General features: G+C 37.4%; 6 protein-coding genes, 1 long non-coding RNA gene and 1 pseudogene across 10 annotated transcripts; 6 read left to right on the forward strand and 2 right to left on the reverse strand.

Moving 5' to 3' along the window:
• Nucleotides 1-21711: 21711 nt before the first annotated feature.
• ARRDC3 (arrestin domain containing 3) lies at nucleotides 21712-36289 on the forward strand. 2 transcript variants are annotated; one of them, XM_060009162.1, is made up of 8 exons: nucleotides 21712-22227; nucleotides 26161-26242; nucleotides 28393-28540; nucleotides 29614-29716; nucleotides 30066-30322; nucleotides 30652-30814; nucleotides 31083-31237; nucleotides 33341-36289. In XM_060009162.1, the coding sequence occupies exons 1-8, from the start codon at nucleotides 21948-21950 to the stop codon at nucleotides 33395-33397; spliced, it is 1245 nt and encodes a 414-aa protein (XP_059865145.1). In that variant the 5' UTR covers nucleotides 21712-21947; the 3' UTR covers nucleotides 33398-36289. The 2 variants fall into 2 exon arrangements, with proteins under 2 accessions (XP_059865145.1, XP_059865144.1); XM_060009161.1 differs by lacking the exon at nucleotides 33341-36289 and having other exon boundaries at nucleotides 31083-33300.
• Nucleotides 36290-196760: 160471 nt separating this feature from the next.
• Nucleotides 196761-762523, reverse strand: ADGRV1 (adhesion G protein-coupled receptor V1). The gene is made up of 90 exons (XM_060009164.1): nucleotides 762438-762523; nucleotides 721951-722135; nucleotides 719570-719719; nucleotides 718386-718481; nucleotides 715534-715638; nucleotides 714016-714129; nucleotides 711176-711741; nucleotides 710532-710802; nucleotides 709833-710162; nucleotides 703283-703459; nucleotides 700852-701075; nucleotides 696078-696204; nucleotides 694903-695088; nucleotides 693967-694147; nucleotides 693082-693245; nucleotides 691647-691770; nucleotides 690350-690616; nucleotides 680061-680187; nucleotides 679194-679411; nucleotides 677934-678677; nucleotides 675121-675494; nucleotides 659321-659497; nucleotides 655605-655785; nucleotides 654418-654620; nucleotides 646693-646822; nucleotides 643975-644055; nucleotides 642426-642565; nucleotides 638104-638713; nucleotides 634534-634749; nucleotides 632867-633082; nucleotides 631916-632160; nucleotides 630470-630651; nucleotides 628834-629645; nucleotides 626351-626560; nucleotides 618112-618242; nucleotides 616947-617046; nucleotides 616126-616305; nucleotides 615327-615490; nucleotides 611687-611780; nucleotides 608490-608568; nucleotides 608247-608385; nucleotides 607460-607601; nucleotides 606172-606434; nucleotides 603884-604059; nucleotides 602949-603073; nucleotides 600122-600279; nucleotides 599885-600031; nucleotides 599443-599550; nucleotides 596108-596372; nucleotides 595238-595360; nucleotides 589283-589505; nucleotides 588746-588950; nucleotides 583648-583794; nucleotides 581168-581423; nucleotides 579285-579487; nucleotides 578040-578216; nucleotides 577488-577670; nucleotides 575180-575359; nucleotides 571884-572048; nucleotides 568753-568870; nucleotides 566764-566887; nucleotides 559306-559444; nucleotides 558948-559133; nucleotides 558448-558680; nucleotides 556131-556279; nucleotides 554111-554312; nucleotides 553370-553589; nucleotides 551074-551313; nucleotides 549321-549470; nucleotides 542607-543080; nucleotides 539477-539620; nucleotides 536868-537042; nucleotides 536075-536210; nucleotides 533569-534605; nucleotides 529903-530020; nucleotides 528876-529047; nucleotides 523544-523786; nucleotides 519181-519588; nucleotides 503892-504076; nucleotides 498615-498864; nucleotides 497949-498088; nucleotides 496260-496420; nucleotides 488895-488995; nucleotides 368937-369053; nucleotides 358725-358903; nucleotides 283570-283727; nucleotides 256915-257036; nucleotides 209325-209516; nucleotides 206760-206937; nucleotides 196761-197214 (listed from the first exon to the last, which is right to left on the reverse strand). The coding sequence occupies exons 1-90, from the start codon at nucleotides 762457-762459 to the stop codon at nucleotides 197096-197098; spliced, it is 18858 nt and encodes a 6285-aa protein (XP_059865147.1). The 5' UTR covers nucleotides 762460-762523; the 3' UTR covers nucleotides 196761-197095.
• On the forward strand, nucleotides 292153-393276 carry LOC132423430 (uncharacterized). The gene is made up of 3 exons (XR_009518991.1): nucleotides 292153-292169; nucleotides 333846-333974; nucleotides 393221-393276. It is a non-coding gene; the product is annotated as an uncharacterized lncRNA (long non-coding RNA).
• A 28438-nt stretch (nucleotides 762524-790961) lies between the features above and the next one.
• LYSMD3 (LysM domain containing 3) lies at nucleotides 790962-803961 on the forward strand. Its single transcript, XM_060009163.1, has 3 exons — nucleotides 790962-791211; nucleotides 795183-795448; nucleotides 799910-803961. The coding sequence occupies exons 2-3, from the start codon at nucleotides 795194-795196 to the stop codon at nucleotides 800573-800575; spliced, it is 921 nt and encodes a 306-aa protein (XP_059865146.1). The 5' UTR covers nucleotides 790962-791211; nucleotides 795183-795193; the 3' UTR covers nucleotides 800576-803961.
• Nucleotides 803962-805857: 1896 nt separating this feature from the next.
• POLR3G (RNA polymerase III subunit G) lies at nucleotides 805858-845941 on the reverse strand. Of its 2 annotated transcripts, none has more exons than XM_060009165.1 (8): nucleotides 845845-845941; nucleotides 838139-838260; nucleotides 835765-835894; nucleotides 823561-823617; nucleotides 820919-820969; nucleotides 815238-815320; nucleotides 811177-811323; nucleotides 805858-807224 (listed from the first exon to the last, which is right to left on the reverse strand). In XM_060009165.1, exons 2-8 carry the CDS (start codon nucleotides 838253-838255, stop codon nucleotides 807138-807140), a joined length of 672 nt encoding a protein of 223 aa, XP_059865148.1. In that variant the 5' UTR covers nucleotides 838256-838260; nucleotides 845845-845941; the 3' UTR covers nucleotides 805858-807137. The 2 variants fall into 2 exon arrangements, with proteins under 2 accessions (XP_059865148.1, XP_059865149.1); XM_060009166.1 differs by having other exon boundaries at nucleotides 845802-845886.
• A 165-nt stretch (nucleotides 845942-846106) lies between these two features.
• On the forward strand, nucleotides 846107-857204 carry MBLAC2 (metallo-beta-lactamase domain containing 2). Its single transcript, XM_060009168.1, has 2 exons — nucleotides 846107-847025; nucleotides 853509-857204. Exons 1-2 carry the CDS (start codon nucleotides 846572-846574, stop codon nucleotides 853892-853894), a joined length of 840 nt encoding a protein of 279 aa, XP_059865151.1. The 5' UTR covers nucleotides 846107-846571; the 3' UTR covers nucleotides 853895-857204.
• A 5601-nt stretch (nucleotides 857205-862805) lies between these two features.
• On the forward strand, nucleotides 862806-864811 carry LOC132422442 (phosphatidylinositide phosphatase SAC2-like; annotated as a pseudogene).
• Nucleotides 864812-900109: 35298 nt separating this feature from the next.
• On the forward strand, nucleotides 900110-917006 carry CETN3 (centrin 3). Of its 2 annotated transcripts, none has more exons than XM_060009169.1 (5): nucleotides 900110-900243; nucleotides 902071-902206; nucleotides 903791-903905; nucleotides 910059-910250; nucleotides 915607-917003. In XM_060009169.1, exons 1-5 carry the CDS (start codon nucleotides 900227-900229, stop codon nucleotides 915648-915650), a joined length of 504 nt encoding a protein of 167 aa, XP_059865152.1. In that variant the 5' UTR covers nucleotides 900110-900226; the 3' UTR covers nucleotides 915651-917003. The 2 variants fall into 2 exon arrangements, with proteins under 2 accessions (XP_059865152.1, XP_059865153.1); XM_060009170.1 differs by lacking the exon at nucleotides 900110-900243 and adding an exon at nucleotides 900265-900332 and having other exon boundaries at nucleotides 915607-917006.
• Nucleotides 917007-1153433: the final 236427 nt, after the last annotated feature.

Genomic DNA, 1153433 nt, shown 5'->3' on the forward strand with positions numbered 1-1153433 from the left:
ACTGCTGAACAATAATTGACAGGAAGACACTGGAATTCACTGAAAAAGATACCCCACATCCAAAGACAAAGGAGAAGCCACAATGAGATGGTAGGAGGGGCACAATCACAATAAAATCAAATCCCAAAACCTCTGGGTGGGTGACTCACAAACTGGAGAACAATTATACCACAGAAGTCCACCCAGTGGAGTGAAGGTTCTGAGCCCCATGTCAGGCTTCTCAACCTGGGGGTCCGGCAACAGGAGGAGGAATTCCCAGAGAATCAGACTTTCAGAATTTGATTGCAGGACTTTGACAGGACTGGGGGAAACAAGACTCCACTCTTGGAGGGCACACACAAAGTAGCGTGTGCATCAGGACCCAGGGGGAAGGAGCAGTGACCCCACAGATTGAACCAGACCAACCTGCTAGTGTTGGAGGGTCTCCTGCAGAGGCAGTGGTTGGCTGTGGCTCACCTTGGGGACAAGGACACTGGCATCATAAGTTCTGGGAAGTACTCCTTGGTGTGATCCTCCCATAGTCCACGATTAGCCCCACCAAAGAGCCTGTAGGCTCCAGTAATGGGTCGCCTCAGGCCAAACAACCAACAGGGAGGGAACCCAGCCCCACCAATCAGCAGACAAGTGGATTAAAGTTTTACTGAGCTCTGCCCACCAGAGCAACAGCCAGCTCTACCCCCACCAGTCCCTCCCATCAGGAAGCTTGCACAAGCCTCTCAGATAGCCTCATCCACCAGAGGGTAGACAGTAGAAGCAAGAAGAACTACAATTCTGCAGCCTGTAGAACAAAAACCACATTCACAGATAGACAGACAAAATGAAAAGGCAGAGGACTATGTACCAGATGAAGGAACAAGATAAAACCCCAGAAAAACAACTAAGTGAAGTGGAGATAGGCAACCTTCAGAAAAAGAATTCAGAATAATGATAGTGAAGATGATCCAGGACCTCGGAAAAAGAATGGAGGCAAAACAAAGACAGAGAAGATGCAAGAAATGTTTAACAAAGACCTAGAAGAATTAAAGAACAAACAAACAGAGATGAACAGTACAATAACTGAAATGAAAAATACACTAGAAGGAATCAATAGCAGAATAACTGAGGCAGAAGAACGGATAAGTGACCTGGAAGACAGAATGGTGGAATTCACTGCCATGGAAGAGAATAAAGAAAAAAGAATGAAAGGAAAAGAAAAAAACCCAGGAGACCTCCGGATCAACATTTAATGTACCAACATTCACAGTATAGGGGTCTCAGAAGGAGAAGAGAGAGAGAAAGGACCCAAGAAAATATTTTAAAAGATTATAGTCGAAAACTTCCCTAACGTGGGAAAGGAAATAGCCACCCAAGTCCAAGGAGCACAGAGAGTCCCAGGCAGGATAAACCCAAGGAGAAACACACCAAGGCACATAGTAATCAAATTGACAAAAATTAAAGACAAAGAAAAATTATTAAAAGCAACAAGGGAAAAATGACAAATAACATACAAGGGAACACCCATAAGGTTAACAGCTGATTTCTCAGCAGAAACTCTACAAGCCAGAGGGGAGTGGCACGATACATGTAAAGTGATGAAAGGAAGAACCTACAACCAAGATTACTCTACCCGGCAGGGATTTCATTCAGATTCGACAGAGAAATCAAAAGCTTTACAGACAAGCAAAAGCTAAGAGAATTCAGCACCACCAAATCACCTCTACAACAAATGCTAAAGGAACGTCTCTAAGTGGAAAACACAAGAGAAGAAAAGGACCTACAAAAACAAACCCCAAACAATTCAGAAAATGGTAATAAGAACATACATATCAAAAATTACCTTAAATGTGAATGGATTAAATGCTCCAGCCAAAAGATACAGGCTTGTTGAATGGACACAAAAACAAGACCCATATATATGCTGTCTACAAGAGACCCACTTCAGACCTAGGGACACATACAGACTGAAAGTGAGGGGACGGAAAAAGCTATTCCATGCAAATGGAAATCAAAAGAAAGCTGGAGTAGCAATACTCAAATCAGATAAAATACATATTAAAATAAAGAATGTTACAAGAGACAAGGAAGAACACTACATAATGATCAAGGGATCAATCCAAGAAGAAGATATAACAATTATAAATATATATGCACCAAACACAGGAGCACCTCAACACATAAGGCAAATGCTAACAGCTATAAAAGAGGAAATCAACAGTAACACAATAATAGTGGGGGACTTTAACACCTCACTTACACCAATGGACAGATTATCCAGACAGAAAATTAATAAGGAAACAGAAGCTTTAAATGACACAAAAGACCAGATAGATTTAACTGATATTTACAGGACATCCCATCCAAAAACAGCAGATTACCCTTTCTTCTCAAGTGCACATGGAACATTCTCCAGGATAGAACACATCTTGGGTCACAAATCAAGCCTTGGTAAATTTAAGAAAACTGGGAATTCCCTGGTGGCGCAGTGGTTGAGAGTCCACCTGCCAATGCAGGGGACACGGGTTCGTGCCCCAGTCCGGGAACATCCCACATGCCACGGAGCGGCTGGGCCCATGAGCCATGGCCGCTGATCCTGCGCGTCCAGATCCTGTGCTATGCAATGGGAGAGGCCACAACAGTGAGAGCCCACGTACCACAAAAAAAAAAAAAAAGATTTAATGAAATTGAAATCATATCAAGCATCTTTTCTGATCACAATGCTATGAGATTAGAAATAAATTACAGGGAAAAAAAAGAAAAAACACAAACACATGGAGGCTAAATAATACATTACTAAATAACCAAGAGATCACTGAAAAATTCAAATAGGAAATCAAAAAATACTTAAAGACAAATGACAACAAAAACACGACGGTCCAAAACCTATGAGATGCAGCAGAAGCAGTTCTAAGAGGGAAGTTTATAGCAATACAACCCTACTTCACAAGATAATAAAAATCTCAAATAAACAATCTAAACGTACACCTAAAGGAACTAGAGAAAGAAGAACAAACAAAACCCAAAGTTAGTAGATGGAAAGAAATCATAAAGATCAGTGCAGAAATAAATGAAATAGAAACAAAGAAAACAATAGAAAATATCAATAAAACTAAAAGCTGGTTCTTTGAGAAGATAAAATTGATAAACCTTTAGCCAGACTCATCAAGAAAAAGAGGGAGAGGACTCAAATCAAAAAAATTAGAAATGAAAAAGGAGAAGTTACAACAGACAACACAGAAATACAAATCATCCTAAGAGACTACTACAAGCAACTCTATGCCAATAAAATGGACAACCTGGAAGAAATGTACCAATTCTTAGAAAAGTATAACCTTCCAAACTGAACCAGGAAGAAACAGAAAGTATGAACAGACCAATCACAAGTAATGAAATTGAAACTGTGATTAAAAACCTTCCAGCAGGGGCTTCACTGGTGGTGCAGTGGTTGAGAGTCCGCCTGCTGATGCAGGGGACACGGGTTCGTGCCCTGGTCCGGGAAGATCCCACATGCCGCGGAGCGGCTGGGCCCGTGAGCCATGGCCGCTGAGCCTGTGCGTCTGGAGCCTGTGCTCCACAATGGGAGAGGCCGCAACAGTGAGAGGCCCACGTACCCCCCCCCAAAAAAAAAACCTTCCAGCAAACAGAAGTCCAGGACCAGACGGTTTCACAGGTGAATTCTATCAAACATTTAGAGAAGAGCTAACACCCATCCTTCTCAAACTCTTGCATAAAATTGCAGAGGAAGAAACACTCCCAAACTCATTCTACGAGGCCACCATCACCCTGATACCAAAACCAGACAAAGATACTACAAAAAAAGAAAATTACAGACCAATATCACTGATGAATATAGATGCAAAAATCCTCAACAATATACTAGCAAACAGAATCCAACAACACATTAAAAGGATCATATACTGTGATCAAGTGGGAGTTATCCCAGGGATGCAAGGATTCTTCAGTATACACAAATCAATCAATGCGATACACCATATTAACAAGTTGAAGAATAAAAGCCATATGATCATCTCAATAGATGCAGAAAAAGCTTTTGACAAAATTCAACACCCATTTATGATAAAAACTCTCCAGAAAGTGGGCATACAGGGAACCTACCTCAACATAATAAAGGCCATATACGGCAAACCCACAGCAAACATCATTCTCAATGGTGAAAAATGGAAAGCATTTCCTCTAAAATCAGGAACAAGACAAGGATGTCCACTTTTGCCACTATTATTCAACATAGTTTTGGAAGTCCTAGCCATGGCAATCAGAGAAGGAAAAAAAAGGAAAAGAATACAAATTGGAAAAGAAGAAGTAAAACTGTCACTGTTTGCAGGTGACATGATACACTACCTAGAAAAACCTAAAGATGCCACCAGAAAACTACTAGAGCTAATCAATGAATCTGGTAAATTTGCAGGATACAAAATTAATGCACAGATATATCTTGCATTTCTATACACTAACAACGAAAGATCAGAAAGTGAAATTAAGGAAACAATCCCATTCACCACTGCAACAAAAAGAATAAAATACCTAGGAATAAACCTACCTAGGGAGACAAAAGACCTGTACTCAGAAAACTATAAGACACTGATGAAAGAAATCAAAGGTGACACAAACAGATGGAGAGATACCTGGAGAGATACCTTCTTGGATTGGAAGACTCAGTATTGTGAAAATGACTATACTACCCAAAGCAATCTACAGATTCAATGCAATCCCTAGCAAATTACCAATGGCATTTTTTACAGAACTAGAACAAAACATCTTAAAATTTGTATGGAGACACAAAATAACCCACATATCCAAAGTAATCTTGAGGGGAAAAAAAAAAAACGGAGCTGGGGGAATCAGACTCCCTGACTTCAGACTATACCAGAAAGCTACAGTAATCAAGACAGTACGGTGCTGGCACAAAAACAGACATATAGATCAATGGAACAGGATAGAAAGCTCGTGCAGCTCAATAGTCAAAAAACAAACAACCCAATCCCAAAATGGGCAGAAGACCTAAATAGACATCTCTCCAAAGAAGACCTACAGATGGCCAAGAGGCACATGAAAAGCTCCTCACATCACTAATTATTAGAGAAATGCAAATCAAAACTACAATGAGGTAATCACCTCACACTGGTTAGAATGGGTATCATCAGAAAATCTACAAACAACAATTGCTGGGGAGATGTGGAGAAAAGGGAACCCTCTTGCACTGTTGGTGGGAATGTAAATTGATACAGCCACTATGGAGAACAGTATGGAGGGTCCTTAAAAAACTAAAAATATAATTACCATATGACCCAGCAATCCCACTATATACCCAGAGAAAACCATAATTCAATAAACACATGCACCGCAATGTTCACTGCAGCACTATTTACAATAGCCAGGTCATGGAAGCAACCTAAAGCCCATTGACAGATGAATGGATAAAGAAGATGTGGTACATATATACAATGGAATATTACTCAGCCATAAAAAGGCACGAAATTGGGTCATTTGTGGAGATGTGGATGGACCCAGAGACTGTCATACAGAGTGAAGTAAGTCAGAAAGTGAAAAACACATATCTTTTATTAGCGGATATATGTGGAATCTGGAAAAATGGTATAGATGAACCGGTTTGCAAGGCAGAAATAGAGACACAGATGTAGAGAACAAATGTATGGACACCGAGTGGGGAAAGCAGGGGGGGAGTGGGGGGGTGGGATGAATTGGGATTGACATATATCATATAATTGACACTAATATGTATAAAATAGATAACTAATAAGAGTCTGCTGTAGAAATAAATAAAATTTGAAAGTAGAAAAAAAAGGCTTCTCCAACCACTGGGGCCAAAAACCTCCTGAAGGACTAACTCAGAACCACCTCTGCTCCTCCCAACCAACATCTCAGTCCTAGGTCAGCCGAAAGGTATTTCCCGTCAACCCTCCAGAAGCCAAGGGAGCATGGAGTTTCAATGGAAAACAGAAAGTGAGTACTGGCAAAGAGGGAAGGTTGACAGCCTGCTACCTGGCTGAAGACTTGCAGAGTTAGGTACCTAGAGACCAACCTGATGCCTGCCTTCAAAGTGCAGTGAGCCCCGTGGGAGAGTCTGGGGGAGAATTTGACTTGTGTCCTTTGGAATTTGGGAACATATGTGAACACCAAGAATTGTGCCTGCTTCTTTTCTGGAGATTTTGAAGGAAGAGGACTTACTGTCTGAGCCCAGGAAAGTGGAACAAAAAGAGACCATGTTATAGGGAACTTAAGAAGAAGGTGAGAAAACCTCCAATCCATTCCAGGTCTCCTCGTCTTTCAGAGGGTACAGACGAGAACTACCATATTTGACACCATATGAAGGAATATAAAGAAGAGAGGAGAAATGGTTGGGATGTGGACCAAAGGCAAGACTACAGGAAGACATGGGTGCCCCCTCTGCAGGTGACCCAAGGTGAAGCTAAACAACTCTAAAAATTGCACAAAGTTATGAGGAGACCACCACATCCTCAAAGAATACCAGCAGCAACAGAATCATGTAGTCTTGTGGGGAGGGGCACTCTTCATCTCCAGTAAGCAACCCCTGCCATCTCTCATATTCCTCCTCCCCAACAAAGGAGTTAGATGCTAGTAGAGGGAATTGAGAGGATTACATTTGAATCAGATTTGAGATTGGATTTTTACACTGGAGTGAAATTAGTCTGGTTCTGCTTTGTTTTTTTAATAACTGAAAGTGATGAGAAAGTTGTGGAATGTACCCAAGAAATTGTCTTGGGAGATTCTATATAGCACTATCGGGAATTGTGATTGGGGAAAAATAAAAACATTACTGTGTTAATATGCACAATGTAGAGTCTACTCAATAAACTGTTTGCATGAAAATGTTGACTTCTGAAAGCAAGCTGGGAGGGGTTGTTTTAGGGGGGAAAGGAGGTTACGCATTGTCTCAAAAATAATGAATAAAAAGAACAAAGATAAAAAAGAAGTCAATTCTTTTTTTTTTTTTTTAAAGTCAATTCTTAAATGTAGGGTTTATGGAAGGAGATTTTAAAAGAATAAAAAATCATATAAATTTATTTTATCATATAAGTTGAAGACACATACTTACTTATGTCTTTTCCAAAAGGAGACATTTTTAGTAAAACCAACTTTGGATTTGTATTGACTTTAAAGTTTTCAATGCACTGCTTTGTACTTTAACTTATGAGCAAGAGACCAAACTCTCATTATGCACTTTCCTATCCACAGTACACCTGACAGACCTGAACCACAGAAAATGTTCAAGCCATGACTTTCAAATCAATCTATCACCTTCTACCCAGTTCTCCCCTTTGCTGTCATATCTTGGTCATTGTTACACAGTCACAAAAGACTTGGGGAAAAGGAGATATCTTTAATTATTTTTACTATGTACATTTATTATTTTTGTGATTAAGAAAAATAAAAGTAAAAAAAACAAGGATTAGTATTTTATTCATCATCTTCCCTTCTGTATCAAATCATGCTTTATCCTGCGTAAATTCAATACCACACATGCAATCTACTAGTGCTGAACATCTTTTGTTTTTGCCGGCATAGCATCCATTCTCCTCCTTCTCTTAACAGCACCTTTGTTTTCTTTTGAGGAACTACCCCTCTCCCATTTCAGGCAGTCTTGGTAGAACCCTCAACCACCTAGCTGACCCAAGCAAAGCCATGAAACTTTAACCTTTCCCTCAGTATTTGAATCCTGAGCAGTAACATAAGAATAAATGATGATAGAGCAGATTCATCCCCATAGTGATCATCTGAAGAGGCTTCCTAAAACCTCTAACACCAAAGCTGCATGCTTCCTGTATCTTTGAGGCATGATTGTTCAGCCTGATTTTAAATTCTGTGAGTTACTCAATATACATATAATAAATCCTTTCCCTTCCCACCTCTACACACATACCTTTAAGTTAGACAGAGTTGGTTTCTTACTGTTTGGGACCAAATCACACAAGGACCTTGGGATAGGCATGACCCATCTACTGTCCCTATTCCAGAACCCTCCTTTCTTTCCTTACTTTTCTAACAGTTTAAAGAACTATTCATTTCAGGATAAAGAAGATGTGGTAATATATATACAATGGACTATTACTCAGGCATAAAAAAGAATGAAATAATGCCATTTGCAGCAACATGGATGGGCCTAGAGATTATCATACCAAGTGAAGTAAGTCAAACAGAGAAAGACAAATATCATATGATATCGCTTGTATGTGGAATCTAAAATGATGATACAAATGAACTTATTTACAAAACAGAAATAGACTCACAGACACAGAAAATACACTTATGGTTACCAAAGGGAAAAGAGAGGGAGGGATAAATTAAAAGAGCTTTGGATTAAAATATACACACTATTGTATATAAAATAGATAACCAACAAGGACATACTTGTTGCACAGGGAACTATACTCAGTATCTTGTAATCACATATAATGGAAAAGAATCTAAATATACATAATTATATATATAATTGAATCACTTTGCTGTACACCTGAAACTAACACAGCATTGTAAATCAACTACACTTCAATAAATTTTTTACAAAAGAACTATTTTACAAAAGAACTATTCAACATTCAATATTCATTTCCTTCATGTCAACCTCTCTCTAGCCAATATCCTCAACTTACTTGCACCATGTCTTTCTATTTAACTGTTTCCCTGATAAAAACTGCCTTCTCCACTCCTAGTGCTGGGACTGCTGGAGAAAATACTGCAACCGTTTGGGTTAGTGTCTTCACTCATTTTCAGTTTCTATTTTCAGTTAGATTTTCCATGCCACACAGAAATCTTCCTGTGTTTTTGCTCATTTCACTTCTCATTTTCCACAGTGATTTTAGAACCTTCTCCACTCTCCTCAAATCTCCAAGTAAATGACTCCTTCTCAAGAATGTCCATACAGAGAAAGTAAAAGCCATAGGATGGAAATTTACTCCTCTCCCAGGCAGGAAACTCTCAAACAAACCTGTATTAAACCCATTCTTCCCTCCTGGTCTCTGCTGGAGTGGGAACATGGTCTTTTCTCATACTTAAAACTAATCCTTATGATTATGCTCTTAGATCCCATTCTTTTCTACCTTCTGAGAGAAGCAGCTTTATCAATTATCTCTGTCTCTTCTATTGATATATCTTTAAACTTACCCTCCAGATGGGCATCTTATAAAAAAACAATTCTTTCCTGAATGAGTCACCTTTTAGCTACTGCCCTTTCTCTTCTCATTCACAACTAAATTAAAGTAGTTGTATATCTGCCCTGCTTGTGGAAGGAAGGGCCCAGGAAGAAGAAACAATGGCAGCATGAGAGTCAGAGCCCACCTGGTACAGGGTGAAGACAGCATCACAGAAAGGTCAGTCCAGTGTGGAGAGGCCCAGCCTGAGTAGGGTGAGGATACATCCATGTAGAGGGTCAGTCTGATGTGGATAACAGAGCCCACACAGGAGAAAAGTGCATCTATATGGGAGAAGGGATGGCAGTGGAAAGGAGAGATTGATTACATACAGGGAGATTGGCTAAACAAGTAAATCTAATAAGGCCAAAGGGAGCCAGGTTTCTCAGCATCAAAAAAGGGGGTAGGGCTTCCCTGGGGGCGCAGTGGTTGAGAGTCCACCTGCTGATGCAGGGGACACGAGTTCGTGCCCCGGTCCTGGAAGATCCCACATGCCGCAGATCGGCTGGGCCCATGAGCCATGGCCACTGAGCCTGCGCGTCTGGAGCCTGTGCTCCGCAACGGGAGGGGCCACAACAGTGAGAGGCCCGCGTACCGCAAAAAAAAAAAAAAGGGGGGGGTAACATATATGTAAAGGAAGAAAATTAGAAGAAACTCTGAGGTACTAGATTAGAACTAATGGTATCAGTGTACATTCATGGCCAGATAGATAGATATAATGCAAAGGTGTATACATACATTCATATATACATGCATATATGTCCTAGCTCTCTTCACTGAGCCTTCAAGCACCGTACTCCAAAAGCAAAGAGCACACCTAGTGCCCAGATCCTGTCTTCTAAATATTATTCGCCACTAAAAAGACTCAGGTCTAAAATGGCTGATTCCAGGGCTAGGGTAGGGAAAGTACAAGATAAACTTGTTAATATCTTGTACCAGAAAGAAAGAAAGTAGTCAAAAAGTGATGGAAACATGTCAAGAGACACACAAGCTACCTGGAAGGGGTTTCCTGTAGCTAAATTGGGCACAATTTGAACATCAAGATAAATAATGATAGCAATAAATTAAGGCCCAATAGTACTACAAATAAATAAATGAGTATACTGAAAGTTTGATTAGGAATGATATACTTGCAGTCTCAAAGAACTTCCCTGCAAAATACTTACTAGTTACCAAAAAAAAAAAAAACTTCATTGTTAAGAATCTTGACAGACACATCCTTAATCAAGTGACCATTAGTAATGGGACAAATCAAAATTGTATGTCATCTAATAGGGTTCAATGAGAAGAAAACATCATCACTTTCGAGGTATTCCTGTCAAAATCTAATAATTTAGCTTTCTTCAGCTGAGCCAGAGAACACAGTGACTATTTCCTCAACTCTCTCAAGAATGCTTCATAACTAATACTGTTTTAGGTGTACTGAGAGAAGTTAATTTTTTCATACAATAGATGCTTTAGGATGTTAGGGTTTCATTCCCTTCCAGAACCCAGGCTGGAAAAGGCCCAGAGGTATAGTCCATAAAACAACTGATCTGTAATCTTCAAAATGTCAAGGTCATTAAAAACCAGGAAAGATTGTTTTGCTGCTCCCAACTGAAGGAGACTAAAGAGGCATGATAACTATATGCAGCAGGTGATTCTGAACTGTATCCTTTTGCTCTAAGGGATAGTATTAAGACAACAAACTTGATTGGGATTTGTGGAGTAGATGGTAGTCATGTATAATGTCAATGACCTGATTTCCACGGTTGTGTTATGTTTATGTAGGCAAATGTCCTTATTTATAGGAATACACAGTAAAGTATTCAGGGGTAGTGGAGCAGCATACTGGCAAATTACTTCCAAATGGTTCAGGAAAAAAAGTCTTTGTACTTTTTTATGCCTGGAAATTTTCTATCAATTTTTAATTGTTTCAGAATTATAAAAATCAAAAAAATTTTAAATGAACAAATATGAAACTGAACAAATACAAATTCACTATCATCCTCACTCCTTCTCATGTTCCTCATCTCAGTGAATTCCTGGTTTGCCCAAACAGGTTTTGTTCATTTCTGTTGTACCAACACAGACATTATTGGCCTCCTTTTCACTCTCAAGTGTCCCAACCAGGACAATCATAATATAAATGTTCTCACTGTAAGGTTCTGAAAATCTGGCCTCTGTTTACTTCTCTAGCTTGATCATTAAGCACTCCCCCAATTTCCCTCTCCTCGCTAGTGAATCTCAACTCTTTTGGGAAAGCTCTGCCTGAACACTGGATCAGGCTTCACTATATTTGCTAGATGCTCCCTAATGCTATACTAATCCTACTAGTAACTCTGTCTATTGCATACATATCTCTATTGTAACTATTTGTTTATATTCCCTCTTAAACTGCATTTCTGTACAGATAACTCTGCCACTCAGGGTGTGACCTTGAACAAGTTACTCAACCTTTCTAAGCCTCAATTTCCTCATCTGTAAAACAAGGATAACTGTATTGTTGTTAAGATCAAATGATATAAAGCGCATGAAGAGCTTAGCCCACCACCTTCATCATTTTATGTTTTAAGAATTATGTAAATAGTCAAACGTATTTTTTCTCTCTAGAGCTCCTTAGCTGTCTTCTTTTCATACCTAATCTTTTTATGTACCCTATTTATCAAGCAAGTAAAGATTGTTTCTTCTTAACACAAATATCACAAGTTTCTATGATAGAGTTTTTTTTTTTTTTTTTTTAATTTTGGCTGCGTTGGGTCTTCTTTGCTGCATGCAGGCTAGAGTTCTTTTTAATTTTATTTACTTTTTTAAAGAAAACACATGTTCTTACAGAAAGTTATCTTCTGGGAAATAATACCAGAAACTATTAGCTCTGCTCAGGCAATGGGATATTTCTTTCCTTCCTTTCTAGTGAATAAACACATGTAAGTCCCCACGGCAAATTCTACATATATATAGTATAGCAAATATAGTGTGTGTGTGTGTGTGTGTGTGTGTGTGTATATACACAAATATATAAATATATATATAAGAAAATACACTTTTAACATATTACAAAACAATGAGTGCCAAATATATAAATTTGTGGAAAACAATGTTTTCAATCACTTAAAGAGTTGTTTATTAATAACTAAACATTGTTTTGGGAAAGAAAGTCCTCTTGTAAAAAAGAATAACAATTCAACAGTAACAATTAATGAGTCCTACATTGACAGACTGGACATTGAATATAATATATTTAAAGCTCTTTGGAGTCTCATAATTGTGAAGAAAAATATGTGGGTATTTTGAAGCTCTCTACCTTATATTGTGTTTCGTCTTCCAGAAGTGAAAATTCAGAATTACATGATTGTATATTTCTACTCACTGACTACACTTTCTCTAAATTTAACTATCATTGTTTTATCTTTGTTAATTATATGATTTAATCATAGATCCCCTTTGCTTAGTAAAGCATATAAATACACTAACCACATCCCTAAAGCTTTTCTTTTCATTATTAAAGAAAAAGTAATTCATATTTTCAGAGTTAAATTTATACAAACAAATTTAATCCACAGTATTAACCATTGCTCATGCTTTGTGATATCTTGAAAGCATCTAGAATGTTACATCTCAAGTCATAAATGCATAAAAATCTGCTTCTCCACAGCAAAACTTGCACTATTTTCCACCTAATTGTTTCATTATTTTTAAAAATAAAAACATACTTAAAAATATAGGTGACCCTTGAGCAACATGGGTTTGAACTGCATGGATATGGGGATTTTTTTCCACTAAATACATACTAGAGTACTAGGCTATCCAAGGTTGCCTAGGGTTGGTTGAATCAGAGGTTGCAGGACCTTGGATTCGGAGGAACCTGGGAAATGGAGGGCTGACTATAAAGTTATACACGGATTATATGCACAGGGGAGGGGGAAGGTTGGTGCCTATAACCCTCAAGTTGGTCAAGAGTCAACAATGTATGTAGTCATTTTAAAATAATATATATTTTTAATGACCAGGGTTTCACATACCAGACTGATGAATTTACCAAACGTATGAATGAAGAAGTGTTTGTCTTCAGAAATGTTTTTAGTGATTTTATTTCTAAGAGAGATATCACCGATACATAATCTAAATATATGTAGCAAATAAAATATTACATAATTGAAATCTTTGAAATAAACCCTATTACCTACTTGCAAATCTGTTCAGAATACTTTATTAAATGTCAGCTGTGAAACACTGTTAAAATACAGATAAACAATATTACAAGTTTCATTTAACTTCCCAAATTCTTACAGTCTTGTATTTTGCTCTCTGCTGTGGCACACAACTGGATTTTTCCTAAGTAATCAAAAGCAGCCTGGAAGACTCTTTGTTCATCAGTTGTAAACAATATACCAAATGTAATATAAGTAGAAAAATGCCCAAAGAGGATATATGAATTTTAATATGATTATTACTTTATAACCATAAAACTTTAGCAAATAGTAATCCTTATTTGCTTTAACTAGTATTGGATAATACATCATGATGGTGACCTTGTGGCAATCGGCATACTTTTATAAAATGATGGTTTGAAACTTAAATCTTATTTTTAATTCTTCAGTCTCATGTGGTCCTCTGGGAAAACTTCCCATAAGATTCTACAATCTTACAGGGGCTTCCCTGGTGGCGCAGTGGTTGAGAGTCCGCCTGCCAGTGCAGGGGACACGGGTTCGAGCCCTGGTCTGGGAAGATCCCACATGCCGTGGAGCAAATAAGCCCGTGAGCCATAACTGCTGAGCCTGAGTGCCACGACTACTTGAGGCCCGCGCACTCAGAGCCTGCGCTCCGCAACGGGAGAAGCCACGGCAATGAGAGGCCCGCGCACCTCAACGAGGAGTGGCCCCCGCTCACCGCAACTGGAGAAAAGCCCGTGCGCAGCGGCGAAGACCCAACACAGCCAAAAATAAATAAATATAATAAATAAATTTAAATAAATAAGTAAAAATCAAGCTGTAAATTTACAATTTGTGCACTTTACTATGTGTATGTTAAAAAAAAAGATTCTACAATCTTACAATGGAAAATTGCTTAAAGGTAACACTCCATTATCAATATATCACATATCAATGAATACTTATTGAGCGTGTATTATTTGCCAGGCACTACGCTAAGTGCTGGAAATATAAAAATGATTAACGCTTGAGCACTAGATAAGATATGGAGACTGCCCTTGAGAGGCTTGGAGTATTATGCAAGAGGCAATTAATGTACAAACTATATAAAAGATTGTTAAGGAACAGGGTCTTAAAAGGTGCTGTGTACAAAGAAGAGAAATATATAATCCAAACTAGGGGAGGAAAGGATGGTTACAGGAGCCTTCTTGGAGGAGTTATTAACAAATAAGCCTACTGACTTGCTTGCAGTATGGCCTAATGATTTAAGAGCACAGGTTCAAATCCTAGCACCACCTTTTACCAACTGTATACGTTTGGACAACTTACTTCATCATCCCAAGCTTGTTTCCTTGTTTACAAAATGGATATAATAGTATTCACTTCATTGGGCTGTTAAGAGGACTAAATAAGATAAGAGTAGAAACACCAAATAAGAGTAGAAAGCACAATGGCTGCTGTAAGATATGCTAGTATTCTGATTGTTATAATGATGATCTCTTTCTCACATACACACCCCACTCAGTGAACCTGGTAGTTTCTGGACTTCTTGGCCAATGTATGCATGTGCCACACAGCTATAAAAGAAAAAACTGCTCCATCCTCACCCCCATCTTCTGTTATCATCCAGGCTTCCCAGTCCCCTGAAAAGTCTGCTTGACTTGCTGTCATTACCAGACATGCCTGCGCCATGCCCATTCGTTGAACGTGAGTCTGACCACAGAGGCATCTCTGGACTACCTGTCCACCACCACTCTCCTCTCATCCTTCACTGTCCCCCATATCCACCAGGAGACAGATCTCTTGGCTTTCAGCCCCACACTAGTCTCTGATGGGTCTTTCTTACCAGTGTTTTGGTGATTTTTATGCATTTCACTTAATCAGCTTTGCCCTCTAACTATTGGCCACCACTGTCTCCAAGCCAGTGGCCAACATTTCATTTCATTTGGAGTTACCATCATTGCAGAGACAGAAAAAAAAAAAAAAAAAAAAAAAAATATATATATATATATATATATATGATTAGAACAAAATCATCAAGCTTTGTGAGGTTGAGAAAAGCTAGTGCTAGAAAAAGAATAACATTTGGGTCTTTTGTTCTTTCCTACTTTATCCTCTTTAGGATCATGACTCTATTTTACAATCCAGTGTTTGCCTGCAATAATCTCCCACTGGCTAGTTTTCTATCAAGTGACCCTTTCTGAAAGGTTTTCTCCCTCCTATTCATTTGCAGAAAGACCTATGGGAGGGGCAGGGCTCAACTCAATTTCTTCTTACACATTCACCTTTCTGAGGGCTTTTACCAAGTTTCACCAAAACAGATTCAAATGATAGCAATAAATAATAATAATAATAAATGACAAATTAAAGTTAAAAGATGTTTCCCTATTCAAGTGGCTCACTGGTAGAACTAAGTGTTCCTTATTTCTAGGAGTGCAAAAGATATGATTTGGACATTATAAGTATTGGGTAAAAGGGCATCTACTCTAGCTTCCAAATTCTGTTTTTAACACATACCTTACAAAATTGTTTTGGCTTTATCTAAGCACTACTCCCACTTTCTAAAAACCAAGACACACTGTATTATTTTAATTTGTAAATTATTCATGATTTAATTCTGTTCTTCACTTTGGATACTTTGCTTTATACATCTTCACGACAGCATGTGTACCTCCCTGCCAACAAAATCCTTCATATATGTTTCAAAGTCCAAAATATTAAAGCATTAAATTTCTTTCAATCAGATTCTCTGCAGCAAAATAATTTGAAACTCTTACATGACCACAAAATGTTATAGCAAATTGAGGAAGAAAATTTTAGTTGCCTCATGTTTCCACTGAAATGTATTAAGAAGTTTATACAAGAACTACAAAGATGTTTATGTTACAAAAACGACAAATATAAAGCTAATTGCTGATGATCCACATATGAATTTACTATGTCATAGACTGAAACTGTGATTTTAAGGTTTAGCTATCACCTAACCTGTTCCATAATCCTGAAACAAGGTCATTTGAAATTCGTAAAATTCTGGAGACAGTGAGTCCTCAGCAAACTTTTAAACTTAAATTGCCCCTCCTCCTTACAGCTTTTCACATGAAACACTTCCTTCATCATAGCTACTTCTTCAGTGTGGTAGCAAGTAAAATTCCCCAACAACAGAAATGAAAGTAACATGAAAACTGAGCTGATTACAGATGGGTGAGGAGCAAGAATTCTCTCTTACAATTTTTAAATTACGATATTAATAATAATTAACCACAATAAATAAAACTAACCTTAGATGGCAGACCTTTGTAAAATGCTTCCATTAAACAGTATTGAAAAGGTAGTGGCAGTGAGTAACAAGTTTTGGGTTTTTTAAATCATTCATAATGATCCTCAACATCAAAAGAAAAAATGTAGATGACTGGAAGGGTAAAATTCTCCAAGTAAGATATTGAACATGAAATTCCAGTTAGCCAAATATGAGTTTTATGTAAAAAACTGAGAACTCGTTCCTTTCAATTATACTTTGCCACTAAAACCCAATATCCATCAGAAAATATGAGTTATTATAATTAGAATTCTTTTACCCTCATTACATAATGCTGTGCCTGGTCAAAAATCATAAAATAGTTCAGAAAAGATATTTAGCATTTCTGATCCTTCTTGTAGGCCTGATGCCACTTTGAGCCTGGATGAATAAAGTTTTTCAACTCATCTAACTTAGCAGGGCCTAAGTGTTACAAATTAATTAAAGAGACTATACCTTTGGAGCTACTAATCAAATCTGTTGTCAAAATAGCCTACTGGACTCAACAACGAGAAAACAAACAACCCGATTAAAAAATGGGCAGAGGGTCTGAATAGACATTATTCCGAAGAAGACATACAGATGGCCAACAGGCAGATAATTTCCTAATTATCAGGAAACGCAAACAAAAACCACAATGAGATCTCACCTCACGCCTGTTAGCATGGCTACTATCAAAGAGACAAGAAATGACAAATGTTGGAGAGAATGCAAAGAAAAAGGAACCCTCATACTTTGTTGGTGGAACTGTAAATTGGTGCAGCCACAGTGGAAACCAGTAGGGAGATTCCTCAAAAAATTAAGAACTACCATATGACCCAGCTATTCCATGTCTGTGTATTTACTCGAAGCACACGGAACCACTAATTTGAAAAGATACGTGCACCCTCATATTCACTGCAGAATTGTTTATAATTGCCAAAATATGGATACAACTTAAGTGTCCATAGATGGATGAATGGATAAAGGTGCGTTATATATACAAAGCGGATTATTACTTGGTTATAAAAAGAGAAGGAAATCCTGCCATCCGCAACGACATGAATGGACCCGGACAGCATTATGCTAAGTGAAATAAGTCAAATGGAGAAAGACAAATACCTTATGATTTCACTCATATGTGGAATCTAAAAAGACAAAACAAGTGAACAAACAAAATAAAATAAAAATAAACTCATAGATACAGAGATCAGCTTAGTGGTTACCAGAGGGAAAGGGGGTTTGGAGGGTGGGTGAAAATGGGGAAGGGGATGGTGGTGAATGGCAGTTAGACTTGTGGTAGTGATCACTTTGTCGTGTGTACAGGTGTCAAATTATAATGCTATATACCTAAAGCTTATGTAATTTTTTTAAAGTTTAAAAAGTGTACTTGATAAGAAGCACTATCATTGCTTAACTGGTAATGCTTTTCTTTCTTAGTTGTACATCTAGATGGAAATGTACCAAAATGTTGACAGTGGCATCTCCGGGTGAATAGTAGAATTACGAATGATTTTATATTAAATCGAAAATCAAAAATAAGAAGATTAAATGGCATTCACATAACACATACCACACTATTTAACGATGGAAAACAGAAACCAAATTTGGTACTGAATTTTATCACAAAATCCACAAGACATTAAAACATGTATTAAGTACAAAGAATGTAACAAACATATATAAAATTAACATAAAAAACAAATCTTACTCATTTTGCTAATACTATGTATAGCAAATCTTACCTCTAATCTCCACATCAAAGTCAAATTTGCTGCATCTTGAAGATGTTAGAGTTGAGCCAGAGTTGCAAAATCTTGAAAGGCAGAGTTAAGACTTAAAAAACAAACAAACAAAACCTCCCTTAGTTCTACAGCACTCAAGCCTGTCAGGTGTTAGTTAAAATAAGGAGTAAGCATGGATTTCATATTTTTCCTTAAGAAATAGGTTTCGACTGCTGATACAGTTTTTCTTACAACCACAAAGCAAAACTTTCAGTTGAGATGGATTGTTGGGTTTTTTTTAATGATACTGAGCATTTTGATATAATGTGAAAAACTCCAGACTTGGCAGTAATTTTGACACATTGCCTCAGTATTATATACCGTGATAGCAATTATCATTTGTCTGTTTTTGACAGAGTTCTTGAGATTGAGTTTAAACCTTTATACAGTAAGGTGGAACAGCCATGGAGTTTAAAATCCAAGAAACAAATACCATAAGAAGAGCTTCCCATATAAGTTCTGAAGCAGCTATAAAAAGGGGAGGGAACTGGTTACTCTGCCTAGTCAGAGTTTTATTCAGTTGTGCCAGAAGGAGGGAGACAACACAGCCGTGGGATACTGTTCTGGGCACAGAAAGCAGCTTGTAACTGCATGTTGGCAAGGGGGAGACAGGCTAACAAAGGGGACAGAAGATGTACTTGACAGTAGAGAGGGTTAGCAGATGAGTAGGAGGAGATGGCATATGAGACGTAGGCTGGGGTGTGGTAGGAAAGAGCCTTGGTGGTAAAGATGAACAGCTTCAATTTCACGCAAAATACAATAAAGGCCCAGTAAAGCAAGTCCAGAAGCCGCAAATAATGGCTACAGTACAGCATTTCAAGCTGTTTACAGGGTAGATATTTAGATAAGGAGTCTTGAAAAGGGGAGGTTATAAAAGTCATGAGAGAAAACATTCAAAACTTAGTCCAAGTGTTTTCATGGAAATGAAAACACAAGCAGGGATTTAGAGGTGCCAGAGTTGGTTGTTTGTTTCTGATGTTTTCATAGTTTGAATAAATAGGAGGAGGAAAACAAAATGAAGCAAGTAAACTCAAGTTTAGGTGTTTAAGAAATAGTCACATGACTGAATCCAAAGAGAAGAAAGGTGATAATTAGGGTAAGTGAGAAGGATCTTAAGTAAAAATTATAGGGGATAAGAATTTCTTGGCAACTTGTCAGTTACTAAAGTGTTTAGGAAGACATTGTAAAAAAAAAAAGAGAAGTAGAAAAATAAATAATGATAATGATTTATAATATCCTAAAGGGTTCAAACAGAAGGAATAATGTAATAGAGTGACAGGGTTGAATCATTTAATGTGCTTAAACAATTTTCCAAACTACGAGTAAATCTCAAGTTTTTGGTTAAATGGAATTCTAGTTTGATTTAAACAGCTGATTCTTATTTTTTCAAAAATAAGTTATATTCCGACTGGAGAGATTTTACTAAAAATTCTGAAGAATTCAGCAATTGTTCACTAGCCCTTAATAATTTAAAACAGCTTTGGTAATAAAGGCATCATTGTGAACTGTGCTTTTAAATCCACACCCAAAGTTGTTTGAATGGTTAGTATATTTGACCTTAACGCTAACACTTTAACAAATTTACCACTAGGTGGCGAAAAAAACGCAAATAGTATCTGTTAACAAAGCTAGTACAAGATCCCAAGTACTTGAACAACTAAAATAGCCACCAGGTGTCATCCAAGAGAGGGAAAAAAAAAAAAAAAAGACTATTCTCCCCACTCAAATACAAAAATTCAGTTTTAAGCACAACCATCTAAGCTCTATCAGAGGTAAATACCCTGTCCATTAACTGTCTAAATAGTTTGCATATTTATACGCTATATAATTTATACAATGCTCTTGACTCCAAGATACTGCCTTTCAACTAAAACCCAACTAAGTAAAATTTAATTTCTTTAAAAAAAGCAACAAAAAAACCAGCAAGACCAATGAACGAGCTCAATGTATTGTGACTCATAGTTTCAACCTATCCAAATACACTGCACAAAAGAACCTAAAACGGCTTAGACACAGACAGCCAAGAATCTTCCAAAGTGTATTTGGTTATGTATATATACTTCCAGATTCATATTCTTTTTCCCTATATTTCTCTCCTATAAGCAATTTCATTGATTACAAAAAAATCTAGATAATTATGCTGTTATGCCTTGAATCCCGGTGTGATTTTACAAAAGCACTGAAATTTGTTACCAAAACGTTCACAGTAAAGAGACAAATGTACCTGTCCTTAAGAAAGATGTATAATGAGAATTATGTTGAACAGTCCAAAGCTGAAAATTAAAATTAAAGCTTTACAGAATTAAGTCCTATTTATATAACAAACCATGCTTTTTAAAAAAACATTCTGCACTTCACTAACTTCTAACAAAGATTTTTCAACGCTGTTGTAAACATTATGTCAGCTAAAACACTATGTCATGCTGCCTTTTATAAGGTGATACTTTTTTAGGCCGAATCCTATTCTTAATCCTCTGGACACAGGAGTTGTAATCATGTCATACCCTGCAAATCTAGCGGTAGGTGGTGTCTCAAAAAAGGACGTTTTCTTCCTTCTAGGAAGTGGTCAAACCTTGTTTTTCCCTCGCAACTTGATTGTTTTTCGTTGCTATCGAATTAAGAGATGGAAGAGAAAGCAGTTCAGGAGAAAGCAAAATATACTGATTAAACTATACTTGCTTCTCTTCCTTGCTCCTTATAGTATTCTCTTTTAAGGTCTCGACCTGACCTCGACTGGGCTCATTTCCACCCTGCCTACAAAGCACTGGTTTTAAAAAGAAAAAATTCCAAGCCAAGAATGCTCTTGTCTATGAACATTATCTCTTCTCTGGTTTTTATTACATTTTCTTTTGAAATTCGTTAGATTATGTTCAACAACCAGCCCTTGCCCAACCGGTTTCTCCCCTTCCCCCATCTCTCTACACACATCACTTTTTCCTCCTCCCATCAGGGCAGTGGGCAAAACACTGCAGTGCTGGGAACGCACGTTTCGGGCCGGTCACTCAGCAGTTTATTCTCACTTGTCTTTGCAAACAGCTCCCCACCCAACCTTGTCCCCCAGTTCCCTCCCTCGGCCATTATCTTTCTACTAGACTGCTCAGTAAGGGACTCCAGCTTGCACGTCGAGGGTTTACGGTAGCCTGCCTACCAATAGGAGCCTACAATGAAGAGAAGTCAGGTTCAGCCTCCCGGCAGCCCCAGTGTCTTCTTCCCCTGGCTGTACACCTACTGTACCCGCGAGCGAGCCGGGCGCGGGGCGGGAGGGGGCGCGCAGGGAGGGCGGACAGCAGCCGCGGCGTGCGCATGCGCACTGGGGTTGTTTTTCACAAAGCTGCTCTTAAAGTGAGCTGGCAGCTTCCAGCCGCCCGTCTTTGTAAGGAGACCACTGAGACTAGCAGGATCGCGGAGCAGCAGCCTGTGTGCTGCCCTGAGTTTTTAAGAAATCTCAATGAACTATTTGTAAAGAATCACTGATCCTGCCTGCAAGCTCTTTGCACGGCAAAGACATCGATCAGTGTTAAGTGAAGATCACATTTTATATGTGATCTTGACTTTTTTGTCTTACATTATATTTTTTATAGATTTTGTTATAAACATGGTGCTGGGAAAGGTAAAGAGTTTGACAATAAGCTTTGACTGTCTTAATGACAGCAATGTCCCTGTGTATTCTAGTGGGGATACAGTCTCAGGAAGGGTGAATTTAGAAGTTACTGGGGAAATCAGAGTAAAATCTCTTAAAATTCATGCAAGAGGACATGCGAAAGTACGCTGGACCGAATCGAGAAACGCCGGCTCCAATACTGCCTATACACAGAATTACACTGAAGAAGTAGAATATTTCAACCATAAAGACATCTTAATTGGACACGAAAGAGGTAAGTTTTTTACATTATTCAGAAATTATTAGACCTGTTTTCTTTGGCAAAGTACCTTTTAAATTTTCCTGAATTAATATAATCCTACTCCTACCATAACGTATAGCTGTTTGATAAAGGTTGGAAAGGTGGAAGATTTGAATTCTCCTTGACATTCATCGTGTGTTAAGCCGTAATGCATGCAGGCATCTGCAAAGTGACTGCAAACTGCACTTATTCCACTACCTCTATACCCGGCTTGGTCTGTGCCATACACACTTGCAATCCATTTCCACCTTACGTATAAATTCTGCTTATGTGCGATTCAGTAATTTTACTAATATGTTTTCAAATGAATTGCTAAAAGCTGCAATCCAATATTAGGTTTTTCCCTTGTACTCTGCAACCTTAGATCTTAAAAACTAAGCTTCAGTGAAGAAATGGAGTAACATTTTTAAGTGGGTTAATAGGTGTATTTCATTTTTAATATTGACACGCAAAAGACTTAAGAGAATTGATCGTTGTTCTTTGATAATGGGTTTCTGTGGTTTATTTTGACATATGGTATCAACACCCCACGTGTTTTTTCCTATTCTTTCCAGTTCCTTTAGAAATTTACATCAAGCATTCTCTATTTTAAAGGACAGCACCTATCATTATGATATGTTTAAAGTCAGTTTTAGAAGCCATTTAGGGTCAGAAATTTTCTTTTCCAAGCATCATGCCTAACTTTGGAACGTGCATTCAATGAAACCCGTGCCAGTCAAATGGAATTGAAAAGTATTCGGCTCGTTGGATATGATTTTTGGTTAGAAACTGGAGATGAAGGGTTGTCAAAGGGAGAAGGGGTCCTGAGATTTCAAATCTATTGTTTAAATGGTTACATTGTGGAAATATAGCAGACTCTAAGCTTGTTTTTCTAAGTTTCCACCCTTTGTTAGAAGCGGTTCAATCCTGTTTCGGACCAGTTCTGGGGGGTGGTGAGGAGGGGCGCTTGTTCTGCTCTCAGCAGATTGGTTACACGCGTCAGGTGGTGGCGATGACTTAATTCCTAGCCCAAGAAGAATATAGTGTTAAAACTGGTTATGTAATTTTGTCCTTCTCCTTTTTAATGCAGTATTTAACTCGAATGTTGATGACTTTTCAGAGTAGAGCACATTTTTACCTCCATTTTTAATTAAAAACTACACATCCACGAGGAAGTGCTAATTGAACTAAGGCAAATGTAGAAACGTAGGGTGCTTTGAGTTACAGCATGAATGCATTATTTTTAAAATATTAAGATGAAATCAATCTTTAATTGGATTTTCAGTTACACATAGGTAATTTGCATCCTGAAATAATTTTTAGTTAACCTCTCTAAGCAGTGACAGTGATAAGAAATGCAACTGCCTAATGACAGTCCTGGTATTTGTTGAACAGGACACACAAGTTTGTATTTGATCCTTCCTGGACTGGCAGCTTTTTATAAGATGAGTGAGAAGAAACAAAGGTTTTTAAGGAGTTGAGGTTTGCAGTGGGGTAAAAGTACAATAACGACTTATGGGGACAATTTCATTAATTGCGCCACGATTTCATAGTAAAGAACACTACGTGCCCCGCACCCCCACGAGACACCCCTCAACCCCTGCAAGCTAGAACGAGCTTCGCTTGGAATAGTTTCAATGACTTAAAACTGGGACCTCTCAAACTAGCCTGGTAACTGAGACCCCGCCCCGGGCGGCCGGCGATAGGCGGAGCCGGGTTTGTTAGCCTGTTGCTAAGGCGATGCCAGGCTCTGATTGGATTGGGCGCGAGCGGGTGGGGAGAGTGGGCTCGCCGGCTGGGGCGAGGCTTGGAACCGGCGTGCGCCGGTAAAGGTTCCTCCTGAGCTGCGGCCCCCGCCCCTACTCGCATCCCTGCCCGGGCTTCTGGAGGCGCGCGGGGCTCATATCACATACCGTTCTGTTGCCCCTCACCTGGGCCCGCTTGCAGCACCGAAAGGAGCGTCTATAGGTTTCAACAGAGTGGAGAGGAGAAGCTTCCGCCGGCCTTACAGGTGCCGGATGGCCCTGGGCGCAACTTTTTAGCTGCCAGTTCTATTCACGGAGAAATTGGGTGGGCAGCGTTAGCAGGACCCCATTTTCCACGTTTTCGGGTGGAAGTTGTCAGGCAGCTTCTGTAAGCGCTTGTCTTAGCTGAAACAGCGTGTTTCCCTTTCTATGCAGTCAGTAGACTGGCTACCTTGATGTGACCCGAGTGGGGAGAGAGCGCCAAGACTGGCCGGGACGGGGAAGGAAAAGTGACACTAACATTGAAAGCGGGGTGAGGTGGGGGCTTCGGCGAGTATTCCTTGCCCACTTGTCATTGTTTCTTCGGGGCTCTTGCACCCCGCGCACCATTCCCCGCCGCCGTCACCGCAACTGTAAAGGTGTCGGGGTGGCCCGAGCCAGATCGAACCGGTCACCGGCCGGGGCGTGTAAAGCGGAAGCGCCGCAGCGTGCTCGCCCCGCCCCACGTCAGCAGGCTAGGCTGCGCGGCCGCGAGCGCGAGCGCCGTGCGACATATGCCGTATGTATAGCGGGGCGCGCGGGCGGCGGCGGCGGCGGCGGCGGCGGCGGCGCGCGGGCGGGCCGGCTGGGATCTGCTCGCGCCGGTTTAGGCCGGTCCTCTCCTGCTCCGGTCTAGTTCTTGATTGACAGCCCGGCACTTGTTTACCACGGCGCGGCCGCCGCCGCTCGCCTCGATGAGACTGCTGAGCTGGCACAAAAAAGGGAGCGAGACGGGGAGAAAGGGAGAGGGAGACAAACTTTGGGCGCTGTCGGGGGGAGCGATTTTAAATGGCCCCCAGCTCGTCAGCGGGATTTCCGTGCTGAAATACCTTAGAGAGGATTTGCACGGAGGGAGAAGAAAATACTACTGAGATAGAAGGGAGTCTTGGTGATTTTTTTTGAATACAAGTTTCCACATATAGGCGCTTTTTTCCTTTTCTCCTGTGGTGGAAGGGAAGCATCACGGTTTTTGTGTGAATTCATTACTTTGGTGAGGGAAAGTTAAATGATAATACCCGTTTCTCTTAGTCTCCTGGTTAATGATAAGGGTTTCTACACCGAGAAAACTGCGCTAGTAGACGTTTATGTAATTAAATTACCCGGTCGGAACGCTTTAGAAAATCATTTTAAGAATCCAGAACACCCTCCCACATTTCGTTATATTTGTTTTGGAGATAAACCTATTTGAGCAAAAGAAATTGGTTGTAAAATAAAGTCATCCCGTTTTTTCTAGCAATGGGAAACAAACCTAGTCTTCATTTTTCAAGGATGTGTGACAGTTGTTTCCCATTAAGCAGGCACCTTTTAAATCTAAGGTATATTTTATATATATGCGAAATTTTAGCTGTTGCTAGGACAGACTGAGATTGTCATAATTTTAGGTTCAATAAGAATTTTTATTTTTAGCTATGAAACTGACATTAAAATCACTGTTCCTTTTTTTTTAATTCCAACATCTATTTGACAGAGTTTTCTAATGGTTTTAGAGCTTTAACATTCACATCTTCTGCATCAAAACTGACATATTTTAAAAGGCTTACATGAACAGTTTTCATTTTATATATAGTCTATTTAAGTAAGTGGATGAAGAGAAAGGTAACATCTTAGTATGAGATTTGAAATCTGGATCTTTTGTTGAGCCTGTATTGTCACACATAGATGCTTTACAGTTTAGGTTGTTTTCCATTGAAAAACCAACTATGGGGTATAAGTATTAATTATCCCCATTCTACAGATGAAGCAACTGAAGACAGGACTTTTATTTTACCCAGAGGAAGTGATGAAGTTGGAATTAGAACTCAGATCTCTCACACTCTAAAGTTTGTGGCCTTAATTACTATGTGAGCATCTTTAAAGTTCTGCCACCAGGAAGAGAGTGTAAAGGTTTAACAAGTTTTTTGTTTTCTTTTTCTGTTTGTTTTAGATGATGATAATTCCGAAGAAGGCTTCAACACTATTCATTCAGGAAGGCATGAATATGCGTTCAGCTTCGAGCTTCCACAGACGTAAGTATTTTGTAACAGGCATTTTTCATAAACATCCATTCTTTTCAAATGAAACATTCTAAATTTAAATATTTTTAGTTTAAAAAAAAAAAACCCTTTTCATTACTGAAACTTGCTAGAGGAAAACATATACTCAGAAAAGAAGCTATTTTTTTAATCTAGAGTGGCAATATTATAGAAAGCAAAGCTCAATTCTTAGTATGCTGTCTCAAGTTTTATATGGTTTTTAAAACTTGAATAGTATTTCATTTAAAGTGAGTGAATTGGAAGGTGCCAGTAAAATAGTAAGCATTTAATACTTAGTTTATCATCAGCATTAGCAGAAAAGGTAGAACATAACAAGTCTCTCATTTAGTAGTTTATAAAAATTCAGTGATCATTTCTCTACTGATGGTACCCAACAGCAGTAAGCTAAGAAAGTCAAAATAATTAAGAATATCCTCACTTTAGAAGTGATGTGTTTTTTCTGTTATGAATTCATTAGCTTCTGTGCAAAGAGCTATTGAGAAGGTCACTCGAGATATTATGACCTGTACTTAAAAGGAAACATCCGTCAGAGATACCTTAATATAAGGCTTGGAATCTAGTATGAAAGGAAGAAGGAAAGTAGTGTGTTCTTTTTTTTTTCTTTTTTGCGGTACGCGGGCCTCTCACTGTTGTGGCCTCTCCCGTTGCGGAGCACAGGCTCTGGACGTGCAGGCTCAGTGGCCATGGCTCACGGGCCCAGCCGCTTCACGGCATGTGGGATCCTCCCGGACCGGGGCACGAACCCGTGTCCCCTGCATCGGCAGGCGGACTCTCAACCACTGCGCCACCAGGGAAGCCTGTGTATATTGTTAATGTAATAATAAATCATTAGAGGAAATTATACAAAGAGTAATTTTTGAAAAAAATGCCTTAACAGATATTAAAACATGCAAAGTGGCACTTGTACTGTTTGCTCTGAAAGGTAAACTTGCATTACATAAGAACGTCAAGTGCCAAATGTACATAATTCTGTATTTTTTTAAATTCTAGTACTTGTTATATATGGATAGAGTTCATAAAGGGTATTTTTCAGAGTATCCTGTGTATCATATTGCTTAAGAACATGATTTTTAATATAATGCCCTAATTACTTTCTGAGAGAAATATTTTAAGTCTGAATACAATAGGACTAATACATTTGGGCCTGAATATTTTCAAAGCATGGAAGTAATTTAATATATTTTTTAAAAATTCTATCTATAAACCAGTCATTTAAAGTAAACTCTAGAAGACTAGCATAGATCCTGCGTTTTATTTCTCTGCTATACAAGTTAATGCAGAAGTCTAAAATACAAAACAAAAACACCACTATTCCTCATAAAAAGCACTCTACCTTGTAAATAAATGAACCTTGTGCATTTTTCTAATGAAATTATGAAAAAGAGACTAAATTCACTAAAATAAAATCTTCCACAAGTAATAAAATCTGGAAGAGTTGAAAAAGAATTATGATTCTCTTGATACAGGTCAACAGAAAAAATTCTTTTTCTTTTTAAGTCTATAGTATAGTTAGAAAGCATGGCCAAAAAGAGTTAGAACATAAGTAAACTGGGAAATGTAAAAGCATTTTTTTAGAGCTTCAGTGGATTTAATGAAATGTGAAAAACTTTTGAAACTATAACGACTATTCCAGGCCTTTTCTAAATCTTAGTTAGTTACTATAATAAGAGATAATAATAATTCTTAGTTAATGAAAAATGGAACGCCATAGGGAGTCGTTTGGTCTGAGTGTTTAACCAGTGTCCAGAATATCTCAATAGAAATAGTTAAACCATTCTTAACTTTATTTTTAAACTAAAGTCTTGACCTTTTCAAGAATTGTTCATTTCCAGACTTTCGTAATTTTGCCACCAGCATTAAAAGTAGCCTCTTCTTAGTTTAAAGAGATTGTATTCTTCTGGCTTTTTTAACCAAATTTCTGTAATATTTAACAACTTTGTGTTATTATTTGGAAACAGAAGGTTTTTTTCCCCAGTGACTTATCCCTTTGGAAATGTAAATTATGCCTTTGATAACTCATTGATGTATAAACTTACAATATATTAACACTTCTATGATGAGCTACTGTATAAATATTAAAAAGAGGTGTAAGATTAATATATTGACCTTTATATTCTGCACAGACCACTTGCTACCTCATTCGAAGGCCGACATGGCAGTGTGCGCTATTGGGTGAAAGCCGAATTGCACAGGCCTTGGCTTCTACCAGTAAAATTAAAGAAGGAATTTACAGTCTTTGAGCATATAGATATCAACACTCCTTCATTACTGGTAAGAACTAAACTGAATTCTTCATTTTTTGTTTTTGGCATATAAATATTAAAGAATAATCACCTAAACTACATACACATTCTTTATAATTTTTAAATAGTAACTTCATTTTTGAATTAAATAAATACCACTTTCAAAAAAATAGTTAAGAGCACAGAAATTAATGCAGGATATGCTCACATTTTCTGATACTGTAATAACTTTAAGTAAATTTTTAAAGTAAGACCAGTATTTGGTATGAAATATCTTCCTCAGAAGGTAACAGCAATAACAAAAGAATAGATCTGTTCCCTAAATAATTTTAGTGGAAAAAGAAGAGTAGTATCAATTATTATTATAACAATATCACTTAACTTGAAAATATAATAATCTAAAATTTGTATTATTTATTGCATTATTCCAATATAGGGATAGTTGTCAAATGATGGGGAGATAATTATTTTCATGAAAAAACTTAAATTCTATTTTAAAGGAAATCTTTTTTAATTGTATTTTTTCACAAGATTCAAATTTGATTTCAAAAACTTTACTTGGTTTAAACAAATAATAACATCTTTAAGCAAGTAAAATTAATCTTAAAAATGAGCAGTTTTCTTTTTTTATGTATTGAGTTTTACAGTCTCAGAGAAAGATGTTATCATTTGGGATTATAACCAAGTTGCTTTCCAAACTGCTTTTTTTTTTTTTTTTTTTTTAAAGGCAGTTTAAATGGAATGTGGAAAGGGTTTTTTTTTTTTTTTTCTGTTTTTTTGGTTGTTTTTTAATTATTGTGTATGTAAATAGCCTGGGCTAAAACTATGTTTATGAAATATGGTGTTAAACCCTGTACCCTTTTTTCTTTAATTGAATGGAAACTTGTATAAAGACAAAAATACTAATATATATATAAAGATAAAAGTACTAATATAAATCAGAAGCCCATTGGTTAGTGGAAAAGTATATTTGGATACTGAAAAGAAAACAACACTACTTTTAATGTTAAATTCTTCAAGAATTTAAGATTGTATTTTAAAACATTCTATTACTGTCTCAATTCATACATTGATCATTTTCTATAAATTTATTTCTTACAGTCACCCCAAGCAGGCACAAAAGAAAAGACTCTCTGTTGCTGGTTCTGTACCTCAGGCCCAATATCCTTAAGTGCCAAAATTGAAAGGAAGGGCTATACGCCAGGTATGTATGAGGTGGATTCCCACAAAAAATGATCTTTCTTCACTTAGCTCTTGTGTATAAATTTACATTATTTCTACTAAATGAAGACATGATACAGTATTCTTTGGTAAAATATCATAAATTGTGCTTATCCAGTTTCCTTTTATAAATTGGAATGTAGTCTTCTTTTTTAAATTGCTACTGTAAATGTGTTTATTTTTATAACTATAAGTTATTTGCCACTCTTAGGATAGCTTTTTATCCATGTAGTTCATTGAACTTTCAGACTTTAGCCTGAGAGTCTACATTTGTTTTGGGGTTGGTTGGTTGGTTGGTTTTTAACAGTAGATATATTTTTTTTTTCCTGTAGGTGAATCAATTCAGATATTTGCTGAGATTGAGAACTGCTCCTCCCGAATGGTGGTGCCAAAGGCAGCCATTTACCAAACACAGGCCTTCTATGCCAAAGGGAAAATGAAGGAAGTTAAACAGCTCGTGGCTAACTTGCGTGGGGAATCCTTATCATCTGGAAAGACAGAGACGTGGAATGGCAAGTTGCTGAAAATTCCACCAGTTTCTCCCTCTATCCTCGACTGTAGTATAATCCGTGTGGAATATTCACTAATGGTATGTATAGATTTAAGGGTTTGGGGTGGGGTTTTTTTAGGTTTTAAAGTCGTAAGGGTATCATTTTGTCTTATCCAGGATTTGATTTTTTTTAATTCCATGTGTGATATATATAATTATATGTAATTCTTTATATAGTTTGGAATATAATTACTAATTTTACCTGAGGTAAATGTACACGATGGAGAAACTTTTCAAGTATATCATATGTATATAAATTAAAAAATGAAGTAAATGAGAGCCTCAAATAACATTAGATTGGGTTATTCATTTTTTTAGAGGAAATAGTACTTGGCATTCTAAACCTAACATCTCCTTTCATTGTTTAGGTATACGTGGATATTCCTGGAGCTATGGATTTATTTCTTAATTTGCCACTTGTCATTGGTACCATTCCTCTACATCCATTTGGTAGCAGAACCTCAAGTGTAAGCAGTCAGTGTAGCATGAATATGAACTGGCTTGGTTTATCCCTACCTGAAAGACCTGAAGGTAATAATTTGATAATGCATATCTAAGCTTAATCTATTATTTTCAAGAACATAATTTTGCTTCTGATATTTTATGATTAGTTTGTCTATACTTGAAGAGAGAAGATGTGCCCCTAATGTTAGGTTTAAAATGTATATCCCCCTAGTTGTGATCACAAGACAGATTATTATTATGTTACCTTGACAGTCCTTTTTAATACCTTCTATTCTGTGTATTTTGACATGCATAAGAACGTGCTGTTCGAATTGCGTGTATCTTTTTCCTTCAGCACCACCCAGCTATGCAGAAGTGGTAACAGAGGAACAAAGGCGGAATAATCTTGCACCAGTGAGTGCTTGTGATGACTTTGAGAGAGCGCTTCAGGGACCACTGTTTGCATATATTCAGGAGTTTCGTTTCTTGCCTCCACCTCTTTATTCAGAGGTAAGCATCAAACCCTCAAGTACAAAATGGGCTGTGACTCTCTTAGTAAACAGTATTGCAGACTTTTTAAAAACACAGCTAGGTTTTGATTATCATAAGAGAAAAACAAATAATTTTGAACAACAGATTAAAAGTTAGATCATAAAGTTGTCACTATTTACTAAGTTTGACCCAGAGGTAGGACTGGTCTCTTATATTATTGGGGAAATAAAGATAATGATCTGACCTCATACTTCCAAAATGCCAGTTAAAGGAATAAATCATCTTTTAAAGCATCTATAGAACTGGCATTTTACAGTCATTGATTAAATAGCTAGAATTTATCTTATCATCCTTTTCCAATTTAATATTCATATTTTAATATTCTCAGTCATAAGGGAAAATAACATATGTAATAACATCTTAAACAGCATTCCTGTACTCTTAGATTATTTTTATTCATCTCAAGTAACTAAGCACTTACATGAATAAAACATGGCCCTTGGGAGAAGCGTACAGACTGGTGAGAAAAACAAACTTAGAAGCAAAATATTACCTAACAATGTAATAGTAATGCACAGTTCATTTGAGGAGCAGCTTGCTGGGTCTTGAGAATCAGGAGGGGCTTCCCTAAGAAGGTGATTGTTAAACTGATTCTTGAAGAGTAAGTATTCTCAAAATGTAGAATGTTCCAGGCAGGAAGAAAAATATGTGCAAAGGAAAGGAGGTAGGGAGCAATCCAGCAATGTCGGGATACTAAAGAATATATATATACATAATAACACATTGTAGGGACTTTAGAGTTGGCCTTGATACCAATGTTAATACCAAACGATTTTGTAAATCACTAGCATCAGCTTTTTCTTTTTGGTTGCTGTAGTTTAGATAGCTATTTTACAGTGAAATATTACTCCCAAGAAAGACATAAAAGGATTGTTTCACTCTTCAACGAATTGCTTTTATTTTTTTTCCCCTTAATACCATGACTAGAAGAGTTAATTTTCCTTTGGATATGATTAATATGAAATCCACTTTATTCATTTATTATAGGATGTTCAGAATCTGTTCTGTTCTCTGCAGATTCTTGATTGGACATAATTTTTCTATCCCACTATTTCAATTCATAAAATTATTAGATGCTAAAAATGTCCTCCCACTTTTTAGAAACATTGTCACTACATTTTTATTCTGACGTTTCTGTCTTGCTTATTAAGTCCCTCATTTGTGATTTGATCTGACAGGCATTTTAAAAGAATGGCAATCTAAGTATCCACTTTTAAGCAATTTGTCATAAAATCTACCTCCTTCTTTTAAAATGAACTAAAGATAATTAAGAGAATTCAAAACTTTTAAAACCCTATATTGGTTCACGGTGTGATTTAATTATTTTACATCTAGCCACATAGAGGGGGCAAAGTATTGTAAATGGGTCTTGTCCAAAAGATCTTTCAGTAAAAGAAATGTATTAAACCCAACAGTTTGCCTTCCTGTGCCCATTCTCTTTGTACCTGAGAAGCAACTAAAATATGTTCACTTCTATTAAGTGTATGTGCATATGAAAGTCTCTACAGAAAGAGGCAAGGTGGGAAGCCTCTAGAGCATTTTGGGTTCACCATTCCTATTTCTTGATATACACTGTATTCCTAGGCCCTCCCTAGGGCTTTACACCCATGAGTTATTACCTCACGTAAGCACCAAGAACTTTGTTTACACAACTACATTCTTCCCAAAGCTCGGGAAAAGATGAGTTGACTTTTTTGTAACAGGATGAAATGGATACTTTACAGAAGAAAATCACCGCTATGAAAATGTTGGCCAATTGTGTATTTGAGTCTTAAGTATGACTAAGTGCTGAGTAAAACTCCATTCTCTGATAGAATGTTACCTTTAGCTTTTGTCAAATAAAACTATTCCAGCATACCTTTCTAAATTTAATTGTTAATCTAGTGATTGAATAGCAAGTACTTTATAGATGATACTAATACCCTTTCTTCCCCATACAAACTCTGTACTTTCTGATTACATTTCTCAACCAGTACTCAGAATATTAGTGTATTTGCTGCATTCTTACTAAACCTTATCAATTAACTTTGGTTTGGGTTTTTTTTTCTCTTTTCTTTCTAGATTGATCCAAATCCTGATCAGTCAGCAGATGATAGACCATCCTGCCCGTCTCGTTGAAGGAATACTTGATTAAATCAAGTTGATGTGGGTTCCGAACTGTATCTCTTCCCTTCCCGGCTGAGGACAGAGAAGTATCTTGGAGACATGTTTTCAGAGGAAGTGGAATTACTTTTGCCCAGAAAAATGGCGAATACATGAAACAACCAGTGATCATGCTTTAGAAGCCTACAGCAACGTCCTGGGACTGCTCCAACATGCTTGAAGATCTAAGCTTTTTTCCTTTAAAACTGGCACATACTAAGAGCAGTCTTCTTAGCCTATGGTCATACGTGTCAAGACACCATGTTGTAAAGAGGGATGATTTCCTTCTTTTGATTTGAAAATTTGCACATGCTCAATGCTTACATTGTGCGGTTCCATGTCACTACAGCTTTTTTTTTTCCATTTATGCCAGACTCTTGATACTCTTTTAAAACTTGTTTGCAGTGAGCACAACAAGGAACAAAAGAAAGCTTTGAAAAAAACTTTAACATGAAAAAAACGCACTGACATTTTTTTTTTTTAATTTAATATAGCCTGGACTTTACCTGCGTATGCACATGCTCAGAATTGTCCTACTAGGCTGACCATGTATCACCTCTTCAGCTTGGATCCTATTGTGGATTTATTTACAAACATCAAATGCCTTCAAGCCAATCCTTCTTGCTGTATGTTTTGCAGCCTACTGTAGTAGATACGCAACAGATATGTGGGAAAAGAGATAAGAGGAGGAAGCTAATAAGAGACTGTCAAGATTGTATACCTTCTTGGTTTCTTTTAAGAATTTGTTGCCTTTCTACTATTACAGCAAAGCAGCATTTTGTTACTGACTGCCTAAAATCACTTAATCTCAGGTGAACGCATCACTTGCCAAACTGTTGGAATGCTATTTGTGTTTTGTTGCACTGTTGAGTTTTTTTGTTTGTTTGTTTGGTTGGCTTTTTGAAGAGGGAAATTTGGAAAAGGGACATACACAAAAGTGATAACCCACCCGCATTGCCTTTTTATCATTACATATGAGAAGAAACTAGCAGAGCTAAGAATGGAGTAAAGAGAGGCAGTATGGCAGGCACCAGCAAAGAGTTAAGGGCTGTTGCTCTTTAAAATTATTGTTATTTTTTATTATTATTTTAAAAGTATGGAAGTTTTCCAGTCACTGGAAAGGAGGAGAAAGTGCATTTATTTTTATACAGAGTTACATAATTACCTCCAAAACACATATGTTGGAAATCGTTTTTGCTGGTGCAGAGTATTTTCATGAGCAGGAATATATATGTTCAGGTTATGATTAGAGAGCTCAATTTATACATTTCCTATCCTGCTCAAGCTTGACAGAGCTTGAAAACCCAAGTTTATTCTAAAAGTGTATAACTTCAAAATTACAAATACTAGAATATGTGCTGGAATAATAACTTTTATATTTTTGTGGTTCTTTTAATGAAAGTATTTTCTTCCATTACCTAAAGAAGATTTTGCTAAGCATGAGAAATCATACACTTTGAGTATATATAGTTATGAAGAACGATCACATCAGTAAATTATAGCTTATATTAAAGATAATTTACAGTTGGCTCATAAATATACCAGCATTCATGAAGACACTTATAACTGCATTTTCCAAGGTACCAAGTTGTACTGATTGTCTTATTCTAGAAGGAATTCAGCTCTGATGTATCTTAATGAAAATCAGCATCTCTGGTGTTGCAACATATGCGTGAAATGGGTCTTAACATCTATCCTGCCATTTAATCCCACAGTTAATAAAGTGGCTGAAAATAATAGTAACTCTGGCTTGGTGCTTGACCTGGTTAAATACTGTCTTAAAGCTTCATACAAAACAAATAGGCTTTTCCATAAGTGGCCTTTAAGAAAACATGGAAGACAATTCATGTTTGAAAAATGCTGACAGGGTGAAGAAAGCCCATGTAAAAATGAATCGCGTTTTAAGTGATTCGGTTAAAGGGTTTGGGCTCCCATAGCAAACTAATACTAGATAATAAGGAAATGGGGGTGAAATATTTTTTTATTGTTGTTAAATCATTTTGTGAATGTCCCCCTCAAAAGAAGCTAATGGAATATTTGGCATAAAGGGCATTTGGTGGTTTTATTTTTGTTGGGGCGGGGGGTGGGGGGATTGTCAGAAAATCCCTTTTCTCTTCTTATGTCTAACTGACTAGGGAACAATTATTGATATGCATAGCATTGGAATACTTATCACCATGTACTCTTTTAAATAACACATGAGGAAAGAATGACCAATATTCTGATAATTGGCACTGGGTTACAAAATGTGATAAAGTTTCAAATATATAAAACTTTATCAAATAAAGTTTTATTTTCCCCATTAAAGTATTCCCTTACTTTCTTACTTAGAGGCATTACTCTTTCTAAATATTGGTCAATTCTTGATATAAGATGTGAGGTTCACAGGTGTACTCCGGTATTCAAGATAGATTCCTGATTTTTCAATTAGGAAAAGTAAAATCCAAAACGTTAGCAAAACGAAGTGCAATATTAAATGTTTGCTTTATAGATTATATTCTGTGGCTGTTTGTAATTTCTCTCTTTTTTTCTTTTTTATTTGGTGCTGAATATGTCCTTGTAGGCTGTTTTAAGAAAACAATATGTGGGAAATGATTTAATTTTTCCTATTGCTCTTCCTTGTGGAAAATAAAAGTGTTTTCGGTTTTTTTCCTTTTTGTAAACTTGTTTGGAGATTTATTTGAATCTGATCATATCAGTAACTCATCATACGTGCAAACACAATTAAGACTACAATTAGGGAGTTCCCTGGTAGTCTAGTGGTTAGGATTCAGTGCTTTCACTGCCATGGCCTGGGTTCAATTCCTGGTCAGGGAACTGAGATCCCGCAAGCCACACAGCATGACCAAAAATTTTAAAAAAATAAAATGAAGACTACAATTAAACTCTTAAGCCATTCTGGGTAAGAATTGTTTCTAGCTCTCTGCTAAAGAAAATTACTGAAGGCTTACAGGAATTTTTAGTACAAATTATCGTTTTCCTTAATGATTCATTAAGCTATGGATTTTTTTAATAAAATTTAAAAGTTAGAAAAAAGATATATAAATTTCCATCTTATATATGAACCAAACTTAACCAGGTATAGTTTCAGGTACTAATTCCTTCTCTCTGTGATGTGTCCAAGTTTCTAATATTTTAAGAGCACATAAATTTAAAAGTTGTATTAATCTAATCTTAAAACAATTTTTCTAAATTTTAAAATGTCCTTTTTCTCAAAGAATGTCTGAATTTTATAGTGATTTGTAACATTAAGAAGTACGTTTGGAATCACATTTAGAAGTTATCTTCTTTCAGTGTTTATACATTCACGGATGAACTATCAAGTTGTATATGTGCCTTAGTATATGATTCTCCACTCTTCTCAAATGTATACACACATGGAAAAAACTGTGTTACAAAGAGACATTTAGAGACAGACATTTATATTGTATTTTATAGAAATACTATACTATCATCCTTGTTAACAGCAATCTACATAATATCTTAATACGATAAGAAAATAAAAATGAGTAGAAGAAGAGGAATCATAGCATGAGAAGGGGAGACCTAGATTCTGGGTTCTATGGCTTTAGATGTAGCCTTGAACAAGATATGTGAATTTTGATTTCTTCATCTGCAAAGTGGAAAAGTAGCTATCCAAAGTCCTTTTCGTGACTGCAGATATGAGGTTATAATACATATTTAGGTAAAGAAATAATGCTCTGTCAATTATTAAAACATTGGAAATTAACCATGCTGCTTCTAAATTTGCATTTGAATACTTTTAGACAGTTCAGTACATGTCTCATTATATAAAAGACAGTTATCTGGGTCTAATTTTTGCCTTATATCACCTATACTCATCAAACTCCCTTTGTCATTAATTATAATTTATTGAATGGCCAACATTGGTATATTTATCAGGACTTTTGATTGTAAACAGAGGGAGAAACTCAGACTAGCTTAAGTAAAATGTATTAAATAGTAATTCCAGGGATGAAATATATTAAGCACATTTGGATCCAGAAATCCAAATAATCCTCTGGGGACACCCTCATCTCTCATCTCCATTCACTTACCCTTTTTCATATTAGCATTATTTTTTCCTATCAGCCTATTCTTTCATGTTTGATGGGTCAGAAAAGATGACCTCAGCGTTTATAGCTCACAGAAGAAATACTATCTCAAGTCCCCAAATCACTTGTTAGGGAAAATCCTGGTTGGCCAATACCTGAGTCATGTTTCATGCTACCTAGAATGGATTTCCCAATAGACAGAGTTCTGTTTCCAGAAGAAGGAAGAAAAGAGATCACTATATTCTTACTATTCAAGTGCTGTCCAAACCAGCAGCAATGGCATCACCTGAGAGCTCATTAGAAGAGGAAAATATCAAGATCTATCACAGAATATTGACCCAAAACACCTGTTTACATGATTCCCAGGTGATTTGTACAATAAGTACAGCAATGTTTGAGAAACTGCAGCACACCAAACAAACGTTATGAGACGAAAACAATAGGCAGCTGTTTTCATGAATCCCAAGGTTTAACAGAGCTGAGGATTTGGGCCACTTAATATGTGAAAAATAACCATGCCATTTTAAATCCCAAGGCATATTTACGGCTTGATATTTTTGAGATAGAACTTTGTAACTACTGAGATGGTGGCAATTTTTTTTCTTTATTTTTTAAAATTTATTTATTTTTGGCTGCATTGGGTCTTCACTGCTGTGCGCGGGCTTTCTCTAGTTGCAGCGAGCAGGGGGCTACTCTTCGTTGTGGTGTGCGGGCTTCTCATCGCAGGGGATTCTCTTCGTTGCAGAGCACGGGCTCTAGGCACACAGGCTTCAACAGTTGTGGCATGCGGGCTTCAGTAGTTGTGGCACACAGGCTCAATAGTTGTGGCTCGCGGGCTCTAGACCGCAGGCTCAGTAGTTGTGGCTCACGGGCTTAGTTGCTCCGTGGCATGTGGGATCTTCCTGGACCAGGGATCGAACCCATGTCCCCTGCATTGGCAGGCAGATTCTTAACCACTGCACCACTAGGGAAGTCCCTGGTGGCAATTATTATACCTTTGGAACTCCCATGTCAACAATCGGCATTTCTCAAAACTTCCATGACTGAATAACGAAATTTGCCTTTTCATTTCTTGATATCAAATCAAGACAGAGGGGAAATACATTTTTCAATTCATGAGAAAAGAATTATTGATATAAGAAATTTTATTTTTACTTTTTTTTTTTTTTGACTTTTGAGGAATGTAAGTCTGCAATATTCTGAAGAAAAAAATTTTAAGGAAATAACCCAGAGATGTGGTAAACACATGAATGTGGAAAGATCACCTCAAATCTAAGACAACTAGTAGTTTAAAAATCCAAAAGCACATGCCCAACTGGAAATGGAACCAGTATCACTGTCTTTGACTGTTGAACAGCACAAAGGTAAACATAAAAGGAGAAGATTTTTTTTTTCAAACTAGCTTCACAAATAACCAACTTAGACAAATAATGTCAAGGTAATATATAGAGCCAAAAAGCAATAGTTTATAGCATTTATATGTTAAAAGTGTATAGTCTAGGGACTTCCCTGGTGGTCCAGTGGGTAAGACTGCGCTCCCAATGCCGGGGGCTGGTGTTCAATCCCTGGTCGGGAAACTAGATCCCACATGCATGCCACAGCTAAGAGTCCACATGCCGCAACTAAGAAATCCGCATGCCGCAACTAAGAAGTTCACATACCGCAACAAAGATACTGCGTGCCACCACTAACACCCGACACAGCCTAAATAAATATTAATAGGGCTTCCCTGGTGGCGCAGTGGTTGGGAGTCCGCCTGCCGATGCAGGGGACGCGGGTTCATGCCCCGGTCCGGGAGGATCCCGCATGCTGCGGAGCGGCTGGGCCCGTGAGCCATGGCCGCTGAGCCTGCGCGTCCGGAGCCTGTGCTCCGCAGCGGGAGAGGCCACAGCAGTGAGAGGCCCGCGTACCGCAAGGAAAATAAATAAATATTTATAAATAAATAAAAATAAATATATTTTTTAAAATTAGTTTTTAAATAAATAAATTTATAAAAAAAAAAAAAAAGAGGGACTTCCCTGGTGGCGCAGTGGTTAAGAATCCGCCTGCCAATGCAGGGCACACAGGTTCAATCCCTGGTCCGGGAAGATCCCACATGCCACGAAGCAGCTAAGCCCGCGCGCCACAGCTACTGAGCCTGCACTCTAGAGCCCATGAGCCACAACTACTGAAGCCTGCGTGCTCTAGGGCCTGTGCTCCAGAGCCCGTGCTCCACAGCAAGAGAAGCCACCACAATGGGAAGCCCGCACACCATAACGAAGAGTAGCCCGTCTCGCCACAACTAGACAAAGCCTGCGCGCAGCAACGAAGACCCAATGCAGCCAAAAATAAATAAAATAAATAAATAAATTTATAAAAAATTAGTTTTAAAAAATCATCCCTTTAAAAAAAAAGTGTATAGTCTAATGTGATTCAAGAAAACAAATATGTATGACACCTATATTAAGAACTTCTGATACATCATAGCTAATTCTAACTGGAAATGGATTTTTGCTAGTTCTAAATTCAAGACTTACATATGCTTTCAACATTAATTTCCAATCTAAACAAAATAATTATTACCTCTGGCACTAGTAAGTCTCTGGGAACACTAATAAAGTTAAAATAATGAGTTAGAACATCACTTTGTATAACTTAGAGGTCTGTTTACCAGTTACACAGAACAGTCTTAACAGTGAACAGAAGGTTGCGAAAAATTAAAATATACTGCCCTAATTTTTAACCTTATAAGATGATGTTACTTTTGCCTTGTAGGCAACTTGTAGGTCTAACAGTGATGATACAACTAGTGAAAATCAAAGTATTACACTGTTATTACTTTAGATGATAAGAATTTTTGTCTAAAGCAAAAGCTATCTGATTCTTACTGAGTATAGGAATTTGGATTTATTAGGTCAATTTTGTCACATGAATTAGTAGCTTAAACAATGATAGAAATGCAAAAAAATGTTAGAATAAGCAGTCAGTTTCTGCCTTTTTAAAAAAAAAAAAATCAATATTTCCATCTTCTAGTACAAGGCCCACTTTGATAATCTAGACATCTTGATAGGTCTGAAACCCAAAAAGTAGTACTCAAGATGTTTAGAATATTAGGAAAATAATAGGAAACTCAAATACAGCACATGGATCTTGCAAACAAAACAGTATGCCAGCAGCCTATAAAAACATACCCAGAACCTACAACAAAATCACACAGGCATTCTCCAAACTGTCAATTCCAAAATTACAAAAGCAGCGCTGGTGGTATAGTGGTAAGCATAGCTGCCTTCCAAAATTACAAAAGCAGAGGAGAAAATGTTCCTTCCCCTTCACTATTCCTCCTCCCATTTGGAAAGCCAATTCTACAAAACCCTTGCGAAGAAACAGCCATAGGAGTACATGCTGTGTAGGGAAGCAGTAGACAAATGCCTCAGGCTGGTGAGTTTTTTTGAGTGCCTTGAGCAGACTGATCTGAAAAAGCCAAATAAATTGCCTCGTTACATTGCCGTGTGTATTCGTTTCCTGCAGCTGCTTTAACAAAGTACCACAAACCAGGAGACTTAACCGAAATTATTTGCTCACAGTTCTGGAGGCTAGAAGTACAAAATCACAGCAGGGCCAAGTTCCATCTGAAGCCTGGAGAGGAAAATCTTTCCTTGCCTGGTAGCGGGTGTCAGTCTTTGGCCTCCCTTGGCTTGTAGATGCATCACTGGAATCTCTGCCACTGTAATCTAATGACCATCTTCTCTCTGTGTATCTCCGTCTCTTCATGTGGCATTCTCTCTGACTCTCTCTTCTCATTAGGACACAGTCATATTGGATTAAGGACCCACCCTGCTCCAGTATGACCTTATTATACTAACTATTACATCTACAAGAACGGTTTTCCAAATAAGATCACATTCTGAGATGTTGGGGATCAGAGCTTCAACATATCTTTTTGGGAGATGCAATTCAACTCATACCATCTTCCTTCCATTCAAAAATGAAACCATAATAACAATGCAGTATTTATAAGGAAAAGCTACCACTTTTTTTTTTTTTTTTTCCTGATACTGTGGTAGGCAACCACTCATCTGGGAGATAAGAAACCTAAGTTCTGGTCCAGAGACACAAAGTAGCTGAATGAACTTGAACAAGTCATTTGAGTTTTCTGGGGCCCCCATTTCCTGTTTCCTCATTTAAGAAACAAAAGTCTTTTGGGGCCCTTCCAACAATACCTTTCTACTTGGGTTACCTGATATAATGGAGTGAAAATACCTAGCCTTGCGTTCAGGCTCTGGTGTTCAAGATTTTATAATTATTACAAAATTTATAATTTCCATATACTTAAACCAATACTGTAGCTTAAAACTTATACAATTGAATTTCACTCTCAAAAATAATTTGTAGTAGTATGTAGGCCAATACTTTACTTCAAAACAGTAAAACTCACCATTTTCGTTTAAAGCTAGCCCAGGATATCATCGAATAGCCACTGTGTTTTAGAAAGCAGACTGCGTCAGGAATTGAGAATCCTAGATCCTAGTCCTCTAACTAGCTAGCTGATCATAGTACACACATCAGTAAACTCTCATGACCTCAGTTTCTTCATTCTCCAACAGTAAAAGTGAAACTTTTCCATGACTTCTGCAATTTTTTCTAGACATACCTCTTTCTTATTCAGTGGGTATGAAACGCAGGTGAGACCCTGCTTTCAGAGTACCACATAATCAAACTGTGTGATTTGGGATGGGTTCGATTATTAAGGCAAAAGTCTCTTTCTTACTAGTTACCTAGATTCTAGGTAACTAGAATCTTCCCAATTCCAGCACAACGATGTGTGTTTTTACCTAGCATTGAGCAATTTTTTTTTTTTGCATTGAGCAATTTTAATACGTATTCCTAATGCTAAGATAGGGATATCATTTTTTAAATTTTAGGATATGACTATTAAATAAGAAATATATTTGGTTTTATAAGATTTATGACAGCAAACATTAATTCATAGAAAGAGCCATTGAGTCCTCGTTGGTATAAGAGTCAGAAGAGAGTAAAACTCCCCGAGAAGATTTGGCTAGTACTCAGGAGCAGCTTCAAGGCCACCTGCCTGCTTATTTACGGTGAAGACACTGGTGACCCCGGCTTCCCTAAAAGGAGGGAGGAAGATGATAAGTCGAAACATTCCTTCTAAGGGAAACTGAATATTTCTCTGTTCACCTTAATGTAGATTACTTCAAAGATAATCTCCAATTTAGTGTTAACAGGAGATTCTTTCAAGAGGAAAAATTAACCTGGGACATTTCCATTTGGGACAATGTTACTATGGTACAAAGTAGAAAAACCTGGAAAAAGGCAGTATAAAATTTGAGCTACAATGCCCGCTTATTACACAGCGAAATTTCCTTCCAAAATACCCTTGGCTCGGTGCTAATGGAATACAGCATAATAGAGTTTTGTTACCTTAGAGCATTATCTACACCGTTCTATGTCTCTTTGACAGTTAGCTTTCTTGATTCACTAAAGGAGAAGAAAATTGCTCCAATTCAAGGAAAATCTATTAACTCCTTTCATTCTCTAAGGTACTATTCTTCTGTATGCCGAAGCACTAGCTTACAAAAGAACATCATAGAAATCAAAAATCTCTGACCAGGTAGAGCCTGGAGTACATATTCCTAAATTAGGGGAAAGATTGTATGTCTGTCTGCCTTAATCTTCTTTTTCCTAAGCCTGTGTAGAATGATTTGTGAAGTGTAGAAACGGCACATGTGTGTTTTTCTTTGGCCTGTCTTGTAAATACCATCCTACGAAGCTCCTACAATGTGTCAGGTACTGTTCAAGGTCTCTTTATGTATATTTTCTTAATCATCCTTCCAGCCACTTTCAAAGATAATTATTACATGTAGTATTTTTTAGTTGGGGAAACCATTTTAAAGAAAGTTTGAGCAACTGTCTCAATCCACACACCTGTCACGTTAAAGACCAGTGATTCACATCCAGGATTGTCTGGATTTAAAGCCCTGGCATTTTGCTATAACACTACGTATATAATTAATTAACCCCTTATCTGAACCAAGGCTTTGTCTTCAGAAAGCTCCCAGTTAGAATTTATCCTCACCAGGAGCCCTGAAGAACTAGACACTAGAAGGGTGAATGTTGCATGTAGGAAGGCAGAAGTGGTTGGAGGATCTAAATGCTGGGTGCAGGTGTAGGCAGTCCTGAGCTCCTAGGGGAGGAATAGGAAGTTTAAGGGCAGACTACTACACACTGTCTTCACGGAGGGAACCAGAGCCTGACTGTCGGCAGCAGCTACTAGTACAGGAGAAAAGTCAGTGAGAGCGGAACTGCCAGGGGGAGAGACCACAGTAGGCCCAGGAGACAGGACCTGATTCCAAGGGGAAAACTACGTCACAGTGCAGTGCCGCACTGTCCCAGGCTCCCTGCCCGCTGGGAGTGCCTCAGTGAATGTACCTGGACTAGTCTGACAGTCAGATGACTCCTTTGAAAACTGAGCTAATTAATCCCTTCATGTGATGGCAGAACTCATCATTTCTTCAGCTAATTTCGAAAATGAATTTCATTTCATTCAGCTAATCATTTCTTCAGTGCAGGAGTAATAAATAATAAATAGTGCTCAGAACACTCAGTTCAATGGAGGTGGGAAAGCTGCTTGACTTCGAAACATCCCTGATGCCCACTAGGCATTTTGGATTTTAAACTTCTAACATTCACTCATTCAATCATCAAGCCAACCAACAAATATTCATTTTGTGTAGCACTAAGTGCTGTGTAGGTCCTGAGAAAAATCAGAACTAAGTCCATTGAATTTTCTATAGTTTTACACCACTACGTCATTTGCTATTGCTAGATTTTTCAGGGTAATGATGATGGCTAATAGCTCTTTGCTTTCCATACATCTCTCTACATATTTTCTCAAAGAAACCTTTCATTTCCCTAGCTTCAATTATCAACTCTATGATAATGATTCAAATAACCATTATCTGTGGTCTCCATTATCTACTTTTTCTTATCTCTTTGCTCTTAATCTCAAAGACATTAAAGATATTTTACTTAGTAAATTCTTCAGTTCCTAAAAACTGATATTTCTCACTGATGTGTATAAAATTGATGACTAATAAGAACCTGCTGTATAAAAAAATAAATTAAATAAAATGAAAAAAATTAAAAGAAAACAAACCAAAAAACCCTGATATTTCTAAAATGAAGTCATCTTTCCCCAGGTAGCTAACCACCACCACTCCCCTACCCTCCCTTTTTCTGGAATTTCTGATCTCTCTTAAAAGAACTACTCTCCTCACTCATTTACTCCATGCTTCAATTACTGAGGTTTTCTGCAGGCCAGTCAGTTATGAAGTTTTCTCGGTCTTCTCGGTAAGACCAAGAAGGTCTTCATGGTGAGACGTCGGGAAGGTCCCTGTCCCTGTCCCTCCACTCACATTGCTACCCTCCTGGTCTAGGTTTTCATCGTGTCACACACTTCTTTCTTCCTTCTACCCATTTTAAAATCCCAGCTTATGCTTCAACTCCTTCATAAAGTTTTCTGGACTGTTCCAAACACTCATTGATCTCTGCTCCTCTGGAGTTCCCTCAGCATTTATTCTAGTTTGTGATTTACTGCTCTTACCTCCCCAATGAGTATTTCACCCCACCCCATTCCCAGCTTTCTCAATGCCTATTCCAGCCTGGTCCAGGACAGATGCTCAAAAAATACAAGGCAATGGTTAATGTCTGGGCACTGCTATGGACTGAATGTGCCCCGCCCTCTCCAATCCATCTGTTGAAGCTCTAACACCCAATGTCATTATCTGAAGATACGGTCTTCAGAAGGGAATTAAGGATAAATGAAGTCCTAAGGGCCGGGCTCTGTTCTGATGAGTCTCTGGTCTTTTAAAGATGAGAGATCTCTCCCTGTGTCTCTCCCTTTCTCTCTCTCCTTCTCTCTCTCTCTCTCTCTCTCCCTCCTGCCCCCTTTCTCTCTCTCTCTGTACTATGTGAGGACACAGCAAAAAGGCAGTCTTCTGCAAACCCGGAAGAAAGCTCTCGCCAAAACCCAGCCATGCTGGCACCCTGATCTTAGACTTCCCAACATCCAGAACTGTGAGAAAAAAATTTCTGTTGTTTAAGTCACCCAGTCTATCTTATTTTGCTACCCAACACCTTTTAGCCACACGGTATGAATAAACTAATAAAAAGTAAGCCTTGGTCAGCTTAGTCTTGTTACATTGACCACAGTGAATCCTTCAAGGATAAGTAAATGATCCAATACCAACTAGAGGGATATAACAAGAATTTTGTGAGAATTTTTGGGAAAATTCCTTGCTCTCAACAAAGAATTGTCAGAACAGCTATTCTTTCTTCACATTAAGTTGTTGTGTGTGGAATTACTTTGACTGTTTATTTACTGTGTGGGAAGGTAGGCTAAAAATGAAGCAGACCCAGAGAGAGGGGCAGAGCTGAGAGAGAGAAGAGAAGTAGAGCTGGAGCCTTGATCAGATGACACCTGAATCTTGACCTCCCCCTGTACTTTTTAGTTCTGTGAGCTAATAAATTTCCTTCATTGTCAGTGTGAGCTTGGCCTTCAAATACTTGCAACCAGAAATATCTTTCTTATAGAAAGGAGAGCTAAACCCATTACAATTGGGAAATTATTATTCACAGGAGAAAATTCAGACCTCACTTTGTATCTCAATCTGACCCAATTCATCCCCCAAATGCTTTGTAAGGACATTTGTCCTAACCCTCCAATACTGTATCTCTGTGAGTGCTGGCCCATCCCAGAGCCTGAGGCACTTTACTGAGTACACTAGATAGAAATTACATAAATTTGTCCTCTCAGAACAAACTAAAGTCTCTGATAAAATAAACAGAACAACGGAATGAACAATTGAAGAAGCAAAGCAGGGGCATATATTAGAAGAACCGAAACTCCATGAAGAAGAATTGAGAAATAATTGTAAAACCACTGAGAAAAGTCTGGGTCCCGCTTTCTTAGCAGAAGAATGGGAGTCAGCAGTGTAAAAACTGTGGAAGCCAATTGCAAACACAAGAGGTCCAGAGCCATATATTTTTGTCATGGTTGCAATAATACACTCTAACTAAACTCTGTTGCTGATTCATGGGTCAGACGCCTAATTTTTAAAAAAATAATAATAATTTAAAAAAATGAAGTCCAAAGAGGACCTAACGACTGCAGATTAAGATCTACGAAGGAAAGTTTAAAACTGGAATAATGTAGCTCAGAGATCACAAAAATCAAATGCCACCAGTGACCAGGCAGGTATTGCACATGAGTGAACTGTGAGCAGCGGGGAGTGCAGAGGGCTGAGGATTAGTGCTCTGTTCAAAGTGCACAGGGGCTACTTAGCTCTAGAACTTTGTTGCCCTATAGAAATGTTACCCTTGTGTTGTCGGATTTTCCATTTTTTTCAAGAGAAGCTGAAAATGTGTGTATATGGAGTGTGTGCGTGTGTGTCTGTAAAAGTAACTAATCAGAAAAAGAAAATCAGTGTTCATTCCAAAGAAAGGAAAGAGGGGGGGAAAAGAAAGAGGGGAAAAAAGAAAGTCAGTGAGCCATTTCTCTAAGTTATCCTTTAGAGAGGTCATCTTCAAGGAGCCTGAGGGGCAGATCATCTGAGCATGATTTTCAAACTATTCTCACATCTCCTCTCCCCCACACCTGAGAGTAGCCCTCCAGGTATCATTAGGCAGAAAATGGCCAGCCCCAGAACAAGGCCTCTTGACCTCCAAAGTGCAAATGAGAGTCACCTGGGGATCCTGTTAAAATGTAGATTCTGACTTGAGCCTGGTCTAGGGCGGAGACTGAGAGTCGCATTTCTAAGGAGTTCCCAGATGTTGCAAAACTGCTGGTTCACACTTTAGAGTAGGTTTTTCCAACTTTTTTGACCACAGTCTAAAATAAGAAATAAATTTTACTTGGCAACCTAGAACATATACAAAACAGACATATAATTGAAACAGAGACAAAAGTTATTTTATGGAGTGTACCTTTATATTTTTATCCAGTTCCATTATTTTATTTAGCCTATTGTATTTTTTTAATTTTGATCATTACTCATTAAAGAGTTTTTTTGACCCACTAATAAGTGATGATACAAAGCTTGAAAAATACTTCCACTAAATTTGTATTCAAACCCCTTATATTACACTTTTTCAAATGTATCTTTCCATCTCTTCAAAGAACAAAACAAGAAGACCAAAAAAACCCGTAAATGTTGCTGGAGGAATGTAGATCAGCAGAGATGATAGTAATAGCTAACAGGGGTTGAGCATTTCTATTTTTTAGGAGTATGGTCAAGCACATGTGCTGTCGGACAAGACTGCAGGATTCTAATACCAGCAAAGCCACTTAAAAGCTGTGAAACTTGGGCAAGTTACTTAACTTCTCTGTTTCCACATCTGTAAAACAGATATAACAGTAATACAAATGCCTCATGGGGCTCTTGTGAGGATTGCTGTATATATAAATCTGAATATGTGTAGGACAACGTATTGCACACAACACGTGTCATAGAAGTGTTTGTCATTGTCATTATTATTACTAAGTACTTCGTAGGAGTCGTATCACTTAGCTTTCTAATAATCCCATGGGATAGTATAGCAGAACTGTCAGGTGGTCCAGTTTACACCTGTTCCCACCTACTTCTTTGTTGACAGAATTCCAATCTACTCGGGGCATCCATTCCTTACAAGTGATTCAGGAGTGAATTCTAGTTGGTAAGGTGATCACAATAAACCCTCCTCCCTTGCCAGTGATGGGTTAAAGAAGAGCATGTGATTCATCTCTGACCAGTGAACCAAGAGGCATCTGGGAAATGTTTCCTCTCCCTTAAAGTAAAACAGAAGAAAGAAACATCCTATCTTCTTGCACTGTGTGGTTGTTATGTCTAGATGTGATGCCAGAAACTGCAGCATTCATTTGGCAACCATGAGGGAAGCCAAAGAGAACAAAGTGAAAGGCATGCACGTGGACGCAGGTAGGTACGGTTACCCTCTCCACTGTGAAAGGGGAAGGTGTGGGATCAAGCAAGTATAGGAAATTTCCAAAAGTCACACTAAGGAAGCCACCTATTCTTTATCCACTATGCTACCATAGCCTCATCTTTAAAAAATACATAATAATTTTCTTTAAACACCCTGAAGTTATGAACTGACACATTTGGAAAACATTTCCAGAATCAGTTGTCCATCTCAAGACCATTAAGGTGGGTTAAGATGATCATTTGTTGGGAGTAGGTAGGTTGTGATCTTGTTAATACGCACAGCATGTACATATTTACTTTGTGCCACACTCTGCCACTTGGTACATGTTTATTACTTTGCAATTATTCTCTTCTTATTACACGTCTATGGATTAGTTTTTCTCTAACTGGGCTGTCGATTTCATAATTATTCTGATAAACAATCTTAATCCAAGGTGTTATTGACTAATAATAGATTAACATATCCCTATTTTCAGACTGTTGATGTTCTTAACATGCATCTTCCCTAAAAGAATTTAAATACTCTGCAATTTCAGAGACTCTATCAGGGATATAAGAGATACTTAGCAGGCAAGGTGACCACTTTGATCCCTAAAATTAGCACCCCTCAAGGAGCTGCCTTGGACTCTGAGTTCTACATTTCTCTTCCAAAACCTAGCAGGCATAATATTCTTCATGGCAAACTCTCTTATTACTTCAGTGAACACAGGCATACCTAAATAAAAAAGCATTACAGAGACAGGATGTTTAACATTTACTAAGTCATTTTACAGACTCACAACAACTTCATTTAGGTTTTTAAATCAATATTTTGATTTTAAGAAACACACTGTTGGGCTTCCCTGGTGGCGCAGTGGTTGAGAATCTGCCTGCAAATGCAGGGGACATGGGTTTGAGCCCTGGTCCTGGAAGATCCCACATGCCACGGAGCAACTAAGCCCGTGCGCCACAACTACTGAGCCTGCACTCTAGAGCCCGCGAGCCACAACTACTGAGCCCGTGTGCCACAACTACTGAAGCCCGCGAGCTCTAGGGCCTGTGCTCCACAACAAGAGAAGCCACTGCAATGAGAAGCCCACGCACCGCAATGAAGAGTAGCCCCCCGTTCGCCGCAACTAGAGAAAGCCCGTGCAGCAACAAAGACTCAACGCAGCCAGAAACAATAAATAAATAAAATAAAATAATAAAATAAATAAATTTATTTTTAAAACATTAGGGGCTTCCCTGGTGGCGCAGTGGTTGAGAGTCCGCCTGCTGATGCAGGGGACACGGGTTCGTGCCCCGGTCCAGGAAGATCCCACATGCCACGGAGCGGCTGGGCCCGTGAGCCATGGCCGCTGAGTCTGCGCGTCCGAAGCCTGTGCTCCGCAACGGGAGAGGCCACAACAGTGAGAGGCCCGCGTACCTCAAAAAAAAATTAAAAAATAAAAAAAAATAAAGAAAAGAAGAAACACACTTTTATTTCACATTTTAGAGTCTTTGAAATTGGATAGTATCTTGCAATTTTTATTGGCCAAGCAGGAACTGTGATGCAGTTGCCATTGACTGTGCACAGACTTTTAGTTATTTCTGATGGCAAGACTGGAAAAGTTCTAAACTCATGTCATTTTAGGCCCACTTGAGTTGTGCTTATTGTCTAAAACCTTTCTGTTGATGTCTTTTGGTAAGATGAAAAAAGCTACAGCATAAAAACTTGTAAACAGGTGTCAGAAGCTTGGGGGGAAGATGTATAATGACAACAGTAAAGCAGTCTTTTTGAAAATGCTGCATCAACATCCACAGGCATTGATAAATCTGATTCAAAAGTGAATCTGAAGGGACTTCCCTGGTGGCGCAGTGGCTAAGAATCTGCCTGCCAATGCTGGGGACAAAGGTTTGAGCCCTGGTCCGGGAAGATCCCACGTGCTGTGGAGCAACTAAGCCCATGCACTACAACTTCTGAGACTGCTCTCTAGAGCCCGTAAGCCACAAATACTGAGCCCACGTGCCACAACTACTGAAGCCTGCGTGTCTAGAGCCCATGATCCGCAACAAGAGAAGCCACTGCAATGAGAAGCCCACGCACCGCACCAGAGAGTAGTCCCCGCTCGCCATAACTAGAGAAAGCCCATGCACAGCAACGAAGACCCAATGCAGCCAAAAATAAATTTTTTTAAAAAAATGAATCTGAAAGGCTGACTCCAAAAAACTTTAGGAATACCTTAACTAATTATCTGGCTTCTATTTTCCTTTTTCTGTTTACAAGAGTAAAATATGACAAAAATCTATATCTAAGTCTAAAAGAACTCTTTAAACTACAAAAATAATAATTCTAAGTGATAAAAAGATTTCAGTTTAATTGGCATCATTTTTTTCCTTTCTTAATGAAACCTAAAATTATGATGCATCTTCACATCAATGACATCTTGAAGTCTTTGAATATGATATTATTCATAGAAGAACAAACAGAATCAGAAAAGCTAAATGATTTACACACACATACATACATGCACACACATGCACACAGTTTCCGCAGGACTAGAAGACGGGTCTTTCCTCTACACTGCAATATTTTGCCTCTCCTTTGGTGAGACGCTGAGCATGAAGCAGATTCCTTAAGGTTTCCTCTAATCCAAGGATTCAGTTTGGAGACAGTACTTGCCACGTGTGGAATGTTATGTGTATTTTTTCTCTAAGACCCAGTGCCGGTGAAATGTAAAATGACATAGCAAGGATGATGCTTTCTTTTAATGTACATCACTGTGAAGGAAGAACTTGATTGTCCAGATTGTAGGCAGGGACTGCAGTCATGTGAGACATAGACTGTATATGTTAAGGGGAAAGCCACATTGTACACACATGCTCTGCTGCTATCACATGTATGTTACCCCAGCAAGAGCATGTCAGCCCCTGGAGAAAATGACAAGCTTTTGCTAGGCTGACGTGCAAAACACATAGTGCAAAATGTTCTGAGGATCTCTAGATTATGTTTCAGAGTTTAGCTTCAGGGATCAAGGATGTGAAGGAGTGATCAAAATCTTCCCAAATTTAAAATCTGAAAGTGCCTAAAGGGAATTCTAGTTTGATCCCACAGTGTTTGTAAGCTCAGATTCTTATAAGCTCCTGCTGGACCACAAGTAAACATTTTCTTTGAAAGAAAAATACATCCTGGGAGAGAAGCTGGAAACCATAAAGGAGCTCCTGGACCGCGTGATGGTGCCGAAGTGCTCGGGGTTTAAGAAAGAGGTCTATCAAGGATTATACTTTGTAATCTACGTTCAGAATGCAGTGCTTTAAATTGAAAACAATAAATCTTTCTAAACTTCAGTTATCCGCCAGTAATGATTTGGAAACTGAAGCACAGATCATTCCGTTGAGCAGATCTGTGGAAGGGAAAGGACAAAATCCAAGAGAATTTTTCCTGCCGTGAGGCCTGTGAGAGCCGTCTGCCAAGTGGACAGTTTTTTGGCTGTGCTACTTCGGGAGAGGGCGAGGTAGGAGGCAGGGAGAAAGGAAAACCTTATGCACCATAAAAATCCTAACAGGTCCACTCTGAGTCAGACCAAAGATATTAAAATCCTTACACTGATCGAATGTTACTATTGTTAAAGCAAATTATGAACTATTTAAAAAACTATTTTGGGGCTAGATGTTTTCTCTCAATGCAATCTCAACAGCTAGTCAAATGTAGAGATTTTCAGATAGTAAGTAATGTATTCAACACAATTTTTTGCCAGTCCTCAGTTAGAAAGTGTTAGGTGTAATCTCCAAATGCCCTTCAGCCTGAACTATTTTTAGTGTGAATCTAAAACATCCAGGCCCTATGTTCAAGAAGGGGAAATAATCAGCAGCAGCAAAAATTCTTCTAAGTTACTGTCTGTATCTGTGTTTACAAAGTACCCACTTCCTCTTAAGGAAGTGTTACGTAAATAATCAGGAGCACATCTCAGTCATTCTTGGACATTATGTCGGAGGTGAAAGAAGAAAACCTTGAGCACTAAATTCTTATAAAAGTTAGGCAAAACAAGTTTTTTGGTAATTTTTCTCCTACAGTAATAGAAGGCATATAGAAAATTTAGTTTGAAAAACCAAACATAAAATATGATAATAGACAAAACCCCTTTTCCAAATCACTTTCCTTTTTTCCTTATTATTTGCGCAAACTGAAATGTTATTGTAGAATACTTCCAAACACATTCAGGTCTGCTGTGACTTTCATCTCAATTATTTTCAGAGAAGCCAGTTTGAAAATTCGTAACATTTCTGAGATAATTCCAAATAAAAAAATAGTTACGTTCATATAGACCAGCGGTTTGCAACAGGGACAATTGTGCCTCCTCCCACCCCTAACCCTTACCATACCCTAGGGGAAATTTGGCAAAGTCTAGATTCATTTTTGGCTGTCAAAACTGGGGGAGAGGGGCTTCCCTGGTGGTGCAGTGGTTGACAGTCCGCCTGTTGATGCAGGGGACACGGGTTCATGCCCCGGTCCAGGAGGATCCCACATGCCGCGGAGCGGCTAGGCCTGTAGGCCATGGCCGCTGAGCCTGTGCGTCCGGAGCATGTGCTCCGCAACGGGAGAGGCCACAACAGTGAGAGGCCCGCGTACCGCAAAAAAAAAAAAAAACTGGGGGAGAGGAGGAGGTGCTACTGGCATCTAGTAGGCAGAGGTCAGGGAAGCTGCTAAACATCCTACAATGCACAGCACAGCCCCTTAACAGAATTGGCCCACCCCAAATGTAGAGAGTACTGAGGTTGCCTAACCTTGACATGACACATCTTTGTTTCTCTTTATTTGAACTTTGTGATGTGCCACAGGGCCCATGGGACAGAATTTAGCGCACAAGGAGCGAAAACAATTTAACACACACCCTTTCCGCCATGTGCACTGCCTGTACCTTAGACCATTCCACCATACGTTCTTGCACGGACTACTCCCGTAGCCTTCCCACTGGCCTCCCTGTTTCTACTTCTGCTCCCCCCTATTCCAGTCTTCCCCAGAGCAGCCAGAATGGCTTAAATGATGGGGGGTTCCCTTGCTGTAGACCCTACTGAGGTCAATGTCCTATGAGACCCTGCAGGAGCTCCCTCCTGCCCCCTCTCTCCTCAACACACACGGGCCTGCTAGTTGCTCCCATCACCTTGATCCCTTGCACCTCAGAGCCTTCCAGTTTTGCACACACCCCTCTTAATTCCTTCTTACCTTTCAGATCTAATCTCAATTCGAGGAAGCCTTCCTTAATCCATCTTCACTAGATAAAGTCAATCTGCTATAAACTCTCATAGCCCCCTGTACTTTTTCCTTAATACTCTACCTAACTGCATTATACACTCGTGTAAACCAGCTCTGCTAGTTGACCGTAAGTCTGTGACTGCAGAGTCACTTTGCCCATGGTTTCCTCTCCAAGGTCCAGCATGGTACCTGATATAGTAGCTCAGTTATACAACTGAATGAACGAATCCCAGGTTTTGCCTTCTAAGAGTTAATGTAACTGATGGTGATTGGAATAAATGTCTTTATCAGCATACTACTATGTATTGGCTTGCAGTGATAGTTTAGATGGGAAGAAAGTATTAAACTGCTTTGTGTGATGAAATAAGAATTAGAAGATTTGGAGGTGGGGGAGGTGACTTGAGAGAGGAGAGACCTGGGGGCACAAAAGTATGTTCAGGAGACACTGAAATTCTCTGTGACAGGGACTAACTGCCAGACTTTTGGAGAGTTCTGGTAATGATTTTGAAGTTGTTTCCTATACCGTACAGCTCTGTAACATTTAATTATTAACATGAATTCCAGTAAACACTTTTCACTCTCAACCTTGTATTAGTGGTGCGCTGTGAAATGGGAGTATAATCCAGGCTGTGTCCAATGTTGGGAACAGGATGTAAAAAAGACATCAGAGAGGGGAGTAGCCTGAGATCTCAGCAGATAACAGAAAATTGGAGTAGACTGATGAGAAAGGTACGCCCCTCGAGGGCTACTGAAGATATTGAGATAGATGCTGGGTTTTCCCCATATTTATATAAAGGGCTTGAGTCAATCTTACTTTAATATTAGAGGTCTAGTTGCTCCCAAGCAGGTGACACCTGGGCACTGGCATCTGTGCTACATAACAATGTGGAATGAATAAAGGAAGGGTGAAGCTAGATGATATCTAAGGTCTCTTTTTCAAACATTTCCCCTCTTTATTCTTTCTAACATTAAAGGCTGAAGCATGAATCTGAGAATAATTGCTTTTGGTTTTAACATTTGAATGTGTATACATTTTCTCTGGCATGTCCAAGTATTATTTCTTTTGTTCCTTGAATTCTCATCTCACAAATTGGCAAATGGAAATCATACTTACCCTTTATTCTGAAGTTCCCAGAAAGGTTTACAACTTCCTAACTAAAAGTCACCAATGACTCATTATGGAAAGAAATGGGAAAAACCAACTCCAATGAAGTGTGGGAATAAGAGATGCAACTTCTTCACAGCTAGTATTTAAATTGTTCTGTTTTTAAGTGCTTTCATATATCAATTCATTGAATTGCATCAACTCTGTGAGGTAGGTACTGTCATTATCCCCATTTCACAGAAAAAATATTTGAGGCACAGAAATGTTAAGTAACTTGCTCCAGGTTACACAGCTAGTAAGTGGTGAGCCAAGATTAGAACCTAGGCAGTCAGCCTCCAGAGGTTACACATTTAACCAATGTAGGCTTTTGAATACGGTACATTGCTAGGCAAAACACAGGATGACATCTCAGTTAATGCCACCTCTGTCCTTCTTTTGCTTAATCCAGAGAAACATCCTTGAATTCTGTCTTTCTCTTACATCCCACTTCAATTTGTCAGAAAACTTCAAAATATACCCAGATTCCAACTGCTTCTCACCATCTTCACTACCACCATCCTGGTCTAAATCACTGCCTTCTCCCCACTGGATTACTGCTCTAACCTCCCAAATATTTTCTAGGCTTGCCCTCTAACAGGCTGCTTTCAACACGGTAGTCAAGAGTGATCCTTTAAAACCAAAAGTCAGATCAAGTCACTTCTCGGCTCATAACCATTCGGTGGCTTCCTAATCCATTCAGAGTGAAAGCCAAGCTTGTTACAATGGCCTACAAGGCCACATACGCTCTGCTCTGCTCTTCCTCCCTCTTTGGAGGGACCTCGTCCCCTCCCACGTACACAGCCACCCTGCCACACCGGACTACTTGTTCCTCCTGTCCTCGAATATCCCACACAGGCTCTCTGTCTTAGGGCTTTAGCACTGGCCAGTCCCTCTACCCAAAATTCTGCATGGTCATTTTTCTCACTTCCTACAAGTCTTTTTTTTTTTTTTTTTTTTTGCGGTACGTGGGCCTCTCACTGTTGTGGCCTCTCCCGTTGCGGAGCACAGGCTCCGGACACGCAGGATCAGCGGCTCCATGGTATGTGGGATCCTCCCGGACCGGGGCACGAACCCGTGTCTCCTGCATCGGCAGGCGGACTCTCAACCACTGCGCCACCAGGGAAGCCCCCTACAAGTCTTTATTCAAATAATAAGCCTACACTGAAAACCCTAATTAAAATTATAAACTACTACTCTCCCTGGACCTGCTGAACCCCAACTCTCTCTTTCACTCTCTGTTTTCCCATGGCTCTTACCACTTTCTAATATAATATCTAATTTACTACTTACTTATTGTTTGTCTTCGCTACCAGAATTTAAGCTTGTCAACATTAATGTATCTTAAATGCCATACAGATTTGTTGAATGAATGAAGGAAAGAGTAAGTGGTCATAGTTAGTGGCCCTAAAGAATGAGTACAGCTGGTTTTTAAAGTCAATAATTTGTCTATGGAAGTATGTGAAATATATTACTATTGAGTGCATCCGTTTTTGGCATGCAGACATAAGTGTTTGGAATTTTAGGACTTAAATTTTTTCCCCATGAATCAGCAACATTAAAATATAAATTTAGAAGCAATGAATGTTACAGCTTTAATCATGAAATTCCACGTTCCAGCAAAAAATCCAAATACCCTCTTCCTATTCACCTTATAGGCCCCCAAAAGGAATGGGAACAGTTATAAAAAAAAAAAATTATACATGAGCACTGTTTTTCAGAACCCTTCATCCTCTCAGTCTGTTCAGCATATCCTTGTAAGTTTTCCTCTCCCAGAGAATCACTCCATTTGTGCGTTATATCCTCGAGATAATGCATAGGAACATATTCAGGTGAGTGGTGAGGGCTCTATCAGCAGGCGTCACAGCTCCTCCAAGCTGGATGCCCATCCCATCAGCACCCAGTGTGGTCCAGGACAATCTCATCTGGGTTCCCGGTGCTCCAACTACTCCTACTAATTTAGAATCCAAGAGGTGGGGCTGGGCATTTGTGTTTTAGTTTGGTCTAGTGTGATACTTAAATCCCACTGATGTTTAAGAACCACCATCTTGGCCTAGACTTTTCCTGACCTTTCTCCCAGGTACAAATTTGCCCTTCCCTCTTCTCACTTCCTTGTGCCCAATTCTCTGTCAAAACTAATCTTCTGAGAGATGTTGAGGCAATAATTATGGATAATGTTTTAGTGTGCTAGTTCCCAAGATTTCCTTTCCATAATTGCATTCAATACTTTGATGCAAACTAGTAACCAATGCCACGACTGTGTAAACTCGCAGGCTCAGAAGGGGAGAGAATTTATGACAACAGCTCTCTTATTCAAGGCATTTCTTTCTCTCTAATGTTCTGCCCTGGTGCAGGTTTGACTGAGGGGAAGGATGCTTCTCTCTGTAAGAAATAATCTTTCTTCTTTCCAAAATGTCTTTTCATTTAAGTCATATATTTGGAAATAAAAACTATTTTCTTGTACACTATGTTTATGCTTTATTTTTCCAGCTACCAGGTTGACAAGACAAAACCAGGGAAACCCTAGTTAGAGTGACATAAATTAAATTTGGCCTTGATCCTTAATATTTGCTGGGTTATATCAAATATTGATATAGGTAGGTACTTCTGGTATTTATAAGAATAAAGTTATTCTGAGAATTCCAGTAGTCTTGTTTGTGTAGAAGTCCACTAAATAGCAGGTGCTTTTTAAAGCCAGACTCGAATAGAGATATAGTTGATTCTCATTATTCTTGGTAGTTACGTTCTATAAAGTCACCACAAACACTGAATTAGTGAACATTGAAACATTGCTCTTAGGGGAGACACAGGGTTAGGTTCTACAAGACTTTGGTCACAATATTTTTATCAATTGATCAATATATAACTATGTTTACATGTTTTTCTGCTTAAATACAACTTAATAATAATGTCATGGTCATCAGCACTATAATTCATGCCTGATTGAAGCTTATCTAACACATGTATTTTGTCTGTAAGATACATCACAGCCTTCTTGCTCTTAGGAATAGCACTACTGCACAATGCTTGGTGGCCAGCATAAACACTGATATCGTCAACAAAAAGCACAAAAATGGGAAAACATGGCTAAACAGATCACATAAAGGACATTTGTTTACACTGTGAGAGCTGAAACAAGAAGACATAAGGGGGGCTTCCCTGGTGGCGCAGTGGTTGAGAATCTGCCTGCTAATGCAGAGGACACGGGTTCGAGCCCTGGTCTGAGAGGATCCCACATGCCGCGGAGCAACTAGGCCTGTGAGCCACAACTACTGAGCCTGCGCGTCTGGAGCCTGTGCTCCGCACCAAGAGAAGCCGCGATAGTGAGAGGCCCGGGCACCGCGATGAAGAGTGGCCCCCGCTTGCCACAGCTAGAGAAAGCCCTCGCATAGAAACAAAGACCCAACACAACAAAAATAAATAAATAAATAAATAGACAAATAAATAAATAAATAAATAAGAAGACATAAGGTCACCTTGTTTGACTTCAGCTGGGAACATGCATTTCAGGTAACAATTTGTTCACTGCTCTCTCCATGCACATATCTGCAAACAACTGTAGATACCACAAGTATTGATTTTAGGGTTACAAATAAATTGTAGCAAGTAGACAAATTCGTAAATATAGACTCCAAGAATAATAAGGATTGAGCATATTTTCAAAATAAAACACTAATAATGATAATATAGTTACCACTTATTGAGGGCTTGCATTTTACCAAGCACAGTCATTAAATCACTTAATTCTTAACCCAAGTATATACCTGAAGAATTTGGGCTTTAGAAAGATTATTAATTTTCTCAAGATCATAGCACTCTAAATATCAAAGTGAGATTCAAGAATTCAAAATTTATTTCAGACAACTTAAATATTCTTTCAAAACATACAAGGGGTTTATTTGATTTTTTTCTTTTTTTTTTTTTACATTTAAAACCTTAATTCAAACATCATTAGTTTGAAGTTAATAGACTTTAATAGACATTACTTTATATCAATGGGAAAACCAAAGCACAAAGACATTAAGTTACTAACCAGTCTCACAAATTCAATTTTTAAGAACAGCAGTTTCAACATCCAATGGCACAGCCCAGTCATAATGACAATCATACTCTGTGGATACAAACAGGATAGCAGTTCTACTAAAATAAGTGGCATGCCATTTAAGTGTGCATTTGCCAAACTATTCCTATTCCTAACATCTTATTAAATGAGACTGGGTAATGCTTTTCCTTCAGAGGATATCTGAAGGATCATTGTAATCACAGCAGAACATAAGCTTCACAAGGTAGCACTTTTACTATATAAAACTACTGGATAAGCGAGTATTGGTTTTTGTTTGTTTGTTTTATACAGCAGGTTTTTATTAGTCATCAATTTTATACATATCAGTGTATATGTGTCAATCCCAATCGCCCAATTCATCACACCACCCCCCTGGACAGCTTTCCCCCCTTGGTGTCCATACATTTGTTCTCTACATCTGTGCCTCAATTTCTGTCCTGCAACACGGTTCATCTCTACCATTTTTCTAGATTCCACATATATGCATTAATATACGATACTTGTTTTTCTCTTTCTGACTTACTTCACTCTGTATGACAGTCTCTAGATCCATCCACGTCTCAACAAATAACCCAATTTCGTTCCTTTTTATGGCTGAGTAATATTCCATTGTATATATGTACCACTTCTTTATCCATTCATCTGTTGATGGGCATTTAGGTTGCTCCCATGACCTGGATATTGTAAATAGTGCTTCAGTGATCATTGGGGTGCATGTATCCTTTTGCATTATGGTTTTCTCTGGGTATATGCCCAGTAGTCGGATTGCTGGATCATAAGGTAATTCTATATTTAGTTTTTTAAGGAACCTCCATACTGTTCTCCATAGTGGCTGTATCAATTTACATTCCCACCAACAGTGCAAGAGGGTTCCCTTTTCTCCACACCCTCTCCAGCATTTGTTGTTTGTAGATTTTCTGATGATGCCCATTCTAACTTGTGTGAGGTGATACCTCATTGAAGTTTTGATTTGCATTTCTCTAATAATTAGTGATGTTGGGCAGCTTCTCATGTGCTTTTTGGCCATGTGTATGTCTTCTTTGGAGAAATGTCTGTTTAGGTCTTCTGCCCATTTTTGGATTGGGTTGTTTGTGTTTTTAATATTGAGCTGCATGAGCTGTTTATATATTTTGGAGATTAATCTTTTGTCCATTGATTCGTTCACAAATATTTTCTCCCATTCTGAGGGTTGTCCTTTCGTCTTGTTTATGGTTTCCTTTGCTGGGCAAAAGCTTTCAAGTTTCTTTAGTACCATTTGTTTGTTTTTATTATTATTTCCCTTACTCTAGGAGGTGGATCAAAAAAGATCTTGCTGTGATTTATGTCAAAGAGTGTTCTTCCTATGTTTTCCTCTGAGAGTTTTATAGTGTCCAGTCTTACATTTAGGTCTCTAATCCATTTTGAGTTTTTTTTTTTTTTTTTTTGCGGTACGCGGGCCTCTCACTGTTGTGGCCTTTCCCATTGTCGAGCACAGGCTCTGGACGCGCAGGCTCAGCAGCCATGGGTCACGGGCCTAGACGCTCCGCGGCATGTGGGATCTTCCCGGACCTGTGTCCCCTGCATGGGCACGTGGACTTTCAAACACTGTGCCACCAGGGAAGCCCTTGAGTTTATTTTTGTGTATGCTGTTAGGGAGCGTTCTAATGTCATTCTTTTACATGAACTGTCCAGTTTTCACAGCACCACTTATTGAAGAGACTGTCTTTTCTCCATTGTGTATCCTTGCCTCCTTTGTCATAGATGAGTTGACCATAGGTGTGTGGGTTTATCTCTGGGCTTTCTATCTTGTTCCATTGATCTATGTTTCTGTTTTTGTGCCAGTACCATATTGTCTTGATTACTGTAGCTTTGTAGTGTAGCCTGAAGTCAGGGAGTCAGATTCCTCCAGCTCCGTTTTTTTCCCTCAAAACTGCTTTGGCTATTTGGGGTCTTTTCTGTCTCCATACAAATTTTAAGATTTTTTGTTCTAGTTCCATAAAAAATGCCATTGGTAATTTGATAGGGATTGCATTGAATCTGTAGATTGCTTTGGGTAGTATAGTCATTTTCACAATATTGAGTCTTCCAATCCAAGAACATGGTATATCTCTCGATCTGTTTGTATCATCTTTAATTTCTTTCATCAATGTCATATAGTTTTCTGCACACAGGTCTTTTGTCTCCCTAGGTAGGTTTATTCCTAGGTATATTATTCTTTTTGTTGTAATGGTAAATGGGAGTGTTTCCTTAATTTCTCTTTCAGATTCTTCATCATTAGTGTATAGGAATGCAAGAAATTTCTGTGCATTAATTTTGTATCCTGCAACTTTACCAAATTCATTGATTAGCTCTAGTAGTTTTCTGGTGGCATCTTTAGGATTTTTTATGTATAGTATCATGCCATCTGCAAACAGTGACAGTTTTACTTCTTCTTTCCCAATTTGTATTCCTTTTATTTCTTTTTCTTCTCTGATTGCCATGGCTAGGACTTCCAAAACTATGTTGAATAATAGTGGTGAGAGTGGACATTCTTGTCTTTTTCCTGATCTTAGAGGAAATGCTTTCAGTTTTTCATCACTGAGAATGATGTTTGCTGTGGGTTTGTCATATATGGCCTTTATTATGTTGAGGTAGGTTCTCCCTATGCCCACCTTCTGGAGAGTTTTTATCATAAATGGGTGTTGAATTTTGTCAAAAGCTTTTTCGGCATCTATTGAGATGATCATATGGTTTTCTTCTTCAATTTGTTAATATGGTGTATCACATTGACTGATTTGCATATAGTGAAGAATCCTTGCATCCCTGGGATAAATCCCACTTGATCATGGTGTATGACCCTTTTAATGTGTTGTTGGATTCTGCTTGTTAGTATTTTGTTGAGGATTTTTGCATCCAAATTCATCAGTGATATTGGTCTGTAATTTTCTTTTTTTGTAGTACCTTTGTCTGGTTTTGGTATCAGGGTGATGGTGGCCTCATAGAATGAGTTTGGGAGTGTTCCTTCCTCTGCAATTTTTTGGAAGAGTTTGAGAAGGATGGGTGACAGATGTTCTCTAAATGTTTGACACAATTCACCTGTGAAGCCATCTGGTCCTGGATTTTTGTTTGTTGGAAGAGTTTTAATCACAGTTTCAATTTCATTACTTGTGATTGGTCTGTTCATATTTTCTGTTCCTTCCTGGTTCAGTCTTGGAAGGTTATACCTTTCTAAGAATTTGTCCATTTCTTCCAGATTGTCCATTTTATTGGCATAGAGTTGCTTGTAGTAGTCTCTTAGGATGCTTTGTATTTCTGTGGTGTCTGTTGTAACTTCTCCTTTTTCATTTCTAATTTTTTTGATTTGAGTCCTCTCCCTCTTTTTCTTGATGAGTCTGGCTAATGGTTTATCAATTTTGTTTATCTTCTCAAAGAACCATCTTTTAGTTTTATTGATCTTTGCTATTGTTTCCTTTGTTTCTATTTCATTTATTTCTGCACTGATCTTTATGATTTCTTTCCTTCTGCTAACTTTGGATTTTGTTTGTTCTTTCTCTAATTCCTTTAGGTGTAAGGTTAGATTGTTTATTGGAGATTTTTCTTGCTGCTTGAGGTAGACTTGTATAGCTATAGACTTCAGTCTTAGAACTGCTTTAGCTGCATCCCATAGGTTTTGGATCGTTGTGTTTTCATTGTCATATGTCTCTAGGTATTTTTTGTTTCCTCTTTGATTTCTTCAGTGATCTGTTGGTTATCTAGTAACGTATTGTTTAGCCTACATGTTTTTGTGTTATGTTTTTTTTCCCTGTAATTCATTTCTAATCTCATAGCGTTGTGGTCAGAAAAGATGCTTGATATGATTTCAATTTTCTTAAATTTACAGAGGCTTGATTTGTGACCCAAAATGTGATCTATCCTGAAGAATGTTCCGTGTGCATTTGAGAAGAAAGTGTAATCTTCTGTTTTTGGATGAAATGTCCTATAAATATCAATTAAATCTATCTGGTCTATTGTGTCATTTAAAGCTTCTGTTTCCTTATTAATTTTCTGTTTGGATGATCTGTCCATTGGTGTAAGTGAGGTGTTAAAGTCCCCCACTATTATTGTGTTACTGTCAATTTCCTCTTTTAGAGCTGTTAGCAGTTGCCTTATGTATTGACGTGCTCCTATGTTGGGCGCATATATATTTATAATTGTTATATCTTCTTCTTGGATTGATCCCTTGATCACTATGTAGTGTCCTTCCTTGTCTCTTGCAACATTCTTTATTTTAAAGTCTATTTTATCTGATATGAGTATTGCTACTCCAGCTTTCTTTTGATTCCATTTGCATGGAATAGCTTTTTCCATCCCCTCACCTTCAGTCTGTATGTGTCCCTAGGTCTGAAATAGGTCTCTTGTAGACAGCATTTATATGGGTCTTGTTTTTGTACCCATTCAGCGAGCCTGTGTCTTTTGGTTGGAGCATTTAATCCATTCACATTTAAGGTAATTATCGATATGTATGTTCCTATTACCATTTTCTGAATTTTGGGGGGTTTGTTTTTGTAGGTCCTTTTCTTCTCTTGTGTTTCCCACTTAGAGAAGTTCCTTTAGCATTTGTCGTATAGCTGGTTTGGTGGTGCTGAATTCTCTTAGCTTTTGCTTGTCTGTAAAGCTTTTGATTTGTCCATCGAATCTGAATGAGATCCTTGCAGGGTCGAGTAATCTTGGTTGTAGGTTCTTCACTTTCATCACTTTAAGTATATCATGCCACTCCCTTCTGGCTTGTAGAGTTTCTGTTGAGAAATCAGCTGTTAACCTTATGGGAGTTCCCTTGTATATTATTTGTTGTTTTTCCCTTGCTGCTTTCAATAATTTTTCTTTGTCTTTAATTTTTGCCAATTTGATTACTATGTGTCTCAGTGTGTTTCTCCTTGGTTTTATGCTGTATGGGACTCTCTGTGTTTACTGGACTTGGGTGGCTATATTCTTTCCCCTGTTAGGGAAGTTTTCGACTATAATCTCTTCAAATATTTTCTCGGGTCCTTTCTCTCTCTCTTCTCCTTCTGGGACCCCTATAATGCGAATGTTGTTGCGTTTAATGTTGTCCCAGAGGTCTCTTAGGCTGTCTTCATTTCTTTTCATTCTTTTTTCTTTATTCTTTTCCACAGCAGTGAATTCCACCATTCTGTCTTCCAGGTCACCTATCCGTACTTCTGCCTCAGTTATTCTGCGATTCATTCCTTCTAGTGTAGTTTGCATTTCAGTTATTGTATTGTTCTTCTCTGTTTGTTTTTTCTTTAATTCTTCTAGGTCTTTGTTAAACATTTCTTGCATCCTTTCGATCTTTGCCTCCATTCTTTTTCCGAGGTCCTGGATCATCTTCACTATCATTATTCTGAATTCTTTTTCTGGAATGTTGTCTATCTCCACTTCATTTATTTGTTTTTTGGGGGTTTTATCTTGGTCCTTCATCTGGTACATAGCCCTGTGTCTTTTCATCTTGTCTATCTTTCTGTGAATGTGGTTTTTGTTCCACAGGCAGGATTGTAGTTCTTCCTGCTTCTGCTGTCTGCCCTCTGGTGGATTAGGCTATCTAAGAGGCTTGTGCAAGTTTCCTGATGGGAAGGACTGGTGGTGGGTAGAGCTGGCTGTTGCTCTGGTGGGCAGAGCTCAGTAAAACTTTAATCCACTTGACTCCAGAGTATTGTTAATGAAATCTTTCATTAATTGTTTCAGATCTAATAGACATGAGGAATCTCCATGTCACTCCCACAGCACTTTGCACTGATCTTAATTTTACCACATATTACATGGAATCATAATTATATGCTCACATATCTGACTGTCTTATTACAATATGAGATCCTCAATGGCTAGGACCCAATTTTCCTCACTTTTGCATTTTCTAGAACAGTGCTTAACTCATAGTACTGCTCAGTGAAACTTATTGAGTGAGTTTCAGAATGGAAGGATGGATGAATGGATGAATGACTGACCGTGAGGTTTGCATATTACCATATTTGAGGTCTTGAAGAGTGAGACTGGGTCGAATGTTTTTTGTTTTCATTTTGTTCACACATTTAACACATTTCTTGAGCACTGCTATGTGCTGGCCACTGTACTAGGCATAGGTGTAACTCAGTACAAAAGATTTAAAAGGTCCCTGTCTTAATAAAACTTAATATTTTAGTATTTTTAGTGGACAGGAGGACACTAAATGACTTCATTTACATAAGCATGCAAATTACTTCAAATAGCAAATAATGTAATAGAGATAGAAAAATTAAAAAAAAAAAATGGGATCTTGTGGGTGGAGTGACTGCACTAGACGTGAGGAGACTCCCTGAGTGGGTGACATTTGAATCAAGACCAGAATGATAATGGAGAATTGTACAAACTCAGCCCAGAAGAAACACATCTTCCTTCTGCTCATATTTCACTGGGCTAGCACTGGTCACATGGCCTCAACTGACTACAAGTGAGCTGGGAAGTAGAGTCTCCTATGAGCCCAAGAAGGAGGGGAAGAGGATCATGGTGAACCCGTAGTATCTACCCAGTGGCTCAAAGAAAAGGGAATGGCTAAATGATAACTTACCTGTTTGCAAATGTAATCAGTGTTTAGTACTTAGTGTGGCTTAAAAAAACCAGAAGAACAATTGTTCCAGGCAAAGGGAGCAGCAAGTGGTTGGCATAGTAAAGGAACAGGGAAGAGCCCAGGGCATGGCTGGGACACGGTGAATGAGAAGCAACATGATAGGACATGAGGAGTTAGAGGATGTAGCACAGGAAGGCCAAGCAAGGGGTATGGATTTTTACTTTAAATGCAATGGGATGCCTTTGGTTTTAAGAAGAGTCAGGTAATCTGACTTAAATTTGTAAAATATCTCTTTGGCTATTGGGTGCTGAATAGATTTAGGTGGGGGTTGGGGGAGAGTATAAAGGTGGGAAGACAGTCAGGAGGCTCTGCACTAGTGACAGAGGATGGTAACTAGGCCTGTGGGAAAGGAACAAAGGAGATGAAAGGTAGATCTTTATTTAGAATAGAAAGGACTTTGTGGTAGATTGGATGTGAGGAAGTGGAAAATAGAGAAATCCTTCCCCGGTAAATAGTGCTGGATACTCGTTTTTCTTCCCATCCTTATTTCCATCTATAAACGTGAAGATGCCAGGATATATGCTGTACTATGTTCTTCACTGCAAAATTTTATGAACTGTATGAAATAACGCAGATGAGACCAATTTTTTAAAGGAATTATTATTATTATTATTGAAACATGAGACCAATTTTTAATTTGAAAACAAAATAGACTTACTAGTCCTGGTCAAGCCAATAGTCATCTTTTAAAAAATAGAGATTATTTTTGAGTTTGGATTTTAGAATATATCTTATAATTCAGGGTGCACAACCGCAGAATGTGAACTTGTATTGAAAGTTTTCTAGAAGTTAGTTTATGACTGCCTGATGTGGTCCAAGTATTAGTACAACAATTGAATTTTATAAACCTCTGCATTTGTTGTCAATGCCAATCACACGCTACAAATGCAGATTCTTAACTCACAATAATCATCGGTGGCTTTGTAATTACACTGCAAGAGCAACGTGCCTAACCTTTTTATAGAAATGCTAACTCCAGCATTCTATCCTTTTACTTTCTCTATAGAAACACAGAAGTTATTTTTATAACATTTTTAAAAACATTCACATCTTAACGAATGGAGATGTAGGGAAAAATGAAATTTAAGCATTAGCTCTTCAGATATATTGAGGTTTACATGTGTGTTATGTTCCAAACAAAGTTGACGTGCAACAGAATGGGTTGTTTGCTGTGTAAGCCACCAATATACGAGACTAGACTGCAGTAGAGATATGGAACTACCTGTTGATTTTGTTGTGTAACATGACCAGATGTGTTTAAAATACAACAGAAGCTGAGCCACATCTTCCATGAGGCTGAGCACCAGTGAGAAGGAGCTGTATGCTGTGGTCAGAAGACAAGGCTCACAATAAGAGGCTGCTTGCAATATTTTATCTCTTTTTCCATATTTTAAAAGGGGATTCTCAGTGCCAGTTCTATCTACATACATTTTCCTGAATCACATTATACACTACTTTCTTAGGTGTGGAAATGGTCCCAGGAAGCTTGAGCGGGCCCCGATCTGATCCAGAGACCTGTGAACCTGTCTTGCCCTTTGCTTGTGAGAGACAGGCTGGTTCTGTGAGTGAGCAGGACTCATTCGGCTGGAGAGACAGACAACTCCCGGGGTTGCCTAGCCTGTACGGAGGAGACTAGACTGCTTTCAATAACACTGCCCATGGGAGAAAAGAAATTTTTTTTTTTAATTTAAAATAGTGAGGATGTAAGGCGATTTACCAAGATGAAAGATACAGTGGAGAGAGAAATGGAGTGCCAACATCGATGAGGAGAGGAACATTAGGGAAAGGGGATATTCCAGGTTTTGAGGGTTTGGTTTTGTTTTGGTTTGGTTTGGTGTTTTTGAGAAATGATTTTGTAACTTTTGGCATCGGGGGGCGGATTTTATATCTTCCTCTTTTTTAGATTTGGAATGTGTCTTTCCATGAGGTAAGGAGGAGTTACTGTAAATACATATGTCTATTTCTCCTCTTTCTGCTAAGAAAATTGCCGTTAAACACGCTGCTGCTACTCCCTTATTTTGCACCAAGTAAATGTTTAAATATTTTAAAATAAACATGTTTCAGCTGACTGCTGGGTGAGATTCATTACAGCCAGAAGGAACTCAGTGGAACTGTTCAAGGAGATCTGGTTAGTATCACCATGATTTATGCCTGTGGTGGAAATTGCACTAATATTTACACAAAGGGCATGGTTTGGGGGCAATGGTAAGACCCGACTGAAGTGGGAATTTGCACAGTCAATGCTTACTAATGAAAATAGCTACAGTTCAGTGCTCTTTCCAAAAGCATAATTAGGCCCTTCAAATGACATGTTATTTTCACATTTTTACTCTTAAGCTGCAAACTTTTTCTTGCCATCCTCTGCCTGCATTGAGATTACTCCTTTGCAAAAACAATTAAGCAAAATAATACTAGGCTACAGGATAACTTCTAAAAAATGTATTTTGGCTTTTTTTTTTTTTTAATTTATTTATTATGGCTGCATCAGGTCTTTGTTGTGGTGCACGGGCTCTACATCGCATGCAGGCTTCTCTCTAGTTGTGGCACAATGGCTTAGTTGCCCCATGCCATGTGGGATCTTAGTTTCCCAACCAGGGATCAAACCCACATCCCCTGCATTGGAAGGCGGATTCTTAACCACTGGACCACCAGGGAAGTCCCAATTTTGGCTATTCTTTGATAAGATTTACCAATGGAAAAAAGTCATGATTTTCTTGATTAGTTATATATATTTTTAAATGATCTATGAGTTATCTTTATAGTGTCTGAGTAGCATTGTAAAACTGCATTTCTTGGCACTGTGAACACTTAAATGAGTTCCACGTGGGTGGAGAAGAAATTTCAGACCAAAAATTACACTGAAAATACAGTTCTGCTGAAGTCCTGTGGGTTTCCTCATTTAAGTGACGAGTGAGCCAGTGGGAAATCTCTGACACTGAGTTTGCCAGGTTTTCACTTTTTCTTTATTCTTTCTTTCCCAGTTCAACGGTTTTCTAATTTGTTTCTAAAGCAGAACACCCTAGAAGTCAAGGTGCTCTTCGTGCCACGTGACGAAATACAGATATATTTATTCTGATTTAGTACAAAAAGACTGAACTATGTATCTCTCTCTAGAGACAGATCTCTACAGAGATATATAAAAAGTTATGCATTTATTTTGTTTTTCAAGATTATTCAGTGTTGGTGTTGTAAATAGCATTCTCTTGATCTTATATTTATAAATACAACAAGGCTGTTTCTTGGTTTCCAATTAGGGCTGCTTCCATCTTTTCCTGTTAGTTCCTGTTTGTTACTTGTTCACTCACTTTTGTACCCAGCAAATAAGATGGAATAGCTGATGTTTTAAGAAAAATTTATGAGAGAAAAATCTAAAATTTCTAAGATTCTATCTATTTTGAGATTTTTCTGAGTTGGGAAAATTCCATTTTTTGATTTTAGCACTGAAGACATTAGTCCAGCAATAATAGATTTGCGCATAGCTTGAGAACTGTTCCTCTAATTTTAAATTGAGACTGCATTACATCTAATTGCTGCTCAGAAGGTAGAGACAAGGTATTAATATAGGCCAAGGTTAACTAGAAGGCATCTATGGGCAGCTTCCTTTTTTTTTGTTTAATCTTTATTGAGTGCTTAACTATGTACCAGGCACTGATTTAAACACTTTATGTGTATGAATATTAGAAGCATATAATATCATCCCTTCATTTATTAATACACATATACTAAGTGCCTGGCACTATTTTTTGCCCTGGGGGTAGAACATGAACAAAACAAAGTCCCTGCTCTGCTACAGTTTATAACTCTCATCAGGAGTACAACTCTGTGTTTAAATCTCTGCTTCACCTCTTACAAACTCTGTGACCTTGAGCAGATTATGTAATCTCTCTGTGCCTAAACTGCTTTATCTGTAAAGTGCAGAGAATAACAGTTCCTACCTTAGAAGGCTGATATGAAGTGATATGGTATGATATTAATGAGTCAATAGTTATAAAATAAAACTGGGTATGGAAAAGAGAGAAAGACTAGAAACAGATATGGGGGGGGGGTTGTTCATGTTATACAAGTGGTTGGTTGAGAAAAGCCTCACTGTGACGAGGACATTTGAACAGATACCTGACAGAAGTGAGAGCCCAGATCACATGGCCATCTAGGGGAGGAAGGGTCTGGGTGGAGGGAACAGCAAAGGACAGAGGAGGAGGTGTGCGCTATATGTTCGGAGAACAGAAAGGAAGCCAACACAACCAAGAAAGGGAGTATGGTGGGAGATGAGGACAGAAGGAAGCAAGGACCGTGATCAGGAAGAGACTTGTAGGCTATGATGAGAACTTTCTATTTTAATTAGAACTTTATTCTGAATAAAGCGAAAGGCCTCAGGAAGAGATCCCCAGTAAGCTGCCTCCCCCTTCCCCACCCAGTTTTTAAATAATTGGTGAAATAAAGCAAGGGATTTTTATCTGATTCTCCTTTTTTTCCCCCTCTCTAATGTATCACAAGCAGCAGAACAGTATCTGGCATAGAGTAGGATCTCAACAAATATTTGATGAGTGAATGAAAGAAGAAACTCTGTTTTTAAGTAAAGATGGAAACCAACACGTCAGCTTTATTACTGATAGAGGTGCAGCTGTTAGATGCTGCTTTGGGTTAGTTAGCCAAGTGGACTTACTAATATTGAATCCCAGTATTGGGCAGAAAGAACCAATGATCAGTGCATCGACTGAAAGGGGCAGAAGTGAAACCATGCCACTCAGATTGGGACTTGAACCCACAGTCTTTTAACTGAGGTAACACACCTGATCTCAGGACTTAATGAAGCTCAGGTTCTTGATGTCTCCTCACAGAAAGAATTCAGTGAGAGACAAAGTGATAGGTAAGAAGTGGATTTATTTAGAGAGAAACACACTCCACAGACAGAGTGTGGGCCATCTCAGAAGGTGAGAGTGACACCAGGGTATGGGGCTGTCAGTTTTTATAGCAGTGGGTAATTTCATAGGCTAATGAGTGGGAGGAGTATTCCAGCTATTTTGGGAAAGGGGTGGGGATTTCCAGAAACTGGGCCACCACCCACTTTTTGACCTTTATGATTGGCCTTGGAATACTGTCATGGTGCCTGTGGGTATGTCATTTAGCTTGCTGATGTGTTACAATGAGTGTATACTGAGGCTTAAGGTCTAGTGGAAGTGGACTTGTCCTCCTTCTTGGACCTATTAGGTTCTAATCAGTTTATGTCGTGACCTCGGGCTGTCATTCTTTTAAAGAATGTGCCCTGCCCCCTTCCCTCCTGTTTCAGAAGCAGCCTGAGGAAGAGTTATGTGATGCCAGAGCAGAGGAGAGAGCCTAAGGGGATGAAGTACCAGGACTGGTTTATCAGCCCGGACTTATCAGATAAGTCAGTCCGTCTTCCCAGGAGCAGAGTGTCTAGAGACGGAAGCCAGGAGTGTGCTTAGTAATACTTCCTCCTTATGGAAACCAGGAGAGGAGAAAAAGTAGATCCTCAAATGACTGAGATAAACACACATTCGAGGATCTGGAACAGGGAAGGACACTTTCTGATTTACATTTTTGAGGATTCCTTCTATTTGCCCCTCCAGATCCACTCTTCACTCTCCTCCTCTGGCTGGGTGGTAAGGGGGGCATCAAAGAGCTCAGGCTGGGCGAGGTCTGAGTATTCCCCTTTCTGGATTCTGGTAACCGCTTCCTGTGCTCTGAGATACCACATCATTCCTTTCTGATTTCCCTGTCCTTACCTTTGTAAATTGTTCCTTTATTAAACCTTTCAAATTAGTTTGTTGAGTGTCATCTGTTTCCTACTAAGACCCTGATATCATTGAGATATAGTCGCCCTGGCTGTTTTGTAGGGAAAAGATTACTTGGCTGGGGGGGAAGGGTGCTGGAGGAGGCTATAAAAGCAGATCAGTTAGAAGTCGATGGCGACAATCCAGGTGAGAGAGGTTGGTGCTGGGCACCACAGTAGTAACAACAGATGTAGTGGGAAACGGTCAGAGTCCGGAATTCATTGAATGTAAATAGAACCAACAGGACTTGCTGATGCATTAATTACGGGCACTAAGAAAAAAGTGCCAGAAAAGACTCCTCATTTTATAAATCTGTGGAACAAAATGGTGCTATTTAGAGGCCTGACAGAAAGGGAATTGACTGTGGTTTTTTTCAGAGGTGGGAAGATACCCTCCAAGAATTTTCAAGATTGCTTTAGCAAGAGTTTTCCTATTGGTAGTGTTCATCTCAAAATTGGAATTCTTAGAATCTGTCCTGGGGCCTTCTGCAGTTTCTCCAATCATCTCTAGACTGTTGCAGATATTTCCACCCAAGGGAATGAATTTTAACCCATTTTAATTAAAAAAGCAAACCTGCACACATGTCACACAGCCTTTCTGGAAAAAGGAGGAAAAGGAATATTTTAAGCCAAATTACCAAGGGATGTTGCCATTGCAAAACCTAAATTTCTGAACACTGAATCTTCTCACTTAGAAACACTGGCCATACAATCTTCTGACTACTACTGTCTACATATGCTGAGCAAATATGCATGGTATATTCAATAATACCTCAATAACATACAGCTGCGTGCGTGTGTATGATGAAGCAAAAATTGAAAAGATAAAAACCAAATTGCTAAGATTATGGGTAATTTTTAATTTTCTGCTTATACTTGTCCACATTCAAAGATTTCTGAGTTAATCAGGTATTAGTTTTAGAAACAGTTTCTATTTTGATATCGCACCCTTAGACTGGGCTTACTCGGCCATCTATCTAAAAATAGTGATCCCTCCCTCCTGCCCTACTTTCACACGAATGCCTACGCAAAACACTTTACCCTTCTTTACAGCATATATCACAGATATATCATATATATATCATATATTATATATATCATATATAAGCCTGAACTTATATTATTTGCTTATTGTTCAATCCCATCAATAAAATTTAAGCTCTCTGAGACAAGTCCTTGCCTGACTTGTTTATTCTTCCGGTGCCTAGAACCAAAGCTGGCCATGAGGAAGAGGCTCAAAAAATTCTATTAATTCACACACACACACACTTTTATTTCAAAGGTATGTGATGGCAAAGATTGTCATGGTGATTTTAAAAAATCTACACCATGTGTAGAAATAGAAATTGACTCAAAATTTCTAAGGAGAAATTTTACCATATATTAAAAAATAAACAAGAAAAATCATGACTTTTGATTCAGAAACTCCACTTGTAGGGCTTAATAGAAGATTCATATATTTATTTACAAAAGTGTCTTTGCAGCATCTCTGTAATAGCATGGAAAATAAGGAGGCTTGCATAGCACAGGGAGACCTAAGGGGTGGGATAGGGAGGGTGGGAGGGAGACTCAAGAGGGAGGAGATATGAGGATATATATATATATGTATAGCTGATTCACTTTGTTATAAAGCAGAAGCTAACACACCATTGTAAAGCAATTATACTCCAATAAAGATGTTAAAAAATAATAATAATAAAATAAAATAAAATACCCTATATTTGATTCAAAAAAAAAATAAGGAGCCTTGGTTAGATATATTATGAAGAAGCCATAAAATATTAAATCATTATAGCAATTAAATTGCTGTAGAAAGAGGTATATTATATATTATTAAATTTTAAAAGTAGGTAACAAAGTAGCATGCTCAGTCTAATTCCTTACACATGGAAAAACTTTGGGAATTCCAGAATATTAACTGCAGTTATCTCTGGGTTGTGAGAGTATAGACATTTCAGAGTTTCTTTTGTGTGCTTATCTACACATTTTTAAATGTCTACAATAAACTATTGAAACAAAGTATTGCTTCATTTTATTTCATTTTTCAATAGTGTTAAAAATTATTATAAGCAATCCAGAACGGATTTCCTAAGGACTCGTAACTACAGCATATCTCAAAGTGGAAAAATGAAATTTTCAAGTGAGTTGGAATCACAAAAATGTCTGAATATTTTCTCTCTCTATTTCTGTTATCCAATATTTATCTCAAGTGGAACACATTTCTCTCTGGTCTCCAAAAGGGATTTGTAGAATTACCACCATCTGCCAACAGAAATTATTATTACAAACAATAATTAGGCTGACATTGAAAACCCTGGGGGGTAAATACAAAACCAATTCACCATTATCCTTGAGTGGAATCTGCGGAGGTTAGTGAAGACGTCCTCTGTCAAATTCAAATCAAATAAATGGTAGTAAGCACCCTGCCTATGCTGGACCCACAGAACTAAGCCCTAAGAAACACAGAACGTGTGTTGCAAAGTGCTTGCTGTTCTTGTGCAGTGACTATTCTTGTGCAGCCGAGAACCTTCTCATCAGGAAGGCTGTTTTGAGTATGTGGGAAGGATGGTGCTAGAGATGAAGAGTGGAGTTGTGGATGGTGTGTGTTACTTCCTTAATCTGAGCCAAGGGTTGCAAAAATGTGATTTGAAAGTTGACTCAGTCCTGCAGGTATTTTAAACACTTAGAGCGCTTAAAAATAAAGGCTTGAAATCTTATTTAGTTCTTTTCAGGCATAGCACTTTGCAGCTAGTCCAATTCTAAAGTTTAATTTATGTGCTCCTATAGGTATAGTTTTTTGTTTGGTTTGGTTTGGTTTTTAGGTATAGTTTTTGATCCTTGTATCTGAGCTATTCTTGGATCCCTACTTGAAAAGTGACTAGCATCTGTCAAACAAAAAATCCAGAGAACACAGTTCTCTCTGACCAATATGAATAATGCTAACTTCCACAATTCTCAGGAAATAACTACTAGGTAGGATTTCCTCCCAGGCCTCTTTCTTAAAGCTTTGTCTTGCTCCTGTTTATCTGCCAGCGACAAAAACAAAGAAACAAAAAGTAGCAAGCCAGTGTTAAAGGAAAACAACAAACCAAACACTGTGAGGGTCTATGGTGCTGGGAAGCAGGGGCAGATCAGTTTCTGCAGGATCTCGATTGCCAGGAGATGGGATTTTGTCTTTACCCTGAAGATAATCAGAGGTCCTTGATAAGGAGATAGAATAAAAAAAAAATTTCGGAATCCGTTGATAAGAGTTCATTTGAAATAGGGATATACTTGGTGCATGAGATCAGGCCTGTCAAATAGTTTCTGTCAGTCTCCAGATTAGTAATGGGTGACTTGGCATCCAGGCGGATGGGCTGGCGAGAAAGGAGCTATATCAGAGACTGACCGCCACAGACACCCGGGGCAATGTGATTTGTCAATTACAGGAGGAGGAAGCCTGAGAGTGTCCCATCGCGGCTGCTGAGCCATCCTACTCTGTTAGCTATTTGAACAGAAGCCTCCAGCAGACATACAATCAACACTCCACGCAGACAATGCCCAGACCTCCAGAAACCGTGTCCACCCTGGATTGCCCACGACAAGGACAATTTCCAAAAACAGTTTCCATCCTCTTTTCCCAGTATTGTCACGCTAGGGCGTTCTGACTTCTGGCTCCTTTCCTCAAAATGAGCCTATCCAGCCGATCCTCCAATGGGACCTTGGCCCCAGAGGCCACCAATTCCTGTTTCAAGTTTTTTCATAGTCTTTCTAATATTTCTGTCAAGTCAGCAGACATTGGTTGAGCACTTGTTATGGGTCGGGCACTGACCTACAGGTAAGGGCTGGTCAAAGGATAAACGAGACATATTCCTTGCCTTTAGAGGCTAAAGTGGAAGAGACAGGTAACCAGGTAACAACAATTTATGGAGTGATGGCTCCAAGATAGGTAAGTACAAGATGATATTTTGGGGAAAGAGGAAGGTACCACTACTCTTCTTTAAAACCTATCACCCTCTGTGTGTGGCTCTCTGGGAGGAATTGAAGGGATGTGGGAGACATCAAAGCAATGTGGGAGGATGGACGTTTTAGAAGGGCTTTTCAAATCTGAGTGTATTTGCATTTCCACCTGTCTGCCAGCCATCACCGTGTTTGACCTGGGCCCTCACGGCTGCTCTGTCTGGCTGTGAGTACTGTTGATTCTTTTCCTTGCCCATCCTCTAGGTGCTCCCTTTAGTGTGTCAGATGAGGACTCTCTTCACATTTGGCTCTCATCTATCAGCCATGACTGTCCAGAAAGCTTTGGCTTTCAAGCCTGCTTCCTGGCTGGGCTTCTGCACCACTACATTAAGGATACTGTTTGGTATCACATGTGCTACAGGTGCTGTTGATGAAAGTGCTAAAGTTGCTGGATATGACTGACGTCTTTGGGAAGGACGGGACTGCGTGCCCATGCAGTTGTTGCGTCCAAATGCTGTCCTTACCTCCCAACAGAAAGGTACTGTAAATAAAGGGAAAGGGCACTACCTTATTTTAAACACCAAATATGAACTAGGAGCTGTCCTAGGCACTATGTAAAAGACTTATTTAGTTCTCACAGCAATAGTGTCTGTATGTCAGAATCCCATTTTATAGATTGAGAAACTGTGGCTCAGAGAGGTCAAGAGGCTTACCCAAGGTCACACAGTTTTACAGTTTTTTGTTGAGCTTGAATCTGAACACAGGACTATGTGACTTTGACTCTTGTATTCTTTAAACTACTGGAAGAGTTCACAGAAAGAGCTGTGGAATATTAATATGGCAATAAAATTTCTGATTCCAGTCTGATTATCAGTCTTCTCAGAGTGATATAAATACAGGATGTATAGCGCAAGTTTCTGAATCTTTGCTCTGAAACATGAAAACAATTGGAATAAATTGGAGTAGAAGGAAGCAAAGAACATAGAGTAAAATCTAATTCATCAGATGAAAATATGGATAAATATGTTTATGTTCGCAGAACTTTTAATATTGAAGAATGAAAGACCCACTGGGAAAAAGATGAGGGGAAAATCTGTCTGTTTTTATGACTTGTTGATATCTATGGGGTTTTTCCTTAAGCCTCAAAACAATTTACAACATTGCCAACAGCATTCAGTACATTCAGAACAGGATCATTTCACCCACAGCTGAACTAGGGCCATGCTTGGGACAGCACTGAGAACAGCCTTCCAGCAGACATGCCAGGGAGTAATCCAGGGTCAGTGAGTGAAGTGGAGAGCAGGGCCATTTAAAGCAACACGGTTTATGTAAGTGTGATCTAATTGCTTCCACTGGAAATGGGTCATATTTGAGTCAAGAGAACCAGGAGCCTTAATGACCCCAGTGAAATCAGATTATGGCTTTTCTTTCCATCTCCTCAGAGACTATGGCCCTCTGATGAAATAATAATGCTTCAATTCATTATAATCTGTGAGGTTTCCCACTCCCTTCCTGCTTCCTTGTAGTTGACTTTTTTGTTGTTGTTTTTTTTTGGTTTTTTCTTTTCAGTTAAACACATTAAACTAAACGGGATATATCATATGACAGACTGTGATAAATTGACTACTGGGAATAGGGAAAAAAATATGGGATAAAGAAATAGGTCTTTCTCGCCTCTCACAGCTGTGATTCAGTTCTGACTCAAAAGGAAGTGTGCCACCTACTGAATCACGGAAACCACTTCCTGTAGCTGTTTGGTTTATTCTGGAGGGGCATCAGGCCAAGTACTGCCCTGCCCTGACCCTGACTGGCTCTACAGAGCCCAGGCGTTTACAACTTGAGGTGGTTTGGCCTCAGACTCTGAGAACACTGCATATTAAATTACAAGTGTTTCATTTCCTAGCAAGGAGTCTTCAGCAACATAAAAACGAACATGTGTTATTTGCAAACCAAGTGTGTCATTACTCAACCTGCATATCCTTACCACTTCATAGGGTATGTATTCTGGATGACCACTCTCAAGATCTGAATGTACACTAGTTCTGTTTTTCCTGAGGGCAACTTGAACAGTCTGTAGGGTGTCTTTACCCAGATGAAGTGGCAAGATTGCCTTGCAATGAAGCAACACTAGACTTGTATTCATTCAATGTATTTTTGAGCACGTGCTCATTGCCAGGTATTGTCCTGGGCAGGTGTAGAGGATACAGTGGCAAACAGTCCAGCTCCTGACCTCATGGTGCTGATACTCTATGCTCTACGGAATTTATACTCTCCCCTCTAGAGGCAGGGGCTGTGCTTTGTATACCATTAAAAGGAACATCAACTAAAGGAAAACTGTTGTTTCCTCTCTACCCACAGAACATTTCTGACAGCAAGATGTGTGGGTTTTTCCACACCAAGAAATTCTCCAATTCTTGGCAAATACTGAGTATCCTACTCTTTAACTCAATTCTGACACTAAATGCCTGGAGTTAGCACAGACCCTTCAGGTTAAGGGCTCAGTCCCATAAGACTAGCCTCAACTTCAAACAGCAAGTCCCAGTTATCACCTGTACTTATGACTAAGTGGCTCTAGCAAGCATTCCCACGATCCCCTCCTCAGGTTTGATAAGTTGCCAGAATGGCTCACAGAACTCAGAAAAAAACACATATGTTCACCAGTTTATTATAAAGGATACAACTCAGGAACAGCCAGATGGGAGAGTTACACGGGACAAGGTTGGAGCGGGGTGGAGGGGTGAGCAGTGGAGCTTGCGTGTCCTCTGTGGACACATCACCCTGTTAGTACCTTGACTTGTTCACCAACCTAGTACCTCTCCAAACGCCTAGTTTAGGATATTTATGGAGACTCCATTATGTAGGCATGATTGATTAAATCCATCTCCAGCCCTCTCCCTGCCCTGGAGGTCAGGGAGTGGGGCTGAAAGTTCCAACCCTCTAATCACATGCTTGGATCCACTGGCAGCCAGCCCCCATTTTCCAAGCGTTACCTTATTATCATAAAATCAAGTATGGTTGAAAGGAGCTTACCATGAATAGCAAAAGATGTTCCTATCACCACGATCACTCAGGAAATTCCAAGAGTTTTAGGAGCTCTGTGCCAGAAACCAGGGATGAAGACCAAAATACATATTTCTTGTTATATCACAATCACGCAGTCTCAGCATCTAGCACTGGGCCTTACATGAAGGAGCCTCTTCAATACTTGTTTGTGGAATAAATATATGAAAGGAGAAAGAAAGAAGAAAAGAAATAAGGAAGGAAGAGAGGGAGGAGGGAAAAAAAATCATCTCAGTATTATTTTTTGCTGTATTTGGAAGATGAAAGCATCAGTTAATTTTTTTTTTTCTTCTGTAATGAGAATTTCAAATAGACTACAGGTTTCTGCACTTAGGTGGATCTGGAGAGTCTATAGTGCCTCAGGACACTCGCAGCCTCTTAACCAGGGGCCTTCTGGAATCGAGGAGGCCCATTCTGAGATTAGGTCAACACTTAAAGTCCTGAGAATCCCCTCTGAGAGTAAAAGGCTCTTTGTTCCTCTCCTCAGAATGGGTCAGAATCCCTAATGGTAGAAAATCTATCATTTCTCTGATGGTCCATGCCCAACAGATGTGTCAAAGAATGGCTGCAAATCTGTGTAACATTAAGAAATAATTTACCCACCTCATAAAAGAGTTGTGAGAATTCAATGAAACAATGTTTAGAATGGTGCCTGGCACACAATAGGCTCCTTGTACACAGACGCCATCACAACTGCAACTTCTCTTATTATCATTATGATCACTACTTCTACTACTATTACTTAGGTTGCCCGTATAAAGCCAGCAGTTTTTCTAGGGTATGACCAGTGGTCTTATGTTTAATGATAGAATTCTATGGTTCAGTGTGTCTCATCCTTTCTTTCTCTTTTTTGGCTTCACTGCACCAGGGATCGAACCCGTGCCCGCTGCAGTGAAATCACGGAGTCCTAATCACTGGATGGCCAGGGAGTTACCTCTCTCATCCTTTCTAAATCCATATTCTTCTCTGAACAATCATAAAAACTCAAAATTGACCTCCAGTTGAAAATCCCAGTCAAGAAGATATTGTCTGGGTTACTTACAATGTTCAATTTATGAGAGCAATATTTTTTCTCAAACATAAAATTATAATATTGAATTTTTCTAAATTACATGTAACTCAAATATAGTAGCGTTAAAAGATAAACAGAGGCATATTAAAAAGATTTAAAGAATTTATTTGAGCAAAGATTGAACTAAATGGGGCAGTGCCAAACCAGAAATGGTTAGGAGCTCTCCACCAACAGGAGCCAGGGGAAAGAGTTTTATAGAAAAGAGGTGGAAGAAAGCAAGGAAATTATTGGCTATAGATTAAGTGGTTGCCTAATTTGGAAAAGCCTGGTTTGCTGTTTGTGACTGGGTGTCCTTAGGTTTTGATTTCTTAACCTTGAGCCATTTACAGGCTTATGTTTTGGTTTGTTTACTAGGCTGCTAAAGCATTAGAACCACCTCAGACTAACAACCTCCTAATTTAATTAAGGTAGTTTGTTTTGCCCCTGCCCTAAGGTCTATTCTCTGCACATTTGACCTAAAAGAAGAGGAAGGGGAAAAAAAGAAGAAAAAGAAGAGGAGGAGAAGTAAGAAAAGATACAAAGGGGGAAAAAAACATCCCCAGCAAAAATACTGAAGAGAAAGGGAGGTTTTATTGGAGTTTTCTTAAGTATTGCTGAGGCATTTGTACTGTACCTCACACCACAAAGATAATGAATACCTTGTTGAAACCTTGAACAGTTTTTCTCAGAATTTCTCTTTCTATAGAAATCCCTTGAGGACACGGGGAGGTAGCAGGGTAAGCTGGAACGAAGTGAGAGAGTGGCATGGACTTATATATACTACCAAATGTAAAATAGGGTAAGCCTGAACAAAGTGAGAGAGTGGCATGGACATATATACACTACCAAATGTAAAACAGATAGCTAGTGGGAAGCAGCCCCATAGCACAGGGAGATCAGCTCGGTGCTTTGTGACCGCCTGGAGGGGTGGGATAGGGAGGGTGGGAGGGAGACACAAGAGAGAGGAGATATGGGGATATATGTATATGTATAGCTGATTCACTTTGTTATAAAGCAGAAACTAACACACCATTGTAAAGCAATTATACTACAATAAAGATGTTAAAAAAAAAAAAGAAATCCCAACATCTCCCTTCATATAGGTTCTTCCTTACCTGGATGACAATTTTCTTCCCCTGTTTCCTCCAAATTATCCCAGTTTGCCCCTCTGTTTTCACAAAGATCAGTTTAACCTCCTCTCAGCCTCCCTGTCATGTCATTTGGCTCACAAAGGACAGGAAGTTAGATCCCAAGTGAAGTTTTCCCAAAATCAAGACATTATAGTAGACAACAATTATTACAGCAATCATAGCAAGCAAATAAATTAGTTCACAAAAGAGTCTCAGAAGCCCAACAATAATTTAAACCCTCATTCCCACGTACAGTTTTGCTACTGGTTTTGTTCTGTTCACAGGTGTATCCTAAGTGCCTATAAGAACACCTGGCATAAATATGTATTGAATAAATAAATTAGTTTGAGAGTTAACATTTGAAGTAAAACAAAATATCATTAGTTCACCTTTTCTATTTTTTTTTCTCTTAATGTGTGTGAGACAAGTTGTCACACATGCATCCATACGAAAGCATACAATTTTCTGTCATTAATTTTTTATTATGTCACTTTAGGTCAAATGTTACAGAAAATTATACTGAACTCTTGACCAATCTATCTATTGTTTCCATTGGAATATTGGCCCAGCTAAGAAATAACATCAAGGAAAAATTATTTTTTGGCAGAAAAATGTCCTCTCTAAACTCCTGTGTGTTTTGTTTTGATTTTTCCTTAGTGACTGGAGGTCAGTTTCAATCCACTAAAGCACAGATTCCAAATTTTCAATCTGGTTTTCTTGAGTACAGACCGAGGGCCAAGAATGAGGCAATGAGACAACATCACTACCAAGGCAGACACAGACACAGAGTCCAGGGCATGTTCTGGTGACTTGCAAGCTTCTCCCCTCTGAAATTTACTCTCAAAATCATACACTTTAATTTCAAATGGATCTATTCTCTCTCTCTCTAGCCCATTCTTATGAAATTTTTTGTCTAATACCCTGGTCAGGGTATTCCAGACCCTAAAAGATATCATAATGGAATCATCTATTGACTAAAGGTAGTGTGTCCTCTACTTATCCTTTCTTGCTTCCTTTTAAAACTTGGATTTTAACATGCTTGGGAGTGAATCAATGAATATAAATGTAATTATTGAAGAAACAATTTTGTTTTAGCCCAATAAAAAAGGAACTAAAATTTTTTGGCAGCCCCAGAAGAATCACATGTTATTAAACATGTGATGTAGAGGAGGGGCAGGGCCCTAAAGGAAAGAGTGGCATGCCCGACAGCCAAAGGAACAGACGTCCCCTATAAGTAATATGAGTGCCAGGTTTGGATGAGAACCATCTCTGCTATGAGACTGGGGACAGTTCACTTAATATGAGCCTTAGTTTCTTCAGCTATGACTAAAGTATTGATATACTTGATTCATTGTATAGCTTTCCTTACTAAAGTAAAGTTAACTGTGTCTGTTGTTTCATGAGCTGTCAATTCTCAGAATAATCTTTTCCTGTTCCAGCCACATTCTCTATCATTGACAGAGATATTCACCTGGTTATTTTGGCTTCTCTAATCCTGCTGGTGAGAACACCTCCAAGGGAGCTTTTGGTCAGCAGTTGACCATGGCATTTAAGGTCACTTGTGCTCTTGGCAGAGAAAGAGAATTCGAAAGGAAACCAGGGTCCAACCACCAATAATATACACTTTTAAAAATCTGGACCTAGTAACTTCCCTGATAATGATATTTAGCTCATATTTGTTATGTCCTTATTAAGGCCAAGGTTTTGTTTTTGTTTTTAATGCATCACCTCATTTAATTCTTATAGTAATCCTTTGAGATAGGGTATCAGGGTGTTTGACTATAAGTGACAGGAAATAAAAAACAACAACCTCCAACTGACTTAAACAGTAAGGGCATTTGTTGGCTCACATGACTGGTAGTCTAAAGAGAGGGCAGCTTCGGGAATGGTTTATGGATCCAGTAGCTTCACATTGTCACCAGCTCCCCAGGTTCTCTCTCTGCCCTGACATCCAGTGTTGGATTCCTCCTAGCACCAATTCCCCTCTGTAGGATGGCCATCAACAGGAAACCTGGGGACTTCCCTGGTGGTCCAGTGATTAAGACTCTATGCTTCCAAGGCAGGGGGCACTGGTTCGATCCCTGGTCAGCGAACTAAGATCCCACATGCCGGGAGGTATGGAAAACAAACAAAACAAAACAAAACAGGAAATCTGCTTCCTTATTTATATCTAGCAAACGTGAGGTAGTGCCCGCGCAAACAATGAAAAAATTGCTTTCTCCTCCTCACGATCTGCCTAACTAGTCAGCTGCTTAGCTCTGAAACAGTAGCTATTGTGGATGGAAGTCAGGGGAAGGAGGAATATTATCGTATAATTAACTCATCTTCCTGAATCCAATTATCCTGATTGATTTGGATGATTTAGAATTTATTCCTGGAGGTGGGGAGATTCTCTGAACCACATTGCCTAGTACACAATGGAAGAGGAATAGAGCAGATTTGGGGGAGCCAACTACAATGTGCATTACAAGTAAATACTGCTAATTCCCAATTTACAGATGAGAAAATTGAGGCATAGAGGAGGAAGGTTAAGTAATTTGCCCAAGATCATAATTGAATCTTAAAAGTCTATCTCCATTCTAACCATTAAATTATCTTCCGTGTGCATTTCTTGAAAGCTTATGACGTATAGGAAGAATTAAGGGAAAGACCACAGCACTAGGCATCAAGAGATGAGATTACAATCTTGCCCTCCTCCCCCCCACCCCATTACTAGCTGTGTAACTTCTTTGAAAATGAGGATTATAATGCCTACTTACTGAAATAGTAGCAAATATTCGAATAGAAACAATGCAGAAGAGTGGCATTACTTGGGAATTTGTTTGAAATGTAAATTCTCTGCCCTACCCGAGACCCACTTAATCAGAAGCTCTGGGGGTGGAGTCCAGCAAAAAAAACTTTAACAAGCTCTGCAGGTGATTCTGATGGTTGCTAAAATTTGAGAACTGCTGGTCTAACACATTGCCTGGTGCCTAAGCTTTTATTTCTCGTTATTGTTCCAAAGACAATGAGTATATTGTCTTCTATCTCCAAGAGTTCACAATCTAGGGAAAGACAGAGTTCTTTATTAAGTTCTTTAATCAGGACCATACTGTTTGACAAATGTTCTAATACAGGTTTAATTTGCTTTTTTTAAAAATTTATTTTATTTTTTACATCTTTATTGGAGTATAATTGCTTTACAATGGTGTGTTAGTTTCTGCTTTATAACAAAGTGAATCAGTTATACATATACATATGTTCCCATATCTCTTCCCTCTTGCGTCTCCCTCCCTCCCACCCTCCCTATCCCACCCCTCCAGGTCGTCACAAAGCACCGAGCTGATCTCCCTGTGCTATGCAGCTGCTTCCCACTAGCTAGCTATTTTACGTTTGGTAGTATATATATGTCCATGCCTCTCTCTCGCTTTGTCACAGCTTACCCTTCCCCCTCCCCATATCCTCAAGTCCATTCTCTAGCAGGTCTGTGTCTTTATTCCTGTCTTACCCCTAGGTTCTTCATGACATTTTTTTTTCTTAAATTCCATATATATGTGTTAGCATACGGTATTTGTCTTTCTCTTTCTGACTTACTTCACTCTGTATGACAGACTCTAGGTCTATCCACCTCATTACAAATAGCTCAATTTCGTTTCTTTTTATGGCTGAGTAATATTCCATTGTATATTAATTTGCTTTGAAAGCTCTTAAGGGGTTGAATTTATTTCTAACAAGATGAATCTCAGAAGGCTTTATAGAATAGATTAGAAATGGAAAAGGGGAAAATAGCTATGAACTAAAAGCAGCAGAGATAAACTTCTAGTAGTTACAGCAAAGTTCTATCTAGACAGTTAATTTAAAATACAGTTGACCCCTGAACAATGCAAGAGTGAGGGGCGCTGACCCTCTGTGCAAAGATCCAGGTATAACTTACATCTGGCCCTCTAGAAACTTAGTCCCGCATCCTCAGATTCAACCAGTCCAGGATTGTGCAGTACTGTGGTGTTTATTATTGAAAAAATCCACGCATAAGTGATCCCTCACAGTTCAAATCTGTGTTGTTCGAGGGTCAACTCTATAACAATGCAAACTATCAATCATAGTAGGGGAATAACAACCCATCAGAAGTCAGAAGATGAGGATTTTAGTCCTGATGTTACACTTAGCAGCTGGCCCTTAATGTGCTATTTCATAAAGAAGGAAAGAGGTTGGATCCTCGGTTCTTACCTAGGAGAAAATAAGGTGCGGACAGGGCATGTGTAGACTTAAAGATTCCACAGGGGAGTGTGGACACAGCCTGGTTAAGAAGCGCTAGACTCAATGGTCTCTAATCCATGGCTGTGTATTAAAGAATTATTGAATATAAAGTTAATACGTTAAGGTAGAAGCATGTAAATGCCATTAAAAATCTATAAGCCAGACTCTGCTTTTTGTTGTTCCTGTAGTTTGCTTAACATCTCTGAAAGTGCTTTAGTACCTGAATACCCAATTAATCAAAGGGAAACATCGGTATTAGGTACCAACTAAAATGTCACCTTCCCTGCGTGGATCGCAAAGTCCTTGGCAATCACTTCCATACCAGACTAGTGAGTATTGTTGTTCTCATTTTCCAGATGGATAAACAGAGGATAAAGGCCTTGTCATGTGTCACACATTTCATGCACCAAATGAAACACAATGGATATCAGTCTTCTCATCCCTTCAACAATAAAGAGCTGTTAAGCTCTTGCCGTCAACAAGAACTTCTGGAAAGATTACACTGGCTGAAAAGGCATATATATGAATGACATCCACAAATAGGAGGAAAATCAAGTTAAAGCTGAGTGTCTACTCTCACTGACTCAGCAAAAGAGACAGAAGAAATGTAAAGTTTTAGCAAAGAAAGGTCTGAAAGAAAATAAATATAGCTGATTATTAAGTGCTATTTTTACACAGTAAAACAAGGGCAAAATTACTCTTTAAGTAGTAATTCTTAACTCTTGATTAATTGAGTCATTCATTTATTCATTCAACAAATACTTATTGATTGCCTTTTACGTGCCAAGTACTAATCTCTGTATTGGAAATGTAACAATGATCAAAAGCAGATGATAATAATAACAGCTAATGAGCAAGTACTAATAATATATCAATAAATAATAATAATAGTTTGCTGAATAAAATGTCAGAACTCAGTGTGAACTAACATTCTTTTGGGGGCTGCATCCGTTGACTATAAGACAGCTAATCTACTTTGAAATTCTCCAGGTTTAGGGCCCTCTATCAGAAGCAGCTGTTGTTGGGCCTGCCTCTTGCTGGTGATGCGTCTACCAATGAGAACGGACTTACGCTCACTGTCCTTGGAGAGGCAACTGGAACTGAGTATTGTGACTTTTTTTACTGTGATTTTTTAAAATTACTAGAACCAGCTCTTCTAACTTTACTTCTTTGTTTCCTACTTACTCAAATACTGGAAGAGATATATAAAATAAAAGCCATCTTAACATTGTTTTAGCACAAAACACCTGTGTCCTTTCAACTGTGCTTGAGATAGAATAAAGCACATGCATATTTGAGATTAACTTTTTTTTAAATTAATTAATTAATTAATTTTCTGCCACACTGGGTCTTCATTTCTGCACACGGGCTTTCTCTAGTTGCGGCGAGAGGGGGCTACTCTTCGTTGCGGTGCGCGGGCTTCTCATTGCAGTGGCTTCTCTTGTTGCAGAGCACGGGCTCTAGGCCCATGGGCTTCAGTAGTTGTGGCTCGCGGGCTCTAGAGCGCAGGCTCAGTAGTTGCGGCACACGGGCTTTGTTGCCTGCGGCATGTGGGATCTTTCCGGACCAAGGCTCGAACCTGTGTCCCCTGCATTGGCAGGCAGATTCCTAACCACTGCCACCGGGGAAATCCTTTGAGATTAACTTTCAATGGTAAATTCATTCTATATATGGTTTTTAAGAGTAAATGCTTTGGGGGCTTTAAAAATCTCTTCATCTTTTTAAATGTCAGTTTACTCACACTGATGATGCTTTCAGATGTTAGGAAATCTTTTGAGACAGAAAGTGGGAATAAAGTGATGCAATATTTCTGAGTGTCATGTAATTTCACAATTTGTTTTTCCATCTGTTTGGACTTCCAAAAAGGAAGATTCTCATACGTCAACAAGCTCGTGAATTGAAGCTTAAAATGTTATAAACAAAGCCCCAGAGTTTTAATTATATGAATATATATAATCATGTTCTTTAATGGGATGCTGGCTTGCATTAATGTTCAGTCTCCTGAGAAACATTAATTTTTCTCTGACAAATTTACTAGCTTGTTTCATCTGAACACATGAACCATAAACAATGAACCATAAACATGAACCATAAACAATGCCTAACAAGAAAACTCTGTCTTCTCCAAGGTCAAAATTGGAACAAGTAGAGGGAATTCAGTTTTCCTTACTTGACATTCTTCATCATTCTTGTAGTCAGTATTCTCATAAAGAATGCAAACCTCTTATAGTTAGTACAAAGATACAACAAATTTCCAGAGCTAATATATACAGTGATGAAATTGGAAATATGTAAAAAATGGTTATTAACTTCTTCCATTTCCATATTTAAAGTTTGAATTCTCTGCTCTCATCGTTGTGACAAAGCCAATGTAACTGTAAACAAGCAAACACATTCTTGTTTTCTCATGTTCTACTACTCCAAGCACCTATGAGAATTTTTGCTGGTACGTAAGCTGTTAACCTACTCATGCTTTCCAAGGTTCTATGTGTTTTTCCAACCTCTGTTGAGCATTTCTTGTATAGTAGAGATGGCTCAGTGATAACAGGTAAGTGAGGAGGAAAGAAAAAAAAATAAAGTTTCGAAATGGCATTAAGAATAGCAGCAATAAAACATAATTGCCTGGGAATCAGAGCCTTGGAGGCAGGTTGGTCAAATAAAATGCATCATATTTGTTTTGGAGTCAGGAGACGGTTGGAATTTGTCTTTATTGAGCATTTATTTGGTAAACTTTAGTCAAAGTTTCGTGACTCGATTTTCAAAATAAAGCAAAAAGAACATGAAGATATGAATTAATTTTTAAAAATAAAGTTGCCAATTAAAGTGGCACAAATAGATTATATGGAAATAAAATGCAAATTAAGTGTATTATTGCCAGAACCAGAAACAAGGCTTTAAGAAATCTTCATTATTATAATTGCAGAATCCTTCACTGCATATTCTTTCAATATTCTTAGATTTTTCTCATCTTTACTATACCACATTGTATTAATGGGTACCACAACCATGTTTATTTAGTTTAGTTGAGTCACAGTCAACTTTTCCAAAGAGATTAAGAATTATCCTCCCATACAGCTGTGGCCTGATCAGAGCATTTTAAGTCCCATGCATTTTTAACACTTCCATGTAAAAAAACAAAAACAAAAACACCACTACACTAGAATTGCAATGATGATATGATGAATCATATCAGTAGCAACTTATATGAAGTTTTAAACTTGTTAGAGCAGATATGGTAGTAAAAATAAAATTCCACCTCCCCTAAAACTCTTCTAGTCCCTAAGGCCGTCATTTTAAAATAAATGCCATATGAATTTCTTCCACATCTTGCTAGTGTAAGAGTATTAATACACTTTACAAAGTGCGTAACTCATTAGCAGGTAGTAACTCAAGCAAAGGAAGCAATCTGGCTGGATCAGTGATTTGTCAGCAAGACCTGAATCAAAGGAGGTTGGTCTCTAGTGTATCCTCTTGGTCCAGAAAGTGGGAGGCGGTGGTCCAATGAGCCAGGAATTGCCTGGCAGCATCAACATCCTGGCTGTTGCTCAGGGTAGGTTGCATTTTTTGGCTCTCACTCCTGAACTGGAAAGTTCAAGTGTGAAAACCAGGACTGAAGCTTCTTCTCTGCTGGAGCCAGGACACCCCCAGTTCAGCCAGAAGTTAGTTTGAGGGTGGAGTGGCCCAACATTCCAGGAGTGGCACATGTCAGCAGGAGGTGTGCCAGGGCTGTGTCCCAACTGCAGAGCTGGGCATGCCACACATCCTTCACTTCATTAATATACTGAATTTCTGGGCGACTGGGCAGAGATGCTGTTGAGACAGAGTCAAGATGTGACTTATGTGCTGAGTCTATTATCTCAGCCTTGGGAGGCATGTTTTGGAGAAGAGTCAGGCTGTAGCCTGTAGATTTCAGCCCACCTGTCTACATCATGTACCTGAAAGTTTCTCCTGGACCCTTTTGTTTCATCATTCTTAAGAGTAAAGTGTTCATGTTTCTCCCTTGCTCCTTTTGTATAACCAAATGCTTCTACAACACCAGTTCCCAGAGCTGACTCTGCATTTGAAGGAAGGAAACATCTTCTAACCTCCCCCTCTGGCATGACCTATTCCCTTATAATGCTGGCACTGATGTTCTCTTTCGTAAAATATACATATTAAACCATTACTAGGGGACTTCCCTGGTGGCGCAATGGTTAAGAATCTGCCTGCCAATGCAGGGACACAGGTTTGATCCCTGGTCTGGGAAGATCCCACGTGCCATGGAGCAACTAAGCCCATGAGCCACAACTACTGAGCCTGCGCTCTAGAGCCTACAAGCCACAACTACTGAGCCCACGTGCCACAACTACTGAAGCCTGCATGCCAAGAGAAGCCACCGCAACGAGAAGCCCGTGCACCGCAACAAATAGTCCCCTCTCGCCGCAACTAGAGAAAGCCCACGCGTAGCAACAAAGACCCAATGCAGCCAAAAATAATAATAATAATAAATAAATTAATTAATTAAAAAAGACAGTTATTGAATTGCGTTAATGGGTATAGTGGTGTCCATTGCATTATAAAAAAGATTACTAGACTGTACTTATGGGGAAAAAAGTCAGAATAGCCCAGAGTATATAAATTGAAGGTAGAAGTCCACCTTTCTGCCCTTCTGTACCCTCCAGTGTCTTGGTGTTTTCCTAGACTTTTCTCTAAATACATGCAAATATATACATATGTGTGTGTGTATATGTATGTGTGTATATATATATATATATATATATGTAGGTGATTCTATGAGTTTGTGATTTTGGGGGCTTATTTTTACAAAAATGGGCTCTCAATGTTCACTTTATCTGCTAAAATGTGTGTGGACAACAAGTGGAAGAGACTCAGGTGCAATTTGCCTTCCTCCCCTCCCTCTCAGGCTTGCCCCATGAGCTGGTTCTGGGTGACCTCATGACAAAGGAGAGCTCTCTGGTGTAGCATCCAGGATCTGGCCGTGCAGCAGAGGTATGTCCAATGGCACAAAGAACATCTGGTTTTCAAATACAAGTCATGCAGCCAAGTGTCAGGTACTTGTGTTTCAGGGCCCGACACAGGCCAGCATCAGACCGACTTTAACCAGCCAGGAGGGAACATGCGAATGAATCCGTGATATGTGATTCAGCTGAAAATGTCAATGATTTGAATGCAGTGAAATTGGAATGAAACTTCCCAGTGGCTAAAATTTTATGGCTCACTTTTGCACGGCTCTTAGCACAAAAGGCAATTATGATGTATGTGCAAAATGGTAGCCTGACTAGTTCTCACACACACAAATATAGTGCTTATCACACATCTTAACTGCTTTTCTGCTAAGGAAAGTGAAACCGCAGATCATAAAAGTGTGGCATCATTCATTTAATTAACAGGTAACATATCCTGAATACTGTTGAAAAATGACTAAAAGACACACGTTTATAGGGAAAGTTGAGGTTAAGACACTGATGTCATAGAAGACAATTATAAAGTATTGTTCACACTCACAAAATACATATCTCTGTACAGAAATTTTATGAGTTACTGTTTAGAGATAAAGTTTAAGGTTTTTAGTTTTTGCATTTCTCTTGTTTGCCCACATCGACCTGTAAGTTAGGGGAAAATATTGCCTCATAAAGCAGGAAGATACAGACTAGAGTAAAAAAGTAAATTAAAGTACTCAGTAGCTTTTATGAATTTTCAGATAGATAGAATTATCTTGAAAGCCAACATTTACAAAAGAATAAAGGGTGTTTTAAGTTCCATAAGGCTTAGAGCCTGAAGGAGCCAGAGCCCCACAGAGTTTCTATGTAAGACATAAAGTGGGTAAAATGGCTAGTGTCCTTATCATTAAGATAGGAGATAGGGCTTCCCTGGTGGCGCAGTGTTTGAGAGTCCGCCTGCTGATGCAGGGGACATGGGTTCATGCCCCGGTCCGGGAAGATCCCACACGCTGCGGAGCGCCTAGGCCCATGAGCCATGGCCACTGAGCCTGCGCGTCCGGAGCCTGTGCTCCGCAACAGGAGAGGCCACAACAGTGAGAGTCTCGTGTACCGCAAGAAAAAAAAGAAAAGATAGGAGATATATGTTCCTCCAGCTTGAAGGGGTGAGAAATTCAAAGGGAGACCTAGTTAGTGCCTAGGTCCCTGAGAGGGGGCAGTAGAAGCCACATACAGACTTAGGAAGACTGGAGATGGAGAATGTGGGAAATCTTGCCTCTATTTGTAGAGTATGCCCAGAGGAGACTCCAGACATTTCAGAGAACTGTCACATCCAGCAAGGCAACAGAGTGGATGAGGGAGGGTCTGGGTGGTCAGAACTGAGGCGAGTCTCACCCCACACGGGGCAGGAAAGGACCCACCAGATCCCCCAGTTCTCAAGAGCACTGGGGTGGCTGAGAATAGCCAGGGGACCCAAAGGAGCCTGGGGTGGGATGAGGAGGATACAGAATGCTGGACATGACATCTGCAGTATATGGACTGTAAGCATCAGCAGCAGAGGCCAGCGGGGCCAAGCAGATTGGGTTCGCCATCAACCAAGGCCAGCAGGAACAGAGAATGATGGAAGACCAAGGGCCCCATTCCCGTCAGATGTCAGGATGATGTATATGCTTTACTCTCCTCTCTTCAGTATCTCATCCCCAGAAAAGGGGATAGGAAAGATAGAGAAAGAGTAATCTTGAGTTCAGTGAGAATTACTCAATAGAAAATGAGTTTTGAATTAGCAAAATGCAGTTTTCCACTGGCAGTGGAAGTAGGGCTAGGCTAAGATTAATGATAGAGAAATAAAACTACATGCTGTTACCATGGCTGTTAGCCTTCAGCTCTAACCCTCCCTCTTCCTCCAGGGAAAAATGTAGGCTGTGGAGAAGCATTATCCTTGTCTTACAGGAAACCACCAGAAATGAAAAACAAGAGTCCACCAGAACTGGTTGAACCAAGTAGGCCCAAGATGGCAGAAGACCTGACCTCCAGTTGACCTTGACCTCATAATAGACTCACTGTAATATATTAGCATGCCATACAACACACCCACCAGTGCCATGATAGTTAATTGCCATGGCAACAGCCAGAAGAGCCCTACAAGGACTGTTAAGTCATGAATATTTCTCTCTTTACTCAGTTCCCTCCCTATTACCTGGACCCTCCTATGTATATGGTGTCTCAGCCCAAGTGGGGTTGAGAAGTTGATTTGCAAACTAAGTCCTCCTTCTCCATTCTCTGGCCATTGAATAAAGCTTGTACTGTTTCAGTCTCAGCAACGGTTTCCTTATTGGCTGTGTGAATCTGAACAGAGAAAGAACCTTCCCAGCTGAGGCAGGGGGCTTCTGTCAGGCTAGGGCCCAAGGGGGGCGTCTATACGACCAATTCAGTAACAATGCTATACCTGAGTCTGTGTTTGGAATTTCATGCCCAGTGAAATATATATGCCCAGTCATAATATCATAGACCCTAGTGGCAAACAAATAGCTGGATAACATTGGGCAAATTTTTTGATCCAAGATTCTGCTTCTGTAAAACTAGGAATAATAGCGTCTTCTAGGCTTATTGTGAGGATTAAATGAGATATAGATGTTACCCTAAGATCTGGCATATGGTAAGCCCAGAGTAAATGTTATTTGTCGTGATCATGACAATAATTATCATTGTACATTTGCTCATTTTGACTGAGTATGAACTTTTGATTGGTAGGATTTAATTACCTGTTGTACACATAGCATTGCACATCCAGCTACCAAGATTGTAAATGCTTAGAGGTGAAGGGACGTTCATGCACGCGTCTTTAGTGACAGTATGTAATGTGCACCCCCTTTTACATGTTGGTTTATTGTTTAATTCCGTGAGTTTGTTCTGAAGGAGGGATATGTGCCTCTAGATTTGGGGACGTTTGAGGTAAAATTCCTTTTGAGCCAAGATAAAAATCTAAATTTTAAACAAGGAAAGTCTGTTTCCAGCTCCACCCCCTTCCCATCCCCCCCCCATCACTTAGGTGGAAGTACGGTGGGTGGTCCAAAGGTTCACATTTGGTTTCCTCTTTGCCAAACTCATCAGAGGCACAGTGCCCTTGAATTTCACCCCAGCACACACTTAAGAGCACTGCTTTGTTCCTGGCATCCTGAAGGCTCCTTTAGGACATTCAGTCATATTGTGGTTTTATTAATGTATTGCCCTTATATAGTAACCAGGTATTTACTATACTTCAACATTTTTGATGTGGCAGCAATATCCATGCCTCTGGGCTTCCTTCTGATTTGAGAAACTTCACCCGACAAAGCATTCAAGATGCCTCACCACACCTCTGGCCTAAACACCCTACACCTCTTATTCAAGAGTGGGTGGGCAATCCTAGTTTCACCCCCTAAGGCTATCAAAGTACAAAGTCTGCAGGAATTGCCATGTCCTCAGGTAATAAAACAACAGCCGCAGGGGCCAGTAGTCTGTATTTGGCTTTGCTTGATCTCTGGGTGGCCTCAAAGCTTTCAATCTCTTGACTTAGTTAATTTATCTACAAAGGGAGGATAATGATATCATGCCAGTTTGCCTCAAAAGGGTATTATGTAAAACTAAAGATTGCACTGTCGCAGGACAAAGCACTATGCAAATGCTGTGATTATCATTAACCAGCACTGGTTAATGGTGAATTCGTTTACTGTTTACTACAGCCATTCCCTATATTAATGTAAAGTGTGGATAACAGCATTTTCAATGTGGGTCTCTAGATTTTATTCAAGATAGACATAGAACTCATTTGGGCCTCTGAGTCTTTCTCCTAGATTCTGAAACAAAACAAAACCAACCTTTTCCATTAGAAAGGAGGTTCTGTCCCACAAAGTCTGAAGTTTAGAGGCAAAGTCTTGGCCATATGAAAGAGGACAAATGCAAGTGGCCAGATGTCAGCTGAATTAGGGCCTGCCCTCACACACAGATCTTTCATTTCATCTGATTATATTGTTGAAAAGAAAATATGTATATAGACTAACATTTGGGAAGTGCTTTAATAAGCGGAACTGTGCTTTCTGACAATTATTAATAAGAATAAACGTTCCTTGCCATATACATATGTTATTCAAGCTACCCAGAAGTTCGTCTTTAGAACTCATCTGGAAATGTTGGTGAATCATTCTCCAGTCATACTTATAAATACACGTTATGTACACTTGTAGCAAAAACACACACAAAGTTGCAAATGATCATTTTTAACTCTAAGGGCAACGCTCTGACGTTTGAAGCCATGGGAGAGTCTGTTTTTTCACTATTACTTAAGTTTCCTCAGGGTCTGTCGAATTGCTGAGGAGACTCAAAACAAGCCCTGGTCTACTGGGATGAATGCCAGCTTTATGCTTTGGTCTGGCTGTGGAAAATCCCAGGGTAGCTCTAGGAATAACTTGCTTGGGACACGTGATTAAGATCATCACTGTCATCATCCTTCTAGTGTTGATCTCTCCCTTCAAAATTGTTTCTTTCTCACAGAGGGCTCTCCAGAAGGTCTTTGTCACCTTAATGCTGCCCTCATTGACTTCAGACCTGAGAAACCAGAAGGCCTGAGATGCTGAGTGGGGCCCAGGCTTGCTTGGCTTCACAGAGCACCCAGCAAGGTCATTTCAGGGGACTTATTCAAAGGACAGAACGTGATCAAGGACAGACCTGTTAGGCCCTAGAATTCCTCTCTTACTTTGTTTCCTAAAGTAGATTACAAATTCCTGCAGGTGGCGGGGGGGCGGGGGGGGGGTCCATGCTTTTCTTTTATGTATTTCATGGGCTACACCCTGAGAGATTCTCCTTCCCTGAGGAAAAGTGGGTTCTGGGGTGATCCACATCATAGTTTGAACTTAGGGCAGGGAACCACGTTTATTCTTCCTTGGAGATAGAGATGACATAAACTAGGTCATTCCTTGTCGACATGATTAAGAGGGAATATAATTTATACTCTACTCTTCTCAACAAACTGCCCGCAGAGGCTGTCTCCTATACTATAGTGATGACTGCCACCCCTCACACTCCAGGGTGTTCCCACAGTTACTTACTGGAATCTATCAGTTACTTGCCTTTTCATTGACTTTGACATAGAACTGGTGAAGCATAGAGGTATTTTGTAAACTAGAAGATAAACTCATTTATTTATTCAACAAACACAATCGACTATGTTCGTTGTTGAATTATATTCAATACCAGTATATTCATTGAAATAGGTTAAAACTACCCCCCATTCTGAATACTCATTGATAAAATTGATACCTGAAGCATGTTATAAAGGAAAGAGAGCTGGTGTTGGAATCCAGGCCTACCTCTACCAGTTCTTGGATGTGAAGTTCTGAGTAAAATATCTAACTTTTCTCAGTCTCTATAAAAATGAAGAGTGTAGAAATGAGGCAGCATAGCATTATGATGAAGATCTCAGCCTTTGCAGTTGGACAGGCCAGGATTCCAATTCAAATATATTCTGCTGCTTATTACCTGAGTACTCTTGGGCAACCTACTTAAACTTCCTATTTCTTAGTTTCCCAGTCTGTGAAAATGAGAATAGTACCGTCTCACCTCACAAAGTTGCTTTTACAAGAATCAAGTAAAAGCATGTCTAAAGTGCTTACTTCAGTATCTGGCTCATAACAATAGACAGTAAACTATGGTTTAAAAAAAAGAAATCCTAAAAGAGCTTTTGGGGTCACAAGGTGTAAACTCCTTCTTGTTTAAAATGAGAAATGGAGGCCCAGAAGTAAAGGATCCCACTTAAGGTGACTGAGCCCACATGTTTGTGATGTATATTCCCAAACATTCTATGAGTTCTATGATCTGGACAGACTACTATCTCTTTGTGACCTAATCTATTTACCAAATATATGGACTCTTAGCCTGGGTGATCACCAAGTTTCCATCCATGTAAAAATGCCAGTGATTGCATTGCTACTGAGCCCCTCCTATGTTCAAAACATGCTGCTGATACTGTGGGTGCTATAATGGGTGTATGAGAATCTGTCTCTGGTCTTAAGAGGGTTTAAAGTTCAGTTGGAGAGACATTTATATAGACATTTATGAGACATGTAAACCTTTGGTATAGCCATATGACAAGGCCAAAGTTCAAGTGTCAAGCGGATTGGACATGGACAGCAAGATCCATTTGACCTGGCTGTTAGTGATGGCTTCATAGAGAAAATAGGACTTTACCTGTGCATGAATATTGAGCTGGATTTGAATACACAGATTAAAAGGGGAGAGGAGAGGAGAGGGGAAGGTATTATGTGCCTTGCAACTTTATGTGCCTGGACAAAAGTACAGAGGTAGAGACAAAACACCATTAAGGGTGGGGTATTCACTTAAGCGTTCACTTGGTCATTCCTTATGTGGAACTTAGTGCTCTAGTGGCAGTGGGAGTTTTCACAAGTGTGTATGCGTGTGTACGTATGAGCACACATTTCAGAACTCTCAACTTTAAATACTGGCGGGGAAACAACACCAAGAACTTGGTGACTCCCCAAGTGCTCAGTACCCAGAAAAGCAGAGGTCATCTTTGATTCCTCATGCTCCTGGCTCTCACTCTAATCTATCAGCTCATTCTGGCTCTCCTCCCTCCAGCATATATCTCAGATTCCTCCACTTCTCTCTATTTCCACTGCCCCAATATCAGCCTTCACTAGCCATTGTTGTACCAATGCTAAAGGAACCCCCATTCCATTCCTGCTCCCTGCGATGCATTTTCCACAGGGCAGTCTTCTGACGATGTAAATCACGTCATGGAACCCTCTGCTAAAACCTTTCAACCAGCTGCCAATTTTACTGAGCATATAATCCAGAATGTTTACTATGGCCTTCAAGGCTCTGCAGAATCTGGCCTCTCAAACCTAACGTCATGTTACTCATCCCCTCACTTGCAGTTCTTTGAACAAAGTGCTTTCAGGCTCAAGGTCTTTGTCTTTGTGATCCCTGTGCCCTCTGCCTGAGCTGTTATTCCCCCTGCTTTATGCAACCCTTCTTACCCTTCAAGCTTCAGCTTAAATGTCACCTCCTCTGAGAGTTCTTCTTTGATCTAACTATATAAATAATTTCCTTCTGGGATTCTACATGGCAGCCTATGAATTTTCCTTTTTAGCACTTATCAATTTTTTGAGAATTCTGGATACTTACTGAATTTGTTAGTTTCTTAACTTTTAAAATGTTTGTTCTCCCTACCAGAACATAACCTCGACGATTAGGTCTTGTCTGTCTTGTTCATTTTTCAGTCTCCAGGATCTATACTGAAGATTGCAGAGAATACTCAATGGATTAGCAAAAGGAAATAAATGGAAAACTATTATAGAGAGTAACTATCATAAAATGCAGTTGCTTTCGTGACCATGTTCACCTCTTGATTCTGTAAATGTGAGACTACAATCATGTACAAAACAGTTGCTTTATTTGGGAGGGAGGTAATTATAAAAGAAATATTTATTTTATTATTTCAAGAGAATGACTTTTACGTCTTATAGGTGGGGGGCTCAGAGCTGCTTGGAGATTGGCTGCTAATCTCCATTAATAGCTAAGCTCATTACTTTATACGTGGGAAGAACTAAATTTCTGTCTCTGCAAAATAATGAAGAATCGCATGTCAAGAGAGTTGATCTATAATTTAAAGGGCAAATGTTATATTCTCTTTGCCTAGGGACTGCCATTCTACACTGCCAACTTGTTCTCTCTGAGGACAGAAGAAAAGGGCTCTTGCTTGGCTATTCTGCATCACCTTTCTGGCCAACTGATGACTGTAGGCATTCTCTTTCAGCTCTCCTTTCATAATCAAAGAACATCAAACACTCACCCAGCTGTTTTACAATCTTACCCAAATATCTTGCCTAAGGTCAGTTTGTGATGTATATTCCCAAAGCCTTTATTAGTTCTGTGATCTGGACAAAATACTACCTCTTTGTGACCTAATCTATAGTTTAATCAAGTTCAATAACAATGACAGCAGGATGCAAGCATTCATTTACTGAAGGAATTTGTTTGTTTTTAATGTGCCTAGCATTGTGCTAAATCTTTTACAGGCATCATCTCTTTTAATCCTGTCTAACAAGCCCATGAAATAGTGATTTTAATCTCCATTTCACAGAGAAGGAAACAGGTTTAGTGAAGCCAAGTAAGTAGCCCAAGTTCGCACTGTTATAACGTGAACTTGGGTTTCAAACTGAAGTCTGTATGACTCCATAAAGTGCCAAGATAGTATCAATATTGATAAGGTAGTAAGAAAGAATCAGAACCATGCACAGTTTTTTAAACAAATGATGTACAGAGGATCCCCTACCTACAATGGTTCAAATTATGATTTTTTGACTTTACAATGGTGAGAAAGTGATACACATTCAGTAGAAATGGTACTTGGAATTTTGATCTTTTCCCGAGCTCATGAGCTATGAGGTGTAGACTCCCCATGACAATGGCAGAGGCAGTGAGTAGTAACCCCCAGTGAGCCACACGATCACGAGGGTGAACAACCAACACACTTACGACCATTCTGTTCTTTGCCTTCAGTATTCAATACATTACATGAGATATTCACCACTTTATTATAAAATAGATTTTGCCCAACTGTAGGCTAATGTAAGTGTTCTGAGCATGTTTAAAGTAGGCTGGGCTGAACTATGATGTTCAGTAGGTTAGGTATCGTAAATGCATTTTTGATTTATGTTATTTTCAACTTACAATGGGTTTTTTGGGATATAAGCGCATTGTAAGTTGAGGAAGATCTGTATATGCTTAGTTAAAATTTTAGATATTTTATACGAGAATAACATGCTTTTTTAAAAGCCTTGCACACAAGTATATCTCTGGTTATGAACAGTTCAAGTATAATAGATTCTACTTCTGGTTGAAACTACTCATTTTGCTTTTCTGGGCTCTCATATCTTCATGTTTCCTTATTATTTTTTCAGTTTGGTGGCTTTTCCCTCCTTTTAAAAAATTGGATAGTCATGCTTCTCTGTAACCTTGGTGAGTCAGTTCAACCTCTAATTACTTCAGTCTCCTTCCCTGCAGGAAAGGCTGTCAAAATACAAAAACACTCCAATGTTTTGCATCATCTTGCACGCACACAGGGATAAGGAGGGATATAATTCTCCCAAAGAAGCAAAACAACTGGCAACAGCCAGTACAACAACTTCTAAAGATCCAGTCTGACTCTGTCTTGAAAATCAGCCTCAAACTGCCCTTAAATAATAATTACCCCATCTGCATCAGGACTATCTCATTGACTAGCCACTCAATGACATAATACCTGCTATCAACTTTCAGCACAAATGCAATCACTGCCATATTTTGTAAGGCCAACAAAGTATCATCTGTACCTCAGGACAGTGGGATATAATAGGATACACAAAGACACGGCTCCCCGTTCTTTGGTAACCTCACATCAAATCGCTGCCAAACACGTCTCCAGTCTTCAAAATAATTTAGTTATTAGAAAGGTGATTGGACAAACCAGCAAAGATTTTTTTTCACTAACAAAAAGCAAATCAGAACAGAGTTAGTCTTTTTCTCCAGTTACCCAGCATTCAAAGCTCTAACTGTAGTCACATTGTAATAATTTTAGACCCCAAAGCAGTGTGACCATTTGATGCATAATTTTCAACACATGTTTTATTAATCCATTCTTCCTGAGCTTCATTTAAAATACTGGAAACTATAAAAAGATCAGTGTGTTACTCCCCTGCCAGGAAAAAAAAAAAAAAAAGAAAAGAAATGAAAAAAAACTAAACACGAAAAAAGCCAGAGCAACTGGAATCTCCGTCTTGAGGAAACACATGGGATTGAAGCATCCGCCGGAGCTCTGTCACCGACTGTCATCTGTGACTCTTCGGTGCTGAAGTCTAGATGTCACCAGGCTGGGACGAGAAGGCGTGCGTGCAGGCGAGTGAGTGTGTGACGGCGGGGGTCCGGGATGGGGACCTGGGGGCAAACGGCTCGGGGAGGGTTTTCCAGGAAGCCCGGAGCTCGGCTGCGCGAGCGGCTGCGCGTCGGGCTGGGGCGCCTTGGCCGGCACGTAGCGCCCGGCGTGACTCAGCGCTGACTCACCGCACCCGCTGCCGGTGGATTTCCCGGTCCGCGCGCTCAGCCACTTCTCGAAGACGCCTGCTCCCCCGTCCTTTCCTGCACGCGGACCAGTCCTGGCGCTTTCAACAGAGCGGGACAGATTTTTATAGCTTTTGAATCCCGACCAAGCAGGGAATTAACTGGCTTTGTTGTCTTTGACTTTAAGAGCTCCATAGTCCACTGATGAAATTCTTTCAAAGGCTTGTTGGAACAAATCCCTAACGTCGTCCTTCCACAGTGACTTAGAGATGACCTCCACTCAGATTTTTGCTTCAGGCGCACCGAGCTCGCGTCTTATTTTGTCCCACATTTGGGGAGGTTATCTTTTCAATACGTCTGATAACTAGCCTTGGCTCAAACCCACAACTGTGGTGACGCAAATCAGGTTGGAACTTGGCATTATGTGTGGGCCTTGAGTGGCTTACTGTAAAAACCAGGGAACACTTCATAAAGACGTCCTTATCTGCCATCTCGCTTGTTGATTAGATGCCATGCTCATTTTCAGTCTGTCACTACCCTTTGCAAGGTCCTGGGATAGATTTAGATTGTTAACAGCCAGATTCTTGAGCAGTCATGTTCATTTCTTCCTCTGCAGGGTTCAGCACAGAGGGCAATAACAAGGCAGTATTTCTCCAGCTGTAGCCCACCGGCCACCTGTATGGAGAGTGCCAGCGGTACATGGCCAAAAGGCATGTTCTTAGACCCCACTTCGAAGTGCCGACTCAGAATGTCCTGGGCTGGGGCCTGGAAATCAGCCCATATGGAATTCCAATGTACACTTAGGTTTGTAAACTACTAGGCAGAGGATGAGGGTATGAGATATTATTCTGTGAAGACTAGGAGAAATCTTTATAATCAAGAACACTCTGTTCTAAAATTGATATTGAAGTTCTGATGCCAGGTAATCATATTTCTAAAATTAGTTATATATATAATACTGTGTTTGCTTTAACTGTGTATTAATATAGGCAGATTTTTTTTCTTTTTAATTAGAAATTCAGGTATAGAATAAAATGAAGTACCTATTGAGTAAATTTTCTTATTTCGGACCAGTATTTCCCAAACCTGACTTTGCAACAGAATTACCCACAGAGCCTTAAAACATTCTAATCCCTGGGCCAGACTCTAGGCCTAAAGAACCACTATCTGAAGGTGAAGTCCAAGAACAGGCAGTTTGAAAAGCTCTGAAAGTTAGTCTCTGTTCCTTTGCAAAAGGCGACTATTCCCAAATACAATAGAAATGTCATTAACTGCAGGGTGGTTGGCCTGTGTTGTTCTATGGTGTTCACTCATCTCTCAGTCTGCACTGTTTGCTTTTTTTTTTTTAATTATTATTTATTTATTTGGTTGCACTGGGTCTTAGTTGCGGCAGGCGGGCTCCTTAGTTGGGGCACGTGGGCTCCTCAGTTGTGGCAGGCAGCCTCCTTAGTTGTGGCATGCGAACTCTTAGTTGCAGCATGCATGTGGGATCTAGTTCCCTGACCAGGGATCAAACCTGGGCCCCCTGCATAGGGAGTGCGGAGTCTTATCTCCTGTGCCACCAGGGAAGTCCCCTGCACTGTTTGCTTTTGAAATCACCATTTTAAAAATAAAGTTAAAAGTGACCACATAAAGTATCAACTTATTGTTATATTGGTAAATTCACTTCTTCAGAAAGCAAGTTTGAAATATTTGTATTCTAAATCTTTGGAGGGGAGCGGGTGGGGAGAATGGTGGATGATTGGAGAATAATCTGAGAGTTGATTTTGAAATTTTTCTTATTCTTTTTCTTTGGATATTCTATTTACTCATTTTCTTTTTGTCTCACTGGATAGATTTTTCACTTCATCATTGTTAGCATTGTGTCAAAAAGCTTAGATCTGACACACACCTGACAGAGGCATCTCCATGCTGACTTTCTTATATAGCCTTGCTTTTCCAAGTGAGGTTTCTGGACCAGCAGCATGTACATTACCCGGGAACTTATAAGAAATGCAGACTCTCAGGTCCCACCTAGAACTACTGACTTAGAATCAACACTTTAGTAAGATCCTCAAGCAATTTGTATGCATATTAAAATTTGGGAGGTGCTGTCTTACAGTAATGGTAAGAGTTATAATCTGGGGCTGGTGGAAGAAAAGAGAAGAGACAGAAGTGGGGTATATTTGTTTCCTAGGGCTGCTGTAACAAAGTACCATAAACTAAGTGGTTTATAACAATAGATATTTATTCTTCCACAGTTCTGGAGGCCAGAAGTCAAAATCAAGGTATCATCAGGGCCATGCTTTCCCTGAGACTGAGTAGAATCCTTCTTAGCTTCTAGTGATAGTCATGGTGGATCCTTGGTATTCCTTGGCTTATAGCTGCATCATTCCTATCTTTGCCCCTGTCATAACATGGCATTCTTCCTGTGTGTCTCTCTCTGTCTTCTTATAAGGATATCAGTCATATTGGATGATGGCCCATCCTAATGAACTCATGCTAAATTGATTACATCTCCAAAGACTCTATTTCCAAATAAGGTCATACACAGGTATCAGGGGTTAGGGCTTCACCATATCTCTTTGGGGGACACAATTCAACCCACGACAGGAAGATGTGGAAATTCCATTTTCAATAAGTAAAATGCATTATGTGAAAAATAACATTAAAAATAATTATTGTTTTAAAATAACCTGATCACATTTTATAAAATAATTATAAACTATTCTCTCCCATTGGCTGTTATTTCACACTTTTATCTTGTATTCTCTCAGCTGGATAATGAACTCTTTCCAAAACCAACTTTCTTTGCCACCCTTTCTACATGATGCTGAGTTCATAGTAAGAACTTAGTAGTTATTAATTATGATAATCAAGCTATGAGATACTATTGGACAAATATACAAAATCTCACATGTTTTAATCTATTAATGGTACAGGGTAAGAGAAAATTCTACCACAAAGATTAGTTTGACCATAAAAATTAAGCCCTAAAATAAAGGAAAAAAAATACTTACAGCTAAAACTATAACCACATTGATGGGCAAACTGAAAATACCTTACGACCAGGGCAAGAAAATGAAGGGAATCCTTATAACCGCAGGAAAGGATAAGAATAGGACCAGAGAGGCAGCTGCAAGAGAATGACGTCTTTTAAGAGCCCTTGACAGTTTGTAGCGGGCACCTGATTTTGTTTGCTCATCATGCATTTTCCCTCTTTCCTTTGAGAAAGCTCTCGTCATCCACTCCAACATTTTTGTGCCGGACTGTCAACCGCAGGGTTTCCCTTCCCCCTTCCTCCCAAGGCTAAAACACATGACTGTTTACTTTCTGAATCTGAATCTGGGTGAGTTTCAAAACTGTAGAAGTGGTTGAAGCTGAGTCATTTCAGTGGTAGTGCTCAAAGACACCAACCAGGTCTTTTTGTTTGTTTGTTCGTTTCAGCATGGAGAATACCAGAGTAACCCTAGTCACAGTCTTCCCAAGTCCCAATTGTTTAACTCTTCCTTTTATTCTGAGAGCTACTCAGTATCTTTCCAAATATTAATTTATTTAAAAATGTAAAATTTCAATGTTTATTTTTAACTTACTCTTTTCAGTTCATTATTTTCTATTATTTCATTACAATTTATTACCAACTATTTTTTAATGGGGCCAAGAGTTAGCTCCAGCTGGTTTCTATTGCTTACAACCAAAGGAACATAACTACCATGAATATATTGATGCGGAGAACACATATTGCCTACAGCCGCCATACTAAGACAACCTGAAATAGTCGTCTGCATTCATGATGAACAAAATATGCACTCTTGAAATGTAATGAAGCTCTTTTCAGCTTATTTCAGTTGATTTTTTCAGCTATCATTATTGTCCTGTGTTTCAAGCTGAATCATTCTTCCCTCTGGACCATCCAAATTGCCAATGGGTGCAAAAGGGAGAATCACTCTTGTTATGCTACTTGTGGACACCAATAATCTTCTTTATGTTGCCTCCAGCTCCTCACTGTGGTTTTCATGATATTTGCAGTATTAAGGAGATTAAAGAAGAGTACTCCAAAGTTTCTAATTAGAGCTCTTTACTAGGGGCTAACTGGCAAAATAGAAACAGAGTCCCTGTTATGCCAGATTAAATGTGATCTTTTCTTTGCAAGCTTCATATTGGCCAATACTAAATAAATGTGTGTCTTTTGAGTTCTACAGATTAAATTTTATTTCATCAAGGTACATCAGCTTCTCAGAATCCTTAAGTCTTTACTCTTACTAATCTCTCCCACCACATGCTTGTATCAATAGTTGCATGGTGGATATGGTTTCATTTGGCTGGAGTAGGGAGTTTATAGGGAGAATAAGCCACCAAGGTAGCTGTTTTGAAATTATAGTGAATCATGAATATCATGGAGAGGTACGTAAACATAATTCTTTAATGGTTTTTGATCAAGATAGTGACATTTACTGAGTACATATTATATGCCTGGAACTACATTATCCATTGATTTCCTGCTTATGATAGGTGGATTTCGCGCTCTTACACCACCTATGACTTTATGTAAAATATTTAAGACTCAAAAAATTTTTTTTATCAATGACAGACAATATGAATATTTACTTTGTTAGAAGAGGGTATATGCTCCCCATTCTTTACCTTTCTCTTCTTTCTGTTAAATTCTGTCATCTGTATATTTCCTTTTATCTTATTGAGATTGATAACATTTATATACTTGTTCTGAGGTTTGTCTATAGATTGGACACAACTAAAAAAAATTCTTAAACAGCATTTTCATTATATTATGACTATATGACTAGTTACAGCAGAGAAAATAGTGTAGTATGATTACATATCCTTTTCTACAGTCTCTTGTTTTTCCTAAAGTTTCTTATTGTCTTGCCCTTTTACTTTTTTCTTCCATTATCTCCCATAATTTTTTTTAAAAATTGTCAAACATACTACCTGGTCTGTGGAAACCTCTTTTTCTAGGACATTTCCAGCCTCCGGTCCCCCTTCAGCCTCTGAACTGATTGCTCTCTAGGCCTGGTGCACAGCTATCCCTCTGAGACTCCTGTGCATTGTAGCAGTAGGTTACAGCCACTGTTTGCTGGATCTCATATCTTTGTTCCTTAACTTACTCCCTTCACTCTCAAATATCTTTTAAAGAGAGAATGCTTGGGAGATACATGTACTAATTCTTGCATATTTGAAAATGTTTCTATTCTGCCTTTACATCTAATTGATATTTAAGCTGGCTATAGAATTCTTGGTTGAAGATAACTTTTCTTCAAAAAGCTTGAGAGCACTACTTTATTTTCTTGTAATAATATTGCAGATGAGAAATCATATGAAAGCCAGAATCTCAATCCTTTTTTTCTCTTCTCCAACCTTTGAATCTCTTTTTATTCTTAACTTTCTGTAAGTTCATGGAGTTTGTAGGCATTTTCTCATTTATTCTATTTATCATTTAGTAAAAACTTTTAGTCTGAGGACTCATGGCTCCCTTCAGTTCTTTAAATAATTCCTGTTTCTATTTTCTCTGATGTTTCTTTATGAAACTGTTATTATTTAGATCTTGGATCTGGATGAACTCTCTATTTTTGTTATAACTTTCTTCTATCTTATGTTTTCTTGATTTTTTTCTATTTTCATGCATTTACTTAATTTTATCTTTTAATCCTTCCAATTATGTTTTCACTTTGGCAAATATACTTTCAGTTTCTGAGAACTTTTACTTAGTGTCTGATTGTTCTTTTATTATAACATCCTATCTGCTCGAATTTCTCTGATAAACTTATTAGAGTTTTTTTTTTTTTAAGAGTTCTTTGTTCCCTGAATTATTTATGTTTACTTATGCTGGGTTTTCTATTGATGCATTTCTTTCATTTTGCAGGTTTTCTTCTAATGTCTAGGAATCGTTGATTGTGTTTTTGTATTATGAAAAGCACCAGAAATACATCAATTTAGGATACATAAGCCCCTAGGTCCTCAAATTCCAAAATGATCTTATTTTAGGGCATCGAGAATCAAGTTTGCTACTAGCTGTCATAGTTCTCCCAGGCAATGTTTGTTTTCAATGCCCCTAGATGAAAATCTTCAGTTTTTGCTTTTTGTTTTGGATTAGCACAAATGCCTGATGGTTACATGTTTTGAGCTAGATGGCTGGAAGTAGGGAAATGGGGAACATTGTTCATTCACTGTTCTCCACAGGACTTTCACTTTCTCTCGATGTTTTTGTCCCACTTTTCACTGTTATCCTTTCTTACATCTCTCAGTCTCTAAGAAGAGAGACTGTTTGGGTGGTACAAATAGGCAGCTTTCTGCATTTTCCTAGAAACTCTCAAAAAGTACAGATTCCTGGGCTCGACCTAGGGATCCTGATTCAGCACATCTGGGATGGGTCTAGATATCTGTATTTTTTTTAATACCTTCCCTGGCTCATGCACACATTCAGTTTCCGGCACTACCAAGAAGTTACTAGTTTCCTGAGGAGGAGGTAACTATATAAGATAAAGCAGATGTAGGAGGCTCAGGACTGGGCAAATGACTGGGTACAGAAAGAACAAAGAGGAAGGAATCAAAACTGTCTACTAGGTTTTAAGCCTGAGTTGACTCCCAGAGTGATAGTGCCATTAGCATAAAAAGGAAAGTGATCAGAGGGGTAGGTTTTACTTTCTTCCTGATTTTTACATCCAGATATTGTACTAAGTGCCACTCCCACAAAATATTACTAAAGTGCTCTTTTTGTAGAAAGATTACTAATAAGAATGATGTTAGATACAATAGAATGATGAATAAATAGATGTGTAAATACATTTTCAGGCTGGAGAACTAGTATTTATATGCACAAACAAAACAATCTATTCACTTTAAACAACTTACAAAGGTAATTAAAAAGCATATATAGAGCATTCTAAAACTAAACGTGAGTAATCTACTGGTGGGAAGTTCCTGCTTTCCTTTCAATCAAGTGTCTTAATTTTGCAAATGTAAAAGAGCAACATTCAAATATACAATAACTCTTATACTTACTACATTTGAACACAAATGCAAAGAAAAAAAATCAACCAAAACCCACAACAGTATCTACAGCTATTTATGTCTTATATCCTTACTAAAATATTGCTATTCACACATTTCAATTTCTATTAATAGAACAGCCTGATGACTCATTTTGTACACTGACAGTCTAATGAGGATGTTTAGATATGTAATACCTATGATGACCATTAATAGCTCCTTTGCATTAAAACACATTTTTGGGGAAATAGTTCTAGGAAAATACTGATTTTTTTTCTTTTTAAAAATTCAGGTATAATTTACATGCAGTAATTTTTACCCTTTTTAGTGCACAGTTCTGTGAGATCTGACGAATGCATACAGACACACAGCCACCATCACAGTCAAAATACAGAACAATTTCATTATTCCTCAAAGTCTCCTCCAACTCATTTAAAGTCAAGTCCTACCTTCCCCCAACCTTCAGCAGTGAGTGATCTGTTTTTTTCTACATATAGTTCAAGATTGGTGCCAGTGGAAAAAAGTAATCTGAAATACAGATCTCAGGCCTGACATGATGAAAATCTAATGCCACAGCTATTGTCTCTCACAACTGTCACTCATCATGTTTTAATTTCACAGTTTTGATTTAATCTTTTCTAAATACGGCACTAGATAAGTACAGAACAAGATAACAAGAATTCCCAGCAAAGGAGCCAGGTTGGTATTAGCACTATCCCCCTTTCGCCACCTCCCCAACCTTTTGGGTTTTATTCTTTGTGACATTGCATCTCCAGGACACTGCTTTGTATGTTCACAAGGACCAGAGCTTCTGTACTAGCTCAGAAGCTTAACAGGAATCACAGCTTTGATTTCAGGGTGACTTCTTCACTTTTCTTATCATGCCAACTAGGATGCTTTTACCAGCCATCTTAAGTTGTAATGCACAGTGAAATTGTATTTGAAAAAAAGAATAAACATTTTCAATGATGTACTCTCATATCCCCCCCTTTTCTAAGATATATAGTTAAAAATACTGTTTTCAGCCATGGATTATATTCTTTTTCTTCTCATGAAGCCTCCTTTAAAAAATAAACCCTATATTGAGTTAGAGTTTACATACAATAAAATGCACCCATACTGTGTGTACCATCTTGACAAATGTATATACTTGAGTAAACCATCACTACAAATAAGAGCATCTCCCCTTTCAAAGCCTTCCTAATACACTTTTCAGTCAATCCTACCTCCACTCCCAATCTCAGGCAATTGATCTGCATTCTAACATGATAGATTAGTTTTACTTTTTCCAGAATTTCCTACAAACAGCATGTATTCTTTTGGGTCTGGCTTATTTACTTAGCATAAATTTATGGAGATTTGTCAGTGTTGTTGCATGTATCTGTAACTTGTTCTTTCTTTTCCCCTCTGAGAAGTATTCCATTTTATGGATATACCATTTGTTTATCCATTTGCTTGTTGAGGGACATTTGGGTTGTATCCATTTGGGGGCTGTTATGAGTAGAGCCACTATGGACCTTTGTGTATAATTCTCTGTGTAATATTCCTTTTTCCTGGGCAAAGTTCTAAGAGCAAATGGCTGAGTTGTATGATTAGTACCCATTTAAGCTTTTAAGAAACTACAACCTGTTTTCTAGAGTGATTGCATCATTTTACATTCCCACAAGTAATATATGAGAATTCAAGTAGCTTCGTATCCTCAGCGCCACTTGGCTTTCTCAACTTTTTAAAATTTTAGCCATTCCAGTGGGTTTATAGAGCTGTCTCATTGTGATTTTAATTTGCAGTTTTCTGAAGACCAAGGACATCAAACAATTTTTTCATGTGCTTATTGGCCCTTTGGATAGCTTCTTTAATAAAATGTCTGTTCAAATCTTTTGCCGATATTGTTTTGGATTGTTATTTTCTTACTGAGTTGTGAAAGTTCTTCATATATTCGGAAAACCAGTCCTTTATCAGATATATGTATTACAGATATTTTTCCTACCTTTTGGCTTGTCATTTCATTTTTTTTTTTTTTTTTTTCTTCTGTACGCGGGCCTCTCACTGTTGTGGCCTCTCCCGTTGCGGAGCACAGGCTCCGGACGCGCAGGCCCAGCGGCCATGGCTCACGGGCCCAGCCGCTCCGCGGCATGTGGGATCCTCCCAGACCGGGGCACGAACCCGTGTCCCCTGCATTGGCAGGCGGACTCTCAACCACTGCGCCACCAGGGAAGCCCCATTTCATTTTTTTAATGGTGTCTTTCAAGGAGCAAAAGTTTTTAATTTTGAGAAAGTCCAATTTATCAATTTCATTCTTTTATGACTTGTATGCTTTATGCCCTAAGAAAGCATTGCCTATCCCAAGTTTGCCATCAACATTTATGCTTTACTCAAGAAGTTTTATGATTTTAGCTCTTATATTTAAGTCTCTGATCAATATCCAGTTATATATATATATATATATATATATATATATATATATATATTTTTTTTTTTTTTTTTTTTTTTTTGCGGTATGCGGGCCTCTCACTGTTGTGGCCTCTCCCGTTGCAGAGCACAGACTCCAGATGTGCAGGCCCAGCGGCCATGGCTCACCGGTCTAGCCGCTCCACGCCATGTGGGATCTTCCCGGACTGGGGCATGAACCCGCGTCCCCCGCATCGGCAGGCGGACCTTCAACCACTGCACCACCAGGGAAGCCCTCCAGTTATATTTTTGTTTACAGTATAAAGTACGTGTTGAGGTTCATTTCAAGTAGTATTTGATTAAAAGATAAACTTTGTTGAAAATCAATTAACAATATCGTTTGAGCCAATTTTTTAAAATTTACTGTTGATTATATTGAAATATATGTGTATGGAATGGAATCATGGAATCATATATACTGATTCCAGTAACAGACTGCCTGAACTCCTCTAGCTTTATAGTAAATGTTGAGATCAGTCAATAGAAGTCTTGAAATTTTATGCTTCTTCAACAAAAGTGTTCTCTAGGTTGTTTGCAACCTCATGTAAACTTAAAAGTTGACTTTAAGTTTCTACAAAAAGCCTGCTGAGCTATTGATTAAGATTGCATTAATTCATTTGAGGAGAATTTCCATCTTAACAATATTGAGTCTACTAATCTATGAATCCAGTATATCTTTCTATTTATCTAAGTCTTTTAAAACTTCTTTCATTAGTATCTTGAAATTTTTAATGTACAGGTATTACACATATTTTGTTAATTTTATCCCTAAGTATTTCATGTTTTTCTGTGCTGTTGTGAATATAATTTTTCTTTAATTTCACTTCCAGAGGATAATGACTAGCATGTAGAAATGCAATTGCTTTTTTATATTGACCTTGTATTCTATAACTTTGCTAAATTCACTTGTTACAGTAGTTTATTTGTGGATTCCTTTTAATTTTCTATTTCTATAATCATGTTATTTGTGAGTAAGTACAGCGTTACTTCTTCCTTCCCAATCTTGTCTTTTACTTCTTTTCCTTGCCTTGTTGCAAAGGCTAGGCCCTCTAGTCAAGGTTGAATATATGTGGTGAAAGCAGACATCCTTGCATTTTTCCTAGTCTTTGTGGGGAAATACTCAGTATTTCAATATGAAGTATGATGTTACCTGTAGGTTTTTTATAGTTGCCCTTCATTAGACTGAGGATACTCCTTTCTTTTCTATTTGCTGAGAGTTTTACTATAAGTGGATATTGAATTTTGTCAAATGCCTTTTTGGCATCTACTGAAGCTAGCACATTGTCCTTGGCCTATGGAACTTACATTCTAATGGAGAAAATCAGATTATAAACTAATAAATAAATATATAATATATTCATTGAGAATAAGTGCTATAGAGAGATGTAAAAAAGGCCTAGATGATACATTGTTATTTGCAGAAGATGGTTAAAAAAAATGCTTTCTAGACATTTGAGTGAAGACCTGGAGGAAGTGAAGGAGAATACCATGAAAATATCTCGGGGAACAGCATTCAGATGGCAAAGAAAACAGCATGTACAAAAGAGCTTGGTGTGTTTGAGGAATATCAGGGAGGCCAAGGGGGCTGCAGTGGAGTGAGAGAGGAGAACAGGAAATGAGGTCAGAAAGGTAGGAAGCCCAGCTCATGAAGGGCTTTTAGGCGAATGAACTTCGGAATGAATGAAATAGGAAGTCATTTTAGGATTTTGAACATTAAAAAGATACAATGTGTCTTGTATTTTAGAAGGATCACTCTGATATGGGAAATAAATTATAGGAGGCAAGGGTTGATGTAGGTAGACCAGTTAGGAGGTTATTACAATTGCCCAGATGAAAGACTGGACCAGTATGGTAGCAGTGAAGCTGAAGAGAAGTAGTGGGGCTCTGGACATATTCTGAAGTCAGAGCTGACAATATACCCAATGGATTGGAAGTATTCTGTAAAGAGGAGCCAAACTCAGATCAATTTAACTCCAAACCTATACTTTCTCTAAGTATAGGAAAAAAATCTGTTTAAAGAAGAAAAAGGGAGAAAAAACCCACACAGTTGGTATGCTTAAAAACTGTAAGAAACTAAGTTGAAACTCATGGTCACTGGTGAATCCAAACCATTTTAATCACCCCAAATATTTTCAATCTAAATGGCTCATGGTGTCTGCCTAAAGTAAATTCAATGTTACGAAAAAATGTAATATACAGGTTGTATGTCGATTTATGAATGCTTTAGAGTTCTGAGCATATAAAAATACTTAAAGTTTGGAAAATAACTAATAATAGAGTAAAATGAGAATCATAGCAATCCTACAAAATATGAGAAGAAAAACTATTAGTCCTACTATTCTATAGGTTATAAATTTAAAAACGAGATAAATATATGGCCAAATCTAATGAGTCAGAGACTAGGATCAGAGTCTACTGATTCGAATTCTAGCTCAGTTATACTCTTTGATCAATTGCTGACTCCTGCTCAGGGCTGCCTATCATTTCTGCCAATTTTAATGAAGGATATCAAATATCAATATCTTTAATACCCATGACATATGTCCTGAAACCTCAATAGATGACTATGAGAAGATTCTACATGTTAGCTCATTTAGTAAGATCCACAAAATGACAGCTCAGTGAAGTACAAAGAACTTGGACAAACCAATTTCTAGGAAAACTATGATCTGTATCAGTAACCCTAAGTATTTTAAAACATCTAATGCTACTACAATTGTGTAGATTTATTTTGCAATGGCAAAATATGTCCAAATATGTGTGTGTTGCCGGTAGTGGAGTGAGGGGGATGTTTAGAAATCCACACAGAAAGAACATTTGCAAACACATTTAAACAAAGCAGGGTTGAGAACTGTAATTTTTACTTCTTTGATGCTGAGCATGCATTTCCCCTAAAATAAAAAATTAAAAATTAAAAAAGAGAGGGCTGTAGAATTTATCTGTACCAAAGCAATTGGGATGTGTGGATTCTTTTATTCCATTGTAAATATTTTGCATATGTTTAGAGCAAGCACCAGTAATTAGTCCATAATTGTAACCTGTCACTCTTAAACACAAGAGCTGTGTATATTTGGAAAGATTAAGGATAACTAGGTTAAGTAATTCTCGGAGCCTTGTTTATCAAAGCAAAGATGGCTAGCAAGACTCTTATTGTTTACTTGATATGATATAAACATATTTTATTAAATAGTGAAGACTACATAGTTTAAAATTTTATAAAGAAAGCTTTTTACCTAATTTTGGGGAAAATTAAAGGAGAACATTTCTTTCCAAGGCTGAATTTTTTTTTTTTCTTGGCCACGCCACACAGCATGCGGGATCTTAGTTCCCCAAGCAGGGATTGAAACTGCGCATCCTGCAGTGGGAGCACAGTCTTAACCAATGGACCGCCAGGGAAGTCCCTAAGGCTGAAATTTTAACCTTCTTTATATTACCTAATAATGTGCCACATACAATTTGATACTTGATCATTTTTTTCTGTAATCAATCATGACTCATTACATCAATACACACACATATATTTTAGTATTAAAACGGATTTTCTTGGTTATTTCTTGAAACTATTCAGGAGGTAGTATTTCTATTTTACAGACAGAGGTATAATTATTTAAATGTGGTACAACAAGCTAAAAATCACACAAACAGTAGAATGAGTACCAGAACATGATTCACTAATTTTAGATTTACAGATCAGTGAGCCCCAAATATCTCTGTTTCTGGGCTGTTCTTTTGGCAAAGATGTTTGCTGAATCTGCTGATGGAGAGATTACAAATGCACATTCTACACTGGTGTATATTGAGAGTGGAATAAATTGTTAGTGGGAAGGATCTCCTCTTCCAAATAAAATGCAGGCTTCTAAGAACAAGCAAAATTGGGATTCATGTAATTCTGGAATATCAGAATAGGCAGAATAAATAAAATAATAAGCAAAGTTTCTTAGTGACTTTTCTAAGCTTTGTGTTGATTTAACATCAAATTCATTTTGCTAAACAACTTTGGAAAACTTACTAACCAGTAGAAATGTGAATTATAGCTCTTCCTCAATGAAGTAACAAATTAACATTGCCCAGGTAGTAAATTTCAATAAAATCCATTTAAAATTGGAAAAGATAAGCCCTTTTGGAAACTGCTTATTCAGCCAACAAGGGCATTGAACATCTATTTTATGTCCATCAGTGGTTTAGAGTGATGAAGAAATATGAGAGATAAAATGAAATTGTTTTTGCCCTCAAAGGATTTATAATCTAGTTAGTTCTTAGTGACGATTTTGCTTCAGATTGGTAGATAAAAGCTTTAGGTGCTTCTTGATACCCTTCTTTAGAGAACCAAATTTTGTCAGAATCACAGGACTCCTTCAGACAATACCATGGAATAAATAACCAATATTGAAAACATTTGCTTCAAACAAGGTTCTTATTTTATTCAGTGAGTAAAGATTCCACATACCTGTCTGAAATATCTCAGTGTGGAACAAGCCTTGACCAGCCAGGTGGCTTATGTGAACTTCTTCACCCTTAGAAAGAAAAAAACATTGAGTAATATTGGTTCTGCTATCTGGTGCTGGCCAGGAACACATGAGACAATGTGCAATTGTACACCAAGGACTCCAATGTCACTAACAAAGATTCCCAAAACATCAAAGAGGAAAGCTTTTAAGTTTTAGGAAAACAGCTTAAAAATAAAATTTGACTAACTATACAATCTTATTGGACATTCTGCCCAATCATCTCTCCTAATCCCTACATAGTCCAAAATGCTTCCTCTTGTTCTTTAGAAGGAAAAAAAATAATCATTTTTTGGTTCCAAACTTTTGGTAAAAATTACCTAGAGACTGGTAAAGGTTTAATCTGTTAGATTTCTTATATGTCATCCTGACTCATGATCATTATGCTGAATATCAATTGCACTTCAATAATCATTTATTGTCCAAGTTCGAGGTACAATTCACTGTGCTAGACATGGAAAGAAACACAAACATTAACCTATATTTGATGTCCAGATGCTTACCATCTAGCAGAGATAATCCCATAAATTCTATAAAGTTGAATTTATACTAAGATGTACCTGAAAACTGCACTTTTGAATATGTTATTGTCAAACTAAATAGACTAATATTACTTTTATCATTAAAAATTGAATGAGGACTGAAGGGAAAACAGTTTTTAGAGCTTGCTCATTGTTTATATGCCATAAAAAAATTATATATATGTTTAAGTATATATATATATATACACACAGATATTTTGGTGAAAACGGATTTGAAAATATTCTCTTATGTTAGTGAAACAATCTCCTATTGAATTCAAAATATGGAGGAAATTATGTATAGAATAAATCAGTTTTAGGGCTTCCCTGGTGGCGCAGTGGTTGAGAATCTGCCTGCCAATGCAGGGGACACAGGTTCGAGCCCTGGTCTGGGAAGATCCCACATGCCACGGAGCAACTGGGCCCGTGAGCCACAATTACTGAGCCTGCGCGTCTGGAGCCTGTGCTCCGCAACAAGAGAGGCCACGATAGTGAGAGGCCTGCACATCGCGATGAAGAGTGGCCCCCGCTTGCCGCAACTAGAGAAAGCCCTCACACAGAAACAAAGACCCAACACAGCCATAAAATAAATTAATTAATTTAAAAAAAAGAATAAATCAGTTTTAGGACCTAGAAAATGAGAGGGGAACTTTTTCTGAGTCAATTTAGGAAATTCATAAACTGCTATAAAAGTTAATAATACTCAATAAAATTTTGGTGGCCAAATAGGAGTTTCCATGATTTGCCTAAATCTGCTCAATCTAAACCATTTAAAAGATATCTATCTTCAGATATTTTATATAAACCTAATATCTATAGTTTTAGGGTGCTTGCTATAAGAGCTAAAATGATGAAAAATTGAGATTAGACTTCTAGATAATGGACCAAATATATGTACTTGTGTTTGCTTCCTTTCTATAATATCATCAAAATGATAGAGAGTGATTTAAAAAGAACAAACCCATAAAGACAAAGAGGATGGAAGAGGAGTCAATACAAGAAAATTCTAGAAACTGAGAAGCAGACTCAGAAGTGGTAACTGCCTATTAAAACTTTAGAAAGCAACTGTGGGGAAAGTCAAGAAGCAAATTAATTTACATTTCAGATTTTCTGAGGGCTCAAAATTATTGGCACTAGGTGATTTTGAACTGTGTTAAATGTGAGGCTATAAACAGGAGAATGGGTTGAATGTCAGTGGGATGCAGTTGGACACTTCCCCCCACAGAGCTCTCTCCCTATCTGTAAAATGGACCACTTGAGCGTTCCTAATTAGTACAGAAGATCACAGGTTTATTCTAAAGAGGAGTTTTGAAAAGAAGGACACTAGGCAAAATCGAAGTTACTGGTACCTTGCTAAGAAGTAGAATTAAGTGAACTTTAACATATGGAATTCTAAGAACACCCATCTTGTCTTCTCACACTTGGTTCCTAAAGTGCTCGCTTCCACCCACTACTTCCTAGGCCTAGGAATGGAAAAGTCACCTCTGGGGAATCTGATCAGCCCTAGGATCCTGACATCAGGGTTCCTTCAATGACATGAGTCACCCAAATCACCCACCAAAAGCAAAGCCCCCCTCAGCATACTGCACCCAGAAGTGCTCAGAGCTTCCCATCAGCTTTCTAGTCCCCCCACTCTTAGAAAACCAGAGGTCACTCAATATTTGAGGGGAGCCTCTGTGTGAAAGACAAAGATGGAAACAATCAGATAAAAGCAGCATTGAAGAGATGAACATAGGCAAGGGAAGAAATCGAAAATACTGCCTTTCGTATCCCAGATCGACAAGAGGTAGTATGGTAGCCATAAATTAGAACAGGGTGACTGACTATCTATCTATCATCTATCTAACTATTTATCTACCTTCCTATCTATCTATCATCTATCTCATCTCTAAGGAGAACAAATAAAGAGCTCCTAAAAATTCAAATTATGAGAGTAGAAATTTAAAACAAAAATAATAAAAGGGTTGAAATATAAAGAGATAAGTTGAGGACATCTCTCTGAAAGTGGAGGAAAAAGACAATGAGAGGATAAGAAGGAAGAAATGATTTTGAAATCAGAGGACTACAGACCATCCAGGAGGTCCAATATCTGAGTAACAGAAATTTAAGAAACAGAAGTAAGAGAAAATGGCTAGAAGAAAATAATCAAATAAGTAAATCAAGAACATTTTGCAGAAATGAAAGATTTGAATTCCCCCATTAAAAGGGATTACCAAGTACACACAACAAAGATTACTAAATCTTCCAGTGGTTTTTCTGGGGGGGATGGGGGGTAATTTTTTGCCATATTCCAGTATAATGTGCTTATATTGCTGCTTCTTGATTTTGCAGCTTTAGGTATTATCTATTGACTCCCTAACGTGATAGATGTAGATTTAGTGTTGTTTCACCGTTACCCCCTTCATCTGTCTCTCTCTTCTCACCCTCAAATCCACCTAATATAATTATATTGCAATTCTGGTTAAATCAATATTCAATATTTACATTATTATGACTATGTACAAGCTATTCACAGCTGATCCCTGTAGCATTTTATAATTTCTTTTCTTCTTTCCTGCATAATCTTTTGTTTTCCTTAGAGTCGGTCTTTGTCTTGTTTCTTCATTTGTGAAATTGGGAAGTTTGTGGTTTGACCTACTTCAGATACAGAGATTCAGACATTGTCATTAAGAAACGATGTCACTCCTTTGATCTGCTCTGTTTTCTTCTGAGTTACCTTCGTTCTCAGGCAGGCAATCCCAGCAAACATACTCTAAGCAGCTCCAGACTTATATGCTAATGGTTTAGAAACCTCAGCAGATAAAGGGAGGTTTTTTTCTCAGTAGCTCCAGTGAGGGAAGCAATCTCTTGCCCAAGAGGATGTGCTATTCTTTTTGTTTTCTTGAGTCAACACTTTAGCCAGTGGTGATGTCAGTTTTATCTGAGCCTCATGGATTGAGAATGAGCAGAGTCTGGTCAGACAAAAAAAAGATAATAGGCTTGGAAAATTTTTAATGCATTTTGTATTTGCATCTATAACTATAGTATAACTCAAACTCAAAAAAGTCTTAGGATTGCACAGGCCAGAAAGGACAAGAGTTCATTTAATATTTTCCTCTGATGTAATCAGGATCATAACCAAATTATTCCAGATTTACCACCAAAATTCACTAATGTTAAGCTCTCTATAATTGATGCCTTCAGGTTAAGGAAGTATTATATAAGTTTTTGAGTTTAAACAGCATTATAATTTTAGAGTTTATTCAGGAATATTGTACTAATAGTCAAAGAGCAGAAATTGCTATATAATTTAAAATTAAGACAATATGAATTTATGACAAATTTTAGTACTACCAACATGTTTATATGCAGTTTACTTGATCTTTTTTTTTTTTTTTTTTCTTTTTTTATTTTTTTTGCGGTACACGAGCCTTTCACTGTTGTGGCCTCTCTTGTTGCAGAGCACAGGCTCCGGACGCGCAGGCTCAGTGGCCATGGCTCACGGGCCCAGCCGCTCTGCGGCACGTGGGATCTTCCCAGACCGGGGCACGAACCCGTGTCCCCTTCATCGGCAGGTGGACTCTCAACCACTGTGCCACCAGGGAAGCCCCTGCTTGATCTTTTAAATGTTGTATTTAATATTATTTTTGATGAGTATTGTGACCTACACAACCTGTTATGAGGCAACCGTTGGCTATAGGAAATTTAGTATTTCGGCTATCCTACTGCTCTGTAAGACTTCAGCCAAACAATTCCTGTTTGGTAGAAATAATTGCAATTTTGGTTTCCAAGGAGGTAAGGCCATCTTCATTTATTCCCTCTTTTTTGGTAATATATTTTTTTAGCAAACCAAAAGTCCTTAGCTGTCCTTCAACTACCTTGCACTGTAAGAAGTAAAGAGTATTGATTGGGGAAAACCCCCAAAATTCCATGCTAACAAAATTATTTCAAAAGTAATGAACAGTGCCGTAGTTCAGAGAGACCCTTTTAGTACTGATGTATACCAATCTTTAGTGTTGTCGTATTTATATTTGTCTTAGTATTATTTTATTGTCTCTCTGCAATATGACTATGTTTACATCTAAGCTTACAAGTCAAAATACTCATTATGCATTTATTTAACAATGTTAGAGAACTATGATGACCACTTTTAGTTTATGACAATACAACTCTGCCATTTGCAAATAGTGATAATAACAATAGCTAACATTAATCCTCACAAAACCCCTACAAGTCAGACACTGTTATTATTCCCAGTATACTGATGAGGATACTGAAAAAGAGGATAGACACTTACTAAGAAATTTATGACTAAGTGGTTAGAACCCAGCTAGTCTACACAAGGTAAAAACTGTACGAACATAATGACAGCATTGCATGGATCATGACAGCCTGCCTATTTCTAGTGTAGAATACGGGAAGAAGAAAGACTCCAACATGAATTTTGAATGGCATATGCAAAAAGCCAAGAGTCAATAAGTTGATAGAAGAGGTCATGTTGTGGTTTGTAAGTGGAATAGACTACTCATTGAGTCCACTGCTTAGGATTACACCTATAAAAATGGTAAAGATAAGGTAGTAAGGATCAGAGCCCACCATGAAGAAGAGTCTTTTTATAATTCGGGACAGAGAGAACGTTCTTTTGGTGTGCTGTCACTCATTCTCTCACTCTTTCTCCACACCATCTCCCCTCGAAACCTTTATTCTTTGAAAAAAATTTTTTTAATATTTTATCATAATATCTATTAAGTATACAAAAAGTACAGAGAATACCATAACACACATATACATACCCATCATTCAACTCCATCAAGTTCTTAAATTTTGCTTAACATTTTGTTTTAACATTAACATTACTTGTTCATTTTTAAAAATTATTCTTTTAAACTATGTGCTAGATTAGACAGTTTAAATAGTATATTTAAACTGACTTAAAGAGTAATAAAATGACTACTCATGTACTCTCCAGCAAGTTTAAAAGATAAAACATTACTCCTATCTTAGAAACCCCTGTGTTTCCCTCTCCAATGCTGATAGTTTGACAGAGTATAGAATTCTAGGTTGGAAAGAATTTTACCTCAGGATTTTGAAGGCACTGTTCCATTGCCTTCTGGCTTCCAGTGTTGCTGTTCAGACACCTGATGCCATTCTGATTCTTTATCCTTTGTATGTAACCTGCTTTTTGCTCTCTGTGGAAGCTCTTTGTCTGCAGTGTTTTGAAATTTCACAACAATGTCTCAGTGTGGCTTTATTTTTATCCATGTGCTGAGCAGTCTTTGAACCCTTCCACTCTGGAAATTCATGAACTTCTGCTCCATGAAATGTTATTAGATTACTTTTTTGACGATTACCTATGTTCCCTGCTCTTAATTTAAATTTTGGATGTGATGGGCTGGTGTCCTAACTTTTTAAACATTTTCTCTCATTTTTTTTTTTTTTTTATCTCTTTGCCTTTTTGCTGTACTTTCTGGGACATTTTCTTAATTCTATCTTTAAGCCCTTCTAATTTCTTTCTATCATGTTTATAATTTCCAATGGCTCCTATGAGATAATAGAAAAATATATGTATTGGTCTCTGCCCCTGGTTCCTGGCACAGAGCTCCTAAAACCCTTGTAATTTCCTACGTGATAAGAGCACTAGGAGCATCTCTTGTTCTAATGAGGTGACTCTAGGAAAGACAAAGCCATGATTAGAAGCTTTAGAGTTTTCAGCCCTGTCCCCCACTTCCCTAGAGAGGGCAAAGAGGCTGAAAATGGAGTTAATAATTGATCATGCCTACGTAAAGAAGCCTCCATAAAAATCCCAGTAGTAAGGGGTTCAGAGAACTTCTAGGTTGGTGAACACATCCACACCAGGAGGGTAATGTACCCCAAACTCCATGGGAACAGAAGCTCCTGCTCTCGGACGCTCCCAGACCTCACCCTGTGTATCTCTTCGTATGGCTGTTCATCTGTATCCTTTATCATATCCTTTCATAAACTGGTAAACATAAGTTAGTGTTCCCCTGAGTTCAGTGAGCTGCTCTAGTGAAATGATCAAGCCTGAAGAGGGGGTCATGGGAACCTTCAATTTGTAGACAAACTGGACAGAAGTTGTGGGTAACCTGGGAACCTACTACTTGTGATTGGCATCTGAAGTGGGGTGGGAGCAGTCTTGTGGGACTGAGCCTTTAACATGTGGCATCTGACACTATCTCCAGGTAGAATTAATTTATAAAGTAGGACACCCAGTTGAAGTCATGGAGAATTGCTTGATGTGGGGAAAAACCTCCATGCATTTGGTGACCAGAATGTCAGAAGTGAAGTGTTCTATGTGAGTAGTAAAGGAGAGACACAGAAGGGAAAAATGGGGTGATTTTTCTTATACAGTGCCTTTTCCTCATCTGTTCTTTCACTAAAGTCTCAGATGCTTTTATGGCTACACTATCTTATTTATTTCTCTGAATATATAAATAACTTGAAAAATATTTTTCTCCTCTTTGTGTGGTCTCTATTTTCTTGGAAATGTTTTCTGTTTCTTTGTTTTGGTGACTCTTTCTCACATTCTTCAGTATCTTATAGTGATCCTTGTCCTAAGAATGGGGCATTAAAAATGTGTTCAGAGTTCCATATTCATGTCTTGGACTTATTGACTGTGAGCTTATTTTAAGATGTTTTGGCTAAACAATTTTATTGGGGAATCTCTGACATCTTGCCTATCAGTGTTTTTATGAGAGCTGGAAGGTTCCCCAGAAGAGATTCTTCCTTTCTCCTCCCTTGCCTGTAAAACCTGACTGCTAACGTTTCAGAGTCAGGAGGATGGTGGGGGATGGTGGTATCTCAATAGCCAGTTTGTAAACATTTCATTTAATCCCTCTGTTTTCAGGGTGGTAGCCAGTTCTGTCCTCAGCTGTGCCCTGAGCCCTCCAGTCTAGAAACACTCTGTTCTATCCTTTCAGGGGATAAACCTCCAGTGTTCTGCTGGGGTAGGAAAACAACAACCCCCTGGCTACAAAGAGCTGCAAGCCTCTGGGTAGCTAGGTCCTCCTTTTTTAGGCCTAACTTTACTCCCACTTCCAAAATGATCAGATACTAGCAATGCTGAGATATCAGTGAGTTTGGGGTATATACTGGATTGCTCTTTTTACTTTCTCTACTGTCATTTTAGAGTAGGAAGCTTCTTGAGTTCTGCTAAATTCATCTAGTTTTCTGAGTCCTATTTAGACTCCCCCCCCCCTTTTTTTTTTGTTCTTGGTGTTCTGTAATTTAAATACAAGTTTAGGTGTAGATTTCATTTGTCTTGCTTGGGGTTCCTTATGTTCCTGAATGTGAAGATTTGTATCTTTTCTCAATCCTAGCATATTCTCATTTACATCTTTAAAAATTATCTTCTACTAACAGTTTTAATGTACACAAAGCTGTGCACAATTCTGGGCAATTTCTTTAAAGTAACAAGCTAGCCCACTAATTCACCCTTCAGCTCTGTCTATAAACGGCTTTAAACTGAATGTGGAGCTTCTATTTTAATTATTATATAATTTCTAGAATCTATTTAGTTCTTCTAAAAATAATTACTTTAAATACATTAAACATGCTTATTATCTCATATTCTATAGCCTATAATATCAGCATCTTCAGCCTTTGCAGTTTTGATTCTGCTGTGGTGATGCCATTTTGTTTTCTTCTTCTTGTTTCTCCTGTTCAGAGTGGCCTCTTGTGTTATATGTTTTGAGATTTCTCATTTTGTACTCCTGTTCCTTGGAAATGTATCTGTAAGTACTCTTTGAGACCTGGATTTGAACCCCCTACATTTCCTTCTATCAGTGCTACCTGGGAACATTGTCAGCCTAGGACCACTTTGATGTAAATTTTTAGGTTGGGCATTTTGAGTGACACTGAGTATAAAGTTTGACCTAAACTCAGGTTGAGGGCTAGCTTGAGGTTAAATATTGTCAAGGAAGAATTCCCACCCTCATCCAGAGTTAAGATCAAGAGAGTCAAGTTTCTTTCTTTCTTTTTTTTCCTTGTGGAGTGTTTTAATAATGACTTTTTACTTAGGTAATAGTAATGAGTGCTAATTATAGAAATTTGGACAGCCTAGAAAAACTAGAATAAAAAATTTATCCATAGACTTACCACATAAAGATAACATTGGTAATCATTGCTATCTTTCATTTGTCCCATTAATATTTATTTTTGTAATAAGTGTGCTTTAAAAAAATTTTTTTAATTTATTTTTATTTATTTATTTATTTATTTTATACAGCAGGTTAAGAGAGGCAAGTTTCTTTATTATTTTCTTTTTTCTTAGTTGTCTTATTGAGGGGAACAAATTTTAATTGTCGGAGGAGTGTCTCATAAAAGAATTTCTATATTGAATGGATCCTATCTCTTGTACTAAACCATTAAATCTGAAGTTCTAGACTCTTTAGAATTAGTAGATCACAGTCTGCCATGCACTGCCCCGCCCCACCCAAGAGCTGAGGAAATTAACAAACTTCCTGGTCTATATCACAGCTCTGTTCCATGGTTCATATTACTGTGAATCAGATCACATGAGTTATAAGGGAAGAAAGATGATCTCTAACCTTAACCAGATTTATCTCAAAAAGAGATAAAAAACACATCTAAGTGCATACACAAATATACAAAGAACATATTTAAATTTAAGTATACGAGTATTATTAAGCATAAAGGAGGGAAAGACGGAGGCGACTGGTGGGGGAAGGAAATCTATGACGTGAGCTGAACATACAGAGGCAACTGTGACAGTGTACCCAGCCTGGCTGTCTTCATTTACCCCTCAGCTGCATGCTGACAAAATATTCACTCCCTCTGGCAGCTGGAACATTTTTAGCAGTCTTGGAGTCCAGACATGCACACGTTTAGATCCTCAATTCTGTTCCTGATTGACAGTCCCTAAAATGAAAATCTCTGGAAATCTGGTCATTTATGAGTCTAATGTCTTATCAGAAAGAATTAAAAAGCAAAGCATATTGGTCCTTTTTTCCAGCCGATGTTATTCAACTGCATTCTTCTATCACACAGCCTTGAGATTTTATGGTGCTAAGCATGGACTTTTCCATTAACTCTAATGTTAATCTCTTTCTCAATGACCTCAAATGGTGGGGAAGAGCATCACAATCTTTGGAGGCATAGTGGTGGAGTTAGCTACTTGTAGGGAAACAATTTTATCTATAGAGGAGTTGGATTATTAGAGGGAAAAAAGGGCATTTATTTTTTGTTTTTCTTCCTTTTGCCTGACACAAGTTAGCAGAGTAGCCCAAGTTTGTAGGTGTGGATCTCTCGACCACTGTACTTTACATGCCCCACAAAACCTCCCAATCTCTCTTCCCATTCTCCTTCCCAGTACACTTTTCCATCTTCCATTCCAATTCTAGTGTGTGCATATGACTTAATAAGCTGAGTCTGTAATTTCCATGAAAATACAAAAGGCCAAGTGTAAGTAAGACACATATGGCAAACAAGGTAAGAAGAATTCTACTCGACATCATACAAGAAAAAATATAATGTAAGAAGGGGGAACCCTCAAAACATCAACATTTAAGAAGGTAAAAGGAGAAAAGCATTCAAAGGAGATTTCATAATATATCCATAAAATCTGGAGGAAGGCTCTAGTAATAGGTTCTGAAATAAATGCTGTTTCCAACAAGTGTTATAAAATGCTTTGAATTTGTAGTTAAAAACAATCTGCACTTCAGTTCTAACTCATCACACATCACGAGTGTGTACGTGTGTAAATGGGAATAAAAATTCTAGAATCACTGGAGCAAACATTTCTAAAGTGAAAAGTATTAGTATTAAGCTCAGTCTCCTTTGAGATAAGACCAATAAGAGTTTTAAGCTAGTGATTTTGACAGGAAATTTTAGCTAGTTTGTGAGAAAAACACTTAAATTTTGGAGGGGTGATAGGCCAATAAAATTAAATGAAAAAATTTTCCATTTTCAGATAATTTTGTAGGACATGTATAGATGGAAATTATCAAATGAATTAATGTCTGTCTAAAAATGTAATGGAAAACAAAAATACTGTGTTTTCGTCTACTTCCAATTCATAGTTCAAGTAATTAGTAGTTGAAATAAAAATATCTCATATATTTCTACTAAGTGTGATACTGATTAACAAATATTTTCTGAACAGTTTCTTCACTTCCAGCTCAGCACAAGCAACATTCTGCATGTATGTGTTGCTTGTGTTTGCATGTTACTATCAGTGATACTTGTGCAAAGGCCACTGTCAACTATATACTCTCTCCCAGGCATGTAGACAGACTGCAAATGGAAGGTCATGCATATCTGTGCAGTGACAAAAAATTGTGTGTTTGTGTGATTTCATGTGTAATTTATAAGCATGAGGTAGAACTTAATGTATTGTGTAATATTTCGAAAGTTTAAAGTGTTGCTATTTCTAAATTCAGTTTGCTGGAATTGTCAAAATACTTGTTATTGGAGACTGCATAAAATTTCAAAATAGCTCCTTTTGAGTTATCTTCAAGAAAAACACACTTTTCTCCTTCAACAATGAAAGTAACCCAACATCATTGTAATTAAATATTATGTTTATAATACTTTTTATGTTAATCATGAGCTGGCCAGCTGATGGTGAACTGGCTAGTATTTCTGTGTGAGGATGCCAAGAACAAAATTTCATAAGGCCTTTACCTCTCAATGAAAAATAATAGTTTTTTTTTTTTTTATCAAGAATGTATTTGGGGGTATTTGAAGATCAGGAATTTGTAATTCAAATAAATCTTTAGTTCTTTCTTTTGAGATGTAAAATTATCATTAATAATCATTATTATTGATACTAAAAAAGACTGTATCTTGGGCAGTTGTCTGGTTTATAAACTAGATACCAGATCCGAATATCTTATGCCCAACCTTCTCAACTACAACCCCCAAAGCTGCCTGAAACAGTTAAACAAAAATTTTCACAGGTCAAATTCTGTGTACCTTCCAGTGCGATATAAAGAGGTGTGTTATGTCCATGGTGTGTTAGAGCTGGTGCAAACTGACTCTTGAGAACCAATGTGGGTGTTTTCTAACCCCACATTCAGTGACATCATACTGATAGTTCGAATCAGCCCTGGCAAGAGGAGTTATACCACAGAATGGGAAAACACTATAAATCCGGTCTTCTTACCCTGGAGTATCAGCTGTTAAACACTGACCTGCATATCACTATTTAGGGGGAAAAAAGAAAAGAAAACATGGATGTGGTTTTAGTTGTAAGAAGGCAATGGAATTTGGAACTGGAGTTTAGAATGACTAGTCAGATTTAGAATTGGAGTATATTCAAAATGTCATGTACTTGAAGAATATTTTCAGTACTGTGAGATCAATTAGTTTTGGAAAATTTGGAAGCAGCTACTCGGAATTTTAAGTTATGGGAAGTTCTGAGGAATCTAGTATGTTTGTAAAAGGGATGTGCAATGTAATTAAATGAGTATCTTATCAAGCACCTTGGTTCTGGTCTGCTGCAGGTTATCCTGATTTGAAACAAAACTAGTCTTCCCTAGAACCTCAGCCAAACCTGATGTGGAGGACCAGAAGTCCTTCAAATGTAGGGTGTAGGTTGGTGTACACTGGAAAGTAAATGCATACTCATTGGCAGGGGCCAGGTAATTATATTCTTCACTTTGTAGAGCCAACAGAAGTCAGCTTTCACTTCAGAGCAATGAAAACAGACAAAGTTCTAAGATGTTATAATTTAACTCCGGTTGAGTTTCACAGTGGAAATTCATGAAGAAAGACTCATTCTTATAGTTATCATAGCTCAATTTCAATATGTAATTTGATTGATTATATATAAAATATAGAACCAGTTATTTTGAATATAATATGAACCCAGCTATCAAAAATATTTATAAGTAATAAACAGATGTATATTCAAGTATGTGAAGCCACCGTGATTTCCAGATAATTAGGCCTATTCTTGTAATTACTGTTCTATTATTAATCACCATGCTGTATCTCCTTTCCTGGATTATTTTTTCTCCATGCATTTATCACACTACATAGTTTTCTGACTGTTCTTATACTATGTATTTCCATCCACTAGAATGTGCAGGCTTATGCAGGCAAGGGCCTTTTCTGTTTGCTCATTACTTTATTGCCACTGCTATGTTCTTTTACCAACTGGCACATGATAGATAATGAATATTTGCTGAATAAGTAGATGAAATAATTAACACAGAGATTGATGAAGAAATTTCAATGATTAAAAACTTTCAGGATTCTACTCTATTTGAGATTCCACAGCAACCATTAAAATCAGAAATAGAAAAGATACACAAATAAACCCAGCATAAAAATGTTGCTCACTTGCACCTAGCTTACTAAACACTGAAAGTATGTTTCAGATGTCACATCTCAACTTAGTACAAATAACTAAACTGGGTCTTTGTCGCTGCGCGTCAGGCTTTCTCTAGTTGCAGCAAACGGGCTACTCTTTGTTGCAGTGCGTGGGCTTCTCATTGAGGTGGCTTCTCTTGTTGCAGAACACGGGCTCTAGGCACGCAGGCTTCAGTAGTTGTGGCACACAGTCTCAGTAGTTGCAGCACGCGGGCCCCAGAGCGCATGGGCTTCAGTAGTTGTGGTGCATGGGCTCAGCAGTTGCAGCTCGTGGACTCTAGAATGTGGGCTCGGTAGTTGTGGCGCACCGACTTAGTTGCCTCACATCATGTGGTATCTTCCTGGACCAGGGATAGAACCCGTGTCCCCTGCATTGACAGGAGGATTCTTAACCACTGGACCACCAGGGAAGTCCTAATTAACCTTGTTTTAAAGAACAAACTCAGTCATCCCTAAAAGTCCCAGAGATCAGACACTTTTCAACAATGAAATGAAATAAGATGATTTTCCTTCCTTATGTTGGAGATCCATATTCTCATTGAGAGTTTTTTTAAAAAATATTTAAAGGTGGTCTTAGGGAAATTTATTCCCATGTAGATATGCTGTCATTTTCAACAACTTTCCCTATTTACTTATTCTTACCATTATTATATTATAAAGGAAATGTGAAAAATCATTTTAGATCCACTGTAGAAACAGATTAAAATTGATAACTAACTAGCAGACATGGGTTGGATAGTGGGAAGATAGCCAACCCATATGAATTCAGATTATCCAGATTTACAAGATATGTAAATCCATTAGAAAATAGCCTATTTTTTTCGCTTGGCTTTGATTATATAAAGCTAGTAGAAAAAAAAAAGCCATACTTCTATCTCTTTCTTATATGATACTTAAAAAATTGAGTTATCTGTGTGTCTGTAGGGCTTAAATTGCTGAATGGTTAACAAAAAGTCTCCATCTGATAGTCTGTGAGTTCCTTGGAGGGCAACGGCTTTGTCATCCTTAACACCTAGCATGGATCTGAGACCATAATCAGTTCTCAATAAATATTTATGGAATGAACTTTGCATAACTGATTTAATAATGAAATATCATTGCAACTAGGCCTATAACTTTGAATTCAGAGCTGGACCCGGTACTTTGGTCCCTACAACCCATTTTCTTCATGCATCTCACTTTATGCTTTGCTTGCCCTATGAGAGAAATGTAGAATCTGGAGCCAAAAAGGAAATAGAAATGTACAAAATAGCATTTTTAATACAGGAGTCCATGTGACCTTTAAGAAGAGTCCAAGCTCTATTGGCTGAAAAGTTTTCTGTGGGCAAAGCATTTTCCCAAGGTCAGGAGAGTTCAAAGAACACAGCAAACTTTGAGGAACATGCCAATGAATTTTGTAAAAGTTGTTTTTTGGTGTGTGTGAAGACACAGGGCTTGGCTGGTCATTCTGATCTCCAGATGGTCACAGGATGCAGCCAGTAATGACCATGGAACATCCTGAAACATTATTAGTTTAGTCAAGCAACATAGTCTCATTTGTTTGCTTGTAAGAGAGAATTTGTCAGAGATCTTGACTCTGTTCTTTATCATTCCTACCACCATGCCAGACTAAGTAACCATTGTTTTTCAGCTGAATTATTGTAATGACTTACTAACTGGTTGCCTCTTTAATAATCTTGCTTCCCTGAAGTCTATTCACACTTTAGTCTTAGAGATCATTTTAAAACCTAATTTGGATCTAAACAAGAGACTGAAAAGTTTTGCCTCCCATTGCAGTTAAGATAGAATGCAAAAATTTTGCCATAACCTATAAGACCCTGCTTGATTAGGACCCTCCTTCTTCAATTGTTTCTCCAGCCACTGTCCCTTTGACTCCAGGCACTTGGAGCTCTTGTGGTTCTTCCTTATCTTAAGGCTTTCCCCTGTGCTTTTCCCTCTCCCTGGAATATGCTTCTCATTCACAATTTAGTGCTGCATGTACTATTCTAGACATCTCTTTAAGGGTCAGGAGGCAGTGGTTAGTTTTACTGGGCCAGGCTGGTAATGCTTCATGACAGAGTGATTCTCAAACTTGAAGATGAATAAGCTTTCCTAGTCAGACATGTGGGACAAAAGTGTAATTTCAGCAGAGGGAACAGAATAGATAAAATACAGATGGCAAGAAACCTTCTGACATAGAAATATCACTGACATTTGTTAAAATAAGAAAAATAGACTGAGGATTAAGTTTTGAGAGATAGAATGATCTCTGCTTTGGACATGTTGAGTTTGATTTATCTGAGACTGCAGGATAGAGATTGATAGAGATAGGCAACTGGGTATGTGGGGAAGATTATGGGATGGATACATAAAAGGCAGGGAAGGATATAGAGATCTAGGAGTTATCAGCACATACAATTTCCTAGGAAAATTTGCAGAGTAATAAAAAAGAAATGCCAACATTTAAATATCAGGCATCAGTAAAGAAGATAAAGAAGTGGTCAGAGAAACTGTCTCTGGAGACAAGGGAGATGAGGGTTTCAAAAAGGAATTGGTCCACTTCTTACCACAGAAACACAGAAGATAATTTAATTAAGGTGAAGACTAAAAGGACACAGGGATTTAGAAATAGGAAAGTCTTTGATGAGTTTTACCAGGAAAATATGAGAAACTGAGCCACACGGAAAGTAGCTGGAGATTGAGGAGGAACTGGGATATACAGAAGTGGAGCCAAAACAGATTCAGATGTAGAAAACAATTTATGGTTACAAGAGAGGAAAGGGGTGGGTGGAGGGATAAATTAGGAGTTTGGGGTTAACAGATATACACTACTATATATAAAATAAATAAACAACAAAGACCTACTGTATAGCACTGGGAGCTACTATATTCAATATCTTGTAAAAACCTATAATGGAAAAGAATCTGAAAAAGAATATATATATATATATATATATATATATATATATCTGAGTCACTTTGCTATACACCTTAAACTAACACAGCATTATAAATCAACTATACTTCAATTAAAAAAAAAAAAGAAATGTAGACAGAGATTGAAGACCATTCTTTTGTGGAGCTGGGCTGTGAAGGGTAGAGGAACAGGGCAGCCAGCTATGAAGTGGGTACAAAGTTGAGGAAGAGTGTTTTAATTATATTTTTTATAGTAGTGAGACTAAATCTGTTTTACAGGGGAAAGAAGTGTGATACTAAAATACAGTTTTTGAGGAAATAATTTATGAAACAAAATATTGCAAGAGAGAGTAGGGGATCTACTTTTTTTTTTTTTGCAGTACACGGGCCTCTCACTGTTGTGGCCTCTCCTGTTGCAGAGCACAGGCTCCGGACGCGCAGGCTCAGCGACCATGGCTCACGGGCCTAGCTGCTCCGTGGCATGTGGGATCTTCCCGGACCGGGGCACGAAACCGCGTCCCCTGCATCAGCAGGCGGACTCTCAACCACTGCGCCACCAGGGAAGCCCGGGGATCTACTTTTGAATCAAGAAGAATTACCTTTTAGTGCAGGAACAAACTCTTGAGATGGGAAAAAAAGGTGAAATGAGTCATGGGCTCCTTACACATCTGTTAGCTGCAATTCTCCTCAGTGGGGTAGGAGATGTGGTCACTGCTAAGAGGCCAGAGGATGTGAAAGTAGCAACTTGATCTCAGTAACTTTACAGATATATCTCATGGTGCTAAGCCATAATGGTATTATATATAAATGGTTATGAGGACTTGACCCACACATAAAAATAAAATATTCAAGGCTGTGACATTGCTGCAGACATGTCTCTCTTGGACCAGAAATAGGGATGCAAGGCCAGAGGAGGAGGTTCCAAGATCAAGGATGTGAAAGTAGCTGGGACAGAAGGTGAGATCCCCTCTGAATGTGCACATCAGACTGTCATAGAGACTGATTCTTTTTTGGTGTAGGCCTTGACACCACCTTCTTTTTGCCATTAGAGTGCATTTAGGAATCACTACAATTTGAGGCATTGTCTGATAATGCTTGACTGTACTCAAATTTGAACTTTTAAATGTTTTTAAACAACTGCTTAATTTTGAGAGGAATGAGAAGTTTGAGGGGAGGGGTGATGTATGGAATTTTCTATCATCAAAATAAATAGCTAGGCAGTTCCTATTGTTCTCAATAGAAATAACAAGCAAAACACTTAAAAAATATATATATATATATTCATTCAATGTTTTTAGCATATGTTTGATAGGTACGTTTAGATTATAGCTGTGGATGATTCTTTTTTTGTGGCCTCTCCCGTTGCGGAGCACAGGGTCTGGACGCACAGGCCCAGCAGCCATGGCTCACGGGACCAGCCGCTCCGCGGCATGTGGGATCCCCCTGGACCGGGGCATGAACCCGTGTCCCCTGCATCGGCAGGCGGACTCCCAACCACTGCACCACCAGGGAAGCCCCGATTCTTTACTTCATGTATTTGTGAATATAATTATCTCCTACTTTTTAGTGGTACTAAAATTTTCTTCAGTGAAATATGATTTTCTATTCTCAGTTTTTGTTCCTTTGCCTTTTTGTTTTCTTGCCTCTAACTTTTTGCCTTGCCTGTGTTATCCTGCTGAGTTAATAGCCTCTGGACACCAAGTAAGCACCGGATAAATACCTGCTGATTCACTGACCCAAGTTCTGTGAGGATGCTTCGGTCACAGGGTCAAAGCAGGAAAATGATGTTGCCAATTTAAACCTGGCTTCCTGGTTGCTTCAAGCCACCCATTCCTGGCTAAGCAGGGTGTGTGAGCAAACTATCTTGCAGCATTGCTCATAGTGGCAGTGCTACTGCTGTTAGGAGAATTTACTAAAGTACAGAAATCTCTAGCTGGGTTTTTTTTTTGTCTCCAGCTGCTAATCTTAATTACACTCTCAACCTGAAAGTATCACAGATACATGCTATTTGGGTTTTTTTCCTTTTTTTTTTTTTTTTTTTTTACTATAGCTTCATTATCAAAAACAAAAATTTTGGGGATGAGATGAGTGGGTTAAAGCTATAACCACAGGTTAAGAAATTGTTCAAGGCAACTATATTTGAACACCTATTTTTCTTTTTTAAAATTTGTTTTATTGAAGTATAGTTGATTTACAATGTGTTAATTTCTGCTGTACAGCAAAGTGATTCAGTTATACACACACACACACACACACACACACACACACACACACACATATATATATACATATATATAGTCTTTTCCATTATGGTTTATTACAGGATATTGAATATAGTTCCCTGTGCTCTACAGTAGGACCTTGTTGCTTATCCATTCTATATATAATAGTTTGCGTCTGCTAACCCCAAACACCCAATTCACCCCTCCTCTACCTCCCCTCCCCTTTAGCAACCACAAGTCTGTTCTCTATGTCTGTCTGTTTCATAGGTAAGTTCATTCATTTTACACCTATTTTTAATAGTCCCTTAAACATAATTTTTTAGGTGTTTCTATCATAAATAGTACACCAAGGGCTTTTCCCTTCTATGGATTTCTGATGAAGTCATGCTATGCATTACTCTGCAGTGTTACATTTTTAGCACAATGCTTGACTTAAAATGTTATTGATTTTTCCTAGAAAGTTTTCATTACTCTGTTTAACATGTAGTTTTTAAAACTTTGCCTGTTGTTTCATGTGCAAAAGTTTTTTTTTTTTTTGGACTATGCATGGCTTTTTAAAACCAATATCTGGAAGGCTAGAATTTTCAATAGGAATATGTACATTCCTATAATACAGTAGTATACAAGACAGGCTACATTCTTGCCCTGATGGAGTTTATCTTCCAGTGGGGGAGATACTTTAGGAAAACAAGTAAAATGATAAATAAACAATTTTAGGTGGGGATTAGCATTACAAAGAAGAATAGAACAGAGTGAGAGGATAAAATGATGGAGCATGAGTGAAAATGGGAGTTGCTGTTTTAGATGAGGTGGTCAGAGAAGATCTTTGTGAAGAGAAGATTTTACACGGAGACCAAGTGAGGAACTGAGACATTAGAGGGCCTGAGGAAGTTGACTCAAGCAGAGGGGAAGCAAGTGCACAGCCCATGAGATGGGACTGAACTGGGCATGGTGTGTTTAAGGAACATCGAGAGGGCCAGTGTGCCTGGTGCTAAGTCAATGCAGGAGAAGCTGGTCACAGACAAGTTAGGATAATGTTGGCCTCCTTTAGTAACACTGAGAATTCTGGATTTTGTTCTTCATGTAAAAGTGGGGAGTCGTATTAGTGAGCTGGGGCTGCCATAACAACATACTACAAACTGGATGGCTTAAACAACAGAGATTTAGTTTCTGACAGATCTGGAAGCTGGAAGTTTGAGTTCAGGGTGCCAGCATGGTTGCTTTCTGGTGAGGACTCTCTTCCTGGCTTGCAGACAGCCCCCTTCTCACTGTGTCCTCACATGGCCTTTCCTCCATATGTGCTTGCATGGGGGAGGGAGAGTCAGCATGTGAGCGAGCTCTGGTATCTTTCTTAGTTTTCCAGCTTTATTGAGATATAATTGACATAAAACATTTTGTGGGTTCAAGGTGTACAACATGATGATTTGATGCACTTATACATTGCAAAATAATACCACAATTGGATTAGTTAACACCTCCATCACATCACATAATTACCTTTTTTTTGTGGTGAGAACATTTAAGATCTCTCTTAGCAATTTTCAAGTGTATAATACAGTATTGTTAATTAGAGTCATTGTGTTATACATTAGATTCCTAGAATTTATTCATTTTCTAATGGGAAGGTAGTAACATTTGACTAACATCACCCCGCTTTCCCCACCCCCCCAGCCCCTGGCAACCACCATTCTACTCTCTGTTTAGGTGAGCTTGGCTTTTTCAGATTCCAGATATAAGTGCGATCATCTAGTATTTGTCTTTCTTTTTCTGGCTTATTTCACTTAGCATAATGCCTTCAAGTTCTATCCATGTTGTTGAAAATAGCAGGATTTCCTTCTTTCTCATAGCTGAATAATATTTCATTGTGTGTGTGTGTGTGTGTGTGTGTGTGTGTGTGTGTATATATATATATAATCTTCTTTGTCCATCTGTTGATGAACATATAAGTTGTTTCCAGACCGTGGCTATTGTGAATAATGTTGCAGTGAACATGGGGGTGCAGATGTCTCTTCGAGATCATATTTTCATTTCTTTTGGATAAATACCCAGAAGTGGAATTGCTGGATCATTGTTGATAGCTCTATTTTCAATTTTCTGAGGAACCTCCACACTGTTTTCCATAGTGGCTGTACAAATTTACATTCCCACCAATAGTGCACAAGTGTTCCCTTTTCTTTACATCCTCACCAATACTTGTGATTTCTTGTCTTTTTGATAATGGCCATTCTAATAGATGTGAGGTGATATCTCATTGGGGTTTTGATTTGCATTTCCCTGACGATTTGTGATATTCAGCACCTCTTCATGTACCTATTGGCCATTTATGTACCTTCTTTGGAAAAATATCTATTCAGATCTTTTGCCCATTTTTTAATTGGATTGTTTGTTTTTTTGTTACTACATTATATGAGTTCCGTATATATCTTGGATACTAACCCCTTATCAAATAGATAATTTGCAAATATTTTCTCCCATTCTGTAGGTTGCTTTTTCATTCTGTTGATTATTTCTTTTGCTGTACAGAGCTTTTGGTCTGATGTAGATCCATTTATTTATTTTTGCTTTTGTTGCCTGTGATTTTGGTGTCATATCCAAAAAATCAAGATGAATGTAAAGGAGCTTTCTTTTCCCATTTTCTTCTTCAGGTTTTACAATTTCTGGTCTTACATTTAAGTCTTTAATCCATTTTGAGTTAATATTTGTGACTGGTGTAAGATGGAGTCCAATTTTATTCTTTTGCATTTGATTATCCAGTTTTCCCAACACCATTTGTTGAAAAGACTATCTTTTGCCCAATGAGTATTCTTGGCACTCTTGTCAAATATTAGTTGACGGTACATGCATGGGTTTATTTCTGGGCTCTTGATTCTATTCTATTGATCTCTGTGTCTATTTTAATGCCAGTACCACACTGTTTTGATTTCTATAGCATTGCAATATAGTTGGGATCAGGAAGTGTGATGCCTCCAGCTTTGTTCTTTCCTAGGATGGCTTTGGCTATTTGGGATCTTTTGTGGTTCCATATAGGTTTTAGAATTATTTTTCCTATTTCTGTGAAAAATGACATTGAAATTTTGACAGGGATTGCATTGAATCTCTAGATGGCTTTGAGTAAACATTTTAACAATATTAATTCTTGAATTAATTAATATTAATTAATATTAATATTAATCCATGAATATGGGATATCTTTCCATTTGTTTGTGCGTTCTTCAATTTCTTTCATCAAAGTCTTACAGTTTTTAGTGTACAGATCTTTTACCTCCTTGGTTAAACTTATTCCTAATTTTTTTTGTAAATGCTATTGTAAATGGGATTGTTTTATTTCATTTTCAGATATTTTATTGTTAGTGATATCTCTTTTTATAAAGACACTAATCACATTGGAGCAGGGCCTCCATCCTTCTGACTTCAGTTAAATTTAATTACCCTTTAGAGGCCCCATCTATGGTATGGCCACACTGTGTAAGGCTTTAGCATATGAATTTGGAGGTGGGGACACAAACATTCAGGCCATAACAGGAATAATATGATCTGACTTAACTTTTAAAAATATCATATTGGCTCCTGTGTGCTAAATAGACCACATGGGGGAAAGAGTGAAAACAGAAAGACTAGTTATAAGTCTAAGGCAATGGTCCAGGTAAGAGATGATAAAGGCTCTGAACAGTATGACAGTGGTGGAAATTGGGATGATATGTAGATTCAGATTATATTTTGAAAGCAGAGCTGTAGAAACTTGCTAGATGTGGGTGGATAAAACAATGAGAAGAAGCAAGGAAGAAAAAGATCATGGTTTGGGGCCTGAGCATGAGGGAGCATGGTGGTATCATAACCTAAGATAAACAGGACTAGGGGAGGAAAGGCAGAAAAATCAAGAGTTATATTTTAAACATGTTAAGATTGAGGTGCATATTAGACAGTCATTTGGTGACTTGGAATAAGCAGTTAGATGAATATTCAATTTGTGGAATGTTGATTCATAACCAACTTTCATAAAAGCATCTATTTCAGGAAGGTTACTTATGACTTAGTTATAAGCACTTGAAATTAACTGTTGTTGAATTAAGCAGTTATGGTAGCATATTGGGTACCTCACGGCATTATTGGGAGGGCTGAAGAACCAGAATTTGGCATAATTAATCAAGAAAATCTCCCCCAAACACCCAAAACCAGAACTGGCCCTGGGAAGAAAACTGCTAAGTACATTTTAGGATGATATTGCCCCCAGCTGGGCTTGAACTACCAACATTTCAGTTTCCATACTGTCTGGAGACCAGCCAACCTCCTGGTGGCCTGTTGAATATATTGGACTCCTTCCATAATGAAGAGCACAATTATTTGGGAATAAATGATTAGATGATTATTTTATGTTTGTATTTGCTTTTCCTGCCCATTCTGCCAGAATCACCATTCATAGATTTAGTGTATGTATTCTCCATCATGAAACACCATACAACATAACTTCCCATCAAGAAACTTACGGTGAAAGAAGTAAGAAAATGGACTAGTGTTTACAGTACTACTGGCTTTACCATGTATTCCCGTTATCCAGCAGCAGTTGACCTTACAGAATTTTGGAACAGCACAGGAAATACTCAGTTCTTATGTTAGCTTGGAAGTTGGGGTGCTAGTATATATGGTATACTATATACCATAGTATACATATGGTATGTGCTCTGAACCAGGAAACATTTATGGCACTGATGCTTCCACAGCCAGAATACATGAATCAGGTAAGCAAGGGGCAAAAGTGGAAGTGACACCTCCCACAAATTCACCTAATGGCTCATTCACAAAAATTTTGCATCCTATTCCAGTCCCTTTAGGCTCCATGGGTTTAGGGGTCTTAGTAGGCTAGGGGAGGCTGCTGCCATGAATCAAGTAAAGACTGGTTTAACTGAATTGGAAGCTGAGATTGCCACTTTTCTATTTCTGATTCTGAAACCACAGGATGAATAGTCAAAAAGAGGATTACGGTATGACAGGAATGATTGATCCTAGCTATAATGGGGAAACAGTGCTGCTATTACAAAATGGGATCACAAAGGTGTTAATGGAAACCCAGTGATCTTCTGAGGTGCCTTCTAATACTGCCATTTCCAGTGTTAAAAGTTAAAGGGGAGGGGGAAGGGTAAGCTGGGACGAAGTGAGAGAGTGGTATGGACATGTAAATGTAAAATAGATAGCTAGTGGGAAGCAGCCACATAGCACAGGGAGATCAGCTCAGGGCTTTGTGTCCACCTAGAGGGGTGGGATATGGGGAGGGTGGGAGGGAAACGCAAGAGGGAGGAGATATGGGGATATATGTGTACATATGGCTGATTCACTTTGTTATAAAGCAGAAACTAACACACCATTGTACAGCAATTATACTCCAATAAAGATGTAAAGAAAAAAAAAAAGTTAAAGGAAATCCACAACAACCCAATAGGGGAAAGATGGTCCAGGGGCCCCTTTTCTCAGGGATTAAGGTATAGGTAAACTCTTGGGTAAAACCCATACCCATAAGGTATGGGTAAGGGCAAAAGAAACATGAAATTGATGATAGAGGAGGCAAGCCAACAACATAAATACAGCACCAACGATGAGTTGCAGAAATAAGGATTGCATCTATGCATATATTCTTTCAGGTGTGTATTTATATATCTTATCAGGTTTTCCTACATTTTCTCTCCATTTCTCCTGAGATTTATGTAGTGTATTTTACTGGTGGTTAGCTTAAATATTAGTAGATATTTTATAGAATATTGAGACAAGACCATGGCATAACTCCAGAAGAATTGGACATCTTCCAGAAAGCCTGTATTTCAATTTGGATAAGACTTCAGCTCGTTCCCTTTATATGGGGAAAAGTAGTTACTTTAGGCTAAGTGCAAGAGAAGGCGTAAATTGATATTGGGCTGCAAAAGGTTTGACTTATAGAGGACATTTGTGATTCATGTGGCTATATAGCAACCAAGCCCCTTTCTATATTTGGGGAATTCTCCACTTAGGAGTATTAGAGTGGGGCAAAGAGTCTATTGCTATAGAAGCTGAGAATGTTAGATACTTAGCAATTTCCCTTAAAGATAGAACACTACTGTGAGACTTAAATTCATAGCTGGACTTTGACCAAGTAGTTAGTAATGCAAGAAACCAAGAATAGGAGGCTTTTTTCTGTGTGTTTGTGACCGTGTCAATGACAGCAATAATTTCCTTACGAAAAACAAGACTGAGATTTAGTTTGGAGGTTTTCCTTCGGATTCTTAGCCTGAAATTGGGCTCCCTAGCCCTCCCAGTGTGTCTGTAAACTAGTCAATGTCCTTTTAATAAATTCCTTTTCTACTTAACTCTAGCTGGAATTGTTAGAAATCAAGAGTCCCAACTAATATATCATCTGTTGAGGTACTTTCCAACATTTTGTCAACCTTATGAATCACTTTTTAAAAATACCTTCAAAACAATCCCTTTTAAAAAAATCTGTTTTAAAAAGTCAGTCACAGACCTCATATTTTTAAGTATTTTAATATTAAGCAAAATGTATTTATTAAGTCTGTGCAACTTTTGCTCAGATGAAATTACACCATTCATCAGTTTAAAAATCCTAAAAATAAGATATATGCCTTCATCACTACTTTTAGATTGAGGATCACCAGGTTGAGATAATGTACACACTATGCAACAAAGCCTCATTAGTTCAAATTAAACAGGAGGAAGGACTTTCCATGTCAATGTAAAAATACCAATTTTTAAAGTAATGAACTTTTATAATTTCCAAGTATTTACAATAAGTAACTACATCTAAATACCATCAAAGCATTACTAGAGATGATAGAAATCTACTAGAAATTACTAGAAATCTGCCAAGCTAGATTTATAGAATACATGACCATACAATCAAGTTTTGTTGAGCGGGACCTGTATTTTTCAGTATTCTTTCTGTTTCAAATAATAGAAACTCAATTCAACTGGCTTAAATTTTAAAAGGGAACGTGTTTGGCATACAGAACTGAAAAATCCAGTTAGTCTGGCTTCAGGCATCGCTGGATATAGGGGCTAAACATCACTAGAACTCAAGTCTACTCTCCCCATTGTTGGGCTATACTTTCCTCTGTATTGGTTTCATTCCTGGGCAAGCCCTCCCCTACTGCTCGCAAGTTGGCTGCCAGAAGTTCTGGGTCTACATCGTTTTCTTCCAGCAATCTTTTCAAAAAAAATTTCTTTTCCCCAATAGTTTTTTAAAAAGTCCTAGGTCTGACACAGATTTACCCAACATGATCCATGTGCCATTTTTCGCCAAGGATATGGAGGACACTGAATGCCTGTATTGGGATCACATTCCCATTGCTAGAACCCTAGGATGACTTCAGCTCTATCAAACCTCAAACCTCGTAGAAGTGGAGAAGTTGTTCAGCAAAGAATATTGGGATGCTACTACCAGAAGAAGAAGGAATGGGATGCTGACCAGGCAGAAATAACAGCCATTTCACTAGAGGACCTTGGATTCTAAGAACCACCTGGAGCATCAGGCTCCTCTCTAACACCACTGACTGTTACTCAGCTTCCACTTGTACACTCCTTGTGTTGATACACCTTTTTTCTCATTTGGCAATCCATTCTGTTGCCAATAAGTGATAAAGTTCTTCCTTATAACGAATTAAAATTTGCTTCCTTGGACTTTGAAACCATCAATCTATCTACGCTCTGCTCTCTGGAGTATAGCATTTGCCCCTTCCTACTTTAAAATGACGTTCTTGGGCTTCCCTGGTGGCGCAGTGGTTGAGAATCTGCCTGCTAATGCAGGGGACACAGGTTCGAGCCCTGGTCTGGGAGGATCCCACATGCCGCGGAGCAACTAGGCCCATGAGCCACAACTACTGAGCCTGTGCGTCTGGAGCCTGTGCTCCGCACCAAGAGAGGCCGCGATAGTGAGAGGCCCGCGCACGGTGATGAAGAGTGGCCCCCACTTGCCACAACTAGAGAAAGCCCTCGCACAGAAATGAAGACCCAACACAGCAAAAATAAATAAAATAATTAATAAACTCCTACCCCCAACATCTAAAAAAAAAATGATGTTCTTTCAAGTGTAAGAGGTCAGATACGATGCAAATCATGCTTCCCACCCAGTATTGTTTCCTCAGCCATTTCTCAAATGACACATTTTCTACTACCTTCATTGTCTTGGACACTTTTCCTCAAGACATTTTCTTATTTCTCTACGTTCCTTTTACTAGGGTATCAAAAATATGCTCCTATAAAAGAATGCTTTGGGAAAGGATAAATGAAACAACAAGAAAACAAGATTACACCATGAAATACAGACTGTCATTTTGTTAAATGGGGCCCATCTTTCTACAAGCAGTCCAGTTGGGTTAGGATACCAATCCTTGGACTTAGACATAAAGTGGCTGCAATAGGCCACTTTATATTTTGTCTTGACTAGAGTGACCATAGTCTGCATTGCCTAGGACAGCCCCAGTTATGCCTTCTGGGGTAGTGTAATTATGATTGGTGCCCTTTTCACTTTCAGAATCTCATGTTGGTCACCCTAGTCTTGAACCACTACCTATCACTGATGTGACAGGTTATTCCACAGGCACAGGTGCACTAGGCTGTGAGCTACTTGAGGGACTATGTTATATTTGACCTTGTATTCCTAGAGCTTAGCTCAGTTCCAGGATATAGTAGATATTTAAATACATGCTTATTGAATAAGGGGGTGGATAAATCTAATCATATTGTTTTTAGCTTAAACACAAAACTTTGCACTTGCCCTTAAAAATACACATATAACTGGCAGATGCATGCTTTAAAACAAGTGATATGTTTTGATATGTTTAAGTGCTTAAAAATAGTTCGCTACATATTTTTCAAAATAGCCTAAATATTTCATAGATAATGCCATAGAGAGTGAACAATGGCCAAATAAATGAAATTTAATTAGTAAAAACTTAACTACTAGAGTATCCATGTGCCCAGGACAGAGTTTCACAGATAGTAAATATTAAATAAATATTGCTGGAATCAAGACTAACTTCAAAAATATTTAACTATCACATATATAGATTATGATGGTAAAGTAAAGACTGAAAAAGTGAATTCAATAGATTTGGTTTTAGATATATATGAGCTCAGTTTAAAACAGTGCAGAAGTACAGAACTGGCAAAACATTGGTTAAAATAAAATGCTTAGAGAAAGTAGCAATGTAGACTGTCAGAATTGTCACTCAAAGAATGATAGAGACCACCTAGTTTAATCTACTCTTTTTGCAAAGGAGAAAACTTGATCACAAAGAATAGACTTCTTGTTCAAGGCCACGTGGTTAGTTTCTAGCAGAAATAGATAAAGAAAGCAGGTTTCAAGCTGGAAAAGTACAGGGTTTTTACTTTCGTTTAATGGGATCTTCTGTGTTAATGGAGTTAAACAGGAAAATATTTTAGAAATCTCTATTATTTTGTATTTAAAGAAGGAATATTGATCAGCTGATTGATATTTCAATGATCTTACTTTCGTGTATAGCTACAGGAGCATTCTAAATATAAAGGGGCCACACTCCAATCATGAGGTTTCCCTATAATACTTGTAGAGGGAATGCAGATTGAGTGAGCTATATGTAGGGTGACCAGATAATTTATCACCCAAATGGAAACATTTTTGAGAATGAGAGAGGGTGCTATCAATAATTATGCTTGAACAATAGGCATAAACCAGGACTGCCCTAGGTAAACCAGGATGTATTGTCACCATAGACAAATGTGTACTTGTTTCATAGTTAATTGCTTTTTATTAGGGAGCTGTGGACAAGAATTCTGAAAATGGAAGTTGCGAGTAGGGGCTTTGTTGTATTTGCTGTATTAAGAATATACCTTAGGGCTTCCCCGGTGGCACAGTGGTAAAGAATCCGCCTGCCAGTGCAGAGGACACCGGTTTGAGCCCTGGTCCGGGAAGATCCCACATGCCGTGGAGCAACTAAGCCTGTGCGCCACAACTACTGAGCCTGTGCTCTAGAGCCCGCGAGCCACAACTACTGAGCCTGCGTGCTGCAACTACTGAAGCCCGTGCACGTAGAGCCCGTGCTCCGCAACAAGAGAAGCCACTGCAATGAGAAACCCGTGCTCCACAACAAAGAGCAGCCCCTGCTCACCGCAACTAGAGAAAGCCCGCGCATAGCAACAAAGACCCAATGCAGCCAAAAGTAAATAATAAATAAAATAATTAATTAATTTTAAAAAAAGAATATATCTTAAATAATAAATGAGTTTCTGGATTTGGATTTAGTCCAAGCAAATTACACATCTAGAGTTACATATCCAGAAATTATACATTTGCTATATCATTTGGGAGCATCAAAGTTAGTAAATAACATGAATCATCTCTCAAATAGGTTGGGAAAATTACAAGTTCTTTTGAGACACCTCAACCCCTCTCCAATATCATTACTAATCATGAAAGCGATGCAAATGTTTTAATTTTGTTATTAACTTGGGTCACATTCCATTGTGGAATGATGTAAGAGTTTTAACCAAGCATAGAATAGTAATGAGCAATTTGGGAGATCCAGTTCTAAAACCTTGCCTTTGGTCACACAACTAGCACTTAGAATCTAAAAACATGGAACCTTTTGATTTGCAAGGTTAATCGTACACCTGTTTACTTTTGGCATATTTTCTAAGAGGTTAAACTGTAAAAGCAAAGAGTAAGTTATGGTCCACTTGTCCAAGAAAAAAAATAAGCCTATGAGTCTTGTAGTATTTTTCCTAGCTCATTGAATTATACAAGCTTGGCCCTCATATCTCTCCTCCACAAGCAGTAGAGGGCTCTTGACTTTTGCTTGTAGCCGGTGGTTTCCAGCTTGGCTACACATTAGAATTACCTGGAGGGCTTCTTAGAAATACTGAGGCACAGGCCACACCTCAGGCCAATGAAATGATCAGCTCTGGTAGCAGAACCGCGGCACCAGTATTTTTAACACTACAGATAATTCCAGTGTGCAGGCAAAGTTGAGAAACACTACTGCAGACCCAGCTCCATCCCTAGCTCTGGAATCATTTAAGGGGTGATTTGAGGAGTGCTAGCACAGTGCTCTGAGGAGTCTGGAGAAGTCAAACTCAAGTTACAAAGCTAGTTTGACTTACTAGTTCCAGTAACTGATTTCCTAGATTTGCAAGTGGAAGTAAGAAAAAGAGGGATAATTAGCTTTAGACTGTAGTAGGCTTTATTTTTAAACCTGGGATCAGAGACTTAAATTAGCTGTAAGGCTTTGGACATGTTACTTATTCTCACTGAGCCTCAGCTTCCCCATCTGTAAAAGGACCAATAACACCTGTTGCTGATCTGCTACAATTGCTTGCCTTGTTAATGAAACCAAACCTCTTCTCCTGTTTAACCTAGCTTTGGAAGCTTCTATTCCTAAAATATCTAGAGTCCTGTCTTGATCATCTGATATTCTAGGACTTAGCCTCTGCCTTCTTTGTATGGATGCTTTCTCAATGACTATCTCTCCTTGACACCAGCTTGAGGTTCGGATTTTGCTGCCTGCTGACAGATTATCCTGATCTTATTTTTCCATGCACATATACATTTGTGTGCTGCCCCTTCTACATTTCTTGTTTCTGGGCTCGTGCCACTCAACCACTGGCACATTCCAGAACTACTTTCTGGATATCACTGATACCTGTTGCCTCTAAGTACACGTATTTGGCACCAAGTTCCACCGCCCAACTAGACTTCTTCTTAGTACCTCTGATTGGGTATCACCACAAATACTGCCTCGATCTTAGGGAATATATTGGATTTATTCATTAAATCAGTATTTGTCGAGCATTTGCCAAATCAAATCACTTTGGCTCTGCACTCACAGTTTACAGAATCGTGGGGGAAGATGGACAACAGAAGGTGTAATAAGTACAGGGGCAGGGACAGTTGTAGGCCTTGATCATCCCTATATCCTCTTTTCTCATCAAAGCTTAACACTTTTACATTTGTTTATGTCACAAAATAGGATCGTTGTTTAAAAAATTATTTTAAATTCTTGTGGGGGGAGAATGGCAAGGAAAATGGTTATTGGCTATATTAAGTTATGTTGGATTCTCATGTTTTGCTCTACACGATCGGGATGATTTAGATTTTTTTTTTTTTTTTTTTTTTTTCCTGGCCGCACCACGCAGCATGCAGAACTTCCCTGACCCGGGATCGGACCTGCGCCCCCTGCAGTGCGATCACACCGTCTTAATCACTGGTCCACCAGGGGGAAGTCCAAGGATTAATTTTGTTTTGATACATTTTCAAAGTTCATTTCCTACTCCTTGACATAGTGCAAGCACACACTCAATTCTAATTCTGCGATCATCTTCGTGAATGTAAAGCAAACTCCATACTTCTCCTTAGAAATAATTTAGTATGCGTGCAGATAAGGTATCCTTTGGCTCTCTAAAAACCAATCTGGCTTCATTTGTCAGTTTCTATAAAGAACTTACAGGTATGTGTGCAAACAGGTCTAAAAGAGAAAAGGAATTTGATGGCTTTTCCAGCAATAGACATTATGGAGCAATCAGCGAGAATGTTATCTAAGCTACCCTTTGACTATTTTCCCTTGCCTGTGCTTATCAGTCCTGACTCCCCTCTGTGCCTTCTTAATTATCTTTCTTTATATTTTCTGTGGCTGCCAGCAACTTTATATCACATACCAGAGGAATGAAAATGACTGATTCTACCAGAGGCAATTGAGAAGTTATATATGGCTCACAGGAGTGATGGTGATGATGATGATGATGACTGTTGTTATCTTAGTATTTTACAGAATTCAGAAGTGATTGGCTGCCTCCTGACCACTCTACTCATGCCCATTTAACCTTGAAGTTGTCCAGTTTGCTTTGTGGTGATCAGGGCTGGCTTAGCAAAAATTACAAAGGAGAAAAAGGTTAGGTTTAGTAAATCTGTCTCCACTACTATATATCTAGTCTCCTTGTGTTGGTTTCCTAGGGTGCCCTCTGCTGGGCTCCAACCAGGAGTTCTAATTCTGGGCAATAGCCCATGAAACCCATGGCTCAACACTCATTAAAAACTTACCACTTTATGTCATATGTCATCGGAATCTTAGATTTGTTTTCCAAGCTGACAATTAATCCAGGTAAATTAACCCATGTCAATGAGTAATGTATTTTATTGTATAAATGGGAAAAAAAACAACGCCCCTCCCAGATCACTTAAGTATATGTTTCCACAGTGACCTCATGGAGATAACACTTCAACTTAGAGTCTAATTTATTGGTGATTAATGGTGGGACTAGAGGCCAGGCATATGAAGAAGGCTATGTTCTGAGAAATCAAATTAAACTGTGCGGGCAGCTGTGCACTCCAGCTATCTATATGGCCAACCCTCACAGAGGTAATTTTTAATCTGCTAAGCAGGAAAAGATTGAACAACTTTGTTTACTTTTAATTTTTATGAAGAATACCTCTTTTAGAGGGTATTATCTAAATACTAATAATAGGTAAGTATGTGGCATTGTTTGGTGGATTAGTTTGTCCATAAAGATGTGTATAGGGTGTACATTCACTGGCATGACCTCTGTTGCCCTATGTACTTTCTTGTCTACTGAAATCAGTTGGGCAATCCCCGTCTGCAAGCACATTTCCCAAGAACCGGTTAGAGCCAGTCTTCGTAAGAGGAACCTATTATGAAACCAGCTCCAGAGGATATTTACTTCGTTGAAGATCTACTGAAAGATACACTTGCCTGAAAATGAAATTGCTTTCTTTTGGCTCCCACCCAGCCCCTTGAAAACCAGAGAACCTTGGGGCTCAATTAGAATTAGATAGAGAGGGGAGATGACAGCTGGACTTGATGTGCTTTTTTAAACTTTCTCATTGTTTAAGCTGGTATTCTCATAACTGTTGAATGCATGTGTTTCATGAAGATCAGCTAAATCCATAACACATTATCAAACTAATAATGTGCCTGAGATTGGGAACCTGGAAAACATAGCTCAAATTTTTTGAAGGCTTACCTTTTTTTTAAAAGTTTAATGTGAAAGTTGTATCTTTCTCTTTAACCTATCCGTGTTTAAGACAAAAATAACGTGTAGGTTGCTTTCAGGTAAGTTATTAAATCTTCAGTTAAATAAATGTTCCAGTAAGAAACATCACTATTAACCTGTGGCTCCTATGATCTAAAATTGTGTATCCCCAGGATTATATGTATTCAAATTTGAGAAGCACAAACTTAGAAGAATAGTGAGGGAGAGGATCTAGTCAGGGAAGAATGGGTATTAATGATTAATCTGTTGGTAAGGAGGATTAGCCCTCTGCTGTGGATGACATTCACAGGGGAACAGTGGCTTTTGATGATAAGATCTAGTACATAGTTGTAGGAGACAGGGATGTTAAGAGTATCTAGATAGCACTGGAGTTGAAGAGACAATAAAGTCAAAATACAGAGTCATAAAGATGGATGGGGAAGAGGCAGAAATGTGATTAAACCAGTGCACATTTCCTAGATTCCTTATAGACCTACGGCAATTGCAGCTGTACGAAGTCAATGGCATGGCAAATAAATAAAGGAGAAAATCCTGCATGTTAATTTTTGCATGATAGCATCTGAAATATTAAAGTACATATCTTTTTAATCTTCAAAGTGCTATATAGTTTTTGTCACTAGTGTTTTATATTTATTATCTGGAATACATTTGTTCCAGAAGTTAATTTGTCTATAGGTTTTTTGAAACTCAGAGCATGGTTTCCAATACAAAAAATCTTATTAACAGTGAGTTTTTCACGCCAGTCCCCAAAGTATTCAGCACATAGGATATCTGGAATAGATGAGGGGTAAGGGCCTGAGTATCTGTATTTTTTTTTTTTTTTTTTTTGTAAACACACTTTGATGCAAGTGATCTGAACAATACTGTGAGAAACACTGTTATAAAAGGGTGAAGACCCTTGTGATAAGGGCAGGAGACTGAGGACATTGGCTGAGAGCCCAAGACAGGGTTACCAGGGGGTGTAGAAATATATTAAGTCGACTGCCTTCCCTACTATGATATCCAACAAGAGTAGTTACTTTGGCAATTAGGCGAAAACTGATGGAACCATGGGTGGACACATGACCTAAGGTAAGTCAACCAGATACTTTAACTTAAGAGTTTGCAAATGGGGACAGATACACCAGTTAACCCCTGCTCGTTACCTGAAATGAAGAGATTTCCAGGGGCTACAAGGGGGCCAGTCATTTCAATGGAATGGACCAGCAGGGGGCCAGCATCCATGGAAAAAGAATGAGAGACACAGAGAGAGAGAAGAGATGAGGAACCATGCGTTGTGGGTGGGGAAGGAGAGGGAGAAAAAGTAGACAAGGGAGAGAGAAAGAGCGAAAACAAACAAATAAAAAAAATAGAGGGAGAGAGTTTTCCTTGAAACCTGTCAATTTGTTGCTGTAGATGCCAGTCCCTCCTGTGGTCTGGGTTTTCTGTGAAATATCTTTTGTGTCCTTCCAGTTAATTCCTCTTTTTCACTTAAGCTAATTTAAATGTGCTCCTGATGACAGGACAACAAGGTTTTGGGAGAAGAGAAGACAAAATTGTATCTTATTCTCTCTGCTGCCTCCTCCATCTCACTTTTCTTTCTCCCTTTCCTCTTTCTCCAGCTCCTTGATTCTTTTGATGCTCTTCCTTTCCTACTATTAACATTCTTCTGTTCTCCCTTTCAAAGAGCAAGAGGACCTTTTTTCCTTTTCCCACCTCTGTTCTTCTACAAGTATTGACTCTTTCTGCCCTAAATAGAAATAAATGGCCAGGATGGAGAGGAAAAGAGCAGAGGGACATTCCTAGGACCACTCGGGCACAAATGAGAAAGTGACTGCTTATACTAAAATATAATACGTGGAGTATATTTATTTAAAATAGCCCATTTGTTAAGTACACTGAATTTAAGAAGCAGTTTCAGGCTGGCTTGACAGTCTTTATATGTAGCAACTGAAAATGCTTGTTACTATCTTTGAAATTTAACCTTTTGTAATGTTTGACTTGATGAAACACTTCTCTGGCTCAATCAGCTTCAGTGGCACTAACTGGTCTTTAAAAATTAGATGCTCTTCATTGAACTGAGAGAAAAAGAATTGCAGATGAGGAATAAAGGTCTAGATTTGTTATTAACTTGAAATATAATAGGTCATCTATAAGATTTATGACTTTAGATCATGAAAATCCTCACTATGCTGTGAGGGAGGGCTGAGCTAAAAATGCCCCAGTCACAATTCCCCTGGGTCTCAATTTTCTCATTTTATAAAGTGTGAAATCCTTTCTTCAAACAAAGCCACAAATAGGTACTTTGTGGATATGATGAAGATAGACTGCCCCAGGTCCAGTCGGGGTGGGTTGGGCTGACAAGGCCAGGACCCTCTTCCCCTGGCTCCCTTCCCAATGCCCCACTACTCTACCCATGCCCCACCCCCCCATCTACCTCCAGTCCTTGGGACTCCCATGGACTCTGACAGTTCTGCTGAGCACACCTGGAAATTCCCCAGACCAGATAACCTCCACAATTGCTTCAAGCTCATTAATTCTACAATTCTGTGAGGTCTTTAATGAAAACCCTACAGAAGAAGAGAAAATATGTCTTTTGTTCCAGTTAGTGTTTGTCAAGGCTCTTTGATGACTGTGATATGTATGATTTAAAGGACCAGATGATGTGGGAAATCAGGTTTTTATTGAAGCTGTTATTTTAATTGCTAGATATCAGTTAGTATATGTGTTTGTTGAAAAGAGAAGATTCCTCATGTATTTTCATTTAGATGGAACTTCAGGGGAATAAAATGTACTCATAAAGAACAGTTGATATTGACTTTCCAGTCAAAGCAAAGTACTCTACCTTGGTTTCCAAATATGTCTCTTCTAAGAGCTCAGTATCAGTTGTTGGGAAGGTGGGAAGGTAGTTTTTTTTTTTTTTTTTTTTGGTCATAGAATTATTTTATTTGTAGTCTTAAGATCCATAAGCATTAAAATAATACAAATTTTCTCTGGTAATTCAAAATTATAAAATTTGAATAAGGGCTAAACTCACATTTTCTTGTACTGACTAGCCCTTTTCTTCTTAAATGCTTGAATTAATCCAAGCTACAGATCCATCATCAGAAATGATTCATTGTACTACATAAAAAAAAGAGTGCTTTATATCAGGTCTTCAGTATGTTTTATGCCTCTCTGACCAATTTGAAATTTGTACCAGACTTACAATGGGCATTTAGAGGTTTAATTAGTTCTGTTTCAAAGGAAGAAAGTAATCTGGGAAGGTTAATTCTTAGTATTGTTGTTGCAAGTGGGGCTTGTGCACTTGGTGTCAGGGTTGCCTTCCATCTCATCGTCCCTCTTCAGCTAGTAAGGTCCTTTGGAATCACAGTTTGCTCTTTAACAGAAAAGAGTCTAATCCAGATGGGGAGATTCTTTTTAAGTGTTATGTCAAGGTAAGGATAAATTGGGAGGCTAACACATCTGAACTTCACAAATATTACTGTTATCAGTTGAACTATGTCCTTCAAAAATTCACAGGATGAAGTCCTAACACCCAGTACCTCAGAGTGTGACCTTATTTGGAGATAGGGTCATTGGCTGCAGATGTAATTAGTTAAGATGAGGTTATATTGGAGTAGGGTGGGTCCTGATTAAAAGAGGAAATCTGGACAAAGGCATGCAGGGAGAATGGCATGCTAAGATGAAGGCAGAGATCAGGGTGATATAGCAGAGGCCAAAGAATGCCAGCAAATCACCAGAGCTAGAGAAGAGGCATGGAACAGATTCTCCCTCACAGCCCTCAGAAGGAAGTGTTACCAAGGCTGTAGCCCCAGAATCATACTCCTGCCCCTCCCTCGAATAGAAACCAATCACTCTTATCTAAGTTTCAGAAGGAGGCTGCAAAGAGAAAAAAACAAGGACTGGTTAGAACCAGCTAGGTCCAAGATGGAGGAAGATTTGACTTCCAGTAGACCTTGAGCCTCATTGTACGCTCATTGTAATACATTAGCATGCTGAAAGACACACCCACCAGCACCATGACAATTGACTGTTGCCATTACAACAACCAGAAAAGCCCATACAAGGACTGAAAAGGAGAGTTGCCATGAGTTCCAGGTCCAAACCACACCCCTGTTCTCATGAATATTCCTCCCACTCTTTCCAATTCTCTCTCTTTTACCTGGTCCCTCCTATGTATTTGGTGCCTCTACCTGAATTGGGTTGGGAAGTTGATTTGCAGCGAACAAGCTTCCACTTCTTCATTCTTTAGCTGTTGAACAAAGCTCATGCTGTTCTAGTCTCAGCATCATTACTGGCTGTGTGAATCCAATTGGAAAAAGAACCTCCCTGGCCTATAAAGGGGGTCTTGGCCCAGGCTAGGACCCCAGCGTGGGTCCAGTTGACCAATTTGGTAACAGAACCAATACTGCCAACATCTTAATCTCACACTTCTAACCTCCAGAACTGTGCGACAATTTTTTGTTTGCTTTCTTTAGGCCACTCACTTTGTTATGGCAGTGCCAGCAAATGAATACAACTACCATTACTGTTAATTTTCTAGAGGGGATTTCTTTTTTTTTAATTTTATTTATTTGTTTATTTATTTTTGGCTGTGTTGGGTCTTCGTTGCTGCACGCAGGCTTTCTCTAGTTGCGGCGAGCAGGGGCTACTCTTCGTTGCAGTGTGCGGGCTTCTCATTGCAGTGGCTTCTCTCGTTGTGGAGCATGGGCTCTAGGCACGCGGGCGTCAGTAGTTGCGGCACGTGGGCTCAGTAGTTGTGGCTCACGGGCTCTAGAGCACAGGCTCAGTAGTTGTGGCACATGAGCTTAGTTGCTCCGCGGCATGCGGGATCTTCCCGGGCCCGGGATCGAACTTGTGTCCCCTGCATTGGCAGGCGGATTCTCAACCACTGTGCCACTGGGGAAGCCCCAGAGGGGATTTCTTAAATGTCATTTCAGTAACATTTTCATGACTTTTGCTATAGTACACATCACCAGTATTGTTTATTTTACATTTTCCTTTAAAAAAATATTTTGTTTTGGTTTTCTTTTTTAGGTAATTGGATAGAAGAAGACTTTTAAGTGGACTTGTGGTCTAAGTGTTCTTAAAAAACCATTAGAGGTACTGAGTTAAAATATAATAAATATCCTTTAAAATGCACAATTGACTTCTTAGGGAAATAAGAGAAATTTCCAGGATTCAAAAAGAACTTGTGAATCCATTCACTGTTTTCTATTTCCCCTGCATGCCTCTTTCAAGCCACCACCATCTTTCACTCTGGACCACTGTAAAAGGTCCTAACTCCCCTAATGACTCTTGCTTCCTCCAAACCACTCTCCTAGTTGCAGCCAGAATGAGGTAAATTTTTAAAATTTAATTTTCAAAATACAAACACAATCAATTAACTTCCTCGTTTAAATCCTTTCTATGATCTGCCACAGCTATTAGGATAAAGACAAAAATCTTCTCATGTCCCCTGCCAACCCCTTTAGCATAGCCAGATTCCAGTTATACTGGTTATCTCTGCATCTCCAAGCAAAGAGGTTCCTCTGCTTGAAACATACCCCACTTTGCTCTCTCCTGCCCCACCTTTCTTAATTAATTCCAGCTCATCCTTCAGAGCTCTGCTCAATGACACTTCATTTAAAGGCTTTCTCTGATCCTCCCAAACCAAGAGAGTCTCCATGATTATATTCTATCAATTTTCTGTACTTCTTCCTAGCATGTCACAATTCCAATTAAACAAATAATTAAGGATTTCATTGTTTCATATACGTCTCTCCTTCCAAAATTTAAGCTCCATGAAGGGAGGGACTGTTTCTATCTTGTTCTGTATAATATTAACCTGTACCAAGCATGGTATCTTCCATAGGTGATTAAAAGTATGTTGAGTGAATGACCTATATGTACCCAAGCGTAGAATTGATATTAATTTCTCTCCACCTCACTCCTTATATTCCACCCACTAAACATTTTAAGAGTAACATTAGCCTGTCACAGCTTTTCTTTTAGCCTTTCTTATAATGCCTACATAAAGAAGTTTTACTCCACACTCCCTGACAAAATTTCATCACTCTTCTGCAATTTGAAAGAAATATCCAGGGCGATATACTTCACATACTCCTAATTGTGGCCAGGGACCTATTATTTTAAGCTCTTATTATGAGTGAATATCAGTTGAAATATAGAAGTAAATTTAATTATTTAGGTTTTTCTCTGGCTAGTGGTTGTGGCTGATATAATTGATTTTACCTTTACCTGAAGCAAGTGTGGTTGTAACTGAAATATTAATTTTTGCATTATAAGCAGATTGTGTGTGTGTGTGTGTGTATGTGTGTGACCAGCTTCCCAATGTAGCAAAGCCTAATTTACTAAGGATTTCCTTTGCCTATAGTCCTCTTATTTTATCAATTCAGATATAAGACTTGAGATCTTTAAAACTGGAGATAATGGAAAAAAGAATCCTATAGAAACTGAATCTGAATGGCTGTAAAATGCTCTGGAATTAAATAAGCCATTCTCGTGTTTAACAATTACAATTAATGAAAAAGACATTCTTCGGCATTTAAATAACCCATTTTCTCAATGTTATAGTTTTTTCTTTGTGAAAGTGAGAATCAAGTAACCTCTGTCTTGTGAGGTTGTTTGCAATTCAGCGTTCTTGGAGACTTTAAAAAAAAAATTTATTTGGTTGCACCGGGTCTTAGTCGAGGCTCATGGGCTCCTTAGTTGTGGCATGCAAACTCTTGGTTGTGGCATGCGAACTCTTGGTTGTGGCATGCATGTGGGATCTAGTTCCCTGACCCGGGATTGAACCCGGGCCCCCTGCACTGGGAGTGCAGAGTCTTAACCACTGGACCACCAGGTAAGTCCTCTTGGACACTCTTTCATGCTAAATTATTTGCCCACAAATTAGCATCAGCAGCCAGATGAGTGCAGAATTGTTTTTAATACATATGAGCTTAAGTGTATAAGATAGTCAACAAAGGGCCAGGCCCTGAATTTAAAGCTTTATATCCATCATCTCATCTTACTTTCACACAAACTATTTGCAAGGCAGTGGGTCATTTTATTATACCCTCATTATCCTCATTTCCTGAAGCTTGGAGAGATTAAGTAACTTCCCCAATGTCACACATTTAGTATATGTTAGGTTCAGGAAGTAAACTCAGTTTATTTGATTCCAAAGCCCCATCTTTAAACCATTACGCTTTAGTGCTTTTACATGAAAAGCTCTATATTGCCTAGTATTCAGATACATAGGACTTATAACCATGACACTTTCAGATGAATTCAATTTTATACTTATTAGGATTACATTGTTTATGCCAGAACTGGGAGAAGAACTCAGGTGTCCTGATTTCCATACCAATTATTTTCCCATTAGATTACGCTTCTTCCAATTATACAGCTTATCCATGTACATTTTAGTTGAGACATAAACTAGAGCAATATTACTGGGCTCTATGCCTAAAGAGATTATATATACCAAAAAGAATTCCTGAGTTAAAGTTTGATGTCTTTGTCTTATATATTTAATTGTCATTCACATGGTTAACAGGAGGCAGATTTTTTTTTTTTTTTTTGCGGTACACGGGCCTCTCACTGTTGTGGCCTCTCCCGCTGCAGAGCACAGGCTCCAGACGCGCAGGCTCAGCGGCCATGGCTCATGTGCCCAGCCATTCCACGGCATGTGGGATCTTCCCGGACCGGGGCACAAACTCATGTCCCCTGCATCGGCAGGCGGACTCTCAACCACTGCACCACCAGGGAAGCCCAGGAAGCTGATTTTTAAAAGTGCTCCTGTCTAAAACCCTGACCATGATCTTGAAAAAAGACATCTTCTGCGACTAAGATCTCAACCTCAGAACTTTAGACCAACCGAAGTATCAGCACTCTCTTCATTTTTTCCTCCTCTCTCTCATGCAAGAGACAAAACTGCTAGTGAGAAGAAAATCACACAGAAATTCTACCCTAGTTCATTATGCCTAACTTTTCTGCTCTTATTGCACACGGTAGAAGCAAGCAGAAGAAAGAATCATTATACAGCACCAACAGAGTGAATTCCTATTCCAGATTTTATTTTTAATCTGAAAACTTACTTCTTTTTCTACAATTAAAAAAAAGATAAATATGTCCCTACCTGGCATTTCCAAAGATCCACAGATCAGATGTTACTTGAGATTTATATATCATGACCTTCTTTCAGCAAATCTCATATAACCTGCACATTTTAAAAATTACCAAAGGTATTATCTCTTGTTAGAAATCCTAGTTATACCTCCCAAACTCTTCAACAACCAAGAAACAAAGCTTGGTGGTGGAATGATTAAGTATAATATTTGAAGTACTTTTATTAGACTGATAACTTTTAGGAACACAATGAATTTTTTTCTCGGGCTATTTTATTCCATGAATAACAATCCAGAACTTTTCATTGTTCCACAGATACCTATTTTCCAATTGCTTAGTAATCTCTTCTTGTTCTTCTCTGAATCTTTCCAGATTCTCCATGGGCTTCTATTTATGGATTATTGTACTTGTTTGCTCAGGGCTGAGAACTGGAAGCTGTATTACCTTCCAATCACTCACCCATTCAACTTCTACTGTCAGGCTTATGCCAGACACTGGTGATAGAGATAAAAAGTAGTGTCTAACTCCAGCAGAGACTGGATGACTGTTACTCAAGTCATTTGCTCTTCTTCCAGTGTGCACAGCTAGACCACTTTTCCCAGCCCCTCTAATTAGGTGTGGCCGTGCGCCCAAGCCCAGTGGCTTGTGGGCGCTAGTCAAGTGTGATGCTAGCAGGCCTGATCCGTAGCACTTCCTTCCCCTTTCTCAAAGTAAATATGTATCGAAACTGGATGAGCCACAAGATAGAACTTAAGACCCTGACTCCTGCTTGGAGAAGAGCCACCTGACAATTAGCAACATCTGTTTTGGACTTCTTATGGGCAAGAAATAAACGTCTATTGCATTAAACTTCTTAGATGTAAGAGTTTATCTCCTACAATAACTAGCCGTGCCCTAATTAATACACTGCACCCCAAACCAAACAGGATGATAGATTAAAAAAAACCCACTATATAGTACAGTGCTCTGATAGTGGTAAAACATGCTCTGATCCAAGAACAGAGGATGGCCTGGGGAGTCAGGGGCAGAGGAGATAACATCTGAACTGAATTTTGAAGGCTGAGTAAATGTCAGGCAAGCTAAGTATGGAAGAAGTGTTCAAGACAGACTTGTATGTACAAAGTCCCCCAGGCAAGAAAGAGTAATGTCAAAGGACTAAAAGACATTTGGGATGGGTTAAATGCTGACTTACTTTAAGGAGAATGGTGAGACAGGAGCCTAGAAGGGTAAAGTGGAGCTAGCTAATGAGAGAGGAATAGACATCTGACAGGCAAAGAACAGATGGGAAGACAACATTCTGGGCAGAGAAAACAGAAAGTACAAAGCCCAGAGTTATTAAACAGCATAGTGATCTCTAGAGATTTAAACACAAATTAGCAGAGATGGAGTGAGGTAGGAGTGGAAAATAAGGTCGGTAAGAAATTGAGACGGGAGTGGAAGATAAGACCATCTAAGGAGTTTTCAGCAGGGAAGTAATGGAACTTATGTTCACCTTACAAATATTCCTCTGGCAGGGAGTCATGTGGAAAACACTGGTGTTCAGGAAGACTTTCAATAAGGCGGTGTTTTGTTTTTTTTTTCCCCTATCAAAAATGTTATTGAGATGAGCTTTCCCATTGAATTTTACCTTATCATTTGATAAGAAATAATAGTTTTGGTGCTCGTGGATCACCATGGGGATCATCATGCACTGGATTAGGAAAGAGTGGAAGTGAGGGGACAATTTAGGAGGCTACCAGTATTGTTCAGAACTCTGGTGGTGAGAGTCTGAGCTCAGGTGGAGTCAAAGGAAAGAGAGAAGAGGAGAAGAACTCGAGATGCAGATTAAACAACTTAAGGAGGGACCTTAGGTGGAAGCAAGTATCGAAGATGACTGAAGTTCTCGATTTTGAATGAACAGGGAGATGGCAATGCTATTCACCCAAGAAGGGCCCAAGACATAGGAAAAGAAAAATTGGGGGGACAGAACATTTGATTTTTGGAAAACTGATCCTGAGGTATCCAAGGGGAAATGTTGAGCTTTTATTTGGAAAGAAATACAGGCTCAGGCTCGCAAAGATCAGGGAAGTGGGGGATAAATTGCAGAGGGTCATCAGTATATAGAAGTCCCTGTAGAAGCCTGCATGAAAGCAAGAGAGATTGTCCACGGTGAGCAGAAAGAAAGGAGAGCCAAATATGGAGGCTTAGGAGCCACTTACATTTCAGCATCCAACTAAGTAAAAGGAGAGACTAAAGGAGAAGGAGGAAAGCAGCTGTGAAGCAAGCCTTCGAGTTCAGAGCAAGGCTGTCATGGCAAGCCGTCAGGCGCTTGAAATGCCACAACAGGAAGGACCAGAGGCTTCCATGCTTACTAATACAAAGCCCTTGGAGACCTTTTGGGGAAAAAATTTCTTAGAATGGAGGAAAGCCAATTATGGTGACTGAGAGGGAAGTATAGATATGGAAGCATCCGATATCACTATTCTTTCTAGAAATTTTGCAAAATGGCTGGAGATTGAAAGCAATCTATGATAAAGATGAAAAAGCCTGGGGATAAGGGCAAACTCTTAAATGAGCCATGAGGTACATGTGAGGCCTCTTTCCATTACTCAGAATCATTCTGGCAGCTTCCAGTACTTTGGCTCTGAAATGAAACCATTTCTCGTGAAGGTTCTACAGAGAAAGTCCCTTCTGTACTAACCATTCTGTGCTCTTCAGAGCCAGTGGGACCTCTGGCATAAAACTGAAAGGGGGGAGACGTCACCATAGACAGAGCTGTAAACTCAACATATGCATTAAATGTTGATTTATTGGATATACCTGACTCATCTGAAAAGAAGCATAATATCAAAAGTTTGCAGTTAAATTAGCTTAGTGAGGCAAAATTAATGTTGAAAGGATTGTTTTAGAGGCTATAGCACAGTGTTTTTTTGTTGTTGCTGTTTTGTTGTTTTGGTTTTCTTTAATTCTCTAAAATCCCAAAAGACGTGTATCTGAAGTACAAACCAAGTGCATTTTATTTGCTTTTTTATCTTGTGAATTAATGGCAGAGAATAGAAGCCATTTCTCATGGGAAAAACAATTCTTTTTTAGACTATCTGTGGATCCATGTTGCTTCATTCCTACTTTTCAACTGGTTCTCTAAGAATTTTTTATTATAATTCATAATTTAAAGAAAATAAAATATTTTGTATTTCAATGCCACTAATTTTGTGTCATTTTAGTCAAGTCAATAAAAAAACCCTTTTCTCTTTTGTTTCTACTTCTCTAACGCTTATAATAAGTTACTGCTACTTATCTGCTGTGCTAGACAGTTAATAAGATAGTTTTATTCTAGTTTTGAATGCTACATAGAACAGAGGTGACAAATCTAGAGTCAAAGAAGTCAAGTTTGAGTCCCAGCTCTACCTTACACTAAATGTGCATAGCTTCCCTATCTGTACCATAGGAAGGATAAATACATGTCCTTTTTGGACGATTGTGAGACATGTGTGAAGAAGGTCCATACAAATATAGACTTCTAAGAAACTAGTGGGATAGTATCCTTATTAAATAGGAAATAACATCATTTCTACAGATAATATCTATTTCATTAGGTAAACAGCAAAAATCACCCAGCAAAGAGAAGTGAGCTTTAAGAAAATGTCCTTTGAAGTTTGCCACAGGGATTGCTGCTATCTGGGCAAATGTAAGGAAAGTAAGATTTGGACAAATAGTCTCTATCCTTCAGTGAAATATTGACGCAGTTGAGAATTTAAAGCCCAAAGATAGAAAATGGACACACTGACCCAAAATTAAGTGTCTTTGTGGCTTGGCATTTTATATCTTTATGTGGATATATTTTACATAAACAAAAATTTAACTTTCAGTTTGCCTTTATTTCTTCTTTTTTCATATAAATTTAACACTTGACTCGATTACACCAGCTGCCCTAGAGCTCATTTAAACTTTGATCTTTAAACAGTGTATATGCTTCCTCTCACCTATTTTTTATCTACTTATTATGTTTCTTCTTTTGCTGCCTGGAATACTGTGTTTTTATTTTCTCAGAAGGCAATGCAACATCTGTGCTGTAAGCAACCTGATATCTATTATAGAGTCTTAATGAACATTTTTTGATTGGTTTTATTTGCTCTGTTAGAAATGTTCACATTTGACTCAGTTAAATAATGATTCTGATTATTATAATAAAAAATAAGAATAGTACATAGGGCATCTCTCCAGGTTTATATGTTTAGGGACAATCTTTTCTTGAACTAAAGTGAGCTCATACTGACACACACTCTCAATATTGGGCTTTCCTGAACTTGTTTCGTTTTTTGTTTTATTTGGGACTGTACCTTAGATTATACCTGAAGATTCCTCAGATAAGTCCAACCCACATTGGCCTTCCCATACTTTGAAATTTTTCCTAAGAACCATTGTTATCTGTTTTATCTGTTAATTGTTTTATCCTTGTCTCTCACATAATCTCACTGAATATAGCTTTTTCTATTTTCTTTTTTTTTTTTTGGGTGTTTCCCACAACTTTCACCTCACTGCTTTGTACATATAGTCAGCAATACATAATGTGCTTAACCGTAAGCATTTACCTGTTTTCCTGCCCACTAGTGCAAGCCTTAAGATTACTACTACTTGATCAGAATGGCCAAACTGCAAGGTACAGAGCCTGGATACTAATTCAATGAGGCAGCCAGAAGACTATTTCAGTCAGGATTACCAATGCTGGCAGGTTTAACACCGACTCCTAAAATCTCAGTGGTTTAATATAACAAAGAATTTCTCCCTCACTTTCTGGTCTGATACAGATCTGGTGGCTTCCACCATTGTAGTCTCACAATTGTACCAGTGCCTCCAAAGGGGAAGGCAGGGAAGAGCTGGAGGGATGGGGATATTAAGGAGCCAGGCCTGGAAGTGACTGTGTTCCTCTGCCCTTATCCTATGTGTAGAGCTAGCCACATGGCCCAGATCTACTGTCAGGGAGCCTGGGAAATGTGGAAAGCACATGGATATTTGTTGAGTACTGTAATCGCTAGGCCAAACTGTGATTTTCTTTTTTTTTAACTAAAACTGAGAAAAACCTTGGCAACTTTGCCACTGCAGCTCCTTTAAGACTCAGGAACATTAGGAAAGGTCACATTCTGTGACCTGGAAGACAGAATGGTGGAATTCACTGCTGCAGAACAGAATAAAGAATGAAAAGAAATGAAGACAGCCTAAGAGACCTCTGGGACAAAATTCAACACAACATTTGCATTATAGGGGTCCCAGAAGGAGAAGAGAGAGAGAAAGGACCCAAGAAAATATCTGAAGAGATTATAGTCGAAAACTTCCCTAACATGGGAAAGGAAATAGCCACCCAAGTCCAGGAAGCACAGGGAGTCCCAGGCAGGATAAACACGAGAAATACACTGAGACACATGGTAATCAAACTGGCAAAAATTAAAGACAAAGAAAAATTATTGAAAGCAGCAAGGGAAAAATGACAAATAACATACAAGGGGACTCCCATAAGGTCAACAGCTGATTTCTCAGCAGAAACTCTACAAGCCAGAAGGGAGTGGCATGACATATTTAAAGTGATGAAAGGGAAGAACCTACAACCAAGATTACTCTACCCGGCAAGGATCTCATTCACATTTGACAGAGAGATCAAAAGCTTTACAGACAAGCAAAAGCTAAAAGAATTCAGCACCAACACACCAGCTCTACAACAAATGCTAAAGGAACTTCTCTAAGTAGGAAAAACAAGAGAAGAAAAGGACCTACAAAAACAAACCCAAAACAATTAAGAAAATGGTAACAGGAACATACATATCAATACCTTAAACGTGAATGGATTAAATGCTCCAACCAAAAGACACAGGCTCACTGAATGGGTAAAAAAATAAGACCAATATATATGCTGTCTACAAGAGACCCACTTCAAACCTAGGGACACAAACAGACTGAAAGTGAGGGGATGGAAAAAGATATTCCATGCAAATGGAAGTCAAAAGGAAGCTGGAGTAGCAATACTTATATCAGATAAAACAGACTTTAAATAAAGAATGTTACAAGAGACAAGGAAGGACACTACATAATGATCAAGGGCTCAATCCAAGAAGAAGATATAACAATTATAAATATATAAGCACCCAACACAGGAGCACCTCAATACATAAGGCAATTGCTAACAGCTCTAAAAGAGGAAATCAACAGTCACACAATAATAGTGGGGAACTTTAACACCTCACTTACACCAATGGACAGATCATCCAAACAGAAAATTAATAAGGAAACACAAGCTTTAAATGACACAATAGACCAGATAGATTTAATTGATATTTATAGGACATTCCATCCAAAAGCAGCAGATTACACTTTCTTCTCAAGTGCACACAGAACATTCTCCAAGATAGATCACATCTTGGGTCACATATCAAGCCTCAGTAAATTTAAGAAAATTGAAATCATATCAAGCATCTTTTCTGACCACAACACTATGAGATTAGAAATGAATTATAGGGGAAAAAACGTAAAAAACACAAACACATGGAGGCCAAACAATACATTACTAAATAACCAAGAGATCACTGAAGAAATCAAAGAGGAAATCAAAAAGTACCTAGAGACAGGGCTTCCCTGGTGGTGGGGTGGTTAAGAATCCTCCTGCCAATGCAGGGGACAGGGGTTTGAGCCCTGGTCCGGGAAGATGCCAAATGTTGCGGAGTAACTAAGCCCGTGTGCCACGACTACTGAGCCTGCACTCTAGAGCCCACAAGCCACAACTACTGAAGCCTGCACACCTAGAGCCCGTGTTCTGCAACAAGAGAAGCCACCGCAATGAGAAGCCTGCACACCGCAACCAGAGAAAGCCCGCGTACAGCAACGAAGAGCCAACGCAGCCAAAAAAAAAACATTAATTAAAAAAAAATACCTAGAGAAAAATGACAATGAAAACACGACGATCCAAAACCTATGGGATGCAGCAAAAGTAGTTCTAAGAGGGAAGTTTATAGTGATACAATCCTACCTCAAGAAACAACAAACGTCTCAAATAAACAACCTAACCTTGCACCTAAAGGAACTAGAGAAAGAAGAACAAACAAAACCCAAAGTTAGCAGAAGGAAAGAAATCATAAAAATCAGAGCAGAAATAAATGAAATAGAAACAAAGAGGACAATGGCAAAGATCAATAAAACGAAAACCTGGTTCTTTGAGAAGATAAACAAAATTGATAAACCATTAGCCAGACTCATCAAGAAAAAGAGGGAGAGGATTCAAATCAATAAAATTAGAAATGAAAAAGAAGTTACAACAGACACCACAGAAATACAAAGCATCTAAGAGACTACAAGCAACTCTATGCCAATAAAATGGACAACCCGGAAGAAATGGACAAATTCTTAGAAAGGTATAACCTTCCAAGACTGAACCAGGAAGAAATAGAAAATATGAACAGACAAATCACAAGTAATGAAATTGAAACTGTGATTAAAAATCTTCCAACAAACAAAAGTCCAGGACCAGATGGCTTCACAGGTGAATGCTAACAAACATTTAGAGAAGAGCTAAAACCCATCCTTCTCAAACTCATCCCAAAATTGCAGAGGAAGGAACACTCCCAAACTCATTCTATGAGGCCACCATCATTCTGATACCAAAACCAGACAAAGATACTATAAAAAAAAGAAAAATACAGACCAATATCACTGATGAATATAGATGCAAAAATCCTCAACAAAATACTAGCAAACAGAATCCAACAACACATTAAAAGGATCATACACCATGATCAAGTGGGATTTATCCCAGGGATGCAAGGATTCTTCAGTATACATAAATCAATCAATGTGATACACCATATTAACAAACTGAAGGAGAAAAACCATGTGATCATCTCAATAGATGCCGAAAAAGCTTTTGACAAAATTCAACACCCATTTATGATAAAAACTCTCCAGAAAGAGGGCATAGGGAGAACCTACCTCAACATAATAAAGGCCATATATGACAAACCCACAGGAAACATCATTCTCAATGGTGAAAAACTGAAAGCATTTCCTCTAAGATCAGGAACAAGACAAGGATGTCCACTCTCACCACTATTATTCAACATAGTTTTGGAAGTCCTAGCCATGGCAATCAGAGAAGAAAAAGAAATACAAATTGGAAAAGAAGAAGTAAAACTGTCACTGTTTCCAGATGACATGATACTATACATAGAGAATCCTGAAGATGCCACCAGACAACTACTAGAGCTAATCAATGAATTTGGTAAAGTTGCGGGATACAAAATTAATGCACAGAAATCTCTTGCATTCCTATACACTAAAGATGAAGAATTTGAAAGAGAAATTAAGGAAACACTCCCATTTACCATTGCAACAAAAAGAATAAAATACCTAGGAGTAAACCTACCTAGGGAGACAAAAGACCTGTATGCAGAAAACTATAAGACAGTGATGAAAGAAATTAAAGATGATACCAACAGATGGAGAGATATACTATGTTCTTGGATTGGAAGAATCAATATTGTGAAAATGACTATACTACCCAAAGCAATCTGCAGATTCAATGCAATCATTATCAAATTACCAATGGCATTTTTTACATAACTAGAACCAAAAATCTTAAAATTTGTATGGAGACATAAAAGACCCTGAATAGCCAAAGCAGTCTTGAGGGAAAAAGACCGAGCAGGAGGAATCAGACTCCCTGACTTCAGACTATACTACAAAGCTACAGTAATCAAGACAATATTGTACTGGCACAAAAACAGAATTATAGATCAATGAAACAGGATAGAAAGACCAGAGATAAAACCACCCACCTATGGCCAACTAATCTATGACAAAGGAGGCAAGGATACACAATGGAGAAAAGACAGTCTCTTCAATAAGTGGTGCTGGGAAAACTGGACAGCTACATGTAAAAGAATGAAATTAGAACACTCCCTAACACCATACACAAAAATAAACTCAAAGTGGATTAGAGACCTAAATGTAAGACCAGACACTATAAAACTCTTCGAGGAAAACATAGGAAGAACACTCTTTGACATAAATCACAGCAAGATCTTTTTTGATCCACCTCCTAGATTAATGGAAATAAAAACAAAAATAAACAAATGGGACCTAATGAAACTTCAAAGCTTTTGCACAGCAAAGGAAACTACAAACAGGAGGAAAAGACAACCCTCAGAATGGGAGAAAATATTTGCAAACAAATCAACGGACAAAGGATTAATCTCTAAAATATATAAACAGCTCATGCAACTCAATATTAAAAAAACAAACAACCCAATCCAAAAATGGGCAGAAGACCTGAAGAGACATTTCTCTAAAGAAAACATACAGATGGCCAAGAAGCACATGAAAAGCTGCTCAACATCACTAATTATTAGAGAAATGCAAATCAAAACTACAATGAGGTATCACCTCATACTGGTCAGAATGGCCATCACCAAAAATGTATGAACAATAAATGCTGGAGAGGGTGTGGAGAGAAGGGAACCCTCTTGTACTGTTGATGGGAATGTAAATTGATACAGTCACTATGGAGAACAGTATGGAGGTTCCTTAAAAAACTAAAAATAGAATTACCATATGACCCAGAAATCCCACTACTTGGCATAGATCCAGAGAAAACCATAATTCAAAAAGACGAATGCACCCCATTTTTCATTGCAGCACTATTTACAATAGCCAGGTCATGGAAACAACCTAAATGCCCATTGACAGAGGAATGGATAAAGAAGATGTGGTACATATATACATTGGAATATTACTCAGCCATAAAAAGGAATGAACTTGAGTCATTTGTAGTGACCTGGATGGATCTAGAGACTGTCATACAGAGTGAAGTACGTCAGAAAGAGAAAAACAAATATCGTATATTAACGCATATATGTGGAACCTGGAAAAATGGTACAGATGAACCGGTTTGCAGGGCAGAAATTGAGACACAGATGTAGAGAACAAACGTATGGACACCAAGGGGGGAAAGTGGTGGGGGGCGATGAATTGGGAGACTGGGACTGACATATATACAGTAATATGTATAAAATGGATAACTAATAAGAACCTGCTGTATAAAATAACAAATAAAATTCAAAAAAAAAGGAAAGGTCACTTCCATCTCCATAGGTTTCCTGAGCAAAAGCTATGGGAGATTGCTTCCATGTCTTGGCTATTGTAAGTAGTGCTGCAATGAACACTGGGGTGCATGTGTCTTTTTGAATTATGGTTTTCTCCAGATATAGGCCCAGGAGTGGGATTGCTGGATCATATGTTAGCCCTTTTTTTAAGGAACCTCCATACTGTTCTGCATAGTGGCTGTACCAATTTACATTCACAACAGTGTAGGCAACCTAAATGTCTATCAACAAATGAATGGGTAAAGAAGATGTGGCATATATATATATATATATATATATATATATATATATACACACACACAATAGAATATTACTCAACTATGTAAAAGAATGAAATAATGCCACTTGTAGCAACATGGATGGACTTAGAGATTATCATACTAAGTGAAGTAAGCCGAAGACAAATATCATATAATACTGCTTATATGTGGAATCTTAAAAAAAAAAAAATTAAAAAAAAAGATAAAAATGAACTTATTTACAAAACAGAAATAGACCCACAGACATAGAAAACAAACTTATGGTTACCAAAGGGGAAAGGGAGGGGAGAGATAAATTAGAAGTTTGGGATTAACATTTACATACTACTACATATAAAATAACCAACAAGGAACTGTATAGCACAGAGAACTATACTCAGTATTTTTGTAATAACCTATAAGGGAAAAGAATCTGAAAAAGAATATATATACCTATATATATCTATATATAGATATATGTGAATCATTGTTGCTGTGCACTTGAAACTCACACAACACTCTAAATCAACCATACTTCAATTAAAAAAAACACTCAAATTAAAAAAAAAAGTTGCAGGAGATAACAGAGACACAGTGGGGCGGGGATGCATTCATGGGTGATGACTATGTAGATCTCATCTAGGGCTCTGTGTTTTAGGGCTCCTTCAGGCTTTTCAGAGATTGCACTAGGAGAGCAAAGGCTGGGGTAGAATCCTAGGTTTGGGGCTACTTGTAGGCTTCTCAGCTATCCCAGACCTACGATCAGTTAGCCCATGAATCTAGGCTGCATGTTTGAAAACCTCTCATTCTTGAGCTCAGAGGGTCGCTTTGATGCAGCCCTGGGAAACTGATTAGAAATCAGTTGTCATTCACTTAATATTGCAAGGGTAGGATGCTTTTCTTCATTAATCTGAACTGAGAAATAAGACTGGACAGATTCAAACATCTGACAAAAAATGAGGTTTTTTTTTTTTTTTTTTTTGCAGGCCTCTGTGCTCCTCAGAAGGAAAAATAAATACTGAATGAACTGTGAAACTGGTATCCTAGAAATAGTCTAGAATTAGTAATATTAGGAATAGTGTAGAATAGTAATATATAATAGTAATAGATATATAATAGTAATATATCTGTGCCTCACTACAGCCTCATTACAGCCTGTTGCCCAAAGTATGGCCACAAAATTGGACAGGATAAGTCAGCCTATCTGCAATTTTGCTTCGTTGGGAAATTTAAATAATTTAAAGTTAACTGATTTGATTTTCAGTTGGATTTAAACCCACTGTTACATAGTCCAGCACAGGGACAGGCAGCTGGCACAGGTCTGTGCAATCGCTCTCCAGGCAGAAATAATCATCACAATATTACCTCTCGCTCACAGCAGGTGTCTCCAAGGAGCTCCAGCACCAGAATTCTGTTTAGCAGGTAGAAATACAGCCCTTTAATATGCTCAGTGCATTGAGAAACAATTGAAACATAACCATAATGATGGTAATCGTTTTATGACATGGCTATTACATTATCTCCATTGTTGTAATGGGGTATCATTGGCTACCATTCATCCGTAGATTTGTGTGGTTCACAGTGATCTAATAAATTGCAGCAGATGGCGTTTTGAGTCTCCTCGGAGAACTGACTGATCCTACAACCTGTGGAACTGCTCTCTTTACATTTAAGTCTTGGTCTTTCTCAGAGACCGAAAATGAATATGACAGGGAAACTGACAGAAGGAAAACTAGCTGCCAGAGTGTAGAAGCTGTTCTTTTTTTTTTTTTCTTCTGTGGTACGTGGGCCTCTCACTGTTGTGGCCTCTCCCGTTGCGGAGCACAGGCTCTGGACACGCAGGCTCAGCGGCCATGGCTCACGGGCCCAGCTGCTCCGCAGCATGTGGGATCTTCCCGGACCGGGGCACGAACCCGTGTCGCCTGCATCGGCAGGCGGACTCTCAACCACTGCGCCACAAGGAAAGCCCAGAAGCCGTTCTTTTGTCTGTACTGTTCAGGAGCTGAATCTTATTCCAAACCATAGTAACTTCCTTCCCATGCCAAGCACACTCACGACTTTTGTTTGTTCACACTGGAAATTAGAACTCTGCACAGTACCTAGATTAGCTAACTCAGTAAGGGAATATTTCTGGACCCTACCACACCCCACAGGTCATTTTTCACTTTCTGCTTGGTTCTGTCAGTCTGCTCAGACTGCCATAACAAATACCATAGACTGGTTGGCTTAAACAACAGGAGTTTATTTTCTCACAGTTCTGGAGGCTGAAGTCTACGATCAGGGTGTCAGCATGACCAGGGTTCCTGATGAGGGCCCTTGCCCTGGCTTGCGGATGGCTGCCTTCCAGCTGTGTCTTCACAAGGCAGAGGGAGAGACACAAAGCAAGCTCTCCAGTGTCTATTCTTATAAGGTATCTAATTCCTATTCTTAGTTCTCCTAAGGGCCCTACTCTCATGACCTCATCCAAATCTAATTACCTCCCAAAGGCCAATCTCCAAATACTATCACATTGGGGGTTAGGGCTTCAACATGCTAATTTGGGGCAGGACACAACTCAGCGCAAACCACTAACATAATACATGAATAGGAGTATTCTACTAGTTTTCCTGATGGATCTTCCTCTTCCTCACTAGACCCTATAATCTATTCTCAGAGACAGATTTTTGAAAAATATAGATCGGATAACATCACTCCCCTGTTCAAAATCCTCCAATGACTTCCAATCACACTTAGAAACCATTGTTCAGTGGATTACAAATTTCCATATGATTCAGACCCTCTTCCTTCGTCCAGTTTCTTGTTGTTCACCTCACTCCGGCCACACCAAGTCTCTTGCCACTCCTCAGACACACCTACTCACTTCTCCTTCAGGGACTCTGCGATTGCTGGCTCCTTGCTCTGGAGCACACTTTTCCACATCTTTGAATGGCTTGTTTCCCATCTTCATCTTTACCTTCTTAATTGTCACCTTGAGGCACTCCTCTTTCTCTAGTTCTCTCTAACTGTATATTCTGGTTACTATAAGCACTGTGCCTTCAAAGGACTTCATATATGAAATTTTGCTTTTGTTTTGTTTCTCTTTATATCCTCAGTGACTAGAACAGTGCCTGGCATATAGTAGGTACTAAGTTAGCATTTATTACCAAAACTGAAATACGATGCACATGCCAATGTCTTACACGTACGTTGTCCCCCTTGACTCTTTCATAGACATCTCAAAGTGAAAGTTTCCAAATTGATTAATCTATCCCGTGAAATGTATGTCTTCTCCCATGCTCCCCTTCATATAGTGTTTCAAACAAAATCTGGGAGTCACCTTTCATTTCCCCTTCTTCCTTGCCTCCCTACATCCAGTCAATAAGCAATCTTCTTATTCTATCTCCGAAACACATCATGACTCTGTCCTCTTTGGTCCATTTTTACCACTGCTGTCCTTAATGCCATCATCTCTGGCCTGGAGCACAGCTTCTTAACAACAGATCTTCCCACTTTTAGTCTTGGCACACCTTTCCAACTATTTTCTAAGCAGTAGCCAGAGTGATGCTGGGTATTTCATCACAGTAGTGAACGGGTATTGGATTCCACTATGTGTTACTCTATTGGCACTTGAAGATGAATAAACTCAACATGGGTTTGGGCTCCCCTGGAGATTAAAAATGCAAATCTGTTCATGTAACTACTCTATAAAAGTCCTTAAAGATTAGTTCTCATTGCCCTTAGAATAAAGGACAATATTCTTACCTGGCCACCAGGCCCTGTGTGGTCTGGCTACTTCTACAGTTTCAGCTTGTAGAGCTCTCCTTCAACCTCTCTGCGTTCTGACTGCAATAGCCTCACAGCCCTTTGAAACTTCCACCTGCCTCTCCCTTCAGAGTTTTCATATAGGATCCTCCCAGTCTGGGGAAAATTCACTCTTGTCCTGAGTAACTGCCGCTTCTTTTAGGCCTTGACTAAAATATCACTCTTCAAAGATGCCTCCCGTGAAACACCTCATCAAAACTGAGTCTCCCTGGGCTTCCCTGATGGCGCAGTGGTTGAGAGTCCGCCTGCCGATGCTGAGGACACGGGGTCGTGCCCTGGTTCGGGAAGATCCCACATGCCGCGGAGCGGCTAGGCCCCTGAGCCATGGCCGCTGAGCCTGTGCGTCCGGAGCCTGTGCTCCGCAACGGGAGAGGCCACAGCAGTGAGAGGCCCGCGTACCGCAAACAAACAAACAAACAAAACAAACCAAAAAAAAAACTGAGTCTCCCTAATGCATTCTCTTTACAGCACTTACATTTAATTTTATCATGGTTGGTAATTACAGATTTATCTGTAACTGCCCAAGAGCTGCATCTGCCGTGAGATTGTAAACTCTATGAATTGTAAACTCTATGGTCTATTACTTTTTAACATATCTCCATATCTTCAAGGGCTGAGTTGAGTACCAGGCACACAGTGGGCAATCATTAAGTATTTATTATTGTAGCCAAAATAAATGGAACCCTCTCCCTCACCCCAAAAAGTACCCTTCGGGCTTTTATCTCTGGTCCCTTGAATGGCTTAAAGTAAAATCCAATAACAGGTTACTACAAAATGTACAATACGCCAAGTAACTGAGAAAAGGGAAGGGTGTTTCAACCATGGCTTTCATTGAAATTGTTTCGTTTTTGGTTCAAGAAAACTTTCCTGTAAATAGTGTGAAAGAATCATGTTTTCTGGTAAGGAACTTACCTGCATTTAGTAATTATTTGTCATCAATTGTGCATTTGCAAAGCACACCCTTTTAGATCTATTCCTTATGATAAACTGCCGGTTTATTAAGGGAGGTGTTGGGATTTCATTATCAAAGTGAAATGCTGCTACACAAAGTGTGAGCAAACATGTTCTATCCAGTGATTCAGTTCTTCTTTGCCAAAACTACTTTGCCATATTTAACATAGGGCTTTGACATAGATTTTTAAAGCCCAAAATACTATTTTGTTTTAACAACAACAATTATTATTACTACCACCACAAAAGGCCGCATGTCTAAATCCAGGTGTTTTTAATCAAAATAAAAAGATAAAGTAGCCAACCATAATAGAAGGCTATTCTGGGACCAAGTCTCAGGCAATTGGTTATAACTGATTGCATCAGGTTGAAAGTCAAAACCAAGAAGGTATCTTAATCTGGGTAGGCAATCTACACAGGGCTCATGGGCTAATAATGATTTTATATACTCAAATGGCTGAAAAGCACAAAAGAAAATATTTTGTGATATGTAAAAATTAGTATGAAATACAAATTTCAAACACCGATGCCCATTCATTTCTTGTCAATGTCTTCTTTCACATTATAATGGCAGGGTTAAGTAGCTGCAACAGAAACTTTCAAATTTTTGAAATTTGAGGACTGTAATCCTCAGTAATATATTTTATTTATTTATTTTGGGCTGCATTGGGTCGTCGTTGCTGTGCGCAGGCTTTCTCTAGTTGCAGCGAGTGGGGGCTACTCTTCGTTGCGGTGCATAGGCTTCTCATTGCAGTGGCTTCTCTTGTTGTGGAGCACGGGCTCTAGGTGTGCGGGCTTCAGTGGCTCGCAGGCTCTAGAGCGCAGGCTCAGTAGTTGTGGCTCGCGGGCTCTAGAGTGCAGGCTCAGTAGTTGTGGCTCGCAGGCTCTGGAGCGCAGGCTCAAGAGCTGTGGTGCACGGGCTTAGTTGCTCCGTGGCATGTGGGATCTTCCCGGACCAGGGCTTGAACCCGCGTCCCCTGCATTGGCAGGGGGATTCTTAACCACGGCGCCACTAGGGAAGCCGCCTCAGTAATATATTTTACACTGAGAGCTATATATTGACACAGACACACAGCTGAAAAGTTTCACAAAACAACCTTTACACTAAGAATTGAGCAGCACACAGTAGAACACATTATATTTCACTTAAACAGTATTTCTAATGTTATTTCTGATTCTGACCCACTAATGATTGCTACTCATAGTTTGAGAGACATTAATTTATCTGTTTTATCAATCCTGGTTGCATAATAAATCACTTAGGAAGTTCTTTGAGAGCTACTAGGCTCCACTCCAGAGCAGTCGAATCAAAATCTCTGGGTACCTGGGTATTAGTCTCAAAAAAGAGCAAACAAACAGCCCTCTCAGGGTGATCTTATTGAGGAGCCCAAGTTGAGAACTAATCCCTTTGCTACTCAAAGCCTGGCCACCTAAAGACATTTCTCCAAAGAAAATATACAGACTGCCAACAAACACATGAAAGAATGCTCAACATCACTAATCATTAGAGGAATGCAAATCAAAACTTCAATGAGATATCATCTCACACCAGTCAGAATGGCCATCATCAAAAAATCTAGAAACAATAAATGCTGGAGAGGGTGTGGAGAAAAGGGAACACTCTTGCACTGCTGGTGGGAATGTGAATTGGTACAGCCACTATGGAGAACAGTATGGAGGTTCCTTAAAAAACTACAAATAGAATTACCGTATGCCCCAGCAATCCCACTACTGGGCATATACCCTGAGAAAACCATAATTCAAAAAGAGTCATGTACCAAAATGTTCATTGCAGCTCTATTTACAATAGCCCGGAGATGGAAACAACCTAAGTGTCCATCATTGGATGAATGGATAAAGAAGATGTGGCACATATATACAATGGAATATTACTCAGCCATAAAAAGAAACGAAATTGAGCTATTTGTAATGAGGTGGATAGACCTAGAGTCTGTCATACAGAGTGAAGTAAGTCAGAAAGAGAAAGACAAATACTGTATGCTAACACATATATATGGAATTTAAGAAAAAAAATGTCATGAAGAACCTAGGGGTAAGACAGGAATAAATACACAGACCTACTAGAGAATGGACTTGAGGATATGGGGAGGGGGAAGCGTAAGCTGTGACAAAGCGAGAGAGAGGCATGGACATATATACACTACCAAAGGTAAAATAGATAGCTAGTGGGAAGCAGCCGCATAGCACAGGGAGATCAGCTCGGTGCTTTGTGACCGCCTGGAGGGGTGGGATAGGGAGGGTGGGAGGGAGGGAGAGGCAAGAGGGAAGAGTTATGGGAACATATGTATATGTATAACTGATTCACTTTGTTATGAAGCAGAAACTAACACACCATTGTAAAGCAATTATACTCCAATAAAGATGTTAAAAAAAAAAAAAACAAAAAAAGCCTGGCCTTCAGAACAGCAGCATCAGCACTTGGGAGTTTGTTAGAAATGCAGAGTCTCAGACCCCAACCCAGACCTACTGAATCTACGTTACAGGATCCTCAGATAATTTACACGCACACTGAAGTGTCAGAAGCACTCACGTAAACCCAGAAAATGTTTGATTAAGCACTGCAGCATTAGGTTATACTCTCCTCGTTGCTGTGGAAAAGACAATTAACATATTTGCCTCTGGTTAGTATTTGATTTGAACCAGCAAGGGCAAATGTGAAATGGCAAAGAATAAGATGTATCCAGAAAGAAAAACTGTTTCAGGGGTGGGAGTTTCTACCCGCAGGAGGCCATCCAAGTCTAAAACAGGGGAGTCTGGGAGCTGGATTCCAAGAACATAACAAGAGTGACTTTGATGTACCAAACCCAGCCAGACATCTAAACTGGATCCAAGTGTGTTCTAACCCTGCCTGCCTCTCTCCTGCTACTGCAGTGGGACCCATGACACAGCTTTCTCTAATCTCAACCTCTGCACCTGGGCCAGAATCAGACTGATTTCTAGGAATTGGAGTATTGGCTCTGCTACCATCTTTTTTTTTTTTTTTTTTTTTCCCGGTACGCGGGCCTCTCACTGTTGCGGCCTCTCCCGTTGTGGAGCACAGGCTCCGGACGCACAGGCCCAGCGGCCATGGCTCACGGGCCTAGCCGCTCCGTGGCATGTGGGATCTTCCTGGACCGGGGCACAAACCCGTGTTCCCTGCATCGGCAGGCGGCCTCTCAACCACTGCGCCACCAGGGAAGCCCTACCATCTATTTGATCAGAAACATCCATGTTTTAGAAACCAAGCTCTCTGGTGCATCCCAGTGAGATCAAAGGCAGAGTTTCTGAGTTCTCTCTGGTTGCTGAATATGAGGCTTCCCAGGGACACAGGGAGTCACAGCGGAGCCATGGAGGGGTGAGGTCTCCAGCAACCTACACAAACTCCTTGGCAAATGGAACCTTGGACGGCAAGTTTTCCTGCTGTAATTTCCTCAGGCCTCTTCTACAGTTTAAACTATTTGTGTTCTCATAGCATTTCCAAATGCTGGTTTTACCCTCCACTAACCTGAGCGATTCTGTTTGGTGCTGTTGGTAACTTTTTAAGTTCTGGCAAGAGACAACATTCAGTTTAGGTTTTTGCTTTGTTTTGTTCTGTTTTGAGTGGAGGGAGAAGATGTGAGTGGAGATACTGGATTTAGAAGCAGGCATTGATAGAAATTCGATCAAGTAACAAAAGAACTAGATACGAGTATTAGAATCTATCTCTTTTTCCTTCATAGCTCCCTTCCAAGACAAATAATATACAAACGATAAGAAAACAAACAAAAACCAGATCTAATTTAAAATGACCACATATGAACCTCTCTGGAGAAGTTTATACAACTTCCCTTGGATGTTTTTGCCCTCAGTCCCACTGGTGGGAGTGTGCAATTCCCAGGGCAGTGGTTCTCAAAGTATTGGTGCCAGGAGAATCCACTTCACCTGGAAACTTGATAGAAATGCACCATTTTGGGCGTCTTCCTAGACCTGCTGAATCTGAAGCTCTGGGGCCCAGGTCCAGCCCTCCAGGTGATTGCAGGCATGCTAAAATTTGAGGACCTCTGTTCCAGGGAACAACTGAATTCACACCAGCTATAATTTAAACTGGTCTCAAACACAGGTTGACCTTTTTGGAAAAGAGCAACTTGCTAACGCAAACTACTTTTGGAAAAAAGTTGAATTTGTGAAAGCCATTCTTATTCTAAGCATAGATAGATTAAGATCAACTTTTTATGGTCACCAAAGCACTTTTCCAATAAGAGCTTAAAGTTGTATAAACATTGCCAAACCTTGTTAACCCTCAGAGTCACCTCCTGGGTTGGTCATCTTTTGTTGAAGATTATGTACTCTGATGGACATGAATCTGTCAGAAGGAAGAGAACAAGCTGCTCTCACTTTGCAGTTGAATTTTAACTCCAGTCAATCAACTAGGTAAATTAACATCTATTTGGAAAGGATTAAAATACCTCCAAACAAGGAGGAGTTCACCAGTCAAGATTTAGTTAGCAGAAGGAAACCTGTTCCCACAACTAGTGCTTTAGAAGCCAAAAGATAAGCGAATCTGCATACAAATACAAAGACACAGGCAGTGTCCAAGATATGTTCGTCCAGTGAACCATAAAATATGGCCTAGCATGAATTTCTGAACAAAGTGAAGACAGAAAGTTCCTGCCCAATCCTTTGGGACAGCAGTATTTCCTAAAGGAGACCAAGCCCAACATCGACATAGGCTCTAAGTAGAAATATCTTGAGATTACACTCTGTGTATGAAGGGTTGCTAAACAACAACAAAGGGATAAGAGGCAAATGATTTTCCATTTAGAAAGATTTAAGAAACCAAGGTTAAATTTTGAGTAATGTGTTTTTAAAAAACAACCTACAGGTTTTAGTGGAAAGCAGGAAAAGTAAATTCCAAGTGGTGAGAATTTCTTTCTTCCTGTAATTTACATACCATGCATTCATTCATCAGTCTGTCATTTGTTCATTCCTTCCCTTGTCCTCTTCACACTTTGAGCTCTCCTTGCCTAAGGGATTGAGAATCATCATTGGTGGTAAGTATTCTGACTTCTTATTGACAACCAAAGAAACACAAAAGGTTTGGTTATTTACAAGTTGTGTGATATTGAACAAGTTATTTAAGTTCTCAAGGGCCTGTTATTTCTGCAACAAAATTATCATAGTTCTTTTATATGGTTCTTGTTAGACATCCCATAAGTCCTACCAACAGGATTTCCTCATAATGAAGTAAAATATTGTACAGAAGTCCAGCAAACATTCATTTGGGTATTTAGTTTTGCTTTGCAAACAATATCAATATATCAAGTATCTTGGTTTATTCTAGATATCCTTTAAATTCAAAACATCCAAAGAGGAGTTATTCCCCCACCCAGCAAAACCTCTACTCTTCAGTAAGAACCTAAATGGTTTAGTAACTAAACTTTGATGTGGGAAATACATTTATCATTTCCGTCTTTTTCTCTCTCTCTCTCAAAAAAAAAAGCAGCCTGTAAAACAGTATGAAAATGGTGCAGTCATTTTGGAAAATAGTTTGGAGATATCTAAAAATTTTAAACATAGAGTTATTATATGACCAAGCATTTCTGCTCCTAGGTATATACCCAAGGGAATTGAAGACATAGTCACAAAAAACTGGTACACGCATTCACAGCAGCATTATTCCCAATAGCCAAAAGGTAGAAACAATCCAAATGTCTAATAACTACTGGATGGATAAGTAAAAAGTGGTATATCCATACAACGAAATTTTATTCAGCCAAAAAAGGAATGAAGTACTGATACATGCTACTCATGGATAAACCTTGAACACATTATGCTGAGTGAAAAAGTCAGTCACAAAAGTCCACATATTGTATGATTCCATTTATATGAAATGTCCAGAATAAGCAAAGAGACACAAAGTAGATTAGTGGCTTCCAAGGTCTGGGGGAGTGACTGCTAATAGGTACAAGAGTTTATTTTTGGAGTGATGAAAATGTTTTAAAATTGATTACGATCATAGCTGAACAACTCTGTGAATTGTACATTTTAAAAGGGTAAATGTTATGTTACAAATTTTATGCTAAGGTAAATTATATCTTTAAAAAAAGGCTAAGAAATGAAACATTGTATGTGATATGACTCAAAATTTTTGAAAAAAATAGTCTATGCATGGAATAAAGATTGAAAGGAAATTTACCAGAAAACAAACAAACAAAAAACCTCTACTCTTTTATCAATGTTTACCAGTTTATCAGTGTCGATTAATTACTATTAATCAAGCTAATCATATCTAGTGCCCTCTTTACAACCTGACAAATCCATGGAACATCACAATCCTACTATTTCTCCCTTTGTAACATTTTCCTTACTGCCAACCCCTTCCATTTGCCTCATCCTCTTGTGTCTGGACTATTGCAATAGTCAGTTACATCATTTTCCTGCTTTCAGTATCTTTTTCTAGTCAATCTAGTCTTGATAGTATAGTGGATGATCAAACAACCTTCAGCACTACTTGCAGAGGTTTGACTCACCTCCACCTTTTTATAGTTACATGAACTTGGACAAGTTATTTCAATAAAAATAGATCCTATTTTTTCACCTGGAAAATGGGTATTATAAAAGTATCTACTTTACATATATTGTTTTGAAAATTCAGTGATATAATCAATATAAAATACTTACTGTGCTCAGTTCAGAGCAAGCACTATGTAAATGTTATTTTATTCACTGCACAATCTTTCTAAAGCATATTTTATCATGTCATCGCTTGCTCAAAAAAATCCAAATAGGGCTTCCCTGGTGGCGCAGTGGTTGGGAGTCCGCCTGCCGATGCAGGGGACACGGGTTCGTGCCACGTTCTGGGAAGATCCCACAGGCCACGGAGCGGCTAGGTCCATGAGCCATGGCCGCTGAGCCTGCGCGTCCGGAGCCTGTGCTCCGCAACGGGAGAGGCCACAACAGTGAGAGGCGTACCACACACACACAAAAAAAATCCAGAATAGCTTCCCAATACCAACAAGTTAGATTCTAGAATGTTCATAAATAACTGATAATTTTATTGTAAAACAGGTATTCCAGAAATCCCTTAGAGTAGTGCCCTTACCTTAAGCAACTGTGTCAACTAATGCAAAAATGGAAACTAATATTTCGATGCTAATACAGGGGAGAAAAATCGGTAAATTAAAAACACCTCATAATGCAACCTGGAGGACCCATGTGCTAGGAATTCTCTCCATTTCTTGCAGGTACCATGTCATTTTTGCCCCTAACTAGCCATTGCTTAAACCTCTGAATTTACCAGTTCTAAGCCCCCCTGCTTTCACACCCTCTGTCACAACCCTGTGATTGTTTTTTTGTGCTCTACCTAGTTCCAAAGAATTTGAGAAAGCTTACAAAAATATGTACAGCAGGAGAAAAAATACATAGCACACTGTTAAATAAAATTAAATTGGAAATGTAGCCAAATAAGCCCTCTTAAAATCTAGGATGTTCAAACTGATTTTCCCTGTATGTTTGTCTGACCTAGGCCCAATAGAATGTATGTATCTGTCTACCAATTTACCTGCGTATCTGTCTCTATATTTCTACATCTACATCTATATATAAACTAGGCAGGCAAGTGACCCATGGGGCGGGGGCTGGAGAATTAGTTTATAACATTTGATGACCAGTAAATTGCTGATATACTCAGGTACTCAAAGTTCCTCCCAAAGGTAAGTCCATTGCTCTACTAAATACTGGAGCATTTTAGGGAAAACCTGACACTTTACTTCCAAAATAAACTTTGAATTTGTTCAAAATAAAACTAAAATCTTTGAATAAATGTTGAAATCAGGGGAAGGACTTCAAGTATTTTAAAATAATCTTCTGAAGGGTTCATAGAAACTTATGTATGTGGGAAACCTACAGCTCAGTTTCACAGAAGTAAATTATACGATGAACAGATTAGTGGAGACTTAGAATGTAGGATTATTTTTCAAGAAATTAGAACACATCCACTTCTCAGTATAAAAAAGAAAGTGAAGATCCTTGCCACACTCTACTGTAATAAAAATATTATTAGAAACAGAGAAAAACTGTTTTAAATATTCACTGATGGGTGGGTTGACCACATGTCCTATTTTGCCTGGGGCAGTCCAGGTTTATATCTGTTGTCCTGGTGTGATTGTTATTAGTGGTCTCTCTTGATCTTAAGTATCTTGCTTTAAATGATAAATTTTATATTCACTCTATAAAAGTAAATATGTTTTATATATATTACTTTTATTATTATACATTTTATATGTTGACTGATTAAAATGCTTATTTGCCCGATTAGCAGAGCTCTAACTGAAACTACCTGCTTGAGTTGGAAACAAATCAGTTTACCTTTCTAAATGGGTGTTGCTTCTAGGAGCTGTGAGGGCTTCCCAAGTTTGTATTATATATAATGATAAAAATTCTGTGAGCATCTGGAAATTCCAGAGCCTGGTAGGAATTACCATTTGGTTCTTTCCATTGATAAAGCACCTCTAAAAGACCTCTGGGAAGGCCTGGGACTGCTGGCAGGAGTGCAGGGCTGCTGGGAACAGGTAGCTAAACAAAAGTCCCCTTGAGGTAGGGATTAAGGGGAGTGTATTAATCTCATGCCAGTGCCCTTCACAGATCCTAGAGACATCAATATATTGAAAGGTCACAAGCTGACTGTAAAGATTAATTAAACCCTTAGGTTCATTCTCAAAATCCAGTTTCTCAATTTTCCATAAAAATAAGTCTTTCCAAGTCTTTGTAACTTTAAGATCTCTCCTGTTCATGAGCTATGTAGAAAATCAGTGGAGGGGCTTCCCTCGTGGCGCAGTGGTTAAGAATCCACCTGCCAGTGCAGGGTACACGGATTTGAGCCCAGGTCCGGGAAGATCCCACATGCCGTGCAGCTACTAAGCCTGCATGCCACAACTACTGAGCCTGTGTGCCACAACTACTGAAGCCAGGGCACCACAACTACTGAAGCCCACAAGCCTATAGCCCGTGCTCCGCAACAAGAGAAGCCACCGCAGTGAGAAGCCCGTGCACCGCAACAAAGCGCAGTCTCCGCTCGCCGCAACTAGAGAAAACCCATGTGCAGCAACGAATACCCAACGCAGCCAGCCAAAAATAAAATAAATAAATTTATAAAAAAAAAAATCAGACGGCTTCCGGAAAGATGGCGGAAGAGTAAGACGCGAAGATCACCTTCCTCCCCACAGATACACCAGAAATACATCTACACGTGGAACAACTCCTACAGAACACCTACTGAACGCTGGCAGAAGACCTCAGACCTCCCAAAAGGCAAGAAACCCCCCACGTACCTGGGTAGGGCAAAAGAAAAAAGAATAAACATAGACAAAAGGGTAGGGACAGTACCTGCACCAGTGGGAGGGAGCTGTGAAGGAGGAAAGGTTTTCACACACTAGGAAGCACCTTCGCGAGCGGAGACTGTGGGTGGCGGAAGGGGAAAGCTTCGGAGCCGCGGAGGAGAGCACAGCAACAGGGTGTGGAGGGCAAAGCAGAGAGATTCCCGCACAGAGGATCAGGGCCGACCGGCACTCACCTGCCCGAGAGGCTTGTCTGCTCACCCGCTGGGGCGGGTGGGGCTGGTAGTTGAGGCTCGGCTTCGGTTGGAGCGCCGGGAGAGGACTGGGGTTGGCGGCGTGAACACAGCCTGCAGGGGTCTAGTGCACCGCGGCTAGCCGGGAAGGAGTCCGGGAAAATTCTGGACCTGCCGAAGAGGCAAGAGACTTTTTCTTCCCTCTTTGTTTCCTGGTGCGCGAGGAGAGGGGATTAAGAGCGCTGTATAAAGGAGCTCCAGAGGCGGCCGCGAGCCGCGGCTAAAAGCGCGCACCCCAGAGACGGGCATGAGACGCTAAGGCTGCTGCTGCCGCCACCAAGAAGCCTGTGTGCGAGCACAGGTCACTATCCACACCCCGCTTCTGGGGAGCCTGTGCAGCCCGCCACTGCCAGGGTCCCGGGATCCAGGGACAACTCCCCCGAGAAAACGCACGGCGCGCCTCAGGCTGGTGCAACGTCACGCTGGCCTACGCCACCGCAGGCCCGCCCCGCACTCCGTGCCCCTCCCTCCCCCAGGCCTGAGTGAGCCAGAGCCCCCGAGTTAGCGGCTCCTTTAACCCCGTCCTGTCTGAGCGAAGAACAGACACCCTCCGGGGACCTACACGCAGAGGCGGGGCCAAATCCAAAGCTGAACCCCTGGGAGCTGTGAGAACAAAGAAGAGAAAGGAAAATCTCTCCCAGCAGCCTCAGAAGCAGCGGATTAAAGCTCCACAATCAACTTGATGTACCCTGCATCTGTGGAATACATGAATAGAAAACGAGTCATCCCAAATTGAGGAGGTGGACTTTGAGAGCAAGATTTATGATTTTCTCCCCTTTTTCTCTTTTTGTGAGTGTGTATGTGTATGCTTCTGTGTGAGATTTTGTCTGTATAGCTTTGCTTCCACCATTTTTCCTAGGGTTCTATCCGTCCGTTTTTTTCTTAATAATTATTTTTTTATTTTAATAACTTTATTATATTTTATCTTAGTTTATTTTATTTTACTTATCTTCTTTCTTTCTTTTTTCCTTCCTTCCCTCCTTCCTTCCTTCCTTCCCTCCTCCCTCCCTCCCTCCCTCCCTCCTTTCTTTCTTTCTGCTTGTACTAATTCTTTCTTTCTACTTTTTCTCCCTTTTATTCTGAGCCCTGTGGATGAAAGGCTCTTGGTGCTGCAGCCAGGAGTCAGTGCTGTGCCTCTGAGGTGGGAGAACCAACTTCAGGACACTTGTCCACAAGAGACCTCCCAGCTCCACATAATATCAAATGGCGAAAATCTCCCAGAGATCTCCATCTCAACACCAGCACCCAGCTTCACTCAACGACCAGCAAGCTACAGTGCTGGACATCCTATGCCAAACAACTAGCAAGACAGGAACACAACCCCACCCATTAGCAGAGAGGCTGCCTAAAATCATAATAAGTCCACAGACACCCCAAAACACACCACCAGACGTGGACCTGCCCACTAGAAAGACAAGATCCAGCCTCATCCACCAGAACACAGGCACTAGTCCCCTCCACTAGGAAGCCTACACAACCCACTGAACCAACCTTAGCCACTGGGGACAGACACCAAACACAACGGGAACTACGAACCTGCAGCCTGCAAAAAGGAGACCCCAAACACAGTAAGATAAGCAAAATGAGAAGACAGAAAAACACACAGCAGATGAAGGAGCAAGATAAAAACCCACCAGACCTAACAAATGAGAGGAAATAGGCAGTCTACCTGAAAAAGAATTCAGAATAATGATAGTAAAGATGACCCAAAATCTTGGAAATACAATGGACTAAATGCAAGAAATATTTAACAAGGACCTAGAAGAACTAAAGATGAAACAAACAACGATGAACAACACAATAAATGAAATTAAAAATACTCTAGATGGGATCAATAGCAGAATAACTGAGGCAGAAGAACAGGTAAGTGACCTGGAAGATAAAATAGTGGAAATAACTACTGCAGAGCAGAATAAAGAAAAAAGAATGAAAAGAACTGAGGACAGTCTCAGAGACCTCTGGGACAACATTAAATGCACCAACATTTGAATTATAGGGGTTCCAGAAGAAGAAGATAAAAAGAAAGGGACTGAGAAAATATTTGAAGAGATTATAGTTGAAAACTTCCCTGATATGGGAAAGGAAATAGTTAAACAAGTCCAGGAAGCACAGAGAGTCCCATACAGGATAAATCCAAGGAGAAATACGCCAAGACACATATTAATCAAACTGTCAAAAATTAAACACAAAGAAAACATATTAAAAGCAGCAAGGGAAAAACAACAAATAACACACAAGGGAATCCCCATAAGGTTAACAGCTGATCTTTCAGCAGAAACTCTGCAAGCCAGAAGGGAGTGGCAGGACATATTTAAAGTGATGAAGGAGAAAAGCCTGCAACCAAGATTACTCTACCCAGCAAGGATCTCTTTCAGATTTGATGGAGAAATTAAAACCTTTACAGACAAGCAAAAGCTGAGAGAGTTCAGCACCACCAAACCAGCTTTACAACAAATGCTAAAGGATCTTCTCTAGGCAAGAAACACAAGGAGAAGGAAAAGACCTACAATAACAAACCCAAAACAATTAAGAAAATGGGAATAGGAACATACATATCGATAACTACCTTAAATGTAAATGGACTAAATGCTCCCACCAAAAGACACAGACTGGCTGAATGGATACAAAAACAAGCCTTTAATTGTTGTGTCATATGAAAAGGACTGCTGTACAGTAGAACCAGAAGATGATATACACATCACAGTCTTTGTGCATTGAGTGCCCTAAAGCTAAACAATTCAGAGCCTGTGTGGCAACACAAAATAGTGGATCAGATAGAGACAGAGACAGAAGACAGAGACAGACAGATGGATAGGTAGATGGATGAGCCATTCCTTGGGAATCTTCGTCGTGGTTGTGAGTTGTCTGAGGAGGCCAATGATGCAACTAGTACATTAACCTGGCTCTTTAAGTAGCTCATTGAGATTGTGTGTAATGTGCTACTAAAGCTGACAGCTAATCAGCCAGATTAATAAACAATTTTAGTTAAGGTGTTGATTCATCATTGTGCAAGCTTACTTTTCCAGCCTTTAATGCTAACATTGTTCTTGCCCTTGTTTATTACTGTATATTGTGTTTTTTCTTGAACTGTACCAGCAGTGCACCTTTAACCCCCATTTGTATGAAATGACCCAGCCCCAAATTTGATTGAATCAGAGGTTGAAACCCTGATTCAAACTGCAACAACCTGAGATTCATTTGCAGGAATTAAGAATTGGGACTTGATTGAGATACTTTCTTTTTTTTAATTTATTTATTATTTATTTTTGGCTGTGTTGGGTCTTCGTTTCTGTGAGAGGGCTTTCTCTAGTTGCGGCGAGCGGGGGCCACTCTTCATCGCAGTTCGCGGGCCTCTCACTATCGCGGCCTCTCGTTTCGGAGCACAGGCTCCAGACGCGCAGGCTCAGTAGTTGTGGCTCACGGGCCTAGTTGCTCCGCGGCATGTGGGATCCTCCCAGACCAGGGCTCGAACCCGTGTCCCCTGCATTGGCAGGCGGATTCTTAACCACTGCGCCACCAGGGAAGCCCGAGGTACTTTCCTAAACGGAGGATAGGTTGGTATATTTTGTCAGCCACATTTTCTCTCATAGCTACCCAGGAAGCACAGAAATCTAGTCTGAAGGGAGACAGAGGGGTAGAGAAAAGAGTTCCATACCATGACCAGTAATTTTATAATAAATTGTCAATTTCCTGTTATCACAGAAGCTGGTTATATGTGGATCTTTCTGCAACCAAAAGAATCTATCACACTATTCATGATTTTACAGTTCAGACTTATTAACAATAAGAATGACTCGAACTTTGTCTCTGGCATATTATAATAAGGTCCCAAGAGCAAAGCATCTATTCTCTTGCGCTTTAAATGATTTTCTTTTTCCCAAATTGAATAACTTCCCAGAGAAATGGCACAAATGAAAGAATTTATAAACATCTGCCTAGCTCATGTTATTGGTTATTTGTGTAAAAATTTGTCTTATTACTCACACAAGCTTGTTTTTTTACCCTTTGGAAAAGAATAATCTATGATTTCCTGTACGTAAAAGAGCCAGGGAAAATTTTTTATTCTGATCTAAGTTGTTTCTTCACTTTTAATTATAATACCTACTATTGCCCCAATCAGCCAAGAAAAATCTGACCTGGTGTAAAGCTTTAGAATAATTTTGATCAAAAAAAAGTTTCAATAGCAACAAGTCAATCTAAATCAGAAGGACTGTTATACTCCCTTAAGTTATTCAAGAGATACAGATAAAGAAGTTAATAAGATAAACCTAAACAAAGTTTGAAAAACTATAAAATGCCTTATAAAGAAAAGTCAAATTTGACTTATTATAAAGTCAAATAGGAACATTTTAATTTTATTGTATATGATTAATTTAATGGATACAAGCAAAGGCTAGGAAATCCCTTAGTACCTCCCTCTATTTATTTTTCCAGCAGTGTTTGTATGATTTTGAATTCCAGAAGAGCTGTGAGGTCTTTTCATCATGGTTTTTTTTTTTTTGTTTCCGGGGAAGAAAAATATCTGGTTTAGTAGTGACGTCTGGTGTAAGAGATTGTATTTCAGAATATTTCAACTCATCTTTGGGTCATTGACCTCAGGTCTGAAAATTGCAAGATGTTTCCTCATGTAGCTTGTTCTTTGGAGCACTTCTCTTTCATAACTCTAGTTTCTACCCCCAGGCATTCTATTCTGGCACTGAGGATTTACCTTTTCATCTCAGGGAATTTTGAAGGATTGTAGACCTGTATCAGAGTATCAAGTAATATTGTGTTAATCTTTTATGAAAAACTCTAAGTTCTTACTTCAGCTTCTCTCTTCTCTAGAATTTTCATCATAGCCATTTTTATTGTTTCTTATTCTTAGTATTAATAGTTTCCTATGGTGGCTGGTGATGATTCTACTGGCTTATTTCTCCATCATTTTTTTGTTCTTTACAAACACTGAAAGGATAAACACAAACTGAGGCAAGGATATTAGCTTTGGAAGTGTTTGATTCTTACCTGGAAATTGAAGTACAGTGGTGAGGGTTGGCAGGAAGGAATTTACTGGGATTGTGGGACGAATAGCTATGGGTGAGTTAAAATGATAGTGCCAGAGAGGTAAGACAGAGAAGGCAACAGGGTGGCTTGGATGGTAAGAGGAGGGTGTGCATAAAACATGTCCCAGATAAGGGTTGGTCACCTGAGATGGTGTGATTATGGAAAGAATTGAGTGGTATAGGCTCTTGGTGTTTACCTAGATACACTCCTTCATGGTGCACAGTTCAACATATTTCCTGGCCCCTCTTGTACTCAGTCATGTGACTGAGCTCTGGCCAATGAACTTGTAGTTCTGATCACAACATATCCCATGAAGATTTCTACTCTCTCTCTCTTTCCCAGGCCACTCTGCTAAAAATGAAGGATTCTGAGGGTCTGAAAGATGATGCTACCACAAGATAGAAGGAGCTGGGTCTCCTAAGTCATTGTTTGGAGGGGAGGAATATTGAATTTTGCAAAACAAGAAATAAACTTAAGCCACTGAAAGTTGCTATTTGTTTCTTACAATAGCTAACATTAATTATCCTGATTAACATAGTATCTCTTTGGTTATGATATTGTCTTTGATGTTGTCACAGTAAGAGAATAAAAGAAAGAATAAAGAAGCCGAAAAATATTACTCAGAGAGAGAATATTCAAGGGGAGGGGGGTGGGTTGAAGAGCAGGAGAAAACAGATGGCATCGGGCATGGAGGGCCTCCCTAGATAGAAAACACTTTGTGGATGTACTGATCTAATTTTAGAACTGAGCAGGACACCTCTCAATGGACCTCAATTTGTATAAAAGTAGACTGACTTATTTTTGACAACTATAATTAAAAGAATATCTATTTCATACAACTGTAAATGAAGCACAATCTATTAAGTTTATTTAAAAATATAAGATAGGAAAAAATCAAAGAACTATAAAGTTCTTTAATATAGAAAAAGATTTTTTAAAACAATACTGAGTTATGCTACATGTATTTCAAAATAGGAGAGGCTGGAAGCTGTGAGCTTGCTGAGTAGAGGGTGCTGTGAGGATGGGAACTGTATGAGGAGAAGGTGTGGATTGCATGCAGTTAGATATGAAGCATGCTGGGCCTGGGAGTCCAGAGAAAGTGGCAGAAGAGGACCCGTTTTTCCCTTTGCTTTTTAGTACTTAAATACAGTGACTTAAAAGTCAGTTTCTGTGCAACAAAAGAAATATTTAGTGATCAGATTTGGAGCAGTTATTTGAAATTTCCAAACATCTGAAGGGTAAAAAATTAGAGCTAACAGTTTCTTTAAAATATAGAAGTTTTTTTTTTTTTTTTTCTGAAACATATAAAAAATCCAAACATCTAAAATAATACCCCAAATGTTCACTCTTCGGTGAATAACCACCAAATATATGTCATTATCTTTAAAGTATGCTAACATTGTGGCACGCACTGATTGGGATAAAAGCACTCCTTTGTTCCGTCTATAAACTGCCAGTGACAGACCTTTCCTGTGGGTTGGAGCTTCCCTTTTCTTTTCCCCCTTGCTTTCCACACACAAATTCAAGATTTCCTTAGGCTGAGAGGGAAGTCTAAGAGCTTATGAGTAGAGCTCCCCAAGACTCTAGCGCCCATGGCTCCAGTGGTCCCGAGGCTCATGGTGGTCACTGTGAGTCAATCACTGAGGTCTCCTAATATCATCTACGGAGCAGATTATAAAAGCAGGTAATTTCCTCCAGGAACAGGGTGTTCAAGGTCCTCACCTCAGTCTAAAAATCTCACCAGCCAGGGGTAGGGGTGGGTGGTGGAGAGAGAAATAGGTAGAGCACAGAAGATTTTTAAGGCAGTGAAAATACTATGTATGAGTTAATAATGATGGATTACATCATTATATATTTATCCAAACCCAGAGAATTACAACATCAAGAGTGAACTGTAAGGTAAACTTTGGATATTGGATGATTATGATGTGTCAGCGTAGGTTCCTCAGTCCTAACAAAGTACCATTCTGGGGAGTGATGTTGATAATAGGGGAGACTATGCAAGTATCAGGGCAGGAGGTATATGGGGAATCTCTGTCCCTTCCTCTCAATTTTATTGTAAACCTAAAACTGCTTTTAAAAAGATCTCACTAGCTATAATTGTTTCACTAGAAATTGAGCAAAAAAAAAGAGGTGTCTTAAATACCACCTGTGCTAAATTCAGGGCTAAAATAATTTCGAAAAAGCTATATACTTTCTCTGATTTCAAAGATAATACGTGTTCTTTGTAGAAAACTTGAAAAATACACGAAAACCTAAGAAAAAATGGAAAATCTCCGAACACTATTAACTTGTTTTATATATATATGTATGCTGTGTGTCTGTGAAGATGTGTGTAAATATATACTTACATTGTAAGTGTAATATATAAATGTATATGTTATATATTTATATACATATAATATGGAAATATATTTTTATATTTGCATATATGTAAATATGTAGAATTTTACTGTATATAACTTTGTTAGCTATAAACTTTGGTTGTATTATAAAAGTTGTCTTATTCATTTTTTTTTAAATAAATAAATTTATTTATTTATTTATTTTGGCTGTGTTTGGTCTTCGTTGCTGCGTGGCGGGCTTCTCTAGTTGTGGTGAGCGGGGGCTACTCTTCGTTGCGGTGCGCGGGCTTCTCATTGCAGTGGCTTTTCTTGTGGCAGAGCAAGGGCTCTAGGCGCATGGGCTTCATTAGTTGTGGCACATTGGCTCCATAGTTGTGGCTCATGGGCTCTAGAATGCAGGGTCAGCAGTTGTGGCGCACAGGCCTAGTTGCTCTGCGGCATGTGGGATCTTCCCGGACCAGGGATCAAACCCGTGTCCCCTGCATTGGCAGGCAGATTCTTAACCACTGTGCCACCAGGGAAGTCCTATTCATTCATATTTTTAAGACACTCTAAAAATATTCTCTCTCAAGTGACTTCACAAGAGCTTTCTTCCTACATTTATTTCACTGTCCATAAAATTTGTACCGTAGAAGGGCACGTATCATGTGTAAATTTCTAATCTTACCCCTGTTACATTTTTCTTTAAAACAAATGATGGTCTCTTCTTTGAAATGAAGCTTTAGAGTTATTAGAGAAAACTGAACTACAGCTCATCAATGTCATCGAAAGAAAGCTTATAAAATCTTTTATTATGTGTACTTCTTCGCATGCCATGAACATACGTACTGCCAAGGTGGTCATTGTAGAAGCCATATTTTAAAAAGCCTACCTATTTGGGAAATTCATTTGGGAATGAATTTAATAGTTTGCACCATTGTCTATGATTCTTTTACAGTTCCTGAAGGGTCAATTACTGCCTGAGGGGAATCAGGGTTCTCCCTGTTTTTCCCATAATAAAAATGATAAACGATAAACCATTTTAATGGTTTCCTATTTTATTGGAAACCTTGGCACTGTCAAAATCTATTTATAAAGAATGCTCACATAAGTCACTTGTAAATATGTGATGACATGCTGAGCTTAATTTTTACTTTGCCTTGAAGCAGGCAGAGTGTGAGCAATTCCCCACTCTGCTTCACATTACACAGTTTAGTCCTAAAACAGTAACCAACTATTGTGTATTCCAAAAGCCATACAGGGCCTTGGTTTCTAAGATTGTACCATATGACAACTGGAATCGAGTTGATGAAATGCATGAAATTTATTATATATCCGATTGGCATTTTTCCACTCTGAAGGTCTAAGTCTTCAGCAACTATGCTTTGGAGGTGTGGATGCAAAGAGAAGTACAAATCACTGAAATTAAAAGGCTTGTCATCTTTAGAGAGTTTCTAGCTTGTGGTCTCAGTGTTATTTATTGCGATCTAAGTCCTGCAAAGAATGGCTGTTCTCCAAGGACAGCAAAACAAATAGCTAAAGTGCTGGAAAGTGAAGGAATCTTTTAATTCCAAATGGACAACCCTGTATTCTAGAGATAATATTTGAGCAAAATACAAAATCCACTGAACTTTGCCTATAAACATCTGTTGATTGGATGAGATAGGAGTATATAATCTCAAGTACGGTACCATGAAGCCAAGAAAAGTAAGCAGTTGTATGTGTTTTAATAGAAAATATAAGCTACTCTCTTGTAGAAATGAAGCAGCAGGCTAAATCCAATAGAATTTTAGAAAATTTTGGGCGTTTGCAAAGAGAGCTTTTCAGAGTAATCAGTGAATAATTCTGTTTCTAAGCTCACCTTTAAGTAAAATAGGCAGACATTAATCTGCCATTTTCCAACACAAATCTTTTGTGTTCCAAATTTGTCAGATATTTTATAGTGCTTTTGTCTTTTACTCCTTGACTTCAATAATTGTATTGCAAAATAAATCCAATTTACCTTGTCTTTAAGATGATGTTGGGGGTAGGAGTTTATTAATTAATTAATTAATTTTTGCTGTGTCGGGTCTTCGTTTCTGTGCGAGGGCTTTCTCTAGTTGTGGCAAGTGGGGGCCACTCTTCATCGCGGTGCGCGGGCCTCTCACTATCGCGGCCTCTTTCGTTGCGGAGCGCAGGCTCCACACGCGCAGGCTCAGTAGTTGTGGCTCACGGGCCTAGTTGCTCCGCGGCATGTGGGATCCTCCCAGACCAGGGCTTGAACCCGTGTCCCCTGCATTAGCAGGCAAATTCTCAACCACTGTGCCACCAGGGAAGCCCTACCTTGTCTTTAAAGCATGTTCAATTCCTACTTTATTTCTAATAACTGCATCTACTTGTGACCCTTCAAAAAATAAATTTCTCCACCTGTTGGGATTCATTCCTTTTATTGTTTGCTCTATTATGAAAATCCAGTATATGTTCTATACATTTTTCTTTAGTTGTAGAGTATACAATTGGTCATATTTATTTGTATAAGTTCCTTTCAAGTCCAAGAAAGTAATTTCCTTATAGGGTTTCCTAGCTATTAACAAGCATAGTCTACTAGTCTGAATGTCATAAGGAAACTGATCACTGTTTAAATAAAATAAATCATTATTAAACTATGAATAATTGTTTGGACTTGCTAATTTGTTAACCCCTAACAACTACCTCAGAGAACCTAAAGGGAGGAGGAGGAAGAAAGGAGGGGAGGAGAGGGGAGGGGAGGGGAGGAGAGTATCCCAAAACCTCCTGAGCTGAGGAGAGAGCAAAGAGGTTCATCCCATCTCGCCTCTTGTCTCTATCTTATATCAAAATAATTCACCCACATACAGAAAAATCTTGCCTGTCTTTACCAAAAACACAACTTGCATTGAGAACACTTACAGTTAAGTGTCTTTCTGCCTCATCTACGCTGAAAACATAGTTTGTTGGTGAAAATCCTAGAAGGTGGAAAACACCAACTGCTTTTCACTTCCCTAAAGGCAGTAATGGAGTGGAGGTATTTATGAAATGAGTTTCTAAAAATCCAGTGTGGATTACATACCCCATATTTCAACACTCAGTGGGGAGGATATAGGTGGGAACGGTGAAAGGAAAAAAAATTACCTGGTATTTCCAGCTACAAAGTGGAAGTGATGTGAGGTGAGAAGAACATGCTGACCGTTTTGGTCCTTTACTTGTTCTGAGCACGATCAGCACACAAAAGTGGGCCTTTCTGGCTCTCAAATATCCCCAAGCACCTGAGGCACAAATGCAGGTGCCTGCATTGGGGCAGCTGAGGTTGGGAGGGGAGAGATTCTCGTTCTGGGCTGCAGATCTCCAACGTCAATCTGTTCTCTGGGGACAGAAGACCTTCCTTGCTGTGAAGAAGTTAGTGTGATTGAATACTGTAACAGTGCCTCTAATGCAGTAGCTAATCCAATCTAAGGGTCAACATCTCTGTGTTAAGGAGTAAACTGCAATATTTTAGAGCTGCTATCAGCCTTAAACAAACCCTAACGATAAGATAAAAACACAAATAGAAACATTTTCTATTGCTCTGCTCTCCCTGTCTGGCTGTCTAGCCTCTAATGCATGCTTTTGTACTTGAGCCTACAGCTCATCTCCAGCAGATGAATCATGATCAGGTGGTGACTTAGGCTCTCAGGAGAACTGGCTGAACATCACCCATCTCCATTTTTTGTCTTTTTTCTCTTTTCTTTTTGATGAGCAAGCAGGTGCACTTCATCTTAATATAAGCTAAACTTTTATCAGAATCCTTATTTTTTTTCCTTTTAAAAAAAATTGAAGTCTAGTTGATTTCCAATGCTGTGCCAATGTCTGCTGTAAAGCAAAGCGACTCAGTTATACACATGGAGACATTCTTTTTTCATATTCTTTTCCATTGACTATAGTTCCCTTGCTATACATTAGAACCTTGTTGTTTATCCATCAGAATCCTTATTTATAATCAAACTTTCTCATATGGAGTGAAAAATGTGATATACTTTATTTAAATGCATGATTTTATTTATTTTATTTATTTATTTTAATGTTTGGGTTTTTTAAAATAAATTTATTTATTTATTTTTGCCCGCATTGGGTCTTCGTTGCGGTGCGTGGGCTTCTCATTGTGGTGGCTTCTCTTGTTGCGGAGCACGGGCTCTAGGTGCGCAGGCTTCAGTAGTTGTGGCGCACGGGCTTTGTTGCTCCATGGCATGTGGGATCTTCCCAGACCAGGGCTCGAACCCGTGTCCCCTGCATTGGCAGGCGGATTCTTAACCACTGCGCCACCAGGGAAGTCCAAAATACATGATTTTTATATAAATTTTAAGAAATTGTTTCTCATATAAAATAAGTGTGCCAGTATGAGGAAAAGGGGAAACGGTAAATAGGAAGACAAAGGGTAAAGATCCAAAACCTTCTTTACTATGTGAGCAGTCTTACAAGCTAAGACAAAAAGAGAGATTTTGTAGAATTAAACAAATGTTTTTTCTCTCTTTCAAAATATTTTATACAGTTCTAATTTACAGAGTTTTAAAATACTTGGACCAAAGATAAATTCAAATAAAATCTGTTCATCTTTCTGTTCATCCTTCCAATCTGGCAATTCTGTTATATAGTCTATAGCATCTACACAGGCAAACTGTGATTTTTGAGCAATTTATCAACTATTTTTGGCTGACTTTAAAATGTTTATTTAAAAAATTACTTGTTTTCTTCAAACATATTTTTGTCCTTTGCCAGAAAGAAAGTCTACTTTCCACAGATCAGTCTTTATCTTGGATAATGACAAGAAACAATGACTTTTGACTCATAATCTTTTGGGTTGTCTTGAGAAATCACGAAGTGGTTGAATATGGGAAGGTCTTGACTCTTATTCATAATCAGTTCTTAACAGCATGGGGTAAAGGCATGCTCAGTTATGAAGATGATAGTGTGTTCTTCTGAACCTTGGACACTAACAATTAATCTGGTAGACACTGACTTCTTAGCTTCAGAGTACAATTAGTCTTATTCCCTTGGCTCACTAAGATTAGAAATTATATGTTATCTAGGTTTGAGTGTTACAATGCAGACCGTTATTTCAAATATATTTAGTACGGGCGTAATGAATCAACCATGAAATGACACATATATACTTCTTTGACTTCCTACTGTGGAACCAATTAAGTATGAGAAAGATTGTAGATTATAACCCTTTGGTTACAAAATATTCATGCATATGTAATTTCCCACACAAAGCCCTTATGACTAACAGGTCATGGAATAACAATGAGATATGAAGAGTAAACATCACCTCTTGTTGTCTGTTTACTTTTGGTTTGGCCTCCTCCTTGCCTAGTAAGCCTTAAAAAAACTATCCTAGTTTGAAACTTGTTATATAGACTACTGCCAAAATGAAAATGACAAGTTTTTCATAGTCTTCAGTGGTTTTCAAGACTCCTTGGATGACTAGGAAGCAGCATGAATTACATATATATAATTCAACAAATTATAGCTTTGGAAATGAAAGCTGTTGGTAACGTGAAGATGATACGGCATCTGATTTGTGCAATAACTGCCATTCATTTGGATTCTTAAAGGCAAAACATCTGTAACTAAAACTATAAAAGATCAAGAAAAATTATTCTCTAATTAGCTATCCGAATAGGGTAATTATTTTTCAGTTGAACAAGTTCTTACTGGTCATCAATTTTGTTCCAGGCATTGTGCTAGGTGCTCAGGATACCAAAACGAGTAAGACGTAGTTCCTGCTCTTCAGGAGCTTACAGGCAAATGTGCGTTTCTCTTTTGGGGCTCTGCAGATGTCATTAGGGGTTCTGTGACAGGTTAACTAGGAGTTCCAGAAGAGACTGGAAAACATTTAAAAAAATTGTTTGAACTTCCTTCTCCATGCAATGCTAGCACTTGCAGTGAAGAACAGTGAGCAAGCAGTCCTGCTAACAATTTGAAAAATTGTTTATTTTATTGTGGTAAGAACACTGAACGTGAGGTCTACCCTTCTTACAAAACTTTAAATGTACAATACAGTGTTGTTGCCTATAGGTACAATATTGAAGAACAGATCTCTAGAGCTTATTCATCTTGCCTAACTGAAGCTTTATGTCTGTTTACTAGTAACTCCCCATTTCTCCCTGCCCTCAGCCCCAGGCAACAACCATTCCACACTCTGATTCTGTGAATTTGACTATTTTAGATACCTTATAAGTGGAATCGTGCAGTATTTTATTTTATTTTTTTTTGGCAGTACGCGGGCCTCTCACTGTTGTGGCCTCTCCCGTTGCGGAGCACAGGCTTCGGACGCGCAGGCTCAGCGGCCATGGCTCACGGGCCCAGCCGCTCTGCGGCATGTGGGATCCTACCGGACCGAGGCACAAACCCATGTCCCCTGCATCGGCAGGCAGACTCCCAACCACTGCACGACCAGGGAAGCCCTCCCAGAATTCTTTTATTCGTTTTTCAATCTCTCTTTCTTTTCCTCCTTTCCCTCCCTCCCTTCCTTCCTTTTTCTTTTCTGTTTCTCTCTCTCATGAGCATACACCCTTACCTTTGAAATAAATATAATCAAATAAGTGATACTGAAATGATTTGCATTGCCTCTTCCCTTCATTCTTATTATAAAACAAATGGTATCAATACATTCTTAAATTTTAAAAAAATATCAAATCTGTGATTTTGCTCAGACTCCTAAAGGCTAGTCACAGGGAAGAACATAGTTTACTCTGCTTAAGTTGGAATCCTTTTATCTGTTAGAAAACAGTGAGTACTTATCTTTTCTCACAGGACTAACATACCATTTCATGCCCTGCAAATGCTAACAGCTTCCTTGAGCTGAGTCTTTCTAGGGACTTCAGCACTAACCCTGGTGCTCACAGCACTGCCTAAGCTATTGGGCCCCATTGCTGAGTCCCTGGCAGGGGCAGGCTGGGCACTGAACTGAAGCATCCCATAGTGCTCCCAAGGACCATGGCAACAGTGTTTGATAACTGCATCCCACTGTCATAGATGATGGGCAACAAAGTTATTCTCCATTTGCTTCTTTTCCTGAAACCATGTAAGTTACTTAAGTAAAAGATGTTTATTAACCATAATTGTTAAACTCTTTTATCTCCAGTGTAGTAATTTTTAATTAAGAGGGTTGCCAAACTTGTCAGGGTGATTTGAATAGTTACAGACCACAACAGAAGTAAAGTTTCTTCCCCCTCAGGGCTATTATTTCTTAAAAATACTGTGCATGTATTCATTGTATGTGCTAGTATGTGTTATAGTTTAATAAAGCATCTGGGGCTTTCTAGATTTTTGCAAAGGTGAGTTTGGTTTTCTATTATGATGTTGAAATTATTTTTATGAGTGAAAAGTTTAGGTACGTGAGATGTATTGAATAACAACATCAATGTACCAACTAAATCTTACCAATAAGAATATCATTCACCTTTATTTCACTAGTCAATTAGACTAAAAGAGATTCAAGATAATGGAAGAGTTCCAAGCCTCAGTCACTTGGTCCATTCTTTAAATATGTTACTTATAGGCAATGTGGTCCTTTGACTTACATCCTGCTAGAGCAGTACTGGGGAACTGAGTCCATGCCATTAACAATTAAAAACCACATGAAACACAGAATTTCCCATGTTGCTTTCTCTGTTCCTATCAAGGTCAGGCTGTCTAGAGGAGATCCACTCTGCCACCCAGCTGCTTTGAAAACTCAACATTACCTACCGATCTGATTGAGACCTACCCTCAAACGATCTACCCAGAGTACTTAAGGCTAAACTCAAGGTGGATCTTAAGTGCTGGTAAACACAAGGCTAAGTTGTTTGGGAGCTATATTCCTGAATGGCATTTTCTTTTTCCAGCCATACCCCCACTGCGTATTTAAACTTCTCTGGTCAGATTTAGGAACCATGGAAAGTATTAATTAAACCCTAAAACACCTCAAGAGATTGAAAGCCAACACAAAGATACAGTTCCAGGGTGGAATTCGTTCTGTGTTTTGCTTACTATGATTTTCATTTGCCTAGGCTCCCGTCTTGGTTGGAATTCTGTGGGCTCTACTGCTGCTCCATACCTCAAATGCATACCTGTCTGCACTTGCATCCAAATTAGGAAAATCCTTCTTTTTTGCCTTAACATTTTTAAAAAAAAAAAAAAAAAAAAAAAAAGTTGAGAAAAAAACTAAAGCAACAAGAAAAACAAATTTTAAATAGTTACAAAAGTGCAGAAGCAGAGACATTTCCCAAAGAAATATTAGGTGTCTACTGACAGAGGGAAGGAAATGTCAAAGAGATGGGATGAATACACAGTTTCTGTCTGAGGGTGATAAAAATGTTTTGGAAATAGAGGTAATGATTATACAACATTGTGAGTATAATTAATATCACTGAATTTAAAAACTACATTTAAAGATGGCTAAAATGGCAAATTTGGTGTTACACATATTTTACAACAATTAAAAAAACCCAATATGAGAACCTACTGTATAGCACAGGGAACTCTACTTAATCCTCTGTGGTGACCTAAATGGGAAGGAAATTTTAAAAAAGAGGGGATATATGTATACGTATAACTCATTCACTTTGCTGTACAGCAGAAACTAACACAACATTGTAAAGCAACTATACTCCAATAAAAATTAATTGTAAAACCCCCCAATAATCAAATATAATCAAATACCACTAAATTGCACATTTTAAATGGGTGAGTTGTATTGCATGTGAATTCTATCTTAATAAAGCTATTTTAAAAATGTCATGGAGAGGGGCTTCCCTGGTGGCGCAGTGGTTGAGAGTCCGCCTGCCGATGCTGGAGAAACGGGCTTGTGCCCCGGTCTGGGAAGATCCCACATGCCCCGGGACGGCTGGGCCCGTGAGCCATGGCCGCTGAGCCTGCGCGTCCGGAGCCTATGCTCTGCAACGGGAGAGGCCACAACAGTGAGAGGCCCGCGTACCGGAAAAAAAAAAAAAAAAAAAAAGTCATGGAGAAAGGGAGCATAAAACCTCCTGAAAAACAAAGATCACAAGGTGTTTTAGTTCTAGTCTTCGAGTTTTCATTTTTAAGACTTTGGTTTGATCTGCTTCCTCCTACCTGGTACTATCCTTCCCTGGCTGATGTCCCATCTCACTCTACATTGAGAGGAAACCGGATGGCAAAATATTGCTGCTGTTGGAATATGAAGCTTATTTGTTTTAGCACTGCGGCTTCTAGAAATCTTGCCCTTTCCTTCTAATGTTTAAAGAATCATGCTGATCAGTGGCAGGAGTTTCTTTTGATTCTTTATCAAGATGGCGTTTGGGATAACAATAGAAATTCAGTAAGCTGAAATAAGAAAGGTGTCTGTGATTGGTCATGTTTTTGGCCAGATTTTCCCAAATTCTGACAACACGTAGAAATGAAAATAGCTACTGACAATTGTCTTTGTTAGAGAATTCATTATGGTGTAGTTATAATCCATTTAGGCACTTCAAAAATGCTGATAATAACTTTACCTTAAGTGACAAATAGGAATCGAGGAATCTGCAAAAAAAAGTTATAGTAATTATGACTCATGGATTCCACACCATGAAATCTCACATTTCTGTAATCATTATCTTAGCCTCAAATTCATTAAAACCTATTAACAATTTTAAAATGCTTATTACCAATTTCAAAATTTTCATGTTAAATTTTTATTTTACAATCAATTCCATCAATTGCTTCTTATTTTGGAAGAGACTACAGTACAATGCTGTAGGTTGAGAGAGACACTAACTTATTTGTCATGTAACGTAAATTCAATCTTATTAGCACCATTTCTAAACTTCCTAAAAAGGATTATAACTCTGCCAATGATGCTGCCTTTGTCTTTTAGGCTGTTTGATTTTGTTGTGCAGCTTCTGTTTCCTACCTAAAAAGTCACTGATCAAAGCTTAATATACGAGGAGATGGAAGTAGGGGAGGACCAACAGGAAGAAGAAAGGAGAGTCATTTTATAATTCATCAAGATCAGTAATGCCACCTTATTTTATAAAAAATAAAGCCATGCTTCACAGTGATGATAGAACACTTGGGTGTTTTAATTATGGTTTTAAGTGAAATGATTAACAGAACAAAATTTTCCCTTAGGCAGATTTTCAAATTTTTTCTTGAAATGACTACTGATTTTCCCCCAAATACTTAGGAATTCAAAAATAAAAGGTCAAAAAGGCTTTCTTAGAACAAACTTGTTCTGTTCTTAATGATTCCTCTGGAACCATAGTCAATGAAATCATCTTGAACATAATAGGGTTTGTTCTAGGACAGACTTGCTGATTTCTCATTCCAAGACAAAGACTGAAAAATCCAAACCAAGAAATATTTCTCCCAAACAAACTCTGCACTGTTTGGATGATCCTCTTCTTAGCTGTACTAAAATGCTTGATGGAGTTATTTTTAACCGGGAACAGAACATTCATTCTGGAAAATGTTCAGATCCCTAATTTCTTTTTTAATTTTTTTTGTTTTTTGTGGTACGTGGGCCTCTCACTTCTGTGGCCTCTCCCGTTGCGGAGCACAGGATCCGGACATGCAGGCTCAGCGGCCATGGCTCACGGGCCCAGCCGCTCCGCGGCATGTGGGATCTTCCCGGACCGGGGCACGAACCCGTGTCCCCTGCATCGGCAGGCGGACTCTCAACCACTGCGCCACCAGGGAAGCCCCAGATCCCTAATTTTATAATGAGCAGAAATACATACTTTTGATGAAAGACTATGTAAACTACAGTACTCCGTCGACACTCAGGTACAAAATCAACAGACAATACATTTTACAGTTTTTAGGAATGAAGGTGAAGTCTTAAATCTGGATCACCTGTATCAATGCGGGAAGAAATGGGGTGCTGGACATCATCTAGATAGAGTTTGTTTCTTTGCTCAGGCACAGTATTTCCTCATAAATAATGAGCCTGGGTCATGCCAAATGGATTCTATGGTTTTTATTGATTGTTATTACTTTTATTAAACAATGTTAGCCATGTAGCATCATTAAAAAACAACTAATACTCTTGGAATATGTACATTCTATTAACTGAGATGCCAATCCTATTAACTGATACAAATCAATCCAGTCTTTCATTATAGCAGTTAATTTTCAGATTGCACAAAGATAAGTAATTTATATTCCAAACACAACAATCACCTCTGGGTTAGTCATCCAGTACAATTCACAGAGTCCTATTATACGGCTGCATGTACTTAGAAAGTTTTAGCACAGAGCCAATACAAACAGGGAAGTACCCTCATTCTAATGGTTACTGAGGTGCTAGAGGTGGGTGTCGGCGATGGGGATCCTTCTGAGTTCTACGATCTGGGAGTCAGTCAAGGTGCCTCCCTCCTGGCTGCCTTGACCAGATTCATTATCACTGACACTGATACCAGCTCCTGCAATAGAAAAAGAATAAACACAAAACGCCCAACTATTAGTCCAGCAAATTAACGGTCAAGTTACAGTAAGTCAACACACGTTTACTTCTATTATATTAGTAAAAAGTGAGCTATACATTTAGAATAAATATTATTAATACCTAGCAATTATAAAACTGTATTTTAAATTCCTTTTGGTAGTTTTTATAAGTACAAATTAATTTCTAAAGACATGAATTTGGCTTCTCAATCTTTTTTTCTGTTTCTACATGGCTGACAGGTATAACTTACTCCAAAGAATAGCATTTCTTAATGGGGGGATTACTAAAATAAAAAAGATCAGGCAAGTTGTTAGAATTTTTCAGCAGGGGGGTAGGATTTGCTGTTAGAAAACATATAACCTCCAACCCTACATGTACCAAACCTAGTAAGTCCTTCAGCTGAGACTCAGTGTGGCAGGCATCCGAGAAGAAAACTGTGCACTGACAACACCTGGTATCATATCAGTGCCCAGAAGACACTGGCTCTCAATGACTCAGATCTGCTCCTAAGATAAAAATAATTATGTAACACAGTGCCAAAACAGATCCGCACAAGAATCCCACAAAGCTAGCTGTTAACTGAAGATAGCGCCTGGAGTCTCTGTTTTGAGGACGCTCCACTGTTTACTACTTTTTTCACAACTCAGAATAATTCAGAAAACTTGACACTATGTTAGACTAACACCTTGTTGTTTTCTTCTGTAATGTGCAGAGGAACACATAAACACACACACACACACACACTCTCTCTCTCATGCACACACACACACACACACACACACACAAACACACACGGACTAGGTATGTGGTCACAGGGTGTGCTGTTGGCTGAATCACCAGAGATTACAGTTCCCAGCCCCACCCCCTCTGCTGGGCACAAGACTGCAAACAAGAAGGGAAGTGAAAAACCAGTTGCCTGGGCAGCTGAGACTTCCCTATCTGTCTGACATGTAGGAAAGGCAATTCTGCAGTTAGTAGCTATGGGAAGATAGTGGATTAGCTTCTTCTTAACCTGTTCGGAGATGGAAGCACGAGCCCACTAATGACCTTTTTCTAGCCAAACCCTCCCTCTTTTGGGTCTCTGTCCTTCCCACCCTCTCTCTGTTAAAGGCTGCTGCTGAAACCCCATTTCCTGGCTTTGTTTCTCTGACACTGCACTGGCCCATCTCATCCACTCATCCACTGACCTGTTGACTCTTTATTTCTTTCCTTTTTTAAATAAATTTATTTATTTATTTTTGGTTGCGTTGGGTCTTCGTTGCTGCGCACAGGCTTCCTCTAGTTGTGGCGAGCGGGGGCTACTCTTCCTTGTGGTGCTCGGGCTTCGCATTGCAGTGGCTTCTCTTGTTGTGGACCACAGGCTCTAGGTGTGTGGGCTTCAGTAGTTGTGGCACGTGGGCTCAGTAGTTGTGGCTCACGGGCTCTAGAGTGCAGGCTCAGTAGTTGTGGCTCGTGGGCTCTAGAGTGCAGGCTCAGTAGTTGTGGCACATGGGTTTAGCTGCTCCGCGGCATGTGGGATCTTCATGGACCAGGGCTCGAACCCGTGTCCCCTACATTGGCAGGTGGATTCTTAACCACTGCGCCACCAGGGAAGTCCTCTGTTGACCCTTTCCAAAGCTATTCTGCTTTCTTTTGCATCTCCTCCTGCGGTCTGACCTCTGGAGGGCTTGTCTTCAGCCCAGCTTCAAGGCACGATCCACCTGATTCTTGCCTGCTCTCTAGCCTAATGTCTCACTAGAGCTGCTGGTCACTCCCTTTCCCCACCGTGTTATTATTCAAGCATTTCTGCCTAGGATGCTCTTTCCCTGCCCCCTCAATGCTTTAGCTTGGCTGCTTCCACTCTTCCTATAAATTATCAACTCAGGTAGTATCCCCTCTGCTACCCTTGGAAACATGATGATTCTCTTTTAAAATTTCAGATTCTCCCATTGGATTATGTCTCTTAGCTAATAGGACAGTGCCCAGCACACTGTGAGTGTTCAGTAAATGTTTGCTCAGTGTATTAATAAATTATGCTCTGCATCCTAGTTCTTGAAAATTCCTCTTCCATTTGTATTGCCTGTTCTGTTCCTCTGATCCATTCTGCATTCCACTGCCTTCTCAAGAACAAACATTAGTTCCTATTGTCAACTGCGTCAGCCTGGAACCCTCTGCCTTGCCTTTCAAGATACTCCTAACCCGGCTGGACCTCACCAGATAGACATATTCCAACTTTTGCCCATTGGAGAGCTTTCTCAAAGTGATTTCTCTTGACTGGTCCTGCAGTGCCATGTAAATCCAGCCTGAGCGTCTTCCTACCTATCCGTCAAGGCCCATTTCCACACCCTTTCACAAATACTTCTTTCACTATTCCTTCAAGCAGGGAGCTGGAGGATGCAATATTTGAAAAGAAATGTCCTAGTTTATACCTGAAAAAATTATTAATCCCATCCCTTTTACTCTCTTGAATTGTCCTGGTATGGATGATAAATTGTAGGGTACCTCTATATATAATGTACATGTAAGTCATGAAGCAAAACATGGCAAACACCTGTGAACTCTTTCCTCAATTAAGAACTAGCATATTACCAATGACAATGTATATTCAAAAATTTAGTTAGTTGCCATGATTTAAAAATGAATACATTTAAAATAAAAAATCAGATTTGGGGTTTCTCTTTAAAAAGCAGAAGACAAGGCAACACTGGGCCTGTATTTCTGGATTATATAAAACAACAACCACCAAAACATGGACCAGGTACTACCTTTTGGTATGCCGCTGTTTTTTATCAGCTCTCTTGAATCAGTTATGGTGTTTGACCCTACATGTGAGTAACATTTGAGTTTGCCACACTGCCTTTGAAGGACAAAGGGCCCATGTTTCTCTGCCAGGGAAGCAGAGGAACTGTCTGACTTAGAAGAACCTCCAAGTGGACCAGTGACACATTGCCATTTTATAAAGAGAAGGTGACTGAGGCCCTGAGGCCTATAGCAGCTTAGATCTCGGTGAGTAACAGAGTTGCCCAATATGGGGTCAACTACAGAGAAACAGAGAGGACCCCAGCATTAGCACCAGGGAAGAGTGGGGTTTAATGAACAAATGAGCACCGACTTCCTCTGATTTCAAGGTTGGCCTGCTCTAAATGCCACTAGGAATGCATAAGCACCTGCCCAGCATGGAGACAAAGCACACTAGAAGTTCTGAACTAAGAGCCTGCTGAGCAGACTGTGAGGGACGAAGCACACTGGGCTGGAAGGTTCAATGTGGGGTGCAGCTTTACAAGCGACTGGGTGTCACCAGCTTGTTCAGTAGCCCAGAGCCCTGGAAGATGTCAGCAAGTTCTAGATACAGCCTCCCCTGAGTCACCACATCTGTATGATCCACCTCGTCCTCCTTTTCAATTTCCTCGCAGTTGACATAAATGCACAATACCCAAATCCTAATCCCTTGCTGAGACTCAGAAAGGACACATTCTACATACAAGTATAACACGGCAGAACTGGGAACACAGCCCAGGTTTCTTGTCTCTTTGTAATTCATTCAATGGTCTAGGAAGGTATTTGGCAGTAAGTATCCTGATTTTCTGCAAGGTATTTTCATGCTTAAATTTTAAGCCAAAAATTCACGAAAAATCCAGCAACTGTGATTAACAGTTAACTCTCCCCCTTGGTAGACTGAACGGGCAATGTCAAAGGAACTACAAGTAATAATTCACATTCATCTAGAATCTCTCCTTTCCTCAACATTTCAAACATGCTTTAATTAGGAAAGCATGATTATTAGTCCTGTTTTACAGACATAGGGACTGAATGGGGATCAGAGGTGTTCACTGAGTTGCCCACGTCACACAGCAGGGAAGTCACAGAATGAAGATATCCAACCGGACTTCTTTTCTTTTTAAATTTTTTTAAAAAAATTTTCTTTGTTTGCCTGTGTTGGGTCCTAGTTGAGGCATGTGGGGTCTTCGCTGAGGCGTGTGGGATCTTTTGTTGTGTGGGCTCTTCCTTATGGTGCGTGGGCTCCTCTGTAGTTGTGGTGTGCGGGTTTTCTCTCTGTAGTTGTGGCATGTGGGTTTTCTCTTTGTAGTTGTGGTGTGTGGGTTTTCTCTCTGTAGTTGTGGTGTGAGCTCCAGGGCGTGTGGGCTCTGTAGTCTGTGGCATGTGGGCTCTAGTTGAAGCGCGAGCTCAGTAGTTGTGACACGTGGGCTTAATTGCCCCGCGGCATGTGGGATCTTAGTTCCCTGACCAGGGATCGAACCCGTGTTCGATGGCAGATTCTTTACCACTGGACCACCAGGGAAGTCCCCCAACTGGACTTCTGACCCCAGACGTAGGGTGTTGTCTTTTACATCCTACAGCCTCTTATGGGGGCAGCTCTATTCGTGTGACTTCTTTGTCCCACAGGTTTCACGTGTTCATATTTGTCTATAGAATAAATTTCAAACTCCTTGGCACACATTCAAGCACGAACCTCCCTCACTCAATAGTTATGGTGCAGTGAACACCCAGGTGTTACACAACACATTATGAATAGTTAAAACTGTTTTTAAACATAACAACAAATCGAACCCAACAAATAATTTATACCACATACTGAATTTAAATTCTGCCAGACACTGCGGTAGAATTTTCACATAGACAATCTCCAAACTTCATGAAAACTTACAATAAGAACACTTATTTGATGGGCTTCCCTGGTGGCACAGTGGTTAGGAATCCACCTGCCAATGCAGGGGACACGGGTTCGAGCCCTGGTCCGGGAAGGTCCCACATGCTGCAGAGCAACTAAGCCCATGCACCACAACTACTGAGCCTGCATGCCACAACTACTGAAGCCTGCGCTCCTCGAGCCTGTGCTCCGCAAACAAGAGAAGACACTGCAATGAGAAGCCCACACACTGCAAGGAATAGTAGACCCCGCTCGCCCCAACTAGAGAAAGCCTGCGTGCAGCAACAAAGACCCAATGCAGCCAAAAATAAATAAATAAAATAAATAAAATTTTTAAAAAAGAACATTTGATAAATGAGGAAACTGAAAGGTTGAGTTCCTTACTGAAAGTCACACAGGTAGTTGACTGCAGAGCTAGGATTCCAACACAGAGCTCTCTGAACCCTCTTTGAGCCCATTCTTATTTTCTATGGCCTTTTAAAATGCGGACGTGATACAAAGGTCATACTCCTTCAATCTTCTTCTGAGGAAAAAAAAAAATCAAAATCTTTCCAAATTTGGGCTTCCCTGGTGGCACAGTGGTTAGGAATCCGTTTGCCAATGCAGGGGGCACAGGTTCGAGTGCTGGTCCAGGAGGATCTCACATGCCACAGAGCAACTAAGCCCGTGCACCACAGCTGCTGAGCCTGCGCTCTAGAGCCCACGAGCTACAACTACTGAGCCCACGTGCCACAACAAGAGAAGCCACTGCAGTGAGAAGCCTGTGTACTGCAACGAAGAGTAGTCCCCACTCGCTACAACTACAGAAAGCCCGTGCACAGCAATGAAGACCCAACGCAGCCAAAAATAAAAAAAACAAAACAAAAAAACAAACAAAACGTTTCCAGTAGGGAAACGTTTACCATGACTTTAGTGTCATTGGTCTGAGGTAAAATAAGGAAGTTAAGGGACTAAGGATGATGGAGAATCAGATTAGTCCCTCTGGGAGAAGCCCCTGTGGAAAAACACCCTGTTTCTAAGCCCAACAGGCTCCCAGTTTGACATTTTCTAGAGTCTTGTCAGCTTTGGATCAACATAAAAATGCCATGATTTAAAAATGAATACATTTAAAATAAAAAATCATTTTTATTACATTAAAATAAAAAAAACACTTCTTGTTAGGGATGTAAATAGAATACATGCCCCTCCATCCTGGACTCACACTCTGTGTAGGCTGAATCTGTTCTAGTTAGCTCTCTACCTTCTCCTCTTTCCTAAATGGAGGCTGTCCCAGGGTGACTGTTCTCATTCTCCCACAGTCCTGGTTGGGGACACTGATGATACATTGGAAAGTTCTATTAAAATAACTAATAATAACCATGGCATCACTAGTCTAGAACTGAGTGTCTCATTTGCCTGTGGAGAGGCTGATGCATTTCAAGAACAACTAATTGAAAGATATGATGTCCTCTTTTTAGAGTGAAATGTGAATTTCTCATAGAAAGATAATTTATTTTAAAAATGAAAAAAGGTCAAGTGTTTTCCTTTGTGTCCTTTTTTTTTGCTTTAAGGAATTCAATATGGCTAAAATTCAAATGGAAAAACAAGTCCATGAGTGGCTTTGGGACAAGGGCTTCTATTTTATACCAATTAAATGAATTTCAAACATAAAATATATTACATTAGGATAAAATTCTGTGTTGGGAGTAGAATGGTAATACAAGTTCAAAGAGAAAAGAGCATAGTGTAAAATCCCCAAATGTAAAAGAAAAGCTTTCTTGTACATATTTAAAATAAAATGAATAGCAGTGGGTATCAAATTGCTCTGGTACTTAGGCCCTTAAACCCTAAAATTTATAATAGAAATGACATTGTTTGATTCTATTTAAACTTATGAAAACCTTTGGATGTTTATTTAGATATATGCAAAGGGTAATATAACTTTTCAAAGTTGTTTAGGGGTTCAGATGAAAAAGACTTGGAAGTCCCACTGTTCCCAGTAGTTGACTTGGAGTGGCCCGCAGTTAAGGTGGACCTGAGATAGGTCAAGGTTTGCAAACTCAAACATCACAGGTGCCAGGGAGGCTCACGTAAATCATTGACACAGGTCGTCTGGTGGGCACTGGACAAACTAAAGAGCTCATGTCCTGTCTAAAGGGGCAGCCATTACTCAGCTCCAATCAAGCAGTGTTGTGTTAGATTTTAAGCACTCTATTGGTAGATTTTTTTTAAAAAACATATTCTGGATTTTTACAGGATATCTCTGAATTTTAAAATTTTGCCACAAAAAATTGTTAAAGTGCAATGAAGGTCAAATAAAACTCCCTGTTGGTCCACATCTGGCCTATGTATCAATTGTGAATTCCACTGTGGATGGAGTGGCAGGTGGACTGCTCCTTTGATTTGACCATATTGTATGATGGAAAGCATCTAGGGGGTGGAACTTGATTATTATCGTACCTTTTCTAAAAATAGAGGGGGCCAGTGTTAGAGACTGCTATTGTGGTCTTTTAAAGTATTTACTTCCTAAAGAGTTTAGTGAACTCTAAGGAATGCTAAACTCAGTCTATAAGTAAGTAAGTCATTCCATACATTCCGGAATGGAAGGCATTTAGTACTTGTTATATATATATAGGACCCAGATCTAATTTAATTACGTCGCAAGAATTCATTTTATGCTTCCAGTGCTGTAACATCAACTCACTGCATTGCAGTGCTGGGGACATAATCTACCCTGGGAACTATTTGTAATCTGAAAGCCCCCTTTCAGTCCTAGCTCGAATGGGCATTCTATACAGTTGTTCCTTCCTCCTTCATGAAACTCTTCTCTCCAGTTTTCATGCTGACCATGCTACAGTGTCCTCTGTGGGACCCTCTTCTATTTACGCTTAAACGTAGGTATCATCTCAGATGTTCTTCTTGTTCCTTTTCCTTTCTCGTGTTTTCCCTTCTTCCCTCTCCCTCCCTCACTTCTTTTCTTCTCATCTCTTAGCTTCCACTCTTCCAGACTAAATTTATTCATCCCCATAGCTTCAAATGTAATCTCTGCATGATGCCTTTCAGACCATTACTTCCAACCCCGATCCCTCGCCAAAGATCCCAACTTGACTCCTGAAGAGCCACCAGGCAGAATGATCAAATTATCCAAGTCTGAACTCATCAGTTTCCCCTTGAAAACAAATAAACAAGCAAATGCTCTATGTATGATCCCTCAGTCACCTAGGTGAGAAGCAGGAGCCTTTGGTGACTGTCCTCTCAGTGTTTCCTCAGCATTCTTCTTGTCCTTTTTCTTTCCACTCACCAGATTTGAGGTCTAAACCTTATTCCCTGGGACCATGGTAAACACCTCTCAGCCTTTCTGATTTTGCTTCTAAATTTATTCTTCAGACTTCCCTAAGAGTTATTTTGCCTCAAAACCAGTGGGAACATGTTGTGCCTCTCCTCAAAAACCTCGATGGCTCACTGAGTTCTATAAAAATCCCATCCCTTAGCATGGCATCTGAAGAGCATTTTAATATTATGCAGGGTATCAGGAAGTCTTCTGCTCCCCCAAATGAATCTATCACTAAATGTATTCTGGAAGCCCCAAGTTAAATTAAGTGAAGTGGTTTTCTTTACTCTAGGACTTTTTAGAGCTGCTAAAATGCTCAAGTGAGTTGTGAATCTCTGCAGTTTCCCAAATATACTTGGTCAGGGGATCCTTTCACCAAGGATGTCTAGGAATATCCCAAGGAGGGTGCTTGCTGAAACCCAGTGGAGGAACTACAGTAACTTATTAACAATGTAGGTAAACTACTTTCTGGGCTTTTCTCCTGCTGCCTGGCTTTACTCACCCTCCCTCCCAGCCACACTGCATGCTTCTTCTCCCCAAGCAGGTCATGCACCTGCAGCCCTGGGCTTTGGCTAATTCTATTCCCTCAGTCTGCAATGCTTTTCTTCCACTCTTTACTTACTTAAGCTCTATATATCTTCAAGAATCAGCTGAGCAGGTTTTTAAAAACATTTCCTTGAATTCTCAATAATTAATAACTCTTTCCACTACTTATTTTACTCTTCTTTATGTCATGTTTATCTAATGTCTACTCCTCCAAGCAAACTCTAAGTTTCATTTTTCTTTCACTCATTCATGAAATGAATTCATTCATTCATTCTCCAACAACATCTACAAAAGGTTTACCAACTGCCAAGCACTGATCTGACATGGGAATATATATATAGTAGCATGCACTTTTGAATAACTATTTCAATAGGTTCATCTGAGCACGGACACATCTTCTTGCATGTTTGTACATCTAGAAATGAAAAAGTTCACTGAACTTTTTCTAACAGTGACAGTTCAACATTTTTCTGAGGGAAAAAAGAAAAGAAAAAAGTTGCATATTTGATTTGAAAACAACTCTCCATTGGGGTCACAGGTTGAGTGGAGTTGAACGTATAGGAAGAGCCAATGAAATACTATATATATGATGGCACTTTGAAAACTGTAGAACTATATGAGGCCCATTATGTTGCCTTTGAAAGTTTCTGCTCCAAAGATACTCCATAAGAAATTCTCTTTGGTAGGTCAGAGGCAACACTCTCTCAGGGAGATCACTACCAGATTCTTATGACTCAGCAGTATCTTGGTGTTCTAGCAAGATTCCAGTGCAGAGAGAGTTACATCTGGTTAGAGTATTCCTTTTTCTTAAAAGCAAATTGTCAATTATTTTTAGGTTGTCTCATATTTGGTGCCAAGAACAAAATATCCTAGAATTCGGCTGGGATTAGGAATGGGTCATGAGAATTGGGATGTGGTACGGGTGACTGATTGTACTTTTGCAACTTCATGGGAAGAAGATACAAATTGTAGCATAGCGAGAGTGCCTACTTCCAAGGGGGTCTGTGGGTTCACATACCAGTTTTTAATGCAAATATCAAGTCATCAAACTCCTGCGACTCCTCATCGGCTATTAGTGACCCCTGGCCATATCCTCCAGAGGAAGGGAACGTGGCGCCATTCTGTGGGCTTGGCTTTAAGTCAGGGCTGGCCTGGCTGGCTTGTCGGAAGGATGCTCTCTCCCAGTCAGGTGGCACCTTTTTGGGTGGGGGTTGGGAGAAAAGGAAACCATAATATGAATACATACATACTTACCCTGAAATCTGTATGAGCTATTTATCTCTGCATCTCATTACAAAGACTAAGTGAAAGGGCCGCTGAACTGTTTAGAATTGACCTTTCATTTTACCTTTGTTCCTTAGAAAAGTATGTCTCTCCATGAGACAGTCTAATCTGGTGATGCTAAACAATTTCTCTACGAGGATTACTTGTAGATTTCTAAGCTGTCATGCGTGGAAGAAGAAAATTATTTTTTAACCCAATCAGTACGTTAAATTTTTTCATAGAATATGTGCAAACAAAGCTGTTAAAAATATAAGAACTGGAGAACCCTCCTAAATCTTTAAGATACAACATATAATTTTAAGTATAGTAGCTATCTATGAGGATATACTGAATTGAAAAGAAAAGCTCTTTGATAGAATGCTAAAGTCCTCCTTTTTAAAAATTAAATGATTAAAAAGATAATTCTATCTTGAAATGAGTAAATGTATTTGCTTCCCTTGTGGTTACTGGTAAACACCCCTTAATCTTTCCTTTCCTAATGCTTTCCCTTCTCTGCGTGGCTTTCTGGAATGTCTCTGCCAGTGCCTCATTGACAGCTGGATCAAGGCCAATTCTAAGCCGCTGAGGAATGCAGAGCACACTTTAGGGTATGCCACTGCGCTCCACTCCCAGTGAACATTTAAGTAGTGGCTCAGGCCAGGAACTGAACTGTCACAGCTGCTGCCTCCCAATATAAGGTTCTCTGAGACACTGCGGGGATGCCTTGCACTGAGAAAAATGATTTGAGTGCTGGAGAAATAAATCTGAGAGAACATGAAACATTAAAGGATTTTACGAAGAAGTGGAACATCTGGACTACCACTGTTCAACACAGTGATGGTTCAATACAGTTCAGTATAGCACTGTGATGCCACAAATGTTTTAGACATTTGTTCTCCATTATGGTAGCTACCAGATATATGTGGCTATGGAACACTAGAATGTGGCCAGGGTGACTGATGAAGTGAATTTTTTTTTTTTTTGCGGTACATGGGCCTCTCACTGTCGTGGCCTCTCCCGTTACGGAGCACAGGCTCCGGACGCGCAGGCTCAGCGGCCATGCCTCACAGGCCCAGCCGCTCCGCGGCATGTGGGATCTTCCCGGACCAGGGCACGAACCCGTGTCCCCTGCATCGGCAGGCGGACTCTCAACCACTGCGCCACCAGGGAAGCCCTGATGAAGTGAATTTTTATTGTTATTTAATTGTGGCTAGTTTAAATTTAAACAGACATACATGGCTAATGGCTAATGTATAGTCTCGATCTAGACAAATGCTAAACTGGGTAGCCAAGTAAAGAGACAAAAACCATTATTTTAAAGATTTACTCCCACACTGCTGATGTTAAAAATATCTGTTTCTATTGTTATCACCTGGGATGTGAAAATAATTCAGTTTTAAGAGCTTATGGGATATAGAAATGGTGCTAGATTGCTGAACCCTTTAGGGTACTAAACACATATCAAGATTTTTAAATATGGTATTTTATTTGTGATCACTTACCTTAATTTTCGCCTGACATGAATAAAGTTACTTTCTAAATTAACACGGAAGACAAAAAAAATATCACTGAGCAGGTAGATTATCTATTTACCTACTTAACTATGTATAAACTGTTTTCTTTTCAGACATATGCACTTTGATTTCCTGCCATTTTTCAGGATGCAAACACAAATACTGTTCCCCTTGGCTCCTTCATACAGAGACACTAACATGGGCTGTGTAAGGAATGGTAGGCAAGCACAACTCAGGCACTGCAGAAATTGTCAGGGACCTGTTTACCATCTCTTCCTGGACAAATGTCTTCAGGTATGTTTCAAAATACAAGCAGTGGTACCAATGCTATGGGTGGCACTACTGAGAGGTTGGTGGCAATGTGATTTAGACACAAGAAGCCAAAATGACGTGGAGGGAGAACATTGGGAGGTTTATTTTTTTGTTGGGATTGAAGTAGTGGATTGGCATGAGTAAAGGAAGAGAGCTGTGAAAATATTTTCAGGAAGAAACAGTATTTGAAAAACCATTTCTGAAGCAGATTCAGTCACTGCCGTAACCAATTAGGAAGCTTTTGAAGAAAGAGCTCTGATTTCCCGGTACAAACTGCTGGTTAATAGAGCTCACAAAGCAAGGAGGAAAAAGAATTAGATAACAGACATGATACCATGGTGAGCACAGCAAATACCAGAGATCAGAGAATGTCAGTAGGAAAAGGATTTGAAAGTTACATGGCACCACTTAACTTGTACTCCATAAAATGGAAAGGTTGTATATCAAAGAGTGAGAGAGAGAAACAGAGAAGGAGAAAGGGCAAGGGCAGGCACCTCCTCCATAGCGCTGATCAGATTCTGGGTAGACTTGCTGATCTCCCCTCCAACAGGAGGCATTCCACTCCCGGGTGTGAAGAAGGCTGTGCTGGGTCCCGGGTGCCCATTCATTTCCACTGTGTAACTGGCCTTCATAGGGCAACACGTCTGGTTGTGCAGAATGAAATAAACCACAAAAACGTACAGTCCCTGCAAAAGAAGAGAACACTAGCATATTAAAGGAAGTCCTGCTACCATAGCTAAAGAATAAACATGATTGTAAGCATAGCTGATTTTCTACAAGTGTTCTCCAAATGCTACCCAAAGCTGGGAATGACAGAACATGTTCGAAGTCTACCAACAGGCCCCTGTAAATTTCTGAATGTCACAAAAGTTCTTCAGTGTCATTTGAGAAAACTGCTCTCTCACTTAGAAGTCTTTTTTTTTTTTTCTTGGTTAGAACATCAGTAACTGAATCCAGCTCTACGAATACATGAAAACAGAATTGCAGAAGTATATCTGATTAGCTGTGTACATTTTGTTTTAGAGGGCAAACCTCTTGCCTTCTGAAAAGTTACTATCTTTTCCCACCTATCTCACTTAATCTCATTTTTTTTCCTTAGCAAAATGGGGAGTAATGCTCCAGCCACCTTGGCGACTCAGGGAAGGGCAGCACTAATTAAGCCTTCTAATTCTGTTTAAATATCTCACCTACTTATCTCAGTTGGAAATAAAATCGCTGGGTAGGGACTCAATATGGATTGCTTAATATTTAGCATGCCTTGCTTCTCAGTAAACGTTACATGAGAATGACAAAGCTATCTTGTGCATTCTTAAACATCTGCAGGCCCTTTAAATTCTTTTGCAATCTAGTCAAACTCTTGACAATTGCTCTGCTTCCGTCACAGAGAGCAACTCACATTTTACAGTTGTGTTCCAGACACTGCCTACACTGGCTTTCCTTCATGATTTCTACAAGGGATCTACTGTATACTTCTAATGGTGCTTCTACAAAGCTTGGTAATTTTGACCTTTACACTCAGCCAATAAAATATGTTAAATTGTGACTTTTGTGTCTGTTAATCCTGGTGTTTAAGTTTTGGAAGCAAATAAGAATCTCCTTAATTACTAAAATTTTTAAATTAATCCACAAAAATGAAAGCAAGACACTCAGCTTGTTAAAGAAAAAAAGGAGTTAATGTCAAGATCTTCATAAAACACAAATAAGTATGGTCATTTTTTTTTAAGTTTGCATTCTCCCGTATCTCCTAATATTTCTGGCAGTGTAGAAGCAGTAAAGCAAACAATATTGTGGGCTTAAAACTTGTATCTGCTGGTATAAATAGTAAAAAGTCTATTAGAAAATCCTCAAGGCACAAGAATTACAACTAACTTTTAATGTAAAATGAAATTAGAGGACAGTCTGCAAGGTAGGAATGCTAGCATTTGATCTCTGTTGCCATTTCTGGAATACTGTTATAAATTAGGCCTTTCTCCTCTTTCTACTGGAATGACCCCTTCCTGAGTTGGCTTCCAGTCTATGTAATTAACAAATATGTTTTAAAATCAGTGGTTTACCTGCTAAAAATATTTTAAAATGTAACCATTTACATTTAAAATGTAACCATGATATAAAATTAGTAACAGAAACATTCATTTCCTTTTGAATTGGGCTCGTTTTGGTTTTTTGGAAACAACATTAATATTCTAAATTATGTAGGGTAAGTGAATTACTTTCACATGCAAATGATGTCATGTACATTAGCAGAAACAAATCTTCCTGAAAACATACACATCCAAAATTTTTCTTGTACAAGTAATTTTTCACATGGGTATGACCTAATTATATTGGCCACAGACAAAACAGGAAAAAAATTAAACTGTCAGCCTTAAAAACTGTGAGAATGTCACCGATTTATTTCAGGATTTCTCTTAGCGTTACTAAGTGATAGGGTAAAAGCTGGATCAGGAAAAAAAAAAAGTCCTAAAAATCCATCTCCAAGGATCCATTTGTTAAAACAGCACTTCTCTCTTGTTTGTTTTTATATCTAGTCTTTTGTGTTTCAGAGAAGGAACTGTCTGCTGAAAACAACTTGCATGTGAAAACTGCATGTTTTTTTTTTCCTTAAAAGCATATTTACATATATAGTAAATATTCTGAATCTTTTAGATGTGTGCCAGGAAACATAAACACTGTTAAAATGGAAAGAAAAGAATGTTTAAACGCAGATTGTATGACATTTGCCTGTGCCCAGCCCAGGCTGGGCGAATATAGAAAAAGGACCTTCATTATCCAAAGTACTCAGCTGTGGAGGTTTCTGACCTCACAGTAAAAACAAGTCCCTACTCCAAACGCTGTATATTAAATCTCAGGCTCTCCTTTGTATGATGTTCCGTGAAAGAATTTTAAGAGAGAATCTAGAATCTCAATTATTCAATCCAATCTGCAGACCACCCCTATGTGCACTGCCAGATAATGAGATGCAAGGATAGAACATTGCCTGCTACTCCCAAGTTGCTCACAACGACAATATCCTACAAAATAATAGGTTAACTGTTCCAGAAGCAGGACGTATATAATTCATCTGTCCTTCCTTTTCCTTATTTAGTGAAAGCTTACAGAGAAGGAAGTTCTTTCTGTGCATTGCTGTTTTGATTATTTTGTTGGGTCTCCTACTTACAATGATGAAAAATGCTTTCAAAAGTCTTTAGTTAGATTGTATCTGGATTGGCCAACCTTGGATTCCTTTTGATTCAGGAATTTAAACCTATTAGCAGAGACACAAACGAGACCAAAATGATCTAAAGGAGTTAATAAATACTCTTAACATCTGAAGGAGCCAATAAGTACAGAAGATTTTGGCTGCCTATCTCAAAAATTTATGTTGGTTCCATATGAGGTGCGAAAGAATCAACATTGCCCTTTGCCAAATTTACCCGAGAAGTGATGGCAGAGGAGAAGTGGGTAAAATGGGAAGCTGATTAAGCTGCCTATCTCTGAAGGAAGTGAAGTCTCAGGGCTTCATACTGATCTGACTATCCCCTCTGAGGACTAAGATACAGCCCTTAAGTAAGAATAGTTAAGCTTCTCAGGACTTGTAAAAAGATCTCAGAGGAGGGTTAAACCAGGTATCAAACTGTAACTAAAGGCACAGTCTTAGGCAGCAGTCTTTTTTGTCTCTGCCTCTCCCATCCCATAATTTCTTCAGGTTACAGAAAAGTGGTTAAACTATCAAATGCACTAAATGAACCCATTTAACAGCTGCCCAGGCTCATTCCTTTACTTTTATGTCTCTAAATAAAGTGAAATATTAGTTCATTATTTTGTCTGCATTCTGAATGCTGGCCTGCATGCACAGCCAGTTGGAGCTAGTGTGACAGAACAGTGAGCATGGACACACCCACACAGCAAGAGCTCTCAGCAATCCTGACCTGATGTGTTCAGCAACCTGACATATTGACTCCACATGGCCTCTATTTCTAGTATTTATTTTAGATTCTGGCAAAGAGTTATTATATGTGATAAAAATATGCTGGTGATAGTGTCTCACTAGCCATTAAAACACAAAGAATTGAATCAGTCTAGATATTAAAATATAACCGATAAAAAGCGCTGAAAACCATTTGCACCAGCTTGGTTATGTGAATCTCTTTGATGTTTGGATTCCACACAAGTTAAACGAAAAAAACCTTCTTGACCATATTTCCACATGTGATTCTGTACTGAAACGTAATGAAAACATTCCGTTTTTAAAACAAATTGTGATGGGCGATGAAAAGTGGATACTGTACGGCAATGTGGAACGGAAGAGACTGTGGGGCAAGGGAAGTGAACCACCACCAACCACACCAAAGGCTGTTCTTCATCCAAAGAAGGTGATGTTGTGTATATGGTGGGATTGGAAGGGAGTTCTCTATTATGAGCTCCTTCCGGGAAGACCAAATGATTAATTCCAAAAAGTACCACTCCCAATTAGACCAACTGAAAGCGGCACCTGACGAAAAGCGTCCAGAATTAGTTAACAGAAAACGCATAATCTTCCAACAGGATAACGCAAGACCGCATGTTTCTTTGATGACCAGGCAAAAACTGTTACAGCTTGGCTGGGAAGTTCTGATTCATTTGCCGTATTCACCAGACATTGCACCTTCGGATTTCCATTTATTTCGGTCTTTACAAAATTCTCTTAAAGGAAAAAATTTCCATTCCCTGGAAGACTGTAAAAGGCACCTGGAACAGTTCTTTGCTCAAAAAGATAAAAAGTTTTGGGAGGATGGAATTATGAAGTTGCCTGAAAAATGGCAGAAGGTAGTAGAACAAAAGAGTGCATACATTGTTCAATAAAGTTCTTGGTGAAAATGAAAAATGTGTCTTTTATTTTTACTTAAAAAAACCAAAGGCACTTTTTGGCCCACCCAATATATTATAGCAACTATAATATGGTCACATTATTTAAATTTTATTTATAATTAGGCATCCAATCATATTTAGTATGTCTAGAAAGATGCCTGAAATGATGTTCACTTAATGTTGTTATTTTTACTTTAAAATAGTCAATAGTCTTTGAGACAAAATGACATACATATGTATAAAGTAGGAATGATTTGTTAAATGATCTTGTATATTTAATGACCTACTCTTTCTGGTGTTCTCCACTAATTTCCATATAATTGGATTTCTCTTATATCATTTCCCTTTCCCTTCAACCTGCATAAGTTCTCTTTAGGATTTCTTAAAGCTCAGATGTTTTGAAAATAATTCTTTCAGCTTTTGCCTGAAAATGTCTTTACTGCACCTTCCTGTTAGAGGGATATTTTCACCGGACATAGATTTCTAGGTTAACAGGTTTTGTTTTCTCATTTGTTATAGGACTTTAAAGACGTCATTCCATTGTCTTCTGGTTTCCAGAGTTTCTGATGAGAATGGTATTAATTTTTATCATTATTTTCTTGAATACAATGTTCCCTTCACATCCCCAAGCTGCCCTCATGATTTCCTACTCAGATTTTCAAGAGTTTGACTATGATATGCCTAGGCATATTTTTCTTTGCTTGGGATTCTCTAAGCTGTTTGGATCTGTGGTTTGTACTAACAAATTTGGAAAATTCCTGGCCATCATTATAGTCACCTAATAGTTATGAGGATTACTTATGGATGAAGTTTGAAGTGACTTTAAAAGTTTTTAATCTTTTTATTATTTGTTTCAATTCTTTATAATAAATATTTATCATTTTTCCAAAAATAATAATGATTAAAAAAAAGTCTAAGCAAATTTGTCAGTATATTAGTAATAAAGGGAACATGGACACAGGGACCATTTATTAATGCTGCTTTTCTTTTCTATGTTTTTAAAACTTTGTAGCACAAAGATATTAAAATAATAGGAATATTGTTTTTGGAGACCCAGGGAAAATGTATAATTTCAAAATCTCCAGGTATATGTTAATTCTGTTATGAAAAATAGTTAAGAAATAGGCAGTGTAATCCTACAAATGGCCTAATCAAAACCACCTATCTTTTGGATAGCCTAAGAAAGAGCACAAAACAATGTAGGAGAAAGGACTTAGAGGAATGAAATCTTCATTAAAATTAGGCTTTTTTTTTTTCCAACTCAAAGATTACAAATTTGGGATTACAAAAAGAATATCTTTCATTAAATTGTAACCTCCTAGAAAGCAAGAGATTATGTCCAGTTAGCTCACAGTTGTATTTTTTAGTTTATAGCATGGTCCCTGGCACACAGGAGGAGCTTAAGAAATATCTGTTAAATAAGAAATTCTGGTGTTTAAGTTTCATCAGTGGGAGAGAGTACGATGGAGTGGGGACAGGCAAGTGTTCGTTTTAGTCCTCTAATTTTCTCACTATAGTTAGGTAATTTGGTAGTTGCTCAATAAAATTTTGTTTTGGCTCAGTCTTTGTGTTTTATACATTACATGTGCCAAGACTCTCTTATGGGAGAGTGAAGCATCCACTCTTGGCTGGGTCTCTGCTCTTCTGGGTCTGTGACCCTCTGGTGGTAGGCTTGTTTGGTGCTGAATCCCCAGGTGACTTCCTGGCTGTCTCTGCCTTCTCTGCTGGGACTGGGTTTGCATAATGCTGCTGCTTTTTCTTGTGACTACTTCTCCTTACAGGGCTTCACAGCTTCTGCTTTTGTTCTCCCTTGGTAGACACCCCTGTGAAGTCTCTGTGATTTCTTGTTTTTGGCTTCACACAGCTCTTGGGCTGCTGACCTACTGCTGTTTTGCATCACCAGTGACTAAGCAGCAAAGACTGGATGTCATGCCAATGACAGAATTGAAAAGACAAATGCAGTATATGCATTTGTACATTTTTTTAGGTGTGAGAAAAGGAGGAATTTCATTTCTCATCGCTTCATATTTTTTGAACTGCTCTTATTTTTCACAGTTTAAGTTGCTTTTGTTAATGTTCTTATTTACAGTAAGAATCTTCAATCTAACACGTGCATTAAATATACAGAGAAAGGAAACAAGTGAGTCATCTTGATGGCCATTGGTTATCAGTGCAATTGTAACATTTAGAACTCTCTGGGAACAATTATCACCCAACTGCTCTTAAAAATACTTGGATGGGATCAGTAATTACCTAGTGTTCACCATGGGTTATGTCAAGTTCTTCTAAAATTTCTTATTAACTTAAGGGACACGATTTATTCAGAACAAGGAGAGTCAACAGAAGTTCAGTTAACTTAGTCTGCTGGCTTCAGACATGTCTGTGACTGAAATATCTGGGTAGCAGGGCTTCACTTTCAAGGTTGGGGCTTCGAAAGACGTCTATTCTAAATATTGTTAAGTCCTAGGAGCAACAATTCTATGTGTTCTTTTTATCATCAATATCCAGAGCATAGACAAGATATTTTTTCTTTTATACAACTGAAGTTTCTATCTGCAATTTAAGAACATATTTCTGTGTGTGTCACTTATGGACAGGAGAAACATTTGGTCAGTCTTTTTTGAGATTAATACTCATGAATCAAAAGACAATTATTAGGTTATGCCTAAGCAATTTCATCTCCAGATGGTATGGTCCCTTTTCCTTCAGCTTTTCTTCTTGAAACTTGTTCTACAGGACTTCATCACAGAGACTCTCAATGTTCTTTATGCTTCTGTTAAGTTTCAAAGCATGGAGTGCTAATCAATCATGATACTACTTATCAGGAGCCAGACTATTTTTGACAAGATAGAAGGAACTGAAAATTAAGGTTTTTTTTTTTTTTTAAGTTACAACAACACAAACCCCTGATCCCACCAACACCCTGCTTTGAGAGTTCCTAGATAAGAAAATTTTCAGAAGTACAAATTGAGTTGGTGGTAGGATTGAGGGGCAGAGAAGGCTGGAAGTGGTCATGACAGTACTGGGATGGAACTAAATAATGGAGAAGAGGTTTGGAATCTGAGGATAATTTTTTTTAAAGGTTTTAATAAAAAGTGGAGAAGGGATTCAAGTTGGATTAAGCTTTGAATGTGAAAAATGTTTTTAACTTAAATGACAAAAATGCTAAATTGTACCATGACTATTTATTTAAATATTGTTATATTTATAAGTACTTAAAAAATAATTTGAACCATTTTTGGTTTACTCTGAGAAATCTCTGCCACAGGCACTGGAAATACCTAGAGTCTGCAGAATAATATTAATAATAATAATAACAACGACAATAATAAAATAAAGTGAGCCGTTTCCTGGTCCTCTGGGGTGGTTTTCCTATGCAGAAGAGATTATTCAAAAGTTTACTATTTGTTTTGTCTAACAGTAAAAAGTCTGCAGCATGTCCAACAAACTATGGTGATGGGTCAAATCGGCCCACTGCCAATTTGTACATTTATAGCAAATCACCAAGATGTACACTTTAAATATCTTACAATTTCATTTGTCAATTATACCTCAATAAAGCTGAAAAAAAAAACCCATAATAATAAAAAGGACAAACTACTGATACACATAACAATATGAATGAATCTCAAAGTCAGTATGCTGGGTAAAAAAAAGCCAAACATAGGGCTTCCCTGGTGGCACAGTGGTTGAGAGTCCGCCTGCCGATGCAAGGGACACGGGTTTGTGCCCCGGTCTGGGAAGATCCCACATGCCGCGGAGCGGCTGGGCCCGTAAGCCATGGCCGCTGGGCCTGCGCGTCCGGAGCCTGTACTCTGCAACGGAAGAGGCCACAACAGGGAGAGGCCCGCGTACGGCAAAAAAAAAAAAAAAAAAAAAAAAAAAGCCAGACATAAAGGAGTACCCACTGTATGATTCTATTTATACAAAGTTCTAGAAACTACAAATTAATATACAGTGACAGAAAGCAGATCAGTATTTGCCTGGCTATGGAAGCAAAGGGAGGGATGTTCTGCAAGGGGGCCTGGGGAATCTTTTGGGGGTGATGGAAATGTCCTGTATCTTGACTGTGGTTTCATAAGTGTGTAACCACCTGTTTTTTTTTAAAAGCTGAAGAACAAACTAGAGTTTTGAATTTGTTGTTTTAATAAAGTGAACACTAATCTTTTAAACTAAGGGTCAGCAGACGTTTTTCTTGAAGGGAGTCACATAGTAAATATTTTAGACTTAGCAGGGCATATGGTCTCTGTCGAAACTACACTGAAATTTGAATTTCATACAATTTTCACATGTCACAAAATATCATTCTCCTCTCTATTTTTTCCAGCATTTAAAAATGAAAAAACCATTCTTAACCCTATAAGGACTTTTTAACATAGTTTTGGTCAGCATCCTTAAATTGCTTTTTCTAAAGGCCTTAAAAATTTAGCATTCAGGTATCTGTTAACAACTCCATGGATTAATCTTGTTTGTGCAGTGACAGGAGACCAAAGAATAATGTTGATGATGATGAAAAGGGAAAATTAAATGACCCAGTGACAATAAAAATAAGAGAGGAGAAGTGATCATTTTGCTGTGGAAACTAAATTACATACCATCCATGCTGAAGTGAAAATAAGATTATTGTAAGTACTAGACAGGAGATCAGGAGAGAAGGCAAGGTTAGAGACATAAGTGTGCAAATAGCTGTGCAGTGGTAAAAGCTGAAGCCATATGGTATATAATTTTTTTAAGGAAGACACTATGTAGAGGAAAATGCTGAGTGCTCAGGATTCGGCACAGCTGGAGAACACGAACAGGAAGAGGAACAAGTGAAGTAAACAAGGAACGACCGACTGGTCAGGCAGGTCAGATGAGAGAACAGCCACAGCTCACTATATCAGGGACCCCAAGAGAACTGTTCCAGGAGAGCGAGGTGGTCCACATCAGCACAAACAGACATTAAGAAGAAGCGAAAGGAGGCATTTCTTCACTGCAGATGTAACTGATATCTTTGGGAAAAACACAACCAGATCATTCCCTAACCTAAGGGTAGCTTTTCCTTGATAGCACTATACATTATATATTGCAGTCTACTGTCACCCCCATCCAGAGAGCAATGAGAAGAGACTGAAATACATAATACACAGAGTTGTCGAGAAAAAGGTACCCTTAGGCTACGGAATGATCTGACACACGACATGAGATCAGCCAGTTTGATAACTACATGCTGACACTGGATGGGGGGTTTTCCTCCTTCCTCCTCATCTACTTCATTCATTATTATTCTTAGAGCAAAAGACTATATAGCACAGAGTTTAATTCCTTTAAACTACAAACTTCAGGCATTCCATCTGAAGATACTCAATGAACATTGAGTATTTCACATTTTCTACGATGGGTGTGCCTGCCTGCCAATATTAAGTCAACTCTGATACCAAGGCCCCTTTGGGAAATGCCCAATTTTTGTACTTTTGACTTATTCCTGTCCCACAGGTTGCTGAAGGCGGACAGTCAGCCAATGACATGTAACTACTGGGCTTCTACATCTTTTATATCACTTTTGAAAGGAAAAAAATCTAGTAAGCTTCTAAGAAATTATTCATTTCATTATAACATGGTTAATCAAATATCAAAGGTGATCTAAATGGCCTTGTTTTAGAAACATTCTTGATGAGTCAATTCCAAAATAAGGATACAGTCCATAGAGACTTTTATAGAAATGTGGAACTCAACATCCTATGATTTGCTGTACTGAAACTCACAGGTTATAAATCATGCACTGAGGAGAAAGAGATTTCTTATAACTGGCAAAACTGGCAAATTCTGAGACATCTCACCAGCAGACAGAAACTCTGAGTTACCACACTTCTGGGAATCTTTGCCTTTATAGATTTGAGATAATATAGCATGTAAACGGATATCAATAATAATTCTAGATATTAAGAACCAGATTACATATTATCAAAATATTATTTGTTATTATTTTCAAATACTCTTTTCTGATGATTAATGAGCTACTTAATAGGGAGAAATCATTTAGTATCTTTTTATTGCAATTTTCTAGTCAGTGAAACAAGGACACTAAGATAGCTCTAGGAATGCTCTACGGAATAATTAATTTACTAACAAAGCTCTAAAAATGTATGGATATTTTAATTTTAAAGAGCAAAAATTTAAAGCAGCCCAAGTTCAATTGTTAACATTTATTGCAGAAGGGGGAAGAAGAAAGAAAAGAAAATACAGAGAAGTCAACCCCCCTGCACCCCAAATTTATACCAGATCTTAACACTCAGAAATACCACTCTATCTTGTCTATGACCTTTCTTAAAACTACAATTTCTAGAGAGGGTTTATTTTCCCCACGCTGTTAATTATGTAAGGACACATTTTTATATGTAAGCATTTTTTGGGGAAAGAGAGCTGAAGGTTGGATTTACAATTGGGCGATAGCTGAAGAAACCTCAGATCTCGGTTTGCCTGGAATAGTCCCGGTTCGCTTGGGATTCCTGGTTTAGCCTGCTGTCTCAGCATTTTTATTAACATCACCCCCTTTCACTCAAGTGTCAATGACAGTGAATTATATGGCAATTTAGTAGGGCTAGATAGGGCTCAAGAAGGATCCTGCATTGTGGAAGAAATCCTATTTGAAACAACAGAGCTATTGAGTATATCCTAATAAAAATCCAGATTCTAACCAGCCCTCTTTACGTAAGGATGGTCTGCAATTTAAATTCTCTCCTAACGATCTTCAATTCATTCATTAATACATAATAGCTGAGTGTCCACCAAGAAGTGCACTTAGGTTCCACACAGGCAGTGGACAGACAGGCTCAGTGCTTTCTCGAGTATTTCATGCCCAGTCTCATGGTTCAATGCTTGGAGCTCCACCAGGAGCTCCTCTGCTTCCTAAATCTCAGATCGCTGCCTGAGGGGGAAATAAGTGAAGTGGAAGATGGGTCCAGTGACTGGCCTTACCTAAATTTGGGGATACTCTTCCAAATATTTTATCTTTCTTACTCAAAATAATGTTGTATACTATTCTTTGAAAAGTTTTTGAGGGTCTAGTATAGGAAAATTCTGTGATTCGTAAAATAATATAAAAGATGTGGTATCTGTTTCAAAGAGTTTACACTAGAGTTAAAAATATGAGGCATATAAATTAATTAAGTCCTGTGGCCTAAAATGCTTCCTATGATGCAGGTCCACACTCCCAAACTTCTTTCACAACAGAAATTTTCAACTTTGTGATAGTCGGTAAGTTTAAAATGTGGGCATGTATTATCTCTTGTGATGAATGTCAAAGGAAAAAAAGATTTCGTTTCATGTATTGATTCCATAGCCAATATTTCAGAACACAATTTATATATATGTTATACTGGTAGTAAAAGAAAAATTTTTTAGTTAGTGCCTCTTTTAATGACCATGACCTTAAGTCAATCAATTAACTTTTCTTTTTTTTTTAAAAAAAGAACACTTTACATGGACATATATACACTACCAAATGTAAGGTAGGTAGATAGTGGGAAGCAGCTGCATAGCACAGGGAGATCAGCTCAGTGCTTTGTGACCGCCTGGAGGGGTGGGATAGGGAGGGTGGGAGGGAGGGAGACGCAAGAGGGAAGAGATATGGGGACATATGTATATGTATAACCGATTCACTTTGTTATAAAGCAGAAACTAACACACCATTGTAAAGCAATTATACCCCAATAAAGATGTTAAAAAAAAAAAGAACACTTTAAACAGAGCATTTCTCTTCCTTAGACCAAAACAAGTATACCAATCAGCAAAGTGTGTATTATATTGTTTTATATTTGGAGTCCAAGAACACTATGTATTATCTTCTACTCTTTTAGGAAGTAGAGTGTTTAATTCTTACGATTGATAATTTAACAAAAACTTGAAATAAGGATTTTATTCTAGCCCTAAACTTAATTTTCTTGACTGGTTATAATCATTCTCTTGTGGAGAATGGGATTTAAAGTCATATATCTTAGAATTTAATGTGTAATAGGTAGTATTAGTAAATAAGTATAATTATATACCAATTAGTATAATTAGTATATGTTGCTTTGCTATTTGCTAAATACTGTTATATTGAGTTATATTTTATATGAACCTCAGTTTCTTCATCTATAAAATGGGAATCAATAACTTTTACTTCCATGGATTATTATAAGGCTCAGATAAAAGAAATGCAAGGTATATTTGTAAACTGTAAATCTGCTTTATAAATATAAGGTGATATTGTTTTTATGCTAAAAGGATTTGCACAAAGTTAGTCTCATCCTTAACCTGGTTGGTTTATTCCTTTGTGTAGCACATTCCTACCAGTTGAGGTGGCCCGCCACAAGGTCGTGTTCCGAGAGATAATGTCACACTATAAAGCCAAGCAGGCTCTTGGTGGTTGAACATTTTACATGGCTAAGAACCACTTCTTTCCCAGAACTGGTAGAGAATACAAACCGTGGTGCTGTTCTGCCTTAGTGTGATTACAGATACAAGTCTTGACCATCTTTCTTAAGGCATGGGCATCAGTTTCTTCACTGATACGGTTTATTCTTTATTGAGTCATTTCACAAAAATGTGAAGGTAGTGGTGAGGTGTTAATGCTTCAGTGGTTCCCAGTACCTTCAGAGTATACAATTTGTAACTTGGCTAATAAAGACTTCCGCGGTTTGGTCCTGTCTGTCACCATTCCCTGCCTCAGACTCCACACTCCGGGCAAAATGAACCACCAGGAACTTTCAATTCCTCCAAATGTGCTGCACTTTTTCTCAGCTTTGCCCTGTGGACTTGCTGTTCTCTCTGCTCCCTCCTCCTCCTCTAGCCTGGCTAAGGCTTTAAGTAAGTATCAGCTTCCTCCAGGACACTGAGATGCTTCTTTGGCCACCCCACCACTCCATTCTGGGTTAGGTAACCCAACACTCTGTCCCACACCCTGGGCATCACTGCCATAAGCACAGCACAGCACCCTGTGAAGACCAAGTTCTTCATAGATCTTTGTTGAGTGGGTGAGTGAATATATGAAGTCCCCCGCCAAATCTGTATTATCTGGGTCCTTGAAAAATAAGGGCAAGAAAAACCAGGATCCCACTACGAACAGCATTGATGCCTTAAGGGCTTACTCTTAACTAAGAAATGGGTATAGCTGTACCATCTATGCCATTTCTTTACTACACCTTCCCAGAAATTCTAGAAGACAAACTGGGGTGCTCTCTTTGGCAGCCGCTCTCATGACTCAGATCCCAAGTGAGTAGGGGGTATGAGGGTATGTAATCACAAATTTTTATAGGCTATTAAGTTGGAACAAAAACCACCTATAGTGGGAGAGGATGAAAGGCATGTTATGGGAAAGGCAATAAAAGCTGAACCCCGTGCGTGTGTGTGTGTGTGTGTGTGTGTGTGTGTGTGTGTGTGTTTGTGTGTGTGTGTTTAAAACCCTTGGGAGTATATGTGAAAGCATGATACATTTTACTATTTTGTTGGTTTAAAAATACTTTTAATTTAAGTATATGAAGCAATAGCTGTGTCTAAAATGAAGCTTTGCTAAAATTAAGGAACTAAACTCCAAACACCAAATTTTGTACTTTATGTACTTCTGCAAATCTTTCAATGCAGAAAGGGGTTTGTACCTTGACTTTAAATTTTACCACCCTTATAAAAGAATGCGTATTTTGCAACATTATTCTAACCTAGGTTGTAATCTTTAGAACAAATGAAAATGTGGGGAATTCCCTTGCAATCCAGTGATTAGGACTCAGAGATTTCACTGCTGTGAAACCAGGGTTCAATCCCTGGTTGGGGAACCAAGATCCCGCAAGCCGTGCGGCGTGGCCAAAAGAAAAAAAGTCTTATAAACAAATGAAAATGTGGGACTTACAAGACAAAGAAATGAAATCCCATATTCTCTGAAAAAATAATCTAAAAATTATAAGAAAGCATTCTAAGTTTGTATAAGGAAATGTTTGTACAGTCAATAAAAACAATCTAAAAATATTTATTTACGTGTTATCGGTGAAAAATAATGAATCTATGTATTCTACCACATGGCAAAAGGATGACTGAGGTCCTTTATATTATTTGTCAATAATAACAAAATTTGGACACAGAGAAGCATCAGGCCATGCCTTGACAATACGTTACATGGGGTAAAACAGATTGCTGTAGGCTTGCCTATTTTTCTTTCCCTCGGGAATTTTGGACACATATCTCTGCAGGTTACATATTGTTTCCTCGTTCCTACATATTTTATGCATAGATTTGAAGTTAACAGGCTTGAGATATTGGTAGTTGGGTCTTTTCCATTTTATTCAATCTTTAATATAGAAAGCTGAAGTCAGTGGCATCCTGAGCATTTACCTTTTGTTTTTTTAAAAAATTGTAGCTACATTTTAAAGAAAGGAGCAAGCACCCTCTTGGTGCTATAAACAGAGTTACTGCCTGTGATATTGTGATAAGAAATATATGTTTGGTCTTCACCCTCATTTCTGGCACAGAGTTCTTAAAACCCTTGGACATTTTTGTAGCGAGGGGAGTGATAAAGGTGTCTTTCGTTAGGTTAATGAAGTGACTTTTGGAAAGCACCTAAGACGGGGGCTGGATGCCAATGGTGCCATTTCAGTCCCACCCCCTGACCTCCAAGGAGGGGAGAGGAGCTGGTGGTTGAATCAGTTGCTAACGCCCAGTGATTTAAACAATCATGCCTATGTAATGAAGTCTCCATAAAAACCCCAAAGGACCTGGTTGGGAGAGTTTCTGGGTTGGCAAACACACTGAGATTCAGGGAGAATGGTGCACCTGGAGAAGGAACAGAAGCTCCTCACCCTTTCCCTACACCGTGCCCTTGTATCTCTTCCATCTGGCTGTCGCCGAGGTACATCCTTTAACGATAAACCAATAATCTAGTAAGTAAATGTTTCTTTGAGTTTTGCTCTAGCAAATTAATTGAACCTGAGGCGGGGGCCTTGGGAATCTGGTTTATAGGCAGTCAAAAGTACAGGTAGGGCTTCCCTGGTGGCACAGTAGTTGAGATGCAGGGGAAACGGGTTCGTGCCCCGGTCCGGGAAGATCCCACATGCCGCGGAGCGGCTGGGTCCGTGAGCCATGGCCGCTGAGCCTGCGCGTCCAGAGCCTGTGCTCCGCAGTGGGACAGGCCACAGCAGTGAGAGGCCCGTGTACCACGAAAAAAAAAAAAAAAAAAGAAGTACAGGTAAAAATCTGGGCTTGCAACTACATCTGAAGTTGGGGGGAGGTGCCGAGATGGGCAGTCTTATAATACTGAACGCTTAACCTGTGGAATCTCATGCTATCTCCAGGTAGATAGTGTCAGAATTGAGTTGAATGGTAGGACATCCAACTGGTGTCCTGAGAATTGCTAGTTGGTGGTGTGGGGAAAACACTCTCCCAAACACATTGGAATCTGGCCTCAGAACACCTATTACTGCCTAATTGATAGCAAGTATGTATCTTTAATTAGCTGTGTGGTGGAGCTGACCTCTGTACAAGAACCTGATCAAAGAAGTGCTGTAGTAAAAACATACTTGTTTACTGTAGTAGCAAATCAGACAAGGTTAGTGGGGATTCTCAGAAGCATAAGATACAAGAATCAGCACAAAAAAGAGGAAAGGTAATCTCTATCTTATCGCATTCTGTGTGTGCCACGCACTGTATTAGGGGCTTTGCAAACATTGTCATTCAAACCTTTTAACAATGCTATGAAGCCTTCCTTCAGAGGGATTCAGTAACTTCCTCAAGTACACAGTTCTCCTTAGCAGGCTCGGAAACCGAGGTGTGAAGCGGCTGGAAGCACAGGAGTTTGTGCTTCCCTTATATTGGAGCAGTGAAGTAATTGGAGGTGATGGCAAAGTCCCGGTGGCGTCAGGTTGCATGAGTGGGGCCGGAGCGCACCAAGAGCTGTGTAGGGTGGATCACCTACGCATACTGAGGTCCCCAGGAGGGCCTGGGACACCTGGGAGGACACTTTCTCTCACCTCCTCCCCACTCCCAATCCAATTCATCAGCAAGTTCAGTCAATTTTACCTCCAAAACATTCCTTGAACCTTGGACTTCTTTCCAAATCCACTGCTCATATGCTGGTCAAAGTAACCAGAATCTCACACCTTCCTCATGGCAAGAATCTCTGTATCAACCTGCCCCTACTCACTTCCCTTCCTCTCCTACAATAATTAATTCTCCGTAAAAGAAAATGTCACTTGACTCCTTATAACCCTTTAAGGCTTACCACTATTTTTAAGATAAAGGCCCCAGTCCCACCATGTTTTATAAGCCTCTGCATGACCTGGATTCTATCCACTTTTCCAAGCTCATCGTCACCACCCAGTCTGCATTCATCACATCCAGCTACACTAGTCTGATTTCAAATGCCCCACCTCAGGGCCTTTGCATAGTCCTTTTTTCAATCATTCCATGAGTGTGTATTACACAGGTAGAACGGCCAGGCACAGCTCTAAGTGCTGCTCCCTCTGGAAAACTCTTCTAAAACACATAATCCCTCCTGGGCCTGGTGCCACTTTACTCAAACCTCTGACCTCACTTCCTTAGGAATCCCCCAGATAAGACGACGTTCTTCTGTTTTTGCTTTCTTTCTGTTTACACTTTCCTTAATAGCACCCTGCACTGTTCTCTTGTAGAACTTATCACGATTTTTAACAATGTCTGTGTGATTATCTTATCAAAATATGCCTCCTACAGGAGAAGCAGCCTCTGTGGTTTTATGCATTCTTTTTAAGACCATTTCTGTTTGCCCTCAGAACCAGATGTAGTGGCCAACTTAATAAATACCTTTGAATGAATAAATGATGAGGGAAGCTACCTGTTGAACTCTTTTCAGTTACAACCTAAAATATGATTTGGAAATGTGTTACTGATGAAGGTAATAAAACTCAAATTTATCAGAAACTCCAGAGGACCTTATAATTAAAGACACATTAATCGAAAGTGTAGACAGTTAAAATAAGTTTAACGGTTTGTTCTATAAAGACAAAACTTCTAGGAAATCAATGACAGGTGATCACTTAGGTAGCCAGTGAGAGGCGAGAATCTGCCAGAGATTCTCCATCACTAACCAGTGACCCAGACCCTTTATTTCTTGATGTCCTTTCCATTTTTAAATTTAGAAATTTACCAGTCCCCCCAACCCAAAGTGGAGACAAGGTGCTTTAGCAGACTACTTTAGCTTAATGGAAGTATTATTTTTGGGCTTTTTTTCCTGTTTAATTTTTTTTTTTTTTTTTTTTTGCGGTATGCAGGCCTCTCACTGTTGTGGCCTCTCCCGTTGCGGAGCACAGGCTCCGGACACGCAGGCTCAGCAGCCATGGCGCACGGGCCCAGCCGCTCCGCAGCATGTGGGATCTTCCCAGACCGGGACACGAACCCGTGTCCCCTGCATCGGCAGGCGGACTCTCAACCACTGCGCCACCAGGGAAGCCCGTCCTGTTTAATTTTATAGTCACTAAAGAATTTCAACCATCTCTTGGTCCAACTTCTGACTACTCATTTCACTCTAAAATCAGGGAGATAGCAGGGGCCGTGAAAAGTACACAGATCTCTAACCAGGAGACCTGGATTCTCGTCTCAGCTCTGTCAACAAATAGTGCCGAAAACCTAGGGTCCCAGTTTCTTATGTGCAAAACCAAAGTGTTCTGTAGACCGGATTTTATATGAATCTTTCTAGAATGAAAAGTTTGATTTTTTTTTTTTTCTATCATTGCAGAACATAACATAGTTGCAGATATTCTGTCTTCTCTTAGGGCTTATCACAAAGAAGGTTTGAATCTACGAATTTACTTTCTGTAGACAACTGGTCTATTTCCCAGCCATACACAAATCTCATTGTAAATTAATACATCATGAATACTTGAGTAGTGAATCAGCTTTCTGGAGCCTTGTTAAGTGTGAGTTTTTGAGCCTGCAAAGTTAAGGATCAAACTCTGATCTATGGTGTCCTGAAAGATAAAGGCAGTTTCTACAATATATTGATACTTGAGAAAAAGCAAGTAATTCCTCATCCTACATATCATAAAAATACTAGTGAATCCAATCACAGCAAGTCATGATAGAATTCATAGGAAGGGAAGAAGTCTACCTTCTTTCCAAAGTGCTTTCTCATTTAGCCTGGCTCATGGCCTGCATGACTGAGAGTGGTAATAGGGGAAGATTAAGAACCAGATCTTTAATAGTGATTTTTGCTCTTCTTGTTACGTAGATCCGCATTTTATGTGTCAGAGAAGAAAGAGCATCTCTAGTAAATGTCAACCATATTTGTTTATAAAGAAAGGAAATGAATTTCAGAGTTAGTTCTAACCCATAAATAAAATAGCAAAACATTCTGCATATATCTGTCTAAATAATTTTGATCTTAAAACACCGACAGTAGTCTGCATCAATTTCTTAGTCCAGAGAAAATTAAATACTTTAAACTCAGGCTTTTCCTGTTTCAGGCTGATTACTGTTTTTCTTCATCTATACTATAACTTTTGGTTTTCATTACAGAAGTCTTGCTTTATTTTTTTAACATTAAAGAATCCTTGCCTCATTGTTTTTATAATAATCCTCTAGGAACTTAAACAGAAGTTTTATTTCCCAGTAAATCCTCTCAGATTTGCCTAGGACTGACCAATGTTGATGATTTGAGTACTAAGTACTGGGAATACAGGATAGACCATTCTGGAATCAGTGTGGTCCTTATCAGTTCACTGCAAGAACAGCAGAATGGGCCTTCCTGTCTTTACTAGTTTTTCCCCTGTGTGTGTGTGTGTGTGTGTGTGTGTGTGTGTGTGTGTGTGTGTGTGGATGGTGGGTTGGGGGGTGGTAGAGAGCCATTTAAATTTAGGACACACCAGTATAAGTCAACATGTTGGAAAGGTACAGTAAACCTTTCATTATTCTTAGCATTCATTCAAGTATTCATTAATTCATGGATCCATTCATTCATTTAATATTTACTGGGCATAGGCATTGTTAGAGCTTGGAACCAAGAGATGAAACACATAACACTTGTCTTCAAGTGGCCAGCAGGTGAGTGAGAGAAAAACAAAAGTAATGATATTATAGCATATGAATCAGGAAAGATAATCATATTGTAGGAACTCAGAGGAAATACAACAAAAAGTGGTTGGGGGCAAGCAGAGAAGACCCCTTGTAAGACTTGACTCCTAAGTGAGTTTTTTTAAAAAAACAATTAGGAAGCCAGGCAGCAGGCAGGAGGAAGGAGGAAGGGGCAGTAGAAGAAGGTACCCAAGAGGACCAGACAACATGTTCATGCTCAAGCAAGCAGTGGAGAAGAGCAGTGAAGCTTCAGATATCAGACTGAACCACATCTTCATGTAGCATATTACTTTCAGTGTACAACTAAAGGGAATCACAGATGGTTACTAAAGGGGCATTATTGTTCCAGTGAGTACACTGCAAACCCCAAATGAATCCTGTTGATTGTTCAAAATTATAGTACCAAGAAGTCTGATTAGATTTTAAACTATATTGTGGAGTGTTGCTTTGCGGGGGGCCTGAGGAATTCTGAAGACTTGTAAAGCTACTACACTTCCAGTGAGTGCAAGAATCAGAGTGACTTTAGGAAAGGCTTAACAAAGTTGTTTAGCTGGTGAATCAACGGCAAGACAGTCTGTTGATTTTGAAAACAGCCCAAATTTGTATTATGAAAATAGAAAAAACTTGAAATGGTGCAGGCCAAGTGCTGGTGTCACCTATGAAGTTAGCTTCCTAATTTCTTACCCAGGATTCAAGCTGTCAGAAAGTCTTACTTTGGCTTTGTCTACTGTGTGACTACATGGACTATTTATCCAGCTGAGGAGAGATTTTTCTGAGACATAAACTGTTTAGTAGTCCCTTTTGTAATAAATCAAATCTCTAAGAAGATTATTATTAGTTAACAAGCTAAGTCTCAATGCTTTATAGGATGCCTGCAGAGTAAGTTCAAGGGATAATAACAGCCCTGACGGGATGGGCTTCCCTACTGTGATGGCTGGCTCACCTCTGGCCTGAGGCAGTTTATAAAAACCGTCAAACCATAATAGCTACAGCAAAGTGCAAAAGTGTACTCTGTCCAGGTTATTGGGAAGTCCAATGAGATGACCCCATGTATAACCTGGTTACTGTAATTCTGGAAATAAGTGACAGTAATCCACAAGATGGACACATGACTCTTCTTTAAGGTTGCATGCCTGCCTTCAGATGTTGGAAAATCAAAAACTTGGTTTTATGAAAAAAAGAAAAAAAAACAAACTTGGTAATATGGGTATATTGCTTATTGCCTCTGTGAGAGAGACAACTGTTCAAACAGGCATTTCTCCTGTTGCTTCCACACACCTTCCCTGCAGAAGTGGCCCATAAACGACAGAGCCAAGTCACATAACAAATCCTGTTTCCAGTTGAATGCTGCAAACATAGAGTAAGTCACATCTTGTAATTCTTCCACCGTGAAAACGTACAAGAAGCAAAGCAACTTTTCAAAGCATAGCAAAATCAACATTTGCTCCATGACTTAATGAATTTGGCACGTGGAAAATATGCACTTCCAGTAAACTTAGTGAGTTAGCTGAGGCACCGACTTCACCTTCCTGGTTGGTTAAGGCCACCCGACTGCCCTGGGAGGCTACTCTTACTCTTACTCCTAACCCCACCACTAAGTCTATGATTTGAGGCAAAGCATGTAACCTTTAGCTATTAAAATAGCTCTTAACTGGAACAATGCTGCTGTTCCAGCTGTCACACAGCTCTTAAGGCCAATGTTTGATAATTAAATATGTTATTTTAATATAAATATTTTGGTGGTACATGTTGGAAAACTATGAAGCATGTAAATAATTCGAAAAGGTCAGCTTGGGATGAGGTGCTAAAACTTGTGAGTCATTTCAAGAGACTTCCCTAAATTGAGGAGATTTGTGGGAGGGAAGTGGAGACACTGGAAATTTCAAATAAGAGATTTAGTTCGACAAGAATTTACTGAGGACCTTCTGCCAGCCCTCTAATTAGGCATTCTGGGCAGTACAAAAGAAGTGGGAGAGTGGGTCTTCAGGGAACTGGTTGGGGAACACCTCCAGGGGGTGTAGGATGTACCAAGTGAGTGAAAATACAGAATACGATGTGGAGCGATCAGGAGATTATGGTAAACTAGGGAGGAACAGAAGATTTCAGGGAAATGGACGTTTAAAGCTGGATCCTTAAGAAAGGTAAGATTTGGGAAAAAATTTTAAAGGGGAACACAATTACACATGAACGTAACAGCGTGGTTGAAGGCAAGGAGATGGGAATGAAATAAAACCCCTCTGTATCGTAAACGACCATAACTGCTGTATTTGCTCATTCCAGCCAGTATGCCCTAGCAACAGTGCTTTTCATGCTTCGGTGACCTGGTTACCATGAAAAGCTCTAGCACAAAATGTATTTACTCAAAATAAATCTGGAGAATTATTTAAGGCCGTGCAACTCTTCTCTTCCTCTCTTCTTTTTTCCTTTTTTTTTTCCCCAATAGTAAAACTACCTTTACTGAGTGTTTACTTATGTGCCAAGTGCTGGGCTAAGCACTTTATGTGTATTATTTCATTTACTGGGACTTAGGGATGGCACTGTAACTGGAATTCAAACTTGGGTCTGATTCCAAATCCCTAACTCTTTGTTGTAATCTATCAAGGCTAGTGTTGCCCGGATTCTCTCTGGACCTTAGGGATTTTCAATGCATTCAGGTTTTTCACCCTACTAATGCTGTGCTGTGCTGCTACAGATTACAGCTTTCACTGTATCTTCTAACTACACTCCTGATCCATGCAGAGAAGCAAAGGAAAGCCTACTTTTGGGGCAAATGGTATTACATAACATGACCCACCCAGGGTGAAAGATATGTACTTTTAATGACCAGTGTTCACGGATCACGTCAGCAGCCCACAGTTTAAAATGCCTGGGAAGCAACACACTCAGGGAGCGGCAATGGTCGCTCTTCTCTCCCTGCATAGATTCAGGGGAAGCAAGTCTTGAGAGCTGACAATACCTCAACAGGAAGTAGAGAGAAAAGCAGTGCGTGACTCCCCTTCTTCTACTCTGTTGATTTTATCTTGGTCACTCTGAGGTCTGCACTGCCCGCAGCAAAACTGCTGAAACCCTGTCTCTGAGGGACCATCTCAGTCCCAGAGACTTTTCAACTTCACATCTGAAGTGAAACTTAATTTTAATATTAAATAATTAAAATATTTCTTTTGATGTTCATTATAAAAACTCATACAAATTCAAATATAAGAGAGTATTATGGAAAACTTTAGAGTCATATATTTTTATGTAATTTCCCTGAACTAAACCAATCTAAAATTTTTCTTCCTGTTTTTCGGGAATGCCGAAGTCTGTTATGAAGAGATATTTTTGAGGAAAACTCCATTTTACAGAAAGTTTGCTTTTGTCCCATCTGTTACCTTTTCTGTCCTTCATTAAGTTAACTTCAGGTGTCTGTACTAGAGAGAGAACGTTTTCTCCACAGCTGTGGTAAAGTCACCACTGGCACTCTTCAATCTCCAGATCTAGTATTTTAGTCCTACTTTGCCTCACATTGCACCTATCTTGATAAGTGATGTGAAGCAAATAAGTTTTAACTTCCTTTTGATGCAGCAATACTAGATTGGCCTAAGGTGAAACTGAAACTTTACATAATGAACCTAACATTTACCCTACTTACTTGGGAGAGAAAAACAAGACAAACATTTTTAAAAATTAATTTTGTGGTGCCTTTGGATGGATGAACTCAAAATACACCAGAATTAATGCAATGGGAAATTTTACGATAAAGGCCAAAAAAAATAGATGAAAAGAGCTAGTCTAAGAGACACTTTGTGATACTAATAATGTAATGGAACTCACTAATGGCTACTCAGAAATAATACAAACAGGGACTTCCCTGGTGGTGCAGTAGTTAAGAATCTGCCTGCCAACACGGGGGACATGGGTTCGAGCCCTGGTCCGCGAAGATCCCACATGCCGCGGAGCAACTAAGCCCGTGTGCCGCAACTACTGAGCCTGCGCTCTAGAACCCGCGAGCCACAACTACTGAAGCCCTCATGCCTAGAGCCCGTGCTCCGCAACAAGAGAAGCTACCGCGATGAGAAGCCTGCGCACCGCGACGAAGAGTAGCTCCCACTCGCTGCAACTAGAAAAAGCCCGCGCACAGCAACGAAGACCCAACTCAGCCCCAAAATAAATAAATAAATGAATAAATAAATTAGAAATAATACAAACAAAAACTTCTAGTCAGGAAAAAATTTTAAAAATAAATAGACAAGGAAGTAAAAGCAACTGAAGCTGGACTCTGAGATCTTCCCTTGTTTCCTTTTAGATGTGGTCATCACTTGCCTTCTCAATGAGCATCCCCGACCATTAATTTAAAACTGCAGCCCACTTGCCTGACCCTCACTCTCCTGAACTTGGCATTTATCACCTTCTAACACGCTACCTAATTTCCTTATTAAGTTTATTTGTATTATCTATCCATCCCCCACCCCAACTCCCCACCCCCAAGTGCAAGTTTTTCAAGGGTAGGCATTTTTGTCTGTTTTGTTAATTGATTTATCCTAAGTACATATAACAGTTCTTGAAACAGAGTAAATTAATTAATTAGTCAATCAATTAATTAAAATTAACCATCTTCTAGTGCTAACTACAGAAAATTCATAGTCCAGGAACAGAGAAGCAATTATTACAAGTCAATTCAGCAAATGAGATTTGTAAAACAGGAGGTAACATTGAGAATAACAGTAAAAACAAAAAAGATGAACATTTATTGAATGCTTACTAGGTACTACCACTCTGAAATGCTTTACATATATCGTCTCATGTAATCCTCACAGCAGCACTGTGAGATCAGTACCATTTATCATGCTCACTCTACAGATGAGGAGACCAAGGCACAGGGATGTTAAGTAACTCATCTTAAATCACAGGACTAGCAAATGGTGAGCTGGGATTTGAACCCAGGAAGTGTGGTGGAGAGCTTGTGCCTGCTATCTGCACACGCTGGAAGGTGGACAACTGAGGTACATGGGTTTTAGGAGGTTGTTTCTCTCTGGCAATAGGAGAAATGGGAGGAGGGCTGGGCGGGGGGGTCCCTTTCTAAGATGCCAATATTCTGGCAAGAGGCACACCTGAGACTGGCACCTTGAAACTGTCATCGGGGTTTAAGTAACACTGAACCACACTCAACAAAAAAGCACAATTAGGGGGTAGGGGGTAGACGGGGCAGGAGAAGGAAAACGACATGGGAAGCTGAGTGGGGAGATACTAAAGATAAACTTTTGCATACTCTGCCTTGAAAATGTTACCAGTATGTGTTCTGTCACTGATCTCAATGATAGTTTCCTGACCTGTATTTTGCCAGACTACTTTCAGCCATTGTTACAGGATCAGAAGAGGCAATTCAATAGAAATTTATGGCTTCTCACTGTTAAATAATGCTATTTTATTATCTTCACTTTTTTTTTCCCCCCAAAAGAGGTTATGAGGTGGCAGTGCACCATGATCAGATCAAACATTGCTAATAAATAAAAATGGTAATTTGGAAATAACCTAGAACAGATAGTATTTTCTCTTTTTCTAGCCCTGTGTGTGTGTGTGTGTGTGTGTGTGTGTGTGTGTGCTCGGTTGTTCATCATCAATTATAAACAGGAGACGACCTCTCTGCTTGAGAAGCAAGTCCCTGGTTAGCATTTGGTAACTGCCTATGCAATGTATTCAGTAATAGACTTTATCTCCACAACTATATTCTGTTCAAGAACAACAAAGGGTAGAAAAGCGTAAGGGAAAAATTATGACAAAACGCACCCACACCACATGATAATATATATTCCACATGTATGTACACACAGAGTAATCATAAACAACTTTTCCTGTCAAACTAGTTTTCTCCTTGCTTTTTCAGTGAAAGGCCCAGAAAGAAGAGGAAAGTAATATAAAGTCATTAACTTTATTGCAATCTAGTTCCTCTTGTTTCAGAGCCAGGAAAACATTTTTAGATTTAATTTTACTGGTAAATAAAACACTTCTGAAGTTCAATAACAAGTGAATGGTCCAAGTTTCATTTTTTCCCCTCTCTTTAAGTCATACTGACCTTTATAGAAGCACAAGAACAACATCTGACATTTTGTGGAAAATAAAGAAACATAATTTAGCAATTTTTAGCCAATAGCCACATGCTACAGAGCTTTAGAGTTGCTCAACACTTTCCAGACACAAACGTCTCACAAACATGCTTCATATTCTTCTTAAAATCACAAGTAAATAAACAAAATTTTAATTAGATAAGCTTGCTTCACATACTTGACTGATGTCAGCCTCGCCTCTCTGGGAAAAAAAAATCAATTAAAAAGAAACAAAGGAACAAATACAAGACACAGATGACACCGTCTCAAATGCTGAGCTGCATTTTTGAAGTGCGGCTGGATAAAGCCAAAACTGCAGGTCCTGACTCACTTAATTAGACTTCTGGCCCAACTCTCACACACCATAAAGAAGCGTAAAGAAGAAATACACCCATGAGCCCAGGGACTGACATTTCTTTTGCCTTGTCCCACGTCTCATCTGCTCACATGCCCCAGTCCTCCACCTGGAACAAAAATCGTCTGTTGTCTCCATCCCAGCCACTGGACCACTGGCACTGCCTCTATTTTTGGTGAAAATTTCCAATAGCCTGGTGGATGGAGGGGCACATTCAAGGAACACGTAAGGAAGCAGCACAGAGCATGGTTACTGAGCTCCTTTACTTTTGATTTTCATGGCCTGTTTTTAGCTCCAGTTGAGGAATAGGAATGAGTACCATTCCCTGACACTCCCCATTCCATCGCCCCTTTATCTCCTCCGTCTCCCACAGCATCTCATTCCCGTATGCTCGGACATAACTGCAGGTTGCCAAGCACAGCTGAGGAGGTCCTGGCCCGACTTGCCAGGCGTATGCTTTTCCCCATCTATCAAGGATAACTGGATTTGCGCCTGCTCTCGGGCTGTAGATCTGAGCAAGGTTGAACCACGTGTCTCGCAGTCATCCAGAAGGGCCAGCCTCTTCCCCTTCCCCTCTCGGATCAGCCACGGACTGGAGGTCACTTGAGGGGATGGACCATCCTGTGGCCACCCTGGGACTTGGGGCTCGTTCCAGACTATGTTCAGAAAAGGGGTCCAAGAATTCTTAAAACAACTCTGATTTTTTAAAAAATGTCTGGTATAAAAAAAAATGTGTAAATGACAGCGAAGCCGGGAAAGAGTTTCTTGTCCCTGATCCACATGGACCACGAGGGAAGAAGCCCTTCCATGAGTGCCTCCTAGGTAAAGCCAGAGGCCACACCCTGGCAGCTGAGCATCGCCTGCTAACACGCTGTGATTGGCCTGTACACTATTTCAAGGTTGCCTTTACATTAGTTGCCAACATTAACAAGTTAGGAGCTTGCACATCAAAATCTGGTTCCTGGCTTCTCTAGAAAAATCATACGATTGGGCTGACAGCAGCACTGCTTCCTGTCTAGTAAACGCTTAGCTGGAGCCAAGTAGCTGCTGCCCCTTTAGACAATGCACGCTGCCTCTTGACCGCAGGCCCGGCCTGTCTGCTCTCAGGCCTTGGAGCGTGGGAGTGTGTGCAGCTGCTCGAGAAAGCAGCCGAAGTTCCTAAGAGAGGACCTGGTGGAAGCGCTAGGCTGTTGTCAGCAGATATTTGGCAATTTGCCTGGTACTTTCTCTAACCTCTTCCTTCCCCTTTCTACCTGCCTCGGAGCTGCCCTGAAGCTGCATGCGGGCATTTACTAGTAAGAACCATATTCCTCTGCCAAAGGGTCAGAAGTTCAAGAAAGGCCCAAATTCCTCCCCTCTCTGATGGCCTTGTGTCTGTGAATCGAATTGCTTTGGCAGGAAAAGACTTATTAGTGAGGAAGACAGATAACTCGTATAACTGAGCCAACTATTTGTCGATAAAAAGATGTAACGTCATGCTAAGGGAGAGAGTGCTAAGGGCTAAAGGGGAAATGTGTGTGTGTGTGTGTGTGTGTGTGTGTGTGTGTGTGTGTGTGATTTTATTTTATTTCTTAATGTGGGCCCCAAATTGGAATGCAAAGTTGATAAACGTAAGGCCTGATGTCCGAAGTCAAGATAAGGGCACTCAAATAGTTTCTTTGCTTCAACCTGAAACTGTGGAGATTACGTTTAGACTCCGTATTCAGGACAGCTGCCAGTTCTCTCCTTAGAAAACAGCAGAGGCTAGCTTCTGGTGAAACGCAGCGTGAAACCTGCTGCAGGGCTAGGTGATAAGTTGGTAACACAGAGGCAAAAGACAATTGGGGTGATTTTCAAAGTGCTTCAGGGCCTGCAGCTGTAAGACGCCCGTTGACTGCACAGCAGTGAGGCAGCTACAGTTCTTTCTTTCACACAGCTCTGAAAACACAAGCAATCAACTCTGGGCTGACTTGGGGAATCCAGTTGCCTGCCTATGATTCCTCACAGCACCGGCCATCATTAACTGCTACTAGGAATGTGCACTGGCTTTCTGAAATCGCGCACATCTGGATGTTTTATTCCGTCTTTTCACCCTTCCTGAACTGGGAAATTCAGCATGTCTCCTAAAACAAACAAACAAACAATGCCTTGCAGAACACTATTAGGTGGATTTCTTGGCTTTGTGTTTTCAGGGCAGAGATGGGTCCTTGTGTGCGGAAGCCTTGCTGTCTCAGACGATAACACACATAATTATCTTGAGGATTACTGACGGAACCCCGAATGTGTGAGAATGATCAAGACAGATTAAAAAACAAGGAGAACAGATGCAATCAAAAACAGATGTTGAAAGGGAAAGAAAAATGATAACAAAGTCCAGCTGATGGAATAGAGACTGAGATAAGAAGAGAAAAAAGAGAACGGCCAGTGGTTTTAGATGGATACCAACAGTGCGAAGTTCAGGTGCCATTCTCCGTGCCTTAAGGTTGGGATGAGGTTCTTTCACAGCAGTGCCCCTTGGTGCACTGTCCAAAACTGTAAGTGCTTTCTGGATTCAATTCAGCAGGTTCTCAGCACTATCGGGAGGGCTGGGATTGTGAGATGCATGGAAGATTTACAAATCATGGCCCCTGATCTCAAGATTACACTCTGGATCACAATTTTATTTTATGCATTTACGTTTTATTTATTTATAATAAATTTCTTTCATGCTGCTTGGAGCTCATGCTGAGGCAGTGACAGTGGGAGGAGCAAGGGCATCCGTGGTTATGGTTCTGTGTTCCAGCAAAATAAACACCCTGGTGGCTGTCTTTGAACTTGCCTTTATAGATGGAATGCAAAAGAACTGAATTAAATATTTACAGTGGTTAAGGTATTTACAAAAGAATGATTTTTTTAAAGAAGTTTTTAAAAAAGGTCTTGAAACTGTTCTAATAGATAACAATGTGGCGAAAAGACTTTGCTCATGCCACCTCCCCACTCCCACTCCAGGGCCTTTTCAATGCTCTTTTTTTTTTTTTTTTTTGCGGTACGCGGGCCTCTCACTGTTGTGGCCTTGCGGAGCACAGGCTCCGGACGCGCAGGCTCAGCGGCCACGGCTCACGGGCTTATCCGCTCCGCGGCATGTGGGATCTTCCCGGACTGGGACACGAACCCGTGTCCCCTGCATCGGCAGGCGGACTCTCAACCACTGAGCCACCAGGGAAGCCCTCAATGCTATTTCTTTTTATTCTCCTACATAAGCGTCATTCCAGTTAGATGAAGATGACCATGTTCTTTCCCATCTTGTGCCTTTGACTGATCCATTTCTTCTATCTGAAGACCCTGAAGAGACTTTCTTCTCCTCCAAACTCATCCAAATTTGGAATCCTTTGCAGCCCAGCTCTAGGACCACATCTTTCATGAAGTCATCTCTGCCTTTTCTAGACCTTTCAGCGAACTTCTCTAATTATTATTATTGTTGCTAAGAATAATTACGAATAAGACTAGATCACAACCATCACAGTAAGAGTAACTAATATTTCTGAGCAGTCTTTCAACTCCACAAACTTGACCATGGTTCACATATATTATGTTTTCATATTATTCAATCTTCAGGTAGGTACTATTATCATCTCCATTTTTCAGAAGAGAGAAACTGAGGCTTAGAGAAGTGAAGTACATTTCCCAGTGACACCTAGTAAGTGATAGAGCATTCTTGTCAGTATCATCAATTTAGCATTTAACTATGAATATTTGTGTCTCTTGAGCTGCTATTTGTTACTGTCATTAAACTATTTTATTTTATTTATTCTTTAAAATAAAGTTATTTATTTAATTTTTGGCCGCGTTGGGTTTTCGTCGCTATGTGTGGGCTTTCTCTAGTTGCGGTGAGCAGGGGCTACTCTTCGTTGCGGTGTGCGGGCTTCTCATTGCGGTGGCTTTTCTTCTTGTGGAGCATGGGCTCTAGACACGTGGGCTTCAGTAGTTGTGGCTCGTGGGCTCTAGAGCGCAGGCTCAGTAGTTGTGTTGTAAAGGCTTAGTTGCTCCGAGGCATGTGGGATCTTCCCAGACCAGGGCTCGAACTCATGTCCCCTGCATTGGCAGGCGGATTCTTAACCACTGCACCACCAGGGAAGCCCCATTAAACTATTTTAAATGCACTGTTTGGGAAAGGGGTTTTAGTATGAAACAAAACTGGGGTTTCAAATACAAAAGGTACTCTTCTGTTAATCTTGTGATTGCTCTTCAGGGTTCTGGGAGACTTAGGAGATACCTGAGATTGAGCAAAGAGAAGCGTGGAAAGCACCTATGAGTGAAGAAAGGGCAGTGACAGCACAGAAGAACACTGGGATGTCATCTGGGACCAGTGGTTGTTTGCTGGAAACCCGGGTTCAGTTCCCAGACCAACCCCTCATTGGTCAGTTACCCTAGAGCTCATCTTACTCTCTGAGGTCTCGGTTTTCCAACTGAAACAAAAGAATAGCTGAAAACATGTACTTGCACAAGTTATAAAAAGAACGAATGGAAAAAGCAATGTCTCTAAAACTTTTCTGATTCCTCACACAGAGCATCAGTCATTTTTATAAAGTTTTGGAAAAGAATCTTTAAGTTCCAGAGCTAGGCAAGATATTATTTGATTCTATTTGTCTCATAGATGAAGAAATTCTGCTCTCATGACTTGGTCAGTGCCACACAATTAGCTAGTGACATATCTGTGCTTCCTAATTCTTAGTTCAAAGCTTTCTTCATGGGTTATCACAGCCCATAAGTACAACCTATTGTATATGCAAGTCTATACATGTCTTTTTGTACTTGGGCGATATAGTAATACATTTGTAATTGATTTCTTTTTATGATGGTGTTCTTCAAAGACTATTTTGGCCCCAAATGAAAATAAAGAGGAAAAGGAGAAATTTTAGAAAGAAAACTTAGTGACTTAGCAAGTCAACCTCTCCAGCCTTGGCTTCTTCATCCATAAGGTAAAGTAGTTGATGCAAGATTACTAAATCAGGGGACTTCCCTGGTGGCACAGTGGTTAAGAATCCGCCTGCCAATGAAGGGGCCACAGGTTCGAGCCCTGGTCCGGGAATATCCCACATGCCACAGAGCAAGTAAGCCCGTGTGCCACAACTGCTGAGCCTGTGCTCTACAGCCTGCGAGCCACAACTAATGAGCCCATGTGCCACAACTACTGAAGCCCGCGTGCCTAGAGCCTGTGCTCTGCAACAAGAGAAGCCACCGCAATGAGAAGCCCGCACACCGCAACGAAGAGTAGCCCCTGCTCACCGTAACTAGAGAAAGCCCATGCACAGCAATGAAGATCCAATGCAGCCTAAAATAAATAAATAAATACATAAATAAATAAATAAGATTACTAAGTCAGTGAGAATCTGATAGAATGATAAAACTACTTTTGGTGCCCAAGAATTACCCAAGTTGTCATAGTGAAAGGAGCAAAAAATGCAATATATGTAATAGGAGATAATAATCCAGAGGAGCAGAAAACAAAGAAGGTTAGGCAGGGGCAGGTGACTGTTTTAAGCAGAAGAAGGGAATTATAAACAGTATGGATACCAATGGAGAAAAGGGCAGAATCTCTCAGAATTATGGTTGTATACAATGAGAAGGAGAGGTCTGCAGAAGAAGAGTAATGTGTAAAAGAAAGAACAAGCTGGAATGAATCCTACAGGTGTGTGGGGTAATAGTGGCAACCAGACAGGATTCTCAGAAAATTCACAGTGGCAGGTAGAGGGGGAGCACAGCTATAACTATAGCACGACAGAACAAGTCTCTTTCCCTCAAGTCAGTAAAGGGAGGCAGGAGAAAGGAACAGAGTAGTGAGCGTCAAGGTCAGGGGTGTATAGGATTTTGTTAATTCACACCAATTAATGAACCCATTTGGTGATTCAAACAAAGCCAGATTTCAAACAGATTTTATATATGGTTTCAATTCACTTTTGCATTAAAAATGTGCATTCCATGCTTGAGAGAGAAGAGCACATGATGAAATTAAGTATCAAGGACTAGCGAAATGTGGTTTTGTTTTGGTAGAGATGACCTTTCTGTTTCTCTGACTCTACTTTTCCGAATAAAATGTTTGATTTATATGGTTTAGAGGTATAGAAAAACACTGTGGACTCTGTCCAAAGACGAAAGTACTAAATTATAGTGTACTAAGAGAACATACCAGTTACAAAACACTGTGGATTTTATCATTTATACGTAAGTAACATACTGAAGCATGGACGAAGAGGACGAAATAAGAATTTTACAAGCACATCGTAATAAAACCTACAACAATTGGGGTGATAAACACAGCAAGTCCACAAAATTTGCAGCAATGATTTGAAGGTACCCATTCTTCAAGATAACTCTTGCACTGGCAGTACACATCTATATTATTCTAGGTTAATGTTTTTCAGGTAATTTAATTTTGAAGTGGAGCTCATGAGTGAAGAACAGAGCAGAGGTTCTCGTATAGAACCTGTATTCAACTAGTGTAGTCAACAGGAACTTGTCACTCTCTCTTTACCTGTAGTATATTATTTCATTTTACTGAAGACTGTACACACATAAAGTCACACTGGCACTGATGAGAGACATCCAAACACTTTACCTGAGGCCAGTATGCATTTAGAAATAAAAAATATTTTCTTGGATGTTTCTTTAAAATATTGAGACTAGTCTAGAAGTAACCAAATTTGCAAATGGACAAAATTCAAGTAGATGTGAAAAACTTTTGCAGATTTTTTTTCTATAATGGCTACTTAATTGGCTTCTTTGGAAGAAAGCAAACCTTTAAAATATGATGAATGAGATAATCTGAATAAAAGAAAAGCAAAAGGCTATCGCAGAAAGTTAAATTTCTCAAAAGTATCTCATAGGAATGTGATGTTGAAAAGTGTCCATGGGGATGACAACTTTTCTTAAATTTGTTTCAAGCATGTACATTTTTAAAAGACCCAGAGAAATATAAATGCGTTATTAATAGGAAAATTATTATAAATAAATCTATTACTAATACAATATTATTATGAGAAAATTAAAAAGAAGCAGATTCCTCACAGACTCAGAAACACCTAACTAAGTTTTCACACTTGGGATGAGAAGTGAAAAGGGAGGCATCCCTGTACAGTCTCCCCTTTATTTATTTATTCATTTTTTTGCGGTACGTGGGCCTCTCACTGCTGTGGCCTCTCCCGCTGCGGAGCATAGGCTCTGGACGCGCAGGCTCAGCGGCCATGGCTCACGGGCCCAGCTGCTCTGCGGCATGTGGGATCCTCCCAGACCGGGGCACGAACCTGTGTCCCCTGCATCGGCAGGCGGACCCTCAACCACTGCGCCATCAGGGAAGCCCTCCCCTTTATTTTTATAGCGATTCTTCATGAAAAGTGGATAACTTAAAAGCATATCATCTGTAATTCGGTAACATTTACAACTATTGCAAAATTCATTTAGTAAGACTATACCCTGTCCAACTCATTGTAATAGCTCTGGTTACCCCATGAACTGTTAGACTTTAAAGGGGAAAAGTATTCGAGGGTTTTCTGATAAAAAAAACAATCATGGATAAATTTATTCAATTTTAATTTGCCTATCACTCTTCATTGAAAAAAGAAAAAAAAAATTCCTTTGAAAAACTTCCTTTTAGCAAGTGATCAGGTCACTAATACAGCTCTAGTAATCAGGTTATACAGTTCTAGTAATCTTTTTTCCTGCACTCTTTCACTTAAGATTCTCCAACTCTTGCTAGTGCTGGGGATGGAGGTGGGCACTCAGTGATGAAACAAGAAATCTTCAGTGCAAAGTGCTGCGACCACATCAGCAGACAAGAGACTGCCTAAACCCTCAAAGAGGAGAGAAAGCAGAGAAGCCAAAGGGAGACAATGGCTTCTCAAGCATCAATTCCCTGACTTCATTTTAAGAGACCCAAGCACATCTGGGACAATCGCTCCTTGGATTGAATACAGCCAGTGAATCTAAAGTTTCCATTCCTTTTTTTGCAATTCCATCATTTCAGATGGCTTGTCTAGCCCTAGTTAGTGCTAAGTTTACTATGTCTTTGTCTTCACTGTAAATATCAAGTAAGTGGAGAAAAATAAAGCCAGAGACTTATCATGTTTTCCTAGAAGAATGTTAACTGTACTGTGCTTTTGCTGCCATGTTTAAACTTAGTTGATATTCATTGAAAAGTAATGTGTTAGGGATTTCAGAAAACAGTGGAGTTCATAGATAAGAGTCTTACCAGAGGTTTGGGAAACCACTCCATCTGGCCTATTCAGCTCAAGGCATATGGTTTTTGGATCTCCTTTAAGGATCATCCTCCTAGATGCTTGGAGCCTGGGTCATGTAATCCAACACTTGATTTCTTCTAGCCCTGTCTTAGTCTCTAATTGTGTCCCATATGTAAGTTTTTTCCTACCCAGTAAGGTCTATATGATATTTAAAAAGACAGACTAGGCAATTGGTCCAGATGGAAGGCAGTTCAGCTGCAGCAGCAGTTAAGAGCTTGGGCTTTGAGAGTGGCAGAGACAATGAGAGATGGGAAGAGAAAGCAAGGGATCTGTTAAGGAAGCCATAGACATACCACCAACATCACATGTGTTTTTAGAGCTCTTCCTGCCTCTGAAGGTAGGGATCATGTTTTTTTTTTTTTTTTTCCCCCCGGTACGCAGGCCTCTCACTGCCGTGGCCCCTCCCGCTGCGGAGCAATAGGCTCCGGATGCGCAGGCTCAGGGGCCATGGCCCACGGGCGCAGCCGCTCTGCGGCATGTGGGATCCTCCCAGACCGGGGCATGAACCCGTGTCCCCTGCATTGGCAGGAGGACTCTCAACCACTTTGCCACCAGGGAAGCCCCCTTTTTTTTTTTTTTTTAATGTCTGTTTCAGCTTTCTCAGTGTTTACAAGTGTCCTAAGTAAGTCACAGGAACCTGACTTGCTAACTTAACTTGATGCTCAAGGTCACTTCTATTAAGACTGCCTAAATTACAGAACTAGGGAAATGAAGGATGGCAGATAACTTGTGGGCAGCATATTCACTGTGGAACTTCTGTTTAATCTGGAATCTGCTGTGTACGATACTGCTGCCCCACAGATCCCTCAATGAAGATCTTCAACTAAGCCAAAAAGACACTGTTCTTTGGGAGAATGTGACTTTATAGTGAACATCAACGTTAAAATAGACAAACATTTGTTGAAATGCATTAATTTTTATAAGTGAAAGATAACAAAACAATAATTCATATGTTAACTATGCTTATTGATTCATTTTAATTCATCTTGTCTCTTTATGCATTTTAATTTAGCAAAATTTTTAATTCAACAAGCATTTGTTGAAAGCTACTATAAGCACAGCCTTCTGCTAAGGTACTGTGGAATAAGGAAATAATAAGAGGTTCTACAGTCTTGCAGCATTGCAGAGCCTAGTGGGGGAACTGATCATAGTTTATAGAATGCCAGCTCATAAGTAACTGGGTGTGTGACCGAACCTAAATTACTTAACTTCTCTAAGACTCTGTTTCTCTGTATTTTTTTTTTTTTTTGCGGTACGCGGGCCTCTCACTGTTGTGGCCTCTCCCATTGCGGAGCACAGGCTCCGGACGCGCAGGCTCAGCGGCCATGGCTCACGGGCCCAGCTGCTCTGCGGCATGTGGGATCTTGCCGGACCTGGGCACGAACCCGTGTCCCCTGCATTGGCAGGCGGACTCTCAACCACTGCACCACCAGGGAAACCCTGTTTCTCTGTATTTAAAATGGCAAATATAATAGTCTCTACCTTGCAGGGTTGTTGTAAGGATTAAATGAAATAAATACAATTCCACATAATAAGCACTTAATAAATATTAGTTACTATTGTTGTGATTTTTATTATAAATATATATTGAGCAGAGAGGCATGGAGATGTGTGGTCTAACATATACATATACAAACACATTCTAGATTAATGTTTTTGAATGGATGAATATAAAATTTCCAGTGTTATGATATTGGCTCAAACAATAAGGTAAAATACATGTAATTTACCATATTACCACTTTATAGTGAGAGTTTCCAAGGCTGACAGAGAATCTGAAGTGTTTATAGTTATACTCATAACTAACATTTTGGAACAAAGGACACCCTATAACTAACAGATGTCATATTTACATCACATTTATATAGTATCTATATACTGGGGTCGTAGCTAAATAAGATCATTGAGATGACAGCTTAGTGAATGTGGCCTGTGACATCAGCAGGGTTCTGAAAAGACCGAATAATCAGCAATTAGAGAAACACTGCTAACTGATTTCAGTGGTACGCTCTGAAGATCTGAAGCTCAGAGGTTTCATTTGTGTGGAAATAATCTTAAATGCGTAGGCAATTATGGTGTCACGTGAGGGAAAGAAGAAAGGCAGTTACTACACACCTATTACATGCTAGAAATCTAAAAATATTTTTTGCTTGATGTCCACAGATGCCTTACAAAGTAAATTGTAGTATTCCCATTTTGGAAAAATTAAATAATTTGCCTAAGACCACAAAGCTGAAAATCTGTAGGACAGTATCTGTATTCCAAAATACGTTTACCTCACTATTTCATGGTATTTCTCAAGCTAACGAGAATGTTATTTAAATATTTGCAGAGGAAAACAGTAACATGGAATTGATTTATTCTGAAGGATGAAGAGAGAACTTCCTGGATCCATCTAGCTAAAATGATTTTTTAAAAAATTTCAGTTTATATTTGAATTCATGCCATTAAAACTTTTTTCAGTAGGAGTTTAGTTGGCATTTTTTAAAATCCATATTCTGAGAAGGCCGACCTGTTTCCTAGAGCAGTAACCTTTCAAAATACGCACCTTTAGCTGCTCCTCTGCATTGTTTGTCTGTTTGTCTTATTGGTGTATTTTAGTTTTGTGAAATAGGTATGAGGTTATTCTATAGCCAGAAAATCCTTTTTGAATCTCAGTCTTCAACTGATGGATTATAAATTCTAAGACCTTACTCAGTTTTTATTTTTCAAAATACTATATATATAATATATATAATATATATATATATTATATATATATACTATATATATGTTTTGGTGATATAGAAGACATAAAGTACACCTCATCAGTTGACCTTAAGAAGCTGCATGTATAGGCTTCCTCATCAGTGTTCCCAGGAGCACCATCAGCCCAGTGCATATGTTTTAAGAGGTATCCACTGGATATCTGATGAACTGCAGTGACTCTAAATATCTTCATTTATTAATGTGCATTCTGTTTATATTAAACATTTATTAGATACTTGTTGAAATAAATTTGAGACTTTGGTTTCTGGCTCTGATAGAGTTTATATCAGATTAACTCTAATTGATTACAATTCTACAAGCTGGAGAATACACTTTCAGATACACATAGACAATAACAAAACAACAAATACAGTAACAAAACAGCAGAGGGAAGGCATCCAAACAGCTAGTATCTGAGGGACCAAGACCCTAGAGAGAAGCAAAACTCATTGCGTGGGGAGCCCTATATTCACTGCTTTTTTTTTTTTCTTCAGGGAGTTTTCCAATTCAAAGTGAGATGCCCAGAGGCTGAACAGAAAGTTGTAGCTGGGACTTGCAGCGATCTGACTAAGTTGGGGAGACAAAAAATAGAGTTCAAATCTACTAAAGCAACCAGGACTTGAGGGGCCAAGGCTCCAAAGAGAAAGGGAATGGTAAAGGCATTTGCCACTTCTCAAGCTGCATGGGGCTGAAAGGCTAAGAAACTAAGCAGAAAGCAGCTGCTCAGAGGCTCAAAAGCTAAGCAGAGAATTCAGTCGGCTCACAGTACCAGGGAATGAAACAACGGAGTCCAGAGACTGAGAGGAAGAGGAGTTCCAGGAAACACGACAGGCTGTCAGCTGAGTCACCTGGGTCCCCTGAACAAACTTTTAGTTTGCCCCAAGAGAGGGGGCAAAACATAACTAGAGTAACCATCGCAATGCCTGAAACCCAGTTTCTGCTGGACCGAAGAGGTGATCAGCCCGTATTCTCTTTTGGCTTCCAAAAGAAAATTAAATCCTCTTCAGAGAAAGAAATTTGAACTTTTTATATGGGAGTTGCACACTGACTGCCACCTATGAGAATTTACCTGCCAAAGCTTTTGTTTGGCCCACACAATGTTTGCTTTTCTCATCTGCATGCTTTGGGGAGGAGGCTCTACTGTCTGGTTCTTCTACAGTCCCCACCAATCCCTGCAGTCTCACAATAAACCTATTTTGCCCCCACAAGTTACTTACCTGAAACTGAAGGCATGTGCTACACATTTAAAAGCAGATGAGTGATGACAACAACCTATGTTGTAAGCCAAGCACTGTGAGTGTAATCGCAAGGGACTGCATGAGGCGAATACCCAAGAGGGGATGAGACCATTCAGGGGGAGAACCAGTGGCTGAAGAGAGGATTTAAAGACTGAGCTCCGACAGACATGGAGAACAGGCTTGTGGCTGTCAAGGGGGAGGGGGACTGAGGGAGGGATGGAGTGGGAGTTTGGGGTTAGCGGATGCAAACTAGTATATATTGAATGGATAAACAACAAGGTCCTATGGTGTAGCACAGGGAGCTATATTCAATATCCTATGATAAACCACAATGGAAAAGAATATTTTTTAAAAAAGAATGTATATATGTATAACTGAATCACTTTGCTATACAGCAGAAATTAACACAATACTGTAAATCAACTATGCTTCAATAAAAAAAAAAAGACTGAGGGGCTTCCCTGGTGGCGCAGTGGTTGGGAGTCCGCCTGCTGATGCAGGGGACACGGGTTCATAACCTGGTCTGGAAGGATCCCACATGCCGTGGAGCAGCTGGGCCCGTGAGCCATGGCCACTGAGCCTGCGCGTCCGGAGCCTGTGCTCCGCAACGGGAGAGGCCACAACAGTGAGAGGCCCGCGTACCGCAAAAAAAAAAAAAAAAAAGACTGAGCTTACAAACTTCCTCTCTTTGGCTTCTCATTTGCCTTCATGTAGCTTCTGACAAACATTTCTTTTGTCCATTTATTCATTTATAGAACTTTGTATTTGTAAAACATGTAGTTTACCAATTATATTTTATACATATATTTTTATATAATACTTAGGACAAAACTGAGAGCAAGAATTAGCATCTCTCTCTGGAAAGTAGGTAACTAAAGCTCAGAGATGTCAAGTCATTTGGTAGAATAGAGGTTGCACGACACTTAATTGTATGCTTCTTCTACTATACCTAAACAGCTCAATATTAAAGAATGTTATCATAAAAGATGCATATAAATGTATTTACCAAAAAAATGTATTCTCCCCACCCCAATGTCTGAGTAATACATGAGATAAAAACAAAATTTTAGACCCTGGAAAAATTATAAATTAACACCAAGACAAAGAATCTGAATGACTGAGTAAAAACTGGCTCAAACGTTAACTGCTTTCTTCTCCCAAAACTGTTTTAACAAGGGGAGGTATGTGTCTCGCTTACTCTAATTCTTGTAGGTTTGATAATTCAGAATCAGAGCGTGCTAAATCCTTTCACAGGTAAAGTAAAGGCTCACAAAGCCCAAGAAGCCGTGTTACACGGTTAAAATGCAAAACATGCAGTCATAGAGGGCACAGGAAAAAACTTTGAAATGGAAAAACCACTGAGTAAGAAACTAACATATGATTAGGGCAGGAGAAATGGGGTACCTGTTTTGCAAGGATGCAGCCAGGTGTCAAAACGTAGTCTATTCACTCCCATCACTTCTAAACCTGTATTTGTAGAAGACATTCACTGGCAGATCAGATCCCGACATTTGTATTTAGAGAACCCAGCACAAACAAAAGTAAAAACCCTGCAGTCTGTCTTAAGAGCCCTGCTTGGCCAATCAACAGGTTAATGAGAAGGTAACGCTATCATTCATTGTCAAATGGAGTAAGAAGTTTATTACATGAAAACTCAAAGATATTTCATCAGCCCAGATGCTACTGAACACTGAACAGAGTTGCATGACCTAATCAAGACAATTTAAATACAGCTACTTGTCTTAGCTTCTGTATATTTATTTGTAAAGTTACAGAAATATTCTGGGACGTTCTGAAGAGCTAGCTTCTGTATATTTATTTGTAAAGTTACAGAAATGTTCTGGGACGTTCTGAAGAGCACACGAGGCATTCATTAGTTTCTGAATTTCACTCTACAAAACAAGTGTAGTAATTTTTTTCCACTGAACTTGACATGGTTCTGGGACAAATCAATGATAGAATCCCAACCTCCTCTGGCTTCTACATGTTTATTCCAGGGTTTTCTGGGAACACTGGTTTTCCACTCTTCATGTGCTAGTCTCCAATGGAAACAAAGTGACATTTCTTATTACTGCTGGCCCTTGGAAAGCAATGGCAAAGGGAGTGCCTTGAAACAATTAGTCCTCTGTAACTGATTATTTAACAATGCATATTTCCCAAGAGCTGTTTATCCTCAAAAGGAAGCAGCCAAGACTAAATAGGTACTGTATCTATGTAGACACCTGCACTGAAGCCCTCTGGATGCGAAACGGGGATTCTCACAGAAGAAAATTAATGGAGGATTATTTTCTTTTCTATTCCATTTGCAATGAACCCTGTACCTTTCCGTGAGCAAGGAAACATATTCCATTTCTCATGATACCTCAAGGACTATTTTTATTGGGAAAATCTCTTCATGAAAGATGGATTTCGTTTTAAAGCTGAAATTCAACATAGAACAACAAGAGAGACATGGAAAGCAAGGAAGGAAGAGAGGAAAGAAGGTAGAAAGAGAGGGAAGGAAGGAAGAAGGGAGAGAAAGAAAGAAGGAGGATAAAGAAAAGAAACACTATTTTTTAGTAGAAGAAAAATGCTTTATGTGTTCAAGGCACTCTAGTGGCCACTAAAAAACAATAATTTTTTAAAATGTAGGAGAAACTGTTCCCACCTTTAAGTCACTTATTTCCCTAGCGATTTAGCTGTTAAAGATGCGGGGCTAGGAATGAAAATGATTTTAACTAGCTGACCTTAAATTTGAATACAGGCTATATATTTTTAGCTACAAATTCCATGTTGTAACTCCCTTCTCTGAAATAGGGAATGATTCAAAAACTGCCAGGGAACATCTCGAGACCAGATGCTCACATAAACGAACAAGTACAAGTCAGTTACAGGGAGACAGTCAAATAAGATTCTGAAGAATGTGGTCTCATAACTCACATACTGAGAAATGTCATATCCCCATACTACGTAAAGTTCCGCTCCCTTGCCAACTTATGCATTCCAAGAAGAATGCATTTCAGCTTTTGGAAAGGTTCTTCTCTGTATATGAATCTTCTCCAGAACTTATTTTTCAGCATCTCCAAGAAGCTCATGCCTCTTTACTGCCGGCTACCCTCATTATCTTACCTGGGATTCCCTACATGTAAGAAGATTGTCAGTTAGTGAAATTTTGACGTAGTCAATGTGCGAGCCCTAGAGAAACCTGAAATAAATGCTGTATGTAAGTCTGAAGCTGAGTGGTTAGGTTAAAAATAGAAATGTATTTTAGAACATAGTTAAGCTAGGAGCGATGCACAAAACGTTTAGAGTGTGGCATAGGCACTGACCCATCAGACTGCAGGTCTAGTGCTGGAGCAGGGTCCTGGCGCTCCCTGTCTAGCCAACATTAGCCTTTTAGCTGCTAGAGGTCTGTGGTGCTTCTAGCTTAAATAGCTAGAAGTCTGGGACACTTGCAGGGGGTTTAGACAGTACCTATTTCAATATTATGATGACTGATAGGGTTCTACTAGTGACTACCAGCTGAGTATCAAACTTAGTGATTATTTTCTTTAATTGTTACACAAATGTGGATATAACTTGGACTAAACATTTTAAGAAAGTTGTCATCTGTAAGTTTTAGCATAAATCTACTTAGAAATGACAAACTCAACTTTTTTTTTTAAAAAAAAATAGTGGTTATTGAGTTAATGGATGAGAAAATTAAGAAAAATAATGTAGTCCCTTATGACTTTTCTGTGGACAATACAGAGACATTTGGTTATATGATGGATCCCAAGGATATTCATAATAAACCTATGTCACATTGATTAAGTTTCCTAGTAGTCTGACAATAGCTGCCCTGGGCCTTGTCCAAACATATCGATGAACAAGAAAATTTAGAAAATATATATAATGGACACCTGTTACTTTGGTCTGCCTAGCATTGTTACCATTCTATTGGTAAGAGATTCTTTTCTTCTGGTGGGAATTCCATTCCATGTGGTTTTTGTGAGATCAACTCATCTTTCCACTGTTAGCGTCTGCTCATGACCCAGGCCTGGCCAGAGTACCTGCCACCCTGTGACTGGTTTCTGGATAATGGGTGATTCAAAGTGAGGGTAATTTAAGTCCTTCACAGGATTTTCCCTGCTGGGGCTGGAAAGCCGGTAGGAATTAAGACTGGTGGTGGCTACCATGCTCAGCGCACTCAGAAAGCCCATTTAGCAAAAAACAAGATAGAGCCCCGAGGCCTTTGGGATTTGGGATTGCTAAGCAAGTATGTACAGAACTACTTTTTTCTTTTTGGAAATTTTAGAGTCCCTCTTTTGATACAAAAGAAAGCGCAATGGAAATCAGGATTTGTTCACCTCACGTCCACACATCAAGTGCATCATGGGGAAGTGGAAAAACAGCAGATACCATAAACATGCTGACATGCTAGCAAGCAACTCCTAGAATTAAAAAAAAAACAACCCAGGAAATAAACTCAGAGGACATTTCCCCCTTTATTCTCTATGTTCTGCTTACTCGATACTCAACAGTTTAAATTTTTTTAAACAGTCAAGAAGATGTAAATAACATGCCTAAATCAATAAAAAATTGAATTAAAGTTCAGTTCTTGAGGAAAAAATGTCTTAGAGTTCAAGGAAGAAGCAATAAAAATAACAGTAGACATATTTAGAATGATAACTTTTTTTACATCACTTTTGCATTTGCATCCATCATGCTTTAGAAAGTATTTCATATACATTTTCTTAAAATGCTCAAACATATTAAAAGTTTGGTAGCTCAACCCTGAATCTTCAGAAAGTGATCAAGAAATTTCTGATAATATTTCAAATGATCAAGATTTTCTTTTTTAAATTGTACCCAATAATAAATATCAAATATCAGAATATTATAAAAATATAACTTTCATCTGTCAGTTTCAGAGCACCTATGGCATAATAATAATCTGAATTAAAAAGTGAGGCAGTAATCACCTCTGAGCAAAATATAAAAGCCAAGCGTAAGATATATAGTACACTTTTCCGGTCACAGGTGTTGACAAAAGCCAATAAGAAAATACAAAAGTCAGGGACTCCCCTGGTGGTCCAGTGAGTAAGACTCCGTGTTCCTAATGTAGGGGGCCTGGGTTCGATCTCTGGTTGGGGAACTAGATCCTGCATGCATGCGGCAACTAAGAGTTTGCATGCCGCAACTAAGAGTCCACATGCCACAACTAAGAGTCCTCATGCCGCAACTAAAAGATCCCACATGCTGCAACTAAAGATCCCGCATGCCGCAACTAAGACCCAGAGCAGCCTAAATAAATAAATTAATTAATTTTAAAAAAGCATGGAATCATGGAAATGCCCAAGTTGAAGACATGAAGTAGTTTATAAATTAAATGAACTTTAATAAACCCTAGAGAAACCATATTTTCCAAGTGTTTCTTAACAGGCATTCCTTTTAGGACTGACTCACTGAGCACTGGTGCTAGGAATATGCCAGTGCACCAGATACCAGGCAACAGTGATACAAAAAGTCATTGCTTCAATGGTGCCGCACAGATGGAATTAAGCTCATTAAACATGAGTTTGAAATATTTTTAGTTTTTACTTATACTTAGCTTGTTTTCAGTTCCTCAAAGAAAGAGATCATAACAATTCCTTTTTTATCTTCCTGTGAAACATAGTTTAATCCTCAACAATCCTCCTTTATTACCAAACCTCTAACCTCCATAAGAGCTCAATAAACCTTTCTCTTGTGTGTGGTTTGATAGGTTACAATGGCTACCATTTCAATCGTAAGGCTTAATTTATTTAATTACTGCTGAATTACAATTACAGATTTCAGGTGTCCAACCCGAATCCCACCAATTTCTCTCTAAGCAGTCATTTCTTTACCATCTTCCAACCCACTGTAATTTATTATTTACTTTCTGCTTAGAAACTGCTCCTTACCTTTTACTATTTTTACCACAAGCTTTTAATCCATTCCTCTCAACAAATGTTCTTGCTTTGTGCCTTTCAGAGATAAGAGAGAGCATTACATACAAACCCCAACTTTCCAGACTTTCAGCTCCAGAAGAGTTTTTCGTGTACACCTATCCTTCCTTCTTTCCTGAGCCTCAGTGAAAGAAACATGTCTAATTCCTCCCTCAGACAGGCCGTCTGTCTCTTCTGTTTTCCTGCCCTGTCCATGATCTTGCCAAGGCAATGAGCCTTTCCTCCAGTTGTCAGTTTCTTCTTCTCTGTTGGTTCTTTTCACAAGGAAAGAAAACCAAACCCCCAAGTTTCCTTTGAACCAACCAACCTTCCTTCCTAAGCTATTATTGCTTTCTCCATTAAACTTCTTGAATAAAACAAACAAAAAAAACTGCTCTTTAACTGTGAGTTACTGTACAATTGCTTTATGTTCATTATGCCATTTAATTAAATCACACTGTAATCCTAAATGGTATTTATTCCCGTTTCACAGATGAAGAAAGTAGAACTGGGTAAACATCTGTGACTCAGCTGAAGTCAACCAGATAGTAGGCTGGTGGAGTTATGATCACACTTACTTTAACCAATGGTTCTCAAGCTGTGGTCTCTAGAGCAGCTGTATCAGCATCTCCTGGAACTTGTTAGAAATGCAAATTCTCAGGTCCCACCCTGATCTACTGTATCAGAAGCTCTGGGTGTGGGACCTACAATCTGTGTTTTAGCAAGCCCTTCACGAGATTCTGATGACACTACAGTGCGGGGACCAGTGCACTAGACCACAATGCCCTTCTGTTCTCAATCTATTTAACTTCTCTGCTACACTTGACAGAGTTAGGTGTTTTCTTTTGAAGCCTTCTTTTCTACCAGAAACTCCAAACTACTATATCTTGATTCTCTTTCACTAACAATCTCTTTCACTAGCCTTCCTGCTAAAACATTGGTTAGCTTTACCAATGTCTCCCAAATCTCACCAACTCACCAACTTTGCTGCATGTTCCCTAGGACCTTCTCTTGTTGTAATCTCCATGTTGACCAAAGGAGTCAGTGCCCAGCCATTCACCACAGCCAGCATCTCTAGGTGACGTTGCTCTCTTGCCCCCTACATTCCTACATTTAATTGGCTAACCAAATTTCGTCAATATTTATCTCTAGAATATTCTCAAACCTGTCACCTATCTCTGTCTCCAGGTGCACTCCCAAACATTATAGGCTGGAATATGATAACAGCCTTCCTGCCTGGAGCTGCTCTTCTTTTCAATACCATCCTAAACATTTCCAGTTATCCTTCTAAAAAGCAGGTATAAGCATGTCATTCCCATTCAGAATTTAAAAATTAAAAAAAAAACCCTAACAAAATTTAAAAAACTAATCAGAATAAAACAAACAAAACACCCAACTTTTATGGCTTCCCTTTACCTAAAGGCTGAAGTTTAACATCCTATTCTGAGCATGGTAACATGGTGATTAAGCCAACCTAGCCTTCTGTCTCCTCTCCCACCACTAACTGCAAAACCTTTCTTCCTCCCCCAAACCTTTGGTAAATGTAGGCAAGATTAATCACGTTTCTTTTTTGCAGCCTAGGCTAACACTGTATTCTGTGCCTGAAATACCCATCTCTAACTATCTACTCATCACTTATTTAATAAACATTAAATATGACACAAACTCAGGGGCAGGTAAAATGAACAAATTGAATATATCGAGTATAATGAGGTAACGTGCCCCATCTAAAGAGGGCAGCATCTACTCAAGACTTGAAAATTGCTGCCATGCAAATACTGCCATTAGAGAAAAGCCAGACATTCAGGTTTTCATGTGAAATTTCTCAATTTAAAAATTGAGCAAATATTTATTTATTTTTCACATCTTTATTGGAATATAAATGCTTTACAATGGTGTGTTAGTTTCTGCTGTATAACAAAGTGAATCAGCTATACATATATATATGTCCCCATATCTACTCTCCCTTGAGCATCCCTTCCACTGCTCTAGGTGGTCACAAAGCACCGAGCTGATCTCCCTGTGCTATGCAGCAGCTTCCCACTGGCTATCTATTTCACATTTGGTAGTGTATATATGTCAGTGCTATTCTCTCACTTCATCCCAGCTTCCCCTTCCCCCCATCCCCGGTGCTCTCATGTCTGTTCTCTACACGTCTGCGTCTTTATGCCTGCCCTGCCACTAGGTTCATCAGTACCGCTTTCTAAAATTCCATATATATGCGTTAGCATACGGTATTTGTTTTTCTCTTTTGGACTTACTTCACTCTGTATATTAAAAAAATCTAAAACCCTGCTCTGTGTACCATTGTGTGTCCACCAAATAAAACACATCTACAGGCTGTCAGTGTGGACTTTGGTGTTAGTTCTGCTAGGCCTAGGTATTCAAAGGTGACCAAGACAGGGCCTCTGACCTGAGTGGCTCACCTTTGGTGTCCAGCTCAAACACTAGCACAGGCAGGAGTAAACAAGTCCTCTACTCTGCTCTCATAACACTTTGTTTACATGGCACCTGCCAGAGTATACCCTTACAGCTAATTGTTTGCTTACTCCCTGAATCATCAGATCCTAGAGAAGCAGTGCTGTCATCTTCACCCTAGTAATGGTAGCACTGGCACACTGTGCTAGTAGCTGGTACTCAATTATAACTCTATTGGGAGGTGTCTATATATCAACTTGTATCAACTTCATTCCAAATATTTAAGCCACTTTGTATTTTTCCCTCCCTAAATCGATATTATGTTTTGATTAGGCACCATGCTGTTAGATATGATCTCACTAATGAATCTGTCTCCTACAAAGCAAACCTAAATATGTTTTGAGTCATGTTTCAGTTTTATGCTGTAATCCTAATATTTTTCCTACAGAGGTTTCTTGTAAGACGGTGGTCCAAACAAGGGCTGTTTACAGATATCCTTGGCAAATTCAATAAATTGTTTTAGTCTAGGACACATCTTTTCACTTTGAAAAATAAGAAAAAATGTGTTCATTTGTTCAGTTTGCTAATTTCAGGGTACAACTTTTTTTCCATTTAACAAAAGCACTAAAAAAGTCAGCTTTAACTTTTGTTACAGTTATATAATTCCTGGTTACGCTATCCAAACATTCTCACAAAGCTAATTTAAGCTAGGCATTGCCAGACTTGGAGGATGTCAATCAGTTTTCAGTGAACCAAAACACTAAGCACCAGACTCAAGAGGGAATTGCTTGACCATCACTGTTATTTTACTCTCAGTTGATCTAATTTCTAGACACAGACCCACCCCAAATATGTGCATATGCCCTAGATGGCTGCCATCTGTGAAGTTTATAAACATCAATCCTATTGAAAAAGAAACATGTTTTTGTAGCTACTTAGGTGTTGTCAAAATGAAGGAGGGTAAATATTTTATGTCTTCCCTATTTGTATAACCAGCAGTTAGAGGGTCCAGCCATATTTCAGGTGTTAAAAAATTTTAACATAATCTTTGTCATTTTATTCTAAAACTCTGCGTGATGTTTTTGTGCATACGAATTCACCTACATGTGGACACTTGATTTCTTTACGTTGAAACTCCCTGCCTCGTGTTTATGTGTGCTGTAACCAAACTGTAAGGCTTACCTGCAGACTGTTGAAAATGACAAAGAGGACCAGCATCCAGAAGTGTCTGTAAGCCATGTGCAGGCCTCCCCAAAGCCATGTCATTGAAATCAGGGCAAAGAGATACAAAACCAGTGGAATTTCTAGACACCATAAAATAAAAAGAAAAGAAAAAGAATTTTTGAACTTCAGAATACTGCATAATCATACATATACACAAAATTATTTTTAGCTACTTTCTGGAGATACTCTCTATGTCTAAGCACTCATTTTGAAAGAACAACCTTGGAAATACCATTCTTACAACAGAGAAGAGAAGGCAATGGTAACGTTGCTGAGTCCACCTTCCTTCTGTTTTGCTGGTAGGCAGGGGACTGAAGAAGGATGAGAACTGTTCCTCTCCTAGACTACCACCTGCTGGACTGTTCAGGAACTGCCACCAACAACTGGGGAGATGCAATCACATTTCAATCCCAGGGAAGACCGGGTATATAAATCTCCTTAAAAGAGCTCTCTACCAGAAAATGGTAGGCAGCAGTGTGCTCTCAAAATTACTGTAGTCCAGTCTGACATTTTAAAACTTAAGTGATATAACTTGTTTGTATGTAATGGAAAAATACATATTTATCTCTTTTTCTGAGTGGACACCAAACGTCACAGCTATGGTTAAGAGCAAAGATGAAGTGAAGGATTCACTACTGACAACACTAAGCTTATTCTACCCATCATTTTATTGTGCAATTTGTTTTAATAGTTTCCAGAACAGATTTCTTCAGGGCCAAAGGACTTCATTACCCTTTCTACTTATTTTTGATATTTGGGATTTAGAATAACAATCTTAAAGAAGGGTTATTAATATTTAAATGGCAAGCTATAGAATATTTGGAAACTGAATCAGATCTTAGCAGCTGCACATAAACACATTTTCAAGCTACTGAAAGACATCAGGAAGGACCACACATCACTGACAACTCTCATGACAGACCTCAAAGTCCATATATATTCAACATCAATTAATGCCTAAAATCTACATACATTGTAGAAATCTGAACAGTTATTTACAATTTTAGCAAATTAAAAATCTTATTTTATTTTGAAACAATCTCAAACTTATAGAAGGGTTGCAAGTACAGTATGACAAGAAAGTTTTGTTTTTCCCTGAACCATTTGAAAGTTGCCAACCTGATCCCCCATCACCTTCTGAACATTGTAATGTATATTTTCTACAAAGACATTCTCCTACATTAACACAATACAACCATCAAATGAGAAAATTAACACTGATATGTTACAACTATCCTCAGATCCCACTCAAGATCAGTCGATTATTCCAGTAATTTCCTTTGTAGCAGAAGAATCCAGTTGACTTTTCTGTAGTCTCCTTTAATCTGAAATGGCTCCTTTAACAGTATGGAGGTTCCTTAAAAAACTAAAAATAGAACTACCATACAACCCAGCAATCCCACTACTGGGCATATACCCTGAGAAAACCACAATTCAAAAGGAGTCATGTACCACAATGTTCACTGCAGCTCTATTTACAACAGCCAGGACTTGGAAGCAACCTAAGTGTCCATCGGCAGATGAATGGATAAAGAAGATGTGGCACATATATACAATGGAATATTACTCAGCCATAAAAAGAAACGAAATTGAGTTATTTGTAGTGAGGTGGATGGACCTAGAGTCTGTCATACAGAGTGAAGTAAGTCAGAAAGAGAAAAACAAATACCGTATGCTAACACATATATATGGAATGTAAAAAAAAAGGTCATGAAGAACCTTGGGGCAACTAGGGGCAAGACAGGAATAAAGATGCAGACCTACTAGAGAATGTCCTCAAGGACATGGGGAGGGGGAAGGGTAAGCTGGGACAAAGTGAGAGAGTGGTAGTGTATATATGGACATATATACACTACCAAATGTAAAATAGGTAGTGGGAAGCAGTCGCATAGCACAGGGAGATCAGCTTGGTGCTTTGTGACCCAAGGGTGGGATAGGGAGGGTGGGAGGGAGGGAGATACAAGAGGGAAGAGATATGGGGATATATGTACATGTATAACTGATTCACTTTGTTATATAGCAGAAACTAACACACCATTGTAAAGCAATTATACTCCAATAAAAATGTTTAAAAAATAAATAAATAAAAATAAAATGGCTCCTTTGAGTGTCGTTGGCTTTTGTGACTCTGGCATGTTTGAAGATTACCAGCCAGTTTGTCTTGTAGAGTGCCCTTAAATTTGAGTTTGATATTTTCCTATGATTTAGATTATAAGCTTTGCCAGAAATCACAGAAGTGATCCTGGGTTCTTTTCATAACATTCTATTGGATGGCACAAGATTTCTATTTGTCCCATTATCTAGGAGGCTCATTTTGGTCATTTGATTAAGGTAGTGGCTGCATGAATTCTCCATCGTAAAGTTAGTCTTTTTCCTTTTGTAATTAGTATGTATCTTGCATGACATTACTTTGAAACTAGGTAACTATCCTTTCACTTATCAAATATCTGATTTATGCGTTTACTTATTTTTATAATATGGATTCATATATTCTCAACGTAATGGGTTATCATCTATTACTACCATTTATTTTGATGCTCAAATTGTCCTAAGTCTGATTAGTGGGAACCCCTTGAAGATGGTTTCTGTGACTTCTGTTATGTCCTCATCATTCTGCTTTGGCCCAACAAGATGTTTCAAGCTCATCTTGTACTTTCCCTGCCCCAGTCCTGGCTTCCTTTAGGGTAGAATGGCGTTCAGAAACCAAGATCTGGGGCTGGGTATGGTCATTGCTATTGGGGCGCTGCTGCTCCTACGTCCTCTCAGTAGACAGAGCTGGGGAATACCTGTCTGCACACATCTGTACACACACTCATTTCCATCTAGATTTCTATATCTATCTCTGTACAATGAAAATCATAGTATACCAATATTTCCAATTCCAATCCAATGCCACAAGGTTAATTGGAATTGTATCTTTTTCTGTATTTGTAACTTCCTTCTCTGTTGGCAAGAAATGTATTTCTCATTATTCTTAAAATATTTACCTATTTGATCAACTCTATTGATTGTAACCAGTCTCCCACTGCTGTTGTCCCTGCCTTGCACAGATGGCCTCCCAAATCCACTCAGGTTCTTAGGAGCCCCGTGAGTACACTTCACCCTTCACACGGATGCCCCCTCACAATGATTGGCTTGTGACACTCCATGCTTGACACCTTCCACTGGATGCATACCTGGCTCTGTCAAACTAATGGTTTTAAGACGGAATTGTTCTGGAAGGGAAAAGAAAGGAAAGAAAGAAAGGAAGAGGGAACCTGAGCATGTTTTTTTTTTTTTGAGAAGAAAAAAGGCTTTCGAAGGACACCATACTGATATCTTGTCAGATATCCCCTTTTTAGAAAAATGTCAATTGTCTAAGTTATTACAACTGCACAGAGAAAATAAGAATAATATAAGACACAGTTTCTGCAGATGAATAGTTCCTGTGTCATCGATGCCTTACCACAGGACAGGAGCAAATATATTAAGATTTATTTAATTTTTTTAAAAAACATCATTTTTGTTTAATGAAATCATACAATTTGATAAAGGGCCAGAAGGCTCTTATTTTACTTCTGACAAGATACCTTAATACTTAGGAAATTGCCTAAGCTATGCTCGTGAAAGTTTTCAGAGATTAGGTATTAGTCTGGCAATTGCATCCTTTGCTCTCACTGTGCAAGGACAAAATTCTATTTATGTCTCTGTGTACAGTGTAAAAGGACATGCATATTTTGCATGAACAGCTAGGAACCAAATTTTCAAAATTTGGCCCGCATGTTCCTGCGAGTGCCTAGAGCCAGACAAGTGCTGTGTTGCTGAAAAGCTCCCTGCGGAAGCCAGAAGAGCATACCGGGGCTGACTAGGAACACCCATGCTTTTCTGGAACTCTGCAGAAAAGTGTGGTAGTTTGGCAACCCAGATCAGAAACTGCAAGGAAAGAAAGCCAGTCATAAATAACTCAGTATACTGCACAACAGACCCCAGGCTGGTTTTCCAGCAGTGCAACACTAACGAAGACATGATTTCAGATGGAAGAAACATATCCAGAGGTACATCCGGATTTTGTGGGCCTGAACTTTTATAAAATTTGGAAAGCCTTCTTTAAAAAATAAGAATTTCAAAAGCATAATTAGGTAGAAGATCTTGGAAGAGGTCCATGCAAGTAACAGGCCCTAAAACGTATGCCTCATCAGCTTTATGGTGAACCTAAAGGAGGTACCTTTCACCTCTGGGGCCTAGAGTAACAATGACCAAAGGGAGAAGGGGTGTGAGAGTGGGTGATGGTGATGAAAGTGGGGAGGAGCATGTTGTTGTTTAAAAGCTACTATGAATTCCACTTGGCAAATTGAAAATTAATGTTCTTTTAATGAAAATCATTTAGTTATATATTTCCTAAGCTGATACTTCACGTTTGGTGAAATACTAGTAACTTTTCTGTTGCCTATATAAGTCACTGCTTACTGAAGCAGGCATTTATGATAGGTAATGTTAGAAATATATGTTTAGGAGTGAATTAGTTAATAGAAAACAGAATCATTTCGATGTTCCCGATAAAAGGGAACCCTAAAAACACAGTATTGGACCCATGGAATAAGGGTATCTATATAAAGACTGTGCTATCCAGAATATACAAGGAACCCCTCGAAGTCAACAAAAAATAAACAACCCAATTCAAAAATGGGCAATGGACTTGAACAGACATTTCTCTCCCAAGAAGATATACAAATGGCCATTGAGCACAGGCAAAGATGACCAACATCACTAGTCACTAGGGAAATGCAAATCAAACCCACAATGAGATATTATTTGTACCCACTAGGATAGCTATTGTCAAAAAACGAGAAAGTTACAAATGTTGGCAAAGATGTGGAGAAATTGGAACCCTTGTGCCTTGCTGGTAAGAATGTAAAATGGTGCGGCTCCTGTGGAAAATGGTTTGGTGGTACCTCAAAAAGTTAAACACAGAATTACCACATAATCTAGAAATTTCACTTCTAGGTATATGCTCAAAATAATTAAAACCAGGGACTCAGAGACTTGTACATCAATGTTCATGGCAGCATCATTCACAGTATCCCAAAGGTGGAAACAACCCAAAATGTCCCTCAACAGATGAAAGGATAAACAAAATACAATGTACACATACAATGGAATATTGCTCAGCCTTAAAAAGGAATGAAATTCTGACATATGCTACAACGTGGATAAACCTTGAAAACATTATGTTAAGTAAAATAAGCCAGACACAAAAGGACGAATATTGTATGATTCCACTTACATGAGGTGCCTAGAATAGGCAAATTCAGAGGCAGAAAGTAGAATAGAGGTTACCAGGAGCTGGGAGGGGGAAAAGAGGGAGTTATTGCTTAATGGGTACAGAGTTTATGTTTGGGATGATGAAAAAGTTCTGAAAATAGATGGTGGCGATGGTTGCACAACACTGTGAATGCATTTACTGCCACTGAATTGTACACTTAAAAATAGTTAAAATGGTAAATTTTGTGTTATGCATATTTTACTACATGCTAAAAAAGAGAGGCTTGTGTCAAGATGAAGTTCCACAATGAGGGAGAAAACAATCCTCAAAGTACTTAAAATACTTACATTAGCAAGAGTCACTCATGTGATAAACAAAGTAATCTGAAAAGGTTTTAGTGAAAGAAATTACTTGTGGAAAGTATCAAAAAAAAAAAAAGCCCGACAAGTGGATTTGTTATTTAGTACTACTATCATTAGTAAAGTCTACTTATGGGAGTCAGTAGATTCCATAAGATCTCTTTACTTTTTAGTGGAAAATATGATTTCAATGAATTGCCATTTGTAAAGGAAGTATGGTTCTATATTATGTCTTTTCTTTGTAATTGCAGTCTTGGCTTTATTGCTATGCACCAGTGACAACAATAATGGCTTTATTATGGAAATCACACCTCATTTACATGAAGCTGAAATTTATTCTGTGTTTACAATCTTCTAAAGTACTTGTTTTAATTTTACCTCACTGATCTTCTGATTCTAACAATTTGGATGTGCTACTAAAACAAACTCATCAACGTAAAACAAGGAACACAACTGTGAAATAATGTGGAGCTAAGATATTTATGGGTCTATTTCCAACAATAATCATGCATTATTTTTAAATTAGAAAAAAAAGGTAATCAAAAAAAGGCATCAAAAGGTCTTATTTCTAAAATATGGGCCTTTATTCTGAAATGAGCAGATACTTGAAGGTCAAGAAGTTTCATTGATCTGATCCATTTCCTGGTGAGAAAATATTAAATGTGCTCTTGAGCTTTCTTAACAAGGGTTAATACACAATGTATAGTCACCCACCTGTATTCTCAGCAAATAAACCTAATGTTGTAGAAGAGAACAAGGCACATATTTCACAGAACTGCCAAATCAGTATTAGGATACTGTGGCTGGAACAGATAACAACAAACTTATGGACTGGATTTGTAAATTGTTCAAAGAAACACTCCATACTTCATCTGGGTAGTTTGCATTCCTAACCTTTGGTCACTAGTCCTATACCTGGTTCTAGTTTTAAGAGTTTCCTTCTTGCCTCAGTACTTCAACACGTTCCCAAAAGAGCTCTTGAGAACCATCTGGGCAACAGGGAACCCACTCTGAGTCCTGTGGCGCTGGTGTCCAGACACAGCTGCAAACGTTTGTTGCAGCAGGCTAGACTGTGTGTATGTCACCTGGATGATGTGCCAGGCTCTTCACTTTATTTAGCCATCCTTATCAAACTCATAATCTCTAGTGTCACCTGCTTTCAATGAGCATTTTAGGCCAACAATATCCAAATATGCATCTCCATCTCTCCTGAGTTCTAGACCTCCAGGTCTGGAGATCCTCAAAGCATCTCAAATTCAGTTCATTCAAAGCTAAATTTGCTATCCTTCCTCTCAAACTGTCTCTTCCTTCTGAGTACAGGTACCACCCTCCAAATGCATTTACCCCATGACTCATTTTTCCTCATACACTGCACCAAATGGGGGGGAGGGGGAGAGAACCACGCACAGAAAGCAGTCAGCACAGAGCCTGGCACAAAGCACGTGCTTAAAGAGCCTTACCTCCTGTCATCTTCACCCTCATCCCATCATCCTCACCCTCATCACCACCATGACTTTAGTCAAGTTAGAGAAACAGCATATGGCTATAGATAGCCTTCTCTTGCATCTTTAAAAGGCCAAAAAATCATGTAATAAACACGTTTAACTTTTTTGTACCTGGATTTCCCAAACTTATTTGGTGTTAGAACACTTATGTTTATCCTGATGTAATATGATGATCACATAGAGAGGAGGGTTGCTTTCAATGTGCAGACTCTTAAGTTCCAACACATCCAAACTGTCACTGAAAACTTCCTGACCAACCTATTTAACATGGACCTCTCCGTATCCTCTATTCCCCTCTGTCTCTCTTTGATACTTTCTATTATATTCTATTTTTATTCTACTCTACTCTATTCTATTCTACTTTACTCTCTCCAATCCCCTCCCATCCCCTCCCATCCCATCCCGTTTCATCCCACTCCACTTTAAAATGCTGGCAATGAGACCCACCAATGTATTGTGACCCACAATGTGTAAAACTCTGCTCTAAAAGGTCATTTAAGTAGCTAGTAGGATATCTCAGACACAAGGTAGATAGAGTAAATGTAACTATCGTGGGAGGCCTACAGCCACCATGTTCGGACATGGATTTACCCTGACCCTTCCGGCTATACGAAGGAGGCAAGCCTAATTTGGAGGGATCTGTACAGGTGACACATTAGATCTGCAGGCAGAACAGAGAGTCAATACTGGCCTAGAGTATATTTTCCAGGGGTAAAGAGGAGGAATGTGAGCAAATTCTCAGAGGAGTCTCAAGACCGCTGGGACCCTAAATAGCGGTACTTTGTCAATGGCTGACTTGAGGCTCTCCTGGATGCTAAAGACAGTTCAGTGTCAGGCCTACTTTGAGGGTGATTTATTGGGATTGAAACAAAATGGCAAAAGCCTAGAATTATGGTCTCGCCTTGCAAAAACTATGTATAATTTTCAATTTGCAGGCTATAATTTTGAATCCAAGGAGAATAATCAACTTAGATGAGACCTACCCACATGGACCTTGCACGCACTGTTATTAGAGTAATACCATTTGAACTGTGTACTTCAAAGTTGCCAGAGAATATCCTACTGACGGGGATCAGATAGTTCTGTGATTCTTAAGGAAAAGGTTAAGTGATCTGTTTTCTTCTTGTGAGGGAAAATGTCTTGAAACTATGGGAAGGAGAATTACCATTTGGTTTCATAGCCAACATAGTAATTTTCTACACACTTCAGAAATGTTTCATACAATCACATTATGACAAACGTTTTTAGAAGATCAGAGTTCTAAAACAACCATGAAGTCAGCCAACCAACAATCGAAGACTGGCTTAACTTAGCTTCCTAACTACATTTCCAGTTAATTAGCCATTAAGGAGTTCAGAACAGTCATCTCCAGGCATGCTCAGGCACCTAACAGCAATTCCCAACACACTCTGCTTTTGTAACACAATGAAAACACACAATGCATCTTTCAACCTGCTATATCTATATTTTAAGTCTTACTAGATGGTCCCATAATTTGGGGAATCAGGTTGCTATGTATTTGGCCATGACTAGCCAGTTATGTTTTAAAGATAGTTTGATAGTACATCACAGAGCAGTCATTACCATTTAATAGGCTCAAATTCAACACTGAAGTCTCGAATCAATTCTGACACAATGTCTCAGAAAAATTAACACTAAAAATAACTCTATATGTTCAAGAAAATATTTTTACAGTGTGTTAAGTATGTCAGTTCCCAGAACTGTTTCCTGGTAGAGACCCTCAATCTGGATAAATGCCAGCTGACCTCAACGCGTTATTTCCTTTCTTTAATTGGGCTCTGTAGCCCTCACATTACAAAACTGTAACACCAATTTAAAATTTTAGTTTATTTTAATTTCCTTTGCCATGTCACTATCCTAAAAAGTCTAATTGAATGAAATCTTTCGGTTCCTCTCTGTCAATGGGATTAATTGCATCTCTTCTCCCAAAAGATATTCTGGTATCAGATTATCAGGGCATTGTCTTGTCATAAAAATAATGTTATGTATTTCTCAAAAGCTTTGGGGATATTACTTACCCTCTGTTGTTAAATAACTACATCTGCAAATACAGAAAACTAGTATCAAACCCATATAGAGAGCTGTTTTCGGGAATATACAAGAACAGACCATAAAGTGGTATAATACCTGTGTTATATAAAAGCTTATTGTTAACCATTAAATAATGGCACAGAAACAGTTGTGCCAGGAAGGTCTATGCATATGGGAATGAACTAATATTTTATTGCTCATTCTTAGGAACAACCTTGGATCAAGCCCTTACAGAGAAAAGAAAGAAACCTTTGTGCTAAGAAAGAAAGGTAATCCCCAGATTGAATGGCATGTGTATGATCTAGGGAGAAGGAAGCTGTCCAAAAAAACATCTACATTGACAATATTTCTATATTAATGATCAAAGTAATTTTATCGAAGTGATTTGGACCCAATGATAAACTTTAAAATTTTCTTTCTGTATTTGTTTGTCAATGTCATGTGTAGACCTTAAAATCTGTAAGATTTTAATTCCAACTCTTTCTCCTCTTTCATGTGGAATTAAAATTGTTAATGGTTACACTGTTTCACAAGTGTTAGATGTTAGTAGCAAATATAAGGTAGATACTAGAGCTTATTTTTGCCTCAGGCTCAAAATTATGTTTCCACTCCTTCCTTCCTCCTTCCCTTCTTCCTTCCTCCCTTCCTTCCTTCCTTCCTTCCCCTCTTCCTCCCTCCCTCCCTTCCTTGCTTCCCAAGCCCCCAACATAGAGCTATTTTTACTATTCAATTCCATCTTTAATAGGTTAGACAGATCCTGCTATATTTTTCATTTATTTGTTTCTGTCCTGTTTTTTTTTTTAAACCAGGTGAAGTTTATTCTGTTACAAAGTTTGTGAGCCACATTTGTAAAAAACAATTTTTTTTCACGGTGGCAAAGCAGCTTTACTATAACCATAGATTAAGTGTTTATTTGCAAAGACTCTGGCATTAGTGGGAAAATGATAGAGAGAGGGAGATCACCATACTTCTTGGAAACCATAAAATTAAATGAGTGTAAGTATCAACTATTGTTCATTTCAATTACTTGTTAATTTACAACCACATGGATTTATACTGTCTTTATAAAACTGCACAATAGAGCTTCAAATTGCTCTTCAATACTTTTAGTGTTTCCTATGACCCAATTTCTACTTCTTTCTTGAAGTTGATGTATTCTAATTATAAATCACATCATTTGCTTTCCTGAAGGTTATTTATACTAAGTTTTCTAATTTCCTTCTGTTAAATTCAATTAAAAGAAAAAGATCTGTTTTGAATATGGGCAGTCAGTCAAATAAACTTTTTTAAAAAGCACACACTGGGACTTCACTGGTGGCCCAGTGGTTAAGAATCTGCCTGCCAATGCAGGGGACACGGGTCCCAGCCCTGGTCTCGGAAGATCCCACATGCTGCAGAGCAACTAAGCCCATGTGCCACAACTACTGAAGCCTGTGCGCCTAGGGCCCCTGCTCTGCAACAAAGAGAAGCCACCTCAATGAGAAGCCTGTGTACCACAGCGAAGAGTAGCCCCCGCTCGCTGCAACTCGAAAGCCTGCGTGCAGCAACAAGGACCCAACGCGTGCAAAATAAATAAATACATAAATAAATAAATGAAAAATAAAAAGCATGCGCTGAGGTTGACTGAGTGGGATTTATTCATCAAAAGGCAGAATACTATAGTGGTTATGAGCATGGACTCTGGAGCCAGATTACTTAAGGGCCATTTACTAGCTGTGTGACCTTGGTGAGTTACTTGACTGCTCTGATGCACAATTTCCTCAACTGTACAATGAGAATAACACTAGTACCTCCTAAATACAGAATACTGAATTCAGTTAGGATTTAATGGTTAAAATGCAGAACACTTAGAACAGTTTTATATAAACTTTGGCTATTGCTTATTATTCAAGAAATATATATTTATTTAAGATTCAAAAATGTATTTGATAAAATGTGACAGGTAAAAGGATGAATTACGTATGGGTCTTCTTTTAAATATTATATATATATAAAAAATATATATCCACTATCATAAAAGGTAGAAGATCAATATTAGAAAAGAGGGATAAAGTTATACAAAAATTCAGGGAAAGCAGCAGTTACTTACCATTGATGGTATCAGAGAGGTCACTGGCATTTCAACTGGGACTTAAAGATGAGCCATATTTGAACATGTGGACTTTGAACTCAAGGTAGTGGAAAGAGAGGCAAAAAGGCAAATGCATAAATTAGTGTAAAATATCCCTTTTGATTGGCGTGAAAGGTCCATGAAGGTAAATAGTGAGAAGAATATTTGTAGCATGAGGTCATGAAGGGATCTTGAGGACCAGGTTAAGCAGTACAGAATTATTTTACAGGAAATGGAGAGACATTTAAAATTTCTGAGAAGATGTGTGGCCCAATCAAAACAGAAATTTCCTTAATCTCACAGGAAAGTAAACAGATTGGTGGAGAGAGTGCTGGTGGCAGGGATTCCAGTTAGGTAACTGTTGCAGTGCTCAACGTGAGACATACTGAAGGCCTGGGGCAGTGGCGGAGGAGGGACTCCCACAATGGAAAGAAGGGGATGGACACAAAAATATTATAGAGAATCTAAAGGTGAAGTACCCCCAAATCAGAAAACAGTGAGAAACTTTAAAAATTATACAGATATTGGGACTTCATCTCTGGAGGTTCCAATTCACTGAGCCTTTAGAGAGACTCATCAAACAATCATTTGTGAAAGTGTGATCTTGATGATCAGTTTTGACAACTACTGACCTGAAAGTCTAGGAGTGTGGAGTAAAAGAAATTACACTGGCATCAAAATTAGGAAAATGAGAAAAGGATTAAGAGGAAGAAGAGAAGGAAGAGGGAGAAAGAGTAACACAGAGATCAGAGCAATTGGGGTAGGCAAGTTGTTGACAAGTTTTGTACATTCTGAGGACAAGATATTATTCCCAGGAAGAGGACAGAAAAGAAGATGGGAAGACAAGTTGAGCTCAAGTTGACAGGTTTGAAAATAACTACTGTGATGTGAAAAAGGCAAAGGCAATCCCTGGAAAACACATACACTCCAGAGTTATGAGTCACAAAAAGAGTGAGTCATGGCCTGGGATTTAACAGGAAAATAAAAAAGAAGAGAGCATCATGAAAACCAAGGGAGATAGACTATTCAAGGAAAGGAAGTTATCGATTTACGCAGACAAGTTTAAGGATAAGGACAGAAAAGTGGTCAGTAGATTTGGTGTCCAAGGTTATAGGTGTTGAATGGAAGAGAATAAGCAAGATACTCTCAAGGCTTAGCAGTGAACATAAGGTGATGAGTATAGATAGCTCATAACGACTACTCTACAAGAAGTTTGTTGGTGAAGGAGACAGGCAAGGAGGTAACTTGATAAAGCAGCAGCATTATGAGTAAGTTCTTTCAGGCACTGAAAAGTGACGCATGTTTTTAGATGGAGAGGAAAGACCCAGAATAGAGAGATGTTTAAGATGTAAGGCAATTGTGGAAAATTTAATGAAACAAGTTCCAAAAAAGGAAAAAGAGATGGAGAGCACAATTGGGAGGGTTGGCTTTGGTGAGAATGAGTTATTTACTCCCTTCCTAAAATGGAAGGAAAAATGGCACAGAAGGGAGGAAAAAAAAAAAAGAATTGATCAGATAATATAAGGAAAGTTGAGTGAGTGATCATCAGGTTGTTTTCACATCTTATATAGAGAGTGAGAATAGAAGGTATTAAGCATAAGACTTACGGGCAATCTGTTTCAAAGATTACCAAAGAATCAATTAAAAATAATCCAAAGGATTACTGAGAAGCAGAGATGGCTCAGCTAAGATTACTTAGACTAAATTTGTATCTATTACACAGTAGCATTAATTGGCTGGTAAAAAGAAGAGAAGTACGTGACATAGACTGGAATGGTGATTGGCAAAATTGCTTAAGGAGAGAGCCAAGTTGGTGAGGAAATCAAGGGAGCTAATGAAAATATCCTTGGATGTTCAATCACAAGGTCAAAGAGAGGGCGGTCACGTGAAGATGAAGACCAGTAGGAGTGAGGAACTGGGAGAAGAGGGCAGGGAGAGATATGAAGAGGGAAACGTTGACCCAGGAAGGGAGGATATCATGAGAAATGGTAATCACGGTAATATGAATAGGGAAAGGGTGGTGTAAGCAAAATGCAAAAATTTAAAAATAGGGAAAGTTATTAAGCAGGGACATCATGACCTTGAAGCAAGTGCAAGATGGAACAAAAATATTTTGACATCCTGTTAGTTGGAAGGAGTAGCCTCTTACAACTGGTTGTAGGGAAAGCGATTGGTTTACGAGGCCACCATTTTGGTTATGAGAAGGCAACTGAGTCCTTTTATAAAAGGATCAGATCAAGTTTGTTACTGCCTTTCTGGCCCAACGAAATTCAAACTTCACCTTTGATATGGATGTCCTTTTCTTCCAAAAGGAAACAACTTATTATAAAGATGTCCTTTTTCACTATTCAACTTTCTCAGTTTTATAATGCATAAACTATTAAGTATACCATTGTGATCACAGATGTGCCAACTATACATTTTTAAAGAAATTTATGATGCAATTGCTGATTCCCCAGATTACTTGTCCCCACTGCCTATTTCCCTAGACCTATCAACGCTATTTTCCTTTATTTCTGGATCTTCCCTTTAATTCTGTACCAGTTGATTTATTAAAGTGTGATCAAACAAACTATTATTTTGTGGCTATGTATTCTTTAAAGAATTGTATAGGCACTGAATAATTGAAAGTGTCTCTAAATAATGAGAATGGTAATAAATAATACATGAAAAAAGTTGCAAATCACAAATGGAATTTACACCTTAGAACTTGGGATTTGCCTGATTACAGAGAACCATGGAGTATCACAAGATCACAATGTTGACACCAACTGAGGTGGCTCACAGACCAGGTTGAGTGGGAATATAGTGTTTTCAATGCCATAAATATTCCAAGATAAAACAGGCTTGAAAAACTCATTTTTCTACTCTTCAGTAGAGTTTTATAATACATTCTTTGGCAATGGTCTAAATACAAATTTGAGAGACATGTTAAAAAAATCAGAAATTGTATTTTCATTAGCTAAGAGATGAATGGAAGACTTCAGTCACCCGTTAAAAAACTGAATGTGCTCTTAGATGAAAGTAATAAATATGAATAACTGTTTCACCTAATTTTCAAAAGAGTAGAAAGTAATGCCTCACTGTAATTTTTTCAAGATAACTAAAAAAAGGATTTAAGGGGGGAAAAGTCCTTTGAAAGAGTGGAGTATGCCAGGAAAGTTAAAATGTAAACTTTTAATTAACTTGGGAAAAAACTGCCAAGGAAATATTTGGGAAACTCAGCCTATGCATAAAAATTATAAACAATGGGGAAAGTTTCACTGACCCTCTGGGTCAAGCTGAGGCATGGCAATGGTATTCGCATGGCAATGGTAAGCCTATGTCAATAAGAGATGAAGGGCAAAGAGTTTGCAGTGAATCTGAGCAGCAATGCCACTGTGATGCTCTTAGACACTGGCTTTAAATGTATATCATACTGACCACATCTTCCACTAACATTCTACTGAAGCCTGTTCATGATGGGTATCAAGAAATTAATTTCAATTCCATTCCTTCTCCTCCCCAACCACCATAAATGATGAACTCAGCAAGTGAGAGTGAATTCAGTTATGTTGTTTAAGTCCAGACTTATCAGACATCATGTCACTTTTAGGCAACAGCACTAGTTCAGTATGGCTGTGCATATGGAGAGTTTATGCAGGGAAGTATTGGAATTTTCCTTTTATCCTACAGTTTAAGGATTGCTATTGTCTTTGTTTGTTTTTCTGCCATGCCTCACAGCATGTGGGATCCTCTTTCCCTGACCGACCAGGGATTGAACATGTGTTCCCTGCACTGGAAGCACAGAGTTCTAACCACTGGAGGGCCAGAGAAGTCCCTAAGGATCGCTACTGGATGAATTAATGATGTGATCAATTTCACCTTTTAGATGTTCAATGTGGAATGGGGACAGACAAGAATCAAGGAATATCAGTTTAAGAGAGTTGTGAGATGATGGAGGATATAACCCAGGTGCTATGAACTGAATTGAGTCCCCCCCCCAACCCCCCGCCACCAAATTCATATGTTGAAGCCCCACCCCTCAATGTGATGGTATTTGGAAATAGGGACTTAAGGAGTTAAGTCATGAGGGTAGAGCCCTCGTGATGGGATTAGTGTCCTTGTAAGGAGAGACATGAGACATTTCTCTTTCTCCCTTTCTCTTCCTCATTCTCTTTCTCTCCCTCTCTCCCCCATGTAAGAACATAGCAAGAAGATGATTGTCTGCAAGCCAGGAAGAGGGCCCTCATCGGGAACTGAATTGGCCAGCACCCAGATTATGGGACTTCTCAGCCTCCAGAACTGTGAGGTATATATTTTAATTGTTTAAACCACCCAGTCTATGGCATTTTGTTATGGCAGCTCGAGCTGATTAATACATCAGGCATAATCATGAAGAAAGGAAGAGAGAGGCATATCTGAGAGACATTTAGTAAGTATACAGGACAAAGTCTGAGTATATTCTGCACCAATTACATATTGAAAGAGTTGTTATGCTAACAAAAATACCAAAGCCTACTGACTGCTTACTGTGTTTCAGAGAGTGGGCTAAAGACTTTATATGAATTGACATTTAATACTTTAATCCTTCAAACAGTGCTATAAAGTTATATATTATTATTATGCCTGCACTACATATGAGAATAGTGAGGAAAACTAGGCATGTTTCAGTACCATAAAGAGAGGGGGCAGTCTTTCTTGGAAATAAGATGAAGAAATAATTTGCTAGCCTGGATCACTTCAAATTCTTTCTCAGGAATAAAATCGAACAATTCCTTTTATGGAATTAGAGCTCTCTAGGTTTAATTTAATGTTTACATGTTATTTTTCTCAATGAAAGTTTTGATAAAAAAATGGTAAACTGTGAAGCATTGGTGTTGGCCAGAGTCACCTGTGGTTCTAATCCAACTGCACAATTTAACGGCTTTGCAAATCTGGACACCTTCCTAAGCCTTTCATTTCCTTCATTTTCTTGTCTCACTATAGGAATAGAAATGCCTATTTCACAAGATTCTTGTAAAAATTGAGATAATATATACGAAATGCTTAGCCCGGTGTCTGGCATACGGTGATTGGTAGAGGTGATGAGGATAATGATGATTGCCACCAGGGCCCAAGTCCTTTCACAGCTGTCACTTACATGTCTTCTACTCTCTCTCCCAAACCTACCACATCCATGCTCTATGCCCGCTGCCCACCTAGAAAACAAATGTAAATTGAATTTAACAGTTTAGTACTGAAATAGTCTGAAGAGAGAACCATCCTTGTCTCATCAGTTTTAACAGACTAGGTAAAAGGCAGTCACTGAGGTATAGACATTCAGGAAACTTGAGTTTTAGAAAGATCCAGCTCTGCCACAAATTACTAGTCCATTTTCTTCATTGGTTACATGTGTAAATCAGGAGTTCAAACAGAAATTCAAGCTTTCTCTCAACTCTCTGATTTTATTTTTTACTTTTTATCTTGAGGTTCCAAGCCTTAGGAAACTAATTCCTGATGCTATTGTTCTAGGAGTTTTTAATGAGCAATGTCAAATCCCCAATGTTTTCAAAAACAATAATGAAAAAAACCAACACACACTGAATGACTACACATCATCTTTCAGGCTCAAAGATTTCTGATTTGAATCTTTGAAGACTGAGGTCATAGATACAATTCTAAGCAGAGGATGAGCATGCATAATGTTTTTAAAAATATTCTGGATTTTCCCCAGCACTATTGACAAAATGTGGGAAGACTAAACTGTGCTCACAAAGATTTTTTTAAGCTCAAGTGGAAGAGATTGTTCATTGTGTAGTGGGGAGCTCTGGGGTTTTCCTTAGGTCCCTAGGCATTGTTTTTTATTTTCTTTTCAGCAATGGAACTGGGAGTAGACTGCAAACAAGCAGCTTACTGCCAAGGACATGTGAAACCTGTTATATTGGTCATTCTGGATCTGATTCAAGTACATACTGTTGTTAGGTAAGATTACTTTTACTTTGCTTTAGTGGAAGCCTTAATTTTGGTTTAGGGAAAAAAAATCATATTGTGTTTTTCCATTTATATTTATAAACCATGTAAAATTTAAAATGATAATGACACACTTAGAATTCTGTAATATGTATTTGAAATGACAAGCAATAAAAACTAAAATAAAACAGCACAATAAAATCAGAATGAAAATAAAATTAAAAATGACAATGACATACTTAGAATTTTGATATGAGAATAATAAGGATACTAGAACCAGAGTGTTTCAGCTATTGATTGCTACATAATAAACCACCACAAAACTTGGTGGCTTAAAATAATTTACAATCTGTGCTGGGCGGTTTTCTGCTCTGTGTGGTGTCTACTCGGGCTGGAACCTACAGGAAGGCTTTTTACTCCCATGTCTGGAATCAGACGCCTGAAACAACTGGAGGCTGGTCAAATATGCCTATTCACATGGCCACTCCATATGACTAGCCTGGAGTTTCTAACATCATGGTGGTCTCAGAGTAACTGGACTTCTTACACTGTGACTGGCTTCCAAGAGAAAGGAAGCTGAAACTGCTAGTCCTCTTAAAGGTTAGACCCATTATGGGGCAGTATCACTTCGCAAGTCCAAAGAGTTAAAGGGAGGGGAAATAGACTCCACTGTTGTATGTGAGGAGAAGCACACATGTAAAGGGAGGGAAATAATTGATGGCGGCCCTCTTTGGAGAACACAACACAGAGTGTACTGCATTTACTAGGAGCTATTTCCTTTTCTTCTTTTTCCTTTGGCTTATATGAGTTTCTCTGAACTCTTTTTGAAATTTCTAAGATGTCAGGAGAAGAAAAGTTACTCAACCTTAAGATGAAAGGGATGATACTTCATAATATTCATTAGAGCAAGTTTCCAATGATTTTCATAATAGCGATGGAATCTTGATTTACATTAGTATTGTTGTTCTGTAAATATGAAGACATGGAGACTCAGAAGAAGTGGAAGCATTCATCCTCAAATATATTACCAAGCACAGAAGTGGCCATTATTGTACGGGGAGATTCCAAATACCTCAGATTCATGTTATGCATGGCTAGCTGGATCAAGCCACCTTTACATTTTTTATATATCATATTGAAACATATGCATGGGATTTTTATAAGAAAGGGATTTGTAATCTGCTTCCTCTTTTTATTCAAATTAATTTTCCTTCCCTGATCCATGAATCACTCCTCACATAAGAACTGGCTGAAGAATCAGAAAAGTCAGTAAATTCTAATGAGCCTAAAAGGAGAGACAAGCTTATCATTGCCAGAGATCAAAACCAAACCCTAAAATTACAGGCTTTGTTTAAAATGCTCTTTGAGACACTGAAGTTTAGTTCAGGGAACATACCTTTATCCTGACTCATTCTCACTGCACACTCACTTCACTGAAGGAGGAGGAGGCCAGTAAATTTCACTAGGAGCCACCGACCTTCGAAAATGTGGTTCATAGCAGTCGAGCAGCAAAAAGGGCACAGAAGGAAGCAAAGCTGACATCGCTGTCCCAGCCACGCTCAGAAAGGGAGGGACTGACAGTGGCTGTCTTTGGAGACTACAGCACAGAGTGTATTTGATTTACTAGCAGCTCTTCCTCTGTTCCCCCTTTCCTTTGGATTTCAGTGGAAATTTGAGTCTGAAATTAACGGATGTCAGGAGTGAAGAAGTCACTCAAAATATAGAGTATAAAGGGGTTGATACTGAGCAGACATAACCAACACACAAGTGTTGATGTAAAATTGCTCCTGTTGTCAGGCACATCTAATCTGCACCAGAGTGAACAGTCTAGAGAACAGTTCTATAGAAATATGGAAGATTCCAGCCCAAACAAAATGACTGATATAAGCTCTTCAGTTATTCAAACAGGGCTGATGCTGGTGTTAACTAATCACATCTGTTTACCAAACCTAAAACTCTAAGGTAAATAAATAACCATAATCATCCTAGCTACTAAAAACAGAAAACAGCTTGGCTATAAGGAAACTATAAATTGACCTTTCCTTCTCATAATGCATCGTACTCATTGTTAAAGGTAATTTATAAATAAACAAAAAACTCTTGACAAGGTTTGACCAAAAATACTCAAAATTTAACATAATTTGGAAAATTAGGAAACTGTGCTTCTGTAATAAAAGGGGATTTACTTTCAACTCTTGATTTATTATTTGAGAATATATTTCTCATGCTACTATCTAATACAGTTAAGCCTTGAACAATGCAAAGGTTAGGGGTGCCAAACCTCCTCACAATCAAAAATCCACATATAACTTTACAGTTATATATATACTAATATATATATATTTTCTGCATCTGAGGATTCAACCAACGGTGGATGGTATAGTACTGTAGTACGTATCTATTGAAAAAATCTGCATATAAGTGCATAGTTCAAATCAGTGCTGTTCAACGGTCAACTGTAATATCTGAAAATACTCATCCAATTAAAAAAATGCAGGGGACTTCCCTGGTGGCACAGTGGTTACGAATCTGCCTGCCAATGCAGGGGACACGGGTTCGATCCCTGGTCTGGGAAGATCCCACATGCCGTGGAGCAACTAAGCCCATCTGCCATAACTACTGAGCCTGTGCTCTAGAGCCCGAGAACCACAACTAATGAGCCCGCGTGCCACAACTACTGAAGCCCATGTGCCTAGAGCCTGTGCTCCACAACAAAAGAAGCCACCACAATGAGAAGGCTGTGCACTGCAACGAAGAGTAGCCCCCGCCCACCGCAACTAGAGAAAGCCTGCGCGCAGCAACGAAGACCCAACACAGCCAAAAATAAATAAATTAATTTAAAATAAATTAAAATAAATTTTAAAAAATGCAGGGCAAAATAAAACTAAACTATAAACCATCTCAGCTGCCATAGGAAAAAGGGCTATTTTGCATGTTTGGAATTGTAGAGAACTAAGCCAGATCTGCTTGAGACTACAGTCTTCCCTCTGTATCCATTGGGGATTAGTTCCAGGACCCTGCAAGATACCAAAATCCAAGGATGCTCAAAGTCCCTTATATAAAATGGCATACTATTTGCATATAACCTATGCACATCCCCTGGAATACTTAAAATAATACCTAATACAACGTAAATAGTTGTAAACACAATGTAAATGCTATGTAAATAGTTGCTGGTGTGTGGCAAATTCAAGATTTGCTTTTTGGAACTTTCTGGAATTTTTTTTCCCCAAATATTTTCCGACCCATGGCTGGTTGAATTTGCAAATGCAGAACCTGGTGATACAGAGGGCCAACTGTAATTGGAACTGCCCTCCTTCTCAGATACCACGTACACACGGGGTATAAAAAGTGCAGGAATCTCAGAGGAAAGAAGAGAAGAGGCCTGGTACCAGTCTGTGTTGCATCTGAAGCTTTGGCTTTTAGAGAACATAGTGGCAACTGCTTGCACTGTGGACTCAAACTCCTGAGTGGGGTTTGTGCCAATTATTCTAACAATAAAGAATATTAGAAGCAAAGAAAGGGTACTTACTATCCAGTTTTCAAAAATACAGATGTGGGAACTTTACTAATATAGTAGACTTTTCAGCATTCCCCTACCCCTCTCCCCCAATTTTTAAACAAGGTAGATATTTATGGGTAGTTATGTTAATTTCTTTAATTCTAGAAAATTCTCAACATTACCTCTTCAAATATTGATTACTCTCCATTCCTTGTATTCTTTTCTCCTGGCAATGTATTCTCATACTTCTTAGCTCTGTTTTCATATTTTCTCTTTTTTTGTATCTTTCACATGAATTCCTTAATCCTAGCTTCGGATTCTAATTAATTAATTCTCTCTTCTCTGTGTCTCATCTATATTTTATCTCAAATATAAAGATATTTAAAACTTTCGACTAGTGTTATTTTTCACTGTCAAGATTATTGAAATTTTTTCAGTTTCATATTGGTCTCTTTTAATTTTATTTGCTTATATCTTTTTTTTTTTTTTTTTTTAATGTTTAAGTGCTTTGAATGGATACATCTTCCTTTATGTCAGGGGTCAATGGTCAACCATTTTCTGTACAGGGCCAGATATTAAATGTTAGGTTTTTCAGGCCACATGGTTTTTGTTGCAAGCAGCCATAGAATATATGTAAACAAATGGGTGTGGCTGGGTGTCAAGAAAAACCTTTACTTACAAAAACAGGTCACTGCAGCTACTTTGGAAAACAGTTTGGCAGTTCCTCAAAATGTTAAACATCGAGCTACTGTATGACGCAGAAATTCCAATTCTAGGCATATACCCGAGAGAAACGAAAACACATGTTAATACAAAAACTTATATATAAATGACCATAGGAATGTTTTTCATAATAGCCAAAAGGTGAAAACAACCCAAATGTCCATCAACTGATGAATAGGAAAGCAAAATGTAGTATGTTCACACAATGCAATATTATTTGGCAATAAAAAGAACTATGTACTGATACATGATATAAAATATGGATGAACTCTGAAACCACTATGTTAAGTGAAAGAAGCCAGACTTAATAAAAGACCACCTATTCTATAGTTCCATTATATGATATGTCCAGAATAGACAAATCTATAGAGACAGAAAATTGATTAGCAGTTACCTAGGCTTCAGGGAAGTGGAGAATGGGGAGTGACTGCTAACAGGTATGGGGTTTCTTTTTGGGGATGATGCAAGTATTCTAAAATTAGATTATGGCGATAGTTACACAACTATATAAATATAATAAAGACCAATGAACTGTACAATTTAAACAGATGAACTTTATGGGATGTAAACTATATCTCAATGAAGCTGTTAAAAAAATAAATAGATAAAATGAGGAAACAGGTAAGTGGCTGGCAGGGCCATAGTTTGATGATTCCTACTTTATATTTTTGAGGAACCTAAATAACTTGAGAAAGTTATTTATAGTTTATTCTATTTTTATATTTTTTTCTATGTTAAATTCATCTCTTTGCTGATTTTAAGGGCTATCTTTGTTAGTTTTCCTCCAATGTTTGGGACTTTTATATTGCAGCTAATCTTGAGTAGAAAGCATTTGCTTCCTTGCTTGTTCTCTCTCTCTCTCTCTCTCTCTCTCTCTCTCTCACTCACTCTCTGTCTTTCTCTCTGGCTACCTTTTTCTGTCTAATGGTTTTGTGGTGGCCTCCACTTAACCCTTCTGTCCAAAAAGGACTAGTTTGGTGTCATGGGTCTTCTGTCCCCATAATGACATATACATATGAATATGGCAGATAAACTCTGTGAACTCTAGAGATTTTGGCCCAGGAACTTGGTGAGATGCTTCCTCTGCTTTCTCTTTGGGCTCCCAGATCCCTCAGCCAAAGCCCAAGCTACTATGGCAGCTCTTTTTCAGGTTCCTTTCCTACAGGTCCTACTGCTCCAGTCTACCGGCCTTGGGTGAGACCTTTAATTCCCAACTTACCACCACAGCAGTTGAGATACTCCTGCATTCACAGGCTTGTGGACCCAGAAAACATCAGGTCCTTGACAGTAGCCCAGCTTATACTTTGTGCTTCTGCTCTTTCTGATCCACAATTCATCTTCTTTTTAATTTTCTCTTGTTATATCTTGTCATTAACTGCTATGTATATGGAGCAGGGAAATGGGCAAAACATGAATTTACAGTCCTTCTGGACTGGATATTTTTCAGGTCAATGAAATGGAATTCTAGTAGACAGATTCAAAGAGAGTATCAAATGCTCCTTGGTAGAGTAGATTGACATTTTTTTTTTCTTGAACATTTGAATTCGAGGTATGTGGCATATGTTCAGATGGAAGAGAGTTAAAGGAGGTTTCAAATAAAATGTAAGATATCAGCTTAGAGGTCAAAGCTGAACACATAGTTTTGGGAATCAGAGAAGTCAAGGCAAAAATGATAGTCCTAATAATAACTTTTAAAGGGATACCTACAAACAGATCAATGAGATAAATTCTATAATTTCTACTTCTGATGATATGACAGATTCCTTTTCTTCTTAAAGCTATATTTAGCTTTGGGATCCATTCCCATAATCATAAGATTTTATGGTGCATTGATGATTATTAATTTATTCATTTAGTCAACAAATATTAATTATGCTCCTGCTATCTACTGAGCACTCTACCAGGCTCTGGTGATACAGAGATGAATAATAAATGGTCCTTACCCTCAAGGAATTCATAATTTATTAAGGAAATCAGCCACACACACCAAAACAAGTCACCATTTAATTCTGAAATAAATGCTAAGTGCTGTAATGGCTGTAGGAACAAAGTGCTTTAAAAGCATAGAAGAAGGAATGAGTAATGCTTATTTGGTGTGGCTCTGTAAAGAGGGAATTCCAAAGGCGTCACAGAAGAGGTAGCATGTTGGGAGCTTCCAAGATTTCTATAAAAGAGTGAGCAGTATCTTGCTGGAAGGGCTTCCTAGGGATTAACTTGTGTTTGTTCAGCACACTTCTTTTACTTAGATTATGGGTTTCTTTAGGACAGCTTTGGGGAGATAATGAAGATTATGGAAGGGTAATAAGCACCTTCCACCTCTCTTTCATCCACATTTTCTCACATTACTTACTAAACACATGAGTTTTATCAACTGATGATGAGGAGTTCATAGAGGGCGCCTTACATGAGCAAAGATGACAGTATCAGGCAATTTTAAGGATGAGTAAGAGTAGGGGCTTCCCTGGTGGCACAGTGGTTGAGAACCCACCTGCCAGTGCAGGAGACATGGGTTCAAGCCCTGGTCTGGGAAGATCCCACATGCCGTGGAGCAACTAAGCCCGTGCGCCACAACTAGGGAGCCTGCAATCTAGAGCCCACGAGCCACAACTAGTGAGCCCGCGTGCTGCAACTACTGAGCCCGCATGCCTAGAGCCCATGCTCCACAACAAGAGAAGCCTGTGCACTGCAACGAAGAGTAGCACCCACTCGTTGCAACTAGAGAAAGCCTGTACACAGTAGTGAAGACCCAACACAGTCAAAAATAAATAAATAAATAAATAAAATTTATTAAAAAAAAAGAACGAGTAAGAGGAGTAAATTGATGGCATGGTCAGAATGCAGGCTGAATGGTAACTAACTTGGGGACGAAAAGATGGCCCAGGGGTGGACTTATAGAGACTCTTGTGTTATAAAAAGACTGAACTTTCTTCTGGGCAATGAGAGAGACTTCGAATGACTGTAAAGCTAGAGAGTGAGGGGAGCCACTTTGTTGAAATATAGACATCTGAGAAAATGATACTGGAGAAGAACTAGAACTAGTGACCTATCAGGAAAACACTGTAAGAGTCCAAGTGAGATAATGACTATTAGATTGAGTGGGAATAGGGGAATCAGAACTGCCATAATTGTTTTTATTTGAAAAGCTACAATAAGAGCAATGCTTCTATTAATATTTCATTGCAAGAGAGGTTTCGCTAGTTGAGATAGAAGTGTGCTAGGGCTTTTAGCATTATGTTCAATGCTTGAGGGCTGTTTTTCAGATAATCAGAGCATTGTTTATCTACTGTATCCATGATGGATCATATCCAAAAAGGCACAGGGGTGATTCAGGCATGAAAGGACTAACTCGTTAGGTTAGGCCCTTATGATGTTATCATTATTGAAAACATGCAAACATTGGCACTTTTACATAATATACAGAACAAAATAAATCTGGTTATTTGGGGAAAGAAACAAACTTTTCCTTCGAAAGAGAATATGCATTTTAATAAAATGAATCTTAAGTTGAATAAAAGCAGAGCTTCTAGATAAATTCTATATCCCGTGAAAAAGGTGGATTTCTACATTGAATGTTGCTTTTTTAACTGAAGAATCTAAGATTAATCATAACCTTAAATAATATTTCTGCCCACATAATAATTGCATGCTAAATGAGACAGAAGAGGGAAGAGTTGGCTAGATACAACTATCTACAAACTACCCCACAGACTAATATAAAAGAGTCCCTTCTTTTTGTTTTGTTTTTTGTTTTGTTTTGTTTTGTTTTTGCAGTACGTGGGCCTCTCACTGCTGGGGCCTCTCCCGTTGCGGAGCACAGGCTCTGGACGTGCAGGCTCAGCGGCCATGGCTCACGCGCCCCGCCGCTCCGCGGCATGTGGGATCTTCCCGGACCGGGGCACGAACCCGTGTCCCCTGAATCGGCAGGCGGACTCTCAACCACTGTGCCACCAGGGAAGCCCAAGAGTCCCTTCTTTTTACACAACAAGGAAAATCGTTTTGCATCTTCCCTTACACAGTTTAGGAACTACAGGCTTTTCTTATATTAGAATGAATCCTTTTATTAGCCTATAAATGACAATATCTATTGAGTCTCTAATAATGTATTAGACATTATTATATTATGTATTCTAGGGACTTCATATATGGTATCTTGCTTAAACTCTGAAAAGCACTTAAAAAGTGAAGAACTTCTCCATTCATTTGGCTTTCAAAAGCTTAGAAAAGACTAGTCTTCCTCTTGGCCCAAGTGGGATTCCCCCACCCCCAGCTCATTAGATTCTCCCTAATATCACTCAAACCATTTTAGAGTGACTTTTCTGTATGAAGGTGTTTGGTTATTGTTCCTTAAAAAAATTCCTAAGAGACGCTAATCTAACAACAGAAAAAGAAACACATCATAAAAACCTGTGTTAAGTATGATTCAAAGGGAAAAAATGAGCTGTAGTGAAAGCCAATTTGAGCTGGAAAGACTGTACTCTTAAGTAACCAGACATGTGTAGCCACTTATGAAGCTGTCTGGTCACATATGTTTTTAAACATTTGTCAGCACAGTCAGAACTCCACATGCAAAATACAGCACTCCCAAGCATTATGGAGGTTTGTGAAGAAGTCTCAGAATCTGAAAGAAATGAACAGATTTCACAAGTTGAACACAGGTTGTTACTGCTTGAGTTGAAGAACACTTGGGGAAGCAGCTCCCAAAGGCTGTGAGTCACTTACTTGAATATTAATATCTCAGGGACAAAACTGGCATCAGAATAAAACCTACAGAGCCCTGAAGAAAGAGAGATGTCAGGAAGTCCCAAGGAGTGGGAGAAATTGGAGAACTATAATTTAACTTATGGCTTCAGAGCTGAAAGCTAAGTCAAACCTCACTCCTTTTCTTTCTTTCTTCTTTTTTTTTTTTTGCGGTACACGGGCCTCTCACTGCTGTGGCCTCTCCCATTGCGGAGCACAGGCTCCGGACGCACAGGCTCAGCGGCCATGGCTCACGGGCCCAGCCTCTCCGAGGCATGTGGGATCTTCCCGGACCGGGGCACGAACCCGTGTCCCCTGCATTGGCAGGCGGACTCTCAACCACTGCGCCACCAGGGAAGCCCTCACTCCTTTTCTTGATAAAGAATATTCAGTGACCTTTTCCCTCTATTAAAAGTCCCCATCTTAAAATACAAATACAGTTTCTTTCAAACCTGCAGCATTTGTTCTTCCTCTGAAGACATCATCATATGCTTTCCACTGTGGCTTCACCTGGTAGGCATGGATGAACACCACAAATACTACCACGAGGCACATTAACGGAACAAGAGCTGCACTGAACAGAGCTGCATAGATGTTTGGGATGAAACACCTGGAAGAGACAAGAGAAGAGATTACTCAGCTTCAACACAAACATTTCTAAATGCACCATGCATTACATCACCGCTTTATACTAGCTCTTTGTATCTAAATGTTGGCAAAAGCAGCTTTCTGGCTTGCCAAATTGGAGCTCTGTTTGAGTAGAGGCTACATGACTAAATCTAACCCACTGCTTCACAAAGTAGGTTCCATGGAACATGCATATCCTGAGGTGCTCAGAAAACTTCAAAAAAGGTTACGGCCAAACAAATTTCAGAGATGCATATTTGCTTTTCCAGCTCTGTCTTCTTCGTCTAATGAGACCACGGTTTCACTAGGGACCACATGAGGGAAGGTAATTGTTTTCTTTTATCTTTTAAATTTTTTTATTGAAGTATAGTTGTTATACAATATTATGTAAGTTACAGATGTACGATACAGTGATTCACAATTTTTAAAGATTATACTCCAATTATAGTTGTTATAAAATATTGGCTATATTCCCTGTGTTGTACAATATTCTCTTGTAGCTTACGTTATACCTAATAGTGTAACCTCTTAGTTCCTACCTCTTTTATACCTAATAGTTCTACCCCTATGTTGCCTTTCCCCTTTCCCTCTCCCCACTGGTAACCACTAGTTTGAAGAAGGTATTGTTTAAAGGCAAATTTGAGGATTCCCAGGGCTCAACTCTGTAATTTCCACAATTTTGTTCTCTGCTTGGATGACAGTTTTGTCATTCCTAAGCTGTACATTTCCCTAGAGCCATTCATTCTCTTGAATATGATGCCAATTTTCCATTTAGAAGCTATACTGCATAACTGTACCCATTATTACTGGAGTTTATTTAGATCAATGAGGTTTAAGGTAAACTTAACATCATTTATATATTTTGGTAATACTGAAATTCCACGGAAAAAGGTTTTAGAGATGTAATTGGAAGATTTTACTCACGGGTTATAAAAATCATCTTGTTCACATAAAATCTTTCACAAAAAAATCTCCAAATGGAGGACTGTTAAATAGGTTCTCAGTATCTAAAATTGTGCTTCTGAGGTATTCTTATAGAGGACACACCTCCTACAACTTATAATGGCAATAATACTTTACAAGAAATCTTAATAGTAGAGAATGTCTCTTGTGAAATATTTTCCCCAACTTCGCCATTTTTTAATACATAATATCTGCAAACCTAGATTGCAATATAGCCAAAAATAATGGATGCTGATAACGCAAGGAAAAAAATATAACTTATTAAGAAGAAAACCTCAAAATCCAAACTATAGGTAATCAGGGGAAACACCCATTCTTGCAACTTGGGAAATCAGTCCCTTTGATTTATGTTAAAAAGAGATACGTTATTAAAGACTTTACTCAGATATTATTTCTAATTAATATGATCTGCTAAATGTATTCCTCAAGTAAACAAGACACATTTCAAGAGATATTTCAACACACATTCTGCATCTACAAAGAGATGTCAGAATGATGAATTTTCTGGCTTTTAGAATTTAATTTGGACAGCATAAAGCCTGAATCCTTTCCTGTACACTCATTTGTATGCCATAAGACCCACATCTTCCAGGTAAAAGGTATGTGATTAAATAAAACAGGCAAACACTAATGGCTTTGATCTTGAATATATTTCTGCACTAAAAATAGGGGTCATGTTGGCTACTTGTTTTTATGTACATTGGCTTTAAATGATTTCTTTTTTTTAAAATTTAATTTAATTTAATTTTTTTAACATCTTTATTGGGGTATAATTGCTTTACAGTGGTGTGTTAGTTTCTGCTTTATAACAAAGTGAATCAGTTATACATATACATATGTTCCCATATCTTTTCCCTCTTGCGTCTCCCTCCCTCCCACCCTCCCTATCCCACCCCTCCAGGCGGTCACAAAGCACTGAGCTGATCTCCCTGTGCTATGCGGCTGCTTCCCACTAGCTATCTACCTTACGTTTGGTAGTGTATATATGTCCATGCCTCTCTCTCGCTTTGTCACAGCTCACCCTTCCCCCTCCCCATATCCTCAAGTCCATTCTCTAGTAAGTTTGTGTCTTTATTCCTGTCTTACCCCTAGGTTCTTCATGACACTTTTTTTTCTTAAATTCCATATATATGTGTTAGCATACGGTATTTGTCTTTCTCTTTCTGACTTACTTCACTCTGTATGACAGACTCTAGGTCTATCCACCTCATTACAAATAGCTCAATTTCGTTTCTTTTTATGGCTGAGTAATATTCCATTGTATATATGTGCCACATCTTCTTTATCCATTCATCTGATGATGGGCACTTAGGTTGTTTCCATCTCCAGGCTATTGTAAATAGAGCTGCAATGAACATTTTGGTACATGACTCTCTTTGAATTATGGTTTTCTCAGGGTATATGACCAGTAGTGGGATTGCTGGGGCATATGGTAGTTCTATTTATAGTTTTTTAAGGAACCTCCATACTGTTCTCCATAGTGGCTGTACCAATTCACATTCCCACCAGCAGTGCAGGAGTGTTCCCTTTTCTCCACACCCTCTCCAGCATTTATTGTTTCTAGATTTTTTGATGATGGCCATTCTGACTGGTGTGAGATGATATCTCATTGTAGTTTTGATTTCCATTTCTCTAATGATTAATGATGTTGAGCATTCTTTCATGTGTTTGTTGGCAATCTGTATATCTTCTTTGGAGAAATGTCTGTTTAGGTCTTCTGCCCATTTTTGGATTGGGTTGTTTGTTTTTTTGTTATTGAGCTGATTTGTTTTCACCTGAATTGTGGATTCACTGCCACAGGCTGGCTTAAAGCAGGTTAGACAAACACAGACACTGACAAAGGAAGTCACATGGGCTTCAGTGTTTTATTTTTTATCTTGAAAAATGTCATCACAAGTCAATTTCAGGCTGTAAAATGGGGATAATTATCGAATCTACTGTGAGCTGTTTTAGGATAATAAACATTTTGTACACAGTGCTATGGCGTATAGCTTTGGCTCTCCAACATCTACACTTGCCGGTGGCTGGCCATGTTTGGTTCTCATCTCTATCTGAAGTGCTTTCCTGAAAACTTTCCTTTATTATAGAGGAAAACATTTGAAAGGAGGACTTCAATGAATGCCGTGCGATCCTGGTCAAAAAATAAATTGGGCAAAGTGGACCTCTGGGAGGTTAGAAGTAACCAGGCATGTGTGCAGTGGCTTTGGGAAGAGGGGGAGAATTCCCAAAGTGTCACAGCTCTTCACAATCTCATTTGCAATTCTCCCTGTTTGTACAGTGACTTGGCCATGTTGGGCCATTCTTTCAGAGAAAGGGGCAGGAAAATTATCTAATCCTGAAGCAACCCTTTTCCCCTCTGTTTCTTCAGAGCCCTACAAATCGTGGCCTCTCATTAGCATCAGGCTGGTGAGAGTGCCCTAAGTTTGTCCTGGTCAGCGTGGGGCCAGATCATGAATGAGGAGGGCTTGGGCCCCCAGCGCGCCTGCCTTGTCTGCAGCCCCTTCTGCCTTCCTCTCCTGCGCAGGTACTACAGTCCGGCAGGGGCTTCCCTCGCCCACTCCTGTCCAGCTGTGACTCCATCCCAGTCTCCCTCCAACAAACTCTCTGCCTTGCGTACCACCCCTCTTAGGGGTTAGGGGGTCAGACAACTCTCCTGCAACAAACACTAACAATTGCAAATGAGACAGGGCTGAAAGGGTAAACCCACAAGCGCAGGCCGCAGTCAGGGCCCCTACTCATGTGACCTGGGCCATGGAATGCAGGTGGAGCTGGCTATGTCATTCTACATTCTATCTTATATACTAACACTTCCTTGTTTTAAATTCTCATTGAACTTTTCCTTTAAAGCTAATACGTATTCTAAGTTTCTGATCAATCTTTTCTGAATGGAATTTCTACTGATGTAGAATAAAACTTGCGACATACATTTAAAAGTTCCCAAGATAAATGAACTGTACCCTACCCTCAAAGGAAAAAAAAGCCTCACTAACCAGAATTTTCTTTAGTCCAACTGACTAAGATGTACAGTACATCCAGGTAGTCTGAAGATTAGATCACATGAAAGTGATGTGGGGAGTTAGGAAACTGAATATCATGTTCAAAACAGTTTTTGAAGTAAGGCTGGGAACAAATTCTTGGAAAAACAATGTAATGTAAGAAACAAGCAGACTGAATACTATGCATACACAGGGCTGTGGAAGCAGCTGATTAACCTGCTGGCAACTATTGCTTCAAGGACAGCTGTGGCAGTTACCAGAAAATGAGACAAAGGCCATGTGGATTTGCTGTCTTAAAAACGGCGAGGAAAGTTGTTCCTTGTAATTACTAGCTCAACCAGCTTCAAAGCATTCTGGCGACCCTTCTCTCTTTTGGTGTTAAATATTCTTTTGGGTTCTTGTAATCACATGACTAACTTTTGCTGTTCCCTTTTAAAGTTTCATGGGTAAATTTCCTTTCTTATTATAACCCTCAGACAATCCTACTTTATTTCAAAATCTTGCCAGGACTTCATCTTTTTCTCTATTTTAAGCCAGATGAAATAAGTAGATGTTGTTTCACTATCTTCAGTTTTTCCTCTTCAAGTCTACCCTGGAGCATTCACAACGCCTTATGTCACTTTCTCATTTATTTATTTATTTTAAAATATATATTTATTTATTTATTTTGGCTGCATTGGGCCTTCATTGCTGTGCGTGTGCTTTCTCTAGTTGTGGCAAGCAGGGGCTACTCTTCGCTGTGGTGCGTGGGCTTCTCATGGCAGTGGCTCCTCTTGTAGTGGAATATGGGCTCTAGCCACGCAGGCTTCAGTAGCTGTGGCACACAGGCTCAGTAGCTGTGGCGCACGGGCTTAGTTGCCCCATGGCATGTGGGATCTTCCTGGACCAGGGCTCGAACCCGTGTCCCGTGCATTGGCAGGCAGATTCTTAACCACTGTGCCACCAGGGAAGCCCCTCACTTTCTCATTTAGTAAGATTATTATTACCCCCTCACCCCACCACTCCCAGGTAGTTCTTTATACTTATTGAAGTGTTTCTACTTGTATTACCCAACTTGATTAAAAAAAATTATGTGGGTGGTATACGGTATTTCAGTTTTTTTAATTCTTGTATGAAATCAGCATAAGGCGGGGCTCAGAAGCAAAGAGTCCAGGAGAGACAAAAGCTTCACTTACAACTGCTAAAAATATTGGAAGAGATGCTGGGAACTCCCTGTACGTGAAACTGTAATTTGAGTCCATTTAAATTATATTTTAGAGAACAAGTTGACCCTGGCGCACTGGAGGACATGAAGCAATCCAGGCAGCAGACATGTGCGTTACATCTGGGTTACATAGGTAATGAAAAAGGAACTAGGTAATGAAAGAATAACAGATGTTTGTTTCTAAGGTCTTTATAAGTACTTCTCCTCAACAAGACAATGATGATAGTTATGACTCATAGGTTCATATGCCAACCTCCCCCAGGAGGGGAGATTTCTTTAATGATGGCACCTATGTCACAGTTACATTTGCCGCTGCAACCAGCTTTTTCTTTTCCACATGGAAGCTCATAGTGATGCCCTACTTTATATGGGAAAAAAAGAGATGGTCTGTCAGTTTTATTCCAGAAATTTTAAAATGTATGATGGATCAAGAATTGTCCACTTATTGCAAACTGAGTTCTACTTTGTGTAGAAAGTACAATACATCGATGTACTGGCCCTATTAGTTGAAGAATACAGATGTTATTCATTATGTAGATGCTTATAAATAATATCTAAGCCAATACTTATGAGTTCAATATTCCTTTCCTTGCCCGCTCAATTTACTTTCTTTCCAAAGATGATGCTATTATTTAACACACACTTTTAGTTCACCTGTGAATTTATGTATGTATGTATGTATGCATGTATTTCTGTGTATATGTGTGCATTTCCTGTCCCATTCAAAATGACTGGAGGTTTCGAGAGAGCCCTTTAAGCACATTCATTTTTTTCTCAGGAATAAATTTATGAAGACATTGGAGTGAAGAGAAAATAACTGTTTAACGAGCTGCAAGTTAGGAAAACAAATTCTTCTAGAAGTCCTTCTGTTGTACTGCACACAACTGAATTCTAAAATTCATCTTCCTTTAAACTCTAAACAAGAACAATATTAAGACTAAATTGCAGATAAGCCCTACAAAGTGAAATCTCATATTAGGATAATGTATGGACTTAGAGAAGAAGAGGAAGAGCAAAGTATTTTCTTAAACTGAATTAGCTAGTAATGAAAACAACCTTAAATATTACTACTACTGTTTCTACTTCTTCTACCACTACTAACAGTATTAGCAGTGATCATTTACTGTGTGCCAGGCATGAAACTCAATCCCTACATGTATTATCACACATAAATATCACAACAGTCCCCTTAGCCTCATCGTACATATGGAAAAATGACACAAAGTATATGAGGTCAAATGCTATAGCATAAATAGGCTCATTCTGCTACCCCTACAGTTCTAAAATTATTTCACAATTCTAGCAAAGACATATTAGAGTTAGTAGGACAGTGTTTCCTTGAGGACTTGGACTGTAATTTTTTTTAGTATTTCTCCTAGTCCTTTGCATAATCAGACCCTTAAGAAATGTTTATTTATTTCACTGATTTTTAGCAGTCTTTGAAACCACTCACTTTTTTAAAAAGTAGGCATAGAAAATCCTGTATTTCCTGTGTGCTTAGTTTACTCAAAATCCAAGCAACATTTGAATATCTACCACGTATCAGGTACGGTGCTGGCCATGGAAGGGCAGATGAAGATGCCTAAGGCACGGTCCTTCCCATCAAGAAGATCATAGTTACAATAAGTCAATCTAATCTTCTATTCAAAGCATTGTTAATTCATCAGCATCATCAACACTACCTGGGAGTTTGCTATACATGCAGAATCTCACACTCCATGACAGAGTTCCTGAAACTACATTTTAACAAGATCCCTACGTGTTTCATGTGCACATTGAAAAGTTGGAGAAGCACTCTTCTAGCGCACTCATGAGGCATAAAGTAGCTTAAACTAATTAACAAAATTAACTAATCTTTACATCTATTTGGCAGTGAAGCCAAGTGTAACCCCAAAAGGAGAATTAGGCCCAGAGATTTTGCAGCACATGGTGGTCACAGCAGCCTGAAGAACCAGAGAGGGAAAAGCAGCAGGAAGCAAAAGGGATAGAGAAGCAGAGATGTGCCATATTTAGAAGTCTGGCAATTAGCTCCTGTCACATTTAGAAGCCTGTGATTCGCAACCTGAACATGCTCGTTACAGAAAAGGAGAGAGAGAAAGCAAATAAAGTGAGAGAGGACACAAGCGATCTGCAGACCGGTGGAACAAAACAAGAAGGGGAGTGCTGGGCTGTGACAGGTGTGGATGGCAGGTAAATAATCAGCTGCATCTAAACAACCCTTGAAGGAATAAGGATTCTGATAGTTGTGGGCACAATAGACATGTTCCATAACTGCTGACACTGCTCAAGGGTTCTGGAAGAGCCTGTGTTCCATATACCTCTATCCTCACATCCCACCCACAGATCACCCAAATACAGGTGACTACCTCTGAGATGGATACCTGACCCAAAGACAGACATTCTTCTGGCTTGCCTCTGATTTATAACTTGGTGACTCTGCTCTAAACGTTGAGCTGAGCGAATCAGTTTTTTGGTCTTGAGAATTTCACATGGATAATTGCCAGTTAGTAGTGGGCACCAGAACCATTCTAAGTTCAGGGCAAACAGCCATCTTGGAGTAAACATACAACAAATATCAAGTATAAATGGATAGAAAAATGGCGGGGGGAGGCAAGGGTTGGGAGGGGCATTGCGATGTTCACCACAACAAGAAGTGAGGCTCTGTGGTCCCTAAGAGATGAAGAGTGTGGTCTGGTCTTCAGCATTTTAATTCCAGGTCCTCTGAGGTCCAACTACACCTCATTTCCTGCCAATATCACTGCCATGTCTACCAGTTTTAGAGCTCAAATCTACTCCATGGTTATCATTGCTATCTACTTCTATGCACTGACAAGTGATCAAAGAATAAGAATCAGTCTCACCTTTTAGTATTTACAATGTATCCACATGCTTATATTAGTTGAAAAGATTGAGCTAAGAAAAATGTGGACATATCCAAGCAATACTGTTTCATCTACTTCAAAAGGAGCAGATATTTTGATTCACTGAATATTAAACTGCCTACAATTTTGAAGTAGTCAGATATACTACATACACTAAAATGCAGCCTTGTATTGTTCATAATTAGCTCATTAAAAACTTCAAGTATTAACAGCGTAGAAAGAATAGATAAAAAACAGTCTGAAAATCATGATACCCCCAAATGACCTTTTCTTTTTGTTCTTTTTCCAAGAAACTCAAGTCTGAGCAGTCTGTCCCCTTAACAACTTGATGATACTGTTGAAATTGGTCCAGTGGACAGTGATTGTCAACTGCGCTCCAGGTAGGTTCCAGTGAATCAAGCCCCTTCAGAATTTAATCAGAATAAGGTCTGACTCGTTACTTTTTGCATGTACTAATGCTCTATGTCCTCATAAAACAAAATTGATAGGTACTGGAAAATGTCATTGTCCTCCTTAATCTCTTGCTTACCAAGCCTCTGAATGGATGGCTAAAAAGTGTTTTTCTGACTAATCCTATCACCTTCTTGTATCTGAAAAGGTGATAGAGGTGACCATGGGAATACAAGATTAAAGTCCAAGAAATATTTATCTTTTTGCACCCCCTATCTTCATTCACAATTGTACTTATGGACAACGATACTCAGAAAATACTCATTAACTGTAGTATCATACACCAGCTCTAACAACCACCCAGTATGAACATATTAAGGGTGTTTAGATACCTTAAAACAGATCTTTGACGTGCTAACCCATTGCTCTGAAGACCAACATCCTTAAATATTTGTTCAATAAAAAATTCACATCAGATTGAACTGGACTCAGCAACAGAGTGAGGAAAGCAGGAAAGCAGATTCAGGTGAGGTAATCCCTCATCACACAGGCAGGATGAAGTATCCATACTTTCTGATCTTAGATTGATGTTGAAGATACAATTTTTTATTTTTTGTGCTTTGAATCTGTGATTTCAATAAACTCAAAACATTAAGGGATAGTTTAGAAGAAGTTAGGGGCTATGTTTCATGAGAGCATAAATATTCTCTCCTTTTCCTGATTAAGACTCTGTAGACTTTGGAGTACTGCTCCCTCCACAAACAGTCTTAGAACACACTTGTAGTGTTTCATTTAGAGCCCATGGAAATTATGAGAAAGGTAGAAGTGCATGTCTACGCATGTCTATGTCACTGTGGCCACTCTATTAATGATATAGGTGTTTCAAGTGGCAAAAAATCCTGAGAGCAATGGTACTCATTTTTCAAAAGGGCAAAATCACTTGGTAGAAGGATAATCTAACTTTTAATCAACTATATACTACTGAACAGTAGCCACATTACACTGTCCTGAAGATTAGGCCCACAGATTTCTCTGGCTTTATGTGAAAGTTGCAGATACTCCAAGAAAAAATGCCTAGAGCATTCCCTGTAGGAGTGAATGCTCAGTCATACCCACATCTTGTATCATTTATACTCACATTAACATTTATAACACATTGCAATAAGTAATGTTCCTAAATATTGACTTAAAATCACTAAGAAATTGTTAATTGAAGTTAGTCATACCCTGTTTAAAATACACTATACACTTCCTTGTGCTTTCTGTAAAATTTTAATCCTGGAAACAACAGTGTTAACTTTTAACTATTGAGAGAACAGGATAATGTTAAGTAGATGAGGTGATAACGTCAATTATTTCAAGGTCATTATGTCAAGTTGTAGAAAACATAGTTATGTCTCAACTCCAATACTCTGTTGCTGAGTTCAATTCAATCTGATGTGAATTTTTTATTGAACAAATATTTTAGGATGTTGGTCTTCAGAGAAATGGGTTAGCACATCAAAGACATGTTTTAAGATAGCTAAACACCCTTAATATGTTCATACTGGGTGGTTGTTACAGCTGGCCTATGATACTACAATTAATGGATATTTATTGAGTATTTTTATACCTCCTGCATTGTTACAGTTACAGCTGGAAACTTAGCAAATGTGAAAGGCATAACTTCTTCCCTGAAGGGTCTTGGGGCAAGAGACGTACAATATAACAATGAGAGAACATTGTAAAATCCCATAATACACTGCCAACATGTGAGGGATATCTAATAAATGCTTAAATGGTTAAGAAATACAGGCCAAAATATCTGGGGGAAAGGAGATAGAGTTTATGGATTAATTTCAGAAAAGGAAAGTAAAACTGGAAGCAAATGGAGGCCAAAATTCTGTCCACTCTATGGGGAATCCCCAGCTTTGATGGGAAATGACACATTTCACTTTCCTTGAAGTTTTGAAATCTTAAGGATTAGATCATACAGATGTAGAAGCAATATGTGAAAGTCCGAAGTTGGAAAGTCTTACACTAGATACCAGATACATAGATATAAAATGATTTCCTTTATGATTTATGTAAAGAATTTTCTCAAAAGAAAATGATGTTGCTATTGACAATTTATGTGCGGGAAGAAGGACAGAGTAGGAAAAAGTTTCTTACTGGATCAGGATAATACTGCCTACAAAAAAAAGAGTGTACTGTTAAGAATGAAGGCTCTGGAAGCAGACTGTCTTGAGTCAATCCTAGGTATACCTTTTACTGACTCTGTCACCTGAGCCAGTATTGAGCTTCTCTATACCTCAGTTTCCTAAAAAATAAAATGGAGTGAACAACAGCATCTGCCTCATAAGAGCAGAGTGAGAACTGAATGTAAAGCTCTTGGATGGGAGCCTAGAACACTGTAGGTGCTCAATAAAGATATTTACAATGATTATATATATATCATCTATTACTAAGCCCCAAATCCTCTTATGTCTATACAAGACTTGGCTGTATTTGAATAAAACGAAGATACCAAATAGTACAGAGGGAAGTGTGAACACCTAGCACCTTTTTTATCTGTTAGGGAAAAGTGCTGAATGGTACGAGTTTAATGATAGAAAAGTCTTTAAACTGGGGTAGTCAGGGAAGACTTCATGGAAGACGTGGGATTTGATAATCAGCTTTTTCCCTCTGGAATTCCTTGCCAATCAGCAGATACTTCGTGTGATTTAGTCATGCAAATAAGATGATCTGCCTTTGTCCACAGAGGCTCTGCAAGAGGGGAAAGAGGAAAACTTTCCCTTTGCAGCTTTTCCACATGACTCATCTGTGTTTCTGCAAAACTAGTTGTTGAAACTTGGTTCCAACTTGAAAAGTCAAGGTAATTATGGGTCGGTCATTCAAAAAGAGGTAGGTAACCCTCAAGGAAGTCCAACATAACATTATTGCACTGCCACAGGCTGACAAACCGGCCTGGTCCAGAAGTGTCAGCAGCAGGAGACAGAGCTGGGTTCAGGGGCTTCTCTAGGCATTTGAACAGATGGTTTCTTACCTGCTGTCCTCTAAGGAGAAGGCAAACAGTTCTGGAGGGAAAAGGCCAATTAGCTGATGGTTCTAGAAGAGGGAGAGTTTCAAGCCACTCGGAAGCCCACAGTCTGGATTGGGTGACTGCTGAAGGACGCCCAATGTTGACTATCAGAAAGCAAGGCATTGTGAACGTCCCATCAACCTGACCCGTCCACCAGAAAGATAACTGTACCTCCTCCTTTCACGAAGGCATTTTTTCTTCATGGAATCTTAAAACTAGAAGAAATAATAAAGGTCATTCCACCCTCCCTCTAGCTGTATGGGTGAAGAACCCAAGAACCAAGGACTTCTGAGGCCTGCCCAGAACCTGACTGTCTAAACTCCTAAGTCAGTGTTCCAAATGAGGGTCCAAAGCATAAGTCAGACTCAAGAAAAATAACCCCAATGTTTTCAGGGGCCATATTCTGCAAATAATCTAAAAATTCCTTTTTTAGGAAGTGTCCCCAGTGTTTTATTTTACCTTGCATATGAATTCCCAGGGGCTAGGGGACTACTAAATAAATCATAGAATGAAACAATAAACATGCATATTTCTGAATATAATACTCAATAGCAGTGACCCAAGCAGCTTAGACCTTACTTATCCCTCTCATGAAAGTTTTTAATGACACCACATATTAAGTTTTTGCAACATATAAATTCATATAAAAGACTAAATTTCATTTAGTTAGAGATATAGCAAAGATATGAAAAAAGGCCAGTGAATCCATAGATATGAAGAAAGGGCAGTGAATGGCACTCTGTCATTCATAAGCTCCCCTCCCACTGAGGAACTTCCCACCCTCCAAAAAAAAATTGGCTTCAGTTGAATTAATACTTTATCCTAAGGAATTTATTTTTGACAACAGGATGTTCCTGTTATTTTCAAGTCCTGTAGTTTCAACAACAGGATTTCAGGGCAGTGAAATGAAATGGGAACAGCAGAGTAATATTAATTTCTGAGCATAATCATGAATGTATGAGGAAAACCCAAGTAGTCTAAAACCTGTCTTTAAAAAAGCCTATCTCCTTCATGAATTTTCTGAATTTCTTTTAATTAAAAAATATCATGATCTGACATGCAGTAAAGATTTTTTGTTTTGGCTAAAATTCTTAACTTTTTCATTGTAGCCAAACTTCTTAAATGTAGAGCTGGGCCAGCTAAAGTCTTGAAAAACTTGCCTTCATGATGGTATACTAGTGTATTCTCTTCTTTATTTCTTATTCTTTCGCCTTCATGATGGTATACTAGTGTATTCTCTTCTTTATTTCTTATTCTCTCTTTCTTCAAATGAAAGTTCCATGTGCCACAAAATGGAAATAATTTAAAAAACATGCTGAAAATGCAAGAGTGTGATATACATGCTGTCTGGGAGGGTATCATGTATTTTTATGATAAAATCTTACCAAATGTCAAGACTGTTCTTGACCAAATGTCAAGGCCTATTACTCAGGTGTGTGGAGAGAGGAGTCAGGAGATATCATCTCCTCTAAATCAAACACTTGCTTGAAGATTCTGCTGCCTGTTATCACTAAAAACAGAGACTAATCTAACTGGCTTTGATTATGGGTGAAAATGCATCAAAACCCACTACTGTCTGGGACATTCTAAATGGAAGACAGGAAGAATATGATGATTTCACAAAACAGGGAGTGAGAAAGTGAAGTGCTTACAGATGTGGACTCTGAATCAGATGGGCCTGGCTTTGAACCTCGGCTGCTACTTAATAGCTGTGTGACTATGGGCAAGTGAAGTTACCTCTCTGAGCTTCAGTATCCTTGTTTATAAAATATGAATAAAATCTATTTTTTTCATAAATGTGCTGTGAGAATGAAATTAGATTAACTTGATTAAAGTGCTTAGCACAATGCCTAGCATGTGGTAAAGACTCCATAAAGGACAGCCGTTACCATTCACTTTAGCATGTGAATTGGTTACATTACTTTGCTGAAACACTGTAATGTGAACTTGTGAATAGAAATTATATGTGGCATTTAACTATACTCAGATTGTTTCATGTATTTGGTTAATATCACTGACTTTTTTGTTATAGCAAGCTTATCCACAAAGTCATCATCACCTCTAACCCAAGGTCCAACACCATTTCTCAGAAGAGCAAGCATTTCCTTTAACACCCATAGCAGTGACTTGAATCAAAAAATTAAAAATAGTGCTACCATATAACCCAGCAAGAATTCCACTTCTGGGTATTTATCCCAAGAAAATGAAAACAGTAATTCAAAAAGATATATTCACCCCAAAGTTCACTGAAGCATTATTTACAATAGCTAAGATATGGAAGCAACCTAAGTATCCATCAACAGATGAACGGATAAAGAAGATGTGGTGTACACACACACACACACACACACACACACACACACACACACACACACACAATGGAATATTACTCAGCTATAAAGAAGAAATCTTGCCATTTATGACAACATGAATGGACCCAGAGGGTATTATGTTAAAAGAAATAAGACAGAGAAAGACAAATACCATATGATTTTACTTATATAGGGAATCTAAAAAACAAAACAAACGAACAAACATAGTAAAACAGAAACAGACTCATAGAAACAAAGAACAAGCTGGTAGATGCCAGGAAGGGGGAGTGGCTGGGTGAAGTAGGGGAAGGGGATTAAATGGGACAAACTTCAGTTATAAAATATCAATAAACAAGTCACAAGGATGCAATGTACAGCATAGGAAATATAGGCAATAGTATTGTAATAACTTTGTATGGTAGCAGATGGCTATTACAGTTATTGTGATCATTTTGTAATGTATAAAAATATTGAATTACTATGCAGTATTCCTGAAACTAATATATAGTGTGAGTCAATTATAAAAAAATTAAACTTTTTAAATTAATTTAAAAAAATGTTAAAGCTCTGGGTCAATATTTAGTCATTTGAAAGCTAAGACAGACGTGAAATCTTTAAAAAATGTATGTTTAAATCTTCAATTGGTACTGTTGAGGTAACCCAAAATTGTTTGCACTAAATCCTAGGTTTAAAACCACAGAAAGGTCAGGTGTGGTGAAGTCTTCATATTGCGATATAGATTGCCTAACTGCTTAGGGATGTGTGTCCCTATGGTTGCTGTTTTGAAGGGTAAAGGAACACATGCCATCACAGTGGTCTCCTTTGTTATGACTAAGCTGTTATTTTCACAGCTATGTTACTGTCCTTGGAAGACATTTTCTTTGGCAGCTGAGGCAACTTTGTAAATAAGCTGCCTATCATGTTATTTCAATACCTGGGTAATAGTAAATAGCATTTTCAGGGTGTTTTTTCCCCCACTTTCCTCCTCAGCAAAGAGGTACTGGACCCTCTTTATGCTTCCTTATTATTCCTATAAAATACGAAAGTTTAACTAATGTTCTTAAAATTGTTTTAAGTAGTTTATAAAGACATATAATCTAGATAATATAAAATAAAAATGAGAGAAACGAGGCAAATAAAAAATAAACTAAGACTGCATCAGGAGTGGGGTATCAAAATACTATTGGCTAAAAATCAGCTATACATTCATTCCAGTGTGCTTTTTCCAGCAGATGTTTCAGAGACATGCGCACGTGTGTGCACACGCACACACGCACACACACACACACAGTAGTTCAAGAGAAGTACAACTCTTTCCAATACGAGAGCAACATGGTTACTGTGTCATACAATGGTCAATGTTCTTGCTACATGTTACAATGTTCATGTTACATGACTGCTATTCATTCATTCAACATACACCTACTAAGCAAAAACTATGTGCATTCTATTTGCCAAGCTATTCATCAGTGATGAATAATACATGCCTCTTGACCTGGAGAAGATCAGAGTCTACAGTGGAGGAGAGTGCCAAATTTTACTGCAACGCGTTAAATGTGACAGCACAGCCACCTGGAGGGTGGCGGGAGCTCAAAGGAAGGTGTGAGTTATTGTGTGCAAGGGGAGTTGAAATCATATTTGCCAAGAAAGAAAAGAGATGAGAATCGAGAAGGACATTTGTTACTTAAGTCACCTGACAGGAAAATGATTTGGACAGTCTTGGGAGAGCCATACTCCCTTTCCCGGACAATGGCAAAGAAAAGGCAATGCTCAGAAACTTCTCAGCTTTGTTTCCTGTTGCTTCAGGAATCATCTGTGCTCTTAAAAAGGAAGCATGGTCTGAGATTTTCAGGAAGATAACATAATTATGATTAATCTTTGTTCCTCTGGGGCTATAAAACTTTCAAGGACAAGGATTTGTGTATAGACCCTGATTTGGGGCATATGCAGGGACCAAAATTAATAACTACATAGAATTAAAACAGAGGCTTGATTGGTCCAAAGATACAAGGACTGTGTATTTTACTAATTTTAGAAAAAAGGCCCAGAGTAAAAGAGAGACATGTCATTTCACAACCCCTCCAATACAGTTTGTGTGAAGGATAATTATGGAAGAAAGTTCAAGAGAACTGCCATATAAGAATTTCAAAAGAAGCCCAGACAATCCAGAAATCACAGCAGCCTCAGGAAGGAAGCAGTTACTGAACCAATGCTCTCTTCTTAGGACCCTTCAACCCAATGGACATGACCAGATGTTATCCATAAGATCAAAGCTGAGCGGAGGGGGCTTGGGAAGTGGAGTAGAGGCATAATTCACCACCCCTTGAAACATTCCACTTTTGTTAGCTGAAAACGAATCCAAACTTAACAACTGAAGAATGTACTAATATTGGATAAAAAGTAGCAAACTGAAGAACACTGAAGAAGCAATATTTCTGGAGGGAGAAGAGGCCTTTGATACTGCTTTCCCCCCCTCCATATCTTTTCAAGGTAAATTTGTCCTTGATTGCTAAATAAAAATTTTTCCTAAGCTATAACTGGAATCTGACATAGACATCTTTAACAAGTCACAAGATATTTAAAATGCTAGGTCTAAAAGCTAGACTCTCCTGATAGCCTGAAAGAAGTGTCACCATCAGCATGTAAAGCATCTATCTTGTAAAGAAATACGGCAGAGCTTCTCCTGTATGTCAATGCTTTCAACAAGAACAGAGTATAAAACACTACAGTCCACCTAATAAATGCAATTACTATGCAATTTTGAAAAGTTAGATTCTAAGATGCATCTTTTTGAGGAGAAAGGATCAAGAAAATAAAGAGGCTATCAGCCTATCACACACACTAATATCAGATGTCTAATGCTTTGTAACTCCCTTTCTTTAATCCTTGTAAAATCTCACTGCAGAGGTCCTGATGTTAATATTTGCATTTGCTTAGAGTCCTAAGTGGAGCACTGTCTCTGGCCTTCCTTGATACTAACTTAAAAAAAAGAAAAGCAAAGCCAACAAATTCGTTCAGTAGTTTAAGTGTCATCTTTATCAAATGAACAGTGCCAAGACACCAGTCAAATAAAGATCATGAGTAGTTCTGTCTATGGTTTGGTAAAATGTTTAGGATACTATTTCGTCTTTTATAAGAGGGAAGCTTGTATAAACCAAACATAAAGCAAATTGCTAATGAAAATCATAATGAGCTTCTCATCATTATAAAAAAGTCATTCACTATAAAAATGAGGATGCTGAATATAATTTTCAGAAGTCAAATTTATTTGAAACATGCATTTAATCAGTATCAATATTTAAGGGCTGACGTTCATACACTTAAAGTCAGGTCTGGCATTTCTGGGTGCCACATCAGTCCTTTCAGGGTTTTTGGATTCCATCTCCTCCTGTATTAGGTACTTTTGCACACAACCTTTAGTTTAATCCTCAGGACAAATCCGTAAGACTAGCAGTGTTTTCTCCATTTTTTTCATTTAGTGAGTACTTACTGAGCACCTATTAAATTCCAGAGACTATTCAAGGCTCCAGGACTAGAGCAGTGAATAACCACAACAAAAAGTCCTTGCCCTTCTGGAGCTTACTTTCTAGTGGATACTGCTTTTTCTTAATTCTTTGTAATCAACCTTGTCCTGAGCTAAGTTATTAGAAAGAAATTAAAAAGTAAAAACTTCCTCTTAGACCACAACTGGAATCTGACATGGATACCTGAGAGAAAGAAAATATGAAAAAAACTCATTCAAATAAATAAATAGATACTACATCCGATGGTGATAATGCCATGACGGAAAATAAAATAGGAAAAGGTCACTAGGAAGTTCTGGGAATTACTAATACTACATGAAAGAGTCAGAGAGATATATCTCAACTGAGATATGAGATTTTTCTATAAACAAATCAGTGAACTGAATGTCTCTTTCAAACAACAGGAAAAGATAGTAATATTCCAGTATTATTACCAACATGTTGTTGTCCTGAACAAATTAATGCTAAGTCTTGAAAAGGCAGAATATCACCCAATGAACACCTTACTCTACTGGAAAAAAATCCTATCACTTTATTTCTAAAACATAAAGATCCTCATTGTCACCATATGTACCCAAATGGGTATGGTTAATTATTTTTCTAATTCTTATCAGGAGGATCTGGAGGAGGACATCTGGAATTCTCCCTGACAGGCCAGCACGTGACCCATGTCAGTAAAATAGTTGCACTGACTACCTGATAAGTCTACAGATTTATATGAGGCATTTCGAGACCTCATACACTGTATTGTTTTTCTCACTTACCGTCAGTTTATATCTTTTGCCTGAAGCATTCTCCCTTCAGAAATGATCAGAAGACACTGGTGATTCGAACCTTAAATTTGCCTGAGGGTGACATTTTTTTCTATCTTATTAGCATCCAATTCATTTGATTATAGTCATCCCATAAATCCCAGTATTTGCCTGAGCACAAGCTATCCAGTAAATACTTTAAATAATAGTATTTGTTACAAGTCTGCATTAAGACATAGGGCAACGAGTGTCCATATGTGGCCATTTGATGAAGTATGCATGTATTTACCTAGTTATTTAATTTAGTTCATTTTGGACTAATTGTGATTATTTTGTGCTTTAGAGAATTCTGCTAGAAAGATCCATGTATCTATAGAAATGTACTCTAATGTAAATATCCTTTGAACACAAAGTCTTCATTTATTCTGTCATCAAATATTTGTTAAGCACCTACTATATATATATTTCTATATATATATATATATATATATACATACACCAGACACCATTCTAGACTCAAGGGATATAACATTACACAAAAATCCTTACTGAGATTACATTCTTTTTGAAGAAACAAAGAGTTAGAAAGATGAGATAAATATAATATATAATATTGGGTGGTGATCAAAGCTATAATAAACTAAAGTAGCGAATAGAGATAGAGAATGAAAAAGATGGTCAGGAAAGGTTTCCCTGAGGCGTGATAGTTGAAGTGAAAGAGCATGCCATAAGAGGCTTCCCTGGTGGTGCAGTGGTTAAGAATCCGCCTATCAATGCAGGGGACATGGGTTCGATCCCTGGTCTGGGAAGATCCCACATGCTGCGGAGCAAGGAAGCCCATGCACCGCTACTACTGAGCCTGCGCTCTAGAGCCCGTGAGACACAACTACTGAAGCCCGCGCTCCTAGACCCCATGCGCTGCAATAAGAGAAGCCACCGCAATGAGAAGCCCACGCATGGCAACGAAGAGTAGCCCCTGCTCGCTGCAACTAGAGAAAGCCCACGTGCGGCAATGAAAACCCAATGCAGCCAAAAATAAATAATACATTAAAAAAAAAGTTAAAAAAAAAAAGAGCATGCCATGGGAGTATCTGAACGAAGAACATTCCAGACAGAAGGAACACCAAGTGCAAAGGTTTTGAGACAGGAACAGCTGTAAAAATATGTAATGCATAAGTTTTATTTACTAAATGCTAGGCACTCTTCTCAGTAGTAGAAGGGTAGAATGAGTGGAATAACATTTAATCCTTAAGAGGTAGTACTAGTATTATCATCTCCATTCTACAAATGGGGGAATCAAGGCACAGAGAGGTTAAATAACTTGTTCCAGGTTAACTCTAAGAGGAGGCAGAATCAGAGTCTGAACCCAAGCAGTTGGTCTACCTCCAGAGTCCCTTCTCTAACCACTGCACCACATTCCCTGTCTCAACAAGGGGGCTCTGGGGGTTGGGCACTGAGTGAAGTCTCCTTAAAAAGTTGTAGCAAGAACTTCCAGAGCTTCAAAGAGTATTGCTATCAAGATGTAAGATACTGGCTTTAATTTAAAAACTTAAGATTTATCAGCTTGAACCAACATAATACTTAATATAACTATATCTGGAATAGAAATTCCTCTAAAAGAATAATGAACACAGATGGAATTTTGTCCAGGCTAGGGACAACTCTACTGTATTAGAGTCAAAAACACTCCATAGGCTTACTTCTTTGATTACATCTGAAATAATGAAGCAGAGATGAAACTTCGGTGCTTCCTCTCAAAAGAGTTACATCTGGTTTTCCCAGATGGTGAACAGGAAATTGCAGATAAACATTGGACTGTGGATAAAACAACCATAGAAAGCTCAGCCTGTTGCTGAGCACACATTAATAAAAATGCTTGGGGGTTACTATTGGCTCAAACTATAGCTTGTTTGTTCTCTTGGGAAGGAAAAAAAAAAAGCCAGAAATCAAGTTTTAAGGATCTCAATAAAGAGTTGGAATGAAACAGTGAATGCTTTCAGCACTAGGAATCCCACGTTAAAAAAAAAAAAAAAATCAGGCTGCCTTCTAGGGTGCCTCCCATTTATGGATGTACAAGCAAAAGTTTATTAAAGCTCTGACATACATAACGTTAGAAATGCATAAAGGAAACAGGAAAGGGATTGTTTGCTAATGTGTAGGGTATTATTTTTTAAAGTCTGCTGTATTTTCTAATGCTGACATTTTATTCAGATTAAATTATCCTGATTTAATAGATAGCTCTCTGCACTATGATTGGCTAAAAACCAAAATGCATCATGCCGAAGCAGCGTAACATTTGCTTTAATGTCCAAGGTGGTAGACGTGTCTTGTGAAGTCCAAATGGACAGCTCTGGCCCAGCTGTGAATGAAATAAAACAGTTTTCTTTGTGGCTGTAAGAAAGGTGTTATTTTTCAATATACCAACTGTACTGTGATGCTTAATATAACCCATTGTCACTTAGGTGGCTCCCAACAGCACGATTACTGAATTACTTTATTATTCAAAATAAAAGCTATTGTCTATAGCAAAGCACAATCTTTTCATAATGCGTTAACTACTGAACTGATTTCAGAAAAGTTTAGGCAGAGCTTGGGGAGATCTTTGAACTGAATGAGCATGTTTTCCTGGGCCAGTGGTGTAATCAGATTGAAGGTAAATCGGTAAAATTGACTAAGAACCTCAAGTTTAAATGCAGTTAAATAACTTCCTCATTTCTTTGTTTTTGTTTTTTTGCGGTACGCGGGCCCCTCACTGCTGTGGCCTCTCCTGCTGCGGAGCACAGGCTCCGGACATGCAGGCTCAGCAGCCACAGCCCACGGGCCCACCTCCTGGACTGGGGCACGAACCCGTGCCCCCTGCATCGGCAGGCGGACTCCCAACCATTGCGCCACCAGGGAAGCCCAACTTCCTTATTTCTTTATCCTTAAAACCACCTTCTAACGGAGACCTAATTTTAAATACACAATTCTCAGGACTTCCTTGGTGGTCCAGTGGTTAAGACTCTGTGCTTCTACTGCAAGAGGCGTGGGTTCAATCCCTGGTCCGGGAACTAAGATCCCACCTGCTGCTTGGTGTGCACCAACCCCCCCCCCCCCAAAAAAAGAAAAAAAAGAACCACAATTCTCAAATCTAAGATGTTTCTAAGAGAAAGGAAAACATATTAAGCCTGTATTTATCTGCATGTGTGGAATTTGTTTTCAGAGCATTGCGAAAAAGAAAATTACAAATCAATCTCAAGATGGTATTAAGGTATGGATTATATTAACCAATTGGAATGAATCTTTCAATGAAGAAAGAGCCTGTGAAAACTTTCCTCTGACTTCAGGAAATTTTCAGATTTTAAGCAGGTTCTAGTCCAGGTTCTGTCGTAAAGAGGTTATTTCACATTGGGCAATCATTTAACATAGTTAGGCCTCAATCTCATTATCACGTAAATAATGAGATGATTATAGAAGGAGAGGTTAGGTAGAAGATGGGCCTTCAGTTTCTTTCTGTAACCCAAATTCTATCACTCAATTCCATTTTAACCTGGATTCAATATTAAATCTATTTATAAAGGTGCTATGAACATGTGCTTTTTATTTAGTATAATTTATGATATTAATAAGTGCCATCTTTCATAATTATTGTTAAAATGAACTCTTAGTTGATGACAATAATAGAGGGAGACTATGGACCAGAGGATCCAAAATTGCAAATAATTAGAAATTATATCGTTTCACATTGCCATTAATCTTTCACTTGGATTAACAGCATATCGTGCTTCTATTCACTGAAAACACAGCAGCTAGAAAATTGGCAGTCTAGGCATCTGTTGTGCATGATGACAACACCAGCATAAATATAATATTTATTTGGCAGATCCACAAAACAGATTCCATACACAGATAATTAAGAATTGAGTATATTATACAAATTAGCATCGACACACATTTACTCAGCAAATATTTTAGGGTCTATTATGCTCCAGCCCCTGAGATGCAAATTTGCAAAACACATGATTCCTGCCCTCATGAAGCCTATATTCATCTAACTCTTCACTCTGACTCTGAACAGCACAGGGTCCTCACCAATCAAACATATAAGAAGGAACAGCTGTTTTAAAACATTTCAGAAAGGCTTCTGATTCATTCCAATGCTTTATTAACTCTTAGCTAAAAATTTTTCTATCTCAAATCCAAATGTTTCATGCTTTTTTTTTTTTTTAAAGAAGATGCTGGAGGTAGGAGTTTATTAATTAATTAATTTATTTTTGCTGTGTTGGGTCTTCGTTTCTGTGTGAGGGCTTTCTCCAGTTGTGGCAAGCGGGGGCCACTCTTCATCGCGGTGCATGGGCCTCTCACTATCGTGGCCTCTCCCGTTGCGGAGCACAGGCTCCAGATGCACAGGCTCATCAGTGTGGCTCACGGGCTCAGCTACTCCGTGGCATGTGGGATCCTCCCAGACCAGGGCTCGAACCCATGTCCCATGCATTAGCAGGCAGACTCTCAACCACTGCGCCACCAGGGAAGCCCCATGCTTCTTCTCAAACTTCTTGTATTGTTTTTTTTTAATCTTGAGTACAGATGCATTATTTTCTGAATTAAAACTATATATATATAAAAGTATTCAATTTCTCTTTTACTGGTGCAATATTTTTACATATTTATTTATCTCAAAAGGCTTTGTTTTGCATAGACAAAGCACTACATTCATATTATTGATTTTTAAATTTCATTTTCTACCCACTACACATCTTCGTAAAACTCTTCTGAATCTTTTCCAATTTGTTTTCAGTCTATTTTTTTAGTTGAAGAGTACCAGCTTAGATACAAGCATCTCATTTAAGGGTAGTAAAATAGTAAAACTAAATCATCATTCCCATATTCTATACATAGTTTTTTTTTTTTAAATAAATTTATTTATTTATTTTTGGCTGCGTTGGGTCTTCGTTGTTGCATGCAGGCTTTCTCTTGTTGCGGAGCACGGGCTCTAGGTGTGCGGGCTTCAGTAGCTGTGGGTCGTGGGCTCTGGAGCGCAGGCTCAGTAGTTGTGGCGCTTGGGCTTAGCTGCTCCGTGACATGTGGGATCGATCCCGGACCAGGGATTGAACCCACGTCCCCTGCATTGGCAGGCGGATTCTTAACCACTGCACCATCAGGGAAGTCCTATACATAGTTTGTATTCATCCTTGTACTTTCTTGACTTTAAAACTTTGGCACCTACTGATTCACATGCAACACAATATATAGTCTTTTCATCTTTTTATTTATATTATCGCATAATTACCTCCTCTTCATCTTACATTTATATACTTTGTTTTAACCTTTCAGGTCTGTAATTCTGCTTTTGGCCTTATTGAAATCATTCAGTGATGTTTCAGCACTTTTCCTATTTTCCTACCTGAAATGACATCTATTGTTCGTTAGTTTGCATGCCCATCCATCACGTCTTCCTCATGTTCTGGGATCACATCCCCCATTCTTGTGGAGAGGAGATCACATATAACACTGGTTAAGCTGATCAAGGCAAACAGGTGACTTCAGTTGGACAGTAAGTGCTTCATCCTTTGGCCACACTGATTGGTTCAGAGATAGGTACATGACTCAAATGGTCTTCCCTGTTTTCATGGTGGGTAAACAATACAGTTTTCCATTGGGAAACCAGAAGGACCACATAGGCTAGGAGCTGCCAGTGGCCTCTTTTCCTGCCTCATGGAGAAAGCCTGCCAATAATGAAAGTAACAAAGGAATCCAGAGGTGAGTCATGGAGTGAGACAGAACCCTGATGACTTCTTCTGTATTCATAGCTGCTGAATCCTACTCTGCTCTGAAGGATTTTACATACATGTGCTGTATGTTTTCTTATGCTACTTTGAATTGAATTTTTGTCAATTACATTTTAAATACTCCAAGAATACGCTTCTAGGAGTTCCTAAATGCTAAGAAATAATTTACACATTGTGAACATCAGGCTCAATACATATTTGATATAGTTGCTTATCTACTATATATTCAGTATATCTGAGCAGTAAGACAATATGAGAAAAGGACATAAACCTCAGAATTAACATGCTGGGAATTTAGGGAGCATTAATGATGGCATTATACCCTAATTTTAATTGTAGGAGTTTGGAAGGGATCATACTGGTAGGAAAATTTGAGGCATTATTTTTTACCAACTGATAGCATAAGGGTCTTCTTTCTTCAATGAACTTAAGCAAAAAAGCACTATATTTTGAGGTTAAGAGGTATATGCAATATCTCAATTCCCTACAGCTCATCTTTCATCCGCACCAAAGTTAGTTCTTAGAGCCCTGGAGAGAATCAGGTTCCTTATGTGTATATATCTAAAATGCTTGCTGTCACTGAAATAGAAATGAATTTATGAGATAAATCCTCAAGAGGCTAGTTAATTCTTTCTAGGCACTCTGCCTGTGCAGTTGCCCATGCCAGAAATCTGAGAATCATCCATGACTTTATTTTTCTCTCTCTAAATCAAATCAATCACCCAGGCCTGACAACTATACTGTACTTTATAAATATTTCTTGAATCCATTCATTTCTTTTCATCTACATTGCCACTGTCTATAGACCAGATCACTATCACCTCCTGCTTGGCTTATGGAAATAAACTTTCAATTCCACTGTCTGCATTCACTATTCCCCTACAACCTGTTTCTTATACAACAATGGTTGTGAGAGGGAAGCTTTTAAAAACGCAAACATAGGGCTTCCCTGGTGGCGCAGTGGTTGAGAGTCTGCTTGTCGATGCAGGGGACACGGGTTCGTGCCCTGGTCCGGGAGGATTCCACATGCCGCGGAGCGGCTGGGCCCGTGAGCCATGGCCCGCTGGGCTGCGTGTCCGGAGCCTGTGCTCCGCAACGGGAGAGGCCACAACAGTGAGAGGCCCGCGTACCGCAAAAAGAAACAACAACAAAAAACCCCCAAAAAACCCACAAACATAATAATGGCACTCTCTCTCTTAACCCTTCAGTGACTTTGCACTGTCATCTGGATCAAGTCCAAAATCCAATCTAGCCCCTGTTTATTTTATTCTGATCTAATAATCCTGGGCTTCTTGTAGTTCCTCCAATAACCTAGGCTTCCTTCATCCAGTAGGAATAGGATCTTCCTTCTACCTAGAACACTGTACGCCCTACTCTTAACCTGATGATTCCTACTACTCTGTTAGGCCTTGTTTTCAACTGTCACTTCCTCAGTGACACCTTCTTTGACATCATGAACTAGATCAAGGCCCCCCAATATATAATTTCATAATTTAATTTTCTCTGGTAGAATTTATCCAAATAGCAATTAATCATTTTAAGGCCTATCTGTTTAAAACCTGTAAGCTTCCTGAAGGCAAACACTATGTGTATCTTGTTCCTTTCATATTCCTCCTATTATAATGAAGAGATCATTGTTTATCTATCCATATAACTAACTTTAATTCCCCTCCCCCAAAGAACATATGACAATACCTTTCTCCCCTGACTTGATGGGATAAATGCTGGGAGACAGTTCTCCATGGGTCTCTCTCTTTCTGGATGGCTTGCAAACAGAGGCACTGACAGCTTTTGTTCTGGACTATCTTTTGAAGAATGTACGGACAGCTTTGGAAGGTAGAGGTACTGCTTCCTTGTGGAGCAGAAGGCGGATTTAGTTACTGTCTGGTATAATAAATATTTGTCCTTCCTGTGCAAAGATCATATAGGTTTGCTTGCAGCCCATTATAAAAGATTGAGGTTTCCTAAACTTGAGGGTCTTCAGCTGGGATGCAAATCCATTCTGTGCACAGCATCCACCTAGGTTGCCCTGCATTGCCCCTGTGCATCTTGGGGCAGGGGGCAGTGGGCAGGGGAAGGGGAATTGCTATAAGGAGCTGAACTGCTGGCTGTGTCAGGAGTATTAAAGTTGTTTTGTCTCTGACCCAGAATTCTCATATCTGCCAGTATCCAGGAGCTGTGGCAGGCTAGGAAGGAAGGTAAACTTGTAGATCCTGAGATCATCTATTCTTTGTAATGCTTAACATTAAAAACAATGCTGGGCTTCCCTGGTGGTGCAGTGGTTGAGAGTTTGCCTGCCGATGCAGGGGACGTGGGTTCGAACCCCGGTCGGGGAGGATCCCACATGCCGTGGAGCGGCTGGGCCCGTGAGCCATTGCCGCTGAGCCTGCGCATCCGGAGCCTGTGCTCCGCAACGGGAGAGGCCACAACAGTGAGAGGCCCACATACCGCAAAAACAAACAAACAAACAAACAAAAAACAATGCTAAAACTTCTTTTGGCATCTGATTTCCTACTAGAAACTCTTATTTATTTATTTTTTATATCTTTATTGGAGTATAATTGCGTTACAATGTTGTGTTAGTTTCTGCTGTACAACAAAGTAAATCAGCTATATGTATACATATATCCCCACTACTAGAAACTCTTAAGCCATGATTTTTTTTTATTGAAGTATAGTAGATTTACAATATCATGTTGGTTTTAGGTGTACAGCATAGTGATTCAATATTTTTTCAGATTATACTCCATTATAGGTTATTACAAGATAATGGGTATAATTCCCTGTGCTATATACACTATACCCTATCCTTTTTGCTTTTCTATTTTATGTATAGTAGTTTGTTAAGCCCATACCCCTAATTTGTCCCTCCCCCCTTCCCTCTGTAACCACAAGTTTGTTTTCTATATCCGTGAGTCTGTTTCTGTTCTGCATATAGATTCATCTGTATTATTTTTTAGATTCCACATATAAGTGATATCATGTAGTATTTATCTTTCTCTGACTTATTTCACTGAGCATAATATTTTCTATGTCCATCCATGTTGCTGCAAACGGCAGTATTTCATTCTTCTTTATGCCTGAGTAACATTCCATTGTAAATGTATATCACATCTTCTAAATCCAATAGTCTGTTGATGGTCACTTGGGTTGCTTCCATGTCTTGGCTATTGTAAACAGGGCTGCTATGAACATTGGGGTGCATGTATCTTTTCGAATTAGTGCTTTTGTTTTTTCCAGATATATACCCAGCAGTGAAATTGCTGGATCATATGGTAGTTCTATTTTTAGTTTTTTAAGGTGCTGCCATACTGTTTTCCATAGTGGCTGCACCAATTTACATTTTCACCAACAGTGTATGAGCGTTCCCTTTTCTCCACATCCTCCCCAACGTTTGCTATTTGTAGACTTTTTGATGACAGCCATTCTGACAGGTGTGAGGTGATACCTCACTGTGGTTTTGATTTGCATTTCTCTAATAATTAGCAATACTGAACATCTTTTCATGCCATTCTGACAGGTGTGAGGTGACACCTCACTGTGGTTTTGATTTGCATTTCTCTAATAATTAGCAATATTGAACATCTTTTCATGTGCTTGTTAGCCATCTGCATGTCTTCTTTGGAGAAATGTCTATTTAGATCTTCTGTCCATTTTTTGATTGGTTTGTCTGTTTTATTGTGTTGAGTTGTATGAACTGTTTGTATAGTTCGGAAATTAAGCCCTTGTCAGTTGCATCATTTGCAAATATTTTCTTCCATTTTATAGGTTGTCTTTTCATTTTGTCGACTGTTTTCTTTGCTGTACAAAAGCTTTTAAGTTTAATTAGATTCCATTTGTTTATTTTTGCTTTTATTTCTTTTGCCTTAGGAGACTGATCTAAGAAAATATTTAAGCCATGAATACTTAAGCTGAGGTACCAGGATGGGCTTCATGGGAATAAAGAATCCAATATATAAGCACTACTGTTTTAACAGAGTTCTTGAAAAGAGTAAACTGCTTTTTATTATATTATCCAAAAGGCCAGAAAAAATGTTAAGAACAATTTAAGGGTGTATGCCTTATCTCCTTATGAATATTTTATATTTATTTATGATATACTAGAATAGGTTGAAAAACAGCAATGTTTTCATTAAGTATGTTTTAAATGTCAGATATCTGTGATACTTAATCTAAAAATCCCAATTGGTCAACCTTCTTTATATCATATTTTTGTTCTTAAGTACTTGAAATAATGTGTGTGGTGTGAATATGTGAATCTTAGCTTATGTGGTGCCTGGCATTGTTCTAAGAGCTTTACGTGTATTAACTCATTTATTACTTACAGCATCCATATAAGGTAGGTACTATTATTATTGTTATTATTATTATTGGATGTTACAGATGAGAAAATTGAAGAGCAAAGAGGTTAAATCACTTGTCCAAAGTCACACAGCTAGTAAGTGACGGAAGACTTGAAACTAGACAGGGAGATACATGAATTTATATATGACCTTCACACATAAGCTATATTAGATTTTCAATTTGATTAAAAATTCAAGATCTTTTGGATTCCTTTTGCTGTTACATATTGGCCTATGTGTGCTACTTGATTTGATTTAACTAAGTTGGGCTAGTTAATAATATAACTATGAAATAAGAGCTAACCAATCACATTCTTGAAAATTACATTCTTATAATTTTTATTATTTGACAAAATCAAAGTTGGCTGAAGCATTTCAGAAAATTGAGATTAAGCAAAAATGATTCTAAAACATATGTTGAGGAAGAAAAAAATCTGATTTCAAAATGTGATAAACAGAATTCTTCTTATGGATCTAATTTAGTTAGCAACACTTCTTAATAGGCCATTGGGAGGTAAATGCATGGGCCTCAAGAGAAAGAAAAGGTGAGACCAAGGGAAGATTGATTTGCTCTTCAAAGAAGGTGAGAAAAAATTGGTTCCTTTCCAGGGGCAGCCAAGTGGGAGGTAGTGGAAGCTTAGGACATAAAAGAGGGTGGAGGATAGAGAAGATATGAAAGCTGGATGATGGAAGAAGGACCAGGCTGGAAGATAGAGCCACAGAGAAAGTCTCTATGTTGCAGAAGACAGGAGAATAATTAAAAGTAGGGATCTCAAGCAAGATGTCCATTATACTGTTTTGTCTCCTCTTTACCCTGACTTATGCTTGTAGAATTTGGCAGGGCACAAAAAAGTAAAAGAAGTCTATGTTTTCTGTCTTTATCGATAAGAGAAAGAGAGAAGAAAATTCATGAAAGAAGCTAGATGCAGAGTAGAGAGGGAATACAAGAAATGCAGGAATCCAAGCACAAGTGTTCATGGAGATACAGGTGAGGACACTGCACTCCTCACCTCTCCTGTGATGGGGAATCGGGTCAAGTTCTCAAATCCATTAAATGGAAGGGTGACCGCGGGAGGATGGAATACTTGATAAGTAAAAGTTCTAAAAGGATCCTTTTTTAAAAACAAAACAGATTAATTGATGTTAATAATGTCACCCTTCTTGAATCTCTCTTCAGATGTTCAGTAAACCTTGCTTCAGTGCAGTAATCTATGAATTTTTGTGTTAATTCTTCTATGAGTTTCGTGGTAGTCAGATTTTAACCTGCTTAAAGTTTGCATCCAGGTCTTATTGGATTGAAATGTTATGTGTTTGTATTTAGACTGACCTTGACTGGTTTTTACAAGCCTCAGAAAAATGTGTGGGTAACCTCCTAGCCTACCCTGGCCTCGGTCTTCCAGCTGCAGTTTGGAAGATTTAGAGAAAGCAATCACTGTTCCCATGTTCTTAGAAGCACTCAACCAAACATTAAAAGTTAAAAAATTTTTAAATTTTGGTATTCATATATAAAAACAAGTTATCACAAAACAGCAGCTGGTTGAGAATTTCTACATACTGAATTTTATTTTCCTTATATAAAGGAATTAAAATATTTGGTGACCCAAAAGAAGAAAAAAAAACTTTAAATGAACAATGTATTTGAACAGTGAACAATGTATTAGAAATATGAAACAATATCACTAATATTCTGAATATCAATTTAAAGTAAAAATGTTGAAGTGGACTTTAAGTCAATATGGTTGACTATACTGAACTCCCCTCTACTCCAAATAAATTACTTTAAAAATAAACAAGATAAAATAAGGAAATAAATAAGAATACTAAAAATGTAAACATATAGTCTAACTGAACATATAACACAACAAATCCTTACATGCCAAAATTAAAGCCACACATTGGTCAATGGGGGCTGCAAGTCCTGTGACACAGAGCAATCAGAACCAGGGAGGTCTGGGTTTAATGCCTGTGCGGAGGTGGCAGGGCTTTGCCTGCAAGCTGTAGAACTGAGTTACATGCAGAAATCTAGGACCCGTGAATGGCTGCCAAGATCATGAAAGGGGAACCAGAAAAAAATCTTTGCTCACTGCCCTGAAGAAGTGGAAAACAGTTACCAGCCAGAAATTTGAACTCCAACCCCTACCCTATGTATTTAGATGTGGCATCCAAATTCACATACTCATATAATCAGGAATATCAAGCTGAGAAATTAAGATAAAATTGGTTTGGAACATGTTAATTGTATAGGACCCATTAAAGTGCACAGAGAATTCCTGTAGAAAGCAACCCTTGTCTAGCTAAACTTAAACTAAAAAAAATCATACACCACACAAGGAAATAAAGGTCCTTGTATCATTCAATAAAATGTTAAAGACATTATTAACTTTAAAAATTTTGCTAAGTATATATATTCAAAAACTACACAAACCTGTAAGTAAAAATTGAATTGCTTAATTAAACCAATGAAAGAACAGCAAAAAGAAAAGCTAACAGAAAGCTCAGATTCACAAAAAACACAAAATGAGTTAGTAGAAATAACTCAAAGTTTACCAACAATCACAGTAAATGTATTAAACCCACTAGCTAATAAAGCTTAGATTTGATTTAAGCAAATACAGATACATGCCACATGAGATTTACCTAAAAATCATACCCATAAAGTTTAAAGTAAAAGGTCAGGAAATGCCACAGTAAAATAGAAAACTGGGATAGTAATACTAATACAAAACCAAACAGAGGAGAAAGCTTATAAGCATTGATAGAGATACAAAGATATATTATTTAATGATAAAAAGAACAATTCCTCCCTGGAAGATATAACAATTTGAAACCTATATGCACCTAACAAGATAGTCTTGAAATACATAATGCAAACACTGATATAAGGTAAAATCAACAAATCTACAATCTAATTGGGAAATTTCATTCTTTTCAGAAACTGATAGATCAAGTTGACAAAAACAAAAAAGTTAGAAAAACAATGAAAGAATAAACTATATAATTAGGGATTTGGCTAAATACAATGTTTAATTATAATTAGTAGAACAAAATAGTTAAGAAGAAAGGGTGGTTAATTATTCAACTAAAGAAAGTAGAAGGAAGACAATAATAAAGATATCAGCCAACACTGCTAAAATAGAAATGAATAAACAAAAACAGCAGAGAGAGATGATTCCAAGTTTACCTCTGCAGTCCCACTGCTTCCACCTTGGGCTAAGTGGTCATTATCTCTTGTCTCTATCATTGCAATAGCCTCTTAACTTCACCCTGCTTCCTTTACATTTGAAATCAGATCCTGTCATTCCCACCAGAGCTGTCTCAGTGTAATCACTCAGACCCAGAGTGATTACACTTACCTATTTCCCTAACTTCTCCTTTCCTCTTTCTCTCAGTCACTCTACTTGGGCCACACTGGTCTCTTTTCAATCTCCAGTCATACCAAGAATGCTCCTGCCTTAGGGCCTTTGCACTGGCTGTTCCCTCTACTAGGAATTTCTTCCCAGGTACACACATGGCTAACTTCCCCACCCCCTTTAAATCTGTTCAATTCTTGTCTTCTCAGTGACACCTCCCCTATCCACCTTCTTTAAAATTGCAACCCACATGCCCCCTCATACCCTATAGCACTTCTGATCCTGCTTACCCTGCTCCACTTTTTTCCATAGCTTTTCTTAAGATATTTCATATAATTAATTATATTTTACATTTGTTTTTCATCTCTGCCTCATAAACTCCACAGGAGCAGGGATGCACGATCTGTTTATTTTTCACTGCTCTCTTTTTATCCCCAACCTAATCACTTAGAACCGAGTCTGGCATACAGTAGTTATTCAGTGGAGTTTACTAGTCACCTTAATGAAGCATAATTGTTTAAAAAGCTACTTCTTTGAAAAGACACGAACAATCATTGGCATTTCTGGTCATTAAAAAGAAAGAAAGCCAAAAAACACGTTAAAAATGAAAAGGGGGATATAACTTTAGGTATTAGAAAATAATATCAAGTACTTTATGTCAAAAAATTTGAATACTTAGGTGAAATAAACTTTTCTAGAAAAAAAGTTCTAAAGTGACTCAATAAAAATAGAAAACATGAATAGACTAAAAATTATTAAAGAAATTAGAAACTAAAAACTCACCCCATATTTTCAGGTCATTAAGGTTTTACAGGTGAGTGTTAAATAAACTTTTATGAAATTGATAACTCCATCTTATACAAATAATATTACAAAATAGAAAGTTCTCCACCTCATTTTTTGATGCTACCATAACCTGGGTATCAAAGGGCCAGAAATATATGAGAAGGATCATAATAAACCAATCTTGCTTATGAAGATGCATGCAAAAAATCTAAATTAAATATTAGTAATTTGAATCCAAGAGTGGACCAAAACAAAGTAGGGTTTATCCAAGGATTTCAAAGATAGCTTAACATAAGGATATCTATAAATATAATTTATCATGCACAGATTATAGAATATCATGCAGCAATTAAAAGAGTATGATCTTGGTACAGGGATAAGCAAAAGGAACAGAAGAAAGAGTCTACCCACATGCGAAGGGGAATTTTAGTATAAGACAAATAAATGGGGGAAGAATAAATTACTCAATAAATGGTATTGAGACAATTGGTGGCTATTTTTAAAAAAATAAATCCCTACTTGACACCACTCACAAAAATACATTCCAGATAAATAAAATATCTAAATGTAAAAAGTAAGACTTCAAATATCTTAGAAGACAACATAAAAGATTATTAATGGTATCAGGCTAGATTTTTTTCTTAAGCAAAGTACATGTTAAAGGAAAATATTGTTTAATGTGACTACATCAACTTGAATATTCACTAGATACACAGAATTAAAAAGACAAGGGACAGACTGGAAGCAGATATTTAAGACAAATTATTATCATGAAAAAAAGTTATTCAAACTCCTAAAAATCAATTAGAAAAGGATAAACTATCTATTGGAAAAATGGGCAATTATTTGAAAGGACCAGTTACCAAGTGTCGGCAGAGCTATGGGGATATGCTCATATACGTCTGGTGGGGTATAAATGGCTGCAACCATCTTCAAGAGCAATTTGTCAATTTCCGCTAGTGTTTGAGATGTGCCTCCATTCATTTCTCAGTCCCTGAGAAATTTTTGTTTATTTTCTGCATATGCACATTTTTGCATATGCAAATGTGTTCACTGAACCATTATTTATAACAACAAAAAATTAGGGAAAATCTACATGTCTATCTATTGATAGTTAACAAATTGGAGAAATAAATCATAGTCTATTTATACCTTGGCATATAGGAGAATAGTTTAAATAGGTAAACTAAAGATATATGTACCACGTTGGAATAACCTCTAAAACATTGCACTGATTAAACAACCAAATGGCAGAAGGATAGGTAGATTTAAATAAATCAATACTCAATGTAGCTCATGAACAGTATAAAAACATGGATAGGGCTTCCCTGGTCGTGCAGTGGTTAAGAATCCGTCTGTCAATTCAGGGGACACGGGTTCGAGTCCTGGTCTGGGAAGATCCCACATGCCGCGGAGCAACTAAGTCCATGTGCCACAACTACTGAGCCTGCGCTCTAGAACCTGCATGCCACAACTACTGAAGCCTGTGCACCTAGAGCCCGTGCTCCACAACAAGAGAAGCCACTGCAATGAGGAGCCTGTGCACCGCCACGGAGAGTAGCCCCTGCTCACCGCAACTAGAGAAAGCTCGCGTGCAGCAATGAGGACCCAACACAGCCAAAAATAAAAAAGCAAAACAAAACAAAACATGGGTAGAGGACTTCCCTGGTGGCGCAGTGGTTAAGAATCCACCTGCCAATGGAGGGCACACGGGTTTCAGCCCTGGTCCAGGAAGATCCCACATTCCAAGGAGCAACTAAGCCCGTGCGCTACAACTACTGAGCCTGCACTGTAGAGCCCGCGTGCCACAACTTCTGAAGCCTGCGCGCCTAGAGCCCGTGCTCCGCAACAAGAGAAGCTACCGCAATGAGAAGCCTGCGCACCGCAACGAAGAGTAGTCCCTGCTCGCTGCAACTAGAGAAAGCCTGCACGCAGCAACAAAGACCCAACGCAGGCAAAAAATAAATAAATTTATAAAAAAAACAAACAAACATTGGTAGAAAAGATATACAGTAACCTTCATACTATAGAGGATAGAAAGGGAAGTTGAACTGTACCTATGTAGTATGCCTTTAAAAAAGAAAGCTAAGAAAAAAAGTCTAACATTTTCACTTGTTGGACTTTGGTTCAGTCATGTTCAATGAGTCTGGTAAGTCTGGGACAGGCTGTATTTAAAGAGTCTTGTCCTGGATGGTAGAGATGTCTTAACACTGGGGCAGGGCAAGGCATCACCAGATGATTAGGATGTCTCTAGTGTGTTAGATTCCGGCCATGTTTAAATGGGCCTTATTGCTGGGAGAATCGGCTTAGGAGCAGGATGTCAGTTGGGTCAGACAGACAAAGCGCAAAATAAAAGGATACCAAAACCAACCTTAAGAATATCAAAGACAGCTTAAATTCTTTTGAAAATACAGCCACAAGTAAATAAGCAAGCAGTCAAGATGGAATGGTGAAGCAGACCTCGGTAAATTAATTTTCTGGCACAAACCCGGCCTGTAACCCAGGCCAGCCGTGGCTCTGTTTGAAACTCTAGGTTCTATGGGGTCAGGCCCTCTATCTAGGTTTATGTAGATAACTGGGTACGAGGGTGAAGAGGAATTTTGGTAGGAATGGATTTTGGTAGGAATCCTTCCCTACACCATGATCCAGACAGCCTCAGAACAGATTCAAGAGCAGGGATGTATAACTCTTCTTTACTCATAAATCTGTCTTTCTACTCTTTTTACAAGAAACAAAAACAGAAAAGCTGAAATTCAGCCATTCATTGGTTTAAAGAATTCAAAACAAAACAAACCACTGGACCTGAATAGCAAATGGTCTCTAGTGTCTTCTAGTACACAAAGCCCGTTATTTAAGAAATCCCGATTTAGAAAACAAATACCATTAACAACAAAAGAAAGTCTACTGGCCTGGTAAAGCGTAGAAACCAGCAGGCTCTTAAAAAAAGTTCATTGTAAGATTCAGTATTTACACCACCAACAATAGTGTCAATAAGTTAGACTTACTATTGTACAACGCAGGAAAAGAGCAATGTTCCTTGTTTATCTTTGGCTGCTGTTTACTTTTCGCTCTGCTGTGGGAAAGAGAACTCAAACAATGCTAAGCTTTTCCTTAATGAGATCCCGATTAGACAGTCTGGACGAAGGTATAAAGCACAGTACACCAAAGCAGTAGAGCAAAATTAAAATCTTTGTCACCCCCTCCCCTGCAAGCACAACTGTCAAGTCACTCCAGTTTATCCTCGGCCAAGAGCTGAGCCTTCTCATTTCAATGACCTCCCTCTTGTCACTGACTGCCTGTCCCAATTAACCCAATAACCTTCTGATGCCCTTTCTCATGCCGTTCCTATATCTTTCCATATTCTGGGGTGGCCTTGCCTTGATCCCAAACAAGGAAACACACACACTGTATCTCAACTTCTCAGCATTACATCAAAGTAGGCACTGTAAAGAACGTGAGAGATTTAACCTATATGTTTTTAACCTAGGTTCTATGATGAGGTTTAGGAGCCAAGAACACCACTGAATTTATGCCTGCACGTTTCTCAAAAGAGAGAGTTCTGAGCTTTCATTAGATTATCAAAGAGGTTAGCAACCATTACTTAGTCCATTAATTATTTTATGGATTGGAAAATGAATAACTGAGAGATTGTTCCTTTCCTCCAGTCAGGCAGCTCGTTAATGGCAGGGAGGACTGATTTCTAGTCCCGTGGACTTTTGGTCCTATCCTCATCACACTATAAGAGCTGAGGTTAACTTGTCTTCATGAAAACATTCATTCTTACTGATAGACGAGGTATTTGACTAAGGCTTTCTGTGTTCCCATCTCCCACCTGCCAGGTCTCTTTGGCATGCCTCTAAAATCCAGTCGCAGCACAGATGGCTGTGTCACCTATGAGTTCAGGAATGTTCATGTTCAAAGTGCTATTAAACCTCCCTAAGAGCTTCAACATTGAACACATTCCTTCTATTAACTGAAATCCAAGGAGGCACCAATCCAAAGTCATCCCTAGTTAATAGCATATACTTATTTTCCTACTACTTCTCAGTATCGAGCTCAGAGATTTAATCTTGACATTTTCCATTTTTCAAGACTTGTGTTCCAACATAGGGAAAGGGAATCGCACCAAGATAGAAAAATATATATAATGTAATAATTAAATTGCAGGCTTTTAAAATAGTAGTTTGGTTAATGTTTCCAAAGCAACACAGTGGTCAAATACTCTTTGACTGCTTTATTTTTAATTATTTTAATTAAGCTTAAATTAATGCACAGAAATCTCTTGCATTCCTATACACTAACAACAAAAGATCAGAAAGAGAAATTAAGGAAACAATCCCATTTACCACTGCAACAAAAAGAATAAAATATCTAGGAATAAACCTACCTAAGGAGACAAAAGACCTGTACTCAGAAAACTATAAAACACTGATGAAAGAAATCAAAGATGACATAAATAGGTGGAGAAATTACCATGTTCTTGGATTGGAAGAATCAATATTGTGAAAATGACTATACTACCCAAAGCAATCTACAGATTCAATGCAGTCCCTATCAAATTACCAACGGCTTTCTTCACAGAATTAGAACAAAAAAGTTTACAATTCGTATGGAAACACAAAAGACCCTGAATAGCCAAAGCAGTCTTGAGAAAGAAAAATGGAGCTGGAGGAATCAGGCTCTCTGACTTCAAACTATATTACAAAGCTACAGTAATCAAGACAGTATGGTACTGGCACAAAAACAGAAATATAGATCAATGGTACAGGATGGAAAGCCCAGAGATAAACCCACACACATATGGTCACCTAATTTATGACAAAGAAGGCAAGAACATAAAATGGAGAAAAGACAGCCTCTTCAATAAATGGTGGTGGGGAAACTGGACAGCTAGCTACATGTAAAAGAATGAAATTAGAATACTCTCTAACACCACACACAAAAATAAACTCAAAATGGATTCAAGACCTAAATGTAAGACCGGACACTATAAAACTCTCAGAGGAAAACAAAGGAAAGACACTCTTTGACATAAACCACAGCAAGATCTTTTTTGACCCCCCTCCTAGAGTAATGAAAATAAAAACAAGAATAAACAAATGGGACCTAGTTAAACTTAAAAGCTTTTGCTTTTAAGCAAAGGAAACCATAAACAAGACGAAAAGACAACCCTCAGAATGGGAGAAAATATTTGCAAACTAAGCAACAGACAAAGGATTAATCTCCAAAATATACAAACAGCTCATGGAACTCAATATCAAAAAAAAACCAAAGAGTCCAATTAAAAAAATAGGTGGAAGAACTAAATAGACATTTCACCAAAGAAGACATACAGATGGCCAAGAGGCACATGAAAAGATGCTCAACATCACTAATTATTAGAGAAATGCAAATCAAAATTACAATGAGGTATGACCTCACACTGGTCAGAATGGCAATCATCAAAAAATCTACTAACAATAAATGCTGGAGAGGGTGTGGAGAAAAGGGAACCCTCTTGCACTGTTGGTGGGAATGTAAATTGATACAGCCACTGTGGAGAACAATATGAAGGTTCCTTAGAAAACTAAATACAGAACTACCATATGACCCAGCAATCCCACTAATGGGCATATACCCTGAGAAAACCATAATTCAAAAGGACACATGTACCCCAATGTTTACTGCAGCACTATTTACAATAGCCAGGACATGGAAACAACCTAAATGTCCAACGACATTTGGACATTTAAATGGATAAAGAAGATGTGGTACATATATACGATGGAATATTACTCAGCCATAGAAAGGAACAAAACTGGGTCATTTGTAGAGATGTGGATGGACCTAGAGTCTGTCATACAGAGTGAAGTAAGCCAGAAAGAGAAAAACAAATGTTGTATATTAACACATATATGTGGAATCTAGAAAAATGGTACAGATGAACCTATTTGCAGGGCAGGAATACAGACGGGGACATGTGGACACAGAGGGGGAAGGGGAGGGTGGGATGAATTGGTAGATCAGGATCGACATACATACACTACCATGTGTAAAACAGATAGCTAGTGGGAACATGCTATAAAGCACAGAAGCTCAGCTAGGTGCTCTGTGATGACCTAGATGGGTGGGATGAGGGGTGGGGTGGGAGGGAGGTCCAAGAGGGAGGGGATACAGGTATACATATAGCTGTTTCACTTCATTGTACTTCAGAAACTAACACAACATTATAAAGCAATTATACTCCAATAAAAGAAAGTAAAAGGCATTGTTGTATGCCCTGCTCCAATGAAATACTTTACATTTCATTTGTTGGCATCATACTGATTCTGCTTTAAAGCATTTGCAAATATTTAATCTTGTCTGTAAGTCACAGAAGTTTCCTAAAAGTTAGCAGAATGGTAGGCTAGGGGTTTAAAGCACTGACCTGGGAGCAGGTTCACATCCCAGCTAAGCTACTTGTTAGCTGAGTGACTTGTACAAGTTTTACGTCATTACTTTGTGCCTCAGTATTCTCATTTCTAAAATGGACATGATAATAATAGTATGTACTTCATAGCAGCACTTTGTAGTAAGCATTCAATCGGTATTTATTATTATTGTTAGATGGCATTTTTTGGGTTATCATCTCATCAATATAATGTACCTGATTCTTCAAATTTGTCATCTCTGCCTTATTGAGAATTGAGGTGCTTTCATGTGTTGAAGCTCAACTGCTGAGCTTTTCTACGTACTATGCCTTATTTTTTACCAGTATATCCAGAGTTCCTGGGCCAACCACAGTGGGATAAGAGCACTAAAACAGTGTTCTTTCCATTCCCTGTTTGGGCTATCAGTGGAGGTACCGGCATAAATGCAGTGGCCGTTCATGGAAACAAAAATTAAGAGTTTGTGTGGTGTCTTTTCACTGCTTCTGACTGGTGATGGCTGTGGTTTACAGGCTGAATGTTGTGGCAGAAGGGAGGGGAAGAGTACACCACTGGCTCTGTCTTTTGCCTGTGGCAGTCCATTGAGAGATCAGCAGAAATAAACCTTATTTATCTCAGAGCTTGCCTTTCCTCAAGGTCTCTCACAACCGAAAAGATCCTACATTTTCAAAAGTAATTATATCCATTGTTCCAACTCTGTCCACAAAGGTCAATCATTTTATCCTAAATTAATCCCAAGTTCTCTTAAAGGTATTTGTGCATCCATTTAGATAATTGGTATTAAAATGCTTAATCGTCAGGCTTAGGTAAGACACGCCTCAAAATCTTCCTTCTGCCCTTGGGCAACTTTATTGTTTTACAATAACGCTAGCTCCTGATTTTGTCCCTGACGAATTGTGGGATTTTTATGTAAGTTAGCTAAGTTCTGCATGGGGGAGGAGGTGGGGGACTGTGAATGGGAGAAAGAGTAAATGGAAAAACAGAACAGAGAACCAAGGGGATGCTAGAGAGAAGGGAGGGAGAATTATGCAGAATAGCGATATGTTACTCAGTGTGTAGTAGGTCTCCTACTTGCATGGATTGGGAATGTTCTCGAGGTCACTGGGGTTGGTCAGAGAACGTTGTTATAGGCATTCAACTTTCCTAGTCTAATGAGAGCTCAAAAAGCTGCAGTTTATAACTCAGAAGTAGCAATGGAAACTTTAAAGCCTTTTATCTTGGCACAATTCCCAGGGAAGTCGATGTGGAGACCCACTGGCTACCAACACCATTCTGTGCAATTTGACGCTTTTCATTTGGTAGAATTTTGTTGCCAAGGCTATTGCATCAAGTTACTGAAATCTCAGTGGATGCAAACTGTCTCTGTCACTTAGCCTGGCGTGGAATTTAAAGGGCATGCTTTCTCCTTAAATGAAAGATTTCACCTCTTTAGCCCGTTATGCAATAAGCAGCATTCTAAACCCTACAGGAATGCTCATGCTTTAGTTTGTGTCTATGAGAACAAACTGATTTTTTTTTTAACCAAAAAGTAAAAGTTTTAGTGGAAACTAGTTGCCCTCATTATGAAATATGCACATATTCAGAGGCATATTCTAGGGATTAGGAATTTAATTTTACATCTTTTAATCATTTTGTATAGTTGTTCAGTCTGTTAATATGTGTGTGTAACTGAGCACTGCTCTTAGTTAAATCCCAGGAGAGAAACAAATCGCTGCTGATTTATAGAGGATGCAAACAAAGGTTTAATGTTTTCAAACCCTAAATGTTGGCAGAGTAAAAAGAGCACTTCATAGAGCATTACCTTCGGGTTTATTAATCTACAAAAATAATTCAGGCAATAGAGAGATTGCTTCCCTTTCTAAAACAGGATATTACGAACATGAATTTCCTTTCTTCATCTTGAGTGAAAATGCTCAAACCTTCAATTTCATTGCCATTCTTCTGTCTCAAAATCATCACACAGTAAATAAGGCTAGGAATACCATGGAGGAAATGGCTAAGATCACCAAGAGAACAAACAGCTGAGACAAAGCAATGCTACGTGGTTGGGCATCCAGAGATGAGGAATTCAACTCTGGCTGCATATTTAAATCAGCAGGGGAGTTTTTAGAACCTACTCACATCTGGGCCCTAGGCCTTAGGTGCAGAAACTGGTTTAGTACTAGTTTCAAAAAGTGATTCTAATGTATAGTCAAGGTTGAAAACCACTGGTCTATAGTATGAAAACCATGAAGGGATAAACTTTAATGTGTGAAGTTCTAGTATGGGTAGTTACTAGTTGCTATATATTAATTATTACATTTACTTTCTAAAAATAAACAAAAATAATATTTTAAAAGCATTTAAGTAACACTCTGTGTTTTTCATCCCATCTCTGTCAGTATAAACACTTGCATTTTCAAAAAAGGAAATGTAGCTCTAACAGCCTTGCTCAGGGCTCCAGGGGGAAGCTTTGCTAGGACTCTGGGTTCCCTGTCCCCTAAGCTACCCCTGCATCTTGGGGGTGGCCTAGGATCCTTTTGAGATTATGATAGAAAACATAGGTGTGGATATGATTTATTTTTGAACCTGATACCAGAAAGCATTTCCAAATATCTTTCACCCACTATTCTTGGGCAACTAAACCTGCAACAGTTCAGGAAAATTAACAATTCTCTAACTCAAAAACCAAACAAAAGAAAGGGAGAGGAAACATACACCTTTTAATTTGAAAATATAGCAACAATTGTTATTTCTGGTGTCAGGTCCTTGTTTTCCATTCCATTCCCACTGCATCTCTAAGTAAGGTCTTTATCATCTCACCTTTACCACTTCTTTAGACTATCACACTTTTCCCCTGGGCTCTGATATCCCACCCTTAATTCAGCCTGTGAACATCTGCAGATTAATCTTAATGCTCTGAGTATGTAGTGCTTGTATTAAAGTCATAGTTTAACTACATGTTACAGTGTTTTAGTCATAAGACTGTTTTTAACATTTAAACACTGGCCTTATTAACTGTAAAACTGTAATATGTAAGTTTGCTTATAAGTAAGCGTTTCTGTTTAAGCATCGATCCCCTTTTAAAATTATGAGATCTTAAATTCACCTGCAGGATCTTCAATAGGGAAAAAGAAATCACTTCTAATTTAACTGCACAGAAAGGAAGTAAGACCTGAGACAACAGGGAGCTTAAAAATGACAGAAATAATCATAGGATCTCAAATTTCCTTTCAAAGGTCCCAGGATTTCACACCTAAATTTAGGAATTGTTAGCTCTTTTGTCTTCTTTAAATGTAACATCTTAAAACAGCAATACAGAAAGCTGTAGGCTAAAAGTGTAACTTGTAAACCTACTGGAACAAATTTAGTCCTCACATTAAGGGAAACTAACTTGCTGTATTCATCTCCCCAAAATTGTATCTCTACCAGTAATCAAGCTTATCTGTGACCCAATTCTAGCTGCTCATAAATGGGGGTGGGGTTCCGCAAACCCCGCAGTTGGAGACACTTGAAGGATTTATGAGCCTATAAATGGATGTTAGCCATTTCAAGAAAACAGAGGCCAAGCTAAACTCTTAGCTGTCTTTATTTAGCCTCGATTACAGGCATTACACAAATAAGAACCCAAATGTATTCAGGACTTAGAAAATTGCTTAGAGGCTTTCCTTTCCATAAATCTTAAAGCACAGGGGGTACTCTATGTTGAGCATCTGAATCAAATCTTTCAGTCAGATTTCTTTTTCCTGCTGCCTATTTTCATGGCAGGAAAAAAAAAGAAATTCTTAGAAGTCATAGAAAATTTTTATAGCTCAACTATTCAACTCTCTCTGATGGTAATCTTAGTGGTTCTTCACGCCTGAGCTCCATGGACATTCTATAAGCAGTTGGATGTAACTAAGCTTAAGTCTAGCTTTAGCAGAAATGTTTACTTGGTTATAAATTCTACTCATAAAGATCTGTTATCACAGAACTGAGACTGCATTGATACACACAGTGGATTGTTGAATTGGACACATAAGGCTACAAGACAGACAATGATTATGCTATTTTAACTAGTTCAAAATGGAATTGTTTTGAAGGTGGTGATTACCTTATGAACCATTCCACCATTTTTTTTTTTTAATTTCAAAGTGTTTTGCATTGCGTGCTATACAACTGCTTGCACAACTTTACAATCTGTCACTGTATTCCCATCCTCAGTTGCCATCGTGCTAACTGAAGAGGACACTAATAATCATGCTGCCCTATTCTCACGGGTAGGCAATCATTAAAAAAATGATCCTCACTGGCTCCCTCCCTGGATGTACGATACCCTGGCTCATATGAAGCACCTAAATCTGAATTCCGAGTGTTGCAGTTGCTCCAGGTGCAGATACTATTATGCTCTCTACCTAGACACTACCCTTCTTTTAAAATAAAATTCAGAACTGCTGCAGGATTTTCTGAAAAACCAGGGCAAGGGTCACCATGGGCCTGTGCCACACAGATGTAATGATTTGGTGGTAGAACCACACTATATCTACCTGCTGCCAGCCTTTGTCAAGAGCCAGTGTGATTTACACTTACCTTGGTTTAGCACTTCCTTGGTAGAGATTCACATAAAAGCTGATGAGATGGCACAGGATTATTTCATACAGGAAATGTGGAAGATAAGCAGTCTCTAACCTGGTTCTCTGTGTGGGCTTAATTAGGTCTCTGATTCTTTCATGGGCACAGAAATTATCAGTCTCAGCTTTGATTTCCTCACCTAATATAAATAAAGTTGAGTTTATTAAACCATTTGATCTACTTCCAGCCACTCAAATTGGATTTTATGTGCTTAACTGCGTAATTACAACGTTGTGAGGAAATCGAGAGAAAAATAATACCACCAAGGGAAAGACAGTAGCCCTTGGTTAGAAATCAAGTCATATCTTACTTACTGATGAATGAAACTGACAAACTTATGCCATTCTGCATTATAGCCCCCCAAAATCAGTTGTGACAGTGGTAATTGACATTCTTAAAACAAGATAAAAATCAGGTTAGATAAAATAAAATATTTTCTTCTTGCAATTCTAAGTCCCAACAATAAAGTAACTGACAGAAAATAATTGCCCTTAGGGATCCAAATCATTGATTTGTGTCTCTTTCTGATATGGAAATATATGCTCTAAATTTACATTAAAATTTGAAAAAATATAAAAAGGACTTAAAAGAGAAAAAGCATGCTTTTTCTTTTTGCATACTAGTAAACGGGATAAGTTTGAAAGAATTCAAAGTTAAACATTACATATTTCAAAATACATGACATTCAATGAAAATATTTTATTTGAATTGTGATACAAGCAGCGCAAGAACTTATACGCAGTCAGTACCTTTTAAATAATATTTCAGAAATTTAGATGGCAAGGCAATGGCATTCAGTAGGTTTAATGTCCTTTAAGATGTCTCCTACTGGTTCATTCTCTTCCCAGTGTCTCAATTTCTCTCAAGCCCTTATGCTTGCCAACTGAAATTCCTCAGCCTTGCAGCCTTCCACATGAACAATGGCAGAGGGTCTTCCACACATGCTTTGCTTTGTCTCACAGTCTACAATGCCAGAATGGATTTCAGGCAACAGCATGATGGAAAGAATACACACTCAGTCCAGAGTCAAAGTCCTGACACTGTCATTTCCTACTTACATAACTTGGCACAATTTACGAAAGGTCCTCAAGCTCCAGTCTACCCGAAAATTTAGGAAAACGATACCTCATCTATTATGAGACTCAAGTGGGATAATGTACATGAAAATAGTTTCTAAAACGGAAAGTCACATACAAATGGAAGCTGTCTGGAAAGTTCTTTTTTCTGTGATCCACTGATTAGGTAATGCAGGCCAGTGCCTATGTCAGCACTAAGAAAGTCACATAGTTTAGAGGGCTGAGAATGGAACTGGACACATGTTGGATTCCTAGTCTCACTCCTTAGGATCAAGGCCAGCTTCCAAAAGCATATACCCATGGCAGCCCGATAAGAATGACTACTGGGACCTGCCCAGAAATAATATAAACCAGCAAATATTACACAGATGTAGCATCATATGCAATCTATGGGGAAGAAACCACAGTCATTGTGCCATAACTATAAGCCACGAAGAAATTACATTTAAAAACATCATCGTATTTTCTTTAAATTTTTCTTAAACATGACCGTTTTTGATCACCAAGGCCTAGCTAAGCCCAACTTATTTGATGAGAATTTTAAAGTTCCAGCTGCTCAAATGATAATTATACAACGAGGAAGTATTGGAGACCTGGGAGTGGGAGAGATGCAGAGAGTAGGAAATAGTTAGACAAATGAATAAGGAAATTCTCTGAGAAAGAAGAACTGGACCTCTCTCCATACATATTTAAATAGTTATGCAAATCTAAAGAGTTAATATGTGAAGAACTAAAAATATTCATTAAAAAAATGTGCTTGGATGATGGTATTTTCACCAACAGCCATTTTATTTGGATGACATCTACCACAAAGAATCCTGGGTGTTTTATAATTAAAAATAAATAACAAAGCAGTTTCCTAATCATTAGACTCCTATGAAAAAAGTGAAGATCTAATGCCATCATTTCGAATTTTTCCCCAGAGAATGAGAAAAAAACTAAGTGAATTAATGACACAGCAATGGTCAAGCTACCACATCTATTACCATTAGACAAGTGTACTAAAGGGCAATCTTAAATTGGTTTCATTTTACACTAAACTGTAACATGCTTGCTTATTCAACAGTTTAAGGGAAGAAGAGATTATTAAAAGTATTCTATCTAAGAATGGTCATCTATACTAGATCAAATTAGACCGCAATCTCATAGAAGAGTGGGGATCAAAAAGTCCACTGCTATTTCCCTTATATTTCCTAACCCTAGGATTAATTTCCTGTAGATTTTTACATATTATTACTTATGATGTACCTATGTAATAGACACAGTTGCTAGTTGCCTGCCCAGCATTTATTCCTCCTTCTTCTGGTCATAGCACTTCAGAATTTCCTTTGAAATCCGTGTGATTTGGTCATGGCTTACCTCACTCTTCCTTGCTCTAAGAATGGACCTATGACCTGGCCAATTGATGTCACCTACTCCCCTGTCCACGGGGACAAGCTCAGAGCTGGACACTGACTCTATGAAGCCAATGAGACTCATATTTAGGACTTCTGCTAGAACTGTTTTTATTTTTTAAATTAATTTATTTACTTATTTTTGGCTGGGTTGGGTCTTCGTTGCTGCGCACGGGCTTTCTCTACTTGTGGCGAGCAGGGGCTACTCTGCTGCGGTGAGTGGGCTTCTCATTGCTGTGGCTTCTACTTGTTGTGGAGCACAGGCTCTAGGCACGCGGGCTTCACTTAGTTGTGGCATGCAGGCTCAGTAGTTGTGGCTCACGGGCTCTAGAGCACCGGCTCAGTAGCTGTGGTGCATGCGCTTAGTTGCTCTGCAGCATGTGAGATCTTCCCGGACCAGGGCTTGAACCCATGTCCTCTGCATTGGCAGGCAGATTCTTAACCACTGTGCCACCAGGGAAGCCCTAGAACTCTTGAAAAGAAAAATCTCTTTCATCTATATTGGTAGGATGAGAGTCTGAAGCCACCAGCTATCATGTTGCCACCATAAGGGAAGCATCTCGCAGTGATAAATGACTGAAAGACTGATCGCTATGACATGAGCTCCACCCCCGGATGGTGAAAGTCACAGTGCTATGACATCTTGAACCCCTGGATTCAGCAATGCCTGAAGCCACTCATTCACAGCACATCAATTAACATACATAATCTTTAAGGCTTATGCCCTGCCAGTTTGCACTGGGTTTCTGCAAACTTTTTTGTATTAGCATGAATTCTGAGTAATATAATCTTGCTTCATAAAATGTGGGGATTTTTATTGAATCGGCATCAATGTACTTTAGAAAACTGCTTTTGAAAGGAGTATCAATTGGACTATTGCAAAAAAGGATTTCAGACTCACTTCTTAATTTATTTGCATGAATATACAGTACATTTTTTCTATTAGCTGATTTAAAGCAAACATAAGATGCAAGACTTACAGTGTCTGTTACTTTTTAGAAGGGCAAAAGTTGCCTTTCACACCTAAGAACCCAAAACAAACACTGTTTGAGGTCAAGATGTTGAGTAACATAAATCTCAACTTTTCTATCAACACCTCTCTGAAGAGGCTCTGCCAAAACCTCTGTCCTACAAGCTAGTAAATCTCCCATATCAAGTTTACTTACGGCATCTCTCATGGAATCTACATCCAGGTCCTGGGACAGCAGACGGAACTGCTCGAGAAATGCAGCTGGCTGCCAGAGCTGCCTGGAGCTTCAATTAACTCCAAGTAGTTAAGGGCAGGGAGAGCTGGCAGAGTATGAAATTGCATTCCAGAAAGCCCACCTGGGACTTCCTGCAGGACACCAGCTCTTAAAACAGACACGGTCAGAAGGGGCAGGAGATGGCTCAGAGGCTTGCAGAAAAGGTTTTCCTTTCCCTTTCGGGACCAGATTCTTTATTGGGTCTCTGGAGGTTGCTTTCTTTCTCTAAACAAATATGGGAAACCCAGCATGTACTTGGCAAAAACTGGGTGGGGCTGATTATGAACAGTTTCAATAAGATAAATTTGTTTTACATTGTCTTTCAGTGTATGACATATATTCTCTACTTTTGAACATGTAATTATTATAATTTTATTTCTATTAACCAGTTAGTTACATTGACTGACAGGAAAAGATTCTTTTGCTTCTAGGTCCCTAGCTTTCAAACTTCAATTTGCATTAGAATCCTTCAAGGACTTGTTCAAAGTACAGACTCCCAGGGCCTATCCCAGACCTGTGGAATCTGAATCACTGTAGGCAGAGCCTAGAAATCTGAATTTTCAGGTGATGCAAATCACCTGAGAACCACACACTGAGAAACATTATCCTGGGGGGAAATTCACATCCAAGGGCACACAGTCATTTGTCCTTTGCATTCATTCCTACTTTGTAAATGCAACAGCAATTTACATCGCTGGTGCCATATCTTCAACTTGATGCTTTTAGCATAAAATCTTATTTATCAAGAGCTACAGAGTTAATAATTTGAGTAGAATATTGCTCTGACTACTTATTTTGTCTGCTATCACCCCCAGTATTCATGCCATGGGAGGATAAAGTGTTCCTGACTCACAGCTGAAGTGGCAGCGCAATATAAACAAACAGCTTCAGTTCTCCTTCAGGTGACAAAGCAAGACATTTCATAGACTCCCGTGGATCCACTGATACATTTTAATTTGAAAAGTTAACATTTTGAGGGGCGCTTATTTTTTCCTCTCATTTTAAACGCAGAATTATAGGAAAGTGCCTGGTGTTTTACACTTTACATTAGAACACGTTCTGCCAGTTGTGGTCTAAATGCAGTTTACATGGTTTGGTAGCTCATCAATCACCACTGCAAGAGAGAACATCTCTTAATGAGGAAAAATATGTATGTAAAATTGAAAATTTAGCAAGAGCATATAGAACAAGGCTCTTCATGAGCCACATATATACGTTTTGAAAGCCACACCTAAAGTAAGGCATGTTTGAAATACGTATTAATTCTTATAGGCTGTTAGGTACCACTGAATGCAATGGGACAATAGTTTCATAAATGGTTCTTCCATTGGAACTCCTCAAATTATAGCCTAAACATCTCTAGGTTTTACAATCATGTGACAGTCTTGAGTGACAACAGAGTCTTCTTCTCTGCTCTCTTTTCTCTTTATCCTCCCCTTTTCATCCCCATACCCTCTCTCTCTTTTTACTATCACTGGGAATAATGTCAGAGACTACTTTCAATACCATACCTCCAATATCTATGAGAGTGCATGGCACATAAAAATGATTAATAAATACTCCTTGAATGAAGGAACAAGTGAATGAATAAATGAATTAAATGGCTTTTTCCCCCTTTGGTCACATTATCTTTTATTCCATCTTAACTTTACTCAGTCTCTGTACTCAAGGTGGAGTGGGTGAGAGTAATCTCTCATTCTTACCATTTGCCACAGGACACCTAAAATCCATCAACCTTGCCCTTGGCAAGCTTATGGGATTGATGTCTGCGTTCTCAATGGATGATCCCGAAGGATAGAGAGGTTTTTATGGAATACCGGCCAGCATTTCCCCTCCCTCCAAAGTCCCAAGGGTTTCTTTTCTTTAATTAGGAGTCAGCTTAAGGAAATTCAGATAGAAAAAGAGGCCAAGAAAGAGACCAGGGTCCTAAGTCTGGATCCGTGGAGGTGGGAATTTGTCTCTGCATTTGTGTGTGAAACTTGCAGGGGCTGGGAGCTGAGGCAGTGACTAGACTCCATGAGAGAAAGAACCCTCTAGATTCTGGTAATTTCTGAAGAACTCCCCACCACACAGTGCCTGGGTCCAAACAGATAATCCGTAAATCTTTGCTGAATGAATAGAAGGCAAAGTATGGCCCAAATCAGTCAATTAAAGGTTGATTAAAAATTACAAACAAGGCTTCCCTGGTGGCGCAGTGGTTGAGAGTCCGCCTGCCGATGCAGGGGACGTGGGTTCATGCCCAGGTCCGGGAGGATCCCACATGCCGCGGAGCGCCTGGGCCCCTGAGCCATGGCCGCTGAGCCTGCGTGTCCGGAGCCTGTGCTCCACAACGGGAGAGGCCACAATAGTGAGAGGCCCATGTACCGCAAAAAAAAAAAAAAAAACTACAAACATGTATATTTGAGCGTCTCAATTTTAAGCATATTTTAATCATCTGCGAATATACTTTATCACTAATCCTTTGTCAGACAGGGAGAAATTATTTCTTGTTTGCCGTGGAAAACATCCCCATCAGCACACTACTTGACACACAGTAGATGAGTAAGTTAATAAGGAGAGAAAAAGCTACATAAATTATACAAGAAAACATGTGATAAGTGCCATAAGAGTGTTTAAATAAATAGAAAGGTATTCACAGAAGAGACTGCCTATAATGAAAATGAAGCAAGCCTTCTAGAAAGTCATGGAATTTAACCCCAAAGTATATATAAGATTTTAACAGACAAGTAGGAAAGGAAAACTGAAGGAGATTTATTAAAACAAATGGTATAAGCAAATGGGTGGAGAAAGGAAAGAGTAAGTTGTTCGAAGGAGAATAAAAAAGTATCCCAACTAGACTGGAACAAATGGAATGTCTAACAGTTACAGACCAAGCTGAAAAGGTGTCCAAGGATACTGAAAGTCAGGCAAAGGGAAATCAAATTTTATTTAGGCCTTAGTAGGAAACCAGTCACTAGAAGAATGGCAACAGGAGAAGGCAGACCAACCCAGCCCCAGTGGAAAGAGAGACTGAAGGCGACCAGCAAGCTATTGAGGTTGATTTTATTTCAATATTTCAGGTCATGGATTTAAGTGGTAGTAGCGGGAATGGAAAGAAAGGTCGAATGTGAGATGTGCTGCGAAGGAAGATCAAAAAGAAGGGGAGATTGTATTTGACGTGAAGAATGGAGGAGGGGAATGGAGTCAAGGTAAGTTCAGATACCTGGGAGAATTCTCAGAATTGAAGGAGATCATGGCTCATTTCCCAGGCAGGAAAGTGTTTCAGTTTAAATGGATAGATCAGCTAATTGCTACTATTTTCAAAGGAATGCCGTCTGAAGGTAATAAAGTAGCTCTATTACATGGGAAACCATGTCTTCTTAGCACCACTTTTTTTTCTTACCTTACTAAATCTGCACAGTAAAAGCCTTTGTGAAAGGAAAGCATAAACCATATTATTAACAGATAAATTGACAATGATACAGGGATAGTAAGAGGAAGAATACAGAAATTTAAAATTCGTCACTTTCTAGTTTTATAGATGAGAAATGCTGTATATGTACACAACATGCTAATATACTAATACATATAAAGGGTCCATGAAAGTAAATATTTTGAAGTTAATAGTGTTCTAAATGAATGAGGAAAAATGTGGAGTGAAATCTTCTAGGATACAGTGTTTTTTGCCACTTAGTAAGGCGATATGACTAAATGAGGAAACTGGAAGAAAGGGAAATGGATACAGAACTATGTAAAGAAGCTGAATCTGAGAAATCAGAAAAGAACTAGAAATGACACATTCATAATTATAAAAATGTTCAAATTAAAATTTTCTTCCTCTGGAAACAAAATAAATAGTAACAAAACTTTGTGAAGCCTCCAATATGAATGTAAGAGAGAGTTAGTTGCCAAGTTTTCCGTTCTATGAAGCTTTAAGGTGCCATAAGTTTTTAGCCTTAAACATTATTATTATGAAAGTAATACAGCAAGTCTGTGATAAACACAATCAGAAGACTCCAAGGCAGAAAGTAAAGGCCTCCTGACCCCTTTCCCCATCTCCTTCCCTAGAGAAAACAACTGTTAGTGGTTTCCTGTACACTGTTACAGATTTGTTCTATGCATACTAACATTTGTAATATAAATTGAATTCAATAATATATGTTGCTATCTCTTTCCAAGAAATCATTCATTTATCAAATAGTAATTCTGCACTATGCTGAGAATCTAAAGTCAAAAAGTGTCTGGATTTTATTTTCAGGGAATTTACTATCAGGAAAGAGAGAGAAGTTAATTATTATAATACAGAACTTAGTAGTATGAGAATCATTACTTTGTCTAATGCATATTGAATATTTCAAAAACTTCAGAAAATGTTTAGAAATTAAAATTAACATATTTGAGTGAAAGGTGATTTCTAGGATGCAAATCTAGATTTTCAGAAAGTTTCTAATGCAAATAGTACAAGAGTTAGCCAGGCATTTTCAGATAAGTCAGGCAAAGTTTCTTTATATTACAGAGTGACTATCACTTAAGGTGTTCATTCTCCAGTGGTTTTAATTACTGAAAACATCTTTGACCTAAAAATTGTCATTTTACTTTTGCCCCATCAAAAATCCATTGAACAACTGTGAACACTGATTTCTCTATTTCCAAATATTTTAGGGCTCGGAGGAAAACAAAACTTCACTTACTATTCATAACTATGCCTGTACAAGGGCAAACAAGAGTCAATGAAAAGTGCCTCAGAGATCATCTGATCTCTGAGAACAAGACTGGTGTTTTAACTCAGGCTTTGTGTTCAGTCAAGCATTGCCCCTTCTTTTAGAAGATGGACAGATGTATGCTCATATTTAGGTGGTTCTTTGATCCACCCTAGGAACTGCGTATGTAACTACCGCTTCTCGGAAACTCTGAATGAGATCATTATTCATTACTTAGAAAGCCCATGTGTCATGCTGCATTTAGCTTTTATACATTCCCATTCATTTTGTTCCCCTACTAACATCTACTTCCTACCCCATCCAGCTTTCAGTAACTCACATTAAAAGACTATTTTGTTTGTGACCTACCATAGACAAATTTTTGTGAATGAGATGCTAAGACAATGGCAGTATTACTTAGGGTGACCCTGATCCAGTCAGTGTCCCTTTGTTTCTGTAACACCTTAATGGAACTCAGAAATAAAAGCAACTTTCAGTGTTTTAGAGACACATGAAATGCATAATTATAATTCACATAACTACCCTTAAATTACTGATACATATTTAAATATATGGCCTTAATTTTCTGATGCTTCTAGTCTCTCTTCCTCCTTGACTCCAAATACCTGAAGGGCTATGATAGAGTGTTGTCAAATCCACCCAATTTAGTGACATAGGCATTATACCACAACTTAATAAACACATATTATATAACTTTAGTTCATGACATGACTGACTTGCCACTCTTTTGCCATTACAAAATGGAAAAAAAAAAACTTAAATGGAATTCTTTTTATTAAAATCATACTCAAAAGTTACAGCTTTAACAAAAGAAAATTTGTAATTATTTTTCATTATTTGGCTCTAATTATCTGTCACAGACAGACATTTATGACAAAGCAAACATCACAGGTATGAACACTTGGAATAAAAAAAAGCATTCTGAAATCTCCCAGGAGTATATTATTTCATGTCAAGGGAAATCAGCAGTAAGTCATTCTGGGGACTTGCCAGGACTGTATGGTTCTCCTCGTCTTGTTTCACTTCTGTCCAACAGAACCAGGAGGTACAATCTGAGGACATGTGGCCTGATTATGATGCTGGGCTAGTAAAACCTTATCAGAGGAAATACTGACAGCTCTGGATACCACATCTATTCTCTCCATCATTTCCTTGATGAAAGATCATTTTGCAGAGATCCTAAAAGTAGAAGGTCATAGTTGCTTCCTTTCACCTCATATCTACATGAAGGGGAAAGTCACACTTGGAGGAACCTTAGGAAATAGTCAATAGTCTTTTCCTTAGTCTGTGATTCACCGCTATGGACTACATATTTTGAAGACTTTTATGAATTGAAGAGATAGCAAGTCACATACAAATGCAACAGATTATGAGGCTAACATCAGTTATCAACTTGGGGGAGGTATTAGCGTCCCTACTCCACTACCAACATGATTTTTTAATAGAATCCCCTGAAAATGACTGTTATGATTTGTCAACACTTGCTTCTAAGGAACTACAAACAGTGTTGTGCTAAGGTTGGCTTGTACAAGCTCATGAGAAGTGATTGCTAAATTTTCAAGAATTTTGTGAACCAGCTGTTAAACAGACCCATTATTAAAAATGAAATTATACAGACTTACAGTTAATTATATTAAAGCAAAGGTAATAAATACTCAAAACTCACCATTTTCTAATTATTTTACTTCATTTTATTATTACCCATGCATCTATTATATTCATGTGGTGGAAATGTCATATAATGGTGTGCTATTATGCATCCCTTTCCACCTCTGTTTTCAAGGATGGCACACTGATAGCTTGAACCCAGCCATAGTGGGAGCATTTACAACATGGAAGCTAACTAATGCTACAATCAGTTGTGCCCTGCTCCCATGAGCCACTTGTTAAACATTTACCAGCACAATACTGGCAGGGTGGGTTCCAGGATTACAAAGAAGAATAAGACCCTGCCTTCATAGAAATTATGACCTAATTGGGAGACAGGTAAATATCTAACTATAAGATTGTCTTGTAAGTGACAAAATAGGGGTTAAAGGTGTTACAGGAAAAGAAAGAGATGTAATTAATTTTGCTTGAGGTGTTCTTAGAAGATCGCATAGAGTAAACAACCTTTGACTACACCTTAAACATTGAGTAAAAATTCACTAGCAGAGAAGAAGGGAAATGCTCTTCCAAAAAAAGAACAAAGGGTAAAGGATGAAATGCCCTGGCATGTTTTGGAAAGGGCTAATAATTGAATATGTTGAGGGCAGTGAGACTTTCCCACTCAGAGCCATTAATGGCAAAGAATGAATGGGTTATTCGGGTGATCTGAAACTGCAGCTTGAAAAGGCTCACTACTAAGAGATATTTCTTTAATTTCATCTATTTTGCCTTTAAAATTCATCAAAAATTTCCATCATCCCTATGTATTGATATTTACACTTGGGATAGGGTTTGCCTTCTTCATCTTTTTTTCCACCTTGACCTCTCCACTAGGAGGGAAAAGGTCTTTCAACACATCAAGTATTTAAAGGCATGAGGGAAAATCAATATTATGAAGGGAAATATTCGTATTTCTTGTATATGCTATGCTCTGAGGGTGTAAGCACCCATTAATAATCTCCCAGGATGGAGAGAAAAATGGGCAAAGATGCAGTAGCAAGATGGAGCAGGGCCAATGAGATAGAAAAGGAAGTAGAGAGATCAAGGAGGGAAAGCTTCTTGGAATGATTCTAAGCACTGAAAGCTACACTGTAAAGATATGTTTTCGAACTGTCCCCTAGACTCCAAATATGTATATGATCAGGTATCAGCAGACTTTCCTTCTTATAACGAACCACCGTTGGATGTACCAGGAAGCTAACGAAGCTTAAGCTTAAACTCTAGGACTACTCACTTGCATAAACCCTTTTCAAGGGCCTGGGAATGGCCCTAGCAGTATGTTCACCTGGTTATGAGTTTTTGTAAAATTTATGAAACTAAGATATTTTAATTGCAGTCAGTTAAGCCTGCTGTCTTTTCAATCCCAACTCTCCTTCTGTCACATTACCTCTTGCATTAGGTGATACTGGAATGATTGATAATTTGGGATGTGGCTAAGGGGAAGTTCAGATGGGAGTAAATTTCGCTGGAATGTGTGGGATATATTCATGCGGCATAGAGTCACTTCCATTTATGAAGTTACTGTTAGACATCATCCATGGTACCACTTCGCTGGGCATCAGTGGTGGGGACACGCAGGGTCAGAGGTTATACAGAAATATGAAAATGTGCAAATGAGTGCAGCCTTAGAAGAGAATGGTGGAGGAACAAGGTTTAGAATGTATATACTCAGAAGTTGGCCTGTAGAAAATGCCTCCAATTATGATTAGACCCCTTTTCTCTTCTGTCAGAATATATCTAATGAATAAAATGATAAATACTCTATATACTTTTTTTTTTTTTTTTACTAAGACTTGATTTTTTAAAAACGGTTTTAGGTTCACAGCAAAATTGAGGGGAAGGTACTAAGAGTCCCCATTTATCTCCTACCCTTACACACTCATAGCTTCATTATCACCATTCCCCATAGTTGTGGTACATGGGTTATAACTGATGAACCTACACTGACACATCATAATCACCCAAAGTCGATAGTTTACATTACAGCTCACTCTTGGTGTTGTACATTCTATGGGTTTGGACAAATGTATAATGATGTTTCCATCATTATAATATAATACAGAATAACCCCTGGCAATCACTGATCTTTTCAGTCTCTCCACAGTTTGCCTGGAATCTGGATCAGCCCCTGTAAGGCCCTGTGCCTGTATTCCCACTCAAATGTCAGAGAGCATAATATTATGTCTAGTATAAAAATAATATTTTAATTTATGTACCAACTAAACTATTTTATGTTTACCCTAGATATTTAGAAACTTCAGGAAGGTAAGCCACGTCTATTCTGAGGCTCTGTCTACGACTCTGGGGCATTCTACAAGTACTCTAGTTTGAAAAGTATAGAATCAGGGCTTAGCATACACAAGTGGATATGAACGGCTGAGAAAAGCATAGGCGTTAATGGTGCTGCTTGCTGTTTATAGGAGTTTGAATTTTTTTTTCCAGAGAGTTGCCGAAGCGTTTTAAGCAGAACTTGTTTTAGAATAACTCTGGTGATAGTACAAGGAAAGAATTAAAATGGGGAGTAAATAATAAAATAACTGACTTTGAAGCTATTGCAACAGACTTTGTTCAAGACTATGAGGACCCGAATTAGACCTATGAAAGAGAACAGGACAGGAGGGAACAGGTTTCAAGTGCTATCAAAAGGATCAACAGCTCTGTGACTAACAGGATGTGGAAAGTAGGTGAGAGGAAGCTGCCAAAGATGACTCAATTTTCTTGCTTGAGTACCTAGAGGAATAATACGGCTGATAATAAGTTGGAGAATGCAGCATAAGCAGATTTTCACAACATACGTAATAATGGCAAACAAATTAGAATTGTTGCCTTAAAAAGTTTTGTACACTTTTCAAATAGATTGGTTAAAATACTGTCAAATTTCTCCTTTATGATTATCTTGGGCTGTCTTCTCCCCTTTGGAGAAGTCAATTTTGGGGTTATCAGTTATATCCTTGTTGATATTTTAGCAACAAATAGAATCTTAAAGCAAATCAAGTTAACCAAATATATTTATTGAGTATTTATTGAGCATTTACTCTAAAACCAGAACAGATAAGCTATAAAGTTTAAAATAAATTCTGAAAAAGCATACACAGTATGCTCTTTTAGTGGAGGATTAAATGTAGTATGTTACGTTTAAAAGCAATTAAAAAATACAGATCAGCATTTCAGGTTTATAAAAGAGAATCAAATTATAAACCATTGCGTGTAGAAGAACTTTAATGGTCATTTAATTAGCTTTCAATCAAAGCTTGACTCTCCCCGTCTCCCTTTTTGTTATGTCAGTCCTTCACACATTTAAAGAAAGCTGTATTGTGTCCCCTAAGACTTTTCCTTTATAACAAGGCCCCGCTTCTATTCATAAACCCCTACATAATGTCATTTGACATCCTCCTAACCATCATGGCCATTCTCCTCCTGACAGCCTATTGTTTTTTGCATGTCTCTCTACCTTCAGAATTCAAAACAAGTAATTAAATCAATACCCGTTAGATACATTTATTTAAGCAAGCATAAGACAACTCTATCATATCCAATCCATATTTTACCATCTTATCCTTAAAAAAATATCATAGGAAAATATGTCACAGATTACAATATTTATAGGATTCTCTTGATATACTGATATACCCCTTATAAAGGAAATTGGTCTAAGAGTATATGTTATCTTTTAGTTTATCACCACTTTCTTTTTTCTAAGTGCTCCTAAGGAATCAATTTAAGAAGATATTTTGGGAACTTTTTTCAGGACCAGGAAGATTGAGAATCCAATGTATGAAACTGGGGACAATATTTGCTTATTCTCCATTTGTTCCCTAACTGTCCTGCATTCCTCAGTGTCAGTTCAGCAAATTCTCTCATATTTGAATATTATCATTAATGCAGGAAGAGAAATGTGAAGTTATTTAGAACACTTAGGTGCTCTCATAAACAGTTCACCTCTTTGAGATTTCAAGTCTTTTACCAGCAGCCTTCTTTTTCCTTCCCTCTAGAGACTCTTTCTACTTAACAGAGAAAGGTAAAGCAAAATCTACCTTAATCATGTTTTCTTTTTCTAATATTAAATGCCTTCCTATAGTAGACATTTTCCTCACTCTTTAGTGTATCTTTAATCTGAACAATAACTTTAAATGGCCCCTCCTTCCCTTCAGTTGTCATTTTATCATTTTTTTTAGCAAGCCTCACGTCACTTGAGGTTTAAGCTTCCCTTTTTCTTATATTAGCCATTCTTTTTCTATTAATGATATATTCCTATTTTCTTTCACTATGCCTGTCCTTGTTTCATTTGAGCCCACCAGAAAGAATACATATACCCTATTGATTCTATGACTATCTTTCCCTTTTTTGTCTTTAAAATTATTTCAACCATTTCATTTGAATTTAATTTTTAAACTTTCTCCTCTAGTACTGTTTCCTTTTACAGTCTCTGGTCGTGAAATATTAATATTGTCTAATTTTTATCTGAGTGTTTTAAAATTGAACTTCCTAAATTTTAGTGTGAACACATATCTAATTATGTTCAAGCTTTCCCTCTGTTTATCAAGGGCTCCATTTGGCAAAGGTTGATAGCTGCTGGATCTTATTGTTTCTATTTCTCGAATTGAACGAATTATGTCAAGTTTGCCTCACTGCTTCCTCTACCTTCTGAGAAATTGTCAGATATTCAAATAAAATATCATTAGTTACTCTGTTTTAAGCAGAATAGGATTTCCAGTGTGCATGTGAGAGAGCAGCTATGGACCTATGGATAATCAAACCCACTGGGTTTAATCCCGGCTGTGCTACCCATAATTTTTCTGACTTTCCACCTCTTTGCACCTTAATTTCTCATGAAGAAACAAGTTACCTAAAAATTCCCATGGCATTCATTTAGCTAATAACAGCCAGGATCTCTATCACTAGAAAGCTAGGCAGCTCACAGAAATTTCCTTGTGAGGTAGCCAGAGTTCTTTTCCTCCTGCCAGCAGTCTACTCATCCAATTGATACTAATGACCTTTAGCCACTGTTTCCAAGCCTGCAGTTCACCAAATCCATAGGAGCAGTAGGAGTAAGGGGACTGTGTTGGGCATGGTACTCTGAGAGGTATGGTTCCTAGGAAAGATGTATTTCACAGGTACAGAGACAGGAAAAACCCTGGCAGCAACGTCTGTTGGGGTCTAACATTTTTCACGTATTTTATCGGTTTGAAGTGTCAGACAACTAGGCTATGCAGGCAGATGAAAACGCCACTTCTATCCTATAGACCTGCAGCAGAGGTATGCTATACATTATTGTTAATTGGGCTATTATTATGTACATAGACGTTAAATCAACCTTGATATTTAAAAAGAAGATTCTAACTAAGAACAAAGCGAACAGAGCTAACCATCACAGCTTCATGTATTGGACAACAGACGGCTCCATGGAAATCTCATTCTGGGATGAGTAAATAATTTGTGAAAAATCAACATGGGATACATGAGAAGAAACAGTGAAACCCCCAAAATAAAATAGTAAAAAGATACTGATTTTGAAAATTATTAAGGTGCCAGAAAAAATTTTTTTCTAACTGCTTAGAACTTAAATAGAATATAAGAAGGCAAAGCCTAAGGAAAAGCAGCAAAATAAGGCCCAGACAAATGTGGTCCGAAGGAACTGTCAAAGAAGCAAAAGAAATGGGAAAAAAATGTGTAACAACTGAAATCTGCATTGGAAGCAGGGGTAAGCAGAATAGCAATGCAGAAACTCAGCTGACTAACAGAGCAGACAAACTTGAGAAGCTGTGGCAGGATGCATGGGAAAAAGTCAAAGAGCTGAAAACGATTAAGTGTGATTATTATGATCACAGAAGACAAGGTATAGTGATAAGTACTCATAATACTTTGTTATCTCTGATTCTAGAACAATGGGAAAATAGCAAAGAAAATGTATATGATTGAAAAACTCAATGAAGCAGAACACGCTATGTCTGTGGAGTTAAGAGCCCAAGTACCAGACACATTTAAAGGAAAAAATAGCTATAACTATATACATTCAGTCCCAATTTTTACATTATAGAAATAAAATGTTAAAGATCTACAAGCATCCAAGAAGGTAAAGAATAAATTAACCTGAATGGAAAAACAGTATCAGGCTAATCTCTGTAACACGAAATGCCAGACAATAATAATATATTATTTCCTGAGTTCTGATGTGAAAAATAATATCCAGCAAAAATAATAAATTATTTAAGAGCGTAAGAAATAAAAAACACAGTATGCAACTGAATTAGCAAAAAGTAGAAAATGTTTGAGAGAAACAAAACACAAAGGGAAAAGAAATTAGGGAGAATATAATGCAGATACGGGAGATACAAAGATCCAATAAATTAACTGGCATTCAGGAAATAAAGAACCTCCCTAAATGGAAGGGAATAGAAAGGCATTAAAGGTGTAATTGAAGAAAAATTTTCTGAAATTAAGGAAGAAATAAATCTTCATGCTGAAAGAACACAAAACTTTTCTAAGCATACAAATAATAAGCCAAGAACAATGCAGGAAAAGGTAGATAGGTTTTACTACAATTTAAAAACGTGGATCACAAATTGTGACAAATATTTCACCAAATACTACAAAGGATAATGTCTTTAATAGGGACAAAGCTCTCGCAAATCTATAAAAAAAAAAAATAGAAAAACAACATGAACAATTTATAAGAGAAGTACAAATGGCCGAATAAATATATGATTGTATTCAAACTCCCTGGTCTCATGAAAGAAATAGCAATAGAAACAATAATAAATCACTGCATGTGATGGTTAATTTTATTTGTCAACCTGACTGGACCATGGGATGCTCAGATATTTGGTCAAACATTATTCTGCCTGTGTTTGTGAAGGTGTTTTTGGATGAGATTAACATTTAAATTGGTAGATAAACTGAATAAAGTAGATTGCTCTTCCTAATGGGAATTGTTCCTACTTCATGGTCTTTGAACTGGGACATTGGCTTTTTTCCTGCCTTCAGACTCCAACTGAAACATTGCCTCTTCTAAGGCCCCAAGCCTGCCAGCCTCTGGACTGGAATTACACGATTGTTTCTCGCAGGTCTCCAACTTGCTGACTTTCCCTGCAGATTTTGGTAATTGCTAGCCTCCGTAATCTCATGAACCAACTCCTTACAATAAACTTGTGTCTGTCTATCTATCTATCTATCTATCTATCTATCTAACTATCTACCTCCTTACCTACCTACCTACATCCTATTGGATCCATTTCTCTGGACAACCCTAACACACTGCATTTACCTGTCAAAACCATAAAGCTCACAATCAAGCCTAGCACTGCTGTTGGGAGACCGGTACTCTCCAGAAACATCATTAAGACTAAATTTTGAACCTTTCTGGATGACAGTTTGGCAATATTTCTAAAAATTTCATAGTTTTAATCCAGTAATTTCATTTCAGGAAATCTGTGACGTAGAAATGTGACACAGCACACACACTGCAGACCTTTTATATTAAAAATGAGGAAAGGGAAGAACTTAAATGTCCAATGCTGGGGAATGGTAAACACACTATGATAAAGTCCATCTTGAGACAGATATTGTGATGTCATTAAAAAAATGTGGAGGTATACCCAATGGCATGGGAAATTCTAATGATATGACATTAAGTGAAATAAGGAGGAGATAAAACTGTGTGACCTCAATTTTACATAATAAAAATCTATAAATCTAGATATAAACAGAAGTACTAATATTTGAATGATGGGAATATATCTGACTTTTATTTTTTAAATTATATTTTCTAAGTTTTCCATAATTTCTAAAACAATGATTAATTTTATAATTAAAAAAATATTATTTTAAGAAAAAAAAAAAGCAAGCAGATTCCTTGCTCCTGAAAAGCCACAAAGTAGAAAATATAACCCCCAAATCAACTGTCAGAAAATCTTTTTGAGCCAGGAATGGTTTTCTTAAGTCACTAAATATCCTGTTGGACAAACTGTTTATATTTGTGGGCATTTCCTTTTCCATTAGAGACTTCAACAAAACTTCCCCTATAAATAACTGATTTATTTCCTGAACTAATACACAATTGACCATTTGTGGTTGTACGAGGTTTCTTAGATTTCCAAATGAGAGTTTTTGATATATTGCAAAATACCTTGTAATGCAGAGCATCTGAAAATGAAAGCTGATCAATTTTTTCATTTCATCTGTAAAATTTTTAAAGAAAATAAGCAAGATGAAATGCAATTCACAAGCATCTCTCATTACAACTCCACCTCCTGCAGTTTTACAATTACCTCTTTCCTAATGCTTTATTCAGCTTGATATTTCAAATGCCTAAGTTCTTAGCACTCTGCATTAAAACATAATCATTATTCTTCCTGATTCTGCCTCTAGTTAATAAATTAGGATGAACACAGACTGAGATTCTTGTGGCAACACGTTTTCACCATTTTGACCCTGAGTAAATCACTTTAAATGCTCTCAATGTGTTAACTGTACCATTATTGTACTTGGAAAATTTAATTAGCACATAAAACATTTAAACTAATTCTCTGAAATAATCTGATATCACACAAAAGCTTATCTCATACATTAAAATGTAAATTTTCCCTACAAATGGATAGGAGAAAGATGTGTTAATAGAGAAATAAAAATTCAAGGGAGACAAAAGCTAATAGCCCTAATATAGTGCACCTCACCTCCAAAAAAAGTGAAAAAGAAAACAAGGAAACACTACTCTTCAAATTATTGGAAAACATGAACAATCAGAAAAATTAATGGAGGAAGATGAACAAGCAAGTCACAAAATAGATAAAAATGGTAAATAAGTGTATGCAATGATATATAAATGAGACGTGTACTTAGGATGATGTCTGATACATAATAAATGATGTTATTAAAACATATATATAAAAACATATATCTGTATATACATATAAAACATACCTATCTATATATGTATATATGTGTATATATAAACATATATGTCTATATATACATATAAAACATACCTATCTATATATGTATATATATATATAAACATATATGTCTATGTGTGTATGTGTATATCTATCTATCTATATATCTACCTACCTACCTACCTACCTCACGTTGGCAAACACTGAAAAAAAACTTACAATGCCCAGAGTTGTCAAGAACATGGAGCAACAGGTTCTGTCATATTTTGTGATTTGAGTGTAAATAGATATGTCCATTTTAGAAAACGCTTTGGTAATATCTTTTAAAGTAAATAATTATATATGTCTTCTTTGAATGAGCCATTCCACTGCTCAAAATTCATCCTATGGCAAACAATAACACAAGTATACAAGTATATAGGGATATTCATTACAATGTTCTAAAGAAAAACTGGAAATAGTCCAAAAGTCTACCAATAGAAGTTTGGTGAAATAAATATAATAGAACATTACAGTACAAAATGTGATTGATATATACGGATATAGAAAATTGTCCCATAAATGAAAAGTAGATTGCAAAACAGAATATATCCTGTTTTCATTGTGAGTGCGTATTTATGTAGGTATGAGCGTGTGCATATACATATATTAGAATATACAAAGAAAAGGTAGAAAAATACATACCAAATACCTTTAATATGAAGTTATAGTTGAAGTTACATATTATTATAATATTGTTATAAGTATTGAGACTTGGAAAAAGCTATTACTAATACTACTGAAGTAATCACAAATAAAAATATTTATATGACACTACTGTCCGAAAATAATATTAGAATAAATCTAGTTGTTTCTGGATATGGAAGGATTCAGTTCCTCATCTTTCAACATAAATGAAGCTTATGTTCTCTTATTTTTTACAACTTGTGGCCTTACCAAAAAGGACTCCCTGGAACTAAATGGATACTTAATCTTTCACTTCAGATTGTACTTACATTCAGATAAACTATAAAAATACCAGCTATGGACGGAATGTTTGTGTTCCTCCTCTCCCCAAATGCATATGTTGAAACTCTAACCCCCAATGTGATATATTTGGAGATGGCAGCTTTGGGAAATAATTTCTGTTAGATTAGGTCATAGGGTGGAGCCTTGTGATGAGACTAATGCTCTGAGATAAGAGGAAGCACAGGATCTCTCTCTGCATGCACCAAGGAAGGCCATGTGAGGACAAGACCAGCTAGAGGGCCCTCACCAAGAACCTGACCTTGCTGTCACTCTGATCTGGATTTCCAGCCTCCAGAACTGTGAGAAATAAATGTTTGTTGTTTAAGTCACCCAGCAGTCAATGGTATTCTGTTATATCAACCTAAACCAAATGAGATAGTATCATAGAAGATTGCAAACTTTAGAGGCATTTTATTCTCATTTATGACAAACACAAAAGAAAGCAAAATAAACCAAAGTCCTGACTTTGGTTGATAAAAGCTTCTGAGTTTCAGAAATATTAAAGAGTGTATTATTTGTAATCCTAATGTCAAAGATGCAAAAGAAAATGATAGAAATAATTTAAATAATAGTTTCAGAATAACTGGAGGTAGTAAAATGATAAGCTGCCCTTCAGGAATTCATAGGGTCAATAATGTTTAGCCAGGCTTGTCTGACAGATTACATGTAATTATTACTTCACGTGTGACACACATTCACAGACCCATCACAAGGCTGTCTTGAACTGACCCCCCCCACCCCCGTGCCAGGTACTGCACATGCATTTTCTCTACATGCATTATCTCACTCAATCCACATCACAATCCTATGACACACAGGTTTTATTATACCTATTCCACAGATGGGGAACAGCAAACTCTCAGAGAGTAACCGGCTCAGGGTCACAGAGCTAGAACATAGGAGAGCCAGCAGTTGACGTCTTGTCTATCTACCTCCAAAGCCTCTGCTCTTTCCACTGTGTTCCGATCAAGAAAAATTTTACAGCCACCTCCCTACACAGAGTGAGTACAGTGAACTGGCTAAAGTACACTTTTTTTAAGTCCCTACATTTCAGTACCTGGGTGTGCCAAATATTAAGGACACTTACTTAAGAGTTGGATGCCTGTGTACTAGAAATAAGAGTCAGAGTTGCATCTGGCCATGGGTGCTTATTTGTAAGTGTCAACCAGCTAGAGTGACTAAATACATATTCTTTTTACTGATAATGCTATTTGGTGATGCTATCTCCTTTACATAGAAGGATATTACAGGTGGATTTTAAATGAGTATTAAAAAATGTGTAATTTTTACTCAAATATAGGACATGGTAGAATTGGTTTTTTGGTTATCCTATATAGTATTCAATGAATGCTTATGGAAAGAAGGAGTAAGGAGGTAATCTATCTATGAATTTGTACAGTAATTAAAATGACTCAGGTCATTTAACTTAGAATATTAAATTGATCACAGATAATTCTCATCTTTTGTCTTCTAACGGCAACTTCTCTTACTTGACTAAGAAAACTTATTTTGCTTGTGTATCTTAAGTAATACACCACATCATGGGGACACAGGTACAGAATACAAAAACCCTTGTAATTATTATTCAAATTAAACTGAATAATGGCAAAGGTATGCTAGACACATTTTAAGGCTATTATATGCCTTCTCTTCATTATCCACAGATACAAGCAATTAATAAAGAACTCTGTCATGCTGTCTGACATTAGCCAAACTAGGTCACTATGGTGACACCATTTGTGGAGAACAGAATTTTATGTTTGTGGGTATATCATAAAGAAGTGATGAGGATTTTCAGTCCTCCATGCAGATGAATTTGAAAACCTACACACAATGGATAAAATCGTAGTTTAATACAGACTATCAAAATTGTTCCCATTTGATTTAGAAAGCTTAAACAGACCAATTTCTACAGAGAACTAGAAAAAGTTATTGAGGGACAACTCCACAAAAAGAAACAGGCCCAGATGATTTCACAGGGGAATTCTACCAAACCTTTTGAGACCAGACTGTCTCATGCACTGTTAAAAGGAAGAAAAACTTCCTAAGTCCTTTTATAAAGCAAGTAAAACACTGTTACCTAAACCAAATAAAGGCAGTCCAAAGGGGAAAAAAAACTATAAACCAACATCATTCATGAATAGTGATACAATAATACTAAGTGAAATATAAATAAAGAGAATCCAACTCCATATTAAGAAATAATACATCGGCTCGGTGCTTTGTGACCGCCTGGAGGGGTGGGATAGGGAGGGTGGGAGGGAGGGAGACGCAAGAGGGAAGAGATATGGGAACATATGTATAACTGATTCACTTTGTTATAAAGTAGAAACTAACACACCATTGTAAAGCAATTATACCCCAATAAAGGTGTTAAAAAAAAAAAAAAGAAATAATACAATGACCAAGAGGGGTTTCTTCTAGGAATGGTAGGTATGCTCTATCTAATAATATCATACATCACATTAATATATTGAGGTACATTAATAAAATCATATGCTTGTCTCCAAAGATGGAGAAAATTGGTGAAATGTGAAGAAGGTTTGCCATTTAGTTAATAGTGTTTTATCATAGTTAATTTCCTGGTTTTGATCACTGTACTATGGTTATATAAGTATGTATATATATGTCCTTGAGTGAAGGATATATGTGAACTCTGGCAATTTTTTCAACTTTTCTGTGTTTAAAATTCTTTCCAAAATAAAATGTAAGAGAAGAAGATGGATATAGATGGATAGACAGAACAAGTTTAGAGGAGAGCTACTAAGATAGTGAAAAGATGCAAAACCATGCTATATGTGGAAATATTTGAACAAATAAGAAATGTTTAGCCTGGAAACAAAATAACAGTGACAAACTGAAGGATTATTTAATTGAAATGTTTAGGGTTTTTTCTGGTGTGAATCCAGCAATTAGATTTTGAGCCAGAATCTAAAAGATTTCTACTCTATGTGGAAAGTCCTGGGAGGAAATACATGCTTTCTCATAGAGGAGTTCAAATATAAAGTGAATGAACATTTGTCAGGGATTGCTGTAAAGATTACCCAAGGATTGTAAAGGAGACTGGATCCAATGCTTTATAAAGTTCTTTTTCACCTAGATTCCATCTTGCATGTGAAGAAGAGGATCCAGGGACTTAAGAGAAGTCATGAGGGGTGTAAGTCAAAGCATCAGTTGGAATTTTTCTCGGAGAGATACAGCAGTAGTCAGAAAAGCTGAGGCTGGTGCTAGGAGAGCTAAAGCTAACATAAGCTAAGAGAATGAGGTAAGGGTAGTAGAATGAGTTGTATAATCAGTAGCTATAAAAGGTCATATAAACTGAGTATGTTTACAGTAAGAAGTTCAAGAAGCTAACAAGTCTTTGAACAGGGTTTTGAATCATGATATGCCTTTGAGGACATGCCTGGAAGTTTTCCAACCCTTTGATTCTATGATTCTAAGACTTTGTGGAGAAGCATACTCTCAATATTTTTTTATTTGGAGTTCTGAATAAATGGAAAATGCAAGTCGAAAGCTGCTATTTCTATTCATGTATTTGTGCGTGTGTGTGTGTGTGTACACACCCGTGTGCAATAACATACCACCCACCTGAGAAAATCCTTGAAGAGATCCTGACAACATCTCTCTTCCATAGATTTACTGCAATTTTCTCTAATCCTCAGACGATAGGTAAATAGGCTCCCTGTATTTATAAATATTTTTCATGATTCTCTTTTTAAGTAATTCAATGAAAATAAAGACTCTCATATGATATCATACTTCCCATACAGAGCTGTATCTCCTACTTAGTTCTAATTCAGAATACACAGATTTGTCCTCTACGTTAACAACATTTCTCCTAATATAGTTAGCAAAATTAGATTGTTTTCAGAGGATTGAGTTATTTATAAAACAAGTAATTCAGTTCAGGAGCAGGAAAATCAGAATAGGTTATAATTAAGATTTGTTAAGAGTATCTAAAATAAAACATGATGCCAAAATATTAAGAAACTAAAATACTGAAAAACTAAAAAACTGTAATAAATTTTTAAATTAAGTTATGCATTTTTTCATCATGAGCAAACAAATTCTTAGCTTAAATAGAAGAGAATTCACTTAGGCCTTAGCACATAATAGTTATTCAGTAAGCAATTTGCTGATTTTTTCTTTAAAGTTGAATTCATATGACCTAGCAAGAAAGAGAAAAAAGCAACTGTTTTGGAAGTACAAAATAACCTATCATTTTTGTTATGTCATTTTTACTGTTACTGACATTTATTAATATGTCAGGGTCTTACAGCTCAGAGGTAGGAATATGGAGATAAGTAAGTCTTCACTCTCCTCCCCTCTGTATGACATGACTCTGCCACTCATTCTCAATTACTCTATCCTTCCATAGTCACGTAACTGTGACCCCAGATTAACAGCATATTATCTATTTAGGGACAATGTCTCAGGGCCATATTCCCTTGGCTTCTACCCTGGCTCTTGACCCTTCTGTATTCTCTTTCCTCTGCATTTGGCATGATAAAGCTAGGGATTTTTCTTCAGATTGTTCCTTTTCCTAGAGCAGTTGAGAAGCCAACCCAAGAAAAATCGGTGGCTACTTCCAAAGACACTAAATATACACCACGCAATAGAGACTACCTCTAGGTACTCTCAACAGAGTTACTTCTGGTAACCAATGGAAATCAATTAAGGACAGACTTCATTTACTTTGGCTTTACTTTAGTTAAACACTGTTCAATTATACGATAAAAAAGAAAGCTAGAAGAATTTCTAGCACAATTTTCAAAAAGTGATGAAAATGTCTTTAAAATTTTTTAAAGGTATAGGAAGCCTTCTTTTGTTAACTTTGAGTATAGTACAGTTTTTCATAGTTTCATAGCATTAACCGGCTCAGTGACAAAGAAGCGGTAACAAGTCTATATTGGGTGTTCTACTTCATAGACAAAAGTAAATTTAAAATTTTATAGGCTCTTTAAAACCTTTCTCTAAATCATGTTGTGTGATTTAAATCTAGATTCAAAAATCCATTACTCTTGGTAAATTAGAATTTTATCTATTATATATGTATAAGAAGATTTTTTTCTCATAAGATATGACATGCCTCATGCAGTATTTAAAATGTTGAGACATTAGTATCATTTGGTGACTTCCAGGTATTTTAGATACAATTCGCTAACCATATTACTGTGTAAGATTTTATTAGGTATATATTATAGAGAAATCATGAAAGTTTTCTCTAAACCCACATTTGTGTAAACTTGCCTTGGTTGTTAAGGCTTTTCTTTTTTCCAGTTCAGATATTTCCATCAAGGGGTAAATTAAGCCCCACATTCTTCATAAATTTATTATTTTTACCATATATTCTGTAATTAATCACTGACCTCCAGGATGAATTTCAATTTACATAGCTAACTTACTCAAGTATTCATAATATAGTATGATTGGCACAATCATAGGATTTATGACGGGTTCTGAGTCTACCAAGGTTATATATAAGAGGTAGTGTTTTAATCTGAAAATAGACACTTTAAAGAGTTGATATTTAAGTTGATGTTTAGAGGAAAAATAGGTATTTTTTTGGCAGATATAAAGAAAGAAAAGTATTTGAGACATAGAAGATATAGTTAAAGGTATATGCATAGGAGACCATGGGAAATATCAAGTGATTCAGTTACAAAGGATAACTGGAAAGGATGGGTGGGAAGGATGCTAAAAAAAGCTTGTTCAATAGTTTAGAGTCAAACCGTGGACAACCTAACAATCCATGACCTTGATGGTAATGAAAAGCACCTCCTGGGTTTTAAGCATCAGAGTGATATGGTTATTTCCATTTTTCAAAATTTAGTGAATGGACTGTAAAAGGAAGAAATTAGAGATAAGAACACAAGTTAAGAGGCAACCCAACAGACAAGACAAAGATGACACAAATGAACTGAAGAGATGGTGATGAAATAAGAGATGAAAATGAGAAAGTAGTAGGAAGACATTTAGGAGTTAGACTAGGAAACAATTTGTGATTAATAGGATGTGAAATGTAAGGGGAAAATAGTAGAAAAACTCTCAAGTTCACAACATGGGTACCTAGGTAGATGGTGGACTTTTCCTAGGGAATGTAGGTCAAAGCACACATTTAAGAGATTATTATTTATTTATTTATTTTTGCGGTACGCGGGCCTCTCACTGTGCTCCGGACACGCAGGCTCAGCGGCCATGGCTCACGGGCCTAGCCGCTCCACGGCATGTGGGATCTTCCCAGACCGGGGCACAAACCCGTGTCCTCTGCATCGGCAGGCGGACTCTCAACCACTGCGCCACCAGGGAAGCCCTAAGAGATTAATTTTAAACCTGTTAAATATAAGATAGCTGCATGTCATTCTGGTAAAGATGTTTATTGGACTTCTGAATAAATAATAGAAGTCCCTAAACAAACTCAACTTACAGAGATCTTCTCTGAAAAACACATTATAATAAAACTGTCAAAAATCAAAGACAAAGAAAGCATCTTAAAAGCAGTAAGAGAAAAAACTTGTAACTTACAAGGAAACCTTCATAATGCCATCAGTGGATTTCTCATCAGAGACCTTAGAGGTATCCCAGAAGAGAGTGGGATGATATATTCAAAGCACTGAAAGAAAAACCTACCAACCAACAATACCCTACTTGGCAAAGCTGTCCTTAAGAAATTAAGGAGAAATAAAGACTGAAGGAATTCATTACCACTAGCCCCACCTTACAAGAAAAACTGAAAGGAGTTCCTCAAGCTGAAATGAAAGGATACTAGTCACATGAAAACATATAAAAATATACAATACATGTAAAGGTAAGCATGTAGTCAAATTCAGAATATTCTGATACAGTAGTTAGGTAGTGTGTTCACCAGTTAACTCTACTAAAAAAGTTGAAGGACAGAAGTATTAAAAATAACTATAGCTACATTAATTTGTTAATAAATACACAATATAAAAAGAGGTAAATTGTGACCCAAAAAAGAAAAGGGGAGGAGTAAAAGAGCAGTTTTTGTATGCAGATGAAGTTAAGTTGACCAATAAAATAGATTGTTACGTCAATAAGATATTTTATGTAAGCCTCATGGTAACCACAAAGCAAAAAACTTTCAGTAGACACACAAAAGATAGAAGGGAATCAAAGCATATCACCATGGAAAAGCACCGATTCAAAAAGGAAAATAGCAAGAGAGGAAAAAGGAAGAAAGGAACAATAAAATAGGCAAAAAAACAATTAATAAGATGTATTAGTAAGTCCTTATCGATAATTACTCTAAATGTAAATATATTAAATTCTTCAATATAAAGGCATAGAATGGCTGGGTAGATTTTTTTTAAAAAAGGGTCCAATATATGCTACCTATAAGAGATTTACTTCAGCTTTATGGACACATATGGGCTCAAAAAGAAGGGATGAGAAAAGATATTCCATCAAGTGGAACTGAAAGCGAGCAGGGGTAGCTATACTTACATCATACAAATAGACTTTAACTCAAATGGTGTAGCAAGAGATGAAGAAGGCCATTATATAATGATAAAGGGTCAACTTATCAAGAGGATATAATAATCATAAATATATACGTACCCAACATCAGAGAACCCAAATATACTAAGCAAATACTAACCAATCTGAAGGGAGAAGTAGACGAGAATACAATAATAGTAGGGGACTTCAACATCCCACTTTTAACAATGGATATATCACCCAGTCAAACAGTCAATAAGAAAATGTTGGACTTGAGCTATTCTTTAGACCAAATGGACCTAAAAGACATATAGAACATGCCATCCAACAGCAACAGAATATACATTCCTCTCAAGTGCACACAGAACATTCTCTAGGAGAGATCATATATTAGGCCACAAAAAAGTTTTAACAAATCTTAAAAGACTGAAATCATATCAAGTATCTTTTCCAACCACAATAGTATGAAACTAGAAATCAATTACAGGAAGAAAACTGGAAAATTCACGAATATGTGGAAATTAAACAATACACTCCTAAACAACCAATGGGTCAAAGAAGGAATCAAAAGGGAAATAAAAAAAATCTTGAAACAAACAAAAATGGAACACAATATACCAAAACTTATACCAAAACTTATGGGATGCAGCAAAAGCAGTTCTAAGATGAAGTCTGTAGTGATAAAAGCCTACATGACGAAAAAAGAAAGATCTCAAACAACCTAACTCTACACCTCAAGGAACTAGGAAAAGAAAAAACTAAGCCCAAAGTTAGCAGAAGGAAGGAAATAATAAAGATTATATACTTTCGGTGGGAACGTAAATTGTTACAACCACTACAGAAAACAGTATGGAGGTTCCTCAAAAAGTTAAAAATAGAACTATCATATCCAGGAAATGAAATCAGGATCTTGAAGAGATATTTGCACCCCCATGTTCACACCAGCATTATTCACAATAGCCAAGATATAGAAACAACCTAAGTGTCTGTCTATGAATGAATGCATAAAGATGTGAGATATATATTGCAATATATACAATACACTACAATATTATTCAGCCACAAGAAAGAAGGAAAGCCTGCCATGTGCAACAACATGGATAGACCTTGTGGGCATTATGCTAAGTGAAGTACTTTAGACAAAGAAAGATAGATATTATATAATCTCACTTATATGAGGAATCTTAAAAAAGCTGCACTCATAGAAACAGAGATTAGAATGGTGGTTGCCATGACCTGAGGATGGGGAAAGTGGGGAGATATTGGTCAAAAGGCACAAATTTCTAGCATAAGACAAATAAGTTCTGGGGATCCAACGTACAGCATGGTGACTATAACAATAATATATTACATACTTGCAAGTTGCTAAGAGAAGAAATCTTAAATGTTCTTAACCACACACACACACACACACACACACACACACACACACACACACACACAAGGTAATTATGTGAGGTGATGGAGGTGTTAACTAACCTTATTGTTGTAATTAGTTCACAATAGATGTGGGTATCAAAGCATCACACCTTAAACTTACAAAATTATATATGTGAGTCATATCTCAATAAAGCTGGGGAAAATTTTTAAAATAAACAAAATAAATACATAGTACATGGCACATAGTAAGCAAAGCAAATAAAATAAATAAGATAAATAGAATAAAGAAAAAGTCAGATAAAATCCAAAAGTAAATCAAGAAGATAAGTCTAGAAATTGAAATGAAATTTAAAATAAATGCACAATAGAGTATATCAAGAAGTCAAAAGCTGAATTTGGGAAAAAACAGTACTATTCATAAACACCCCAGCAAGACTGATGAGGAGAGGAAAAAATAGTGAAAGAAGACACTAATTGTCAATATCAAGAACGAAAAAAGGTTCATTACTACAGATCTCTTACAAACACTAAAAAATTTGAATAGTTAGATGGAATGGAAACATTCCTAGAAAAAAAGACAATTTATCAAATTGACACAGAAAGAACTGCATATGGAAAATATGAATAGTTCTATATGTTTACAAGAAAATGAATCTGTAATTAAAAGTCTTCCTACAAGGAAAACCTGAGGCCTAGTTGGCTTCATGTGTGACTTCTTCCAAAATAATAAAGAAGAAATATCACTAAACTTGCAAACTTTTTCAGCTAATAGGAAAAGAGCAATAACTTCCTGGTTTTACGAAATTATCATAATTTTGGTTCCAAAAGTTGGCAAAAACATTGTAAATATAACAACTTGAGCATATTAATACATTAGAGATCTACTTAAAGAAAATTCCTCACTAAAAAGGAAGTTTTATTACTGAAAACAACCACTGCACAACAGATGTCCAGTTATTTTACAACCACAAATCCTACCATCTCCAGAGAAAAGGCATGTTTTTGAATGATGATATAAGTATACAATATTTTACAAAAATAACACAGTAATTTATTCTTACATTGAGATTAAAGTAATATTAAAAATACAGAATTTCTTAAAAACTGGAATAAATTCACATGAACATTCTATGTGAATGAAGAAGAAAAGTAACCTATACTACTTACAAAGGTTAGTCACTTTTGGTTGAATAAGGCTATAATTTTAAGATTGGGTAAAGGTTAATGTATTTTACATTGCATTTATTATAGTTGAGCTGGTAATAAAGAACTTTCTGCAAAAGCCTCAGAAGGCAAATATTTTAAGAGTCAGTTGATTTGGACATTCTTGTATAACAGTTTATTTCTCTCTTAAAAATCCTTTTAGAAGCATCAAGAGGGAGTTTCTTCTAGCTAACATCACTTTCATCGGGTGATACACACCCATTTATCCAGACTGGGTGTGTATACATGTGATGCTAAAACTGCTGCCAAATAACCCCGATCTTGCCAGGGAGCTCATGAAAGAGATGGCTACTGGCCACCAGGACTTGTCTCATGGTTACTTTGTACTTGACAAAGAAAGATGCAGAACTTTCTGAAATTAATCCTGGCAGCCCAAGGTTTAAATTAATGCCAGGAGTAGTAATATGTCATAATATAACTGTGAAAAGACACAACCATTCCCTTCTAGAAGATCAGGCTTTTAGAATTTTATATCAACAAAATAGAATACTATATTTCAATACTATTGTTGTAATGCTATAAATTAATCAGTATGAGGGAATCTTACTGAATTGCAATAAAAAGACTAAATTATTATATATGGTATCTCAATGGGTGTGTGTGTATTACATAGCTCATCTCCTTTGGTTTAATGTGGTATGGGATATTAGTCTGCGATTGCCCACGTGTGAAGTGTATCTGCATACGTCAATAACAAGTGTTGATTAAGTATATAATGGATGATCATAATTGATCAGAGGCAATAATAATATGAAAATGACTTCTGCTTATATAGTACTTTTACTTTAAAAGATTCTTTACATCTATTAACTAATTTTTATCTTCACAATAACCTGTGAGATAATTAGGTAATACTGTCTTCATAAGATTGTGACTAGGCTATTCTTTCTTATTTAGAAATGTTACTTTTTCCTCTAAATCCTCATTACACCAAGGGAGTTGATTAAGCTTTATTACCCAAAGTTGTCTTTTTTTTTTTAATGTGGAGTCAATAAAAGGGGCTGAGTGGTCCTCAAAGCTGTAAGATACCAGATTCAGGATTAAGGCGTGCATATATATGTGTGTATAAAGATCCGTTAGATTTCAAGACTACAGTGTACTTTAATAAGAATCTATCAGAAGGACCCAGCTGACCTTGCCTCCTTCCCATATACTTTTGCAGACACTCTCCATTCACTCTGATTTGGTATTTAGGGATTTTATGAATGATGGTGCCTGCCGTGCTCCCCATCCACCTGCCCCAAATATCAGACTCCTTAGATAACATGCCACACTCAAAATTTGTCACTGATTCTATTCTTCACCAAAATTTTCATAGTTCTCTGATTTCACTAGGTATTTCTGTTTGCCCCAATCTAACAAACTAAATTATGGTAAAGTATAAATTGCTGTGAACTGTTTGATACACCAATTCACCTGAGAAAACTGCACCTATCAAAGGGACTGGAGAGGCAATAGTTTCTTATTTATAGAGATAATTAGAGATTTAGAAGGTGTGGCAGGAAGGCAAAGGTCTTCATGGTGCTCCTTCAGTCAGACCCCTTAGTCAACTGCTCCCACCTTCTACCAGTAAAGCTGCCTGGATACAGAAAGGCTGAGGAGGCAGTGTGCTCTGCCTGGATGTACTTACAGGTCACCGTGGATGAGTCCATAGATCTGCGACATGCTCTGATGATAGACTCCTCTCAAAATAACTATGAGGAGAATCACCACAAAAGCTGGAAGTCCCCAACTCAGAAGAAAAAACAGCAGATACCGCCTTTCTGTGTGTTCATCATTCATCACCAGCACGTACCAGAAATTCACAGACTACGGAAAGAAGCAGAACATAAGATGAACAGGCTCTGGTCTAGTGGCACAGGAAACACACTCACCTGGCTTAGGCATAAAGAGTGACAACAGATCAACAAAGGGCCAGGCTCTACTCAATAACTATAGTTTTGATTTGATTTTTTAAGTCAGTTCACACATTCATTTTTTTCATATACCCGAGAAATTCAGGGTATCTCAAAAGTCCGAAAACATTAGTAAATACTTAGTTTATTTACTGTACTTTATATTTTGCTTAATTTGTTTTGATTATGACGATTTGACTCAGTCATAATCGTCTGTGATTGTTCTGTCAATGTCTTTGAAGAAACACACAGATACTCAAACTTACTTTCTATATGAACAGCTTCATGATGATAATGAAGTAAATAGCCCTATGTCCCAGACTTTTAAACAATGTTTACTTATTGAGGGTTTATCACGTGGTAGAGTCAGACACTTGTTCCAGGGAATGGGGATATAGTTGTGACAACAGCCCCAGTCTCAGTCCCAAGTGGGAGACAGACAAGTAAACAGAAAATGTTTGCACAGAGAAAAATGTACTGTGATGGGGTAGGCTTTGCGGCCATTCTCCTTTCTCAATTTACACTCTCTCTTTTTCATTCATTCGCTTGATAAATGCTTATTGAGTGCTTACTGCATTTCAAAGGCCCGTCTAGGCACTGGGGCTATAACAGTAACAGAGGTGGTAGGGGTATTTACCTTCTTGAATCTTACTTTCCAAACAAATGGGAAGAAATCATTAAGGAAAACATTTAAATTTATATCATCCTTTATATGTTATTTCTTATTTTCTTAAGATAAAAATATAAAAGGGGGCTTCCCTGGTGGCGCAGTGGTTGAGAGTCCGCCTGCCGATGCAGGGGACACGGGTTTGTGCCCCGGTCCTGGAAGATCCCACATGCCGCGGAGCGGCTGGGCCCGTGAGCCATGGCCGCTGAGCCTGCGCGTCCAGAGCCTGTGCTCCGCAACGGGAGAGGCCACAACAGTGAGAGGCCCGCGTAACGCAAAAAAAAAAAAAAAAAAAAAAAAAAAAAATATATATATATACATATATATATATATATATATATATATACATATATATATAAAAGGGACAAGTGTATATAAAGAGTGAGGGGGATGAAGGGATATATTAGATAAATAGAAGAAGGAATCCGAGGCCTGGAAATGTTACTGTTGGCCCCAAATCACACCTAGCGTGTATATAAGCCAAATCTAGAACTTATATATTCTGCCTTCTAGTGTTCTTTTCCCATGAGATCACTTATGTTTAATTATCTTTTATTACAGAAACAACATTGAAAGGCATATCATATATATTTCACACATGATGCTTATCCACTAGATAAACCCCCTTCTCAATTTCATATTGTGAAGTGTGAGTACAGATTAATCATATATGTATATTTTTATACATTAGTGACAACAATCCCAGAGCAAGTGACAACAATCTCAGTTTCTTCATGTGTACAACAAAGCTATTACAAAGATTACATAAGACACTACATATAAAGTGCTAAGCACATAGTCAGCACTAAAAAATGTGACCACCTCACTTAAATCTCCTATTAGGATGTCGGACAGTGTGAAAAACAAAAGATAAATAGAGACCAAAAGTAAGCAGTGATACAATGGAAACTCTTCTATGTGAAAAACAACATGCCTAATGTTCCTAGGAAGGCTTTCAGATAGTTTACTGAGGCTTCCAGGTAAGATTCTATCTGAACCAAAGTAGCCTTGAAGGATTAGTATTGATTGGCCTAAACCAGGAAAGGATAAAAATGTTTGGTTACTTGAAGATTTTTGTCTCTGAATTTTATTTCCTGTCAGCACTCCATATCTTTATGTACATCTGCATCTATCTGAAATTATGGAGGATGTTTTGAGTTGCTGCTTATGTAAATTTGTTCTAACTCCTTTTTAAAAATTATTAGGTCCAAGAGGCTTTTTTCCTCCTTTCTATTATTAGTGTAGGGACATGACTCAAATAGGTGGGACTGTATCAAGTGTCTGATGCTGGAGTGGTCAATACTGCCTGTTAAGAGAATGAAAATTCATGCAAAGTAAGGATGATTAACCCATTTCCAAAATAAAAGTACGGATTATTTATTTTAAATCGATGTTGTATGTATCCTTATAACATGGTAACTCAGTGGTGCAGTCGGTGGAAGAATCAGGAAGGAGCTCACAGATTGGTAAATGACTTGTAAGTTGATTCATCATGATAAAGATTGGGGCATTTCCAAAATGTCCACTTTTACACTTTTTAGAATCACTGAACGTTTCAGCAACCGTCTGACCTTTACCACAGCCTCAGATAAGACTGAGACAAATGTAACTGCTTGTTAGATGTACACACACAATGCTTCTGCTCTAAAGAGCTCAAGGTACAGGGTCACTGATTCTTGAATACTCAGTTAAGCAAATCAAGCTCCAAATGTCATAAGCTTTTGTTAATTAAAAAAAAAAAATCTCTTTCCTTCTCAAAAGAATCCAATCATTGAGGTATACTCTAGGGACAGTATTTACCACTATATGACTTTTTTTTTTTTTTTGCTAAAGAATGGAAACACTATGTAATGAAACAACATCTAACTATTCTGGAAATACCATATGGCCTAAACCTAAGACTTGTGTTGACTAACTCACTTCAAGTTTTACTTGAAATTTAAAATATTTTAATATAGTATGTATGGTAGGTATATTTTGGGATGTATGCCTAGGCCATCAGCACTCTTCTCTGAACCCTGTCTCCCTCCTTACCTTCCCCCACCCCCTGCCAACATATGCAGGGTGGGCTCACGACCCTGTTCCTCTGCCCACAGCTGTGGATCTGGCGACAAAGCCTGACCCAGGCTGAACCAATCATCTCTCATTGAGTTCCCTGAAATTTTGTGATAGTTAAGCTGGTCAGCTGAGAAAAGAAAACATATGAACTTTAGTGGTAGGAGTAGCCAAAGGCACAGTGAAGAGAGAAAGTGTGTTTGTAGAGAAGAAGAAGGGACAAAGCCTTCCATTCCTGCTCACAGCTCCTTGAGGTCCAACTGTACTTACAGAACTTGGGTTCAATGAGTTAGCCTATATGCTTATTATTCCTTTTATGATTTGAAAGTTTGCTTGGATTAACTTAGTTTTTCTTCATTGTTCTAAAAACATTGAGGCATATATTGCTCCTCTGAAGCACTTGGGTTAAAAGCTCCAGTACTGCATTCTCCACAATAAGGTGGGAGTGGAACATTTGAGATACATTCCTTTCCCTGTAATCGTGGTTCCTCCTTTGTAATCGAAGGTTAGAGTATCAAGAGACCATTATCTTTGCTTAATATTTTTATGTTGCCAGATATATAGCATATGTGCCTCAGTATCTGTGTTTATCCAATGTTAGAACTAAAAGAATTATGAAAATTCAGTATAAGTTAAAGGTGTCACTCTCACCAACATGCTTCATACTGACTGAGCACAGCTTACCACACCTACATATTTATCGCTAAAGACTAAATGTGAATCGAAATTTCAGTACCTAGGTCTTCAGTTACATTTCTATCTCTAGGCTTTAAACACTTTGTTAGAACCCTCTTATGGACCATCTCAAGACATCTTATTTAGAGATAAGGAAGCTGAGGCAGCGAGAGAAAAACATAGCTTTTTCATATTTGGGTTAGTTATAGAACAAAGCATCTTGTGAAGACTAAGGTTAAGATTTATTTCCATAGAAGGTCACACAAATGCTGACAATATTATTGTTTCCATGAGAGCTTATTTTTTTGTCCTCATTTTCCCGCACTCATTGTATGTGCCAGTGGAGATGTATTTTCCTGGTTCAAGTATGGAGATAACCCATTCTCTCTCCCTCTCCACTTTTTGCCAGCACTAAATGAGAACTTATAAAGGGCTTAATCAGAATAGAAATGGCTGAAACATATCTGTGAGCTATGGTAGATTAATGTTTGTATACCTTGTAGTACCTAGTAAAATGCTCTGCATACAATCTTTATTGAGAAGTATCAAATAAACGAAGATGTACACAATTTCAATATTTAAGTTTTCATTGAATTTAATAACAATTTCATAATTTGGTTTAGTTGTTGAGTTTATTTATTTATATACTACCTTCTCAGAAAGAATTGTAGAATTGATTTGATTGAACTCCTAATGAAGGGGGTCAATGTTAAACTGGTGGAAACTTGCAAATGTTAAATACAACAGTTTAAGAGAATAAGAATGGAATCAGTATTTACTAATTGGTTAATAAATGTAGACCCCACATTAAGCTATATCTCATTTAATAAAGACAACTGCTCTCCTAAGTTTTATTATTATTATTATTAATACAGGAGGAAACTGAAGACAGGAGAAGCGTATTTCTCAGAATTGGGAATTGAGGCTGTTAGAATTTAAACTGATTCTGATTAAGATGCAAACCAACCAAATGAATTACCCAGATACAATTTAGTTCAAATATAGATAGGAATAAACTAAAAGATGGTGTGTCTATAAGCATATTTACTTACGTTCGTATACGTACATGTCTATTTATTTTTAGAGTAACATTTTCAGTGATTACCGCTACTATCTTCCAAGCGTCTGCACAGGAAAATTGAAGCTATACTGCGTTAACTGTTTGATGGTAATAAGTCATAAATGCTTTCCTATGCTCCATAAACACAGATTCATTAGTTTGCTCATATAATATATGCTAATATAATACATATTATATTTGTAAAATATAAAGGAGAAATGCCTTTTCTTTTTTTAAGTTAAAATAGGCTGCTTGAATCCCATACATTTTCATGATGTGTGGAATAAGATTGGAATCTAGCCTGTTGTTTAATATTTGGTTATTAATTGTGTCACCAGAAACCATGCACTGATATATAGCATCAAGTTCAGTCAGAGATCACGGATGCTATTAATTCTGTCATCACCATACGTTCTTAGTCATTCATTTCAGAGGAGAGTCTAAGAAATGTTACCATGTGTCCTTGTTCCAGTTATCCTCCCTTTTAACAATTTTTACAAGGCTTTGTGAGGATTGGAGAATTCAGTATTTCCTGGATATATCATTTTTATCTTGATAATTACCAGTCTGTTTTCCTTATGAATGCTCAAGTACAACTGTGAAATGATTTCTAACTTTATTCTACCATTTAAGAAATATGTTCTTCAAGTAAGCTTTAGTTTCAAAATAAAATGTTATAGTTTTGAGTAAGCTGTGTCCCTTGGCATGAAATGAACAGACTGCAAGGACAATCCAGGCTTGGATACTGATCATAACTGAAGCAGATTATTATATAATTTAACTTGGTGACAGGAAACGATCATAAAACTGGGCCAAATGAATATACAGGCAAAATTAAGTTTCTATTTACCTATATTAAATACTAATATCTCAAATAATTTACTTGTGATTTATTTCCTGCATGAATTCACACATGGTCTGGCAATCCATCTGGCAGCATGTTTCACGTAGATGTTAAGAACAAAGACATTAGTTCTAGGGATTTATTCTATGGATATTCTGTAAATAGACAAATATTCAGAGTGTAAGGATGTTCGAAGAAACATTGTTTATAATAGCAAAAATAACTGGAAATAACCAGCATTTCATTAATAGGAATCAGAAAAAAAATTATGGAATAACCATATTATAGAAGAGAAAAAAAAGTATATCAGTATGGGGTAAACTTATATATATATATTTATATATATATATATATATACACACTATAAACATATATACACTATATACACACAAACACACACATGTGCTTCTTTATATATTTATAAATATTTATATACTTGTGGAATATATCTGGAGGCATACACAGGAAACCATTAACAGTGTTTAACTTTGGGAGTAGGGTTGAGGGTAGAGCAGAGAGAGTGGAGAGCATATGAAAGAGGGAGAAATAGATGTACTTTTCATTTAATATTTCTCTATAGTGTTTGATTATGTTTTGTACAATTAGTATATGCTATTTCTAAAATGAAAGCCAATCAAAACAGAAAAAAGAAACAAAAGTTAGAACAATAACTAGGAAAATAGAGCAAAAGTACCATGAGAGCTTAAATTCTCACTGTCAATTTTTCTTAGAGTAGACATAACCCTGCTGTTTCAGTAATTTCCGAGTGATCTTACATGAAGAGCAAACAGAAGGCTAACTCAATTTCCATGGGCAAAAAGGAATTTGTGAGTTGTATACTTCTAAAAAAATATGCAAAATAATTTGTTACTCTATTCCCATCATGCACAGTGTGACTTCCCTGTCAAAGAAAGGGGAAGCCTAAAGAAACACTCAGGAAAGGGGACGTCTAAAGAAACAGTAAAGGCCACCAGCTCTGGTCTGGAGCCTGCTATGAGCCACACGTGCACTTCAGTAAAGAGGTTAGAGGTTATCAGCTTGCTAAGGCTTTTCAGCTCATGTCTGCCTCACACTGTCAGCCCTCTCGTTCTCCTATATCAAGCTAATTCTCTTTTGCCAAAAAAAAAAAAAAAAAGTGTAAATTATACTGGAAAAACAGAGTATTTCAACATGTTTCAAAATCTAAGAATTATTAGTCTACATATTTGCTTAGCCGATAATATGGGTAAATTCGTATGGAGTGTGCAGTCTGTACCAGGAATCATTCCAAGCTCTTTCCATGTATTCATTCATTTTGTCTTTTTACAATCCTCAAAGAGAGGTATTGTTATTACAAATCTAATCATTCAATAAGAAAATCTAGGCTCAGAGAAGTTATGTAACATGTTTACCAACAAAATTGCTCTTTACCTACTCTAAAATAGAATCCCTTTTTACTACAATGTATTAAAAGTATGATGTAAAAGTAAAATAACTTTTCAAGATAAATTCATTTAAATGTATTTATTCTAAGATTGAAGATATAATACAGATCAAAATAAATAATTCTTGCATGCTTAGCTCAATGATTAAAAGTTAGTGATTAACTTTTCATCATAAGCTATGCACACATACATATATCAATTTCTCTCCTACATTGCTAGAAATACAAAGTAGAATTATTGAAATGTTAATATTCTTTCAATTTTTTCAACTGTTTGACTAACAAGATTGGATTAACAGTAGTCTTATCTTTTAAATAATGTTTTAAAAATGAATTCTCATTAAAAAAAAAAGATTTTAGCAGACAGTATTTTATAAACAGGAAAACACAGGTTAGTAAAGGCGACAACCTCTGACCACAAAGTAACTCATTAGAAGTAACCTACCTAGAATCAGAAGTTATTGAATTTTTCCCTTGTGGTCACACCACAAACCATGAAAGTGTGTGGTGTACCATCTGAAACACATTAAACTTCACTGGTACTTTAAATAGTTTTCCTAAACCATCAGCCATACAGAAATCTAATTAGTTTACTAAATGTGCATCAGCCACAATCATATTTACTCAAAACTGGAAGAAGACATACAGAATACAGCAATCTCTATTAAGCTGGATGAAATTTTATATGCCATCCCCTAAAGCAGGAAATCTGTCTACAACATATTTGAAAGTTGGTCATTTCCCCCATTTTGAACATATTTCAGTGATTGGACGTTCTCTACTTTTAGACATAGCTTTTTCAACTTTGAAATTCTTACTGACTATAAAAGTTCTTAACGTGATTCAAAATTTGCTTCCCTAATTTTTGACCCATTTGTTCTGGTTCTTCCAGATGAAGCTATATAGTCCATTCTTTCTTTCCTGTAGCAGCCCTCCCAGTATCCGTAGACAGCCATCACATCTCACTAAGTTCTTTCCAGGTTAGTTGTCTCCAGCTGCCTCCAAGTTTCTTATAGGACTGTCTTCCAACTTCTCATTGGCTGGTTAATATTCCTGCTGAAAGTGGTTACAGGGAGCCAGGGTTGTCTGACTATTGTAGATTATAATTTAAACATGGCTCCCCCAGCTGCCTTCATACTGTTATTAATGTAACCCAGGTCTGTGTTGTTTTTGTAGTTACCGTAGTTGCTATGGTTTAAGTAATCTGGTCACACATTTGATTGCTACTGAGTTTGGGTTAAATTAAAATTTCAAGTTGTTTACATTAACCCCCATCAGATTATGCCTCTTGCACTCTCATTTTCAAGCTGTCGCAGTACAGGTTTTCTATATTTGTTCTACCTGTACTCTTAACACAGGCAGCTTGCTGTTTTAGCTTGTTTCAGCTCTGTATCATTGCATACCTGATAAGACAGCTCCCTGTGTTTTCATCCAGATCATTCATCAAGAACTGAATAGGTCAGGGACATGGACAAAGACCTTCAGCAAACCACTATGGACCTCAGTTCAGGAAGATAAATGACAACATACACAGGGCACACATAAAAAGTTCAACTTAGATAAACTACTAAAGGGAGTCAGAGAATCTTGCAAATGCTATTGTAATTTCAGCAAGTATTTATTTTATGTTGTATGGTTTAGATTTATTTTTTAATTGTTTGGTGGGGGACTGGAGAACACCATAAATTTTCCATAATTAGAGCTGCTCAAAGAGCTATAAGACAATAATTCTATGAGGTAGGAATTATTATCTCCATATGCAGATTTAGAAACAAACCTTGGAGAGAGTCAATAACTTGATTAAGGTTACAAAGATAATAACAGAGCCAGAATTCAAACCCAGATGCAGGCCTCCAATTGTTCCAAGTAGTTCTATTAACTAAACAGTTCAGTTTTCTTCTGCTTCAGAGACAACTATAATATGATACTTGGGAAAAGATCCCTTCCTTGAATCTGTATGGTATTCTCTACTAATAGTATCACCTCACCTTCCTCCAATATTGCCAGATGGTAGACATCCCACATCCTTCTTATTCAACAAGAGAAAAGAATATGCAAGAGCCTGAATGCATCTGTTTACATAGTATACTTCACCTGCGTACTCAGAAACACATATGAAACTATTTCTATCACGTGAAAGATGGAACAATACCACCATGCAGAAATCACTTTCGAAGGCAGCATCTTAGTTGAGCTATTGAATTAGTGAAATTAATAGTGCTTAAGTGGATCCAACTCTCACATCACCTTCTTTATCAAGCAAATCAGCATTAGACAATAGAGAGAATTTGGGACTTTAGTCAGAAAAGGAGAGTTCAAATCTCTCCCCAGCCCTTACTATTTCCTCAGGAGAGTATGCTAGATCTCTTTGGGTTTCACTCTGTACTCTCTCCCAAAGTGATCTCTTCCAAAGCAATGGCTCCATTTTCCAACTCTAAGTCAGTAATTGTCTAATGTATTTCTCTAGCATGGACCTCTGTTCTGGGATTTAGCTCTGCATATTCCACTTCTCCCTGAGTCTCCATTGGAGATCTCACAAGAACTTCACACTCAGCATGTCCTTAAAAATAACCCATCATCTTCTCCCAGTCTCCAGGGATCATTATTTTAGTTCAAGGCACCACTATCTACCCATTCATTCATGCCAGAAACTTGGGTGACATCCTCGGTTCCACCTTCTGCGTTCTTTATAACCAATCTCTACATCCTATAGTTCTAGTTTAAAAAAACAATTCTTAGAAGCTGTTCACTTCCCTTTGTCTCTTCTGCTCCCTTTGGTTCACACCACCACGTTCTTTCCCCTGAATACAGCTAAAGCTACTTAATTGGCTCCCACGTCAACTCTTTGCTGAACTCAATTCACTACAAACAGGGAGTTCCTTCTAAAATCCAAATCTCATCATGTCACTCTCTTGCTTAAAAATAATTCTATGACTTCTCATAGAAAAAAAGTTAAAATTTCTTACTGTGCCTTATAGGGCCTCATCTCCTACCATTCTCTTATTTCCAACTCTATTAGATTTCTTTTCATTTCCTCAAATTCACTACACTTTCTAATGTTGTACAGCTTATAAGGTTTCTCTTGCATTGATCTCCTGGGAATGCAGTGACGGATATATGGAATTACTTCCATTTCAGTATAAAGAATATCAGATATAAAGGCCACTCCATCCAGACACATTGGAAAGCTGAAGGGGGCAGAGGGAGGAAAGGAGGTACCAACCTGGATGAGCATCCAGCTAAACTGGCAAAGATACAGGTAATGTATGACAGCAGCCACGGCTGAACAGCTCTCCTCCGTGAGTTGGGGACTTGCATATGCAGATGCCAGAAATACAATCTGTAAGAAACAAATACTTTTATTTTAAAATCATGTTAAAGTCATTCAAGAATATTAAGAAAATAAAACATTTTCTTATCTGAATCGACGATTCAATGACTCAAAGGGAAAAGAATTTGATTTGTTGCCCAAAATGAGATGACTAAGTCACTCTAAAAATGGCAATACATGGATTTTTATGTTTATAAGAAACAATGAATTATATGAAATTATGCTACACACTGCATCGGACTGTCAAGAGGAAATTCTCAAAGTAAACTCTGTTCTTACAGATGGACAAAAATCATATGAAATACATTTATTTTAGTTAAGTACAAAAGAGAAAATAGAGTGGAAATACCATTCCTTGTGTAAGTCAAAGCTAATAGGAGAGAAAAGAAAGAGAAGAAAAAATGCTCTGAGGCTACCATCATCTGCATCCTCTGGTCAGGAAGTACACATATAACAAAATAGACTTAAAATAAATGTAAAATTTCAAACCCTATGGTTACCCTAATTCTTGGATTTTTATTTCGACTACCCTCAAGTCTTTCTTCAAAAGTAACCTTCACAATGGGACCTTTCTTGACCAAACTATTTAAAATTACACCCTCTTTTCTTCTCTCCTTCCCACATATGTGATCTCCCTACTCTACCTTTCTGTTTCTTTTTTAAACAGTGCTTGTCATTTTCTAACATGCTCTGTCATTTGTTTATTTCTTATGTTTCTTGGTCATTGTTAGTGTCACCCACTAGAATGTAATCCCTATGAAGGCAGGATCACTTAATGTTTTACTCACTGGTATACCCCACACTCACACAGCCCAGTGTCTGGAACACAGTAGGTACTCTCAAAGTCTCTATTGGAGGTACTCAATAAATACTTGTTGAATAAATGGATAAATAAATGCAGTGAAACACTCCTGTGATTTCTATCTATCATTTTCTCTACTATATGACTACTATGTCAAATTTTATAATGGAAAGTATAGATGGCAAGGGAAAATTTGGAGCAATAATAGTGGACTGTAACCTCTCAAGGAATAAATTCCCTTCCTCTTTCAGACACAGACCAAGTCTTTTTAACTTAATGTTTTAATAAACTACCACTATGCCTGGAATATGCCTGAAATGTTCAATAAATAATTGTTGAAAGAAAGAATGATTGATTCCAAAACAACAGAGGGGTGCTGTAAGGAGAAAAGTAGCTGACTTAGGCCTCAAAATCTCTCAACTTCTAAAAAGGAAATGCAAATGTCATTAATGTTTCTTGGATTTTAAAAAATGAATACTGTGCTCAAAATCAAATCAGAATATTGTTTTTATTTTCAAATGAAATATACCCCTCCCCAAACCTTTTATTTCAAAGGTGTGTACGTTAAATCGTCTTGAAAATTTCTGCCCAGGAGTGTTCCCAGGATGGCATCATTGTGGCGAATGTCAGGATCTGGGATAAGAACTTGCATGCTCCCAGCATCTCTATTTCATGGGGAAAAACTTACCTTAACCAGTCTCCTTAGTCAATTACAGAAGAACCAAAATGCTAATTAATAAATTCACAATAATACATATCTCATGCCACGCTGACTTCCCTCTTGGTAATTATTTATTGAGTACTTCCTGTACCAAGTATAGAAGAAAAGGAAACCTTTTCCGTTTTTTTTTTTCTTTTTCAAGCTATGGACTCTAAACAAGTCAGTTTACCCTTCTGGGACTAATTCCCTCATTAGTAGGAGGAGGAAGTTGGAAAAAATAAACTCTAAAGTCTCTTTCTACTCCAAAATTCCAGGATTATTTTTTAAATGAGAAGTATTCCTGACTCAACTTTTTGTTTATTTTAACTCTAGTTTTGGAGTATTTGTAACACACAATTTAAAAAAAAAAAAAGCAGACACTAGAAATGTATGTCTGGTTATATCCTAACAATCTGGTACAAATTAGCTCCCTGGAAAAAGTAAAGCCAACAAATTTGCCTTTCCAGAATGTATCACAAATAGCTTTTGAATTATTAGAGCTTATTTTAAAAACACGCCTAGATTTCCCTAGATTTTAGCTTCAAACTTCTGAATTGTAATATATTATAGGTCATACATTTAAACTTCCTAAATTTCACAAAAATTCATTGAACACCTTCACCAAAACACTAACAATGAACACTAAACAACTGAAAACTATGCCTTAAAAGACCTTAGAAACACAGAACTGTGAGATTCAGCCAAACAAAAAAATCCAAAAAACAAAAAGAATAATTTTAACATTTTATGCTTTTTATTTGCACAAAGTGGCATCTTTTCATAAAGTCTTTATATGTGTACTTATAATAAATTTGAGCCTCTCTAATTCAGATTCTATAATATGGATTGTGTTGAATTTATTTCCTAGTTTTGTACGAATCAACCTGAATGGTTTGCTACGTAAAACAATAGTGTAATCCAAACTGTAATTGAATGTGTTTAGTTTTAACTATGAAACTATTTATAAATGGTATGCTAATTTAAATAACTCTTATTCTTTTCAATATTTTTTCTTTGAAGCAAATTAGTACAAGTTATTGCTTAAAACTATATTTATTTCCAGAATACAGTTTTAACATCCAAAATTCCATTTTTAAGATATGGCTTCTTCATATTTTATTACGTTTTAATCTCTTTTTCTAAATCATAAGACCAGTTACATACCTACTTTTGTAAACTATGAACATTCTTCCAGAATGTTCTCTAAAATATGAGAAATGCTTCTCTCTGTATGGGAGAAGGCTGGTAAGCAAGACAAGGCTGAGCTCTCAATACACATTACTACAACAGGGATGAGCTAAGAATACTTGGAGAACCAGAGATTATGTGTCATGGGGCCTATCTAAAATTAAACTGAATTAAAATATAAATTAAATGGTTAAAGTAAAATAAAATAAGATCTCCTAGCATATTTAGTTCACATGTTCTTAAGGTACATAACCAAGGAAGAGAGGAAGTTTTACCGTTGCTTTTTTACTCAAACACCTAGAGATGATCAGGAAAAAGGTTATTTTCAGTCAGTTCTCTGGATACACTAAGTTGAACACCATAACAGAAAGCAAGGAATTTTTCAATGGTTCTCAGTCATTCATGTGTTGATTCATTCAGTAAGCAAGTGTTGGCATACCTACTATCTACAGAGCATTATGCCACCTATGCAAGATGAAGAATGTTATGGTGGAAAATTGTGTACCATGTACCAGCATGGTGCTACATGTTTTCTTGGTTTTTTTTGTTGTCCATGTGTGTGCGTGCAGACGCGCCACATATTAATGATGTGAAGTCATTATTGTTTTATCCCAATTTAATTAAAGATGAAAGAAGGTCTGATAGGGGAACTAACTTGTTCAAGGGTCACTGAACAAATTTTAAAGTGGGATTCAAATCCTGGTGTTCTGATTTGAGAGGCCAGCGTTCTTTCTAGAACATCACACTGCTGCCCACCAAGCTACATCCAGCGTGAGCCCTGTCTCAAAGTGCCGAAATTCTGGTTCATTGTTTCTCAATCTTTTTTAACCCATGGGCCACCACAGGTTCACAATGGCAATAGAACATAATGCCCGTGGCAAATATAATACTACTCTTAATTCTACATTGATATAATATATGTACGTCTTAACCAAAAAAAAAAATATATATATATTTCCAGAAGAGAGTATCTGATATATTTTGATAACAACTTGTAAAATTCTTTCTTCTTCTGGTTGATTAGAGCTCTACTATAATAACCAAGGGAGGAAATACCTAATTTTTTTTTCATTTAAAATATATACAGGGCAGGGCTTCCCTGGTGGCTCAGTGGTTGAGAGTCCACCTGCCAATGCAGGGGACATGGGTTCGTGCCCCGGTCTGGGAAGATCTCACATGCTGCGGAGTGGCTAGGCCTGTGAGCCATGGCCGCTGAACCTGCGCGTCTGGAGCCTGTGCTCCGCAATGGGAGAAGCCAAAACAGTGAGAAGCCCACGCACCGAAAAAAAAAAAAAAAATGTATATATATATATACATATATATATATATATGTATATGGGGCAGAGTTAGCGTCTCTCCACAACTAGGGTGCGAGCCGGCCGCTGGTGGGGTACCCTGACACCCAAGGAGACGGGAGGAACCCCCAAGTGAACCAATAGGATGTGGGGGGACTGAGGTGGGGAGAAGAAGTGGAAGCCAGACAGGATCAGCATCCCTGAGGCCGGGGAGATCAGGAGAGGCAGGCATGTGGAGCCATCCAGAAGAGGGAGAGGAGTGGAGGGCAATCGCCCCGCCCACTCGGGCCCAGGGAGCCTGCTGAATTCCCAGGCTGGTACACCCCCTCCAAAGTCCTGTGCAGGCCATGTGGGTCTTGGGGGCATAAGAGGGAGACCAAGAGAGATCAGGAGAAGCAGGCGGGAGGGGCCCACCCAGAGGAGCGGAAGAGGAGCAGAAGGCGTTTCCCCCATCCACTTGGGCCCAGAGAGCCTGTTGAGCTCCCAGGCCAGTCCCCTGCCCTCCAAGACCCCCCACTGCGCCCAGCCGCATTGGTCCTGGGGGCATGGGAAGGAGGCCAAGGGGAGAACAGGAGAGGCAGGTGGAAGAGGCCCTCTGGACTGGAGGGTCAGGAACAGAGAGGAGGGCATTTGCCCCACCCAGTTGAGCCCAGGAAGCCTGCTGGGCTCCCAGGTGAAGTCTCCCACCCTCTGAGACCAGGGGTGAGGGGCAAGCCTGGGCTCCTTCTGTTCCATTGAGCCTAAGCCCCACCCCTCACAGCCCCCAGGGCCTCTTCCAGCCCTGTGGGTCCGAAGCATAGGCCCTGCCCAGGCCCAAACCTCACCCTTGCTTAGGCCCCACCCTCCACAGCCAAGGGCCCCCCCCCCAATTTTTTTTCTTTTCCCTCCTCCTCTTTTTTTACTATTGTGATACTGTTATACCTTCCAGTTGTTGATTCATCTATAGTTTTACTTTTATATTCTTTCTAACATACCTGTTAGTTTCCTAGTCTAATATATTTTTTTAACTTTGTTATTGTTCTTTTTTTCTTTTTCCACCCCATGTGGCTTACAGGATCTTGGTTCATGAGCCAGGGGTCAGGCGGGGTGGTAGCTCCAAGTTTGAACCACTAGACTAACAGAGAACCTCAGACCCCACGGAATATTCATTGGAGGGAGGTCTCATGGAGGTCCTCATCTCAGCATGAAGACCCAGGTCTACCCAACAGGCTACAAACTCCAGTGTTGGAAGCCTCAGGCCAAACAACCAGTAAGACAGGAACACAATCACACTCATAAAAAAAAAAAAAAAAGACACGACAAAAAATTATGTCACAGATGAAGGAGAAGGAGCAAGTTAAAAACCTACAAGAACAAATAACTGAAGATGAAATAGGCAGTCTACCTGAAAAAGAATTCAGAGTAATGGCAGTAAAGATGATCCAGAATCTCAGAAATAGATGGAGGCACGAATTGAGAAAATACAAGAAATGTTTAACAATGATCTAGAAGAACTAAAGAACAAACAAACAGAGATGAACAACACAATAACTGAAATGAAAAATACATTAGAAGGAATCAATAGCAGAATAACTCAGGCAAAAGAACGAATAAGTGAGCTGGAAGACAAAATGCTGGAAGTAACTGCTAAGGAGCAGAATAAAGAAAAAAGAATGAAAAGAATTGAAGACAATCTCAGAGACCTCTGGGACAACACTAAATGCACCAACATTCAAATTACAGGGGTCCCAGAAGAAGAAGAGAAAAAGAAGGGGTCTGAGAAAATATTTGAAGAGATTATAGTCGAAAACATCCCTAACATGGGAAAGGAAATAGTCACTCAAGTCCAAGAAGCACAGAGAGTCCCATACAGGATAAACCCTAGGAAAAACACACCACGACACATATTAATCAAACCAACAAAAATTAAATTCAAAGAAAAAATATTAAAAGCAGCAAGGGAAAAACAAAAAATAATATACCAAGGAATCCCCATAAGGTTATCAGCTGATTTTTCAGCAGAAACTCTGCAGGCCAGAAGCGAGAGGCAGGATATACTTCAAGTGATGAAGAGAAAAACCTACATCCAAGATTACTCTACCCAGCAAGGATCTCATTCAGATTCGATGGAGAAATCGAAAGCTTTTCAGACAAGCAAAAGCTAAGAGAATTCCGCACCACCAAACGAGCTTTACAACAAATGCTAAAGAAAACTCTCTAGGCGGGAAACACAAGAGAAGAAAAGACCCACAAAAACTAACCCCCCAAAATTAAGAAAATGGTAATAGGAACATACATATTGACAATAACCTTGAATGTAAATAGATTAAATGCCCCAACCAAAAGACACAGACTGGCTGAATGGATACAAAAACAACACCCATATATATGCTGTCTACAAGAGACCCACTTCAGACCTAGGGACATATACAGACTGAAAGTGAGGGAATGGAAAACGATATTTTCCATGCAAATGGAAATCAAAAAAAGCTGGAGTAGCAATACTTATATTAGATAAAAATAGACTTTAAAATAAAGAATGTTACAAGAGACAAGGAAGGACACTACATAATGATCAAGGGATCAATCCAAGAAGATATAACAATTATAAATGTTTATGCACCCAACATAGGAGCACCTCAATACATAAGGCAAATGCTAACAACCACGAAAGGAGAACTCGACAGTAACACAGTAATAGTAAGGGACTTTAACACCCCACTTTCATCAATGGACAGATCATCCAAAATGAAAATAAATAAGGAAACACAAGCTTTAAATGACACAATAGACCAGATAGACTTAATTGACATTTACAGGACATTCTACCCGAAAGTGGCAGAATACACTTTCTTCTCAAGTGCACATGGAACATTTTTCAGGATAGATCACATCTTGGATCACAAATCAAGCCTTGGAAAATTTAAGAAAACTGATATTGTATCAAATACCTTTTTTGACCACAACACTATGAGATTGGAAATTAACTGCAGGAAAATAACTGTAAAAAACACAAATACATGGAGGCTAAACAGTGCACTACTAAATAACCAAGAGATCACTGAAGAAATCAAAGAATAAAAAATATATAGAAACAAATGACAACGAAAACAGGATGACCCAAAACCTATAAGATGCAGCAAAAGCAGTTCTGAGGGAAGTTTATAGCAATTCAATCTCACAACAAGAAACAAGAAAAATCTCAAATAAACAATGCAACCCTACACTTAAAACAAGTAGAGAAAGAAGAACAAAGAAAACCCAAAGTCAGGAGAAGGAAAGAAATCAGAAAGATCAGAGCAGAAATAAATGAAATAGAAACAAAGACAACAATAGCAAAGATCAATAAAACTAAAAGCTGGTTCTTTGAGAACATAAACAAAATTGATAAAGCTTTAGCCAGACTCATCAAGAAAAATAGGGAGAAGGCTCAAATCAATAAAATTAGAAATTAAAGTGGAGAAATCACAACTGACACCACAGAAATACAAAGGATTATAAGAGACTATTAGAAACAACTATATGCCAATAAAATGGACAACCATGAAGAAATGGACAAATTCTTGGAAAGGTACAATTTTCCAAGACTGAACCAGGAAGACTTAGAAAATATTAACAGACCTATCACAAGTAATGAAATTGAAATCTTATTTAAAAATCTTCCAACAAACAAAGGTCCAGAACCAGATGGCTTCACAGGCGAATTCTATCAAACATTTAGAGAACAGCTAACACCGATCCTTCTCAAACTCTTCCAAACAATTGCAGAGGGAAAAACACTCCCAAATTCATTCTAGGAAGCCACCATCACCCTGATACCAAAACCAGAAAATGATGTCACAAAAAAAGAAAATTATAGACCAATATCACTGATGAACATAGATGCAAAACTCCTGAAAAAAACACTAGCAAACAGAATCCAACAACACATTAAAAGGATCACACACCATGATCAAGTGGGATTTATCCCAGGGATGCAAGGTTTCTTCAATATACACAAATCAATCAATGTGATACACCACATTAACAAATTAAGGAAAAAAAACACATATGATCATCTCAACAGATGCAGGAAAAGCTTTTGACAAAATTCAACACCATTTATGATAAAAACTCTCCAGAAAATGAACAGAGAGGGAACCTACCTCAACATAATAAAGACCATATATGACAAACCCAGAGCAAGCATCATACTCAATGGTGAAAAACTGAAAGCACTTCCACTAAGATCAGGAACAAGACAAGGATGTCCAATCTCACCACTCCTATTCAACATAGTTTTGGAAGTCCTAGCCACGGCAATCAGAGAAGAAAAAGAAATAAAAGGGATACAAGTTGGAAAAGAAGAAGTAAAACTGTCACTGTTTGCTGATGACATGATACTATACATAAAAAATCCTAAAGATGACACCAGAAAACTACAAGAACTAATCAATGAATTTGGTAAGGTTGCAGGATACAAAATTAATGCACAGAAATCTCTGGCATTCCCATACACCAACAACAAAAGCTCAGAAAGAGAAATTAAGGAAACAATCCTATTTACCATTGCAACAAAAAGAATAAAATACCTAGGAATAAACCTGCCTAAGGAGGTGAAAGACTTGTACTAAGAAAACTATAAAACACTGATGAAAGAAATCAAAGATGACATAAACAGATGGAGAAATATACCATGTTCTTGGATGGGAAGAATTAATATTGTAAAAATGACGATACTACCCAAAGCAATCTACAGATTCAATGCAATCCCTATCAAACTACCAATGGTATTCTCCACAGAATTAGAACAAAAAATTTTACAATTCGTATTGAAACACAAAAGACCACAAATAGCCAACAAAATCTTGAGAAAGAAAAATGGAGTTGGAGGAATCAGGCTCCCTGATATCAAACTATACCACGAAGCTACAGTAATCAAAACAGTATGGTCTGGCACAAAAACAGAAATATAGATCAATGGTACAGGGCAGAATGCCCAGAGATAAACCCACACACCTATGGTCACCTAATTTACGACAAAGGAGGCAAGGACATACAATGGAGAAAAGACAGCCTGTTCAATAAGTGGTGGTGGGAAAACTGGACAGCTACATGTAAAAGAATGAAATTAGAACACTACCAAACACCATACACAAAAATAAACTCCAAATGGATTAAAGACCTAAATGTAAGACCAGACACTGTAAAACTCTTAGAGGAAAACATAGGAAAAACACTGTTTGACATAAACCACAGCAAGATCTTTTTTGACCCACCTCCTAGAAAAATGGAAATAAAAACAAAATAAACAAATGGAACTTAATTAAACTTAAAAGCTTTTGCACAGCAAAGGAAACCATAAACAAGAAAAAAAGACAAGCCTCAGAATGGGATAAAATATTTGCAAATGAAACAACAAAGGATTAATCTCCAAAATATACAAACAGCTCATGGAACTCAATATCAAAAAGACAAACAATCCAATTAAAAAATGGGCAGAAGATCTAAATAGACATTTCACCAAGGAAGACATACAGATGGCCAAGAGGCACATGAAAAGATGCTCAACATCACTAATTATTAGAGAAATGCAAATCAAAACTACAATGAGGTATCACCTCATGCTGGTCAGAATGGCCATTATCAAAAAAGCTAGAAACAATAAATACTGGAAAGCGTGTGGTGAAAAGGGAACCCTCCTGCACTGTTGGTGGGAATGTAAATTGATACAGCCACAATGGAAAACAGTATGTAGGTTCCTTAAAAAACTGAAAATAGAACTACTGTATGACCCAGCAATCTCATTACTGGGCATATATCTTGAGAAAACCATAATTCAAAAAGAGACATGTAGCACAATATTCACTGCAGCACTATTTACAATAGCCAGAACATGGAACCAACCTAAATGTCCATCGGCAGATGAATGGATAAAGAAGACGTGGCACATATATACAATGCAATATTACTCAGCCATAAAAAGAAACAAAACTGAGTTATTTGTAGTGAGGTGGATGGACCTAGAGTCTGTCATACAGAGTGAAGTAAGTCAGAAAGAGAAAAACAAATACTGTATGCTAACGCATACATATGGAATAAAAAAAAAAAACGGTACTGATGAACGTAGTTGCAGGGCAGGAATAAAGATGTAGACATAGAGAATGGACCTGAGGACACGGGATGGGAGGGGGAATATGGGGCGAAGTGAGAGTAGCATCAACACATGTACACTACCGAACATAAAATAGTTAGCTAGTGGGAAGCAGCGGCATAGCACAGGGAGATCAGCTCCGTGCTTTGCGATGACGTAGAGGGGTGGGATAGGGAGGATGGGAGGGAGCCTCAAGAGGGAGGGGATATGGGGACATATGTATGCATATGGCTGATTCACTTTGGTGTACAACAGAAGCTAACACAGTATTGTGAAGCAGTTATGCTCCAATAAAGATCTATTAAAAAATTTTATACACAAGAGACAACATTATATACTATTTACTGCTGGACAAAACTGTAATAAAGATAAAAAAACATAAAAAAATATAGCACATGTCTTTTCTTACTTGGGCTAAATAATAACAAATAATAAAAACTGGTTTTCCTATAAACCTCAATTCTCAGTACTTCTTAATATACACTCCCCACCCCTCCTCCACATTTTACTATGGACATTCTCACTCCTCTCTCTATGAAATGCTCTTCTCTCTACTCTCCATCTTACCCAAAACCTACTCAGTTTTTACAGGAGCAGTTCAAATTCCGCCTGCCTACTCTGATCATGACAGACTCCTAGACTTCCCTATTTTTTAGAGTGTTAACAGCACGTGTTGTCGAGTATTTATAATGGGCCAAATGTTGTCCTTTCTAATAGGAGAGTGCGTATGGGTGAAGCCAGACACACATGTTGCAATAAAATGTAACAGGTGTTGTAATAGAATATGGGGTAAAATATCAGGGGAATGCAAAGTCAAGACTGAGTAGTTCTGCTTGTGGAAGTCAAAGAAATATTCAAAGAAACAGAATTGCAGTGGCTTTGTCTACAAGTCCCATCTGCCCCACCTTCTCTTCCTAAGCTTACCTTCCACAGGACCCTGCATACTCCAAACCTGCTACTCTAACTGCATTGACTGCCATTCCCTAAAACACGTTCCATCATCTCTCAATGCTTTGCCTTTGTTCTTTGTCTTCTGTGTTGCTAGAATTGTTTCTCATCTTTCTCTGTTGAAAGTCCATTTTTCAAGGTGTGGTTGAAATGTCAACTCTGTCATGAATATACGGCTATTGCTTTCAACCATAAATAACTCTTCCTTCCTCTGAATTTTTAAAACAGGATTTTATTAACATAAGGATTGATTTTCCTACCCAGTTCTCCCAACTCTTATACAAAAATCAGCCTTAATCTCTTGGAAAACTGTCAACTCCTTAAAGGCAACAATTCAATCATATTCTCTAGTATTATTATTTTGAAATACATTTTTTTAAGAAGGAAAACATAGCAAGTATTCAGTATCCCATACAGACCCTATCATGATTTTGAGCATAGTAAGTGCTATTTTAAAAAGTTTTATTGAAGTATGATTGACAGACAATACATAATGGCACATATTTGAAGTGTATGATTTTGACACATAGATACTCCCGTGAAACCATCCTCACAAGGAAGATAATTAATGTATACCTCATCCCCAAATCTTCATCATGACCTTTGCAGCACCGCCCCCCTCCACACCACCACCACTCCTCACTTCCCCAGACAACCTGTTTTCTGTCACTACACATTAGTTTCATTTACTAGAATTGCATGCAAATGGAATCATAGGTACTTTTTTCTCTAGTTTATTTCGTTTAGTATAATTATTTTGAAATTCATCCAAAATAATGTATCAATGGTTCATTCTCTTTTTATTGTTGAATAGTGTTCTAATTACATATCCTTTCACCTGCTGATGTGTATTTGGGTTGTTTCCAGTTTTGGGCTTTTACAAAGAAAGCTGCTATGAACGTACAAGTCTTTGTATGGACATATGCTTTCATTTATTTTGAGTAAATACCTAGGAGAGGAATGGCTGGATCATATGGTAAGTGTGTATTTAATATTTTAAGAAACTGATCAATTATTTTCCCAAAGTGGCTGTAATATTTTACATTCCCATGAGAAATGTATGTATCCAGTTATTCCACATTCTCACTAAAACTTGTAATGGTTAGCTTTTAAATTTTTAGCCTTTCTAATAGGTACACAGAAGTTCCTCAGTGTGGTTTTAATTTGCATTTTCCTAATCAGCAATGATGTTGATCATTTTTTCATGTGTTTATTTGCAATCCATATCTCTTCTTTGAAGAAATTCCCACTTAACTCTTTTGCCCACTTTTAAAGTTGGTTTGTTTTTCTGTGATTGAGTTTTATGAGTACTTTCTACATTTATGATAAAAGTCTTTCATCAGATACTTGTTTGAAAATATTTTCTCCAAGTCTGTGACTTGTGTTCTCATTCTCTAAACACTGTCTTTTGAAAAACAACTTTTTAACATGGATGAAACCCAATTACGAATTGTGTCATACATTTTTGACCTTTTATAGATTATACTTTTGTTATCATATCTAAGGAAAATTTGCCGAATTCAAATTCACAAAGGTTTTCTCATATGTTTCCTAGAAGTTTTACAGTTTTTGGTTTTAAAATTAGGTCTTTGATTAATTTTGAGCTATTCTGAATACAACACAAAGTATGGTCCAAAGTTTTTTGTTCTGCAGGTGGATAACCACTTTTTTCAGTGTAATTTTTTTGAAACACTACCCTTTCTCTACTGAATTATCTTTGCATATTTTCCTATATACATGGGGATCCATTTCTAAACTCTCTAATCTTTTCCATTCATCAGTTTGTCTACGTTTACACAATACTACGTCATCTTGATTACTGTAGCTGTAGTTCTTGAAAACAGGTAGTACTAGACTCTAGTTTCTTCTTTGTCTAAGTTGTTTGGGTTATTACAAGTCATTTGCATTCCATACGAATTTTATTTTTTTATTTTATTTTATTTTTTTGCGGTACGCGGGCCTCTCACTGCCGTGGCCTCTCCCGCTGCGGAGCACAGGCTCCGGACACGCAGGCTCAGTGGCCATGGCTCACGGGCCCAGCCGCTCCACGGCATGTGGGATCCTCCCGGACTGGGGCAGGAACCCGCGTCCCCTGCATCGGCAGGCGGACTCTCAACCACTGTGCCACCAGGGAAGCCCCTCCATATGAATTTTAGAACCAGGTTATTCAATTGCTACAAAAAAGTCCTGCTGGGGTTCTGATTGGGACTGTGTTGAATCTCAACCTGGGGAGAATTGACATGTTAACAATATTGACTCTTGAGGCTCATGAACATTTTATCCTTCCATTTATTTAGGTCTTTTCTAATTTCTCTCAGGAGTGTTCCGTAATTTTCTATGCACACGTCCTTCATATATTTTAAAAAATATTCATCCCTCAGTATTTTATATTTTGCTGTTATTATAAATGGTATTTCATTAAGCTTTAATTTCTGATTGTTCATTGCTAGTATATTGACTATACATATGAATTAATTTTGTATATTAATTTTATATATTGTATTGATTGTAAGTATTGATTGCATATTGATTCTGTATATATATTCTGCAAACTTATAGAACACACTTAACTAGTTTGAATAGTTCTTCTGTAGAAAACATTATATTTTCTACATAAAGGATCTCTGAATAAAGGAAATTTTACTTATTTTTTAAAATCAGAATGGCTTTAAGTTCTTTTTCTTGCCTTACTATACTCACTGGATATAGACAGATGAATAGATAGATAGACAGGTAGATAGATACAAATACAGATACAGTGTATATATACACACAAAGGTGGTGAAAATGAACATCCTTGTTTTACTTCTCATCTTAAGGCTAAACATTTGGTTTTTCACCATAAGTATTTTTATGAGCTGAACTGTGTCCTCCCAAAATGCATATGTCCAAGTACCAAAGTCCAGTATCTCAGAATGTAATTATATTCAAATATGATGTCATTAAAGAGGTAATTAAGTTAAAATGAGGTCTTGAGGGTGGGACCTAACCCAATATGAATGGTGTCCTTATAAGAAGTGAAAATTTTGGATACAGCAATCCAGACATACAGAGGAAAAAAATCATATAAAGACAAAGGAGAAAGATGAACATCTAAAAAGCAAGAAAAGAGGGGTCAAAATGAAATCAACCTTGCCAATACCTTGATCTCAGACTTCAGACTCTAGAACTGTGAGAGAATAAATTTCTGCTATTTAAACCATCTGGTCTGTGATTTTGTAATGGAAGCCCCAATAAATTAAAACAAGTATGAGGTTAGCTATGTTTTTTTTTTCTGTAGATGCCCTTATCAGGTTGAGAAAGTTCCCCCTTCTATTCCTCCTTTGTTGGGAGTTTTTATCAGGAATAGATGTTGAATTTTGACAAAGCTATTTCTCTATTGAGATATTGAAAAATATCACTCTATTTTTGTTTGTTAATGATAAATTACATTGATTGAGACTTGAATATTAGACCAACCTTGCATTACTCGGATAGTTATCACTTTACTGTGATGTATTATCCTTTTGATTTGCTAAAATTGTATTAAGAATGTCTGTATCAATGTTCATAAGGAACATTGGTTGATAGTTTTCTTTTCTTGTAATATCTTTGTTTCATTTTGTTATCAGGATAACATTGGCTTCAGAGAGTAAGCTGGGAATCATTTCCTCCTTTTAAATTTTCTTAAAGAATTTGTGTAGAATTGGTATTTTTTCTTCCTTAAATTTTTGAGAAAATTTACCAGTAAAACCACCTTTGGACTATAATTTTCTTTGTGGGAAGATTTTTAAATATAAATTCAACTTCTTTAATAGACATAGAGATATTCAGGCAATCTATTTCTTCTTGAATGAATTTTGGTAATTTGTGTCTTTTAAAAAAATTGTCTGTTTCACCACAACTGGCAAATCTATTGATGTAAAGTCATGTATGATATTTCCTTATTATCTTTTTAAGATCTTTCCTGTAGTGATGTCATTTCTCTCTTTCCTCATATTGGTAATTTGGATCTACTTTCTTTTATTCCCCGATCATTCTGGCTAAAGGTTGATACTTTTATTGATCTTCTTAAAGAACTGGATCTTGGTTTCACTGATTTTCCATATTGTTTTCCTTCTTTCTATTTCAGTAATTCTCTTTATCATTTATTTATTATTTATTTTGAGTTTAAAAATTGTTTTTCGTTTTATGCAATCATATATTTCTTAATATAGGCATTTAGTTCTTTAAATTTCCTCTTAATACTGCTTTAACAGAATCTTTCAAATTTTTTTATATCATGTGTTCATTTTCATTCAGTTCAAAATACTCTGAAATTTTCATACTGATTTCTTTTCTGACCTATGAATTATTTTAAAGTAAGCTATTTAGTTTCCAAATATTTGAGGATGTTCCATCAATCTTTCTGTTGTTGATTTCTAATTTAATTCCATTGTAGTCACAGGACATGTTCTGTATGACTTTAATCATTTTAAATTTACTAGCCTATATTCCACGTGCACTTGATAAAAATGTATATTCTACTGTTGCTGGGCTAACTGTTCTTTAAATCACAATTAGGTCAAGTTGTATGATAACATTTTAAAGATATTCTATATTCTTACTGATTTTCTGGGTCTTTTTCTTTCAGTTATTAAAGAGAGGTCTTTAAATTACCAACTGTAATTGTGAATTTGTCATTTTTTCCTTGTAATTCTATCAGTTTTACATGGTATATTTGGAAGCTTTGTTATTAAGTATGTGAATATTTAGAATTACTATATCCTCTCAACAAACTGACCCTTTTATTATTATGGAATAAACTTCTTTCTCTCTTATATTATTCTTTGCTCTGATATCTACTTTGATGTTAATACAGTCAATCCAATTTTTTTCCATCTTTTTACTTTTAACCTAAATATATGTGGCTTTACATTTGAAGGATGCTTCTTGCAGGCAACATATAGCTGTGCCCTGCTTTTTATTCATTTTGAAAAATCTCCATTTAAACAGCATATTTAAGACCACTTGCATTTAATGTGATTTTGTGGGCTAAAGTTAAAATCTATCATCTCGTTATTTGATTTTTAGTTGTCACATCTGTGAAAATTATCTGGTGATAATTTTAGCTTTAATATATGTGAAAACATCTTTACTTTGAAAGATATTTTGGTTAACAGGTTTTTTTCTCCTTCAGTACTTAAGCATGGTTTCTACTATCTCCTCACTTACATGATTTCTGACAAGAAATCTGCTGTATGAAATTATTTCTTTTTTGTAATTTTTGTTGCTTTTAATATTTTCTCTTTATCACTGGTTTTAAGCAATTTGATCATGATGTGCCTTGATACAGTTTCTTTATGTTTCTTCTGTTTGTGATTCATTGCAGTTCTTTCAACTTCTTGAATCTGTAGGTTTACACTTTCAACAAATTTGAAAATTTGTAAATCATTATTTTTTCTTTTTCTTTCTTTTTTTTTTTGTGGTACACGGGCCTCTCACTGTTGCGGCCTCTCTCGTTGCGGAGCAGTCTCCGGACGCGCAGGCTAAGCGGCCATGGCTCACAGGCCTAGCCGCTCCACGGCATGTGGGATCTTCCCGGAACAGGGCATGAACCCGTGTCCCCTGCATCGGCAGGCAGACTCTCAACCACTGCACCACCAGGGAAGCCCTAAATCATTATTTTTTCAAATGCTTTTCCCCAAGTCCTCTGCATATCTCCGGAGTTCTTTTTTATAGTTTTTTCTTCTCCAGTACTCTGTCCTGCAAACTCTAGCTGCCTTGGTTTCCCAAGACTCTCATCTTGTCTCCTTAACTCTGTGGGTCTGGGAGGAGTGACCAAGATGATGGAGTAGGAAGACCCTGAGCTCACCTCATCCCATGGGCACACCAAAATTACAACAATCTACACAGTTACTATTGATGAGAAAGGCTAGAAGACTAGCAGAAAAGATCTACAACTAAAGATAGGAAGAAGGAACAACATCGAGATGGGAAGGAGGGGCGGAGCTGCATACTCTCAGGTGGGCAACACACATGGAAGAGAATAATTACAATTGCAGAGGTTCTCCCCAAGGAGCAAGGGGTCTAAGCCCCACACAGGGCTCCTCAGCCCAGGGGGTCCTGCACTGGGAAGAAAGACCTCAGAATGTTTGGTTCTGAAGGCCAGCAGTGCTTAATTTTAAGAGTCCCAGAGGGCCGTAGTAAATAGAGACTTCACTACTAAAGGGTGCACACAAAATCTCACATGCCCTGGGAGACAGGGTAGAAGGAATAATTTGAAAGGATCCTGAGTCAGACACACCTGCTGATCTTGAAGAGCCTCCCAGAGAAGCAGGAGCAACTGAAATTCACCCTGGAGACATAGACACTTGTGGCAGCTCCTTCTGGGAGTTTGTTCTACCATGTGAACACTGGTTCTGGCAAGCATCATTTTGCAAACCTCACTCCAGCTTATTAGCACAGGGACCCAGCCCCGCCAAACCAGGACCTGGCTCTGTCCACCAGAGGGCCCAGGAACCAGCCCTGCACACCAGTGGGCTGACAGAAACTCTGGGACCCTTCAGGCTCTGAAGCCAGAGAGCCTGGAATTCAGCTCCACCAACCAGTGAGCTGACACTAGCCCTGAGACCCCCTAGGCCACAGCCCAACCTACCAGCAACACAAAAGTAGCTGCAAGACCCCCTGGCCTTGCAGCCAGAGAACCTAGGACATGGCCCACACACCAGCAGGCCAACATCAGCTCTGGGATATCTTGGGCTCCTCAGCTAGCTGCCCTGATATCTGGCCCCACCCACCATCAGGCAGACACCAGCTCTGGGACCCCCAGGGCTCTGTAGCCAGAGACTCTGGTACCTGGCTTTGCCCACCAGCCAGATGGCACGAGCCCCAGGACCCCATGGGGCTCTGCAGTCTCTTCATGACCCGGCCCCACCCACCAGTGGCTGGAAGCCTCCTCACAAGGCAGGGCCTGGCAACGAAATGGACAGGGCCAGCCACACTGACCAGGCTACCCACAGTAGGCAGCCCACCACAACAGAAGAACCCACACATCCCAAACAGGGGGCACCATTAATGCATACATCTCTGGTGACCAGAGGTGAATGTGTTTCTAGGACACATAGGACATCTCCTACAAAAGGCCACTTCTCTGAGATCAGGAAATGAAACAATCCTACCAAATACACAGAAATAAAAACGGCAAGTCACACAATATAGGGTGACATAGAAACACGTTCCAAATGAAGAAACAAGATAAAACTCCAGAAGAAAAACTAAGTAGAATGGAGATAAGCAATCCACCCGATAATGAGTTGAAGACAATCATCATAAAGATGCTTAAAGAACGAGCAAGAAGATTGGAGGAACAGAGTGAAAAGTTATTAGTTCTTTTAAAAAGTTAGAAAACGTAAATAAAATAGAACCAAACAGAGATGAAGAATTCAATAATAGGTATAAAAAATACACTAGAAGGAATCAAAACGTTAGATGATACAGAGGAATGGGTCAATGAGTTGGAAGACAGAGTAGTGGAAATCACTGAAGCTGAACAGAAAAAAGGAATTAAAAAAATAAGGACAGTTTGGGACATCAAGTGTACTAACATTAGGATTACAGGGGTCCCAGAAGGAGGAGAACGAGAAAGAGGCAGAGAATATATTTGAAGACATAACAGTTGAAAACTTCCCTAACCTAGGAAGGACATCCACGTCCAGGAAGCACAAAGAGACTCAAACAGGATCAAGATAAAAGCAACCCACCAAGACACCTTGTAATTAAAATGGTAAAAATTAAAGATAAAGAGAGGATTTCAGAAGCAGCAAGGGAAAAGCAACAAGTTACAAACAGCTGAACTCCCATAATGCTATAAGCTGACTCCTCAGCAGAAACTCTGAAGGTCAAAAGTGAGTGCCATGATATATTTAAAAAGGTGAAAGGGAAAAGTCTACAACCAAGAATATTGTACCTGGCAAGGCTTTCATTCAGATTTGATGGAAAGATCAGAAGTTTTACAGACAAGCAAAAGCTAAAAGAATTCAGTACCAGCAAACCAGCTTTACAAGAGAGGTTAAAGAAACTTCTCTATGAGGAAAAGACAAGGCCACTACTAGAAACATGAAAATAACAAAAGAGAAAGTTTCTTCATTAAAAACATATATACAGTATAGGTAGTAAATCAACCATGTATAAGGATAGTAGGAAGGATAAAGACAAAACTGTAAACTCATGTGTATCCATAGTAAGTAGTTAATAAATACAAAAAACAAAAAGATGATAAATATGATGTCAAAAACAGTAAAAATGGGTAGGGGGAGTAAAAATGTAGGGTTGTTAAAATGCATTTGAACTTACGAGATCAGCAACTTAATCAAATATATATAGTATACTATATATACTATATACTCACTTTTATCTAATCGTAACACTAAAGTAATCATCAAATCACAAGGGAAGAGATCAAAAGAAGAAGAAAGGAACAAAAAAGAACCCCTGACAATTAATAAAATGGTGGTAAGTACCTATCAATAATTAATTTAAGTGTAAATGGACTAAATGTTCCACTCAAAAAGCACAGCGTGGGTGAACAGATATGAAAATAAGACCCATCTATATGCTGTCTACAAGAGACTCACTTCAGATCTAAAGACACCACAGACTGAAAGTGAGGAGATGCAAAAAGGTATTAATGCAAATGGAAATGCAAATAAAGCCAAGGTAGCAATACTTATATCAGACAAAATAGACTTTAAAACAAAGACTGTAACAAGAGAAAAAGGACATTACATAATGATCAAGGGATCAATCCAAGAAGATATAACTATTATAAATATATATGTACTCAACATAGGATCACCTAAATACATAAAGCAAATATTAACAGACATAAAGGGAGAAATTGACAGTAACACAATAATAGTAGGGGACTTTAACACCTCACTTACATCAATGGAAAGACCATCCAGTCAGAAAATCAATAAGGAAACACTAGACTTAAATAACACATTAGACCAAATGAACTTAGTAGATATATACATAGAACATTCCATCAAAAAGCAGCAGAATACAGATTCTTTTCAAGTGCACATGCAACATTCTCCAGGACAGATCACATGCTAGACCACAGAGCAAGGGTCAGTGAATTTAAGAATACTGAAATTATATCAAGCGTCTTTTCCAACCACAATGCTTTGAGACTAGAAATCAACTACAAGAAAAAAAACGCTGCAAAAACCACGAACACATGGAGGCTACACAGTATGCTACTAAACAACCAAGGATCACTAGAGAAATAAAAAATTACCAGAGATAAATGAAAAAAATCCACAACAATCCAAAATCTAAGGGATGCAGCAAAAGCAGTTCTAAGAGGGAAGTTTATGGTGATACAAGCCTATCTTAGGAAACAAGAAAAAAATCTCAAATAAACAACCTTAAACCTAAAGGAACTAGAAAAAGAAGAACAAACAAGACCCAAAGTTAGTAGAAGGAAAGAAATCATAAACATCAGGGCAGAAATAAATAGAGACTACAAAAACAAAAGAAAAGATCAATGAAACTAAGAACTCATTCTTTGAAAAGATAAACAAAATTAATAAACCTATAGCCAGACTCATCAAGAAAAACAGAGGGCCCAAATCAATAAAATCAGAAAAAAGGAGAAGTTACAACTGACAGCACAGAAATACAAAGGAAAATAAGAGATTACTATAAACAACTATACACCAATAAAATAGCCTACAAGAAATGGACAAATTCCTAGAAATGTTCAATCTCTCAAGAGTGAACTAGGAAGAAAATGAAAATATGAACATACCACTTACCAATAACAAAACTCAATTAGTGATAAAAATACTCCCAACAAACAAAAGTTTAGGAACAGATGGCTTCATAGGTGAATTCTAGCAAACATTTAGAGAAGAGTTAATACCTATCTTTCTAAAACTATTCCAAAAAACTTCAGAGAAAGGAATGCTTCTCAACTTACTGGAATGCATTACTCTGATACCAAAACCAGACAAAGATATCACACAAAAAAAGAGAAAATTACAGGTCAGTATCATTGATGAATATAGACGCAAATATCCTCAACAAAATACAATATATTAAAAGGATTACACACCATGATCAAGTGGAATTTATCCCAAGGATGCAAGGATGAATCAATATTTGCAAATAAATCAATGTGATATATCATATTAACAAACTGAAGAACAGAAAACATATGATCATCTCAATAGATGCAGGAAAAGCTTTTGATAAAATTCAACATCTATGTATGATAAAAAACCTCTCAACAAATTGGTTTCGAGGGACTACACCTTAACATAATAAAGGCTATACATGACAAGCCCACAGCTAACATCATACTCAAGGGTGAAAAGCTGAAAGCATTTCCTCCAAGATCAGGAACAAGACGAGTATGCCCACTCTTACCACTTTTATTCAACACAGTATTGGATGTCCTAGATACAACAGTCAGACAAGAAAAAGAAATGAAAGGAATCCAAATTGGAAAGGAAGATGTAAAACTGTCACTGTTTACAGATGACATGATGCTATAACATAGAAAATCCTAAAGATGCCACCATAAAATAGAATTCAACAATGAATTCAGTAAAGTTGCAGGACACAAAATTAAAATACAGAAATCTATTGCATTTCTATACATAGCAACTAACTATCAGAAAGAGAAATTAAGAAAACAGTCCCTTTTACAATTGCATCAAAAAGAATAAAATGCCTAGGAACAAATATAAATAAGGAGGTAAAAGACCTGAAATTGAAAATGACACAAACAGATGGAAAGATATACCATGTTCATGGATTGGAAGAATTATTATTGTTAAAATGACCATACTATTCAAGGCAATCTACAGATTCAAATGCAATCCCTATCAAAATACCCATAGCATTTTCCACAAAACTAGAACAAATAATTCTAAAATTTGTATGGAATCATAAAAGACCCGAACAGCCAAAACAATCTTGACAAACAAGAACAAAGTTGGAGGCATCACATGCCTTGATTTCAAACTACACTACAAAGCTACAATCATCAAAACAGCACAGTACTAGCACAAAAACAGACACAAAAATGGATGGCCCAGAATAGAGAGCCCAGAAATGAACCCACACTTACACAGACAATGAATCTATGACAGAGGAGGCAAGAATATACATGGGGAAAATACAGCCTCTTCAATAAATGGCATTGGGAAAACTTGACAGCTATGTACAAAAGAATCAAACTGGACTACTCTCTCACACTATGCACAAAAATAAATTCAAAAGGATTAAAGACATAAATATCAGACCTGAAACCATAAAACTTCTAGAGAAGAACATAGGCAAGCTCTTTGACACTGGTCTCAGTCATATATTTTTGGATGTGTCTCCTCATTTGTAAGGGAAACAAAAGCAAAAATAAACAAATGAGACTACATCAAACTAAAAAGCTTTTGCACAGTGAAGGAAACTATGAACAAAATGAAAAGGCCACCTACTAAATGGGAGAAAATATCCGCAAATTATACATCCAATAAGGTGTTAATAACCAAAATATACAAAGAACTCATACAACTCAACATCAAAAAAAAAACAAACAACCTGACTGAAAAATAGGTAGAGGATCTGAAAAGACATTTTGCCAAAGAAGACATATAGATAGCCAACAGGCACATGAAAAGATGTTAAACATCATTAATCATCAGGGACATGCAAATCAAAACCACAATGAGATATCACCTCACACCTGTCAGAATGGCTATCAGAAAGACCACAAATAACAAATGTTGGCAAGTATGTGGAGAAAAAGGAACCCCTGGGCACTGTTAGTGGGAATGCAAGTATGGAAGCTCCTCAAAAAATTAAAAATAGAATCACCAAATGATCCAGCAATTCCACTCCTGGGTATTTATCCAAAGAAAACAAAAACACTAATTTGAAAAGATATATGCAGCCCTCTGTTCACTGCAGCATTATTTACAATAGCTAAGATATGGAAGCAACCTAAGTGCCCATCAATAGATGGATGGATAAAGATGTGATATATATTGGAATATTACTCAGCCATAAGAAAGAATGAAATCTTGCCATTTGCAACAACATGAATAGACCTAGAGGACGTTAGGCTGAGTGAAATAAGTCAGAGGAAGACAAATATTGTATTATTTCACTTGTGTGTGGAATGTAAAAAAAAAACAAATGAACAAACATAAACAGAACTATAGATACAGAGAACAAACAGGAGGTTGCTGGAGGGGAGTGGGTGGAGGAAAGAAGTAGGTTATGGAGATTAAGAGGTTGCAAAATAAATAAGTTACATGTATGAAATGTACAGTGTGGGGAATATAGTCAATAAAAATGTAATATATTTTATGGTGACATCAGAACTAGATTTCTCATGGTGACCATTTTTGAAATGCACAGAAATACTGAATCACTGTGTTTTGTAACAGGAACTAACATAGCGTTGTAGGTCAATTATATTTCAAAAACAAGCAAACTTATAGAAAAAGAGATCAGATTTGTAGTTATCAGAAGCATGTGGTGGGCAGATGAGGAACTGGATGAAGGCAGTCAAAAGGTACCAACTTCCAATTATAGGATAAGTACTAGGGATGCAATGTACAACATGGTAAATATAATTAACAGTGCTTTATGTTATGTGTGAAAATTGTTAAAAGACTAAATCTGAAGAGTGCTTACCACAAAAAAAGGCAAGGGTTTACCTCATATATTACATTATATTATATCATATATCATATATCTTATATTTATTTATCTCTATGTTGACTGAGGTGCTGGAAATATCTTTTGTGAATCTAGCTGCTGATTACACAAATGTGTGTGTATATGTACATATATACGTGTGTGTGTGTGTGTGTGTGTGTGTGTGTGTATATATATATATATATATATATATATAAAACTTCATCAAACTATATGCTAAAAAAGTTCTGTGAGTCTGCTGGACTCCACCTGGGTTCCTCCTCCTTCTGCCACAGGCTGGAAACTCTCATAAGGCAGTATTTCAGGACAATTGTTAAGCTCACTTTCTTTCCCACACCTCAGGAATCACTATACTTCACTGCTTGATCTCCAGTCTCTTGAAAATTGTTACTTCAGTTTTTTAATTTAAAATATTAAAATATTTTTTATTTGTTTCAGATTCGAGGGTAAATCTGATCCCTGTCATTTCATCTTAGCTTGAGGCAGAATCCAGTAGGTATTCAAGGTATTGGATCTTGTTATTAGTACACTTTTTTTTTAATTAAAATTTTTCTGTTGTTATGGTGCTCTGTCTTAAGCTCAACTAAAAAGCACTGAAATCTAGATTATCAATATAATCTCTTTTGTGAATTTTTATAGCTCACTTTTTCTAACATACTCAGCTTCTCTTGACCACAAAAAGTTTTACACTCTCTTCTTTCAAAGTTAGCTGGTAAGTAAGCTATTTTACACATTAGTTTCAATGACAAAAAACAAGATATTTTAAGTTTAAAAAAAAATCACAAAATGCTGAGCTCTGAATTATCTCGGTTACTTGTAAATCATTTATGTCTGCAAAATACTTATTCATGGAGAATTGTGTATAACTTTAATCTGATGCTAGAGACAAAGAGACCTCTGCATGCTGCTGATGCACTGGCCACAGTGGCAATGCCAAGTGTGTCATCACAAGTGTAATGACATTTCCATGACACTAATGCATTCTGTGGTAACAGACTCCCTTTTGTTTAACTTTTTATCAGCATTACCTGTGCAATTTTAAAAATTATTTGAAAAAACATTTAAAATTGTCTGAAGAACTTTAACACAGTATTAAACATAAAATATCAAGAGAACTTAGTGATAATCCTTAATTCCTTATGCAGTAGTATAGAAGCCAGAAGTGGAAAAGTAACTCTGAGGAAAGGTTATCAATTTTTTTTTTTTCCTGCTTGACTGTGCCCAAAAGAGGTTGCCAGGAGGATGTTCCTAAGAACACAGCACTTGGAATAATGTCTTAATTTCTTATATCTTTTCTTCATTACCTTGTGATCACACAGTATGTTTGCGACTATTTTTTTTTCTGGGCTAGCGTATTTTTCACTTGTATTTCTACCCTAACCCTTAAGAGAGTGCTTAAGTGTCAGGAATGTTCTGTCAATACCAAATCTTAATTTTCACTATTATTAAAAATATCTGACTTAACATTCTAATTATTTTCACCGATTTCACACAGCTATTATTGTCGTACATTGGCTAGAAGACTTTAAACATTCTTGAATAGCTTTCTTATGGTCTTCATGTCAAGGAATACAAAATCTATTATGTTCCCTTTCACGACTTTCTCCCTTCCTTTCTTCCCTCCTCCCAACCTCCTCCCTCCCTCCCTCCCTCCCTCTCTTCCTTCCGTCTCAAACAAATCCCAACTCCCTGTACTTTATACTTACTTTGACTATTATATAAAATGCATGGAATCAAAGACCCTTGAATGATAAAGTAAATATGGCTGTGAATGCCTAGGTGTGTCAGGAAGGTGTTTTATGCAAGTTTCTGGCAACTACTGAATGTCACAAACTGGTCTCAACAGGTTTTTATAATTATTACTTTTTTATAGCTGTCATAGTGAAAATACAATAAAAAAATGAATCAACATATTTATAGTTTTCACATGGCACATTCTGTACATGTCCTGTCTTCAGTGTATCCTCGTTCCTAACTGCTGTAAATAACACAGATCTCCTACTCATGCTGCATGGTACTGTCAGAACACAAGTAAATCAGTAGCTCTTAGTCAGAAGCAGATGGAGATTGGGAGTGTTCACTCAAACTGTAGACACAGTCAGATTATCTGTTTAGGTATATGACTTAAAAAAAGTTGGTCTATAAAATGTTGTTAATTATCATTAAAAAATAAAAACCTTATGGCTTGTCTATAAACATCTTAATTTTGTTCCTAGCTCATCTTTGGTAAAGTAGATTGCTTGGGACATATGCCACCGAGAGAAAAAGACATTTTAAAAGGCCATCTTGTCAAAGACACCAGAATTTCCAAAAAATCTAACACTCTCTTAGTCCCCATTTCTGATTTTTTGAGTTATTTTATTGTGTTTTTACTTCTTTGTTTTTCTTTAAAGAGTAATCTCTCTGAGAAACATATCTTTAGGAGTCATTCATTAACACCAAGACCAGTCTTTTTTATCTGGCACATAGCCAAAGAAGTAAAAACTTATTTTTAATGGTAATAATAATAATTTCCATTTAATGAATGGCTATTATGTGCCAGGTACTATGCTAAATGTCCTACAAGATATTATTTCATCCTATTCCTAAATAATCCAGGCAACTTAGAGATCATTGCTTCCATTTTATAGAGGAGAACACTGAGGCTTTATAAAAGTTTTAAAAAACTTTTTAGGATTTTACATAGTTTGTGGGTATCTAATATATTGTTATCTTTAAAAATCAATGTCAGATTAACAGTTACCCCAATATTTGTTTAAATATATGAAGTACTTTTTGTTTACTATTGATAATTATTTGATCAATCCACTGGCATAGTTAAAATTAAATAAGCATGGCAGAAATTTAATTCACAATTAGGAAAACTAAACACATTTTTAAAGACCTTTAAAGAAAGAAGCTTTTATCTTTCATCTAGATTTTTAAGGAATAAAAAAACAAAATATGGGTTCGCCAAAAAGTTTGTTCGGGTAACATCTTACAGAAAAAGCCAAACAAACTTTTTGGCCAACCAAATACATTTTCTACAACCAGTACCATACTCTTTCTTTCTTTCTTTCTTTTTTAATTGGGGTATAGTTGTTTTACAACGTTGTGTTAGTTTCTACTGTACAGCTAACTGAAGTTCTTATGTTACTCTTTGCACCATTTCCCCTTTTAGAATTATGCAAGAAAATTATAACAATTATTACAAAGGAAAGGCATACATTATTTTCATGGTTAATTAGTTTCAATTCATACTTTTACTTCAAATCAAATCAAATAGCTAAACTTCTATACACAACTTTTTAAACTTTTCACTTGAATTGCTATTCTTCAAATGCAGGGCAAGTTGCATTGACCTTATCCGTAATTTCACAGAGGTCATTAGATTCATTAGTAGCAAAATAGATGCATCTGCAGGGTCTAGAGCAACAACAGCATATCTGGAAAGTGACATGACTGAATCAATTCTGGTGAGGGATATGTATTATTTAGAAAAAGACAGCTCAAATAAATGAAGCCTGCTCTACGTGTAGAACATGTGGCCCTCTGGAAGAAACAGGATACCTGTGATACAGAGTGAGGGCTCCTGAGGTATTATAGCAGTTTGTAATCGCATTAGTCAGCCCACAAGAACTAAAGCATCTAATCATCTGCTCATAAGGAAACTGAGAAGTTGAGTATTATATGAACAAGCCATGTTCTTTTATCAGACAACATAAATCTATGATGAAAACAAAAACTAAGATTACACATTTTATTCAAATCAGAAGAATAAGTGTGTATACCTAGATTTCTCCACTGTACCATTAATCCAGCAAGGTTGTGCTCTGGACACTGCAAGTAACAAAGCTCATTGCCTGATGGGATGAAGGAAAGGGCCAGAATTGTAGAATTTAGGCTGGCCTATTTTAGTATTTCCAGTTCATAAAAATCTTTGGAAAAAAGTGAAGCCACGAATGCAAATTTCATCTGTGTTGTCATGAGAATCTGCTAAAGACATTTAATATTTGAAATTAAAGGGCAAGTTAAAATTAATTTCAAAAAATTGAAGTTAAAGAGAGTCTCAAATTGGAACGTTGATGAACAGCTAGCAACTAAAGACTCCAGTTATTTCCAATCGGTAAATAACATGTTAGTTAATAAAATCATATTTTAAAGAAATAGAGGATACTATGGTATAAATGAAGTCACATTTCCTACGAGTTTCTCAGATTTTTCTCAGTTTGCATTGTGTTTTAATTTTGCATAATTGTTCTTAAAGTAGAAACATCAGGATGTTTAGCAATTGTCGAGAGTCTTCATTATTTGAGTAGGTCAGTTAATGCAAAACCAAAACCAAAACCTGCACTAAAAATAAACTAGTTCCTCCAAGAAGACCCAATATTCCTGGGTCTAGAAGTGAGTACATAAACCTCAGAACTGTCTGAAACTATTCAGTATTATGGGGACATTGGGCAATGTTTTTTTTTTTTTAATATTTTTTTAATTACTTAATTTATTTATTTTTGGCTGTCTTGGGTCTTCGTTTCTGTGCGAGGACTTTCTCTAGTTGCGGCAAGCGGGGGCCACTCTTCATCACGGTGCGCGGGCCTCTCACTATCGTGGCCTCTCTAGTTGCGGAGCACAGGCTCCAGACGCGCAGGCTCAGTAGTTGTGGCTCACGGGCCCAGTTGCTCCGCGGCATGTGGGATCCTCCCAGACCAGGGCTCGAACCCGTGTCCGCTGCATTGGCAGGCAGATTCTCAACCACGGCGCCACCAGGGAAGCCCCAGGGCAATGGTTTTTTTTTTAAATTTAATTTTATTTTTGGCTGCGTTGGTCTTCAGTGCTGTGCGCGGGCTTTCTCTAGTTGCGGCGAGTGGGGCTACTCTCCGTTGCGGTGCGTGGGCTTCTCATTGTTGTGGCTTCTCTTGTTGTGGAACACGGGCTCTAGGTGCACAGGCTTCAGTAGTTGTGGTGCACAGGCTTAGCTGCTCCGCGGCATGTGGGATCTTCCCGGCCAGGGATCAAACCTGTGTCCCCTGCATTGGTAGGCATATCCTTAACCACTGCGCCACCAGGGAAGTCCCTGGGCAATGTTTTGACTCAAACAGGGAGGAAAGTAATCAACACTTATTGGGTTTCTCAGGTGTGGTGGGCTTTCTGTGGTTTCTGTAGATAGGTTATTTCATTTTAATCTTCGTAACAGTCCTATTAGGTTATTACCCTTGTGTGATAGCTAAGGAAACAGAAACTCAAAGGCTTTACAGCTAACCAATGACAGAATTTGGATTGGACTTATCTGACCACTAACTCAATGCTCTTTTTGCCATTCTCTGCTGCTTTTATGCTGTTTCAATGATAACTGCTAAAATTCAGGCAAGGACTGCCATTAGTTCTTTGAATGTGGAGACAGAATTGAGATTTGCTGCATGGCTTTAAAGAACATTTCTGTTAATACCAGTGTTCTCATATACTTGGTCAAAGCTAATGACTCTCACAAGTGCTTCAACCTGTTCTTTTCAATGAATAAATTTTATTAAACTGTTTTAAATTTATATTAATACTAAAATTTATATCTTGAACTGATAAACTAGGTGACATAATTATCAACATAAAATCCAAGTGCTTCTCTTTTACAATTTTTAAAAATGAAGAATTCCTTCTATAGACCATTCAGCAGCATAAAGGAAATAACACAAAAGAGGGCTATGTATAAGAAAACAGGGCGAGTCAACATAAACAGGTCAAGATCTACATAAAAGTTTACTCCTGTATCTAAATGGTAGGCATTTGAGGGGATATTTTGGTATTATCCTCTTATTATTATCCAAACAGAGAATTCGTGCCCCAAAGAAGAAAATCTTATTCTCCTGAGAGGGTTAAAAAAATACTATTTGAAATAAGACAAGGACTTAGGGAAGATGAATTGTACTTGATCATATTATACATGTTGGGTATCTACAGATCAGCCTTATAGCAGCTTCAGGTATCCAGGATGATTCAAACTTCAAAGTTGTTCACCTTCCCACATATCCCAATCTTTCCCATGGTCGCACCCTGAGGCACAAATGAGATTTAACACAATGACCACCCTTGGACAGAAAGTTGTAAGAAAAATAAAAAGGGCTCAGAGAGAATAAATGGTAGCCCATGATTGATCACAAGGAAAAGAGCATGCCAACTGCCTAATGATGTCCATAAACAGTCAGCTGTGTGGAACTAAAGTGAGGATTCTCTGGAGAAGTGGCAGAAACCAAAAGAAAACCAGAGAGAAAACACTGAGGTGGAGGGGTGGCAGCAGGACAGAGGTTAGAAGTGGAGCACTATTTTGGCAGCAAAGTCAGCACTAAAATAGAGAGAGAGAATTTTTAAAGATTCAGTGTAGACTATGGGCAACTATCACTTTTTTGTATAATGGAATTTTGGATGTGCATAAAAAATTTTCATTAATTTTAAGCCTGCATAGAAATTTCCACCTTTCATCTTTAGAGAAAATTTCTACTTTAATAATGACAATTGAGCTTTATCTATATTGCCATTGATTGGCATGAGAGTACTACAGCAAATAATCCATTGTGTGGAAAAATTAATATATCTTTATATACAGCATAATATATATCCTTAAAAATAGCTCCAACTCCATGTAATTGGATTTAATAAATTCTCAGCTCAGATTTAAGCACTTTGAGGGCAGCAGGGCTCATGTCTTGTTTATTGAGGTAACCCTAATACTTAGTACACTGGCTAAGATCTAGTGAGAATTTATAAATACTTGTTGAATATTTATTATTTAATTTAAAGAAATATTTATTATTTAAAGCAATAATTTAGAGAGTGTCATACAGAGTGAAGTCAGAAAGAGAAGAGCAAATATCATATAATAACACATATATGTGGAATCTAGAAAAATGGTACAGATGATCTTATTTGCAAAGCAGAAATAGAGACATAGATGTAGAGAACAAACTTATGGATACCAAGGCGGAAAGGGGAAGGAGAAATTGGGAGACTGGGATTGACACATATACATTACTGATACTATGTATAAAATAGACAACTGATGGGAACATACTGTATAGCACAGGGAACTCTACCTAATGCACTGTGGTGACCTAAAGGGGAGTGAAGTCCAAAAGAGAGGGGATATCTGTATGTGTATGGCTGATTCATTTTGTTGTGCAGTGAAGGCTAACACAACATTGTAAAGCAACCATACCCTAATAAAAATTAATAATAAAATAAAATATTATTTAATTTTAAAATATTTGTTGAATTTATTTCATGTAGGATATCAACTCATTTGGAAATGTTGACAAATCTGTGATTTAGAAATTAAATTTGAATTGGAGACCTATTCATTTGATTGCTTGCACCATTTAAAGTTATTTGGTTTTTTTTTTCTAAATATTAACTGTGTCAATTTACTCACAGTCCTTGTTTCCAATAAAACAGAAATTGCATTAACTTAAGTAAAATGCTAATTTTTACGAGTAAGCAGTGACTAAAATAAAATAGAATTTAGTAGGCTTATGAGATAAGTAATGATAAATGGTACTAAATTTAAAACTTAAGATTTCAAGGAAATGTTTAAAATCATACAGTCTATTTTCAAGGATCCACAGTAATTGATGAAATTTTATTCATTCTTTCCTCAATAAAGTAGGAGGAACAGGCATCTTCAAAATTTTGTGTCACTTTAAAAAGAATCCATAATTCTGCCTTGTTTCTGACTCATTGAAAAACTAGCAGTCTCATTACCTCTCTACAACCCAATCCAACTAGTTCTTACCTAGCAGGCAGAGAATAACTAGCATTGAGGTGGGCTCTATGGAAGAGATTAAAGATCAGAAGAAACGTTACTTAGTTGGGAACAGTGGATCATCTAGAAGCTAAGATGAGCCGATTTATATCAAGGCTGGGTCACACACCAGATGCCCTCCCTCCTACTGTTTTTATGTCTTAACCACAAACTTTATAAAGGGTTTATTCTTTGTTCTGCAAAGTAGGAATAAGGATATAAAAGAAGACTGAGGCTTATTTCTGTTGATGGCAGTAAAATGAAATAGCATTAATGTTTTATTCAATTAGCCTCTCATCTATAGAAAGAGAGATACAGATAAGAGAACATTATTTATAAAGTGATTATTTATGATTATGGAATTAATGCAAGATATATACTCAGGTATAACCTCTCCCTACAATGCTCCACACTAAAATTTTGATCCTCTCCATCAAAAGTACTCCTACTACTCCAGTGTTCTGTGTCCTAGTCAATGGCTCCACCATTCAACCAGTTACTCAAGACCTTGACTCCTTTTATTTTTCATCCTGTGCAATTAATTCTCAAATTCTATCAGCTATACTTTTCAAGTACCTCTGGAATATGTCAATCCTTCCCCGTGCTTCTATTATTATCTTTCACCTGGACTACTTCCTCTCCATGGTGAACAGGGTGGTGTAATTACCTTAATGTACAGGAATATATACACTCTATACCTCTCTCTCTCTCTTTCTCTCCATATAATATATTCAATTTGATCCAGGAGATAAAAACAGTTTAAAATGAAGCATGAAACTTTTAAATCTATGCATTACTATATTTTTCATTGAGATAACTACCACAATTATGAATTGATTGCCAGCTCTCCTATATTCAGAAACATCTGATTGTTAAGATACTGATAGGAATTATGGACCAGCCATTGTACAAAGTCCATGTTTAACAATGCATTATTCTGGAAATGGTTAATCAAGCATGAGTGAAGTCATCCTTCCTTTGTCAAAGAAACTCCACATCAGAGCACCGTGTACTTTACTGAGTCACTTTCAAACAGTCAGTGGAACACAATCCATTTTAAAATTAAGAGGGTTGGGCTGGATGCAAGCGAACATACCTTACCATACTGCTCTAAAATACCACGATTTTTTCCCTTCATTTTCTGACTTATATAAAAGCATCTCAGCATACTTGGGTCAGACTCTAAACCAAATCTAGCCATCATGTGCACGGGCATCTTGTTATGCAAAGAACCCCTAGAGTTTCCCTGTAACAGGGAAAGGCATGTCCCATCTCTTTTCTACACCTGTGCTCATAACCAAATCCCTCTTCTGGTAACCTATTCTGGGACTCTGCTCTTCCATTTATTACCTCTACCATCTGAGCCCAATTAATTTTTAAATTCATTAAAAGAAATTCATGTACATGGTTAAAAGAAATTCATGTACATGGTTTTAAGAGAAAAATTGTTTTAGAAGGTTCATAACAGACCAGCTGCTCTCTAAGGCCTGCTGTGCAGCTATCATCCTGAGATTTCCCTTGCATTCTGGATTCCATATTTCCCTCTGTTTCCCTCCTTCTTTTAGTGAAGCACATCTCTAGTAGCTATGTGAGAGTACACAGAGATCATTTTTTGAGGTCTTGTATGACTGAAAATGTTTTACTTTCAGTAAATTTATTCTTTCAGTAATTTATTCAATTTACTCAATTGAATACTAATTTAGCTGGGAAAGTAGCAGTGATACAGAAACAATTTACTGTCAGAATTCTAAAGTTACTAATTTTTTGTCCTCCAGCATTGCTGTTAAGAAGTCTGACACCATTCCGATCCCCGATGTGCGACACTGGGCGTGGGGTTCTCTGGAAACTTTTACAGCTTTTTTTTATTACAGTGTTCTAAAATGTCATGATGATTATGTGCCTTGTCTGGTTTTGTTTGCTAAGCATTTGAAGGGCTTTTATGAATCACAGTCTTCAATTCTGGGAATTTTTTATTATTTCTTTGATAATTTCCTCCCCTCTATTTTCTCTTTTCATACTTTCTAGATCTACTATTATCCAGATATTGGACCTTCTGGCCTGATTCCTTCTTTCTTTCTTCTTTAAAAAATATATTCCCTTTATTTACTACCTCCTTGTTCCCCATCCAGCTCATGAGGATACCGTAAGAAAAATGTTCATTTCAAATTTTTAAAATTAAAGTCTACCTTACATACAGTTGATCTCAGGAATTTTTAATTGCAATTAGATAAAATTTTACATCTATATATACCCACAAACCACCACCAAGATCAAGATATAGAACACTTCTAACATCTTATAAGATTCACTTGTGACCCTTCCCTGTCAGTACCCTGCAGCTTTAAGGAAATCACCATATTCACCTGTATTACCATCAGTTAGTTTTGCCTGTTCTTGAACTATAGTACGTACTATTTCATGTCTGGTTTATTTCTCTTAACAAATGTCTGTGAGATTCATCCATGTTGTTGTATGTAATACTATTTCACTCCATTTTTAATTGTTGTGTAGTATACCACTGAGTGAATACACCAAAATATATCCATTCTACTTCCTATGGACATTTGGGTTATTTACAATTTGGGAATACTATGAATAAAGCTACAATTAATATCTTACAGACTTGTCTTCTATGGCATATTTATCTTGGGTATATATTTAAAAGTAAAATTGATGGGTTGTAGGATAGGCATGTGATTTATATGTTTAGCAGAAATCCCCACTGGCAACACCTGGAATTGTATGTTTGTTTTTTTCTTAATTTTAGTCATTCTGGTTGATGAACAGTTGTATATCGTTCTGGTTCACTTTCATTTTCAACCTTCTTTAATCTAGGTTCCATAGTCACCAAGTAGCCACCAAAACTACTTTTCAGTCCTCATCCAACTTGATCTGTTTGATATTTTATGTTATTGGCATGCCTTCCTTTGCACTTGCTTGCTCCTAAATTTCTTCCTTATATAACATTAAGATTTCATTCTTCTGAATCAGAGTCCTGGATTCAAATTTTAATATTATCATCAGCTAACAGCGATGTCAGGGAAGTTATTCAACTTTCCGAACTTCAGTATCTACATCTTTAAAATTATATTTATCTTGTGGGGTTGTTGTGAAGAATAAGTTATAACACATTTAGCATATCTCAAACTTTTCTATTCATGTACCTCTTTTGGAGAAGAATATGCATGTCTGACTCTTCTTGGGAAGTCTGGGGCTGTATCCTTGACAAAGACTTCTTTTGTGTGTGTGTCATACTTAATCCTAAATACTATGTGAATTTACATGTTGCTTAATATCATCATGCTTATTTAACTTTAGCTACATATTAATTTTATTATGCTGTAAAATAACATTGATAACTGACGATGTAGGAAGATAGGACAGACATATGGGTTCTCATTCACCCTGCAACACTGTCCTCCTTATCTGGGGGATAAATATACCTGTGACAAGAATAGACTACCATGACCTTCTCCATGCTGTTTCAGAACCTGCATTCTCTTCCTCCTACCTCTATTAAATATTGATATTTTAGGCCTCCTTAGAATACTAAAGAAAAAGAAAGAAAGAAGAAAAATCTGTCCTTTGAATAGGAAGAAATTCAGTTCGTTGGCCAGGTAAGGCCTAGTACCGTTTTGCTTAGGAATTTTAGAATTGCATTTTTAAAAATAAAAGGGGAGCTTGTGCTAGTTTGAATAGTGTCACCTCAAAATTCAGATCTACCTGGAGCCTCAGAAATTGACTTTATTTGGAAGCAGGGTCTTAGTTTAGATGAGGTCATACTAGCTTAGAGTGGGCCCTAAATCCAATGACTGGTATCCTGATAAGAAGGCCATATAGGGACTTCCCTGGTGGTTCACTGGGTAAGACTCCATGCTCCCAAAGCAGGGGGCCCAGTTTCGATCCCTGGTCGGGGAACTAGATCCCATATGCATGCTGCAACTAAGAGTCCGCATGCTGCAACTAAGAGTCTGCATGCCACAACGAAGAAGTCCGCGTGCTGCAACTAAGACCTGGCGTAGCCTAAATAAATAAATAATAAAATAATAAAAAATATTAAAAAAAAACCATATGAAGACAAATAGACACACATAGGGAAGAAGTCCATGTGATGATACAGGCAGAAACTGGAGTAGTGCAGCTATAAGCCAGGGAATGCCAAGGATCGCTGGAAATCAACAAAAACTATGAAGAGGCAAGGAAGGATTCTTCCCTAGAGCTTTTAGAGGGGAAACGGTCCTGCTGACACTGTGATTTCAGATTTCTAGCCTCCAAGTTGTGGTACTTTGCTACAGCAGCCCTAGGAAACGAATACAGGCTCCACTTTAGATGGGAAGGTCATGGGAGGCCTCTCTGAAGAAATGACATTTTAGCTGTCATCTTAAAGACAAGAAAGTGGCAGTCAGGTAAAGGTAAGAGACGCTTTGCAGGCCAAGGAAACACAGCATGTGCCATGGCCCCAGGATGGAGAAGAGTCTGGCCCCAGGATGGAGAAGAGTCTGTCAGGTTCAGTAAGCTGAATGATTTGTCCAAGGTCATAAAGCCAGGAAGAGAAGAACTGAGACTTGGTTCCAAGACTTCTAATTCAAAGACCAGGGCTTAAAGCTTTCCTACTACATCCCAGATCTCAGAACATCCTCAGAACAACCAACCACCCAGCCAACTCACCCACCCACTCACCCCTCGCTGTTCAATGTTATTGGTAATTAAAAGTGAAGTATGGCTAGAGGCAGGCAGTGCAGATATTGCTGACAAAGGACATTTTTATGAGGGACAGGAAAAGGCTAGTATTAAAGAGGTACTCTATAATTTTCCCTCCAGGCCAAGGCATCCTCAAGAAACACACAAGAAAACTAGCTTAATCAGACTCCAAGTCTTGGTGATTATTTGTAGCTCCTGGTTGGAGAGGGGCAGAAAAGGCTTCCTGGAGGCTGTAGCTCTCTCCTATTCAAAACCACCTAGAGGCAACCATTGTGAAACCTTCCTGAAATATTCATCACGTTCTCTGGCCTGATGAAAAAGCTGCAAGGCTCACCTTTTCCTACACAAATTGTAGCTGTAGTGTCATAGGCTGAAATCAGCTTCCAGGTAGGTCTTGTTTGATCTGCTTATTGTTTTAAAAATCCGGATATTTGGGGCTTCCCTGGTGGCGCAGTGGTTGAGAGTCTGCCTGCCGGTGCAGGGGACACGGGTTCGTGCCCCGGTCCGGGAGGACCCCACATGCGGTGGAGTGGCTGGGCCCATGAGCCATGGCTGCTGAGCCTGCGCATCCGGAGCCTGTGCTCCGCAACGGGAGAGGCCACAGCAGTGAGAGGCCCGCGTACTGCAAAAAAAAAAAAAAAAAAAAAAAAAAAAAAAAATCCGGATACTTCACACAACAGTTCAGATACTCAATTTTTCTTAAAAAGTCAGAAGTCGTTGCCATAGGGAATGATTGGTCTGAGTTGGAAAATGGCTTTCACTTAGGGCATGCAGTTATGGGTTACCACAGTCCCTAGAGACTCACTTAAATAGCTTTTCTGGTCTCTTGCAGGCACTTGGGTTTGTGAGCCTTGCTCCGTAAAGATTAACTTTACAATCTCCAACCTGACCCCACTTTATCTGTACACTTAAACTTCTCACTAGTCTCAAACTCAGAACCTACTATTAACTCTGAGAAATTCCTCAACTCTTCTGTAAATACTTCATATTCATTTCTCCTCCTCATCTCTCTTTTAGTCAAATCTACCCTCTGCCAGGGAACAACGTAAGTTATGGCATCTTCTCCAAATATACCTGGCCCACTATTTTTCTAGAACTAACTCCTTATTGTGTCTGCTACTTAGAGTTTTCTTAACTGAATGCTGACTGGCATTGCTAGTTAATTGTCAAGTACATGTATTTAAGCTAAAGATTATATAGGATCATCATGAATATCTTTGCTATCATCTTAGCACTTAACACTTATAATACTCGTGGTTAGTTCCATAAACTGCTTGATGACTGAATGGTGTTAGTGACTTGGCTAGTTAATAATTCTAATTATTCACACTTTGGATTAGATTAGCTAGGCTTTTGGCTTCACCCTCTTACTTCTAGACAATTCCTTATTTGATGGGCATCTATCAAAGAGTGGGGAGAATAAAAAGAAGGGTATGGTTTTCTCGTGACTGCTCTAACATAAGGCTTTATGAGGAGAAAGATTGAAATCGATGGATAAAATAAGATAATTAGATTACCTAGGATTTTTGTGATCACAATTACCATGGAAAAATAAAAATCAATTTCATCATCATATTTTAGCTTCCAAAATCGTTTTAACACTATGACCTCATCCTGGATGGCTTCTACGAAATGCAATGTCAAGTTAGCTATGGGTTTTATTTCATATGCACCTGAATTTAGACCACCCTTGATCTGCATGAGAGTCTGCTCTGAAGTCACATCTTTAAATTCCTAAGATATGTGCGTGGCTGAGAATAGGGGTTAGACCGTTCTCCGAGTTCTGTCTCTTGTATTTTCAGTTGGGGGACCATGCTGGCAGTGACTCCTAGAGTGGAAACCGTCTAGCAGGTTTTAAATGGTTTTGGATTGTTGCCTAGTAGTAGTAAAACCAAAATTAATGAGACAGAACTGATTTGAGAATAATGAGTTTGAAATATACCAGAAGCCCCATAGCCACACTCTTGCCCACTCAATTTAACTCATTCCTAAAGGTCATTCTCATTTTAAAAAATAGCTATGTGTATTACACATTTTCACAAGACTGATCATTTACCATCAACCAATTTCATTTCCTTAAAATCTTCTGTGACTTTAATCCTCACAGAAGGTTATAAGTGATTTCCTGTCTGTTGATTGACGGCAAATGGGCGTCTCTGATGCACAGTCTACAACATTGCAATTAGACATCGTCTGAAGTGAAGTTTCATTTGCTTTGCATGGTGACGTCTGCTTTTACAACATTTAAAAGAAGTGCTTTTACTTAGCACAGCCTGCTTAGGAATTCTCTAGAAGCAGGTTCTATTTATATTTTGCTTTTGTTTTTTTTTCTCAGGAAATGTTCAAAATTAAGGATTCCCTTTTATCAGTATTCATATTCTGCTCTAAACAGGATGGGGAGACAAGGGCAAATCCTGGGGGGGGGGAAATATAGACAGCTCTGCTCTAGCACAAACAGCTATTTCTGTGTTTCTTTCACAGAAGAATAAGAAGTTTGTGAGAACATGATGCCCGTAACCACACATTTAAATGAGAGCTTCTAAATGGCCTTCACAGCGAACCTTGAAACGAGCCCAGGCTGAATGAATGTAATTCCCCTTCTGCGCCTTCCTCCTCTCTGCGGGTCCCACCTCAGCTCTCCCTGTCATTACCAACTAGTGCCGGTTCAAACTGGCTGGCTCCAGTCTTTGCATCATCCTTCCTCTCTTTCTCTGGGCTTTTGTTTGAGTTAGAACAGAGCATGGCTTTTTGCTTCCATGTAGCCTGTGCAATTAACCACCAAACTGAAACACCTCATTAAATAACCTATTAATGTCTTAATTAGCTGAAAAGATAATATTAATCTAAAGCAAATATAACTGCATCTTTACTGTTTATTATCAGACATATTTGTATTTCCTCTATTCTCCTGATTCTGTATAAGTCATTCAGTATAATTATTGTTTGGTTGCTTATAAAGTCCTACAGAAATATTTATATAAAGAATTTGAAAAGAATCCAAGGAAAATTCATTCAAATATCCTAACTTTTTCTGTTTTTCCACTGGACAGACAGGAAGAGTAAACAGAACAGTCCTGAATCATCCAACAAAGGGAAAACGGAAAAATGTCACTGATACAGTGGCATTATTTTAAGCAATGCACTGGTTTTAGAATCAATTATTTGAAGCACAGAATATGTGTCCATTCTGTAACAATACCTGTGGGAAGCAAACTCTGGCAAAGCAATTTCTGGTTTTGGAATAAGAATACGTCTCTTTTTTTTTTTAAACATCTTTATCGGAGTATAATCGCTTTACAATGGTGTGTTAGTTGCTGCTGTATAACAAAGTGAATCAGCTATACATATACATATATCCCCATATCCCCTCCCACTTGCACCTCCCTCCCACCCACCCTATCCCACCACTCTAGGTGGTCCCAAAGTACAAAGCTGATCTCCCTGTGCTATGTGGCTGCTTCCCACTAGCTATCTATTTTACATTTGGTAGTGTATATATGTCCACGCCACTCTCTCACTTTGTCCCAGCTTCCCCTCCCTCTCCCTGTATGTCATTATCAAAATTCAAAGGAAATAAAAGCAAGTTAAAGCATAGAAACAGTCTGCTCTGAGAGCAGAGATAAATGAAATAGAAACAAAGAAAACAATAGCAAAGATCAATAAAACTAAAAGATGGTTCTTTGAGAAGATAAACAAAATTGATAAACCATTAGCCTGACTCATCAAGAAAAAGAGGGAGAGGACTCAAATCAATAAAATTAGAAACGAAAAAGGAGAAGTTACAACAGACACCGCAGAAATACAAAGCATCCTAAGAGACTACTACAAGCAACTCTATGCCAATAAAATGGACAACCTGGAAGAAATGGACAAATTCTTCGAAAGGTACAACCTTCCAAGACTGAACCAGGAAGAAACAGAAAATATGAACAGACCAATCGCAATTAATGAAATTGAAACTGTGATTAAAAATCTTCCAACAAACAAAAGTCCAGGACCAGACGGCTTCACAGGTTAATTCTATCAAACATTTAGAGAAGAGGTAACACCCATCCTTCTCAAACTCTTCCAAAAAATTGCAGAGGAACGAACACACCCAAACTCATTCTATGAGGCCATCATCACCCTGATGCCCAAATGAGACAAACATACTACAAAAAAAGAAAATTACAGACCAATATCACTGATGAATTTAGATGCAAAAATCCTCAACAAAATACTAGCAAACAGAATCCAACAACACATTAAAAGTATCATACACCATGATCAAGTGGGATTTATCCCAGGCATGCAAGGATTCTTCAATATACACAAATCAATCAATGTGATACACCATATAAACAAACTGAAGAAGAAAAACCATATGATCATTTCAATAGATGCAGAAAAAGCTTTTGACAAAATTCAACACCCATTTATGATAAAAACTCTCCAGAAAGTGGGCATGGAGGGAACCTACCTCAACATAATAAAGGCCATATATGACAAACCCACAGCAAACATCATTCTCAATGGTGAAAAACTGAAAGCATTTCCTCTAAGATCAGGAACAAGACAAGGATCTCCACTCTCACCACTATTATTCAACATAGTTTTGGAAGTCCTAGCCACGGCAATCAGAGAAGAAGAAGAAATAAAAGGAATACAAATTGGAAAAGAAGAAGTAAAACTGTCACTGTTTACAGACAACATGATAGTATACATAGAGAATCTTAAAGATGCTGCCAGAAAACTACTGGAGCTAATCAATGAATTTGGTAAAGTTGCAGGATACAAAATTAATGCACAGAAATCTCTTGCATTCCTATACACTAATGATGAAAAATCTGAAAGAGAAATTACGGAAACACTCCCATTTACCACTGCAACAAAAAGAATAAAATACTTAAGAATAAACCTACCAAGGGAGACAAAAGACCTGTATGCAGAAAACTATAAAGAAATTAAAGATGATACCAACAGATGGAGAGATATACCATGATCTTGGACAGGAAGAATCAATATTGTGAAAATGACTATACTACCCAAAGCAATCTACAGATTCAATGCAATCCCTATCAAACTACCAATGGCATTTTTTATGGAATTAGGACAAATCATCTTAAAATTTGTATGGAGATACAAAAGACCCCGAATAGCCAAAGCAGTTTTGAGGGAAAAACACCGAGCAGGAGGAATCAGACTCCCTGACTTCAGACTATACTACCAAGCTACAGTAATCAAGACAATATGGTACTGGCACAAAAACAGAAACATAGATCAATGGAACAAGATAGAAAGCCCAGAGATAAACCCACGCACCTATGGTCAACTAATCTATGACAAGGAGGCAAAGATATACAATGGAGAAAAGACAGTCTCTTCAATAAGTGGTGCTGGGAAAACTGGACAGCTACATGTAAAAGAATGGCATCGGAACACTCCCTAACACCATACAGAAAAATAAACTCAAAATGGATTAGAGACCTAAATGTAAGACCAGACACTATAAAACTCTTAGAGGAAAACATAGGAAGAACACTCTTTGACATAAATCACAGCAAGATCTTTTTTGATACACCTCCTAGAGTAATGGAAATAAAAACAAAAATAAACAAATAGGACCTAATGAAACTTCAAAGCTTTTGCACAGCAAAGGAAACTATAAACAATAGTAAAAGACAACCCTCAGAATGGGAGAAAATATATGCCAACAAATCAGCGGACAAAGGATTAATCTCCAAAATATATAAACAGCTCATGCAGCTCAATATTAAAGAAACAAACAACCCAATCCAAAAATGGACAGAAGACCTAAATAGACATTTCTCCAAAGAAGACATACAGATGGCCAAGAAGCACATGAAAAGCTCCTCAACATCACGAATTATTAGAGAAATGTAAATCAAAAGTACAATGAGGTATCACCTCACACCAATTAGAATGGGCACCATCAGAAAATCTACAAACAACAAATGCTGGAGAGGGTGTGGAGAAAAGGGAACCCTCTTGCACTGTTGGTGTGGAATGTAAATTGATACAGCCACTATGGAGAACAGTATGGTGGTTCCTTAAAAACTAAAAATAGAATTACCATATGACCCAGCAATCCCACTACTGGGCATATATCCAGAGAAAACCATAATTCAAAAAGACACATGCACCCCAATGTTCACTGCAGCACTATTTACAATACCCAGGTCATGGAAGCAACCTAAATGCCCATCCACAGACAAACGGATAAAGAAGTTGTGATACATATATACAATGGAATATTACTCAGCCATAAAAAGGAACGAAATTGAGTCATTTGTTGAGACGTGGATGGATCTAGAGACTGTCATACAGAGTGAAGTAAGTCAGAAAGAGAAAAACAAATATATATTAACGCATGTATGTGGAACCTAGAAAAATGGTACAGATGAACCTGTTTGCAGGGCAGAAGTTGAGACACAGATGCAGAGAACAAACGTATGGACACCAAGGGGAGAAAACTGTGGTGGGGTGGGGATGGTGGTATGCTGAATTGGGCAATTAGGATTGACATGTATACACTGATGTGTATAAAATTGATGACTAATAAGAACCTGCAGTATAAAAAAACAAACAAACAAAAAAACAACTAATACTAAACTTTCTTTGGGTTATTTGTATGGAAATATGTTAAAATAAATGTTTCAGACATTACATGAAATTTCTAAAAATCTTATATGTTCTGGTATAATGTTATAAGTCATAATTCTAGCTATTACTTTAAAATGTGTATCTCAGAAATAACTAAATTTCTTGTCAACTGCATTATTATGAACCTTCATCAAATCTTTAACCATGGTCATTTTTAAGTCTTTCGTCATTTACAGACAGTTCTGGGTGTACTCTGATGCTTTCACAAAAATGTTCCTATAAAACGGTTTCATCTTCAAGGAATTCATGGAAAAGACTCTGACAAGTACAGGTTTCTGGTAACTGACTACACTGCTGAACTGAATGAATAAGCATTTTCAGAACTCTAATGGAAAAGTGATGAATTCATAAAAGTGCTAACAAAAGATCAAGATGAAAAAAAATTACATGGGACTGAGTGAACTGATGAGGATGATTATAATTTTTGTGACTTTCTGTTTGAATAATTAAAAAAAAAGAAATAGTCTGTTCTGATAAAATAAAAATTTGCATTATTTATAACACCAAACATCTGCCACCCCATATTAACTGCAGTTCCCCTTCTAGTGCTGAGGATTCATACGCCAGCCTGTTGTGAGTGGAGTTCTGGCCTCAGGCTCCTGTATCTCTGGGCCTGTTGTGGCTGTGCATGGGCACTATGGGAAGATGAGGAGGCACAGAGGAACAGTAAGGACACTGTGACAGGGTCGGTGACTTTCAGTCAAGGTTCCAGAGCCCCTCAGATGCTAACATACACTTGACAGATCTAATGGGATCTACCACACTAACCAGCTGAGGGAATTGAACTTGGCCTAACAGCAGGCGTCACACGCTGGAAAGTGAACTTTTGCCTGCACGTGTGTTTTGTTTGGCCAGTACAGTGTTTTTAATAATCTGAATGTGAATGCCCCTAGGCAGCGCCTGTACTCCTCGGGTCCCCACTGTCACCATTCCCCATTGCCTTATATTTGTCTTCATTCACGTAACTGGCCCCTGAAGGCCTTAAACTTTGTGACCTCACTTCAGAAACTGAGTCCTACGCCCCAGCATCTCCACTGACCACATTCTAAAGCCAGCCTCCAAGGTCCTGACACATATTTTCCTCTCTATTTCAGGAATTTCATCTCAGAAGCAAATTCACTGTGACAACAGACACGACCATATATACATAATCCTACACTGTCTGTCCCCAGTGTACACGTTTACAATTCAACAGAGCTTTGTACTGAAACTTAGCCAGTTCACCTGTGTAGCGTCCCTTTGCCAGCAATGGACAAACTTGGAATAAGAAGTAACATCATCGAAATCATGGATGACTCATAAATTCAGAGTAAATGCCAAACTAAACTTGGCTTTTTGAATTACCTTGCATTCTTAGAGAAAACTAAAAATTGATACAAATAATGTATTTTCCCTTTGTGAAATTGTTTGAATGCAGAGTGTGCTTCCGTATGTCACAAAATAAGAGCAGCTCATATTTTGGATAAGACAGGATCAGATTTATATCCACGTCCAAAGGACCGTCGGCGGAGGGTGGTAGATTTTTAGCCTATTTTACATTCCTTGTCTGAAATAACTGCAGTTCTTCTGCTGTTCTGCTAGTCTGCAATAAATGCTAGGAGCTATTTACAGGAACAGGTCTTAAGAGAACAAAGTCAACAATGGTGTTTTGAAGGCCTAAGGAGAATCAGAATATCAAGTTGCATGCTTGGGAAATATGTTATTTCTGAACTCCATGAAGAGGTGAAGTGAGGTGAGGTGAGGTGAGGTGAGGTAAGAATGACAGGATCTCCTGGCTGTATGGGGAAATTCTAAAATGACATCAGTGCTGAAGGATAAGATAAATGTGTCCAGTCACTCTTAAGCTCTCCAAGAAAAGATTATTGTCTTTTTTTTTTCATGAGGCTATACAGAAATGGTCTAATTTACAGAGCTTTTGTAAGTATTATATGAAGTTAGGATGAGAAAGTACTTAAAAATCTAGAAATCACTATTCAAAATATTAGGTATTATGATTATTAAACAAACAAACAAAAAAAACAGAAAGGAAAAGCTATTCTTCTAACTGTAGAGCACAGTATCTAAATTTCCACTGAAAAGTTGTTTATCAATTCCAAATATTATTCCCAGGTGAACAAGAAAATTTTTTCTCTCTAAATTATTATTTTTTTCCACATGTACTTTCATACTACTTTATATCCTTGTCCTTTAAAGCATTTCATTCACAGTAACATTAATCCACAATATCTCTATAAGGCAGGAAGAAATTCAAATTGCAGGGAAAGTAAACAGTGAGCCTAGACAGGAATCCACATTTCCTGACCTTCAGTTTAGTGTTCCATCTGTTAGGCCCTGGTATTTGAATAATGAACTCAAATTAACCTAATCGTCATTGCTCAAAAATTCGTTAATCACAGCAGCAAATCTGAACAAAATGAGTAAGTCAATGAAAACTAATAAATACCCTAAAATTGCTTTTAAGTGTCATTCCCCACACAGCTAACTAATTAATGAGAGAAACTCTAATCCACATCTTGTACCTCATTAAAAATGGGACCCTTCTTTGACTACTATGTTTTAAAACATAATACCAAGGCTTAAACTGACAATACATTTTTCTTTCATCGTCTTAGTTTAACTTTGTTTTTCAAGCTAGAAGATTTCAATGTGGTTTTCTAAAAGGGGCACGTTTAATTTTTAGACAAACAAAATATATTATCTATCTTTTCCTGGATTACCTTTAAGTCCATAACTTCCGTAACTATAGCATTGGAATAACTGATAGTCTTCTACCACTGTAGATTTACAATAGAAAATATATAGAAAGACACAAGCATGTACAGATTTGGGTAGTTATTTCTTTTGTCAGTGTTCTAGGCATGTGACAAGAAGAGTCAATTGAGTTCCTCTAGATATAGCACCTGCGTAGAAAGATAATAAAAGTAAACCTAGAAGCACCAACTGCACTTCTCTTACCAATACAGTACATAATAACCAATCCCAGAATTATAACTTTCCTCAGTGTTTAGTGATTAATAAAAATGCTGCTTGATCAAAGCTATTATTAACAATAAGCTAGAATGTAAGCTCCAAGAAGTTAGAGACTTTATATGATTTGTCTGCTGTCATATGCCCATATTTTATGCACAGAACAGTACCTGGCACATAATAGGCACTCAATAAAATATTTGTTGAGTGAAAAATATTAGGGAATTAAGCAGAGGCTCTGGCTGAGGAAGCAGAGTAATATTATCCAGAGTAGATCACAAAAAGCTTTAATAGAAGTGTTCAGTAGGGAAGCCTTTAATAAAATAATACCTCTTTTGACAGTGAAACATTGTGAGCCTTGCTGTTATACTTTCCCTCCAAAAAGCATACTCTTCAATACTTATGGTAGTGTATTAAATTTGGCAACAAATTACAAGTCAAAACCAAGCAGTTCTAAAATTGAGTCAATCTAAATAAGAAACACTTCAAGGCAATGAAAGTGAATTTTTCAGAGCAATGAATTCTACAACTAGAATGAAAACCAGTAAATAAAAAAGTTACTTTTGCCTTAACTGTCATTAAAAATTACTGAATGACAACTCAAAATTATTTCTTTATTTCTTCCTCTTGCTCCAACAAGCTGTTCGGGACTTCCAATTCAAGATGCACAATAGCGTCACAGAGGAAAGTCCACTTTAAATACAGACCAACAATGGAGTTTTTTTTAAAAAAGGGTGGGAAGAGTAAAAATTACAGTCAAGGTCAAATATAATCGACTATTTTAGTGAACTGGAAATGGAACAAAAATCAAGGAACTGGACAGGTGCTGAAGTAGTGATCTTGTTGGGCTATGGGTCTGGAAGTATGCTGAGACATCAGAAATTTCAGCTCCTGTGGGATAAAGAGAAACTAAAATGTTTCACAGGAGATGGGGGACTGCACGTGGCATGTGTTGACGCCTCTCTAGCTCAACTTCCTGAAAACAGACTGAAACAGTTTCTGTCAACTGTCGCCTGTGTTAGTGTTTTATGAAGCTGTAAGACTGGGTAAGTGAAAACACCAATACAGCCTCCTGACCAGAAACTGAGCCAAGTCATCATTTGGCTCCAAGATTAGACTGACCATATCCCCCGTACTACTTTGTTATTGTAAGTCTGAGTTCCAGAATGGGGGCTCTAAATTTTGGGTGGAAGCCACTGCAGTACTATTAGACGTGAAGAGATGATAGAGGAAGGGAAAAAGAGGAGGAGAAAGAAAACAAAAAACCTGCTGCTCAAAATGAGTCTGCCAACCAGTATTTCAAAACACATGAATAAATCTAATGAAAATAAAGACAATCAATAAAATCAGCTATTTGAATATAAATGTGCTCCAGATGAAATTAATTTCATGAAACAATCTGACAAAGATCTTAAGAGAGTAGGTTAACAATGGCCAGAATTAGTGCAGACAAAATTATCAATAAAAATAACAAGAGTCTACAAAATATACACAGAAATGAAATATGAATAGGTAAATGTGAAAAAATATAAACCTTGACATTTAAAAATACAGTTATTAAAATTAAAAGATGCAATAAATGGGATAATTTTAGGCTGGGATCAAAGAGTGAATTAATGAAAGGGTAGTAAATACTGAAAAACTCACCCAAAATGCAGCACAGAAAGACAAGGTTAAAAATTATGAAAGAATAGGTAAGATACTGGAAAGTATCCTAATATATCCTCCAGAAAAAGAGAATTGAAAAAGAAATTTGTGATAAGGCAATTGCTTAGAATTTTTCAGAATTAATGAAAAACATGTCATTACTTGATATGCACTTCAAGTATAAGTAGAATAAATAAGGATAAATATAGACCTAAACATATTGTAATAAAACAGCGAACATTAAAAACTACCCGAGGGAGTAAAATACAAATTATTTACGTTAGAATGACAGATAGGCAGCAACAGATGTCAAGAAACAATGAAGCAATATTTGCAAGGTGCCAAGGAAATACAACTCTTAACCTAAAATTTCATACTGACCCAAACAGTTATTCAAGAACTGAGGGAAAAATAAATATAATTTAGACACAAAAAGACTGAAATACTTGGCACCAACATACTTACCAAAAGACTTATTAAAGTATATTCTTCTGGAACAAGAAAATTAAACTCATCAGGAAGGTATAATATAGAAGAAACAAAGATAAACACAGCAAGTGTTTCGGCCACAGCAAAAATGGGCCAAAATTTTTATCTATGTACTAAACAAATGATAATAATTCTTGTTGAAAAAATCTATAAACAAAACATTGATGACTTGTTTCAATTAGAAAGAGGACAAAAATAATAAATATAGATACTGTTAACATTTTCACAATTAAATATACATGTTAAAATTTATGAGGAAACATTAATACAATCCACAATTTCTAAATTATCAAAAAAAAATAAGAGGCTGAAGAAGGCACCATCAGTTCACCAGAAGATAGGGAAAGAGAAAAATTAAGAAGAAAAGAAAAAAAAGATGATCAACAGAAAACAAAAAATAATGTAGACGTCATCCAGTGTATCAGTAATCACAATAAATGTACATAGACTAAACTGACTTATTAAGAGAGAGAATACTTGAATTTATTTAAAAAAAATCAAGCTATTAATTGTTTACAAGAATCTAAAACAAAAACACACTAAAGGCTGAAAATAAAATATGAAATACACTTAAAACAAGAACAAGACACTACCTTAGCAATAAGAAAATTGGACAAAATATAATTTAAAAGAAAAAAAGCATTAAAAGGATAAAAGGATATTTGTAATAGAAAAAACTATCAAAATACATGAAAAATATCAATGTAATCTTAAAACATATTTGGCAAAACTTGACAGAATTCAAAGGAGATAGTGAGAAATACCCAATCAAAATAAAAGATTCAAAACACTTTTATCAGATACTGATAGATCAAGCAGATAAAATAATAGCAAGGACAGAAAAGGTGTGAACAAACAAAAAGTTTGACAAGTTAACAGAAAATATTGATAAAAACTACTATGTACAAGATTCCCACTAAAATCTCAAAAAAAGTTTTTCAAAATGATGTCATTCACACTATGCTTTTGACCCAATATTACTAAATTAGGGCTCAGCAGGAAAATAAAAATAAAATATTTAAAACCTTTTTAAAAATGTGCTCTCTTGCACCTAAAGCAATTAGAGAAAGAAGAACAAAAAAAAACCCAAAGTTAGCAGAAGGAAAGAAATCATAAAGATAGATGAGAAATAAATGAAAAAGAAATGAGGGAAACGATAGCAAAGATCAATAAAACTAAAAGCTGGTTCTTTGAGAAGATAAACAAAATTGATAAACCATTAGCCAGACTCATCAAGAAAAAAAGGGAGAAGACTCAAATCAATAGAATTACAAATGAAAAAGGAGAAGTAACAACTGACACTGCAGAAATTACAAAAGATCATGAGAGATTACTACAAGCAACTCTAGGCCAATAAAATGGACAACCTGGAAGAAATGGACAAATTCTTAGAAATGGACAACCTGCCAAGACTGAATCAGGAAGAAATAGAAAATACGAACAGACCAATCACAAGCACTGAAATTGAAACTGTGATTAAATATCTTCCAACAAACAAAAGCCCAGGACCAGATGGCTTCACAGGTGAATTCTATCAAACATTTAGAGAAGAGCTAACACCTATCCTTCTCAAACTCTTCCAAAATATAGCAGAGGGAGGAACACTCCCAAACTCATTCTACGAGGCCACCATCACCCTGATACCAAAACCAGACAAGGATGTCACAAAGAAAACTACAGGCCAAAATCACTGATGAACATAGATGCAAAAATCCTCAACAAAATACTAGCAAACAGAATCCAACAGCACAGTAAAAGGATCATACACCATGATCAAGTGGGGTTTATTCCAGGAATGCAAGGACTCTTTAATATACGCAAATCAATCAACGTGATACACCATATTAACAAATTGAAGGAGAAAAACCATATGATCATCTCAATAGATGCAGAAAAAGCTTTTGACAAAATTCAACACCCATTTATGATAAAAATCCTGCAGAAAGTAGGCATAGAGGGAACTTTCCTCAACATAATAAAGGCCATATATGACAAGCCCACAGCCAACATTGTCCTCAATGGTGAAAAACTGAAAGCATTTCCACTAAGATCAGGAACAAGACAAGGTTGCCCACTCTCACCACTCTTATTCAACACAGTTTTGGAAGTTTTAGCCACAGCAATCAGAGAAGAAAAGGAAATAAAAGGAATCCAAATCGGGAAAGAAGAAGTAAAGCTGTCACTGTTTGCAGATGACATGATACTATACATAGGGAATCCTAAAGATGCCACCAGAAAACTACTAGAGCTAATCAATGAATTTGGTAAAGTAGCAGGATACAAAATTAATGCACAGAAATCTCTGGCATTCCTAAATACTAATGATGAAAAATCTGAAAGTGAAATCAAGAAAACACTCCCATTTACCACTGCAACAAAAAGAATAAAATATCTAGGAATAAACCTACCTAAGGAGACAAAAGACCTGTATGCAGAAAATTATAAGACACTGATGAAAGAAATTAAAGATGATACAAATAGATGGAGAGATATACTATGTTCTTGGATTGGAAGAATCAATATTGCAAAAATGACTATACTACCCAAAGCAATCTGCAGATTCAATGCAATCCCTATCAAACTACCACTGGCATTTTTCACAGAACTAGAACAAAAAATTTCACAATTTGTATGGAAACACGAAAGACCTCGAATAGCCAAAGCAATCTTGAGAACGAAAAACGGAGCTGGAGGAATAGACTCCTTGACTTCGGACTATACTACAAAGCTACAGTAATCAAGACAGTATGGTACTGGCACAAAAACAGAAAGATAGATCAATGGAACAGGATAGAAAGCCCAGAGATAAACCCATGCACATATGGTCACCTTATCTTTGATAAAGGAGGCAGGAATGTACAGTGGAGAAAGGACAGCCTCTTCAATAAGTGGTGCTGGGAAAACTGGACAGGTACATGTAAAAGTATGAAATTAGATCACTCCCTAACACCATACACAAAAATAAGCTCAAAATGGATCAAAGACCTAAATGTAAGGTCAGAAACTATCAAAGTCTTAGAGGAAAACATAGGCAGAACACTCTATGACATAAATCACAGCAAGATCCTTTTTGACCCACCTCCTAGAGAAATGGGAATAAAAACAAAAAAAAACAAATGGGACCTAATGAAACTTCAAAGCTTTTGCACAGCAAAGGAAACCATAAACAAGACCAAAAGACAACCCTCAGAATGCGAGAAAATATTTGCAAATGAAGCAACTGACAAAGGATTAATCTCCAAAATTTATAAGCAGCTCAATAACAAAAAAACAAACAACCCAATCCAAAAATGGGCATAAGACCTAAATAGACATTTCTCCAAAGAAGATATACAGACTGCCAACAAACACATGAAAGAATGCTCAACTTCATTAATCATTAGAGAAATGCAAATCAAAACTACAATGAGATATCATCTCACACCAGTCAGAATGGCCATCGTCAAAAAATCTAGAAACAATAAATGCTGGAGAGGGTGTGGAGAAAAGGGAACACTCTTGCACTGCTGGTGGGAATGTGAATTGGTACAGCCACTATGGAGAATAGTATGGAGGTTCCTTAAAAAACTACAAATACAACTACTATGTGACCCAGCAATCCCACTACTGGGCGTATACCCTGAGAAAACCATAATTCAAAAAGAGTCTTGTACCAAAATGTTCATTGCAGCTCTATTTACAATAGCCTGGAGATGGAAACAACCTAAGTGTCCATCATCCGATGAATGGATAAAGAAGATGTGGCACATATATACAATGGAATATTACTCAGCCATAAAAAGAAACGAAATTGAGTTATCTGTAATGAGGTGGATGGACCTAGAGTCTGTCATACAGAGTGAAGTAAGTCAGAAAGAGAAAGACAAATACCGTATGCTAACACATATATATGGAATTTAAGGGAAAAAAATGTCATGAAGATCCTAGGGGTAAAGACAGGAATAAAGACACAGACTTACTAGAGAATGGACTTGAGGATATGGGGAGGGGGAAGGGTAAGCTGTGACAAAGCGAGAGAATGGCATGGACATATATACACTACCAAAGGTAAAATAGATAGCTAGTAGGAAGCAGCCGCATAGCCCAGGGAAATCAGCTCGGTGCTTTGTGACCACCTAGAGGGGTGGGATAGGGAGGGTGGGAGGGAGGGAGAGGCAAGAGGGAAGAGATATGGGAACATATGTATATGTATAACTGATTCACTTTGTTATAAAGCAGAAACTAACACACCATTGTAAACCAATTATACTCCAATAAAGGTGTAAAAAAAAAAAAAAAGGGAGAGAGAGGGGTGTGAGAGTAAACTGGGCAGTGGAGTCAGATTATTCAGGGGATGATGGAAGCCCTTAGGGCTTTATCGAGCAGGTAGGGTAGTAACTTGAACAAACACAACTTCAAAAGATTTGTGAAAATCTTTTAAGGATTTAAGATAGCTTTTCTTTAACCAGAAAATTGTATCAACCAGAAAATCCCATCATCCAAACATTGGATTTGTAATGGATTCTTTACTACAGAATTCATAGTTTTTTTTACCACATAATAATGTTGAGATTTTGAAGATCACATGGAGGGGTCCTAAAAACATTAAAAAAAAAAAAGTGCTCTCAAACTAATTAAAGAAGTTAAAATGAAAATCACAAAATATTTAGAACTAAATGAAGGTACCAAATTATATTGTAAAGCTGCTACAGTGACACTGAAAGCTAAATTTATAGCCTTAATTGCACTTATTTACAAAACAAAACTAAAAAGGGATAATTTAATTCAAAAGCTAAAGATTTAAATGTAAATAAATTAGGTAGAAAAATAAATAATAAAAAAACTTACTGGAAAAAAGCAGAGACAGTAACCAAAACCATAACCTTGTTCTTTGAAAATATAAATAAAATAGATAAACCTAGAGAAAGGCTTATCAAGAAAGAGGCACAAATAAACAATACTGGGTATGAAAAGGGGAAGATGTTTATAGGTAAATTGATAGCACTTTAAAAATCATACCGAGATACAAAAATTCATAAAGTAACAAATTTGAAAGGTATAGATGTAAATACAGATTTAGAAAACTACAATTTAAGCTGGAAATAAACAGATAATAAAATAATTAATAATCCAGTAACAATTAACCAAATGTGATCCACAATCCATAATATCCTGGCCCAGAAGAAATCAAAAGGGTTGTTTGGAAGAACACTGTCTTCTGGTCACTGTCTTTCTCTACAACTTACAGCGATGATTCAGAAAGTTTAGGGTACAAAAGAATCACCTTGGAAATTTATTACAAACTATCAATCTTCATCATGGGAGATTCTAAATCAAAAATTCTGTAACACCTGCATTTTAAACAACCATTCCTAGTAACCCTGATAGAGTCGGCCCTCCAGCCACCTTGTGAGAAACACTGCTTTAAGACATAAGACATTTGGACATCTATCTATAAAAGCTCAATATATCTTCCTAATTGTGGTGAACACATACCATAGGTGTGTGTATAGGGGTAAAGGTATAAATTCTGTGGTGCCTACAGAATTAGTAACTAAAAACAATAACAAAAGAACTATTAGAAAATCACATGCCCATGTTTTCCTGTTGAACATACAGACTATGAATTTCCAGAAGTTTCAAGAGCATAATCAATCTCTCCTCTCTATATAAGACAGCAAAACTTGCCCAGATAAGTTACAGCTACTCCCCTCAGTCCACTGCTAGCAGTTAGGGCCCAGGGGTTACAGAAATTGGGAGTGAGTGTTATAAGGAGATGCAAAATCCCAGTACTACTCACCCTTGAAGGGTGGTGCTTATAACTACACACTCTGAGGGAGCAGAAGTGAAGACCTTAGTCTCCAACTCTAGAGCAGCTGAGTGGCAGACATCTCGGGGATGCCAGCCAGCATGTTATTGCCAATGGATCACCGCAGAGGACCAGACTGATGTCCCTGCCTTCCTTCCCCTGATGGCTTACAATTATTAGAGTCCCCAAGAACCTAAGTACAGCCACAGGAAAAAAGCCAAGGGAGATCAGAATTGCCAGATTAAGTTTCCACCTCCGCCCCAAGCAGAATGGGGCTCAATTCAGCTATGATCAAATAGAGTCATATTCCTTACATATCTGTGTGGGTGAACTGAGATTCACACCCTCGACATACCAGGCAGAAGGACCCTAAATAAAACAGAAGGATTGGAGAGCCGGGCATTTACAGGAAATAGCAATAAGTTTGGCATTGCTTAAACAGTGGGTAAAGGAAACGGAACACCGAAGACTTTCAAACGTTGGATTCAAAAGTTCTGATTTTATGCTAAGTTACAGGGAACCATCACAGGTTTGGGAATTGGGAGCATGCAGGCAAAGAAACACATTCTCAGAACTGTGTTGAGAAACACAATTCATGGTAAAATGTATTTGATGGAGAAGACAGGAGACTGAGAGAACACTAAGTTGACTGATTCTTGCAATAATCAAAGATATGATTTTGACTGGGTGAAATATATATACAATATATATGTGTGTGTGCACGTGTACCTGCATATAAAACTCAACAGATGACCTTCTACATGAATCAGTCCCACAAAGTCTTGGCCAAATTAACCCAGCATGTTCTGTCATTTAATCCTCAAAACAAGTTGATACATAGGTCTCGTTATCTCCCAGTAACAGGAGGAAACAGCCTCGACAAAGTTAAGGAACTTCCTCACGTTCACGGAGAACCATTATCTCTTGCCTAGACCACTGCAAAACGATTTAAACTAGTTTTCATACTTTCATCCCAGCCCCTTCTGAGATTCACCTCAGAAGTTAGAGTGACCCTCTGAAAAGTTACGTCAGATCAGCCCATTCTTCTGCACAAATCCCACCCGTGACATCCCGTCTACTAGGCCCTCTCACATCTCTCTGACTTCCTCTGCTACCACTCTCCTCCACACTCCAGGCCCAGGCTCTCTGACTCTTCCTAAAATAAACCACAGGACTGCTTGCTTTTCCTTTTATCCAGAATGTTATATGCATGACTTTCTTTCTCATTTCCTTCAGATCTCTTCTCAAATAATACCTTTTCAGTGAGACCCTTCTGGCCTCTCTGTATAAAGTAGCTTAGCTTCTACTACTCTCAACCTTTTACAAGTGCTTAACCCTTTTTTGTTGCAACCTGGAATGTACCCTTGTCCCTTGTCACCACCACTACCAAATACAAACACAGGTAAAGGGATTTTGTCCTTATGATTGCTGCTCTAAACCAAGTCAGGAACAGGACCTGACACAGTCCGCACTCAATAAATGAATGAATACCTGGAGCCAGGCCTCTAACTCTGATATAACAAATTTGAAAAATCATGCTTTTTAAGTAAACCAACCAATTTCAATTTGAAATGCATTTTAAATGTTCAGTTACAATCTTTGATAATAGAAATCTGAAACTATCTAAAAATTCAATAACTGCATTAATTACTATCTCTAAAACTCAGAGTGTGATTTTTTTTTCGGACATCACTAATAACTCTAGTTTAATTTTATATGCATCCTTATCACAAGGGGCCTGCCTATATCAGTCTATGACCAGCAGTAATAAGACTGACCTTCACAAGCCACTAAGAAAATGTTCTCTATGGTCTGGTCATTCTAAACTGTATTTATGTTTGTGTATATATACTACACACCAATCTTACAGTCTCTGACGATTTTTTGAACCTGAAAGCTCTTTCTAACGCAAATCAATGTTTAGTTTTTGTAACATTGCATGCTATTGTGGCTTAATATCCTCAACTCTTCACAACTGAGATAAACTTAGAGATCTATATGTTTTTACCTAAGAGAAAAAAATACTGGGGAGAGAATCACTATTTTAAAGGTATTAATAGAACTTTTAGTGAACATGTGCTAACAAATAGATTGTGTTTTTCTAAAAAATTAAATATCTCTGTCCAAAAACTAGCACCTAGAAAAACAGGCACCAACCAAAACATTTGGCAGTCTTTGTTATTGTTGCTTTAACAACAATAAAAAGACCTGTCTCCACTAGCAAATAGAGACTGCGTGCAAACATCTTTCGTTTAGAAACAGAAACAGAAAAGGTGAATAAATACCCACAAGGTTTATTGGGGAAGTTTTCCAGGCGCTTCGAAAAATAGAGTTTGGAAAGACCGCCTCCTAGCGGGTAGACTTGTTCAATGTAGAAGTGACAAGATGGAAAAGTACCTTTCACGTGAAAATGAAATGGGATATTTGGGAAATCATACCAATAAAGAAAAAACAACTTACAGCCTTGCAAACTCATTTCCTAGCAAGTCACCACTTCCTTGAATTCTCTCACCTGTTAAAATGATTACATACAGATTTATCTACGAGGAAAATAATCTAAACTGTCCAGCAATGCTTGAGAAATCCTTTCTAGCAAGTGGAAAATTTATAACAATTTGTGTGGTGAAGGAAAACAAAACCAAGTGAGTAAAGTGAAAACCTAAAGCCAGAGTTCTTTATGGTTCTTGCTGTTCTAACTTGGTACCTCTGCTCCTATGGACCACTTATTTTATGACCACTAAATATTCAATTAAGTGTTAAGATTTCAGGTGCTCAAATTTAGATCAGCAGTAAATTGCCAGTGATTTTTCTCAGTCAATATATAGCAAAGGTTTTCAAGCATATGCCTGCCCAGGAATAGTTATTTCATGTCTGCCCACCAGGTAGGAAACATACCTAATTATGAATTAATCAAAGAAGAAGGAATGGACAAATTATTAAAATATTTCTCTTAAGAAACTGTGTTATCAATTGCATGTTGTTGAATGGTCTCTACTTTCCATATTTCAATTTAATCATTGTATAAAATTTTGCTCAAAAGCACTGATAATACCAAAAAGTTATTCTTAGCATTTGTGATTTTAAAAGACTTACTAATTTCTAAATAGAACTGTATTACTCTTAGGAAATTAAACATTTTTGCCTAATGAAATTCATCGATTTAGGCAGCAATATAAGAACTGAACTAAAAAAAAAAGACACTTGTTTTACAGAAGCTCCATTAAGTTAGCTAGCTATATTCTTGGATAAATGACGAACTTTTGGATAATTGATTCCTTTCATATCACCCCTCTACTCTAAATCTGCACTGTCTCCCCATCGACGGTAAAATACAAGCTTCTTGGATACACGGACCTTCACGACTAGCTCTTGCTTACCAGTCTAGTTTCATCTCCCACTTTGGCCTAATTTTACTTTACACTCACTCCAGTCATCTTAAACTGAACTTTGATCTTCTTTCTCCATCAACACATGACAAATTCTGTCAGAGCTGCCTGCTTTTACCAAGGCTACTCTCTCTACCTGGACACACTGCAGCCAGTAGCTCCTCTTCCCCTCTCCTCTGCTTCACCTATCAAAAGTCTACTAAGCTAATTTTTCAGTGATCAGCTGGGATGTCATCTATTCCAAGTTACCTTGGGATCAATGAAGTAGCCGTCTCTCTGAGCTCTCATGGCACCTGTTCTTAAGTCATATTCTAGCACTGATACCCTGTAGTAAACCAATCTGTTTAGGGTTCTCCTTCTCAAAGTCAGGTTTTGTTTATCCCTAGCCCCCCGCAACATGCACTGCCCATAGTGGGTTCTCTGCAAGTGTTCATTGAGTTGAATAATCCATATTATATAGGGTCTCACATCATGAGAGAAACTTCTTCAAAACCCAGGAAAATTGTTATTAAACTTGAAACTACAATATATCCTCTTTTCCATTAAATGGAGTCATTTATAAAACTGCAAGACCGGACTTCCCTGGTGGCACAGTGGTTAAGAATCCACCTGCCAATGCAGGGGACACGGGTTGGAGCCATGGTCCGGGAAGATCCCACGTGCCATGGAGCAACGAAGCCCGTGTGGCCATGACTACTAAGCCTGCCCTCTAGAGCCCGCGAGCCACAACTACTGAAGCCCGCGTGCATAGGGCCCGTGCTCCGCAACAAGAGAAGCCCTCATAATGGGAAACCCGTGCACCGCAACAAAGGGTAGCCCCCGCTTGCAACAACTAGAGAAAGACCCCGCGCAGCAACAAAGACCCAACGCAGCCAAAAATAAATAAATAAAAATTTTAAAAAAAGAGTGCAAGACCAAGCTGATGAGGACAATAAAAATTAACATGTGAGCAAAGGAGAATTATATTACCCACTCAGAAATGTGGACTCATGTAAATCTAAAAATAATTCTCTAACATTTAAAAATTTGGCTAACACCAACATTTGGCCACTTTTTTGGGGGTAAGAAACTTAAACACACATGCATAAAACAATATTATTGCATTTAGACAAATTCATACATTAAATACTGAGTTATAAAAATCTGCATACAAAACTACCAGACAATAAAAAGGCATTACCACTTGGTTATTATGAATTGTGTAGAAGACTGTGTACGAATGTTCCTGGACAAATAAGCCCATAATGAAAACAATTTTTTAAGTTGGCATACTCCTTCACTATATTTGTTTTTTTTTCAGTTTGCCAAAAGGACCTTTGTTAAATTTTGTTAGACCAACACTGAAAGTAAATATTGGCATCAAGTGTATCTAATGAGAAAGTTGCACCTCACGTCCTATAGCTCAGGAAGCTGTCGAATCAAGAATCACACCATGATCTGTCCTTAAACCAGTACTGTTACGAAACATGTTTTTTTTCCAAAGAATTTTAGGTAAATCATATTAAAGAAAACAGAAACAAACAACAAAAGAAATCTTAACAGGTCAGTCCATTCAATGGAAAACCAAAACCCATGGCCGAATTTAATGCATACTTAAATATAGACTGGCCACCTTAAATTCCTCTATTTTAAAGCAGAACATGGATGAACAAATAAGCTAAAATATAAACATAAATACAAATCTTCCTTGATTGTAGCCCATAGTTATCACCCTACTTTCCTTAACAAAATGTTTCTGTACAGAAAAAAATACTCATGTGTCTATATATTAGTCAACAACTTAAATATACTCAGAGCAGTATAATCCACATTGGACCAACTCATGACCAAAACCTATTTAGAGAAGATCTGCCTAATCATAAATAGCAAAATTAAAAAAGAAAAATACTAACAGTACCTTTCAACTTCCAAGTTGTGTGTGTGTATACACATACATATATATATACATATATATATTCTAGTATATTTTTAAATTCTAGATTATGCTTCCCTTACTCTTTAAAAAAAGCAATTCCTTTTAAATTGAATTCATAGGAAATCTGTAACTTGTGATGGAATTTTATAGTACATATTAAATTAGAGGTGATTATCTTTTATATACAATATATTAAATCTTACCCTAACATTTGTGTATGAAAATATCCTTTTAGCTAATGGATCCCTTATAAGCATAGCAAACATTATGAGCATAACCTGCAATTTATTCTATCCAATTTATGTGACACATACATGTAATGCTCACAAGTTTAAAAGGACATGGTCTGGGTGGGGCAAAATATGCTTCTATTTCTCATGGAGATAAACAGCTTGGTTGGTTTAGTGTTGAAAACACCCAAATTCCAAGCATAATTTCTTATGACAACATATTTCCAGAGAAGACAAGATGAAATACAAACCTGGTCACTCAGTATAAATGTACTGAACAGCCACTATGTAACAGATGCTCTGTAGAAGTTTTTGAGGACTCCAAATCGAACAAGATACAGTTCCTGTCAATGCATCAAGAACCAAATATATAGATACTATTTCTAAAGCCTGAGCACCAGCAGTATCAGATCACATGGGTGCTAGTTACAAATGCAGGTACTGTCAGTTATAGGGTCCTAGGAACAAAACCAATGGAAGAGGAGGGTCCAACCAAAGGAGATGAGTAGGGGGAGTGAATGAGCAAATAGAAAACAGTGTCAAAGAAGTTTAAAAAAGCAAAAGAGAGGACAAATCTCATAAAACAATGTCAAGTAAAAAATACAAAAATAGGTGCTAAATAACACACACACACTTTCATATCATTTACATAAAGGTTAAAACATAAAAATGTGACATATGACATACTGAGGTAGGAGTACACACATACTCAGTAAAAGTATAAAAAATGTATGAGAATGATAAATACCAAATTTTGGTATAATGGTTACACTTCTGTCTGGGCAGGGAGGAAATTACCATCAGGGAAGAACACACAGGGACTTTGAACTCTGTTGATAATATTTTATTTATCAAACTGGTAGGGGGCACATGAATGCTCACATTTTTTTTTTTTTTTTGGTGCGGTATGCGGGCCTCTCACTGCTATGGCCTCTCCCGTTGCGGAGCACAGGCTCCGGACGCACCAGGCTCAGCGGCCATGGCTTACGGGCCCAGCCACTCCACGGCATGTGGGATCTTCCCGGACTGGGGCACGAACCCATGTCCCCTGCATTGGCAGGCGGACTCTCAACCACTGTGCCACCAGGGAAGCCCAATGCTCACATTTTTAATAGTTTATATGCTTTATAATAAAATTTTGAAACTAATTAAAAGGGTGAAAAAAAAGTTTCACAAAGTAGGATGTTGTAAACAGTTTCAAAGATGAGAAATGGAAAAACAATTGAATTTGGCAGACAGCAGTTTGTTAATGACATTTATAAGAAAAATTTTAGTAAGTACAGAAGAACTTGAGTTAGATTTTTTTTTAGTTAATGGAGTAGAATTCCATGTTTAAATTTTAAACATTAGCTGCACTGTTTCTGTTGAGCTTTTCAGTTTAAAGGAAATTAAATAATTATTTTATGACAAAAAAAATGAATTTTGTTTCTTCAGTAATTAGAGAAAAAAATACTAACAAGATTATAACTTCAATTCATCTAACAAAACATAAATTTCTGATTAGCTTAGCTCATTATAGGAATAAACAATAAAGTGTTAATCATTCTCCATTAGCATATTAAAAATAAATCCCATATCTGATAAAATTATATAAATTCTAGGAGGCAGCAGAATTTAGAATAATGGAAAGTAAAACCTGACTCTGAAGGGAAAAAAAATATCTTTTTTATTCAAGTTGTTTTATACAAATAACTTTCAAGAGTACTGCAAAATAATCCTCTTTCAAAACATTTTTCCTATTTATTCTAGCAATGATGATCTCAAGCTATTGTCTGTATTTCCTCTAACGGAACTAAGCTCAAAGCTTAAACTAAATCTCACCTGAATCGCAGATAAGTACATTAAGTAATTGTAGTATATTTTATCAAGGTAAGAGATTACTTTCAAGGAAGAACTTTAATTTTTCAAACTTCAGTTGTTTTTCTTCTTATTTAAAATTACAATCACTATAAGATTCTGGTAAAATAAAAGAAAGTGAACTTCTAATTTGAATCTGTAGTACAAGAATTTTATATATACGAACTACATTTCCCAACATTATTTTCTCTTATCGACTTCTTTTTGAAATTTCTAATTCCATCTAAATACCATCCCTACAATCATTAGAATAAATTGCTGTTATGACTGGACAAGATTTTCTATTTCACTACTATTTGTGAATATAGAGACACTGTAGAGAAGTATATAAGAGATGAGATAGGAACAAGAGTGTAGACTTGGGCAAAAAGGAAATGATTGGACCAGATGAGTTCCTTGGTCCTTTATGATTCCGTCATTCTAAATACAGGTGAGAGGAAGGATGCTATTAGTAGCTGGAAAATATTAAAAACTAGAAAAAGAGGTTTGGGTTTGATATTTGGGGTAGTGGGTAGTTCACAATGCTTTATGTGTAGTCAGAAAACCGAGGGATGATCTTTAGTAGGCAAATTAAAACAACAAAAAAAAACTTTTAGAGAAACTTAGCCCAAACTCCATGTTTGATTAATGAGCTTTCTGCCAGCTTTAAAAGATAAACATGAAATATTATGGTCCTTGAAGGCTACTTCCTCAAAGCCCTATGCTGCTACAAAGCGCCCAAGCAAAGGTTTATGCATTATAATCGACCCAGAAAGAAAAAGTTCTTATGCTTGTAAAAGTCAATGTGTAATAATATCTGGAATCAATCAAATAAAATGCTGAAGGGGATGGAAGAGGTGCTGCAGTGACTACCTGACAAAGTCAGTCTTTAAGATTCAAGAGGAGAAGGCTGAGAGGAGACAGAATCGACTATACAGTCACAAATATGGAAAGAATAAGCACAAATAGAAACTGGGAACTAGAAGGTATCAGTAAAGCCTAAAGGATTCACTTTAAAATAAACACTACTTTTTTTTTTTGGCCACACTGCGCAGCATGTGGGGATCTTAGTTCCCCGACCAGGGATGGAACCCAGTCCCCCGCAGTGGAAGTGCCAGGTAAGTCCCCAATACTACTTTTTTTTTTTTTTTAAGATCAAAGATGGTAAACTTTTAGAGAAGCTTGTGTTACGGCACAAAAAAGTGGTTATAGAAAAAAACAGATCTATAGCAATTAATGGAGTACAGCAATAAGGAGCAGTGACTATGTTGGGAAACGTGCCTTGTTTCCTAAGGCTGACAAAATGGGTTGGGATGAGTACTTTTAGACACAATATATATCCCTAAATCCCTATCAGAGAAAGGCACATTAGGCAGGATGGTCCAGTGTAGGACCTGGGGGCAGACTGATTAAGTCTCTGAGTGATGAACACCGAATTCCTAAACTAAGGAAAGACATAGTTAAAGGATTATTTGAGAAGATCCTGGTGGATGGTATATGTATATGTTCCACTAACTAAGAAGTGAAGAGAGGGAAGCCTTGGCTGTAGTGATATTAGAAGTGGAAATGTAAAAGAACGGTTTAAATAATCATTGTGGAGTGAAAAATACCAGGGATAAAGAGCCTACATGTACCAGAAACTGTATAAAAAATTTATATACAGATATCTCATTTAACACTTGTTATATACATTTTTAAGAACAAAAAACCAGGGCACAGAGACATTAAGTAACTTAGCTGTCCAAAGTTACAAAAACAGTAAATAGTGGGGCTGGATTTCAAAATCGGAAATAGCTACATTCAAAATCTAGTCTTTCCACACTAATCTTTGTACCTACCTCTCCTACTGAACTTGGTGACTCACAGACATGGAAGATGCAAGAGATAAAATCACTGAAAATAGCCTCAAGATTTAAACTTAGTGATGTGAATGTTAATAAAAGAGAACTAGCGTCTGGGAAATAGAAGTTTAGATCATTTCTCTCTGGATCTGGGCCTTCATTTACTCTAGCAGATGTGGCTTGTCATAAAACCACTGCAGGATTCCTGAAAGTCAAGGAATGCTTCTGGAGGATGATTAGAGCCAGAGCTGGTCCAAAACTCTGGGACTACTTCCTATAGGAATTAGCACCTTCTATAGCCACCAGACTGGAATGATCTAGCACCCAAATCACAGCATCTGTGAGAGCCAAACAGTCTCAGAAAGTCCACTTAGATGTTTGATTGCAGGGATTAGAAGGATAGACTCTAGGATCTGATAGGCCTCAGTCAAATTCCAGCTTCTGCTCTTACTGGTTGTATAACCTTGAACTGGGTGTTTATTCTCTCCATGCTGTTTCCTCATCTAAAAAAGGAAACCGTGAAATACATCTCCCTAACAGCTATGATAAAGACGAAATAAAATAAGGCAGAGAAAGTACTCAGTATAGTACTGTACAAATGCTCCTTTAACAAAAATGATGATGATGATAAAAATGATAGAGGACGAGGAGGGGGAAGAAGAGGAGTCCAATTCAAAGGTTCAGAGATATTCTCTTTACATCTGCTTTTCTATGTATTTGTTAGCCAATAACCTTCTTTCTACTCGGAAGCATGCTTTCTATAGTCAAGGGGTAATAAACAACATAAGATGAGACGCTCTACATGGTTTTTCTTTTAAGGAAAGAAGTTTGGTCTCTCAATTAAAGAGATTATTGGGTTTGAAACTTACTTCTTCAGCAGTGTGTCAGATTTAGAGCTTAATATAAACCTTAAGAATGTGAAGCGGATTTCACCTGTTCATTTTGTTTTGATTTACCACAATCTTGTTTGCTTATTTTGAGTATTCCAACTGCTAACACATGGCTAGCATAAGTCACGGTAGTTAATTTTCATCCATTCTTGGTTGCTGTAGGTAATTTGCATTTATAAATTTTTTTGTTGGTAATGATTTAGAAAGTCACTTTTAAATTAGAATAACATACCTGTATCTATCTTTACAGACACATATTACGTACATCCCCCTACTCGTAGGGAACTGCCCATGGCTCTATTTGTAAATGTAGCTATTTGCAGCATTTTTCCCCTCTTCTCATTTTTGGAGTCCCCAAAATAATGAAGATTTAACATGTGTTTAGTAAATGATAATTCCCAATTCCAGGAAATTTGTGGTGAAACAAGCACTCACTGCTGATAGTATTGTGATTGCTACATCCCTTATGAAAGCAATGTGGCAACCATGAAAAGCAAGGTTTGTTCATTCTCTTTGATTTGGTCTGGAAATGATCCAACAGAAATCAAATGATACTGCACCATTGTTTTCTACTGGCTTACACGTGAAACACTCGACGTTGTAAGAACGATTTTAAGAAATTATGATATATACATATATGGACATTTTAATGAAACATTTGAAGACTATGAAGAAGCACTGAAAGTATTTGCTATAACATTAAGTAAAATAGCATATATATAAATAAAATATAAAATAATATATACACTGTAGTGAAAACTATGTAAAACATTGGTTCTTTACCGGGCTGCACATGAGACCACCTGCAGAGATTCCTAAATATTTAAATGCCAAGGCTCTATCACAAAAGGATCCTAATCAATTGATCTATTGATGGTGGAACTGTTGAAAATCTACATTTCTTTTAGATTTTATTTAGTGTAATGATGTTATCAATTTCAAAATACCTTCATACTTTTAAATGTTATTAAATCACATAGTTGATTTAAATGTTATTAAATCACCTTAATTGTTGCCACTTCAAATTAAATAAAAATTGTTATCTTAAATCTATGTTTTCAAAAATTGCCATTGCCTTATTAAATATAATCCTTACTTTCAATGAACTCACTAGAATGGGATTCCAGAAGCAATCCCATAAAAATATTACAAAGTGGCTACACTGAATACTTAGTGGGGAAGCCAAAAGCATCCCACATCCCAATATCCCCTCCACATCTCTCCAAGCTCTGGTGTTAGTCCACATTCAGAGAAAACCTCCTGGCAACACTGCAAGGAGGTCAAGATTCCTGGCCCACACTCACCTAAACAACAACCTGTCAACTCCAAATATAGGAGCATCAGAAACATTCAAGGGCTTGAAAGTATGAACAAATGATGCTGTTAAGGAGGGCCAGAAGACTTATTATTGGAGTCTGAATGTTTACACGTATAAATTATGAAATGCTGAACTGTTAATTACATGTATATTTACGAGTAAAATCAACCAATCTACTCTTCTGAAGTGATTTTGGTAATTTTTCTGCCTAAGGATGAAGCATGCCCACGTAGTACACTTACACGGGCAAAGCCAGTGATTACGAGGCTGGGCTCCTCCTCCCCAGAGCATCCCAGTGGGAGGGGGAGGGTCCACAGGCCAGCCAACAGTCCCTGGTGGGCAGCGCATTGATTAATAGTGGCTAATTTTAGAATTCGATGTGTATTTTTTACTTTGTTCCCACCCCTTTTCTACCAATCTCACAGCATTCATTTTTGCAGAGTGCTTTTGCATTCCTAGAAGAGTTTAGCCTTCAGACACAATGAAAAAAACAAACAAACAAGGTCATGGACTTTATCATGCTCAGTTCATGTGGCTCTTCCCCAGATTTCTGATCAAAGGTCACAGAGATTAATAAGTAATATTAAGTCAGAGAATTAAACAACCACTGAATTCTTAAGCCAAACTCCACACTCAACACAAATTTAAAAATAATATTTTAACGTCAATGTCCGTTTAAACCAGAATATTATTTTAAATTATTTATTTCTTGTTTAAAAATGATAATACCCTATAACAAATAATTTTTTAAAAGTTATCCTACACTACATTTGAAGACATTATATTTTCTAAGATTACTTTAAGATTACAGTCTTGATAATTAGTCTTTTCTAGGTAATAATTCCCACCAATTAATAACAATGAATATTAAAAAAAAGTTTAACTATGTTTAAATTTCTCAAAGTTAAAAGAAAAACAAAGAAAGCAAAAGAAAAAATTATAAACATCACAACTTATCTGGAAGCAACCTAAGTATCCACCATCAGATGAATGGATAAAGAAGATGTGGTATGTGTATACAACAGAATATTACTCAGCCATAAAAAGAAAAAAAAATATCACCATTTGCAGCAACATGGTTGGACCTAGAGATTACCATATTAAGTGAAGTTAAATCAGACAGAGAAAGACAAACAGATGATATCACTTATATGTGGAATCTAAAAAATAATACAAATGAATTTATGTACAAAACAGAAATAGACTCACAGACATAGAAAACAAATTTATGGTTACCAAAGAGGGGGGTGATAAATTAGGAGTATGGGATTAACAGATACACACCATTATATATAAAATAAACAATAAGAATTTACTATATAGCACAAGGAACTGTATTCAATATCTTTTAATAACCTATAAGAGAAAAGAATCCAAAAAAGAATATATATATAAATATATACATATATACATATAATATGCTTTTTAAAAAAATTCCCAAGGTTTTATTTAGTTATTTTGCATTGCCACTGCAAAATGACAGCCTTTGGAGAATTTTTATGCATAATATACACTGAATGTTTTTACAAGAATAAATCACAAAACAGTAGTGGCCTATGGGGTCCAACTCATTATTGTATAGTTAGGAGAAATATCAGATCATTTTGCATTCTTCAGGATATCAGCAACGGACATTGCCTCTACTTATTAATTATGATTGGTGTCAGTTTTGTTAGCCAAGGCAGAGAAGTAAGGAGAGAGACAAGGACTCCAGGAGCCAGCACAGGATGGTGAGTGTGGCAAACAGCAATATATACAAACATATATATACATAAAATATGTAACTGAAAAAGAATCACAACATCCAGTTTTGAAGAGAGCATGCAGGCAGAGACTATAAACTCTCCTTGTCCATAAATATTCCAACAGTTACTTAGAGAATTTGTCTTTTACGAGATCTTGAAGGTAATTAAAATATCATGATACTATGACTACTGTTAAATTAGAAAAGGTTTCTTGGAAAACAGGCTGTTTTTGTTTTTATTGTTGTTAATAAATACACGTATCTGGCAGATTTAAAGCTCTGTGTAAAGATTGTTAACCACTTGACCTATAAACTTAATGAAAAGAATCTAGCAGCTTCTGGTAAATGAAAACCAATGAGAAATGGGGGAAATATCTCCTTTATTAAAGGTTAATTATTAGATAAAATAATCATATTTACAAAATTTTTTCTTATATAATTTTTAGTAATACACTTGTACAATTATGCTTCACTATGTATAATATCCAAATTCGTTAGTCTGGAATTAAGGACCAAAGAGTTTATCACCACTTAATAGTGGTGTGACCTTAAACAAGCTGAATAAACTCTCTGAGCCTCAGGTTTATCATTCTTTAAATAGGGACAATAAGAGAAGCTCACTGAAAGATTTGTTGTGATTGAATGATATGGTCTCCAGGAAAGCTTTAGCACAGTGGCTGGCACAGAGTCAAGCCTCCCTCAATAAAGTTATGTTGTTATTCAGCTAAGCCTGGATCCACTACCTTAGTCCCACCCACTACCACACATACCTAACAAAGGATTAGATTTTCACTGTCAGGGTAACTGTGCTAAGAGGGTCTTATCAAAACTTTAAAATCTGTGCCATGTGACAAAACAGTATAGCATGATAATTCACCTGCAAAGATTTATGACGCTGAAGCAGGACAAAAGTATCACACATCTATGAACAACTAATTCTAAATATTTTCAAATAAAATGAACACGACAGTGACTTTGGGTTGGCTTGGTTTTCCCTGTGGACACTCACATAGAACTCATTTTAGAATGAGGTTCTACAGAAAGGAAGCTGACCCTTTGTGATATATTTAGAAAACTACTCTGCAACGGGAAGACATGCATGAATTGTGACAATGGGGCTTACAAGGCACACAGCTGAAAAACTCTGAATGAAGGATACCTAGGTTTCCATATCAAATTTACATTTCTTGCAATTGAGAAAAAAAACTTGACATTTCTTAAAATTTTAATATAATCAGTACTCTTCTAAAGTTATTTTACAATTCTGTATCAGTCATTAAATCCAAAACTATTTTTATTTTCTTATTTTTTAAATTAATTAATTTATTTTTGGCTGCGTTGGGTCTTCGTTGCTGTGCGTGGGCTTTCTCTAGTTGCGGCGAGCGGGGGCTACTCTTCATTGCGGTGCGCGGCTTCTCATTTCAGTGGCTTCTCTTGTTGCAGAGTACGGGCTCTGGGAGCGCGGGCTTCAGTAGTTGTAGTGCGTGGGCTCAGCAGTTGTGGCTCGTGGGCTCTAGAGCGCAGGCTCAGTAGTTGTGGCGCACGGGCTTAGTTGCTCTGCGGCATGTGGGATCTTCCCGGGCCAGGGCTCAAACCTGTGTCCCCTGCATTGGCAGGCAGATTCTTAACCACTGGGCCACCAGGGAAGTCCCCCCAAAACTAATTTTTAAATGCTACCACTTTCAGAAGTAAAACTTCTATTAGACCTAATTAGGTAACTTCTACCAAACCATAAAAATAAGAAATTTCATTAAGAAAATGGCAAACATTGATATAACAGGATAATTGCAGTAAAAAGTCTACAAATTCAGGCTTATGCTTTAGGTTAGGAGTGAAATCCACGAAAGTGCTAATTCTCTGATGGCTAGTGTAAGTGCTGCTACCATGTGAGATAGCACTTCATTCCAAGGGTGGACCCAGATCAATGCAGAGCACTGCTTCCACCGTGCCCTCAGTATTAACTCATTGAGAAGGCACTTGACCTTCATTTCTGCACACAGTTTGCCTGGGGCGCAAATTGCCCGGCAAAACCACCAACTCCTGGTTAAGTGCAGCACATAATTTTTACAGTGAGCCTTTTAATGATCAGAAATCTATGTGTATTTTATTAACACAGAATAAGGTTAAGAGAAGTGATGGGACGCAGAGGTCTGGGCATGAGCTCTGGAGCCTAGCTACATCCTAAGCCATTTAATGGATGTTTAACCTCAGGAAAGTTAAATACTTTGTGCCTCAATATCTTCATCTGTAAAATGGCAGTAAGTACCTAGGATAATTGTGAGGATTACATAAGTTGATATATATATATATATATATATATATATATATATATATATGTATATATATATATGTATGTATGTACAAAGGGACTAGAACAGTGCCTAATAAAGCATTAAAATGTGTTTCTAATAATACAATTGTGAATATTCCAGTTCTCTTCTTCAAAGGTAGGAATGGTCATCCTTTGATTTTAGGATTTGCTTCTGAACAATTTTTCTTATTCAATTCAATCTAGAAAATAGTTTTTCAAGACCTACTATGTTTATCTAGTCTTACTTTTCATACAGTATGAAAAGGAGTGTTACGGAGAATGAAAATATGTTTCACGTTGAAACTTCAAAGTCCCAAATTTCTACTCTACAGCAGTAAGCATGGACAATATAGGTTGAATAACTGGACTTAAATAACTTTGAGCAAAAGTTGATGCCGGCAGACGGTCAAGAGAAATGTTTGGTACTGTCATTTAAAATCATAAAGGCCACTGGGGCTACAAGTCTACTCAGGTCCTCCCATTCAGCTGCTTCTCTTCTTCCTTTCCCTTCCCCCTTCCTTCATTACAAGGAGACCTGGTATCAGCTTTCTGCTTTTCATCACTGGTCTTTTTGAGAAGTTAATTATCTCCTTAAACACCTCTGTTAAACAAGGTTCTCTCCTCTCCACAAACATGATGATAATAACAACACCTTTTATTTATAAGGTACTTACCATGTATTAGGCACCTTGTGAGGGTGTTTATATGCTTTCTTTTTTTTTAATTTTTATTTTATGCTCCTAACAACTCCCTGAGATTGGCCCCATTAAGTCAGCTGCCCACAGCAGGCATTTAAGAATTGGCAGAGCCAAGATGTGAACCCAGGTAGTTGCACTGCAGACTCAATGTTCTAATCATTATGGGGCTGCTCCCACAGGAGACTTTGCAATTGTTCTCCTATGTATAGTGTATCCTCAACCTGAGCTATAGGAAGACACTTTTTGTGGGACCTGAGACAGTTCCCATTTTAATTAACTTCCTGAGAGGACAAGGGGAAAAAAGTCCATGATACCATTTCTGATTCAAAAATTGTGTATTCTTTTGGAGATGCAGAAAGCTAAGAAGGCAGAAGGCAGAAGCCAAAATAAATACATAAATAAAGGGAGGAAATATTATATATCTAATATTTCTTATTTGAAATTCAGCTGTAATAATATTAAAACCACTAATATAACAAATGAGAAGTTTCAAGGTCAACTTTTGTGTGATTCATTTTATGTTTTATATTAATAAAAATTACCAAAAGCTAAAATAAACTTTATTCTCCTTCTAGATAAGCCAGTATGTAAAATAATATTATAGACCGATTTTTTAGTTTCTATGGAAATATTGAGAGAACAGATCCAAATCACACCTTTTAATAGATTTTGAATAAACAAAGGTTAACTGATCAGAGATTCAGCACATGAGGTCTGGATGAGAATGTCTGGATCAAGAGACAAACTGATCCTTCCTAATGTTTACAGAATACAAAAGAGTTCAAAAGGTAAATGCCAAGTTGTCTGTCTGAAAGAGTCACATATTGTCAATACATGAAAGAACTGACCTAAGTTAAAAATAGAATTCTCATTATGCTGCCTACCTCCTTTTCCTGAAGAACTTCACTTAAAAATAGAGCCACACTGATTTTACAGCCATCATTACTTTCCCTGGTAAAACCATTATCAAATATGTTTAAGATGCTATAGTTCTCTATTAAGACTTCTTCACCATGTTTCTTTGTAGAACAGACAGAAAACACATTAACTAGAACTCTATTTTTCTATTTTAAATAAGATTTGGCCACTACTTAGTTAACATAAGGACCATCTCAGACTAGGTTAACATTATCCTTCTTTCTCTTGTTAGTTGCAAAGTTCAAATATCTGACCAAAATTTTAGTAGGAAATAGAAATGCTGACAAAAGAACTTGCCATCACCACTGTCAAAAAATTAATTCCGGGCTTCCCTGATGGTGCAGTGGTTGAGAGTCCCCCTGCCGATGCAGGGGACACGGGTTCGTGCCCCGGTCCAGGAAGATCCCACATGCTGCGGAGCGGCTGGGCCCGTGAGCCATGGCTGCTGAGCCTGCGCATCCGGAGCCTGTGCTCCGCAACGGGAGAGGCCACAGCAGTGAGAGGCCCGCGTACCGCAAAAAAAAAAAAAAAAATTAATTCCCATAAAAAACCAGATTTTTAGTCAGTAATCAGTTTATTGCTATTAAAGATTAAAGTAAAATTGTGAAATTATATACATATGTGTCTTTAAAAAGATTCCAAGAACCTGAAGACTCATGATCACATGTCAAAGCTGATCAATCTATCTATTATCATCATCATCTATCTATCCATCCACATATATCCTCTTCCACAAAAATTAATTAGTTCACATTAAGCCTATACTGAGTATTCAGGAAAATGATACACAATTTAATTTTCCAAGAGAACTAAATTCTTTTGGGTTATGATTTCAAATGAGAACCTAACGATTCAATAAATGGTATATTCTCTTTTCAACCTCTTCAGAATAAACTTCAGGAAAGTCTAAATTCATCTTGTCACTCCCATATTGAAACCACCCCTCTCTGGGAGAACCTGTGGGTCTCCAAACATTTTCAATCAGCTGACCACAAAATAACCCCAATCACTAAAAAAATGTTTGGTCATATACTCAAAACATGACTATTATTTACGTATAATATATATGCATCTATTCTCAGAATTAAATACATACATTACTAAACGTGGGGAAAAGTGGACATTTTAAAGGTTGAGTATAAAAATGAAGTAAACACTATTTTTAAATGATAATATCACACTCACAGTGCTTACTATCTCAAAACAGAATATACACTTAGGATGAGGTTCTTCTTCCAAGATACTGGTATATATCTACTTTTGTAATAGTCTACTTGGAAATTATCTATTTCCGTTGGTGGGGTTTCTGTGACACCTGACTAAAATACCATTGATTTTTTGCTCTAAGTGTAGTTAAGGAAGGGTCTGTATTAGGAGTATGAGTATCAGGAGTATTAGGAGTACTAGGAGTATAAGTATCAGCTTCAACATGTGACTGCATCATGAGTAGTAGCTTCAGTCTGCAGTAGTAGCTTCAGTCTTTAGTAGTCAGTGCTTCTTAAATGTCTCTTCAGTCTTCAGGCAAGAACCTTTTTAAGGCTCTTGATCACTTTGTGAGTGCTATTTTGGTTAAAGCTAGAAACACAATCTGTATATCTAGGCACATATAAACTGCAATACCCCAAAAAAGCTGTAAGTGAATAAACACATAAGGTCCCCACTGTCAACCCTTCTAGGTTGTTGAGTTTAGACTGCTCCCTCCAGAAAACTGTTACCACAATTGATACATGATTATCTAGTATACAGAGTAACTTGGGCCATTCTATAATTTAAATATTTGTATTTTTGATTTATTTTTATTTTAAATATTTTAATTTTGTATTTATCTTGTACTTTAATTATACTCATTAAAAATTTTAAAGATAAAAATACATTGAAGTAATCACTATAATAATATCTTTCCACACCCCAATGGATCATTCTGCATATTTTTCAGGTGCCAACACCCCACTTTGAAGACCGCTGACATAGAAATGTAAAATTCAACCTGTCTTGAAAGTTCCTTCACAGCCCAAATTTAACCTTTTTTCTTTCAGTATTTCCACAAATATTTTTCAGTATTCCCACAAATGAATCTTTCATGGCAAGCAAGCTGGTTGTTACAATAGAAAAAGAAACTGCACAGAAAACTGAGATTACAACAGTCTCTGGTTGGAAATGTAGTCTATGCAGTATGTCAGCAACTAGATAGATAGTAAGCTAACTATACTAACAAGCCAAGGGTCTGAGTGAGAACAGCAAGTCAGAAACCTCAGCCAGTCAGAAATTAGACCACACACGTCAGAGGAGCTCAGGTACCAAATGCAGAAAAGAAATCAAGCAGGCAGATGAGAACCTCAAGTCACAATGGCAAAGCTTCGGGGATGGTCAAAAGGTCGAGGAGTCAGGAATCAGGAGATCCACTTTAACTAGCACAGGGGCTGGTGAAAGGACAAGGAAACAGATGCAAGACCCAAGCAACAAAGCAATTTGATACTGAAGCAATTCTGTTATGGCCAGGAAGTTTCTTACACGTTTCCTACTGGATCCTTTCCCAGAACTTGGCTAGTGTGACCCTGTGCAGATGTGAGTGTATGGAGGAAAAGATGGAATAAGGAGGAGGGATCAAGGGAATATTCTCCATAGCCTGTACCTTTGCTATGATGCTCCCATCCTCCTGGAGTATTTGCCTCTCCTATTCATCCTTAAAATCACATACAAATCTTACCTGCTCTCTTAGTCCTTCTTTAACCATCTCAACATACCACTCTATGAATTCCTACAGCAATTATTTTATCCTCTGAGCATTTTGATACTACTCTGTGAAGCCTTGCACTTTTTTCTTGTTCCATGTGTCAGCATTCCCAAAGAGATTGCAAACAAGTGGTGAGCTATGAATTCACGGTACACTTTGACTTTTAGTAGTCAGTGCTTCTTAAATGTCTGAGTTCTTTGAATACTGTGATATCACTCTTTACTCACATAAATGCAGAGAAGGGCATGCACACACTATTTAATATATAATTATACAAGATCAGGTAATTTACCTAGTTTACCTGAGATAATTATAACAAAATTCTACCACTGAATTCAAAGTAAAGGTTATTTAGCAAATTTAAAAAAAAAAAGGCTTCTGTACCAAAATACAATAGATATAGATTTCTTCACTTCTGTGAAATATGAAAGATTAGAATAGGAAATATTAGACACTAGTCATTAAATCATTGATTACTATCCATTCAGGGAAAGATTACCATAACATTCACTTATTAATTTATTGACAAATTCCATAAACCTCCACAATATCCCTGCTATTGAATACTTTGAAGACACTGGGATAGATGCTAGGTGAAAAGAGGGGTACAGAGATGAATAAAGCATCATCTCAGCCTTAGAAAAACCTAGACAATACGAAATATTTCAAGTCCACCTAATCAAGCCCAGAAAGGCTGTCCAGCCATTTGATATTGGGCATGAAGAATGAGTGGTAACTCACTAGATAAAGAAAGGGGAGAAGCTGCACGTGGCAGCACAATCCACAGGGGCAAAGATATGAGACCACCAGAGTATGTGTGTGGGGCACGAGGGGTATGTGAGAAAGAGAAGGGATGGAATGTGAGACTGAAGCATAGCTTGGTGTCGAAGCATACACTGTGTTAAGGAGTTTAGGTTTCATCTTGGCGGCCCTGATGAGCCATGGCTAATTTTAAGTAGTAAATCAGTAGATTTCATCTGGGTTGGTAAACAAAAATTAAAATTTATTGATTTAAGTGATTAATTTCAAACTGTTACTAAGATAATATGAGAGTCAGAAGTGATACATAACGTTCAGGCTTATTCTTTTGTTTCCAAGTTAGCTATTTTTTTTTAAAAGCCAGCTGATTTCCAAACTATCTTTGAAAATAATTCAAAACATACACACTTTTAGGTTGAAAGAGAAATGTCCACAGTGACAGCATTTAATGTATTAATAATGACATGCCTAATAATTTGCTAATTAATTTAATTTAGACTATTTTCTAGTTGCATTTTCTAGACGTATCTTAACTTTGAAAAAATTAAGTCCTACCTGGACTATCATCTGGGAATCATGAACCACAGCAGAAGTCACTTGCTGAAAGGTCTGGTGGGCTACATGAGCATCTTCACACATGGAGATATGGATGAAGCAATTTATATATATATATAAATATATATAATTTATTTACCCATTTATATATATGGAGTATTACAAAACTACTATTTTATTATTTGAGTTATTCATGTCCCAATGGATCATTAGTCTACCAATTCTGCCCTTTTTATATTAAAAAATGGAAACCAAAAAGACCCCCCCCCCCCAAAAAACAAAAAACCCTGATCTGCTTGCCTCTCAGTTTAGGGTACATTCTAATTTCTTTGTAAAGCATATCTGACAATAATCCATAGTCCACAGTATATTCCAAACAAAGTATCACTATTCCAAAATAACAGTGAAAGTTACTCAAGTAAAAGAAAGTACTGCTATTATTTAAACTTATATTAAAAGTTTAAGAAAAAGAGTTTAAAAGAAATTAAAATTAGTTTAAAAGAAAGCTAACATAATTGTCCCATTTCAAAGAGATAAACATTACTCAATATTTTTAAAAAATAAACTTTGGTGTGTATTATAAAATAAACTTTATGTTTATAAAATAAACATAAGGAATTTATCTCCACCTGAAATCATGCACGATATTATAATTTCGTGGAAATATTTTGGGGTAATGACTTTCAAATGAATACAGGAAGAATGTTATTAAAAAGAACAAAGATTAGGAAATATACTCTCGCGCATAACCCTGCAGTGGGGAAGGGAACAGTCTCTTATGATCTAATAGGATTTTTCCATTCTTAACTTGGTTAATCTTAGACACAAAGCAAATAAATCATTCTTGGTTTCTAAAAGTCCATGGTGAGTCTCAAAGGAAATTAATTCCCTTTGCTAACCATGGTTCATAAAAACATATTATTAAAGTGAACTCAATAAAAAAATCTAGATTTATTACTAAAATGAGGTGTCATCTTTTTTTTTTTTTATAAAACAAGAGATTTTTCCATCCCTTTCCAAACAGTTTCTAACACAAAAGTGGCTTTCCAGTATTGGGAAATATAGGGTGAATGTGCAGATTAGCAAAGATATGAGGTTGGCATAATGGAGAGTATAGTAAACTCAGTGTGGTGAAGAGAACAGCCCTTGAAACCTGACAGCACAGAGCTGCCTTCTGAAAAACCCACATGTATCATCACTTAATATGTTGGGAGGGAAAGAGCCTGACTACTGGCAAAAGTGTGATTAAAATTCTTACCAAACACTGTCACTACAGTGGAATCAAAATATTATCATCACTTAAAACACATTTATTTAAAACCAAATTACACAAGTATAAGGCAGGAAGTGCCCTCTAGGTATTACAAACCAAAGACAGACACTTACACAAATGCACATATATTGAAACACAGAATTAAACTTGCAGAGCAAGTATATGAACGGAAAATGAGGCATTAGTATTTCTCTGTTACAGGTAGTGCGCACTGCAGCAAGGAGGCAACATATGTAACTGGGTCGAGGACAGAAAAGCTATGGAAATTCTTCCTCCCAACTGAATAAACTATGTGGAAATAGTCTGGTCTCTGGTCAATCAGAAGAGCTTGATGAAAGAGCAAGGATTTCAAAATCTGTTAGAAAGTTCACAGAACAGGTACAATCAGCAAGCTTCCAGAGGTGGGTGGTGACAGAAGTGATGAGAAGCAACTGAGTCATGGAGTATGGCTCAAAGTTGATTTCTCATAGGAAGGAGGAGCTTGGATAACTGGTGTGATGAAGAAAAGGAATCAATTAGATTAAATGACTCAAACCAGGGGTTTTCCTGAACTCCTCGTTTCCCCTTACACACATCTATCTCATCCAGTAAATTTACTATTTACCAATAGTAAATCCTATTGGTTTTACCTTCAAAGTATAGTGCAAACCCGAAACCTCTTCTCCCTACTATGGATCCCCTAGCTCAAGCCATCACTATCTTTCACCTGGACTCTTGCAAAGGCCTAACTGTTCTCTTTGTTTTCACTCTTCCCCATCATCCACTATTCACCACGGTCTATACCCCACCCGGCAGCCAAAACTTTATAGTGACTTTGCATCACACTGTTTATCATAAGCGACTGGACCTTACATTATCTGGACCCTACTTCTCCATTTAAATTCACCCTCTTCCATTCTCTGCCCTGCTTTCACCAGCCAAGACATATTGGACTTCCTGCTGGTACTCAATTCAAAATCCCAGTTAACTGCTGTTTCATGCAGCACTAAAACCTGACCATGTACAGAATTGTTTAATCATGTGTCCTCTCTTAGCTAGGAGAATTTGCTATTGAATTGAATTGTACAAATCTACATCTGGAAATAACAGCAGTGGTGACTTACCTGATTACAGAACAAATAAAGCAGTACAGTACAGGCATTTTCAAATTTATCTTTAAGATAAGAACAATAAGCAGAAAGACACACAGAAATGGCCTATGGGTGAATATGTTCCTTGTAAGCATGAGATATGTTCACCAATACTGCATGCATGGGAGCAAACAGGAGAGAGATAGTAAGAAAAGAGAGACAGGAAGAGAGGTGTAGCATAGGTGCCAAAATGTGCCGTACATACTATGTGGGGCTGGGATAAGGGGAGGAGATAGGGCTCTAGTCTTAATCCCTAAGATTCCAGAGTCAGCAGGCAGTGACTGTTACATACACTTTTCCACCATGCCTAGGGGTTGTGGCCGAGTAAGAAAGCATCCCAGCATCTTTGCATCCTTTTCTAACATGCTTAGTACAGAATGCACTTTTCCATAGAAACCATGCTGTGAGATGGCGAGGCTTCCCAAACAGACCACAGAATCCTATTAAATCCATTATACTGCTGGGACAGTGCACATTTTTAATAAGGAAGACACTGACCTCAACTGAACACCAATTAAATACTAAAGTGTTGAGCTCTACACTTTAATAACTCATTGAAAAATTGATTTTATAACCTTAATATATATGTATTTATATGTCACAGCCATATTATGGTTTTAAATTATCTTTTTGGGAGCAAGCAAAGGAGTCTAAATACGAATTTTAAAAAATTAGTTGCATCCTGAACACCTACGTATAAGTAAGGTAAACTGCTAAAATGCACAGCAACTATTCAATACAAATCAGAGGTTGATAACTGTATACGTAGTCTGAACAAAAGTCAAATGGGTTCACGTTCATTCCCAAGGGGAGGGCTTGCAAAGGTTTGAAAGGTTTGAAGGCAATGGAGGTGGGGCTGGGGGTATCATATCACACAAGAATGGCAGCTGACTCTCCCAGTTTTGGTCCAGATGAATACTGGATTGTATTCATTTCTTCCATTGGCCCAAAGCTGGCCAGAATCTTTGAAAAACACACCTAAACAGGTGAGGTCAGGACTAAGATGAATCCAACTGCCTTGAAATATTCCACATTTATGAGTACTCACCAATTAACCTGTTAAAAGGACTCAGGGCTGTGCTGTTCACCATGAAACCAAGTGACAACCACATTTCCTACTTGCGCCTAGTGGCCAGAGAGAATCCTGACTGGGAACCATTCAAGTTCCTGATTTGGAGAACGTCTAATGCCCTAGTTACAAAGTGAATGAACTTTGCAAACCTGAGATTACTGAATCTCCTGAGGAAAAAGGCAGTAAAATCTTTAAGAACTGTGGGGGAACTTGTTGAGGGAGAAATTAAGCCCTGTACAGCATAATAAAATTCTACAGGATATAAAATGGTGCTGGACAGAAGGGAAAAAAAAAAAACCTTGAACGCAAATTTCTCAGAACTTAACAGTAACTTATTCTGGGTTGTGGCAATACAAAAGACATTTTATTCTTTGTAATTTTTTTGTACGTTTTAATTCTTCAAAAAAAAAAAGTGCTGCCTGGTGGAAATCTATGCCTTTAACTCTTTGGTTCCAACGCTTCTTTTCCTTTTAAGACAAGGATCACGAACTCAAATGCCTATAAGGCCCAGCAGCTAATATAAGGGAGTGAGGCCTGCAAGATGGGAATTGTGTCAAACCAGTGAGCATAATCCCATGTCAAGAGGCAGCTGTTCCTCAGTGCCAGGACACAGCTGCTGCAGAGAAATGCAGGTAGTGGAGTTGCCAGATTAAAAATTTTTTTGACACTGGAAATCTGGATGTTTGTTGAAATTTCCTGGTTTTTAAATCTTGGCAAATGATTTAAATTATAAAAAACAAAACACATAGCTCTCTTAGGGGCCAAAAAACTTAAGTGATTTTCGAGGGTGATTTTGCCCTTCAAGTATGAGATACATATTTGTTTACTTGCTTTGTATACAAATCCATATCCGCATTAAAGTCTGAGAAGCACAGTTCTAAATCAAAGAAAAGAACAACAGTAGTCTATATGCAGACTAAAAGAACTATTAAATCCCTATCTAAATGGAGACATCCCTATCTAACAGTAGACATTTCTAAAGTATTACTTTCTGCTAGTAAAATTGATTTCATTCTGCTTATCATTAAGTTTCTATCACATGTTAACAGAATGAACAAGATTAGTGGAGTGATCGAAAATGAGGGCCAGGTGGTAAAATTTACTAAAATAGTAAATGAAAGAAGTACGTATGTTTCTTATATTGTGCATCCAACATGAAATTTGGGGTGAGAAAAAGTGCAAGGACAAGGTAAGTCAAAGAAAGGAAACCAGAGGGATCAATCAGGACAAATCCACAGTAAGAACTCCCTCTCCTAAAGAACCAGTGGCAAAGGGTGTCACGCTTGGTGGACAGAAGACAAATTGGTGAGGTCCATTAGATGGTGAGGGAACGTTAACTGCCCCAAATTCTATCAGACTGAGATGCAAGAAGCTCACACTTGATTCCAGACTGTTCAGGTGAGGTGGAATAGATGGGGAAACAGTGGGGGAGGAGTGGGAAGAAGGAAGAGTGAGAGTCTAGAAGATGTAGTGGACAGGCGTACCAGGCCTGGGGAAACCTGAAAGTCCATTCAAAGAAAGAAGAAAAACCAAAGGTATCTGGAGTGTAAAGATTTGTGGCAGGGTACAAAGAAAGAGGGTGAAATGAGGCAGAGAGAGGAAGGTCCAAATTCATATACTAGATGCGTGCTGAGGTCAAGGACAGCGAGGAAGCACAGTGGCCTGAAGTTGGACCCTGGGAAACAGGAAGAGGCAGACTAATAACAGGTTTCCGATTCAGCCAAGTTTTTCCAACTTTGTTGCTTTTGGCCAGGTAAGGGATGTTTACCTATGAAGGGTCAAGATAGAAGAGAGAACACAACCACAGAGAGGTATGTGGGGTGATCTGTTCCCCAAGTAGACTGGAGGCCAGAAATACTGTCCCACTGGTCTGGACAGAGCGGAGACCCAGGACAGAGCAGTGCATCTTCCTTCACCGTGGGTGAACGAGGCCAGTGAGTGTGCCATATGAGATATTTCTGCTAAAACCCAAGAGCCAGCTAGTTCAACTGTTTCATTGGCTTTGCAAACAGGATATTATCAGGAAACTATTTAAAGAAAGAGTTAAAAAAAAGTTTTGTAGAAGCTAGTAATTTTTTTTTATATCATGTGATCCTTGGACTTTATGTTTGCATAAGAGAGAAAGGCAGCAGCAGAGTCCATTCTAATCTTTAACCATAACTGACTTCCAAGAATCAGTAACACCATCCCCAGTTCCTTTGATTCAGTTACTTTCAACCAGTTACCAGCATTTAAATTTATTCAAGCATGCCTGAAAGTGAGACACATTGAAAACGCTAACCTACATTTTTATTCAGAAGGAAGGTACTTCAGTATAACAAACCCTAATGATGACATTTTGCTACGAAAGTGAGAATACACTGATGACTCAAGACTGACTAAGCAAACCAAACCTTGGAATTTGTGTGTTTATGAAGCTTTAAAAACTAATTTCTATGACCAGTTTGAAATGCAGAGCTAAATTAAAATATATCAACCATTTAAGGCAATGAAATGACCACTGAAGACCCCAAAAAAGTGACTGAATTGCTGGATCCCTAATTCTTGGCCCAAGCATACTGATTAAAGTCATAAGAGACCCTTGTGTTCTGGTTATGAACAGAAAGTGTTATCCATTATTTTGTCTTTGTCTGCAAAGGAGCTTCAGCACTTAGGCACTTCACCGTCTACACCCTATGTTGGTTTGCTCACCAAGATCACACCATAATGAAAGCTACATGTAGACCTGGCAGTTCCCTCTTCTGCATTTAATTCTGCTTTGTGCTGGTGCAGTAAAAAGGAGTTCATGACAAGGTTATTTTTTAAGTTTTCTTCCTTGAGAAATCATAGTGCTTACTTTTTCATTCACATGGGATATATATTTTATAATATTAGTTTCACTTCTAATACATGTATATTGAAACCATAAGAATAAAACACAGCAGTCAGGGACCAAACACACTGAATAGGTATCAGCTGCCGGATATATTAGCTACAACAATACAAATTGTTTTCTACTGAATTCTTAATAAATCCTGATGTTTATATAAATGAGTAACAAATAATTTCACTGTAACAGCCTATTTGTTTTCAAATTTAATCACCTCAGGCTAAACTCACAAGCTCAAGAAACAAAGAGATAAATTTCTTTCCATAGACTTTGAAATATCTCAGAAAGAAACTGCAGATCTACTGCATTTAAACTAATTTATGATAGTTTTTAAAAAGTATATGGTCCAACAATTTATATTTTCAACTGCAGTAAAGTCCGCTTAGCTTGACCATTTGATTGTCAGCTGTGTCAGAGGCTGGGGTTCAAGGAGTTATTTGTCACTCCACAGGCACTCCTGAGTCTAGACAGATCAGAGTACATCTCATTCTAATGAGTCACAGATCTATAGATGAAACAACTTTCAGCACAAAATTAATAGAAAAATGCATGTTCAATTAAAGCAAAGTGTGGATACTACCTTCTTTTTGATATGTCCCTCCTGACTGCTTGCTTACAAGTGTCTGGGATGATCTTGGCTATACGCTCACTCCATGTTATATAGTACATCTCCCAAGCTGGAGATATCGGCAAAATAAAAATTATTTCAACCCTAAATAGCCAAAATAATGACATTATTATCAGCTAGCCCTCTAACCTAAAATTTGCTGAAAAAGAGGCAGATAACCTATGCATTTACTGAACTGAGAAAAAAGAAAACAAATGTTAAGCTTTAAAGATATGTCCTACCAAGGCCCCGCCAACCTCCTGACCACATTTTCTAAGACTTCCCATCTTGTTCACTAACCAAGTGCTACACTGCCATTTCTACTGCTCAAGTATGCCAACCTTGTTCTAGTTTCTGGGCCTTTCTTTGCATTTGCTGTTTTTTCTGCCAAGAATGCTCTTGCCCCAGTCTCTGCACTTCCTCTCAGTTCACGCGTCACCTCTACAGTGATAATGTCTTCTCTGACCCCACCTCCCTCCAACTGATTTTCACCCTAACACTTACCAGTATGTAAAGTGTGTTTATTTACCTCTTTACGTCTGTCTCAAATGTTATGATACTTACACACAAAAAGTAGAGACCTTGCCCTTTTTTGTTCACCACAGTGAACAAACTAAGAACCACTCAGTTCTTAAGAATAAACCCCGATGTTTATATAATGAGTATACAAATAATTCACTGTAATATCAGATTTGTTTTTAAATTTAATCACTTCAGGCTAAACTCACAATTTCAGGAAAGAACAAGATAAATTTCTTTCCAATGACTTTGAAATATCTCAGAAAGAAACTGCAGATCTACTGCATTTAAACTAATTTATGATAGTTTTTTAAAAGTAAATTATATTATTAGAAACTAATATTATAAAATATATATCCCATGTGAATGAAAAATTCACCACTATGAACCTTGCCTGGCCCTTATTAGAAACTTGATAAGTAATGAGTGATTAAAATTGATCTAATAAAAGCATTTTAAGGACCAAATTTTGGAAATAAGACACTGTTCCTTAATACTGACATTTAATCAAAATCTACCTTGAAGAAATTCAAGGTAAAGAATGAATCAGGTTCCACATTCATTCTTGGAAATGATACTCAGTGCCCTATGCTCTGCCGTGTGCTGGGCTTGGTGCATCTATGCCAACACTCAGGGAACCTGCTGGAGTCTGAGAAACCAGTCTGCCTTGCAGAGTCTGTGACCGCTGAGCTCCGAACAAAGTAATAAAATATCAGTGAAATAAAGAATTGCCCTGGGAATAGAATAGTCAAGACGTATTAGTCTACTCAGTTTTGTCAGTTAGTCAACAAATTCAGTCTCCCTCCTACCCTTACCACCCAACAAGTGAGTCTTCAAGTTACCAAGCAAAATGGTCTTCCCTGGTGGCGCAGTGGTTGAGAGTCGGCCTGCCGATGCAGGGGACACGGGTTTGCGCCCCGGTCCGGGAAGATCCCACATGCTGCAGAGCGGCTAGGCCCGTGAGCCATGGTCGCTGAGCCTGCGCGTCCGGAGCCTGTGCTCCGCAGCGGGAGAGGTCTCAACAGTGAGAGGCCCGCGTACCGCAAAAAAAAAAAAAAAGTTACTAAGCGAAGGCAAGCTATTTTACCTACTCATTTCAGATGCTGCTTTGTTTTAGGGTGCAGTTAAATTACATCAAGTTGTGCAGGTATTCCTGATGTTTATAAAGTGGTCAGTAGGAGCGGAGGATAAGGAAATGGAACAGGGGTATGGAAAGAATGGTGAAATTGAATACAGACCTAGGAGTTTGAAGGAGGTCTGAGAATGATGAAAACCTTTGCCAAAACTTAAGCCTTAGAACTCACTGCTTCTTCCTTGGGAGCAGCATGAGCTATAGGGTGGGGCAAAATGATTTTACTGCCAGATTTTTTGATGCTGTGCTCCATTTAGTTTCATTGTTTGCATTTGGGGGCCTATTTTGAGTCACATACTCTATTACTGTTAATATGTGAGAACATCTATTAATATTTTGAGTCTTTATTAGAGTTTAACTGTAAGCTATAATTTAACTTTAGATGATCTTTTAAAAGTATGCTGAATTTCTAAGTGGGGCATATTTTTACACTCAAATCCTCCTCTTTATTTCTCCCTATACCAGTTTTCAAAGCAACGCTAAGAAGGAATTTTAAATGTATCTACACCTAAAATATAGGAGATACATTGAAAAGTGTGAACAACACAATAACAGTCCTCAAAATGAACAACTTTTTGCTACAGTAGTGTTTGGGAAAAATAAATATTGAATTAGCTAATGTTTCTAATTTAATATTAATCCTTCTGAGTAAAACTACAAATAATAGAATCAGATTCTTTCATAACATGCTGCAGGTTTAATCAACAGAAAGGGACAAAATACACCAGATTAAAAAGTTCTTGAAATAGAGAGGATATTTAAAGGAAATGCAACATTGTTATTTTCAATGGCTATTAGTAAACTGTTAAATAAATATGTGCTTTTAAAAATTATTATTCAAGACGTTGTAAGACTGTTATGTAATCAGCCAATAAATATTAGGCAAATGGACCCTGCTAAAGTGGATTTTGTGGGCTGAATACACACGAGCCTTGAAATGTGCTCAACAGACAAGCAATGGGAGCAAGTGGGTTTATGTGATTTGTTTCCTTACATCGGCAATAACATTTAACCTATTTTAATGATGTTATCTAAAACAGAAGTCATTCTAAAATGAAGAAGACTAGTACTTTTATAAGATGTCCAAGTATAATAACTGATAGTTAATTCTTGTAACTTATATTCAATAAAACATTTAAAATAGAATATTCTATAGGATATTTTATTATTTAATCACGCCATAATCATCCTGTATTGTGAAGAAGCTGAAGATTTTCCCTTTTCTGATCCTATTACGTTCCAAATATATTTTCCATATTTTTTAATAAAGTGAATGTTATCATTTTAATTTACTGTTTATACTTTTATAATTAAGATTTTACTGTAAGTAACTGGTTATCTTGTAGTAACATGTACATACTAAATTTTCTTAATCAGTGATATTTAGAATATTGCTATCACTTAATTATTGGTTATCTATGGGAAGGTGATTTCATATAAAGGCTATTTTAAGACAGTATCTTTCAGTTTGTGTTACATGACAGTGCATGACTACCTCTGTACACACACCTATTGCTAACTACTCTTTGAGATACTAAGAAAACCAATGCCTTCCACCCAAAAGTAAGAAAAGTACAAAAGTATGTCCAATCAAAAAGAGGGTCTGAATCTCAAACACATCATGACCTGGCTTGACAATAAAACCTAACTGATTTCTCTTTTAAAAATTATAAAATATTGAAAATGACAAATAATGTAAACTATAACCAGCTACTCATCACCCAGATATAACTTAAATTTTTTCCAAATTTTCTTGAAATTTTTGTTGTTTAAAATGTTCAGATACATTTAAGTCTTATTCTTTCATTCCATTCCTGCTCCTTCCTCCTAGAGGTAAAAAGTGATCTTCCTTACATTTTAATTTCATCTGCTTGTATCCAGCATTATACATGTTGTTTTGAACAAAGAACGAACAAAGAATATTACTTGGCAATTCCCAGAAAGGCCAATTAGAAAAGATTTTCAACTTCACTCTTCCTCAAGAAATGTAAATTAAAATAACAGAGAAATATCCTGTCACCTATCAGACTGAAAGTGTTGGTGAAGATGAGGAAAAACAGGAACTTACACACCGCAAGCAGAAGTGTCAGTTGGTACAATGTCTTTAGAGAACAACTTAATAATTTTCAAGCAAAACTGAAAATATTCCTATGCTATGGCCCAGAAATTACCCTTCTAGGCATTTACTCATGAGAAAGTGTCACCTTAGACCTCAGAAGGCATGTAAAAGAACCACGTTAATAAATGTTATAGCTAAGACTTGTACAGAGCCTTTTATGTGCCAGGCACTGTTCTAAGTCCTTCCTATGTTTTCACTCTATTACCCTCATAACATGCCTTCCTCAGAGGAAATATACCACATTTTACCGATGAGTACACTGAGGCACAGAGGTTTATGACTTGCCAAAGTCGCATAACTAGTAGTGGTGGGACCACAAACCCAAGCAATCTAGTTCTGGAGTCTGTTAATCACTATGTATGGGTCACTGAAGTACCACATGGAAGAGTGAAAGGGTTGAAATCATCCAAGAGCCCATCAGAGAGGAAGGAACAAACACCTGGCAGTACATTCACATGGAGCAGAAGAGACCATCCAGTAAGATGCAAAAGCCAGACTGCACACAGTAGCTTGCATACATGCCAACAGCCTGGCATGGAGGGAAAAGGCAAGGTGCAAAATGATTTGTACTGCACGACACCGTGTTTATGATTTATTACCAATAGCTAAAGAAGCTAAAGCACTCTTAGGCTATACATATTAATAAAAATACAGAATCAAGAGCAAAAAAAGGGCTCCTTTTCTTGCCCTTGGGTTAAGGACTGATAACACCTCAAAAAAAATGTGTCAGTTCCGGGAACTGCAAGATTGACTAACTAGATTGGGTTTTGGAGTGAGCAGCTGGCATGGTGAAGGATTTTGTAGCTGTTTGGAGCAGGCACGTAAAGTCTTTCAAGTAATTAAAGAAATCTGCTTATGTGCAAGGAAGGAAAATGTTCTCTATCATCTCTCCATAGGCTTCTCATCAAATGCGTGGGCACATAATTATCTTAAGGCTTATATTCTTGATTTATGACAATTATCTTCATACAAAACTCAAAAACCTTAACAGTATAACAACTTCACTAAGCTTTAACACACAGTAGACATGGTTTTCACAAATACATGGAAATGTTTTTACATACCAAATTGCATACAAAAAGTATTCATAGAAAACCATATAATAAAAAAGAAATCTGGTTACTTTTACATGACCAAAATAGATGAACAAATGATGACAAAATAAAATGTAATAGTTTTCATATTGTATAGTCTGAGAAGATAGGCCTATCAAGGAATTTCCCTCCTACTGAAATAGACTCTTAACAAAAAAGTATTTGCTTTAAGAAGATATACTTAAGGGAGATTCTAGCTCTGAAAACAATGATCTGTACAAGGTCATAACATGGAGCTCTTCTCCCTCACTCCCCAAATGAGACTTCTCTGCATAATGAACAAGGAAGGCCTGTCAAGAGATCACAATGTTGATGGCAGTTCATCTAGACCATCAGCCTCCACAGAGCAGTTCCATACTCTCTATGGAACAGCAGTAATATTAAAAAAAAAAAAAAAAAAAAAAGGTTTCTACGGAGAAAAGACCAACCTAATAAAGACAAATCTTTGAAAGATCAAGAAGTTAAAGTAAGCAGTGACACACATGGCTAAAATGTTAGTTTTCATGGAAACTTAATGGACAAATAAGTGGGGCTATATTTAATGTTAATTATTCTTAATCTTAGCCGTTGAAAAAATGTTTTAGGTTTAGGTGTGGCAACTTCTTTTGAAAAACTTGTTGGCACTCCAGTGTACACCTTGCTATGATTTCTTTCCAACATTGGACACACCTTGTTCAAAAGACAAATGACTCATAAGAGGCCACAATCCAAGATGTGATATTCAGCATTTAACTCACTGGTGATACCCCAGATGTAGCCACAGCTTCTGTTGTGAGAAAAAGAGTAGATGGGATTAGAAACTATGGTTTCTCTGTTTCACCTGAATCAGTTGTAAAAGAATAGTAAAAATACAGCTTAAGGTCAGATAAGGTAATAAGGAGAAAGGCCACAATGGGGGGCGGTTGTGAAAGTGTGCCAACATCAATAAATGTTACTCAATGTTTGTACCACTTAACAAAAATAAGCCAAGCATAGAAGGTGAAAATGGCTAGATAAGAAAGAAGAAAACTAATGTAAGAGTTGACTAGGCTAATCTGTACTACTATGATTAAAAACACCAAGTAACTGACACGTGATATCCAACATCAAATACTTTATTATCTATGAAAAAAGGCCAACTAGAGTCATTTCTTCCTCCAAAGTCCATAAGCATATTTGTGCATGTTTTAATATATCAGTCCAATTGTTCTCAAGTTTTTTGTGTATATAATTTGAACAGCTACAAGAAGTTGCTAATATATACAGGCATACCTCAGAGATATTGCAAGTTCAGTTCCAGAATACTGCAATAAGAGTCACATGACTTTTTTTTTGGTTTTCCAGCATCTATCAAAGTTATGTTTACACTACACTATAGTCTACTAAGTGTGCAATTATGTAATTTTTAGCATTATGTCTAAAAAAAACTGAACCTTCAGTAAGTCATAAAACTGAACCTTCAGTAAGTCATAATCTTTTTGCAATAGTAACATCAAAATGACTGGTCACAGATCACAATAACAAATATAACAATGAAAATGTTTGAAATACTGCAAGAATTACCAAAATGTGACACAGAGACATGAAGTGAGCAAATGCTGTTTGAGAAAAACTGCCAATAGCCTTGCTCAATGCAGGGTTGCCACAACCTTCAATTTTTAAAAAAATGCAGTAGCTGCAAAGAAAAATAAAGTGAAGCACAGTAAAATGAGATATGTCTAAGAAGATACTGTACTTTTCTTTTTTTCTTTTTGTACAAATTGAAGGTTTGTGGCAAACCTGCATTGTCAGATGGTGGTTAGCATTTTTAGCAATAAAGTATTTCTGATTAATCTATGTACGTTGGTTGTTTAGACATAATGCTATTACATACTTCATAGACCACAGTGTAGTGTAAACATAGCTTTTATATGCACTGAGAAGCCAAAAAATTTGTGTGACTCGCTTTATTGTGATATTCACTTTTATTTGGGTGCTCTGGAACCAAACCTGCAATATCTCTGAGGTATGCCTATATGTGGAGATCAGTTTTCTCCTAAAGTTCATTATTCCTTCTATAGGGAAAAAAAATGATTTTAATGCTATCCAGTTCCACTAGTCAAAATAAAAGTGATGCAATAGATCTCACGTATACTGAACTTGGATAGTGTAATAATCCCTCATGTATATATAATTTTAACAGAACCCCAGGGACAAGATAATATGCAAAATGGTAAAATTTCAGGCACAAAAATCAAGAGTAAAAGAATACTTTTTAGTTATTTTTGCTTTTATAACCTCCCTGAAGTTGGAGTATGCAGGCAGATGGTCATTTTCTACCTGTATTTAAGGTCAAGCCTGTATTTGTTCTTTTTCCACATAAATGAAAAAAATGAGTTACTGTGTCTGGAACGCTGTATGTGAAAAAAAAGTAGCACAAGAATCTTACTGTGAATTATACAAATAAAGGAAGTTAAGTGTTGGCTAGTTAATCCTGTTAAATATTTACACCTAAACTACATAAAAGCATGATAGATGACAGATAACACAGAGTTGAATTATTACAACTCCACATTAGGTTTTAGTCTGTAGGTATCCACTTTCAATATGAAATCAATATTTTTTAAAAATCTCACCCAGATTCTATTCCCCAGCTAACATTTCTTGGGCCTACATTAAATACAAACAAATAAAGCCTAAACCTTAATTAATTAATTTAATAAATGTGCACTGAATGTTTATTATTAGCCGGGCACTGTTCTAGGTACTGAATGTACAGTAGTGATGAACACAGCCATAGTTCTTGCCCTCATGGAGTATACAGTCTCATGAGAGAAAGAGCAATGAATAAATAACCACAACATGCTTAGCATTATAGAGGGAAGGAAAAATGAACTGAGAGAATATCATGTGCTGAGGATGAGAGAGAATTAAACAGAGTGAAGCAGAGTGATGAGAAAGGCCTCCTTAAAAAGGTAACATTCAACCTGATCCCTGAAGTGAGTGAAGGAATCTGCAATGTGAAGAGCCAGGGATCAAGAAAAAGAGCATTTCAGGAAGAGGCCACCATACCCACAGAGGTTCCAAGACAGGGAACCAAGAAAGGCCAGTGTGGCTGGAGCCCAGTGAACAAGGGGCAGAGTGATGGAGGTGGGGGCTGACTGATGAGGCAGACTGAGCTGGCTGTGTACTATCTTACCAGCCACAGTAAGATGTCTGAGTTGGATCTGAAGAGCAGCAGGGAGTCATTAAAGATTTTCAATAGAGGATACACATGACATTTTTAAAAGATGACACTGGCTCCTCAAGAGACAACAAATTGGAAGGGAGCCAGAGGTGAAGTAGGCAGACCAATTAGAAGCCAATTTCAGTAGTCACATAAGTTTGGGTGGTGGGTTGCACAGAAGGTACTGGATAGATCTGTAAAAAAGTAGATGAAGTCATGGCATAATTTGGAGGCAGAATCAATGGAACCTGCTGATAGATCAGATACTGTGGGTGATGCAGAAGAAGGAATGAATAATGCTCTTGAGAAACTCAAGAGACCCCAGGTGCCTGAGATCCGGCCCTCCCCACCAGAGAACCCAGGACCCAGTCCCACTGGCCAGTGGGCCAACATTAGCCCTGGGAACTCCTGGGCCCTGCAGCCTGCCGAGCAGGGACCTGGCCTGCCCACCAGCAGGCCAACAGCAGCACAGGACCCCCAGCCCCACAGACAGCTATCCTGTGACCCAGCCATGCCCACCAGCAGGATGGAACCAGGACTGGGACTCCCCAGGCCAAGCAGCTAATGGTGCCAGGTTCCAGCCCCACCCTGCAGGAGCTGGCAGCCTCCCCACCAGGTAGGGCCTGGCTACCAACTGGACTGGGGGCCAGTCACACCTACCAGCATGCCCACAGTAGTCAGCCCCACCACAGCAGAAGGGCCCATGCAGCTCACATAGAGGGCACCCCTAGAGCACATAGCTCTGGTGACCAGAGCAGAGTGTGCTTCTGGAGCCCATAAGGACATCTCCTACATAAAGCCACTTCTCCAAGATCAGGAACTGTAACTACCTACCTAATACATAGAAATAAGAACAGGGAATTTGGCAAAATGAGCTGACAGAGGAATGTGTTCCAAACAAAGAAACAAGATAAAGCCACAGAAAAAGAACTAAGTGAAGTGGTGATAAGGAATCTACCTGATAAGGAGTTCAGGGTAATGATCATGAAGATGCTCAAATAACTTGGGAGAAGAATGGATGAACCACAGTGAGAAGTTTAACAAAGAGTTAGAAAATATGAAGAAGAACCAAATAGAGATGAATACAACTGAAATGAAAAATGAACTAGAAGAAATAGTAGATTAGATGGTACAGAGGATCAAATTAGCCAACTGGGAGACAGAGTAGTAGAAATCAGTCAAGCTGAACTGAAAAAAATAAAAATAAATTTTAAAAAATGAGGACCATTTAAGCAGCCTCTGAGACAACATCAAGCATACTCATATTCTTATTATAGGGTCCCAGAAGGAAAAGAGAGAAAACAAAGGGGGCAGAGAACATATCTGAAGACATAATAGCTGAAACCATCCCTAACCTGGAAAAGAACACAGATATCCAGGTCCAGAAAGCACAGAGTCTCAAACAAGATCAACCTTAAGAGGTCCACCCCAAGACACATTGTAATTAAAATGGCAAAAATTAAAGATAAAGAGAGAATATCAAAAGAAGCAAGGGAAAGGCAATAAGTTATGCACAAGGAACTCCTAAAAGGGTATCAGCTGACTTTTCAAAAGAAACTCTGCAGGCCAGAAGGGAGTGGCATAATACATTTAAAGTGATGAAATGGAAAAATCTACAATCAAGAATACTCTGCCTGGGAAGGCTTTCATTCAGACTTGATGGAGAGATTAGAAGTTTTATAGATAAGCAAAATCTAAAAGAGTGCAACACTACAAAACAGGCTTTATAAGAAATGTTAGACAGACTTCTCTAAGCAGAAAAGACAAAGCCACAACTTGAAACACAAAAATTACAAAAGGAAAACTCTCATTGGTAAAGGAAAATATAGAGTGAAGTAAATCAACCACTTATAATGCTAGTAAGAAGACTAAAAGATAAAATTAGTAAAATCATCTATATTCACAATAAATATTTAAGGAATACACAAAACAAAAAATGTGAAGTATTATGTCAAAAACATTAAATATAACAGAAGGACAGGTAAAAATACAGAGTTCTTTAACAGCATTTGAATGTAAGAAATGAAAAACTTCAAATAATCACATATACATATATAGATTGCTATATATAAAGCTCATGGTAACCACAAACCAAAAATCTATAACAGATACACAAACAAAAAAGAGAAAGGAATCCAAACATAACACTAAAGTAGTCATCAAATAACAAGGGAAGAGAGCAAAAGATGAAGGAAGGAACAATAAAGAAGTATAAAAACAACCTCAAAACAATCAACAAATGGCAATAAGTACATACCTATCAATAGTTAGTTCAAATGGAAATTGACTAAATGATCCAATCAAAAGACAGAGAGTGGCTGAGTTGGCATGAAAACAAGACCTGTATATATGTTATGCTTCCTACAAAGGACTCACTTCAGGTCTAAAAACACACACAAACTCAAAGTGAGGGGATGGAAAAATATGTTCCACACAAATTGAAATGAAAAAAAAGCCAGGGTAGCAGTACTTATATCAGAGAAAACAGACTTTAAACAAAGATTGTAACAAGAAACAAAGGACATTACATAATGATAAAGGGACTGATCCAACAAGAAGATATAACAATTGTAAATATATATGCACACAACATAGGAACACCTAAATGCATAAAACAAATATTAACAAACAGAAAGGGAGAACTTGACAGTAATATAAGAAGAGTAGGGGACTTTAACACCCCACTTACCTCAATGGACAGATCCTCCAGAAAGAAAATCAGTAAGAAAACACTGGACTTAAATGATACATTAGACTCGATGGATTTAATATATATATATAAAACATTCCATCCAAAAGTAGCAGAATACACATTCTTTTCAAGTGCACATCTATCCAGGATAGATCACATGCTAGACCACAATACAAGCCTCAGTCAATTTAAGAAAATGAAATCATATCAAGCATCTTCTCCAACCACAATGCTATGAGACTAGAAATCAACTACAAGAAATAGCTGCAAAAAACACACAAATGTGGAAGCTAAACAATATGCTACTGAACAACCGATAAGTCACTGAAGGAATCAACTAAGAAATCATATAACACCTGTAGACAAACGAAAACAAAAGCACAACAATCCAAAACCTATGGGACATAGTAAGAGCAGTTCTAAGAAGGAAGTTTACAGCGATACAAGCCTATTCTGAAATAAACAACCTAACCTTACACCTAAAGGAACTAGAAAAAGAACAAATAAAACCCAAAGTTAGTAGAAGGAAAGAAATAATAGTTTATTTAATAATAAAGCAGAGCAGAAATAAATATAGTTTAAAAAATAGAAAAGATCAGTGAAACTAAGAGGTGCTTTTTAAAAATGTAAGCAAAATTGATTAACCTTTTGCCAAACTCATCAAGTAAAAAAGAGAGAGGGCCCATATAAGTAAAATCAGAAATGAAGGGCTTCCCAGGTGGCGCAGTGGTTGAGAGTCCACCTGCCGATGCAGTGGACATGGGTTTGTGCCCCGGTCCGGGAAGATCCCACATGCCACGGAGCGGCTGGGCCCGTGAGCCATGGCTGCTGAGCCTGCGCGTCTGGAGCCTGTGCTCTGCAACGGGAGAGGCCACAACAGTGAGAGGCCTGCATACCGCAAAAAAAAAAAAAGAAATGAAAAAGAAGGTACAACTGACACCACAGAAATACAAAGAGTCAAAAGAGATTACTACAAACAGTTATACACTAATAAAATGGACAACCTAGAGCAAATGGACAAATTCCTAGAAATGTACAATCTCCCAAGACTGAATCAGCAAGAAATAGAAAATATGAACAGACTAATAAACAGGAATGAAATTGAATCAATAATTTAACAACTCTTGACAAACAAAAGACCAGGACCAGATACTTCAGAGGTGAATTCTACCAAATATTTAAAAAAGAGTAAACACCTATCCTTCTCAAAATATGCTAAACAACTGCAAAGGAAGAAATGCTTTTGAACTCATTCCATGAAGCCAGTATTACTCTGATACCAAAACCAGACAAAATTACCACACACAAAAAATTACAGGCCAATATCACTGATAAATACAGATGCAAAAATCCCCAATAGAACCTTAGCAAACCAAATCCAACGATATATTAAAAGATCATACACCATGATCAAGTGGGATTTATCCCAGGGATGCAAGGATGGTTCAATATCCACAAGTCAATCAATGTGATACACCACATTAACAAACTGAAGAACAAAAATCATATGATCATCTCAGTAGATGCAGAAAAAGCTTTTGACAAAATTCAACATTCATTCACAATGAAAATTCTCCACAAAGTGGTTACAGAGGTAACATACTTAAACATAATAAAGGCCATATATGATAAGTTCACAGCTAACATCATACTTAATGGTGAAAAGCTGAAAGCACTTTCAGCTCTGAGATCAGGAACAAGACAGGGATGCCCACTCCTGCCATTTTAATTCAACATAGTATTGCAAGTCCTGGCCACAGCAGTCAGACAAGAAAAAAAATAAAAGGAATCCAAATTGGAAAGGAATAAGTAAACCTGTCACTATTTGAGATGACATGACAGTATACAGAGAAAATCCTAAAGACACCACCAAAAAACTTTTAGAACTTATCAATGAATTCAGTAAAGTTGCAGGATACAAAATTAATATAGAGAAATCTGTTGCATTTCTATACACTAAAAACAAACTATCAGAATAAGAAATTAAAACAATCCCTTTTACAACTGCATCAAAAAGAATGAAATACATAGGAGTAAATCTAAGGAGGTAAAAGACCTGTACTCAAAACGCTATAAGACAATGATGAAAGAAATTAAAGATAACACAAACACATGGAAAGAGATACCATGCTCATGGTTTGGAAAAACTGATATTGTTAAAATGACCATACTACCCAAAGCAATCTAAAGATTCAGTGAAATCCCTATCAAAATACCAATGGCATTTTTTGCAGAACTAGAACAAATAATTCTGAAATTTGTTTGGAAATAAAAAAAAAAACCAAATAGCCAAAAAAGTCATGAGAAAGAAGAACAAAGCTGGAGGTATCATGCTCCCTGATTTCAAACTATACTACAAAGCTATGGTCATCAAAACAGCACAGTACTGGCACAAAACAGAAACACAGATTAATGGAACAGAATAAAGAGACCAAAAGTGAATCCACACTTACATGGACAATTAATCAATGACAAAGGAGGCAAGAATATACAATGGGGAAAGGACAGCCTCTTCCATAAATGGTGTTGATAAAGCTGGACAACTACCTGCAAAAGAATCAAATAGACTACTCTCTCACATGATATAAAAAAATAAACTCAATCATTAGAGAAATGCAAATCAAAACTACAATGAGATATCATCTCACACCAGTCAGAATGGCCATCATCAAAAAACCTACAAACAATAAAGGCTGGAGAGCGTGTGGAGAAAAGGGAACCCTTTTGCACTGTTGGTGGGAATGTAAACTGATACAGCCACTATGGAGAACAGTATGCAGTCTCCTTAAAAAACTAAAAACAGAAATACCATATGACCCAGCAATCCCACTACTAGGCATATACCCTGAGAAAACTATAATTCAAAAAGAGTCATGTACCACAATGTTCACTGCAGCTCTATTTACAATAACCAGGACATGGAAGCAACCTAAGTGTCCATCGACAGATGAATGGATAAAGAAGATATGGCACATATATACAATGGAATATTACTCAGCCATAAAAAGAAATGAAATTGAGTTATTTGTAGTGAGGTGGATGGACCTAGAGTCTGTCATACAGAGTGAAATAAGTCAGAAAGAGAAAAACAAATACCGTATGCTAACACATATATATGGAATCTAAAAAAACAAAAAGGTCATGAAGAACATAGGGGCAGGACAGGAATAAAGACGCAGACCTACTAGAGAATGGGCTTGAGGACATGGGGAGGGGGAAGTGTAAGCCGGGACAAAGTGAGTGAGTGGCATGGACATACATACACTACCAAGTGTAAAACTGATAGCTAGTGGGAAGCAGCCGCATAGCACAGGGAGATCAGCTCAGTGCTCTGTGACCACCTAGAGGGGTGGGATAGGGAGGGTGGGAGGGAGGGGGACACAAGAGGAAAGAGATATAGGGATATATGTATATGTACAGCTGATTCACTTTGGTATAAAGCAGAAACTAACACACCATTGTAAAGCAATTATACTCCAATGAAGATGTTTAAAAAATAAACTCACAATGGATTAAAGACTTAAATGTGGGACCCAAATCTACAAAACTTCTGTAAGAAAACAGGCAGTATGCTCTTTGACATCAGTCTTAGCAACATTTTTTTGGATCTGCCTTCTCAGACATGGAAAACAAAAGCAAAAATAAACAAATAGACTGTATCAAGCTGAAAAGCTTTTGCACAGCAAAAGAAAACTATCAACAAAATGAAAAGGCTAACTACTGAATGGTAGAAGATATTTGCAAATGATATATTCAATAAGTGGTTACTGTCCAAATATGCAAAGATCTCATACAACTCAACAACAACAAAAACAACCCATTTAAAAATGGGTAGAGGACCTGAATAGACATTTTTCTAAAGAAGACATACAGATGTCCAATGGGCACATGAAAAGATGCTCAGCATCACTAATCATTAGGGACGTGCAAACAATACCACTGTTAGATATCACGTCGCACCTGTCAGAATGGCAATTATCAAAAAGACCACAAATAACATATGTTGGCGAGGATTCCCACTGTTGGTGGGAATGCAAGTTGGTGTAGGCACTGTGGTAAACAGTATGGAAGTTCCAAAAAAAGATTAAAAATACAACTACCATATGATCTAGCAATTCCACTCCTGGGCATTTATCTGAGGAAGAGGAAAACACTAATTAGAAAAGATATATGCACCCCTATGTTCACTGCAGCATTATTTACAATAGCCAAGATATGGATGTAACCTAAGTGTCCATCAACAGATGAATGGATAAAGAAGATGTGGTATATACATACAATGGAATATTACTTAGCCATAAAAAAGAATGAAATCTTGCCTTTGGCAACAATCTGATGGATCTAGAGGGTATTACGATAAGTGAAATAAGTCAGACAAAAACAAAGACTGTAAGATTTCACTTGTATGTGGAATATAAAAAACAAAACAAATGAACAATCATAACAAAACATAAACAGAGTCATAGATACAGAGAACAAACAGGAGGTTGTTAGAGGGAAGGGTAGGTGGGATGGGGAAGAAAGAAATAGGTGAGGGAGATTAAGAGGTACAAACTTCCAGTTACAAAATAAATGAGTGACAGGTATGTAGTGTAGTGAGAATATAGTCAATAATTATGTAATATCTTTGTATAGTGACAGATGGTAACTTGACTTACTGTGGTGATCTTTTTGAAATGTATAGAAATATCAAATCACTATATTGTACACCAGGAACTGCCATACTGTTCTAGGTCAATTATTCTTCAAAAACCAACCAACCAACCAACAAAAAAACTCATAGGAAAAGAGATCCGATTTGTGGTTACCAGAGGTGGGAGTAGGGGGAATAAGATGAAGGCAGTCAAAAGGTGCAAACTTGGGACCTCCCTGGTGGTCCAGTGGTTAAGACTCTGCGCTTCCAATGCAGAAGGCGCAGGTTTGATCCCTGGTAAGGGAACTAAGATCCCACTTGCTATGCAGCCAAAAAAATTAAAAAAAAAAAAAAGGGTGCAAACTTCCAGTTATAAGATAAATAAGTACAAGAAATGTAATGTACAACATGATTAATACAATTAAAATTGCTGTATGTTATATATGAAAGTAATTAAGTGAGTAAATTCTGAGAGTTCTCATCACAAGGAAAAATTTTTTTCTATCTTTTGTGTCTATATGAAATGATGGATGTTCACTAAACTTGCTGTGCTAATCATTTCATGAAGTCAAATCATTTTGCTATACACCTTCAATTTATACAGTGCTGTAAGTCAATTATGTCTCAATAAAACTGGAAGAAAAAATAAAATAAAAACAACAGGATACATTTCATAAAGCATGTAGATAAAAATGATAAAAGGAATAGACTGGTTGTCTAGAGTTCTGGCTCTCAAACTAGAGGCAATTGTGGTCTCCAGGAGACATCTGATAATGCCTGAAGACTTTTTTAGTTATCACAGTTGGGTGGCAGGGTGCTACTGGCATTTAGTGGGTAGGGGCCAGGGATGGTGCTAAACATTCTACGATGCACAGGATAGTCCTTCACAACTAATTTTCTGGCCCAAATGTCAATAGTGCAGAGGTTGGGAAATCTTAGTTTAGGTCCATAAAACCTTTATAAAAACCACTTAGTTAATACCAGTGACATTAAAGTGAATGAAAAGTATTTTTATTCTAGGAGTGTGATTGCTAGGTTGACAAAGGACAAGTATTTCTCCCAGTTATATCTGGAAGCTGTGAAAGGGAACTATGTATCATAAAAAGGACCAGTTGGTAAGGAAATCATTAATTAAAATGAAATGTTCAAAGTACTAACTAGGGATTTGCAGACCAGCATTTTCTATATAACTCAATATTGGACTTTATACTTATTGAAATAATATGAAAAAGAGGGGAAAAAAGCCAGATAGCTATTTAAGAATCAACACATATTTGCTGCCTCTTTTCTTCAAGGCCTGAAATACCATGCAGCTAGTCTAGAAGACAAAGCAAGATATGGCCTTCTTTCTGGTACCCAAAGATGAATATGTAATTTTTAGTATAATATCTCTATTACTAAAAATCTATTAGGGTTCATCCGAAAATATTTTAGAAAGAATCATGATTCTTTAAAATCATATTGTTGAACAAACAAAATGAATTCAGAGATAATTAAGGCAAACAGTAGTGTTAGGGACATATCCACTAACCTCTGAAGGCTCTCTGAACCTTCAAAGTGGAGATGGAATTTTTTCTTACTGCACTGCTATTTTCATAGAAATATTACTACCAAAATAAATCTAATTTACATATCTCTAATTACAAATAGAATAATATATAATATGGTCACAGACATTTTTTAAAGTAAGACTTTTTAATTCAACATGATTTTAAGGACATTGATAGAATCTTTAGAATTTTCAAATCACTATTCGTACACAGTAAAAATTATTTGTTATATATTTAGGTACTTATTGATTAAAAACACCTGTGTATTTTTGGATGTTGTCTCTCATTTTCCATGAACTTGATCCATATATACAAGTTTCTTTAGAAAAAGGAAAGGCATTTATTTTCTAGATGTGAAATGCAAACACAGTGAGCAGTTGATCATGTCTAAACAGGAAGGTAAGTGGTGAGTGTGTCCAAAGGCCTGTCTGGGCACAGGTGGTGTTTTCCCAAGCAGAACAATAGCTTTCTTGAAAACTTTAAATGACAAATAACACAGAAGTTTTTAAAAGTCTGTCGCGAAAAATATATATACAGTTATATGTGTAATAGAAAAAAAAATAGGCTTTGAAATGAGCCAGATACAAGTTATATTCACAGCTTCCTCAGTTACTTAGGCAGGTGACTGTGGGTAAGTCTGTCTCCACACCTGTAAAATGGGGATTTCAAAAAGATAAAATACCTGTTTCTCAACACAGTATTCAATATTATTTCCTATCCTCACCTCCAAAATGAATGAGAAAGACACACAAAGAAGCACTGAAGAGCTTTGTAAAACTGCTTCCAGAAATGAGAAGAATATTCTTTTAAAATAATTACATTAAATCAAATTCAATTTTAAAATCCAGAAATAGCTTTCTGTGTGGAAGCAAACATATTAATGGAAAAGCTAATTGTTTTACGCCTGTGAGAAAATCTGCAATTTTCTCCCAAAGATGAATTTTAGAAGTTTTTCCATTGACTTAATTCTCAGTAAAAGTTAGCTTATAGTCAAATGTTAAAGATGAAATCCCCCCCAAATTTTATTCTTGTTATCTCTTCTTTCCAATCACTAATCATTTTCCAGATTTTGTTTTCCACAATTTGCATTAATACCGCAGGGACATCTGTGAAATACTACAAATTTTGAGCATCCTTCACACACAATACCCAATCTTTGTCCTTTACTGTGACCCACTGGCCAAGGTCCACCTCTCTTGAGCATGTTCAATGACATGAATTTTTTGGAAAAATACAAGATTAAAAAAAAAAAAACTTTCTAAGACTTTTAATGAAGGTTTGTGATGAGACAAGTCTATTAAATGGTACCACATTTAATGAGTACCTAAATAATATTATTAACACCCCAATAATTAGACCCCTTTGCCACATACACACAAAATGTCAAAGTAACAGGGTCATAATTTCCGGCAACACTAGTTATGGGTGCTCTGGTCTTAACTATTTTTTATTCTTTCTCCTTAACTTGATTAAGCCAGAAATAATGAGCAAATGTGAACCCTTCCTGGAACGCATCGTTTAATTTCTTTTTAAAAATTGCACAGGTGGAATCCAGCAGTTTCTTGGCAATGGACTGAGGTAGGATCCAAGAAATACAAAATATTCCATCAATTATCAACTAGGGATGAAATGTACAACAAAATTCTTCACATTGGTATTCACCCTCAGAGTCTGATTTGGCTAAAAAGCAGCTCCAAACATCATCCAGCTATGAAGAAAAGGATGCATCACCAAGCAGATAGAGTTTAAGTTTCCCCAAAGAGTGATAGCAGGGGATGTCAGAACTCTAAGTGGCCAAGCAGAGCCATGGGGTTTATAGAGCAGTCATTGATCAGAAAAGGTCCTTGCTAAACTCTGTCTACTGCTCAGTGCAAGCTCACTTATAAGGGTAAGAGACTACAAAGCAATGGGAAATTTGAGATTACTACCATATCGTAACACAGCAACAACAGTCTCCAGAAAACTGACATATTGGGATGGTGGCTGCCGCTGCTGAGAGCTAAGAAACTGTTGGTGTGAAGTCAGTAACTCCATATGCCCAAAGAAGCTGAGCTGAGAGGCAGCTCCGGGACCTTCTGACCATGTCAGTTCTCTGACCAACACCTTCCAATGTCTGGAAAATCGAGCTTTCAAGGTCTCCCATAAGCTAATCTGGATCTGCCTTTCCAAGCTTTTCCCTCGACACCCTCATTCAAAGACCCAAGGTGTCACTGATGCTGCTTCCTTTACTCAAAATGCTTTCTTCCCACTGAAAGTCACCTTCTAACTCTGACTATTCCAATTTCATCTATCTGGCTAAAGCCTTCAGTAATTTCCAAGAAAAGGGAAAAGTACTGCTCTATATGACACACATTCATGTACTTGTGACATATATGTGCATATACAGGTTTTGGGGTAGTTTAGTGGATAAAAGAGAATCAGACACACGCATGGGTTAAAATCTTAGTCCTGCTTCATAGTTGTGGTATCTTGGGCAAATTTAATTGTATTTTGTGAGCCTTCAACTAAGTCTCGGCTATAAAGTGAAGATGATAATGCCTACTGAGAGCACTATTTTGAGAACAGAATGAAGTAGCCATACTTAAAAGTCTCTGGATTATACCAGGAGCTCAAAAAGAATATTATTAACAATGCCATTGCCTCCCTAAAAGTTATATAAATGAAATGGAAAAAATCCTGAGCACAGACTCTTTTTTTTTTTTTGTGGTACGCGGGCTTCTCACTGCTGTGGCCTCTCCCATTGCGGAGCACAGGCTCCGGACGCGCAGGCTCAGCGGCCATGGCTCACGGGCCCAGACGCTCTGCAGCATGTGGGATCTTCCCGGACCGGGGCACGAACCCGTGTCCCCTGCATCGGCAGGTGGGCTCTCAACCACTGCGCCACCAGGGAATACCTAAACACAGACTCTTAAAAGAATTTATTTTAACAGAATTAAATTTAAAATTAAATATATGTCACTTACCATTTAGGAAAATGAAGGGAAAAAAGCAAACAAATCAAAGCAGCACAATGAAAAATAAAATTGAAACTTCAAGAAACAAGGCTAAACCTTGAAAGGAATTGGGGGAAAGGCCACACTTCCTTTGATGAGGGGAATCGGATCTTCCACAATCAAAAGATCCATGTTGGGGGCTTCCCTGGTGGCGCAGTGGTTGAGAGTCCGCCTGCTGATGCAGGGGACACGGGTTCGTGCCCTGGTCCGGGAGGATCCCACATGCCGCGAAGAGGCTGGGCCCGTGAGCCATGGCCGCTGAGCCTGCGCGTCCGGAGCCTGTGCTCCGCAATGGGAGAGGCCACAGCGGTGAGAGGCCCACGTACCGGGGGAAAAAAAAAATGTGCACATGTATCGCCCTTCAGATGCATATGTGAAGTGGGCCTACTTGTGAGTGTAAGACCCATCTTTCCTGTCGCTCTCAAAATGATTTCTGGAAAGATAGTGGGGGCAGGGAATCTTGGGTTCCACTCCTGCGTTGTGAACTGTGGAAGTGAATTCGGAGTCCTCACCCTGCTTTTGCTGGTGGGTGCTCCCTTCCCCTCCTCCTGCTTGCAGACTGGGAGAACAGCAGCAAAAGCCTCCTTTCAAACAAGTCTGAGTCTGTGACCTTATTTCTACAACACTTTCCCCAAGTCATTCTCCCCTTGAAAGCTGAAGTAGGCTTATTCCAGGGAAAGAATTACTCACATGCAACTGGTCAATGGTTTCTTTTCCCATTTATTCCAGTCTGTCCACCAAAAGAGATGTAACAAACAAATGTGGTTAGAGTCCTTACCCTCAAGTAAATTATCATCTCTAAGTAGCAAGAAGTATAAATGTGCAGCAACAAAGAATGTGTGACAGCTACACCACATTCATGTAGCTGATTTCATGCTCTCCTTATTTTCTTTTACTCCGTATCTGTATAAGTGGGCCCAGTACTTCTTAGATTACAGTCTTCTTGAGGACATGACTGTGACTACTTTGGTGTTTGCTAGTCAGTTTGATTATTTGTTTAGTCTCATGCAGAATTTACAAATGACTATAAAGATAAGAGGTATTTATTAAAAGTATGTCTTTGACTTTTTGTAGTTACCCCCGAAGAAGTAGTAAGAAGGTGCCCTTCAGAATGAGATCCTAATTATCGTTTAGGACTGTCTGCTAAGTACATCTTTTAGATTTATACAAAGCAGTATTCCAAGGGTGCTCTAAACCACTTCCTTCTAAATTTCATGTTACACCGAAGTGGTAAACAATCTTTTCTTCAAGTTGTTTCCTCTCTCATGGCCACCACTGACGCAGACATCAGCTGGAAGAGAGGCCGCCCAGGATTAGGCAGGGTGCGTTATATGTAACTTGTCAGCTACTTGTAAACCCTGAAGAGAGTAAGTCAAACGTCAGGGATTGATTGTGAAACTGAATTGCTTCCTCTTTTCTAGTTTCTCACAAAACAATTTGAATTCAGCTTCCCCTCTCCCTAACAGCAGCCACTTCTGACGGAAGTCTATTCTCTCAGACTAGCTTCTATTTAGGAAAAAATTGCTTATATTGTTGTTCTCAAGCCTGTTGATAACTTTACACATGCTGAATTTTAAACAACACCACAAATACTTTCCTGTGGTATTTTCACTGCATTTCTCTATGCTCTGAATTCTATCTTTACCTCAAGAATATGAATTCAATAGGAAATTCACAAAGGGTAGTATCACAGAAAATATACACAGGATATATTTCCTACTGTTATACAGTTGGAGTTATCACAATTTCACTGTAGCTTTTTTTCTGGAATTTTGTCCCTAGGGCTTACTTAAAAGGGCATATAAAATGTAGTGGTGTATTAATATTTTTAAATAAGTTTAAATATTGTAATATATATGACTATATTGATTTAGGCCTTTATGGGTCTTTAACATATGATTGCAGATTATATTTGAAATAACATTGAAAAATACTTTATACCTGATCAGCTTTTTCCTATTTCTTCACCAAAGCTAACAACAAAGAGTTCATTAGAATTGTTCTGAGGAATTATTCTTTAAAATATGAAATAGCTTTTTATCTCCATGCATAATGAATGCTTCGATTTCTAAAACATATTACCTCATGCATTAATAAACGACCAAAAAAAACCCATCTGAACTTCTACTGACACTTTACAGAATAGAGACTTCTGATTTTTTTATGAGCTGTGGTATAGAATTGGATATGTTAGCCTTTTCAGGTTAGACCAGTTAACACACTTCTAAGAAAAATGCTCATGAGACACAAAAATATATCTGTGGCCTCCAAATTTTTATCCTAGAAAAACCTATAAGAAATTCTCATTTCCTGTTTCTTCCCCAAATATCAGTTCTGCTCAGGTCTGGAGACTACTCTCCAGCTCTTCCAGGTCTGCAGCAGAAGTAATTCTCCTTCTGTCACCATCAACCCTTAACCAGCGGAAACATCCCAAAAGCCCTGCGAAATAAACAGAATATAATCCAATGCAGAGCAATCCTGCCAGACACTGCCCATTCCTCTGCCTTTACTAAAGTCTGTATTTTAATTATATGTAGAGTCTACCTGGTAAAGACTTCTCATCTTTCAAGACAGCTTTAGCACTCTCACTGCTATAAAGATTTTCCTGACGCCACCCCTCATCCTGGATAGAATTAAAAACTCCCCTATTTTTGGTTCCCACTGTATGCTGTACAGACTGCCTATCACACTCTATTGCATTCATTTATTTACATGTTTATCCCCTTTGCAGTAGACTATAAATGCACCAGGGTCTAAACTATGTTTTATTTATCTTTATGTCTGCAGTTACTACCAAAGAGCTTGATACATTATATATGACAATAATATTTGCAGAATGGGAACAATGAATGGTGGTTGCATATACAAGAAGATAAATTTAAATTGGGTTTCCACAAAAACTTCACAAAAGGTCTTTTTGTTACCTACAGAATAAATATATTTTTCTGCTGCTCTGATTTAGACTCAAACACAAGGTAATAGACAGACCTCCCTGTCCTCATTTGACTTGTCTACATTCACACAAGAGCCTTCAATAATTACCCTGACAAACATTTTCAAGAGCAATCCCTAATCCTAAGAGTTGAAAGTTGCTCAAGTAAGGACTGTTTATACAATATAAGACCATTTTTTATGGAGTTTCACAAGCAGCTAGTGAGTTAACAATAGTAATGACCATGACCTGAGCTAACTCCAGCACTCCAGCTACTCTGTCTTCCTGGGGTTAATCTCTTAAACTCCTCTGGCCTTTGTACCTCTGTGGAGTGAAGAAACTGTGTAAGCAATACCTACACGCCTCTATTTATATAATTTAACATGCTTATATTGCCCTTCTAAAACAAATATTTATTGAACACTTTTCTAGGCAGATTCAAAGAGGCAAAGAAACTTAACCAATACTTTTACTTTTTTAATTAAAGATTTCCAAGGTACAAAACCATACTCCTTAAAGGCAAAGTCTCTAATTTTTTACAATATTTTTTTGGGGGAAGGAATGGGGTTTTGTGACTGTTTTGTCTCATTAACTCACTTGTAATACCAGGCATTGTAATGAATGCTTTACTCATAAGTTCAAAGGCTTTGGGGATGTTGTATTAGATATATACAATAAGCTCAGAAACTAACATTGGTTTCATCATGACGCTAACCAAGGCAGGATTGTTCATTATGTGTAGACATATTACAGTATGTTGGGGTATGTCATCCCAGCCCTAATTCCAACACACTACCAATATGACAACCTTGTTACTTGTATCCTTATTTTTAACGGCCCATTTTAATTACTTTGGCACTACAGACATTTACTAGTTAACTATTTATCAGAAGTAGCTATTATAATTAGTTATTATCTATCTTGAGTGTCTACACTCAATCTTAGCACAAAACGTTGTTCCTATGGGATACAGAAATTTTACTGTGGAATATTGAAAAACTTCTTCTGTGTACTCCAGTGGCGGGTCTCTCATCTCTAACGTTGCTTCTCAATAAGAAGTTAATGAAGCTACTTTATGAGCCAGTTCTCTATCCTGACACAATGTCCCCAAGCTCCAGAAAACCTTCACATTTGCTATCCAACTCACTTGCACAAGCATCCACCCAAACTCAGGAAGCTGGTTTCAAGAAGTCTCCCTCTCCCCTCGAGTTTCCTCTCCCCTCTCCCTGCCCCATTCTGAGCCGTCATGTCTGCTTCTATGGAATTCTGAAGGAAGGCGACCCAGGTAACAGAGGCTGTGGAAGGAGGGAGGATTTTCTTGAAGTTCCCCACCAGACATCGAAATGTGTTTTACATGAAGAAAAATGACTAATAGAACCCACAATAGCTAGATTAAGAGTTAAAGGGCTTTAGTGGCTGGCTTGGGATCTTAACTTCTCTTTATAACTACTTTTGGGGGAAAAGCTAATTGTGAATTGAACACATTTAAATTATAAACCAAAATTTATACTACAATTTATTTATAAGTTGTAGATCACTACAACATTACAATTCTTTAAGAATATGAATAACCTTTTTTTTTTAATTCTGACTTTTTTTAAGGAATTGAGAATACAGGAAGTTTATTTTCATGAGAAAATGGTGATAGATTAGTTTTTTGGGTTTTTTTTTTTGGCCGTATGCGGGCCTCTCACTGTTGTGGCCTCTCCCGTTGCGGAGCACAGGCTCCGGATGCGCAGGCTCAGTGGCCATGGCTCACGGGCCCAGCCGCTCTGCGGCATGTGGGATCTTCCCGGACCGGGGCACGAACCCGTGTCCCCTGATCGGCAGGCGGACTCTCCACCACTGCACCACCAGGGAAGCCCGATAGGTTAGTTTTAAATTGAAGATGTTCATTAGGAGCAAGCCTGCAATTTCTTTCACCTCACTGTTTGTTCTGTTATTCTAACTAGTTTTTATTGGAAATCTAGTACGTGTCAAAAAGTTTTTTATGAGTGCTAGAAACACAGCAATGAGCAAGACAGGGGAGTCCTGATCTAATGGAGTTTACGTTCTAGGAGAAGGGGAGTAGGGAGCGAGGAAGGGGAATGAATACAACAAATGAACAAGAGGATTCATATACCGATATACGATATAAAGCAAACATAATGAGGATGCGATATTGTGGGGCGGGAGAGCTACTCAGGGAGGCTGTTCTGAGGTGATACTATGGTTGCTGAGTGTGAATGAAGGATGGATGAATGAATACATGAATGAGCAAAGCACTAGTATAGAACTTTCCAGGCTTAGAGACTAACTGGAACCCAAGACCCAAGACAAGAAGGAGGTGGCATGTTTAAGGCCCTGAAAAGAGTCCACTGTCACTGGTGCTGGGTGAACAGGTGGAGATGGGAGGAGGAGAGATCAATGTAGGCAGGCGTGATCCTCATGGTCTGTTGGATGCAGGTCAGAAGTTTCTCTTTTAGTGCAGTAGGAAGTCACTGAAGGATTTTAGGTGGGAGAGTGACTTGAGCTGATTTAGTCTTGCAAAGGACTACTGTGGCTGCTGAGAAGAGAATAGATTATAAAGAAAGGGGCCAAAGCAAAACCATGGGTAATAATTTGGACACTACTATAAAAGAGAGATGGCTTAGATGAGTATGATAAAGGTAAAGATTGACAGAAAAGGATACAATTGAGATATCCTCTGGAAGAAGAGAGATAAAATGCATTTAATTTCCAAATATGGTTAATCCTATACATATTTTTCAAAGGGGATATCCATACTAAAATAGTTTTAAAACATGCAAAAATTGAGAATATCAATTCAGAAGCTGACTTTCATTTAACTTTGATTTCTGTATTCCAGAAGGATCAAGGGCATAGATTGGGTTGGGGTGTGGCTTAGAGGTGAGGTCTGGGGTTGCTGTGGAATTTCTCCGTTTCCAGGCCCATAAAATCATTTGCACATGCCATCTTCTACATGTGAAACCTGGCCAGGAAATGCACTTGGTTGTTGATATGTGACATGTAACTTTTTCAACTTGGCAATAACATTCACGCTTACAACAAAAACATAGTGCCTGAAACCAAGTTCCTCCTCATCCCTGGCAGAACACAAAGTACACGTTCCCAGGAGATGGGATCCAAATGGGGCTCTGCCAGAAAGGTGGTTCTGGACTCACACAACTAACAAGCCGATAGAAAACGCTACTTTACTTGTATAACTGCTGTTATTTTGGCCCTCTTATACACCTTTTGGCATAGTATATGATGTAAAAAAAGAATAGTCGCTTTGCTCAGGAACTTAAAGTTCAGTTAGGCAGATAGGCAATTAAGTGTAAGACACTGTAGGTAAAGCAAGAAGCTAAAACTCAGGCACAGCTTCCTGGGACTTACAGATGTATATGGAAACATAAAAACCAATTTTGTGAGGGCCAGTCATTGAAAAGAGCCACAAAAGGAAGCAAGATGTTGAGGAGCTAAAAAGATTAAAGAGAGGCCTACTAACATGATTACTCTAGTAGCAAATGTTAACTATACTTCAATAAAGCTACAAAAATAAAACTGATTGTGGAAATGGGTACACAACTCGGTGAATACACTAAAAGCCACTGAATTGTACACTTTCAATGGCTGCAATGTATGGCATGTGAATTCAATCTCAACAAGGCTTTTTTTTCTTTTTTTTTTTTAAGCTGTCTGCAGGAGACCATGCTGTTATGCTCCATGGAAGTGGAGGGGAAAGGCACCATTGAAGGGTTCTGAGGTGTCTTTCTCAGACAGAGATGGGGCATTGGGCCTGGGCAAGTAATGTAACCTTTTGGGGTCTCAGATTTTTCATGTGCAATGCAGAGGCAATCATAATAATACTGACGGTCTCACAGGGTGTCGTAAGGATTACATGGAATTACGCAGATCAAGGGCTTACGGTAGTCCTTAGCTGTACTGTTTCGTTAAATAGTGTCCCTTTGTTAAAAATATGCCTATTCCCAATAGGAATAAAACCAAAAATAAGTAAATGGGATGTAATCAAACCTACAAGCTTCTGTACAGCAAAGGAAACCATAAACAAAATGAAAAGACAACGTAAGGACTGGGAGAAAATATTTGCAAATGATGCGACCAACAAGGGTTTAATTTCCAAAATATACAAATGGCTTATATAACTCAAAAACAAAACAACAAAAAAAAAACCCAATCAAAAAATGGGCAGAAGATCTAAATAAACATTTCTCCAAAGAAGACATACATATGGCCAATAGGCACATGAAAAGATGCTCATCATCACTATTATTAGAGAAATGCAATTCAAAACTACAAAGAGGTACCACCTCACAACAGTCAGAATGGCCATTATTTAAAAAGTCTAAAAATAATAAACGTTGGAGACAGTATGGAGAAAAGGGAACCCTCTTACACGGTTGGTGGGAACGTAAACTGATGCAGCCATTATGGAAAACAGCATGGAGGTTCCTCGAAAAAAACTAAAAACAGAGTTGCCATATGATCCAGCAATCCCACTCCTGGGCATATGCCCAGACAAAACTATAATTGGAAAAGATGTATGCACCCCTATGTTCATAGCAGCACTATTTACAATAGACAAAACAAGGAAACAACCTAAATGTCCACTGAAAGATGAATGGATAAAGAAGATATGGGGTGTGTGTGTGTGTGTGTGTATCTATCTACCTATCTAGATAGATACACACACACACACACACACACACACACACACACATACTGGAATATTACTCAGCCATAGAAAAGAATGAAATAATGCCACCTTCAGCAACATGGATGAACTTAGAGATTACCATACTAAGCAAAATAAGTCAGAAGGAGAAAGACAAATACCATATGGTATCACCTATATGGGGGATCTAAAATACGGCACAAATTAACACATCTACATCCTCACAGACACAGAGGACAGATGTGTGGCTGTCAGGGGGTGGCGGGGGAGGGAAGGATTGGGGGTTTGGGATTAGCAGATGCAAACTACTATATATAGCATGGATAAACAAGAAGGTCCTACTGTATAGCACAGGGAACTATATTCAATATCCTGTGATAAATATTATTCAGCCATAAAAAGAAACGAAATGGAGTTATTGGTAGTGAAGTGGATGGACCTAGAGACTGTCATACAGAGTGAAGTAAGTCAGAAAGAGAAAAACAAATACCGTATGCTAACACATATATATGGAATCTAAAAAAAAAAATGGTTCTGAAGAACGTAGGGGCAGGACAGGAATAAAGATGCAGACGTAGAGAATGGACTTGAGGACACGGGGAGGGGGAAGGGTAAGCTGGGACGAAGTGAGAGAGTGGCATGGACTTATATATACTACCAAATGTAAAAAAGGTGGCTAGTGGGAAGCAGCCGCATAGCACAGGGAGATCAGCTCCGTGCTTTGTGACCACCTGGAGGGGTGGGATAGGGAGGGTGGGAGGGAGATGCAAGAGGGAGGAGATGTGGGGATATATGTATATGTATAGCTGATTCACTGTGTTATAAAGCAGAAACTAACACACCATTGAAAAGCAATTATACTCCAATAAAGATGTTAAAATAAAAATATCCTGTGATAAACCATAATGGAAAAGAATATGAAAAAGAATATATGTATAACTGAGTCACTCTGCTGTACAGCAGAAATTAACACAACATTGTAAATCAACTATACTTCTATAAATTTTTTTTTAAATACCTATTGCAAATTTCAAATGTACACACATCCACATTCCCAAGGTCAAACCATATACACACAGACACACATGCAGTTTTTTTTTTCAAATATCTATCTATATCTCTACCGTTCTTAAGGTTCTAACAATGCAACACAAGCAATAAAGACACAACACTTAGAAGATACTTAAGATTAGGAGGAAAAAATCACATTTGAAAAATATAAACAAAGCAAAAATTAATAGTGTCTAAAGATAATGCAGACCAACAATAAAAACCCTTCTGGGAGAGTACAGTGAGAGGTGTGATAATAGGCATGATAGAGCCAATTATTTAAAAACAGTGGGGCTGAAGAAACTTTCACCTCCCTTGCTGTTGATTTAAGAAAACCTCCGGAAGAGAAAAGCAGGCTCAGCTCTCCAGAGGGCATTAGGAAGCGTTGGACTCAGAGCAGAACCCAACGGGCCTCTGCAGTGTTGTGTGGCAGCAGGAATCATCCTTACCCTCCGCCTTTGCCCCTCGTTTGTTCCCTAGGCCTTGTGTTTTAAGATTTTTGAACATGACCTATTATCCTCTTAACAACTCTGCAAGGCAGGCATTCTTATTATTTTTTTTTATTTTTTTTTTGCTGTACGCGGGCCTCTCACTGCTGTGGCCTCTCCCGTTGCGGAGCACAGGCTCCGGACGCGCAGGCTCAGCGGCCATGCCTCACGGGCCCAGCCCCTCCACGGCATGTGGGATCTTCCCGGACCGGGGCACGAACCCATGTCCCCTGCATCGGCAGGCGGACCCCCAACCACTGCGCCACCAGGGAAGCCCAGGCATTCTTATTATTTTTCCAATGATTTTCCGATTGCAGCTCAGAGATATTCCGCCATTTGGTCCTCTAATTCCAAAAATGGGACTCTTCCTCCTACATTCCATATTTGTTACTTAAAGTTCTTTAGAGCTATCATTAAACTTTCATAAAAACATTTTTTCTCAGATGCTGATTTTCCTTACTTAGGGAGATCAAAAGAAGACTTTTAAAAGTCAAGGATAGTTTATATTTTTGAGGCTGTAACAGAAGATTCCAAACTGGTATTTTCTGGTAAAGTCTGGATTTGCTTCACAATTTTTCCTAGTAACAAAAGCCATGTTGCAAACATGATAATGTCACTGTAGCCTCATTCAGAATATTACTCACTCTTTCTGTTGCTTTGCTACTTCAGCACTTGGGAAAGTTTGAATTTCCCAGTAGTGTGACCATGATACTATTTTTGTATCTTCAGCGTCCACTTATTTTCAATTTAGTGAATCTACGGTTGAGCTGAATTTTGAAAGCTTGCTGGAAAAAAGGAGCTGGATTTTATTATTAAAAGATTTTAAGAATAAAAAATTTTGATATATAAATATGTTCTTAAGAAGAAAGCAAACATGAAACTTATTATTTCTTCAAGTTTTCCTCCATTTAAATACCAATATCATCTTAATCCCTCAAAGCACATACTTGTGAATAGCATAATATTAATATTTTTGGTTGTAGAATGGATTATAACATTATTTGATAAACACTAGCTACAGATTTACTTCATGACTGATTGCAAGTTTACGTGAAATTCAATAATAATAATACCAAAAATGTAAGGTCATCAAAGAAAATTTGGATTCAAGAAATGCAGGGAAAAAACGAGCTCAAACTAGAGCTTTAATTGTCTCCTAGGTATAACATGATTAGGTTAGGCACACGAGCAGGAAGTTACTTGTCTTAGGCATAAAAAATGTCAAAGTAATCAAAAAGTATAAATAAAAACATGGATCACAGAGAAATTTACCAATTCCTATTACCCTTTCATCAAACTGCTAAAGAAAGTTCTATTTCAAGAAAATAAAAATACCAATGTGGGAGGGGGAGTGGGATGGGAGAAGAGGAGACCTACCCCTTTGGTGGGTGGTAGCTGGTAGCCCCAGGGTCCAGCTTCCCTTCAGCGAGCTTTTTATATCAGAGGCGCCAGAGCTGTTCCCGCTTCTTGTGCCCCAACAGGTCCCTTCTTTCACCGCCAAGCTTCTCTCAGGTGTGGTCTGAAACAACCCTTCCATTTCCTCCCGATCGACTGAACTCCCTAACCTTTTGTGTCTTATTTTCATCATCTCTCACCAAGGTTTCCAGTGACTTTGTTCTTGCCAAACTGGAGGACTAATCTCCCACTGATGCTAAATCCTTCCATTTGAAACATCTTTTCCTTCCTTGGCCTCAGAAACTTTAACTATGCTTTAGTTAGCTGCTTCTAACGATCCTTCTCATTCCACACAGCACAGTGTCTTAAAACACACAGATTTTGGAAGCAGATGGACTTGAGTTCAGACCCTTCCAGCTGCCACATTCTAGCTCTGAAGGTTAGGGCAGGTAACTGAACTTCTTAGTCCCATTCTTTCCATTTGTAAAATAGGGATGATAAAAGTACCCACCTCATCTGGTTGTTACAAGGAGTGAATAAAGCAATACATGTAAATGTTTTACGGCACAGTTCAGTGCCATAAAGGCAAGCCCTTGTGACATTAGTTACATGTATTCTATAATCAGGTTCTCTCCTCAACCTGTCCCAAAGAACTATTTTATAGTGTCAACACTTGTTTATGTAGCTAACATTGAAATCACTAGCTTAAATGTGCTATGAGAACTCTAAATTCCTAATGCCCAAAATTGCATGTATCCTTCTCCATCTATTAAAACTTCTGGCCTTTTCTATTTAAGTCAAATGACTTAAATAAGAAAAGGCTATCTATCTCTTTGGTGATAGGGTAAATCTCATTAATTCACGATTTATGAGGCAGTATACGTAGTGGTTAAAGGGTGCTTACGCTCAATTTCCAGTTCTGTAACGTATCGCTACGTGACCTAGGACAAATAACTTAAAACTCTTTGTGCCTCGGTTTCCTCAGTTGTAAAATAGGAAGAGTACTAGTGCCAACCTCATATAATGCTTAGTAGGTATTATATTAATGTTTATTAACACGTTTATTAAATAAAATAAAATTTACAGTGTGACCTTTGTATTGATTTAAATAGAAAACTAAAACAGTAATACTTTCATAGCACAAAACAGGGTGTTTTTTATTAGTTCCTCTTCTTTCCTTTGAATTCTCATTGCCACTACCACTGTCCACTGCCACTGGTTACGTGACCCAAGGTAACCAGATGATGGTAGAAGCTCCCCACCCTGCCTCTCTAAACCCATCTCCAGGCATTCTTCTATTTTAATCCATTTTTTATTTAAACCCTAATTGCCAGATCAATCCTTTGGAACAATCCTTTCACACTGTGCCCTTTCGGACTACTCCATCGGTGACTCCCACCAATTCTCAGACAATATACAACGACCTCACCTTCGATGGCTTATCTAGTTCCCTATGCCAGGGGCAGGTCTTACCTAAGTGGAATTCCCAGGGTCACTAAACCCTTCAGGTCTTTATTCTTGTTCTTTTCCCCTGCCTAGAATGTGCCACATCCTATTTCTTCAAATCTTATCCATCTTTCAACAACCAAGTCTGATTCCACTTGCTCTGTGGAGCCTTTTCAAGCTAAGGCCCTCACCCACAGCTTATGCAATACTACCTAGTATCCTAGAGAAGAGGAGACTTTCTTCTACATACAACTTGGTTCTCACCATAAGGTTCATTTTCAGACTGTTATCTACATGCTTCATGTGTATATATCTTGCCTGGTATTTCCCGTTGCACAATCTCAATACTGTGCATATGGTAGATGAGGTGGAAGCAGATGAGTTCATAGATTAATGATGATCCTGATGGGGGATAAGTAGGGTTTGTTCAATTTTTTTTTTTGCTTTAATTTCACTGCTGGATCATTGAATGGGCATTCATAGTCATGAATAGTGATACTATTTTGGCCACATTAATAAGCATACCTAAACTAGAATCAAATAGTTTAATAAGTTCAACTCAAATGTATATTCATATCTGTGTGCAGAATGCTCTTTATTCATGTTCGCCAAATTAATGTCTATGTGAAGGAAAGGTACAGTTAAATACCTAACAATTTTTTGTATAAAAAATAAAAGCCTTACATACTCAATACTATTGAAGTGGAGGAGCTTACAAGCTCTTTATAGGAAAGACATGGTGGTGGAGGTGCTGGTTACACCTTCTTTCTAGTGGTTTACGTCCACGTACAATACCGAGAAGTTCTGCAAGTGTGAAATGCTATGAGAAAGACCAAAATAAAAGTCTGGTCTGCACTCTCAGTCCTACATTAGTTCCCATGTCTGAGGATCTTTTCTTAGTAACCCAGGAGGAAGAAAAGAAAGCCAGAAGGAAACGGTAGCCGAAGTTTTCCCTTCAGGATGGAAAGATAAATGTTTGTAAGCGGTTTCAAGACAATGACACTTTAAATGAAGTAAAAATTTAATTAATGGAATTTCTTACAGAAATTATTTTTAGAGTAAAGAAAATAGGTTAGTACTATGGGTTTAGTAATAATAATAATAGTAATAATAAAAACAATAACAGCAACAGCAGCAACAACAACCAGAAATGTATCTGGGTCCTAACAGAGCTAACCTCATCTCTCAACTAGTGGGATCCAGAAACCCACCCAAATTTAATGATTTAGTATCTGAATTTTAACAAGATGCCTACATCCAACTTTAGGAAACACTTTCCTAATCCATTTACATCTACACGAACAAATGATCATAAATGTTTCACTGAATAATGATCCTTCGTGCTTCCCAATCCTCAAAACAAGGTCCAATTTTTATTCTTGTACTCAAACTCTTAAATTCCTTTTTCTTAAATAACAAAAGCAGAAATAACAAAGGATACCCTGCTTAACAAGCAATTAACTAAAACTTCCAGCCAATGAAAAATCTGTTCTGAGTAATGAACATTTTACAATTTCTGTCTGACTCTGCTTCAATCCAAAAAGATATGCCTATAAGATACATGTTTTCAGACCCTACACACACAATGACTTTCCTGAGCTGACAGACTCAACACAACACAAGCTGCCAGGAGAGAAACCAGACCCTGGAGTAGCCATAAGGAATCAGTACTGAAGAGGTCACAGTTGGCTTCTGGCTTTCTTCACGTACAGCCAATGATTCTGCATCTCAAAAGTGCTAGATACTCAAAGCTAAAATAACATAATAACATAAATTGAAGATTAAAGCAGAATCTATTGGCAGGAGTATCTACACAGAATCCTACCCGGGAAACAAAATGACATTTCAAGACGACATCCCAAAGCATTACAGAATGAGGAAACTGGACAAGTCACTTACAGTCCAACTTTTTGCTAAATTCCAGAGAACTGTCCTCTGAATTTTAAGGTGATTTCCTTGTCCCTTCTTATGGAGAGGGCCTATGGAAGCTAAAACTCCCATACATCCAGCGGCTACCCAAAATTCATATTTAAGTATTTCAAATTCTCAGATATTCGGTGTCATCTGAATTCAGAGAGTATTTTTACATACATTTTTTTCTAGACTAATTTGCTCTTCAGTTTCAGAAAAAGGTGCTTAAGCCATGCAAACAAAAAACAGAGAAAACAAACAAACAAACAAACGTTTCCCTCTGGTTAAGTTTATTAATCAGAGTAAATGCAGTTCTATCTTATCATCTTTCTATGAGGAAACTTCTGTTCTTTTTTTAGATTTGGAGAATTGCTTTTACTGACAGAACCCCCAGAACTGAGAACCCTGAACTGCAAACTTGTCCTTTGTCCTAGTTGTTTACCAGCCTTATCAGGGCACACATGGGCTGGCAATGTGATTCTAAGATAAAAATTCCTAAGATATAATTAGATGTTTTTCCAAGAAATATCACCAATGCCATGAAAATTTGTTTGCTCTCTTCTCCTTCATATTTAAAGATAATGATCTCACAATTTCTTGCCATTTAATCATTTTCTTTTAGATGAGTGAGAAACATTAACTTGGCACTGAAGAAAAATACATACTTTTTTTTTTTTTTTTTTTTTTTTTTTGCGGTACGCGGGCCTCTCACTGTTGTGGCCTCTCCCGTTGCGGAGCACAGGCTCCGGACGCGCAGGCTCAGAGGCCATGGCTCACGGGCCCAGCCGCTCCGCGGCACGTGGGATCCTCCCGGATCAGGGCACGAAACCGTGCTCCCTGCATCGGCAGGCGGACTCTCAACCACTGCGCCACCAGGGAAGCCCCGAAAAATACATACTTTTAAAGTAAACAATACTGAAAACACAGATCTTATCTTAAAACTTCTGCGACATTTAAACATACTTTTCTCCAACAACACACTTCTTAAAGCTTATACAACATAAATATAATGAAAATAATGTTATACCCCTGAATTTAACTATAAATGATAAATGACAGAAAGATATAGTCCAAGCTAGTGATGCACAAGCTTTCTTACCGTGCCTTTCAGACTCATTAGTTCAATTCTGAACAAAGGGGATAAAAAGAGAAAGGTAGAAAATCACAAATGCACGTTTGCTAAGTTGCAGAATACTCTCTAGCCCAGTGCAAGAAGTGCTGTGAAAACATCTTAAGTTCTCTACTGAACTCCATCTTTGCTAGAGACTAAAAACCGGTTTTGCAAAAAAAAAAAAAAAAATCTTTTACTGCCACCTGCTGGTAATTTATAGTCAGTGGTTCTCAAAGATGCTTGAACGACACAAATTCTAGATTAAAGCAGAATCTTTTGTCTTTTAAAGGAAGAACATTAGATACAATATATGTTTCGAGAAACACAGACTATCACATTTTCCTGATGCTGATTGCTTCCCTCACTGACACACTGCCCTAAAAGGAAGTCAGAGGCCATTACATTTTTATTCTTCCCCTTTCCACAAAAGCCATTCGACTTAGTCCTAGGCCAGCAATAAAGATTTAAAACCAAATGGTCTTGGCAGACCTGTCTACAGAGTATTCACAACTCAAACACTTGAGGTCAGCTAGAGAAATTTTACTCTTTTAGCCAAAGACCCACAGGCCAAACTGTATTTTTTAAGACTTCTCTACAGGAAACTTAAACTGTAAGAATGTGAACATATAGTTGATGGAGGATCCCAAATGAGAGGTCCAAGACTGGAACTGGAATCCTCCCACTGGCAAGATTCTGTAACTGGAGATATAAACGTGATTTTAAAATTCATAAATGAAAGGATAGGCTCAAGTTCCTGCAGTCAGCTTCATTCCTTTTTTTTGGAGAGTCTAAGAATTTTTCAAAGGCTTTGCTAAAAGGTTTTAAAGGAGAAAACTATTCTCTTTAATTTAGAGAGTATTTTTAAAAATCAAAGTAGATAGGTAAAACATTTTGAGGAAACAGTACTTTCTATCCACAACCTATCAACAATTCTTCCTGCCAAAAATAAACTACGGAAGTTCTTTTTTAGTTACGTCACATGACAAGTCATACATTGTAGGATTTTTCATGCCACGTTGCTTTATCTATTCTAAAAATATACTGAATAACATGGATTTGACTATTTTCTCCAAAATTAATGTTAAGTATAATGTGAATCTGAAGGCAGTGTCCCAAGATATAAATCCTGTCTTTTTTTTACATCCCTAGACATGAGCAAATTTGTCTGCTAGGACACTGAAGAGTTGTCTGTAATTCTATGGTTCTATAATTAAGACTTGTACAAATTCTGCTGCCAAAAAATCACCAGAGTGGGTGGTGAATACAGCCAAGTAAACTCTAATTATGGAAGGTGGGTTTTCTAAGATCTTAAATACAAGAAGCAAAGGCAAGATCAGACAACTAAGATAGCTACCAAGGCAATATAAATAGTCTTGTCAAACTCAATGTAAGCCCCCCTTTGTTAACAGCTGTTACCTCTCATAGTTCATAGGTACTTTAAAAGCACAATCTGGGATCTTCTACTTAGAATTCAGCACTTCATTGTTCCCTAAAAAATAGAGTTATGAAATTTACTCATGTCATTTTCACTCCTGGGACCAAAAAAGGCAAGAGAAGTCCAGTGTCCCAGATAATCTTCCATTTTATATTTCAGCTCCTCCTCTAGTATTATTTTTAAAGGTTCTGTTTGGAGTTCAATAGAATGCCATTAGCATTCTAAAATGTGTGCAACTCCTAAGTGTAGGGACAGCACAATAAATTTACGTAAACTGAACACATGCATACACCAGCACACAATCAGGCACCAGCATTTTCTGCACTTCAGAAGTGCACCCACCTACCCAGAAATGAGGAAATTTTATAAAACAATATTACAAAGTTTTCTCAATAATAACATTATATAGTGTATTCTTCCGGTTGAAACTGTAATTACAGTCTTTAAGTAGAAGTGATTATGCTTTTTCCTGTTTGCTTATATAGATGTCTATGCCCATCTTACTCCTAATCAACAAACTGCATGAATTTCTCATTTGAGCCCACTCCAAATATCACCTCCTCTGTGAAGACTTCCCTTACCTTCGCAGAAATATTAAGTCCTCAACTATATTTACAAATAGTCTGTGTTGACACTAATTACACTGCATTAGAGTTATTTGTATGCACATCTACTGTTCCAGACTGTGAATGTCTTATGGACAGAAAAGGCATTTAATTTCATCTTTTTGATCTGCCTTCCGGGCTTTAAACTGTGTGCTTTAAAATGCATGCTAATGAATGACTCAATGCTTTTCACACTATTTCTTCTGCCATAGAAACGGTTTTTCAAAAAAGAATGTTCTACCAAACTGTATTCTATAATATTAAATGAAGCAAAATATATTATCCAGATGTCTTAAAGTATATATCATTTTGGGCTTCCCTGGTGGCGCAGTGGTTAAGAATCCGCCTGCCAATGAAGGGGACACGGGTTCAAGCCCTAGTCCGGGAAGATCCCACATGCCACGGAGCAACTAAACTCATGCACTACAACTACTGAGCCTGTGCTCTAGAGCCCGCAAGCCAGAACTACTGAGCCCCCGTGCCACAACTACTGAAGCCCGCACACCTAGAGCCCGTGCTCCACAACAAGAGAAGCCACCGCAACGAGAAGCTGCACAGGGCAACGAAGAGTAGTCCCTGCTCATCGCAACTAGAGAAAGCCTGCGCACAGCAACAAAGACCCAATGCAGCCAAATATAAATAAATAAATAAATAAATAATATATATCATTTTAATGCCCTCCATATAAAGGATCTGTAACAGAGCATATTTTATTCAGATTAAATTAAAATGTGCTCATTTTAACATATATACACATTAGTAATACATATATTGACAATATGATGCTTCACGATAAGCAGCAGTTATTTTCTTGTAAGCGGCGACACTAAGGTATTTCTCTGTAGAAAGTTCACAAAAGACACTTTTTAGACCTGATACTCTCATTTCCTCTTACTGCTCTCCTTCCCCAGCCTCCTCCACTACAATTTAAACAAGCTTATTTCAACTAAATTGAGATTAAACTTTACTTATACTCAAGGATCACAGAAGAAGAAACATGAACATCACATGAAAGTGGGAAATCCCAGCGCTCTCCTACCTGTGTACCTAAGCTGGCTGCCATCATGTGAGTCAGAAGTTTAGCTGCAAACATGGAATACTTGGCACAGAAGATATGGGAAAGAACAGCCAGGCAGAGACCTGTAGAAACAAAAAAAGCGCATGTGTGGTTTTACAATCCATGAATAAACAGAAGCATGGTAAAATCTCTGGAAAAGGTAAGCACATAAGGCCGCATAGCGCAACATCTCAGGGAACATTCATGTTCCAATTTTAATCCAGTCCACTTGACAAGACATATAAAATCCTCACACTTATTAAGCCCAAGGGTAACTTTAAATTTCAAATATCTACTTGCTTATTTCCCTACTAAAAGGAAAGCACAAATTAAGCAGATTAATAATTTAGACAAGTTTTACTGTTTAAGAAAAGAATCAAATTCCAATCTAATTTTCCATGATCAGGTGGCTTGCTAAATAGAGATATTTAGGGAGGTGAATAGGATTTTTCAGGCATAAAATTGTGAATGGTGCTACCAAAACTCAGGTTTGGTAATTACCCCTTTTTGTCTACTAGAAATAATTATGTAATTACAACAGTGGTGATTATGAATTTTTAAAGCAACCTTATGCTCCTGGGTGCCAAAACCAGGAACAAAATGTGTTCTTTCTCACTGAGATGATTTTTAACCTAAACATCTACATTTCCAAGTAGTGTGAAGAACATTATTCTTATTTTCTTTAAATCTACTTGAATTCACCTACCTATACTACTTCAAGGGGAAGATCAGAATCTCAGGACTAACGCATAAATCTTTTATCTTGCAATTTGTATAAATTTCTTTTAATGTTAGGTTTTAAATGTAGAATGTATATATATTTTAAAAATATTTCCTGCCTTTTAAAATTTAAATGTGCTGCACAAAGTAATCTATTTGCTTTATCACTTAAGCCTTTTACTCCACTCTCATCCTCAGTAGGGTTATTTTGTCTAAGAAGTGTTGAAACGTAACAACTGGCTTGTGTATGCTGCTTTGCCCTGTACTCTGCATGCATTAGCTCATTCATCAACGCCTCCGTGGCAAGCAAGAGACGCTGCATTTGTTTAACATTTTGTTTCTTCATTATCTTTTCTGAAGCCATGGAACAAACTTCTCAAGTACGTACACCACACGTTGGCATAAGTGGACTGGGCATCTGCAAAATGCGCACATGGGGTCTGTGACTAATTGTCAGCACAGAAATGCCTCTCAGAAATCCTTCTGGGAAAAGCTTTCAATATGTTTAGGTTCGCGTTAGGTAGACAAAGTTCCACACAGGAAGTGAGGCTTTGCATTAGCCAAGGCTTTCAGCCTAGAAATTTGGCCAAGAAATCAGGAGTAATCCACTTTTAGGAAGGCTGCCATGAGGTGTTCTGGAACAGGTGCGCAGGTCCTGGGGCTGCCTGCCCAATCCTCCCACACAGGTACACAGTGTAGCCAGAAACTGCATTGTTACTTAGGTAGCTTATAAACGATTTAAGCTGTTGCTCCAAACTCACAAATGTACACTTTGAACTTCCTGTGATGGTCAGAGTCACCTTCAACTGAAGGTTCAGGTTGAGTGTGACAGTGTGTGTATATGAGTGTGTGTGTGGAGGGGGTCTGTGTGTGTTACCACACTGACTTAAAAGCAGGGCCTTGGAAGTCTCATTTCATTGCCGGCCACATGATCACAAATATGTGCTTTACTGTGAGTTTACTGTGGTGGATGGTAACAATATGAGGCAAGGGGATTAGGGCTGGGCAAAGGAGAAATACTCCTGAGCCAGCTGTTTCTTTCTAGTTCACAAGAAGAACTTATTCACAGCCTTTTCCCCTAACTTGGTAATTCTCCACTATACTCCCATTTCATGATATAAATTTAGTACAGTTAAACTTGACCAGATCAGTAATATTTAATTAAGTCTATTAAGCTTCAATTAAAATGCTAGCATGACACCTGGTGGCAGTCCAGGATTCAAAGCCAGTGGCAGGAGAATGGGCTAGGTTCTATTAGCCTGTAAGTGTAATGTATGATGATTATCTAGATGCATTTTTTATTTAGGAGAAAAGAATGCGGCTAAAAAAACCTCAAGCAGCCTAGCCTCAACTGGCCTTGGGAGAGATACTGAATAGATTTAAAGAAATAAATACTTCAATTACCAAGTTCCTAAACATTATATGCTAAGTATTTATCTTTTATTTTCTTATCTGATATTGAAGAGCTGTATTCATCAAACATAATTTAAATTTACAAGTCAGTTTTTTAAAAATTGTAACTTTTTTTTGGTTTACATTCCCTTAATATGTAAATCACAGGGTACAAAAAGGTATAATTATAAATAGAAATTTTTTTAAATAAAGTGTAACAATTCCAGGTATTACCTAAAGGTATACTCTAAACAGGTTTGTAAAAACTGATTCCTTGGCAATTATGTAGAAAAACAAGTTGCTGATTGAATAATTTTCATTTGCTTTTTCCCCTAGCACTATGTAGGTTACAGAATCCGTTGGAAAAAGGCAATTAATCAGTTTACTAACACAAATAACTTTTCTATATGATTAGACAGTAAGATGGAAGATAAATTACCCTTAACAAAATAATAACATTGATAATCTTTGATTTAGATAAGAAAAACTCTAAAGAACCGCTGGATTCTTTTGCTATTACCAAAGTGGACCAAAGATCTTATCTATCTATACAATATTCGAATGTTTGTATGTGTATATACATATGTACTGTTTGTATAGGAATATAGATATCCAGTAAATAACTACTGTTTGGCATCACTTACAAACGGGACATACTGTCCAAATCACTGAAGTTTATCCCTCCACAAGCCAAACATTAACACTTTTTCCCAGGAAAATCTCTTTAAAATATTTATAAATTTTGTATTGCTTTACTTATGTATCTCTGTCTTCTCTACAGATCAATCTAAAACCCAAATGATCACTGGATTATTAAATCAGTTATTCGCTTGTTAGCTTAGGTTTTTTTCTCTTCTCCCACCTAATGATAGCTGTAACTGTCACCTTTTTTACTTTTTGTTGCTCATCTCTATTGATTCCCATATTCCTGCAACTCTCCCTTCAGCGTGATGCCTCTTGATTACAGCTAATAAGCTAAGGACAGGAAAACAAAGTTGTCAATCCTGAAAAGTTTTCTAGGGTGAACAAAAGTCAATACGAAACACCTTAGAGTACACAAGTTCTGTGTATTAGAGGGAAGGGTTTACTCCAGAGGGAAGAGGTTGCCAGGAGACCAGCCTCTGGGTGACCTATGAAGTTCAATACAGTAGCCACTAGCCACATGTGGCTATTTAAATGTTAATTAATTAAAATTAAATAGCATTAAACATTCAGGCTCCAATTGTACCAGCCATATTTCAAGGACTCAATAACCAGATGTAGCCAGTAGCCACCACACTGAAGAGGGCAGAACATTTCCATCATCGAAGAAAGATCTACTGAAAAATGCTGTGTTAAACTGTCCCAAGACTGTTTATGAAGGGTCACAGAACACAATTCTGGTCAAAGAGATGTGCAGGAAAACGCTCTGGGTGGTTTTCAGGAAAGTTTTCATTGCTCTTAAAACTGAATCCAGATAAGTGCTTTTCCCTTGGCAAGCCTAGGCAGAGTTGTGGGATGCTTAGAGCTGCTGCAGCCAGCTCAAGACCACGAAGGGGCAAGGCAGAGAAAATAAAATAAAACCTTTGAGAGAGCAAAACAGACAAATGTGAAGAGGCTGGGCCCCTGATGATGCCATTGGGGTGCTGAACTAATCAACCCTGAAACTAAATTCTGCTTATTTAAGATATTTGATTTGCTTTCTGTCACTTGCAATCAGGGCCATCCTAAACAATACATGTTATTATCGATACATAGCTAGAGAAATCCAACATTTTTATGCCATGTCAGAATTAGACTAAGCTCTCTGACTTCTATCACCTGCAGTAACCCCTTAAAACTGCTTTTTTTTAAGTTCTGACATTTTTTCGATTCTTCTTGTCAATAACTCCCCATTAGATAGAATGAAACTGTTTTGATAATTATAATGGCTATCTTAGGACAACGATTACTGTGAATATGAACTTAGTATCTTTAGAAGAATCTGACACAGAAATTGAGTAAATATCTCTTATATTTAAAAATAATTAAAAATGAATGGGTGGCACCTGATAGTTTTTTTTTCCGCTAGAAAAACCATTAGACTATCAGCTTGTAAAATATAAAAGCACAACTAGAATATTCTTTTTTTTTTTTAGAATAGTCTTGCAGTTTAATAAACCTGAACAAAAGAATAAGCATGCTTCAAAGTATTCTGGATTGGGCTGATTTACTTATCCTGTAAGTCTTAGTATTTAGCAATTTATAGACAATTATCTCCTGTTACTTACTGTAAACAATGACATTGTGTTGGCACTTACATACTTAGTAATCTATAGAGTAAATAAAACTATTCATCATTTAAAAGGGAAAGCTTTAGTTTGACTAATGTATTAAAGCATTTCTCCATCATAAGAGAACAAAAAAGAACAAATGTGAGGTCTCAGCTTAAAAGCACTTCAAAACAGGAGACTCACCCACCTACAAGTACATCAAACATGACCTAGTTCATGTATTGATGTTAAAAACGAAGTGGATTATGGAACGTTACAGCGTCTCATTAAGTTCATAAGGCCATATGGATTGTACTCCAGAGTCAAAATTAGGATGATTTTAACCCAATGTCTACCTCTGATAGATCAACATCAACAGAGTTATGGGAAGCAGAGCAGGTTTCTTTGATATTATTCTCCGAATAGTAATAGTACCTCAAACCATGCTTAGGTTCCTCAATAACTATAAAATTATGGCATTATCATCTAAAGTTATTGTAAGTTGTGATTCTTCCAAATCACCTTTGAGGTGAGTCCCATAACGTTACACTGCTGTGCAGTTATTTACTCATCCTTTCTATCTTTTTTTAGCTTCAAGGGATAACTTTAATTTCTTGGAATTTGATAAACTGGTTTACAATTTTAAAAGTCACAGGTATATAGCCTAGTCTTTCACCTTTCTAAATGGAGGATTATTAACTTCTTGGCCTACATGCCCATTTCATACACTTGGATCATTTTAGTTGTTCTGCTCTAGTAAAGTAACCAGAACTGTAAACTAGAATTGGAACAGATACACTGTGATCTATCCTGATTGTTTTTAGAAAGGGTTTAATTTCTGTCTACTTGTATGTTACCGCATTTCATGAAAAGAGTTTGTCAGATTGCTTCCAAATTCAGAGGGATATTTGGTGTGGCCTGACCTAAATTAGAGAATGTGTATGTAAGATATATAAAAGTCTCTTGCCTCGTTCCTGGGGGCCCTCAGAGTGATAGAATGTCATCCTCCCCAGAAGCTGAAACTGAGCACAAAGATAGGACTTTATGTCTCCTGATCCACAGAACGTGCAATCCATGTTACAATATGTCATGGACAGAGGGGAAAAAAACCAATAATTTCAAATATGAGTCCAAGTCAAAAGTAATAAATGTAGATATTAATATTTGGGTGTTGGTTCTCAAATACATGAGTAAATCTATGCAGCCTTTTCAAGAGTTAGTTGCAAAAATGCATATTTATTAACAATCCTCTCAGGAAATATCTTACAGTCCTGCTAGTCTTCTAAAAAAAACCAAGGTAACATTCTCTCTTTAGTTTTTAAAACTCTTTGCTTTGATGTTTAGTATTTAGAACAAGCAAAGGATTTTGTGGGTTATATTAGCACTTAGATTTATGTCTCTATGGAAATACATGAAATGATATCTAAATAGATTTTATTTCAGGATTTTACCTTTTGGCTCTATTTCATCAGTCTATGAAATTTCTGTAAATAGATTGCATCAAAGTAAAATAGGATGTCTCCATCTGATTTTGGAACTCTGTGTACCTAGAAGAATCTATTAAGCAAGAAACATCATTCTTATGGAAGATGCTATTAAGAATAAGAAATTATTAACTTTTGCTACTGAATCTAAGTTAGGTTTAGAATTAAGATACATTAAGGAAAATGTATAACTTTATAAAATGAAATTATAATGAAAATATTTTAACTAGGACACAGAACATTAAATTATAGTAGAAAGATTTAACAACCAGGACAAAGAAGAATAATTAACTACATGCTTCTACCTCCACAAAATTTTCCTAATAGATAAAGATTGCTAGGGGACTGTTTGCACACCAAGTAAAAGACATAAATTCAATGATAATCACATTTACACACAAAATATCATGAAAGCAGAATGTCTGACTTAGTATATCTACCACCCTGTTAACACAATTTAAGCATTTTTTTTTTTTTTTTTGCAGTACGCGGGCCTCTCACATGTTGCGGCCTCTCCCGTTGCGGAGCACAGGCTCCGGATGCGCAGGCTCAGCGGCCATGGCTCATGGGCCTAGCCGCTCCGCGGCATGTGGGATCCTCCAGGACCGGGGCATGAAACCGTGTCCCCTGCATCGGCAGGCGGACTCCCAACCACTGCGCCACCAGGGAAGCCCTAACACAATTTAAAATCATATATTGTGGGTATGGAAATGGAGGTATTAGGCCCAGGTCTCACAACTAGCCAATGGCAGGACCAGGATTTGAACCCAGGCCATCTGGCTTCAGAGTTACCCTATACCCAGTCCTCTATGTAGCATGTTGTTCACAGAAGCTGCTGTACGTCTGTAAAAGATGACTCAGGGCACAGAATGGATGAGGGTGGGGACAGAAATATAGTGTAAGGAATTCTCAGACTCCCAACCACAAAATCAAAACAGCAAATGAGAATAATTCTATAGTTATTCAAAGCTAAGTTATAGGTAAATAGTTTGACAGACATTAACACAACTCAAGTTCCTATTCCTGCCAGAAATGGGACCTAGATGTAGAAGGTGAAAGACAATTTCTTTTTTAACACAGTGGTTAAGCCATATTTAGAGCTTCTAGACTGCAGAATACAAATCAACCCAAGGGATAGGTTTATTTTCTAATGAAAATACAAAATGCTTTGTTTATATTATCTCACACAATCCTGATATTCCACTGCAGAATCTGCCTTCTAAATCACAGCACTATCAACTATACCCTTTCTTACTATCTAGCTTCTATCCCACACTGTACTTTATATTACAGATGAGTTGGAACTATGTCTTGTTCTTTCCTTTCCCTCAGTACAAAGTTGGTCCTCCATAAACAACTGCTGTATGAATTAATGAACAAGACCATGGGAAAGTTTATTTTCTCCTTGTGTTGACGAATTACAGTATGCCCACATCTTGCATATATAAAAAGACTCCGGGAAAATGGGTTTTATTCTCATCGATATTTTAAATTGTTGACTCAAAAATACTGTAACTCACCTGAGATACATATAAATCCAGAAGAGAAAAAAGCTTCGTTGTATGAAGACAAGTTGTCAGTCTGGGCATAGACTGCATACACGGACATGTATGAACAGGCACATTCCACGTAGTTTGAAGTGTCCTCAATCACTTTGCAAAACTGACTGTCAGACAACCAGCTAGGGCAAAAACACAATCGTCACTACTCCTCTTTCATCAATACTTTAGGCGTTGAGATGGCTTTTAAAGAAAAAATAACTTACTGAAGCTAAGTATTCTTTACTCAAGACGTAAGCAGACCACATTTTCAAGAAGAAACATTGGAGGGAACACCTTGTCCAAGACGTGACACAAAGATCCCACAGATACTTCAAGAAGCAGCCTAAATACTAACTAAACCTGCAGAAGCATTCCCAATACCAAAGAAGCTGGTCCTCTCAAAAGAGCAGTATCAGTCCCTACCTAATCTAAAGCAAACACACTCAAGGTGTTCAACAGAAAGTACTCTTCCCTAGCATTCAAGAATACCAAAAGGTCAACATAGCCATCAAATGTGCAGTGTTCACCCTTCCTCATTTTTCACAACTCCTTTATTTTGAGCCACATAAATTACTTACATGCTTTTCTAAGTTTCCTAGCTCAGCCTTTTTGGATTTTGAGCCAGTTGTATTATGTAAATGTTTCGCAGGGTTCTTTCAGGTGTTTCCTTCTATAAGGTTTGGCTTTTACCACAATAACTGTCATGATTATAGCAAATACAGTGTCACATTCCATGCCTTCCGAGCATCCCTCAGTGACTACCGACTGAGCCTCTTCCCTTCCAGTGCCTCTTGATCCCTTTACTTTTCTAAGGACATAAAACTTCTTAATTCCAACTGCAGATTCAAGCTTGAAACATTCAGTATTAATTATATATTGAGGATTGTAGAGTGTATTAGGTTTAAGATGTGTCCTCGGACATTAGGAATTTCAATGGAAAATTATTTTCTCACAACGAGACTAAGGAGAGTTTTGGTGTTTGAAGGACAGTTGGTTACCCAACTAAGCTGTTGAACCCTCTTTAGAACTTTAGTTGGTGTGGCTGTAAGTCAGTAACAAACAGAACCTAGTGACTGATTTGAACCCTAAACCTTCTAAGCCAGCAATGCCTGACCCTGCAGCCCTGGTTGAGCTCCCAGAGAGAGAACTGCTCAGAAACATGTCTTAGGCCAAGGAGAGTTAAAGAAAGAATCATGCCCTTCTTCTCATTCTTGTGCATGGCTTTAATCCCAAAATGTACTCCAAGTCATATGTGGACTAGAATTATAAATCCCTACTACTCCCTCTAAACATAGAGCAGCAGATCCAGAACCACAAGCCCAGATGGAAGGGGTCAAAAGAAATTCCTTCCCTGCTCAATAAATTAACCAATAACCACAGGGAGGTTATCTGAATTGAGTAGAACTCACACTATGTCCCGTGAAAGTAGTAATAATAAAGGAGTACATAATGTGTTAAACACATATTTAAATTGTTTGGTTGCGTTTGCCACCTGCACAAGGCTAGACCATTTCCTATGCTGCTTTGTCTCATTTAGTGTAGAGGTTATTCTCCAATCTAAAATCTCACCTGAGACCTCTATGTTCAGTACAAAAAAAAACACTGGGCTTAATGATACTGGAATGGGGAAGGAACAAATTCTGATTTTAAAGCATTATTAACAAGTACCTTGCAGCAGCCTGATTCCAAAGGAGACACAGAGATGTCTGGGGAACAATTCTAGGCTCAGCAGCATAAATCCTGTAGAGAATCTCATTGTTGTTGGTCAGGGGTTGTGAACTCTGGCCTTTCACACTCAAAGATAATACCTACAATGCCAAAAAGAATAGAAAATGTAATGATTTTTTCAAATTAATGTCATGACTGAATCTCCCATTCTGAACTTCGCTTCATTTTTCCAGTCATTTTAGTTACTTGCTTACTGTCACTATTATTCATAGCTTATGAATGCAGGCTGTCTGGTTGGTTTTCCACTGCAAACATTCTACCTCTACTCCAGCTGCTGAGCAGTCTCCAGCTGACAGACTTTATTGTCAGACTTCATCACAAGCGGGATATACAATACAATATAGCATTAGAGAAAGCTATGGTTTTTTTTTCACTTTCTCCACTTATATATATATTTTTTACTTAATAAAACATGAAGGAAATATTTCCAACTATTTTTGAGACTAAACATTCTACAACTAGCTCATAAAGATAGGACATGTTTCGTAATTAGCTCACCATGTCTAGCATTTACCACAAATGTGATCAAGTGAATGTATCCTGAGGAATATGTTTGCTAAGGAAAAATCAGATTCTAACCACATAATTCTTTAAATGATAGATTACCTTATTTTTCAGGGCATGAAGATTAGTTCCAGTTATAAACCACTGCTGGCTGCTATACTCTGTAAACTGGACTAATTCACATATACTTTCCCCGGCCATTATTTCTGCATCCGGAACATCCAATAACCTCTCTGGAATTCGAATATAATCACCTTCTTTTCCTTCAAACTTGTGCCCATTGATTTGCTGAGGGTACCAGTGAAGAGCCAGTATGGACAAATACGGGCAACTGTCAAGGATGGTTTTGCTTCTATGACAGAAAAGCAAAGGTTCTGCTAAAATGGCATGCATTTGCATATGTATTTGCAAATATTTGTTAAATTTTTTTAACATATTTGTTAAAAACATATTTGTTAAAATTCATCACCTTGGAGCTCCTTCCTTTATGTATAACCATGACACTACCTACCCAGGAGCAGTAAAGAGAATGTGCTTTCAGTTCTTTTACGGTGAATTGTTAGGATTTTCTGCACAGAACTTTCTGCATCCTCTTGCCTGATCCCCCTTATAACCTAAAACATGGGCTTTTGCAAGCTGTTTCACAGATATCAGATCTGTGGTTATAAAATGTACTTTTCTGTATTAGTCACATCAGCATTGGTGGAATAGGTTGAGGAAAGGATGCACCACTAAACTGAAACTCTGCTTTATATTCAAGAATATCATAAAACTTATATACCTAGAGCCATGTTTTCATCAAGTTTACCTCACCCCTTTCTAAGCCATCAGAGCATTTCCAATTTAACCATATTATCTGATAAAAGAAACAGCCCTGAGCAGGGATCTTTATCCATTTAACAACTGTTTTCAACATTCCCTAGGCACGAGATCCTGTGCTCAGTGAAATTGCTTCCAAACCTCAGCGTGTGTTGAAATCACCTTGAAGCTTGTTTTAAAACACAGATTTCTAGATCACATCCCACTCTTACTAAATCAGAAACCTTGCCTGGGGGAGGCTAGAGTTTCTACGAATCTGTATTTTTTAACCAGTCCTCCAAAAAATCTGATACATTTTTTCTGTGGATCTATCATGTTTGCAAACAATGAAGAGACACAAAGGTGAATCGTACCCGAAACCTGCCTCAAAAAGAATAGAGAATATATTAGGATAAAAATCATGCATTAAGTTTTAAAAGTTACATGGGCCACAAGAGATGCTGAGTATATATAAATGTATCATGGATACAAATACCTCGTCAAGGCCCCTAACCTGGGAAATGGAGTTGAGAATTTTAAACAGAAGATTTGAAAAAGAAAAGAAAGGGTAAGGGCTAACTTTTTCCTCTAGCTATATACTCTCTTTTAAAAAAATCTTTAACTACCACATTTGAATTGGTACCTTTAAAATCTATCTTTAGTCCAGCCATTCATCCAGGCTCTAGACCCCTGTGTCCAAGACTCCTATTAAAACAGTTCAATCCATATAGGCCATCTGCACCTCCACAACAGCTTATAAAAAGCTCATCTCTTCATCTTCCCATCTAGCTTCCTACATCTTCACTGGTGACTCAGAGCTAAAAAGCTGCCACTGTCGACCTCCCCACCCCTGACCAGGTACAATGTGACTGAGACCAGTGAACCTACGCCCTACCCACCCACCCTGGAATCTTCTGATATTTAACCCATCAGTGCTATCAGGGACCCCATTACGTTGGCATTCTCAGACGAACACAACAGGTACAGTGACTCTACCCAACGTTGACACAAGTGTGTCAAATCCGTGGCCCCTTAAGAGGGCCTGACGACAACTACACTCTCCCTGACACTTTAACCTCCTATATCCATGCTCTTCCAATGCACTTACTTTGATCAATCCCCAAATCTGCTTTACACCTAGGTTTAAATGAGGGGGAAAAACCCACATTAACATGTAGATTGGCACCACTACAAATCCACAATGACCGACTTCAGTCAGACCCTCAATGCCACTTGACATTGTTTTTACTTGGCTTCCAAATGATTGTTCTAGATACCATCATTCTCCTCAATATCCCTGCTCTATTCCCAAACCCTTCACTCCCAGTAGATGCCCCTGAATACTGCTTAAGACAATGTATAAATAATGCATATTAGAATGGTCAACATCTTTAGAGTTCCCTGAGTTTAAAAAAACTCATCTTTAACATAGTCCTCAGCACGATCGCTCTAAAATCCTAAATCGGATTCCTACACACACATACACACACCCTACCTAACGTATTCTATATTCAATATTTAAAGGTTGATGATCTCCCCAAGTGATGATTTCCCCAAATGTGCCATGCTTGCTCCTCTTGCCTGACTGCCATTATACATGCGAAACAGCAAGCCTGCAGGGACGATGCACATGGCCCAAAACATACTGATTCCTTTATTCATTCTATTCACTCATTATACCATAACCACTGAGAATCTACCATGTACCAGACACTGTTCTAGGCCCTGAGAACACATTAGGCAACAAGACAGAAAAAGCCACTCCTTTTGTGCATCTTATACCCTTTTGAGTTCTCACCAGGCCTTTGAGAGCAAAGATGGAATCAACATTCACAGCAGGGTAGATGGTTCACGTCTACCACTATCTCAACATCCTGGTGATCTTGCATAAATATGGAAAAACAAAGAGAAAGGACTGAGACTATACAAAGCTATGAACTATCTGACTTCACCGAACAACACTTTTAATCAGACATGTCCCGCTAAATAACAATAATTGCTTTTTAAATAACATAGTACTCTGTGAAAATTGGAGGGAAATATCAACTTCCAACCATGTTCTATTATGAGCTATTTTTACGTTAAGTCAAACAGAATTAAAACATGATTCAGGTCTTTGTACTACAATGATCCAATTTACCTTATGAATGTAATTTATCAATAAAACACCAGAACTGGAGAATATTAACATATAGTTACAAAATTAACTATATAGTTAATACACAAACCACATTTTACTTTTTCCTTTTCCTCTTACTTGCTCTCTGCCCTGAAACTCCAGCCATGAAACAACATTTCTGAAGTTCAGCAATATGTTCTAAAACAAAAGACTCTGAAGTTCAACAACATTCAGAGAACTGCCTCCAAATGGATGAAATTGAACCAAAACTCCAGGGAGAAACACAATTAACAGTATATTAAAGTATGTCTAAAAGTTGATATGGATCAACAGAACAGAATAGAGAGCCCAGAAATAAACATACACACCTATGGTCAATTAATCTTAAACAAAGGAGGCAAGAATATACAATGGAAAAAAGACAGTCTCTTCAGCAAGTGGTGTTGGGAAAGTTGGACACACACTTCATGTAAATCAGTGAAGTTAGAACACACCTTCACACCATACACAAAAACTCACAATGGCTTAAAGACTTAAACATAAGACATGACACCATAAAACTCCTAGAAGAAAAGCATAGGAAAAACATTCTCTGACATAACTCATACCAATGTTTTCTTAGGTCAGTCTCCCAAGGCAATAGAAACAAAAGCAAAAATACGTAAATGGTACCTAATCAAACTTACAAGCTCCTGTGCAACAAAGGAAACCATAAACAAAACGAAAAGATAACCTACAGACTGGAAGAAAATATTTGCAAATAATGTAGCTGACAATGGCTTAATCTCCAAAATATACAAACAGCTCATACAACTCAACAACAAAAAAACAAAAACCCAATCAAAAAATGGGCAGAAGATCTAAATAGACACTTTTCCAAAGAAGACATACAGATGGCCAACAGGCACGTGAAAAGATGCTCAACATGGCTAATTATTAGAGAAATGCAAATCAAAACTACAATGAGGTACTACCTCACACCAGTCAGAAGAGCCATCTTAAAAAACCTACAAATAACAAATGCTGGAGAGGGTGTGGAGAAAAGGGAACCCTCCTACACTCTTGGTGGGAATGTAAGTTGGTGCAGCCACTATGGAAAACAAAATGGAGCTTCCTCAAAAAGCTAAAAATAGAGTTGCCACATGATCCAGCAATCCCACTCCTGGGCATATATCCAGACAAAACTATAATTCAAAAAGATATATGCACTCTTATGTTCATAGTAGCACCATTCACAATAGCCAAGAGATGGAAACAACCTGAATGTCCTTCAACAGAGGAATGGATAAAGAAGATGTGGTATATATATACAATGGAATACTACATAGAAACAAAAGGAATGAAATAATGCCATTTGCAGCAACATGGATGGACCTAGAAATTATCATACTAAGTGAAGTAAGTCAGAAAGAAAAATAACATACGATATCACTTATATGTGGAATCTAAAATATGACACAAATGAACCTATCTACAAAACAGAAACAGATTCACAGACATAGAGAACAGACAAAGGTTGCCAAGGGTAGGGGGACGGATTGTTTGGGGTTAGCAGATGCAAACTATTATATATAGAATGGATAAACAACAAGGTCCGACTGTATAGAGCAGAGAACTATATTCAATATCCTGTGATAAATCATAATGGAAAAGAATATAAAAAAGAATGTATATATATTATAACTAAATCACTTTGCTATACAGCAGAAGCTAACACAACGTTGTAAATAAACTACAAGTCAATTTAAAAAAACTTTTTTTAAAAAGGAGTGAAATTCTGACACATGCTACAACATGGATGAACCTTGAAGACACGCTAAGCAAAGTACACCAGACACAAAGGACAAATATTGTATGATTCCACTTATGAGGTGCCTAGAATAGGCAAATTCATAGAGACTGAAAAGTAGAATAGAGGTTACCAGGGCTGGGGGAAGGGAGGAAAGAGGAGTTACTGCTTAATGGGTAAAGATTTTCAATTTGAGAAGATGACAGTTCTGGAGATGCAAGTGGTGATGGTGGCAACAGTGTGAATATACTAAATGCCACTGATCTGTACACCTAAAAACAGTTTACATGGTAAATTTCATCTTATGTGTATTTTACCACAATAAAAAATATGGCCTAAAATATGTCTAAAAGTTGGAATCATCTTACTTTTTTTTCCATTCAGAAATGTATCTTCTACTCATTATATAAATATGAGTAAGCAATAACACATTTTTATTTTTAAAAGAACCTTCAAAACAAGAGGAATATATAACTGACAGTATAAGTTAATTTCTCTTGATGTAGTTTCTATGTTTTCTTCAAATAATTAACTTAATTTGCCCATTAGGTACAATGTATTGATTGTATAATCCTGAGTTACATCAGTTAAACATCAATTTGCACTGCATATTACTTTGTAAACTGTGAAGGAATACATATAAGGTACTGCTATTATATTAAATGATACTTACTTTTCACCAAGAGAGCCACAAGTAACATCAGTCAGTAGAGAAAAGGCAAAATTCTCTGTCACTTCAGTAAAGTGACTGAATCCCCTAGTGTCCTTGCGTTTTGGGTTAACAAGAGCACAAAGAATCTCATAGAAAAGATTTCGGCTTTCAATGCTTAATGCTTGCTTCTTTCCTTCAACAGTTATCTGGAAAAAAATCCAAGTATGAAAATATATGTTCAAAAATAAACTGCTTAAATGATATATATGGTATAACTTGTTCTTTATTACCAGTTACTAACATTAACAAAAATGAAGATGAACCTATGAAGAATTTAAGAGAAGTCAGCATCAAAATCATATTTCAAATGCATCTGTACTTTAAAAAGCAATAAATAATCATTTTATAAAGAAAAGGCATAATCACCAAAATATCTTCTACTTAATATCTAGATAAAGCCCCAAACAGTTGCATTGGTCACTTAATTTTAACTACAATAATTAACATCACGAGTCAAATTAATCTCACTTTTACACCTACCCCAAGATTCTGTTTTCTTTCGACCAACAACTAAGGAAATAGACACAAGAATATATGTCTATAATAGAACAAAATTTATTCTTATCTGTTTTTTATTGGACAGAAGCCACCACGTATCACTAAATTTCTCAAACATCAAAGGGGAAAATCCTTTTCCAACCAAGAGTAGTCAAGAGCTCCTGATACTCTTGCCTTTATTGGTAAGTATGAGCCTTCCTACCTGAACGGACTGGGTTATTTGTTGTTTGAGGGACAAGGAGAGTAAGAGGAAAATAGCCTTCATGATTTAATTTTTACCCCTCACGTGAATGATGGGGGACACATTTTTACTGTCAGAGTAAGCATGGGTGTGAAGCCACTGACTTGTTATTCCACTACACTCTTAGATACCTGAGGAGTCCCTATTAATTCTTCAAAATCCAAATTAGTCATCACTTTTTCTGTGATTTCTACCCTATGCCCCAGCTGCTGGCATACATGATTACACTCTGTAAGTTGCACATACTTTTACTAATGAACTTACGACAATGTTGAAATGATTTTTCTGTTACTGCTATTAGTTGAGCTCACTGAGAAAGTGGCTCAATATTCTCTATATATTTTTTAATAACTTTGTAATCTATAGAGTGCCGAGATGATGGCTGAACTCAAGATTTAAGTTTATAAGAGTAACCATCTTAAAGACAATTAGGAATAATGGAGAATAATACACAGGGTAAAGATAAAAGGTACAAAATGAAATTTAACAAGGTAAAAACTACAATGGGGAGATAGGGAACAGCCCATTGGTTACTAAAACGATCAAACTGAATATGTTAAATGAAAAATAAGCTCAAGAAACACTCCCAGAACTCAGAGAAAATATTACAGACAAATGGGACAAACCTGTAAGATACAACAAGCATATAAAATATTAGGTAAAAGAAAAAAGCAACATAGATCCTTGATAAGCTAAAGAAATACGTCTAAAATGCAGAGTTTGCTTTCTTCCAGAGAAAATTAGGAAAAGAAACAACACCAGATGTATTTGGGTGATTTTTAAATATAATTTCAAGAGTTTTTAAAAAAATCTTACCAGAAATCAGACAGGAAAAAAATTACTAACAGAGAAATAAAAATTCAGTCTGACATCAGACTTTTTTTGCTAATGAAATGACAGAAGCCAACAGAGCAACATAAGCAGTTTCAAGATTTTAAGGCTGTGATCCAAGAATTCTAGAGCCACTCAAACATTCATACATATTCAAGGGTAAGAGAAAGTTTCTTTCAGCAAAGCACACAAAAAATAAAACAAGGAGGGAGACCTTCAAGATGGCAGAGGAGTAAGATGTGGAGACCACCTTTCTCCCCACAAATACATCAAAACTACATCTACATGTGGAACAACTCCTATAAGAAACCGACTGAACGCTTGCAGAAGACCTCAGACTTCCCAAAAGATGCCCTCAGGCGACCTACACGCAGAGACGGGGCCAAATCCAAAGCTGAACCCCAGGAGCTGTGCGAACAAAAAAGAGAAAGGGAAATCTCTCCCAGCAGCCTCAGGAGCAGTGGATTAAATCTCCACAATCAACCTGATGTACCTGCATCTGTGGAATACCTGAATAGACAACGAATCATCCCAAGTTGAGGTGGTGGACTTTGGGAGCAACTGTAGACTTGGGGTTTACTTTCTGCATCTAATTTGTTTCTGGTTTTATGTTTAACTTAGCTTAGTATTTAGAGTTTATTATCATTAATAGATTTGTTTATTGATTGGTTGCTCTATTCCTTTTTCTCTTTTTTATATATAGATTTCTTTTTCCTTTTTCTTTTTTTGTGAGTGTGTATGTATATACTTTTTGTGTCATTTTGTCTACATAGCTTTGCTTTTGGCATTTGTCCTAGGGTTCTGTCTGTCCGTTTTTTGTTTGTTTTTTTTAATACAGTATTCAGTGCTTCTCATCACTGGTGGATTGGTTTTTTTGTTCAGTTGCTATCTTCTTTCTTTCTTTCTTTTTTCTTTTCTTTTATTACTTTCCAATTATTTGATTTTTAATAATTTTCTTCTTTAATTTTAATAACTTTACTTCCTTTTTTTTTATTCTCCCTCCTTCCTTCCTTCCTTCCTTCCTTCCTTCCTTCTTTTCTCCCTTTTCTTCTGAGCCATGTGGCTGACAGGGTCTTGGTGCTCTGGCTGGGTGTCAGGCCTGTGGCTCTGACGTGGGAGAGCCAAGTTCAGGACATTGGTCCACCAGAGACCTCCCAGCTCCATGTAATATCAAGTGGCAAAAGCTCTCCCAGAGATCTCCATGTCAATGCTAAGACCCAGCTCCACTCAACAACCAGCAAACTACAGTGCTGGACACCCTATGCCAAACAACTAGCAAGAGAGGGACACAACCGCACCCATTAGCAGAGAGGCTACCTAATATCATAATAAGGTCACAGACACCCCAAAACACACCACAGGACACGGTCCTGCCCACCAGAAAGACATGATCCAACTTCATCCACCAGAATACAGGCACCAGTCCCCTCCACCAGGAAGCCCACACAACTCACAGAACCAACCTCACCCACTGGGGGCAGACACCAAAAACAACATGAACTACAAAACTGCAGGCTGCGAAAAGGAGACCCAAACACAGTAAGTTAAGCATAATGAGAAGAGAGAGACACACACAGCAGGTGAAGCAGCAAGGTAAAAACCCACCACACCAAACAAATGAAGAGGAAATAGGCAGTCTACCTGAAAAAGAATTCAGAGTAATGATAGTAAAGATGATCCAAAATCTTGGAAATAGAATGGAGAAAATACAAGAAACGTTTAACAAGGACCTAGAAGAACGAAAGAGCAAACAAACAGAGATGAACACCACAATAAATGAAATTTAAAATTCTCTACAAGGAGTCAATAGCAAAATAACTGAGGCAGAAGAATGGATAACTGACCTGGAAGATAAAATAGTAGAAATAACTACGGCAGAGCATAAAAAAGAAAAAAGAATGAAAAGAACTGAGGACAGTCTTAGAGACCTCTGGGAAAACATTAAACGCACCAACATTAGAATTACAGGGGTACCAGAAGAAGAAGAGAAAAAGAAAGGGACTGAGAAAATATTTGAAGAGATTATAGTTGAAAACTTCCCTAATATGGGAAAGGAAATAATCAACTCCAGGAAGTGCAGAGAGTCCCATACAGGATAAATCCAAGGAGAAACACGCCAGACATATATATATATATATATATATATATATTTTGCGGTATGTGGGCCTCTCACTGTTGTGGCCTCTCCTGTTGTGGAGCGCAGGCTCAGCAGCCATGGCTCACGGGCCTAGCCACTCCATGGCATATGGGATCTTCCTGGACCAGGGCACGAACCCGTGTCCCCTGCGTTGGCAGGTGGACTCTCAACCACTGCGCCACCAGGGAAGCCCCAAGACATATGTTAATCAAACCATCAAAAATTACATACAAAGAAAAAATATTAAAAGCAAAAAGGGAAAAACAACAAATAACATACAAGGGAATCCCCATAAGGTTAACAGCTGATCTTTCAGCAGACACTCTGCAAGCCAGAAGGGAGTGGCAAGACATATTTAAAGTGATAAAAGGGAAAAACCTATAACCAAGACTAGTCTACCCAGCAAGGATCTCATTCAGATTCGACAGAGAAATTAAAACCTTTACAGACAAGCAAAACCTAAGAGAATTCAGCACCACCAAACCATCATTACAACAAATGCTAAAGGAACTTCTCTAGGCAGGAAACACAAGAGAAGGAAAAGACCTACAATAACAAACCCAAAACAATTAAGAAAATGGTAATAGGAACATACATATTGATAATTACCTGAAATGTAAATGGATTAAATGCTCCCACCAAGACACAGACTGGCTGAATGGGTACAAAAACAAGACCTGTATATATGCTGTCTACAAGAGACCCACTTCAGAACTAGACACATACAGACTGAAAGTGAGGGGATGGAAAAACATATTCCATTCAAATGAAAATGAAAAGAAAGCTGGAGTAGCAATTTTCATACCAGAAAAAATAGACTTTAAAATAGAGACTATTACAAGAGACAAAGAAGGAAATTACATAATGATCGGGGGTCAATCAAAGAAGAAGATAAAACAATTGTAAATGTTTATGAACCCAACATAGGAGAACCTAAATACATTAGGCAAATGCTAACAGCCGTAAAAGAGGAAATCGACAATAACACAATCATAGTAGGGGACTTTAACACCCCACTTTCACCAATGAACAGATCATCCAAAATGAAAATAAATAAGGAAACACAAGCTTTAAATGACACATTAAACAAGATAGAATTAATTGATATTAATAGGACATTCCATTCAAAACCAACAGAATACACTTTCTTCTCAAGTGCTCATGGAACTTTCTGCAGGATAGATCATATCGTGGGTCACAAATCAAGCCTTGGTAAATCAGAGAAAATAGAAATCATATCAAATATCTTTTCTGACCACAATGCTATGAGACTAGATATCAATTATAGGAAAAAATCTGTAAAAAATACAAACACGGGCTTCCCTGGTGGCGCAGTGGTTGAGAGTCCGCCTGCTGATGCAGGGGATAAGAGTTCGTGCCCCGGTCTGGGACGATCCCACATACCGTGGAGCGGAATGGCCCGTGAGCCATGGCTGCTGAACCTGCACGTCTGGAGCTGTGCTCCGCAATGGGAGAGGCCACAACAGTGAGAGGCCCACGTACCGCAGGAAAAAAAAAAAAAAAAAAGCAAAAAAGAAAAATACAAACACATGGAGGCTAAAAAATACACTACTTAATAACCAAGAGATCACTGAAAGAATAAAAAAAGTACCTAGAAACAAAGGACAATGAAAATACGATGACCCAAAACCTATGGGATGCAGCAAAAGCAGATCTAAGAGGGAAGTTTATAGCAATACAATGCTACCACAAGAAACAAGAAACATCTCAAATAAGCAACCTAACCTTACACCTAAAGAAATTAGAGAAAGAAGAACAAAAAAACACTAAGTTAGCAGAAGGAAAGAAATCATAAAGAGCAGATCAGAAATAAATGAAAAAGAAATGAAGGAGGTCCTCACGGTGAGCCATAGCCACCCCCAACCTCCGCAGGAACCCTCCAACACTAGCAGGAAAGAGATCTTCATATAAACAGATTCTTGCTGGTGTGAAGAGTCATTCCAAGAACCGCAATGTGTTGGGTTATCCATCCACCTTTCTTTCAGGTAATAACGTGCCAAATTCTGAGTCCAGGAAGATAGAACCTAATTAGTCTAGTTATCACTGATCAAAATGTCATTCCCCTCTCCTGTGACTGGAAACCCACTTCAGACCTAGGGACACATATAGACTGAAAGTGAGGGGATGGAAAAAGATATACCATGCAAATGGAATCAAAAGAAAGCTGGAGTAACAATACTCATATCAGATAAAATAGACTTTAAAATAAAGAGTGTTACAAGAGACAAGGAAGGACACTATATAATGATCAAGGGATCAATCCAACAAGAAGATATAACAATTATAAATGTATATGCACCCAACATAGGAGCACGTCAATACATAAGGCAACTGCTAACAGCTCTAAGAGAGGAAATCGACAGTAACACAGTAATAGTGGGGGACTTTAACACCTCACTTACACCAATGGACAGATCATCCAAACAGAAAATTAATAAAGAAACAAACGCTTTAAATGACACAATAGACCACATAGATTTAATTGATATTTATAGGACATTCCATCCAAAAATAGCAGATTACACTTTCTTCTCAAGTGCACATGGAACATTCTCCGGGAGAGATCACATCTTGGGTCACAAATCAAGCCCCAGTAAATTTAAGAAAATTGAAAGCATATCTAGCATCTTTTTTGACCACAACGCTATGAGATTAGAAATCAATTACAAGGAAAAACACATGAGAAACACAAACACATGGAGGCTAAACAATACATTACTAAACAGCCAAGAGATCACTGAAGAAATCAAAGAGGAAATCAAAAAATACCTAGAAACAAATGACAATGAAAACACAACGATCCAAAACCTGTGGGATGCAGCAAAAGCAGTTCTAAGAGGGAAGTTTATAGCAATACAAGCCTACCTCAAGAAACAAGAAAATTTCAACTAAACAATCCAACCTTACACCTAAAGGAATTAGAGAAAGCAGAACAAACAAAACCCAAAGATTAGTAGAAGGAAAAAAAATCGTAAGATCAGAGAAGAAATAAATGAAATAGAAACAGAAAACAATAGCAAAGATCAATAAAACTAAAAGCTGGTTCTTTGAGAAGATAAACAAAATTGATAAACCATTAGCCAGACTCATCAAGAAAACGAGGGAGAGGACTCAAATCAGTAAAATTAGAAATGAAAAAGGAGAAGTTACAACAGACACCGCAGAAATACAAAGCATCCTAAGAGACTACTACAAGCAACTCTACGTCAATAAAATGGACAACCTGGAAGAAATGGACAAATTCTTAGAAAGGTGTAACCTTCCAAGACTGAACCAGGAAGAAACAGAAAATGTGAAAAGACCAATCACAAGTAATGAAATTGAAACTGTAATTAAAAATCTTCCAACAAACAAAAGTCCAGGACCAGATGGTTTCACAGATGAATTCTATCAAATGTTTAGAGAAGAGGTAACACCCATCCTTCTCAAACACTTCCAAAAATTGCAGAGGAAGGAACACTCCCAAACTCATTCTACCAGGCCACCATCACCCTGTTACCAAAACCAGACAAAGATACTACAAAAAAAGAAAATTACAGACCAATATCACTGATGAATATAGAGGCAAAAATCCTCAATGAAATACTAACAAAAAGAGCTTCCCTGGTGGTGCAGTGGTTGAGTCCGCCTGCCAATGCAGGGGACACGGGTTCATGCCCTGGTCCGGGAAGATCCCACATGCTGCGGAGCGGCTGGGCCCGTGAGCCATGGTTGCTGAGCCTGCACGTCCGGAGCCTGTGCTCCACAACAGGAGAGGCCACAACAGTGAGAGGCCTGTGTACCGCAAAAAGAAAAAAAAAAAAAAAAGAAATACTAGCGAACAGAATCCAACAACACATTAAAAGGATCATACACCATGATCAAGTGGGATTTATCCCAGGGATGCAAGGATTCTTCAATAGACGCAAATGAATCAATGTGAAACACCATGTTAACAAACTGAAGAATAAAAACCATATGACCATCACAATAGATGCAGAAAAAGCTTTTGACAATATTCAACACCCAGTTATGATAAAGTGTCTCAAGAAAGTGGGCATAGTGGTAACTTACCAACAACAAAATAAAGGCCATATACAACAAACCCACAGCAAACATTATTCTCAATGGTGAAAAACTGAAAGCATTTCCTCTAAGATCAGGAACAACACAAGGATGTCCACTCTCGCCACTTTTATTCAACATAGTTTTGGAAGTCCTGGCCACGGCATTCACAGAAGAAAAAGAAATAAAAGGAATACAAATTGCAAAAGAAGTAAAACTGTCACTGTTTGCAGATGACATGATCGTATACATAGAGAATCTTAAAGATGCCATCAGAAAACTACTAGAGGGCTTCCCTGGTGGCGCAGTGGTTGAGAGTCTGCCTGCCAATGCAGGGGACACGGGTTCGTGCCCCAGTCTGGGAAGATCCCACATGCCGCGGAGCGGCTGGGCCAGTGAGCCATGGCCACTGAGCCTGTGCCTCCAGAGCCTGTGCTCTGCAACGGGAGAGGCCACAACAGTGAGAGGCCTGTGTACCACAAAAAAAAAAAAAAGAAAAAAAAAGAAAACTACTAGAGCTAATCAATGAATTTGGTAAAGTTGCAGGATACAAAATTAATGCAGAGAAATCTCTTGCATTCCTATACACTAATAATGAAAAATCTGAAAGAGAAATTAAGGAAACACACCCATTTGCCATTGCATCAAAAAGAATAAAAAACCTAGGAATAAACCTACTAAGGGAGTCAAAAGACCTGTATGCAGAAAACTATAAGACACTGATGAAAGAAATTAAAGATGATACAAACAGATAGAGAGATATACCATGTTCTTGGATTGGAAGAAGCAACATTGTGAAAATTACTATACTGCCAAAAGCAATCTACAGATTCAATGCAATCTCTATCAAATTACCAATGGCATTTTTTACAGAACGAGATCAAAAAATCTTAAAATTTGTATGGAGACACAAGAGACCCTGAATAGCCAAAGCAGTCTTGAGGGAAAAAACCGGAGCTGGAGGATTCAGACTCCCTGACTTCAGAGTATACTACAAAGCTACAGTAATTAAGACAATATGGTACTGGCACAAAAACAGAAATACAGATCATGGAACAGGATAGAAAGCCCAGAGATAAACCCACACACCTATGGTCAACTAATCTATGACAAACGAGGCAAGGATATATACAATGGAGAAAAGACAGTCTCTTCAAAAAGTGGTGCTGGGAAAACTGGACAGCTACATGTAAAAGAATGAAATTAGAATACTCCCTAACACCATAAACAAAAATAAACTCAAAATGGATTAGAGACCTAAATGTAAGGCTGGACACTATAAAACTCTTAGAGGATAACATAGGAAGAACACTGACATAAATCACAGCAAGATATTTTTCGACCCTCCTCCTGGAGTAATGGAAATAAAAATAAACAAATGGAACCTAATGAAATTTAAAACCATTTGCAAAGCAAAGGAAACTACAAACAAGATGAAAAGACAATGCTCAGAATGGGAGAAAATATCTGCAAACGAATCAACAGACAAAGGATTAATCTCTAAAATACATAAACAGCTCATAAAGCTCAATATTAAAATAACAAACAACCCAATCAAGAAATGGGCATAAGACCTAAATAGACATTTCTCCAAAGCAGATATACAGATTGCCAAGAAGCACATGAAAAGCTGCTCATCATCACTAATTATTAGAGAAATGCAAATCAAAACTACAATAAGGTATCACCTCACACCAGTTAGAATGGGCATCATCAGAAAATCTACAAACAACAAATGCTGGAGAGGGTGTAGAGAAAAGGGTACCCTCTTGCATTGTTGGTGGGAATGCAAATTGATACAGCCACTATGGGGAAGAGTATGGAGGTTCCTTAAAAAACTATAAATAGAGTTATCATATTACCCAGCAATCCCACTACTGGGCATATACCCTGAGAAAACTGTAATTTAAAAAGAAACATGCCCCCCAATGTTCACTGCAGCACTATTTACAATAGCCAGGTCAGGGAAAGCAACCTAAATGCCCATCGACAGATGAATGGATAAAGATGTGGTACATATATACAATGGAAGAATACTCAGCCAAAAAAAGGAACGAAACTGGGTCATTTGTAGAGACATGGATGGATCCAGAGACTGTCATACAGAGTGAAGTAAGTTAGAAAGAGAAAAACAAATATGATATATTAATGCATATATGTGGAACCTAGAAAAATGGTACAGATGAACTAGTATGCAGGGCAGAAATAGAGACACAGATGTAGGGAACAAACGCATGGACACCAAGCGGGGAAAGTGGCGGTAGGGGGTGGTGGTGGTGGTGTGATGAAATAGGAGATTGGGATTGACATATATATACTAATATGTATAAAATGGATAACTAATAAGAACCTGCTGTATACAAAAATAAATAAAATTCAAAAATTGAAGAAACAAAATTTAAAAAGAAATAAAATTTAAAAAAAGAAATGAAGGAAACGATAGCAAAGAGCAATAAAACTAAAAGCTGGTTCTCTGAGAAGATAAACAAAATTGATAAACCATTACCAGACTCATGAAGAAAAAAAGGGAGAAGACTTAAATCAATAGAATTAGAAGTGAAAAAGAAGTAACAACTGACACTGCAGAAATTCAAAGGATCATGAGAGATACTATAAGCAAATATATGCCAATAAAATGGACGACCTGGAAGAAACGGACAAATTTTTAGAAAAGCACAACCCTCAGAGACTGAACCAGGAAAAAATAGAAAATATAAACAGACCAATCACAAGCACTGAAATTGATACTGTGATTAAAAATCTTCCAACAAACAAAAGCCCAGGACCAGATGGCTTCACAGGCAAATTCTATCAAACATTTAGAGAAGAGCTAATACCTATCCTTCTCAAACTCTTCCAAAATATAGCAGAGGGAGGAAAATTTCCAAACTCATTCTACAAGGCCCCACCATCACCCTGATGCCAAAACCAAAGATGTCACAAAGAAAGAAAACAACAGGCCAATGTCACTGATGAACACAGATGCAAAAATCCTCAACAAAACACCAGCAAACAGAATCCAACAGCACATTAAAAGGATCATACACCATGATCAAGTGGGGTTTATCCCAGGAATGCAAGGATTCTTCAATATACACAAATCAATCAATGTAGTAAACCATATTCACCAAATGAAGGAGAAAAACCATATGATCATCTCAATAGATGGAGGAAAAGCTTTCGACAAAATTCAACACCCATTTATGATAAAAACTCTCCAGAAAGTAGGCATAGAGGGAACTTTCCTCAACAAAATTTAAGGCCATAAATGACAAACCCACAGCCAACATTGGTCTCAGTGGTGAAAAAATGAAACCATGTCCTCTAGATCAGAAACAAGACACAGTTGTCCACTCTCACCACTATTATTCAACACAGTTTTGGAATTTTTAGCCACAGCAGTCAGAGAAGAAAAAGAATTAAAAGGAATCTAAATCAGAAAAGAAGAAGTAAAACTGTCACTGTTTGCAGATGACATGATACTATACATAGAGAATCCTACAGATGCTACCAGAAAACTACTACAGCTAATCAATGAATTTGGTAAAGTTGCAGCATACAAAGTTAATGCACAGAAATCCCTTGCATTCTTATACACTAAAGATGAAAAATCTGAAAGTGAAATTAAAGAAACACTCCCATTTACCATTGCAACAAAAAGAATAAAATACCTAGGAATAAACCTACCAAGGGAGACCAAAGACCTGTATGCAGAAAACTATAAGACAGTGATGAAAGAAATTAAAGATGATACAAATAGATAGAGAGATATACCATGTTCTTGGATTGGAAGAAGCAACATTGTGAAAATGAATATACTACCAAAGCAATCTACAGATTCAATGTAATCCCTATCAAACTACCAATGGCATTTTTCACAGAACTAGAACAAAAAATTTCACAGTTTGTATGGAAATACAAAAGACCCCGAATAGCCAAAGCAATCTTGAGAAAGAAAAACAGAGCTGGAAGCATCAGGATCCCGGACTTCAGACTATATTACAAAGCTACAGTAATCAAGAAAGTATGGTACTGGCACAAAAACCGAAATATAGATCAATGGTACAGTATAGAAAGCCCAGAGATTAACCCACACACATATGGTCACCTTATTTTTGATAAAGGAGGCAAGAATATAAAATGGAGAAAAGACAGCCTCTTCAAAAAGTGGTGCTGGGAAAACTGGACAGCTACATGTAAAAGAATGAAATTAGAACACTCCCTAGCACCATACACAAAAATAAAATAAAAATGGATTAAAGACCTAAATGTAAGGTCAGACACTATCAAACTCTTAGAGGAAAACATAGGCAGAACACTCTATGACATAAATCACAGCAAGATCCTTTTTGACCCACCTCCTAGAGAAATGGAAATAAAAACAAAAATAAACAAATGGGACCCAATAAAACTTAAAAGCTTTTGCACAGCAAAGGAAACCATAAACAAGATGAAAACACAACCCTCAGAATGGCAGAAAATATTTGCAAATTAAGCAACTGACAAAGGAATAATCTCCAAAATTTACAAGCATCTCATGCAGCTCAATATGAAAAAAAACAAACAACCAAATCTAAAAATGGGCAGAAGACCTAAATAGACATTTCTCCAAAGCAGTTATACAGATTGCCAACAAACATATGAAAGGATGCTCAACATCACTAATCATTAGAGAAATGCAAATCAAAACTACAGTGAGGTATCTCCTCACACCAGTGAGAATGGTCATCATCAAAAAATCTACAAACAATTAATACTGGAGAGGGTGTGGAGAAAAGGGAACCCTTCTGCACTGTTAGCGGGAATGTAAATTCATACAGCCACTATGGAGAACAGTATGAAGGTTCCTTAAAAAACTAAAAATAGAATTACCATATGACCCAGCAATCCCAATACTGGGCATATACCCTGAGAAAACCATAATTCAAAAAGAGTCATGTACCACCATGTTCATTGCAGCTCTATTTACAATAGCCAGGACATGGAAGCAACCTAAGTGTCCATCAACAGTTGAATGGATAAAGAAGATGTGGCACATATATACAATGGAATGTTACTCAGCCATAAAAAGAAACAGAATTGAGTTATTTGTAGTAAGGTGGATGGACCTAGAGACTCTCACACAGAGTGAAGTAAGTCAGAAAGAGAAAAATAAATATCGTATGCTTACACACATATATGGAATCTAAAAAAGAATAATGGTTCTGAAGAACCTAGGGGCAGGACAGGAATAAAGACGTGGATGTAGAGAATGGACTTGAGGACATTGAGAGGGTGAAGGGTAAGCTGGGACGAAGTGAGAGAGTGGCAAATGTAAAACCAACAGCTAGTGGGAAGCAGCTGCATAGCACACGGAGATCGGCTCACTGCTTTGTGACCACCTAGAGGGGTGGGATAGTGAGGGTGGGAGGGAGACGCAAGAGGGAGGAGATATGGGGATATATGTATATGTATAGCTGATTCACTTTGTTATAAAGCAGAAACTAACACACCATTGTAAAGCAATTATACTCGAATAAAGATGTTTAAAAAATAATAATAAATAAATAAATAAATAAAACCAAAAAGGCTATTCATGTAACCCTTGGTTTGCAAGGGTGCTGTTCTCAGCACATTATACTAACTTCTCTAATTCTCACAACATTCCGGTGAGGAAGATGCTAGTGTTATTTTGCTTTGTTTCCAGATAAGGAACCTGAGGCAGAAAGAGGATGCCTAGCTTTTCCAGGGAGACAGAGATGATGAACAGCCAATCCCAGGAGGCACCTGTGACAGCCACCCTTCCCTGACTCAAAACATCCCCCCATTTGCTTGTCCTAAAATAACAACACAGACTGACTCAGTCTGCAGACAGTTCAGTCAAAATTATTGCAAGCATGAAACACAAAACCAGGTAGGAAAATACAGAGCCAAGTCTATATCATCATTCGTATGATTATAAAATAAATCAAATGTAAAAAGTAATTATTGAAATATAAGATATATAATATTAAAAAGTATATGATAAAAAGAAATATGCTGGATCTAAGTAGCCATTTTACATAAACAGCAATGAAAAGAACTCCCCAAATTATCAAAACTGTCTTTCGAAAAAGTGGAAAACCTGAATCAACCATGGGGAAAACTTTAAAAACTTTCAGGAGAGAAACAAAAAAGTGGGGGACGTTTATGGAAAAGGAGGGTCTATCAAAGTCTCACAGAAGAAATTATTCCTGTGGTTTTTCAACACAAAATTAGAGGCAATGCCTCCTGACTTGTGTTTTACCAAGCTTCAATGACCTGGAAACCAAAACCCAATGAAATTAAAAATTTGCATATCAAATCCAGCAGTCTTAAAAGACAAATACTATTATTAAAGCAAATGACAGTGTTTTAAATAATTTTCATTGCACCATACCTAGGAAAATCAAGGGATAGACTATTATGTCATGACAAAAATTTGCCCAAACCACAGCTGAGTTTTATCCAGAACATCTTTATAGTGAGTCATTTAAGGCTGTTGCTCTTTTTAGCACAGTAGCTGTTTCTACTGAACATAAATAAGTAGTCACTTCTACTACTAACTAAACAATAACTAAGATCTGTTGAGCTCTTCCTATAAAGAAATATATAGCATAAAGCAGATTCTGTTTCAAAGAAGTTAGAATCTGAGGGATAATAAAACTTACAAATATGAAACAATTTCACATAAAATACAAGACCTTATAGAATGACATTGTATCAGTACTTGGAAGTTCTATTCTGTATTCCTGAATTCGAGGATATCTTAGAGCACATATGAAGTACATATGGGACATAAGAATGGTTGCCAGATAAAGTATAAGTGACTCTATTTGAATTTCAGATAAGCAACCAATAACTGCTTGATATAAGTATGTCCCAAATACTGCCTGTAAATAAAAATATTTTTATTTGTGATATACCTATAATAAAAAATATATTCATTGTTTATTTGAAATTCAAAGTTAATTGGGCATCTTGTATTTTATTGTTAAAATTTCAACCCTACCATGTGATTATCTACATTTTCAATGCCGGTTTCATTATTGTCTTATTCTAATTACTATATGTCTAAATCATGAAAAAGTTTTACATTTTATGGATATGCCAGGCCCCTCTTAATAGCTATTTTTCCCAATTTTTGTTATTATAAGTAACGCTGAAATAAACATTCTTATTATATATATAATTGCATAAATATTCCCCACACCTATTAGCGCTTTTTTTCTTACTCCCCCCCCAGTTTTATTGAGATATAATTGATATATAACCATTAGGTGTCTTTTGATTTTGCTTGTGGTATATGCAAAGAGAAATTTTGTTTACATTTTATGTGGTCAAGTTTATCAATCATTTCCTTTATGACTTTGGGGTTTTGTTTTATGTTTAGAAAGAACTTCCCCACATAAAGTAAATTTCTATGAAAAAAAATGTATGAAGCAGTGTTGCAACTGCTAACATTTGCGAGGGCTTCTTACCTTGTCTATTAAATACATCACAGCGCTGAGCTGTTCATCTGTGTTCTCCGTTGCCACTTTCACACTGATGCTGTGGAGCACCCTGTTGAGAATGTCATCATCCAGGGGCTGCTGCAGCTGATCCGCAAGCCCCCAAAAGGCCTGAGAAGCCGCGTCAGAGACAAGAGTGATGTTAGCAGTCCCATACACTTTATCAATTCTGGCACCACCTTTTGGGTCAAAAAGCACAATCTGGAAGCGTTTAGGAAATGGATTTAAAGACCCTGTCTCTGGTGTTAGGATGACATCCAATATGGTGTTTCTCTGGCCAGGTTCAAAGATCAACATGCCTTCAGTTCTCACAAAGTCTTTCCCAGAAATAGCTGGAGATATGAGAGTACGACCAGTTGTCTCAGCACTCCTTAACTCCTAGAAATTAAACAACACCACTTAAGTGAAACTATAAACCTCTGATCTAGTCCTAAACAAATTTTATTTCTCCTAAACAATCTGACGGGCCACAACAATGTTACTATTAAAACGGGAGGTTTTATACTTTTTCTAATTTCCTAAAACAAATTAGAGAGATAAATACACATCATACAGTGATGAGATCAGGAAAGACAGATGCCTTAGAATAGATCAAGAAAGAGAATTAGAAAAGAAATGTCACTACTGCCTCACAGAATTTCTCCAATTGTGAGCTTACTAACAATTTGAAGATATTCAGAGGCATATATGCCCAGGGGTCAGATCATGTATGTCCATCATACAAAGTATGGCAGGAAGACACTGGAGGATTCCAGCAGGAGAGAGACACACTTTATTTCATATTTTCATGAGTATTCTGGCTCTTGTGGATAGTTAGGCTGTAGAAGGGGATGAGGATGGAAGCAGGAAGAAGAGATAGAACGTTTTTATATTAGTTCCTGCAAAAAAAAAAAAAAAAAAAACGAAACAAACGGTAGTTTAGGTTGTATAAGTAGAAAGAGTAAGAAGTACTCAGACTGGGAATATATTTTGAATGTAGAGTCAGCAGGACTTTCTGATTAATTCAGTGCTGGATGGAGAGGCAAGGAGAACTCCTGGCTGTGTGCCTGAATGAAAGGCAGTAAACTGGGGGAAAATAGTGCTAAGGGAGAAATCAAGAGTAATGTATTATATGTACTAAGCCTGAGATGCCTTTTAGACAATTCAAATGAAGATGTCAGGTAAGAGCAATCAGATATATGAGTCTGGATCCAGGGCAGTGAGGAGGGTAGTGATAAAAATTCAGGAGTTCTCATTTTATAGATGATGTTTAAAGAAAACAGGTATGGATGGTCTAGCCTAGAGAGTAAGTCTAGGTGGACCCCAATATTTATTGGTCAGGAAAACCAACACAGGCAACAGGAAGGAGCTGCCAGAGAGAAAAGGTTAAGAGTAGGAAAGTGTGGTGCTCCAGAGGCCCAAAGGAGAGCACACATCCAGAAGGAGGAAGTGATCAAGTGTTACAAAAAGTGAAAAATCAATGAAGAAAAAGGGTTTTCAAGAGCCTCTGCAGCATAATGATAGGGAAAAAAAGCCTTGCTGAAGGAAAAAACACAAAAGTCTATTGGCCTCAGAATGGAGAAATGAAACTATCCACTGGAATACCATATAACAGGAAAAATGAAAGAACTATACACATTAGCACACATATTTCTCAAAAACACTGTTGAGCAAAAAAAGCGCACCATAAGACAATACAACTGGAAGAATCTCATCTGCATAATTTCCAAAACAGGTAAACCTAAACAGCATATGGTATGTGGTAAAACTATAAATAAAAACAAGGTAATAATTCATCACGTAATATAGGGTAGAGGTTATCTGCAAGATGGGGAGAGGTTATTCTGCAAAGGAAACAGCAGGATGGCATCAGAGAAGAGGTCATGGCAGCTAAGATTCTGATTAAGTTGGATTTCTTAAGGTAGGTGGTGATGATTTTATTACTATAAACTGCACATATACATTCTGTTCACTATTTTCTGGTAGAAGTTATTTCACAATTCAGACATTTAAAGGAAATGGAACAATCAAAATGTTCTTGTGTTTATAAAATACATATAACAAACACAAACAAGAAGCACTATGCAATTGAAAAGCAACAACGAAAATCAATACAGAAATAGCCTTTGATAGAATAAGCAATGTGAGAATAAGAAGGAAAGGCATATTCTTTCTTGAACTTGTAGGGCTTTGGTCTAGTACACATAGATACAAATGAAATATCTGGAATTGGTTTTCAAATTTGGCTTAGCTATAGGCCTATTTAATTTAAAGATAACTGGAATGAGTGATATTTTCATTATCTCAAATCCTTATATCCCTTAACTTTAGATCACAAATATGTAGATATAAGGGAACTTATGTACCACATAGTATTTATGTACCAGTAATGCTGACCTACTGAAGTGTAGGTATGCTACAGCTATTGTTTTACCTACATTATTAAAATCTGTTTAAAGTAAAAGCAAAATTAATATCACTGTAACAGAATAGCAACTTGGTCCATAATTATTTTCTCATCCTTGTCAGCTACTGGAAACTAGAATTGTATGACTTTCTCTTCTAACAAGGTGCCTAGCATTGAGAGAGAAAATGCAGGGGCAATGAAGCAACAGGAAAATAAAATCATACCAGAGAGGTAAAACTTTTATTTCTAATTTTTTAAATGAAACTTTTTATTTTGAGATAATTATAGATTCACATGCAGTTATAAGAAATAATAAAGAGTGGTCTCCTGTGCCCTTTACCCAACATCCCTCGCTGGTAACATCTTGCATTATTATAATATATCACAACAAGGATATGGACGTTGATAGAGTCAAGATACATTTTCATCACCAGAGATCCTCTATGTTGATTTTTATAGTGTTATAAAAATGCTATGAGTTACATGCTAGTGACAGCATGTATTTTGCAAGGAATCATTTGTGGATAATCTAGAAAGAATATAAATAAATATGATAAGAGATATTGGCATTCACACTCTTATATTGGCATTTTCATCTCCCCTTTCAACTGAGTGTGTGAACTAAAGTATGCCTCAAATCTTTTTATCCCTTCTTCCCATCTTCCACTCTACAAAGTAGTGAGCATATGATGATATATATTTCATGGGAGAAGAAAGAAGCACAATTTTTTTTCTCATTTCTCTTACGATATTAAATGCTTAAAAGAAAAAAAAAAGCCAAAATCTCCATGAATCAAAGTACTTCTTTTCATGTTCGTACTATTTCAACGTTATTTAGGATGGAGTTGATTTCTAGAGTCTCATATGATATAGAGTGTCTTCTCACCTGCCAAGCTGTAGACTTTGTCATAAAGACAACTTTTCTTCCTGGCAAGCTTCCAGGACAGCTCACTACCCACAGCTCCAGTCTTAACCTCCTATCCCTGACTCACATGATTGCTACAGCAAACTGGCTGCACAAATGTTGTATTTTATATACACAGAATGTTCTATGTGTTTGAGCCACTCAACAACCAAAGACATACTAAACAGCACTTTGTATAAAAAAACAGAAAACAACTTTGATACCTTGAGGCCTAAAGTGTCATCAGCTTTGAAATCTTGAAACCGGGGAAATGGTAGCACTGTCCGGAATGGTAGTTTCCAAATTGTGGGGTTTTGGGAGTTATATGAGTCAAGGGGAAATAAGAGAGGGCTAAGGTGGGCAAGCTCCAACCTCTACAATCATGCTCGAAGAAAAGTAGATGCACACTTTTGCTTTAATATGTTAGAGTTTTGCTCCTAAAACAAAGTTTAAAACATAATGTTCGGAAGGTATAGCATGTTGTGTGGACCAGCCCCAGGCTCTAGTTGCTTAGCGTTTCGTAGCATTACTCTTCTGAATCCCTGGATACCCACCTGCTCCTTCTCTTTCACTTGATGTCACCTAATATGATGGATGTGAAAAGTGGCTGTGAGACCTCATGAACTCATGGATTTAAAGAAACATAAAGATCAGTTACTGTTTGAAGTCCTGAAGAAGATTTTCAACTAGTTCAGGTAAAAATCAGAACAAAGACCCATACTTTTTGTTTCTGGTCTTATACAGTTTCATTCTGAAGAAATTTCAACTCTCTACAGATTTTATAGAACAGATTTATGTAAGACGCTTTGCACTGTATAATCAACTTTTCCAAAAGATAAAAAAAGACAAAAGACTATCATTTTAAAACATGATCTAAGTGAAAAAAATTGAACTGTTTCAAGGATAAAGCTTAATGTAATAAACATAATGTGAATTATGATGGTAATTCAGAAAATAATACATCAATTCTTCTCTGTTTCATTATACATGCTACAGTTAAAGAAGAAAACCTTACTGTGTGATAATACATACTGCATGCTTACCTGGGTGCTGAAGTTAACAGACATCATTAGTCCTGTCCCAGAGTCTCTGGCCACCTGCAGACTGATTAGAGTGGCCTTCTTATGAGCCACCGGCAGCCGAGAACCCACAGAGAAATACACGAGACTTAGAGGTTTATCACTCTGTAATAATTTAATCTGTGCAAATCTGGCACTATTGTTTATGGCTGCTCCAGCAGTTACTTCATACAGTTCCACAAAAAACTGCATTCCAACTTGGCGTATCTGACAATGAGATAAAAGGAAAAAAAAAAAAAGGATGATTACTAATAGATTTCTATCTTAAGATAATTCTGATATTAAGAAATAGTATTATTCATATACATTATTACAGAAATAAGTATACATATAGAGATACATTCTGTATAATTACAGAATTAAGTTCTTATGTTAGATTACCATGAGATTATTTTTGGTCTTTCTCTAATACCTTTACTCTCTCTGGGTGAGCTTCTTACTAGAAAATCAATGTCAGGAAGCAATCTATGCATACTTCAATAAACAAAAGGATACATAAGATATATTCGTACAATGAAATGTTACCTAGTAGTTAAAAAAAATGAACCATTTCAATATTTTTCAACATGGGTGGGTCCAAAATCATGATAATGAGTAACAAATCAAGTTGCATAATGATATGTATGGCATGCTACAATAAATGTAAAATTTTAAATTACATAAAGCTTACTACACTTTGTTAATGGATACATATTTATTTAAAGAGTAAAAAGGAAAATAAGACACCATGATGGTAGTTATCTCAGGTGGACGGGTGGCAATGCGGGTAGGGCAGGGTGTGGAATTGAAAAAACATGGGATAGGAGTGAAAGGGAGCTTCAGTTTTGTAAGGTTTTATTTTTAAAGGGTTTTACATAAATATGACCAAATATTGATGAGTTAATTTAGTGATTTTATGTATTTTTCAAAATTTCCCTAAATTCTGTATCAAGAAATCTAAATTTAGTCTGTTGGTTACAGTTTGCTCATGTTTTACCTTGGTTCTTTCTCAACAATCTCAAATAATGTTTCAAAGCCTGAATTCAATTCTATAACATACTGTCAATCACCTGTTTTTACTTACTTGCTCTTACACAATAATCTAAAAATCTTAGCAGCATTTTTAGCTTTCTAGCATAACTCCAAGAGCTAAGCTGAAGCATTTTCAACTGCATGTATCATTGTCTAATTTGTTATAATGCATCATTTTTATTTATCAGCAAGGACCTTATTCATCATTTGTTTTGTGATCATTTTAATGAGAATCATTATGTCATGAAGCAATACAACAAATTCTTTAGTATTATTCAAAATGAGTTGCTTCTTAGTAGCACAATAAGTGAACTTAATCTCTTTTTATTGTCTAAAGAAATATATTTAGTTTTCCTGTGGTATATATTATGCTTTACTTTTGCTGATCAACTCTCAGTAAATATTGAAATGAAGGTACATGCACTCTTCCCGCTTTTGAGAAACTAAACTTGGCAAATACAATAAACTGAAGCACTAGAAAAGTATGGGTAACTATATTCAATAACTATTATTCCCTAATGGCCAATGAGCTTGAACTCACAATAGTTTCATTTAACTAAGGATTTCAATATTACATTCCAACATACTCCTGTCTTTGTTTTTCAGCATAATATTTCTTCTCATTGTGATGATGATTAAAACATTACTTATAACTACTTTGAGTCAAAAGAATATGTTATAATCTAAGTAAGGAACCACGCAAATTGAACAGTGTGCAGATGGGTGCCAACACATAATTAGAAGAGACAAAAGGAATCTTCCAGTCTTACAACAAAATACTCTCTTCAAACAATATGCCTGAAGTGTATTGGGAAAGCAAAACTCACAGATCATTATCTGAACCTCTCTGGACCTAAATATGACTGGAGACCTCACAAGAACTCAAGTTCCTTTCCTAGTTAGGGCAGCAGCATTCCAGGATGATGTTTTGCCCAACTAGTATAAAATAATTTTTCCTGGGCCCAGACCTGCTCAGAAGCAAACAAAATAATAATGAAATAATGTCTTACTTAAATACTTTTAAAAAATATTTGCAACAAATGTTTAGACAATCTGTTTGGTTTAAACAGATTTTGTGGGCTAAGAAATGCATCCTAAGTTAATTAACTATGACCTTTATACATTTTGCTAATACAGAACCGTAAGACAGAACCACAGAACAGTAAGATACCCAGCAGAGAAAGGGTAAATGGACTGGAATTCAAAAGATGAGTTCTAATCTTTGCCAAGTAATTGACCTGGGGAAAGTTACTCAAATTCTTTATAACTTGAAAATGAAAATTTTGAATAACTATAGGGACGATAATTAGAGATATGATAGAGTAGAAAAACTTTCAGTTGAGCGTCTTTAGGAGAAACCACCATCAATCACTGGCGTAACTCTACAGATGAAAGTGTGCATTGTGTTTGCTGTGTTGTTTTGTTGTCACTCCCCTGCCACCAGGATTGATGTGGCTACTACTCAAGTCACTGAATCACCTCGGGCTCTGTTCCCATCCATTCGGAATAATAGTAACCCTCCCTTGTGAAGGGCCAACTCCTTGCCAAGAACCGTGTGAAAAAACCTCTTAGTCATTATCTCATTTAATCTAACAGCCCTATTATTAACTCAACCAAGTCTGGGAAGCTCAGGAAGGCTAAGCAACTTGTCTAATGTTACCCATTCATTGCGGCGCGCGGGCTTCTCATTGCGGTGGCTTCTCTTGTTGCGGAGCATGGGCTCTAGGCGCACTGGCTTCAGTAGTTTTGGCTCATGGGCTCAGTAGTTGTGGTGCACGGGCTCTAGAGCTCAGGCTCAGTAGTTGTGGCGCACGGGCTTAGTTGCTCCGCGGCATGTGGGATCTTCCTGGACCAGGGCTTGAACCCGTATCCCCTGCACTGGCAGGTGGATTCTCAACCACTGTGCCACCAGGGAAGCCCCTTAAAAACTTTTAAAAAGAAAATTCTTGGAATTTCCCAAGTTTAAAAAAAAAATCAGCGGGAACTCAATATTTTAAAAAACATATTTTCTAGCTCTGTCACTACCAAGATGGCTCACAGAAGCATCTTTGTCAACCATGACCTCTCATGCCTATCTCCAGAACATACACTCAGATCTCTGAAACTCTTTTTGATGAAAGAAATCAAGTTCTTAGACAACAGTCGATTGGATGTCTTAGAGCAGGAAAAATCAAGATGGCTCTAGAACACAGGTTATTGCTATAAAGCAAATAAGCATCCAGAGATTTTTAAAGCAATATGAAAAGACAAAAGACTAGCTTAATAGATCTTTCAGTGTCCATGACATGACTATTTGAGTAGCAAAAAGAAAAGCATTTAGTAAGCAATTAAAATTAGTTGAATTTGAATCTATAATGGTACTTAATGGAGAAAAGTTATTGTAATGTATTAAAAAATGGTTAAAATGAAAAATGTGAGTATAATAGTGTGTACCTAATATTTTATTAAGTTTAATGTGTAGGAGAATGTTAACATATCAAGACAGTTATATCTTTTATTCAGTATATATTCATTTATTAAGGAATGATAAACATTCTTCTCTTAGTAAAGAGTTAATAAAAGATGTTAATAAAACAATTATTCCTAGAAAAAGTAAGAATTGCACCAAAAATAGGAATAAATTATTAGGACCTGTGAAACACATACAAATGAAGATGAAAACAAGTAAGAAGTTAAAGAGTACTGTTGGTCACCCAGAAGTTGAAAGATGATGCAATTGTATGTTTGTCTGAATACGACAGAACAGATGAACTGCAGAGATGCACTAAGATCACAGATTTGTTATCTCATTTCTTATGAGGTAAAGCCTCTAGGTTGCCTTCTTAAAAATTAACAAGATATTAACAAGGCAGGTCTACCTTTCCAATACCACTAATAGACCAGCTCCATGTTCAACAGTGACAGGGCAATGGTTAAGTTAAAGCTGGCACTGCAAAATTTAAAGAACAAATCATTCTGAGGAAAACACATGGTGTTGAAAAAATTAATTTGTAAAGCATGAACTTAAAAAAAAAATGTTGATCTCACAAGTCAAGTCATAAAATGAACCCCAATCAGATGACCAGCAATTCGCATTTGAAACAGCTTCAGAGAAGCACCAGGACCTGTGGTCCTAGCAAAGAACAAAGAGCTCTTGATAACCAAGAGCATGTAACCTTAAGTGATCTGGGACGATTATTCTTTCTCTTCTGGAACCAATACAATTACTACAGTTCTGGGAAGGTATGAAAATATGTATCATTGTAATCTTAGAGAAGATCAATATAACTGTTTCAGTAATTCTCAAAAAGTGAAAAAACAGGTAGAGAAAAAATGAATAAAGAGTTAAATCTACAGGACTGCTATTTAGAATGAGTTTAAATATAGCTATACATCTGGAAATAACTTTATTTGTGCAATGCTTTTTCTGCTGTTTGAAGTGTTTGGCATGTACAAAGAAATCATGATACTTTTGAACATTCATAATATTATGCCTAGTTTTTGTATAAATACTTGAGTTTAATAAATTAAGTAGTAGACAAAGAACAAATACTACTGAGTGCTCCTTAGGCATTAAAGTATCATGAAATAGTCATTAAAAAAAGCCACACATGATTACTAAATGACTAAAGCTCTGTTAGGTCATCAGTGACCAATACCGTTTGAATAATGGAGGTTCCTTTAGAAAGAGGGGGGAACACCTGGCTCCTGGGTGCCATGTGCAACATGAACCAATAGAAGTGTATCCAAAGGCTGATCAAGCATGGCCTCGGTGCTTCTTCAGTGGGTCAGAACTGAACTCTCTAGAGAACGAGAGAACTTTCATTCTGGATGAAATCTATGGATATAACACGATGTGACCAAATCTATCAATATGATAAAAGCAAAACACTAAACATTCAGAGTAATCAGAGATATTACTCTGGCTGAAAATGACTCAAGGGATCATTCACACAATGAGCAGGTGGGCCAGGAAGAATCATGGAAATGACAAGAAACAGAACAGAGAAAACTGATGAGCTGTTTTTTTTAGCACTGAGATTCAAACTTTTTTTTATTACTGACTTACAACATTGTGTAAGTCTTAAGTGCACAAGTGATAAGATTATCTACAAAAATTCATAATGTAATAAATTCTAAGTGTGACATCTATTGCTCATCTAAGAGATTTAGACATTACGGCTACGCGAGACACAAAGAATCTCCACATAAGCAATGTGTAAGTTTCAACAAAGTGGCTTTAGAATGATTAATTGTAAAGAAATATAATCAGAATTTGCCAGTACTGTGTCTCATAGTGTCTTACCTTCCCTGGTTTGGGCTCAATGGTGATAAAGCACTTTGTTTGACCTGCTGTACAGATTGTGGTCCCTGACACAGACAGAAATTCATCTCTCAGGTTCACACCATCTTTTTGGAGCACAGCAGCTGTTTTGTTAAACGTGATTCGCCAAAAGATCTTGACATCTTCAAAGGCTCTAGGAACAAAGCAAAACCTATGCAAATGCAGTCACAGAGTGCATTATTCCTGTAGCTAATGCAGAATGTGTTATCACTGTGCCTGAGTGTACCTCTACATCCAAAGCAGAGCACTTACTCTCCCACTGATAATGTCAAAAATAACCAATTCTCCCCACTACAGTTAAGAAATTAAGGCCAGAGTTTACATGGCATTTCTTTAACCACATTTTATTCAGTACTAATTAAGTATTTATTGAACTATGATTCCTGATGCTATGTACCAGAAATATGAAAATAAAAATTATAGAGAACTTTTGCCTTCAACTAAGTGTTCCTCATTTGTCTTTTAACAAGAATCCTTCTAAAGGAAAAACACTACTGCCAAAATGGTTGTTACTATAAAAATAAAGGGCAAGAGATGACTTACATTTTCAGAGAATATTCATTCCCAAAATGGAAAAGGTAATACAAATACATGTACATGTGTGCATACCAAGTGCATGTACATGATGAACACTCATGTACACTATACTGTACTAAGTTGCAAGCAAAACGAAGGTAATCCAAGTCTCCCTAACAGTAAATGGTTGTGTATTCAGAGTGATCAGAGAAGAGTAAATACGATAAAGTGATGACTTACATAATCTAACATCTGTATGGTACTTTATAAAGTACAAAATGTTAAGGCAGCCCCAAGTTATGTTCATAAACCAAGTGTGTTAAACCACAGATTAGGAACTACAGCATCTGAACACTGACATGCCAAATTCCACCCTACCTTCTTCTACCAACATTTCATCCTGCCTCTACCATTTTATGAATTCAAATTAGATACACAGGATGTTACTTCTTCCACATATATATAAACATACCTGTTTGGCTGCCTTGTGACAACAAGATGCAGTCTGCTCATCTCAGCTCCTTCACTCAACTCCAGTACACTCTGGGACTCCTCACTGAATCCTATGATGCCATTGTGAAGATCACTCCCTGAAAAGAAAAATAGAAGATTATAATATACTTAAGACTTTAAACGATCTCCAATGCTTCACTAATCTTTCCAGCTCAGATGGTATAAAACTGAGACATTCAAAAGTGAATGGGGTGGGCGGGAGCTACAACATTTAATGATCTTTACTAAAAACAGACTAGAATCAAAATGATCACATCAAGGTAGCTGACACTTTGAGAACAGAAGATGAAAAGGAAAAAAACATCAAATCCTGCTTCCCATAATGACAACATGCTCATCTCTCTCTGATGAGGCTCTACTTTTTATTTCATAGTCCTTGATACTACTGTTTAAAATCAGTGCATCCTGACAGAATATAAGTTCTTCTGAGAAGCAACTGTTTTATTTACTGCTGTATCCCTGGTACCAAAACAGTGTTTAATAAATATTTAGTGAATACATGAACTCCATCTGACTGTTTACTTTTCTATAAGAGAGTTGACCCGAAAGACCATTTATGTTTCACATTTGGTTATTTTCCCCAGAGAAAAACAGAACTATTAAGGAACTCTTGAGAACCTCTGAGTAAAAGAAACTCCTCTGAGCAACTCTTGAGGTTACAGGCAGCATCATTCTACAAAATTGTGTTTAAACTGGAACAAACCTAGGGCCCACACTACACTGAAATAGTCACTCCAAATCCTTGCCAAAAGGTAAACTAGCTTCTCAGACGAGAGAAATACCAATAAACAGTTCCTGCTGCTTTCTATTTCTCAATGACTCAGTTTTGCAAAGTGATCCTAAAAGCAATGATCCAAATCAATCAGCCTCAAAAACCATTCGTACCCCTCACCCTGAAACCTGACTCCTGAGATTCCAAGTAGACAGAACTTCTGTAAGGAAACAGAAAACCACTGAACTGTCCTGAAAGGGGAAAGCTGGTGGTTACCAGCCCATATTTTGCAGGTCTGAAGTGTGAGCAAATGTGGAGCCCATGGCTTAGGGACGTGGAGGTGATGGACGACTTTTATCCTGGTGCCTCATGTGTGTTTTGTCTCAGCCAGATGCCCATCCTCATCCTCACCAATTAATCACTACAATCGCTTCTTAGCCCTGCGTCAGAACCAGACCTCAACTTTTTTTTCTTCAGCAGCAACTGTTTTCTTGTCACTTTTAATGGGAATTTGGTCTCTCAGTTAATAATAGATTATAAGCTTCCCACAGGCAGAACCTTCGTTTTCTTTTTCAATGCAATAGCAACTAGCATGGTTCTAATGAGTATAATACTTCCCTTGCCACATCTACAATAATGAGGTTGATGTCAAATTTCTAGTAAGATGAATCAAAACTTCTAATGTGGCAATGATCAAAAACAAAACAAAATAAACTACTTTTCCCTGATTTATCTTGAAAGTTTGTTCTAAAATCTAAATGTGAGATTATGAAGATTAAAGGTAAGACAAATAAAAATAAGCGGAATCAGCAAAATTAATGATAGCGTTAAAACAGAAATACTACGTTAAAATAAAAAGCCAGGTGAGGAGGGACTTCCCTGGTGGCACAGTGGTTAAGAGTCCGCCTGCCAATGCAAGGGACACAGGCTCGATCCCTGGCCCGGGAAGATCCCACATGCCGTGGAGCAACTAAGCCAGTGTGCCACAACTACTGAACCCACACACCGCAACTACTGAAGCCCACACGCCTAGAGCCCGTGCTCTGCAACAAGAGAAGTCACCTCAATGAGAAGCCCATGCACCGCCATGAAGAGTAGCCCCTGCTCGCCACAACTAGAGAAAGCCCACAGCAACGAAGACCCAATGCAGCCAAAGAAAATGATAGGAACATTCACAGACAGAGTAAGGGAACTTAGGGTACACGACATGCAAAAGTGCTGGTGAATTACATCATGTGACGCTAAGAGGAGCCAATCATTTGCCAAGTATGTATGATGCCATGTGTTAGGTAGGGAAGTTCTCATTAGAGAACTTCATCGAGGCTCAACTGAGTGACTGGTAAGTTAGGCTCAGAGCTGATAAATGGGAATTTGCCTGGTGAGTTAGGCTCAGAGCTGATGCATGGGTAGGCACTGGTACGCCATATTGATATAGTATCAGCACGCCATATTGGTATGCGTTGGTATGCCAAACTGAACTGAGGAGCACTTCCATTCCAGTTGGAACACAGCTGCTGTCTTGAGCCCCCAGAGAACCCTCTGTCACCAGCCTAACCAGTATGAGATCTCCCTGTGATCCAGTAACTAATGGGGTAATGTTTGGGACAGCAAAAAGCCTCCAGCAACCATTGTGATTGGTCTGTGCCTCTGTCAAACTAATTGCTAAATACTTTGTCAGCTCTGGTCTTATTCAAATAAATGTAATAAAATATCTATTTCATGGAATGGGGGAGGAGGCTGTTGAGTGCCAAAACAATTTTAATAGAAATATATAGATGGCATTAAGCTAATGTGAATCAAAATCAGTGAGTAATTTGGAGAACAGAATTTGACTTTACAATATTCAATAAACTGAAGGAATAGGAATAAATGACAGTTCTAATTGGTGTAAATTTGCAGGGTAGCATAAATGAGATGATGCTGGGTATAAAAGTTACACGATTGTAAAATTATGACTGAATTATAACTGAATGGCTAAAATAAATAAAATTCTAGGAAGCACCAAATCCTAAAAGGGGATCATAAACATGTTTATTCTAAATATTTCCTTTTATAAAAAACAAAGCATAAACACTAAATGATTTATTAATTCCTCAATTAATGGTTGAGCTGGGTCAAAATATAGGCTTCATAACTTTTAATTTTCTTTTTACTATGTTTTACCATAGTGTTATCTGAAACTCTAAAACACTGTGTAAAACTCATAACTGTTTGTATGAAAGAGTGGAGTAGGTAAGAATCATGAGACAGCCTTGTCAATACTCTAATTACAGTAAGGTACTGACAAGCTGAGCTAAGCCACTTAAAGAAATATAGTATGATTTCAGAGGAAAACTGCAAATTATCACCAAAAAATTTTATAACATGCATGAGGAACTCTATATATGCACACACCTCCCCAATAGTCCAAAACTTATATAAACTGCACTGGTTCAAAAGCAGAACAAAAGGAAACAGTTTTAATATATTTCCCAACAGATATAAAGAATTTTCTGACAATGAAATCTTAGACTCTGGGATAGATTAATGAAAGTGGTTGGGAAATTCAGAATGGGGTTTCAAAACAGGACAGGCAATCATGTTTGGGTGATTAAATATATTTCAGAAGAAGTACATGAACTTAAGTATTTTTAAGGTTTTCCCTTTATTGTGAAAGTACAGATCTATAAATTGTGTAACTGTTTAGCTGGCTCTGAGCTAAGTGACATTTACAGTCCATTAAACTCTAGCCTGGCACCTCCGAACAACATCATGAGTTTATATTATGGGTTCATGCCATAGGAAAACAAAATTTTAATGATTCACTATGGGTGAGTCAAGTAATTCCCCTTCTTAAATTAAAGATAGAATGATCTTATTACAAATTCTGTATCACAAAAGTACATTTTTAACTCCATCACTCCAAATATATACCTGTAATGATGATCATGGCAAAAGCTGCAAACCCACTGTCATCCTTTCCCTTCACAATCTGTGCTCCCCCTTGTGGGTCTGTGAGAAACACGTAGAAGAATTCTTGCCCCTCAGGCTCATCATCATCCAAAATTTGAACAAATACTTTACGTTCTCTTTCTCCATCTACAAATGTAAGGATAAGAGTTTGCTCTTCAAAATCTTCTTCTTCAGTTGCCCATCTTAGGCTGGAAATCCCATCGATGCCAGGAAAGGGCAATGCATTTGGTTCCTTCTGAGCAGATCTTTCACCAAAAGTCTTAACTGTTACACTGACATCGCCAGTAGACCCACCAGTTCTTCGGACAAGAACTTCTGCAGCGTTAAACGTGCCATTCTTCATTTCTTCTTCGACATAAACAACAGATGGCCCAAGACTAAATGTTCCATGAGGGGAAACATCTGCAGTTACAGTGAGCACATCAGGCTTCTCAGACATAGCAGACGTACCAGTCGCAAACACTTCGGCAGTTATCTTGGTTGTGTCAGGGTGTGTGGTAGAGGAGTCAGTTTTTAGAGGAAGAGCTGTGTCCGTTGCTATAGCCACAGTTGTCTTGGGGAAAGAAACATCCATTCCTGCCAGGTCATCATTATCCAATATTGTGATCACTGCCACACTGAAATCTAGATTCAGGCGAGGTCTCTGATTAGCATCAAATTTTTGTGATCCTTTAATTTCTACTGAAGTTAGATTAATGTAAAAAATTTCTTCTATCTCAGGAAGCTCATCATCAATAATAGTTATTTCAAAATCAACCTCAGCATGGAATTTTTGGAAAAGCAGCCCCCCATTCTGAACAGGCTCAAAGTCTTCCAGGGGCTTTGCCATTCCTGCAGTTGTCTGATAGGAAACTTCAATAAGATCCCCGTGGAACCCAAACAGTCTTTGTACATGCAATCTGATCATCTGTGTATCCTCTGACACTATGATATTTCTTGAACTAGGGGAAAATTGAAAGACTCCCATTGGTTCAATTTCAGCAACGGTGAGACCTGATCTGGAAAAAAAAAATTAAACCATGAGAGAACTGATGAAAAACAGGAATACCACTATAGAGATTCAACTTTCACACACTTAAGATACTGCTCATGAGGACATCTTAAAAATGACATGCCCTTTCAAATTCCATAAAACCCTATTTACTTATTGATGAATATACCAGAGCACAAGAAAGATAAGAACAGGAGCTGCAGTCACAGGTGATAGGACCTAACAAGGTGTGTATATATATATATATATATATATATATATATATATATATATATGGAGAGAGGAGGCGGGCAATGCCTGGCCTAGGGTAAGCACTATAAAACTGTTAGCCTGAATCACTTTGCTGTACAGTAGAAATTAAAACAACATTGTAAATCAACTATACTTCAATAAAATAAATTTAAAAATAAGAAATAAAAAAAACCTGTTAGCTATTATTGTTATTGTTAAAGGTATGTGAATTTTTTAAGCTAAAATACGTTGTGTCCAAACACTTTTTGAATGGCATATGTATAATCAAAAGCCATATTGGATTCCAACCAATATCTCCTATACATAAATATGTATACAAACACACTTGAACACACACTGGTTTTGCCCGCACATTTTTCCCAGTTTCCAAATAAGTAAACTAAAGAACAGAAAGATCAAGTAACTTTCCCAAAGTCACACAGAAAGTAAGTGACACAGCCAGGATTAAACCCAGGAGTCTGGCTCTAAGATCGGTCCTCTGTTGTTCTGATCAAATCCATCTCACGTATGAGAAAAGTCAATTGCTTTCGACCAGGACATATTTATCTGCAAATATACTGATATAAATTAAACTCAAAAGAACTACTAGTTCAAGTCACATTATTATCCTACTGTGATTTCTTATTCTTATTCTTTATCTCTTGGAGAAATCAGGTATTTTTGGCTACCTTTCAGAAGACAGTTTCCTTTAAAAATAGTGGCTTTGTCATTTTAAGTTAGACTCCTGTGGCTTTCAGTCTCTTGGCTCCTGGATTGAAGGGGAATCAGAATTTCCTTTCCTCCTGAATTCAGCAACTTGAACCCCAACTCAGCAGCTCATAGGACTGTTCTTGAAATAACACTGTTCACCCAACCAAAACCATGGAAAGCTGCCAGACCCAGGTTGGAATTCTCCCTGTAGAAGGAGTATTTTAAACCATGTGTGTCCCTGAATAAATGCATTTCCAAAAAAAAAAAAAAAAAAGGTGGCTTTGCCATCATGGTTCTTTTTGGAGATGTCACCTCAGGCCAACATTCTTGAGTGAGAGGTCATGAGAAACGCTCTTCAAGCAAGCAGTGGGTGGTGGCATCTTTGGCAATGCAGGCCATATATTGCTCTACACTAAAACTGTTTTCACCTCTGCTTCAAGGAGAGAGATCCTTGTGTCTTTTTTTTTGTTTCAACAGGTAAATTCCAGCTTATTCCTCAGAGACTTTCTTGGCTGAAAATCAAGTTGGTCTTACCGAAGCTGAGCCCCACCAGGGGCACTGCTCTGCACTCCTGAGAGGTGAATGACAAAGGCCTCTGGCCGACCAGGGCTAGGAAATGTCCACAGCAAGACTCTTTTACTTTCTTCTCCATGGGAAAATGAAAGACTCCCTGACAGGGAACATGAAAAGGGAAGCTGGGTTTCATTTCTGAGTTCTTAAATTGGAATTCAACTCTTAAAAATAGAGTGAAATCTTTCCTTTTCCAAAATTCTATGACAGTCTACAAAAGGTAAAACATTTAAAAAGTCAGTGGGGGAGGGAGTGTAAATAGAGGAAGCTCCGTAGACCACACACACCTTGCCTTTAATCATGCCTCCTTTACAAGGTAGAGGTCAAACCACCTAACTTTTGCACCTCACTGATCCTCACAGAGCTTATGGTATAACTAAAAATAAAGTAGATGAAATAACAGCTGCTCAACTGTCAGAAATATTCAGATGAACATGTAAATGGATATAAAGGTGTGTCTTTTTTGATTATCGTATGGGCCACATTAGGTTTTTAGAACTAACTCCTCAGGTATAAACAGAGTAGTCTGCTTAGTGACCATTATTTCCAGGTGAGGTATGAAGTTTTCCATTTGAACGAATAAAGTTCCTCTCATTCTCACCAAGCAGCCTGTGAAATTCTGATCACTTAAATCTGAGAGGACTGTATTAGGAGGCAAATAGCTCACTGTCCAGAGTAAAGAGGATTCAGGAAAATTAGTGGCCAATTACACATTTCCATGTTCTATAGGGAAAATCCTAGAAAAGCCACAACTCACCCACTTTGGGGGTCATATTGCCAACAACAACGAATTCAGGGATTTTTAACCCAGGAACATATCCAGCCGCCCAGGAAACCTTGAGAGAGCCATACGTGCCTCTCCTAGAAATCACAACTTGGCTTGTTCCAGCGGTGATGTCCAGGAGTGGAAAAGCAGTAGACTCAAATCCAACCTGAGGAAAAACATGCTTAGAACATTTTATTTCTCTCTAAAGGTTCTTGTTTTCTGAAGAGTGGGTTAAAAGTCAACTTTCTCTTTGTTTACACAGTATATTTCCTGTTCTAAAATATAGTCAATTAAAGAGTAGTAGTTAAGAAATGACATGTGAAATTTGAAAATTTATTCTATTTTATAATGCTGATTATAGTTTACAGCTTTATTTTTTTATCAAAATGTAAACCCCTGAATTAACCATATCTAAAAATATAATGGTAATTATGGTTAAATGAAAGATTAAACATGGCATTTTAATATGATTTGTTGATGGGTCTTTATAGAACCTAATTTGTCTAGAACTGAAATCTGACTTCTTTCTAAGGTATAATAATAAATTCTTTATTTATAAAGTGAGTACCATGAACTAGATTTTCTATTAAGGTTCTTTTCAGCTCTTTGATTCAATACAATATCTTTTTTTTGAGGATCAGAAACCCTCAAAGATTTTTTTAAAATAACAATCTTTTTCATCCACACCAAGTAAGATCTGGTTTTCAGGGCAACCTTCCCAGGGTACCCTGGGATTCATAGATGAAATAAGTTCTGGTCAAAGAATAAGAATAAAACCAGATTCCTGGCTTCACATTGTTATTTAGACAACTCAGTTTACCTCTTTGGTCCCAATATCTATAAATTTGGAATACCATAGAATCAACAGTTCTATATTAAGACTCATTCTCCTATTTTAAATTGGAATGGAGAGGAGCAGAAAGTGTGAGAGGCGGCCACAGGACAGCTTCTGAAGCCACAGAAAAGAAAAAACAACAACTTCAATTTGACACCTGCCTAGATTCCTTATTACAGTGAGGCTTCTGGTTAGCAACTGCCAAAATCTTTGGCATATCTCAGCTCATGCTTGCCAAATGGCTAGAGGCTGTTTGAAAGTGTCCTAGGCACATCACACACACACACACACACACACACACACCCCACATACAAATACTGGTAAGGAGTACAGAGGATACACCAAGGACAGGAATACTCCATGACTGGCCCTGATCTGGCCCTTTGATGTGACATAATGTTGTGACAACATGCATGGAGAAGGAGAAGAAAATAGTTTACTACACCAAACGAAGGATTCAGGTTTAAAGGGATCTTTGTTATAACAACCTGTGAACAAAAAGAAGGTAAGAAAATGTCAAAGCATTAAATTCTATACCCTCTTTCCTTCTTGAAAAGAGGAGGTGCAGAAAGAAGACAATTCCTCTCAGTTAATTTTAATGCTGGTGGATTCCACTTTAGGGAGCAAAGCAAATTCATTCCCTGGGGAGAAGCAGCCCAGGTGGGAGTAACTGGAGAGCATCCCCTTAATGGCCAGAGACCCTGTTACACAAGCTGGTGGCCAGATCTGCCCACACTCCTGCCCCTCCTGCACAGATTCCACATCCTGGTCAAGGAACTGAAGGAACTCCCACCTGAAGGAGTAGGATGCATGCTTATCCCTTATTATGGTTTATAAAATACACACATTACCGTAGCCAGAGACAGGAGCCCTGTCTTGTTCCTATATTGACAGAATTGGCCTACACAGGAAGCAAAGCCCTCAAGGTATTCTTTGTTCTCATGTGAATTTATAAAGTGATTAGGGAACAATCTTCCTAAAATGAATTCAGGTAGAAGGTTCAAATACTTAGGTGCACCACTAGCATTAACCTATATCAGAACAAACTTGCCACAGTAAAAAGAGCCCCACAAGTTAAATATTTACAATCTTAGTAAATGAGAAAGTCTGAAATATGAACTGAGGTTTCATTCTAATTTTAATTATTTAGCATAAAATATCTCAATGTTAAATATTCATTTTCAAGAAAAAACCTGAAGTTTTGACTCTAGGTGACTGTTATTTTAAAAACTCTAGGACTTCCCTCATGGCGCAGTGGTTAAGAATCTGCCTGCCAAGGCAGGGGACATGAGTTCAAGCCCTGGTCTGGGAAGATCCCACATGCCGCGGAGCAACTAAGCCCATGCGCCACAACTACTGAGTCTGCGTTCTAGAGCTCGTAAGCCACAACTACTGAAGCTCCAGTGCCTAGAGCCTGCGCATCGCAACAAAGAGCAGCCCCCACTCGCCGCAGCTAGAGAAAGCCCACGTGCAACAATGAAGACCCAATGCAGCCAAAAATTAATTAATTTAAAAATTCTACACCTTACATTCTACAAGACAGAAACTTTCTAAAACTCCAGAAAGGAGATATAGTTTTCTATCTAATGTTGAAAACTGACAAATTATTTTCATATAGTGTATCCACAGTGTCTACTTTGATAGTCATAGGATTACTTAGATTTAAGGAAATAGTGAATCTTAAGAAATTCTAAGAATCTTAGTCCTTCCTATAAGAGCTGCCCTCTAGTGGTTCCGAGGTAGTACCACACCCAGGGCCAATTACCTGAGAATTGGCAGCTTTCTCAGGGACTGGAAGGACAGCAGATTTTGCTTCCTGGAGAATTCTTGGCATGCCATAGAAACTTCCACCAACAAGCATCACAGTCACCAGTTGCAAGGTGAAATTAGAGCCCAGGGGTAGGAAGACCTATATACAAACAGTATCAATGACTTTTTTAATAGTAAAAAATAATTTTCAAAGAAAAATACTGACAATTGAAATGAGTCATTAGCATTTCCTCCTTTTGTATCAGTTTCATCAGTATATGCCCTTTCCCCCATGTTACAAAACAAAGCACCAGCAGGAAGACTTTGACGCTAACACTGAGAGCCATACAGTATTAAAAAAACACAAATCTGCAAATACTCTCTGTGTGCCCAAATGACCTGAAGAATGATGAGAATCTCAGAAGTAGTATTAGTGATAGAATCACGTGCCACAGGAATGGAAAGAGCTCACTGGTGAACAGTGTCAGCTCCTAAAACCAGCAAAACTCACTTTCTCCCTTTTCATTGTGTAGAAACTAAGAGCTCTAATGACAGTTACTTAAAACAGATAATGATTTAGGTGTACTGATTATTTGAATACTTTGGACAAATAAAGACTACTAACACCATTTATCAGACTACCAATTTTCAAAGTTTTAGAATCCAACAAAATAGGGAAATCTTGAATTTAAAACCTGGTATTACTTTAAAAGATTTTTTTAACACTTATTGATATAATACATTTTTCCATAGAAACCTTGTTACTGATAATGGATAAGCCCCCGTAACCTGGAATATTACTAACTCTGTACATCTTTATTGAATGTACAAATAACTATTTCTATGAAGTCTGTTCTTCTTTTAAATGTAATGTACTTAAAACACAAAACACACTCTGAAATGTGTAAAATATGTACTATAGTGCTTTCAAATGTGCAACATGAGGGGAACAGATGTTTTATTCATACAATCAACCTTCATCTTTTCAAAATCACATTCACTGAACATGAAGCATAGATCAAGTGCTGAGGAAACAGAAATAAATCATGGTGTCCTGACTTCAATCATGTGCCTCCCTCCTCTCCTTGAAGGGTGTGCCCCTTCCCCATGCAGTTCACTGGCTGGGCAGCTAAGGATTTTTTTTGTCCCTATTTCCTAAAGAATGAACGGCCAGATGTCAGCTCAAAGCTCCCAGGCATTTGTGCCTTCCTACCCAACTCTTCTGTTCATGGGCCCGTGCAGCACACAGACTTATGGAGTGTGGCAGGTCCCCAAGGTGCAGTAATTAAACATTAAAGTTGAACAGGAGTAATGATGGATTTGGAGAAACGCTGGTTTGCCTACAGAAGAAAAGCAGGTAGACTAATTTGAAAACGACCTTGAAGGTTTTTAGGAGTTGAGGGTGTTCTGTTTTGCCCTTCCATGTCCCTGATCCAGGACTGCATCACCAATACTATTCTACGTATTTCCCATCATTCTTGATGGCTTTGGGCACAAATGGAGTTTACAGCCCCATAATATCCTGTGTGCATCTTGAACACTGCTTATCTGCTTGCTTTTATAATTGGCTGTTCAAGGGCCTTCTCCTGCACTAGACAGGGAGCAACCTGACAACAGAGATTATGTCTTTGTGATCACTGTAGCTGCTGTGCTTCTCACAATGACTGACACACAGCAAGTGCTCAATAAATATCTGAATAAATGACAGCCGTGAATATAATCTTATCTTGCATTCTAACTTAAATTCTTTTAAACGCAGACTTGTTTCTTTATCGTGCCAATGATTCTTACCATCAGTGAGTACTTCATCTGAGAAGCCTGTTGTTACCCAGGTGAGGTAACTGTTCACTCCCTGGTCCTCATGTTAAACCAACATCAAGAGTCTTCTAGTTTTCAGAGCCTAATGGAAACTCATTCTGTCCCAAGACCCACTTGAAGGTCCTTCTCTGTGGCGGACCTGTCCGAAGTCCTAACTTTTATCAGGGCGGTAGATCAGGTAGATCTATATGTAACTTGTAACTAACATCCCAAACTTTAAAGAGCAATGCATTACACCCAGGGTGTGAGGGGAGAAAGGGACCGCTGGAAAAATCCTCCCCTCAGTTTATGCGCATGTCACATGTTGCCCTAAATAGTCACCTTGGAAGTCTAACTCACATAATAATCTATGTGCAGTCTACACCACACATAGTGGAATGTAAGAGACAGAAGGAACCCATGCAAATTTAAATACACTAATGAAAGATGTTAAAGTAAGCAAATAAGAGGAAGCTTTCATATATGGGTAAGCTAGTAAACTTTTGTTACTCTTTATTGAAAATAGACAGAAATCATAAAAATAATAGAGCTTCAAAACAGATATTAAGAAATCCATAGATAATTCAAACAGGTATTAAGAAAGCTAAGTATCTTTATCAACTATACCATTAAGTTTTCAAAGTAAAATGACAAGAGGACTACCATCCTTCAGAATGTCCCAGGTACCACCACAGGAGATAATCTAAAAGTGTCCTCTGGTACAGACTTTCTCAACCATGAGATAATTAATCCTCACAGCTATAATGCATCTCATGCATGAAATAAATTAACTTCTCTGCCATGCATACGGAATGATACTAGTTATCTTCTTGGGAGGATGAAAACAGTTGCTCCAATCACTTTCTGTGGATCACACTGAGAAAGACTGCTAGGTATCTATTTGACCCACAGAAAATCCATGTATTCCTAGCACTCTCACCTGATATGTCGGCAGAACAGTCTGCTGTCCTAGGAAGTCTACAAATATCTTCCCTTCAACAAGCATCCAGAGTGTGTGTGTGTGTGTGTGTGTGTGTGTGTGTGTGTGTGTGTGTGTGTGTGTGTGTGTAGCACTTGGAACAATTTCTGGAACTCTGAAGTACTAAATAAGTGCCTGCTACTATCTAGACAAAAATATTTTATCTCCAAATAAGAATATATTTATTTACTTATAATCTGAAAATACTTCAGTATATGTATTATCCAATAATTAGCATGCAGTTTCTAAGGTATTTTTCATGGTTCCATTTAAATATCAGAATAAGACTTTAAACTGATCATGAGATTAACTAGGGCTTTCCTGAAGGAGTTTTATTGGAATGATCAGGAAATTAAAAAATGCTACAAACCTGACTCTTGACTGGCACTGTGTCCACTTTATATCTGGTGCCATCTTTGACCACCAGCTGCCTCTCTGCATCTTCAGTAACAACAGACTGCTTCTTAGGATCAGATGATATTCGATACCCAACAGTCACATCTCCAAATGTTCCAGCAAGCCGGGTTACATTAATTTGGAGGAATCTACTAAGGTTCTGCCTAATAAGTATTGACTGGTGATCTGAATACAGGGCAAATACCCCATGTGGGTCATCATTTGCAGAAACAGAGAACCGTGTGATGCATTTTTCTGGATCAAGTTCTGCTCCTCCCTTTACAGAAACAAGCTGAATCACATAAACTTCCTCTATCTCAGGTACATCATCTGGTAGCAAGTTAACATCAAAGCTGGCCTCACTTTCTCCATCAGCAATGGTGAAAAATCCTTTTGTAGACAGAAAGTCTCCAGTAATATCAAACTCACTGCTTAATTCCCAGTAAACCTAAAATAAAAGGAAAAAAACCCCAACAAAGTTATACAATTCAGTATACTGAATCAAAAATCCTTTAAATTAGTTTTCCTCTACTATATACAAAAAAAATTAAGTGTGCCTCATTATATTCCAAGTGAAACTTTCCAAGTAGTTAGGTAATTTAGAAAGTATCTTAACTCTTTCAGGCTGTTGTATGCAATTTGCAAGACAGGATTATAAAATTTCATTTCACCTGCTTCTAAAATAACATAATTTGAAAAGATAAACAAGTTAACTTTAAAATACCAGTACCACAAATACATTCAATAGTGAACCACAGACAATATTTGAAGGTAAAAAGTAAGTAGATAATCTGACATTCACATTGGAATTTGTTTTTGTTTGTTTTTAATAAAAAGAGAATATCGAGGAGGAGCTTCCAGATGGCAGAAGAGTAAGACGTGGAGATCACCTTCCTCCCCACAAATACATCAGAAATACATCTACGTGTAGAACAACTCCTACAGAACACCTGCTGAATGCTGGCAGAAGACCTCAGACCTCCCAAAAGGCAAGAAACTCCCCACATACCTGGGTAGGGCAAAAGAAAGAAGAATAAACATAGACAAAAGGATAGGGACGGGACCTGCACCAGTGGGAGGGAGCTGTGAAGGAGGAAAGGTTTCCACACACTAGGAAGCCCCTTCGCAGGCGGAGGGGGGAAGCTTTGGTGCCGTGGAGGAGAGCACAGCAACAGGGGTGCAGAGGGCAAAGCGGAGAGATTCCCGCACAGAGGATCGGTGCCGACCAGCACTCACCAGCCTGAGAGGCTTGTCTGCTCACCCACCAGGGCGGGCGAGGTCCGGGAGCTGAGGCTTGGGCTTCAGAGGTCAGATCCCAGGGAGAGGACTGGGGTTGGCTGCGTGAACACAGCCTGAAGGGGTTAGTGCACCACAGCTAGCCGGGAGGGAGTCCGGGAAAAAGCCTGGACCTGCCTAAGAGGCAATGGACTTTTCCTTGCCTCTTTGTTTCCTGGTGCACGAGGAAAGGGGATTAAGAGCGCTACCTAAATGAGCTCCAGGGACAGGTGCGAGCCACGGCTATCAGTGTAGACCCCAGACAGGGGCATGAGACGCTAAGGCTGCTGCTGCAGCCACCAAGAAGCCTGTGTGCAAGCACAGGTCACTATCCACACCTCCCCTGCCGGGAGCCTGTGCAGCCCACCACTGCCAGGCTCCTGTGATCCAGGGACAAATTCCCCGGGAGAACACACTGCGCACCTCAGGCGGGTGCAACGTCACGCCGGCCTCTGCCGCCACAGGCTCGCCCCGTACCCGTACCCCTCCCTCCCCCAGCCTGAGTGAGCCAGAGCCCCCGAATCAGCTGCTCCTTTAACCTCGTCCCGTCTGGGCGAAGAACAGACGCCCTCAGGCGACCTACACACAGAGGCAGGGCTAAATCCAAAACTGAACCCCAGGAGCTGTGTGAACAAAGGAAGAGAAAGGGAAATTTCTCCCAGCAGCCTCAGTAGCAGCGGATTAAATCTCCACAGTCAACTTGATGTACCCTGCATCTGCAGAATACCTGAATAGACAACGAATCATCCCAAATTGAGGAGGTGGACTTTGGGGGCAACTAAAGTCCTTTTTCTCTTTTTGAGAGTGTGTATGTGTATGCTTCTGTGTGTGATTTTTGTCTGTATAGCTTTGCTTTTACCATTTGTCCTAGGGTTCTGTCGGTCCGTTTTTTTTCTTTTTTTTTTTTTAGTACAGTTAGTGCTTGTTATCATTGGTGGATTTTTCTTTTGGTTTGGTTGCTCTTTCTTTCTTCCTTCCTTCCTTTTTTTTAAATTACTTGATAAACATTTTTTTATTTTTAATAATTATTGTTTACTTTAATAACTTTATTTTATTCTTTTCTTTCTTTTTTTCTCCCTTTTATTCTGAGCCATGTGGATGACAGGGTCTTGGTGCTCTGGCCAGGTTTCGGGGCTGTACCTCTGAGGTGGGAGAGCCAAGTTCAGGACACTGGTCCACCAGAAACATCCCAGCACCACGTAATATCAAACAGTGAAAATCTCCCAGACATCTCCATCTAAACGCCAAGATCCAGCTCCACTAAACAACCAGCAAACTAAAGTGCTGGACACCCTATGCAGTTCTAAGAGGGAAGTTTATAGCAATACAATCCTATCTTAAGAAACAAGAAACATCTCAAATAAACAACCTAACCTTACACCTAAAGCAATTAGAGAAAGAAGAACAAAAAAAAACCCCAAAGTTAGCAGAAGTAAAGAAATCATAAAGATCAGATCAGAAATAAATGAAAAAGAAATGAAGGAAACGATAGCAAACATCAATAAAACTAAAAGCTGGTTCTTTGAGAAGATAAACAAAATTGATAAACCATTAGCCAGACTCAATAAGAAAAAAAGGGAGAAGACTCAAATCAACAGAATTAGAAATGAAAAAGGAGAAGTAACAACTGACACTGTAGAAATACAAAGGATCATGAGAGATTACTACAAGCATAAAATGGCCAACCTGGAAGAAATGGACAAATTCTTTGAAAAGCACAACCTTCCGAGACTGAACCAGGAAAAACAGAAATATAAACAGACCAATCAGAAGCATTGAAACTGAAACTGTGATTAAAAATCTTCCAACAAACAAAAGAACAGGACCAAATGGCTTCACAGGTGAATTCTACCAAACATTTAGAGAAGAGCTAACACCTATCCTTCTCAAACTCTTCCAAAATATAGCAGAGGGAGGAACACTCCCTAACTCATTCTACAAGGCCACCATCACCCTGATACGAAAACCAGACAAAGACATCACCAAGAAAGAATACTACAGGCAAATATCACTGATAAACATAGATGCAAAAATCCTCAACAAAATACTAGCAAACAGAATCCAACAGCACATTAAAAGGATCATACACCATGATCAAGTGGGGTTTATCCCAGGAATGCAAGGATTCTTCAATATATGCAAATCGATCAATGTGATACACCATATTAATAAAATGAAGGATAAAAACCATATGATCATCTCAATAGATGCAGAAAAAGCTTTCGACAAAATTCAACACCTATTTATGATAAAAATCCTCCAGAAAGTAGGCACAGAGGGAACTTACCTCAACATAATAAAGGCCATATATGACAAACCCACAGCCAACATCGGTCTCAATGGTGAAAAACTGTAACCATTTCCACTCTGATCAGGAACAAGACAAGTTTGCCCACTCTCACCACTATTATTCAACATTGTTTTGGAAGTTTTTGCCACGGCAATCAGTGAAGAAAAAGAAATAAAAGGAATCCAAATTGGAAAAGAAGAAGTAAAGCTGTCACTGTTTGCAGATGACGTGATACTATACATAGAGCATCCTAAATATGCTACCATAAACAACTAGAGTTAATCAATGGATTTGTTAAAGTAGCAGGATACAAAATTAATGAACAGAAATGTCTTGCATTCCTATACACTAATGATGAAAAATCTGAAAGTGAAATTAAGGAAACACTCCCATTTACCAATGCAACAAAAAGAATAAAATACCGAGGAATAAACCTAGCTAAGGAGACAAAAGACCTGTATGCAGAAAACTATAAAACACTGAGGAAAGAAATTAAAGATGATACATAGACAGAGAGATATACCATGTTCTTGGATTGGAAGAAGCAACATTGTGAAAATGACTCTACTCCCCAAAGCAAACTACAGATTCAATGCAATCCCTATCAAACTACCAATGGCATTTTACACAGAAGTAGAACAAAAAATTTCACAATTTGTATGGAAACACAAAAGACCCCAAATAGCCAAAGCAATCTTGAGAAAGAGAAACGGAGCTGGAGGAATCAGGCTTCCTGACTTCAGACTATATTACAAAGCTACAGTAATCAAGACAGTATGGTACTGGCACAAAAACAGAAACACAGATTAATGGAACAGGATAGAAAGCCCAGAGATAAACCCATGCACATATGGTCACCTTATCTTTGATAAAGGAAACAAGAATACACAATGGAGAAAAGATAGCCTCTTCAATAAGTGGTGCTGGGAAAACTGGACAGCTACATGTAAAAGAATGCATTTAGAACACTCCCTAGCACGATACACAAAAATAAACTCAAAATGGATTAAAGAGTTAAATGTAAGGCCATACACTATCAAACTCTTAGAGGAAAACAGGCAGAACACTGCATGACATAAATCACAGCAAGATCCTTTCTGACCCATCTCCTAGAGAAATGGAAACAAAAACAAAATAAACAAATGGGACCTAATGAAGTTTAAAAGCTTTTGCACAGCAAAGGAAACCATAAACAAGACGAAAAGACAACCCTCAGAATGGGAGAAAATATTTGCAAATGAAGCAGCTGACAAAGGATTAATCTCCAAAATTTACAAGTAGCTCATGCAGCTCTACATCAAAAAAACAAACGACCCAATCCAAAAATGGGCAGAAGACCTAAACAGACATTTCTCCAAAGAAGATATACAGATTGCCAACAAACACATGAAAGGATGCTCAACATCACTAATCATTAGAGAAATGCAAATTAAAACTACAATGAGATATCATCTCACACCAGTCAGAATGGCCATCATCAAAAAATCTACAAACAATAAAGGCTGGAGAGGGTGTGGAGAAAAGGGAACCCTCTTGCACTGTTGGCAGGAATGTAAATTGATACAGCCACTTTGGAGAACAGTATGGAGGTTCCTTAAAAAACTAAAAATAGAACTACCATACCACTCAGCAATCCCACTACTGGGCATATACCCTGAGAAAACTATAATTCAAAAAGAGTCATGTACCACAATGTTCATTGCAGCTCTATTTACAATAGCCCGGAGATGGAAACAACCTAAGTGTCCATCATCGGATGAATGGATAAAGAAGATGTGGCACATATAGACAATGGAATATTACTCACCCATAAAAAGAAATGAAATTGAGTTATTTGTAGTGAGGTGGATGGAACCAGAGTCTGTCATACAGAGTGAAGTAAGTCAGAAAGAGAAAAATAAATACCATATGCTAACACATATATATGGAATCTTAAAAAAAAAAAATGGTCATGAAGAACCTAGGGGCAGGACAGGAATAAAGACACAGACCTACAAGAGAATGGACTTGAGGACACGGGGAGGGGGAAGTGTAAGCTGGGACAAAGTGAGAGAGTGATATGGACATATATACACTACGTAATGTAAAATAGATAGCTAGTGGGAAGCAGCCGCATAGCACAGGGAGATCAGCTCGGTGCTTTGTCACCACCTAGAGGGGTTGGGTAGGGAGTCTGGGAGGGAGGGAGACGCAAGAGGGAAGAGATATTGGGATATATGTATATGTATAGCTGATTCACTTTGTTATAAAGCAGAATCTAACACACCATTGTAAAGCAATTATACTCCAATAAAGACTTTTTAAAAAAACCAAAAACCTTGAGAGAAAATGGAATGTTTTAAAAAAAAGAGGATATCTAAGATTTCAGAAATTAAGAATTTCCCCCTCCCAAAATCTGTAAAAAATTATCTTCTAAGAATTTTTTTACCTCCAAACCATAAAGTTTCAACTGAAGAAGTAACAATTAATCACCAATACAGGAAAAGAGGTAAGTTTATAGAGAGAGTTCACAAAATATGTTTTGCTAGCAAACAGATAACCTTGATCAGTTCGATGAATATACTCATGATTTACAAGAGCATCTCGATTATATTGAAAATAAAGAATATATGCATATTGATCTAAGAGAGTAATAGATCTAGAGCAGTGATTCCAAGCCATGTTTTCTTGAAATGTTTCAAGGATTCCACAAACATTTAACTCAGTTCAAACAATGTTCTAAACTTCTAAAATAATAAACACATTTAAAGAGGTATATCCAAAAAAAGGATATATTAAGACTATATTAAACAATTTATAAAAATCATGGATACGCCTGTTCAGTAGGAAAAGCTTCACATTATAGCAAACAAAAAATTATAAAATAGTTCATTTTCTTCATCATTAAATATGAGAAAGATCTTTTTAACTTAATTGTAACTGAATTTAGAAAGACAGCCAGAGGTTGGTGCCGGCTAGAGTCCAAACGTGCTCCAATGAGCCTTCTCAGCGTGTGTGAAAACTCATGTCACTTCAGTATATCTAAAACTTTAACTCTCCAGCACACGCCGTTTCTCTGTTCCTCTCAACCGCAGTTGTTAGGCAAATTACTACTCTACTTAAAAATCAAAGGAAAAATGATACCATAATCTCTCCCAGAGTGCCCTTGACTCTTTTGACAAAGAAAGTAATGATCAGGGGCCCTTCCAGAGCTAACGGCTCCAAATAGGTCTCCTCAGATAAAGAGTCGGGAGCAAACTGAACCACTCCATTTGGATCACCAAACTTTTGTATCTAGAAAGAGAAACAGAGAGCAGAGTGAAAATGTATATAACAGCTATGGATGAAATTACGGTATCCAATATATCAACACAATCACGATACTTGGATATAATCCACCTAGCTACCTGATTTTTAAAAACCTTCTTTATTACGTTGATTGTTACCAAAACAGGTAGATTCTTATCCCCCAAGGATAATGGGAATAAGTGTTCAGAAAACTACAATTTGTAGAATCACCAAAGGATAATACTTCAATGACTGAATTTAGCTTTATTCACCTCTCATTTGCTTCATTAAGTTTAGCTTACCTCTTTCTACTCATTATGATATAATACAATACGGAGAGTAGCAAAGGCCCTGTGACGGTTAATTTCATGTGTCATCCTGGCTAGGCTACAGTGTCCAATTGTTTGGTCAAACACTAGTCTAGATGTTGCTGTAAAGGCATTTTGCAGATATGATTAATATCTACAACCAGCTGACTTGAAGTCAAGAAAATTATTCTCAATAATGTGAACGGACCTCATCCAGTCAGTTGAACCTTAAAGAGCAAACACTGAGGCTTCCCGGAGAAGAAGGAATTGTGCCTCAGGACTGTAATTTAGGAATCCTGTTTGAGTTTCCAGCCTGCCCCACAAAATTCAAACTCAAGACTGCAACTTCGGTTCTTTCCTGGGCTTCCTGCCTGCCAGCTTGCTTTATGGATTTTGGACTTGCCAGACCCCACAATCCCATGAGCCAATTCCTTAAAAAAAAAAAAACAAAAAAAAAAACTCCTTCTCCATATATATTTCCTAATAGTTCTGGTTCTCTGGAGACATCTGACTGATACAGACCCCAGACATGAGTGTTTTACAAACTTAAAAAAAAGGTGCATCTTTCAGTCTTTTTTTCAGTAACCTTGGTCCCCAGTACTTTCTTCCCCAATGGACTGGGTGATTCATGCAAAATATGCTGAACTCGGATCTGATCCACACCATCATTGCCCTAATTGTACAAGTACCATTCTTCCTTCCAACAATCTGACTTGTGACATCTGTGAACTTTTATGTACTTTAATGGCAAAGATATCCAATGCGTATGATATGACAAATGCCTCCTCTCTAAAAGTGCCAAATATCCCCAAAACATCAGATTTTCTCAGAAAGTGTAAAATAAGTATTTCTCATTATCTTAAAGCCTTTAAAAATTATCAGTCGGGGCTTCCCTGGTGGCGCAGTGGTTGAGAGTCCGCCTGCCGATGCAGGGGACACGGGTTCGTGCCCCGGTCCAGGAGGATCCCACATGCCGCGGAGCGGCTGGGCCCGTGAGCCATGGCTGCTGAGCCTGTGTGTCCGGAGCCTGTGCTCCACAACGGGAGAGGCCACAACAGTGAGAGGCCCACGTACCGCAAAAAAAAAAATATATATATATATATATATATATATCAATAATAAGGCTATGGAATAAATTAATATAACAACCAGAACATCTGACCCACAGGAATTACTATGACTTCATTTGGTCTTATAACTTTAAATTCATCATAAGCCCATAGAGTTTCAACAAATGTAAATGCATTTTCCAATAAATCGTTAAATCCAAAATTTTGTGGGCGAAACAAATTCGGACTTACTGTTAATGTAACATCTTTAGCTCTGGAGTCTAATTTAGCTTCTCCTTTCACAAGTTTAAGTTTAATAATGAAAGTCTTTTCAACTTCAATGTCATCATGAGGATAGACTATCAGAGTGATGCTTCTCACTCCACCTTCCCCATCTCCAAAGGAGAAGGACCCGCTCACCGGGTCAGCGATGTCTCTGTTCTGTGATGGTAAGGCTTCCTGAGAATTGGGTCCGACTATCTCCCAGTTTACCTGCAGGGTGTTTGTTTTTTTTAATAGAAACGATCAGCTTTAAACAAAGAATTACTTAGCAGGATATGTAGTATTTAAAATATATATAATACATGTGAAAATTATTCTAGAATACCTCCAGCAAATTCCTATGTTATCAACTCATGTTGTTTAAAACAATATTTGCAAATATAAGCTATGTATATATAGAATATCTGTTTTCATGAATAGCAATGTCTAACAAGTAAAGAAAGATCTGAATACCCAGTCATTTGTTATCACCACAGGATAACAAAAACATAAAGGTACATATTCTAAATATATATATTAGAGTAATATGAACTTTAAAAATATGAGTACAAACTGTCTTGCTAGTGCACAGCTTCTGTCCATCAAAACCTATTTGAATCAGACTATAAAACCATGTGAAAGGTCTGCTGGGCGTGCAGCAATAAATATACTTAAATTCCTAGTGTAAGAGAAACAGAAATTTTCATAAATTGTTACAAGAAACAAAAATTTTATATTGCAACAAATGCATTTTTTAAAGTTTCTATAATTTAAAATTGTATACTTTTCATATTCATAAAGAAAGAAAACTGGGCACTTCTCTTTGCTTCTTTCATCTTTCATCAGCATTGGACACAGCTGACCGCTTCTTTTTCTTGAAACACTGTGTCCTGTCTTCCTTGGCTTACATGTTACTCACATAACACATACCTTCCTAGTTTTCCTTCTTTACTTCTCAATCTTTTTGGCTGGCTCTCCCTCCTCAAATCCCTAAATGTTGGGAGCCCGCGCTTGGGTCTATACCCCTTACATCCCTGTCTACACTCCTTAGGCCACAGAGTTTCAAATGCCTCCAGGTGTGTCAACATCTTTTGAATCTGTGTGCAGTCCTGACCTCCCCACAACCCACACTCGAACTTCCCCCTGCCTACCTGCCCCTCCACTGGGGTGTCTAGTAGCTATCTCAAATCAACAAGGCCAAAACAGAACTCTTGCTTTTCCCCCCAAGCTTCGGCATCTCAGTAAACAGCACTACAATTTAACCAGTTGCTCAACTAAAATTCTAGCAGTTATCCTTGATTACTCTCTTCCCCTCTACAAGCCCAGTGAATTTTTCCTCCAAAACATACTCAATGCCCATTCCCATCTGGCCAGCTCCATCTCCACCCTTGTCTGAGCCATCGTCAGCTCTGCCCTGGGCTATAGAGGGCAAGAGCCTTCTAACTGCTCTCCCTGCTTCTACTCCGGCTTCTTGACAACCCATTTTCCTCACAGCAGTTATAAGTGCACTGACAACCTGGTGACACTGACATCATTCCCCTGCTTAAAACTCTCTAATGGCATCCTATTTGCACTTAGACTCATCATCTTTAACCTGGCTTAGAAAGTTCTCTGTGACCAAACACCTACTGGCCCCTCTGATCTATCTTGTGCTGTTATCCCTTCATTTCCAAGCCCATCCACTACATGGACCTCTGCATACCACAAACATGCCAAGTTTGTAGATCTGCACTAGCTAATCCCTCTGCCCAAATGCTCATCCCTCTAACAATTACTTGAGCACCTCTTTCTTATCAACTTTCAGCTTTAATATCACACCCTTACCATCCAATCAACAGTGGCCAGCAGGTCACTTATGATTGTGTCTCCTGATTTTACATTCCTGCAAAAAACTTAGTGTTATCAGATCATTTTCTCTTCAGTTTTTTGTTTATTGTTTGAAAACTTTATGAGAACAGAGATGAAGTCTGTCTTGTTCACCAGTGCGTTCTCAGGGCCTATAACAGGGTCTGGTACATGGAAAGCCCTCTACAAATACTTGTTGACTTTTACCAGAATCCTTCATTTAATTTTTAACTTTCTCTCAAGAGTGTCCTGAGGACAGCTATATGCCTTATGCATTTTTATGTACTTCAAAGGATTTTAGAGGCTGCTTTATACCTACTAGGTAATTAATAAGTATTACTGACTGTGAATAAATAAATGACTATATTTGAGGAATAAGAAAATCCAACACCGTATCTATCAATCCAAATTATTTTTTAAATCATGGGAAGAATAACTCTACCTGAATCTCTCCCAAGAGTCCTCCAGTCCGCTCCAGCATCAAGGGTAAAATCATTGTAGAATTGGGATTAGGAATAGAAATTTTGCTTTGATTGAGAAATCTTACTACACCAAAGGGAGAGTCACTCTTGGCAATCGTGATTCTGCACACTAGGTGGCGCCCAAGGACCGCTCCACCAGTAGCTCCAATGAGCAGGATTTCAATGGGCTCCTCAAATTCACTGCATAGCAAGAAGGAGCAATTCTGTGAGTCTAAACATATTAAAATGCTTCTAAAATCCAAATAACTAGTCATTTTCAAAATTGGTCATACATATTCAAGGCACAGTAGTCACACACCAAGTGGTAAGAAGAGGGTGCTTAGCTAAAAGCACAAATGATCACTTCAATATTACATAAACTGGGATAGTTATTAGACTTTCTTCCCCTCTTTTTAATTGCTTAATGCATTAAGGAAGTGATCTGCAGGATGTTTCCACATTCTGATTAGACTTTTCAAATCTAGAAGAATAAAAATTATTATTTCTTCTTCTGTTTGAGAAAAAGTGAGGCACTATCACAATGGACTCCCAATCCCTTTTTCCCTATCTCAGCACCTCCTAAAGTTTCTCACTCATTTTTCAATGGGTACAAATATAATCTAAAATTCTATTATCAGTGCAAAACACAGGTAAGGACTGGAGCACAATACTCATGCTTTACATATGCCCATGTTATTTCCAATATCACTAAGTAGTTTTACCTTTCATTGTCATCAATGATGGAAACATTTATAAAACTTAAGCTCTGCCCATGCTGAAAGGTGACTGAACTACCATGCAGTATATAATCAACACCACCAGGAACTGCAGAAGAGCTCTGAGAGATGACATCAGCTGTCACACGGCCGTAAGTGCCATGAAGCCTCACCACTGGAATCATGATCATCCCTACGTCCTCCTCCACTGTAACAGGAATTTGAAATTAATTGGTACGCCAGAAAAAGCAAGTGACTTTTATAAGATTCAGTCAAATCAAACATGACAATTAAATATAACAGTACAACACAAGCACTCAATTTTTCCGCAGTTCATTTATTGCTTTAAAAAACAATTAGTGAAAATGTCATGACTTATTTTTTTTTTTAGGAGAACTACAGTATGTCACAAGTTGAAAATTATAGTGAGCAGTGTAAGTTAGAATTTAAATAATCGATTTAATCATTAGCATAGCCATTCTTTCTCTGTGTGCCACATATAAATAAATAACCCTTGCTTTTTTGACAATGCTAGATGAGCACAAAAAACACTTAAAATATGTGTACTCAAAGGAAACCATTCTGGGGGGCTTCCCCGGTGGCGCAGTGGTTGAGAGTCCGCCTGCTGATGCAGGGGACACGGGTTCGTGCCCCGGTCCGGGAAGATCCCACATGCCACGGAGTGGCTGGGCCCGTGAGCCATGGCCGCTGAGCCTGCGCGTCCAGAGTCTGCGCTCCGCAAAGGGAGAGGCCACAACAGTGAAAGGCCCGCGTACCGCAAAAAAAAAAAGGAAACCTTTCTGGATTGTTTCTGCATATTTAACTGAAACATCAGTAATATAAAAAATAAGGTGTATGTTATTTATATCATATGAGTGTTTGAAAACTCCAGATATAAAGATGATTCTGTTACATTTTCAGTTCCTATGAAATCTACTTGTAAACCTGAAAATGTTTCCTCAGTGCTTGATTTCAACTTAAAATTTCTATTCATATTTTATTTCTTCTTCAGTTATGCTAACATATGTATATTAAAATATCATTTAATAGAGTTCACACTAGCCAGGGCTAAACAGTACTGAACTTACATTGTAATTATAAATGCATTGTCCCAAATATCCCCAAAGATAGTGAATCAAACAGAAATCAGTGAACAAAAAAGATCCAAGTCCCTTTTTTCTGCTGGTATAAAAATGCAGCCTTTTTTTACTTGCTGTAGACTGAAGTTCACAAAATGGTGATGTTTTCCAGGACTTTACCCATGAAGTCAATACAAATCAACTCCTAAAGTGATTTCTGATGAACTTAAAAAATGGCTAGATAATGAAAGAATTTCACGGAGGCAATGAAGCCAATAAATTAATTGCAACAAGATACCATGTTTATTTTGAAAGGTATATTCATATTCTGCTTTTGAATAAAATCAGAAAAAGCAGCCACCTCCTTCTACCAGGAGGAAATATAACCATATATTCTGCATTCTGCTTCTATAAGAGGGGAGAATTGGCAAGATAAGGCAAGCTGCTATTAGATACTGTTTCAAGAAAGCATGATTAGGAGTCCAGATACTACCTGCACCTGCGGTCCAGTAAAATATTTCAAAGGTGATTATTCATTAGGAAGTGAATATTCACTGATTTCTAATCACAAAGGAAATTAAGCATTACATAAATTAGAAATATAAGTGTTCGAAATATAAACATTTCAACAATCTTAAAGTTAAACATAGTTTCTCTAAATGCCTTATTCCCAACCATTCCACTTTGCCATACAAAAGTGAGATTCAAGACTGCCCAAAGGTAATTCAAAATATATTTTTAAAATAAATATGTAAATATATATAAAGGCATATATAAATACATACAAAGGTGTATATATGTGTACACACACACACGCACGCACACACGCATGCACACACCCCAAATCAGGAAAATTTGCATACAGCAATTCAAACTGACAATGTCGTGCTGAGGTACTCTAATTCAGAAATTGGTGGTAAATTTATAAGTAACGTTACTGAACCTACCTTCAAAGGCAGTATAACTTGGGTCAAATTCAATGATTCCCTCTGCGTTATCATTTTTCATTATGATGATTCGGACAATGGAGATGTCTCCTATTTCAGGAGGTTGATCCACCTGAAGTCCATTTTCTTGGATGGTAAAATCATACCCTCTTTCAGAGTCATAAAAAATAAATAAAATAAATTGAGTATAATTGTTTAGCATGAATTGAAGAAGGGTCCTATTAGCTCCTATAATTTAGTCCTATTAAGCTTTTTCATCCTTTTAAAGATCCCAACACGAAAATACTTTTCTTTTCTGAAATGATGTTTGAAATATATTCCTGTGCTGTTCCCAATTATCACCGCCTGCATAAAACCAGAACTAATATAAAGTTATTAAACTTAGGCAATAGGAAAAGATAATAAAACTATTAGGAAATTGGGAAGAAGTTGGAAAATGAACCTCTGGGGCTAGGAATGTACTGCTGAACACATGCTACAGTAATGGGTCACGGAAGGGAATGTACATGAAATTGTAGTGCACTCAAAGATGGAAACCAGCTTGGTTAGAGATCTACAGTGTTAGGTGAGAGGGTTACTTTATTTATTTATTTTTTTTATGGAAGAGAGAGTTACTTTAAGGATATAATGAGTGTCATGCCACTAAAGAAATTTTAAGCTAAACCATCAAGATTCAAGAAAATATTCCAGTTTCTGTGAATATCAATTAAATCAATGCCTCTATTCTTTCACATAGATGGTAGCTTACTTGTCTAGCAATGTATTTCTGCTGATAAAGTCTCTTTTAAAGATTGCTATTACTCCCATCAAAGAAAAGTTTTGACTTCCTGGGCTTTACATCGCTTTAATTCCTGAAGCTACCAAAAAAGATGGCACTAAACCATTTTAGTCCTTCCTTCAATTCCCAAATTCTATTTACCTAGTATTTTTAACCTACCTAGTTTGGAAAGGTTGAACGCTCATTAATTAGATTATATACAAGACAAAATTAGAAAACTGGGGGTTAAAACATTAAATGATAAGAGAAACCGTTATCAGTAGTCTGAGATGGATCATGGTTTAGCTGCTTACCATAACTGAATATCAAGGCAGTAAACTTTCTAGCAACTAGGCAAATTGGGTTTATACTACTCTCCTTTTCAGATCAAAGGAAGCCTAGAAATTTATCTGGAAGAAAAACTTGTTTCCTCAGAATTAAGCTTAAGTAGGAATTGCCCTTTTTAAAGGGCAGCAGCGAGGACAAATGCCTCAAGCCCCACTTAGTCAAAAACACAGATATAATCTCACACATAATGAGCTACATTTACCAAACTTCACTCAATTAAAACAGTCAATGACCATCTCAAGTTTTAATACATTTAATATAAGTACAAATTCATTCCCATCGTCAGACACAGAATCATACCTGGGAAATTTAAGAGTTGAAGTGTTAGTGAGCCCACAATAATTTTTCCCAGGGGAATGATATACACTCTGCCTAAGTCATTCAGTGAAATATTTTAGTTAAAAAAAGCTTTAAAGCATTGCATTAATATCACACATGCAAAAGCATTTTCATTGCATGCACAAGTAAACTTCCTTTAGGACATATCTAAGTGCAAACATTATTCCAGCTGAAGGTTGTATGTAAGCCATAGGTGCAGAGGTGCTTCTTGAGCCACTTAACCTGTAGGTATTCCATCTATTTCATCATGCAACACGTGTTTCCCACCCTTGTTAATCAAGTCACTGCACTAAATCAGAGAATGAGAGGGACTCAATATGGTTAACTCTTGATTTTCAATGAAAACATGGTGCATTAACTACCAACCATCTTTTACTCAAAATTTTCTCCCCTGCTTTAAAAATGCCATTGGGCAAACATCTACCTCATTCATCACAAAGAAGACAATATTGTACAGCCTTCAGAGACATCAGGGAAAGAAATCTCTCAGTCCAGCCTGTTCCCTGGTGTAGAGACAGAGACGGAGGAACCAAAATCTGTCCCACCAGCTGACCTTTGACCTAGAGAACAGCTCCTCTCTTTCCTCACCAAATTACTACAAGTCCACACCATGTTCAATTCCCCTGCTGCCCAGAGTGCCTTCACACAACAGAAACACATACTTCCAACTTTCAGGAAAAAATTTTACTTAGAACATTGTATAATTAACAGTCTTTGCCACCACTGTCCTGGTCTAGTGTCACATAAATGTGAGACAAAGCAGGGAAAGACTGTTTTACAGTCAGTTCAGTATTAATCCCTGCGCAACCTAGCTTTCACTCATCCTTTCTCTCTGTTTTGTTTCCTTTTTCCTATTTTTCTCTTTTACTTTACCTTCCCAGGAGTTCCACCTTTGTAATCACTAGGGAAAATTCCTCAGGGCCTTCAGGAAGGTTGTCATCAAGGATTTCAATGTGCACACTTTTCACCGTCTCCCTCGCTTCAAAGAGGAGCTGCCCTGGTGGAGGGATGAAATCCACGCCGGCCTCGGCTGTCCCACTCACAGCCTCAAACCAGAGCCTCACGGGGCCAAAAGAGCCACCCGAACGGATGATTGTGAGGTTAACCTATGCAAGAAGCAGTTTTTTATTTTGGATGAGTACTCTACCAGACAAGACTTAATTTTGAGTGTCTCTAATCCTATTTACCAGGATTATGTCGAAGTTACACGTAAATGTATCAAAGTATATAAATTCTATGTTAAAATGATATCAGGAACACATTAATCAGTTTGTGAACACTTTGGAATATGAACAGAGAAACACATTTTAAAGATCACTCACGATATAAAAAATAAAAATGATATTTAACATTTTAAGCATTTCATGCTCCACCTTTTGCACTTCCTCTGACACCCGAAGTTGTTCTTGTGAAAAGGCGAATCGTCCATAGGGAAAGTCACTAGCCACCACTGTGATGTTGGCAGTGCTGCTGGCTTCACGCCATACACCCCCGTCGCTGACTCCAGTGAGCTGAAACTCATAGAAACACTTTTCCTCGGGAATGTCATCATTCAAAGCCTAGAGAAGGACAGAAAGAGCCATGAGCAGCAGAATCTGAACATTTAAAAAAATATATCTATCATATAAGCAAAACAATGAACTCTCTAATACTGACCACCTCCCACCACCCCACCCCCCAACCACACACACACACAGCAAAGGGCATAACAGCAATCAGTAATACTGATACCTGTAACACTACAATTGCCGCAGACTGTCCATCTCGCATTGTTAGTTTTCCTGAAGTTTCAGCAAATTCCCCCATGGAAGGAGGGAATATCCTCCAGTACACTGTGACCTCCCCAGAAATCGCTGGGCCGCGAACGAGGCTATAACAACACACAAATGTATATTTCATTTTTTATTGAAAAGAGCTTTTCCTAAATATTTGCTCTATCCTTCAAAAATAAACAATTTTCAATTATTTCAAGAATATTATGAATTTCAATAACCCTATCTATCAACTATAAAGCAAAAAAAGTCTTTTAATTCCAAGACAGTAACACCCAAAATACTGAGCTTGTGTAAATCTGCTTGACAAGAATACTAGGAAAAGCAGAACACTAAAAGTAGAAGGTTTAAAGGAATAAAAAAAAAGTACGTATGGACATTCCACTTACTACACAAGATACAAAATACGAATAAAGAACAGTAAACACTTCACACATGCAGTGCTAATGAAAAAACTACCAAAAAGATAAAGTTTTGACACAAATTCAGCTACTTTATTGATAACTGCTATCTCACTCCTCATGAGAAAATTTATGATAAACAAAACTGCCTATGATCATACTACCCTAGTTAAATAATAGGTCCTAATTTTAGAACAATCAGAATCATCAAATCTTTGATCCAGATGATTTTTTAAGGGATGATTCTGGAGCTGAGGCACACAAGCTTACAGAGATGAAGTAACTCCTATTTTACATGGTTAGTGACAGAACAGGGCTGAAAGCACAGATCTCTTGATGTTACTCAGTGTGCTCTCCTTGGCATGGGGTTGTGCAAATAATCTAAAGAACAGTCAGAAACCTTCTCATGGCCTACCCAGCTCTTCGGTGGGGATAATGGTGGACTCTGGGAGAGCTCACACCAAGGAGTACTACCCAGAATTGCTGCTGCAAGTGTCTTTGTCCCCACGGGGGGCCACAGCCACCCCTCCACCTCTGCAGGAGACCCTCCAACACTAACAGGTCCAAGGCAGAAGGCAGAAGGTACACACTCCCATTCTGCAAAGAAAGAGGTAGAGGGACCTTAAAGTAGCATTTTTTAGAAAAGCTGTGTGGTTGACAGGGTCTTGGTGCTCCAGCCAGCTGTCAGGCCTGAGCCTCTGAGGTGGGAGAGCCGAGTTCAGGACACTGGTCCACCAGAGACCTCCTGACCTCATGTAATATCAAACGGCGAAAGCTCTCCCAGAGATCTCCATCCATTTCAATGCTAAGAACCAGCTCCACTCATCGACCAGCAAGCTACAGTGCTGGACACCCTATGCCATACAACTAGCAAGACAGGAACACAACCCCATCCATTAGGAGAGACGCTGCCTAAACTTATAATAAGGTCACAGACACCCCAAAACAAACCATCAGACACGGTCCTGCCCACCAGAAAGACAAGATCCAGCCTCATCCACCAGAACACAGGCACTAGTCCCCTCCACCAGGAAGCCTACACAACCCACTGAACCAACCTTAGCCACTGGGGGCAGACACCAAAAACAATGGGAACTACGAACCTGCAGCCTGCGAAAAGGAGACCCCAAACACAGTAAGTTAAGCAAAATAAGAAGAGAGAGAAACACACAGCATATGAATGGAGCAAGGTAAAAACCCACCAGACCTAATAAATGAAGAGGAAATAGGCAGGCTACCTGAAAAAGAATTCAGAATAATGATAGTAAAGATGATCCAAAATCTTGGAAATAGAATGGAGAAAATACAAGAAACGTTTAACAAGGACATAGAAGAACTAAAGAGCAAACAAACAATGATGAAGAACACAATAATTGAAATTAAAAATTCTCTAGAAGGGATCAATAGCAGAATAACTGAGGCAGAAGAACGGATAAGTGACCTGGTAGATAAAATAGTGGAAATAACTACTGCAGGGCAGAATAAGAAAAAAGAATGAAAAGAACTGAGGACAGTCTCAGAGACCTCTGGGACAACATTAAATGCACCAACATTCAAATTATAGGGGTCCCAGTAGAAGAAGAGGAAAAGAAAGGGAGTGAGAAAATATTTGAAGAGATAATAGTTGAAAACTTCCCTAATATGGGAAAGGAAATAGTTAATCAAAAAATACACTAGAAAGAATCAAGAGCAGAATAACTGAGGCAGAGGAACATTCTACAAAGTGAAAATAACTACAGCAGAGCAGAATAAAGAAAAAGATTGAAAAGAATTGAGAACAGTCTCAGAGATCTCTGGGACAACATTAAATGCACCAACATTCAAATTCTAGGGGTCCCAGAGGAAGAAGAGAAAAAATAAGGGACTGAGAAATATTTGAAGAGATTATAGTTGAAAACTTCCCCAATATGGGGAAAGAAATAGTCAATCAAGTCCAGTAAGCGCAGAGTCCCATACAAGACAAATCCAAGGAGAAACATGCCAAGACACATATTAATAAAACTATCAAAAATTAAATACAAAGAAAGCATATTAAAAGCAGCAAGGGAAAAGCAACAATTCACACACAAGGGAATCTCCATAAGGTTAACAGCAGATCTTTCAACAGAAACTCTGCATGACAGAAGGGAGTGGCAGGACATATTTAAAGTGATGAAAGGGAATAGCCTACAACCAAGATTACTCTACCGAGCAAGGATCTCACTCATATTCGATGGAGAAATTAAAATCTTTACAGATAAGCAAAAGCTAAGACAATTCAGCACCACCAAACCAGTTCTACAAAAAATGCAAAGGAACTTCTCTATGCAGGAAACACAAGAGAAGGAAAAGACTTACAATAACAAACCCAAAACAATTAAGAAAATGGTAATTGGAACATACATATTGATAAGTACCTTAAAAGTAAAAGGATTAAATGCTCCAACCAAAAGACATAGACTGGCTGAATGGATACAAAAACAAGACCCATACATATGCTGTCCACAAGACATCCACTTCAGACCTAGGAAGACATACAGACTGAAAGTGAGGGGATGGAAAAAGATATTCCATGCAAATGGAAATCAAAAGAAAGCTGGAGTCGCCAATTCTCATATCAGACAAAATAGACTTTAAAACAAAGACTATTACAAGAGATGAAGAAGGACACTACATAATGATCAAGGGAACAAACCAAGAAGATATAACAATTGTAAATATTCATGCACCCAACATAGAAGCACCTCAATACATAAGACAAATACTAACAGCAATAAAAGGTGGAATCGACAGTAACACAATCATAGTAGGGGACTTTAACACCCCACTCTCACCAATGGAGAGAACATCCAAAATGAAAGTAAACAAGGAAACACACGCTGTTAATGATACATTAAACAAGATGGACTTAATTGATATTTATAGGACATTCCATCCAAAACCAGCAGATTACACTTTCTTCTCAAGTGCACATGGAACATTCTCCAGGATAGATCACATCTTGGGTCACAAATCAAGCCACAGTAAATTTAAGAAAACTGAAATCATATCAAGCATCTTTTCTGGCCACAACGCTATGAGATTAGAAATCAATTACAGGGAAAAAAACTGAGAAACACAAACACATGGAGGCTAATCAATGTGTTACTAAATAGCCAAGAGATACTGAAGAAATCAAACAGGAAATCAAAAAATACCTAGACAGAAATGACAATGAAAACGTGACAATCCAAAACCTGTTGGATGCAGCAAAAACAGTTCTAAGAGGGACGTTTATAGCATTACAAGCCTACCACAAGAAACAAGAAAATTTCAAATAAAAAAATCTAACCTTACACCTAAAGAAATTAGAGAAAGAAGAACAAACAAAACTCAAAGTTAGTAGAAGGAAAGAAATCATACAGATCAGAGCAGAAATAAATGAAATAGAAACAAAGAAGACAATAGCAAAGATCAATAAAACTAAAAGTTGGTTCTTTGAGAAGATAAACAAAATTGATAAACCATTAGCCAGAGTCATCAAGAAAACAAGGGAGAGGACTCAAATCAATAAAATTAGAACTGAAAAAAGAGAAGTTACAACAGACACTGAAGAAATACAAAGCATCCTAAGAGACTACTACAAGCAACTCTATGCCAATAAAATGAACAACCTGAAAGAAATGGACAAATTCTTAGAAAGGTATAACTTTCCAAGACTGAACCAGGAAGAAAGAGAAAATATGAACAGACCAATCACAAGTAATGAAATTGAAACTGTGATTAAAAATCTTCCAACAAACAAAAGTCCAGGACAAGATAGCTTCACAGGTGAATTCTATCAAACATTTAGAGAAAAGCTAACACCCATCCTTCTCAAACTCTTCCAAAAAATTGTGGAGGAAGGAACACTCCCAAACTCATTCTATGAGGCCACCATCACCCTGATACCAAAACCAGACAAAGATACTACAGAAAAAGAAAATTACAGACCAATATCACTGATGAATATAGATGCAAAAATCCTCAACGAAATACCATCAAACAGAATCCAACAACACATTAAAAGGATCATACACCATGATCAAGTGGGATTTATCCCAGGGATGCAAGGATTCTTCACTACATGCAAATCAATCAATGTGAAACACCATGTTAACAAACTGAAGAATAAAAACCATATGACCATCACAATAGATGCAGAAAAAGCTTTTGACAAAATTCAACACCCAGTTATGATAAAAAGTCTCCAGAAAGTGGGCATAGAGGGAACCTACCACAACATAATAAAGGCCATATACTATAAACCCACAGCAAGCATCATTCTCAATGGTGAAAAACTGAAAGCATTTCCTCTAAGATCAAGAACAAGACAAGGATGTCCACTCTCACCACTATTATTCAACATAGTTTTGGAAGTCCTAGCCATGGCAATCAGAGAAGAAAAAGAAATAAAAGGAATATAAATTAGAAAAGGAGAAGTAAAACTGTCACTGTTTACAGACAACATGATAGTATACGTAGAGAATCCTAAAGATGCCGCCAGAAAACTACTAGAGCTAATCAATGGATTTGTTAAAGTAGCAGGATACAAAATTAATGCACAGAATTCTCTAGCATTCCTATACACTAATGATGAAAAATCTGAAAGAGAAATTAAGGAAACACTCCCATTTACCACTGCCTTAAAAAGAATAAAATATACGGGCTTCCCTGGTGGCGCAGTGGTTGGGAGTCCGCCTGCCGATGCAGGGAACACGGGTTCGTGCCCCGGTCCGGGAAGATCCCATGTGCCGTGGAGCGGCTGGGCCCGTGAGCCGTGGCCGCTGAGCCTGTGCGTCCGGAGCCTGTGCTCCGCAACGGGAGAGGCCACAGCAGTGAGAGGCCCGCGTACCGCAAAAAGAAAATAAAAACAAAAACAAAACAAAAAGAATAAAATACTTAGGAATAAACCTACCAAGGGAGACAAAAGACATGTATGCAGAAAACTATAAAACACTGATGAAAGAAATTAAAGATAATATAAACAGATGGAGAGATATACCATGTTCTTGGATTGGAAGAAGCAACAATTGCAAAAATGACTATACAACACAAAGCAGTCTACAGATTCAATGCAATCCCTATCAAATTACCAATAGCATTTTTTACAGAAGTAGAACAAAAAATCTTAGAATTTGTATGGAGACACAACAGACCCTAAATGGCCAAAGCAATCTTGTGAAAGATAAAGGAGCTGGAGGAAACAGGTTCTGGACTTCAGAATATACTACAAAGCTTCAGTAATCAAGACAGTATGGTAATGCCACAAAAACAGAAATATAGATCAATGGAACAGGATAGAAAGCCCAGAGATAAACCCATGCACATATGGTCACCTTATTTTTGATAAAGGAGGCAAGAATATACAATGGAAAAAAGAAAGCCTCTTCAATAAGTGGTGCTGGGAAAACTGGACAGCTACATGTAAAGAATGAAATTAGAACACTCTCTAACACCATACACAAAAATAAACTCAAAATGGATTAAAGAGTTAAATGTAAGGCCATACACTATAAAACTCTTAGAAGAAAACATAGGCAGAACACTGCATGACATAAATCACAGCAAGATCCTTTCTGACCCACCTCCTAGAGAAATGGAAATTAAAAAAAAATAAACAAATGGTACCTAATGAAATTTAAAAGCTTTTGCACAGCAAAGGAAAACATAAACAAGACAAAAAAACAACCCTCAGAATGGGAGAAAATATTTGCAAATGAAGCAACAGACAAAGGATTAATCTCTAAAATACACAAGTAGCTCATGCAGCTCTATATCAAAAAAACAATCAACCGAATCCAAAAATGGGCAGAAGACCTAAACAGACATTTCTCCAAAGAAGATATACAGATTGCCAACAAACACATGAAAGGATGCTCAACATCACTAATCATTAGAGAAATGCAAATCAAAACTACAATGAGGTATCAACTCACACCAGTCAGAATGGCCAACATCAAAAAATCTACAAACAATAAATGCTAGAGAGGATGTGGAGAAAAAGGAACCCTCTTGCACTGTTGGTGGGAATGTAAATTGATAAAGCCACTATGGAGAACAGTATGGAGGTTCCTCGAAAAACTAAAAATAGAACTACCATACAACCCAGCAATCCCACTACTGAGCATATACCCTGAGAAAACCATACTTCAAAAAGCGTCATACACCACAATGTTCATTGCAGCTCTATTTACAATAGCCAGGACATGGAAGCAACCTAAATGTCCATCAACAGATGTATGGATAAAGAAGATGTGGTACATATATACAATGGAATATTACTCAGCCATTAAAAGAAACGAAATTGAGTTATTTGTAGTGAGGTGGATGGACCTTGAGACTGTCATACAGAGTGAAGTAAGTCAGAAAGAGAAAAACAAATACCATATGCTAACACATATATATATATATATGGAATCTAAAAAAAAAAAAAAAAAAGGTTCTGAAGAACCTAGGGGTAGAACAGGAATAAAGATGCAGATATAGAGAACGGACTTGAGGACCCGGGGAGTAGTAAGGGTAAGCTGGGACGACGTGTGAGAGTGGCATGGACATATAAACACTACCAAATGTAAAATAGATAGCTAGTAGGAAGCAGCCGCATAGCACAGGGAGATCAGCTCGGTGCTTTGTGTCCACCTAGAGGGGTGGGATAGGGAGGGTGGGAGGGAGACATAAGTGGGAGGAGATATGGGGATATATGCGTATGTATAGCTGATTCACTTTGTTATACAGCAGAAACTAACACACCATTGTAAAGCAATTATACTCCAATAAAGGTGTAAAAAAAAAAGAAAAGAAAACTTCTCAGGATCTAACATCAAGATAACTCAAAACATACCTTCAGTTTTTATCAAAAATATGTTCTACTCTCCACAGGATTTTACAAATATATAAAAAGACAATGCCTGAAGAATATGTCTGTATTCAGAACAATGTATTTAATTAATAATACTAATTATTTAAATAAAACTCAAAACCCTCACCTAGGCAAACAAAAATTAGAAAACCCTTACCTGATGATAGCAGTACCATTATATTTTGCAGTGGGTTCCCCAATGAGGACGTGCCTAGATGATGGAGCTATCCCAACTTCTCCTGACACTCCCTTATCTCCTCGAATGATTATTGATGCGCTACCTGAGTTGAAGATGATATATATACCACTTATGTAGAAAACACATGGATTCACTTAGTACATGCCTGGCAATGTTCTAAGGGCTTTACATATACTAATCTTGTGAGTTAGTCCTCATGACAATCATATAAGTTAGGTACTAATATTACCCTCATTTTACCAGCACAGACATTTAAGCACATAGAGGCATTGAAGACACTAAGGCAAATGACTTGCCCAAGATCACGTTTTAATGAAAGGGATAAAGTGGGCAGTACTTCCACTATCACTCCCATGATAAGTAAGTACTCTTCTACCATGTGCATTAATCCACTTCTACCATTTTGTAGCTCACTGAAATGGGTTATGTGGCTGTATGTATTAGCTATGTAGCAAAAACTAGAATTCTTGGGGGCCCTTTTTTATTTTTAATTTTCTGACTCTGCCATTTGCTTCTAAGTGTTCCTACTAAAATTGAAATAAAAACCATATCAAGTAATTTGAGTATTCATATCATAATTTAGCAGTAACTTAAATAAAATTCATATCATAATTTAGCAGTAACTTAAATAAAATTGTTTGCAGAAGCACACATAAAGGATTGGATTACTATACTATCACTTTCTTTGGCAATGGATTAATGGGATCAAGAGTGGTTTGTCAAGTGCAAGTATATCACAGTTAGAAATATATTATGAATCTTTTATATTAACAAATGATTTACCTTGATCCACTGGTATATTCTTGTTCTTGCGTCTAATTAGTCTATATAATATCAACCCTGACATTTAACACGATGTAGACAACTGAGCTGACTTAAGACTTATGGAAGAATATAATGCAAAGATATGATTCCCTCAAATGCTTGCTGGAAGTACTCTATATATAAATGCAAAAGGAATAACTACCCTAGGTGATTTCATAGGTGACAGTACACAATACTCTACAATTCTGCGAATTTCCTTAGCCACGGAATTCTGCTTCTTTGACCACGAACCCTTGCATAGGATGAAGTTCTTGATGGCAAAAAAGGACACGCAACAGTAACTAAGCTTTCATATCAAAGTTGCTGGACCATTTTTTATGGTTATTAGTATTTGTACTATAATGAAACCATTTTAGATCCAGTAATCCTTTCTCTCCAGACCGAAGAAACAAATTTTCACGTGGACCACAGGCAAGTGAGAATTATGATGCCTGTTTCTGAAATGTCAAAATCTAAGTAATTACTTTTTGATCAAAATAGGCAATAGATAGGCTGAAAGAGACATAATAAGATGCTAAGTTTTAAAATAACATTTTATTAGAAAAGTAACGTGATCATTGTAAGTAGGTGTAGAAAATATAGGTAATCAAAAACAACTATCAACATTTCAAATAAATAATTCCAAACATGTTTATGACATGCACGTGACAAAAACGGGATTACACTGAACATGTTGTTACAAAGCCTATTTTATTAATGTAACAATTATCCATGTAATGAAGTGTTCTTAATTTTAATGTAAGTAAGGCTTTTTCTTCCACATTTTTTGAATAGTTGCATAGTATTCTGTTACATTTAACCAGTCTCCTACTGTAGGATCATTTAAGAAGCTTTCATATTTTACTTTATAAACACTGCTAAAACAAACATCTTTTTCTTTTAAAAAATCACACAGCTAAGTAGTATGAAGTCTTTGGCGTATGACCTTACCAACATTGGGTATGGTAATTTTAGCTTTAAAAAGTCTTTAGCTGTTATACAAGTAGGAAATAACATCTTTATGATTTAGAAAATGTTTTAGGAATTATAAAAACTAATACTACCTATCTTTGTAACTATTGAGTATCTGGTTACATTTTTCTAAAAATCTACTTTTTTTCCAAAAATGTCGATTTCTCTTACCTTTTATTGGAGATATTTCTACCTCATCAACTGGTACCAGCTGAATGGTGAAACTCCTGTCCTCCTCCAACATGGCGTCTTGAAGTGTGTGCAACACAATGGTCTTCTGGAACTCAGTCTATATCAAATGAGGAGGAATAACACATTTTCCAGATTGATCGAAGTTTTGAATTCTCATTAGCAGAATAACATTTATGTTCATAAGCATTTTTTAAAGTGTGTCCTTTCTGTGCCCTAGAATTATGAGTTTCTGCTAGAGAGAATTACTATGTAAAAATTAGCTCTGAGCATAAATCCAATTAAGGTTCGTAATAGGAAAAAGGGGGGGAAATGTTAACACAACTTTTAAATTTCCTGAAAATTTTCAACCATTCAAAGTTCGATCACTTAGAATTAAATGGTCATAGCATGATGTAAATAGATGAACGTCATAGGTTTAATACTTATAAAGGTTATCTTTCTACTACCCATTTTTACTCCTTGCCCTCTACCCACTCCTGCTTCCTTCCCATTCCTTCCATAGGTGTTGATCTCAAGCATTTTCACTATTATTCCTTCCCTCTCTTGGCTTAAACTTAGCTCAGTAATTTCTTGGAACATGGGCTAAGTTTTCAGTCTAGGCTGGAAGAGAAAGAATAAGGAAAAGCAAATATATAGAAGACAACCAGCTTAATACTTCGAGACATAACCGTGACAGAAATCACTTTTATCTTCACCGCCTCCTCCGTATACTGATAAAAAACCCTCAAATTTGTCCTATGCATCACTGATTAATTTTCTGTAGTTTGAATTCTGCTGTTTATTGCTTCTTATGTACATCTTAGTTCCGCAATCGCATCTCTTCTTTGAGATTTTTATTATTAAAAGCATTATTCTAATCTCTTCACTCAAGCTGTCCTCTCTTCATAAGAGTCCTTTTTTTATATTTTACAGTAACTGTACTTCTTAAAAATTTTATAAGAGCTGCTAGGAAAATGTATACTTCCTGCCTCAGACCTTATTAAATGCACTCATGGAAAATCTATAATTCCTGGCATGCAATTAATCACTCCCATCCCTTTTACTCTCTGCACATTGTCAATTAGCGGCTCTGAACTATATGCTTAGGTACAAAGCCATTTGTTAGAATGGAGACGTAGGTATGTCAGTAGCTGAGTATACAAGAACAGTAAAGCTATTATGCAGAGGTACATGGAACGCACCAGGTTGGTAAGCAAAGAACAAGACGGAGAGGGTCAAGTCCAGGGTGACCCATAAACTCACCCCTCCTGATACAGTACTCTGAACAAGGATGGCCTTATTCCCTGGGGTAAAAGATCAGACTATTTGCCATTTTGGTACAGATATCCTGCTCAACATCAGAAAATCTTTCTAATCATCTGGGAAGTAGATCTAGTAACTGGGAAATGACTGCTCATTATTACTATGGAAAATCTTTACAGAAATTTCAAAGTAATTTCTAAATTCTTCTCATGACAAATGAGAAGTTTATAGAGGTTTAGGGCATGCAACCGAAATGTTTCTTGAGGCACTGCATATCAGAACCTAAGAAATGAGTGGATGAAATATCTGTGCCATCTGGCTTGAGATCTTTAATTCTATTAGAGTAACCAACACCTCAAAAATGGTGGCAGAATGTCTAAGTGGCAAATGGATTGCCAGAGGGCATCACCGATTAATTTATTCATCACCTATTAGAAAACTGAATGCAAAAAAAGTATTTGCTTTTGTGTTGTTTGGTGTTGAAAGCTCTGATAAAAGGTCAATAGACTCAAAAAAAAAAAATAGATTGGCCATGTTTCATTGGGATCATCTTACCTTTACATGTTTGGCCAAATTTCTTTTAGAAAACCACCTTGGGGACCTTCCAGTCTCCTATTTAATTTTTTAAATTCTATTTCGTTTACAGAAATTCATCTGCTTAGACTTTCTATATCTACTATTTACCTATTAGAGTCAATTTCATATAGATATTTACATTCATTTGTCTAGATATGTACAAAGTAATCTCTTAAAATTTTATACTTTCTCTTTTAATGGTTCTTTCTTGCTTGTTCTTATTTTGTGAAGTTATTTTTTGTTGCTTTTAAAAAAACTTATTCATCATGTTTTCTGGTTTTTAACTAATTTCCTTTTGCTTTCGTTTTTACTAATTTAGGAAAGATTTATGAAAACATGAAAGCAAAAACCATAAAAGATTGATAAATCTGGACTCTCCAGTTTCTTCTCTTTGGTCTATTTGTCTATCCCAGAGCCAATATCATACTGTCACATTTACCTGTGCTACATATTATCTTAAGTTTAGTTAGGAAGGGGCACCCTCCATTCTTCTTTGTGAGTTTCTGAAACTATTCTTGGTCTTTTGCATTTCCATATGGATTTAAGAATCAGCCTGTCAATTCTCTTCCACCTCTCCATTCCTCCTTCCAGGAAAAAAAGAGTTCAGAGTTTGATAGATAAATGCTCCTTGGTTCTGGTTACACTGCATTCACAGTGAAACTCTGTGCTCAGATTAACTGGGAGGAAGGTACAGCCTGTATTCCCTCCGAGAGGCTCTGTGTTCCACATTTCAGAGCCTGAAGTTCTGTGGGTAAGACGCTGCCACTGGATCATTTTAAGTAGGAGGTGGCATAACGAGATCTTCCTTATAGAAAAATAACCCTACTCAGTGGCACGGATACTGGACAGAAAAGGGAAAAGACATGGAGTGGGAATATCAGTTAAAAGACCATCCAAGGAAAGATGGTGGAGGCTCGGATTGTCACAGCCATGACAGAGTATGAGAACAGAAAGGGTATTTAAAAGGGAAATGTGACTAAACTCAGCTGTCAAATATATGCAAGAGTTACAGAATGGGTAGAGATGGGGATGACACCCACATGTCCGGCTCAGTTGACTGGTTTTGCCCTCAATCAGGGGAGGATATGTCAAGAAAAGAGCAGTTTTAAGGGTGGGATGTAGGTAGTGCCTGAAATAAATTTCAGACATCTTGGGGTGGGGTGTGTGTGTGTGTGTGTGTGTGTGTGTGTGTGTGTGATTTTTCTCCACGGTGCATATGATTTCAAAAAATTCAGAAAATCAAACAAAGACAAATTAGAGAAAAACTACAGGAGTCCTGATGACGATCATACCTCATCAAAATGAAGTGTCCCATTCAAAGGACTGAGGTCGTCTTTAGCCATCTCATCTATGGTCCACTGAAGTCGGATGGCTCCTTTTCCTCCTGGGGACCGGACAACTGTCAATGTCACATATGAATCAGGGTCATCAGACAAAAGGGATTCATCAACCATTACCTGAAAAAAAGAAAATCCAGTAAGGTTAAAAAAAAAAAAAAAAGAGTGAAAAGCAGCAGGAAGAACAAACAGAATCTCATTTCTCTTCTCAATGACGGCAATTTTTGAATTTAGAACTCTAATCACAGCATGTTACAATCATGTGGCAGAAAAAAAATGTTTCACCAAATCCCATTCCCTTTTTGCCCTAGACACTCAGCTACTTGGCATTTCCTAGCCCCTTCTTCAATTAGGTGGAGCTTGTGACTGAATTCTGGCCAAAATAATTCAGGCAGAAGTGAAGTATGCTAATCATTGTCTGGCCATCAACTTCACACAATCTTCCACATTCCCTCTTTCTCCATTTGCTGGATGACTAGAGGAGGACAGAGTCACAGATGGAGAGACTCTGGTGCCTGAGATGCCAGTTGGAGAAGAGGTGTCCATAAGACCCCAACTAGGAACAGTGATGTAGGACTTTTGCATAAAGAAGAAATAAACTCTTATTAGATTAAGAAACTGAGATTTGGGGGTTCTTTTACGGCAGTCAGGCTCCCCACATAATACAGACCTAATATGAATTACACAAATTGACTCTGTGAAGCAAAGTCCAAACTGAGCCTATACTATGCACTTGTTATGTAAATACAAAAATATAACACAATGCTTTCCATTTTCAAGAAAGACACTTAACGAGTGTATAATTCACTCTTGTTGGGTTTTTATTTCATGAGATTTTTGCATTGGTGCCAAGAGTAGGGATTTGGAGCCAACCGATATTTGTTGAGCTTCTATTATGTGTCAGTTCTTGCACATACTTTATCTTATTTAAGCCTCACAAAAACTCTAAGAAAGCTGAGGAGCACAAATATACATGTATTTGGAGAAAAGGAGCCTGCGATTTAGTTCAGATGTTTGACTCCACACGCAGTGCTGTTCAAAGCACTCCTCAGACACCAGAAATATCAAGTAAGAAAAAAGCAAAGTGAGAAAGAAAAAAAATCCATTATAAACAAACTGCGTATATAAGTCCTTTTCGTTTCCATAGATAATAATATTCTAGTTTCAGTTTCACAAGCATATTTCCAGGAGTCTCTGCGATTCCCAGTGATTTGGTATACTCAGCACATTTCCCTGTGAGAAGCTTATTAATTTTGACAGATTAATACCAATAATCCTTTCTCAGTGTTCTTCAGTTCTGAATATAATCTGTCTCACCAAATAATGCTACCAGAATGTTCACTATGTGCACAATATTGTGTATCTTAGATACAGGTTAAAAGATAAACTCCAAGTTATCAAGAGCTATCGGCTATAAGAAAGATAGGATACAAGGAAAGTAGCCACAAAGGGTTGAGCCACAAGCTACTACTAATACTATCAACAATTAAAACAGCAATTGACACCTATTGAGGGTAAAGCCCAATTATATGTGCTTTACATGTATCAACTCACTCCTCACAACAAGGGTTTGGGTACCTTAAATCTTACTTTTAGACTATAAGACAAGTTGGAAATCTGAGGCTATTACAATAAGACAGTAGTTCCCAGATCAAGGATGCACTAAAGTTATTGCAGTAAGGTTTACGACAGCAGTTAAGATAAAATGAATAAACAGAAATTATTTATGGATAGTAGCATAACTCCTTCATTTTCTCAAAAGGTGAGAGAAACCTGTAAATATACCATCCAATGGCTAAGTCCAAAAGTGTGACAAAGTTAAAAGCAAAAACATTATTATAACATTTCATCAGTTGGAGGTTGGACTACTTAAACCCTGAACCTTTTATCTAACCTCAGAAGGTAACAGAGAATACATTTTTAGTACATTTAATACATTTTATAAAAATAAATTACATACTCGTATATATTAAAATATTTCTCTGCATATATGCAAAGAAGGCCTGGATGGAAATATGACAAAATACTAACGATATTTATCTTAGAACAATAATATTATGGGTACTTTTACACTTTTCTTTATACATTTTGTATTTTCCAGACTTTTTAGGTTGCCTAGAAAACATTCACAGCTACTCTTTTGTGAATCTACCACTCTTTACATTTATTTCTGCTCATTCCTTTCTCAAGGAAGAAAAAGAGTCTCAAATAGGCTACAGCAGTAGAAGGGTTCTGTTCCTTTTATAGTTTCCATTTTCTTATGAAGTTGAAATTTCAATGATCAAATAATTAGGCAATTATTAGGGTTTATCTAAATTTTGGAGCATCTAGGAAGCCCAGCCCTGATATGCAAGTTGCAGGTCTAGCCTTGCATCCACTGAACAGCAAAGACAATAGGCATTAGACAATTTGCTATTATTTAAAATGATCTATGGTGAATTACTGATTACCTATAAGTGATTAAATAAAGGGAATGGTGACAAAGAAGCCAGAAAAGTTGCTGTGTCTATCGAAATTATCTAAATATTTGTATGATTATTTCATCTTGAAATTTCCTTTGAAAGGTAAAGTCATAATGATGATGATATAATCATTATGTCATAATAATTATGATATAGTTTATAGCACCTCATTGTATAGTTAAGGTAGAGAGATAATTTTGTACTAGCCAAAGCTTTTTTTTCTCTCTCAGGGGAGAGAATATTAATAATAATATTTAGGCTCACTCTTGCAGGTCTTAGAAGTAGGCAGCCCATGAGAAGTAAGAGGGGAGAGAGAGAAGAAATACATAGAAACACAGGAGCTGGGGCGACTGTAGTGTTTTGTTCAGTATAAATCAAGATAGAGGGCCTGAAAGGTGGGGAATATAAATCCCTCCTCAGCTAAATCCATTCCTGGGGTGTAAAACTGGAGCATGACAGAATCCTGCCTTGTAACCAGGATGGCAGTCTGGTAGCAGAGCCGGTACAGAACAGAATGTATAGACAAAAAGTACCTCATAGTCTATTACACCCCTTTGTAACTGCCTGATGTTAAGAGCTCTCACTATTACAAAACTGTGTGCACAGGTTAGCAGATTGGCCCCTAATTCAATAGCCAACTCAAAAGAGCCTTGAGAAAAGAACTGTAAGTAAAGAGTAATGCAGAGCTGTTTTTTTTTTTAAAAAAAGAAAAAGACCTTTCTACTATAAATTACATGAAAAATTAGTTTAGGGGAAGGCACCCCCCCCTTCCTGATATATTTCACTTACAGTCTTTTCTTCAAATCCAAACACTCCAAATGGAGAATCATTCTGTGGAATAACAACAGTTACCACAACATCTTCTCCAAGTCTGCCACCTCCAGCCACCCTGATTAAGGAAATATTGAATATCTCCATGAGTTCAAATTCAGCATCATCAATTATGGTGATTTCTATCACTGCGATAACCTATAAAAGAAAAGAAGGAAAGAAGGAAAAGAGGGAGGGAGAGAAGGAAAAAGGGAGGGAGAGAGGCAGAGAGGGTAAAATGTAATAGCAGTTTTTGATCGCATATATTTTAACTTTTTAGTTGAAACTTAGAAACATAGTACCAAAGAAAAAAGCAGGAATTTTTGCCTACTTTTTTATTATGGTGTTCATAATACTATTTAAAAGTCAGGGAATTCCCTGGCAGACCAGTGGTTAGGACTCTGTGCTCTCACTGCTGAGGGCCTGGGTTCAATCCTTGGTCAGGGGACCAAGATCCCAGAAGCCGTGCAGTGTGGCCAAAACTTTTCTATAAAAATTTAAAAATTAAAAAAAAAAAGTCACATATTTATAGTATTTCAAAGTCAAAACTTTTCAGTCTATTGTTTCCAAGATAGAGGAAATTATATATGTAATAAAATATAGGATAATTTATAGATTCAAAAAAAAACAATGAAGGCTTATTCTTGAAGAAAAATATTTAAAATGTCATGCAGGCTCTAATTACCATTGCACAAACATAAATTTTAGTATATTTAGCATTAATACGACCTGATATAAAATGGTACCATATAAATTATTACTGTCTTCTGTAACTAGAATAAATCCCTTCGGTTTCAAATTACTGTTCTTATAATGTAGGGAAAAAGGCAGGAAGAAAACCCAAATTTCATGTTTTTAGAACTCTGTGATCAGGAGTTCATTCATCTGTCTGGATCTATGTTACAAGTTTTTATAACTTATAAATGAGTAAAACTTTGGTCCAGCTTGTGATTTCACTATTAGTCATAAAAATATCCCAGCTGTATGTCCATATTTAAAATATTTTCTATATCCCAAAGGGAAATGACACAGACATTTATCAAAAAAAAAAGTTTTCTATCTAAATCCACCTTTAATATAGTAACAGAGAAAAGTGAGAAATCTGGACGTCACATTCAGAGAAAGAGAAACCTGAACAAAATCAAATGCTAAAATATAAGCTTGTCAAAATGTCTGCACCTCAAATCAGTACTGTAGAACACAGAATACTTTCCCTACAGGATGTTAAATTTAAGAATGATGATGATCCTAAGGGTGCTGCTAAGTGATGGGACTTTAACTTCATGAAAAGAATAAAGTCCTGATAATATAAAGTTGGAAGGTTACTTCAATGAAAAATCAATTTATTTGTTTCTACTTTTAACATGAAAATCTGCATTTCCCCTCCTTTTAGTAGGAAATGTTTTAAAGTCTTAAATTTGTTAAAATCTCATGATTTCAAATATTAACAATAGACCTTTATGTGTAGGAAAATCTAGATCTGTATGCTTATCTTTTAGCAGTATTTACTATCCCCCTAACGGCAACTAATAAGTTGATGCACACTGTGCAAATCTGTGCAGGCAAAATCAGACTGCATGTAAACAGATACTGCTATTTGAAGTTACTAACATTTTCATGGTTGTTCACATGCTTTTTCCACTTACTGATTTAAAAATTTATCAAAAATTCTTACATATTGCAAAATGCCCAGTTCACAAGCTTACAATTCTTAAGGAATATTTTGTAATTTTTAAGATTGGTTGGCCCAAATCTAGAATACTGTTTTTCAATTTTTTCCAGTTTTAACTACTTTGTTCCTTTTCTATCATTTTAGTGTTTTTTAATTGTAAAAAAATCTTTGGGTAATAATAAATGTACATAATAATAAATGTCTTTAGTAATAAATGCATACACTTCTACTGCAAATCCTAAAAAAAATTATATTTATAATCATTAAGAAACAAATAGAATATAAGAACCTAAAGTTCATAGGAATAGTCTAGTTCATCAGGCAGTATTTTATACATTCTTAGGCACTTCCAAGCCAGTTATTATCATTTTATAACTTCTATTTAAAATAGAGTAAGGTGGGGAATTTCAGAGAGGGTAAGATTCTTGCCTATTTATATTCTCTTCCCATGTCCATTAAAAAATTATACATTAACTAACGATACCTCTGTTGGCTTGACATGGAAATTTAGAATTTAATACATTCAGCAATCACTACTGCACATTCATTTGGTGGATGCCTATAAAATGTTTCAAGTACAACCAAAAAATGTTAATATGTCTGTAACTAGCATACTTGTCTATCTGCAAATTCAAGAATCCCGTGAGATGGCTTAAAGTCTTCCAGGCCAGCACTGTCCAGTGTTGCTTTCCAATAAACAGTTACTGCCCCAAAGCTTCCAGCCAGCCGGACTACAGCAACTTGAAGAATGTTCAAGGGTGGAGGTACCTCATAGGCAGTAATAACTCCACCAACATCCTTTAAATAAAGAATATAAGTTAAAATGCAAGACAAAAGTAACTCATGTAAGTCATCACTTTCTAAACTTATTATTTCTACTATTAGTTCTTATACTTCACTCTTCAAAGTAGAAATCAATAGTTGACTATAAGTATGCATATTCGGTCTTCAGAACTCTTACATTTAAATGTAATGTAAATAAACTTGCTTAATCCTTTGTTCTAGCTCAAAGAGAACTAAGAATTAGTCTATAAGAAAAACTTCAAGATGGGTATTTATTAATACCTACAAGAAAAGTCAATAATTTTTCAGAAAATATATGATACTGGCCAAATCAGCAGATACAAGCTTTTGTTATTACTATAAATGTGTGAAAGTTCCTCTCACTCTGGTAACATGAAAATTAAAAATTCCTCTGGGATCATCATTTTCTTCAATCATTATCTCAACTATTTCCATCCCAGGCCTCCGCACACTTGGCTGTCCTGCAGAGAAGTCAGAGTTCACCAGGTACACCTCAGTGATGTTGACAATAAACCCTTCCTCCAGCTCAGGGGCATCATCCTGGGGGTAAGGAACAGGGGGAGGGGAGAGAGATGGTGTTTTATTTTTTTTAATATATTTGATTTGCATTGGAAATACAATATTTTTCAGTAAAGGATGACTGTACACAGGCACGGGCAGCTCTACCACACATATAAAAAAAGATTCCTTTTTATATTTTAGTACATCCCCACTGACAACTTCAGAATCTTAGGGGATATTCAAGCTTATTGGTGATGTTTCAATGGAAGCCACATACTCATGAGCAAGTAAAATAATTCTTTAAAAGTATCTATCCCACAATTTTGACCACATCCTACTGAATATGTTTTACATATATAACATCCCCTCAATTTAGGAGAAACTGGTAAATGCTACATACATCTTAAAAAGTGAAAGCTCTGGACTTGTAAATCTAATTATAATCCTATATTTTAATTAACTTTTTAAAAATTGTTACCTTATTTTTCAATAGGTAATAAAAAATTTCAAAAGAATGATAATAATTAATATATGTAGGACTATAATATATAAATACAATATTTAATTATATATTAGTGATAATACTATTAACAAATTTCAGTTTCCTGGGCATCACTACAGACGTATATACACATTCTCTTTAGATGAAGGAGAGAAAGAGAGTGAGAGCACTAACACCAGATCTAAACCCCATCTGAAGACTAATCTTAATTCAAGTGATTGTATCATGGAATGAAAACACTGTCCTGTAAAAGCAATAATAAATATAACCAGATTGACTTGGGTATTTTATTCATTCAATCATTAGTTGAAAACAACTAACAAAGCAACAGAATAGAGGATCCAACCAGACACATAATCAATCCAGATTCAATGCTTCAAAGTTCATTCAAACAATATTCCAGTTCACAAATAAATATAAACAATTAATACACTTGTTATTTTATCTTTCAGTTATTAAATAGTCATTCATTATTAAATATTAGGGTGGGTGGGAGCATTAGAGTACTTGTATCTTTATATTTAAAAGGCACCCTTTTTAAAAATTTTACCTTCAAGAGTATTTTCCTTTATTTTACATCACATTCATTGCATCCTTAGACTCACCGGCAAAATGGCAACTTTGACATAAGTTTCTTTTATGTTTTCTTTCATTATGATCATTGGTTCTTGTAGCACATAATCTTCATTCTCAGTGGCTTGATTACTGACATGCAGTAAGAAATTGGGTTTAGCTACCAACTGAATGGCTATGTCTCCAAGTAGTCCTTTATTTCGAACAATTTGTAACTGAAGAGTGGTGATGTTCTCTGTGAGACAGACATGCCTTAAGTAAGTAAGCTTTTCTACTTGCTGTTGATGCTATTCCAAGCACTTAGGATAGAATGTTCTGCACTACCCCTTTCAGACAGGTAAAAAAGAGAGGTAAAACAAAGACAATGTATACTCCCAAGGAGTATTTAGTGTTTTATCCCTTGTCTCCAAAGTTGTGGTGAGAATCACCACACGCTGTTAGCATTATATCCCAGTTCTAAACCCCCACTTCTGGTACTCTAATTCACTCTCCTATGTTGCACATGTCATACACTTTAACAGAAACTGCTGAAAATCTTAGGAAAGTGCATACCTGCTGGTTGAGCAGAGGGGCTAATTACAAATGCCAGGAAGATTCTTTGAAAATGAAAAATTAAGCACACAGAGTCATCATTTAATAACTAATCATTAGAAGAAGAGCAATTTCGTTCTTACAGTAAAGGTGGCTATCACAAAGCTCAAAGTATTTCCCAGCACATATTTTTTATTTCATATCTTAGATTTTTAAAATTTAGTTTGCTATATAAATGAAAAAAATGCTTGTCAATTTCCCTACCAGTCTGTGAATTTCTAATGACGAAATACCGTGTCTTTGTTTCCAGAACACATAGCACAATTTCTGGTACTTACTAGGTGCTTCAAAAATGACTGTTGAATGGATAAATGAACAGATCATTTTATTTTAAGATTACTCTTTCTATTCCGATATGTACAGATATATAAAGACCTAGATGCATAATTACACGTCATTTTTTTCCATCAACTATTTAAATAAAAGGTCCTTGAAAGATGTCCATGTTCCTATCTGAAAATTTTAGAGCCTTCACCTATTCTTAATACATATATATTATATATAACCTTTTATTCAAATAAGTCAAATGACCTTTATCTATAAAAATCTATTTATTCTACAGTTGATAAGAATAGTCATTTAGACAAAGATGTCAACACTAAGCTCAAAGGAAACAGGAAAAGAGGCACTGATCACTTATGCTTCACAGAAAAAATATTATTCTAATTACTGCTTTGGGTTTAATAATTAACACCTCGAGTACCACATGCATTTCTCTGTGCTGCTCATTGTTTTCTATAACTATTGAAAATCTATAGCGGAGAAATCTGAGTGAGGAAAGAGAACAGATATATCAAAAATGAAAAAGAGAAAGTAAAATAAAACCCAAACACTTCTACTATAATGATTTATTAAAATATTATTATTTCTATTATGACAGTAATGTCTCAAAAAGTAAAAGTACGGCTTCCCTGGTGGCGCAGTGGTTGTGAGTCCGCCTGCCAATGCAGGGGACACAGGTTCGAGCCCTGGTCCGGGAAGATCCCACATGCCGCGGAGCGGTTGGGCCCATGAGCCATGGCCGCTGAGCCTGCGCGTCCAGAGCCTGTGCTCCGCAACGGGAGAGGCCACAACAGTGAGAGGCCCGTGTACCGCAAAAAAGAAAAAAAAGTAAAAGTAAAAGTATTTCATATAGCCATATCACTGTGTAACGACAGGATCAGAAAATTTAATAGAAACAAACAAAAAGTAAAAAAGGATTGAGTATGACCTGTCAAACTGAAAAATATCATGTAAAAAAAGAAAATTACATCCCTAGTAAATATTAGAATTAAGTCATCCAATAAAACTTACTAGAACCTGAAAAATATTTAACAAGATTTACCTTTAGGCTCTGCTACTCTGACGAAGAGAGACTCAGCATGCCAGCCCACCGAGCCATAGGGCGAGTCATTGGGCAGAGTGGTTATCACAGACTTGCTTCTTTTCTGATCAATAGTAGCACCTTTTGATGGGTCCTCAACCCCTTCTGTGATAATACGGATGAGTGTTACAATCACAATCTCTGACAACTCTGGTAGGTCATCAGCAAGAACAGTCAGAGTAATTGTAGACAGTGCCTGGCCTTCAGAAAATGAAATCTAAAATTTTAAAGAAAGAAGATTTTATTTATATTCTACTTATCACTGTGCAGTAAGAATACCAAAAGGTTAGATTATCTTTTAATATCGACCATATCTTAAATAATGAGATATTTAAGCAACATAATATGATCCTACAAATCAATGAAATGCCTTTCACATGAGAAGTAGAAGATTGTTAGGAAAAAGAAAAAGTAAACCACTACTAAAACTTAGCTAATAAAACATGTAGCCAAACTGTCCTATCCTGAAACCTACCTTCTTAATAAAATATTGAGTACATACTCTTTCTGGAAATTTAAGCCCTGGATACCATATATAAAAATCTAAAAACATAAAAGAAGGTGGCATATAGTTTAAACATTTTTCTCTACAAAACTTTTGCTAGGAGTGCTACTTCCACTTCCCTCACCTAAACTCTGAATAGATGTATTATTTAACAATGAATCAATCAAAATAGAAATAGAGAGAGAAAGATAGGCAGAGATACAAACCAGAGTCTCTCTCTCCTCCTGGGTCTCCACTGTCTGAAGAGTCAAGCCTAAATTTGCTAAAAAGCATCTGAAGTCCTTTCTGATAGGGCTTCTGTCTGCTTCTTGAATGTCATTTCCCTTTTTTCCCCATTTCAGACTTTATTCTCTAGTAATAGGGATACATACTATTTACAACAATTCAAACTAGCATTACAGGCCTATTCTGCTGACACTCATCTCTCTACCTAAAGAAGGCACTTCAGGATATAAACTCAAGAGCTTTATTAATAAAATCAAGAGTCAGAAAACTACTGCCCTTTGGTCAAATCCATTTTTTATAAATTAAGCTTTATTGGAAAACAGAAAAGGTCATTTGATAACATCGCTGCCCTTGTGCTACAAGGGCAAAGCTGATAGCTGGGAAAGAGAACATATAGCCCTCAATGTCTAAAATATTTACTATCTGGCCCTTTACAGAACTTATTGACCTTTGGATAAGATAATTCTCTTCCAAAATACATTCCAGGGCTTCCCTGGTGGCGCAGTGGTTAAGAATCTGCCTGCCAATGCAGGGGACACGGGTTCGAGCCCTGGTCTGGGAAGATCCCACATGCCGCGGAGCAACTAAGCTCGTGTGCCACAACTACTGAGCCTGCGCTCTAGAGCCCGTGAGCCACAACTACTGAGCCTGTGTGCCACAACTACTGAAGCCCACGCACCTAGAGCTCATGCTCCGCAACAAGAGGAGCCACCACAATGAGAAGCCCGCACACTGCAACGAAGAGTAGCCCCTGCTCGCCACAACTAGAGAAAGCCCATGCACAGCAACAAAGACCCAACACAGCCAAAAATAAATACATAAATTTAAAAAAAATACAGTCCATACCTAAGATACTATTGTGTATTTAAATTAGAAATCATTTTAATCATGCTTATATAAGAAATATTAATTGGGGAAGCATATTATAATTCAGAACACACAGAACCTGAGAGATACAACTTGCAGTTTTGGTAGCTTGAATAAAGTAAATATTCACTGCAATAAAATTTGCCATAATATTCTTCACCCCAGGTTATGCCTCAACCAAAAAGTGACCAGAGGTCAAGGACAGCTAAAACAGGATGCAACATTATATCCCCTCGCCCCAACTGGAAACAACTCCAGAGGACAAGCTCAGCTCCAAAACTCCCTCATAAACTCCACCTCAGGGACAACTGTCTGTGGATCAACTTCTCCCTCTGCTCATGATTGCCTTCCTCACTTCCTTATACGTGCTCTTCCCAATGAACTTTTGGCCCACAACTCTCAATCTCAGAGTCTATTTATAGGAAACTCAACCTACATCACTCAGCAACTCTGGTCTACTCTTCCATACTTCCTGTTATTTCACTGGACTTGTTCCCGATTTACTGCTTCTATTATACCCAAATCTCAAAACCACATTTCCAGCCCCAGCTGGATTACTTTTATCTTTCTGACAGCATAATACATCCATAATCTGGCCAACCAGTGTACTGAATCTCAAAAGGGATGATGTTTTTACAGATAATTTTGGTATTATAGGGAAAAAAGAAGAATCACAACAATAAAACTAACCTTAACTTGTATCCCTCTCTATGGTGATTAGGAGGAATCCAATGCTGACATGGTCAAACTCAAACACTTCACCCACAAGACAGGGTTTGGTCCCATGCATCAAAAGTAACCATAATTTAAAAGTGACTCTCCTATAATTTTGTAAATTACATACCACTCCTGAGGTAGGAAATATATCACTAATACTTCTGTCAGCTTCCCACGCTACAGTTATACGACCATATGTTCCTTTTAAGCGTTCAACGTTCAAGGTTACTAGGCTATCTTGCTCCATTTCCTCCACCTGTTTATATAATGAATTCTGAAAAATACACAGGAAGTCATAAGGGGTTATTTGAAATCATCTAGGCAGACTTTTAGGTCATGCTATTATGCATTTGCAAACTTCACAGTACCAAGCAACATGACATATTATGTTAAAAACAATATTTAAAAAACAGTAATATAGGATGACCATGATTTTTACTTTAAAACATGCGTGTCTGAATAAGTAAAAGACTAAGTTAAAGTAAATGAAAAGGTTAATTTTTATAGGATTTTTTTCCAGGTTCTATATTTTTCAAATTTTCTTCAATAAACATATTATTTTTATACTCAGAAAGCATACACATTTTTAAAAGGAGTATACATAGCATGTAAATAGCTTATACAACAGAAGTGTCACAGAGAGAGTCAGGAGAACAGAGAAATCTTCTTCCTCCCCTATGTTAAGCTCTGGCAATCCCTCTAGGTCTTTGTTTCCTGTTTGTAAAATAAGTGTTTGGTCTATGTGGTCCCCAAGGACCCATCCAAATGTAATGACATCATGAGAAGCAGTGAGCTCTTTCTGATCATTTACAAAAGTCTCTTATCCTTAAATTCATATCCTCTGAAACATTTCTATAGGCTGTGATGTTTCCATGGATGATGTTTCATTCTTAGCTCATGGTCTTTACAACTGTTTTTCCTGCCAGAACGATCCTTTTCCCTCATGTTAGACCCTTACTCTCTTCTTCTCACCTATACTTCTGAGCCTCTTTCCTTTGTTCCAAACTGATTTCTGCCTCTGTGTGACTATAACATTCTTTGTCCAAGGCCTGTAGACTTCTCTTGCCAGCCATTTAATGAATGCTTCCTCAAAATTAATACTCCAAAAACTCTCTTCTTACAATAACTTTTGTTTCTCCATAGGCAATACAGCAAGAACACAGAGTATAAAGATTTTTTTAAAATATTTCCAGTAATATTGTTCTCATCTTTTTACTTACTTTTACTTAATCTAAAAAAAAAGACTCCCCTATTAATTTCTTAAATAAAATTAAGAAATTTCATTTAAGTTTATGTAAGCTTCCAGTTAGAATGCTAACTTGAGTAGATATCCAATCCTATAGCGTTTTACACAGCATTTTAACACATTGCTACAGATGTTACATAGTAGTAAAATCTTGCTCAAGGCAATCACACATTCCTACAGAAAATGCTTTGATTTTAAAATATGCATATAATTTGCTCGCAAAAGACAATGCCTTTAAAAAAAGAAAGAAAGAAAATGCTTTTTAAAAAGAGAAGCCTCTCTCAGGCTTCATGCCATCTGTTAACAAGGATTAGTAAAATGAGGATTAATACAGCCAGAAGATATTCAAGAAATTCTCAACATCTAAAGTCTCATCTTGGAACCAGGCTGTCCAGACACGAGAGGCCTGTATTGAGGAATTTTCCTGAACGGATTGAAGAAACCTAGGATACTATATCTATTGGCAAGGATCAGGCCACGGTGACTTCGTGTCTCTAGAACAATTGTGAAACAGGCTTCATAAAGCACGATCTATGCTTAAATAGTTGAGGAACAGAATGTACTCCCCATCTGCAGCACAGCTTCTGGTGAGAAGATGAAGCTGAGCTGCAGAGCATTTGGGTTCTGCCCCAGGAGCCCCAGCTCTGCCCTCCATAGTTGTATGAGATCCTGAGAAGGCCCCGTGAGTCTTCTGTTTCCTCCCCTGCATAATGACAGGCTCACAGGAAGCACCTACGGAGTGCCAGGCACTTGTCTGGTTCAGGGAAAGCTGCGAGGAAATCAGTATGCCAGCTCTCATAGTCTTTAATTCTAGTAGAAAAAGAAACTGGCAATAGACCAATCAGGCCATTGTAAGTGCCAATAAGGAAGATTAAGGTGTAATAAAGAATGATGGTGGGAGTCACAATGTTCAGCAAGAAAAGGCCTTTCTGTAAGATGGCATTTCAGCAGAGAGGAAACAAAGTGAGGAAACAAGTCATGTGAATACCTGGTGGGGAAAGAAGTTGTCTGCTTTCTTTCTAACCCTACCCGCGCAGCTCACATCTTAGAGCTACTCTGTCCTACACAGCAGCTCCTGGCCACATGTGGCTACTGAGCACTTGAAATGTGACTAGTCTTTCACTGTAAAAATGCATACTGGATTCGAAGACAAAATACGGGAAAAAAAGGATGTGAAATATTTCATAAGTAATTTTACATTGATTACATGTTGAAACAATAATATTTCAAATAGATTGGGTTAAATGAAATATAACATGAAAACTGACTTCATCTGTTTCTTTTTACTTTTTTAATAGGGCTTCTAGAAAACTCAGAATTACCCAGGGGCTCATATTATATTTCTATTGGGCAGAGGTGCCTCAGAGGAAGCTGACCTGCCTTTGGCTCCAGAGATGGGACAGAGCGGGTAACAGGGTGACCCTACGATCCTTGCAAGGAATTGACTCAGGGTATTAGTAAGTCCAATCTTATCCCCCGCAAACTGCTCCTCTTACAGTGGTTGTGTCTTGGTGAAAGGCACATTCCTGTTCCCCATAGCTCTATCATTTGCTGCTGAATTACTGCAATAGCCTCCTAGTCTATTTCTGTCCTTGCCCACTTACAATCTAATCTCAATTCTATGAAGAGAATGTCCTTTAAAAGTGCAAGTTGGGGGCTTCCCTGGTGGCGCAGTGGTTGAGAGTCCGCCTGTCGATGCAGGGGACATGGGTTCGTGCCCCGATCCGGGAAGATTCCACATGCCACAGAGCGGCTGGGCCCGTGAGCCATGGCCGCTGAGCCTGCGCGTCCAGAGCCTGTGCTCCGCAACGGGAGAGGCCACAGCAGTGAGAGGCCTGCGAACCACAAAAAAAAAAAAAAAAAAAAAAAAAGTGCTAGTTGGATCAAATTTCTCTTTTACCCCAATCCTCCAAAAGCTCCCAGTTTCCCTCAGAGGCCAAATTCATGAAAACACTAAGGGGCCCGTGCAGGAAAGAGTTAAGGTAGCAGGCCTGACCGCTATACTTCAAAAGGCCTATGGGGTTCCTTCTTGGCTGATGTCTGGGAACCTGGAATATCGGGAGGGTTCTCACCACCCACAGAACTGATAACCAGCTTCTTGTGCCTGAACTGTTTGTACACACAATGTGGTTGATACTAAACAGTCCGTTTCCTTCTGGGACTCTGGAATTTTGTTCTATGCCAGGTACAGGGTGCCTATGTGATCAGCCCCCAGTTAAAACCTTGAGCGCTGAGTCTCTAATAAGCTTCCTTGGTCAGCAACACTCACATGCGTTATCACAAGTCAACTTGACACTGGGGGGAATTTAAGTGTGTCCTGTGTGACTCCACTGGGAGAGAGGGCACCTGGTTCCCTCTGGAGTTCACCCATGAGCCTTTTCCCTTGGCTGATTGTGCTTTGTAACCTTTCACTCCAATAAATCAGAGACATGAGAAAGACTAAATGTTGATCCTGTGAGTCCTCCTAGCAAGTCATCACAACTGTGGGTGCTGGTGGGGACCCCGACACAGGGCCCTGGCCCTTCATCTCCCCTAGTAACTGGCTTCAGCCACAGTGGCCTTCTCGCTGCACCAGAGGAGCAAGGCTTCACGTCCGGGCCTCTGTCCTTGCTGATGGGTGCCCCTGCCTTGAATGTTCTCCCCTGAGATATGCACAAAACTCCCTCCCTCATCTCCTCCAGGCCTTTGCCCTATGTCACTTGCTCAGCGCAGCCCTCCCTGATTTTTTTGATTTCCCAGCACACAACCTCCACCTCCTCCCTCACTCACCATCTGCCTTCCCTGTCTGTTTCTCCATGGCACTTATTAACATCAGCTATGGTACAGATGTTTCTTTTGTCTTTGCTTATTGTCTGTCTCCCCTTGTCCACTCTAGAATTTAAGGACCAGGAGGATGGAGATTTTTACTGTTTTATTTTCTAACATATCTCTAGTATCTGAAACAGCATCTGGTACATGGAAGGTATTTATTAAATACCTGCTACATGAATGAATAAATGACTCAGTAAGTGGGCCTGTTACCCAGTTCCGGCCAATGAGACATAAGAAGAGGCTTTTGGGAAACTTCTCCCTTACACAGAGAGCCACATAAAGCATCTCTCTCTCTGCAAATGGACATGAACAAGAAAGCAGTAGCCCTAATGATAGCATCAGCTTTCAAACAACAAAGCGAAAGGTTAGCTTTTTGCTGGCAAAATACACAGATGCAAAGAATCTGAGCCATAGTGACACAGCAGAGTATCCAGTCAACCCCAAGCCCACCTTCTCTGTGGACACGCCCTAGGTGTTTTAAGTCAGTTTCAGTTCAGTTTTCCTTATCTGCAGAATATTTCAGAGAAAAACACAAGATACCTGCAGCTGTAACTCTAACTAAGAAATCGTGATACATTTTGCAAATAGGACTAAATGATGCAATATGAAGGTTTGTCCTTTTGCTCACTGGTAAAGGAATATGAAGTCTGGGTATGGAAGTCAAACTGGAATAACTGGATAGCTCTCTTTCCTCAGGAGAAAGCATCTCCATGTGTACAATGCACATACAGTTACAAACATCTTTCTCTCTTTCTCTTAATACACAGAAGTAACAAAGGCGTAAAAGGACAGTAATATATTTGTAGGTGATGTGCGTGACAAGACACAGTGTGTAGTCTGTATTTGGAATCTGCTTCACCATTACCCTCTGGAAACAAGGATAAGAGCAGAGCGAAACTCCTGGACCAAGGCCAACTGGTAACATTATAAATTCAATCTTAGGAAAGGAATCAGTACCAAAAAAAAGTTTAAGACAAGTTGACTCAAGGGTCCATTGTGCAAGTCTGTAAATTTCAATCATCAGTAGAATTCACCTTATAATGCAGAGTTCGGAATGAAGCAGGGAAAGGAAGAGAAGAGAGGCTTAAGACACTCACTGAGTGTTGATAGCAGCTAATAAATAAATACAATGAATAAATCATTTGACGTCAAAGTGTGGAATCTTTACCTGAGCAAATCCAACCACTCCATAGGCATCATCATTAGACAGAATAGTTATTTTTACATAACCATTAATACCAATCTCTGCTCCTCCTTTGGGATTTTTAAGCTGAACTCTGAAGTATTCATCTTCCTCTGGAACTGTATCATCAAGGATATTTACCGCTATTATAGCTTCTTTATCTCCAGGTTCAAATATCAATTCACCTGAACTAGCATAAGAAGTATATATAAAATAAGTCAACTACAACAAATTAAAGACATATAAATGGTAGATTAATCATAAAATTCTCATAATACTGATTACTATTAAAAGTTTGCAGAAATCACATTTCGTAAGTAAAATTTTAATCCAAAATGTTCATATATCACTAATTAACTTGGTAGAATAGATATTAGAAATATGGATAATAAATGAACTTCTGGCTTATTAATAGTTCTTGTATTTTGTATATGCTTCCATCACTAGATAAAGACTCAGAAGTTAGGTACCATATAAAATTATGGTGAGACAAAGACATTCAGCATAAAATGTTGAACCTACCTAGGAATGAAGTCAGACTGGCTCGAGACATAGGCCAGTTCATATGTGTGTGAGTGGATGGGTCCCGCAAGAGCAATTAAATGCTTGCTTGAATTAAGGGACTTTACTGTAACAGAGGCTGCATCATGAGCAGATGGTGCTTCCAGAATAAAAGAGAATTGATTCAGCTCTGAATTCCAGCAGTAAAGAGCAGACACAGCTTGGCCAACAAGAAGTATGTGGACTAGAGGAAGGAAAGAAAAGGCAGCGAGAATGAAAAGTGAATGTCACCTCACCAGCTCCCCAAAGCAAAACCCTCCCACCTCTCAAAGTTCCATTTTGATTGCTGCAGTAAATAAATATGATTCAATTTCTGAAATAACTAGATATAAATAATAATTTTTAAATACTGTGGAAGGTACAAGTCAGCCTGACAGTGTACCCACAATCCACTTGATAAAAAAAAAAAAATCACTGGATGATAAAACCGAAATGAATTTTGAACTCTTTTGTATTCACCTTAATATTTATTTATTGGATAGCATGGTAGGATATTTTTAAAGTGAAAAAGACTCATAATCCCACCACTAAATGTTTCATTTTTATATTTTCCTTTCCAGTCACCATTCATATGAATTCATAATCGACACAGTCTAAATACAAAAAATCTTAATTAAAAAGCTTAATGCTATATTTATAGTATACATTTTATACATATATATAGCTTTATATTTTGCTATACAGCATTCAGATTTATAATTTTAATATACAGATACTAATCTACAGTTGATTTTTTAAATATATTTAATTATTCCCCTACATTGGACGTTTATTGTTGTATTCTATTTAACTTGTGAATATTAATTAGAGACAGCATTCATCATTTTATTTATTTCCACCTGATAAATTCTTAAAGGTGTCCAAAGGATATTAACAAATTTATGATCTTAGAGTATATTCTGCCAATGCTTTCTGAAATGTTAGTAGGAAAGCATATATTTATATATGCATATATTTATATCTGCAGAAATTAGGAGGGGAAGGGGGCTTACTACTCTGTGTATACCATTAAGCAATCTTCAGACTTAAAACTGGGAAGAAAAGTAGGAAATCATGGAGAAACGTACAAATTCCAGTACTTGGAAACACACATTGGAATCTGAAGATATCAAATAAGTTTTACTGGGCATTAAAATAACATGTAGAACCAGAAACCATGAGACTCTTCTAAAATTTTAGCCAATAGGCTGAAATGGAAAATCCCATATCCTTACTCTTAAATATCAAAAACTATTGATAATGTTTACTTATGGTAATTAATTTAAGTACTATTTCAGTTTAGTAAATATTACATAATAAAGATCAAAAAAGATTGTTATTAATAAACTTTCATTTTAAAACTGATCAAACATTTTTCACCAAGTTTTATAAAGTTATATACATTCAGTAAAGAGCAAATTCCTCAGACGAATCACATCTCTCAAGTTTAAGTGATGCTATAGTCTAACCAAAATCATAAACTAAAGTGTTCTGAACATCACTGATTATTTATCTTAACCCTTAGAGATATACCCTATTCAATTCCTCGCAATCTGATCGGAATGACAAGGCAGCAAATAGATAATCAGACATTCAGAGCAGGACCTGTAGGGGCTCAAATCTACATATATGTATGCAGAGAGTACTTTCTCAGAAAACAGACATTCATATTTGTTCAAGATAATATGAGACAGGGAATTTATAAGGGGAAAAAAAAAACCTCCCTAAATCTCTATCTACTCTGGGGAACAGGATTTTTAACTAGTACTGATTACAGAATTCTCTTCCATACAGCACAACTATTTAAAAAAAAAAAAAGAAAAGAAAAGAAACAATATCTCAAAGGAAGGAAACTGGATAATATTATTTAAAAAGTGAGTGCAGACAAAGAAAAGTTCCATGACTAAAATGCAAGAGCAAGCATTCCTAACATTTAGAGATCTGGGAATATAAAAGGAACCAGTAAGAGACAGAGCAGCCAGAGAGGGCTGCATGAGAAGCGGTGTCCTCAGGAGAGTGCTGAGCTCCAGAGCACTGAGATGAAGGGAAGATTCTGACAAACGTTTGAGATACAATACACAGGGCATCACGGAAGGGGAGTTGGGGGAGGTGCGAGTTGAGCATCTGGTCTGGAAGTTAGGGCTCATATGGTCTACAGCATGCATAGACCACATGGGGAAGACAGTCTCTTTATCCCCAGGGGGCCTGGTCTTCTTAGGATGATCAAACAGGGATGAAGAGAGTGATGAATGAATACAAATAATCTCCAAAGGCCATGATTTCCAAAGGTAATCGTTTTGAGGAAACTGAGAGTGCTCAGGGACTAGGGAGGGAGGGGTGAATTTTTCCAGCAGCATACAGAGCTTTGAGGATTAAATGAGATAAAGTAAAGGACTAGAATAGGACCTTGGACATAATAAACATTCAGCATGTGTTAGCTATAGATTTCCATCTTTCCTGACTCCTTTATCATATATTCTCTGTAAAAAGTGGAATTCAGCAAAACTTGGTTCAAGGCCCCCTTCTCTCATACATACTACACAGTCTCTTTCTAGACAATTTCACCTCTGTCTGTAGTAAAATGACCCTCTGTACGTATAAAATGTGTAGCTGTGGTCTAGGCTTCTCTTCTAAGCTCCAACCAGTAACACTTATTGGTATCTAAATATCAAGACTCAAAGGCATTTCAAATTATCCCAACAAAACTCATTATCTCTGCCCCCAAAAGCCTGGTTTCCTCCCCGTGATCACCATAATAGTTAAGGGACTACCACTCATCCATTAGTTGCAGAAATTAGGGCTCATCCTTGATATTCACTCTTACCTACCCCCATATGCAATCTATCATCAACTCGCAGGATTTTACTTGAGAGACAGCTTCTGGATTAATCTACTTCTCTGATTTTGCACCTGTATCACCGACCACTTTCCAAGCTCCAGCATGCGAGATCTTCAGTCTGAATTGTGCTAAGAGTCTCCAGCTTGACTACAGACATTTTCTCTTACCAGCCTCTAAGCTTTTCTCCTATTGGCAGTCAACATTCCTTTTTTTTTTTTTTTTGCTTTGCGGTACGCGGGCCTCTCACTGTTGTGTCCTCTCCCGTTGCGGAGCACAGGCTCCGGACACGCAGGCTCAGCGGCCATGGCTCACAGGCCCAGCCTCTCCGCGGCATGTGGGATCTTCCCGGACCGGGGCACGAACCCGTGTCCCCTGCATTGGCAGGCAGACTCTCAACCACTGTGCCACCAGGGAAGCCCTACATTCCATTTTTAAAACACACACACACACACACACACATATAAACACTCACTCACTCTCACACACAATATCTGTCTCTGTGTCTGTCTCCCTCTCTCTTTCTCTCTCTGAACCCTTCTATTTTCCATCTCCTCATTATGTTCTCATAAAAGGCACCCTAATACTTACAGGATAAAGACCATAGCCCTTTAAGTCCCTATCTGGCCTATCTGATTACATCTTCAGTTATACCCTGGACCACTCTCCCCTCACTGCCACACTGGCCTCTTCCTGGTCCCTTGCCACACTCTCACCTCTTTACCCCTGCTGCTCCTTGTGCCTAGAGGCTGCCTCATGCTCAAGTCTTTGCCTCATTAACTCCTACTCATCCTATAGTCCACAATTAAATGTTTCTTCCTTAAGAAAGCTTTCTGGGCATCCCTCAGACCAGGTCATTCATCTCCCCTCCATTTCGTGTTATGCAAGTACTTTATTCTTTCATAGTAGTTATCTGTTTGTACCTAAAAACTTACTTGTGTGATTATATATAATGGCCTTCTTCCCTATTAGATGTTAAACTTCTTCAGGGCAAGGGCTATACCTGATTTTGCTTACCCTTTTTTCCTTGGGGTCTACCACTGTGCTGGGCACATAACTGGCACTAAGAAATATCTATTAAATAATGAAGGAGAAAAGGGAGAAGGGGAAGCTAGGTTTATATGTCTTTGCAGTCTCTGTCATATTCATTCTTCCTCTGCCATTTAAAGAATTCAGTCACTACCCAATAATCTCTGTCAAGCCATTAACCAGAATAAATATGTAAGCCTCACAGTCATGGCTCTAATCTAATACATTTAATAAAATATTTGACACATTCAAAATAAGAAAGTCCTTGAATATTATTTAATGCATAATTTCAGCTTTCAGGGGATCTATAATAAGCCATTCTAAATAATTACCTACAATCTTTTCATATTTCTACATCCTCAAGTCACAGAAACAAAAGAAATAAAGGGAACAAGCCTTTGGCAGAATTTTTCACAAATTCTTTTAGAAAGAGTGCCTATTCTATTTTTTTAAGCCTTTAAAGAGAATTCTATGACTTCAATTAATGGCCCATTCAGGCAGCACTCTTCATCCTTAAAACATTCATTAAGCAACTATTTTGAATCATAATAAGTGACTCAAGTAGATATAGTTAGTCCACTTGAAAACCTAAGGTATAAGGAAAGCAAAAATGATAAAGGCACAAAAATTAAAGGACAAGTAAACAAAAGCTAAACAAATCCATGATGAAGGATCATAATTTATTCAGTAAATCAATTGTTGAGTGAATGATAAGAAAGTCACAGAGTTGGAAATCACAGGGTAACATCACAGGTTTATATGGCCTGTCAGAGGCTGACAATGTAAAGGGAAGTTATTTAAGAAGAGGATGAGCAGAGCAGAGCAGAGACAGACACAGGACTGTCAGCAGAGTAAACCTGGGGTGGAGGCTGGAAAATGATGTAAGAGTCCAGAGCGAGAGGAGCACGTGGCATGAACATCTGGGAGGACGCAGGGCTAAGGAGGGGGGAGTAGGACACATGGAAGCAAAGTACAATGAGATAAACAATCTACTATGAAAAATGAGGTAAATAACCTCTGAGTCCTGGTCAGCAGTTGAGATGACTGAAGGTGACTAAAGTATATAACACCTGATAGAGAAAGCAGCAGTGCGGCACCTAAGAGAAAAACCCAAGAATAGATTCCTGTATTTGTGCGAAATCCTCTACTCTTCTCAACAGCACTCCCTCTGTAGATTTTTAACTTTTGTGAATTGAACTACCCCCATGCATCAACATGTCCTCTTACTAATGTCCTCCTGATTTCAGTCCCTCACCTCTAACCACACACAAAGCCTTCTCCATTGTTCTTGCCCAGACAGCTGCAAACTGCACCCAGCATCTACACACTGCAAACTGCACCCAGTTCTACACACTGAAGCTAGGTGGAGTTGAAAAACACGCCTTGGATCATCACCTGCCTTTGAAATGCCTTCAAGGATTTCTCTACCTCAGTAATGCTCAGAGTGAGTCCAAGGACCTTTAAGAGTCCTTGAGACCCTCCAAGAGGTTCTGTGAGGTCAAAACTGTTTCCCTAATAATACTAAGATGCTGTTTGTCTACTTCACTCTCCTTCTCTCATGAGTGCACAGTGGGATCTTCCAGAGGCCAGATGACTATTATTGAAAAAGGCTGAATTACAGATGCAAACATGAGAATCGAACTATTAAACCAGACATTAAGAGATCTGCAAAAACAAAAAAGCAATGAAAACTCTTCTTACAAAAGGTTTTGTTTTTAAAATTAAAACGTATGAGGGCTTCCCTGGTGGCGCAGAGGTTAAGAATCTGCCTGCCAATGCAGGGAACACGGGGTCGAGCCCTGATCCGGGAAGATCCCACATGCCGTGGAGCCACTAAGCCCGTGCGCCACAACTACCGAGCCTGCGCTCTAGAGCCCACGAGCCACAACTACTAAAGCCCGCACGCCTAGAACCCGTGCCCCACAACAAGAGAAGCCACCGCAATGAGAAGCCTGCACATCGCAACGAAGAGTAGCCCCCACTCACCGCAACTAGAGAAAGCCCGTGCACAGCAACAAAGACCCAACGCAACCAAAAATAAATAAATAAAAAAATTTTTTAAATGCCCTTACCTATTCCTGAGGCTGGTGTGAGGAAGTGGATCTTATTAACAGTAGCAAATTCCAGGGATTGAAAATATCTGAAAGAAGACTGTCCTCCCTCCCAGATGAAAATTTCAATTGAATTCTGATCTCCTACAATAACAGAATAAAAGGCAAATCTGAAGGCAAAAGTTACAGAAAAAAATGACAAAATTACACAATAAAACTATAATAAAAATATTAAACTTAATTAAAGAAACAAATTTAGGACATTTCTCAGAATTCATTCAATTAAACAAAAATACAATTTAGTTGGAAACACTTTAAAAGTCTTCTTGCATTTACCACATGAAGTATATATTGATACATGGTTTAACCATTAATCATGATCTGATATCAAAAAAAGAATAGTAACAAATGTTTTATTTTTCAGGAATGTTGAAATTTTACCTATGAAAGTCCTACTAAGCAGAAAAAAGCATATTTGTATTCAGAGAACATTTTTAAATGGTCTTATTGAATGTTGCTTGGCACTATTTATTACCACTGCAGATTATCCATGGCATCCCAAGTACAGCCATATAAAAAGTTACCCGTTTGTACCTTGGGTGTAAAATCTTCATAATTCTTTCTACTTTACCCACACATCCCCAATTTTATTTTAATATCTTTAAAGTAGTGGTTTAGAACACCCACAGGTTATGGACATAACACTTAAAATGTTTTTCTTTTTTCCCAAAATCCGTCTGTTAGCTGACAATCAATACTTAGATCCATCAAGAAACACACTATGGATTAGCTAAAAAATTATTACAAGAGCATTTTCATATGAACATAAAATGAATGGAAGATAATTTCGATAACAGCTATGTATGCATTGCAAACACTAAATCGTCTTACCTGGAAAAACAGTTTTGGCAAAAATTAAGTAAATATCATCGCCTGAAGTCAAGGCTTCAACTTGTGTTGTTCCACTGATGGGAACTTCTTGAAAGTTAATAAACTCATTTCCAGACCACCTGAGTAAAAGGGAGTTTGACCTGACATTAGCCTGGGAAATGGCTAAGAACATAGCACCTCCTCTGGTGAATGAGGCCATGCTCAGCACACCTCGGACACGGAGTGTCTGATGCAACACAAAGCTTCCTCCGTTCCATCTGAAGACCTGCAGGGAATGTTCAGACACAAAACACTCATGACTAGGAATTCAGCACTTGTGAGAATTTAGCCAATATCACATGTTTACTCTCCTAGACCCCTTAACTTAGTTAGGAAGATACTTTCATAAATGAGAAAATATCAAAACTGATCCTCTCTCATTGCTCTCTCCCTCTTTTTATCTGTGTGTGTATGTGTGTGTGCCTGAGTACACACACAGAGAATGAAAGAGAAGTTATTTGAAAATAAATCAATTTCAAATATGCATCTGGGCAGGGGTGGGTGACAGCAAGAGAAGGGGAAGCCAAAAATAGGAGAAAATTTATTTAAATATGAAAAATTCAGAGTGAGATAAGAAACTTTCTAATGCTGTATTATCATTACCCACTGCTCAAGCAATAGAATATAAAGAAAAACATCTAAACTTTTTAGTCCTGAAGGTGGCACTGCATACAAGGTTTCAGGTGAGTGTTCATGTATTTTAAACTGAAAGAAAACCCTGAATCTACCTGATTTCTTACGCCATCCAGTCAATTTCACAAAGAATTATATTTATTCAGTAAAAACTGGGAATCTTATATAAGCCAAGCATTATGCAAGAAGTAAGGGACAGAATCACTTCTTCCTTTATGGATCTTATTAACTACTAGGGAAAGGCAAACAATAAATACATCAATCATTAAATAAATGTATGACTACTAAACTGAGACAAGTACTCAACAATTAGGAAGGTATGATAGAGAATTATGAATGTCCTAAGAAATAAAATTAGAAAGAATGACATGACAAAGTTTCTAATGCAGAAAAAGTTTGTCATAACCTGAATGAAGACTGGTGCAGCTAGAATGCAGTTGACAGCACTGGGGGAATGAAGATAATACTGGAGAGGTACCTTTTGTTAAGGTGCCCATATAATTTAACACAGGGATGCTTTAGAGAGTGAAAGAGACAGTCTTAATCATTGTAGGACAACAGGCACAACCCAGCACTGTGCTGAGCAAATAAGGACATATGGTTACCTTATTTACAGTCCATATTAAATAATTTAGAAGTTATTCCAAACATAATTGGAAATCATTGAATAATTTCAAAATGAGGAGCAACATGAATTAATATTTTTAAAAGACTACTCCAGCTACTTGAAACATGGATCTGAGGAGATCAGAGAATTTTGGAGACCAGCTAGGAGACTATTCTACTAGCACGGTGAGAAGTGATGGGGACCTAGATTAGGGAAGAAGAAGCAGAGATGGAAAGAAACATCTGTACTCAAAATAGTATCAGGAGATATAATCAAAAACACTTAATAATAAATTAGATGGGAATGAATAATCAGCAGAAATCAAGAAAGTTATGGACTTCCCTGGTGGCACAGTGGTTAAGAATCCTCCTGCCAATACAGGGGACATGGGTTCGATCCCTAGTCCGGGAAGATCCCACATGCCGTGGAGCAACTAAGCCCGTGCGCCGCAACTACTGAGCCTGTGCCCTAGAGCCCACGAGCCACAACTACTGAGTGCGCGTGCTGCAACTACTGAAGCCTGCACGCCCATAGCCTGTGCTCCGCAACAAGAGAAGCCACTGCAATGAGAAGCCCGTGTACCGCAACAAAGAGCAGCCCCGGCTCACCTCAACTAGAGAAAGCCCGCGCGCAGCAACAAAGACCCAACGCAGCCAAACATAAATAAATAAATATTTTTTAAAAAAGATACAACCCAGCACTCTATCTCAAGCAACTGCATTTATGAGGTTACTATTTCCCGAGATGAAAGCAAACACTTGAAACAAGTTTCATAGAGAAAATCTACAGTTTAATTTGAGATATGTTAAATCTTAGATACCTAGAACATATTTATGTGTACATGCCAACAGGCAGTTAGACACAAAATCTAGAGTACACAGGAAAGGCTACTGATAAATTTGGAAGACAGCCTATAGTTGATATTTAAAGCCATAGGACTGATAAAAGTACTCAGAGTGAGTGAAGAGAAAGAAAAAAGAAATGTGAACCAAAACTGAACCTGAAAAACTTCAAGAGATCTAAGTTCAGAAAAGGGAGAAGGAAGTGGCATTGGAGACTGAGAAGGAGACACAGAAAGAAAGAATGAAAATCTGTGTGGTAGTTCAAAAATCAAGAGAAGAGATGGTTTAAATTTGAGGATGAGGTGACTGTCAAGTGCAGATGGGAAGCAATGCAAAATAATGACAGAAAAAAACACCCACTGTATTTGCAACCCAGCTGTCACTGGTGACCATGAAGAAGTTTGCAAAGCAAGCAGAAAATTCTTTCAAGGTCTCAATATAGAGGGGATAAAAGAAATGAAGCAGGAAGAAAAGGGGGATAAGATCAGAAGAGAAATCACTTTTTAAGCTTGGAAATCCTGCATTTATGCTGACTGTAATAATCCTACAGAGAGAGAGAGATGCTAGTTACGGTGGCACTAGAGGGAATAACTGACCCTTATGAAGGCAAGAGGGGAGCCTATGTTAGGCGCCAGTCTTTTATAGAAGCAACACTTCTGCCATTGTAACAGGAGGCAGGAATAAGACTGGTTTTCAAGACAGTTTCTGAATTTGCTTTTGGGAAGATGAGTAATCTTTCTGGTAGCTTTCATTTCAACAAAGTCATGAGCTGAAAGTGAAGAGATGAGAAGCAGGTATGGGAATCTGAGGAGTGACGAAAATTATCAAATAAATATTATTAAGACACCGTGATATAGTTTACTAGAGAAATATGGGATTTCTGGAGTGACGTTGTGTGTCCATCTGGCAATGTTAATCATGAATTTTTAGTGATACCGTCTATCCAGTTGTGTGATTTTTCTCCAAATTTTCCAATGCAATTAAAATCTAATTAAATATTCATGCTTATTATTATACTTGCTCTGGTTCTTGAAGACAATATAATATTCAAAACTCTATCATTTAAAAATTAGCTATGACTAATCAATATCTATATTCTTTTTACTATGTTACCATAATCAAATTATGGTTTTCTTTTATACTAAACCTACAGACTACATCTTTGATGTGTTTCAATTATGGCATTAAAAAAATTCATTTTAAAAGAATCAAACCTGAGTTAATTCAGAATAATCCCTTTGACTTGCAACAATTACATAATCTTGACTGTCTGAAGTAAAATATCTTACTTGAGAACTTTCTGAAATAGTGATTGTTTGTACCTGCAAGGAAGACAGAACAGTGAGACTAAAAAATTTAAAGGAAAATTTAACTAAGAAAAGCTCTGAATTACAGTTAATAGTCTGAGTAAATATTTGAAGTTCAAAACTTGAAAAATCATTCTGATCCCCAGGTATGCATATCCAGATGTCATTTCAAGAAAGACCAAAATATCCCTGGATTAAGACACCTTGCTAAAATGTGTATCAATTTGCCAAAAACCCCTTATCACATTAACATAGAACATACACTATCTTCTATTTAGCTCAATCTCAAGAATCTGATTTTTCTTTTAAATAAAGTAATCTACAAAAAAAAGTGAAGTGTTTTTTTTACCAGGAATAATTTGAATCCAGATGTGAATGTATACACACTGTTAACAGAAGGCTTTTCTTCATTTCTTTCTTCATGAGTAATCACAATGTAGGGGGAAAGACCCATATTAAAGGACTCACAAGTTTTAGGATTTTCTATATGTAAATCCTAGGAAACAAGGAATAACAGTAATTCACGGGGCATCCAAAATCTATATGTACATTATAGTTTGTGTACCATAAAATAAGTGATGTTTACCTCAAGTGGAACAAAAATCCCTTGCCATCGGTAAACAGTAGAAGACAATTTTCTTAACATTATACCATATACTGAATCTTCCAAAGTAAAGAAACACCAGCCAGAAGCCGATGCATCCAAAAAACTTTGAAATATAGAAAATTTAACATCCATTCCCCCTGAAAAACATAAATCGTGATTTGCTTCTGTAAAATCCTCTCAAACTTTATCTATTCTGTTTATTGTTTAAATAGTGAAACTAGTGCGTTTGTTACTAGAAGAGAAAATGCTTCCATGGTAAGTGTATGTGTATGAGAAAGAGAAGAGACAAACTAGAGAACTTCAAAATAGATAGTAACTAAAAATATCAATACCCAAAGACAAGAAAAATTGTTAACACTGTGCTCTAAACCCACAAAGACTTTTCCAGGGTATATTTATAAATAAATACTGAATTTATACTTTAAAAGGAAATATGTTCAGTATGATTTTTATCAGCTTTCATAAAGATGATGAAAATATAACAGAGAAATTTAGAAATAATAAACACCTTTTATGGAAACATGCTAAATGATAGGTTTTTAAAACTTACACTATTAATTTGAAGCTATCCCCATCCAATGATTTCTAACTTTACATGTTGTATATTTTAAGAATGCCAAAACAGATTCACCTACTACAAGTAGCTATCAAGTTTTATCAGCCTGCTATAACAGGTACATGTCCTAAAATTCTGTGCTACAACTAAACAAAGACAGAAACAAAAACTTCCTGCTTAATGAAGAATACCTTTAAAACACCTTGTGTGTCCTATTATCATGACAGTTTCCCATAGAAAGTTAGTTCTTTTTAAACTTTAGTTAATGGTGTGAACGTGATGCACCAAGAACAAATGTCAAAGTTGAAACCTAGGCTCCTTGTAAATTATTGATCATTTTTAGATTACCAGTTGATAAAGTCATAATGTCAGTGTCTTTTATGTACTATCCATTGGTAATATCCTTTCCTAGAAATCCAATATTTTAGATTCCTGCTTTGCCACCTTTTAAAGGCACACTACAGCTTTTGCATTAAGAGTCTGAATGTTTTGCACTGAAGTCGACCACATGGTCAAATCCTGCCCTACCGTAATTCCAGAAGATGGTGAATGAAGAATAAACAATGCTTGCTGACATTTAAGAACCTCCAACACATACTCCCACAAGCACGTCCACAAAACACACGCAGAGCCCAAACTATAATGAGATAACTCTGAATTAGAAAACATAATCTTTCTTTTTTAGATCCCATCTCTTCCTGGCTTCCAGGCCATTGTCCCACTATTAATTATCCCTTCTCTTCTAAATATTCAGTCCTTCTCTACTTACCAGGCCTTTTCCATCAGCATTTACACATGCTTAGTCTCTTCAAATTACACAAATAAACAAAAACCCTGACTCCTACACCCCATCACTACTCTTACTAGATCCTACCCTTCTCAGCCAAACTTCTTGAACTAGTTGTACATATTTGAGGCCTGCATTCTCTCACTTCCACTCAAAATGTTATTCGGTCCACATCCCTCTATACAAATAGCTCTTGTGATTTTATGTCTTCTACATTGCTGATGACAATGAGTATTTTTTCAGTTCTCATCTTACTGGACTTCTCACCAGCAATTGACACGATTTACCACTCCTTTCTTTTTAAAACGCTCTTTCACTGCTGCCTGCAATCCTGCATTCCCCTGGGTTTCTCACCAGGTCTCTGAAGTCCCCTTCTCCTCTCCCTGGTCATTCAATTTGACTCAGTCTGAGTCCTCTTCCCTCTCTATCTTCATCCTCGCTTTCCAGGTTTTTACGTCAACTTCCATGACTTTAAAAACAATATGCCTGCTAAAGGCTCCCAAATTTATCTCTCCAGCAGAGATCTTCTTTTGAGTCTAGAGAAATATCTTCTAAAAAGTTAACTCAAATTCAAATATTTTACTCCCCTCACCAAAGTAACACCTTGTTTCCATTAGGCACTCCCTTTCTTACTGAACGGCATGAATCTCCATCCAACTGCAGAAACTAGAAACATAAGAGTCATCTCAGGTACCTTCTTCACATCCAGTCCATCACCCAGTCCAAGCTACCATCATCTGTTGCCCTTTTGTTTGTCTCCCTTCATCCTCTAATTTCTCCTGTGCCAATCCATTCTTTACCTGGCACCAAGAATGATACCTTCAAAGTGCAAATGTGATCAGACCACCCCACATCTATACATGGGAACCCTCCCTCATGCCTAGACCACTCAGAGACTTTCCATAACCCTAAGATAAAGACTAATGTACGTGATATATTCTTCAAGTTCTTGAATGATCTAGTCTTATCTAGCTCTCCAAACTCAGCACTCCCCCTTATTTCTAAACCCAGTGCCCACTCTTCAGTTCTTCACTTATACGCTCTAGACTTCTGCCTTGATAGCTTCCCGCTTTCTCTTCTATGTTCCTCCAACTCAAGTCTTTGCATAATCCCTACTCATCATTAAGTCGTAGTTCAAACAATGATTCCCCTCGGAGCCATTCCTTGATGTTCTCACAACACTTAGAACTTCACCTTTAAAACATTTATTATACTCAAACTACACATTGATTTTTACTTATTTATTTCTGTCTCCCCCTAAATTCTAAGTTCCATGAGTTCAGTACCATGCCTGTCACAGGACAGGCATTCAATAAATATCTGTGAATGCAGTAAAAGAATTAGATATCTGTTCTCCATTTTCAACAGATCTGTAAGATACAATTCATGGGGGAAAATGTAAATCTTATGCATGCAATCTTTCTTGGTTATAGAATTTTGTTTTTATAAGAAACTAAACGTACTCATGCCAAAGGCTGTTTCAGAAACTGTCTCCCACTCCACACTCACAGCTAAATCAATGCCATTAGTACGTGACACATTTAAATATACAGTCCTGTTGGCTTCTTCAGTGTCTATAGAGGTGGCTCTAAAAGAAACAAACAGTTGCAGAAAGCAGAAAAAGCATGTAATTTCTACACGGTAAATACCTACATCACATTGCTAGTATATATTTAACACACTTTTAAATTTACGCAAGTCAAGGTGACATCCATCCACAAATTTTATACAGGAGAAAGGCTAGACTCTAGAGCTCAAAAATATTCATTTATGAAGACATTTAAAAAGCACTATTATCTGATACTTATGATAGTAAGAAAATACTGAGGGTCAGTAACTTCAGTAACTTCACCCTACATATTCTAAAATAAATAAAGCTTTGTCATTCTTAAGTTTCCTCTCACATAAACTAAAAACATTTTACAGAGAAAAAATGAATCAGGAAATTCTTGACATATTAATAAAACTAGATCTATTAGAATATTTCTAAGATATTAAAAAAAACAAATATTTGTCAATTTCCAGAGGGAATTTTTTAACTAAAATCATGTTAATATATGTTTGAAGAGTCATTCATTTGGTTTGAGCAGCTAAATATAAGTTAAACTATTTCTTGCTTTTTATTATTACTGAAAACACAAAATAGTGCTTTTACCTGAAAGTGTGGATTCTGAGAAAATAAGAATTCTAATGACACCATTGCACAGCACACGATTAGGTTTTTGATGCTCCCTGTTATGAGAGGGCATATGGCCTCTCTCGATCTATCTGCTAGAGCTCATTTTAAAAGTCCCCATTACGAGAGTCAGAGATCAGTTTTCTTCTGCATTTTCTTTACGTCAAAAGTTACTTCCTACTTAGCTTCAGAAGTGACAATTTCCTTACGAATAAATTATACCTATTTGCAACTGCAGAGATACTGAATAGCCCCAAAGGGGCCTGGTTTTGCAAAACTGTTATCAGGGTTTGAACACGGGCCCCTAGTCTAGCACCTCCAGTCGGATTAAACAAGGTACAGACAAAATGCTCATCCATCTCTGGTTCCGTGTCCAATATGGCTGATATGTGTAGGGCCTGAAAACACAATCAAAAGATAAAGTTACTAGAATTCAGCAACACACATACAGAGTAACTTGCTAAACATTTATGACAACAAAATAGTATTTTTGGAAAACAGTACCTCTTTTTTACTTTAATACTGATCCTCATAAAGTAATAGTTACAACTGTTTCAAGTTACAACTTTCAAGATTATCAACACTGTGACACAGTCTAACTGAAATGTCTAAAAATAAAATCTATGGCATTTGAAAACATCACTGAGATTAAAAAATTAAATTTAGATCTTCATTTTTGCTACTTCTTTATCCTGCCCTGGCTATGTAACTGCATTAAGTCTCTTTCTAGCCTAGAATTCACTCTTAAAAAGCAGTTATAGCCACAGCAGGCACAAATCAGAAACAACCCACATATTTATCAACAGAAGAATGGATAAACAAACAGTGGTCTATTCAATGAAATGCTACTGAGCAATAAAAAAAGAACCAACTACTCATGTGTGCAACCAAAAATGATGTTGACCAAAAGAAGTCAGACATAAAAAGAATACATACTGTATGGTTCTATTTATAAGAAGTTCAAGAATTAGCAAATGAGTCTTCAGTGACAGAAACCAGAAAGCACTTTCCTCTGGGGAGGGTAAGGGACAAGAAGGAAACGTCTGTGTGATGGTTTGTTTAATGTTTAATATACTAATTCAAGTGGTTGTTACACTGGTGTATACATATTTTTAAAGTCACTGAGCCATACGCTTAAGATTTTTATATTTTACTGTTTATACCTCAGAATAAAAACATGTGGAGAAAAAGATAATTATGTGGGTGAGAGAAAAATCGATTTAATCCAATTTGCTCTAAAAATTTAATTTGCCTAATGAACTGAAAGGTCTTTAAACACACTTTGAAAAAGAATCTTTTAAGAATAAAACACAATAGAAATATAATAAATTTAAAATATACAAAAAATTAAATGAAATAAAATTTAAAACTTTTTAAAAAAGGCATGTGAATGTAAAAAAATAGCAAATTCATAAAATACTTCAAATTTGAATTCTTTTTATCTATATCAAGATGTAAGCATCCTTGAATAAATCAATTAAAGGTTTTAAATTTCCAGAAACATGAAAAAAGTAGACATGCAAATGAATATGAATTCAAAAATGTATTGAAGTTTATACAAACTGATCATAAATAAAATTAATAATTAGGTGGACTGTTTTTACATGAAATAGTTTAAAGTATATTATTTTAGAATTATACTTCATATAGCTGGCTTAAAAAATATCTTAAGCTAATACAATTAGTTATTTTAAACTTAAACTGTGTCTTAAAAATAAAATTTAGTAGTAGGAACAAAAAATTACTAATATACAGAAATTGAAGTGTCAGAAGGTAAACTTCTACAAGTATAGTTCACATTTATGATTAATCCCAAATCCAGCATTTTTCCCCCAATAAGCTATTCCTGTTTACATAGGATATTTGCTCCTCAAATAAGCAGTCTGAAGGAAGCAGTTGTATTTTGTTTAATGAAAATGTGGCAAAAGAATGACTGGCTATGGCTTAATGACTGCAATGAATTGCTTGGAGTTTCTTTTAGTTTATGATTTATAGACAATATATAGTGAAGTATGCCATTTAAATATACTTAACATTTAAAACAGCAATATGCATATTTTCTTTATTATTTGCGCATTCCACTACGCTATTAATGGAACAAATTTCTCCGGTTGCACTCTATGTAGACAATACAGCACTAGAGCACTTTCATGTGGTAATCTAATCACGCTTTTACCAATCACCTAAGCTGGATTTTTTTTTTTTTTTTTTTTTTTTCCTGGTACTCAGGTCTCTCACTGTTGTGGCTCTCCCGTTGCGGAGCACAGGCTCTGGACGCAAAGGCTCAGCGGCCATGGCTCACGGGCCCAGCCACTCCGCGGCACATGGGATCCTCCTGGACCGGGTCACGAACCTGTGTCCCCTGCATCAGCAGGTGGACCCTCAACCACTGCGCCACCAGGGAAGCCCCCGGATTTTTTTTTTTCTTTCTAAGATCTAGGGTGTTCCTCCAAGAGAAAATTATTTTGTAACTATTAATCATTCATTCTCAGTAAAGGTTCATCCTGTACCTTGAAACGAACACCTTCTTCTAAAACAATATAGCCTTTGGAAGGAGTCAGATCTTTCGACTCCATTGAAGAATTCACTTCTGTCACAATGAACTGAACTGTCACAGTTCCAAACAGTCCCTGTCCAGGTTCCCGAACAATGTACAACACTGCCACACTCTCCTGGATGTAGAGAGCTGTCGGTTCTCGTAGGAAGAAGTGCTCACTGTTGTTAAATGCTAGAACTCCAGGGCCATCATCATTAGCAAGGACAGTGATTAAGGCTGTCAAATAAAAATATTAAAACAATAAATGAAAATAGAATGGGTTGTAAGTAGTGAGAAGCACGTGCATGTTTCATTGTAAACCAGGCCAACTCTTTTCTAGATCATCTTAAAAACAAGAGAAATTTTAAAAGGCATCTAATGAAATTCCACATTCACTCATGATATAAATAAAAACACTCAGTAAACTTGAAATAAAAGACAGCTTCCTCAACCTGATGAAGTGATATGTCTCAGAAGCCAATAGAAAGTATTAAACTTAATGTTGAAACATTAGAAGGGTTGCCACTGAAAACAGAACAAGACAATGACACCTGTCATCACTGCTACTATTCAGCATCGTCCTGGAGCTAACAGACCGGTAACAGGTATAAAAGCAATGGAAAGGAAATGCCAAGACTGTCACTATTTTCTAGACATCATGATTGTCTTCTTAGAAAAGACTAGAGAAAAACATTATTAGAACTATTATAAGAGTTTAAAATATAAGGTGAGTAACATTCAGAAATCAAGAGCTTTCTATTTTCTACCACCACTACTAATAATGTTAATAATAATAGCCGAAACAACAACTAATACTACTGAGATCTTACAAGTTGCTTAACCTATATTATTAACTCATTTAATTCTCACAATAACCCTATGGGGTTGATTATATTATCATTCTCATTTTAAGAACTGATGATTGAAGCACAGACAGGCAATCTGTGGAAATTCACAAGTTAGGATGTGGCAGTACTGGCACTCAAAGCTAGGAAGTCTGCTTTGGAGCATGCATTCAAAAAGATTATTGTAATACCTCTATATATCAGGTATAACCATTTAAAAATATAATAAAAACGGACCTCGTTCATAATAGCAACAATACCTAGCAATCAAAGTAAAAAAGTAAGACCTACATGAAAAAAATTATAAAATGCTAATGTGTGACTGCGGCGGATGGTGTCAGTGCATCACCCATAGCCTGTGGCTCACTCAGGAGTGAAGGGGTGAAAAGGAGCTGTGTATAAGAAATCATCAACTACCTATTATATTTTCCCCCAACTCCAGTCCAGGAGAAGGATTTGTTAAAATCAGCTGAAATGCTTCATCTCCTTCCGGAATGTCATCATCAAGAATCATGATGTCAACATGTTTATACCTTTCTCCATTAGCAAAATGAAGAATCTGGTCAAAAAAGTAAAAGTAGCAGTATTATATTTAAATACACTCTGAGTTTTTTTTAAATGTTTGGAAATAAATACAATATACTTTTGAATGTGAACTAACCTATTTACAGGATTTTTCCCTTACTTTTTCATGATCTCTTTTTATTTAAACTGACAATATTAAGTTTAAAAAGTAGAAGTTGTGGAGGAAGAAAGGAAACATTTGACTAAGCAGTAAAAGGCACGAAGAGACAAGATAAACATTTTCAAACACTAAAGGTGTTTCGGTAAAGTAAAACAAAGAAATGGAAGAGTTAACATTTTCAAGAAGCGTTAAGAAACACTCTGGAAAGGTCATCTAATGATATAAATTGTGTAACACAATAATGTGTGTTCTCCAGTATCAAATACTGCAATAAGGTAGTAAATTAATAAGAAGTGGGTATCAAATATTACAATAAAATAATGAATGAAGTAAAATACAGAAGAATCTTTAAAACAGTACTGAAAGTTTAATTTATAGAATTTACCAAAATAGTGAAGAGAGCTATTCCACCATGTGGAAATCTTCTGCCCTAATTTACTATGGAATATACAGTAGTTTATTATTTCAAGATTAACTTATTTACAGGGCCTAAATCACTATAATTCTCAATGAGTTCACCATTGCGGTAAAGACGTAATCCAGCCCCAGCTGTGCTTCCAAATTCTGGGCATACACAAACAAGGAAACGTGGCCAAGAGTCCCTTTGCTCCTCTGGGCTACCAATGTTAAACTTCTTTGGGTTTCGTTTACTTCAAATCTATAATAAAAAGAATACATTCATTTTTCCTTATAAGCTTTTATTCAGTAGATAGTAGAGAATCTGCAACTCAGAAAAGGGCTCTTACGCAGGCTTCGGTTTACCTGCTCTGTTGCCACTCAATCATGCCTCGAGCACCGTCATTGGCATCAATAATAATTTGTGCAGTCAAGCCCTCTGAATCTGAAAAAGCACAGAAACATACCTTTAAATAAATGTAAGTAGTTAAAAAGAGAATTCGTTGATATAGAATTTAAAGACCTTTGGTATTATATAATTCCTAACATAGAGGTATTGCCAACATTACTCAAAAGATGTTTCAGAAAATAAGACATAAATACTTAATAACATGTGAATGAGGAAACTTCTGCTAACAAGAACCACTGACTTACAGAAATCTAATCAACTGAGAACAGTATAAAATAAGCAACTGAAGTTACGGTTAATTTCTATTATTTTAATCCATTTCAAGAGGAAAGGAAAATGGGGATAGTTGCAAGGAGTAGAAAGAGGAGGGAAGAAATGGGAAGAGAAAGGCAGGACGTGCTGCAGAGAAAAATACAGGTGTGAAAATGAGACAGAGAGATACAGGGATACAAACAGAAGTTGAGAAGGTAGGAAAGATGGGGGAAGGTTAGGTGGAATAAAGACTAAGCTTAAAGTAGATTTCTCTTATCCCTTTTTATTCTGTATTCTGTCCACCAAGCTCAGTATGTTACCAATATCCATTATTCAATCTTGAAATAGTAACTAACCCTGTTACTGTTTTATTCTGTTCTTTAATATGTTCATCCTTTATCTTTTAAATTTCAGAAGGTCCACCTTACTCTCGGATACGTATGACAGCTGTCTGGGTGAAGAATGGGTAAGGAAAGTGGAATTCTCTCTGAGTGAAGGGATCAACAATGTTGAAGAAAGAATATAAAATCAGGATTTGTGCCCATCAAGCTAGAAGCTACAGAGCACAAGCCCAGCCCCACCAGTTCCTAGCTGTTTGACCTCAGAATGGCACTTAGCTCAGCTCCCCCATCTATAAAATGGGCAAACATAAGGAATAATGGTACTAATATACAAAGCACTTGAAACAGGAGCATTAGAAAGCACTTATCAAAAGTTAAACTATTCAAATTACCTCTGAGTGTAAGGAAATACGATGTACTCTGTCAGTTTTCTTAGTGTGAACAATAATTAACTTGGTAATAATTGCATGATGTAAACAGCCTAGTTGTTGGAATCATATATTTCTTTTGCATAAAAATGGAAACTTTCCAAGTAATAATATAATAATATGTTAAAAACTGATTATTCCCTTTTGCTATTTTCAAAGTTGTCATACTGAGCCTTAGAAGTGAGTGAGGAACTCCCATTCCTCAGGCCCCTGCTCTGGGCCATGCTTCTGCCCCTTTAACTCAGACTAATTTTCCCTCTGCCCAGAGCACCTTCTAACCCAGGGGTCCCCAACCCCCAGGCCACAGACTAGTAGCAGTCCGTGGCCTGTTAGGAACCAGGCCACATAGCAGGAGGTGAGCGGCAGGCAGGTAAGCGAGTGAAGCTTCATCTGTATTTACAGCCGCTCACCATCGCTCGCATTACCGCCTGAGCTCCGCCTCCTGTCAGATCAGCAGCGGCATTAGATTCTCATAGGAGCACAAGCCCTACTATAAACTGCGCATGCGAGAGATATAGGTTGCGCGCTCCTTGTGAGACTCTAATGCCTGATGATCCGAGGCGGAGCTGAGGCAGTGATGCTAGCGCTGGGGAGTGGCTGCAAATACAGATTATCATTAGCAGAGAGGTTTGACTACACAGAGATCATAATAAATCAATTGCTTGCAGACTAATATCAAAACCCTATCAGTTAAAGAAGATGTGGCACATACATACAATGGAATATTACTCAGCCTTAAAAAGAAACAAAATTGAGTTCTTTTTAGTGAGGTGGATGGGCCTAGAGACTGTCATACAGAGTGAAGTAAGTCAGAAAGAGAAAAACAAATACCGTATGCTAACATATATATGGAATCTTAAAAAAAAAAACAAAAAATTGGTTCTGAAGAACCTAGCGGCAGGACAGGAATAAAGACGCAGATGTAGAGAATGGACCTGAGGACACGGGAAGGGGGAAGGGTAAGCTGGGACGAAATGAGAGAGTGGCATGGACTTATATATACTACCAAATGTAAAATAGATAGCTAGTGGGAAGCAGCCCCATAGCACAGGGAGATCAGCTCGGTGCTTTGTGACCACCTAGAAGGGTGGGATAGGGAGGATGGGAGGGAGATGCAAGATGGAGGAGATATGGGGATGTATGTATATGTATAGCTGATTCACTGTGTTATAAAGCAGAAACTAACACACCATTGTAAAGCAATTATACTCCAATAAAGATGTAAAAAAAAAAAAAAAACCGTATCAGTGAGTGGCAAGTGAAACAAGCTCAGGGCTTCCACTGATTCTGCATTATGGTGAGTTCTATAATTATTTCATTATATATTACAATGTAATAATAATAGAAATAAAGTGCACAATAAACGTAATACGCTTGAATCATCCCAAAACCATCCCCACCCCCGCCCTGGTCCTTGGAAAAATTATCTTCCACAAAACCGGTATCTGTTGCCAAAAAGGTTAGGGACCGCTGTTCTAACCAAGGGATGGGGAGCAGGCTATTTCAGGGCAACTCACCACCAACCCCCACTAGGCCGTCACACCTAAAACTTGCAGACAAAATTTCCAATATCAAATGTCCAAATCGTAAGCAAGAGTTTGTGTTTTAATAATAGGAATATATCTTTTTAAAGTAATCTATATAAAGTTGTACTAAGGTTCAAGTTTTACCTTTCAGTCTGTAATGAATTAACTGAGTCTTTTCTAAAGCATGAAAAGAAAGAGATAAAAAGTCAAAAAAGAAGCAGAGAACACAGCAAACAAACACCCTACTCAATCTAAGAGAAAATAAAAACATCTGAGAGTTTGGAGATCTAATGAAAATAGCAAATTAAATATTAAAAGGAAAATGCCTTCATAAGAACTAATTCTATTTTGAAGATTACAAATTTGGTTATAAAATAACTGTAATGTTTAAAAAGCATCACACAATTTTTAAATTTCTTTATGCTGTCCAATGTACAAAGCTACAATATACGATGGTCTTTAAATTTAAATAAATCTAAAAGCTCACATATTTACACATATAGCTGACATTAGCAAACTTCACAATGATCACTTCTGATTAAAAAATGAAGAAACTTTACTTCGTTTGCAGTGAGTAAACAGAAACAAACAAAAAAGCCCATCATACCTAGTCTAGGAGGAAATGAAGTTAAAGGAGCCATGATAAGTTCCACATAAGTTAAATTCACAAGGAAATATTCTTCTAGTTCTGGTACATCGTCCTGCAAAAATTACACCCATTAAATTATCTATAATTATGCTCTCAAATTAATTACCTTACAATCTATTTTGAAAAATTATCTTTTAAATATAAATATATATATTTAAATAGTATACAGAAAACATAAAATGCAAACATAGAGTAGAAAAGATTTAAATCAGAAAAAATAAACATGTCTTGGCAATGATTTTTTTGGATTTAACACTAAAAGCAAAAGCAATAAAAGCAAAAATAAACAAGTGGGACTATATCAAACTGAAAAGCTTCTGCACAGCAAAAGAAAATATCAACAAAAGAAAAGGCGACCTACGGAATGCGAGAAAATATTTGCAAATCATACATATCCAAAATTCATCTAAAAAAGTCATACAACTCAATAGCAAAACAACAAATAATCTGATTTAAAATGGAAGAGGGACAGAATAGAAATTTTTCCAAGGAGGAAATGCAAACGGCCGACCTGTACATTAAAAGGTGCTCAACATCACTAATTCTCATAGAAATGCAAGTCAAAACCACAATGAGACCTCGCCTTACGTTTATTAGAATGGCTATTATCAAAAAGACAAGAGGTAAGTGTTGGTGAGAATGTGGAAAAAGAAGAACCCTTCACACTGTTGGTGGGAATGTAAATTGGTGCAGTCACTGTGCAAAACAATATGAAGGTTCCTCAGAAACTTAAAAATAGAACTACCAGCAATCCCACACCTGGGTATTTATCCAAAGGGAATGAAAACACAATAGTGAAGCGGTATCTGCACTCCCATGTTCACTGCAGCATTATTCACGGCAGCAAAGTTATGGAAACAACCCAAGTGTCCATCAACAGATGAATGGATAAGATGTGGTATATATATAAAATGGAATATTATTCAGCCACAAGAAAGAAGGAAATCCTTCCATTTTTAACAACACGGATGGACCCTGAGGGCATCATGCTAAGCAAAATAAGCCAGACAGAGGAAGACATACTGCATGGCGTGGAATCTAAAATAAAGTCATATGCGTAAAAACAGAGCGCAGAAAACTGGTTGCCAGTGGCTGGGCTGGGGTTGCAGGGGGAATAGGGAGGGATTGGTAAAAGAGTACAAACTCAGCTATAAGATGAGTAAGGCCTAAGGATCTAAGGTAAAACATGGTGACTATAGTTGACAACACTGTACTGTACAATTTAAATTTGCTGGGACAACAGAACTTAAATGTTCTCACACACAAAAAAAGATAAATACATGAGGTGACGGATGTGTTAATTAACTAGATGTGGGAAATTCTTTCACAATGTAAACATATATCAAATCAACAGAATATACACTTCAAATATCTTATAATTTTATATATTTTTTAGATTCTGCATAAGTTTACCATACAGTGCTGGTTAATTATACTTCAGTAAAGCTGAAATTTTTAAAGAAACATAAAATTATTAAACTTACACCTGGTTGTATAGGTTATTAGGTTGAACCACATGAAACTGCTAATATTATATCATTTTTTACCTGGACTAATATAATATGTAAACCAATTATATAAATATACAAACTTAGTATACCTTAAATATAATAAGAGCTGAATATTTTTAATTACCTTTTTAATTATCTTAAAAAAATGATTCTAATCCAATGATTAGAATGAGGAATAGAATAATACTATGGGAAAAATATAGGCTTTGCAGTCAAAGAGAACTAGTACCAAATTTCTGTAATTTTAGGTGAGTTACTTAAATTTTAAGGCCTCAATTCTGGCATCTTTATAATGAGGGAAGTAACTGCTACTTTGGGGATTTTAATAATGATTAAAAATAATGTGTATGGAGTACCTGGCCTAGAGAGAGTCCCTACAAAGTGACAGATATTTGTGATGGTTAATTTTAATACAATATTACTATTAATCACTAATAAGGCAGCTGCTCAAAACATGAGGACGAGCAAAACCCACATCAGTAGTAACCAGACAGCCAACAATATTGTGACATAGAAACCCAATGTATATATATGAATATATAATATTAGTACATACACCTCTCTCTTCATTGTATTTAATGGAGATGTGTTGGCATGTGAAAAAATAAGAAAATGAAGGTCACAGTTTCTATCTTCTGTAAAACAGGGACAAATGTGAGTTACAGAATCAGCGATGTAAAAGGGACTGTCCCCAGCCTACCCGCACTGTTCCCCACCTCCATGCAACAACTCTCCCCTATCATGCCCCAGGCTGGCTTATTTCTGTAAATACAGGCTTACAGTCTCTTAATCTTGTGCTACTCTGAGAACAGAAACGACTGCAAAAACCTGGGGAGAAAAAAGGAAACTTTGAAACCGTGTGTTCACAAAACAAGACTGTAAACCAGACCTCTGAAGGTGGCTATATATTTTCTGCTTTAAAAACTAACGTATCGGGCTTCCCTGGTGGCGCAGTGGTTGAGAGTCCGCCTGCCGATGCAGGGGACAAGGGTTCGTGCCCCGGTCCGGGAAGATCCCACATGCCGCGGAGCAGCTGGGCCCATGAGCCATGGCTGCTGAGCCTGCGGGTCCGGAGCCTGTGCTCCGCAGCGGGAGAGGCCACACAGTGAGAGGCCCGCGTACCGCAAAAAACAACAACAACAACAAAAAAAAACTAACGTATCTAAGGAATAATCCATTTATTTGTATTCAATTACATTAATAGATTATATATTTGGAAGAAGACTTACCTTAAAGTTTTATGGAAACTTGTGTTGTATGTCACGTACTGAAATAACATTACCCTTCATCTTACGGCTTTAGAGTTCTCATACTACCATATTAGGTCACAGTGCCACAGTAATCAACAAAATAAGAATTACTGATTTCAGATGGTAGATGGTTTACAGTACTTATAATTTTGTAAAAGTAAAAGGCCTCTGAGAAAATTAAAACTTGAAAAAATAGAACCCCAAAATACATAGTAACTGAAAATTATTTTTCTAAGGCAATATTCATTCTCTTTCTCCCTTCCCCTACCCCTCCACCCCACACACCATGTCCTACCCTCTCCATATGTACTATTTTCATAAACTTCTTGGAAATGAATTTAAGTAGTTGAAACACTAAGTCCCAAAACAACACAAGATTTCCCAACATGAAAAATCATTTAAAACACAATTTCAGTCAGAAATGACTACTTTAAGTTTGACCATAATCACATTTTATACCATCAGCCTCTAGTGAGTTTCTCACTATCTCTAATTTAACTGGTCCTAACAACTAAGTCGCTGACCTACATGGCTTTGCTGGTCCAATGAATCCTTTGGAGTAATCAAAATGCTCCTTTGGAATCTCTTAGGCCAATGACATCTTAAACGGGACTGCCCTAAGGAAATTTTCTTTATCACAAGTTGTTTCTGTGATAAAATACACAACAACAGACCAGCCTATCTAGACAAGAAAAGAATCCCCTGTGTAATTAAAAAAAAAAAAAAAAGTCACAAAAAGAAATAAGTTGATTTAAAGACACCAGAACATTTAATCAACTTCTACTTTTTATCTGGTTATTCGCGTTTAATACAGTAATAGTAAAATAAGCGTTTTACCTCAAGTATAGTAATGTTGATGGCTGCTGCTGTTGCCCCTTCTTCTAAAATCAGAAAGCCAATTACTGGGACAAAGTCAACATTTGGCTCAGCTAGGTTTCCTTCTGTTTGGTTCTTTAGACTCAACATTCCAGGAACTGTGGTATATGTGACATTAATGGCTCCTAATTGAATTGGATGGGAAGGGATTTTTAAATTATTTAAAATTAAATAATAGTATCTCATTATGAACTTGTTGACTTTCCTAAAAGCACGTCAGTAGCTGTATTATTGGCCCCAATTCTTCACCCCTTCCTCTGTTCTTGGCCTTTACCATGTAATGGCTCAGTGATGTTGCACTGTGGGCAAGGCATCCCTGCCTACCTCTACTTTGAGTTTGACTGTGTGACTTATTTGGGCTACAAGGTAAAAGTGATGGTGCGCTAGTTCTGAGCCTAGACCTCATGGGGTCTGGCGTGTTTTTGCTTGCCTTCTTATGCCTCTACTGGTTCCAGGAGAAGAATGAGAGACACGTGGAATACAGCCACCCTAGCCAAGCCCAGACTCAGTGGACCCACGGCTGGCCCATTACCATATGCTGCTGAGAGTTTATGATTGTTTGTTGCACAGCATTCTGTGACACTAGATAAATTCGTTTAATCTTTCAAAAATAAAGAAGCTATAAAATCCTGTCCTGAATTAAGAAATATTAATTGTTTTCCTGTCCCTGATTTATTCTAGCAATGGCTTTCATCCACCCTAGTAGAATATTAAAAAAGCACCTGCCTGGAAACTCCATTCATTCTAGAGTAACACAAACCTAGAGATCCAAATTCTCTGTTGATGAAAAGCTGAATTGTCATGTTAGCCTCCTGTAGCAAAACAAATCTTGATGAAAGAGCAAAACTTAACACTCCATGTGGTTCATCACTGGCTTCTACGGTCAGAACAGCTGCATATCCTTGAGCGTCAAGCAGAGCAGTTCCTGCTGGTGGAACTCCTAAGAAAGTCAGGGACCACAAGAAATCTAACAGTGACTTGACCTTAACTTCTAAATACTTAAAATATAACCCCACTTTTTGAAACATATTAAAGTAACCAGAAAGTGGTTACTTTCACTCCTCTAACAGAAATCTTCAGTGTGAAAAACAGAAGTTACCTTTTAGTTTTTTTTTCTTCTTAGATAGCAAATTTTTTTTTTTTTTTTTTTGGCTTGACCTATTATTGTCATTATGTGCTATACTGGTCATCTGAATTACAGAAATTGATTAGAAACTGAGGAAAATACCCAGATAACTTGCTCAAATTAGTAAATCTAATTTATCCATAAAACTGATCCAGAATCCAAATTGGTCAGCTTAGCATAAAATTAATTTCATTAAATTCTACCTTTGGAAATATATTTTACTCCATAGGAAATATTCAGCAAAATTTTTAGAGGTTTTAACTTGAATCCATAAAGATAAGTATTTTCATTCTGAGCTGATTCTTTTGGATCTAAATGTTATGGGGCAGACGATATTTAAATAACATTTTTAAAATCGCTATGCATCTAACTGTTAAATATAGAGACAGCAACTATTATTTTTTTCTGAAAAGAATAATACACCGGAAAAATAATTTAATTAAATTCTGCATTACCTTGTGTCCTGACATCATACAGAATGACCTGGTATACTTCTTTCTCCTCAGGAATATTGTCATCCAACAGATGCACAGATATTGTTTTATTCAATGACCCCTATGTCAAACAGAAAGAAATTCATCCCTCTACTGTCACTGAGCACAAACTAACTCCTGCTTTTACTGGCCTTATAAATTGTGCATCCAACTATATTTTCACTTAAACAAAGTGTTCTGTGGCTTAAAAAATAAATTAAATAAAAAACCACTGACTCATAAGAAAACAGGCTTAAAGTAGATAAGGAACAACTGTGGAAGATTTTGAGTGCTGAGCTCATGAATATAGATCTTATCTAGTGAGCAATGTAGCCCTATTGAAAATTCCAGACAAAGCAATAAGTTGGAGAGATTTCTATGTGGTTAATGGGAAAAACTGGAGTATGGAAAAGAAGACCAGTGTTGTAGGGAAACCAGTTATTAGAAGTCAAATGTAGTCCTCAAGGCAGAAGGTTATAGGGGTTAGGCTTAATATTGAGGGAGGGAAAATGAAGAGAAAAAGAATGAAACAATTTACCAAACAGGAATTCATATCAAGTGAGCGTGGAGAAGAGAAGACGAAGAGAAACAATAAAGTAGTGCTAACTTTCTACCCAAGAACTGCTTTCTTATAGTTATTTTCCACCAATCATCTTCTTTCAAACTGTCAGCAAGAGCTTTTAAATGTAACCTCAAAAATACTGTGTGAACAGAAGATAAAAAGACATTTGTTTCTCAGGCTATATTTGCTGTTTCATAGCAGTGAAACATTTAAGTTCCAAGTGCATTGAAAGTTCCAAGACAGTGAGGGGTAAGAGAAGAGGGACAAGCAGTAATCATCTTCTTAATGACACAGTTGACACCAACAGTGGGAGGGCAAGAAAGCAACAAGAGGGCTTGTCTCAAATACAAAGTCAACTTTTTCTGTTTCCTTAAAGGAGATCTACCTAGTACATATGGAAAAACAAACCCCCTCCTTAAGTCTTAGAAATTCTTTGAGTAATGTTCTTCCTTTAGGTTTCTAAGGAAGCAGCTCCCTCATGGATCTCTATTAATCTTTGTATTACATAATCAGAGTTTTCCCATTTTCCTCACAAAACACAGTTACCTCCAGATATTGCAGTAAAGCTTTTCTTGGTGGTATTACCTCAGGAAAGAAGAGTTGTCCGGTAAAGTTAGCAAAATTGAGTTCTAGGTTTTGCCCAATAATTTTCCAGTTAACAGTAACATTTCCTCGACCAGGGGGTGTTCTCATCACATGGAATTGTAAAATTTCTCCTGCAGGTGAAATGTACAGATTGATGAATGTTTAGTGTAAAATGAGCTTAACATTTGAAGTCAACAAAACCCAAATCCCAAACATGCAACTACTACAGTACCTTTTCTAAGAATATTACAAAGCTGTTCTGTTTGCAATTTTCTAGAAGCTTTATACATGCTTATTATTTATCAACACATTATTGTTTATTCCACTTCTAAATACTTCCATTTAGTAGAACTTCAGGAAGTTTAACATGTAAAAGTTACAAAAGCACATGCTAAAATGGAAAACACAAACTTTTATTCACTCCAAAACATGCACCAGAACATAAATGTTCTGTAAATTAAAGAAAATAATTAAGTCCTCGTGGTCAAAACTAGTAATAACACAAGTAAATTCTTCCTTCACTTCCCAAAAGGACAAAAATTCCTTACACTGGTATGCAATGTGATTTTACATAATGCATGCATAAAAATGCTTGCAAATACCTGAAAATCACATTTCTTGAAATTGTAACTTACATATACCATCAATGATTTTGTTTTATAGAAAGAAATACAAAGGAAAGGTGTCAAATCTGTATATCAACCTCTGTAACTTCACCAAAGTTACAGCTATCCTTCCTGGATAAATGAGGCATTTTAGATACTTTCCATTCCTGGCTTTTATCCTCATGTAATATTTTGTAAAATTGAAGAAAATCATAAAAGTCATTTCTTCTAAATTGCTGGAATTGAAAAGTAAGCTCCTAGGGAGTACTGGTGATGGCCATGTGTCTTGCTGAAAATATGCTGAATTCAAAAATTTTATGATGATGAACAGAAGTGGAGGTACATTAATGAACTATATTACTAAAAACTAATAATTGTTAAAAGATAAATGAATTCATGTTTAAAAGGCTTTAAAGAACACATCCTTATAGCATAGACGTATAGTTGAAATCCATGCATGTTCATTAAAAATATCACTTTTACTTAGTTATCCAAATAAATACACACTTCTGACACTTTTAAATGAGGAGAGTAGCAATAACACAGTAAAATATAAACACCCTTTCCAAATACGTTTTAACTACCACAGTTTTTTAAATGTTTTAAATAATAAAATTAAATAATTATTTCTAATAGAAAGGTTTCTTAAAATATCATAAATTCATTAATTTAGAGATTATCTTATTTCAATTACTAAAAAACAAAATAAAATTTTCATACTAAATTTAAGCATACATAACTTTAATACATTTATTACATAAATTATTTTGGGACGGCAGAAAATATAAGAAAGCAAAAACAGACTTCTAAATAAAATTTCCTAAAACAGTTCAATGTTTAATGTATACATTTTAAAATATTTCAGTACAAAAAAAAATGTTTAATTGCTATCACAATAGCAGACTATGACTTGGATGTTTTTATTGAAACATAAAGGAAATGTTATTAGAAATAAGAGTGTCCGAAGATAGGATATAACTGAAAGAATGGGTAAAATCAGCCATAATTGCCATGCCATTTAAAATTTTTATACTTATATAACTCATATGAATAAAACACAGGCACTACAATGAAACGCTGGAGTCTCTCTATTGTATACCAGGCAGAATTTCTCAAGGGTTTATTACTGAATGGCAGAGAGAGAACCTTGGAGTTATTAAGCTCTTTCGCCTACAGTGTTGTCTGGTGACCCAAATAAAAAGGTATAGAGTCATGGTTTTCAATTTTTTTTTAAATCACAAAACCCAGTAATATTTCAAAATGAAAATTATAGAAGTTTGAACAAGTGCTAAAAATGCAGTGGGAATATAAGTGGCAAAAAAAAAAAAAAATGTAGGTCAATGAAAATCCATATTGAAGGGGAACCTGTAAATATCACAATAAAAATAATTATGGTTGTAAGATGGTACATAGAGATTTGGGAATAAATACACCATTAAAGGCAAAACTAAAAATGAAATGCTAAGGAGAGAAAAAAGTAAAATCCTCCTACAAACTTATTACATGTAAAAACGCTCAGTCTAGGGCTTCCCTGGTGGCGCAGTGGTTGAGAGTCTGCCTACCAATGCAGGGGACACGGGTTCGAGCCCTGGTCTGGGAGGATCCCACATGCCGCAGAGCAACTGGGCCCGTGAGCCACAACTACTGAGCCTGCGCATCTGGAGCCTGCGCTCCACAACAAGAGAGACTGCGATAGTGAGAGGCCCCCACACCGTGATGAAGAGTGGCCCCCCGGGTTTCCCTGGTGGCGCAGTGGTTGAGAGTCCGCCTGCCGATGCAGGAGACACAGGTTCGTGCCCCAGTCCGGGAAGATCCCACATGCAGCGGAGCAACTAGGCCCGTGAACCATGGCCGCTGAGCCTGCACGTCCGGAGCCTATGCTCCGCAACGGGAGAGGCCACAACAGTGAGAGGCCCGCGTACCGCCAAAAAAAAAAAACAACAAAGAGTGGCCCCTGCTTGCCACAACTAGAGAAAGCCCTCGCACAGAAACGAAGACCCAACACAGCCATAAATAAATAAATAAATAAATAAATAAATTTTAAAATGCTAAGTCTAATACCACTTAATATCACCTTTGAAAATTTAATGTTACCATGCAAGAATTTAACTTGCAAGAAAATATTACAAGAAACACAATTTGAAGCACAACACACACACAAATAAAAGGTAAACCAACTATTCCTTAAACACATAATTTCATGAGCCTATTAAAAATCACGTCAACAGCATAAATAGTGTGAAGATTTTCCTAAGAATCAAAATAGAGGTATTAACTGCCTCTTTAAGGCAGACTGCCAAGAATCAGGTCCATTTAAAATGCCTTCTAGGGACTTCCCTGGTGGTGCAGTGGTTAAGAATCCGCCTGCCAATGCAGGGGACAAGGGTTCGACCCCTAGTCCAGGAAGATCCCACATGCCATGGAGCAACTAAGCCCCTGTGCCACAACTACTGAGCCTGCACTCTAGAGCCCGCGAGCCACAACTACTGAAGCCCACGCACCTAGAGCCCGTGCTCTGCAACAAGAGAAGCCACCGCAGTGAGAAACCCACACACCATAACAAAGAGTAGCCCCCGCTCACCGCAACTAGAGAAAACCTGCACTCAGCAACGAAGACCCAACACAGCCAAAGATAAATAAAAAAATAAATGTATTTATTTTTTTTAAAAAAAAGCCTTCTAGGAAGAATTACCAGAAAGCTACCTTCTACCTAGAGGAGAAGTCAAAGAACATAGGAAAAGGAAAAAATTAGAAACAAGTGCTCAGTCTTCTAAATACGAGGGAAGGACAGAAGATAGGTCCTAAAGAAGGAAGGTAAAATGTTCAGATAGCCAATATTTTACCACACTGCCTTCTAGTTTTTGCCCAGAATGAAGACCTAGAGAGGGCCCTCCCCCACTAAAGAGTCTAATTCCTGTAAGATCATCTTGATATGAAATCTAGAGTCCACCAAAAAATCGGTGATACATTTTAACTTTAAGCAGAAGATCTAAGACCAAAAACAAAAAGGATTTCCCTGGCAGTCCAGTGGTTAAGACTTCACACTTCCACTGCAGGGGGCATGGGTTCGATCCCTGGTCTGAGAACTAAGATCCTACATGCCACGTGGCGTGGCCATAAAAGACCAAAAAAGAGGAAGATCTATCATATGGATTCTAGACCTAGCCTAACACAAATAATATGAATATAAAATTAATTTTAATAACCCAGAGTATTTCGTGTATTTCTTCCTAAAACAAATCAGGATTGTTTTTACAAAGATAAACGTCAACTACAATGTGTACAAAAATAATGGAAAACTAAAATACAGGAAATATATTTTAATAGATTCATGTATATGTGGTATACAGGAACCATCCAAACTGATTGTGCTCTACAATTAATAGAAAATGACTTAAAACAATTACAGGGATAATATGAAACACAAACTGTCAATAAGAAAAATAGTTGAGTGTTTCTAATACAGCAGTTCGATATACATTTTTAAAGAATCACATCTCTTGTTCAAATCTTTACCTAGAAAAAATACATGCTGTCTCTGAGAAAAGGAGAAATTTTAAATCCATTGACATGACATAATGATTATGATGCTGCAGAGATGTGTGAAGTGAAACGTTTAACACAGATTTATAAAGAGCACGTTTATACATACTTTGCAACCACAGTAAAAATCTATTGTCCTATATTTCTAAAGTCTGCCTATTACATTTGAAAGAAAGTAATATTTAACACTGGGCATCTGTCCAATTGCTTTAGGACAAAAATGTAGAAATAGGAGTCTACAGAATTCAAAACACTGTTAAACACTAAGGCAATTCCTCCCCATGAAATGAAAATGTATTCTAGAGCCAGAAATTCAGCATTGTCCACATTTTAAATCTAATCACATAAATGAAACTCCAACACTAAGTCAAAAGCAATGTTAACACTGTCAAAAGCCTACATGGCATGATTTCTTTACCCCATTTCTTTAGCAGTTATCTTTGAAGAAACACCATGAAGTTTTCATTTTTGTAAACATCTGCTTGATATACATTTCTCTATGCAATTTTGCAGTAATACAAAGAATACATGCACAAAATACTGAATTCTTGAGGTTAGACATAATGTTTTTGAAAAAAGAAAATTAATTTAGACTCTAGGAAAAGGTTTAGGAGAAAAGGGAAAGAAAAGTAAATTTAAAAAAATAGAAATTCCTACCAATTTTTATTTAGAAAATGTAAAAATTCTAGGGAGTACTGATTAATGAAAGCAATTCATTGTTCTATTTCCTGTACCAAACTCATGCTCATAGATTGATATGATGAAGCAGATAGGATATGCTTTTGATATGATAAACCAATAACACGTTTGGACCACGTGTTTTAATGACTAATCATTTTTTCTCTTTGCATCCCCTGCAGATATTTAGCTGTTGGAGACTAAAGAGACCACAATCTGGTTTTCAGGTGTTAAGTTCGTTCCAGTGAAAGAGAACACAGGTGCCAAGACCCTGCAGTCTCCCCAAGATGACTTGGTGCTCAGCACAAGAGCCTGGGTTTCTTCAGAGCCTCCAACCCACCACCACTGTCACCACCCAGACTTCCATAGGACGCATGTAAATGACACTAGCTCCTTTACGGTTAAAATGCCCTTCAAGTGATCCTGGACATCCAAATACTTTTGTATTCTTAAAAAAAAAAAAAAAAATCCCATCATATTGCTGAAAATCACATACCTAGTCCAGCTCTGTGTCCTCCCTTAAATCTAATCCTTTCTGGTCCCTGAACTTATTTATACCCACCCCCATGTCACTAACACTTTTCTTCTCTTCTACATTGCCTTCTTCTCTATATTTCTTCAACAAAACAAAGCAAGTCCAAAATACTCTACGCTTTAATCTGGTTTCACCAATTTTTCTCCTTTCCTTGCTCACAGAGCCAACAAACAGAATATCCCCTAAGGCAGTGCTTCTCACCCTAATGCAGTGAAGGATGGGATTTGGTTTTGTTTTAATACTTTTTTTTAATTTTCTTTTATCTGAAAATATCTTTATTTCACTTTCATTCTTGACAAATGTTTTCACTAGTATAGAATTCTGGGTTGCCTTTATTCTGCTTTGAGCACTTTTTTTTTTTTTTTTTGCCTGCACTGGGTCTTTGTTGCTGCACACGGGCTTTCTCTAATTGCAGTGAGCGGGGACTACTCTTTGTTGCGGTGTGCGTCATTGCGGTGGCTTCTCTTGTTGCGGAGCACTGGCTCTAGGCACATGGGCTTCTGTAGTTGTAGCACGTGAGCTCAGTAGTTGCAGTGTACGGGCTCTAGAGCGCACGGGCTTAGCTGCCCCGCAGCATGTGGATCTTCCCAGACCAGGGGTCGAACCTGTGTCCCCTGCATTGGCAGGTGGATTCTTAACCATTGGACCACCAGGGAAGTCCCAGACAAGGGGTTTTTGTCTGTTTTTTGTTTTGTTTTGTTTTCCTTGATCTATCATAAACTGACATTTTTGTAAAACACAATAAAATAAATGACTAGATAAGTTAAATGGCAAAAAGAACACACATACAAAATGTAAGCCCATAGATATCACTTTTGGATATCACAGCAAAATGAAATCGTTATAAAATCTCTAGAAAAGATTCTTTCAATTTTCAAACTTATCTTGTCACAAACAAAAAGCAAACACTTTGTGTGCAGATGTTAGCTTGAGGACCGTACTTTGAGGAGCACTGCCCCCAAGGCTTCTACAGTCCTGTCTTTTGTTATCCTTAGTTATTTGCTTTCCATGCCAAGTTTTCCTTTACAATTCCTCTGCAGTTACTACTGTTCCCTCTAGCCCATTGGGGAATCTAATCTCACTTGTTGCCCATGTAGTACGAGACACGCTGGTTTCTTTCTTCTGATAACTAATGAAAACACATTCTTATTTTGGTCTCTTCCCACCTCTCTGGCAGAGCCTTCTTTCCCCTTTCCCGTTTGCCTTTTGCCTGTCCCAGCACCTTACCCTGGTGCCCCACATAGCTCCATCCTTGACAACTTGCTTTTCTCCCTCTACCAACTAAGATCTTAATTTTAGATCTTTAATTTTCCTGATTTCAACGATTATCTCTAAAAATCCAATTTCCACCCCTAGCTTAAGATAGAGTCAGATTCTCTCACCAAATTTCCTCCTCTCACATGGACACTGTTACTCAAATTCATTATTCTTCCAACTCAAATCCTGAAATATTTACCCGACGTTCCTGCATTGTCAGGTTCTGCAGTAGATGTAAGTTCAAGTAAAACAAGTTTCTTCTCACAAGGTGCCCTATAGCGTAAGCTCTGGGTTCAGACAACACTAGGTTTAAGCCCCACCATGAATAACTATGTGCTGGGTAATCTCTCTAACATTCAGTTCCCTTGTGTGAAAAACTGGTGTATATCGTCATACCCACTTCATAGCCTTGTTAAAATTAAGTGAAATGATGGATGTAAAATGTCTGGCATGCAGAAAACACTCAATAAGTGTTATTGTTGTTGTCATTATTATTGAGATTAACTTATCTTCCAGTGACTTTTTACTTGTATTATACTACAAATAATTTTTCGAGAGTTGATGATCTGTCTTTAGATTGACTTATAGCAATTTGTTAGTCACTTTTACTCACTATTGCTATGACAACATGAGATTTTTAAACTGTTAATAAAAGGAAAAAGTATTGGAAAATGGCTCAGATATTTGCATTAAGTTAAATAAACTTGCAAGTTGGGAGTACAGTAAGGTAAAAGGTGATGCACACTAAAATGCATTCAGTTTCCAGCACAGTCACTAACTAGCTATATGATTCTGTCCAGTCACTTAATCTCTGTCTCAGTTTTCTCATCCATAAAGTCGAAGTCCAAATGCATGATCTATATCCTTTTCATTTCTTAACTCTTTTAGGTACAATTATTTTTTAATTTTAAACACAAATTATAGTGAAACAGACTATAAATACCAATTTTATCTCAAACAGACTTATTCAAAGACAAAAACACTGCTATAATGGTTTAAACAAAAAGTAGCCTATAAATGTAAACCCTATAGATGATGTAAAATATTAAGATTCATGGAAATTACTGTTTTTTTACGGGAAAAGAGGACATTGTATAATTTTTTTCTAGTTTGGCACTTTGCTCATAAAATATACAAACCTATAAAATCCAAGCTAAAATATTCACTGATCAGAAACTGCTATTTTTTTTTGAACAGAGAGCCAATATTTCACCATTTAACATCAACAGCTACCACTGAGCACATATACACTATGTGCCCAGAACTATGCTAAGCACTTTACATTTATCCACTTAATCCTCACACAGAAACCTACGAAGGAAGTAGTATTTCCCTTCATTTAACAGATGAGAAAGCTGAGCATCCTAGGTTTGACCAATTTCATCAAAATCACACTAGTGGGGAGTGGCAAGCTAGAACACAAGACCAATCTGCGAGGCTCCTAAATCTAGTTAAACAGTTCCCTATACAGCCCTCTCCCAAATAAGCTCCCTGTACATTAACACACCCAGCTGTACAAAATAATGGAAGAATTTTTAAAATGGGAAACTTTAAAAAACTAGACAAAAAATGACATCCATGGAAAAGAGAATGAATGTGCTCAACAAAGAAAGGAACCCACCTTCATGACCTATGACAGATCTGGAAGCAGTCTGAAAGCTAACAACTCCTGCCACATTGTCATTGGCCAAAATGTTCACTCTGACGGTGTCGGAACTGGGCAAAATCCTACTTCCGCCTTCGGTGTACACCAAGCTGACTATGATGCTTTCATCATCCTCTGGCTCAGAGTCATCCAAAATGGTTAAAATGGCTATCTTTTTGGTTTCACCTATAAAGAATTAATGGAATAAAACCTAAGTAAGAAAATCATCAATAGAGAATTCACAAAGGTCCAAGATAACTTCTTTCAAAGAAAAAAGTTAAGTAAAAATACATGAGTGAATTATAACAGTTCAATACCATGAGTAATATTAGTGCCACTATAAGCAAATGTTGTATGTAAGTATGTATACCCTTTCACCTATAAAACACTGTAAAAATTTCATTAATATGGGCAGATTGTGGAAAAGGACATTTTGAATTATGCAAAGTTAAAGGGTAGAATTATTTCAAGGAATCATGGTTTTACTTCCTGGTCTTTAGCCTAGAACCATGACCTAGCTAGGGGAAGAGGTTCTGAAGCATCTACTGTTTAGAAACTGATCCCTCTAGAAAGTGGGGTCTCATTCTCATTTTGGCGTTACCATGAATGGTTTTCAGGTAATCAAGCCAAAACTTCCCTGAAAGACCAGGAACACTTAGGGAATAGTGGTCAAAATGGGAAACAGAAAAGGACGGTAAATTCTGAGCAAGAGAACCCACGTAAATGGGATAAGTCTTCGGGGAGCCAGATGAGATGACAACATCAAATACTAGTCTCCAGGATTCGGGCAATAAGGGAAGGAGGCAGAAAAGGAATTCAAAGGGACACATAACAGCAACAAGGGCCAAGCAATCTATTTTGCAATTTGGTCTAGGACCCCACTAGTAGATAGGGCATCACTGAAAACTCCCAAACCCAACACTGCTTCTGCTGTTCACCTACAGTGTTCCCCATCTAATTCTTGCCCACTTTCTGGAAAGATGTTGAAAGGGTGAGAAAAGGCAGGAGAAAGGAGAAAATGGATGTGAATGCATGTTCTCTCTCGCGCGACCCTGGTATATTTTATCAATTCAGTGTCAAGACTGCCTCAAGAGAGTGTATGTTATCTGAGAATCTAGGTTAACTATAAAATATAGTCCATTTCGTGTGATTCTAAAGTTACAATTCAAGGTAATACTAATTTGTATAATGCCACTACTTTATATGATAGCTTCTTTATTGTCACCAAAGCCATTAAAAAACCCTAACTTTAAATTTTCATCTCCACTCCCTCCTCAAAGTTCAATATTTCCTTTGAAATAGGGAGAAATGTTACCAGTTACTAACCTGTGCACACACACAAACCCATATATCAAGCATATCATTATTCCATCGTTCCCAAAATCATTTACTAGGAAACAATCATTTTGAGAAGTTTTATACTATTTTAAAAGTTTACTCTAAAATATAATGCTTATTAGATGTTTCAAAAAGTATATAATCTATATGTATCATGACCCCTGACTACTGTTTCCAAAAAAGTATATGCATTAAAATTAAATGATAAAAGATGCAATGAATGAATGCTCTAAGATATGGAATTGTGAGTAACATTTACTTCCTTCATTTTGTTGTATAACCTGAAGTTTTCATGAATAAATATTACTTTTCAATCAGAAAAACACTATGTTAAAAAACTATATGGAATTTATAATTGCCTAAATCAGGATTTAAATAATGATCTCAGTAAAGATATCGTTCTTCTACCCAAAGAAAACTATTTTAAATATATGAACTTTTGAAATTTTCAAATATAAATGATTCAACCAACCCTGGAAAAGAATCAGTGAATCTGACCCTAATTCTAATTATCGTCCAAGTTCTCTGTAATTTCATTGTTCATGAAAATTTTAAATAGTGGTCCCATCCAAGTCTAAGAACAGTATTGTAAGTTGATCTACCACTAGTCTTAATTTAATATGAATCAAGTCACCAAAGTTTATGCTATTTATACTTACAAATTATTTTCTTTGGAGGTTTATCCTGATTTGTCTAGTGCATATGAAAAAGCTTCCCAGTTAGTACCCATTTTCCTAGCTACCAATACTTCTTACTCACATTTGGTTGTAGCTACCCGGCTCATTCTTGTAACTTCCCTTACAAAATTAAAAGTTGCTTTAGAGCTGCCTCTACACTTCCTTGAAGGCTCTGCTACCACACATAAAAGGGATAAAATTCTCACATTCCCTGAAAATCTTTTTAATAAACTAAAAAAGATACACATGTAGGGCCCTATGCCATGGGCCTACATATGTCATGTCAACCATTAACAAGCCAACTACTATTATTTCAAAACCATCATTCACTTTTACACATTAGCAAGAATGTATACAGTAAGAATTCATATGAACCTTGTCATAAAAACTGACTATAACGACTTTACCAGGGGGAACTGAAATCCATTTAGAACCATAACTCACCTTCAGCAAAAGTCAGAATGTCTCCAGCACCTATAAAATCTAAACCTTCAGTAGCTGTTCCACCAACAACACGCCATTGGACTGTCACCTGACCTAAGCTGCCCCCTGTCCTGTGGATCATCATCTCCACTGTGGTTTGGGGCCGCTCCTGCACTTCAATATATAAGCCATCTTCTGAGGTATTGGGACTAATACCGTAGATCACAAACACTCCAAAGGCATCACCATTTAATGCTATGACAACTGTAGAAGTATTTGGCTGTCCTATGGTTGGTTGGTTTTTAAGACTGGCTGTGATGTTCATAAGATGAACTTCAAGAAGAGAAATTAGGAAACTCTCATCCATCTCTGGGAAATCGTCAGGAAGAATAGAAACTGTGAGATTTGCAAATTCATCACCTTCCAGCATTACGGCCCATTGCCTTGTCACAGGCTCGTAGTCACTACCAGCCACAGCCTGACTGCTAAAAAGAGACGCTACCCTGGTCATGTTTTTCTTGTAGGTCCAGAAGTCTGAGTTGTTCACGGTTGGGCTGATCCACGATGTCATCCAAAAACACTGGGGGCCTTCAGAAGCACCGAGAAAGGAAAACGCTGAGCATGCGTGTTCTTTGAGGCACAAAGTGGCACAGGTGTACTGGGGTTCCCCCATTGCAGAGACATTCACCCAAGTTCTCCAAAGTGGGTCAGGCACCCCTTGAATTGGTGATTCATAGTAGGACAGTAAGTCTTGACCCTCCTCAACTGCAAGAGCCACTACATCAATATCGGAAGTACTGTAGAACAACAACAGCCGACCAAAGCACCCTCCGCTAAAATGTGGAGTGACAATTAAAAGACAGGTTAAGCACTCAAAGCCATCTGTGGATTACATAATAGAGAAGAGAATGCTGATTGTGGTTTTCACTTTTATTTTTTAAGTGGATAAAGTACTAGCACAAACACAACCATGTTTCTTAATAACATTTGTCTTTCGCATTATGTTTTCTCATGTAAGGAAATCTGGCTCATTTTCAATCAAATACTACTTATTTTTAACCAAGCTATGAAAATATCTTGCACCATATGCAAATCATATCCATTTCAGAATTTTCAAAGACTTAGAAAATGAATCTTCATTACTAGCTTTCACTGAAACAAAGTAACAATGATACCAACATTGAGTACATTTTAAGGAAATGTAACTACTTGCCACAAGGTCACAAGCAAGACCAGCTATTTTCTATTTCTGAAGGAGCTCAGTGAACTGGATGCTGTCTCACAAGAGAAATCCAGACAAAATGGAACCTGAAAGTCAACCACTTCATATGGCATCTGAATATTCTTTAATTTAGAAGCCAGTTGTATTCAAGTTCTAATTCAAACACATCACCAATTAAAGCAATAAGTGTCTGGGGCTACAAAGCCCAATGATGTATAATCCATTTCACTAATAAAAGGTATGATAGATACAATGAGCTCTTTATATTAATAGGCATAATTCAATTAACAAATTATAACAACCTATAAAATAATTTACATTCTACAAAAACTACCAAACTTTATTTGACTGTGTAAGAGATCCTTTCCCACCACCCCACAAGTTCCATCACCGCCCCCCTCCCCCGCCGGATACAAGCAGCCACATCTCATATACCTTCTCCTGACAGTTATGTTAGCACAGGAACTTCTCTCCAGAGGCTCTTGAACACGATAAACCGACTGAACAAAGGCTACTGTACCATAAGGATTATCATTGGCAGGAATAGTAATATTTGCCACTCGATCTAACCCAATAGTACCACCACCAGAGGCATCAGTTAGTTGCACTTGGATAACCTAAAAATACAGTGAAAACTTCCTTAACAGAATCCCGGTTCTGAAATTAGAATAAAAATGATGCAGGAAAAAAAAAATCAAAACTATCCATACAAGTACAAGAACAAAATGGAGTAAAATATAAATGGACTCAAAGAAACTCCTCCATTACATTTACAATCCCAACACGTAACGGAACAATCCATCACCAACTTTTAACGATAGAGCATGATGGCACAGAAGAAATACAGGCTGTTTAAGTTCCTTAATATTCTGTTATACAATCTTGTGAATCAATTTTAAGAGGCCTGTTTATGTTTACCACTTCAATAATATACTTTTAACCCCTATACCTTTTTTTACTTAGGGAGGATACTGCATATGTGTTTTATGAATAGTTCATTTATTATGCTTTATTTCCCACATTCTCATAAATGAAAATTCTCTGATAAAACGTAAAACTAAAAACATATCATAAATTTAGAGAAAGTTATGATAAGTTTTTAGGTTTTCATACCTAAATTCAGAGAAAAGGAAAGAGAAATGTTGTATATGTATTAACTAATATCTAATATTTAAGAAGTGAGTAATGACACAATTAGCACCCAAAAAGAAATTTTATGGATTTCCCTTCTACAAAAATTTGACACTATTAAAGAATAAATGCTATTAAATGTAATTTTATGAGCTCCAGCTTTTAATACTTGAATTTAATAAAATAAAATTATCTTCAGCCAATATATGTTAGTGATGAATCAATTTCCCCACTGAGACTCTATCTTTATTTGCCACCTTGCCTCTTCATGATGAAAAATAAACATCAGGCAGATAAATCTAGCATGGTATTTGTCACATAGTAAATCCTAAAGAATAAACGAATGAGTGGAAAATCAAAATCTACACTTAATTAAGACTGACTGTCTCACACTCAAGTCAAAAGGAAGTCTGAATACAAACAAATTAAGAGTTTATATGAAACAATACAGCAAAACTTATGACAGACTATACATGTTTAATCATTTAACCAAAACGTAGAAAAATATTACATAACTGTACCAAAAAAATCTTATACTAGTAAACTAGTATGTGTATGAGACCTATTTCTAGAACATTCTTGTTTTTTGTTATCTCTAAGGATCACTTTCACACTAACATATTTTGAACATTCTTGCAGAAATAATTTATCAGACACCTCTATAAATGTCACAATAACAGCCATCTGTTCTAGTCACTATAAGACAAGATACGTTTTACAGTGTCATTCTAGAGTAGCCATTCCTCTCACCTCTTCAATCTCCGGAACGTCGTCAGCCAGGACCTCTAACAACAAGGTTTGAATGGTTTCCCCAGGGGCAAAGGTCACATTACCTGAGACAACTCGCAGGTCGCCAGTAGCAAGCTGTCCATTAATGGTGGCAACCCACTGAACAGTAACATTGCCGAGTGTCCCAGAATTTCGAATTATTGGCAGGTTTACCTTCACTGAGTTAAACTCAGGTTCCTCTACAATAAGTTTAGTAATCTGAAAACCTAAAGGGCAAAGCAGAGATAATTTCAAATACAAAGTGAAACTAAGTCAATGTAGAACAAACCAATTGCCATCCTACAGTTGATTCTTTTTTTCCCCTAAGCAATCTAAGAAGCTAAACCCTACAAAATCAGAGAAACATGCTGTGATACAAATTGGTCAGGCCTGCCAAATTTTCCAAATTATTTTCATTACGATAGAAGCAGAAAGCATAACTCAGATGTCCACAGAGGTCAGGAATATACCAGTCATAAGTGAAGTAGGTCTAGTGAGTTCGGGGGCCAACTGCATGGGACAAACCTGGCAGTTGCGATTTTTCTCCTAAGACTGATACTGTGAAGGAAAGGGGCTTGAGGTCACCATATTTTTCTACTATAAAGATAGGCCAGAAATTCAGATTTTTGTACAAATTTCTGTGAATTAAATTAGTTTTTTAAAGAATCGTCTAAACTTCACAAAACACATCTAGGAACCAGATCTGACCTAAAAGCCTAAAAGTGTATGATTTCCAGATTTATTCTGAGAGGTTGATTTCTAACCACTGCTAGGTTTACTAACCACTGCTAGTGAACACACATAGGTGTCCTATATATCAGCAATAGCAGGTTAAAACGGAACAAGATCAAATCAATTCTGAGTCTCTAAAAATAAAGAAAGGTATGAATCTATACAGACAAGTAAAAGAGAGACACAAACTAGTCTCATTACCAAATAATCCATAGGGGTCATCAGAGGCCTCAATAATAATGATCGCCTCTGTTAATGCCCCTAGTTTGGCTCCTCCTGTTGTTTCATTCAGCAGTTGCACAAGAAAAGATTCTTCCAGCTCAGGGTAGATGTCATTAATGATATATATTGGCACGGCTTTACTTGTTTCCCCTTCTAGCAAGACTACATCCGATGAAGCTATGCTATAATCTTCACCTATAAAGACAAAAAAGAAAAATGCTAAGACTTATTCCAGTATATGATAATAAACATCCCATACTCTAGGGAAATACTATGACATATCACATTCCATGGACATACTTTGAAAGACTTTTTCGAGGATAGTGACTACATTTATTCTAAACAAGATTCACCTCTCTTGCAAGAAAAAAATGGGTTTGATACAACAAAATAACAAAAGAGACATCTGGGTTGTTCAAGTTCATTTTTAGAACAATGTATACATAATGTGTTCTATTTGCCATATACACATATAGATGATACAGATATAGACACAGACATATAGATACGGACATGGATATGCACATGAACATAGAGAGTCATTCATTACCGCAAGAGATGGCCCCTTATCTACAACAGTAAAAAAAAATGTGTATGGTACCTTAAAACAAAGAACAAAACTAGAATTCTGATCTCACTGGGGAGATAAATTACAGTGCTGCACAGAGACAGGCATGTCAGCGTCATCAATCTTATGGTTAGAAGCTATGAAATTTTCTACAAAGTTGGATTAAAAGCTGCTACTGCATACCACTCGGGGTGGCTTTGTCTCTGGTCAAAAAGTGAATGAGGAAAAGAGAGAGGCTTCCTATGGAATTTGGGTGCTAATTTTCTAGAACAGTGATCAACCCTCACCATCTGTCAATGTGTAAAGCCCTCTACAGACAGGCACTCCTCTGAGCTACCCTCCTCACCCCACCCCTTACACACATGTCATTTAAGGACTAGGTGAGCCTGGTTCATTGTCTTTTCAAGCAAGTATCACATCCAGATGATTTATTTCAAAAAATCAATCATGTTATCCCATCCATTCACACTCATGTCCTTTGAGTGCACACTAGAGAGGTTCTGATTGAATAGCTCTTAGGCAAATCTCCCTCTAGATGCTGTAACTGCACTACCAAAGAAGGCTGTCTCCTAATATTTGCACTTGACAATGAAATCCTTTTGCTAATACATAAAATAGTTAATGCTAATCATTGCCTCTACCATGTTCTTCATAAATAAATAAATAAGCAAGATGAGTTGAGAGACAAGACTGTTGCCAAGCACTGCAATCATATGGCTGCACATTTTATCCTGCATTCTTCAGTATTATTTACACATGAATCCCTTCCAAAAACCTTAAAAGTACACACAGAGAAAGCCTAACAATGCTTTCCTGGGTTTACTTTTCATTGGTTTGTGCATATTTGGGTCATCAAAGCTTTTAAATTCATATATAATTTGCCAACAGTTTTCACAAATTCTACAAAATCAATGTGATAAATATATAATAAAAACTCTAGGTCTGTGCCTTAAAAACATTCAAGGGTATTATTGCTTTCTAGTTGATTTTTTTTAACTACATCTTTAAGGGGCTTTGTTAATCAAGGATACAATCTCCCTCCAAAACACTTCACTGCTCCTTAGATGTCTTTTCTCACCGGCTATTGCAGTTATTGGCACAGCTTTAAACTTCACAGAAACATCTGCAAATGCTCCTCCTGTTCTAGTCACATTGATAATGGGTCCAACATGATCTTCTGCAACTCGAACGATTGGGGCTGAGAGCTGAAGAATTCCAAACGCATCATCATTGGCAATGATAATTAGATGAGCAATAGTTTCTACCTTAGGCCCAAGGCGTGGAGAGTTTGGAACTGAAAGACAGAAGAAAAGCTAATATATCAAAATTCTAAGAACTGGCCAAAAGTCATCAAGAAGCCTCAGCCAATATACAGAATGGATAAACAACAAGGTCTTACTGTATAACACAGGGAACTGTATTCAATACCCTGTGACAAACCATAATGGAAAAGAAGATGAAAAAGAATGTATATATATGTATAACCATGTCACTTTGTTGTACAGTTAACACAACATTGTAAATCACCTATACTTCAATAAAAAAATTAAATTAAAAAAAAGCCTTGGCAAGATCCATCAGCCAAATGGGATAATCATTTTGTGTTTTCTACTATTTTTAGCAAAAACATATTTATCGTTTACTATGTACCAGCACTAATCTAGATGTTGGGGATACAAAAATAAACTAAACGGAAAGTCCCAACTCTCCTATAACTTAAAAGGAGATTTTTATTATAGCAAAGGAATAGTTACCCTACAAGAATTATTTTAATAACTATTGGAAACTTGTAAAAAGGCAAAAAAATGAATAGAGTATATTTAATCATCACTTTGCAAAATATAACAGAAAATGATGAAACCTACAGAATTATGCTCTTTTAATTAGTTACCAGCATGCCACAAATTTTTTTAAAGGCACTACAGTTACAAAATTGAGTAGGTAAGTAATCTAGTTACTTGCCCTCAAAGAGGAGCTGAAAATCATCACACTCTATTTCAATTACTGCCTCTCTCCCTGCTTCACTGTCCTTCCTCACAAACCTGTTCTCCTTGCCCCATCTCAGTTAATAGTTATGCAACTACCTCATCCAGAAAGCGGAGTCATGCTATCCCAACGCTGCTATAATAGAGTGTGCTCACTCAGGCTTTCAAGGCTATACTTTAAGGCTATGCTTTTAAGCCTACTTTTAAGACTCTCTTCTTACTTGCCACTGATTTTAGAGAGAGCAAAACTTATTTTGAAGGCATGTAAGACCCTCCACAAACTCCCTGACTTACTTTCTAGATTCAATTCCAACTGGCACCCTTGTCTAAACAAGTAATGACACAATTTAATTTCAATGATACAGGCCCAGACTGCACTAAATTATATAGTTAAAAACACAAAACTATAAATCAATATAACAATTAAATTTAACTACATTGGAAAAAAATGGCAGTAACACAGAGTTGTAGAAGCAGATGACATTTTCTGAGTATGCCCTATTCAAAAGGCATTGTTCTAAGCACTTTTCTTGCATCTAGGAATTTAATTCCCATACCATCTCTATGTGGTGGGTAGCACTGTCCACATTTTACAGATGAGGAATCAAGGGCACAAGGATGTTGAGGAAGTAAGCTAAGGCATTAGACTAGTACCTGCTGGACACAATTAAGAGGCATCATGTAAGGGTTTGTCTAATCTCTTGCTCCCTATATGCAATTCCTCATCAAACCTTCAATTATTCATGACTGTTCATCCTGCCCTGCGCCTGTTCATCACCAGTCTTCTCACACGGCTCTCCGGAAGGTTGATGATTACACTCAGAGCAGAGTACAGAGACCCTATCAGGTCCTACACTGATTTTGCTATTAAAATTGAAACAATATCACATAGATTTGCACTTAATTGTTCTTTTTTTTTTCATTTTTAATGACATTTACTGTTGTCTTTCTAATGCACTTAATTGTTCTTTAATTATTTCACATCATAGCTTATGCCTATTCTGAATCGCCCCAAGTATGCTGCATGGTTCCAGGAACATATCAAGCATAAATACATGTTGACTGTTTCTCCCATTCCACAGTACATTAATATTTTGCATATACCATTTTATTAATAATAATCGTTCACATTTATTGAATGCTTACCACGTGCCAGACACTGTATTCATTTTCACATATATTATGATATTTAAGCCCTATAATAATTCTGTATTATAGATTAGGAAACTGGGGCTTTAAAAGTTTATGGGCAACAATTTATTACTATACACTTGAACCTAAGTTATCTGCACCAGCAACCATCGCTCCTAGTCACTGCTATACGTGATCCTCCCTCCCGGTTTTATTTCCAGCTCACTCAATAAACTGTGAGTTCCTTGAAAACAGGGCTATATTTTATAATTCTTACTTAATAAGACTAATTATTGGGTTTTATTTCAATGTATTTACTATTATAACTGATGCTAAATCTTGCTAAGAAAAAAAGGGATGGGTTATTGTGTGAGAATTTTAACCTTGACTGTAACCTGAAAATTTAATGCTAGCAGTTGTCCTAGAAAGTAAATTTCCTTCTATAACCCTGGACTACAATTACACTGTGGGCAAGAATGGTGCTCACTACACAGTATATCAGTAAGGTGAAGAAGTTTACTTGTAAGAAACCTTAATCTATATGGCAGAACACAGTCAACATGCAGATCTTAAATTGTACTCTTTGGACTATTTAATTCCAATTTCCTTAAGAAGGTTTTATTATATTGTTAGATATATAATATTTATTTACTGTATTACACTTACATATATTTACAAATATTATCCTAAAACTGATATTAAATTAATATCACCATTCTTCCTTTCCTTGTTGTCTTGTTCCAGGAAATCTAGATTCTTCTCTTTATTTCAAACCCCCTTTCTAAAGTTATACATCTTCGCAGAGAGATGTGACTAATGAACAAGCTATAGTGCAATAATTACCTTTAGCTCCCCAAGCTCAGGCCCTGCCCTCAACTAGTAGCCCCCCTCTCTACAAAGCTACTGAGCCACAACCCCAGGGGTAGAGGCTGCTATGTTCCAACAGAAGCCGCTGCACCAGATCCCCTGCCCAACACGGGTCACTCTGCATTCCTCATTCTTATCCCCAACCACTGCCTTCTTCTCAGCTCTCACGGTGACCCACAATATTTCCAGGATTTCTTACTACTACATAGCCCTGTCCCCCAACTTCCCTCATGCAGTTGCCAAATCCTCACTCATGCTCCTCACTAATACAAAGAGACTCTGTTGGTTAAGGAATCTTCCAAAGTGGATCAAGGCAAAAGAGACTCAGGATCTTGCTACCAGGACTGTCCTTGGAATCCCCAGATTGATTCCAGAATGTTTTGGAAGCTACAATATCAAGTACAATAGTACTAGAGATCAGTTACACTGGATTACACAGACACTTCTAAAAATTTAGTCTGGGAATATAACAGGCTTTTAAAACATGATTTCATGTTTTCAAGTGTCCCACTTCCATTTGCCTTATCGATAAACTTTTGTAAGAAGATGTTTTCAAAGTTAGAACTTATTATCTTTATAGAATTTTCTACTATACCAAATTCTTAATTTATTGTTTCAGGATTCTTACCTCTAATAATAATAACAACACACTAATGGTTACTTACTTGGGCGATTCTGTACTTTCTCTATTAAAGTAGAGTTGAGCAGTTCAATAAACAAAGACTCCGACCTTTCTGGTTCATCATCATCCAAAATTGAAATAGTTATTGTTGCCTCGCTCTGATTGGCTCTGAAAAGAGCGAATCCAGAAGCTGGAATATAGTCTTTTCCTTGAGTTGCTCTGGCTAAATTAGGTGGAAAATAAGGCAGTTTTTCCATATCATCCAGTGTTGCGTATGTGACTTTGACTTTTCCCAGGAGGCCTTTTAACCTTATTATTGACAAAGTGATGTTCTGGGTAGCTTCCTCCACTTCAATAGGTCTATTTTTCTCAGAAAAGATGAAGACCCCATAAGGATCATCACTAGCCAAAACTATTAATGTGGCATTAGTATGAACTCCCAAAGAGCCACTGGAGACACTGAGGATACACACAGAGAATGCCTTATCCAATTCTGGATCTTCATCAGGCAATATTTCCACTGTGATGTTGGCGCTCTTCTGTCCAATCTCAAATGTGACGTTGCCAGAGGTGAAGGCCAGATCGCCATCAGGATCAGAGTCTATGCTCCAAAGCAAAGTCACTCGAGACAGAGTCCCATGACTTCTCATAATCTTTAAAATATTTAATATTAAAATGTATTAAAAGAGGAATTAAAACCATTGACTTAGAGGTCTGTAAATACAGAATGATAATGGGATATTAATTTTTTATTTTATTTTATATATAAGCTGTTCTCAAGAATATAAAATTCTTGAAAGCAATGTACTACCCATATTTGAAGACCCTCAGGGAGTCCCACTTAAAAAGTGATTGTGGCATGAAATGACAGACTGAACATTTTTAGCTTCTAACTAAACTATAGCTCTATCACTTCTGCAACTATAACATACATTAGTAATAAAGCAAATGTAATTAACAGTGTATTATATTTACATATACTCATGAAAATGTTTACATTTCCTTCAAAGAAGGTATATACTTTACTGTAAGGAATAGATGACTGATAATTTTTCTGAAAAGTTAGCCATAAAACTCATTTTTAAAAGCAAATTATATTTAATTGTATGTTCAATATAATATAAAAAACAAAAATTCGGGCTTCCCTGGTGGTGCAGTGGTTGAGAGTCCGCCTGCCGATGCAGGGGATACGGGTTCGTGTCCCGGTCCGGGAAGATCCCACATGCCGTGGAGCGGCTAGGCCCGTGAGCCATGGCCGCTGAGCCTGCGCGTCCGGAGTCTGTGCTCCGCAACGGGAGAGGCCACAACAGTGAGAAGCCCGCGTACCGTAACAAAACAAAACAAAACAAAACAAAACAAAACAAAACAAAAAATTCACCAAAAAAGTACATAACCCAAGGTTATATAAACCACATTTAAGAAGCAAGAAATATTTTGTCAACAGTATATTAAAAAGAATGAAAACCCTAAAAAAATCACTTCAAGTTAAGTCCCAACTAAAAGTAATTTTTATTTATACTTAAAATATGAATGCTGGCTCAAAATAAAGTTAGAGACAGGAATTTATAAAACTTGATGCTTTCCCTTAATCCTTTTTTTTTCTTTCTTTAGTATTGGGTTGGCCAAAGAGTTCATTTGTTCTTTTTCCGTAAGATGGCTCTAGTAGTGCTTAGTTGTCTTTAACTTCATTAGAAACAATTTTGTTAGATTGTATTGTAACGGCTATCATATCAGCATGCATTAAAAAAAAAAAAACAAAATTGGTGAATTTTTGTGTAGCCATTTTAATATTGAAGATGGAAGAAAAAAGCAACATTTTTGGCATATAGCTGTATTATCTCAAGATAGGTAAAAACGCAACTGAAATGCAAAAAAAGATTTGTGCAGTGTATGGAGAAGGTGCTGTGAGTGATTGAACATGTCAAAAGTGGTTTGTGAAGTTTCATGTTGGAGACTTCTCACTGGACGATGCTCCACGGTTGGGTAGACCAGTTAAAATTGACAGCGATCAAATAAAGACATTACTTGAGAACAATCAACGTTATACCACACAGGAGAGAGCCGACATACTCAAAATGTCCAAATCAAGCACTGAAAATCATCTGCAGCAGCTTGGTTATGTTAATCGCTTTGATGTTTGGGTTCCGCATAAGTCAAGGGAAAAAAAACCTTCTGCATTTTCGCATGCGATTCTCTACTGAAACGTAATGAAAATGTTCTGCTTTTAAAACAAATCGTGATGGACGATGAAAAGTGGATACTGTACAATAATGTGGAACAGAAGAGATCGTGGGGCAAGTGAAATGAACCATCACCAACCACACCAAAGGCCGGTATTCATCCAAAGAAGGTGATGTGTATATGATGGTGGGATTGGAAGGGAGTCCTCTATTATGAGCTCCTTCCGGAAAACAAAACGATTAATTCCAACAAGTGCTGCTCCCAACTAGACCAACTGAAAGCAGCATTCGACGAAAAGCATCCAGAATTAGTCAACAGAGAACACAAAATCTTCCATTAGGATAACGCAAGACCGCATGTTTCTTTGATGACCAGGCAAAAACTGTTACAGATTGGCTGGGAAGTTCTGATTCATCCGCCATATTCACCAAACACTGCACCTTCGGATTTCCATTTATTTCAGTCTTTACAAAATTCTCTTAATGGAAAAATTTCAATTCCCTGGAAGACTGTAAAAGACACCTGGAATAGTTCTTTGCTCAAAAAGATAAAGTTTTGGGAAGATGGAATTATGACGTTGCCTGAAAAACGGCGGAAGGTAGTGGAACAGAAGGGTGAATATGTTGTTCAATAAAGTTCTTGGTGAAAATGAAAAATATGTCTTTTATTTTTACTTTAAAACAGAAGGAACTTTTTGGCCAATCCAATAATTAGTTACTGGAATTTCCCTGGTAGCACAGTGGTTACGAATCTGCCTGCCAATGCAGGGGACACAGGTTCAATCCCTGGTCCAGGAAGATCCCATGTGCCATGGAGCAACTAAGCCCATGAGCCACAACTACTGTGCCTGCATGCCACAACTACTGAAGCCCATGTGCTCTAGGGCCCGCATGCTGCAGCTACTGAGCCCGCTTGCCTAGAACCCATGCTCTGCAACAAGAGAAGCCACTGCAATGAGAAGCCCGCGCACCGCAACAAAAAGTAACCCCCACTCAACCCCACATGCTGCAGAGCAACTAAGCTCATGAGCCACAACTACTGAGCCTGAGCGCCACAACTACTTAAGCCCACGCACCCTAGAGCCTGCGCACCGCAACTACTGAGCCCATGCGCCACAACTACTGAAGCCCACGCGCTCTAGGGCCCACATGCTGCAACTACTGAGCCTGCACACCTAGAGCTTGCGCTCCACAACAAAAGAAGCCACCGCAATGAGAAGCCTGTGCACAGCAACGAAGACCCAAAGAAGCCAAAAAAATAATAATAAAATAAATTAGTTATCCCTTCTGAAGTTGTTTAATTTACTCCACAACAGTTTACTGAAGATCTGCCATGAGAATACAGAAAGGATATATTTTGAGTGATCCTTCATATCACTTGTATAAAATCTGAGAAAGCTGAGCAAGTTTCTAGCTCCTCTAAATTCTTTAACCATAGAATCCTACTTAATTCCTACTGGATGAATGCAGAGTAGACACACACAGACATACACACGTGCGCGCGCGCGCACACACACACACACACACACACACACACATATAGAGTTGTTATTATTGCTGTTCACAAATGTTTTAGATTTTCATTCCTTCTGGGAGAGATACAAGCCAGGAATGCACTTCTCTACCTGGTTACATTAGCGTTGTCATGTGACTTGCACTTGCTTTGACCAAAGAAGTTAAGTGGAAATGCTGTGAATCACTTCCAGAAAGAAGCTGAAGAGCCAGTGTGCAGTTCCTCACATTCACATTTCCCCACTCCGTGGAGAAAGAAGCACCTGTTGAGATGTAGCCTCTACAATCCTCAGTCCTAAGTCACTGATGACAGCCCACTTCAGATGGACATAAACCATGAGTGAAAAATAAATCTTTGTTGTAGTAAGCCAATGAGATTTGGAGATGTTTGTTTCCACAGCCTATGCGAATCAATATAAAAATCTATGTAGGACAGAGCCACTGTATTCCTTAAAGAGTCAGGAATCCTCAGAGTCATAAGATGAATTTGTATGCAAAGTGAAAGACAAAGACAAGTGCCAAATCGCTGTTTAAGTATCAGTTTGAATTGTCTGTGCCTCTAGGCTCATTCCCCTCCACTTAAATAGAAAAAAAATTAACAAAAAGTACACCTTAATAATACAATAAAACAGTGTTAAAAGCAATGTCTAGGACTGGAGGAAAACGTACTCACCGTTAATATAACAGTGCTGTATCCATCTTCTGGTTCAGTTCCACTGACAAAGAGTGACTCAGGGCTAAATTCAAATACACCGTGAGCATGGTCAGAGGCTGCAATTGTCACTAGAATTTGGGAAGCCACTCCTAGACTGGCTGCATGGATAAGTTCCAACAAACAGAAGAAAATGTCAATCAGTAATTTACAAACCAAAGGGAAAAGCAAGGAACAACTTTTTGAAAAGAGATGTACCATTCACTGAGCATGTTCTAATTTGCTTTAGAAAGAAAGGCACACACAAATGGCTGCCACACATATTCATGCTTTTATGACCTTCCTCTGTCTGGGCACTAACGTGATATACAAGTGCTGCATAAGCACTTGAAGATGAATAAGGAAAACTTGTTTTTCTTTTTCTTCTCTATGAAAGAGAACATTCTTCCACATAGAGCATATGAGGAAATTCTCCCATGACCTTTGCTAACCTCAGAAGAACGTGAGCCAAAATGATTCCTACACTTAGGAAACAGTAGTTTCCCTACTATTTTCATCAATCTGACTGCACAGATTCTTGGTTTCCAAATGTGCATTAATTCTAGGCCTATTTTCATCATATTATGATATTATAGATCTACCTCTCCTGGTCTCATCCAGTCCTATAACTAAAAAGATGCCGAGATCTAAAGAAGTATTTAATTTTTTCCTAAGAAGTATGTTCAACTTTTATGTTCCATTAATGGATTCGAATGAGAAAATAAACAATCCCAAAATTAGGAGAGTAATTAAATACAGAAGTTACATGAGGCGTTGATGGAAGTCAGGAATGAGAGGGGTGGGAACATGAGTTCTGAAACTAAAATATAAAACCTGACATGGTGAAAAAGGAATGTTTTGAGGATTCCTCAACAGGAATCCTTTTGAGGGTTAGTAAGAGTGCTCCCTAAAGAAAACAAGTATTCTATGTATTCTCCCTTAATGTGAAAAATATTTGAGGTAAAAAGCTGAATCATGTTTGTATATGAATATGATTCAAAAGGCATCCTCTTTTCAATATTCCCACCCATTAACTGGCAACTTATTCTCCCCATTTGTTTTCTTCTTAATTTCTCTTTCCCATTTGTTCTGATTAAAAGTTACATATAAAGACCCGTTTGTTTTCGTAAAGAAAATCAGTGTGATACATTTTACATGAAAGTATAAATGTTCTATTTATCTCTTTCAGGTACTCAAAGCGATGTAAAATCTTTTTCAGTAATCACTTTTGTAAATGATACCAAGCAAAATTTCTGTTATAATTAGAATCAGGAAACTGCATTAGGTTCACACAGGGAGGAGGAGAGTCTGGGCTTTGGAGGCAGACAGGACCTGACTGTGACTTGATCACTTTCTAGCTGGCTGACAATAACATGGAACAAAGAATACTTCTTAAAGTTGTGCTGGTTAATGAGATGAAATACATAAAGGACCTGCATGTAGTAGGTATCAATAAATGGTTAATTTTCTTGTCTCTAAAAAGAAAAGTTAAAATGTAGAATAGTAAAGGGGCCTTGGAACAGCTGCTTACCACGTCTGTGAATAGCTGGAAGGAAGAATTCCATGTTCCCATCACCACTACCACTGCCATCAACCCTAAAGTGTTCAGTCACTTCACAAGGAGAAACACAGAGACACAACCCACGCAACACACGTTGACACAATGAGAAAATTGAGAGCTCTTAAAACATATCCAGCAAAGAGGAAAATACAGTAATATTAGACATGCATTCTTCAAAAAAAAAAAAAAACAACAACATATTAGGTGGTAATAGTATAATATTAGTCAACCTACCAATACATAAAACTTTCATTCATAGCTTCAGGAAATATTCCATGTAGGCTGTAATTGGCATGTCCCATTTCTGCCAACTTAACTAGTTTTATTTTTAAATTTTCACTTTACAACAGTGTAAATTGTTTTTAACATTTTAAATATGTTTTAAACATCTGCGTGCACGTATCAGCTTACACTGAGTCCTATATACCTTTGACAGTCACCTTACCACTTACAACCACCAATTCAAAATAAGGGAGAGGCATCTAACATTTCCCTTCAACCACATGCTTAAATTCCCACCGTATGTACTATTCTCAGGCTTGATCACCCTTTTGCCACTGACATTTCTCAAAGAACCCTGGACAAGCAGCCTAAAAACCTCGGCTTCAGCCCTGGCTGTGAGAGACAGCAGTTGTCAAACCTTCAGCAAGTCACTAAACCTCTTGGTACCTCACTTTTCTCACCTATGAAAGGTGCCTGCTGCCTTTTACAGAACTACTGTAAAGATCAAATAAATAATATTGTAGAAAATGAAGTACCCTGGCAATATATAAAGATTATAATAAAGAGAAAATGATTCTAACTTTACTTCCACTGCATCTCACAAGCCAACCATTATTTTGCCAAATATTTGCAAACATAGAAGACAGGAAGGGCAGCGATGGCAGCAGTGGAAAAGGAGTAAGAGTAGCAAGACCACATCCACACCTATGTGCTTCTACCAGTATCCTTGATTGACATGCCAGTCTAAGATCTGCCCTGCTCTTCTGTGCTTCCCCTCCAAAGGACTGGGATATATATGAGAATTTATGGCGCCCAAAACCTGAAATGATCTTAGAGACATAGGAGGCAAAATGGATTTCAGGGACTATCCAGTGCATGGCTTGGCTTCCATATTAACCACAAGTTGTGAGAAAGAGGGGTGAAATTTAACAGCAATGTACCCTGGCTAGCATAAAACATCTACTCAGGTGGCTATCATATGTAGAATTAGTCTTATAGGCAAAACAGTATGGAATAAGGGTTTCTCCTTTGATCCTCAAAAGAATTTAGCTCTACAAGCTATTTCACCTCTTAGGCAGTCCCAGCTACAACTCGAGGAATGGAGGCCAGCGTCTAGATTCCTCTACCTCCAATCTGCACTCAAAGGGGGAGGAGAGGATCAGCTTCTCTGCCAGTATTGCCCACTTACGGTGCAAGATTGGTTTTCAAATGAGTACTCATGCCCAATTAATACATAACGATGCATATTCTAGAGATATAGGAGGAAGTTTCTATATAAAATCAGAAGTATCACTATGATCACAAATATCATTTCTGAAGAATATTTGATGCTCCTTATTAGTCAATATTAGGTAATGCTCACTAACAGTTTCTCTGTTACACAAGTATTTTTAGCTATAAGTAATACAAAGAACAACTCTTCAAATACTTTATAGTGACCTCTGATTAATGAAGTCGTTTCATGAAAATAATGATTTGGAAATGAAAGGACTTGTCTCTAGAAGACAAGCAACGCTGGTATTGTTACATGACACCAGCCCAGCAGGTTGTCCAGCATACTTTCACTGTTTTATGTAGTCAACCAAGCTGTGGCGCTGTTTAATCATTTCCCTGGCTTGTCCTCCTTTGCTGCCACCTGGGCTTTGGGAAAACAAGGAAGGGAAACATGGGAAAATTTTGTCATACTCACCCCAAAGTCTCACTGCATACTAAAAGACAATCTTAGTATTTCTGTCTTACCCAATTTCTCCCTTTGGATGGCTTATTCAGTACTATGACCTTCTTCATCAAAACATAAAAATAATAATAAGCTAATAATACCAGCTTTTGTAATGGAAGAGACTGACCTGATGAATACCATACCAACTCCCAAATTCTTACATTTATAAAGGTAATATGGTACACATCTCATGTATACTGTAACACCCCCAGTAGCACCTGATAATCAAACACAGTGATACTTCTGCAAAGAAACGTATATTGTTAATCTAAGTGGGATAAATAAAGATTATAAGTAGCCTCTCTTCAATACAGATGAGTTTTGCCACAAAATGGATTTTTGACTCCAAATATCTGTGATAATCAGAGTTTTCGGAATTGAGAGGAAGGTATTATTAACCTGTTTTATTGATAATCACCTCATAATGGATTATCTAAAGAGATTAACTTTGACCTGTTCTACAGCTGGAGGTAGCTCTAAAGGAGCTACTGTGAAAACTGAAATAAGGAAGAAGGTAGAGAGGTGATTTTAGGGGCACCTGCTCTGAATGATAGCTATAATTTGGTGATTCAGTATAATTAAATTATTTCATTGTAAAAGCACACCTACTTTACGAAAAGACCAATGGGTAATGAAAGGGAGAAAACCAGCACAATAGGTTAATTCAAAAGAACCTATTTCCTTAATAGAATCTACTACCACCATGGTGAGTGCACAAGTAAATATTTGACATTTTTGAGTCTTACCTCCTCCCTCCAAGTTTAACAACTCAACTTTAAAGGATTTTTCCAATTCAGGAATAGAATTATCAGTGATGTTAACAGAAATGTACTTAAATCTTTCTCCTGGTTGAAATTCTAAGGTACCAGCAACACTCTGAAATATAAATAAAAGATTTATCCATTAGATTATAATTATTCTGTATGTGAATATGTAAAATGAGAATGTTTACTATATCCCAAATTGTTATAAATACTGAAACAGATGAAGTAAAATATAAAATTGAAAACATTGAAGTGGATATGAATAGTGTTCAATATGAATTCTAAACAAATATCCTCAAACTAAATAAAGCAGATGGATTTTTATCTCTCTTATTTTCCTATTCATCAAAAAAAACCTGTTAAGGCAAATGAGAAATCTGAATAGGTGACATCCACAAATTCCTAAAGAATTAAGTCAACGAGATGCATGGAATTCTTTTGATTAAGTATATTGAGAACTATTTGGTTTATGTCATTGAGTAATTTAAATACTCACTGCATAATAATAATGGTATTTTCATTCCAAAAATTTCCCCTAGCAATAATAAATATCAATCCACTGGGCATTAATCTTTCCTTGATTGTATCACAACTGCAACTCGCGATACAAATCTCCCATCAGAAAAGTTCATAGCTACTAGAAAAGTAGTTTTTTAAAGCCTTAAGGCCCTTTTTCTCCCACTATCTAATATAAGCATTTTCCCCTCAAGTCATGAGAATAAATAAAGATGTTTAAATTTTTTCTAGGGTTAGCTTTTGTGGACAAGTATATTTCATCCTGCGGAGCAATTAATGATCCTAAAGTTAAACTGAGGAACCCAAGTACCAATGCACTTAATCACTCACTTACTATTTTTTTTCAATATTTTCAAACACATAGCATGTGCGTTGCACCCTTTTAGATGCTTGGGATTCAAAAACAGCCAAATCATATCTGTATCTCCACGAAAACATTCCCTAAGGAGTATCAAGCACAGGATAGAAAACAACTGCTATAAAAGACATACAGCAGCTCAAGAAAAAAAAGTAATTAACCTTGCCTACAGTGCAGTCATCAAAGGAGTAATTCTACAAATCTTAACAGCAGAAACAACATTTGACTGTCTTAGGAAACCATATTATTTGACCTTAGCAATATCTTACACAATTGGCCACTCCCTCTCTCTCTGGTATTCTGTGATACCACATTTCTTATTTTTCCTACCTCTTTAGCTCATCTTTGTGTTCTTTGAATTTTAACATTCTCCTAGGACCTGGAAAAACTATTTTTCATCAGATTCCCTCTAGACCCTATCTCTAGACAAGGCTACCATATTCTAGGCTTTTAATGTCATGTATATGTTCCCAACTTCCAAATTTCAACAGGCAAAACTTATTTCATTGCACTTCGCCTTATTTCACCTTGCAGATTTTTTACAAATTAAAGGTTTTAGCGACCCTGCGTAGAGCAAGTTTATTGGTTCCATGTTTTCCAATAGCATTCCCTCACTTCTTATCTCTGTGTCACATTTTGGTAATTCTCACAATATTTCAAACATTTTCCTAATTGTTATATTTGTTAACGGTGATCTGTGATCAGTGATCTTTGATGTTACTATCGTAATTGTTTTGGGGCACAGGGAACTACACCCATATAAGACAGCTAATTTAATAATTGTGTGTGCTCTCTGATTGCTCCACTGACTAGCCATTCCCCCATCTCTCTCCCTCTTCTGGGGCCTCCTATTCCCTTAGATACAACAATATTGAAATTAGGCTGATCAGTAACCCTACAATGACCTCTAAGTGTTCAAGTGAAAGGAAGAGTCACATGTCTCTCACTTTAAATCAAAAGCTAGAAGTAATTATTAAGCTTCGTGAGAAAGGCATGTCCAAAAGCGAAGACAGGCCAAAACCTACACCTCTTGAGCCAAACAGTTAGCTAAGTTTTAAATGCAATGGAAAAGTTCTTGAAGGAAATTAAAAGTCTACTCCAGTGAACTCATGAATGATAAGAAAACAAAACAGCCTACTGATGATATGGAGAAAGTTTTAGTCGTTATATAGAAAATCAAACCAGCCACAACATTCCCTTAAGCCAAAGCCTAATCCACAGCAAGGCCCTAACTCTCTTCAGTTCCATAAAGGCTGAGAGAGGTAAGGAAGCTGCAGAAGAAAAGTTTGAAGCTAGCAGAGGTTAGTTCATAAGGTTGATGGGAAGATGCCATCTCTATAACACATAAGTACAAGATGAAACAGCAAGTGCTGATGCAGAAGCTTCAGCAAGTTATCCAGGAGATCTAGCTAAGATAATGAATGAAGGCGGCTACACTAAACAAGAGATTTTCAATGTAGTTAAAACAGTGTTATATTGGAAGAAAACGCCGTCTAGGACTTTCGTAACTAGACAGGAGAATTCAATGGCAGGATTCAAAGCCTCAAAAGACAGGCTAACTTTCTTATCAGGGGCTAATAATGCAGCTGGTGACTGTAAGTTGAAGCCAATGCTCATTTACCATTCCAAAAATCCTAGGGCCCTTAAGAATTATGCTAAATCTACTATACTTGTACTCTGTAAGTGGAACAACAAAGCCTAGATGACAGCACATCTGTTGACAACATGGTTTACTAATTATTTAAGCCTACTGTGGAAACCTACTTCTCAGAAAAAAAATATTCCTTTCAAAATATTACTGCTCATTGACAATGCACCTGGTCACAAGAGCTCTAATGGAGATGTACAATGAGATTCATGTTGCTTTCATACCTGCTAACACAACATCCATTCTGCAACCCATGGCCTGAAAATTCTCAGAAACATCTCCAAGGGTATTAGCTTTCTGAAAGTCGTGAAGGATACATACATAGATTTTTGTTTGTTTGTTTCATTTTGTTTTAGTTATTAAAGAAAATGATAATCCAACTGGAGATTGGGGATGGCCATATATGACAAACCCACAGCTAACAACATACTTAATGGTGAAAAGCTGAAAGCATTTCTTCTAAGATCAGGAACAAGACAAGGATACCCACTCTCACCACTTTAATTCAACATAGTATTGGAAGTCCTAGACACAGCAGTCAGACAAGAAAAAAATAAAAGGAATCCAAATTGGAAAGGAAGAAGCAAAACTGTCACTGTTTGCAGACAACATGATACTATACATAGAAAATCCTAAAGAGACCACCAGAAAACTACTAGAGCTCATCAATGAATCTGGTAAAGTTGCAGGATACAAAATTAATATACAGAAATCTGTTGCATTTCTATACACTAACAACAAAGTATCAGAGAAATTAAGGAAACAGTCACATTTACAATCGTGTCAAAAAGAATAAAATACCTAGGACTAAACCCACCTAAGGAAGTAAAAGACTTGTACTCCGAAAATATACGATGATGATGAAAGAAACTGAAGACGCCACAAACAGATGGAAAGATATACTGTGTTCTTAAATTGGAAGAATCAGTATTGCTGAAATGACCATACTACCCAAGGCAATCTACAGATTCAATGCAATCCCTATCAAAATATTAATGTCATTTTTTTAAAGATTTTTTTGATGTGGACCATTTTTTTAGAGTCTTTATTGAATTTGTTACAATATTGCTTCTGTTTTATGTTTTGGTTTTTCGGCCACGAAGCATGTGGGATCTTAGCTCCCCAACCAGGGACCAACCTGCACCCCCTGCATTGGAAGGTGAAGTTTTAACCACTGGACTGCCAGGGAAGTCCCTTAATGTCATTTTTCACAGAACTAGAACAAATAATTTTAAAATTTGTATGAAACACAAAAGACTGAATAGTCAAAACAATCTTGAGGACAGAGCTGGAGGAATCAAACTCCCTGAGTTCATAGTACACTACAAAGCTACAGTAATCAAAACAGTATGGTACTGGCACAAAAACAGACACTTAGACCAATGGAAGCAAAAGCAAACAAATGGGGGCTTCCCTGGTGGCGCAGTGGTTGAGAGTCCACCTGCCGATGCAGGGTACACAGGTACGTGCCCCAGTCCAGGAAGATCCCACATGCCGCGGGGCAGCTGGGCCCGTGAGCCATGGCCGCTGAGCCTGCGCATCCGGAGCCTGTGCTCCACAACGGGAGAGGCCACAGCAGTGAGAGGTCCGTGTACCGCAAAAAAAAAAAAAGTAAACAAATGGGACCTAATTAAACTTCAAAGCTTTTGCACAGCAAAGGAAACCATCGACAGAATGTAAAGACAATCTACTGAATGGGAGAAAATATTGGCAAATGATATGACCAACAAGGGATTAATATCCAACATATGTAAACAGTTCATACAACTCAACATGAAAAAAAAAAACCAAATAAAAAATGGGCAGAAGAACTGAATAGACATTTCTCCAAAGAGGAAATGTAGATGGACAACAGACACATGAAAAGATGCTCAACACAGCTAATCATCAGGGAAATGCAAATCAAAACCACAATGAGATATCATCTCACACCTGGCAGAATGGCTATCATCAAAAAGAGCACAAATAACAAATGCTGGCAAGGATGTGGAGAAAAGGGAATCCTCATACACTGTTGGTAGGAATGTAAATAGGTGCAGCCACAGTGGAAAACAGTATGGAGGTTTCTCTAAAAACTAAAAATATAACTACCATATGACCCAGCAATTCCATTCTTGAGTATATATATCCAAAATAAACCCAAAACACTAATTTGAAACATACATGCACCCCAACGTTCATAGCAGCATTATTTATAATTGCCAAGATATGAAAGCAACCTAAGTGTCCATCAACAGATGAATGGATAAAGAAGATATGGCATATATATATATACACACACACACAATGGAATATCACTCAGCCATTAAAAGGATGAAATTTTGCCATCTGTAGCAACACGGATGGACTTAGAGGGCATTATGCTAAGTGAAATAAGTCAGACAGAGAAGGACAAACACTGTATGATATTACCTATGTGTGGAATCTAAACAATACAACAAACTAGTGAATATAAGAAAAAGGGGGCTTTCCTGGTGGTGCAGTGGTTGAGAGTCCGCCTGCCGATGCAGGGGACACGGGTTCGTGCCCCGGTCCGGGAAGATCCCACATGCCGTGGAGTGGCTGGGCCCGTTAGCCATGGCTGCTGAGCCTGCACGTCCAGAGCCTGTGCTCCGCAACGGGAGAGGCCACAGCAGTGAAAGGCCCGCGTACCGCAAATAAATAAATAAATAAATAAATAAATAAATAAATAAATAAATAGGGTTGAGGGAGTGGGAGGTACTATGGGGTGTAAGATAGGCTCAAGGATGTACTGTACAACATGTAGAATATAGCCAATATTTTATAATAACTGTAAATGGAACATAACCTTTAAAAATCGTATAAAATATTTTTTAATTTTTTTTTTTGCGGTACGCGGGCCTCTCACTGCTGTGGCCTCTCCCGTTGTGGAGCACAGTCTCCAGACGCGCAAGCTCAGCGGCCATGGCTCACGGGCCTAGCCACTCCGCGACATGTGGGATCTTCCCAGACCGGGGCACGAACCCGTGTCCCCTGCATCGGCAGGCATATTCTCAACCACTGCGCCACCAGGGAAGCCCTAATTTTTTTAATGAATAAAGGACCTGAATAAACATTTCTCAAAAGACGACGTAAAAATGGGCTACAGCTATATGAAAAGGTGCAGATCATCACTAATCATCATGGAAATGCAAATCTAAAGCACAATGAGATATCACCTCACACCTGTTAGAATCGATACTGTTAAAAAGACAAGAGATAACAAGTATTGGAAATGATGTGGAGAAAAGTAAATGCTTGTACACTGTTGGTAGGAATGCAAATTCATATAGCAATTATAGAAAATGGCACAGAGGGTCCACAAAAATTTAAAAATAGAACCGTCATATGATCTAGTAATTCCACTCCTGGATATATATCCAAAGGAAATGAATTCACTATGTTGAAGAGATATCTGTATTCCCACGTTCATTGAAGCAGTATTCACAGTAGCCAAGATATGAAAACAACCTAAATGTCTTTCAGCAGATGAATGAAGAAAATTAGATAGTAGATAGAACAGAATATTATTCAGCCTTAAAAAAAAAAAAATAAGGAAATCCTGTCATATGCAACAACAGGGATGAACCTGAAAAACACCATGCTAGGTAAAATAAGCCAGACACAGAAGGACAAATACTTCATGATCTCACTAATACGTGGAACCTAAAACAGTCAAACTCATAGAAGCAGAAACTAGACTAGAAGGGTGCTTGACAGGAACTGGAAGAAGGGGAAAATAAGAAGTTATCAAAGGATGCAAAGTTTCAGTTATGCAAGGTAAGTTCTGGAGCAATACTATATCGTACACTTGAAATATGCTAAGAGAGTAGATTTTAAGCATCTTGAAGGAAAGAGAGAAAGGAAGAAAGGAAGGAAGGAAAGAAAGAAGGAAGGGAGGGAAAGAAAATTATATCTATGTGAGGTGGTGGATATGTTAATTAGCTTATTGTGGTAATCATTTCACAATGTATATGTGTATCAAAATATTAAGTTGTAAATCTTAAATATATATAATTTTTATTTGTCAATTATACCTCAGTAAAGCTAAAAAAACATTTTAAAAGACCATCAATATAAGGACCAAAGTATTTCTTTAACAGAACACAGAGAAGACAATACTAACCCGAGCTGAGATGCCCTATGAAGTATATGACATACCAAACTAAAGAAATAAGTGTCAGGGCAAGAGAAATGTAACTTGCCCAATAAAAGCGTTTGAGAAAGAAGAAATCTTCTTGCAGTTAGCAAAGAAAACTCTGCTAACTGCAATACAGCCAAAATTAATTGAATTCAATTAGCCAAGTTTTCTGGGGTTTGGGAGAAAAAGTATGTACAAATTACTGAAGACTACACCCTTGTACAAGTCTTATTAGGAATAAGAGGAAAATCAAGAAAACTAATATTAAATTTAAAGAAAAAGATTCTTTGGGAAAACAAATGTTGAAGGATATAAAATACTTCCTGAGAAGTATAGCTGAGAAGAAATTATGAGCATTCACTTAATATGAGTATTGGTGATAATACGACTAGGCAACAGTTATTGAGGGTTACTATATATGTTCCACATACTATACGTGACACTTAAAATGCTGCCATCAATCCTCAGAGTGGCCTGGCCCAGCAGATATTATCTCTCCCTTACAAATAAGGAAACTGAGGTCAGGAAAGACTGAGTCTCCCAAGGCCACATATTTAGAAGGTCAATTTAAACCCAGTTCTGCCCAGTTTCAAATTCCAGGTTTTTTGTTTTGTTTTGGTTTGGTTTTTTTGCCAGTACCACACTGTTCTCATTTGGAGAAAAAAAAAATTTAAATTGAAATGACATAGACATATAATATTTTTACAATTTTGGTGTTCAATGGACACAGACAAAAGGATTTAAAATGTGTAAGAAACATAATTTTAAATATATATGATTAAAACCTATAACTTAAATAATACAAATGAAGCCTACGACAAATATAAGGTACAAGAGAAATCAATATGACAGCTATTTAAGTGTCAGGCTTTAGTGGACTGAAATACTTTAATTCACAGAAATTTAAAGGCTAAAAAGCCACCAATGCTTCTTTTCCTTGTTTAGTAAGTTCCAGGTACAGTGCCAAGTCCCTTCAAAACCCCCAAGAGGACTGTGTCTGTTTTATGAGCATAAATACTGCTTCAAAAGGATTAAGTGATTTACCTGGTAGTCCTCAGGACTGAATGCTGTCAGTGATACTGTTCTATATTCCGCCATAACCCTCCCCAGGAGCCCTTGAGCACGGACGACCAGCAACCTAACTTCTCCATCTTCCTCCTGCACGGTGATGTGTGGAACACTGCTTGCAGGCAGGGTCATTGTGTCCTCAGGCTGGGGAGGCAGCCCAGTGGAGAACTGTAGCAAGCCTGGCAGATACAAAGAGAAGCAGGGCATTCTTGCCCCAATTATCTGTGGAAGAATCTCTTATTCACTTGAAACAATCTCACACAATTATTTTGATCACCAGGATAAAATTCAGAGGGCTCTCATTTAGAAAAGACTTGAGTGAAGATTTGACTAACATGCTTTTGACAGAATATGTTAGTAAGTTTTCAGGATGTTAAAAATTAAAATGCTAATTTTCCTTGTCTCTACTCAAAGAAAGCATTTTTAATGGAAGCATCAATAAAAAGAATAGTGATGGAGTTTTAAAATATTATTATCAAATATTTACTCATATTTGACTCTCTAGAAGTCATCCTTAAATTTATAGAACAAAATTAATGGCACCCTAAAGGATTTGCAACACGCTTTTTTGAAAATTTAAGTATGAAAATCAGAGTTGAAGAACTTCCCAGGTTTCCTTCACAGATCCTTTATTGGATGGTCTTGCTTTATTCCTACAAAAGAACTATTACTTTTCAATGCAGAAAACAGTCTCAACTTATTATGACAGACATCTATGATAGTTTCCCAATTAAGAAAATTATCACTTTTTAGCATAAGACAAAAAGAAACTAATATAAACAGACAGTGATAACGCTACTTCTTGAAGTTAAATAAAATATAAATTACAAAGTATTCCAATTAGGTGTTAACATATCACAGTAGGACAATTTTCAAAATTAAAAAAAATTTGATTACCATGAATAAAAATACTTTTTTCATTTAAAATTATCCTGCATTTAAAAATACTTTTCAAAATATATTACTAAACTTTAGAAATCGATCCTTATATGTTTTTCACAAGCACTGTCCCTCAAAATGGCAGCTTAGAAGTTCCAAGAGCTTGGAAGTTAGAGCATCCGAAGGAGTTCTACTTCAATCATGTGCAGAAGTCCCTCAAACCCTTAGCGAGATCAAGTACACCCAGAGAAGAGAGGATTATTCTTGCAAAAGGGCTTGGTTACCATATGGATGATCACTAGCTTTGATGGTGATATCTGTTGTTTGCTTTTCAGGGTCTATGCTTGCACCACTGGTGGGAGTTGAACCTAGTTTCCCGTCTCCAGGAACCGCAGAAACCAATGTCACACGGAAATACTCATTAAGCTCTGGAATATCATCATCAAGGACATAAAGATTCAGGACCTATAAATATAAAAATCCAAAGGCATTAAGCAATGAGGCATGTAGAAATTATTTGCCACTTATCAGAAGAAAATAAAGCAGCCAAAGTTACTTTTTAACATGACAGATTTCTACACAAACTTAGACATAAAAATAGAGAGCGAGAGAGAAAGTAAGAGAGAGAGAGATCTGAGAAATTAATTCTTTAATCAATAATGGGTGCTGAAGAGTAATACTTTCTGTAAAAAATATCCTAGTCATGTATTAATATCATACCATGTATTATACATTGATATATCAATACAGTATCATATATTCTTTGTACCAAAGACAGTGGTATTACCAACCTCATGTATAGAGTTCCTGGTTAAGGAACTGCACGTTATCTGACAGAATGTGGTAAGGCAATAGGAAAGGACAATGTAGCCATGTCTAGTTCTGGCCTAAGGAAAGCCTGACATACCTAGCAGCTGCATGCTAGAAAACAGATCCACAATAAATGCTAGAAAACAGATCCACAATGAGCCCTATAAGTCTGGCATACACAAACTGCTCAAAAAACATTAGGAAAGGAAGTAGCAATAACTCAGCCATGCTCTACAATATATAAGTCAAAATTTGAAGTGAAAAAAACCATTCCTCCTTCTTTTATTAACTGAACAAGCATGTTTTGACATCTACAATGTGCCAGGGCTAGAAATGGCCCCAGTCGCTAAGAGACTCACTGTCTTCTGTAGGAGAAAGATCTGTGGAAAAACATTTAAAATGCAATGCAAAAATGTCATAATAGAGTTATGTACAAAGTAAACTGAGAACAAAACAATCAATTCTATCTGGTAAAGGTTTTACAACAGACAAGTGTGAAGCAAGTCTTAATGAATTAGTTGTAGTTATGAGTAATAATGAGGAAGGGCATTCCAAGTAAAAGAAACAACAGCATGAAAGAATAAGACATCTGGGTAATTACAATTAGACCACTAAGGCTGGAGTGGGAGAGAAGTCTGGACAGATAAACAGGAGTCAAGGTCATAGGGACCGTTCACACTATCATTAAAAAAATGAACTTCATTCCATAGACAGTAAAGGAAAATGGAAGAATCATAAGCAAGGGACTGACAAAATGAGAATTCCATTTTAGAATCAATACCACGGCAGAATGTAAACAGAGTGGACAGAGCAAGAAAGGACGCAAGGTGCTGGGTCAGGAGGTGACTGACCAGAATTAATGAGGTACTGAACTAATTCAGTGACAATGGAGATGAGAAAAAATGGATGGATTTTAATTTGTTCTGGAAATAGAAGACCGAGGCCTTAAAGACTCAGCATAGGGAGTGAAGGACAAGAAGGAATGATGTATGATTTCCTGGTTTCTTCCAGAAAGGAGGGTGACAACAGTCTGAAAACAAACTGTAACTCCAAATGCAATCTCCAAAACACTAGTCATTAGGCCTAAAAGCATTTGAAGAACTTTTTTTTAATGTAGGCCCAAGACAGAATCTGAATTTGGTTTCAATGTTCATTTTAATCAAAATTTTAATTAATAAAGTAATACATGGCATGGCCAATGTGCTCAAAGTATAAAAATGACACTTCTACCCAAATCTTGTCATTATTTTTGAACTAAAGGGAACAATAGCGGTCTGAAGATTTACAATATCTTGCCCCTAGAAAGTAAGCTGACAAATGTTGCTATGAAAAGCAATACCAAAACATCAAGATGTACATTAAAAATGAAGCAATTAATATTTTTAAAGTATTGAAGCATACCACAGTACTCGCTCAATTCAATTAGTGAAATGAAGAGTTTGAAACTGAAGACCCTATCAAGGTATAAATGTATCTCACATGGTGACTCAGTACACAAAACAGTATTTACCTTTACTATATGTTATACACTCTGCTATTTTCTATTCTCTTTTGAAAATATTCCTCATAACTCACTAAATTGATTTCATAACTAATGCGCCATTTAAAAACACTTGAAAAACACATTTGGAGTAGACATTCCTGTATTGCAGCAAAACACACACACACACACCCTTCCCAGACTGTCTTGCTGCTAGGTTTCTAGATGTGATTTAAATGTACTCCCCAGACATCTGGAAGGCAATAGCAAAGTGGAGGTCACCTGACTGCTATCTGTGCTGGAAAGCATAGTCACGGAGCATCAGCAGACACCACAGTATCCAGTCTCTGGCTTAGTAAGACTGAGAAGCTAGTGTAGATCCAGCAGGCACAGCATTACAAACCAACCCCAGTATTCAGTGTTATTGTTGCTTTAAAGGTCAATTAGTTTTTAAAGAAATTTTTAAATGACAGAAGAAAATATTTTAAATAAATCTTGACAGGAGCGTATACGACTATTTTCCTGACCAAACTTTTATTAACTCTTAGCTCTTCCAAAATATATATGAATACTCTTTATAAAACAGTGGTTCCCAGCTATATTTTTATTTCATAAAGGGTAAATTTTCCAGGGGAATATTTTGAGGATCAACTCTGTTTTCCAAGTGGGAACATTAAAAAGTTATCACATATCATCACTGTTACTTGATAAAAGAAATAGCAATTTAAATCCAAAAAAGAAGTGAAAAAGACAGGATCAGAATAAACTATAGTCCTTTAAATGGAATAATTTCAGCCTTACGAAAACTTACTCGTTGTCCTAATTTTCCTCATTTTACCAAAGACCAGTAAAACATTTATCATGGCTCTTATTTACAGACTGCTATTGGGAACTTCTGTTGTAAGTTATTTAATTTGTTTCCTTCTTACCCCAAATTATAGAGATTTGATCACTTTTCTTTAGCTTGAACTCTTTAAATCTTAAGAATATTTTAAATTTTTCCTAATTTTATCTTTTTCATCCAATCAACTCCTAAGTCCCTTAGAAATGTCTTCAAAGATATTTGCAAGTCTTAAGTTATTTTACTATTTATCCCTGATGACCTATAAACTATTTACATTTCTAATGAAAAGTTATACTGATATGAATATTCCAACATATCAGACATTTTATATTAGAATGTAAAAAAAATTTATATAGGAGAAGGTCTCATCTCAATTTCACTTACAATAAGTGTCACTTATTTCTGGAGCATCTATTCAGAAATCAGACGATTCACAGAAAGCTTCTGATAAAACTGGTGATCGCTTGTACTTTCAAAACAAAGAAAAATTACCTATTTTTTCCAAATTTAAAAATAAAATATTACAGTTTTAGGAATTCCTCTTGGCTGACCGGAAGAGTACCATTAAGAATTCTGCAGTTTCTCATTGTATCAGTAATAACCAAAAACCCACAATGATAAATCTTCAAGCCATACCATTTTTATTATATTGAGATTAAAGAACAGATATAACAGACATTACTTAACATCCTTAATTTTTCACTGCAGAAATAAATACAAAAATATTTTATGCCATGATATATAACTAATTGTCTAAATATTCTAAATTGCTTAAAAAGCAGGAAGCTGCAAATAAATTACAGAACAAACAGATCAGGAAAAGCTTTCCAGGAGGCTTTCAAAGAAACAGAGAAGGTAGAGTTTACCTCTGATCTCTGCCAAGGAAGGAATGTGATAGTTCCACTGGCATTAGCAAAATCGTCAACAAGGTAATTAACACCATCAGATTCGATCTGTGAGATGGTGTAAAAAACATGCACGTAATCCAGAGCTCCTCTGGTTCGCTCCACCACACATGAAATGGTGGATCCCTCCTCTGCAATCTGAAATTGAACATAAGTTCTTTATAAGTATACACCAATTCAAATCAGTGATAAAATTACAAGGCTTTCCTGAAATCCTTTTACCATAAACTTAATTCTATAACTTTCTACCTCTCTAAGGCGGCCTCTACATTCCTCCGGATATATTTTTGACTGCTAAAAAGTATTTACAATCATTGGTTTTTCCACTCATTCCTTTAAAGGGATAAATAAAAGCAGAAACAATAATAATTAATTAACTACAAATGTAATTCATTCATTGAAACCTCTTGTGTGTCAGCCACTATGCTAGATGCTACAGTTACAAACGATTTTTTTTAAAAAAGCACAATCCTTTATCTGGGTAAGTCTAAAGAGGAAAACAAACTCATGATTTTATGATGAGTTCAGCACAAAAAGTAGGGTGTAAAGAGTGGAACATGACATCAGGGAGAACTTTCTAGGCACAGGCACAAGAAGTAATCGAGTGGATTTGGTGAAATCATTTTGAGGGTGGTTATTATAAACTATCCAGTGGGGACAGCCTGGAGAAATTCCTGGTGGGGAGACAACAGTCAGGTAAAGGAGGGCACTGATATCATGCTTAATATCTTTTTGCTATTTCTGACATATATACATATACATATGTATACATACATGTGTGCGTTTTTCATGTGAAAAGTATTTTTTTTACATAATTTAAGATAATGTTTAGAAATTACATGGAGCAGGAAATTGGAATATCTTTTAGAATAGGTCTTCCTATTCTTAAATTCTCCATCTCTCAATTCTATTTTTATAGTATCTAACATAAAATTCATAGAAAAAAGAACTAAAACTGAATAAATAGAGCTCAAAATACAAATCTTAATATATATAGTGGCATTCTCTACTTTTCACATCAATCATAAGCACCTCTGATCAGCATTAAATAGAGCTATTTTGGTGCCAACATCAGAGCTAGAAAGAACAGATTTGAAATTTGTCTGCAAACAGGCAATAGTCAAAACAGTTATCAATGAGCATGGAAGCACCAGGAGTTGTTCCAGTAAATCCTTCGAGTTTCACTGAGCATCAGCATTCCTACTCCAAAATGCAGCAGAAACTCTACTGCCTCATAGTACACAAGATCAAGGACCCCTGGGGCAATATCTCCTTTGTCGGCTCGTCTGCCAGCCTAAGAAGCCCAAAATGACCCTACGGTTGTTCAAAAGAGCCTTCAGTCTGTCTCTTGATGGAAATGTTCCATCTCCAGGTCCAACCAGAACTTCTAATCCAGTGGAACTTAAAACATGGGAACAGGAAACACAAATTCTGACAGTGGGTCACTGAGGGTGATGGAGTTAAGAGTCTCACTTCTACCTCTTGCTTCCTGAGCTCATGTGATCTAATTACTGGGGGCAAGGAATTAGATATCAGCCATTGGGCACACATGCTGGATCCTGGAGCACAAAACTCCAACACTTCAAGATGTTGTCCCTGAGCTGGCACCTTGGCTGAGTCTTTAACAGGCAATCCCATTGCTGCACTAGGCCAGCTGCTTCAGGTGATGTCATATAATACACACACACACACACACACACACACACACACACACACAATGGAATATTACTCAGCCATAAAGAAGAATGAAATATTGCCATTTGCAGCAATATGGATGGACCTAGAGATTATCATACTAAGTGAAGGCAGACAGAGAAAAACAAATATTTGCTATCACTTATATGTGGAATTTAAAAAATAATACAAATAAGCTTACTTACAAAACAGAAACAGACTCACAGACATAGAAAACAAACTTATGGTTACCAAAGGGGAAAGTGGGGGAAGGATAAATTAGGACTTTGGGCTTAACAGATACACACCACTACATGTAAAATAAACAACAAGGATTTACTGTATAGCACAGGAAACTATATTCAATATCTTGTAATAACCTGTAATGGAAAAGAATCTGAAAAAGAATACACATATATATGTGCGTGTGTGTGTGTATAACTGAATCACTTTGCTGTACACGTGAAACTAACACAACATTTTAAATCAACTATAGTTCAATTTAAAAACTGGTATTTCCAAACAGCTCATGTAACTCAACAACAAAAAAACAACCCAATCAAAAAATGGGCAGAAGACCTTTACAGACATTTCTCCAACGAAGGCATACAAATGGCCAGTAGGCACATGAAAAGATGCTCAACATCGCTAATTATTAGAGAAATGAAAATCAAAACTACAATGACATACCATCTTACACCAGTCAGAATGGCCATCATTAAAAAGTCTACAAATAACAAGTACTGGAGAGGGTGCTGAGAAAAGGGAACCCTCCCACACTATTAGTGGGAATTAGGTTGGTGCAGCCACTATGGAAAACAGTATGGAGGTTCCTCAGAAAACTAAAAATAGAATTACCATATGATCCAGCAATCCCACTCCTGGGCATATACCCAGAGAAAACTCTAATTCAAAAAGATACATGCAGCCCTATGTTCACTGCAGCACTATTCACAATAGCCAAGATATGGAAACAACCTAAGTGTCCATTGAGAGATGAATGGATAAGGAAGATGTGGTACATATATACAATAGAATACTACTCAGTCATAAAAAGAACAAAATAATGCCATCGGCAGCAACGTGGATGCAACTAGGGATTAAGTAAGTCAGAAAGAGAAAGACAAATACCATATGATATCACTTATGTGTGGGATCTAAAATACAGCACAAATGAACCTATCTGCAAAACACAAACAGACTCACAGACAGAGATCAGACTTGTGGTTGCCAAGGGGAAGAGGGGGAGGGAGAGGGATGGACTGGGAGTTTGGGGTTAGTAGATGCAAACTACTACATTTAGAATGGATAAACAACAAGGTCCTACAGTATAGCACAGGGAACTATATCCAGTCTCCTGGGGTAAACCATAATAGAAAATAATATTAAAAAAGAATGTATACATGTGTATAACTGAGTCACTTTGCTGTAGAGCAGAGATTGGCATAACATTGTAAAAATGTTATGGTATTTAACATATGGTCTGGTATTTTAAGGCCATATACAAATGGTATATTTTAAGGCCATTACAATAAATTATATTTAAAGACTGGATAAGACAATGAGGGAAGTAAGTATAGATAGAAAAGGACCAAGTACAATCAGTTCTGCTGTAACACTGGTTTTGAAATGAAACTGTTCCAATGCAACTGATACATCAGGGAGCACTTTGAACATATTTCACATTTGTTTATGTATAATTTCATCCACAAGAAACATGGTGAACACAGAAAACTGTACCACCTGAAACAAGCCACATGGGAATACACACACACACACACACACACACACACACACACACACACACACACACACACTCCAAACATCAGTTACCTCAGTTCAACGCATGTGTCACCAGCCACATTTATCTGCAGTGAATGTGGCAATGTTCCCTCTGATTTCGAATAAACCTCCTTCCATCACTTCACAGTAGCACGCAAGCTACATTCCTCCGATGCTCACTTCCACAAGCAAACTTAAGGTTTTTTCAAGGTATATGCCATATTTATTATCATACTTAAAAATTAAACACTTATTGTGTAAACCTATTTTTTATTAGGTTCCTACCTTTCTTTTTACATATCACTGACCAAATTTTTGGATAGCGTTCGCCTAACTCATCTTTCCCATAAGTTCTTGTGTTTTTCACTATGCAATTTGGTACAGTGTGGTGATTTTTAGGAACACATCTATCATGTTACGGCAGAATTAACTGTTCTGAAGGTGGGGCCCTCCAACCCTAAGAGGCTGAAGAGAAGAGGAAGCAGCAAAGACATAGGTGCTCAATACAGCAACTAATTTAATTTCCACTTAGACATTTACATCAGCATTTTCATCATAGCTGAATGGTATACAAACATATGTGTGGTGGAAACAGCATGGCTTTAAGGTCAAACAGTCCCGTTTGACTGTTTCACTCCACCACTTACCAAAAGTCCTCTGTCTCAGTGATCTCTTCTTAAAATGAAGATCACAATGTCTCATGGATTTTGGTGGAGGTTAAATAAGTGCTTTACATGGTACCTAGTAAAATAGTAAGTGCTAAACAAATCTTATATTTCTTCCCCTTAAAATACAGATACACAAACACAGTAACAAAAAATGCCACATAAAAACATTCCCTTATTTTATCAAGAAACTTAAATGCTTGCATATTTAAAAAAAGCAAATTCCCATGTATTTAGATTCCTATCAGAGTGGGGACATATTTGCTCCCTTTTCCCACCCCAAATTTTAATCAGAATGACTATTTTGAATGAGTTAAATTAATAAATCATTAATCCCAACGTATGAGTATTCAGCCTTTCCCTTTCAGCCATAGACATAGATTAATTAGATCCAAAGACACACTAGGGAGTGTGATGTTTTCTTATAGCTTTTTACCAAGTCAATGACAATACCATGCAGCGTACAGGACTAAGCATTTTGCTTGCAGGAATCACATGGGGAAAAGTTATCTAACCACACTTTCATTTAGTAAAGCCTTCATTAAAATCTATCACCTACTAACTATTTTCAGTTTGAAAAAGAAGAGAAAAAAAGACTATCCATATTCAATACAAATAAGTGCAGACGTGTGGTATATATCAAAATTGCATAGAAATTTTAATGAATTAATAATTTACACAATAAAGTAAACTCTGTAAAGTTTTAACAAGGGAAGAAGCTTCAAGAGCCAAGCATCCATTAAAAAAAAATGACATAGGATGCCTGGTAAAAATCCACCTTGCATACTTATGAATTTACAGAGAAATGACATAATGCATGACATTGCTTTAAAAATTATTTCAGCCAAAATATAAGAAACAAGACTGGCAAAAGGCTAATAAATGTTTAACCTAGGTGATGGGTCACTGGGGTGACTATTCTACTTTTTCTATTATTCTGTACGTATGATATTTTCCATTGTAAAAGATTTTTAAATTTCAGCTTTTTGCCTCCCATCCCATCCCCCAATAGAGATTCTGACTCAGAAATGGGATCTTGATTCAGGAATAGTATCCAGGAAAATGCGTTAGATATTTCCAACCAAGGCCATCCACACACAGCACTTTGGGAAATAGCAGACCAGAGGATGGAATTAGCAATACAAGAAGGGGATTAAGACATGGAGAATAAATAATTAAAAGATCTTTTCTACTATTAAAATATTCACCTAATTGACTTTATTTATTTATTTACTTATTTATCTATCTTTGGCTGCGTTGGGTCTTCATTGCTGCGCGCAGGCTTTCTTTAGTTGAGGTGAGCCGGGGCTACTCTTTGTTGCAGTGTGCGGGCTTCTCACTGCGGCAGCTACAACCAAGATTACTCTACCCAGCAAGAATCTCATTCAGATTCGATGGAGAAATCAAAAGCTTAACAGACAAGCAAAAGCTAAGAAAATTCAGCACCACCAAACCAGCTCTACAACAAATGCTAAAGAAACTTCTCTAAGTGCGAAACACAAGAGAAGAAAAGGACCTACAAAAACGAACCCAAAACAATTAACAAAATGGTCATAGGAACATACATATCGATAATTACCTTAAACGTGAATGGATTAAATGCTCCCACCAAAAAACACAGGCTCACTGATTGGATACAAAAACAAGACCCATATATATGCGGTCTATAAGACACCCACTTCAAACCTAGGGACACATACAGACTGAAAGTGCGGTGATGGAAAAAGACATTCCATGCAAATGGAATCAAAAGAAAGCTGGAGTAGCAATACTCATACCAGATAAAATAAACTTTAAATAAAGAATGTAACAAGAGGCAAGGAAGGACACTACATAATGATGAAGGGATCAATCCAAGAAGAAGATATAACAATTATAAATATATATGCACCCAAGTAGGAGCACCTCAATACATAAGGCAACTGCTAACAGCTCAAAAAGAAATCAAAAGTAATACAATAATAGTGGGGAAATCAACAGTAATACAATAATAGTGGGGGACTTTAACACCTCACTTACACCAATGGGCACATCATCCAAACAGAAAATTAATAAGGAAACACAAGATTTAAATGACACAACAGACCAGATAGATTTAATTGATATTTAGAGGACATTCCATCCAAAACCAGCAGATTACACTTTCTTCTCAAGTGTGCACGGAACATTCTCCAGGATAGATCACATCTTGGGTCACAAATCAAGCCTAAGTAAATTTAAGAAAATTGAAATTATATCAAGCATCTTTTCTGACCACAACACTATGAGATTCAAAATGAATTACAGGGGGAAAAATATAAAAAACACAAACACGTGGAGGCTAAGCACTACTTACTAAATAACCAAGAGATCACTGAAGAAATCAAAGAGGAAATCAAAAAATACCTAGAGACAAACGACAATGAAACACAACAATCCAAAACCTATAGGATGCAGCAAAAGCAGATCTAAGAGGTAAGTTTATAGCTATATAAGCCTACCTCAAGAAACAAGAAAAATCTCAAATAAATAATCTAATCTTACACCTAAAGGAACTAGAGAAAGAAGAAAAAACAAAACCCAAAGTTAGCAGAAGGAAAGAAATCAATAAGATCAGAGCAGAAATAAATGAAATAGAAACAAAGACAACAATAGCAAAGACCAATAAAACTAAAAGCTGGTTCTTTGAGAAGATAAACAAAATTGATAAACCATTAGCCAGACTCATCAAGAAAAAGAGGGAGAGGACTCAAATCAATAAAATTAGAAATGAAAAAGGAGAAGTTACAACAGACACCGCAGAAATACAAAGCATCCTAAGAGACTACTACAAGCAACTCTATGCCAATAAAATGGACAACCTGGAAGAAATGGACAAATTCTTAGAAAGGTATAACCTTCCAAGACTGAACCAGGAAGAAATAGAAAATGTGAACAGACCAGTCACAAGTAATAAAATTGAAACTGTGATTAAAAAGCTTCCAACAAACAAAAGTCCAGGACCAGATGGCTTCACAGGTGAATTCTATCAAAAATTTAGAGAAGAGCTAACACCCATCTTTCTCAAACTCTTCCAAAAAATTGCAGAGGAAGGAACACTCCCAAACTCATTCTATGAGGCCACCATCACCCTGATACCAAAACCAGACAAAGATACTAAAAGAAAAGAAAATTACAGGCCAATACCACTGATGAATACAGATGCAAAAATCCTCAACAAAATACTAGCAAACAGAATCCAACAACACATTAAAAGGATCATACACCATGGTCAAGTGGGATTTATCCCAGGCATGCAAGGATTCTTCAATACATGCAAATCAATCAATGTGATACACCATATTACCAAACTGAAGAAGAAAAATCATAAAATCATCTCAATAGATGCAGAAAAAGCTTTTGACAAAATTCAACACCCACTCATGATAAAAACTCTCCAGAAAGTGGGCATAGAGAGAAACTACCTCAACATAATAAAGGCCATATATGACAAACCCACAGCAAACATCATCTCAATGGTGAAAACCTGAAAGCATTTCCTCTAAGATCAGGAACAAGACAAGGATGTCCACTCACACCACTATTATTCAGCATAGTGTTGGAAGGCCTAGCCACGGCAATCAGAGAAGAAAAAGAAATAAAAGGAATACAAATTGGAAGAGAAGAAGTAAAACTGTCACTATATGCAGATGACATGATACTATACATAGAGAATCCTAAAGATGCCACCAGAAAACTACTAGAGCTAATCAATGAATTTGGTAAAGTAGCAGGATACAAAAATAATGCACAGAAATCTGTTGCATTCCTATACACTAATGATGAAAAATCTGAAAGAGAAATTAAGGAAACACTCCCATTTACCATTGCAACAAAAAGAATAAAATACCTAGGAATAAACCTACCTAGGGAGACAAAAGACCTGTATGCACAAAAGACACTGATGAAAGAAATTGAAGATGATACCAACAGATGGAGAGCTATACCATGTTCTTGGATTGGAAGGATCAATATTGTGAAAATGACTATAGTACCCAAAGCAATCTACAGATTCAACGCAATTCTTACCAAATTACCAATGGCATTTTTTACACAAGTAGAACCAAAAATCTTAAAATTTGTATGGAGACACAAAAGACCCCGAATAGCCAAAGCAGTCTTGAGGGAAAAAAGCAGAGCTGGAGGAATCAGATGCCCTGACTTCAGACTATACTACAAAGCTACCCTAATCAAGACAATATGGTACTGACACAAAAACAGAAACATGGATCAATAGAACAAGATAGAAAGCCCAGAGATAAACCCACGCACCTATGGTCAACTAATCTATGACAAAGGAGGCAAGGATATACAATGGAGAAAAGACAGTCTCTTCAATAAGTGGTGCTGGGAAAACTGGACAGCTACATGTAAAAGTATGAAATTAGAACACTCCCTAACACCATACACAAAAATAAACTCAAAATGGATTAGAGACCTTAATGTAAGACTGGACACTATAAAACACTCAGAGGAAAACATAGGAAGAACACTCTTTGAAATAAATCACAGCAAGATCTTTTCTGATCCACTTCCTAGAGAATGGAATAAAAAGAAAAATAATCAAATGGGACCTAATGTAACTTAAAAGCTTTTGCACAGCAAAGGAAACCATAAACAAGACGAAAAGACAACCCTCAGAATGGGAGAAAATATTTGCAAACCAATAAACAGACAAAGGATTAATCTCCAAAATATATAAACAGCTCATGCAGCTCAATATTAAAGAAACAAACAACCCAATCAAAAAATAGGCAGAAAACCTAAATAGACATCTCTCCAAAGAAGACATACAGATGGCCAAGAAGCACATGAAAAGTTGCTCAACATCACTAATTATTAGAGCAATGCAAATCAAAACTACAATAAGGTATCACCTCACACCAGTTAGAATGGGCATTATCAGAAAATCTATAAACAACAAATGCTGGAGAGGGTGTGGAGAAAAGGGAACCCTCTTGCACTGTTGGTGGGAATGTAAATTGATACAGCCACTGTGGAGAACAGTATGGACATTCCTTAAAAAACTAAAAATAGAATTACCATATGACCCAGCAATCTCACTACTGGGCATATACCCAGAGAAAACCATAATTAAAAAAGACACATGCACTCCAATGCTCATTGCAGCACTATTTACAATAGCCAGGTGATGGAAGCAACCTAAATGCCCATCGACAGACGAATGGATAAAGAAGATGTGGTAAATATATACAATGGAATATTACTCAGCCATAAAAAGGAACGAAATTGGGTCATTTGTAGAGACGTGGATGAATCTAGAGACTGTCATGCAGAGTGAAGTAAGTCAGAATGAGAAAAACAAATATTGTATATTAATGCATATATGTGGAACCTAGAAAACTGGTACAGATGAACCAGTTTGCAGGGCAGAAATGGAGACACAGATGTAGGGAACAAACGTATGGACACCAAGGGGGGAAAGCAGTGGGCGGTAGGGGTGGTGGTGTGATGAACTGGGAGATTGGGATTGACATGTATACAATGATGTGTATAAAATGGATGACTAACAAAAACCTGCTGTATAAAAAACTAAAATAAAATTCAAAAGAAAACTAAAAATGTCAAAAAAGAAAAGAAAAAAATGGAAACGGTTTAACTGCTCTATATTTAAAAAGACTGATCAAAAAATTTAAAAGAGGGCTTCCCTGGTGGCGCAGTGGTTGAGAATCCACCTGCCAATGCAGGGGACATGGGTTCGTGCCCCGGTCCAGGAAGATCCCACATGCCGCGGAGTGGCTAGGCCCATGAGCCATGGCTGCTGAGCCTGCACGTCCGGAGCCTGTACTCCGCAACGGGAGAGGCCAGAACAGTGAAAGGCCCGCATACCACAAAAAAAAAAAAAAAAAAAAAAAAAAAATTTAAAAGAAATTCACCTAATTGACTTTACTTATGTATTTATTTATTTATTTTTGGCTGCGTTGGGTCTTCGTTGCTGTGCTCAGGCTTTCTCTAGTTGTGGCGAGCCGGGGCTACTCTTTGTTGTGGTGTGCGGGCTTCTCACTGCGGTGGCTTCTCTTTTTGCGGAGCATGGGCTCTAGGCCCGTGGGCTTCAGTAGTTGTGGCTCGCGGGCTCTAGAGTGTAGGCTAAGTGGTTGTGCGCACGGGCTTCGTTGCTCTGCGGCATGTGGGATCTTCCCAGACCAGGGCTCAAACCCGTGTCCCCTGTATTGGCAGGCAGATTCTTAACCACTGTGCCACCAGGGAAGCCCCCATCTAATTGACTTTAGAATCATAAATCAAGCAAAAGTACAGGCCAGTATATATGAAGGGGCATAACATCAAGTAATAATCATCAGAACCATCATCACTCAGTTTTTCACAAGAAACAGTAGCAGCCGCTACTGTTTTCTCTTTCGAGTCAGGAACTTGACACACCTTCAGACCATCAGAAAAGTAATTATAAAGGTTAACAATGAGAAGAGTTTTTGAAATACATTTTCCTAGAAAAAATAATATATTATTCCACATGAATTTGGCTTTCTCTATTGAGATAGAAGATTAAAGCTAAACAATTACACATCCACTTAATTTTTTATTTTGTTTCATGCTTGGCTGATGATCTGGGATATCAGATTATACCAATATCACTTATATCTAAAGGAATCTATTCACATAACATAGGGCAGGCACATAAAAACAAACACAGTCCAAGTTAAATAATACTCTCGTTTTTAAAAAGATCCTCTCAAAATATCTCTAAATTTATTCTTAAGCCATGAGTTTATAAATATAAAACATAATCCAAATAGTAGTTGTAAAAGTAAAGTAAGACTAGCAAATTCTATGAATCATTAGGAAAAGCAAGTCTATAATTATGTGGTATACAAGACTGCAGGACATAAAAAAAAACAGTGCGAAAAGAAGGTGGAGAGAAAATAACATTGTTAAGTACGAAGAATAACAAAACACAGGAAGGCAACATGATAATGTGACTACTAGGCAATACGTCCAACAAAAATCAGCCATCTGTTCAATACAGAGCCCACTAGGAATCCAAAGAATTATTTGGCATACCCCACCAGGGCTCTAAACTACATTTGTTCATTCTTTCAATTAAATTTATTAAGCACCTGCTATTTGACAGGACACAGTGTACCTGTTTAGGAGGAAACAAATCACAAAATAATCTCATCTCTTTCAATATGCCATCAAGTAGACTATGTCATATTCCACATATTTTCATTATTTGTTTAAGATCTTATTATGCTTTCATTTTAACCTTAATATTACTTTATGTCATATGAATCTATGAAAAATGCAAAAGCATAACATAATTCAGAGAGAAGTCTTTAAACGATCTCTATCGGCTTCAGCATTTTTGGAGGAATAAGAAAAAAGTTAACTTTTCAATGTCACTGAAACATCACAATGCAGAAGAATCTATGGAAGTGACAGTGGTTTTTATTTCTGAAAATGAAGCAAGTAACCATAAAATTTAAACTCAAGATAATTCCAGGTATAAACCACCAGTTCTCAAATATTTTAGTTTCAGGACTCCTGAGCTCTCATAAAAATGACTGAGAACCCCAAGGAGTTTCTTGCTTATGTTGGTGAAATCTGCTGATATTTACCATTTTATGAATGAAAATTGAAAAAAAATTAAATATTGATATACTAACTCATTTTAAATAGCAATAATAAGCTCATGTTAACATAAGCAACATATTTTATGAAAACTAACTATATTCTCTAAAACAAAAAAATAATGATGGGGGCATTGTTTTTACATTTTTGCAATTCTCTTCAAAGTCTAGCTTAACAGAAGACAGCTAGATTCTCATATCTCCATTTGTAATCAATTTGTCTGTTGCTATTTGTTATTTTGGTTGAAGTATATGAAGACTATCCAGCGTTACATAGATATATAACTGGAAAAGGAAGAGGATTACAATAGTGTTTTCAGACAGCTGTGGGTATTCTTCCTCAATATTATACCAAAATTTGACAAGTGGTAGTTTAGTTGCAATGTGGAATCATACTCTAAGACATTAAAATCCATTGGTCTACCTTGCACTTTAAATCAGTCTTTACCCATGCATGATTCTGTAACAATACACGTGGATTATTTGGAGAATATTGGTTCACTGAGTTATACAGATCTTCCAAATGTTGATGTATTTCATTATACAAAATAAGTAAATCACACTTGCTAATATCACTACCAATCTTATCTGAAAAGTCTTTAAGTATTGGGAAACCATCAAGTTCACTTTGGCAGGTAAAATGTCCCAACAACCCTAATTTTTGTTTGAAAGCTCAAATTTTTATCACTGGCAACAAATACTATCAGTTGTTTTCCAGGTAGTCACTGACTCACTTCATTCATTTCCATGAAAATGCCTGCCAGATACCCAAGTCTGAATAACCAAACTTTGTTGGTCATTTTTCAAGTAAAAATGGTGTTCCACGAAAAGAGCAGCCAGTTCAGCTCACAACTCAGTATCTGCACAAACGCTTTTCTTCACAACTATCATGTTTTGTTAATGTAGCAGAAGTGCTTTATTTGTGCTTCTCATTTCACAACACGGAATGTTAAAAAGGTGGGTATTCAAGGGTAGAAATTTTATCAAATTAATGTTTTGTATTGTTTCATCAAAGATACTCAAGTGAAATATTCACCTTTTAAACTACAGGTGTGTGGTGATAAATAAAACAATGACAACTGGTACAGTTTTGTGCCACTGCCTTGATTCATACAAAGGCACTAGCAGCTAGCAGTTTCGGCAACCGTGGCTTTTGCAGTGCAAATGTCAATAAAATGAAAAAGAGATCATAGCATTTTATAAAATTAGGTTTGACTTTTGTAGAACTCCTGAAAGATCTCAGGAACCCCTAGGGGTCCTTGCGCTACACTTTGAGAATGACTTCAGTAAGCAATCAATAAATATTGATGACGGTCATCACGACAAAAATATTTCATATCACTCCTGTCTTCATATCACACCAAGATGAAAGTACGAGTTTTATACTTCAATTCTTAAGACTTTCAAGAATGAAAATTCTGTAATCTTCCTGACAATCAAATTCCAATATCTGATCTTTTAGACACAACACTTTCCCTATATTAACCATCTAAACTTTACTCCTTCCAGTATAGATGTATTCTATTTCTCTCTCAGGTGGGCTTGGAGAATAACCAGTCAAGTTTTCTTTTTCTTTCCAGTGGTTATACAACTATATATGCTGTGGCTCCTATAAGGAAGTTCTCTTCTGCAATCAAAGGTTGACTGGCCCTGTTCAAATTCTGAAATATCTGGGAACAAAGGTGGAATACCTAGGTGGAACTAAACCAACACCAACACAATCTATCAATGGAAATTGTGAGATAAGCCAGCACTGAAGACTTACTATCATGTCCCAGAAAGTCAGAGAAACACTCAAAAACTACTCATTTTAGGCAGGTTTTAAAAACTTATGTATTGTTTTGTTTTGTTTTTCAGTTTGGCTGTTTATGCAGCTTAGCTGAATCTGGTTGTGTTTGTTATTTGAACTATGAGCCTTTTCATGTCTTGATATTAAAATACATACACAAGTTCAACAAAGATTTATTGAGTACCTACTATGTGCCATGCTAGGTCCTAGAGATACAATAATGAACAATAATAAAACTCTTTCACCTCTGTGGTAGAAAGGGATAGGCAGTATATAAGCAGGCTTATTAATAACATACGGAATTGAAGCGTGTGATCAATGCTACAAAAAAAAAGTAAAACTAGGTGAAGGGATGGAGAGTGACCAGTTAGGAGAAGTGGGAGGATTACTTTAAATTAAAAAGTCTTTACTGAGTAGATGTCTTTGGAGCTGAGACTTGAATGACTAATTCTGAGGATGTAGAATAAGAGTGTTCCAGATTGAAAGGCTAGGAAGTGCTGATGCCCTGAGATTGGAACTGAAACAAGGAAACTCTGACTGAAACATACTGACCAAAGAGGAGAATTACACAAGAAGTCAGAGCCATAGGCAGGTGCCAGGTCATGAAGTGATATGAAGGGAAGCTGATTTTAGATGGCACAGAATGGTTCTCACAACCTGATGGAAGTCACTTCGTCTTTTTAAAAATAGAGATGATGATATCAAACATACATGGGGGAAAGACAACAGGTTAGAATTCACAAGACATAAGTTCAAATTCCAGTTCTTCCCACTGTATCTTAGAAACAAAAGAAGGCAGGGGGAGAAAATTAGTATTTATTAAATACTAGTAATTGCCACACTTTGTTTCTGTTTTGGCGGTACGCGGGCCTCTCACCGTCGTGGCCTCTCCCGTTGCGGAGCACAGGCTCCGGACGCGCAGGCTCAGCGGCCATGGCTCACGGGCCCAGCCGCTCTGCGGCATGCGGGATCCTCCTGGACCAGGGCACGAACCCGTGTCCCCTGCATAGGCAGGCGTATTCTCAACCACTGCGCCACCAGGGAAGCCCAACTGCCACACTTTGAATCAGGTATTTGATCCTATCTCATTTAATTCAACTAGGGTTAGTTATTTTCTCAGGTCTCTAAGCTGCCGTTTCTAACCCTTCGAAGTGGAGAAGGTAATAATTAATATTTGTTGCAGCTACATTATAAATTATCAGAAAGGTGCATAAAAAACTAACATGTAAAGTTCTTTGACAACTAAGTATCTAAAAGTATTATCATTATAGATAAACATATTTCTCTTTTAAGTCATAGATTTGTATGACATTTGTCCTCCCTGTCTAGGATATTCTATTTCTGGTATAGAAAAAGAACACTTATTGAAGATCTCTTATGATTGTCACCAAACCAAAGAATAAGAGGGGCAATAAAACACTCCAGAGAGCCAGGCACCCCAATTTGAGCTATTGATACAATGAGCCCTATGACCTAGATATTTTTTTCAAGCTCTACCCATTCATGTTTTTCTTAATTGCTTCAATTTACATATGCACCCCTCTAAACCTCCAAGAATCAACTTGCAAAAGGAAAGCCTCTCTTGTTCGTTGGCATCCTTTCATGGACACTGAGCTGTTGCTTCACACAGAACACCTGTGAAGCGGTTTCATAAGATCTCACATTACTGAACAGGAAACCAAGATGATTACGAATCCTTGAAAGCTTGGAAAGGACTGATAAGGGCAGTAAAACTGCCTAATGAATTAAGCTGGCCAAGATGGGTGATAAGAAAGGCATTTACATCCAACATGGAAGAACACTGTAACTACTCAAGAACGTTTCATATGTGGGGAAAAAACCCTCAAAAAATCATATTTTAATAAAGCCTCAATTACAATTATTCATAGAAGCTTTCAATATATATTATTTCATTTACTTACACAGTAGCCAAAACGTAAATTACATGTGGAGTACAATTATGCATTCTGTGAAATGCATTAACTTTAAAGATAATCTCTAAAGTTTCATTTGCTAACTTATTACTACTTCTCTCAGCTTATTAAGCTTCTGATTCAAACTGTGAACTTATAAGAGAAAAGACCTTATAATTTACATTTGCACCGCTGGCTATAGCATACTTCTGGGCCTAGTGTCAATACTCAGGCAATCTTACCAAATGAAAGAAAGCCCACTCCCGAACAAATCCACGAACTAACTCTGAAATTCACCAGACTCACTACTTACCTCTGGTATACAGGCTCCTGTGAAACCAAACAAGCCATTGGCATTGTCACTTTTTTGTATTATCAATCTTGCTGTAGTATTCTCTTCAGAAATGCGAGCTCCTCCACATACAGAGACTAGTTTAAGAATGAATAATTCTTCTCCTTCCTCTTCATTGTCATCTCTTGCAGAAATAATGAATGATTTGTTAGTTTCTCCCTGTCTGAATTCCAGATATCCAGAAACAGGGTGTAAATCACTCTTTGCTGGCATGGCATGAAGTTCGTAAATTTCTTCAAGGGTCAATTTCTGCTCATAGGCCCTCACATCCTGCATCAGACCTGTAAATCTGTCGTTGCCATTCACTCCTGCCCCAATTCTCAGTGTTCCTGGACCTGAAATTAGAAATGGGTTTAAATGCTACAATAACCACAATTATCCTGTCCTAAATTACAAGTGTGATTCAGAAAGTGAAGCGATTTTATTAAAAAGTCTTATTAGGTAAGTAAAGCTTTCACATAACTAGAACACAATTAAATAAAGGCTATCTATTATAATGAAAAATGAATCAGTAAAGTAATCGCTGGGATTTAAGATATTTTGTACCAAAGGATATGTTGTACATGCGTAGGTATGTGTATATACGTATGTATATGTATATATTTGGATAGACATTTCTTATGGGAAATCTAAAAATTTCCTTGCACATCTAAGAATGGAATGACTCAATTCAGTCACAATTTTAAAACTTTAGTATTACTATTCTTTGAGAACTTCAATTCTTGATCTGTTAGAAATTCACCTTGAGTTAAATGAAGTTGTGAGAATTCAGCAAAAGGAGTTTTTGTGGACCAAAAATAACTTTTAATCCAAACAACTAATGCAATATATGTAGAAAAAGAAATATTGCTTCCCAGGAACAACATTATATGAGTTTTAAGGACTTTTTCATGATAGTAACAATATGCAGCTCAACTCTTTACTATGCATCAATAATAACCCTTTTTAGGAATTCACCAATTCTTATTACTTTACTTATTCCCTCTCCGATAACTCAACTAAGATATTTATGTAAGATGAGAGTTTGGCAGTGATTTGGGATTGCCTCCATGCCTTCTCCAGAGGTTCTGGACTGACTATATAGTAATGAGAGTGAAATATCTACAATAGACAAAAATACAGATGAACTTCACACACAATACTGAACAAACCCCAGACACTCAAGCGTACGCACTGCTCAATTCTATGTACATAAATTTTAAAAACATTTAAAACTAATCTTATGCTCTTAGAAATGGCAATCGTAGTTGGGCATGATGATGAGTCAATGACTAGAGAAGAGCCAAAGAGGGCTTCTGGAACACTGTTTCTTGATCTGGGGGCTGGTTACATGGAGTGCTGAAACTGATGAATTTTAAATTTTTTAAAATTCATCTACCTGTACACCTATATACACTTTTGTATATTTTATAATATACATAAAATATCCTATATTTCATTAATAACCTAAATATAAATATATATCTTTTCAATTTTATTTATAAGTTACAAATTACATAGACAATATAAGTTCCTTGCAGTAAGCTACATAAAGAAACACCAGCTCTTATTTTCCCCAATCTTTCCCATTCTACCACCATGTCATCATGGTGGTTAACATCATGTCAAAAAAATTGATGTTAACATCAATGTTAACAGACATATGTATATATTCACACAATCAAAAGATTAATAATTTGGGCTTCCCTGGTGGCACAGTGGTTGAGAGTCCGCCTGCCGATGCAGGGGACACAGGTTCGTGCCCCGGTCCGGGAAGATCCCACATGCCGTGGAGCAGCTAGGCCCGTGAGCCATGGCCACTGAGCCTGCATGTCCTGAGCCTGTGCTCCGCAACGGGAGAGGCCACGGCAGTGAGAGGCCCGCGTACCGCAAAAAAAAAAAGATTAATAATTTAATGCCACAGATTGTTGTAAGCACGGTTCTACAGGCTGAAATCAGTAGTGTGGGTATGTTATTCTTTTGCCCATCTTTTTTCCTACTAGGAAAGAAAAAATACAATCAGATATTTAATGCAGGAGGTTCAGAAGGAAAATATTCTGTTAAGATATAACCATATAAGCTCTGCTCTACTTTCCTACTAAATAAAAAAACAAAATCAAATTATAGGATAGAGGGGCTGGGAGGGAACTGGTCATTATAACAGAAATAACTGATATTTGGACATAAACATGCACACAAGTGTGTTTCTCAAGGAAACAGCACATAATTCAGCTTAAAGATAAGGATTCTCTCTCTTTAAAGCACACCATAGAATTCATCAATTTAACTCCTGATACTATAAACCCCTGTAATTGCTGGATTGTTCAATATGATTTTCTTTTAATTTCTCTTTAACCTTATCTCCACCACCCTTTACCTCCAGAACACTGAGCTGACAGCAGTTCTCCAGATACAATACTCTGCTTCACACTTCTACACCTTTGTTCTCTTTTCTACCTGGAATTATCACACCCATCCCTCCTACTATCACAAGAGGAATTTTTTTTCTTTCTTCCTTATTAATTTTTTCTTTCTTCCTACAATGTGTTGAAGTGATCTGTTTGCACACCTCTCTCCCAGAGCCTATTTCAGGTACTTTAAGGGCAGAGACTCTGCCTGATTCATTTCTGCAACACTCAGCACAGAACTTATGGTCTTGGTAGACGTGTAGCTTTATTTAAAAAAATAAACCAATAATACATGAGCAGATTTTTAAATACCCACTAGCCTTTTTAAGACGTCAAAATTTTTAAAAACTCAAAATTCAGGGTCCTAATTGTAAAGATAACACTCACCATCAGTAATGGCTTCTCCTTTTAGACTCTTGATTCCTCTGGGCATTGCATTTCCATCAAGGTAGAATTCAATTATACCATCATCGAGGATAATTAGAAGATGCAGCCAAACATTTTCTTCTAAGTATTTCATGACTGTCGTCTTGGCAATATATGTAGCATCAGAACCCAGAGTTTTGTAATGAAGGGAAAGTGTCACATGGGATTCATCTGTTTGAATTTTTACCCCATAGTAGATGCTTCCATTACCATCATCCTTTGCTATAACAAATCCATTCGTATTGGCATTGGGCATTACCCAAGCTGAAAATGTAAAGTTGGCAATTGAGTTGTTCCTTGAGGGATGGTATTTTGGATTAACAGTTCCAAATGCACCCTCTAGTCCACTGAAGTACAAAGCATCTGTTCCACTATGGTGACGCCTCATGTGCGGTTGTGAATGCACAGTGCTGGGAAAAATTCCAGCCAGCAAAAAATCTATCATTGGAGGCAAACCAGCAGTGAACTCACTAGACAGTATTTCCCAGCCTACTCGTACATCACAGAAGACACCCTGCTGCCTCAGAACAGTAAAGTTGGTGATATAAGACATATCATCTTCTGAGAGGACATCTTCTGCCACTTCTCTCTCTAGGCACTCTGGATCAAAGATAAAAACTCCAAAGGGATCATCATTGAATGGAATCATTACTGTCACCTGGAGGTTGGTTCCTGCTAGTTGGCCCCCAGGACCTGGGGACCCACCTGTAATAAGATAATTTATAAGGAATGAAAAACCAGCATTGGGAGTACTTTCTAGTACAAGATGAAGACAAAAAGAATTTGTTTAGCAAACTTCTCATTAAGTAATTTACTTGTTTATCAATGAACAATAGTGTCACCATATGGCCTTCACCACATTTTCAAGGGTATTCTGGTTCAGTATTTCATTAACAACCAGTTGAGCCTGAAAAGAGGATACTAATTAGAAAGGTTTAATTCCCATGCTTAAAACCAAAAGTGATGGGAAAATTGATTATTTAAATTATGGTATGAAGACCAACTTTAAGCTACCATGAATCTGTACTTCCTAACTACCATTAATGTTTTGTTTGAGATACTCTATTTGGTGTGGAAAAAAAATCTATTTACAAGTTTGAGGATGGATATGTCTCCATCCATAAAACTTCATTTAACTGCATTTTCTATACAGCTCTAATTATTCCAGCATAAAATAGTAAATTTTGGTGGTAAAATAAAAGAGATGAGAAAACACAGCACCTGAAATGTTCACAAGCTTTAAAATATAAAACTCATTGAATTCAGGAATTTTGTCTGGAAAAGCATGGAGAATTATTGGTTTGGCTCCTTCTCCATCCATAAAGTTAACAGTGCCTGAAGTTTCGTAGAACTCTTGTCCAGGTTGCAAAGCAGAATCATTCTGAAAGAGCTGCCAAGCCACAGAAACATTGCCAAAGTGTCCTCGGTGCCTCAAAATCCTGTATAACAAATTAAAGAAAATTATTTCTTATGAAAAATGTATAAGTAGTAACTCTACTGAGAACTTTCTGTATTATCTCAGAAATACACTTTGTCTATTTATCATGTTTAATATAAACCAGCCAGCCAGTTCTTACTGAGCAACCAAGAAGAATCTCATGGAAAAGGAAGAACGAAGTAGAACTTCAAATAATAAAAAGAAGCAGTCTTAAAATTCATAATCTTCGAAGTCCAAACTGAAAGATAAAGTCTAAGATAAATCCAATCGAAAAATATTTAGATGAGAATTGGCAAAAGTTCTTCAAAAGCAAAGCCTAGGGTGAGGGTAGTCACATATCATTTAAAAGAAGAATTCCAGAAGACCTTGAATAATTGAAGTCTCTCAGTCTTGACGAGGAACAGAAGTGGGGTAAAGGAGGGTGGGGAGAGTATTTTCTGCTTTCCATCTAAAGTGTCAGGGTTTTTTTTAACAAGTGGAAACAACATGAACAAAGTTTACAATTCATTCAGACTACCAACTTTGAAATTATTCCATTCTTAACCATTTTTTTAATTTTGAAAGATTAACAATGTTTCAAATTTTTGCATACATAAAGATTTTATTTTATTTTAACCAATTTTGAATTTGCCTTGTCCAAATATACTTACCAAAATGAATTAGTCTTTCCTTCTTCTACTGCTTTGTCTATGGGCTCCAAGGAAAAAATACCATTTGGGTCATCATTAGCTTCAATTATCACTGTAGCTATTCCAAATTGATATACTACTGTATCACCTAAATTAAAAATGGAAAAGTCAAAATAACAAAAAAGTACTTGACTTATTGTTAAATTTGTATTTTTAAACTAAGAAACAGTTTAAAATAAGGTTCAAATTCCAGGAAGAATTTCCTCATTGAAGGTCATAAATAAATGAAAGAGATGGCTAAATAAGTTTAATGTGACCTGTCTCTGAAGAAATGTTTAATTACAGAAGAACTACTTTACTGAAAAACATACATATTTTTCTTTGCAATAGGGATATCACCTCAATAGTTTAATTAGAAATTAAAAACATAGCTTTATCAAATTTCAACATTTTGAGGTAGATTCTTTCATTTCATAAAAATTAAAGTATTACCCCATAAGATATATTAATTAGAATCACTTGCTTAAATATTGGATCGACCAAAAAGTTCATTCCGGTTTTTCCAAAACATCTTATGGAAAAACCTGAACGAACCTTTTGGGCAACCCAATTATTTCCCTTTAGATCTCAGCCTTTAGGCAGCAGAGTCTGATCTGGTCATACATAGAACAAAGCAATCTTTATGATGTTGAACTTGATTCCTTTCTACTCCAATTGTTTCCACAGTATGTTAGCACCATTACAGCCAATAAATTAGGTCTCTTCTCATCACTCCCCTGAGGTCCATAGCTTTTCCTCTTACTGGAGCTGTTCCCTCTGTGAGCAAAAGTCTTCCCAACCTTTATTCACTTCTTTTCACTCCTCAGGACCCAGCTCAAGCAACAACTCTTCCGGGAATTCTTCCTTGAATTCCCAAGTTAAGTGCATCCTCCACTGTGTTCCTACAGCACTTTCAATCTGGGATAGTGATTATCACCTTATATTAATACACACACACACTGACACGTACACACACTCAGGCACACACACACACACAATATTACTGTTAAGTCCTTGTACAAATGCTTCTCAATCAATTTCATCCCCTAGCAGGGTAGATGCTCAGTCATTGGTATTTATCAAAGTTCGCTGAACTGATACAAATAAAACTTTGAAAATTAGACGAGGACAACACCTAAAACTAAAATTAGAGAAAAAGAAATACGTGGCAAACCAGCACATTAAAAATAATTTATATAAATATACAATTGTACTCAACCTTACTTGATGATTAGCAAATGGAAAGAGGAAAGGAACATAAAAACAGACAGTAAATCACTGTATAGAAAATCCTGACATTATGGAGTAATAAAATAACTTAAAATATATCATAAAATCTAACAAAAACAAATAAAAACAAGAACGCCTAATTTTGGCAGGGTTCTGCTATAATGTGCATTTGTTATGCAACATGTCATAGGTGGTATTGAAAATAATGGAGAGGAAGGGGAATAGGAAGAAAGACACAAAGAGAAAGAGACAAAGGAACAGGGAGAATGATAAACACAGCACAAACAAAAATTAAGTGATCTCTTTCTTTTCCTCTTCTTCTTTCTTAATATTTCAGTCTAAGAGGTAGAGCACAATGCAGGCACGCTGTGAGTTAGGGATACGATACCACAGTGACCCAACACAAGGTTAGAGCTCACGCAGGGTAAGGAAGGCATCTCCAACAGAGAAAAGCTTGGGGTTCGATGTTGGAGTCTGAGTGGTGTGGGAGGGCATCCACATGAGGGTAAGGGGTTGGCCTAGAGCAGGAAGCTAGAATACTACTGCAGTAAGAAAAGCAGACTCATTGTGGGAAGAAGGTAAACGAAGCAATGGGAAAGTGGTTACACACAAGGTGAATTAATCAAATAAGTAAATATATTGATATTAAAGATAATCGGAGTTGGACTGCTCATTACCAGGGGAGGAAGGGATAAATATGAAAACGAGAAGGAAACTTGTGGTATTGGATAGAAATGGAGACCCTAGGTGAACTAATGGTCTTCAATGTATACAGTTGGGTACAGAACTACAGATGTTAATGTGCATGTGTATATACATAAATTCATACATACATACATATATTCTCTATCTCTGTAAGAGGGCCTAGGAGGACCATAAACTCAATTATAATTAGCATACCTAGTGCAGAGGTCCTGGTTTCTACATAACATTCTTGGGCTTTCCCTGGTGGTGCAGTGGTTGAAAATCCACCTAACAATGCAGGGTACATGGGTTCAAGCCCTGGTCTGGGAAGATCCCACATGCCGCGGAGCAACTAAGCCCATGCACCACAACTACTGAGCCTGCGCTCTAGAGCCTGCGAGCCACAACTACTGAGCCTGTGCACCACAACTACTGAGCCTTTCCTCTAGAGCCCGTGAGCCACAACTACTAAGGCCTGCACACCTAGAGCCCATGCACTGCAACAAGAGAAGCCACCGCAATGAGAAGCCCTTGCACCGCAACAAAGAGTAGCCCCTGCTCACCGCAACTAGAGAAAGCCTCCACGCAGCAACAAAGACCCAACGCAGCCAAAAAATAAAAATAATAAAATAAATAAATAACATTCCTCCCTAAGAGGAGTCAGGGCTTCTTGAAAAAATGACTGATTTCAGGGTTTTGTCAGGAAAAGTATAAGATGAGTCTGGAATAGCTTGCTGTTTCAGGAAGTAAGAAAATGCTCACAGAATAATAGCGACAGGTCACAAAGACAAAGAAGTCATCTTGCACAGGCTACCACTGGCCAAATCTGGGACAATGTGACCATCAAAGTAAATAATGATAGTGAAATAGGGCAAGTAGTTAGTTGTTAGTGTCAGTTGCTTGGAGGTGGCGGCCACAGTCACCATGAAAGGTACTGGACGGCAGGCGAAGGTAGTCACCCTGGCGGCGTGTGGGCCCCTCAGACGATGAGGTCATCTGCAATAAATTTCCTGAGACACCTTCAAGATGGTGGAGGAGTATCATGTGGACATCACCTTCTTCCCCACAAAAACATCAGAAATACATCTACATATGGAACAACTCCTACAGAACACCTACTGAACGCTGGCAGAAGACCTCAGACTTCACAAAAGATATGTACTTTTTTTTTCCTTTTTCTCTTTTTGTGAGTGTGTATGTGTATGCTTCTTTGTGTGATTTTGTCTGTGTAGCTTTGCTTTTACCATTTGTCCTAGGGTTCCATATGTCCTTTTTTTTTTCTTAGTATAGTTCTTAGTGCTTGTTATCACTCGTGGATTTGTTTTTTGGTTTGGCTGCTCTCTTCTTTCTTTTTTTTTTCTTAAATTACTTTTTAAATTTTTTTATTTTTAATAACTTTTTTATTTATTATTTTTATTTTTTTATTTTAATAACTTTATTTATTTTTTCTTTCTTCCTTTTTTTTCTCCCTTTTCTTCTGAGACGTGTGGCTGACAGGGTCTTGGTGCTCCGGCTGGGTGTCAGACCTGGGCCTCTGAGGTGGGAGAGCCGAATTGAGGATACTGGTCCACCAGCGACCTCCCGGCTCCATGTAATATCAAGCGGCAAAAGCTCTCCCAAAGAGCTCCATCTCAACGCTAAGACCCAGCTCCACTCGACGAACAGCAAGCTACAGTGCTGGACACCCTATGCCAAACAACCAACAAGACAGGAACACAACCCCACCCATTAGCAGAGACGCTGCCTAAAATCATAATAAGGTCACAAACACCCCAAAACACACCACCGGACGCAGTCCTACCCACCAGAAAGACAAGATCCAGCCTCATCTACCAGAAAACAGGCACCAATCCCTTCCACCAGGAAGCCTACACAACCTACAGAACCAACCTTAGTCATTGGGGGCAGACACCAAAAACAACGGGAACTACAAACCTGCAGCATACGAAAAGGAGACCCAAAACACAGTAAGTTAAGCAAAATGAGAAGACAGAGAAACACACAGCATGTGAAGGAGCAAGATAAAAACCCACCAGACCTAACAAATGAAGAGGAAATAGGCAGTCTACCTGAAAAAGTATTCAGAATAATGATAGTAAAGACGATCCAAAATCTTGTAAATAGAATAGACAAAATGCAAGAAACATTTAACAAGGACTTAGAAGAACTAAAGATGAAACACACAATGATGAACAACACAATAAATGAAATTTAAAATTCTCTAGATGGGATCAATAGCAGAATAACTGAGGCAGAAGAATGGATAAGTGACCTGCAAGATAAAATAGTGGAAATAACTACTGCAGAGCAGAATAAAGAAAAAAGAATGAAAAGAACTGAGGACAGTCTCAGAGCCTCTGGGACAACATTAAATACACAAACATTCGAATTATAGGGGTCTCAGAAGAAGAAGAGAAAAAGAAAGGGACTGAGAAAATATTTGAAGACATTATAGTTGAAAACTTTCCTAATATGGGAAAGAAATAATCAACTCCAGGAAGTGCAGAGAGTCCCATACGGATAAATCCAAGGAGAAACATGCTAGGACACATACTAATCAAACTATCAAAAATCAAATACAAAGAAAAAATATTAAAAGCACCAAGGGAAAAACAACAAATAACATACAAGGGAATCCCCATAAGGTTAACAGCTGATCTTTCAGCAGAAACTCTGCAAGCCAGAAGGGAGTGGCAGGACATATTTAAAGTGATCAAAGGGAAAAACCTATAACCAAGATTACTCTTCCCAGCAAGGATCTCATTCAGATTCAAAGGAGAAATTAAAACTTTTACAGACAAACAAGCAAAAGCTAAGAGAATTCAGCACCACCAAACCAGCTTTACAACAAATGCTAAAGGAACTTCTCTAGGCAGGAAACACAAGAGAAGGAAAACACCTACAATAACAAACCAAAAATAATTAAGAAAATGGAAATAGGAACATACATATCGATAACTACCCTAAATGTAAATGGATTAAATGCTCCAACCAAAAGACATAGACTGGCTGATTGGATACAAAAACAAGACCCGTATATATGCTGTCTACAATAGACCGACTTCAGACCTAGGGACACATACAGACTGAAAGTGAGGGGATGGAAAAAGATATTCCATGCAAATGGAAATCAAAAGGAAGCTGAGTAGCAATTCTCATATCAGACAAAACAGACTTAAAGATTATTACAAAAAGAGACAAAGAAGGACACAGCATAATGATCAAGGGATCAATCCAAGAAGAAGATATAACAGTTGTAAATATTTATGAACCCAACACTGGAGTACCTCAATACATAAGGCAAATGCTAACAGCTATAAAAGGGGAAATTGACAGTAACACAATCATAGTAGGGGACTTCAACACCCCACCTTCACCAATGGACACATCATCCAAATTGAAAATACATAAGGAAACACAAGCTTTAAATGATACTTTAAATGAGATGGACTTAACTGATATTTATAGGACATTCCATCCAAAAAACAACAGAATACACTTTCTTCTCAAGTGCTCATGGAACAAACTCCAGGATAGATCATATATTGGGTCACAAATCAAGCCTTGCTAAATTTAAGAAAATTGAAATCGTATCAAGTATCTTTTCCAACCACAATGCTATGAGACTAGATACCAATTATAGGAAAAAATCTGTAAAAAATACAAACACATGGAGGCTAAACAATACAGTATTAAATAACCAAGAGATCACTGAAGAAATCAAAAAAATACCTAGAAACAAATGACAATTATAACATGATGACCCAAAACCTCTGGGATGCAGCAAAAGCAGTTCTAATAGGGAAGTTTATACCAATACAATCCTACCTCAAGAAACAAGAAACACCTCAAAAAAACAACCTAACCTTACACCTAAAGCAATTAGAGAAAAAAGAACAAAAAATAACCCTAAAGTTAGCAGAAGGAAAGAAATCATAAAGATCAGATCAGAAATAAATGAAAAAGAAATGAAGGAAATGATAGCAAAGATCAATACAACGAAAAGCTGATGCTTTGAGAAGATAAACAAAATTAATAAACCATGAGCCAGACTCATCAAGAAAAAAAGAGAGAAGACTCAAATTAATAGAATTAGAAATGAAAAAGGAGAAGTAACAACTGACACTGCAGAAATACAAAGAATCATGAGACAGTATTACAAGCAACTCTATGCCAATAAAACGGACAACCTGGAAGAACTGGACAAATTCTTAGAAAAGCACAATCTTCTGAAACTGAACCAGGAAGAAATAGAAAATATAAAGAGACCAATCACAAGCACTGAAATTGAAACTGCGATTAAAAATCTTCCAGCAAAGAAAAGCTTAGGACCTGATGGTTTCACAGGCAAATTCTATCAAACATTTAGAGAAGAGCTAACACCTATCTTTCTCAAACTCTTACAAAATATAGCAGAGGGAGGAACAGTCCCAAACTCATTCTATGAGGCCACCATCACCCTGATACCAAAATCAGACAAAGATATCACAAAGAAAGAAAATTACAGGTCAATATCACTGATGAACACAGATGCAAAAATCCTCAACAAAATACTAGCAAACAGAGTCCAACAGCACATTAAAAGGATCATACACCATGATCAAGTGGGGTTTATCCCAGGAGTGCAAGGATTCTTCAATATATGCAAATCAATCAATGTGATACACCATATTAACCAACTGAAGGAGAAAAACCATATGATAATCTCAATAGATGCAGAAAAAGCTTTTGACAAAATTCAACACCCATTTATGATAAAAACCCTCCAGAAAGTAGGCACATAGGGAACTTACCTCAACATAATAAAGGCCATATATGACAAACCCACAGCCAACATCGTTCTCAATGGTGAAACATTGAAACCATTTCCTCTAAGATCAGGAACAAAACAAGGTTGTCCACTCTCACCACTATTATTCAACATAGTTTAGGAAGTTTTAACCACAGTAATCAGAGAAGAAAAAGAAATAAAAGGAATCCACATCAGAAAAGAAGAAGTAAAGCTGTCACTGTTTGCAGACGACATGATAATATACATAGAGAATCCTAAAGATGCTACCAGAAAACTACTAGAGCTAATCAATGAATTTGGTAAAGTAGCAGGATACAAAATTAATACACAGAAATCTCTTGCATTCCTATACACTAATGATGATGAAAAGTCTGAAAGAGGAATTAAGGAAACACTCCCATATACTACTGCAACAAAAAGAATAAAATACCTAGCAATAAACCTACCTAAGGAGACAAAAGACCTGTATGCAGAAAACTATAAGACACTGATAAAAGAAATTAAAGATGATACAAACAGATCGAGAGATATACCATGTTCTTGGATTGGAAGAAGCAACATTGTGAAAATGAATATACTACCAAAGCAATCTACAGATTCAAGGTAATCCCTATCAAACTACCAATGGCATTTTTCACAGAACTAGAACAAAAAATTTTACAATTTGTATGGAAACACAAAAGACCCCGAATAGCAAAAGCAATCTTGAGAAAGAAAAACGGAGCTGGAGGAATCAGGCTCCTGGACTTCGGACTATACTACAAAGCTACAGTAATCAAGACAGTATGGTACTGGCACAAAAACAGAAATATACATCAGTGGAACAGGATAGAAAGCCCAGAGATAAACCCACACACCTATGGTCACCTTATTTTTGATAAAGGAGGCAAGAATATACAATGGAGAAAAGACAGCCTCTTCAATAAGTGGTGCTGGGAAAAATGGACAGCTACATGTAAAAGGATGAAATTAGAACACTCCCTAACATCATACACAAAAAAATAAACTCAAAATGGATGAAAGATCTAAGTGTAAAGCCAGACACTATCAAACTCTTAGAGGAAAACATAGGCAGAACACTCTGACTTAAATCACAACAAGATCCTTTCTGACCCACCTCCTAGAGAAATGGAAATAAAAACAAAAATAAACAAATGGGACCTAATGAAACTTAAAAGTTTTTACACAGCAAAGGAAAACATAAACAAGACGAAAATACAACCCTCAGAATGGGAGAAAATATTTGCAAATGAAGCAACTGAAAAAGGATTAATCTCCAAGACATACAAGCAGCTCATGCAGCTCAATATCAAAAAAACAAACAACCCAATCCAAAAATGGGTAGAAGACCTAAACAGACATTTCTCCAAAGAAGATATACAGATTGCCAACAAACACATGAAAGGATGCTCAACATCACTAATCATTACGGAAATGCAAATCAACACTACAATGATGTATCACCTCATACCAGTCAGAATGGCCATCATCAAAAAATCTACAAACAATAAATGCTGGAGAGGGTGTGGAGAAAAGGGAACCCTCTTGCACTGTTGGTGGGAATATAAACTGATACAGCCACTATGGAGAACAGTATGGTGGTTCCTTAAAAAACTAAAAATAGAACTATCATACAACTCAGCAATCCCACTACTGGGCATATACCCTGAGAAAACCATACTTCAAAAAGAGTCATGTACCACAATGTTCATTGCACCTCTATTTACAATAGCCAGGACATGGAAGCAACCTAAGTGCCCATTGACAGATGTATGGATAAAGATGATATGGCACATATAGACAATGGAATATTACTCAGCCATAAAAAGTAACGAAATTGAGTTATTTATAGTGACGTGGATGGACCTAGAGTCTGTCATACAGAGTGAAGTAACTCAGAAAGAGAAAAACAAATACCGTATGCTAACACATACATATGGAATCTAAAAAAAAAAAATGGTTCTGAAGAACCTAGGGGCAGACAGGAATAAAGACGCAGATGTAGAGAATGGACTTGAGGACACGGGGAGGGGGAAGGGTAAGCTGGGACTAAGTGAGAGAGTGGCATGGACATATATACACTACCAAATGTGAAATAGATAGCTAATGGTAAGCAGCCACATAGCACAGGGAGGTCAGCTTGGTGCTTTGTGACCACCTAGATGGGTGGGATAGGGAGGGTGGGTGGGAGACGCAAGAGGGAGGAGATATGGGAATACATGTATATGTATAGCTGATTCCCTTTGTTATAAAGCGGAAACTAACACACTGTAAAGCAATTATACTCTAATAAAGATGTTAAAAAAGAAATGATAGCGAAATATAACCCACTGCATTAAACATAAATCATGAGTCCATACTAATAAATATATCAATGAAAAAATTGGAAGTTTGATGAGTAACAGGATATTTACATAAACTATCTCCCTACAAAATATTTATTAATTACAAAGGAACAGAAAGTACAGTAGAGAAGCCTGGCAGTCACCACCTAAACTGTGGTCAAAGTAAACATGGCAGTAAAGGGACAAAACAAAATCATGTGCCAACAGAAGAGATATAATAGGAACACAGAATTACAACTATGAAATTCCTGCCAAGGATGCAAAGCCTGAATCTAATCATGAGGAACATCAAACAAACCAAAATGAAGGACATTCAACAAAACAACTGCCCTGTAATCTTCTATATTATAAAGGTCATGTAAGTCAAGGAAAGACTCTATTCCAGACTGAAGAGATTAAGAGACACAGCAATTAAATGCAATGCATGATTTAGGAAAGGATCATTTTTGCTAGAAAGGACATTTTTGGGAAAACTGGAGAAATCTGAATGGGGTCTGAGGCAATAATTGTATTAATGTTAACCTGATTTCAATGGCTATATTGTGGTTATGTAGGAAAATGTCCTAGTATATAGGAAAAAACACACTCGCGTATTCAGGGGTGATGGAGTATCATGTCTTCTTAATCTAGAAGATTAAGGAAAAAAATAACTCTATGTACTCTTAAAAGAATAAAATAAATACCAAAAGAAGCTATAATCCCTCTAATTTACTAAAGATGGGGTCAAAACATTCTCAGGACCCATATAATGGGGACAAAACATCCTGCTTCATTTATAGCATGGAGAAGAAGGAATTTCCCCTCCTGCAAATTGTCATGCATTGTGGCTGTAGAGCCAATTGGGCTCAAGTCACCCACAGAATGCAGCTTCCCAACCACCATGCCCAGCACCCTGCTAGGAGGGAAGAGACTACAGATGCCCTAAGCCCTTGGATGACTAGAAAAGACTTAGGGTAGCTTTAGCTAAAAGATTTCTATTCCTCATATAATAATAACATAATTTTCTATGTGTGCTATATTGTGAAAAAAGATTAAGAATAATGACACAGAGTATACCAGGTACACGAAGTCTCAACACATATATTCCTCAGCCCTTCCCTCAAGAAAGCAATGAAATAAACAATTTTGCTCTTGAACAATCCCAGGTGACAGTTAAATGCTTAATGTCATCTCATAAAAGCACTGAAACAACAGATATGCCATAAATGTAATTTATTTACCTGTTGAATTAAAGAGGATTATATAAAAGAACTCATCTGTTTCTGGGATATCATCTTCATTAATGAATACAGATATGTTCTGCTCTCTACTTCCAACCGCAAAAACAAGCATTTCTCCTTTTTCAATGGGAACAAAGTCCCCCTCTCTGGCGGTAGCATTCCCATCCATGGTAGCATATTGGACGGTGCAGGCAACATCAACAGATCCATTTCTGAGAACTATAAAGTCAGCAGTCTCACCTTCCCGAACCCTCACTACACGAGGTTCTGAAATATTCATAAAGATAAGAAGAAACGTGTGAGCTTTTCTGATTCCATCTCCATATTTTCAGATCACATATGTTTCTCCCTGCCCCCCACAAGAAATGAACTCCACTGTGTCTTTACTTAAAGACTCAGCTCTGATCCCAACGCCTACATGAGGTCTCCTCTGATTACTTCTAGTCAATGGCCTTCCTCTTGCCTTGACTCCTATGGAATCCATTGTCTTCAACACCCAATTTGTCAGTAAATTACATACTGTCTGGAATCCTCTGACTACGGTTTCATACACTTTATTTTCAAATTTAGACCATAAGTTCCTTGACAATAGGCCCAGATATCTTAGGTTTTATTTTTGCCACTTCTTCTACAGGGTTAGTAGAAGACTGAACACAGGACTAACTCATTAAGTACATGTTAACTGAAGGTTAAAATATAAATCAATAATACTCAAGAGGTTTAAGAGCCCTACAGTTGTAAATTGAACATCTTGCAAAAATGATTTAAGAAAGAATTAGATACCAATAGATTAGATACCAAATAAAACTAAAAGATATCTCAGGTGGAAAAGACAGTTCTAAAGAAAGCATTAAAGTGGCAAAAATGGGGAGACCTTAATTTATATGTTAACTTACATGTCCCTTAAGTAATAGTAATTATAGTAAGTAACCATTCATCAAGTACAATATGCAGACCCTGAACTGGCTACACTGTGTACTGGAAGAGGTTATGTGGAAGAGTGTTCATTTTTGCACAATGGAAAGAAAATACCTTGGAATTTAAAAGTGGGAGGAGAACAAAGCTAATAAAATAGTAGTTATTTTATTTTCTTTTTCCTTCAGAAGATCCTTAAAAGTATTTGTTAAAATGTCAAAGAAATTGAATAATGATCATCCAAACAAATTATGAAATCCTATTTAAACAAGCAACAATTGTGCTTTATTGAAAATGTTCACTTAAAACAATTATTGAAAAAAAGTATTTTTATACTGTTCAAGAAAGATGTGAACTCACTCAAATAAGAAAGCAATACCACCTGCAAAATAAATGGGGTCATCATTTCTTCTAATCCTCAGAGTTGCAGTAGTTTTATTTCCTATTTTAGCTCCTCCAGTGGCATTAAGTAGGATAATGGTAAATTCCTCCATTTCCTCTGGAATCTTTTGGAAAATGTTACACATGCTTTTAGTCAGGTGATTTGTATAAATAATTCCACTACATATTCCTAAATTATTTTTATCTTTTTTAAAAAAGAGCGTTATTAATAACGGTACTAATGTTTGTTTCTACTTCTGAGGCAGAACCACTCTAAATTATTCAAGTAGGCCTCAGAACCCCCCAAAATTTTAATGTACATTCATCCAAACAGTCACTTTATTTTGACTCACTATAAAATTTAATGGAAATAGAGATATTATGCCTTACGTAAGTTAAAAACAGAAATACTACATAGCTTAAGTTATTTCTATAAGAAAATAGGATATATATTGTTTTTAAGGAAAAACAATGGAACAGAAAAATAACTTTATGACACACTTAGAACAGAATTCATAATCATAACAAAAGCTCAGCTAGCTCTCAAAGGCCCCTTACAAACCTTACTTAAGTTTCACCGAAGTACATCACAAAGACCTCATTCTCCTGTCCTAACAAGATGAGACTCCCCACATCTCTGAGCCTATATGGCTCCCCAGATGGACACTGTTTCTCTTTCTCATCCATGTAAGCCGGTCTCCAGACCCTAAAATGGAACAGTGTTGGAATTTTGTCTCTCAAGGCACAAGTGTGAAGGAAAGGAGACAGGTTTCCATACCTATTCGAAGCACAGTGTCCCTCAGAAAGGTCCACCCCATTGTTACTAACTTCTTTCTCTGCATTATCCTGAATCCACCATCCATCTGGTCCAATGTCCTGATTCTGAGAGTGCATCATAGGATACCTGGTAGATGGTGACCTCATCCTCAAAGGGCTTAAGTACAAACCAAGTGCTTAACCTCTCTCACAAGTATGAATCCCTGATATTTGGCACGTACGCAGTGTCACCAGCGACTATCAGTTCTAAGAGTTAAAAATGCCTTCAGGGAAACCAAAAATAATATTTCTATTTTGGCTTATAGTCAAACATTATCACACATGAGTTCTTTACAGGGGTCCCCAACCCCCGGGCCGCGGCAGCCTGTTAGGAACTGGGCCACACAGCAGGAGGTGAGCGGCAGGTGAGCAAGTGAAGCTTCATCGGCCGCTCGCTCCCCATCGCTCACATTACCGTCTGAACCATCCCCCGCCCCCTGCCCACCCCCACCCCCATCAGGGGAAAAATTGTCTTCCACAAAACCGGTCCCTGGTGCCAAAAAGGTTGGGGACTGCTGCTTTATCACATACTCTCATGACAGAGTAAATTACCAGATGTTTAATTATTTTAAAAAATAATTATTAAACAAAAAAAAGAGAGTTATTTGTGTAACATTTACCTCATCTGGAAGGGAGTAAATGGTGATATTTTTTGAAAATTCCTGATCTCCAAAGAAAATAGTCCCTTGGACAGGAAATACATCTTGCGTAAAGTCTGGACTAACCACCCATGATACATTAACGTCACCAAAGTTGCCTCGATTTCTTATTACACCATAAACAGCTGTGAAATACAAATGGGTATAACATATATGAGCATATATTAAACAATTTTAAAATGATGAGTGAAGAAATTGTTCAAATAAAAGTAAAAATAAGCCCTCTTTTTAATAAAAACCAATTATTTCCTTAGCCCAGCCTCAAGGTATATATATAAATTAACCTAGTCTTCCCTCTGTAGGTATACAATTGATAAAATAAATGGACTTGATCTTTTCTATCACAGTTTGCGATTTTAAAAGTCATTCAGCAAAAGGAGCAGAATGGTGACTAATTAGGTACACCTATCACAAAGTCCTATAAGGATATTTGTTAAGGGCAGCTAGAGGAAGCTGCATACTCAAAAGTGATTTTCTTACCCAGAGAGACACAGCTCTAAAAATAACCTATCAATACATCTCATTTTGTGCCACTGCAATAGTTCCCTAGCAGTAACTCCTAAAGCTTTTCCTATTTGACTCAACTCATTCTTTTGAGTGTTTGAGTTCTACCACATATGGTTAACTGAAATCAAAATATAACTGAAGTCATCATCACAATACTATGTAAGAAATAAAACTAGCAATCTTAAATATGATTTTCTAAAACACCAATTTCTGTACTACATGTAATTTCTCAGCAGTTGGACAACTAAAAATAACTATTTACTAAAAAAATAAACTAAACACATGACTAATTTCTTCTTTAGTAAACAGTAATAGAAAATAAAAAGTAGAATAAATTACCACTATAGGTATCGTCTCCTTTACTTTCATTTATCGTAACAATTAGATCATCAGAAACAAATTCTATAATCCCATGAGGATCATCATTTTTTAGAATCGTTATGTTGACAACTGTAGCGCTTCCCAACTTGCTTTTCCGTTCACCATGGCTGCTGAGGACCACCCAATAATGTTCATCCAACTAAAATGAACATGTTAAATTAGGAAAAATATAAAGTTGAAATTTTCAGAGGAAATTAAAATATATATATTCAAGAATCAGCTTTTCACAAACATGCCACTCACTGAAAAAACAAAGCTGATTTTTTTTTTTAATTTTTAACATCCTTCCATCAATTAATAGAGACATCAGATATAAGTATACATTATTCAAAAAGGGAAAAGATAAACCATGATACTATATTAAAATTGTAAGAAGACTTAACCTTATCACAGATGATCTAGTCATTTAAAATAATAAGAGTAAATAAAATTAATGTAAAAGCTACATATGCAATGGTATGTAAACATAATGGAACAATATCTGATTCCCTTAATATACAACTAAAATTTATTTCCTTTAAAAGAGTAATTTTACAGAAAAATTTCTTCAGTTCAAAACTGTATCACTGAAAGTTCAGTCAATACAGATTACATAAAATAAGGTTTAACATATATAAACCTAAAAGGAGATGAAAACTGATTACACACTGAACGTTTCAGATTGTTTGGTACTGCTTTACGTACAACAAACATGGACAATTCAAATTGGAATAAGTCTTACTTTGTTTCTTAAGCTTGTTTTTTTTTATTTTCCAAACATAAGCACTTCTCAATCCTTTCTTGCCCACTTCCTTTCCTGTATCTCCTTGCCAGTGTTCAAAATATTTATATTCATAATATACAAGATACTATCAACTTTCCACAAAAGCACACGGAAAAAATAAAATCCCATACCTCTGGTATTCCATCCAATCTTGATAGCAAGGTGATTACGATCTCCCTTTCCCCAGGTTTAAATTCCAGTACCCCTGTGTTCCCATAAAATTCATTGCTATCTCTTGGCTCTATTCGGTAGTGTAGAAACTGCTTAACAAGAGCTCCCCTGGAACGGATGATGTGGAGCTCTACAGATTCTCCTTCCTTAAAAAAATCCACAAAATTCAAAAAGATACATGCACCCCAATGTTCACAGCATTATTTATAATTGCCAAGATATGAAAGCAACCTAAGTGTTCATCAACAGGTGAATGGATAAAGATGTGGTATGTATGTATATATATATATATATATATATATATATACACACACATATACACACACACATATATATACACACATATATACACACACACACACACACACACACACACAATGGAATACTACTCAGCCATTAAAAAGAACGAAATTTTGCCATTTGAAGCAACATGGATGACTTGGAGGGCATTATGCTGAATGAAATAAGTCAGACAGAGAAAGACAAACACTGTATGTTATCACTTATACGTGGAATCTAAAAAGTACAACAAACTAGTGAATATAACAAAAAAATAAGCAGATTCAGATACAGGAACAAACTAATGGTTACCAGTGGGTGGGGGGGCAACAGAGAGGTGGGGGAGAGGAGGTACAAACTATTGGGTGTAAGACAGGCTCAAGGATATATAGTACAGCATGGGGAATACAGCCAATATTTTGTACTAACTGTAAATGGAAAGTAACCTTTCAAAACTGTATTTAAAAAAAAACAAAAGAATCACACACCCTGAATTTTGGACTGAATAAGTTTGGCATCACAACTTTAAGCAGTCTGTCTAAGGCTCAGCTAGAAATGCCAATGTGTCTCTTTTTCACGTTTGTAAAATGTGAAATAGAGCACAGACCTCTTTAACTCATTGTGAAGAGTAAGGGCTGTGACTACAAAGTGCTTAGAACAGGGAAGAGAATATAGAAGGCCCTCATTATATGCTATCTATATGATTATAACAATAATAGTGATGATAACTGTGTTCTTGTCAGTAAAGTACCATATATAGGACAGGAAAAAAAAAGTCCACAAAAGCTTAAATCTTTCGAGATTGTTCTTTTGAAGCTGTGAGTATAGAATAGATTGAAGTTTCTTTCATACTTACTTGTATAATATAGGGTCCTCTGGAAGCAGGAGAAAATTCAAAAATTCCCCCAGGATCATCATTTTCCAGAATAATTAGGTCACGGCTTGTATATCCAGATTTCAGCACTTGGTTTTCCACATTGACCCTGGGGAAGTCAGAGGGGAAAAAGTTTTACAGGCTTTCTAAGTCTTACAGACTACCTATAGTCTTACTTCTGAATTTTGAAGTCTTATTTAAAATATTTACAACACTTCAGATAATGAATATGAAGGTTATTAGGAGGTAAAATTTAAGTTGAATTTAAGTATATTAAAATCACTTCAGATCAAAACAGTTTTACTGATAACATTTATGGGAGAACTTCTATTTCTGAATTCATTGGTTCTTTCATATTTGACTGAAACCAAACACTGCATGTGTACCTTAAAAATACATTAATCAAAGGTTTAAATATATTTTATAAAGTAGTATCAAATTCACAAATTTGTTTCCAGTTTTAGCAAAAGTTAATTTGTAACATGTAGTTTAAAAATAATTTAAATAAAATTGTTTTAACTTTACATACACATTAATTTCTTTAAAAAAAAACTCATTACGTAAGATTATACTAACTGAATACAAGTTGGTTAACTGCTTGGACTAAAGCAAGACACACCAAAAATAAAATTGTGATTAGATTTTAGAGATACTTTGTGACCTTTAATATGATTCTATTCACCTTGATTTTAACCTCACGCATTTTCTTTTGTTTTATTACAAAAGAAAATGCGTGACATACATGAAAAAAAATGGAATAGAATAGATCTGAGATACGTGACATGCTATAGCAATTCCTATACAAATCTCAGAAGAACATATTAAAACAAGATGTTTTTTATTTCTGGTTTTTATGTTCAGCCTATAATTAGAATGATCAAAGGGACTAGGACTGTAACGCTCTGAGGGTTTAAAAGCCAGCATACTCTGAGAATTCTCAATCCTGCAAGCTGCTCTAAACCTTTCCAAATGTCACTTTCTATTGAATCAAAACGTACTGCTGATCAGACCTCAAAATTACAATGCAGTCACAATTAATATATAAAAAGGACAGCACACTTCCTGTGTAATAGAGAATCTGAATTAACATCTTTCCCCAGCTTTTGGAAATCTGACAGCCAATACCTAGCATACTAGTAGCCACAGAAGATATAATCCAAATAATAAGATAGTTATCCTTTTTGGATTATTAATGCAGTCATATGATTTTCATTGCAAATTTGTCCATATTTCATTTACATTGATATTTTAATCAATTAAAATTTCCTATGTCTATATAAGCTAAGAGACAAAAAAAACACGATCAGAATGTGAAATATAAAAATCCATTCTGAGCATTAAACAAATGAATTTATTTTTAATGTGCTACCCTTTTGGAAAAAGGCAAAATTTTGAAAAGTTCTTTATACGACAACTCAGAGAATGTAGGCAAGAAATTGCTTAGATGCACTCAAAAACCAATGGAAGAGATGAGTGCCCTGCTTCTGAATTCTTTGTTAAACCACAAGATTCATAAAAGATGTTAAATAAGAATCTCACAAGCAAAGGACACTAATTGTTCTCTTGGTTATATGTACACTATAAGGAAAGTTAAAATTTTTAAGTTCTTCAAAACATGAAATTACATAAATTCTCAAAAATTTTATCAGATATCTTAAATGCATTCATAATTTAAAACTCTTAATACAAAAAAAAAAACTCTTCATATAAGCTTATCATTAGAAGATGAAAGGACACACAAAGCATGCACAGGCAGGTGGACAAGCAAACTCTCTCAAGACTGGTGGTCATGCAGAACAGCAGCCTTGTCCGAAACACTGACTTGCAAAGCAAAATGTTGAATCACCAAAAACAAGACATTCTTTAGCACACTTACCCAAAATACACGACAAACCTTTCGGTTTCTACCCTGTCAACACAGAAAGAAGGGGAGGCGTGGGGGGGCGGGTAAGACAGAGACACTATTTGCCAAAATCTCACCAATACTGTTAGAAATGTGAATGGCAGGGTAAAAATAAAGCTAAAGAAAGCTCTCTTTTTTCCCTCCCCCCGCACAAGCTAGTCATATTCACTTTAAGGGAACTCTGCACACTGGGTTCTTTGCTATTCACAAATGCTAGCAAAAGGTTCGGCAGTTCCCACTTAGGCAAGATGACCCCATGACCAGCCAGCACGTCAAGACTCATTGAAGACATTCCTTTCCAGGCCTGCTCCAAGGCGCTGGAGGCTGCCAAGCACTGTGCACGCTCACAAAACCACGGCAGCTGAGCAAATTTCATTCAGCCCGACTTTTAATTACTTAGTAGCTTTAATTAGGTTTCAAAAAAATAAAATCCCACATCCTCAGATCTAACGCCAGTTATTCTTTGAAAATATAAAAACTCTATCAGCAGAGAAAAACATATCTTTCATCATTTGCACAGGAATATACTCAAGAAGCCAAAAGATATCGCTGTATCTTTTAATTATGACAAATATTACTTAAATATAACTTCATATCAGGAAATCTAAACACTTTGCCAAATTCCCAATGTGCTGTATTTTTAAACAGCCTTGAGAAACATGTCAGAATGTAGAGTCCTAGTGCTTCATTTTTCAAGTCAAATAACACTATAAATAAGGAGTTGTATACTACATATATTACAATTTTTTCTGAAATAAATTGGCATAATAATATTGTTTCTGATTTGGTGAGAACTAAACAACAAAATATTTTTAATTAGCATGGTATTAGAAGCATCATAAATCACTCAGTACCAGGGTAACTTTTATCTCTATTTAATTGAAATATAGAGAATTTTCATTTGAATTTGACATTAAAAGAAAATCGTAAATGGTATCACAGTAAAATGTTAATTATTTTTTGTTGCAATATTTTATTGTAACTTACTGTAATCACAGTAGCATTCATTCATTCTTTCATTTTAGTTTTGTTAAAAATTTGCAAAATTGAGACGGAGATTTTGATAAAATAGGAGATTGTCACATTTATTTAATTAAATGTCTTAGAACACTGAATTGTAATTTGTTCATGCACAACTGAGATAATACAAGTATGCACTAGTTACTAATTGCATTAAAACATTTTAGTATAAATTTGAACTAATTTCTTCTGCTTGAAAAGAGAGGAACCATTAATTTCTGAAATTCTCTGCCCCATGGTTTATACTTTCTTGTGTACTGCCTTAACCCAGACGAAAGAGAGAGAAAATACTTTAAAATTATATTTAGTTAATTTCGAAGACTTACATGATAAGGTTGAAAATGACTATTTTGAAAGAATATGAAGAATAGTCACTTATGAACTTGCAGAGGTATAATTTAAATCATTCTTTAGACATTTAGTTCAGAGCAGAAACTTGCAGCTTAGCTAACAAAGTTCCTATAGATTGCTACCTCTTTGGTTTATAATTGCTGTTCATTTTTCTTTAGTTTGTTTTTAAGACTGTCCACTGATTTAATAAGTACTCAAATCTAACTTAAGGAAAAAAAGCACACAAGTTAAAAACTAATAATTTTCAGTTTACATTTCACCAATTTTTTCATCATATGAAATATCTTTCCTTAAGATTTAATGGAAAATATATATTAAAACCATAAGTCATTTAGACTGTGCATGTGTGTTTGTGTGTGTGTGTGTGTTGTATTTGGTTTTTGCTTTTTTTGGTTTGTTTGCCTATTTTGTTTTGTTTTAATTTTTATGTTAAGAAAAAGGAAGAAAACACAATGTGGTACTGAAAGCACACAAAATGAACAGCAGACATTCAACAGATTTGTTCCCTATATTCTGAATTTTTCTTCCACATAAAAATAAAAACAACTACTCATAAGGTTTATAAAATGTGTTTATACAATACACCAACATAGAAAAACCTACAACAGACTGAGAGTAAAATTTGGAGAGGACCAGGGGTTACATAAAATAATTATTACTACTTCAGTCCTCATTAAAACAGTATAAAATAACAGGTATTGATTCATCTATGAATTTTATTGTTTCTAAAATAAAAATTTTGCAAAGCCCTCAAGTCACATATTAACCTTCTCTAATATGTATCAACTTTAATATAGAGACCTGTAGTAGATAAGCTTGGTTTCAATTTTTTTAATTAACATCAATTATGCACAGTAGTTTTTTATTTTTGGAATTTTCTGAATCGCTGAAAAAAATTTCTCTTTGAGAGATTGTGATATTTTCTTGATATAAATTACTTACTGAGAAATGTTAACTAAATCCTTATTATTACTTAAAAATACCCCTTAAATTTGTATTATTTTTTATTCTCTGGAAAATTAGTATTATTTAATGTTAAATTCCATGTAAAAAAGAGAATTTCATTATATGAAGATTAACACTTCCTTTTTACTCACTGAAACAAGCTCTAATCCTCTTCCCTGATGAAAATGAAGCCAGCAGAGATGTTTGCCTAACCTAACATTTTGGGTTTGCTGCTGCCTATTTTTTGAACATAGCAACATATTAGCTATGATTAAGATGTATCTAATACCTTCTATAAATTCTCTATGTAATGTTTCTTCATGATAAATAGCAGGGTAAGAGTTCACTATGTTGTAACAGTCTAACCAAAAGCCATCAACAAACATCAGAAAAGTCAGAAGAAGGTCAGCATGACATTATCTAGTTAGTTTTTTCTTTTTACTTTATGTGAAGAAGAGAATTAAAACAAGAAACAAAATTATTTCAGAGAACGTGAACATATAAATGTCACTAAACATTACCTAAATGGGTTATTACCTGTCTAGAGAAAGTGTTACCGTCTCATTCATTTCCGGTATGTCATCAGCTTTGACAGTAATGTTGATTGTTGTGTCACTTTGCCCAGATAAAAACACAACAGAGCCATTAAAGGGTCCTATATCATCCAGGGTCACTGCTTTTGAATTAAAGCCAGAGGGCTTCAAACTCCAATAGACAGTAGCCTGGCCATCAGTTCCATCCCGATGTAAGGGAATGCATACCTTATAAAAAGAAAACAGAACAAGTTCTTCTGAAATACATGCTCACAAATTACATAAATTTTTCAGTTAGTGCATACACTTGTTATATGAATATGTTTAGGTATTGTGCATAGAGAAGTGAACAATTAAAATGATATTAAAAGCACAACTGAACAAGCTTTCTTTAAGTATGATGATAATTTCAGATTTGACTATTTTATATTAGTTTTTGCTAATCAAACTTCTCTATTAAATTTCCCCCACCCAAAAACCCGCCTAACCTGGGATTTGTCTTAACAAAAAGACTTCATTTTAAAAGCCAAAGAACCATGAAAAACACAGAACAATGGCTAAAGAATAAATTTCCATCAGAGGTTCTCTGAAAAAAAGAATTAATTTAATATCACAGTACGAACTGAAAAATAAGCTTTTGTGACTAAATCTGGGAAGTACACAGTTATGTCAAATGCATCCTAACGTGAAAAGGGGCAAAATAAGAAAATAATAATACAAATAAGAAATGTTTCTAACCAACACAACAAATGCAGCAGAAACAAAATCAGATGCTCAAATCATGGCTCTGGGTTACCCTGGGCAAGTTACTTAACCTCTCTGACCTCAATTTCCACATGTGAAATGAAGCTAGTGGTTCCCTATTTTGCAAGTTCCTGGTGAAGATTAAAGTGTCTCTCCATAGCATGAGCTAAATAAATGTAAACTATTATAATAATTCTGAAACAAATTGTATTCGGTAGTTTTATTTAAGTGCAGCACACTTTAAATATGTATAAGAAAAGGATCATTGAAGATCATAATGAAGTTTTTTTCAAACAAAGAATGTAAACAAATATTTAATAGTATATAATGCTATTCTTTTTAAGTGGCTAAAAAAGGTATCCTCTGCTCTTTGCCCTTGAACATAGGCTGTCTTGAAAAACATGGAAGATATTTCCTCACTAACCATTCTTCTAATTTGGCTAGCAACGGTCAAGTCTGTAGACTAGCAAGCAAAGTAAGATTCTTAGAAAAGACAAAAAAAAGTAAGAAAGAACTGGGCCCTTAAATCACCCCAAGAGGGTGGGCGTGGCCAGGCTGTAGATGGGGACAAAGAGAACAAAGGGAAATCCTCACTCTTTCTGCTGTTTCCCAGGATGGGAAGAATGCAGGTTTCACAGAGCCCAAAACTTTCCCTAGAAACTAATTTCCCTCTAGGGAAAAATATGAAATGGTAAATGTACAGCTTTGTAAGATAAATGAATAAAAACAACCCATTCTTTCAGAAAAAACTGAATACTTTTTGGTTTTTAGAAGAAAAATATTAAAATATTATGAAAATATAAAAAGTCAAAACCATCTTGAAAAATAGAGCTTCTCTGCCAATTCACAGAATCAAATATACAAACAAAGGAAGTTGTGGTCACCATATTTTGACATGAGGCTTTGATAACAAAAACAACTCTCCACATTCCTGATCTCAACTGCAACCCAGTTTAAACCAAATCTAAGTGTAAGAGACTTGGAGAGGGTTTTAGGGACAGACTGTGGCTCAGGGAATGGTAAGGTCAAAAACAAGTGTGGTCCCTATATAGATGGCAGGAAAATTCAACCAGGGTGGGGGGAGGCAGGGAGACGTGCTGTATATGTGAGCATGTTTGTGTGTGTCCGTGTGTGTGTATCCAGAAATTTACATATATATGTAAATAAAATTTTATATATGTATATATATATACACACACATATATATATATATATATATATATATATAAAATTCCGAAGATTTGGCATCCACTACTTTACCACCATCACCTCCACCACCAAGTATAGGACGTCACCTGAATCCTGCCCAAGGCAAGCATGAGGAGTGCTCAGAAATAGAAGAGGTCAAGGATTCCTGTGGTACATATGACTTGGCCAATAAAAAAAAATTGTGTTTGGTTATTACTCTACCAAATGTCATACCACTAGCTGAACGCAGCGTCATCAAAATATCCTACTTTTGCTGTGAGCAATTAATTCTAATTTTATTCTATCGAATATGGCAAAAGATGATGAAAATCACACATTCATCAGTTACTTATGTCAAATTACATATTGAAGGCTTGCTGTAAATGGTGAAGCTTTTCAAGATCTGTTAACTCTATAAACTAACCCGACCTCCCCCTCAAAAAAAGTGTCTTTACATTATCTCAAACTCATTAGGCCCCATCAATAAGAAAAAGCCTACTTACCACTTCAGCAGCAAAATCTTCTGGTTCATGCAAAATTATTGGAAGATTGCTAATAAAGCCAATTTCTCCATTTGCAATGTCTGGAGTAACCACTAAAGAAATATTTCGGATTTTTCCAAATCTAGGACTTATGGGTGGGATTGGGGGAACTATATTCACCAACTCCAGATCTTCCAACTATAATAAACAAAAAAACCCATAAAAATGGAAAGAAAAGACATTTTTAAGAAAAATGTTAAAGTCTTAATTGCATGGGAAAACAAAATAAGCATGGGTAAGGCCACCAATAACTTGGCAACTTCCTTCTTCATTCACCATCTGATTCAACCTCCCACACTGGCTTCTTGAGCTCTTTCTGATCCTCAATTATTATTATTCCCCAGGGTTCTTCCTAAGACCTTTATCTTATAATTCCATACCCTCTCCATAATAACCTCTGGATCTCTCCTTCAAGTTCCAAATCTTTATAACCAACTGCCACTGAATATGACATAAACATCACAGAGACACCTTGCAGATAGAACGTGCCAAAGAGAAATCACTATCTCTGCTCCATGTCCTCTAACCACTATTTTCACCAATATCACCATCCGCTTTTCCTCCTTGTTGCCTATACCCAACTACCTTGATGTAAAGCCAAATATTGGCGAGTTGCCCACATTTCCCTCCTCTCTTCCACTGACCCACACCTCCAATCAAATCACCCACTCCCCTTCTCTGCCAGAGAAAATTCACGATCAGAAGACCATTCAGAACTCCAAATGTGACTTAATATGTCTTTATGTTTAAAGAAATGTGACACATGTATAACATATAATGTCCCTGTGATTAATGAACATGACCTTCAGAGTAACTTTCACAGTTTCTCCTCATGTAGAATGGCCTCCTTCCATCATCTCACAAGTCAAAATGTACTCGCTCTTAAAGACTAGTTAAATATCCCTCTCTCCCATGAAGATTTCCTTGGATTCTCCAGCCCTCTTTCTTCTACCTCTTCCTGAACTTCTACTGCTACACTCACTAAACGTGGAAATTAACATTAAACTTCACATATTGCTTGCTTATCAGCATTTTGTGTGTTCTAGACTTTTACTTCCCAACAGGACTATAAACCTCTTGTGTGTCTGTGTCTTTCTCAGTATTTTCCTGCAACATGACATTAAGTACAGCAGCTACACAATAGACTTGTTGATTTATCCCTACAAGACAAAATGAGCTCTATAAGAATCCTGATATATCAAAACTTTCAACATCTTAATATTCTAACTTTTCAAAATCCAACTTATCAATCCTCACAGTGTTCACATGAGTATAGGCATAGACAATCATTACAGGACTGCAAAAAGCATAGAGATTTTAAGTTAAAAAGCAACTGTGAACTTAACAGGGCATTATGGATTGCCCACTCTTCAGAGCCCTCTGTTAGGCTTTGTAATGTGGAAACAATGATACTAAGTAACCACCTGTAGAGACTGGTGATTTAAGTTGATATTGTGGACACCTGTGGACAAGGACTGTACTGATCCTGCACATACGCTCACATTTTGTGATGAACAATACATATTTTAAGGGTAAAAGTGAATGCCTTTTTAAATGTAACACACTTTGCTTTGAAAATAATATACAGGAGAAGAATATCAAAAATTCCATGACTGGTAAATAGTCACTCAGGTAAAAGAAAAAAAAAGAAATCAGACTGACCAATTTTGCTAAATACTGGTATGTGGACTAAGTCAAGTAAAATATAACATGCGGTTCTTTAGGATACTGCATTTACTTTATAAAATAAATGAAACATAAAGATACATAGTTAAAACCACGTAAGTATAACTGTCATTCCTTCTAGAGAAAAAGAATATACATACCCATATATATGTAGTTATCTTTAAAAATAGCACAAGAAACTAAAAATATATATTTGAATGGCATATAAATATAAAGTGTGCATTGGATGGAGGTGAAGACTTTTTAAAATACACTGGTCTTGTGTGAGTTAGCACGTGTTTGTGAATGAACACTCTCATTCTCATGCATTCACAAAGAGTTAAACTGATAATACTGTTGAACATATCAAGTAAAATAATGATTTATTTTTACTTCAAAACTTTTCAAAAAGAAAGGAAGAAAATTCATATTCTACTTACATTTATCAAAACAGTTACAGAATTAATTCTAAATATAGTATTTTTGGAAAATATAGATAAAGAAGATATAGAAGGCTACGGAATGAACTGATCAAAAGAAAAATGCTAATTTCCCATGGCTTATTTCCTAGTCTCTAAGCCTTTTTGTCTGGGTTCCTTAAGCATCTGCTAAATCAAACTACTCCATTCATAAAGAGTCGTTCTTTGCTTCCAGACAGTTTGCAACTGAGACAGCACATTAGTAACCCCATGCCTGCCAAAAACGGTATCCCAGACTAACGTATTTTAGCTGAGAGGCTTACTGAAGAATGAGGAGCTCATGTCTCAGATTCTCCTTTCTTCAGCCTCATTCAGCTTTCCATGCAGAGTCTGATGCCTCCTATTCTTGAGTTGCTCATCCATTACGTACTATACAAACTACACAACCTTCTAATTCCAACTAGCCTTCCAGAACCTACAGCTGTTTTGAACTTTAAGGAATTGTGTCAGTGACTAATAATGACCTTTTGTCCTAAAGCATTAAATTGACTGTCTGCACTGTAAGACCTTTGTTTTTCAACTGAATACAGAGATAGATAAAAAATTGAGTCTGGAATTAGTGGTGCAAACAGATTGCTAACCTGGGATCACCAAAATTCAGATATTACATGCTTCTTCAAGCTTTTCCTTTCTTTTCAAGTGTTGTCTAAAATAAATTCTGTCATATTCATATAGAATGCTGAAATAAAATAGTTAGAATAATATCTGACCGATTGAAGGTTCTTAATAAAGTTTTGTTTACAAAAGGATTCTCTGCAGCGACTTGGATAGAGATACTGGATATTTTCAAGAGACTGAAAGCTTAATATAAAGGTTACTAATATTGGCATAGATATACGGGGTCTCTATCCACAGTAAAAACTGGTTTTGAGGCAGAGTAAAAAGAGATATCAGAAATGTAAAACAGAAAAGTTCTCTACAACTCAAAATCAATCCTTCTGCATCATCAGTTCTCAAACTCATGTCATGTCACTGCAACTACTACAGGAATTCCAGGATGCCCAGGCCTCCATGAAAGCAAAAGCAACTGTGTGAAACCTTTGCTTCATTTCACTTGTTTTAATAATTTGTTTCTTATATGAGTTTTGACCTATGCAGGATAGGAGACAGAGGGAGAACTGAATACTGAGGTTCTAGGGACAAAAGCCTTAAACATATATGCTATGAATTGAATGTTTGTATCCCCAGACCCAGAATTCATATGTTGAAACCCTAATGCCCAATTTGATGGTATTTGGAGATGGGACCTTTGAGAGGTGATCAGGTCAGGAGGGTAGATCTCTCATGATAGATCAATGCCCTTATAAGGAGAGACACCAAAGAGCTTGCATCCTCTCTCTCTCTCTCCACCATGTGAGGACAAAAAGCAAAGACATCAGTCTGAAAACCAGGAAGAGGGCTCTCCCCAAAACCCCACCATGCCGGCATTCTTACCGCAGACTTCCCAGATTCCAGAACTGTGAGAAGTAAATGTCCGTTGTTTAAGCCACCCAGTCTGTGGTAGTCTTTATAGCAGCCCGAACTGACCAAGACAATGTCTACTAATAAGAATGCTCTGAATACAGAGGACACCAACCACAGAGAAGGCAAAGGAGAGCACTGATGCCAAAAAAAAAAAAAAAAAAACCACAAAAACCCACAATAAACTCTGACACTCCTCTCAGCAAGTTATTTAAATCTCCCAGAGGCACCTGAGAATTCCTAAGTTTGGGAAATGCTACCCTAATTGCAAACTGGTGAAATTAGTATGTATTTCCATATATTAAAAGGACCAACTTTAAAAAGTAAGTTATGACATGTTTTTTAGAAGGTCAAACTTAAAGCTTTTTAAAATTTTCTAAATATCTCTCTAAATGTGCTCTGATGGCAGCATTCTAATTGCCTTAACTTCTTGCTCAATGGGGTCAGGGCCATGGGCTTGACCACTTGCTCAATTCCACTTCACAGACCCAGATCCCCCACCATTTGGCCAGTCACCTCATAAGAGCATTCCACAAGCTGCAGGGGGAATGGAAACAACTGTGAATGACACCATGTTCTGTTCACCCATCACCCCAAGAAGAGAATTCAAGGGTCCTCCATAAAAGTGGGTTATCCTCATAGACAGAAGGATGCATCGTATCATAATTTCCCCATTTCGAGGAGACACAATAGAATAATAATAATAGTTATAATAATAAAGGTGAAAAGCAGATCTCCCACCACAAAGCTTTTGGAATGCTGACAAAAGGTCTCCCTATATGTAGGCATATTGCAAAAAGGCATCCCTACGTACCGACAAATCATATATCCCCATAACGGGCCACTCACTAGACACCTCCACTAGGAGTCCGCAATTAATGCACAAACCATACAAGCGTGAGCAGTGACTTAGCCCAAAAAAAAGACAAAAGTCTTCAAAATAAAAGGGCCCACCCCACCAAGTGCTAAGCAAGGTACGACACAGCCCTGAGAAATTCAGAATGCCAAGATTTAAAAAAAAGCTTTCAGAGATAAAGAGCAAGTTAACCTAAAGGTAAATTATTTCTTTCCCCTCAAATTTCTAATCGCAACTCTGGAAGCTAAAAGGCAATACCTTTCAAGTTCTGAAGAAGAAGTTACTTTAATCTAGAAATTCTACGAAGCCAGTTATCAATGTATGAAATTTCACTTTCAGTGCTCAAAGACTCAAAAAGTTTACCTTGCACATACTTTTTCTGCACATGTATTTGAGGATAGATATATTTCAACAAAACTAAAACACAGGGCTTCCCTGGTGGCGCAGTGGTTGAGAGTCCGCCTGCCGATACAGGGGACACGGGTTCGTGCCCCGGCCCGGGAGGATCCCACGTGCCACGGAGAGGCTGGGCCCGTGAGCCACGGCCGCTGGGCCTGCGCATCCGGGGCCTGTGCTCCGCAACGGGAGAGGCCACAGCAGTGAGAGGCCCGCGTACCGCAAAAAAAAAAAACTAAAACACAATCCAAGAAGTAAAAGGTAAGAAATCAAGAAAACTGAGGAGTTCAGAAAAAAACAGTCCCAAGTAGCAGGCGTGAAGCAAGTGAAGAAAGCAGTTGGTACAGCTAAACTCAGCATTCAACACATCTAAGACAGGTGGAAGACCTAATTTGGTAAGAATGGCATATAAAAAAGAGCAAGGCTTCCCTGGTGGTGCAGTGGTTACGAATCCGCCTGCCAATGCAGGGGACACGGGTTCAAGCCCTCGTCTGGGAAGATCCCACATGCCGCAGAGCAACTAAGCCCGTGTGCCACAACTACTGAGCCCGCATGCCACAACTACTACTGAAGCCCGTGTGCCTAGAGAGCGTGCTCCACAACAAGAGAAGCTACCGCAATGAGAAGCCCGCACACTGCAAGGAAGAGTAGCCCCCACTCGCCGCAACCAGAGAAAGCCCGCGTGCAGCAACGAAAACCCAGTGCAGCCAAAAATAAATAAATAAATAAAAGGAAAGCAATAATAAAGTATAAAACAAAGTCTAGGCGAAAATATGAAACAAATTTAAATGCAGTACTATTCAAAGAAATTAATGGAATATGAGATTTCATTTCATATATATTCCACTTAGCAAAATGTATGGTGACATAGATCATACATTCTTTCTTCATTGATCTATTCATACTATCTGATTCTGCATTAAATTTATTTACATAACCAAAATTTGATAAGCACCCTTTATTGCTTTCTAATTTTCAAAATCAACCAATACCAACCATATGGAAAACATAACCATGGTAGCATAAATAAGTACAGATGTTTCAAACTTTGGCAATAAAAATATGCTCTGGTTAATAAAAGTTAAGAAATAAAAGAGATAAGATGGAGAAATATAGGGCCCTTATTTCTTCTTACTAAGTAGATAGAAGTCCATAGATTCTATCTACAGTTAATAGATTTTTTAGTATACTATTTAAAGTTATATACACAATTTCTCTCATATTGCTTTTTTTATTTCTGGAATGCTTTCCCTGCAGCATCCATCATGAAAAACATATTTATTCTACAAACTATATTCCTACGTCAAATTTTCCTAAATCAACTCAAAAGAATGGCTCACTCTCTCCTGGCCCTCCCCTACTCACAGTTCATGAATTTCTCCATTACATCATCCATTATATTCTGACCTACATTTCATGTCTGATCTACTTTTATTATCACATGATTAAAACAGACTTTAGTATAATCCTTGTTTTATTCATCCTTATATGTGTTGGGGCAGACAGGCTCTCTTTGGACTCCCTACATAACTTCTAGTAAGCAACAGAATCCAAAATATAAATGAAGGCAAAATAATGACTGGTTAACTCTCTCACACAGATAAGCACACTTGTAGTTTAACCAAAGTTGAGATTATTTTAATCATTCAAATACCTGTACTAGGAAGTGGGCCCCATTTTGAAGGAATGCATCATTTCTTAGTGGTAATTTTACAGTGACTTGGGTTTTTTGTTCTGGAAAAATGAGGCTGCTTCTCCTGGATATATTTAAGATGCCATCTTTTGCTCGCAAAGGGTCCACATCTCCAGCAGGAATATAAAGTGCAGAATAAAACATATTCACATCTCCTTTAGTTCCTCCTAGTCTTTTAAAACTCAAGGATAAATATCGTTCACGTGGGCTACTTTCAATCTTCTGGTTTTCCATAGGAAAAAATGTTATTAGGCCATAAACATCATCACTATCCTGAATGTAGAACAAAAGCTGCAGATAAAGGAATAAAATATTAAAGTGCAGAATTCTCACATCTGAGATTACCAAACGGTTTATTTTCTAGGCTATTTTGAATTTTAATATTTACTTATGTATCACATCTAAAAATGATTACTCTCATAGGTAATAGAGTAACAGATGAATCAAAAACACATTTGAAAACTCTGTGGAATTTTTTTAAGAGCAAACTTTTTATTTACAGAGGGACAACCTTCAGCAAGGGAAGTAACCACCATTTCTAAAACCAGTGCTCTTCCTGTCACATCAAACTAAACATAAATGTGCTTTGTGTGGTCAAGTTCTTCAGCTGTTCTATGACACAGAAATATTCCCACAAGTAAAGCATAATAAGAGATCTACCTCTGCTGGTTCGCTCACTTCTGCACCTCCTCGTATTGTATGAGGGAGAATCTTAAGTAGGTAAGCTTCTGCCTCTTCTGGAAGATCATCATCAACCACAGTAAGAGGAATTGATGCCAACATCTGCCCTTGTGCAAAATGGAGAACTCCAGAACTTGGTCTGATATCTGCTGTTACCGGTGAAGGATCACTGCTATTCCGTGTCAATACCCAGTTCACAGAAATATTCCCATGAGTGCCACCATTTCTAACCACTGTAATTTCTTCAAATCTAGAATTAAAAAAATATATATATGGTCATATAATACACTCTATTTCCCTTAAAATGGGCATTTTCAATGTCAAGGTGGCCACCAGACACTGGTAAAAGCAGAATCCAAATCATAAAGAATGACTGTTTTTAATTTGAAGGAGTAGATATGTAGATGTGCCCTAGGAAACTACCATAATGTGAATTAACTTGCATATTTAAATATGTGATTTAAATATCACTCCCAAAATAGAAAAAAAAACAGTGAAACCATGGTCAAGGAAATGACACATACACTTAACAGTTCAGCACTGTGTCCAACACCACAAATATTAAATCTTGGAATAACATATTAAAATAATTGCAGCAATACAACATTTAAAATAAACCCTACCTTGATGTTGTATCTTCATCAATTATAACTGTCTTTTCAAACAAGATACTGCTGAATGAGAGGACACCATAAGGTTTGTCATTTGGCTTAATGGTGACTTGTACAACAGAAGGGACTAATAGCACAGCATCTCCCTGTAAGGTATCTTTTAGTAACATAACATGAAATGATTCAGCAATCTCTGGTATGGCATCATCAATTATTTGAAATTTCAGGTGTGATTCATAAATAAAAGGTGGAAAAACAATAGTTGTGTTTGGCTGAAGATCAATGAAGTCTAAATTTTGCTGGGCGTGTGCTGTTGAATTCCCAGTTATAACAACATAATTGATCGAAATTTCATATTCATCAGATCCAATCATATTTCCCTTGTCATCTTTTCCACGAACCACTGGAATTGTGAGTATGTGGTCTTCCTCAGGTACCAAATAAACACTCTGAACGAATCTCACAGGACTGTCATTTTTCTTAATGATGATCTCAACTGAGCTCCTGGAGGTGTTGATTTCAGCTCCTCCTTCTACACTTTTCAGCTGAATCAAAAATATTTCATCATTTTCTGGTACCTGTCAGAGAAATATAAACAGTGGTAAAACATCAATAACCAAAACACCTGCAAAAAAACCAAAGTGTGAAAAGTCCCTCTGTTTCAATGCAATTACATAGAAATAAAAAAATCTTTACCTGAAGGGAGTAGATAAAGAGGCTTGTTCAGTGTCTATTTACTAAAATATTTTCCAAAGGTAAACAACATATTTTAGATAAAGCAATGATAAGAACAAGTAAGCAAGTATCAGTATAATGGCTTTCAACCTTGATCAATCTTTAGATAACTAAAGATCTGACAGTAAAAACTAGTTTCATCAGGTGGGTAGGGTCAGAAGCAGCATTCAAGGTCTGATAATAGATAAGAATCTGGAAAACTACATTAACATCACATACAAATTGTTAGTTTTCAATCATGTCAAATTATTCTTGCTTCTCTCTAAACAGTTTCTATCTCAAGATTTAAACATATGATACCAATCACATGATTTTCAAAATACATATCATGTCTCTCTAGAGAACAAGCTACAAGAGTCACTATTAGGCAAAATGATGACACTGTTAAAATGAAACTTTTTAAAAATAAATAAATAAATAAATAAATTTATTCATTTATGGCTGTGTTGGGTCCTTGTTGCTGTGCGCAGGCTTTCTCTAGTTGCGGCGAGCGGGGGCTACTCTTCATTGCGGTGCATAAGCTTCTCATTGCAGTGGCTTCTCTAGTTGCAGTTCACGGGCTACAGGCGTGCACGGGCTTCAGTAGTTGTGGCTCACAGGCTCTAGAGCACAGGCTCAGTAGTTGTGGCGCATGGGCATAGCTGCTCTGAGGCATGTGGGATCTTCCTGGACCAGGGCTCGAATCCGTGACGCCTGGATTGGCAGGCGGGTTCTTAACCACTACATCACTAGGGAAGTCCCGAAACTTTTTTTTTTTTAACTACACAGAAATCCTAGGACTTATCTCTACTGTGCTATTTGAGTTTTTACTTCATTATAAATGATTGAAAGTGAAAAAATATATAGTTTTACCTCCATCAATAGAAATATAAAAAGTAAAGCTATTTATCTCAAAAAAGAAAATGTAATGATTTGATTGATGATCTTTTCCCCCCAACTTTATTGAGGAATAATCGACAAATATAACTAATATATTTAAGGGGTACAACATGATGATTTGATATACATATACATTGTGATTACAAAGATCAAGATATTAACACATCTATCACCTTACATAGTTAACTCTGTGTGTGTGTGTGTGTGTGTGTGTGTGTGTGTGTGGAGAGAATACCTAAATCCTACTCTCAGTAACTTTTAAGTATACAACACCATACTATTAACTATAGTCACCATGCTGTATAGTAGATCCTCAGAAGATGATCTTTTAAATTTATAATTAAAATGTATAATTAATCATTGCCCCCAAATTATAACCTGTTAAATGTTCCAGGATCTATAGACAAAAGGTTTTTGTTAGCTTTCACAACCAGATGAATTAAGAGTTATCAATGCTATCTAATATTTCATTTTTTCAAGAGAAATACTTTTTTCTAATAATGTCTTCTAATTCATTTTTCTTCTCTTGTGATTTGGTTTCATGATTTTTTTTGTGGGAAGGTAGGGGGATAAATTCCCAGCTATTCCCTTTTTTTCTGATAATACTACTAAGTAATACTACTAATAATAATACTAAGATTATTTTATTAAAAGTCATGTTTTCTTTTGGTTAGCTCATGGGGGACATCCTTGTACATATTGTTCAAATTCATTCTTTCCTTACCAGTTAAACTAGCTGTGTCATGTATCTCAATCCTTGGTAGCTTCAATGTGAAATTAAAAATAACAAAAGCCTTCCTATGAATGTAAACATTTAAAATATCTAAAAAAAATGAATATCATATGCAACCAAATTTTCTTTGCTTTTATAGTAAAATATTTATGCTGGGTAAGTAGTACCGTACCTGCTCAAAACTGAAATCACGAGCAAAATCAATCATCAAGGTTTACAAAATGCTTAAATGTTTGTATTAAGTGTGGTTGTCAGTTACATGCAAGTTCATCACCTTTTAGATACACAACTTCATGTGAATTAAATAAGATAAATATTAACAAGATATATTCAAAAGAGATATTTATAGCTAAGGCATAATTGGCCATAATACACTAACTTCACATAGGACTATGTTGAATAATTTTAAATCCTGAACATAATTTAATACTTGACATAATATTCTCTAACATGTCTGTAACACAGAGAGAGGCCTTGTCCCTTTTAAGCACTTAACACATCCTACCTCGTCATCGAGAACTGTCAAGTTATAAACTACTGTTCCACTGCCAGGAGGAACAGTGATGTTCCCTTTAACTGGACTTAAATCTTCTTCAGGTGGGTTTGGGCCACCCTCTACCTGCAAGGAAACACAGTGCCATCAATAAACATGAAATATTTCAGAAGAATAAGAAAGCATTATTGTGATATCAGCTGACATATTTAGTTAAAAATGTTTTGCAAGAGGAATGATACTTTAAAAAAAATTTTTAATAAACAAATATATCCTGGTACTTCCACCAAAAAGAAAAAAAAAAGAATAAGAAGAAGAATGATACTAACCTATATTAAGTCTGCCCTTCTAACTGATAGTCAAGGCCTGTAATATAATTACAGATCTTGACTATAATTACATTAAACTACATGGTTTCTAAGAGCTTTCTCTTTTTTTCTCAACCGTACTATTAAACCTGACAAAAAACTTATAAGTACTTTTTCTGGAGCGGAATGTATTCACAATTAGTGTACTCTCTTAAGTAACGGAATCAAATACCAGTTCCACCACTGGCGGTGTAACCTTGGACAAGGTATTTAATAACTCTGTCCAGCTTTTTCCTCATCTTTAACATGAGCGTAATAATGTCCACTTTCCAGGCTAGATATGAATATTTAATAAAATCATATTCCTTTTGAAAAGTATTAAGTACTCTGTGTCTAACCCTTTTTTAGGTACTAAGGATACAGCAGTGAACAAGGCAAACTTTCTACCCACCAGGACCTTACATTTAATGAAAAGGAACAAATGGAAGATAAATAAATGTGTGTCCGATGATGGTAAGTACTATGGAGAAAAAATTTTAAAGGGCATGAGGGAGATTGAGTGCTGGGAAGAGTTGCAGTTTACATGCAGCGATAATCAGTGTAAAGCACTTAGAACAGTATACGGCAATATTAAGTGCTCCACAAATGTTAGCTGTAATTATTTCAACATAACAGAAGGCTCAAGAGCTAATAAAATAACTTCAGACATCCATAGAGAGTTGAAAACACTATAACCTGATGATGCCTCATCATTTCTACAGCCAATTTTCTTCCAAATTCTGGAGTACAACTGCTGTTAACACCATCCATTAAGTATATTTTTTAAAATGGGGAATGTATATGGGGGAAGACTACATATTAAATAATTTTATATAAGCCTAAGGAACCCATGAGCATTTTAAAATTTTATATCCTTGAAAAGATTTATCATAAACGTTCTATGAATTTTATAGAATTAACATTATTGTTCAATTTGTGGTTTATTATTATCCTGTAATCTAAAATGATATGTTGTGTTTCACATAAGCACAGTATATCCAAGAAGCAAGGAAAACAGTTTTATATTAAACATGAAATTTATCAGATGATCAAAGTATTTACTTTTATTTTATTTTCATTAAGAGTCATGCTTATTATACAAAGGACCTTGATTTTAAAAGTACAGCCATCTGGTATGAACTCTGAAGCGTTACCATTTAAAATGATTTCAGAGTAAACTTACCTCAAAAGTCACACTGACCATCCCATAGGTTCCTTTTTCTCTGATGAGAGTAAGAGGCACAGTTTCATTTCTGCCCGGGGGCTCACTCACTGTGATTGAGAAAGGCTATTGGAAGAGCAAAGACCATTAGGTGCTGATCACTCAGAGACAGGAGCTCATGCAAACTGTTACCTTAGAAATCCTAATTTTCCACAGACAAATCAATCTACATTGTGCTCTAAAAATGTGGGGTTTCCTAGCATTCACTAACTGTAGCTAATAACGCTTAAAAGGTTAAAATAATAGTATAAAGGGAACATAAAACTAGTCAGGCAAAAGACGTAGGTTCTTGTCCTGCTTCCAGCAACAAGCAGCTGTTCCGCTGAGGAATCTTAAAGATTATCTCATTGAAAGATGATGAACTCAAATGCTCCCAGGGGCCCAGGAGGTCACAGAAATGAGTTGTGCCTCCAAGCCAGGGCAGCTCATTGGGACTACGGTTCAGCCTTGCTCCCAACCACTGTTCCCTCCTCATTGGTCAGTTAGCCACTGAAAACAGACATCTGCTAATGACTTTTTCAGGACATGATCACTGAGGGGAAGAAAAAGCCAGAACTTCAAATGTTGCACAGTGTTGGCATGGCAGGGTAGAAGAGATGAGTGGGCAGGTACACGCTAGCTAAGGCCGCAGGTGACACTAAGTCTCAGTATCCCCATCCATCAACAGGAATAGGAATGCCTGTCTCAAACAGTTGCGATGAGGTGTCAATAATGCACGTCTAAGTGCTTATCCTAGTACATGTCACACAGTGAGGACCCAGCAAATGTTGGCTATAATTGTTATCATCATCATCGTTACCTTCATCATCGATATAATCATCATGCAGTCTGGAAAACAAAGCCAGCCTATGTAGTAACGACTGTGAGCTCAACAGTTACTTAGTTTAATTTTAATCACACAGGGCAGGTGCCTAGTCAGAGGCTTCCTGGCAGCTCTGAGATCACAACACTCAGGGACCTAGGACAAATGCTAGAGACTAGGACTCACTCCCAGCGGCTAAGATATTTAATTTAATGTCAAAAGAAAGAAGGAAAGAAACCTTTAAACAAGTCAGTATGAGGTGCGGGATGAAAGTTGGGAGTGAGTGTAGAGGAAAAGAAGTAGGGAGAAAAATTAAGCAATTAAGGGAGCCTAGTTCATAATTAACTAAAAATTCCAGATCATTCAAATAGAAGCGATTGATTAATTAATTAATTTTTGTAAATGTTGATATAATGGAAGTTACAAAACGTCTACTACCTTGGCATTATTCACATATCCATTTTAATAAAGATACTGCAACTATAAAGATCATATTTATCTAAAGCTCACCTTGTTTCAAAGATAATTCAAGGTGCTAAGAAAATGACACACAATACACCAACTGAAGTAGCAATCTAAATTGGAAAATAAATAAAAAGCTGGGGAGTGTCACATTACCTTTTAATAATGATAATTAATAACATGATTCAAAAAGACTCCACACCAGGAAGTTTATTGTAGACTAAAACTTACTTGCAATATCCAATTTTACTTGAGATAAATTTCCTTTTATTTCAGAGCTGAAAACAATTTCTCTCAAAGGTGGGGGGGACCTGTGTTGTGTGTTTTTTTCTAAAGAACAAAACCCTCTGAACACAGGACTGGCCAGGGACACAGGAATTTGGTGATAAAGGAGAAAAAAATGAACTGCTGAGCAAAACTGAGGAAGATGACATGGAGTTTTAACCTTCAAGAAATAGTAATTAATAGGAAAATCTCAGGGTAGGGAATAAATATAGAATAACTATATTTAACAGCTATAACATCTGCTATTCAATTGTAAGTTTACTATAGGTTTTTTCAGTGTTCTTTCAATATATTTTTCTTGTCTAGAATCACTCTAAACTTTCAGAGGAGGCTAAGAGACAATGCTTTTTGAAGTGCCAGTTGGGGACATCAAGCACAAGGAACTGTGTTACATCTGCTACAGACTGAATGTTTGTGTCCCCCCAAAATTCATGTTCAAATCCTAACCCCCAAAGTGATGTTATTAGGAGTTGGGGCCTTTGGGAGGGGAGTAGGTCATGAGAGCAGAGCCCTCATGAATGGGATTAGTATGTTTATAAAAGAGACCCCAGAGACCTCTCTTGCCCCTTCCACCACATGAAAACACAGCAAAAAGACAGCCGTCTATGAACCAGGAAGTCAGCCTGCACCAAACACCAAATCTGCTAAAGCCCCGATCTTGGACTTCTCAGCCTCCATAACTGTAATAAATTTCTGTTGTTTTTAAGCCACCCAGTCTATGGTATTTTGTTATAGCAGACCAAACTGACAAGGACAACATGTGAGTTAGAGACCACCAGAGGAGGTAAACAAATGAGTCAGGTGAAATGATCAGCAGAAAGAGATTAGGGCAAGAGATGACCACGATCATAGGGGTCCCCTCATTTCACAGAAATCTTAGGTAAAACAAAAGGACAGTCTACAGAATGTGGAATACAGATGGAGTTAGACCAAATTTTATTTATATATCAAAAGACAGGATGATTCTAGGTAGCATAGAAAGTAATCACAAAATTTAATAGACGGTTATCTAAGCAACCACAAGATTCATCAAATTATAACCATAGGGCTTCCCTGGTGGCACAGTGGTTGAGAGTCTGCCTGGCGATGCAGGGGACACGAGTTCATGCCCCGGTCCAGGAAGATCCCACATGCCACGGAGCAGCTGGGCCCGTGAGCCATGGCCACTGAGCCTGCGCGCCCGGAGCCTGTGCTCCGCAAAGGGAGAGGCCACGACAGTGAGAGGCCCGCATACCGAAAAAAAAAAAAAAAATTATAACCATACCATATTAAATGAAATAATTCCAAATGCATTGTCATTTGACAATATTGTCACAGTAACAGTCCTTGGCCATCCAAGCTTCACATTTGCTGAAGGTTTCTAAAATAAAAGCCCAAAAGTAAATTAAGCAATTAAACATAAGAGGAAAAAAGAGATTATTTTAAAAGGATTTTGGTCTTTATGTAATCATTCAGAATATGAATAAAAATACAAGTATATTTTTAATGCACAGATTAAGAAAATACATTAAAACTAAGTCAACGTGGTTAAGTTCTAAACAAGAATTCTTCAAAAGAGTTTTGAAAACCATTAATCACTATTAAAATATAAATTGTTATAAATATAAATAATCACTGGCTAGTAATATATTCTAATTTCATTACCAATATAACAGAGAATTAAGTAACAGTATGAAATTCTATTCATATGTGATTTTTTCTTACACTATAGAAGGTACTGAAACTTAAGAATTAGTTATTCCATAAATCATAGAACCAAATTAAAGCTAAAATATTAAAGCAATTTTTCTAATAAATATGGGAAGAGTTTGCTACATTTCTATTAACATTCAATAGCAGCATAAAGAAATACGAAAAAAGAGTGTCTTACAAAAGTAATACATGACTGCTTCAAGTGCCATTTTCACAAAAATTTTAATCACACCAACCCAGTCATTCCAAAAAAATTCTCAGTTCACTTCAGAAAAATTAAGTAGAGCAGTGTTAGCCATCACTGCCTCAGCCATAAAGGACAATTAAACCTTAGGCTAGTCAAGCATTTTTCCCAGGGGCGCTCCAAATTTATTCTAAGGCACAGGGACCTCCCACTGCCAAGCCTGCTTTTTGTACCCTTCTCCTTTGAACTCAGAAGTCACGGTCATTCTTTGTGCATCTGGTAGCAGAAGAGGGATAAAAGAGAAAAGGGCCAAAGGGAAGACAAGGTTTTCCTGAGCATCTGTCATGGCAATTCCTAAATAAGCTGAATTAATCCAAAAACTAGCTGTAGAATCTTCTAAACAAGATTGTCTGAGGAATAACCAGACCATGGAATTGCCAAAGAGACTGTCAGTTCTGGCTTCTATGAAAACCACCACCAGGCACTTAAATTGGCTCATCTCTAGAGAAAATGATTTTTAAGCATTGTAAGATTTTTATGAGTTTAAGCTTACTGGGGAAAAAAGGACTTACCTGTAAAATTAGGTGAAAAATAAAAGTTTCATCCGGCTCCGGTAAATCATCATCACATACTGCTATGTACACTGTCCTATTTGTTTCTCCAACAGGTATAAAAGCTGCAGCATATGTGTCAAAAAAGTCACCGGTGTCATCTCCATACAGCTATCAAATGCAAAACACAGTTCTTACATAACACAGCGTCAGGACAAGCAAAATTGATGCTAATTAGAGCAATTAACAGGCAAAACAAACATGAATCATCAAATGACACTGATGTTTATAAACGGGATGTGGAAAAACAAAACGAATATCTAACAACCAAAAAAAATCACCTTAAAAAAAGCATTATAAGAAGAAATGATTCTATATAAAAACATCTGTTTACGCTCTAGAAGGTAAAGGAATCATTAGATTCCTCACAGAAAAGTAATAATTATAAAGGAAAGTAATGATGTGAAATTTTTTTCTCTGCCTCTTGATTGATGTGAAGTGGATTACAGCAAACCTAACAGGGAAGACAAATTGTAGTTAAAACTCTCCCAAAGAAGAGGTGTAAGTAGCCAAAATACATCAGGAAAATCAATTATTTCCCTAGCAGTTTTAAAGAAACTACTCTTTCCAAAACTTTAAACCTGAAGTTTTATTTATATTCTCCCACAACACCAATAAGGACCCAATTCTTTTAGCATACCAAGTTATTAGTCATTATAAATTTTTCCTCAAAACTTTTTAAGACCTCATTCTGTAACATCAGCATTGCTAAGATTCTCACGGGAGCAATAATTATGAAATTATAATGGAGCAACTTCTTGTGCAAATCCAAATGAGATTTCTTCTGCCAAAGAACCCAAAATGAGTAACTTAGCTACTAGAAAAAAAAAAACCATTTAGTATAAACTAAAAATGAAGGATGTCTATAGGGATATTGTAGTCAATTTCTAGTTCTCATTTACAAAATAATGTTAGTTTTAAATACTTGAAAAATCCAAGTAAGTTGTTAAGGGTGTTGGAAAACTTGTTCTCACACCTTAATATAAAAAGTGACACAAAAAGTGGCACAGTCTCTTTAGAAAGTATTAAATATCAAGAGACACTGATACAAATAAAGAGTAAAACCACAGTAATCCAACCCAAAAAATCATTTAACAATCCAAAATATACAAAAATTGATATGTACGTAAACAGTTTCATCAGAGCAATATTTACAACAGCAAAAATTGGAAGCAACCTCTATGAAAAACTGCTGAGAAATGACTGGGAAATGATGACCCCACCATCAAGAAAAGTTGTGAATACGACAGAGCAACCTGAAAAAATTATTACGATACAATCAAAATTATATGTAAAAAGTTATTAAATATAATATATACTCAAACTAAAAATAAATTCAATAAATATATATACATGTCATAAATTAAAAACTAAAAGCAATGCACCAAATTATAATACTGTGTTTCTTTCATAGATAGTTTTTCTTCTTTGTGTCTTTTTACAGTGTGTCCCAATGTGACGATTTAACCTATTGTTTAAAAACTTATTTTGAGGGGCTCCCCTGGTGGCGCATTGGTTGAAAGTCCGCCTGCCGATGCAGGGTACACGGGTTCATGCCCCGGTCCAGGAGGATGCCACATGCCGCGGAGCGGCTGGGCCCATGAGCCATGGCTGCTGAGCCTGCGCATCCGGAGCCTGTGCTCCGCAACGGGAGAGGCCACAACAGCGAGAGGCCCGCGTACCGGAAAAAAAAAAAAAAAAAAACTTATTTTTTAAAATAAAAATTCCAAGTAGTTTGGGTCTCAAATATATCAATGTCCTTAGTGGTCACATGACATGATTTTCTGATTAAACACAAATATATGTACATATAATCTATCTACTAACTAAACTGTGTGCAAGATAGAGCAATAGTTTAACAAATTCCATCTAACTTCTACTTAATATACTTAATTTCTCCCAAAAAAGGAGCTCTCTGACATAAGGGTTTTTTTTAATTGCCATTTCTCTACATTTAAATATTTCATATATTTTCTCTAAGCCACCTGATACTAAGTAATAAATCCAAGCAGAGATAATGAGAATTCAAGTTATTCAAAATAAAATGTTCTTTTACTTAGAAATACTTCTTCATATCTTGGGGGTTTATTTGTTTTAAAATAAACATATGAACATTTTAAAATAATCAGCCTATATCTTTAAAATACTGTATCTTTACTGTCAAATGCACGTGCTACCTTAGAGCACTCTATAAACCTCTAACAGATATAAAAGGAATAAATCGTTTATCTGCAAATTGTTTATCATAATGGAACTACTCAAAGAGTTAAAAAATTCTTATCACTGAAACTAAAACATTTCCTATCTACTTCTGTAAAAACAGAACTATTGTCATTTCTTACCGATACAATTGCAGTGACATTTGCTGGGTCTCCTATCCTTTCAATGACAAGACGAATAACTGTTGTACTTGTTTCATTAACTACAAATTCTGTTTGTCCGGCAAACCTTACTTCTGTTTCTCCAAACACAAAAGGGATGAATAAAGCTGAAAGAAGATTTACTAATAAAGATGCAGAGGGCATCCCTACAGGGAAAAAACAAAAAAAGATTTCGTTCACAAAATATATCCAATATATTTTCATTACGTTGCATTACCTACAGATAAGAGTGAAGAGTTAGTAAGCAACTAAGACATAAAAATCCATCAAATATTAAGCCACCCAATGCAGATGTGTGATCACAGAAATAAGTCAAAAATCACAACCCTCTTCGGTACTGTTTACTATCCATAAGTACTTTTTGTTCTTTAATTTACATATTAACATAATAGTTATAACTTGCCTTAAACTTATCTATTAAATTTAGTTTATTAAAAAAATTTGTCCCTCCAGGGCTTCCCTGGTGGCGCAGTGGTTAAGAATCCACCTGCCAACGCAGGGGAGCTGGGTTCAAGCCTTGGTCCGGGAAGATTCCACATGCCACGGAGCAACTAAGCCCGTGTGCCACAACTACTGAGCCTGCGCTCTAGAGCCCGTGCTCTGCAACAAGAGAAGCCACAACAATGAGAAGCCCGCACACCGCAACGAAGTGTGGCCCCGCTCGCCGCAACTAGAGAAAGCCCGCGTGCAGCAACACAGACCCAACACAGCCAAAAATAAAAACAAATTAATTAATTTAAAAAAGAATAATCTTAAAAAAAAAGTCCCTCCAATTTATTCTAAGTAAAACCTAAGCAACAACATGAAAGTTGAGTTAAAGCCCATCTTCTCCCAAATCAAACCGTAAAATACAAGTCAAAACTAAAAATTACCAAATGGATTGATAATCTTAATGGGACATTATTTATTTGATGATTATACAAATATGAGCAAACTTTTGGAACTGTTACATAAAGCAGCTGAAGCTAAAAGTTTATATCTTGTTTATATCTACTTTTCCCATAGTTTTGTCTTGAGAATGTTTTTTAATTTTTTAGTTATTGCAAGGAAATGCTAATCCTTTCAAAGAACACACAAATTTCCAGGACTTAAATTTCTCCCATTTTCCTGGCTAAAATACTAATATCACTTCTTAGAAAATGTCCACGTTGCTTTAAAACTAAGGAAATTTGGCAAAGTGTTTTTCTTTTCCATAACTCTTATAGTTTTCTTAGTACAATGTGTGTGTTTATGAGTCATCAATATTGTTCCTACTTTTAACACTGTGTAATTCAAGTTTTCAAAAGCCTAACAGTGCAGTGGCCTCTCGAAAGAGCTGCTATTTTGTAATGTAGATGTACCTCTAAAAATGTGAACAATTTATCTCACGGATCATTAAGATTCCAAAGGATTATGTGATCAGTCACACGAACATAACAAGTTCATGCGTTTTAAAGAAGAGTTGCATTATGTACTCTATGAGCCAAAATGCTTCCTATTAATCTTTACCTTGGTCAAGAAGTAATAAAATTCTCATGTATCTGGCATTTCCACATGGCGAAACATAGCTTTCTATTTAGGAACTACCACATAAACCAGCCCTTGATATATTTTAGGGTTAAAATGCAATTTTCTCAGTCGAGTATATTCAAACAGTGCAGTCTGGGATTGCCTAATGATGTCTCACATGTTTATGGCTGCAAAATCCATAGACAGGGATGCAGAGTTCAGATAGAGTCCAGGAAACAGACGTAGACCAACAGGGACAGAGATTCTGGAGCACTGAGGCATTTTTTACACCTGTGCCTTCTCTCTTAGAAAGCTGCCATGGGGCTAAGGGACCTGGGCGAAGAAATAAAATAGTTCACCCTCACCAACTGCAAACTCTTCCTCGACTTCTAAGCCAAGAGTGTGTACTGAGAGAGAAGGAAAGAAAAAAGATGAAAGAGAAGGAAAACAGGAAAGCCTAGGTAAGGTGGGAAACTGGGAGCTCTGGGCTAAACCAGAGACAATTGCAGATCTTTTGTGGAATTCTAAAGCCAGGATGATTTTACATCTCACTTATGACAAATAGTGGGAAAGAAAGAAACTAGGGCCAAGAAAGAGAATACAGAATGGAGGGGTGAGGAGGTAGCAACCCAGGCCTTGGATGTGTAAGAAAAAGACAACTTTGGTCTGTTGCAATTTTGAAAGAAAAATCTCAAATCCTTGAACATGAGATGTAATAGAACCATGAGTTGAGAGAAATAAGATGACACCTGAAGTTCTAAGTAAGAAAAAGTGAGACTGAGTTATAGCATGAGAAGGGCAAATCATGTATGACTGGGAACATAAGTTCTCAAAATCTGTCATGCATAACAATCAACTCCAACATTTGTTAAAATGCTGATTTGCAAACCCTGAAATTCTGATCCAGTGAGTTTAGGGTGGGGCCCAGGAATCTGCATTTAACGGACAGCCCTATCGATTCTAATACAACTGATCCTTGAGACACCCTTTGAAATACATTATCCAAGAGTGTGAGAAATTACGAGGGATGTGTCTTGGAGGAGACATGAAATAGATCACATTTGTAGCTTTAAGTTAATTACTGAATTTTTCAATGCAATACGCTTGAACTTACTGCAGACGTCCTCATATATTTTTCTACATATTACTATATAGCATTTTAAGATTCCATATATCCTGAAGAAAAGATGTCATGACCTATAGAACGAAATCATAACAGCAGATGCTTATATAGTGTTGTTCTATGTACTTTATACACAATAACACAATTAATCTTCACAACACATCTGTGAAGAAGGTGCTGATATCATTAACCCTATTCTATAGCTCAGGGAACTAAGTCACAGACAGATTAGTTAACACAGGCAGTGTTACTTAGCTAAGTAAGTGGCTACGCAGGATTTGAACCCAGGAGTCTACCTCCAGACGCTCTACCCATAACCACACTAGACTGCCTCTTACACATTATTCCTACAAATCACACATCTCTGTCTTTAATAACATGGTAGGTAATTTATGCTACATGTTTCCAAGCTTTCTATTATTTTAAACTCATGCACAATAACCAAAACTACCATAAAACTGCATACTTAATGCATCTCCTAAAGGTCTGCACCTTATTATTCTGATAAACATGAAATTTATTTAACTAAAACTACGGTTCTCTTGACTACTTTAAATATTTAACGTCTTTTAATGTCAGGACCAATGAGCTCAAATGGTGCATTCCTGCAGTCTCCCAGGCAATTAGATCTTGTGGTTAAGTCAGTAAACTCATTTTAAATTGACTCACATCAGTGAGTTTTGAGATTATGCAAAATGAACAAACAAGCATCACTGGAAATGCCTCAAATTCTGTGACATCATTGATAACTGAATCTCCTCTGCTTTCATCTTTTCAACTTGTAAGAAAAGTTGTTGAGGCAAAGTTGGCATTCAATAGAAGTTAGAAGATGAAGAAAAAGCTTTGAAAGTGAAGTTCCCATTAGAAGACAGGCATAATTACACAAATGCTGAATAGTTTCTTTTTTAGGGTAACTAGGTACATTTTCCTCTATCATACTAAAAATCTAGTCTTTGGAATTCCCTTTATTAAACTCAGAAAACTAGGCATTAGTAACTGACACAACACATAAATCTTACGTCTATTTCAGGTCACTTTTCTCTTATTAGATTTAATGAATGTTTTACATGACCCACAAGACCACCTATTTTAAACGTCTCTATGAAATGAATTTCAAACCACATATGTTTAAATATCATTATGTGCTTAATTCATATTCTGTCACAATTGTGAAAGAATAATTTTAGCTTCACTGAATCATTCCTCTGCTCTGCAATGGCATGATATTCCAATATTCAAATCCTCTCATTTCCAGCTATCACCCATGTTACCCTCACACCTCCCACTCCTGATCAGCATGATTCAAAAAAAAAAAATGAAAATTGTTCCTGCCAGTAGATCTCTTATCTCTTAATCAATCTCTTATTGTGTTAAAACAATATGAGATTTAGGTTACTTTCTTATTTCCTGGATTACACTATGAAGTTTGCATAGAGTCCTGATAGCATGCAGACACAAAGTCTCAGGTTCTTGCATATTCAGCCTAACCAACTAGTCACCTAATTCTACAAAAATTACTTCAAAACTAAAATCAGGAATATATTAGAACAGCTCTAACAATGCAAACTGGTTGCTTTCAGAAGAGCAGCTTACAGTTTGGTATAACATCTGTATACTGAGTGCCTACTATACACTGTATAACACCTGTGCTAATCACTGAGGACACAAAGACCCACAAGAGATGGCCCTTGGTTCCAAGATACTCACAGGGGTGGGCAAAGGATTTAGATCGGCCATCAAAGCCAACAAGACACAATTCTGATGAAATAATGCCATTTGCAGCAACATGGAGCCTGGAGATTATCACACAAGTGAAGTAAGTCAGACAGAGAAAGACAAATATAATATGATATCGCTTATATGTGTAATCTAAAACACAAACAATGATACAAATGAACTTATTTACAAAACAGAAACAGACTCACAGACTTAGAAAACAAACTTATGGTTACCAAAGGGGAAAGGCTGGGGGAGGCGGGATAAATTAGGAGTTTGGGATTAACATATACACACTGCTACATATAACATAGATAACCAACAAGGACCTAGTTTATAGCACAGGGAACTCTGCTCAATATTTTGTAATAACCTAAATGGGAAAAGAACTTGAAAAAGAATAGATATATGTATATGTATAAACTGAATCACTTTGCTGTACACCTGAAACTAACACAACCTCGTAAATCAACTATAGTCCAATATAAAATTTAAAAAAAAATTTTTAAAGACAATTCTGAGACTTTTGCTTAAGCATAAAGAAGCAGATTCCCTCTACTGCTGGACTCAGGATCATGTTGATTGGGGCCAGTTTTCTCTGAAGTCTGAAAATGAAGCCAACACAGCCAAAGACAGATCTAAGAGGTGGAGAAGAGCCAAGTCTTGATAATCGAGCTCAGGTTCCTGAATCCAGTTTTACCCTTGCCTTTTCAGTTGCTGAGGCAATAAATTACATTTTCTGCTATAGCCAGCTTGGTTTGGATATTCGGTCACTTCCAGCATCAACATTTATCCATTAAATTCAAACCTGTAATATTGTGAACTCATGTCAGGATACACCAAGTGGAAGATCCCTCCTCCTCCCCTCTCACACTCAACAGCCACGGTCTTTTCTAAACATTTGTGAAAGGACACCACACCAGCTATCTTTCCTGTTCTCATGCAATTATTACCACCATCTACAATATTATCTCCTCCACCTTGAAATGGACAATTACTAGTGAGGAAATTTAGGACACACAGACAAACCAAAAATGCTTTCACAATAGAACAAAGCAGGACAGGAGTATACCACACTGATTCAGCATTCTGAAAAAGTTAATGCCCTTCTGATTGTCCTAAGGAACCCCAATATCATGCTTCTTCAAATTAGCCAGGCATTAATTCCTTTCTCTTGCTTTTTTCCCTTGATGCCTAGCTCTTCTTCCCTTCTAAAAATCTACTGGTATTTGCTAATTTCATTCCTCACTTGTATTACTTAGCACAGAAACATACTAAATTTCATTTATAAAAAAATACCTGCCCCCACAATAAGTTATAATAATCACTGAATTCTAAATTCTGTTTATCTAGGATATTACCTTCCTCCCACCTTGCCTCTTATTAATAGGTACCTCAGGAAAGGTAGCAAGTATACTATATTTTGAATAAATGGGAATAGTCTTCTACTTTAAGTTTCGATAAGTCTGTATAAACAAAATAGAATAAAATATATAAATGAGAATCAGAACCCAATAGACGACAGTGTAAAGAAAAACAGGAGAATTCAACTGATTTTGATGATTTTGAAGTGATCAACTTTCATACATAACCCTTCATCAATGTGAAAGTTAACTTGGTCTTTTTAAGTTTCACAATAAAAACTGTACAACCTCTGTGAATGACAGGAGAAGGTGAAAAGACAAACATTACTAGTGATGAATTGAAGAGATACATTGACCTTTCAGCTTCAGCTGTTGCCTTGTCAATGCCATAGCAAGCATCTTCCCACGGTGTGACCACCAGGTAATTCATACTGAAAATATGATCCTAATGGAGCAAGGTTTTCAAGTTTAGAATTACTTGAATTCTATTACATTTACTAAAGAGCATTCTAAAACTATAGAATTACTCCTGTGGAACAAGAGAAGTTTCATCATTCATATCATCAATTATTCAGCCTCTAAGAATTCTTAATCTGTGTTACTGGTATTTGGCGAGTACTACAAAAAATTAGCCGTTTCCTTCTTCCATACCAAAATAGAATTTAAATGTGCAACTTTCAAAAGCAAAATAATCTAATGTTACAAATTGAGGAAATGCTAAATACTTTTAAATGATAAAGGGAGGGACTTCCCTGGTGGCGCAGTGGTTAAGAATCTGCCCGCCAATGCTGGGGAAAGGGATTCAAGCCCTGGTCCGGGAAGACCCACATGCCGCGGAGCAACTAAGCCCGTGTGCCACAACTACTGAGCCTGTGCTCTAGAGCCCGTGAGCCACAACTACTGAGCCTGCATGCCATAACTAGCCCACACGCCTAGAGCCCGTACTCCGCCACAAGAGAAGCCACCACAATGAGAAACCCGCACACCGCAATGAAGAGTAGCCCCTGCTGGCCGCACCTAGAGAAAGCCCACGCACAGCAAAGAAGACCCAACGCAGCCAAATAAATAAATAAATCTTAAAAAAAAAAATGATAAAGGGAATAGTCTCATAGTTATTCAGACTATAAATGATGTTTCTTACCTTTATTTTTTACTTACTTCGCAATTTTAAGGAATATATTTTTATTCATCTTTAACATACGTAGAGGTGGTACAATATTAAAAAGGAACAAAAATTAAACAATAAAAAGTCAGTCTCCCTCACACCAGCCCCCACCTGCCAAATGCCTCTTCTACCCACAGTCCATTACAGTTATCAATGTCGTCTGTCTCTCATGAGAGAATCTATTATACACGTATTAAAATGTATGTCTAGGGACTTCCCTGGCGGTCCAGTGGTTAAGACCTCACCTTCCAATGCAGGGGATGCAGGTTCAGTCCCTGGTTGGGGAGCTAAGATCCCATATGCCTCCTCGTGGCCAAAACACCAAAAACATAAAAACAGAAGATATATTGTAACAAATTCAATAAAGACTTTAAAAAAAAAATGGTCCACGTAAAAAAAAAAATGTACGTCTATAGGAGAAAATGCCTGCAATGAATTCTGTTTTCTTCTACATACAGACTACAGGAATCAACACATTTTTTCAAGACAGTGGTTAACAGAGAGGTAAATACTAGGCTTCGATGTAGACATTCATAATGGAAACATATTTATCGTCTCAACTACATCCCCGTCAATATTGTAGATCTCATCAATAAAATGATGGTTTCTGCTGACTTTTACTATACCTATCAATTCACCCTCTAGGGAATGGTAGACACAAATCTGGAAACCTGCACCTTCCTAGATCACACATTATAAAACCTACGTTAATTAAGACCTACATTAAGCATGATCTCTACACCTGAAACACAAGAGTCATCTTGAGATCCCCTTTAACATCATCCTGGGATTCCCTTTGATTCTTCCCTGTGTTTGATGTCCTGTTTGCTGATTCCATGTTTTCCTCTTTTTTGGTTTACTTGGTTTATTCCCTTGTTTTGATGGAGAACATCCTCCAGTAACTTCCCAAGAAAGGGTGTGTAGAGATAAATGTTTTAGGTTTTGCATATTAGAAATTACCGTAATATTAATCTTCCACTTAATACTTTCACTGGGTATAGAATTTTAGGTAAAAACAGTTTCCTTTCATTATTTTGAAAGACTTGTTCCATTGTTTTCAATGGAACAGTGTTGCTGTTAAGAAATCCAAAATCATTCTGATTCTGAAGTATTATATGTGTTTGCATATTTGTGTCATCCCCTCTCTGGAATGTTCTCCTCTTTGTCCAAAAGTGTTATGAAATTGCAGAGGATTTTTCTTGGAATGGGTTTATTTTTGTCCATTTGGCTAAGCACTCAGTCAGTTCCTTTCAATCTGACACACATCCTTCAGACCTGGAAATTTTTCTTATATTATTTCACAATGATTTATCCTCCTTCCATTTTCACTGTTCTTTCATCCTAAAACTCCTATTATTTGATATTGGTATTCTCTGACTAACCCTCTGATTTTCTAATCTTTAATTCTAATTTCCAATCCTTTGATTTCTGCCCTTTCAGAGAATTTAATTCATCATTAAATTTCAATTCTTCTACTAATTTTTTTTAATTTATGCCCCTCTGTTTTCAATTTCTAAGAATTTAGTGGTATCCTGTTCTTCTTCCTTTATCCCATTAAACGTTCTTTTACCTTTCAGAAAGTACTTATTTTTTAAAATTTTCTATTCTCTTTATAGTCTCTGTTACCTCCAAGTTGCTTTGGTATTTACTCTGGAATCTATCTTCTATGTAAAATTTCTTCATTTTCCACGAGATCATGTACTCTCATTTTCATAAGTCACCAAATAAGCATATCACAAAAACCATTCAAGCTGCTCATATCTGGATTACAAATGCCCATCAAGGAAAAAGGATGAACAGTGTAGAGATGCTTCAGTTCTAGAGCACATATGTGGAGCTCTAGAAGATTATGGATTTCAACTGTGCTCTCTCAACGCCACTTTGGCAAAACGCAAAATGAAAGATTCACTATACTAAACCCTTTGAGACAAACTCAGAAGCAATAAATTAAGTCAAGATATGTTCACGCAGCCGCCAAATCTGAGTGTGTGAAAGGCAGCTGTCAAGGAGCAGTAAGACATACTTGCCTTTTTGCTCCTTTGAAATACAAGGATCCTGTGTCTAAAGGAAGGTTTCTTGAACCACCATTAGATGGCACCCCTCCATCTTCCAAAACAATCTATAAACCATTTCTCAAATTATGAAAAGAGGTTACGAGAATTTAAAGATAGATTTTTGCCACCCATAACTCTCTACAAATACGATTTTTAATTCTTCATAGAACTCAAAGACAAAAGTCACAAGAGTAATTTTCTTGAAATTAAGATCTCACTATGAGAGCTCTAATAGTTCTCATCTTTCCTCTTAGATTCAGTATTAACCTAAAGAAAAAAGGTGGGGAAAGGTTCTCTTACTCACTTTGTGTGAGTTTCTTTCTATTCTGTACCTAGTTAATGAATATCAACTTTTTTACTGAGCAGGTAGGTGCTTGTATTTTCTAAATGAATTATTTGCACTCATGGCAGGTAAGGGAGAGAGGTTCATGATATAAACCCAGAGGTTTCAACCCAAAGAAGCCTAGAGATGTGTGTTTTTTAGTCTAAACTGTGTTTACAAAATAATACTGCAAGAATTTTTGCCAAGATCAAATGTGAAGATTTTGCATTTTAAAAAATGGATTTCTAGACTATTTTGAAAAATTACAGAACTGGCAAATCTGAGTCCACATTTTTACATGACATCAATTGGCTGGATCTGTCCAGCAGCTGTTATTTAGACAGACAATTTGCTCTCCAGTACCCTGCCAATGTCTCCTCAGACTATTTATGCCAATCAAAGGTAGAAAAACAAGCACAAGTGTGTGCCCACACATACATATGGATACACACACTCACACACTTTGCAGACTGCCTCCCTGCAGTTTCAGGAATTTGATTTTATAAGACAACGGGAAAGCATTCCTGTTATACCTGAAGATCCTGCTATAGATGCTATGAAGCCTGTAGCTGGACACTGCCAAGGCCTCTGGGGGTTATGAGCCCCTAGATGCCTCTAAAGCAGGAGGTAAGTACTGGCTCTGGAGTCAGACATGGGCTCTACTCTAGTCTCAACCATCTTCCCAGCTGGGTGACTTTGGACAAATCAATTCCCTTCTCTGGGCCTCAAGTTCCCTCAACTGTTAAAGGGAGGAAAAAAGAACAGCTACAGCACTAGGGTAGTTGTAAGGTTCAGGGGAAGGAAATCATCCCAGCATGCCACCAAGTGCCAGATCCCAGGCTCTAGGCCTTCAACATCCATATGGTCAAGAGACCAAAGGAAATAGATTGGGTATCCTAGACTGCCCGTGCAAAGCCCATCCTCCCACCCACTCACCCTCACAGCAGCAACAACAGAATGAAAGGAGGATGTCTGTGGTAAATGCAAACGTTGAGAACCTAGGAAAGTTCAAAAAGCACAATGAAAACCCATCATGGGTTCTAACTTCAAGGTCAGAAGCGGAATGAACTGCAACACAGTATTTGAAGAACAAAATAATGGGGTTCCTGATGTTCCTGGATGACCTGCAAAACTTGAACCACAGTATCAACTTACCTCTACAACACTGTACCTGGCATGGGAAGCATAGGTAGAAGGGAGGTCTGGGAACGTGGGAAATGCCCACCCTCCTGGTCCAACCTATCAACCCAGAAAGAGAGTACTTTTCAGAGTTAGAAGAATTGGTTTGTATTCTATCTGTAGTAAAGTGAGGTTCCTCCTGAGGAAAAAAAAAAAGGGTAGAAAAACAGAAGACAGACCAAGAGGCCCTGACGGTGTCTTGAGGTCAAAACCCCTGCCACAGCCGCTTTATGCCAGAGCCCAGTGATATCTTCAGGCTTAAACACTACACGCCTTTAACCACCTGGCTTCTGCTGGGTCATCACCATGACTTTATATCATGGTTTCTAAATAAATATTAATCATTTTCATAATGAAATAGAAAAACAAAACACGTATTTTAACTAATTAAAGTCAACACTTTATTCTGATTTTCTTTAATTTTTACCGAATGTCTTTTTTCTGTTCCAGGATCTCATCCAGGGTACCATGTTACATTTAGTGGTCATGTTTTCTTAGGCTCCTCTTGGCTGTGACAGTTTCTCAGACTTTTCTTATTTTTGACGACCTTGGCAGTTTTGAAAAGTACTGGCCAGGTATTTTGTAGAATGTTCTTCAACTGAAATTCCTCTGATGACTTTCTCATGATTAGACTGGGGTTATGGGGAAGACTTCAGACATAGTGACACTCTCATCACATGGTGTCCAAGGTACATTCTATCAAAATGACATCACTGCTGCTGCCACCCTTGATCGCCTGACTGAGGTACTATTTGTCAGATTCTCCACTGCATAGTTACTAGCCCCTGCCTCTGCCCCTTTCCATACTATACTCTTTGGAAGGATGTCACTATGTGCAGACAACTACCCTTTTATTTTTTAAGCTTCTTATTGCTTTCCTTTAAATCAAACAAGTTCAACTTCCTTTCATCCATCCATCCACTTATTAAAAACTATATCAAGCATCAGGGCTCCCCTGGTGGCGCAGTGGTTGAGAGTCCGCCTGCCGATGCAGGGGACGCGGGTTTGTGCCCTGGTCCGGGAGGATCCCACGTGCCGCAGAGCGGCTGGGCCCATGAGCCATGGCCGCTGAGCCTGCGCGTCCGGAGCCTGTGCTCCGCAATGGGAGAGGCCACAACAGTGAGAGTTCCGCGTACCGCAAAAAAAAAAAAAACTAAATCAAGCATCAAAACATTTTCTAGATATAGTATTGTAAATCTGTAATAACTTGTCTATGGAATCTAATTGAAAGATGCAGATACTTCCATATGTATCCTTGGAAGATAGGTATCTTTCAGGGATACATATGGAAGTCTAATAGAATAAAATATAGGGTCATTATGGAGATATGTAGCCAAATGGTTGGTTAATTAACAATTTCAGATTTTGCTCCTCAATTTCTTTGAAGTTATATGTGCATAAGCTCATTCCTGCTTCTGTTAATAAAACTCTTGAGCCACTTCAGGCAGTCACTTACCCTTTTGAGTCTACTTTCCTCATCTGTAAAATGAAGTAATAAGTCTACTGACTTTATCTGGCTAATTTGACCTTGCATTTATCTACCAAGTCCACAAATTTTCTGTTTTTGAATTCACCTATTTTTTCTTTAATCTTTATCAATTTCTCTCCTGACTGGTTTATTATAGTATTTTTTTTAAGATTCATAAATTAAAAATTATTTTAGTTTTCATTACTCCTTAGCCTCTACAGCTATGGTTTTGCTACAGGAATAGCTGTGGCTGCATCTCATAGGTTTTGATAAGCTAAGTTTTTGCTGTTATGATATTGTAAAAATTTTGTTACTGCAGATATTAGTTCCTCGGTAAAACAAGGATTACTTAGAAGAGCTGGGTTTTCTCTTGTTTCCAAGCAGAAGGGAGGTTTTTTAAAATTTTATTATCATTTTTACTTTTGTTTTAATAAAAAGTAGGCTTTTATTTAATTTTGTTCATAACATTCTGTTTTCTGTTAATCCCTTTCACTTATTAAGTTTGAAACAAAACTGAATTGTGTGAGCTAAACAATATATGGGGAAAAAAAAGAAAAAAGGGGGAAAAAAAGCCTTTAGTTCTTTGGTCTCAACAAAATTTTGTTAAGGTAAAGTAAATAGCTTCTTTAAAGTAACTACACTGCCTAAATATGTAATGTTCAGATGAATTAGGTAAAATGATAGAAAATCACCTATGGTCCAGATGAGTAATTCCTCTTTTCCATTTGTAAGGTATTACGTGCCATGCAATCTGTTACAACTGCCAGGAGTCCTCTTCTAATTTAAACAAATTTAGATACCCAACCCCTTCAATTAACAATTTTCCATAGGGCCTCAAGAGCTGTTCAAAATTTTAATGTTAAAACAAAATTAATCTGAAACCAAAATGTCTGAACACCTTCTACTCTTCCTTCAACGCCCATAGTCCTCAGCAACTTTGAAACTTGTAAAATTTAAGACTGGATTACAAACATTTCCATCCCAAAAAGTTTGAAGCCAATGATCTTTCAATATTAATTTATTTCTCCATCTGTCTCACACACACTGTACTTGTGAGAAATAGATTTAATGTCACCTCGGTATGCTACCATGTTTTGTCTATATACTTGTATCTCTAAGGGAAATCACTGAGATTAAGCTTCTCACACTGTCCAATTACACAGAATGGTTTACAAATAAAAAGCAGCACGATAAAGCCAAAAATCCATTTTGATAAATCTCTCAAACACTTTGTAGATTACAAAAGTATCCCTATCAAGCAGGTCAAAACTTCCAAATGCTAAAATACTCTTCACTGAACTCATTATATACTGTTAAGCACCCTCCGGAAGTGCCACTGACTCCAGAGTAAATTCATTTCAGGCTGGATTTTGACTAATGTTCTGATAGATGTTATTAACGTTATAACATCCATCAAAGCATCACTTCAAAATTCTATGTCAAAGTTTGAAATTTTTCCAGTTCAGGGAAAGCCCAGGAGTTTATCATTAATAGATCGTTGAGATTGGTCTGAGCTGTATAAAACGTTTTGAAAGATCTTCTGATTTTTCATTATAAATAACATATTTGTTAGGTTTGATTTAAACTCATCTTTACAGAAAAGTAAATGCCTAATAACTATATTGACTTTACTCTTTCTTGCTTTCATAAACATGCTTGGTAACTATATCTGTGCTTTCCTCAAAGCATTCTTTCTTTCTTTTTTTTTTTTTTTTTTTTTTTTTGTGGTACGCGGGCCTCTCACTGTTGTGGCCTCTCCCGTTGCGGAGCACAGGCTCCGGACGTGCAGGCTCAGCAGCCATGGCTCATGGGCCTAGCCGCTCCGCGGCATGTGGGATCTTCCCAGACCAGAGCACGAACCCATGTCCCCTGCATCGGCAGGCGGACTCTCAACCACTGCGCCACCAGGGAAGCCCTCAAAGCATTCTTTCTAACTCATCTAATTTTTTTCTTTTCTTACCTTAAATTTCCACTCTTTTGGGCCTTTCATGGCCATGATCCACTGCCTACACGTATTCCAAAATTAAATATTTCTCTTTCTTCCTCTTAAAGGATATAGTGTTTGTTGTTTGAAATGTAGCCCAAACTCTATTTCAGCGCTATGCTGGGCGTTGGGAGGATGACAGAGTTAGATTTGATTAAAATTTTCTTACGGCTATGATATAATGAAAATTATTAATTCCTTGGAATCCTTAGTATGTAATAAGTATGAACTAGTCCAAAACAACCATGGTGCAAATATGTCACCATGCCATTATTTCTCCAAATTAAATTAAATCCTACTCAAGGCTCCATGCACCATGCTAAAAGGAAAGCCAGTTTTACCTCTTGGAGGCTCTTTACTTGCATGCTCCAAGAATTCGAGTGGATTATGCATTCCTAAAAAAGGTCTGGTGGGCTTCCCTGGTGGCACAGTGGTTGAGAATCTGCCTGCTAATGCAGGGGACTCGGGTTCGAGCCCTGGTCTGGGAGGATCCCACATGCTGCAGAGCAACTAGGCCCCTGAGCCACAACTACTGAGCCTGTGCATCTGGAGCCTGTGCTCCGCAACAAGAGAGGCTGCGATAGTCAGAGACCCGCGCACCGCGATGAAGAGTGGCCCCCACTTGCCACAACTAGAGAAAGCCCTCGCACAGAAATGAAGACCCAACACAGCAAAAATAAATAAATAAATTACTAAACTCCTACCCCCAACATCTTCTTTAAAAAAAAAAAAAAAGGTCTGGTGTCTCGCAGACTCGAGTGCTCCAGCTGCCACTGAGCCTCAGAACCCTGTACACTGTCTGAACCCGGTCCTCCTCCATCTGCCTGGACCTGCTGCCTCAGGCTGCGGCCCTCGTGCCACACTGCTCCGAGCTCCCAGCACAGGTCAGCACCACCTTTCAGAGGAGGGCCACTGCACGGACTGTACCACTTCTTCAGCTCACAGAGTCCCTAACCAGCTCCCTCCAGCAACAGAGTTTACTGTCAAGTCCTCTCAAGAGCTTAGTCTTTTCGTTCATGCACACAAGTTTGAAAGAGCTCAAAGGAAACCCATGTGCAGCACGTGGACCCTATTGCTGTACTGTGGCTGTGTCTAACATTCATTCATCACTCAACAACATTCAAAAAATACTTACTGAGCCTCTACTATGTGCCAGGCATTGTCTAAGGCCTGAGCACACAGCAGTTAACGTGATCAAAATCAAGACATTAAAATAGAATTTCATCTTGAGTTTCTTCCTAGGTAAAGGAAAGGTAAATCCTCTTTAGATCAGTTTTTGCCTCCCAACTACGCACTCTACATGGATGTGTAAACAGTAACTGGAAAATGGATTGTACATCTTAGTAAATTCAAAATTAAACTAAGGTTTATTCTTCTTTGCTTTCATTACTGCATCAGAATGCCTATTAATACTAACTGCCCACATTTAAAATTTTATATTTCAAACACTTTAGGGATTTTATTTCCCTTCCCTCAAAATTCCCTCTCTTCCTCCATCACCAATGACTGTCTCCCAAAATGGAACACCCATACTGCTAAGACTAATCCACCACCTATGCTTCTGACCCTATTCGTTCATGCTTCCTTAAGACTTTACCCCTATTAGTCTCTCTACCTATTCTCTACCTTTTCTCTTCTCCCTCTCCTTCCTTCTCTCCAGCCCTCCCTGTGCCCCAGACGCAGTCAAACAATACCTAGTCCTCAACCTTGCTTCCTCTTCAAGCTTCTACCTCAACTCTATCCTTCCCTTCAATATCAAATTTAAACTTTCCCTCTTAGCAATCTCAACTTTTCCTAACCCCTATAAAAGACTCCCAAGTCCAACTCTTAAATTCTCATGTAAGCTCCAACCAATATTCCCCAATATGCTATGCAATGCTATGCCCACATTTTGATCAGACTAAAGAAACCTGTTGTGAATTATGTTTAGGAAAAACAGTTGTATAGATACTATACATACCTTCCTAAATATTCAAAATACTTAAAGCAAACAACAAGCACCAAGATGACCTAAACACAGCAGACTTAACTTTATTTAACCCATCATCTCCCAAGCCTATAATGACCACAGAACAATTCACCCCTACTGGTATCTATGTACGTCCTGAAGAACTAGATTCATATTTTCAACTACCTAGACACTTCCGTCTAGCTACTCTTAGCACACTGTCTACCTTAGAGTAACTACTCAGTAACTGTGCATTACTGTTATTAATTCACCCAAATAATACTAACAAAACCATAGCTTCTATAAGGATGTATCAAAAAGTAGTAATTCCACCAGGTTGAAATTATTTTTAGCAACTAAGACAGGAATTCACTTTAAATGTCTCTGATTAGTTGACTTCCTAAATCATTTACAGTTCCCTAGTGGCTAGTTAAGTAATGAGCCATCAGCAGTTATACCTTTCCTTTAGCAGATCTCTAGTTACTTTAGCCCTTTATATTGGTTTGCTTAACCTCTCTGCAATTTAGAGTAAACAATTTAAACTATTTTGTCATTAATACAGTAACACCAGTACATAATCCTTGTGCAAAGACCTATTTTTTAAGAAGTACTGCATCAGAGCAATAAGAAGTCCTTAAACATTTTTTATAAAAATATTTATAGGCATGAGAAAACGTTCAAGGTTAAAAAGTAGGATGAGGGCTTCCCTGGTGGCGCAGTGGTTGAGAGTCTGCCTGCCGATGCAGGGGACACGGGTTCGTGCCCCGGTCCGAGAGGATCCCACATGCCGCGGAGCGGCTACGCCCATGAGCCATGGCCGCTGAGCCTGTGCGTCCGGAGCCTGTGCTCCGCAACGGGAGAGGCCACAACAGTGAGAGGCCCGCGTACCGCAAAAAAAAAAAAAAAAAAAAAAAGTAGGATGAATACAATATTACACTGAGAGCATTTTTATTTTTAAATGTCCGTGTTCACAAACAGTAGTTAGATGAATATATACCATGGCTGGTATGAGTCTACTATCATAGAAAGTTGGAACTGAAGTGCATTATTCCACTTTAAAATTGGATGAGGGCACTTGCAGCAGGTTACAGATAGCTGCCAATTCTTTGCCACTCCTCCTGTGACAGTGGAATCTAATTCCTCTTTTCTTGAATCTTGCCAATAAAATGTAGCATAAATGTGACATTCTGGATCTTCTGAGGTTAGGTCATAAAAAGTTTTGAAGCTTCTGCCCAGTCCTCTTGGAATGCTTGCCCCAGCAGAAGCCAACCACGATTTAGGACACGTGCCTCCCTTGAGACTGCCATGGTTTGAGGAAACCCAAGCTAGGCACATGGAAAGGCTGCAAGGAAAGAGAGATACCTAGACAGCTTCTAGTTGTCCACACATGCCATGTCCAGACCTCATAAGTCAGACCAGTTATGTGAGTAATTAAGTGTCAGAGGACTCATCCTCAGTCACTATCTGGCTTTAATTCTGTGACGAATCCTAAGCAAGATGACCCCTCAGCCCTTCAAACCCCAGAGCTGTGAGAGATAATCATAAATTAATTTCAGCCACTAAATTTTGGGATGGTTCATTTATGCAGCAATAGACAACTTGAATATCTCTGTTCATGATCCTGCCATTTTAATATATATTAATTCCCCAAATCAAATATAATGTGTCACTTTAGTTCTTATTACATAATTATTTAAAAAAATGAAGAACATCATATTATGAAATACTATAGTCTATTTTAACTGAATTTTATGCTACAGTATGTTAACCTAAAACATAATACTTTATGTAAAAAGTAAATACTAAACATACACACACATTTATGTATACAAGTGAGTATCCACATAGAAAAGTACTGAAAGAACAGTGGTCAACTTCAGGTAAAAAAAATTTGAAGTGATTTTGCTGTTTCTTTGTGCTTTTCTACATTTCCCATAGTTACCGCATTTGAGTATGTTTTACTTTGGTCATTTCTGATCCTGTTTTTGTTTTTTTGGGCTTTTTTTAAAATAAATTTATTTATTTATTTATTTGCTTATTTACTTATTTATTTTTGGCTGCATTGGGTCTTCGTTGCTGTGTGGGCTTTCTCTAGTTGCGGCGATCGGGGGCTACTATTCACTGTGGTGTGCAGGATTCTCACTGCGGTGGCTTCTCTTGTTGCAGAGCACGGGCTCTTGGCACACGGGCTTCGGTAGCTACGGCACACAAGCTCAGTAGTTGTGGCTCGTGGGCTCTAGAGTGCAGGTCAGTGGTTGTGGCGCACAGGCTTAGTTGCTCGGCGGCATGTGGGATCTTCCTGGACCAGGGCTCGAACCCATGTCCCGTGCATTGGCAGGCAGATTCTTAACACTGCACCACCAGGGAAGTCCCTGATCCTGTTTTTGAAGAGCAAAATATAGATCTCTGAAACTAAACCCAAAAACTAAGATCATTTATTACCCCCATCCTAACACTTGAATTGTGGATATAAATCCCCAGGGCTTAATTATAATCCAAGAATTACAACCTTAGAATTCTGTGAATGTATTCTCAACCCATTATCAAAATACGGAACTTCTAGATATGTTTAGTACCCAAGTGTGTTTATAAAACAAAAAAGGCAGAAACATCATTTAATCAAAATAAGAATACAAACAAATCTCTCATCATCTTTGTACCTTTCCTGTTTTCTTCCTTATGCTCCATTCTCCATTTTCTTCTTTCAGCTGCATTACATGACTTGAGAAGAGAACACAGTTCCCCCCACACACATATATTTCACATCCTTCTATGAAATCCTTTATACCCAAAACTTACCTTTGAAGAAAATTCACAAATGAAAGGAAGCCTTTAATAGAATTCACTGTGTGTATCAACTACAATATCTTTCATCTCTTGACTTTGCCTTAGGAGATCTGGTGTCACGAATTGAAATACAGGGAGTCTTTTTCTCATAATGCAATGACTCCCTCAGACTTGCTCCTTTTTTTATGTTGCCTTTGATCGATGTGTCCAGGGTACAGAATACTCTGAAGTTATACTACCCACTCAGCCCTCACTTTCTAGCATGGTAATTGTCCCTTCCTTCCATCATAAAATTTATCAGATTAATTGGCTTTTTTAAAAAGATGTATCATTTTTCTGTCTGAATTTTTTTTTACAACTCATGAAAGACAATACTTTCTTTGTTAATTCTTATTCTTTCAACTTTAAATTTTAACTTCATCCTATTTTAAATCCCGAGTGCCATTTACACTTACAAAATCCACTGAGAAGGTTGAGGTTGTGAGGAGGTAGTTAGACGAGGAGTGAAGGGTTTACAAAAATTGGCTTACTTGAATTTCTCTTCTAACTTGGACTTGCTTTCCCGTTATCAGAGCACAACCCCTCCCACTCTAAATATCTCCCATTTCCCTAAGTTCAGCAACCTCCTATAACTCTATAAATACGCTCTTGTGGTTTAGGATATACTAGAAAGCTAGCAATACAAAATGTGACTGAAAGAGCAGGTGGACACTTCCTGCTTCTTGAGTCACCTTCTCATGCAGCTTCCTGACGCCACACACGTCCGGTTTTCCTTCTCACTCACTAGGTACCCTTCAGCCTCCTTTGCTGGATCCCTATTGTTTTCCTGATGTCTGCGTGACAGAATATTCCAGTTCTCAGGCCCAGACCTCTTCTCCATCTACACTCACTCTCACTGTGATCTCATTCACCTCACTGCTTTAAACATAAGTCTTCCAAATTTACACCTCCAGCCAAACTTCGCCCTAAATTTGGGGCGAAGATGTCAATCAGACTATTTGACACCTCAAGGTGTAGGTAATCTTTTAATCTAATTTTAATTTTCAAAATATATAACTCATTTCTATGAATACAAGCTCAAACCTACAGTATAACAAGGTATATTCAAAGAATTCTCACCTCCGTCCACCTATTCCTTTCTTCTCCCTATAGGAAACCATTTTTACTAGCCCTGGAATTATGTTGCTAATGTTTCTTTGGCAAACATAACTATATAGAGACAAACAAACTGAAACAAAATAAGGTAACTGTATATCAAGTGGTGATATAATCACACAGACAAAATAATTATCTCTAGTGTGTTTAGAACATAGTATTTCAACTGTCTGCCCTAAGTAGAATAAATTCTAAGGACAAATACACCTGCAAAGAAAGCTTATACTTCATTCCGTATTCTTATTGCCAGTGGTAATATCAGTATTATTTTGTTTAAATTAAATTTTTATATTGTAGAATATACATTTCAGGACCATACTTTATACATTGTAGAATATATTTTGAAACTATGTATGTTGTAGAATAGAACAAATAATAAGTAACTACATAAGAAAAGAAAGAAACGACAATAAAACCAAAGAAATTATGCCAAGTCTATATAAGGTTAAACTTAAGTTGGAAATAGCAGTATCACTTCATGAGTTTTCTTTGTAAAAATAGGTATTTCCTGACTATTGAGCATTAAAAAGGCTTAGAAGTGATGACAAACCCAAAACAATAAGCATCACTAGTGCCCAGATTTTTGTCTCTAAACACCATTCCCCCCCCCCCCCCCCCCCCCGCAAAAGGAACCAGGGCTCTTTAGAGGAATAACTGATGTCTGGGGAGGGAAATACACAAAATGAACCTCAACATCTCATACCAGCAAGGAAGCTACTGAAGATTAATGAGGTCATGCCAATGGGACACAAGAGGAACATGAAAGGATTCCCACTGATCAAAGATTAAAATTTTGTGCATCTAAAAGGGTAATGACTGCAATTGTTTGAAACACATTGAATATATAAATCCTTATGTTCAAAAGGATACTAAAATCAATCTATCTGTCTGTCTCATTGGTCACCACTGAAAGCAACTAGGGCAACAACTCCTTACTCTGAAATTAACATTTAAGAAGAACAATTAAATATTTATCCTGTCTATCCTGGGTAAATTCCTTTACAGAGTAACCAAATAGCCTAGTTAAGGAAAAAGTTTTTCCTTAAAGAATTCCAGCTAATGTGGCAAGAATGACAGAGTTAGAAAAGCACCTTTTTGCAACTCCTAAAAAAATAACTAAAGAAATGATCATTCATGGATGAAACAATTAGATAAAAATCAAAAAATAAATTAAAAACTCGAATATAAGACCGGAAACCATGAAACTCCTAAAAGAAAACATAGGGGGTAAGCTCCTTGACATCGGTTTCGGCAATGATTTTTTGGATTTGACATTAAAAGCAAATTCAACAAAAGCAAAAATAAGCAAGTAGGACCATATTAAACTAAAAAGCTTCTGCTTAGCAAAGGAAACCATCAAAAAAAATGAAAAGGCAACCTGCAGAATGGAAGAAAATATTTGCAAATCATATATCTGATAAGGAGTTAATATCCAAAATATATAAAGAACTCATAAGACTCAATACCAAAAAAAAAAAAAAATCTAATTAAAAAAAATGGGCAAAGGAACTAAATAGACATTTCCCAAAGAAGACATAAAAATGACCAACAGGTACATAAAAATATGCTCAACATCATTAATCATCAGGGAAATGAAAACCAAAACCACAATGAAATATCACATACTGCTAGAATGGCTATAATCAAAAAAGACAAGACATGTGTTGAGAAGGATGTGCTCTGTTGGAGGGAATGTAAATTGGTGCAGCACTGTAGAAAACATTAAAAAGTTTCCTCAAAAAGATTAAAAATAGAACCACCATATGAACCAGCAATTCTACCTCTGGGTATATATCTGAAGGAAAAAAATTAACTACATCATAGAGATATCTGCACCCCCATGTTCACTGCAGCATTATTTACAATAGCCAAAGCATGGAAATAACCTAAGTGTCCATCAATGAATGAATGGATAAAGAAAATTTTTATATATATATATATATATATAGTGGAATATTATTCAGCCATAAAAAAGAAGGAAATCCTTCCATTTTGACAACATGGATGGACCATGAGGACTTTACGCTAAGTGAAACAAGTCATACCTAGAAAGATAAATACTGCACAGTCTTACTTACATGTGGAATCTTAAAAAACAAACTCAGAAACAAAACACATCAGTGGTTGCCAGAGGGGGGTAGGGGTGGAAATGGGTGAAGGTGTTCAAAAAGTATAAACTCCCAGTTATAAAATAAGTCCTGGGGATGTAATACACAGCATGGTGACTACAGTTGACAATATATTCAAAACTTGCTAAGAGAGTAGACCTTAAAAGTTCTCATCATAAGAAAAAATATTTGTAACTATGTGAGGTGATGGATGTTATCTCAACTACTGTGGTGATCATTTCGCAATATATACATATATCAAATCAGTTTCCTGTACACCTTAAACTAATACAATGTTACATGTCAATTATAAAAACTGCCGGAGGGCGGTCAGAGGGCGGTTAATGGGAAACTTGTGAATGGAGGGATTGGGCTTTTACCACCCAAACCCACTGCTGACTCCTAGTATTGCTAAAGAGAGAGAACCAGACATGACCATACAAATATCATATAAAGTTCAGAGCACCACTTATGTTGCCCAAAGTACAGAACCTGAATCCAATGGAGGCTTGAAAGCTAACTCCAAGTTTACCAGGAAAGAAAATAAAACAGGGAATAAAGAAACATTAAGTATTCCAAAAAGAAAGAAACAATCAAATCCAGAACATGGACATTCTAGGGGACAAATTACCAAGTTTCTTCAACACATCAAAGGTATGGGGGAAAGGGGAGATTCAAGGGGACTTTAAGAGGCTGTCAGATAGAATATCTAAGAATTATTTACATAATAAATAGAAGAATCAAACTCTAAAAGACATTTTTGAGACAATCAAGGAAATCTGAATATGAACTCATTACTGAATGAGACTATGGAATTATTGTTAACTTCGTTAGGTAAGATAATAGCATTGTGGTTATGTAAGAAAATAACCACATTTTTTATAGCTTCCTTCTGTGATATGTTGAGATACATGAAACAAGTATGGCAAAATCTTGAAAACTGCCAATTCTGGGCAGTGGTTGTAAAGGGGTCCATTTTACTATTCTCTTTATGTATGTGTATGTTTGAAAGCTTTCATAATAATACGTATTTACTGGCAAACCCACATAACAATTCAAAGCTCTAATTAATTTAACAGTAACTTTTCTTTTACCCCAACTAGGGCTGCCTGCAAGCGGTCCTCTTAGGCAAGATCTCTTTAAAATGACCTCAGGCTAACATCCCTACTGTAAGTGTCATGGCTGGACCTTAAGGCTTACTTCCCTTTGCCCTGTTGTGGGAGGTGATGCATTCATCCTGGACACGTCCCTCCATCGTGCTGAGCCCTCTCAGAAACTATTCAGGAACTTTTTTGCTATGGTCCTCATCCACAAATCAAACTCTCCAAAGGGAGCTGAAGTCCTCCTCACCACATTTAAGATAAGGCACAGATACACCCAGGAAAGGGGACAGTCACAGCACTTCCACGGTTCTTAAAATATACATTCTCCTCAGAAAATCCTCTCTCAGACTTCACTCTTTTGAATTTTTATACACTTTATACGAGGAATTTTTTTAATTATGCAATAAGTTTGTTATCTTCTTTGAAATTTTGAGTCTCAGTAATTTCTCACAATTTGCTTTGACATTTAATATGCATATTTTTTGGTGCCTCAGTTGAAAATTCCAGTCTAAAAAAATGCATGAATATACTGCCATCGGGAAGTCAAAGTGGCTTTTTCCCCTTTTAAATAACCCACAAAACATACCCTCTGCCAAACTGCCATCACTTCAACAAAGCACTCCATGAGAGCTACTTTTCTTATTATGTTTTTAGTAACAACAGCAGTGTGGTAGTTTTCAAATATGGCTCCACAACTTTTTGACCCTTCTCCATTGAGAGATGGGCTTATATGCCCCCTCTTCTTAAATCTAAACTCTGTGGCCACTTGCCCGCAGAATTCAGTGGAAGTGAATACTGTACTAGCTTCCAGGCCCAAACCTTAAAACACTGACAGTTTCCACTTCCTGTCTCTTAAATACTGCTTGCTCAAGGAACTTAACACCATGCTGTGAGGAAGTCCAAGTCTCCTCATAGTGCCGTCCACGTGGAGAGGAACCGACAGCCAGCATCAACTCGCCAGCCACTGAGAGTGAGTCTCCTTGGAAAAGGACCCTCCAGCTCCACGTAAGCTGTCCCAGAAAACACTGTGTGGAGCAAGACAAGCTGTGCCCACCAAGCCCTACCCAAGTTGCAGATTCATGAGCAAAATAAGTGTTTATTTTAAGCCATTAAGTTTTAGAGTGGTTGGTTGTAACTGAGGCATACATAAGCGAGGGCTCCTCTGCAAGTAAGAGTACAAAATTAAATACAAAATTGTCAGGGGTTGTTATCTCTCTTTGCATTCTCTGGCTTTCCACCTTTTTATGTCCTTACGTTTATTGTGTGTCTCTTGTAAACAACATATAATTGATTTCTATATTTTTTGGTCATTTCTGATAATCTCTGTGTTCTTACTGAAGAGTTAAATTTATATTCATTTATTACAATTAGTCTTATATTTAGATTTTTTTCTGTCATGTTATTTTGTGGTTATTTTGCCCTGCTCTTACAGTTTTATTATTTCTTCTCTTTCTTCCCTTCGCTGTGCTTGCAGATGTGTTTGTTCTTTGAGAGATTTCATTTTCATCCTATAAACTTTTAAAGGTTTAAAGTTAATATCTTCGGACCAGAGGGCAGACAGCAGAAGCAAGCAGAACTACAATCCTGCAGCCTGTGGAACAAAAACCACATTCACAGAAAGACAGACAAGATGAAAAGACACAGGGCTATGTACCAGATGAAGGAACAAGATAAAACCCCAGAAAAACAACTAAATGAAGTGGAGACAGAAAACCTTCCAGAAAAAGAATTCATAATAATGATAGTGAAAATGACCCAAAACCTCAGAAAAAGAATGAAGCCAAAGATCGAGAAGATGCAAGAAATGCTTAACAAAGACCTAGAAGAATTAAAGAACAAACAAACAGAGATGAACAATACAATAACTGAAATGAAAACTACACTAGAAGGAATCAATAGCAGAATAACTGAGGCAGAAGAATGGATAAGTGACCTGGAAGACAGAATGGTGGAATTCACTGCTGCAGAACAGAATAAACAAAAAAAAATGAAAAGAAATCAAGACAGCCTAAGAGACCTCTGGGACAACATTAAATGCAACAACATTCACATTATAGGGGTCCCAGAAGGAGAAGAGAGAGAGAAAGGACCCGAGAAAATATCTGAAGAGATTATAGTCGAAAACTTCCCTAACATGGGGAAGGAAATAGCCACCCAAGTCCAGGAAGCACAGAGAGTCCCATATAGGATAAACCCAAGGAGAAACACGCCGAGACACATAGTAATCAAATTGGCAAAAATTAAAAATAAAGAAAAATTATTGAAAGCAGCAACAGAGAAACAACAAATAACATACAAAGGAAGTCCCATAAGGTTAACAACTGATTTCTCAGCAGAAACTCTACAAGCCAGAAGGGAGTGGCATGATATACTTAAAGTGATGAAAGGGAAGAACCTACAACCAAGATTACTCTAACCGGCAAGGAACTCATTCAGATTCGATAGAGAAATCAAAAGCTTTACAGACAAGCAAAAGTTAAGAGAATTCAGCACCACCAAACCAGCTCTACAACAAATGCTAAAGGAACTTCTCTAAGTGGGAAACACAAGAGAAGAAAATGACCTACAAAAACAAACCCAAAACAATCAAGAAAATGGTCATAAGAACATACATATTGATAATTACCCTAAACATGAATGGATTAAATGCTCCAACCAAAAGACACAGGCTTGCTGAATGGATACAAAAACAAGACCCATCTGTATGCTGTCTACAAGAGACCCACTTCAGACTCAGGGACACATTCAGACTGAACGTGAGGAGATGGAAAAAGATATTCCATGCAAGTGGAAATCAAAAGAAAGCTGGAGTAGCAATATTCATATCAGATAAAACAGACTTTAAAATAAACAATGTTACAAGAGACAAGGAAGGACACTACATAATGATCAAGGGATCAAACCAAGAAGAAGATATAACAATTATAAATATATATGCACCCAACATAGGAGCACCTCAATACATAAGGCAACAGGTAACAGCTGTAAAAGAGGAAATTGACAGTAACACAATAGTAGTGGGGGGACTTTAACACCTCACTTACACTAATGGACAGATCATCCAAAAAGAAAATAAGGAAACAGAAGCTCTAAATGACACCAGACCAGATAGATTTGATATTTATCAGACATTCCATCCAAAACCAGCAGATTACACTTTCTTCTCAAGCGCACACGGAATATTCTCCAGGATAGATCACACCTTGGGTCACAAATCAAGCCTCAGTATATTTAAGAAAGCATCTTTTCTGACCACAACGCTATGAGATTAGAAATGAATTACAGGGGAAAAATGTAAAAAACACAAACACGTGGAGGCTAAACACTACTTACTAAATAAACAAGAGATCACTGAAGAAATCAAAGAGGAAATCAAAATATACCTAGAGACAAACGACAATGAAAACACGACAATCCAAAACCTATAGGATGCAGCAAAAGCAGTTCTAAGAGGTAAGTTTATAGCTATACAAGCCTACCTCAAGAAACAAGAAAAATCTCAAATAAATAATCTAACCTTACATCTAAAGGAACTAGAGAAAGAAGAACAAACAAAACCCAAAGTTAGCAGAAGGAAAGAAATCAATAAGATCAGAGCAGAAATAAATGAAATAGAAACAAAGAAAACAATAGCAAAGATCAATAAAACTAAAAGCTGGTTCTTTGAGGAGATAAACAAAATTGATAAACCATTAGCCAGACTCAAGAAAACGAGGGAGAGAACTCAAATCAATAAAATTAGAAATGAAAAAGGAGAAGTTACAACAGACACCGCAGAAATACAAAGCATCCTAAGAGACTACTACAAGCAACTCTATGCCAATAAAATGGACAACCTGGAGGAAATGGACAAATTCTTAGAAAGGTATAACTTTCCAAGACTGAACCAGGAAGAAATAGAAAATATGAACAGACCAATCACAAGTAATGAAATTGAAACTGTGATTAAAAATCTTCCAACAAACAAAAGTCCAGGACAAGATAGCTTCACAGGTGAATTCTATCAAACATTTAGAGAAGAGCTAACACCCATCCTTCTCAGACTCTTCCAAAAAATTATGGAGGAAGGAACACTCCCAAACTCAATTCTATGAAGCCACCATCACCCTGATACCAAAACCAGACAAAAAAAGAAAATTACAGACCAATATCACTGATGAATACAGATGCAAAAATCCTCAAAAAAATACTAGCAAACAGAATCCAACAACACATTAAAAGGATCATACACCATGGTCAAGTGGGATTTATCCCAGGGATGCAAGGATTCTTCAATACATGCAAATCAATGTGATATACCATATCAACAAACTGAAGAATAAAAACCATTTGATCATCTCAATAGATGCAGAAAAAGCTTTTGACAGAATTCAACACCCATTTATGATAAAAACTCTCCAGGAAGTGGGCATAGAGGGAACCTACCTCAACATAATAAAGGCCATATACGACAAACCCACAGCAAACATCATTCTCAATGGTGAAAAGCTGAAAGCATTTCCTCTAAGATCAGGAACAAGACAAGGATGTCCACTCTCACCACAATTATTCAACACAGTTTGGAAGTCCTAGCCTCGGCAATCAGAGAAGAAAAAGAAATAAAAGGAATACAAATTGGAAGAGAAGAAGTAAAACTGTCACTGTTTGCAGATGACATGATACTGCACATAGAGAATCCTAAAGATGCCACCAGAAAACTACTAGAGCTAATCAATGAATCTGGTAAAGTTGCAGGATAAAAAATTAATGCACATATATCTCTTGCATTCCTATACACTAATGATGAAAAATCTGAAAGAGAAATTAAGGAAACACTCCCATTTATCATTGCAACAAAGAGAAAAAAATACCTAGGAATAAACCTACCTAGGGAGAAAAAAGACCTGTATGCAGAAAACTATAAGACACTGATGAGGACTTCCCTGGTGGCGTAGTGTTTAGGAATCTGCCTCCAGTGCAGGGGACACAGGTTCAAGCCCTGGTCCGAGAAGATCCCACATGCCGGGGAGCAACTAAGCCCATGCGCCACAACTACTGAGCCTGCGCTTTAGAGCCCGCAAGCCACAACTACTGAAGCCCACGCGCCACAACTACTGAAGCCCACCCGCCTAGAGCCCATGCTCCACAACAAGAGAAGCCACCGCAATGAGAAGCCCATGCACCGCAACGAACAGTAGCCCCCACTCACCGCAACTAGAGAAAGCCCGCGCTCAGCAACGAAAACCCAACACAGCCAAAAATAAATAAATAAAATAATTTTTTAAAAAAAAGGAAAAGACACTGATGAAAGAAATTAAAGCTGATACCAGCAGATGCAGAGATATACCACATTCTTGGATTGGAAGAATCAATACTGTGAAAATGACTATACTACCCAAAGCAATCTACAAATTCAATGCAATCCCTATCAAATTACCAATCGTGTTTTTTACGGTACTAGAGCAAAAAATCTTAAAATTTGTGTGAAGACACAAAAGACCCCAAATAGCCAAAGCAGTCTTGAGGGGAAAAAACAGAGTGGGAGGAATCAGACTCCCTGACTTCAGGCTATACTACAAAGCTACAGTAATCAAGACAATATGGTACTGGCACAGAAACATAGATCAATGGAACAAGATAGAAAGCCCAGAGATAAACCCACGCACCTATGGTCAACTACTCTATGACAAAGGAGGCAAGGATACACAATGGAGAAAAGACAGTCTCTTCAATAAGTGGTGCTGGGAAAACTGGACAGCTACATGTAAAAGAATGACATTAGAACACTCCCTAACACCATACACAAAAATAAACTCAAAATGGACTAGAGACCTAAATGTAAGACCGGATACTATAAAACTCTTAGAGGAAAACATAGGAAGAACACTCTTTGACATAAATCACAGCAAGATCTTTTTTGATACACCTCCTAGAGTAATGGAAATAAAAAGAAAAACAAACATATGGGAGCTAATGAAACTTCAAAGCTTTTGCACAGCAAAGGAAACTATAAACAAGACGAAAAGACAACCCTCAGAATGGGAGAAAATGTTTGCAAATGAATCAACGGACAAAGGATTAATCTCAAAAATATATAAACAGCTCATGCAGCTCGATATTAAAAGAATAAACAACCCAATCCAAAAATGGGCAGAAGACCTAAATAGACATTTCTCCAAAGAAGACATACAGATGGCCAAGAAGCACATGAATAGCTGCTCAACATCACTATTAGAGAAATGCAAATCAAAACTAAAATGAGGTATCACCTCACACCAGTTAGAATGGGCTTCATCAGAAAATCTACAACCAACAAATGCTGGAGAGGGTGTGGAGAAAAGGGAACCCTCTTGCACTGTTTGTGGGAATGTAAACTGGTACAGCCACTATGGAGAACAATATGGAGGTTCCTTAAAAAACTAAAAATAGAACTACCATATGACCCAGCAATCCCACTACTGGGCATATACCCAGAGAAAACCACAATTCAAAAATACACATGCACCCCACTGTTCATTGCAGCACTATTTACAATAGCCAGGTCATGGAAGCAACCTAAATGCCCATCAACAGACGAATGGATAAAGAATATGTGGTACATATATACAATGGAATATTACTCAGCCATAAAAAGGAACGAAATTGAGCCATTTGCTGAGATGTGGATGGATCTAGAGACTGTCATACAGAGTGAAGTAAGTCAGAAAGAGAAAAACAAATATCGTATATTAACGCATATACGTGGAACCCAGAAAAATGGTACAGATGAACCGTATGGACACCAAGGGGGGTAAGCCGCCGGGGCATGGGGGTGGTGGTGTGATGAATTGGGCGATTGGGATTGACATGTATACACTGATGTGTATAAAATTGATGACTAATAAGAACCTGCTGTATAAAAAAAACAGAAAAAACCTATTTATTAAATAATAATAAAAAATAAAGCTTTTTCAAAAACAAAGTTCTCATCTCATACACACACAAAATTGTAACTATGTGAGGTGAAGGATGATAACTAGACTTATTGTGGTGATAATTTCACACCATATGCAAACATCAAATTATTATGTTGCACTCCTGAACTAATACAATGTTGTATGTCAATCTTACCTCAATTTAAAGATCATTATGTACATCTAAAACTAATACAATGTTATATGTCAATTATATGTTTATTAAAAATTAAATTTTAAAATGGAAAATAAATAAAGTTAATATCTTCAGGACTTCCTCAGTGGCACAGTGGTTAAGAATCCAACTGCCAATGCAGGGGACATGGGTTCGATCCCTGGTCTGGGAAGATCCCACACACTGTGGAGCAATTAAGTCCGTGCACCACAACTACTGAGCCTGTGCTCTAGAGCCCGCAAGCCACAACTACTGAAGCCTGCACGCCTAGAGCCCGTGCTCCGCAACAAGAGAAGCCACCACAGTGAGAAGCCCATGCACCGCTGCAACTAGAGAAAGCCCGCGCGCAGCAATGAAGACGCAATGCAGCCAAAAATTAATTTTTAAAAATAATAATAAAGTTAATATCTTCACCTTACTGTTGAACAATAAAAATATCTTAGAATACTTAAACCCAACCATCTGTCACACAAACCCCTATCATACTAATTTTGTTCACAACATAAGCTATATCTTGTTTTACTTAACTCTCAATATTTAACATTAGAATATAGAATTTAATCATTCTTATTTTCTTCATTTATCCAAATGTTTACTCTCTACTTTAGTCAACATTCCTTATACCTTAGATCCTTCTGGGATCATTCCCTTCTTTCTGAAGTTCATGAGATAATAGGCAAATACTACTGAAATATTACTGTTGTCTGTTACTAACAGACAAAACAGACTTCAAGGCAAAAAGCATTACTACAGATAAAGACAGTCATTATACAGCAACAAAAATATCAATTTACCAGGAGATACTGCAAGCTAAAACATAGCTTCAAAATATATAAAGCAAAAATTGCTAGAACCCCAAAAAGAAGTGTGGGATTTCAATTCATATCCTCTATCTCTCTCTCCCTCCACCTCTCCCTCCCCGCTCCCCGCCCCCGCTCCGTAGTTGCTATATCAAGTACACAAAAATTAGGAAGGATTTGGAGGATTTGCACTACACAGTTAATAAGCTTGACGTGATGATCCGATGGGCATATAGAATACATCCCCAACAATCAGAGAACACAATGTTCTTTTGAACACACAGGAAAGGTTTATAAAAACTGACAGTAAGTTCCAAAAACTGGTTATCATATTGAGCTTGTATGCTGAATACAATAAAATTCATCGATAAATTAATAATACCAAAAACCAAAAATAGAGCAGCATTACTTGTAAATTTTTTTAAAAAAACAAGTTCTAGAAAATCTCATGGGTCAAAGCAGCAATCATTATAGACACAGGACCCTGAATGATGTAAAACCTAATTTGAGGGTTTGTGGAAGACTTTCTCAAGGAAGTGCTTATATTAAAAAATAGAAAAGCTAAAGATTAATGTTCTAAGGATCCAAAATAAGCCTACAAAGTAAAAAAGAAAAAAACGTTAGGGCCTGAAGTTTGAGCTCCAGTATCTTCGAGGTAAATTTAAATCCTCCTCAGGGATCTAGAGAAGGCAAAAGGAGCTAAGGAAGAAGATATCCCTAGGCACCTTAATCATCAATAATTTGGATTTCATGTGTGACAATATTAGCTAATAGCAGCTAACTTTACTAAGCTAGGTAATGATGTTGTTCTAATTGCTTCACATGTGTTAACTCATTTGATCCTCATAGCAACCATTTGAAATATAAGATGGGTACTATTATCACACTCATTTTCAGACGAGGAACCTGCGATACAGAGAGATTACATATATTTTTCAAGACTGTACCCTGGAAATGCAAAGCCAGGTTACAAACTCAGCCTCTCAAGGTCCAGGTCCTATGGTCTTAAGTAAATATTATATTACTATTCTCTATTAACAATAAAATCTTGCTAACAGTCATACAGGGAAGATAATTTTTTTTCTTTTTTCCGGTACGCGGGCCTCTCACCGCTGTGGCCTCTCCCGTTGCGGAGCACAGGCTCCGGATGCGCAGGCCCAGCAGCCACGGCCCACGGGCCCAGCCGCTCCGCGGCACGTGGGATCCTCCCGGACCGGGGCACGAACCCGCGTCCCCTGCATCGGCAGGCGGACTCTCAACCACTGCGCCACCAGGGAAGCCCCAGGGAAGATAATTTTTAAAGTCACCACTCCATACAGCCTACCACATAAAAAAGCCATGAAATGAAAAGTGCACATCTTTATTCTCTTCTCTCTATAGTCAAACTCATCCTCTTACTGGCAGCCACAACCTACTCACTCTCGTAGTCTAGTGAAGAGAACAGCCCTATACCCAATGCTTAATGACGTAATAAGAATGGTCACATTATGTACAATTTCACACCCAGAGTGACTGGCCATTTGCAAGGTAATTAGTTGTGAGTATAGATTTTATTTGTAGCTGACATGATACTTTAATAAGAGCAGAAGCAATGAAAGAAGGCAAATAAGCAGCCCTAATTCTTTCCATGGCTACATTCATCTCCTGTGCTGAAAGAAGTGAGCCTGGGGGCGGAGAGGAAAGGTGTTGGCTGCCTAGAAGAGTAGCATTAGGATTTCTAAACACGCAGTGCTATGAAATCACTGGAATTTTGTATCATTAAAAATCACTATAGGGAAGAGATATGGGAACATATGTATATGTATAACTGATTCACTTTGTTATAAAGCAGAAACTAACACACCATTGTAAAGTAATTATACCCCAATAAAGATGTTAAAAAAAATAAAAAATAAAAAAAAAATAAATAAATAAAAAAAAAAATAAAATAAAATAAAAAATCACTATAAAATCGAAATAAATTTTGAGGTCAATAGATATAATAAAATATGAAAGTAGACACTACCAGCTCAGTGTGTTTTCCAAGTCCACGGTAGAGTGCTTCAGGGAACAACGAATGCATGAATGACCAACCGCCAATATAATATCTTTCATGAATATTAGTAATAAAATTCCCTGCAAGCTAAAACAGCTTTTGGAAATTCTATTAATCATATTATTCCAAGGTCTCAAGTAGTAGGTACAGCACTGACTTATAAAAGCTAGGGCATTTTAGTCACCTAAAAACAAGAACAATTTCCAAAATTTGCCGACTTTCTCTAAGAAAGGTATTTACATACTATGTAAAACTGCTACACAATGATCAAATTGCTTTACACTGGTATGCAAAGATTATCTCCAATTATTTATAATTTTGGTAACAAATGTTCAAAAGAAGTGAAGTCTTGGCTGAGGTTTTCCTTATACTTTTATTACACTGAGGTTTTTAGTGTAATGCTACCCAACGAAACAGATTTGTTTATATTAGGAGATTTAAGATAGGAAGTCAATTCATTTTAAAATTAATAGAAAAATGTTTTTGTGAGACACCAAAAATAACAAAATATTACAATACGATCACTACTGTGATTATTATTAATGAGTGGACAACTTTTGGACATTAAGTTGAAGATCTGGGTTTGTTGTTGTTTTTAATTAATTTTGTTGACCTTTATGAATCTTCCTTTCATCTATAAAGTAAAAACAGTTAACTTACAATGAAGTGGTTATTAAGATGACATGAATTAATTTATGTGAACATATGTTCCAAATCATAAGGCACTAAGCAAATATATTTTTTAGGTTTTTTTCAAAAGTGCTTAAAATATTTTGCCTCAACCAAAATTAGACAAATTTGTTCAAATGTCAATTTATTTTATAAAGTACACCAGACCCTTTCAGGAAACTACTTAAGGTTTCAGATAAACAAATACACAAATGCACACACATACACACACACACCAGAATTAGTGATATCTAGCAAACTATACATTAGTGAATTGGACATGTCTTTTACTTAAAGCCCAATTCTCAATCAAGCGATTTAATGAATTACCCTCATTAACAAAATAACATTTTAAAGCTTCTGTAATTTGTCTTAGTAGCAAAAAAAAATTATCTCATTTTGTCAATTCAACCATATCATTTAGATGAGTGCCTACCAAAAGGAAAGAAGTCATCAGAAAACTGAATTCAGTTGCATCAGATAATATACAATCATATTTCCGATTTCAGTATATCCTAGATAGGTCAAGCATTATGCCAGCCATCACCATACTTCCCTTCCTAAGAAAACCTACAGCCAGTGGTGAGGGAGAAGCTGCAAATTGTTCCTTTTTTTTGTTTTATCACAGTTTGGTTGTATTAAATGTCTTATAATTGGCAGAGATCTATGCAAGCAGAGTTCTAAGTGATAAACCTTCAGGCCATACTTGATGCATTTGCCTCATAATGCGACCCTAAGCTTAACAGAATGTATAGAAGGGATAAAGTTTTTCTAAATGCATCCTGGCTGTTTTATTTACCTCTCTATTGACCCAGCAATTCCACTCCTAACCAAGAGAACTGAAAGCATACGTTCACTCAAAAACTTGTACACAAATGTCCATAATATTTAGTCAAAACATAGAAACAACCTAAATGTCTATCAATTGATGAATGGATAAACAAAAAGTAGTATATTCATACGATGGAATATTATTCAGCCATAAAAAAGAACAAAGTAGTGATACATGCTACAACATGATGAACCCTGAAAATATCATAGTAACTGACAGAAGGCAGACACAAAAGGCCACGTACTGGATGATTCCATTAACATGACATGTCCAGAACAGGCACATCTATAGGGACAGAAAGTAGATGGGTTGCTGAGGACTTGGCGGTGAGGAGAGAATGGGGAGTGAAAGCTAACGGGAACAGGATTTCTTTTTGAGGTGATGAAAATGTTCTGGAATGACAGTGGTGACAGTTGCACAACTTTGTAAATACATTAAATACCACTGAATTATCTACTTTGAAAGGTGATTTTTTTGTTTTGTTTTGTTAAGTGAATTATATCTCAATTAAAAAAAAAAAATCCATCCCACCCTGTACATTCAGTCGTCTTTTTCTCTTCTGTCAACAGTTCCAGTCAAGTTGATATAATGTGTATCTGGGACAAGACAGCCGGAACATTCTTATCGCTGCACCTTTGATCTGAGATGCTCCCCAGGCCCTTCTTCCTACCTCTCCCCACTCCTTCTCCTTTACCACTCTGCAAAGTCCAGATCAAGTCCCACTTTTTCCAGAACACTTTCCATCCTTAGTTGACTAGTCTGCCAGAGGACAGGCAAGCCTTCTTTGTTTCATTCCTAATCATCAACACTGCTGAATTTAGTTGAATAATATACAAATGACTCTAACTGTAGCTGCAGATAGGGCTTTCACTTTATATCGCAGATTGGAAATATAGAAGCTCAGGCAATTTTTTCATATATGTTCTCAATTATAATGATCACGTGCAAGGCTTGTATCTAATACATGCCTTCTTTCAGTTAAACATTATTTGAAAAAAATGAGAAATGTATTATTTTTCCAAATAATTACATAAGCACTTTGCAAAAACAGGACTGCATTAAAAGATGAGCTAAATTGAATTATTGCCACATGACATGGATTAAAGGATATCATTCCACTTATCCTAACAAAAGGATTATCATAACATACAGTGGTTCCTTCAGAGGGATATGACTATATACATGAAATATATCAACAGTACTATAATTATCAGAATTCATGACTAAAGAAGCTAGCAAAATCTTATTTCCAATTAGCACACAAATACAAACTGTTGAATTATTTCCAGAATATGCCTCAGAGCACTTGTTCATTTGTTATAGCCCTTCAGAAAAAAATTATTTTCTCTTTTACACATATTCCCCACAGAATTCTTTCTTGCACAAAGGAGCAAAGTCAATATAAATAATTAAGAATTGCTTCTTCTTTGTTAATTTTGAGTCATCTTAATTAATTCCAATATATATACCCTCTGTTTATTGCACATACTACATGCAGAAATAAACTATTAAGAGTATCACACAATGACTTTTTGAAGTTGCATTCGATTTGAAGCTATTCAGTATCTTTCAACCTGTGCCACACTTCAATAATGACTATTTAATAATTACAATCATCCCCTTAGTAGCTTGGCATTTCATTTTCCTTGCCCTATAGCACCCTACAGCTGAAGGCAAGGAACACTCTCTGTTGATTAGTTATTTAAGACCAGCAACAATAACTACACTGGAGAGAAGGCTACTTGGAGAGGATTACATAAGAGCTGGAGCTCAACAGCCTCAGACAGAGAGCAGCAAATTATAAACCCAAGTACTTCGTTGCATGTAACCAAATTGGCTAGTTGAAATGCTAATTGCCTTTCAGCAAAACTAAAGACAGACAGGGGACCTTGTGCTTCAGAGAAAGAAGTGCATTTTTATTCCACTTCTGCACTATTGTCTTGCTGAGAATCACTGGAAATCTATTCATAAAAGTAGCTCTTTCCCTAACCTTTAAATTGTGGGAATTTTATTCAGCCTGTACCACCACCTCCAACCTGATGTGCCAAGATGCGAACAGATGGTTGGATTTAAGCCATGTTAAGCCCCTAATAAAGTAAAGCATGAAAGAATTCTACTCCCAAATACATAGTACAAATCAAAAAAACATGCCTAGGGAAAAAGAATTTTGAATAACAAATACATTTATTAAATTTAAATAGTCAAATAATATAATCTTTAAAATGAATATTTTCAACGTAATTACATTCAAATGCATATGGAGAGCTGGCATTGCCTCTCTCAAAGAGAACCCACCCCCGCCCCCGGCCCTCCTTTTTAACTAATAATTTTGTATTAGTTCAAAACTCATTTATGGACATCTATTCCAACAGTCAGTTTTAGCCCTTTATATGAAAGAAGGTCCATTCTGGGTTTTCAGAATCCTGAATAAATGAATGAGAAATGTCCTTTCAGCATCTTGCCCTCATTCTGAGGTACAGGCAGACTTACGCCTGACTGCACCAGAAAGGGCCCCCATGACCACCTGCCCAACAGCTGGGGGAGGGACTTGGTGTGGTACGTTTTAAAGTGTATAGTGTGTCACAGTGCGATCAGAAAACACAGCCTTTGCATTACCACAGCCTCCTGTGTCCCAGCTCCACCCTCCTCCTCCTCTGTCACACCTCTATCAGGACAACAGAGCTCAGCTTCCTGTGTGGCCTGAGATCCTAGCATATTGGGGAACCCTCCAAACTTGCAAAGATACCTCCTGTCCCCCCAGTCCTGCCTTCTGAAGGGAAAAAAAACAGGCCTGCGTACGTGGCAAAATCAACTTTCTGTACTACTTCATTCTGCATGAGAGGGAAAGAGTCTGGTTTATTAGCAGTATGTTTATCTTCATTTCTCAACAGATATCTTTGTTTATATAATGTTTGAGCTGCCTGAGAGTGAGAGAATACTAAGACTAAATAGAGCTTTAAACCGTAAACGGTTAAATAAATAATTCAGTTCTCACCCTGATTCGGCAGGATTTAAGGGAAGAAAGACATCTCTCTGGCTGGATGTTCACCAAAATCTTTGGATAGTGGAGTTCCTGGTAATTTTTCTTTTTTTCTGTACTATTTGAATTTCCTACATGACTTTGTATTATCTTTACAATTGGAAAAAAAAAGTTATTTGCAAATCAGCGAGAGAGAAATGTACACTCAACTGTGTGTAATACTTAGCTGTGTGACTTTTTTTCTCACAACATCAGAGAAATGCCCAACCACATCTCTCCAACATACTATATTTCATAGTCAAATTAAACAATCATGATCTAAGCAGCTTAATATGCTTTATAAGCAGGTGTAAACTGTCTAGTTACCCTCTACATGAAGTCAAAGTGGTGATGGCATAGTGCTTCCACTATGCAGATTTTGGACCCAGTACATAAAATAATCCCTTGTCACAGGTAAATAGTTAACAAAGCCACTTGTTCAATATATTAACCACTTTGTTAAACCCTAGAGATACTAGAGAAATATATAATACAGTCACTGTCCTCAAAGATTTTATATCCTAATTGGGGCAACTTTGAAATCTTCAATAACAGTAAGACAGCAATATAAAAAAGGGCATGGGGCAGCATTTGGTTGAGTGGCAATAAATTCAACATTTAATGACCAAGTTAATGGTAACATGCTTCTCACTTATTAGTTTCTAGGAATGTACAGATGACTAAAGTCATAAATGGGAAAATAGAATATATGTCTTTAAGTGAATCTCTTAACTTTTCTAAGTTTAGTTTCCCCAAATATAAAATAAAGGAATTGGTCTAGTTTGGCTCCAGGTCTCCTCCCAGTACTTGAGGAGTTCAATGATATATTCACCGCCTATGAATTTCCGAACAATAAAGGGTCACACACCTAATCTAAGTCAAAATGTATTTTCTTTGTGGACTCTCCCAGAGCATAGATCTTTCTGCCTCAGTTTCTTCATCTGCAAATCAAGGAAATAGTATTTGACAACTAAATATAAAGTTACTCTATTTAAAGGGCCTAGTAGAATTCCTGGTATATAGCGGACCTTCAAAATATGTGGCATACTATTATCATTCATTGTGGGAATATGTACAAAAGGATTTACTCACAGCTGATTCTTCTATGAACACTTTTTCTTTGCGTGTAGCATAGGCAAGGGCACCTCCAAGTAGAAAGATAATCTGAAATACTTTTGTGTAACACTAGCCTCTGACTTCCCATATTATTTCTAATTGTTACTTTTTATTACCACAAAAGCATTTGTGTTCCAAATATACCTCATGTTTTCATTTTGGGACAATGAATACAATTAGCACTCAATATTTGATAAATATATATACAATATAAACCATAATCGTTGTTATTAAAATATAATAAATGTTGACTGATACATCATTTCTATATGTGATGATATCAAGATTCAGTGTTGTTTCATAATTTACTTTCACTCCATTATGAACTTGCATTTTAGTCTAAGATTATTTCTTAGCTGGTGTTTATGGGTGGTTTCAGCTTTTAATCTTCACATTCATTATAGTGTAGATGCTTAAAGCACTTGGGAAAAATCCTTGATCCAGCTCTTATTAACTTTGGACAAGGAGCTTAAACTTTCCGTGCCTCAGTGCCATTATCTGTAAATTGGGATAATACTATTTAATTTATGGTCTTGTGAGTGTTACATAAAATATCGCATATAAAGGCCTTCTCAGAATTCATTACATAGCAAGCGTTCAATACTGGGTGACTGCTATTGTCATTCATCATGGAGATAGGCTTCGGTCATACTTATTTTTAGCGTATACAGTTTGGTTGCTCCTTTTTAAAAAGTTATAATCTTGAGACATAATAAGTCTTTCTAAGCACCTAGTCCAATCCCTTTACTTTATAAATGAAGAAACTAAGGCACAGAAGGATGGGTGAATGTCCAAAGTCACTGTAAGTTAATGGCAAAGCCTGCATGTTATACCTAAACGCATATATTTAAAACGTTTTATTGCAACACAGTTCAAGACGTATTTGGCACGTCCCAGCATCCTAGGAAATTACCCCAAAATAAATAAATTGCTGGTGTTCATTTGTATCATGACTAGAACATAGAACATCTTTTTTTCTTTTTTCTTTTGTGTGGTTCCATCTGGCTCTTTTGATAAATGACACACAGCGGAGGAAAAAGAACTTTGGTGATGTAAGGTAATAACTTCTGCAAGAATTTGTATATAATGCTGAATGCATCAGTTACAGTACACTTTTTGAGCTTTATCCTAATTGTCAGTAATTATGCACCTTCAAGATTCGATGTTAGTAATCTCTAAAACAGTGTGCATCTAACATATAAACACATTACACAAGTTTTTAAAGGTTTTGGGTTTTGTGAAATTTTTGTTTTACTTTAAAACAGTAGTTACACAGAATTAAAAAACACTGCACCTTAAAATCAGCTGCACCCCGATGAAAACTGCCATAATTTCTTAGTTTTAGCTTTAAGAAAAAAATCAATTTTAAAATAGTTTAAAACATTATAAATGTGTAAGTTTTTAATGTGTATTATTCTACAGCTCCAGGCTAATTTCTAATTCCCTTAAATCAATTCCCTGAAAGTTCTTCGACGTAGCGGTTATTCTGGAACATAAGACTCCTTAAATTTATCTCAACCTTCCCGTTATTTATTTCCTAAGGCGCGCCTTTCTTGATCGGTTATTTTTCAGGCAGACTTTTTAAAATTAAAGCTAGGATTCGAGTTTCAAACAGGCAGAAAGAGAATAAAAGAAACTTTTCCCTTTGCTCACTCTCTTCTCACCTTCTTTGAGATGAGGCAGCTGTGGAAAGGGCGGGTGACAGGAACGCCACGCTCAATGCACCGCCGCGGCCGTAGATAGGGCGGACGCGGGCGGCGCGGCTGAGTTAGCCGCAGCCCGCGGCACGCTCGCCGCCCACCTCCAGCAACAGGTGCTGGCGAACGACCCCGTGCCGCCGAGGATGAGGCGGCGCTCCCGTGGGCCACCGGGATGTCCGCAGCACCACCCCACAGCCACAGCCTACCTGGCCCCGGGGACACCGACATCCGCACGCTCTCCGAGGTCCCCGTCGGTCCTCCCTTCGCACAGCCTCGCTCTGCCTCTCACTCGCGTCCCCACGCTTCGCCGGGGCTGCCGAGTCTTTCTCCCGCTGTCGGCTCAGGAAGGTGGCTCCATCCTCCCCCTCTCATCCTTCCCCCGCCTCCTCCCCTTCCATCCTCGTCTGCTCCAATAGGACTCGCGGCTCCCCGGGCTGCGCTCACCTGACCAGCGGAGTGGGGGTGGCCACCCAAGGCAGCGCGCCCTCGTTTGCGCAGCGGGCAGCTAGGTCCGCGCTCCGGCAGCGGGAACACCCTGTCTTGGCCGTCCCTAATGGACTCTTCCAGCAGCTAGGCCCCCGAGCTGACCTGCCTGCGCGCAGGAACACGCGAGTCCTGCAGCAGCAGCGCGTCTTCGACCCCGAGAGCGGACTGCGCTTTCTGGTAGACAGCTTTGACGAAACTTGCTAGTTTGACCCTTTGGGCACAAGAACCCCACACACGCCTAGACAGCGGGGTACTCCGCCCTACGTACACCACTGTAAGCAATTGCTGATGTTCTTTCCGGAGAGAAAAAACATTTACTGAGTCTTGTTCTGTTCCTAAAAGGACATTTGTTTTAAGGTTGAAGCACGCCCTGAGATGTTCACCTCTTGAGAATTTGCGCGTGAGTTGGTGAAATATTAGAAATGAGGAATCTACTCTCACGTGCACTTATAAGCACAGACTGAGGTCAACATCTGAGTAAGTTATCTGTCTCCTCGTTTATGAAATACGAGTATTAATTCTTACCTAAGAAGGCTGTTGGAAGGATTAGATGAATGAGATCGTGTGAGGTGCAACTCTTTACACCTGGTAAATCCTCAACAAATGTTGGCAGTTATTTCCAAGGCTTAAAAGTAAAGCCCCCAAGGTCAGACCATCTCATCGGCAACGTGCAAATCACCATCTGCATCAGAGATTTTTAAAGCACATGCAGCATTCTCAGAATCATAGACGTTCGAAACCAGGAGGGAGATTGAAATTAGCAATTAGCAGTCCAGCACCACCTCACCGCTGATTTTATGGTCGAAAAAATTAAAATAAATGCTGATTGAGTGGCTTAAAGTCATAATTAGGACTAGGTCCTAGGTTTCCTATTTCCAAGGTTCCCTTCCTAAGGAAGGGTGTAGGAACAGGAATAACCAGAATGTTACTTTGAGTTCCAAACTGCTATCCAGGAGTATTCATTTAGCATTATTATGAGCTGTTACTAAGTGCATCATCTCAAAGCTGCAACAGTCAACAAATGGCATCAAAGCCGAAAGTTACTCAGGCAAAAGGGTTCTGATGCAGAAATGGTGTGGGACTGCAAATGATGCACTTCAAAGCTTAAGAGAAGTTTGTGAGAAGAGCGACCTAAATGATCTAGGGGATTGAACAATTTCCCTGTGAGGCTCAGCTGCAAAGGTGGGTCTAGAAGCTGTAAATCCATGAGGCCTTATTAACAGATTCGCTTACTTACATTAGTTATTGTTAATATGTGTTTACTCTGCTAATACACCCCATGAATTTACAGCTTCTAAATTATTTAAAACCTCTTATAGCTTCCAGATTATTTGAAATGTCTTACTAAAATACATATTCAGCCCACAGGTTTTGTTTGTTTTTAATTTATTTTTAGCTGCATTGGGTCTTCCTCGCTGCACACGGGCTTTCTCTAGTTGCAGTGAGCAGGGGCTACTCTTCGTTGTGGTGCCCGGGCTTCTCATTGTGGTGGCTTCTCTTGTTGCAGAGCACGGGCTCTAGGCACTCGGGCTTCAGTAGTTTGGCACGCGGGCTCACTAGTTGTGGCTCGTGGGCTCTAGAGGGCAGGCTCAGTAGTTGTGGCGCACGGGCTTAGTTGCTCCACAGCATGTGGAATCTTCCTGGACCAGGGCTCGAAACCCGTGTCCCTGCATTGGCAGGCGGATTCTTAACCACTGGGCCACCAGGGAGGTCCACCCACAGTTTTATTGTATTATTAGGATGCTTAAAGGCTTTATTTGCAGCTAAATGATACTTTACTGAGACCCCAACAAAGTCAGTGTTTATCAATGAACTATTCTGTCTTTTTTTTTTTTTGAACTATTCTGTCTTAATCATTGTTTCACCAAGTTCTGTGATTAAAGCCATTCTGCACAACTGGACTTAGCATGCATTTTCACTCTGTGTGACACCATCCTAGGCCCCGTGTGGGTCAAAATGAAAACTTAACACCCACTGTCTTTCTCAAAGCTACCTCAGGGAATTAAGTAATTCATTAACAATTATTACTGAGTGTTTAGGAAGCAGAAAACACTGGAAGGCACTGTGGGAAAAACAAGATCTCTAAATCACAACCCTGAGTTCACTGAGTTTGCACTCTCTCTCTGGGTAAGAGTTTAATGAACCACAAAGCAGAATATGCCAAGCAAAAAAATGAGCATCCCAGAGAGTAGTAGCAATGCTTCGAGAGGAAGAGATTATATAGAATGCTGAAAGCTTCTCCCAAGAGCTGAAAATAAAACCACAGCAAACAGTATAGCTGATATTTTTAGCTAAATCATGTAGATGTTACCAACTGCTGAAAGTATTCAATGCATGTCTGTCCATTGCACTTAAATCCAAACTCCTCACCTGGACTGCAAGAACCACATGATTCTGTCTTTTCTTTTCCAGCTTCAGGTTGTCCCATTCTCCCTCTTTTCACTGTATTCCCATCACACTGAACTTCATTCTTTGGCTCAAACACAGCAAAATCATTCCTGCCTCAGAACCTTTGCACAAGCTTTCCTCTCTGCCTGGCACGCTGTTGTCAGAGATCTTCATATGGCTGGCTCCTTCCATCATATCTTTCATTTGAGGGGTGTCCTTTCCTTGGAGGTGTCTGCCCTGATTACTTCTGTGGGCACTCTTACCTACTACTTTGTTTTATTTTCTTCATATTATTTATCCCTAATAAAGATCTTATTTGTTTATTTAGGTGTTTTTGTCTGCCCATAGGAATGAAAGCTCCAAGAGGGTAGGTTCCATGTCTCTCTCATTGGCTGCTCTATAGCTAGTAGCTAGAATAGGCTCTGGGATATAGCAGAAAGTTAATATGTATGGAAGAAAGGGAGGGAGAGAGGAAAGGCCTATATAATAAGATTGTGTGAAGAACCTGGAGGCTATCATATCAAAAGGATTCCCAGAGCTTATTTTCGTGTACTTCACAATCCAGCCTTAGAAAACATGACTTGATCCCATGTTAAAGTACAAATATGCTGGAATCAGAGATATTTTAAACTTCTTCCATCGTTTACAGCTTAGAGACCTGGTTCTTCAAGTCATGCTTTGATAAGGAAAACAGAAAGGAGGGGGATTACTGGGCATCTGGAAGTGGGAGGTGGAGGGGCCACTGAGAGAGAAGGGTGTTGAAAGGAAAGTTGAAAGATCTGAAGGCAAGTTGGCCTAATTCCCAATTCTGCCTAAATGCAGCACTGATGGAGTGTAAGTCTTTTTCACTATTGTAATCTTCATGAAATCAAATCAATCACTAAATTTCACACATTAAAGAATAATTAGTTTTCTTAAACTCTGTAAGGAAAGTATTGATGTCATACAATTTTTCTTCCTTCTCCAATTTAGTTAGTCTTGCATACTAATAAGCCTTGTAAATCTTCTCCAAAGATCTCTTCAGTTCCTTGAAAAAGGTGTTTCTCATACTTGACATTCTGAGTTTAGATATCTAAGTTTAGATATGCATAAGGGAATTTCATCAAAGGAACAAAACCAAGCTTAGGCAGTAGCTACTTCTCCTTCCTTCCAAAAAAACTAGAAGTAGGATGTTACTGCAGGAGTACCCAAATCTGTCTGCCAGAGGCTTCTTCTGTTTGGGCCCAGACAGGAAAAAATTAAGATTTGTCAGGAGCTTGCTACACTCCTGGACTCCTCTTTCTCTAGGTTCAGACCTGCCTAGGCTACTAGCCAATCAGATTTCCTCCCTTGCACCCCCAATATGTCATAAAGTTCTCAATAAATTTTAGTGTTTATCATCTTAGCACTTCATAATGGAAAAACAAACAGAGCTTAAATCCATGCTCTCAAAGGGCCTGGCGCACTGTAGTAGCTCATTAAACATTTGTTGAATGAGTGATGTGACTGGACAAATACGTCAGAAGGAGGCCCCACTGTCGGACCCAGAATTTCATTTCGTGAGCCAAAGGAAACCATCCTCTGCCTCAAAGGGACCAGCGAATCCATTTAATAACTGAGGATACTTTAAGCTTGAGGTGCTTCTCCCAGTTTAGAAAAAGAAAAATATTCTTGGACATTTTGGACATAAAAATCTGAGCGAGTCCCTGAAATATAGCTATCCCTTGGTGTTACTGCTTCCTTGAACACTCTACTCCAAATTCATTTAATTAATCTCTTGCTTACTGATAATTAAAAGCCATCTGCCTCTGAGCTGCCAGACCTTGCTTTTCCTCTTCTTCAGAGAGCACCATAATCCTGCTAGCTACTATTCGTCTTCTAAGCGAGCACCTACTTAACCAGAAGCATCGCTAGACCTTCAGAATATGAACATGGACAAAATGCGGCCTCTGCCCTCCTATAGTCCACATTGAATAGGCGAAAGAAGACATAAATCATGATAATCAAAAGTACCATGTGACCATCAAAGAGATTACAAAGATGGTTCAGAGAAGGGAGAGATGAGATTACAGGACTGCATCAAGATGACTTTCCTCTTGGCTCTGATAGATCTGTCATATCCACCCGGCTCTGGTTCCCAGGGCTTGCGTTGTCCTGTCTGACAGAACAGCCAGCTGCTCCCAGTGACCTCTGGACCTGAGTTAACCATGCTGTGACTGAGTCACACTCAACAGGAAACATATAGAAAAACAATTTTAAACCTGTATGTCAGGGATCAGAAAACTTTTTCTATAAAGGGCCAGACAGTAAATATTTTAGACTTGCAGGCCATGCGGTCTCTGTTGCAAATATTCAACTCTGCCATTGTAGTGTGAAAGCACCCAAAGACAATATGTAAACAGATGAGCATGGCTGTGTTCCAATAAACCTTATTTACAAAATCAGGCGGTGGCCAGAAATGGCCAAAGAGCCATAGTTTGCTGATCCCTGCTCTATGCAGAAGCAAAAGTTATTTTAGTTAACAGGTTTTCTTTTATACTGCTATACTAAATTGATTAATTCACTCAACAAACATTTATTGAGTGCCAAGGATCTATGATGTTTCAGAAATGTAAAGATGAATAAGGATATGGTCTCAGTCCTTAAGAATATTTCTGTAGCAGAATTTGCTGTCCTGTTCCACGAGGTCCCTCTACATATTCCATTTACAATGTATTCTAGCCCTGAGTCTTTGCAAGAAGTCTGGACTATCCCCTGTCCTAGATCCACATTTTTATAATCTGCTGTTTCTTTTTTCTCTACCTAGTTTCTAATCAATGTTTTAATCTGACCTTCACAACAACTATATGTGCAGATTCTGGCTAAGTTCTTGCTTGTTCTGATCTAAACTTCTGACCCTTAACAAACTTGCCTTGAGTTCTACATTCTCACTCTTTAAAAAAAAAAAAAAAGAAAAGAAAAGAAACTTTAAAAAAGCAGCTAACAACTATTATCAACTTATGCATCAACTGGGGCTTCTTGTCCACCTGCTGTGTACATTGTACAGTATTAAAAATCAATGTACTGGGGCTTCCCTGGTGGCGCAGTGGTTGAGAGTCCGCCTGCCGATGCAGGGGACGCGGGTTCGTGCCCCAGTACGGGAAGATCCCACATGCCGCGGAGCGGCTGGGCCCGTGAGCCATGGCCGCTGAGCTTGCGCGTCCGGAGCCTGTGCTCCGCAGCGGGAGAGGCCACAACAGTGAGAGGCCCGCGTACCGCAAAAAAAAAAAAAAAAAAAAAAAAAAAAAAAAATCAATGTACTGAATGGGCCATTTTCTGCTCCCATAGAACTGTTGATTTGGCCTAAGCCAGGAACAAGAGACAAGTACCTGACTTCTAAAGAAAGGGCCAACCATTGAGACCAGACTGTGCCTCCAGGGCTTTTTAAGAGGTGGAAAGGTAAATATAGGACAATTACCTACCTCCACCCTCACCTCAGAGGGAAGAAAATCATCCCTGAGTAGTCAGCCTATGGGGGAGGTTCTTGCTTTTCTCTCTCTTTCAGAACTGTGTTAGAAATTGGAGATCATAGTAGAGAGGCAGGATTGGCTACTCATTCCAGCGTTGTCTGCTCAGGCCAATAAATTTGTTGATCTGCCCTGACCCTACCACTAAGAGGAAAGAGAAATGGGAAAGAAAGAAGGCAGAACAGAGAGAAAGAGGGTAAGGGAGCAGCCTCACTGTCACCTTTGTACAAAAATGTGTAGATCTCTCATGGATTGTGATACCATGGAGGGTGCTCTTTGGTAAAATCTTGTCAATACCTGACCCAAGAGAACAGCCCATGAAGTGGGAAGACCCAGGAACAAGAGACTATGTACTTCTGGGAAGTAGCTGAAGGAGGCGATTAAGAAAAAACTGACTTCAAGGAAACATGCAATGGGAAGGGCTCGCAGAACCCACCAGGACATACCCATGTGCCTTTGAGAACATCAGCACGCCAGTCACACAGAGGATAGCTAGTCTGTATTATCCAGAGAAGCAGCCACAGCCCTAAAGGAGGGGGCTATGCCGACAAGCAGTCAAAGAGATGTTTGTCCTTCTCCTAGTCTCCCTCTCAGCTCTCAGCATCAGAAGAGTTAGACCTTGAAAAGGAACAGGTAGAAAAGACAGGTATTCTAGAACAAGAATCACCATACACACACACACTACATACTTCAACACCTAATCATGTCTCCTTTCCATTTCAGGTCCCTGGAGCCATTGGTCTGGCCTGTAGCTAGGAGGAAAAAGCTTTGAATCCGATTTGAGTTTGGCATATATTGAAATTATGGAATCTCCCCAAGAGATTTGCTACCCAATGAGAAAGAATAATTTGACATAGGACACAGAGGGAAGAGACTGTAGACAACAATATTAAATCATATTTATGTTTGGAGTTCATGTTTGAACCCCACTGAATTAAAACTCCTCAGTAAACCAGCTATATCAGCATTTCCGAAAGCATGTACTGTGGATTTCAGTTTCCCAAATTTGCAAATGGCAAAAGGCTCTGTAATCAAACCATAAATGTGGGAAACATTCTTAAAAAACCATTAAGCACTTTAAAATGTTAAAGCATCTGAATACTATGGTAAATAAACCAGTTTAAATTTGCTTAGCTCACTGTTTTATATATTTATTTGATCATAGAAACTTTCTTTTTCTATGAGATTCTTATTAATATTCTTCAAAATACACCTTTGAAAATTCTGTTCGAAAAAAATATCAAAGCCTGGTTAATAAGTCTAAACTCAAAGTCATATGAATGCCAACTGGGCAATTAATGGAAAGAAACCTGTTTCTTTTGGGTTTGGGTTCCTTGCCTGTCTGCGTCACTCCCTCCAGGACTGCAGGAGCTGTGCAACTCTTGGCAGTATCATTTACATGGAAATCTATGTGAGGGATGCCCCCTGGAGTTGTTCGCACCAATGAGGACCACATGAGAAAACATGTAACTTTATGAGGGGGTTGAAAAGCCGAAAAAGGTCTTGGAAAACTGAGAGGAGTAAGCCCTTCTGGGGAGTGTAAGGCTTAAGTCAGGAAATAAAGTTGGAAGCCTAGAATAAGTGGAAGGTTATCAATACCATAGCTCCCGAGAGGCATTTTTCATCTTTCCTACCCTATGCAAGACTTTCATGATCAAACTTCTGCAGACTGTAAAAAATTAATAAACAGAAACCTCAGTTAAAATGGGGTCAGTGGGGCTTCCCTGGTGGCGCAGTGGTTAAGAATCTGCCTGCCAATGCAGGGGACACAGGTTCGAGCCCTGGTCTGGGGAGATCTCACATGCCGCGGAGCAACTAAGCCCGTGCACCACAACTGCTGAGCCTGAACTCTAGAGCCTGCGAGCCACAACTACTGAGCCCCCGAGCTGCAACCACTGAAGCCTGCGCACCTAGAGCCCATGCTCTGCAACAAGAGAAGCCACCGCAATGAGAAGCCTACGCACCACAACAAACAACAAAGTGTAGCCCCCACTCGCCGCAGTTAGAGGAAGCCCGCACATAGCAATGAAGACCCAATGCAGCCAAAATTAAATAAATAAATTAATTAAGTTTATTTTTTTTTAAATGGGGGTCAGGGGACTTCCCTGGTGGCACAGTGGTTAAGACTCCACACTCCCTGTGCAGCGGGCCCAGGTTCGATCCCTGGTCAGGGAACTAGACCCCACGTGCATGGCACAAATAAGAGTTCACATGCCACAACTAAGGAGCCTGCGAGCCACAACTAAGACCCAGTGCAACCAAATAAATATATATATATATATATTTTTTAAGTGGGGCTGGGAGACAAGAAGAGGGAGCTCTCGTGCCTTGTGGGAATAGCAGAGCCCAGTAGGGAGAAAGACTCCTCTCCTTTCCTGGCAAAGACTCAGGCAAAGAATAACTTTTGTTTACTGTAGTCCTTCCAACTTCCTTTTCCTCTCTATGAAAGTGTTCTCCTTTCCTTGCTGTGGGGGTACTTGCATGTGGCTCACCATGGTTGCAGGTCCTGAATTGCTATTCTCTGCTGATCCCAAAGAAACCCATCTTTGCTGGAAAACTATTTGGCAGTCTATCTGGTTTAGATCAACAAGACAAAAAACAAAACAAAAATGATACCAAAGCCCCAGGAAAGTTGACATCTGTACAGTCGTATGAGGGAGGAGCCAGGACAAAGGAGTATGGCAGAAAGGGTTCATACACAGCTTCAGCTAGAGATGGCTTCACACCTTCCGGAGAAAAGACTTAGGCGTGAGGAAAGGCTTAGTCTCGAGCCCTGGTTGGTTCTAGTTGGGCAATGGGGCTGCTAAAAGCTACTGCTCAGTAGCCAACAGAGGAGGGCCAACTGGAAGAGGCTGAAGAGCTAGCAGGAGCCATGGTCCCCATATTTTCCTGTCTTGCCAAAGCCTTTGGTTACCCTGGCTCTTACCTATTTACAGGTTGTCTAGAGGTGACTAATTTGTCATGATTTATCACAATTATTTTCAAATCTCTAATGTGCCCTGTCAGAACCTTCTCTGTAAAAGATTTGGTTCCTACAGAGATGAAGTGTACAAAGAGTAGTTCCTCCTTAATTTAAGACTAGTTGTTTGACAAGGTAGCAGTCAACCCAGACCACAACAGAAGTTGAGGTGGCATTTTAGAATCAGAAATGTGATGCAAAAAAATAAATAAATAACAACATTAAAACTTTTTCTCTCTTGCTTTTTTCATGTGAAATTAATATTTCAGTTTTTCTGTACTTGGTATTATCTCCCTTTTCCAAGTTTCTCATACTCTCAATATTTAATTTTTCTAAAATTAAGTAAAGGATGAATTAAGTGTGATTTTTATGTTCTACTACAAATGTTTTAAATCTTTATCTTCCCAAGTTAAAAATATTCTTCCTCAAGAAGTCCATTTACAAAAGCTGATAGTTGTGACTTTGTGAGAACGGTAGCACTGTTTCTATTTCTAAAGGCACAGAAGAACAGGGACTTCCCTGGTGGCGCAGTGGTTAAGAATCTGCCTGCAAATGCAGGGGACTCAGGTTCAAGCCCTGATCCAGGAAGATCCCACATGCCGCAGAGCAACTAAACTTGTGTGCCACAACTACTGAGCCTGTGCTCTAGAGCCTGGGAGCCACCACTACTGAAGCCCGTGTGCCTAGAGCCTGTGCTCTGTAACAAGAGAAGCCACCGCAATGAGAAGCCTGTGCACCGCAATGAAGAGTAGCCCCTTGCTCGCCACAACTAGAGAAAGCCCACGCATGGCAATGAAGACCGAATGCAGCCAAAAATAAACAAATAAATTTATTTAAAAAAAATAAAAATAAAGGCATTGAAGAACAAAAATAAAAGCATTTCTCATAGTTAGGTCCAGATGATGCCAAGGGGTAAAATAACATAACTAGGTCGAGCAAACATAAATTTATTAGTCTTTCACACTTTTACTTTCCTTATCTGCAAAATGGAGGTTTTTTATAATACCTACTGTACAGACTTGTGTGTGGATTGAAAGAGAGAGTGAAGTCTGGTACATAGTGAGATTTCAATAACTGACAGAAAAGCAATGAAATAAAAACAATGATTTCCTACTCTAGCTCTATTTTAGATGTAGTTGACAAAGTTTCTCTTGTGAGTTAACCAATCCAATATTGAAAGCACTATGGTAATTATACATAAATAATTTTGCAAATTTATAATTATATATTTAAAAGCATTTTCCCATTAAAATTTTTAAACAATTTCTTTTCATTGCTATGATATGATGGCATCTGTCTTTAATATATCTGTGTATATTTTATACCAATAAAGAATAGAATGTATATGTAATTGCTAAATAGCTCCATCAAATGAACATTAAGATCAAGTAATAGCCGAGCATACATATCACTTTCTAACAAATAGTCTCACCTCCTTATAAATCTAAATATACACAGTAGTAGTATTTGGCCATATATACTGTTTTTTATTATGGCCATATGCAATATCTATTCCATTATTTGGGAAAGAATGAATTAAGTACAATTTTATGTGCTGTAGAAAATATTTTAAAACTTTATCTTGCCAAGTTAAAAATGTTTTTTCCTCAAGAAATCTGTTTACAAAACATTTACAGAAAATGCTATCTGAGACTTTTTTTACATTAATAATAATTTCTATTTCTTAACAAGAAGCATGTCTCAGAACAGTTTTTCTCATATTTTAAAAGGAATTTGCCCATAAATTAGATACAAATGTGTATGGAATTTTTAATCCTTTAAGAACAGCTAATTAAATCTTTTTTCCTAGTTGCCTCTGGTTTAGGCACGCTGTGTGTGGTACTTCCCGTGGTTTGTCATTTTGCTTTAATGGCAGGGGAAGAAACCAGCAAAGCTCAGTAACCACACTGCATATCAAAATGTCGCCATGGCAGCATTTGTCCACTTGTCAGAGTCGTTCTGTGTGACTCAGCCATTCATTTTGTTGAATCAATATTGAAGCTTTTGAGATTTATTACTTGAGGTTTGGGAGCAAGCAAGGCAAACAAATCCTTCGTTCCTAATATCAAGTTCTATTTGGGTCAAGATTATGATTTCTGTCGACACTTTATTTATGAGGATAGACTATAAGGTTTCCACTCTTTGCATAATTATCTTGTAATAAGCTTACATTTACTGGCCTGATAATACAGTGAAAAAGAATTTAAAGTTTCTAAAAACATTCTGTGGACTGTGGTAAGCTTGTCAAATGCTGAATTCAAATATCTAATTTCCTGGGCGATATGGGGGAGGAGGGCAGGGAGGAGAGATTTTCTTTTGATAGAAAACCTTTAAATCTTTAATATACGATTCCTTAAATTCCATTTTTATATATCCCATCTAGAGGCATAATTAATAAGAACCAGGACAAGCATGTTAACTACTAAATCTTTCTGTTTATTAATGTCCACTTTCCCCCTTCAACAAATATAAAATTGTAAAACTCATCTTTTCTATTTTCAAATACTGAGATTTCTTCAGATTTTTTTTATAATCACATAAGTTTCAAGTGGATAGGGTCACAAAATGAGTCTGATTTCTCAATCTAAATACTCCCTGTGTGTATTTTCAGTTATCACTGGGCTAAATTCAGTGTAGAGCTCATCAATACTGTCCAACAATGAAATGAGAAATTTTCACAAGTATGGATCTGCCCGGTGAGACCCTGAAATGTCTTTGAAGCTTCATTGACATATAGGGCAGGCTAATGTGAGAGAGGGCAAGGTTCTCTTCAGTATTCCTCCTTTATACATCTTCCCAAACCCAAGGAGTCTCCCATTTAACATCTTCTGACCTAAGCCAGTCCTACGAGGATCCACACAGGACGCTGTGATGCAATTATCTTCAGTGGGGCGAGTCTACACCAGATAAAATTATGACGTCATCGGGGTTGGGCCATAGGATCTGCTATCCCAGGACCCCCAAGTTCTACTAAGAACTTCTTCAAACTGAGGTAATGTTTATTTTACCAATGGCTGCAAGGAAACAAAGCCACTGCAAACAGAGCTCCCGCTGTCTATTCCCCACATGGGTGGGAAAATCAAGCCCAGTGGGAAGAGAGGTTTGACTGATGCTATGTTTGGAGATCACGCAGGGCCTTGCAAAGTATGTGTATGCGTGGGTGCTTGTCTACTTAAAACAGACATCGTTGCCAGCAGCCTTAGACTTAAGTTTGGAGGGCTTTACGTTCCAAATATCCAGTCAGCTTTCTTAACTTAAACAATTTCATACAGCCACAGGAATTTCAACTCATACTGAAATGCATATGAGTACTCTTTGCAGTTTCTGGCTAAGGTAATGAAAAAGTTTTTGAAGTGGATCATGATGATATATAACATCGTGAATGTAATTAATGCCACTGAACTGATGCTTCAAAATGATTAAAATGGCAAACTTTATGCTATATTTATTTTACTATTACCTTTCAACATTAATAACGTTATATATCAAAACCATTGAATTGTACATTTTAAATGGATGAATTGTATGGTACATGAATTATATCTCAAGAAAATGGTTTAAAGAAAGGAAAGAAAAAAGAGTATTCTGCAGAAAGCTTCATTGCTTTGTCTGTAGCTTGTATTGTAAGTCAGGTCATATCAGAAAATTACACTGGAATTGTCTCACTTTTCAGAAAATCTAAATTCTTTTGAGTTTTTCTCTTTGTAGGGTTCTGAAAAAGAAAAAAAGGTTTTTAAGATTATGCTTGAAAGAGTACTATGCAGACAAATACAGCCTTAGCATTGCATTAGAGTAATCCCACATGGAACACTCCCAAACAAAATGTTCACTCATACTCCTTAGTTTTTCTTTTTTCTCTTTTTCCTTTTCTTTTTTCTTCTAAAAGAAAGAAGTGAATTGTGAATATTTCCTACAAGAAATGCTGAGCTGGTTAATTTTTGATAATTATAAAATCACGGGTGGTCACCAGTTCAAAGAAAATCTTTCCCAAATAAAACCAATTATGAGCAGAGATTTTAACTGTGTCCCTTAATCCACTGCCAAAATGCGGTGTCAATAGAACAGAATGTGAAAGCTGCAGCTTTGATATGAAAGGTACTGAAAGTATTCATCTTTTGGTAGTTGTTCTGCCACCATATGGAATGGAATAAAAGAAGAAAGAATTATGCAGCATCAACTTGAATTATGCAATTGGAGAAAAGGAAAAGCAAATCATAACCAGATGTGTCTAAGCATACATTTTTATTATAAAAATTTCCTTTGATATCACCAGGCACCCAACACACTCTGCTGGCAGTGTGAAGTAATTGAAAATAATATAAAAGAAAAAATTTAGACTAACATATATTATCATTTATTTACAGCAGAGAAATACTATCAGAAATGCCTTTAAAACATCAATATTAGGCTGAACCACATGAAACTGATATTTTCTTACGTTAAAATGGTCAAACAATGGCAAAATTGTTGAATAGTAGCAATTTTATATAATTTAATCTAATACACAATCTTCCTCCTAATTTAAAATGGCAGCCCATTCAGTTCTTTATCATCATCATTCAATAGAATAAAAGACATTTATTTAATTTTATGTAGTTTATTTAATTTTAAATTATTTAACATTTTCAGCCCTTTTCCCTAAACACATGAATGAATTAATGTTCCTTTTTCCCCCTTGTTTTTTTTTTTTGATTTATTTTTTTTGATTTATTTTTTTTTCTGCCTTGGGTCTTTGTTGCTGCACGCAGGTTTTTCTCTAGTTGTGGAGAGCGAGGGCTACTCTTTGTTATGGTACATGGGCTTCTCATTACGGTGGCTTCTCTTGTTGTGGAGCATGGGCTCTAGGCATGCAGACTTCAGTAGTTGTGGCATGTGGGCTCAGTAGTTGTGGCTCGTAGGCTCTAGAGCACAGGCTCAGTAGTTACGGTGCATGGGCTTAGTTGCCCCACGGCATGTGGGATCTTCCTGGACCAGGGCTTGAACCCATGTCCCCTGCACTGGCAGGAGGATTCTTAACCACTGCACCACCAGGGAAGCCCTTTCCCCCTTGTTTAATAAATATTTTATAAGTTGGATATACTTACAGTTACTTACTTAAAATTTTTCACTCGTCCTTCTGTTAGGGGTACTCTCAGACAGTCATGAGGCACTTCAGTGGAGGCCCTTCTCTATTTGAGATGATGGTAGGAGGAGAAAACTCTTTTCCAGATCGACTCTGCTCCTATAACCGTTCTACAAAATGGGGACTAAATAATGTGCCAGGCTTCCTCCCTTTGCTACTTTGAGGGGCCCAGAAGCAGGTAGTATGGGCACGTTGAGGGATTGGAGGAGCTGAGAGAGAGGCGTAGGGCTGCTGGAGTGGGACTGAGTGGAATTTAACCCAAATGGAACTAGAGGGCAAAAGCAGATCCTACTATGGATGACCATCCTACCTCCAATCAGAAACACCACATCTCCTCTAGGGTCTCGAGAGAAAGCCTAGCGCTGGAAAACAGAAGGTAAAGCCAACGATGAGAAGCTGGCTCATCTTAGGAACAGTGTGAAAGGAGAGAAGAATGGGAAGCAAGAAGAGGGGCAGAATGGGACTGAGTTGAAAGAGACAAAGATCTCTGCCACTGAGCGCTGCCTGCACAACCTAGTTTAAAGATGTAGTACTGGGAGTTGGATGGGGAAGTGGACAAGCTCTGTCCATGTTCCAGGCTCAATGGCCAGAGCAGAATGGGTTTCCTAACACATGCTTGGCCCATGCTCAGACAACTGTGGTTGGCTCCCATTGTAGGGGCAGGATTTGGGCGGTACTACTGAAAAATATTATGTTGTCAGTGATAATCTCCTCCATTCAACAACTGGAAAAGTTCTGTTTGCAGTTCACACTGTTTGCAGTTCACAAAACTGTGCTTAGCACACATCTCTGGACATTTCCCAGAAGGAGAATAACCATTAAACAACTCTTCCTAAATTAAAGTCAAAGATCAGAGGCAGTCTGGCAGTGATGGAGGATGACGCTGTTTTCCAGAGTTACCTGAGGAGAAATACTGGAAAGGGGTTCCACACCAAAGTAGCCAGTTTATTAAATTAACTCAGTTTTGTTCTTTCTCACCACTGACTCATTAAAGCTACGCTGCATTCTTCTCTGTCCCAGGATGAAATCTTGGGTGGATCCCATGTTTCACATTCACTTTTCAATTACTAACAAATGATCTCATGCTCAGATAGTATAAGCAAAGCTTAACCTCCCTCCCATTTACGCTTTGAGAGTCAGTCTGTTCTTGCTTGTGTCTGATCCAGATGATAAAGCCTGCAATGGAGAAGGAGGGCATGATCATTCTTTTTCTCGATTCCTCCCAACTCTTTTTTTTTTTTTTTTTTTGCGGTACGCGGCCTTCTCACTGTTGTGGCCTCTCCCGTTGCGGAGCACAGGCTCCGGACGCGCAGGCTCAGCGGCCATGGCTCATGGGCCCAGCCGCTCCGCGGCATGTGGGATCTTCCCGGACCGGGGCACGAACCCGTGTCCCCTGCATCGGCAGGCGGACTCTCAACCACTGCGCCACCAGGGAAGCCCCCTCCCAACTCTTAAACTTATCCATTTTACTGTGCTCTTTTATGGGTCCTTCAGAGTTGGAAAGAAGGGAAAGAGATATATAGAGGTAAAGAAATGTTCTTTCCTAAATGAGTTCTTCGAAGAGTCTCATCTATGGGGATCTCCGACATGGAAGGGCTATGTTTCCCTGGGCAGGCCACTTACAATTAACCTTTCAGCCCCTGCCTTCTCACAGTCTGTCACAGATCCTGAGGGTAGGGGTCGCTTCATTCTTCCAGATATACCTCTTGAGTGTGGTATCTTTAAAAGATTTAGACTCTCTCTCATGTCCACAACTGACCCTCAGAACACACCTTTCCCTTGCCATCACTCTACCTCAGAGCAGCGTCAAGCTCACCTTTTGACTTTTTTAGGATGAGTCAGGTACCAGTCTATCTGTCCCTCAAACTCCATGTCAAGTTCTCTAAACGATTCTCTGACTCTCTACCACTCTTGCCTGGGGGTGGCAGAAGTGGAATGCACAGCACGATGACAGCTCTCTCCAAAGGAATTCTCACGACAAGCCTCAAGATCAATCTCCTGGATTCTACTTATATACCCTGTAGGTAAAAGATAAAAATCACAAAATCAGTTATCAGTCTCTTTACAATGTTAGTTAGTGGTTAAGTTTGCAGATTCTAGAACAACTGAGCTCAGAACTCTGCTCTATACTATTTACTAGATAGCTGACCTTAGTTAGACAAGACACAATCTCTCAGCATCCTTACAAAGTACTGGAACCCATAAGAAATAAAAGAAATACCTACAACAAATTGTTTTAAAATTAAGTGTGTTAAGTACTTAGAAAAGTGCCTGGTCCCCAATAAGGAGGCAAATCTACACATTGTGTGTCTTTTGATATGATGCACTGAGAAGTACCCAACATCACCCATGTAGGATTCTTGTCCCCCAAAATTTAACCAGAATCTAATCATGAGAAAACAATCAAACAAATCCAAATTGAGGTACAGCTACAAAACAACTGCAGACTAGATTTCTCAAAAATATCAAAGTTGTGTAAGATAAAGTAACTGAGATGGGGGAGGAGAGCTGGGGGACTCTTCTAAATTAAAAGAAACTCAAGAGGCATGAAAACTAAATGCAATGCATGAAACTTGATTAAATCTTGGATCTTATTTTAAAATAACTAAATAAACACAAAAAGAAAATCAGATAAAGGACATAATCAGGACAATCTTGGATGTCTACATGTAAACTGAATATTAGAGAATAAGATTTTATCATATTATATTTCTTGAGTTAATGTCCTCCTTCTCAGGAAACATAACATATGCTGAGGTATTTAGGGATGAAGAGTCATGAAGTCTGTACCTTATTCTCAAATTATTCTTCAAAATATTATATTAAAAATAAAAATAATAATACAATACACATAACAAATCTCTTAGAACAATAATTGGCACATAATCAATAATCAGTAAATTATATATTATTAGCATAGCTACCCAGATAACAGGAAAAATCACATTTGAAATTATTATACATTTGTCATATGTACATTTGTACATTTGAAGTACTTACTGAATTATGAATTTCCTAACATCTTTCCTAACATTCCACTGTACATATATACCACATCTTCTTTTATCCATTCATCTGTCGATGTACATTTAGGTTGCTTCCATGTCTTGGCTATTGTGAATAGTGCTGCAAGGAACATTGGGGTGCAGGTATCTTTTTGAATTATAGTTTTCTCTGGATATATGCCCAGGAGTGGGATCCCTGGATCATATGGTATCTCTACTTTTAGTTTTTAAAGGAACCTTCATACTGTTCTCCATAGTGGCTGAACCAATTTACATTCCCACCAACAGTGTAGGAGGGTTCCTTTTTCTCCACACCCTCTCCAGCATTTATTATTTGTAGACTTTTTAATGTGGCCATTCTGATTGGTATGAGGTGATACCTCATTGCAGTTTTGATTTACATTTTTCTAATAATTAGTGATGTTGAGAATCTTTTCATGTGCTTGTTGGCCATCTGTATGTGTTCTTTGGAGAGATGTCTATTTAGGTCTTCTGAACATTTTTTATTGTTTTCTTTTTTTATATATACTAAGCTGTATGAGCTGTTTGTATATTTTGGAAATTAATCCCATGTCAGTAGTATCATTTACAAATATTCTTCCCCCAGTCAATAGGCTTTTCATTTTGTTTATGGTTTCCTTTGCTGTGTAAAAGCTTCTAAGTTTAATTAGGTCCCATTTGTTTATTTTTGTTTGTATTTCCATTACTCTAGGAGACAGATCCAAAAAAAATTTGGATTTATGTCAAAGAATGTTCTGCCTACGTTTTCCTCTAGGAGTTTTATAGTAGCCAGTCTTACATTTAACTCTTTAATCCATTTTGAGTTTATTTTTGTGTATGGTGTTAGAGAATGTTCTAATTTCATTCTTTTACATACAGCTGTCCAGTTTTCCCAGCTCCACTTATTGAAGAGACTGTCATTTCTCCATTGTATATTCTTGCCTCCTTTGTCATAGATTAACTGACCATAAGTGTGTGGGTTTGTTTCTGGGCTCTCTATCCTTTTCCATTGATCTATGTGCCAGTACCATATGGTTTTGATGACTGTAGCTTTGCAGTATAGTCTGAAGTTAGGGAGTGTGATTCCTGAAGCTCTGTTCTTCTTTCTCAAGATTGTCTTGGCTATTCAAAGTCTTTTGTGTTTCCTTGCAAAATTTTTAAGTATAATATTTGTTCTAGTTCAGTGAAAAATGTCATTGGTATTTTGATAGGGATTGTATTGAATCTGTAGATTTCTTTGGGTAGTATGGTCATTTTAACAATACTAATTCTTCCAATTCAAGAACACAGTATATCTTTCCATCTTTTTGTGTTTTCTTCAATTTCTTTCATCAGTGTCTTATAGTTTTTTGAGTACATGTCTTTTATCTCCTGAGGTAAGTTTATTCCTTTTGCACAGCAAAGGAAACCATCAACAAAACAAATAAACAACTTACTGAATGGGAGAAAATATTTGCAAATGATATGATTGATAGGGGATTAATATCCAACATATGTAAAGAGCTCATACAACTCAACATCAAAAAAAATTTTTTAATGGGCAGAAGATCTGAATAAACATTTTTCTAAAGAGGAAATGCAGAGGGCCAACAGGCAGATGAAAAGATGCTCACCATCACTAATCATCAGGGAAATGCAAATCAAACCCACAATGAGATATCACCTCACACTTATCAGAATGGCTATCTTCAAAATGAACACAAATAACAAATGTTGGAGAGGATCTGGAGAAAAGGCAACTCTCATATACTTTTGCTGGGAATGTAAATTGGTACAGCCAATTAGAAACAGTATGGAGATTTCTCAAAAAATTAAAAATAGAATTACCACATGACCCAGAAATTCCACTCCTGGGTATATATAAAAAACAAAAACACTAATTCGAAAAGATACACACACTTCAAAGTTCAGAGCAGCATTATTTACAATTGCCAAGATATGGAAGTGATCTTCTGTCCAGCAACAGAAGAATGACTAAAGAAGATCGGTAATACATACAATGGAATACCACTCAGCCATAAAAAAGAATGAAATTGTCATTTGTAACAACATGGATGGACTTGGAGGGTATTATGCTACATAAAATAAGTTAGACAAAAATAGACAAATACCATATGATGTCACTTATATGTGGAATCCAAAAAATACAACAAACTAGTGAATATAACAAAAAAGAAACCAACTCACAGATATACAAAAAAAACCCTGATGGTTACCAGTGGGGAGAGGGAAGGAGAGAGGGGCAATATAGAGCTAGGGGATTAAGAGGCAGAAACTATTATGCATAAAATAAGCTACAAGGATATACTATACAACACAGGGACTATAGACAATATTTTATAGTAACTATAAATGGACTATAACCTTTAAAAACTATGAATGACTATATTGTACACCAGTAACTTATATAATATTGTATATCAGCTCTAACTCAATTAAAAAATTTTTTTAAAAAGTTAAAAATAGGGGCTTCCCTGGTGGCACAGTGGTTGAGAGTCCGCCTGCCGATGCAGGGGACACGGGTTCGTGCCCCGGTCCGGGAAGATTCCACATGCCGCAGAGCGGCTGGGCCCATAAGCCATGGCCACTGAGCCTGCGCATCCGGAGCCTTGCTCCGCAACGGGAGAGGCCGCAGCGGTGAGAGGCCCGCGTACTGCAAAAAAAAAAAAAAAAGTTAAAAATAATTTTAAAAAATCAATAAAAGAGAAAAAAAGAAAAAATCAATTGACTATAGATGTATAGGTTTATTTCTGAACTCAATTTTATTCCATTGAATATATTCTGTATGTCTCTCCTTATGCCAGTACAACACTGTATTGATTAGTTTAGCTTTGTGGTAAGTTTTGAAATTGGAAAACATGAGTCCTCCAACTTTGCTTTTTTTGTTGTTAAGAGTGTTTTGACTGTTTGGAATCCCTTGCCATTCGTTATGAATTTTAGTATTAGCTTTTCCATTTCTAAGTCCATTGGGATTTTCATAGAGATTGCATTGAAACTGTAGATCACTTTGGGGAGTATTTCCATCTTAACAATCATAAGTCTTCCAGTCCATGAATACAGGATGCCTTTCCATTTATTGATGTTGTTTTAATTTTTTTGGCATTGTTTTGTAGTTTTTGTGCACAAGTCTTGCACCTTCTTGGTTAAATATATTCCTAAGTGTTTATTCTTTTCAGTGCTATAATAAATGGAATTATTTTCTAAATTTTCTTTCAGATTGTTCATTGCAGTGTATAGAAATACTAGTGATTTTTATGCATTGATCTTGCATCCCACAACTTTGCTAAAGGTATTTATTAGAACTAATGACAGGTGGATTCTTCTGTTTGCTCTGCATTCAGTCTGTTGTTATATATTGTTTTGGTGGAAGTATATGAAGAAAATCCAGCTTCTCATATTTATTTAGTTAAGATAGGAAAAAAGAATTTTAGCAAGTTTTTCAGATAATTATAGATATTTGTCTTTGATAACTATATCAAGTCTCAGTAAGTGATAGTTTCTTAAAGGTTAGCTGCAATGTGGCATGTGAAATCATATCAATAAGCATTTTTTATTCACTCACATTAAAATCCCTTGGTCTTATACTTCATCATTTTAAAAAAATATTTATTTATTTGGCTGTACCAAGTCTTAGCTGTGGCACGCAAGATCTAGTTTCCTGATCAGGGATGGAACCCGGGCCCCTTGCATTGGGAGCGCAGAGTCTCAGACACCAGGGAAGTCCCCCTTGGCCTTATACTTTAAATGCATCTTTTATCTGTGCATGATTTTGTAACACTGTACATTTGGAAAATATTAGGTATACTGAGTTATGAACATTGTTTAAGAGTTGATACTTTTCATAATATGATATTTGAAAAACCATGTTATTATAATATCACCACCAATTTCATCACAAAATTCTTTCAGTTTTGGGAAGCTGCCAAACTTATAGAGGCAATAAAAGTTTTCTAAAATCTAAATTTTGTTTGAGATAAAGCTTGAATTTTATCAATGGTAGCATATGCTGTCTTGTTTTCCTTGAAGTAACTGGCTTACTCTGTCCATTTCCAAGAAAATGTCCACCAAATATCCAAGTCTTATTGACCATAGTTTTTCTATCAGTCATTCTTTCTATTAAATTTGTGTCCGATGATAAAAATGGCTTGTTCAGCTTCCAATTCAACTCAAGGGCTTTTCTTCCAAACAACCACTGTACTTTGATATGTAGTAGAAGAACTTTATGCAGCTTTAACATTTCATCAGAAAGAATAATAATAAGTAGTCAAGGGTTGAAATTTAATAATTAAGGAACATTCTCAAGTAAAGGGCTTTTTTTAAAAGAAAAAATGAGTATGGAGAATTCCCTAGCAGTCCCGTGGTTAGGACTTGGCCCTTTCACTGTTGCAGGCCCAGGTTCGATCCCTGGTTGGGGAACTAGGATCCTGCAAGCTGTGTGGCACGGCCAAATAAATGAATAAATAAATAAAATTAAAAATAAACAATGAGTATGTAGCAGTGAGCAATATAATGACTACTAATATAGTTTGATGCCACGGCCTTGATTCATTCACGCAAGTACAAATGATACCACAGTGAGCAAGGCAAATAACTTAGAATTATTGCAAAAATAGTTTTGACCTTGAGGACTCTATGAAGGAGTCTTGGGGATTGGTAAGACCACACTTAGACAAGTTTGGCAGACCACACTTTGACAAAAGCTGGTATAGCTATTGAAATGTCAGTTTTGCATAAAACTGCCTTAATTCACAAATGTTGAAAGAAGTAGATGTTACCATTCTTATCATAATCTCCTTGTTGAAGTTTTCCAGTCTACTAGCAATGCCTTTAGGTGCTCTCATTACACACACCCAACCAGCAATAGTAGTCCCCACTTTCAATTATTATGAAATTGGAATTTTAATGGGGAAAGGACAGATATTTAGAGAAAGGTGAATATGGCTCATGGAAGGTAGGACAAGGCAGGAAGAAAAAAGATTTAGTATAAACCCTTTCGTGTATTCACATCACATTCACCACCAAACTCTATCCCATCCAGTTGCTAAAACCAAATAAAGCAGAAAAGCTAGCATATCTATTTTACCAGACTAGATTATGTAATGGTTTTAATGGCTTTTGTCTTATGAGCAACCATAATTTTTTATTTTTATTTTTGGCGGTACGTGGGCCTCTCACTGTTGTGGCCTCTCCCGTTGCGGAGCACAGGCTCCGGACGTGCAGGCTCAGCGGCCATTGCTCACGGGCCCAGCCGCTCTGCGGCATGTGGGATCTTCCCGGACCGGGGCACGAACCCGCGTCCCCTGCATCGGCAGGCGGACTCTCAACCACTCTGCCACCAGGGAAGCCCAACCATAATATTTTTATACAAAGAATTATTCTTTCTCAAGCTAATCCCTTCTTTTGCATCAGCATTAATTATAAAAATCTATATAAATTGTCTTTCACAAAGCCAAGAGTAATACACAAGGAATTTTCTTTTGAGGACTGCTGTAGTGAAGCAATAAGATTTAGAAATCTTTATAAACAAATTATTCATTTATATTATGTTATGCTATAGATAAGCAAATCTATAGTGTAACCTTAAAGACAAGGTAATAAAAGGGAAGTAAATCAAGTTTCTATTAATACAAATCGATTCTCCTATAAAATAACAGATTAGATTTAGAATATTAGAAAGGAAAATAAGTCCTTTTCAAAATAACAGATCCAAAAAAAATGAGTTTCAGTGTGTTTCTTCTTAACAGACTGTTCACTGGTCAACATATACCATTGCCAAACACACTATTCTGTGGAAAGGAAGGAAGGTTCCACTACTCTCGTTATATGCCGCAGCGGGTAAATCCAAGTGTGAAACCCTCTTTGAAGTCAGCAGGCATTCTTTGCTTCAAATAATTCTGAAAGGATTTAGAAGCCCGATAGGATTAAAGCTTGGAAAAAAGAGGAAAAAAATCAGCTCAACCTTAACTGTAAATAAAAGAAAACATGGTGAGAAGGGAGAAGGGAAACTCAGATGCAACAATTGCTACAGTGGTAAATCTGCCTTATTTAGTATTAACAGGGAAAAGAGACTCACTAATGAAGGTATACAAGAAGGAACCAGTGAAAAATATCTTAAAAACCAAAATGGAGCAACCTCACGAAATTGGGTGCTTTGAAAAAATATTTTTAAACCAAGTATTTTTAATCCAAATCAATCTGATATATTATGTTCTCTCTGATTCACTCCAACCTCTTTCCTGCTCTAGTTACTGCAATAGCCTCCTAACTGATCTACCTGCTTCTATCCTGGCTCTCCTAAATGATCCATTTAAAAGGTAGATAATGTCCTTCTCTGCTCCAAACCCTCCCATGGTTTCCCATCTTGCTGGGAGTAAAAGCCCAAGTCCTGGGAATGGCCTACAAAGTCCTATCTGATTTGTCTCCCTCTAAACCTCATGTCCTGTTGCTCTCTGACCTTGTGCAATCCACTCCAGCCACACCGGCCTTCTTGCTGTCCCTCCAATACACTGCACAATTCCTCTAGACCTGGCACTTGGCTGTTCCTTCTGCCTGGCAAGCTCTCCTCCCATGTGCCAACATGGCTCACAAACTGACTCTCTTCAGGCCTGTGTCTATCACTTTTTCAATCAGGCCTTTCCTTACCTACCCAATTGCAAAAGCAACGCCCCCCCCCCCAAAACACTGCAAAAAAGAATGTCTATATGTATATAACTGAGTCACTTTGCTGTACAGCAGACATTGGCATAACATTGTAAATCAACTTCAATAAAAACAACAAACTATGGCAACCTCCTTCCCTACTTAGTTTTCCTCCATTAAATTATCACTATCTAACATACTAATGTTTCATTTATTTATTTTATCTCTCTTCCACCACAAGAAACTCAGCTCCATGAAAACAAGGATTTGGGCCTGATTGTTTACTACAGATCCCCAGTGCTTAAAACAGAGCCTGAAATCCAGTAGATGCTTAGTTAATATTTGTCAAATGAATAGATGTAATTTCTGTCTATATTTTGTCAGATGAGCACTACCTTCTCATTAGGTATATGCACCTTGCTGTTCTATGATTCTTTATATGGGCATGGAAGCTTTGCTTTGAATTTCTATCTTGTCTTTTCAAATACTGTTGGTTAAGCTAAGGACTGTCACAGGAGTGGTCTCTTAACTATCTAGAAAGACCTAGACTAGAACAAGAAAACACTTTTGTGTCTTCATTTTGGAGACCTTTCCAGGTATGTCTTCATTTTTTCTTTATGCTTCCCCACCTCCTAATTTTCCTGACTCCATGAACACATTACTGAATACCTAAGAAATCTAACTGGATATCCACTCTCTGGACTTTATTTTGACTTGCCCTCCAATTCCAGATGCCCTCACCCAGTTCCATTGACTGGGTCATCTATCACGTTTTCCTTTGGTGAAGTGGACTCAATTAATTCTGTCTGACTATCATAGGTCGTTGGAGGAGTAGGCAAAGCAATAAGCAGGTTATAGATCCTAGGGCATTCACCTGCCCCAATTTACTTATGTGGCCACAGTAATTGTAGAGCTCACAGGAAACAAGGCATTTCAAATTATAGTCTACTTGGGACTTCCCTGGTGGTGCAGTGGTTAAGAATCCGCCTGCCAATGCAGGGGATATGGGTTCGAGCCCTGGTCCAGGAAGATCCCACATGCCACGGAGCAACTAAGCCCGTGCGCCACAACTACCGAGCCTGCACTCTAGGGCCCACAAGCCACAACTACTGAAGCCCGTGTGCCTAGAGCCCGTGCTCCTCAACAAGAGAAGCCACCACAATGAGAAGCCTGCGCACCACAACAAAGAGTAGACCCGGCTCACCGCAACTAGAGAAAGCCCATGTGCAGCAACGAAGACCCAACACAGCCAAAAATAAATAAATTTATTAAAAAAAAAACTATAGTCTACTTAATTGTAAACATATATAACTATTGCTTTCTATGTGTAACAACTACCTAGCTAAAGAATTTAAGAATAGTATTTTGAGTCTAGTTTTCATCTAGTAACGTCTGTATTGATAGAGACTTTTGAAGTCATTCAAGTCACAGTTAATATCCCTGACATTTATTTGCATTTATAAGCATTTATATTTGCATATATAAATGCATTTATAATTGCATTTATAAGCAACTCTGAACTCCTGAAGTATACTTGACTCTTCTTTTATCCACGTTATGGCAGAGCTGTGATTATGATAATCGCTATGCTTTAAAATCACAGGGTGAACAGCAACTAGGGAGCTCATCTGGTTTATCTCTAGCAGAACATAATCTGAATCATGCAGTCTGGTTTGTTGGTTTTTTTCAAGACTTTTGGAGAAGAGACACAATAATTTTTTCTACATATAGTTTGAAGATCAGAGATGAGGGGTTTTTTAGGTTTCCTCTCATAATCCAGTTTTAAATTCATTTAAGTATTTCCTTGGTGTACTACAGTTTTTTACTTCTAGAAAGTAGAATGAGAAGGAACAGCTGATAAAAAGATACAAGAAGGAGCAAAGATTTAAGAAGCAAGGATGAAAGAAACCTGGCAGAGGGAAATAAAGAAGAAATATAAAAATAATTAAATGTTCCATTACTCTTTCATTTTTTTGATTTCCAAGAACCAGATTTGATCTCGTTCTTTTTTACAGACACTCACTACTTGAACACAAGGTACAAAGAGACTCAGGAATGATTAAGGAGTGCATGGTTGACTATTGGTTAACTGTGGATAAAACAAGTCCAGTTATTCATCAATAATATGTGTTCAGTCTTAATATTTTTAAATAATAATAAAAGCACATGGTAATAAAAATTCAGTCTATGTAGAGAGGTCTAAAAAGAAAAGGCAAAGTTTCCTGCCACATCTAGTCCTTTCAATCACTGTTAAAAATTCCTTTAGTAATTGTCTAGAAAGAAAAATTAAATGCATTTTCCTATATAGATATATGAATGTGTGTGGGAGGGGCGATGAGGGCTGTGCATTTAAAATTTTATTACAAAAGAATAACATACCTCCTATGTGGCAGCTTACTTTTTTCTCTTTAAAATACGTTTTGGAGACCTTTCCATGTATCTAGTCATGGAAGCTCCATGAATAAGGAAACTTTGTCTTTTTAAGCATTGTACTCCCAATGCCTAGAACAAAGGTCTCACAAATACTTTTTCTCCAGAAAAAATGTGTTAGGTAAATGAATGAATAAATTAGAAAATAAGAAAAACAACTTCATTGTTTTGAGCAAAGGCATAATATTGCATTATTTAAATGTACCAGAAGTTTCTAGTCTGTTATTGATGAACATTTAGAATATTTTCAGATTTTTGGCTATTACTGTAGTAAACATTCCTGAACCTATCTGTTAAATCTTACACGTTTATCTGTAAGTGAATCCAAGGTAATTACTTTGCATTGTACTAGTTCAGTCAATTGCATTTTTAACTTTCACATTTCCAAGTAACACTCCTAACTGGTTGCATCACTTTACACTCTTATTAAAATACAATTTTTATTCTGGGGAAAACCACAAAACCTAAATGTTTAATGTCAGAAATACACATTCATAGAAACTACATATTCTTTCATCTACAGCCTTTTAATAAAAACTGTGTCAGATGAGATCTAAAAAAACTGAAAATCCTTGTGGCCTTGCTCAGCACTAGGGACATCCTTTTTCTCAAGGACAAAGTACTTGTTCCTTCTGGCCAGCTTTTTGGAACTTGGCCAAAATTCATGGCTAACTGCTTCCTTTGTATATTCTAATAATAAGATATAATTCTATTAGTGTCTTTTTGTAAAAAGCTCAATAACTGCACCTTTGTCAAATATAAATAATGGTTCAAGAGCATGCACATGTCATTGAGAAAGTATTTATACAAAGGAAACAGGTAGCAGTCCTGTAGAAGTGCTTGAAATTCTATCTCTCGGGCTTTCACATGGATTCCACTGCCTATTGACATTAAAATAAGAAAAGTAACCTATATGCAGAAAGAAGGTTGTATTCACATTAACATTCATGAAGGCTGAGCAGCTTGAGCCCTACACATCAAGTAGGGAATATATCCTTTGTTTACCGATGAGAAAATGTCTCAGTGATAAATGGTTACAGACAGGGGTGTCACAAGGGCAACAGCATACAGAACAGCTCCGACAAACTTAAAAAACATTTTTTTTTTAAAGTCTTCTTCTCCTCCAGTTCTTTTTGCAGATTGTGGAGCACAGTGCCTATCCCCTCAAATAAAAGAAAAATATCGCAATGCAGAATTCCTAACCTTTACTGAGGCACCTCCCAGAAAACAAAAAACACACTCTTTGAGAATAATTTGAAACAAAACTTCAAAGGTTTCATGATGCATAAATATTCAGATATTCTGAAAAGAAGTGCCCTACACCCTGCACCCTGCCTGTTTGGGTCTAAAATGTATATTGTTATAAGACAGCACGGTCGTCAAAGTGCAAAGTCTAACGTCAACACTGGGAGACGTTAGGCACATCGTTAAAACGCTTTACACTCATTTACATAAATTCAAACACATTATCATACTCATTCAGTAAATTTCTGAGAAGAATCATATATGAGGTCATGAATTTGTCATTTTTCAAACTAATATCTTATTGACTCCAAAACTGACTTGGTAGACTTTCAGTTAATTTTCAAAACAAAATAAGTTATAACTTGTAGACAGCCTTGTCTCATTGAGAATAGGAAGCCTGGAACCAGGGCTCGAGGGCAATTACTTCCCGGGGCCTAACTCTAGGTGGCTCACTTTCCTCACCTAAAAACACAAAGGCTGAAACAACTGTCTCCCGCAGCCCAAGGGTTTTTTCTCCAGCATTTTGTCTTTTCTGCAGGAGTCTAGAGGATTCAGCAGGAAGAGTTAGAAGCACAGAACAATCTAAAACATGGATGTCGATACTATGCTTTGGGGAGTCCTTCCCCATCACACAGAAACCTCCAGATGCAGAGCAAGAGGAAATGCACAACAGCCGCCGACAAATCCCCTGCTAGCACCTCCCCACTCAGTGTTTTCCAGCCAGCCTTTGCCAGCACTGTGCGAACGAAGGACAAAGGCGCAGCCGGAAGGTCGCCCCGGGCCGCCGGGTTAGCCCCGAGCCTTGGCCCTGGACCTATTACTTACTGGGGATGACGGGGCGGGGCCCAAGGGGAGGAGTCAGGGGCGGGGCTGGAACCGGACCCTACTCCTGGGCTGCGGCGGAATCTCTGCGTCTGCGCGCCCGCGTAGGCCTGTGGTTGGGAAGCCCCAGGTTCTAGGCTCGCCCCCGCGCCCCGGCCTCCGCCTCCTCCAGGTCCCTTCCCACCTCCGCCCACTTGACGCGATGACGCACGGCAGGTTTGCGGACGTGGCGGCGGCGCACTGCACGAAAAGGCCGAGACGTTGGCGGCGGCGGTGACGGTCTACAGGGGCAGCCAAAAACGGAGGCTCGGCCATGAACTGGCCCGGGACGGCCTCCCCAGCGGCGGCGGCGGACTTGGTAGCCGTCTCCTCGTTGAGTCCCGCCTGCTAACGGGACAGGTAAAGATCGCGGTGAGAGGTCGGGGGTGGCCGGGTCCCGGCCGGTGGGGTTGGGCCCCAGCTGCACCCTCGCTGGAGGCGGCGCGGACCCCGCGGCCGCAGATGTGGCGAGGCACCTGGTTGGGGCTTGGACCCCAGCCCGCGTTGAAGAGACTCCGAGGCAGGGGAGACCTTCGAGACCAGCTCCACCAAAGCCCCTTGTTACACTGTCGGGGAAACTGAGGCTCAGAGGAAGGACTCCTACTTGCCCCAATCCCGGAGCAGCGCATTTCCCACCTAGACACACTACATTTCTCCTACAACTTCGTGTCTCTGTTGAATATTCGTTGACAGCATCTCGTCCACATCGTCCAAGTGTGATGGTGTAAGATAGAGATCTGACATTTAATTCTCGCAGGGGTAACAGGGAAAGAAAAAACAAGACGTGTGGGAAGGAGGAGGGAAGTTAAGTTTTTAGAAACTGAATTGGCCCTGGCAGGTACAGTCCCTGTGATACTGTCCCAGTGCTGAACTGGATTGTGACCTGTGGCCCTTTTATTGCTCTCTGCTTAAGGAATGTCAAAGCGAAACACCCAGCAGCATTTATGCAGCACGAAGGCGTTTGGGAAATCATTTTCAGTCAGAAAGTGAGCTGATGAGTGCTTCAACACGGTATCCATTGTGTTACTCTTGTCATCTACGTAGCATGCAGGCTTGTTTTAGTTTTCTGAAGGGGGTATTTGTGCTTTTTTTTTCCTGCCTTACGATAATTATGACAGGTGAAGAGAATTCAACCAGATGACTTGAATACTGGGTACTTTCTTATCTCTGTATACTTGGCTCAGATAATTATATGCCTGGGCCAGAGTCTACCTTTTCGCGTCAATTAGGGACACAACCAATTCTTGATTATTCAGAAACAGACTACACAGTTTGCGGCATTCTACTGCCTGCGTTTCATTCCAAGCGGAGTGAAGAGATCGTGAAACAGATGACATTCTAGTCTTTAAATATTATTTAGCAACATATCATGGAGAGACGTTGATATAAGTATCTAAAATGGCTTTGGGGCATTGCTCAGTGAATTTCAGCTGTTCTAAGCCAGTTTGGGGTTCTAAGACCAAATTATCAGGGGAAAAACGTCTAAAGGGCAGCATAACTGAGTCAGTATAGCCATGGGTAAATCGCTGTATATTAAGTGGTTCATAACTTTTTAAACTTTTTGAGAATATGAAAACAATAAATATTATCCTCAGAAAAATGTAAATATGTATAAAATTTTGCCTAGGAATCCACAGGATTCACAGACATTCCCTACATTAAAGACAGGAAAGACTGTAAAATAAGTGGAAATTATCTGTTTTAGATGAAGGTGAGATACTCTACTCTTTCAACTTTTTTGAGAACAGAATAAAAATAAAGCATCCTTAATTTATTATGGTATTAAAACAAGTTTAATCTTTAAGCTTGTTAGAGTTGTCACTTGTTAGAATTCCTTGAAGGAACAGGTGTGACTTTAAAACTGCTTTTAAGATGTAAAATGTGGTAGCTTTCTTTAGTTTGGTGGCTGTTGAGTTAGGAATTCCAGTTCAATAAATAATGTAGCTCTTGGGGGGACAGGTGAAATTATCGACTTAATATATAGCTATTAGTTATTTATGTTATCTGAATAGAAACCTTTGAGTTTTTGAAGCATTACAGTGTTGCCACAGAACAGAGTCAGAAACTGGTTTTCAAGGGTTCTATTCAATGATATGAAATAGTTCCCAAAATTTTAAAGTATGTCCCGACATAGAGAGTATGTAATCTATTGTCATGTATATTACAAACTCAGACTTTTGGAGTTGGTCTTTTTCGATTTTTTTCTCTTTCACCTGGTACTTGTCCATAGTATTCACAACTGGCTTTGATACATCATTTAGTCTTGGCTTCTATGGCACAACATTTTCTTGGTTTCCTCCTCCTCTGAACACTTCTTTTCGTCTTTGCAGTCTGATTTTCCTTCGTCTAGGTACTAAATATAGCAGTTCTTCAAGGGTCAGTCTTGGACCCTCTTATTCTGCGTGCACGCTCTCTCTTCCTCCCTCCCTCTCTCCCTCTCTCCCTCTCTCCCTCTCTCTCTGTCTCTCTCTCTCTCTCTGTAATCTCATCTACACAGCTTCAGTTTCCACCTATGTGCAGATGAGTCATGAAATTATATCACCCAGACCTTTCTGAATTTGACCACATAGACCACTTGACTACCTGACATTCTTTTTGGTTGTCTTAAAGGAATTTACAGTCAGCGTCACCAAGCCCCCCCGCCCCCACCAAGCTCTTTTTACAGTGTTCCACATCTTAGAGAATGGCACTACCATTTACTCAGGGATGCAAATCACAAGTCTTGGTGTGATCCTTAACTAACTTCTTCTCTTTATATCTGAGCCACATCATTAAGCCTTAAGTATTTTATCTCCCCAAATTCCTCTTACGACCTCTCTACTCTCCATCTTTCACAATAATTGAGGATAATCTACTATCCTTTCTTATGTGAACAATTAATATGAAGCTAAAACTGTGAATGTGGTAATAGTTTTGTATGTTCTTGTATTGTTTTTTGTTTTTAACATTGACAGACTTTATGGGGGTGGGGATCTGGTTTCCACCTGGGATCCTACCCTCTTAATATAGATAAGAAGGGATTTAGAAACCTTTGTACAGTATCTATTCTGGGCCCCCAGGGCAGGAAGGGGGTGATTGCTGGGTGGGCGGGCTGGAAGGGTGGAGGCAGGGCCCTTACCACCTGCATGCCCACATCCACCCTGAACATGAGGGTGGGGTGAGATGCTCTGGGAGGGATGAGGGAGTCCCCAGGCTAGGGGCAAGCTGGCAGCAGGGGCTGTGACAGGTAGCCATAGCTTCAGCAGCACTTGGCACCACAGTTGCAGGGCAGCTTGTTGCTGGCATCGTCAGTGGTGCACTTGTAGTCATAGGTGAGCTCCTCACCATGCAGGGTGCAGTGCAGGGTAGGTGAAGATGATGATGGGCTTCTGGCCCTCTACGTGGGTGACTTGAGAGAAGCAGTTGGGCTCACAGGAGTGGTTGATGACACGGGCAGCATTACCATGCATCGTGGCATCCCCACATCAAAGTCATCCATTCGGAACATGTAGCACCCAGTGCCCTTCCCATCGGAGAACTTCTGCCGCTTATTGTTCTTTTTTAATGAGGATAGATTAACTTGATGAAGGTGAGTTGAGAGTGAGTACACTTAGGTCAGCTCTCATCTCGGTCAGTCTTAAGATGTCTTTTCTTAAGTAGAAATGAATGTAGAACTTATAATCTGTTCACAATCTTTATAGACCATAAATTGAGTTTCATGGGGACTTTGGTAAGTTAAAGTTTGGTGAAAAGCTGCCAGGGAAGAAAAATCCCTGGTTGAGAGCAAAATTATGACCTGTATAGAAGGTACATACTATACTAAATAAAAATACTGAAATCAGCGTGATCCAGGGAAGTAGGTAGGGAGTTCAAAAGACAGTTCAATCCCATGGAACTTAAAATGCAGAACAACTCAGAAAGTTTGGGGTTCATAAAAATGTTGTGTGTGCACATATAAAACATATACTTTGATTCTATCAGATCTGTAAATTGTATATATGATCACACGTTTTTAAGACATAATACAAAATTATTTCTGTAATTTTCTTCACATCCTCAGAATGGGGAAACTTAATTTTTTGACCTAAAAAAACATAGCAATTTGCCCTTGTTAAAATGTAATCATCACCATGTTTTGTGATATATGGTCTATAAGAATGGATTACTTCTTCCTCCCATCCCATTGTCTCCATTGCCAAATACGTTCATTGTACTTCAACAACTATAAAACTTGAACCTAAAACCATTCTTTAAAAAACAAAAGATAAAGTGTCCTGAATATAAGATTCATGTAAATTAGTCAAATGGATCAGCTACATTCCAAAGTTTTCTCTGCCTTCTTTCCCTACCAGATTTTGACATTATGGCAGGGAGGCATCAGAATCGTAGTTTTCCTCTTCCAGGAGTTCATTCAAGTGGTCAAGTACATGCATTTGGAAATTGTACAGACAATGATATGTTGGAGGAGGATGCTGAAGTGTATGAGCTTCGATCCAGAGGAAAAGAAAAAATCCGAAGAAGTACATCAAAAGATAGACTTGATGACATTATAGTATTAACAAAAGATATACAGGAAGGAGACACTTTAAATGCAATAGCCCTTCAATACTGTTGTACGGTAAGTTTTAATTTGATTTTGCATAATGCAGCCCCAAGTAAACTATTCGTTCATAGCACAAAATTGAAATAAATTCTGTGCCCTTTTATCTTGTATTCCCCCCCACCCACTTTTTTGTCTTTTCACAGAAATCAGTATCATGTTGGTGGATGTTAACTTTTTAAATTTTTAAGTGAATACTTGAATTTCTGTTTATTTCTAAATCATGATTCTATTTTCAGATTGAAAAACACTCAAATGTGTTTATTTTTCTCCTTATTCAAGTTGTAAGGGAATGTAGAAATATATAAGGAAAGTTTTTTTCCTGCCCCAATTTCCTGAGATAACACACGTTGGTGTATTTCTTTCCATACGTTTTTTGGGGGGAGATATATATGTGTATAGTGATTTTTTAAAAATTGGTTTATATTATACCTATTACTCTGCAAGTTGCCTTTGACTTTTTCATTTCTTAGTATACCATGGATATCCCTCATAGCCTTATAGATCTAACTCATTATTTTATGTAGCTATATGATGTTGCATAGTATGGATGTACCATAATTATTAAGTTGTTCTCTTACTCATTGATAAGATTTTCTCCATGTTTTGCATTGTGCAGTGAATATCATCACAACTGGTACCTTATTTCTGTGAAATAGATTCTCAAAAGTGGGATTTATAGATGAAAGGTATATTTTTTATTTTACTAGGCATTAAACTCTGTTTAAATCCATTTAATGTCTGTGTCATGTCCATTTTGTATCCATAGCATGGAATCTATTTTCATGTAAACACATTGATATGGAAACTGTTGATATCTTTCATTTTCAAACTTTTTATTCTCATGCTTCCAAAAGAATTTTGAAATGTATATACTGTGTACCTCCTTGCACCTTTTAAAGTGAACATCTTAAATACATCCTGACTTAAAGTAGTTATAAAGGATTTAATTTCCAGAATGTTGTCAATATTGATATTTAAAAATAAGACTATTAGAATATTCTTTAAATATATGCATGGAATCCTAAATACCACCAGGATTTGCTACCTAAAATTATTCATTTAAAATATATATATGAGCTCTTTTTTTAGTAGCATGAAATTTTATATTTAAAAATTTTTTATATATTTAAAATTTTTTTCTCCTTGATTAATATTTTCATCCCCCCCAAAATCTTTCATAGTATAAAATATTTTTATCTTGAAAACCTTTTATTGATTACCTGTCATAGTTCTCTCCAATAGAAACACACACATATATTGATAAATTTATATATATATATTATTTAATTTTAAAGTCTCTGATGACCATGAGGTTCTATGTATTATTTTTCCTGAATAATTATTGCAATTATTCACAATTGATCAAAACAAACATTATAAATTTTAATTTAAATGTTTAATAAATATTTTATTGAAATGCATTTCTTGATGAGGTAAGAAAGCTGGGTTTGGGTTTTTTTTTTGTGACTTGTTCATGTATGGCAACATTATTTATTGTTAAATCAGAAAATATCTGATTTCATTCTTTAATGCAAATAAAATTGTTAATATGTGTTCTGTAGAGAAATAAGACCACTGAGAAATAAATTATAGAATGTGCTTTAGAAGGATGATAATGGAAAGTAATCAAGACTTTAAAATTAGGGGCAAGACTGAAAATATCAAGGTGAAGATCCAAGAGAAGAGTGTGGTCCAGCAGCTTTATTAGAGAAAGACATTAGTTTTCTTTTAATGAGCCTAGAAAATTTTCTTAGAAAAAGAGAAATTTGAAGTGCCATCTGAATGATTAAAAATAGATCATATTTCCAATGAAGTGAGAAGGAGAAAGTATTTCAGGCATGACAGTGATGTGGAGATTTCAAGGAGGAAATAAGGCGGACAACGGAGGAAGTTTAATAGCTGTTTCAGAAATGAGTGACACAGACTAGGATGAAGTGATTTAATATAACTGAGGGAAAGTTTGATATATAGTAAGAGAACATCATTGTAAGATTTTAACAAGAGTGCTGCAGAATGGGGTGGTGGGGGGCGGGAACCTGCTGGTGAATTAGAGGGAATCCAAGAAAGAAGTTACTGGAAGATGATCCAATGAATATGATTCAGGCTTAGGCTAAAATATTTATAGTAAAGAAGAGAAGAAGCCAATAGAAAATGTATTGGGGGGGAAATCACAGGGTGTATCTGCTGTTTCCTTAATTAAAATGAAGAGTGATGAAAGGCAGCTGAACGTTAGGGAAAAGATGGCATTGGCCACAATAATGGGAAAATTGATACAGCAGAGATAGGGAGTTAAGCAGTGCTCCCTTTTGACAGAACTCAACTAGCAAAAAAAAGATTAACCTTACAAGAGGATTTATCATTTAAAAATATGGTAATTAGTGCTATATTCCACTTGTAAATATTCAGCCTTAGGAATTATTAAAAACATGCCTGTTATAAAACAGTGATAAGAGGAACAAAAAGCTCAAGGTTACATTTGGAATCCTAAATGTAACCAAGGAAGTTAGCATAACAGAGAAAATATTATAGGGATATTTAGAGAGATAACCTAGTTAGATGCTAAACCTTGGAAACCTGGTTCAGAAAGATTATTGAGTAGTTATTAGTCAGAATACACAATACCAGGCAAAAGAGCATTTAAAGAGAATAGGATCAGGCTTTGGGGTTTGTCAGTGAATCTTCATTTGCCTTAAAAGAGTCTCAAGGTAGTAAAATGACAAAGCACCCTTTAACATTACACTCTCATCTCCAAGTTACTGTTCAGTCCTCTCTCCCTTTTCTTCCCACACATACACTTCAAAGGAATTGATTTTTCCAATAAGAACTCTCATTCTTCATCAGTAATATGCAGTTAATCCAGGTCACTACTACCTCTTAAAAACCCTGTCTGACAACCTGGATTCTGCAGGTTTCTGACTTTCCTACTATTAAAATTTAATAACAGCTAACATTTACATAACATACTGTGTGTCACTACTGTAGATGTTCTTTGGACATTTTAATACATTAATCTTCACAGTAATCCTATGTGGTAGGTAGTATTATTACTGTCATTTTACATATGTGAAACTGATTTGCAGACAGGTTAAACAACTTGCCCCAAATCATACAGCTAGAAAGTGTCAGGACCATGCTTCAAACCCAGATAGTCTGTGCTTTTAACCACCATCATATAGTGCTTTCCTGGGCACTGTTTCTTAATCTCCTTTGTGGATTTCTCTTAACTCAGCATACCCCTCAAATGTTGGCATTCCTCAGGGATCTTTCCTATGTTACCTTTTTCTCCTAGACTTTTTCTAGTGAATCTACTCTTGTGACTTCAATTACCATTTTTGCTGGTAATCCACAAATCTATATCTCTAGCTGAGATCATTCTTCTGAATTTCAGGCATACATTTATAACTGCCTTTGGACATCTTCCACTTGGCACATTTCAAGCACCTCAAAGTCAACATGTGTGAAATCTGCGTTCATTCTCTTTTATCCCTCTACAGTGTTCCATAATCTCAGTGAGTGACATCATTATCCATCGAGTTGGCCAAGCCAGAAATCTAAGTTTTATCCTAGACTCACTTTACCTCTCTGATATCAATCAGGTGATAAATGATCAGTGCTTGGTTTACAGCATTGATGGAAATGGTGGATTAATAACTTAAAGGCAGTTGGAGAGCCTGGCATAGTAATTGGTAACTTGAGAAACACTCTCCTGCTCCCCTTACAATGGCAGGTGGAGAGAACATGTAGACAGGTTGAGGACTATATAAAATGTATAAGGAAAGCTTATAAAAATGGCTGATCTGGGGGATAGTTGAATAATGCATTTACACCAGAGGTTTGGGGAAAAATGGCTTCAGGGGACAAATGAAGGAGACAAATTATCATATTTTATCAATTCTAAGGTGTATTTTTTTTACACATTTTAACATCTTTGAAGTTAGAATGGTGGCGTCTTCAATATTTGGTGGGTTTTTTTTTTTACCTTAATGATACATAAAATAATGGCACATCTTAGAGTGGATTGCATCTTGGTTTTGATAAAATATGGTACTTTTAGTTCGGTAAGTTGACATTTGCCTATACTCTAATCACCACATTAGAAGAAGGAACGTAAGTATCTGTAATCCTTCCTTCACAAATTGTTTACAAGCGGCAGAAGTATGATATTTGCGCATGATATAGAAAGAGAAATACCAAAAGATCCTAGAATCTACTTAAATAGCTAGGATTAGTGTTAATATTGATAATATGTGGGTGATTATAGAATGTAATTGGTGATTTCTTAAGACTGGTAGATCAAGAATGGTATAGAACTGTTATCCACAAATAATATAAAATCCTCTCTGGATGTGGTAACTTACTACTTCTAATAATTAAGCTCAATTTTTTTTCCCTCCAAAAGTAACTGGGATGAATGAATATTACTACTTCTATTTTGATTTAGAATTTAGTTGAATTTTGCTTTTTTTTTCTTTACAGGTAGCAGATATCAAGAGGGTTAACAATCTCATCAGTGATCAAGACTTTTTTGCCCTTAGGTCTATCAAAATTCCAGTAAAAAAGTTTAGTTCATTGACTGAAACACTTTATCCTCCAAAAGGAAGACAGACTCCACGTCCTTCATCTGTCCAGTACCTTTCAGAACAACAGGAAGTTTTGTCAGCTAATGATTTTCTTTCTTCCAGTGAGTCAGCTGGTAGCTTTTTAAAAGAAGTAGACCGAGACATAGAACAAATAGTAAAATGTACAGACACCAAAAGAGAGAACCTTAATGAGGTGGTGTCTGCCTTGACAGCACAACAAGTACGTTTTGAACCTGATAACAAAAACATTCAACGTAAGGATCCTTATTATGGAGCAGACTGGGGAATAGGGTGGTGGACAGCTGTAGTGATAATGTTGATAGTAGGCATAATAACGCCAGTATTTTATTTGCTGTATTATGAAATTTTAGCTAAAGTGGATGTTAGTCACCATTCAACAGTGGATTCTTCACATTTGCATTCAGGAGTCACACCCCCATCACAGCAGAGAGAAATGGAAAATGAAATGGCTCCAACTAAAGGAATACCCTTTGTCCCACAAGATGACCATAAGCTTTATAGTCAATATTCTCAGTTACCTGCTGCTCGACACAAAACATAGCAGTTAGTTCAGTTACAGTGTTAGCGATCACATGTGCATCTGGAATTTGGTGGGTGAATCAGTTATATTAAATAACCACTTCAAAGGCAGAATTTAGGGAGATTGAAGATGCTTTGTTTTTCACCTTTTTTTTTTGTTTGTTTTTTGGAGCCATTTACAAATGGATTGAGTATAAAATCCCTACAGTTGCTAGTTGTTGATTCTGAAAGCAGTACATCTGTATATCTCTTTTATCAATGCTTAAAGCAGAAATGAATTTAAATATGTGTCTCGGAAGTTCCTGGAAAATGCATTTTTTTCTTATTCAAGACTGGTTATGTTCAAATTTTATTTTTTAAGCAATTGTTTTTGGTTTGAGATTATTAATAGTAAATTCATTATGCAGAATAATGATAGCATCAGATGTCTGCAACTGAAGAAAATTTATTACTAACCATCAAAATATTTAGTTGCAGAAAAGTTTGATTATAAAATTATTTGATAGGACTTAAAATTTCATTTTGAAACTTAAGAAAAACCCCACATTTAGTACATACGCTATGAAAACATAAGTAGAACAGAAAGGGGAAAGAAATGTATAATGTCTGTAATAGAAGCTGAGATATATTATTATTTTTAAGCCCCCAAATTAATGTGTTAACTGTTGGGAAGTTGCCATTTGGTCACTAGAACACTGGATTATGTCAGGACCTAAAAGTTATCTTTGTCTCTGAAAGAATGCTGCCTCTGCTTCTGTGTTTTAAGTGATTATATTTGCCTCTGATGTTTGAAAGCACTTTTGTTGTTCTTTGATGAAAAGTGTTATACATGTACAGATTAGTATTAATTAGGAAATATTTCCTTACATACTGTGATAAGTTGTTGCTGTGTTACATGTAATAACATGCCTTAATTACATTTAATGCCTTATAATACTTTATGTAAACTAGTATAATTTTTAGAATTAAAATTAAGCATTATTTCAGATGGTCCGATAGGATTCATAACATAGGCTGTATAAATTTGTCTCCACCTTCACTGTCAGGCACAAGTTAATGGGATAGTAACATTTTTGTTGTCTGTCTCTGAGGTCTGTTGCAGAAAAGCAAGGGTAAAGAGACCTTCTGCATTAGCAAAAACAGACAAATTGTTTTGTATATTGATCCCTTAACCTCTGTTTTTCAAAGAGAAAATGTTCAGCTTAGGTCTTTTTTCCCTGAACTAGAGCATCAAATTGGGGAAGAGAGGCCAAAGGTGTATATGGATTGGTCAAAAGAGTGCCACTTTTAAGATCTGTATGGATCAGAGTCTGGCTAAATAAGCATTTGCATACTGATTCCATCATTTAGTTTTTAAAAGTATGTGTTTTTAAAATGCTATCAAAATGATTCATTTGGTGGAGTCTGGCTTGCCTGTTTGTGTATAATAAAGTATGTACCTTAAGATATATTATACCACCTAATTTTCTGGGCATTATTTCCTAACTTTTAATGTTTCAGCTTTTTGACCAGTCATTTTATATTTCAAACTTCAGTCTTGATACAAAGTGGGGTGAATAAATATATACGCTTAATGAGGTTTAATGTCCTTTTAGGAGCAGTGTATCATAGAAAGACAGGACAAAGGTGTCAAACATTAAAGCCCTTGCATATATTAGAGGGCCTTAGACAATTACCAAAAAGTGTTAATATGGAGGTTTGTAGCAAACTGATTTTTTGAGTTAACTCTATTAGTTTAAGATTTAAAAAATTGTTTTAATGTGCTTTGGGCATCTTGAGAAAAGTATGATCTTTCTAATTTATGCTCAGTGTTAACTTGGTCAGTTTACATTGTATTTATTAAGCCTGCTGAAAATCAAGTTTCAAGAAAGAAAATACAGATTATTTTAGGGTAGAATGGGCTAGATGTCCTTTGAAGAACTTTGTTTACATCAAATTGATGAAATTACGGAGTCAGGGATTCCTTTTTGCTAGCGGTACTTTGAAATTGTGATAGAGAAGTCTGATTTATAAAATAAGTAACTTTTTAAAAAGTAATGAGGTATACCATGTACTTGATTAAAAACCTTTTCTGTCTTGCAGAGTGTCCTATTCCTTGAAGGCAGTATAACATATCTTTATGACACAGGCAGTTTCCTTTGTCCATATATTTGAATTACATTGGGCTGGCCAAAAAGTTTGTTCGGATTTTTCCATAACATTTTACAGAAAAAACAGAGGGAACTTTTTGGCCAACCCAATATATTTTTTTACTTAATTGAATATAATTTGAATTATATATAATTCTATATATATGTATAACATATATAGAATTCTGTTATATATATAGAATTCTAGATTCTAATCCTTAAGTGTCATTTGTAAAAGAAAAATTTCTTAAGCATTTAATAGATTTAGAATAATTTTAGCTTTTAAAAAGTACTAATACATCAAAATTTGTAACAAATGCAGATTACTTTGTAAAACTTAATAAAACAAGAAAAGTTATTTGATTTTGTGGCTTTTGTGTTGAAACGCTTATTTGAATTTACTTTGAGGCTTTACATTAGAAGATATATACACACACACACATACATGCAGATGTAAAAGTAACGGAACTGTGAATCACTGCATTTGGTTCACTTAAAAAGTTGGAGTTGCAAGTGAAGAAAAACCTATTTTTAAAAAGGGCAGATTCTTAAAGTCTGGGTACAAATGGTTAAGATTGTTTCAAACTAATGGATGCCATTTAAATTAAATATTTTTTGCCATCGTATTTCTAGAAAATTACAGGATTCATGTCCCCAAAAGATATATTAAGATCAGTTATAGAGAGTCTGGTGGCCACGTTAAGAATTAGAAGACAGTAATGTTAAATTAATTTCTCCAAAGACTTTTGTTTTTTAAAGCTTATCTTTTTCTGGACTCTACTTACTTGTTCAGTGGCCTGAAGAGTTCTTTAAATGAACCATTATTTAGTCATTAGTTCTTTTTAAAGTACTACAAAAATTACCTACTTGGGAATATGAAGGATACAGTTAGAGTTTTAGAAATATCGTGAAACAAAGATCCAGTCAAAGTGTTACAGAGTAAAGGTGTAGTTTTTAGGAGTCTGTATTTAAATGGTACATTATGATGGGAATCATTCTTATTTTGAATTACAAAGTTGCTCAGGAAATCAGTATTTTCTTCCAAGTATGTGCATATTGCACTGTTAGATCATAGAAATCTGATGCTTTATTTAATTCTTTTTATGTATGCAAATTATATAAGTCTTTTGTATAATGTATTTTATACAGAAGCAGCATGGAATTGTAGAATGTTATGTTAGCATGTACATCTGTAAAACTGGTTTTTAAAACTTCTTGCCCCTCATTTTTCATATTTTAAAAGATCTGCAAAATGCAATAAAGTTTCTATTTTATTATTCAATCGAAAATGGAATCTGGTTAATTTAATTGAATAAAGCAAACCTTTTCTCCTCCTCTAACTATTAGAGATACTATGTAAGATAGACTGAATTGCCAAAGATTTACCAATTCAGATTCCCCCTTGTTATACTGAAAAAATACACTGGATTATTTATAGTACATAAGTGAAAGGAAATGAAAAAAATTTCAGATGAATGTTATTTGTGGGGGGGATCTCTGATCTCATGGAAGAAGGCCTCATGAGACCTGGTCCACACCTTCTTGGCAAGTTACAGATTGGTTGTGTGACAATATGCTCTATTTATATGTAAATTTTATTATCACGGAAACAACCTTTCCATTTCAAAATATTAATTTTTTAAAATACCAGTAGCAAAAAGAATTGAGACAGTTATTTGGAGTTTTTATTTATTTAATGGAGAACTTGTGGTGTAATCCTTGTTTTCTCCATTTTTAAAAGTATCTTGATCTTAAAATTGTATTTACAGTTTTTCTTATAAGAAGTTTTTACTAACTTAAGAGCATTTAACCAAATTAAGGAAAGCCATTGATACTGTACATCTGAAGGTAGTGGGGAAGGAAAGGTTAACAAGGTCATGTGAGTTTCTTAGCATTCTCTCAATATCCAAATCTCTTAGTTTGTTATCACAACTTTAATCACCTAGAGTTTGGTTGATGGTGGTTTGTTCAAGAACATTTGATACTGGCATCCCTGCTCAATAAATACACAGTTATTTTACTAGGTAAAATAAGTATTAACAAATTAGTTTTCTCTATCGAATATATTTCAGCAGGGTCAAAGAAAACAATATAAAACAAAAGGATACTATTGTAAGAATTTAATGTGTAAACAATACAGAAAAATAAGCATTAGCGCAACAAAACAGTTTTGCATCTTATATAGAAATTTTAAAGATACTTTACCAACAAGTAGGAGGTTAATCTCTGTATTAAAGCTTGCCTTCTTATAGAATAATTTAGCATTCTCTGAGATTTTAAGCCAGAAAAACAAGATTCATGCTGGTAAAGCAACCTGCAAATACTTTCTGCCTGTTCTCACAATTAGTCTACTTTAAACATAAGATCTTCCAAAGGAGGAAGACGATGCACTTAACGGAGATGGCTGGGGCCTTCCCAGGAAATCCTTGCCCATAGGAGATGCTTTACCATCTGCAGGACTAAAATGGTGGCAACAAATTGAAAGCCAGGGAAAGATTCCTGTATCTTTGGTGTATTTGCCCAATTTAAGTGTTATCTTCAGATGTATAATAAAACAAGTAAACAGAACCATAAAGATAAGCTTTCTATAAATTAAATGGTATTTGGCTGTAGTACTAAGGAGGTGAGAGATTAAGAAACTTCTGTTAATTATCAATCCTAAATGACTACTTGCCCATTACAACTGAAAACTGAGGATTCTACTCTAAGAAGTAGAATTGCTAATACTAGCAATTACTAATCTACTAATTAGTAGATTGCTAATACTTTAGAGTGTTTTATTCATGTTTTCCATTTAGAATCTTTAGAATTATTGATAAGCTCCTTTAAATAAGAAATCACATAGGATCAGCACAATACTGAACTAATAATGGCCCTCACACACATACTGAATTATCTGAGAAATATTACAATTGAAAGTGGTCTTTTTCCTGAGAAAGCCATGTTACAAAATGGCACAAGACAATACACATTTTCTCCAATTTTTCCCACCAGAAAATAAGATGGGAAAATCAGATTATAATATATTTTATGAGGAAAACATGTTTGTTTCTCAAAACTGTTTTCAATCACTTTATCATCTACAATTTTTTAAAGGGTGAGAACTAAATTTAAATTAAGAATGATCATTTCTACAAGGTGAGAGAATGAATACATATGGTAAACTTTGGTTAGAGTTTAAACAATTTTTATAGAAAATTGTTCACAAGTGAAGAAACTAAGGCACAGAAAACTTAAGCTCAATTTCAAGGTTGAGTTTAATAGTAAAGGTAGAAATAGAATCTAGGGCTCTTGATTCTCAGAGGGTAATGGGTGGTATCTTCCCAAGAGGGAAAAAATTTATTTCTTTTGGTGGGTAATGTTCATAAATCATTTTTAAAATATATAATATGAATTTCCTTGAAAATCTTTGGCATATGTGAGTCATTGGAGGCTGAAGTTTATAGATATCCTCTCCCCCACCCCAATACAAAAAGGCAGGGGAGCTAGTTTTTAAATGAATCAAAAAAGATTAATCTAAATTTCAAAGTGACCTGAGTTTCATTCTGCATTGTTATATAAATCAATTGGAGAGGTCAGTCTTGTGAAACGTAACAGAGGCCACTACACCTCACAGATTACACATACATGCATACTGCAGTGAGATTTATATGACTAGAATTTAGTCAACATTTTTATAAAGTACAAAATTAAATCTCAGTCTAATTTTTCATAAGCCAATGACTCAGAGATATCAAACTTGTTACAGTGGGATGATTCATTCATATATTGTATGGTATGAAGTTAGCCTCCAATTCAGGTATTTTTAATAAGCATCCCAGGCCTTTGTATTGGTTGAGATGTAAGCTGTGAAATTTACTTAGCTTAGATTGGCATTTTTCCCTGTGCATGTGCTTCCTATCACGAAATTTTTAATCTCATAAAATGTGCACTTGTAAGAGCTCAGGTAGGTTTATGTAGACATAATATAGTAGCACAGAACACAACATGTAAAAGTAAAAAATAAAATTATTTTCAAGTTTCTTTGTATTTAAAGTGCTCCATGTGCAGTATTAAACCAACTTTCAGATTATAGAAATCCGTTATAATGACTAGTAGTTTTAGAAAAGATCAGCAGTTAAACAAGAAAAAATTGTGTAAGTATGAATACATAGATTAAAAGATGCAAAAACTCTTTAGGTACATTGTAATCCAAATAATACCAAAAAAAAAAAAATCCACTTGAATACATTAGAGAGATGACAGAGGTGTTGAGAAGGAATGTCAGAGACTAATTGGTAAGGTAACTAGTATGTAAACTCAAAGTGATTCTGAATATTTTGGTAACAAGTATCTTTCCAACAAAACAGGAACAAAAATAAAATACTCATTCCTTATCAGAAATAAAATAGAAAACAAGTCTGTTCAAATGTTCAGAAGCTGTATCATAAAAATATTTTTTGAGAAATTTCATAGCTAATAGGTTGCTTCATCCATGTTGTCATCACTGTCTGCACCAAAATCATCTCCATCTTCAAAGTAGGAATTAATGTAGTCATTTTCCTAAGTGAAATGATATATTCCTCAGTAAACATTAAAAGTATGAGTAGTAACATTAAAGAACATAATGTAGGCTGTCCCTTTAATATAAGTTTATAAATATCAAAGTTAGGTAATTAGAAAATATGCCACGCTTAAAAGAAGTCTCTGTTATTTCAATGCTTGAAACACACATTAACTTTCACATATCTAACTGTGCTTTCTTCCTCAAGACCACCATCTCCTACTATTCTCAGGCACCAACTAGCTGAGAGAACATAAACGGATGCCCATTACACCTTAATAGGATTATACATCTCATTCATTTTACCTTAGTGGTATGATACATGGTTTAGTTCGTTAAACCACTTACTCCAAACAAATGTACAAACACTCAAGAAACGAGGCCAATTTATACTAACATTCATTCGACTACACCAGAACTGAGGTTTCCGGTTACAATGCATAGCTGAGCATAAGCAGAGTGATTTTTGCTTCCTACCAAAAAACAAACAAACGAAAAGACCTCAAGATACTAAATCAAATGCAGAAGATGCCATATTATATTACATCTAGGGCCCCTCAGTTTATTCTTTTTTAATTTTTATTTGTTTTATTTATTTATTTTTGGCTGTGTTGGGTCTTCGTTGCTGCGCACGGGCTTTCTCTAGTTGCCGTGAACGGGGGCTACTCTGTTGCGGTACGCGGGCTTCTCATTGTAGTGGCTTCTCTTGTTGAGAAGCACGGGCTCTAGGTGCGTAGGCTTCAGTAGTTGTAGCACGCGGGCTCAGCAGTTGTGGCTCACGGGCTCTAGAGCGCAGGCTCAGTAGTTGTGGCCACACGGGCTTAGCTGCTCCGCAGCATGTGGGATCTTCCCGGACCAGGACTCGAACCCGTGTCCCCTGCCTTGGCAGGCGGATTCTCAACCACTGTGCCACCAGGGAAGCCCCTCAGTTCCTTTATAAATTAAGAGGGATTAAGCCCCTGGGAACATTCCAATTCTTATGGCTGAGTAAGACTACTATCTGTGTAAATGACTCAAGATATTTCTGCTTTCTATCAAAAATTTAAAAATCTACTTTGGATATAGATTAAAAGAAATTTAAGAGCGTTATTAACCAACTGCAGTGTATGGACTGCAGCTGGATTCCAACTGGAATAAGCAAAAAATTTTTTTCCAATCAAAACTATTTGAACACTGGTTTAATAATTGATGATATTAAAGAGTTACATTTTATTGTGTTAGGTATGATAATGATATTGTGATGTTGTTAAAGAGCCCTTATTTTTTATTTTTTTATTTTTGTGGTACGCGGGCCTCTCACTGTTGTGGCCTCTCCCGTTGCGGAGCACAGGCTCCGGACGCGCAGGCTCAGCGGCCATGGCTCACGGGCCCAGCCGCTCTGCGGCATGTGGGATCTTCCTGGACCGGGGCATGAACCCGTGTCCCCTGCATCGGCAGGCGGACTCTCAACCACTGTGCCACCAAGGAAGCCCGAGCCCTTATTTTTGAGTACATACTGAAATATTTATGGATGAAATGATATAATGCCTGGGATTTGCTTTAAAGTAATCCAAGGCAGCTGCAGGCTTGAAGTGGGGAGGAAAGGAGCAGACTGGGTGGATGAAAGAGTGGCCGAAAGGCTGGCTATGAATTGATCATTGTTAAAGCTAGGTGATGAGTCTGTAGGTGTTTATATTACTAGTCACTAGTTTTTGTAAATGATTGAAATTTGCCATAAAAAAATTAATTTCCAGGATACACAGTTTTGAGGGCATTAGCCCACTGTGGCCTCCTTTGCCTAGCAAAGCAATAAAGCTATTCTCTTCTACTTCACCCCCTCCCCAAATTAATCTCCACATCTCTACTATCTACAGCAGAAATTATGATAGAGTAAGAAATAGGGACTATTCTCAAAAGAAAGTCTCCTGGATATCACCTTTTTTAGTATCTGCATGGTGGGATTTTATATATAGATTTATATAAATAATATAAGAAAGGTAACTTGTATTATTCAGATATGTATTTCATTACTTTGTCCTCCCTAAACACTTTAATTTTCTGTATCCAGCTAAGACCCTAGGAAGTTGGCCTGGTTTCTCTGGTGCCAAGAAATCCAACAGTCTGGAAACCTGGCTGAATCCGGAGGCCATGTACCAGGGACGAGTGGCATGGTTGAGAGTTCAAGTGAGTCCATCTTGTAAGTGAGATCTTGGCAAGGACACTTGTGTGAAAATATAAGCTAGCCAATTTGTACATACAAGTGGAAATGAGTAAGGAGGAGATACTGTATTTCAAATTGAGCATATGCCACTTGTGTTTAGACATGAGCACCTCCAAGTATGTTCAATGATGCGCATTAGGTAATTTTGTGAGATTAGTAATCTTGATACAAAGATTGGTACAAAGTGAGAACTTGTTGAAATTGATGGCTTAAATGGTTCTTGGCTTCATTTGGGCCCCTGCTTTTTTCTTTAATTGTAACACTCAAAAGACTGCAGAAAGAAAAAAGTCTATATTTTCTCAATTTTATATGTAGGTGTTACATAGATAATTCGCTCCACTTTACTCTTCAAAACAAAATGCTCTTTAAATCCTCAATATACATCAGGTGAGTCAATTAGCAGTAATTTTTCATTAATCAGTTAATTGCTAGAAAGAGCAAAGAGTAACTTTAAATCTGGAAAGGCTTTGAGCTTGCTTATACCCAGACTCACCCAGCCTCACACTCAGAATATATATCCTTTCTTTATTAAAGTAGAAAGTTGGTTGTTTTTTTTTAAATGAAATATAGTTATATAAACCCACTGGTGGTGTTTTGGACTCTGTTAAGACCCAATACAGAATTCTGAAATTACTAGAATCCTAATGTTTGCTGTTCTTGTTAGGACAGATCTAAATTTCAACACAGGTCAACTCAAGTAGACTTTATAAACAGAGCATTTCAAAAGCCAAAGAATATTCAGGAAAATTCTGAAAAAGAAGGGTAACATGCTCTAAAAATATTAACAAATAATCAGAAGCTTCTATTAATTGGAACATCTTAGTGATAGTTCAGAAATGGATCAATGGAACAGAGTCCAGAAATACATCTAAGTAGGTGAAGGAATCTAATAGCTGATAAAAGAGAATTTCAAATCCATGCAGAAAGAAAATTTAGTACATGAGGTAGGCAACTGGCTAACCACTTGGAAACAGATAAAAATGCTTCTGTACCCCCTCACTGCACACCAATATAAATTTTATAGGAATCCAAAATTTAATGTAAAGTACTTGTAGCATATAATAAAGATTTCTCAGGTGGAGCAATTCAGGTGAAAAAAAAAGATTCAGAGTGTGGTGTGAGAAGCTGAAATGGAGTGAAGACAATGGTCACTTGCAATGCAGAAGAAACTCTCAGCCTAGGGTTAATGCATGAGACGTTTACAAAGTCCCAAAGAGGCCGTGACCAACAAACTTACCCTGCTTGACTGACTCCAGCTTATTTTGAAATGCACCATGTTTCCGAAAGTTGGAAATCCCAAATCTAAAACACTGAGTTCTGACTGAGATACTTGAGGTTGGATTATGAATGTTCTCTGATAGTGTCCACATGCACGTTGGGATTTAAAACCTGATGGTATTGCAGAGTACCCCCTCAAACCTATGTGACTAAACCCTTAATTCCCTTATTGCTGACTTAAAATTGTATGTATATAGATCTTAAACTAATCTGATCAATTTCCTTAACTTGTGGACTTCCACTTTCAAATTTGCCTATCAAGTTACTTTTACCTCCTACATTCCATTTGGTATCACTATAATTTCAATGCTATAATAATTCTCCTGGTACCAAGAACTTGATGCCAGTGATAATAATATACCCCTGGTTCCCATCAACTTGGTTTTGGTTTGTTGGTTTACTTTAATTATATACCATATTAGCTCATCCTTAAGCTTAGTTAGCTTTGTTACTCTCCCAGAATAGACCATTACCTCTTCTTGCTCTTCTTCGTCATATTCCTCTTGTTCTGCAGCATTGTCATCCTCCTCATCATCACCTTCTTTACTTTTCTCTTTGCTTCCTTCTTTCTCTTCATTTTCTTCATCTGATTTTTCACCATCACCTCTCTTTTCCAATTCCTGGTATAAATGAACTTCATTAATTTAAATGGAAACCACTAGACTCTGACTTGCCTGCTCAACCTCAAGAGAACAGCTACCTATCACCCTAATTCTAACCCTCCCTTACCGACGCCTCCAGGCCACCACCTAGGACACCGTGAGTTAACTCAAGAAAGATGGGACTAAATGGCCTGTCATTACACTGGTATTTTCTCTGAGTTTGCTACTTCATAACTGAGTCTTGAGTCATGCTGTGATATCAGCTCTGCTGCCCAATGCTTTATTTTTATGATTCCTATCCTACCTCCTTATAAAATATTGAGTTGATTCTGTTTATGGAGAAGCACTTTCAGAAAGTTATTTTGTTTTCCTTGAAACATGAAAGGAGAAAAGAGAATGGAATGGTAACATTTCAAAATGTCTATGTTTTAGTTTCTAAGTGAAACTGTTTAAAATAATATCAAGTCATCCTATTTGCAGATTATCCATGTTCTTATCTCTATTCTCCCTCATTATTTACTTCCCATTTCCAAGGATTTTTGTTTCTTAATGTATCTGGCAGGTACATTAAGAAAAGAGAGATTAAAACTCAAATTTCAGTAAATATTAGCAATTATTAGCAACTCTAAGAATGCAGGCAAAGAAGAGATGCAGAGTTAGAGAAGCTTTGATTACCTGATGGCTCCACTTATCCACCTTGTTAAAACCACTGCCACCTTCTCATAAGACAGAGATTTAACTTTAAGATTACATCTTTATATTTCTATTGTGACTACCAATAATTTTTTCCATTTGATAAAAAGTGACCTGTTTTTATTACCATTACTATCCATTTGCTAAACTGTTCTAGGCTTAATTTGCACAAGTGACAGAATTTCACCAGTTTTCTAGGAGGTGGGGGACAGCAATAATTTCATATATTAATACTCATAATTAATGCATAAGATCACTTTAACTAAAACACTATTATTCTTAATCAGTAATCAGAACACTAATTCATAAATCTGTAAATACTCTACCCTATTATAAGATATTTGCTCTGTAGATTACATACAGAGAGAAAACATATTTTGTATTTGGTGTGACTACAACTTAACTATTCCATTTGGTTCTTAAATATTTTTTTAATCCCTTTAATTACTTTCAAATTTGAATTTAAGAAAACCAAAGGCAATGAAAGACTACATCAGATAGTCTCAATTTTTAATCAAAATTCAAACTCTACCCTTCCTGTCACCTTACCCCACTTAGGTAGAACAAATAAGACCAAGGTAATAGACATAAGATGATTTATCTTCATACTGACCCATGTTACCTTATATGAGTTATTCCTACAATATAATGTGTGCAATTTTTAACACTTGGCAATCCCTTTGGAAAACTGCATGTAAAGAAAATAGTATTTACAGATTTTTTAAGTGTTTATAAAAACACATACATATAATGATGACATATTAATGTTAATTAAGATATGAAATTTTTTTCTTTTCTATTTTAATCAAACCCTAGTAAAAAGGCCTACAACCCACAAGATTGTATAGTTAAAAGGGAACTGTAGTGCTATACTTATTTAACTCTGTGCAAGGTATACGCTACATCTGAAAAAATCATGCTATTAGCTATTAGTTAATAATTAGCAACAGAGTTATTTAAACCAGTTATGTAAAAATATTTTTAAATATAGAATTCATTCAGTGCTATGTAGGGACTAGGAGGTCTTGATTTCCACTACTGCCACCTCAATTATCTTTAAATAAATAACTTCAACTTTATTTCTACTACATAGACCTAAATCAAACCAATAAAATACCTAAATCAGTTAACAAATATCAGATTTATGAAATTTAGAAAAAAGATATCATACACACTGTCTCATCACTTTATTCCTTTTGTGTTAAGATATTAGTTTTAATTCATCTACTTAATAGTCTCCATTTTCTCTTCTGTGAGATACAACTATTTACCCCTACTACTTTATGGATTTATTTAAAGAACAATGTGAATAACACAATGTGAAAACACTTTGAAAACAGTTGAATTATGAACAGTTAACAGTTCTAGCTTAAATACCATAGACCACTCACAGAGCCACCTGTATGTCATACAGAAATAAGCTCAAATATTAGTTTACTGCTGTCTGATTATTCACACAATAACCATGAGATTTGACTGGATGTCATCCCCTCTCCATCACAGAAGTTTCATTAAAGAAAACTTGCAACTACTTTTGCTGAAGAAATGAACAATAATGGAGTCATCTAGAAGCTAACTTTGCTCTATTAAATAAAGCTGCTAACTCATTGGGATTTCTAGATTTAAAATTCCAGTTTTAACAAAGTGTGTAATGAAAAAAGGTGTTTAAATGTAGGGAATAAGGAAATACAACTTGTTCTGATGAGAAACCACATCCAGAGGTCCAGATCTATCTTCCTTATAGCCCATGTCATCTTAGCAACTTCTTTCCAGGAAGTTTTAAGAACAGTCAGAATCTGTGTTCAATCAATACAAGATGGCTAGTTCTGCAATTCCATCCATCATTCCACCACAGTAAAACCTGACAGTTATTGCTATTCCTTCAACAATCCTCCTGGCTTGATTTTCAGACCTGTTATCTTCAGCTCAAGTACTGGTCAAAAGTAAAATTTAAAAAGATGAGTTTCTGTTACCAGATAGCTATACCAACTTGGCCAGGCAAGTAAAAGTTTTAAAGCTTGACGTCCTCATCGGTAAGTAAGGAATAATAATACCCATCTCTCTTTGTTGTTATGAAGCCTTAAGCACATAATGGATGTAAATAGTTCATCAAAGAGCCTGCTATTTAAAAAGTTCTCAAAAAGCGCTAGCTGCTATCATTATCATCATCATCATCATTACCATCACCATCACCATCAATGCAAGGTAATTCACGCATTGATAGTGGGAATAAAGGGAATAAACTGGTATAACCTCATTGGAGAATGATCTGCCAATATTTATCCATATTTTCTATATTATACAGTACACATAACAGCTGACCTAACAAGTCTACTTCTAGAAATCTATCCTAAACATGTGAAATCACATACTTAACATGGATTCACTGCAGCATTGTTTATAATGGTGAAACACTAGATGAAACATAATGTCCATCAATAGATTACTGATTAAATAAATTATGGTTCATTCTTATAGTGTAGCCAAAAAAAAAAAAAGAAGAAAAAGAAAAGAATGAGGGAACTCTTTCACAGACTGACATGGAAACATTGCCAAGATATTTTAAGTGATAAGGTGAAGAGGCAAAACAGTGCAATATGCTGCTTTTTTGTCATTAAAAAGAAAAAAAATCTGTATTTTCTATGCATAAAATGTTTCTGGAAGGATATATAAGAAACTGGTAACACTGGCCATCTAAAATAGAGGAATTTAATGGATGGCTAGGGACAGGGATGGGAGGGCATATTTTTAGTTTATTCATCTTTTTAATTTTATATCTTTTTTTTGAAATATTAAAAAATAAAGATATAAAAATTAGTGCCATAAGATAGGATTTTCCCTCAATAGAATCTTCTACACTTAAACATAAAGCAGAAGAAAAGCATTAAAAATACACATATACCAATAAGAGGAAAAAATGAGAGATCTTTAAAGATATACATTCATGTTTCTTTCCCATGCATAATCCAAATGCAAGGGGAAAAGAGGAATAGAGTGGGAAAGGAGTCAGGTGACAAAAGGTGAGGCAAGCTGACAGGTGAGTCGTAGAGAGGACAGAATGGAGCCCCCATATCTCCCAGCCAACAATGTTCAAACCTTGCTAGTTACCCTGTATGCTGGGCTTGGCTCTGCCAAGTGTACACGTTATTTAAAAGAGAGAGAAGGTGTTAAGGTGGAAGAAGACAAAAAGAGGTATGACATTTTTTCAGTTTGTTCTTATAATAAGAAGAAAACCTTACCTCAATTTTCTTCAATACATCTGCAGTATTAGTGAGTGAAGTGCCTTTGCCTGTATCTTTTGCCTTTTTGGATTTGGGGCCTGCTGAAGTAAAACCACTGTTAACACATTTTTCTATAACAGCAATTGTATATTAAATGTCTTCGTCTTTTAATATGCCATCTAGCATGCTGGTATGCCATACCAGGCACACATAATTTGCAGGATGAATTAATTTTCCTAAAGAATGAACAAAATAAATCAGCACACATCACCAATTTTCCATGGTGAGGAGTAAACGATAATCACTTAATAGGATATTTTCTAAGACTGCAACCAGATATCTCTACTGAAAATTTGGATTGGCATTTACTGTCCTCAGGGCCAAAACTGCGACAATGTTCCCTCAGGTAGAAGCACTAGAGGGCCAGTGAAAGGCTCCCACAAATGTATCATCTGCACTGGCTTCCTGTTCACTCATCAGGAAATTTTAAATAGGGCAATCGTACCAGGTTTGGGAAAATAAAAAACAAACTTCCAGTTATAAAATATATAATCACGAGGATGTAATGTACAGTGCAGGGAATAGGTCAATAATATTGTAATAACTTTATATGGTGATCGGTGGTAACTAGACTCATAGTGGTGATCATTTCATGATGTATAAAAGTTATCACAACACTATGTTGTACATCTGAAATTAATATAATATGTAAGTCAACTATACTTCAATTAAAAAACATACAAGTGTAGAATAAATATGTATTTGCCAGTGGTTAAAGAGATGAGAAAGAGGTTATATTCAGGGCAGCATAGCATTATCTTTGTAATGAAGATTAAAATAGTTAAATGGAACACACCCGTCATATGAATCTGAAAACTCAAAGCAATATAAATAAAATGTTTTAATAGCTTTGGGATACAAAATTTTTTAAGCTGTATCAAAAATATTGCATTTTGAGGCTAATGTGAAACTGCAGGGTATAAAGAATTGTTTCACATATAGATCCTGCTAGTCAGTTACCAAAACACTATGATATGTTACAAAATTCTCCCATGGTGATCAAAAAGTATTACCATTCTTTCCCAAAATCAAACTAAATACCTAGAAATTACTTGGTAACAGAGGAAAATATGGCTCAGAAAGATGTAATTTTGTTAAAGATTAACATTTAACCTATAGAAGAAGAAATTTTTAGATTGTGGTGCATGACCCATAACTGACGGAATTTACAATTTATTATGTGATACCAAATTGCCCCTTGGGGAGTCACTGAGTTCAGACCTCCCAAACATACATATTAGTGAGGTTTTGCTCAAACAAAAGTTATAAAAAAAATAGTTAGATTTAATGACGGGTAACTATCTCTGTTCCCCTTGAGAGCAAAGACTGTTTAATCTGAATTGTAGCACATAAAATATCATATATGAACAAGCTCTCAATATATAATATTGATGCCAGAAAACACTAGCTAAGAATGTAACTTACATCAAGAAGTCTTTTTCTCTAAGGAGTTTTTATCAAATTATTTAAATTTCATACACATAAATCTGTTAAATGGATATTATAGAACATGGTCAGGTAAATAAACTTATAAAAATTATTAATCTCTTAGCCAAGAAAGTCAGTTGCATATTCAAGTCTACTCAGCAATTCTGGCTATGTATTATTTATAATTGAGAAAGAAGTGTCAAATTATGAAAAGTTGTTAAAAGACTGTTTCAACCCCAAAACATTTACATGAATTTTTTTTTCATCTTTGGCCAAATACATGCATATATTTGAATTTTTTTGTTTCTTTCAACACCTGCCAATAGCTGGTTCTTCAAGAAACAAACTTTTTCAGTCTTTGGCTCTTTTGGTATTGGCTACTTTCATGTAAATCAGGGGAGGCCATTTTAACAAAAGAGAGAGTATAAGCTTACCAGGAACATAACACAAAAATTATACAATATGAAATAAAAATATTAAGAAGAATGGAAAAAGAAAGTTTTGTTGTTTTCGTTTTCAACAAATGAAAATCCTGATGCACTGGAAGCTTTTACAAATCATCAATGTATATATGTGATTCTAGGGATGAGCAGCTGGTGGGATGTATTTGAACATTAATTCCTCCAAATCAGATATATTCTTTTCAGCTCTTTAAAGTCTGCTAAAAATGTGTGATCCACTAGGACATGACCAGTATCATTCAAGCAAATGTTATTTTATTGTGAAAATAATATATTTGTCTAAGAAAAGCCAAGGGTATAAAGGACAGCAGGTAAACTATCAGATCTCAGTATATAATAATTCTGTTCTCAATCAAGCTAAATATTCTTATATGTTGTAGCTTTGAAATAAAACAAAATAAAAATACTTCCATTTAAAATATATATGTCAAAATTCACCAAATTGTATGTTTCGAATATGTGCATTTTATTATATGTCAACTATATCTCAATAAAGCTGTTAAAAAGGGGAGGGGGATCTCTTTCAAAAGACAGAAGTCGAAGGAGTACTTCCTAACTCATTCTATGAGGTCAGAATTACCCTAATGTCAAAATCAGACGCATATTATGAGAAAGCAAACTAAAGATCACTATCTCTCATGAATAAAGATACAAAACTCCTCAACAAAATATTCTCAAATCCAATCCAACAATGTGTAGAAGGAATTATACACCACAGTCAAGGGGGATTTACCCCAGGGATATAAGGCTGGTCCAAAATCAATTAATGTAATCCATCACATTAACAAGCTAAAGAAGAAAAATCACATGATCATATCAATAGATGCAGAAAAAGCATATGACAAAATCAAACAGCCATTCATGATAAAAGCTCTTAGTAAGTTAGGAACAGAGGGGAAATTCTTCAACTTGATACAGAATATCTACAAAAACACCCTATAGTTACATCATACTTAGTGGTGAAAAACTTGATATCATTAATAATAAAAATCTGACATTCTGCCACTAAGATCAGGAAGAAGGCAAGAAAGTTCCCTCTCATCACTGCTTTTCAACATTTCACTGGAAGTCCTAGCTAATACAATAAGATAAGAAAAGGATACAAAAGTTATGTAGATTGGGAAGGAAAAAATAAAACTTCCTTTGTTCACAGACGACATGTAGAAAATCTGAATGAACTGGCTAAAAAACTCCTGGAACTAATAAGCAATTATAGCAGGGTTATAGGATACAGGTTAATACGCAAAATCAATAGATTTCTTATATATGAACAATTGACAAGTAGAATTTGAAATTAAAAACATAGTACTATTTACATTAGTACCCACCAAAATGAAATACTTAGGTAAAAATCTAACAAAATGATCTATATGAGGAAAACCACAAAACTCTGATTAATGAAATCAGAGAACTAAATAAATGGAGAGATATTCCATATTCATGGATAGGAAGAGCTAATATCTTCAAGGTATCATTTCTTCCCAACTTCATCTATAAATTCAACGCAATCTCAATCAAAATCCTAGTAAATTATTTTGCAGAAATCGACAAACTGACTCTACTGTATGTATGGAGAGGCAAAAGACCCAGAATAGCCAACACAACACTGAAGAAAAATAACAAAGTTAGAGGACTGGGACTATCTGACTTTAAAACATACTATAAAGCTATCGTAATCAAGACAGTGGTATAGGTGAAAGAATAAATACATAGGCCAACGAAACCAAATAGAGAGCCCAGAAAGAGACCCACATAAATACAGAAAAAGGCAACTGGACTTCCACATGCAAAAAAATGAATTTACACAGACTTTACACCCTTCACAAAAATTAACTCAAAATGGATCACAGACTTAAATGTAAAACACAAAACTATAAAACTCCTAAAAGATAACAGGAGAAAATTTAGATGACCTTGAGCTTGGCGATGACTTCTGAGAGGCAAAACCAAAGGCAGGATCCATGAAAAAAGGAACTGATAAGCTGGACTACATTAAAATTAAAAACTGCTGTATGAAAGACACTGTCAAGGAATAAGAAGACAAGCTACAGACTGGGAGAAAATGTTTTCAAAAGACGTATTCGAAAAAGGACTGTGTGAAATAGAAAATAATATATATTGGTCTCAGCCCCTGGTTCCTGGCACAGAACTCCTAAAACCCTTATAACTTCCTAAAGTGACAATAGTGTGTCTTTTTGTTGTTGTTCTAATATGTGTCTAAATCCCTTGGAATTTACTGGGTGATAGGAGTGTCTTTTGTTCTAAGGTGGTGACACTTGGTGGGCTGCTGGGCAGCTTCAGGATGGGGTGGGTTATCATAAACATCAAGCCATGATTAGAAGCCTGGAACTTTCAGCCTCATCTCCCATCCCTTGGAAAAGAGGAGAGGGGCTGGAGATTGAGTTAATGATTGATCATGCCCATGTGATGAAGCCTCCATAAAAATCCCCAAAGTATGTGGTTCCAAGAGTTTCTGGCTTGGTGAACATATCCATGTACTAGAAGGTGGCACATCCCAATTCCACAGAGACTGAAGTTCCTGCACTGGCGACCTTCCAGACTTTATCTTATGTATCTTTTCACCTGACTGTTCATCTGTATCCTTTATCATAATCTTTATTATATAGTAAACTGGTAAACGTACGTAAATGTTTCCCTAAGTTCTGTGAGCTGTTCTAGCAAATCAAATCCAAGGTTGGGGGTGGAGGGCATGGGAACCTCTGATTTGTAGCCAACTCAGACAAAAGTCGTGGGTAACCTGAAGACACACTATACTTGTGATTGACATCTGTAGTGGGGAGTAGTCTCCTGGGACGGAGCCCTTAATCTGTGGGGCCTGTGCTAACTCCAGTTAGTGTTAGAACGGAATTAAATTGTAGGAGACACAGCTGGTGTTACAGAGAATGGCTTGATGTGCAGGAAAAAACTCCATACATCTGGTGTCAGAATTGCTGTGAATGTGGTAGTGGTGTGACAGGAAAGGACAAACACCCAGCAAGAGTGTTTTTCCTACAGACTATCATCCAAAATATACAAAGAACTAAAACTCAACAATAAAAACACATTAAAAAACCCAATTTCTCCAATGTCTCTCCCACAACCTCATCTTAGCAAGCTAGCACTCGTCCTTCAATCTGGAGTTCAATTGTACCTCCTCAAAGAACCCTTCCCTGGCCTCCCAGTGAAGACAGTGTGTTACGTTTAATGTCTTTACTCCAACTGACTGTGAGCTCTGTGAGGGCGAGGATTACTCCTACTTTGCTCACTGTTTTATCCCTCTTAGCACAGTGTCTGGCAATAGTAGATGCTCAACAACTTTGTATTCGGTGGAATTATGAAAGAACAACACAACAGAAGGTTTCACTGTGATATTTTATGTACATCAGAAAGTTCTATTCGACAGTTCCCAAACGTTACCAGTTCCAAATGTTTTAGTTAAAAACTTAAAATATAGCCAGTATAATCATTTTAAAACTTTCAAATATGCAAATGAGAATATCTACATAATTGAAAAGTCTTTCCTAGCACATCAAAATTCCATAATTAAAGGAAAAACAATTAAAAAAACAAAGAAAACAAAACAAAAAATCAACAGCAAAAGGCTCCAACAAAATAATCATGTCAAAAATATTTTAAGAAAAAGCATTCAGAACATTGAGTGTAACATTAGATTGACAGTTCCATATTAAATGGAAGTTAAGCAATAACCTTTTCCCACCTGGATTATTATTATTATATTAGTTAATGTACCTTTTTTGCATTTTTTTCTTGGCATCAACTCTCTAGGGAGTCTTCTCCAATCTGTGTGTACAAAAGGAGAAATATAAAAATGGCAGTTTCCTCTAGGAATTACTGGCACTAGCTATAACTATTTAAAGAACATGATAGTTGCTCATGCAAAGGAAATAAAGTTTCTTAATATCTGACTATACATATTTAGCTGGGATCAAATTATAACAGTGATATATTTTCTCCTATGAAGAAAAAAAGTTTATTAAAATAGCTTTGAAACAGTGTTATAAAATTTCTACAACATTCTTTTAACAGCTATACAGTATTTATATAATTAATTTCAGATACAGAAATTTTCATAACAAAAAATATAGAAAAATATTTATGGGCATGAAAAGTTATTCATGATATACTGGTAAATTAAAAAACTTCTAAAACAATACATACAGAATTCCATTTAAAAAATAAACCTACCATATAAATATTTTTATATATATTTGTGCAGAGAAAGCTCTAGGTTGGGGACAAAATATTACAGAAATTCCTTGCAAGTGTTAGGATTACAGCTGTTTTTCTTAACTGTTATTTATTTAACTACTCTGTATTTTGTAAGTTTTCTGTAGTTGATATGTATTTTTTTAAAAATTTATTTATTTAACTTATTTATTTTTGGCTGCATTGGGTCTTCATTACTGCGCGCTGGCTCTCTCTAGTTGTGGTGAGTGGGGGCTACTCTTCGTTGCCGTGTGTAGGTTTCTCATTGTGGCGGCTTCTCTTGTTTCGGAGCATGGGCTCTAGGCTTGTGGGCTCAGTAGTTGTGGCGCACGGGCTTAGTTGCTCCGCGGCATGTGGGCTCCTCCCACACCAGGGCTCAAACCCGTGTCCCCTGCATTGGCAGGCAGATTCTTAACCACTGCGCCACCAGGGAAGCCCTGTAGTTGATATGTATTTCTTTCTTTTTTTTTTTTTTTTTGTGGTACGCAGGCCTCTCACTGTTGTGGCCTCTCCCGTTGCGGAGCACAGGCTCCGGATGTGCAGGCTCAGCGGCCATGGCTCATGGGCCCAGCCGCTCCGCGGCATGTGGGATCCTCCCGGACTGGGGCACGAACCCGTGTCCATTGCATCGGCAGGCGGATTCTCAACCACTGCGCCACCAGGGAAGCCCTGATATGTATTTCTTATGTAATAAAATTTTTTTTCAAAAGTTAAAATATGTGATCACAATCCTAATACATGCAAAACTAAATAAACAATTCTAATAATTATAGGAAAACTTTAAAATTAAAAATACAAATAGCTATGGAAAAGTAAATTCCCTCCAATTAATAATTTTGCCTGCATTAATTAAACAATTCCTTTAATTTGACACTTCCTTTTCATTTTTAAGCTTAATCAGAAAAATGATGCAACATGAAAATAGATAAAAATGCTGCCTGCTAGGGCTTCCCTGGTGGCGCAGTGGTTGAGAGTCCGCCTGCTGATGCAGGGGACACGGGTTCGTGCCCCGGTCCGGGAAGATCCCACATGCAGCGGAGCAACTGGGCCCGTGAGCCATGGCTGCTGAGCCTGCGCGTCTGGAGCCTGTGCTCCACAACGGGAGAGGCCACAGCAGTGAGAGGCCCACGTACTGCAAAAAAAAAAAAAAAAAAAAAATGCTGCCTGCTAATAAAAGAAAAACTCAGTGTCTTTTGCAGAAAACATTTATATCTCAAGCTATTTTAGCCGAACTAATAAATTTTGCTTTAAATATGTTTCTTTTTATAAACAATACACAGGTGATCATAAGAAAGTATTTAAAGAGAATCATTTAGAGATGAATGTTTATGAAGTAGAAGAAATGAGAGACCTAAGACAGTGTTTTCAGAGGGACACAAGCTTATCAATAATCGGCACTGAAAAGAAAGAGCACTGTAAGTCAGGAAAACAATAATGCTGTAAATGCAACTTATGCATTTACATACAGGCAGTTTCTATAACACACCAAGGACAGAGATGTCAAAGGAAAGTGAGTTAAAATGAGGAGACCTGGGTTTTAGAAGTATGGTCCATGTCGTCCTGACAGGTCTCTTCATTTCTATGGCAACTGTTAATTTTCTATAAAATGAATGAACTGGATGAGTTCTCTGCAGCCCTCTTTCACCTTGTCTCTATCCAAGGCAATTTTGTGAATGTTGAAAAAAAAAAACCCTTAGGTATGGTTCTGTTAAAAAGGCATCTTAACAATCAAAAAGAGTCTATGCCTGCTGGAAAGAAAGGAAGATACACAAACTTGGCTTAAAATATTCATAAAAATAGACTTGATTTCTCCTCAGAAGCTATAAAATCACGCAGGTGCACAGCAGTGAGGACTACTGGTATTAGAGACTAAAACTGTGATTGTGGCAAAAGGAAATGGAAAACCCAATGGTTCTGGTGAGCCCCAGTTTATAAAAAAAAAACAAGTATCCTAAGAATTTCCAAAAAAAACACTTCAACCCTTCTGTGTTACAATATAAAAATCTTTTCATCTTAGTTTTCAAAAGATATATGTTGCTAATTAATTATAGGAAAAGAGCCAGACTCTATTTTCCTATGGTGAAAATACAAAATTTGTCCTAAAAAATATGGAGTAGGGAGATAGCCTTTAAAGATTATTTTAACATTTTCAGTTTTACAATTACCTGGTATCCACTCTTCTTTGTACACCTTCATATATCTTTTACTATATCTTTCAATATCTAGAAAAAAGATAGAAAAAACAAATTTTAAAATAATTGAAAACACCAGGTAACATCTTTTATTTCACATACAGGGAGTTTCTTACATTTCTCCACAATGTGTCCCTGGACACATACTGAACAGTTCAATGAGTATTACATGTTTAGGGAAGTGGCAAGAAGCACCTGGGTACGAATGACTGGGGGTGAGCAGAGACCTAAACCCTAATTATGGTTCTTAGAATCAGACAATCTGACTCATCTCTAAGAAAATTCACAAAAGCCCAAATGCAAGTCAGGAAGCCACTTACACATAAGGGCAGGGGGTCTACTTGGCATCTTCTATTTTCTTCTTGTGACACTGGCCTCCAGCTCCCAAACTCTAAACCTTGTATAACTGGAAGGTATTAAGTATCTAAGTGAGGATGGAGGGCCGTTTGCTTACCTCCAGTAAGGTAAGCAAATGCTTAATACACACATTTACTTAGGCTTCTCAGTGAGCTACTTTTCACAATCCATTGGGGAAGAGAATGCGGAAAAGGGTAGGAGTAGGCAAGGCTGGACTTGATGGGGCATGAATGAGCAAGCTGCAAGCCTTCCATGTCACTGCTGAGAACTCTGCAGGGACCTTACGAGCTCACCAAAAACAGGACTGCGGCTGTGGCTCTTGTTCTGCTTTGCCCACTTTGCCACAAGAAATTCCCTCGATGAGGGCTCAAACCCTTTCCCAACAGCACAAGTTAGCAAGTGACACCATTATACAATAGCTTGAAACCATGGTTCATCATAAAAACTGGTTTAGGAGGATAGTCATGAAAAGCAGACGGTAATATAAAAGATGAAAATATAAAAATCAAGACCCAAGTAGACACTGATTTTTCTTCCATGTTAAAAAAAATGCTTCCACAGATTCACAGATACAGGGAACAAACTAGTGGTTATGAGTGGGGAGAGGGAGGTGGGTAGGGGCAATACAGCGGTAGGGGATTAAGAGGTACAAACTATTAGGTATAAAATAAGCTACAGGGATATATTGTACAACACAGGGAATATAGTAAATATTTTATAATAACTATAAATGAAGTGTAACCTTTAAAAATTGTGAATCACTATATTGTACACCTGTAACATATAATATTGTACACCAAATAATACTAAGACCATGGTGTCAGACAAAGATAACTAAAATAAAGAGTAGATCAGAAACTAAGAGACAAGGTTTTTCTAGATATTTAACTGTTTGACTTCAATCTTGCTCTCAAGTTTTTCATCTGTAAAGAAAAGGCAAATGAGAGATTCCCAGCATCTGCATTTTAAATTTTTCTCCAAAACAGATTCTATATTTTGAAAAAATTTAACCCTCAATTTACCAAGAAAAAATTATTACCATTTATTAATAATAATGGTTACTACCAATGAACCATTTTTATATTTTTAAGTTACTTTCAAATAATTTACAGAAGAATAAGAGATGTTGAAAACCAACTACTGGAATTCAATTTAAAAAAGCAAAGGATACAAATAGACGTTTCTCCAAAGAAGATATACATGGACAAAAAGCACATGCTAAGATGTTCAACATCATTAGTCATTAGGGAAATTCCAACCAAAACTACAATGAGCTACCACTTTATACCCAGTTAGATGGCTAGAACTAAAAAGACAGTAATAAGTGTTAACAAGGATGTGGAGAAATTGGAACCCTTATACATTTTTGGTAATGTAAAATGGTGCAACCACTTCAGAAAACATTTTGGCAATTCCTCAAAATGTAAAATAAAGAGTTACCATATGACCCTAGATATGTACACAATAAAAGTGACATATGTCCACACAACAACATGTATATGAATGTTCATAGCAGCATTATTCATGGTAGCCCCAATGTGGAACTGACCCAAATGTCCATCAACTGATGAATGAACAAAATGTGGTATACACATATAATGGAATATAATTCAACCATAAAAAGGAATGAAACACTGATACATGGTTTACTGTGTATGAACCCTGAAAACATTATGTTAAGTGAAAGTAATCAGTCACCAAAGAACACATATTATGATTCCATTTATATGAAATGTCTAGAACAGATAAATCACTAGAGACAAAGCAGATTACTGGTTGCCATGGGCTGAGGGGGGGAGGGGACAATGGGGAGTGATACTAATGGGTATGGGGGTATCTCTTCAGGATGATGAACAAGTTCTAAAAATTAGATAGCACTGTTGGTAGCACAATTCTGTGAGTACACTCAAAGGCACTGAAATATTTTAAAAAGTAAATTTTAGATATGTGAATTTTATCTCAATAAAGCTGTTATTTAAAAAAAAAATTAATTACTGGGAACTTTAATAACAAAGTATAGTAAACTCATTATACTCCACTATTTTCCTGGTTTTGAAGGTATATTCACCCAAAATGGGCTACATCCTTTGAATGCAGCTAAGTGTGCATCAACTGTGCATCATGAGTTTGTCATGTACAAGCCTTAAATATAAGCATTTCATATATCCTGATTCCAGATTTCAAATACATCTTTAATAAATTCTAACTGATTATTTCTGCTTTTTCTCACACCTGCACCACCCAAGTGATTCTAGATTACAAATACATTTCTATTAATAGCTTTTAGCTTATCATTACTTCCAATTCTTCTTGTATTTGCATCATCAAAATGTAACACTTTAAAAAACTGTTATGGCTCACACTTTTGTTGAAGAGAGGATGGCCCAGCCATCTTCTTTGATCTATAATTGTAAAACATTTTCATTATTAAATTTATAATTACCAATTAATGTGATCAATCCAATAAATTGTTTCATTTCTACATAATCTATTTCCTTTCAATCATCTTTGTCTTTGCCTTTGCCTTCAGCAGTTGTCTGTTACAAACTATATGAAATAAAATTTGGTATATAAATACCATCAAAAAAGAAAAAAAATATGGTCACGTCATTTTAGCAAACAGAATTTTCAAGGTTCCTATCACAAAATATTATGCGAAAGATGAACTGTATGAAAATACCATATGTCCTTTTCATTCTTAGAGATATACTGTTTACTCATTGATTCATGAGTTCATAGTAGAGAACAGTTAATGAAAAGTGATGAAATAATATCTATGATGATGAAACAGTAAAATATTTCAAGAGGCAAGAAAAATAAGATCACTAAGGTTCCAAAATGTATTTTAGATTTATGAAAGGGTCCAATTGGCCAGTATGGTAATGCTAAGATAATATGAATTTTTTTTCTTTTCTAAAGCAAATTCTCTTTGTTCTTTGGAAGATGTCTACGAAAAAATAAGTAATGAATATCAATCATTACATAAAATAGTAAGAACTGCTCAAAAAGAAACTAAAACATTAAAATGGACCCTGACAGTATATTGAGAGTTAATAAACCAAACAAACTCCATTTGTTCAATAACAGCCCTTGTGGTCATAATGCAGGTAAATGTATGATTTCCATTAAGCTTCTGAAAATGGCTTACAGAACCATCACCACTGTCACCCCTGTTTCTAGCTCAGAGGACCCCAGTGGTTCAGGAACCTGAGCTGGGAACCACTGGACCAGATGCTCTCTATGCACCTTTGCAGCTAAAACTCATTAAAATAATAAAATTCATTGATTCATTTCTCTTTATTAAAAAATAATAAATTTCATTGCAGAGAAACTACCAATCATTTCTATAATTCTACCTCAGAACACTATAAACAAACCTTGAATCTATCACAACAGGAAATATGTTTATTCTGTGCCCTCCGTTCTTTGTGAACAAATCTCAGTGCCCTAAGCCACCAGCCATTTGATGATCAGGAAGAGATCTCCTACCTTATTTGTCAAAGTCTGTACAGCTTTAGTTCTTTACATTAGTCCATAAATCTCTCTTTCCTAAAGCACATAGGTAGTGAGTGATGAGAGAAGGCTGGTGAACATACAGAGATGGAACACTATCTAGAATATGGCTCCCTATGACAGTTGTGTACTTCTATTCAGTCTGGCCAATTCTTTTCCATTCAAGGTGTGTATATGCACACTATATGTGTGTGTGTATGTGTGTGTGTATATACATATAACGTATATATACAGTGTATACAAACCTGTACTCATATATATATTATGTATTTTTAAAAGCCTTTACTTTCTTTTCATTTATTAATTTATTTCTTTATTTTAACATCCTTATTGAAGTATAACTGCTTTACAATGGTGTGTTAGTTTCTGCTGTATAACAAAGTGAATCAGCTATACATATACATATATCCCCATATCTCCTCCCTCTTGCATCTCCCTCCTACCCTACCATCACATCCCTCTAGGTGGTCACAAAGCAACGAGCTGATCTCCCTGTGCTATGGGGCTGCTTCCCACTAGCTATCTATTTTACATTTGGTAGTATATATAAGTCCATGCCACTCTCTCACTTCGTCCCAGCTTACCCTTCCCCCTCCTCGTGTCCTCAATCCTCAAGTCCATTCTCTATGTCTGCATCTTTATTCCTGTACTGCCCCTATGTTCTTCAGAACTTTTTTTTTTTTAGATTCTATATATACGTGTTAGCATAAGGTATTTGTTTTTCTCTTTCTGACTTACTTCACTCTGTATGACAGACTCTAGGTCCATCCACCTCACTACAAATAACTCAATTTCATCTCTTTTTATGGCTGAGCAATATTCCATTGTATATATGTACCACATCTTCTTTATCCATTCATCTGTCGATGGACACTTAGGTTGCTTCCATGTCCTGGCTATTGCAAATAGAGCTGCAATGAACATTGTGGTACATGATTCTTTTTGAATTATAGTTTTCTCAGGGTATATGCCCAGTAGTGGGATTGCTGGGTCATATGGTAGTTCTATTTGTAGTTTTTTTAAGGAACCTCCATACTGTTCTCAATAGTGGCTGTAGCAATTTACATTCCCACCAACAGTGCAAGAGGGTTCCCTTTTCTCCACACCCTCTCCAGCATTTATTGCTTGTAGATTTTTTGATGATGGCCATTCTGACTGTTGAGAGGTGATACCTCATTGTAGTTTTGATTTGCATTTCTCTAATGATTAGTGATGTTGAGCATTCTTTCATATGTTTGTTTTCAATATGCATATCTTCTTTGGAGAAAAGTCTATTTAGATCTTCTACCCATTTTTGGATTGGGTTGTTTGTTTCTTTGATATTGAACTGCATGAGCTGCTTGTAAATTCTGGAGATTAATCCTTTGTCAGTTGCTTCATTTGCAAATATTTTCTCCCATTCTAAGGGCTGTCTTTTCGTCTTGTTTATGTTTTCCTTTGCTGTGAAAAAGCTTTTATGTTTCATTACGTCCCATTTGTTTATTTTTGTTTTTATTTCCATTTCTCTAGCAGGTGGGTCAGAAAGGATCTTACTGTGATTTATGTCATACAGTGTTCTGCCTATGTTTTCCTCTAAGAGTTTTATAGTGTCTGGCCTTACATTTAGGTCGTTAATCCATTTTGAGTTTATTTTTGTGTATGGTATCAGGGAGTGTTGTAATTTCATTCTTTTACATGTAGTTTTCTAGTTTTCCCAGCACCACTTATTGAAGAGGCTGTCTTTTCTCCATTGTATACTCTTGCCTCCTTTATCAAAAATAAGGTGACTATAGTTGTGTGGGTTAATCTCTGGGCTTTCTATCCTGTTCCACTGATGTATATTTCTGTTTTTGTGCCAGTACCATACTGTCTTGATTTCTATAGCTCTGTAGTATAGTGTGAAGTCCGGGAGCCTGATTCCTCCAGCTCCATTTTTCTTTCTCAAGATCGTTTTGGCTATTCCGGGGTCTCCTGTGTTTCCATACAAATTGTAAAATTTTTTGTTCTAGTTCTGTGAAAAATGCCATTGGAAGTTTGATAGGGATTGCATTGAATCTGTAGATTGCTTTGGGTAGTATAGTCATTTTCACAATGTTGATTCTTCAATCGAAGAACATGGTATATCTCTCGATCTCTTTGTATCATCTTTAATTTCTTTCATCAGTGTCTTATAGTTTTCTGCATACAGGTCTTTTGTCTCCTTAGGTAGGTTTATTGCTAGGTATTTTATTCTTTTTGTTACAGTGGTAAATGGGAGTGTTTCCTTAATTCCTCTTTCAGATTTTTCATCATTAGTATATACAAATGCAAGAGATTTCTGTGCATTAAATTGTATCCTGCTACTTTACCAAATTCATTGATTAGCTGTAGTTTTCTGGTAGCATCTTTAGGATTCTCCATGTATATTATCATGTCATCTGCAAACAGTGACAGTTTTGTTTTTGTTTCTTTTTTTAACAGTGACAGTTTTACTTCTTCTTTTCCAATTTGGATTCCTTTTATCTCTTTTCCATCTCTGATTGCTGTGGCTAAAACTTCCAAAACTATGTTGAATAGCAGTGGTGAGAGTGGACAAACCTTGTCTTGTTCCTGATCTTAGAGGAAATGGTTTCAGTTTTTCACCATTGAGAATGATGTTGGCTGTGGGTTTGTCACATATGGCCTTTATTATGTTGAGGTAAGTTCCCTCTATGCCTACTTTCTGGAGGGTTTTTATCATAAATGGGTGTTGAATTTTGTCAAAAGCTTTTTCTGCATCTATTGAGATGATCATATGGTTTTTCTCCTTCAGTTGGTTAGTATGGTGTATGATTTGCATATATTGAAGAATCCTTGCATTCCTGGGATAAACCCCACTTGACCATGGTGTATGATCCTTTCAATGTGCTGTTGGATTCTGTTTGCTAGTGTTTTGTTGAGGATTTTTGCATCTATGTTCATCAGTGATACTGGCCTATAGTTTTCTTCCTCTGTGACATCTTTGTCTGGTTTTAGTATCAGGGTGATGATGGCCTCATAGAATGAGTTTGTTCCTCCCTCTGCTATATTTTGGAAGAGTTTGAGAAGGATAGGTGTTAGCTCTTCTCTAAATGTTTGATACAATTCGTCTGTGAAGCCATCTGGTCCTGGGCTTTTGTTTGTTGGAAGATTTTAATCACAGTCTCAATTTCAGTGCTTGTGATTGCTGTTTATATTTTCTATTTCGTCCTGCTTCAGTCTCAGAAGGTTGTGCTTTTCTAAGAATTTGTCCATTTCTTCCAGGTTGGCCATTTTATTGGCATATAGTTGCTTGTAGTAATCTCATGATTCTTTGTATTTCTGCAGTGTCAGTTGTTACTCCTCCTTTTCATTTCTAATTCTATTGATTTGAGTCTTCTCCTTTTTTTTCTTGATGAGTCTGGCCAATGGTTTATCAATTTTGTTTATCTTTTCAAAGAACCAGATTTTAGTTTTATTGATCTTTGCTATTGTTTTCGTCATTTCTTTTTCATTTATTTCTGATCTGATCTTTATGACTTCTTTCCTTCTGCTAACTTTGGGGTTTTTTGTTCTTTCTTTAATGGCTTTTGGAAAAAGGTTAGGTTGTTTATTTGGGATTTTTCTTGTCTCTTGAGGTAGGATTGTATTGGTATAAACTTCCCTCTTAGAACTGCTTTTGCTGCATCCCATAGGTTTTGGGTCATCGTGTTTTCATTGTCATTTGTTTCTAGGTATTTTTGACTTCCTCTTTGATTTCTTCACTGATCTCTTGGTTATTAAGTAGTGTATTGTTTAGTCTTCATGTGTTTGTAGTTTTTACAGATTTTTTCCTGTAGCTGATATCTAGTCTCACAGTGTTGTCGTCGGAAAAGATACTTGATACAATTTCAATTTTCTTAAACTTACCAAGGCTTGATTTGTGACCTAAGATATGATCTATCCTGGAGAATGTTCCATGAGCACTTAAGAAGAAAGTGTATTCTGTTGTTTTTGGATGGAATGTCCTATAAATATCAATTAAGTCCATCTTGTTTAATGTGTCATTTAAAGCTTGTGTTTCCTTATTTATTTTCATCTTGGATGATCTGTCCATTGGTGAAAGTGGGGTGTTAAAGTCCTCTACTATGATTGTGTTACTGTCGATTTCCCCTTTTATGGCTGTTAGCATTTGCCTTTGTATTGAGGTGCTCCTACGTTGGGTGCGTAAATAGTTACGATTGTTATATCTTCTTGGGTTGATCTCTGGATCATTATGTAGTGTCCTTCTTTGTCTCTTGTAATAGTCTTTATTTTGAAGTCTATTTTGTCTGATATGAGAATTGCTACTCCAGCTTTCTTTTGGTTTCCATTTGCATGGAATATCTTTCCATCCCCTCACTTTCAGTCTGTATGTGTCCCTAGGTGTGAAGTGGGTCTCTTGTAGACAGCATATATATGGGTCTTGTTTTTGTATCCATTCAGTCAGTCTATGTCTTTTGGTTGGAGCATTTAATTCATTTACATTTAGGGTAGTTATTGATATGTATGTTCCTATTACCATTTTCTAAATTGTTTTGGGTTTGTTATTATAGGTCTTCTTCTCTTTTGTTTCCTGCCTAGAGAAGTTCTTTTAGCGTTTGTTGTACAGCTGGTTTGGTGGTGCTGAATTCTTTTAGCTTTTGCTTGTCTGTAAAGCTTTTAATTTCTCCGTTGAATCTGAATAAGATCCTTGCTGGGTAGAGTAATCTTGGTTGTAAGTTTTTCCCTTTCATCACTTTAAATATGTCCTGCCACTCCCTTCTGGCTTTCAGAGTTTCTGCTGAAGGATGAGCTGTTAACCTTATGGGGATTCCCTTGTATATTATCTGTTCCTTTTCCCTTGTTGCTTTTAACATTTTTTCTTTGTATTTAATTTTTGATAGTTTGATTAATATGTGTCTTGGCATGTTTCTCCTTGGATTTATCTTGTATGGGACTCTCTGTGCTTCCTGGACTTAATTGACTATTTCCTTTCCTATATTCGGGAAGTTTTCAACTGTAATCTCTTCAAATATTTTCTCAGTCCCTTTCTTTTTCTCTTCTTCTTCTGGAATCCTTATAATTTGAATGTTAGTGCGTTTAATGTTGTCCCAGAGGTCTCTGAGACTGTCCTCAATTCTTTTCATTCTTTTTTCTTTATTCTGCTCTGTGGTAGTTATTTCCACTATTCTATCTTCCAGGTCTCTTATCTGTTCTTCTGCCTCAGTTATTGTGCTATTGATTCCTTCTAGAGAATTTTTAATTTTATTTATTGTGTTCTTCATCATTGTTTGTTTGCTCTTTAGTTCTTCTAGGTCCTTGTTAAACGTTTCTTGTATTTTCTCCATTCTTTTTCCAAGATTTTGGATCATCTTTACTATCATTATTCTGAATTCTTTTTCAGGTAGACTGCCTATTTCCTCATTTGTTTCGTCTGGTGGGTTTTTATCTTGCTCCTTCATCTGTTGTGTGTTTCTCTGTCTTCTCATTTTGTTTAACTTACTGTGTTTAGGATCTCCTTTTCACAGGCTGCAGGTTCGTAGTTCCCGTTGTTTTTGGTGTCTGCCCCCAGTGGCGAAGGTTGGTTCAGTGGGTTGTGTAGGCTTCCCGGTGAGGGGACTGGTGCCTGTGTTCTGGTGGATAAGGCTGGATCTTGTCTTTCTGGTGGGCAGGACCGCGTCTGGTGGTGTGTTTTGGGGTGTCTGTGACCTTATTATGATTTTAGGCAGCCTCTCTGCTAATGGATGGGGTTGTGTTCCTGTTTTGCTAGTTGTTTGGCATAGGGTGTCCAGCACCATAGCTTGTTGTTCGTTGAGTACAGCTGGGTCTTAGTGTTGAGATGGAGATCTCTGGGAGAGCTTTCACTGTTTGATATTACCTGGAGCCGGGAGGTCTCTGGTGGACAAATGTCCTGAGCTTGGCTCTCCCACCTCAGAGGCACAGGCCTGACACCCAGCCAGAGCACCAAGACAGTGTCAGCCACAGGGCTCTGATATTAGTAGTGCCAGAAGGCTCTTAACAGCGGTCTCAGCCACAGAATCTCAGCTTAGTGACATGCTCTGTGCCTTTGTAGGAGCCGCGACACCCCCACCCCTCCACCGGCTGCATGCTCTTCCGGCTCTGCACCAACCCTTCTTCCTCCATGTGCCTCTAGGTGGTGCCCTGGGCCTTGTGTGCCTTTTACACGTGGTAAATGGAGGCTCAGAGTGCAGGTCAGCCGAGGTCATGCCCCAACCCAAAAAGCCTTTACTTTCAACCATAGTTTTTTTTAATAACACATTATATCAGGAAAGAGAGGTAAACATGAGTATATTCAAAGAGAATATACTTGTATCAGTTTAGAAAATTCTATGCAAGAGGTTTCTTCTGGAACAGTAACAAAAGATTCCTTATATATTTAAATACTTTATTATGCAGTTATCAAAGGTAAAGATCCGGGATTCCCAGGTGGCGCAGTGGTTGAGAGTCTGCCTGCTGATGCAGGGGACACGGGTTCGTGTCCTGGTCCAGGAAGCTTCCACATGCTGCGGAGTGCCTGGGCCCGTGAGCCATGGCCGCTGAGCCCACGTGTCCGGAGCCTGTGCTCCGCAACAGGAGAGGCCACAACAGTGAGAGGCCCACGTACCACAAAAAAAAAAAAAAAAAAAAAAAAGGTAAAGACCGTCTTGATCCAGGTATAAGCCAGCTGCTCTCCGAAACCATGAACAAAATTATGTTCCTGGTTTAAAAGACTCAAATAAATGTTTCCATGGTATGACATACTTTTAAATTGGACATGTACTTTAATAACAACCACATTTAAGTAAGTACATCCCATAATCTAGAGAAGAGACTAATTTTAAAAAGCCTAACTAATTTAAAAAAGCCTAAAGTATATCCTACACTATTCACTAAGATTGAATATTTATTAGTTCATTTAATCTTACTTATTTAAATCTTTAAAATGAGATTTAATTTCATTTTTAAACTCAAATAGAGAAAAGCATGCAACATAATCATGAAAGTAAAAAAATTCAGTATGTTTGAGGTAAAAATATCAAACCATTTATTACATAACTTCAAGAAGCTATGTTTTGAAAAATTAAATAAACTTGTCTGAAATGTTTCTTACAATTATAAGCACGTGTAGTATTACTATATAAGCCTTCCTTTTTGATTCTTATCCCATCTAAATCTTTTAGAATAAGGGAAAAGGGTGTGCATTTTTAATACTAATGGAATGAAATGATACTATATGAATTTCTCATGTTTTAATGATGTTGTTTTGAGAACTCAAGGATGATATCGATCTCTCTAATTTCAACATTCAGGGGCAGAAACTGAAAATCAATATAGTTCTACTGTGCTAAATAACTACTCAGGAATGTGTTCTCTTCCTCTAAAACCACTTTGCACTTCCAGTCTGAGACTGTCAAGCCTTCTCCAACTGTAATTTCTCCTCTCTGTCCTTGGCATAACCAGTGAATATATATTTTATATTTTATATCTGATAAATGGTAAGCCAAAATACAGTCAAGCCTTTCAAAAATTTTAACTAAAATATTAAATAATCAGAGACCTGATCAAAGATTTACGTATAAGGATAGTACTCATAGTATTATAGATATGAGGAAAAAAAACTAGAAACAATCTTAAATCTTACAGCAGGGAACTAGTTACAATTAATAATGTTATATCCACACAATGGAACACCACATAGTCATCAAATATCATATTTTCTAAGAATGCTAAGAATATGTGGATAAAATAGATAACTAATAAGAACCCACTGTATAGCACAGGGAACTTTACTCAATACTCTGTAATGACCTATATGGGAATAGAATCTAAGAAAGAGGGGATATATGTATATGTATAACTGATTCACTTTGCTGTACACCTGAAACTAACACAACATTGTAAATCAACTATACTCCAATAAAAATTAACTAAAAAAGAATATGTGACAATGCTAATATGCTATTGAGTGAAAAAGGAAGATACAAAGTAATATGACTCCAATTTTATAAAAGGAATATACACACAGAAGAAAAATCTGGAATATATAATAAAATATTAATAGTAGTTCTCTAGACATAAGGAATACAGGTGATTCTTACTTTCTTAATACTTCTGTTTTTCATAAATTTCACTGAACATATAAAACTTCTATTTTGAAAGATAATTTAAAAAATAAAATATCAAAAAGTTTAAAATATATTTTCTGCTAAATCAACATAAATATGCTTTTTCAAGGTAGTTGATTGAAATTTCTGACTGAATCAAATCAATCAGCATTAAAGGTCATATATCTTATGCTGAAATGCTATTTCATCTGTAGACAGTGAACCACATAAAGAGTCCAATACGCACCTTGTTTTTCTTCAGATGTTTCTACAAAATAAGGCATTCTTTTCACTGTTTCTCTCAACTCCTGTTTCAGGGCCAGCACATAATCTTCACCCTCTCCTGTTTTCAGTGGCACTGGTTTATAATCTGTATCCTGTTTAAATTAAGAGGCAATTTTAAAAAATAAATTAAATATTTTAATATCCTTTTTGTCTATATTCTGAAAAATGTTAGTTTTATTGAAAAACTACATTTTACAGGTATTCAGTTTTACCATCAACTTAAAAGATTTTGAGCTTTTATAATCTATTAAACCTTTCACCCATCTCCTATTTTGCTCTTCTTTTAGAAGTAGAAAAGATACTTAGTTTTCCTACCTGCCTTAATTTTTCTACTGATCACACCAATAATCATTTTGCTATATAGTCTGTTGATTGTGATTCTATATTTTAACAATCAAGGCACCCAAATAAAAGCAGCCGCTGTAGTCTCCTATTAACCTCAGTCAGTGGAGGTGGTATTGGTGGGAGCAGCAGCATTAAAAAAAAAGTAGTAGCAGCTACCATTTAACAACTGGTTACTACATATTACAACCTAGATGTACTCAATATTCAAAATCCATGAACTCATCTAAAGTATCAATATCTCCCCTTTCACAGTGAGGAAACTGAGAAATGAACAATCTATATGCCCATATAGCACAAAAGTGGCAAAGCAGAAATTTGAATCTGTATCTTCAATTTTTAAAAATTACATGCACACCCACATATGTATATATATTTATAATATATATATTCATTAAAATGTGGGTCCTCAGGGTACATAAAAAAGATATTTCTGGTTTCACAGGCTAAGTATAGGGTACATTTTAAAAATTTCACTCTGAATTTATTCATTCTACAACTATTTATTGAGTGCCTACTATAAGTCACAAGGGGTTAGACAACAGGAGATGAACTAGTCAAACTTCCTACCTACATGGAATTTACATTCTAGGGGAGAAAATAAGTAAACAAATGAGGTAATATATAATTTCAGATAGTGATAAGTGAAATAGAAGGGCTGAAGCCAGGAAGAGGAAAGAGTGACTAACGGAGTACGTGGAGATTGGAAGTGGCTGGTCTAGACAGGGTTATGCACGCATTATCTCTCGGGGAAGTCATCTTTGAGCAGAGATCTGGATAAAATTACGAAGCCATCCATGCAAAGAAATGGGGAAATCAATGGCTCCAGCCAGGGAAACAAGCAGAGGAAAATGCCTAGGGGAACAAGGAGATCAGCATGGCTAAGGAATGAGGACAGTGGTAGGAAAAGGGTCAGAGAGACATCAGTAAGGCCAGATCAGACAGAGCCTTTCAGCCAGTAATAAGGAATTTCATTTTTATTCCATGCAGAAAAAAACAGTATGTACTAATATTCCCAAGCTTTAGAAGTAACCTCACACATGAAGAAGAGCTTGTTTTAAAAGAAATCAATGTAAAGTGACATAATGTCTATACCTGAGATATTTACCTTTGTTTTTAGGCTATAATGAATATCAGAAAGGCAAAATACCAAGAGCAAAAAGTAGACACTCCCCATGTGAGACATCTAGATCCCCAATACATTTATCCAGGGTCCTCTACTTACATAAATCTTTCAACAAAGGATGTTTCCTTTTAAAAGAGGGAAAAGATTCCTGGAGGGAGTATCTGGTTATTTATGATTTTTTCATATTTTATACTACAGCACATGTGCATCTGGAAATGTAAGCTTACATTTTAAACTTAATATAAAGCGAAAACATTAGATTAAAAATTACACCAATTAAGTCTGCAGCATACTCATTAAATTTAAAAGCAACACTAAATGTAGTAGAAACGCTTATATTCTGAGAAAGAGTAACAAAATTAAAATTGACTTTAATAAGGAAATAAGCAAAAATAAAGTTCAGTGGGTAAAAGGTCAAGTGGTATACTAGGGAGCAAAATTAAATTCTATAGATACAAGATGAGAAGAAAATCATTAGGTGAAGATCTGGCACAATGGGAAGTGAGGACCACTGTAAAACCTGACTTTACTTTTAAAAATATTATTTTAATATTGGAATATATCAATAACAGCATTATAAGATGCAAGGATTGAAAAAAAATTCTTTCTTGGTTCAAAAAGTACTGAATACATTCAGGAAAAGGTGTATATAGTTTTCTGTATTTTAAGAAAGCAGTTTGAAAATTAGAAAAGTTTCAGAAAAGAACAGTGGAAATATTTACATTAAAGGTAAGTGACACACTCTCTTTTACTTTCTTATAGTTAGGATATCGTAATGATATCATATATTTAAGTCTTATACAGAATTTAAATTTTCTCTGAAACATGAAAAAACACCCTGTGAGCATTTTGTTGTTAATGTACTTACAGGAAATAGTGGGGGTGGCTTCAATACCACATCAGGTAACTTTTCACCTCTGCTAAATCCAACTGCCTCAATATTAAAGGTGTAAGCAGCACGTCCTCTTCCTTTATTCCCAGCCATCAGAACTAGTTACATCAGAAAAAGTGGGCAAATTAAGACACTGTTAATGATTAAGATTCACTGGATCAAATGATAAATGAAACCAACATTTTAAAACAAAATACACTCCACTCCTTAAATAGCATGGCCCATTTAAAACACTTCTGGAAAGCAAAACCTGTAAATAAATAAATATGTGATAAACTGACTCCTGAACCCGTCACATCTAGTCATGTTTGGCAAGTAAAGTGATGATGGGCTCAACTACCTCACGCAGATCCTGGGTGGAGGGCTGATCCTGGGGCTCCTTTGCGATGCTGCCCCAAGCGCTGTGCAGCCAGCTGATGCAATTCTCTCCACCTCTCTGTGGTCTGGCAACAAGATCTCAGATAGATATTACAAAATGTGGCCAAGGAAAGGTTGTGCTGATGAAGAGGGGACACCTCGTTTTTTTAATCAACTTGAAGACTATCAGCAGTCATGTATACTTTAAATTTTTAAGTAATTTTTTATCCTAAAATTTGAGTGTTAGAATCCTTGAGATCCTCCAATGTCCTCCTTTTAGAAATGGGAATGGGCTCAGTAAAACTTTGAAGAGGTCTGTCCAAGCAAAAAAAATTTTTAAAGTTCAGAGAAAAAACATCTCAAATAGTTAAGTTAAAGGTAAGATAAACCTGTACTCTTTAACTTTAGAGATAATGACAATGTCATTCTTAAGTCCTGAACTGAATTTCTGAATTGTCTGAAATGTGATTACACTATACAGTTGATGCTTGAACAACATGGGATTAGGGGCACCGACCCCCCATGCAGTCAAAAATCCATGTATAATTTTATAGTCAGCCCTTTGAATCTGTGGTTCTGCATTCTCAAATTCAACCAACCTCAGACTGTGTAGTGTTAGTATTTATTGAAAAAAAAATCCATATATAAGCGGACCCATGTAATTCAAACTTGTGTCATTCAGAGTCAACTGTAATGTGAAAACAGGATTCCTACACTAGGGCTCTTTCACTACAACTCTGTATTGGACTGTAGTGAAGATTATAATGCACATTCTTTAAATCTTTCCCCCAATGATGCTACTGAGTATCATTCAACTCTGTAAGCCCAAGAAAGCAATAATATGCCCTCCATACCACTGTAACAGTTCCCTCCCTTTTATCCCTAATCATTTATGTGTTGAAAAAAACAAGGTCATTGTCCTTTGCAATGCTTCTCCAACTTTAAGGCATGTGCAAATTACCTAGGAATCTTGTTAAAAGGCAGAATCTGAACCAGCTGGCCCAGGGTAGGCCTGAGAATCTGCATTTCTAACAAGCTCTCTGAAGCTATCAATGCTACTGGTTTGCAGACCACACTTTGAGAGTAGGAAGGCTGTACAATTTCCCATATTCTGGATTTGCATGATTGATTACACAAGATGTGGTTTAATACATTCCTCTACTCCCTGTATTTTCTATAAACAGATGGAATAGAGGCTTACTCAAATTTGGGTTTGATTTTGTACAAGAATACTTAAAAGAGATGCTCTGTTTTTCCTACTGCATCACAGGACGCACATGAAGTCTTTCTCAGTGATGTTCTCTGGTCATTGGGTTTAGGTGCTGTCAGTCTGTTTCGTCCAGTATGAAGTTCCTATCAGTTTTCACTTAATGATTTTAAAATTGCAGCCATTGATGATCATAGCCTAGATTCACGGTTCCATTACGGATTGTAATGTGGTGATACACAAATATTATCATTCTTTCTTTACTAACTAGAATCCCACCAGTAATCAATTCCCCTCATCTACTATTTAGTTACTATGAAACACAATTCATACAGAAAAGATACTTACTTTAATTACCAAGCTCATTCCGTTTGTCCACACTAAGAGAGGGAAAATATCCAAATGGCCTTGCTTCAATTGCGGAGTCACTAAAACATATGCTGAGCCTATAGAAAGCAGGTCTCCCAAGTACAAAAATTGCTGAGCAGAAGAGCTCACACCCTCACTCTAAGGAAAACCCACCCTACAAAAGAGAGTATATCAGCTGCCGTTGCTTGATGGAATATCCCTTGAGAAATATCAACTCTGCTGACTCTAAACTTTCATATTTATCAAGAAACCTTCGGGTGTATAAACTGATTACCATTAGTGAATGTACTGCCCTTGGCAGAAAAATCAATCCTAACTATTGAGACACTCTTAATAGTTACATGGCATTCTGGCCTACAAATCCATTTCTTTTTAGTTTGGTTATCATGAGTCAGTTCTCCTGTACCTGGGGAAGCTGCTAAATTAATTTTCTTCTCTTGCAGAGCTGAAAGGTAATCCCTGGACTCGGGTAACCATCTCATGGAAAAAGTGGCTCACAAGTGTGGCCTAAGCTTCACTGTTTGAAATCCTTAAAGTTGATTTAACCATTACTGTGGTCCTTTTTCATCCTGCTAAACTTCTTGAATGAAGAGTCTTTTTAACCAGCTTTTCCCATTTTCTCATTATCCAAATCATCCTCTACTTCATGTGGGCCAATTTCATCCAACTAATATTGAGCATTCCAGGCACTGTGGTAGGACTCAGAGAGCACTGAACAAAACCAAGTCCCTGCCTTCAGGGCTTATATCCCAGTGGATGAAAGAACGCAAACAAGCATAAGTATGTAGCATAATATTATGTGCTCCTATAGTGTTGAATTATGTCCCCCCACCCCCAAATGTGTTGACGTCCTAACCCCCCGGGGACCTGTGAATGTCACCTTCCTTATTTGGAAATAAACTCTTTGAAGATGAAATCAAATTAAGATGAGGTCATATGAGATAAGGGTGAGCCCCCTCCTAATGACTGGTGTCTTCATAAGGGGGAAATCTGGACAGAGAGAGACACACACAGGGGAAACATCATGTGAAGATGCAGGCACAGACCTGAGTGCTGTAGCAGCAACCCAGGAACACCAAGGAGTGCCAGGAACCACAGAAGCTGGAAGAGAGGCACTGAACAGATTCTTCCTCAGAGCCTCCTGAAGGAACAAACTCTGCTAATACCTTGATTTCAGACTTCTGGCCTCTAAAACTGTGAGAGAATAAATTTCTGTTGTTTTAAGCCACCCAATTTGTGGAAATATGTTATGGCAGCCCTAGGAAATCAGTACAGCTCTGAAGAAAAATAAATCATGGTAAAGGGGTAAAGAATAACAAAGGGGTATGGTACTGACTTTTTCACACAAGGGAAGTCTTTCTGTGGAGGATAAATCAGAGCAGGGTGCTGGAGAGGGGCTGTGAGCTTCAAGATGAAGGAATGAGGTGAAGATGGCTATGGACAGAAGGAAGAACAGAGGCAAAGGAGGAAGCCACAAGCTGGGAGCATCTGAGGAACATGAAGCTCATGCAGCTGGTGAGGAACAAGGAGAGTCTGGTTGAGACCAGATCTTGTGGAGCCCTGAGTGAGCTATGGTAAAGGGTTTGGCTTTTATCTTACTTGTGATGGGAACTATACTCAGGCAGATGCTGAAATGCCAAGGTCCCTAATGGTCCTCAATGGCAAAATCCACAGGCCTTTTTCCCTTGTTCACGCTCTTGAACTTCCAAAGCATACCACTCATTATTGCCTCCATCCTTATGAAACTGTCTCTTCTCTAGGTTTTAATAAAATCCCAGGGACTTCCCTGGCGGCGTAGTGGTTAAGAATCCGCCTGCCAATGCAGGGGACACGGGTTCGAGCCCTGGTCCAGGAAGATCCCACATGCCATGGAGCAACTAAGCCCGTGAGCCACAATTACTAAGCCTGCGCTCCAGAGCCCATGAGCCACAACTACTGAGCCTGTGTGGCACAACTACTGAAGCCAACGCGCGTAGAGCCCGTGCTCCGCAACAAGAGAAGCCACCGCAATGAGAAGCCTGCACACTGCAATGAAGAGTAGCCCCCCGCTCACCGCAACTAGAGAAAGCCCACACAGCAACGAAGACCCAACGCGGCCAAAACTAAATATAATTAATTAATTAATTAAAAAAAAAACACCTCCCTATTACAAGTACTGGGGGCCCTTTTAAGATGGCTGCACTGATCCTCCTGACTCACTTGCCTATAATCACGTCTTGACTAGCATTCTCTCCACTGGAACCCTCTTCCTCCTTGCATGGCTGCATCCCTTTTTACCTTAAGATCCAGTTTAAGTCCCTCAACATCCACAACTGTCATTTCATCCCACCTTGCTCTTGGAAAGATCCTCTTGCTAAAATAAATGGATTTTTAAAAATTGAGGTAATACATACAATGCAGCAGCATTCTTCAATTCTGAAAGACATATAGACAATGCCTCTTTTGGGAAATGGACCTGTTCCAAAGAGAAGGAGTTTCACTTCCATTTTTTTTGTTTATTTCTTCAACTATATTAACAGTAGAGATTTTATATCCCCCACTGTTCAGTAGAATACTCTCTATACAACAGCTCTGTAATCAGTGTTAGGCTTTCCTTATTTATTTACTTACTATGATTTGATAAGCAAATTTACCCACAGAAATACAATTCAGTCAGCCTACTATTAAGGATTTTTTTTTTTAAACTTCTAGAACAAGTTTGCGACCTGGCTGTACACTGGAATCATCAGGAGAGTTAAAAAAACAAAACAAAACAAAAAACCCTCAAGCATCACCCCAGAACAATAAAATCAGAATCTCTGGAGGTAGGATTTAGGCACTAGGACTTTTGAGAGCACTCCAGGAGATTCCAATATGTAACCTACATTAAGAACCACTGCTCCAGGGCTTCCCTGGTAGCGCAGTGGTTGACAGTCTGCCTGCTGATGCAGGGGATGCGGGTGCGTGCCCCGGTCCGGGAAGATCCCACATGCTGCGGAGCGGCTAGGCCCGTGAGCCATCGCCGCTGAGGCTGCGCATCCAGAGCCTGTGCTCCGTAACGGTAGAGGCCACAACAGTGAGAGGCCCGCGTACCGCAAAAAAAAAAAAAAAAAAAAAAGGAAATGTAAAATCAGATGCACCACCCTTCCATTTTGGGATGCCTCCTGAAAATTCCTATTCAGAATTGTTCTGAGATAGTTTGATGAGTGTAATTCAAGTATCCAAGAGCTGAAATGCAAAAGCCTATTCTAATTAACAGTGGAAACAACTTTGTGGCAGAGATTTAGCTCATCTCTGAAATTCCTCCTAGCTCTAACATTTTATGAGTTATAATTGTGGCTTAACTGTATTGTCCTCCACATCTCACACAGTCTCTTGCACATATTACCTTGGTCAGTAAACATACAAACAGATATAAGCAGGCATGGAAGCTAGGAGAGGCACTGAAAGCCAGGTCATAGTTTCTTTCCTGATGAATAGCACCTAAATTGCCCTAATTAGAAACTAACAGTCATGCTGACCTTGTCTCCACCTCCCTTGATCTCCTCATCTAATAGTAGAAGACTATCAGCTCTGTGTCCCTTCTTATATGTTTGTCTTCCTTCACTTCTGCTTTAGTTCAGGCCTTTACCATCTCTTGCCTGGACCTCTAATACAGAACAAATAAACTTCTCATGGCCAGACTCCCCCTTTCAATCCACTCTCCAGTCATCTCTCTAGAACACAAAACTTGATGTATCACTCTCCTTGACTAACAGAGCTTTGGAGACTAACTTTCCGCTTCTTGCACCTTGCACCTCCCCTTCCCCCCACCCCAGCTCTAACCATTCCCAACTCTGCTACACCAGCTGCTGCATGTCACGGTTCCTTCTGCTTGGAAGGCCACACCCACGTAAGCAAGCCCCCATCATCATTTAAGATACTATGCAAATGCCACTTCTGACCATTTACTCCATCCGAAACGGAGGTAGGCCTATCTCTTTTCTGTTTCCCAAGTACTACACTGCTTTTATTACCCTTTTAAAAATCATGTTGTAATTGTCAGTTCTTGCCTGTCTCCCCAGTAATTTCTTCAATTATCCATCCTTCTAGTATTTGTTAAGCAACCTCTGGGTCAGACCACCTACATAATGAGAATATAATAGCGAACAAAACAAAATCCCTGGTTTCGTAGTGCTCATAGTCTACTATGGGAAATGGAAAAAAATATACTTTATAGAGTGCCAGATAGTGATTAGTGCAAGAAAAAATAAAGGCAGGAAACATGGGTGCTATTATGGAAAGAATGGTTGAATAAAGTTCTCCTGTATTTTGTAATATTTGAGCACAAACCTGACAAAGAGAAGGAAAAAGCCAGGCTGAGAACTAGGAAAGGATATATAGGGGAAAGTGTAATACAAGCAGAAGGATCTGTAAGTGTGAAGGCCTCTTTATCTGAAGACTTATTCACCTTTTCCTGCCCCATTACCAACCAGAGCCTGGCAAAAGTCCAATAAAAATTGGGAGAATTATTGCTGAGTTCATGGCCTAGTAAGGATATTACTCCAATTCACCTCTCTTTGCCTAGAGGAAAAATAAAACTGCAGAGAATTCTGTACTTCCCTGTTGAGAACATCCTAACCAACAGTGGTCTTTTAAGGCCAGCTCAAATGCCACTGAACAATCCCTTCCATGCATATTCTCACAGCACCTAGTTTTTACTTCCTCTGGGGTACATATCTCATTTGCTTTACATTGCAAACATTTGTGTACAGTTATTATCTTCCTTCAAATTGTTGGGAACCCAGATCATGACTTTTTTTTTTTAATTCTGTTTTTTTACACATCTTTTAGCTTGGGACTTGCACATAAGAATAACCCTGAACAGAGTGTCTGGATAAATTCTAACTAGGTTAGGCAAATATTCAGAAAGGCTACATCCTCATCGAAGACTTAAGGATTGTAGGGGAGGAGAACACACCTCTCCTTCTAAGAAGGCTTATTAGCAGCTGCCACAATAAGTGTTTTCCTAATTATCTTTTATAATGCTGTCTCATGGGTCTCTTTATAATTTTTCCTGGCTGAGCAAGGAGGTTAGTCAAGTTCTCAAGGGAATTTCTGAAGCCTAAATGGATGTTTCAACAGTGGGGAGATGCAGGATGGGGACAGGAACCTGGTGTTAATAGTGGGGGTGATTTCTGTGGCTGTTGGGGCCACGCCCAGGCATTATCCACTTTTCCCGTCCTCTCAAGGTGCGGCTGCCTCCACCTTTCCTCACTTGAGCCTTTTTCCCAACTTTGTTTGCTCTCTTCCAAGAGCGGACAAACAATGCAAAACAAAGGAGGGTAGGGGAACGAATATATAATTTAATTTTTTAGAAGACAGGAAAAATCTTATCAACAACACCTCTCCCCCATGATACAGGGTAAAGTGCTAACAGTTAAGAAAACATACTGAATAGTCTGTCCTTAGCTGCAAGTCTGCGGCAATGACTCGTGTTTGAACCAATCATACCAAAGGAATTGGAAATCTACCATCAGTAAGAGTATAAATTCCATTCTCACTGCAAACAGTCCTAGGAAGTGGAGACTAGGTAAAAATTGGAAGCGACAATTTTAAACGATTGTGAAGGGATTAGGAGAAGGGGACGTAAAGCTATCTCCCAATACCCCTCAATCCAGAGGCTCTTTAATCTCCACTCCTGACTTCCCCCACCTTCTCCATGTGCCCCTTTAACTCCCCACTTACCCTCTCCAACTCCTCCCAAGCCCTCAATTGCCTCCTCTGTTACCTGCTCACTAAGTCTCGAGGCTTGGAAAACTGTGCAACCGAAGTGCCGGCCGGCAAGGAAGGGGTGCGGACAGAACGTTCCGACGCTCCGGTGCTGGTTCCACCTCTGGAGAAGCACGCTCCGCCCTCCACGCGGCCTCAGAGCCGCGTTCAAACCCAACCAATTAGCCCCACCCACTCCCTAGCTAGGCCCCGCCCTCCTGGCAAAGAGCTTTTTAGCCCTTGGCGGGCGCCGTAGTCGTCCAACCCCCTTGGCCTGACTCTTTCTGCGCCAGCTGGAAGTGCGCAACATAGCGCGCGGTGGGTGGGCTGCCCTGCTCCCTCCCACGCTTAGCTCTCGGCTTCTGCCGTCAGACCCCCAGAGGTGGGAAGAGTTATCACTTTCTCGATCTCTCGTCTACTGCATTGGCCCCTGCGTTAACGCTCCCTTGTGCTACGGCCAGTGAGGCTGCGATTGTTCCAGCGCCCCGGTACGAGGAGAGCAGCTCCTGCTCTCTGCGGACCTGGCAGGAGGGTGCGGGCGGACGCTGCAGGCAGAGTCTCCGCGCGTCTTTCCTTCTTCTGGTTCTCCCCGCAACCCCATCCGCATCCCCCGCCCCCTCCTTGCTCTGCGGTTTCTCCCGGGCTGCGGGCAGACCGCTCCATACAGCTGCAGCGCCCGAGTCTGGGCAGCCTGCGGGAGGCACACACGCCCACACCCACTCCTCCTGGCCGCATCCTTGCCCAGCATGTCTGCGCTTGAGTGGTACGCCCACAAGTCCCTGGGCGACGGCGTCTTCTGGATTCAGGAACGCTTCTATGAGTCTGGCAACCGCGCCAACATCTGGCTGGTGCGCGGCTCCGAGCAGGACGTGGTGATCGACACAGGCCTGGGGCTGCGCAGCCTCCCGGAGTACCTGTACTCCTCCGGCCTCTTGCAGGACCGCAGGGCCAAAGAGGATGCGGCGTGCCGGCCACTGTTGGCTGTGGCTACCCACGTGCACTTCGACCACTCAGGCGGCCTCTACCAGTTCGACCGGGTGGCGGTGCACCACGCCGAGGCCGAGGCGCTGGCTCGCGGGGACAACTTTGAGACCGTGACCTGGCTCTCCGACAGTGAGGTGGTGCGGGCGCCGAGCCCGGGCTGGAGGGCCAGGCAGTTCCGAGTGCAAGCGGTGCAGCCCACCCTCATCCTGCAGGATGGTAATGGTCCCTCACGGGCGCGCGTTCTCTCATTAAGGGAAGGGACTGGGGAGAAACTGTCCGAGGGGTGCTTGTTGCACACCTGCTTGGCTGTAAGGTGTCATATCGCAGAAACACTACTTCTGTTTCTCCCTTCCCTGAGTCAAAAGCCCACTCGACCATAGAGTCTGTGGAAGGCCACTGCAGCCTTCCCTACCAGGGACAAGCTCCGGCACCTTGTAGTAATGCTGAGTACTCGACTGAAAGCCGGCCCCACCCCCTAGTCAGTTTCCTGTGTAACGTACGGTATGTAGTAACGCTATAGAGACTTCTGACTAGGATTCCCATTCTTTTCCCGAACACAAGTCTGACATTTCCAGGCACTTTTCTAGCGAAAAGACTCTTAAGGAATGGTGCCTCATGGAGAGTGCATGTCATGTTCTATGCTTTTGAGAACTGCTGACTTCATCGGCCGGGTACGAACAATTCCCACCTGTAGGCTTAGAAAGCCGTTAGAGAGCAGTGGTTCTAATCTGCTCATGAATCTTTATCTTTCAGTTCTTGATGTTGCCTCACAAGAGAAAAAGCTTGATTGTGAACGTAAAAAGTAGAATGTGTCTGAGTCTTATGACAGCTCTCTATTCTGGTTGAAAGCAAGGCCTGAGAAAGATTAATAAGGAGGCTATTTCCCGTAATGGTGAAGTATGTGGACTAATGCTTAGATAACCCTGGGCCTCTTTGGCTCTGTGAAAAGCAGGATGGGGTTCAGAAAGAAACTAATGGAATAAAATAGTGTAGGGTTCCAGCCCTTCCAACCTCACACAGTCACTTAAATAATTAAGCCAGTTGGTCACAGCAGTGATATTTGTATATTAATTTCTTTTTTGTTTTTAGAATGCTTCTGTTGATTTTAGCCTCACAACACATTTGAAGTGAGGCTACTGACCCCCAATTAAATGGCTTGTCTAGAGTCCACAGAGCAAGATACAGATAAAAGGTAGGATTGCAACCCAGGCACAATAGATCAAAGCATGCAGATCATACATAAATCCTACCCCATAAATATATTATGGTAATCCTGAGAAGGAGGTGAAACCCTCTTTCCTTTCTATCTTGAAACTCTTTTATTTGCCAAATTAGTTTATTAAACCATTCCCCTACGAGGCAGAAAAATCCAGTTGCTGCAGTACAATAAGTCTCACTTTTATGACCAACCAGTATGACAAATAATGAAGTACTTTACAAAAATGAGTTTATCTTACAGATGAGATCTTGATCACTTGAGGCATAAGAAATAGAAAGCAAGATTCTATACCTCACACCCCACTTAAACAGTCTTTTCATTAAAATTTTAAATCTAAAGATTAAAAAAAACAATGGTTTAGATGGGAGTCTTACATTACCTGACAATTTGAGATGAAAGAAAACTAAATTTACATTAAAGGTACTTTTAATTGCTGTATTTCTTGATGGAATTGATACTTTTAGAGATAGGATTTCCATGCAGTTGATGGGTATTCAGACTAAATTAACACCCAGCCCCCCCCCAAAAAAGTTTACATTAGTATTTAAAATATATTTAAATTGTCTAAATGAATAAATGACTTTTGATTTATTTACTTTTGCTTCTGTGCCAGAAATAGGAAATGATGAAAGAACGATAGGAATTATTGTTTTATAGATGAAGAATCCACATGGGCTTGAATATCATACCTGAAGTCACATAGTTAGGGAAAGAGCTCGGACTGGAAACCAGGTTTCCTAAATCCCAGTTGATGCTGGAATTACAGGATTTTGGAGTTGCAAGGAACCTGCAAGCTACCTTTGTGGTGCTTTAAGCCTTTGAAAGTGTGAAATGAAAGGTTAATATTTACTAAAAACTTTGAAGGTGGTAATACTGTGTTAAATTAAAAATTGTTTTTCATTAGGAGCTGGATGTCTCACTCTCTCAAGTAGTATCTAATATCCTCTTTTCTCAGGAATATTAATTTCCTGTCTCTTCTGAATGGTGTGGCCTGCTAACTTGATATTATCATAATCCAGGTACCTGGAAGGAAATAGAAAATATTTATATTAAAAACTCATACACAGTTACGTACACACGAACCGTACATACCTAACAGCATGAAGTCTTCATTGTTTTGGTTAGAAAATAAGGAGGCTGAATTCGTTAGCTTATTACATTTCATTTAGTGGATTGATGACCACCTGTCGTGGAGAAGCATAAATCTGTGCAGTGTATCACTAACCCAAAAGCTTACTTGTGTATAAGGGACAAGGAAGACAAGGAGAGGTCATCATCCAGTGCATGCATCATTTTTGATGGAAAAACAACTCACCCTACTAATAGTGAAATCATATCTTCCTATAAGAAGATAGCAATAAACCCTAAACTGATACAGCACATTCTTCTTGAATGGGCACACATCATTCTGCCTGTTTTTCACAATAGGCAGGCATTTTGGCCCCTACTGTACATGTTTAAACAATTTTCCTAGAGTCATCAAGATATTAGAACCGTTGTTTCAGGTAAACTTAAAAATCATTTGGGGAGGTTAAAAACAAAAAATGGATTCCAGAAAGGTAGCAGATTGAACGAACACGTCTAATTTGACTCCCTCTCAAAATCCCACTAAGATTACAGCAGATGCACCATGGTTTGTCTATTTGCTTTATGTATAAATCCACATTTAGGTTCTGTTTTGGATGCTGGAGAGTAAATGTGATGACTGAGTTAGCAGTTTTATCCTATGCCAGCAATAGAAAATTGAGAGCCAATCCAGTTTGCACTGCAGGAGACTTAAAAGGCTCAGGAATTAGCAGTAGCTGGTACCTTAGTTGGGGCAAAGGGAAGAAAACTAAAATAAGTAGAATTGGTTGAAAGCCATTTAAGAAGCTGTTAAAACTCTGAACTCTTCTCCCTAAGTGAATGCTCCTCTCCCCGGAGTTAGTTTGTTTTCTGGCAAGAATAAAGTAAAGGGGTTTCTTTTTTTTTTTTTTTTTTTTGGCTGCACCATGCAGCATATGAGATCTTAGTTCCCTCACCAGGGAGTGAACCCATCCTGCAGTTGAAGTGAGGAGTCTTAACCACTGGACCACCAGGGAAGTCACAAGCAAAGGGGTTTCTTGATTGAGGGATGCCAAGTACTAATGAGCTCAGGAGTTCAGATGGAAAATAGGGATAAGTGTATGTGTATGTATATATAATTTGCATTTCCCTAATGACTAATGACATTGAGCATCTTTTCAGGTACTTATTTGCTATTCAAATATCTTCTTTGTTTAAGGGTCTATCAAAATCTTTTCTCTTTTTTAAAAATTGAAAAATTGTTTTCTTATTGAGTTGTAAGTGTTCTTTATATATTCTGAATTCAAGTCCTTTATCAGATATACATTTTGCAAGTATTTTCTCCCAGTGTGTGGCCTGCCTTTTCATTTTCTTAATGGTATCTTTTTAAGCAGGGAAGTTTATAACTTGGATGAAGTCCAATTAGTCTATTTTCCTTATGTTTTATGCTTTTTGTGTCATATCTAAGAGCTCTATGACTAGCCCAAGATCACAAAGATTTTCTTCTGTTTTTTTTTTTTGCTGGAAGCTCTCACATTTAGGATTATGATCCATTTTGAGTTAATTTTTGTTAATATTGTGAAGTAAGTGTTGAGAGGTGCCTATTGTTTATTTGCATATATATGTATATCCAAAGTATTCCACTCTAATTTGTTGAGGAGACTATCCTTTTACCCAGTGAATTATATTAGTTGATACTTTTGTCAAAAATCCACTGACCATGGGCTTCCCTGGTGGCGCAGTGGTTGAGAGTCCGCCTGCCGATGCAGGGGACACGGGTTCGTGCCCTGGTCTGGGAATATCCCACATGCTGCGGAGTGGCTGGGCCCGTGAGCCATGGCCGCTGAGCCTGCGTGTCTGGAGCCTGTGCTCTGCAATGGGAGAGGCCACAACAGTGAGAGGCCCGCGCACCGCAAAAAAACACTGACCATATATGTGAGTGTTTTCTTCTGGACTCTAGTCTCTTTCAATGATTATGTCTATCATTTAGCCAGCACCACACTCTCCTGATTATTGCAACTTTGTTATAACTCTTGAAATTAGAAAAGTCCTCCAACTTTATACCTCTATTTCAAAATTGTTTTGGCTATTCTAGGTCATTTGCATTTCCATATAAATTTCAGAGCCAGATTTTCAATTTCTGTAAAAAAGCATGTCAAGGTTTTGATTGAGATTCTTGAATCTATAGATCTACACTGACCATTAAAGTAGTCACTAGCCACATGTAGCTATCTAATACAAATTTAAATTAATTAAGATGGATTAAAATTAAAAATTTAGTTCCTTGTTGCACTAGCTTTATTTCAAGAACCATTAGCTACACATAGCTGGTGGCTACCATATTGGACAGTGTTGATACAGATAATGTTGTTCCATTATCCTAGAACGTACTATTAGACAGTGCAGTTATAAGAAAAACTGGATTTAATTACCATCCTAACAGCTTTGAGTCTTCCAATCAATGGATATGGCACGTTTCTCCTTTTGCTTAGATCCTCTTTAATTTCTCTTGAAAATGTTTCTGTAGTTTTCAGTGTACAAATATAACAAAACACCTTTTTCATGTGCAATTGAAAAGAATGTGTACTTCACTGTTTTGGTGTAAACTATTTTATATATGTCAGTTAGGTCAAGCTGGTTGATAGTGTTGTTCAGGTCTTCTGTATCCTTACTGATTTTCAATCTACTTGTATTATGAATTATTCAGAGAGGACTATTCAAATCTCTAAGCACAGTTGTTGAACTGTTTATTCTTATTTTAATTATGTCAGTTTTTATTTGAAGAATTTTTAGTCTCTATTTTAGGTACATATGCATTTAGAATTTTTTTTCATGTATTGACCTAATGTATAGCCTCATAAAATGTACCTCTTTCCTCTAGTAATATTCTTATATAAAAAACCATTTTGTCTGACAGTATTGCCACTCTAGTTCTCTTATTGTTAATATATTTTTTAAAATTAATTTATTTATTTTTGGCTGCGTTGGGTCTTCATTGCTGCACGCGGGTTTTCTCTAGTTGTGGCTAGCAGGGGCTACTCTTAGTTGCAGTGCACTTCTTCATTGTGGTGTCTTCTCTTGTTGCAGAGCTTGGGCTCTAGGCACGCGGGCTTCAGTAGTTGTGGCGTGTGGGCTCAGTAGTTGTGGCACACGGGCTTAGTTGCTCCATAGCATGTGGGATCTTCCTGGACCAGGGCTCAAACCCGTGTCCCCTGCATTAAGTTAAGGCGGATTCTTAACCACTGCACCACCAGAGAAGCCCTTATTGTTAATATTTATATGGTATAATTTTTCAAACTATTTTTGTCTTTGATTTTATAGTTCCTCTCCTGTAGACTGCATACATATCTCACTTTTTAATCTAGACTGACAATCTCTGCCTTTGATTAGAGTGTTTATCCCTTTCATATTTAATATAATTATTGATATGGCTGTATTTAGGTCTGCCATTTTGTTATCTGTTTTCTATGTCTCATTTCTTGTTTATGTCTTTGTTTTTCCTTTATTTTCTTCTTTTATGTTAACAATTCCTGATTATTACACCATTTTAATTTCACTATTAATTTTAGCTATATTTCTTTGATTTTTTTCTGTATATGTTTGCACTAGAGATAACAATATGAATATTTTAACTTATTATGATTTACCTAAGTTAGTACTGATTTAAATCCAGTAAAACAGCAATTTGTATTCATATAGCTCAGTTTCCTCCCCACTGTCAAATAACTGAGAAGAGTGTGAGATTTTACCGTACTTGCAGGTTAGTAAGTTAGCTTGCCCCAGTTTCATGGATTCTGACAGAAGACATGAGGTTCCTGGGTCAGAGACTAAGAACAGTTTATTACAGCAATACCAGTAGCCAGAGCATCATCATTTGTACCGATTCCTCAGGTCTTAATTTCCACAGAGTGACAAAGCAAAGGGCAAAAATATAATACTGTTCACTAGAGCACCATTCATGAATTGTGTCACCAGATACTAGTACAATGGACATTCTGAAAAATGAGGTTTTTGGTCAAATAAATTTGAGAAACTATACAGCCACATCTCCCTTGTGTATATCCACAATGTACATTAGCGTATTAAATGTACATTAGCATATCTTGCAGAAAAGAAAGCTGCTTAATTTTCTTTGAAGGGTTTTCAAAATTATTTGACCACAGAATCTTCTTTTCTTCTTTTCTTTTATATATTATAACAACCAGCAGAAATTGTGTTTCACTGTTTACTTTGGCAAACACTGGTCTAGCAAACAACAGAAGTGAAATATAGGCAACTTATTTTAAATCATCAATAAGAAGTAGGTATTTTTAAAATAAAACTAAAATAAGTTCATCCTTCCCAACATCTTTGAAACTGTTGTGTTCTTCTATTCTTTAAGCGATTGAAGTCAAATATATAACATGTTTATCTGTAAATTCTGTTTCCATTTTTAGGGGATGTGATCAACCTTGGTGACAGACAGCTCACTGTTATGCACATGCCTGGTCATTCTAGGGGCAGTATTTGCTTACATGACAAAGACCGAAAGATTCTCTTCAGTGGAGACGTCGTGTATGATGGATCACTGATTGACTGGCTCCCATACAGCAGGATAAGTGACTATGTTGGAACCTGTGAACGTCTGATAGAATTAGTGGACAGAGGTCTGGTAGAGAAGGTGCTTCCTGGGCACTTCAATACCTTTGGTGCTGAAAGGCTTTTTCGATTGGCTTCTAACTATATTTCAAAAGCTGGGATATGTCACAAAGTTTCTACTTTTGCCATGCGATCTCTTGCAAGTTTAGCCCTACGTGTAACAAATTCTAGGACCTCGCCCTAGTATTTAATTCTATAAATTAATACAATTAATTCTGTGTTGTTTAAAATAGTGAGCATTTTAAGAAATGCTTTTTTACTACTATTATGTATTAGAGAAAAAAAGGTTGAGAATGAATAAGCCAAAAATGGAACTTCTTAAATTTTTTTCTTTTTTCCAAATAAGAAACCACTTAAATAAGATTATAATTTGCCAAAGCTTGTAATTTGCCATCATTCTGTAATATTTGTTCTAGAAATGATATAGAGGTATATGGGGAAGCAAGGAGGCATTTTGCAGTAAGAAAAAGAACTACCTTGCGTCTCATTTCTCTCATTTTATTTCCTAGATGACCTAGAAAAAAGAGCATAAAGAGTTTTATGTTTATACTCTGAACTTGATATTTTTAATATATTATTTGAAGATAAAGGTTTTTGGGTTTAAAGTACATTAGAACTCAAAACTTAAACTAACATTTAGAATGACAGCTAAAACAATCCATTGTTACGGTACAGAATTTTTTTTTTTTTTTTTGCCTCTCACTGTTGTGGCCTCTCCCGTTGCGGAGCACAGGCTCCGGACGCATAGGCTCAGCGGCCATGGCTTACAGGCCCAGCCGCTCCGCGGCATGTGGGATCCTCCTGGACCGGGGCACAAACCTGTGTCCCCTGCATCGGCAGGCGGACTCTCAACCACTGCGCCACCAGGGAAGCCCCTATGGTACAGAATTTTTATGCTTCATTTTATTTATTCTTAATGTAATTATAGTGTACATTATGTGTTATGTAATTTTACGTACAAAAAGTACAATGAATTTTGTTTTATTGTGAAGCTTTAAATATAAATTGCAGAGTGCTTCAGTAAAAAGAAACTACTATATATTGTTGTTTGTTATTATGTAAGTGTAATACTTTCAATTGTAAAAGTGAAATTCAAATGTCTGTAATCTAACTATAAATTGTCAGATTTCTCAAAAGGACACTGTCAGGGAAATTTGAAAATATACACATTAAGAGTAATTTTAAAATTATATCCTATTTTAATAATAACAGCTATAATAAACAAAATTTTTCTTTTTAAATAGCAGCTTTAGTATATGTGTCATATTTTATAGTACCAAACAACATCCTAATATAAACCATTCTTTTACTTAACATAACATACATATTTGCCACAGAAGGCTTTTCAAATCAATTGCAAAATGTGCATTAGATATTGACTTAGAGTGAATTGCCTTTTTTATCCTGATTCACAACACCTATTCCTGTTCAGTATTCTTTGTCTTGAATGAAAAGAAGTCTACATTTATAAAGATATAGGAAAGATTATCCCACTATTTAGTAAAATGTTTTAGTTTGGTACTCTTAATAATTTATTGAAAAGCCTTTTGGAATATTTCATGAGGGTTTTTTAAACAGTTTTTTCACTGCCTTTTTATTATTGACATAGCCTAAACCAAACTCAGATAGCTTTGGAAATCAGATTTTTTAGTATTAAGAAGGTCCAGCAATTTTGATTTCTGAAAAAATATGAAACTTTTCCTACCCAACACCCCACTCAGGTTCTTTAGTCTTTTATTCATTCAACACACACACACGCCCCCCACATGCATACACACAGTCACATACATACATGCATACATTGTGCTAAACACTGTGGAAGCTTAAAAAGTCAGAGACTATATCCTAGCTGGAAGTAGAAGACAAACAAAACTTGAATAATAGTATATGCAGGTTGAAGTTAATACAAATTACACATGAGTGTCAGGGACATAAATGGAGGGGTGTGAAGTTTGGTTAGGGAAAGGTTCCTGGAGGAGGAGTTTTTGAGTCAGATTTGGAAGGATGATTTGTTGGGTGGTGAGGGTAGAAAACAAGAATGGGGTTATTTCTGCATCCTCAGTGCTAAGAATAGGGATGGAAGTATTGCTGTCTAGAGTAGGCTATTCCTTGTGTCAATTCAATTTTCCGGTGTCTTAGATCTTCTAAACACCAAGCATTTAGCATGAGAAAGATGGGTCTGTGATTGTATATATAAGAATCATCCTTATGACAGACAAACTGTACTGCCACATGCCACAAAATGAACTTACTTAAAATCAGCAAGGAAGCCATGGTTGTTGAAATGAAGAATATCATGGGAATTTCTCTCTGACAGTCATTCAAGGCAGTAGGTCTGTTTTAATTGATAGTGTAACATCAAGAACATAGATTTGGTTCAGGGCAACTACAAACTATATCACTTAATGAGCCTTAAATATAGCCATTATTTTTATATCAATAGCACAAGAGAAAACCAAAAGTCCTTAACCATTGACCATTTTATGATATTTTAGGACTTTTTAAAAAAATCAGGTTATAGTAGGCACTAAGTTTTATTGAAAAATATTTAAACCTGATGAAGGCTTTCCTTATTTCTTAAAAGTGCGATTTTTTCAAAGCACATTGCACATTGATTTTATTTTTAAATTTCCCAGTTTTTTTTCCTGGTTTTTCAAATTGTACCAAAACATAAGACTGTGATATTTTGCTATGGCTTCAATGTGGGTAAATTAGGGAAAGGATGTATCATTCATTTAGTGCCCATGCTATGCATTTTAAAATAGGCATTATTTAATTTAATCCTGGCCCCAGTGCCAAGAAGTAATTGACCAGCCTAACACGACTTTGGACAAAGCTGGTAACTGAACACAGGTCTGTCTGCCTCCCAAGCTGAGCTCTTTCTCTTATACCTGCACAATAACATAAAACTGGCAAAGTGTATTTTTACTTCTCAAGATGCCACATGTGCCAAGAATAAATCAAGTGATGTTAAAGCATAATAGCATATTTTAAAGAAGCTTTGAAAATACATATTTTCACCCTGACAGTGACCCTTGTTGTAATTTATGGTTTGGGGAAATAATATTATGTAAGTATAATTCAAAGTTGTCAAAACCTAAGACATTTAGAAATAATTTTTATTATTCATTTTGTTAATAACTTAATTTTTGGAAATTCAGTTCCCTTATTTGGTGTTTCCTTTTAACTGAGAAGTCTAAAACAAACAAAACCTTGTGTGTTATCCTGATATAGTTGAATAAATGAATATGTGTCGTTGTTCTTGTATGGATAGTAATATGAATGTGACATGCACAAATTGTCCTCTTATAATTTTCAGATAAGTGTAAGTAAACATTTATGTGATAACTATTAAAGTGGACATTTTATTTCAATCTATAGTTGGTATTTTTTATAATGTTAGCAAATTTCCATTTAATGTCTTGCAAGGTTATTTTCTATGTGAAGTGCAGTTTTGAAAAGCTTGTAATAAATAAGCTGTAAATCCCTAGGCAAGGATAGAGAACCCAGAAACTGAATAATACCTGTATAAGCCTTAAGTAGTTAATAAATATAGCATTTCAAATAAATGGATAAAAGAGGGACTATTTAATATATATTTCAATTGTTGATGTGGGAAAAAAGGCCCCTGCCATCATAAAAATAAATTCCAAATGGATTAAACATCTAAATGTAAAAAGCAGAATCACATGTGTATTGAAAGAAAATTTTAATCATGTTTAAGACATTAGGGTAAGGAAGATCTTTTCTATATAGAAACAAAAAGCAAAACTATATCAAAATTTAAAATGTCTTAGAACTCGGATGTCATAATGAAAGTTAAAGAGGGAGAGAAATTTAAAAATATTCCTAACTTGTGTAACAGAAAAAAAATTTAAAACAAATACAAAGCATGCCTACAAATCAACAAGAAAAAGGTAAACTAATGTATGGGAGGAAAAACCTTTCCTTTACCCTCTTAGATTCTGAGGCTGGGCCTGAGAATTAAACTTACAAAAGAGATTAACAGGAGCAAAGCATACAAATTTTTTTTGACGTTAATATTTTTACATGTACACAGAGGTTAATATATATGAAATATAAACCCAAAGGAATGGATAGGCTTGAGCGCATGTATACCATTTTAGCAAAGAATGACAAACTGGAGAATGAAGAGACAGGAAAAAGGGCTTGAGCTAGGGTTGGTAAATTGTGGAAACTAGTGAAATACAACTTTTTTTTGTTTTTAATTTTTGGCTGTGTCAGGTCTTTGCTGCTCGCGGGCTTTCTCTAGTTGTGGCGAGCGGGGGCTACTCTTCGTTGCACTGCTAGGGCTTCTCCTTGCGGTGGCTTCTCATTGCAGAGCGTGGGCTCTAGGTGTGCGGGCTTCAGTAGTTCTGGCATGTGGGCTCAGTAGTTGTGGCTCGCAGGCTCTAGAGCGCAGGCTCAGTAGTTGTGGCGCACGGGCTTAGTTGCTCCACAGCATGTGGGATTTTCCTGGACCAGGGATCAAACCCGTGTCCCCTGCATTGGCAGGCAGATTCTTAACCACTGTGCCACCAGGGAAGTCCCAGGGTTATTTTAATGGATTTTTTTATACAGATTAATCTTGATGTTGGATCCCTATCTCCAGTGATAAGAATGTTCTCCTCGTCCTCGTATAGGGAGGGCATCTTTCTCAAGGGAAATTTTATGCCCTGCTTTGGGTAGTAAGGGGGAAGTCAGAGAGCCTTTCCTGTATTTGCTTTTTCTCAATTGCCTTCAGCTTAACCAGCATGCCACAGTGATATTTTGGGATGGCATGTTCTGATACCCTTCACTACCTATTAGAAAAATGGGTAAATTATATAAACAGGTTATTCACAGAAGAGGAAATACAAAAGGCCAATAAACATAAAATTATCCTGAACCTCACTAGTAATCAGGGAAATGCAAATGTAAGCAATGAGATAGTTTAATCAGATTCAGAAATGTGGAGGATATGGAGTGTTGGCAAGGGTAAGGTAAGTGGGTATTTTCATGCTGTGCTGCTAGGAGTGTAAAGTCCTCCAGCCATTTTGGGGGGCAATTTTGGAGTGTGATATGGCACATTCTGATTTGGGGTTAAGAATGGCAGGTATAGCACACCTTAACTTTTGCCCCTTTCCGAAACTCAGTAAAATGACAAGAAAGACTTTTTTTTTTTCTTTCAAGCGGCATAAACAAGAACAGCAAGAATGTAAAGGACCAAACAGCATCAACATTTTGGACATTGGAAAGCTGATAGAGAAACAAAAACTAATTTGGCAAACACAAGAAGGCTGAAAACAGGAATGTGGAAAGCAAAGAAGCAATCCTTTCCAACACAACTCCCCCTAAAAAGGCTTAGAAATTGATAGTAGCAGGTACCTCTAGGACTTGGAGTGAAAGTCTTTTTGCTTCAAAGTTTGTTTGCAATTTAAATCAAATCCCCCCTAATTCTATACTACTAAGCAATTTCCTCTCCCCCCACCTCAAGGAAGATTGGAGGCTAGTTTAGATTTACCATGAAATTAAGTAATCTTTAGGTTCAGAGCCTAGCACTGTCATGGGTCCCTTCCAAGGCCCTGGGAGGGGCCCAAGAAATGTGTTCAAATGGGTCATTTTTTGGTTTTAATTTTTTTAACTAAGTTATTTTTTATTCTCTGTCTCAAAGCCCCCAAATTTCATGAGTTTCAGACACTGCAAAACTGGGATCTGCTGCTGACTAGAGGATTATTATGTGAGGAGGATAAAATAGGATCTCTACTCAAAAGAAACTAGACATTGTTAAGCCAGGGTCCTATACTAAAAAGAGAGGGATTTAGCAAAGCTTTATGTACAGTGAAGTTTGTATACTAAAAGTTCACATTCCCAGACTCCTCTAACCTAGTTTAAAGAATGCTGGCAACCAAGATTTACCCTCTAGGCAGTAGATTTTAAAAGCCGTTTCTTAAAAATTTGACTCCCCAAAGAAAAGACCTAATGATACTGAATCTAGAGTCCCCAAACAAAGGTTCCTGTGAGATTACCCTACAATGCAGTGCACAATTGCTGAGCCTCCTTTCCTTAGCACCTTCACACATGGAACTGTAAAGTCTTCTACTCTTAAGTTTAAATATATACACCAAGAGCCAGCATCTTATGGAAAACTAAAAGAATAAACTAAAAGAATAAACTAAAAGAATAAAACTAAAAGAAATAAGTGGAAAAAAAAAGCCCTCTTAAAGTAGTAAGAGAATTTAACAAAGTAGCAGGATATAAAATTCACATAAAAAATATACAGTCTTCACCAAAGAAGATATACAGATGGCAAATAAGCATATGAAAAGATGCTCCATATCATATGTCATCAGGGAAGTGCAAATAAAAGTGAGATATCACTACAGACCTACTGGGATGGCCAAAATCCAGGACACTGACAACACCAAATGGTGGTGAGAATGTGGAGCAACAGGAACTCATTCATTGCTGGTGAGAATGCAAAATGATACAGCCACTTTGGAAGAATATTGGCACATTCTTACAAGACATATTCTTACCAAATGATCTGATTGTGCTCCTTGGTATTTACCCAAATGAAGTAAAGATGCATGGCCACACAAAAATCTGCACATGGATGTTTATAGCAGCTTTATTCATAATTGCCAAATCTTGGAATCAAACAAGATGTCCTTCAGTAGATGAATGGATAAACTGTGGTACATCTAGACAATAGCATATTATTTGGTGCTAAAAAAGAAATCAGCTATTTGGGAGTGGCCAAGATGTCAGAGTAGGTAAATCCTGAGCTCACCTCCTCCCATAGGCACACCAAAATTACAACTAGATTATCTACAGAGCAACTATTGATGAGAAGGACCAGCAAACTAGCAGAAAAAATATACAACTAAAAATGTAAAGAAGGAACCACAGTGAGACAGGTAGGAGGGGCAGAAATGTCATATAATTAATACCTGTACCCACCAGTGGGCGATTCACAAATAGGAGAATAATTACAACTGCAGAGTTTTTCTTCAAAGAGTGAGGGATCTGAGCCCTGCATTGGGCTTCTCAGCCCAGGGCTTCTGCACTAGGAAGACAAGCCCTCAGAATGTTTGGCTTTGAAGGCCAGCAGAGTTTACTTTTGGGAGACCCTTTTGGGAAATAGAGACTCCACTCTTAAAGGGCACACACAAAATCTCACATGCTTTGGGACCCAAGGCAGAAGCAGTATTTGAAAGGAGCCTGGGTCCAGACCTCCCTGCTGATCTTGGAGAGCCTCCTGGAGAGAAAGGAGGCAATGGGAGATCCCATTGGGACAGACACTGACTGCAGCCATTTGGGGGAGTCATTCTACCACAAGGACACATGTGTTGGCAAGATGAACTTAATAGATGTATATAGAACATTCCATCCAAAAGCAGCAGCACCTACTGCTGCTTTTCAAGTGCACATGGGACATGCTCCAGGGTAGATCACATGCCAGGCCACAAAACAAATCACAGTAAGTATAAGAAAACGGAAATATCAAGCACTTTTTCCAACCACAATGCTGTGAGACTAGAAATCAACTGTAAGAAAAAAAAAACTGCAAAAAATACAAACATGTGGAGGCTAAATAATATGCTGCTAAACAACTAATGGATCACGTGATGAAATCAAAGAGGAAATCAAATAATACCTGGAGGGACTTCCTTGGTGGTGCCGTGGTTAAGAATCTACCTGCCATTGCAGGGGACACAGGTTTGAGCCCTGGTCCAGGAAGTTCCCACGTGCCGTGGAGCAACTAAGCCCGTGTGCCAAAACTATTGAGCCTGCGCTCTAGAGCCCACGAGCCACAACTATGGCGCCTGTGTGCCACAACTACTGAAGCCTGTGTGCCTAGAGACTGTGCTCCACAACCAGAGAAGCCACCGCAATGAGAAGCACACACACTGCAACAAAGAGTAGCCCCTGCTCGCCGCAACTAGAGAAAGCCTGTGTGAAGCCACGAAGACCGAACACAGCCAAAACTTAAAATAAAAAAATTTTAAAAATACCTGGAGACAAATGAAAAAGCAGTTCTAAAAGGAAAGTTTATAGCCATGCAAACCTACATTAGGAAATAGGAAATATCTCAAGTAAACAACCTAACCTTATATCTAAAGGAACTAAAAGAAGGAGAATAAACAAAACCCAAAGTTATTAGATAGAAAGAAATCATAAAGAACAGAGCAGAAATAAATGAAATAGAGACTAAAAAAAAAATAGAAAAGATCAAAGAAACAAAGATCTAGTTCTTGAAGAGATAAACAAAATTGACAAATCTTCAGCCAGACTCATCCACAAGAAAAGAGAGAGGGCCCAAATCAATAAAATCAGAAATGAAAAAGGAGAAGTTACAACTGACACTACAGAAACATAATGGATCATAAGAGATTACTACAAACAGCTACACAGCAATAAAATGAAAAACCTAGAAGAAATGTACAATCTCCCAATATTGAACCAGGAAGAAATAGAAAATACGAACAGACCAGTAATGAAATTGAATTAGTAACAAAAAAAAATCCCAACAAACAAATGCCAACACCAGATGGCTTCACAGGTGAATTCTACCAAACATTTAGAGATAAGTTAACACCTATCCTTCTCAAACTATTCCAAAAAATTGCAGAAGAAGGTACCCTTCTGCACTCAATCCACGAGGTCAGCATCACCCTGATACCAAAATCAGAGAGAGAATGTCAAACAGAGAAAGGCAAATACTGTATTATTTCACTCATATGTGGAATCTTAAAAAACAAAATAGGCAGTCGCTGCAGGTGTTAGCTCTGGTGCAGGCAGCTCTGACTGAGCTTCCACTCGTGGACGGACCGACGGACTAACGAGGTGCCGCGCTCCCACCGGCCTCCTCCGACCGCCCAGCGGCAGGCGACCGCCCTGGGCGATGCAGCCGGCAACGCTGCAGAGCCCAAGCCCGAAGGCGGCCGCCTGGCGATGACTTTTCAAGATTTTTCTCCTTTTTGCAGGACTTCTGGTTAAAGTTCCCGTGGGGTTGTATTCTTCCTGAAAATTACTGCTTTTCCAAAGCCTCCTGTTAATGTCCCCTGAGGACAGTGACTTTTGCGCGACCATTGTCGCGGTGGTGGGCCTGCATGTGGTGCTGGCGGGGTTCGTGTTCATCGTGTGGAAGGAGGGGATGCCTGAATGGCGGGAAGAGAAAAACGAGCAGCGCAGCCCTTGCTTCCAAAGCTGCAGGCGTGGGGGGCCGGGAAGTCCTGAAAGGGGTTTTCTTGTCCGTGTTTAAAAAGAAAAAGTGTGGGTTTTTTTTTTTTTTTTTTTTTTTTTTCTGTTTAAGAGGGGAGGGAAATTAAGTATTTACTGCAGCTTACACTGGTAGAAATGCGGGCGCGGGGAGGGCTGACATTTTTCTCCACTGCCTGTTAAGGTGCCAAGTGCTTTTCGTTCTGGACATAATGCTTTTGACCGAGATCATGTCTGACTAATGTAAATATTAGTGTCAGAATAGAAGCTAAGATAAAGTAACACTAATTAGTAGGTTTAGAATTTATTTCATATTAAAATACGTGTCGTGATGTAATTTTTCTGGCTTGGCTCGAGCGACAGTTTTAAGGGTGCACCCTCATTGATGCTGCTCGCAGAGACGTGGATGTGTTGTTACTGCTTTCCAACTCTGCCTACTACGTGGCCTATTATGATGATGAAGTTGACAAAGTAAACCAGTATCAACGACTAAGTCTAGAAGACCTGGAAAAAAATTGAAATAGGTCCTGAACCCACTCTTTTTGGTAAGGCAGAGTTCTGCTGCGTGCGACTGCACTACAGATATAAAGAAGCAAGTGGCTATTCCCTAACCCTGAGAGCTGTAATGCTCAATGCAGAAAAGGATGGAAAAGATACCCTTCAGTGCATTGCAGAGATGCTGCAGATCACCAAGGAAGCCATGGGATTAGATGTACCTATAATAGAGAAAAAGCTTGAGAGGAAGAGCAGTAAACCTCATGAAGACATCATTGGCACCAGATCTCAAAACCAAGGCTCTTTGGCCCAGGGGAAAATTTTTTAATGAGCAAATTTTCATCTCTAAATCAAAAAGTGAAACAGACCAAATCCAATGTAAATATTGTCATTCTACGAAAGCTAGGAAACTTTACAAAACCTGAAATGAAAGTTAACTTTCTGAAACCAAACTTAAAAGTAAATCTTTGGAAATCAGATAGTAGTCTTGAAACCATGGAAAACACTAGTGTGATGGATAATGAAGCCCAGGCTGAGTCAGACGGGGAAATGTGTTCAGATAATGACTCATACCACTCTGATGAATTCCTTACAAATTCCAAGTCTGATGAAGACAGGCAGCTAGCAAACTCTTTAGAGAATGTAGGGCCAGTAGACTATGTTCTTCCTAGTTGTGGTATTATTGCTTCAATACCTCGATTAGGCGGTCCATCCCAGTCTATTAGCAGCACTGATATTAGCGTTCATGTTCCTTCAGAGGTTACGCTTGCTCATGAAAGTGGGCTTGGAAAAGGCTATGCGTCTTCTTTGAAGAAAAGTCCTTCTGCTGACGACATACACACATTGACTGGCTTTACCTAGCCTGTGGATATTTATTGCCACAGATTTGTTCAAGATGCATAAAACAAGATGACCCAGCTGTCAGAAACCAGGTCTGTTTCTTAGCAGGCTAGTGAGGAAGGAAATCAAATGACCAATCGAGTTTCTAACGAAGAAACTCACTTTGAATCAACGGAACAGATACCTTCTCGACCATCTCAATTAGATGTGTCTTTTTCTGCAGCAGGCCCACATCTTTTGTCAGTCGAACCAGTGCATTCAATTGTATCTCAAAAGACCCCCAGCTCCGAATCTGGCACACCTGAACTTGAGAGAAGGCTTCACGTAACTCCTTCTCCTTCAGAGGGCTGTAGCAGCAAGAGCAGTCTCTCCCTTTGCAAAGATTCGAAGTTGCATGGTCCAGGTTGCTAATATTACCCAAGCTGGATTAACCCAGGGGATAAACTTTGCAGTGGCAAAGGTTCAGAAGAACGCTGCAGAACCCGAAGTAGTTAATGAAGTCCCGCAGAATGAACTTAAAAATATGTTTACTCAATGCCAGACACGAATGATTCAGATTTAGTGTTTAGCCACACAGAATCATGTGGCTTTTATTTAATCCAAAAAAAAAGGAGGAGTCATATAACCTGTACTGTCTTAGAATCTACGGATCCCAAATTCTAATTATGTTTATTTGGAAAGGTTTTAAAAAGAGACTGAACCTGAGCAGATTTCCAAATTTGAGAGCTAGGACAATGGAAGTGCATCACCCTAGAATGTGTAGACCTAAATGGGTTATACACTACAGAGCAGTTTGTCTCTCTTAAAGTAATTCAAGAATACATTGCTTTGGGACGTAATAACCTGAACCTTTTTTGGAGTGGGGTGGGTGGGTAGAATGTATGAAGTAGACACAAAGGGTGGACATGGATCCATTTAGGTGATTAGCATTTTTCATAATTTGTTTTTTTCTGTTTGTCAGTTAATTTCTGTGTGTTTCCTCTACAAGGTAAATACTTAGTTTTTAGTGACTTCAAAGTGTTACTAGTATGGAGAAGCATTTTAATATAAAAACTATCGGTTTAGTTTTTGATGGCTTAACCATTCCCTATAAAGAGTTAATTGAGGGCTAATGGCACTACAGTCAAGAAATGAAGGTCCATTTGATCCTGATCTTCCCTACATTCTACCTAAACAAATTTAAAATACTGCTACCTTGTACACCCCAAAGTCTAGGAGCATTAAGACTTGCCAGTCATAAAACCTGAGATGTGAACAGCAGCACCTATTAATTTTGCTCTATTTTCAGAAATGTTAAGAATGTATACATATTGGATACTGGTAATGCATTCCATAACATCCTGTGTAGATGAGCACAACTATCGAAAATTTAGTCTGAAGCACAATTGTGCTAAAATTTTAGGTTTTATGACTGTAACCTTTACCACATAGAATCAGGGCCTTGTCTGTAAGCCTATACAGTAAGAAAGTTGCACACCTTCTTCCAAACAAATATTGGTCTGTCTGATATCTTAAGAGCTTTACTCTGTTGAAGTGATTCTCAGCTAAACATTATGTCTGCTGTAACTTTGATATTTCTACTTTTGTTATTTATTAGTGGTATCTTTTTTTGAAGTGTCAGATGTTGTGACTATTTAAAATAAATATCATTATAATTTAAGTGAAAAAAAATGAAAAAAGAAAACAAACTGTGTTATAGTTACAGAGAATAAACAGGAGGTTCGGGGTGGGGGGAGAAAAGGGAGGAAAGAAATAGGTGAGGAAGATTAATAGGTATAAACTTCCAGTTGCAAAACAAATGAGTCAAGGGTATGAAATGTACACTGTGGGGAATATAGTCAGCAACTTTGTAATATCTTTGTGGTGACATATTGTAACTATACTTATCATGGTAATCATTTTGAAATGTATAGAAATATCGGATTACTCTGTTGTGTAACAGGAACTAACGTAGTGTTGTTGGTCAATTATACATCAAAAACAAGCAAACTAACTAACTCATAGAAAAGGAGATCAGATTTGTGGTTACCAGAGTCAGGGAGTGGGAGAGGGGGAATTAGATGAAGACAGTCAGAAGGTACAAACTCCCAGTTATAAGATAAATTATTACTAGGGATATAATATACAACGTGATAAATATAATTAACACTGCTGTATGTCATATAGCAAAGTTGTTAAGAAAGTAAGTCCTAAGGGTTCTCACCACAAGAAAAAGTTTTTTATATTTCTTTAATTCTGTATCTATATGATATGATGGATTTCACTAAACTTATTGTGATAATCATTTCATGATGTATGTAAGTCAAATCATTATGCTGTATACCTTATACAGTGCTGCATATCAATGATATCTCAATAAAACTGGAAGAAGAAAAAGAAATGAGCTATCAAGCCATGAATAGATATGGAGAAAACTCAAACTGATATTACTTAGTGAAAGAAGCCATTCTGAAAAGGCTACATACTATATGGTTCTAGTCGTATGACATTCTGGAAAAGGCAAAACTATGGATAAAGTAAAAAGATCAGTGGTTGCCAGGGGTTGGGGTCCGGGGCAGGTATGGATAGGTGGAGCAGAAAGGATTTTTAGGGTTGTAAAAATACTCTCTGTAATATTATCACGATGGATACAAGTCATTGCACCTCTGTTCAAACCCATAGAATGTACAACACCAAGATAGAATCCTAAGGCAAACTATGAACTTTGCATGATTATGATGTGTCAATGTAGATTTATCAACTGTAACAAATGCACCACTCTGATGGGGGATGTTAATGACGGGGAGGCTATGCATGTGCTTTTCTACACTAACTTTTTAAAAAATGTTTATCATTGAGGTATAATTTACATACCATAACAATCACCATGTTAAAGTGTATAATTCAGTACTTTTAAGTATATTCACTAAAGTGTGCAACCAACACCGCTATCTAATTCCAGAACATTTTTATCATCTTAAAAAGAAACTTTGTACCTATTAGCAATCATAGTTTTTGACAAGGAGACTCCATATCATAAAGATATCTATACTTCCTAAGCTATTTATAAATTTAGTGTCATTCAAAAAGGCATAAATACCAAAAGAATTCAAAGTTAAATAAATTGTAAGTTGGTGCCTACAGAGTCCTTTCAGGAAAGTTGGCGTGTTCCTGCCTTATGGGGTCTCTGATATACACTGAATGTTTTTGCCCCCCCAGATTCATATGTTGAAACTGAATGTGCTGGTATTTGGACATGGGGCCTTTGGGAGATGATTAGGTCATGAGAGCAGGGCCTGCATGAATGGAATTTGTGCCCATATAAAAGAGTATCCAGAGAGTTCCCTTGCCCCTCTGCCATGTAAGGACACAATGAAAAAATGACTATCTATGAATGAGGAAGCAGGCCTTCACCAGACATGGAATCTCCCTTGATCTTGGACTTCCCAGTCTCCAGAACTGTAAGCAATAAATTTCTGTTGTCTATAAACCACCTAGTCTATGGTATTTTTGGTATAGAAGGCTGAAGGGACCAAGACAGCTCCAGACTGACAAATGGTAAGGAATTTTCCTTCCTGGCAGTCCAGATATACTCTTATATTTTGGAGACCTCAAGAATGAGGGATTTCCCCAAATTTATAGGTACTGTCTATGAAACCTGGTCAGAGAGTTGCTTGGGTTTGTTTTCCTAGCCTTGGAAGAGTAAATAGCAATGTATAAAATCCTTGTCTATAGAAGTGTAAATATATTTTTTTCTGGTGGAAGGACAATAGGGACCCTCTCACCCCAAAAAGCAAGTTTTAAGTCCCTCTGCAAATTCATTTCAGTATTTCTGATTTATAAATATCTCCATCCCTGCTTGCTGCAACTAGAGAAAGCCCACACGCAGCAATGAAGACCCAGCACAGCCAAAAATAAATAAAATTAAAAACTAAACAAGGGCTTCCCTGGTGGCGCAGTGGTTAAAGATCTACCTACCAATGCAGGGGACACAGGTTCAAGCCTGGGTCTGGGAAGATCCCACATCCCGTGTGCCACAACTACTGAGCCTGCACTCTAGAGCCCGTGAGCCACAACTACTGAAGCAGGCGCGCCTAGAGCCTGTGCTCCACAACAAGAGAAGCCACCTCAATGAGAAGCCCGTGCACCACAATGAAGAGTAGCCCCTGCTCGCCGCAACTAGAGAAAGCCTGCATGCAGCAATGAAGACCCAACACAGCCAAAATAAATAAAATAAAATAAATTAATTTTAAAAAAAGCTTTTCAAAACAAAACAAACACCTGATTTTTCACCACAGATGGTTTAAGAAGCACTGCTTTAAATAACATGCTTTCTTCCATTGGGAAAGGAGGGGCCGAGCTGCAATGAGTTTCTGTTCCTCAGAAAAAAATAAACTCTGACTAACATGTTAAAAAAAAAAAAAAAAACTTCATTCTTTAACTTTGCCTTTGAATCAGTTATGACATTTTCCTGGTTCTCTCATTAGGAATAAGTTAAGTAGAATCTTTGATACATGTATACTTTATAGCTATATCAGAGCTTGATTTTAATTTTTTTTTTTTGGTTTTTTTTTTAAGTATTTATTTATTTGGGTGCACCAGTGGCTTGCAGGCTCTTAATTCCCCGACCAGGGATCGAACCCATGTCGCCTGCAATGGAAGCGTGAAGTCCTAAACACTGGACTGCCAGGGAATTCCCGTTTTTAACTGTTTTTGAAAATTATCTTTTAATATTTGCCTGCTTATACAAAATTTATTTTATTTTTTTACAGAATTTATCATATGCCCAACTCTGTTTTGTTTTGCTTACATTATTTGTTCCTCACAACAAAGTACATAAAGTAAGTATTGGTGATAGCTTGCCATCCTCCACTCTTTTGTGGCAGATGGGGAACCTGAGACCAAAAGTTCACAGATGAATGAAATAGGATTAAAATCCAGGCAGCTTGATTCCAGAGTCTACACTCTTCACCACTACATTATACTCCCTATACATAGAGAAAACTGTCTTGAGCCTCTAAGATTTCTTAAGATGAATCTATAAATTAGTTTCTAATTTTGATTTGGCTTCCCTTGGAACTTGAAGATTAGCAAAAGCGTGCTAGGTTAACATCAGTATTTCCAGTGTGAGAGAGTTAGAGTTACAAACTTGGCATTCTTGTACTATCCCTCCCCCCAGTGAGTATGAGTTTAATCTTATATGATCATGGCTCTAGGCTATGGTAAAAACAAGACAACAGGCCCAAAATGGAGTTGCTTATTCTAAGCCCCATGTCACCAAACCAAGACAATTTAATTACAGTTTCAGCACTACCAGAAATGGAATCTTAAATCAGTCAATCAGGAATTGCCTGATCACCACTAGTTAGGTAATCTGCCTGATAGATCCCTGTAATCCCCTAAAAAAAAGCAACTTTGCAATAACCACCTGCTTTTTTACCTGGTATAACCTCTTTGTTCCTGCTCCCTTAAGGCTATAAAAGTCTTTCATTTTGTATAGCTCCCTGGAGCTCCTTTCTATCTGCTAGATTGGATGCGGCCTAATTCAAATTGAATTTTGCTCAAATAAACTCTTAACATTTTTAATATGCCTCAGTTTATCTTTTAACACCTATGATAAGAATGATTCTCTGGGCCTTCAAGTTAGAAAGCAGGTCCTATTGACCTTGGATAACCCTGGCTCACCTCACCATTTCTACCTTTCTTTACAATTTCTTGACTGATTACTCCATAATAGTTGATAATGATTAAAAATCTGTATTAAAAAGAAAAGATTAAATTATACTCAATAAAATTCTTAGGAAAATAGTAAGTCTGTAACACAGTTGAGAACTATTTGTATCCCAAATGATTAAAGTAGGTTTTAAAGCTTAAAGGAAGAAACAAACAGCTATCCAGAAAATTGCCACCCAAAATGCTTTATTTCCCAAGGTGTCCAAGTAGTTGAACTTTTATCACATCAGTTAGTGGCCTTCCCAGCACTGCATGGAAGTCCATTGACTATTGTTAAATAAAATCCTGCTGTTCTTCACCCTGGAGCATGCTGTGCTGCATAAGCCTTCTTTAAAATTGTGTGAATCAGCTCAAAACATACTGATTTCTGTAGCTGTTTTGCAGATGGCTGCCTATCTTTCTCAGGACTCACCAAAAGTGAATTGCAAGTCTACTATTAACTCTAAAGTTTAAGTCAGACCATCCCAGACCTGCCCTACAATTTAAAAAAGAAAAAGAAAAAAAAAATCCAGAGGTATTTGGGTGATAGGAAAATAGATATTTTAATATCTTTATATAAAAGTGAGAGAAATAACAATTCTCAGCCTGACTGTACATATAAATCATGTAGGAGTGTTAAAAATATGAATGTCTGGGATGCACACAAACCAATTAAAAAAGTATAACTGAAGGGCTGTAATTTTAAAAGCCTGGATATCTGAGTGCTTAAAATTTCCAGAGGTGATTCTGACGCTCAGAGAATGGGTTAAGAACCTCTGCTAGAAATATTATTATACTGAAATTTTGAATGTCAGTTTAGGTAACTTTAAGCAATAGATCTGTTGACTCATATTTTCTTTCCACCATTTCCAAGATATCCACGGTCTTTTGGATTGAAGTAATCAACATATTTTTAAATTTAAAAAATCCAGTTGTGACAAATGACGATTTGGTCGTCTCCTTTTCTTTTCTTAGACTAGGCAAAACGCCCAAAACATTTCTCCAAGCTGGCTTCCTTTATATTTGGGACTGACAGCGACAGTCACCTTGGCTGGTTAGAGGATGAAGAGCAGCCTATGCTTGAATGAGGAAAAAGTAGCTGGTGAATGCAGATTAGAACCAGCTGCATTTCTAGTGATATAGTCTGTCAAGAATTTTTTTTTTTTTAAACTTATCTGCCACCAGTGTTTTTGTTTCACTGCCAACTTATTTTTAACTTTATGTATTGGTGTCATCCATTAAAGATTAAATAGTTCAAAACCTGGAATTCCACTTAAGAGGCTTTTCTGACAAGCAAGGAAGTTGAATTTCTTTGTCCTGTATTGCAAATTGTGACTACAGAAAAGCAGTATTAATCTAGATTCCATCAAGTCACTATATGTGCTTATTCAGGTATGTGTTTGGCTACTTAATAATTCTATATGTGTATCTTAGCATAGGTATTATCTGCTGGGAACTAAGACTTTATGTGGGAGTTAAAACTTGTGATTCACATTTGTATTCCAGGACTATTAGCTCAAGATTTATCATGGTTTTGTTTTCTCCAGCAGACAAAGTACAGTCTCAAGACTGATCTAAGGTTTTGGATCACCAAAACAAAAAGTCTGTTCAGAGGACCAGCTACTTAATTTGTGGGACTCAGTGCAAAATGAAAATGTGGGGCGCCTTGTTCAGAAATCATGAAAAGTTTCAAGATGGCAATGGCAGAGCATTAAGCTGAGTGTAGAACCCTTCTAAATGCAGACCCTTCTACACGTGTGTGTGTGTGTGTGTTTTTCATGTGAATGTATATATACACAAACAAAACTTTTATATAAAAATTAGATTTTTAAGGAAACATCTCAAATATATATGCTTTTATATATACATATATGTGTGTGTGTATACACACACTCATAACTATTTCTCTTCCTTAAAAATTTCATCTCCTCTTAAAACTTGAGCTGTTACTTCTGGGAAGATGACTACAATATTTGTGTCTCTATCGTATTCATTCAACAAATATTTACCTTTTTGCCATAATTCTGTTCTACGCATTTAGAATGGATATAATGATTCAGGTCCAAAACCCATCTTGGACCATAGAGGAAACTTAGGAATGAAAAAACATGGTGGAGCAACAAGATGAAAGGATCCTGGGTGACTGACATAGTGGGGCCATCGTACCAACTCTGGACTGCCTATCTCAGACCTTTATGTGTTAATGTTATGTAAGCCACTGATAGTTTGAATTTTTCTGTTATTTTAACTGAATCTAAACCTAACTAGTAAAATAGACATCACAAATTTAATATGTCCAAAAATGGACTTTGGATTTTTTTCTCTCAAACCTCAGTAATGGCATCTTATATCCTTCCAGTTGCACAGGCTAAAATCCTTTTGGAAAGGGGTCCTTAACTTTGGGTTCATGAAGGCTCAAGGGGTGATGGAGTCTATAAACTTGGAAAAATTTACACCTATAATACCATGAACCTATAACTAAAATTTAATATTTCCTTCATTTATGATCACAGGCAATAAACCACAGTAGTGTTAGTAGTATCTGTGACATTGTCACCAATAAAAATCACAGATATTTTTATATCATATACAGTTGTTGCAGAAATTTCAAAATATCTTTAATACTTATCATTGCTTTGAATTATAGGAGCAATTATGAAGAAGCATATATATCACATATTTTCTAATATTTTGATAACAATATTTCAATATAATTGGCTTCCTTTGTAATCTTATGCATTTCATTTCATACACTTAAAACATTGTTCTAAGAGGGTGGTTCATAAGCTTCACCAAGGGCTAAAAGGGTCCATGCCATAGGAAGGGTAAAAGCCCTTTTCTTCTGGTCATCCTTGACCTCTCAGTTTATCTCATACCCATGTAGCAGAAGCTGCTAGGTACCACCAATATCTATTCTTCCTATTTCCTTAGTATCAGAACCTCAGGGTTTTTTGGCAGGGAGCAATAATATTCTCACTTGAGAGACTTCATTTCCCAGACACTCCTGGTAGTTAAGCATAGCCTTGTGACTAAGCTCTAGCTAAGGAGTTATAAGTCAAAATGTTAATATTTTGTAGGACTTCTGGAAAGGTTGTTTAAAAGGTCCGACTTAGCTGGATAGAAGACACAGAGAGCCACTGCACCTTTTTGAATGGCCTGCTTCTGGGATTATTTTACATTAAAAAAAAAAACAGTCTAGGTAGAGTTCTGTTCCTAATTGATGAATACAGTTTCTAAATTCCTAACTGATACACTCCACTTATAACAAATCCTATTGGTTCTGCCTTCAAAATCTAATTCAAATTCAGAGTTTGAGTACTTCTCACTATCTCCACCACTGTTACACTTGTCCCATCAAATCTCACCTGAGTTATTGCAACAACAAATTCTAACTGGTCTCCCTTCTCCTGCCTGGCTCCCCATGGTGTTTTCTCAACAAGTGTCCAGAGTGACATTTTAAAATTCATAAGGTGGATCACATCACTCCTCTGCCCCAAACCTTTAACAGTTTTTTTTTTTTCTCATTTCAAATGAAAGTTAAGTCCTAATGATGGCTTATGTAGTTTTATAAGTTGCTACCAATCTACCCCCTTACTTCTCTGATCTCTTCCCATTCTACCCCAGCTCACATAATTCCTGTCCCATCTGCCCCCTTGTTGTTCTTTGAATGTGACAAACATGCTCAAGGTAGGTGCTCAGTAATATATTTATCTAATGAATAACTGAGGGAAAAAAAAAAAGAAGGCTATTTCAGAGCAATTTTTGCCCTAGGCTAGAATTATTCAATGTAGGTAGACCTGATTATTCCAAATGATTGGATTCTTATGTGTAATATTGATAAAATAACTATTTTATCTATCTATTTTATCTATTATCTAACTATCACTGATCATGAAAGGAATAGTTGTATCATCACTCTGACTTAGACAGTCTTGCCACAAAACCAACTCTCTTGATTTCCCCATTTCTCTCAACAGGTAGTCAGATTCAAACACTCAGTTATCCTGATTCTTCCCTATCAAAAATGCCATCATCTTCATGATGTCTCTCAAGCTGGCCTTTTGCTTTTCATCCCTTCTGCTTCCCTCTATTTCAAGGTTCTATCGTCTAACACATGGATTTTACTGCAGAAACGTCCTACTGTGCTTCCCATCATTTCTCTCTCTCTTATCCTGAGTACTACCATTAGAATAATTTCCCTAAAAGACTGGTTTTAATAGATCCTCTCCAGCTCAGTATCATTTAATATTTATATATTTATTTACTGATGGTAAAAACTAATGTACAATGAAGCTTGTTACTAGAGGTAAAGAAGCTGAGGAGTCTATTTGTTCTTATTGCTATACTGTAAGTTCATAGCAAAATAATAATAATGAAATTTAATTATCCATAACATAACTGTCCACATAGTTGGTATAATTAGATATAATTACAAAGCTACTTGCCAGTAAAAGACTTGAAAAAAGATGTTTTAAAAAACTATGCTTTATGCATCTTCTATAATTCATTTCAATTCTTGCTTATTTAACATTTACAAGGTACATAGTACTGAACTATATGTTGTACTATGGGAATAGACAAATGAATACACAAATAGAGAATATTGGGAGTGTGTTCTATATTATCAAGCTACATAGAAATTCTGGTAAGGTATTGGGAAAAATGAGACAATGGGAAAGGGGAAAAAAGGTAATTGAACCATTGATCAATGAATCAAGGAGAAATACATTTGTTTTTAGGTGATTTGTTTCCATTGAACTATTTAGGTTATTTCAAGTTTTTAGAAATATCTGGCCATTAAATAGACAATAAGATGTACTAAATTTTAAATATTTAAATGATATTTCTTATGGCAAAAACTGCAAAAATTACAACCTTTAAATGTAAGCCTAGCAGTCATCATGATATTTTTAACAGAAGTGTATTGTGTTGAGAGAATTACAAAGGAAATGCCAAGGAAGACTCAATTTGACGCTGAGGTTCTATTTCATGTCTCTTCAGCAACATTTAATTTAACCTCAGAATCAAAACTATAAAAAGTACTTGAGAATCAACTGTAAGAATCACCATGGAGACCACACCGTGTTCTCAGGTCACATTAATGAGGTCTCTCCATTCTGCCAAAGACGAGTTCCTTGCATCTGGCAATGCTGCATCTAGTAGACAGAAAATTGTGTGGTTGCAAGTATAACAAATACACACTCAAATCAGCATCAGTAAAGAGGGGATTTATCAAAGGGATAAAACTGGCCATTTGAAAAACATTTGAAGAATAAAATACAGTTGGGTCACCTGGAAAGTGGAAAAAGACTGTTATAAACCCAACAACTTCCTTTCACCTCCCTCAGAGTGTTATGGACTCTGTTTGTCTCTGTTTACTTGTGGCATCTCTGCTCCCCCATAAATTATCTTGTTCTTAGCTTTGATTTGTTGTCCTTTCTCATGTTTTGCCCTGACCTTTCAGTTCAAGCATTTAGCATCTTCTGACTCATTGGCTCAGTATCTGTATTCAAAAGTCCGAGAAAAAGAATCCGATTTGTTTAGTTTAGGTCAGGTGTCTCCAGGTGGAGCAACAGGGTGTGGAGGCCTTAGTATATGGCCTTACAGGGGCTGTGACCAGTTAAAATACACATCATCTACAGTTTTGTGACACCCTTAAGGGGTAAAGAGGCCGATGGCGATAGTGTATTTCCAGCTCCATTTTGGAATCTTACCATTAATTCATTCATGCTTTTCTTCCCCACTGAGTTTAAGAAATTAAGATAATACACACACACACACACACACACACAGTCTAAATTATCGAACAGCTGACAAAAAATTAAGGTTGTTATTTTGATCCTTCTGTTTGACTTGTTATTTGAATGAAAACTCAATGAGGAAATATTTATTGATTCCCTTCAGTGAGCTCAGCACTGGACAACTTGGGGTGGGAGAGGTGAGGAGGACAATAAGTGATAAAAGTGGTCTTTGACGTCCTAGGTTTTTCTAAGTTATGAAAAGTCTAAACCCTTAAAGGACCCTCCATTTCTGGTAATTACCAATGGGCTCATAGGTGTGTAGTCTACACAAACTTATTGTTGACCTGCTCATTCGTGACGCTCAATTCTTGCCACTACTGCAATCATACTCTCACTTCTCAGAACTTGCCCCTTCAACAGTCTTCACATGAGAGAAGGATTCTAGAAAATTCCCTTAGGCAAATTATGGGGGAAGACACATGATGTTTATTTATTTATTTACTTTGGTTAAGTGGCCAGCATCATTAAAAAAAAAAAATCAGGAGAATTCAAATAACAATATGGTTTTCTTGTTTCTCTTGAAAAATCTGAAAATCTGGCCTTTGGGGATCTGTATTTTCATACAGCTGGACCCACATAGTAGTCTCCCTCTTTAGATGGGGCATGAGCTTCCCAATTTGTCATCGTTCCCCTACTGTGTCCTGTATTATATGCAGCCTGCTTGACTCATTTTACTTAAATGCCCTGCCCTTGTAGGCATTTGTGTTTGCAAATCTTGATCTTTCTTAGTTCACGAAATTTACTGTATTCTTTTATTTTTTTCCAAATCTAACTTCTGGAGAAATTGTGACACATCTCCAGATTTGAGAATGTTTTGTGGTGCCACATTACACTCAAAATTGTGAGCCAAGTCAGAGACAAGTAATTTCTATTCTTTTAATTTAGGGACAATTCTTTGCTTACCTCCTCTGACATCTACTTCCAGAGCTAAGGAAATCCATTGTCTGCTTAATTTATTACAAAACGTAATGACAGTATGCCTGATTTAATCAATGGTCCTGGTCACCATCTGTGCAGGGAATCTAGTGCAAAAAGTGCCTCCTTGTGGTTTGCCCTAAGATTGCAGCACATGGAATAAGGCTCTTTCTGCAACCGTATTGCTCATCCCAACAACATAATTATTTTAAAAAGTAGTAATGTTAGGAAAAACTGTCCACTACTTGGAGATAGGCAAAAGAGTTAATTGAGTTTAGCAGACCTTCTGGGGATTATCTGATTATATAACATTTTGCATCTTTGATTGACTTTCTACTGAGGAGGCTATTTTACATCTCAATATCATAGAAATTAACTTGTACAAAACTAATCATAAAGCAAATAATGCTTGTGCATACCAAGGAAAATTAATTAATTTTGTGTCATAGATATAAAATTTATTTCTGCCTCATAGGAAAGATTACCACAAACATTAAATTTTATTGCCTTATTGGTAATTAACCAGTTTTGCATCTATTAGCAAGTTCTTTTCAGCATTCCTGATTGAGTGTGTATGCATGTATGTTTTTGAAATTTTATTTTAAACTGATTCTCCCATTATTAAGTTGAATAAAATCTTTCATATGTGTTCATTTTATATATACATAAAAGTAAAAAAATATATATATTTTTTGAACATAATACTTTAGCAATTAAATACCTGCTATTTTGGGCTTCCCTGGTGGCGCAGTGGTTGGGAGTCTGCCTGCCGATGCAGGCGGCACAGGTTCATGCCCCGGTCCGGGAAGATCCCACATGGCGCAGAGCGGCTGGGCCCGTGAGCCATGGCCGCTGACCCTGTGCGTCCGGAGCCTGTGCTCTGCAACGGGAGAAGCCACAACAGTGAGAGGCCTGCGCACCGCAAAAAAAACCCAAAAAAACAAAACACCCTGATATTTTGATTATTGTATTTCAATAGCTCCAAGTGAAAAAGAAACTCAGACAGGTTGCTAAATATGTAAACCTAAATTATACAAAAATTAGTTGTAGTGATAATTTTAGGTACAGAATATTTTAGGTATAGTGACTATAGTTTTGGCACTCAGTATGTAAACTTTTCTGTGGTAAAGGAATCTCCTCCACAAAGGAGTATTTTTTAATCCATAAAGGGGAAAGAGAAATTGGCTGTATTTTTTAATCCATAAAGGGGAAAGAGAAATTTTAGAAATAGTGAAATCAGATGAGAAAGCAAAAAAATTAGTGGTAAGAATGAAGACAGATTCAAGACCACTGTTTCAGCTGTCTTTCTGTACAGAGTATCCTTACAGGCCTAAAATCTTGGAAGTTTGTGTGCTCCAAAGTGAAGCCAAACTTCAAAGTGAGTTTTCACCTCAGTGACCCAGGGACACCTCTGGTTATTAAGGAAGGACGATAATTTACTACCCAAATACAATAGAGTCCTCTTTAACTGGACTGGAGTTTTCTCCTCTGTATATTTCTTTCCTTAGAATTGAACAATAGCAATTTGGTAGCTGAGGTCAGAGCTTTAAAAAAATATGATAACTGAGTGTTTTCTTCAAGAGCCGTTTGTCTAGTGGATTCATAAAGAAACAAAGATATTGCCATCTAGTGGTTTAATTGAAAAAATTCAGTAAAAATTTTTCTCATGAAGGTTCACATTAATAGTTTCTTTATGTGGCCCTAAGTTAAAACAACAACAAAAAACTTGCTTTTAGAAAGCAACTATTAATATACTTTTAAAAATTACTGTTTCAGATTTTGTCACTCTTTTTTTTCATGTTATATTCCCTAATTATTAAGCTCTGTAGAATATGAATTAGAGCAGGCAAAGATGTTTTCATAATTTGAAGAAAATATTAATAAAAGACAATGTTCCACTGAATAAATTGTCAGATGTTACACAAACCACAAACCAATGTTAAACCAAATCATAAAATCAAATTAATGATAAAATTAATAGCTCAAATCAAATTTTAAAAAGGAACTATATAAAGTAAATAGGTGTACATTACATACAATTATAATAGCGTGTCTCTAAAGTATGGTCTAAAGCTAGGCTCTTATAACAGGAGCCTTTGCTTTTATTAAATAGCTTCATTACAGCAAATTGGCTACAAAAGAGTATTCCATTAAATAAATATTATTTTATCATTCATTTTGATTATAAGAAATGTATTTCTATAAAAAACTCTCCAACCCCCAAACTTTGACATTTAAACATAAAAATTATACTTAAAAGTCCAGCAAAATTTCATTTAGAGGTAAACAGAAAATTCACAGATATTATCATTTATTTTCTGCATTGGTATAAATTTTTACACTCCTGTGTAAAACAGAATTACTCTGTTGTACTATAGAACTATTTCATTTCTTTTTTTAATTTTTTAATTTTTAAAAATATTTATTTATTTATTTGGCTGTGTTGGGTCTTCGTTGCTGTGCATGGGCTTTCTCTAGTTGCAGTGAGCCAGGGCTACTTTTCGTTGCAGTGCTTGGGCTTCTCATTGCAGTGGCTTCTCTTGCTGAGGAGCATGGGCTCTAGGTGCACAGGCTTCAGTAGTTGTGGCTTGCAGGCTCTAGAGCGCAGGCTCAGTAGTTGTGGTGCATGGGTGTAGTTGCTCCACAGCATGTGGGATCTTCCCTAACCAGGGCTCGAACCCGTGTCCCCTGCATTGGCAGGCTGATTCTTAACCACTGTGACACCAGGGAAGTCCCAAGAACTATTTCATTTCTAATAGCAGCATGAGAGACAATAGCTCCTGCAGATATTCTGACTGCATCTGGCTATGATAGGGATTTTTCCAGGTTCCCCTTGGATTTTCAGATCATCATGTACCCAGGTTTCTTCAAAGGGGAATTTTTAAATAAAAATTTCTGAGTACTCTGATTCCACTTTTAAAGCAAACTTTATGCTCTGGGAACCATAATGTTTACATTGAACTTAGCAGAGCCTTCTCATCCTTGGTCAGGAAAGTATCATGATGGAATCCATCCAGCCTGGGACAAACAAGAGAAAAGATGTCTTTTCATGGCATCTTCTAGGGTACATAAAAATCTAAAGGAGAGACACAGAAACTAGACAGAGGGACAGATAGAATCCATTTATGATCCCTGTGTGAAATGATGAAACCTTCTATTCCAAAAATGGTTCAGGGGCACAGATTGCCATATAACCCTTGCGTAGTGTTTAGAAGTAAGGAGAAGTTTATTATATACAGTGAATAAACAACAAGGTCCTACTGTATAGCACAGGGAACTATATTCAATATCCTATGATAAACCATAATGGAAAAGAATATAAAAATAAATGTATATATATGTATACTGAATCACTTTGCTGTACAGCAGAAATTAACATTGTAAATCAACTATACTTCAAGGAAAAAATATATATAAAAGAAAGATGACTGACAGTAGATGGTAAAAACAAACAAACAAAAAGAAGGAGAAGGAAGTAGTATTACTGTGTATACTCCTTCTCATCCTGCAGGCCCCCAACCGACCCACACACAATTTTTGTCAGGGTTCAGGTAACTACAGATCCTGTTGTGGTTCTAATGGAAAAAAGCACAAACTCAAGGTTTGGAGAAAGATTTGATTCTGGCATCTAGTAAGAAGGCTACATGCAGGAACGAAGCCATGTGAGCACACACAAGCCAAAGCTGGGTGACCACATTCCTAATCCTTGACTACATTTCCAATTTTGCTGTCATGGAGCTATTTAATAAAAGCAAAGGATCCTGGTAGATTAAGTATGTAATCTACATTTATATCTACTAAAAGCAAAAGAAAAAAATTAGACAATGTATTTTCTTTAGGTACATTAAGTTACCAGGCAAGTCAATCAAGGCAAAATATTATAGAACTGCTAAACTTCAAGTGCTATTTGTAAAGTGTGTTGACAGGCTCTGCTGAAACAGGTCACACTATTTGTCTAGAAGAAATAAAACATGTGTCTGTCAGTTTGTAGAAATGTCAGCCTTTTCTCTGTCTATATAATATGTAGATCTATTTGTTATAGGGGATAGTTTCTTCTTCAAGATCTTATTAAAAATATAGAGCCTTGCCCCTCCTCTCTCAAATACTACTGAGTTAGAATCTATGAGATTGGGGCCATATCTATTTTTAACAAGCTCTCCAGGTCTTTATGATACATCTTAGTTTGAGAACTATTCTTCTAGACACCATTAACAAAACCAATAAGACTAAATACTTTCCATGGAAAAGGTTTAAAGGCAATCAAGGGTGAAAAAGTGGAACAACAGGTCAAATTTAATAGCCACTTAGCTGGAGGACTGGCAGATCACCAGTGAGATTCCCACTTTATAATACCATTGGTACAGGGAATAATTTTTTAATGAGTCATATTACCATAGAGGGCAACCTGATAAAATCTCTGTGAAAGAATGGAAATTCTCAAAATGTAAACAGTAGTATTTATTAAACCAGGAGTTGCTTATTGAGTACCAACTACATGCCAGGTGCTATAAATAGGCACTAGAATTACAGAGAAAAATGTTTTCCCTTAAGAAGCACTTAGTATAATAAATTGACTCCTAGACTTCAGTAGGAATAAAAATCACCCTGGGTACTTGTTAAGAATACAGATGCTCGGTATCTGATTATGAAGCACATTGGTCTAATTAGTAAGTAAGAAAGTAAACAGACATTTATAATACACGTGGTAAGTTTTAAGAGATATACAAAAATGTTATTGGATCACTGATCTAGATCAAGAGGGAAGGGTAAATGTCAGGGATAGGCTTTTATAAAAAGATCCCAACTTGAATTCCTGAATAAAAACTAGTAGTTTTCTAGATGAAGAAAGGTGGTGAAGAGCATGAAAAATGGCATTGAATTATGAGAAAGTGTGGCATATATGAGGAACCAAGGAAAGTTTCTTACATCTGGAATTTAGGAGTTAAGAGTGAGGCACAGGGGAAATGTGATTGGAGAAGTAAGCAGGACTAGATCATGAAGAGTCTTGTATCCTAAGCTGAAAAGTTTTATTTTCACCCACAAATAAGTGGTGAATCATTGAAGTAGAAGGTAACTCCCTCTGAATTGGGTTTTAGAAGAAGCATTCTCATAGTCCTGAATGAAGGGGTTGAGTGGGGTAGTGGTGGGAGAAAGAAAGGGAGCCTGGCAGGAAGGCCAGTTAGAAGGTTACCTGATAATTCAAGCAAGAAACGTGAAATGCCTGCTTTAAGGAGTGTTGCTGGGAGCGGAACATGTTAAAGTGATTAGATTGATGGAATGAGAGGAAGGTAGAGTGAAGGATGACTTCTAGGTTTTGTTTTGAGTCCATTCATCTCATCTCCTTGGTAAGAGTGCTTCTTCTTTTTAATTGGGAAGACTTTCCCTTTGGAATCTTAGTATTTTGTACTTTAAGTAACTAATGTCATTTGCTAGGGCTGGTTATGTTCCAAATGCTACCATGACAAACACATTATCTCCCTACAGAAGATGCTGTCAATGCCCTTCCTATATCCTCTCAGCCCCCTCCAGAGGTTCTGTAGTCTTCACTGACAGTTCCTGGAAAAATCCAAAGCTTCTTACTTCAAGCCCTGAACCTTTCTCTGTGAGGGCTTTCTCTGACCCTGGAGTGTGCCTGACCTGTGCTCAGGGTAAGCCAGAAGTGTATAACAGTTAATACCCCAGGGGCAACCCTCAATCAGTGGGGAATAGAGGTCATGGATAACTATCCTTCCAAGTTTCCTAGCCCATTAGTGGAGGATTCCCCAGCAGGATTCCCTTCCTTGTCTCACTTTATCACACCCTCACCATGTTTCCTGGGATCACCTCCCAAATAAACTACTCGAACCCAAATCCTTGTCTAAGAGATCGCTCTGGAGGAAACCCAAACCAAGGTATTCAATTCTCAACGAACTCAATGAGAGTGGTAGAAATTATTCTTATCACTGTTTTACATATGTGCAATCTAATGCTTGGAGAAGTTAAATAAATTGTTCTTATCACTTAGCTGGTAAATGCTAGAGCCTGGATTCAAATCCAAAGCCTGTGATCTTAATACTATGCTATACTGCCAGTCTCAAATTCCAAGATGTAAACCAGGCATCACTAACTTGGAGTGAAAGCCAGAGGCAGCCTGTCAGTCTCTTTTGAGCAATATTGAGACTGATTACTATTTTCAGATTCTGGTCCTTATTATTATAAAGGTTGAGCCTGAGACTTGGCTGCCAGCATATGTTTCCTCTTTTCATGTCCACTTTAGAAGGTTGAAAATTCATTATGTAGTTTCTTCCTCTTACTGAGAATGGTAGTCATGTAGAATTTAGAAACTGAGCCGATCCCTTTTGAATGAGGTAAATATAACAATGTAATGGCAGAAAGTGGTATGATACATCAACTATTCTTAACCCTTCGTTCTTCTTTCAGATTCCCCTAGCACTTTCATGGTTTAATTCCTGGTTAAAAATTTGAAGTGGAAGTGAATGATGAAAGGAAAAGGCAGCTGCTACTTGAGGTCATTAAAAATAATATATCCAGAACTCAACTTATATTTTCCTCTCCTTGCCTATAATGAAAATAACTCACGTTGAAGGGAAGTATGGAGGAAGAATATCAAAAATCGGAAGATCTAATTTCAGATCCTTCACCAATTAAGCAAATGTGACATTAAGCAAATCACCTAGCTTTTCAAAATCTTGGTTGTTATCTGTGGAAAGAAGGCCTTCAAGTACAGATTACCTGTAAGTTCCTTTCTAGTATTAACATTTCTGTGATTCCATCCAATCCTGATGGAATACTAGAGTTACTGGAATGAAGGAGTCTCAGCTTTAAATATACTAGTCTGCCATCCTAGTCCCTCCACGTGTTTTGTACTTTCCTAAATTCATGCATTTTTCCTTTGATTTTCCTTCCATCTGAAATGCTTTTGACTCTCTTATAAAATTTCAACCCAACTTTAAAATTCTTTGCCTTAATGATTGTAGAAATTATTGTGCCCTCCTCTGAATCATCAAGCATTTATTATTATACCACTCATTCATATGGCACTTTACATTTATAGCACAAGAAAACTCTGCAAGAGACATTACAATAGGCATAGAGTACAGGATTAATGGCTAGACGAGTGGTTTGGACTGTAGTTCTCAACATGTGGTGGACAAATCACATTGTTTCTATGACTATATTCCTTTCTCTCTCACTGATCAGACCCACACTAGTGTGTCATAACACTCCAAGTTGAGTATAATTAGTATATAAATGAACTCAAATAATTATACAGGCCATAATGCACAAAGTGAAGCAGTTCATTTGCAATAAAACGAGTGAAGGGAATTCCGGCATAAAAGAGCTCAAGTCCCACAGAAACGGGGCAGCAGTACCTTGGCTGTGAGCGGGGGCAGCATCTGTAATGCTAAATCTTCAATTCTTTAAGACAAGCTAGAAATTGCAAATTTTTGTTCCTTGTTCCTGGTTTGTAAATATTCGTAGCAAAATCAAACATTTTAAACATACCTTCTGTAGGTCTTATTAAGCTAGTAGGTGGTCTCTGGTCATCTCTTCCTTAGCCCATTACTTCCTCACTCTGGCTTTTCCAGTGAGATTACTCACCCAGAAGTTACCAGTTACCAGCTTTGTGACCCAAGAAAAATAACTTAACATGTCCTAGCATTAATTTTGTGTGTGTGTGTATGGCACTGACCTCACAGGATGTATGAGCAGTAAATGAGAAAACACCTGTAAGACATAGCACACAGAAATAAGCATTCCATGAATGTTTGTTCCTACTATGCTTGAATCATGCTGCAGTCTGGCTTCCTCCATCAACACGGTATAGCCATCTCTGTCAGTGCACAATCTCCCCCCTTCACCTGCCAAGTTTTAACTCTTTTGAATAAGGTCCTTCTCAAGTTGTGTGTAAGTTTTTTGATGGTAAAGACTATCCTTGTTCTTCCCCCACACTTAAAAAATCTTTTTATTCTGGAAAATTTCAGTCATATACAAATGTAGAAACATAGTACTATAATCAACCCCTGAGTTGATTATCCTCACAATTTTCAACATGTGGCCAATTTTGTTTCATCCACACCCTCATCAAATCCCTACTCTCCTACCCTACACACATACTGGATTATTTTGAAGCCAACTGTAGACATCACATCATCTCATTTGTAAATACTTCAAAATTTATACAGTGTCCTAAGGAATGTATGAAAAACAGTGGTCTTGTGGGAAAATTCTTAGTGATGATAGGGAGGGGAAGGGCAAGCAAGAAGGGATGGTCTCATAATAGAGTCAGGTTAAAGGAAGAAATTCTTTCTCCAATTATCAGGTAAACCTATGTATATAAGTAGTTTTCTTTCTACCTTATAGTTCTCTTAGGAGAAAATTTCAAAATACATTTTGCATAAATCTTGATCAACAATAGAAATGCTATGACCATTTTAAATTAATCCAGTCTGGCCTCCAACAACAACCTTTCACTAAATGTGCTCTTGCTGAAGTTACCAATATTGCCAAGTCCAACTGAGTTGACCACTTCCTCCTATTTGGTTTTGAGCACAACATTTTCTCCTGGTTTTCTTTCTTTCTTATATTGACCATTCCATTTTACATGCCCAGGATTTCATCTTGAACTTTATTTTTTTTTAACACACGCTACTTTTTCTAGTTGATTTTATCTAGTTATATAGCTTTACCATTTAAATACTGATGACTCAAATTTATTCCTAGCTTTCACTTTTTTCTGAAGCATCATACACCCACACACGTGTTTATACAAAGGTTCATACATTTTAGAATAAATTTTAATGATATAAAGAATATGTTGCACAAAGCTGTAAATATTAGTAAAAATAGAAAATATTCTTTATTATAAATTCCATATAGTATATCAATTATTGCAGAATTCTCTCATTGATTTTTGTCAAAACCTTGTATCTGTATTCAAACTGTGGTTGCAACTGATAAAACAAATGTAGTTCCAATATAAATGTTCATTAATTCTTTTCATTATGTCGATAAGTAAGACAACACTAGCCAGCTCTTGTACGCCACTAATATTAGAATTCTCTCTGTTCCTGGATTATGCCAAGCTTCTTCCTTTTGCATTTACCCTTCTTCTGCTCTTTTTCAGCTCTTCACTAGACTGGCTTCTGACCCCAGTTCAAGTGTTGTAGAGAGGCTTTCCCTGACCACCCTATCCATGCAGCTTTACATACTTTACTCTCTATCTTATTGTTCTCCTTTATTTTCTTCATAGATATTTAGCAATGATCAGTTCTAAAAAAGCAAGGCATGTATCTAGGTAGGTTTTTATTTATATGAATGGATGAGTCACGCTTTGAATGAAACAATTCAAGCAGTGCAAAAATATATCCAGGAGATTTCCACTTCCCGGAAGACGGAATAGCTGTACTTTTCCAATTACAATTAAAAATACTGGGCATAACACATAAAACAAACATATGAAGATTCTGATAGGTAAAGAGAAAGCAGAGTAGCTAAGGACTTCAGGATCTAAGGAACAAACAACATGGTGAGTTGCCTGGATTTTTTTTTTTTTTTTTTTTTTTTTTTTTTTTTTTATGCACATCATCCCAGAACGAATACCGGAGAAGCCGGCAACCTGAAAATGACAATGGGCGCTGACAAAGGCCCAGCAAAAGCCTGCTCCCTTGAACCAAATGACCAGAAAAGGGCAGCCTAGCAAGACAGAAAACTGTTAGAAAATAACCAATTTACCACAGAAGAAGCTATGGCCCCATCCCCACCCATGCCAGCAAAGGCCAAGTGGGGAGCTGAGACTTTATCCAATTATATCTTTATCCTCCTATAGGCTGTCCTCTCTATAGATGAAATTTGTTCAGACACCCAATCCTATAGCTCCCCCTGCTTCCTTGGACCCTCTCAAATTACTCAACCAGAGACAAGTCCTTTCTTACACTCTTTTTTTCTGAGACACCTCACAGTTCCCTCATGGTGTTTGCAGCAAAAATAAATAAATAAATAAACTCACTTGTTCAACTACAGTTATTTCTCTTAGTCTTTGGCTGAAGAGCATTGACATTGTGAAGTGGGCTTAATCTCTCTTTATTATTGTTGTTATTATTATTTTAACTCAAATAATAGTATGTTATATACACTGGTTTGTACTTTCTTTTATTTCACTTAAGGATATATTTCAAACATATTTCGTATTAGTAGGTACAGATCTGCCTTATTCTTTTAAACAGGTGCATAATAATTCCATGCTATGGATGTAAATTAATATATTTAACTGCCTTCTGTTCATGGACATTTAGTGTTTTTCCAATCTTTTTCTAAATGGCAATGAATAGTTTTGCACATACTTTTTGCACAAGTACATCTACAGGATAATTTCAGGGAAGTATAAATGTTAGTTCAAATGGTATGCGCATTTACAATTTTGATACATATGAACTCCAAGGCTCTCCAAAGAGGTTGCCCCAAATTACCTGTCAACAATGCATAAGGAAGGCTTTTCCTGCTATTTTCCATAGTAAGTTTATAATTCCAGACTTAGACATTTGCAAATCTAGTAGGTGAAGATTTATATCTCAGTGTAATTTATTTGAGCGCTTAACTTATTTTTAGAAAAGCTGAGCAAGTCACATGTTTAAAAGCTATTTATATGTCTTTTTATGTGAGCTGTCTTCCATATATTTTAGGTTCTAATATAAAAACGTATTAAATGTTATATATAACAATATATAATATACTATATAACATGTAATATATATAACATATAACATATAACATGTAACATGTTACATATAACATGCAACATATAATATACTATATAACATTTGATCTCATTTCATATGGTATTTTACATTCTATTGAATTTGACTTGAGGGTTTATTTGGAAATATAAATATATTTCCCACCCTATCATATGCAAGCTACTATTGTGTTTCTTTTATCTACATTCAGAAAGTTTTTCTTTACTTTGATATTCAGATATTGAGTTGTTCAAGCCCTAAACATAATTATTTCAGTGTTGCATTTCTATTTTAGTTACCAGTTACCACACTTTACTCTTCAGTCAAAACACTTTTTTCTTTTAATCATTTTTTTTGTATAATAGCCCAATCCTCCCTCTCTCTCTCCCACCTCCCCTTCTTTTCCCTCTCTCTTTTTCTTTCTCTTCATATCTTAGCTGTTGCAACAGTAATCACTTTATATAACTGGATGCCCCAAGTTTGGGAGGAAAGAGAAGACTTTTTTTAGGAGCATTATGATTTATTAAACTAAAAGAACCATTGTTTCCCTCCTGCTCTTGATATTGTCTGCCTATAGTATGTAGGTGGTAGCTAAAAATAACTCTGTTAATCTTCTCTATATTGTATTTAGTAGCATGTTTAGTGACTCATTACTAAAGAGAATTCATCCAAAAAATGCAAAATCCTATGTTTCTAACTGTTGTGATAAGAACACAATTTGGGTTCAAAGACAGCCTATGAATCTACAATCATGAGTACCTAAATACAGCTTACCTGGTTTTTAAGAAATGTAAAGCCAAACAAAGAAGCCATGACATTTTTTTTGCTTTAGCCAAGGCTCCCCAAAGCGGGTTACCAGACCACTGCTGGTGACTAAATATTCTGATCTGAAGAGATCTGAGATTAATAAGTCATTTTCAATTTTATGCAGTGCTTCATAGGGAAGCTTTCAATCCATCACAATAACTCAAAAGGCTAGATGGCTTACTTTGTAAGTGGAAAGCAGCCTCTTAAGGATGTATATGTTCCACTTCACTTTCACTATATTTTTCAGCATATTTTGATCTTAAGTTTTTTGTTCTTTCTAGTTAATAGTATTAAAGTCTATGTGTATTCACTGCTAGAAGCAGGAAGTGTGGCTAATCCTAGACCTAAGTGTGACTAGCTATATTGCCCTGAGCTCTGGGCACAAGAAGTCCCTACTCAGGGCACCACACTTTGGAACCCACTCTGGCTCTTCCTCAGCTGTACTTCATACGAGGTGAGGAGTCTCAGGGACCTAAGATATACCTGTCTGAAGAGTAGCAGAATACGCTACCTTAAAATGTGCCTCTGACAAAAAAAAGGATTTTGAGCCGAAGGCAATTAAGAAGCAGCAAATGCAGAAAAGCTCTCTCTACCCACGCCCTTCAAAGGATACAAATCCTCCCTTTATTAGAGACAGACCCTTATTAGCCCAGAGGGGTAAACATGTTAATAAACTTCTGTTTGTTTTTCTCTTGTTAATCTGTGTTTTATTACAGGGATCTCAGGCAAGAACTCAAAAGGGTAGAGGGAAAATTACTTTCCTCCCCTACACACCCAAAGCCTACATACCCACTTCACGACCAAGTTCCAGATACTTGGGACCACAGAATTCCCTGTGCAAACGGCTCTGAGCCTGCCTCTAGGGTTTTTGCACAACAAGGACCTTGCCACTGGAGTGTATAACCCTAAGCACATGGGTGGCCAAGTGGCCGCTATTTGCCAAGGGTGAGAATGAAGATTGGGCTTCCAGGCTGGCGTATCCACACAAGTACACTACAGGCCCCTCACAGTGTGGGGTGGAGTTGGAAGAAGGAAGGAAAGGCTGAGTTGGTCTGGATCTTCCCACATTACCAGGATTCAGTATGAAACACTAAGGAATGAGAATTCTAACTTTGAACCTGGACTTCAGGTCATTATGAAGCTATACTTGTCAAAGTAGGAGGATAGAACATATTTTATTTAACAGCTTGCCAGCCTGATTTATAACTTTAAAATATTTGTATGTAAGGTATTTGGAGTCTCATTTGCACCAGCCCTCACAAATGTTAAGGAAGTGCTGGGGACTAGGTTCCTTGTCCTCCACTGGGTCTTTTATCCTGACTTCAGATTATTCAATTTGTTTTTCAAACTACTCATGAAGAATGATTTTCTGAAACTGTGGTTCTTTTTTTTTAAGGGGAAACTAACATTTATCGATTGTCTTAATGGATACTTTAGATTAATTAATTTATTTAATCTTCATAACAACTCTGTGAAGTAAATGTAATCTCCATCACAGGGAAGAGGAAACTTAAAAAGTAAATAACTAGTCCTTCACAGCTAATGAAATAGCTAACTGGCTTCATCAAACCCTCCAGTCATCATTTCATCCCACCTCCTGACTTTTAGTAGATGTCCTAACTTCCTATTTTACTAAGAAGTTTGAGAACAGGTACAGTAAAAGTCCTCAAATTATCTTCCACCTCACGGTCTCTGAGTATCTTCACCCTACCTCTCTTTTTTCACTCTATCTTCTTTCCCTTTATTTAGATAATCCTCCACTTTTGACTCCAAGGCATCTAGTGTTATCAACTTTCTCTTCTCCTACCTCATGCCTATCTTTGACCTGTACCTCTCAATTGGCTTCTCCCCTGATAAAGCATTCCCTATTCTAAAGGAATTTTTAAAACTTCCTTTGACTTGTTGATATCTTTATTAATTCCTTAATCTTCTCCTCCTCTTGATAGCCGAATTTCTTCAAAGTGAAGTTAATCACTGCTTCATCATTCTTTAACCCTTTACAATCTATATTCCCTAATTCTACAAGACTTTCATCCAAAGACCCTGTGAAAAACTAATATTTTTTAATGGATAACATACCTAATAAAATGCATAAAGTACAGTAATCTTAACTGTGCAGTTAGAAGATTTTTACATATGCATACACTCTTATAACCACCATGTAAATCAAGATATAGAAGATTTCCACCACTCCATAAAGTTCCTTTGTGCTTCTTTTCAGTACATACCATCGGCTACTACCTACCCAAAGGTAATACTGTTGTGATTTAGACAAACATTGATTAGTTCTGCCTGTTGTTGAACTTTATACAAATGGAATAATGTGCTACAAATTCATTTGCATGTACTCTTTTGTATATGACTTATTTCACTTAAAACAATATCCATGAATATCCATCTTTTTGTTGACTCTATGAATAGTCCTTTATTATTTTTATCACTGGTAGTATCCCATTGTATGACTACACCTCACTTTCTTTGTCCTTTAACCTGTTAATGGAAATTGGGGTTGTTTCCAGTTTGGAGTTATTATGAATAAAGCTGCAATAAACATTCTTGTAAGAAGCTTTCTAGGGAGACATACTACTTCACTTGGGTATATACCTAGGAATGAAATTGCTGTGTCATAAGGTAAGTGAGCTTGACTTTAGTAGAGACAGACAATTTTACAAAGTGGCTGCTTTATTTTACACTCATAGCAGCAGTGTTTAAGAGTTGGCCCACATCCTTGCCAGCATGTGATATTGTTAGTCTTTCAAAAAACTTTCATTTTTTAAAACGTTAGTCATTTTGGTGCATGTGTGATAATATTCATTGTGGTTTTAACTTGTATTTTCCTAAGAACTAATACTGTTGAACACCTCTTTATATGTTTATTGGCCACTTAGATACCCACTTTTGCAAAGTGCCTATTCAAATATTTTATCCAATGTTCTTATTTGGTTTTTGTAGTTTTATAATTGATTTGTAATGCTTTGTCAGATATATGTACTGTAAATGTCTTCTCCCAGTCTGTGGCTTGCCTCTTCACTTTTTTAATGGTGTCTTTGATGAGAGGAATGTAAAATTTTGATGATATCTAATTTGTCAATTTTTAATTTTATGATTAATGCTTTTTAAGTCCTATTTGAGAAATCTTATCTGCCCTAAAGTCATGGAGATATTCTCCTATATTTTCTTTTATAAGATTTATAATGTTTTCTTTCATGTATAAGTCTATGATCCATCTCAAATCAATTTTTGTAAGAATCAGGTTCATTTCTCTTTTGTGTGACATCTGGTTGCTGCAGCACCATTCATTGCAAGATCTTTTTCTCATTGAATGATATTAGTGCCTTTGTAGTGAATCAACTGACTGTATGAGTAGGCCTACTCCAGTGATACATTTGCCATTGATTAGGGCTAAAACTGAGTAAAATGTTAACTTGTAGATTTTTGTAAATGATTTTTGTCTGGTAGAGAATGTAACACCAAAGGCTACAGTTTATTTTGACCTGTAAAACATTAACCTGCAGGACATTGTAACCTAGCAAATTTATTTCAGCGCATCTTTTGTGACGACCTACGTACACTCAGTTTCTCTAATTTTTCTATAAACCAGCTTTATCATCTTGCTGGTTTCCTGATTAAAGAGTTAAATAGATCTTGGAAACATATTCATAGTCATTCTACATTTGTACGATAGTCATATCTTTAAATTTTGAAAATTATACTTTGACAACACTGAGGCGTTAAATGTTATTCCAATGAGTTACGTGAACGGGGTGACTAGCGATGCCATTATCCAATGTAAAGAATACATAAGAAGTCTTTTAGGAGAAAATATTTTTGTTTTGGTATATTATTTTCCATTAAGATGGACATGCATAACATGCAAATGGAAAGACTGAGAGTAGAGGGCTAGAGGAAAAAATCTGAGAAATTTTGGAGTTGTTAGCATGTTATGTGATTATTGGAATTTAGGAGATGAGAGGGACTAGAGATAGCATGGAAGTACTAAGGACATAATTCTGTAAAAAATAAACATTTAGGGAGTAGGTGAAGAAAAGCCATCAAAGGAAACAAGGAAGGAGTAGTAAAAAGCAGCCATAAGAGCAATTTTACGGAGTAAGTGGTCAATGTGCAGATGCAACACAGGGGACAACTAGGATGGAAATTGAAAAGAAGCAATTGAACTTAGCAATTAAGAAGTCTTTGGTGACCTAGTAAAAGCTCTTCCAGTAGAGAGGTAAGGATGTAAGCCAGATTTGCTGTGGGTTTGGAGAAAATGAGATATGAGGAAATGGATGCTGTATAGATTGTTTCAGGAAGTTTGGCTCTAAAACCTAAATCAGATCATAATAATTCACTGCTTAAAACATGCTGATGGGTTTCCATTACACTTGAAATAAAATTCATCTCCTTATCATAATCTGTTAGGTTCTATGTGATTAGGACTCTGTTTATCAATCTGCCTTTCTATACCACTCTGCCACTCTCATTGTGCTTCAAACTTATTGAATTCTTTTTTTCCCTTGAACATGGCAATCTCGTTCCTATCTTAGGGCCTTTGTGCTATTGCCTCTTTTTGATACACTCTCCCTCCAGACCTTTGCAAGGTTTGTGCAACAGTAATGAAGGCATCCTGGTCAGATCTCCCTTTAAAAGAACCTGCTGTGAGGATCATTAGTTAACACCTTCGAGCTGCTCTACCTTCAGATCCACTTACACTGAGACCACACTCACCCTGAGATCTAGCCAATGAGTGAGTACTGCAGGGATATCAGAGCTAGTGTTAGGCTATTTCTGCCTAACACAGGACTCCTTGAAAGGGCAATTCTTGCTTTGGGGTTCCTCATTGGCCTAAGATTTTCTCACAACTACATTTCACTCTGAAGCTCTTCCTACCTAATTTTCCTTCCTTCCTGCTCTCCTTTCCCATGTGTCACAACTGGATTGTTGTTTGAAGACTCTCTTGCCTTCTTCTTGCCACACCTTATTCTCACAGATGTTTCCTAGTCTCTGTCACACCCAATTCTATCTTTTCTTCTGGACTTTACAGGACCTGAGGTAACACAGCTGGCAATCATTTTATATCTCAGTATGAATGTCACTTTCTCAGAGACCTTCCCAAATTTGTAGTACTCAACCTCTGAGTAGTCAACTCACCTCTTATCTCACTCTCCTGTCTTATTTTTGTCATAGGATTTATCATTGCACTAAAAAATTTTTAAACTGCTTTAGGTATGCTATTTTAAAGTAAACTACAAATATTTTGAACATTTCACCTCTAAACATTTTAGTTTGTATCTCTAAACAAGAGAACATTTTCATAGATTGACAAAATATTATTAGAATGCCTGACAAAATAATTTGCTTGTATCATCTGTCACCCTGTCCATCTATCACCCTGTCCATATTCAAATTTTCTCAATTGTCTACATAATGCCTTTTATAGCTGCTTTGTCCAAACCAGTATCTAATTCAGGACAAGGCATTCTATCTGGTTGTACTCTCTTCTAAGACCCTTTTGATCTAGGTCAGCCCCTTTTTTTCCATGCACTGACTTGTTGAAGAGAATAGCCATTTGTCCTGTAGAACGTTTTACTTTCTGGACTTGTCTGATTGTTACCTCATGGTGCTTTTTTTTTTTTTTAAAAAAAGAGGTTTCCTTATCTCCTATATTTCCTATAAAATGGAAGATTAAACATTACAATTTAATAAAATTGAAGTTAAACATTCTTGGCTAAAAGATGTAAGAGGTTGGGTTGGGTACTTCATATTAATTACATTAGCAGATATTTGATATCTGGTAATACTCCAAGTTGCTGATGCTAACTTAAACCATTAGATTAGACTGGTGACACCCTGTGGTAAAATTACATTTTCCCCCTTGGGACCAGAAAGCCACCTATATGGCATTGCTTTGGAAATATATGAAGATACAATTCTCCAACACAAATCAATTTTTTTAATGCAGTTATTTTATCTTGAATTCAATGCTTTTGTCTGCTTGTTTACTTTGCTTAATGGAGTTTTTGCTGTACAGAAATGTTTCATTATCATATAGTAGAATCTGTCAATCTTTGCGTGTTGTATTAATCTTTTAGGGCTGCCATAACAAAATATCGGGTTGGCCAAAAAAGTTCGTTCAGGTTTTTCCATAAGATGTAGCGAAGAAACTTGAAGTTTTTGGTCAACCCTGTACAACAGACTGGGTGGCTTAAACAACAGGAATTTATTTTCTCACAGTTCTGGAGGCTGGATGTTTAAGATCTAGGTGCCAGCAGGGTTGGTTTCTCTGGAGGCCTCTCTCCTGGCTTGCAAATGGCTGCCTCCTTGCTGTGTCCTTACATGATCTTTTCTCTGTGTGCACATATCCCTGGTTTCTCAACCTCTTCTCATAAGGACATCAGTCCTGTTGGATTAGGGCTCCACCCTTGTGACCTCATTTAACCTTAATTACCTCTCTAAAGAACCTACCACGAAATGTAGTTACATTGGGGGTTAGAGCTTCAATATATGCATTTTGGGGGGAGACACAGTTCAGCCTATAACACACTTATATAGCATCTGACTTTTGTGTCGCATTTAGGCAGGACTTCACCACTCTTAATATTATAAAAGCACTTCCTCACACTCTCTTGTAGTACTTTTTTAGACTTCATTTTTTATTATTAAATCATTCAACCATTTGAAATTTATCCTGGTGTTAAGTTTGTGGTATGAATCCATCTTTATCTTTTTTCCACAAGGCTCAGTTCCAATACAACTTATCTAACTATTAGGGAAAAGCAATGGACTAGATGTGATTTTGCCATAGACTAGATTGGATGTTTTAATACCAGAAAGGAAATCATAATTATAGAAATGGGACTTATTCTTATAATCAACCATGAAAAGAAAGCTATAAGACATGCCTTAGACAGAAAGCAACCGGAAGGAGAGATTGGGTAAAATATACTTGAAAGCAGTATTGGAGAACAAGAAAATAAACTTCTTTCTTGTTTGGAACATGTCAAGGTCAGATTGCATAGTAAACAGTTTTCAATTATAAAAAATAACACCTCCTTGTCCTTCATGTATTTTGCAAATATTTTTCCTACTTCATTATTTGCCTTTCAATTTTTTAATCTTTGTATTTTTGGGGTTTTATTGGTTTTATTATCATACTTGTCTTTTACACATATATTTTTTCTATCTATTGCTTGCAATCCATTCAATTTTTCTTCTTGAAAACATTCTAGATGTCCATCTATTTATTTTAGACTAATTTCCTTCTAAGCCTTTTGTATCTCACCTTTTCTCTTTTCATTGAATTATGAAACATACTAGTTTTCTCTTGCTGCCATAAAAGATTACTACAAATTCAATGGCTTAAAACAACACCCACTCACTATGTCTCAGTTTTATAGGTCAGAAGTCTAGGTACAGTGTGGTTCAACTCAGTTATCTGCTTAGGGTCTCACAAGGCCTAAATCAAGGTGTCAGAAGTGATGTGCTCCTTTCTGAAGGCTCTGAGGATGAATCTGCTTCCAAGCTTAATCAGGTTGCTGCCAGGATTCAGTTTCATGCTTTTGTAGGACTGAGGTCCCTGTTTCCTTGCTGGTTGTTGGCTGGAGGTTGTCTCAACTTCTAGAAGCTGCCCACATTCCTTGACTCATAACATCATTTTTTCTTTTTAAAGCCAACAATGGTGGATTGAGTCCTTCTCATTATGCACATCTCTCTGACCTCTTCTGCCTCAATATGGAGAAAGTTCCCTGCTTTTTAGGGCTCATTAGATTAGACTGAGCCTACTGGAGAATCTCCCGATCTTAAGGTTGGTAACCTTAATTACACCTGCAAAGTTCCTTTTGCCATGTAATATAACATATTCACAAATTTCAGGAATTAGGGTATGGACATTTTTGGTGAGCCATTCTACCTCCCATACTAGGTTATAATTCTTGTCTTTTATGTCTATCTTATTTTTTTATTTCACTCATTTTTATGGAGTATACCTCTCAGAGCATAAATGATGACTGAATTTTCTGAAATCTTTATTATGTTCTCACATTTGATTTTTGTCTTGACAGGGAATAGAATCCTAAATTCAAATAATTTCCCCTTACAATTTTGACAGTATTGTCATCTATCTAATGTTTCTGATAAGAAATCTAATGCTAATTCAATAATTATTCTTTTATAGGAGATCAGATTCTTGTCTCTGAAAGCTTTTAGGCCTTTTTCTTTTCTTTTTGATTTATGAAATGTCTTATTGATGTGGCTAGGTGTGGTTTCTTTACCATTTATTTTGTTCAGCGCTAGGAATATCTATCAATCTGGAGACTTGTGCTACTCTTCAGTACCTTGAAATTTTTCTTCAAGTATTTATTACTTTGATAGTTTTCTGCCTCTTCTCCAGTTGTTGCTCTCTCTTTCTGGAATTCCTATTAATCATATGATGGACCTATTGAATTAATCCTCCACATTTTTTCAATTTTTCCATGTTTTTGTCTGAATGCTATATGTTCTGAAATATTTCCTCAATTAAACCATCTCACCATTGTATTAAAATTTTAATTTCTGCAATCATATTTATTTTCAAGTCTTTTCTTACTGTTAGGATGTTCCTTTTTCAAAGTATCCCATCCTCCAATACAGTATTTTCTTGACCACCTCTTAGAAAGCTTAATATTATTAATTTATTATGAATTTCTTTTGGTTCCTAAGCTCAGTCTTCCTAGATAGCTGTTTGTTTTCCGTATTTTTATCTTTCATGCCATTGATTTTCTTCCTATCTCTGATGGTTTTGATTTTTCATTAATTTTTTTAAGAGTGAGGTTCTAGACAGAGGTGAAGAGAAAGAATAATGGGGAGGGGAATCTGGAGAAACTGAAGTACAGTGGTTTCCTAAAGAGCTTCTAAATTTACATTTTGTATTTAGCCCTCTTCTCATTTCTACCCTCTACTGTATAACTCTAATCCTAGGGTCTCTCTGGGACTCTGCCAGTCAGATCAACTCTCTCTGAACCTTTAGTCATCTCCTGCAAATTCTGAGATGCCACTTTGATGATCTGTGTCATTTGTTAACAGGCTTCCATGTCTCTTTAGATCTTTTAAATATTTTTCGAAATATCTTGTCTGCTGATGGTTTTTCTCCAGGTCACTTCAGTATTAGAAATTAATTTCTCAACTATTGTTTCATTAAGCTTTCAGGAGGAAGACTAAACAAATACTAATGCTACTATCTTCTTAAATCAGGAGTTTTATCTACTTTTGGCTCCGGCTCTGGACTTACCATTCTGATTACCATATTCTATTTTCCCAAATTATTTGCCCACAAAACCCATTCTCCACGAAATGACCATAAACATCTCACAAAATTCTAGTGTTTCAGAAACCAGGTGTGAAAAACACTAACATTTTATTAGGTACATTACTTGTCATGTTAAAAAAAAAGTATCTTTTATACTTGGTTTATTAATATGTATTTTGTTAGGAATGGGTATTGAGTATTTTCCAGTGTTTTTTTTGACATTTGAGATGATCACCTTAACCTAGAATTATGATTAATTAGTTATGATTAATTATTACAGACTTACATTTTGAACTATATATTTTTAAAATAAACACTACTTGGTTATAGTGAAATGTTCCTTAAGACAATGCCAAATTCATTTTGTCACTGTCTAGGACTTTCGCACATATGTTCACTAATGAATATCAAATATGAGGCCAACACATACAGTGGTGAGCAACATGCACACACTCTCATCATGGAGCATGCATTCAGTACTTTAAATGCTTTTTAAGATGCTAAGCGTTGTGCTAGTTTCAAAAATTAAGCTAAGAAGCTCTCCATCATGCTTTGGATTTAAAGCACAAGAATTAGCTCTTTAAGAATTTTTAAAACTCACCCATACATCTGAGTAGGCTGGATGCCTTTTTATTTTGTGATACAGAACTTTGGCATCATTTTTAAGTCCTGTCTATAGCTATTAACCTAAATCAGTTTTCTACCTTTTTTGAGTCCTTATCTTTGTTTTCCTTGAAAAGTGACTATTTCATTTTGGTATTAATATTTATTGGCAGAATGAAGTTGTATAAAGTATTTTAATAATTTTTAAACCTCCCTTTTAAACTACCAACTTTATTAGTGACAATATTCCCTTACCTGTTACACTTCTCTGTCAATTTTATTGGTATTGCCAAAAACACTTCTCTGTCAGTTTTATTGGTATTGCCAAAAAACAGTTTATTATTGGATTATGAGAATATCTTACCAATTTACTATTTTAACAATTTTTTTTTTTTTTTTTTTTTTTGTGGTATGCGGGTCTCTCACTGTTGTGGCCTCTCCCATTGCAGAGCACAGGCTCCGGACGCGCAGGCTCAGCGGCCATGGCTCACGGGCCCAGCTGCTCCACAGGATGTGGGATCTTCCCAGACCGGGACACGAACCTGCGTTCCCTGCATCAGCAGGCGGACTCTCAACCACTGCGCCACCGGGGAAGCCCTAACAATTTTCTTTTTAAAACCTGTTTTCTAATTCTTTTGTTGTCATTTTATCTTTAGTAATTTCTTCTTCCTAATTTCAATTAATTTTGTTCTTCATTTCTAAAATATTCAAATAAATGTTTGGTTTATTTTCATTCGTATTTAATAATAATTTTCTTCTATAGCTTGGTCTCTATCTTACAATTTTAATACATAGTTTTTTCATTGTCATTATGTTCAAGTATGTAATTGCAATTTTACTGTCCTTTTAGACTCAAAGGTGATTTATAAAGACACTTTGAAGTTTTCTACTTTTGTTTTTTCGGGGGGCTAGCCTGTAAATATTAATTTTTATTTAGCTTTATTCCATCATACCATCTTTCTTAACCAAATTTAGCTCATCCTTCTAGGCCTAACATATATGTCATCTCCTTCAAGAAGTCTTTCTTCTACCCTGCTGTGTTCTCTCCCTTCTCTAAATCTGTACATGTATCCCTTTATATTTATACCACAGGGTTTATATATCTTCCTCCTTCCCCGGCTCGACACCTACCCTCAGGCAATTTCATTCCTTTATGAGATTTTCAGTTTAGCTCAGTACTTTGTGAGTTTTCACAGCAAGATTCCATTCAGTGCAACAAATATTTATTGAGCATCTAGGAATAGCGTTAAATGAAAGATATAATCCTGGCCTTCAAGATTAGTAGGAGAGATGAACAGGTAAAGATATTAAATACCCAAGTGAGCTTCAAGAGACTTGGTTAGGTAAGTGAAGGTAACATCATGTGTATAAGTAGCTTACAGACCTTGAAAATAAGGACAAAAACGTTCAAAGGAGGAAGAGGGGAGTAAACGGCCCTTTAGGTACAGCTCCACCGTAAATTGCCTAATAATTCAACCCAGTGCTTATCAAAGTATAATCCATAGCACCTGCCTCAGAATCACTTGGCATTTGTAAGGAAAACCTTAAGATTCACACCTACTAGAATCAAAATGAGGGATATTTAAATCTGCGTTTTAAACAAACTCCCCATGTACTTAAACCATCCAAAAATGTAGAACACAAGGCAGTCAAATTTCGCAGACCTCTTTCGTAAGCCTCTCCCTCCTTCTAGCCAGAGGACAGCCTGCGGCGTCTCTCTTCCCTTCCCGCCCCATCTCCGGACACTGGCCCACAAGCCTTAGGCCTTCTCTCCTGAGGCCTAGCTCAGCCACCTTCCGACCGAAGAGCCAAACAGACACTCAAATCCTCGCTTCGCAAAGGATTAGAGAGAAAAAGCAATAGGCCAATCTAAAGGGCCGGAGGCGTAGCGGGGGAGGCCGGCAGGGAAAGCTCTTTGATTGACGCGAAATTTCCCCAATGAGAGCAGAGGACTAGTGACGCTTTCGCCTCAATGGGCAGGACATTAGCGATTTCAACCAATCCAGCTCAGACACGTCTACCTTGTGGGAGGTGCTTGAGGCCGCGGAGGTCGTTGGTGTCTGTTGAACGGCTTGTGGAAGTTGTGCTGCTTTGGGTAGGGGTTAAAATCGTTCTCGAGAGGAACGTCTCTGTCCGAAGAGAACATGAGTTTAGCTCTGAGGTCGGTAATGAGCTGGCGGCAATGCTCTCCACACCCCGCCGCGGGCCCCAGGGCGGCTGTGTGTGGAAGGGAGGCAGCTTGGGGCCGAGGTGAGGAAGGGAATGCAGTTTGGTACGAGAAGAGAGATCTTTGGCCAACCTTCCCGGGCCCGGACCCCTCATCCTGGAGGCTCTGGTGAGCTCCGCACACTTCTGCTGAGGTGGTCATTTCTGTCAAGGCGTTGGGCTTGGGACCGCCAAAAAGCTGGGCTGTCTTAGTCTCGAGGAGGCAGTGAAATATCGCGAGGTTTCTATGCGCGGTGTTTGCGGGAAACCAGGCCTTGGAGCGTCCCTTATTTCAGTTCCTTGTCAGCGGCTTCCAGCTCGCAGACCTCCTGTTAACATACTTACCCATAAATTTTGGAAATAGCACAAAACCCGCTCCTCGCTCTTCTCCTGTGGCCATGCTTTACGGTATAATCGGAGACACATTTTAGTGATTATAGTTGGTAATCTCTTAGTTTCCTAAATGTCTTCAGCTTCTTTACCTTTCCTTCAGTTCCAACCTCTAACGCACTGTTTGTTGCCTCCGCCTCCAACCCGAGCTAGAAGTTTTACCTTAAAAATGTCTATGTAGTTACGTCACACTAAAAAGGTACCGAGTTCTAATAAGGGATAATCGTGGTATCCTTGGATGGGGTCAGCTGTTGGTGGGTTGCGAACTTGTCCCTTCAGAATCTTGGGAAGAAAATGACCCCCGGGAGTTGCAAGTTTGTGTGAAGTCAGGTCTCTTGTGAAAGAACTTCCTCAGCTTTATCATACCTGTTTTGGTCATTTTTAGTCATCTCTTGCCTTTTTGGGGGTAGATTTCAGAGAACAATACAACTTCAAATGCAAATAAATAAACTCCACTGGGTTTTACATTTTTTAAATTTATAGAATTCTTCCGTTACAAAACTTGTTCTTATACAAGTTTTGTAGCCCCATTTGAAAATTTGGAACACTTAGATCGGCACCTCTTAAGGAACACATTTCTGGCTTTTACAGTAAATTACTTTCTTAAAGTTTTTTCAGAGTTTATGAGAAATTAAGTCTAGATGTATATGTTAAGTGAGATTTACAAGACTATTGACTCTTCACATTATTATATAGAATTAGCACAAATATTATGTACTTTTTTTGGTGTTTAGTATTCATGGTATGCTTAGGTTCATTATTTTGGCTGATTTGTTAATATTAATGGGAGAAATTACAAAGAAGTGCCAAACTGTTAAAAATGTGTAATCTAAAAACATTTTTAACCCACAATGCCAAAATAGTAAGTTAATTGATGAATTAGATGTTTTTTACAATGATTTTGATAATTATAAGCACTATAAAAGTAAACCTAATCTATAGTGATCATCAGTTGTGAATTGAATTCTTTTTTTTTTTTTTAACAGTCTATATTGTAGAATGATGGGAATATGGTTGCTTTGTTTTTTGTTGGGGTTTCTGGCATAAAACTAGTGTTTCTTATTCACAGTTCTTGTTTCTTCCACAGTAATATTAGTGGGAATAAATACAAAGCTAGGAAGAGGGAAAGCTAGGTCCTCATTTCTTTTAATAACCTGTAACACTTTTCAGTTTAGGAAGTACACATTTATAGCTGCCTAGACTATAAAATGAGTAGGGCTTTGACTCACGTAGGGAAAATTTCTTTATATTTTTACAAAATACTTCCTTTTTCGAAATTTAGAAAATTATTCATTGGCTAATTTTTATTGCATTTTTGGTATTTTATTATTTAGAAGCCTAGGAGAATAGGATTAAAGTGGACTAAATAGACTTTTTTCTTATCATTTCATAGAAATGAGCTTGTAGTAGACAAAACAAAGAGGAAAAAAAGAAGAGAACTCTCTGAAGAACAGAAACAAGAAATTAAAGATGCTTTTGAACTTTTTGACACAGACAAAGATGAAGCAATAGATTATCATGAATTAAAGGTAATATACTTAAAATATATCTTTTTCTGTTAAAATGATTTGCATTTTTGACAGTTGATTAAAAATATATTTTTAAATGTTTTAATGAAACTGGTTTTGGAAATATGAAACCATTTTAAACATTTACCGTTAAGTGCTATAATAAAATTGAATAGTACTCAAAACATATCTTTTTAGAAACTCCTTTTCACATGGTAAAATGAATAATATTTTAACTGTAAAAATATATTCCTATGGAGGGACTTATTTTCTACTCACATACTTAAAAAATTTGAAACTATAGGTTTTAAACAGTTCTAACTATATTCCTCTTCCCACTGTGTTTTGTTTTGTTTTGGTTTTGATTTTTCAGATTGAGGGAGTGTTATTTGTCTTTTAATTTGAACATGTTATTAACAGTCTCAACCTATTTTCTCTGGTGCAAACAACATAAGTGATGTCTGATGTTGACACAATGCTAATGGGGAAAAAATGTCAATTTTAGGTTTTAGAATTATTTATAAAGAACCAAGGGGAAATTGGTGTTGAAGGTAGTTTGGGTCTTAAACTCAGCACAATGCGAAAGATAGTATTTTTGTATCTCTTTAGCTCACTTTTCCCCTGTTTCTTTTAGTTACCCAGCTTCAATCCATTCTTCCTTTATAATGTCTCTTCCATTTGTTGCTATTCTTATTATCTTGGTTTGGGATCTTATTTTATATCTGGAACTTCCTAAATGGTTTCTCCATTTCCTGTACACTATCATTAGATTCGTCTTTCTAAAATTCTTTCATCATATTATTCATTGCTCATAAACCCTTAGTGGCTCCTCATTGTACACTGGATAAAGTTCAGATTTTTTTCATTTGTATTGAATGCCCTCCACACTTTTACTACCACCTACTTTTCTCATTTGCTAGCTGCTTTCTTCCGCCTGATCTTTTCCCATTCAGGTAAGGTAAACTGCTTTGTTCATTGCATTTAAGACTATTTTTTATTTCTGTGTGTGTTTTAATACTAGTCATTCTTTTCTAAATGTCCTTCTACTCTACTTCATCCATATACGATTCAAGGAACAACTCGAATCTCTCCAAATAAGACTTCTTTAACCAGTAACATCTCTCCTTCCTGTTACTAGTAACTAGAGCTCTTCTTTCTCTAAGGTCAGGTTCTTAGACCACCTACTTGATAACTAATCATGTTGAGTCTGATGAAAATTCTTATTTTAATTTTTTTAATCTCTTCTGTGATATAACTTTTTAATATTTATGGTGTGCCTTTTTTTGGATTTGTTAATCCTTTGAGAAAAAATAACTTATTAAAATTATCTGTGCACTGAAGTCAGTACATTGTAGAATGTATTCTATAAACACTCACTGATTAGTTTGTCATTAAAAAAGGATATATAAATGAAAAAAATTGCTATTTAATTTCAGTAATGAAGAAGAACTATCACTGTTACTTTAGAGACATAAAACATGCAAAAGAGTGTGTGTTTTATTGATGTGTTGTCGTCTTTTAAGTAGTAAAAACTTATTTAAGAATTGGAATTCACTTCTTTTGTAAAAAATGTTTATAATTTGCTTTTCCCTTTTAATCCAAAAGGTGGCAATGAGAGCCTTGGGGTTTGATGTAAAAAAAGCAGATGTACTGAAGATTCTTAAAGATTATGACAGAGAAGCCACAGGGAAAATCACCTTTGAAGATTTTAATGAAGTTGGTGTGTATTTTACAATATTGTAAAGACTATTTTACAATAGTCTTTGTAATCAGTAGTTTGTTAGGAAATTATCTGGTTACTATCAATATTTTTAGAAGTCTCTGGGTTATGGAATTTTGCTATTGAACATTGCTGTGTAATGTGGATCTTATTTTGGGGTTTTTTTGGTACTCTTTTTTTTTTGCTAATTTTCAAAGAAAAAAATAAGATTTATAGCTTCACTGTAAATGGGATTTATCTTTTTGTCTTTTGTTCTGAAGATTTTAACCAAGGAACTATTGTGTAGCTTCTCCTGGGAAGATGTCTTTCCATGTAATATGTACCTATATTATGTGATAAAACTAAAAGAGTGATCAAAAAATTATTTCTCACGGTAAAAGATAAAATTTGGTATATTTTTGTTTGGAAAATATTTCCCAGCACCATCCTAGTATGTGATTTTTGTTGGCAAAGTGGAAGGAGAGGAAATTGGTAGCAGTTGGTATCTTTAGCTGTATATGAAGTGCATGCCTTCAGGTTGACAAAGCTTATGAGGGGCTACCTACTCTAGATGACCTTGATCTCAATGAATAAAGTCATCTCTTTAAAGTTGCTGGTGGGGAGAAGATTGTAGTAAGGGAGGCAGTTGGCAGACTGGGAGCAGGAGAAAACATTTTAGAACAACCCACTGGGTTATAATATCAGCATATTATTTAGTTATTTTTAGATATTTAAAAAATCTAGGAAAATTCAGTTACACACAGACATACAAACCCTTTATTTTAAATATTCTACAAGGGGCTTCCCTGGTGGCGCAGTGGTTGAGAGTCTGCCTGCCGATGCGGGGGACATGGGTTCGTGCCCCGGTCCGGGAGGATCCCGCATGCCGTGGAGCGGCTGGGCCCGTGAGCCATGGCCGCTGGGCCTGCGAGTCTGGAGCCTGTGTTCCGCAACGTGAGAGGCCACAACAGTGAGAGGCCCGCGTACAGAAAATAAATAAATAAATAAATAAATATTCAACAAGCAGTAATATGAGAGACAAAAAGAAATGGCAGTTAGTATGTGTGGAAAAATAGATTCATATCATTAGTAAGTTCTTTTAAATCTGAAAATTCAAACCAAAAGGAAGGAAAAAAGAAATTAAAGAACAAATAAATCTAAAAGACAAAAAAAAGCACTGCACAGAAGATCCCCAATTTATAAACTAATAGATGACTATTTAGAGAGGCAGCTTGTCCCTTTGGAGAGGATATTCTTTTTTTTTTTTCTCTAGTTCATAGAATTATTTACTTGAGAAGAGGTAGAGAGCCATCTTTATTTTCCCAGTATTGAAGCTTTCTGGGGTTTATGATCTTAGTTCAAGTTTCAACTTAGATTGTTTATAGAAACAAGGATCAGGATACAGTAGAAATGATACTACTAGGAAAGAGCTATAATTCAGGTACATTTGGTACAGTGTAGTGGTTTAGCATGGACATTTTGGAACCAGGTTGCCTGGGTTTAGATCTTGGTTTTGCCACTTACCAGCTGTGTAACTTGGTCATTTTACTTCTCTGTGCCTCATTTTCAGCTATAAAATGGGGATAGTTGTATTATCTCATAGGGTTCTTAGGAGGAATAACTAAGCTAAAACTATGTAAAGTATTTAGAAAAGGGCCTAGTATGTAGTAAGTTCTATTAAGTGTTTGTTGTTATTATTACTTCAAAAATTAGTCTTTGTTTCAATGGCCGGAAAATATATATATCACTGGAACATAAAAATATTCTGCTCCATGTATTTATATTTTTCTCATTACTTTTTTCCTGTACTTGTAGGTTATTTTAAGCACTATTTGCCTCTAGTAATTTTACAAAACACATTATTTCATCTTAGGTGAATACAGTTTTAAATTTTTGATTTTATTAGCAGTTGAAGCCAGAGTCCCATGTAATCTCTACCTTTCCTGACCCTGCATCTCTTCTATGTTATTAACAGAACAGAAATACTGGGTTCCTTCTAGAATAAATGGTCATGAGTAAACTTCAGCCTGACTTTCAAAGATCAACCATTTGGCAGGCTTAGTACATACTTTGACTATCCTAAGGTTACCTATTGAGAATATCAACTGTCAAATAAAATTTTATTACTATTTGGGAATCAAATAATCAAAAACTATTACTTTCCCCATTTTTTAAATCATTTTAAAATAGTAACTGGCCACAGATGAATATATGTTTTATAGTTTGGGACAAATAACTCTAAATCAGAATATTTGAATCTTACTTTTATCTACTATCTATTACTGTTTAAGGATATTGTTCCACAGATATTTACAGGTATTTCTAGATAAAGTTTGGCACTTCATATTCTTTCCAATGCTAGAAAAAAGTATTAAAATATACTTAATGTAAGTTTAGAATTTAGACAGCCTGAGGCTTGTGAGTTACAGGTGTTTTAGGAATTGCTGCTTTAAAGTAAGACCAAGATAAGTCAGCTGTTTGTACTCATCTATTTTTGGCATGTACTATTTATTATTTTATTGCCTATTTAGAATAGAGTATTATATTGTTTTTTGTTTTGCTTAGCAAACATTTGCTGAATTTTTTGGCATTCAGTACTGTGCTGGGGTGAGGGAGGGGAATTAATCACAAGTTACTAAGAGGTTCTTTCAAGGAGCTTACAATTTAAATGCGGGTGATAACAAGCTATGATGCTCTGTGGTGACTTATAATTTTGTATAGGGCAGTAGTGGCATACTGCAGCCCTTGGGCCAAATTCAGCTGTTGCCTGTATGCTGCCACATCCATTCTTTTTTTAAAAAAATTTAATTAATTAATTAATTAATTTATGGCTGCGTTGGGTCTTCGTTGCTGCGTGCGGTTTTTCTCTATGTGTGGCAAGCGGGAGCTACTCTTTGCAGTGGCTTCCCTTGTTGCAGAACATGGGCTCTAGGCACGCGGGCTTCAGTAGTTGTGGTGCATGAACTTAGTTGCTCCATGGCATGTGGGATATTTCCCAGACCAGGGCTCGAACCTGTGTCCCCTGCATTGGCAGGTGGGTTCTTAACCACTGCCCCACCAGGGAAGTCCCTGCCACATCCATTCTGTTATGCTGCTTTTGTGGTACCATGACAGAGTGAGTGGTTGAGACAGAGACCTTATGCTCCCTCGCCCCCCCCCCCCACCAAAAAAAAAAAGCCTAAAATATTTACTATCTGGTCTTTGGTAGGAAAGTTTGTCAATTCCTGATCTAGAGCAATTGAAGACTTTGCAGAGGAGATTTTTAATTTAGGCTTTGGGAACAGGAATAAGATTTCATCACAAGGGGAAAATTGTGGGAGGGGTATAGAAAGGCATTCTAAGCAGAGAAAACAGCAACAAAAAGGAGTAATAACAGACATGTAGCACGTTCAGAAAACTTCAGTTAGTCTCCTGCTCTAGAGGATAGGGAAATAACTGGAAAGGTAGGACTGGGCCAGCTAGGTAAAGCCTTGCATAACACAGAGTTTGGACTTTAGTCAGCAGAGGATCTATGTCAGTTTTTAAAGAAGAGGAGATAATATGTTTTAGAGAGGTAACTGTTGAGATTATTAAAGATGTGTTGGAGGGAAGAGATTGCAGGCAGAAGATACAGTTGGCCCTCCCTATCCCTGGGTTCTGCTTCTGTGGATTGAAAATATTAGGAAAAAAAAAATTCCAGAAAGTTCCAAGGAGCTAAACTTGAATTTGCTGAGTGCCTGGCAATTATTTACATAGCATTTACATCATATTTACAACTATTTACATAGCATTTACATTATATTAGGTATTATAAGTAATCTAGAGATGATTTAAAGTATACAGGAGGATGTACATAGATTATATGCAAATGCTATCCGTCCCAGATTTTGGTATCTGAGGGGAGTCCTGGAACCAATCCCCCATGGATACCATGGAAACTGAGGGATAACTGTAATAGACTTTTTATGCTGAGGGTGGTGAGAATAAAAAGAAAAGGGGTATATTCAAGAGTAAAAAAGGTGGTAACCTCAGTACTCTAGGATATAAGTAACTGGGTTTAAAGTTTTAATGTGATGTTTTTGAATTTGCTTTATTAAGTGATTGTTATAATGTATAAGGGCTAACTATTTTGAGTAAGTACATTTTTGAGAGTATAATTAAATCATTTGAAAATTGAGTTACATGGACAGAAATTTGTGAAATAGATTGAACCCATCTTTACTGCTTGTATGTCAGTCGATTTATTTTCATTGAAAAATAAATGTATTTCTTATAATTCTACTTTGTAGAATAAGAATAGAAGATTAAGGCATGGAAGATAGTCACCATAAAGTTACAATGTTTTAGCTGTCCAGAATGATGGGTATTTATAGTTCCAAAGAAAAGTTGCATTCTAAGGCAAAGTATTGATAAAAGATTATATAGACACATAAGTCTGAAGTAACTAACACAATTAAAGCACCAGTGGGATAGGAATTTATACATCTTGGAGCCCCATCTGTTCCCCAGATCACCCTGTTGCTTCTTTAAATACATTAATATTTTCAGCAAGCTGCTTTTTTGGTTCACCTGTCATGTAAATTATTTAATTGGTGAAGAAAATTTCTTAACACTTTTTTTTTCCTTGTCCTGCTTTTTTGTTGGGACTAAATTCAAAATAAGTTGAGTATGAGCCATAGAGTTAAGTGTGGTATTTTATTTTGGTGTTATGGCTGTATATATGCCAACTCCTTTTTAACTGAATATTTATGAGCTTTGATGATTTGCATACTTATAGTAATATACTTCAATTAGTTACTTGGAAGACTTTTTGTATAAAATTAATGGATAAAAGAAAACTATTGAATATATGTGCAGATGATTTAACATTAGCTTGAATAGGTGCTTATTCTAAAGCTTATTCAACCAAATATGATGAAAACAGCAAAACAACTGTTTGTGGGGGTCTTGAATTGTATTTTTCTTTTGGGTATATTAAATATTCCAGTATTTTCCATCTATAAGCATTTGCAAATTTTTAGTGATTCTGTAAACGTCAACAGGACTGAGTTATTTTTATTTTTTTGCCGTACGCGGGCCTCTCACTGTTGTGGCCTCCCCTGTTGCGGAGCACAGGCTCCGGATGCGCAGGCTCAGTGGCCATGGCTCACAGGCCCAGCCGCTCTGCGGCATGTGGGATCTTCCCGGCCTGGGGCACGAACCTGTGTCCTCTGCATCGGCAGGCGGACTCTCAACCACTGCGCCACCAGGGAAGCCCAGGACTGAGTTATTTTTAATGGGACAGTGAAGGTCATAAATACGTCTTGTTGTAGTGGTAGACTAGCATGTAGAATTACTTCAGAGATATTTCCTTTGATATTTTCAGAATTTTATCTAGTAACTTAAAAAATTTTATACCACAGATTAAAAAATTTCTGTTATTATGGCTATTGATTAAAGACTGTGGTTATATTGAAAGTATTAAGTTGACTCTTACTGTATATTATTACATTTAGTATTTTAAAATAATTATTACTATTGAGGCTTGAATTTACTCACATTTAATTTTAATTAAGCTGTCTGATAGTTATTATCTTGATGAACAAAATGGATTTGACTTTAGAGAGATCTTTTCAGACCATTTTTTTTTCTTACTACAGTCAGATTCAATCCTTTTAATAACTACTTTTGAGAAACCAAGAGGTTCTTTTAAATCATGAGGATATGAATGGAATTTTCATCTACTGTCTGAGATTGTGGTTGTATTAAATTTGAAGAACAATCAGTATTACTATTAAGTTTAGCCAGCAAACAACTTTTATCTAGTTGGTTTTAATTGTTTTGTTGGTATATCATCTCTACAACTAGGTTACTCCTAGACTTGTGTGCTTGATGTCAGTGGAGCCTAGTACAATTCTTGATAATAGTAAACCTTAAATAAATATGGTATAAATGTAGTTTTCAAAATTTTGCTTATGTGTGATATAGTTATAATAGGATAAATTGTTGATAATGTAAAGGTTAAATTCTAAAATATGGATTTGGTTTTTCTAATTTTCTGTTTATCTCTTTGGGCTCTTGGACTTTGGCATTTTTATTGTCAAACTAAATGTTGACAGATTCATAGCTTTAATTCTCATCTAATAATTAGTTGATTTCACAAATGAATGCCTTTGAGACTATAAAGGTTTACTTTTCATATTTTTTTAACTATAGTGACAGACTGGATATTGGAAAGAGATCCACGTGAAGAAATATTGAAGGCATTTAAACTATTTGATGATGATGATTCAGGTAAAATAAGCCTGAGGAATTTGCGACGTGTTGCCAGAGAATTGGGTGAAAACATGAGTGATGAAGAACTTCGGGCTATGATAGAAGAATTTGATAAAGATGGTGATGGAGAAAGTAAGTTTTAAGTAAAACATATATTCCAAATATGCCTACTGTACACATATAGTAATTTTTACTAAAACCAAATGATTTTCAAGACCCTTTACAAACTATCTATTTAGTGTAAATGTTTTTCATCCTATAATGGGATTTTTGCATAAATATTTCACATAGTTTAGAATGAAGCAGACCTTTAAAACCAACTGTACAGATTATAGTATGAGCTTCCACACACTTCAAGAAACTGCTTTACTTTTCTTTGAGGTGAAATATCTCCAAAATTTCAGCCACTCAGTAAAGTTTCAGCCTTTAATGTCTTCTTCCTCAACCTACATGCACGTCTAAGTTCTGTTGAGTCTACCCTCCAAATATTTTTAATCTGTTTTATTTCTTTGTTTACTGCTACTGTCCTAATTCAGGCCCTAATTTCTTTGTAGGAATGTTATCATAGCTTTGTTCATTATTTCCTTGAATGCCTGCTGGGTACAGTATTCTGTGTGCTGACTGGTGCTACCCAATCAAAGAGGCTGATGTTGTCCCTGCTCTCACTGACTCTACAGTCTCTTGTAGCTTCCTAATTGCCCTCTATGCCTGTAAGCCTCTTTTCTCTTCCTAATTTGTTCTAGCAGAATTCTTTTCCTAAAATGCAGGTTTGGTGATGTCATTTTCCTGTTCAAACACTTACGATGATTCTTCAGTGCCTATGGGGTAAAGTCCAAAGTCTTCTATGATCTGTCATACCATAACTACCTAGTTTTATTTCCCACTGTATTCTTCTGCTTTCTACTTTAACCCTCACCTCCCATATAGTATACACACTTTGACAAAATATACTCTGTCTTATCTTTTTATGCTGTGCCTTTCATCTCATGCTATTCTTTAATCCTAGAATGCTCTAATTGCCAATTGCTGTCTGCTAAAATGTTAGTCGTTCTCTCAGGTTCATTTTAAACTCCATCTTTTTCTCAAAAGCCTCCCTCAGTGGTCTCTGTTTATAAATTATGAGATTTCCATTAAGAGCCCATAACATTTAGAGAAATAAACTATTTTGACCCTTTGTACACTGCCTTCTGTTAGTTATATACATGTGTGTCTCTCCAGTTATATTGTGAGCCATTGAAGAGCAGTTTGGAATCATATAGTGTGAAAGGCCTGAGGCTTTAAAATCATACAGACCTGGATTTGAATTGAATCTCTACCAGTTACTTAGTAGCTCTGTAATTTTGTGCAAGTTTTTAACATTGTCTGAGTCTCAGTTTCCCTATTTATAAAAATCAGAATGGTAATACCTTTCCGGATGGTTGTGAGTATTAAATGAAGATAATTGAAGGTGCCTAGCATTAGATGTAAGCTTGTTTTCCTTTTTCTTCTTCATCTGTATATTCTCCTGCATTTTCTTGAACATGATGAGTACTCTGACGTTTGTTGACTTAAGCAGCGAGGAGTGTGCGTTACAGTAGATATATGTTGCTGTAGTACCAACTATTCATTTTTACATAAAAAAAATATATATATATATATATCTAAAACCTTGGAAATACTGGATGCTTCAATAAGGAAATAAGACAGTAGCAAATAGTTATCAGCTCAGATTGTCCATTAGAATTGCGCATTATTGTGCTTTCTTATTATATTTATGTGACTATTATTTAAGCATTATACAACTTTTCTATTTTTAGTACTAGCTCTTTGAAGGGTATTGATATAGTTATATTTTAAAACAGAGATGATTAAAACTTGAGAAAACTTAAAGGACTTCTTAAGCTGTAATTCTAATATTTGGATTTATAATCCGCTGTCTTCACAGTTAAAAAATGTTTGTGTCTTCCCTAGCTGTTGATTATTACCCTAAATTAGCTTTAAATGAGTTCCTTTATGTAAAGGTACTCTCTTCAGTGGTAGAGAGGATCTTGGTGTGTCTTTTTCATACTCCAGCTACTTAATATGTGTCAAATGACCAGAGTTATAAACAGTTTCTTTTTCCTGTACTAGGCTCATGCAAGTTAGGTTTTAGTTATTAGCTTCATTTGACATTAGAATAAAATACCAGTTAGTAACCTGTTCTTAAATTCAAACTTCATGTGAAACTTTTCTTAGAAAATGTGTCCATTTCTTGCATACCTTGCTAGACTGCTCTACCTGCTGCTTTTGAATTTGAGTTCACACCTGTGCTCCATTGCTGGGAGATTTATTTTAGTACATCCTTAAAACATTTCTTTGGTCCTCACTGCTTGCATTATTCCACTTTAAGTCACTGTACAACTGTTGCTTGGGCATCCTACTGTCATTTATTCACATGACTAACAGGCAAATAGCGCTTTTTTTTTCTTTTTTCCAAGTGGTTGATTACAAATAAAATAACAGGCAAATAACACTTTTTTTTCTTTTTTCCAAGTGATTGATTACAAATAAAATACACCTGACACATCTTTTATTGTTAAGACTTGTCTTTTTTTGGGGGGATAGTAGGGTGGTCTTATCATATTAAAATAGTCTAATCCAGTAGTTTCCAATCTGAGATGTGGGTATCTAGGGGTGGAGGCCTTCTGAGGTATTGTGCAGGGTCTGGGAGTTCATGTATGCATCAAATATTGTCTGTAGACCATACGAATAATAGCATTGCACATGCATACATATACTGCTTTTTTCAGTTATATTTAAATGCTATTGTGATTGATTGCAGAGTTTATATAGCTATTTGACATTATCTACTTCTCAAACGAGATATACTAAGGATAGCTGTTATTGTGGCAAGTCCAGAAAATTATTATTGAAAGGCATTTTCATATTCAGAAACAATGAGAACTCCAACCCTAATCTATTTAGTGTGGCTTTGGGTTACTGCCTTAATTTATATTGGGTTTCTGTAGCTATCTGAAAATCTGCCCATTTTTGAAAAAGTGGCAAGTTAGATTTTATAATAATTTAGTAATCTGATCACTTAATCTGGTTTTTTTTTTGGGGGGACTGTAGGCAGAATTTTTCTTAGATATAACTAACCTGCTTTCTTTGTATATGTTAAACTGGTAAAGATCGTAATACTTTGCTACCTTTTTTGGACTTCAGTAATTGTTCTGTTTTTACGAGTTTTTCACACTTCAGTATTTGAGAGCAATGAAAAATTTTTTTTTTATTGTATGTATAGAATAATAAACATGGTGAATGAGGAATTAAAGGAAAAGAAGACATAATACAAAATATAAATACAGCTGTGGTAATGATATAGAAAGAATCCCTCCCAAGGTATATAAAATAAAATATAGTAAATCATTTTGGAAAAGTGGAAGCAACATTTAAAAAACCAAAGTGGACCATCTTCTAAATAATTATGATGAATGTTAACATTTGTTTAGTACTTTATATATGTTAGATTCTGTGCTTAGCATGTTACATTGTGGATTATGTCGCTTAATTTACATAATAGCTTTTGTGAAGTGAATACAATGTTATACCCATTTATGCATAGGATACCTGCATATATATAGATGAGGAAACTAAAGCTCTGAGAGTTTAATAACCTGTCCAAGGTTATTACAAAGCTAATACATGGCAGAGCCAGACTTAAACTCATACCTCCATAATGACAATATGCTTTTAACCATAACACTGTATTGCCTCTTGTGCTATAAAGTAAAATATTAATTAGGTTTCTATGTTTATGGAGTTTTTAAAATTGCATACTATTATAGGAAACAGTGTGTTAGTAAAATATTCAACTGATACTTCAGATATTAAAATTTGTTTTTTCCCCTCAAAGCCAGATGGTCTCTAAGGTACTTAATTTCTCTAAAATTTTTTATTTTAATGGCATGTAATAAGATTTACCCTATGAAATGATTGATTTATGAAAATATTTAAAAAGGCAGTGTAGAAAAAAATGAAGTGTCATATTTTTTATTCAATATATATTTTATCAAATGCCTATTTTAAGGTAGGTATTGTGTTCCTTACATCAAGGAACTTCATATAAGTATGATTGATAGAGAAGGTTATAAAACCAAATGTATAAAGGCATCACAGATTCTCCTAATTGTCTGAAAGTCTCACTGACGATAAAGGACCTAGTTTAAATTCCTTAGCCACTTTCTTCCCTTCAGCTTTTAGGTTCACTTTTTTGGACTTAAGTATTTTGTTTTTAGGTATGAAATTATGGAATAGTTTAAAATACTTTTGAAATGCTACAGTGCTTTAAAGTGTTTACATATAAATAACATAAATATTGATTTGCTTTGTTTTAGAACTATATGAAACTTAATTTGGAATTTGAGTATTGAGAGTTTACAAATTGAGGGAAAAAAGTTTTAGATCTTTAAGTAACAAAACATAAGTACTTTTCAGATTTTGAATATTTTAATCATGGCTTTATTATGCTATTAAAATAATGTGTAGTCAGATCATTCCAAGGCTGCTTTCCTTATGTTGTTTTTCTTAAAAATATACCCTTGTTTCCTGTTTTGGTCTAGATGCCTCACTCTAGATTTTTCTAAATCAGGGGTTCTTAAATGAAGGTACATATTGATGAAATTGTTTAAAATTTTTATATATTTTGATTTTCTTTTTTTTAACTAGGGAGAGAGGGGTCATAGCTTTCATAAGATACTGAAATGTATTCGTTTAACTGCAAAGGTTAAAGATCAGTACTACAATTTATAAAATCACTGAAAGTATTTTCAGTTTTGTATTACAGGTTTTGTATTCTGTTCTGTGTCTATCATAGTGTCTTGTAGATGTTTCATATTGAATGCATGAATTCTTGGTTATTTATCAGCTCCTGGATGGCTCATTCCTCTTAACTCCTTATAGCTTATTTTTTGCAGTATTTTTTTCTTTAACTATGTTTCAATTAGTTTTTCTTTAAAATAGGCTTTTAAATATATAAAAGTTCCAAAAAACAATGATTTGACTTTTTTTCTAATTCTAATACATTTTTATCCTTCAGAATTCTAACTTACGTGTGTGATATATTTAAGCTGATTTATTAAGAAAGGGTTTGCTAAATGAACTAGTACAATAACGATTATCAAGAGAGTTTAACTATCTAAGAAATTTAAAATTTTAAGTTTTTAAAACTATTTTCTTGTGTATAAATATTATGATTATGATGGATTTTTTGTAATTTATATACTATTATATCTTTTTCCTAGCTAATACTATAGAATATTAATTTATATTATTATATTTTATGTATTTTTGTATTCATGAAGTTCAATTTAATTAACGTATTCAACTTCCTACCAAAGAAGTAAAAGCAAAAAGCTATGTTTTGGTTTATTAAGAATTTTGTATAATATAAAATTTAAAGTTACTTAGTAAAATAGTGTTCTCTGAAAAAAATTTGTATTTCTGACTTACATTTTCTTTCTTACCACAGTAAATCAAGAGGAATTCATTGCTATTATGACTGGTGACATTTAAAGAATTACAAGGATAAACACTAAGAATGTTGCAGTTATCATCTTATATTCTATTTTTGTGCCTGAAGCCGTGTTTAAAACAAAAAACAACTTAGTTCTTTTTTCCAAAAGGACCAAAAATAAGCATCTTATGTATTCATATTTTACTACTGTTAAGTTTCTTTATATGAACAGTATTGTTAGTACTCTAATAGTTTAGCTTTGTATTTATAATATAGCTTTTATATATAAAGTTTAAAAAATTGAATCATGTGGTACACATTTTTTGAAGGTTTTTTATTTAGCATTAGTAGTCACTTTTGGTGCACATGTTTTTCAGACTTTCGTTAATAAAATGTTTATTTTTTAGTATTTCAAAATTTGGTAACTTTTCTGTTTATTTTGATTCCAAATGTCTGCTAACCCTCAAGAGTATCTTTCTTAAATCTTTTCTCTATACACGGTTGGTTTCAGAAACGAAAATTGAAATATAAATTGCAATAGAAGAGTACATTTTTCCATTACAAGTTTGACATTTGATGTTTCAGTACAAAATGATGACTCCGTATAGGCATAATTCCTTTTTCATGAGTCATGTCTTTCAGTTTGGAGGGAAACAGTATTGTGCATATAGACTCATTTATCCTCATGTATTCAATATTATGTTCTGTAACACTTTTGGTGTCTTAAGTTATGACAGTTAAATCTGGATATTTCTTTCTTAAACTAATTGAATATAGTTTGAATCATCTAACTTCTTGACAAAGTGAAAGATTTAAATTTTGGAATTTTGATCTGTTAAGATAATTATCACTCAATTAAACGTCACAGTGATGAAAATAGGAAACTGTAAGCCACAGAAATCATTTAAGGCTCTGTTTTAGCTGTATAAAGGAACGTTCTGTGATTCACCAGGTAACAGTGGAGACAGATTTTCCAGATATTGGTGGGTTCTTCTTCCTTGTAGAAGTGTATGTTAGGGGGAAACACGTGGTTAGGGGAGATAGGTCATAGTAATAATTTGAGGCACTTTAAATGTTGTGAGCCTCCTAGAATATTACAGAAAGAGTTATCCACTAGAAATTTAACAAAAAAATCAGTAGAGAATAATGTAACAGTGGTGATATTTCAAATAGTTATCTAGAAAGCAAGTTAATTGTTCACCATATTAAAATTCAGTTTTGAATATGAAATCAGTGTTCACAGTAATACCAATATCCAGGGCAACAAATAGACTGTGAAATTTAAAAAATTGTATCACGTTTACTGATGAATTTGCCTTCTATATCTCAATCACAAAATATGTTGATTTCCAGGAAATTGAAGAATAAAGAAAATGAAGAATAAAACACAAACATGTATCTAGGCTTGCTAGTCTTCTACCACTTTATTGGAATAAGTAACCTAAGGTACTTTTTTGTCACTTACAGAGATAACTTCTTTATTCTTAATATAAATGGTTACTCCTTGGGATGCCAGCATTTTGTTTCTTCTTACTGTGGGTTGAGGGAAGAGTGCTCACTTCAGTTCTTTATGTTTGTGAAAGCTTTCTCCTACAGAAGGGTATGAATTATTTTCAAGTTTTTTCCAGTGTTAATAACCGTAGAGTCAGAGGCTTATAAAATTGGCTAGTAGAGGTGGCAATAAGAAGAAAGGAGTGAATTTGCTTTAAACAAGAAGGAAGTGGAGGTGGGTATTAGTCATTTACTATTATAGTTATATTTATTATACAATGGCATTTCATGATGTAAGAAAATAACTTTCTTGCTAAACTTACCTACTGCATCTGCTGTTCTGGTATCCTGGTAAGCTTTCATAGTTTGGGATTTGTCAGCTAAGATATTTTCTTATATGTAAACCATCAAAGCCTACTTTAAGTTATGTGCCTCTTAACAGCTCCTAGATTAGGGTCTGGCGGTAGGTAGTTGGGGTGGGGAGGAAATCAAAAACATATTTGTTATGCAGTTAATATGTGGTGTGGGTACTGCACTAGGCTCATTTAATCGTTCATTGCAGGAAATTCATACAGCACTTCTAATGGAAGACTTTCAAATTTAGTTGATGCGCCAGTGTTGATGGTCTTGCATTAGCAAACACCATGATGAGTTAGATGATCCAGTTGAGTTGCTAATTTCCTCAACTCCCTAAACCATTCTGTCTGATGCTAATCTCTGGATGTAAATTCTCTTGGGAGTTGCTAGTGATGTGTTCTACACTAAAGATAATTTCTAATGTTCTGAAGACCAATGTGAAGAAGGCAAAAGAGTTTCAAAAAATCACTTAAAATATGAAGTTAAACAAATTACATAAGTAATATATAAAGTAAAAGTGAAAATTCTTTTTTTTTTAACTGCCAGCTCCACTCCCATTCCTCTGAATAGTATCAGTTTCAGTTAGACCTCAGACATCAAGAGGAGCACAACTGGATATTTTCACAGAGTGTAATATAGGAATAAGTTAAATTGGTGCTGGAGAACAAAAAAAAGAAGAAAAAATCAGGAAAGGAACACTGGGATAGCTGAGGGTAAAAGTTGTAGTTACTGGAAACTAGAAGCGGGGAGGAGAGGTCCTATGGAGCAGAGACTCGGAGATGGTTGAGGAAGGGGGCACTGGTAGGTGGTGCTAATGTTGATGGGGAATGATGAGGCTGGTTTGGGGAATCTTGAGAAAAAGCTGGAGGATGGAACCAAGTGCTGCTCCTGGAAGGAAGAACTGTTGCCCTGGGGATGCTGACGGGAACTCCAGGCAAACTGGAAACAGCAAAAGAGTCTTTTCCCCTCCTGCCTTCCTGTTTTATTCTTCTAGTCCTCTTTTTAGTGGAGCTTAAAAAAATTCAGCTGGCAAAGGGGAAATGTAGTTTACACAGTTCCAACCCTACTGTTACACATTTGAATACAGAATAGTGGTTTGGAGCTGTGGGGAAAAAAGTTTAATGACCAACACAATTGACCATATATTTTATGATCTAAACCAGGTTACCTGAGAGTGAAGGAGCTTAGGGGAGACTATTATAAATCTTGGCACAACAGGTGTAATTCAGAACTAGCCTGGGCAGACTAGGACATAACTGTCACCTGATCTCTAGGAATAGTAACCATTGTTATTTTAGAGATTCATTCAACCTGTTTCCTTTGTATTTACATGAAATTATAGAAGTAGTTTTTTCCACATGAATAGTCTATCCATTCTGCAGCTAAGTTTTATAAAGGAAATGTCTTTAAAAATTTAGTAACTTAGGCTTCCCTGGTGGCGCAGTGGTTGAGAGTCTGCCTGCCGATGCAGGGGACACAGGTTCGTGCCCCGGTCCGGGAAGATCCCACATGCCGCGGAGCGGCTGGGCCCGTGAGCCATGGCCGCTGAGCCTGCGTGTCCGGAGCCTGTGCTCCGCAATGGGAGAGGCCACAACAGTGAGAGGCCCACATACCGCAAAAAAAAAAAAAATTTAGTAACTTAAGTGCTGCTGTGTTCCAGGCACACATAGGTATTTACATACATTATATATTTTAATCTCAGTAACCTGAGGTAGATACTGTTGGGTTTTCTTTATTTTACACACAAGAAAACCAAAGCTTAGGCTTAAGTAACTTGTTCAAGGTAATAGGCATTGGAATTGGAATTGGAATATGATCCTAAGTCTTCTGACTCCATGGCCCACTCATAGCCACTAGATTGTATTATCTCCTTACAGTGACTTTTATAAACTATCTCAAGGTGTAAAGGATCAGACTTTTAAAACTACAAAACTAAGAGATAGAATCTGGAATTCAGAGGCTCAGCAGCAAAAGCATTAAACATTTATGCATAATCTAGCATGGCATTTGTTGTATTATGTATTATTCCATGTGAGTTAACATTTGGTGCCAGTCCTCTGGAAGCTAATAAGCTTAGATAGAATGTTTTTAAAATCATGGAGTCAACACATTGAAAAAGTAGATGTTTGGGGAAAAAAATACAATATTAAGCAAATGCTTATTGATAAAGTGCATATTATTGAGTAGTCATAAAATATTTTCATTTTGAGGAAACATTTTTTCCACTTTGTGAAGAAGATTTTATTTTAGGCGCTGTTTGAATGAAGAAAGAACTCTTTAAATTCTTGGTAGGAAATGGAAGGAACCTGGGGCTTAGGAGTATGTTTGGTAAAAGGGTGTGTGGGAAGATCTTTGAGGCACCTAGCTGGAGAGGAGGAAGGTTTATGGACCTGATAGTCTAAAGCAAAGCTCTTGTCCGTCTCAGTGGTCAGAGAAGAGGGTCAGTAAAGGTTATTTTAATGGTAGAATGATGACTTGTTTAGGATTTGGGTTGCAAAGAGAAATTCTTGGGATGAAATGAGGCAGTCATCTGGATGGCAGCTTAGTTGGGTCTTGGAGATCTTGATTAAACAGCCTAGGCTTACCCATTCAATTGAAATAGGTAATTTGCCTACATATCCTGATTCTGTGTTAAGTCATATGTCATTCTACAGTTACAGCATTCATTGAAAGCTTCATCTAAGACTCTACAAAAGATTGCCAAATACAGTCTAAAACTAGTGAAATCAAGTCTTTGTTTTTTTCTGAGATAATATATTTATGTTAGAGTTACCTTTGTGAGTTGTACTGTAAATATTGAGTATAATTATAATAGTATTATCTAATTGTCTACAAAAATCCATATTGTCTTTTTCTTTAGAACTTGGGAAAGCTGTATGTCTTGTGCTGTTCTGAGAATACGTAAAATATTTTTTCATTATATGATAATTTTGGGAAGATTACTGACATTTTATAGAATCAAAGATCAGCATGGTTACTTCCATTTTATACTTAATTAAAAATATTTTTAAATGGGTTTTCTTTATTCCATAATAAAAGAAATCAGGGATACTTAATAGACTTCTGGGGTCCAGTATTTCTAATTTTAATATGATTGTAACATTTGTCCAACATACCACTGTGTTCTCTGAAAAGAGCAATTATTTTCTCTGTGTGGCATCATCATAGACTGTCTATCCCCAAGGTCTTCCAAAAGGTCTGTGTAAGCCTGACAGCTAGGAAACATGTACTGTTGTAGAACATAAATTCTGGTGACTCATTGATACAAGCCTACTCCTGATGGTTGTCTCTTTAGAGTAAATAGCATTCAGCTTACATTGGCTAAATGCTAAATGGTTAAAATATTTCCAAATCATATTTCGTATCATGGATGACCTCCTTAAATTTAGCAGCAGATTAATGATTTGTGTTTGGCTTACTGAGGAGCAGTCTTTCCTTAGAAAACATGCATTTTGCTTGTGTTGAAAATTCAGGCATTTAAAGTCCTTGCCAAGCTGGTAAACTTAACCATACTTTAAGCAAAATCTACATTTTTCTTTTTCTATTAAGATAAACATATTCAATTAAATGTGAAATAGCTGGCCAAAACTAAACTTTCCAGGAGACTTTTTCTATACCAATCCTGCTGAGAGAGAATTATTGCTAACCTAAGTCCTAAGAGATGATGTGATGCTTTTCAGCATTGGCAATAAAAACAAAATAACTCCCTCATAGAAAAAAAAGCAGCAAGATATAGATTCTAATGATTTTCTTTACGAAAGAAAACTGTGTTCAAATCTAATTGGCTATTTTCACTGCCATAGCAAAGATTAAAAGAAAAAAATAGCTAGGAAAGATTTTTAAAAACTAGAAAATGTAATATCTGTTGTAACTAACTTAGTTGGTTTTGGGAAAAATTAAATCAGATTATACTTGTGAAAATGTTTTGTGAATTGCGAATTTTATTAAAATACAAAATTTTATACAATTAGGCATGTACTTTGGTTGGAATTATTGATCTATGGGCCCAGGTTACTTACAGTTCTATAGTCTGATCCTGGAAATTCTGGGATCTCCAAGGCCCCTAAGGGACTCTCAGGTGTACCCAGACCCAGGTAGCTACGAGATTGCTTAGAGGAAAATTTTAAACCCACATTAGTTTCTTCTTTGGAATGTTCATAAGCATATGAGCAAGCACAGTGTTCAGTCCATTTGAAGGAAGTATATTCTTAGGGAACCTGGGGTATCTCAAAGTAGAGAATTATATAAATCATATACTGTTTACATTTGGTCAAAACAATAATAATGTTAACTATTTCCATTTGGTTGAAATAAGCTTAAAATCATAACAGTTTATATTTCTACTTAAGTTATGATCAAAAGATATTAAAAAAATTATTGTAAAAAGCTAATCTTAATTCCTAGCAGCTATTAGGGTCTTCATTTCTAAAGGGTATTCATTTCTTCATTTCTAATTCATGTGAAAAAGAGAAAAGGCAAATTTTTTTCCTTAAAGAGTTCTTTGTTTCTATTATTGAGAATTTATATCTCATCTTTTTCCAAAGAAAAATTTATAGCAAATGTCTCCAGCACAAATACAATAAGATTTTTTTTTTAAATTAATTAATTTATTATTTATTTTTGGCTGCATTGGGTCTTTGTTGTGGTGCACGGGCTTCTCAATGCGGTGGCTTCTCTTGTTGTGGAGCACGGGCTCTAGGCGCGCAGGCTTCAGTAGTTGTGGCTTGCAGGCTTAGTTGTTCCGCAGCATGTGGGATCTTCCTGGATCAGGGCTCAAACCCATGTCCGCTGCATTGGCAGGCGAGTTCTTAACCACTGCGCCACCAGGGAAGCCCACAATAAGATTATTTAATGAACAGTAATAGATTACAAACCAGATGGAAGGAAGAGACAAATCAGAGTCAACTTCAGTTATTCAGTGTTAATTTGAAAGAGTTTTCAAATTAACTGGCTAGCAGAGACCTGGGACAAGGCTTATCTCCCCATCACAAATAGCTGCTTTTTACCCCTTTTAGCCTCTCCTTCTTCCTTTTGTCTCCCTGGGATTGGAGAAGTGCTGAGTTAACTGAGAAGCATCTCTGGTTGAAGTGGGGGTGAGAACCTACAGCAGCCTCCACTACATGCCTCCAACTCCTAGACTATAGGGGAGGGAAAATACTGGATTCCTGCTATACCTTAGTGTTGTTAATCTACAGAGTAGTTAACCTGTTCCTACATAATCAAGACATTTGTTCCAGGAATTCCAGACCAAGGTAAAAGGTGAGGGCTAAGAGGTAAAAAATATATAAGCTTGATTTAGACTCTGACTTAACTGTGTTGATGTAGAAGTTTCCGAAGTGCAGAGTAATTCACAGACTCTTTGTTTGCCCAGCGACATATCCCATATACTACTTTCTAAAGAAAGTCTAGAAACATGAAATTAAAAGAAATTAGGATTGCTGTAATGTATGGCCCAGTATCTTAAAACATGGCTCAGGATTCTGATAAATTGGGCATTGAGGAATGCCCAATTCAATAGCTGCTAACCATATCAATAGCTGCTCAGGGGTTCCTAAGCCTCAAGGAAGCCAGAGATTTAGGAGTGATGTGGGAGAAGCTGGAAGGAGTTGTCGGAAAAGGATGGGTGGCCGAGAGACCCTGATGGCAAAGGACTGCTCAGTAGTCATTGGCTTGTGCATTTACAATCTGATCTTGGATGTTCTGGGATCTCCAGGACCTCTAGGGTGTGGAAAATAATATCATCCAAATTTCTGGTTTTGTCCTGAGACTGACTTTGCTTGACCTCAGTTTTCAAAAGAGCACAGAATGAAATCTTAGTTCCGTACTGTTCTAAGGTGACTGGGTGGGAATCCACTGATGGGATTGAATGGGAACACCTGGTTCTGGTTTCATTTCAAAAACTTGTTTCATTCATGCATAGAAGAAGTTGGCACACTTATTTCTCCCATTTTGTATCACTTAGGGTATCATCCCATGTAACCTAAAAGTGAGAAGTATAATAACTCTTGGTACTTCAATTTGGTAATATTCTTGTGAGTTTTCAGTGAACAGTGATTGCACTTTTGTCTCTAGGGAACCATTTGCCTTGTATACATTAATAGATGTAGACCAATAAGAGGAGTCATTAGCTAGATTCTAATCTATGGGTCTGATTTTTTAAAGCTTCATCTTGTTACATATTCAACTTTGTTAATCTCTATTAACTAAATCTTATGTTTTGAGGATGTTCTTTTTAGGGGGAGGGATTTTGATTCTTGTAATTATGAATGTGTTAAGAACAAATTTACATGTGGTGCAATTGACAGTTAATTCACAGGCCTTCTAACTTATTTTAATCAACGAGTTCTTCTCTTAAACCTTTCTCTATGCATTTCTTCAAGGAAGAATGTAAATGTACTTAATCTGTTCAAATTAGAATAGTATTCGGAGAGAAAAATAGGACAAAATATACTTTCAACCTCCACCAGGGGGACCTATTACTGCAACTAAAAAATTGAATCTGAGGAAGAACATGCACTTCACAGACAGTTACATGACATTAGTTTTTTTTTTTATGAGGTATACACACATTTGAAAAAATGCTTTTATATTCCATATGAATATTTCTCATAATTTTATTTTTACATTATATGTAAAAATATAAAAATAGGGAAATAAGATGAGCTTTTCTTGATTTAACAAACTTTTTTCAGTAAATAATTATAAAATGAAAATATAAATTCAGTCTTTATTTGAGAATAATTTGTATTTAAAATTATATATAGGATGACCTACATAAAACAGAGAAAAATCTTTTTCACAAAACACGTTTCTAAATTTTGCCAATTCAGTATATTTTATTCCCTACTCTACTGGCTTTTGTCTGTGATGTAAAGGCTTATAGTTTTTTTGGAACATTTTTATTTATACTATAATATTTATAATCATAAAATGGGTAAGTTATGTAATCACAAAATTGGTAAATCCTTTTGCCTCATTTCTAGTGAAGACATTCTCTTTTGTGCCTTCAGATTATACATACATTCTTAGCATCAGGTACTATTCTATTTGTTTATACTAATATTTCTTAATATTCCTTAATTTTTTTAATGGTTCAAGTAATTCTGTTTCTATATTCTAGGTGTTTTTTACCTGACTCATGTTACTACCTCCTTCCTGAGTTTACTGATTAGAAGTAATTTACATTAATGGTTCTCAGTGGTGAACAGTTTACAAATTCTGTGGGGCAGATATTACTATCTCCATTTTTCAGATCAGGAAACTGAGGCTGAGAATGATTACATCACCTGACTAATGTAATATACTGTGCCTTCTGATTCTAAGCCCAGTATTTTCTCCACAATACCACAGTTGATTTTAAGGTATTCCAGATACGGACTAACCATCTTTCCAAGCATATTTCTCAACCAAGACTAGTGAACTCATAATTTGAGTTAGTGTACCTTCTGACTAGATATGTTTTTCTTTATGAGAAATGCCTTGCTCTAGATAAAGTATTTGGATAATTTCCATTGTCCCTAGAAAATACCAGCACATGGTGTTTTAGTTGTAGCAAGAGATATTTTTTGTTCATACCATAATAATACGTTTGACTCAACAGTGTTTTAAGGATGCCTTTGAATTTCTGTTTACAGACACACACACACACACACACACACACACACACCATTTTTCTCCCCAAAGAAAAGTTTTAACTCTACGTTATGAAGAATTGAATGCAACTCAAGCAAAATGAGATGAAAACGTATTTCAGACATATGAAAAGTTTTACTCATACTAAAAGACATGCCAAGTTAAAGTACTGTGAGATACCGTTTTCACCTATTCAGTTATTTTTGTAATATACTCTGTTAAACACTAGAAGGTGTGTGTGTTGGGGGGTGATAAATAAATAAATAAACTAGACATTCTTCCACTGCTGGGATTAAAAATTGGTACAACCACCAATGGATAACATCTATCAGCCCTATAAATGATAGACACTACTTGTTCCAGCAACATGTTTCTTGGAACTTAGCCTGTGGATATACTTGTGCACATGCAAAATTATTTATGTTTAAGGTTATTCATAGGTTTATTATAGCAAAAGTTGGAAATAAATGTCCCTTGATAGGAGGTTGGATAAATAGGATACTACACAGCTGTTAAAGAGAATGAGAAAGCTTTACACTGATATGCAAAGAGCTTTAAGCAATATTAAATGAAAACTGCAAGATGCAGAACAGTCTTAAGCTACGTTTTGTCTAAAAAGAAAAGAATAAGAATACATATTCATATTTCCTTTTATATTCATAAACTCTTGAAGGATACACAAAGGATTAATACAAGTGATTACCTGCTTGGGATTAGAGGCAAAAGAGGCAAGTGGGTAGCTGAGAGATGGGTAAAAAAGACACTTTCTTTAGAACCAGGAGAATGTTCTACCTATTTTAAAAGTATGTATGTGAGAAAGAGGAAAGAAAAAGAGAATATGTAAGTCAGAGATTAAGTAGACACATATACTTTTGCTTCCTAAAATGACAAGAGGTATTTTTGAAAAGGCATACACCAACAAGGACAGAGAGATTGGAAGAGGAAGAAATAGCGAATTTCTGAAAGCTGGAAAGCAGATGAATGAATGGTACTGACTCAGCAGACCCAGAAAGCCAAATTCTTCGCTGACAGTGGGAAAAGCTGAGAAGCTTTCACATTGCAGAATATCCAAAAGGTTCAGGAATTGGCTTCTCCAGTTACCTCTGGAAATGCGATTGAAGGTGGGGCTAAAAATAGGAAGAATGGTTGAAAGCCTGTTTAAGCAGTTAAGTTCCCAGTTTCACAGCCAGGCAAATTCCCTTCCCCAATCTTCTGGTTTAGTTTCTGGACTGGGTTAAAAAAAGAAAAAATCCCACAAAACTCTTTGGATTAAGATGTACCAGGAAGAGGTAGGGGAGGGGTAAGTAACTTGCTGAAAGCAAAGTGATTAACTGAGCATTTGCATACTGAATATCAAGACCCTTTCTCTCATTTCTCTTTTCCCACTTGGTGCGCAGAGTGTTCACAGTCCAGTCTAGGCTGAAGATGCTTCTTGATGAAATCTGACCAGTCAAGAGAAAAGACATCTGGGGAATCCAATGGAATGACCGGCCCAAACACAGTACAGTAAAGCTCACAGTTGACAAGTGCTAACATGAACTTAGAGCTTTCAGTGTTTTAGTACCTCACTCTTAAATATGAAAAACCAAAGATCACTAATTAACTGAGGAAAGTTTTTAACCTGAAAGATAAAGACTGTAGTAGATGCTGTGTTGCACTGTTCAGATTGGCCCTTCAAGTTTTCCTCCAGCCCTACTGAGGGCTCACTTTCAGCTGAGTGGCTGAAAAGTGTCACTTTGCCTAGGGTTACATCCTCTCCTCAGAGCAGCCCACATCTGGTTGAGAGGTAAGATATTGAGTTGCGGTCACAAAGACATGGTTCCCTTGCCTCAGTTGGGGACAAAAATGGGGAACAACTCTAAAGGGCCATTCTGGCTTCAGAATTCCCTGTGGGATTGGCTGTTGCAACTGCATCAGAGGTCAGCTTCTCGGGTCGGCCCAATCCTGCCTTCCTCACTCACTTAAAGGTATTGTTCCTGAAGGCACTCCCCAATTAACCACCTGCCCCTAAATCTCAGCCTCAGGAAACCCTATCTATTACAGAAACTAAAACAAACCAAAAAAATGGAAAGAAAAAGATTAATAACCTCAAATAAATACGAGAAGATATTACATCCATGATACAAAAGCAAGACACTGTAAGAAGAAAAATTGAAAGAATAAAAAAGAGCTTCTGAAAATTAAAAAAAAAAATGTGATGGTAGAAATGTAGAAAACTTAATAGATAAGTTTAAAGTTTAGGAAATCTCAGAAAGTACAGTGAAAGGTGTTCTGAAGGTGAGTAAATATCTGGCATCTGAATAAAAAAAGCTTCAGAAAGAGACAGTAGAGGAAATGGGTGTCATGGGGGAGAATAAGGGGAAAGCAATCATCAGTAAAATAATAACATTTCTAAGAACTTAAGGATATGAGCTTCCAGGTTGAGTGCTTGGCCCAGTTGTGAATATAGGGCACCTCACGGCAAAATTTCAGAATACTAGGGAGCAAAAACAAGATTCTGTAACTTTCCAGAGAGAATAGATAGGTCATATACAGAGTATTAAGTATCAGAATGGTTTCTTGGCACACTGGAAGCTTAAAGACTATATAACAATAGGTTCAAAATGGTGAAGAAAAATGACTTCTAATATTCCACAGCCAGGCAAACTGTTAAGTGTGAGATAGAATAGACATTTGAAGACCTGAAAGTTCTCAAAAAATTTACCTCCCCATTTGTCTTCTTTGGAAGCTCCTGGAAGATATACTCCCGTAAAATGAGGACATAGTATAAGAAACTATAAGATGTATTGTCCATGAAAGAAGAAGCAAAGCAAAATCTCTATGATGTGGATTAAGCAAATACCAAGATGTTGATTGTGCCCTAGGCTTTAGGGAATGACCAATCCAGATTTGAGTAAGTCCGAAAGCTCTGGCAGAAATTATTCAAGATGAAATCACTAGAACACCTACCGTGAATAAAAAATTGAGAAGAGATTTAATAATTTTCAGAGAGTTTGGGGTTAAGTTGGTGATAACTACACATAAAACTAAGTAAATGTAAAAACAAGATTGCTATTAACTCCAGGGAAATGAAAACTTATGCAAGAAAGAGAAAGAAATAATGTCTTTACTGCCTAACTGTAAAAACATACATAATCATAAAAGGTAAATGTTGAATATTGATCTAACCAAAATTAATGAAATAATATTGAGAAGATGAGGGAAGAATGGGTGTGTGTGTGCACATGCATATGTGCATGTGTTCATATGTCTGTATTTGCTGTCTTAGAGAACTAAATGCTCATCTTCTATAGAGAGAAGTAGCAATATAAGAATGGAGCATACTTTAGTATTAAGAACACGAATTTTGGGTTCAGACTGCCTAGGTTTGAAAGATAGCTCTGCTGCTCTCCAGCAGTGTGACCTTAGGCATGTTACTTGACTTCTCTGTATATCAATACTCACCTATAAAAGGGAGATATGATGATGCACATCACACACAATTATTGTGAGGATAATATGTAAGTGAGCTTAGATCACCACTGTACTGCTATGTAGTAACTGCAATATAAATATTTTCAATTTACATTATTTGTTATGGACTGAACTGTGCCCTCCCCCACCATCGAATTCATATGTTGAAGCCCTAATTTCTAGTACCTTAGAATGAGACTGTATTTGGAGCTAGGGCCTCTAAAGAGGTAATTAAGTTAACATGAAGCCTTTAGGGTAGGCCTCAATCTAATCTGACTGGTGTCCTTATAAGAAAAGATGAGGGCCTACACAGAGAGACACCAGGGATGCATTGGCACAGAGAAAAGGATATGTGAGAAGTGTGTCCTTCTCACAGATGGCACACAGAGAAGGCAAGCTAAGGAGAGATGCCTCAGGAGAAACCAAACCTGCTGACACTTTGATCTTAGACTTGTAGCCTCCAGAACTGTGAGAAAATATATTTTTGTTATTTAAGGCACAATCTATGGTATTTTGTTATGGCAGCCCTAGCAAACTAATACATTATCAAGTTCCAGAAGATTTACCTTAAAGAGCTAAGAGTGGTTGTCTCTGGGAAGCAGTACAGAAGAGAGATGGCTTTTTTTTTTCCTAATGAAAACTTTGTGGAACTCGTTGATTCTGTAAACTATGTATATTTATAACCGAAAAAAAGCACAAACAAAAAAAAATGGAAGGCAGCATCTGATAAATCAGAGTTATCTCTTGTCTTTTTTTATCTGAGTCATTAAGAACACTTTGGAGTTCTCTTTCAAGCACTGTAGACATCTGGGTCTCTATCAAAGATGCCACTAAATAGGGACTAATAACTTTGGGCACTCTTTTTTAATGCAGGCTAGATTAAATCTAGCCTCTATAATGTCCAGGTAGCCAACTGGGACTCATTACTCCTGGGTAGGAACCTGAATTCACCAATAACTTTTTTTTTTTTTTTGGCTGCATTGGGTCTGCGTTGCTGCGCGTGGGCTTTCTCTAGTTGCGGTGAGCAGGGTTCTCATTGCGGTGGCTTCTCTTGTTGCAGAGCATGGCTCTAGGCGCGCGGGCTTCAGTAGTTGCAGCACGCAGGCTCAGTAGTTGCGGCGTGCGGGCCCTAGAGCACGCGGGCTTCAGTAGTTGTGGTACGTGGGCTCGGTAGTTGCAGTGCACCGGCTCTAGGGTGCTCAAGCTTCAGTAGTTGTGGCACTGGTTCAGTAGTTGTGGCTTGCGGGCTCTAGAGTGCAGGCTTAGTAGTTGTGGCGCACGGGCTTAGTTGCTCTGTGGCATGGGGGATCTTCTTGGACCAGGGATCGAACCCGTGTCCCCTGCATTGGCAGGCAGATTCTTAACCACTGCACCACCAGGGAAGTCCACCAATAACTCGTTTATAGCTGAGCCCCCTCAGAGAGAATTGTGAAATGATACTACATATCTCTCACCTCACTTGACAACAGCGTATTTGTTATGGGTATAGATTTTTTTACACTATATTTCCATACAGTTTTCCTTGTCTGGTCTCTGATTTCTCTCTGTGTGGCCGTTCTGACATTTTTACCCCAGAGAAGATATAATCACTCAGTATGCTTTTGGCTGCAAATAATAGCCAACTAGTAGTGTTTAACCGTAAGGAAATAGTCTCTCACATAAAAAGAAATCTTGAGATGACTGGTTCTAGGTAGGGTGTCTAGCTCAATGGCCCAATGACATTATTAGGGACCAGATTTTTTGTTTTTATTTTGTGTGCCATTCTTAGCATGGTGGCTACTCTTGTCATAGGTACAAAATAACTGACTGCAGCAGTTCAGGCCTTATGTCTTCATAAATATCCAAAGGCAGCATGGGAGAAGAAGACATTCACATTTGAACATTTTGCCAGAAGCCCCAGGGTGTCTCTTCTCATATCTCAACGATCATAATTGCATCACGTGTCATTCCTAAGCTAGTCACTAGAGTAATAGAATTACCAAGGTTGGCTTACTCCAAATAATGCTCTCTGAAGTTGGGAAGGGGCTCAGGCTCCCCTGAAACACATCTCTGACTCATACCTGAATATAGCCAGGATTATGCTAGCAAGGAATAAGGGAGGAGAAAGGCAAATGCCGTGGAATAGAAAAGAAGAAATATACATTTTAGCAATATTTCTGGTGAGATAGGAAGGGAAAGTGGAAAATTCTTTCACTGAGAGGAGAGAGAGAAAGGCAGTGAAAGGTCAGTGATGAATGTCTTGACTTCACACCTTAGGGTTTAAACTTGGGAAGGGGCCTTGCAGGCAGATGTTAAGGGTGATGGAAACACACAGGTTCCTAGTGAAGGGACCTTTAGTCTTGACTTCTTAAAACATGGTTTAGGACATTGCAAGTCTTTTAGAGAAGTCCTAAAATTGGAATAAAGCCACATCCAACATGCCACTGTGTAAGAGATTAGATCACTGAAGAATGGGGCTAGTGAGAGGTGTCTGAGAGGGTATGTGAGTGCCATATAATTTGAAGTTCCTGTAGAAGGTGGATTTTTATGCCTGAAGACTGGTTGAGGCCAATAACTGGGCTGCAACCAAAAGAACTGACAAAACTGCAAGGATCACAGAAGAGCTTCCCTACATCACTGCCTGAGGATATGAAAGCTTCACACTCCCTCTACTGTTTCTGGAAGGGAAAGGGGAAGGAAGAGGAAAAACAGATCTAACAGAGATTTTGAACTTTGCATTGACTGAATATTCACACTTCAAAACGCAAATAGACTGAATTACATTTAATTGGGAATTTTTTTTCTACTGGAATAGGGCTTCAGAATAAGAAGAGATAAGTTATAGAGAAAATCTACCATTTTTCTTCACCTCAAAGTATATAAATTTTGACCATGCAATGTTTTACATATTTCAGTATTATCTTCTTTTTTTTCTTTTTTTAATCTTTTGGGGCAATATTGTAAAAAGTGGAAAAGGAAAGAAGAAATGTAAAGATGGAGATGCGTAGGGCTCTCAAGAAATTGCTACATGGTTTTACAGAACAATTAGGATTATGTAAAAATAGTGCAAAATTATTTAGCTAACCACTTTCTCCAAAAAGTTAATATGGTTAATAAAATATTTTTAGTAAACCTAATATGATATCATTTAACTGGGTTTTAAATACATGCATTAACTTTTTTTTTTAATGTAAGGATAACCATGATTCAGTACAGAAACAAACAAGCAGGTTACTTATATTTATTTTGTTTGCATTATGTTTTCTCTTTACTACCTATGTTTAACCAGGTGGAAAACAACAGAAATTTTCCATTTTTTAAAACAAATATAACCTGGTCAGGAATTGCATTTACATTCTAATTACATTGTAATAAATCATGAATGTTTACAGTCACATTTAGCACTCAGTGAAAACTCAACACATGTATAATAATAATAGGAAAATTAGTTGGCCAAAATGTTGTAATAGCTACTAAAAATACGTGAATAAATTTTAATATCCAGACCGGAAACCACAGACATACAGTGTGTATCTGAGGCACATGCATCATTTGAACAGGTGCCAGAGTTATGTAGCTAAAGATTAAAGTGTGGTTTAGAGATATATTCCACTCTGTATGCACATGCATTGCCTCCATTAACATTAATAGAATTTACATGCACACAGAGGAGAGAACTGAAATTTGTTGAAAGGCAAAGAAGGAATTATTTTTAACTTTGTAATTCCAGGAGCATGGGACTGTATTATTAAAAACTCTGTGAAAGGTCTTAGTTTAGGAATTGAGATATAGAAACATATCAAACTACTACATGTATACTTCGTTTGTATTATTAGAGAAAAATGAGCCAGGTAAGCTAAAGAATTTGTTAAAATCTGATCTAGCTGAGATCATAGTACTGTTTAGAAATGGAAAACAATATATGCATTTTGGACGTGGATTAATTTGAAGAACATGAACAATTTTTTAAAATATTTTTGCATCTGAGGCAAAATGTAATTGGTGTTATTGTGTCCATTAGTGGTGTACACACACACACACACACACACACACACACACACACACCAGTAATTTATAGTATTTATATTCATTCAATTATAAGCATCTATCCCCTACCCAGGCTTTAGGAAAATATAAATATTTTCCTATGGAGTGTATTTCTTTTTCTTGCTGAAAAATTGTCAAATAAATTGTTGAATCCTAAGGTCTCAGGGAAATTTGGGGGAGGACTTAGAGGGAAAAGTAAATTTGTATCCTCTCATTTACTACTTCCCAGGAAATGGCTCTCATTAAATGTACCTATTCCTTTTGTGAGTATCAGGAAGAAAGAACTTAGCTAAACAACGAATCAGATCAAGATGGCAACAAGTGATAGACTTAACTTTCTGTGGGAAAAATAACATTTGAAAGTACAGTTTATTTTGGAAAGTCTCTTTGCAATATATTCATTCATTCATTTAGCACATTCTTAGTGAAGGTCTACTATGTGCCAGTCACTTTTCTGGCTCTGCTGACCCAGGGGCAAATAAGACAAAGTTCCTGACCTTATGGATTTTACAGGTGAGCAATATGCATTAAGAACTTAAAAAAGGTCCTCACTTTTTAATTTAGTTATTATATTTTTATTAATCTAATCTGATACTTAGAGGTTTGTACAAAGATTGATGCACACAAATTCCTATTGCATCATTATTTGTAATGCATAAAAATATAATCTCCTTAAACGCCCAACAATATAATGCCATGTATCAAATGCTTAGATACTTTTGAATATGTATTGAAGTTCTCTATAATAAGAAATAGATATCTCTAGGTAGTGAAAAGGAGTACGTTTAATTGTCTTGATTCTTTCCTACCCTTTCTGAAATTTCTGAGCATACATTGCTTTTTAAATTTAAAATAATTTTAGGTCCTTTTAACCTAAAGAGGTAAAACTGATAGATTTTGGGGGTAGAAGATATTTGTGAGAAGCAAGGCTTCACTATTTCTTTTGCTTACACAAATCGTCTTCCTCTTATTTCTGAAAGGTTGCTAGTGCTTGTGCCAGAATCCCATAGCAAATTCTTCTATATCATAAGAAGCTAGTTCAGAAGTGTTTGAGGTGCTGTGTATGAATTGAAATGTTTGGGTCAGACTTGAACTTTAAGTGAGAAGAGGCTATGGAGGTGAGGAGGAGTGTTTTCTACTTCTTACACAGAAATGTGAACTGTCAGGTGCTCCAATGCAAAACATGTCATAATGAATTCACAAGTATTACACTCTACTTTTAGGAGTTTGAAAGGAGTGAACTTCCCACCACCTCTGAAGTTAGGTGGGCTGTATTATATGTTTTGGATGATAAAACTGGAGCAGAAATGATATGTGTCAACCAGTGGTAGGAATATTAAGAACCCATGTGCAGTCTGGCATTCCCTTGCTGTGACGATCCTGAAGCTATATGTTAAGATGGAATTTCCATAGCCTGGGTTTCTTAGTGACTTAGTGACAAGACTGAAATCTCCTATGATCCACCTTTAATATTTAGCATGGAAAGAATTAAACTGGTTGTATTGAGTTGCTATGTTTTGGAGGTGTTTTATTATCACATCATAATCCAGTTTTGTTGGATTGATAAAAAAGTAAACAAAAGTATAATTTTTTGATATCTTAACAACACAGATTTCCATCCACAGATTATTCACTGAATAGTTGGTTTTTCAAATGAATAGTTTTTTTTTCTTTTTAACCCAGATGGCTATCATACACTAGTAAGTCAGGAAGAGTTGAAATCTCAGACACCGAATAGCTTGTATTTTCATCCACCCCTTGTAGGGCAAGGAGTGTTTGTAAGTTTTACCTTTAGCTTTCTCTGCAGGTCATGACAGTCACAGGTAGTTCACAAGATGGTGGAAGTTGTTCCAGCAAGGCTGTGAAATTTTTTTTAAAATGTGGTTCCTGACACAAAGCTCCTAAGACCATTGTAATTTCCTGAGTGAAAAGAATGCCTGACACTGAGATCCTTGAGACTTCCTTGAAATTCCTGGGTGATAGAAATGTGTTTTGTTCTAATGAGGTGACTCTAAGTGGGCTTCTGGATGGGGTCAATCACGAGAAAGACCAAGCCAAGATTAAAAGCTTGAAACTTTCAGCCCTAATCTCCATTCTCCAGAGAAAAGACAGAGTTAATATTCCATTTTGCCTACATGTGCCAATAAAATCCCCATAGTACAGGGTTTAGGGAGTTTCTCGGTTGGCAAACACATCCATGTACCTAGAAGGTGATACTTCTCAACTCCATGGTGAATGAATTTCCTGTGTTAAGATCCTCCCAGATCTTGCTCTATGTATCTCTTCATCTGACTGTTCATCTGTATCTTTTATCATATCCTTTATGATAAACTGGTAGATGTAAGTAAATGTTTCCCTAAGTTCTGTGAGCTGTTTCAGCAAATGATTGAATCCAAGGAGGGGGGTCATGGGAACCTCCAATTTATACTAAGTTGGACAGCAGTTGTGGGTAACCAAAGGTCCTACTACTTATAATTGACATCTTATAATTGATTACTTATAATTGACCTTATAAGGTCCTACTACTTATAATTGACATCTAAATTTGGGGACAGTGTTGTAGGACTGAGTCCTTAACCTGTGGGGTCTTCACTAACTCTGGTCATAATTGAATTGAATTGTAGGACACCCAGCTGGTGTCACAAAAAAATTGCTTGGTGTGAGAAAAAGCCCCACACATCTGGTATCAGAAGTGTGAGTGTGGTAGTAGTGTGAAAGCAAAGGAGAAACACACAGAAGTAAGTTTTTCCTTACAAGGGCCCGTTACCTAGAATCAAATCTGTTGATAGAAGAACAGAGAGCAGCCTTTGAGTTCTGTGGCTCAGCTACAGAAGCCATTTATAAAAATAGGGCTGCTGCTTTAGATGTGGGTAAAGGATCTTTGACAGCTTGACCTTGGAGAATAGAGAATGCTTAGTGTTTTTATTTATTTGTTTCCTTATTTTTTAATTTATGTTAAAGTAGAAGTTTCTAAGTATGGTTCTGTGACCGCAATTTACCTACTACTTTATAACCATTCTATTGTGTGTATTTCATGTAGGTTGTGACAAACTGAAGGGACTTTTCTTTGTTAAATCTGTAAAGCATCCATTATAAAGACATGCCATGCTTTTACAAATAGAAAATTATGAAGCACCTTTCTAAGGTCATACACACTTTCCTTGGTGTGTATGTTTTATTGGTTTTCTTGCAGATTGATTTTTCTTTTCTATTTTAATAGTCATCCCACATGTCCCCCAATTTATATGGACTCAGTTTTTAACAGCAGCAGAGACATACTAGAATTTCTTATTCCTAAATACAATTTCCTGGAAAGAGAATCTGATTGAACAAGCTTTAGTTGAGTATCCAAATCTGGCCCAATTAATTCTGGTCTATGTCACCAGGACACATGGGTATCAGGACCCACCTCTGAATGGGGTGGAATATTTGTTCTCAGAGAATGAGGTTGACAACCTAGAATGTGTATGCTGCAGATAACAGTTGGAAAACAGTATAGTTGGAAATCATTGTTTTATAGTATTATCAGTACAATTATATAGATTATTAGTATACTCTCAAAGGATTTGACTATCACAGTCAGTTTATAAAATTGTTTCCTTGAGCTGTTAAAATATTTCTATATGTTTTTATTTAAATTAATAACACAAGGGGAAAATATTGATGTGATTTTGGGCATGTAATTTTAAAAACTAAGTTGTACTTTATAATAAAAGAATTACTTTGTATATAATAATAATATCAATGAACATATAATAATTATGGAGTTGGGAATGGGTATGGAGTTAAGTTTATAGAAAGTATATGAAATAATGATTTAAATATCACTAGAAGACATATCTTGTAAAACAAAAAATTTACTTAAAATTTTAAATTAAAAATTCAAAGTTAAGAAATTGTATAAGAATGCAAGAGATTTCTGTGCATTAATTTTGTATCCTGCAACTTTACCAAATTCATTGATTAGTTCTAGTAGTTTTCTGGTGGCATCTTTAGGATTTTCTATGTGTAGTATCATGTCATCTGCAAACAGTGACAACTTTACTTCTTCTTTTCCAATTTGTATTTTTTATTTCTTTTTCCTCTCTGATTGCCATGGCTAGGACTTCTAAACCTATGTTGCATAATAGTGGCAAGAGTGGACATCCTTGTCTTGTTCCTGATCTTAGAGGAAATGCTTTCAGTTTTCACCATGGAGAATGATGTTTGCTGTGGGTCTGTCATATTTGGCCTTTATTATGTTGAGGTAGGTTCCCTGTATGCACACTTTCTAATAACGAAAGATCAGAAAGAGAAATTAAGGAAACAATCCCATTTACCATTGCAACAAAAAGAATAAAATACCTAGGAATAAGCCTACCTAAGGAGGCAAAAGACCTGTACTCAGAAAACTATAAAACACTGATGAAAGAAATCAAACATAACACAAACAGATGGAGAGATATACCATATTCTTGGATTGGAAGAATCAATATTGTGAAAATGACTATACTACCCAAAGCAATCTACAGATACAATGCAATCCCTATCAAATTACCAATGGCATTTTTCACAGAATTAGAACAAAAAAATTTACAATTTTATGGAAAGAAAAAAGACCCCGAATAGCCAAAGCAATCTTGAGAAAGAAAAACGGAGCTGGAGGAATCAGGCTCCTGGACTTCAGACTATACTACAAAGCTACAGTAATCGAGACAGTATGGTACTGGAACAAAAACAGAAATATAGATCAGTAGTACAGGATAGAAAGCCCAGAGATAAACCCACGCACCTATGATCACCTAATCTATGACAAAGGAGGCAAGAATATACAGTGAAGAAAAGACAGTTTCTTCAATAAGTGGTGCTGGGAAAGCTGGACAGCTACATGTAAAAGGATGAAATTAGAAAACTCCCTAACACCATACACAAAAATAAACTCAAAATGGATTAGAGACCTAAATGTAAGACTAGACACTATAAAACTCTTAGAGGAAAACATAGGAAAAACACTCCTTGACATAAATCACAGCAAGATCTTTCTTGACCCACCTCCTAGAGTAATGAGAATAAAAACAAACAAACGGGACCTAATGAAACTTAAAAGCTTTTGCACAGTAAAGGAGATCATAAACAAGACCAAAAGACAACCTTCAGAATGGGAGAAAATATTTGCAAATGAAGCAACTGAAAAAGGATCAATCTCCAAATTTACAAACAGCTCATGCAGCTCAATATCAAAAAGGCAAAAATGTAATCAAAAAATGGGCAGAAGACCTAAATAGACATTTCTCCAAAGAAGACATAGAGACGGCCAAGAGGCACATGAAAAGATGCTCAACATCACTAACTATTTTAGAAATGCAAGTCAAAACTACAACGAGGTTTCACCTCACACTGGTCAGATTGGCCATCATCAAAAAATCGACAAACAATAAATGCTGGAGAGGGTGTGGAGAAAAGAGAACCCTCTTGCACTGTTGGTAGGAATGTAAGTTGATACAGCCACTATTGAGAACAGTATGGAGGTTCCTTAAAAAGCTAAAAATAGAGCTACTGTATGACTCAGCAATCCCACTACTGGGCATATACCCTGAGAAAACAACAATTCAAAAAGACACATGTGCCCCAATGTTCATTGCAGCACTATTTACAATAGCCAGGACACGGTAGCAAGCTAAAATAAATGTCCATCGACAGATGAATGGATAAAGAAGATGTGGTACATATATACAATGGAATATTACTCATCATAAAAAGGAACAAAATTGGGTCATTTGTAGAGATGTGGATGGACCTAGAGTCTGTCATACAGAGTGAAGTAAGTCAGAAAGAGAAAAACAAATATCGTATGATAACACGTATATGTGGAATCTATAAAAATGGCACAGGTGAACCTATTTGCAGGGCAGGAATAGAGACGCAGATGTAGAGAACGGACGTGTGGACAAGCAGGGGAAGGGGAGGATGGGATGAACTGGGAGATTAGGATTGACATATATATTCCCATGTGTAAAATAGCTAGTGGGAACCTGCTGTATAGCACAGGGAGCTCAGCTGTATGCTCTGTGATGACCTAGATGTGTGGGATGAGGGTGGGTGGGAGGGAGGTCCAAGAGGGAGGGGATATATGTATACATATAGCTGATTCACTTCCTTGTACAGCAGAAACTAACACAATATTGTAAAGCAATTATACTCCAATTAAAAAAAAGAAACAAAGTAAAGGAATTGTTAAAGGTTTACAATAGACTGTTGTTTACTAAAGTGTTAGCTTTACAAGCTGCTCCTTTAAAAGGTTCCATATTTTCACATTAGTGTATGTCAAAGGCTCTGATATGTTCATTAGGAAAAAAGGCTGTTCTACCTTTTAACCCACAATTGTTTGAATACAGATTTTTATCATTTAATTAATTAAAAATGCTACAGAATTAGTGTTATGAGCTCAGCAAGTTGGCTGATTTTGACGGCTTCATATCACTATCTGTTAATTTTCCTACACTCCTGTAGTCAGTTGGAGTTATCATATTCTAATAATACATATTTTAGAAAGGAATGATATGAACAAGTGTCAGGCAAATGTTAGCATTTGTCAGGTTCCTCAAGCTCTCTTTTTGGTGTTCAAACACCAAATAAGGTCCCTAATAAGGACCAGGGGACATATTGTACATTACTGATAATTGATGGACTTCATTTTGTGTTCTACAACTCCAAAAGCCACCAAAGTGAGTGTCTGTGTGAAGTCAGGCTTAGTCATTTTAATCTCTACTTTTATATACTGGGAGCATCTCATTTCCATGGATATCATAGCAAACATGATATTGGCTGAAGTCAATTTAAAAGAGTTCAAGTTCAAGTGATGATAAATGGAAAAGAAAAAAGATAAGACTTCATTTTAATCTTCACTAAACAATGGTTGTGTATTTAGTTATTCATGTATTTATCCAAGTAATATTTATTTAACATTGACTATGTGCCAGGCATAATGTGGAGATAGGAAGATTCTCTGCCCTTTCCGAGCTGATGTTTTGTCATGAGAATGAAGCGTGTCCGCAATCTGATGCTGAAATATTATACCATATTCCAAGAATAAATACAGGTTTCCCTGGAGGTGAGGGCTGGTATTAAGGAGGTTTGAGGTTTGTTAACTGTTAGCCAAATTATCGAGGGCTTAGCATAGTGGTTCCCAAACTTTAGTGTACATTAGAATGACCTAGGGGCCTTGTTAAAACACAAATTGCTGCCCCGCAACTCCAGAGTTCCTGATTCAGTAAGTCTTGGGTAGAGAGTGAGAATGTGCATTTCTAACAAGTACCTAGGAGACGCTGATCCTGCTGGTCTTGGGACCGCATTTTGGGAATCATTGACGCAGGGAGTGTATTGGTTAACTATTGCTAGTATAACAAATTATTCCAAAATTAGATGACTTAAAACAAATGTTTATTATCTTACACAGTTTCTGTGGGCACAGGTCTGGGAGTGCTTTACCTGGTTCTGGCTTGAGGTCTCTCATAGGGTTGCAGTCAAAATGTCAGCCAGGGCTGCAGTCATCTGAAGGCTAGACTGGGGCTGGAGGATCCACTTCTTATGTGGCCCACTCACTTGACTGTTGACAGGAGGCCTCAATTCCTCACTGGCTGTTGGCAGGAGGACTCAGTTCCTTGTTATCTGCATCTCTTCATAGGTCTGCTTGAGTGTCATTATGTCATGGCAGCAGGCTTCTCCCAGAGCAAGTGATCCAAGATAGAGGGCAATGAGGAAGCTACAGACTTTTATGACCTAGTCATATACCATCACTTTGCCACATGCTATTCATTAAAAGTGAGTCACTGAGTCCAGTCCAACTTAAGGGAAGGGGAATTAGGATCCACTTTTGAAGGGAGGAGTGTCAAAAAAATTCGTGGGCATATTTTAAAATCAATTTACAGATTATACTCTATAATTAGTATTTAACTAAGTAGTTATTAGTTATTTACTAATATTAGCAATTAATTAATTAGTTAGTGATTAGCTCTTCAAAGATGATAATATGATAAAGGAATAAAGTAGAAATGCAGAAGAGCCAGAATTCAATAGCTAGAATTCATTATTAATATACTTTCACTTTTAGTGATTTTGAAAGATTTTGAAAAGAATCATAATATAATATTGTTGCTAGTATTTTGAATATTACTCATATCTTGAATATTCCTATTTTATAAAAATGTATTTTGCTTAAATGTAGATACTAGGATGTCTCTTTATTCTATGTATGTATGTATGTATATATGTGTATATGTCTGTATGTACCTATTTAGCTGTGAACATAAGTTTGATCTAGTAATGGTTTGAATTCCAGTACATCATTTAGTAGCTTTCTGACCTTGAGTAAGTTATTTAACCTCTCTAAACTCAGCTTACTCATCTGTAAAATGGATTTGATAATAGTACCTTCTTTATAGAATTGGTCTGAAGATTAAATGAAATAATAAATATTGAAGAGCGTAGTACTTGAATATTATCTCCTTTTTATGAATATATATGTATACATTAAAAATAGAACAATTCAGAAGGGATTAAAATGAAAAGTATAAGTTTAGAGAGTAGTGGACTTCAGTGAATGTTTGGAGAGAGAGAAAAAGTTTATATCTTAGCCAAAACAGAAAATTTTAAATTGTATTGAACACTGCTGTGCTTAAAGAAAATGAAAAATTTTAGCTATTTCTCATAGCTTGTACTCTAACCTCCTGCCATACTGCTTACCTTTATCTTTCTCCATTCTTTCTCCACTCTCAAGGAAGATCTTTCCCAAATTTCTTGCATTTTTCATCCAGAACAATTTAATCTTCCCTTTGTTCTTCTGTTTTCTTCTGATCTATATTTTCCCATCCAAGTGGCTCATCAGGACATTTTCTTAAACAAAGACTGTTCTTTCTCTCTTTAAGAAGAATATTGGTACCAGCTGTTTAACATATCATTTAAATTCTGCTACTTATAGACTAATTCCTAATATATCCATTAGCAACCCATGGCTATTGACCATGCACTTTGTGTTGTAACCATGAATATACTAAGCCTATGATCTACTGAAATAGGAAGGTGTGAAATAGTTGATCTGGTGTACACCATTTGTGCCACACTGGCATAGTCTTAGTAATTCCTGAGGTATGATGTATCATGAACATTGTTTTTAATAATCCCAAATATCACTTTGTATTCCATGTCACATAAATCTAATAAAAATTTCAAAACCTCAATTTACTAGAAGGCAACTAACCTCAGTTTGAAGTTCTAAAATATAGTTTCCTTAGAGGACAAAGGTAAAAGCCAGGGTTAATGATTCTTAGATTCTTGTCCAGTATTCTGTGCCCTCAACCTCTAATTTCAGAGGTTTGGAAAAAATGATTAGTGGTCAGGATGATGGCTGAGGTACTGTCAAGTCTTGCCATCAAAAAAGGTTTTATTATGTTTTGTATCCTTTACTTAATGCTTCTTAGTTTCATCTTAAGACCTGAATAAGAATCTCTCCAGACATACATACCAAATAAGACTCTCTTGAGGTGGGACCTAGGAATCTGCATTGTAGCAAGTCCTCCAGTGCTGCTTCTGTACAATAAAATTTGCTCTGCTTAGTAAAATAGAGTTGGAAAGACTTCCAATGGCAACCTTGAACCTACAAAAAGGATTTTCTCATTTATGGTTAATTAACCAAGGATTATATTAAAATGAACAATCTCCTAATTGAAACTTTACTATAATACAGTTTTTTGATTGATTTTAAGAATTCTATTTGTACCTTGCAGTCAGTGGATGAGGCAATGAATATTTAATGACTGGTTTTGATGAACTAGGTATTAGAAGAGTGAAGAGGTGTAAAGTGAGAAATAATCTAGAACGCAGGTCTCCTTACTTCTAGTCCAGTGCTATTTAAGTTGCTTTTAATTTCTAAGGTTGTTTTTGCCTCTCATGCTCTGTTATTAGTTTTAATATAATTAAAACTTCATTTGACTATTTTGATTTTATCTTTTTCAGATTTTATTAGAGATGTTTCTTTTTGTGATATAGTAGAAAGATTATTTGCTTTGAAATCAAATTGAGTTGTGAATTCTAGTTCTGCCAATTACTAGCTGAATGACTGTGAGCAAATGTAATAAGTTCTCTGAGCCTCAGTTTCCTCATCTATTAAGTGAGGATAATAATTCCTACATTATTATTGTAGGAATGAAACAAATTCCTACAATATTAAGAATGTTGTAGGAATGTATTAGGAATGTTATTGTAAGGATGAAACAAATAGATGCTTACAATCCTATTTTCTTTACTTTTTAAAAAAAATATTTATTTGTTGAATTGGTTCAAGATGGCAGAGTAAAAGGATGTGCTCTCACTCCCTCTTGCGAGAACACCAGAATCACAACTAACTGCTGAACAATCATTGACAGGAAGACACTGGAACTCATCAAAAAAAGATACCCCACATCCAAAGACAAAGGAGAAGCCACAATGAGACGGTAGGAGGGGCTCAATCACAATAAAATCAAACCCCATAACTGCTGAGTGGGTGACTCACAAACTGGAGAACACTTATACCACAGAAGACCACCCACCGGAGTGAAGGTTCTGAGCCCCATGTCAGGCTTCCCAACGTGGGGTTCTGGAAATGGGAGGAGGAATTCCTAGAGAATCAGACTTTGAAGCCTAGTGGAATTTGATTACAGGACTTTGACAGGACTGGTGGAAAGAGAGACTCCACTCTTGGAGGGCACACACAAAGTAGTGAGCACATTGGGACCCAGGGGAAGGAGCAGTGACCACATAGGAGACTGAATCAGACCTACCTGCTAGTGTTGGAGGGTTTCCTGCAGAGGCGGGGGGTGTCTGTGTCTCACCGTGAGGACAGGGACACTGGTAGCAGAAGTTCTGGGAAGTACTCCTTGGCATGAGCCCTCCCAGAGTCCACAATTAGCCCCACCAAAGAGCCCAGGTAGGCTCCAGTGTTGGGTCACCTCAGGCCAAACAACCAACAGGGAGGGAACCCAGCCCCACCCATCAGCAGGCAAGCGGATTAAAGTTTTACTGATCTTTGCCCACCAAAGCAACAGCCAACTTTACCCACCACCAGTCCCTCCCATCAGGAAACTTGCACAAGCCTCTTAGATGGCCTCATCCACCAGAGGAAAGACAGCAGAAGCAAGAAGAACAACAATCCTGCAGCCTGAGGAACAAAAACCAGTAACAGTAACACAAAAATAAAAGTCGACAGTAACACAATAATAGTGGGGGATTTTAACATCTCGCTTACACCAATGGACAGATCATCCAAACAGAAAACTAATAAGGAAATACAAGCTTCAAATGACACAATAGACCAGATAGATTTAATTGAAATTTATAGGACATTCCATCCAAAACTAGCAGATTACACTTTCTTCTCAAGTGTGCACAGAACATTCTCCAGGATAGATCACACCTTGGGACACAAATCAAGCCTCAGTAAATCTAAGAAAATTGAAATCATATCAAGCATCTTTTCTGACCACAGTGCTTTGAGATTTGAAATCAATTACAGGGAAAAAAGCATAAAAAACACAAACACATGGAGGCCAGGCAATACGTTATCAAATAACCAAGAGATCACTGAAGAAATCAAAGAGGAAATCAAAAAATTCCTAGAGACAAATGACAATGACAACACGATGATCCAAAACCTATAGGATGCAGCAAAAGCAGTTCTAAGAGGAAAGTTTATAGGTATACAGGCCTACCTCAAAACAAGAAAAGTCTCAAATAAACAATCTAACCTTACACCTAAAGGAACTAGAGAAAGAAGAACAAACAAAACCCAAAGTTAGCAGAAGGAAAGAAATCATAAAGATCAGAGCAGAAATAAATGAAATAGAAACAAAGAAAACAAAAGCAAAGATCAATAAAACTAAAAGCTGGTTCTTTGAGAAGATAAACAAAATTGATAAACCATTAGCCAGACTCATCAAGAAAGAGAGAGGACTAAAATCAATAAAATTAGAAATGAAAAAGAAGAAGTTACAACACACACCGCAGAAATACAAAGCATCCAAAGAGACTACTACAAGCAACTCTATGCCAATAAAATGGACAACCTGGAAGAAATGGACAAATTCTTAGAAAGGTATAAACTTCCAAGACTGCAACAGGAAGAAATAGAAAATATGAACAGACCAATCACAAGACTGAAATTGAAACTGTGATTAAAAATCTTCCAACAAACAAAAGTCCAGGACCAGATGGCTTCACAGGTGAATACTATCAAACATTTAGAGGAGAGCTAACACCCATCCTTCTCAAACTCTTCCAAAAAATTCAGAGGAAGAAACACTCCCAAACTCATTCTATGAGGCCACCATCACCCTGATACCAAACCAGACAAAGATACTACAAAAAAAGAATATTACAGACCCATATCACTGATAAATATAGATGCAAAAATCATCAACAAAATAGTAGCAAAGAGTATCCAAAAACACATTAAAAGGATCATACACCATGGTCAAGTGGGATTTATCCCAGGGATGCAAGGATTCTTCAATGTACGAAAATCAATCAATGATACCCCATATTAACAAACTGAAGAATAAAAACCATATGATCATCTCAGTAGATGCAGAAAAATCTTTCGACAAAATTCATTTATGACATTTATGATGAAAACTCTCCAGGAAGTGGGCATAGAGGGAATTTACCTCAACATAATAAAGGCCAGATTCTTCAATACATGCAAATCAATGTGATACACCATATCAACAAACTGAAGAATAAAAACCATTTGATCATCTCAATAGATGCAGAAAAAGCTTTTGACAGAATTCAACACCCATTTATGATAAAAACTCTCCAGGAAGTGGGCATAGAGGGAACCTACCTCAACATAATAAAGGCCATATACGACAAACCCACAGCAAACATCATTCTCAATGGTGAAAAGCTGAAAGCATTTCCTCTAAGATCAGGAACAAGACAAGGATGTCCACTCTCACCACAATTATTCAACACAGTTTGGAAGTCCTAGCCTCGGCAATCAGAGAAGAAAAAGAAATAAAAGGAATACAAATTGGAAGAGAAGAAGTAAAACTGTCACTGTTTGCAGATGACATGATACTATACATAGATTATCCTAAAGATGCCACCAGACAGCTACTAGAGCTAATCAATGAATTTGGTAAAGTTGCAGGATACAAAATTAATGCACAGAAATCTCTTGCATTCCTATACACTAATGATGAAAAATCTGAAAGAGAAATTAAGGAAACACTCCCATTTACCATTGCATCAAAAAGAATAAAATATCTAGGAATAAACCTACGTAGGGAGACAAAAGGCCTGTTGCAGAAAACTATAAGACAATGATGAAAGAAATTAAAGATGATACCAACAGATGGAGAGATATACCATGTTCTTGGATTGGAGGAATCAATACTGTGAAAATGACTATACTACCCAAGGCAATCTACAGATTCAATGCAATCCCTATCAAATTACCAATGGCCTTTTTTACGGAACTAGAACAAAAAATCTTAAAATTTGTGTGGAGACACAAAAGACCCAGAACAGCCAAGGCAGTATTGAGGGGAAGAAACGGAGCAGGAGGAATAAGACTGCCTGACTTCAGACTATACTAGAAAGCTACAGTAATCAAGACAATATGGTACTGGCACATAAACAGAAATATATATCAATGGAGCAGGATAGAAAGTCCAGAGATAAACACACAGACCTATGGTCAACTACTCTATGACAAAGGAGGCAAGGATATACAATGGAGAAAAGGCAATCTATTCAATAAGTGGTGCTGGGAAAACTGGTCGGCTATATGTAAAAGAATGAAATTAGAACACTCCCTAACACCATACACAAAAATAAACTAAAAATGGATTAGAGACCTAAATGTAAGACCAGGCACTATAAAACTCTTAGAGGAAAACATAGGAAGAACACTCTTTGACATAAATCACAGCAAGATCTTTTTTGATCCACCTCCTAGAGTAATGGAAATAAAAACAAAAATAAACAAATGAGACCTAATGAAACTTAAAAGTTTTTCAAAACAAAGGAAACTATAAACAAGACGAAAAGACAACCCTCAGAATGAGAGAAAATACTTGCAAAAGGATCAAGCTCAAAAATATATAAACAATTCATGCAGCTCAATATTAAAAAAACAAACAACCCAATCAAAAAATGGGCAGAAGACCTAAACAGACATTTCTCCAAAGAGGACATACAGGTGGCCAAGAAGCACATGAAAAGCTGCTCAACATCACTAATTATTAGAGAACTGCAAATCAAAACTACAATGAGGTATCACCTCACACCAGTTAGAATGGGCATCATCAGAAAATCTACAAACAACAAATGCTGGAGAGGGTGTGGTGAAAAGGGAACCCTCTTGCACTGTTGGTGGGAATGTAAATTGATGCATACACTATAGAGAACAGTATGGAGGTTCCTTAAAAAACTTAAAATAGAATTAACATATAACCCAGCAATCCTACTACTGGGCATATACCCAGAGAAAACCATAATTCAAGAAGACACATGCACCCCAATGTTCACTGCAGCACTATTTATAATAGCCAGGTCATGGAAGCAACCTAAATGCCCATTGACAGATGAATGGATAAAGAATATGTGGTACATATATACAATGGAATATTACCCAGCCATAAAAAGGAACAAAATTGGGTCATTTGTAGAGACGTTGATGAATCTAGAGACTGTCATACAGAGTGAAGTAAGTCAGAAAGAGAAAAACAAATATCACATAGTAACACATATATGTGGAACCTAGAAAAATGTCACAGATGAACCGGTTTGCAGGGCAGAAATTGAGACACAGATTTAGAGAACAAACGTATGGACACCAAGGGGGGAAAGCAGTGGCAGGTGGGGGTGGTGGTGTGATGAATTGGGAGATTGGGATTGACATGTATACACTGATGTGTATAAAATGGATGACTAATTAGAACCTGCTGTATAAAAAAATAAATAAAATTAAGTTAAAAAGAAAAGAATGGAATGTGCCGGGAAAAACCCCCATTAAAAAAAAATAAGATTTATTTGTTTATTTATTTATTTATTTATTGGCTGCTTTGGGTCTTCGTTGCTGTGTGGGCTTTCTCTAGTTGTGGTGAGCGGGGGCTACTCTTCGTTGCAGTGCATGGGCTTCTCATTGTGGTAGCTTCTTTTGCTATGGAGCACAGGTTCTAGGCATGTGGGCTTCAGTAGTTGCAGTGCATGGGCTCAGTAGTTGTGGCTCGTGGGGTCTAGAGTGCAGGCTCAGTAGTTGTGGTTCATGGGCTTAATTGTTCCGCAGCATGTGGGATCTTCCCGGGCCAGGGCTCGAACCCGTGTCCCCTGAGTTGGCATGTGGGTTCTTAACTACTGCACCACCAGGGTAGTCCCTCCTTTACTTTTTTTCTAAAATAACTTTTGGCCATTTAAAAAATTGCTTAGATTAATTTAACTTGACTAAAGGTATTTATCATTTTCAACTTCTCATTTGTATTTACGTTTTTCTAATAGACAGTTTGAAGATGATTAAAATTATTTTTTTCTTATTAATTGGTTGTCCTTTCTATTCATAGTATGTAATATTGATCTATCTTCCTTTGTAAAGAAAGCGTGTATCAAAATTGCAAGGTAATATGCACTCTCTTACTCAAACTCCCTCTCCTTCTTTAAGCAAATGCTGTGATACATGCTGTAGGGGGTGTAAAGAAGAGAATTGTAAGATATAATCTGTGCCCTCAGGTATCTTTGATTCACCAGTGGACAGACATCAGAAACAAGTGGAAAAGTAAATAAAAATAGAAGATTTAAATAACATTCAAAGCAACGTTAGAAGAGATGACCCAGGTAGTACCTGAGTAATTGTCCGAACACTCACCATTAGCATAAATATGTGCTAATGCAACTCTCTGAAGAATGGTCAACTTTCATTTGAAATAAAAGCATTCATCTGAAGTTGATATTGGCAACCAGAATTACATTTTTCCCTTTTCTGTTTCCGGGGTAACCCAGGGAGGTCAAAGAAATACTGTCTATAGTTATTTACCAACTTCTATTGTAGGGCCATGAGACATAAAAGTGGATCTTTATTCTTACTGTTGGAAATTATTCTTGAGAATACCATTGAAGTATGCAGTATTTAATCTTTATTTGTAATGACCATAATAGGTAAAGAGAAAATGGATTAAAATGATCAAGCAAGTGGAATGTTTTCTTTTTCCCATTTATGGTATTAGACCACATGATATAAAATAATTGCTTATGCTTTCATTCTAAATACTCTTCAAAAAGTGGCTGGGAAAGTTGGATACCTAGACAAAATAAAATAAAAAATTAAACAAGAGTTAAATTAATTAATTAGTTTTAGGTACCTATTTTGAATATTGCCCCTATAGTTTTTCTCTACACTCCTTTGCCACCAGTGGGGTTTCTTTTTTAAAAAAAACTTCATATATTTTCCACCTTCTTTATTTCATTTAGGTTTTGTGAGATTTGTATATTTGTGTGTGCGTAGGGACTATATATCAACATTACCTATTTGAACACTTCCATACTTTCTGGTTCCACGAGATGTTCTAGGCTCATATTGAACTTTCTCAGCTCCAGCCCTTGAATCAGTCATTTCTCCAAGGAGTCCTGGTTCATTGTATTGATACCTTTAGAAATCAAGATCTGGGGGCTAAGTGTGTTCATTACTACTGAGGTGTCATTGCTTCTAGACCCTTTCAGTGGACAGAGCAAGGAAACATTCTCTCTCTCTCTTTCTCTGTATAGATAAAAACCACAATTTCATACTGATATCTCTAATTCCAATCCTACACTACAGGATTCATTCTAGCCTTCCCTCTTTCATTATTTGTAAATCCTTTCTCCAACAGTGAAATAGATACCTGGATTTTATTATCCATAATATATTTATTTGCTCAGTTCTAGAATGTATTTAGTTTCAGAATAATTTATTAATTAGGGTATAATACTTATGTACAGTTTTTATTGTCTTTAGACTTAAAATATATATTAAAATTTTTTTTTCCAAAGTTACTTAGGTTAGTTCTTTTCTTCTTTGTCCTCTTAAATAGGGTTATGTTATTCCTTTCTAACACAGTTAGGCTCACTTTTTGCTATTTATATTCCATTTTGGGTTTTCTCCAAGTCCTGGTTGATTTTAATCATTTATTTATATTCTTTTGTATGTGAAACAATGTCATTTTTCTAAAAACCAGAATTATACAAGAAGATGTACTTAGAGATATTTCCCCTTATCCATTCTATCCTGTTCTTATTCTTCCTTCCTTCCATTCTGTTCCCACCCCTTGTAGGTAGTCAATTTTATTAGTTTTTGGTTTATCCTTTATATGTATATCTTCTTTTATTTCCCTTTTCTTTTTCTAACACAAATGGCAGAATACCATAGATACTCTTTTGCATTTTGCTGTTTTCTCTTAACCAAGTATCCTGGAAATCACTCCATATCAGCTCATAGAGATATTCCTTATTCTTTTTTTTAGCTGCATAATTCTTCATTTGTGGATGTAGCATGATTTATTAATCATTATTCTATTTATGGGCATTTAGGTTGTTTCTAGTATTTTTCAACTGTAAACAATGTTGCAATGAACAACTTGGTGTATATGTCTTTTTCTATTGTAAGTGAATCTTCAGGCTAAATTCCAGAAGTGGAATTGTTGGGCTAAAATGTACATGTGTATGTAGTTTTGTTAGTTGCTGTCAAATTCCCCTCCAAAAGGGTGTACCCTAAGGTACAAAAGTGCCTGCCTTCCCACAGCCTCACCAACAGAGTTCATTCCCATGTTTTAAAAGTTTTATTAATCTGGTTTGTGTAAAGTTTAATTTTAATTCTCTTAAATTTTACTGTTGATTTGGAACTAACACTTTGAGAATTCCTTTTTATTTTTTAGGGTCTATCAGATGATTTTTTTTTGAGATCCTGTCAAGTTTTATAATTTTTTTGGTCACAGTCATAAGGTTTTATCTATCCACTCACTCACTGCCTATTCAAAAAATATCTTGAGTGACCTCTATTTCCCAGACAATGTGGTAAGACATGGTACTTGCCCTCAAGTTGCTTACTGACAGGGAGGATGGGGTAAGCAAGTAAATGGACCATTACAATACAATGTAACAAGAACCTTATTATTGGGGATGGAGTTGGCTGATGCAAATAAGTACAAAGTATTAACGGAGCACTAAAGGGGAGCATTTCCCTTATATTTGCAAGAGGCTTCCTGGAGAAAGATCCAGCTGAGTGGATCTTTAACATGAGTAGAATTAACCAGTGGAAAGAGAAGTAAAGGAGTGTTGGTGAGTTTTCCAGAAAGCCACAGCTCTGCACAGAAGAGAACTTTCAGTGAGGGAAGAGAGAGCCAAATGTGTCCTGGAATTGCAAGTAGTTTAATGTGATTGGCATATAGAATTCATGTATGAACTCATAAATGTAGAGAAGTGAGAGAGGAGCAGAGGGAAATACAGTTTAAGAGGCATGTTGAGAAGTTTAGTCTTCATCCAGAGGACAAAGGAGACTTACTAAAAAGTTTTAAGCAGAGTAGAGATATGATCAGGATTTTTATTGTGGAAATGATGATGAGATGTTTCCAAAGAACTTGAGGTTTGTCCTCAAAGTGTTGAACTATGTTGTATACATAGAGATATGTTAAGTCACGTAAAGGAAAGGAATGGTCCCAAGAACTAACTGTGAGCTTAAAGAAGTAGCTTCTTTAAGAAATAATGGATCAATCTGAATTTGGTAAGCAATGACAAGGTTGAAGGGAGGTGGCATCTGAGAGGAGACCATTGTCTGTTTTTGTGGCTTAAAGTGAGTCCTTTTCTCAGAAAAGGAGCTGCTCTTGGTATGCTGGGCTTTTCCAGCTGAATAACAGTTGAGAAACAAAACGATCTCTACCCACAACAGCCTATGGTTTGCACTGACATGACTTTACTTACTATTTCAGAAAATTCTTGCCCAAAAGGATAAAGTTGACAATAACTTTATTGTTCACTTCAGAAAATTCCTGGGAATCCATTTAAACCAATGTTAGACAACTCAAACTAAAGAAGCATTAAACAGTTTTTTACTTTTCAAGATGTGCTTTGAAACCCTTTTTTTAAAAAAAAACTTTCCCCTCCCTCTGTCTACCAGTCCTAAACTATCAGATCATAAATTTGCCTAATTGTAATCAAGCCATCCAGTATATCCATCTTAAACTAGATCCCCCAAATCTTATATGTATCATGTCTTTGCCTTTCCTCTTCTGAAACACCATCATGATTCTTGTCAAGAGAATTGGCCTCTCGTACTGTGGTAAGCAATAAATTCAGGTTTGCTTTATTAAGAGGTTGTTTTGGTGGTGTTTTCAGGGAGTAAAGTACATACAAGATTTATTTCTTATTCCATCTACAAATGCTTTTTGTATAACTGGTGACTCATAGTTTAGACCCATAAGGCCTAAAGTAACAGTTCAAGAAATCCGTTACCTTTCTAGTTTTTTCTCTTTCTTTTGATATATGACATTTACAGTCAGAGAGGCTTCAGGGAATATCACTTGTGGTTCAGTCATAATTATTGTTTTTCAAATTAGTGAATCTGGAAATGTATTAGGGATTCAGGAATAAATAAGTGAACTATGAGCTCTATCCAATCAGCCTAAATCAACCAAGGAAGACTTTTGAGAAAAGCTATATAGATTTTATGTAAATTTGGTATTTATGAGCACCAAACTTTTAGCACTGACATCTGCCTTAGAAGAAACTTCATTTACAGCAGTGGCAGAAATGAAGTTCACTGCGAACTAGTTTTGGATACCATATGCTTTAACATGCTGAAGAGGAGGGGGAAAAGAGACATTTTAAAAACAGATTTTTCTTGCTCTCACTGTGGATGATGTTGCGTGACAACATTGTGACATCATAACTTACGTTATTTTATTTGCTGTTGCACCAATATAGCATCAAGGCATGTAACAGCACCTTGGATGTATATAGTACTTTCTTTCCATGGAACTTAAGGCACTTCACAGACATTTTCTTTCTAAACCTCACAACATCTCTCTAAGGTATTGCCAAACTGGAGACAAATTTCACAGTTTAATCATGTGGAACACATTGGTAAATATAGATGTGCCTTTTAGAAAGTTGCTTCAAAGTGTATTTTGCAGCTCACGCGACGTTTCTCAGGGTGTAAACCACTGGTGTAACGCAAAGATTTTGGCCCTCTCTGACGCGACTGGGAGGGGAGATGTGCTTGGCAGTGCACAGTGGCACAGGAGGAAAGGAGGGTCTTGGGGAAAGGCAGGCTGACTATGTTGTTACACGTCCTCCCCTTTTCTCCATGTCTCCACACAGGGGTGCCTCCTTTCCCTCCATCTAGTTCTTTTCTTTTCAGCATCAAAAATGAAAACAGAGTTATAAAATTTAACTGTGATTAAGAGTCTGCTTAGATTTTCAGGGCAGAACACAAAAGTCCATTTAACTCACAAGGCCTGTTGACTATAATCCTGGTAATCTAACCAGTACTTACACTTTTAATGGAAAATGAGTTCTTCTTATGACATGAGAATATGGCAACATTGCAGACGAGTTGTGATATTTCTTGCTCTGATCTCTTCAAATCCACTGTGAAAGGGAATGGGCTGTGTCTCAGAATGCTTCTGCCTCCTAAACCCCACCTTTTTCCTTCCTAGAGCCTCACACCTCCCAATTCCCTAGAAAAGCTCTCTCGATATGGAGCACAGACTGGATGTGAGTTCTAGCTGTGTCCTGGAATAGCTGTGTGAACCCTGGGTTTTTAACTTCCCTGAGCCTTCCCCCCATTTGTGTTTTATACATACTACCTAAGTCACAGGTTTGTTGTGAAGACTGAATAAGAAAATGTGTATGGAAGAGCTGCAGAGCTGTGCAGCAGATAAGATTAAGGCCAATCAGAAACATCTGACTGTCCGGTTTTCTGAGGGTGTCCAGTTTTCCACTCTTTTGGCTATCATCCAAACCAGAACATTTTCTGAGAGTGAAAGAGGGAGCTCCAGGACAATGACAGACAGAAACTGGGACTGTCCCAAGCAAACCAGGATGTCTGATCAGTCCATACGTAGGGAACATTCAGATGGGAAGTGTCTATGCCTAATTGTACATATTATTGTGGAAACAGGTGCCTGAATTTTATGAGTAAGACTATCATTCATTGCCCACATACAAGATGAACCTGTACCACTTATATTTTATTTTCACAACTCCTTGTATAGCTTATATTTCCCAAAGTTTGCTACATGGACAACAGGTGTTACCTGAGACCATTTCAATTGTTATATAGCAAACATTAAATTTTTTAAACTAGCATGTCAAATCTATATTTTTGGAAGTAAAGTTTTTAATTTTAAAATAAATTTATTTAGACCAAACTTAGAATTGATTTAAAGGAAACAAATAAATCATTATAAATGGGTTACAGAATGACTGATATGTGTGAAGCTCTGCTTGATAGGATACAGCCAGGAGAATGAAAGAATAAACTATTCAGTGTTTGAATAAACAGTATTATAATATATCACCTTTCATTCCAGGAAAAGTGCTTTGCAAGAGTTGGAGAAAAGACAAATACCCAATTGTGGCTCAGGTGAGAGGAATAGAAATGGAGTATTTGCACCTGAAGATAAGCCTTGGTTACATTTCCTGGTAAGTCCTGGGCCTCACCAGTAATTTTGTATGTTATTAATGGAAGCTATGTATGAAGAATTGATAAAACTTGGCAAAATTTAATACATACACTGGTTTAAACTTTGTGGGAACATTTTATTCATGTTTATTCTTTGAGATACATGATTTAGGATGGAGACTTATTTGATCTTGTCTTGAGAATTTCAGGAATGAATACTCTTCAAACTCTTTGAGTAATTCATATAATTCTCTGGTAATCAAAAAGGTCTTCCTGATATCTAGTCTCAATCCCTTCTATTTTAATTGCAGTCTCCAAAGAAACAGAAAAATTAGGAAGGTATTACCATTCTGTCTCTCAGTATGTTACCAAGATCTGACAGCAGTGGACTTCCTAATGCTCACCTTTGTTTGCACTCAGTTTTCTTTTTGTTTGTGACTTCCGATAATAGAAAGCATGAATGCTTGTTATTGCTTTTGTTTGTTTGTTTCAAATGGAGACAATTTAGATAATATATCAAGACACTTTGGTATGAATGATAAGAGGTCAGCCATTAGCAATTATACTCTTTCCTAAAACACATCAAAATATTTGCGAGATGGTCATTCAAAGATATCTGTGTGCACTCAAGCTCAGGATTTGTAAAGGTTTACAAGTATTTATGTATGGTTTTATGTGTATATTCAGAGTTTTTTTTTCTTTGTGGAACTTTGAAAAATGAAGAGAATTAAGTTGTTTCTAAAAAGCCAAAGCAGCCTGCCATCTCTTTTTCTTTTCTGGGCTACGGTCCAATTTGCACAGCAGTTGCAAAGAAAAAGCAAACGCATCGCTAGATTCAGCGAGAAATATTGTAACAGTATGTAATCTCTGTCAAGATAAAATTGTTTTGTGATTTACATTACAATAAATCCTGACCTTTAAGTGCTGCAGACTAAGCTAATCTGTGAAGTACTTTATTCCAACACTGAATCAGCGAGTGAGGCTCAACCAAATTGACTGCATTAGTCCCACTGTGGTGTGGGTAAAGAACCTATATATATCGAAGCAGATTACAGAGCATTGTTCTATGTGTACTATAATAAGTAGAATAATTGAAATATTCAATCTGTTTCATCATTGTGAAATAATAGAATTATTTTAACCTCCCTTCTCTTTGCCTATTATGGGAATTACAAGTAGCTTCATTTAAATATCATTAGGGCCTCATTTAGATAGATGAGAACAAGGAAATTCAGAATTAAGGGTAAAATACCACATGGCATTTCAACCTTAATTCACTTCCTATGGCTACTATTTATTTTCTTTTTCTTTCTCTCTCTCTGTCCCTTTTTTTTTGATAAAAGAGTTGAGATGCTATGTTGAATTTCTCAGTACTAGCTTTGAATTTTTGACGTTTTTATCTCCCCAAGTTAAATATTAGGCTCATCAATCACTGGAGAATGGAATTTTCTTAGAGATAGTATGAATTTAAAAAATAACTAGAATTTACCAAATTTTGGAGATTTCAAACTATTATTTATTCATATATTTTTCCCTCCTCCCCTCTCTTGGCTTTCCTCTGGATTTCGATTACACATATATTACACAACTTTACATTGTCCCCGAGGTCAGTGATACTTTCTTTCCCCAGTCTTTTCTCTCTATGCTTCATTTCAGGCAGTTTCTATTGCATGTCTTCAAATCCACTTTTTTTCCCCCCTGTAGTGTCTAATCTGCTGTTAATTATATCAGGATATATTTTTTAAAAATTTCAGGTCCCAAAATTTTCATCTCTAAAAGTTCCATTAAAAAAAAATCTTCCATTTCTCACCTCATCACCTCATGTTTGCCAATTCTATCATCTCTGTCATGTACTCCTCTTTTCCTGTGTGGTGAATACTGATTGGATAATGGATATTGTGCTTTTGTTTTTTTAGGTGAATTTTTTTTTAACATCTTTATTGGAGTATAATTGCTTTACAATGTTGTGTTAGTTTCTGCTGTATAACAAAGTGAATCAGCTATATGTATACATATATCCCCAAATCTCCTCCCTCTTGAGTCTCCCTCCCGCCCTCCCTATCCCACCCCTCTAGGCGGTCACAAAGCACCGAGCTGATCTCCCTGTGCTATGAGGCTGCTTCCTACTAGCTATCTATTTTACATTTGGTTGTGTATATAGGTCCATGCCACTCTCTCACTTTGCACATTCACAATGGGGGTGAGGCTGAGTTTTAAGCTTTGTTAGGCAGATCCAGAACAGCCTTTAGTCTAGGGCTAATTTGGCCCTGAGGCTAAGGCAGTACCCTCTGAAGATTCTTCCTCAAGCTTAGTGTATTACATGTCTTCCCACTCTGCCTGATGGGAACATGGGACTATTTCCATCCATGTAGGAGATGTGAAAATTGATCCTCTTACTGCTTTCTGCTGCTTCTTTGTTTGGTCAGAGGTACTACCTTCTCTTGCATGTACAAATTAGTGCTTAGCCAAAGATCTGTGGGACACCCTCCACAGAACTCTGGAAATCTCTCTGTAGCTCCCACCTCTCTGGTACTTTGCCCCAAAAAGTCTACCTGTCTTGGCCTTTCTGAATTTCAACTTCTGTCTCTTCAACTCAGCAAGATCACCGGGTTCACTTTGGGCTCCCTCCCCTTCCCTGAGGACTGTTAACTGTCTTCATGCAGAATGCTGGAGGGCTGCAGAGCTCAGCATCTCCCTCTCCTCAGGAACCATACTCCTATGCCACCTATTATTCAATGTCTGAAAACAGCTCTCTCCTATATTTTGGTCAAGTTTTGTAACTGTTTAAGGTGGAAAGCTCCCTGTTACTCTATCACAGTCAGAAGCAGATGTTGCAAATAACTAAAGTTTAAAAGGTAGTTTAAGACTTGGATTTAACTATTTATTCAGCAATTCTTGCTAGGATCCATTTCTGGAGACATTAAAGTGAGAAGGTTATTAAAACAAATCCTGGATTTGTTATAATAAACTGTAACAATTGTCAATGCTCATTGTCTACCCACAAAGCAATGTAATGATTGCAAAGCACGGAAGACACTATAATCACCTCAGCAACTTAAAATCGGATTTTTAAAAACTTCTTTCAGAGTTATATACAAGTGCTTTTTGAAGTACTGGAGGCCTCCTCCATTGTTTCTTATGGCAGCTGTTGCTCTGCTCTATTTTAAAGTTACATTTAGTTCAGGGGAAGAGTTTTCATTTTATTAAGGCAAACTTTTTTGGGTTTTTGTGTATTTTTTATTTTAGATTTTTATAATAAATTTACAGGGTGCCTTGAGGGCAGCCCAATTTGCATTGTAGGGGGCCACCTAAGAAACTCACCTGGGACAGACCACGCTCTTCTGCCTTGGAGCACTATTGCCTAGAACCAGAATTGTTCATGAGATACCCCACATTATAAATAGAGACATCCTCAGGGCACCATATCAATGTATACTGGAGGGTCTTCTCATGCATTCTAAGGGAAAATAGCAGATTTGATATCCCCAAAATAAGAGTAAGTATTCCTGATGCTAAAAGGATACTTCAGCCCTTAGCTAAAACATTAGTATTTTTAAAGGTCAATTTCATAGTTTGAAACAATTTTAAAATCAAGATATAGTGATTTTCTAGAATATTTGTTTTAGTACCAAAAAAAAGAGTACAAAACTAATAGTCTGAAGGAAAGATTATATAAAAATATTGATAGATTGTTATAGATAAGGTCACACACACATACATGAATAGTCTTTCAAACTGCTATTTATTTAACTACGAATTTTTAAAAACTGCCAACTAATGTGACTGTTATAACCTGATAACTTTCCAATATTCAAATTTTCTGTGACCCAACCTGCAGTCTACAGCATAAGAATAGCTCACCGATCTTTTGTGATATCAATTAAATCAACATTTACCTCTAAAACAGCAATTTTATTTTTATTAGGAAGAAGCCTTGACTCTTAGCCTGAAACACTTTCCAGTGATTTGGGGGTTTTGCCATCCTTAGGTCAGTCAGACACCTCTCCACCTCCTTATACAAAAATGCCAACTCCACACAGGTCATGTAGATGCTAATGTTTTGTCCCTATCTTCTTGATTTGGGGATTCAACAGGGTACCTTATCACTACTTTGTTTTAGGTCTTGGTCTGTGGGTTTTGGTTTTGCTGTTATAACTGTTTTCTGTTTTTATGACAGAATTTAGGGAGCTTCAAAACTACCCCACTGCCACCACTGTCTTCCCAGAGTTTCTCCCTACCTTGAATTCTTAAATCTTTTGTTTCTTCATCTGTTAGAATAAAGAGAATGAAATGATCTCCTAATAGCCTTTCCAGTTCTGAGAACTGTGACTGTATAAGGTAACCCAAAATTGTGAAAGAAGGAATACATGAGGTACAGCCTCACTCTCATATTTTCAGACTGCATGTCTAAGATTAGGTGTGTGCTATGATCATGTTTTGTCCTCTTAGTCAGTACTCATCCTTATATCCATCCAATTATCTGTCCATCCTAATAACAAACACTGAGCCTCTGCTCTGGACTACTTTGTTTCTCCAGGTACTTATCAGGTTTGCTATGCTATTTGAAGCTGTAAATAGCCACACTATAAATACCATTTCTCAAATATATAATCACCTAAGCAGATCTGATTGTTACTTGGAGGTGAAATGTGAGTGTTAAATGATTTTTTTTGTTTTTTGTTTTTGGGGTGGTGTGGGGTGGATAGTGATAAATTATTCCAACTTTTTAAAAAAAATAAATTTATTTATTTATTCATTATTTTTGGCTGCATTTGGTCTTTGTTGCTGCATGCGGGTTTTCTCTAGTCGTGGCGAGCGGGGGCTACTCTTCATTGCGGTGCTCGGTGGCTTCACTTGTTGCGGAGCACAGGCTCTAGGCACACGGGCTTCAGTAGTTGTGGCACGTGGGCTCAGCAGTTGTGGCTCAAGGGCTCCAGAGCGCAGGCTCAGTAGTTGTGGCGCATGGGCTTAGTTGTTGCATGGCACGTGGGGGAATCTTCCCAGACTAGGGTTCGAACCCGTGTGCCCTGCATTGGCAGGCAGATTCTTAACCACTGCGCCACAAGGGAAGCCCAAGCAATACTTCAAGACTCATGAGAAATAGCTGGCCCCTGTTTTATTTTTCTCCTCTTCTGATTCCCTCTCTCCAGAGGCAACTACTTTCTTTTTTCTTTTTTTTTTCCAACCCAGCTCCATTTTTTTCTCTCCATGGGTCCAGTAGATAGTCTATCTTTTTTTTCTCTTTGAATTTTATTTATTTTTTTATACAGCAGGTTCTTATCAGTCATCATTTTTATACACATCAGTGTATACATGTCAATCCCAGTCGCCCAATTCATCACACCCCCACCCCCACCCCCCCAAAGCTTCCCCACCTTGGTGTCCATATGTTTGTTCTCTACATCTGTGTCTTAACTTCTGCCCTGCAAACTGGTTCATCTGTAACATTTTTCTAGGTTCCACATACATGCGTTAATATACGATATTCGTTTTTCTCTTTCTGACTTACTTCACTCTGTATGACAGTCTCTAGATCCATCCACGTCTCAACAAATAACCCAATTTTGTCCCTTTATATGGCTGAGTAATATTCAATTGTATATATATACCACAACTTCTTTATCTGTTCATCAGTCGATGGGCATTTAGGTTGCTTCCATGACCAGGCTATTGTAAATAGTGCTGCAATGAACATTGGGGTGCATGTGTCTTTTTGAATTATGGTTTTCTCTGGGTATATGCCCAGTAGTGGAATTGCTGGATCATATGGTAATTCTATTTTTTAGTTTTTTAAGGAGCCTCCATACTGTTCTCAATAGTGGCTGTATCAATTTACATTCCCACCAACAGTGCAAGAGGGTTCCTTTTCACCACACCCTCTCCAGCATTTGTTGTTTGTAAATTTTCTGATGATGCCCATTTTAACTGGTGTGAGGTGATACCTCATTGTAGTTTTGATATGCATTTCTCTAATAATTAGTGAGGTTGAGCATTCTTTCATGTGTTTGTTTTCAACGTGTATATCTTCTTTGGAGAAATGTCTATTTAGGTCTTCTGCCCACTTTTTGATTGGGTTGTTTGTTCTTTTAATATTGAGCTGCATGAGCTGTTTATATATTTTTGAGATTGATCCTTTGTCTGTTGATTCGTTTGCAAATATTTTCTCCCATTCTGAGGGTTGTCTTTTCGTCTTGTTTATGGTTTCCTTTGCTGTGCAAAAGCTTTGAAGTTTCATTAGGTCCCATTTGTTTATTTTTGTTTTTATTTCCATTACTCTACGAGATGGATCAAAAAAGATCTTGCTGTGATTTATGTCAAAGAGTGTTCTTCCTATGTTTTCCTCTAAGAGTTTTATAGTGTCCTGTTTTAAATTTAGGTGTTGAATTCATTTTGAGTTTATTTTTGTGTATGGTATTAGGGAGTGTTCTAATTTCATTCTTTTACATGTAGCTGTCCAGTTTTCCCAGCACCACTTATTGAAGAGACTGTCTTTTCTCCATTGTGTATCCTTGCCTCCTTTGTCAGAGTAGTTGACCATAGGTGCGTGGGTTTATCTCTGAGCTTTCTATCTTGTTCCATTGATCTATGTTTCTGTTTTTGTGCCAGTACCATATTGTCTTGATTACTGTAGCTTTGTAGTATAGCCTGAAGTCAGGGAGTCTGATTCCTCCCACTCTGTTTTTTTCCCTCAAGACTGCTTTGGCTATTTGGGGTCTTTTGTGTCTCCATACAAATTTTAAGATTTTTTGCTCTAGTACCGTAAAAAATGCCATTGGTAATTTGATAGGGATTGCATTGAATCTGTAGATTGCTTTGGGTAGTATAGTTATTTTCACAGTATTGATCCCTCCAATCCAAGAACATGGTATATCTCTCCATCTGTTGGTATCATCTTTAATTTCTTTCATCATTGTCTTATAGTTTTCTGTATACAGGTCTTTTGTCTCCCTAGGTAGGTTTATTCCTAGGTATTTTATTCTTTTTGTTGCAGTGGTAAATGGGAGTGTTTCCTTAATTTCTCTTTCAGATTTTTCATCATTAGTGTATAGGAATACAACAGATCTCTGTGCATTAATTTTGTATCCTGCAACTTTACCAAATTCATTGATTAGCTCTAATAGTTTTCTGGTGGCATTTTTAGGATTCTCTATGTATAGTATCATGTCATCTGCAAACAGTGACAGTTTTACTTCTTCTTTTCCAATTTGTATTCCTTTTATTTCTTTTTCTTCTCTGATTGCCGTGGCTAGGACTGCCAAAACTATGTTGAGTAATAGTGGTGAGAGTGGACATACTTGTCTTGTTCCTGATCTTAGAGGAAATGCTTTCAGCTTTTCACCATTGAGAATGATGTTTGCTGTGGGTTTGTCGTATATGGCCATTATTATGTTGAGGTAGGTTCCCTATATACCCACATTTTGGAAGGTTTTTTTCATAAATGTGTGTTGAATTTTGTCAAAAGCTTTTTCTGCATCTATTGAGATGATCATATGGTTTTTATTCTTCGGTTTGTTAATATGGTGTATCGCATTGATTGATTTTCGTATATTGAAGAATCCTTGCATCCCTGGGATAAATCCCACTTGACCATGGTGTATGATCCTTTTAATGTGTTGTTGGATTCTGTTTGCTAGTATTTTGTTGATGGTTTTTGCATCTATATTCATCAGTGATATTGGTCTGTAATTTTCTTTTTTTGTATTATCTTTGTCTGGTTTTGGTATCAGGGTGATGGTGGCCTCATAGAATGAGTTTTGGTGTGTTCTCTGCAATTTTTTGGAAGAGTTTGAGAAGGATGGGTGTTAGCTCTCCTCTAAATGTTTGATAGTATTCACCTGTGAAGACATCTGGTCCTGGACATTTGTTTGTTGGAAGATTTTTATTCACAGTTTCAATGTCATTCTTGTGATTGGTCTGTTCATATTTTCTATTTCTTCCTGTGTCAGCCTTGGAAGGTTATATCTTTCTTAGAATTTGTCCATTTCTTACAGGTTGTCCATTTTATTGGCATAGAGCTGCTTATAGTAGTCTCTTAGTATGCTCTGTATTTCTGCAGTGTGTGTTGTAACTTCTCCTTTTTCATTTCTAATTTTATTGGTTTGAGTTCTTTCCCTCTTTTTCTTGATGGGTCTGCTAAAGGTTTATCAATTTTGTTTATCTTCTCAAAGAACCAGCTTTTAGTTTTATTGATCTTTGCTTTTGTTTTCTTTGTTTCTGTGTCATTTATTTCTGCTCTGATCTTCTTTCCTTCTGCTAACTTTGGGTTTTGTTTGTTCTTCTTTCTCTAGTTCCTTTAGGTGTAAGGTTTGATTGTTTATTTGAGAGTTTTCTTGTTTTTTGAGGTAGGCTTGTATAGCTATAAACTGCCCTCTTAGAACTGCTTTTGCTGCATCCCATAGGTTTTGGATTGTCATGTTTTCATTGTCATTTTTCTCTAGGTATTTTCTGATTTCCTCTTTGATTTCTTCAGTGATCTATTGTTTATTTAGTAATGTATTGTTTAGCCTCAATGTGTTTGTGTTTTTTACGTTTTTTTCCCTGTAATTATTTTCGAATCTCATAGCGTTGTGGTCAGAAAAGATGCTGGATATGATTTCAATTTTCTTAAATTTACTGAGGCTTGATTTGTGACCCAAGACGTGATCTATCCTGGAGAATGTTCTGTGCACACTTAAGAAGAAAGTGTAATCTGCTGGTTTTGGATGGAATGTCCTATAAATATCAATTAAATCTATCTGGTCTATTTTGTCCTTTAAAGCTTCTGTTTCCTTATTTATATTCATTTTGGATGATCTGTACATTAGTGTAAGTGAGGTGTTAAAATCCCCCATTATTATTGTGTTACTGTCAATTTCCTCTTTTATAGCTATTAGCAGTTGCTGTATGTATTGAGGTGCTCCTATGTTGGGTGCATATATACTTATAATTGTATATCTTCTTCCTGGATTGATCCCTTGATCATTATGTAGTGTCCTTCCTTTTCTCTTGTAACATTCTTTATTTTAAAGTCTATTTTATCTGATATGAGTATTGCTACGCCAGCTTTCTTTTGATTTCCATTTGCATGGAATATCTTTTACGATCCCCTCACTTTCAGTCTGTATGTGTCCCTAGGTCTGAAGTGGGTCTCTTGTAGACAGCATACAGATGGGTCTTGTTTTTGTATCCATTCAGCAAGCCTGTGTCTTTTGGTTGGAGCATTTAATCCATTCACGTGTAAGGTAATTATCTATATGTATGTTCCTATGACCATTTTCTTAATTGTTTTGGGTTTGTTTTTGTAGGTCCTTTTTTTCTCTTCTGTTTCCCAGTTAGCAAAGTTCCTTAGCATTTGTTATAGAGCTGGTTTGGTGGTGCTGAATTCTCTTAGCTTTTGCTTGTCTGTAAAGCTTTTGATTTCTCCATCGAATCTGAATGAGATCCTTGCTCGGTAGAGTAATCTTGGTTGTAGGTTCTTCCCTTTCATCACTCTAAGTATATCATGCCACTCCCTTCTGGCTTGTAGAGTTTCTGCTGAGAAATCAGCTGTTAACCTTATGGGACTTCCCTTGTATGTTATTTGTCATTTTTCCCTTGTTGCTTTCAATAATTTTTCTTTGCCTTTTATTTTTGCCAATTTGATTACTATGTGTCTTAGCGTGTTTCTCCTTGGGTTTATCCTGTATGGGACTCTCTGTGCTTCCTGGACTTGGGTGGCTATTTCCTTTCCCATGTTAGAGAAGTTTTCGACTATAATCTTGAAATATTTTCTCTGATCCATTCCTTCTCTCTTCTGCTTCTGGGACCCCTATAATGCGAATGTTGTTGTGTTTAATGTTGTCCCAGAGGTCTCTTAGGCTGTCTTCATTTCTTTTCATTCTTTTTTCTTTATTCTGTTCCACAACTGTGGATTCCCCCATTCCGTCTTCCAGGTCACTTATCTGTTCTTCTGCCTCAGTTATTCTGCTATTGATTCCTTCTAGTGTAGTTTTCATTTCAGTTATTGTATTGTTCATCTCTGTTTGTTTGTTCTTTATTTCTTCTAAGTCTTTGTTAAACATTTCTTGCGTCTTCTCAATCTTTGCCTCCATTCTTTTTCCGAGGTCCTGGATCATCTTCACTCTCATTATTCTGAATTTTTTTTCTGGAGGGTTGCCTATCTCCACTTCATTTAGTTGTTTTTCTGGGGTTTTATCTTGTTCCTTCTTCTGGTACATAGCCCTCTGCCTTTTCATCTTGTCTGTCTTTCTGTGAATGTCACAACTACTTTATTTTTAACTATTTATTCTTATATTTGCTTCCATATATATAAATAGCTTTTATTGCTATTTCTTGATTTGTCAGTTTTAAATATTATTTATCAACTTCCTGCTCTAGAAGATTGCAGTTTAGCTCTCTTATATCCCCATCCCTTCAAGACAGACGTATCTCCCCTTCCTCATTCTTTCAGTAAAATTATATAACCATTTTTTATTTAAGTCAATGTTTGTTTACATTGTTATCATCATGTAAATATTATACACAGATAGTGAACCATATATTTTACTCTATTTCATTTCCTTTCAGATGTAAGTTATATTTTCTTTGAAATTTAAAAAAATTCTTTTTTTGTTCCTTATTTTTCTATGTAATTATCATTAATTCATCCCAATTCTGCAACAGAGCTGAAATCCAAACACTTTGGGTAACCATCATGTTCACTATGTGTGAGAGGTATCCCTTCTAGAGGCCTGTGTTCTCCTGCCCTGATCTGCACTGGTTGTTCTTCAGGCCTGCCACATAGCTGTCATCCTGAGAGTTCCACTCATATGTCTGTTACACCTTTTTACTGTGTCCCATTTGACTCTAATGCTGTTTCTGATTTTTCCATTCTTTTAGTCTCCTTATATTTCTGTTTTGGATTTTTTTCTAATGAAATATTTTCCAATTCATTAATCCTTTATTTTGCTTGTCTAATCTTTTGTTACACCCATCTATTGATTTCTTAAACTGTTATTTTCTTTTTCAGTTTTAGAATTTTCATTGGATTCTTTTTAATATAGAGTGCAGTTTTGATGAATTTTTTCATCTTGCCATTTATTTTCTTGAATATATTTTTATAGTTATTTTGAAGTTCTTATTGATAACTCTAATACCTGTGTTTCTGTTTTCATTTTTTCTCTTTGTTTTTAGTCATTCTTGTCTTCCTGGCATGCATAATTTTCGACTTAATGCTAGACATTGTAAATTAAAAATTATAGAGGTTCTGGTTTTGTCTTTTTCCAGAGAGAATTCTTTTTTCCCCTCTGGTAGGCAATTAGATGGATGGATCAACCTCCATATATTTGTGGATAGTTACTTCCAGTCTGTTCTTGCTCTTACAGTATTTCCATTTGTAAATCTCAGCTAAAAGTCTGGAGGTGTCTACCAAGACCTCTTATCCTTGGCAGGCTTTGAACTCCAATTTTTGTCTTTTTGACGCTGTGGTCAATTGAAGACTCTATTTCATTTTTAGCTTCTAACTACAGATTTCTGCTGGTTTCTTGGCTTCTACTTTTGCACATCTTAAGAATCTGCAAATGCCTTGAGGAGGGAAAGTTCCAAGGAATGTCAGGTTTACTTCTTCCTGTGGTCCCCTTTGCTTTAGGATATTGGATCCTCAAATTTTGGAAGCCTGGGTATCCCTGAACTTAAATTTGGGTCTCCCCAAACCATGGAAACTGACACACACTCTAGGCCTACACTTTTTGTTCAACTTCAATGCCCCACAATGCAAATCAACACATACTCTGAGGGGAAAAGGCACCAATGAATGTGACACTTACCTCATTGAGATTCCCCTTTCTCTGTGATTTTGGCTCTTCAAGTCCAGGTTGCCTTAGCTGTTACCAGTGCTTTAAAAAAATCTATTTTAATCCAGCTTTTAGTTTGGAACTTATGACTTTTAGGATTTGAAGTTTTTTCTTGTATTAGTTCTATAACAACTTATGTCCTTCCATTTTTCTTTTTTTTTGTTTTCCCCCCCCAGAAAACCCTGATATTTTCATATTGAACTTCCTGGATGCATCCCTCAGTTCTTTACTTCCTTCCCTCTTATTTTCATTTCTATGTCCTTTCCCTTGGGCCAGTTAATTCAGAGAGGAATCTTCAATCTTCTGTCTTGGGTTATGGGGTAAGAATGGCTGCTGGTGTTCTGTGAACAAAGTAGGGGTTGAGGAGGAAGGTTGTTCTAAATGTAACCTTGCACTCAGTGCCCCTGTTTTCAACTTGGTACTTTACTCATGCCTTCACTTGTAACTTCTGTCCCTAGTTCCAGAACTTCCCTCATTCATTCTCCCCAGATAGTAAACTTCAGTCTTCAGCACAGATGGAAGAGAGAGATTTGTCTGTAATTTTGTTTTCAGTCCTACTCCACATGTAGCTTCAGAAATACTTGGTGCTGTGAGTTCTTGAGACTACCCAGGCTCTGTGGCATAAGTAGATTGTAGACAGGTTTCAGCTTTCTCTGATATGTTAAGACACTTACTTTTCACCCATTTGCTTTCCAACTATTAAAATTATCTTGTCAAATCGTGTCTCCTACATTCTTCTCTCTTATTTTTGTTGTCCTTGTGGATTCATACTTAAAAGTTTTTTTTTGTCTTGTCTTGTTCTTTTTTAATCTAGGGCTTTGGGGAAGGACCAGAGAACAGGTGTGTTTAATCCATCATACTTAACAGGAAGTTTTAGGTGCTTTATATACATCATAACACATTTCCACAGCAGGTATTAATATATATAAAGAAAATGCTGAAGAAACATAGTAAATGACAAAGTTAGAATTAAAACTTAGTCTGTCACTGAAGCCCTTATTTTAGAATGAGTTTTTCTTTTTTTACTTTGAAATTCAGGTTTTACTCACAAGTATGAAGAAATCCAATCCTTTTCGAAATCAAGTGATTCATGAAATAAGAATTTTTTGCAACATATGTTCACCTGAAATAAGAATTTTTTGCAACGTATGTTCACCTTCTCTATTTAGCAGTAAATTCTTATATTCTTATCACACTATAATGCAGGGGTCCCCAACCCCCAGGCCACGGACCAGTACCAGTCTGTGGCCTGTTAGGAACCTGGCCACACAGCAGGAGGTGAGTGGCAGGCAAGTCAGCGAAGCTTCATCTGTATTTACAGCTTCTCCCCATCACTCTCATTACTGCCTGAGCTCCACCTCCTGTCAGTTCAGTGGCGGCATTTCTGTGAACTGCGCATGCAAGGGATCTTGATTGCACACTTCTTATGAGAATCTAATGCCTGATGATCCGAGGTGGAGCTGAGGCAGTGATGGTAACACTGGGGAGCGGCTGCAAATACAAATTACCATTAGCAGAGAGGTTTGACTGCACAGAGACCATAATAGATCAACTGCTTGCAGACTCATATCAAAACCCTATCAGCAAGTGAAAACCAGTTCAGGGCTCCCACTGATTCTGCATTGTGGTGAGTTGTATAATTATTTCATTATATATTACAATGTAATAATAATAGAAATAAAGTGTACAATAAATGTAATGTGCTTGAACCATTCTGAAACTATCCCTCCCTCTGCTGGTCCGTGGAAAAATTGTCTTCCACAAAACCAGTCCCTGGCGCCAAAAAGGTTGGGGACTTTTGCTATAATGAATTGTAAATTTTCAAAATCTAATACAATTTTACTAATATTTTTCTCATTGTAGTTTTTATTTTTTATGTAAGAACTAGTTGTAGATTCCATTCCAAATGGTGAATTAGCCTAGCATACTAGACATAGTCTGCTGTTTTGCAAATATGGGTCCAGTTATATTCCCAAGAAATCAATTCAAAAAGAAGCTTACCAATGTCATCTTATTTTTAAATATAGCATGTTTTCATCGGAGTTCAAAGCAATCTTTAACTGCTTGTCTTTTCTTTGCTCTAGATACAAATTTTTCTTCAATTACATATACTCTAGTTGATTATGCAATTGTATGTTTCTTGTAATTGCCTCTACATTTATATTAGTATAATCTTCCTCTGTATTACCACAGAAAATTTTGAGAAATAGCCAAAAAAAATCTTACCTTTAAAGTACTCCACAATAAATAGAGAAAGAACCACAACTTTAGGTTTTCTAGTTATTGGATTTTAACTCTCCTATTTTTAGTAACATCTCTCCAAATCCTTGTATGAAAGGGCTATAAAATGTGAAGTATTATTACCACAACTTATAGCAACAAACTACCTCAACATAGGTATAATCAAAAGGAAAATTTTTATAAGCACATTCATATTCAAAGATCTTGTGATATAAGCCAACCCCTGTGGGGGTATTATTTTCAAACATAACAGGTTGACATTATATAATTACACAGTGCTGGATATTGAAATATCAAAAAAGGAAAAAGTGCTTATAGTAGTACAGCACACTATTATGAATATTCACATTTATCCACACATCTTTAGAGAATTATTTCTAGTTACATATTACATACTTTAGCAAAGATTTAGTGATTTATTTAATATCAATATTAGGTTTTGACATTAATGTTTTAGCAAGCATAGGGAGGCGTGGTCCTAAGACTCACTTCCACTCAACAAAGGGGCTCCAAGGTGAACCTCTTCTCCACTGTTCTACAGTTTGTTAGATAGACATTTCATATATGTCTGTGTATGTAAATATTTAAAATTCCATGCAATTACATTTATAATTTCTACTCCCAATCTATTTAGCTTTTCCCTTTATTGTTGTTTCTACTTTTGATGATGATATTTTTATTTTCTGAGCTAAGTTCTTTTATTTTAAATGTCCCACTTTGCCATCCACTTCTCCTTTATGCATCTTCCATAGATATGATTGGGATTTGCAGCATTTCTGATTTCTTTCTATTTTCCACTCTTCTCAATGGTACCTTCTTCACAGTTCATCTCTGGATTGTAACCAACTTTTACCTTTCTCCTTTCAAATGTCAGGTTTCTAAGCTTTCCATTCTCTTTGCTTAACATGAGGTTTTTAGTATGTGTGGTGCACTGTGAGATGTTGTTTCACAATATTTAGGGCCAAAATGCCATCATTCTTGGAGCCTTACATTGTCTCTCTCTCAAGTTGGTCAGCTTGATAATCTTACAACTCTTCTTCCTACTAGGTTATGTAGGTAAAATCTATTGGCTGCTTTTGAATTTCTCTCTTTTCTAGACTTCTAAAATGAGATGCATATAATTATAGGGTGCATCATTTCATATTTAATACTCTTAGCAATGTTTTTTCTAAAGAGACTTACCTATGTGAGAGTGGGAGTGAGGTAAAGAGGAGAGATAGAGAACTAGAGCATGAGACAGAGACACAAATATATCTTGGGGGGGAGCATTAAGGTGGCATATAAGGACAGTCACTATTTAAGAGCAAATATTAGTAAAGCAACAAACTGTAGTATACGTACTAGTCTAGGCAATAGTAGTATAGGGAACTACTCTCTCCCTTGTTAACAAAAAACACCCAGTCAACCAACCAACCATGCAATAACAGAATAAGCTGTCCCAATTAACATGCTTGGATTTAAGTAGGTAGATACTCAATAAAGGTGGACCAAGACTCTTCATGGTGGTTATAAGAGGCTCAAAGAATTTACTAAGCTAACTTCGTTGCCAACTCTGTCATCTTTCCTTAGATCTCTTGTTCTTTCTTTCTATTGACACATGCCAAGGATGCAGTTGCTAGAATGCAAGATGAAAGTCTTTAACTACAGTTCTTCAACCTCCTACCCCTAATCCATAAAAGGCCTGAGTGATAACCACAATGGGTTTTCAATAAACATTTATAGATAGGAATTGTAACTTGCAAAAGAAATTCAGTTAACCTAGTTTGTTTTTTTTTTGTTGCTTGCTTTAATAAATTATATTTGGAGAACTCTTATTAGGGACAACTTTGCTGGCTTTTAAAAGCTTCTATAGGTGTCCTCTTGAGATATGCAGCTAAAATAATTATTTTTCAACAGAAATAAACTTGGAAAATCCTGTTATCACCAGCAAACTAGAAATAAGTGAAAATAGGCATCAAATTAAAAACAAATGCAGGAGATTGGTTGAAGATGGTGGAATAGAAGGACGTGCTCTCACTCCCTCTTGCGAGAGCACTGGAATCACAACTAACTGCTGAACAATCATTGACAGGAGGACACAGGAACTCACCAAAAAGGATACCCCTCATCCAAAGACAGACGAGAAGCCACAGTGAGGTGGTAGGAAGGGCAAAATCACAATGAAATAAAATCCCATAACTGCTGTGTGGGTGACTCACAAACTGGAGAACACTTATACCACAGAAGTCCACCCACTGGAGTGAAGGTTCTGAGCCTCACGTCATGCTTCCTGGGGGTCCAGCAATGGGAGGAGCAATTCCCAGATAATCAGACTTTGAAGGCTAGCAGGATTTGATTGCAGGACTTTGACAGGACTGGGGGAAACAGAGACTCTACGCTTGGAGGGCACACACAAAGTAGTGTGAACATTGGGACCCAGAGGGAAAGAGCAGTGACTCCATAGGAGACTGAACCAGACCTACCTGCCAGCATTGGAGGATCTCCTGCAGAGGCAGGGGACAGCTCTGACTCAACGGGGGACAAGGACACTGGCAGCAGAAGTTCTGGGAAGTACTCCTGAGCATGAGTGTCCCAGAGTCCACTGTTAGCCCCACCAAAGAGCCTGTAGACTCCAGTGCTGGGTCGCCTCAGGCCAAACAACCAACAGGGAGGGAACTCAGCTCCACCCATCAGCAGACAAGCAGATTAAAGTTTTACTAAGTTCTGCCCAACAGAGCAACACCCAGCTCTACCCACCATCAGTCCATCCCGTCAGGAAGCTTGCACAAGCCTCTTAGATAGCCTCATCCACCAGAGGGCAGACAGCAGAAGCAAGAAGAAATACAATCCTGCAGCCTGTGGAACGAAAACCACAATCACAGAAAGATAGACCAAATGAAAAGGCAGAGAACTATGTACCAAATGAAGGAACAAGATAAAAACCCAGAAAAACAACTAAATGAAGTGGACATAGAAAACCTTCCAGAAAAAGAATTCATAATAATGATAGTGAAAATGACCGAAAACCTCAGAAAAAGAATGAAGCCAAAGATCGAGAAGATGCAAGAAATGTTTAACAAAGACCTAGAAGAATTAAAGAACAAACAAACAGAGATGAACAGTACAATAACTGAAATGAAAACTACACTAGAAGGAATCAATAGCAGAATAACTGAAGCAAAAGAATGGATAAGTGACCTGGAATACAGAATGGTGGAATCCATTGCTGCAGAACAGAATAAAGAAAAAGGAACGAAAAGAAATGAAGACAGCCTAAGAGACTTCTGGGACAACATTAAATGCACCAACATTCACATTATAGGGGTCCTAGAAGGAGACGAGATAGAAAAAGGACCAGAGAAAATATTTGAAGAGATTATAGCTGAAAACTTCCCTAATATGGGAAACAAAATAACCACCCAAGTCCAGGAAGTGCACAGAATCCCAGGCACGATAAACCCAAGGAAAAACATGATGAGACATATAGTAATCAAATTGACAAAAATTAAAGACAAAGAAAAATTATTAAAAGTAGCAAGGGAAAAACAACAAATAACATACAAAGGAAGTCCCATAAGGTTAACAGCTGATTTCTCAGCAGAAACTCTACAAGCCAGATGGGAGTGGCACAATATATTTAAAGTGATGAAAGGGAAGAACCTACAACCAAGATTACTCTACCCAGCAAGGATCTAATTCAGATTCGACAGAGAAATCAAAAGCTTTACAGACAAGCAAAAGCTAAGAGAATTCAGCACCATCAACAGATGCTAAAGGAACTTCTCTAAGTGGGAAACACAAGAGAAATAAAGGACCTACAAAAACAAACCCAAAACAATTAAGAAAATGGTCATAAGAACATACATATAGATAATTACCTTAAATGTGAATGGATTAAATGCTCCAACCAGAAGATACAGGCTTGCTGAATGGTTACAAAAACAAGACCCTTATATATGCTGTCTACAAGAGACCCACTTCAGACCTAGGGACACATACAGACTGAAAGTGAGGGGATGGTAAAAGATATTCCATGCAAATGGAATTCAAAAGAAAGCTGGAGTAGCAATACTCATATCAGATAAAATAGACTTTAAAATAAAGAATGTTACAAGAGACAAGGAAGGACACTACATAATGATCAAGGGATCAATCCAAGAAGAAGATATAACAATTATAAGTATATATGCACCCAACATAGGAGCACCTCAGTACATACGGCAACTGCTAATAGCTATAAAAGAGGAAATTGACAATAACACAATAATAGTGGAGGACTTTAACACCTCAGTTACACTAATGGACAGGTCATCCAAAATGAATATAAATAAGGAAACAGAAGCTTTAAAGGACAAAATAGACCAGATAGATTTAATTGATATTTCTAGGACATTCCATCCGAAAGCAGCAGATTACACTTTCTCCTCAAGTGCACATGGAACAGTCTCCAGGATAGATCACATCTTGGGTCACAAATCAAGCCTCAGTAAATTTTAAAAAATTGAAATCACATCACGCATGTGTTCCAACCACAACACTATGAGATTAGAAATAAATTGCATGGAAAAAAAACATAAAAAACACAAACACATGGAGGCTAAACAATACGTTACTAAATAACCAAGAGATCACTGAACAAACCAAACCATACTTAGAGATAAATGACAATAAAAACACGATGACCCAAAACCTATGGGATGCAGCAAAAGCAGTTCTAAGAGGGAAGTTTATAGCAATAGAATCCTACCTGAAGAAACAAGAAACATCTCAAATAAACAATCTAACCTTACACCTAAAGGAACTAGAGAAAGAAGAACAAACAAAACCCAAAGTTAGTATAAGGAAATAAATCATAAAGATCAGAGCAGAAATAAATGAAATAGAAACAAAGAAAACAATAGCAAAGATCAATAAAACTAAAAGCTGGTTCTTCGAGAAGATAAACAAAACTGATAAACCCTTAGCAGACTCATCAAGAAAAAGAGGGAGATTCTACTGAAAAAGCTCTTCACCAACATCACCTACTTCTCTCCCACAACTCGGTTAGACTTCAGCTCAAATGTCACTTCCTCCAGGAGATCTTCCCTGTCTCCTGTCTTCCTCTCTTCACCAGCCTGCTGGGGCCATGGTAGGCCTATCCCAGGATCCCCAAGGACCTTGTAAGTTATATTAAGGCATTTACTCTTCTTTCTAGAAGAGAATAGGGAGCCACCAAATTGTTGCCAGCCAGGAAAGATAGGATCAAATATGCTGGTAGGTCTAGGACTCAGAGAATTTTGAACAGCAACAAGCAGCTTACTTGGGACACAGATGACCCTTGCTCAACAAACAGTGGCCTCATCCTACTTCCCCAGGGTACCTCCAGTAATTCCCTATGGTACTGCTTTCCAGAATGGGGCATGACTATCACTGGGGGCTCTAGGAATAATTTTAGTGGCATATAACCAAATATTTTTCAAAGATTAACATATTTATTTTAATGGGGATTCAAAAATAAAACTTGCATTCTAAAAAAAAAAATAGAGGGAGAGAACTCAAATCAATAATATTAGAAATGAAAAACGAGAAGTTACAATAGACACCACAGAAATACAAAGCATCATAAGAGACTACTACAAGCAACTCTATGCCAATAAAATGGACAACCTGGAAGAAATGAGCAAATTCTTAGAAAGGTATAACCTTCCAAAACTGAACCAGGAAGAAATAGAAAATGTGAACAGACCAATCATAAGAATGACATTGAAACTGTGAATAAAAATCTTCCAACAAACAAATGTCCAGGACCAGATGGCTTCACAGGTGAATTCTATAAAACATTTAGAGAAGAGCTAACACCCATCCTTCTCAAACTCTTCCAAAAAATTGCAGAGAACACACCCAAAAGCAATCTATGAGGCCACCATCACCCTGATACCAAAACCAGACAAAGATACTACAAAAAAAGAAAATTACAGACCAATATCACTGATGAATATAGATGCAAAAACCATCAACAAAATATTAGCAAACAGAATCCAACAACACATTAAAAGGATCATACACCATGATCAAGTGGAATTTATCCGAGGGATGCAAGGATTCTTCAATATATGCAAATCAATCAATGTGATACACCATATGAACAAATAGAAGAATAAAAACCATATGATCATCTCAATAGATGCAGAAAAGGCTCTTGACAAAATTCAACATGACTCAGGATAAAAACTCTCCAGAAAGTGGGTATAGAAGGAACCTACCTCAACATAATACAGGCCATATACAACAAACGCACAGCAAATATCATTCTCAATGGTGAAAAACTGAAAGCATTTCCTCTAAGATTAGGAACAAGACAAGGATGTCCACTCTTGCCACTATTATTCAACATAGTTTTGGAAGTCCTAGCCTCAGCAATCAGAGAAGAAAAAGAAATAATAGCAATACAAATTGGAAAAGAGAAGTTAAACTGTCACTGTTTGCAGATGACATGATACTGCACATAAATAATCCTAACGATGCCACCAGAAAATTACTAGAGCTAATCAATGAGTTTGGTAAGGTTGCAGGATACAAAATTAATGCACAGAAATCTCTTGCATTCGTATACTACAACAATGAAAGATCAGAAAGAGAAATTAAGGAAACAATCTTATTCACCATTGCAACAAAAAGAATAAAATACCTAGGAAGAAACCTACCTAAGGAGGTAAAAGACTTGTACTGAGAAAACTATAAGACACTGATGAAAGAAATCAAAACTGACACAAACAGATGGAGAGATATACCGTGTTCTTGGATCGGAAGAATCAATATTGTGAAAATGACTATATTACCCAAAGCAATCTACAGATTCAATGCAATCCCTACCAAATTACCAATGGTATTTTTTACAGAACTAGAACAAAAAATCTTAACATTTTAAATCTTAAAATCTTAAATTTAAATCTTAAATTTTAAATCTTTAAGTCCAATCTTAAAATGGCAACACAAAAGACCCTGAATAGCCAAAGCAGTCTTGAGAGAAAAAAATGGAGCTGGAGGAATCAGACTCCCTGACTTCAGACTATACTACAAAGTTACAGTAATCAAGAAAATATAGTACTGGCAAAAAAACAGAAATATAGATCAATGGTATCGGATAGAAAGCCCAGAGATAAACCCACACACCTATGGTCAACTACTCTATAACAAAGGAGGCAAAGATATATAATGGAGAAAAGACAGTTTCTTCAATAAGTGGTGCTGGGAAAACTGGACAGCTACACATAAAAGAATGACATAGAACACTCCCTAATACCATACACAAAAATAAACTCAAAATGGATTAAAGACCTAAATGTAAGGCCAGACACTATAAAATCTTAGAGGAAAATATGGGAAGAACACTGTTTAACATAAATCACAGCAAGATCTTTTTTGATCCATCTCGTAGAGTAATGGAAATAAAAACCAAAATAAACAAATGGGACCTAATGAAACAAAAACTTTTGCACAGCAAAGGAAACTATAAACAAGATGAAAAGACAACCCTCAGAATGGGAGAAAATATTTGCAAAACGAATCAATGGACAAAGGATTAATCTCCAAAAGAGAAACAGCTCATGAAGCTCAATATTAAAAAAATAAACAACCCAATCCAAAAATGGGCAGAATACCTAAATAGACATTTCTTCAAAGAAGACATACAGATAGCCAAGAGGCACATGAAAAGCTGCTCAACATTACTAATTATTAAAGAAATGAAAGTCAAAACTACAGTGAGGTATCATCTCACACCAGTTAGAATGGGCGTCATCAGAAAATCTACAAACAACAAATGCTGGAGAGGTTGTGGATGAAAGCGAACGCTATTGCACTGTTGGTAGGAATGTAAATTGATGCAGCCACTGTGGAGAGCAGTATGGAGGTTACTTAAAAAACTAAAAATAGAATTACCATATGACTCAGCAATCCCACTACTGGGCATATACCCAGAGAAAACCATAATTCAAAAAGACACATGAACCCCAATGTTCATTGCAGCACTATTTACAATAGCCAGGTCATGGAAGCAACCTAAATGCCCATCGACAGATGAATGGATAAAGAAGATGTGGTACATATACACAATGGAATATTGCTCAGCCAAGAAAAGGAACGAAATTGGGTCATTTGTAGAGATGTGGATGGACCTAGAGACTGTTGTACAGAATGAAGTAAGTCAGAAAGAGAAAAACAAATATTGTATATTAACGCATATACGTGGAATCTAGAAAAATGGTACAGATGAACTGGTTTGCAAGGCAGAAATAGAGACTCAGATGGAGAGAACAAACCTATGGACACCAAGGGGGGAAAGTGGGGGTGGGGGTGGTGGGATGAATTGGGAGATTGGTATTGACATGTATACATGTATAAGAACCTGCTGTATATATATATAAAAAAACAAATGCAAGTATTCTAGATATGTAGTGTGACTATTATGCTTTATCTCCCATAAAATCTGTTCTTTACACACTTTATGACCTCTTTGGGGTGTTGGTTTTCATGAATAAAGATGTTACTTTAAAAAAACAAATTTCTTTGCTCTAATTAAGGAAAATGAAAGCCTTCTGTTACAATTTATATTGTTAAAATTTTGACATTTTCTAATGGCATAAAACAAGTTCTATTTTTAACAAAGTCCTATATTAGAAAAGTGCTTGAGATTTCCACCTTCTAGTGAAGTTTGAGTTTTTGTAATTATTTGATACCAAAAATTGTGGTGTAATAACTTTGGTTGTCTCTGTTCCATTTTAAATAGTAATTGACCTCTAGAATTATATGCACCCAGAATAACATGACCAGTGATTAAAATTTTATTTATTTGTTTACTTACTTAAAGGTGGAGATGGGAAATTTTTAAAATAATATTTATTTAGGCTGTGCTGGGTCTTAGTTGCGACATGCGCACTCTTAGTTATGGCATGCATGCAGGGTCTACTTCCCTGACCAGGGATCGAACCCAGGCCCCCTGCATTGGGAGTGTGGAGTCTTACCCACTGTACCACCAGGGTAATCCCAATTAAAAATTTAAAAAGTTAATAATTATTAAAACTTCATACATAATAAAAATCATCATTTCTGGGCAACAGAATCTTTAGGGTAAAACAGTCAATTAGGATTTACCTACATCAAAAATACTTGAAAGGACCCTTTAATCTGGACCTTTATGAATACTACAAAATTGTTGAGAATGACTGAAGTATATAACTGTACTTAAGAACAATAAATGATAAAGGACATAGAATTCTGATCTCCATGTTCAATTATTTCTCATTAAGGAACTGATGATTACTCTAGACAATCTAGCTAAGGGTACTGTCTCTGCTATAAACCCCAATTTTTTTTCTTCCCTAGTTTACATAGCTTAAAAATATAAGTATATATATATGTATATATACACACATATATTTATCTCTTATAGCATAAGATATATTTTCTTTTTGCATCAGGGCCTTTAATAAATTTTTTGAAATATGCAATTACAAATGCTCAGAATTCACCTCAAAGAAAGTCTTATTTTGGAAATTTTGCTTTTTCCAAAATAATTCCTATTCAATTTTCTAAAAGGATGGCTATTTTATGCTGCAACTCTAGGTCTTGTTCTATTCAAAGCATCTGGGCCTATGTTCATTCTGTTAATGGCTATTGAACACCTATGATGAACAAACATTGGGTTAGATACTATGGATGCAATAGTGAATTGGACATCATCCCAGCCCCAGGGGAACCTACATGCTAGGGGTGAGTACAAACAAACAAAAAGGAATTGCCATATAGTAGAGAGCTGGGATTGGGGTAAAAAGAGAATGCTATGGAAACAAATAAGAAGAGCATCTAGTCTGGGGTTCATGGGTCAAAAAGGGCTTCCCAGGAGAAGAGGCTATGGTATTGAACCCTGAAGAGTGAGTAAGACTCAGCCAGATCAGGTAGAGGGGAAGAGTGGAAAGACTCCTTCAGGAAGATGAGATAGCATGCAGGCTTTTAAACTAAGTTTTCTCTTCATAAATAATTTTTGTACACTGTGGTGATGAGAATGTTGTTTTTAACAACTCCTAGCAGGGAAGAGTCACTACTTGTTTTGTGTTAGTGCTAAAACTGATACCTTTGTATGGAGATGCATGAAGCATTTTTACTGTTCCCTCACCTCTCCAGCCCAGTAACAGCAGCTAGCTGGACTAATCACTTGCATACAATACAATGAATGCAAACGTACGTGTATGAGCTTGCTTGTACCTACCTAACAGGTCTACTCATTAATTAGCTGCACAAAATAAAAGAACACTTGGAAGGAATATGTCTGCTAACAGTTACAATGTGTTTGGCTGCAAGTAGCAACAACAACAAAAATCCAACCTAAATTGGTTAAACAATTATGACATTTATTTTATATAACTGGTTAAGTCAGAAGTAAGGCAGGCTTCTTGTTATCAAATGGCTGGTGTGAAGTCATTGAGGATCCAGGTTTTTTTCTACCTCTGTGCTCTAGCATACACAGCATCAGCTTCATCTGATTCCTGTTTCTCTCCCTTGTGGTTACTGTCAGGGCTATGTGATTTCTTGTTCACATCCAACAGGAGAGAGTGAGATCGCCGCCCTCAAGTATGGAATCATATGGAATCAAGTTGTTCCCTTCAGTCTAATCTGTGTACCTTAGGACACATCCTACCTTAGACCAAAAGCAATTTTGAGAGTTACACAATTTTCTATTTACTCAGTGGAGAGGTACGCTTAGAGAGGGTGAGGAGTCAGGAGCTCCTCTCCTGAGTCATGGAGGGGAGACATGGATACCTAAAGAAAACCATCTTTCTGTTAGGAAGGATGAAGGGAGACTGGATGTGGGATAGACGAACAACAGTGTGTCCAAGCAAGTTGTTTGCTACTTCTTCATATTTGCTTAATTTAAATTCAGTCTCCTGACCAGAGAAAAAAATACTTCTATATGTTTGGGAAAAGAGCATGATTCTAATGGACTCTAACTCTTTGAACTATGCATGGATTGGTAATTAGGCAGAGATGAAGTAAATGTTGAGTTGTGGAGACCACTATTTTATCTTTCCTTTCCTTCGCTTCCTGAATTGTACTTTTGAATTTCTACATTGGTTTTTGTGGTCCACATTTACTATAGAGTAGAAAGAAATTGCAGGCACTTATTTTGCTGTAAAAGTATTTTTAGATGTTTTGTGGGCTGTGTATCAATTACTGTATAACATAGAGTTAGGAAGGAATGTGCAAAATATATTTAGCAACCTTTTATAATATTTTAAGAGCATTTGATTCTGACACATGCTATATAATTTATAGAGATGCAGGTTACATCATTATAAGGTTACATATTGGGAAATCTACAAAAAAATCCTTAACAAAAATACCTTCTTGAAACACAGACTGAGGAATGTTCCCTCAAAGGAAAAATATGTGGTGATTGCTCAGGTTTTTCTTTTTTTCCCCCTTCTTTATTTTTTATTTATTTATTTTTGTACTTCCTATGCAAATATAATTTTGTGGCTTCTCATCATGACAAGTAGATGACTGAAACACAGTAGTTTTTGTCTATTGAATGATTGACACTTATTTTTTTATTCAGGACTATTCTTTCACTTTGGCTACACAGGGTGGAGTGATATGCTTGCTAGAGGTTGGGCGAAGATAAACATAGTCTCCTATGGAAGTGGCAGAGTGCAATTGCATAAGAAAATGCCAAAGTTTTTTTTTTTTGTTTTCTTTTTTTGTTTTGTTTTGTTTTGGCTGTGTTGAGTCTTTGTTGCTGTGCGTGGGCTTTCTCTAGTTGCGGCGAGTGGGGGCTACTCATCCTTGTGGTATGTGGGCTTCTCATTGTGGTGGCTTCTCTTGTTGTGGAGCATGGGCTCTAGGAGTGTGGACTTCAGTAGTTGCAGCACGCGGGCTCAGTAGTTGCAGCCCGCAGGCTCAGTATTGCAGCATGCGAGCCCTAGAGCGCGTGGGCTTCAGTAGTTGTGGTGCCCAGGCTCTAGACTGCAGGCTCAGTAGTTGTGGCACACAGGCTTAGATGCTCTGCAGCATGTGGGATCTTCCTGGACCAGGGATCAAACCCGTGTTCCCTGCACTGGCAGGCAGATTCTTAACCACTGCACCACTGGGGAAGTCCCACAAAAGGGTTTTTTTGCAAGTTTGTTCAGGGTAAACTTTGATGGACAGAAGGGAGAATAAAATTAATAGGTTGAAAGTAAAAAACTAATGATTTCTATCTAATATTTGAATAGTGATATATTTTTCAGAGTGTTTCTGTACACGTTATCTCACATAATGGAGTAATCCTGGGTTAAGAGAAGGGTGGTAATGTTATAAGCATCTGGCAGATTAGGTAATCAATATATATGAAGGTTAAATGAATTTGTCAACAATCTCAGATTTAAGAATGAGGTACATGAACTTAAACTTTTTGTTTCTTTTCTGTGTGTGTGTGTGTGTGTGTACATTTTCTAGTAAATATTTTACTCCTCCCTCTTTTTTTTTTCAAGAAAGAAAACAAAACAGAATACAAGGAAAACAAAAGAAAAAAAAGAGTTGAACAAAAAAACTCCTGCTATGTTTTTTTTAATTGCTTCTAATATTCTTCAATTATCTTTTTTTTAATTAATTAATTAATTAATTAATTTTTGGCTGTGTTGGGTCTTCGTTGCTGTGCATGGGCTTTCTCTAGTTGTGGCGAATGGGGACTACTCTTTGTTGTGGTGCATGGGCTTCTCATTGCAGTGGCTTTTCTTGTTGCGGAGCACAGGCTCTAGCGTGTGGGCTTCAGTAGTTGTGGTGCATGGGCTCTAGAGTGCAGGCTCAGTAGTTGTGGTGCACGGATTTAGTTGTTCAGTGATGTGTGGGATCTTCCCAGACCAGGGCTTGAACCTGTGTCCCCTGCATTGGCAGGTGGATTCTTAGCCACTGCGCAACCAGGGAAGTCCCATCCCTGCTATGTTAAATATACATAATAATTTTTAAAGGCTAAATTTTTGCTAGATTATGAGCACAGTATCAATTGTCAATTTCTAGAAATTGAATGACTTCAAATACTTATAAAAATATCCTTTAAAATACAATATTTTCATTTTTACTCTTCATTTTTCTATCAGGTAGGGGTCTCACATATCCAGTTTAATCTCTTTCAAGTGTTTTTCTTATGCTTATGCTCTTATCCTCTTACTTCCCGCTCTCCCAAACCTAAACTCACCCCTCTTATGAGGGTGTTTGTGGCTGAAATTACTTGTGAAACCTCCACTCAAGGCCTAGAGACCATTAATGGACCCTCTCGTATTATTTAGAGGCATCTATTTAGGAAAATACATTCAGGGGAAGGACTATTGCTAGAAGTCTTTGAAATCATATATGTCACATGGTGGTTTACCCATTCCTGGTAATGCTCCCAGATACAGTCTTAAGAATTTGATGGTTGACACATAGTTGCCTCTCAGTAAACAGCTATAGATAACTATTGAGTTTGCTTCTGGGGTGACTGGGTTGCATGATTCCGTGCTTTCTGAATACAAAATAAGTCTTTGAGTAAGGTATGCTTTTTGACAGCTGCTGATAACGTGTGAAATATAATTTAATTCATCTTCAAATAAAGCAGCAGAAAATAAAGAAAGCAAACAGGCTACATCACTACTCCTGCTTATTTGATGAATATCAATAAATATGGATGAAACACCTGAAGGAGCACACGAATGCCTAGTTAGCAAATTTGCCAAGTATGCAGACAATGGGTGTACTGCATGATTATGTTTGTTGAAAATAAAAAAGAAAGATACATAAAGAGGGCTAGTGAGAATGAAGATTCAGTGACAGCATCGCATAATGCTCATAAAGTATCTTTCATCTTGGGTAGTTGAAAGCATTTTAAAAGTGTCCTCATGACACCCTTCTGGTGCTAGTAGATGGTAAAGAAATATCGTCTCCATTTAAATTAAAACGGGTGCTGAAATGGGAGTTGAAAAGTGAAGTGAACTGCTCAATGTCTCGGTCTCAGAAATGGAGGCTGTGTCTTTCTGTGGCAAGTGTATTGTGTCATTTGCCCCCAAGCAATCTTTTTCTAGCTCTGTATAAATTATCTACCTGGCAAAAAGAAGACTGAAGCTGGGAGCAAAAATATACTTCTGTGGGTGTAATTGTATTCGTGGCCAAATAGAATTTGGACTTCTTCCATTAGCAGGAATGTCTGGTGGTAGTACTAACTTTAAAACCCTGAGTTGTCAACAAACAGAAGGAGCCTAGCTGAACAGGATTAGAGAGGAAGAAATGGAGAGATGGGATAAATACACAGGCACATCTGAGGATTTAACCTCAAACTTCCTTGAGGAAGATGAATTTATGGGAGAGATCCTTTCCTTAGGACTGGGCTCATTTCTTTCTCCCCCCTTTCCCAACTACTTTTCTTGTCCCCTTTTGCTTCTTGGTCTCCCTGAAGTACCAGAAGTCAGAATTGGGAACAACCAGCATCCAGGGCAGGTTTCTTCCTAGTAAGGAGTAGAAGTACTGACGATATTCCTTCCTCCTGCTGAGGACACTGAACATTTCCCTGAAGCGCCACACTGGGTCATACTTCCATCTCATTTTTTACTTCTCTCACACCTTGCTCACACCAGCTCCAACCACACTGGTCCTTGGTTTTTGCTCAAATAAACCAGGCATGTTCCAGCCTCAGTCTTTGCACTTTCTGTTTCCTCTATCTGGAATGTTCTTTTCACTCAAATAATATTTTCATGGTATGTCTTTTCTGGACACTCAGTCTAGATTTAGAGTGATAAGTATCCTGTTTTGCCTGGGACTAAAGATTTCTAGGACGTAGGACTTTAGTTTTAAAACCCGATCAGTCCCAGGCAAACTAAGAGGCCTTTGTCACCCTATTTAAACTACAGCTCCTTCTAACTGGCTTCCCTCCTTTACTGTTTCTCTTAGCATTTATCACCATCTATTATACTATACATTTTACCTACTTGTTTTTTATCGGTTGCTTTTCTTCCTCCCCCAGTGCTATCTCCGTGAAGGCAAAGATTTTTTCAATTTGCTATTTTTTTTCACTGTTGCATCCCTTGTGTCCAGAATGGCTCAAAGTAGGTACTTAGTAACTGTTTTTGAATGAATAAATAAATTAATGAGAATTTTAGGAAGTGTTAATCATATATGAAGAAATCATATATGTTGGGGATATATTTCCTGAAGTAAATTATTGAATCCATAAAGTTCTTTTTTTCTTTTTATATGGCAACTTTATTTTTAGTTTTTTGAGGAACCTTCATACTGTTCTTCATAGTGGCTGCACCAATTTACATTCCCATGTGGTGCCATTTCTACTCTCATCTCACGTGATGAGTCAATCTTTCCTGGTTGAAGAAATTCCCGAGGGAGGAGGTTTATGACAACTGAGTTACTTTTGGAGGATTTGCCTTTAGGCAGGTAAGGGGAGTTCAGAGAAAGCCTGTCCCTGAATTTTCTGTTTTTTAAGTACCTACAGCTCAAAATAATCAATATACCATACCAGCATAGTTTGGGGTGGGGTGTCCTGTCCCGAACTCCTACGATCATATTTTGGGGTGGCGTATTCTGCTACCTTTCAAGTGCTACCACATTAGTATATTTTGTTGTCTTTTCTGACTGGAATCTATAAAGTTCTGGTCAAAGGTAATTTGACTCTCAAAACAAATGCAGTATTTCCTAACGAATGGTACATTTCTTGAGAAATTTAAACTTTGTTGTTCATAATTTAAAATCAAAGAGTTATTTAGTTTTTAAAATAAATTTTTGTAAAAATAGACTATTAATAGAATGTAGTATACTTAAATATCGTGTTGGTGGATCATTTGTGTGGGTTTAGGTCAACTGATCTTAATCTATTGGAATGTACTTGTAATGGAAGTTCAGCTAGTTTTTTTTTTTTTTAATGTTGAGCCTTCTTTTAATTTATTTATTTTTATTTTTGGCTGTGTTGAGTCTTCTTTTCTGTGCTAGGGCTTTCTCTAGTTGTGGCAAGCATGGGCCACTCTTCATCACGGTGCGTGGGCCTCTCACTGTCGTGGCCTCTCTTGTTGCAGAGCACAGGCTCCAGACGCACAGGCTCAGTAGTGTGGCTCACGGGCCTAGTTGCTCCACGGCATGTGGGATCTTCCCAGACCAGGGCTCGAACCCGTGTCCCTTGCATTAGCAGGCAGATTCTCAACCACTGAGCCACCAGGGAAGCCCTGGAAGTTCAGCTAGTTTTAACCCATGTAAGCTTCTCATTTGCCCCGGTGAAAACTTAGACATATGTTTGATTAACATACATGACAGTCCTTCTCTTAATACCCAGTTATTGTTGACTGGATGGATGACTTCAAAGGCAAATATACAGAAAACTAAATGAATTTGTAACCTCTCTACTGAACAAGAAGTCAGAAGTCATGAGCTGCCATATACTTAGGATGGCATTCTTGGGTATCTGACTGCTGATCTTAGACCTAACGTGGAAAGCCTGGCTAAGTTGTCTCATTGCTCTATTATTTGAAAGCATTTGGATTGTCTCTCACATGTCCATGTTGGTAAAGTGCTATGGGGAGAACATCGAATCTGGGTGCAGAAACCCTGAGTCCTCATCCCCTTTTCACTTAACTTTTCATGTGGCCTTTCATGATCACTTACCATCTTGGAACTTGAACCTCATAATCTGTGAAATGAGGATGATAAAGTTCTACCTACCTTACCGGGTTGGTGTAAGCTCAAAATAGGAATGGAGATGCTTTGAAAATTATTAGATGCTGTGTAACAATGTAAGGTGAGGTAAGATGAGAGGTGAGATGATCTCCTGGGTGCATGTGTTGCAGGTGATTGCGCAGCCACTGCTGGATGGTTCTGAGCTTGGCTCTTGGTTCATACTTATCTTCCACCTCATGGGTGAAGGTTCTCCCTTTCACCAATGATATCCAGATAGTACCAGGAATGGAGCCTGCACTTTCCCCTTAGATCTAGAGAGTCACTTAAGTGACTCTCATCACTTCATTAATGAAGTCTCATGACGTCATTGGAGAGCTACTCTAGTGGTTTCTTACACGGTTTAATCAAGTCAGTTATAGAAGCAGGTCACCCACTGGAAGCAGGCTTTCTCTCCTTTAAAACAGGCATCAGTCCTCCATTTTCAAACTAGATTCTATCTTGGTAAATTGGTGAATAGCCACAAAGAAGCCAAATGATATAGTGGTTAAAATGTACTCTGGAGCTAAGCTGTTTATGATCAAATCCCACCTCTGCTATTTCTGAGATATTTGGCATTGAATAAATGACTTTTTCCATAAGTGTCTTGGTCTCCTCTACCTCATAATATGTATGAGAATTAAGAGTTAATAACATAAAGTGCTGAGAAGAGCTCCTGGTGTGTAGGGAGTGCCATGTAATTGTTATTATGTTATTATAATTATGTTACTCTAACTGACCCCTCACTTAAATGGGATGACTTATGCCTCACTCCCGGCCTGGTTTCTATTATTCTTTTTGTAAGGATCCACCAAGAGCACACTGATTAAGCTTCATTTCACTTCCATGAGCTTTATGACACAATGCAAATTAAGTATTATCTCTAGGGATTGGTACCCTATAGTCAGTCTCTCCTCTCCCATCAGAAAAATCCGCCATGGACTTCAGGTTTATTTTTGGATTATTTAGGAGTGATAACATGCAGTACAGGCCAATCACGTTCTTACCAATTATTGCGCCATCTAAGGGAGATTGCTTTGCTTAAAGCAGCACCCTGTTGAGGGTAAAACCATATGTATTTTCTTACCCATATCTTGCTATGATGACATCATCTATTCCGTCTTATGTCACTGTGGTTGACTCAAGGAAGGACAATAAACTCAGTGCAGCTGGTCTTTAAGCTGTCTACTGAATGGCCTGGTCATTTTGCAAGGTGATTTTGCAAGTAAGTTCTGTCAAAGTATGGATGTTTATTTAGGCCAACTTAGATGTTCTGTTTGGGTACATCTTACTGAAGATATATGGAGAAAGCAATGGTTATTTTATTAGCAGCAGTAGGGCTGAGTGAGCTGAAGTGATGAGTAAGCAGTCTTTACTTAGAGACTAAGCTATGAGCAAGCAGAAATCATTCATAAGCAGAAGGCAAAAGACATACTACAGCACGGAGTGAGATAGTTGGCTTGATGGTGGCTAGAGCAGAAGCACAGGAGCTGGTAACAGAGGGAGATCGACAAAGTCCTTCTGTTGAGGGGGTGATAGGCTAATTAGCTCCCATACCTGCTTCGAGTCCTTCAATTTTTTTTTCTTAACATCTTTATTGGAGTATAATTGCTTTACAATGGAGTGTTAGTTTCTGCTTTATAACAAAGTGAATCAGCTATACATATACATATATCCCCATATCTCCTCCCTCTTGCGTCTCCCTCCCACCCTCCCTATCCCACCCCCCTAGGTGGTCACAAAGCACTGAGCTGATCTCCCTGTGCTATGTGGCTGCTTCCCACTAGCTATCTATTTTACATGTGGTAGTATATATAAGTCCATGCCACTCTCTCACTTCGTCCCAGCTTACCCTTCTCCCTTCCTGTGTCCTCAAGTCCATTCTCTACATCTGCATCTTTATTCCTGTCCTGCCCCTAGGTTCTTCAGAACCTTTTTTTTTTTTTAGATTCCATATATATGTGTTAACATAAGGTATTTGTTTTTCTCTTTCTGACTTACTTCACTCTGTATGACGGACTCTAGGTCCATCCACCTCACTACAAATAACTCAATTTCATTTCTTTTTATGGCTGAGTAATATTCCATTGTATATATGTGCCACATATTCTTTATCCATTCATCTGTGGATGGACACTTAGGTTGCTTCCATGTCCTGGCTATTGTAAATAGAGCTGCAATGAACATTGTGGTATATGAAGTCCTTCAATTTTTGACCTGTTCCAAATTCCAGAAGTCCACCTCATGGCTGTTTCTGGGTTTTCTTAAGATTATGTCAGTGTGCATGCTCACAAAATATCCTTATTATTTGAGGTAATTTGAATGAGGGTCTGTTCTTTTTCAGCCAAAGAACTTAAGGATCATTTCAGATGCTATTGTGTTTCCTTTACTTATAGAAGGAAAAATAATGAAATTTAAGATCCTGATGGCAGGAAATATATGACATTTATCACTTTAAGTCCAAATTTAAATCAATTATATAATTATACTAACTTTACTCAAGAAATGTTTTTGAATAAATAAGTGAAAATGACCATTGTTAATTTTTCCCTTTTTATTTATTGAGGGATATTCTCATACAATAAAATACACATATTTTAAGTGTTCAGTTTGATGAGTTTGATATTTGGGTTCACGTGTATAAGCACCACCACAATCAACATAAAAAACATTTCCATAATCTCCAAAAGTTTCCTATGTCCCTTTTCAGTCACTCTCCCAATGCTTAAGAGGGGATCACTTTCTGATATCTGTCACCACATATCACCTATTCTTGGACTTCAGATAAAAGAAACCATACAACAGATATTCTTATGTATTCTGTTTCATTTGTTCAATGTCATGTTTTTGAGATTTATCCATGCTGTGTGTTTCAGAAATCATTCTTTTTTATTGCTATATTAGTATTCCATTGTATGAATACAGCATAATTTATTTATTTTTTCTCCTGTTGATGGATATTGGATTGTTTCCAATTTGGGGGCTGTGAGTATTCCTGTATAAGTCTTTTTGTGGACATACATTTTACTTTCTCTTGAGTAAATAGCTGGAGTGAAATCACTGGCTGACAGTGTAGATGTATGTTTACCTTCACAAGCAACTATCAACCCGTTTCTCAAGGTGGTTATACCATCTATACCTCTATGGGCAGAGAATAAGCATTCCAGTTGTTCTACATCTTTGCTGCATTTTGCATTGCCATTTTTAAAAAATTGAGGTAAAACTGATATGTAACATTATATGTTTCAGGTGTACAACATTATATTTGATATCTGTATACACTACAAAGTGATCACCACCAAAGGTCTAGTTACCATCTGTCACCATACAAATGACCCCTTCACCCATTTCGTCCACCGCCAACCCCTTTCCCCTCTGGTAACCACCAGTCTGTTCTCTGTATCTATGGGTTTGTTTTCATTTCTTTTGTTTGTTTGTTTTGTCTTTCTTTAGATTCCACATATGAGTGAAATCATATGTTATTTGTCTTTCTCTAACTCATTTTACTTAATACCCTCAAGGTGTACCTATTTTGTCCCAAATGGCAAGATTTCATTCTTTTTCCCTAAAAATTCACAGTGTTGTGCACTTAAAAAAATCTTTTTTAGTGACCCTTTGCATACCTTCCTCTGTGAAGTGTTGAAATCTTTTGCACATTTTTTATTAAGTTATTTTTCTTTTTATTGTTAATGTACAAGAGTTTTTATATACCCCAAGTTCTTTTCAGATATATGTACTGTAACTATTTTTTTCCTAGTCATTGGTTTGCTTGTTCATTTTCTTAATGATTTTTTTGAAAACCATTTGAGCAGAAATTTAAAATTTTAAGGTTGTGAATGTTTCTCAAAAACTTTTTTGGACAGTTTATTATATGAATCAGAGTAATCATTTTTAGGCATCTCTGAGTAAAATATTTCAGGGAAATCAGCTTTCCTGAAAATACCTTTTTAAAAAAAAATTTGGAAAGTCAGATTTTAGTTTGGAATTAAGAACACAAATTGTCTATGCGATGTCTATATTCTCTAATAATTGTGACACTAACTCATCGTGGTGTTTGGTACATTCTGGTGGTTGTTAAAAGAGTTCTCTTTTTTTAGTCATGGGACCATATTCAAGGAAGCAAGATTGCATGCCATACATAGAACACAAATGAAAGATGTCATTTTAGCAAACAGAGCAAGTATGGTTTTTAATTTGAAGAGGATTTATTTTTTAATATTAGTTTGATTTTAAAATGAAATAAAATTACAGTAAGTCCCCTACATACGAACCTTCAAGTTGCAAACTTTCAAAGATGTGAATGTGCATTTGCATGTTAGTTCACTTGTCTGGCGTACATCATCACGTGCGTGTATCCTCTACAGGTGGTTGTGCTTTTGTGTACTTTATTGTACAGTACTGTACAGAGTACAGTAGTACAGTATCTTTATTTCAAGCCCAGGATGTCGGAAGCAAGTTTAAAAGCAGCGGTGATGTAGCTGGTACTGTATAGCCGATTGTGTTAGTTGGGTACCTAGGCTAACTTTGTTGGACGTACGAACGTGATCTTGGAATGGAACTCGTTCCTATGTAGGGGACTTGCTGTAATCACATTTTCTATTTACAATGTGGAGCACATCAAATCATTGCCATCTGAAGTAAATCATTTACTTTCTCACTTAAATAACTATCTTCCAGATTTGAATTTTTACCCATTGGTTTCTAAAGTACCAGAGTGATATTTGTTCTTAATATATATGTGCAAAGCAAAATTTCCCTGATCTATTCATTGGCTCATATGTAGTCACATTAACATTACTGCTCAAATTATGGCGGCTTTGGGCATATGTCCTAAGAAACTGAAGAAAGTAGAGTCCTATATTTAGGACACCTTAAAAATCAGCTTTTCTGAAGATGCCTAATTTTTTTGAAAAAGATTGACAGGTATAGATCACATGCCAGTCAAGAGCATGGCATTTGGAGCAGAATGGGTTTGAATTTCAGCTCTACTATTCACTGGCTGTGTAACCTTTGGCAAATTACTCATACTTTCTGTGCCTCAGTTTTCTTACCTGTAAAATAGGGAAAAGAGCAGTAACCATCTCACAGTGTTGTGAGAGAGAAATGTAAAGCATTGAGAACAGTGCCTGGCACATGGGAGGCACTCTGTGTTAGCTGTTATTGCTGTTATTATTATTATTCTCCCCCACAGGAAGTTGTGAGGGTTCTTGAGTGTGCCTACTAGCTTCATAAATAACACATCATGTGTTATTTTGGCTGTTTCAACACTGCAGATATACTCTGATTTTTAGCTTCCCTCTGCTCAGCATGCTTTCTCTAGTCTTAGATGGCTGACCATCTTTCGACTGGAAAAGCTCTTCTACTCCTTCTGTTTGATGCTATACGTGAACACAGATGCTTCTGAGTGTTCCACAATCTTCCAGAGACATGGCTATTAGTTTTATCAAAATTTACTAAAGCTTCTTGGATAACACAAGGTAAGAACAACAGAGATAATAACTTGAAATTTGTACTAGAGGAATCCTGGGTTCCAGTAAAAACAACAAAAAGCCACAACAAAACATACAACTCCCCACACCCTACTCCACCAACTCTAAATAAAATATAAGTTGAGGAAAGAACATATGAAACCAGAATAGCTTGGGATGCCAAAGGGTGCTGCAGGATGGCAGGTGCTGCAGGATGACAGGTGCTGTGGGGAAGAACTTGGAGTAAGATTTTTCTAGCAGGAGCAGAACACACACACAAAATCAGCAAATATTCACCCTCAAAAGAGGGAGGGTCCTATCTGAGTGAGAACTGCTGAGGGCAGGACTGAGAACAAGTAGGACAAGGCATTAGGGCTTGGGGAAGCAGTGAGAACGATTGTGGAAAGATGCAGTGGAAGATAGCAAAGAAAATACCTGTCACAGTAACAACAGAAGGCAGATTCCTTGATCTAAGAAACTGGGAAAGCACCCTTACTTCTCTTCTCGCATCCAACAGGTTCTCTTGATAATAGGTAAGCCAAGAAAAAGAAACTCATTCAATTATGAATAAAAATAGTAAAAGTGCTACATCCACATACATAAGGAATTACAAGTGAGCTTGGCAATGGAAGAAAACTCACTAGAAAACAGCACCACAATCAGAAGAAAATTGCAAACGATGTTCTTAGAAAGGAAAATGTGTATATATGTATATATATAAAATATATATAATATGTATATGTATATATATAATATATATTATATATATATTATATATATATCATACAGCTATTTAAAAATCATGAAATAGAAATAAAGGAACTCAGAGAAAAGATGGCCAGACAATAGGAATGAAATGACAATAGGAATGAAATGAGAATGGGAATTGATAGCATTCAGGAAAGAAATTGAAGTTTCAGATAAAAAGTGTAGAACAAGTAAGAACTTGAAGATGCATTTTTCCCATCAGGATGCAGTGACAGAAGGACTAGCAGTAAGCAATACATAGATATAAATATAGCACCAAGAATTTTAAAAAACGTCCAAAAGGATAGAGATGAAATAATAGTATATAAATGTTATATGCCTTAACAATGCAAGAATTGAGCACCTCAGAAAAATTTGGGAGAAGGAGGAGGTCAGATGGTAGAAAGTAATGTAAGTTCAATAGTGCTTCCTTAGTAATAACCAGAAGTAAAGTAATATCACTTTAAGGTGACAAATCAAGTGGTAGATTCCCAAAATAAGTATTCTGAAAAATAATTATTGACTAAAATTTGATGATGGAGGAAAAGGAAGATGGGTTTAGAAAAAAAAGAAAAATTGATCAAAGTGTTATCCCTTAAAAATATCATAATAGTTAGGTGTTTCCTATGCTATTTAAGCTGTTCCAGTTTAATAAAGAAAACATAAGAATATGTCCAAATTCATTTATGAAGGGAGTATAATACTGTTACCAAAACAACTAAAGTTTCACAAGACAAAAAAACCCTACAAATCAGTATCACTTCTAAATATTGAGGCAATTACTATTTTAAATAAAATATAAGCAAACAGTATTCATCAGTATAGTAAAAAATAATACTTCTTAGCCAAGTGGGGTTTATCCCATAAAAGTAAGGATGGTTTGATATTAGTAACGTTAGGAGATTTAGGGAAAAAAAATCATATGATTATGTCTATAGATGCTGAAAAGGTATTTGACAAAATTCAGTCTCCATTTCTGATTTAATAAAAAAACACTAAAATGGTGATTGGTAGATTAACTATATCTATATATCTATCTAAATGGAGAAATACATATACACACATATGTGCATATTTGTGTGTCATCATCCCCCAAACAACATCTTACATAATAAAGGAAGCATCAGAGACATTCTCAGTGAAGTCAGGAATAAGACAGTGACACGTGTTTTTGGCACTACTATTTAAAATAGTATTGGCAGTGTTAGCTAGCACAATTAAATAAGAGAAAAAATTAAAATGTTAAGAATAGGAAAGGAAAAGACAATCTATGAATGGATAACTGGGAAATTCCAAGAAAATCTGTTAAAAAGTAATTACAAACAAAGTCAGAAGGGTAACAGGATATGAAATTAAAATATACAAAAAATAGCTTTAATAGACACAAAAATTAGTTAGAAAATATAGTCGAAAACAAGACCCCATTTACAATAGCAATATAAAGATAAAATAGGTACCTAGAGAAAAGTTAACAAGAAATATGCAAATCTTATAAGTTGTTCTATATATTTAAAGCAAACCCAAGTTGTTCTCAAGTTTTTAGAGAAAAATAAACAAGAAAGAAGCATCCAAAAAAACCCAGCACTTCTTATTTCAGGAAAAAAAAAACTGTTGGCATTTTTTCTTGGACTTATATTAAATCTATAAGCTAATTTAGGGAGAGTCTTACAAATCTTAGAAATTGAGAAGAAAAAGACCAGAACTCAATAGAAAAGTGAGCAAAGGGCATAAACATACACAACACAGAAAAAAGTACATGTGATCCCTAGACACATGAGAAGATAGTCAACCAAACTCATAACAAGTGAAGTTAGGTTAAAATGACACCAAGGTGTATTTCTCATCTCTCAGATTATCATCACCCAAAAGTTTGGTAATATACTCTTGTTGGTAAGTTTGTGGAAATAGGCACTTTCTTACATTTCTGGGGGGAGAGGGTGTAAAATGTACAACTCCTCTGGAAGGAATTTTGCAATATTTAACAAAATAACAGGTTGACTTTTCCATTTTTACCCAGCAATAGGAATCTTATGTATAAATATGTATGAAATTTTAGAATCTTTCTGTAGCCACTGCATCATAGTATCAGCACATTCAGCGATGAGTCTTTTACCAAAAAAAGGAATCCAAGGACCCTTGTGCATTATATGGCACAAAAGTCATTAAATATTGTAAATCCTGCACGTTTCATTGCAACATGTTAGTTTTCTGAGCCCACATGCAGGTATTACCGTCATACACTTTTCACTTACATGAAATACAGTCTCATCACTGCTAGGCAACCTGCAAAGTCGTATCTATTATGCATGTGAATCTGAACATGGTAGCAACAATTGTTGTTGCAACATATTTCTCTCTGTCAGGGCCTGGAGCATGTGCTAGCGTTTAGATTTCATCTTGAGCTGCTGATGGAGAAGAAGTCGGATGCCAAGAATGCCAGATGAAACTTTTCTTCTCTATTTGTTTGTCCCAGAGGCAGAGGATGTTTTGAACTAGTGATGATTTGTAATATCTTAAATGGAGTGATCTTTGTACTTTAGCACAGAACCAAATTTAGATAACTTTAACACACACACAAAAAATGAGAAATAGATGGGTAACTCGACAATCTTGTGCATAATTCATGCACAAGTACAACCTAGCTCCTGAGTGTAGGTGAAGCTGTCAGTGCCCTGCCTGTATTCCCTTGGCACTTGCCATTCCCATGTGCTTTCTAGTCTGGCTTTTGGTCTGCTTCCACGAGTGAAGTTCAGCTTATTCCAGGAGCACCGTCTAGTATACTTGACGCTCCAAGGTCCTATACTCTGAACTATAAGGCCCAACGTGAGCTGAGAAATTTTTACCATCCCAGTCTCACACGTGCAGTCTCAGTCTTGTCCCTGGATCTTCTCACTTCCACTTCTTTTTAGAAAACCCTCAGTCTTAGAACATTCCTGGTGTGTCTTTGCTCCAGTCACATCAGAACATAATAGCCCAACATCAGATTATTTTCAAAATCTCGGTTTTTTAACCTTAAATTAGACCATGAGAGGGTTACCTACAATCCATTGTAGAAGGCTTTTCAAGCCTGACTGCGCTTCAGAAGCATACATGGAGCTTTCTAAAATATACATGTGCAGGCTCCATCCCCAGAGATTCTGACTCGAGTTCACTTTTCTATCCTTGAAACTAGTATAATATCAGATATCTTTGCAGTAGCTCTAAATCTTAGTTCTAGCTATTCTGTGAGCAATAATTAGATTTATCACACATCCTCACCCACAAGGAAAGCAACAGTTTGGAAGTATGCTGCAATGAAAACAGATATGAAAAAGGAATTTTTCTTTAAAGGAAAGAGTCTGTGGAAGTTGAACTCAGCCTTTTCCATGATCTCAATGAACAATTTAGCTCTTAGGAGTCACAGCTTCCCAAACATCGCTGTTTTATATCTATATAACAAAAGGACTCATTGTGGTATTTTTCTAAGGACAAAGGAAAAAGTGGTATATGTTTTCACATCTTGGAGGACATAAAGTTGCTCACAGTATTGAAAAGGTAGTTTTTCCGGCTTCAAGGATCCAAAGAGCTTAGAGCCAGTGTGGCTCAATATACCCATGCATCTCTCCTCTTCCTAGCCATCCCTGGACCAACACAGTATCATGCTAAGAAGATGTTGGGGGAGAGTTAAGTCAACAAGAATCACCCTTCTCTGTTACACAGTTAACATCCTACACACTTTATGCAAAGTGGCACAAAACATAAATAGGAATAAAAATTTTTAATGCTTATAATTTTTAATAAGGGGGAGGAAGAGCAAATAATATTGCCTTTCAAATTTGTAGTTGGCAGAACAGTGCAAGTTAAAAAAAAATCAAGTGATTTTCTTAATGTCAAGGGAAAAGATCCAAGAAAAGAATGCACATTAATGAGAAATCTTATAGAATAAACTACTTTTCAAAAATTGAGAATATTCTTTAAAACTTTTAGATTGCCCTATAACCTGAAATTTTAATGACCAGAATTGCTTTGTGAAACCAAGTTCATCTTCACCTACACAATGTATAGCATTTTAGATCAGTTAATCTCTACATAGTCTACTTGTATTATAATTAATGTTTTCTTATAAGGTTATGTCAACTCAATTAGTTTTTTCTAGAAATCTATTCATCTCAAGTTTATTTTGTTCCCTTGGGGAAAAAAGTGTTTTGCATTAGACTCATCTGTTATAAAAGGAATATTTTTAAAATAATTGAAGAAATAATTTATATCATTCTTACAACTTTAATTAGGCCTTCCAAAATGTTGCATGTAGCCAGACCACGGTCTCTCAACTGGCTTATGTTTCTGTATTAGTCCACAGACAGGATTTTGAGGGGTTTATCTTTCCCTACTAAAAATCAAAAATCTTTTAGAATAAGTTAATCAAGTATATCCAAGAACTTGTGTGAAAGATTTGGGTGGTATGTCTCAAGTCATTAGTGTACCTCTTTCCCACTGCTTCTGTGCTTCTTTCCTTGGTGAATTTGCTTTCCCACCACAAGTCACTTAAGGAAAGCATTTATACTCTAACAAAGAGAGCTTCAAGGTCAATTTGTTAGTAGACAAAATTCTCACTCCTCCTTCCCTGTCTCTCCTTCTCTCTACTTATTTTTTATTCATTAGTTCATTCACGTGCTCATCCTAGATACTATCATAACCAAGGAGGAGTATCTTGTTCCTAGACTCTTCCTCTATTTGCCAAGAAGGTAACAAATGTTGACAGAAGAGAAGCCACTTAAAACAAACACTCATGCAACTTTGGGTACTATTAATAAGATAATAGTTTAAAAGAAGACTTTTCTCCAGACTATTTTATGTTATTACCACATTGGAGATAAAACTGGATAGAACTCACCTATCCAGATTCAACTGGAACTGAGTAATCATACCATATTTCTACTTTTTTCCCTTGACCACTCTTAGTAATTTCACTAGTGTTTTAAAAATTGCACACTCCATAACAGTTGAATTCCAAATTCTAAGGTCATCTGTGGTGGACAAGAAAAATTTTTTGATGAGAAAATAAACTTGTACATGGTATATAGAAATGTGAAATGTAATCTCTGGGTGGCAGCATGTATTCACCAGCAAAAAGTCCTTCTTAAGTAATGCCATTTCCTTTTTTTTTTTTTTTTTGGATTGTGAAATTGATGCGTCAGCAATATTCCATGGTACAGAGTGGCTTGGTCATTTGACAGCCCCTCTTCATGTACTTTTTGAACAGGTTATAAAATGTAGAATTGGTGATAATGTAATTAACTGGAATTGCGTATGACTGTGAACTAAATGCAAAAAAAAAATATGGTTAATTAATGCAATGATGTCAATTTTTAAGACTTTCTTTAGTGAAGTTTCATAATGCGCTAGTCTTCTTATTAAACATTCTTTTTAATGCCTTGGAAACAGTATCCAAGCTTATAAAAATTACAACTAATATGAACTTTGAGGTATAGTGAATATACTAGATAACAGAATCAATACTCATTGGAAAGATGAAATCCGATAAAATTTTGCCAATATTAATATAAAGTCTTAGATTATTAAAATTATATAAAAGAAATCAGAAAGTATAATATTACAAAGACCTTAGCATTATGGTTAATCCTAAATGCAATATGAGACCAAAAAAAGTGGTATGACTGTTAAGGCATACAATTACAGGCTGCATTCATTGAAGCTTGGCATTGTTCACATCAAGAGACTTTTCCTGGGGCACTGTCTGCTGGTTAGACTAAACTTGTATTACACTCAGATCTAGGTGTCACACTCCAAGAGGGACACTGACATATGTGAGTATCAAAGAGAATCGGGGAAGGTAGACGGTAGAGAGTCTGGAAAGTATGTTATAAGAAAACACTGGAATGGCTTCAGGATATTTGGTTTGGAACCTAAAAGAACCTCAGTACATGGCAGCAGTGTTTGAATAATTGAAAGGCTGCCATGTAGGGGAAAGAGACTTTGTTTTGTTTGATTTGGAATAATTGCTATAAGGTATGGAAGCTAGTTGTTGGAATAAGGAAAGCTTTTCAATAAGAATTAGAACTATTCAACAAGGAACTGCTTGCTCGCTGTTAATTCCTCATCTCTGATAGTGCTTATCCAGTGTGAATGATCATCTGTCAAGGGGTGTTGAGGAAGAAGTCCCCTCTGTTACTAAAAGCCTCTTAGAGCCTTCCAGTCCTTAAGAGTTTTCACTTCTACTTTTGGATACTTAGTGACTTAGGCAAACTATCAAGATGAGCGACTGCACTTTTGCTTTTGCATTTGGATTGATTTGATTGATTGATTGATTTTGGGTCACAGTATAGCATACCCAAATTGTTAAACAGGGCCTTTTATAAATGTTTTAAGTTGCAACTACTGATAACTACTTGGGTATAAATTTTAATGAGGTTAGACAAATGAAACAATGTCATCTATGATATACTGTGGTCTGGATTGTAGGAAAGATAACTGATTTAAAACAAACCTAAAAACCATGTATAGAAATAAAATAACTTATAATGATAATTTGTTGAGACATGTTTTCCCCTTGTTTTTCACCATAGTTTTTCATACATCTGATACTTCGCAAACACTGTGGTGAAATGACACTCAGATTATCAACTCATGTTTGTGCTTCTATGAGTTATTTGGAGAGGCTCCAATCTTCTCAAGTGTATTTTCACCGATTTAAAAAAGTGACTTCATTTTCCAGTGAAAGATTTTTGTGTGAATTACAATGTGAAATTATTTATCACTATCAGAGAATATTATGCCTACATTATATTGATTTATAATTATAATTAATATCTCTAAATTAAATAGCAAATATAATAATGTTAGCTGGTTTATCACTTATGTTCATTGCATTTTTTAGTGTAATATTGGCTTATTTCTCATTTAATCAACATTAAAAAGCAGTGGCCATTTTCTTTAAACTTTTTTTTTTAATAAGAAAAGAGGGTAAAATGAAGGCAACAATAGTACTTGAATTTTTTGTTTTGTTTTGTTTTGTGTTATTATTGAGGGAGAAGGACCCATATTGCCTTGGCAGAGGACCTAATACAGCATTTATTTCCCCTACTACCATAAGTGCTTATTTTCAAAACAATTGAGAAATAACAGAAAATAAAGATACAACAAAAGTTTTTTGGAATTAAGTTAAAACTTTTAACAGAGGCCTTTAGGCATTCATTTTTTGACTAGATTGTATCCTCAACAATTTATTTTCACCAGGGGCAATGGGCAGAGTTGCCCTTATCCACACTTTTATTTTCTATGGTAATAGGGCCTTTGGGTGATGCCAGCTATATATTCCATAAATATAACTGTTATTGATGTAAGTGGAGTGGAGAATATAAAGCAGCATTCATTGTTGAAGATCTTATAATGTTTGTCACTCACCTAGACTTCTTGTTTACAGTCTCTGTGGACAAAATTGAGGTTTTAGCATTAGTCTGACTGTGTATTTTTCTTTCTCTAAATTGTAGTCATTCCCTTGTGCATTCAGTTCTCCCCCTGAGGTTACATCTTTCATTTTACATTAGCAACTCACCATTTCAAATATTTATATATTCTGGTTAACAGCTATCTAGGGAAAAATAGTGTGTTGTATACTTACATCCTTCTTACCTGCTCCAATTTTTTATTAATTTTTTTATTTTTTGAGGCAATCGGGGTAGGAAGCATGACCTTCTTTTGTAATATTTGGAAGAATGTATTTTTAAAAATCGTCCTAAAAAGAAATTTGACCTGTTTAATTAATTTTAAATTTTAATAAAAGTTTAAAAGGAACTTAATTTAAAATGTTTTTAATAGTCATGTGATTCAAAATAAGAAACTATGAAAACCTACACAGTGTAAAGCAGTCCTTCAATTCTTTTCTCACACATGACCAGTTCCCACTTTCCCCAGGTAGCTACTGTGAAAATTTTAAATGTGCCCTTACAGAGTTTTGTTTATGCATATACTTGCTACTAATATAGATATTTATCTTTCATTTATTCTAAAACTGACATTATATTATACGTACTATTCTGTATTTTTTAAACTCAGATCTTTCCATAACGATGTAGAGCACTTTTTCATTCTTTTTTATAGCTACATAGTATTCCATTGTGTTGATGTGCTATAAGTGACTCAAATGGTCCCCTATTGATGGGTGCTCACATTGTTTCCCATCTTTCACTATTATGGTGCACAATGACTCACTTTAATTTTACACCCGCTTCACACTTGAGCAATGATATTTGTAGGATAAATTCCAAATAGGATTTAAAATTTTTTGATATTCTTTTTAAGAAACAGGTTATTATTATTTCTTAAAGATTCTACAAGATTGACACTAGCCCTTTCCCTCTTTTGCAACTTGGACATGTGGAATTAAAAAGTTTTCTGTCCATTTTTATAAGTGCCCAGACTAACCTTGCACACTTGTCTTCTATATCTGCTCTAGAGACTGGGCCTGCCAAAGCAGAACCACTGGCTGGGTTCAGCTGAGCTTTTACATTCTGAAACTATCTTTCTTGTTCACAGAAGTACTACTTTTACAAACTAACTCTCTGATGCTACATGTCTTCTTGAATTACCATTTCATTGTTTAAGAACAGGTCTCTTCTAAGCATGAGAGGAAGAGTTCTTTATTCTTTTACTAAATTGGTCAGCCAAAGAACAGCTTTTGGTGAATAAAAGATATTCTCATTTTAGCAAATGAAGGGGAAGTTCTATTCCCTCCAGTCCAATGCAAAATGTTGTTATTCCTTAAAAATGTTCTAAGTGCTCAAAGTGCTGGAAACTGTTCAGAACATACCACAGAACCCAGTTCCTCCCTACATTCAAAATGTTTACATTCTAAAAATGACAAGAGAGGGAAGGTTGGGAAGGTAGCTAGATCCGGAACAGATGGGCACATATGCCCTCTCTCCTTACCAAATGCAGTCCTATGGATGGCTCAACAGTTAATGTAGATTTCTCTTTACTAAGTTTTATAAGTAACTCTGCTGTGCACAGCCAAATGACTTGAAATGTGAAGATGTAATGCCTCTTTGCTGTGCCCTGCTGTTCAAATGTTCTCAGCTTTGACAATTTATCTTGCTGGAAAATGTCTTCAGAATGTCAGTCACTTCAGTTTCTATGCTTGCCATTTGCATGTTGCACACCTGCTGGTATCTTTAGTTGTGATCTATTGTTATTTTTCTGTGGGGGTGGGGAAGGTACAATATTGCATTTGCAGACTTGGAGTTCAGTTTGTGTGCAGTTTGGAAATGATTCTTATGAGCCCAGCTATTCTTTTTAACATCATGATCACCTACAAGCAAATGTTTACTGAGAGCCTGGTGAAATTTTAGTGCTACATTAGCCACTTAGGAGACAATCATAGCTGAATGAAAAGACAAGTTCTTTGTCCCAAAAGGATTAGGTCCCATATGAGGATACACATAGATATATAGGCACACAGATTGACAAAGGAATACTCACAAACAGTATCATCTGGGCAAACATAGGTGCAGATATTCCAGTTAATTAAAAATGTGTTAATAGTGGATGCATCTGATAAGGAGTGGGAAATGGGGTGGGGGGAGCATAAAGAGGAATAACTTTGTGCCCTGTTTTCTTCTCTATTGTTTGTTTATTTTTTCAATGAGCAGGCATTACCTTGTTTAATTAAAAATAACAGTTTAAAAAACAGTAATAAAATAATTTCATATAACATTGTGCCAATTAGGATAATTCTGGCTGCAAGTAATAGAAAACCCATTTTAAAATTAGTTGAAATAATAAAACATTTATTACTTGACCTAATAAAATCACACAGTAGGTTGGTGTCAGAGCTGGTTAATCCAGTGGCTCAATGATATCATCAGTGACTGAATTTCTTTCCCTTTTTCTGCTCTGCCATAAGAAGAGTTGCCCCATCAGGGTCATTGTAACGTTCAGAGTCTGGAAAAAGGAAGAGGGTGCATCCTTCTGTGTCAGATTTTTCCCATGTCTCTAAAATCTTTCAATTTTGGAAAATTTCAAGCATATACCCTCCTCCCAGCTTTGACAATTATCAACATTTTGCAGATCTGCTTCATTTATTCCTTTCCTCCACTTTTTAACCTTGACTATATTACAACAAATATCATATATTTAACCCATAAATTGTTCAGCATGCATTTAGTAAATATGGACTTTTAATGAGATCATATACTTTTATCACATGTAAAAGTAATAGTAATTCCTTAAAAACATGTACATACTAATCTATGTTCAATTTTCCCCAACTATCTAAAGAAAAAAAAAGAATCCAGATAAGGTCCACACACTGCATTTGGTTGTTACATTTTTCTAAATCTATTTTTATCTATAATTGTCTCTCTCCATTTATTTTGTTGAAGAAACTGGATCATTTATCCTGTAGACTATCCATATACTGGGTTTGGCTGATTGCTTCCTTGTGATGCATTAAACTTGATCCTCTTCCTCATATTTAAGGTATTTAAATATAAAGAGTTGAACAGATTCAGATTCACTTTTGTTTTATTTTGCAGGAATATTTCATAAGTGATACTGTGTACTTCCTAAAAGTTCAAATCAGAAGACAGTTAATATCTGGTTGTTCTACTGTTAGTGATATTATGGTTCATCAGTGGATTCAGAAGTTGTCAATAAGATCCATTCTTTATAAAGTTCCACATCAGCTTTTGCATAGTATTTTGGCATGCATTGGTACTTGTTGCCTAGATTCATTATTCTCTTGAAGGTTGCATTTATTAGTTGGAATTCTTGAATAAAGAAGATTTTTTCCTCATAAACGATTTAGTTACTCAAAGGAAAGAGAGAATAAATGCTTGATACTTCCTTTCCGTTTTTAAAATTTTCTCCTGGCCTTTTTTAAGAGTGATAAAACTTGCACATCCATCCATCTTCAGAAATTTCTCTTTACTTCTTATTGGCCACTTTGGTAGCACATGTCTATTCCTGAAGTGATCATTTGCAAGGGAAGTAGAATTATCACAATAGAATTGAATTAGACAAGCTTACCTTCTTGGGGTTGAATAGAAGCCCAGTTTTTTGAGGAGAAGATGCTGCTTTATATTTGAAAAAACTGAGTGCTGTTAGTAATGAAAAGGCAGAGAACTTGCTAGTGGGTAGGCAACTACAATGCCTGGTGGAACATAACTTTCTATATGTATGTCATTGTCACTCCTTATTTTTCGATCACTAACAAGTTAACTGAATTTACTAAAATAAACCTTATCCTTTACCTGTATACTCTGAGTACTCTTTAGTTTCCTTGAACCTTTATTTATACGTCTTAACAAAATCCACTACAACTTTTAATGGCTGATCTACTTCCTTCCCTCTCTTTCAATGGCTTGCCATTGCTTTATGATCCCATGGCCTGACTCCTTCCCTGGGACCAATCTGAGTGCCACTGAGCTCTTGCTGTCCAAGCCACCTTGTTAGTATTTGAAACATTTATGTGAAGTTTAGGCATAGAAGAATAAAGATAATTTTTAGCATAGATGAGTGAAATTTCCAGAGTATAGGATTTTATCCCAAGTTACCTAACTTCAATGGTGGTTTCACTACTAAATTGATGCTCTCCTAATTACTGTGATCTTTTCTAAACAACATGAGGGTGATGTCTCTTTTTTTTTAAATATTTATTTATTTATTTTTGGCTGCACTGGGTCTTCGCTGCTGTGCGTGGGCGCGGGATTTCTGTAGTTGTGGCAAGCGGGGGCTACTCTGTTGCAGAGCACAGACTCTAGGCATGCGGGCTTCAGTAGTTGTGGCATGCGGGCTCAGTAGTTGTGGCTCGCAGGCTCTAGAGGGCTGGCTCAGTGGCTGTGGCACACGGGCTTAGTTGCTCCGCGGCATGTGGGATCTTCCCGAACCAGGGCTCGAACCCACGTCACCTGCATTGGCAGGCGGATTTTTAACCACTGCGCCACCAGGGAAGCCCCGAGGTGATGTCTTGAATACCTAGGGTCAGCTTTTTCATTGGTTTGCTGACATATTTGGAGTCATAAGAGATCAGACTAAGAGACTGATTATGGGGGCAATATGTGGGTGGGAAAAAATTAGGTCAGTCCAAAAGGAGTGTTCTCTGTTGGTTTTCTGAGAGATGAGGCAAAGAAATATAGTCTGGGGGAAAGCCAAGACCATATTCCAGAGACACAGGTATAAATACAAGCTTAAAGGGTGAGGGGTGACTGTAATGGTAGAATTAATAACAGTCCTATGTCAGGAGAGTTGGGAGAATAATATCCAGCTAATTTTTATTGAGCATTATGATGTCCCAAGCCATGTTCTAAGCACTCTACATATATTAACTTATAAGAACTTTATTGCCACTTTTTTTTTTCAGATAAGTTTTAGGACAAATACTGTAGATTTCAACTATGTGACTGAAAAAGGCAAAACTGTGGAGATAGTAAAAAAAAAAATCAGTGGTTGCTAGGGGTTATGGGGAGGGAGGGATGAATAGGTGGAGCACAGAGGAGTTTTAGGGCAGTGAAACTACTCTGCATGATACTATAATGGTGGATACATGTCGTACATCTGTCAAAACCCATAGAATGTACAACACCAAGGGTGAACCGTAATTTAAACTATACACTTTGGGTGATAATGGGGGAGGCTATGCATATGTAGGGACAGGGGGTATATGGAAAATCTCTTTACCTTCCACTCAATTTTGCCATGAACTTAAAACTTCCCTAAAAAATAAAGTCTATTATTTTTTTTTTTAAATGGAGTTTTATCATTCTTTGGGAGCTTCCTAAGTATTCTGAACATTAATTCCTGCTCTTGAGAGCTCATGGTTGGCCATCTTCTTTTTTCCCCAAGACCTGATTGTTCAGATTTTTAAAAATTCTATGAATTATCTTTTATCTTTCATTAAGTTACTTTTCATGCTTAAGTTAGACAGAGTGGGATTCTATTGCTTGCAACCAGAGAACCCTAACTGCATACCCACACACACTGATCCATGTTTTATGGCTCATTTTTTGAAAAAGCATTTGACTTACAAGCTGTAGTCACATCTTGGCCAAATGCAAGGAAGTTTTAAGGTTATTCAAAACCAGTTGAAATTTCAACACACTTTGAACATGACTTTTCAATGTTACCAAAGTGAAGTTACCTTCACTTTTTACAAACTCAGAACAGTAAGAGCATTAAAAGATATTTGTAGGTAGACATACTGTTACATACTGTATATTTTTGTGTCTATAAATTTTACCTATAAAATGACAATTTCATGTGGTTCAACTTATTACACACACGAAAGAGAATCAATACTTTTCCTCTTGTTTTCATTTTTAAAATTTCTGCATTCTCAGGAGCAATATGTGTAGGCAACAGGATGGATGAAGGGGAACTCATGAAAATATAGGAAAAGAAGAAAGGGTGAAAGTAGGATTTGGGTAGGAAGAGGTCAAGAATGCTTGAAGAAATAGCCAAAAGAATGGGAAAGGTGAAGTGAGAAATGGAGAGAAAGGACATGTGCAAAGTTCTCTGGCATGCTCACCTGGCTTCTCTCTGCACTACCAGCATGCTGTTTAGTCTCTGCTATACGGATCTCCTCTTATAGGGTCCAGTTCTTAAAATTTGCCTAGAGATATGCTAATTTCTAAGAGGAAACATGCTTTCAAGTAGGAACAAATGATACTTTTTTTTCTTCTAAGTAATCATCAGTAAAAATTTCAAAGCCTGTTATGGATAACAACATGGTTACATTTACTCCCTTTGCTGAGAGTCAAACATAAGCTAAGAACTCACTTAATCCTCCCGACAACCCAGTGTGCTAGGTTTTAGCAGTCTGATTTTACAGATATGAAGTCTGTAATTTAAAGAGTTTAAATAACTTTCCCAAATCTTTCTGCTGGTTAGTATCTGAGTAGAACTGGAACCCTGGTCTGTATTTTCATGCCTACCTCTCTCACCAGTAGCTGCCTCAACAGCTTTTCTCTCTATCCTCTCTTTAAATCGAGGGGGATGCTCAAGAAGCAATGCTAGAATTTTTCAGAGTAAGGCAAAGAGACTATGCATTTTCTTACGTTGTTTGTTCCTGTTATGTTTGCTTATGGATTTTTTTCATGATTCTAATCTTCACTGTTTTCAACTAATGACCTAATTAAACATTTACAACTTTACTATTCGTACCCCAGTGTTCTTGTTTTCTATGTATTTTGATAATTGTTTCATTTTTTACTTTAAAGTGGTAAATAAATGTATTCTGCGTTTCTCAACTTTTTTAGAACCACACGAAGCCCTTTTGGTAACAGCACATCCTCGAGCAAACTGTCAGGTATTTATTTAGCGCAAATAACAATGGGCTCATTCCTATAGTCAGTATTGTGGGGAGGCAGACGTTTCGGAAGACTTGTTTCCTGCCCTCAGGAAGCTTGTAAGCTAGCTAGCTAGGATTATAAAATTAACCAAGGGGAAAAAATAGCAAGCAGTATAGAACAGTATTTGCTGAAGTATGAGGTGGAGATTAAAAAAACTGTAAGAATTTATGGAAGTGAGAGGTTGTTGGGGTTTGGAGTTGCCATGAGGCAAGTGGGGTTTCAGTTGGGTCTTTATTGAAGAGCATGCCTTGGATACATGGAGAGGAGCCACAACACTCCAGTCCAGGGGAGCGTAAGTAAAGGCTAGGAAGCAGAAATGCATAATACCAGGGAATAAGACTGACGTGATAGATAGAAATCTTTCTGTTTCCAGGCTTGTTGGTCCAATGTTCAATGTGTGCCAACAATTGTGTTTCTATGCCGTATACATTTTGGTATCTGTCAGCCATAGTTCTCTTGCTTTTCAATGTGATTTTTATTATTTCTAACTTGTCTTATTACTGTATAGGCTACATACTTTGGACTTTATTATCTACTTCATGGTCATGAAATAATAAATAATATTTTGGGTTCATAAATCGTTCATGTGTATATCCCAGCATGCAGCACATTACCAGGCATATGATTGGTGCCCAGTTAATGTTATTAGTAGGATGGTTGATTGCATGTGGTATGAGCTTAATCAGGTTTAAAAAAATTCTTCTAAAGTCACCTCTTTTGTATTACCAGAGTGGTGTAAGAAGGGACAGACTCAGGTAGATATCACCATCCCAGTGATTTGCAAGAGTGGGTTGAAATGTTTTTTTTTCTCCAGTGTATGTGGAAAAGGGGGAAGGCGAGGGCAAGAAAACATTCTGTCACTTTAGAGAAAACACCTTAACCCTCTAAGCGTGAGAAGTTTTCTAAGTGATAGGAGGGTGCATGGCTTTGCTTCCAGTTTGCTAACACTGCCCTGTTGTGACAAGATCCTAGATACCGTGGCAGACCTGTGAATGGCCTCACTTGCAAGCACCTCAGAGATGTGCTTTCCTTGTAACCAAGCCATGAAATCAAATTTTGTTTGCAAACTGACTGGCTTATATGTCCCTTTGAAAGTAAGCATGTCACAGGTATTTATTTCCAGCACAACAGCTTCATCGGCCATAACTAATAAATTCTTTACACAGAGACCAACTTTACTAAGCACTGGCATGGGTAGGAAGTGCTCCTGGAGTGAAGACATTTCAAAGACATTTTAATACAGTGGCACCATGCAGAGGGCATTAATCTGTCTCGTGATTTCCTCTTATTGTAACAATGGAAAAGGCTTCTAATGTGCGAACCTCGTTAAATCAATCATCTTGGGAATTTAGATGCACAGTGTGATAAAAGCAACAACTTTCTTTACCTTACGGCAATTTTCCATATGTTTTGGAAGTTGGGATTTAGGGAAAATAAACTCTTTGATGGATTTATGATTCGGCTTCAAATGTTTCATTTGAATTATTCACTCTATTAGCCAAAAGAAATAGAAAGTCCTAAAAAGCTAATAAAGGGTGTTTCATTTTTAGATAATATTTATTGTTTACACAGCTGCTTTGGACCTTCCTTTTATATCTTTTAAGCTGTAACTACACTGACAAAATATAATAGGAAATGTATTAATTTGGAGCAAGGAGCTGTTTATACTGTTCTTTATTTACAATTCTCTGCTATTTTTGTTTAAGAATTTAACCAGTATTATCTGACAAAGCAGTTTTATGAGAAGAATAAAAAGCGTGAGGAAAATGGTTAAGACAAAATGTCCTAAGAGATACAGATTTTGTCTAGACTTAACTTCTTCCTGTTTGTATATAGATAAGTACACTGAAAAGGAACACTAACTTCCAGAATATATGCACATGGGTTATGCCTACACAACTACAACATTAGTACTGGCAGGTGGGAGTGACGAATTTGTAGGAGGCACTGTTTTAATGCTAGAATAAGATTGCCCAGAAGAAATGCACAATTAAAGCATTTGCTTTAAATCTCTGCCGCTATATTAGGGAAACAAATTGATTCAAAATGTTAACTTTGATTTGCTTTTATTAAATGCCATCCATTGTTTACCTGGCTGCTGGAGTATATCTGGACATTTCACAGCAAGATGGATAATATGGGCAAGTCCAAGGGTTCACAGGAGAACAATGGCATGATTGTTTGTAGACCTGTAGCTAAACCATGTTAGAATTAATTTGGTCAAACTTTATTTATATTGCTAGATCTCTCTTGAGCTCTCTGCCTGAACTATAGATATTCGTTCCAGGAATACCTAGACTGGATCTATAGACCAAGTGGGGAACTCACGCTCTGGACTCAAGAATTTGAAAAATCAATATTATATTGAACCAGTTTTCTCACTGCTTTCTCATAGTCCCTGGTTTGGTATTTTTGGCAGTTATATTAACTCTTTCAGAGACATTGATGCTGTATCTTTAGGAGACAAGTGTTTTCTAATTATATCATATTCCATTATCTAGTTTGAATTGCATTTATTATGTGGTACTCAGGTTTTAAAAACAGAGAAAAAGCATTTACTGAAACAAAACTGTTTAAAATTAATCCGTGCTTAGTATTAGGAAATTTTAAATATCATGCAATTATATTTCAAAATTTATATAATCTATGTATATATACATATATACTATAAACATTTTTCAGAGCTGATATTACATTCTGTAGTCTCAGAGGAGTGGAGAGCCATTTAAAAAATAATAATTGTATTACTTCCCATCCCGAAGGGTCACTGACTCTATAATCTTTGAACATTTGTTAAACACTGATTTTCCTCAGAAAAACAGAGTTTAATTAAGCATGATAGCCTTGAAAGAGAAGTACAACATTGTAAGTATTTCTACATGGCTAAAAGCTTACATGACATCTAGGTAAACTTACACTATCTATTAATTGACCACTTAGATCTCCATGGCTCAGAGGAAAGTGACAACTGTGGGAATGAAGTAAGCCATCAGGATGAGTGGTTATCTAGGGTCTAACTGAGCAGTGGTCATTTTCCAAATATACTTATCTTGTAAAAGTGGTGGTATCTTATGTGGTTTCGAATAAGAATACTGTTTCTTTTTCCTTCTCCTCCTCTTTGCCCCTTTCTATCCTGCACCATCTCCTCCGTCTTCATACTTGTCTGTCTTCCACAAAGTTCGGTCTTAGTAAGCTACCCCCACTAGGCTATTGTGTGGTCTTTGCTTGCCATCAACTGTTTCACAATATTTCCCTCTGTGATGATCTATCTACTAGGTACTAAATGAAGTGGCTTAGGATGCAGCCTGTGTTTTTTGCTATAGATCTCTGGGGGAGCTGGAGTGGGCAGGTCTCTGATCTCTGTTTACTTGGCCTTTGCATACTTTTTGAGATTTGAAAAAGTGAACTGATGTTTACCTGGTCACGTCCAGGGGACTCTGAAATAGAAGCTTCAGTTCTATTAGAAAAGCTTTGAGAGAAGATGAGATAAATGAGAAGAATATGTCCCTGAACACTGATGCTTGGATAACAATGGGGCTGGAGAAGGGAAAGGCAGTAGGTAGCCTGTAGCCTCAGTGGCTACAGGACTGGCTTCTTTTCTGGGCAGTGCAAAGAGCAACCACAAAGCAAGACCTTCACTGAGTGGAAGGAAAAATACTTTCACAGTCGAATCACAGATAAGGAGGAGTGTGAGCAATTTAGGAGCTAGCCAGAAGTGGAGAGAAGAAGGTCGGTGCTTTAGTGGAAGGCTTGGAGACAAATACCACTTTATAGTATTGAATATTATGTTATATTATACTATATATTATGTAATCTTTGTTATTATACTACATAATAATAAGAAAATACTATACATTATATACTATTCATTATTATAAAATTAAGTATTTTGTCAAAATGCATTATGATAAAATGCTATAGATATAATAGTGGCATTATTATTATACCCTTAAGCCTTTCCCCTGAAAGGCTTCCCTATAGAGTACAGAATATACTTGCTCCATGCATTGCATGTAGTTCTGATTTAAAATAGGATAAGAGCAAATTGCGTAAGAGTGTGTGTCAATCTATAACAATTAAATTCTAAACTTGTTTTAAAAGAGGAGCATGATTTGTTCATGTGGTCTTATCTCCTCTCTCCCCATCTTCTGTGAGAGCAGAGGCCTTGGCACTTGGTTCTCAGCTGGTCAGTTCCCCATTCTACCCTTGTCATCATACTGTGTTGCTGTCACTCACAGCTCAGCTCCATCTAAGGAGAGATGTGCTTTCACTCCCATCCTGCTCTATTTGCCGGGCCATCCTGGTATATGCATTCTGCTTGCTGCAGCTTGTTTACTCTGATGCTTTTCCTAGTGACTGATGCTGGCTTTCACATCTTCCTTGATGAGTATTTAAAACATTTTCCAGGATCCTCATGAGCTCAGTTTGGTATCAGTAACCCATTTTCTCCATTGTGACTTTGATATTTATACCCTTTCCTTTATTAAGTTTTTCCATCTACTTCAAATAAAACCAATTTAACCAGCAGATCTTCAGATAGGGGGCTTGGGTTTGGAGACCACCTCGTTTCTGCCATATTTGCAAGGATTCTGCCAGTGGCCTCAAGTATTAAGGCTACAGAAAGACATTGCAAACTAAAGGCATTTCCAAACTCAGCTCTTGAGAAACTGGTACTTGCCCCCTGGGATGTTAAGAAGTCAATGGCCTTAATATTGTTGAATGACTTTGGAGTGACGGATAGAGTAAAATATCTACTGCAAATAAGGGGTGGAGTGTTGGGCAGCCTTCTGGACACTTGTAGAAGCTGGGAAGAATACAGAAGGAAATATGATAAAAATTAAACCAGGAACTGGAAAAAAAGATTATCAAACAGTGTCGAGGCCTAAATAAGTTTGAAAAATGTTCAGAATTTACCCCCTATCTGGAAGAAGCCAGGAAGAAGGAGCATCTGATTTGGTAGTAATTTTGGGGTAGGTGATGGGAACAGGTTACTTCAGTGGCTGCTCTTGTATTTTTGTGTGTGAGAATCAAAGGTGATTAAGACCTATCCTCAAAGAGTAGTGCTGAAGTCCTTCCCTGGTGGTCCAGTGGATAAAACTCTGCGTTCCCAATGCAGGGGGCCAGGGTTTGAACCCTGGTCAGTGAACTAGATCCCACATACCACAACTAAAAGACTCCACATGCCACAATGAAGATCCTGCACGTAGCAACAAAGATCCCGTGTGCTGCAACTAAGACCCAACACAGCTAAATAAGTAAATAAATATTAACAGAAAAAAAGAGTAGTGTTGTATTTTGCACTGAATGATCATCAATAAAAAGCAAGTCTAAGTACAAATAACTACAGTTCAAAACACAGCTCAAATCCAAGTGGCCAGGCAAGAGAAGGAATCGATATAAGGAACCAAGGTTATTAACAAACACAGATTATCATGAAGAAGGCAGGGGGAGGGGATGTAAAAAGATGGGAAAAGAATGACTCCAGTGCTGACAAGTGGACAGCTGCTGTTGTTTATTCATTGATGGCAATCTTCTAAGTTAAAAACAATTAGGGAAAAAAACGTGTGGTAAGAGTTTGTAGAAGCCAGTCCAAATGGCTATCTGAATTCTTTTAGAAACGGTCTACAGTCTCAGAAGAAGCAGAAGAGAAGAGTCAGGAATTTCAGGCAGAAATTGGAATTGTCCTGGCAGACAATTGGAAGGGTTTGAGGTGGAGAGATTAAAGAGATTAGTGGATTAGAAAGACCATGGTTGTTAAAATGAGGTTCTGACTTTCTAGGAGAGACTAATTGCTAGGAAATAATTCTCACAAGGGGGGTAAATGATATAGACTGTCATGGTATAAATTCTTAAATAAGTTCTAATAAGATAGTACCTTCCTGTCATTTGGAATCTACCCTCCAAAAATCACATTCAAAGTAATTTGACCCTCCACTCTGTTTTATTTCAACTTTTCATTTCTTCCTTTATACTGTAAAGGAAGTTTGCAGCATTAACTTTTCATTTACCTTTATAATGTAATGTAGCTCTGTGAGAGGTTTAAAGATATGGTACATGTGAGAAACATATCCTCTACATTATTCATGTGACAATCATGAGCTAGAAGAAATCTTACATTCTTGATACACAGAGAGTTGTATGAATACAGCAAAAATGATTGGTCAGTCCAATTTGATGCCTGCTTGGTGACATCCCTGGGGCAGTACATGAGTGAGAACCTGGAGCCCTAAATTTACCAGCATTTTTGTATAAACATGAATCATAGTAAGTCATGTTTTATGGTTTCATTCATGTTCAATTCAACCACAGGATACAGACAGGGATTATTTTAAATATAAATAAAGAAAATATGTGGAAAATTTCTCATCTGTGTGCTCATTGTAACTAGCTCATCTATACAATTCAGAAACATGATTTTTGGCTGAACTAGCTAGAAGTTGACTTGTATCATCTGAGTAATTTCCTGATCCTGTTTTCACTTATTTCTCATAATCTAAACCACCAGTCTACACAAGTAGCAAAATTATATTTGGATTAGAAAGCATGATATACTTTGTCACAAACTTTTACAGTGAAATTTGGGGGTATGATATTGTCTTTTTATTGTTGTCAAAACAAGTGTGAGCCATAGATAAATGAACAAACTGCATGTCTTAAATGCTGTTTTATGAACAAGTCTTAAAATTTACTGTCTGCAGGCTATATCTGAAGAATAAATATTGCCTGTGAAAATAATCATTGATCTTTAGAGGTCATATTCAGTCTCTACACATAGTTTATAGAGGAATATCCCTTAAGTTAGAAAGTGGTAAAGCTGTCAAAAATTTAAGGTGGTCTTAAATGGCAAAGGACAAATTTGGACTAGTGTCTATTTGTGACTATTGAAAAACTCTTGAATTTTATCCATCACCTACACGGCACACAGTGCCACTCAGCTAAGAATGACTCCTCCTGTGTAACCAGCTAAATTACTTTGGCTACCAGGCCTATATTTTCTGCTTGATACATGGTAGTTCTTTCCCAGGTGCCTGTTCTTTGTGTTTTCTACAGACTTTTCATCCTCAGTGGCCACCTGGCTTATATTCCCTTTGTTTGATTCTAGCTCCCATCTCCCTCCATTCTGAATAGTTTTGCAGAGATCAGCCTATTCTATTTCTTGCTGAATGCCTCCCTTTCTCTGCGTTACATTTTGTTGTTTTTGTACTCTCATTTAATCTTTTTTCTCGCCTCTTTTCTAATTAACTCCATCTTGCCTCCTTCATTATGCTTGTAATGAGGTCACAGAGGTGTTCTGAAATTTCTGCTTTTCCCATCTGCTCCAGGGTTCCAATTAGTTTTCTTTGGAATTCTGAAGTTTTTCTTTTGCTTAGTAGAAGCTTCCAATAAGGCTAAGTCTAGGATGGCCTCTTTTCTTTCATCAGTTCACATGAAAACTTTCAAGATTATTCAGGCTCTCACTAGTGTAAAAGGCATCATTTTCTCTAGCATAGAAATGGAGTTAGAGACAACAACAGTTGAGCTACACAGAAAATTTAAATATCTTTTGAAAGAGTGTGAAGTCTGTTCTTCCAGATTGCAAGTAGATGCAGGTGAGAAATTTCAGAAAGACACTTTTATCCACACTTGGACGTGAAGGGTATGTAGCTAACACAACAAAATGAATTTTAAAGGAAATTTGCAAATAATATATTTTAAGGAAAAAGTTTCTTAACTTTAGTATCTTGCTCCTGGAGCATTATTTTCATATAGAATTTTTCAGTAGACTACTGTTTAGCCTTTGCTGTGGACTAAATTCTCTACTCCACTCCCCCCAAATTCATATGTTGAAGTCCTAACCCCCAAATTCATATGTTGTATTTAGAGATAGGACCTATAAGGACGTAATAAAGGCTATATGAGATCATAAGTGTGGGCCCCTAATCTGATAGGATTGATGTACTTATAAAGAGGGAGAGAAACGAGACCTTTCTCTCTCTTTGCATGTGCTCTGAGGAAAGGCCATGTGAGGATAAAGTAAAAAGGTGGCCATTTGCAAGCCAGGAAGAGAGTTTCTATCAGAAACTGAACTCAGCCAGAGCCTTAGTCCTGAACTTTTCAGCTTCCAGAACCGTGAGAAAATAAATTTCTGTTGTTTAAGCTACCTAGTCTGTGGTATTTTGTTATGTCACCTAAGCAGACTAATGCAGTCATTAAAAGTAATTCTTTCAAAGAGAGAAGCACTCATGTAGTTTGTAAAGCACTACACAAAACTAAATACACTAAGATTTTAATTCAAGGAGTATAGGAGACATTGGAATCCTCATACGTTGCTGGTGGGAATATAAAATGGTATAGCCACTTTGAAGACAGTCCAGCAGTTGCTCAAAATGTTAAACGTTGAGTTACCATTAACTCAGCAGCTCTACTCCTCTGTATATACCCAAGATAAATGGAAACATACATCTACACAAAACTTGTACATGAATGTTTATAGCAGCATTATTTCTAATAGCCAAAAAATGGAAACAACTCAAATATCCATCAATTGATGAATAGATAGATAAAATACAGTATATCTATTCAATGAAATATTATTCAGTTATAAAAAAGGAATGAAGTACTGACACATCTACAACATAGATGAGCTTTGAAAATGTTATACTGAGAAGCAAGTCACAAAAAATTCATAGACTATGGTTCCATTTATACAAAATGCCCAGAATAGGCATTTCATAAATCCATAAAGACAGAAAGTAGATTAGTGGTTGCCTGGGGCTGGAGGCTGGGACACTGGAGAAAATAGGGAGTGGTTGCTAATTAAATGATGGTGGTGGGAGGAGGGGAGAGTGGAAGTTGGGGGAGGACGAAAATGTTATAAAGTTAGATTGTGGTGATGGTTGCACTACCCTGTGAACATACTGAAAAACATGAATTGTACATTTGAAATGGGTGAATTGTATGAAGTATGAATTATATCTCAATAAAGCTGTTAGAAAAGTGTACATACCCATACATAAACACATAGAGAGAAGTGTACTGTAAGGAAATACATCAAAATATTAATAAAGGGTTTATGTATGTTTTCAGCTGATTTTCTATTTGCTTCTTCATGTTTTTAAATTTTTTTCAAATTTTCTGTATTGAATATACTTTTTAATGACCAGAAAATGAATAAATATTATTAACAAAGTAAACGTTCTCAACTCTCATGCCCAATTGGTAAAGAATCTAAACAGAGTTTGGGCTTGGGGTAGTAAATTAAAGAAGTAACAAGGTGTGTTTACATAGGCTTCTTGTCTCCAAATTCCCTGTCTTTGGTGATGAGTGTCCTTCTACCTCCAGATGTAGGAGGTGCTCTTTTCACATGATAGAATTATTTCCTGCTTTCAGGGAGGCAGAAAGGAGAGCCAGAGTGTCCCTCTTATGTTGGCTGTTCACTGAGAAACTTTAATTCAAAATAATTAATATGCCATTGAGGAATATTGGGAATATTGGGATGACCTACAGTAGGCATTAGACATGGTAATACCAAATAATGTTAATGCCAACCCAACAATGTTAAGAGGCAGTAATCAAGCAAAAGCATTTATTTGGGATCAAAGAATTGCAATTTGTGTTACACAGATCTGGGTAGCAACCCAAATAGTGTCTCCCTGGGGAGACAAGTTGTGAGCTTTAAAAACCAAAAAAGCCAAAAAATAAAAAAATAAAAAATAAAGGAAATGTCTTCATAAATTGCTTATAAAGAATTTTCATTGGTGTTGGCAACAGAAAGTTAGTCTTGGCTAAACATGATTGGTTGCTAAGGCTATCACTAAGCTAAAGTCTGTTACTGGAGCAAGTTGCAGGTGTTTTTGCAGAGTTCTTGGAATATTTGCAGTCTGGTCCAGTTCTAAAGTTCATGTTTCACCCAGTGAAGGCATAAGGTCCACTTCCTTAATGGCTCCGGGCTCCATTTAAAAACGCTTTGACATAAGTGACTCCATTTTATTTAATTTTTCCCATTAATAATAATAGAAAGCACAAGCTGCTTTATTTTGTGCCAGACATTGTACTATGTGCTCTACCAGAGTTATCTCGTTTAATTTCTTTAATCCTCACAACAGATTTTTGTGAGTCAGAACTCCATCACTGATCCAGATACATATGACTTTGACTTCCAGAGTGCTCCAGCTCACCTTCTGAGCGGTTTTGGTCATCATCATATTGCTTTTCCATCAGTTCCATCAACATGCCTTGTTCCTCCTGACTCGGCCTTTGTGTATGCTATTCTCACTGTCCAGAATGTTCTGTTACCCATTCCCTTCTACCCCCAACTCAAAAGCAGTTTCCTAGTTAACATTTACTTTTAGATCTCAGTTTCAATGCCCCCTTCTTAGGCCTTTCTTGACCCCCAAATCCAGTGAGATCCAATTATTTCATGATGTTATAACACTATGTACCTTTCTTTCCAACAAGAATCTCAGTTATACATTTATGTGCATTTGTGTGTTTATTTGGCTCATTGTGATTTCTTACACTAGATTATAAATTTATGGCCATAGAAACTATGGCTAGGTTTCAGTTTTATGCATTATTTATCTTTGATCATTATTATCTTCCCAGCACTTAGCACATTGTATGGCGTATAGTAGTCATTCGTTTAATATTGTTTGGATAGATTGTGAACTTGGGACTTTCACTTTCCCCTGTTCACTTTTGAGAGTCCATCAGTTTACAGTGCTTCTCTCACTACATCTACGTCATCCCTTCCCAGTGCTTAAGAGTGACCACGGGCACTCCAACAATTTATGGCACTCAGGGTTTTTCCTGAACAATAACAGTCATCATGTTACTGTGACTGTCAGCTTCCATCAGCCTCCAGGATTCACTCCTCTCCCTGTTACTAGCATTCCTCCAGTGAGAACAAAATCTTTTAATTTTGTAGATTCATGATCAAACACAGAAATGTGTGCCTTTGAGTTGACCACTATTCGAGTCAAAACCTGGAATAGTTATTTTTGAGACAAAAGGATGAGAAATGATCAAAGGTTGGGAATTTTTAGTGCAAATAAGGGTTGGTTCATACATTTTAAAGGCATGACATTCATAATATCGGAGTGCAAGATGAAACTGCTAATGTAGAGATTACAGTTCAAGAAGGTAGTAAAACTTTTGGCTTCAAAGGCAGGAGAGACCAGCAACTTGAACACTTCTCTCTGTCTTCTTGAGGGAAATTTAAAAAGGAGAAAGAAAAGGAGACATCTCTGAATTGGGTTTTCAAAAAGTCAAGAAGTTACAAAATTGAATCTACTTTAGGATTTTCATTATGTAAAAATATTCCATGTATATAAAAGGGAAATGACAAGATGAAATTGTTTTTTTGAAGTAACAAGATTATAGGTGAATGTTTTCCTTTATTTAATTTTGATTTACTTTCATATTGTCATATGCAATATATAACATATTTTTTAAGGAACTCCAAATCTTCTGTAGTTCTAAGTTATAATTACTGTGTATTTTCTATGTGCCGAGTTCCCTGTTATATCATTTTCGTTGTTCCCAATGACAACCCTGAGAGGAAGATGCTGAAGAGGTTACAAAAAAAAGATAGAAATTTGCTCCAAGTCTTCTACCCTGTGAGAGGTAGAGCTGGGATTTGAGCCTTGCTGGATCCAACTCCAAGCTTAGTTTTGATCCATTGTCCTACTCTATCTCCTTTTCAAGTCACTTGACACAATCTCCTCAAAGATTTTACAAGTTCCCTGACACTGGTAAAAGTATTTCTTCCTCTGCTGCTTTGTTCCAATTAACTAATTATTTCAATAAATGTTTGTTAAACATTTACTATATGCCCGTGATTGTTCTGGTTTCTGGATGAACAAAAGTGAACACAATGGACAAAGTCCTTACTCTTAGGCTATTATAGTAGAAGAAAGATAATAAACTCTCAAAATAGCAAATAAGAAATCTATGAGATCATATTGATATGTAGAGAATAAATGTTGGTTATCTAATAGTGACTAGTTAATGGATCCCAGAAGCTGTTTATTAAATAAAATTAATGTGAAGCCCACTGTGAGGAGGAAGCATTGAAGCTGAGACCCAAATAACAAGAATGCTTCCAGCTGAGGAACAAGTTTTTCCTAAGGCCCTGTGGCAGAAACCCGCATGGTATGTTCAAGTCGTGAAAAGAGAACAGTGTTGCAAGAACATGAAAGATGGCGAGAGACGTGGTTGGAGAAGTAGGATGTAGCCAGATCATATAGGGATTTGTAAACCAGAGTAAGGAAAATGGATTTTAGTTTAATGGACATAGGAAGTCATTGGAGGATTTCAACTCAAAAAAATATTATTCTGGCTGCCGTGTGGAAAATGGATGGTAGGGGAGCAAGTGTAGAAGCAGAAAGATGAGTCAGAAGGCTGTTAAGATATTTCCACACAATGACACTGAGAGATGATTGTGGTTTTGATGGAAGCAGTGGTTCTCAGATTGAAATGTTCAACAGAATCACCTGGAGGGCCTGTTAAACCACAGGTTGAGGCCCTTTTTCTTCTCCCTTCAGTCAGGTATCTGATTCAGTACATCTGGGATGGGGCCTGAGCAACAGTCCAGCAAGTTCCCAGGTGAGGCTGATGCTGACTCTCCAGTGGACAAAGGTGTCAACAATACAAATAAAAGGGGAGAGATTCAGAATGTATTATAAAATTGGAGTGATATAACTTGTTGACGGGTTGATTTTAGGAAGCAGAAAAAGAGAAGAATCAACACCTAGAATTTTGGAGAAGTAGGGGAGGGCTTTTCACTGAGAAGAGAAGGAGCAGTTTTTAGTGGGATAGGAGTAAGGGAAGAATCAAGATTCAATTAAATTAAAGGAAAATTATGAGGGCATTATATTTTATATCTTTATACTGGATTGTATTAAATATATGATGATTATGGTGATTCAAATCCTTTCACTCAGCTGAAGTTGGGGGAGTGGTTGGTGCAGGGGAAATAGCTAGCTTGGGCAGGTCCCAACTAAGTGTTGGGGGCCAGAATAGGACTGGAGCTAAAGAGGGCGCAGTGTGGATATTGGGAACCAGAGGTATGGTTCAAGCCAGGAGGAGAAATGACTGAACCAAAACCACGCCAGAAATAACCATGGAAGATTCTACATTACAGGTTTGGCTGGTGTTTCTGTCTAGGTCATGTGAGTTGCAAAGTGCTTTGATGAACCAGGCCAATTTATAAGATGAGTGGAAAGACAGGAGCCTGTTTATTAATCAATACATGTGATAATGATAACAACTAACATTTATTGAGTGCATAGTGTTTGATAGGCATTGCTGAGTACTGTATATAGATTACCTAATTTAACTCTTTCAATACCTTATACCAGAAAAACTCGTTTCCTCTACTCTCATAACACTTCTGACACCAAATCCGTGGGGCTTTCCCACCAAGTCTCCATTTCTTGGTGGATGCCAACTGGGTGTCCTACAATTAATCCAATTCCAACACTAACTGACTAGAGTTAGTGCAGACCACACAGGTTAAGAGCTCAGTTCCAAAAGAGTGCCCCCCACCTCAGACACCAATCGAAAGTCCCGGGTTGTCACCTGTAATTCGGACAGACCTACTATAAATCAGGGGTTTCTGAAGCCCTCTTTTCAGGTTTGATCATTTGCGAGAATGGCTCACAGAACTCAGGAAAAGCACTTTACTTAAACTTACTGGTTTATTATAAAAGATCCATTAATGGTCGGCCACTCAAGATGGCTGTTCTCTTGCTCTGTACATTCCCTGCCTGACCAGGGTCTGCATCACCTACTCCCTACTCACCTGACTGACCGTCCCACTTACTTGTCCCAGGCCTCAGCTAGTGATTGTCCTAATCTTTAGATTAGAACATCTCCACCATGATAGTTTATCAAAAGAGTGGTGAGGGACATGCCCCTCTGCTGGTTTCCCTGGTAATTGATGAGCCAATCCAACATCAAATCTCCCTGTAACTGGTAACCTCCCCCTCCGCCTGGGAGTGAAGACTGCCACCATGTCCACCCTGCCATCTGCTGCACACCATGCTGTGTTGCTCCAGAACCTTGCTTCAGACATGTAGATCCCCCATCCATTAAATCACTGATGGCTCTGTTGCTGACTCCAGGCTCTTTCTTTGGTCCTGAAGTTGGGCAAGTCCAGGGCTTGCAGGCCTGCGGGGTACAACCCAATAATACAATTCAGGAGCAGCCAAATGGAAGAGATGCATAAAACAAGATGTGTGGGAAGGAGTGGGGGTGTTTCCATGCCTTCTCTGGATGCATCACACTCCAAGCAACTTGTGTTCACCAACACCTCCAAGACCCCTTTGGTTAGTAGAGCTTTTATGGAAGCTTCATTAGGTAGGCATGACTGATTAAATCATCGCCCAATAGTGGTTAACTCAACTTCCATCCTCTTTCCTCCACCTTGAGGTTGGGGGCTGGCCTAAAAGTTCCAAGTCTCTGATCACATTGTTGGTTCCCCTGGCAGCAAGCCCTCCCATCCCTAGGGGCTAGCCTAGGTCCCCGCATTAACATAAACTCAGGTGTGGTTTAAAGGGGCTTGTTATTAACGATAAAAGACATTACTTTCACCTTTATCACTCTTGACCTACTTCAGGAGCCAGGGACAAAAGCCAAACATTATAATAAAAGACACTGCTTTTACCTTTATCACTTAGGAAATTACAAGGGTTTTAAGAGCTCTGGCCAGGAGTCAGGGAAGAAAAGCAAAATATGTATCACTTGTTATATCACAATTTCACACCCTATGAGATAGGTATTATCTCAATTTTATAGATGGGGAAACTTACCTGAAGTCGTATAGCTAGAATGTGACAGAGCTGGGATTCATACTTGGGGGCTGTTGAATTTCAACGTATTTTAGGTTTTAATCTGTACAAGTTTAAAACAAACATTTTAATTGGGGGGATTAAATAGCTTTTTGCTGTCTAGTCTATAAAATGTTTAATATCAGCATTAGTTGGGGACATACTCCCCCTATCCTCCTTACGGCATTACTTCTATTGAAAAATCTAGACCCAATTATATCATTGATAGCTCCTCTTCCAGGAATGTAATTCATTATATGCTTGCAGACTCTTTGCATGGTCTATGCCTGAAAACAGTATCTTCAGTATAGAATTAGCTACAGTTGATATCACTGTGTTTTTTTAAGTGTTAATACATTAATTATATGCATGAAAGTGTTAAATTTCCTTGAGAAGACATTTCTTTTTTTGCTTCCCAGAGAAGAGAAAATCCTCACATTCTGAGATGCCAGGCCGTGTATCTACTTCCCCTCCCTTTCTCTTGCCTGATATCTTTCATCTTGTCTCCTGTTTCTCATACCCTCACCTTCCAGAATGAAGTTTCCTGAGGACACAGGAAGAGAACAAAAGATAGTCAAAACACACGACCCCTTAAAGATAGGTGTACCTTTATCTTCTGCGCTTGCTCCCATGCCACCCTCTGCTTATGACACGTCACTCTCCTGAACCTTGGCTGCTGGTACAGTCCCTGATTGTCTCCTATGCAGACAAATAAGGGAATTCGACAGGCTTGCTTGGGGGACCAGAGAAATAAGAAAGATATTTTCTTAACACATTAAATTCCATGGGATTTTTTTTTTTTCTGCCCAGAGAAGCTTTCCAGGGTTGTTCACTTGCTATTTTCCCCAAGTCTCTGAATGAGTTATTCATTTGAAAACTTGAGAAACTGAGCGAGGTGGGAATACGGAGGAACTCATGAACTGAATATAGGTTCTTTGAGGGCAGGGAGATAGCTTTCATTAAAGAAGTAGATTATTTTACAGTACTATATTATGCTAGATAGTCATTTAGTAAATCTTATTCAATTATTTAAACTTCATAGAAACCACTTTGCAGAGTGTGCAGCAAAGACCACAGATAATACAGTATGCTTTATCACCTGCTTTCTGGCCTTTATTTCCACAGAAAGGACTTTCAAATACACTTTATGCTTACAATTCTAAAAAATACTTTAAAAAATCAGACTTTATTGTATGAATTTTGTACTTTGAAACAGTGTTATGGAAATGTAAAGCAAAACATGTTTTGTTTGGGTATTGATTTGAATTAAATAGAAAAGCAAGAAAATCCCAAGTTAGTCAAGTAAATAGAAGTATGATATAATTGGGGGCTAGGAGGTGCTCAGCAGTTCTTGTCTCTAAATATTCCTCTAATAGTACAGATAGGCTCCCAATATGTCTCCGTTAGCTGTGAGGAGTCACTAATTTAAACATAATCTCCTGGGAGTAGCATCAAGTTGTCATTAACAATTGATGTTGGAAATATTTGATATCTAATTAAGAGTAGGAGTTAATGAGAATAGAGTCCAGGGTAGTTGGAGCAGGGATGGAGAAAAAGCATGTTCACAGGGCTAGCTTTTCATGGAGATGGACTGAAAAGAGTGATGAAAATACAAAAGAAAATCTGCCCCAGGTGGGTATACCAAATCTCCCATTCTGAGGGAGATTCCCTTGTTTAAAATCCCTGCCAACAGGGAGGTGGTGTGCATTTTAACTATGCTACATGACCCAGCCTTTCTTCTCTGACCAAAACAATTTATCTTGGTTGGGGGGAAGGAGAGTGGGTGGTGAATCTGACACGAGGGCAGCTATTTAATAGGGGAGTCAATGACCTATGGCATGGCCTAGTACAAGATGAGTTGGCCCAATTAGATTCTCACTTTTAGTTATTTGAACTAAATTAGTGGACAGAATTAGGAGCTGGAGCTCAAGGCATGCTATGGAGTGAAGTTGGCACCATGATGGGCCATAAGGAAAGTGAAGATTTTAGGGAACTTACATTTTGAATAAGCAAAGGAAGGCAGTAGTTAAGACCACCTAGCCCAGGGAAGGTTGATGCAGAGAGTAACTGATTCTTCAAGACTGTGCATAATCTCACAATAAACTTCCCTTCTCTTAAGATGTTCTATGTGAGCTTCTGTTGTAGTCAAAGGAGCCCAACTAAAGTATTGCCTGATTAATTTTTGTTTAGGATAATCTTGACAGCAAATACTGAGGTATGTGACCATTATTCCACTAAATTCCTAGAAGTAAGAAATTTCTAGATGTGTTAAGCAGACATTTAAAGGAATGCATTAAATTTGATATGCTTACTAGCAATCTAATTTGAAAATCTCTCAGCCCATTTCAGACTTTTTAGCCCGCTTACTTCTCTGATCTAATCTTGTATGAAGATAAGTTCTAAGACTATGAATAAATTAAAAGAAAAAGGAAGGATGACAACTTTTTACCTAGAGGAATGTTAGTAAGCTTTGAAAGACAACCATGAAATTATCTGTAGCACTTGGTCCCATCAAGTAGGTGTAAATGAAATTTCTTCCAGATTTAGCTCAACACTACTATTCAGTAACACCAGGGTCTACCCAAACTGAGTATATTAAGACATTTTCTTTTCGGATTAACCTACTTTTGAAAGTATATCCTACAGAAAAGTCTGCTGTTGGCATCATTCCTAACATTTTGGTTTTCACAAACGATTAGCTCTACCATAGGATATGAAGAATAAATAAGAGCAAAAGATCATAAAATGAGACCATATTGTCCAAACATGCTATGTATGCCTTGGCAAACAGAACGCATATATTAAGACAAATCATATCTAACTTGCCAGAGAACTGGATCAAAGCTGGCACAAAAAAGACTTCTGTTGGACAGATCAGGAAGGGAAGCTTAACAGTGGTCCCCTTGAAGTAGGGAGACCATATAATTTATCATCCAGACTGGGACACTTCTGAAAGTGGTAGGGACACTACTAATAATTACACTAGGTCAATAGATGTGAACTAGAAGTTTTCCAGGAAACTGAATGTATGGTTGCCCTATAAGGAAGCCAATTCACCACTTCCTATGCAAAATATCTTTTATCTAATGGCCAAAGAGCTAAAAGGCGGAAAGTCCTTAACTTGGAAAGAAGAATGTTCTAAAATCCAGATCTCTTGAAAATGCATACTGTTAAAATGACTAATAAAAGTCAACAGACCAAGGGTTTTATCTTTAGGACCACAACTGCCACATTTTAAGAGAGTTAGCTTAGGCACTGAGGTGTTGTTGTGGGAACTTTATCCAACGTGAAAACAGTGCACCTCCAGTATTGCTGTGAGGAGTCTTGGCTGCCAGTGTCTCTTACTCAGTTGCGCCAGGCACACCAAACCTGAAGGCTTTCTGGGCCAGGTCACGTGCACTGAAATTTTTATTATTTAAATTGAGGTAAAATTCATAAAATTTAAAATTCACCATTTTAACCACTTACAATTTAGTGGCTTTTATTACACAGTGTGTGCAATGATTACCATTATGTAGTTGCAGAACATTTTCATTACCCCAAAAGGAAGCCTCATACCCATTAATGAGTCAGTCCTCATTCCCCACTCTCCTCGGTGCCTGGCAACCACTAAACTACTTTCTGTCTCTATGCATTTGCCTTTCTGTGTTTTTTCATATAAATGAAATCATATAACATATGGCATTCTGTGTCTGACTTCTTTCACTTAGCATAATGTTTTCAAGGTTCAACCATGTAGCATGTATTGATACTTCACGTATCAATTACTTTTCACGGGTGAGTAATATTTCATTGTATGGGTATATGATATTTATCCATTCATCTGTTGATGGAAATCTGGGTTGTTTCCACCTTTGGGTTATTTTGAATAGTGCTGCTGTGAATATTCATACACAAGTTTTTGTTTGAACAGCTGTTTTCAGTTTTTTTGAGTATATATCTAGGAGGAGAATTGCTGGATTACATGGTAATTCTATGTTAAACTTTTTGATGAACTGTGGAATTAGTTTTATAGGCAGGACAGCTGTAAGAGTATTCTCAAAGTGGTCACTCAGGAGAGAGAGTTGGGGGTGGCCATCTAAGTATGGGAACATTTCCTCCAAAGATTGAGGCCCAAAGATGTACATCACTTTCTAACACTTAGCGGGAGTACATTGGTCTGGTTATTTCTAAGGTAGGGAGACTCAAGAAGGAAGCCTTAACACCCAACCCCTTACTCTACCAATGGATTTATTTATTCAATAAAACTAAGTAGGAAATTTGGCAGTTTTTGGTTAAGAATTTTCTCTGTGTACTACATTTCTCTTGGTGCTACTGAGACCCTCTTATTTCTGAGGTTTATTTTGAGTTTAGCAATCTTCAAATTTTACAAAAGGAAAAATCACTATGTTTTTTATTTGTCAAACACCAATATCCTTCAGGGGCTGATCTTTCAATATCTTAAGAACAGTTTATTTCTTGTTTTGATAAGAAACTGCTGATATAAAAAGAAACTATCTTAAAATAGAGAATATAAGCACACTGCCATTTTTTCTCTCCTCAGAAGTATTATTTTATCTTTATAAAATCATTTTTATTGTTTTTTTCCCATGAAATGTTTTGTTTACTAGAAATAAAACTTTTCTTTGCATAGGAACAGAGGAACCACATGTCTTTGAAAAGCTAACAGATAGGAGTCTGTGATTCTATTTTACCAATATTATTTCAGAAGTTTAAACAGAGGGTTGACTAGCTTCCAAAATTAAATTGGAAATTCTGTGAGTTACTTTGGTTCCTTTTGGATGGAGGGTCCAAGAAACAAGTTTTATTCTGGAGTTTCTTGTTTTTCATCTAATGAACTGGGATGGAATACCTAGAGGAATTACCCATGCAATCACTACCTATTATGATTAGATGGTACTTATAAATTGTTTTCTAGCTTCACAAAAGTTCTAACTCTCTGCCTTTCTGAATGTTCACTCAGCAGATTTATTATAGATGAATCCTTTTGCCCTCTTATGTGATAATTCCTTTGCTTTTAAAGTAGCCTTTTTGGGGAGGTGACTATATAAGAAATATTTATAATCATGATTATACATGTGTCAATTGATTATATTTTAATACTCCTTTATTCCAAGATATCAAATGAAAATATTCTTCATGCTGCTTTTTAGTAAGAGAATTTTGAATATTTTTGTCTTTCCACTATTGTGGCATTTATTTTGCAAAACAAATTAACTTCCCATTTATACTCCCAAGCAACACACCTTAATTGATTAAATAAGACAATTACAATTTTTTAAATTAAATTTAAAATGTTTCCTGTGTTATAAAACTGTCACAATCTATAAATAATAATAAAAAATTCAAGATCATGATTAATAGAATGATCAGAGGCAATGACAACGAGAGGAATGAACAAATGAGCAAGACTAGCACAGGTAATGTTTCATGTAGACCGAAAATGTGTATCATACCCTGGACACCTTGCAAAGATATTGGAGGTCGGCACTCTGGTCAGATAATTAATTTTTAACATTTCAGAGATCCAGGTTGGCCATGTTGTGTGTGTGTGTATTTATATATAACTAAAAAAAAAAATTCTACAGGATCAACCATGGAATGCAGATTGTAATTTGTTCAAGTTTTTTCTTTTCCCAGTTTTGTTCAAACACTATCATTGTAAACCTTGAGGTCTGAACATAATACTTTGGTATTCAATGTTGGGTAGAAGATGGTTAGCAAAGAAAAATCACCCTGAAGTTCCAGACTCTTTTGACTGAGAAAGAAAGAAAAATAACCAGGAAGAGAGCACAGCAGCAAATGGGCAGCATCTGTTTCATTTTTTTAGGAACTGCATCTCATGGATCCATTCATTAAAATTCCAAGGTACCTATGCTTGATTTCTGTTAAGCTGCATTTTAACCCTGTTGGATTTGGAGTAGAGAAATAGAGAGAGGGAGAGCAAGAGGGAGGGACTAAGGGGGAATGTCCCTGCTATAAGTGTTTCATATCAACTACATTGGATAATAACTACTATGGGGATTGTAAACTCTCAGGCACAGTAATATATTTTTGAACATCTGAGATACTTACTACACACTGAAAACACCACGAAATAAAAATAATCTCTTCACACTTCCCAACTGGCTGTTTATCAACTTTTTCCTTTCCCACATTTATGCATGAAGTGTCCCTTCACAGCCAGAAACCCTGTGGTGTTTTTGGCTCTGTTTTGGACAGTAACTTGCTTATTTTCAGAGTTAATGGCAGAAAGCAAAGAAAAATGTAGTCCATTAGTGTGTTACATTATATAAAGAAAACAAGATTGCTAAATACTGCCATCCAGTATACTTTCCAAGCATTTATTTAAACCTTTTGATTTCAAATCAAACATCAAATCGAACAGCTCCCCAGTAATACAGTTGAAAAAGAGTTGTCTCTGTATGTCTTAGAGCGATTGACCCACTTATTTAAACTTTCTGTAAACCCATCCTCTATCAAGCAGCCTCCAAGGGGAAACACACACATATGTATACTTAAATAACCACAGCAAATACTGAATATTGACTTTCCTGTTTTTCTTTCCTTTTCCCCACTAAGGGAATAACAGTGTAGGGTTTAATTCTTTCCATGGCTATGTTTATGAGTGTGTGCGTGTGTGTGTGTGTGTGTGTGTGTGTGTGTGTGTGTGTTGCGAATTTAACAAGCAAGACAATAAAAGATGAGCAAAGTCGGTTGCTGGACCAAAAGGGTATGTGATCCAGAAACTTTGAGGTTCATCAGGTACAAATTTTTATAATGGGTACATTGCTCGCTTATAGATGAGCCTGAAGCCAAATACATGTTGTCTGTCGGAGGGCTGCAAAGAACATGATAGGGCTACAAAAGCAGATTTTTCTTCCTTAGGTAGGGGATTCTCCTGCTTATATGCTATTTCAGGAGCAAAATTCAATGCTAGCTCATAGGCCAACGGTTCTAAGGAAATGTTTTATTTTGCCCAGAACAATTAATCAAATTATGCAATCCAAGAATTAAAAGTTATTTTCTCTGTGTTCATGTAAAACCAAGCAAATACTATATCCGGATTCTCTCTCTCTCTCTCTCTCTCTCTGTATATATATATATATATATATATATATATATATATATATATATATATATGCAGTTGTGCACTTATTCTATATATCTTTATAAATGCATAGGAAAGAGGGACTTCCCTGGTGGTCCAATGGTTAAGACTCCGTGCTCCCAATGCAGGGGGCATGGGTTTGACACCTGGTCAGGGAACTAAGATCCTGCATGCTACATGGTGTGGCCTTAAACAAAAATAAATACATAAATAAATACATAAATAAATGCATAGGAAAGAGTTTAGTAGAAGACACTTGTAACTGGTCACAGTGCTTACCTCTTGGAAGCTGATTTGGATTAGGGTGATGATCAAGTGGAACTTCAGAGTTCTTGTAATGTTTGTAGTTTAATGCAAATGCATAAATGTGTCACTTAAGAAACTAAAAAGTGAAATAATTTGAGAAGTTATCTTTTCTAGGTGCTTGCCCTTAAACAGAATATCTAAGCTATTTAAGATAGCATGTTACTTTTTATGTAAAAATTTTTATTGATGGAGAGCTTCATTTCTAGTCACTCCAGTGTTTTGTCTTGTTTTTTTTAAACATCTTTATTGGAGTATAATTGCTTTACAATGGTGTGTTAGTGTCTGCTTTATAACAAAGTGAATCAGCTATACCTATACATATATCCCCATATCTCCTCCCTCTTGCATCTCCCTCCCACGCTCCCTATCCCACCCCTCTAGGTGGTCACAAAGCACTGAGCTGATCATTCCAGTGTTTTTTTAAACTCTAGGGTTGAAACTTTTTCCTTTATCTCTAAGCTAAATCAAGAGAACATAAATATACCAAAGTATTTCTTTTAGTTCTGTTTTCTTTGTAAGGTAAATATAAGTGAAAAATGCTCAGCAACATATTATGAAACAATAGGGCAGTGCTGAAAATTTCTAAGAATTAATGGCAGCATTTAGGACAATTTGACAAGAAGGATCCCTAAGAACATGGATTTATTTATGGAATAAAGTACAAGAGCAAGAGTAGGAACAATACTAGATTTTATGTATAAGGCATTTAGTTGTAAATATCATAATCCAAAAGACTAGGGGTGCAGGTGAAAAATGCAGAATAGATCAAGAGTTGTGCAGTGGGGTTTTCACTTTCACCTGCACATGTAGCAGTTACTTCCAGTAATGATAGTTTTAGAATAGAAGGGACAGCAACACAACACAATATTATATAACTGGGATAAACCATTTCCCAGAGTCTTCATGCAAGGACAGTCACATAGTTTTTCCCCTGCTAGGTTAAATTTGGACTGGCTCAAACCTCCACATGCCTGATTGGCCTGAACCAGTTTACCTGCTTACCTCCTTAACTTACTGTCAGGCTCCCTGACTACCACGGCCCTTTGTCCAGTATGACACAAAAAGATCTTTCAATTATATTAACTAACTATTTAACAAGATGAACATCTTGAATTTCTGGTAATTGAGAATTCCAGTGATTGTGTCCCATGAAACAAATAATCACTAAGAAGAATGAGATCATGTATTGTTTAAATTTCATAACAAAATTTATGAAGAGTTGATTTATATTGAAAAGGGTTTATGTATAAAAGAAGCCTGACTTAATACCATGAGCATCACTAGTTGTGACATTAATGTGGCCACATCATAGTATGAATGGACTACCACCTCCTCTTTTTGAAAAACATACAATTAAAAATATGTTGGAATACCAAAGGCCATATTTTCAGTTTACACAGTCTAACAATTTAACACTCACATGTCCATATCATCTTAGAAACTTTCATGTAACCTCACAATAGTTGAACATATTAAGGAGCAACATCTTTTTTTTAAAAAAAATAAATTTATTTATTTATTTTTGGCTGCATTGGGTCTTTGTTGCTGCACACAGGCTTTCTCTAGTTGAGCCGAGCAGGGGCTCGTTGAGGTGCACGGGCTTCTCATTGAGGTGGCTTCTCTTGTTGCAGAGCATGGGCTCTAGGCGCATGGGCTTCAGTAGTTCTGGTGCTTGAGCTCAGTAGTTGTGGCTTGCGGGCTCTAGAACACAGGCTCAGTAGTTGTGGCGCATGGCTTAGTTGCTCCGCGGCATGTGGGATCTTCCCGGACCAGGGCTCGAACCCGTGCCCTCTGCATTGGCAGGCAGGTTCTTAACCACTGTGCCACCGGGGAAGTCCTGCAACATCTTTATATATATTTTGTAAATGATTTCTTCCAAAATATACCAATACAGTATTACTTAGAGTATATTAGCATCAACTTAAACTTGATAATATTGCTACCCCTCTGGCTTTAGCTCTGCTTAGCTGGCTGGGATTTCCCTGGATAGCAATTACGGCTCACAGTTCAGAAAGTCTAATAAGGTTGCCACCATTCCTAATAGCTATATTGTTTGGGCCACTGTTTTTACCTATAGGCAGTAATCCTTTTGTAAAGCTTAAAGATTATTCTCGTCTTCCTTTTATGTAGCCTGTAGATCATCTTAGCTTGAATCTGTGTGCATAATGCTCTATTCATGTCACACTATCCCGTGACCCAAATCTCTCTTGGAAAAGCCGCTAAAACTAAGAAATAGGGGGAAATGGCAATTATTAGTTGGCCATGGCACATATTTTCCTTTTCAGACCTTTGAATCATGCTTTTATAGCAGATCTATGATAAAGCAGTGCAGTGAGGCTTGCACAGCTGTGGTTTAACCTCAAGTGCTTTTGTCAAATTTTGTTTTTTTATGAAATGTATTTCACTTTTGGCATTTAGAAGATTGCAGCTTTGAAGAATTCGCGTGGACCTTCTGCAAGCATTTTATTTTGCTAATGAACTAAAATTGATCTCTGTAATTGAAAGATAATGATACTATTTGACTATAATGACTAAACACCAAGTGAATTTTTACACAGTCCTGGTTATAAAATGACTGCTTTATCTTAATTGTGAAATCAGATTGTATAGCTCCTTGAAATTGTTTAATTATTAAAGAAAAAAAACAGATGAAAAGAGCAGTCAGAAGGATGCTGGACTGGATGTCTGCAGACTTGAGTTTTATGCTGGACTTTTTGCAAAAGCTTGGACAGATCACTTAATTTCTTGGGACTCAGTTTTTCACCTATAGAACCTGGTAGAACAAGGTTATTTAAGGTCTCTTCCAGCTCTTCTATCTCTAGAATCTGAATTCCATCAAATTGATTTTTCATAGTAAAAAATATGAACAAAGCTTAACTGTGAAATATTTGACAAGCATTATCAGGATTGAACATGTTTTAGATGTTCAGTGTTCTGTTGGAGAAAAGAACAGTTAAGAACGACTCCTACCCCTGCTCCACCCCCTCATAACATGTATTTCTTTAAATTTGAAACACTGTGCAATTGCCAGTTGCTCTAAACTGGTTTTATACTTCTTGTGGTAAGGATGGAGAGAGAATGATTCAGCCTATAATTTCATGGGGCATGTTGTGCTTTATAAACTCAGTAACGAACAGTGGGTTGGGTCGGAGATCTGGATCAGCTTAGGTGATTTATAGTCCAGACTATACTTTACTAGATTTATGCTGGATAAACAGGGTCATTAGATTTTTTTTTCCTTTTGGGGGTAGGAAAAAGAGAGACAGAAAAGCAAAACTGCCTGCAATACCAAAGCACCTGCTTTATTAAATCTTCCCCAGGGAGGTTCATTATTAAGCTCTGAAATATAAGCTTTTACTATAAATGGCAGATAGGGACCCGAACTCTCTTAATTTTTAATATGCATATTTTACTGATTTCATATTAAAATCAAATTTGCCAATTGGCTCACACACAAAAATATACTTCTTTGTAGAATTTTATGGGTGGATACAGATTATTAAATTGTATGGAGAATGTTCATATATTCATTTAAAAAGATTCCCCTATGAGACAAAACATATTCATTTTTATTGCCTTTGCATTTCTAGAGTCTGTGTAAGATAACTGTCTTAAAAATATCAGAGAGAAGATTTTAGAAATAGGTAAAACAGACTTGCTTAATATACCAGAAAACATCTAGTTTTATTTTTACTGAGGGATTAAAAATAGTATATGCACATATATTTTGAAATGAAAAGGTATAAATAAAAATGCAGTTATAGAGCAGATAACCTGAATTAATAGAGTCCTATTTTTCTGCCTTAGTATTCACATGAGGCTAGCTTTTAGCCATTTACATTAATAAACTTTTTGCCAAATAACCTCTGAGTTACAATACTTGGTCTGAATACATTTTTTAAAAAAAGACAATTTTTTTTCAAAGCAGTACATATCTTATTGCCTTGTAAAGAGGAATCATATTCTCATAGTCTTTTGTTCTGAACAAATTCCATGTTTGCCACTCATGATTTTTTTATTATTATTATTTATTATTAATGATAGAAACACTAATTCAGTTTAATTCAGACAAGGAAATAAAGTTTTTGCTACAATTCAGAAATTTCAAAACATTCAAGGATTGTGGTAGACAGAAGGTCTATTTTATCTAAACCTGAAGACGAAATGAGAAAGGAACCACCTAGAGTGGGAAAGATTTTGGGATTCAGAGTCTATTAAAGGAAGGCCGAGGTTAAATGATGGTGAACATAAAGTGTTGGTTTAGGCAGGGAGTAAGCCCAGAGACACCCTGGATGCACCTGTAATTATGGCAAACCTATGTTAATTTTTCTGGCATTGGTTGGCTTATCTGAAAAATGGGGACAGTGGTAGAAAGTGAATATAAGGCAAAAAGAGTGAAATCTGCTTATAAACCATTTATATTTGAAAATTATTCTAAAATGGAAAAATTATTTTCTGTAGACATTTAAGTAATATACTAAAGCAGATTTTAATGTAATAACTTACTAAAGAGCCCCAGAAATAGGGGTGTTATTTTTTGGGGGAGGATTATCAATGTTCAGAACAGTGCTATCTTATTTATGGTATGAATTGGAATCAAACCTATTCCATGAAATCAATTTTTTAACAAAACTGATAGAAGGTAATTTAATTAAAAATCTTATGAAAAATGAGGTAGTTAAACCCCAATAAAAATGGGAGAGAGAGCACAAACATATCAAGGTTTATATATATAATTAAAATATTTTTACACCATCAGTCACTTTCACTTTCCAAACTGAAACTATTTTACAAACTGTTTTATTTTTGGTGGTATTCTGGTGATTACCTTCATCACAGTCATTCTCCAAACCAGGAGAAAAGGCAATGATATCACAACTGTGAGACCATGGTGCTGAACAGGTTTGTCGACTTCTGTACAGGAGACTAAGGAACCGGCAAATGCCTGAGTGAAATTGCTCTTGAATATACTCCTGCTCCTCTGAGCTGTTGCTTCAAGCACAGCAATTTCAAGTTTCCTTATGCAGGGGCTCTTTCTTTCTGGTTCTTCTGAGATAAATTTGCTAATACTTTATAGGCAATGATGAGTTGCACTTTGATTCATTAGGTCTATGGTTGCTATTCTGTTTTAGAGACTGAAAAGAAGGCAAACGTCTGTGTTGGTGTAAATATTGCTAGCTAGTGGGGGAAGGCAGCAGAGGATAAGGTCTTCTTCTCTGTGTTTGGCTTCTGACTAGATTCTGTTATGATTTAAGACAACTGCAGCTCAGAGATTATTTTGCACTCACAAAATAGATAATGGTAAGAGATAATGAAATGAAATGGTAAGAGATAATGAAAAAGGGCAACTTGGAAATGATAGAAGTAGAGCTGCCTTTGGTATGACTTGATAATGCAGTAGGAAATTCTTAGGATATAAGTGACATAGAGATTTCTGAGGATGGAGAGAGAGAGAACATTTTAGGGTGTCGTTTGTCTCTTTTACACTGGATATGGCTTAATATTGCTTTTTACCTTAAGATTTAGGTGGGTTGGGTTGGGATAGTGATTCACCTCAGTGGCCATAATCTTTTTAGTGTTTAGTGCCCCTACAGTCCTTAATCTTGCTTTAATTTTTTTTTCTTGTACCCTTCCAGACTTTTCACACTGTAGGTATTACCCCAGCCCTCTATTAGAGAGACTATAGCAAAGTAATGTGGTATTAACTTGAGTTTGCTTTGCTCATTATCATGAGAAAAGTTATTAGGAATAAGATAACAGCTGTTTACAAAAACTGGTTTAGAGACCAGTAGTTCTCAAAGTGTGATCCCTAGACTAGCAAAAGCAGTATCACCTGGAACTTGCTAGAAATGAGAATTCCCCCCTTCCTGCTCCAACCCCCCCCCCCCCCATATGGAATGAGAAACTCTGGGTGTGGGCCCAACAATCTGTTGTAACAAGCCCTCCAAGCGATTCTGTTGTGTGATAAAGTTGGGAAGGAATGTCTAGAGATCAGGGTTCCTTTTTATCAGTTCTACCACTTTCTAGCCATTAGATCTTGGTTAATTTGATGGACTTTTCTGAGTCTCTGGTTCTTGTGTTTGTAAAATGATGATCAACATCGGCCTTTCCAGCCCTAACATATTGTGAGCCTTGTATTCTAATTACTTGGTGAAAAAGAATGTGGTAGGGAAAAGCACTGCCTGTACATACATTTATCTCTGCAGGTACAGAGATAAATCTGATATTGCTCAGTTACATGCTCCTTCCACATGTTTAATGTACAGTTATCCTGCTCAATCCTCATTACCTCTGTATCTTTCTTGTAGCAGTGACTATAAAATAAAATGAGCCTACTAAGTCACGTAAGACCAATTCAGGTGCAAGTAGGTAGAATAGATGACAATGATCTTACTTTTAATTGTTGAAGATGACACAAAACATCAATGATATTATAAAATGTAATTTTAAAGTACACAGCTTTTAGTGGAATGGCTTTCCCCAAATTCATCATAAACTGAGTACTCAGAAAGTACATAATTTAGAAGCAATAATAGTGTGACACAACCCTCTTTTTACATTATATAATTTATTCAAAGTTTAGAAAGTGAAAAACATAGTTTTACATAAGGCTCTGCTAAAGCACACTTCTGGTAGCCAGGTGGAGACTAGTTAGTTCAAGTGGCCAAAGGATAAACTTTTACTTGTGGATTTTCTATTCTCCTAAAAGCAACTTTTAAATGGTAACCTCCTTTTCAGTTTATTCAAAGGTATGTTTTCATGGTTTGGAAAGCTATGTCTTCTACTGCAAAATGCTAAATGTATGTCTTTATAAGTATTAGTTACGAACATGAGTAGTTATATAAACTGAGATCTGGGTCTCCTCTAAGAGACTGTGAACCCTGGATAGTAAGAAGTCCAGGGGTTGACATTTTGTACATTTGGTTTTTTTCAGTACTGCAGACAAAGTTAACCCCTTTTATCCCATTGTTATACTAATCTGAATCATTATTTATATACATATATGGCATGCTTATTTTTAAAAGGCACACCAGTGATAAATCTGCTTTGACTAATTTTTAAATAATTTGGCAGAAGATTCCGTATATTAAAAGAAAATTTAGTCCACCAGATACATTTGGCACAGGTATAATCTGACTTTTCTTGTCTGTGTATGTTCATAATCTCATTCAACAAAGTTGAATACAATATACACTTGGTTGCTTTGTTTAAAAGGCTCTGTCTCTATATATGCATGCTTTTTTCTTTATACAATTGAATGCTAATAATTGTAAGCTTGTTTATGGCATCATGAAAGCATATGAATATGACAATTTTTTATTATTATCTTGTATTTTGCTTACTTTCTTGGTATATATAAATCAGGCAATTATTTTTTAAAAAGATACTTTTAAATGAGGTCTTGGAGTAGCTTCATATAATATTATACAAGACAAACTTCAATTGAGGGTGGCTTTTCTGCATTTTGTAGAAGGTGATAATATACTTTCATTTACAATAAATGATACCAAATTACTTTCTTTTGGCTTTCGGTGGACACCGACATTTTTTCATCAGAACCTGTTGTTAAAAATATAGAAAGAAGACAATAAATGGTCGGGCTTTCTTTTAGAGTGGCAGTTTCATTTGTCCAGAAGGGGGAGCTCTCAGTCCACATGCCGCAGAGCAAAGCAGACAGTCTAGTATCTTATCTGCTGCTTGGAAATTGTCTGACAGGAAAATATCAACATAAACCATGCGATTTGCCGCTGGAGCACGCTGGACCTCATCTGCTTAAAAAGATGCACGGATATAGTCATCACAGTTCATAATTTAATAAACTGCTAAAAAAAACCACACATTTTCATTTTAGCAACTTTGGTCTCACAACTAAATTCACATTGCTACAAAGACATTTGAATTTTGCACTAATATGTCATGAGCACTGCACCCATTGCAAATTAATGAGTCTCTGAATAGCACTGTGCATTTGTCATTTGAATTTATGCTAATGCAATGAGGTCTCCTGGTGATGCTGATAGTCCGTAGCAGCTGCTCGAACCACAGAATGTACCGGCACTTCCCTTCTACCTCATATTGCTACCTCTTTTCTTAGCTTTTCTGGCCTGTCACTTAGGCAGCAATCGTGTAGCTGGTTATTGATAGGGCTGCTAATTATCTTTGACTTTACACTATTGGCCTGACCCCCAACACTGAGCAGAAGTAATGGATCAGTGTTGAGAGAATTATGTACATCACACAGTGACAGCCTCAGACCAGAAGGTCAGAATGAGTTCATTGAGAACCAATGGTATTTACAAAGAATGTTGGCATGGAAACTGGTAATATTTTTCAGTGATACTGTGTAATTAATATCAACAGATCAATCTAAGAAAGTGTAATTTTTATAATCATAATGAATAGCATTTGTATGTGTGTGCAAAAAGAGAGGATGGTCCTTTCAGTTTTTCCCTTTTCTATCCAATCTATGCTATTGCAATCTAAGAAAATGGTTATGGCAATGCTGCTGGGTTATCAGGGTGCCTGAATCTTTATCATGGTTGTACAAATTGCCAGTGGATCAAAGAGATGTGGTGACACAATTGGATCTAGTGGAGGGATTGTTGACATAGGGACAAACGTGTGGGAGGGAGGCACACAAGTAACTATTTTCACCAGACCAAGTCAGTGAAAAAAGGTTCGCAGTGTCTGTTATTTTCTTTCCCCAAGTCTTAATTATGAAATTAAAGATTGTTTTAGACTAGTGTTTCTATTTGACTGGCTTCTAGAATGAAGAATGAAAGTATGTAGAGTTTATTCTAATAGATTCAGGAAATTAGATATGGTGTTTAGAAATGTCATGAAAAAATTAAGCAGAAAATTAAAACTAAAACCAAAAGTATACATTAGGTTATGGACCTTTTGAAAATTGTTACTGAATTTAAGAAATGCTCTTTTTTTCCTGAGGCCAAAGAAAAACATGTAAACTTTTTCTTTCAAACAAACACACACACAAAAACACCCCATTTCTTAAAAGCGACAAATAAATACACACCCTGGTAAAATGTAGCACTGTTAGCATTCATTTTTTAGATTGTTAAAGAAGCTAAGTAAGAGTCAATTCTTGAATTATTTCCAGGGGAAAAAAACATTCCAAGGCAGATATGTGTAATTATTTGTTAAGCGATATGAAGAAGTACTGAGTATAGAAGTAAAAGTGACCTATTAATCTCAAATAGTACCCAGGAGCAAGAAAGATCTTTTCTTACAAAACTCATAAAAGGAAGAGGATTTTTTATCCTAACTCCACAGCCTAGTAAGCTGCTCAGATCACCAGCCCCAGGAGATGAAAACACTTCTGTTTGTCTCTACCTGTTGGCACCAGCCTAAGGGTTAAAGGACCACTGGAGAGAAAGGAACTTGTCTTAGAAGGCAGCACGTAGGACCTTTACTACAGTGCCTCCGTTTTCTATCAAGGCGGGGAGATGGTTTCACTCTTCTTGGAAAAACTTTGAAATGTAAACTGTTTCGATTGATGGCTCCTTCTGGCCCTGGCAACTCTTTTTGGTAGCTGGTGCTCTTTCTGTAATACTTGTTAAAAACGTCTCCGTAGCAAAGATGTTGTTTTTTGTGTGATTTTTTTTTTTTTTTTTTTTAAGTCAGCGCATGTGTGAGTACAGACAGGCTCTCATCTTGCTCGGCGGAGACTGGCAGGTGAACACCTACTCCTGTTGCCCTTATTCATTTGCAATACTTTATAAGATTAGTCTCTTTGAAAGCTGTTTTCAGTCTAAACTGTCAATCCTCTTCGAATGTGGTCCCTCTCACTGGGAATGACTTCTTAGAACTCATGAGAGTGCTGTGGCCTGAAAGTCCCTTTCTTAGCCCAGAGATACTTCCATGAGTGTCTGATAACCTGCCCCTAAACCTTCTACAGCAAGGATGCCTGGGGGAAGCTTTAAAAAACTGGACACACTTACAAGGTATCGTATGTTTTAGAGCAGTCTTTCAACTGCAAATACAACTTCCAACACCATTCATATAATTGTATTCGTTAATTCCATTTTTGGTCAATCACCTATGAAATGACTGTGTGTATGACTTTTTTACATTCTTGTAACAGTCTTAAACTACATCCATGTGAAATTGATCAATCTGCTTAAACAGATTGATTTAGAGAGTGAAATTGGCCAAACTGCATAAACCAGTGTGAAAATACCCATTTTAGTCTAAATGTTGACTACTGATTTTGATCTGATGGACTTATAATAGTTAAATTATTTCTTTATCCAGTGCTATATAGAGTCAGGTTCATGAGTTACATATTATTATTCATGGGGTTATTTTTCTTTGTCTGATCATATTAGATGCATTATACTAGTCTTCTCTGTTTTGCTGCTATTGCTTTTCTGAAAGATTGTACTCCCTTGAATGCACCATGAAGAAGAAAGCACTGTGACCTCTTTCCCAGTGGAGCCAACCTCTCCCCCAGTGTTTTGCATTCTGAATTCTCCCACTTGCCAGACACTCTACTCACCAACAGCACATTCTGAGGCAGTGAGGCTGCAAATCAGTAGAGATCTGACTTGCAAGTGTCAAGGCAGGTGCTGACTAAGTGTATGGTCTTAAGGAAAAGACGCCATGTTGGTTGTAGTCCTCTTCAGTCAAGAGGCTGCTCAGGTGCTCAGAGATGCTTCTTTCCCTCCATTCTCTTATTATGCACATACACACACATACACATTCCCTCATACACACACACACACACACACACACACACACACACACACACACATGCATATAAAATATATATACACATAACTTCACATATGCACACATACACAAAGACTGGAATTATATTCTGTTGTTTTTAATTTTTAAAATTACAGGTAAACAAGAAACACTTCTGTAAAGTTATAAAAATTTTCTCAAACACATTTTTAAATTATTTACTAAAATACAGATAAATTTAATCCCTCATAACTCAACATGAAACGTTTAATTTCTTATGGCACTAAAAATTTAAGTGACGATAGATTCTGTTTCATCTCTGCATTCAAGTATGTATGTACTTGGTGCACTGTGGTTCCTGAGTGGCATGTACAAGCCCTACTTCAAGGTCCCTGCCTTCAAGAAGCTTATAATATAGTATGAAAACAAATATAAACAATATAAATATATATAAAAGGTATAAACAATATAAAATTATTTTTTGTATTAAAGTGAAAGTGCTAGGTTGTATTTACTTTTTAGAACAACTTTGATTTCTTACATTTAATTTTCATATTCTTTGGTTTTCAGAATACATGGGAAAAATGTAAATCAGAAACAAAATGACATAATGGTTTCCCAGGTCAGTGCTTAACTTGCTTTTCTTTCCCCCATTCCCTCCTTTTTCTTCTCCTTCATCCTATTAGGGACCTCAGGGCTAAGCTGAGACCCTATCCCCATTCCCATGGCCAATATTTGAGCTAATTAGAAACAAAACATAGTATGAGACCTCTCTACAGACCCAAGTGGAAGTCCTGGGATCATTGGCCTTCTTCAGCAAGGATTCAGTTTTCAGTAAATTCCTGCCCTTACAAGCTTTCTTTCTTTTTTTACAATGGCTTAAATTTACTGAAGAGAATTATATCAAGTCACTCTCAGGGAGGCCTTAATATTCGCATTTGTTAAGTGAAGATAAATTTGTAAAAATTGTAAACAATTAGATGATACCTAAGAAACATAAAGAAAAAAAATCTCTTCTCTATACTTCCAAATGGTAGTGTCACAGAGTTCCAATTTTGATTACTTCAGGATCCTGGAGACTAATGCATAGTAAAACAAACAAAACAAAACAAAAAACAAAACCTAAAAGTATTTAAATTAAAATATGTTTTGAGTTTGACTAAAAAGTAGTGGAAAGAGGAGAATCAATTCAACCTGGTAATTTTATGTTAAGTATACCAGGTTGTACAGCACAACCTGGAAATTAGAAATTTCTCTAGAAATTATTCATCCCATGTAAGTGAAACTACATACCAGTTGAACAACGCCTCCCCATTTTCCCCTCCCCGCAGCCCCTAGCCAGCACCATTCTACTCTCTGCTTTTATGATTCAGCCTTAAAAAAGTAAATCCTGCCATATGTGACAGCATGGATGAACCTGGAGGACATTAGGCTAAGTGAAATAAACCAGTCACAGAAGGACAAGTACTGCATGATTCCACTTACATGCGGTATGTGAAACAGTCAAACTCATAGAAGCAGAGAGTGAGAAATGTTTTAGGGAGCAGATGAGAATGGAAGTGGAAAGGGAAGTTGTGTGTAAATCACTTCTCTTAGGTGCCTCAATGAATCTCTGGTATCATCTTCTAAGTTCTTTAGCTCGGTTTGCTTTTACTGAATCACTCACCTTTCTGCTTCTTTCTGCTATAGACACTGGGAGGTAAAAGGAAAAATACTCCTGAACTCCAAAAGTACAGAACGAGTATGCACCATCCCAATTGTTTATACTATATAGGGGGAGGGGCAAAGATATTTTAAAACTTACAAGTGTACTGATAAGAGAGAAATTATTGAAGAGAGGAAATTTGAGACTGTCATCTAGCATTCATTTAAGGTCACTTGAGAGAGTTCTTTAAATCATAAACGAGAAAGAGAAATTAAAATGCCAAGAATATTATTTGAATAATATCTGCATAATGTAACGATAGGGTATTTGTGGGGCCTCATCCAATTCATGTGGGGACATTAGAGTAAATTTTGACACTTATTTTTAAAACCAGAGAACAGGGTGTTACATGTGAACTAAGGCCCTATAAGGGGATGCAGCTGACCTTGGAAATATGATCCATGGCCCTTAATTTTTGGTTAGGTGACTAGAAAACTTCAAATTCACAAGCCTGTCAGGCCCATGTCACATCCTTTGGCCTCTTTGTGTTCCCTTAGGGCCCAGTTTAAGGGTATGGTCTCTGCAGGGCAGGACCATAGCACATGTAGAAAGTGCTTGCCAAGTGATTTATTTCACTAAAATATGATAATTGGCTTAGTAGGACTTGGTAGCTTAAAAAATCATAAACATTATTAAAAAGATGTCTACATTTCTGCATCTTTCAAAAAAAAGAGAGTCTTCAGAAATCTTATCTGGCACTATGAAAATAGAATCCACAGAATATTCTTCCCCTTCCTCCTCCCACTCCCCAATTTAAATCAACTAATTAAGAAAGACTGTAACTAGAAGGGAATGATTAACTCATTAACTTAATCATTGTCATACTTGTGAATATGGACTTGTACCAGAGTTAAGAGGTTAATGAATTCAAATATATTGTCAGAACTGTCTATGGTTTTCACAGAGGACGATTTTATGTTCTGTAGTTTATGTGCTTAGAAGTTAGAACTCAACTGTGATAAAGTTTGACATCAAAATAAGTTACTGAAATTGTGCAGAAAATGGTGGGTAGGAAAAAAAAATTTCTTATCGTTGTTGGCAACACAAATGCTACCTTCACTGCAACTGCCACCGATACTACCATCATCTTCACATAAATTTTTCTTTCTCATCTGGGTAGCTGGGAATTAACTTGATTGGGAATAGGCTGTCCACACATAGGGATGTTTGAGATCCCCAGATTTCTGTCTTTGGTCATCTTCTCTTCTTACTATGAATGTTTTGTAGCACTTTTATGTCTAATATATGCTGAAATTTCTAAAATTATGTATACAGTCCAGCTCTCTAAGCCCATTACCCACCTTGTTATTCATCAAGTATAGCAGACACTGAGCTAGATGCAGTGGATCCACCTGTCCTGGCAGTGCTTACAACTTGGGGAGATGCATTCAATAAATGATACAAATAAATATCTAATTATGAACTGTGATTAGTATTCAGTAAAGCACAGAAGATGATGAGAGATTACCACCTCTCATGATGGAAACTGATTTAGATTTTGAAGTTCCTCTAAAGAAGAAGCAATTGTGTTGCAACCTGAAGAGTGAGCAGGAATGACCTAATGAAAGATGGGGAGGATGAGAATTCTAGGCAAAGGTAACAGGGCATCCAAATGTCCTGAGGTAGGAAAGAGGTTGGCACTCTGACGAAACTGAAAGAAGGCACATGTGCCTGCAGGATAGTGAGAAAGAGTGGGTGATGTAAGATGAGACTAGAGAGGAAGACAGGAGAAGACCATGCAGAGACTTTGCTGACCATGGGATTTAGGATTTTATTTTAAGAGAAATAGAAAATGATTGACAAGTTTTAAGAAGCATTGACATGATTAGAGTTTTGTTTAAAGAATATGACTATGGTAATATTTGTGGAAAATGTGCTGGATGAGGGAACATAGCAGAAACATGAGAACAGTGGTCTAGCTGAGGGAGGATGGTGCCTCAGAAAAGAAGGTGGAGTTGGAGAGAAGGACATGGACTCAAGACAGAATTGATTGATAGGTTATGGATATTGACTAGATATTGAATGGATAGGTAGAATTGATAGATCAGATGCCTGCTGAACAATATGTAGTTGGGAAGGGTTTGGGAGGAGGCCTCATTTGTCAGAGATTTCCCACCCTATACTCAAAATTGCATGCTAATTCCATCCTTTGGGAATAAGTACTATGCAGGATAGCCATGTGGCACAACTCCAGGGAGACCATCATGATGTTTTCATGTGCTTGGTATCCCCTAAAGCTGTACAGTGCAATGGCCCTGGGGATGTGGAATATTGAATGTGCTCTGTTGCCTGTAAAGATTATAAAATAAGATGTTATTTGTGTTGAGGGCTCCAATGTATGATTATGCTCTCCTTAGAGGCTGACTGAGGACTGGAAAGTACAACCTGGCATGGAATTGTGTCAGGCACAATTTTTTGGGGGGGCACCTTTTGCTAATTGGCCTACTCCAAGTAGGGGGGCATTTAATGATTCACTGTCCAAAGTGTTGCTCTTGTATAATTTGTATGCCTGAAAGAGTGATCTTCTTTTAATTATGTATTCCATTAGTCAGATATTATATGTGTACCACAAATTCATCTCTTCAAACCATGCAAGATGGTAATTCACTTCTTCAGATAAATTGAATGTACTTTTAGAAAGTTTGTTACTCTGCTATACAATTTACTGCTTTAGCAAAGTAGCTGCTCAAAGTGATAGGTTATCTTTTTCCTATGGCGGGCCAATAATCATTAGCCAAAACAAGAAAAGAAATTCCCAAACCCCCAAACCAAAGCAGTTTAATCTATTTTCTAATGAAAATAGTTTCACAAGTCATACAATTTTATATCATGGCTAGTTAAGGAATGAGACATTGAGGGGAAAAAGAAAGAGGAAGAGTGTAAGAACATAATCTTTTATTCATTGTGCTTTGAATCCTTATATTTCTTTGTTCCACTGCCTAAGCCCCGAATTTCCTTTCCAAAGACTTGGAAAATCATCTTTCTCCTCCTAACAGTTACTGAAAGCCATGACTGTTGTCTGGCCCCCAATATCTCTTTCTTGGCCACTCTATTATTGTTACAACCCATGCCTATGCTTCTCCCTCAGCCCATCTTTATCTGAAGGCCAAGATTCTCCCAGTGCCCATGGTGGGAATATGGGATCCAGCACCTCCTTAAACTATCTCTCTCCTGGTGATTTAAGTCCTGTTGTTTTTGCAATGCTCATGTTTCCTTCTCACACCCAATCTTAAATGCTGAAACCAACTACTTGGGACTCATCTGCCTCTTTTCTGAGAATCTCAGAATGGAGTGCTGTATGGGATGTAGGGACCTCAACCATACAATTAGAATTCTATTTTGGACATTTGCACAACTGGATGAGCTTATCAGTCAAGAACGGGATGTTGGGTAGGCAATTAATAAGGAAGCTTGCCAGGGGCTTAATAAAATGAAGTTCATGACTGGTTTCAGTTTATTGTCTGGTTCTCCCTCGCCAGTCTAATTAAAGCACAGATTTGAGAGCTAGAGGGGAGAATTGAATTCTGATTAATTTTCATGCTGGTAAGACCTTAATCTGATTTCTTACCTTCTCTGGGCTTTAAAGTCTGTAGTAATTTGGCATGTGCAGAACAACTGCCTAAATGCTGAGTCATTTTTGCAAGAGAACAAAGCTTCTAGAAAGCTCAGTGGACGGTTGTTCACTTCATGTAACCTGGAGTGAACTTCAGATTGGAGGGCTTACCATGCCTCAGTTGGGACAAAAGCCCAATGAATGACAAGGACCAGCACAATGTATGTTTACAGACTGTTGCCGACTCCTCACTCAGGCTGCTGGTATTGAAGCAAATTCCATTTGGAAATAGGCCAGATTCTTCTGTTTCCTGGGGGGCCCAAGAATTTTATAGTGTATGTTTATATTTGTACAATCAGCAAATTTTCTAATTAAGTGAGAAGTAGAATGTTTTACTAAATATATTTAAAATTATTGCCTTTAAACACCAAACTGGACTGTAAAGTATAACTTCCAAAATTGTGTGTAATAATAATAATAATATATTGTATAGTGTTCACTCTGTGTAAACACTGTTTTAATTGCTTAACTTATATAAGTTCATTTTATGCTCACAACTCTATGAGATTAATTTTCTCTTATTAACCTCAGTTAACATATCAGGATATTAAGGCAAACAGAGGTTAAGTGTTTTGCCTAAATTACACAAAAACTCAAGGTTATACAAAAGCTCCCACTTTTTTTTTTTTTTTTTTTCTGGGAGAGTCTGGCATAAAAAAATTCATCAGAACTCTACATGGGCTGCTATTTATAGCTATTTTTGTAGGAGGAGGCAAAACAATCAGGAGATGGATACCTGCTCTAGAGACTCATTGAGTTGAGACTTAGTGACCAGGAGAGGAGATTGGAAGACTCAGATGGCTATGTAGAGGGCAGTATAGATAGTGAAGGAGCATCATAATATTCAAGATACAAGGAATATATCTCTTGGAATTTTATGGGGATAATTGATAGATAAAGCAGTGAGTAAAGATGGAAAATAAAATAAGGAAAAGCAAGAAAGGTTAATTCAGGGAACTTAAGAGGACAGAGTACAGTCCTAATGCTGATCCATGCTTGAGTTGTTCAAAGAAGACAATTTTGATGTTCCATAGAAGAATCGATTGAAACCCTGACTGAATAAGATCGGGCTGCACTAGTGACCAGAGAGAACCTATACAATTGATTCAGTCCTTGGTTTGGGGGGAAAATAGGGCCAAACGGTTGAGGAATTTACCCAAGCTATGAGATACATGTACGACAGTCAATAACTGTATGCGTTAAGATTGGCTTCAAACATTACACATTTTAACTCATATCTCAATCCAAAGGAACTGTCTAAGAATAGGGAAGTGATCAATTGGATGCAAAGGTATTATCTTCTTATAAAGTACCAACATTTTAAAACGCTTACAAGAATTTGACGGGCTCCAGTGGATACGTTTTTCCTTCAGAGCTCAATCATCTCCAAGCCAAAGTTCTCTTTTTACAACATATATTTAGTAATGTCACCTCTACTTTCCTGAAATAAACTCCACAGATAATATAAAATCAATAATACCACAACATTTATATAAAGTAAAAATGAATAAAAAGATTAATGTTAAAATAGTATGTATTCCCATACATAAATATTCTGGCAAAGTGACACTAGAAGATATCATGGGGTAGTCAGATGTGTGCCCCTGTTTGAAGAATCCCTGTGGATTTGATGGCATAAATGCAAACTGACACAGTTGTGTTATACCAGCAGCCCAAATACCATGAGTGGTGTTGCTGTCAGTGATGTGATTTTCCAGAATGATGAACAACTATAGGTATACTTTCAAACAAAATAAAATACAATCTTCTCTCACTTTTCATAGTAGTTACATTCCTCAAATATCATGGATATCAAAACAGCATAAAGCACACTTTGTGTTTATACGTGAAAGAAACTTAAGTTGTAGGCTCAGGATTTCCCCCTGATTGAATGTCTGGCATGATATTCCAAAGTCAAATGAGTTGCTGAATAATTTCTTGTGGTGCAAGGTATGTAGCATCCCTGAGACCTATTCACTAAATGCTAATAGCACCCTCCATCATTGTGGCAACAAAATAATTAAATGCCAGGTCCAATCATGGGTACTCATAGTTTTTAGTCAGCAAGAGCATAGAAAATCAGGCTCTGATGTCAGTAGTGTGTTAGGATGATCAGAAGACCATTTTTAGCTCATCAGCACCTTGGCCAGGCCATGTGAAGGCAAAACAACAAAGTACCCCAAAACTGAATGGCTTAAAACAACAATGATATATCAGTTTTCACAATTTGGTCAGTTGATTGGGTGGTTAATTCCTGTGAATGCCAGTTGAGCCTCTCCAGTCATGGTGACAGTCCAAAATAAACCCCATACATTTTCAAATCTCTACCTGACAAACTTCTACTCACTCTCCGGATCTTAGTTTAGATACATTGTCAAGGAGACTGTTTCCTGATTCCACATACTAGATTGAATTCCCCTTGTAGTACTCCCACAGCATTCATTTCCTGACACTCACCACATTTTTAATTGCTTGGATATTTTCACGGTCACACTGAGTTCTGTGAGGGCAGGTCCTATGTTTTATTCATCATTGTATCCTTGTTACCTTGTCCCAGATAGTTTCTTAAAAATTGTTTTTGTATTACATTGCACGGAGTTGATTTGAAATTCAATTTGTGGATCAATTGCCCAAAAAAGTGTGACCTAATACTTTTAGAAAATATTGGTGGGTTATTTAAAATGTCATTGTTTCAACTTAAAAAATTTACCCTTGGAGATTAAATGAAATAAAATTTTTGATCAATAGAAAAATATCTATACAACATAATGTACATTCACTCTTCAATGAAGTATTGCATCATTACATTCTTCACTGTTCTGCTAATGGGAGATTGGAATCTTCTTTGCATATGCAACATTACCCATCTGGATTTCTAACCACTTTCTGTCCTTTATTTCTTGGGTACATACTTTGAATCTTGAACTTGGTTTGAGTCTTCAGCTATTTGTACAAAAACCCTGGATATCTTTTCCTCTTAGGGATTTATCTTCAGTTTTGAATCACCCACCTGTCTCATTACAGCACACTCATCCATTAATGGTTGATCCTTGTCCTGACTCTCATCTTGTCCCTCATAATCTAAACCTGATCTGCACAGATGTGAGTCTCAGTCTTCACCCATGTATCTAACTCTATATTTTGTCCTGAACCTTGTGAGAACCCGTGGTACTCACAGAATTGCTTGAAGGAAAGAATCTAGAACATGACTTCATATTTCCGCTTTCGCAGTGTGGGCTCTCCAGGGAAATGAAAATGGTTTATTCATATTAACAATCTTTTAAAATACCTTCTTATCACAAATTGCTGAGCCCTTTCATGGTTCTCGAATGACAACTTTGGTAAAAATCTGACTCTAGTTAACATAAATGCCATTTCTTCTCAGTTTCCTAGGATTCAAATCACAGCAATTTTATTGTAATATTATGTTAGCTTAACCAGCGCAATGTACTTGAACTAAGACTGGAGGTCTCCCTCTGAAAAATAGGGGCTGGGTTAGATTATTTCTAGAGCCCTTCACAAATGCAATACTGAAATTCCTCTCACATTGCTTCCTTGTATGAACCCCTGAATTGCTGGTTTCTCTCTGCCTCTACTTGGTGAATATCAATTCTTAGATAAGAAGTTGAAACCTGGGAGAGTAAGGTGGGACTTGAGTAGGTAATTTTTTATTTGCATGCCTGCTTTACACATATGCTTAATCAGCCTTGCAGTTTGAATAAGTAGAAGAAGCAACGCTATGTATTTGAGCTATTTTGAGACATTGAAAACATTGTGTCTCTTTCAAAATTGGCCACATCTTTTTTGATTTTCTTCCCACTCTGAACATAAAACAGGTGCACGAGCAAGAGTTGGCACAAAGTGAAAAAGTTTTTGCACTGAAGGCTGATCATTTTTTGTAGTTCACTTTTCTTAGTCATCAGTGTTGATTCAGAGATATTAAGTATGGTAATAACTTGAAGCCAAATTAGTCAAGATTTGGCCAGCGCTAACCAGGGTTTGCTTTAACTGTGGGAGGAACTTGCAAAAGGCAATATTGATTATGTCTGGGATATGCCAATTATAATTTGACATTCTGATTTCTGCTTTCTGTTTAACTTAGGAGCAGATTCTGCTTTGCTCCTTTTGTGAAAGACAACTGGATGAGTGAAGATTATTACTTGCAATAACACTAGAAATTTATGTGAAATTAGAGGCAGAGCAAAAACAATATCTAATTTTTGTTCATTCTGACTCAAAATGGGTGGAAGTGAGGAATATTACCGAACAACATTTTCTAGGTAAAAAGAGAAAGATTAAAAGAGTACAAATGCCAAGAGTGATGCTTGAGATGAAAATTAAAACAAAATATAATTTGGTACTTGGTAGATTCTAAAAGCGATATATAGAGTGGTGAGAAAAGTGAAGAAATTATGTCACCATGAAAAAATAATTGGGAACTGAAAGGATGCAGAATAAGTACATAGAAAATGGATATTTTAGAGCAAATTTGCCACTTTGGGATCAATACAATCTATAACCCATGACAGAGATAATATTCTGTCTGAGGTAATTGTCCTTTAATATGCACAACAGGATGTTACAATGGGACTCATCATCTCAGTTTTGGCTGAGGCATAAAGACATTGGGGGCTATATTCAAGAATGAATTATGAAGGCCACCATCACCTTGATACCAAAACCAGACAAGGATGTCACAAAGAAAGAAAACTACAGGCCAATATCACTGATGAACATAGATGCAAAAATCCTCAACAAAATACTAGCAAACAGAATCCAACAGCACATTAAAAGGATCATACACCATGATCAAGTGGGGTTTATTCCAGGAATGCAAGGATTCTTCAATATACGCAAATCTATCAATGTGATAAACCATATTAACAAATTGAAGGAGAAAAACCATATGATCATCTCAATAGATGCAGAGAAAGCTTTTGACAAAATTCAACACCCATTTATGATAAAAACCCTGCAGAAAGTAGGCATAGAGGGAACTTTCCTCAACATAATAAAGGCCATATATGACAAGCCCACAGCAAACATCATCCTCAATGGTGAAAAACTGAAAGCATTTCCACTAAGATCAGGAACAAGACAAGGTTGCCCACTCTCACCACTATTATTCAACATTGTTTTGGAAGTTTTAGCCACAGCAATCAGAGAAGAAAAGGAAATAAAAGGAATCCAAATTGGAAAAGAAGAAGTAAAGCTGTCACTGTTTGCAGATGACATGATCCTATACATAGAGAACTCTAAAGATGCTACCAGAAAACTACTAGAGCTAATCAATGAATTTGGTAAAGTGGCAGGATACAAAATTAATGCACAGAAATCTCTGGCATTCCTATATACTAATGATGAAAAATCTGAAAGTGAAATCAAGAAAACACTCCCATTTACCATTGCAACAAAAAGAATAAAATATCTAGGAATAAACCTACCTAAGGAGACAAAAGACCTGTATGCAGAAAATTATAAGACACTGATGAAAGAAATTAAAGATGATATAAATCGATGGAGAGATATACCATGTTCTTGGATTGGAAGAATCAACATTGTGAAAATGACTCTACTACCCAAAGCAATCTATAGATTCAATGCAATCCCTATCAAACTACCACTGGCATTTTTCACAGAACTAGAACAAAAAATTTCACAATTTGTATGGAAACACAAAAGACCCCGAATAGCCAAAGCAATCTTGAGAACGAAAGAAGGAACTGGAGGAATCAGGCTCCCTGACTTCAGACTATACTACAAAGCTACAGTCATCAAGACGGTATGGTACTGGCACAAAAACAGAAAGATAGATCAATGGAACAGGATAGAAAGCCCAGAGATAAACCCATGCACATATGGACACCTTATCTTTGATAAAGGTGGCAGTAATGTACAATGGAGAAAGGACAGCCTCTTCAATAAGTGGTGCTGGGAAAACTGGACAGGTACATGTAAAAGTATGAGATTAGATCACTCCCTAACACCATACACAAAAATAAGCTCAAAATGGATTAAAGACCTAAATGTAAGGCCAGAAACTATCAAACTCTTAGAGGAAAACATAGGCAGAACACTCTATGACATAAATCAAAGCAAGATCCTTTCTGACCCACCTCCTAGAGTAATGGAAATAAAAACAAAAATAAACAAATGGGACCTAATGAAACTTCAAAGCTTTTGCACAGCAAAGGAAACCATAAACAAGACCAAAAGACAACCCTCAGAATGGGAGAAAATATTTGCAAATGAAGCAACCGACAAAAGATTAATTTCCAAAATTTACAAGCAGCTCATGCAGCTCAATAACAAGAAAACAAACAACCCAATCCAAAAATGGGCAGAAGACCTAAATAGACATTTCTCCAAAGAAGATATACAGACTGCCAACAAACACATGAAAGAATGCTCAACATCATTAATCATTAGAGAAATGCAAATCAAAACTACAATGAGATATCATCTCACACCAGTCAGAATGGCCATCATCAAAAAATCTAGAAACAATAAATGCTGGAGAGGGTGTGGAGAAAAGGGAACACTCTTGCACTGCTGGTGGGAATGTGAATTGGTTCAGCCACTATGGAGAACAGTATGGAGGTTCCTTAAAAAACTACAAATAGAACTACCATATGACCCAGCAATCCCACTACTGGGCATATACCCTGAGAAAACCAAAATTCAAAAAGAGTCATGTACCAAAATGTTCATTGCAGCTCTATTTACAATAGCCCGGAGATGGAAACAACCTAAGTGCCCCTCATCGGATGAATGGATAAAGAAGATGTGGCACATATATACAATGGAATATTACTCAGCCATAAAAAGAAACGAAATTGAGCTATTTGTAATGAGGTGGATAGACCTAGAGTCTGTCATACAGAGTGAAGTAAGTCAGAAAGAAAAAGACAAATACCGTATGCTAACACATATATATGGAATTTAAGAAAAAAATGTCATGAAGAACCTAGGGGTAAAGCAGGAATAAAGACGCAGACCTCTTAGAGAACGGACTTGAGGTTATGGGGAGGGGGAAGGGTGAGCTGTGACAGGGCGAGAGAGAGTCATGGGCATATACATAGTAACAAACGCAGTAAGGTAGATAGCTAGTGGGAAGCAGCCGCATGGCACAGGGATATTGGCTCGGTGCTTTGTGACAGCCTGGAGGGGTGGGATGGGGAGGGTGGGAGGGAGGGAGACGCAACAGGGAAGACATATGGGAACATATGTTTATGTATGACTGATTCACTTTGTTATAAAGCAGAAACTAACACACCATTGTAAAGCAATTATACCCCAATAAAGATGTTAAAAAAAAAAAAAAAAAAAAGAATGAATTATGAGAGTGACCCCCTATCTGAGAACTAGAGAGATGACTCTGAAACCCATGTTGAGGAACCAAGAAAGTGGAGACAGAATAGGATTTTGTGGGGAGAGTTTTTGGAGAGAACTCTGAGTGCTATGAATATCACCCCTCCTCCTTGACATGGGAGTGATTGGAGTCTTGTTGAGATAGGTTCAGCTCAGAGAACTAGATGTGTGTTTTCCTAACAATTGGGAACAGAGTAGACTGACATCCGATTCATACCTGAGTAAGTTAAAGCAACCTTTAAAGGAAAAGGACCATATTTGCAAATTTCTGTATGTGCCTCTGTTAGGGGGACAAAAGTACATGAATTGTAGCCATGTGGAAAATTCAGTAGGAATATTAGCCTGAAGTCATTTAAACATGGGAACTGGCAAAAGAAGATGGTGTATAAGGGTGAGGGGACCCTAGAGTAAGAGGCTAAGAGCTATGTCACTGAGGTCAGAGACCACAAAATGATTAGGAGCAGCCAGCCACAGCATAGTCAAGGGAATTGCATTTTCAGGTACCTAGCATGAAAGTCTCCAAAGAATCTGCAAAAGTACCCATGAAAGTATGAGTCTGCCAGGCCTAAAGAACATTCCATGGTACCTTTTCCTGACTTACAGTCAAGGAATAACTTTCCTATGTCTTTTACCTCTCCTTCCTCCCACCACACATTTGATCCTGGAAGGTCAAGAAACAGCAGCTATTGAGTAAGGGAGGAAAAAAAAGTGAGGGAAAGAGAGAAGAAATAGACCACATCTCACTCCTGAAGGCAGGTGGCCATCTGCTGCCAGGACTAGCTGGAGAGCAGTGGGGAAGAGTCTTATTGTGAATGACGTTTGAGGGGTTAATTAATATGTTGGATTAAATATTGTAATTTCTGAATGAAGGGCTAAAGTGACCATAGGAATTTCTATTACCAAAAAGAGCCTAGGCAGCCCTGGGGCTGCCTAACTTTCAATCCAATGAGAAGGATAAACCTTGCCCCTGTGATCACGTTTTAAAGGACAGAAGAAGACAGAAATCATAGAGATAACTTTTGATTATGTGCCATGAGTACTTTTTCAAATTACTGGCTCTGGAGGAAAAAGCACAGGTCCTTTCTCGAAGGAGGTATGCCTTTGAGCTACAGATCATGAGCTTTAGATGCTGCTCTGTTTTAAAATCTCTGATGTGCCATTACTTAGCTATAACCTTCAACAATTTACTTAACTTCTCTGAATCTCATCTGTAAAATAAATCAAATAATACTTAACCTTGAAGGTTGTGAAGATCCAGAGTTATGCTCAAGAAATATTGTTTTTTTTCCTACCTTTTACTCCTTTTTCTAGATAAAATCTGAATCTATTATTTTATAAAATATACCTCATGAAAGATGTGCGGTAAATGGTATGGGGGTATACAAAAAAAACCTCTCACAGTTCTTGGCTACTGTTTGTGGATATATAATTCTCTCTAGAAAACAGATTGTAAATTCCTTGAAGGCAAGAAGCAGTCGTTATTATGAATGTCATAAAATATGATAGTCAATGGGGACTATCTGAGTTATAGAGGAGAGATCACTGACATGGGTTATTAGACAATTGTGAGGTAGTCAAGTTCAGCTGTAAGGATAAAATCAGACTTAAACTGGATATGATAGGATTATGAATAGCATTTAAGTATGGGGAATAGTGTTTCCAGGTAGAAAAAAAATAGCTTGAGCAAAAGTGGAAATGGGCAAAGCATAACTAGGGAGTAATGAACTTATATTTGTGATGGAACAGAGAACTTGCATAGTTTTGGGAATCCTTTTGTAGAAGGAAAGAAGCCAGTTGGTGGAAGAACCTCATGAACTAAATACTTTTGTTGGCATGTATACTATAGTCAAGGTGAAGACTCTGAAGGTTTTGGGTGGGGAAAAAGGCATTGCTTTGGAAAAATTAATCAAGTTTGGGTTATAAGATGGATGAGCTGGGAAAAAGAATAGAAACTGTGAGATTATTTACAGATGATTATAATAGCTAACTCATGAGAATCCTGAACTTGGAAGGTGATAAATACTTGTGAGAATGGAGAGAAAAGGATGAAATATAATGAGAGAAGAATTGACAATTCAGAAAATATTTGCATTTTTAAACATTATACATGGAAAAGTGTCTAGACCAACACTATCTGAATTTTTTCTGTGATGTTGGAATCTCCCCTGCATTGTCCAAAATGGTAGCCATTAGCCACATGTAGCTATTGATAACTTGAAGTATGGCTAGTAAGACAGGAATTGAATTTAAAATTTTATTTTATGTTAATTATTTTAATTAAATTTAAATCATCCCATGTGGCTAATGGGTACTGTATTAGTGCAGCATCTCTTCCACAAGAAATAGCAACATTTACATTTGAGTCAACAATTAGATGGTTTGAGAATTGCATTGGCACTGTTGCCTCCTAGCTAGTGATTTGAGTTTGGCACTGTTGCTGTCTTTGGCAATTACTGCAACAGTTTGAATATTTTATTACATTTTTCTCTGACCACTTTGTGGAAATAGAAAGATGAAAATGTTATTACTAGTCTTAATAAATGTGGATCTCATAAATTAGGTTTAATTAAGGCATAGATAGAAATCGTTAAGTGTCCTGAAAGTGGTAAAACTTCTTTCTCAACTTAACCTGTGAAGTCAGTTGAGGAGAAAATAAAGATAAAGACTGCACATAAAAATGATAGAAATATATTATAAAACATAATTCAGGATTTAGATAATTTTCTCATTATTGTTAAAACAAATTTGTTATTATCATTGTTATTATTCAGCAGCAATTCTTGTAGATGCAATGACAGACAACATTATCATTTACTTTTCTCACATTACATTTCTGTTTATAATTTCTACAATGTATTCTATATGAATGCAGGCATTTCTTCTATATATTGTTTCTCACAACATTGAAAGTTATTACTATCTTTATTTTACTAATGAAGAAAAGTGATTAATTTTTCTACAGTTACACATCTAGTAAATGACAGTTAGATTTTGAACAGATCCAGCTGATTCCTAAATTTCCAGTTTTGAATATAGATAAACATGGAACACACAAAAAACATCCTCCAACTATCATGTGCAATAGTCCATATTTTAACATTTAAAAATATTTATTTATTTATTTATTTATTATTTATTTTTGGCTGTGCTGGGTCTTAGTTGCGGCATTTGGGATCTTCACTGTGGCATGTGGGATCTTTAGTTGCAACATGTGAGATCTTTAGTTGTGGCAGGTATGTGGGATCTAGTTCCCCGACCAGGCATTGAACTGGGACCCCCTGCATTGGGAGTGTGGAGTCTTACTCACTGGATCACCAGGGAAGTCCCCCGTGTTTCAACATTTTTAACTTTGGCTGTTTAGGTCAGGTTTACTCTCTCACTATTAAAGCTAGATTTAATCATATATTTGAATTGTTAGAGATTTTATGATTAACTACAAAACACAATGCATTATTATATTAGTAAATAATAATTGTGTTTATTAATGAAGTAAAAATTAATTTCTTTAGACAATCCATATATTTTCTCATAAAATGTATTAGGAAGGTGTCATCTAGAAGAAATTCTACTTGACCATATCACCATTCCTGATTTTTTTCTGAGGCCAAAATGTTCCTATTCTTCAAGTTTGTGAAAGGAAGTAAAAGAATGTTGTTTTTGTTTTGTTTTTTGGTCCTAATCCCAGTTGTTGACAAAGTAACACAAAACTAGTTCTAAATTTTTCCCAAACAATCAGCAGCAGTCTTGCCCTGGTACCTACATTTCTGAAAACCAGACAATCACTAAACTCCACACTGAAAGTCAGCCACTGCCTATATACTCACTCCATTTCTAAAATTCAGCCAATCCCTGAACTCCATGGTTCCTCCAAACCCAATGCAAAATCAGGTTGTGCTTTGTTCAGGAGACTATGTTTTGCCTTCTCTTAGCCTGGGCAATAAATTCATCACTGTTTCATATATAGTTGAGCAGTAGTCTCTTCCCTCAATATCTCTTTACTATTATACTAGGTGAATGATGCCCTCCTACTATGACTAGTTGTGTTTGGTAGGGGACAAATGACGAAGAGGTTATCTAAAAACTGAGCAAAAACATCTTTCTCTCCTTACCTCCCAGTTTTTGTACCCCTCCTGGGGAGACTCAGAAGGATACATTGAAAGATGAATAGAATGACTAATTACAACTAAACCTCATAAACTAATAAATATTAAATGTTCTTCTTCCTCTGTCTTCACCATCTCTTGGGGTTCCTCCATTACCTCCATTACTGTAAGAATGGGCTAAAAAAAAAAAAAAAAGGAATGGGCTGAACTTACAGAAGATCCAAGTGACTGGGAGTTCTTTCCTGACTTCAAAAATAATTTATGACAAGCATGATTTCTTTCATTATATAAAATACATAATATTTATATAAACAAACATTTGGTTGTTGATGAACAGTAAATTTCATGGTTATATGATTGATCTCTATTGTAATTTATGTTACAGAATATCCTTCTGCCATTTGTAATTCCTAATGAGAGATTGTGGAATGTCATGCCAGCACTTACCACTGTGAGAATAGCACCGCCCCTACTTGATGGAGTGGTCTGTAAATGAATACATGGGCTTTATGGTTGTTCCCTCAGGGCTACAAAATTCTTGGACCTGCAGAGCTAGGACTAGAAATCTGACAACATTTGGTGCAATATAATACCACAAACCATGCCCAAATTAAAACCACGGAGTTAACATTTATCTTAATAGTAAATGAATGAGATTGCTAATGTGATTCCTATGAGGGACTAGAAATGGGGCAAGTGGCATAAAATAAAGGGTATAAATCTTGACTGGAGAGTTTTTCCAGGTCAGGTCTCCTGTAAAATGCAATCTCAACATATTTTGGCATTTGTGAGGAGATAATGATCACTTCTATGGGATCAAGCTTTTAATACATATACAGCAGGGAATAGGTAAAATAAACTAGACACTAATAGGCAGTGGTGTACTGAAGTCTACATGTATTGTTTGACCAGAGCCAACTGTTACATTTTCAGGAATTTTGCTAGCTGGTTGACATCACATTTGTAGCTTGAACTCTGCCATGATGAGAGTATTTACAAGTTGGAAATTTACAAATTAAGGTTCCTTCTCACCACCCCCCATTGTGCTTATCTGTTTAATTATAGTTATCTTTGTCTGAAGATAGATTTTTACACCAGCTTATCTCTATGAGCCACATGGGCCCCATACTGAAAATGGCAATATTCTTATTTCTTTGTGGAAAAGGGATAACAGTGGATAATGTATTTTCTGACTAAATTGAAGTCATTTATAAATTCTAAAATGAGGTTTAAAGGATAAGTCCTGATCCAGTTAGCTTTTCTTTTCTTTTCTTTTTGTGATCACATAAACTGTAGGCTTGTTGGCATCAGAAGTGAAGGTCTGTTTTCCACCGTGGCCGTACCATTTTACATTCCCACTGACAGCGTACAAGGGCTCCAATTTCTCCAATCTCTCCACCTCTTTGACACTTACCTTTTTTTTTTTTTTTGCGGTACACGGGCCTCTCACTGTTATGGCCTCTCCCGTTGTGGAGCACAGGCTCCGGACGCGCAGGCCCAGCGGCCACGGCTCACGGGCCCAGCCTCTCCGCGGCACGTGGGATCCTCCCAGGCCGGGGCACAAACCCGCGCCCCCTGCATCGGCAGGGGGACTCTCAACCACTGCGCCACCAGGGAAGCCCCTTTTTTTTTTTTTTAAATAATAGTCAGCCTAGTGTGTGGTTGATATTTCACGGTGGTTTTGATTTGCATTTCCCTCATAATTAGTGATGTTTCATATGCCTGTTGGCCATTTGTATGTCTTCTTTTGAAAATGTCTATTCAGGTCTTTTGCCCATTTTTAATTAGGTTATTTTTATTATTGAAGCTGAATCCGGCCTCTGTACCCTGACACTGAATTAAATCTCGGAGACAGAGTTTTGGGTGAAGTAGAAAAGAATAGCTTTATTGCTTTGCCAGGCAAAGGGAGCCACAGCGAGCTAATGCCCTCAAAACTGTGTGTCCCAACCTGGAGGGGATAGTGAGAAGTTTTATAGTAATGGTTCAAAGAGAGCGTGATCAGCTCGTGAACATTATTCTGATTGGTTGGTTGTGAGGTAAGTGGGAGTCAGTGTCATCAACCTCTGGTTCCAACTGGTCTGGGGTCTACATGCTTGTGGGCAGCATACTGTTCATTTCTCCCACCTGGTGTGGGTTTCAGTATCTGCAAGACAGCTCAAAGATATTGTTATGTATATCCCTTGATGGGGAACCAGGACCTTGCCCCTAAACAAAAGGTTGCACTATTTTTTCTCTTGACTGTACCTCCCTTGTCTCTGCATTCCCTCCCTTCCCTAATTAGCAACTGTTTGAACCTGCTCCTTGGAACTCTGGGAAGGTCCTGGAGGCTGAATGAAGCCTGTTTCCTGTAATCAAGAAATAGGGGACACAGAAAGGCTTTTGTGCCCAGAAGCCCCACAGGGTCCTGCTCAGTATCATTATTATTATTATTTTTGCTATTGAGTAATAGTTTGGCTACTTACCCTTTATCAGATATATGGTTTGCAAATATTTTCTTCCATTCCATAGATTGCCTTTTCTCCTCTGTTGATTGTTTCTTTTGCTGTGCAGAAGCTTTTTAGTTTGATGTGGTCCACCAAAATTAAAAATAGAAATAACATATTGTAAGCAGATAGGGTAGGTAATTCCCCAAGAAAGAGAACCAGGCATGCTTTTCTGACATAAGGGAAGACATTTTTGGCCTAAGAAATTTTGTGATCTAAGCTTGGCCAAAATGCTTGCCCTTGAACAGGTATCAGTAATTAATGATCTTAAGGGAAGTAGGAGAATGCAGGAACAAAGGAAAAGCAGTCAAGAAACAATAGTTCAATGGTAAAACAGAGTCCTAGTTCCTCCTCAAGGGATATACTTAACAATCTGATACCTATCTTTGAGCTCTGCAGGAACTAAGGCACCCCATCCAGGTGGAGGATGGAATGATGATGTTGACCTTTTCTGACTCTTGTGACTTCAGTCAACTAAAGCTTGGATTCAATCAACCTTTGCCCCAGTTTTATGCAGAATTCTCCTCTGCTCAAGCCCCTGCATGAATATGCACATACCCTTAGCTTAAAGCTTCCCCAGTTTTGCTGTTCTGAGGGACACTGCTTTGGGAAAGATCCCGGGTGTTCTCCTTACTTGCTGCAAGTAATATATTCTTCCTTCTCCTGATCTTTGTCTTGGTTGTGTCTTTCAGCTTGACACCCAACAAGAGTCAAACCCAGCTTACGGGTAACAGTATGGTCCAGCAATCCCACTTCTGGGTATATACCCAAAATAATTGAGACCAGGATCTCAAAGTGATATCTGTACTTCGATATTCATTGCAGCATTGTTCGCAATAGCCAAAATAAACAATCCAAATGTTCATCAACAGATTAATGGATAAGGAAAATATAGTATATACATACAATAAAGTATTATTCAGCCGTAAAAAATAAGGAAATTCTACCACATGGAGGGACCTGGAAGACATTATGCTAAGTGAAATCAGTCACAGAAAGACAAATACTACATGATTCTGTTTTTCATTATATGAAAAATCTAAAGTAGTCAAACTCATAGAAGCAGAGAATATAGAATGGTGGTTGCCAGGGGAGGGGGAAATGGGGAATTCCTGTTCAATGGGTATAAAGTTACAGTTCTGCAAGATGAATATGTTCTAAAGATCTGCTGTTCAACATAGTGCCTATAGTTAAAAAATATGATATTGTGTACTCAAAAATTTAATAGGATAGATGTCATGTTAAATGTTCTCACCACAAAAAACCAAACAACCCTCTCCCCATCCCACCCCCCATGCCCCCCACCCCCGGCAAAAATCCCAAAGGGATGCAAGGAAACTTTTAGAAGTGATGGATACTTTTATTACCTTGATTGTGGTGATGGTATCATAGGTGTATACAAATATCCAAACTCATCCAGTTGTATATATCAAATATATGCAGGGGTTTTTTTGTACACCAACTATACCTCAATAAATCTTTGAAAAAAGAAAAAAGAAAAGGTCTAATGACTACACCTTGTTTAACTCATTCTTTTCCCTCCCATCCTAGCATATTGGTGACTGTTACAAAAATGAGAAATTCTGGATATTTGAGCAAACAAAGGATTCCATTACCTCAAATAATTGTAAAATCTTAACAAATTTTCAGTAGAGATGACTGTTTCTTCTTGTAGGCTAATCTTTTAGGAAGTGCTTCTAGAGTTGTACCAGCATCGTCATAATAAATTAGCAGTTAATGATTGTCTCCTCTGTGTCCTCTGTGATCTCTAGCAATTTTGAAGCCAGAATCAGTCCAGTTGGAGTAGCAATGAATGAGGGAAAAGAGTTTCTTAGTACTCTGTGAAAGGGGGTTTATGAGATTGTGGTGGGGCTGGAAGGGATAGGCAACACTTTGGAATATTCACCTCTATAGAAACATGGTTGGCTGCTGATCATTGTTAAAGTTAAATGGCAATTTGTATGAACACGTATTTTTTTTGTTGTTTTTTTTTGCGGTACGCGGGCCTCTCACTGTTGTGGCCTCTCCCGTTGCGGAGCACAGGCTCCGGACGCGCAGGCTCAGCGGCCATGGCTCACGGGCCCAGCTGCTCCGCGGCATGTGGGATCTTCCCGGCCCGGGGCTCGAAACCGCGTCCCCTGCATCGGCAGGCGGACTCTCAACCACTGCGCCACCAGGGAAGCCCTGAACATGTATTTTTAAGGCTCTTTTAATTTTTCTTTTCCTTTGCTGTTTATTGCTGTATTTCTGAGAAATTATTTGGAGTTAGATCTCATTTCCCATTTTAGATTTTATTGTTAATGTAGTACATTGATTCCTGTATCTGGCTGCACATTAGAATCACCTATGGAGCTTAAAAAAAAATTCCTGATACCTGGCCCCTATCCCAGAACAATTAAATTTGAGAGCAATTGAGAACCACTGCTCTGGAATGTAAACTTTTAATAGGGTCAAGATAGCCTAATTTATTTTTGTTCCATCATTTGAGTTAATTTCTAAATTGTTTTTTTAGCGATTACATTTTCATATGGTCTCTTAACTTTCTTTTTCATGTATATGAAATATGTTTGATCAGATGATACCTACTGGATAAGCTGCTGTTTTGTCCAGGACATCAGTTTTACAAGCTTGTAAATCTGATAAGCAGTTGTAATGCTTTGTTTTCTTTGATTTAAAAAAGAACCTATTGAGACATCAGCACATCTGGAGGAAAACATGCTTTTAATATTTAGATTGTTATTCACTTTGAATAAAAGCTATCAAATTGACATGTATCTTTAAAAAATAGAAATGAATCCTTATGGGTAAGGATTTGATGTGATGTTAGGAAGAAAGCCAAACTAGGCAGAGAGCCTTAAGGAGTTTTCCTCATTGCCACTTTATCACAGGAAAGGACCTTTGAGGATATTGAAATTTGACTCTTGTCTGTTGATCTCATAAGAGAAACAGCTCCTGTTAAACATGGTTGCTTTGTTTTTTGCTTTTCTTCTGCTGGCTTATGCAGCAGTTTGTTGATTTAAAAAAAAATCCTCAAGGCATGAGGTAAAATGAATGCCATGTTCTGGTGACTGGTATATACCAAACTAGGGGCAAATTCACATGAGAAAAGTGCTCGACAAAAATATTTCATCTAAGATATTTTCCAGCTGAGTTGCCTTCGCATTCTGTTCCCACCACATTCTCTGAATCGCACGGTGGAAAAGCTGAGACTTTTAACTTATGCTCTGCAAAGTACTGGGAACTTGGGCGCAGAAAACCAGGTCATTTTTTTTATTGCTGTCTTTCAGGGAGGGTTTAATTCTTTTTTATATTGTTTATGTAAGGGAAGAACAAATTTAGGTAGAATTTACTGAATTTCAGAACTATCAACTACTCCAGTTTTAAGTTCCCATGCTGTGTAACAGTGTACCTTGTTATCATTGATGAATTAATACAGATCAAATGATAATAGCCTTTGTAGTCCTAATTTGCATTTATATGTGCTACAAGTATAACAATATAGAAAGCCTAATATTGTACTTAATAAAATGTTTATTAGTAGCATATGTGCCAATCAACAGAGACCAATGTATTTTATTGAGAGCACGTTGCCTAAATTTTGGCTGTTATCAATATTGATTATTTATTTCTTGCCAACAATATGTTCAGATGTCTACAGTAAACATAAAGTTTCTTTCTTAAGAGCTTACTGTCAAAATTATATATTACTCAGCAGGACTATCCAGGCATGAAATGAGCATATTACTAGAATCTTCTATGTGTATATTCTACCTTCCTTTCTAATTTAGGTCACGAACCATTTGCCAAGGACCATGCTTAATCCTATCTGCACTTATAGAATGGTATGTGAAGGAGATCCCTACAAATTTATTGAAGAATTCCATTAGGGGAGACAAACCAACTTTACCAAAGAGATTGTACAGTTTTGAAAAATGGCTGACCTAGAAGAGTAGTTGGTCATTCATGAAATATTTATTGTCACCAGTTTTATAAAAGCCACCATCCTCTCTCTCTCTCTCTCTCTGTCTCCATATATGTATGTATGTATGTGTATATATATATATATATATATATATATATATATATATATATATATATATATATTTTACCTTACTCCTGGCTCTACTATTAACTAGTTGTGTGACAGCAGGAAGATCATGTAGCCTTTCTGGGACTTAGTTTCCACATCTGTAATATAAGAGTATGATCTACTTTATCTCCAAGAACATTTCCAGCCCTTAAATAAACATTATTAAAAGAGGGCTTCACTGAAAACATAGTCATTCTTTAGCAAGAAATTATCATTGAAAAGTTGATAAAAATTGAGTGCGTTAGTAAGAGCTAAAGAAGGCTGGCATGTGAATCAGAAGATGTGAGGAATCAGGATAAAATTCCTACCTTGGTACTCTTCTTTTCCCCTCGTGGAATGGTCTTCCCCCACACTTACCCCTGGCTCTCTCCTTATCATCCCCCAGGTCTCTGTCAACAAGTCATGTCTTCTGAGAAGCCTTTCACGATTAACCTATTCACAAAAGTCTCCTTACCCACATCTCTCTATGCCATACCCTGCTTATTTTTTCTCATAACTTTTATTACTACCTACCATTACAGTATATTTTGGTTTATATAGTTAATTACCTGCCTCTCTCATTAGGATATACACTCTATTATGAGAGAAATTTTACTTATGTGGTTTCACCAGCATCTAGAACAGTGTCTGGCACATTGAAGGCATTATTAATATTTATTGACAGAAAAAGTAAATTTCCTTACAATGACTCCAATTTTTGAACAATAGCCTTTCCTTTTTTTCCTACAATATCTGTTAATTTTCAGAAGTAGTATATTAGCTAAATAGCTTACTAATGTGTGCTAGCCTTTGTAGATAAAATTTCAGTTTTATTTTCTCCCTCCCTCCCTTCATACCTTGGTTCCTTTGTTCCTTCCTTCCTTCCTTTCCTCTTTTTCTTTCTTTTGAAATGTGGGACGGAATTTGGAGTTAAGTAGTAAAAAATGTGGAGTCTTTACTTTCCTTTTTCCTAAATATCAAACTAGAAACTTTATGATATTGAACATTCTCATGAGTTTCATGTTACTTCCAAGCTTTATCAAAACAGATATAAGAAATAATTCTTGCAGATTGTTTCCCATTTTATTTTTAGGATAACCTGCATGTACATGAATACTAAATATATATATATTTATATTTATTGTTAATATTAAAATTAGCTTTTTGAACTTTGTAAATTATTTGTGTCTCCTCAGGTCAGAACAACAGACTGTATTTTTATTTTTGATTAATTCAAAATAAAGCGTTCATACAGTGAAAAGCTGAACTGTATCTAAATTTGGTTCCCATCATGACTCATTAGAATACTTAGACAGTTACATTGTCACTGGCTACAAAGTCGATGGGAGCAGCTGCATAGGATGAGATAACTCTATAAGGAGAATCTCCTTGGGATTCTGTAGGTGAAAAATGGTTTCTTTTGTTATTTTGGGAAAAAATGGAGTTAAATTGCTTACATCAAACTTCTCCTCTCTCTAAACAAAGACTGTAAAACTCCAAATAAAATAAAAGAAGTTGATTGTTTGCTTATATAAATCTAAATAATAAATGTATAGCAAAAGCTTAAATTATTTTAATGAAATAAGGAAAAAAAAAGCAACCATAGTTATTTTATAATGGCTTGTGTTTCCAGAGTAACTGACACTGATTTAAGGCTTATATTTTGTATTACATCCAATCATATTTATGAGTTCTTGCTTTTTATCAATTATCACTAGTATAGCAAATGTACTTCCAACTACATAAATATACTTTTAGACATAAATTTGGGTGTTTGCGCTTTGACTTCATGAGTTAATGTAACTATGAAAGAAAATACCTTAAACAAATTGGAATATCAGTTTTCATCTTTGGATATAGTCTAATTCTAACCTCTGATACACTACATATGTATTGCTGGTCTCTGCTCAAGAAAGAAGCCAGAGACAAAGGCACTTTGTGTAATTTGGTGCTACTTGCTGCTTGACCCACTATTGTTTTACTGTGGCTCCTGGCAACGGGAGGCTTTGATAGACTATGTTCATGTGACAACTGTCTGCTGTTAACATGAGAGAAAATGAAGGACTCCCAGTTTCAAATAATATGGGCTCCTTAATCTTCACAAGCACAGAAAAGTCAATCAAAATATAATACTTGTTCACCATCAGTATTAAGCTTGTATTTCTGTTCTTTCTGAAGCTGAGCAAATGGATATAAATCTAGGTAGTTAGGTTTATACAACCAAAACAATCGTGTTTGTGCTGGGCAGTGATTGCACTTGTAGCTCTGCTCATTTTAAAACTGACTTATGGATGAATTACGAATCGGACTTTGGCCTAGAACTTACAAAAGAAAAATTTTGTGCCAGTGACTCCTGGTCTCAGCAAAGGCAGATTTTACCTGTTTTTGGACTATTGGTAAGTACAGTAGGACAAGACTATTAAACTGTTCATTTCACTAGTTAACAAAATTGAGAATTTGTACTTGGTGTGACTGAGACCAGTATAGCTAGATTTTGCCAGGTATAAGCTGAACTTAGGTCACCATGTGGCATGGCTACAGATTCCTCTGTACCCATCTGGGCTAGATTCATAAATAAACCTTCTCAAGACATCTTGGTAGCCACTGCCACATGAACCCTCTTGAGTTCCAAAACATCCTATTTTTCAAAAGTAAAGTACACAGTAGTCATTTGATACAAATCTAAATTATGCAAATCCATGCTTGGGGGTCTATAGAAATTTATTTGATTTATTGAAGAGTTTCAACCACGTGGATTATTACATTTAAAAATCTGCCTTCAAGGGTACTGTTAAGAATATTTCTGTCTAGGTTGCGGAGCCCATAGACACATCCTAGGCAAACTGTATAATTTTCTGGGCTCATTCAATCTAGTTCAGTTAAAATCTTAAATTCATTGACTGATTTGAATTGTATCACCATGTCTGCTTCCAGAGCAGGGTTGACCAGAAGTGAGGAAGGGAGTGAGGTCTCTTCTTTCATTCTTCTCACTCTGGCATGTTGAAAGGGAGGGTCTCACACTGTGTGTTTTGAATTTCTCGTCTTCCTCCTTATGCTGGGTCTAGCTCCCCTGGCATTGTGAGAAGGAGCGGGGAGGGATGAGGGGGAAGGAGAAGGTTCGTTAATTGGTTTTCATTTAGTTATCGCTCCTTTTTTGGCTTGAATTTTAGTGATCCTGGCATGGCAGGTGTCTGAAAGCTGGCTCTTTTGAGGGCATGTGTCCAACTTCTTCAAAAAGCTCTGGGGGAGGGGAGGTGCCTTACTCTTCCCTGCTCTATGGGCTCACGTTTGAATGGTAGTCTCCCTCTTGGGTGGAATTCAGGTTAGATAGCCCAGGCCTAGCTACTCCTTGCAATGTTCACTTGAATGGTGGAAAACTGATGTGAACCTGCCAGCTGTTCCTACCTTGCTCTCCATCTCCCTAGTTCTCCTTTTCTCTCCTGAAATAGACACTGAAGCAGACTAGCAAGTCTGCTGCCTCAGAAACCCTCACAGTGAGGAGTGATATTCTGGCATCCTCCAAGTAGCCTCCTCTGAACTTCACGAGTGATTCTCTTGGATTCTTCCTCTTTTATCCAGTAGAGGGAAGGCAACCCTTTCCCTTACCCATGAGGAGGCAAGAGAATCTATTATCACCATGAAATCTGAATTTCCCATAAGGCTAACGATCCCAGTGACTCTTTCTTCCTCCTTTTCCCTGGCCATGGCTAATATAGATGGCAGAGGCAGTAGTAGGACAGCAGTAGTTAATTGGGTAGAATCCTCTCAGCTGACTCTTACTAAGCCTTGGGGAAGGTGTCTCTCTCTAATCATTGGTAAATCTCTTTAAAATGTGGAAGTATTAAGCTTGTCCCTTTCCTTACCCTTGAGCCCTAGTTGCTCATTTCAGGATTATAGAAAAACCCAACATCTGTTAAAAATATCAATAATTTCTCACTTTATGTTCAAAATCTGAAGCAACTATTCTTCCTGCATTAAAAAAAATTTGTGCTAACAATTCCACGTTTCAAACCTGGTAGGTCAAGTAGATCAAGCAAGGAACCTGTATTTTTCTTATTTCCTCCTGGAGATGACATTTAAAATGTAAATAGTAATATTCCTATCCTTTGTAATATATGGATTATGTGACTGTTGAATTAGGTAAGGTTTTCATTCATCTTGTACATAAAATGTGACCAGTGTATATTTTTCAAGCATCATAAAAATTAGGGTACAATAGAAACAAGTTCCCTGCAATGTTTTATATAAGTAGATTCCAATGAAATGAGCATTTCAAATAGAGTAATTCCCAATCTGTATGGCCCTAATGATTCTCTGGCTCTAGCTTCAAAATTAATATGGTTATTGGTATTAATGGCAATTATTTTCCACATACTTATTCAAATATTAATTTAAAAGAGAATTTATTATTGCTTATATTTAGTCTTTGTCCATGTCATTTTAGGGCTCTGAACAAAAACAGAGAAGTAATTTGACAAAGAAAATTCAATGCACTTGAATAGGATTTATGAGGACAAAATTACATGGGGATTATTTCTTACCCATGAGTAAAATATGTACAAAAGGTGGAAAAATATTGGTGTGTAAGGAGGCTAGGAAACTGGTTTAAGAAGGAGAAAGGTAAATTGCACTGGCCAGTGATAGAAGGAAGAGGGTAGAAGATAGAACACATAAGATGGTCAAGACCTGTATTGTAGGTGTGGGGGACAGGTGAGAAGAGAACAGAAGTCATGTAAATTATGAGTGCTGTCAGGGAATATACAGAGGGGTAGTCGTGTTGCTGAGAGGTGGAGAACATGAGAATGTCTTCACTGATGAGTGAGGTTCCAGTGGGTACTGTGAAAACTCTAATGCATCATTATTATATATATGCATGATATACAATATACATACATACAAACATATAGGTGCACATATACATATATGAGTATATTTCTGTATTTTATATTCATGATTGTATTATGATTATTTTAAATGAACTGAATAACAAATGAGTACAGTTTAAAACACAAAGATTATAGGTTATATTCAAGAGAATATACTCTATCAGTGTGGGAATGTGGCTCCTTGTCTTACACTCTGTTGAGAGAGAGGGGACTTGGAGCCTCAATTGTTGCCTTAACCAGGTCCTTTCCCATTCCTGTCTCCCAAGCAGTTCTTGTTCCTCCATCCTAGCTCTCTGTGATGCTAAAATGGAGTTGGTTTGGTGGTCAGTAGAGCATCACCAGCCACCTCATTGTAATTCTTCCTCCGTTATGAAAGGCCATTCTGGTAACAAATTCAATTTCTTTTCACCTCACACCTATTCTGAACTTCACAGATTCCTAGAGACCTTTGTTCCTTTACACCTTCTTAAGAATGAAAAATGATCATCTCTGACCTTTGTACCATTTGAACCCCTGAGACTAGCTTAGAGGCTTGATCTCTGGAGGGTGGTGGTGGGGGTTTGGTTGTGTAGGACTGGGGTTTCATTTGCTTAGTACCTGGCTGTGGAGCCAACCTAAGAAAGTTGTGCAGGAGTCCAGTCAGTGTCTTAGGGACTGTGCCTACTGGGCCTGATCTGGTTTGGCATCAGTGTTTCAAAGTGCTCACAGTAATCTTTGCCACTGAGTGAGGTCTGACTAGATTAAAGCAGGAGTCTGGTCGGTATGTACCCAAGAAAGGAGATTGATGAGAGATATACTGCGGTCAGAGTCCTAATCCAGTAGGACTGAAATGGCTCCAGGAAACCAAGGATGATCCTAGCCGTGAGAAAGGAAGGGGATATGGTCAGTGCTGAGGGGCTGTAGTTCAAAAGACACATGAGTGTTTGGGACCTCTCCCAGGAGCCTTTCATACTAATTTAGGTCAGAAGGACTAGTCTTTCTAGTCTCAACCTCCTGGCTGAGGAAGTGATGCACAAAACACTGCCAAAGTTTGCTGTAACAGTCAACCTGTAGAGGTGGAAGGTCATCAGTACATTGCTGGGCAGTCTAGGGATGGCAGGAACCTACTTTGCCCTTTGTTTTTGTCTGCATTTGGGTCAGAGACCTTTATTTATTTATTTATTTATTTATTTATTTATGGCTGCATTGGGTTTTAGTTGCTGTGTGCTGGCTTTCTCTAGTTGCGGGGAGCAGGGGCTACTCTTCGTTGCAGTGTGCAGGCTTCTCATTGCAGTGGTTTCTCTTGTTGCAGAGCGTGGGCTCTAGGCGTGTGGGCTTCAGTAGTTGCAGCACACAGGCTCAGTAGTTACGGCACGTAGACCCTAGAGCACGTGGGCTTCAGTAGCTGTGGCTCGTGGTCTCTAGAACGCAGGCTCAGTAGCTGTGGCGCACAGGCTTAGTTGCTCCTCGGAATGTGGAATCTTCCTGGACCAAGGCTCGAACCCGTGTCCCCTGTGTTGGCAAGCGGGTTCTTAAGCACTGTGCCACCAGGGAAGCCCCAGAGATATCTTTAGAGGGCATGGTCTAGTGTGTGTGTGTTTTGTCATTCTTTACATCTAACTGAAAAGCAAAACTTTTAAGGTTTGTATGTGGGTTTTCTAACAACACATACATTTCCAAGAAGGAGGTTGGGATATGTGGGTAATCTATGGCACAGAATCTAGCAAAGATAAAAGGTTTAACTTCTTTAAGATTGGAACATAATGTCTTTAAACGAAAAGTGGGAGTAGATTCAGAAGCATCCTCTGGTGGTTTCTTTTTTCTTAGGATGGTTTTTCTTGCCTGAGAAATTAAAAAAAATTCCAGAGGTTTGGATCTGTATTTTATTTATAGTCGATATCTACACTTTTACTCTGAAATGCTCTGGCTCAGAGCTTGGAAGGAGGATTTGCAATAAAAAATGTACAGAAGTGAAAGCTATAAAGAAAACTCATGACAAAGGCACAAGCATTTGCATTTCATGTTTGTAAATGACTCACAAAGTAATGAAACCCTTTATGGTGTTTCCCCACATGAAACCAATCAAAAGCTTCTAATGAGGTTTGTCCTTAACTGCATCCTCCAAAAATTTTATAAGGAACTTTTTGTTTTCCCTAAAAGACAGATGGAAGTATCTATTTGGATCCATTGTAATGGTAGGGAAAAATTAGTTAATTGTCTTTATATTGCATAAAATTGGAGGTTGCTGTAAGGACAAGTGCAGGCGAGTGGCATGCCAGGACTGCTGGCAAAGAAACTCATATGCTTGGGTTCAGTGTTTGGCCTCAGGCCAAAGGCTGCAACTAACAGGAAAGTGTCAGCATCTCAATATAATTGCATGTCCCAGAACCTATTATTGCACTAATAAAAATGCTTTTCAATAAATCTGAGAAAGGAAGAGGAAAAAAAAACCATGAAGAAAAGAATTGCCTGAAATATTATATTTAATAAAATTCTCATTAATGGAAAGAGTAGCTTTCTGCTAAATAAATGTGCTTTAATTTTATTTTCTGATTAATTTGATTTTGGGTAAAAGTCAAGTTATACTTTTTTTCAGTGTACTTTCTTAAGAGTAAAAGGCAAGTAGGCATCACTCTATGTGAATGTTTTCTCAAGGTTAGGGAAAAGGTAGGAGGACCAGGGCACAGGAAGCTAAGAGTTTAGCTAGTAATTAGGTCAGTGATGTACTGAGTGACCTTGGGCAAATGATTTAACCTCTCCATCCCCCTATGTAAAATGTTAATGTTTCATGCTTACAAAAATCTTTGAAGCAATAAGAATGTCGAAGGTATTTGACATGTCTACTATTGTTTATAATGGGTAAGATAGAAAGCACGTGTGCCCACTAACAATGATCTTAATCACACACAGCAGTTTACCTGAGATATTTTTCTCTTTTGGCAAATTTCACATAAATAATGAATATTCAAAACACCTTTATGAAAAAAGCCACCTGGGTATCCTTATAGGAATGATCCCTAATAATGCTAGTATATGAATGTAATTTATAAAGAGTTTTCTTTTGTGCTTCCTATATGACAAAGAAATACAAATAAGAAGAATAATGTTAACTAAATTTTGTTGCTCACTTACTATGGGCAATGTTCATAGTCACAAAGGGAAGGAAAAGGAAAGGATATTCTTGTATATTAAGCTTCAATCATGAACCAGATGTTTATATACATTACCTTTTAATGTTTAGGAAAATTTCTGGCACATAGTAGGTACTCAGTAAATATTTGTTGGGTGAACAAATGCATCTTTTTTAATTTTTAAAATAACCTTATAAAACAAACCTTATCTTCCTTTTACAGAAGAGAGAAAGGTTAAAAAAATATATATATTTGGTTAAGAACACACAATTAGCAAATGCCAGAGCCAGAATTTTAACACTGGTTTGTCTGACTCCAAAACGAATGTTCTCAATATCAGGACTTTGGAAGCATTTTGATTAGCTGAGTTTACCATTTCAAAGTTTTTCAATTATTGTGATGACTTTACTGAGTGAGGAAGAAGTTGACAGGATGAAAGTGTTATTGAACCAGGTTCGTTTTCCTGACACGCAGCAAGCCAAACGCTGAGACATAGAAGTTTGCAGCAGAGAAAGGGTTTCTTCACAAGGCAGCGAAGCAAGGAGCGGAGATAACGGATCTCAAATCTGCCTCCCCAAAGGCTCAGGATGTTTATGGGATAAAGCTGAGGGGTGGGGAACCCAGAGAAATGTAATTGGAGATAAGAAAAAGGTGAGACAATCATTCTGCTCAGGTGCAACTGATCTGTAGATGCTTGGCCCCAGCAAGTTCTGGGCGTGGAATTCTCCGCCCTCTGACGTCAAAAGGTCACGCAGTGGACGCCGGCGCATGCCCAGTTGGAAGGTCGGTGGTCTTAACCAGTCTTAGCTGGCTGGAGCTAGACCTGGTTGCTGCTGACTCCAAGTCTCTGAAAAAGAACTCGAGGAAACACCTTACTGTTTAGGCTACGTGGCGCTTGGAGGACATGTAAGTTTTTGTAAAAACAATTCGTGTGAGCTTGACGAGTGAAGGAAAGTTGCGGGTGTATGGCTCTAACTGGTGATTACCCTTGGTTTCAAGATACCCTGCGCACTTTAGACTCAAAGAATCTGGGTAACATCTTACATGCAAGAGCTAGTTCCGAGTGAAAGTGTGAGAGAAAGGGAGGTGTTGGATGCCTCTCCCTGGTGGAGGAGCTCATCAGCTGGTATGGCCTACGTGGGGCCTTATGGGCTATAACCAGGCACGGGAGCCCTTCTTATAGGGATAGATACGAGGAGCTGGTGAGTGCAAAATGTGAGTCCTGAAAGAAGGAAGGCTCAGGTTCTCTTCTGAGCTGGGAAGCTAGGCAGGTAAAACAAAAGAACAGCAGGTGAGAGGAAGGTGGTTTGGGAAGATACTGGAAGGAAACTGCGGCTCATGCCTGAGCTTCTCTGTCCCAGGGACTTTGGTAAACGGCCGGGGGAAAAGAACACGTTTTGCCAGTTGTGAGTAGATTGCGGCCTTTGCCTTGTGTGCTAGTTATCACTCACTGCCTCTCTGTTTCTAGTCCACCGTCTTTGCCCTGCTTTGTACTGCTGGAGTGGGAACCTGTAGACATTTTTCTTAGCCAGCTGGCACAATGTGAAGCTTTGTTGGTACGATGGGTTCTTTCCCAGTGAATTTTACTAGTGCCCCCAAAGGTAGCTTCCTGGCCAGTTTAGCCAGAAGCAGCACTGCGTCCTGGAGGGTCTCACCAGAACCCCTGGGCACAGCTTCACAGAGAGTCTTCCTGGCGTTTCAAAGGACGGCTTCCTCTTTGGCCCCCAATAGGGCTGGCCAGCAGGACACTGCCTGTTGACACTCCAGCTGACTCCTCAGCCATCCAAGGGCCACAGCCACACCCTCGCTATTGAGGTTTGACTCTCAGCCTTGGGGAGAGCCCTCTTCCAAATTTATTCCTGCTTTGAGTACTTTTGTCTTAGCCCTAGATGCAGCGGCTGCTTCCTTTATCTGATGTACTCATGTTCTTTTTTTTTTTTTTTTGCGGTACGCGGGCCTCTCACTGCCGCGGCCTCTCCCGTTGCGGAGCGCAGGCTCAACAGCCATGGCTCACGGGCCCAGCTGCTCCGCGGCATGTGGGATCCTCCCGGACCAGGGCACGGACCCGTGTCCCCTGCATCGGCAGGCGGACTCTCAACTACTGAGCCACCAGGGAAGCCCTGTACGCATGTTCTTTACCATTCTCGTACCTCTTTGTAGTTAATCCTCTGTTAAAATCTAAAAATTCTTTGTTACATTTTCTCTCTTAAAATTTCTGGCATGGTTTCTGTTTCCCTACTGGACCATGATTAATACACCAGCTTACCCACCGAAGCAGAGCCTGAGGCAGAGGCCTTTGTGAGAGTTGTCTGTTTGGGGATGTAATCTTAGGGAGCCAAAGACAAGGACAGAGGAATGAAACAGGAAGAAGGAAAAAGCAGTACAAAGATGTGTTATCAAGTTGGTCATGCCAGCGGGCAGTAGATTTTCTTTTTTTTATTTTTAAAAAATTTTTATTGGAGTAGATTTACAATGTTGTGTTAGTTTCTGTTGTACAGCAAAGTGAATCAGTTATACATATATCCACTTTTTTAGATTCTTTTCCCATATAGGTCATTACAGAGTACTGAGAAGAGTTTGCTGTGCTATACAGTAGGTCCTTATTAGTTATCTATTTTATATATAGTATTGTGTATATGTCAATCCCAATCTCCCAATTTATCCCCCCCCCCCCCCCGCCCCCAGCTTTCCCCGCTGGTAACCATAAGTTTGTTTTCTATATCTGTGACTCTACTTCTATTTTGTAAATAAGTTCATTTGTACCATTCTTTTTTTAGATTCCACATATAAGCGATATCATATGATGTTTGTCTTTCTCTGACTTATTTCACTCAGTATGACAATCTCTAGTTCCATCCATATTGATGCAAATGGCATTATTTTGTGTTTTTTTAATGATTGAGTAATATTCAATTGTATTTATGTACCACATCTTCTTTATCCATTCCTCTGCTGATGGACATTTAGGTTGCTTCCATGTCCTGGCTATTGTAAATAGTGCTGCAGTGAACATTGGGGTGCATGTATCATTTTGAATTATGGTTTTCTCTGGATATATGCCCAGGAGTGGGATTGCTGGGTCGTATGGTATCTCTATTTTTAGTTGTTTAAGGAACCTCCATACTGTTCTCTACAGAGGCTATACCGATTTACATTCTCACCAACAGTGTAGGAGGGCTCCCTTTTCTCCACACTCTCTCCAGCACTTATTGTTTGTAGATTTTTTGATGGTGACTTTCCTGACTGTTGTGAGGTGATACCTCATTGTAGTTTTGATTTGCATTTCTCTAATAATTAGTGATGTTGAGCTTTTTTTTTTTTTTTTTTTTTTTTGCCGTACGCAGGCCTCTCACTGTTGTGGCCTCTCCCGTTGCAGAGCACAGGCTCCGGACGTGCAGGCTCAGCGGCCATGGCTCACGGGCCTAGCCACTCCGTGGCATGTGGGATCTTCCCGGACTGGGGCACGAACCTGCGTCCCCTGCATCGGCAGGCAGACTCTCAACCATTGCGCCACCAGGGAAGCCTGATGTTGAGCATCTTTTCATGTGCTTTTTGGCCATCTGTATGTCTTCTTTGGAGAAATGTCTATTAGATCTTCTGCCCATTTTTTGCTTGGATTGTTTTTTGAAATTGAGCTACATGAGCTGTTTGTATATTTTGGAGATTAACCCCATGTCGGTCACTTTGTTTGCAAATATTTTCAAACGAAGGGTTGTCTTTTCTTTTTGTTTATGATTTCTTTTGCTGTACAGAAGCTTTTATTTAGGTCCCATTTGTTTGTTTTTATTTTCACTACTCTAGGAGATGGATCAAAAAAGATCTTGCTGCAATTTATGTCAGAGAGTATTCTGCCTCTGTTTTCCTCTAAGAGTTTTATAATATCCAGTCATACATTTAAGTCTTTAATCCCTTTAATCCATTTTGAGTTTATTTTTGTGTGTGGTATTAGGGAGTGTTCTTTTTTTTTTAATAAATTTATTTATTTTTTGGCTGCGTTGGGTCTTTGCACACGGGTTTTCTCTAGTTGTGGTGAGTGGGGGCTACTCTGCGTTGCAGTGCGTGGGCTTCTCATTGTGGTGTCTTCTCTTTGTTGCGGAGCATGGGGTCTAGGCATGCAGGCTCAGTAGTTGTGGCTTGCGGGCTCTAGAGCAGAGGCTCAGTAGTTGGTGGCACACGGGCTTAGTTGCTCTGTGGCATGTGGGATCTTCCGGGACCAGGGCTTGAACCCATGTCCCCTGAATTGGCAGGCGGATTCTTAACCACTGTGCCACCAGGGAAGTCCCAGGAGTGTTCCAATTTTATTCTTTTACATATAGCCGTCCAGTTTTCCCAGCACCACTTATTGAACAGACTGTCTTTTCTCCATTGTATATTGTTGCCTCTTTTGTCATAGATTAGGTGACCATAGGTGTGTGGGTGTATCTCTGGACTTTCCTGTTTCATTGATCTATATTTCTGTTTTTGTTCCAGTACCATACTGTTTTGATTATTGTAGCTTTTTAGTATAGTAGGCAATGGGTTTTCAATACCATGGGCCCTTCTAAGAAACCTGTGAAATCTATCTCAGAGCAGATAGGAGAAAGATTGGAGTAAACATTTATCCACTGGCTTTCCTCTCCCATTGTTTAGAGTGAAAGCCTATCAGATTTCATCAGCGCCAATGTGGTTGAAGCCTGCATAGAACTGATTGCTGCTGCAGTGGTTGGAATAAGAGGTGAAGGCAGCAGAATGTGTAAATTGGTGCATAAGACATGTTTGGCATAATTGCCAAAATAAGAAATGGATATTTAAAAATCTTTTCTTGAATGTCTTATAAAAATTTAGCTAAAATTTCAAGGTGAGAAAATTAAGTTAGTAATTCAAAAATATGGGAGCTGTAGCTTGGTTCCTCCATTTAAAGTGTCTAGATCTAATAGGGGTGAAGGTGAGCGGGAGATCGGCCCTGTATAAAATAAACGCTGAGCAGGGCAGTGTGCAAGTGAGGTTAAATAACGGCATGTTCATATGAGGATTTACTAGGAGACATTGCATTTTACTGGAGCAAGAGGCCCACTAGTCCAAGAAATGGCATTATCTCTGCCAAAGCCAAGAGGTCATAGCAAGGAAGAGGAGATGCTGTCAGAAATTCAAAAACTATCAAGAGATAGGTCAAGTTGCTAACAATTTAGGGAGCAAATTAAAGCAAAGGCTGGAAACTGAGTGTCCCATAATTTTGTTATTCCTTGGGCTGCGGATGTGACTGCAGGTGAATTCTGAAACTGAATGGGGGAAGTTTTGGAGGAATAGTGATACCCTGTATTAGGTTGCCCTTGCCAGTAGACATCTCTTGGTGTCCTCCCATGCACTTTCTACCTTCTGTCTCAACTCAGTGGAAGAGAGGAGAGGAGAAGTCAGTGTCTTCCTTATTCTTCCTTCAGGCCACTTCCTGACCTCATGCGTATAACCTTCTCCCATCCTCATCATCTGAGGCCCATGGTATTTTTTTCTATGACTGGTCTGATTTCCATTTTCTAATCTGTAAGCAAAAATTACAAGGCTTGACAGTTATTTTGAAAATATTTATACTTTTTGACTTAGAAATCTTCAAAAATATTTTTGAATTTTTTTTAGAGAAATTTTTAAAAGATTTGGCATTTTTGAATTCTAGTAAGCTAGAAGTTTATGTGAATCATGGCAAAAAGATATACAGTTTTCTGTAAAGTGGTTTATTTTTCCAAATAATGTGAAGATTAAGAGTGGAAGGAAATTGGAAATTATGGGAGATGACAATAAGAACCAACATTGTTTGAGAAGTCAATTTTTGTGTAAGTGCCTTCACTTGATCTGCTTTAAAATACTACCAGAAGGGCATTATCTTCAATTTGTAGCTGAAAAAATTGAGTATGGAAGGGCATGATTAACATACACTTAAGTCATGTAGATTAGCCCTTCCTGGTCTCTTATGTCCACAATCATTTCTCCCCTCTCTGAAATCCTGTTGCATGCTTTGTATGTAGGGTGCTTTTCGTCCTTCTGATATTCAAGACTTATACTATCAAAATGTTTTTAAGCTTAGCTCATCAGTTAAGTTAAAGACAAGGAATATGTATTTAATATCACTAGTGCCTGGTGATGCTAAAAGGATGATGAGCTCTGAGTGGTATAAGGAGAAGAGGATATATTTGGTGGATTAATGCCAGTTCTGCCACTTCTAGCTGGTGACTATAGGAAAGTCACTTAAACTTCGTGTTTCAGCTTTATTATTTTGTAAAGTGGGCACAGTACAACCCATCTGCCAGGGGTTTTAGGATGATTAAATTAGATGCTATAACTCAGCAGTTCCCAAAGTGTGTTCTTTGGAATACCTACCCCAAAAGGTGCTCCTCTGCAAGAAAACTTCTTGCTTAAATTACTTCGTGAAATGTAATTTACTGCATGAGACTTTTAATGAGTCACTGTGCAAATTAGTACATTTAGGAATCTGGAAAATTCAGCAATTAAGAAGGCTATTTACCTTTTTTTAACCAAGTGTTTCTCATACACGTCTGACCAACCATTCTTTTACTTATATTGAGTAGGTAGAAGATGCACTAGGACTAACACTTTGTGCAGTATTATGGTATTCAGATTTTAAGATTTGATCATTAGATTGAAAAGATTGCATGGCCACTAGGATTGAATGGAAATTTAATCCAAAAATATTAAGTGAAAAATGCAAAGTACAGAAGATGCTCCATTGGTGTTTAAAAAAAAAAAGAATATATATTCCTATACTGTATTGAAATTCCAGGAAGGATGCAACAAACCATTAGTAATATGTAGTTTCTTCTGCGATGGTGTCTGTTGTGGAAGGGAGTCATATATATATGTGTATATATATATTTATATATTATATATACCCTTTTGTACTGTTTCAGTTGTTTACTATAAGTAGATATTACTTGGCTGAAAAAATAGTTAAATGTAATTACGAGGACAGACTAAGAATAAAGCTTAATTTTTGATTTTTAATAGATTAAAACTTTAAGAAAGCTTTCATAGTATTAAGTCATTTGTTAATCATTATTTTTGTACAAAGGTATTTTAAGATCAGCAGGTCAGTCTCTGTTATGTGAGCTTGCCAGTTTGGTGATGTAAGTGTATAACATTTCTTTTACCTTGTTACGTGCAAGCTTCAACAAAAATGATAATCTCTCGACTTGGAATATTACCACATCCACATCTCCGACACTACAGAAACCAATACTAGAGATCCTTAGTAATAGTGACCTGTAGAATTATGTTTATGGTTGATTCTTTAATCCAGAATAAAATGCTATTTTTGCAAATTGCAAAAAAATATGTGAAAATTTTAGTAGTTGTATGAGATTTCATATTTCCTGGCTTAAGAAGTTGAAACTACATTTAGGCTAATAGGCTCATTCAGAAAGGTCACACTGTGGCATCTTACAGTTTCAAATCCAAATGGTACAAAGTGTTATAAAGTACATCCTATACATCAATTTCTTACAAGGCAGAAGAGGTGGATTTGAATATGCATTGATCGATAATATAAACAGGAAAGAAAGAAAAAGCTTCTGTTCCTCTTCACAACATAAGGAAGGTAATTTGCAGTGTATTTCCAGTACATGAGGTGCTTAAAGCACATTTGGCAACACTTAGCAGTAAGTGGAAAATCATTGTTATGTCTCTTGGTACTTACACACCCTCATCCATCCGGTGTTGGGGCATTAGAACAGTTCTGTTGGCTGTATCTGCTCAGTGGTCTTGCCAGTCTTTTGAGTTTTGAATTTTGCCTGAAATCATCTGGTCTGGTTTTTTAAAGTTGTTCCTTAGGGATAAATGGAAGCTACTGGTTTCACTCCTAGTAGGGGAAATACAATAGAAATAGCCTCTTGTTTTACCAGTATCCATCCATCCTTCCCCTCCCCAACTCCCTGGTTCATTCTTCATCACTAATTTCCTAATGGGCCCCACCATCCAATCTCTAGCTAGAAAATTCACCATTTCTTAGTGGGGTGGAATTTCCTGTTTGATAGCTATCTAAAAATAAAGTCAGAGGAAAAGAGGAAGTTAAGGGTCAAAAGGAATGCTCTTGGGGATATTTTTTTGTTCTTTAGTAGTGACATTATCATTTAAACCAATAAAGGAGGAAACAGAATAGCAATTTCTTCAGGTACTTTTTAGTCTTGTTTCTTTCCCAATACCCACAGTTTGAGAACTAGTAGGCAACTAAGAATGTTTTACCAACCCCAAACCATCACTACTAAAGAACAGTGTGCTGAAAGCATAAGTGAGGATTCCAGTGATTAGTTAGATGAAGTTTGTAGTATTGGGAGCAATCTCATCTTTATTCCCCACAGTTGTGAACATTCGTTGAACAATTATATATATGTACCAACATTAGGATGAATCTTGATTGATATTTAAACATTTTAGAAAATTGTAAAGCAGAGATATGATAAAGATAACCTTTATTAATTTGTTTTACCATGTGTTAGGCACTATCTGAAGTACTTTACATGTAGTAACTCATTTAACCATCTTGTCAACTTTGAGGTAGGTACTGTGGATATTATTTCTAACTTAGGAAAATGAGACATAGAAAGGTTAGATAACTTGTCTACAGTCTCACAGCTAGTGAGTGATAAGGATTGGGTCCCAGGGCGACTAGTTCTAGAACTAGTGCTTTTAACCATTAATAATTCAACACAATCTCTTGATGAATGTAAAGAATTACAGGTGTAAAAAATATGATTTTATTTAATATTTGCATATTTCACTTTTTAGTTTTATCTACTGTATCACAGAATCTTAGGGAAGGGAGAATTTAGGCGAGTGATAGTGAGAACTAATATTAATTGAATACCTGCTAAGTGCCAGGCTATTTACATGCATGAGGAAGTTAAGAGAACCTCTGTTTGGTTGCCTTAGGGGGTCAGCAAACTTTTGAGGTAAAAGGCTAAATAGTATATATTGTAGGTTTTGTGGGCCATGTATGTCTCTCGTTTCCTCCCTCTCCTCCACTCCTTTTTTCCCTTTCCTCCTCCCCTCCTCTCCCTCCTCTCCCCCCCTTCTCTCTCTCCTCCCCCCGCCCTTCTTCTTTTTTCCCACACCTTTTAAAAATGTAAAAATTATTCTTAGTCTGGAGCAGTACAAACCAGATTTGGCTCTTAGGTCATGGTTTTTCCATCCAGCCTCAAGAGTTAAGCTGAGCTTTCTTGCTTATGTATTGAAAATGTAGGATATGTTTCAGAAGGCAGTTCATCAGAGTTCTGGTTCCACTCTGCTGAGACTCACTGAGACCCTCTTTGTATTGGATTTGTCTTCATCATTGCAAGATGGCTGTGCAGAACAACTAGGGTTTTATGTTTCCTTATTCATATTTGAGGGATGGTATGATGTGGAAGAGAGGGCCTCTGCTGATAAACACAAAGCCCAAATACTGAGCATCACTCTGATTGGACAATCATTGCATTGTCCACATCCTAAACTGATTCCTGAGACCAAGGATTTATGGCACTGGTTGGCTTAGGAATGAATTGCATGAATTCTCAAGGATTGTGCAGCAAGAGAGGTGGGGTTATCTGTGGCTCCAACTCATTAGTCGGGAGTGGGTTCTGAGATTTTGCGTTTTTAATGATTTCCTGGGTGATGTTGACAGTTTCTGGTCAGTGGACCACACTTTGAGTAACAAGATTTATCTAAACCTAAACAGAGTAACTATTTAATAATGAGTGATTGAATAAATTTGGGGGGGATAATCACAATGTCTAAAATTTTTTAGAATTATGTTTTCTGTAACTATTAAATAATGCATGGACGATGTGTGGGCTAGAATCAGAATATGAGTAATAGCTATTGCCAAGATTTTACAGTAAGAGAAGATGTTTTTCATGATTGAGAAAAATTGAGAGCTCCCAAGCCAGTTCTGGAGGGAGGCATGGAAATGTAGAGATAGATGTGGGAGAGGAAGCCAGGAAGAGAGAAAAAAGTATGAACCACCCTATGTGATCACATTTTTACTTATAAATGCTTGTGAAAACTGAAATAAGTATACTAACTTTTATGTGGAGGGAGGCAGAGGTAAAATTTGGGGAAGCCAGAGCCTAAAAGACAAAGGGTGCCAATGTTTGTAATTGCCTTGGGGATTATTGGAAGTCTTAGAGGTGTCACTTCAAAGGACTGCGGAGTTGTTACAGCCCAGGGAAAGCCACCCAATTTTTAACATCCCAGTTATATGCAGTATTTTATTAATCACTGCAGCAACTTTGCCAGTTGGGTGTTATCCTTGGTTTTAAAATGAGGAAACTGAAGCTCTTAGATGTTAAAGAACCTGCCCAAGGTATCATAGAGAGCAGATTAGGAGTTTGTGTCCCAAGTGGTCTAACTATAAAACCCAAAGCTCATTTGATTTGGGTCATTTGCCTTCCAAATTGAGCAAAACCCCCTCAAAAACCTTTTATAAAATGAAATAGGACGTGGGTCCTGCTGTGGTTTAAGAATGTCTAAATGTAAGGATTTGGGGGTAACAACCTGTTCGCAGGTATGTTGAGGCTGGGGGCATGTCTTTTGTTAGGTTATACATTTATTTGAGATGGCTTTTTGGGAGTCAGATAAATCCCCTCCAACCCACTCTTTCATGATGTCCCGGTGTGGGACCTCAGTACATAACAGAGACAAAATTGAGCTTCTCTCTTGCTGTCTCTGAAGCATCTCTAAGGAACCTTAGAGTGAAAACCACTGAAATATATACCTTCTCTCATAATTTTGTAAGTGAAAAAACTGAAATCCAGAGATTTAAAGTGAACTGTCCAGGGTAACATAGCAAATAAGCAGTGGAGTGACTTCAAAGATTATTAAACCCCAGTGCTTAGATAGAGATTGATTTCTTCCATTTGTGTTTAAAGTACAAATAAAAATTAAGACAGTTGCCTCAAGAGTTGAAGTATTTTGAGGTTTGTGGAAAGTAGACTATTTTAGATTTAGAATTTGTTTACTCTATAAAAGCAGGATCAGATGAGGCATAATGGGTTGTACTTTCAGCGTTTCCCTTATATTAATAGTTCCATTTTTGTTTTATAATTTTTTTGTTATATTATTATTTATAATTTAAATTATTTATATTATTTGTTATATTATTATAATTCTGAATATTTTGTTAATGTTTTATCAGAACAATGTTACTTTTAAATATTTGATTCTATACAACTAACCACATTTTTAGTTATAACTGCTACCAGATACGAGAGCTTTTTTTTTTTTTTTTTTTTTTGGCCTGGAGAATGTGTATCCGAATTTAGTTGAAAATCAATGACATTTTAAAGGAAATTCACTTTACATAAGAATGTTTTTTTAAGCATTACTTAAATGATACATGCTTCTATGTTATTTTGATTTTATAACTGTCAATTATATTAGTTAATTGCCAGTAGGGCCTTGTTCTAAAAGTATCTTTTAAAAAATATTGAAGAATAAATTCATCTGAATTCAGTATTGACTCTGCCATCTATTAGGCTTTTAGCCAAAATGTGACTTAATAGGGTGAATACAGTAACTGGAGCAATATAATAGCTTCACCCTTGGAAATCCTTTGGAGTAAAATGGTAACCACAAGGGCAAAGGGGAATGTCTTGACAACAGTGCCTTTCATTGGTGCAGACGGTCAACTAAAGGACAACACACAGTGCTACAGGCTAGATCTATAATTCTAATGGCTCAACTATTTGGCAGGAAGCATCATATACATAAAAACTCATGAGACTAAAAAATATTCATGTTCCCCCAAATCTTATTCCCCTAGAGAAAAAAAAAAGACAAAAAAAGAGACAAAAAGCAGATTGAGGGAGGGAGAGAGAGTGACAGAGAAAGAAGAATGGAGAAGAGGGGAGGCAAGGAGGCTGGAGGCTGTTGTAGTTGGTTTGTGCTCTGTAAGGTTGTTCAAGATTATCTGTCTTTGTCACAGTTTAATTTGTATCCTTGAGTTCTGTTGCTCCTCACTTCTTCCCCACTCATCACCAGAATAAGCAGAGTACTAATTCTACTGGCATGAAGTGAAAAATCAGATAAGCTCTCCTCTAATACTTCCTCTAATAATGCAAAACATTATTTTTTCATTATTGAATTAGGCATTCTTATTTTTCATAAATAGGAAAATGCTACTCATTCATTCTTTTTTTAGGTATATTAGCAGATGTAATAAATGAGAGGACCATCTTGCCAGTAATATTTACTGATAGAGCACAAGCACTTTCTGTTTGAAGGTTTCGGGTCCCAAATATTCATTTATATAACTACCTAGTGAGGAAAATAAAAATAGTAAGTCTTCCAGATATGTGATGATGGATAGACAATTTAAGGATTATTTGTATTTTTTTGATTTCTTGATTTACAGTTTCAAGCCTTATGTTCTGTAGAATCAAATATGATGCATATGATATGAATCAAATATCAGTTCACACAAAGTGAAATAAGGAACCATCACTTTAAAAGACTTTTCCCCTAGATCCAAGGCTGGATGTATTCACATCCCTACAGTTCCCAGTGCGCATGGCCTTTTTCCTCGTTTCATTCTGTGCTGAAGGGAATCAGAATATGCTACCTCAAAACATGGCACTTCGGTGTTAGGATCATTGTGAACTGAAGGCAATTAAGAGCAGACACAGGAGGAATTATCTGCCCTCTGTATTTCTACCTAAAGGTGGAGCATAAATTTCCTTTGTGAAGGTATGCCCCCCCCCCCTCCTGTAACAGGAGCAGGAGAACAACCCTTCTCACTGGAGGCAAAGAGTGGGCACTGAGATGAATCTCTATAAACAAGCCTTACTGACATAACTCTTATCTTCCATTAGTTTCCTCTCATATTTAGCTTCCCACAATTTACCACCCTTAAAAGCCCAAATCGCTTTTCCTTTGTTTTATCATTTCTCCACAATTTATTGCCCTTTGTTAAGATGGTATATAAGCCTCCAATTCTAACTACTCCTTTGAGTTCACTTGTATCTATGCTCATTATATGTGTACATAGACTGTTTTTCTCCAGTTAATCTGTCTTTTGTTAGTTTAGTTTGCTGGGCCTGTCCAAATCTAGGAGAGTAGAAAAAAAGTTTATTTTCCTCTCCTACAATGCCTATCTGGGAAACTTTCTATTGCACAAGAAAGTTTGTTGTTTATTTGTACTGAATAGCTCTATGTGATTAGCCTGTCCGATGTAAAACTCAAGTTATGATAAATTGGTCACTAATAATTTTTAATTAAAAACTAAAATAAAAGCTTAGTGCTATATTTGGTTAATTGAAAGACTATATATAGGGAAACAATATTTTTTTACTCTGTTAAGGTCTTCTCATGCTGCCTCTCCCCCCGCCCGACTAGGAACTTGCTATCTTGATTATCCTTTTCAATAAGATAAATGAGAGCATTTACTGAAAAGACAGTGAGTCAGTGAATCTAATGAGAAGAATGATGGGTGGATTAGTAGTTTGGAGATCTGGGTTCTGTTTGCTTCTTTCTGTTGGATCTAAGGAACTAGACAGTGTGTGGATCTGGAGGTCAGGGAAAGGATTTGTATCCAAGAATAAGATGGAGGTGATAGGGACTGAAGTTCCATGGGGAGAAGCAGTCTACAACCAGGGCATCTCTTCAGGAAAATGAAATAGGTAGAGGACAAGGGAGTAGATTGAGAAGTCAGGAGCACTGAGAGTGTAGAATGTTGGAGTGGATGAGAGGGAGGCAGGTTTTGAGAAAGATGGGGAGAAGAATCAGGCCTGTGGCTTGGACCAGTGTGCTGAGTTATAATGGGTTATAGGCAAGGATGGCACATGCTAGTCCTGGTCTTATGTCCTGTGTGATTTTGGCCATATTTCCCTTTTCATAAGCATTTATTATTTCAATTCAGTTTTCATCTCTGTAAAAACCAGATTACCAAGGCTCTTTACAATTTCATTCAGTGATCGAAGTTGATTTTTTTGCTTAAAAAATAGGACTCTATTTTTCTTTCTAAATTCAAGTTGAGTCATTAAGATACACTAGAAAAATAGAGGAAACTGAGCAGACAAATCTATCAGGCAAACACCAGGTTTAATATCACTTAAAGGAAGACTCATGTCGTTTTTGATTGCTTAGGGCATTATTTCCCAAAGTGTGTCCAGAGGAACACTTGAATATAGTGAAAAGTACTCACTGAGAATATATAGAGTTCTTTAATTCATGACTTCTCAGAACCATTACCATGCTAAGTAATGTTATGTTCTGTATTGAAACGATTTATTTCTTGAGGTAATTTCCATCTTGAAGTTTAACAGAGCTATTAGGATCATGTTAACCCAGTATGGGATCAAGAAAGGATAAGAAGTTACTTTTCAAATAATTTTTGTTCCTCCTTTTCACAGATAGTTATTTCCAGGAGAAAGCATCAGGAGGATAATTCCAAGTATTCAGTGGTAAATTACCTTGGCGTCTGTTGAAGTAATAGTCAGATCATTATGTGGGGGAGAGATTATTCCATTCTTTTCTGCATCCATAGAGCTTTAAAGGCTTTTGCAGCAAGAGACCTCTTGGGAATTCTGACTCCTAGGGTTCCCAAGGTCCCACCTCCTTGGGCCAACTCACCGTTCAGCCACTGGAGATACCGGAAATTACCTTACCTCAGCACCTTACCTCAGTTTCAGATTTTCTTTTCTATTCTGCTTCAGAAAGGGTCTTTGATTTTCATCCTGATGGGTGAAATGCTTTTCTAACCCAGTAAAAAGCTGACACTAAGCAGGAATGAAAAAGGAATCACTTTCTCTCCAAACTTGCACTGCTAGTTGACTGACAGACAGTCCTCTGCTTAGGCATTTCCTTCAGAAAGGCCAAACCACTGTGAATTCCAAATATAAATTTTGCTCTGTGAGGTAACACTGTTAACAAGAAGCTCTTGAAAGGTTTGGTTTTTCTTCTTTGACCCTGAGAACATCAGGGTAACACCTACTGACTGAATACAATTGGACACTTTCGTATTTAAAATTGATAGAATAAATTTTGTTTTATGCCTAATTTAGTAGAGGTCTAAATACTGTTTACTGGTAAAAATTTAATCTACAAATATAAATACGTGTTTATTGACATGTCCAAGAAAACATAAGTACACACTACTTTCAAAAAATCACAGTTATTAGTAGGGAGAAAAGGGAATCCTCCACTTTCCCTTATGTCTTTTAAAAAGTAAAGAATACATTAAAACCCTGTAACAGTTTTTCTTTTATTGGTAGCTGAAAGAAATCTCAAGGAGAGGTGGATACTTTAAAAATAAAAGGAGCAACATGAAAAGGTGCTCATCTTTCTGAAACCTCTATTGTTCAGTAATGCCTAATGTTAGACATTAAAGGTTTGCGTGTTCATCATCATATTTTATTGAAGTTGGTAATAATTTACTTATTATCTGCAATGGGTTTCTGAAAAATATTTCTCTTTCCATTAAGGATTTCATTTTCAGCATTTGCTTGTCAGTTAAATCCTCACATCATTAATGTAACTTCTCATCATAGGCAAAATTGAATATTCATGCCTAGCTCAAATCACTGTTATTTTGGCCTCTTACTTTTTTTTTTTCCTCCTGAAAGTGTAGATTGTTAACCCATCACTTTACAGCTAAGACTGTTAAATTTCCTGAGATTGCTTTGGTTTGTCAGTGTAACTTGAAGTTTACATTTGGTCATTTTTCCATGGACAATAATTTCTGCTTTTAAACTTGACCAGGTCCAGGCATGTCATTTATCCTTGCTCTTGGCTAACTACTTTATTAACTCTTCGGTAGTGTTCCAGGTCCTGAAGCCACGCTAACTCAATCCTTCATACAGTGCCTTGCCTGCTTGTGCACATGGCAAATAAAACCCTTTAATGACAGTTATCCTCTCAAATGTCTGACATTCACCCAAGGAATTTATTTTCTTGTCTGAAAGACACTTGAAGAGTATTTTTAGAGGGTCAGCCTTAGACTAGATGATCTCTCAAGCCCCTTCCAATCCAGGATTCTATTTTTCTATTGATTTATCTCACTTTAGGTGAATCAACATTTATGAGGCTCGCCTTCAAATATATTTTTTGAGGTCAAGGATCACATTTTCCTTAATCTGTATTATGGCAAGATAGAGTTTTTCCTCCTCTCACCACTCCCACCCCCCGCCTCACCATTGCTTCCTTGCGCATACCCATCTGCCTTCTGCGGTCAGGTTCATATTGAGCTAGGATAATAGTAAGAGGCCTTCGGTAACGTATCACAAGGGAAAAGGAGAGACAAAAACTTGTTTTGCATAATAACTCATAGGAATCATGATATTCTGTGAACTGATGACTCTTGGCATTTTAAAAGACGTCTGGTTGTCTTGTAGCTGCTGGATTCTAAATCATAATAATCGAAAGAAACTTTCCTTCATCTCCTTCAGAAGGGAAAAAAACCCAACCTTCAGGGACAAATAACCAAAACTTTCTTAAACTGGATGAAATACTGGCAACTAGTCCAAAATCGAGCAGGCGAGGATATGAGGTTTGGCTGAGAGGTAGGGTGGATGTTGGTGAGAAGCAATGGTTTTTAAGGAACTACAGGACCTGTCATGGAGGAGAGAGGGAAGAGGTTCTGGGGAAATAAGACAGAGAAGATGGCAAGCCTGGTGTACCTGTTGAGGAGGGGCTGTGGCTGGAATGAGCTGAATATGATGTAGAAGCTGTATGGGTTACAGTATATGACTTGAGCCTGAATACGCTTAGGGAATTTATGCTTGTTATTGCTTGTTAACAAGATATTATTTTGATAATGGATTGTACAGTTTTAGCTTTCTATGTGGGCAAAATATAAGGGTTGTATTCTTAATATGCAATTAATATTCATTTAGAAGGTGTTTATGCTAAAAGCTGTATGGTGTCAACGATGAATGCCAGGCTTCAGAATGGAAGCTCCTAGAAAGTAAACACCCTACAGAATATGCTGTTTATAAGATTCAGTTAATCCAGTTCTCCTTTTGCATTACTCCCAGATTGCACACATATTGTTTCAGGGCATACTTAGCCATTTAGTGGTTGCCTAACTGTCAGAGAATTATTTGGAGAAGTCACAGGGCAAGAGAGAGCCTAATTAATATTCAGCTTCAACAATAATTTGGGCTTGTTTTCACAGGTTTCACAGGTTGCCTGGTAGAGGAAAATACCAGCCCTGGGTTATCACTAGAATTAATGGTGGCTTCTGCTGCTGCTGGACAGAATCACTATAAACTGTTTAGCATACAAATTAATATGGATAATATTTTTGACATAGTAGAACTTGACTCATTCATTTCACTAATCTGCAGATCCAGTAATTCTCAAACCAACCTCACCCTTCCCTTCTCTCTATACTCTCAGCAAAGTTTATTAATAGCAGAGAGCTGTCATGAAAATCTCATATTACAGAGAATTCATTACTTATGCAAAAAAGTGCTAGACTACATTTATTTATTGGTCTATTACTAGATAATAAAAAATTAAAATGCAAGTCTATTTATCAGGTAAAAAGAGCAGTACACTTTTTTGTTATTTGAAATCATAGCAGTTCATCCTGTCCGTATTCATAGAAAGTACTTATGCTGGTTAATTTGTTTTGGACTTTAATAAGATTCTTCATTAATATGATAGGAAAACTTTAGAAGAACACATAACTAGTAGAAGAATTCTGTTACTAGGAACATTCAGCAAAAGTAGGAAGAATGATAAGCATCTTATGAACAAACATAAGATTACCATGTGTCTAATTTTTCTGTCCCCACCCTCCATAATCATCCAATACAATTTCTTACCACATTTACAGTTCATAGAACAGACTGAAAGAGAGTCTATAAATGGCAAACTGTAATAAATTTTCCATACAAATGATGGGTTAACTATCTGGGGAAAAAAAAAGCAACAGGCCAGAATAACAGTGATTTGAGCTAGGCATGAATATTCAATTCTGCCTGTGATGAGAAGTTACATTAGTCATGTGAGGATTTTACTGACAAGAAAATGCTGAAAATGAAATCCTAATGGAAAGAGAAGTTTTTTCAGAAACCCATTGCATATAATAAGTAAATTATCACAATTTCAATAACATATGATTATGGCATGCCAGCTAATTCATTATATGCTACTTGAGCTTTGGTTGAACAATAGTGTTTCATTATTGACTGTAACTCAATTCAGTAATTCACAATTTGAGTGCCTACTATGTGTATCCTGTGTATGGATATCTTAGTTAAGATTGAGAAGAAATCCAATTCCATTCTAAGAGCCTTCCATTTTGTTTTAATCAGTTGATGGAAGTGCTAAATAAATGCAATAATAACACATTCATTCATATTTACAGAGCATCTGCTGAATTTGCCCTTATTGTAACTGTAATAAGATGTGAAATGGGAAAATTTGACTCAAGTATCAAAATACGGTAATATAAGACAGGGAGAGGTACCACATGATGCATATTTTCAATGAAAATGATTGAGACCTGACTTTAGGACTCGTGAGCCCTTTGCTTATTTTGAACATGTAAAAGGTGGAGGTTGAGAATTTGATGTGATTTGGTGAGTAGGGTTTCTTTGGAAAAAGCTGAGTTATGATTCCTTTCCTCTCCTGCACTGCCATCCTAGACTGGTAGGGGAGTGTTTTGTAAGTTTGTCCTAAAGTTGAAGGGACACAGTAGATGAGGTTTACAATGAAAACACGACAACCCAAAACCTATGGGATGCAGCAAAAGCAATTCTAAGAGGGAAGTTTATAGCAATTCATTCTCACCTCAAGAAACAAGAAAAATCTCACATAAACAATGTAACCCTACACTTAAAACAACTAGAGAAAGAAGAACAAAGAAAACCCAAAGGCAGTAGAAGGAAAGAAATCGTAAATATCAGAGCAGAAATAAATGAAATAGAAATGAAGAAAACAATAGCAAAGATCAATAAAACTAAAAGCTTGTTCTTTGAGAAGATAAACAAAATTGATAAACCCTCAGCCAGACTCATCAAGAAAATAAGGGAGAGGATGCAAATCAATAAAATCAGAAATGAAAAACAAGAAATCACAATGGACACTGCACAAATACAAAGGATTATAAGAGACTACTACAACTATATGCCAATAAAATGGACAAACATGAAGAAATGGACAAATTCTTGGAAAGGTACAATTTTCCAAGCCTGAACCAGGAAGACTTAGAAAATATAAACAGACCTATCACAAGTAATGGAATTGAAACTGTAATTAAAAATCTTCTAACAAACAAAATTCTATCAAACATTTAGAGAAGAGCTAACACCGATCCTTCTCAAACTCTTCCAAAAAATTGCAGGAGAAGCACTCCCAAATTCATTCTATGGAGCCACTGTCACCCTGATACCAAAACCAGAAAGAGATATCACAAAAAAATTAAATTATAGACCAATATCACTGATGAACATAGATGCGAAAATACTGAACAAAATACTAGCAAACAGAATCTAACAGCACATTAAAAGGATCATACACCATGATCAAGTGGGATTTATCACAGGGATGCAAGGATTCTTCAATATATGCAAATCAGTCAATGTGGTATACCACATTAACAAATTAAGGAATAAAAACCATATGATCAGCTCAGTAGATGCAGAAAAAGCTTTTGACAAAATTCAACACCCATTTATGATAAAAACTCTCCAGAAAAGGGGGTTAGAGAGAACCTACCTCAGCATAATAAAGGCCATATATGACAGACCCACAGTAAGCATCATACTCAATGGTGAAAAACTGAAAGCATTTCCCCTGAGATCAGGAAAAAGACAAGGATGTCCACTCTCACCACTCTTATTCAACATAGTTTTGGAAGTCCTAGCCACAGCAATCAGAAAAGAAAAAGAAATAAATGGAATACAAATTGGAAAAGAAGTAAAACTGTCACTGTTTGCTGATGACATGATACTATATGTAGAAAATCCTAAAGATGCCACCAGAAAACTACTAGAACTAATTTATGAATTTGGTGATGTTGCAGGATATAAAATTAAAGCACAGAAATCTCTGGCATTCCTATACACCAACAACGAAAAATCAGAAAGAGAAATTAAGGAAACACTCCCATTTACCATTTCAACAAAAAGCGTAAAATACCTAGGAATAAACCTGCCTAAAGAGGTGAAAGACTTGTACTCAGAAAACTATAAAACACTGATGAAAGAAATCAAAGATGACATAAACAGATGGAGAAATATACCATGTTCTTGGATTGGAAGAATCAATATTGTGAAAATGACTATACTACCCAAAGCAGTCTACAGATTCAGTGCAATCCCTATCAGATTACCAGTGGCATTGTCACATAATTAGAACAAAAAATTTTACAGTTCGTATGGAAACACAAAAGACCCCGAATAGCCAAAGCAATCTTGAGAAAGAAAAACGGAGTTGGGGAGGAATCAGGCTCCGCGACTTCAAACTATACCACAAAGCTACAGTAATCAAGACAATATGGTAGTGGCACAAAAACAGAAATATAGATCAATGGAACAGGATAGAATGCCCAGAGATAAACCCACACACATATGTGCACCTAATTTGTGACAAAGGAGACAAGAACATACAATGGAGAAACGACAGCCTCTTCAATAAGTGGTGCTGGAAAAACTGGACAGCTACATATAAAAGAGTGGAATTAGAACACTGCCTAACACCATACACAAAAATAAACTCCAGATGGATTAAAGACTTAAATGTAAGGCCAGACACTATAAAACTCTTAGAGGAAAACATAGGAAAAACACTCTTTGCCATAAACGACAGCAAGATCTTTTTTGATCCACCTCCTAGAGTAACAGAAATAAAAACAAAAATAAACAAATGGGACTTAATTAAACTTAAAAGCTTTTTGCACAGCAAAGGAAATGATAAACAAGACAAAAGACAACCCTTAGAATGGGAGAAAATATTTGCAAATGAAACAACAAAGGATTAATCTCCAAAATATGCAAACAGCTCATGGAGCTCAATATCAATAAAACAATCTAGTAAAAAAATGAGCGGAAGACCTAAGTAGACATTTCACCAAAGAAGACATACAGGTGGCCAAGAGGCACATGAAACAAGGGTCAACATCACTAATTATTAGAGAAATGCAAATCAAAACTACAATGGGTATCACCTCACGCCAGTCAGAATGGCCATTATCAAAAAATCTAGAAACCATAAATGATTGAAAGGGTGTGGTGAAAAGGGAGCCCTCCTGCACTGTTGGTGGGAATGTAAATTGATACAACCACTATGGAAAACAGTATGGAGGTTCCTTAAGAAACTAAAAATAGAACTACCATATTAGCCAGCAATCCCACTACTGGGCATATACCCTGAGAAAACCATAATTCAAAAAGAGTCATGTACCCTAATGTTCATTGCAGCAATATTTACAATAGCCAGGACGTGGAACCAACCTAAATGTCCATCGACAGATGAATGGATAAAGAAGATGTGGCACATATATACAGTGGAATGTTACTTGGCCACAAAAACCTGAAATTGAGTTATTTGTAGTGAGGTGGATGGACCTAGAGTCAGTCATATAGAGTGAAGTAAGTCAGAAAGAGAAAAACAAATACCGGATGCTAACGCATATATATGGAATCTAAGAAAAATAAGTGGTATTGATGAACCTAGTTGCAGGGCAGGAATAAAGATGTAGACATAGAGAATGGACTTGAGGACATGGGGTGGGAGATCAAAGCTTGGGCGAAGTGAGAGTAGCATCAACATACATACACTACTGAATGTAAAATAGTTGGCTGGTGGGAAGCAGCAGCATAGCATAGGGAGAACAGCTCGGAGCTTTACCATGACCTAGAGGGGTGGGATAGGGAGGATTGGAGGGAGGCTGAAGAGGGAGGGGATATGGGGATGTGTGTATGCATATGGCTTATTTGCTTTGTTGTGCAACAGAAACTAACACAGTATTGTGAAGCAATTATACTCCAATAAAGATGTATTTAAAAAAAAAGTAATAGTAAAAAGAATTCAAACAATTCAATTAGAAAATGGGTAAAAGACATGAATAGGCATTTCACTGGAGAGGATAAATGGATAAATGGATTACAAATAAATACATGGAAATATATTGATCATAACTAGGCATTAGAGAAATGCAAATCCAAGACCATGATGAGATATCACCACACACCTATTAGAACACTGAAAACATAATGATAACACCAAAAGCTGTCTAGGGTGAAGAGAAACTGGATCTCTCATATATTCCTCCTGGGACTGTAAAATGGTACAGCCATTTTGAAAAATGGTTTGGCAGTTTGTTAAAAAAAAAAAAAAAAGACATACATTTACTGTATGACCCTGCAGTCCCAGAGAAATGAAAACTTATGTGCACACAATAATGTGTATATGACCTTCCATATCTTTATTCATCATACTAAGAAACTGGAAACAACCAGAATGGCTCTCAATAGGTGAATGATTAAACAAATTTGTACATCCATATTGTGGACTACTGCTTAGCAATAAAGAGCAATAAAGTATATATGCAACTACTTCAGTGGATCTCAAGGACATGCCTAGTGAAAAAAGCTAATCTCAAAAGGTTACATTAAATATATTCTTGAATTTACAAAATTATGGAAATGAAAAGAAAATTAGTGGTTGTCAAGGGTTAGGGGTGCTGGTTGAAGGGCATTGGTGTGACAATTAAGGGGTAACGTAAGGGAGATCTTTGTGGTAATAGAATAGTTTGATAGTGTGATTGCAGTGGTGGTTACACAAATCTACAAGTGATAAAGTAATGTAGGACTCTACACACAGACTGTATCAATATCAGTTTCCTGGTTTTGATACCATACTATAGTTACATAAGATGTAACCATTGGGGGGAGCTAGGTGAAGGGTACATGGGACCTCTCTGCAACCTTCTGTGAATACATAATTATTTCAACATAAGAAGTAAAAAAAAAAGAAAAAGGTATTTGTGACTTAAGGTGATTGTAGTTTCTATTACCTGAAAATAAGCAGAAAAGTCGTAAGATTTATAGATTTTTACCAAGTGGGAAAGACTTGCAAGGTTCACTGAGCAAACTTAAAGGGCCAATCAAGAGACAAGATCAAGTTATTTATATGATTGCATTCCATGATGTCTGCTTGCTCAATGTGCTCCCAATTACTTACAATACTCTCTTTTTCTTAAAATGCTTTATTCCCTTGTTTTTGATGACATGACACTCTCATCATTTTACGCATGTTTCTTCTCACACAATCTGCTCTCTTTTTTGTATTCTCTTTTTCATTTGATGGAGACATTAGCCAGCTAGTCACCCAAGTCATAAACCTTTGACTTATTACTCTTTGTTTCTTTCCCATCTTCAACACTCCAATTCCCCTTCTGCACCATATAATCACTCACCAAGACCTGTTGACTCCACTTTTTAACATTTTTCTTACTACCACTTCCCTGTTTTTGCCTTCATTTTCCCTCACCTGAATGACTGTGACATCTGCAACATCCACTTACACATCTTCAGGCCTGTTCTTCCTAACACCATCCTCCAACGACCAGCCAGAGTGAGCTACTTAAAATGCATTCAGCCCTGTCATCTCTAGCCTGAAGCCTTTCAGTGGTTACCCATTGCTTACAGGAAAATTTGCAACCCCTTGACTTGCCAACCAAGGTTCCTGATTGTCTGGTCTCTCCCAACCTCTCTAGGCTAATTCTTCTCCACAGCCTGACTAAACGTTTGTTACACAGATTCCTGCTCTGTGTATGCATTGTTGGTGCTCTGTCCTCTGGCTTGAATGTTGTCTTTGCTTGGAGTACCTGTACACGCATACACACACCTATTACAAATTTAAAGACTCAATTCAAGACTCAAGGCTTCCAGGAAATCTTCTCTGACCCTCTTAGGCTAGGTCGGGTTCCCGTCTCTGTGCTTCCCAAATTGCTCTGTCACGTAGCTGTGCCTATTGGTATAAGTATAATCTTACTTTATAAGTAGAGAACTGGATTAAGTTATCCCAGGGTCTTTCAAGGTTTGTTTTTTTATGAACTTATAAGGTACCCTGTGTCATCTGGCATCTCTCATTCATCATTCATTAAAATTTAATAAACACTAATTGCTTCTGTGCAGGAATTATGTTAGGGATGGAAGATGCAAAAGGAAGTGAGGCGTGACTGCTGCCCTTACTTACCTCAAAGTATACAATATGCATTTTATGTTTGTGGACAGATGGGGAAACCAGGGTAAGATTCTCCTGAGTAAATCAGCAACCTGATGGCACTGTGTTAGCCTCCAGATGAGCCCTGGAGAAGTGTGGTGTTGTGCAGTCATGCTGTGGGAGGACTCATGCTGGTGCAGAGGTTTCCTGTGGTCAGCACATCCACACCACTTGCCTCTTTCAGAACGTTTGGAGCCACAGACTCTTAGGGTCAGTTTGTGCCAGTTAATTCATCCTGAGTATTTCAGTAGTAAGATCAGTTTTAAGGTGAGGCATTTGGAAATTTGATCTTTCTCAACAGCACTATCCACAGCATAATAAAAGACCTTTCTGGAGAGTAAGAGGATTTATGGCAGTCGTCAGTTGGTAAAGTCAGAACTTAAAATTTTTCTTTCATCAGAGACTCAGACTGCTTGCTTTCAACCATCATTTCCCCCTTCTCCCATCTTGATTCTAAATATTACTCTGTTTTTATTGTTATTTTGGTTGTAAAGGATTAGGAAATGTTATAGTAAAATGTTGTAGGAACTATAGAAGACTGAAAGTACTTGGTATAATGCCTGGTCCTTTGTAGTATTAAACAATCAGTGTACAGAAACAAAAAAGGGTGTCTTGGCAATTTTGTTAGATATCAAAAGAACCCTTACAAGACAAATTAGAGAAGCATTGGCTGCCTCTCTTTTTATAATATGACAGAGAGCTAATTCAGCTTCTTTAACAGAAACTCAAATAAACCCAGCCTTTTCAAAAAGCCTTTATATTCAATGTAAAGGAAAATGTGTCTTCAAATCCTAAGAGTTCAGCTTCCACTGCTTTCAATGGGAGCTGTACATTCAGAGCCAAGGGCTAATTTTGGTCTATGTGTTTCCCCAATAAGTTCTCTTGGGTGATCATTTTAGCTTCAGCAAAGTGTTTCCTCTAGCTATAAGAGCCAGTGTTTAAAAGTTTAAAGCAATGCGAATAGGCCAAAATCTAAATCAATATTCTGTAGAACAAATAAAGAGAAAAGAGATTTAGGTGGCAGGCACGTGGTATGTGCTCCAATTCCCTGGTAGGCAGATCAAGGAGTTTTCAACAAGAACTTAAAAATAAAAGACCTAAAAAACAGATGTTAACAAAACTGTTCTTTCCCCTTCAGTGAGAAATGACTGGTTAGGTTTCCAGATCAAGACACGGGGGTCACAAAGGGAAATGTCATTGTGTAGTGTCAAATGAGAACCAACAGGCAAAAAGAGAGTCAGATCAATAGGCAGCAGCTTCCTCAACGTCAATTATTTTAACAGCATTTGTAACTGACTTTGTTTAGCTTTTAGGTATATTATTTTGGTTCATATACAAGTTTATATGGAAATTACATGGTATGAGGGCTGTGTTTCTCCTCTTCTCCCCCTACCCTTCCTCCTTCCAACTCCCCCAGCTTGCCTGTCGATCTCTAGGGCTATGAAGATGACTCATTACCTTTTGCCCTTTGAGGACCTTGAGTGATTCTTGCTTCAAGCTGATGACTAGAAGGAAATACTACATTGAAAGAGCATCTGAAAGCAAGTTCATCACAGGCCTAGTTTAACATAACATTTAACTTCACTGTAACAGCAATTTGAGATGTGATAGGAGAAAACAAACCATGGGAATGTATAGGACCTTTAATATTCTTTAAAAGAGGGTTTAGTATAATTGCCTAGATGCCAAATGCATTTTATTATGAGGAAAATTAACCTTTTAAGAATACATGAGAATAACTGCAGCAATAATAAAAATAAATGGAATTGTAGAGTGGTTTATATTTGAAGAGTATATTTTTACATCTTCTGTCCCCTGAGCCTCTAAAGCAGTTTGTAAAAGGATTCCCCAGTTTTTCCCCAACATATGTTCCTAATAGGTAAGTACAAAAGTACAAAGAAATAAGTTTTTTTTATGTGAAAAAGAAATATTCAGTGAGGAAAACTAGGGAGGTCTGAATTACAAAGTAACCACTCTTAAAATACACAGTGATACACACACACACACACACACACACACACACACACACATATAGCCACACACACACACACACACACACACACACACACACACACACACACACACACACACATATAGCCACAATAAAAAACAAAGAAATATGCAGTGATTTAACCTTAAGTTACAGAAAATATGCCAGGGCAGTATCTCAGGAGGTGGATCCTCCTTGAATTAAGTATTACTGAATCATTAAAAAGGTATTATAGGTACCCCACCTTACAATTCCACTGCCCTTTCTATTTTCTTATACTGTGGAAACTGTGAGAGTTTCCTGAATTTTCTGGCTCTATTTTGAGATAATAATACTTTACTCAATGAGAAAATGTATGTGAAAGTGCTTGAAAATGTGAGTTATTTTTCATTCTAGATGATATTTCAGAATTTATTTTTCTAGTAATTTTTGTAGCTTTTTACTTTCTTCCCGTTTTTCACCTCTCGATTAGTATATTGTATTTGGAGTTATGTAGGATATACAAAAGTGTAAAGTTCCATCCCTATTCTGGACGAGTTTGTTGCCATATTTGGAAGAAGGAATACACACACGGAAAGTTAAATTATAAGATAGTATATGTCTGGAACAGAGAAAACTTAGGAAGGAAATCAGAGGAATTCTTCATGTGGGGCTGGAGTAAAAATTGAGGTCTATAGAGGTTTCTAGAAGATTTTGAAAGAGGGAATGGAGAAAGCACTGGTGCAGGGGTGGCTGAGGGAACAGAAGTGATAGTAACAGAGAAGGGGGGAGGCAAACACCAAGACTTGAGGCATGGAGGCAGTACTAATGAACGTGTGCATGAGCAAAGGGCTGATTAACCTGCTGGTCAGCTTGACAGGAGAGGAAGGTTTGTGTTAAAGGGCTGGTGAGAACCGTGGTTGAAAAGAAGGTTGGGGCCCATGTCTGGAAAACAGAACATTAAGCTATGGAGTGTGAAAATTCTTTGGCAAGATGAGCAACTAAGGTTTCTGAGAAGGGACATGACTCAGTGAAAGAAGTATTTTACACAAATAAATCTGCCAGGAATGTTCAGAAAGGGAGTAAGGCTAGTATTAGAGGGAGCAATTAGGAGGTGGCCCCAGGAAGCCAGGCATCAGGTGATAAAGGTCTAGACTTATTCCAGCGATGTACGAAACTCACATGTTTTGGGGACACAAACTTTTCTAGTGTTCTCCAAGAGTCCATCAATCTCAGTAGATTCAAACCAAGTAGGACACTTAAAAATTTTCTGTAGGGATTGTGGATGTATCTACATCATTAACTAAAGAAAGAAAACTGTTGTGGAGTCCATCTTAACTGAAAGGTAGAACTGCACAGACTAGGAATAGCAGACACTCAATTTATATAACCCTTGACGACTGAAAGCAAAAATTACTACCTTATCTAGGAGGGAAAGGATTTTTATTTCAGTGTTTTAGAGACTGACCAGACTTGCCGCAGTTCAGATACTCTTTACTTTCCCTCAGGCCTTAGCTTTCCAAGGATTAGTAAAGAGTTCATATCGCCCACCTCCTAAACTCCTTCAGTGGCTCACTCATTGATGAGCAAAGACGAATTGTTGCCTTTTTTGAGAAAGCAGAGGGGCAGCCAGTCAGTGTCCAGGCCTACAACTTGGTTAACTGGCAGCACATGGCTTCTTGCTTACTTTCCTGGGGCTGTTTTTTCAAGGAATTATTACAGAGCAGAGGGGTTTAAACAGGAGCTATGGCTTTTCTAAATACTGGCAAAGTCAAATTCTACTGAACTTTGGGATTAGTAGCAATCTGACTGGATTTTCCTTTTGGTTCTTATTATACTCTCTGCAGCTCTATTTTTTGTGATCCTTGCTGTTCCTGAACGTCTCTTTAAGTTAAGATGTTGTTTAGGAGTTGGTAGAGCTGGCAGACTCTGACATTGCATGCTGTATTATTCATTGTTTGGTGACTAGACTTCATATCTGTGGTAAAAATAAACGTGATGCCTCTCAGCTTGCTTCAATCCATTCAGTACTCTTGTGAATGGTTTCCTGTAACTGTGCGACTCCCTTTAAACAAAGTATGGAGGAGGAAGAGGGGGAAGGGAAGGGTCAGTCTCAACCATGAACTACGTGACATAATTTTTAGAAGCAGGCTGAATGGCAAATTCAGTTTACAGAGAAGTGTAACAGTTGCCTTGGTGGCACTCTAAACATCAAGTTATTTTTCTTCCACAGCTGTAGTTTTCCTTTCCATTCTTTTGTTTGGAAGCAGTCGTTTTCATACATAGACATCTCAGGTAAAAATCAGGTTGTAATTTTTCTCATTAAGATGGAGGAACCGATTTCTGGTCGTGATGGTTTCAACTTTACTTCATAAATGTACCAGTAGGTGTTGCTATGCTAGCACTAATCTAGACTCCATAAAAACTAGCTGGTCACTTTGCGGTGAGTGGGTCTCCAAATAATTCTAATTTGTATGTTCCTTCTCAAAGATCAAAACACTGCTACCAAATACTGAAGCCCTGATGGGTTTATTTTGACTGCAAAAGATTTTAAATGGAGATCTCCTATTCTGCTGTGTCAATTCACAAAACTGGAAAATAATTTCGTTGACTTCCCAGTAGTTACGGTATTTTGGTCTTTGGAGGAACAAGCAATAACCAATTTGTATTATAACTGGAAAAATAATTTTTCTCCTTCACTCTTCCAAATTTCTGTACTTCATTCATAATACATATTATCATCACCCCAGGGTCCCAAACCCACATTTAAAAAAAAAAAAAAGAAAAAGAAAAATCAGATTCTTTCTGGTATAAGCTTCCAGGCATAGACAGCCTTTGAAACATGCTCTTGTTTGTCAGGCAGACAAGTGAATTTACAAAAGACCCACAGTTTAAGTCCTCACAATATACCTCAGCATCTCAAGTATGTTTACATTGAAAAGTGTTTTCATATTCCTATGTGTAGGAAGAAACAAATGATTTCCTTGTGTTAACCTTTGTAACCCTGCAGCCTGTACTAATTATTAGGCAGAAACAACAGACGCTACTACTTCTGTTTTTGACTTAAAGTTCATAAGCAAAAACTAAAAACTTAGAAGAGAAAAATATTTTCAATTTTTATATTCAAAGATGAAGTTCTTAAAATTAAAAAAATTCTGATAATTGATTCTTAGGCAATCAGCCAACCATTTCAATGTGTGATTTGATGGGAAAAAATAGTTTGTGTACATTATGCTGCTTTTGCATCTGAAGTTTCTTCAGTTGTACCTAGTAAGTGAAATTGAACAGTGAAAAATATGAACCTGTCAAAGCTGCTTTTTTCCTTTTTTTTTTTAACATCTCTATTGGGGTATAATTGCTTTACAATGTTGTGTTAGTTTCTGCTGTATAACAAAGTGAATCAGCTATATGTATACATATATCCCCATATCCCCTCCCTCTTGAGCCTCTCTCCCACCCTCTGTATCCCACCCTTCTAGGTGGTCACAAAGCATCGAGCTTAAATTGCTAAACACAGCAGAAACCTATACAGTTCAGATGAAAACTTGTGCTTTGATCTGAAAACACTGTTTACAGAATGTGAATGCACTGATACATAGTGAAAGTAAAGATGAAGGAAGTAAGAATAAAGCTTTAGAAGGAGATGAGAGAGCAGGCTGGGGGAAATGTGAAGAATGAATGGAAAAGTGAAACATTTTTGTTTTCACAATTGCAACTATTCAATAATATGAAGCAATAACAGTTTATTGAACCTTTCACAGGTAGGTGAAGAGAACATAGATTTTTCTATAAATTGCTCAGTGCTCATTTAAAAATAATCTTTAATAAAATAGTGAAGTACTTCTATTGTAGAAATCTCTTAGCACTTTCTAAACAGCAAAACTATTTAAAGCACCTTGAAGAGTAGGGTTCAGAGCAAAGTAAATAAAACTAAACATTTTTCTGTATTATTTTATAATGAATTTTCATTGATTTTTATAGTTATATGATTTGTGGCCTGTGATCTCTCCCCCTGCCTCCTTCCTTCTCTCACTCCTTTTCTTTCATGTTCCCATTTCTCCATCTTTCTCAATGGTGTCATTTGGGGGCAACTTCAGTATATGTTAGTTAGCTGAACGAGATTACATAAGGTGAAGGAAAATGCTCAGTTTTTCTCCCTGTTGAGTTTCATAATTGAAATGCTCTGAAGTCATGGGTAGTGAGTGTGAAAAGGAAGAGACATAGATTGGGTGGTAATCAACTTTATGTTTGTAGTAACTGGAGATGTAGCATTCTAATCATTCTCTGTACCATCCCATGGAAACTGGGTTTAATTCAGCTAAATGGCCCATGATACAGACTCCCCTTCAATTTGATTTCCTCTCTCTGGTGAATTCTTAATCAGAATTTCCTACTATTTAGTAACTAAATTAAAATCTGTAAATTGTAGACAACTACATATAATGTGAGGATATATCCATAAGCATTGAAATTACTTAGAGCAGTTTATGTAACGAGCCTTCTAACATAATAATGCAGTTAAACTTTGGGATAGGGAAATAATCTGGTTAGATATAGCAATATAGCGTAAAGGATCACTTTATTTCTGAAGAAAAGATTTAAAAGATGGATGCTTTTTCTCAAGAAAATTCTGATTTAAAAGGAGTTAGGTATGAAAATTTCACTTAAATAATAATTAATTTTATTTATGAACTGATTGCTTAATATGTGCCAGATGTTTAGCTAAACATTTTACATACCTTCATTTAATCTTCACAATAACTTAATGAGGTAGGTACTGCTATTACTCACTTTCTACATATCAGAAAACTGAGACTCAGAAAGGCTACTAATTTGCCCCACATCACACAACTAGATGGTGCTAGGGCTAGGATTCAAATCAAGGTATGCCTGACTCTAGAGTTTGGACTCTTCACACTATATTATGGAAATATAATCAGAATATATGTATACATCTAGTTTTTATTATTTTCATTTATTTTGTATGAAGTGTTTGTCTTAAAATGTGATCAAACCAAAGAGATAATTGAGAGTGGCATATTTATTAAGTTGGATTTCCTGCCCTGCTGGCCTTTGTAGTGGAAAGTCAAGCACTGATACATGAAACTGTAAAATAGTAAGTCAGTAAAACATAAGACTATAGAAGATTAGAGCAGAGAGAAATAGGTGGAAAACTTCCTGAAGGAGGTGAGACTTTTAACTGAATCCTGTACAGATACTGAGGTGTCTGGAAATCACCAAAATAGATAGGTAGAAGATTGTGAAAATATTTTTAAAGATGAATGAGTCACTGTCAGGAAGAAGTGAGGCAAATACACTAGCTCAGCATTTCTTAACCATGGTTGCACATTAGAATCATCTAGATGCTTTTTAAAAATACAGATGCCTAGGCCCCACCCTTGATCAATTAAAAAAATCTGTGGTGGAGAGACTTGGGCAATGGTATTTCTTAAAAGCTCTCTAGGGAATTCTAATGTACAGCCGGTGCTGAGAATCACCGATAAGGCTGTATTGTTGTATTTGTGTTGGGGTCAAGCAGGAAATAAAGTGGAATAGGCACTATGCAGCTACAAAAGATGGAAAGATTCTGATGTTAGACTTGATGGTGTAGACACATGGGTATAACTGGATACTCCTGAACAAGAGAGGTCAATTCAATTCAGCTAATAAGAACTGAAAGTTAATGTGTAAGGTACTATAGAGGGACATGACAAGATGAACAAAATCTTATCTCTGCTCTTTAAAGTTTCATAAATATAGTAGGAGGTATACTGATAGTTCTATTAAAGAATGCACATGTTAAGGACTATAATAGAAATTCAGAAATGCTCTGACATAGGAATATTCTGCTTCTGGTTGTAAATATCTAAAGATTTCAAAAAGGAGATAACTCTCATTTGAATTTTGACCCAAAAGTAAAGTGGGATTTTTGAGAGACGCGAAGAGAAGAGCATTCTTGGTATAGAAAGTAATGGAGTTCAGAGACTCAGAGCTTATGTGAATGAGGGCGGGGTGGACAGGGGAAAGGAGCTGGGTGTGAAGGGGAAAGAACTCAAAGAGAAAGAAAGGCTGTGAATCCAGTGTGCTGAAATGTCCACCTGAAGGCCGAAGTGTGGCCCCTGACACTTCATGTAACGAATTCCACCTTTGTCCTAAGAAAGTCTGCATGTACTGCTCATGAAGTGCAGCTCAAGATTGTCTGGGGGAGGCGATAGTAAGAGAAGGAGGGGCCGGCTATTACACGATGTTGAAAGTGCTGAAATAGATTATGTTTAACTTGCTACCCATTCTTATGACTGTTTGCATTACTCTCTTCCTCCTCCTTTCTAGATGCTGATATTCTACCATTTTTTGAATTCCACCTTTTCCGTTAAGCTTTTCTGTAAGACTTTTTAAGGAGCTTTCTTTTCATTCTAATAGCACTCTGTTTAAATGTGTTTCAACATTTATTAAGTTTTTATTAGTGTGTATGTGTATTTTTCTATTAGATTGTGAACTTCTTGAAGGCAGAACCATTTCACTGAGTTAATACAGTGTGGACACAAGTGTATGAAAGGGTAAGTAGATTGGCTTGTCTGGATTCTAGAGAATATAAAATTTTTTTTTAAAACTATACTATTTTAAAATTATTGAGTACTTATAAACTAAATTCCTTACTCAAATTAATCCTTTCCATAAACCTGATGGGTAGATATTATCTCCATTTTTTAGATGAGGAAACCAAGAGTGGCTAAGTAATTTGCTGAAGGTCATGTAATGAGTTGCCAGGTTCAAAGTCTGGACTGGAAGCAGTATACCATGCAGCAGTGATTCTTAGTCTTTAGCAAGCATCAGAAGCACCGGGAGGTCTCACCCTGATTCAGTATTGCAGGGTGGGACCCCAAAATTTAATTTCTAACAATTTCCTAGGTGACATTGATGCTGCTAGTCTAGGCACCACATTTTGAGAACTATTGCCCAGAGAGTTTAGTTTGAGATGTTGCCCTAAAATCATGTATTTTTTAAAAGTATCCCTAGATGATACTAATAAGAAGTTAGTAATGAGAACCACTGACCTTGATCATAAAGAGTCCTAAATGCTGATTTGACTTTATCATGGCGAACAGTACCATGATAATTATGCTTTATGATTATGGGGCAAAAATGAACTGGTGGACATGTTAGACCAGATATATTAGATAGACTAGGAGAGAGACTGAAAGTTGATTCTTTCCCTCCCCTCTGGCATTTTGCACACTAGAGCCAATCAGATTTTTCTAAAACATTGCATTCATGGAAGTGTTATTCAGGTATCTACGAAAGCTCTCAACAAACTGCTGGCCTCAGTAACTTAGTCCCACCCTTGCTTTCCAGCTGTGTTTTATGGTAACACTTCAACTCTGACCAGCCAGGCTTTTCACTGAGCCCAAGACTTCATTTCTCCTTGGTGATTTTAATGTGCACTCTCACCCATCAGTTCTGCCAAATCCTATTTACCCTCCTAAGCCCTTAATTAAAAAAAAAAACAACAACTTAAAATGCAAAATTAACACTCATATGGTAAAAAAGCAAATATCATAGAAAGGCTGGTAAAAAAAAAAACTTAACTCTACCCTGCTCCTGGACTCCCCAGTCTTACTCCCCAGAGGAAAAAATCTTTAACTCTTTTAGCTGTTTAACTCTCTATGCTGGTATTTTGTGATGAGCAATTTTAGAAGCTCTTACTTCCTGCCCTGAAGATAAGAACACAGGCTTCTTATACTCCTCATTTCCCTACTTTATTTCTTTCTATATAATCTGTTTTCATTACTATGACTGTGTGAATATTGTTCTCTCCAGATCTAAGTCACATTCTTATTTTTTTTCCTTCTACAGAGTTTTTCTTTTTTTTGTAGTTTCACGTCTTCCTTTTTTTTTCTTGCTATGGCTTCCTTTTTAATAACTCTTCACTCATTTTTCAAGCCCTTTATTGTTTTGAGCATTTGTTTTTCAAGTTTTTAAAATGTTTTTCCTGGTGACTTCTTCACTCAATCTTCATCTTTTTGTTCCTATGTGGGATGGTTACTACCAAGCCTGTTATAAAGTAGTAATCTTAGGACTTCCCTTAATACCTTCCTGTTGGAGTCAACTCTGTCTTTTTGAATTTACTTTTTTGGCTCATGTCTTTTGGTTTGCTCCCTCATTCTGCTAGAGCACATTGCCAAATAACTTCCTAAGAAAGGGTATGTGTGAGAAAAATTGTATGAGTTCTTGAATGTCTGATTAATGTCTTTATTCTTGACATTTTTCTTCCTGCAGGAAAATTTTTAGTATTTCTTCTTTTTCATAGTGTTTTGAAATATCTCTAGGGCATCTCCTGGTATGAATATTTTCATTTGTTTATTAATATTTCTGTTCTTTTAGTGGGTTACTTGAAGCTGGAAACCAATCTCATAAACTGTGGAATTTTATTCTGTGCCTTTACTTTGATAATTTCCTTCTCTTCACTGTTTTGTTTTCTCTATACGTCAGATGTTGAACTTCCTAGATCAAAACCTTGTATTTTATATAGTTTCTATCAGACTTTCCATCTTTTCCCTGTTTTTTGCTTTATCTTTTGAGAGATTTATATTTTATTTTCCAACCCATCATTTGAATTTCTCATTTCATTAATATTTTTAATTTGAAAGTGCTCGCTCTTGTTCTTTGACTATTCGTTTTTTTCAGAGCACCTTGTTTCTGTGCAATATAATAACTAAGGGCTTTAAAAAAAAAAGGCTTTCAGTCTTTGTTTTCTCTGGGGTCATATATTCTGATTGATTTTTACCTCAGTCTTTTATCTTGAACATTTTTCTCAAGTCTGATTTTGTCCATATTTAAAAGTAAGGCCTCAAAGAATTGAATGGGAAACCTGTGTTTTTCCATGTGGCTCACGGACTGGAAGGGATTATTTTACAGTTATTGTTTGGGAGGCTGATGCTTATGCTAGAGAAGTGCTGTGTGTCAGAATGTGGTGTCTTTCTCTAGGCTTATTCAGTTTTTCCAGAGGAAAAATATTCATTCTTCTTCTAAGGGTATAAAGACCTAGTTGCTGGTATTTTCTGTAATATGTGGCACATGAGTCCAGAGTTTGTGGGAGGTAATTGACATCTTTATTAACTGTATCCTTCTGTGAAACATTCTAATCTGTGGTTTCGTTCACATCAGTTATCATTCCTCTATCTGCTTAACATTTACCATAATTTTGTTGCAATCTCTTATCTGCCAGTGGACCCTCTCTGGATTCCATGCTGGGTGCCCTAGGCAGTGTAGATAGTGTCTTTGCTGGACATTCCCTCTGTGTTTTGGGCATTGTTCCTGAGTAAGTAGTACTTGTTATAGGTTCATAACTTTCTATTTCTTCACTATTGTTTTAGTGAGGATTTGGGAAGAATACAGGTAGATTTGTGTGCACAATCTCCATCTTTAGCCCAAACTTAAGGCCTGATTGGATACTAAATTCTTGTACAAAACCTTCCTTTCTTGACTTCTTGATCCATGCTGATAGATCTCTTCTCAAAATTCCTATTGTAATAAAATAAGTGTTTTCATTCACCACTTACAATTATTTCATTTTCTTCTATATGTTTATTACAGATTTTTGGCCATATCATGACTTATATTTCTTTGAATTTTCCCAGTACCAATAATTACACTGGACAAGTAGTAGATGGCTTGAAAACAATTGTTGATTAATTGGATTTAGGAAATGAAGGATTAAAAAAATTGCATACATGACTGATAGTAGAAGCCTTGATGGTAAAATAATAGTAATACTGGCAAAGATAGAGAAATTGGGAAGGGAAGCCAGTGAGTGAATGTAGTGGACATTTGTCAGACTTACGGTTTGCACAGAATCTTAGAATATTCTTTCAAATTTGATGATATTACTTACCTTTTTAATCTCTCTCCAAAGCTGAGGGCAATAATTCACTTTCCCAGCCTCCCTTGCAGATATGGTACAGTCATGTAACTGAAGTATTACCAGTCAGATGACCCTCACCGAGACTTCAGTTCAGAAGTGGGCAATGGGAAAATGTATATGAATAACTAATTGCAGGTGAAGGTGATGGCAGAGACATCTGGCCTTCCAGGTTAGCAGTAGAAGAGTTTCCAGTGTCCTGTGCTGGGTCTCTTGGGCAGTGTAGGAGGGGTCTTTGCTGGGTAGTCCTTCAGTTGGTTTGGGTATTGTTCCTGACTGCATAGCCTCTAAGCCTGACACTTAGGTGATCTTGGGCACTCTGTATTCATTCTTTAAGAATCCTTTTGTGTTTTTTGTATCTAAGAACTCTGATAAAGCACACAATAAAAAGTATGCATGTGTGAAATAAGGTATGAAATGAGGCAAAAGTAGGTCTCATAGTCTTTTTGAAACATGTAAACATATGTATCAAATCAAGATAAAAAGGTCTCTGCCAAAAGTGGAACCAAAACCAAGAGGACGATAGGTAAATTTAACATCGACCATAGAAGAAGAAAGGAAAAAGACATGTAGCTTCCCATTTTTTTAATAACATAGAAATGGAAGGAACCAGGAGTACTCATATAATTTGGTTCTGGAGTAAAACGCTTTTAAAAACATATTCATCTACGTCTGAATATTTGAGAACTCTTTGGAGATTGGGCATATTACTTCTTTCTCTAATGATTGTCAGGTTAATGTTGGTAGTAAATTATGTAGCTGTTTATTGACATTCCTTCATTTGCTCTCCCACCTACTTGGCACTACATGGAAGAAACCATGGTCTGAGGAAAGGTAAATGCTTGCTCTCCTGTTACCATGAGTGAACTGGCCTGAATTAAAGCAGCCAAGGAAATAATGTTGCTTTGACTGGAACTTCTGTTACTAATATTGTCTAGGAAGGCTTGGCTAACCTGTATAGGGAAAGAGAAAGAGGAGACAGTTAATGTACATGTATGTAGGAGAATATACTAGGGAAATAGGTAGGGTGTGGAGATGGGAGTGTGTGTAAAGAAAATTAGTTTAGGTTTGAACATGTTGGGATTTCAAGGGTAGTGTGAGGTATAATTGGCAATATGAAACTGAAGCTTGGGTGGAAATTTATGCCTAGGGACAGATAATAATCATTTTAATTGAAGCCAGGAGAACTGATGCTATTTCCAAAGAAAGAGTAGAGAGACAGAACAGAGGACCTGGTACTGAGCATGGGAGGAAAATCCTGTTAAGGGGTGCTGGAAGAAGAATAGTCAAGAAAGAGAATGGAATAATCAGAGCAGTAGGGTGAGAAGCAGAAGAATGGTATTTTCATGGAAAGTAAGGCAAGTTCAAGGAGATTCTTTAAAACAGCCCAGTGGTATGAAACTGTGGGATCTTTAGGCACTGTGATTTGTATCCTAATTCCTTTATTTCATGATACATGAGAGAGGCTCAGTAAATGCTTGTTGGATGTATAAACAAATAGTCCAGGAACATAAGGATTGGGAAAATAGAGTATATAGTTATCTTCTGAAATTTTAGTAGATTTGGCAGAGGCAAACACAGGTTTTAGGGATTTAAGGAGAGAATGAGAACGTAATATACACACAGATGACCTAGACCACATGTTTGACAAGTTTGGATGGAGAAGGTAATATATAAAATAAGATACTTATCAGAGGGACAGCAGAATCCAATGAAAGGATTTAAAAAATTGGAATAGATATTTGTGTGACTAAGGATAAAAGGAAGGAAACAGTAGGAAGAGAGGAATTAAAAATATTGCAGAAAAGTATTAAATGAAAGAAATGCATGTATGAAAAGTTCTCTTATCTGAGGAATTATAGAAACAGCATTTACAGATTTTTCTCTTTTGATATAATGCCATGAAAAATAATTCAGATCTGATCTACTTCAAGTCATAGTACAGTATAGAACCTTAGACCATAGGATTTTGAAATTCCAACAACCCTCATCCTCCTTATTTTATGGAACAGAACCCAGGAACTAAGTTGGATCTTAAAGACTGGTGTAGATTCAAGGATTAGCAAGAATGAGGATTAGCCTAAGGTCACTTTCTCTTTGGTTTACTAATGAACTGAACAATTCAAAAGATCTATCCAAAATCAACAGCACAATGAATAGATGCAACTTCTTGATCCTCCCTTTGTTTGTATCAGCTGAGGTGCAGGCTAAACTACTGTAACAAAGTAGATCTGATCTATAGTATCTTAAGAGTGATAGAAGTTTATTTCTCTCTCATGGAAAAGTATATAGACAAATAGTACGAGGCTGTCAGAGAAGCTCTTGTCACCATTTCACAGACAGCAACAGGGAGACAGAGAATTCAAGGCAAATAGTCTATACAAAGGTGACTCAGAAATTGTATGCATCCCTTCTGTACACCTGCTGTAGGCCTAAATTTTGTCGTATGACCACATTTAGCTACAAGAGAGGCTAGGAAATATAATCCGTAGCGGGGCACCCGTTGCTATTACTGCTTTTTTAAATTCTTCACAGTCTTGGATAAACATTCCTCCTCATAGCATTAGTTAGGTGTTTCAGATGGGAGAATTGAGGCAATGAAACAGACAAGTGAAATGAATACTTAATGAAACATCACAACATATTGAATAAATATGAGAGAGATTAAATACAAATTTACAGAGACATCTATTTAAAACGACAATTCTATTTGGGTGCCTGTTTGAGCTTCTACCATGCAGCATTTTCAGCCAGTGTGTGTCTGTTGTCTCTGGGCAATTAAAATTATTCAGCATCAAAATCTTAGCTCTGGGACTAGAAAAAAGGATCTAAAAAAGCATTCACTGATAGTCTGATTCAGAACAACTGCTTTTCCCTTTGGTCTATTCATGCATATTTCAATTGGCATTAATGTAAAGTACCTCGTGGGCTCTCTTCTACATGAAACCCTTGTTCTCAACTTGGCAGCAATCCTGGCACTAGGTTTTAAATGGTCATTCTGGGATGGTAAATCAGCAATCCTCAGCTGATGGGTCTAACAATGAGGAGATTGCTGGAGGCGGGTGGTGTTGTGAGGCTTAAATCTGTTGGCATTAAGTGACAATTCATATTTGCTACAGGAGCAGTAAATTGCACTGTTTTAAAACAGGAAGTCGGAGTTAAAAGCTGTGTAAAACCATTATGCTGTAGCCAGCACTCCAGGCTTTTCTAATTAGGTCATTTGGAAAAAGATGACCTTTTAGTTTCTGTGCCTCTTTGCTGGGGACACATGTTTCTAATTATCATTTGTATTTTACTACGCCAAAGCTGTTGACAAGCTGAGCTTTTTGTGTGTGAGTGCATGAGTGTATGTGTGTGCCGGTGTGTGCACTCTTTGAAGTTAATAACATTTTTGTTCTAGCACTGGGCAAATGGAAGAAGATGGAAACAATGTGAACAGTAATTTTAGTGTGAGGGCCACCAAAAATCATATGGATTTGAGTGAAGAACACGCTAAGGGACATTTTTATGTCCGCAGTGTTTTAGGCCAACTTGACTGTAACTTTGTCTGAAATCACTATATCAATATTTCTTCTGTTTTGGGCTGGCAAGTGTGAACCCACTGTGCAAGATACAAGGGAGAAATGAACTTTAGTCCACACTGTTACTGGAAATATACCTGCTGGTCATGTTTGAAATTCTAAGACCAAAACCAAAAATCTCATGATGATCTTCTAAGGCTCACTAGTCCTTCGGCATGCTGTTTTTAGAATGTTTACAAATGCAAACAAATACTGTCTTCTAATGACAACTTATTCCGAAAGAAGTTCTGAATAAGGGCACAGCATGATTATCTATGGTTTAAAAATATATTCCATATTTTAAGAGATAGCCCAAGAAGCGAGGCATTCCCTAAGGCTGGCTATTCCGCTGGCTTCCTTTTCTGTTGTGGGAAAAGTTTCTCAATGTGCTATCAGGTTCTTCATCTGATTATCACAAAATCATAAAATCACATTGCCGGCAGGCCTTTGAGAAGTCTTCTAGCTCACGGTCTGCCTTGAGGCCTTTCTGAACTTAAACTCTCCTGGAATATAATGGTCTACTCTTCACTTAACAATCTCTCACAAGGGAGACTTGACAAGGAAGGATGATACTATCTAAATGTTTAATATATAAATTACCCTGGCAGTTTGAGGAAAATGTATGGAAGATGATTTGAAGTTTATTATGAAATTGCTAATAATTTATTCAACTCAATTTTCTCTTAGAAGTTCTGTAGTGGGTAATGATGGGTCTCTAATGGAGCAGTTTCAAGTCTGGAAAGCGAGTTGGCAGTCATTGTATGAGAGAGGTTGGCAAGTTACTAAGGCACCCTGAGCTGGAGTTCTGAGCAGCATAGCCATATGTCAGTCCTAGGTGAAGCTATCATATAGGTGAAGGCTTTCTAGCGATTATGGAAGATTTGGCCTTTCGTTTTCTTTGTTCTTTGTTGGTTGGAAACTATTTATCGTTGAGATGTTTATCAATAATTAAAGCATCAATTGCAAGTGGCTGAAAGGAGGGCATTTGAGCAGATGATAGGGTTGAGGGTAGGTGTCCAGGAGACAGATACTTTGACCAGTCCAATAGTTGGTTATGGTCATATTTGTGAGATGGCCATGAGAATGCACATAGTAGATCTCCAGGTACAAGGACTGTAATTGACCAAACTTCCCCAGATGTTGCAGGCTGACATCTATCCCCCCACGTTTGCACTAAGGCCACACTTCCCAGCCAGTATCTGAGCCAGGCAGATTTACTCAGGCAGACTCATCCTGGAAGACACACAACTCCTCTGACAGCCATCTTTGGTTCCTGGACTTTCCCACTGCCTTGCTGAACCTCCCTTAGGCTGCTGAATAGTCTAGGAGGCTTCGATCCAACCTTTCTTCCTTCTTTGCCTCACTCAGGGTTTGGCTTGCATGTGGATCTCACTACTCTTCTAGTCTCCCCTGGTGTCCTTCCCACTTTTACCTGCACTTGCCCTAATTAAATCCTCGACTGGGTAATCATTATGCCCTGAACACAACAAATACTAGGCTGTGATACTTTACAAAACTTCTTTTGAGGGCTTGGGGGTATTATAAGAGGATGACAATGTGAAAAAGGAAAACTTACCACTGGTTCAAGTCTCATCAATTCTGGTTGCCGTCTGCCATGCTCATTACAGGGAGCATATTTTCGACTGGCTCTTCTTAGCCCCTTGCTTACTGTGACATTGCTGGGAGTCATTTTATCTCCTTTAGAAGGGGTTCCCTCAAATCAGTTCTTCCTGGAAATCTGGGCCATTTGTCCCTGCCTCCTTCCTCATTGGTTACTGAACCAAACTTGGGTCCACTTGCCCATGCTCAGTAAAGCCAGTCTGCTGACTCAGTTGTGGTGAAGGAAGGCGCAGCATTTATGTAAGGCACCAGATAAGGAGTGCAGGCAGCTAGTGCTGAAAAATCTGAATTCCCAATAGGTTTCAGGAAAGTATTTTAAAGGCAAGGTGGGGGAGGGGGGAGGGTCTTAGGATTTGTGATCAACTCATGCACAGTTCTCTGATTGGTTGATGGTGAAGTAACAGGGCTGTGTCGCAGGGGGTAACATTATCAGTCCTCAGGCTCCAGTAGGCCTGGGGGATATGTGCTCATGGTCATCAAATAGTTAACATCTTCGCTTTGGTAGGGGTTTTCATAAAACAACTCAGGAAATGTGCATCAGATACTGTTATCTAGGTACTTCAGAGAGGAGCTAAAGCAGAGGTTATGGGGGAGGGGTCTGTCTTGGAAAGGCCCCGTTGGGTCCTGCTCAGTTAAAATTCTTACCCTAGCCAAGGAATTTAAAAAGGAAGTTAACACTGTACTGGTTTCTGTAGAAATGCTGTTCACAAAGCCATTATTAGGCCTTTGAGTCTGAAATTCCCTATTTCGGAATAAGACTTTGGTTTTTCTTTTGCATAAAACAAAGAATCATTAAAGTAATTGGCCCTCCCCACCCCTGCCTCCCCCCCACCCCAAAAGAAGAAGCACACTTTACCTAAGATTATATATTGCTTTTACCCCTAGAGCAGAAATTCTCTAACTTGACACTGTTGACATTTTGGACCTAATAAGTTGTTGTGGGAGATTGCCCTGTGCATTGCAGTATGTTTAACAGCATGCCAGTCGCACTACCACCACCCGAGTCATGCAACCCAGAATGTCTCCACACTTTGCCAAATGTCCCCTGGGGGCTGCATCACCCATGGTTGAGAACTGTTGCTCTGGAACAACAGGCACAAACTGAAGGCAACTTTTAAAATAGCATTTTGCCTCTATGTGGATGACCACCTGCAGTGCACATTAACTGTAATGTTAACCAAAGAAAGTAAAGTCCAAGGAAGATGGTGTGGGTGTGGGCGTGTGCACGTGCAGCCATCTACCTCTGTTATGCTGAGAAGAGTGAATTGATTTACCATCAACAATAGTTTTGGTTAATACAGATAAAATACTGAAAATTTCCCATTCTCTACTAAACCAGCCACACAGCCAAAACATTGAAATATGTATAGAACTATATATATTGGATTGGCCAAAAAGTTCGTTCACCTGTAAGCTGTTATGGGAAAACCTGAATGAACTTTTTGGCCAACCCCATATTCCAAAAGTAATAGGAGTCTACTTCTATCTTGTAGTTATAGTGAGAAACTTGCATATATGACATAGGTGCATGCCTTTTCAAGATCATATCTCTTGGATGTGTCAAGGATGCCTGTGCTCTGTGGCCATCTTTTTGATGCAGGCTATTTCTAGAGGTAGCTTATACCTGGAGGGAATGAGGGCAGTGTCTGCAGGTGACAGTGGCTAGGTGATTTCCTCTGGTTATGCATGACACATCACTACTGTCTGCTGCTTTGTAAACTTCCTGCCACCTGGTCTTGTCTAATGTGTTAGTCTCACTGGTGAAGCAGTCTGTTTGCTAGATTGGCTCATCAGGGTCATCTGAGTTTTGGCCTTCATTTTAGTATGACTCCAAAGGGCAAACAGTTTTGGGGGTGGCTGTTGTGGTAGGTGGGTAGAGGTGAAGTTTTGTCTGCCTCTTTGGGTCATTGTATAGTAGACCTAGAACATTTATAATGATCTAAGAACTGGGCAATATATGAAGATCTTATTTGCCATGTAGGCTTTTCCTCATGTATTTCATTCTCTAGCTTACACATATTTCCTCCTCTCCATGACCTTTTGATCACATCAAAGAACCAAGACACATGCATGCAATCTAGCAGTTACGTGATGATGCAGAACAGAATAAGACTGAACAACCGAATGAAGTGCAGGCACAGCAGTTGCTGTCAGAATTCACAGAATTGGATTATTGTTGAAGGTAAATATAGAAAGTGCTCCAGGAGGCTTTGGAATTTGGATTAGGTTTCAAAGGTTGAGCAGGATTTAGATGGGCGCAGAGAAAAGTTTGTGCAACATAGACATGGGATATGTTAAAACGGTATGAGTGAAAGCTTAGAAGTGGAATGCTGCTGGGAGGTGGCCCTGGCAGAGAAGATTTTGGCAAGAAGGAGTGGAGGACAATTTGGACAGGTAGAATGGGGACCATCCTGTGGCATTTAGTTTGGGAGCTTTTGGAAATTTCTTAAAGACTTTCCTTCTGCAGCTGTAATGACAATAGAATCACTAAAATCTGACTTGGGGTGGTACTCACTGTTCTAGAGACAAGTTTCATCTACAAAGCATCACAGGAAAAATCCATTTACTGAGAATACAACAGGGAGACAAAAGTTCATTTGTGAGAGTTATGCTCTCCGAAAATAAGCAGGGACTTGTGCAAAAGCAAAAGAAATTACTCTTTTGTGAGTGATATGCATGAAAAACAAGCAATAATGTGATTCAGTGCTCATGGACATTGCATGGCATGGAGTTTACATGGCTTATAGCACCTCACAATGCTGAGCATTCAGTAAGGTCTGTAGTAGAAATGGACCACACTTAAAACAGGTAGAACTTGAATATTGACTTTTATAAGCTATTGATCTTAAATCATCATAGGCTGATTTTATAGATACAAAGAATGTTGGCTAAGTTGCTTCTAGAGTTTCAGATCAAGTTATCTTACATATGTATTGTTAGCTCTGAAAGACTGGGAATAAGGGTGTGTTATGATTTTTAAGTCATTTTCTTTGCTTCCAAAGAATTCTCCCAGTTGAAAACTCAGTTTCATAAAATTCCAAGAGTCTGAAAAAAAAAAACAAAAACCTATGTTCCAACCTAAAAACGAAAACATAAATATTACTTTCAAACATTACCCAAGATAATACTTTAATAATGATCTGATACTAAACTGACTGTAGAGGGTTATTTATTTAACCCCTGCCTTCTTCTAAAGACACCTATTAAAAGAGATTGTTTAGCACTGAGGAACCTTCTCTGAGGCATATTAAAAAAATAACTCATTATATTTCATGAGCCCAAAGTGGAGACAGTTGATTAGATTACAAAGATCAAAAGCTGGAAAATCTTGGAGGCATGTAGAGGGAGGGGAAGGCAAATCTTTGTTTATTTTTTATCTTTCCATCTATGTAAGGTGAGGAGTTGGGAAAGAAAGGAAAGCAGAATATTTGTTAGATATCTCTCTTTGTGAACAATTGACGGTTTGATCTTGAGGTCAGCCACCTCACTGCCACCAGTATAAGCAATCACCCGCAAGTGAATAGTGAAGATGCCTGGTTCTTACATGAGGATCTGTCTCTCCCCTTGTGTCGTTGGGAACACCAGGAGAATCATTTTTCTACACACCCAAGGTGGCAAAAGAGTTTTGGAATTGGAATAAGCCAACTTGGACTACATTAAGTGACACTGGATAAGTCACATAGGTTCTCTGCACCTCAGTTTCCTCTTCTGTTCACTGAGGCTACTCCTCTCAAAGATCCCTCTTCTGATCTGATTACTTGTTTCATCCTCTAAACCTATGCCTCCAAAATTCTTTGACGTTTTCTATTCTATCTTAAAACTGTATGACAGGGCTTCCCTGGTGGCGCAGTGGTTGAGAGTCTGCCTGCTGATGCAGGGGACGCGGGTTCGTGCCCCGGTCTGGGAAGATCCCACATGCCGCGGAGCGGCTGGGCCCGTGAGCCATGGCCGCAGAGCCTGTGCTCCGCAACAGGAGAGGCCACAACAGTGAGAGGCCCGCATACCGTAAAAAAAAAACAACAAAAAAACCCCTGTATGACATTTTGCACTCATCTGTCTGTCTTAATATAAAATAACATTTTATTTTCTCCACAAGAGATCACTTGATTATTCCAACTTTATTGAAATATAATTGACAAAACATTGTGTACATTTAAGATATACAATGTGTTGATTTGATACACTTATATATTGAACAATTATTACCACCTTAGCGTTAGTTAACACCTCTGTCACGTCACATTATTACCATTTCTTTTTTGTGGCGAGAATATGTAAGATCTACTCTCTTTGCAACTTTCAAGTATTAAAAAAAATGTAATATTAACGAGCCCAGTGGACGCTGTTGTAACATGGATCTTTCTTATCCTGTGGCTTCTACAATCTCCTAGAATATAACGATGTAACCCCAAATGTGCTTCAGTTTAGGGGGTAGGAGATTAAACACTGTGAGCTTATATCTGCTCTTATCAATTAGAATAGGGTAGGTTATACTGTGGCAAGAAATAATCCCAAGATTTTAGTGGCTTAAAATAATAAAGGCTTATTTTTCCTCATGGCAGATAGCCACTACTGGTCAGCAGGAGAGCTCTGCTTGTTCTTACTCAGGGCCTAGGCAGAGGGAGGCTCCATCTCTGGGCTTTTGTGATCCAGGCTGGGCAAGGGAGGACAACGGACATGTGGTGAATTTACTGGCTCTTAAATCAATCACATTTCATTGGCCGCAAGTCACAAGGTCATACCCAACTGCAAAGAAGAATGAGGGAATGCCATTCCACAAAGCTGCAGAAGGCAGCCAGAAAAATTTGGTGTACAGGACTAATGATGACCACAGCAGCTAAGATCAAGGATGGGCCGGAAAGAATTGCCTAGGACAGAAAAATTTGGTGTACAGGACTAATGATGACCACAGCAGCTAAGATCAAGGATGGGCCAGAAGAGGTGCCTAGGACAGTTTTGGAGGTGTCATCAAAAGGTGACCAGCTGCCCTGGAGCCTCTTCACAGAGTGAACTCACACAAGGAACTCATCACTAATTTGTGTTTCACTTTACTCTTCAGACACTGTGCTTCACAATATCTTTCTCCAAACAGTATATGGGGTTTTAGACTCCAGTACAGTTACATTCTTGTCCTGCTTCCCTGAGATCACTTCTAGAGACTACCTTGGCTGAAGTTGTGGGGTTTTTAAAAGAACCCTTTGGCCATACATGATAGTTTCCTGCATGGCTTTCTCTTGAAACAGGTTAAATATAGCCATTGTCTCTGGATTTTACTGGTTAAAGTTTCAAAGGGCCACCTTATCTCTAAGTTCTTAGAGGATACTCAGTGTCAGTAGAAGAGGGTATCTTTCTTTTGGTACTAATGTTATTGCTTCCTACAGAAGGAGGAAAGACCTGAAGACACAGTTGCTTTGGAGGTGGGAGCTAGGCAGTCTAGCTGGGCTCCTTTTCAGTTGCCCTGGGCCTTTCACTTTTGGTGGCATGGGAAGTGCCATGCCAGTTTTATGCATCTTCCTTCCACCTACAGAAATGTCTGTTGACCATTAGGGAATATTTTCCTTATGAACATATCTTTTGTAACATGATGCCAGGCACTACAGAAAATCTGAGGTAAACCAAGCCATTTCTCTTTTTTTGAGGATCCTAGATTATTAAAAAAAAATAAAGTAATGCCAAAAACGATCATAGAAACTGACGAATTTAAAGTTGTTGGATGAAATGCTTTTTATTTTTTATTTTATTTATTTATTTATTTGCGGTACGCGGGCCTCTCACCACTGTGGCCTCTCCCGTTGCGGAGCACAGGCTCCGGACGTGTAGGCTCAGCGGCCATGGCTCACGGGCCCAGCCGCTCCGCGGCATGTGGGATCCTCCCAGACCGGGGCACGAACCCGCGTCCCCTGCATCGACAGGCGGACTCTCAACCACTGCGCCACCAGGGAAGCCCTAAATGCTTCTTTTTAAAACTCTTGCCAGTATATCTATGAAAGTTTAGGTATAATTTCATTTGGAGATACCAAAAAATCTACATTTGAGTTTTGTTTTGAATATGAGACTTACACCAAATGGTTCTCTTAGATCCCACATCCCCACTATCCCCGTGATAGGTCCTGGAAGTAAGTGTAAGACATTCTGTCTGCCCTTGAGACACTCAAAATCAATCTGGGGAGTCAGTGTTAAAAATACTAATACAGGTGGGTATATAATAAAAGTGCTTAGTTGGCAGCAGATACTGGATGTATTTTTTAGAGTTCAGAGAATGAAGGGATCATTGTGGGTTAGAGTAGTTGAGAGTGCTTCCATGGAAGACTTGGGATAAAAGAATTTTAGGAACAACAACAAGAAGATACTGACTTCCTTCTGTAAATTTACATTCAAATAAAATTGGCTCTGCTTTACCAGCTTTACTTGTTGGTCCATCCTCAGCCCCCAAAGCTCTGGATCTGAGCTCTTCTGAAATCCTGTATAATTTAAGCCCTGTGTTGCTGTCCCTTTGAAGTTGGCTAATATGTGAAGCAACAGCCACCAAGGATGCAGATTTGAGAGTAAACAATGGACTCTTCTCACTCTTCTTTGAGTCCAGGAGGGAGCTAATAACTTTCCTTCCCAGGCATGCAGAAACCTAGCGGGGGATGAGCAGCGTGGATGGCTGCATTGACGCAGACAGGCCTTCTGGAGGGGCTTCTAAAGCTCTCCTGTCTTTGAAGTGAGTCAGGATACCTCGTGTGGAGCCATCCCAAGCATGGTGGGACCAGATCCACAAAACATTCTCGCTGTAATGGGGCTGTGAGCACCCCCTACAGCCTCCCTTCTGGACAGCAGGAGCCCAGGAGCACATGCCATGGAGTCACCAAGTCTGCAAGAGCAGGAAAGAGCCGTTACCACCCATTGAATCCTCTTCTCCAATGTGGTGCTGACTGGAGTGGGAAGGGGGTTGCTCATCAGACTGGACTTTCTTCCCTTCTAAGAGAATTTTTTTTTCCTGTTTAAACCAAAGTCAGAATTTTTGTTTGAAAATGAATTCTTAGACTCTGGTTTTAGTTAGAAATTTCCATAGGGAACAATAGAACTATAGTACATTTCTAATTTAAAATTTCGCATTGTTGATGAAGTCTTGAAAATAACAAGACTAGGCAACCCAAACATCTGTTACTTTTCGATCTTTTCTCCCTCAACTTGCAGCAGAATTGTGGCACTCGTCTTGGAATGTGGGCACTGTCTGTGATCAGTATTTTAAGGGGTTTTGGAATGCACAAGGAAATATAGATAAGATTCTCTGCTCAAAATTTATAATGCATTGCAGATTGTACTGTGGGTTTCTGAAACAACGAAAAATCATGGTGGGTTTTAAAGCACTCTGGAGGAACAGTCCCGCTCCTTGATGTAGGGTATTTAAATTAATGTTAGTCACAACATAAGACTCAAGTTCAAAATTTGTGTCTCCCTCTGATTACTACACATCAGACTACTCGAAATGGAGGCAAAACTGAATTTCTCTGGGGGAAATGCAATGCTATTTTGATAATCAAATGCGTTGGGAACAAAGGTTCTTATTAGCCACGTTGGTTGTGGTGCCAGGAAGTTTCAGCCAGCTTGGCTGTGGACTAGTTGTGGTGGCAGAGCAGGGTGCCTCTTGCAATCAGCAGCCTCTGGTGGGGAAGGTGAGGTCTAGGCCTGGTAGAGGCGAGGATCAAACTCCCTGCACTCACTGAGTTGGGGCATGGAATGCACTAGCTGCCCGGACATGGCTTCTGAGTCACAGAGAACTGGCAACTCACTCTGCATAGGCACAAGAGAGCCATAGAGACACAGCTTACTTTGGTGTTGGTAAAGCATTCACATCCTGGAACAAATCCCTCTAGGCCACTTTTAATATTATTATTATTTTCTGGCAGACTTCTTAAAATGAATGCGACATTGAGATGCTTACTGTTTAACAAAAGTGCTATTCCAGTACAACCTACCAAGGAATTATCATCCCACTCAAAATATTAAAGGCCATTTTCTTCCTTTTAAAAAAATTTCTTTCTGATGCACCTGTCTTGGGCAGCCTGCAGCCTGGTGGGGATGGCGTGGTGCTGGGAGGAGACTGTTTATAGGGGAGGAAAGACTCTTCCTCTACCGTCTGAGATTTGACGGCTGGGTCTATGAAATAAATGGACAATAGGCAGATTAATAAGAGAAAATTTATTCAAGCTTATTAATTTTTAATATTACATGCAAGGTGGCATCAGAGGGGAAAAAAAAGTAAATACCTCCCCCAAATGGTAAGATTTAAGAGCTTATATATCGTATTAATAGGGGAGGGGGAGGGGAATGTAGGCTACTTAGAGGAGAGTAAATGATTTTTGGGAAAGATATAGGGCTCTTTGAAGAATAGATGGGAGGGTATGATAGTTTGTGACAAAGTTTGTCTGGGGGTGCAGTGGACTTCTAGTCTCTTCTCCCATGATGAGTCCATCTTCCTTGATGATGAAATTCCTGTAGTGGGGGTGGGATTTATGGAAATGGAATTCTTTTTGGAGGATCTGTCTTTAGGCAGGTGAGGGGAGTTCAGAGAAAGCCTCTACAAGGCTTCAGCACAAAATGATATACCAAAGCAGCATATTTTGGAGTGGCATGTCCTGAACTCCTTCTGCACCCAGAAGGTAGTCTTATCTGGCTGTCTACAGTGAGGTCCTGGGCTGGTCTGAGTGGGAATGAAGGACAGCCAGGTGAGCAGGCTTGGTCTGGCGCTATCTCTAAACGACAGGGTATAGAGATCTTGGGCTTTGAAGTCAGATGCTCCCTGGAAGCTTGGAGTTAAGGGTGGTAAATCAGTTGTTTCCAAGCCTGTGAGCTTCTGCTGAATGCTTCTCTAGACTGACCACGTTCTACTACTTTTCAGTGCTCCATCTCTTGGGGAGACTTTTGAGTCTTAAACAGTCATATTTTCCTGCCTCCTCGGCTTCACAGTGGGCCGTTTTCTCTTGTTAAGAGGAATGTTGGACTCCCTGGGAGCAACAATGGAGAGAATATTCTGATTTCCTTTTTTTCCCCTGCATTGTATCAGATGTCATTCTTGCCACTTTAAAACATAAACTGTTTCTTCTTGATTATTAGAGCCAAGAGTTTTTTCCTACTTACTTCTCTTATGAATTACTAACTTCTGATATGTGTGCATCTTATGTCTAAATCAGAATTAAAAACTGGATTGCTATTAGTTTGGACATCTAGAGTGACTTTTTAAATGACTAAGTTGTTTTCATCTCTGCAGAAATTACTGCTTAGTATTCTACCATGTTGGATTTCCTTTTACTGTATTATGATGGCCATATCCACCTGCTAACTCAAACATGATGGCCTTTGTTACTAGAGGATTGCTGTGTGAGTATAAGAGCATTCTTTATCTCTGGTGTCACTGTGAGTTGTTTCCCACATGAGCAGCATCTCAGATCTAGTTTACTAATTTGGTACCTTGTTTTATGGATATTAAAATAGTTGAAATACAGGTTTGCCAGAGAGTAAGGAGAAAAGTTAATGGTCAGCCCTTACTTTCTCTTACTTTAGAAGTGAAAACAGTGGTTTTCACCATTGATAACTGCAGTCAAAAACCCCACAAACTTAAGCAGTCTTCCATGCAACTTCAGAAATATTTTAAAATAATTAATTTCACTTCAAAAGGTGTAGAGAATTCCCAGTTTCAGTAATTGCTCTTCATCACTCATGGAGCATAGCTTATCTTTTCTCCCATTCGTTCCATGTCCTGTCCCAAGAGCATGTGTCTCTCCATCTTTGCCCACCACTGACATTTTCTATGCTCTAGAAGGATATGTGTCTATGCTCTTTTCTCATTTACATTCCCATTATGATCTCTAACATCAACCTTTATAGCATTCGTGTACACATAACCTGCTTCAGAGGACCTTACTTGCATGGTTCTTCCCTGCCCTTAGGCCTTGTCCTTGGCTTTGGTTTCACAGATACCTTCACACACAGGGTTATATCCACATGATATATACATGTTCATACACATACCTCATATGCAAATTAATTTACATGGCACTCAATAAAATTGTGTTGAATCAATTAATAAATGTACACTAGTGTGTGTGTGGGCGTGTTTGTGTGGGTTCGTGCATGGGGGTGGTTTATTTTGCTTGTGCTCTATAGAAGCAGGCACTGAAGATAGTTTCCTTCTGTTCCTGAAGTTTCTATTGTGTAGCTTCAGACATTTTCCTTTCTGGATAATTCCTTTTCAAAAAGTTTGAAGAAAATTTGTGCAGTAATTTTGACTTACCTGTAGGTGGAAAAAAGGATAATTTTTACACTTAAAGCAATTTTGGATTTTTCACATGTGGATAATTCTATGAGCTTTCAAAGCAAACACTTCAAAATTTCCTATTCTTTAGATTGAAATGGTTGAAAGTAATACTACTATAATGTATTTTTGTATTTTGCTTTTTATAATTATTACTATATATACACATTATTATATTTATATAATTAACATCACTAGGAATTTCTAATTGATTAGTTGCTTACTTAATCAGTCCTTCTAAAAAACCTTTCTGAATCTATGTATAGCTTAGGCACAAAGGAAATATTTTCTTTCTTTTTGAATCTCTAGAAAATCTACTTGCTTGCTTTTAGCACTGGAAAAAAATTTATTTTTTGTTCAAGTAGGCATTTATTTTAAGCTGAGAGATAAAGCATACTTCTTTTCCAAATGTCTAGTCTTTAATATCACCTTCAACTATGTGCAGTAGGAACTGGGTCACTGTCTTCTTCACCCCACCCACTTTGCCCCAGAGTGGTTAGCATTTAGGCAGTGTTGGTCCTTCATGTAGGTGACAGCATGTCCAGGAAATTTATGATAGTGTAAAGCCCTGTGGAGGGGATTAGAAATTCTCTCCCTTTGAAAGTGGTTATGTCCTCTGCTAACTGGTAAGAATAAGCTTTTTTTTTTTTTTTTTTTTTTTTTGGTATTGGGAGAACTTCAGGGGTTCTGAAAACTAGGAGGGAAAAAAAATCTCATACAGTCTGAGAATACTGTGTTTAGGAAAGTTTGGCCACCAAGTGAAAAAAGACCGTGTTTGTTTCAGGATTTTAAGGCTGGTATGTAGCTGTTTTAGTGGGCTATTGAAATCTAGAATGGCCTCCTTTTATTTCTTGGAGAAATAAATCAGCTGTAAAAAGGTAAGACTTTCAAGCTGTAATAATAAAGACTGAATTTTAACTTAAGAGGTCTTTCTGTAGTACTCAACTCTAATTCATTATTATTCTCAAACTGGATATTAAGTATTATTTTAGAGTGTAGTGAGCAAAACATGTACACAGGGAAAATATTACATGAACCTCACGGTTAACTTTCCCCTTCTTCTCTGTGTAGAATTTGTAACTCTTACCCTAAGCATTGCATCCCTGCACATGTGTGTGTGTCCCCAAATTATTTGAGACAGGGTTGACAAACTAGGATCACAGGCTAACTCTGGACCACCACTTGTTTTTGTAAATAAGGTATTATTGGATATAGCCGTGCACATTCATTTAAGCCTTGTCTGTGGCTGCTTTCAAGTTAAACAGCAGAGTTGAGTAGTTGTGACACATACTGTATGGTTTGTAAAGTGAAAAATATTCTGGCCCTTGGAGAAAAAGTTTGCCAACCCCTAATCTAAAATATCAATTTTCTTATCTTTTCCTTCACAGATGGTATCACAGAAAACTTTATATAATGTATATTTTTCTTCCTATGGCTAACCCTCCTCTTTTTGAAAACAAAACTAAAAGCAAAACAAAAACACCAAACCAATCCACCCCTAAAAACAAAAATTAAAGAGTCTTTACAAAATGTAAAAACTAGTGATGTGAATTAAACTCACAGGGTCATGAAATAGGCTTATTAAAATACACTGATTTTAATGAAAATTTTATTCTTGTCTAGGCAGCATAGTGAAAAAAGAGTACTAGTATATGAGTCAAAGAACTTATGTTCCTGTTTCAATTTTGCCATTCTCTGACTCTGAGGTTGGCAGTTTTTTTAGTAAAGGGCAAGATAATAACTACTTTAGGCCATCTTTATTTTATTTTGTACAAACAGGTGTTGGGCTGAATTTGGTCTGCCGGCCTGTAGTTGGACTTCCCCTGCTCTAACTCAAGCGCTACTGATAAGCCACAACCTTCATGGGTGGCATTTTCAGGAGACTGAAATCAACAGTACCTTCCAGTTTTAATATTTTCCTATCTTCTTATGAATCAAGGCCAATGTTTATATTTGACTACATTTAACATGGATCATTTTCTTACCATGTGGAAAGAAGAGTCAGAATAGGGACTTCCCTGGTGGTGCAGTGGTTATGAATCTGCCTGCCAATGCAGGGGACATGGGTTTGATCCCTGGTCCAAGGAAGATCCCACATGCCATGGAGCAGCTAAGCCAGTGTGCCACAACTACTGAGCCTGTGCTCTACAGCCTGTGCGCCACAACTACTGAGCCCATGTGCTGCAACTACTGAAACCCGTGAGCTCTAGGGCCCATACTCTGCAGAAAGAGAAGCCACCGCAATGAGAAACCTGCGCACTGCAATGAAGGGTGGCCCCCCATCACCGCAACTAGAGAAAGCCCGCACACAGCAACAAAGACCTGATGCAGTCAAAAAAAAAAGAGTCAGAATAATATGTGAAGTGGCATGTGATAAGGAACTCAATTTTTACATGTCTTGGTATATGAATTTCTATTGCTTTGTAATGCATTGATTTCAAACTTAGAAGTGCAAAACAACTCTTTAATCTTACTCTCAGTTTTGTGGGTCAAATTCAGGAAAGGCTTGATTGGACAGTCTTCACTTGTGGTTTCTCATGAACTGCCATAGGCTGACATCCAAGATGGCTCACGGTTGATGCTGGTCATCAGATGGGAGCTTAGCTGGGACTGTTGATTGGAGCACCTACACATGGCCCCTTCACCATGAAGTCTCTGAATGGTCCAACATTTTGCATGATACTTGGCTTACCCCAAAGTGAACATCCCCAGAGAATGAGGTGGAAGCTGCATGACATATTCTGACCTAGCCTGGGAAGGTTGTACTCCATTAGTTAAAGCAGCCACAACTTTCCCAGATTTAAGTGGAGGACAGGTAGACCCTCCCTCCCAAAGTGAGAAATGTCAAAGAATTTGGGGCTATATTTTAAAATCACCACACCCAGCTTTGATAATTTTTAAATTTATAAAACTAACACTGAATTAGTAGAATTTTTGTATCAGCTATTGTATAATTAACCATAGTTATTAAGGGTGAGATATCTTAATTTGGATCTTCCAAATGGAACTGAAGTATATATATTATATATATATATATAATATACACACACAGACATATATAGTTGTATATATACACACACACACACATATACAGAAACACACACACAATGAATTCAGCCTTGACGAAGGAAATTCTGCCATTTGTGACAATATGGATGAACCTGGAGAGCACTGATCTATGAAATAAGGCAGACACAGATAAATACTTCATGATCTCACTGATATGTGGAATCTAAAAAAGTGAAACTCTTAGAAATGGTGGGGTAGAGGAAATGAGTTGTTGGTCAAAGGGTACAAACTTTCAGTTATAATATGCATAAATTCTAGAGACCTAACGTAGAGCTTAGTGACTATAGTTAATAATGAATTACTGTATACTCAAAACTTGCAGAAAGAGTAGATCTTAAGTGTTCTCATCACATACACAAAAGAAGTAAAAAGATAACTATGTGAGGTAATGGATATTTTGATTAGCTTCACTAATCATTTCAAAATGTGATCACTTCAAAATATGTTTATATATGAAAACATCACACTGTACATCTTAAATAGTGCAATTTCTATTTGCCAATAGTACCTCAGTAAATCTAGGAATAAAACAGAGAGATGAGGTTAGAGAAGAAGTGGTGTTGGTGGGGAGCTCATGTAGGCCGTATCAGCCATGGGAAGAAGTTTGGATTTAACTAAGTGGGAAGTCATTACAGAGCTTTGAGCAGAAGAGTGATATTCTCTGACTTAGATTTTTTCTTTTTTACTCTAAACTTTTTGAGGTAAAATTTTTAATTGAAATGTAGTTGATGTACAGTATTATGATAGTTTAATGTGTACTGCATACATAATGATTTGGCATTTGCATACATTATAAAATGACCGTCACAATAAATCTAGTAACAGTCTGTCCCCGTACAAAGTTATTATACTATTATTGACTGTATTCCTTATGCTCTGTGACATCCTCATGGCTTATTTTTGTATAAATGGGGTTTGTACCTCTCTTTTTTTTGCTATTAAAATTTTTTTTTAATGAAGTATAGCTGATTTACAATGTTTTGTTAGTTTCTGGTATATAGCAAAGTGGTTTAGTTATAAATATATAGTTATATAGTTATGTATATACATATCCTTTTCCATCATGGCTTATTACAGGATATTTGAATATAGTTCCTTGTGCTCTACAGTAGGACCTTGTTGTTTATCCATTCTGTATATAATAGTTTGCGTCTGCTAATCTCAAACTCCTAATCCATCCCTCCCCTATCCCTCCTTGCCCTTGGCAACGGCAAGTCTGTTCTCTATGTCTGTGAGTCTGTTTCATAGATAGGTTCATTTGTGTCATATTTTGGATCACAAGATAAGTGATATATATGGTATTTGTCTTTCTCTTTCTGACTTACTTCACTTAGTATGATAATTTCTAGGTCCATCCATGTTGCTGCAAATGGCATTATTTTATTCTTTTTTTATGGATGAGTAGTATAGTATTCCACTGTATATATGTACCACATCTTCTTTGTCCATTTATCTATCGATGGACATTTAGGTTGCTTCTGTCTCTTGGCTATTGTAAATAATGCTGCTATGAACATTGGGGTGTAGTATCTTTTTGAGTTACAGTTTTGTCCAGATATATGCCCAGGAGTGGAATTGCTGGATCATATGGCAACTCTATATTTAGTTTTTTGAGGAACCTCTATACTGTTTTCTATAGTGGCCGTACAAATTTACATTCCCATCAACAGTATAGGAGGGTTCCCTTTTCTCCGCACCTTCTCCAGCATTTGTTATTTATAGACTTTTTATTTCTCTATTTATTTTAAAGATTTTTTTGTTTGTTTTTTGATGTGGATCATTTTTAAAGTCTTTATTGAATTTGTTACAATATTGCTTCTGTTTTATGTTCTGTTTTTTCGGCCATGAGGCATGTGATATCTCATTGTGGTTTGATTTGCATTTCCCTGATGATTAGTGATGTTGAGCATCTTTTCACATGTATGTTAGCTATCTGTATGTCTCTGGAAAAACGTCTATTCAGGTCCTCTTCTCATTTTTTGGATTGAGTTGTTTTGGGTGTTGGTGTTTAGGTGTATGAGTTTTTTTAATATTTTGCATATGAACCCCTTATTGAATATATCATTTGTAAATATCTTCTCCCATTCAGTAGGTTGCCTTTTTGTTTGTTAGTAGTTTCCTTTGCTGTGCAAAAGCTTTTTATTTATTTATTTATTTTTTGGTACACGGGCCTCTCACTGTTGTGGCCTCTCCCGTTGTGGAGTACAGGCTCTGGACGCGCAGGCTCAGCGGCCATGGCTCACGGGCCCAGCTGCTCCGTAGCATGTGGGATCTCCCCGGACTGGGGCACGAACCCGTGTCCCCTGCATTGGCAGGCGGACTTCCAACCACTGCGCCACCAGGGAAGCCCGCAAAAGCTTTTTAAATTGATGTAGTCCCATTTGTTTATTTTTGATTTTGTTTCCCTTGCCTGAGGAGACAGATTGAAAAAAATATTGCTAAGGTGAATATCTAAGAGAATGTTGCCCATGTTTTCTTCCAGGAGTTTTATGTTTCAGGTCTTACATTTAGATCTTTAACCCAGTTCGAGTTTATTTTTGTATATGGTATGAGACAGTAGTTCAATTCTTTTGCGTTTAGCTGTCTAGTTTTCCCAGCACTAAAGTTTAGAGAGGCTCTCTTTTCCCCATTTCCCTCCTTTGTCATACACTAATTAATCATATAAGTGTGGGTTTAGTTTTAGGCTCTCTATTCTTTTCTATTGATCTATGTTTCTGTTTTTGTGCCAGTACCATACTGTTTTGATTTCGGTAGCTTTGTAGTATAGTTTGAAATCAAGGCTGTGATACCTCCACCTTTATTCTTCTTTCTCAAGATTGTTTTAGCTCTTTGGGGTCTTTTGTGTTTTCATACAAATTTTAGCATTATTTGTTCTAGTACTGTGAAAAATGCCATTGATACTGTGATAAGGACTGCATTGAATCTGTAGATTACCTTGAGTAGTATGATCATTTTAACAATCATTATTCTTCCAATCCATGAGCATGATGTATCTTTCCATTTATTTGTGTCATCTTCAATTTCTTTCTCCAGTGTGTTATAGTTACCCAAGTACAAATCTTTTACCTCCCTGGTTAGATTTATTTCTATGTATTTTATACTTTTTAATGCATTTGTAAACGGGATTGGTTTCTTAATTTCTCTTTCTGATAGTTTGTTGTCAGTGTACAGAAACACAGCAGATTTCTGTATATTAATTTTGTATCCTGCAGCTTTATGGAATTTATTAGTGTTAATAGTTTTTTGATGGCATCTTTTGGATTTGCTGTACATAGTATCATGTAATCTGTAATCAGTGACAGTTTTACTTCTTCCTTTCCAATTTGGATTCCTTTTATTTTTCCTGTATGATTGCTGTGGCTAGGATTTTCAATACTATGTTGGAAAAAGTGGTGAAAGTGGGCATCTGTGTCTTGTTCCTGATCTTAGAGGAAATTCTTTCAGCTTTTCACCATTGAGTATGATATTAGCTGTGGGCTTATCATATATGGCGTTTATTATGTTGAGATATGCTCCCTCTATACCCATTTTATTGAGAGTTTTTTATCATAAAAGGATGTTGAATTTTGTCAAAAGATTTTTCTGCATCTATTGAGATGATCATATGATTTTTTTTCTTCGTAAGATTTTGTTTGTTAATGTGGTGTATCACATTGATTGATTTATGGATATTGAACCACCCTTGTATCCCTGGGATTAATCCTTTTGATCTTGGTGTATGATCATTTTAAAGTACTGTTGAATTAGATTTGCTGATATTTTGTTGCGGATTTTTGCATCTGTGTTCATCAGTTATATTGGCCTTTAAAGTTTTTTCCCCTTTTTTGTGGTGCCTTTGTCTGGTTTTGGTATCAGAGCGATGCTGGTCTCATAGAATGAGTTTGGAGGTATTCCTTCCTTTTCTTTTCCTTTTTTTAATAGTTTGAGAAGGATAGGTATTAACTTTTCTTTAAATGTTTGGTAGAATTCACCTGTAGGTCATCTGTCCTGGACTTTTGTTTGTTGGGTTTTTTTTGTTTTTTGTTTTTGATTCCTGATTCAGTTTTATTACTGGTAATTTGTCTGTTCTTATATTCTATTTCTTCCTTATTCAGTCTTGGGAGATTTCTTCTAGGCTATATAATTGTTTGCAGTAGTCTCCTATGATCTTTTGTATTTCTGTAATGTCAATTGTAACTTCTCTTCATTTGGGTCCTCTCTTTTCTTGGTGAATCTGGATAGAGGTTTCTCAATTTTGTTTATTTTTTCAAAGAACCAGCTCTTAGATTAATTGATCTTTCCTATTTTTTTAAAAGTTTTTCTTTCATTTATTTCTGCTCTGATATTTATTATCTCCTTCTACTAACTTCGGGTTTTGTTTGTTCTTCTTTTTTCTAGTTCCTTTACGTATAAGGTTAGGTCATTTATTTGTTATTTTTCTGTTTTCTGAGGCAGGGTTGTATCACTGTAAACTTCCCTCTATAAGTGGTTGACCTACTTCCTTTACTCTATGCTTGCCTTTACCAGTGAGATTTTTCCTTTCGTAATTTTCATATCTCTAGTTGTTTTCTTTTCTTTTCAATTTAGAGAAGTCCCTTTAGCATTTCTTGTAAAGCTGGTTTAGCACTACTGAACTCTTTTAGCTTTTGCTTTAGAGTAAAACTCTTTATTTCTCCTCCAAATCTGAATGATAGCCTTGCTGGGTAGAATATTCTTGGTTGTAGGTTTTTTTCTTTCATCGCTTTGACTATATAATTCCATTCCCTCTGGTCTTCAAAGTTTCTGCTGAAAAGTTAGCTGATAGACTTATGGGAGTCCCCCTGTTCATAACTAGTTGATTTTCTCTTGCTGCTTTTAGGCTTCTCTCTTTATCTTTAATATTTGCCTTTTTAGTTGTAATGTGTCTTGGTATAGCTCTCTTTGGGTTCATATTGTTTTGGAATCTTTGTGTTTCCTGGACCTGGATGTCTGTTTCCTTTCTTAGGTTAGGGATGTTTTCAGCTATTATTTCTTATAATAAGTTTTATGCTGCTTTCTCTCTTCTCCTTTTGGGACCCTTATAATGCAAATGCTAATACACTTGATGTTTTCTCAGAGGTCTGCTAAAGTGACTTCATTTAAAAATTTTTTTTCTGTTTAGTTTGAGTGACTTCTACTCTGGCTTCCAGTTCACTTTTCCATTCCTCTGCATCATCTAATCTACTGTTAATTCTTTTTGTGTATTTTTTTATTTCAGTTATCATATTCTTTAGCTCTGTTTGGTTCTTTTTTATATTTTTAAACTCTTTGTTAAACTCCTCACGTGTTGATCCATTCTTCTAAGTTCATTGAACATCTTTGTGATCATTACCTTGAACTCTTTATTAGGTAGATTGATTATCTCTACTTTGTTTAGTTGTTCTTCTGAGATTTGGTCTTGTTCAATCATCTGGAACATTCTTCTCTGTCTCCTCATTTGTGCCTGAATCTCTGTGTTTATTTCTATGTATTAGGTAGGTCAGTTACAATTCCTGATCTTGGAGAGGTGGCTTTATGTAGGAGACATTCTATGGGGCTCAGAAGCACAACCCTTCTGGTCACTAGAGCTTTATACTCTAGGGGTACCCTCATGTGAACTGCAGGGGCACTTCTCTTGTAGTAGGGCTAACTGCTATGGGCACGCTGGTAGGTAGGGCTGGCTCCTGGCCCTATTGGCTTCCAGGCCCTGCCTGTCACAGTGGCTGCTGATCCATTGGTGGGTGGGACGGAGTCCTGGCATGGCTGGCTGTGCAACCTGGGGGGTGGGGGATGTTCCAGGTCTAAGCCCTCTGACTTAGACTTTAAAAATCACTATGGCTTCTGTGTAAATAATGACCTATAATTTTCGGGGGTGGGGTGGGCAAGAATGGAAGCCAAAGTCTCAGTTAGAAGGCTTTTGTATTATTTTTATGCAGAAGATGTTTGAGGATTGAATAGAGTATTAACAGTATGGATGACAAGAGAAAGTAAAAATAGATGAGCGACTATTCCCATTTTCCAGGTAAGTAAATAGAGGCTTAGAGAGTTTAACCAATTCTCCTAGAAGTGGTAAACTGGTATTCTATTCTACATCTAATTTCACAGATTAACTTCAGCCAAGTGCCATATAGATTTGTCACATTTAAAATTAATGAAGTTCAAATAAATTAGGTTTTACTGTAATTTAGGTGGATTAAGCTAAATTAAAAGATGGTAGCCATGGTCCTATTTTTAGACATTTTCATTGATCACACCTGTTCACTGTCTTCATGTAGGAGACGTTTAAAACATAATAAACAGGATGAAACTTGAATTATATCACCATTTTTACAGGATTTTTTATGGAAAATAAGGAAATCACTGCAGATATAAAACCCCTAATCTCATTCAGACATTCTGTGTAATTCTGATGAACAGAGCCTAAGAGTCAATCTGAGAAAGTTTGCTGTTGTAATTTCTGGGAATTGATAAGTGATCATTGATATGTCAGAAATTTTTTTTTTTCTGCCTTAGGTTCAATAAGGATGGAAGTGAGAAATGTAGATAGTTATTTTGGGAGTAATTTAGAAGCAAATCAAAGGAGTGCATACTTTTCATTGAAAAGTAGATGTTACCAGAACTAATCATTGTGATACCTTAACAAGGGAGAGTCTCCCTTGATTAGATATCTTAACAAGGGAAAGTCTCCCTTGATTAGATCTTTTCTCCCTTTGGGCAATGAAAGGACACTCTGGTTCTATTCTTGCTGTAGTACTTTTAAAAAAACAAGTTTATTGGAGAAGAAATTGACTCCTTTGTCATCAAGGTCATAGAATCTTTTCTGTATTTTTTTTCCTACTACATTTCCCTCCTCTGTGATCTCTCTGAGTTACCAAGAAGGTGATTTACTTGTGGCTCTAAAACTTCTGTTCCTCTCTTCCACATAATCAAGATCTTCAAATAAGCATCTTTCAAAGAGCGACAAGCAAAATACAGCTGCAGGATCAGTAAATCCCTTTTAAGCAGCTTTGCCTTCTGTCATTGTTGACTGCTGGAGGTGGTGATCCATGTCAGTCACTGAAACCACACCTTGGCAAGACTGCAATCTGCTCCTGGAGTTTTTGTGTATGGGAACACTTTTAGATAATGAGATTTTCATATATTCCAAGCACCACACACACAGTGCCTGGAACATAGTAGGTATCCAGTAAATATTTATTAATACTGTCAAATCATATTTTCAAGGCTTTGCTAGCATGGGATAGGTAAATTTGTTGCAGAATGGAGCAATGCAGGAATTTCTTTGTCAGTCCTGGATAAAGTTTATTAATACTAGGATAAATAACTCTCCAAGCAGCAAGAGACTTTTAGCAAGACTCAATGGATTGATATAAACTTATATTTTTAAGCCATCAAACTAAGAAGAGGTTAAGACTAACGTTTACTTATTAAGATAATTTCCTAATCATTCTTATAAGAATTTAATGAGTGACAAACTGACGCTGGATATAAATTTATGATTTCCCAAAATAACATTTGATTGGTTTGAGTGATGTCTTACATCAAGTAATCATAGTTAATTTTTGCTTCTGGAGAGATTTGACTTTACCAGTCTATCATGTCATCAGATGTATTTCAAGAATGATTTCTTTGTCTGTTGATACAAAGTTAAAGAATTCCTATGGAGATTCTTAAATCTATAACTTGTATTTTTATCAGGGCAGATGGGACAAGTTCAGAATAGTGGCAAAAAGACTACATCTTCTGAAGTATACTATAAATACATAAAGAATGATTTTACGTTAAAAATATTTTTAGTCATAAATTAAGGGCAAAGTTAGGATTATTCTCATATATGAATTTTGGTGCAAAAAGCAATGGGTGGGGCTTCCCTGGTGGCGCAGTGGTTGAGAGTCCGCCTGCCGATGCAGGGGACACGGGTTCGTGCCCTGGTCCGGGAAGATCCCACGTGCCGCGGAGCGGCTGGGCTTGTGAGCCATGGCCACTGAGCCTGCGCGTCCGGAGCCTGTGCTCCGCAACGGGAGAGGCCACAACAGTGAGAGGCCCGCATACCGCAAAAAAAAAAAAAAAAAAAAAAAAGCAATGGGTGACTTATTTTAAGATCAAAGAAAGGTCAATAAATGCTGTGGCCTCAATTCTATTGTAAATATCAGCAGTTAAAACAATGAGAGAATAGGAGTTTTAAATATACTGCTAAAACAAACATGAAAGTTATTTTTCTTATTATATTTATTTCTTTAACATTCAATATCTGTATTTAAGACTGATGTTTGATTCTAACTCACAAAATAATCTGGTCTAAAAGAGATTTCAGAGAGTTAAAAAAAGGATATATAAAAAACAGGGATAAAATTGTAATGTTTTACGTTTCCATATTCTTTTCTGAAGGATAAATTTTGAATGATTTCCTCTTTTTTTTTTTTTTGGTAATGAACCAATCACCCTAATAAGCAAAGCTTTAACAACATTAACAGCACAGTCACAGAAGGCACAATGAAAATTGGAAGAAGAGTAATCCTTAATGTCTAGAAAAAACTCAGGCAACATATGGAAATGGAGAGCTTAACCTAGGTGAAGAAAAGGTTTCCTGTATTATTACAGCACTTGCTGCCAGGGCTGATATGAGGAGTCTGGATCTGGCTGTCTCTTGACCCAGATTCCAGTTTTGTCACTGGACCAGGCACAGCACCATTCTTTCATTATTAGAAGGTCTCTGCCCTTCTTCATAGCAGCGGTGGGTGCTTATTCTAAGAGCCACTCTAGTTCCCCAATTTATCATTGCCATTGAGATGTGGCATTTAGCCCAGCTCTCTGGTTCTCAAACCCTGACTGCACATTGGAAGCACCTGTTAGCTTTTATAAACTACTGGTATCCTGGCCCCTCCTCAGATATTCTGACTTAAGTAGTCTGGGTGTGGCTCAGGCTTTGGGATTTTTGGAAAGCTCCTTGGTTATTTCTAAGTTGCAACTGAAGTTGAGAACCACTGGTCTAGTAAAGTTTGGAAGAAGGAAGAAAACAAGTTGTGAAGTTCTGTCTTATTTCTCATCCTCAATTTTGTGTTTTCTCACAGGTCCCTCAGCCTCAGAAAACCCAGTGAAGGTAATTCATGTTTTTTGACTCTTTCCTAAATTGCTTTCCGGGTTCTGTTTGCCCAGAATCTTTCCTAGATGGGAAACTCAAAAGAGAGGTCAGAGAAGGATAAGGAATTCTGATGATTCTTGGCATCATACTGTGACACAGGGTGGAATGGATTCTTTTTAAATGTTCAGTAAGTGAATTGGGCAGAATGGAAGGTAATGGATTGGCATACCAAAATGCATATATATCAAAATCAATCAAAGCAAACAAGTTTAACCAATGGTATTACAGTAAATAAGCATTGGAAAGTCTTACTTGGAAAGTCTTATTTGGAAAGTCTCAGATTCAAGTGCTGACTTCATCGTTGCCAGCTGTGTGACATGTCCAATTTACCTACCCTCTTTGAGCTTCAGTTTCCTTATCCATAAGATAGAAACAGTATCTGCTGTACTTGGCTTACATGTTTGTTGTGAGGATTAAATTAAGTTACAAAAGTGAAATGACATTTTATAGTTTTAGATGTTACACAAATGTTATTACAGTGGGTTAACCTGCTTTAATATGTATTTATGTAAACACATTTTGTGGTTCATTTTTTCAACAAGAGAATAATTCTGGGGAACAATGGTTCTAAAACTAATTAAATCAATGTGTCATAGTCTTCAGCTAATCTGCTTGGGTGGCAAGCTTATACAAAATGAATGCATCTTTTGTAAATCTGATATATTAAACTTACATAGGATATAGTTGGTTATTGGCTTTGAAAAACAAAGTTCCATATCATTTTCTCATACTTAAAAGGTTTTTATCCCAACAGCTACTGAGCCCATGGTAACCATTAAAAGGAAAAAACAAAACAAACAAAAAAAACCCTATAGGAATAGAAAAAATTGTGATTCTGTTAGGTCATAGAAGAAGTCTTAGTTTTGTCTTAAACTGTAGTGTCTCAGTCAGTTTGAGCTGCTCTAACTACCATGGACTGGGTGGCTTAAACTATAAACATTTATTTCTCATAGTTTTGGAGACTAGGACATTCTAGATCGGATGTCAGCATTGTTGGGTCCTAGCAAGAGCCCTCAGGTTATAGACTGTTGGCTTGTATCCTCACACAGTGGAAAGATCACAAAGTAGCACTCTGGCCCCTTCTTATAAAGGCACAAATCACATTCGAGAGGGTTCCACCTTCATGACCTAATTGTCTCCAAAAGACCCCCCCTCCAAATACTATGACATTGGGAATTAGATTTCAAAATGTTAATTTTGGAGAGTCACAAACGTTCAGTCCGTAACATGTGGCTGCTCAAAATGGAGTGACAGCTGATGTCATTCCCACCATTTACCAAGCCAATGCTATGTGCTGGGCACTGTGCTATCTTTCATATACTTCATCTCATTTAGGCCCTCAAAACTTCTGTGTGAATTAGGTTCTATTATTATATCAATTTTATTGCTGAAAAACAAAACCAAACAAAACTGAGGGACAGAGGGGCTGTCACTTTCCCCTTAAACCCACATCTTCTGACTCAGATCCCTTACTTTTAATGACTGAACTATACTATCTTCCAGTAATCACTGTTATAAGGGTTTATTGGCAGGTTGATTTGGGGAGAGTTGATAAAAGGAGCTTGGAAGGGGGTGGAGATGAAGGATAGCCTGGGGCTTCTTTCAAAAATAGTTACCTTGGCTTAGTGCATGGAGCCATAGTTGAAATGTATGGAGGGTGGGCTACACACACTAGCTGAAAAAATTGTTCTCACGGAAACTGTGCATGGTTAGTATTCAGTCACCCTGCTTCTGGTGATGGAGTGTGACATCATTGGGGCTGGAGTTTTGAGAATGTCAGAAGGCAACATCTTAGGCTCAGACACAAACACTCTTAGCAGCAGCAGTGACAGTGGTCTTCTCAAGCCATAGACCTGGGATGTCACTCACGTCATTGGGCAGGTTAGGAAGAACATGATGGATGATATACTGTAGTAGACTCTGCACTTGATCATCAGGACAGGCAACATTTCCTTGCAGGCTCCAAGAAGAAACCTGTGGGGCACTTTTCGTTCTCAAGGGGAGACAGATCCCAGTAAAACAGGTGATTCCTATGGATGTGCCTTCACAGTACCTCTAGGCTGGAGTGGCCCGAATAACAGTAGCAGCAAGAAGGATAACAATAAACTTACCATATGCTCTTATAAATGCTTTACAAACAGTTTTCTTAATCTCTAAAGCACTTTGATGAACTAGAGATTTAGGAATTATAAATATCCTCATTGTACAGGTAAGGTTCTTGGAGATAAATAATTTCCCTAAGTTCACACAAGTTAATCAATGCAAGGTGAGATTAAATCAGGTGTTTTTGATTCCAGAGCCTATACCATATATTATACGTTGTTTTCTTGTAAAAAATGTAGTTTAAGAGGGTGTTGTACATTTTTTTATTAGAACCAACATGAGTATTGGAAGTGGTTGAAAGTCAGCCAGGCTGATATGCCAAGAGCATGAACACCAGTATTGGAGTCATGGACATAACAGGACACAGCTGGGGCTTTTTGTTCGGTATGGCTCATAGTTACTTTGATCCTATGACCTGCAGAAACTGTGCTAGTCATTTAGGAACAACAAGTGAAATGAATTACCCTCTAAGCGCAGATTAAGTCAGAAAAGTGATTTGAATAAAGGGATTTTGATGGTTTGTTTTGCACTAGAAAGGCCGTCATTGGCCAGTGATTCCAAATTACAATCACAGATACCTGTTGATCTCAAATATCAAAGAAGTGGTTCTCTAATCCTGCTGGAGGACACCTCAATGTAAGATTTAGGTCTGGTTAGGAATATGAACAGATTCCATCTAACTGTAAAGGAGAAGAATGTTGAAATATTGAGAGCCATATCTACAAGCACCGAGAATGATAATAGGGCAAAAGGGATTTGATGATTTTATTAGAATAGTAAGTTATAACATGACCTGGCACACCACACTATTATCATCTATTTCCAGGATACATGGACCTGCCTGCTTTATCAGTCTCAGAAACTGCCTTCTTTTTCATCATTACAGTCCAGCTGAATCCTCAACACAGACCTGGCCCAACATTTCGGCACTCAGCATGAGGTCAACTATACCTGCCAGTTTTTCTCTAAACTTAACGTCTAGTTATCATTTAAACTTTTTCCTCGTTCTTGTGACTTGGTCCTGCTCTGTCTGCCCTTGTCTCTGAATGCTGACATTTTCTTCTGTGGTGGAATCCTGGCTTGATAATTTGTCTGGGACTGCAGTTCCTTTCCTTGTGTAACTTGAATCTGTTCCAGTACTCCAACCTGATGACTGGGAAACCATTCAAGGTTCTCTGTTGCTGATCATCTTCCTGTGCAGACCTGTGATCATCGTCAGCTCCTAAACATTGGCAACCACCAGCATGAAATGGCTGCTTGCTATTGCAGTGGTTCTCAAACCTCAACTTTCATCAAAATCACTTGATGAACTTTTATAATTCAGAACTCTGGGGTATACCCACAAGAAATTTTGATTTAGTCAGGCTAAGGTGGAGTCTAAAAATCTGCATATTTAACAGTTTCCCTAGGTGGGACTCTGCAGTTGGGTGGAAGAGCACACCCAAGTAGAGAAATACTGCTCCATTGTCTGTTGCTACAACAATGATAGCCAACATTGGACTTCCTTCCTGTTCTACCAGATGGGTCACTCTTCCTCCAGGGTCTTATCACTTTACCTTACTTGAGTTGTCCTTCAGATCTCATGTTAGATGTTGCCTCTTCTTGCCCTGTAGACTGTTAGATGCCTCTCGTATGTACTATTGTACATCCTGTCCTTATCTCTACCTAGCACTCAGCTCACTGTATTTCTCTATTTACTTCTTCATATGAACTGTTAGACTATGAACTCTAACAGGAGAGTTATGTCATGTTCACCTCTGAATTCTCATTGTCTATGGTAGTGTACCAGGCACAGAGGAGGTGGACAAGAAATCTACAGTGGTTCTAGGTGGTGATCGGTCTTAGTCTCTTGTTCAGCTGAGTCATTTGGACTACTCAGAGGTCTCAGTTTGAATTGCTTTAGGGGTGCTGGTCTAGACAGGTCCCTAAGATGTATGAGAACTGAGGTTAGGGTCAAAATCTAGCCTGACTTATCTTTTTAATTGCTGGACTATGGCAAGGCTTCCAACACTGGTTCTCATTCAAGGATCCACCTCAAGTAAAAATATGAAAACAAGCCCATGTGATATCTTAAAATTCAAAATACTCTAATTTTCAGTGCACAATAACATATTGTGGACATAAGGCACTTAAACATTAGAGAAAATGGGAAGCTTTCATTTTGATTCTGGAATGGATCTAGTATTTTGAGAAGACTGATGATAAATTTCAGAGAGCAGAAGTTTCCTAATATTTTTTTCCCCTTCTAATTGTAGTTAGTCTCTAATTCCGTGAAGTGAAACCTAAAATCTCAGAAGCCATGCATACTAGTTCTTGAAAGGACTTTTGAGATGATCATTTTTACAGATGAGGAAAGTTGGGTTAAATATTAGTGTCTACAGTGTGCAAGAAAACGAAACAACAAAAACTCAGACTGGAGTCTATCACATGCTCAGGCTCACATAGCTACTTAGTTTTACATTTCAGCTAGGTCTCAGATTCCCAGATCTCTCTGACAATCCCTGGTCTGTCCAGAAATTTTCTTGCTGAAGTAGAATCATGGAGACTGCAGTACATACTTGTCTGATTCAGTCCTGCCCTGCAGCCAGTTTATTTCACTCTCTACTGGGTTTTCATGATTTGTTTTTATAATGTATTTTTTTCCTAAGGTCTTGTATTATTTTAATATTTGGCCTGTTGAGTGTGTGTGCTTCAGGGCTAATTATCTTATTACTTATTTAAGACATATCTGGAGTTGGCAATAAGGGAACATTTAAGTGGTCCTTAAGAAGGAAGTGGAGGGCAGTTGAGAATGGCCATACTGAGGCAGTTAGATGTTTTTTGGCTCATGTTTTATGAACATAGATTTTATGTTTTTGTATATGTCCTAAAATACAATTAAACTACTGCCAACTGCTGATGATACCTCTAATGGAAGAAAGCCGATGTTTGGGTAATATAAAATGGAGGATAGTCCAAAAATGATTAATATTTGGCATTTGAGTGTTTGTCTACTCATTTTTTTCCCAGCAAATCTTTGCTGAGCATCTTTGTGTGTCAGGCACCATGCTGGGCACTAGAGACATTTTTATACATCTGAATAAAAGCATGGATGCCAATTTAGAATTTCATCTTAGATAAAATGTTAGAGGTACAATGTAAACAGTAGAGAAGCTATTGAGAAGCTATTTTTCATCCTATATTTCACTCCTCCCAGAAGTCTACTCTTGGTGGGGACTTGATATTTTCTTTTAGGTTAATCTAAGGTATAATTTCTGTCAAGCTCCACTTGGAGGAATCCTCCTGGATTAGTTGGTATCTTTGTATGAAAACTGCATGGAGGGTTTGGGATGTCCACAGAGCTGTCATTATGTAAATGTTAGCTGATTAATTAAGATAAAATGTTAGTTGCTAATGTAATTTCTGAGATACATAGTCAGCCCTCCATATCCTCGACTTCTGCATCTGCAGAATCAACCAACCACGGATCAAAAATATTTGAAAAAGATTCAGAAAGTTCCAAAAAGCAAAATTTGAATTTGCTGTGCACTGGCAACTATTTACATAGTATTTACATTGTGTTAGGCATTATAAGTATTTTAGACATAACTTAAAGTATATGGGAGGATGTGCATAGGTTATATGCAAATACTATGCCATTGAGTATCCCTGGAATTTGGTAAGGGGGTTCCTGGAACCAATCCCCCTTGGATATTGAGGGCCAACTGTAAGTAATGATTTATATAGAACAAGTGTTCTCAATGCACCAGGAGGCAAGTTCTGCCTTTGACAAGCCATATTTTCTGGTCAGATGATTAAAATTGAATTGTACTATAAAGGAAAATCTCAATACATATGAAAAAGATTTAATGAATAGGAATTAGTGCTCTTTTAGAATAGACAGGAAGTCACACGCAAACCAATAAATGGTATTGTGTAACTCTTTTGTCTCTTGAAGCTAATACTTCTAAATGGTTACAGTAATGATGCTGTTGATCATTCCAGAACTGCTGTGGATTAGTCAGTTTTCTTAAAGATGGAAGCACAGAGTTTCAGGTATCCCCTCCACAAAACAGTAAATAGAATATCTGAAACGCAAACTAATACCTAAAATCTAAAAGTTCAGGAAAACACAGAGGAGGTTAGAGTGCCGAAGTAGAGACCTGGAAAGTAGTAGTCTTAAAGGGATACACACACACACACACACACACACACTGCATATATACACATATACTTCCTTTTTATGGCTGAGTAATATTCCATTGTATATATGTGCCACATCATCTTTATCCATTCACCTGTCGATGGACACTTAGGTTGCTTCCATGTCCTGGATATTGTAAATAGAGCTGCACTGAACGTTTTGGTACATGACTCTTTTTGAATTATGGTTTTCTCAGGGTATATGCCCAGTAGTGGGATTGCTGGGTCCTGTGGTAGTTCTATTTTTAGCTTTTTAAGGAACCTCCATACTGTTCTCCATAGTGGCTGTATCAATTTGCATTCCCACCAACAATGCAAGGGGGTTCCCTTTTCTCCGCACCCTCTCCAGCATTTATTGTTTGTAGATTTTTTGATCATGGCCATTCTGACCGGTGTGAGATGATATCTCATTGTAGTTTCGATTTGCATTTCTCTAATGATTAATGATTAATGTTGAGCATTCTTTCATGTGTCTGTTGGCAATCTGTATATCTTCTTTGGAGAAATGTCTATTTAGGTCTTCTGCCCATTTTGGGATTGGGTTGTTTGTTGTTTTGATATTGAGCTGCATGAGCTGCTTGTAAATTTTGGAGATTAATCCTTTGTTAGTTACTTCATCTGCAAATATTTTCTCCCATTCTGAGGGTTGTCTTTTCATCTTGTTTATGGTTTCCTTTGCTGTGCAAAAGCTTTTAAGTTTCATTAGGCCCCATCTGTTTATTTTTGTTTTTATTTCCATTTCTCTAGGAGGTGGGTCAAAAAGGATCTTGCTGTGATTTATGTCATAGAGTGTTCTGCCTGTGTTCTCCTCTAAGAGTTTGATGGTGTCTGGTCTTACATTTAGGTCTTTAATCCATTTTGAGTTTATTTTTGTGTATGGTGTTAGGGAGTGTTCTAATTTCATTCTTTTACATGTAGCTCTCCAGTTTTCCCAGCACCACTTATTGAAGAGGCTGTCTTTTCTCCACTGTATATTCTTGCCTCCTTTATCAAAGATTAGGTCACCATATGTGCATGGGTTTATCTCTGGGCTTTCTATCCTGTTCCGTTGATCTATATTTCTGTTTCTGTGTCAGTACCATACTGTCTTGATTACTGTAGCTTTGTAGTATAGTCTGAAGTCTGGGAGCCTGATTTCTCCAGGTCCGTTTTTCTTTCTCAAGAATGCTTTGTCTATTCGGGGTCTTTTGTGTTTCCATACAAAATGTGAAACTTTTTGTTCTATTTCTGTGAAAAAATGCCAGTGGTAGTTTGATAGGGATTGCATGAATCTGTAGATTGCTTTGGGTAGTTGAGCCATTTTCACAATGTTGATTCTTCCAATCCAAGAACATGGTATATCTCTCCATATGTTTGTATCATCTTTAATTAATCTTTAATTAATCTTCTTAATCTTTAATTTCTTAATTTCATCAGTGTCTTATAATTTTCTGCATACAGGTCTTTTGTCTCCTTAGGTAGGTGTATTCCTAGATATTTTGTTCTTTATGTTGCAGTGATATATGGGAGTGTTTTCTTAATTTCACTTTCAGATTTTTCATCATTAGTGTATAGGAATGCAAGAGATTTCTGTGCATTAATTTTGTATCCTGCTACTTTACGACATTCATTGATTTGCTCTAGTAGTTTTCTGATAGCATCTTTAGGATTCTCTATGTATAGTATCATGTCATCTGCAAACAGTGACAGCTTTACTTCTTCTTTTCTGATTTGGATTCCTTTTATTTCTTTTTCTTCTCTGATTGCTGTGGCTAAAAGTTACAAAACTATGTAGAATAATAGTGGTCATGGTTGAATAATAGGGTGATGGTGGCCTCGTAGAATGAGTTTGGGAGTGTTCCTCCCTCTGCTATATTTTGGAAGAGTTTGAGAAGGAATAGGTGTTAGCTCCTCTCTAAGTGTTTGATAGAATTAGGACTGGTTTTCTTAAAATAAGTGTAAACACCTATTGTTCCTGATACCTTCATCCCATTATTAGGGAGCTACCACATTGGCAGCTGGACGAAACATTGGTATTTGATCCTCTGTGATGTTTTTTCTCAGAATTTCCCTGAGACATTCTCCACAGGGATGAGCCATATTAGGTTGGGTCAGTCATTTCATATAGATGTAAAGTCAGAGGACAAGCACCCAATCCAGGAGCCTCAGGCAGGGCTAGGTCACTCACTGATGCTCAAAACCACAGTGGTTAAGAGCCCAGCAAAGCAAATGCAGAAAGGTGCATATACACATTAGTAGATCTAGATAGAACTTAATTTCATTTTTGCATAAATATGAATTTGGTCTAATTTCAAAAACTATAAAATAATCATTCATGGTTTGGTATTGGTTTTGTTTCTAATAATGCTTTTGGGTTAGGAGTAGGGGATCTGTAGAGTTCTTAGGGCATGGAAGTGTCACAGTCCTGTCCTAGCTAAGAGAAATAGCAGCTGAGAGCCATGAGTGCTTCCTCTTGTGGCTGCAGGAATAGGTCAGTGATTCTAAGTGGGAAGACTTCCTGAGTATAATCTGTAATTTTGTTCTCGCCTTTTTTTCTCCACGTCAGAGACCTATGCTTTATATAATTGAGTGCTCAAAGAGTAAAACCTGGATCAAATCACCAATTTGTATCTTATCCTGCAGCATGGCCTGATGGAACAGCAATGGTGTGATTGGGGAATTTCAAAGGGAGTAGCAACTTACAGGGGAGAATATAACAGATAAGGTAGACCTGGACCATCTTCCTATTTTATTGGGCTATATTGAGTAGAAAAGAGGAAATTGAAGGGAAGGATGGGGGGGGGTCCCCATTTCTATAAAAGGGGAAAATAAAGGTTCAAATATTGTATGGGGCAAGAAACAGGGCTTCTAGAAAATAGTTATAAGTTAGCAAATCTGTTTCTTCTTTTCTCCTCAGGGTGGGATCTGTTTTCTTTACCACTTGCATTTCTCCCCACAAATGGTGGACTTTGCCTTTTAAATAGAACACTAGAAATAGTATACCTGAAAATTCTCCAGAAGGAAAGAAGGAAATTTATATACCTGTCTTGCCTGTGCAGGATCCTAGGTAATAGATATGTTTAAATATATGACTAATGATATGCTGTAATTCCAAGCAGTTGGGCTTCAGAATAGGAAAAAGGATTTTTCAGAGAATGAAAGAAGATGGAGATGGAGCTTAAACATGGTAAAGGTCTCCTGATACTGGGGTTGTTTGGAGGAAGGAAAGTGGATCTCTAACTCTTCCAGGAAACAAAACTAGAAGGCCAGAACCACCTTTCCTTTTGTTCTTGTCTGTTTGCAAGAACCTCTGCTTGCCCACAGAAAGAAACTTGACAACACTTTGGCCTATAAACACCAGCATACCAACTGTACTAAATCTCTGCCCATCTATTTTGGGTAAGCTAGAGGAAAAATAGCAGACTGCTTAGGAGGAAGCTTGGGGGCCCGCCAAGGCCATGACGTACAGGTTTCCAAGCAGAGCTATGGCTGAATCAGAAAAAGCGTGTCTGAGTTGGGCCCGGATACAAGGACTACTCCTCTCAAATTTCTCAGCTTATCTCACAGGAAGAAGAAGTATGGATTCAGTGTAACTCTCCACTTCTCAGAGGTCATCCAACAGGCCATCAAACCACATTTTGTTGAAGTTTCATGAAACTTAGAAGGGGATGTTGGTGGCAGTGGTCTCTGTATTCTTTTTACTTTGCCATTTGGCCATCTAACAGCTCATATACCTTTTTCAATGAAGCCACAGATTCCCAGTGGAGAAATAATTAAAATAACTGGTATTTTCCTGAAGCTGTTTGATGTTTCAACAGCTCCAGTGAGTGGCTGCACATCAGTGGCGTTCACACTGCTGTTAGCATGGAAAATAAAGAGACTTTGAAAAAGAGTATTTTCCTTATGTTAGGTTGTTCCCAGTTTCTGGACCTGATAGCTAGATGAGTGGTTTATTTTTCTTCTACCAGATGTGGATTGAATCGGTAACAGGGTCATCTATTGGATATAGAATAAAATAACTCAGAAAAAAATGTCACCAAATTTCAAACGCACATGTAAATAAATCTAGGGGCCTCTCTCTTCTTGTTCTTGTTTTTCATAGGAAGGATCTAGGTTACATCTGTCAAAATCTGTTAGCTTTTCAGAAAAATAGTTTTCTGTCCTAACTGGCCAGGTAAATCTTGGATGTGATTTTAAAAAAATGCGTGTTTTAAATATAAGCATTTTAGGAATATGCTGCTTCTTTGTCCTGGAAACGACCAAGGCTCAGTAAGTTCAAAACTGTTCAGTAATGATGAGAATGCTCATCTTGAAATCATACTGCTAACATTTTAAAGTATGAAATTTTCACATAAAGAAAAGCCATACTTTTAAGACTAATTGTATTAGTCAGCTTGGGCTGCCATAACAAACAGCATAAATTAGGTGGCTTAAATAGTAGAAATGTACTTCTCACAGTTCTGGAGGCTGGGAAGTCCAAGATCAAGGTGCCCGCTGATTCAGTTCCTGGTGCGAGCTCTCTTCCTGGCTTACATGCAGCTACCTTCTCCCTGTGTCCTCACATGGTGGAAGGAGAGAGATATCTGGTATATCTTCTTCATTTATAAAGACACCCGTTCTGTGAGATCAGGGCTCCACCCTTTTGACCTCCTTTAACCTCAGTCACCCCCTTAAAGGCCCTATCTCCACTACAGTCACATGGGGGTTAGTGCTTCAACATAGGCATTTTGGGAAGGACACAAATCAGCCCACATCAGTAATTCTGGGTAGGGTGAAACCTTTTGATGTAAGTAAGCCTTGATTCAAGAAACAGATCATTCACGGGCCACGTCGAAGTAAAAATCTATATAGTTTTGATTTTCTTTTCTGGGGGAAGAGACATAGCTACATAAAAGTGTACCTCCTTCTCTCATACTGCGAATACACTTTAAATTCAAAACAGGTGATATAAAATAGAGTCATTTTAAGAACTTATTTGAACTCCATATTCAGTTTGATTTAGAGAAAGGGAGGGAGGGAGGGAGATGGAAGAAGGTTGTTGGGGGAGAAAAGAGAAATGTTGAAAAAAGAGGAAAAGAAATAAATGGAGACAAAAATGGTCTCAGAGAAGGACAGACACTCACGAGAGAGAATGAGAGACTGTGTAGAAGGGTAGGTGATGGAGGTTCACAGAAGGATGGATCAGTGAGGGGTGAGATTGGAGGATGAGCCTGTCACTGTCTAGTACAGGGGTTAGTAGAGGCTCTGGTGTCAAGTGCCTGGGTTCAAAACCTTCACCATATCACCGGTTATTCACTGTGTGGCCTTGAGCAAATTACTTCATCTCTCTGAGCTCAGTTTTATAATTATAATGCTTTCCTCATCATATTACCTGCTGTTCCTGAGGTAAGGATTAAATGAGATAATACTTAGCGCCTAGCAAATAGTAGGAGCTCAGTAAATGTTAACTATTCTCATTAATTGTTTCCCTCTGACATGTGGTCTGTAGCTATTGTTGATAACTCCTTACATGGGGAGCTCATTGAGGTTATTTTGCTCTGTGCCCCTGAATCCGTTCCCCATGCTGGTTATGGATTCTGAGTTATCGTGCATATCACATTATGGCAGGCATCTTGATTTAATGTGGAGTCCCCGTACAATCTCCCCCACCCTGGATTATAGATATTAAAGATGGTATCCTTGATGGCAAGCCTCTTACTGAGGCTCATTACAGTTGAGGCTCAATAAAGATCTCTTAATGGATAAATGTCACTTGATATACCCATTCATGTATTTAAGAGAATGAGTTGGATTTGAAGTCATTTGAATCTATTTGTGTTAAACATGATTTGGAAAAATTACAAATTTTCTTAATCCTAAATTTCCCCTTTATTAAAGGGATATTCAAGATGTTTGTGGAATCTGATTCACCATGTGAATGGAAGCTCTAAATGTGTTCTTGTTTATCTTCCTTTCTTGCCTTTTGTTAATACCAAATTCCTGTGTTTGGAGAGAGGCAGTTCCTTTGGGGACTTTATCTTGTGACCAGAAGCAGAAAGTGTATCAGTAACCTGCTTTGAGAAATTTGCAATTCAGTTTAACAGATGATGCAGCTGGGAAGAGGGTCAGCTAAGACAGATTTGAGAGGTGCCTGTTCCTCAGCCTGGTGTTCCTGAGGCTGCAGTCCTGATTAATGTGGCTCTGCGTGTGTTTTAGAATTTGTGAAAGGTGTATAGGAAACTGAGGCATGACAAAAAAAAAAAAAAAAAAAAAAAACAAGCCCTGGTTTTTATTCATGTCATTCCTTCTTTCTGTTCTCATTTTTATTTTTTCATGTTTCCTCTTTCTCTTGGCCTTCTCTTTTCCTGCTTACTGCCACATTTCAAAGAACATGGCCTGTTTGGATTTTAACATTAGTTCTGAGAAGAGACTCGTAACACAGACCATGGAGAGGAGGTATGCAGAGAAACAGAGCAGCAAAAAGAAAGCAATTCAAGTACCTATGAAACTAAAACTGTGCTTCTGGTTACTTTCTGCCTCTGTTGAGGACTTTTACAGCAGATACTTTGTCGTTTCATTTTACATAGTGATCTCCTTTCTCCTTGACTTCTAAATTCTCTCCCTCTCTCTGCTATTGGTCGTACTCAAGACGGCATATTCATATACTCTTACCATGTCTGCATGAATAAATGTACTCCAAACCTGTTGTCTGATATATTACACCAAGAATCTCATCATCTGAATCTTATCTGGGGGGCTGGGAGGGTGGCGGGATGGAGGATTTGGGTGATACACTTTGCAAAAGTTATAGGAGGGCAAGGAAAAGAGTTTCGATTATGGAGCACTGTAGTTCCCTTGAGAAGTATTTATCCTCATTATGACTATTTGCATTCCACACAAAGCTTCAGTTTCTCCCTTTCTGCTTTTCTCATTTTTCGGAACCACTCTGCTGCTTGGATTGGCCTAACTGAGGATTTCTGGGTTGTAGTTCTAGGCTTGTATGCTTCTTGCGAGGAGTGCCTCCCTAGACTGACTTGGCAGCTCTGCACCCAAGGATGTGGTTGGCACACTTTCTCTCCTGTTAGTATCCTGTTCAATTAGTGTTGCATGGCAGAGTGGGGGAGTGTCTACAGCCTCGTGGGGGAGTGACAGCAGAAACCTGCTTTTTGTCTGGTGACCCTACAGGGACTTCTCCATCAGGATTTGAATCTCTGCTGCACAACTCACTGCATCTCATTCTCTGCTAATTTGCATCTTAAGCGAAGCATCTTACTTTCTAGTCATCCATATTTATGATCTATCATAGTACATGGGTGACTCCTTTCAGTGCAATTTTCCAGTGCCATTCGTCTGTGTATTCCAAATTAGGGCCACCCTGATAAATAGGCAAATAGTTTAGCAGATTTCAAACAGGGATTAGATAAACAGGCGTAAATAAGAATAAAGTAACACTTGTGGCAAAGCCAATTTAGAGAAAAAAAGCATTTTATGTCAACATCTGATCACCTTAAATAACATATTAATAGTAGTCATAAAAAGTGCCTTAATATTTGTATAGCATTTAAAAAATATACCAAGCACTTTCACATGTATTTTTTAATGTGTTCCCCTCTCAAAACCTGTGAAATTTGGCAGGATGGGAATGCAGATGATAGAACTATCAAGGAGATAAAAGATGTCAAAAGTTTGAACAGACCTGAAACCCTAACCTTCTGTGTCCTAGTCTTATATGCTTGTCACTATAACATATTGTTTGATAGAGTAATTTTAGACTGGATAAATGTTTAGAAAATTCTGTTCAATCTAACAATAATTGAACCTCCACATATGGTATTGTGTTTGGTTTCATGTACAAAGATGAATAAGAACTGAACCTTCACATTTCTCCTGCTTACTAATTTCTGCCACTAATATTCATGCTCGGAGATTAGCCTGGGGTTCTATGGTCTGGATATTCAATTTAGCATCATCTCTCTCCAACAGCATTCTGAGATGGAACTAGTTCGCATGCTAGAACTGGCGTTTGTGTTTTCTGCTAAACCAAGAAGAACCTGCATCGTAGTACACACTTTCTGTTCTTAGATTAATAGAAACAGCTCTTTGCATATGTTCACGGAAATGAATCCTAAGGAAGCCTGGATGGCAGTTCAGCCATCTTGATGTCCTTTGACAGGTGTGTCAGTATCCACTTAATGTGGTAACTTTGTCTTGCCTTTACTAGAAAAGTGTGGCTCTGGTGGGGGAGGAGAGTGTATGTGGGAGAGAGTTTGGAAGGAGGGAGAGAGGTTGAAGAAATCTATGGTTTAGAGTGATCTTAAGAGATACTGTATGATTCCTGATCATCCCTTACTGGAATGTTCTCCCCTACCTTGAAAAATACATTTCTTAACTTGTAGTGACCGTCTGATCTTTTTCCTTTCTTGTTTGGATGTTTGGTCTATAGTTATAACTCCATTTTTAATCCTCAGTTTCATATTGTTAGCATAAGATATGGCTTTTTCCCTCCTCCTTTTTTCTTACCTTCTCAAAAGTACAAATGACCTAATTGCTAAAACAGATGCCAATATTTTTTCCGTTCTCATATTTCTTTGCCTCAGCGTAATAGCAGCCAGAAATTACCAAGCCCTCTTTCTTAAAACTATCCTTCTCTTTAAACTTACAAGTTTCCTATCCTACAAGTTGTTCTTTTCTCCATCTCACCATTGTTACTCCTGCTGTAAGCTCCCAAATGTGGACACTACTAGATTCAATTCTCTCTATATACTATTTATATTCTCACTGGATATTTTATTTATATCCACTGGTTGAATAATCATCGATATGACAGTGATTTACAGATCAGTAGAGCCTACTACATCACTTTAGATAGATGATTCCCAACTTCCTCTGAGATACCCTTATTTATAAAAATAGAACTACCATATGACCCAGCATTTCCACTCCTGGGTATATATCCAAAACAACCAAAAACACTAATTTGAAAAGATGCATACACCCCAGTGTTCATAGTGTTATTATTTATAATTACTAAGATATGGAAGCAACCTAAGTGTCCATCAACAGATGAATAGAATATGCAATGGAATATTACTCAGCCATAAAAAAGAACTAAAATTTTGCCATTTGCAGCAACATGGATGGACTTGGAGGGCATTATGCTAAGTTAAATTAAGTCAGACAGAGAGACAAATACTGTATGATATTGCTTACATGTCAAATATAAGAAGTACAACAAACGAGTGAATGTGACAAAAAAGCAGACTCACAGATACAGAGAACAAACTAGTGGTTACCAGTGGGGAGAGAGGCAGGACAGGGGTGGGGGAGTGGGAGGCACAAATTATTGGATGTAAGATAGGCTTAAGGATGTGTTGTACGTCATGGGGAATATAGCCAATATTCTACAGTATCTGTAAATGGAAAGTAACCTTTAAAAATTGTTTAAAAATTAAAAATTTTAAAACAATTAAAAAAATATTAAGGAAAAAAAAATGTTCCCCAATACCCATATTAAAAGACAAAACCAAAACAACAGAGTAAAAAATGTATTATCTTTTCTGAACAAAACCTTTTCTTGTTCCTCTATTTTCTATCTTGGTTAATGCTATCACAGTTAGAATTGAGACATCTTTGACTCCTCTCTCATACTCCAAATGTATTTGTTTACTAAGACTATTCCAGTTCTTAGGTGTCTCTCAAAGTTCTAGTCATCATTCCCATTTTACTGTCCTACTCTGGGCGTTCATCACTTTTCCCTTAGACTATTTCAACAGCTTTCTAACTTCCCCATAGTTTACTTGTAACTTTTTGTGTGGATATGAATTTCTTTTCAAATAGATAGAACTCTTTTAAAAAATATATCTTATATTTCCTGTAGTAACCAGGACAGCTCCTTATGCATAGTAGGGAACTCTATAAATATTTGTGAATTGGTTTTTTAAATCATCATTGAGTTTCATCTGAATTAAGATGGCCTATGAAAAGGGAACCCTCTTGCACTGTTGGTGGGAATGTAAATTGATACAGTCACTATGGAGAACAGTAGTATGGTGGTTCCTTAAAAAACTAAAAATAGAACTACCCTATGACCCAGCGATCCCACTACTGGGCATATGCCCTGAGAAAACCATAATTCAAAAAGAGTCATGTACCACAGTATTCATTGCAGCTCTATTTACAATAGCCAGGACATGGAAGCAACCTAAGTGTCCATCAACAGATGAATGGATAAAGAAGATGTGGCACATATATACAGTGGAATATTACCCAAGCCATAAAGAGAAATGAAATTGAGTTAATTTTAGTGAGGTGGATGGACCTAGAGTCTGTCATACAGAGTGAAATAAGTCAGAAAGAGAAAAACAAACACCGTATGCTAACACATATATGTGGAATCTAAAAAAAAAGAAAAAAAAAGGTTCTTATGAATCTAGGGGCAGGACAGGAATAAAGACGCAGACATAGAGAATGTAGAGAATGGACTTGAGGACACGGAAGGGAGAAGGGTAAGCTGGGATGAAGTGAGAGAGTGGCATGGACATATATACACTACCAAATGTAAAATAGATAGCTAGTGGGAAGCAGCCACGTAGCATACGGAGATCAGCTCGGTGCTTTGTGACCACCTAGAGGGGTGGGAGAGGGAGGGTGGGAGAGGGAGGGTGGGAGGGAGACCAAGAAGGAGGGGATATGGGGATATATATATATATATATGTATAGCTGATTCACTTTGTTATACAGCAGAAACTAACACACCATTGTAAAGCAATTATACTCCAATAAAGATGTTAAAAAAAGAAAAAAAAAAAGCTGGCCTAGAGGCAAGCTGGGATTTTCCAGGAAGAATTCTGATTGAATTCTTTTCTGTCTTCTGTGCTGGAAACCTCCTGGCAGAGGATGCTGCTCTGGCTAGACCTGCTCAGGCTTCTTCAGTGTGGTGGGGAGAGGCTTGCTTATGGGCATCTCCAATTGATAGTTAGCACTAACTTTTTGGATTGTGCTGTAATATTAGGTAAATATCAAGTTTCAATATGGATATCCTCTACTTCTATGTGAAATCTTCTTTGATATTTAAATATTTACATATATTACTTACATATTCAAATCAAGTTGCATTATGAGTACGTAATGCATGTGGGTATGTGAGATTTAAAGATGCAAACATAATCTACTTTGCACTGAAGTAAAATGTTTCTTGCCACTACTGAGAGAACTTTGAGTATCCATGTGATAATAGGTGGCTGCAGTAAGTTAAGGAACAGTGACTTCTTTTATATGTAGGTCAGTTTCTTAAATGAACATGTGGGGTAAAAATTGCAAAGTCAAAATAACACTAAAATTCCCTTAAGAAGTCATTACCTAGGACATAACCTATTGTTTCATTGAGTCTAAAATATCCACATTTTCATCTCAGTGTTTGAAAAATTGCTCTTTCCTTGGTTGAGAAACAGATGACTAACTTTTGTTTACAGAATACAGTAACCTGAAAATGCATATTGTTAACCGCCAGAATCATACACAGCATGATGGGATGCTCAGATTGTGAGACACATGCATGAACTGTGATGACACAGGGGACATGTAGCCACATCTCCCATTTCTAGCACCCTAGTCTACCCTGTGTCCTCATTGAGGGAAAAAGCAAGGAAAATCACCTGCCCTCTTTATTTTTTAAATTGTTGAGTGCATATAATTAATTTTGTATAAGTTAAATGATCTTAGGCTACAACTCCATTGAATATCCAAACATTTATGCATAGAACAAATTTTGGACATCCTGATAATTTTTACATGAAGTAATTAAATGCTATTCACTGCTTGGTTTGTGTTCAGAACACTTCTAACACCTGAAACAACTTTTAATTTTTCATCATTAGCAATGAGTCTTGAAGATGAGATGTAAAATTTAGATTCTCCCCCAAATTAAAGATTACATGATCTTTATTATCATTTTTTAAATAAAGAGGGATGTGTTACACCACCCTACCAGGACCTTGGCCACAATAACCGAGACGTATGATATTGTACTTGGGAATTTTTTAGCCTCATCAACTTTGAAAAGGAATAATTACTGAATTTACTTTCATTATACAGCCCAGTCTCTTCTGGAATATTGTCATTTACTATTAAATAATGGGTACATTTTGTTTCAGTTTTTTTGAATAAGCTTAAATAATTTTGTAAGACTCCTAAGGAAGCAACATTCTATAGTAAGAAATTGCTAATACAACATGAGTGGTAATTATCTAAGTAACTTTTTAAACTGGCCAAATTTTCTTAAAATAAGTGGGTGTGAAGTTCAGCAGGATCAAAGGTAATTAATGTTTTCTAGCAGTAAGTGTGATAAATACTTGTTAAGTCAATTACATCAAGACAAAACTTGATTGTGAAGTAAGAGTGTACTCTAAGTAAATTACAGGTAGCATTCATGTGACAGATCCACTAATTTGCTACTTGTTATTCCAGCAAGACTTGAAAAATTAGATAGCTGAAGTTACTATGAGGAAGACAGTTTACTGCAGAGATGCCCCAAGTGAAAACTTTAGACCTAACTTTTGCCTGTTGATTTTTGCCAGGTAGTCACCCGGGGTGTGTTTTGAAACAATCTATGCCCATTCACACCAAAGCAATAATTGTATAGAAAAATTAGAAACAATTACACATTCTGCTTCTTGGTAATATAATGCTATTTGCTTAAGATGTGTAAGTACTTGCTGCAGAGTATCAGTGCTATTGACCTAAAATAAGAGTATAATAGAAAAATCTGTGGAAGAAATAACAGCATTCCTGGTTGAACTGAAATTTAATGAGGACGGTGGAGAGATGTAATTGTGTGTACTACCTGACTCAACTTTTAATTTAACTGGAATTTGTAATATGTGTTCTAAAGTTATTGGTACTTAGCAAAGTAAGTTACACTCTTGCTTCTCCCCATTTTGGGGGTTAAAAAAAGAATTGAACCAAAGTTGGAAAAATAAAAACTTTACTACATGGTCCATACTTTTACAATCACATGGTTAGGAATTTTTAAGAAGGAATTCAATTTATTTGAAAGTTAGTTATGGTTTATTTAATAGTATCCAAAGATAAATATTCACATTATTTATTATTTCACCAATTGTGGGTCCACTTGACACTGTAGTATACTCTTGTTTAGCATTCAGATGCCATGTTTTTCCCAGATATGGGTGTTTTCAGCCTTTGACTTTTATTGATAAAGTAGTTGAAAGTGTCTGTGGAAGATGAGAAAGTATCTCAGATTATAATTAGTTGGATTTTCTTTTAAGTTTGATATTCTGTCTCAAATAATTAATTTTATATATATATATATATATATATATATATATTTCCTTTGCTATCTTATTAACTTACTTGTTTTTGGTGACTAGGCTTAACTTTTCAAAGTTAACCTCTGTTCCCTTTTTACCTGGGAATTGTTTAGATTCTGTGAAATACTGTAGTAGATTCACAGCATGAGTAGAAAAAATTTCAACACTGAACTTCCCAGAAAAACGTTCTAAAATGGTGCATAGTATTAATGATAAAAACCAAGCACATTTCTAGAGGAATGGGTAATGGGAGAATGCTCTCTGCAATGGGAGAATGCTTGGACAGTTCTGGCTTTCAAGTTAGAAACACTCTCTCACAGATACATTTTCTCT

Source organism: Delphinus delphis, chromosome 3 (assembly GCF_949987515.2).
Source record: "Delphinus delphis chromosome 3, mDelDel1.2, whole genome shotgun sequence".
Classification (NCBI taxonomy): Eukaryota; Metazoa; Chordata; class Mammalia; order Artiodactyla; family Delphinidae; genus Delphinus; species Delphinus delphis.

Excerpts from the sequence above, each read along its gene's own strand:
- ARRDC3 (XM_060009161.1), top strand. The coding sequence starts at position 21,948 with ATGGTGCTGGGAAAGGTAAAGAGTTTGACAATAAGCTTTGACTGTCTT. Across the intron at positions 22,228-26,160 it reads CTTAATTGGACACGAAAGAG|ATGATGATAATTCCGAAGAA; the intron begins GTAAGTTTTTTA and ends TGTTTGTTTTAG. Across the intron at positions 28,541-29,613 it reads TCAACACTCCTTCATTACTG|TCACCCCAAGCAGGCACAAA; the intron begins GTAAGAACTAAA and ends TATTTCTTACAG.
- ADGRV1 (XM_060009164.1), bottom strand. The coding sequence starts at position 762,459 with ATGTCGGTGTCCCCGGGGCCAG. Across the intron at positions 559,134-559,305 it reads CGGCAATTGTAGTGTTACAG|GCTTTGAATGATGACATTCC; the intron begins GTATCAGTATTA and ends GTCCTTCTCTAG. Across the intron at positions 498,089-498,614 it reads TTCATGCCCTGAAAAATAAG|GTATTATCTTTGAGTGTGAA; the intron begins GTAATCTATCAT and ends TTGGCATTGTAG.
- LYSMD3 (XM_060009163.1), top strand. The coding sequence starts at position 795,194 with ATGGCAGGGAGGCATCAGAATCGTAGTTTTCCTCTTCCAGGAGTTCAT. Across the intron at positions 795,449-799,909 it reads CCCTTCAATACTGTTGTACG|GTAGCAGATATCAAGAGGGT; the intron begins GTAAGTTTTAAT and ends TTTTCTTTACAG.
- POLR3G (XM_060009165.1), bottom strand. The coding sequence starts at position 838,255 with ATGGCTGGGAATAAAGGAAGAGGACGTGCTGCTTACACCTTTAATATT. Across the intron at positions 835,895-838,138 it reads AGCCACCCCCACTATTTCCT|GATACAGATTATAAACCAGT; the intron begins GTAAGTACATTA and ends TAATTTAAACAG. Across the intron at positions 820,970-823,560 it reads CAAAGAAGAGTGGATACCAG|ATTGGAGAAGACTCCCTAGA; the intron begins GTAATTGTAAAA and ends TTGTACACACAG.
- MBLAC2 (XM_060009168.1), top strand. The coding sequence starts at position 846,572 with ATGTCTGCGCTTGAGTGGTACGCCCACAAGTCCCTGGGCGACGGCGTC. Across the intron at positions 847,026-853,508 it reads CACCCTCATCCTGCAGGATG|GGGATGTGATCAACCTTGGT; the intron begins GTAATGGTCCCT and ends TTCCATTTTTAG.
- CETN3 (XM_060009170.1), top strand. The coding sequence starts at position 900,265 with ATGCTCTCCACACCCCGCCGCGGGCCCCAGGGCGGCTGTGTGTGGAAG. Across the intron at positions 900,333-902,070 it reads GGAGGCAGCTTGGGGCCGAG|AAATGAGCTTGTAGTAGACA; the intron begins GTGAGGAAGGGA and ends ATCATTTCATAG. Across the intron at positions 910,251-915,606 it reads TAAAGATGGTGATGGAGAAA|TAAATCAAGAGGAATTCATT; the intron begins GTAAGTTTTAAG and ends TTCTTACCACAG.